Raw genomic sequence first — 1,153,433 nt, 5'->3', positions numbered from 1 at the left:
GGACACCATTGCAGTAAATGGAGACAGGGCTGGGAGGGAGGCGCAGCCATGCAGGCTGGAGGAGCAGCAGATGGCTGTGCAGCTGGCTGGAGAGAAGCAGTGCTTTTAAGGGGAAAGTGCTGCTTCACTCCAGCCATCTGCTGCACGGCTGCCCCCTGCTCAGTCTAGCCTATGAAGATCACTCAGCCAGCACCTGGTGTGCAGTGGCTGGGCGCTGAGCACTGGGAAGGCAGCTGGGGGTTGGGACCTTCTAGACTGGTGCTGAGTGGGGACGGCAGGGGGATGGGGCTACAGGCGACCAGCCTGGCTCTGAGCTGAGGAATGGGGTGGGGAATGGCTAGAGTGGCACTGAGCCAGGGGTGGGTAGCTAGGGGATGGGACTGGCAGTTTGGTGCCCCAAATCTCGTGGTGCCCTTCATGGCTGCATGTTTTGCCTATCAGTAGGTACAGGCCTGATTCTTGGTCAGAACAGTAGCCCGTATCTTCTGACAGTGACCAATGCCAGATGTTTCAGAAGGAATGAGTGAAACAGGCAATTGAATGATCCATCCCCTTTTGTCCATTGCCAGCTTCTGGAAGTCAGAGGTTAGGAACAGCTAGAGCATGAGGTTGCATCCTTGGCCATCTTGGCTAATAGACATTGATGGAACTATCCTCCATAAACTTACCAACTTCTTTTTAACCTACTTATAGTTTTGGCCTTCATAACATCATCTGGCAATGAGTTCCACAGGTTGTTTGTGCATTGGGTAAAGAAGTTCTTCCTTTTTGTTTGTTGTAAACCTACTGCCTGTTCATTTCATTGTTTTTCCCCTAGATTTTGTGTTATATGAAGGAGTAAATATTATTAACTTATTAACTATCTGCATACCATTCATGATTTTATATACCTCCATTATAGAACCTCTTAGTCATCTCTTATCCAAATTGAAAAGTGCTAGTCTTTTTAATCTCTCCTCACATGAAAGCTGTTCCATACTAGGGATGCTAGATAGCAGTTATTTTAGTAATTATATAACCACAAAAATTTTTAATGGTTACTAAAATGCTTTTCTCCCCCCAGGGGGCAGGGCTGGCAGCCAGTGCACTCCCAGCTCCTAGTCCCATTCCTTAGGAGACCCCTAATACCTTATGCTGCTGCCTCTGTATCAGAGGCAGCAGTGCAGGGTGGCAGGCAGAGGCAGTCTTCAAGGGGAACTGGTTTAAAAATCAGCTCCCCACACAAACCAGCTCTCGCCTGTCGCCCTGTACTGCTGCCTCTGATATAGAGATAGCAGCACAGGCAGCTCCACAGGAGCTGCTCTGCACAAGGAGCCAGCTTGAAAGCTAGCTTCCCGCATGTACTGGTCCCACCTGCCTCTCTCACTCTCTGTGCTGCTGACTCTCTATCAGAGGCTGCGGCAGAAGGTGTGGGGGCAAGCATCTCCACAGGATCTGTTGCTTGTGGGGATCCAGCTTTCAAGCTGGCTCCCACCTCTTTCCTACACTGCTGCCTCTGTGGGAGGCAGCAGGAGGGAGGGGGAGTCAGGCAGCTCTGCGAAACTGTCACGCATGGAAAGCTGGCTTAAAAGCCAGCTCCCTCTGGGAACCAGCTCCCATCCCCTCTTGCTGGCTCTGATCCAAGGGCAGCAAGGGGTGTATGCATGTAGTTGTTTGGATTAACTGATAAGCCCAGGTTTATCAGTTAACCATGTAAACAACTATATGCTAACATCCCTATTCCATATCCTTAATCATTGTTGTTGCTCTTCTCTCTACCTTTTCCCATTCTAAATCCCAGTAACTAAAGGACAAATACCACAAATAGTACAGCAAAGTTATGAGAACAGACAAATAATATTATCTTGATCACCTGGCAACACAAGCAGAGGATACAGCTGCTTCTGGTGAGCAAGAAACCATCTACAAAATTATGTGGCTTATCAGTGGTAAACAGCAGGCACCCCCGAACACTCTCATCAGGGACAAACAAGGTCACCTACAAACAACAGAGAGATCAAGAAATATGCTGGACAGAGCATTCAAAGAACTGTTGGACAGGGAGCCACCGAAAAAGGAAGCAAACATCCAGGAGGCAAAAGAAGATCTTCATATCAACCCAGACATATTAACTATGGAAGAGATCATGCAAACCATCAATCAACGAAAAATGAGAAAACTCCTGGCAAGGATAATTGAATGCAGAATTGCTCAAAGTAAATCCTGAGGGTATGTCTACACTACCCTCCTAGTTCAAACTAGGAGGGTAATGTAGGCATACCGCACTTGCAAATGAAGCCCGGGATTTGAATTTCCCGGGCTTCATTTGCATAAGCGGGGAGCCGCCATTTTTAAAACCCCGCTGGTTCGAACCCCGTGCAGCGCGGCTACACGGGGCTCGAAGTAGGTAGTTCGGACTAGGCTTCCTAGTTCGAACTACCGGTACACCTCGTGGAAGCCTAGTCCGAACTACCTAGTTCGAGCCCCGTGTAGCCGCGCTGCATGGGGTTCGAATCAGCGGGGTTTTAAAAATGGCGGCTCCCCGCTTATGCAAATGAAGCCCGGGAAATTCAAATCCCGGGCTTCATTTGCAAGTGCAGTATGCCTACATTACCCCGCTAGTTCGAACTAGCGGGGTAGTGTAGACATACCCTGAGTTAGCAGCATCTGTCTTGGGCCTGCAATGTACATCAGCCTGGGAAAGCCAATTGAGTGGATTAAAGGTATTATAGTGAAGACACGAAAGAAAGGAACTCTCAATTACTGTAATAACTGGCATGGTATTACTCTTTTAACTGTGTTGGGCAAAGTATTATGTAAAACCATAGTCCAGCATATAGCAGAGGAAGTTGACAATCTCAGAAAAGAGCAAGCCAGATTTTGGAAAAATTTTCCGTTAAAAGCATTTTCGGAACAGAGCGTCTAGATTGGCACGGATGCTTTTCCGCAAAAGCACATTTTGCGGAAAAGCATCTGTGGCTAATCTAGACGTGCTTTTGCGCAAAAAAGCCCCTATCGCCATTTTCGCAATTTAGGCTTTTTTGTGCAAAACAAATCTCAGCTGTCTACATTGGCCCTTTTTCTCAAAAGTTTTGCGCAAAAGGGACTTTTGCCCGAACGGGAGCAGCATAGTATTTCCACAAAAAGCACTGATTTCTTACAGTAGGAAGTCAGTGCTTTTGCGGAAATTCAAGCGGCCAGTGTAGACAGCTGGCAAGTTTTTCCGGAAAAGCAGCTGATTTTCCGGAAAAACTGGCCAGTCTAGGCACAGCCAAGAGGTGTAATGATGATGATGAACATGATGATGATGATGATTACATACCATAGTTAGTAGTTGTAGGTTAATATCTGAATTCTCTGGTTCTTCTCGGGTTCTCCTCACTTATTACTGTTTAATTTAGCAATTTGTTCTAAAATCTTCTCTGTTTATACTGCAATCTGGACAGCTCTTCAGATTGGTCACCGAATTCTTGCAGAATAGTCAATTATTTTCTTATCTTGTTTCCACCTCCCCTCCCCCCTCTTCTGATCCATTTGGCTTCCTTGATCATCAGATTAATCGGTATAAGAGATTGTGGCTGAAGAGGAAAAGTGGTTTATTGGGAGAAAATGAGGCGTAGGAATTAAGAAAATTAATAAAAAAGAATACACTTAAATAATTAGAGAAACACAGATCATGTAAAAATAAATAAAATCCAACATGAATAGATCTTCCACAGGGTCAGCCTTTCTATTGACTTCAGTGGGCTTCAGGGTTTTCTATAAGGTGTGTGCCTGCACAGGCATGCACCAAAAATTTACCACCCACCCACCTCCTCAGAAGAGTCATGCAGATGGCATAACAAGGAGCAATGGTCTCAAGTTACAGTGGAGGAGGTCTAGTTTGGATATTAGGAAAAACTATTTCACTAGGAGGGTGGTGAAGTATTGGATGGATTACCTAGGGAGGTGGTGGAATCTCCATCCCTAGAGGTGTTTAAGTCTCAGCTTGACAAAGCCCTGGCTGGGTTGATTTAGTTGGGATTGGTCCTGCCTTGGACAGCGGGCTTCACATGATGACCTCCTGAGGTTTCTTTCAGCTCTGTGATTCTATGATTCTATGCATTGATTGCTCAGATGCTCTAGGGCAGGGCTGTATGGCGGGCAGCTACCACACAGCCCTGACCCTAGCTTCAGCCTTTCCCCAAGGCTGGAGCTGTGGGCCACATAGTGGGCAGCTGCTCCTCTGGCAGCCCTGGTTGGGGCCAGAGCCCGAGCCATGTTGGAGGCAGCTGCTCCTCCAGTGGCCCCAGCCAGGTCCAGAGTTGGAGCTGTGTGTGCAGCAGTGTGGCGGGCAGCAGCCGCTTGAATGTCCCCAGCTGGGGTGGGAGTTGATTCTTCCAGCGTGGAGCATCTCTGCCTGTGGCATGCCAGGTCCCACAGAGGTGGAGCAGCCTTCTGGCTGACCATAAGTAGTAAGCATCACCTAGTAAGGGTGATGTTAACCATTCACATCCCTATTTTGAATAGGAGTTTAATAGTTGGGCTATATTGTTTTATATTGATTTTGTGTGTGTGTTCCATGTTGGTTTTTGTTTTTAAACCACGCAGCTGGTGGCCTTTTTTGAGCTTTTAAAAAATGTTAACTAAGAAGGTTTTTTTTATTATTATTTTATAGGAATATCTATAATTATTTTAAAACTTGTATTTTAATGATAATTTTTATTGTTTCAGTTGGTTTATTATTGACAAAGGAATTTAGGATGTTTATTTTTGGGGATCTCTTTTTATTTTCACTTATTTTATGTTTAATATTAATTACTTAAGGGAAAAAAAGTTAAATTTTGTGAAAGCATTAGGACACTTGAAGAGTTAACTAACAAAGTTAAGGCTGTCAGTAGATGCTCACTGCCAGATTAAGAGTAGCTGTCAGTTTTGCAACCTTGAATAAAATATTTGAATGGATTTTTAGTGGAATTTTTAAAATGCTGATTTATTTTATAGATATATAATTTTTTTTAAAGTATTTTTGAAAATTTGAGATCTCTTGCTATGTTTATTATGAGAGACTAAATATTTTAAACTTTCTTGTCTTACCTTTTACTAGCTGAAATTTTGTTTGTAAAATGATTTTAAAGCTCTTTGAAAGGCTGGGGCTATGTCGAGACTGCAAGCTGCTTTTGAAAGAAGCTTTTCTGGAAAAAAAATTTCGCAACAGAGTGTCTACATAGCAAAAGCGCATCAAAAAAAAGTGATCTGCTTTTTTGAAAGATAGCGTCCACATTCATTGGATGCTATCTTGTATTTAAGGCCACCCGGAACCAGTTTCAGGCAGGGCTTTAGGTCAGCAGTTGCTTCTGAGTGCTGTTGTCTAAGCATAGCTGAGAGACGCACTTAAAGGGACCCCCCTGGACAACCATTTCTCCGCTTCTCCTGCGTGCTTGCCTACCTCTCCGAGGGACAGCAAAGCTTTAGCAGTGCGTGCTCTGATTGCCCAAGCTTCTGAACGCCACAGCATTTTTCTTCACATGGAGCCCAAGCTGCCCCTGAGCATACGATGGCCCCACACTGCCATGCTACAGTTTCTGCAGCAGTTTATGCAGGCTGCCTTCATGGCCTTGCATGAGCTCGACACCAAGCTCATCCTTGAGACCCTCTCCCTGTGTGGGGGAGCAAGGCCCTTGCAACCTCACCCCACGGTGGAGAGACGGTTTTGGAGGCTAAACACCAGTTCTGAGTTGTGGGGCCGGCTGGTCATGGAGCGGTGGGATGACCAGCAGTGTCTTCAAAACTTCTGCATGTGGAAGGCCACCTTTATGGAGCTGTGTGCCTGGCTTGCCCCTGCCCTCTGATGATGGGACACCCACCTGCAGCCTGCCATCCCCCTTGAGAAGCGGGTCGCCATCGCCAGCTGGAAGCTCGCCACCCCAAACAGCCACCGGTCCATGGGCAACCAGTTCAGTGTGGGGAAGTCCACCATTGGGGCCTTCCTCATGGAGGTAAGGCACTCTCAGGACACAGTCCCTGCAGGGGGGGGGGGAGTCCTAGAAAGGGGAACCCTAGGAAAAGGGGGGTGGGGGAGTGAGGGGTGGGGGAGAAGCCTCAGTCCTGGGGGTTGTGCTGTCCCGCCTTCACACAGCCCTGCTGCTGGGGGGTGGGAGGCTTCATAGGGGGTGGCTCCTGGAGTGTTTGGCAGGGGAGGGAAAAGGAGTGGGCACCTCCCAAGGGCTCAGGCACTCCCTCTCATTTTCTGTTTTGTGTGTTTGTCTCTTTCTGCAGGTTGTGAGGGCCATTAACTCCATCCTGCTGCGCAGGGTCATCTGCCTGGGAGACCTGGACCCAATTGTCACAGGATTTGCTGGCCCGGGGTTCCCTAACTGCGGTGGAGCCATAGATGGAACCCACATCCCAATCCGTGCACCAACTCATCAAGCAGCCCAATACATAAACCACAAGGGCTACTTCTCCATGGTGCTGCAGGCCCTGGTCAACCACCATGGACAGTTTACTGACATTTTCGTGGAATGGTCGGGCACATGCCTTGCTCCACTATCCCTTTCCCACCACAACCCCTCCCTTCCCGCCTTCCCTCAGTCTCAATAAACACACCTGTTTTGATTTGAACAAAATGAACTTTGTATTTTTCTTTCAATAAAAAACTGGGGAGGAGGGGGGGCTGAGAACCTGGAGAGGGGAGAAAGAAGGGGAGCTCAGGGCTGGGCGTGGCATGTGGGGTGGCTGGAAGTGCCACCTTGGGTCCGGCAACCTTGGCGAAATTGGGGTTGGGTGGGGCCTGGGACAACAGGAGGGGGGGCTGGAGCAGGGTCAGGGATGGCAGGGAGTTGGAGGAAGTGGCATAGACATAACAGGGGGCAGAGGCATTGCTTGGGGAGGGACCAGAGGCATCCCTTGGGGACCAGTGGGAAGGGGAAGGAGAATGGGCATAGTGGGGAAGGGGGCAGGAGGATGGGAAGCAGGAGCATGATGTGCCATCATTTCCTGCATGATGGCACACGTTGTCAGCTTGCCGCACAAGCTGGTACCACATGTGGCTCCGCCACTCAGCATCCTCACAGATCTTCTGCGCCAGGGTCTGCTGCATGTTGTGCAGAACACTGACATGTTGCTGCATGAGGTCTTTCTGGACTCTCGTGTGCTTTCAGCTCCCCCTCAGCAACGGCTGGTCCAGTGGTGGAGAATACAAAGAGTTAGAGGCGGTCAGTCATCCATGCAGGCACTGTCCCTGAGGCCGTGCCCTCCTCTGTGAGCAGCGACCAACAGTGATCGGACCGAAGAACGGGGATGTCCCAGGAGCAAGGCCATGTGTGGCCTGCACAGCAGGCCCTGCCTCACAGGGGCCCCGAGGTGCCCAGGGGACCATGCTTCTCGCATCTCACCCCCCCTCACCAACAGACAAGCAGGCAAGGGAAGTCTCTGGCCACAGTGGGATCCCATAGGCAGGAGAGGGGCCTGGAGTAGCCTGGCCCTTCATGGGGCCTGCACACATATCTAAACCTAGCAGCGCTGTCCATGGGAGCAGGTGGCATCTCACACGGGCAGGCATGCCCGTGTTCTGTGTGTGGCACTCCTTGGTCTGCACACATGGCCTCAATATTGGTGCACAAGACAAAACTCAGTCCACTCATGGATGTAAAATCTTAGAGCAGGGCTACTCAACTTTGGAAGCCCGGGGGGCCACAATGATACTCACAGCACATGCCGAGGGCTGCAGCTTAAGTGTGGTTGCATGTATATGCAAATAGCTTCTTTCACAACACCCAGGCCCCATTTAAGTCAGTCCTGTTGGTATTAATAAAATGCAATAGTTTCCCCATTTCCATCCATATGACAGCACTTTTAATGAACAATGACAGTCCAGGAATTTAACTACTAAAACGCATATCAACAGAAGACCATTATATTGACTAGCCATTATGGAGCGTGTTCCCAGTGGAGGCAATATTCAAAGGGTCCTACCTATATGTTGAGCCCTGCCTAAACCTAAACTGCACTGTGGGCTGCAAACAAACAGGCCACAGGCTACATGCGGCCCACGGGCCATGTGTTGAGTAGCTCTGTCCTAGAGGGAACACTGGTGAGCTTTGGATCAGGCCCGTACACTGTAAAATCACTGTGTGACATAAATGAGCCACTGAGTACAAATTTTTTGAGTATTCAGAGAAGTTACATATGGTGCAATTAACTGGTGTTGAAAGTTGTTAGGTAGAACTTCACTTCATTTTAAAAAAAAATTATGCAATGTTCTAAGTGGCAAAATATTTATACCGTGTGCTGTTTGATGGGTACCTTGTTTGCATCATTTCCTGAAATAGTGCTTGGGTGACATGGCACATTTTTATTCTTATCCTGCTATTTATCTAACCCTATGTTGAACTCAGATGAAGCTTACAGAATTTAGTTTTAAAGAGGACTTTATTTACCATGACTATAGTGCTCTGAGGTCTGCTGCAAGCTGGACCTGACCCAGATCTCAGGTTTCTCTAACTGTCTGGTGTGGCAAACGAAAAATTCTGAAGCCAGCTGGAAGTAAAATTGAAAAATGGAAGACTTTATTGATTTTAAAATGAATAATAATCACCTTGATAGTTCACATTTCCTGGTATATTACATGAAATTTACCTTCGCTTATGTTGTCCTTAAATAATTCTATTTCATCATGCAGCAGGGTTCTGTATTGACAATTTCCCAGTTCAGCGTTTTTGGAGATGACTAGAGACATGGAGCTTTTGATGGACAGGAAAATGTAGGAGGTTTCTTTTGTGGGCAGGCAGAGATATGACTTGAAATTGTTTGCTGAGAAGGGTGGGAATTTTGTTGAACTCCTACATTCCCATTCCAGCAAACTCATGAAAGTATCCATCTACTCTATGCCCTTTCATCTAATAATCCCTAGTGGAAAGATGTTTCTGCTGAATGATCATCAGTGAAATAATTAATCTTGACATTTTAAATTGTCATTAGGGGTATGTCTATACTGCACACTTATTTCAAAATAAGTTATTTCAGAATAACTATTCCAAAATAGCTCATTTTGAAATAGCACATCTATACTGCAGGAAAGCCTCAAAAGTACAGGTAGTCCCCGGGACTGTAGGTTTGTTCTTAAGTTGAATCTGTATGTAAGTCGGAACTGGCGTCCAGATTCAGCCGCTGCTGAAACTGACCGCCAGTTCTGACTTACATACAGAATCAACTTAAGAACCCCAGGCGTCCCCAAGTCAGCTGCTGCTGAAACTGATCAGCAGCTGATTCCAGGAAGCCCGGGGCAGAGCTTCCTGTAGTCAGCGCTGGTCAGTTTCAGCAGAAGCTGACTTGGGGACACCTGGGGCAGAGCAGCTGGGGTGCTGCTGGGTTGCTCCAGTAGCGCCGCTCCTCGGTGCTACTGGACCAACCCAGCAGCACCCCATCTGCTCTGCCCCAGGGTCCAAAACAAAAGCCTGGTCAGTGCTATGTAGACACACCCTAGGTTTCCAAGTCAATACTCACCAGTAAGAATGAAAATCAATCAGGCCTCTAGCCGCTGGTATTGCAAGTTGTCTGCAGATTCTAGAGAATGTTTCTGAACTGGTTCACAGTCCATTCATTTCAATTCTGGCTGACTACAGTTTAACTATAAATAGAAACTAGGATAAACCATGGTCAATGCTGCTCTGACCCTAGGGTTATTTATGTTAACCATGGTTTGTCCTTGCCTCATTTACATCTAAATCAAATACTAGTTCAGGTCAACTGATCCACTGACTACCAGTTCCTCAAACAAGGCTATTGCCTAATGGGGGCTATGTCTACACTATAGCCTTTTTGCGGAAAAACATATGCAAATGAGGCTAAGCGTGGAATATCAGCATGCCTCATTTGCATAATTAATAAGTGCCTGTTTTTGTGCAAAAAGCCCCTCTTGCGCAAGAGCCGTTCTTCCGCATTTTTTTCTGGAAGAATGGCTCTTGCGCAAAAGCCTCTTGTGCAAAAACAGGCACTCATTAATTATGTAAATGAGGAGCGGTGATATTCCACACTGAGCCTCATTTACATATGTTTTTCTGCAAAAAGGCTATAGTGTAGACATAGTCGTAGACAAGGACTATATCCTCTTATTTTGACACATTCAGGTGCACCTTCACACAGTGTTTGCCTTAACCATGAAGTCCTGCATGTCTGTCTAGGGCAGGGTTTCCCAACCTATGGGTCGGGACCCAAATATGGGTCACCATTAAATTTCAAAAGGGTCGCCAGGTATCTCCCCAGGTGGCTCTTAAGGAGCCATTCACACATTTTTTGAATTGCCCTGGGTCACCAAGTCTTCCTCAATTGTCAAAATGGGTCCCCATCTGGAAACGGTTGGGAACCGCTAGTCTAGGGTCCTAAAGTCTATCTCTCTGTTATGCTTCATTAATGTTATATTAGTACCCGAAGCATGAGAGAGCGAACCAACTAACTGCAGCAAAATAGGGGGATTGAACTATGAATTCCTATAGGCTGTGTCTAGACTGGCAAGATTTTGCGCAAATACTTTTAACGGAAAAGTTTTTCCGTTAAAAGTATTTGCGCAAGAGAGCTGCTACACTGGCACAGATGCTTTTGTGCAAAAGATATCTTTTGTGCAAAAGCATCGATGCCAGTGTAGACACTCTCTTGCGCAAGAAATCTCCGATGGCCATTTTAGCCATCGGGCTTTCTTGCACAAGAACTTAACTTGGCTGTCTACACTGGCCCTCTTGCGCAATAGTACTTGAGCAAGAAGGCTTATCCCTGAGCGGAAGCATCAGAGTATTTGTGCAAGAAGCACTGATTTTGTACAGTACAAAGTCAGTGTTCTTGCACAAATACTCGCGGCCAAGTGTAGACAGGTGGTAAGATTTTGCGCAAAAGCAGCCGCTTTTGTGCAAAATCTTGCCAGTCTAGATGCAGCCTGAGTGTTTTAAACTTGACAGTACTTGCTGTATCAGCTAATACACTAAATCAATAGCAATTCAGTGGTTGTATAATGACTCACTGCACTATTGATGTTCAGATTATTTCTACAGTAGAAAACTAATTTCCATGAAAAATAAACCTGCCATTCTTAGGCATCATTTCGCTATTCTGCTGAATAATACTCTCTGCACAACATCAGGTAGCAGGCACTGGAGAAAATGGCTGCTATGCCTCAGCCATTGTTTGGAAGTTTTATTAATTAAAATTTACCCTACATTAGATCTTATCTGCATTTAGATAGAACATTAAAATCATTAAAGAAAACTGTCAGATAGGTAGCAATAACCTCTGAGCAGCATATTATTTTTTCTTGCCAACACTGATTCATATGTATATAAAGAAAATCCCAACTTAATGTATTACCTATAAAAAGAAGTCAGTGGCAGCTGGGAAGGTCAAGGAGTTCATTCTTGGAGATCTCCTGTACATGCCAACAATAAATGGAGAGTAGTTACCATAGCACCAACACAAAGAAAATAACAATTGCAAGAGGTAACTAAGACTGGCTGTAGACATTGGGAAGACATTATTTTGCTTCCATCACACTGATTATATTTGAAAGGTTCTCTGTCTTCCTTCCTCTCCTGCCCTTGTCCTCTACAGATTAGATTAGTATGTTTACCCTAAAAAAGGGTTATTAAATCTGCACACTAATAACTACCCAAGAATAGCATATATGTCTAGCAGTTCAATTCGGTAGCCCTCTAGGAACTGACTCCCATTTAAACCTGACTGACAGAGCATAGGATATAGTAAACCTCCAGTGTTCATTGCCCCCAGTCTAAGGCTGTGTCTAGACTGCATCCCTTTTCCATAAAAGGGATGCAAATTAGACACATCGCAATTGCAAATGAAGCAGAGATTTAAATCCCCCCCTGCTTCATTTGCATAAACATGGCTGCCGCTTTTTTCCAGCTCGGAGCTTTGCCGGAAAATAGCGCCAGTCTAGACGCGGATCTTTCAGAAAATAAAGCCTTTTCTGAAAGATCCCTTATTCCTCTTAAAATAAGAAATAAGGGATCTTTTGGAAAAGGCTTTATTTTCCGAAAGATCCGCATCTAGACTGGCGCTTTTTTCCAGCAAAGCTCCAAGCTGGAAAAAAGCGGCAGCCATGTTTATGCAAATGAAACGGGGGGGATTTAAATCCCCGGTTCATTTGTAATTGCGATGTGTCTATTTTGCATCCCTTTTACGGAAAAGGGATGCAGTCTAGGCACAGCCTCTGTGTATTGTAGCTCTATCCCAAAAGTCATTGTCAGTAGCAGAATTAATGGGTAGCTGTATAATATTTCACATATTAAACTATTTCTGCAGAAAACACACCATGGAAATGCTCAAGCATTCCATATATTCCAACAAGTCTAGCTAAATATATATTTAGCAATGCAATTGATTTTTAGAACCAGTATGTAGTCAAGTGACATTCCAGCCAGCCTAAGGGTATGTCTACACTACCCCGCTAGTTCGAACTAGCGGGGTAATGTAGGCATACCACACTTGCAAATGAAGCTTCATTTGCAAGTGCGGTATGCCTACATTACCTTCCTAGTTCGAACTAGGAGGGTAGTGTAGACAATATATCAATGAGAATCACAGAAATATAAGTCTGGAAGGACCTCGAGAGGTTATCTAGTCTACGCTCCCCCATCAAGTAGGGTTAAGTATATCTAGACCATCCCTGACAGGTGCTTGTCTAACCTGTTCTTGGAAACCTCTAATACCAGGGATTCTACAGCCTCACTTGGAAGCCTTTCCAATCCTTAGCTAGAAGATTTCCTCCCCTAGTCAGGAATCTGGTGGGATTAAACCTAGTACTTTGTTCTTCTAATGGATGCAGGTGTGTATTCCAAGTAGGTGTGGGTGTGCCCGGGCACTAGAGCTGGAGACTTTTGCCTAGCAGTACCTGTAGAAGGGTGGTGCTTGTGCCTTGTGCCTGTATCCCTCCCCTGGCTATACCAAACGGTGCCACCCCAACACCCCTCAGTCCACCCGTGGAGTCCAATCTCTGTGCAGTTGTTGCTCCATAACCTAGCAATTTATCTGTTAGCCTGGTTTTACTGTAAATAGCTAGTAATTTAGAGTGCTAGCAGCAGTGCTCCCTGATGATGCCTTTACCAGGTTCAAGAATTGCCTCTGGTGCGGAGTTGAAATTCCTAATAGTGACTGGCACACACAGTGCCTTTGGTTCAGCTAGCAGCTTTGTCCTTGTTCCCAGATGACACAGTCTTTCCTGATTCATTCTCTCCCTCCTCCTCCCCCCACTTCCATACCACAGGACTTCAACGTATACCAGGACCTTTTGCATTAGGTGGCCTCACTCCTGCTTAGTCGGGTGAATTTTCTCCAGAATACTCATAAACTTGTGCCCATTCTCCAGCCCTTTGTTCCTGGGAGAGAGGCCCTCTTGATTAATGAGGCAGTCCTCTAGCCTTCAAGGGCCTTTAGGAGTACATCAGCCTCAATACTACCCATGGCCAAGCCTTTGGAGAAGCACTATTTGGGCCAGTACAGGGACAGAAGGAGGTTTTTTTTCACCTGTCTCTGAATGTTCAGGTCATAGCAGTAATACCAACAAGAACAGGGAGGGCAGGTTCAAGTCCTTCCCAAGAACAGAGACTCAAAGCATCTGGGCCTTCTGAGAAGGAAGACATGTATGTCATCATCATTGCAAATGAGGATTGTGAACCAACAAGTCCAGCTAAATATAATGTCTTTATTTGGTCAGCTGTGGCTAAATTTGAGGACCAGTTGGCCAGTGCTGCCTGGGATGAATCTCATGTGTTTGCTGCTTGATGGCTAAAACATCTCTGCAATCTTCCCTCATGTGGCAGACATTGCAGTTAGTGTCAAAAAAGTCCAGGCTCCAGTCCTCAGGGATTGTGCTGGATGTCCAGCAAGCTATTGAGGACTTGCCATTTGATGACTGAACCTTGTTTTCAGGCAAGACTAATGAAACCTCCATTCCTTCGAGGATTCAAGGGTTACCTTAAGGTCTCAGCACTTTGCGACAGTGTAGGTACACCCCATCTCCCTTCAGGGTGGATTGTGAGTGTGGTGACACTGTGGTTACAGTCCACCAGAGTGTCCTGGGACTCAAGACAATGCGGCTCAGAGATCAGAGTCAATAGAGAAGTCCTCTAGTTCTGCATGACCTCTTGGCCAGATCAGAGGGCCATGATCAAAGTGGGGATGGCAGCTGAGGTATGGGGATCTGAAAGGTGGCACTTCCTCCACCGTAGTGTGGGATTCACCCTTTCCTTCCTGGTGTGCATTATAAATTCTTATACAGAATATCTCAAAGCCCCCTTCACACAACCACCATTCAATAAAACTCAAGGTGGGGGGCGGGGAGGTGGATAAATGAATACATTTATCGGAGCTCTGCTCCAGAAACGTCTGGCTGAACTTAAGCCCTGGGTATTTAAACCTCTGTCCTGCCTGCTAGACACCCACTGATGCCTTAAGAGGGTAGAAACTACACTCACTACTAGCTGGGAGAGACTCGCCGCTCTGTCACTGAGTGAGAAGTGCCCTTCCCCCAGCCCTGCAGTTCTGTGTGCAGAGCCCTGAGCCCCTGATTAAGCAGTTTCAGGGCCATGCTGCCATGCAGCTCACAGCAGTGGTTCTCAAAGTGTGGTCTGTGGACCACTAGTGGTCTGCGACTGTCTCCCAGGAGCTCCACGGCTTGAGCACAGAGCCCTCTCTCCCACACAGTGGGGAGCCCGTGCTGTTGCTTGAGCCTTGTAGTTGCTGCACAGCTGCAGGCTGGAGCACCACTTCCTGCTTCTGCATGCTGAGGGGAGTTGCGGCATGGTGTAGGGGCCAGGGTGGCCTGGTGAGCAGAATGGGAGGCATGAAGCCCAGCGCAGGACCCCGCACTGAGATGCTGCAGGTGGCCGAGGAAGCCTTTCACGGCAGCAACTTCAAGCGGCCAAGCTCTACGGCTCATAGCTGGCCAAGCTGCCACAGCCCAAGGGGAACCTCTGCCTGCGCCGGGGGGATACTCCAGCCTGTGCATGGCTGAGGCCCTGGAGGCCTAGAGCGCTGCCACCTGGCAGGGCCATCTGTGTCCCAAGGAGGTGTGGGAGCTGGTCAACAGCCTGGTACTCAGCCTGTCTAAGCAGGCGCTGCGCCTGCCACCCTGACCCCAAAGGGACAGGCAAGGTGCTGAGCGACTCCACCTACTGCAGCCTGCCAGCACTGCTCTTCTGCTTACCCGTGCTGGCGGCTGCTGTGTGAGCCGATGACCCTGCACTGCGGCCATACCCACTGCCGCCGCTGTGCTGAGCCCGGTGACTGTGGCTGCTGCCATCGGCCCCATCACACCGTCACTGACACACCCAACCCTGCTTGCCCCTGGATCAACATGGTGCTGGGCAATCTGCTGGAGAAGGTGCTGAAGGGGGAGAGCCAGGCTGCACTCTTCCTGTAGCAGAGGCAGATTCATGGCTGAGTAGACACAGGGAAAATGGCACCCCTCCTCCAACTGCAGCAGCTTTGGGTTGGGGCTGGTTTCCGGCAGTACAAGGGAGGGGCTGGTCCAAGAACAGGGGTATTCCCTGAACACTTGCCTAGCACATACTAGGTTTCTGTGCAGCCAAGCAACTTACAAGGAACTCTGCAGTCAAGCAATTAAAAATGAATTGTGATTGAGCATGCTATTAAACAATAGTAGAATACCAATTATTTAAATATTTTGGATGTTTTCCACATTTTCAAATATCTTGATTGCAGTTACAACACAGAATACAGCATGCACAGTGCTCACTGCATATTTATTTTTGTGCTGTAAAAAAGAGATAGAAGAAATAGTTGTGATGGGTTGGACCTGCCTGTTCTGGCATTCACCTGTTGTACTGTCATTCACTGCTGCTCTCCTGCTCCAATGGCCTGGATTCCTTCTCCCTGCTTTGCTGAACTGGGCTCTCCAGCCTCTTGCAGCACATACATAGATAGGACCACCCCCGAGGCAGACAGACTGAAGTCAGTTCTGTGCCAGAAGACTCACCCAGCACTCATGTGCATGTCCCTTTTGGGGGACAAGCTGGAAAAAAAACTGTCTTGCACTGCGTAGAAAAATCTGCATAGCCCAAGTTCATAAAAATTCACTCTCTTCCCTCAACGGGGAGAAAGGTATGCACAGCTTCTTGTCCTGCCCCCAGACAGGAATGGTGCAACCTTGGTAATGTTATAAACATAGGGTGACCACATGTCCCTTCTTAAAAGAGACAATCCTGAACTTAAATCCCTCCTGTAGGGGTCCCTACTTTAAAAAAAAAACCTGGGCAAATTGTTCTGTATTTTCTCTCTCTCCGCTCCCATCAGTAGTGGTGGGTCCTACTGCTGGCCAGATTCTTGCTTGCCAGCTGCCCATCCACCAGTAGTGAGGGAGGGAGGGGAATGTAGTAACTAATGATGGGGTGGGAAAGTGTGCCAGGCTGGGAGTGGGGCAAAACTGCAGTGTTGGGGGTTGGCAACTCCCCCCCCCCCCCCCCTCCACTGATCTGTCAGTGCAGCTTTTCCCCCACCTCCTTTTCTGCCAGCACTGGATACTTGTTGTGGTGGCTGGTAAATGTGGGCAGGCAGTGGCTGGTTACATATCACTGCTACCTACCCATTGGCCCTTGCTAGGCTTCCTTTCTCCCTGCCCTCACCCCTTCTAACTCCGCTGTTCCTCCATACTTCAACCCCTGGCATGGTGTATCTTATTCCCAGCACTGTGCAGAGAACCAAACTCTGGTCAGATCATTCAGCTCACCAACAGCCTGGCTGGCAGGCTCTTTCCTACCCCCACTGCCTCTGGCTGGGCTGGTACCCAGGGAAAGCTCAAAACCCTCTAGCCCAGGGCTTGCCCCCAGGCAGTGCAGGGCTGCTCAGGCCCCTAGTACTCTCCCCTACTGAGCCACCTCTCTGGCCAGGTTCACTGAAGCCCCTAAGGTCAGGTTCACTGGACCCTAGTGCTCATGTATCCTTAGGGCTTAACCCCTTCCTGCCTGTACTGTAGCCAGAGGGCAGGAGGTGGCTGGGTGATGTTGGTGTCCAGCAGCAGTATGGGGGTGTTAGCTGCCTTTCTACTTTGTACAACTGACCAACCTGAATCAACCTTCTCATACCCAGGTCAGTACTATCTACTCTCCATTTGTGGCGGGGCCCTTGGGACCAACCCGTCTCTCCTTGTACCTGGTGCTGTGTCAAGGCAACATGTCAGGGGCATGCAGGGTCACAGCCTCCCCCCTCTCACCCAGGTTTCTGTCAGGGTTCACACCAGAATGTGGTAAGTACTAGCTTTTCGGCACTGTGTATTAACTCTTATGGTTTTGGAGGAACTCTTGAACAAACGGACTCACATAAGCACAGATGGACTCACAACAGACAGATGCACTCTAAAATATGTATATAGATGATTCCTGAGAACAAGTGTTGCATGACTTTTTCATAGCTGGCTTTGCAAGGTATTTGCATGTCACATATGCCAAACATTTGTATGCCCCCTCATGCTTTGGCCACCATTCCAGAGGACATGCTTCCATGCAGATGACTCTCTCTAAAAAAAATGTGTTAATTAAATTTGTGACTGAACTCCTTGGTGGAGAATTGTATGTCTCTTGCTTGGTTTTACCTGCATTCTGCCATATATTTCTTGCTACAGCCCACTCAGATGATGACCCAGCATATATCTGGTTTAAGAACACGTTCATTGCAGATTTGGCAAAACTCAAAGAAGATACCAGTGTGTGATTTCTAAAGATAGCTACAGCACTAGAGGCATAAGATTCTGAAGTGCCTTCCAAAATCTGAGAGGGATGAGGTGTGGAGCATGCTTTCAGAAATATTAAAAGATCAACCTTCTGATGCAGACGCTACAGAACCCAAACCACTAAAAAAGAAAATCAACCATCTGCCAGTGGCATCTGACTCAGATGATGAAAATGAACATCCACCCGTCCACACTGCTTTAGACTCTTATTGAGCAGAACTCGTCATCAGCATGGATGCATGTCCTCTGGAATGGTGGTTGAAGCATGAAGGGACATAAATCTGGAATGTAAATACCTTGTGATGCCAACTTCAAAAATGTTTAAATTTCAGTGTTTAACAGGGTGATTAAAACAGTGATTAATTTTTTGAATTAATCATATGAGTTAACTGCTCATTAACACCTTCCATTATAACAATGCCCCCATCTCAGCTCTGCCCAGCCTTGTAATATAGTTTGAAGTGTACACTCCTTGACAGGACAGGACAGGCTAGGACAGGAAAGGAAAATGGTGGGAGTGTATATAGAGCTCCTAGCCAGAGGAGAGACTGTGAGATTCAGATAGGGTGGGCACACAAAGGGGTGAAAAGAGGGATATACAGAAACGCTGACACATGGTACAGGTGGGAATAACGGAGGACATGCAGAAACATTGCCATGGTGAAGAGAGGAGATGGAGGAAGTAGGAGATGAAGGGATGCACAATCTCTGAAGAGGGCAGATGTGGGAATGGAGGGCACAAAGAGTCCTGATATGAGGGGAAGAATTGAGGACCTTAGCATAAGAGAGGAGGAATTGGCAGGGTACACAGAGCCTGTGGTATGAGGGAACAGGGATTACAATGCGTCCCTGAAATGAACGGGGATGGGAGATGGCACACAAGGGCTGTGTCTAGACTGGCAAGTTTTTCCACAAAATCATGTGCTTTTGTGGAAAAACTTGCCAGCTGTCTACACTGGCCGCTTGAATTTCCGCAAAAGCACTGACGGTCTCATGTAAGATTGTCAGTGCTTTTGCGGAAATACTATGCTGCTCCTGTTCAGGCAAAAGTCTTTTTCCGAAAAACTTTTGTGCAAAAGGGCCAGTGTAGACAGCAGAGATTTGTTTTCCACAAAAAAGCCCCGATCGCAAAAATGGCGATCAGGGCTTTTTTGCGGAAAAGCGTGTCTAGATTGGCCACGGACGCTTTTCCGCAAAAAGTGTTTTTGCAGAAAAGCGTCCTGCCAATCTAGACGTGCTTTTCTGAAAATGCTTTTAACGGAAAACTTTTCCGTTAAAAGCATTTCCGGAAAATCATGCCAGTGTAGACATAGCCAAGGAGTTAGGGTAGAGGGGAAGAATGGAGGAAGCAAGGAGCCTCTGGTGTGTGCTGTGTGCTCAACCTCTAGAAGTAACAAAGTGTGTGACTCTATGTATCTGGTATGTATATCTGCCTTTTGTTCACTTCTACAGCCATGTCTTCCCGTTATATTATAGGAGATGCGCTGTTAACCTTTGATACCTGCACTCATGTTGGTGTCCCAATTTAATTCAAACATTGCATTGTTCATATTCAGATAGTTGATTCGAAAAGCACTGCATTTTTCCTTTAATGCTGATGAAATATGTCTTCTTAATCCCAGCAGTAATACAGTATAACAAGGGTTACCTCAAAAGCATGGCGAAATCATGAGTTAGCCAAATGTATCAGTGACATAGTGCTGGGAATCAACAGCTAAACCAGTACTCTGGTCAGGTAAACACTAGTTAATTCCTCCCAGAGTAGGCCTGACAGGGCCTAATAGGTGACTCAGAATGGGCTGGATGAGGACTAATTAGCAAACTGGCCCATTAATAAGGAGGATAAGAAGCCACTGACATGCTATAGAGGGAGGGAGAAAGAGCCAATGATCTCTGACTAGACTGAGCCCTCCTTCTCTCATCAGAGAATTGAGGAGAAACTGAAACTAAATATTATGGATCAGTAAGGCGATAGGAAGAGCAAATACAAGTAAACTGGGGTATTTAACAACTGAAGGTCTCTGAGGGCACATCTACACAGCAGTGTTATTTTGGAATGACTGAAGTTATTCAGAAATAAAATAGTCCACCTCTACATTACAAGCAGTTATTTCAACATACTGTCAAAATAATCTTGAGTTGCAGGACTTCTTACTCCAACTCATGGTAACCCTCATTTTACAAGAAGTAAGGGAAGTCAGAGGCAGAGTGCTCTTCCTCAGACTTCCTGCTGTGTAGACAACACCAAACGCCGAAATATGCTATTTTGACTTAAGCTACACAATTGACATAGCTCAAGTTGCGTAGCTTATTTTGGCTTTAGCCCTGCTGTGTAGATGTACTCTAAGACTGGATAGACAAAGCAGAAATGGGATGTTAATTTGTGACAGCATCAAAGGGAAAACATTTAGTTTTTCGTGACAAATAAGAACACTGAATATATATTGATATGTATAGTGATAAGTTGTAGTAAAAAGAGTGGTAAAGTGTATTTTTATTACTGATCACTTTTTACAAGGATAGTATGTGAAGTCTGGAAGGATTCAGGAATGTGTACCTCTCTCTAATTCTGTTGTCATAGGAACAACTGCTCGGTGCCAGATAGCTTTCTGACATCTGTATCTAACAACATTTTCAGCAACTCTCAAGAAGGGAGAAGCTGTGGCAAACTGAAGAAATAGGAAGGCTTGAAAGTCAGAGCACAGTATGTGAAAGCATTGTAATGAGATGAACAGAATTAACAAGAGAAAATAGTTTTTATTTCATAAAGTAGATAAAAGGTACAAGTCCCAGGGGTTACCTGCTCCCAAATTCTCATGAAAAAATTAAAATATTAGCTAATGTTTTTAAAAGACAAAATTCTCTAGTCTGAATAAAAGATACTAAAAAGTCCATTATCAATTAGGATTACGGCTTAAGAAATCCTCCTCAAGATCAGCAAAAGGGAAGGAAATGTGCTGTTATTTAGTTTTCTTCAGTTTCTATGGATACTAGAAACCCAGTCTACAGCCTGATCAATATATCCATTTTATATATAGAATGAATAAATGCATAAATAATGGTTTATTTCTGTAAATCTTTCTAACTTGCTATATTATGTGCACTGGAAATGAGGTGGAGCATAATTACCTGTTAATAGCTTTAAGGAAAACATCAAGAACAAAGGGAATGCATCATAGGAATAAAGAAGCAGAGAGAACTCCCTGCTAACTCCTCTTGTGGCCTTCTACCACAAGAGAAGAACAACTCTGTGGACCCGATCCTTTTGTGCAGGGTGAGACAAAGACCCTGACCTGAATTCTCAGGCATACGAAGCCCCCATCCACCTCACATTGCTACAGTGGTGTAAAGAGCTCTTAGTGTGACTAAGAATTCAGGCCTGAGCCCTCAAAAACCCCATCTGCATTAGAGACTTTGGCATTTCAAGCACTCACAATATTTTCAGAACACTTTGTGTTCACATACAAGTGATGATAATATTTTGGCTGTTCAAATGATTAAGTTCAGAGCAAGTCTTATAATCAGACTGGAAAGATTCAGTTTCCAATTAATTGTTTCTGTGCTGTGTATGGGAAGTCCAGACAGTGTAGCAGGTACCAGGCCAGCTGACTTTCCCTGCACAATCTCATAACAATTTGAATAAATAATAGTTTAGTAGGTCAGTCTCCAGTTTTATAAAGTTTGTTGCTGCAACCTTTTTTGTCATTCACTGTTAAATTAGGGCTGTTTGATTAACAGGGTATGCTTCCTGTTTACTCTTAATTCCTGTTTTGCTCTGAGCTATGGCAAGAGTTTTAATTTTATGCCTATGACTTTATCTTCTGAGATGTACTGCATAAAGTGTTGAGGTCTTTCTTGTTTAAAAACAATCAAGGATGGGGGTGTATGACAGTATAGATATGTGTGTGCATTTAAATGTATGTAGATATGTGTTTTCTCAATGAATACATTGTTCAAGCACAGGTCAGCTGACACAGGACAGACATGACCATGTTACCAGTCTTTCATGCCAGTATAGGCATACCCAAAAAGACAGAGACAGATCATCACAAAGTGCATGAAGCAACTAAAGAAACATGCAAAGGACAGATTCCTGCAAAGCTGCCTCCAAGCATGAGAGAGCACTTCTAATGGTGAGAGTGGCCCATAACAGGCCCGATTATAGTGACATTGTAAGGAACCACTGCAGAGCTTGAAATCATGCCCTGCAGCAACATTACCTTAAAAAAATTAAAGCATGGTAAAAACCCTTTTAAAATATTCAAATAAATTAATGAGAGAATCATAAAGAAAAATCCTTTTGTATCTGCAGCTCATAATATAACAGTTTCTTGGTTACATGTGAGTAGCAGACTTAATGGCATGACAAATTACACTAGTTTGAATTGAATAATATTATATAAAGCAGATAGCTTCATGCTGACTTTTAAGTAAGAACAGGTGATTGCAGCAGGATTATTAATGTTCATAATGTCAAGCCTTGACATAAACATAGAATGGAACAAGTAAAATAGTGTTATGCCATGAATCATGCAGCTGAGCTAACAGTAAAAGGAAACAGAGATGAAATATTTATCATGGTAATGTGCGCTTATGACTCATCTGCATGCCAAAAAACAAAATATGCGAATGATTAGATAATGGCAGGTAGGTTTTAAAGAGGGAGAGATGATGGAAAATATTATCAAACTTATGAAAACGGCCTGAGCCTTTTCTTAATTTAAAGATAACCTGTTCATTTTTTGGCCAGAGATTTAAGCATGCATTTTTGTTTCAATAGCAAAGTCCCTTCTATTACCTGGATGCCAATCCATTGTGTTTAAATGATATGCTGGAGGAAATTATGATTGAGGAGTTGATCCTATACACACTACTACATATTCATCTCAGTGGTTTCTGCACATGAAAGAGGTTACTCACTTTCTGCTTGCAGGACTACCCCTTAAATCAGTGGTCTGCAACTTTTTAAAGCACAAGATCACTTTTTGAATTTAAATCAATCCAGGATCTACCGCATACCCTAATGCCGTTGCCCGGCCTCCTCCTTACCCCTTCTCTGAGGCCACATACCTGTGCATTCTGGGGAGATGGGATAAAGAGGATGGGGAGAGGAAGACTCTGACATCATTGCTCCCTTCCTTTGCCTTCCCTACCTCACAGAGCAAACTGGAGGCTCCCGGCGGAGGGGGAATAGCTCCAAGGCAGAGGGCAAAAGAAGCATGACAGGGTACATCTAGACTACAGGCTTTTGTTGACAGACACTGTCGACAAAGCCTCTGTTGACAAAGAGCGTCTAGACTGCATTACGCGGATTGAAAAAGCGATCCGCTTTGTTGACAAAGAGCGTCCAGACTGCCAGACGCCCTGTGGACAAAAGAAGGCACCTGGAACCGCTTCGGCAAGGCATGGAGGCAGCATCTACTTCCTGGTGCTGCTGCCTGCCCTTTGCAGAGACGTGTGCTTAAAGGGACCTCCCTGAACAGCCATTGCTCTGCTTCTGCAGCTGCCTTGCTTACCTCCTAGAGGTTTTGCAGTGCTTGCTGTGAGTGCCCTGCTTCCTGGAACACCACAGCAGTTTGGGTTTTTTTGGAGGTTTTTCTGATTTAGATCCCTTTTATTGCCTCAGAGCCAGAGCTGTCCCTGTGTAGGCGATGGCCCCACTCCATATTGCTTCAAGTGCTGCTGCAACTCCATGAGACCTTAATGCTGTTAATGCCCAGTCCAGATTCTGAACCCAGCATGGATCCCCTCCTTCAGAATGCAGCAGCACTGTTCTTGCCACCAAACTTTTTCCATGAGAGGCGATTTTGGAGGCTGGAGACAAGTACAGACTGGTGGGACCAGCTCATAATGGAGCAGTGGGATGACCAGGCTTGGCTCCAAAACTTCAGAATGCGGAAGTCCACCTTCCAGGAGTTCTGTACCTGGCTTGCCCCTGCCCTGCAATGACAGGACACCCACCTGTGTCCTGCCATCCCACTGGAGAAGAGGGTAGCTATTGCCCTCTGGAAGCTGGCCACCCCTGACAGCTACTGGTCAGTGGGACACCAGTTTGGTGTGGGGAGATCTACTGCTGGAGCCGTGTTGATGGAGATAAGTCCCTCTGGGGAGGGCAGTCCATGAGGCGTAAGGGGGCTGTAACAGGAAAGGGCGGGGGGGGGGCAATGGAGGGGAGATGGTGGAGGGCTCCTGGCCTCAATCCACCCTCCTGCTGGGAGCAATCGCCGGTGGGGGGAGGAGTCTTGGAGGAAAGGAGATGGGGGAACCTCCCAAGGACTCAGGCAACCCCTCTAATTTTCTTTTCCATGTGTTAGTATGTATCTATTTCTGCAGGTGGTGGGGGCTGTCAACTCGGAGCTGCTGAACAGGGTTGTCCGCCTCGGAGACCTAGACACAATCAGGGACAGCTTTGCTGGGCTAGAATTCCCGAACTGCGGAGGAGTGCTTGATGGAACTCACGTTCCCATCCGTGCACTGCCCTATCGAGCAGCCCGTTATATTAACAGAAAAGGGTACTTCTCCATTGTGCTACAGGCTCTGGTTGACCATCGTGGACTATTCATGGACATTTGTGTGGGGTGGTCGGGCCGGGCACGTGATGCTCGGATCTTCTGCAATTTGCACCTTTACCAAAGGCTGCAGGCTGGATGCTTCTTCCCCCAGTGAAACTTTGCTGCTGGGAACATGGAAATGCTGGTCTGCATTGTGTCCAATGCGGCGAACCCCCTCATGCCCTGGCTCATGAAGCCATACACTGGGCATCTGAACCCGAGCAGGGAACTCTTTAACATGCACCTGACACGGGTGCATTTACAGGTGGAATGCGCATTTGGCCGGCTGAAGGGAAGGTTTAGGTGCCTGCTCACTCACCTCAACATGGGGGAACGCAATATCCCAGAGGTAGTGGCTGCATGTTGCGTCCTCCACAACCTGGTGGAGAGCAAAGGGGAGGCCTTCCTCCCAGGCTGGGGGGCAATGGCTGATGTGGAGGGGAGGTTTGTGCAATCTCGGACAGCTGCTGTTTGCCAAGCCCATCAGGTGGGGGTCCGCATCCAGGAAGCTCTGCGTGAGCGCTTCTCAGCTAGAGCCCAATGACTTTCCCCAAAGTCTCCCCAATGGGGCCTGTGGGCCTGGGCCCCCCATCCCAAAACCTTTCCTCCCACAAGCCATCCCTACACCAGCCTCCAGACAGTTGAGACACACACACCATGTTAAATCTCAAAAATATAATGTTTATTAACAATTAATGTTCAAATAAATAACTGTAAAAAAATAGAACTGTTCAACATGTAATCAAAAATAAACTGTTTTGTAAACTCTTCAACTGTTTTTAAAACTGGGGGAGAAGGGGGGAATGTCAACCTGGAGGGGGGAGGGAGGGCAGGCAGCTTACGGATGATGGCGGTATCGCCTGGACTGCAAACCTTTGCCACCTCGGGTCTGTGGACCCTGCCGTCCTTGGTGTTAAGTCGGGGTGTGCCAGTGGGGGAGGGGGCTGCAGATGTCTCTGCCCTAGCAGGAGTGGGGGGGGGGACAGGGCAGGAGCGGTGACAGGGGCTGAGGGAGAGGAAGGGAGAGCAGAGGGGGCTGGAGCTGGATGAGCGGGAGAAGTCCCCAGCGGGAGAGGATCTGGCACTGCCAGCGCCTCTTGGACACTGGCACACATAGCGCTCCACTGGGGGAGGAAATCCTCCAGGAGACGATTGTGCCAGCGAGCCTCCTCCCTTGACCGTTCTGCCATGGTGTCCCCCATTCTCTCCATGGCCTCGACATGCCTCCTCAGGAGGTTGTTGTAGACCCGCCAATGCCTGCAGGTGCCATGGGACCGGGTGGGCAGTGCCACAGTCAGCAACAGCAGGTCCAGCTGTGGAAGAGAAGAGGGAGAACTGATCAGTGTCAGGAATTCACACACTGTCCCTGCTTGGGCTCAGTGAATCAATCCTTACAACAAGGGATGGGAATGTTGTTACTGCAAGGCCACGTCTGGCCCTTCCAGCCACCCCGGCCTCACAGGGGCCCCGTTGTGGCTAGGGCAACGTCCGCTCCCAGCCCCTACATCCCCTCCTCCACCATGGCCATACAGGCCGGGGAAGTGTGCAGCCACAGTGGGTAAAAAGATGTAGGACAGGGGCCTGGAGCACTTTGGGTCTCCCAGGGCTCCCACCCACATAACTACCACCTGCCCACCTAATTGCACGTGCACAGAGAGGTGCAAGCTGTCCAGGAAAACCAAGACATGTGCAGATTGCTCTGCATCCTCTCTGCTCCCACCTCCCCCTTCTGTGTCTGTGACCCTGACTGCACTCACCTGATGTTCCCTCGCCAGCTTTGGAGGATGTCTGCGAGGCCTCCTGGGTATCGGGGACAAGCTGCAGGGTCAGGGTCATCGCGGTTTCAGTGGTCTCCTCTTCCTCCTCCTCGTCTTCTCCTGGAACCTGCTCCTCTGTGTCTGGTGTCCTCTCCTGGCAGTGCTGCACCAGTGTGTGCAAGCCCATCTGCACTAGCACCAGGACAGACAGCAGTTCCCAATCACCCAGGACGCAGTCGAGCTCCTGATAGTAGGCGCAGTGCATCGGTGCTGCACCTGAGGTAGAGTTGTGCTCACGGGCCTTGGCGTAGCCCTGCCTGAGCTTCTTTACTTTGGCCTGGACTTGCTGCAATGTCCTGGGGACCTCTGACCCTGACCAGGCTGGAGCTCTCTTTTTTCCTTAAGAGGGCACCTGTGATGGCTCCTTCGAAGGTCCTTGGGGACCTCAGGGATCTTGGGCTTCACACATGGCCACGTGGCAGGGAGGCAGGGAGAGCTGTGAGCTGACAGTCCTGGTCTGTGGCCAGCTTCCTGTCAGAATGGCTGCCCAGGGTGTCTGTGCCTTTAAAACATGGCTACATACAGGAACAATAGAGGTTTTCCCTGAAGATGGACTGTCTAGCAGGTGTTTTCCTTGGAGGACTTTTTTTGTCAACAAAAAAACCACCCGCATCCACACTGCCCTTTTGTCGACAGAACTCTTTCAACAAAGGCATTATTCCTCATAAAATGAGGTTTACCGCTGTCGACAAAACTGTTGCATTCTGTTGACTTACTGTCGACAGAACACGGTGGTAGTGTAAACGCAGGTATAGTTTTGTCCACTTTTATTGACAAAACCCTGTAGTCTAGACACACCCACACTGTGGGGAGGGACAGCTGATGTGCTGGCACTTGATAGCCTCCTGGACAAGCCAGTCAGGATCACCTGTCAGAGGCTCCAGGATCTACCAGTAGATCCTGATCTACTGGTTGGTGACCACTGCCCTAAATCTTTGCAGAGTTTAGATACCAGATGAAAAATGAACAGAGGTAATAATTTCTAGGAAAAACAGTTTGTCATACTATGTCTGACTAATCTGGGGAACGTCAGTTCTTGATATTTTCTTAATAAAGCATAATTCTATACAGAGCATATGTAGCTCTGACTTTCAAGCCAGCTGAATAGATAGCAATTTTTTTCAGTATTTACATGCTTATTTAGTACTGCCAACCCCAAAAGTTAAAAAATCAAGAGCCTGGCTGCTAAGTAGAAACATATTTTTAAAAGATAATGGTTTCATGTTTTTGGTCTTGTCTGATTTTGAATCCACCTGCCTATCTCCACTGTGCATGTGACAAATGAAATGGTGCTGGTCCTCTGAAATGAATTATAATATGATTCTGGCCCCTGCTGCAGGAGCTCTTTTTACAGGGTTCAGCCAAGACCAGGGCCCTGTTGTACCAACACAGAGTAGGAGAGAGTTCCTGCACTGAACAGCTTACAGCAAAGCAGAGCCATGAGTTTGTGGGAGCTGGAAATGGAAACTGCACCACCCTTGATTTTTCTCATAGGCCTGGTCTACACCAGTTTAGGTTGAATTTAGCTGCATTAGGTCAATTTTCTAAATAATGTGTCCATGCCACCAAGCCTGTTTCATCAACTTTAAGGGCCATTAAAGTCAATTTCAGTAGTCCTGCTTTCATGAGGAGTAACCACTAAATTGGACTTTAAATGGTCGACTTCACAGTAGTGCAGATGCAGCTCTTTGAAAGTCGACATTCTTGGATTTCAGAAGGTGTCCCACAATGCCCTGGAGTGACTGCTCTGGCCACGATTTTCAACTGTAGTGCTCTCCAGGTTAACATAACAAGCCCCAGGAAAATTTGAATTTCATATCCCGTGGGACCAACACGGCGAGTGGATCTCACAGCAGGCAGCACACCTGAGCAGTACACTTGACCATGAGTTGATGAGCTCTGTTGGTCCCCAGGGTCACAGATGAGCATTAGCACAGAGTGTACAGGAGATCATGAATCTCTTTGCTGAGTGGAGAGAGGAATTCGTTCTCGCAGAACTATGAACAGCAAAAGGAAAGCATATATCTATATCAAGTTTGCAAAGGGCATGGAGGAGAAAGGATACTCTAGGGATGTTTAGCAGTGCCGAGAGAAAATAAAGGATCTGAAGCAATCAGAACAGAAGACAAAGGAGGCAAACTGACGGTGTGGAGCATCACCGCAAACATGCCACTTCTATGAGCAATGGCATGTGATCCTAGGTGGAAACCCAACCAGCTTCCCTAGCCAGTCCATGGATTTCTCTCAAGACCCTCAGGCAGCAGTATGGAGGATAGGAGGAGGAGGAGGAGGAGGAGAATGGTCAGCAGGCAAGCAGGGCAACCAATGTCAACAAGAGCCAAAAACTTTTTATAACCTTAGAAACAATCCTCTTCTCCCAGGACGTCTCACAGTTGGGCACTAATCTTGGGGAGGGCACTGCTGGTGAATCCACATTTTTTATTTTGCTAAAAGTGGGCTAAGACAATTGGGTGTGATCTATGGCAGCCAGTCTGCCTACACAGTGGGGGGTCCCTAGAAAAGCTTGTTAATGTGTCTGCAAATGGAGCAGGAATTCTCATACAGGAACTCTTTACTCCTTCTCATAAGGTTTCTGCCTTGTTCCACCCTCTGTGGTAGGACACCTTTCCATGCCAAGCAAGCAGTAAAAAGTCTGGCATCATTGCAGCACAAAGCCGTGCAGCATAACATCCAGGTTTCTGGCCACATTCAGTCAGCATCTGCTCCCTGTCACTGTGTGTGTTTTAGAGAAGACTGTTGAAGCAGGGGAAGCAATTAGCTGATGCCTCTTCAGTAAACCTCCTTTTGCTCATCACCAATGAAGCCTGGCTTGAATCCCTACCCTGCTCTGTCACCACACCCAGAACTCCTGCCTCACCTTCCACCTGCCCACTCCTGCAGATAGGGAAAGTTCCATTTTCCTGGCAAATGGGGGGAAGATGTGCCAAACACATGGGCACCCTGTTGTACTCTGCTGCTATGTCCAGACCTCCTCCCTCGCGCAGTCTCGTGCCCCGGTCTGTCCCTTACCATGCCTGTCACCAAACCGAGTGCAGCTGCTCCCTTAAGAACTCTGAGATGTACCTGCTGCATAGTGATACTTAAAAGCACTGTGGCCTTGTTCATAACACATCCCTATTGCCTTTAGACAGTTCTTCATTTTATTCTAACAGATCACAGGTAAATAAAGTGCTCTGGCCACATGAGCTGTCTAAATCCATAGCTGAAAATGGACTAGGGAAGAAATGTTCAAGGAGCAAATGCAGTCCACCAACGTGGACAGGGAGTGCTTAAGTGACTGTAGGAATACACTGCTGGAGGAGATGCAAGAGACCATGAGGAAAGGAAAGCATGCAGGGATCTGGAAATGAAGCACCAGGAGAGAGTCTTGTAATCAGTGGCAGATATGATGGACTGCATGGTGGCTTTCCAGGACGCCTATATGCACAGGCACCCCCTCCAGCTCTTAGGGACCAATGTTCCCTCCTCACCAAGTTCCACAGCCTCCTTTCCCAGGGGCCCTAGAATTATGGATTTAAAATTCTAGTTAAAAAGTTAAATATTATCTTTAACTGGTTAACTGGGCCCAGCAGGCTGCTCCAGATTTGCTCAGCCTGTAGTTGAACTGCTCCTTACTGCAGTCTAGATTGCCTGTGTATTGCTTCATGAGCCACAGGAGCAAGGGGTAGGCGGCTTAGGGGCTAATATACCAGCTGCATGCTTGTCATAACCAAGGAAAAGCCAAAATCCAGAGAAAAGGAGAGAGAAAACTGCAGGAAGAAATAGCTGCAGCCCAAATGAAGTGAAAGATAACTTTTATGGAGAGAGGGAGAGAGAAGTTGGTTTTGGCTAGAAAACAGGAACACAAGGGGCCCTTAACTAGAACTGGTTTGAGACCAGCCTTGAGCTGTGGATTGAATGAGACAAGATGTTATATTAAGAACAACTATTTGTAAGAAATAAATTACCACACGTATATTAACTGATGCAGTAACCATCCCAAACATACCAAGAAATCTGTTATCTACAGCCATGCCCTTCAGACACCTCAGAATATGCTCTTAAAACCACCTTCACCAAATAAGAACACTCCACCAGAGAACTAGCTTTCATCATAGTATGGGACAATCAATACTCTGAGAGAACCTGTTTCGGGGGAAAAATAACCCTACCCTTTGTTCATTGTCATCTGCACTCCATACTGGAACCCATATAGGATATCATGAAACAATTACAGCCAATAGTCAATGGAAACCACTTCCCAAACCCTCTCTTCCGGTCTTCAAAAAAACCCCAGCCTTAGCAGGATCATCATCAAAGTAAGGTCCCCATAGATCAAGAGATATCAACTCAAAGCAGTGCCAGACCTTGCTATTACAACTGATGCAAAACCTGCAGACATAGCTCTACTGTTACAATGATCTTTAAGACACCTTTCAAGACCCCTGGGTCCTACATATACCGATTATAGTATGTGACAGACTAGTTCATCCAATACACTAAATGCTCCAATAGCATCTATGCACGTGAAACAAATCACTATGCTACGTCTACACTGCAGGCTTTTTGTGCAAGAGCAAGTGTTCTTGCGCAAAAACTTGCAGAGGGTCTACACTGTATGCACGTTCTTGCGTAAGTATATTTACAGTAAAGCATCAGAAGAGAGGACTTCTTGTGGAAGAGTTATTCCTCTCCCCATGAGGAATAAGCCTTTTTGCACAAGAACTCTTGCACAAGAAGGCAGTGTGGACAGGCAACATGGATTTCTTGCACAAGAAACCCTATGGCTAAAATGGCCATCAGAGCTTTCTTGCACAAGAGAGCATCCACACTGCCATGGACACTCTTCCACAAAAGCACTCTCTTGTGCAAAAGCACATGGCATCTGGACACACTCTTGCGCAAGAACTTTTGCACAAGAAATCTTGCGCAAAACAGTTTTTGCACGAGAAGCCTGCAGTGTAGACGTAGCCTGCCCTCTCAAATGAATTCATGCAGAAAAATGATAAAAGACAAAAACACTGTATCACTAATGGGTGAACACTTTTTACAAAATGATCATTCCATATTGGAACTCTTAGGCCTCATCTTCAAAGGAGACCTGTATAACACCTTCAAAAGATGAAGCTAGGCGCTTAAATTCAACATTTTGCTAGACACTAAAAAATTATGGATTCAGTAAAGACACTGGATTTATGGCTCAGTACAGCAGTAACCTTCCTTTGTTGTATGGCTGCAGACATGTTAACTGCCCACTTCACTTTGAACAGTTGCTTGCAACGTGTGTTAAGTCTTTATACTTAACTTGTGCAACCTTATATGAAGCTTTGACACTCTGAGTAACTTTCCCAGACCAGAAAAACAATTCTGTGTAAGCTAAAAAGCTTGTTTTTTTCACCAACAGAAGCAGGCCCTATAAAAGATACAACCTCACCCACATTGTCTCACTAAGAACTGGTACATTTGGAAGGATGAGGAAAATAACACAACTTTGGAAAACAAGACAAGGGCAAGTACAAAGAGATCAGAGGTGGGAGGAGCTACTATGACAGGCAGTGAAAAAAAAATCTTACAAAACCAGGAAATCAAAGTTGTAAATTACTCATGTGTGATTATTATGCAAGTATTGCATTAGCTTTATAAGGAACATTAATTAAATGGCATTAGTTCCCCAGGGAGTGGAGTCCTATTTTTACAGGTGCTATGCAAACAGAGTAAACAACAGCCCCTCTCCCAGACTGTTTTAATTAAATACACATTCAATTAAACACAAGATAAGTTAAGTCCACTTTGAATAATTATTCTAGAGTCATTAGATCAGTTCTGAAAGAAAGGTAAATGTTTTTATATTAAATATCCAGAGGAACATGAGGTAGGGCTTAGACAGGCAAAGGACTAATAGTGAGGGGAAAGCGCAGAAGGAAGTTAAATGTTCAGGCAGCAGAAAGGAAAAATATGACCACAGCACACAGTTTATAGAACAAAGGATGGCTTTGCTTCTAAAGGTGCCTCAGAGTTTTAGCCCAAAGCGAGGAGAGAGCATTGTAATTATCTAGTCAGACCTCCTATTGAACACAGACCATTGAACTTCTCCAAATGGGGTTGCCAACTTTCCCTACCAGATGCCATTTGAGGCAACGATGCTCAGTTGGGAAAGTTGGCAACCTTATTCCCAAAATAATTCCTACTGCTCATATTTTGTAAAATATCCAATTTTGAATTAAAAGATGTCAGTGATAGAGAATCACTGTGACCGTTGGTAAATTGTTGCAATGACTAATTACTCTCGCTCTTAAAAAGTTATGCCTTTTTCCTAGTCTGAATTTGTCTAGTTTCAGCTTCGAGACAGTGGATCGTGATATACCCTTTTGTACTACATTGAAGAGCTCCTGCTCTTTCATCAGTTTTTTGTTCCTGGGGAAGTCCCAGTTGTTCCTGGGTTCTGGCTCTCTCTGGGTATGTCTACACTACAAAGTTAATTCGAACTAACAGACGTTACTTCGAATTAACTTTGATAGGCGCTACACATGCAAACCGCTAGTTCGAACTTAATTCGAACTAGCGGTGCGCTTAATTGGAACTAGGTAAACCTCATTCTACGAGGACTAACTCCTAGTTCGAATTAACTAGTTCTAATTAAGGGTTGTGTAGCCACTTAATTCGAACTAGTGGGAGGCTAGCTCTCCCCAGCTTTCCCTGGTGGCCACTCTGGGCACCACCAGGGAAACTCTTCTGCCCCCCTCCTGGCCCCGGAGCCCTTAAAGGGACACGGGCTGGCTACGGTGCCCGTGCCAGGTGCAAGCCTGCCAGCACCCAGCCAGCAGACCCTGCACCTGGCACAACTCGAGCCAGCCACCCGATGCCCCCCAGCCCTCCGCCTCTTCCCGGGACCAGGCTGGCGGCTCCCAGGAGCCTGCCCGGGTCCACAAGAGGCGGGTGCCTGCCTGGTCTAGTGCAGACATCGTGGACCTCATCCACGACCTCCGCACTAGGCACAGGAAAGTGGCCATCGAGGGCAGGATAGCTGCCATCCTGGCCACCCAGGAGTAGGTGTGCATGAAAATCAGGGTGGTCCAGTGAGACCCCCGACCCTGAGCCCTGAGCTTAGAATGGCCGTACTGGGTCAGACCAAAGGTCCATCTAGCCCAGTAGCCTGTCTGCCGACAGCGGCCAACACTAGGTATGCCGGAGGGGATGGACCGAAGACAACGACCAAGCCATTTGTCTCGTGCCATCCATCTCCAGCCTTCCACAAACAGAGGCCAGGGACACAATTTCTACCCCCTGACTAATAGCACTCCATGGACCCAACCTCCATGAATTGATCTAACTTCTCTTTAAACTCTGTTCTAGTTCTAGCCTTCACAGCCTCCTGCAGCAAGGAGTTCCACAGGTTGACTATTTGCTTTGTGAAGAAGAACTGTCTGTTATTAGTGTGAAGCCTGCTACCCATTCATTTCATTTGGTGTCCTCTAGTCCTTCTATTATGGGAACTAATGAAGAACTTTTCTTTATGCACCCTCTCCACACCACTCATGCTTTTATAGACCTCTATCATATCCCTCCTCAGTCTCCTCTTTTCTAAGCTGAAAAGTCCCAGGCTCTTCAGCCTCTCTTCATATGGGACCTGTTCCAAACCCCTGATCATTTTAGTTGCCCTCCCCTCTCGCACCCTCTCTCTTCCCCTCTCCCACCTCCTTTTCCCAGTCTCCCCAAGTTTTGTTCAATAAAGAGAGTTTCTATTTTTGAACACACGTGTCCTTTATTTTGTACATCAGGAAGGGGGGCTAGGGAGGGGTAAGTAGAAGGAGGTGACAGAGGAATGGGGTACGAGCCCCTGATGGGGAGGACTGGGCTGGCTCTGTGGGCTCCTCGGGGTGGAAACTCTCCTGAAGCCCCTTGATTGAACCCCCCTCTGGATAGCAGCCTGCGGCAAGTGCATCCGGGCTGATGGCTGTGTGCTGTGATGTGCCGAGTGTGGGCACTCAGGGCACTCCAAGCCAGGACTGCTTTGCAAGTGGGGAACCCCTGAGAACTGTCTGTCCGGGGTGGGGGTCGGGTCCCTTTAAGCACAGCCCTCGGCTATCCTGAGGCAGCAGCTCCACACTCTAAGTCCTAATCTGATGCCCAGCCGGCACTGCTTCCGGCCATCCTTAACCTCGGTTCAGGGTCCACTCAGTGTGGACATGCTAGTTCGAATTAGCAAAAAGCTAATTCGAACTAATTTTTAAGTCTAGATGCACTAGTTCGAATTAGCTTAGTTCGAATTAACTAAGCTTAGTTCGAATTAATTAAGTTCGTTCGAATTAGTGCTGTAGTGTGGACATACCCTCTATCCTTTGCACATCTGGCTTAGGGGGTTGAGTTGATTATAGAGGGTTTCCCATCCCTATCCACACACATGATGAGGTCTTGGCCCTCAAAAACTTTGACATTTCTCTGAAAGACAAACTATAACATGAGACACATCCCACTGCCAACTTCATTGTATCCCAGCAATAAACAGCTAAACCCAGATAGCCAAAGAGTGAAGAAATGTCCTCCTTCCCATATTACTTTCTATGGGTATTGAGGCCTAGCTTCACAATGGGAGTTAGACTTTGCAATGTCCCACTTCACAGCACCTAACTTTTAGGGGTGTAGATATGTCACTGGAATCCAGCAGTGCAATCTAGAAAGCTTGAGCTGGGCACAATGAATGGGGAGAAACTGCTTTAAAATGCAAACTTCAAAAGCCAGCATGCTATAAGCTATCCTGTGGAAGAGGATGATTGATTGGAGGGGGGAGGGAGTTGTCCTAAGCCCCAGCTCTCTCAGACAGAGTTCAGCACCTACTTCTAGAGCCAGGAACACTTTTCCTGGAGCAAAACAGCTGAGACACCTGCCTTACTCCATACAAGCCCTGCCAACAAGGGGGGGGGCAAAAGGGGCTGTTGGCCTGGGGACCCTGATTAAAAGAAGCTCAGGACAGCCACCGCTGCAGCTATTGTGACAGTGGTGATGGCTGGAGCCCCAGGCCCTTTTGAATTACTGCCAGAGTGCAATACCGGGTGCTCCGCGCAGCTTTGAGGGAGGGGGCGCCACGGTCCAAGTGGCGCTGAGTGCTGACTGCCCTGACCCTGCCACTTCTGCCTGAGGCCCCGCCACTTTTAAGGCTGTGGAGCACCCCCACCCTCCAGACCTTGCCCAGGGGCCTGTGGTGGCTGTTGACCCTGCTGCCCCACACAAAACAGTCACTGGTGGTGGTGACATTATAACTTCCCATCCAGTAGAGAGAGGGCTCTCCTGGCAGGTGGATGAGCTAGATTCAGCTTCCTTCCCTGCTTGAGACTGTTCTGAGATATGGGTTATTCTGAGATGGCGCACTCCCGACCTCTCCTATTCAAGCTCTTCTATTTCTAGTCAATGGTATCTAAAACAGTTGGTAGGAGGGTGAAAATGCCAAATCTGAGAAAAGTCAAAGCAGGCAACAAATCTGTGGAAAGTGTACATTGGCAAACCAATTGTTTTTTCTGAAGAGCATCTTTTGTTATGCAGTCTTTCATACGACTGCCAAAGATATCTACTGATGTTGCTCTTCACACCATGGGCCATATTCTTCTGAGTTACAGCCTTAGAGCCCCAGTGACTTTAGTGACATTGCACAAGAGTAACTGAGCACAATTTGGCTTATGGTGTTTAAAGTGAAGATGAGTGAACTGAGTTGGAGAATACAAGAGTTCCCCTCCCCACAACCAAACCTGAGTCTTTCTTCCTTTGAATATTATTTTCATGCCTTTGAACCCCCTTTGTTTTGCCTGCAGCAGGAAAATTGAAATGTTCCAAGAATCAACGTTCTAAGATTATTTCTTGCTCGTTAAAAACCAGGAGGCACCATAAATCCCTCGAAATAAAGAAACCTGACCTTGAGAGGTTTCCAAAACAGTAAGGGTATGTCTACACTACCCCGCTAGTTCGAACTAGCAGGGTAATGTATGCATACCGCACTTGCTAATGAAGCCCGGGATTTGAATTTCCCGGGCTTCATTAGCATAAGCGGGGAGCCGCCATTTTTAAATCACCGCTGCTTCGAACCCCGTGCAGCGCGGCTACACGGGGCTCGAACTAGGTAGTTCGGACTAGGGTGCCTATTCCGAACTACCGGTACACCTTGTTTCACGAGGAGTAACGGTAGTTCGGAATAGGAACCTAATCCGAACTACCTAGTTCAAGCCCCGTGTAGCCGCGCTGCACGGGGTTCGAAGCAGCGGGGATTTAAAAATGGCGGCTCCCCGCTTATGCTAATGAAGCCCAGGAAATTCAAATCCCGGGCTTCATTAGCAAGTGCGGTATGCCTACATTACCCTCCTAGTTTGAACTAGCGGGGTAGTGTAGACATACCCCCCGATAGCAGATACTGAGATGTATATCTAAACCAAACCACTTGGAAACTTTCCCATCACTAGTTTAAAGGTTGTTGTCATAAGGTTTCAAAATGGGGGTGTTCAGTGTAATTCTCTTTCTTGTATTTAACTATGAACAGAATAAAAAGGTAGTGATCTTCCTGTTCAAAACAGGCCCCATGTTTTGTGGACAATATCACCTTAAATAAGTGACCTATCTGTGTATTATAACGCACATCAATATATACATATATAATCCAGAGGTAGCTGGAATATGTCCCTTTTATAAGTTATCAGTTTTATGCATATTTCTGTTGTCTGTAGCTGTGATGCTGTACAAATCCTCAGGTTAATGATAAGTTGTATAGATAGCAAATGGCCTTATGATGTAAATTATATCATGTAAAATAGGTAGAAACTTTCTACATAAAGGAAAACAAACAAAACACACACACACACACACATACACACAGAGCCAGATTCTGCAGCACTTACTCATTCTGAATAGCACTTAATAATAGAAGCAGTTGCACTGAGTTCAATATTGTTAGCAGTTGCATAACTAAGTTTTGCACAAGCAGGTCAAGAGCATAAATTCATTTAGTATCTAGCATTCTGAAACCCATATCTATAAAAATCTGAAATGAAAAACAGAAAAGTCCCATGAGCCTGATAAATTAGGAGTGTAATCTTCCAACTCAAATGCTTTCTGTACAGTTAAATGCACTGCATCTTTTGTCCTTTTTTAAAATTTCATTCAGAAATTGCAGCATCTGTATTCAAAAAGAAACCATCACCCTAATTCTCTAAATTATGGTGATTCGGATTACATAAGCTATTGATTAACTAATCTGAAATATTTGCAAACTGTTAGAATTATTGTTCTGCCCTCATGAGCATGTCATATATGGACTTTAGTTCAGTTTAGACCAACTAGTCATGCCTGAAAAATATAAAATAAAGTTACACACAAATTAACAATCAAGGAAGTAGGGAGGAGATAGACAACAAAAATATGTCACACACCTTTTACTTGTAGGTGGCAGGAAAATACGCACTAATTGATAGGATCAGGGAGGAATGATAATTGCATAGTAAAAAAACAGGAGTGGAGCCAGAAGACCTGCATTTTATTTTGGCTCTGTCAGAGACATCATGTGTAGATTTGTACAAGTCTTTTCCCAAGTGGCTACCATTTCTGGGCAGGAGCCTGAGAGGAGGTGCACAGCCTGATTTTCAGGGGTGCAAGGCACCCAGAGCTGCCAGGGATTTCAGTCAGATCTGTGGGTACCCAGAATTTCTGAAAGTCGGTTTTTAAAATGTCTCATTTTAAGTCACCTAAAATCAGTGGCCATTTATGAAAATGTTGGCCTTATAGCATATGCCTCAGTTTCCCCTTTATAAAATTGAGACAATCTTTCCCTACCTCAAAATCAACAGTGCTGAATTTGGCCCTTGAGTTGTTATAGATGCCCATAAGAGCTGAACAAGAGGTGTCTTTCAAAACTGTTTCACTTTATCTTACTATATATTTTAGAAATGTGCATCTGTCTGTGAGTCTGTTTATTCAAGAACTCCTCCTAAATGGTAAGAACAAGGATAATCACATTTGGTAAGCAGCTTCCTCTTATAACTTAAAGCAAGGTCAGGGTTTCGTTGTGCCAGGATAATGGAATGTGTGTGTAATTCAGTTGTTTCTCATAAAATGGAAAAGGAGTAGTCTGATAGAGGGGAGTTGTACTGCAGATTGACCGCAGGGGACAGCTATAATCCACTGGGCCAGCAGAGGGCAGGGATGGAGGAAAGGACAATTCTCTACAGTATATTTCAGAGAGTTTGTCTGTTCGTCTGTGTCTGGCTGTCCCCCAAAAGCTGAGGAACATGTACCCCTTCCCCAACTGTGCCTGCTGCAGTGGCCATGGACAGACACTTCTCACCTGGCCCCAAGCTGCTGCAGGGAGAGAGGGCTGTGATAGTCCTCTCTCCCCAGGGCAGCCTGCATACTGAATCCCTCCTCATATTCCCCCTCCTCCCCAGAACAATCATTTAAATGAAGAAAAACAAAACTTATGTGAGTTAATGACCCAAGTAACACTGGATAAATCTTCGGGTATATTTTATATTGGCTGAGAATGGAAGGAGGGAAGTTGTTTGTTGAAAAACATCTCCATATTTAACATTTTAGATAGACTATTTTGCATTAATTGCTTCATATGGAAGCTTACTTTTTCCAGATTTTGGTGATGAAAACAAGTAGAATGAAAAATGACTTTGTGGCTCCTGTAAATCATTTCCCCAGAGTGTTTGAATTCTGTTTCCCATAAAGGAGCAGAAGCAGTGTCAGTCTTGTGACCAGAGTACTAAGGAGAGTATAAGATAATATCTTTGGAATTAAATTGGAGGACTATGACTCATCCTTCCTTGTTGCTTGCCAAGCTTACCTTGACATTTACTTCTTTGCTGGAGTGGAGAACATGTTTACAGAAGTTTACCCGATGCATCTGCATCTGGATTTCTTCCTGACTGTCAGTATCTTGCTCAGCTAGAAAGAGTGTTTCACTTTTCCATGAAATAAAGTATTCCAAAACTTAGTTAAAAGTTAGAAGCTCAGATGTGGAGGATCCAGATCTGACCTTTCCGTGGTCCCATGTTTTACCAAATGAAATACACTGTTTACTTCTTAATTCCTGAAAGGGACAGAATTGGCTAACATTATTTTTAGGATGTATGGGTTTTTGTCATTTAGGTTTGTCTACATTAGACATGTATGACTGTTTAACTAAACCAATTTAAATAGCTCTAAACCAGTGCAAATTCCAATGTAGGAGTAACAAGAAGTCCTGTGGCACCTTATAGACTAACAGATATATTGGAGTATAAGCTTTCGTGGGCAAAGACCCACTTCGTCAGATGCATGTAGTGGAAATTCCAGAGGCAGGTATAAATATACAGGCATAAGAAAAGAGTTCCAATGAAGAGTAAGGTTAGCGATAATGAAGTCAATTCAGTCAGGGAGGATGAGGCCCACTTCTAGCAGCTGATGAGAAGGTGTGAATACCAAGAGTTGAGAAACTGCATTTGTAGTTGGCTAGACATTCACAGTCTTTGTTTAATCCTAAACTGATAGTGTCAAATTTGCAGATGAACTGTAGCTCTGCAGTTTCTCTTTGAAATCTGTTTTTAAAGTTTTTTTGTTGCAGGATGGCTACTTTTAAATTTGCTACTGTGTGTTCAGGGAGATTGAAGTGTTCTCCTTCAGGTTTTGGTATGTTACCATTCCTGATATCTGATTTGTGTCCGTTTATTCTTTTTCGTAAGACTGTCCAGTTTGGCCGATATATATGGCAGAGGGGCATTGCTGGCACATGATGGCATATATTACATTGGTAGATGTGCAGGTGAATGAGCTTGTGATGGTATGGCTGATGTGGTTAAGTTCTGTGATGGTGTCACTGGTGTAGATATGTAGGCAGAATTGGCACCGAGGTTTATTGCAGGGTTTGGTTCCAGAGTTAGAGTAAATGTGGTGTAGGAGTGTCTTTTAGTCTGTGATTGTAGAGCAACTCACACAGTGGGGACTCCTAGGCACTACCACAATAAAAAAATGCAGATGCACTTAAAACAGTTTAGTCTGCACTTAAATCAGTTTAACTTAGGGTATGTCTACACTACCACCCTAGTTCGAACTAGGGTGGTTAATGTAGGCAACCGAAGTTGCAAATGAAGCCCGGGATTTGAATTTCCTGGGCTTCATTTGCATCTTGCCGGGCGCTGCCATTTTTAAAGCCCCGATAGTTCGGACTCCGTGCCCGCGGCTACACACGGCACGGAGTAGGTAGTTCAGATTAGGCTTCCTATTCCGAACTACCGGTACACCTCGTTCCACAAGGAGTAACGGTAGTTCGGAATAGGAAGCCTAATCCGAACTACCTACTCCGTGCCGTGTGTAGCCGCGGGCACGGAGTCCGAACTAGCGGGGCTTTAAAAATGGCGGCGCCGGCAAGATGCAGACGAAGCCCGGGAAATTCAAATCCCGGGCTTCATTTGCAACTTCGGTTGCCTACATTACCCTCCTAGTTCGAACTAGGGTGGTAGTGTAGACATACCCTTAATGTGGTTATTTATCAATACAAACAAAATGAATTTAAGCAAAGTTTAAATCTCTCTAGGGCTATGTCTACACTGGCAAGGTTTGGCGATGAAAGTGCTGCTGACATGTAAAAGTTGCTAAAACCGAAAACTCACAAATCCAGTTTTTCCAGTACCCGTTGTCCACAAGTCATGGCCACATCTATAGCTCCCATGTTGACAGAAAGAGTAAAGCATTGTGGATATGCATCCCACAGTGCCTTGCATCACCTTCAATTATTAAGCACTATGGGAATGCGTACCATAGCACTAGGCATTTTGGCAATATGAAAAACGTCCCGTTAGCCACCTTTCTTCCCATACACCTCTTGTCTTTGGGCTTCCAGCTTACTTTTGCACCACTTCGCTCACAGTCCTTGCTGAGAACTCGAGTATTCATGGCAAGAATACAGGGGTCCCCAGACTTCTCTTCCTTGTCATGAGCAATGTGCAGAAGACATCATGCATTACAGCACACCTACTTGTGGACTTACTAGTGGAGGACGATGACTCGTCAGATTTGAATGAGGAGAACAATGAATATGTATTGCATTGTGCTCTCACAGACCTGGTATGCACAGTGGAGCATCGCTTTTGGGCTAAGACAAACAGCCTTGAGTGGTGGGATCGCATTGTCATGCAGGTGTAGGATGAAGAGCAGTGCCTACAGAACTTTCAGATGAATAAAGCCAATTTCCTGTGTGCTGAGCTGTCTCCTGAACTGGGGCATGAGAACACCACAATGAGAACTGCTCTCTCAGTAGAGCAGTATGACATGATTGCTTTGTGAAATCTGGCTACTCCCATTGCTACCGTTCAGTTGCAAATCAGTTTAGATTGGGGATGACATTTCCGTGTGGTGGGGATGCTTTCCAGCCTCATACCACTGCTCATCCTGAGTGAGGCATTCCCATGCAACAAAAGGGGGTTAGAACAAGTTTTAGCAGAAGCCTGAGTGATCCGTGTGGGTTGTTTCACACCAAATAAACTCATGGAAACCTGCATCACAGTTGTCTTTATTGATGTCTCATGGTAAGAGATGGTAAGGGTTATTTGAAAACCTCACAATTGTGTTTACGACCAGCTCTTAAAGTCACAGATGCTTTCACAGGGAATGAAGTGTGAGGGGAAGAAATCACTACCTGATTGTACAAGTGTGGGCACAGAGGAAGTGTTACTGGATAAAGAATTGTGCCTTTGTAGCCATGAATGTTGACATGAAGCTGTAGAGGGATGATTGCTCAGGAAAGAGTTCTGCATGTGCTGAATGGGAGGTCTCTATTATTCATCTGTATTATACCCTTTGGGATGTCACTTTGGTCCTGCATGAGCTGTTCTCATTGACTCTCCCTAGCTCGTCTTTGCTTTCATCTTTGCTCTCTTTTCTTTGACTGAGTTTTTGAGTGACACAATAAATCACTGACCAAATCCTCATGCGTCTTTCAATTTTTTCCCTCAGTTAATGGAGTACCTGGCTGATTTCTCAAGGCCTGGTCTGGCAAAGTAACCAATAACAATAGAATGACTATACTTTTCATTGTAACATTTCACTGACATACATACCCCTGAAGAAAACTTGCCTAGTGGCAAATGCAGATCTCTCCAGACATTGTGACCATGGTGACTTTTAAAGGAGGGATGGAAAGAAGAGTCCCCAGCTGGCCCTGAGCTGCACGTGGTGTTTCTAAGCAGCAGTGCTGCATGGACCCTAGGATCAGCTGGAGACTCCCCCTCTGACTCCAGACTCCATGTGTCCCTGCTGCTTTGAAACACCACATGGAGCCTGACACAGGGCTCCCTGCAGCGTTTCAAAGCAGCAGTGCCGCATGGAGCCTGGGGTCAGTTGGGGACCTCGGGCTCCATGCAGGGGACTCAAGAAGTCCCCCACTGGACCCATGCTCCCCGCAGTGCTTAGGCCTTTGAAGTTTAGCAACGGAGGCGCAGAGACGGAGACGGCCATATCGATTAATCGAATAGTCAATGCAAATTGCATCAACTACTTCATTAGCTAATTAATCTAAATTTAACATCCCTAATTTGTTCCAGGAATTAGACTTGTAATGCTGACTTAGAGTATCAATCTCAGAGAGTATTTCCAGACTAAACATAATTTTCTCTTGGTCATGAGGACCACAAAAGTCAAAGAATTCTAGTCTGAGCATCTCTTCTCCTCCTTAGCCTTCTCCATCTAAATCCCAAGAGTTATTAGGTGCCTAACACCCATTTATTTCAAAGGGAGTTAGGTATCTTTTTGGATCCAGGACTAATTTCCTACATCAGGATCATTCACTGAACTTATTTCAAGCTCCGAGCTATATTTGGCAATGCTCATAGCTCACAATGCCATTGACAGGGACAGCTACATTATAATTTCTAGTATGTCTGACTCCTTAAAGCTACAAATAGTAACTAGCCCACCTCTTCCCTCCAACATACAGGTAGCATCAGTTGTAGTCAGGTGAGGCATTGGTCAGTCTATTTACGTAGGTAACTTGTGAGGTGTTAAGGTATGTCTACACTGCATTCCTCTTTCAAGACAGGAATGCAAATGCAGCTGAGCGTAGTTGCAAATGAAGCGCGGATTTGAATTTCCCATGTTTCATTTGCATAACCGCATTCGGGTGCTATTTCGAAATACCCTATTTCGAAAAAAAGAAACGCAGTCTAGATGCGGTTATTTCGAAAGAAAACCCTTCTTTCGAAATTACCCTTACTCCTTATAAAATGAGATTCTCTTGAAAGAGGAATGCAGTGTAGACATACCCTTAGATAGCAAGAGAAAATGGGTTTGCCCTAGAGTAAAAGCTGTACTTCAAATGTATTTGAACTCAGAACAGTGAGATAAGTTCTGATCTTCTTCTTTTCAGGGGCTTTCTACTGTAGAAACTAGGGATGTTAGAATATGTAACTGAATAGACATATAACCGCATGAAATTTTAGTGGTTACACAAGCATTCGAGCAGCCAGTGCGCTCCCAGCCCCATTCTGGGGAGCCCCCTGTAACACCACGCTGCTGCCTCTGTATTGGGTCCGCAAAGTAAGCTGGTTTAAAAACCAGCCCTGCGCAGACTGGATCCTGCCTGCCACCCCAAACTGCTGCCTCTGATACAAAGGCAGCTATGCAGGGTGGCAGCATCCTCTGTCTGCGGGGAGCTTGACTCCTCCACAAACAGGCTGCTGCCATGGTGCAGCCTCTGTCCTCGGTAAGCCCAGGCTGCCACAGAGAGAAGCTGCTTCATGGCAGCCTCCTCTGCCTTCCCTCCCCTGTGCTGTTGCTTCTGATGGAGGCAGCAGCACGGGGGGGGGGGGGGGGGGGGGGGCAGCAGGCAGCACTGTGGAACTACCTCTATCAGAAGCACCGACTTTTAAGCCTGTTCCCTCCATCGCTGGCTCCTGCCTGCCCACTGCCGCCTCTGTAGGAGGCAGCAAGGAGAGGCAGGTGGATCTGCAAAGTCGGCACACAGCGGAAGCCTGCTTGAAAGCTGGCTCCTCACACATATCAGCTCATGCCTGCCCCTCTCTCCCTCTGTGCTGCTGCCTCTCTTATCAGAGGCAGTAAGGCGGAAGTGGGGAATGCGTGTAGTCCACAAGAGTATGTCTAGACTACGGGCCTCTGTCGAAAAAGAGCATCTAGACGACAGCCAGTTCTGTTGACAAAGCAAGCTGCTTTTTCGACAGAGATTCTGGACGCTTTCTTTTGAAAAAACAGAGTGTGGATGCAATAGCGCCTCTTTTCGACATAACTCTGTCGAAAAAAAGCGTTATTCCTCGTAGAATGAGATTTACCACTGTTGACAAAACTGACGTGTTCTGTTGACTTACTGTCGACAGAACTCGGCAGTAGTGTAGACACAGGTATAGTTTTGTCGACAAAAGTCCACTTTTGTCGACAAAACCCTGTAGTCTAGACACACCCCAAGATTTACCAATAAACCCAGGCTTATCAGTTAACCTGTATTCGTCTACATGTTGACATCCCTAGTAGAAATCTTTCCTGCAGACTATTCAGGTGAAGTACATTTCTCTGAACAGACATAGTGTGGAACCTCAAGAGTATCAGGCTAGTCACAGTCAGACCTCAGTCTACTGTTTCTGTGAGTGGAAAAATACCTACTTGTCCTAAGACTTGCCTGCCTTTCTACCATGTAGAAGGTAGATTGATGAAGCATGTTGTTTACTAATGAGTAGTGTCACCTTCTAACAGTTTGCATTTCCCTAGTCTCCAGATGGGGGTATCTTCCAATGCATCTGATTAGTCTGGTCTTTTTCCTTTTATTTATTTTTTCTAAGCACTATATTTTGTTTCATTTGCATCTCTCACCTTCTGTTGCTTAAATATTTTGCTCTGAAGTGCCATGACAGTGGCTATAAAGAGAACGTCAGGATGTAAGCCAGAGAAGTTTCCTCTTGTGATGTAGCCAGTATATGTAGACTGACCAAGTTAGGAAAATACCATTTGCAAGCAAAAATTATGTTATCTCTTTTAAAAAATGCAGCTGAAACATTGCAGAAAAGCAGCAGCCAAGATGTAAGTTGGCAGATTTGTATAAGGTCCGCAGTGATGTGTTTGTCAGGAAAGCTTACTATTTTTATCATATTTACTTGTAAATATTTTCAATATTGAACAGTATTATCCATTAGAACATTGTGTTGTTCCAAACAGTCTGTAATATCCCCATATATATGTATATATAAACACTGGCTTTCAATCATTCCGAGCACACATTAGACAAGTATAATTAATTTTAAGTCCATAGAACCCAATTCATGTATTATATCTTCTGCTCCTATCTCCTCTACTTTTCTCAAACTGAATCTATGACATCCCACCTTCCCAGAATTATGTAAAGCAACTGCATTTTATACTAGATAATTATGAAGCCTTATTACTCTTCTGGGGAAACTTCACCTTGTTTGCTGAAACAAATGAGCTACGTGATAACCATTTAACTTCTTATAAAACAATGGTTTAGTTGATGTCTCTTCTGGTATCTAATACTATATTAACTGTATCATTTGTGTGAAAAAGGAAAAAATGGGAGTTTTTTTTAATTAGGTTCCTTTTCTTTTGGCTTGTGGGTTTATGCCATCTCTATTCACTGTGAAAAATCTGTTACTCTGCCAGTAGTTCCATTAAGTTGTCTTGATTTAGGTCTAAAAAGAAAATGCAAAGATAAATATGTCAGTATTTCAATAGACGATTCCTGTTCTATACATTAAATTGATGTATACAAATTTTTCATAATGCACAATATAATATTTAGTTCTGTACTTTAGTAATGTAATAGAAAAAACTGCTGATCAAACTTTCCCATATGAAAATACTGTCATGAGTATGTCACATAATATACAATTCTAATGATGTATAAAATCTGATTTCCAATACAAATGCTCAATGAAACAAAAGACAGAACTATGTAGCACTTTAAAGACTAACAAGATGGTTTATTAGGTGATGAGCTTTCGTGGGCCAGACTCACTTCCTCAGATCAATTCGTGGAAGAAAATTGGTACAACCATATATACCAAAGTGATACAATCAAAAAAATGAACACATATGAAATTGACAAATCAAATTTTAGAACAGAGTGGGGGTGAGGGGGGAAGGTTAGTGTCTGTGAGGTAATGACATTAGGAGTGATAATTGGGGAAACTATCTTTGTAATGGGTGAGATATCACCAGGGCTCGACAAATAATACATTCTACTCACCCGTGGCGAGTAGATTGCAACCCGAAAGAGCCGGGTTCGGGCGATCTGTGCATGCGCAGATCGCCGGACAGCGCATCTGGCGAGCGAGGCTCACCGCGGTTCGGCGAGCCTTGGATATCACTCACTATTCTAAATGCTCAATGGAAATCTAAAAATCTAGGGGCAAATTGATAAAAAAAAACCAAAACCACTTTAATTCTGTATCTGTTGTGTACTACGAGAAATAAAAACATTTCTCTCTTGATGATATCTGTCAATTTTTTAATTTGCAGAAGCAAAATTTTGGGCAGCTTTTTACAATCAAGTTTAGGAAATCTTTGCTTCTTCCAAATTATTTGGTTTAAATAAATTTTATTTTATTTCCCTGTAACCATCTCCCAAAATCCACCCACAGGACTAGTTTAAAATTCTGAGAATATTTTCTGTCTGATAATCCTTGGCTCTAGTCTAGGCAATAATAAATAACATCAGTGATTGCAGTGCAGCTATTTGACCGACGATAATTATGACACAAAGATGGCATATTTTCAAAAATATATCCTAAATCCATGCCACATTTGCCTCTGAACTTATCGATCTCCTAAAATAAGCAGGATTGAACCAAATCAGTATTTAGCCGGTATTTGGGAACCCCCCAAGGAAAACACAGTTGGCTGAAGAAAGTGCTGTTGGTGACTCAGTTAAGGTTGCACTCTTCCCTATGAGTCATTAAACAAATCCTCCAGCAGGTTGCTAAGAAGCACTGCACTATCCAAGATGCTGTCTTTTCAAATGGATATGGTGTTCATCTCCTGATCAGTTCTGTTCTCTTACTACACTCTGTCAGACAGCTGCCACATTCTACCCCAGAATTGGTCCTGCCTAGAGCAGGGGGCTGGACTTGATGACCTTCTGAGGTCTCTTCCAGTTCTATGATTCTATGAGAGGCAGCTAAATGTAAGTGGGTAAGTGAAGTGATTCCTGATTAGAACATTTACTTTTTTAAATTTAAAAACTACTTTGTAGCTTTAAATATAGTGACTCTTTAAATGATAGAAGCACAGCCATAATTACTGGGATAATGTTTAGTATTGGACAGCTTTTGCCTGTCTAATTGTAATTGCTATGAATTCCATGAATTTTGTCATAACCTATGTGTGCAACACAATCATTATAGATAAAAAGTATTACTTCCATGTACACTTGAGGTAATTGCTGAAAAGTAAGGAAACTCATACAAGAGTCCTACAGTGAGGCAAGCCCACAGCTGGACCAGGGCTGCTCACTGAGCTACAGCGACTCGCCCCCCAGAAAAACCTGCAGTGACTTGACCCTCAGGCATGTTGCATGCTATCCCAGGCAGATCCTGAATCAGATGATCCTACGGCACAAGTATTTCACCCTCACCACAACAGACACAAGTTAGTCTGTGCAACAGCCTCACTCATCTAGGAGCCCTCCTGCTGCCTCATGAAGTTAGAGACTCTGTAGACTTCCAGTCTGCCCTCAGTAAGAACATAAGAACGGCCATATTGGATCAGACCAAAGGTCCATCCAGCCCAGCATCCTGTCTTCTGGCAGGGGCCAATGCCAGGTGCCTCCAGAGGGAATGAACAGACCAGACAATCATCAAGTGATCCCACCCCTGTCGCCCATTCCCAGCTTCTGACTAACGGAGCTTAGGGACACCATTTCTATTTAACCCAGCTAGTAGCCATTGATGGACCTAACCTCCATGAATTTATCTAGCTCTTTTTTTAACCTTGTTCCTGTTCCTTTCTCAGCCTTAGCGATGCCTTGTTCCAACCTGCTTCAGCTTCATGTGAGCCCTATTCTCACCTTGCTTCAGCCCTGGTTGTGACCAGTTCCAGTCCTGTACCTCCTTCTTGATCCTCCAGACCCTTGGACCAACTCCAACCTGGCTTCAACCCTCAGCATGCATTCAGACTCTACAATCCTAATTTGGCTTGCTTATGGACTCTGACCATGGTTTTGATTCACTGCTTGCCCCCAGACTTTGGTTTCAGCACTGCCCTTGGCTAGTCCAACTCAGTCTGGTTTCAGCCATCACTACAACTACCAGGACTGACCACTTAGAACCCAGAGCCTGACACCCACAAAATCTTTCATTCTGCTTCCTTGAATATATACATTACCTTAGTTCAGCATTTCTCAAACTGTGGGTCCCGACCCCCAGGGGGGTTGTGAGCAACTTAGAGGGAGATCGCAAACAACTTAGTGGGGGGTCGTGAGCAACTGAGAAGGGGGTCACGGTATCACAAGTTTGAGAACCCCTGCCTTTGTTGATATATTGAACAATGTTAACCATAGCCTTTCTTCTCAGGTGACCCCAGATTGAAGTGTCAGTAGAGGAGGTTTTGGAACAAATTGATAAACTAAAGAGTAGTAAGTCACAAAGATGGTATTCAGCCAAGAAGTTCTGAAGGAACTCCAATGTGAAATTGCAGAACTACTAACTGTGGTATGTAACATATCATTTAAATCAACTTCTGTGGCAGATGACTGGAAGATAGCTAATGTAACACCAATTTTAAAAAAATGGCTTCAGGGGCATTCCCGGCAGATACAGGCTAGTAAACCTAACCTCAGTACCAAGAAAATTGGTTGAAACTATAGTAAAGAACAGAATTATCAGACACATAGATGAACATGATTAGTTAAATTAATGGAGAGTGCCTATCTCCTAGAAGTGGAAGGGATGTTGAAAGGTCATCAAGTCCAGTCCCCTGCCTTCACAGCATGACCAAGAACCATCCCTGATGAATTTTTGCCCCAAATCCCTGCCACAAGGATTAAACCCATAACCCTGGGTTTAACAAGCCAATGCTCAAACCACTGAGCTATCCCTTCTCCCAAGTGGAAGAAGAGTCAACATGATTTCTGTAAAGGAAAATCTTGCCTCACTAATCTACTAGAAATCCTTGAGGGGGATCAACAAGCATGTTGACAATGGGGATCCAGTAGATATAATTAACTTACATTTTCAGAAAACCTTTAAGAAGGTTCCTCTCCAAAGGCTCTTAAGCCTTTCCCTCTGCTGGATCAGTAGCTGGTTAAAAAATAACCGCCAATTTTCAGAATGAAGAGAGGGGTAAATAGTGGTGTCTGCCAGGTATCCACAATATAGAGGCAATATGAAATTTTGTATTTTTATTATCTTTATTCCTTTCCTAATGATTCCCAACACTGTTAGGTTTTTGGACTGCCACTGTACACTGACTGGATGTTTTCAGAGAACTATCCACAGTGATAGTTCTGGGACCAGTACTGTTCAACAAATCCATAAATGACCTAGAAAAAGGCGTAATCAGCAAGGTTGCTAAATTTGCAGATGATACAAAACTACTGAAGATATTTAAGTCCAAAGCAGACTGTGAAGAGTTGGCACAGAAACAGAGTGACTGGGCAACAAAATGGCAGATGAAAATCAATGTTTATAGATGCAAAGTAATGCATATTGGAAATCATAATCCCAACTATACATGTAAAATGATGGAGTCTAAATTAGCAGTTACTGCTCAAAAAAGAGATCTTGGAATCAATATGGATAGTTCTCTGAAAACATCCACTCAGGACGTCTACACAGTAGGGCTAAAGCTGAAATAAGCTACGCAACTTGAGTGACATCAATTGCGTAGCTTAAGTTGAAATAGCTTATTTCAGCTTTTGGCACTGTCTACACAGCAGGAAGTCTGAGTTAGAGCACTCTTCCTCTAACCTCCTTTACTCCTCATAAAATGAGGGTTACAGGAGTCAAATTAAGAAGTCCTCCAGCTCAACATTATTTCAACATTATGTCAAAATAACAGCTTGCTGTTATTAATGTCAGTTATTCCAAAATAATTCTGCTGTGTAGACATAGCCTCAGTGTGCAGAGGCAGTCAAAAAAGCTAATAGAACCATTAGTAAAGGAATAAAGAAAATAAAACACAAAATATCATATTGTCTCTATATAAATCCATGGTACACTCACACTTTGAATTCTCTAATTTTGTATGTTATAAGAGAAAATGAGGGTGGTTCCTGTGCTGGTGTGTTCTTTACTCAAGAAAATGGGGACACAACAGTTTGGAGTATGTTTATGATGTGGGTGAAATTCAGGTATCCATGCTCACATTAAAAAGTATAATACTTCATGGGTAATCCAACTGAAGTCAGTGTGGTCCCACTTGTGGAATAAGATGCTTGTTAATGTGAGTAAGGGATCAGAATCTGGCCAGAGAGAACAAGGTAATATAAATCATCCAAACAGATTATTTGGAGCATTTCTACTCTTGTACATTACACAATTTCACAGGGAAATGCCAGCTTTTAATATAACTCACTCTTACTCTGCAAATAAGAGGAATCTGAGAGCAAAGAAAGACTTCATTCAAAAAGCAGAGGAAAATCAGCCCTAACAATACATCTTCTTTACAGAAAATGCACTGGGCTAGCATGTATGTTCCATTACACATGGGATTCTCTGATTTTGACTCAGCTAGCCCAGGCTGGAATAACAATGACAGTACTGTACAGCAATAATTGCTATCTGAGGCTCTAATTGGAACAAATTGCCCCCTAGGGTGAAATTAAAAACAAAGGACACCAACTTGACATGATCTTTGCACTATGAAATCAGTTTACAATGAGATCTTACTCCAAGTGGGCAGATTCTGCAGTGAAGTTTGAAGTAATGTTGAAATCTAGTAATTACCAGCAAGTGCCATTATGAAAAAGAGAAAAGGGGAGGAGGAGAACAAGACATGCTTGTAATGATTTGTATAGTTTTTAAGATTTCATGGCCAGGGAGAGAAAATAAAACTTTAATTTTCTTGTTCAATGCAAGGATGGTAAATGTGACATAATGATGGGTTATCATCTCATGTAAGAAATATGCAATAGCAAAGCAAAGTTTTGGCTGCACACGCTTACTGGAACTATTTATACAAAGAAAATTCAATGTGTTCAAAACCAATTTACAACTTCTCCCCTAACCATAGTCCAGTCACAGAATGCCCTTCATTTAACAAACAAGTGCATCTTTCTCTGGAACTATTCTGAATACAGAAGTGCATAGAATGTGACTTGTGGGCCAAAAGCAATTCTAAAATAATTACCCTCCAATTTAATATTCAGAAACAGCTGGCAAAACCTACAGATCCTGTTTTTTCTTGCAAATAAATGCACCTGTAGTCTCTAAGCCTGACCTCAGTTGGTGCCAGATCTGGAGGCCTTAGTCTGGTTAGCTTCAATGTCAGTTTTTTAAAATCTCTTTGAAGAGTTCCATGTTCACTGGGACATATATATATTAGGCCACACTGTTTTCTTCAAAGACAAACTATTGTCATGGCGCATTTTCCAGGGTGTTTCTTGAATGTAGGTGCTCCATTCAGCATTCCAGTCTCCTTGATATTTCTGCCAGTTTTTGAGTCTGTCAAGTTTCCATTTCAGTTTTTTCTTTTATCTTATTCCTCTTCATGGCAGTGTCATTCTGGTCCACTTTCTGCTCATTCATCTAATGAGATCACCTCCTTTTTCAGCTCAGAGACATAAGCCTGCTTTTTCAGATCTATTTTTACTTTACCATTTTTAGTAAGTCTGACATAGTTGAAGATCTCATTTTCATGGTACTTAACTCAGACCTTATCTGAGCATTAGCCATGTTCTGCTGAGGATGATTTGGCTATATAGTCAATGTCTTATTACAAACTGTATTGTTCCCTTTACACAAGAAGTATGCGTGGGCTGTATTTTTGCTTCGCTGAGCATACACAGATAGACTGAGATAGCTCCGCTTTGAATTTATCCACATTCAGGCATTCTGTTGTGCCTTTCCTATAGGCAAAACCAAATATGACTTTGGACATATGGCATATAGTAATATAGAGTATTTTACACTTCCCCAATTTCTCCATTCTTCTGTATCATTATCAATACAAAAACAACAGTCTTCTTTTCCCTTTTTAATAATAATTGCTCAGCATCTAGAACTATAGTGGAAGTAAAGTTAAAATCATGCACTCCCAAGGCTGAGAATCACAAATCACAAATAGATGCATACTTCTAGCTTGCCTCCACTATTGCTAAATTCAGACAGAACATCTGAGCCATTCATACTATTGGGGTACAGAACTGACATATTGTTGAGTTGCCTACCTTGCAAGGATAACCTGCAGTTTAGTTTTGGGACCTAAAAAAAGATGACTTACCATCAGTGTAAACAGTATATTTACATGTTAATTACTGGATGGAGGAATTCACTGGTTCATTGTCATTATCATATGGCATTGATGAATTAATTGTTCTAGCAACACTACATATACTAAGAATCAGTTCACAGAAGCAAGTAGCGAATGTTTATAAAAGTTTGTCCATGTGGGCATTGGACCTTGACAGCTGGCAGTTCTTTGGTCATATCAACTAACTTTTTGATATGCAGTGCAAAATGTAGCATTTTAATTTATGTAACAGATTTAGGGGTCTGTTTGCCCTGAGCAAAAAGGTACTGGAACAAAATGAGCTTGGCAAGATGCATATAGCACCTTGTGTCCAAACACAACAGCTATTCCAGGTACCTTACAAGTGCTAGTTGCAATGTTAGGAAAGAGGTATTTAGTTCAGATCTTGGACTACAATTGGTACAACCGGTCCTCTTAACCCCATCCTAAAAGTCAGTGGATTGGATCCTAAAACTACTGCTACCAGCAACAGTGCTAGGCATTATGGAACAGGTATTTCAGGAGTCTGAGAATGTACTGGGCAGGTAGTTCTGCAGTTGTAAGGTACTGTGCAATGCTGCTGTGTGGGCATGCGAAATCACTGCGAGAGCAAATGATGCAACACTCTGTTTTGTGCCATTAATAATCCTGATGCAGCCCTCTTGCTTAGTTCAGAAACATTCCTGAGGGAACAGAAGAGGCAGCACAATCTCCTTCATAACTTAAGTAAATAACTCAAAATCTCCAAAGGCCTGTTAATTTCTGGTATTTTGATAACTATAATACCTTTTTTACAATCTGTTATTGCTGCTATGGATTTAAATTTGATAGGGGCTGCCAGATCTATTATTTTCTTATGGTGATTGTATAAAACCTTTGATTGACAAAGAACTTTAAAAGAACTGTGGCCAGCGACAACTTCTTCTTCTTTCGAATGTCGTGTTCAAAGCTATATTTCTTTGTCAAAGTTGGTATATAGGAATACATTTTCAAAACCTGCTTAAATTGCTGAATCTACTGGTATAAAAATAATTACATTTAAAATGAACTTTATAAACTGATAAATAATTGCAGTTGCACCTTTCAGAATCACATTTTCACTAGGCCATAGGCTATAGGACTCTGGCATGATAACAAATGGTGAACATGTGTCTGTTAGAGAAATAATGAAGCTGTCCATGGATATCATATTCCTAACAAAAAGTGTTTGTCAACTGCAATGCCATCATGGACTGTGATAATGTAAAAGCTCATGAGTAAAGCAGATTTATACTAGTTGAGCACATAAGTAGGAGATTTCCAGGGAACACATTGGATACTGCAAGAAGAGGTGTAACTGGTACTTAGCAATCTGAATAAAAAATTATTCAATGCCAAAGTGGATGTCTTAAGGGGCACTGCACTGCAAGGACCATTTTTTTGTTCTGTGTTCACCACCCAGCACAATGAGATGCTGGCCTATGACAGGGTGTTCCTAAAAGTTAGTGCAATACAAATAATTATTAATATAAATCATTAATTACTGTACTATAAATTATTAATATAAATCATATAAATCAGACTCATGTCATGACACTTTTTCTCTATGTGCAAAAGATGAAGGGTTGGCTACTGTAAGCTGTCTAAATCCAAATTCAGCTAATTGCATTTGGCCTAAGAGAGCATTTTCCTGCCTTTCCAATTAGATATGATCTTTTCAGAAATAGTTCTACCTCAGGGTTCACCTGCTTTCTTTTTCACCTTAGCCACTCGGGCTATGTCTAGAATTCTGCTTTTTTCTGGAAAAAGTTATGCAAATTGTACTTCACAATTTGCATACCTTTTTCCGATTGTTTTTTCGGAAGAGGCTTTGCCAAAATTTGGCCCATCTATGCTGGGTCAAATTTTGGAAAAACCTCCTCTTTCGGAAGAGCCCTTCTTCCTCATGAAATGAAATGAGGAAGACAGACCTTCCAAAAGAATGCGTCTACTCTTCCACAAAAAATGTTAGAAGAGCAGATGCATTCCCTGGACTCAGCGGAGTTTTTACGGGATACCAGAGGTATCCCAGAAAAACTCCATAGTCTAGACATGGCCTCAGAAAGTGGAAAGCAGGAGGTAGAGCCAGTGAAAATGGTCAGTCACTTAGGAAGAAACCTGTGGCACTTTGTTGAGGCACATACAACAGGCTTATCGGTGGTAAGGAACCTTTTTTTGATCAGGGACCTCTGAACCACAGAAAAATCAGTCAGAGGCCGCACACAAGTGACTTGGCCCCCAAATAAGAAGGAAAAAAAACACTCTCCACATTCTACTTCCACACCAGAGCCTAGGGGGCTCAGCTTAGTAGATTTTGTGTGCTCCAGCCCCATGGGATGGTGGGGGAGGGGAAGGAGCACTAGTGCAGGCTCCCCAATGCTGGTGAGGACCTGAGCCTTGAGGGCCAGATCCAGGCAAGACAGGGGCCACATCCAGCCCCTGGGCCTGAGGTTCTCCACCGCTATACATGCTCCAGAAACACATTGAGACTGCTGCCTAGTGCCCCCGCTGTAGGAGCTATATTGCACTTCACCATGCAGACTGGTGCTTTCATGGCACAACTGATACCTTCCCCATTGCTACACCTTTTATCAATTTGCTTTCCTTTCTGCATGTGTGTGTGTTTTCACACAAGCTTCTTGGTTTGCATCTTGCCAGTCTTTAAAGCCACGGACACTTCAGACACTGGTTCTGAATTAAGCTGTGCTTCCCTCATTATTTCCTCCTCTTTTACTGCACTCCATGGGTCAGTTTTTCCGGAAAAACTATGCTGCTCCCGTTCGGGCAAAAGTACTTTTCCGGAAAAACTGTTCCGGAAAAGGGTCAGTGTAGACAGCACAGTAGTCTTTTCTGCAAAAAAGCCCCGATTGCGAAAATGACAATCGGGGCTTTTTTCCAGAAAAGCGCGTCTACATTGGCCACGGACGCTTTTCCGGAAAAAGTGGTTTTCCGGAAAAGCATCCTGCCAATGTAGACGCGCTTTTTCCGGAAATACTTATAATGGTAAACTGTTCCGTTTTAAGCATTTCTGGAAAAGGGTGCTGTTAAGGGGTCCATAGGCCCCCCCCCCGCCCTGGGCAGCCCCGCTACCCCGGTTGCCGTCCCGGACGGTCCCAGTCTCCGTGATGCGGCGCCTGGTCGACCCTCCCGTTGGTTGCCCAGGCGATCCCACGAGCGAGGAGGTGAGGGGGGTCCGGGCCCTCCCTCTCTCCAGACCCCAGCCCAGGGCCCTAAGGCGGGAGATGCTCCTCTCTCCCCCAACCTGGCTGATGGGGCACAGAGCCGCAACGCATCAACCCTCGGGCTCCAGTACACCCGCCCTGGGCTGCTTCCTCACACCCTCGCTCGTCCACTCACCAGCCGGCTTGTCCTGCTGCCTCCTCGTGCCTCTCAGTCCCTTCCTCCGGCGTCGTCCTCCTCCTCGCCTCCCCCTCTGCTTCTGCTCCTGCTGGCTTTATACCTGGGGAAGGTGCCGCCCCCGCCCCTCCAGAGCACCCACACCTGCGTTCACCCGTGGTTCTAGCTTCTCCTCCCCAGCTGTTTCCCCTCACCCCCAGCGTCCTCCTTGCCTCCAGCAGCTGTGGAGAATAGGGCTGGCTGGGGGTGTCTGCGGGGCTGCCCACCCCGAGGCTGGTGGGGTGGCATTCCTTCCCCGTTGCCCCTGCTGACCTTAGCGCGGGGGGTCCTTCCCCCGCGGTGCTCCGGACCATGTCCGTGGAGCCGCCAGCCAGGCGGCGTGTCCCAGCTGCCCCACTCACTGCGTCCCCGGCGGCGGCGGGACAAGCCACGGCGCTCCTTTCTGCCCCGCTGGGGGGGGGGTACCCTCGGTGCGGGGTTGCTTCACCCCGTCACCACCCCCCACGCTGCTCGGGGTCATGCCAGCTCGTCCGCCTGCCGAGCGGCGCGTTCCAGTTACCCCACCGAACGCGTCCTCGGCAGCGGCGAGACAAGCTGCGCCGCTTTTTCCAGCCTCGCTGGGGGGGGGGCCCTTTTAGTGCGGGGTTGCCTCACCCCGTCACAGGTGCCAGTGTAGACGTAGCCACAGAGTTCTTATTGGGTCTGACTTTATGAAGCTATTCTGTCTTTGGCAGCTTTAGTAGTAATGTTCTGGCTCTAATTTTCCAACTCAGACACTGAATCAATTTCAGGTTTTATGGAGTCTTTAAAAGAGGATGAGAGAATTTTTTGGCAAAGATTACAAAGAAAAGTTTTTTTGTTGTGGTAAATTTCTCTGTATGTAAAACTTGCAACTTCCTTGATTCTTCTTATCTCTATAGAAAGACGGGTTTCTTCCCAAATTGTTTAGTAAAGGAATGAGGGAGAGTGGACCATTTGTGTTGTGCAATAGAATCCCTTTGTTGTTGCTGCTGTTTGTTTTTCAGGTTGGAAGACAGGGCCAGTATACTGTTACTATGCTGGCTCTCTCAGGAATTCTTTAGCTGGATATTTACACCTGATGTAACGGCTACAATAGCAGGAGATTCTTACTGAGGTTTATTAATAGAAAGGATCTGTGATAAATGATCCCATATTAGGATCTTGTATAATTTTATATTTTAACTATGCTTAAGCCTGAAACTCAGTTTGATTTCATACTTGTAAGCTACATTAATAGCTGGATAAGATGGATATCATAGAAATATATCCAGGAAAGTGGGAATTATGAACATTTGTGGTGAACTAAAATGAAAAGGTTGTATCTCTGACTTCTAACATCAAATCCAAGCTGAAAGTGCCTATATTATATATATTAAGAGGAAATGCGCTACAGTAATAGTACCTCCTGAGGCTATGTTTAGACTGCAGAGTTTTTCTGGGATACCAGAGGTACCCCAGAAAAACTCTGTGGCATCCAGGGAACGCATCTGCTTTTTCAGAACAGTTTTCAAAAAAGCAGGCGTGTTCTTTCGGCATCCTTGTATTCCTCTCAGTGAGGACTAAGGGATGTTCCAAAAGAGGAGGTTTTTCTGAAATTTGTCCTCTTGTAGATGGGCCAAATTTCAGAAAAGTCTTTTAAAAAAGGCTAAAAAAGATATGCAAATTTGCGTATCTTTTTCTGCTAAAACTCTGCAGTCTAGATGTAGCCTGAGTATGCCTTGCTGCTGGCATCACAGAAAGAATGATGAATAACAGCTACTACTTCCAACACTAGACAACCTCTGCCATAGTCCCCCTTCCACTGAAATCCATTGGGCCATGTCTATACTATAGAGAAGATTGAAGCAGCCACAGTAAATCTCCCGGCGTTCAAATCAGTGGGTCTGGTGAAGACATGCCAATTTGATCTGAGAGGGCACTCCCGTCAATGCCAGTAGTCCTGCTTAATGAGGAGTAAGGGAAGTCAAAGAGAGAGTGTGCTTCCTTTGACTTTCTGTAGTGTGGATGGCGCCAAAATTCGAGTTAAGATACTTCAGCTTAATGTAGCTGAAGTTGCATATCTTAATTTGAATTTATCTCCTTCTGTTGACCAGGGGAAGGAATTGTCCCATCAACTTCAGTGGAGCTGAATTGGTTCTTATACACATCAAAAAAGTTACCTTCTCTTTTCCTTCTCTCACCCTCCGTCCATCCCCTTGGAAGTCAATCAAATTCATCTGCTTATATTAGATAGAAATTTAGCCTTTTAAAAAAGCCTAATTACTTTGCTGCTTTATTACGCAAGGCAGCATATCACTGAGATATATCATATAAAACACAGTAAAAATATAATGTGTTGGATAAAACAAAACAAGTGGATCAGGCAATGACGAGATTTGCATTTCTACCTTGTGCAGTTTACATGAAATTGAAGAGCTAAAAGTATCTTTGTTCAGCAGCAAAAACTAGACAAAGGGGACAAGAATAGTAGCCTGCATTATAAGTTAATCATTAAATGAAAGAGACGGAATTACTGAATCAAATATATTCTAATAAATATAATGAGTCTCAGATGCTTTTGAAAAAGAAAAAAAATATGGATATGAAGAGACCTCTACTGCCAGAGAAATGTTGTCCCCATGTCAGTACCTGCAGACTGTGATTATCACTCTTAAGTGCAATCCCCTGAATAGCCTGGACAAACCTTATTGAATTAAGTTAAACTTTACTGAATTAGGTTTATATATGTTAAGAGTTCACTGTTTGGGTTTTGGGATGCAGCTCCAGATGAGGTACTTGGTGTGTAAAAAGTACTCCAGGTAGGGAGCAAGAGGTTTGGAGTGGGGGAGAGGGCTCAGGGTTGGGGTGTGGGATTTAGGAAGGGGTCAGGGATTTATAGTGCAGAGGGGGAGTTCAGGATCAGGAAAGGGAGTTAGGATGCAGGGTCTGAGTGGGAGTTAGGGTGCAGGAGGATCTTAGGGGCAGAGGAGTTAGGGTGCAGGAGGACTGGGGCAGAGGAGTGGGATGCTTGGGGGCAGAGGTCAGGGTGCTGATAAGCTAACTGGTTATATTTTGCTTATTCTTTTAGTCTTGCATTGTTTACTTGAACGTAGAAATTTGCAACAGAAGAAACACAGTGAAATGTTTGTTTCTTTGTTGCTAGATAATTTATTAATTTTTATTTGATTTGCATAATTTTTAAAGCACTATTACAGTACATAATATTAAGAAAAGCAAAATATATTCCCTCTTTCAAGTGAATATAAAGGCATTTGAGGGTCAGTTGTCTAAATTAAGTTACAGTTACATAGTAGCACAATTTTTATTAATTATTTTCAATACAGCTTGTATTGTATTGACTCCAGTTCTGAGCAATATAACCTAAGAATTGCCAGCATTTGAAAAAATGTTTCAAGGGATAATCTTTAAAATATCCTGCAACCTGCTTTCCACAAGCTGCTTTTTTAAATATTTCTTTATTAATATTTCTAGAGAAAAAGACACGTTAATACAACACTCATTACTGATGTCAGGAGACAAGAGTCAATTTATTTCTATTATCTTATGCCTCTGTTGCCTTTTAACTTCTGTTTTTCCTCTGCTTTTTCTCCTTTGACAGAGAAGAGGGCTGGATGCCATATCAGAAGATGTATTAGTTACAAATAGAATCTGTAGCATGTTGTTAATAGTTACAATACATGAAAGACATATTATGTCATCATTGCATCCATGTGACACCAAATATTAATCAATGTAATAATTATAAGCCAGGTTTAAATCAGTGTAAGAGTGTCCGCATTGTTGAAGATCAGCAGGGAGATGCCTGTCTGCACAGCTTTGCTAAGATTCTCCCGCACACATGCACAGTGTTGGATTTTGAGACCAGGGGCACCTGTCCACACACAAACTCACACCAGTTTCACTATCATGGTTTTTTTAATCAATCTAGTTAAATCTGTGCTGACTCCTCTAAGGGCACATTATTAAAGCAATTGAAATCTGGCTTAGCTAAACCACAAGTTGTGTGTAGGCAAGCCCGGACCCTACCTAATTGTGTGCTCGTGTCCAGGGAGGTTTTGCAAAGCAGTGCAGCAAACAGTATCAGTTCTACTGCAATCGGGGCTTCTCTGGGAAGGAAGGGAGAGCAGGACTTGTCCTTATGTGAACTGTACATAAGGTTTCAATTCCATCTAGGGGCTCTGGCACTGATGTAAACCATGAGAACCTGAGCGATGGAATTACAGCGTCAATGTAGGTACCTTTTAAGAACATATTTTTAACAGAGTGATTTTAAAATATCCTCCCTCTTTATTAGTGACATCTAAAAATATAGGCAACCAGAAGATTTACCCGTTGTTGCTTGGGTCCATAACTCAATTATTATGATTATTATTATTTGGGAAATAAAATGAAAATGTACATGCTTCATTTAAATCATTGATCTGGGGTGGGGTTAGGGATGAAGGGTTCAGTATGCAGGCTGCCCCGGAGAGAAAGGACTACCTTAGACCTCACTCGCTGCAACAGCTTGGTGAGAAATGCTTCTCTATGGCCGCTGCAGCTCCCACTAGCACAGCTGCAGGAGGAGTGCATTTCCCCTGGCTTGGACAGGTTCAGGTTTGTTTTCCCCTGCACTCCCCATCCAGAGTGAGAAATGCAGCAAACTGTGCACTTTCCCCTTGCTGCCTAATGAAGGGGAACAGCCAGCAATGTTCCCATACAAATTGGAAAGGGGATCTTCACCCCCCACCCCCGACCCTCCCAAAAGGGTGTCCGGGGAGTGGGAGGTTCAGGACTGAAGAAACAGACACAGAGATTGACAAACTTCCTTAACTATACAGTAGATGGCCTGAAAAATGAGTACACCCCAATACTGCAAAAGCAGAGCCAGTGTGCACCTGTACTCTGACAAAAAGCTTCCAAAGCAAAATCCCTTTGACTTCAGTAACTAAACAAGAGGTTATGGGCCTATCACAGGAACAGGTAAGTGCAATATGCAGGATGTTATGATCATGATGGTATCTTCGGGCCTTTCAGTCAATACGTTTATTTCTCTGAGGGGTAACAGCACATCTGCACTGATGGAAAGTGAGCTGTCCCTAAAGGCCATTACCAGGTGCAATATAAACATAAATATACACCTCATCCTTATCATACCCTCCTCTCCTATAGCTCCTGTGGGAAAAAGGCCAGCAAACCAGTCTGTCACTGGGTTTAAGGGACAAACAAAATCAGGACAACCATCCCAAACTCCTACTAGTGAGTGACTATGAGTTTTCACATGGGTGCCTATCCTCAGTGCCTTTTAGAATTTTACCCTATGATTTTTGTACTTCTCTCATCTCTGTGTCTCCAGTCATGTATTGTTTTCCTGCCATCTCCTCACTACCTTCCAGCTAAATGATTTCTAAAGAATCATTTCCATTCTCTAAAGATCATAGGCATGATTGTTTGCATGTGTGTGACATGGCTTTATTAAGATCAAAGTGCCTAGCAGTAAGAACACAGATGTATTGTTCTCTATTTTTATAACAGCTGGTTAATAGTCTATGCATTTATACTGGACATCAGCAAGTTCAGAAACTTTATCAGACAATAACATTCTTTTTCCAAGAATGCCCATTTTGTGAAAGGAATGCAATGCTATCGCATTGGGATTCCCAAATGATACATGAGCTTGACATTTCCTCTCTTCCCCCCACGGCAATTATTTAAGGCAGCGATGTGTGACCTAATAAAGCTCGGGAGCCACTGCTATAAACATGGATTAGAGTATATGACAGAGAGACAGCTGGGACATCATCTTTGAATTTTTGCTGTAGCCTACTCCATATTTTATATACAGGAGCTGTGTACTGATGAACATTACTTGGAGGGTACATCTATACTGCAACACTATTTCAAAATAACTAGCACTCTTCGTGTCTACACAGCAGGCAGTTATTTTGAAATAGTGTGAAAATTCTGTCAAGCTGGAGGACTTCTTACTCTGACTCCTGTAACTCTCACTCTACTAGGGGTAAGAGAAGTCGGAGGAAAAGTGCTCTATTTCGAAATAAGTGCTCCCTATTTCGAAATAAGCTTCATAATTGATGTATCTCAATTTGCATAGCTTATTTCGAGTTAAGCCCTGCAGTGTAGACACATGCAGATTCTTCCAAATACATTTGAAGCAAGGTGCAGAGAAACTGCAGGTATGCAACTCCTATTATCCATATGCTTATGCCTGATTCCTAATACAGTGCACTGAAACCATATTCCTAGTTGCTGTCTGTAAGGCCTGCGATTTCTAGAAACCAAGTACTGCATGTATTTGGAGAGGGGGTTCTTCTTTGTTACTATGTTCCATAAAAGGAGGGTTTGCTGGTATCCTATGTATTTTGACGTCCATCTTCAACAGCAACAAAAGAATAACACATAACTGAAGTGCCTGGCAAGTGCTGAAATGCTCTGGAAAACAGCAGCACATAAATACTGTGCAGCCCACCACTTTGTGCCAGTGCCTACATAGTTGGGAAACTATGTGATGGTTAAACAATGAAATTAAACATACAGGATCTGGTACATTTAAATATTTAAAAGCCACTTTTCTAAACAAATCATACTAATGAGTAACTGTGGTTCAGACCTTGCTCAGGGATAACCTTCAGCATAGTGAATAGGATGGCAAAACCTAAAGAGTGTATTTTGTTGCATATGTAACAAGCATGAGAGAAGAGCTATAGGTGTATTTTATTATTTGACTTCCTTTTTTGTTTTGTTTTGAAATATATGATGCATACATAATTGTTAGAAATGTATTTTTTTTTAAATGGGGCAGATACTGCTGTCTGTTCCACCAGCATAAATCCAGAGCAGTTCTCTTGATTTTGACAGGGTTACACTTGATTAACACTCATCCTAGGGAGACCAGAATCTGGCATAAGAACTGCCATAAAAATGTTTTCATAACATTTTAAATTAATGGATCAGAGGATTGGAAGGGACCTCTAGAGGTCATCTAGTCCAGTCCTCTGCACTCATGGCAAGATTAAGTATTATCTAGATCATTCCTGACAGGCGTTTGTCTAACCTGCTCTTAGAAATCTTCAATGATGGAGATTCCACAACCTCCCTAGGCAATTTATTCCAGTGCTTAACTACCGTGACAGTTAGAAAGTTTTTCCTAATGTTCAACCTATATCTCTTTCTGCAGTTTAAGCCCATTGTTTCTTGTCCTGTCCTCAGAGGTTAAGAAGAACAATTCTTCTCCCTTCTCCTTGTAACAATCTTTTAGTTACTTGAAAACAGTTATGTTCCCTCTCAACCTTCTCTTTTCTTAATTAAACAAGCCCAATTTCTTCACTGTTCCCTTGTAGATCATGTTTTCTGGACCTTTGTTCATTTTTGTTGCTCTTCTCTGGACTTTTTCCAATTTGTCCACATCTTTTCTGAAATGTCTCACCCCGAACTGGACACAATATTCCAACTGAGTGCAGAGTGGAGCAGTAGAATTACTTTTTGTGACTTGCTTATGACATTCCTTTTAATACATCCCAGAATTATGCTTGCTTTTTTTTTTGCAACAGTATCACACTGCTGACTTATATTTAGATTTTGTGATCCACTATGACCAGGGTTCCCTCTAAGGTGTGTGCCTGCAGGAGCGCACACCAAGAATTTGAGGCCTGCCCACCTCATCAGCAAAGCCATGCAGTGGTTTCTCAGATGCTCTGGGCACGGCTGTATGGCGGGCTCCTGCCCTGCCCCAGGACCAGCAATACAGCCACCATGTGGTCCTGGCCCTAGATTTAGCCCTTCCCCAGGGCTGAAGCTATGGGCCACGTGGTAGTCGGTGGCTTCTCAGGCTGCCCTGGCTGGGCCCAGAGGTGGAGCCATGTCACAAGAAGCTGCTCCTCTGATGGCCCCGGCTGAGGCCCGAGCCAGAACTGCATGTGTAGCCACGTAAAGGGCAGCAGCTGCCCCGATGGCCCCAGAGCTGGAGCCATGACACAGACAGCTGCTCCTCCGGCAGCCCCAGCCAGGGCCAGAGCTGGAGCTGTGTGTTGGAAACAAGTATGATAGCCCTGGAGAATAGCCTATGGTCAGCAGTAGAGACCCCACTGCCCTGGGCTGTCCCCAGGGAGCAGCCCACTGTGCTGCATAGACCCCACTGCTTCAGGCCGGCCACAGGGAGCAAGCGGTGGATAGTCTGCATGGCTGCCCCTGCCCTGGGCTGGCCCCAGACCAGAGCAATGTTAGGTAAGTCTTCTAGTTAATAAATAAATGCATTCAGTGGCTGAGGCAGCAGTATGGATTGCTCCATTTTGAAATAGCCACAATTTGGCAGTTGTTGGATGGCAGCTGATGCATCTGCTCCAGTGCTGACTCCTTAGGCAAAATAATAGTACATACAGGAATTTATGCTAATTAAGATGACACTTAGCCTTTTTTCCATTGGGATAATCCATGATTAGCTCCCCCAGTGCAAATCCCAATTTGCAGTTGTCTACACTTAGGAGTAAGCACAGATGCAGATAATGTACAACTTAACTCTTCCTCAGTGTTACCTCAGTGCACTGAGAGTTTGGGTGGCCACCTAGGAGATTCAAATGCCACCCAGATAGATAGCACAGCACTCACAGCCAGCAGCATGTTTCTACTGGTGGTGCACATCTGCACGTTTCAGTGCACATAACAAAATTTATTCTGCACATGGATGGGAAAAGTTAGAGGAATGATTGCCTGCCACCATTTATTACTGGTGTGGTGCAGCAGTGCAGCACAGGTCTTTAGGAAAAATAGCTTAGTGTTCAAACTTTGCAGGTATGTGGGAGGAGGGTGATGTCTTTACCTTATCCGTAACTGATGGCATGATACAGTACACTGGCACTTAGGGTCAACCATAATAATAAGGATGCTTGGGTGAAAGTTCTGATTTAACAGCTCTTTTTATTCTTTGTGACTGGGAAAGCGCTGTTTTAGTATTTTCTTCCATAACATTTAATTATTTTATGTGTGTGTGTGTGTGTGTGTGTGTATACACACGACCTCAATATTGGTGTACAAGACAAAACTCACTCCACTCATGGATGGAAAATCTTAAAGGGAACACTATAACCCCCACATGCTTTTCTGCAGTACTCCTTACTTCACAGCCATTTCCATTTTGTATGTGTGCAACTGATGGTTCCTTCCTAAATGGAGTACTTTGCATTTGTCCTTTTTAACTTCATCCTATTTACTTCGGACCATTAATCCAGTTTGTCCAGACCATTTTGAATTATGACCCTCTCCTCCAAACCACCTGCAACCCCTCCCAGTTTGGTATTGTCTGCAAACTTTACAAGTGTACTGTCCCTGCCATTATCTCAATCAGCAATGATTTAGAGGTTAAACAGACCCAGAATGGATCTCTGTGGGGCCCCACCTGTTATACCTTCTAGCATGACCATTGATAACTACTCTCTGGGAATGATTTTACCACCAGTTTTTTCACCCACCTTATAATAGCTCCATGTCAGTTGCATTTCCCTAGTTTGTTTATGAGAAGGTAACGCAAGAGTTATCAAAAGCTTTACTAAATCAGAATATACCATGTTTATTACTTCCTTCCATCCATAAGGCTTTCTAACCTGTTCAAGAAAGCTATCAGGTTGGTTTGACATGATTTAGAATAATAGAATACTAGGACTGAAAGGGACCTCGTGAGGTTGTCGAGTCCAGTCCTCTGCCCTCATGGCAGGACCCAGTATAGTCTAAAGCACCCCGAAAGACATTTATTTAACCTACTCTTAAATATCTCCAGAGATGGAGATCCCACAACCACCCTAGGCAATTTATTCCAGTGTTTAACCACCCTGACAGTTAGGAACTTTTTCATAATGTCCAACCTAAACCTCCCTTGCTGCAGTTTAAGCCCATTGCTTCTTGTTCTAACCTCAGAGGCCAGGAAGAACAAATTTCTCCCTCCTTCTTGTGACACCCTTTTAGATACCTGAAAACCGCTATCATGTCCCCCCTCAATCTTCTCTTTTCCAAACTAAACAAGCCCAAATATTTCAGCCTTCCTTCATAGGTCATGTTCTCTAGACCTTTAATCATTCTTGTTGCTCTTCTCTAAACCTTCTCCAAATCTTTCTTGAAATGTGGCACCCAAAACTGGACAACTGAAGCCTAACCAGCGCACAGTAGAGCGGAAGAATGACATCTCATGTCTTGCTCACAACACACCTGTTAATGCATCCTAGAATCATGTTGGCTTTTTTTGCAACAGTGTCACACTGTTGATTCATATTTAGCTTGTAGTCCACTATAACCCCTAGATCCCTTTCTGCCGTACTCCTTTTTAGACAGTCTGTATATGTGAAACAAAATGCAGGACTATGTAGCACTTTAAAGACTAACAAGATGGTTTATTAGATGATGAGCTTTCGTGGGCCAGACCCACTTCCTCAGATCAAATAGTGGAAGAAAATAGTCACAACCATATATACCAAAGGATACAATTAAAAAAATGAACACATATGAAAAGGACAAATCACATTTCAGAACAGAAGGGGGATGCGGGGGGGGGGGGGGGGGAGGAAGGAAGGTAAGTGTCTGTGAATTAATGATATTAGAGGTGGGGAAAGTTAGATGTCTGTGAGCTAATGGTATTAGAGGTGATAATTGGGGAAGCTATCCTGGTAATGGGTAAGATAGTTGGGGTCTTTGTTCAATCCGCCCCCCCGGAAAGTGTCGAATTTTAACATGAATGACAGTTCAGAGGATTCCCTTTCAAGTGCAGATGTAAAAGGTCTTTGTAGAAGAACGCAGGTGGTGAAGTCGTTGAGACAGTGTCCTTTCTGGTTGAAATGGCAAGAAATAGTTTTTTTCTTTGTGACTATTTTCTTCCATTATTTGATCTGAGGAAGACTAACCATCTTGTTAGTCTTTAAAGTACTACATAGTCCTGCATTTTGCTTCAGCTACACCAGACTAACACGGCTACATTTCTATGTATATGTGAAACTGATTGTTCATTCCTAAGTGAAGCACTTTGCATTTGTCCTTATTAAACTCCATCCTGTTTAACCTCAGACCATTTCTCCAATTTGACCAGATCATTTTGAATTATGACCCTATCATCGAAAGCAGTTGCAACCCCTCCAAGCTTGGTATCATCTGCAAACTTAATAAGCATACTCTCTATGCCGATATCTAAATCATTGATGAAGATATTGAACAGAACCGGTCCCAAAACAGACCCCTGCAGAATCCCACTTGTTACTCCTTTCCAGCAGGATTGTGAACCATTAATAACTATTCTCTGGGAATGGTTATCCAGCCAGTTATGTACCCACCTTATAGTAGCCCCATCTAAGTTGTATTTGCCTAGTTTATTGATAAGAATATCATGCGAGACTGTATCAAATACCTTACTAAAGTCTAAGTATACCACGTTCACCGCTACTCCCTTATCCACAAGACTTGTTATCCTATCAAAGAAAGCTATCAGATTGGTTTGACATGATTTGTTCTTTACAAATGCATGTTGGCTGTTCCCTATCACCTTATTATCTTCCAAGTGTTTGGAGATGATTTCCTTAATTACTTGCTCCATTATCTTTCCTGGCACTGAAGTTAAACTGACTGGTCTGTAGTTTCCTGGTTGTTTTTATTTCCCTTTTTATAGATAGGCACTATATTTGCCCTTTTCCAATCTTCTGGAATCTCTCCTGTCTTTCAAAGATGATAGCTAAAGGATCAGATACCTCCTCTATCAGCTCCTTTAGTATTCTAGGATGCATTTCATTAGGCCCTGGTGACTTACAGACATCTAACTTTTCTAAGAGATTTTTAACTTGTTATTTTTTAATTTAATCTTCTACACCTATCCCCTTCCCACTAGCATTAACTATGTCAGGCATTCCTTCATCAGACTTCTCGGTGAAGACCGAAACAAAGAAGTCATTAAGCATTTCTGCCATTTCCAAGTTTCCTGTTACTGTTTCCCCCTGGTCACTGAGCAATGGGCCTACCCTGTCCTTGGTCTTCCTCTTGCTTCTGTCATTCATGCTTAAATTTGACACTTTACATCTAGGTCTTAACAAGGACCCTAATTACCTTATCCATTACAAAGATAGCTTCCCCAATTATCACCTCTAATATCATTAGCTCACAGACATTTACCTCCTCCCTCATCCCCTTTCTGTTCTGAAATTTGATTTGTCCTTTTCATATCTGTTCATTTTTTTGATTGTATCCTTTGGTATATATGTGCCAATTTTCTTCCACAATTTGATCTGAGGAAGTGGGTCTGGCCCATGAAAGCTCATCACTTAATAAACCACCTTGTTAGTCTTTAAAGTTCTACATAGTCCTGTTTTTTGTTTCAGCTAGACCAGACTAACATGGCTACATATCTATTACTTGCTTCTAATTTGTTTTTGACAAATCCATGCTAACTGTTACTTATCACTTTATTATCTTCTCGGTGTTTGCAAACTAATTAATTCATTATTTGCTCCATTATCTTACCATGTACAGAAACAAAGCTGATTTGTCTGTAATTTCCTGGATTGCCCTTATTTCCCTTTTTATAGATAGCCTGTAACAAATATAGTGCCAGTCTTTATATAAGAATATACTTCCCCTCATTGGCTTTACCCAACAGAGAAGGACCTCACAAGTACCCTTGGGGAAAGTGGGCCAGAGGTGGAATGGATGTGCAAGAGGGATCTCTTCACTATTTATAGTCCAGAGAGAAAGGCTGCACATTGAATCAGATGCACAAAAAAGAACCAATGAAATTATGTTGTTTGAACAGCTACAACTATGACTTTAAGGGATTATTGCACTCCCATACTGATACCTGCAGACCTCCACCAGTTTACTCAGATTGTTTTGTGCAGTGAGCAATTGCCCCTAAATTCAAAGCTAATAGCTTAACAGGGTTTTCTGTTGTGGATATTCAGGCTCACATTTTCAAAGATTGCTAGCTTTGTTTTTAAATCTTATTTTTTTTCACTTCTATCAAAATACATGCTGCTTGCTAACATCTATTTACATTCCAAGTTTGCAGTTCCTTTTGTTTTTGAGTTTTCAACAGGACTGGAAGGGGAGGGGCAGAGGAGGAGAGCTGGTTCTAATTTAAGGGCAAACTGTATTTTTTCATCCTCTTATTACACCAAGATAGATAGGGATTTTCCTCAAAATTTCCCAAATCCAGGTGTGGAAGATTTTAGCTCGAAGAGGTAACTGTTCTGAAAAAATTATGAGTGTATGAAAACAGAGAGTTGGGATGGAAACTGTTCACAACTTTAACTAGAGCAGTAATTACCAAGGTGGGTGGTATAAAAACATATATTATACCAATAATCTCTTGTGTCCTGGATGTAATGTGGAAGACAAGTGCTTTTAGTCACCCAGCCAGCATGATTAAGCAGTACAGCTGCATTGCTGGAAGTTTGACATTATGCTATTAAAGCTTAATTTGAAATGGTGGAAGGGGTGGGGGAAGAAAGGCAGCAAAAGAAGAAAATCAGTTTCTATTTTATGAGTCAGGTTGTGTGTAATAGCAACAATGTATTTTGCTAAAACTTACAACAACTTTTTGGCATTGATTAATACACTGGTTATTACCTAATTAGATTTGGTAGCTCTTAAAAGTGATTAGTTCTTCAAAGCAGCTCATATCCTGATATAGAAAACAGAAGGGGGTCTAGCAGCTACCCTATACAAGATTGGGCTAATTAGTGCATCAGAGTGTTCCCTCTGCACTGTAAAGAATGAAAGAACATTGTCTAGCTGAAAAAAAACCCCTCTATACATAACAAGAAGCATCACTGTGATTCAGTTGATTGGATTCTTGCCTCTGGGTTGAAAGGTCATGAGTTTAAATTTCTTAGCAAAACTTGATCATATATTCTGATGCTATAGAGAAGAGGGAAAGCTACACAATTAGCAATTTCATCCCTGAAATGATCTGTTGACCCATGGTCTCTGGAAGTTAAAGTTCCCATTGTACATTTTGAAAAGAATAGGGAATAACCTTAGTGGCTTGGCCAGAAGTCCCTTTCTCAGCAAAACATGTATTAAAGCAATGTGTGACCAATGCTGAATGCATAATAGTTGCATATTTGCCTCTAACGCAGTGTTTCTCAAAGTGAGCCACGGGCCTGCTTTGAGAGAGATTCTAGTGGGCCTGTGCTGCTGTGTTTACCCAAAGAGTCCATAATCACAGAACACCTCTTTCCGTGGCTCCCTGTGGCTGGAAACAGTGAACCAGAGCCAATGGAAGCCGCAAGACTCCGAGATTACCGTCCCTCTAGGTAAACAAACTGGCGCAGGCTTGCTAGCGACTTTCCCACTTTGCGAAACACTGCTCTAAGTTCTCCAGAAAATAGGCATTTTTGGTGTTACTTAAAAGTAATGAACTTTCCTTAGTTTCAGAACAAATCATAGAACCATAGAATACTAGGACTGGAAGGGACCTCGAGAGGTCATCGAGTCCAGTCCCCTGCCCCCATGGCAGGACCGAATACTGTCTAGACCATCCCTGATAGACATTTATCTAACCTACTCTTAAATATCTCCAGAGTTGGGGATTCCACAACCTCCCTGGGCAATTTATTCCAGTGTTTAAACTACCCTGACAGTTAGGAACTTTTTCCTAATGTCCAACCTAAACCTCCCTTGCTGCAGTTTAAGCCCATTGCTTCTTGTTCTATCATCAGAGGCCAAGATGAACAAGTTTTCTCCCTCCTCATGACACCCTTTTAGATACCTGAAAACGGCTATCATGTTCCCCCCTCAGTCTTCTCTTTTCTAAACTAAACAAACCCAATTCTTTCAGTCTTCCTTCATAGGTCATGTTCTCTAGACCTTTAATCATTCTTGTTGCTCTTATGAAACACACTGGTGTTTTAAATATTTTCCAAAAGTTATGGTGAATTACTAATTCATTTTCACTGTTAATTGTACATGATGCAGTTAGGTATTTTTCAACAGTTTCTGTTTTCTTCAAGACAACTATTTTTGGACTAATCTTGTTTCCTTTGAAGTCTATGGAAAGTGAGTATTACAGAAGAGATGTCATCTTGCTATGAGTAAGGTTGAGAGTCACCTACTGTTTAAAAGGTTGATTCAGGTTCTCTTGCTATTTCCCAAGCTTCATGATGGTGGGGGCTAGAGTTAGTGGTTCAAATTTGAATTCATTTGAGCAAAGGTGTACAAATTTACACCTGCCCACACCCATAAAATCACACATTTACAAAATCTCCCTGTTCTGACATTTTTTTACACACAGCTGGAGCTCAAACTAAAATTGTAATCCTCCCCAAATTGATCTCAGTCATTCAGGATTTATCCCAGAGCATTGCACTCTTTGCTCTTTTAGGGAAGCAATACAAGTTATTAAGGGCAAAGTCTACCAGTACAATATGGGTCAATTCAAACTATTGTTCCAAAGGGAATGAAATGTTCATTTTGCAACAAGAATAGGGCACTGCTGACACCAGAAAGTTTGCAGGTAATCTGCTGTAACAGAAGCTGAGTGGCTCAAGTGAGTCTGACCTACAATCATGCACTGTGAACCTGAGTTTACCAGTTTTCAGCAGCCCTTCACCCCACCACAGCTGAAGCCAGAATCAAAGCTCTGGTGCATAGGGTTGGCAGCTTGGACCCCAGTGGGCTGAGCCAGCAGCAGAGCCCTGAGTGTGCGGGTTGGTGGCCAGGAGCTGGCAGTGCTGCAGCATTCCCCTGTACTCCTAGTTCCCATGCCTATGATTTTCAGAGAATGTGTATTGTGAATGTAGCTTGGTCTTTCTTCAGGCTCCTTGTGGGAGTGTTGCCCTTCAACTAAAATGTCTGGTTTAGGAGCAATATTTGGCGTGCTCTAAAATCCTCTTGCAGACTCTGATTTTATTGTAAGAGTACTGTCAAGAAAATTATCATTAATCAGAAAGGGAAAACAAAAGATACTATGCACCTGGGATAATACAGTCATGTTCCTGAACAACAGAGAGTTGGTGCAGAGAGTGATGAAGTGGGGATTGTGAGGATTTTATTCCCTTTATGTTGTATGTGATTTCTACTGTCCTGTAGTAACCCCATGTGTATGTGCCTCAGTTGCCCTGGGCACTGCACCAATACTTAGATGGTGATGAGAATTCTGGCTGTGACTTCCACTGGAGGAGGCTGCCTCAGCCTCCTGCACATACACAATGGTGGATATTCTTTGTAATCTGAGCCTGGAAGGGGTGTGACCAGGTAACACCTTTTGCCTGGGAAGTAGGACAGAGGCTAGAAGAGGAGGCTGCTGGAGGTTTGGGAGAGGGCCAGAGTCTTGGCCTGCGGCCCCTCCTCCCATAGATGGATTGTACTGACTGCTTCTGCTTTTTGTGCTGACAAGTCTGTTCTACACGGTGTCCCTGTCGATTAAAACTTTCTGTTCCACCTGTTGGCTGAGAGTCACATCTGACTGTGGATGGGAGTGCAGGGTGTGATGACATCTTCATGACATAGAGCCAGGGAATATGAGGGGTGGGAAGGCTAAAGCAGTGAAGGGGAGAGAAAGGATATTGGAACAGTGTGGGGGTTGAGAAGGTGCAGGGTGAGGCCTTTGCCAAAACCTTAGTCCCTTTGTATATGTGTCAGAGCACATCTTAAGGAGCCGGCACTCGCATGGGCAAGAAAGCTTTTTAAGTCATTGTAATGGACAGGAGGAGTGCTGACCAACATCAGGTGACTAAGGTGTTAAAGTCAGGTAGCTAGCAAAAGTGTTGGCAAAGCAGCTGAGAGAACCAATCAACATAGAGTGTTGAAATTTGAATTGGATATATATTCTTTGCCTGATTGTTTTGTGTGGGAGAGAAGAACCAAGAGTTGAGAGAAACAGAATGACTTAAACCTAGACAGGACTACTATGCCTCCAAGGAATTTGGGGGCATGGAAGTGGACTGAATAAAAAAAAAGGTTGTAAGTAAGTAAAGGAAAAATGGATCTAGTCATGATCAGGGTATTTTTCTTTAATTTGTGGTTTGGTTTGAGCTGCTCTGTGTGAATCTATGCCTCTCCTCCCCATTTACCAGCTCACGTTGTGCCCAGAAACTTTTCTGTTTTAATTTGTTTCCCTTAGTTGCTCTGTAACAACTAGCAACCAAGTATGCTTTATCAAATTTATCTTTTGCTTTGTAATAAAAAAATCACTTTTTTAAGGTGATGATTTGATTCTTGTGTCCTGGAAGGTCTGTCTGTGTATCTGCATGCCTCTGACTGAGGGGTCAGCTACCAGAGACTGCAGCTTGTTTTCTCTTTCCTTTTTTCAAGCTCTTTTTAACTGTGGGGATGGGTTCAAGTGTTCACTCCTGGTTTTAGGGATCAATTGACAGTGGCAGCATGTTTTTTTATTTCTCAGAGCCAGGGAATCTGTGACTCTGGGAAGTTTTGGTAACCAGTGCCTGTAAAGGCAAGGTTTTTAAGCTCTTGTGCAGGCCCTCACTTTCTGCACTCGGAGTGCCATAGTGGGGAATAGCCCTGACAGTCATGTCTACACTACGAACACTACAGAGCCGTGTCTACACTGATACAACCTCATATTACAATGACAGAAAGGTTTTTCTATTGCTGCAGAAACTCCACCTCCGCAAGTGACAAGCATTTTTCAATCAATCTAGTCATGGCTACACTGGTAGCTAAATCAGCATAGCTGAGGCACTCAGGAGTCTGGAATTTTTCATTCCACTGGATACCACTGCTATGGTGACCTAAGTTTTAAGGATAAAACTGATCTTAGTTTAAGGGTTTATTCAAATACTGTTTTTGAAAACCCAGTTTGACGACTAAAGATTTGGGGAAAACTGGGTTTCCAAAAGAGGAGTTTTTCAATGACCCCTAGGCAAATAAGGAATTATCCTCAGAAAGAGTCCTTTTTTCTCTGGGAGCTCAAAAGTACTGGCAACAGAGCTATAGTGTGGAAAGTTAGGCACCTCTTTTCTAGTGACATTCTAAAGAGGAAAGAAAGTGGAACTTCTAGACCTTCACCTACAATTGCTCCCTAAATCCCACAATTACTACTTTTTGTTACTCCACCAGCCCAAAGGAATGAGCTCCAGGACTCCCTATACCTTTAGTGATCCCTGGGAAGGAATCCCGCCCTTCCCATGCTGCCTCCTCAGGAAGAGGGAAAAGTGTAAACAGGAAGGGAGGGGCTGTCTTGCCAGCTGCATGAGACTAGCTCCAAACATCTAACATTGTACAGCCAGGAAAATGATGAACAATTAGTGTAAATGGAAAGATGCTAAGCAATCCTGGCCACACCCTGAATAACCATGATTCACTGTGCCAGGAGAGAGAAGGAAAAAGACCCTTTAAAAATGAGGCTTGAAAGTGAGGTTTTCAGCCAAAAAGGCTGTGTTCACGCTGCCACATTTTGTCACCAAAAACTGCCTTTTGTCAAGAAATACTGCAATGCAACTTACGACTAGATTACCTAGTCAAGCAGACATTGATGGAAGGTTGTTAGATACACTGTATGGCTTTGTCTACACTGCAAGTTTTTGCAGTGTAAATATGCTAATGAGGGACTCATTAGCATGAGTTCTGATGTCATTAGCATATTTTCTACTGATTCTTTTTGTGCAAGGCGTTTTTGCCTCTCGAGGCATAAGGATCTTGCACAAAAGGGGGTTTTGTGCAAAACGGAAGCTGCTACACTGCTTCTTTTTGCGCAAAAACCCCTTGCACAAAAAATCAGCAGAAAATATGCTAGTGACATCGTGAGTCATGCTAATGAGTCCCTCATTAGCATATTTTCTGCTGCAAAACTTGCAATGTAGACAAAGCCTATGGGTATGTCTACACAGCAAAGTTATTTCAAAATAACAGCCCTTATTTCGAAATAACTTTCCTAGTGTCTACACAGCCAAACCGCTATTTCGAAATAAATTTGAAATAGCGGAGCGCTTATTTTGAATTTGGTAAACCTCATTCTACGAGCCTTCCCAGGGAGCCTTGGTGGCCACTCCAGCCTCAACCAAGAACACTCCACTCCCTCCCCCGCTTCCTGGAGCCCTTAAAGGGGTAGACTCTGGCCACAGTGCCTGTGCCGGCTCCAAGCCTGCCAGCCTAGAGCCAGCAGTCACTGTCCCTGACCCAGTGGCCCCAAAACATGAGCCAGCAAGCCACTGGCAGCCAGTCCTCCACCGCTCCCCAGGACCAGTCTGCCAGCTCCCAGGAGCCTGCCAGGGCCCAGCGAAGGCGGGTGCCTTCCTGGTCCAGGGTGGAGATCATGGACCTTATTCAGGTTTGGGGGGAATGCCCCCAATGTCCATGATCTCTGCACTAGACGGAGGAATGTGGCCGTCTATGGCAGGATACCTGCCAGCCTGGCCACCAAAAGCCACATGAAAACCCAGGAGCAGGTTCGCAAGAAAATCAAGTTGGTCTTGCAAGACCCACACCCCTGAGGCCTGAGCTTCCCCTCCCGCTTCTTCCCCTTGCTTCCCTCTTCCAGCTCCCTCCTCCCAGGTTTCCCCTCCCATCTCCTACCCTCTCCTGCCTCCTTTCCCCAGTCTCACCAGAGTTTCATTCCCTCCCTCCGAGTTTTGTAAAATAAAGAGAGTTTGTGTTAATGAAAATACGTGTATTTTATTTGACATCAAGAAGGGGGGTTAGGGAGGGGTAAGTGGAAGGACGTGAGGGAGGAATGAGGCACAAGCCCCCAATGGGGCAGACCAGGGAGGCTCTTAGTGCTCCTCAGAGTGGAAGCTCTCCGGTAGGGCCTCCTGGATACTGATAGCCCCCGGATGGCAGCCTGCAGAAAGTGCAGCTAGGCTTGCAGTAATGTGTCTAAGAGAAGCACCAGAGTGCCCAGGGGCAGCTCCGGGTCCATGTTGCAGAGTGCTGTGGTGTCCTGAGTGAGGGCAACCAGAGCATGCAGAGACAAAATGCTTTGCTGTCCCTCATCAAGGTAGACAAGCAAGTAGGGAAACCTGAGAACTGGCTGTCCGGGGGGGGGTCCCTTTAAGCACAGACCTCAGATAGCCTCAGGCAGCAGCCACACACAGTAAGTCCTGACCTGGTGCCCTGCTGGAACTGGTTCCGGCCAGCCTTAAATGCAATTCAGAGTCTACTCAGTGTGGACGTGCTATTTTGAAATAGCAAAATGCTATTTCGAAATGCATTTTGTGTGTAGACGCATTATTTTGAAATAAGCTATTTTGAAATAACTATTTCGAAATAAGACATTTCAAAATAACGCTGTAGTGTAGACATACCCTATGAGAAGGAACTTGAATGGTGGGCAAGAGCTACTGAGGGAAAATTTGCCAGTTTAAGCCTTACTGGGTGAAGCAATGTACACAATGACCCAATAACATGCCTATATGACAACAGAAGATGGGGTTGCATATCTTTCAGGAAAAATAGATACATCAGGCAATGCCCACACAACAGAATATTTAAAAGAAGTGGCAGTGAAAGCTGAAATAAACTGAACAAAAATTCAACTGTCACATGTGCAGTTTTGTGACAGACAGAGCTTCAAACATGGCAAAGATGAGAAGATACTTAAAAGAAGAATGGAAGAATGCTCCTTAATAACACATGGCTGTAGTGCTCATTTAATTAATCTTTTAGTCAAAGACTTAAGTAGTTCTTCTCCAGGAATAAAAGAAAATTTGTTTAAGTCATAAAATACTTCTGTAACAACCATTTTGCTTCAGCTTCACTGAAGAGAGCAGGAGGATCTAAATTAATTCTCTCTCAAGACATTCAGTGGAATTCTGTGGTTGATTGTTTTGAATAATTTGTTAAGAATTGGCCTATTCTCATAAAACTTTGTGAAAAAAACTGTGATTAAATAGATGAAAGTATCTCATCCAAAGTATCTAACACTGGATTAAAGAGGAATGTAGAGAATATGCTCAGCATAATGAAACCTATTATACTAACTTAAGAGCATTAAACTAACTTAAGAGAAATTGCTGCTGCATTGCTGATGCTGTTGAAATTTGGAAGGCACTTCAAGAGACATTGAGGAAAGAAATACCTCACCAGAAAGTTAAACTGCAGGCAATAAAAAAGCAAATGGATCAAACATTAACATTGCCTCATTTTCTTGTGAACATTCTTAACCCCAGATATGAAAGGTAGATGACTAACTTCTGAAAATGATGGTGCTGCCCTGGCATGAGCATCTCAAAATCACTCATCAGTTATGCCAGTCACAATACATTTCAGGGCTGAAGCGAAACCATTTCATTCGTACGTGTTTACAGATGGTATTTTGAACAAAGCCACTTCCCTGAATTGGTGGAAATCATTAGCCAGGCACCTTGAAACAGAGTTCCCTCAGTTGCTAAGTCTACTTGTCACAGCAGTTGCTTCCTCTGCAGGCACAGAGACAGTATTTTCATTTGGTATTATTCACTCAAAGCTAAGAAATCAACTGGGAGTTGAAAAAGCAAGAAAACTTGTCTTTCTGTTTCATTCTATGAATCAAAATGACAGTGGAAGTGGGAAAGAAGAATGCTAGTGGTAGACGTTTTAAGGACACCGTACCTTTAATGTTCTGAAGACTTGTCTATTAGAATTTATAAAATTTGAAAATTAAATAAAAAGAGTTTAAGAACAGCCGTCAGCTGGTAACTCAGGAGACTAATGCAATTGCAACTGTAAAACATTTATGTAGCATTTAAGATTTAGTTCAATAAAATATAAGTTCTACTGTGTTTGTACTTTAGTTCTTACCGTTGCTAATGTACTGCTGTTGCATCTGCAGCTTGACACAGGTAATAAGTATTATGTACTATTTCCTAAATTAATAAAAATCAAGTTATCTTTTAAAAAATAACAAAGTATACTCTCTAAGATGTTGTAAAATGCTGTACTGAGTTGTTAATTAACATGTTTTAATTATCAGATTTGCACCACTGTTTAAGTAATATATGAAGTATCAGTGGGAAACTTTATTTAAATCAATTATTTTTTTCTTGGTGATTTAAATTGTAATTTAAATCAATGCACCCTGCAATGACTATCATAATGTTACTAAATAAATCCCTGGTACTCAAATACCTTCAACACTGCATGTAATACTGGTCACCCCATCTCAAAAAATTAGATTACAGGCAGTCCCCGAGTTACGTGGATCCGACTTATGTCGGATCCGCACTTACGAACGGGGCTTTCTCGCCCCAGAGCTCGCAGGCAGCGGGACCGCCCAGAGCGCAGCGGTCCCGCCACCTCGACCTCCGGGGCGAGAAAAGCTGCTCCGTGTGCCCCTGGTCTGCTGGGGACTGTCTCCGCTGCTGCGGCTTTGCTCCCCGTGTCCCTGGTCTGCAGGGGGGGGGGAACGCAGCTAGTGCCCCCCCCCCCCCCAGCAGACCAGGGAGATGTGGAGCAAAGCCCCAGGCCTGTGGTAGAGCAGGTGGGGCGCTGCCGGTTGGTCCCGCAGCACCGCTCCGTGGCGCTTCTGGACCAACCCGGCAGCACCCCAGCTGCTCTGCCCCAGGAGTCCTGATTCAGCCGCTGCTGATCAGTTTCAGCAGCGGCTGAATCAGGACACCTGGGGCAGAGCAGATGGGGTGCTGCTGGGTTGGTCCAGTAGCGCCGAGGAGCGGCGGCGCTACTGGACCAACCCAGCAGCACCCGAGCTGCTCTGTCCCAGGCGTCCCCAAGTCAGCCACTGCTGAAACTGACCAGTGGCTGACTACAGAAAGCCCCTGCCTGGGGTTTCCTGGAATCAGACGCTGATCAGTTTCAGCAGCAGCTGACTTGGGGATGCCTGGGATTCTTAAGTTGAATCTGTATGTAAGTCAGAACTGGCATCCAGATTCAGCCGCTGTTGAAACCGATCAGTTTCATCAGCGGCTGAATCTGGACGCCAGTTCCGACTTACATACAGATTCAACTTAAGAACAAACCTACAGTCCCTATCTTGTACGTAACCCGGGGACTGCCTGTATACTGTAATTGGAATAACTACAGAGAGGGATGGAACAGCTTGCATATGAGAAGAGATTGAAGAGTGAGACTGTTCAGCTTTGAAAAGAGATGACTCGGGGGATACATTAGAGGTCTATGAAATTATGAATGTAGTGCAGAAAGTGAATATGGAAGTGTTATTTGCCCTAAGAACCAGGGGTCATCTAATTAAATGAATGGGTAGAAGGCTTAAAACAAATATTAGGCAGAACATCACATAATGCAGCCAACCTGTGGAACTTGTTTCCAATGGCTGTTGTGACGCCAAGAGTATAATAGGGGTTAAAAAAGAATTAGATAAGATCATAGAGGATAGATCTATCAATGGCTATTAGTTAACATGATCATGGAAGCAACCCCCTGCTCTGTGTATACAAACCTTTGACTGCCAGAAGCTGGAACTGTCTGACGGGCGATTGATCACTCAATTATTGCCTGTTCTCTACATTCCTGCTGAAGCATCTGGCCCCAGCTATTGATGGAAGACAGCAAAGTGGGCTAGATGGATTACTGGTCTGAGGCAGTATGGCCATTCTTATATTCTGAAATTAGGGTTGCCAGGTCCAGTATTGACCTGGACAGTCCAGTATTTGCGGGCTTCAGTAAAAAAAACTAGGATATACCAGACATGTGCAATGTCCGGTATTTCCTGTTTCCCTGGGATGAAAACCTGGCGGGGACAATTTTCCCCTGCTGCATCTGGCGGGGGAGTGAGGAGCCCGGCAGATGAAGGGGGGCACGAGAGGGTACTTGCTGGGCACCGGGCTGGGGTGGGAGCGGAGTGCATGCTGCCCTGCCCATGTAACCAGCAGAGACCGGAAGCTGGCCACTTGATTCCTCCATCTATACAATGCAAGCTGAGGCAGCCGGGCCGGGCGGCAGGAGCAGCCACTTTAAAAGTCAGACTGTTCCTCCGTGCCTGGCTCTGCGGGGGAAGAGGGGAGATTTGATTGGAGCGGGGGCTCCTGATGCTGGGGATGCCTGCCTCAGGGGAAGGAGGGAGTGCACTGGGATGGGGGGGCATTAGGAGGCCTGGGTCTGAGGCAGGGGTGAATACATTGGGATGGGGAGACTGGGGAGCCTGGCTCAGAGGGAGGAGTGGGTGCATTGTTGGTTAGTGTGTAGTCCCAAACTGGAGGGAGTGATGCAACTTTTGCTTAACAACTTTGGTCTCCCTCTCTCCCCCCCCTCTTTTTTTTCCCTTGACAGAATTTTTTCCTGGTGCTTTTTTTTCGGCGGGAGGGAGAGGAGGTGTTCAGTATTTTTCGTTAAACCATCTGGCAACCCTATCTGAAATACAAGAGAATCACACTTCCTGTATCAGAAACAGAAATTAGAATTGCACCAAGTTCTGAAGCATCTATGCTTCTGCCAGAAAGGTGGCAGAACCAAAAATGGTACTGCAGGAATTTTAAAAATGGTGCAAAAATTATGAAATCAAGCATTATGTGATGGAGAAAGTGGCATTGGGAGAACTTAGTCCCTATTTCCCAGAAATCCCTGGAAAAATTTCTGGTAACGTACAAATCACTGCAAACACATCCTATGAAGAATCATACCAGACAACAAAATGGGCACCCATAGTGCATCACATTTTCTGTTGATGCAACCACTCATGGTGAACATGTCATGCCAACTCAATCAGCCAAGTGCCTACATGACTGAAGGTTACACAAAGATCGGTGGCTATGTAACTGATATTACCTAAACTTTGCATTGTACATGTGGCCTTAAGTAAGCATTTGGTATGGATTCTGCCACCCTAGATCATGTCAGTTAATTCTTTTCTCTGCAAGTAGTTTCAAAGAAATCAGTAGGCTTACTTGCAAAGTAAGATAGTATTCAATGGTCCTGATTCATTGTTATTATGAGCTTTTTGCAGCCACTTTACACCAGTAAAAAGAGAATACAAAGTGCATGGTCAACACTACCACTCTGCATGTGCTGGAATGACTTCACAAACATATGGGCTACGTCTACACTGGCCCCTTTTCCGGAAGGGGCATGTTAATTTCAGCTATCGTAATAGGGAAATCCGCGGGGGATTTAAATATCCCCCGCGGCATTTAAATAAAAATGTCCGCCGCTTTTTTCCGGCTTTTCGAAAAGCCGGAAAAGAGCATCTACACTGGCCCCGATCCTCCGGAAAAAGCGCCCTTTTCCGGAGGATCTTATTCCTACTTCAAAGTCATGGGGCACCAGTGAATCAGGCCTAGCCAAAAAAAAAAAATGTTTGCAATGGTGATTTAATTCAATTTTTAAGGGGAATTTTCACTGGACAGAATGACATTTACATGATGATGACATAATGAACTGGGTAATGCAAATGTACTGCATACTGTATTACAACAATTTTAAGTTACTGCGAGTTCCATCAATAGAGATTTTGCAGGACTGGACTCTTACAATGTAGTATCAAAAATCAGTACATTACAGGGAGCCACATCATGACTTCTGTTCCAGACATGCAATCTGATTTTCTTCACTGAAATTGAATGGGTAAGAGTGGTTACATTTGACTCCCATTGTAGCACAGTTTATTCCATTCCATAACAATCAACCACAAGTAGCTAAAATATTCTTGAAGTGTTTTAGCTTGTCTCTCCTTTGTAAAAGTGCTTCGGAAAAAACAAGCAAAAGGGACACTTGTTGGAAAAAAAAAGCAGGACAGCTGCCAGACCTTTCCACAACAGCAGGTCTAATGTATGATCGTAATCTGTTTACTAAGCTATGGCAAAGCCATTTGAAAGACACAAGGCGCTGGAAACTGAGATTTGCTTTGGACACTAACACAACATCACATAGAAAGTGATGTGACTTTTTAAATCTACTTGCTATAAAAATGGAAATCTGAAAATATGTTGTTGATCTTTTTGGATAATAATGAAGCTTACTGTCAACAGTTCAAAAATATATTTTATTGATGTGTTTTACAATTATGTGTTTGACACTTGCAAAGCAGTGTTTGAGGTTATAATAGAAACCAGAAAATGCAGACAATTTAATACTAAAGTTAATACCCTATATTAAACCTACCTACCTCATTTTGTATTCATATGTAAAATCATCTGCTCTTGAGAAACCCTGTTAGAATTCAATGTATGGCTTGTAGGACCAAATCCACGCTGCCTGAAAGCCAGGAGCAGGAATAATGCTAATAGTAAGTATGTTAGAAGGAGCACAACCTTCCTTCACATTTATGCGAGATGCACAGTCCTACAGCTGCTAACGGATACATCAGGAAACACAGCCACACATCACATTCTACTCTGATCTCTTCCACTAAGACACTGAGGCTACGTCTAGACTGCAAGCCTCTTTCGAAAAAGAGCATCTAGACTACAACCACTACTTTCGAAAAAGCAAGCCGCTTTTTCAAAAGAGAGCACCCAGGCAGTCTGGATGCTCTCTCTCAAAAAAGCAATTTGCATTACATAGCGCTTTTTTTTCGAAAGAGCACTTTCGAAAAAAGGCATTCTTCCTCATAAAATGAGGTTTTCCGTGGTCGAAAAAACTGCTGCATTGTTTTGATTTACTTTTGAAAGAATACGACAGCAGTCTAGATGCAGGGGAAGTTTTAACTTTTTTTGAAAAAAACCCTGTAGTCTAGACACACCCTGAGTGCTGTTAGAGGTATTACTGATCTCTCATTACTACTCCAGTTAGAATGACATTTATATAGCACTAACCATGTGCAAGCAACTCTCTTCACAGTCATTGTTTTAAGCTCCACCCATCCTACGGCTGGATGTGACCATTTAATGATGACTGTGATCTACATGCCCAATAAGTTGTCCCCAACCTTCTGTATCATCTTCTGCCCTACAGCCACATTCAACCCTTAGTGACCCTCTTGCAACCACCCAAACCCAAATTTAGGGCCAGACTAAAATCATCATTTACACTGGCCACCCAAACCCTTATTCACACTGGTGAGCACTTAAGTAGTTCCATTGTTTCCAGAGGGACCACTCACATGATTGTTTCATACACGAATGTATTAAAATAATGTGATGCCAAAGAATTCACAGACTTCTTGGATTAGACTCATTCAGGGTACACTGAAGTTAATGAATGTGGTTCCTTATATTTGCCAGTTGGGGATCACAGGTTAGAGTGGTCTTAAACCCTATCCAGAGACCATGTGTGAATCCTATATATTTTCACATACAAGACATGAATGGTTCCCTTCATGATCAATAGAAAGCAGCTTTATCAAGAGAGCCAAAAGAGTGTAATCAGTAAGATCTAAAATAAACGTATCTAAATGCTATTAGTGTATTTTACATTATCTGTGTTCATCATCCCATTCACTTAATGCAGCAAAGAGATTATATATTGTTGTACATCTCACTGAGAAACAGAAACTGGTAGGCTAAAAATAGCTTTGCAATCCAACCTTGCATGATTTTTGCTGTGTCCAGTCTCCAGTCATATTTCTGAAGATAAAAGTGCAAAATCAGGAGACTCAAATCCCTTCCCCCACCTTTAATAGCAAATCATATTGTCATCTTAGATATACTACAGGTTGCACCTCTAAAAACCAGCACTCTATGGTCCAGTAGGACCACAGATGCTTCTGGACGAGAGAGCCTGGGAGCCTAATGGCAGGAGGGCCAGCAGCCCGGCCAGGGCTGGGGACAGCGTAGTTGGAGGAGCCCCACAGCAGTGCTGGGGTTGGGAGCCAGTAAAGCTCGGCTGCCTGTGGCAGTGTGGGGCTAGGATTCAGAGGGGCCACAGAGGCAGGGGGCTGGTTGGATCAGGCCCATGGTAAGGGATACCTCCCTTGGTTGAGCAAATTCTATTGTTTGGGGCCAGTCGGGTCTCAAAGTAGCTCTGCTGATTTTGGAAGAGTTACTTTAGACTTACTCTGATGTTACTCCCCTTATCCAAGCCCAGAATCAAAGCCCAAGATATTAAACTTTACAGTCCAGATCTTCAGACAATAGAGATTTGAAGTTTACAATGATGGTCCTGAATTTGTATCTGCTACATGTCAACAGGTTCAATCAGCTATATATTTTATAACAGTCTTTAAAAGGGAAGAGATACTTATATTCTATTTACAGGTATTTTAAAACATACAGATTCTTACACTTAATAATTTGATTTACCTAATCAATTACCAGATTTTGCCTTATTCACAGAGAATGGCATCTTAAATCACTTATTGTCCCATTGATTATCTGTGCCAGGGTAGCAGAATCAGGCCATAAATGGATTTTGGTCATGTGATGGAGGCAGAAACATTTGTAATTTTGTTTCTAGGTAACTGTATGTTTTTGTTTAACTTTGTTTAGATTATGGTATGGGGCTTGTTTAATAGTGTATAGACAAATGGCATTCTTTATGTTATATTTAGCTTTATTCTCTCTATATATTAAGATAGTCTGTGTTCATTTCTATTTTGAGGCTTGGTTCTTCATGCCTAACTAAAGCTAAACTGCAAATCAATGGGAATGTTGGATAAGTAGGGGATGGTGGACCATGTTCTTTATATTTTATCGGAACCAAAAGTAATATAGCAGTAAATTGACTGTACTTTACAAATCCTGATAATAAATTAACATATAGTTAAGAGCCAGATTTTGGAATCTTGTCTCATGTTGGGAAAAACTTATGTGATCAACTTCAATGGCTTTCAGGGGAACTCCACATTTAAGTTCTTGCTAACACGAATAAGGATTCCAAAATCTGGCCCTAAATGTTTCTAATATGTACATTAGTGTACTTTTGGCATCTAAAGCTAAGTATGATCACCTAAATGTTTTGTACACATACCGTGTATTCAATTATTATGCTTTAAGATAGAGGTAATCATTAAACTTTATTGTGAATGTTTGGAATCTACTATATATTTAGGAGTCTGTCTGCCAAGAAATTCCTCCTAAATCAGGGTGAGGAACATAAGGCTTGGGGGCCAAATGTGACTCCGGGCTTGCCTGGATTTATCCCTTTAGGTGAAAGGGGATGATTGGGGGCATGACCCCCCCATCCAGAACTGTCCCAGCTCCTAGCCTCCCACCCACAGGCTCTCTGTAGTGAAGGCCTTTGCCCCCCCCCCCCCTTCCCATTCCCTTCCACATACACCCAGCCCTGAACCCCTCCTCATTCCCCAACTTAGGTTCCAAATTTGAAGTAGTGCTCTATTTTGGCAGTTAAATGAATGCTTAAGGTTTGAAATCTAGAAGAAACTGTTATTGCAAAACACATTTACTATAGCCCTTTTTTGTTAAAGCATAGCAAATCATAAGAGTTTATAAGGATGAAGAAAACAAATTCGACTGATGGAATTCCTATTCTAAAAAATGTACTAAATATATTAAACAGAAATATTGTAACAATCACTTTTATAAAGAAATCCAAAATAAAATTAACTTCGTAAAAATAATGCTGTATTTTTTAAAAATACAATAATTTAAACAAAGCATGTACATTTTCTTTTTATTTTCCAAAAAAACAAAGAACAAAAAAAACCTCTCTACCTTGTAAAGGGCCCAAGCAAAGCTGGGTAAAAATGCTAATACAAAATATTACTAAAATACCTTTTAGTTCTAGGTTTCTATTGCCACTTTACAAAAAGGAGGACTAGAAGATTATTATGTTCAGTATGTGATTGCAGAAAATTGTTGTTTTATGTCTAACGAGAATGCTTGATGTCTGTGTGAAAGCAAGGACAAACTCCAGGATGGGAGCTCAGAAACCTGAACAAGGTAGAGATGCATTAGGTCACCTTTAATGTATGAAGTTTTGACATTGTTTTTCTTTGTTACCCCAGGGTAAAGTCTTCAAAATAGTATTTTTGGCATTCCATGTAACTTAATGCTCAGTTTCAAAGTTAAAAGGGTTTTCAAAGAGTTCTTATTGGCCCATGAAACTACAAGCAGGTTGTCAAGAAATAATTATTGTGGCATATTTCAGTATGACTAAAGCAATTTGATTAGTAACTTACGTTTTTAGGTAAATTCCGAGCCTGCCAGAAGGAAGACTCCTTTCAGAACACTGAGTAACAGGAAAGTTGACGCCAGAATGTCAGTTTCTCATTAACATTTAAGATTATGCTGTTTGTAAATCCACTGAATAATGATTTGATTCTGATATGAATTGAAGTGTAACTTCATCTCTTTTTGTCTTAGCTAGTTCATGCAGAGATAGAGTCACCCTCTCATCTCTGATAATCTGGGACTAGATTGTAATTGTAGATTTGGGGCTAGATTGCAAGCACTAGTCATCCTATATTGGGCCATTTATTAGGTCAATCCTACTCAGACTGAAGTCAGTAGCAGAACTTTTGCTAATGTCTCAAGTAAAGTTAAATGTTTTACTGTTGCAAATTTTGTGGACTTCCAAAAATAAAAAATAAAAAAATACGAGAATGAAACCGCCACAGTCACAAATCAGGAATCAGATTCTGCTACATTTATGATGATTAGTACTTTCCACATATATAAGCCCACTGAAATCAATTAGATTACTCAATGAATAAGGTACTACCAAACATGATTAATGGGAAGCAGAATTTGGTGGAATTTTGCTATTGGAGTTATACATTGTCTAAAATGAAAAGTAAAATTGTTGTTTATGTATGTTCAAATTCCACAGTCTTTTAAAATTCCAATTTTCAAGATGAATGGAAATATTAAGATATGAAACACTCAGATCAAGGTTCCAGACTCAGGTCTTGATGTTGGTATCTGAGTTGAGTGCAGCAGTGCAGATTTAAGAGTTTTAAATTATTTATCCAAGGTTGACAAGAGTTTCACTGGAAGAGACAGAAATAGTACTTAGTCCTCTTAATCTCTTGCCATCTGCTCTACTCAATAGACCACAATTCCAATTAAATAATTAAAAGAATACTAACAATTTAAAATATTGTAATCAAAAGCACTAGTGCTAGGGTTTTTGGAGTTCCTGGGTTTCTTCATGCTGCCTCTTTAGTCCCTACACTGAATGTGTGTTAATATATGGATTTAAATTCATTTTGATGTTGCCTGTGGAGAATGAGGATGTTACCTCCATTATTTTGTATAAATATTGTTTGCACCTCAGTTTACCTGCTTGATATTACTCTGCCTATCTGAATCAAGTTACATCTAAGGAGGCTGCTGGGGGAAAACAAACAGGAAATGAAGAAGTGTCAGATAAGGAAACTCCACTGAAACTAAAAGCTTCAGAGGGGTAGCCGAGTTAGTCCATAACAGGAAAAACTTAAAAAACAACAAATAGTCTGGTAGCACTTTAAAGACTAACAAAACATGTAGATGGTATCATGAGCTTTCATGGGCATAGCCCAGTTCTTCAGATGACTGGAGTGTTGCTCATCTGAAGAAGTGGGCTGTGCCCACGAAAGTTCATGATACCATCTACATGTTTTGTTAGTCTTTAAAGTGCTACTAGACTATTTATTGTTTTTTAAGTTTTTCCAATGAGAATAGTAAGGGACCATAAGGACAAGCAGGGGAGTTATTAATTGGGAAATACCCATCTGCCTGGATCCATCTAGGTTAGGAGATATATTTGGGCTAAGTTGAACTTACCTAAACTTTCAAGGAAAGAATCATGTTTAGGTACGACCCAAGATTATATCTTTCACTGTTTTATTTCTTTGTTATGGGCTTTTGGGTGAATAAATAATAACTTTGTTTTACAGAAACTGTTTTTGAGATACATTAACCAGCTATGGGTCACAGGCTCCTGGGTGAAAAGGACTTACAGGTGCCAAACACTGCTGGGGCTGTCATGTTATTATAGTTGATAAGCAGAGACTCATTCTAAGGCTACATCTACACTGCACAATATAGACATTTTATATCGATTTAAAGCCCCAGGAGGAATAACTTAGAATGGCCCTGCTGAGGGGTTATTTCAAAATAGCAGAATGGAGCATCTACACAGCCCCTATTCCGAAATAACTATTTCGGAATAGGCGTTATTCTTCGTAGAATGAGGTTCACAGAAGTCAGAATAAGCCATAAGTTATTTCGAAATTATTTCAAAATAACAGAATTGCTGTGTACACGCTCGCATAGTTATTTTGGAATAAGAGCGTGTACACAGCAATTCCTAGGACACACCCTAAGAGTCCTAGGACTGCTTTATGCCACCTAGACAGGGATGAAATTAATGAAATTGGTCCTCAGAGGGTATGTACTAGAGACAGATGAAAATAAGTCTCAAATGCAGCTGACAGCTCAAGTCAAAGGGGAAACATTATTATTCATATTTTTGTTTGTTTTGTTATTGTCATTTTCATTGGTACATGGGTAAGGTGTGCATGATTATATTTTCATCTCACTCATGAAAGCAGAGCATGGCAAGCTCATGGATGCCCCAAATATATATCAAACCAGTTGTTGAGCTCAGTGCCTCATTGAGATTTTAATGTATTTGAAAGAAAGATTTGTGTGTGTACCAACAAATATATTAAAATAAATACATATCTTTAGTAGTAGAAGAGGAATAGAAGATATTTAAATGTTAAACCTATCAGTGACTCTCTGCCATTTTTACATTCACACTGTGAAAGAAGTAACTGGAACAGAAGCTGGCTTTCATTTCTGTTTGTGCAAGGTGATCTCCTGCAGCCAGCGATGTGTTTGTCTCAGCTGCAAAATGTGCAGAATGCAAAATGGGAACATTTTGCACACATTAGCAGGGAACATTTTCACTCTCCCCTTTTTCTTCCTGCCCCCAGCATATTAAATTTTGTTTTGTTAGTTCAAAAGTGCATTTGTTGACTGAAGATACAAGAGTACAAAAAGGAACACAAAAGCACAGTGAAGAAATTCTGACCAGAAAAGGATAAAAGCAATTGTAAGTCCTTAGACTCCCAGCAGGTTTGGAGTACATCAATTGGCAAAGACAATCCATAAGAGTTCCATAGAATGCTCCACCCCCCCCCCCAAAAAAAAAAAAAAAAAAAAAAAGATCGCTGTCAAGCAATCTGAACACTATAAAACAGTGACTAACATGATTATTACACTTTTCCACATGCAGAATTTTCAGGATTGCAAATAAGTTGTATAGAAATATTGGAATTTTGTCAGTGATATATGGTTTTGTTCTGCTCTTATTGAAGTAATTGCAAAATTTTCATTGGCTGCAAAGAGAACACGAATGGACACAGAATGTCCCTTCTATAAGGAAGCATATAGCCTCACATTTCTTTGGACCAACGCAGCTACAAGAACGCTGGAAATAAAACAAGTGATGTCACATTTTGTTCATAAGAACAACTATTTTTAGCTGGAACTGTGAGTAGGCTAAATGCCATTTTAACAGATGGCCATGAATAAGAAAGGCATGCTAGAGAGCCTGCATGGGAATTAATTTTAAATAATAGTGTGCATTCTCATCCAGGAATACTGAAATGGCAATCTGTGTAGAGCTCACCTATTATATTGAGAGAATATACTGTTGCTTTCCTGATTCAGAGCTGGCTAACTTATAAATTATGTGTCTTCTATTGTTATCGTATGAGTTGTTTTTAATGACTCAGCATTATACAGTATTATAACCCCCATACACACTCAAGCAATGTGGATTGTTGTGGCTCTCCAGTGTTTCTGAGAGACAAAGTCATTTTAAATATATCAGTTCTGCCTGGAAATCTTGTACCCAGGTTATTACAAGGAAGCCCCTTGTTCCGTTTATTTGCCTTGTATCTTAGATAGCATTTTGGTATAGACCATTTCTCTTTTTCCCCAGTATAGGGAGTTTATTAGTTTCCATTGTTGTTCATCGGTTCCATCTCCCCCCTCCTCCCCCCCAACAATGGAAGTAGGGGAAATTTTAAAAATAGGGAAATATGATTGTAAAAGAAAAAAATCACTATGCCTATGTCTACACAGCAGCGTTATTTTGGAATAACTGATATTATTCCGAAATAACAGAGTACACGTCTACATAGCAAGCCATTATTTAAAAATAGGAAGTCTTCCAGCTCACCATTATTCCTCCTCATGGTAACCTTCATTTCACAAGGAGTAAGGGAAGTCGAAGGAAGAGTGTTCTTACTTTGACTTCCTGCTATGCGGACAGTGCCAAAAGCCGAGTTAAGCTATTTCGACTTCAGGTATGCAACTGACATAGCTCAAGTTGCATAGCTTATTCTGAATTTAGCCCTGCTGTGTAGGCGTACCCTATGTAATTGATGCATCATATTATTGATATCCACTTGAACACATCATTTTCCTGGGAATAGGAACTTTTCATTTCTTCCTTTCCCACTTTCCTTCTAATATGCATGATCAGTGGCAGAAAACTGGATGCAATTAATCTGGAAATGTAGTAGGAAACTTTATACAAGCATATAGACTATTAGAGCAGATTTATACCAATATTTTTGTGACAGAGTGCTGGAAACTCACAGTGATGTAGCTCTCTGGTCACTGCAACTATAAATAGCTCTGAAGTAGCCATATTTAGAAATAATTGTGCCAAATTGGTGGATTGAGATGGGCTGAGAAAAAGCCCAACCGGCTAATAATCCATGAACTTGGAGCCCATTATCCAAGAAATAGAAATGCCACAGGACATACTCAGAAGGAAGAAAGATTGCCAGAGCCATAAAGAGGAGTGCTATGTTAAACTCAACCACTGAGGCAGCAATTGATTATATTATATGTTAAGCACCAACTATGTGCTATGCGCTGTTCAAAATGTAAACAAAGACAATTATTTCCCTGAGAAGCTTGTGGGAGGGGGGAGGGGGAAGTGTTTCTGTAGCTCAAAAAGCATACAGTTGAATATTTTGGCTGGCACAAAACCCTCATCTGTAGTATGGAAGCCTTTTGTCATAACCCACAGATCTTGAACCCAGGTCTGTAGGAGCAGCCATGCTCCAACTTTCCACACAGAAGCCTGCTTGCTGGGCTGACAACTGTTTACCCAGGACCTATGAAATCCAGCTCCAGTCTGAGGTTCCAACATGTGGTCCTATTGGTAGAATCCCTGAGCAGTCAATTGGCCCTTTAGTCAGCAGCAAGACCAGGAAGTCAAGTATTAGAGGAATAGTCGTGTTAGTCTGAATCTGCAAAAGCAACGAGGAGTCCTGTGGCACCTTATAGACTAACTGAAGTGTAGGAGCATAAGCTTTCGTGAGCAAAGACCAGGCATGCATCTGACGAAGCGGGTCTTTGCCCATGAAAGCTTATGCTCCTACACTTCAGTTAGTCTATAAGGTACCACAGAAGACCAAGAAGGTATCTGAGCAACTGAGATCCATCTCACTCCAGACTATGTGCCCTGTGGATACCGCTCCTGTGGCTCCACTCTTAATGTCTATGATTCTGATCTCCACTTTGTCTCTGAACCCTGGTATACTGACACAGCCTGCCTCTGGTTACTGACTTGTGATTTTGATCTCAAGTTTCTCTTCTGCTTCTGATCTTCTGGCAGCCTGACCCAGCTGGCTCTTAACTCCCATCTTATTGTTTGGCTGCCCACAATGTGGTCATGGCACCTATGTTTAATTAGCTTCAAACAAAGCCCTAGAATTGCATTTTTTAACAAAAACAAACACACTGATAAATTATTTTTATCTTCCATTTTGATAAGGTAAACGTTAACTGATGCCCGTCTTTACACAAACTAAAAGCATACCATAAAAGCATAAGCACCAGTCATGCAAATAACAGGATTAACTTTATATATCAATAGTCCTATTGTGTTCAATTACATGACTCATGTGTAAAGTTGTTCCCCTGCATGTTTGAAAGATCAGGGCCACTGACAGTGAAACATAAGAGTAGGGGGGCTACTGCTACCTCACTGTTTTCTATTTAAATGTCCTGTTGAAATGGTTTGATTTTGGAGTATTTCCAAATGAAGCATTATACAGCTAAAGACAAGTTTTCCTGCCAAAAGTTCCTCTCTTTTCTCTTTAACAATTATTAAATGTTATTAATTGTTCTTATAAGGCACTAATTTTCATTTACATTAGCCAACTCTTATTCTCACACTATGAGACAATCCAATATGCCAATCTGTTCATATAACAGACTATCAGGTCACTATTGAGACTTTGCATGTGAATGCAAAGTGGGGTATGTATTGCTTTTCAGTATCTATTGAAAATTGTGTGAGTGGTATCAATAGTGGGGGTGAGATGTAAAGGTGGCAATGAATGCTGGAGATTTCCCCCTTATTTCTAGATTTGTAAGATGCTGGGTTGGTGAGATATGTTTTGGTACAAGTTCAACTGTCTCTAAACAATTTTTTAATTAACTCTTAATTCCCTATGATCTCATATTCTTGCTATTGATGTCATCTACTTTATCTTTTCTGATCTCTCAACAGTATTGCTGTGTGCTAACAGGGTATGGCTAGACTGCGAGGATCTATCGGAGAAAGGTATGCAAAATGTGGAGCGCATTTTGAATATCCTTTTCTGATACTTTTGTCGGAAGAGGCTTTTCCGAAATTTGGCCCCTCTAGACAGGGCCAAATTTTGGAAAAAATCCCTCTTTTGAAAGCCTCCTTCTTCCTCGTGGAACAAGGAATACAGGGGTTTCCAAAAGAGCATGTTTGCTCTTCTGCAAAAAAAAGTGGAAGAGCAAACACATTCTCTGGACATGGCAGAGTTTTTTTGGGGTACTGAAGGTAGCCTGAAACCCCCCCGCAGTCTAGCCGTACCCTTATCCTCTTAATCCAGTCCCCGCTATAAGTTGCCTCAGTATACATCCATTCTGCACTAAAGTAGTTGATGCTTGTAGGAACTGACGCATTATAAGTCCTCCCATGCACCACTCTTAAGTTGCACAAAAAAAAAAAAATTGCTCAAACAGAAGTCAGCCACAGGAAAAAAAATTCCCCATTTTAAATTGTTTCGCTATAAGTCGAAGTTTTTGAAACATATCTTGGACTTCTAGCGATGATGGCCTGTATCAACTATGCAAACTGTCTTTGGTCTCTCCCTAATAGAACTGTGCATATAAACACAAAGGCTACGTCTAGACTGGCATGATTTTCCGCACATGCTTTTAACGGAAAAGTTTTTCCGTTAGAAGCATTTGCGGAAAAGAGCGTCTAGATTGGCACAGACGCTTTTGCGCAAAAGCATTTTTTGCGGAAAAGCGTCCGTGCCAATCTAGTCGTGGTTTTGCACAAGAAAGGCCCGATCGCCATTTTTGCCTTCGGGGCTTTTTTGCACAAAACACTTTTTAGCTGTCTACACTGGCGCTCTTGCGCAAATGTATTTGCGCAAGAGGGCTTTTTCCCGAACGGGAGCAGCATAGTATTTGCGCAAGAACACTGACAATCTTACATTAGATTGTCAGTGTTCTTGCGCAAATTCAAGCGATCAGTGTAGACAGCTGGCAAGTTTTTCCGCAAAAGCAATTGCTTTTGCGGAAAAACTTGCCAGTCTAGACGCAGCCAAAGATTTTCAAGAATAACTCATGATTTTGGATAATCAAATTAGGCCCCTCAAAGTGAGCTGATCTTCAGAAAATGCTCATCTTCGACTCTTCAAACACCAGATTCCTTTAAGATGTCCAAACATGAACATAAGGAAATCCCTGAGTTGTGACCACCCAAGTAGTGACCCCCTGCACTTACAACTCTTTTTTAATGTGCGGAAGAGGCCGAAAACCCCCGACTTACATCCTTGGCCCACATTTACGATGGCACACGGTGCCTATTGTCAATGAAGGTTCGAGTTACGACGCTCCCAACTTGCAACACTTCCCCAGGAACCAATTGCGTCACAAGTCGAGGGTCACCTGTACAAACACTGAGGCATCTATAATCACTTGTCATGCTTGAAAACTTTGGTGATTTACATATTATTTAAATCAGCTTCTCTACTCAATGACTGGAAGTGACATCAATTTTTTAAAAGGGTTTTAGAGGTGATCCCAGCAATTATAGGCTGGTAAGTCTAACTTAGGTAAGGGGCACAATGGTAGAAACTATAGTAAAGAACAGAATGTTCAGACACACACGTAATTTGTTGGGGAAGCATCAACACAGTTTTTGAAAAGGGAAATCGTGCCTCGTTATTCTACTAGAATTCTTTGAGGGTTCAACGAGCATGTGGACAAAGGGGATCCAATGTATGTAGCATGTTTAGATTTCCAGAAAGCCTTTGACAAGTTTCTAACCAAAGTTTCTTAAACAAAGTGAGCTGTCATGGGATAAGAAAGAAGGCCCTCTCATTGACTGGAAATTGGTTAAAAGACAGGACACAAGAGGGTAGGTATAAATGGTCAGTTTTCAGAATGGAGAGAGGTAACTAGTGTTGTCCCCCAGAGGTCTGGACTAGAACTAGTTCTATTCAACATATTATTAAATGACCTGGAAAAAGGGGTAAACAATGAGGTGGAAAAATTTTCAGATGATACAAAACTATTCAAGATAGTTAAGTCCCAGGCAGACTGAAGACCTACAAAAGGATCCCTCAGAACTGGGCTAATAGGCAACAAAATGGCAGATAAAATTCAGTGTTGATAAATACAAGTAATGCACACTGGAAAATATAATCCCAATTATACATATAAAAAGATGGGGTCTAAATTAGGTGTTACCACAGTGATGGGGTGCAGTCACAAAAGACCGCTTGGGGCTTTTTCCCAGTGTGCTTCTCACTACCCTGTCCTGATGGGCCAGATCTGGTCTCCCCCAGCCAAAGCACAGAGCTGAAATCACACCCCCTGCCCTCAGTAAAGAACAATGAGACACTGAATCACATCAACTATGAAAAGAATGCAGTTTCAGGCACTGGATCTAGGAAACCAACCCTCAAATGGGATCAGAACCCCAAATAAATCATTCAGGCAAGCCCCATTTAACAATGAAAGCAGGATATATACAAACCGATTGCTCCCTCAGGTAACAATTATTTACACTGGTCTAGATAGTAATTAAAAGTAATTGTATTAAGTACAAACAGCAGGATTTAAGAGGTTGCAAGTTGAAATGGATAGAGCCAAGTAAACTACAAATTTAAAATAGATGAAAAGGCATAGCTAGTTCTAAGCTTATGGCAAACTTAGCCTAAAACTGTTCTTATCTCAGTTAAACCTCCAACCCACAGAAGATCTTTTTCTCCCTCCGGTCTCCGGCTCCTTTTTGGGTGTCTCATGCTAGCCAAAGAACCTGAAAACCTTGACTCTTAAATAGACTTCCTTTAGGGAGGGAATTCTGTTTCTACATTCTCCCCTTAGATGGAAAATTACATGGTCAGACCTTCTCAGCTGGGGTGGACACGTCTTTCTAAGACCAACCATTGCTTAGACTTAAAGGACAAAGGAGTTTGTTTATAGGTGATCAACCAGACATTGAGGTGTATGAGCATGGGAAACACCCTTGATGGCTTTCATTTGCACATTTAAAACCATAAACCATTCCCTACCCCCATATTTCTAACTTTACATACAAGAGTGATAATACATCAAAATAAAATATATAGATCCAGCAGACTGTGACATTAAAATTGATGGGTTACATGGGATATTTTGTTCAAAGCTTATTCGAGTTATGCATATTAGTACACATAAGACAATTTCATAATGCATGGCGGGCAGGGACCATCACAACCACTCAAGAAAGAGACCTTGGAATCATTGTGGATAGTTCTCTGAAAACATCCACTGAATTTGCAACGGCACTCAAAAAAGCAAAGAGAATATTGGGAAACATTAGGAAGGGGATTGTGACGGGGCAAACCTGCCCCACACTCAGGAAGCCCCAGCTCCCGCACTGTACTGGGAGTGCAGGGCCTGGCTTACCGCTTGCACCATATGTTATCGGACCTCGGCTCATCCTGTGGGCTGCTGAATCATTTGAAACCTGTCTTTAGAGCCCTGGGCTGGGACTAGGGTTACCAGGTAGTCTTAAAAAAAATAAGGGACATATTTCATGTGGGGGGGAAGGGAAGGGACCAGCCGGAAGGGGAGCGGGGCTGGCTGGGAGGAAGGAAGAGGGGCGGGAAGCAGAGCTAGCGGAGGAGGGGGGTCGGGGGCTGGCTGGGGGAGATTGGGGGGAGCGGCCTACGGGAAGCAGAGCTGGTTGGAGGGGGGAGGGTGGAGCGGGGCTGGTCGGGGGAGCTTAGGAGGAGGATGGGAGAACTGGCCACTGGAAGTAGCACTGGCAGGGGTGCAGAGGGCTGGCCAGGGAAGATCAGGAGGAAGAACCGGACGGTGGGAAGTAGAGCTAGTGGGGGGGGTTGGATACAGCGGGGCGGGCCGGGGGAGATCGGGAGAGGAAGGGAGAACTGGCCGCCGGAAGCAGGGCCGGTGGGTGCAGCAGGGTTGGCCAGGGAAGATCGGGAGGAGAAGTAGGGGAGAACCAACTGGCCAGCCAGGAGCAGGGGCGGGGAGAGGGGGGAAGAGCGTATCATTTGCCATTTTGTTGCCCAAGCAATGAGTTTGGTGAGAGCTTTTTGAAGCTCTTCACAGTCTGCTTTGGTCTTAGCTATCTTGAGCAGTTTAGTATCATCAGCAAATTTTGCCACCTCACTGTCTACCCCTTTCTTCAGATCATTTATTAATAGGTTGATTTGGATTGCTTCCAGTACAGATCGTTGGGGAACATCATTCTGAAAATTTACCATTTATTCCTGTCCTTTGTTTCCTATCTTTTAACCAGTTATCAATCCATGAGAGGACTTATATATGGCCCTCCCAAATTCATGGTCTATTTTGGTCAATTTCAATGCCATAGGATTTTGATAAATGTAAAAGTCATGATTTCAGCTACTTAAATCTGAAATTTCATGGTGTTGTAATTTTAATGTTTTTAACCCAGAAAGGAGTTTTGTGTGTGTGTGTGTGGTAAGGAGGGGTCCAAGATTATTAGCGGGTGTGTTGCAATACTGTTACCCTTTATTTTGCACTGCTGCTGGCGGCAGTGCCGCCTTCAGAGCTGGACCCCACTGAAGAGTAGGGATGTACAATCCTGGTTAATCAGTTAACTGGTTAAACCAGGGGTGGGGAACCTTTTTTGGGTTGGGGGCTGTTGACCCACAGAAAAATCAGTCAGGGACCACACACAAGTGAGAAGCAAAGTCAGAAGCCTCCTGACTGAGAAGCAAAGACACTCCCCACATTCCCCTTGAACAGCAGAGCCTAAGGGGGCCCTAGGCTAGTAGATTTTGTGTGCTCCAGCCCTGTGGGTGGCAGGGAAGCTGGAGCACCACCGTGGGCTCCCCAATGCTGAACCTCGGGGACCAGATTCAGGCAAGCCAAGGGCCACATCCAGCACCTGGGCCTGAGGTTCCCCTTCCCCACCACCATTAAACATCAGTTAACTAAGTGGGATCCAGACAGGGGACCACTCCAGCCTAGCTGGAGCAGTCCCACTCCCACAGTAGGGCTGCTGCTGCCTCCCCGCTCCCACCAGAGCAGCGCTTACCTGTGGTGGGCTGGCCTCTCTGCAGAGAGAGGCTGCTCTGGACACCAGCACAGCCCCTGCCTACAGGGTGCTCAGGACACCAGGCAGGGGCTGCTCCCAAAAAGCGTAGTACCTGTCTGCAGTGGGCTCTCTGAGTTACTCATGCCACAACCAGTTAAGCTTTCACATCCCTATTCGAGAGTGACAGCTCCTCACTGGGAGCCCAGCTCTGAAAGATGAGCTACCAACGGTACCATGCAGAAGGAAGAATGGCAAGATACGGTATTACTACCCTTGCTGCTGTTGGCTGGGCATTGCCTTCAGAGGGCAGCACCTGGCCAATAGGTGCTTCTCTCTGCATGTCCAGCTCTGAAGGCAGCATAGAATGGTGGAAATACCACAAGCCCCCTAAAATAGCCTTGCAGGGTAAGCCCCCTAGAACGCCAGGCACAAGGTCTGAGGCAACGCCCCCACCAGCTCCACCTTGCACCTGCTCTGCTTCCTGCTGCTGTGGAGAACCCAACTGTAGCAGGTTGGGAGAGACCAGCACAGTGGAGCAGGCTACCATGCCACTCTGGCCCCTCCATCTGCACAGTGGGCATGTGTGTGGGGGCGACCACTGCTGCTGTCCTGAACCAAGCTCTGTAATGCTCCAGGTCCCTCCTGTCTATAGAATGGTTGGGATGGCTACAGGGGTTTGGGGTTGGCAGGCTCCCAAAAGCACGTAACCTTGCAACCCTCCTGCTGCAACTCTCTTTTGGTCATGACCTCCTATTTGAGAAGCAGTGGTCTCCCCCATGAAACTTGTATGGTAGAGGTAAACACTAGGGCTACATCTACATTGGCATGATCTTGTGCAAATACTCTTTGACGCAAAAGCATCTGTGCCAGCTTAGACGCTCTCTTGCGCAAGAACGCTCCGATGGCCATTTTAGCCATCAGGCTTTCTTGCGCAAGAAATTCATGTTGCCTGTCTACACTGGCCTCTTGCGCAAGAAAAGTTGCGCAAGACGGCTTATTCCTGAGCGAAAGCATCATAGTTCTTGTGCAAGAAGCACTGACTTAATACATTAGAACGTCAGTGTTCTTGAGCCAGAACTCGCAGCCAATGTAAACAGGCAGCAAGTTTTTGCGCAAAAGCACATGCTTTTGCGCAAAATCATGCCAATGTAGACAGAGCCTAGGGCTATATCTACATTCAAGGCTTCTTGCGCAAGAACATCTTGCGCAAGGGTTCTTGTGCAAGAAGTCTTGCACAAGAAAACGTCCACACTGCCATGTGCGAGCTGTGCTTTTGCGCAAGAGCGCCCATGGCAGCGTGGACGCTCTCTTGCACAAGAAAGCTCTCGTGGCCATTTAGCCATAGGGCTTTCTTGCGCAAGAAATCCCTGCAGAGTGTCCACACCGCCCTCTTGCGCAAGAGGCCCTCTCTTACTATGCCATACTGTAAATTTCCTTGGGCAAGAGCAGGTGGCCCGTGTGGACACTCTGCGGATTCTTGTGCAAGAATTGCCATACTTGCGCAAGAAGCCGTGAGTGTAGATACAGCCATACACACAAAGAAATTTCATGGATGGAGACCACATTTAATGGTCAGTGATGTGTTTTTCATGGCTGTGTATTCAGTAGGGTCCTATTGATATGACAGAGAAGAGAATAAAACCTATTGGGCTGATGGCACTTCACTACTAATGTTTTGTATGACGAAGCTTATGTCCAAATAAATGTTAGTCTTTATTTAAGGTGCCACAGGACTCCTCATTTTTTTGGATATAGGCTAACACAGCTACCCCTCTGATACTTGTCTTAATGTAAATTCTTCTTGCCTAATATTACTTGGACACATCAATCACCAGAAAATAAGTTTGATCAGACTGAATAGCAGCTGGAAAGAAAAGGAGCCTAATAAGGAAAGGGGTGAATAACCTTGCAGTATTTGAAGTGTTTGAGGTTTTGTGAATGGCTCACACTATAGTTTCTTATAAATGCAAATTCAAACTCCTCTCTAAGCCCATATATTCCCCCAAGGGAGAATTACTTGAGGACAGCATAGCTAAAGAATAGAGCCCACTTTATGGAGGGCACAGGGTGAAGAACCCAAGGCGAGGCTGCTGTAAATAACGCAAGCACGCTGCTTTGCACGCTTTGCTCTCCCAACTTGGGATGTTACATTTTGACTAATTAACTAATCAAATAGGTGATGGGATTTTCATTGACTATTTGATTAGTCCATAAGGATTAGTGGGGCCTTCCTTATGGACCCCCAGCAGGGAGTCCCTCTGACCCCAGGCTTCATGCCAGCACTTCCGCTTTGAAATGTGCAAGTTCCCACTAGGGCTCTTGTACATTTCAAAGCTGGAACTCAGCTGCTGAACCCTTGCCCCTCCCATGGAGCTGGAGGGAACCTGCTTTTAAGCCAGCCCCCAGCCCACCCCCCCTCAGCACTCCCTCCTCTTCCCCCCTTGCTGCCTCTTTGTGACAGCAGCAGCAAAGGGGGAGCGACTAGTCGATGGACTAGCCGATGAGCTTTCGCTTATATCCAATAATCTACTACCCCAACCCCGACTCCCTACCTTCCCCGAGCGCTCGCGCACGTTGGCCCTGCGCGCCGGGCTCCCCTCACCCTACTCCCGCCTGGGAAGCCCGAGCCCTTCCCCCTGAACTGCTCACCCCGCCCGCGCGCCTCTCTCAACTGCCTTCGGCTACCGCCTACCACAAGGCCCCGCCCAGCAGCTTCCTCCTTAGGCGCGCGCTCTGCGTCACCCACGGTGCTCCCCTTCAGGGTCCCTGTGCCCCTCCGAATGTCACCACCCTCTGGCTACCGCCGCTGTTCTATCGCGGACCGGCCTCTTCCGCCCCCTCCCCTGCGCTCAGTCAGAGCCTCGCCTATAGCCCCTCTGATCTGACACACCAGCCATCCAAGTCCCGCCCCTTCAGGAATCTCGCGATATTATGCTAAAGTGCCGGGCGCCGCGCCCCCTCTCCGGCTCTTTCCCTCTGGGCGGGTGAGCAAGTGCGGCGGTGGCGGCGGCCGGGTCGGCCGCGGTGTTCTGTGGGATAGTGGTGGATAGAGGCTCTCCTCGGTGCGGAGCGCTAGGGCCGGGCAGGAGCGGGGCATGAAGATGGCGGACGCCAAGCAGAAGCGGAACGAGCAGCTGAAGCGCTGGATCGGCTCCGAGACCGACCTGGAGCCGCCCGTGGTCAAGCGCAAAAAGACCAAGGTGAAGTTCGATGACGGCGCCGTCTTCCTGGCTGCCTGCTCCAGCGGGGACACGGACGAGGTGCTGCGGCTGCTGGAGCGGGGCGCCGACATCAACTACGCCAATGTGGACGGGCTCACCGCCTTGCACCAGGTCGGCCTCAGCGAGGGGGAGCCGGGGCTGGGCCTGGCCGCGCGGCACCGGGGCAGGGAGCGGCTCTGGCGGGCTGGGCGGGGGTGGGAGCGGGCTCGGTGCTTGTGGTCCAGCACGGAGCGGAGGAAGGGGAAAGGTGCTTGGCTCCAGTTCTCCAGCGAGGGGTCTCCCCCAGGCTGCCGGCCCGGACAGATGCATCGGCCTTGTGGATGCTGCTCGTTCCTGCTAAACCCTGGGATCGGCCCCTCTCTGGATGCTGGAGACTGAGCCCTTTCCTCTGCCCGGCTGGGGGGATTCGGGGTCCTTCTTGTTTCTTTCCCCCAGAGATAGTGCTGGTGGGACCCCCTGTCCGTGGCGAGCATTGGGGGTGTCCCTGGTAAAGCGGGGTTCTCCGAGGCCCTATCCGCTGTGAGTCCGGGCAGGAGAAATGCTGCTCGGGAGCGGGGAAGGTGACAGGAAGACCCTGGAAAGGGGAGATGTTAGCAGGTGGGGGTGATGGGGTGAGAAACGCGGTCACTCCATGTTTGCTGTTAACATCGCCAACATTTCTGTCGCTCCGATCCCTCCAATTTTTCTGCTGTTTAAAGGATGAAATCTGCTGATTATGAAGGCGGATCATTTCTCTCTGATTTCTAGGCGGGAATTAATGTTTTGTTGTTAATATAGTAACGTCTATCAATAAGAGACAGGCTTCTTTCTTTACTGGTGGTTTCTACCGCAGTGTGAAAGCCCCACTCTTAGGTTAGCAGTGTTTTTACAGTGTATATTTCCTGCGGTGGGAGGCTGTAAGAAGGGGCAGGTTTGTATATGTTTTTGAACTCACTTCGAACTTTCATTGAGGGTGGGGGAATGGAAAGTGGCCGTGAAATTTCTCAAAATGGATGCTTTGTACATGTTAAAGTTTTATAGCAATCTCATTGGAATCTCAAAATGTTAGCCAAATAAGGAAAGGCAGTGGTAATCCAGTGATAATGTGGGTTTGCCTGAATAGTTTTTGTTTCTTCAGCAAACCAAAAGCCATAGCAGCATATTAAATTCATTGAACATCAAAAAAGCAAGAATAATCTCTTTGATAGATGCAATTTTCAAAATAAAAAAATGAATCTCAGTAGTTTTGGAAAGATTTGGTAATTATGAGCTCTAGTTTGATCAGGTACAGATCTTTTCAAAATAATTCAATGAGGAAATTCAGAGCAGTGTTTGTTCTTTCTAAACAGAAGCTGGTGACTTTAGTGTGCAGTAAACTCCTTCATAATGAAATAAGTATGAGGAATGCCTCATTATTTATTGTAATAGAAAACAGTAAATGGATTGCTGAGACCTTTTATGCTTTTAACTGATTTTATACTTTTACTGTAATGCAATGTGTATCTAATAACTTTACTGTTTCCTGTACAAAAGTTGTCACCTGCCCTTTCACTAAATTAATAGTCTTGATAGAATTGGTATGCTTCCTACTGACAAAAAATAAAAACAAGAATGAACATGACCAGTTATGGGATAATCATTATGTTTGTGTTATGGTAACATGGTGATACACTCCTTAATTTCAGTGTATATTGTAATACTGTATATGGCAAATTTAATATACTGTAGCTTCATTTAATCAATCTGGAAATTCATAGTCTAAAGACGTACCTTACTTACAGACACCATACTTTCTGTGGTTAGATGTTAATATGTAAAAAGACTTTCAGGTACTTTTAATACTGAGAACAAAAGGACAAAGTCTTGGTTTTAATGAAGATTGGTAAAACAACAAAGTAAAGAATAAGCTTTCTCTGTTTTGACAAGTCTGAGAAGCCTTTTTAAAAACCAAATGAGAGGAGTTTTTGCCAACTTTATGGTACTGTAGTGCAACATTTTTACAACTAATGTCATCTGTACCTCCATGCTGTCAGATGTTTGCTCCACCTCAATGTGCAAGCTGACCGCAGAGCGGAAGATCAAGTTAGCTGCAGATTTTTTTTCTTAGAGTTATGCTAAAGTAGTCATTACTCTAGTGTCACTGCTATGATAGGACTAAAAATGTTTTTTTGAGGCGTTAATCAACAAAAGTTGAAAAGCAAATTGGGAAATTTCACTGTGAAATGATTGTTTTATTAAGGTAGCTTAGTAAATGATTGTATGTTTACCCCAGTCCTCTCAGGAAATGTATTGTTTGTAGTGCCCCTTTAATCAACATAGTCTCTAGTTTACCCACACTTCTCTATCATACACTTGTGACAAAATAGAAAATGCTGGACACCTACTCAAAAATGAGAATTGCTGTGATAAGTAGGAAACATCTCAAAACTTTAACACTTTGCTACTGTTGTGATTTCAGTAATGTTGAAAGCCCTATTGTACCTAGGATTTCCTATCACTTCCATAATTTTTAAGCACTAGATCAGTCAATTTAGATCTGACTATCCTTGTGAAATAATTACCTGTAGGATGTGTAAAAGGTAGTGATTTATGCTCATTTTTGGATCTCTTTCTTGTCCCCCATAGTCATCTATTTCTTTTTCACATTAGCTGTGTTCTCCTGTCTTGAGTGATTCACAAATTATGTTTTAGTGCACTAAAGCAGGAGCATAAATGACTTTTCTTTTGGTAATATTTTCACTTAGATATATATACGGCAGTATAGGAAAAAGGGGTGAGAAACACTGTCCTTCAAAAGCCCTGATGGTGGCTTCTTGACACTTTTTGCATGATCTTATAGGGTAGTTTCAGGGTTGTGTGTGTCTTTGTATGTGTATAGATATAGATATACACACAATGGCGCTGGATGTATAATTTCCAGTTCAGAAGTATACATGCTAGCTTTAACCAGAGTAGTGAGGTAAAAATAACAGTGTAGCTGTATGGAGTGAACTGACTGCCTGAGAACAATCCTGTTTAGGCTGTGTCTGGATATATGGATATATTTGGGCAGGTAGATAGGTAGCCACTGTGGCAGCAACAAACCTGTGCTTTTTTTTTTTAAAGCATGTGTGTCTGCCCAAACTGGAAATAATTCCTTCAGTTTCAGTGTACATGTCCTCTGTTTCCATTGTGGCAATAAGTTGTGCTACCAGCCAAACCACTGGGTCATCCATTAGCCAATCTTTTCCAGTATTAAGGCTCAAAAGCTAGTTGAGTGGAGTAATAAAACTTGTGGGATGAACTAGGCGGGGTTTTTGTCCCTCTTCCTGAATAACAAAACAAATTCTTAGTATGCTTCTTATTCAGTATGCATTTTAAAGGGCAACATGTATTGCAGACATTTATTTGAGATGGAAATTCTGTAAGTGCCTCTCTCCCACACACTGCCAACACATTTTATTTCTCATATGATTTGACACTAATTGCTAACTTCATTTTATATTTTGCTATGCAGAAGGAAGGTATGGTGCATGTTAAGTGCACTTCTGTTTTAAAAGGATGCAGCATTTTAAATTACATATAAATCATACTTACCATTTATATTCCAAGTAGCATTTAAGCTTGCTGTTTGCAAATTAGTAAAGAAAAATATTTGTTTTGCTATGTAGGTTAGAACAGGTTGTCATAATGTTCTCTTTTGATTTTAATGATGTTGTGTTGGTATTGTATAGTACTGGGTTAGCAGTGGCTAACTAACAACAACACTACAAATAACCCCGGATGGTAATAGACCTGTACAGTGATTTCTTTTTGACTGATAAAAGGAAAGCTTGGAAATGGTGCTACATGCCTTGCATGCTAGTTATTATTACTTTAAGTTAATTGCCCCCTTTTTTCTTTCAAAGAGATGCAGTTACTGCTTATTTATGGTAAACATATAGGCTACGTCTACACTGGCCCCTTTTCCGAATGGGGCATGCTAATTTTCAACTTCAGAATAGGGAAATCCGCGGGGGATTTAAATAAAGATGTCTGCCACTTTTTTCCGGCTTGGGGAAAAGCTGGAAAAAAGCGTCTAGACTGGCCCGATCCTCCGGAATAAAGCTCTATTCCTTCGAAGTAGGAATAAGAGATCCTCCGGAATAGAGCTTTATTCCGGAGGATCGGGCCAGTCTAGATGCTTTTTTCCGGCTTTTCCCCAAGCCGGAAAAAAGCGGCGGACATCTTTATTTAAATCCCCCGCGGATTTCCCTATTCTGAAGTTGAAAATTAGCATGCCCCTTTTGGAAAAGGGGCCAGTGTAGACGTAGCCATATACTTGATCACTCATGCTGACATAAGCATTAGTACTAATTGTCATTAAATATCTTGCATGATAGCCTTATCTCTCTATAGTTATTTGATGCCAGATTGAAGGACTGGAATGGTGTAAAAGGGTGCTTAAAAACCAGTGATTGAGATGTGGATGGGCTCACTGGAATATAGAACCCCTTCGCATCCCTGGGATAGGAGGTATATCAAGGATAGGGGACACAACGTGCAGCATAGCAGCTCTTTTGTCAGGGGTAGATTACAGCCATCTAAGTCCTTATGACCATTTAATCTGCATTAAGGTAAGTGCTGCAGAGCAATTTGCGATCAGAATGATGCAAAAATGGCTCAAAGCCACTTTCACACCCAGCTCTCTTGTTTCTGGTAACACTACACAGTAGAGGTTAACAACCTGTGGTCCGCGGACCCCTTGTGGTCCATGACAATACTGCAGGGGTCTGTAGAAAGTTTTAAAAGTACGGGCTCAATCCTTTTCTTTTTCTTCCCCTTCCACCCTCCCCCACCGGGGTTGGGGGTTGTGAAATTTTAATAGATTGAAAAGGGGTCTGCTTGAAAAAGATGGGAACCATTTTTGTAGAGTATTTTAGGGGTAGCAATTTAAAAAACCTTTTTTTGGTCATTGTGCTTTTTTTTTTTTTTAGCATGTGTGTCAGTGTGGTCAACAAAAGTGGGGTAATTGCTTTTACTTCTAGGTTTTTAATGTTCCATTGTCTGACTTCATACTAAGAAATATTGTATTTAAAAATTAATTATAATGTAAAGAAATGAGTGGAAATACTTCTGCTGGCCATACATTCTGTAAAACTTGTTCTTTTTCCGGAAATGGGAATTGAATAGCATAATACTTCAGTGTGACCAACCTAATATCTTAAAATAGTTAACTCTTAATTGCCTGACTTCTATGCTTAATTTTGCAACCTTAATATTGCATTAATAAAGACCTCTCTAATTTTATCCTCTCTAAAGAGGTGGTGTCAGTAGAGGAAGAGACAGACTGTATGAAGTGGGCACATCATGTGCCCCCAGTACACGATAATCTAGTGCAGGGGTCGACAACCTTTTCAAACCAAAGAACCAAATACATCAAAATTCAGAACAAATGGTCGTCAAAGAGCCATATAAGAATAACCATTTGCATGACTGAAAACATACATCGTATTGATAAGTGACATGACTAATAATATAATTAATGTTGCATTGTACTCACAGACTTTATTTAATGGGACTTCTGCTGCTGCATCTTTTTTGCACATTTCTTTCAAGTTTACATAATTGGTCAAATCCAGCTTTATGCATGCATTCAAGCTACATGAGTAATTACATGTTTTTAAAATTTTGAATTTTAATTTTAAAAGTTGCATATGTTCTGGGAATGACAGAAGAGCCATATTTGGTTCCATACTGAGCCATAGGTTGCAGACCCCCCCCCCCCCCCCAGGGCACTTATAATACTTAGCCTGTGTATAAGAAAAACAGTATTTTTCTACTAAGCATGTGACTACACACCACTTTTTATAGAGTACAAAAATTGTAGGGGCTATACCTCTCCAAACTTGACTTAACAACTTTGTGCACATTGGGGATTTCCAATCTGTCAAGTTTTAATCCAGCCCCCTTTTTTTGAGGTATGTGTTTAAAGGCCTGATGCCTTTAGTGTTGTCTTTTAAATTCAGAGACAATAACTTGCATGTTAGCATTTAGACTGAGACACAGTATGGGAAATCTAGCATTTTAAAAACTACTGGTAATGATATGGATAGAAATATCTTCAAGTTAATATGTACTGTGGCATTTAAATAATAAACTTATCAGTCACATAGATTTCGTAAGATAACTACAGCCAATATAGTTTTTAAAAAAATGTTCTTAAATGACCATTTCTTTTAGTTTCTAGTTGTAAACTTACCCTGGAATTATTCTTGATTCATATTTATTTACAGACTTCATTGGCACCATGAAACATGTAGATAAAACACCATGCACATTTTGACATGGCACACTTAGAGTACAAAAGAAAGAATCAACTGTGTTGTAAAACTATGTTGTAAAAGGAACGTTTATATAAAACACTCAAACAGTAGGCTGTTTGGGAACTGCTGCATGTGAACATAGTAAAATGGAGGAAGTTAATTCATGATCTAGGCTGATGTTGATGCTACATGAGCTACAGCTTCCGTTAAGCTGTTGTAGTGTAGACCAGTGGTTCTCAATCTGCAGCCCGTGTGTCATGCTTAGAGCAATACAGGGTGGGGTGTGTGTGTGTGTTTGTGTGGCCCACATAACACATAAGGAGCTGTGTACATGACCCACAATGGCAAATAAGTTGAGAACAGCTGTACACACTGCTACATTGACAGAAGGGTTTGTTTCTTTGCTTCAAGTCCATCACTGTAGTAAATCTATACTCTCAAGAGGCAGTAGTTAGGTTGACAGAATAATTCTTCTGTCATACTGGCTAACTCTATGAGTGTTAGGTCAACTGAACTATAAATGAAACGAAATTTTTTACAGCCTTGAGCAACGTGTCTAGTTTGATACCTAAAAAAATATATGGCCTAGACTAGATGTCATTATAGCTCTTGAACATGATTTTACTTCTATTTACTGAAATGGTATAATGATTTAGATCCTAATGTGAGCTCTATAAGGTGGGAATTGATGGGACAGATCTTCAGCTGATGTTAATAGTTACTGCAGCCATGACTTCATTAGATCATCCCTAAGATGAGAATCTGTGCCCATATTTTCCATGTGTTATCTGTGTGCAATTGTATAATTGTAAATGTTTATTACAATTACAGTATTAGGTTACGCTTACAAATGTGAGTAATTGGAGGACTACAGAACACAACCTTCAGTTACTTATGTAGTCATATTTTTATTATTCTGACCAAATCCTTCAGAGTGAATTACAATTGACTATTCATAAGAGCAAGCAATTGTCCCTTATTGTCTCTTGTTCAGTTTCCCTTCTGAAATGAATACAAAGACTTTTAGCCGTTAAGTACATAATGCAATTAAGTATTTGCTGTTTGGCATGCATTTGAGTAGTGCAAAATTTCATACTGACTATAAGAATTACTAACTCTTACTAGTTTGTTGATCAGGCTAATTGAAACAGAGCTGCAAGTCTGTATGGCTAGCTGTAAGTGCATGTTAAGATGCTGTCAGGTGGGTGGAGACATTCCAAGCTGTCATGCTTGCTGTATGCATTCCTGAAATGAGTCAGTGGAAACCATGACATCTGAAGGGAGGCATTCCTCAGCTGTCACCTTCCTAGTAGTCTGTTAAAGTTCAGTGTGATAGCTGTAAAGCAAAGATTATCATGTATTTACAAATGTATAGTCAAAAGTGGACTCTGGAGTTTTAAACATCGATTTAAAAAAAAATCTGGTGCAGTCAGTTTTATCAAACTGCTAGGATGTTAAGAAGTGGGTAATTTGCTAATCATGTAATCAATAGAATTTTTATCAACTACACAATTAGTTGATAAGGGAAGGCAGTTGAAGTGTTCAGTCCTGGCTCGCGCCGTGTCCAGGATCTACCCTCGCTGTGGATCTTCATTCAAAACGTAGTGGCAGGCAGCAGGCAGCCCAGCTCCTACTAGGTTTTAAAGGCAGAGCAGCAGAGGGAATAAGTCCCCCACTTCAGCTCTGCATTTAAATGTGTATAATCAATAGCATTCACTGATAAGCATTTGCTTATTGGTTAATAGAGTATAATATGACATCCCTACAAATTACCATATACAAAAGTGGAGTGTTGTTAATGTTTTAAAGTCTTGTTAACTACTGTACAAAACTGTTCATCTTGACTTCAGCTTCAAATTTATTTATGTAGAGTTTTAGAAATATTTTCAAATGTGAGGTGGCATTCAGTTGGCATGTACAGTTTCTCCATTACTGTCATGTACCTTAGAGCTCATTAGGAATATAAGGTTTATTATATATGGGGTTTTTAAAATGTAACTGGTCATTGCTAGATACAGGGATTTTCATAAATATGCCAAGGCACTACAGACAAAATCACAGAAAGGTCCAGTTTGTTGCACATTCTTACTGTAGCTGTGCTAGCTTTCTCAACAAGAGTGCTAGTTAGAGCTTCTGACACTTAATCACTGATAGCTGTGCAGCTCTGCTAATGTCTTCAATCAAAAGTCTGTCACTTTAAATCAAAATTGTCTGGCCACAGATTATTTCAGTACTAATATTTATGTTTCAAACGTAGAATATTCTAGGTAGTACTTTCCAAACTCCTAAAAGGAGATCATCATCTTAAAATACAATCTTACCATTGGGAGATCATCTTAAAATATAAGCTTACCTTTGGGACGTACATAAAGGGTGGAGAGAAGAGATGCATCATACAAGCAAACTAATCTGGCAAATAGCTTTATGTAGAGAAATGTTCATTTGTAAATATAGAAACTTTTTGTTTCCCTCATTCACTATTTTATAGGAAATAATATTTCATCTTTCTCCCCAAGGCTATCCTAACTACATTTTTTTTACTAGTTCCCTCTAGCCGGGACCTACCTAATTAATCTCTGGGTATCATGGGGGAGCAGTGAGCCGGTCAACAGCTAAATAATGTGCGCAAAATGCTAGTGGTATGACTCTGCAAGATATTTGTTTGTAGGAGTGGGGAGAAGTAGTTAGAGCAGGAGCCCTTGAGGCCAACCCACTTCAACAAAAGTATGTGTGGTGGGGAGGGCTGTCAGATGCTTTCCTTCATTGTGTGAAATGGCTATGAAGTTCTTGTATATGTTTGACTTTAGTCCCCCTAATTTAGTTAGGCCACTGCAGCTTTGTTTCCTTGTATTGCTAGTTCACCATTACTTTGAATGATTGTGTGAATCAGAATGGATAAACTTTTTAAAGTGATTATTTTAGTTGTGTTGCTAGTTCTTTCCATCTGATACTTTTGAATTGCTGTGCCATCTACTTCTTTTGTTGGGAGAACTTCAAACTTTGTTCTGAATTTCACTCTTGAAATGTACATCTGTGCTGGGAGAGCAGCTCAAAGCCCGTGAGAACTAGGGATATTAAATTTTAGTTTAATCAGCTAATCGACTAGGCAATAAGTAGGGGAGCTGCAGCAGGGATAGCTCCTGGCCCCGAGCTAACCCCGCTGTGGCTATGCCTTTTAAACGTAGTAAGAGCCTGTTGTTTCTTAAAACATTTATAAGGCTAGGGTGCAGCAGGAGGGATCCAGCACGAGCCGTGACACCTGATTCCTGGCTTGTGCAGGGTCTCCCCCTGCTATGCACCTGCCTTTTAAAGGTATTAAGTGCGTGTAGGCTCTTAATACATTTAAAAAGCAGAGGCACAGCTTATGGAAATGGTGGTGGGGGGAACTGGAGGGAGCTGGCTTAAATGCCAGCACCAGCTCCTGCTCCTCTAGCTCTTACTGCCTCTGATAGAGGAGCAAGGGGAAAAGGAAGTGACCAGTTGAGGGACTAGTCACTTACCTCTAGTGAGAACACAGTTTGTCACAAAAATTGAGACACATCTATTCCATTCTGTATTTGTAAGCAGCACGATGTTCTAGTATATTGATAATTGAGACTTCAGAGTGGCTGATATAGGAAACTATTAATAAAGAATCAGAGGGGTAGCCATGTTAGTCTGGATCTGCAAAAGTGACAAGGAGTCCTGTGGTCCCTTAAAGACTAACAGATGTATTGGAGCATAAGCTTTTGTGGGCAAAGACCCACTTCATCAGATGCATGTAGTGGAAATTCCAGAGGCAGGTATAAATATGCAGGCCAGAATAAGGCTAGAGATAACGAGGTTAATTCAGTCAGGGAGGGTGAGGCCCACTTCTAGAAGCTGATGTGGAGGTGTGAACACCAAGAGGAGAAACTGCTTTTGTAGTTGGCTAGCCATTCACAGTCTTTGTTTAATCCTAAACTGATGGTGTCAAATTTGCAGATGAACTGTAGCTCAGCAGTTTCTCTTTGAAGTCTGGTCTTGAAGTTTTTTTTGTTGCAGGATGGCTACCTTTAAATCTGCTACTGTGTGTCCAGGGAAATTGAAGTATTCTCCTACAGGTTTTTGTATATTACCATTCCTAATATCTGATTTGTGTCCATTTATTCTTTTACGTAGGACTGTCCAGTTTGGCTGATGTATATAGCAGAGGGGCATTGCTGGCACATGATGGCGTATATTGCATTGGTAGATGTGCAGGTGAATGAACCCGGGATGGTGTTGCAGATCTGGTTAGGTCCTGTGATGGTGTTGCTGGTGTAGATATGTGGACAGAGTTGGCACCTAGGTTTGTTGCATGGATTGGTTCCTGAATTAGAGTTACTATGCTGCGGTGTATAGTTGCTGGTGAGAATTTGCTTCAGGTTGGTGGGTTGACTGTGGGTGAGGACTGGTCTGTCTCCCAAGGCCTGTGAAAGTGAGGGATCATTGTCCAGGATGAGTTGTGGATCATTGATGCATTGGAGAGGTTTTAGCTGAAGACTGTAGATGATGGCCAGTGTGTTCTGTTAGCTTCTTTCTTGGGCTTGTCTTGTAGTAGGAGGCTTCTGGGTACGTCTGGCTCTGTTAATCTGTTTCCTCACTTCTTCCTGTGGGTATTGTAGTTTCAAGAATGCTTGGTGAAGATCTTGTAGGTGTTGGCCTCCGTCTGAGGGGTTAGAGCAAATGCGGTTGTACCTTAGTGCTTGGCTGTAGACAATGGAGTGTGTCGTGTGTTCGGGATGAAAGCTGGAGGCATGAAGGTAGGCATAGCAATCGGTAGGTTTTCGGTATAGGGTGGTGTGTATGTGACTGTCACTTATTTGCACCATGGTGTCCAGGAATTAATAAAGAATTAAAGGAGTCTGTATTATTACATCGGCCAAACTGGACAGTCCTACGTAAAAGAATAAACGGACACAAATCAGATATTAGGAATGGTAATATACAAAAACCTGTAGGAGAATACTTCAATTTCCCTGGACACACAGTAGCAGATTTAAAGGTAGCCATCCTGCAACAAAAAAAAACTTCAAGACCAGACTTCAAAGAGAAACTGCTGAGCTACAGTTCATCTGCAAATTTGACACCATCAGTTTAGGATTAAACAAAGACTGTGAATTGCTAGCCAACTACAAAAGCAGTTTCTCCTCTCTTGGTGTTCATACTTCCACATCAACTACTAGGGCCTCATCCTCCCTGACTGAATTGACCTCATTATCTTTAGCCTTTACTCTTGATTGGCACTCTTTTCTTATGCCTGTTTATTTATACCTGCCTTTGGAATTTCTGTTATATACACCTGACAAAGTAGGTTTTTGCTCACGAAAGCTTATGCTCCAATATATCTGTTAGTCTATAAGGTGCCACAGGACTCCTTGTTGCTTTTGCCGATACAGACGAACACAGCTACCCCTCTAATACTTGATATAATTAATGGAAATCAGTATGGGTATATAGAAAACAGACGCTGTTAAATTAGCTTTATTTGTTGAAATGAAATTACATGATTGATAATGGCAATAGTCTTGCTGTAATGTATGCAGACATTTAAAAGGCATTTCACTTATTACCACATAGTCTTTTGATTGGAGAAGTATAACAATTATAACTGGCATGACACGTATTATATGGATTAAAACTGATAAGTCTCAGAATGTAATTATAAATGTGGAATCCTCTTTGAGGTAGGTGTGTTTATACTGGGGTTCAGCAAGGTTTAAAGACTTCCAAAATAACATAAAATTATAATTGGAAATTTGCTGAAGATCCATAAACTGAGGAATGATAAATAGTTAAGAGGGTAAGTCACTGGTTAAGAGTGATCTGGATCACTTGGCAAGATGGGCTTAAGCCCCAAAAAAAATCATTTTCAATATGGATAAATGCTTACACATTTAGAAGGAATATATCCAGGATGGTGGACATGATGAGAAGTGGTGACTCTGATTTTGGAGTCACGAGGGATAATCAGCTAAACATGCGCTCTGAGCATGATCATGTGACCAGAAGGGTTTGTGTTATGCTTGGCTGCATAAACAGTGGAGTCTTGTGTAAAGATTATTTTATCATTTATTTGGCACTGCTGTTGAAAAACTGTGTCTGGTTCTGATGGCCACAACTCAAGAAGCATGTCAATACATTGAAGAGGAGTTGGCTGAGAGAAGAGTTGCAAGAATGATTAAAAGAATGGAAAATGTGCTTCAGAGTGGTAGCTCCAAAGAGCTCAAGCTATTTAACTTGACAAGTAGAAATTTAAAGGGGTGATTTGATCTGTCTGTAAGTGTTGCTTGGGGGAACAAATTTTTGATGCATTCTTTAGTGTAGTAGACAAAGTGATAACATAATCAAATGGCTGGAAGGTCAAGCTAAGTAAATTCAGGCTGGAAATAAGGTGTACATTTTTAAGAGTAATTTTGCATTGGAACAACTTACCAAGTTAATCGTGGTGGATTCTTTTCAGCTTTAGACACTTAAATCAAGATTTGACTTTTTTTTTCCTAAAAGATTGGCTCTAGGAATTATTTTGGGGAAATCTATGGCCTGTGTTATAGGGATGTAAAAGGTTAACTGGTCACACAGTTGGCATGCTTACTGAGGTAACTGGTTAACTAGTGGGGGACTGCTCTGGCAGGCCTCAGGCCAGTCAGGAGTAACCCACAGTGTAGAAGGCTCAGACTGGCCTGGCTTGAGCAGCCCACTGCATGTGGAGTATGCTGTTTTGGGTGGAGGGAGGCTGCTCCAGTCCAATGGGGCTGGAGAAGCCACTGCTGCAGGATCACAGTTAACCAGTTAAATACTAAGTTTACAAGCTAACTTTTTAGCCATGATTTTATATCTCTACTGTGTTATACAGAAGGTTAGACTAGATTGACTAGTTCCAAAATCAGAAGGGAAAAATTGTAATCCTGTTGAACTTCTGAAGGTCAAGAAAGATGCAATTCTTTTATAAGGCTATGTTTCTTCATCCGTTCATAGTAGTCATTGACCTTGTGATTATAAATCATGCAGTTGGCTAAAATGATACTCGTAGGTTCTTAAATATAGGCTCTTAGGATCCTTGTTTTGAAACTTTAGCCTATATATTTATAAAAAATAAGCTTTGCAGTAATGTTGTTAATGTACCAAAAGTCTAAATTTCAGTTTTGTTTTGAAATGAGATTTTATGCCACTGAAGTTTTAAAAAATACAACTTACAGTGTTGTAAACATGCAGATGCTTAGCTTTACTCACATTAGTAGCCTCTGAAGTCAGACTGTTCTATTATTGTAAACTGCATTATATAACAGCATTAGTATTTCCAGGATCAAGACCTTACCTTTATGTATCCAGTCAAATGCTTTTTTTTCCATTTTCCTCCTCCTCCCCTTTCCAGTAAATATTTTTAGCAGGTTGGCCCGCAGCTCAGCTCCGTCCCGGCTTGCACTGGGTCCTGGACTGCGGCTCTGCATTTGAAGTGTATTAGGAGATAAGTGGGCAGGCAGCCTGGCTCAGTTCCAGCTTGTGCTCGGTCCAGGCGCTCAGACCCTCCCCCCTTACCCCCTATCTCCCCGGACTGGGGTTTTCCAAGGACTATAGAATAGTCATCTACCCAATAAGAATTCATGAGGTTAATAGACTATTCAATTAACTGATATTTAACATCCCTATACCCTACTAGCGGGGTCAGTTTAAAAGTCTCTGCATTTAATTAAACTTTAAGTTTATATTAATACATTTTCAGTGTTGTTGTTTTTTTAATTAGTTGAATTTAAATGTATATTGCCTAGAAAAGAAATCACTCTTACTGGTGCTTCATGGCTTGGTGGTGCTAGTCTTACCTCAGCTGAACTTTTTATGCAAGTAGTGGACTCATGTTTTATCATCCTCCTTTTGGATTTTAGGCTAAGTAAATAGTGAAGTATTAATTGTGCCTGGAGACACCTTCCTCTTCCCCAGTTAAGATCAAATGGAATAAAAAACACAGGTTACATAAAACTGCAATTTTTTAGAAATTTTACCTTCTCATTTTATTTAACCAGTGAAACTTGTTGTGTACTTTATTATAAAGGACCTAAAGTGATTTAAAGATGCTTTGAGTAGAGTATGTAATTTGTCTCCATCTCCATGGAAAACAGTTTAACACTTTCTCTGTATAAGGAGAATCTTCATGTAATGTCAGTTTCTTGGCTCTCAAGAATAGCAGAGAGGATGTGCTGAACTAATATTGTCAGTGGGTTTCTGTAGGCAGTTCCCTTATTAGACATGTACTGCTGTTTGTGTTCTTTGTATTATAGGTTATCTAGCCAAATACACTTTGGTTATATACAAATATCAGTATCTGTGGAAAAGGGTATCCAGTACTGATACCAGCATGTCACTTAATGTACTGTAGATTAGCTTACATCAGGGCTACACAAATTTGGAAGCCCCAGGGACCACAATGATACTCACAGCACATGCCAAGGGCCACAACTTAAGTGTGGTTGCATATATATGTAAATAGCTTTCATACTGATGGGCATGAGTGCAAAGCACTTTCCTTATTTCCTCAGACTAAATCTACTGTAAAGATATGATAAAATTCTTTCCCGCAACAGAAAAAGAGAAACTTCCAACAACCAAGGTAATTCTACCAATGCATCTTAGGCTATGTCTAGACTACATTCCTCTGTTGAAAGAGGAATGTAAATGAGGCAAATCCAAAGTGCAAATGAAGCACGGATTTAAATATCCTGAATGAAAAATGAGGACTACAGGTTCTTTAAAAAAAAAAAAAAAAAAAAAAAAGGGAAGGGGTGGTTTTTTCGAAAGAACCACGTCTAAACTGCTTTCACTTTCGAAAAACCCTTTTTCAAAAAAGCGCTCTGAAGTGAATATGTAAATGAAGCATGGGATATTTAAATCCGCGCTTCATTTGCAGTTTCGATTTGCCTCATTTACGTTCCTCTTTTGACAGAGGAATGTAGACTAGAGTTCCCTTAGACCTGTGAAACTAACAGGAAACTTTAAGCTACTCTGCAGTTCTTTTTTAAAGGGAGGTAACTGTTATCAAGCTGTGACCAGAATTTCTTGCAGTGCAATTTTAATTACTTTTAAATAGGGTGAGTTACAAAACAGAAAATTTAGATTTGTGGCTAAACTGCAGTACTGAAAGTCAGGGAATGTGGGTTCTATCCCTTCTTCTGAAGATGTTAAGTCAACCCAGCTTGTTCTCCATCTCTTAATGGCAGAAACACTGAAATGTAAGTATTAATACTTAATAAAGACACTGGATTCCTGGTTCTTTACAACATTCTGTAATCTGCTAACCCTCTCTTTTGGCCTACCTTTTCAAACTGCAGAGGTATTAAAGAGTGGGAATGTTTAGCGCATAGACATTGAAACGATTAACCAATAACCCTGGGCTTACCGGTTAATCCAAACGACAACATGCAACACATCCCCACACTTTTGCTGCCTGATATAGAGGCAGCAAGTAGGAGAGGCTTTTAAGCAGGCTCCCTGCACATGCAGTTTTCCCTAGAGCCACCCTCCCCCCACCTCCACAGAGGAAGCAGCATTGGGGACGGGGGAGGTGGAAGCCGGTCGTTGGTGGGGGAGCTGACTTAAAAGCTGGCTCCCCATAAGCACTGGCTCCATGGAGCCGCCTCCCTCCCACTCCCATGCTGCAGCTTCTATATCAATGTCTGTGTGGGGGAGGGAGGGCAGGGGAGGCTGTTGCAGAGCATCTGTCTGTGGGGAGCTCAGGGCTGTATCGGAAACAGCAGCGTGGGATGGTAGGGGCTCCCCAGGAGTGGGACTGGGAGCCAGGAGTGGGACTGGCTGCCGGCCCTGCATTTGGGGACCATTTTAGTAACTGTATAACGGTTAACATTTTTTGCTGCTACACAATTACTTTTAAAAAAAAAATGAAATCTGACATGGCTCTTAAATAGCAACTTTACCTTGATTTCTTAGAATATGTTTTCTACTAACACTAAACAGTTTGTTCCATCTTGTTTTTTGCTGAGACACTATCCCGATACAAAGAGAGACCCTAGGCTCCATGAGGGCATTTCTGCTTTGAAATGCACAAGAGCCCCTGCTGGGGACTCTTGTACACTTCAAAGCTGGCACACCTGCGTGCAGCCCAGAGTCAGCAGGACTCCTCGCTGGCTCTGGGCTGCATGCGGAGTTCTGCTGGGGCTCTTGTACGTTTCAAAGGATAAATGCAGAAGTGCCTATTGACTAGTCATCCTTAGTCTAAAGCTGGCCCTGCTTTGTGAACCCTTCTGAAATTGGTTCACAGCCCCCACCTCCTGCAATTGAAAGCAGCTGCATTAAAGGAACAAAACTTGCAAAGTCTTATTGTTCATTGAAGTTACATTTAGAACACTGCACAGTAGAAAGGAAGCTATTTAAGATCCACGCAGCCTCCCTAGCTTTAATATGTTCTTTAAATCTAGGAGACAGTGATCCCTATTTAAAGAACTATGGCTGCAATGCATTGATAATTATCCCCTAAATTGAAGTGGAATGTGAAGTGACAAAGTCTGACATAATTTAAATGCAATAATATTAAGATCCTTATTGCAATCTTGGGTAAATAGGATAGATAGATGTGCATAACTTCGTTGCTAAAATGAAAAATTGAGAAATATTAGAAGAAAAATAGTTTTTAATCTCACTGTAACAATGGTCCTGTAAACAGTAGAAGTTCTAAACAAACTTGAAGTGGAGGCATCCATTAAAAACAAGCTCGTCTCTAGTAATGGAAAAAATTACTCAATACAAGGCAAGAGTAGATGATAACAGAAATAGTCTTATCCTTAATACAGATATGAAAATTAAGCATTTTATGACTTACTCTCATGCATGTTGGCTGAAGCTAATTCAGTTCTATTGGCTTCCTTGTCCCACATACACCTGAGCACACTGTTTCCTGGCACTGTACAATTTTAAACAGTCTGAGTTCTGGTACTTGCCAGTTATACCAAGTGATGGGCTTTGTGCTTTTAGAAGTACTTTGAGACTTCATTATTTGTGTTTTTATTTTCAAACCATTTCAAATTTAAACAAGTGGAAATGGAATTATCTATAAGCAAAAAATTCACTTTTAGAAAAAATATCCTGTTCTGTTGTAGAACATTGCCATGTGCCCAAAAAGATTTTTTTGACGCTGGTGAGCTGTCAAAATGGCATTATTTCTGTTTTCTTGCTATATGTTGGTATGGGGGCGAGGCTCTTGTAACATAAATACTCGCACAAGGGATTTGTGACTAATAATCTTAGGGCTTATCCATATGCAAACCAAGATGTCTGTCTATAGTGAATTAGCTTGCTATACACTTTTTCGCCATGTGAATTCTTCTACTGTACACTACTTCAAAGTGTCAGTGCACTGTGGAACTTTAGTGTGCAGTAGAAGGATTTATGTGGCCTGTTAGTATAGTGTGGATCAACACCCTGGTTTGTATGCACTAAACTGCCATGTAGACAAGCCCCAGTTTTCAAATTTCAGTAGTTTAAGACGTGTAGAAGAGTTATACCTAAAGTAGTACTGTAAATGGTGGTAAAATTTGACTGTAAATTCCAAATCTTCAGTTTAAGACTTCAGAATAAATCAAGTTATCCTACTGCATATAACTTTTTTTTTTTTTTTTTTTTTTTTTTTTTTAAAGCATGGCACCTTATTCAATATTCACACAAACTTAGATTTGGCATAAAAGAATATCTAAAATGTTTTGGTATTAGCTTAATTTTAGAGCACTAACTTTGCTGCCACTTATGTTGAAAACAACCTCTCCAAGTGGAATTGATAGTTTTTTCTGCCTTTGGTGTCCTGATCAGGAGTCAGGTTGGGGATGCTGTTCCAAACAAGGTCTTGGCTTCAGGGCAGCATGTTTAGGGGTGTTTCCCTGAATTGAGGCCAGGACTAGTACATTATTTGTGAGGATTGTTTCCATAGGTTTTTTGCCTACCTTTTAAATATTAATTGAATAATGAGGTTTTTTCCTTGATGGTCTATAAAATTCCAGTTCATCTGTATTTTCTAGGTTGGCCTTGTTTTATGATAGTGTGGACAAAAGTGAACTGTAATAACACAACTAAAATTTCTCATGGTTTAGCAATGTCAACAGTAGCCATATTTAGATTATCACACTTTTCTGGCAGCTATCCAGGTGGGGATTGCAATTCCAAGAATTGTCTTGTGAGATAGGATTGCTGATCTCCATTGCTATGTGAAGAGCATTTTTAAAAGTGTTTGGATATTAATTTTTAGAAACCCTGTATTTGTTATGGCACACTAATCATCATGATTTTAAACAGCAGAATGTGATCTAGCTCTTCCCCCAGATCCTTTCTTATGTGCCTTGGCTTTCGTTGCTTACCACTCTCTGTAAATGGTGTTATTTCATGGTTCTTTAACAAATATACTTAAATAGCAACTAACTCAGAATGGTTACCTCCTTGCCTTAAATAGAGGACCTCTTTAAATAAACAACATGTTCTGGATAATGCCTTCTCATCCAGGTCTGTCTGTCTGCATAGAGAAACCTGGGAAATTCAGGAGTGATCATTATTTGTCCAGGAACTAGACTAGACAGGGATTAAAAATGACTGAAGCCTTTTCAGATTCCAATGTAAGATGCCACTGATCACAAACATCCACTTGATCTGGTGTTAATCAGACCACCAGAAACGAAAAACAAATTTAAAAACTGATAACATACATGTTTATGCTGTGTGTGTTGGGGCAGTGCTAGGCATGTATATGAGATCAAGAATTTAGGATTGTGAATAGGTGTTGTCCCAGATGGCCATGGAACAATACAGGTTCAATACAGGTGGTGGTGGTGATGGTGATGTATAGAGGGCTCTTTATCTAGTGATGTTAAAATGTATTTATTTAGGTAAACATGTAAACCGCTGAAAATTACAGAGGTTTGCACATTTATGTGTGGGGCGGGGGAGGAAGGGGGGGAGACGGCGAAGGAGAGGTGGTTCCCTGAGGCAGCAGCATCTGGTAGGGAGGGAGTTATATGTAACTGTGTACACATTTACTCTTTCACATCCTTATTCTATACAAAACACAATTGTCCATTTTTTTTAGTATGGTCTGGATTCAATTTCAAGTGATAGAGAAAACTATTAAATTATATGTAGGTCATAGATGTTGAACCTGGGCCTTATGGTCTTGGTCTGGGATGTTTTTATATACTTGTGACATGCATGTCAAATTCATATTCTACAGAATTATAATTCTCACTTAGTCTTTTAGCCCTCATGATTAGCCCTTTCAAATTATGATGAAGAGTTTAAAACTAATTGTGTTCTTTCATTTGCACACAATCTGATTCAATGAGGGTGTCTACACATCAAAGTTATTTCAAAATAATAGCCATTATTCCGAAATAACTGTGAGCATCTACACAGCAGTTCCGACTTCTGTAAACCTCATGCTACGAAGAATAACGCCTATTTTGAAGTAGCTATTTTGAAACAAGGCCTGTGTAGACGCTCCACTTCTGCTACTTTGAAATAGAATGGCCCTGGTGAGGGGCTAAGTTATTCCTTTCTGGGGCTCTAAATCAAGATAGCACGTCTACATTAGGGAAGCCTGCCTCGGGTTAATTTTGAGGCTACCCTACAGTGTAGACGTGCTATTTCAGAATAACTATTCTAGAATAGCTTATTCCAAAATAACTGCAGCGTGGACGTAGCCTGACTGAGTCCTTGTCTAATCACATACTTGAACCAGTTTTAACTAAAATCAACTAGCTAAAGCAGTGCAAACCTCTGTGTATGCTTCATTTTTTTTTACAACAGGCTTACACCTTCTTTACTAAAACTAGCTTCACTTCAGTTTTAATGTTCCATAGTATTTTGTTTGTGGACATAAGGTTACTGGGAATGTCTCTACTCCTTTTAAATGTAGCCACTCTTTCTTTTTTGAGCCTCTGGCAACCGGGAAACGTTGAAGTAATGTCTCCAATATAACCTTAGCTTATGCGTACTGCCATCTCCAGAAGGCATCTGAATATAGATGAGATCTGTCTCAGCGTGAATCCATTTTGTTTGTTGCTCCTAATCAGACAGTTATCCTATCCTCAATATGTTGCAGTTAACAGTATTTATCTGGGAAATGGTTGCAGGTGGTTAGTGTTTACTCTTGCCTTCTGAAGATGATTTTTACCAGGGCTGTCGGTAATAAAAGAAAGCAAGTGTTTCACTCATCAGAATAATCTCTTGATGCATTCTAGTCAGCACCAAGAATATGCATCTGTCATGAACATGACTCCTGTTCTTTGCTGTATTGTTGCATTAGTGAGTACTAGCAGTATGGGGTCAAATTCCACTTCACACCTCAAGTGTAATAAAGAGTAACCAGAGACGCTGTCTGAGGGATTCCTTAAGACAGGATGAAAGTGGTGAGAAACTATGGAGCTTCCCGACTAGAAATAGTGGTTGAATTTAGATTGGATTTACCTAGTTTGTATCAATTAGGTCATACCTAACCTCCTTTTTTACTAGTCAAGATGAAACTTTAAGAATTCCCATCAACCAGTAGTCTTGAACCTTTTTACACCCAAGATCACTTTTTAAATGACAGAACAAACCAAGATCTACCACCCCGCCCCTTCCTTGAAGCCCCACCCTCTCTATTCTCCTCCTCCTCTCCATCACTTGCTATCCCCGTCCCCTATACTGCTCCTTTCCCCCCCCAATTCTTCTGTAGGAAGAGGTTTTTCCAACATTTGGCCTATCTAGATTGGACTGTCAGGAAAAATCGCTTCTTTTGGAAGCTCCCTTATTCCTTGTGGAAAGAGGAATATAGGGGTGGTTGAAAGATCATGTTTGCTCTTCCACTAAAAGAAGCGGAAGAACAAAAGCATCCCTGGATGCAGAAGAGTTTTCCTGGGATATCTCTGGAATCCTGAAACTCCTGCAGTCTAGCCATACCCTCGCTGGGTTGAGACCGGGTGTGTAGGTTCTGGGGTAGGAATGAGGGATTTGCGTGTGGGAAGGGATGAGAGGTGCAAGCTCTGGGAGGAAATCTGGATGCAGGAGGAGGTGGATAAGGGAACGCAGGCTCAGGGAGGGGGCTCCAGGCTGGGCAATGTTGGGATCAGATGTAGGGTTACGGTACTAAGCAAGCCACAGACTTCTGGATGTGAGGGTTCAGGAATTTGGGTTGGGGTATGTGAGGGGCTCAGGGCAGGAGGTTCCAGTGTATTATAGGCTCAGATGTAGGGTGTGAGGGAAATGGGAGTGCAGGAGTAGTATTATGATGCTGTGGCCAGATGGGAGCTGGGTCCTAATCGGGGGTTTGTTGGCCAGGCTTCATTTTCAAATAAAATACTATGTCAAACACAAAGTTTCTTCATTGTCTTTATTTCTGAGAAGGGCAAGGAACTTGTATTGAGTCAGGGATCACTGACCCACAGAAACGTCAGTTGGGGTCACACAAGTGAGATGCAAAAAAACCCTCCTCCAATCCCCCCCCAAGCTTCACTAATGTGGCCCCAACTGTGTTGGTGGGAGCAGGGGACATAGTGCTGGGGAAGGGTTCTAGTGGGTGCTGCGGCAGGGGACAGGGTGCCAGTGGGGACAGGTTTCTGCAGCTGGGGACAGGGTGCTGCTGGGGACAGAGTTCTGTGGCTGGGAAGAGGGAACAGGGGGCGCTGGGAAGGCAGTGTGCCAGTGGGAGCAGGGAGCGCGCGCACACACACACACACACACACACCCCCCCTCCCCGAGGGAAGCCGGTGCACGCCTCCTCCGGGCCCGACTCCCCCATCCCGCGGCGCGGGGAAACCCTGGCGTGTGCCTACCTCTGGGCCGACTCACCCCTCCTGCAACACAGGGAAGTTGCTGCACTCCTCCTCTGGGGCTGACGCCCTCTCCTGCAGTGCCCCCGGCACGCCATAGACCTGTGGGAGGGGAGCAGGCAGTGCACTTCCGGAACCCTCGGAAGTGGTGCAAAGCTGCAGGACTTCTGTCCACCCCGTGGGAAACCGGCACTACCTTCAGTGTCACTGGAGGTAGGTAGTGGGGCTTCTCGACCAGTTAGTGACCACAGCCATAAGCTATTCATTGCTGTTATCGTAAATAGGAGCTGCTAAGGAGTGTCTGACTTACCTGGAGAGCGAGCAAAGGGTTAAGCAACTGAGAGAGGAGACGTGGGGCATTCAGCCAATAAAAATGCAAATAGGAATTTCAAACCAAGAGAGAGGAGTGTTTTTTTCTCTCATCTTTGTTTGAGATCAGAGCACTGTTTTCCAGGTATGGAGAGAGGTGGGCTTTCCCAGGAATGGGCTTCTTGAAATGTGTAAGTAGGGAAAATGAAACCTGATGGACTATTTTAAAGTGTTTTCCTTGTTTGGGGGTTTGACAATCATGTCTGAGCTGGTTAATTGTTTTTCCTTTTTTGTACCTAAGGATTACAGCCCAGGGATTTTTCCCTGAGTCTGTTACTTCATGGCTATTTAACACCCAGACATTTACTATGCTTGCAACAATAGTTTTGTTTTGATAATAAAAGTGTTCTTCTTCGAGTAGTCCCCGTGGGTGCTCCACTTTAGGTGTCAGGCTTGTCCCGGCGCCGCTTGTTGGAGGCTTTTGCAGCCATAGTCGGCTGGGCCGCGCATGCGCAGTAACAGTTGCGTGCCGTTCGCGCCCTTTTTGGCGTTGCGCGATCCGGCCCCCCGCAAGTTTCTCTCAACTGTCCTCGGTTGCTGGAGGAGCTCTGATATCTCTCCTCAGAGATAAAGCCGTTCTAAAGACACAAAGTTTAAAATTAGTTGGTTTTCACTTTCTAGTGTTTAGTTAATTAGTTGATTAGTTAATTTAAAAAAAAAAGAATTTTATAGATATCTGTTTGTTGGTTATAATAGTTAGTGTTGTAGTTAGTTGTTAGATACAGTTCGTTATTCCTCCTGTGGGCCAAAATGCCTGGATCTCCAGGTTTTAAAACGTGTTTGCAGTGCAAAGACCCGATGCCGGCGTCAGATGGTCACGACGCGTGCATCCGCTGCCTTGGGGAGTCCCATATCCCACAAAAATGTGCACATTGTTCTAGATTAACTGCCAGGGCATGTAGGGATAGGGACATGAGGCTGACGTTGATACTTTTCGACAAGGCACTTCAGCCTTCGGAAACTACTTCGCAAGACTCGGCTGCTGCTCAGAAAAGGATAGCGTCTCAGCTGGGGTTCTGGCTACTTAAAAAAAAAAAAAAAAAAAGGCCTCCCCCACATGCTCCTTAGCTGCCGCCCTTTCAACTAGGGTCAGTAAGGGAGATGAACTGGGCACATTGGGAGCTAGTCAGCACGCTAGAGCCATGGTGCAATCTAACCCCAGAGTGCCTATGGTGTGCTCAGCATCGGTACCAGCGCCTTTGCCCACCTGCAAAGACAATTCTAAAAAAGTGGCGCTGCCGCTCCAGAAGGAGCTGACAATGTATGTGCCGGAACCGCGCCAATCGGCACCTGCCGTGGAGCATCCTGGAACCAGCGATTCAACACCATAGTCAGCACTGGCAGCCCTGAACGAGCCGACACCAAGTGATCTACAACAGCCGGTTCCGCAACCGGCACCAGCAAAGCACCAAGATTCCTCACTGGTGGCGGCACCGAGAGTGCGCAAACCCACTGCACGAGAAGCGGCACTGCATAGGCACTGCGGGGCAAGCACGGTGCCGACGGATGAACTTATTCTGACTCCAGAGGCGATAACGGTTCCGGATGTAAATTCTCCATCCTCATCTGTTCTACATTCTCCTATTTTGGTTATGAATGATCCTGATCAGACTTCATTAAGGCACTTTTCCACTGATGAGTCCCATGCAGTAGCCACATCAGGCCTTAAAAAGGCGGCGAGGAAATCGGTTCCGAGAATCCCATCTCTCTCCCCATCACCGGTATTCTCTCCAGCACAGTCTCTCTCCCCTCCACAGCACCGTTCGCCACAGCAGGGATCTCATTACCACCATAGTCCCGGATCTCTACACTGGCACTCGAGGTCCCATTACACCTACGTATATAGGCATTCTACCACATAGATCTCGTTTTCCTACCCGTTCGCCTTTGAGATCATATCGAAGTATGGGAGTGAATACTCTTCCGGGAGGTCTTCACACAGCTCGCTATGGTAGAACCTATTATGCTTTTCACGGGCATGACAGGTCTCGTTCTCGCTCCCACTCCTGTTGCTGTCCCACATCCCCAGCCAGGCAGCAATCTCCATCGATTTCCGCCCTAAAGGGCTCTATCACCAAGAGCCCCGTCAACCACTCCTCCACTCCCAACGCAAATATCTGAGCTGGAAGAGGGTCAAATTTCTGACTGACGGTCAGCCTCATAACACTTCTCCGGCTGATATCTCCTCATCCTCCCCGGATGAGGCCATCTTTGTGGGGGACACCTCACCCCCAGATGATAGCCGAGAATTCCAGGATCTCTTTGAAAGGGTAGCACAATCACAGAACATGCAGTCCTCAGAGGTTCAATCTAAACATTTCAAACTTTTAAAGAACCTGCACCCTAGGCAACAATCCAGGGCAGTGTTCCCTATTTGACGAGGCGATTCTAGAACCAGCCACAGAAATCTGGCACACCTCTGCATCGACTACGCCTACGTCGAAGAGAGTAGAGAAAAGATACTTTGTTCCATCGAAGGGCCTAGAATTTCTTTTCACTCCCCTCCTCCCCCCCAAGCCAAATTCCTTGGTGGTGGATGCGGCCTTGCAGAGAGCCAAAAATCCGCAGGTGAAGAGCTCAGGGGCGGATAAGGATGCCAAGAAGTTAGACATCTTTGGTAGAAAGGTCTATTCTTCATCCACACTTCTTCTCCGCATTGCTAACTATGCGGCCCTGCTCTCTAATCATAGCTTTGATAATATCACAAAGGTAACGAGCTAGCACAGAACGCCTTGGAGGCAGACAAAGTAGTCCAGGAAGGCTACACAATAGTGTAGCCTTTATTACGCACAATAGTCCAGGAAAGCTACACATGTTCAAGGGCGAGCCTACAGATTGCCATGGACGTGGCAGACACCGCAGCAAGATCAGTAGCAACTGTGATGTCCATGAGGAGAGTGTCATGGCTAGCTGCAGCAGGTGCTCCAAGGATCTTCCTTTTGACAAGCTGAAATTATTCGCAGACAAAATGGACGAAGTCCTACACACAGGAAAGGATTCGCGGACTACCTTATGTACGCTCGGGATGTATGTGCCCCCATTCTGACATAGAAAGAATTTCCTGCAAAGATGGTACGATTATCAATTCCATTGGCAGCAGACTCGTCTGTTCGATCAAGCACACACTAAACAGAAACCACAACCGAGGCGTCCCCAAGCATCTAGGGTGACGAATGTGTCAACTGTCAAACAGCAAGTTTGACTCCTCCTGTTGAGGGCACACCTAGCATCGAACCTCTTGTTGGGAGTCCCATTTCATTGACCACAAGCCCACCATGCAGATGACAACGGATGCTTCACTCATTGGGTGGGGCGCGCACATAAACTACAAGTGCATTCAGGGAAAATGGTCTCCCACTGAGAGAGATCTTCATATCAATCTGCTAGAGCTACGCTCCATCTTCCACGCATGCAAGCATTTTCTTCCGCAAATAGCAGGCACCTCTGTCAGTCTTCACAGACAACGTGGCAGCGATGTAGTACGTGAACAGGCATGGAGGGGCAAGATCATGCTCCCTATGTGTCGAAACAGTGTGGTTTTGGAATTGGTGCATACGGAACATCATCACCATAACAGCATCTTACTTACCTGGCATCACCAATGTCATTGCAGATTCTTTAAGCAGATGTTTTCCCGTGGACCGCGAGTGGGAGATAAGATCAGACATGCTGCATCAAGCCTTTCAGAAATGGGGAACACCAACAGTGAATCTCTTTGCCACTGCCAGCAATGCCAAATGTCCCCTATTCTGCTCCAGAGTGGGCATGGGCAAGGGATGCCTTGGCGATGCTCTTCTAACCATCTGGCAAAGAACACTCCTCTACGCCTTTCCCCCAACTGTCCTTATCCCAAGGATGCTCGAGAAAATAAGAACGGAAGCAGCAACAGTCATCCTGATAGCCCCGGCCTGACTGAGACAAGCATGGTACCCATTATTGCACAGAATGTCGCTACGACCACCCTGGCCACTCCCTCTTCGCCCAGACCTTCTGTCACAGGAGCGAGGGACTCTCCTGCATCCCAGGCTCAAAATGTTATACCTGACAGCATGGCTAATAACTGGCTCGGACAGGGTGAAACTCTCTGTTCAGATCTGGTCAAGGCGGTATTGATACACAGTAAAAAAAACTTCTACACGAAAAACTTACCTGGCAGAGTGGCGCAGATTCTCGCATTGGTGCCTTTTTAATAATGTGCAACCTCTCGTCTCTCCTTTACACCAGTTCCTCGATTACATTCTATACCTACATGACTCTCGTCTCTCCTTGTTGTCCCTAAAGGTTCATTTAGCAGCTATCCGTGCATTTCATAACCCCGTACAGGGCGCATCAGTTTTCTCCCATCAAATGACAAAGAGATTCTTGAAAGGACTAATGAACCTGTACCCACCTCGCAGGCTACCACCCCCTTTTTGGAACCTGGACTTGGTGTTACATGCCATCATGTATCTTCCCCCTCCCCCTCTTGAGCCTATAGCATCGGTACCACTACAAATGCTAACCATGAAAGAGGTTTTCTTGCTTGCTTCACCTCTTCACGCAGAGTCAGTGAGCTGGGGGCACTGATGGCACTGCCTCCCTTCACTTCCTTTTCTAAAGACTTGGTAACGTTGCGATTACATCCTGCGTTTACACCCAAGATCTGCTCATCCTTTCATATTAATGAACCCATAGTTCTAACCTCGTTTCATCCCAAGCCTTATTCTTCTCATTCCGATGCTTTGCTACCCATGCTTAACGTGCGACGCGCCCTGTCCTTTTACATAGACAGAATCCGTCGATGGAGATGCATGGACAGGCTGCTGGTATCCATTGCACAACATTCCAAGGGCAACCCTCTTTCCAGCCAACGCATTTCCAGGCTTCTTATCTCCTGTATTACTAAATGCCACTTTCTTCAAGGCAAACCGCTCATTTCTCGACCTATCACGCATTCTACAAGGGCAGTAGTGACCTCCACAGCCTTTGCTCGGGGTGTACCCCTTAGTGACATTTGCCGAGCAACCACCTTGTACTCCAGCACTTCCTTCATGCAGAATTACGCTATAGTGGGTCATTGGTCAGCAGACTCTGCAGTAGCATCCGCGGATCCATTGTAGAAAATCATTGACCTGCTGCACATTGACCTGCTGTAGAGTTACTGCTCTACAGTCACCTAGAGTGGAGCACCCATGGGGACCACTCGAAGAGGAGGAAGTTACTCACCTTACGTAGTAACGATGATTCTTCGAGATCTGTCCCCGTGGGTGCTCCACTTCCCGCCCTTTTCCCCGCTCCGCGTCATCTTGTTTCTCGTTTCATATACCGAGTGGAGAGAGGAACTGGTGGGGGGGCTGGACTGCACGACGCCAAAAAGGGCACGAATGGCCTGGGCATGCATGGCCCAGCCGACTATGACTGCAGAAGCCTCCGACCAGTGGCGCCGGGACAAGCCCGACACCTAGAGTGGAGCACCCACGGGGGGACATCTTGAAAAACCATCATTACTACACAAGGTGAGTATCTTTCTCTTTTTTCCTTTTGATTAACTGGTATTGGTCGATAGGTGCGTAGGCTCTAAGGACACAACAAACAGTATACAGAACAGCCCCCATCTGTGCAAGCGTGGGCACATCACAGCAGGGACTGCTTCAGGTATCCAGAGCAGCCTCTGTCCACAGTGGGTCTTGGAGAGTGGGGTCATGGAGAGGTGCAGGCAAGAATGGCTGCAGCACAACTGTGAGGGGGGGGGGGGCTCTTAATTAGTTAATTGGTTAAACTTCACATTCAACCAGGTAACCAGTTAAAGGGGGTTTTCATCCATAGCACAGATCTAGTTAGTCTCTCTGCCTAGTGCAACTCACAGCAGTTTGAATTTTTAAAAATACAGAACTAAATGTTCTAATTATGACTGTTGCTGGTGCCTCTTCTGTAATTTTCAGCATATGATCAAGTCTCTCCCATACCACCATCTCAAGCTTTGTCAGGCACAGTATTTGCTAACCCATCCCAGAATGGAACTAAGATGAAATTGGAGTGTTTCTGAGGTGCTGAACTTTGCTAAAATTGTGTGCACCCCTTACACTTCCAAAAAAGTCAATTGCTGCTAAAGACAGCAATAAGGTGGCATGTTTACATTGCTAATATAAATGAAGAGGGTACAGCAATGGTTCCCAACCTTTTCAAGCATACAAACTCCTTTTCAGTCTATTAAAATTTCATGGACCCCCTTCCCAAACAATCCATTTTTGCAATCCATTTGCTAGTCCCAGCTAAATGCTTCCTGCCATTCTTAATAGCTTTTGGACAGTTAGAGCGGTGTGATGCATTTAAAAAAGAGAAAAAAATGGTAAGAAGTGACTTGACCCATTTATAAGCAGACTCCAGAGTACAGTCGCAGTTTGTCAGCTTCAGCATGGACTGAGGGACGTACAGACTGCAGGGCACGGTGCTTCTCCGGTCCCATTGGCTGCTGTTTGCCCGCACTGCTTCCTCAGCTCCTGTCCCCTGCCCAACCACGGAGCGAGGGGGCTCTTGTGGCCGAAGGGAGCTCTGGAGCGAAACTTTGGGAGCACAGAGGGAAGTGGGGGGACAGCAGCCGTGTGCACCAGGACGTGGCTTGCTTTTGATTCTGTTCTCCTGAAGCTAAGGGAGTGTGGGGAAAGTGCTTGCATGCTGTTCATGCCTCTCACGCACCTGGCTGGTGTGTGAGAGGCATGCATAGGATGCAAGCACTTTCCCCTCTTCCCCTTAGCGTCTGGAGAACAGTATCAAAAGCAAGCCTTGTCCTGGCATGAACGACTGTTCTCTCTTCCCTCCCCGAACTCTGGGAGGGAGGGGAAGGGGAGAAGAAAAGGAAAAACTTTCCACAGACCCCCTGCAGTATCTTCACCGACCCCCAGTGGTCCACGGAGCACAGGTTGGGAACCACTGGGGTATGGGACCCAAGTTTTCTGCAGAATAGATTGTCACATGGTATTTGTTTTTTCAAGTTTGTAAGTGAGAGAGTGCTGCTCAGAGGAGTTGCTGAACTTCTTTATCTGCTATATACCGGAGAGTCTGTCTGTTCAAGAGCTGCTCCTTAATTCTAAGAGTTAGGCCTACCAAATTTTGGTATACAGCTTCCTCTTATAACTTAAAGCAAGGTAAGTGTTTGCTTGTGCCAGGAAAATGGGATGTCCCTAGAATGGGATTTAGGGCTACCATAAATCAGAAAAGAGGGCCCTCCTGAGAGGGAGTGTATCTATATCACTATCTACCTACTCAGGTTGTATTAATGTGTTGCATACTGTTAATGTGTATATAACATTAATACATTAATGTTAATATAACATTAATACAATATGAGTTGGTAGTGATAGAAATGTAGCCGTGTTAGTCTGGGGTAGTTGAAGCAAAATGCAGGACAATGTAGCACTTTAAAGACTAACAAGATGGTTTATTAGATGATGAGCTTTCGTGGGCCAGACCCACTTCCTCAGATCAAATAGTGGAAGAAAGTAGGTTGTGACTACTTTCTTCCACTATTTGATCTGAGGAAGTGGGTCTGGCCCACGAAAGCTCATCATCTAATAAACCATCTTGTTAGTCTTTAAAGTGCTACATTGTCCTGCATTTTGCTTCATATGAGTTGGTAGATAGTGATATAGATACATTCCCTCTCAGGAGTGTCCTCTTTTTTTGAAAGTTTAAATATGGTAACCCTAGTGGGATTGCTTCTCATAAAATCATACAGGGGAAAAAGACAGAATCATCAGGCAGCTAGAAAGGGACTGGCTGGGGGGCACCCCCCTCTACCCCAGACTGCCCATGCTCTGAACTTCCCCCATAGCACCCTTTAGGGAGTGGGTGGAGCTAAAGCTTTCTCTGCTCCCTGCTACCTATGTGGACATTGCTGGCTGTTCCCTTTCCTCAGGGAGCGAGGGGAAAGTACACAATTTGCTGCATTCTTTACTCTGTCTTGGGAGCACAGGGTTCAGATGAACATGGATCTGCTGTAGCTGAGGAACATGCACCCCTCCTCCGGCTGTGCCTTCTGGAGCCGAAGTGGCCATAGAGAGGCTTTCATTACCTAGTTTCCTCTATCTACCTGCTTTGCCCATCACCCTTCCATTTCTCTGATCATGGGTGTTCCTCCCTCTTATGGGTCCTCATTTCTCCACATAACTCCCCTGTAAGGCTCTGACTTGTTAGGGTCCAGGTGGTAGGCAGTCTCTCCATACAGCAAGTTAATCTGCTGTCCCTGGTATGGGTGGACAGCAGCGGGGGAGGGGAGTGTCAGAGGCTACGTCTAGACTACAAGCCTCCTTTGAAAGAGAGCGTCTAGACTGCAACCACTTATTTTGAAAAATGAGCCACTTTTTCGAAAGAGCTTCCAGGCAGTCTGGATCCTCTCTTTCGAAAAAGCCCTGTTTGCATTCAAGAATGCCTTTTTTCGAAAGAGCGCTTTCGAAAAAAGGTGTTCTTCCTCGTAAAATGAGGTTTACCGCGGTCGAAAAAACCACTGTGGTGTTTCTATTTAATTTTGAAAGAACTTGGTGGCAGTCTAGATGCCGGGGAAGTTTTTTTTTTTTTTTTTTTTTTTTTGAAAAAAGACCATTTTTTTTTCGAAAAAAACCCAGTAGTCTGGACACACCCAGACTTAGCTCTGTCTGCAACATTGGGCCATCTCAGGACTGATTCAGGCTTTTCCAGTGTTGCAGCTTGCACCAAAATCAATAGGATTGAGCCCTCAATGCCCAACACATCCTCTGAAACTTCAGAATTGATAGGTTGTGGTGTTGAAAAGTTATGTTAAATTAGATTTTTTTAAAAACCATTGATTGTTCATCACTTTGTTCTGCCAGTTATTGTTAGACTTGTATCTTCTTTCTCTTCCATTGTGGGATACCATATTTTTTGGTATGTATGTGTGGTGTTTTTTTTTTTTTTTTTTTTTTTTTAAAGTATGAGCTCTGGAAGTGAGAGGACTTAGCAGATTTTTATTTATGCAATATAATTATAAAACTAGTTAAAGCCAGGCAGAGCTAACACTACTGTCCTTGAAAGTCTGAATTTCCAAATGGCTTCTGAAGATATGCTTCACGTGCCCCTATATTGTAGTAATGAGGTGATATGTAAACTAAAGCCAATGTATGGATCTGAATTGTTCAGGCGTTTTCTGTGGGAATCCCAGAGCCTTATATGGTCAGCTTGCTTTGTAGCAGTTCAGTGAAAGGAAGGCAGCCATCCAAAAAAAAAAAAAAAGCCTACTGACTTTAGCTTTGCTCTATTGTACCCTTTTTCTTGGCCTCGTCAGTAGCACAGTAGCTAAATTACTAAAACTTAAAATGCAGCAGAAGCCTATGTAGTAGTGGAACAAATTCCTTTTGTGACAGTAGTTACATACTGGAGAATTAATGTTGTTTTATTAAAGCATTGTAGCACATTGATTATACAACTTCATTGCAGAATGGATTTAAGCTATACTGTAGACTGGTATGCCTTCAGCAATGCATGGTATAAATTACTGTCTGATCCTGTAGGTATTTTAAACAAAGTTTAGGCTGCAGAAGTCAACAACACTGAATTTCCATTACAAGAGAGTACTTTCTTTGTGCATTTGACCTATTGTTATATTAAAACAGTTTAAATAACTCATTATTTTAACAGGAGAATTCTAAAAGGGGGTGAGATCAGGAGATTATTTTTCAGTAACTGAATTTACAAATGTTCCTTGTAATCCTCTCTCAGGATCATAGAATTCAGTTGGCAGATAGGGACTTTTGAAATGTTTATATATTATCAGTGAAATATTTAGCTCACATCCCTATGAAAGAGGTTCTTGGTGGAATTCTATGCTAAAAACATAAAATTCTTCATATTTTGATTGTCAAAATACCATATCATGCCAGTTTCACTTATTTTGGTTAAAACAAAAAACAGGACTAACAAGATGGTTTATTAGGTGATGAGCTTTCGTGGGCCAGACCCACTTCCTCAGATCAAAGTGGGTCTGGCCCACGAAAGCTCCTCACCTAATACACCATCTTGTTTGTCTTTACAGTGCTACATAGTCTGGTGTAGCTGAAACAAAAAACAGGACTAACACAGCTACATTTCTATCATTATTTTGGTTACTTATTTCAAAATGCATGTCAGCAAGTTTGAGAATAACTATACAGACAAAGATTCAGGAAATCTTTTTAACGCATAGGTTCCTTGCTAGCGATATTGATATGGTGCTTGGAGTAATAACTCATTTAGACCACAATGTAAAAATATATTTCCTACTCCCCTCTGAAGCAGTACAAAGGCTTAGAGGAGTTAGGGCTAATGGAGGAGCTGAGGGAGAGCCAAGTAATGACTGGAAAGGAACTTGGGAGTGAACCTGAAAGAAGTTGTTGGGTGTGAATGAGGAAAGTATGGAACAGGTTTTTTTGTGGGGAGATGGAGGGACTGGTTAGGGAGCCTCACACATGTAGAGGCTGACCCTGGCTGACCCCTAGTCTCTCCCATTTAGTCAGGTGCATCTGTTCTCATCCCTAAGTGGTCCTGAACCCCTGACTCTCACCTCCTTTCTCATGTGGCCCTACATTCCCATTCAGCCCTTGCCCCAGTCTGTTTCCCCTCCTCTAGTCCTTCTGAACTCCAATTGTTGTGGCCCCATTTGTCCTGCTCTGTCTGTCCTCCCCTTATCCCAGTCTCCTAATTTGGCTCTGCAGGCAGGGTGTTGAGGAATGCAGCTGGCTACTTTTGTTCTGGCACCACAACCAGGGATGTTAAATTTTGATGAATCAGCTAATTGAATAGTCGATGGAATTTCTACTCCATCGAGAGGTCAGGCAAGGCATTTGCTATCCTGGCTGTGCCTCTGCCTTTTAAATGTAGTAAGAGCTGCCTGCGGCTCTTTCTATATTTAAAAGGCAGAATCGCAGCTGGAAACCTGGCGTGAGTGGGGTCTCAAGCAGTCCCCACTCACTCAGGTTTCCCCCACTGCACCGCCTCTGCCTATACTAACTTAAAAGGCAGAGGTAAAGCAGTTGGTCCAGCATGAGCAAGGGCTGCTTCAGTCCCCACTTGTGCCGTTTGCTGTTTCTCTGTTCCAGAGGCCAGTAGGAGGTAGGGGGTGAGAGGAACTAGCTGAGTAGTGACTTGACTACCCAGTAAGCCTGTGCTTTTTGGTGGGCAAAAGACATAACTGCAGTGCCTCTCTCTGGCAGAATGTGTTTTCTGCAGAGAAAAAAACTTCAGGGAACATGAGTTCTGTGCATGTCCCATAGTGCAGAATTCCCCCAGGATTAGACAGAGCATCCTTTTCCAGCTTCTCTGGAATAGCCATTGCTTTACAATTAAAAAATCTAGTTGTTACCCTTTTTAATCAGTAGAACTCAATTTCTTTTCAAGGAAATCAGAATCACTCCTAATTTTATAGATAACTGATACGTAGGGAAGGGAAAAGGGAGTAACTTGTCTAAGGTCACCCAGAAGTAAAGTTTAGGTGTTGTATATTGGATGATTTTGCTGAATTACCACCCTGTATCTACCCTGGGAGGGGAGCAGTAAAATGACTTCTAGCAGTTCCTGAGTTTGACAGATTGCTAGAACTGCATCTAGTTTGTCTTAAACGTGTTTATAGTACAAATACAGCCTTTGTCTGTTTGATCTAAAATGATCTCTTAGTGATGGAAAAGAACAAATAGGAATTTCCCATGATGTTTCAGCTGCCTTTGTTGCTATTGACCACTAGGTTTTGTTGACACAGCTTGAAACTCCTTTCTTGTCTCTCTCAAGCCTTTTTTAAATGGAAAGTTATTTTTTTTAAACTTTAGTTTTTCTGGCACAAACTCCCTTGTGTCCACAAAGTTTTTTTTTTTTTATTTGTTTAGCATCTTATTGTACTTCAGTCCATTTTGGATGTGACATTTGCTAGTGTATGGTTTGTGTGGATGTATACTAACTTAAATTAACTGTACTGTTTCAGAGAGTCCTCCCACTGCTTGGAAATTGCATTGCATTGCATTGCTTTGCAACTGGCCTGGCCTCTCTTTGTGCCATACTATTCCAGGATAATCTTGACAGAATGTTGTCACCTCATTTTAAATGTGGCACACATTCAGGTATGCCCCTTTGTGAATCTAGCTTGTGGCAAACTCACATACCCAAATTGTAGCAGCCTGCAGAGGTGCACATTCAGTTAATCACATACTTAAATGAATTACAAGTACGTTGAACCATTTTTTGAGGAACAGCTCCCACTAATAAAAATCATTACACAAAGTATATTCACTTCATTTATTTCTTTGGGTATCTTACTTTGATTTTTCTCCACTGTATTTTGATCTCCAAGTAGGAGCACTACAGTTCCTTAATCAGTTGGGGCATTTTGCAGAGCCATCCTCTTTGGCTGTTCTGAGTTCTTCTAGTTTCTCTCCTTCAGCCTCCCAGTTCACCTGAGACTCTCTTCCTTGTTCTCAGATGTTGTTCTAAACACAGTAAGCAAGTATAATACAGGGCACAATTTTCTCTGAAGCACCCAGCCTTGTCACAGACCAGGTCTGGGCAAAATATGGCCCGTGGGCTGCATCTGGTTCGTCAGGCCACTGGATCCGGCCCGTGGATGCTGCAGGGAGCCCTAGGCAGGCTCCCTACTTACCTCACCTGCACGCTGCTCAAATGCAGCTGAGAGACAGTTTCACTTTTAAAAATAGAGCCTGGAGGGAGGGGGAAAAGCTTAAGGAGCTACTTCCACCCCCAGTACAAACCCATTGGTCGGCTTCTGTCAAGAAACTGGCCAATGGGAGCTGCCTGTTTCAATAACAGGCAGCCATGAGGTACAGAAGACTGGTAGTTTATTTACAGAGCACATGGCTGCAGCCTGTGCAGGGGTGGGGCAGGCAGAGGCTGATTCGGGAATGGGTTGCTGGTCTCCTGGCCAAATCCTGCTTCTGGCACCCTAGCAGAACTGAGGTCCCTTCCAGTTCTAGTATTCAATGATTCATAACCTGTTGTGGTGTCCACCTTTATGAATTGGTGCAGCAGTACCTGTCTGACAGCTAAGGATGTTAAGAGGTGTGTTACTGGCTAAAATCATGTAGTCGATACAGTTTGTATCGACTACATCATTAGTCGATAAGGGAAGGCACTCTGTCCTGGCTCCCCCAATGGCTCTTACTACATTTTAAAATTCAGAGTTGCTGCCGTCCCGGACCTGGCACAAGCCAGGCTTGCTCAGTCCCAGCTCTCACTGGGTATGTCATACCCAGTGTATTGATCCTTATGGAACCCACTAGAAGCATTTCAATTTCATAATTTCTTACAGCCAGTTAATTGAGATCAAACTACAGGCAGTCCCCGGGTTATGTACAAGATAGGGACTGTAGGTTTGTTCTTAAGTTGAATCTGTATGTAAGTCGGAACTGGCGTCAGCCGCTGCTGAAACTGATCAGTTTCAACGGTGGCTGAATCTGGATGCCAGTTCTGACTTACATACAGATTCAACTTAAGAAACCCAGGCGTCCCCAAGTCAGCTGCTGCTGAAACTGATCAGCGGCTGATTCCAGGAAGCCTGGGGCAGAGCAACTCTGCCTCGGGCTTCCTGTAGTCAGCCGCTGGTCAGTTTCAGCAGCGGCTGACTTGGGGACGCCTGGGGCGGTGCTGCTGGGTTGCTCCAGTAGCGTGGCTCCTCGGCGCTACTGAAGCAACCCAGCAGCACCCAAACTGCTCTGCCCCAGGCGTCCTGATTCAGCCGCTGCTGAAACTGACCAGCAGCGGCTGAATCAGGACGCCTGGGGCAGAGCAGCTGGGGTGCTGCCGGGTTGGTCCGGAGCGGCGCTGCGGGACCAACCCGGCAGCCCCCAGCTGCTCTACCCCAGGGGTAGGCAAGAAAAGCCTGGTCTGCTGGGGAGGGGGCACTAGCTCCCTCCCCATGTGCCAGTAAAAATTGGCTTGTGTGCTGCCCGTGGCATGTGTGCCGGGGCCTGCCGACCCCGAGTTACCCTTTAACGTCCGAGTCATAATTCAGAGTCCTTATCACTCTGTTCCTTGCCATGCTAACAGCACTTTTAATGATCTTGTGCCATTTTCAAAACTGAATTCCTGAATACTGTGATAGGAATCATTGGAGTTTATTATTTTGAGCCCAAATCGCATAGTTCCAGTTGGTATCCCACAATGTGGTGTGCGGAGAAATCACAGAATGCTTAGTTGTCCGGACACTGCACCATGAATGTTGTGCAGTGATTTTGAAAAAGCACAGAACTTTGTGGATGAACTGATTCATGGGGAAACGAGCTTAAGCTGGTATAAATGAAGTGGTGTGCCCACAGTGTTTCAGTATAATTATATTGGTATGGCAGAAAGGAAAACTTGCTTCTTTAAAAAAAGGCTTGAAGTACAACTCCCATCCTTCCCCCTGGCAGTCTCTCCTTTCTACCCCTCCCTCCCCCCCCCCAAAAGAAAGAGTCCAATGTTGGTTCTACAAAGCTTTTGAAGCGGAGAATGGTGTAGATAGTCTCACACAGAGTGCTTTCAGTGTGCATGGGTGACTGTGGATGGTAATAGGAGTGAGTGTAGCTTCTGCTGTCTCTCTCTCAGCAGACTTGAGTGTTTTAAATTGACACTGGAAATGCAAAGAGTGGAATCTAGATGATTACTTTTGCTGACAAATGTCTCATTTCCCATTTAAATTTGTCCAGTTTCACCTTCCAGGCATTGGATCATGTTATGCCTTCAACTAGTTTGAAGAGTCTATTCAATATTTCTTCCCTGTGCAGATAATTATAGGCTGTAATCAAGTCACCCCTTAGTCTTCTCTTTGTTAAACTAAGTAGGTTGAGCTCTGTCAGTAACCATAATGCATGTTTTCTGTCCATTAACCATTCACATGATTCTTTACTGAACCCTCTCCAGTTTTTCAACATCCATCTTGTTTGTGAATGTAGTATTCCAGCAGAAGTTGCACCCATGCCAAATACAGAGGTAAAATTAACCTCTGTGTTCCTACTTGAGATTCCCAGTTGATGCAGCATTAGCACTTTTGGCCATAGTATTATGCAGGAGCTCATGTTCTGCTAATTGTTCACCACAACCCAAAAATCTCTTTGAGTTGCTGCTTTCCAACATAGTTCCCAGTCCTGGCCTATATTAATAGTTCCCAATATTAATTGTTCCCAATGTATATATTTGCATTTCACTTAGAATGCATATTGCTTGCTTATGCCCGAGCATTCTTGATCTTTCTGTATTAGTGTCCTATTCTCTTCACTGTTGATTGCTTCCCCAATTTTGTCATTTGCAAATGTTATGAATGATTTTCTTCTCTGGGTGATTAAAAAAATGTTGTGTAGAGCTGAGAACAGATCCCTGGAGGTCCCTCAGTAGAAACATTATTTGTTTTTGTTTTGTTACGGTGACTCTATTTGCAGTCTCATTTAGAGACATATCAGTTACCTAATTTTAATCCATGTAATTGGTTCCACATTTTTTATCATTCTAGCTTTTTAATCAGTGCCATGCAATACGAAGCTTCTTATGTAGTCCAAGTATGTGACATCAGCACTATTACCTTTATCAACCAGACTTTTAATCGCAATAAAAAAAAGTTAGTTTGACTGACTGGTTTTCCATAAACTCAAGTCCAACAGCATTAAATTATAGCCAAAAGTCCACTATTGAGGAAGAAGGATATCTAAATTATCCTTTTATTAGGTCTGATATCAACTGCTCCGTTATCTCGTCAAGGTTCATGCCAGACTGATAGGCCTGTGGCTACTTAATATTCCTGTTGCTTTTTAAAATATTAGTACGATATTAGCTTATTTCCAGTGTCATGGAATATCCTTAGTGTTACTAGACTTTGAGATATATCTGTTTTTTGTGAAGTATTTCATTACTATTGATTCTGTCACTTCCATCTAAACTCCTTATTGTCCTTATCTTTGCTGACAGTTGATTTTTTCCCCCTTGTGTGTCTTACCAATCTTGTGTAACTCCTAGCTTCTCATTTATAGAATCTTAAAATACCTTGAAAATTAAGGATGTTAAAATGCGGTTGATTGACTAGTTGACGGAATTACCATCAGCTAGTCGATAGGCACGTCCGCATTCCTCCTTTGAACTGGAATAAATTGCCAGCCGGGGGGCCAGCGAGAAGTCCCGCGTACAGCATGGGGCCAACGGGAAGTCCCACTGACTCTCGACTGCACGTGCGTGCCTGCTTTGAATTGCACTAGAGTCCCCAGCGGAGGATCTTGTGCATTTCAAAGACATGGAGGCCAGGGTCAGCAGGGGACTCAGAGTTCCCAGCTGACCCTGGCCTTCATGCTATGGGCTCCCCTTCCCCTTTGAATCATGCAGAGACGGCCGTTTCAAAGGGGCAGCGGCTGTACAGCTGATCAGCTGCTGCCCCTTCGAAACTGCTGCCTCCACGCAATTCAGAGGAGAGGCAAGGGAGCCTGGACTCAGCTGGGGACTCCGCAGCTGAGCCCGGACTACCCTCTTGCCCCTTTGAATCGCGTGGAGGCAGCAGTTTCGAAGGGGCAGCAGCTGATCAGCTGTACAGCCGCTGCCCCTTTGAAATGCCACTTCTGCGCTATTCAAAGGGGCAAGAGGGGAGCCCGTGCTCAGCTGGGGACTCCACAGCTGAGCCTGGGTTCTCTGCAGCATTTCCCCAGGACTTGGGATTAACTGGGGAGTCGATGCTGTGCAGCTGCCATCTTGGGGTTAAAAAGTGGCAGCGCCGCTCTGCGGCACTGCCACTTTGAAGTACCCCTCCCCCATCTCCCTTTGCTGATAGTCAGTGGGAGGCGCAGGGGGAGGATTGACTAGTCGCTTAGTCGACATTGCTAAGCATTTGCTTATTGGATAGTCCACTAGTCTTTAACATCCTTATCAAGAATACCTGGAAAATACCTAGAAGGGACTTTGAGAGGTCAGCAAGTCCAGTTCCCTGCCCTCAGGGCGGGACCAAGCACCATCTAGATCATCTCTTACAGATGATTAAGTCTGCTCTTAAATATCTCCAATGATAGAGATTCCACAACCTCCCCAGGCAATTTATTCCAGTGTTTAACCTCCCTGACTAGAAGTTTTCCCTAAAGTCCAACCTAAATTTCCCTTGATGTAGTTTAAACCGATTGCTTCTTGTCCTATCAGAAGTTAAGGAGAACAATTTTTTTCCCCTTCCTTCTTATAATTCCCTTCTATGTATTTGAAAGCTGCTGTTAGTCCCCTTTTAGTCTTCTCTTTTTTTCCCAAACTAAACAAACCCAATTCCTTCAGTCTTTCCTCCTAGGTCATATTTTTTAGACCTTTAATCATTTTTGTTCCTCTTCTCTGGACATTGTCCAATTTCTCCCCATCTTTTCTGAGATCTGGATACAGTACTGCGGTCGAGGCTTATTCAGCCGTGCTCCCCTGATCGTTACTCCATGCTCACTGAAGACCTCCGATGTACAGGCAGCAGGTAGGGATGTTAAATTTATATTAATCAACTAATCGAATAGTTGATGGAATTTCCACTGGCTACTCAATTAGTTGATAAGGGCGCCTCTGCCTTTGAAATGTTGCAAGAGCCCTCACATGCTACATTTTAAAGGCAGAAGTGCCGCGGGGAGCACAGGGTGAATGGGGGACTGCTTGAGTGTCCTGTGGTCCCCACAGCGCTGCTGCTTTTGAAATGCAGCAAGAGCCCCACACCCTGCAGAGTGGATACTGTGGGGGAACCAGCTTTTAAGATGGCTCCCCTCTGCTTCCCCTCCCCCCTTTGCTGCCTCTCTGATAGTCAGCAATGGGGGCGGGAAAGTGACTAGGTGAGTCACTAGTCTACTATCTGATAAGCCATATGCTTATTTGATAGTCAACTAGTCGCTTACATCCATAGTAGGATAGACTGGATAGAATAGTCAGGAGAATTTTAAACTAATAACGAGGATAAAAAGAGTTAAGAGCACTCATTTAGTACAGAATCAAGATAATTAGAACAAAATTAATAAAGAAACCACAGCACATGAGCATAAGAAATTGTTAATTGCTTATAGGCAGGGCTAAAAGGCTGGATAACAAACAAGAGGAACTAGAATTGCTTGTTATGAATATAAATTTAATCTGATACTACTGAAACCTGATGGGATAATGCCCATGACGAGACTGTCAAAAATCAATGGCTAAACCTGTTCAGAAAGGATCAGTTGGGCAAGAGGAGTGGAAGAATGGTGCTCTGTCAAACATGACAGATTCCAAATCACTGATAACTTGCCAGAAAATTGTCTGGAATTCTTTTGGATCAATACCTTAGCTGCTAATGCTCAATTCTGGTTATTAGTGAGAGTCTGCTACACACCACCAAAATCACACTAGGGAGCAGCATAACCAGCTCATTAAACATCTCTCTAACCTGTATGAAAAGAAGCTGCATCATGTGAAATTTCAGTTGGAGTGACAGATGGTGTAATCTTGTCAGTACTAAAACATCCATGGAATGTCAGATTTATAGATACATTTCCTAACTTAAAAATCTAGCAAGGCGAAATTTTGTTAGATTGGTCTTTACACACACAAAGGACTTGATCACAGAACTAATAACTTAAATGCAAGTGATCATGACTTGATCATATTTATAATGTGGGGACAGAGTAAAGACCAAACCAGTAATATTTGTGGTGCTCCAACTACCAATTCCACAAAACTGGGAGAAACAGTTTAATAAAAAAAAGTGATAATTCAGAATTAAGAATACTTTAGAGACCCAAAAAGCTATCAAGGAAGAATGCCATATTGATTAAAAAAAATCTAGTTTACTGGAGAAGCAAATGCAACCATAAGCAATTGTGTAAATAAATAGGAAATGGAAAGGGAAATTTCCTACTAATGAATAGAAAGCTAGATCAAAGTACAAAGGATGACTATAAAGGACAAAATTAGAAAGGTGAAGGCACAAATGAACTCAATCTAGCTAGACACAAAAGATAACATAAAGGATAATAAAACTTGGGCAGAGGAAAATGGGGAACAGGACTTGTGTGTGTGTGGTTGCCGAGTGCAGTGAGGTAGGATTGGCACAGGGACAGGTTGGAGGAATTAGGCAAGTGAGTGAAAAGTTTAGCCATTAGAGAAGACTTCCCATGGAGAACCTTGGATTCCATTTTGAATCTAATCAGTTCTCTGCTGACAGTAAATAGCAGAGAAACCTGTTGGCAAAGTCCCTCTCATCTCCCATTAATGGCTGGCTTACAGAGTATGACAACGTACTATTACTGTTACTATCATCTTAAATAGCAGATTTGTTGTGGATTGGTAGGTTCTAACCTTGCTGACAAAACAGGTGACTGTCACTATGGTTCCATGGTAGAACTTTTCTTTATTTTGCTTTTTTTAACCTTAAAAAAAAATCCAAAACCAAGTATATTAAAGGAATGCCAAGGTTATCAATTCAGGCACTCAGAGGTTAGAAAATAATGGCCATTACAACCTAGTTATCCTTTTTATGTGAATTCATTTTAATACCGAGTTTTATTACACAGTGTCACTGTTTCTCCATTTAAGAATCTCTGTATGCACACTGCAGGCTGGTTCTTTTTTCTTCTTGAAGATGCATTTTTACTGCCGTCTAATATGCTACAGCTAAACTAATGTTATAACATGAAGAGTAGCATTTATTCCTCATTTCGCACATGGAAAAACTGAGAAGGAGGTAAGTGATTTGCCTTAGGTCATACAGATTGTGACCCAGCTGGAATAGAATCCAGATCTTGTGACATCCAGTCAATCAGTCCTAAGACCATATTTTTGGGTGTGCTCCTGAGGGGTCTACCACGGAGTGAATGTGACAGTTAAGATATAGATTAAGTATTTTATTATAAAAGAAAATGTTCCAAAGTGTACAATAAATATTTCAGCTTTGTAACGTGCAGTATGTCTGAAGGAGTACTTTTTTCCCACAAAAGCAAATACAGGCAGTCCCCGGGTTACGTACAAGACAGGGACTGTAGGTTTGTTCTTAAGTTGAATATGTATGTAAGTTGGAACTGGCATCCAGATTCAGCAGCTGCTGAAACTGACCAGCGGCTGACTACAGGAAGCCCGAGGCAGAGTTGCTCTGCCCCGGGCTTCTTGGAATCAGCCGCTGATCAGTTTCAACAGGCTAAATCTGGATGCCAATTCTTACATCCAGATTCAACTTAAGAACCCCAGGCGTCCCCAAGTCAGCTGCTGCTGAAACTGACCAGCAGTGGCTGAATCAGGACTCCTGGGGCAGAGCAGCTGGGGTGCTGCCGGCTTGGTCCAGTAGCGCCCAGAGCGGTGCTATGGGACCAACCAGCAGCGCCCCAGCTGCTGTACCACAGGCATCTGGAGCAAAGCCGCGGAGCACAGGGGCAGCGGGACAGCCGGGATATAAGTCGGATCCGCGTAACTCGGGGACTGCCTGTATATCTGTTAATCTCTAAGGTAACACAGGACTAATATTATTCAAGTTATACTAACACAGCTATCCATTTGAGACTGTTGTCCTAGGTCTATATGTGTGTGTGTGTGTGTGTGTGTGTGTGTGTGTGTGTGTGTGTATATATGTGTATATATATATATATATATGTATATGTGTATATATATATATATATATGTATATATATATATATATATATATATATGTATATATATATATATATATATATCTATCTCATTGTATGGAGGACAAATAGGGCATAATGAAGTTGGGTGACAGTAGATGGTTTGACAAGTTACTGTAAATAGGGTTTGTTATCCTTTTTTCTTTATAGGCAGAAATCTCAAATTGGACTAGGTCAATGGAGGTACTAATCAGATGTCAGCTTAATATGTACTCTTGTTCTATTATCTCTAGAAACTGTTAGAGAAATATTAGACTGAGAAATCTAATACTATGTAAAAACTGAACAGAGGGTTCTATAAAGTGTACTTGATTGAAAAGTAAAAACATATTAAAGGTTGTATACTAGGGATGTGAACATGTAAATGTGAGCCTGGCTTTATCAGTGGTTAATGTGCAGAGTTAGATGCAGCCCCCTCCAAACTGCTGCCTCTCTATCAGAGGCAACAAAGTGTGGGGGGTGGGGAGGAGCATCAGAAACCGGTGCTTGTGGGGAGCGGTCTACCCTCCTGTTTTTTTTAAGATGTCTTCCCTGCATGTATGCCCCCGCTGCCTTTGTTTGAGCTATGACATCAATGCTGCTACCACCAGCTGTGCTTATAAAAGCCAGTTCCCTGTGCTGCTGCCTCTGATACAGAGGAAGCAGCGTGGGGGTGGGGAGGAAGAAGCACGTGTAAACTTTCAGAAATTTTCAGTGGTTATATGTTTACCTGTATTAACGCGTTTTAACATTCCTATTGCATACCATGTTAGGATACGTTCAGTAATACAGCACAACTTTGCTCTGTGTATGGTGCAGTATTTAAATAACTGCAACAAACTTTTTCTTACCAGCATTCTAAATTTTTACATTTCTTTCTCTGAAGAGTTTCCCTGTGGGATGACGGAGTGACATCATCATGTCACTCTGCGTCCACAGGCAGTGCCCTCGCATGGGTTCTCTCCCTGGATTCTCTTTGGGGACAGAAAAGCCTCCTGGCAGCCAAACCTAGTCAGATTCCAGAGCCCAAGGGTTCTGCCCAAGGGTCAGCTCTGCTAATGACCTTTCGGGCAGCCTGTCGCCTGGCCCAGGGGTTGCTTTGGCTGGTGTGAGGCCCACTCACACTGGGAATGGAGGTAGGTTCCCACACCCCAGGATGCCATGACTTGCTCCAGAACAAGGCCGCTGTCATTCTTGGTGCTCACAGTGTGCTGGGCCAGCAGGCTCAAGTGCCAAGCACAGTGTGAGGTACCCTGCTTCCTTATCTGCCCAATGCCCCATCCTCCACTGTGCCCTGAGTGGCCACGTCTTGAGCCCAACACCAAGCTCTCCTGGTGAGACCCAAGCCCAGACTGGCTCACTCCCACCCAGCCATGCACAGGGTTGCAGCAGTGAGTGATGCTTCTGCAAAGTGGTGGCGGAGGCACCCGGCAGCACTGACCTAAGTATCTTGGGCTTGCTTGGCCTTGCGTTCCTCTCTCTTCTCTACCACAGTGTTTGGAGCATCAGCACTGGCTTCATGCTGGGGGAGATGGGAGGAGTGGGAGGAAGGAGAGGGAGGGGGAGAGAGAGCCCAAAGCCTTGATGCGTGGAGAGGAAGTGCTCCCCCTCCTATGGTGGAAGATTGGTGAGCATAGTGAGCAGGGGCCACAGGCTCACTAGTATACCATTAAAATGTAGTATGTAAATGTTTTCTTTCTCTCTCAGGCAAGAGCAATATGTATTGAATTCTTTAGGTAATTGCTATCTAGATAACTTAAATCAGTGGCTCAACTTTTCCAGATTGCTGTGCAGGAGTCTGAACTGTTTTGCATATTTTAAAAACTACTTGGTTACAAAATCAGACCTAAAAATACAAGTGTCACAACATGCTATTGCTGAAAAGTTGCTTGCATTCTCACTTTTATCATATTATAAACTAATTATATAATAAAAACATACACTTGAGTGTATAGATTACAGAGCAGAATTAACAAGTCGTGTGAAATTTTAGTTTGTACTGAATTTGCTAGTGCTTTTTATGTAGCCTGTTGTGAAACTAGGCAATTACCTAGTTAAGTTTATGTACTCTTGGGGGTTTGCTTACCTGGTTAAAAACAGCATGCATAACTGTTCTGAGTTTGTATTGTAGGTGCTTATGAACAGAATTCACCTGACCCTGGAGGACTTAAATACTTCAGGGATAGTGACCTTTATAAACACCAGGGAGAGAGAGATCTACTTTACCTAGAAATAAGTTAGTTTCTCCCACTTCGTCATAGTCTCTAATCAGTTCTTCTCTGGGTGCCCTGATCTCCACTACAAGAGGTGGTTTGTTTACACAAACTGTTCTTACTGGGATATTAAGACATTTTGAATAACTTTAAGATTCTGGAATCTAACATGATTAGCAGACCTGTGTCTAAACTGGACCGCATTCACTTAAAGATAGTTAGGGTGCTGTTCAAAATTTTTGTAACACTTCTTCACTTTTTAGGGTAGACCTCTATTTCCTGAAACCCAGATCTTACTTGGTATTTACTTGAGTTGCTGCTGCTGTGTGTTGAAATCATCAGTCCTAGAGTTAATGGTGGAGTGGAACTTAGCTTTTTCCTACCTTAAATACATTTCCCTTTTATTTCTCTTCAGGATTCTTTCCCTGTGTCCATTATCAGAAAATGTAACCAGCTTTTGTTACCTGATTTGTTCTGGTTTATTTTTGCTTAGTGTGTGTATTTTGCACCATAATGGTGGTGCATGGTATTTTATGCTTTGCATTTTATGTTTCATATGTTTCTTTCCTTTTATTATAGCTTTTGGGATATTGCATATTATAATTGACAAGAGCAATCTGTTCTGAAGCTGCATCTTACAGATCAGCTTACAACTATGCTGCACTTTCCTTTTGGGGCTAAACTGTCAGTGGCTAACAATAGAGGCATTGTTGATACTCAGTAAAAATGACTTTTAAAAGTGAATTAGGTGATCAGAGGACCTACAACAGAAGAAGGAGAAATAGAGGAAAAGAGAAAATAAGTTTGTCACTTGATAATGTAACATTCAGCTCTCGTTGATACCCAAGTTTTCTTTTCTATGGACTGTGGCAGGAAGAGTTTAGAACTGTGGTGTCCAACACACTAGCTATTAGGGATGTTAAATTGTGATTAATCAGCTACTCAATTAGTTGATAAAAGGTGGGTGCTCGCTACCATGCTGCGGCTTTTCAGTTTAAATGTAGTAGGAGCTGGGAACAGTATTGCAGCTCTGCTTTTTTAAATGTAGTAAGAGCCCAGCAGAGATGGTGCTGACGGGAACCGGCTTTTAAGCCTGCTCTCCCGCCCCTTCTCCCCCCCAGCACTGGCTCCTGTTTCCTCTCCCCCCTTCCCCTTTGCTGCCTCTGATATAGGCTTGTAGGTTTGTCTGCCTAGGCTTATTAGGTAGTCAACTATTACATCCCTACTAGCCACCTGTGGCTGTTTGGCTTGTTGAGTGTGGCCAGTTCACTTCAGAACTGGTTAGCTACCATGGGTTTAGAAAATACCCAGCCAAATCACGTGAGATGCTGCTGAAGACAATAAGTAAATATAAACAGGCTTCTTTATTTAGGGAAAGCCTATATAAGCTGTCTCCTATTTTCTTTGATAAAACTCAGTCCAGCATATTCAGATTTGACATGAACATATAAACACATTTACATTTTGATAAATGTCAGTTTTTCATGTTGATTCTTACCACCAGTGTGCAACGAGCATTTCTATAAAGCCTTTAAAATGGTAGAACATAGGTTTAAAAAAAAATCTCAAGTTATTTTGCGTGATCAATTGCGAGTGCTTTGTTTCCCTGTAGATTTCAGTAACTATAGCACTATTTCTAATCTTGCTTCAGTATTTATTGTACAAAGGCACTCTTAATGAACATGTAGTGTTTTTGAAAAATTCGCCTAACCCCCAGAAGACTGAAGTCTGTACAGTACTTGATCGTACAACACTTTTCCCTCTTCCTGCCTTCAGTTGCTTGACCTTTTAAGCTTGTCCTTTTAAAATAAGTAACAAAATCAGCATAACTCTGTAGTAACAGTTGCTCAGTTTCTTCTGACTTTAACCAGTAGATTTGTGCTTTTGAAGAACCAGTTTCTTGAATCTATTAAGAGCTATAATAGGCAGTAAAGTCATCTTAAACCCATCTGCACCTGGAAGTAAATGACAAGTGTCTTCAACGAGTCTCTTATTATAGATAATCGTGCTGGTTACACATTCCTGTGAAGCTAAGAAAAACAATCTCAGATAAGACATTCAAAGTATATTTAAGCTATCCAAATTCTTGCCATCTATGGCACAATAAACTGACCAAATTTGGTCAAATATTTTAAGCCAGTTAGTCATATGTCTTTTAATGTGCTGCATGTGTAAGCTTTTGATTCTCTTAGCAACAATATTTGTATGGATATGTGTTGGCAGTTTCTCTTATGTATGTTTTAAAAATATGTAAGAGGCTTTTTCTATGGACAATTACTGCTGCAAACAAGCGGACTGTTTATTTTGCTGTGCAGAACTAATACATTTTAAATGTCTTTTTTGCAGATTATGCTTTTGAAAAGAGAAGTTTTTACATCTAAATGCAATTCTCAATTTATTGTAAAATTGAAAGCTGCGTAGTTCAAATCAGTCAGGAAATGCAAAGGCTAAATTCCAAAAGTAATGTTAATTTAACCACATTTATCCTGTATAAAGTACATCATGCTGTTGAACTTGATATTAATCTATGCATTTTTAATTGGAAAAACAGGAATAGGAAATATAATATTTGTGCATTGTAACCAGGTTAACGTTACTGTTTAAACTCGACTTTTGTGTCTTGTGACTTTTTTATTCAGTGAAATATTAATGCATTTATGATAAGTTCTTTATGCAACAAATTTTCTTTTCTTCGAATGAAAACATGATCAGCCCTGTACAAAGAAAGTAGAAGGGATTTTTTGAATAATAATAAATCTGTAATTTTCAGTATTATGGAAAATTTTTAGAAGATTTAAAAGTGAAAGTATATTATAAGTATACACTTTATCTACATTGTATCCGAAGAATAATTCTCCGGGTTTTAGGACTTCTCTAATTGAGTGCTTCTTTCAATGTCCTGGTTTTCATTCGTGTGTGTGTGTGTGTGTGTGTGTGTGTGTGTGTGTGTGTGTGTGTGAGTGAGTGTGTGTCGGGGGGGGGGGGGCGCAGGAGGGAGAGTGGGGGATGGGGAAGGCACAGATTAGTAGATTAAACTCTTGAGAAGACCTGGGGATATAGTTGCCTGCCTCCTTGCTGTTCTGAATTACAAAGGGCCTTCTCTCTGCATTCTACTCTCTGCATTCTACTCTGCCCATTTAAGGGCAGCAATATGTAAGTTGGCAGAGAAACATACTGAATACCCCCCTTGTGAGAAAAATACTCTTAACATGGAGGAGGAAAGCAGAACAGCAGGTGGTCAAGTTGAGAAAATATCTGTCCTTATGTATTTACGCAGCACAGAGGTGAATGTGGTAGTGTGTGTAGCTGCATAAACAGAATACATAGGGTCATGTCCTTAGAAGACCTATGGGTTCTCTCTTGCAGTATATGAAATGGCTACATAGGCAAATATATCCTAAAGGTACACATTTATAGACCTGTAAAAAGTATATAGTTGCTTAAAGAATAAAAGGTGGCTATGGAATTAGGGATGTTACATTCAGATTAGTTGGCTAATCGAATAGTCTATGCAGTTTTCATCGACTATTTAGCTGATACTGGTGCCTCCGCCTTAGAAATATAGCAACAGCCCCAGGGCTGCTGTGACACTTCAAAGGTAAAAGTGCTGTGTGGAGTCCCCAGCTGACCCTGGGCTCGCGCAGCGCTGCTGCTTTGAAATGTTGCGTGCAGCCTGGGGCTAGCCCTGGGCTGCACGCAGCATTTCAAGGCAGCAGAGCTTGTGTGGAGCTCAGGATCTGGCCCCAGGGTCCATGTGGCATTGCTGCTTTGAAGCTCCCTCTCCTTCTCTCCCTTTCCCCCACTGCCTCTTTCTGATAGCAGCAGCAAGGGTGGTGGGGAGTGACTAGTTGGAAATCCCTACATGGAATGTAGTTTGCAATAGAAACCTTATATGGTTGTAGAAATGCCAAATATTACTTCTCATTCTATACCTTTAAGCCCATCTTCACTATAGCTAAAAACCAAAACTATAGTAGGGCACCAAATGTCAAAAGAGTTGTCTTCTGTCCCAGTTACAATAATTTTGTGATGTAGATAAAACCTAGCTTATTTCCTAAAAAGCACTGAAGTAGCAATATGAGTTAACTTACTTGAGGATGTAGCATACTTTGGGGAACAGTTAAGAGTCCTGTCTAATAATATAAAATGGAGTCATGTTGTATCTGGGTTCCCCAGCATAGTTATAGTTGTAAATGAAGCTTTGCAGGTAAGGCCCTACTTAACTTTCCAGTATTGTAAATCCTGCAGTATTAGTTTTGTTGCCACAATTTTAATTAGCTTGCTTTGCACAGTACATAATTTTGCGTACTTTTTTGAGTATTTACTTAGTACTAAACTAATAGTCAATGCCTCTAAAATGTAAAAGATTGAAGTGACTGGACTCTTTGTACAGCAACTGGTTGACTTGAATCTTCTGAATTTTGTGTTGTAATAGTCACTTTTTAATGAATGTAATACAGTAGTTGGAAGCAATGTGTGGTTATTTTTTTTAAAATGGATTGCATATAGGTAACCTAATAGCAGAGGGTTTTTTATGTAGTTCCAACAATTTTTTCTTAAATGTATCTACTCTACTTTTTACAAATTATCTGTTAATAAATCGATAATAAATATAAATAAATAATGGTCACTATTAGAGTATTGTTTTTCTGTGATTTTTCTCCCCTCTCTCCCCTCCCTGTGCCTTTTGTGGAACTCCGCTGCAATTACTTGATGATCATGATTCTGCAATTCAAGAAGGGCCTAATTGATCAAAAAATAGCTCTTAGATAAAATAAATCTATTTGAGGACTTGATAGATATGCTTTTAAAGCTTTCAGCAATTTTTCCTGTATAGTTACTGCTTTGGTTGGTTTGAGAATTTTCTTTCCTCTGATAAACAATCTAACACCTCTCCAGACTTCCTCTCCTCTAAAACATCTTTTTTCTAAATGTTTTTTCCAAGAAAAACAAGAATTTAAAGCAAGACATCAGTATGAATTTCCTAATTTGTGTGTGTTTGTTTCTTTCCTTCTAGGCTTGCATAGATGATAACATAGATATGGTGAAATTTCTGGTGGAAAATGGAGCAAATATTAACCAACCAGATAATGAAGGCTGGATACCTCTACATGCAGCTTCTTCCTGTGGATACCTTGATATAGCAGAGTAAGGATTTGTCCTCTTCTGTTAAAAACATTTGTGTGTATACCATGGTTTTGCAGAGAGAATATCAGGAGTGCTGGGAGTAGATGGCATTCATAAACAAGAGCTTTTAACTTTTAAGTCATGAATTATCAGAGACATTTTGCATATTATACTTTGAGTCTGTGAATTATTTAATGTACATAGCTACTGGGCATATATAATTTCTTATTTTCCTTTTAGATTAATAAATTATCATAGTTTTCATAGGGTCCAGCCATATAAATTACAACAACCAAATTACACTATTTCAAAACTTGTTTTCCTCTGTAGTAGAGTTGGGACTAATATATATAATTTGTAACTTATAATCGTGTTGAAGCCATATCTGAAGTTAGTACTAGCTCACAACAGATCCCATGCTAGTTGTATTTGCAATTTTGGTTTTTTAGCATGGGGTGGGCAAAAGGGCCTCCACGGGCTGGATCCGGCCCACCAAGCAGCTTGTTCAGGTCCATGGAGGCCCTGCCGCTTCCTCTGTCCCCAGGCCAATTAGGTCCGGAGGGCGGGAGGAGTGTATGAGTTTCCTCTGCCCTGCTCCTGCCCTGATTTGGGCATGGGGCATGAGTGCTTAGTGGGAAGGGGTAGGGCAAAGGGGCTGGGGACCGGGAAGCCTGGAAGCATCATAACCCCGCGCCTTCGATTTGAGGCCCCACCCCTTCCAGTGCAGCCCGGGGCCACTTCAAAAATTATTCCCCACCCCTGCTTTAGCCTCTCCTGGTTGTTCTTGTGGAATAAATTAAGAGTGACATCACAGAACAGACTGTTACGGTCAGAGTTAAGGGTTAGTTATGTGACACAATCAGAGTCCAGGGAGAGGCTTTTTCCTTCAAAAACTCTTTGAAGAAGACGTGATAGCAACTGGAAACATTTGGTTATTTATGAGATCACTGTCTCCATTGGCAAAAATGATTGGATTTAGATAATATACACCTATCAGAGTAAGCTTCTTTTGACCCCTCTTCATGAAGACTTCCAAGTGTTGGCGACCGTTATGGTTTTGCCATTAAAAAGGCCATTGTATCTCACTTGTAAATTTGGCTTAAGGCGAATTCCATTAGATCTGCAATATTCAGGGCACTCTGTGATCCAATATTAGACCTGGAAGAAACAGATTTTTTTTAATATATTGCTAACCTTACAATTTCAGCCCTTTGTCATAGGAATTACATGTTTGAGGGAAAGGTAATTGCTGCCCTGGTCCATGAAAGTTTGGGAAGAGTCTGTTGGCTACACGTGTAAAACATGAGTGAAAAATCCAAAGACTGCCTTGAATGCCAGTTTTATAGGCAGGAATATTAGGAGTTTTAAAGAGAAAAGAGGCTGTTTTCAACCTTTTGTAAAACATACGCATATGGTTGATAGATGCACAGCCTCTGTAATTTGTGCTCTGTCTTCGGAGATAGTGAAAACATTCCAAATACTTTCACGTACTTTGAGTATGTATTGAAAATCTATACCTTCTCATCTTGTGATAGGTGTTTAAGTCACTAGGGAAGTTTTTTTTCGAAAGTTTCAAAAGCCATTAATAGTAGTTTAGCTTTCTTCTCAAGAAGGGTGCTAACTTAAATAGTAATTTTGATTCAGCATTCCAATTTGCTGTGGTCAAGCGATATCCATGCTCACAAAGAAGACTGATGCTTCCCATGCCCATGAAAAAACATGTTCCTTCAACTCGAGTATTTCTCTAGTTAAAACCCCCTCCATTTTGCAGAAGCCAGGCACCTAATATTTTATCTTCTCTTACTGAGTTGCCAAGATTTATCTGCAGTGGTCTCTTGCTTTCTAGATTTTCCTGCAAAGGAGAGGGTATTGGATTGAGATTTTTCCATGAGACCAGTGAATTGGAGATTGGGAGCCAACTTTGAAATTAGGGATTTTTGGGCGTAAACAAATAACCATTTAAATGATAAGCAGATGTTTATTGGTTAATGGTGTCGGCTACACTTTTAGCCTCCCAGGAAGACAGCTTTGGTGTAGCAGAGCAGCAAAGCTTCCTCCGCAGGAGAAGAGCGGGCAGCTCCTGTGTACTGGCTCCCAGGGAGACCTGGCTGAAGGCTCTGCAGTATAAAGCATGTAATTGTGTAACCACTGATTTTTAGTGGTTACACGGTTACCCTATTACATGATTTTTAACATCCCCAGTTGAAATCTAGTTGGAGCAGAGGATGCAGTGAGCTGGGCCAAGTGGCCTGCTCGGATAATTGCACAACATAGGGAAGGCCTAAGGAGCCAAAGCTGATTACAAGCTTTTCCACATACAGTGGAAGGTCCTGAGCAGGTCTGTGTGCCACATCACAGCTATTGAGGCTGATGGAGCTGAGGAATCTGGATAACAGGAAGGGGAAGAATGGTGTCCTCAAAATAATAAACCAAATTTACTGTAACAGATGTTTTAAACACCTGTAAAATGTTGTGGTTTGAAGGTAGTTAGGGAATAAGAGAATTGCTGCAAAATTTGGATTTTTGTCCTTTTGACGATAAACAATGCTTCAGCTTTTTTCGAATATTGTCCGGCCCATGAAAGAAACAGCAGATGCCTCTTACACCCATTATTCTAACACTATACAGGACTATGTAGCACTTTAAAGACTAACAAGATGGTTTATTAGATGATGAGCTTTCGTGGGCCAGACCCACTTCCTCAGATCAAATAGTGGAAGAAAATAGTCACAACCATATATACCAAAGGATACAATTTTAAAAAAATGAACACCTATGGAAAGGACAAATCACATTTCAGAACAGAAGGGGGATGCAGGGAAAATTAGACACCACGCTCTTCAGAAAACCCACTGACTCATACAGTTACCTACATGCTTCCAGCTCCCATCCAGCACACACCATACGATCCATCATCTATAGCCAAGCCCTTCGATACAACCGCATCTGCTCTAATCCCACAGACAGAGACCAGAAACTTCAGGATCTCTACCAAGCATTTATAAACCTCAACTACCCACCCGGAGAAATAAAAAAGCAAATTGAAAGAGCCAAACGAATACCTAGAAACCATCTACTACAAGACAGACCCAAGAAAACCAACAATAGAACACCACTTGTCATCACCTACAGCTCCCAACTTAAACCTGTCCAACACATTATCAATAGATTACAACCTATACTGGAACAGGACACTAAGCTCCAAGAAGCTCTGGGAGACAGACCCATAGTCTCCTATAGACAACCACCTAACCTCAAGATGATTCTTACCAACAACCACAGGACATACCACACTAATACCAACCCTGGTACTTTCCCTTGCAACAAACCCCGCTGCCAGCTTTGTCCACATATTCACTCTGCTGACACCATTATTGGGCCTAACCAAGTGAGTTACAAGATCAAGAATACATATTCCTGCGCCTCCAGAAATATAATCTATGCTATCATGTGCCGAAAGTGTCCGTCTGCTATGTACATTGGACAAACGTCTCGGACACTTCGCCAAAGAATCAATGCCCACAAAACAGACATTAGACAGGATCACAAAGAAAAAACAGTTGTTTGTCATTTCAACCAGAAAGGACACTGTCTCGATGACCTGCTAACCTGCATCCTACTTCAGAAGACATTCAAATCTGCACTTGAAATGGAATCCTCTGAACTGGCATTCGTGCTAAAATTCGACACTCTCCGCAGGGGACTTAACAAAGACTCCAACTATCTTAGCCATTACAAAGATAGCTTCCCTAATTATCACCTCTAATACTATTAACTCACAGACATCTACCCTTCCCCACCTCTAATATCATTAACTCACTGGCATTCACCTTCCTTTCCCCTCCCCCCCGATTCCCCCTTCTGATCTGAAATGTGATTTGTCCTTTCCATATGTGTTCATTTTTTAAAAAATTGTATCCTTTGTTATATATGGTTGTGACTATTTTCTTCCACTATTTGATCTGAGGAAGTGGGTCTGGCCCACGAAAGCTCATCATCTAATAAACCATCTTGTTAGTCTTTAAAGTGCTACATAGTCCTGTATTTTGTTTCAGCTACACCAGACTAACACGGCTACATTTCTATCACTATTCTAACACTGAAAGAGCATTTATTGGTACCAAAAAATGTGGCCTTTTTGAAGCTGGCACTACTAGTGCCACCAAAGATCAGACGGCCTGTCCATTCTGTAGCATCCAGAGCTAGATATGAGGCTATCTTCCAACTGGCCTGTCCATCCAGATGTGCACGCTCTCCAAAGAGGAGAAATTTTTTGGAGAGGTGGGGACAGAATACTTTTATCCCACTCTGAATTCTTTAATGATGCAAGATATAAACAGAAGGAGCAAGCAACACCATCTGTTATCTATACCACTAATAGATAGGCCACAAATTAGATGCCTTTGTAAGGTAGAACATTACTTCAGTAAATTTGCTGTTCCACCTAGAAAACTAGCAATTGTTAATGTAGAAAGATGATTTTATTAATTGCAGCGTGTTATCTGAATTCACCAACACTCGTTCAAGATGATAGACTTCATTTCCAATCAAGCATCATTGAAGTTGAACTGCTACATATATTGACAATCCAGTGGATACTTGATGGGAACTTCATGAAGCTTGCTGTGTGGTCCAGATTTCCCAGTTTAATCCTCCATGATCTAGCTTTTGAGTGCCAAAAGGAATCACATTTCCTCGAAGACTAAGAGCAGTCCTCCACTCCCTAAGTATCTATACCCCAAGTCTCGACCTATAAGCAACAAGCAGTTCCCAACCATTCTACCATCAAAGTGCTTAACTGCCTAAAATGCTAGAAGATTACATGAACTGTAAACAATGACTTCCCTTCATTTTACTTCCAGCTTCAGCCTTCCACCAAGAAAGCCTTTTGACATGACTTTTGAGAAATCAAGTTTAGTCCATGTTGCTACAGTTACACATTCTTACACTTCATTTGCTGGCTGCCTAGTTAATTTTTTCCCGGCTGCTTATTATATACTATGAGGCATGTGGGTTCTGGAAATAATCACTATGGGTTCTATGATAGTTCCCTTCTCTTCCTTTTTGCTTCCCTCTTCAGGGACCCTTCTTATGAGTGGATATTGAGACAAGAAGTGGAACTCCCTGCTCTGTATGGGAGCCATAGAACTTGTATCTCTTCAGTGTACTCAAGATATTTCCTCATCCTCAGAAAGGAAGGAGACCGGAGATTCAACTGAACATCTTCATCTGCAGTTCAAACAGTAGACGTGTAGTGAGGGCTTCAATAAACCCCTTGCTAAACAAAGGGCAGCTGGTTCACAGCTCTCAATTTGAGATTTATTTCCAAAGAGACATCAGGTATATAGGATATTCCAGAGATTTACCATGGGCCCAGACCATTACCAATATAGAGTGGTTCCCTTCCTTTCTCAATAGCACTAAGAGCATTTACAAAGGTATTACCTGTAGTGGCAGCTCGCCTGTATTGTCAAAGTTCTCTTACTCAGGGAACTGGTTGCACACAGAGAAAATATAGATGACAGTCCTGTCCCTGATCACTTATTTAGGGCTGCAAACAAATGTAAAAGTGTGGTGTAACTGTATACTCAGAGTTAAAGTATACCTATCACAGAACAGATTCCAGGTTGCAAAGGACTTCATCACTTGGCTTAAGATGAGCCTGCAAAAAGCTACAATTTCTTATCCTATTAGAGTTTTGTGTAATTTTGACAGTATCCACCTCTTTTCAATATTTTGCCGTTAATGCTTATAGGTTTGGTTATAGACCATCTACATGCTGAGCCACAACAGACTGGACTGGCTGATCTTACTCTTGCACTTCACTGTCCAGGTTGTAAAATAGGGAGAAAGCGTACATGGAAGTTCCCTTCACATATCCCCCGCCTACAAAAAAGATGGATTATAGATGCCTCTCTGTTAACTGAAATAGGCTTTCTGATCCCAACATATGCACAGGGTTCTTGGACCCACCAAAGAATCCCACCTGCACATAATTTCTGAAGCTGTGTACAGTGCAGATCAAACAAGCTGGAACATTGCTCTCCAGTAGCCCAAGAAATTCTGGTTCCTGAGCATTTTTCAGAACTCCTTACATCCGTGTGTCCCTACTCCCCTCTTCCCCAGTTATACTAACTTAGAACAAAGGTAAATTAGACAGGCCAACTCAGCAATCTCCATCAAAAAGTATGATGTTTGGATGCATGGCAGACCTTGAAAAGTTATGTTCAGAGGCTGTTCAATCCAACCTTGGCAAGAGTTGGCATTCCCTGAGAACATGCTATAAAACAAAATGGAAGAGACTTCCATCCCTGATGTCAGCCAGCATCATTAGAAACCCCTGGAAATGTATGACAGCCCCACTATTCAAGTATCAGCAGGGTAGCCGTGTTAGCCTGGATCTGCAAAAGTGACGAGGAGTCCTGTGGCACCTTACAGACAGATTTATTGGAGCATAAGCTTTCATGGGCAAAGATCTGCTTCCCCGCTATTGTTTATCTCTCTCTCTCAAAATGACAGGGCTAGCTCCAGCTCCTTTTAAGCCAGCTCCCTGTGCATACTGGGAGCCTGTGTGTAATGGTGAAGGTTAACCACTGAGCCCAGGCTTGTCCCTTAACTGTGTATACAGTTACATGTTCACTTACCTAGTTTACTGCACAGACTATTGACATTTAAGTTAAGGTGAATAACTGATAGCAGTAGTACAGGTTGTCATTCTTTATGTGGAGCAGCATTACAGAGGGATGAAAGATGCTGCCAGTGGCTTCACACACATTTAGTCTCAGCTCTTTCTACTAGGTTTATTATGTATTCAAAAAGGTTTTAATACATTTATTTGTGTTAGGCTTTTTAATTGTGAGGGAAAATTCCCCTAACAAGCAGAACGCTGAGCTCCCTTACTGCACCTCCGAAGGGCCGAGGGCAGATGGCCCATAGTGCTGCCTGGTGTGCATGGTGCTTTAGCAGCAATTTATAGGGCCCAGGGTGCAGCAGTAATGGCCCCTGAATAGTCAGGCCCCAGGGCAATTACCCCCATTGTGTCCCCTCTCCCATTGGTGGGCCTGGCTAGTCGTCAGTTTATGGGAAAAGATATCTTGTCAAACCAAATTTAAATTTTTATATAAAAATATTAAAGGTGACACTGATTGTAATATACTTAGATTTTTTTCAAAGTGTTTGACTTCATACTGCATGACATTTTGATTAAAGAACTAGAATGATATAAAATGTGGCACATTAAATTGATTAAAATTGATTTCAATGTGTTGAATATGGCTCATTGTAACTGTATATATTTCTAGGAACAAGAATGTAGGCTGTGCTTACAGAATTCTGGAAAGCAATGAATCTGAAAAATGTTTGGAAGTCGTGGTGGATAATCAGCTGAACATGAGCTCTCAGTGCTACACTGAGGCCAAAAGGGCTAATGTGAGTCCTGGATGTGTAAACAGGGGAATCTAGAATGGGAGTTAGAGAGGCTATTTTATCCTTTTGTTTACCCATTCTGCATCCACTGCTGTACTACTGTGGCTAATTGTGGTGTCCATGATTCAAGAAGGATGTTGATCAGTTGAATGGGGTTCAGAGAAGAGTGATGAAGATGATTTAAGGATTAGAAAACCTACCTTAAAATGGCAGATTGAAGGAGCTCTGGTTTAGTTTAACAAGGAGATGGTTAAAGTATGACTTGATCCGTCTGTATGTATTTAGATGGGGAACTCACATTTGGTTAAAGTCTCCTCTAGCTTACTGGTGAAGGTATAACTTGGTCCACTTGCTGTAAATTTAGATTAGACAAATTCAGACCAGAAATAACCTGTACGTTTTTAATAGCAGGAATATTTAATCATTGAAACAATTTACTCAGGATAATGGTGAATAGTTGGACACTTGCTGTTTTTAAATGAACACTGGATGTCTAGTAAAAAATACGTTCTAGGATCTATTTGGGAGAAAATATTCTATGGCTTGTGTTATACAGTTCAGACTAGATCTTGATGGTCCCTTCTATCCTGGAATCTGTGAATTATTTTCCCCCATTTCTCCATACTTTCCATTTTTTTAACTGAGTTTTTTTTCTATCCTTTTACCTCAGACTCACTCTGATTAAAAATCATACATTAGACACTTTAATCTCAGGTGATTTGGAAAATTGCAGATGTGAAAATAGGAAATTGTATGCAGAAGGAGGAAATATCGCAGAAATGGGCTTACAGACATGGATAACAAATGTATTGGAGGTATGGAAAGAAGATTAAGAAAACATGAGGGTCCTCTCTTCTGCACTAACCCATTACCAAATTATTCTTTGATTTCACCGATGTGTCAGTATTTGGTATGTTTGAATGTGCTGTCAAATGAGTGTGCTGGAAGGTCAGCAATCCTCTGGTGGCAGTTAAGTTTGATGTGTGTGTTCTGTGATGTGTAGTATTCATGGTTGTAATGAGATGTGGGGCTAAGGAAGGGAAAGTATGGTTATGTCACTTAACTTTTTTTTATTGCCTTAATTTTGTCCAAGTACATTTTGTATAACTATAGGTAGTCTTTATTTTAAAGGCTTTATAATGGATAAAACTTTAAATTTACGTTTTACCTAAACAAAAGTAACAAATCCAGCAAAACCAATAATTGCAAGTATCCACACATTTTTATCTGATGCATCTGATCATTTTAAACTGAACGCTTTTAAAATAGGAACTACTTTAGGAATCTAGGGACTCTTTTCTACAGCAAGCAAATTATGTCTCTAATTTCAGTTTAGAGAAGAGGAGGAAAAATAGCATGAGATGGCATTTAATAGTAGCAGTTTTAAAATGTTTATACTGTTTTTCTGTGATAGATATAGATAGTACTAAGATTTGTAAAATAAACTTCATGAAATGGCAGTAACTTCTCGTGAGCTGCAAAATCTGTATGATAAAAATAGACATACTAATGGTCTGATCTGATACCATGCATATTTGTCAGTAAGTACAGTAAAACTCCCAATGGTCCAGCATCTGATGGTCCGGTACCATCAGGAACCTGGAAGTGCTCCGGGCAGCCAGACCATTGGAGCTGCTCTGCCCCCAGCTTCCCCGATTCAGCCGCCGCTAAAACTGACCAGCAGCTGAATCGGGGACGCCTAGAGCAGAGCAGCTGGAGTGCTGCCGGGTTGGTCCTATAGCGCTGCCCCTCGGGGCTGAGAAACCCAACCCGGCAGCACCCCAGCTGTCCCCGATTCAGCCGCTGTTGAAACTGACCAGCGGCTGACTCCAGGAAGCCCGGGGCAGATCAGCTCTCCCTCGGGCTTCCTGGAGTCAGTCGCTGATCAGTATCAGCAGTGGCTGACTTGGGGACACGTGGGGCAGAGCAGCTAGGGGGCTGCCGGGTTGGTCCCACAGCGCTGAGGAGCGGCGCTGCAGGACCAACCCAGCAGCACCCCAGCTGCTCTGCCCCAGGCATCCTCAAGAGCAGCTGGAGTGCTGCCAGGTTGGTCTCGCCGCGCTAAGGGTCGGCGCTACCGGACCAACCTGGCAGCACTCCAGCTGCTCTGCTGCAGGCGTCCCCGATTCAGCTGCTGCTGAAACTGACCAGCAGCGGCTGAATCAGGGATGCCTGGGGCAGAGCCGGACTATCGGAAGGGGGGCTATGAGGAGTCTGGGGTGGCATCCCCCCCCCAACTCACACCACCCCAGACCCCTCATAGCCTCCCCCCTTACGATAGTCCGGAAAAATCTGATAATCCGGCACCCCCTGGGTCCTAAAGGTGCCGGATTATCGGAAGTTTACTGTAGTTCATTTTAATTGAATTGCTTATTTGCAAGAAACAAAAGCTAGAATGGTAATTTTAATAATATTTGGCTTTTTCCAGTATCTACCACAGTAAGAAATATCTATTCTACTCTGAAAACTATTTCCAAAAAATAATGTAACACAATAAGACCATCATAGAATCCATCATAGAATACTAGGATTGGAAGGGACCTTGAGAGGTCATCAAGTCCAGTCCTCTGCCCCCATGGCAGGACCAAATACTGTCTAGTCCATCCCTGATAGACATTTATCTAATCTACTCTTTAAATATCTCCAGAGATGGGGATTCCACAACCTGCCTGGGCAATTTATTCCATCGTTTGACCACCCTGACAGTTAGGAACTTTTTCCTAATGTCCAACCTAAACCTCCCTTGCTGCAGTTTAAACCCGTTGCTTCTTGCTCTATCCTCAGAGGCCAAGATGAACAAGTTTCTCCCTTCTCCTTATGACACCCTTTTAGATACCTGAAAACGGCTATCATGTCCCCCTCAGTCTTCTCTTCTCTAAACTAAACAAACCCAATTCTTTCAGCCTTCCTTCATAGGTCATGTTCTCTAGACCTTTCATCATTCTTGTTGCTCTTCTCTGGACCCTCTCCAATTTCTCCACATCTTTCTTGAAATGCAGTGCCCAGAACTGGACTCAACTCCAACTGAGGCCTAACCAGCGCACAGTAGTGCGGAAGAATGACTTCTCGTGTCTTGCTCACAACACACCTGTTAATGCATCCTGGAATCATATTTGCCTTTTTTGCAACAGCATCACACAGCTGACTCATATTCAGCTCATGGTTCACTATAACCCCTAGATCCCTTTCTGCCATACTCCTTCCTAGACAGTCACTTCCCATTCTGTATGTGTGAAACTGATTGTTCCTTCCTAAGTGGAGCACTTTGCATTTGTCCTTATTAAACTTCATACCACATCCACCGCTTCTCCCTTATCCATAAGACTCCTATCAAAGAAAGTTATCAGATTAGTTTGACATGATTTGTTCTTTACAAGTCCATGCTGGCTGGTCCCTGTCACCTTGCCACTTTCCAAGTGTTTACAGATGATTTCCTTTATTACTTGTTCCATTATCTTCCCTGGCACAGAAGTTAAACTAACTGGTCTGTAGTTTCCTGGGTTATTTCCCTTTTTATAAATGGGCACTATATTTTCCCTTTTCTAGTTTTCTGGAATCTCTCCTGTCTCCCATGATTTTCCAAATATGATAGCTAGAAGCTCATATACCTCTTCTGTCAGCTCCTTGAGTATTCTAGGATGCCTTTCATCAGGCCCTGGCAACTTGCAGGCATCTAACTTTTCTAGGTATTTTTTAACTTGTTCTTTTTTTATTTTATCTTCTAAACCTCCCCTCTTCCCACTAGCATTCACTATGTTATGCATTCCTTCAGATTTCTCGGTGAAGACCGAAACAAAAGTCATTAAGCATCTCTGCCACTTCCAAGTTTCCTGTTACTGTTTCTCCCTCCTCACTGAGCAGTGGGCCTACCCTGTCCTTGGTCTTCCTCTTACTTCTAATATATTTATAAAAATTCTTCTTGTTTCCATTTATTCCTGTAGCTAGTTTGAGCTCATTTTGTGCCTTTTCCTTTCTAATCTTGCCCCTGCATTCCTGTGTTGTCAAATCAATTGAGTTAAGATTCCATTTTTGAAAGTTAAAGCTGAGAGAGCTTGATTCACAAGAAGGAGGAGGAAGAATTATTAGGTGCAAAAGGTTAAATCTAATGTTGAAACCTAACATTAACTTGTATTATAGCAGTACCGAAAGGGCCTATTAGGATTGGTTTCTCATTGTATGTAAAACAAAGTGTACGGTGCTTGGTGTGAGGAATGCAATCTAAGAGGACATACAGTATAGGTAAAGCATGGAGGATAAAAATATGTATTTTTAAATATATAGATGATGAAGCTTTTAAACTAAATGTCACTTGTCAAGCTTCAAGTACAGCTGGGCAGTGGTTGTGGGAGAAGTGGATAAATAGGTAGTCTAGGCTGGCAATTTTGGTGGAGTGTGAAGGCCAGCATATAATTAGACAAAGACAGATTGAGTTAAAAAATACTTGAAAAGGATAAGAAGCTTAAACTTGATGATTAAAAGTATAGGATGCAGTGAAGATAATCCGAGATATGGTCAGAGATACTAAGAAGGAAGAGGAATTCTTTTGTATTGGTGGAAGGGTGTAGTGCAGGGGTCGGCAACCTTTTCCAACTAAAGAGCCAAACTACATCAAAATTCAGAACAAATGGTCAACAAAGAGCCATATAAGAATGTCCATTTGCATGACTGAAAATATTCAACTTAATATTATTGATAATTGACATAATGATTAATAGCATAAATGAAATGTGCACAAGGATTTCAATGGAACTTCTGCTGCTGCATCGTTTCACACATTTCTTTGAAATTAATATAATAACTGGTCAAATCCAGCTTCATGCACACTTTTGGGCTGTGTTCTGTCAAACTTATGGCAGGGAGTTGGGGAAGTGGGAGCTGGACTCCAACTGTGGGGGATTGTTGGACAGACTTAATTTTTAAATATAGTGAAATATTATGTCCAGTACAAAAGGTTTCAACATTGCCTTCTTTATGGTAGTGGTGGGGAATTTTTTTGGGCCAGGGGCCATGACCCACAGAAAAATCAGTCGGGGACCACACAAGTGAGAAGCGCCCCCCCCCAAAAACAAAAAAAACCCAACCATCCCCACAAACAAAACCAACCCTCCAAAGACCTCCAAGCCTCGCTGATGTGGCCCCCAGCTGAGACACCTCACTTTCCTGATTCTCTAGCTCCATGGGGTGGGGAGGACTGAGGTTCAAGGCCTCAGGCCAGATTAATTCTTCTGGGTTCCAGGGTTAGTGGATTTTATGGGCCTTCCCTAGACTCTGAGGTGGGGCCAAAAATGAGGGCTCCAGTGTGCAGGATAGAACAGCCAGTGAGTGGGATAGGGTGCAGGAGCAGGGTGTGGGTTGGTTTCTGGCTAAGGGGTGGGAGCAGGAACGGTGAAGGAACAGGGTGCTGGTGGGTGTCTGGTCGGGGTGGGGGGGGTGCATGGTCTCAGCATGGATAGGGTAGTGGGTGCAGAGTCTGGGCGACACTTACTTCCCCCCCAGTGTCTGTAAAGGGTTGGTTTATTGTAACAGCCAGATGCTGCTCCACACCGGTCAAGGAATAAGTTAGCAGCCCAAGGGCCAAGTGTGGAATGGAGGCTATGCCTCACCAGGAGCATGGGGAGACTGGCTGGTGGGTCCGGGCAGGCTGACCAGGATTTAGCCCACTGGTGCCAGGAAAAAAGTGCTTAGGCCGATGACTGACTGCAGTGACCCCATAGGGTTGCAGACTGTGGTGTGCGGGGGCGGAGCAGTGGGGATATGGCCATGGCAGCTGCTGGTCCTTTGCGGGCATGGTGATAGCAGGGTTTGCTTTTGCTCCACGTGCTGTTCTCAGGCTCCCTGTCCCAAGCATGACTTCCCGCAGTAAAGCCTTAAAGAAGCATGCCTGTTGCTGCTTTGTTCCTCAGCTGGGGAGCATGTTTATGCATGCACAGAGCCATTTGTGGCTCTGGCTTTTTCCCCTGATCATAGTGGGGCTTCCCTCTCCCCTTCCCCCGACCTTACAGGAAGCCGGTGCTGTCTCCAGTCTTACAGGGGCGCAAAGGGGGGGGAGGGGGTTTAAGCTTAAGCAGCAAGCCATATTTTGGCTCCTAAGTGAGCCATAGGCTGCCGACCCTTGGTGTAGTGATCTGAATACTGCAGAGACCAGAGAGGAATAGGGCTGATGGAGGTACCAGAGAAGAGGAGGTTGCCATAGTTAGTTAAAATTCACCCAGGGCCTCATCTCCCTTTCTATCTGGAAACACAAAGCTAAAATTGCATCCTGGAAAAAGGGTTTCATAGTTCAGGACTAGCTGAACTCTGGACATCTATCTGTGTTTGAATGCACTTCCCTAGTCTGGACACACCAGTAATTTCACCACCTGTTATTTAATCATGTTGAAATGCCAAATATTCCATCAAAAATATCTTGATATAAGTGTTGACCTACCTTTTTTATTACAATACGTTACTGTTAGCAAGCCTACTTGTATGTTGAGACCACCTGTTGTGGAAAAAGATGAACTAATTGAAAGTTGACCATTGTGATTGGCTGGATCTTCTAGAACAAATACTCTGTATGTGGTCCTATATCTTTATTTGTATCCTAAGCCATCAATTGTACATGACAATTTAGAAAACACATGAAGCAAGTTAAGACATGGTCCACACCTTAAGAGTTTACAATCTAAATTGACTGAACAAGTACGTAGGAACTGATTAATTGTGATGGGGACAGGAGGGTCCACAGTTATTAAAGCATCTTCCTCAAGATGGAGGAAAAATGCATAGCTATTAAGCTTCCATTAGTTATTAGTAACTATTTATTCCTGTTTTTAACCTACCTCTTTTAAAAAGTCTGAGAGGGAGCCATGTTAGTCTGTAATTTTAAAAATGAATAGTCCTGTGGTATCTTTGAGACTATCAGAATTTTATTTTGTTTTGTTTTAAAAAAGTCCTAACTTGACAAATCCTTGGCTGGAATGACTTAGCTGGGATTGGTCCTGCTTCTAGCAGGGAGGTGGACTCCATGATCTGCTGAGGTCTCCTCCAACCCTATGATTTTAATACAATTTCCACTTTTTTTGTTGTTTTTTTTTAAGTGATTTTGGAGTGGAGTTTCAAGTAAAGTGCATTGCTATAATCCAATCTTGAGGAGGTGGAAGCAGTGGGAACTTTGAGTGGGGATGTTGACACCTTCCCTTATCCCTCCCGTGCAAAGCTGAGGCTGGAAGCAAAACCCTGGAATGTAGATCCGGCAGCAAGCTTGCAGGGCAGCAGCAGAGTCCCGCCAGCTCGTGTGGCTGACAGCTGGGACTCGGGTGCTGCAGAATCCTCTGTACCTCTAGTTCCCCCACCTATGGATTAAAACCATGAAACCCTCTTTCAAACACACTTAGCCACTGCTGCTTCCTGCACATCCTAAAGTGACAATGGGCCTAAGTAAGTGGAGAAAAATCCATGGAGTTTTTTATATAAAAAAAGATTTTTGTTTAAATCAGATATTTTTATTTAAAAAAAACCCAATCAAGTATTTCTAAATGAGAAATTTACCAGTTACAATTAAATCTCATCACAAACATGCTACACCCACAGTTACTCTCATAAAAATGAATTCATGGCTCTAATCTGTTCAACCTAGCTACTAGCTCTTGCTTCTTGAAAGTTCTAGGCTTTCTATTTATATTTTTTAGTTTACTGAGGAACTATGTACAAAGGCAGACAAGCTGGGATAGGACTGTTTTTCTCCTGTGCTGGTGGCCCTGGGGCACGCACATCAGAGGAATTAGTTAAGACTACGGATGTTAAAATGTAGTTAATTGACTAGTTGAGTAGTCGATGGAATTTCCATCCGCAACTCGATAGGCACTTCCACATTCCTCCTTTGAAAAGTTCAAGAGCCCCGCTGAGACTCTTGTATACAGGCAGTCCCTGGGTTACGTACAAGATAGGGACTGTAGGTTTGTTCTTAAGTTGAATTTGTACGTAAGTCGGAACTGGTACATATTGTACCCCAGGTGTCCCCGATTCAGCAGCTGCTGAAACTGACCAGCGGCTGACTACAGGAAGCTGGACGCAGAGCTGCTTTGCCCCGGGCTTCCTGGAAACTGACCAGCAGTGGCTGAATCGGACATGCCTGGGGCAGAGCAGCTGGAGTGCTGCTGGGTTGGTCTGGTAGTGCTGACCCTTGGCGCGGCGGGACCAACCCGGCAGTACCCCAGCTGCTCTTGGGGACGCCTGGGACAGAGCAGCTGGGGCGCTGCCGGGTAGGTCCCCGCAGCGCCGCACGTCGACACTGCGGGGACCAACCCTGCAGCGCCCCAGCTGCTCTACCCCAGGTGTCCCCACGTCAGCCGCTGCTGAAACTGACCAGCGGCTGATTCCAGGAAGCCTGGGGCAGAGCAGCTCTGTCTCGGGCTTCCTGTAGTCAGCCGCTGGTCAGTTTCAGCAGTGGCTGACTTGGGGACACCTGGGGCAGAGCAGCTGGGGTGCTGCTGGGTTGGTCCAGTAGCGCCGCTCCTCGGCGCTGTGGGACCAACCTGGCAGCCCCCCAGCTGCTCTACCCCAGGCGTCGGCGAGAAAAGCCTGGTCTGCTGGAGGTGGGGGGGCGCACTAGCTGCGTTCTCCCCCCACCCCCCAGCAGATCAGGGAGACGCGGAGCGGCTTTTCTCGACGCGGAGGACGCGGGCGGTGGGACTGCGGCATGTCTCGGCGGTCCCGCCGCCCGCGTCCTCCGCGGCGAGAAAAGCCGCTCCGCGTCTCCCTGGTCTGCTGGGGGGAAGCGCCCCCTGCGCCGCCGGAGGTGGCGACAGTGGGGGAGGCACCCCGCACTAGCTGCGGGCCCCTCCCCGTTCGTAACTAGGAGTCCGACTTAAGTCGGATTGACGTAACCCGGGGACTGCCTGTATTTCAAAGGCAGCACCTGTGTGCAGCCCTGGGCTGTACACAAAGTTCCGCATTTCTCCTTTGAAATGTACAAGAGTCCCCCAGTGGTGGGGTCTTGTGCATTTCAAAGACATGGAGCCTGGAGTCAGCGGGTGACTCTCCAGCTGACTCTGGGTTCTGGGTAAATTCCACAGAGAGCCCGGGATCAGCTGATGGGCCCCCTTTGAAACGCAGAGGTGGCATTTCAAAGGGGCAGTCACCGCACAGCTGATACCCAGATCAGCTGTGCAGTATGGTGCTGCCCTTTTGAAATGCCAATGCTGTTTGGCAGGCTCGGCATTTTAAAGGAGCAGCACCGCACAGCTGAGCTGTGGATCAGCTATGCGGCAGCTGCCCCTTTAACACGTTGCCTTGGGGTTTCAAAGCAGCAGTGCCACAGAGTTAATCCCTGGCTCAGCTGTGCAGAGCTACCACTTTGAAGTACCCCTTCCACTCCTTTGCTGCCTCTTAGGACTTTCTCCCCCCGCCTCCCATCTCCCCAAGTGGAAAACTGGTGCTCCAGTTTCACGGGGGAGGGGGAGGTTGGAGCGACAGCCTGGGCTCCCCGCTGTGGGGTGAAGGAGTGGGACTGAGCTCAAGCTGCGGATCACCACTAGTGGTCTGTGCATTGCCATTTGAGAACCATTGGTCTAGATGTTAGTCCAGGGAGAACTTCTGACTGTCTTTCCTTTTTGTTCCGGAAGAAGGGTCTAAACATCAGTGTGAGTTGCAAAGCTACTTATTTACTTGTATTTGTTTAGAGGTGTGAATTAGTAGGGCTTTTTTTTTTTTTTTTTAAGCAGGTAGAGGCAATTTCAGTGGGTGTTATGGGCCTGGACATCCAGTTTGAAGTGTTACTTAAATATTCCTCTGTTAGAGAACAAAACTCTGGAGTGTGCAAAGCAAAAGGTAATATATCGGCAGCAGGTTGGGGACATTTGTTATCAAATGACTACAACAAGAAGCCTTTTTAGATACACTGACAGCATTGGAGATGGGATAGATCCTTGACCACCACACTTAAGATCCCTTGGTGATGACTCACAGTTAGGGTTGTCAACCCCCCAGAAGAAGTCTGAAATCTCCTGGAATCCACATCAGTCCTGGATATTTTAATAGGGTATTTTAAGAAAACGACATTTACATCATGTCAGAAAAAAGTCTCCTGGAATAGTTGTCAGTGTTGGCAACCCCACTCACGACTGTCCATTGCCATAGGTTCACTCCTATTTTCTAGGTATGACTGGAGGAAAGTTCCGGACACCCCAGTAGCCAGGGTGTAGATTGAATCAATACTTGGTAAGTAAGCTATACTATCACTTCTGAGAGCCCATTAGTTCATTCAAAATTGAAGCTTTCCTGCTTTTTATTAAGGTTCTAGTGCTGATCATTGTGCAGTCTGAATGTGAAGCAAAATAGTTTTTCACAGTTTAGACCACATGCAATGTAACAGGCTGTCAACAGAGGGATGTAAATGAGGCACTTCAAAAGTACAAATGAAGAGGGGATTTAAATATCCCGTGCTTCATTTGCATAATTGCATCATGGTTCTCTTTCAAACAAGCACCATTTCAAAAGTAAAACTGCGGTCTAGACGCAGTTTTTTTCAAAAAAGCTTGCCGTTTTTGAAAGAACCGCATCTAGACTGCAGTTTTACTTCCAAAATGCTGCTTATTTGAAATACTGCCATGATGTGATTATGCAGATTAAACGCAGGGTATTTAAATCCCCTCTTCATTTGTACTTTTGAAGTGCCTCATTTACATCCCTCTGTCGACAGGGGTATGTAATCTAGATATAGCCTTAGTCAAATATGAGGACGATAACAAGATCCCTTCTCTAAAAGGCTTTTAGTTTGTTAGTGCTTATCTATTTGCTTATCTAACAAGTTTTAACAGATTTTTGTAACTAGTTAGTGATGTTGTTGGCTACAAAGATGGTCTTTGTCCAGTGCTTTTTTTTGTGATGGTACTGCTCAGTACTGGCACCTCCAGACTCAGTACCAGCAAAGTTAGCTATCGGATAGTGCTCTCCAGAGAAGCACATACTCTTGGGGAATCACTCATAAAACCATGTGCAAAAGTTACTGTAATGTGTATGTTGGATCAGGAGTCTTGTCAAAGTTGAGGCTGTGCCACTGTCAAACAATACTGTCACACGTCGTATTCACGATCTTGCTGCTGAAATTGAGAAGGAGCTTATTTTTCGGCTGCATTTATGTGATGCATATGCATTGCAATTAGACGAGTCCACTGACGTTGCAAGTCTTGCAGTTTTGCTTGTATTTGTCCGTTATGATTTTAATAGTTTTACTGAAGCAGATACTTTTATGTGAATTTTTGGAAACCAATACGACTGGTGACAATATATTAAACTGTATCGATAACTTTATGAAAACACATCAAATAAGCTAGGAAAAATGTGTTGATGTATGCAGTGATGGTGCCAAAGCAATGGTAAGAACAGTGGCTGGAGCTGTAACACAAATGTAGCACCAAACTGCACCATCCATCATTGCATTCTCCACAGACACGCTCTGGTAGTTAAGAATATTTCTCCCTCTCTTAAAAATGTGTTGGACGAAGTAGTACAGATTATTAATTATATAAAAACTCGACCATTACAATCAAGACTGTTCAAAATTGTGTGTGAAGATATGGGTAGTCAGCACATAGCCCTGCTTCTACATACAGAAGTCAAGTGACTATCGCGAGGCAAAGTGCTGGTTAGATTATTTGAGTTGCGTCATGAGCTCTCCGCATATTTGATTGATCACAAATTCCAACTGTCTGATCGTTTTAACAAACTTTGTGGCTATTAAGAGTTGCGTATCTTGCAGACATCTTTACAAAAGTAAATGAAGTAAATCTGTTGCTGCAAGGGAAGAATGTAAATATTTTTAATGCGAAAGATACAATTTTGTCATTTGTCACGGAAGCTACAGTTTTGGATCTCGTCTGTAGGACCAAATAATTTGGGTTGTTTACCATCCCTGAATGATTTCTTTGAAGAAAATGAATGCAAACCTGATGAAGATATTCAGAGACATTGCAGATCATCTCTGCGATTATATATGAACATCATTAAGTATTTTCCAACCATTAATGACACCAATAACTGGATTCGAAATCCATTAAGTTTAACAGAAAAGCCAGTCAGTTTTTCTACACAAGATTATGAAAACCTAATTGAAATGGCTTCAGACGGCCAATTAATACAAAAATTTAAAGAAGTTTCTCTGATTACGTTTTGGGGTGACTTGTGTCAAAGTGAAGAATATTCATCTTTATCAAGATGCTCAGTTCGTCAGCTGTTACCCTTCGCCAGCACATACTTGTGCGAAACTGGGTTCTCGAACTATGCAGCAATGAAAACTAAATACAGAAAACGACTGAATGCTGAGCCAGATATGCAAATCTAACTTTCTAGTATTAAACCAAATAAAAAGAAAAGATGAAAAACCACTCTTCGCATTGAAAACAGTGAATATAATTAATATTATTTGATAGCTTTATTTTTTGTACATATTCAACATGATTTTTGTTTTAAAGTATGTTGAATTAAAATGAATGGTGATCTCATGACAGTATTTAGCATCTTATTAACTACTAATTGTGGTGTACTGGAAGCCCCAGTCGGTAGGGGGCGAAGGGGGGGTTGTTTTTTTCCTCAACAAACTTATTCCCTGGTTGTAGGGGTTCTTTGAAATTTTTGAGTTTAAAAGGGTTCTGTGGTTTAAAAAAAAAATAATTGGGAAACATTGTCCTAAAACATATTTAAATACAGTTGTCATGGCTAAACATAGCGTAAGTTCTTTGAGATGTTACAAAAAGGTGATTGTACTTGCTATATAGATAGTCTTTATTTCCAAGGACCTGAGTAAAAATATGATGATGATGATCTGGGCTCGCCAAGTGGTGGTGAGCGCTATTTGCCAGCCATGCGGACGCGCACGCTGCGCATGCGCTGACCGTGCTGTGCGGCCCCGCCAGCTTAAAATCTACTCGCCACAGGGAAGTAGATTGAATCATTTGTTGAGCCGGATGATGATGATATGAGCATGCCAAATTTGAAATTAAAAGGAATAGTTAGGCACATAATGTCACAGTTCCTTATGTTGTCAGTTTTCCATTCAAGCAGTTGTTTAACTGATTTCTTTTGGAAGAAATGTGTTTTCAGTAGAACTTGAAGGTTGCGGTTGGGTGAGGGCTTGAAGCAGGAGTTGGCAGCCTACGGGAAAGTACCTGTGCTCCTATGCCATGTTAAAACCAGAGCCAAGTATGTAAGAATAGCCATGCTGAGGCAGACCAATGGTCTGTCTAGCCCAGTATCTTGTCTTCGGATGGTGGCTGGAGCTAGATGCTTCAGAGGGAATGAACATAGCAGGACAAGTGTTGTGATTCAATCCCGTCGTCTAATCCCAGCTTCTGGCATCCGGATGCTTAGGGACACCAAGAGCCTGGGGTTTTGTCCGACCATTTTTGCTAATAGTCTTTGATGGAACTATCCTCTCTGTGTCTATTTTTGAGCTGAGTTATGCTTTTGGTGTTCATGTCTTCTGGACGTGAGTACCACAGGTTGGCTGTGCATTGTGTTCCTTGTGTTGCTGCCTTTTAACTTCATTGGGTGACCTCTAGCGGCTCTTTATGTGAAAGGGTAAATGACAATGAATTAAGTTTCTCCACACCATTCTCGATTTGATAGATCTCGGTCATTGCCCCTTTAACTATCTCTTGTAAGATGAGCAGTTCTAGTTGTCTTAATGTTTCTTCACTTGGAAGCTTGTTTGATATCTCTAATCTCTGCAAGACAAAGGAATGAAACAATTGTGCACTGTTTGGGTACAGTAATTATTTAAACATTGTTAAATGAAATATGCACATTAAAATCACTATTTTCCTTTCTTATTTCTATTCTATTTGGATTTTTGCACTATGCCCATCATTGTGTTACCTGGTTTAATTTAATTTCTGTCACCCTCTGGGTTGTGGAAGAAAAATATTTGACACTCTGCCTCTCCATACTCAATTTTTAGGTGGCCTTTGGTAATGAATAACTCTAAAAATCTATATTAACCTTTGTTCATAGGTTTCCTGAATAACATCAGAGATAAAACTAAGCAGAGCAAGTACAGCTCCTGAATAGTTGTTTTCTCGTTGCCCAGCAACAGCTCTAGGACCTGTCAACTTTATTTTCCCCAAGCTAATAAGGTTTTGCCATTCAGCATTAGATCTATTAATCACTTTCTTGATCCACATAGGTGAGGCTGGTGGAAGCTGTCTTAAGCCTTGTCTATACTTATTTACACTATTTACCTACTTCAGCTATGTGAGTAGTGTAGCTGAAGTTGACATACTCACTGCAGTGTCTTGTGTGCAATAAGGTCATGGGGGGGGGGGCTGCTTTGTCAACGCCAGCTACTATTCGTCTTCGTGGAGTACCAGTGTCAATGGCAGCACACTCTGAGATGGATTATTGTGTCTAAGCAGACATAATAAGTTGGCTGGTTGATCAGTTGCTACATCTTCTGATGTGCCGTTGAGTATACAAAAGACCTTGCTCTTTGAAACAGTCTTTTTCTACTGCAGACAAGCTATACTGGAAGTAAGATTTCACAGAGGTTTTTGTGTGTATGAAAGATGTCTCTAAAAGAATAGTGATAGAAATGTAGCCGTGTTAGTCTGGGGTAGCTGAAGCAAAATGCAGGACTATGTAGCACTTTAAAGACTGACAAGATGGTTTATTAGATGATGAGCTTTCGTGGGCCAGACCCACTTCCTCAGATCAGAGGAAGTGGGTCTGGCCCACGAAAGCTCATCATCTAATAAACCATCTTGTTAGTCTTTAAAGTGCTACATTGTTCTAAAAGAATAGATATTCCTGAGCAAGTTACTGCAAAATTCTCATTCATTTTTCCTGCCTCGTGAAACACATTTTTTTTAAAAAGCAAAACCCTCCCATTTCAATACTTAAAAAAACCAACAAAACCCTGAAATAATCTCTGATTTTGTTTCTGTAGACCTGAAGAGGTTATAGAAGTATGTTTACAATTAAAGAGATTTGTGGTGTGTCGTGACTTCATTATTGTGGAATATACCTGTTATTTCATTTGGCATGACTTTGAAATTCTTTAAGATTTATTGATTTGATATTATGGAGAAAAGTAATTGGATTGCTATATTAAAACTAACTTTTTCATAGAAACAGTCTTAAAGCCTAAAAAATCTTTCACATGGGGTTACATTCATTTATCATTCAATTTTATAGTATTGGCGGCCCAAAATTAACCTTAGAATAATGGTTATTTGGGGGGGGGAACCCAGAGTTTTTAGATTACGTTACAATGGTGCAGTTTTTTTGGCTTTTTTTTAACTTTGTGTGGGGTGTGCGTTCAAGTGAGGTGATTTTTGGTTCTTTGCTGCCCAGGGGATTAAAACTCCACCCCCCCCCCCCTTAAACCCTGTGAAAGTCCATTGACTTCATGAAGACATATTCCAGGATAGAATTTGGCAAAATATTATTTGTATTGATATAAGCATTCTCATTTTAAAAAATTGAAGTGTAATTTTATGATTAAAAATACTTTGCGTAAGTATGAAAACTCTAGGTCTTTTAATACTGTAGTGCTTTGAGATTGGATGAAAAAGTAGTATATGAGTATACAAATATTTCTAATTCTGTACTATGTTCCTTAATACTTTTCACTTGATTGCAGCTTTGCCTGCCTTCCAGAATTCCTCATAGCTTTATAATAATTTCTAATAACCTTTAATTTAAAATGAAAGGTTTTTGGGCTCAAGCCTATTCCCAGTGTAATCAATGGCATAATTCCAATTGAATGTTAATTTTATATTAATTAAAACCCTGTTGTAGTGGTACCTAATTTTTTTTTCAACCCAAGGGAATGTGAACAGTGAAGGAACGGTTTGATAAACTATTCTATTTTGGAATACTCTGACATCTTAATATTAAGCACACTGTTTTTTAAATGTGATTTTTAAAAAAATCTTAATTGTGCGCACAGATATTTTGGCTGAATGCCCGTTGGTATCATGTATTAATAAATGAAGAGATTTGCAAAGTATACTTTAAAAATGAATTGCTGAGATTTTATTTACACAAAACCATAGAATTTGTATGATTCTAAAATCTGTTTAAAAACATAGAGCTTTATAGACAAAGATTTTAAACCATAATTTGTCCTCAAATCCTGAAAACTAAGTAGCACACTAAACTTCTTAGTACCTCTGCCAGTAACTGATGTCACAGCTGTCATGAAGATAATTTTTCTAGTCTTAACTCCATATAGATACTCAGTAATTTTTTTCTACAAAATTGGTTTTTGAGCTATGGTGAATCCCTTCTTAAGTATGCTTTGAAAAGTATCTTGCCCTTATTTGGAGACTTCCTGCACTGGAATAGCAATTTAGTTTTTGGTATTAAGTTTGTCTCATTCACTTGATACATACTTAAACTAAGTTAAATAACACTGCGTGTACCTGGCCCTACAGGCTAATTAAATAACTGAACAAAAATACATATCCTAAATTTACATTCTGAGGGTTGCTCCATGGTTTTCTATAATAATTGATCATCCTCAGCTTGGACGTAACTAGTTATAGAATGGTCACCTGTGTTTCCTGCAAGCTGTGCACATGTGTGACTGCGCAAGAGTAATTCACACACTGCCCAGCTGATTTAGCAGAGTGCATGTAGCTAGCAGCGTGTGTTCAAGTGCCCCTTTTCACCACCTTGCTCCATCCTCCAGTTGCTCGCAGGAAGGGACCTCCTCCCTTCCTTGCACACACCCCATTGGAATCAGTTGTGCACACATACCTCCCAACACATACAGGCTGAATCTGTCTAGTCAGGCATGCTTGGGACCTGACCGGTACCAAACCACGGGAGGTAAAAATTGTCTATCAGCATTATTGTCACTTCCACTGCTTACTGGGCTCTTAGAAGACATTTAGGGTACATTAGAGCTAAATAACTGCACAGAATACTGAGAACCAGGACTGGTGGCTGTAAACAAACTATATGGGACCGTGGGAAACTTGGCCACGCCCACAAATGAACATCTGGCTAACTAAAATAATGCCATGCCAGTATTGCCAGACTAGAGAGGTTCAACCTGTACTCGTATTGTAGCTTTTACTATTTCCACACACATTCTGTGTAATTCTGTTCTTTCATAGTGTGGTGTTTTAGTGTTTGGACTTGTCTATTCACTTCATAATTTTTATTTCTCTTGCATTTAAATTTAATTTTTTGAGTAGTGGTTTCTAAAATTCTTAACCTGTCCTGACAGCAGTAATCATCCATATGGTATTTTTTTTAAATGTGTGAAATATTGGTGTTTTGTTTATATTGGTGGTGCATAATAGCACATGCATCTGTGCAAATAATTTGTATTCCGTACAAGATGGACAAAATAAGGAGGAACACTGACACCACTGGATATGGCATTCCTCTTATTTTTCACTTATTAAATCCTGATGAGACTTCCGGAAGAGCCTTAATGCAATACAGCCAGTCCCTGAGTTACAAATGCATCGACTTATGACCATTCGCACTTACAACCAACCTCCCATTAACCCCATTACAGCCGGTCCCTGACTTACGAACATACCATCCACACTTACGAACAGTGCAGCCGTACTTAAAAGCATGTATTCCCGACTTACAACAAATTGAGTTACGACCAGGTGTTTGGTACGTAACCTTTTCGTAAGTTGGGGACCGGCTGTACAATATATCGTGTATATTTAAAAAATCATTAAGATCAGAGTTTTAGATATTTGCAACACAAAAAATTCTGTTAAAACTTTTAATTTCATACCTTAAGCCATTAACATGGGAGTGGGCAATAATTTTTGATGGGGGGCTACCCCAAGAATTTGGTAATTGGTCAAGGATCGCACTTTTCCATTATATTAATGGAGGTGCAAGGGCCTGGGATGGAGGTTGGGTGCAGAAGAGAGCGTGGGGTAAGGGATTGGGATGTGGGATCTGGGAGGGAGTTTGGGTGAAGTAGGGGATCATGACCTCTGGGGCAACAGATTGGGCTGAGGGGGTACAGGGTCTGGGAGGGAGTTGTGACCTAGGACAGAAGTGCAAGAGGGGGGTGCAGGGATTTGGGCTGTGACCAAGGACAGGGGATTGGGGTGCAAGGCCGGGGGGGTTGTGACCTGAGGAGGGGTGTTGGAGAGGATGCACTGTCTGGGCAGGTGTATGGGGGCTGGAGCAGGGGCGCAGAGTATTTGGGTAACATGGGGTTGGAGGGCAGAAGGGGATCAGAAGGTTGAGAGAGGGAAGGGCTGGGATGCCAGAGACAGGCTCTGGCTGGGAGGTCTTACCCGGCTCCCAGCTAGCAGTCCAAAAGGTTCCTTAGCCAGAGTCCCTACCTTCCAGCTCCTGTACACGCTCAGGCGAGCTGCAGGAGCCATGTTTATTGATCTGAACTGAATGCTGTGAGCCCAAGGGAGGAGGGGCCCCTCATATACTGCCTGTCCTGCAAACAACCAGCTGCCGTTGGTCAAAACCAGCCAACAGGAGCAACGGGGGGCAGTGGCAGAAGCCCGTCTCCCCTCCCTCCAGGCTCTCAGCATTCAGAAACACACACGTGGCCTGCACCCAGCTTTCCCGAGTGCTGAACTGGTGCAGGGCAGGTAGGGATCTGGCTGAGGCTCTTGCGGCCAGATCTAGCCTGCGAATCATCTTTTGCCCAGCCCTGGAGTAGAGGCTGAAGTCAGCTTCTACATTATAACAGACGGCAGCAGCAGCTGGTGCTACTGCTTCTACTCCTGCTCCTCCGAAAGGGTGAGTTCCCCATATCCCCTTCTCCAGCCAATCAGCTGAGCTCCCTGCCTGTGCGGTGAGCTCTGAACCTCTGCATGGGATTCAGAAAAGGGCTGCACACCCATGCAGGCATGCAGCTTACAGGGATCCTTGGTCACAACCCAAACTCCTGCATCCCCACGTGCACCCTAATTCCCTGCCACAGGTTACATTCTCTACTGCCCAAGGTCACAACCCAAACCCCTGCACCCAGTCACTACCACCTTCCAGACCTAAACTCCCTCCCAGACCCTTACCACAAACTCCTTTCTACACCCAGCTTCCATCCCAGATCCTTCACCTTCTCCATTAATGTCATGGAAGAGTTCATTCTTTGACCACTTTCCATATTCTTTGCATGTCACCCCTTCCCGCCCTCCCCCCACCATGAAAAATTACTGCCCATCCCTTGAGTACAGTCTAGCAGTTTATTTAAAAAAATCAAAGATGGCACATGCAAAGTCACTTCTTTGTTACTTCCAAGAAGTCAGTTGCTGGAAAGGAAGGAAGGGAAAAGAGATTTAACCATAAATAGATAAAAGTTAAAATGTGTATTTTTTTAAATCTAGTTAATCCAATATTGTGAGAGTATCTGGGGGAAGGAAACCACCATTATACAGGTCCAATAAAATGACAGAAAACTTTAATACCACATCCAAGCCGTTTGTTTTCAGCAAGTTAAATTCCGAGGCAGTGGAAAAGTAAACATTCAATATACAATGGAGTCACTCAGCCTGTTACAAGCAAGTCATTTCAGGTTTTTAAACTCAACGCTTTTTGGACACAGCACTCAAAACATATTAATTTTTTTAAATCTCCAAATTTATGGATTGGGAGATTGGCACATAGTATTACAGATTTTTTTAGAGATGTGTGTTTAAAAAAACAAAAACAAAAGCAAAACAGCAGCCAGGTCTCTGCCAAGGCTGTCTTTGGACTCTAAGGTTTCAAGTTTGATTTATTAATTTGAAGTATTGATTCTTAAATGCGCAAATGTATGGGCTCAGTATTGTGACTTAAATATTGCAGGTGCAATACTGTGGGTACGGAGAAAGGTATGCCCTCCGCTCTCCCCTTAAAAATTCAGATGTTTCTGAGCACTACATGGCTTGGATGACACTGGAAAAAACACATTTCACTTGAATGGGGAACTAAAACTCTGTTTGTGGCCCATACATTTTAGAAACTCTATTCTGTGTATATATCCTTCAGCAACTATTGAACACAGAATTTAGACTAAAGTTTGCAGGTCCTCTCCCCTTACATTATTTAGTAAACCTGACATACTTTCACCCATTTACATGAAACATTTACAACACTTTGAATGATTGAAATTCAATATTTTTATCAGCATAGATTAATTCTCCTGGAAGATAAAACAACAAATTTGGTCTATATGAAGTCCTAGTTTCAGCAGATTTCAAGGACGTTATTTCATATTAGAGTATGGCATAGAAGCGCAGCCTCAAGAGCTTCATGTGATGCAGTGAAAACTACTATAGCATTCTATAAATATTAAGCTCATCTTTACAGTATATTGGGACATAATATGTGAGCAAACCAAGAGGAAGGGGAATTCCTTTCAAACAAGTAAATGAAATGAGGGAATTAAAGGACTTAAGAGTGCTTCAGAATTTGGCGGGATGCTCAAGTTGTGATCTACTTTAGGCATAAAAAGTTACTTTGCTGTACAGGACTTATGTTCACCCTGGTTTAAGATGTAATCAGTATTACTTAGAAGTGTTGTAGTAGAAGGATGGGCATATATCTTCATTGTTGTTCTGCTAGAACAGAAATCAGGTTTCCAAGGTCATTGCGGAGCTAACAGGATGATGGATACTGCTGGATCTGATACTGTATTTATTAGAATGGAGACTAGAAGGAAGTGTCACCAAATGTGAACTGGCTGGGCAAATTATTCTTAAATTCAGAAACAAGCTGATCTTTGCCATTTGGCCAGATCTTTGTGCAACACAATTTACGATATATTAATTAGTAACAGGATTTTTTTAAAAAAAATAAATTATTTTTTAAAAATTAAGTTGGGTTTAGATATTTGCAACACTCAAAAATTCTGTTAAAAGAATAAAAAAAAAAATCTTACAACCCCTTATGAATATTCACTGTTTTTAATATTTTTTCATCTACAGACTACCAAGGCTACCCCTCTGAAACTGTTAAAATAATCTTTCTTTTCTTAAGCTATTAACACCTATATACAAACTTTCAAATCTAATAATGCAAATGTCCTTCTAGCATGCGTATCAGGCTCATGCTCTTCTCTCCCTCCCCCCCCCCCCCCCGCCCCTGCTCCAAACTAGCCTAACAGAGAAGACTGCAGTATAGGGATGTAGTATAGTCAAATAACTGATTAACTGAAAAGCAAAAGCTTATAGGTTAATGCTATAGACACACATTTCCCTCTTCTCCCACCAGTAAATTTTTTAGCAGGCTGTCCAGCAGCTCCAGCTTGCACCGGGTCTGGAGCTCAGACATGCCCCTGGACACAGGCTGCTGGCACCCCATGCTGCTGCCTCTTTATCAGAGGCAGTAGAACATGGCGACAGGCAGCCAGTTCAGGAGAGGAGCTGTTTTTTAAACTGGCTCCCCTTATGGACCTGGCACCCCATGCTGTTTCCTCTGAGACAGAGGCAGCAGGGGGGCTCCTCAGGAGTGAGGCTGGAGTGCACTGGCTGCTAGACACATCCCGGGGGACTATAGAATAGTTGACTAACCCAGAGGTGCTCAAACTTTGGGATACCATGACCCCCCCTCTAAGTTGCTTGTGACCCTCCAGGGAGTTGGGACCCACAGTTTGACACACACCGGACAAAACTATAAGAATACATGAGATTACTCAACAATTCAATTAACCAATATTTAACATTCCTACTGCAGTGAGTCAAACACCCCAAATTGCCCCTGCCTCCACCTCCACAGATGCCAACACTCAATCACTCCTCCTTTCCCCCACCAACCTCATGCAGCCAGCCCCTTTATTTACCCCCTTCCCAGCCCAGGAGGATTGAAGAGACTTCTGGGTTTCTGCCTCTGCCCAGCTCATGCTCTCTCTCTCCTCCCCTCCAGCAGACGGGACTTTTCCCCAAGCCAATTAATTACTCCCTTCTTCCTCTCAGACACTCATTCCCAGTTTATCTCAGATGGCTGATTTGTCTTCCGTTCAAGCATAGGGCAGGCAGTGTTTCGCTGCTATTTAGGGAGGCCTGTCCCTGCTGATCAGCTGGTCTCCCTGCCTGTGCAGGGATCTTTGAACCTCTGCACAGGGCTCAGAACATAGCTGTGCGGCCGCTCAACCACACAGCATAGAGGGAACTTTAGTGCAAACTCATGAGATTGGAACCACATTATAAAAATGTGTTATTCATATTTAGCATAAAATGCAACTTGTCATGAAAACTGCCCATTGATTTCTGGAACATGACTGAGGTGTTGGTGATCCTTAATTTTACTTAAAGCCATTCACCCGTTTCTTCCTCTTAGACCTGCAAGTGGTCATCTATTCCAGTGTTTCTCAACCTTTTTTTATAAAGTACCCTTTTAAAAAAAATTATAAGTATTCCTTTTAAAAAAAAAAAAGTACCCCCCATGTATCTACAGTTTTCAAACACACACAATTTTTTTTTTCTACCATTGCAACACATTTGTTTAAACAACTTAGTCGTAGCCAGGCAGGCGATGACACTTTTGGGTGTAAAAAGTACAAAAATAATAAGCGCTGTAAAACTTAAAACAAAAATTCAGTTTTCTCCAAATTTCAGTTGTTGACATATGTCCCAGACTTCTCTTGAGTACCCCTAACAGTACTCATACCACTGGTTGAGAAGCACTGATCTGTTCCGCCTCAAACATCAGCAGGTGGTTCCTTGGTTCCCCTGCTTACGGGGGTGTACGCCCAGCACATTGGGCCTGGAGAACTTTGCCTAGCAGTGCCTGTAGTGGGGCACTGATGGCGCCTTGTGGTCGTAGCCCTTCCCTGTCTATATATTAGGTGGCAGCATCCCAGTCTTCCTCAGTTCCTTCTTCCTGCCCATAGCTGGAGTCAGAACTCATTGCACTCTTCCATCTCTTCAGAGAGGCTTCTACAGTTGATAATGAAATTGCAACACTCAAACCCGAGGACATTCTCCAATCTGATGAGCATAAGTGCAGAAGCAGGCTGCATGTTTGGGAATATTTGTTTGGTGATCACACCCCCACATAGTGGTCAATATTTAAATCTCGGTGAGGGCATCAGCAGGGAAATAATTAAACTACAACTAAAAAACACTAACTTTAACTAGCACTATACTAAGGGTACTAATTAACTGTATACAATGGTAAGCCACTAAAAAAAAAAAGTCATTCTGTTGTCAAGTGCCAGTATTGGCATCCCCATAGTGTTAATAGAATCAACAGCTAGACAAGCCCGTCCTGCCTTTTCCTGCCAGTCTACTTCTATATAGTTTGTGGATTTTTGACTCCTCATTTGGAAGCTTGGTTAACAATTCCATTTTCTAGACATTTTAGCAAGGAAGATTGCTTTTTATTTAGGCAAGTGATCAAAGTCCTTTTTATACTACAGATTGGATCTTCCTGGTCTGGCACTTTTGGGGCCTTGAGCGATCATGAACCAGGGAGTTTGTCAGGCCAGAGAAAGTCAGAGTTCCCCTCCCACCTGTCAGCCCTGCTTCTGTCCTGCTCCTAGGCACCAGTCCTGGTCTCTACTCTGGCTCCGTTCCCTGCCCTGCTGGCCCCACTGCTGCTGGCTCCCACCACTAGCCCTGGCTTGAGCTGCACTCCCTCTGCTGCCAGCCCAGACAGGGCTGCACTCCACACCCTGGCTGGCCCCCACTCCCAGCTGCCAGGGCTTTTTCATCCAGCAATATTGTGATACTACTAGACCACAGATGTTGGTGGACCAGTGTGTGTCAGATTTTAGAGGTTCAACCTCTACTCCATGTAGAGAAATCAAAGGCAAAACATATCCTTTCCTTGAAGAGAGAAATTGTGTTTAATACATTCAGAAGTCAAGAATGTCCAGTGGAAAAATCTAATTAAGGGCCTGATTTTCAGATCTATTTAGAACCTACTCCTCCAAATTGGTGTGTTCAGCTATATTTATTGATATTCAGGATCTGTAACTTTTACACATTTGACAGTAACACTTACCACTTGGGTATCTCTTCAACTCATACTTCTCAGAAACCGTTCCAAGGGACTTAAGATACTGGTATCAAAGCAAGCTAAGCAAAATCTGTCCTGCATCTGGAATCCATCAATATAACCGTAAAATCAAATGAGACCTGTTTTAAAGCTCACTTCTTTGACACAAATGATTGGCTGGCAGCTTACAATAGCTGTTCATCCCATTGCTTTCTCTACATAAGCAAACAGTCTAACAAATAGGTTCTGTGACTTTCAGTAGAGGTAAGCTGTTTTTTGGTTTAAAAAAAATCTCCCCTGGGTATTCATAAAGATTATAGTAATCTTTATAGCCATGGAAAAGAGATGTCACATCACTTGACACCGGCAAAAATTATGAACAATGGAAAAGTCATCATAGGATGCTAACATTTTGAGCAGTTGGGTTTTAATCCTGATACATAGACTTCTCCATTGAAGAGCAATCCTCAAAAACAAGAGAAGGGGATTTGTTTGTTTCCTTAGAGTGAAATGAAACCTTTTTCTCCTGCTGCTTTCATTAGCCATATGTTCACTGCATACAATTGAAATGATTGTACATAGCTAGAAAGTGGCAAAAAGAAAACTGTACATGCATGTATGGTAGTACTGTGTACTATGGAAAGAACATGAACATCATAGAATGGGTAGTGCACATCAGCCAGAAGTTGTCAGGATGTAAATTCACGAAGATATTTCCTGGAAAGGTTAGCGATTAGATCGGAGACCATCTGACAGGAAAACATTCTTTCTGTTGAACACTTAGGATACAGCTTTAAACAAAGACACAAAAACCAAGCAATTACTGAGAAATATTGAGGCTTCTGTTATCCTGGGCTAAATCAGCTTCACAAGGCATTCTGCCTGTGCCATTAAGCAGAAAGTTTTGACTGATCATACTGTTGATAGGAGAAATGTTTGCCAAGATGATGTATAAACTGGGATTTCTAAAATTAAACTTCCTTTAGCTGTTGTGTTTAACAAGAACCAAGCAGATACTCCCCCCCCCCCCATAAAAGGCATTGGCAGTGGATACCGTATCCACTATCTGTTGACTGACCTTCTTGTTAAGTCCACTTATACTCCTCAAAGCTAAATCTTATCCTTATGTCAATTCTTTATCTTCCACAAAGTCTCTACAGGAGACTCAAGAGAACAGAGTTTGATCACGTTTAAGGTTTCATTGTAGTGTACTGGCATACTATTTGAATTGCTAGAGCTTGGCATAACCTTTCTCTGTCAAACCTCTGATTGTTTCTCCCAAGGCTTTCTCATTTCATTCCTGTCAGTTTGAGTTGCTTAGGTTGTTGGGCTCATGAGAGAGAAACAATAAATACAGAATAAATAAATTTTAATTAGACAAGTCAATAGCAAATCCTATATATAAGCTAGGCAGTACTGCTCCAGAGGCAAGTGAAGATAAAAAAACCCTTCCCTAGTGTCTAGAGCAGTGTTTCCCAATTTTATTTGGCCACGGAACCCCTAGAGTTGACTTTAAAAAAAAAAAAAAAAAAAAAAAAAGGGCCCCTGCCGCGTTTTGTTGAGCAAAAAAAAAAGAGGCCCTCTGCCATGTCTCTGTCTCTTTAATAGGGGGCCGGAGAGTGCGGGCTCTTCACGGAACCCTTGTTTTCGCTTCACGGATCCCCAGTGTTCCCCGGAGCACCAATTGGGAAACACTGGCCTAGAGCACCTTCAAATGGACAAAGTTATAAGGGACAGGAATACTAGCTGGGTTAGCCAGTAAGCTACCCATTCTGACAGTTTGTTTTTCAAAGGCCTTTACTGATCAGACAGAAGGTTAGAATCTTCCCTTATCAGTCTCTAGAGATTATGCTATACTTTATGCTCCTGCTGCTAGTACTTTTTGTCTGCAGTGATGGAATTTGCTTAAATTAGAACATTGAGCTAATTTCTCTTCCATGTCTATAATTTTTCAAGAAGGGACAAAATAGTTATAACCTTTTTTTAAAAAAAATCTTGGTGCCAAAATTAGATTTTACAACCTGTATTTAAGACCCAAATTAAAAGGGCTGAGCATCTGCAGTTCGCGCAGGTTGTATATTTAATTCAGAAGTATATATATGAAAATATGGCAGGAAATGAGTTACTTCTTAAGAAAGCACACTGTGTCTGTCATGTGAATGTGTGTATATATAACATCATATCCATCACCAAAGGGAGTGTGCAAGTGTCATATGGAAGGCTTATGCTGAAGAGATTTGTGACTCATGCTTTAATCTTAAGATTTTTAAGGCAAGAACATGTGTGTAGTGTCTAGTACAATGGGACCTTTGAGTGCTACTCTTAAAAAGAAAATTTGTAAGAAAGAGTAATCGCATGGATAGAAATGATAAGGCTGCAATCTAAAGTGGTGCTGATGCTTTTGTCACTATTGATTGACATTTTGACATAAGTAAAATACAAGTTTGGTTGCTAGTTTCCAAAAACTTCATAGGCTTTTTTAGTGTAATAGAGATAAGTGAGTTAATCAAGTTCTGTTAAAATGTCTTCCTTATAGCTCCTTGTTGGTACCATCTGATATTCCAAAACCAGAAATAAATTGCTCTTGATCTGGAGGTTATTCTGCCCACATTGGTTTTAAAATAAAACATTTTGATACTGAAACACATTAGACACCAAGCTGCGGGAAGACTCAACCTACCTATACAAGGGTGTTGGTGTGGGCATGCATGCACATATATATTTAATGTGTGCCCACTAGCACGAACTAGCATCACTCCTCCTGTGAAAAGTACAGAAACTTCACCACCTGTTAAATAGGAAGGTGCTCAGATTTCTACCTGTATGCAGTCTTGTACCTTGGGAGTGTCATCTCTAATACACAACTTCATCTAATATGTCTCTAAATTTGAAGCCTCATTCTTTCTCGATGTTGTAATCAAGAAAGAATATTTTGTGTCTCCTACAGATGCCATACCTTTGTGGCTGCTGCTGTACTATAGGCCTTAAGTATGCCATTCCTGCTGTAACCTCTTGGGCAGGGGAGGAGGTAGAAAGAAGACTTCAGTTATGGCCTTCTTCTGTTCATAGGGAAAAGCTATCAGCAGTTGTACTGTGAAATTGATGTGGTCAACAATTTCTTTGCTGATTAAAGAATTATGAATAATGATAGTGAAACTAAACAGTCTGGGGTAACTTTTCTTGTTGCTTGTCAAAGTTAGGAGCAGAATTGGAGGCATTGGAAATATTATTATTACCAGGTCTGCCAAGTATACTGTATCAACCTTTTAAATGTTTTCTTGCAATCAGAAGTACCAGGAAGGTAAACTTTTTTTAAATTTTAAAACTTGATCGTGCAGTTATTGATGCCCCTATGTTGTTCATGGAAACTTTTCATTTACCATTGGATTGCCTCTCTTTGTGTCCCAAGACATGAAGATGTTTTTCAGTATATGACTTTGGATTTTGTCAGTGGGTAACTACAGAGATTGGTCCCATATACTAAGATACAGCTTATCTGAAAGGCTGGCATAAATATCTAACACTTGTAGGTAAACCTATGGTCTTATTCTTCTTGTATATGTATTGGTTTGTAATATAAAATATTTAGTTGCAGAGTGATCCCAGGTTCCAACAGCTTTGGTTGTTTCACTGTACCAGTTTCATTAATTTGATGCTCACCATATGTTTTGCTTGGTTTCTAATTCTTTTCCCCTCCCCCCCTCCGTTTACAGGTATTTAATTAGTCAAGGAGCACATGTAGGAGCTGTTAATAGTGAAGGAGACACTCCATTAGATATTGCCGAGGAAGAGGCAATGGAAGAGCTGCTTCAAAATGAAGTAAATAGACAAGGTAATGTGTAAGTCTGGTATTGCCTTTTAAACTTAAGTATATTTTACAGAAATACATTTTTTTTAAATATTTGAAAGTCCTGTTTAGTGCTCCTCCCCCAAACACTCATGGAGGATTACTTCCTTTTGTTCTTGAAAGGAGTACTTTTTCTCCTAGTTTACAATTCTCCACAACACTGAATTCGTCTGTTATCCAAACCAGGTAGTGTCATTTACTAGTCAGTAGGATGACATGACACTAAAGGGTAGATGTCATCTGGGTATTAGTATGTAGTTATAGTTCTAGAATCTTGGATTAACATTTGGTGACTACAAAAAGATTGACTATAGGATTTGTACTCTGATTAGCATGAAAAAAATACACCAAGTAAATTAGTACTTTGCTATCATATTGTACAAAACTACTTCTCTCTTAGTTTGGTAGAACACAATTTTTTTTTAAAAGTATTGCAGGATATCTGAAGTGTATTGTCTTCAGTTTGTGCCTTATCATAGCTTTGTACGTGAAGCTGATTTTTGATACATTTGACTTCCCTAAAATGACATCCTACTTTTCCTTAATACTACACTGAAATATAAGAAATCTCACTCAATTTGGAAAATACCAACAATAAAATAAAATGGTTTTGTATTCTACCTTTTGGGGAGGAAGAGGGGAGAGAGAGAGAGAGAGAGAGAGATCGCTTCACCTTAGATGCACCAACACCACTGTGCCCACCAGTCAGAGATTGTTAGTAGTAGTGCCTGCCCCCTTCCCCCCCCCCCCCCCCAGCTGGTTGCACACGCTAGGCTCTGGCACGAGACACCTAGTGTGTGTAATGTGCATACGTGGCCAGCCGGCTCCTCCGTTCTTCTCTGACCGCCACTGGCTTCGGTCGCAGATCAGCAGTCACCCTCACAGTCAACCGTTTCCATCCTTTCAGCTAATCAGCTAGCTTTTAACTTCAAACCAACTGAATGGATGCTATTCACTTAAAAAACAAAAACAAAAAAAACCCGAAAAACCCACCAAGGATCTCCATCAGGAGGTATTCCCGCTGTCTCCCGCGTCTCCACTTTGAGAGTGGTTGTCGTTGTTCTAGATGTTACTCAGGTCATGCCCTGCTCCTCTGGTTTTAAAAAGTGTCCGGGCTGTGGTCTGTCTATCGCTGTAGCGGACAGGTACTCTTGACTACTCTCTAGGACAAGACCACAATACAGAGCGCTATCAGGACTGCAAGAAACTGACTAAGCGCACAACGAGAGCCAGGCAGCTACAACTCCATGTGTTTCAAATAGAGACAGCAATGAAATATCCTTCAGATGCTCCCCTAAACTCTCCCCTCAGGCATAACCCACCAGGGGCAGAGGCGAGTGAGAGGGTTATTCCAGCTAAAAGCCCAATCACCAAACTGAAATCTCCCTCCGTAAGGAAGAGGTCTCATACTTCCTGGTCTACATCCCCAGCGAGGAAAGCAACAAATTCAAGACTTGACACTGCTCCCCCATACCATCAAGGGGGGCAGTTCAGAATGCAGGTTCTGGCTCCCATAAAAACCACAACCACAAACCGGGTCCTTGTCCTTCCTCACACAGCTGCACAGCGAGGCCGATGCATAAAGCCGCCACTCTGGCACCGGCTGAAATGCTGGCAGGAAAAAAAAGCAGGTGCCAACAACCCCACGATCTGCAGCAGTGCTGACCAAGCACTCAAAAGTGCCCAGCATTTCTCCTGGTGCCTTATGCACTACAGGCATCTTCTCCCCCTCCCCCCCCCCCCCCCCCCCCCCCGAGCATTATATCACCAATGGGCCAATGCGGATATAGAGAATTCCGCAGTTCACCACAGTGGTGGAATTCTCTATATCCTCGGTGCCAGGAACACTGCTTTCCAGCACTGATGGTACCCCCAGCTAGTACTAATTCTTCATTTTCCGCTACTCCTGGGGCTTTTATTACTGTGCTGCCGTGACTGAGCAGGAAGACTTACCTCAACCTAAGAATTCCTTCCCGAAACCGGTACACCCCCAACAATGGCAGCATCACTAGGGCCCACCATTCATGCCACTAAGTTGGTCATATTGGGACCCATGGGCTACATTCAGACAACAGCCTGGTCCCCAAGCGGGGCATTATTACCATATATCTGCCAAACCTAAACCTCCTAGCTTACACTTGCTGAACAAGTCTGAATTCTCTGAATGCGAAGATGACACGGAGACTGCAGGGGTGGAACAGCCCTTACCTGTACACACTTCTCCATCCTCGTCGGCAGAGGCATTTATGTCCCCATTAACGAGCGTGGGGGATGATTATAAGTCTTTTCAGGACCTTTTTAAGAGGGTAATTAACAAACTGGAAATATCCCTCTCCAATCCTCTGGATACACAGCATAAGTTAACTAACATCCTTCATGCCTCAGTGAAAACCAGACTCTCAATATCCATGAATGAGGCATTGATGGACCCAGCTAACCTTCTATGGAAAACACTGGTGACAATCCTACTGCAATTGAAGAGACTTGATCGAAAATATTATGTTGCCCACAAGGCTCCTTTGCCAGCCTCCAGCTGCGCATCGCCAACTACATAGCGCTTCTTTCCAAATATGCACATCATATCTTTAATCAATTGTCGACTTCTTTTAAAATTCTACCAGACAACAAAAGAGAACAATACAAAGCTCTGATGGAGGGCTGCCTAATATCTAGAATTGCGATTCAGTTTGCCCTTGATTCCGCAGATACAGCATCCAGATCTCTGGTGTCTGCAGTGGTCTTGAGATATGCATCCTGGCTCCAACTCTCAACTTTTCCTGAAGAAGTCCAGACCACAGTTGAAGACTTTCTATTTGAGACATCCCGACTCTTCGCAGACACTACAAATACCACTCTTCAGTCTCTGAAAGACTCCTATGTCACTCTCTAAATGCTTGACATCCAACCTCCTGCCAATAGGAAGCAGAACAGACAATTTAACTACAGATACAAACCAACGCCTTTCAACCACACTAGGCAATATAACAAACAACATTGAAGACAGCCCAGATGTAGATAATCATCGGAACAACCCATCACTGAGCAGGCTCCAGCACATCGATCATTTTGAAGCCTTGGTCGAGGGTTGGACAGCCCCCATATATCAACGGCAACAATCCAAGCCTTACACCATATTTGGCTCCAGACTAGCAGCATTCTGTCCTGCCTGGCAATCAATTATGACCGACAAATGTCTTCTCAAGATCATCAACATGGGCTATGTAATTCCCTTTACCTCCAACCCCTACCCACAACCACCATCCCCGTCCTTCTTCAGGGCCCCGTCACAATATGGTGTTCATGCAAGAGGCACATCGTCTCCTGAAATTGGGGCCATAGAAGAGGTACCCTTCAAGCACGGAGGGAAAAGGGTTTTACCCTCACTATTTCCTCACAATAAAGAAAACAGGGGTTGGAGACCTATACTAGATCTCAGTAGACTCAATCAGTATGTCCAATGCCAATGATTCAAAATGATAACCCTCACCACAGTCATACCGTCCCCCGAGAAAGGAGATTGGCTGTCCACCCTTGACCTTCAGGATGCTTACTTCCACATTGCAATACACCCCTCACACAGACGCTTCCTCAGGTTCACAGTGGCAAACCAACATTTCCAATACAGAGTACTGCCCTTTGGCTTATTGACTGCCCCAAGGGTATTCTCAAAGGTGTTAGCAGTGGTTGCTGCCCACCTCAGAACAAGGGAAATCACCATTTTTCTCTACGTCAACGACAGTAGCCTCACCATACTCAGCAGGCACTGACCTTTACCCAGGGCTCTTTCGACAGATTGGGGCTATGCATAAACCCAGCAAAGTGTGTCTTGCACCTGACACACACTAGATTTCATTGAGGTTTTGCTCCCACAGCCCAGATTCACAGCAATTCAGGACCTGGTCCATCTGGCACAATTCAGCCCCTGTATAACCACCAGACAGTGCCTGTGCTGCCTCGGTCACATGGCAGCCACCACCTTTGTCGTGCCTTATGCATTCCTGCATATGAGGCCGATGCAGACTTGGCTCAGGTCAGTGTACAGACCACATGTACACCTGCTGAACTAATCTCTCAATATTCTATGCAGCATAAAGGCATCCTTACCTAGTGGACAAAGCCCAACAATGTATGCACAGGAATTCCGTTTCAACGGACCCCCTCCCCCCCAATGATCACAATAACCACAGATGCCTCACTAACAGGCTGGGGGGCTCACCTACAGGATCAGGTAGTCCAAGTCAGGTGGACATGGGATGAAGAACGCAGATACATCAACTTGCTAGAGCATAGAGCAGTCCGTATAAATGCATGCACTTCTCCCACATAATACTCAACAATACCATGTGTATGCTGACTAGCAATACGACAACAGTGCACTACATCAACAATCAGGGTGGCATCCGCTCTTGCCAACTCTGTCGGGAAGCAGTACAGTTATGGAAATGGTGCATTCCTCACCACATTCATCTCATAGCCACAGTCATCTCAGGCAAAGACAATATGTTAGCGGATGATCTCAGCAGGAACTTCTCCCTCAACCACAAGTGGGAGATCAACAGATGGGCCATCAATCAGCTGTTTCGCAAATGCGAATTCCCTATGGTGGACCTTTTTGCAACACACAAACTCACTGTGCCCTCATTATTGCTCCAGAGCAGGACTGGACCCTGACTCCCTGAGGGATGCATTCAGCATCACATGGGACGCACCTCTAGCATTTGCATTTCCACTGATCCCACTTATTTACAGAGTGATGCTAAAGATAACATAGGACCGAGCCAAAGTGATACTGCTGGCACCAAAGTAGCCAAGACAGAGTTGGTATCCAGCTCTATTACACATGGCTAGGCGTCCACTACATTGCTTCCCCCCATCCCGTCACTGCTCATGCAAGAGAACGGGAGGATCCATCACCCTGCCATCCAGTGCCTTCACCTGCATGTGTGACTCCTTGATGGTTAACCATGACAGAGATCCACTGTCCTATAGAAGTTCAAACCATTCTCATGAACAGCCGCAGACCTGCAACAAGAAAAACCTATATTCAAAAATGGCTTCGTTTCACCAGCTGGTGTTCATCTAGATGTTACAACCCCACTCATACAGAAATCCTGCTCATACTTACCTACTTATTAGATCTTTAAAACTCAGGTCTATCCCTCAGTTCTATCAGGGTCTACCCCGCAGCCATATCCATGTTTCACCCACCTCTACTACAGGATCACTGTTTTCTCTCACCCATCAATCAAGAGATTTATGTGAGGTCTGTGTAACACTTTCCCACCAACTAAAGAACCAGTCCCCACCTGGAACCTTAACCTAGTACTAAGGGCTCTAATGGGCAAACTGTTCAAACCACTAGCAACGTGTTCCCTCTTCCACCTATCCATGAAAGTGGCCTTCTTGGTGGCAATTACCTCCACATGATGAGTGGGAGAGTTGGGCGCACTAATGACCAACCTGCCCTATACGGTCTTCCACAAGGACAAGATGGTCCTCCAGACCTATCCTAAATTCCTTCCCTAAGTATTTACCTCATTCTATTGTAATGAACCAGTTTACTTACCTGTCTTCTTCCCCAAACCTCGTAGTGACGACAGGGAAAGAGGGCATCTGCAGGGCAGTGGCTTTCTACTTGCAACGAACTCTCTCATTCCACAAAACACCTCGCTTGATAGTCTCCTCAGCAGAGAAATCTTGGGGATTACCGATCTCTAAACAGACTATCCAAGTGGATCTCAGACTATATAAGACTGGCTTATGCTATATTCAACAAACAGCCTCCTTAATCCATACGTGCACACTCTGCAAGGGGCAGTGGCCACTTCCACTGCCTTCCTCCACAGTATCCCCACGGACAAGATCTGTAGAGCAGCCACATGGGCTTCTGCTAACACTTTCACTTGTTGCTATGCCATTCAGTCATATGCAGACATTCACACTCCATTTGGCCTCTGTACTTTCAGCAGCCGAACAGGCCTTCCAAAGGCCCCACCTCCAAGCACTGATAACTGCTCTGTAGTCATCTACAGTGGAGCACCCATGGGAACACTTCTCGAAGAGGAAAGGAAGGTTATTCACCCTGTACTGTAGCTGGAGTTCTTCGAGCTGGTTGTCCCCTTGGGTGTGCCACTACTTACCCTCCTCCTTTCTGCTTCGGATCCTGCTTGGGTCCAGATCAGAGAAGAACTGAGGAACTGTCTGGCCGCGCATGCTCATTACACACACTAGGTGTCTCGTGCCAGAGCTTAGCTTGTGGGGCCAGCCGGGGGTGGGGGACACTGCCACTAACAATCTCTGACTGGTGGGTGCAGCAGCACTGGCATACCTAAGGTGGAACACCCCTAGGGACAACTATCTCGAAGAACTCCAGTTACTGCACTGGGGTGAGTAACCTTCCCTTCTCACTAACATAGTTTGATTTTACTTGTTTGCAATTTAATAACTTGTAATAAGAGATTAGTGAAAATTTCACTAATACACACACGCACAGTATTCATAAACACAAAACATATACAATATATTTGAGGTAACTTTTAATACATTTTGTTTGAGACATGAATCTTAACCAAGGCAGGGAAGCCTGTCAATTTATCAGTCTCTTAGGGAGCCATAAATAATGGCTTTTGGGGTAGATATGGAACAGTGAAAGTCGGCTCTTTGTTCAAATGCAGGAATTTGAACTCTTATAGGACCACGCTAGTAATAGCATGGCTCTGTCATGCTGTAGTTGAGGCTAAGATTTTGATTTGGTTAATTTTAGTACAAGTCAAAGGCAAAAAACAAAAATTCAAGGTCCGTAGAAGTCTCTGAGATCTGCTTAAGTCACAAGAATCTGTGACTAGCATGACTAAATTATAGCCTTAGTTATAGATAATATAACTTTTAAACTTCTCTTTTTGTTGGAGACCAAGAATATTTTATGTCTTCATAAAACATTTCCACTGCTTACTAGGATCTTAGAAGATATTTAGGGGTAAAATAGAGCTAAATAACAGCACAAAACACTGAGCCAGGACTGGTGGCTGTAAACAAGCTTTATGGGACCATGGGAAACTTGGCCACACCCCTGGTAAGTGGATATAGGGCTAACTAAAATCATGCTGGACCATGGATGTTGCTGGACTAGAGAGATTTAGCCTTTATATTAAGGATTTTAGATGGTGTGTAATTGAATAGTCATGTAACCACATGACATTTTAGTGGTTACATGACTATTCAATAGTGCCTGCAGGCAGGGCCAGTAGGCGATGTGCTCCCGACCACACTCCCAGGAAGCAGCCTCTGTTGGCGGGACATCAGACACTCCTTCTCCCCTCTTTCCCCCTCCCTCTTCCTCCAGACAGCGTGCCAAGTAGGAGCTGACCCGTGAGGGGACCCAGTTTAAAAACCAACTTCCGTCATAAAGGCTCCGCTTGCCATGCCACATTGCTATCTTTGATAGAGGGGCAGAAGCATGGGGAGGCAGCAGCCCTTTTTTGCCGGGGTGGGGGGGAGGATCCAAGCTCCCCATATGAGATGCTGGAGCAACCTCTGTTTACAGGGAACTCGGACCTCCTGCTGACAGTTTCTGCTGCCACAGAGTAGCTTCTGTCCGCGATGAGCTCGGGCCGCCATGGACAGAGGCTACTTAATGGTAGCCTCTCCTTCTCCCCTCTCCCCGTTGCCTCTATAGAGGTGGGGGAGGGGCATGGGTGGAACTGTGGAGCTGTTGCTGGAGGGGGACCAGCTTTTAAGCCGGCTCCTCAAAGCACTGGCTCCTGCTTCCTCCCTCCCTCCACTGCCTCTGTAGGAGACAGCAAGGGGGGAGAGGGTCCCGTGGTACCAGTACATATGGAGCCTGCCCTTTCATCCTAGGTACTGCTGCCTAGATCATAGGTAGCAGCACTGAGGATAAGTGGATCTGGTACTTCTGGGGAGACGACTTTTAAGCCAGCTTTGCTTGAGAAGTGGTGCCCACTCCCCCATCCTTGCTGCCTCGGTGTCAGAGGCAGCAAAGGGGTGGGGGATGCATGTAGTCGATAAGACTAACCAATAAGCCCAGGCTTATTGCTTAATCATATAGTCATCTACATGTTGATATCCCTACTGTATATTAAACAGAACATAAAGATAGTTAGTTTCTGGTGTGACCATTGCTTTTTAATGTTATGGTGTAATTTATTTCTTTCCACTCCAGAAGCGTGTTTGTATGTTTTTTCCCCAATACACAAATAAGGTTAAATTTTGATCCTGTGTTCCTGGGATTTCTGATTAGCATCTTGCTGATTGCCTTACCGCTTTCTTCAAAATTTAAATAGAACAAAATGAAACTCTGGTGGTAAGGAAATTTCTGAATGTGATCTGATATACTGGTGTCTTACTGGTGTATTACTGAATCAACAAACATAGAAAGAAATGAGCCTCATTTTTCAAAATTGTATGCATACCTCATCTGCATATAAAGTTACATATATAAAACATTTTTTTCTTGTGGGACAAGCGAAGTCATCACGTTACTCTGTGTTTCCCTGTCCCTTAGCCTGTGCAGAGTCAAAAGGGGAAGCAACATCTATGGCTTGGGGTACTCCCTGTGCTTTCTGCTGGCCACCGGCTCCTCTGCAGGAAGGTCAGTAGGCCCTGGTGGGAAGCAGCTCTAGCTCCCTGTTCCGCTCCCTTCTGCCAGGCTCTGGCTTCTGCAGCCTGGCCACCTCCTCCCCTGGCTCCTGAGTCCTGCCAAGGGCAAAGAGCCGGGGCTGGTGTGGCCTCAGCAGCTGTGGGAAGAGAGTTGGCAAGCAGGAAAGCATAGCGCTTAGCAGAGACACCTAGGCCAGAATGGAGCCTGTCCACCACCTCCTCCCCAACAGGCCACCCTCTCTGTGCCCACAGCTCCACCACCGGACTCCTCTGCTGTGGGCCTGCAGTCCATCTCAGCCTTGCCCGCCTGGCCGCTGTCACTAGTGACGAGCTACTCTCCGTCGAATGGAGGCTTGGCTTCCCCTCCGGTCAGGCTCTCAGCCGTCATGGCTTCCAGGGCTGAGACCAGCATGGCTGGGAAAACTCATCGCAGGGTCAGGTGGATGGTTATCGGGGGAGGGGGCAGGGAGAGCCATGGCTGGCGTAGCCTCAGTGACGGAGGAGGAGGAGAGAGTTGGGGCTGGTGCAGCTTCGGCAACTGGTGGGGTTGGCCAGCATAGCAAGTAGAGGGCACAGCCCTTAGTAATATTATATGAAATATCAGTTAAGCAATACCAGGATTGCTCATACAGTTTCAGTCAGTACACAGACACACACTTCTTACAATCAGATCAATAACTCAAATGTGAACTTCATAGAACCATAGGGCTGGAAGAGAACTCAGGAGGTCATCAAGTCCAGCTTCCTCTCTTATCTCTGAGTAGGATTAACTCTGAATCATTGTGCTAACAATTACAACTTCAGCTAGACTGCTGTTTCGACAGTAGGTGAAATATCCAGCTGTTCTGGGATTCAGTCTGGAGCTTGGGTAGAATTTCCCATCTACCAACCCCCCACCTCTTTGTCCTAGTACATAATACAGCAGTATACAGAGCATCAAACAAGTTTTAATAAATCTCTAAGGGGAGGTGTATGCAATTGGCCCCCCCTTCCAGTTATGCAAGAATTCAACCTTTTGAAGCTTAGTCTTGAGGAGGTGACCTTTGTCTTTTGATAACTTGTTACATGAGGACAAGAGCAGAGGCGCAGACCATTTAAAGGAGTGATTCACAGATTCATGGAGTTGCTTATTCTGAGTAAATGCAAAATACCTGTTTGGTAGGGTTTGAAGGACTGAACATCTCCTAGAGCCCTTCTTGGAGATGGGATGGTCTCTGGAAAGCATATTATTTTGTTGTCCTTAATGCTTTAATCTTAAGAATAAATGTGCTTGCTTAGAAAGAGCTGTGATAACATGCTGGGAAGCAGTTACGTTATTCATAGCCTCTAAATGAGAAAGCCAAACAGGCCTATTTAAGCAGTCTTACTCGCTGGGGAAATGCTCTGTATAGTCAGGAAACTGGGCAGCCCAGAAAATCACATTAGAGAGGGAGAGAGGAATGATTCTCCACTGAAGAGAGGTAACCACTCAGGAACCATACACCTCAAAATTTGATGTTCTTGCTGGCATCATGGACAGTGAGTACTGGTGCAGTTGTCCTTAACTTTGCCTATAACATTCTCATGCAGAGAAGCTGTCACTCAGCAGGACCAAAGCTTGCAGGAGTAACTGTGAAAGGCAAAATATCAATATTTTGTTGGAGAAAAGAAAACATTTTTGTGGCAGCATGGTTCTTTTTATTTTAACTGCAGCTTTTTGAAGCTACTCATGAGTTTTAGAATGGTAGAGTGAATTCTGAAGAAATGAATTGGTGGGCAGAGGCCAGATAAAGTATGTGGTTAAAGGTGCTTTTTTACCACCAGGGATCTGCAATATATAATAGTGAGATTGAAAGAATTATGCACCCTTCCGTCAAATAGAAACAATGTAAATAGTAATTATTGGGGTGTGTTTGTATTTTTTTTCTGAGGGAGTGTCTCCATTAAATGCAGTGTTTGACTCAACCTTATTTATATGCATACCACTGGTTATATATGGAAACATGTTCCATGAAGTAAAAGTGAGTTGATTTTTTTTGCACAGTGTACCTTAGGCTGTGAAAGGTTAACCCAGATACAGGAGGCCTTCGAGATGTGACCTCCTGAGTTCCAAACCCTCCCCCGCCACCCCCCCCACATACTTATAACCATTTTTGTAAGCGCAGCAAGGGCCGGAAACCCCTGACTCATGTTCTCGGCCTGCATTTACAATGGCACGTGGCACCTACTGTAAATAAGCGTTCAAGTTACGATGCTCCCGACTTGCAACACTTTTTCTGGAACCAATCACGTCGCAAGTCGGGGACCTCCTGTAACTGGTAAGCATCACCCATTAAGGGTGATGCTTACCTGTTCCAGTTAACCGGTGAGGGCTGGAGCAGCTCCCTGTGAAGGTCCAGCCAAGGACAGGGACTGCTCCAGTAATCCAGAGAATCCCTCTGTCCATGGTGGGTCCAGGCACCCCACAGACAGAGAATGCTCCAGTATCCAGAGCCTGGGCACCCCCGCCTGTGCCCTCTTTAATTGGTTAACTAATAAAATGGGGTTTTACGTGCCTAGCATACCTAGGCTGGTCATTTATCCTCTTTTATAGAGGACAGTCCCATTTTTTGCTACTCTGTCCTCTATCGGATATTGATATAGAGGCAACCTGTCTTGTGTCCTCTTTTTCTCTTGAGACCAGAGGTGAAAGTAAGCTAGTGTGCCTCTGTTGCAGCACTATGGCAAGAAGCGGGCCGGCTGGGGCACTTGGCTGCAGCTACTCCTAGCTGGGCCATGCTCCCAGGGCCTACAGGCTGCCTTGCTAAACAGCAGGTAACCAGGTAGGTGAAACAGGGAGCAAGGGGAAAATGCTTAGCTTGAGCCTTCCTCTTGCTCCTGGCTGCCCAGGGGAGAGCAGAGGGAGAATTCAGCAGGCTGTGAACTTTCCCCTCGCTCCCTGAGAGTTAGATGAGAAATGAGCAGCAGTGACCTGGTACGTGTGGTAGCAGCCCCCTGCCCCCAGCCCTCCTAAAATGGTGCCCTTGCTCCTTCCTTCCCACTCTGCCTCCCCATATTCACTCTTATACCCCCAGGCTTGGGCCCCTTCTACCCACAGCCCTGACTCCTGAACAATCTCCTCTCTCCCCCCCTCCCCCCACACACCCTCTACCCTTAACCCCCTAGGGTGTGTCTAGACTACAGGGTTTTGTCGACAAAGTGGACATTTGTTGACAAAACTATTCCTGCATCTACACTGCTGCTGAGTTCTGTCGACAGAATGTCGACAGAACTCAGCAGTTTTGTTGACGGCAGTAAACCTCATTCTGCGAAGAATAACGCCTTTTGTCGACAGAGTTCTGTCGACAGAAAGCATTATTGGATCTACACTGTCCTTTGCGTCTACACTGTCATGTCAACAATGCGGCTTGCTTTGTCGACAGAACTGGATGTAGTCTAGACCCTCTTTGTTGACAGAAGCTTTGTTGACAATCTGTTGACAAAACTTCTGTTGACAAAAGCCTGTAGTCTAGACGTACCCCTGTAGACTAAATGAAATCATCCTATATTTTTGAGGTATCTTGATGGCCACCCTAAATTTACCTATAAACATGTCTTTCTTGCTAGTGTACTGTGTGAGTGATTTAGCATTTTAATTAAGATTGTTTAAGAAAATGCTTGTTGAGCAGCTTATTTATCTACTTAAGAACTACATTGTACTACTTTTTGCTTAATTAAGTTCAAAGCATTTAGACTATTTTTCAGTCTGTTCTACTAACAATTTTTGAATTGCTAGCCTACCTGAGGTAAAGTTGGCAAGCATTTGTAAAAAGTCAAATATTGCTGAGCTGAGAGGCACTGCATCGCCATCTATAGGCCATTTGGAGAACATGATTTACATGTCCTATAAGCTGTGGATTTGGTTATGTTTTATCTCCTCTGCACTCCAAGAGAAACTGCTTCTCAGACATGTAAAGTTCTTGTTTTATTTTCAAAACAAAAGTTAAGAGGAAATTTCATTTAAGGAAATATGAAACACATTTACCCTTTGAATGTACATACCCAGTACGTGTACAGAAATTAAAGTTTCTCTAAGAATATCATCTTGGCCTGTCACGTGAAAAGTTCATCTCCCACTTTGGTGCCAATTGTAGCACAGGATGTTTTATTTAACCTGGCACATTTTGTTATGACTTTCACCATTTTCTTGTGTTTGTGGAAATTTGATTGTGAAAATTACTTTGTCCTTTTGGCAACATTTGCTTCCTCTGTAGCTATTAGTCTCATGAGATGCAGACGTTTGCTAGGTATAGCAACAAATGTCTAAAATTCTTTATCCTGGTCATAACAAAAAATTGTCAATCCATGTTTAATCTGAAGTTTCTTTGATCTCCATGCATATGACTAACCTTGAACAGTGCAAATACAGGCCTTTTGAGGGAGTTTTCTCTTTTAAATTATGAAGTTCCTTCCTTACTGTCATTGGAACCCTTCTCTTTTTTGTTGATGGAAAGAGGTCTTGGGCTTCTTTCTAGAAAACATGAATGTGAGTAACTTTACACACAGGCTAACTCACTGTACGTATGGGGACTAAAAATGTTAAATAGTGAGTAATTTACTACTTGAGTAGTCAATGGAATTTCCATCGACTACTCAACTAGCTGATAAGCACTTCTGCATTTCTCCTTTGAAATGTACAAGAGCCCCCGCTGGGAGCCCCCTATTACTCCATGCTGCTGCCTCTGTATCAGAGGCAATAGTGTGGGGTGGCAGGGGCGCTGGTCTGAAGGGAGCTAGTTTAAAAACCAGCTCTCTGCGCAGACGGGCTGCCTGATGCCCAGCTTTGCTGCCTCTGATACAGATGCAGCAGCACCAGATGGCAGCAGCCCATGTCTGTTGGTGGTCCAAGCTCCCCACGGATAGAGGCTGCTCCGTGGGATACAGAGCAGCCTCTGTCCATGGGGCAACCTCTGCCAGCAACAGGTCCAGGCTCACCACAGATAGAGGCTGCTTTGCAGTAGTCTCCCCCACTGCCTCTGATGGAGGTGGCAGCGCTGGGAGGAGAGGGAAAGGGAGCAGGCAGCACTGTGGAGCCAGTGCTTTGAGAAACCGGCCTTTAAGCCAGCACCCCCCCCCAGCACTGGTTCCTGCTCCTCCCCCGCTTGTTTCCTCTGATTCAGAGGCAGCAAGGAGGTGCAGGGGAATGTGTGTAGTTGAGAAGATTATCTGATAAGGCTAGGCTTATTGGTTAATTGTAAGTCAGCTAAACAAAGCCATCCCTAAAAGAAACAAGGGCAGAAAAACAATCACATAGCTAGTTTTGCAAAAAATGTATGCATTGTATCATACCCTGATGGCAGGGTGAATAAAAATTGTTGTTTTATTTTTATTGCAATTAAGTTTCTTTTAAAACTGTTTAAAATTAAATTTGAAATTGACAACCCGTGTTAAAGCCTAAATTTACTATATTAAATTTACTGCAGTGAGCACTCATTTTAATGAGTGTTCTACTTTTTTAATTCCATTAAGAATCAGTGGGAAAACATCTTTGACTTTTGAAGTCTGCTCAGGTTTGAGGAGAGAATTGTGAAAGTCTATATTGCAGATATTTTAATCTGTATATAAATTGTAACATCTCAGAGCGATCAGCGCACTGCTGTGTCCAGACTCAGGGGTTTTTTCGGGAAAAGTAGCCTTTTTCCGAAAAAACTTGCCCTGCGTCCAGACTCAAGCCGCGTTCTTTCGAAATTAAATCGAAAGAACGCGGCTTTTCTTTCGATGGTGGTAAACCTCATTTCACGAGGAAGAACGCCTTCTTTCGAAAGTTCCTCTTTCGAAAGAAGGCGTTCTTCAATGTAAATAGGGCTTCTTCGAAAGAGAGCATCCAGACTCACTGGATGCTTTCTTTCGAAAAAGCAAGCCGCTTTTTTGAAAGTTCAACGTGCAGTCTAGACGCTCTCTTTCGAAAGAGGCTCTTTCGAAAGTATCTTTCGAAAGAGGCTCTTTCGAAAGAGGCTTGCAGTCTAGACATAGCCACTGTGACACACATGTACATGAATTTGACCAGTTCAAACACAGCAACGAGTTTGGTTATTTCTGCTCCCATGGGCTCGAGTTCCCATGGGTGTGGAAGTGCGCCAGCATGAAGTGTCCAGGAGAGGTTGGACCTCATTGAGGTGTGGGGAGATGAATCCATTCTCTCTGAGCCCCAGACCAGCAAAAAGAATGCCAGAGCTCCAGAACATGGCGGTGGTGGGTGTGTGGGAGGAACCTCAGGGAGCCTAACCTTCCAGGATCTTGGGAGGTAAAAGGTAGGTCCATGGGCCTTCCTGAGCTACCCTCCCCCTTCAAGTTGCCACTTTTCATTTCCCTGCTGTTTTCCCTAAATAAAAACTGCTAATTGAACAACAGTCTGTTTATTGCTTGTACTGCAGGGGTGGGGTGGTGGAGTAAAGGCAAATACAGGGGCAATGTGTTGAGAGAAATGTAGAAGAGTCTCAAAACTGGCCATTGATAAAACTGCCCTTCAAGGCATCTCTGTTTTGCGCTGCCTCCTACTGTGCTCTCCTTGTATACAGTATTTATTTACCTCTGATACTTAAAATGCAAGGAAATAATAACTACAGGCAAAATTTACATCAAACATAATATTAATCTCCAAGCATGAGTCCACTTCCTTCTTAATAGTTCAATAGTGTCAACATACTGATATTCTCATTGTTCTGTTCATTTCAACAAACCTGTTGTCCTCATTATACAATTAACTCTGACCTTCTAATGCTTGATGACAATTATAATAAATTTGTAATCTTAGAATTCCACATACCCTACCCCAGACAAAAATAACATAGTTATCAAATACAGTGTGCCCAGATTTCCTGTCCTGATGATAAGAATACTTCAAATTCAGGCTACATCTGCCACTGATTAAATCTTTGCATATGTTCTAAATGGTTGATAGCCACATTCTAATTTTTGATACCCTCAATTCTGAGGCTTGACTGGAAACCCTCAGAGTACATGGTAAATTCCTCTCTGGAATTGCTCATGGTTACCTTGAAGCCATCAACTAGACTAGAGCAGTGGTGAGCAATAACTGGCCCATGGGCTGGACATGGTTAGCCCCGCTTGCAAGCCCTATTGGGAGCTGATGGAAGTGATGTCCCAGTCCACACCATTTCCCATAGCTTCCATTGGTCAGGTCCGGGGATCTATGTCCAACAGGAACTGCAAGAGTCTGTACCTGGAGAGGTGTAAGTAAATAATGTGGCGACAGCCTGCCAGGGGCTAACCCTGAACTAGATCCTGAAGTTACTGTCATCTTTAGTGGATTTAATAGTAAAATTTGAAAATAGATTTCAAAGTGAGGGTCAGATGCAGGTGCTATTGTGATTATAGAGCTGAACAGGGGACGCAAGAGATTGACTTAATTCCTATGTGATTTGGGCAATTCTTTTAATCTCTGATGTACTTTGTCTGCACACTAGGGCTGAAAAATACTTTTCTGTCTGTTACCACATCCATTTAGATAACAAGATCTAACCAGTAGATAATCATACGTTTGTGCAGAGCCTAGCACAGTTTGCTTCTCAACTCACTTGCAAAGACAATAACTAACGGTAAGCATTTGAAATCCAGAACACCATGCTCAAGGTTATGATAGATGCCGTTCACAGCTCCATTGAAGAGTGTTTTGTGTAAGATTGGCTTCCACGCTAGTCAAACAGCCCATGGTCTTTATTACAGGTCAACCAATTTTGATTTGAGCTTTTGATAACCACACTTCCTAGAGCTGGGTGGGTGGGTGGGTGTGTGTGTGTGGTGTGTTTTTTTTTTTTTTTGTATACTGCTTTCAGCTGTTGAGTCCAGTTTTCTCATTGAGCACAAATGTCAGACTCTTGCTTAGTTACAGCCCCCATATCTTTTCTGTTCACTGTTAATTGTTAATAGTTTTCTGTGCTCACCTTGCTGTAGCTAGTCAGTTAAAATGTTTGTGCTGGGTGTTTTCTGCTTACACAGGGAGTATGATATTGACATCTTTGGAAAGTGCTTTGACATGTATTTATGGAAAATGCTGTAGAAGAGATTGTAACATTCTCATTTTAACACTTAGCATCCTTTTATTAACTTTATACACTCTAAATTGCTTAACAAGGCGGCCCCTGACATGCAAGGTGATCGGTTCCTGGGGAAGCATTGCAAGTTGGGGGTGTCCTAACTCGAACCCGCATTTACGATAGGCACCATACGCCATCATAAATGGGGGCTGAGGACATAAGTCGGGGGTTTTCAGCCCCTTCTGCACTTACAAAAATAGTTATGAGTTCAGGGGGTCGCAACTTGGGCTGTCTTAAGGCAGAATTTCCTGTATTGAACTTTAAGTGTTCTTTCTATTCTGCCCTTTGTTAGAAAACAGTAAAATTTGTATTACGAGAAGTAAGGGGAAAGCTCATGATATGCTTCTATTTATGCTGCAAGCTTTTTTCCAAGGTCAGGCTACCAGGATGAAAAAAAATCATCTTCCCACAGAGAAGCCAGAAACTACTTTTTATGAAAGATTTTTTGGAAAGCAGCAGTAACTCTAAAAATTAATGTCTTAATTACGGGAAACATAATTTTCAGCAAACATTGCTTATATCTTTGCACATGTAATTGGAACCCCTTTGCCACCCCCATCTTGTTTTTCAGCATTTATCACAAGCTCTATGATATAGGAATTATCACATTATTTGAGATGCAATGGTACAATAACGACAAATTATTCATCTTTTTAATAGTGACCACTGTAGTAATCATCATCACCATGACAATGTAGGCTTAAAATAAAAAGGCCAATTTTTAGTAGGTCTCTCAATGATTCTAGGGGATATGAATGTAAAAAAAATGCATTTGTGCAAAAATAATGTTTTCATGTTAAAACTGATGCTCCAGACTCTTTCAGTGTGTATTTTCAATACAGAAATTGTACTGTTTACCCAGCTCAGTTTTTATTGCCACATACAAGAAATGTACAGGAATTATCAGTTAACGATGAGTTTGTTTGAAGTGAAACTTTCTTTCTCCAATTAGGGGTTGATATAGAGGCAGCTCGAAAAGAAGAAGAACGAATAATGCTTAGAGATGCAAGACAGTGGCTTAACAGTGGCCGTATAAATGATGTCAGGCATGCAAAATCTGGTGGTACAGCACTTCATGTAGCTGCTGCTAAAGGGTATACAGAAGTTTTAAAGTAAGTATTATTTCTAAATGGTAGAAATAATGGTCTCCAAGCTTGTCTAGACATTAGTGGAAAATAACTTGGCATTAATATTATTGAAAGTTTGTGAATTGCATCTTGGAAGCTTGTGATCTTTACCTTTACTTATTTCTCACAGTTATGTTTTTCTGTTTTCAGCTGACCTTGAAACTTTATACAATGTCGTGACTTTTACTTGAGTTATTCAAAACTTAGTATTGTACACATTGAATTTGAATCTTCAATATCACCATGGCAAAAAATCCATAGTATTTCTAAAAGATATTTTGACTTAATATATTAATGAAAATGGATACCTTTCTTTTATGCTAGTTATCTTCGGGTGGATATACATGGATTAAAACCATGATTTATTTTTTATGTTGTAAAAATAGTCCAGAGGTTGTAGTATAAAGTTATTCAGGTTTGAGAAGAGAGAAAAACGAGTAATTTTTAGGGAATGGCTTTAAAACTGATGTCAATCATTAAGAGAACTCAGCTGTTTTCTTGTACATCTTCAGGCTTCTCTTATCCTTATGTACTATTGCCTATTTACACATTTGCCTATTTACAAATGATGTAAATGTGATGACAAACACCAACGAATTAGCTGATCATATATGGTATTGAAGCAGGTCAGACAGAGGCCTTATGAAATGCTCTGCTGGGCTGTCAGGTGGGCATCCCAATGCTAATTTTTGGTCCCAGTCCATAATTCTACAACTCTAACATAATGTTACACAGGTTCTTTGCTTTTTTGTTGTAAATTTTCACCATCAAATTTGTATTTAGAGCCAAAACTTTTGTTTAGAAATATAAAGATCATATTTTTGAACCAATAGTTTTAGAAAACTTGAAGAAAAAATATGGAATTCAAGAAATATTGTACAGCCCTGGAGGATAAGCAAAACCAGGTTCAAGTTAAAAAGACATTTTTTGTTATAAGGAAAGCAGCGTGTTCACATGCCTTATTAATATGTTAAAAATAGAAATGGGAATGACAAAATGAGTTAGAATATGAGATTTTGTGTTAATATAATTAAAACTTGACAGATCCAGAATCTCTAATGTAAGTTCCTCTGAGTTCTTGAAATATCTGATGTTAGGCATTAAGAGTTATGGAGTTTATTTTTTTTAGTTACTAGTTGACTAAATTTAAAGATTTCTGCTGCTCATTGAGACTGCTATATGTATTCTGCACTTTTCTAGTTTTGAAATACATAAAAAAGATTCTCCAAGACCCTAACTGCTTATATTTTATACTAGTGATCTATCTACCTCTGACATAACTATTTTGAAAGGAAGTAAAATATCGTATCTTTAATAAAAACACATGTTCTCTGATTTTCTTTAAAGTGACTTATGACCACTTTGGCATTGTAAAGTGGTTTTAAAATGAGTATAAATGTACTCTACTGCTTTGCCAGTGCATGAACAGTGAAGTTCTTTACAGTGAATGTAAGTAAGAACCCCTCATTGAATAAACTTCACAGCTTGTGACACTGTCAAAACCTTCTCTACATACCAAAGCATAGAAAATAGAATTATAGCAATATCATTATTATTTATGCTTTTAAAACTCCCAATGGGAACAATCCATTCTAATTTTTTTCATATAGCAGAGGAATAAAAACTATACTGAAAGTCAATTTTCATTCCAGAGCAGTGACATAATTGCATGTTGTAGCTGTCAGTTTCTGCATGTGGACAGGCCCTTACATTAGACTTATTCACAATATTATTATAGGCTATGTGAATAGTATCAGTCACTGTTTCAAAAGTAGAGATCTCTACACACATGCACTTCATCTTCTGTTTGATAAAATGTGTGCATTTGTATACCTGCCAAATATTTTGTTATCTTACTTAATTTAGTTAAAATTACATGACATTTATTAACTCAGACATTTTATTAAAAAAATTTTTAATTGAGTGTTCTCCCCATCCTAAATCTCCAGCATGGATTATTAAATATTATGTTAGGGGAAAACCATATCACATCAAATTATCTCAATATACTTCCAGTAGGAAAATTGGTTTTTGTTCTGGTAAGATCTCAATATTTTCAGCTAAATAGTGTTTGCTGCTCTTAATTTTTAAGAGACATTGTTTATGAAAATTACCTCTTGGATATATAATTTTTCTTTTTCTCTAAATATGCTGACTACCTTTTTGGAGGTTTATAACTCATTTATACCCTTCCATGGTTCTTCAACTGTTAGACCAGGTCACTTCATCAGTCTATTTAAAAGTTAAATCATTGGAAGATGCTACTTTTAGGACACTTGACACTTTTGTTAATATTATGGTATATGTGATCTCTCTCACTCGCACACAGACTCACACCCATATTGCTAAGGAATCATTCAAGGAAGTATTGGCTGATTATTTATGGTTCTTGACCTATGAAATCAGTAATGTTGAATGTATGATGAAGGGACATTGATTTGAGCGGTCTCACAGGCTCTGAGAAAAGCTTCATTGATGGATCTAAGCACTGTTTTGCATAGCACTGGTCACATGTGATCTTAAAGGGATGACCTCAGCACCAAAAATTTAATTAAAAAAAATAGTACCAGATAGTATCAGAGGGGTAGCCGTGTTAGTCTGAATCTGCAAAAGCGGTGAGGAGTCCTGTGGCACCTTATAGACTAACCGAAGTGTTGGAGCATAAGCTTTCATGGGCAAAGACCCACTTCGTCAGATACATGTAGTGGAAATTTCCAGAGGCAGGTATAAATATGCAGGCTAGAGATGACGAGGTGGATCCAATCAGGGGAGGATAAGGCCCACTTCTAGTAGCTGATCTGGAGGTGTGAATGCCAAGATAGTTTACCTATTATAACAAGATCTGACCATTTTTGAGCTTTTATGGTCATATTTTCCTAAGTGGGGGGGGGAGGGGGGGAGAGGAGGAGAGTAGTTTGTATTCCCTGTTCCTGTATAAAACTCTCTCTCAAAGAGGGAGAACTGTCTAGCAATATGTAAAATGTTAAATGCATGTGGACAAAATAGGCACTTTTTTATTTATTTGTTGTCATGATCTTGGGAATTTTAGTGTCTGAAAATATTTCTTGGTAAGATGTGTTGACTTTTTTTAAGTCGAGTGTTTGTTTTAACATAGACTTACTGCTCAGACACAGAGAGAACAGTGAAATGAAAGCAAGAAAAATTAAAATTGTTAATGATTTATCACTTAGTGGCAATTTAATTATTATTGGCATTGGTATAGTAGATCTAATTCTTCTAATCCCTTCAGGCTTTTAATACAGGCTGGCTATGATGTAAATATTAAAGATTATGATGGCTGGACACCACTTCATGCTGCTGCTCATTGGGGTAAAGAAGAAGCATGTCGAATTTTAGTGGAAAACCTGTGTGATATGGAGACTGTCAACAAAGTGGTAGGATTTTTATGTAATCCTTGTCAAGATGCAAAGTTCTGGTCTCTAAAGTGACTTTAGAAGGCAGGGTAAGAACAGTAGCAATAATGTACCGTTCCTGTACATGGCATTTTTTGTAATGCATGTTTTGCAAGAACCAGCATGTTGTGTGCTCAGATTTTTTTTAAATCTGTTTTCTAAATTGACTTAGATGCCTGACTCAACTTTGTACTTCATTTTCAACAATTGATCCATATGGTCTCCTATTTTTCTTTAAAAATTAATCTTGAAACAAATCTAATGAACTTATACTGCAGTAGAATTTTTCTGAAAGTTTAGGGTCAAACAAATTAAGGTCTTTGAATTTTTTATTTCTAATTTTACCAAGTTTCTTATTTTCTGTATATTTTCTTAGTCTTTTTGGCTTGTCGTAACTCATCAACTTTGTTTGCACTCCAGACTGGCTTTGTTTCACCTAGGTTAAAAATACTGGTGTCTTTGACTAGCATTGAGCTACAGGACAGTAAAATTATTAAAAGCAATTTCTGCTTATGTGCACTGAGATGTTAACACTGCGTGCTGTTTTTGGACTTACTAAATAACCTCGGACATCCCTAGTTGATGAGTCAACCAGCGGGCTGGCTGTGCTGGGACACACACAACCCTATACCTGCAGCCAACTTCAGGCAGGGGGGTTGTTCCAGTCCAGGTGGGCCTGCCGCACCGTGAATGGGGAGCATTGCGGGCCAGTCAGGTTGGAGCAGCTCCTTGCCTGCTTGTGGTGTGATATGGTGAGCCCAGCTTGGCCAGAGCAGTCTGCTGCACCATGGGCAGGGGGGAGGATGCTCACCCACCCCTGTTGAAATGGTTAAATTTAACATTTGACCGGTTAACCAATTAAACAGGATTTTACATCCCTAGTATCAATGGCTACATCTAGACTACAAGCCTCTTTCAAAAGAAAGCATCTAGACTGCAACCACTTCTTTCGAAAAAGCGAGCCGCTTCTTTCGAAAAAGCCCTGTTTGCATTCAAGAATGCCTTTTTTCGAAAGAGCACTTTCAAAAAAAGGCATTCTTCCTCATAAAATGAGGTTTACCATGGTTGAAAAAAACACTGGGTTCTTTCGATTTTATTTCAAAAGAACAGGGCGGCAGTCTAGATGTTGGGGAAGTCTTTTTGAAAAAAGGCCACTTTTTTCAAAAAAATCCTGTAGTTTAGACACCTAGGCTGTGTCTACACTGGGCCACTTATTCTGGAAAAGCAGCCGCTTTTCCGGAATAAGCTGTGAGCTGTCTACACTGGCCGCTTGCTTTTTCGGAAAAGCAATGACGATCTACTGTAAAATTGTCAGTGTTTTTCCGGAAAAACTATGCTGCTCCTGTTCGGGCAAAAGTCTTTTTCTGGAAAAACTGTTCCGGAAAAGGGCCAGTGTAGACAGCACAGTAGACTTTTCCGCAAAAAAGCCCCAATCGCGAAAATGACGATCAGGGCTTTTTTTCCAGAAAAGCGCGCCTACATTGGCCATGGATGACTTTCCGGAAAACGTGCTTTTCCGGAAAAGCATCCTACCAATGTAGACGCGCTTTTTCCGGAAATACTTGTAACGGAAAACTGTTCTGTTTTAAGCATTTCCGGAAAAGGGTGCTAGTGTAGACGTAGCCCCAATGTGTAGCTTCATTTTTCCCTGCTGTAGGTTCTCGGGTCTTCTGTTGGGCAGAACCTTAGTTTGCAGCAGACCTAAGAAGTCCATAGTTCCTATCTTCTCCAAAATCCAAACATATAATTAAGGAAGTTCTTAGGCATAAAATTTTAAATTGGAATTAGGTTTGTAAATATCTGTAATTTATATAAGGAGGAAGGAACCCACTTAAGGGTAACCTTGTAGTTTGAAAATCAGGCATTATTCCTAGAAGTTTAGATTAGATTTACAGAGACAAAACGCTAAAAAGGATGGCCTTGCCTTTTTTAAATAACTTTTCTGCTTCTGTACTAATGCACACAGAACCACTGGAAAAAATCATGTTCTACTCAGACGACATATTTTCATTGCATCAGAAAGTCAAAATTGATTTAACTGAGCTATATTACTCTTTGTTTTTAAATCTGCCCCTGAAACCTATTTAATTTACCAGGTCGGTCCTTAGACTTTTTTTGTGCAGAGAGGAGATACGTGTGGTAGTGTTAGTTCTCTACCATCCCAGGGAAAACATAGTTATCTTCGGTCAAACTGAGGCAAGAAAGGATGACGGAGAGGCAGATTAGAGTTGAGGAGGAGTCGCTAGGAACATGTGTTTACCTGTGCAACCGAGATGCTCCATTTGTAGATTGGCAAAATACCCAATCAGTGGCTTATCTCTCAGAAATTCTGAATACCCGAATTCAGTTGAAATTAAACTGAGTTGTGGGTTCTGGGCGGCTCTTGAGATCCAAATTGCTTTTATTTAGTGTCCAGCTCTAGATATTTGGCATGATGAACTGTGTGAGTTGAATGCATTTCAAAAAGTAATTTTACCTAAGGAAAATAAGCTTATATCAATAATTCCTAAAAATCAAACATTCACTTAGGTATAATTTTAGGTAGACAGGCTTAAAAACGGTGACCTTACTGTGCCTAGAAATGTGTATAGTGTCTTTAGCAATAATGGAGAACTTTTATTTGTAAAGTGCTGAAAGTGTAGAGCCCACAAATGACTCCAGGCAGGGAGTACATCTGCAGAAAGTTATACAAGTGCTCCCTAAAATTGGCTTTCTGGTATTCAGCTTTTGTCTTTGAAGTGGTTGAGCAAATTGTGACCCGAATCAGCACATTATCTCTTCTGATAGCATAACTTTGTATAAGCGCTTCCATAGAGATTTTTACAAATAGCCTGGTTACTTACGGGCACTTGTCCAGCATTAAATTTTCTTCTGGTGAGCTTTGTGTCCTTTGCAAAACAGAGATCAACTGACAATAAGTAAATCAAATGTAGCTCGATTTTGGTCTGAGCTTTATCAGGGTCCAGTGAAAAAAACATTTGCAAACTGTATGAACAGGTTTCTTCCCCCTCTGAAAATCTCTGACCTGTTGGTGATTCTTGAAGTTGTGGGGTTTTTTTTTCCATTCAGTATGAGGAATCCCTTAAACCTTCTATCCCTGCCCCCTTAGGCACTACTTTTAAAAAGCAAGGAAATGTCTTTTCATTGAAGTTTTCCATATAGAGGCTTGTGTTCCAGTGCCCAGAAAAAGCAAACAATATTAACGTGTATATAGGGTTACCACGTGGCTTAAAAAATACCGGACACACTTGATCTCAGATATGGGGAGGGACACCAGCTGGGAAGGGAGCAGGGCTGGCCAGGAGGATATGTGTGTGGGGAGGAGGAGGACTGGCTCGTGGGAAGCAGGGCTGTGGGGAGAGGGGCGTCGGGGGCAGCGGGAGAGATCGGGACAGGACCAGCTGGCAGGAAGCAGATCTGGCTGGGAGGGGGATCAGGGGCAGCGGGGCTGGCTGGGGGAGATCGGGTGGCGGGGGGACTGGCCGAAGGGAAGCGGGGTTGGCTGGGGCAGAAGCATGGGGGGAGGGGGAGAACTGGCTGGCAGGGAGTGGGACTGACCCAGGCGCATGCAGATCCAGGGGTGCTGCCCGTCGTGCACAGTCCCAGCGAAGCGTGAGCGAGTCCGGCTCCGGGGATTCCACCTCCACATAGTTGTGTACTGCCTGGCTGGTAGACACGCTCACACAGTGTGAGTGTGTCTACCGGCCAGGTGGTTCGCAACTACATACTGATACTCCTAATAACAACAACTTACCTACTTAGAAAATACCGGACACCTGGCAACCCTACATGTATATAGCATGAGAGATAAAATAAGGAAAATATTGCTAGTATATAAATTAATGACATGCCCTCATATGGAATTTTATATTCATTTTCGGCTAGGTGTAGGGGGTGGTGCAGGGGTCAGATTGGTAGGGTAAGGAGGGGCTCAGGACAGGGGGTTGGGAGGTGTATGGGAGCTCAGGGCAGCAGGTGGTGAGTGCAAGTGGCTAGCTGCCGAAAGAGGCTGCGCTCCCTGGCTACTGGCTCCCCAGGGCTGGCCAGGATGGTGGGGGCTACACCGCCCGGCCAGCCGCTCCCCAGGGAATGACCAGGGGCTGCACTGCCTGGATGGTGGCTCACATCCACAGGAACTTTACCTGTGTAAAGTGGTCAGTAACATCCAGGCCCCTGCCCTCAGCAGCCACTTTCTTACCGGTGTTCCTGTCCCACTGGGATCATTTTGCTGTGTAACTGTGCCTGCCAGCAGACTCCTCTCTTTGTATTTTAGGAGGATCAATCATATTCTAGGCAAATCCCGTTGTCCTAGCTCAACCAAACGTTTACCATGCTTAAAATTCTAAGGAAGTTGCATACCAAATTTGGTGGTCCTAGCTCTTACTATTTAGGAGTCTTAGAACAAACACTCAGGCTATGTCTAGACTGCAAGCCTCTTTCGAAAAAGAGCGTCTAGACTGCAAGCGGAACTTTCGAAAAAGTAAGCTGCTTTTTCGAAAGAAAGCAGCAAGTGAGTCTGGATGCTCTCTTTCTAAAAAGCCCTGTTGGCATTCAAGAACGCCTTTTTTTGAAAGAGCACTTTCGAAAAAAGGTGTTCTTCCTCGTGAAATGAGGTTTACCGCCGTCGGAAAAAAAGCCGCGTTCTTTCGATTTAATTTCGAAAACACGGCTGTAGTCTAGACGCAGGTGAAGTTTTTTCAAAAAAAGGCTACTTGAGTCTGGAAAAAAACCCTGAGTCTGGACACAGCCTCAAAGTCAAATGGACAGATAGACACACAAACTCTCTCAAGTATATAGTATGTAGTAGTTTTCAAAATAGCAATCATTTATGCAATTGTGTGAGACAGGTAAATATTACTACCACTATTTTACAATGGGCAGAATTGAAGCATAGGAGCTATGACCTACTAACCTAGATAGTGAGAAACTCTATTAGTAATAAACATTCTGGTTTGGGAATAGTGGGGGGAAACGGGGAAAAAAATAGCGGTTGCAAAGTCAGAATAATAGTTAAATTGTTTCCTCATCTTCTACTGTTCACGCTGGAACAACTGTTTATTTCACAACAGGATGGCAAGACCATGAACTGTTTACAGTATTAGTATTACATCTGAAACACTGTTCTACAGTTCTGAAAGACTATAGCTCTGCAGTTACATAGAGCATAAACAGAACTGGCTTAGTTGACTTGCAGCATATTACTGTTAAGGAGAATGTCCATAAGGAATGAGCTTTTTGGCATTTTGGAAATCTGTACCAGAGAGGCTCCTGGTAGAGCTGATCAAAGTATCATTACTATGTTTGGTCAGTTGCTCTCTGAAAAATTTCCTTTTCTGTACTGAACAACAAAAGAGTGACAAGTGTTCATCTTAAATGATTTTTATAGATTAGATGAGTCAGAACATGTCTCAGTTTAAAATAGAGATTATCTGGAGAGGAAAAAATACTCCATATAGGTCTTATATTTTTATTAAAATTGGGCTATTATCTACAAAATTCACTCAATATAAATATTACCTTGAGCTGTACCCTTAATCAAAATGAAGGTTTCTCTGCAAGTTTATATACAGTGACTAAGAATGTGTCTTACAATCTCTTGCCATGTCTTGATGGTTGTGAAACCTGAAACCAAAGGGAGCATCATTAATTCACAGTACCTGTAAAGTATATTTGTGTAGTTTGAAAAACATTAATTCCAAAGGACAATAGATATATGAGAACATTTATGAGATTAAGGAACGTACGTGTAAGGTTATATTATACCAGAATCCCCTTTATCAGTTTAATATTAAAGACTTACACCAATTATTTTAAGAAAAATTAATTATTCATTTTAAAATTGTATATAAAAGGAGCCTTTATGTTATGAGCAACAGAAAAATTCCTTTCCCTTTGAGCATTTTTAGACCACCTTAGGGAGGATTTGGGAAACAGCTTACCAAATACAATATAATAAAAAGTAACTTGATAATTCAGATATTAATAAGAATTAATAATCAGATATTAATTATATTACATAAAAACACAATGAATAATGTTAAGGTTGCAAAGCCATATATCAGAAGTAACTGTTGCAGGGAGTTCTCAGCCCTAATTCACTGGGCAGAAACCTCTGTCAGGCTATGTGTACACTGCAGAGTTTTTGCACACCTCAAGTGCGTTTTTGCGCAAAAAAATCAGAAGAACAGAGGGGTTTTTGCACAATAGTTATTCCTCTTTCTATGAGGAATAACTCCTTTTTCCCCAAGAGTTCTTGTACAAAAAGATGTGTGTGGCTGGGCAACGGGCTTTTTGGGCAAAAACAGGAAAGAGGAAAAAGCAAAGGTGCCCTAGTGGCCATTCTTTCGATAGCTATCAGCACTTTCTTTTTAGAGTGTGTCCATGCAGTGTGGATTCTCTTGCGCAAAAGCGCATCACTTTTTTTCGATGCGCTTTTGCAGTGTGGACGCACTCTCTTGTGCAAGAAGGTTTTTGCTGAAGATCTTTTGCAAAGCTTCTTGCACAAGAAGCCTATAGTATAGACATAGCCTCAGTCTCTTCAGCTGCCAAACTCTTAACAGTTGTCTATTGAGCATGTATGAACTAAGATTTTCAGAGGCCCATAGCTTGGTCAAACTTGGGTGAATTTTCATAGGGACAGCGAACAGTATATTTTGAACACAGGTGATCCGGCTGCCACATGTCAAGTCCTTGTTCCAAAGCACGTATTCGTTGTTTTTGCAGTTTGTAAGAAACATTTTAATATGGGTAAACATGTTTTTTCCTAATCCATGTTTTGAGAAACAGATGAACAGTTAAATACTGAAATTCTCCAAAAGTATTCAGCCTAAAGAAGACACTTATGGTACATTTCAGTTCAAATGGCTAAAGTTGGTAAGCTTCAGGCAACTGAAAATAGGGTCTTATAAATGAAGATGTCAGGCAACCTTAACTATAGGCAGTCTTACCTACACTGCTTTTATCTATGTATGTGGTGCAAATTAAAAAATTAACTTCATGAGCCATGGGCCCACAACAAATAGAAAGTTGCAGATGTCTCCATCTAAATGAAATTGCATCCATTCCCCATGATATATCAGTCACTTGTTCATCCTACACACCCCAACATTCTCTGAGAACCATAAAATGAGAAGCTGTTGGGATGAGTTTAAACCCCAGTGAGGCTGGGAGTAAGATAAATGTCTTTCAAATGTTTATTTTTACTTGATTCATGGCATTACAGTATTTAAAATTCTGCCACAAGAAAATATTTTTTTCCTGCAGAGAAATGCTTTACTAAGCATGTTTATTTTCCTGCTCATTCTAGCTTCAGCTAGAGGTGGATTTGCAAAATTCTGCTGAAACACTGTTAAAAAGGTGGAACTCTATCAATTATGATATTGAGATATAGCTTATACTTACGGCTATTAGCCAGGATGGGTAGGAATGGTGTCTCTAACCTCTGTTTGTCAGAGGCTGGAAATGGATGACAGGAAAGGGATCACGTGGTGATTACCTGTTCTGTTCACTCCCTCTATCGGGCATTGGCCACTGTTGGAAGACAGGATAGTGGGCTAGATGGACCTTTGGTGTGACCCAGTATCGCCAGTCTTATGTTGTATGTCTGATACTATGATCATATGACTAGAAGACATCTGTTTTTAAATCCTACTTTTACAATTATGTAATTATTACGTTTTCTCTTGTGCGTCCGTCCCAGGGTCAGACAGCATTTGATGTAGCAGATGAAGATATTCTAGGATATTTAGAAGAATTACAAAAGAAGCAAAATCTGGTAGGTTTTTTGAGATGTCCGTGTCGCTCTATATATGTATATTGGTACAGATGTGCTTATGTACAAGATATAACCAGTTGAGATTAATATATGGATTTAACCTTCAGGTTTGACTTGAGGTACTAACTTTCCTTCTGTGCTACTCTTACTTGTTCTACATGGTCAGTGAAGTTGATCTGAAAATCTTGAAAGGAAAAATGATGTTCTTCAGGCAAAGCTTTCACTATACTTAACTACCTAAGGAAAATGCTGTACTGTTATTTGGCATATGCTAGTTTGGGGGCATTAAGTTACATATGTTGTAAATACAGGATTTCTTATCGTCTGCAGAAGATGGTATCTTTTAATATTTTTATTAAATGTGCAATTGCTATCATTATGTCAATTTAATTATATCATTTTATGTCTCTCAAAGCTTCATAGTGAAAAACGGGAAAAGAAATCTCCCTTAATTGAATCTACAGCCAACATGGAAAATAATCAGTCTCAAAAGCCATTTAAAAAGTAAGTAAATCATTAAGATGTGCCTGCTGAGGAAAATAACTTCATAAACTTTCACAAATACTAATATACAGGCAGTCCCCAAGTTATGCGGATCCGACTTATGTCGGATCCGCAGTTACGAACGGGGATTTTCTCGCCCTGGAGGACTGGAGCGGCGGGACGCCTGGTCCCACCGCCCGCCTCCTCCGGGGCGAGAAAAGCTGCTCCCTGTCTCCCTGGTCTGCTGGGGGAGCCAGCAGACCAGGGAGACAGGGAGCAAAGCGGCGGAGGACCCGGGCCAGACCCGCGGCGCTGATCTGGAAGCGCTGCTGGTCCGGCCCGGGTCTTCCGCCGCTTTGCTCAGCGTCTCCCTGGTCTGCAGACCAGGGAGACGCTGAGCAAAGCCGCGGAGGACCCGGGGCCAGACCCGCGGTGCTTCCAGCTGATCTGGAAGCGCCACGGGTCCGGCCCCGGGTCCTCTGCGGCTTTGCTCAGCGTCTCCCTGGTCTGCTGGGCGGGGGGACGCAGCTAGTGCCTGCCCCCTCGCCCCCCAGCAGACCAGGGAGGCGTGGAGCAAAGCCCGGGGCCTGTGGTAGAGCAGGTGTGGCGCTGCCGGTTGGTCCTGCAGCACCGCTCCTTGGCGCTACTGGACCAACCCGGCAGCACCCCAGCTGCTCTGCCCCAGGAGTCCTGATTCAGCCGCTGCTGATCAGTTTCAGCAGCGGCTGAATCAGGACGCCTGGGGCAGAGCAGCTGGGGTGCTGCTGGGTTGGTCCAGTAGCGCCGAGGAGCGGCCGTGCTACTGGACCAACCCAGCAGCACCTGAGCTGCTCTGCCCCAGGCGTCCCCAAGTCAGCCGCTGCTGAAACTGACCAGCGGCTGACTACAGGAAGCCCGAGGCAGAGTTGCTTTGCCCCGGGCTTCCTGGAATCAGCTGCTGATCAGTTTCAGCAGCAGCTGACTTGGGGACGCCTGGGGTTCTTAAGTTGAATCTGTATGAAGTCGGAACTGGTGTCCAGATCCAGCCGCTGTTGAAACTGATCAGTTTCAGCAGCGGCTGAATCTGGATGCCAGTTCCGACTTACATACAGATTCAACTTAGGGACTGTAGGTTTGTTCTTATCTTGTACGTAACCCGGGGACTGCCTGTATATTTGGTTGGTTTTACTGAAGTTAAGAATAAATATTCTATACTATTTAAATTAATATTTTTGATTCCAGTAAAGAAACTTTGATTATTGAGCAAGAAAAGATTGCATCTAATATTGAGTCTCTCGAGCAAGAGAAAGTGGATGAAGAAGAGGAGGGAAAGAAGGATGAATCTAGTTGCTCTAGTGAAGAGGATGAGGAAGAAGATTCAGAATCTGAAGCAGAAACGGGTAAATAATTTTACAGAAGTCTCTTTGGCTTAGGTTGTTGCTTCAGTTAAATGCATTAATCTGGGATTTCATGATAATGGGAATTCATTATAGTAGTTTCTTGATTCCACTTTGTTTGCTGATGGCTACTTTCTAGTTTTTAATAGTTTTAAAACAAGTGTAAATCCCCACTTATAAACACAAAATGTAATTCATATGAATGAAGCCTTTTGCCATTGGCTATATTTTTTTAAATGTATGGCAGTGATTGGAATTGAAACTTTTAATTCAATAACTTGTAAATTTCTAATCAATATTTTTAATCCGAGAATAATATAAAGTAGCAGAGACCTCAAAAACATACCTAAAAAGAAATATGAGTGGGGAGGCGACAAAGGAAAAGACAGAAATCAGACCTCTATAGGTAGAGTTGTTTGCTCATCATTCTAATAATTCCATATATCGTGGAGCATGGAAAAGCAAACTTCCTCACGTGTTCTGCAATCTTGGAGCAGTCTCTGACAAACATAATGGATAATTCTGGCTTAGATATCGAAAAATTAAAGAGATCAGTATTTTGGATTGATATTAATATACTGGAATACATTTGGTTTTAAAAGTAATATTTTTTTCAGCAGCTCAACATCTGCTTTACATACAACTTCAGCTCAAGATTAATGGTAATCAAAAGAGCTTGGATTCATTTGTAGAGAAACTGGTACTCCAGCAGACTTGTTTAAAAGTCTAAGTTGGATGCCTTTGTTCAGACTTCTCTGTACACTCCTAGATTAGGGCAAATGTTCAGCATTTGGGGGGGGAGGAAGTTTGTGCGTGCGTGCGCGCGCGCTTCTAACAATATTGTAACAATATTTAAACGATTCCAAAATACAAATGGAGTGGACTGGGGGAATTTGCGGCCATACTGCTTTGTAGCATCCTCTTCCTAAACCCAACCTACCCCAAATGTCATCAGAATTTGCCACCTCTTCTCATACACCACCAAATGACATAGTAGTTCTTCTCATCTCCTCACAATCCTTCCTCTCCTATCTACTTACGTTGATGTTGGAAAAACAAAGCTGCTGTTGCCTGATTGGATGACTTTCTTCCCACCTGCATCTGGCTGCTCTAGGGTCTGCCCCTTGAGCTTGATAGAGAAGTTGACTGATCTACGTGAATGATCAAACAATTTTCTGAGAAGTTACCCGCTGTTTTCCCAACTGCCCCTTTTCCCCTGCAGACAGATCAAATGCGGAGCTTTTCTCAATCAGCATACAGAAGCAGTGGTACCTAGATCATTACCTGGACCATCACGTATATCAGGGGCAGGGTTTTATGCCTGCATGTGCTGTAAGGTGAATGATTAAATACATAGCTTAAACTTGTTTTCTGTGTGATTGCAAAGCCATATTAGGCAGTCTTGGCTATACTAAGACAGCAAAGCTTTTAATATGCAAAGCAAAAGTGAAGCATTTGACACAACTGTAGTTGTAAGCACATTTTATTCTAGAGTTCTAAAATCTTATGGAACAAAAAATCTCACTGGTATTTGGCAAAAAAAATTGTAGATAGGTATATATTTTTGAAACCTAATTTATTGACATGCGTCAGAATATCTAGATACACTCAATATATATTTACATTATATAGTTTTCTATTTTAGTCTATTACCATTTTAATCCTGATTTTCAAGAACACTGTAAATCGTTAATTTGAAAGATTTCACTAATTATTTTATAAATTTTCATTGGGACTTTTTTTTTAGTCTCCTTTCTAGTTTGATTTGCCACTTCCTGAACATAGGTCTCTGAACTACAAAAGGCTCATAATAATGATCCATATGAGAGAGAGTGTGCATTTTTTAGGCTTTCCCTTTGGTTCTCTGATTCTCATACAGGGTTCTAATTACCCTCAGAAAGATCCTCTTTCTTTTAAAAATACACTTCAGATAGTTCCCTTCTCTGTCAACTTGCTGTTCACCATCAGGTCTTAGCTGCCTCACCTTTGAAAGTTCTGTGGGAAGGTTGTGACAGATGATGACACTTTATCAGATGGACATTCCGACAGTGAAAAATAAAATTCTTCCAGAGCAGAAAAGAGATTTGGATCATTTGAGTGTTTCTAAGTTGCTTTTGTCATGTGTTTAATCTTTGTTAAAACTATTGGCATTATAACAAGGATATTCATATACAAAATCAGTAAAATTATCTCGGGCATAGTGATTTGAACTACCTTTATTGATTAAAATGTCAGCTGTCTCTGTTCATTTTCAAATATTCTGCCTTCATACAGTTCACCCACCTAAGCTACATTTCAGCACTGAACCAATAAAAATGCTATAAATATTTGCTATAAATAAAATTGTGGGATGGGGTAAGCACCAAAACCCTTACTGGATTTTCATAGTTTTTAAATTTTAATAAGACATTCTTCTTTTATAATTGGTTAATGATGTACTGCAAAATCACTCTCAAACTTAGTCAAACATCACTTAGATTTTTAGATTTTCCTGCATTCTTGTGTAGAGAAGCTGAGGTTTGTTAAATTGTCACCTTTGATACATCATGTAGTTTTCTGCTTCAGTTACTGAGCTAGCTATGCTTCCTGAACTCTGACTTTTCTATGTTCTCTTGATTACTAGTAGATGGGTTTTGTGCCAGGAAAATTTGACTGAGACACAAGAATTAATTTTCATGTAAACTTTGGACTTTCTTTAATATAAACAAGGCTTTTATCATACTTTATTTGGCAAGCAACAGAATTTAGGCTTTTCCCTGAAGACCTGACTCTCTTAATTTCAGCTGCACTTTCCCCTTTTTCCCAGTATTCCTCTTAATGTAGTTTTATAGTGAAAATTCTCAGAAATTTAAGGAAGATTCCAGTTGGATAATGTAAAGCTCTTTACCACATAATGTGGTGTTGCAAACTCCTGTGACTTATCACAACTGGTAGGATAGCTGGTGTGTTCTTAACCTTAGCTCCCCAAGGCCATTGATTATGTGAGAATCCCCTCTTTTTTAAAGATAAATTTCTATTCCTGGGGGTTGTGGGCAGAAAAAAGCTTAAATACAAGTACAGCCTCATATGTTGTACAGGTAAGCTGATCAGAAAGTAAATAAAAACCTAGTGTGTGTTAATTTTTAAATGTCATGATTTGTGGGGTAGGTTGACTTCTGGGGTATGTCTAGACTACAGTAAAACTCCAGTTCTTAGGCATCCAGTGGTCCATCACTCCTGATAGTCTGACACCAACTGGAACCTGGAAGTGCTCTGGCCAGCCAGACAATTGGAGCTGCTCTGCTCCCAACTTTCCCAAGTCCGATGCTGGTCAGTTTCAGCAACAGCGGATTTGGGGAAGCCTTGGGGCAGAGCACACCAGCTGCTTTGCCCCAGACTTCCCCAAGTCCAGCACTGCTGAAACCGACCAGCGGTGGACTTGGGGAAACCGGAGGCAGAGCAGCTGGAGTGCTGCCAGGCTGGTTCCGCAGTGCCGCTCAGGTGAGGGGCCGCGCTATGGGACCAACCCGGCAGCACCCCAGCTGCTCTGCCCCCGGATACCCCAAGTCTGCTGCTGCTGGAACTGACCGGCAGCAGACTTCAGGAAGCCGGGGGCAGAGCTTCCCCAAGTCCGCTGCCGGTCAGTTCCAGCAGCGGCGGACTTGAGGTAGCCGGGGGCAGAGCAGCTGGAGTGCTGCCTATGCTGCGCAGTTCCCTGCCGCGCCTCCCTCCCTCCCCCAGAGTCCTCATAGCCCTCCTTCCGGTACTCTGGCATATCCAATAATCCGGCAACCCATGGGTCCCAAAGGTGCCGGGTTATTGGAAGTTTACTGTACATGCCTCTGTCGGCAGAGGCATGTAAATTAGACTACTCAACATAGTCAATGAAGTGGGGATTTAAATCTCCCCTGCTTCATTAAAATAAAAATGGCCACCGCGCTGTGCCGGTTTAGCTGATCGTCGGCACAGCCCAGCAGTTGAGATACAGATCGGTTCAACAGGGAACGCCTTTGTCGACCGTTCCTGTAAACCTAGTTTCACAAAGCATAAGGGAGCGGTCGAGAAAGGCGTTCCCTGATGACCGATCCGTGTCTTGACACGATATCACATCACCAAGACCCCCTCCAACCTGTAGATGTGCTTGTTTTACTTGTATTAAGTAAAATGTGTTAAGTGCTAGGCTTGCCAATTTTACCTGGAATCAGAATCCAAGCCACGTACTTTGCCATGTGCATCACCAAAATAAAGATTTTGCTGTTAGTTTAAGTTCCAACAATTTTTTTTATTGATTAATCATTCTCCCAGGTCTGTATTGTCTCTTCAGTGCTTATATACATTAAAAGTAGTTTAAACTAGTGGATAACATATATGAATGAGTTTGTATGGGGAGCAGATGGTTGAAGTAAGGAGATACCAATGTTCAGTTATTTACTTTTTACATCAGAACTTCACAATAATATCTTCGTACTATAGTGGTTATAGTTCTATATTAGACCTGTTTTCCCTTTTGACTGACTTTTTAAAATAGAACTAGTCTTACTGTAGTGTACACTCATCGTGCTATGTAAATAGTCCTATATAATCTTTGAAAACACCAAATCAGAATTTGTATTTATTTGCCTAATTGTAGTATATTACTCTGTATAAGGTACTTGTGCTTCAAATTACACAGGTGCTTTTAGAGACTTAAACACACAGATGAATGTGTTGTTGAATTGGAACCTTTGTTAATAAAGATAGAAAAGAATGTTGTAGTTTAGGAATAAACAGTTATAGCCTTCTGCAGGCAAGCAGTCCATACCTAACAAGGATTGCATTACCCAGACTGTCCAAAACAAAGTAGGCTGATTTTTTTTTTCCTTCATGCATTTGAGAGCTTAACTTTTTTGAGGGGAATCTGCAAATTACTAGGGCATGAAGTTGCAACCTTTAAGAGCACATAGTTCTGACTAATATAAATAGGAGTGCTGTATGCCTAACAACTATGGGAAAAGTTCTTATCTTTGACCAAGCGATATTAAAATGAGGCAGGAGCAAACATTAAAGAACAGAAAATGGGTTGACTAACAGTACGTTACTTGGAACTTTTAACTAGTCTCAACTATTCATTTAAAATACGATGTCAAGAAATATACAAATGACCTATCTTAAATATTTTTTTCAGACAAAACCAAACCCTTGGCATCTGTAACTAATAATGCAAATAACATTAGTACACAACCAGCTTCTGTAGCTGTGACAACATCTTTGATAAGCACTGGTCAAGTGACACCTACATCACCCATTAAGAAGGTAAAAAAAAATTCTTTATGTATTTGTTTGTAGACAGTATTAGTGTTCTCTTCAAATGTTGTGTGTTGATTCCTGTGTAAAAATGTGAATTGGCTTGACCAAATGAGTCTTAGGTAATACACAATGAATATTGGAGGTTTTTGTTATTCATTATTAGAATATTTGCCTTCACTCAATAAAACTTAAAAGCTTTAAGTATTTTCCATCCTGTTTTACTGTGACTTCTATATCTGTGTTGCATACCTGAAGGATTTTAGTTGTTTAACAACAACTTTTTCCAAGAAAAAGCATCTCTGTTAAACATTTAGGCTTTGTCTACACTGACAGCTTCTTGCGCAATAACAGCTGTTCTTGTGCAAAAACTTGCCTGCTGTCTACACTGCACAAGTATTCTTGCGCAAGTAAATCTACAGTATAGTGTTGTAAAACAGGGCTTCTTTCGGAAGAGTTATTCCTTTCCCCATGAGGAATAAGCCCTCTTATGCAAGAGCTCTTCCACAAGAGGGCAGTGTAGTCGGGCAACATGAATTTCTTGCGCAAGAAGCCCCTATGGTTAAAATGACCATCAGAGATTTCTTGCGCAACAGAGCATCCATACTGCTATGGATGCTCTTGCGCAAAAGCACATGGAAGTGTGGACGCGCTCTTGTGGAAGATTTTTTGCACAAGAACTCTTCCGCAACAGACTTAACTAAAATATATAGTAAGATGTGTATATATAGTACATGTTGGGACCATGTGTGTGTTGTTGACCAGTGTTGGAAGCAATTAAGCTACTCATAAACCTGGATAGATAGGTAGAATGGAAATTGTTAAAAAGTTACTTTTTGTTTTAGACATATTTGCTACATTTTTAGACTTGTTGGAAGAGGGTCTTGAGGCGAGAAATCTGCTCAGGTCCTCTGTCATAAGCTTTCAGTCTCCTGTCAGTATTTCTCTGTAGTTGAGGGTGGACTCCCATATAGTATTTTATTTTTAACTGTTCTGTACTTGGTTCTTCACCGCCTCCTTTTGCTCTCTGTGCCAGTTCCAAAGTGTTCATGGGTGTAAACTCATGGAGCTGAATTAAAAATCTCAATATATCTCTGCTGCTTCTGCCCACATTTGGCAAATCTGAGGTTAACAATATTAGAAATGAAATTGCTTTTTCTAGTCAAAATTTTATTAAATGGTGAAACAACTTTTTAAATACATTTTCAATCTTGGCCGATCTTAGTCATGTTTATCACCAAACCCTGTTAGTTACAAAAATAACAGATTTAAAGAGCAGAAACAATATGTTGAGCATAACTCTCCAAACGAGTCCTGTGAAAATGGCTTATGCAGAAGAGGAAATACCTCAAACTCTAAAAACCTGCAGTCTCAGAACCTTTATAAAATATTTGCTCCAACATGAGCTGATCAGAATTTTGTCCTTTGATACATGTGAATGTAGTGTCCCCTCTAATTGGTACTTGTGGGTGTAATAGACACAAAATGTGTGGTGTTGTTTAGTAATTTTTAAAACAAGTACAGTAAAGAACTCTGCATTGAAATGGTAGGCATGTTACTTTCAACATTTTATTTTAAAAGTTTTTCTTAAATTGTTTAAAGTGTCTGTTGAAACAAGGATAGAAGATCCCATCTCTCCCTGCAACTCTGTCCTGGAAAATAATACACAGCAGTACTAACTTGGGCAATTTTCTGTTCTAAATTCTTAACTCAATTTTAAACAAAATAGAACAAAACATTGCACGGTGTTCATTTGTCAGTCTGGAATCATGTTTTTGTATTATACATCAACAGGCTAAACTGGCCAGATATCATTTGTTTAATTTGCTTTTCATATTTGGAAGTAATATGTAAGGCTGTTATAACTTGCATGAGCTGGGAGAATATTCTCTCTGTGCTAAATAAGAGGGAAAGGGTGGCCCCTGGGCTGATGCCGTCATCCTGTTTTTTCCAAATCCTGTATTAAAAATATCAAAGCGAAGTTGTCTTAACATATCGATTCTTAATATTTGTTAAAATTTAAAATAGCATTGCCTCTCTGTTTCTAAGGATGGCATGTAGTATAGGTTGGACCTCTCTGGCACCTTCAGGACCTGACCAGTCCCAAATGAGGGAATTTGCTGGACTAAAGGAGGTCTCTTGCTACCAGCCCCCAGCTTGCCTCCCCTTCCACTGGCAGCCCAGACTGCTGTGTCCCCCAGCCCTGACCCCACTAACAGAGCTGCTGCAGATGCCATGTCCTCGGCCCCACTACCTTGCCACTAAAGTTCCCAGACAGGACTCCCTGGTCCAGGAACATCCGTGGTCTTGCTGGACCATGGATGTTGTGGGATGAGAGTCCCAGTTTTTGGAGGACCAACCTGTATTAGCAGTATGACAAGGAAAACTGATGGGGATAAAAGGGGTGTCTTGGTTTTAGGCTGTAATGGATAGGAGTCCTGATTAGCACTCAGTGATTAAGGAGTTAAACTCAGGTAGCTAGAAAAGGTGTTGATCAGGTGACCGGGAGAGCTAATTGAGATAATGTTGACATTTGAACTGGATATAGATTGTTTCCCTGCTTTCTTTGTATGGGAGAGAGAAACCAGGAGTTGAGAGACAGACAGAATGATTTAAACCCAGGCAGGACAACTATGTCTCCAAGGAATTTGGGGCATGGGCATGGACTGAATAAAGAGAAAATTGGAAGTAAGTAAAGGGAAAATGAATCCAGTCACATTCAGGGTAATTCTTTTTTTAATATTTTGTGGTTTGGTTTGAATTACTCTGTGTGGATTTATGCCATGCCTCCCCTCCCCATTTACTGCATTGCATTGTGCCCAGAGACTTTTCTCTGTTTCAATTTGTTTTCCTTAGTTGCTCTATAACATCTAGCAATCAAGTATGCTTTATCAAATTTACAATGTTATTTAATGGTAAGTAGAAGAAATTAGCTTTAGTTTTTTAGATTCTCCGTGCTTTGATTAAAAGTACATCTGAACTGGTGGTGTATGGGCAAACTGGTAGCGTTATGTATTGCTGAGTAGTAGAATTAAACTTCCAGATTTTGGAGTATTACTTTATACTGGAGTAATTATGTGAAAAGTGGTAGTTTAGCTTTATTTTTGAAGACCTCATCAAAGGCTTGTCATCTTTCATAGCAACATTTGCAGGTGTAAAGAACACACTTCTGTGATGAGAAGAGAGAAAGAAATAAAATATAGACTAAGTTCAAAAAATAGTTATAGGTTTCTAATGATAATGGTCAATATATTGTGTGGAGATGAGAGCATCATAGAATGTATATGTATGTTCTGACTAAAGGTGTCAATAAAAGGTCACATTCACATGCCACAGCCTATTAAATGCAGTCACTCTTGCTTAATTCTCTTTTATTTGCTGGAGTCAGGGACTCATGATCATTAACAGCCTTCGGTATCTTATTCTCTTAGTTGATAAAGGCTGACTTAGTGAGATGACACGCATTTGCAAATTGCATGCTACTGGCTGATCGATAGAGTTGCACATCATTTGTGTGCCCTAGATGGTTGCAAAGACATACCACTTTTCATCTTTGTAATGTAGAGATGCAAAGAGCAAAACAAGGGTCAGTATTGACTAAGGATTGGGCACAGTGAAATGCAGGCTTTTTAATAGGTAAAGAACATACTTCCCACTGACCAACAATAATTGCTAGTTCATAGCTGTGCTTCTCAGCTGTAAATACAAACAGCTCAGGTGGATGTTCCCAACCAGAAAAGAGGCTACCGTTAGGCGGATTTTCAGTCAGCACAGTGATATGTGTCCATGGTTTACAGTGTGGCCATTTGAATGATCTGCTCTTTGCCCAGCCTTCATACCCCTTCCCAACATTTCTGCACTCTGCTTGCTCCAAGTTTTCCATCATTCTAAGCCAGTGGTCTCCAACCTTTTTATGCCCAGGATCACTTTTTAAATGTCAGAACAAACCAAGATCTACCCCATCCTTCCCTACCCTTTCCTTGAAGCCCCGCCCTCTCTGTTCTCCTCCTCTCCATCAATTGCTATCCCCATCCCTTATACATTCTCAGGGTATGGCTACACTGCTGCTTTTTTTTCGATTCTTCTGTAGGAAGAGGTTTGTCCAACATTTGGCCTGTCTAGACTGGGCCAAATGTCAGAAAAATCCCTTCTTTTGGAAGCTCTCTGACTCCTTGTGGAACAAGGAATACAGGGGTTGCCGAAAGAGCATACTTGTTCTTCTGCTAAAAAAAAGCGGAAGAACAACGGTGTCTCTGGAGGCAGAAGAGTTTTTACGGGATACCAGAGATACCTCTGGTATCCCGTAAAAACTCTTGTAGTCTAGCTGCACCCTCATTGGGTTGAGACAGGATGTGTGGGCTCTGGGGTGGGAATGAGGGATTTGGGTGTGGGAAGGGGGTGAGGTGCAAGCTCTGGGAGGGAATTTGGATGCAGGAGGAGGTAGAGACGGGGATGCTGGCTTGGGGAGGGGGCTCCAGTCTGGGGAGTGTTGGGGTCAAGTGAAGGGTTGGGGTGCTGAGCAAGCCACAGGCTTGTGGATGTGAGGGTGCAGGAGGTTGGGTTGGGGTATGTGAGGGGCAAAGGGCAGGGAGGTTGGGAGTATGATGGGCTCAGGACACAGATTTGCAGTGTGTGGATGGTGTAGGAGTGTTGTGGCAGAAGACTGAGGATGTGGGGGTGCAGGAGTTTGGGGATGTGAGAGGCTCAGAACAGGGGGTTCCAGTGTATGATAGGCTCAGATTTGGGGTCAGGAGGCGGTACAGGAGTGTTATGATGCTGTGGCCAGATGGGAGCTTGGCCCCAATTGGGGGTTTGTTGGCCAGGCTTCATTTTTAAATAAAATATTATGTCAAAGACAAAAGATTTCAGCGTTGTCTTTATTTATGAGAAGGGTGGGGAACCTGTTTTGAGTCAGGGGTCACTGACCCACAAAAAAGTCAGTCGGGGTCACACAAGTGAGATGCAGAAAAAATAACTCCTCCAAATCCCCCCAAGCCTTACTAATGTGGCCCCAACTGTGCTGGTTGGAGCAGGGGACATGGTACTGGGGAAGGGTGCTAGTGGGTGCTGAGGCAGGGACAGAGTGCTGTAGCAGGGGACAGGGTGCCAGTGGGTACTGAAGCAGGGGACAGGGTGTTAATGGGGGTAGGGAACAGGCTGATGGGGCAGGTGGTAGGCTGCAGTGGGTGCTGGGGCAGGGAACAGGGTGTTGGTGGGGAAAGAGAACAGGGAGTCCCCAGCACGCGCCTCCTCCCAGGACTTGCATCCACCCTGCGGGAAGCCGGTGCTACCTCCATTGTTGCTAGAGGTAGATAGTGGGGCTTCTTGGGAGTGGGGGAAAATGGGGGGGCCCTGAACGCCTCGCGATTGACTGGTCGGGGCCTCCCGATTGACCAGTCGATTGCAATTGACAGGTTGGTGACCATGGTTCTAAGCCTTTTCTTTCTGTCGCATGCGCGCACACACACACGTTGACTAGTCGATTAGCTGATAAATGGGGAAACTGCAGAGCCCCCTCTGTGGCTCTGCCTTTTAAATGTATTATGAGATGGCAGGCTCTTAATGCATTTAAAAGGCTGAAGCGCGGTGGAGGGGATTGGGCACAAGCAGGGAATCAGCTGCTAAGTGCTAAGTGCCTCCACTTCCTCCCACGGAGATGGTTCTGGGGGGGTGGGAGGGAACTATCTTTTAAGCTGGCTCCCCCCACTGCCTTGCTGCCTCTCTTTGATAGAGGCAGCAAGGGTGGGAGAAAGTGACTAGTCAAGTCATTAGTCAACTATCCGATAAGCATATGCTTATCAGATAGTCAACTAGTTGCTTACATTCCTAGTGATTCCACAGTTAGGTGTGCTGTGTGACACTGAAAATTTGATCTTTCTAATAGTTGCCAGTTAGGATATGACTTTCTAGGCTGGTGTTAAGTGGTTAAAGCTAAAGCTTAATGTTTTGATATACAGTTGTATAAAGGTGCTCAGTGTGGGGAGAAGGGTGTGTGTGAGAGAGAATACCTGAAGGTACTGAATGTAACAGTGGCGGTGTTGTAAGTAGTTCCAGCTTTTATGTATGCTAGATTTTAAAATTTTGGATTTTGAGTCTCTGAAGTATTTTAGTAACAGAAAAGAAAGAACATTTTGAATAAAACTTTGATTGTATCAATGTTGTATCAAATTATTAGAAACTGGAATACATTGGTCATTTAGCTTATCTATATATTACATATGGTAAGTTTTATGTTTGGGGTCTCCCATGTGAGAAGTACAGCAGATAAACTTTATCTAAATGTGGATGATCAGAATATTGTAATTATCCTTGTTATATGAAAGCTTGATTGCTTTTGTTTAAGGAAACTAAATGATATTTTGGATCAAAACATACTATTTCACAACATGGTCTAGTGTATTTAATAGGAACTTTTACCAAGGTATTAGAAATGTCTTGTTGCTTTTAAATATTTTGTGCTTTAATGAAGAGAAATGTACATGAATTGGGATTGAAACCAAAAAACAAAAAAAAACCCCAACCCTCCTTTTCCTTCTGTTTCCATTTTTTCACTCTTCACCTTTGTGTCTTGTCTTAATTGGCTTTAGTATGATTTCATTCCTCCTGTAATGCCTGTGGCGGAGTCAGTAGATCCTGCATCATGGAGGCAGGGCTTGCGCAAAACTGGCATTGTTCTTGTGCCCAGTAAAGGTGAAAAGTCTATGGTGAGACTTTGGTGTGCACAGGATTGGTTTCAGATTGCAAAGTAACACATTTAATCAAAAGGTTGATGCCAGAGTTGCATGGCTTTCAGGTGGGTGTGTGTGGGTGTGTGTGTACATTTTTTGTTTGCATCTTTTTCACAGTGTGTATTATGAAGTGTGGGCTTTTTTTTCTTCCCTCAAGCTAACTTCTAGAAAAGTCATTTTCCTTTTTTCAGACCTTTATTTTTTTTATGTCATTAACCTACCCAGGAAATGAAATACATTGGTTTCCCCTTCCTCCACCCAAAAAATCCCATCAAGTATGATGACTTGAAATAATAAATATTTTGAAATACCCCTAAGAAGCATGAAATACCAAAGTTATCATGAGTTAATGGCCTTTAACTTGATGATGTCTTTGTTTACAGTTTCCAACTTCAACAACCAAGGTTTCTTCCAAAGAGGAAGAGAGAAAAGATGAATCTCCTGCCTCGTGGAGGTTAGGTCTTCGAAAAACTGGCAGCTATGGGGCACTTGCCGAGATTACAGCTTCCAAAGAAGCTCAGAAAGAGAAGGACTCTACAGGTGTTATGCGTTCCGCTTCAAGCCCAAGACTTTCTTCTTCGTTAGACAACAAAGAAAAGGTAAACATTTTCAGAATATATAATACAACACATCTAAGTTCTGGTCAGTTAACTTAGTGTAAATATTAGTACTCATATTTATCATGACATTGCAGTGGAGTTGATAATGCTCTTATAAAGTGTTACTAAAAGTCAGCTGTTAATTGTGGCATTAAGCTATTGCTTTTGATAGCTATTAGGCCTTCCTCAAAAAAGAGCGCAGCTGTTGTGCTCCTTTTTCAAAAGCATAGCAGTCGTCCCCATCCATGCAGACCAGCTTCATTATATGGTGCAAGAATGTATGTGGAGGACCTTGCTGCCTTTGGAAAGACTAATACCATGAGACTAATACTATTGACTATTCATTACAAACTTCCACGTTCCGCCTTTGAAATGTACAAATGCTTTTAAGCTGGCTCCCTCCAGCACACCTCTACTTCTTCCCTTGCTGCCTCTTTGTGATAGAGGCAGCGGGCGAAGGGGGGGGGGGGCAAAGCACGATTAGTTGACTAGTGTCAACTAATTGATTAGTCACTTACATCCCTAGGTCAAAGATTGTGATAGTTTCTGACCTTTGCAGCAGAGGGCTGGGTGGTGAGGCTCCTTATACCCTTTCATTCACACGTGAACAAGGATTAATCTTGTATCTTGTTAAATTAATAATTTAAAACTTTTTTTTTTTACTGATTTGGCTAATAGCTATTTGAACAAAAGTAACTTAATAGTTTTGTTGGTTCTTATAAGCTGTGTTCTCTTTGAGCTGTGTGGCAGCACAGCTTTGCAGGTGATTAATCAGCCCCGCTCAGTCAGTCAGTCAGCTCCATGCACAGAACCCTGAGCCTCTGACTGGGGGGTGGCTGATTAATCACCTGTGAAGCTGTGCTGCCCAGCACCTTAGTGGGAACACTGCTTACAAAATACTGTAATTCCTTTTTTTATTATTATTTTTATTGTAAAGTTCTAATGTCTTTGTGAATATAGTTCTAATTAAATATATTTGGAGATTTTAGGAAAACACTGAAATGCTTTTAAATGTTAGTTATAGTTGGCTGTTGTTTTAAACTGAACCTTTGGAGACCTATTAATAGAAAAGCAAAAGGGCATAACATTAAGACAGTTGGGTCCTTTGAACAAGTTTTCCATTCCCAGAATGCTGCTTTATCCTTTAATTCTGCGTTATGTTTATTATTAGGCTTAACCTGGAATAAAGTTAGAAGTGGCATAAAAATGATTTTGCAACTTTGATAGCAGTGCAACTAGAAACATTTGAACAGCTTTTAATATGATTCATGACTACTGTACAAAGCTATTCTTGACTTCAGCTTTTTTTTTTTTTGCCTTAAAGGAGAAGGATAATAAAGGAACTAGACTTGCATATGTTGCACCTACAATACCAAGACGACTGGCCAGTACATCTGACATTGATGAGAAAGAAAACAGGTGACTGTTACAGCTTTAACTTGCCTTTTAACTATACACACAATTATGTGATATCAGAATGTCTTGGAAACTAGTCCCTGGACCTGCAAAAGATACACATATGTAGTATTCCTTCCTAAATAATTTGTCACTTTGGTTCTTATAACCAGGTAATATATTGTAGTCACAATGCCACATCTATCTTGTTGCCTCGGAATAGAATCTTTATAAAATACAGTATATTGCCTTTTTACAAGAACAGTGGGCATATGTAGGGTAAGCACTAAATGAATGTAATCCCTAGTGTTTTGTGTATTCAAGCAAGAATAGCACCTGTATTTTATCAACTAACACACTGTCGCTAAATTAGTGAAATTACTTAAGTAATTAGGTATTGTAGACAAATGCTACAACCGGCAGTGCCCCAGCTGCTGTACCACAGGCGTCCGGAGCAAAGCCGCGGAGCACGGGGGCAGCGGGACAGCCCAGACGCACCGTGGCTGTCCTGCTGCCCTCGGGCTCCGTGGCTTTGCTCTGCTTTGCTCCCCGTCCCCCTGGTCTACAGACCAGGGGGACGGGGAGCAAAGAGGCGGAACACACGGGCAGCGGCTTTGCTCTGCTTTGCTCCCCGTCCCCCTGGTCTGCAGACCAGGGCGACGGGGAGCCAAGCGGCGGAACACGCGGGCAGCGGACAGCCCAGACGCGTCTGGGCTGTCCGCTGCCCGCGTGTTCCGCCGCTTTGCTTCCTCTCCCTGCTCTGCTGGAGACCAGGAAGAGGGAGGGCCTCGTTCGTAACTGCGGATCTGACGTAAGTCGGATCCGCGTAACTCGGGGACTGCCTGTACAAGTCTAGTTTTGTGGAGGAGGTTTCAAATGTACCCAGCAAATTTACTACAAGTTGAACCTTTCTAGTCCGGCACTCTCTGGTCCATCATGATTTTAATTAGCCAGTGTCCATTTACCATGGCCGTGGCCGAGTTTTCTGCAGTCCCATAGTTTGTTTACAGCCGCCAGTCCTGGCTCTAGGTGCTCTATGTTGCTGCTTAGCTCTAATTTACCTCTAAATATCTTGTAAGAGCCCAGTAAGCAGTGGAAATATTGGTAATACTGCCAGACAATATTGATCTCCCGTGGTTCAGCAAATTCTCTGGTTCAGCATCAGTCAGGTTCAGGGGCTGCCGGACTAGAGATGTTTAACCCTGCATATGCCTGCAGCGTGCCTACCTGTTACCCCACCCTGGCTCTGCTGCAGCTTAAAAGCCAGCTCCCAGTGCACCTTCTCCTGGGGAACTGCCTCCCCTCACGTGTAAACATGTGACTACTGAAATTTTATGTAAACACGTACTTTTTAATATCCCTTATTTATGCCTTTTACTATTCTTTGAAGGGATTGTATTATTCTTTCATATTGAACTAGCTGGACTTACTTGGCTTTGCCCGGGAAACCAGAGGAACAAAATTTAGAAAAACAGAAGCTAGTCCAGACAGCCTCCAGTCACACTGTAGCTGCCAGTGCCTGACATCTGGCCAAGATGGCAGACCCCCATACTTTTCTACTGCTGCATAAAGCAAAATCTCTGACTCAAAAAAGAGGCATTGCAATGTTGAGAATCAGAGTTTTTTGACTTGGCAAACTTAGATACAAAAGTCATAATAGAAACTATGTCTCTGTTTTCTTCCCATGTCATGAGTCTTGGAGCTGTTAAAAGCACAGTGGAAGGGAGAGCCCCCTAATCACCATGACTTGTTTCCCCACCATTGCTGGAAGCATATGGAGGCCCCTCTTCAATAGTGCAATGTTTTGGTTCCTATCAGATGGTATTTTTGCTAATTATTCTTGTAGAAGCTAATGTGTTTTTTTGGTAGGGAAGAAGGGGATAGGCATGCTGGGTCTGCAGATTCTCATCCAAGAGCTGAGTATAGGGATGCTTCAATCGATGGGGCTGGCCCTACTGAATCTGAGAGATTTCAAGGTGACACTGTGATGACGCAGTCGGGGTTCCCCCTGACTCAGCACCCCTGTAAGCAGCAAGAACAGACTCCACCAGTCATAGAATAGAGAGGGGTTTATTGTTCCTTCAGGATACAGCACAGCACTTACGTGATGTGGCTATAGGGGCCCGGGCCAGGATCTCTCAGATCCTAGGGTTAGGGGTCCATCGCTCCTAGGCCCCAGCTTAGCTTCTTCTCTCCATGCTTCCTGTACAGCCACTGCCTCCCTCCCAGGCCCTGCCCCCCAGCCAGGTACTGGTCTCCGCCTTCCTCCCTTTGTGTCTCTTCCTGGGAGGCTGAGCCTAGGTGTCTGGGTTAATACACATTTGGGAGAGTCAGTGAGAATCTCATATCACAGCGCAGGGGGACCCCGGGTTACAGAGCAGACAGCACTCCCACTATGCCACAGACACCTTTCAAACTCTCTCTGAAACTGAGTCAACTACCTGAGCCTGCTGGCACCTCTATAGTCCCTCCTCCATCACCACCCCCTTGACCAGCTGCCCCTCCCATGGACTGAATCTCTACCCCCCAGGATCATTCAGTATCAAACCCAGGACCAGTGCCCAGATTTGAGGGATCTCTTCTCCCCCCCTCCCCCCTCCCCCCGAGATTAATTTCTCAACCACTAAGCATCATCCAGTGCTGCCCCTTGGGCCAGTGCCCCTCAAAGGAGAGAGGACACCCCCCCCCCTCCCCGGCCATGGGCTTCATTTCTCACTCATTCCCTGCAGGATTGTCCAGCCCCACTTCCTTCATCCCCCTACAATCCTGCCCTCCTCCCATTCGCCCCTAACGGTCCAGCCCCACCCACCCTCACAATCCTGCCCTCCCCCCTCTCACTCCCAATGGTTCAGGCCCCTCGGACACCCCCCCACTTGCCCCCAATAGTTCAGCTTCTCCCCCCGTTCTCACCTCCAGGTCCCCGTTGTGCCTCCTTCCGGACACTTTTTCAAAGTGACAGCTGATCGGTAACAGCAGCTCTGCCCCCTCTGCCTAGAGTGAGCCCTGGCAGCAACACACCCGCCCATTGGTTGGCCGCCGGGCCCCCGGCCAATTGCAGTATTGAATAGGGGCCTCCAGATGCTTCCAGCAATGGTGGGGAAGCCGCTTCTCCCCGCACAGCCAAGCTTTCTCATCTCTTCCCACAGTATCTTAAAACCTTCTCCTGGAGGAAAGGTTATCCCATGGAAAATTTGGTTGTGGTAGGTCTTATCGTGTCCAAGTTATTAGAGCACAAACATACAAACATTCTCCTTTATATATTAGATTACTTACTTGAGTATTGGTTTAATGCTGTTAATTGATTTCATTTTCATTCTTTCAAGACATCACTTTAGCTCCTTGTTCTCCGCGGGAACCTCTTGCACTGATGTCTTTTTAAAAATAAAATAAAATACATACTTGTGTTTTAAAGTTATCATTTATTTCATGGCTCAGTAGTACTGAACTCTTCAGTATGAACCTCTAAATTTTATTGCCATGTTGTTTATTCTGTCTCTATAAAATATACTTCATTTTTATCCCTGCGATTATTACACATACAACTGTAGTTTTTCAAGATTATGTGTGCTACTATTTATTGCCTGCTACCCCGCATTATCAGTGGCTTAAAGAGTAAAAGTGCTTTTGAATTAGTGGAGATGCTCCCAAAATGAGAGATTCTATTAAACTGGCTTTGAAGAAGCAAAATTATAGGTAAGTAGTTTTCCCTTGACTGCATTACGGTGTCCCTGTAGCATTGTGAGTAACTCTTGCCCTTGTCTTGAGGAAAAGCAAAGCCAGTAAAAGATGGCTATTAAATTATCTTTCAGTATTAACATGAGCTTAGGAATTTGCTAACTAAATGGTAATTTTATTGCGGTCTGCACAGGTCCCAGTCCTTTAACTTTTTATTTTCTGCAGCCCCCTTTAAAGAAACAAACAAAACTATCTCTAATATATGCCTTATGTAATACATACATAATACAATCTTTTTACAGGGACTCATCTGCCAGTTCAATACGTAGTAGTGGTTCTTACACAAGACGAAAATGGGAGGAAGATGTCAAGAAAAACAGCTTGAACGAAGGACCTACATCACTAAATACAAGTTATCAAAAAAGGTAGAGACTCTGACCATGTTTATTGCTGTCAGCAAAATAAGTTAGATTTCTGCTTTGGACTGATTGGGGAAGTGAGCACATTGTTAGCTTTTGTTTAAAAAAATATATTGAAAGGTTGATTTATTTTTTTTTAACACTACAAGGATCTTTTTCAATGAAACATTGCCACTGCAAAGTTTTTATTCTTTATCATAAAACAAAGTAATTCCAAAGTCATGATCAGCCATACTTCCCAGAGGAGTTAAAATCCTTGTAGAAAAAATGTGAATGGAATGGGAAGATTTTTAAATTAGGCAAGACTGCAGCCTCCATAGAATGTAGACATACCCACTCATGGTTTAAAAAAAATTCTTCTGGATATGAATGAGATTTGACTTCATTGAAAATACCTGTCCATGCATGCGCAGTATATATTTCACAGAATTATCTTGCAAAGGGCCAAGTCTTGCTAACATATACATAAATTTGCTCAGTTGATATGTTTCAAAGGCTGAGCTTATTAGTCTGTTTCAGCAAAAACAACTAGGAGTCCTGTAGCACCTTAAAGACTAACAACATACCAAAAGACTCCTCGATGTTTTTACTCAGTTAAATAATTCCATCAATGGGTTCTGCTCATGTGGGTAAGGTTGCAAACACCTATGTGACTATGATTGGGCCAGAAGCATGTAAAGTGTATAGATGGGGGGAAAAAAGCTATGCTACCCATGGCTGTATGAATAACTAACCGCATGCTTATGCGCAGGGCTCGCTGAACCGCAGCGAGCCCCGCTGTCCGGCAATCTGCGCATGCGCAGATCACTCAAACCCGGCTCTTCCGGGTTGCAATCTACTCGCCACGGGTGAGTATATTGTATTATTTGTCAAGCCCTGCTTATGCGTGCTAGTGGTGCAAATGGTGGTGAGGTATACTCTTTCAGAGCCTTTTTCTTTGTCACTTAGGCTATGTCTACACTCCCAGGTTATTTCGAAATAAGCTTATTCCTCTTCAGAAGCAGGAGTAGTAGTTATTTTGAAATAACAGGCTTGGTAGTGTGGACATTTACCTTATTTCAAAATAACTCCCCTGTGTAGACATGCCCTCAGATACGAACCACTGGTTCCAGTAGTATGTAGTTGAATTGTTCCATATTATAGAGTATAATTCCATGTTTTTCCTCTTAAAGAAAAGAAGAAAAACTGAAAATTCCTTTTAAAAAAAAATAAAAAGGTTGCATAATCTTAGCAGCTGAGAAATGTCAAAGTGAAGGCGCAGGAGCAACCTTTGTCCATATGTTTTATTATATTGTCCATATGTTTTAATGCTATTTCTCATATGCAGTCAGTCATTTTTTATATCTTACCTATTCATGTAGCACTTTCTATATCTCTCTTTTCTTACACTATTTGTGTTACCATAGGGTAACATTTTCAAAAGCATCAAATTCCTGTTTTCAACAGTGGTTTAGGCACCATTGACTTTCAGTGAGGCTTAAGCTCTAAAGAGCTTAACTCACTTTTAATAACTAAACATGTCCTCCCAAGTCATTTAGGCACTGTTGAAAAATGTATCCCGTCTGCTCTATCATTGAATACTTACATATTTAATTGTCATCTCTTTTAGGCATACTTTATTAATGTAGCAGCTCAGACTTCCTTAGGTATAATTCAGTGGTAAGGTAGCTAACTCTGAAACCAATTTAACTTCAGATTTAGGTGACTTATTTCATATATACCAGCAAATTTAATTTGTTCACTATTATTTATCTGTAGTATGTTTAAAAAAGGTTAACCATATATTGTTGTAATAGTCTGTATTAATCTATCTAGCGCTGAAAGTAAGCTCCATAGAGAATAAGTAAGGCATAACCCCTTACCTAAGAACATAATTTTAAACATAAGGGTGGTGAATGTGGGTTACAAGAATATAATGTGCTGGCTTAGGTTCATTATCATGTTTTGATATTATTGCTGGCTTTAAAAAGAAAGGCTGAAGCACTTGTTCCAGTGGGAGAAGGGATAAATAGGAGGGGATAGAAATAATAGACTCTGTTCCCTGGCAAACAAAGTATAGTATGATGCTGTACGTGTGTACATTCTAAGTTGTTGGAAAATCAACTTTAACCACAATAGAAGCAAATTTAACCACAATAGAAGAATAAAAAAATCCAGTGATGGCAAAGCCAACAACATGGTTGCTGCTTTTTTATAGTAGTGTTGTGACAGTCTTTTACAGCTCATGAGTCTCTGCAGCTACTAAGTTCAGGCACAGAAAAAGCATATCTGCTTACAGTACTTTCAACTCTGCTATGCAGAGTGAGAAGTAGAGTCAGTAGTGTGGGAACCTTTAGGTTCTCTTCCTTCCTTCCTTCCTTCCTTCCTTCCTTCCTTCTCTACACCTTGAAAAATGGAGATGCAAAGGGGAGTGTTAGTCAGAGTAGCATAATGTTTCTGAGCTAGGATGGAGCAAATCCACTGAGCTTTAAAACAAAGGCAACAAATTTGAATAGCTGAGGAAGTTGCTGGCATTTGTGTATGTGGATATTGGAGAATCTGTTGAGATGAGTGAAGCAATAGTTGAATGAGGCACTGAAGATGATAATGAGGACTTGGGCATAGCAGTTGAAATGATACTATATATAGGTAAGTTTATGGAGTGATAATGGGGAGTAGCAGAAAAAAAATCTGGGATTAAGGAGGACTAGAAGATTATAGCATCAGAGGCTGAAAGAAGGTCTGAGTCAAGGGAACTGAAAACTTAATTCCAATTTGGGAATGTTCCTTTTGCCCAAAATAAGACTGAGATGCAGTCACTTGTTTTACTTAGTCACACTGTAGCTTTGACATCTTTGTGTGAATATAAATGGTACAAACACTCTGTGTAAATATCTCTTGTCCACAGTGGCTCCTTTGGTAAAAGACAAGATGACTTGATTAGTTCTCATGTTCCAAGTACTACGTCAGCACCAACAATTACCTCTTCAGCTGGTATTCAGAAAAACTTGCTTTCCAGCACAAACACCACTACAAAGATTACAACGGGTTCTACTTCAGCAGGTGTACAAAGCAGGTAAGGATATCAACACACTGTGTGTCATATCTACTATGTGCTTATGTATGTGCATGCTTTTTTTGTTCAGTAGGTCATAGGGCTCTGGATTTTTTTCATTTTCCTGTTAAATTTGTTTAAATACATACAATTTGGCTTAAAATAATTGTGGATGGCTTTCGCTATAAAGTGGCAGCTATGCATGTCTATAAAAGAATAAATTGAATGCTAGAAGGGTAAAGAATATTAAAAGTTTAAACAGTTAACTGTTTAATTTTGAATTTATCTAATGGCTCCAGGTGAGCTTCATCTTTCATAGCAAAGACATTTTTCCATTTGTTCTTTTAAAAAAATCCATCCCTCAACTTACGTGTTTTCAGCTGTTTAGTAAGTGCTTTCATTGTTTAGCTGTTTCCTTTTCTCTTTTTTTTGTGTTGCTGCTTGTGATGCTATAGTACCTCAAATCGTTTGTGGGCTGATGATAGTACTGAGAGAGAAAAAGACAGTGTTCCTACAGCAGTGACCGTTCCTGTTGCACCATCTGTTGTAAATGCTACAGCTACTACCACAACCATGACTACAACTACTTCTGGCACTGTGTCCTCAACGTCAGAGGTCAGGGAGAGACGGAGGTGTGTACAAGTCCTGCAAGCAATGGCACTGTTGCACAATATAGTCATTTTCTTATTTAGAAAAAAGTGCAGTAGTTAATCATTGATCATCTAGTACAGTGAATGAAGCAATACGCATCCATTTACTAACTGTACTGAGACTATCAACATGCTACAAATTTCATTAACCCTCCAGAACATGTTTTGAGAAACTTCCGAAGAATCTCACAAAATATCCTACAACTAATGAGAATATTGAGTTAGGTTTTCATGTTACTTCTATTTTGTTTCGGCCTTAATTAATAATCTTGCTTTTTGGTATAGGTTACTTGCAGGTTTACATTTTTGTGTATGTCAGATTGCATAGAGATACAGAATTTTGACCCAAACATTCTTTGGGATGTCTATACCATCTGCAGAATTGTCTCAGCTCAGATCAATAAACTTAGGCTTGCATGCAGCACTAAAAATAGCTGTTAGACGGAGCTTTGAAGTTGTAGCGTGGGCTCTGAAGTCCATACCTCGCTTTAGGTTTTGGAGTCCAGTGTATAGCCCAAGCTTCATTGTCTACTTCTATTTGTAGCATGGTAACATGAGCTTGCTAGCCCACATCAGCCTGTCTGCCCAGGTTGAGAGTGTAGAATGCAGTTGTGCTGCTGTATCATGTCTGGTGAAGATGCTGTCTGCTGCTGGGAGAGATTTTTCCTGTCAGCATATTAAAACCACCTCCTCAAGAAAGAGTAGCTCTTCCACCAACATAGCGCTGTCCACAGTGTAGATAGCTGTGAGAGTTTGGATTGGTGTAATTTAAGTTGCTCAGGGAATGGCTTATTCACACCTTTGAGTAACATAAGTAATACTCACATAGCCTGTAGTGTAGACAATACCTCAGTATTTATTTTAATATGTAATCATGTGTTACTTTTGCTTTGAAAAATAAAACGCTCAGGGAAAATTAAAAAATCAAGCTGTATAGTTGCTAATGTAGTGGTTATCATTCACAGCAGGTGGGGTAACTATGCTAGAAGATACATGCAAGGCAAACATGCTAATTCTGTGATCTAAACTTAGAGCAATTTTTAATGTGTCTTTCCCACTCTGACATTGGAGGCATCTGGGGGAATAATGTGGCTCATAAGCCATTTTGGTAGTAACCACTACTTTGCATGTAGTGGTTACTACCAAAGTAGCATGGTTGCTGCAGGCCAGGTGTCACACGAAATTCATATAAGCAAATGTAAGCAATGTAAAATATGTCAGTATTGCTCAAAGAAAAAATTCTATTCTCAGTAGCTTAAATTTACTGTTCCCGTAACCACTAAAAGACTGTTACAAACTGACAAAAGCAAGGAAATTCATAGTTAAGGCTGTCACTCGGTCATTCACTCTCACTAGCGTGTCTAGGTATTGCATGTGTGTTACGTAAGATCACAATATCCACTGTTAGATTTTTTGCAAATGGACTGAATTTCCTTGATTTTGAGTATATACTGGCAAAAAGGTTTGGTGCAAAATAAAACTGTTTTAAATGAAAAGTATTGATTGTATGTATAGTGCATAGTTTGTTGAATATTTTAAAAAAAGCACACATTTAAGTGACTTGATTCATATTGATAGACAAAATGTCTGCAAAATCTTACTTGAAAAGTAATCCCACTCAGAGCTAGTCTAGTGCCTAAACAATGCATTTTGAGGAAAGTTGAAGAAGTGAGTGTTCATCGGTAAAAGATTGAGAAGGAAATAGAGGAGAGTGAAACAAAAATATGGCCCAATCAAGAAATCTTAATGCAATTTTCATCTGTAACACCTTTTTGCACACAAAATTATAAGCCTCTAAAAAAGATTCTAGTGGTATGGGAGGTTTTTTTGTTTTAGGTATATTAGCACTGATAAATACCAGTATAGTAATCATAGACTTTAGGGCTTAGTCTAGACTATAGGTATATCTACAGGTAAAATTACATAGGTATAATTATACTAATGTAGCTCCCTGTCTGAATACTCCTGACCAGTTGTAAAAGTGGTTTTTTTTTCTGGTTTAGCTTAAACCACTTTCAAAGTGACATAAATAAAGGTGCAAAATGATTATTTTGGTTTTGTGATGTGCGAAACATTCAAGTCCAGTCCTGTAGAGTGTGTGTGTATGAAGTGCCTTAAAAGAAGAACTTTGTAAATTAAAAAAAAAAAAGCAGTTATGAGCCAGATCAGCTAGGGGAAAATTTAAACAAAACAGTCAATGATAACTGACAATTGTTTGAAAACATTATACTAGATGACCAAAAATTCACAGTTGTGAAACAAGGCTGTGCTTGTTTAAAAACAAAAACAGACACATTACACTAGCCTCTTGTGGAAATGAAAGAAAATGGAACTAAAGAAAAGCTCAGAGCAATTAATATATACTAGAAGCTAGGAACATTTAAAAATAAATAAGGAGTGCAAAAAAAGACATAATTCTGCTAGCCATAGATTTCTCTTCAAGAGTTATTTAATTATATTAGGAACAAAAAGAATCCTTACAATAATACTTTACTAGATGGAAATGATAGAACTATCAGTAATACCATAAAAAAATCAGAAATGTATAGCAGATTTTTCTATTTTTTATTTAGGGAAAAGCCAGAAGAGGTATTCTGTCATGATGAGGAAATAAATACTTTCCATTCCAACAATAACTCAGAAGGATGTTAAACAGGAGCTAGCAAAGTTAGATATTTTTAAATCAGCAGGGGGATGATTTGCTTCCAAGTGTTCTAAATGAGTTGTCCACAAAGTGCTCTGGACTGTTAATGTTGACTTTGAGAACTCTTGGAACACTGGGGAAGTTGCAGAGGACCAGAAGAAAGCTAATGTTGTACCAATATTATAATAGTAAACAGGGTAATCCAAGTAATTATAGGCCTGCCAATCTGACATCACTTTGGACAAAATAATGAGTAGCTGATACAGAATTTGTTTAGAGGAGGTTAATGTAATTAATGCCAGTCAGCATGGGTTTATGGACATATTTCTTGTCAAATTTCATACTGCTTTTTTTGTGAGATTACAAGTTTGGTTGATTAAAAATGAGGGTTAATGTAGTATACTTAAGACTTCTCTAAGGGCATTTTACTTGGAACTGCGTGATAGTTTGATTTAAGACATTAGAAAGATGCAAAATCATCATGGCACATATTAAATTAATTAAAAATAGGCTAACTGTTAATAGGTTTCAAAGTAGAACTGTAAATAGTGTGTTTCTAGAGGGATTCCAAAGGGATTAGTTCATAGCCCAATGACATTTGACATTTTCATCAATAAAGAAAATTTAACATAATTGATGAAGTTTGCAGATAACACAAAGATTGGGGAAACGGAAAATAATGAAGATGATGGGTAACTGATACAGAAATATTTGGATTGCTTGATAAGCTGGGCATGGGCAAGAGTTACCCGTAGATGTACAATAGTAATAGAGATGTAGCCATGTTAGTCTGGTCTTGCTGAAACAAGACAGGACTATGCAGCACTTTAAAGACTAACAAGATGTTTATTAGGTGATGAGCTTTTGCGGGCCAGACCCATTTCCTCAGATCAAATTGTGGAAGAAAATTGGCATGACCATATATATCAAAGGGATACAATCAAAAAAAGTGAACACTTATAAAATAGACAAAACAGATTTTAGAACAGAGGGGGCATGAGGAGGAGAGGTTAATGTCTATGAGAGAATGATATTAGTGGTGATAATTGGGGAAGCTTTCTTTGTAATGGGTAAGATATTTAGCACCTTTGTTAAGGTCCATTCATAAAGTGTCAAATTTAAGCATGAATGACAGTTCAGAGGCTTCTCTTTGAAGTCTTGTGTTTTCAGGTATCTAAAAGGGTGTCATAAGGAGGAAGGAGAAAAATTGTTCTCCTTGACAGGACAAGAAGCAATGGGTTTAAATTGCAGCAAGGGAGGTTTAGGCTGAACATTAGGAAAAACTTCTTAACTGTCAGGGTGGTTAAACACTGGAATAAATTGCCTAGGGTGGTTGTGGGATCTCCATCTCTGGAGATATTTAAGAGCAGGTTAGAGGAACATCTATCAGGATTGATCTAGATGGTGCTTGGTCCTGTCGTGAAGGTAGGGGACTGAACTTGATGATCTCTCGAGGTCCTTTCCAGTTCTAAAGATTCTCTGATCCTATGATGTAGTTTAGAAGCACTACATCATAGGATCAGATGATGTTAGCTCATTGGTCTAAGCCAAGGGAAGCCCAGAATAGAGTATAGCCTGCTAACACAGTTTTAAAAGTTATTAAATCATATGTACGCTGGTAGGGGAGAAATGTTTTTAAAATATTAACTAGTAATGTTAAAATCCTAGTGTAAATAGGGCAGTTTGGAGTGCTAACTCATGCTAAAACACAATGTAAATGCTACAGGTTGAACCTCCCAAATCTGGGACTCTCTTGTCCGGCAACATCCTTGGTCCATCGGTGTCACGGCTGTTACTTGACCAAAGAGCACTGGAGGCGGCAGTAGGAGACAATGTGGGAGCTAGGGAGCTTAGACTGGACCAGCAGTGGCTGGGAAACCCCTGACCTGGCTGGAGAACTCCTGATGTCAATGGGACCAGGCATGGCTGGGGAGCCTCCGCCCCAGCAGGGGAATCCTCGGCATCAGTTGGGCATCAGTTCTCCAGGCCCCAGCTGAAGAACCCCGATCTGCAGAGGGACTGCTGGTGGTGGGAGGCCCAGCAAAGGAACCTCTGGCAGCAGCAGGACCACAGGCGGCCAGGCGGCTCCTGCCAGAACCCCGGGAAACCCCCCAGTGGTAGTGCAGCCAGAGTAACTGGGCAGCATTGGCTGAGAATGTCCTGATTGAAGCAAAGCTGGCGGAGGTGGGCGGCCCTGCCAGTAAATCCCTGGCCACAGTGGGGCCAGCTATAGCAAAGCAGCAGGGTAGCAGAGAAGCCTCTTCCAGGACGCACCCTGTGATAGTGGGGCCGCAGCAGCTAGGCAGTCAAGGCTGAGAGCCCCAAGGGAGGCTGAGGCAACCAGTGGGCAGCGGCGTAAGGAGCTCCTGCTCGGGCCAGCATTAGAGGGGGCAGGGCAGGGAGCCCCAGGGAGAGGAGCTTGGAAGCGGGTAGCCAACACAGGATCACTGACCTTCCTGGTCTAGAAAATTCCCTGGTTTGGGACAGCTCAGGCTCCAAGGGTGCTGGACCAGGGAGGTCTAACCTGTGGTTTTCTTGCTATAGTTGACTCCTACCAGTGAACATATTAAAATAGAAACTACCTATGTTTGTCTATATAATGGCAAATTTTGTCTTTTCATTTTTAATCTGTCTGGTAGAGGTAGAATATGATGATCCAGTATTAGTTTGTGCAATTATTTGTTTTTGTTTTTTTTTTTAAAAGATAGAATATCCCCTGAAAACATTATTGAATAATTTTAGTATTTTCAAATTGACTTCAAGAGCTGTTTTGAATTATGTTTGTCGAGTGGTCTCCCAAATATAAAGGAATATTTCTATCATTAAAAAATATGTTTAAAAAAAAGCTAATAAAACATAACCTACCATGTTGTCGACAACATCAGAGAATATGATAGTATCTAAGCCACTACTGTAAAAAATTGGTAAACCAGTCAGTTTTGAGACCCAAAATTGTTCAGAACTGCAGTTTGTTGTCCTCAGACTTGGAGTGCAGGTTATATAATTTTTGAATAGAACTTTGTTTCAGGATCTTATGTTTGACTTCTCTTCTGCTTTTTTCCCCAAATTAAAATATGCTTGAAACTTTTAAATAACTATCAGAATTATACATTGAAGACTTGATTTATTATCCTGTATTAGAAAAGCAACAGTTCCATTAAGATCCTTAATGGGATCATTTTAGTTTTATAGATAAGGGGCAAAATCCTGTGTCCAAAGCTGAGGTGGCCTCACTTGTAGTTGAAATGATACTGTTCTGTTGCATAAAACAGATAGGAAGATGCTTCTAGTAGAGGGGAATGCAGGGAGCATGAACCCTGGGCCCAGCTAATCCATGTGTCAGAACATAGTTCAGCACAAGGATCCATACAGTGCAGGGAGGAAATTACTTCAGATTTTGGCACTTCTGTGCTGTGATTGTGGAAGCTTTAGCCAGTCCCTCTCACAAGCTAGAGCAGCTTTGAGAGCTGAATTAATTTGTGCTGAGCTGCCCGCACTAATTTGCACTAAACAGCCAACCGACTTTGGGTTATTCAAGCAGCTGGAATGGCAGGATTGAGAGAGCACTGAAACAAGCCACCCATACAAAGGACTTCTGTTGAAAGGGGCCAAGCGTTGGCATAATGTACACCTGCAGAGAGATCTCCCTGTACATTGGACATAATCTTTTGGGACCCTCTTGATAGCCTGAGAACTCTTACACAATCAGAGCTAGTGAAAAGGAGGAAGAAGCATCCATATATTGGGTCCTACCTATCTGCAGAGTTCCCTGTATGGTAATGCACAGTGGGCTGTACATGTACTGGCTAAGGGAAAAGAAGGGGTGGGTTACGAGAATCTGCTTCTGTACAAACTGTCCTGTCCTCTTTTGTAGGGTATGAAATCCACGTAAGAGCCATGTCACACAGATGCATGGAATGCTGGGCTCAAGATTGTTCTTCATATCTTAAAGTTGAAGCCTCAAATGCAGAATTCATATAATAATTTACGATAGAGCTCTCAGATTTATGTGTAAACAGAATTGCTCATGAAAATAATTCAGAAAACATTATTCTCTTTCCCCCAGAGTTAGAGAGTAGTGCTAGTTTTAGATCTGGTCTTGTAAAACTACTTGGGAATTTCAATTGTCATGGACTTTTTTTTTTGGGGGGGGGGGGTGTTGATGAGGCCAAGTGTTCTGTGTTAGTTTTGCTTGTCATATGGCTAAAAATCTATAACTGAGAAGTCCACTATTCTAGATGTTAGTATGATTTTGCTTTTATAAAATGACTGCAAACCTGTAATACTGAAATTGACAATATTTCACAAACCTAGGTATATTCAGAGTAGACTGAATGATTGGGCAACAAAATGGCAAATGAAATTTCATGTGGATAAGTGTAAAGTAATGCACATTGGAAAAAATAACCCCAACTAAACATACAATATGATGGGGACTAATTTAGCTACAGCTAATAAGGAAAGAGATCTTGGAGTTATCGTGGATAGTTCTCTGAAAAAGTCCACGCAGTGTGCAGCGGCAATCAAAAAAAGCAAATGGGTGCTAGGAATTATTAAAAAAGGGATAAAAAAAAATAAGATGAAGAATATCTTACTACCTTTATATAAAACTATAGTATGCCCACATCTTGAATACTGCATACAGATGTGGTGGTCTCACCTCAAAAAAGATATTTTTGCATTAGAAAAGGTTCAGAAAAGAGAAACTAAAATGATTAGGGGTTTGGAATGGGTCCTATATGAGGAGAAGTTAAAGAGACTGGTACTTTTCAGTTTAGAAAAGAGGAGACTGAGGGGGGGGGATATGATAGAGGTATATACTATCATGAGTGGTGTGGAGAGGGTGAATAAAGAAAAGTTATTTACTTGTTCCCATAATATAAGAACTAGAGGACACCAAATGAAATTAATGGGTAGCAGGTTTAAAACTTGCTTTGATCATTGTCTTCAGTTCACCGCCTCAGGGGCACCTGGCACTGGCCACTTTCGACACACAAGATACTGGGCTAGATGGACCTTTGGTCTAGCCCAGTATAGACATTCGTATGTTCTTATGATTAAAGTTACGGGAATGGTAATTGTATATGAAATAGATTTGCTTAGTAACATGCCACCCAGCCAGTGTTAAGTATGGTTTGTTTGTGAAAGTTTCCACATGTGTTTACTGAGCAGTCACTTACTCTGTTTTTAGTACTTTGGGATAATAGATAGCATAGTAGAGCGCTTTTTTTTTTTTTTTTGGTAATAGACATATTCTTTACATTAATAGGCATATAAAATGCATGTCAAAGCTTCATAGTCACTCATACATTTCCTACACGCTGTATCTCTGAAGTACTCTATGCTTGTTTTGGAAGACTCGTAGAGTACCAAATTAGTTTCAGAAAGTGTTGAGAGTAAATGACAGAATGAATTTATTTTAAGTAAGAAAATTGGTAAGGATATAGTCTAGATCAGTAGTGCATTCTGGTAATATAATTCTGTATAATACTTATTTACCAGTTAATCTTTAACATTTATTGAATGCAAATTCTATATTTCTTGCATTTCAGAGACAGATTTATGCATTTAATTACATTATATATATTTTAATTTTGGTTTTCTTACAATTGCATTGGTTTTCAATCATTTCACATTGCTAATGTTCATTTTTTAACCATTTAATGCATTGTGCAAAAATAGTGATTATTAAATATTTTACTTTTACTCTTTAGATCATACCTCACTCCTGTTCGGGATGAAGAGTCCGAGTCCCAAAGAAAAGCTAGATCCAGGCAAGCAAGACAGTCCAGAAGATCCACACAGGTACAGTTTTGATGTTGTTTTTTTGTGTTTGTTTTTTCATTTATGAATACACAAATAGGTGCCAAACTCCATAATAATGTTTTCACAGTAAAACTTCAAATACAATGACTATTCTCCCCAGGATAAACTCTGTATATATCAGCAGATAAAGTAACCCACACTATAAACAATAATTCCTGTCTAAATTTTAAACCTTTCTCTCCCAAAATATTTGGGAGAAAGTAGGAGCCTTGTCAAGCAGAGGTTTCCCCACAGAGAATGTGTCTAGCCTGCATGGTTTTTTTTTTTTAAAAAAAGTTGCCTTTTTTTCAAAAAAACTTCCCCTGTGTCTAGACTGCTGCTGCGTTCCTTTGAAAGTAAATCGAAAGAACGCGGCAGTTTTTTCGACCACGGAAAACCTTGTTTTATGAGGAAGAACGCCTTTTTTCAGAAGTGCTCTTTTGAAAAAAGGCTCTATGTAATGCAAACTGTGCTTTTTTGAAAGAGAGTATTCAGACTGCCTGGGTGCTCTCTTTCAAAAAAAGAGGTTTGCTTTTTCGAAAGTATCTTTTGAAAAAGCCTCTTTAGAAAGAGGCTTGAAGTCTAGACATAGCCAGTGTCTTCCTGAAAACTCCTTCCTCTTACACAGCAAGGTGGTGTCAGCTATGGATCTCAACTGTGACAATATAATATGCCCAGGTAACTGGGTCCAAACCTACTTAAACCTTTAAAGCCAACACTTTAAATTTCACAAGGAAACTTACTGGTAGCCATTGTATTATCTAAAACACAGTGTGATATGCTCCAGGCTTGAAACACTATTCAAGAAGCAAGTCTGGCATATAATATTTGCTTCAGTTCCTGATTGTGTTATTGAGGTGACAGACCTGGGTACCTATGGTGTGATGCATATCCAAGAGAGAAGTTCAAACTTGTCTGTCTAGCTGTAGATGGGAAGGGGGGCAGTGCTCTTTGAATATGCAGGACCAACCCAAGATCTAAGAATGCGCTGCAGTTTTATGTACGTCTTTTGCAAAGAATAGTTTCAGCTCACCTAATTGCTAAAATCTCATAGTCCCTAGTATACCTGTTCCAATGCATTAGCCATACCAAATGTGAAAGAGATAGATATGAGGAGGCAAAGGAGCAATTGTCCACAATTGCATCTGAATCCACTCAATAAATAGCAATAGAAACACCAAAAAATGGCTCCATCCACCTATGTTAGTCTTCTGACAGATGGAAATAATTGAGCAAGGTTGCTCTAACTTAATCTGAGTGGAATAAATAAATAATTGCACTTTTTAATCTAAAACCGAACCTACAATCAGAATGACTAATGTCAAGAGAATCTGAAAATTGAAGAAACTATCACAATTACTCTACCACAAGTCTGTCCATACCCTTTCTTGAAAATTTCAGTGGTTACACACAGGAGGTGGTGCACACAGAGAGCCAGTTTTTAAGCCAGCTCTCTGTTCATACCATGAGCCTGCATTAAAAGTGACAGTTAACTGATGAGCCTGGGCTCACTGGTTAATTGTGTACTCAGTTACACTTCTACATCCCTAGCAGAGAGCACTAAGAGGTAATGTAAGTGTATTAGTGCTCCAGGCATGATTTTTTTTTCAGATGTACTGTGAACTCACAACTGCAGTTGTAGTCAGTGGAAAATCTGAAGGCTCAGTGCTTCTTAAATTCAAGTCCTGTGATATGATCATTAGTCAATATAAATACTGCTATATTTTTATAAACTTTCTAAAATATTAATAATGTTTATAATACAGTGGGATTTTCAAAAGTTACTATGTGATTTAGGAGTCTAATGTCCCATTGAAAATCATATTGCAGAATCAGCCTTTTTGGATCTGTAGTTTAGAAGGCACATGCTGTGAGTACAGAATGAAGAGTAAGTTTTATTAATTGCAAACTCCAGAGTTAAACATTTCACAACTATTTTAGAAGAACATAAGAACAGCCATACTGAGTCAGACGAAAGATCCATCTATCCCAGTATCCTATCTTCTGACAGTGGCCAATGCCAGATGCCCCCAGAGGGAGTGAACAGAACAGGGAATCTTCAAGCAATCCGTCTCCCATCACTCATTCTTAGCCTTTGACAGAGGCTAGGGACACCTTTCCAACCCATCCTGGCTAATCACCATTAATGGACCTAACCTCCATGAATGTATCCAGTTCTTTCTTGAACCCTGTTAAAGTCCTGGTCTTCACAATCTCCTCTGGTAAAGAGTTCAACAGGCTGACCATGTGATGTGTGAAGGAAATCTTCCCTTTACTTTAAACCTGCTATCTATTAATTTAATTTTGGTGATACGTAGTTCTTATGTGTTGGGAACAAGTAAATAACTTTTCTTTATTCACTTTTTCCATACCAGTCATGATTTTGTAGATGTCTATCATATTCCCCCTTAGTCCTCTTTTCTAAGATGAAAAGTCCAAGTCTTTTTAATCTCTCTCTATATGGGACTTGTTCCAAACCCCTAATCATTTTTGTTGCTCTTGTCTGAACCTTTTCCAATGCCAATATTTCTTTTTTGAGATGAAGTCACCCCATCTGGACATAATATTCATGGTGTGCGCATACCAGGGTTTTATATAGAGGCAATAAGATGTTCTCTTATTCTCTATTCCTTTTTTAATTATTCTTAACATTGTTTGCTTTTTTTTGACTCCCACTGCACATTGAGTGGATGTTTTCAGAGAGCTATCCACAATGACTTGAAGATCTTTCTTGACTAGTTATAGCTAAATTAGTCCCTATCATATTATATGTATCGTTGAGATTATTTTTTCCAATGTGCATTACTTTACATTTATCAACATTAAATTTCATTTCCCGTTTTGTTGTCCAGTCACTTAGTTTGGTGAGATTTTTTTTTTCAAGTTCTCCACAGTTTGCTTTGGTCTTAACTATCTCGAGCAGTTTAGTATCATCTGCAAATTTTGCCACCTCACTGTTTACCCTTTTCTCCAGATCATTTTTATAAATAAGTTGAATAGGATTGATCCCAGTACGGATCCTTGGGGGACACCACTAGTTACCCTCTCCATTCTGGAAACTTAGTATTTATTCCTACCCTTTGTTTCCTGGGTTTTTTTGGGTGGGAGGGAGTTTTGTAAACTATCAGTCCGTGAGAGGACTTTCCCTCTTTTCCTATGACAAAATACTTTACTTAAGAGTCTTTGAAGGACCTTGTCAAAGGCTTTCTGGAAATCTAAGTACATTGTATCTACTGGATCCCTCTTGTCCACATGTTTGTTGACCCCCTCAAAGAACTCTAGTAGATTTGTAAGGCATGATTTCCCTTCACAGAAATCATGTATACTTTTCCCCCAACAAATTACGTTCATCTATGAGTCTGACAATTTTATTCTTTACTGTGGTTTCAGCTAATTTGCCCGGTACTGACGTTAGACTCTGTAATTGCCAGGATCACCTCTAGAGCCTTCTTTAAATATTGGTGTCACATTAGCTATCTCCCAGTCATTGGGTACAGAAGCTATTATGTGCAGAAGGAGTTTATAGAGCGTTCATCAGCAGTAGTAAAAACTGAGTAACCTCTATTGAAATTTTGCTTTTTGCTTGCTTTTTTTCTACAGGGGGTAACTTTGACTGATCTTCAAGAAGCTGAAAAAACTATAGGAAGAAGTCGTCCTACACGAACCAGAGAACAAGAAAGTGAAGAAAAAGAGAAGGAGGAGAAGGAAAAGCAAGACAAAGAAAAACAGGAAGAAAAGAAGGAATCAGAAACGAAAGATGATGACTACAGACAAAAATATTCCAGAACTCTTGAGGAGGTATCTTGGGCTCTTCCTTCTAAGTGGTATAATTGGCATAAATCTTAATTTTTGTTTGGTAGTACTAAAATTATAAGAGTCTTAAGTTTCTTATTTAAATGTCTATTAATATCCTGTATCATGGGTATTTTTATCTGTGTCCTTTAATTTTTGGAAATTGATATTTACTGTTCTTTTGCTGAACAGCCTTACCATCGCTATAGGCCAGTTTCAACTTCAACTACAACTACTTCAACATCCTCTTCACTTTCCACCTCTACTAGTTCCCTTTCTACTTCAAGTCAGCTAAACAGACCAAACAGCCTTATAGGTATAACTTCTGCTTATCCAAGGAGTGGAACGAAAGAAAATGAGAGAGGTAGGATTGTATGTTTTGACCTTTTTATTTCCTTACGGTATGTCTACACTGCGGAGCTATTTTGGGATAGCAGAAGTATCCCAGAATAGCTATTCCACGTCTATTGAAGCAACTCATTATTTTGAAGTTTATTTCCTGGAAGCTCTCATTCCACAAGAGTTAAGGGGCATTTTGGAATAATGAGTTGTTTTGAAATGTGGTGCTGTGTAGACAGCGCCAAATTACAAAATAAGCTATTTTGAAATAACATCATTTGAAGGGTGCTGTGCAGACATACACTTATTTATTAGAAGATCTTTTATCTCTCCAGAATGTCTTAAACTGCATGTGTTGTGAGGTAAGGGATTGCTTAAGGCCTCTTTGTGTGTCACTGCTTCCCTATGATCGTTAGCTTCTGAAGCAGTCACTAGCTACTGTCTTCAAATGGTGCTTCCCGATGCAGAATACTTTATTTCTCTCTGTTGTGAAGTGATCCTGAATTTGGGTTGAATTTTCATAATATGTTGCAATTCTAAAGGCTCATTCTTGCACTTTGTAAATGTTTGAATTAAGAGGATTCTCATATGCAGGTGTTATGTTCAGATTTTGTGAATAAGATTGGTGGGAAGAATAGGATACTGATCAATGTTCAAGGAAGCCAAAATCAAAGCTAAGGGATGCTTTTACCTTGAATATTTTTTTTCTTCTATTTCATCCTTCGTTCACCTTATAAGGGGTTTATTTTAAAACTGAACACTGGAGATACTGAAGTAAGTTAATGTAGGACTTAATATGATGTCTATGCCTGGATGTGTATGATTTGTTGTAGTAATAAAAGGGTAAAGGAATTGATAAAAATACATTAGAGGAAGTAAATGTTTTGTTTGTGCAACCCTGATTAATTATTATTGTTATGCAAGTTGCTGAAAGCATGTGTGAAGTGAAAAATCAGAACTTAAAAAGTGAGAGAATTTGCTAGCAAGGCCAATGGTTAACCGAAACTGAATTTCTATTAAGGAAGAAGGAAATGCTTAGAATAATCTCATTGAAATCCAGGGAACTTCAGTACATTCTCCTAAAAAGAAAGATTTCTTTTAGTGAAAGTTTAAATGAAAATAAGTCAATTGCATTGAATTCTTGATGCTATAACTAAAGAAATATTTATGTTAAGGAAGATGCAGCCTGGTCATATTTATGCTTGTTTTTCTCATGTAAGATGTCCCTATAATAAAACAGACAGAAGTTTTTAAAGCCTAAATCTTAGAACAAACCTTTAACTTCAGGCCCAGGGGCCGGATGCAGCCCCCAGCTTGCCTGGTTCAAGCTCCTGAGGCTCGGGGTTCCCCCCAGCATTGTGGAATTACACATTGGTGAGGGGTGGGTTTTTTTTGTTTTTCTTTCTCACTTGTGTGTAGCCCTTGACTGATTTTTTTTTTCCTGTGGTTCAATGGCCCCAACCCAAAAAAGGTTCTCCACCCTGCTCTAGATCATTGTCAGAAGTATTATTATTGTATTGAAATATTTTCATTATGTGTCTGAGGGAGAATCATACAGAAAGCAGTTGGGAAGTACAAAATACTTACAAAACCACTTTAATGGTATTTATAACAATATTTTACAATTGTGTTCTGAGTAGATGTATTACCACATAATTTATAAAACTGAGTAGAGAATTTCTTGCTCCAGCATCTAAGATTAAAATTCAGTTATATATTACAGAAGATCACATTATTTGTGTTCTATTTTTAAAATGTTCTTAACAGAAGGCCGGAAAAAAGAAGAAGAAAAGGAAGAAGATAAATCACAGACAAAATCAATAAGAGAGAGGCGGCGACCAAGAGAAAAACGAAGATCTACAGGCGTTTCCTTTTGGACTCAAGATGTGAGGAAACTGCTAAAGCAACTAAAACATGCTTCACTTTTACAGCATTTAGAATTCATATTGAATGATCACATTCAAATGATAGGGAAGAGCATATCGTTATATGATTTAATTATTCTTTCTGGCTGGAAAACCCAGGAAACAAATAATTAAGAAATGGATTTTGTTATGCCTGGGTTAGGGGGTTCTTCCAAAAATAATACCAATCTTGCTTGTAAGGTTTTTCTGTATATAAAGTATATTGGCATAGTTGGGTAGTATGGATTATTGAGGTCTATATTGTCTGGGATTTCTTCCCAAGCCATTTAAACTATTAATACATAGAATTAGATGACCGATAGATGACATTCTTTATAGAATGAGGGGACCACTGTATAGGTGGTTATTCCTTTTGCATAAATGGCCTCAGCAGTTGTTTAAACTGCTAGGCCTGTTGTGCTTGATCAGTTACTGTGTTTCTATATACATCTACTGGAGTTCATGTGTTAAGCATGCAAGTAAACATGGAAGCAGCAGTAACTTAGGTGCAGTTTTTAGCCACATCTGAACTGGGGGGGAATATAGATCATTCCTTTAGAAAACACCTTATTTTGAAGGATAAGAACATTTTACACAGTCTGCATATCAAATTATTATAATGAAAAAGAATTCCAAAACAAATAGATGTTCATAATACAATAGGGACAAATCAAAACAGCTTTTGTAGACCAAAATCATTCATCCTTTAATGTAGAATTCTCTGACCAAGTGGTAGATTGAAGAAAGCCAGTTGACATGACATATATTTGTACTTTCTGGAAGCCTTTGACGAGGCATTTAAGAAATCTGAAGTCATGATCTAAGAGGTGTAAAATATTGGTATGGGTTAGAAACTGGCTAAAACAAAGTGTTGGAATAAATGGTTAATATTCATCGAGTCAAAAGATAAATATAAAGTATCCTAAGAGTCTGGGTAGGCTTAATAGGTGAAAAACAAATAATTTCTATCCCTTACTCTTATTTGTACAGTGCCTAACACAGTGAGTTGAGACATCAAGTATTACTGTAATATAAATAATAACAATAGTAAGCCTTCTGCACTGTGTAAGAATAAGAAAGAAAAGCAATTGAGGGTAAAATTCACAAGATCCCGATAAACGCATTCTATCCTGGAATTCCTATCATGATTTCAAAACAATCGCACAAGCTTTTTCAAAGGAGTGAGGGAACTGGCATATAAAACAAATGTCCTTCCCTTATCCAGCCTACAAAGATAGTCCAGAGAAAAGAGCTCTGACCTTAGTCACTGTCCCAGGGTTATTTGTGATGTTTGAAAAACTCTTCTGACCTAATGTATCTCAATTTTAGAATACTTGCACCACAAAAATAAAAAGTTCAGTCTTTTCTGCAGTTGAACAAGTGTCTAATGGGCAAGTATCAGTATTTTTATATTCAGCTGTTCGGGTGCCAGACAACATTGACACGAAGGAGGAGTTTCACAGTTGAGAAACATAAGTAGTGATGATCAATTTAAAACAAAATTCCCTCCCCCTTAATCCACATACTTTATTTGTGAGAAATAGATCCATTATTCTGTCCTCTGCAAATTATTATGTATTTATAATTGAAAATAATTAAGAAAAAAGTGAATTCTGCTCAGATTAACAAGAAGGCCTACACTCCCAATGATGGGATTGGTTGCCTTTTCCTTTTGTTTCTAAAAATAAGGGTTTAAATGTCACTTGCAAAAGCAAGCATTTCCTTATGTCAACTGTATAATCCCACTTTCTTCATCAGTACTGTTATGCCACCATATTGCAGCTGGGGGAAATACTGCACTCTGACGAGAGCACTTTCCCACTGGCATAACTACTCCACCTCCGCCAGAGGCAGAACTTATGTCGGTGGGAGAGTGACCCCTGCTGACATAGCACCAGTGTGGACAGTCCTTAAATTGCTGTAAGTTGTTGCTCAGAGGGGAAGCTTTTTCATGCCCTGAGCAATGCAGGTTACATAAGTAATGTAAACCCAGCCCTCTCTTGGATTTAGATGTTAGAAATATAAAATGTTAAAAAAAAAATCTCAATAGCATTTCCAATAGCGTTTACTATTTTTATTTCTATTTTCTCTAGAGTGATGAAAATGAACAGGAACATCAGTCTGATTCAGAAGAAGGAACAAATAAGAAAGAAACTCAGGTAATTGTTGGATATTGTTAATTCAGTTGTCATCTCTTGAGAGATTGTATTATGCTATTTTAAACTTTCTTTCATTGCAGTTAGGTTCAGTTAAAGGAACACATCTTATGAGGTATACATACCTCTTATGAGTACTTTCTGATTCATGACTTGTTGATGTGTTTCGGTACCAGTTCCTTTACAGTTTTTGTGTGAAAGATGTCTTTTAGCCTATACATGAACTATAGACTCCAATGACAGTTTTTAATATACTTTAATGGTTGCAGTTTGCTCAGTATTGCCTCCCACTTTCTTGCCTTCTACGTACAGGTAATTAGAATTTGTTTTAAGTGTTGATATAATTTCTAACTGATGCTTAGGTCAGTGTGACAGTAGTGTAGTTGAGGGAGTTCTTATTTCTGCCTCGTCACACCGTTAGCTTCATCTATTCTGTTTTTCTGGAGAAATAATATGCTGTGACTATTGTTGCACTGATTTTGAGTCTTCTATTTTTTCTTTAAGAATACATAAACGAGAGGTAACCAATAAATGTGGTGGTAATAGTACAGGGAAACTTTATTAAATTCTTCATGTGAGAAATGAATTTCTAGAAAACACCAGTACAAGATTAATAGTCTTCAAGAAAGTATAATCAGGGAAATTAAAACAATCTTGTTGCAATGGAAGAAAGCTTTGAAATCTAGAATGTGTGAGGGGGGAGGGAACTGTCACATCTTAAATTATGCCATTTTTTGGCACAAAAGAATACGTTACTGATTACCGAAACATAGGGTAACACGCTAGAGACTCAGGCTTATTTTAGAGTCCAAATTTTTAATATTTTCCTTCTTGTTGTGTTTGTATAAGTCTAAACTTAGTTTTGGTTAAATGATTCATTCTTCCCTCTTTTTTTTTTCTCCTCTCTTGTGTCTTTTCTATAAGCCTAATGGACTGTGTGTTCATATTTCCTTTCCATCAGTCTCCAGTGCAGATTCTTTGTTGCCCTCAGGTCTCTAATTATTCATTCTTGTTGCTACACTGAGCATTACTTATTCCTTCCATACTACTTTCTGAGGAATTGTATTCTGATATATAATTGTGGTAATTTCAAAAGAATTATATGAATGTAAAACTAAAGTAATATAGTAGTAAATCAACTTTATTTATAGTAGTAAATTCTTTATGTAAAAGTTTTAGTAAACCTTGTGTGTCGGCAACTAAACTTTTTCATTAATCTGTTGATAAGAACATAAAACATAAGAATGGCTGTACTGGGTCAGACCAAAGGTCCATCTAGCCCAAGAGATATGTTGGTTAGACTCCAAAAGGTGAGGGCAGAGTGGATGGCAGTAATTTGAGAGAGTTCATTAATTAATTTTCGAATGAACTACACACTCTACCACTGCTAAATGTTGTCCAGAACCTCATTTTTACCCAGGTCTAGACTAGTTGAACACCATGCTCATTGTCCATCAGAGAAAAAATGATGAGCTAAGTTCTTGCTTTTCCAAATGATGCTACCTCCAGTTGAATCACTTCAGCATTGTCCACAATACAGTAGCCACGTAGTGTAAGAAAATTGAGAAACAGACACCAGCATGAAGAGAATCCCAACAAGGGAAGAAAATAATAATTTGTAAGAAAGGAAAAGGAATATGTCATACGAGGGGGGGGGGGGGGGGGAGCTAATTGGGCTATAAACTATTATTCGTCAGATGCACGGTTAAGGTGCTGCCTCCAGAAAAGCAGATTCCAGCATCAGAGTTGTAAGAGAACTAGTTGTAAATTGAGTCTCCTTCCTGAATGGAGGGGAAATGTTCCGATCGTGCCGATCATGTAACCTCAATTTTTGAGGAATAAGGGATTTTGCGAAAGAGGGGTTTTTTTTTCCAACAAATGGCCCCATCTGCATGGGGCTTTTTATCAGCAAAACCTCTTCTGCAAAAAGAATCGGAAGAAGATATGCAAATGCGAGCGTGATTTGCATGTCCTCTTCTGCAAAAAAGTGGCAGTGTAGCCATAGCCTGAGAAATGTTCCCTCCTCCTGAAATGTTTTGAGTGGGTGGGGTTTTAACTGGATTAGAAAAAATGGTGTGGTATCTCCAGAAGGTAGTGAGAGAGTGTGTATTCCTGAAGATGCCAAAGTTGAACCCCTGCTTTTCCTTTAGGTTCTTGCATCCTGCTTGTAAGCTTAGGAGAAGTACGAACTAATTTTTCTTCCCGCGGCTCTCCAAATAACTGAAACTTTTTTCCTTAGGCTTCAGGAGCTCCTTGCCTCCTTCAGCTACACCACTCCCTCTTTGTAGTTTTAGACAGGGGACTGTTTCCAGAATGTAGTGTTTCTTGCTGAAGATACAGGATTAGGAAGGATTTTTTCTTAGGCCATTTTGACACAGGGTTGAGGGAGCGAGGGTTCCCTCGCAGAATTATGGAGATGCAGCTGGGTTAACAAATAGAATCTGGCATGCTAATATTAAAATATATTAGATTATAAGAGATAAATGTGTAGTTATTGCATCTGTGGCCAGCGAAGATAAAAGTTAAAAGGTACAGCTCCTAGATCTTCTGCTTATGAGGAGAAATGAAGGCCAGAATTCTTGCAGACCAAAGCCTTGCCCACCCTCCCGGTACCCTTTATAGCTCCATTGCTGGGGTGTGGGATCAGAGGATTCCAAGAAAGCTGAGTCCTGGGAGCAGGCTGCAGGGTCTACCCTGAGATATTGGTTATGTAGGGAGCCCTGTAACTCCATAGGACCTAGTTAAATGCCTGGTATTTTAGATGGATCATCATGTTTTACCTCCATCCAGTGTTCAAGTTGCAGCTTCTTGCTTAAAAACAATTCCAGTGTCTTTCTCATGAAGCACAATTTAAAATCTCTCAGGAAAAAAAGGAGTCTTAAAAATAGCCTAATTTCACTCCCATTGAGATATTGGTTATGTAGGGAGCCCTGTAACTCCATAGGACCTAGTTAAATGCCTGGTATTTTAGATGGATCATCATGTTTCACCTCCATCCAGTGTTCAAGTTGCAGCTTCTTGCTTAAAAACAATTCCAGTGTCTTTCTCATGAAGCACAATTTAAAATCTCTCAGGAAAAAAAGGAGTCTTAAAAATAGCCTAATTTCACTCCCATTGAAACTAACAGGAGCATTACTGTTGAATTTAGTAGGAGTAGAGTTACTAGCACTGTTTAATAGTACGCCTGTATTGAAGGAACTTAGAAGACGAAAAAGGAGATATTTGGATTTTTTTAGTTTTGTTCCCTGTAGGACAAAAAACCAAACCAGCTCTTTCAGAAATTCGTCCATATACTGTAGACATGTGAAAAACCAAAATCAATTCTTAAGTGCACCTAGCAGATGAACACTGCTGAGAACGTGCAGGTGATATTATAGGCACTAGAAAGAGCCGGCATTTATAAAACTATGCAATTATCATTCAAAGGGAAAATAATGGTGAACTACAAGTTTTACAGGGCATTTTGTAATTCTTAAAAGCATTGTATAATTAACTTTAACTAAATTCCATTCTTCACTCAACCTGTGAGACTTTCTGTTGTCTGCAAACTCCTCTGATTTGGAGACCTATTAAATTACTCTTGTATATGATTGTAAAACAAGTAGCAATGTACAAAAGTTTCATTTTGCTTCATGTTCTTGGGGAGGCAGTTGATATTCGTGACCCAGTTCCACCCTATTTAAATAATAGCATAGGTTGGATCTCCATGGTCGGGTGCCCTTGGGACCTAAGCAGTCTCAAACGAGGGAGTTTGCTGGACCAGAGGAAGTTCCCCTGCTGGTCGTGGCTCCCCTCCTAACTGTTAGCCTGGCCCTGGCAGGACTCCCGACCACCAGCGCCTCTGCTACTGGCCTGGCTGTGCTCCTGACACTGGCTGGGACTCTGAGCTTCCTATCCAACTGAGCTCCTGGCGTAGCCTGGCTCCTGGCCGCTGGACTCTCAGCAGACTCCCACTCCCAGTCGCCGGAGCTCTCTAAGACAGCAGCATCCATGGCCAAGAGAGTCTCAGATTACAGATGTACAACCTGTAATGGTAATATCTTGCCACTGACTGTTGTTCAGGATGATTGTGGTGACTCAGACTAGGAATGTAGTGTAGTCGATTAACCGATAAGCAAAAGCCCATAGGTTAATGTAATAGACTACACACATTTCCCTCCCTGCCCCTTGCCAGTAAATTTTTTAGCAGGCTGGCAACAGCTCCACTAAATCTTGGCTTGTGATTGGTCCAGGACCTACTCCTGCTGCGTCTCTGCATTTAAAGTATATTAGGAGTCGGGTAGGCAGGCAGACTGGCTCAGTCCTGGCTCATGCCAGGTCCAGGAACTCAGATCCCCCCCCTAGACTGCAGCTACTGCTACTCCATGCTGCTGCTGCCTCTTGTCAGAGGCAGCAGCTCGGGGTATTAGGCAGCCAGTCCAGTCCGCAAGAGGAGCTGGTTTTTAAATTGGCTCCCCTCACAGACCAGCTCATGCCTGGTACCCCATGCTTTGTAGAGTGGCAGGGGGCTCCTTGGGAGTGAGGCCGGAGTGCACTGGCTGCTAGCCCTGCCCCAGGGACTACAGAATAGTCGACTAACCAATAAGAATTCATGATGTTACTCAACTATTCAATTAACTGATATTTAACATCCCTAACTCAGACAGTTGAACTCTTAAAATACTGATCTCCATTTAAAAAAATAGGGTGAGAGGAAGAGGATTGTAGGAGGACAAAATCCATATGTCTTACTAAACAATTTTGCCAAATGACAGAGAAACTGAGGAATGTACATATTTCTAAAACTATTCTATGTTTCAGATTACATTAAATGCTAAGTCTTTTAATGAGTTTGTACTAACTATTCTTGACAAAATATTTTTCTGGCAAAGAGATGTTAGCACATTTTTTGTGTTTGTGTTTTTTGTTAGCCATAACAAAAAGTGAAGCTGTACTATACATGGTTTTCAGATCATGTATGGTTGAATAGCATTCAGCTTTCTCCTGTGCTTTAACACAGCTCTGCCATGCTATATTTGTTCACAGATGTGTGGAATATTTTTGTTTAATGAATGTACAAATATCAATTTACCCTAATATTTTTTTCTTTTTCCAGAGTGATAGCATGTCAAGGTATGTATTTGATTTAAACAAATCATCAATTATTTATAAAACAGAAACCTTTTGATTCATATTCTTTTTTTACTTACCAATTTACTTACCGATCCCTTTTTCAGAAGAAGTTTTTTCGGGGGGGAAGCAGCCTAGATGGGGTTTTTTGCGCAAAACCCCCTTTTCGAAAAAACCCTGTAAACCTCATTTTTTGAGGAATAAGGGTTTTTTTTAAAAAAGGGAGAGATTTGCATGAAAAACCCCATCTAGGCTGCTTTTTCCCCGAAAAAACCTCTTCCGAAAAAGGGATCGGAAGAAGATATGCAAATTTGCACTGAATTTGCATATCTTCTTTCGGAAGCCAAGGGTAGTCTAGATGTGCTCTGAGAGAGTGCTACTTTGTCTGAAAATGAGAATTCTTGAAGATTTCTCACAATGAAAACCTGAACTGTTAGTCACTTTGGAAAATCTTGTCCTAAATTTTTAGACATAAGGTCTGGATGATGTGTTCGATAAGATGTTAAGTTTTTTGCAAAATCTTGCCCTAAATGTTGGTGGAATAGGAGGCTCCCAGGGAAAAACTCTACTGAAAGTATTGAAGTGTGGTACGTAGCGCCTAAATAAACAATGCATTCATGTTTACTGCCAGTCAAACCTCCCTTGTGGACCTGAGTGGTCCCAGATCACAGAGCTTGCCGGACAAGGGGAGGTCAAGTCTCCCTGCCCAGCTGTAGGCTCTGCTCCCGGCTCGGGCTGCACTCCCCACCACCTCCAGCGCCCCTCGCCCATCTGCTTATGCCAGGCCTGGCCAGGGCTGCGTCCCCCACAATGCCAGCCTTGGACAGGGCCAGCCCTGCTGCTTCCAGCCCTGGGTGGGTTGCATTCTCCCCACCCCCATGGCTCAGGCTTAGTCTGCATGCCCAACTGACTGCAGCCCCGGCTGGGTTTGCGCTCCCCGCAACCCACCAGTTGCTCTCTGAACTTGGCCAAGCGGGGCTCTCTAGTCTTACCAAATCACAGAGTTATGGATTTGAGACTCAGCTTGTAGTTTAAAATTTTGGTCTGATTAGTCCAGGCTCCTCTCATCTGTCTTGACTGTGTCAGCTAGAAATGGAGTTTGCCTGTCAGAGAAACAAATCCTGCATTCCTCACCCTAATAATGTGCATGTCTAGAAGTTATCCATGTACAAAACCTGTGAATGTATGTGAATATGATTAAGCATCTGACAAGCTAATGCCAGTGCTCTTGATCAGTGGGTCAGTACTGAATATGGAGCCTTCCACAGTGTAGCACCTCAGTGGAAAGTAAAATAGATTGCATTTAATAGACCTGAAATGCAGAGTCAGTGAACATCAGTAATAACCTGAAAATGCCACTAAATTAATTCATTTGGAGCATTTAATCTAAAGAAAGTAATACTTCATAGTTCATGATTTTTGTAATATTTACACTTGACTCTCTTAAAAGAAACCAGCAAAGGAAAAAATGAAAAAATTATTTAAAAATAAAAAAAAGCAATTTGCTTTAAAAAAAATAATTAAGAAATCAGGTCCTGTCTGTGCTAGAAACCTCTGTGTTAAATGAGAGTATAAACAGCAGAACCATGCAAGCTGAGCATTGGGAAGGGGAACAGATTTTTGGTCAGGTTCTTTTAAAGCTTTTTTTTTTTTAATATCTGTTGCACTTCAATAACTAACATAGAATAAAAGAAGCCTCTGTAAAAGGAGCCTTGCCACTTCTGGTAATGTAGTTAAACTCACAAATAATATCTTTAAGAATTCCCTGACGTCTTCCAGTAAAACTGTGAAGACCAGACTCGAGTTAGCTGATCATCTTGAGGCTTTTTTTTTTTTTTTTTTAAAAAGGAAAATAATTCAGCCCTTCTTGCAAAAGATGAACAATCCTAGAACACATGAAGCCCTGTTTTAAAGAATCTTGACAAAGTCATCTTCAGAGTCGTGCAAAAATGTCTTGAAGAAACCTACTTTAATTTTGACCTAGAAGGCTAATGTTTACATTCCCTAAACCACAATTGGCAGTCAGAAAAACTATTCATATAGAATAAATCAAATCTTCGTGTTGAGTGGCAGAAAGAAAACAGTTTTTAAGGTTTTCACCAAGTGAGAACAAAGAATAGGAAATAATGGTATGAATAAATACATTTTTTTAACTAAATTGCACCAGATTAGCAATGTTATCATGGAAATAATTAACTTTTTTCTTTTAAAGATATGATGCAGGATCCATCAGCTCATCATCAGGTGACCGTTATGATTCAGTGCTCGGGCGGTCTGGGTCTCTCAGTTACTTTGAAGACCGAAAACCATATTGCAGTAGGCTAGAAAAAGAAGATGCAACTGACTTTAAAAAGGTCAGTTAGAGCTAGTAGTTCTGATATTAAAATAAACTTTTTATTTGATCTTTTTCCCCCATAAATTCTGTCTTGAAGTAATCTGCCTCAGCCTAGGTAGTGCAACACAACCCCACAGAAGCAAAGAGGAAGAATCATATCCACCTCCCTGGTGGCATTGTAGCTTCTGCCCTGGTGCTCCCCTCTTCAAGAAAAAGTGAAGATCCAGAGGGGCCAAAAACAGCTTTAATGACCCCATATCACTACCTTGCTTCTTGTGGCTAAAGGTCTGATTTATTTGAGCCTTGCTTGACATCTTTTGGAGCCTTGTATTGGGTGCACTTGCTAGTACAATGTAAAATCTAGTTTTATAGGTTGAAAACTATAAAATACTTCTGAAGAAATGAGCAACAGTTCAACTTACTCTCATAGGCTATGTCTGCACTCGTGGCTTCTTGCACGAGTAATATGCAAATGAGGCTGTGTGGAATATTGCCGAGCGTCATTTGCATACCTAATGAGCCATCATTTTTTTTCAGAAGAGGCTCTTGCGCAAGGAGGAACGTCTACACTGCCCCTTCTTGCACAAGAAAAACCCTTTTGCGCAATGCCGTTCTTCCTGAAAAGTAATAGGTGTCATGGCATTGAGCAAGAGGGTTTTTCTTGCGCAAGAAGGGGCAGTGTAGGCACTTCTTCTTGTGCAAGAGCCTCGTCTGAAAAAAAATGGTGGCTCATTAGGTATGCAAATGAGGCTCGGCGATATTCCACGGTTTGCCTCATTTGCATATTACTCGCGCAAGAAGCTGTGGGTGTAGACATAGCCATAGTGAATTTTTTTTTTTTTTTAAGAGGAAAACATTTCAAATAGTTTTCTGTATTATGGAAATACCAGGTAAAATTTATCATAAATGTCTTCTGGTCTGTAATACCAAAGACACAAGTTTCTCTTTTCAGGAAATTTAAGCATTTTGTGGAAGCTAGTATTTTTTTTAATATAATTTCTGTATATTGCTTGCTTCAGAACACTGACATTCTGTTCTTTAGAACTTTGAGTATAAATTTGTTCTTTTCATATAGTTAAATCAAGTTTTAGAAAAATGTAGCACCATTATCATGAAATAATGCAACCAAAAGAATGCACATTTCTTAAACCTGTTCATATTTTCTCTTAGCTTTATGAACAGATTCTAGCTGAAAATGAAAAGCTGAAAGCACAGTTACATGATACCAACATGGAGCTGACCGATCTTAAACTACAGTTGGAAAAGGCCACTCAGGTTTGTAGTCACACACAAGACAAAAGTCTCTAGCTATTAAATGGGTTATAAACCAGAAACAGTATTGGAAATTGAACTGATATTTTTCTCAGATTTCAGCTTTATCTTCCCTTTTTCTAAAAGAATGGAGCAAAGTACTGCATCTGCCATTGTTTCTGGAGATGAGGGAAGGCCAGATGGGTCTGGTTAGTGGTAATTGCTAAAATACCAATGATTCTTGCTGGCATATAGCTATGTAATTTTTTTGTAGGGAGGAAGGCGTAAATACTGAGATAATGATTTTCAGTGTTGAATTACTTATATTTTGAACAAAAACTTGTTTACCATAAGAATGCATTGATTTATTAACCTAATGGCAGATTGTTACTGACTGGTATGGTCTCACTGATTTGATTAGATAACCAGTCTTGTAATTAAATAGTAAATAGTGCAACTCTAAATAGGTGCAGATAAATGCTCTCAAATAACAGTTCAGCATATTACGATACCACATTTGTAGATTAATAGTAGGTTTCTTGATTGTAAGTGGCATCAACTTAAAGCAGTGTCCATACTGGCATTATGTCTGTGGAAGAAATTTTCCTGGAAACACATCTTCCACCTTTCAGGTACAGTGATTATCTTGACAAGAGAGCACTCTCCCATAAGCATAGCATGTCTTCATCCGACATGCTACAGACCAATATAATGCAGTAGGGCAGGCTAGTCCTAAGTATCTGAAATAATTGAAGACCCTTCATGATAAGGATTTATTAACTTATTTTGCCAGGGTTCAGAAAGATTAAATTACTTGTCCGAGGTCTCTCAGGACATCTGTGACTGATCCAGGACTGAACTTAGTTCACTTTTATATCATTTTAATGCCTTAACTACAAAGTTCTCTCAGAATATAGGTATTAAAGACTTTTCTGAGTATGTGGTTAATTAAATACAATGTAAAATTGTATGTTTTCACTTCAAGAATACAAAAACGTGTTTATTTCTGTAATTCTTTGACTTTTGACTTCTCTTTGAATGTTAAGACTGTGAAGAGCCAAAGTACTGATTTTTTTTTTTTTAAATTGTTTGGCTCCTATATTTTACGTAATTTTTTCACCATATGGGCCATCATTAATTATTAGCATTATATTTCAGAGACAAGAGAGATTTGCTGATAGGTCACTCTTGGAAATGGAAAAAAGGGTAAGTTTCTGCCAAAGATCTAGTAGATACTTTAGTTCATATTGTGGTTTGTTTTCCAACCTCAAGGTGGACATAATTTGGTGAATTGGTTCTTGTGATTTAAATATTGGGTTTCTCAGATGCAATGTGGTAATAAATGTAAGGTAGCTTTTATTCACAGAAATAATTCTTTAATAAATTGCTTTCAAATGGTCATTTGGTTATATTAGAGAGAGAAGGTTGGAGAGTGTTGTATGTGTCATAGCTCTCTTCTACCTTGCATTTAGCTGTCATGCTTGGAGTGTCTTTCCCAGACTTAAGAAGAGCTCTATGTGGCTCAGAAGTAAATTACTTGGGAAAGCCAATCCATTACACGCATACAAAATGGGAAAAGACTGCCAAATACATATTAGTATTATGCCTAGTATTATGGAAAGGGATCTGTGGGCCATAGTGGAGCACAAGCTAAATATGAGTCAACAGCATAAGCTAAGTAGAAAAAAAGTGGATTTATTTTGTAAACTGCTTTCATCAGTGTGGTATATGAGCATCAGTTAAAATAACTAACGTTTGAAGTAAGATAATTCAGGGAACAGGGACTGCTTGACTCATCACGAGCTGCGACCCAGTTGTCTCAGCTCGCACTGGTCTGGGACGCTGAGCTTCTGCATTTTAAATGGTGGCTCTTACTACATTTAAAATGCAGAACTGCAGCACGGTGGTTCCCAGAGCCAGCACGAACCAGGACTGCTCCTCGAGTTACTTCCACTGTGGCTCTGCAGAACAGTCCTTATCGACCAATCGTGTAGTCAATACAAATTGTATTGAATACACAATTAGCCAGATAACAGCAATTTAACATCCTTAGCAGCTTGAGTATATATGTAAATGCTTTACATAAAATCAAAATTTGAGCATATACTAATTTAAAAGCAAGAACAGAAAAAAAGTGAAATAGTGGGAAGAGCTGTAAGAGATGCAGAGCTGAGATGATATTAACCACAAGGAAAACCTAATAGAATTGGTTGGGTATGACCCATTTTCAAGGTGAAATGTGCCTTTCTTCACTAATAAATCAACTAACTCAAACTAGACAAACAATTATTCTAAAAGTTTATTCTGACTTTAATAACCCTGCCAACCCTAAAAAAAAGGTTTCTGTGCCATAAACTGATGATTCAGTGTCAACTAGGGATGTTAGATAGTGTGTAATAGAATAGTTGTGTAACCACATCAAATTCTAGCTGTTACACAACTATTCAATAGTCCCTGGAGGTGTAGACGGCAGCCAGTGCACTCCTGGGCTCCACCTTCCAGGGTGTCCCCACCACCACACACTGCTGCCTCTTTAGGGTGGCAGGCAGAAGCTAATCCAGAGGGCGAGCTGGTTTAAAATACAGCTCCCAGTGCAGACCAGCTTCCACCCTGTGCAGCTGCCTCTGATACAGAGGCAGCACAACGAGGTGGCAACAAACCCTGTGTGTGGTAGAGTCCAAGCTCCCCATGGACAAAGGGCTGCTCCGTAGCAGCAGCCCCTGTCTACAGTAGAGGAGGTGTCCAGGCCCCCTGCGTACAGAGGCAGCAAGGGGCAGCAGGCAGGTCCACAGAGCTGGCACATACGGAGAGCCTCTTACATGTGAAATATCAGAGGCGTAGCCATGTTAGTCTGGATCTGCAAAAGTGACAAGGAGTCCTGTGGTACCTTATAGACTAACAGATGCATCTGACGAAGTGGGTCTTTTCCCACAAAAGCTTATGCTCCAATAAATCTGTTAGTCTATAATGTGCCACAGGACTCCTTGTTGCTCTTACGGGTGGGGAGCCAACTTTTATTGGCTCCTTCCTGCCCCCCCACCCTTCCCCACACACACACCACGCTGCTGCCTCTAAGAGGCAGCAGCATGGGAGTAGGGAAGACAGGTGGATCCTGCTCCCTGTTGCCTTTGTGTTTGAAATTTGTTACAATGTTGTAGGAACTGGTCAGTCTTATGAAGATGAGAATCGGTGGCACATGTCTCATCCCAACAGTATTTAGGCAGAACAAGGTTAAGGGTTTGATTTATAGCCCTTATCCTTGAAATGTATGTTAGCTATGCTTTGGGGTATTCCAGCTAGTACAGTTAGAAAATAGAAGGCACAGAACTGCAGAATTTGGATCTTGATTGGAACTTCAAATATTACCCTAAAGCCTCACCAAAGTGTGGGACTGCTCAGATCTGAGATTTGAATTGGGGGCATCTCTGCCTTATTTATTAAACACTGAAAGACTTACCCTGCATTGCCCGGGTCTTTCATGGCAGGCGGCTGGTGATGTGGGGGGTGCAGGAGTCAGAGCAGGGCCTTGAGAAGGGGCTTTCTCCTTCCGTCCTCTCCCTTTCCAGGGTGCAGGGGGCCAGCAGAGATTTTCAAACACACACTCCCCTTGCTGGGGACTGTCTCTTGCACAAGGGGGTCCACTTACCTGTTGAGTAGCAGGCAAGATGGCAGGCCCCGTCCCCAGCTGGCCACTCCCTTGGTGATCCTGCTGCTTGCAGTGGTCTCTCTGCAGTATAGCACTCCTCTGTTCTTTCTGCCCCCTGTGTTCATTGTGAGTATAGCATCCCTTGGAACAGCCCTTCCCTTTCCATGTTCTGCTAAAATAGTCCCATTCCCTGCACTTCTCATTTTCCTGGCACAACCAAATCCTGACCTTTCTTTAAGTTAGGAGAAGAGGAAGCTGCATACCAAATTTGATGGTCCTAGCTCTTACTGTTTAGGAGGAGTTTGTGAACAGACTGACTGACACTCAGACAGACAGATCCATATTTCTAAAATATAGATAGATAATTCATATGACCGGAGGATGCTTCTTGTTTGGACACAGTAACATATATTGGGGTAAATAAATTCTTTGAGGTCAAAGATTGAGGTATTTATGTGCCCAGAATTTGACTATTACTGATGTAATAGAGAATATCATCATGTTCAGTTTTATAGAGGTACATCTTTGCACACCTGCAATCTGATTAATGTCAGTTCCTCAGTAGAGCATGGCTATAGCCTATCACCTTAATCCCAGACATCTCATTATTTTGGCAAACTCCATGGCCCTTTCCACTAAAAGTAATTCCTTTTAAAATTTAACTTGTATTCAGTCTTTGAACCTAAATGAGGAGAGTATCAGAAGTTGTGGGGCCTGTGTGTGTTAAAGAGTAGCCAGGAATACAGGATTTGTGTAATGCACAGTTAGTTGAATTCGAAACTTCATAATTGACAATCAAGTTTATAGTGGGGGATTAGTAAAACTAATTCTTGTGCTCTGATTGACTGAGGTTTCTTTTAGGTAGGATTAACAAATAAGAAAAAAATACAACTCCTCTCATTGAAATGTGTGAGCGCTGTTACGATCCAAACATCACTATATAAATAGATGCATAGTTCACTTTGGGGAAGTGGAAAATGCATGCAATTTTGACCCTGATTGGTAGTTCTGGCTTTTTCTAAATAGCATGGCTTTATTTTATTACAACAGCTAGTTTCTTATTTTTAAGTCGGATTTTTTGTTTCCTAAGGAAATCTACTTTTTCAGTGGCACCTTGGGAAGACACTTCATAAATAAAACTATTAGATTAAATAAAATAGACCAGCAGAGTAATTAATAGACAATCAGTGGAATTTTATTTTTACAGAATGTGCAAATAGTGATTTGACTGTAATCATGTAATTTAAAATTAGTCCAACGGATCTGTAGAAAAATGACTAATAACCGTTGTCAGTATTTCTATTAACTAATAAAAAGTGCTAAAATTGCTGGGGAGTACAGTTATTTTTTTCTCCATGAGACAATAGTGAGACAGCTCTTAACTGTGGGCGGGAGGGGGTGTGTGTGTTAATGTTCCCACTACAATAAATTTGTTCTTAAAAACACTTCTTACCATAGAAACAACTTCCATTATCTGAACACTTTTTATTAATCAGAATTTTGCTATTTACATAACAAACAGTTTACTTAGGTCAGCTTAATTAAAAGCTCCTTTTGTGTAGCTTGGGCCAGAGTAGATAAAAAAGTAATTATATTTTTTTAAACAAAAATATATTTTATTTATTTATTCAAATTAAAAACTAGTTTAATTCCTGAACTTAATATAACTTAAAATTTAAATACAAAATGGTGTTTTGTAATACATGTTTGCCAGATTTTAAATAAAGACAAATCACTGAACTCTTTTAAGTCACTGGCAAAGCACTTGGAACAGAGTTTGTTCAAGTTCTAAACTAGCTTTCATAGCAATAGCCTCTTTGGTATTTGCAGAGAGAATATTTTCTTCATTTCAGTTTATTCAACTGGTTGGCTCCAAGTTGAAAAACCAATAGGGATCTATAAAGCAGGAAAGCTTTATTTCCTCTTCTAAGCTGTGAATAAAAATTGTGAGAGAACCTAACATCTACTAGTTCTACAGTTATGAAGGACGTGGTGACCATGGACACTGGATGGGGAGGCCAATGTTCTGAGGTGTGTGGTTGGCTGGTCTATCTGATCACCATATATATCATGAGGCAGAAATTTCCCCCTAGGTCAGACTGGCTGTCACTATGGAGTGGTTCGCCTTCCATTACATGCAGGTGTGGGTCATTTATCAGGATTATCTAGCTTTATCTCACTTAATCATTTCCACATAATTGTGAGACCCTGGACATGCGTGCACCTTGCTCCCTCCTGTTCTCTACCTGTGACACGTAATAGTCTAGTCTCTTCTGGACCGTAATATTTTGATTGTTGGATTAAGTATGTGGGTGTTTAGTGGCGATAGATATACAGGAGCTCAGACTATAAGATTTGGTAGTCCCTTTTAACTTTAAACTGTGATTATGACCAGAAATAATTGGTTTAATTCATTAATTAGACATAACACTTCTTTTGTTTAATAAATCAGTTCTAAATGCAAAACGTGTTTACAAATTTAGATAATCGCCCTATTCTAACATAAATATGTAAAAATAAAGTAATTTAATTTATGCTTATTCACAATCTTAATCAGTAGGATATACTATATCTATACTTTTAATAAAGTCAAGCTCTAAATCTAGTGTAAAGGCTACATTTAGCTATAAATCAAAATTTTAATTACTAAAAATGAGAATCAAGCTTTCTTTAGAAAAAATTAAGTACAACAGTGAAACACAATTAAAATGGTTTAAATCAGCATTTCTTGCTTACCAATTTAAATGATTGAAATTGATTATTTAAATTGCTTTGATTTGAATCCGTCTGCCATGCTTGAACTGTAAAATCTTAATGAAATTTGAACTGTATTTAATTGGCCGCTAGTTTTTAAGAGTTCTGGTAATAAATATTATTCTAACAATTAATAAGTAGCTGATGTAACTCTTGGTAGGGTTTTCAGCTTCTTTGGGTTCCTGTGATATTTTTATAATTTGGGTATGTTTTGCTTTTATTATTCACTTGCTTACTGCAGTTAACTCACTAGTACTCATAAACGTTGCCCATTTATTATCTGTCAGTATCATCTTAGAAAAATGCAAATCTCATCTGAAAAGAATGAAGTAGAATAAACTCAGGATACTAACTACTGCAGTAAAAGATTGCTTTGCCAAACCTTTAAAGTTATTTGCTAAAATGGGGGAATATGTCTGAGGAATAACTTCACTATGATTAAACTAAATTCAAATGGTTTGTATCTGAAAGGTGACCGGCAAGAGTCAGTATCCACTGGGCGGTATGATCTAACCAAAGTTTTACACACATAAGTTAATGCTGCTTGCTGTTTTGCATAACACTGCTGTATGCAGATATAAATGTACACTTTGCAATAATCTGTCGCTTTTGCCTTCACTCTTTGAAAAAATTGGAATGTAAAATATTGAATAGTCAACTGCTTTTAAATAAGACTCACTGCATTGTCTTACACAAGGAAAGCAATCATGATATAAAATCTATTGCCTGCATTAGTAATGTGGAATATATGATGGGAATGAAGTTTTAAAAAAAAAAAATAGTGTTTTGGGAGAATAGAGAGGATTCAAACATTTTAGCTATATTTGCTCGGCAATGAAAGCTTATGCTTTTGTGCTTTTTGTTTCTTTTCATATACTACTTTGTTTCTGATCATCTTCTGCATTTCTTGTATGTTAAATTATCATAGTCTGCTTGAGGGAATAATAAATCTGAACAAAGACATACTTATAAATGTATATCCTGTGCAAATTCAAGTACAGGAAGAGATGGGATGTATTTTGAAAAAAAAATGAATATCTTAATCTCTCTTCCATCTATTTTTTTAATTTTAATGTGGAATAATTTTCTACACATCGCTGGCATCACAAGTCTCCTGTACACTCTGTGCTTGTAGTTGTTTGGTTTTTGAAACCTGACATGTATCACTATTTTCACCATTTTTATAAGAAGTATTAAAGATATAATTTGCATTGTTTGCCATTAACACCACTACTTTGATTTAGGAACGAAGAGCTCTAGAAAGAAGGATATCTGAAATGGAAGAGGAACTTAAAGTAAGTGCAACACACCATTTATGATTGATTTTGTAAAAATGTGTTGGTTGTTAACAGAATTTGTGGTGCGAAAGTTTCTAGCTGATGGTAATCTGATTGGAGAATAGGTAAATATATGATTTCCCTGAGTTTCCAACACAACAGAATCTTTTGTATAAGACTCTGCAATTCAGTTGCTGTTCAGTTTGCAAAGGATATAATAGTAAAGGGTGATTTTTTTGTTAGTTTTTATTTTCATTTTTAGAAGGTAGCTGAGATTTACAAGCTGAGGGGGGTAATCAGGGAGAAAAGTCAAAGGTTTCTAGGATAGATTTTTTTTTTTTTATCTTAAACCAAGGGAAAAATGGAATCCTTTTTAGAGGTTGAGATGGTATTTTATGGTTTTCATCACTTACAGAAATGCAAAATAGAAGATAGTCCTATAAGATTTTTAAATGACTTTAACCTTGTAGTTTTAAGAGTTAATTTCTGAGATTCTTTTTTCTTATGTCATAATATGTTTGTATGCAGGGTCTTTCTCCCTCCAAAGTTTAGCCAGTTAAGTCCTGTGTGATATGATTTGAACTAAAAAAAAGGATAGTTGGAAGTGAGTTGACCCTATATACATTTTTCATTATATCCATGGACAAAACTGCAGAAGTGTGCCAACCAAACTGATGACAAAATTAAATCATTTTGAGGAAGCAGTTGGAAAGTGGTGAACTAGAAAACATCTTTGTATGCCAAAATTTTAGACACACCCAACCCAGCAGCGGTATGGACAGCTAGTACAGGTTGAACCTTGCTAGTCTGGCACCCTCAGGACCTGGTCAGTGCCAAACCAGAGATTTTGCCGAACCACGGGAGGTCAGTATTTTCTGGTAGCATTACCAACGCTTCCATAGTTTACTGGGTTCTTAGAAGACATTTAGGGGTAAATTAGAGCTAAATAACAGCACAGAGCACTGAGAACCAGGACTGGTGGCTGTAAATAAACTTTATGGGTTTGGGGGAAACTTGGCCACAACCATAAGTGGATATCCAGTTAATTAAAATCTTGCTGGACCATGGATGTTGCTGGAACAGAATGTGCCGGAGTAGAGAGATTCAACCTGTATTCACTATTCTGTTGCTAAAACATTTCTTTTAAAACTCAGTTTTGAGCTCTCCCTGCTGCTTTGCAACAGCACTTATTCCAGACACAGTTGTTTTAAATGCAAACATGGAGTTCTTGTTAATAAAATGGAAGATGACAAGCAAAGAAGTATAGAAAAATCTATCATTAGATTTAGAGCCAAGTAAATGTGCTTTAATGGAGAAAAAATTAATATTTGAGACAGAAAGCAAACTACAGCATGGGGAGAAAATTACCATTCTTCTAGTGATGGATTGCAGGATAGAGAATATCAGGTTGTGTTATACTTGTAGGTTTTCCTTAAGGACGGCTAGAATGATAAGAGAAATAGAGAGTTTGCAAATTTATTTGCAGCCATACATTACTGTTTTTAATTATAAGATTAACTGTCATCCTATTTGCTGTAGTATCACGTAAAAGTATATGTTAAACATATGATTGTTTGCAGAATAGGAAATGTAGCCCATTTAATTAGAATAAGTAAAGAATTCCAGGAATAACTCTCTTTGTTTTATTCTGGAAAGCTGTGACTAATCGCTGGCTGTTCTTAGATTACATTTCAAGAATGTGCCACTTACTTGATGGTTTCCTTTCACAGCTAGTTATCTGCTTTTAACATGACTGTCTATTTTGATTTAAGTTTTCTTTCAATTCTCCTTGACTGTTTTTTTTTAAACATACCATACTTGCTGTTCTCCTGTTTTCACTTCTGTTTCTTGATTCCTGCAGATTCAATCTTTGAGACATTTAAATGAGCGACTGCTGGCTGAGAATAGGGCCTTGACCAGAGTGGTTACAAAGCTCTCAGGGTCCTGTAGGCAACTACATTCTGTGGATTTGTAATTTCTTTTCTTCATTTCTTCTCCTTTGAGTAGCCTGGCAGGTGTTGAATTTTAGCTAGTGCTTTGGCAATACTTTACTATTAATGCTTGTGTGTCTGAAGATTTATTTGTTGCTTGATTATAGAAGCGTGGCTGATGCATGATGTCCAGTGTCCCAGCTACTGTTCCTTATCATATACACAATGGTAGCGGTTTGTATCATCCTTACTAGCATCACCTTTGCAGGCCCCTGGGCAAGGTGAAAAGGGGTCACTCTGCGTTCCCTTTTTGAATCGCTGGGGGTTCAGGGCAACTGCCTCCTTTTCCCCCAAACCCTCCTCCCCTCCCTGTTGGCTGGTCTGTATCTCATCATTTTGCATTCAAAGACAAGTCAGCGAACAGTTCAAGAAATAGATACTTCTTGGTTTGTACAAGATTGTAGTTATTTGTGTTATATAAAGATGCATTGCCCCAAAGGGCATAGCTGTTCCCACAGGACTTGAACTAGTATTAAATTGCCTGTATCTTGACTTTCGCATGAGATGCCGAGTTTAGAAATGTACTGGTCTCAAGATTTCCAACATCATATTAAAGTGAACAGAGATATTCCTCTCTCCGCTGTAGTTAGCTGTTGTAAGACAGACCCAAATAAAAATTGTAATAGTGAAAACCTAAGTAATGATTTCGGTATTGTGGACTTTTGATTGTTTACATCAGCTATTCTAGTTTTTACATTTCAGTATGCAGGGATTTGGTTAGCAAAAAAGTTATCTTTTCTTCAAGAACGTATTTGAATTTCAACCCTTATTATGTATTTGTTCAAATACTTTGTTTAGGTCGGATCTTGCTCACTTGTCCTAGTATTCTTTTCTTTTTTATCAAAGTAGATTCAGAATAGGCTTGAAAAAATCTAACTTTACACCAAAGGAAAACTGTGTCAATTTGAAGATTTACAGATGTTATACCTGTGTGAAATTCAGTTACAGGGGACAGCTGTGAAAAATCAGCTTGGTGACTACCTTTGAGAACACAAAATTTGACCCATTCCCTTGCCCCTTCTCCATGTACTAACCCTTTCAGTCTATTTGTCCTTGACCGGGGGGGGGGGGGGGGGGGAAGCTATGCATGGCTGAAGCTCTGAGCCCTGTGGATCTGGGCCAGATGAAAATGCATTAAAAATAGAAAATTTGTATGGCTAAAGGCTCTCACACCACCCTCGTTTTTACGCATACATTTTCTGTTCTAGAGGGGGGAGAAGGGATAAATGTGTTTTCTGGATCTGCCTACATGCCTCTGTTTTCAGAATTTTCCGGTGGGGGAGGGCGGGGGAGAGGTTGGGATAGGAGGCTGCATATGCTCATGAGTACAGTTTGTTGCAACCTTCGTTTATGCAATCAGTTAATCATTTGTGGGTTTGGTTTTGTAAAAATCTCGGTTTGTCTACAAAAAACATACTTAGTGACTATTAAATGGCATTTTGCATCTGCTAGCCTATGCAAAATTACCCCATATAATAGCAAAAGATATAAATAGTGCATGCTATGGCCTTGCTCAGTGGTTCCCAACCTGTGGTCTGCAGACCCCTGCTGGCCCATGATGGTATGGGGTCCATGGAAGGTTTAAAAATAAGGATCGGGCCCACCAGGGGAGGCCCAATCCTTACTTTTCTCTTTCTCTTCCTCTTCTTTTTCTTTCTCCCTTCCTTCTTTCCCTTCTTTTTTTCTCTTTCTCTCTTCTCCTCCCCCAGAGAGGGGGGTCCATGAAATTATAATTGAAAAGGGGTCCATATGCTTGAAAAGCTTAGGAACCACTCTTGCTTATTTAAGGCACCACAGAAAGATGCTCTCAGACTTCAGGGAGAAGTAAATTGGAATTGACGTGTTACATGTATAATGAAGGGTTAACACTAGAGAATGTGGGCATTTACACCACTTGTTCACTCACCTGAAATGGTAGTGAAGATTTTGGAGCAGATCCTCAGCTGGAGTAACTTGTTAGAGCTTTATTATTTATGCCAACTGAGGATCTGTCCCTTTGTGTTGAAAGTGGTATGTGGACATGTTGCAGAACTTCTAAATCCAGTAAGATTGCACTAGTCCCAAGTAAATGTTGTGAGTTCTGCTTTGGCTGATTCACTTTGAACCATTTTAGCATTAGTGGTTTGGGAGGAGCACAGAGCTATAGCTACTCTTTCGGTTTGTCTTCACCGATCAATCCCATACTGCACTCATAGATTTGGGTAATAGCACTGGTGCTGTCACCACCCCCATTCAGTATGTGGCTGATATATTCTCTACCCATTACTCCTTCCTTCCTTGAGTAGCAATGCACAAATAACTTAATCAGAATAAAAGATATATAAAGGATTTTTGGCCAACTATGTAACTGCATAATAAATTTAAATAAGCCCTGTCTTTGAACAGTGTTTTTCTGTCTGGATGGAAATTCTCTAGGAGGGAGAAAAGCTAAACGTCATATGCAGTCACATACAGTCACATACATTAAGCCTGGTAATAACTGTAGCTCCCTTATTAGGGAGTGAGTTGGTATAGAATTGTGCAGCTAGAAGCACATTTCCTGCACATTGGAGATTTGTACAGAAAACAAAAACGGTGTAACATTCATGAAAAATACACCAATTTCCCACCACCATCCCATAAACGCAACAGTAAATCTGGGCGCTCTATGGGCATGTCTGCACTAGGAAATTATTTTGAAATAGCATATCCACTCTACAGGGAAGCCTCGAAATTAGTTCGAGGCAGGCTCCCTTAATGTGGATGCTCTACCTTGACTTAGAGCTCCAGGAAGCACTGGGGAGTAATTATTTCAAAATAGCAGCAGTGGAGCATCCACATTACCGCTATTTTGAAATAACTAGTTAGAAATAAGCATTATTCCTCATGGAAAGCAGGAGTTATTTCAAAATAACCAGCCTGTTATTTCAAAATAATGGGGTTGGTATTGTGGACGCTCTGCTTCTTATTTAGAAATAAGAGGAGTTTTTTCTAAATAACTCCCTAGTGTAGACCAGGGTTTTGGTACTTATCTCCTGAAGGTGCACTAGTGCCATCTCATCAGCCTTCTATACCAAACTCACCCACATCTGTGTAGAGGACTAGTTGTTCTGCCCCGGGCTTCCTGGAATCAGCCGCTGATCTGTTTCAGCAGCGGCTGGCTTGGGGACCCCTGGGGCAGAGCAGCTGGGGTGCTGCCGGGTTAGTCCCGCAGCGCCGAGGGGCGGTGCTACGGGACCAACCCGGCAGCACCCCAGCTGCTTTGCCCCAGGTGTCGGGATTCAGCTGCTGCTGAAACTGACCAGCAGCGTCAGTTTCACCAGCAGGCTGAATCCGGATGCCTGGGGCAGAGCAGCTGGGGTGCCGGGGTTGGTCCCGTAGCACCGCCCCTCGGCGCTGCGGGACCAACCCGGCAGCACCCCAGCTGCTCTGCTCCAGGGGTCCCCAAGTCAGCCGCTGCTGAAACAGATCAGCGGCTGAATCCAGGAAGCCGGGGGCAGAGCAGCTCTACCCCGGGCTTCCTGGAATCAGCTGCTGATCTGTTTCAGCAGCGGCTGAATTGGGGACCCCGGGGCAGAGCAGCTGGGGTCCTGCTGGGTTGGTCCTGCAGCGCCGTCCTTTGGCGCTGTGGGACCAACCCAGCAGCACTCCAGCTGCTCTGCCCCAGGCGTCCCCAAGAGCAGCTGGAGTGCTGCTGGGTTGGTGCCGTAGCGCCGCCCCTTGTCGCTGCGGGACCAACCCGGCAGCACCCCAGCTGCTCTATTGCAGGCATCCCCGATTCAGCTGCTGCTGAAACTGACCAGCAGCGGCTGAATCAGGGACGCCTGGGGCTGAGCCGGACTATCGTAAGGGGGGGCTATGAGGGGTCTGGGGTGGCATCCCCTCCCACCCCACTCCAGACCCCTCATAGCTCCCCCTTCTGATAGTCCGGCATATCTGATAATCCGGCACCACCTGGGTCCTAAAGGTGCTGGATTATCGGAAGTTTACTGTATTTCTGCAAATCAGACCCTGGGTCAGAAATCTGGACACCCAGAACCATATGATTAGTGGCAGTCTATGAAAAGTCTGGTTTTCAAGTGTGCTTAGTTTCACACAGGAACTCTGTGGCAGAGTGAGGGATAGACTCTAGGGCCGCGTCTAGACTGGCAAGTTTTTCCACAAAAGCAGCCGCTTTTGCGCAAAAACTTGCCAGCTGTCTACACTGGCTGCTTGATTTTGCGCAAAAGCACTAACGTTCTACTGTCTGAAATCAGTGCTTCTTGCATAAATGCTTTGATGTTCCTGTTCAGGCAAAAGCCCTTTTCTGGAAATGTTTTTGCGGAAGAGGGCCAGTGTAGACAGCTAAAAACTGTTTTGCACAAAAAAGCCCCGATGGCAAAAATGGCGATCGGGGCTTTCTTGCGCAAAACCGTGTCTAGATTGGCACGGACACTTTTCCGCAAAAAGTGCTTTTGCGGAAAAGCCTCCGTGCCAATCTAGACGCTCTTTTCCGCAAATGCTTTTAACAGGAAAAACTTTTCTGTTAAAAACATTTGCGGAAAATCATGCCAGTCTAGATGTAGCCTAGTTCTCCAGGTGACATTCATGCTTCTTAACCATCTTTCCTCTTCCTGTAAGGTCCTGCAGCACTCATCAGACCTCTTCACAAACATTTGTCAGGTCTTACAGATAACAGAACTCGCCTCACAACCTTGATTCATTCCCTGGGCAGACCTATCCTGTGCACTGCAGAGACAGGGTTATTATTGGGGGAGGGGGGAATGTGATCATGTAATTAGTCTGTGTAATACATACACACTGGAGCAGAAGGGAAAATAGAATTGTGTGTGCAGTCTAACTTTTGAATGCTTGACTTTGCAGCCTTACTGTTTTAGGATAGGGGCTGCTTTTTGCAAAATTTCCTAACTTTTTTTAAAGCAAACCCGCCCTCCCCCTGAAAAAAAAACCCACCTGGGAACCATATTGACTGGGTCAAGCAGGCTTTGGACATTGAGATCCAAAGCACAGAGCTTTGATACTTGAGATGATGTAGCAGAAATAATCTGTTACCTTCCATGTAGGATAGGAACATGTAGTTTGCCAAGTATTTTCACAGATACTTTGACAGAAGACAAACGGGGAGATTGAGAACTCCTGGAATCCATTCTAATTTATGTAAGGGCGTGTTCTCTGTAGTGGTTATATAGATCCTTGTTCCCCAGCCCATTTTTTCCCATTCACCCTGTTCAACGGTCATCCTAGCTCCTGCCCCACTCCCTCTTTGTGCTTCTCAATCCCGTCCCCATCTGTTGGTTCTTAATTCTTTTTGCATTCCGGGTAACCTTAATTCTGGTATTTTCTAACTTTGGAGTGTTTGACTTTGCAGACTTAATGCTTTTTTAATATAGTTTTCTTGTATGTGAGTACATTCTGCTATTTGGAAATTGAATGGGTTGGAGGCACTAAAACGTAGGTATGGCAGGGATTAAAGATAGTGCTTAAAGGAAATGCTGAAGCATTTTATATTGATCAGACTGGTTATAATGGAAAGATAGAACCAATGCAACAAACAGTAGTAACAGTAATAAAAATGTGTCACAGTGATATTAAATCTTGATAAAATAATGCAGACTGCTAGTGTAGATGAGCCTTCTGAACTGAAAGAATCAATTGATTACAAATATATTAGTTGTGCACTTGTAAGTAATTCAGACCTTTAAAACAATTCAATCAGCATTTACTTTGCACAAAAGCAACTAGAACAGAATGAGGCCATTTTTCCAGCTACTTAATTTTAGTGCATCCAGTGCTAGCAAAGAAATTCTTCTCCATAGCCTAATTATTTCATGACAGAAGGCCAAGTGCTCTAAACCAGTTTATTACTGAAGAACTGAAACAACTTCTATGGATAAGGGTTTTATTTCTGATGACAAACTTTAGCTAGTTTTGTTGCTTTTGATTTAGGTTATACCAGTAATAACCATTTTCTTTCATTTTTTGATAGATGCTACCAGACTTGAAGGCAGACAACCAGAGGCTAAAAGATGAAAATGGGGCCTTGATCAGAGTTATAAGCAAACTTTCCAAATAAAAAAGTTTACCACAGCAGCAAAATGATATTGCACATATCTAGTAACTCCAGTGGACCATGGTGTGGCAGTCATTGGAAGCTTGGAAGATTCCTTGGAGACTGTCCTTTTCAGATATCCTGCCAAATGCTCTCTTACCTGTGTTCTCTTTATCAGGATCATTGTTTCATGTTAAAGTGCAGCTGCTGAGAAGATAAAATGACTGAGAAATCTTGTTTACAGCTACAGCATATAAGGAAAGTGTTCAAGGCCAGATATGCCTCAGATCTTTAACCAGTAAGCCTTAGTTGTACATAAACACTTTTGCATCAACGAAAGCTTTCAGCTCCCACAGAAGACAGTTACTCATGTTGTGCCACAGTTCGTAGTTTTTCTATATTCAGTTTTTTCTTTACATCTAAGTTTGGATTTGTGTGTTCCCTTTTAATTATTCATGTATCATTTTTTTTCTTGTACAGTGTTTTCACAGCTTTATCATTTGCGGAGACCACACAATCTTTAAAATCTTTGTTGCTAACTAGAGCTGTATTGTCCAACCACCTGGAACAGAGATGTTTGGTGGAACATTTGCTTTCACTGTTTGTGCAATATGCATTTATTTTCTATACAAGATGCTTTAAAGTCAGTTGAAGCTAGAATTATTTTGAGTCCTGTTTTTCTGCCTTTATTGGTCACTTTAAAAAAACAAAAAAAAAGTTTGTAGTGAAACATGTTAGATCCTGTAATCTTCACATTCATTTTAGCAGGTACTGTGTGATGCTGTATATATGTGTACTGTTTTGATTTTTCAGACCACCACGTGGCATGCTTGAATATACTTCCCTATTGCAAATGTCTGTTAATGCAAATTAGGCTACTCCAGAATAGTGTGTTTAACAAAGTTCATTAATTTTTATAGTTAATGAATTTACACATTGTACATTGTACGGAGCCCTATATTGACAAAAGGTTTGAATTATACTTTTATTACATTGTTCCTCCCATGTTTTCATTTGATATTGTTCACCATAATAAAAGTTGCATAAATATAACTGCTTCACTACATTTCACAAACCTGTATTTATCTGAGTGCTGTCCAAAACTGTTGTGCTAGCCAAAGTAACGTTACTAAATCATTTGAAAAACTTAATCCAGTACACTCACAATGTTTATATGCACTGTTATTGCCATGTGAAAAGGCATCTGAGTTGATACCACCACCATGTTCAGACCATTTTATACATTTCAGTGGCCTTTTTTTAAAAAAGTACTGAAGTGAAGATTGCTTTTGTTGGAAACAGCTATTTTTATTCACTAAACTATACAAGATGGCATCTTATTGGCACATAGTCTTGCCTAATACCACTGAACAGTTCAGCCATTAAAATAAATTGTACATTGTAAAGCTTGTAGTAGCTATTGTATTATTGGTTATCGTACACTATATTAAATGTGAATTTGTACCCCTTCATTTAAAAAAAGGTCATTGTGTTCTACTGCCTACTTCTTGGAGATGGGTGGTTTTGTTTTATTGGGGCGGGGAGTTTTTTGTTTCATTTTAGGGTTTTTTGAAGGGGGATTTTGTTTGTTTTTTTGAAGGGGGATTTTGTTGTTTTGAAAGGGGAACATGTTCTCTTTCTGTTGATTGGTTTTTTGAAGATGTAAGGTTATGCTCTTACTACCAAGCTCAGGATTCTTGATTTTTAAAGGTACAAGGATAGTTTTTGAGATCTTGTTATAATTGATCTGTATGTGAGGTCTGAATATAAGGAACTTCCATTGTCCTACTCTACATAAAGGCAGAGAAGTAATCCATTTGAATGGTTGCAACATGTTCACTTCTGTTAGGAGACAGTTAAGCATATTCTGGATTATACTTGGTAAAGTTTGGGTGCCTGTGAATGAGTAAATACGTGTTTCTAATATTTTAGTGTTTTATATTTAGGTTATTTATTCTTTATCTAAAAACCGAATGGCTACTGTGCTGTATTGATTTTATTGGTAGTACTGAGCAGACCTTGTATCTGCATGAAACTAGTTGCAAAACCCACTATTTTGGAAAAAATGTATTTTGACAGACAAATAAAACGAATAAAAACTATTTTAAATGTGTGAAAGTTTTACTGAGAACATTTTAAACCATGTTATGGGTTTAGTATTTAAATTCATCAGTGGGCATTTTTTTTTCATTCATTGCTTTACTTGGATGCAAAGTTCAAGTGCTTTTCAAAGATTGTAATCAAATTGTGATTATTTGCACATCATTGTACATGCACATCTGTAAATGCAACAGTAAAATGCCATATTTATGCAATCTGTAACAACTTGGACAAATGTTTATATATTTTACATAAACCTGTCTGTATGCAGAACTTAACTGAGAACCAGTTTTTTTGTGCTATTACCACAGTAAAATACAACCCTGAATCTATTAGAGCAGCTGATTACTTTAATTATTCTGTAACACCAATTCATTTCTCCACAAATGTTTTACTAACTAAACTTTGTTTACCTGCAGAAACCCCCCAAAACTAAAGACACCACACCCCCACCTGCAATGGCAGAACTTAAAATACGATTCTGCTTGGCGATACTGGAATGGAGAAAGCACTTCATTGCTAGATGTATTTGACTGACTAAACTTACAGATTTTGAGGGTGCAGTGGAATGAGACTGTAATTCAAAGCAGTAACTTGTAATTTCAATGGGTCTGTTTCAGGGTGGGGAAGAGAGCTGTGGAAGAGTTAATATTTGAACATACATGGAAACAGCTGAAGAAGCACAGGAGTGTAGGGTAGCATATACAATCAACATCACAAATTCATGTGGCCATAACACCCAGGAAGGATGGAAGCAGAGTCTGAGGTTTTGTCTGAGGTTTTAAAAGTTTAAAGCACAGCAACAGCATTTTAAACTGAAAGTGTAGCCATGGCATGAGCACTAAGAGTGAGCTCTCCCAGTGCACTGTGTAAACCACCTCCGTAAGGAGAGTAGCTAACAGATCTGGGAGTACAGCTCTCAGTCCTGTAGCATGGTTTACACTGGCACTTTATAGCGCCGCACGTTGGGCAGGGGAATATTTTTTCACACCTCAAGTCAGAAAGTTACAGTGCTGTAAAATACCAGTATAGACTTTGCCTTACAAGAAGTGACCATGTGTGAGGATACAAGTCCAGATAAACAACAGGAAGGAGTTGGAGAGAGGTCTGTGCATGTAAGAGACTGGATGTCAGTTACTTTATTCAATTCATGACTTTGGCTTCAGAACTAGAAGACTGAGACATGGAACTCTTGGATTCTATTTTTCCTTCTCCCCACCCTAAACAAGTTTCTGCTTTCCTTGGTTTCCACTCAGGATGTTAAATATTGACTATTTGACTAATTAAATAGTCGATTCATTTTGCATCAACTATTGGATTAGTCGATATGGCGATTCTGCCTTTTAAGTGTAGCAACAGCCCTAAGTCTGTTGCTACACTTCAAAAGCAAAAGTGCTTCATGGAGCCTGGGATCAGCTGGGAAGTCCAGCTGATCCTGGGCTCCCCCCAGCACTGCGGCTTTGAAATGCTGCATACAGCCTGACGCCGGGCTCCCCACTGCGTTTCAAAAGGCAGTGCCTTTTGGACCCTGGAGTCAGTGGGAGAGTCCCCAGCTAATCCCAGGCTTCACACAGTGCTGAAACACCCACCACATGCAGGCTGGGAACACTCCAGCTGGTCTGGGGCTGCACGCAGCATTTCAAAAGCACCAGTGCCACATGGAGCCCAGGGTCTGGCCCCAGGCTTCAAGTATCACCTCACCTCCACCCTTTTGCTGCCTCTTTCTGATATAGGCAGCAAGGGAGAGGGGAGAGCGACTAGTCCTTCACATCCCTAGTTTCCACCACACACGCTATCCAGGCTTCTGCCACTTCCTTTCCATAGCCAAGACTGAGGTTCATTTCAGTTAACCACCATGTATTTTTCCCTTCAGTTTTCCGTGCACCTTGCTCTTCTGTTTCCAGTTCTTCTTTTACCTATATGAAATCAATAACTTACAGGCCATCCAGTGCTCTGTTGACATTGTCTGAGCTGACATAACTCCAGGCAAAATGTTTTGTGCTCCAGAGCGAAAAACCAGAACTCTCCTGTCCACATTGCAGATCTCATTATACAGCAGCTAATTTTAAAAGAAAGGTGACACCACGGTATGTTTTGATTAAAGCAGAACAAATATATTCTCATGGGGCAATGAGATGTAAGCATTTATTTGTTTTCAGTTTATAAACTGGGAAAAGTATGAGTCAAAGCACCACTTTAAACATGGGCTGGGGGAGAGGATCAATTGACCCACTTCATTCACATGTCAACAGAGGATACCCAGTTTGGGGTGTATCTATCTTTCAAGCTGCGGGTATAAATTTTAGCTTGAGACATACTGTGCTTTGAGCTAATGTGCTAAAAGTAGCAGCTACAGGAAGAGCCTGTCTGAGACCCACAGATATGTACTCAGGGTGCTGTAGGTAGCTCTTCAGTTACTCTATTTTGAGGATACTAGCTCAATCAGGTCTAGCAAGGGTGTATCTCCTCAAGCTGGAATTCACACCTCCAGATGTACATATACCCGAAGAGAGAGAGAGGGATGAGAAGAAGGAAGGAGTGCCAAATATATAAGATCTTCCTTTTTACCTTGCTCCTACAGAATTCTGCAGATCTAGTACACAAGTGTGGTGCCACTACATGGCTGACTTGCCAACCCTAACTCTCATAATCTTGATTGGCTTTGACTTTCATTCAGTAGAGAAGACGCTACTTAATTTCCAACAAGCAGCATAATCATACACAGGTCATCTCCACAGTGTTGAGAGGAACAAAATGATAGGAGGCAGCTGTCACGTCACCACAAAAGAGACTCTGTAGAGAGGTGTCTGCCCATATGCTGAACCCGTGTCTGGTCTGTATAGGCCAGTGTTTCTTAAACATTTTAAGACTGAGGAACACCAAATGATTTTTTTTTAATGGGGAACACTAAGGATTTGTTGTGCAAAAAAAAGGGGGGGATTGGGGGAAAGTTGAGGGGAAAAAAGTTGCCTCTTTAAAGGTGGCCATTTTGAATTCTGTTGTTCTCCATGGCACACCTCTGACTGCCTCACGGAACACTGGCATACCCCGGAACACAGTTTAAGAAACACTGGTATAGGCAAAGCTGAAAGGCAACAAACCCACCTTTCAGAACAAGAGCCAGTTCAAATATGGAGTTCCCTCCCTTCTATTGTGTGTCCATGGCTGAAGGTTACTAATGGCATGCATTATATCTTGTTGATTTTGTCCTACTTTACTGACACCTTGTTCTGAGGAAAGATGAAATCATTCACTTCTGAATGAAAGGGAGAAGGCCACTTTAAAAGGTACCTACATTTTTACAGGATTACATAATATCCCTCCATTTTAATTCACTCTGCAGCATGAAGGTGGTAAACTTTGTTCTTTTATTACCTGTTTCCCCACTTGCAAAACTGGAAGTTGTGCAACAATTGTAATTTCAAATTGTATCTCTGAAGTGAAGCTTATACAAGTAGGAAAGACAGCTTTTCTGTTGCTCCAAACAAAGATACAAGTTGCTGTTGGGGCAGACACAATCTGCCAATACAAAATGGAGCATGTTTATTCTGGAATGCTGTTTGAGGTGAGGGCTTCACTAAATAGCGTGGAGATGATACTCTCATGAAAAGAAGAGGTTCTTCTAATATGTATATAAGAAATTCCTCTTGAGAGACAATGTTACTTCCTCTGCATCTGACAAATCTTCCTTGGTGTGTTGTGTAAGAGACATTCTCCGATTCCAAGTTAAATAAGATTGAAACATTCTAGAGACCTTTCTATACTTTTTTTTTTTTTTTTTTTTATAATTTGAAGTTAGCAGAACACTACTGATTTTTTTAAAAATCTAGGAAAAAGAGAACTTCTATGGAACTCTTGGTTACATCTGACATTCATTGAATATTTCCATTGGCTAGAGTACTTTTGAGGGGACAGGGATCATATTTACCTATTTTACATTTTTTTAAAGGGGGGAGGGTGTCACATCCTGAGTTTTAATATCTATGGTATTTACCTTCAGCCAAAAACTGCAGATAGCAGGAGAAAGTATTGTTAAGCCCAGAATAGGCTAGGAAATTGACTTTTCTGCTCCATAATAATTGATTTGTTTGGAAGAAAAACCTTTCCATACTGGAACAAGGCCAAAACACTCCAATTTGTCATGGAACTTAAATCCTGCAATATTTCATCTTAAAACACCAAAGCATGCTCTCGCGGTTCTTTTGTATTTGCTGATTGGCTAGTCTGACCAATTTTATAGCTGTAATTTAGTAATGGATGGCTGTGAAACTGGCGTTGTGTCAATTTCAGTCTGCAGTTTCTTGCCCTTTCAGGGCTTTTGGTTTCCCAGTGGTTCCACCATGCTGCTTGCTTTAGTGAGGGGACTATAGGGCTACCTTAACCCCCTGCTGCTGAGCTCTCACAGTAGCTAGCTCCAAGGCTGTAGAAATCAGGCAAGGCACAGAGCAAAGTAGCTTGTCTGGAAACCCTGGGATTCCTAACTCCCAAGGCAGCATGGTGACTCTTCCATGGAACCAACAACTGCAGAAGCCATGGGAGTCCAGCTCCTGCTGAAGAGTGGGGTAGTCAAATTTGATAGGAAACCGGTCAGGTTTCATCTTATTCTCTGGAAGATTTGAACAAATCCACATGTTTCCACAAAATATCTTGGTTTTTGAAAAATGGGTATTTTCTAATACAAGAATGCTCTGTTGGAAAATTCTCAGTCAGCTTTATATGTACAGGCAGTCCCCGGGTTACTTACAAGATAGGGACTGTAGGTTTGTTCTTAAGTTGAATTTGTATGTAAGTCGGAACTGGCTTCCAGATTCAGCCGCTGCTGAAACTGACCAGCGGCTGACTACAGGAAGCCTGAGGCAGAGTTGCTCTGCCCTGGGCTGCCTGGAATCAGCCTCTGATCAGTTTCAACAGCAGCTGAATCTGGACACCTAGGACAGAGCAGCTGGGGCGCTGCCGGGTAGGTCCCCGCAGGGGCGGTGCTGCGGTGATCAACCGGGCAGCACCCCAGCTGCTCTGCCCCAGGTGTCCCCAAGTCAGCCACTGCTGAAACTGATCAGCAGCTGATTCCAGGAAGCCCCAGGCAGAGCAACTCTGCCTCGGCCTTCCTGTAGTCAGCTGCTGATCAGTTTAAGCAGCAGCTGACTTGGGGATATCTGGGGAAGAGCAGCTGGGGTGCTGCCCGGTTGGTCCAGTAGTGCCGAGGAGCGGTGCTGCAGGACCAACCCAGCAGCCCCAGCTGCTCTACCCCAGGCAAGAAAAGCCTGGTCTGCTGGGGGGCGCACTAGCTGTGCCCCCCAGCAGACCAGGGAAACCCGGATGGCGGGACCATGGAGATGCGCTACGGTCCCGCCCACATCCTCCCCGCCCGCATCCTCCCCAGCTTTGCTCTGTGTCTCCCTGGTCTCCTGGGGGGGGGGGGGGTCTCCAGGAAGACGAGGAGCAAAGCCGCAGAGGGGCTCGGGCAGCAGGGCAGCCCAGGCGCACTTGGGCTGTCCTGCTGCCGGCTTCACCCGAGGCTTTGCAAAGCCTTGGGGGAAGCCGGCAGCGGGACAGCCCAGGTGCGCCTGGGCTACCCAACTGCCTGAGCCCCTCCGCGTCTTTGCTCCGCGTCTTCCTGATATGCAGACCAGGGAGATGCGGAGCAGCTTTTTTCGCCCCGGAGTACACGGGCGGCGGGACCACAAGGTCCCGCAGTCCATGTCCTCCGGGGCGAGAAAAGCCCCGTTCGTAACTGCGGATCCGACGTAAGTCGAGGACTGCCTGTATGCATTATGCATCTTTAACATTTCTCCCACTTGCCTGAGCAGTAGCTGGTAGTTGGTAGCAGTCTGATTTTGATCAGGAGCCATTTGCAGCTGAGTTCTGGTTTAGTGTAGAGCAGTATACTGCAGCCCCAAAGGTGATAGTGCAGGCATATGTAATAGGATTTAAAAAACTTTATTAACGAATCTCAATCTCTCTCGCTCACACACAAAACTGCTGCCATGCTGATGAAATCATCTGCTGTTCTTGCTTATGTCAGCACCTCCCCCTTTTCCTGCTATTATTGATTAGGTATGGAAAGTATGTAACCTTTAGAAAACAGAAAAAACTGTGGTTTGAGAGGTTTAAGTGCTGTCACCTGTTGGATGTCTAAAGCTTCAATCTAAGGATAATTATAGCAGGGACCAAAGCCTCACATTCCAACTGTGTAATTATTTCAACCCTCCTTACACAGTTGGCACTTGCACTTTTGTCATATAAGCTTAGGGAAGCTTATCAAGCACAGTTAGGCAAGACAGCACAATCCACCTGCCAAAGCACAGGTTCCCTGTGGCCAATGCCAGCAACCCCAGGCCAACACAAACATGCATTGTTTGGTTTTTGCTAAAAAAAATAATTAATTTGAAATACCACCCTAGAAAAACAGTGAGAAAAGGGTGAGAAGCAGAAGAGAAATAATTTTTTGCCTCTATTCTATATTTCTCCATTTCATAAAGTCAGCCTCAGATGACCCTAGAATTCCCACTTTGCATCTTCATCTAGTAGCAGAAGAGAAGCGTCAAGCTATTTCTTATGGTCTTACATATGCCTTGTTCTACACATAAAATACACTGCAGCTGTAATTGGACAATAGCTGTGCTTTTGTGTTTCAAATAAAATACTCACATTCAAATACTCTACAAAATAAGTGTTTAATCAAGAAAAAAGTATAGTCTCCCTTCATAATATTTAGCAAACAGAAATGGTAGACAACTGACAGATGACATCACTTCAAACAAACAAACCCTAAACAACCATTGGGGCCACTGGAGATTTGAGATGCTAAAGGAGCACTCAGAGATGATAAATTTGCAGATGATGCCAAACTACTCAAAATAATGAAGATCAGAGCAGACTCTGAAGAGCTTCAAAAGGATCTCACAAAGCTACGTGCATGGGCAAAAAAATGGCAAATCAAATTAAATGTTGATAAATGCAAAGTAACCCATATTGGAAAACATAATCCCAAGGATGCATATAAAATGGTGGGGACTAAATTAGCTGTTAACATTCAAGAAAGAGATCTTGGAGCCATTGTGTGTAGTTCTCTGACATCTGCTTGCTATGCAGCAACAGTCAAAAAAGCAAACAATGTTGAATCTTAAATACTGTATGCAGATGGGCTTGCCTCATCTCAAAAAAGATATACTGGAATTGGAAAAGGGTCAGAAAAGAGCAACATAAATGATATGGGGTTTGGAATAGCTGCCATATGAAGAGAGGAATACAACTGGGTATTTTCAGCTTGGAAAAGAGATGATGGGGGGGATAAGATAGAGGTTTATAAAATCATGACTGGTCAGGAGAAAGTGAATGAAGGAGAAACAAATATTGCTTCCCATAACACAAGGACTAGGGTCACCAAATGAAATTAATAGGTAGCAGGCTTAAAACAAAGCAAGTATTTCTTTATAAAATGAATCTGCCTATGCAACACCTTGCCAAAGGATGTTGTGAAGGCCAAAACTATACCAGGGTTCAAAAACAGCTAAATAAATTCTGGAGGATAGGTCAATCAATGGCTATTTGGCCAGGACATCTGAGGTTGGTGGCCCTGGTCTCTGTATGTCAGAAGCTGGGAATGGGTGCCAGTAGATGGATCACTTGATAATTATCTGTTCTATTCATTCCCTCTGGGGCACCTGACATTGACCATTGTCAGAAGATAGGATACTAGGCTAGATGAATCTTTGGTCTGAGCCAATATGACCATTCTTATGTTAACAGTTCTGTCCTCATTTAAAGGATACTTACTTTCTGTGTCTAATTAGTAATAGGAGAAAAATGGCAAACCCCACAGTGGACACCAAGATGAGCGCTCCCTTCTCAGAGAAGTTGTGATCATTGTGTGCAAGCTGGAAACTCCAAACTGCTAGCAGTCAGTTGTGAATCAGTTTGGAGTTGGGAAGTCCGCTGTGAGGTTTGCAGTGATGCCAGTGTACAGAGCTATTAATTGCCGCTTCCTATGAAGGACTGTGATTCTTAGCCTTGTGTGGGAAATAGTGCCTGGCTTTGCAGCAATGGGATTGGCTAACTGTAGTAGGGTGACAGATGGTGCACACATCACAGTTTTGGCCCCAGACCACTTTGCAATGGAGTGCAACAACTTCTCTCTAGTATTTCAGATGCTAGTGCATCACTTGGGTTGTTTCGCTGACACCAATGAGAGGTGGTCAGGAAAGATGCACAATAATACACATATTCAGGAACACTGGCCTGTATAGAAAATTACATGCAGGGACTTTCTTTCTAAACCAGAAGATTTCAATTGGGACCCAGCCTATTCTTCACTCCCACAGCTTATCCTTACACTGAAAACCTTGATAAAACCAAGCAACAAGTGCTTCAACAACATGATCGGCAGGTGCCGAATGACCATGGATTTTGTGGTTGACTCACCAATGGATTGCCGGCGCTGTCTTTTTGGCACGTTAGAGCTCAGTGAGGAGAATATTCTCATGGTCATAGCAGCTTGCTGCATGCTGCGTAATATTGGTGATGTCAAGGGGAAAAAGTTTCCCCAGAACTGGAGTGCTGAGGTGGATCACCTAATGGCTGATTTTGAGCAGCCAGATATCAGGGGAATTAGAGGAACTTTAGGGGAACTATGTGAGTCAAGGGGGCTTTGCAGTGGCATTTTGACAATAAGCCCCAGAAATGTGTCTCTGTAATGTATTCATCCAGGCGTATTGCCATCTTGAATGACTTTTGTAATGATTTCTGTCTGGCTACATCTACATTGGCAAGATTTTGCGCAAATACTTTTAACAAGAGTTTTTGTATTAAAGTATTTGTGCAAGAGAGCGTCTACACTGGCATGTGCTTTTGCACAAGAGATGTGCTTTTGTGCAAAAGCATCCATGCCAGTGTAGATGCTCTCTTGCGCAAGAAAGCTCCGATGGCCATTTTAGCCATCGGGCTTTCTTGCACAAGAAATTCATGTTGCCTGTCTACACTGGCCTCTTGCGCAAGAACAGTTGCACAAGAGGGCTTATTCCTGAGCGGAAGCATCATAGTTCTTGCAAAAGAAGCACTGATTTCACACATTAGAACGTCAGTGTTCTTGTGCAAGAACTCCCCGCCAGTGTAGACAGGCAGCATGTTTTTGCGTAAAGGCAGCTGCTTTTGCGCAAAATCTTGCCAATGTAGACACAGCCTACGAGAGTTAACCGTAGCTTGCAAATATGCCAATTGCTACCGTGTATTAAACAGCAATATACAAATCAGCATTTCTTACAAGGGACACGACACTGAATAGCACTCTGAAATGACCATACCAGAGGTGGAGTACAAAGGGTACTAGAATGGACCAGAAACATGCAAAGAATGTTTGGGGGAAGTTTGGAGAGGACATGAAACACAATTCTGTATGGGCTGCAGAGGGAGACAAACATGCATGTATTCCAACTGCAGCATACTCTGGGACCTGAGCCTCTGTGGTCCTCCCTGAACTTTATTATTGACTCCTGTTCTTCTATTATTCTGCCTCTGTCTCCTCTTCTAGATATCCATTTTTAGTTTCTAGTTTGCTCGCTCTATCGGTGGTCTGTGCTCACTATAGGCCTGATGAGAAAAGTGCAGCCCATCTTTAAACATGATTTCCTTACTCCTCCTTATCTGATGGAACTGCTCTGACAGTATGTAGGAGCAGGACCTCAAGGGTACATCTACAAAAGTGAAAGAAACAATACATGGAGTCAGTATTTTGTGTGTGCTTACAGACGTGAATCATAAAAGTGGAATATACCTCTTTCTCACTTTCTCTTGGCAAGCAAACAGTACTGCAGGAACCCAAGACAATGGTAAGTTCAACCTGAGTGGGGTGAAATGGGACACAATATCTGGGTGGTTTTGGAATGATATCAGTAAAAGCATCAAGGGCTGCTATTCTAAATACTAGCACCACCTTCCACAGGTGAAGTCAGACTACTGAGGGTAAACAAAGAAGCAAAGGTGCATCTCCTACATGCATGCAGCTTCTGATCTGGTCAACATGCTGCTCACCTGTGTGAGGCTTTGGTTCCTGCAGTAGTTTTCCACTATCATGGCAAAGTTTTCTACAATAGGGGAAGAATCCAAAACAAAGAAGCACTATCAAGGAACCTTTGGCAAACTATTGCAGAGTATTTGCAGGAAACTTTTCTAGAGCTCTCTATGGAGGATACCTGGGAGATCTCAGTGTGCATTAACACACTTTTTTGCAAGGCTCCAAGTGTGTAAATGCAGAGGAGAACATGAAGCAGATGCAAACAATACCTAGTGTTGTTAATTTCAATCCTTTCTTCCACATTCACCATGCAACAAAATAAAGGCAACCTCTACCTCATATAACCATGCAATATCCAAGAAAAATAAATACTTGAGCTCCCCTCTCCTGCTTCATGTGCACCAGAGCTGGGATTGGCTAGACCCTTCCAAAGTAAATAAGTCCTGGCTCACTACACCACTGAATGAGTCTGTCCCAAATCCTCCTCTAGCTTGATCTCCTTGTCCATTCCTTCATTCTCAGGGTTAACTCTGCTGGCTGATGCTTTCCGTCCCCAAGAAGTACGTCGGGGCTCGGAGTGGTGGAGATGGGGTCTCCAGCAAGCATGGCATGCAACTCTTTGTAGCAACAGTAAATATGCTTTCAGTGCCACACCAGAGTGATGTTTGGCCTCCCTTTGCCTTCTGGCACACTTGCCTCAGCTCCTTTATCTTAGCATGGCATGGCTGCATGCCCCTTTCATGCTCTTTGTCACTCATGCCATGAGCAATCTGCTTGTAGGTGTCCAAGTTCATACGGCTGGATAGGCACTGCAACTGCACAGCCTCCTTTCCCAGCACATTCAGCAACTCCAGTGCACTCCAGCTGGGAGCACATTCACTGCAGGAAGCTGGTATAGACAGCTAGGGAGGTGGTGAGGTGAGAGCGCCATGCTGAGAAAACAGGAAGTACAATTTCAAATATTCCCAGGGCTTTAAAGAGGGAGTACCAGATCTCTGATGGCCTGGTGCAGACCTTCAGAGCAGAAACTGCTGACTAGAGCAGACATGAGAGGCATTGTGGGACATCTCATGGAGGCTACTTAGGACTACATAAGCAAGTGTACTGTCTACGCATTGAGCCAGCATTGCTCTTTGTTGCAAAAAGCTATATGCCATTCATTGAGGTAGTTTTATTATGCCAACATAGTAAGAGCATTAAATTGGTGGGAGAATTTTTGTGAGTACCCATTCGCTGTTTTATTGATGAAACCTGACTTTTGTCTACAAAACTGCATAGTGTAGACAAGGCCCAAAAGAAACTGGAAAGAAATACATTAAATACTTTCCTTTTCTATTCCTAGTCGATGCAGTGCTTGAGTATGATTGCAGGGTCAACTGGTAGAAGAAAACCCTTAATCATTATCAGATGTCTGGCATCAAAGTATGTTCATACCAGCTCAGCTGAATTGGTCTGGGCACTTCATCTTTATGGCTGACTCGAGAATACCAAAGGCTATGCTTTATGGTCAGCTAAAGTGAGGTATCCATTCTCATGCTGCAAACGATATAGACACACTGAAGTCACACTAGAAAGCACATCTTGTTGACCCCAGCAACTGGGAAGCAACAATCCCTGACTGAGCAAGATGGTGGCAGATTTGTCATGTAGCTGTTAACCACTTTGAAGCAAGAGGCATTGAAGGTTGTGTGAAAAACATGAACTGCAACGCAAGGATATGACTGTCTGCCATAGTCATGGACAATCTTGTCTGTCCCACATGTAACCACGTCTGCAGTTCTCACGGGAGTCTGACCTCACAGATACATGTTCACCTGTAACAAGGGTTCTCAAACATCATTACACCATGGCCCCCTTCTGACAACAAAAATTACTGCATGATTCCAGGAGTGGGGACCATAGCCTGAGTTTGTTCAAGCCCCACTGCCCTGGGTGGTGGAGAAAAAGCCTGAGTCCCACTGCTGGAAAGCTGTGTCTAGACTGTCAAGTTTTTCCGCAAAATCATCTGCTTTTGCGGAAAAACTTGCCAGCTGTCTATACTGGCTGCTTGAATTTCCGCAAAAGCACTGACGATCTCATGTAAGATCGTCTGTGTTCTTGCGGAAATACTATGCTGCTCCCATTCAGGCAAAAGTCCTTTTGTACAAAACTTTTGCGCAAAAGGGCCAGTGTAGACAGCTCAGATTTGTTTTCCGCAAAAAAGCCTCCATCGCAAAAATGGCAATCAGGGCTTTTTTGTGGAAAAGCGCGTCTAGATTGGCCCCAGATGCTTTTCCGCAAAAAGTGCTTTTGCGGAAAAGCGTCCTGCCAATCTAGACGTGCTTTTCCGAAAATGCTATTAACGGAAAACTTTTCCATTAAAAGCATTTCCGGAAAATCATGCCAGTGTAGACGTAGCCGGAGAGTGGGTCAAACTTAAGGCCCAGGGGAGGTGAGCCTGTAACCCTTAAACCGGAGAGTTTCAGCTTCAGGTGGTAAAGCTTGGGCTTTGGCTTTGGCCCCAGGCCCCAGGCCCTAGCAAGTCTAAGCCCTGGCAACCCCAAAGGTCATGACCCACTCCGGGGTCCTGACCCACAGTTTCAGAACCACTGTCTATAGCATTTGCTGACTCCTTGTACATTGACATTGATGTGAGGCTCCATCATCATTCTACGAAAGCCAATGCCATAGTTGCTACGTGTAATTGATTTCAAATAGGAGAAGGTGTTCACAAGACCGCTTCTATTAAGATATGATCTGCATAGTGAAGATGCATAAGAAACCTCTAGTGCAAACTTTGAATATGTTTGCTGTTCCCATATGAAAATGCATTTTGAAAACAAAAATTGGCTAGTGATTAGATTTACTGCTTTCTTATCAAAGTGGATTACAAAGTAGAAAAAAATAAAGTTGCTCATGTGGATTCAGTTACAGCATGAATGTTTAATGCTATAATATTACTTTAAGAAAAGCATGTTGATGCTTAATACATATTATGTAAGCCAGTAGGTGGCATGAGAAAGCTATTTTAGCCCTGCCCACTGTTTAGGTCAGTGCGTTACAGGATGAACCACCACCCTTCCGAACAAAATCTGATCTAGAAATGTACGCACAACGTTTATGAGATCCATTTAGTCTCTGCCTGGAAAGCTGGTGTGGTTTCCTTGTCTGTTTTGACATGATTAATCAATATTTGCTCAATGAATGTTAAACAAATTCTGAAATGAGAGATTGTTTTTATCTGAATAGAAATTTAAAGTAAATTCACACACAAAAAACATGCAGAACCAGTCTGCGGGTAGTAGAGGGTCCCTTTAAATATATTTTACCAAGAGCCCATTAAAGAGGTCTGCATGACTCTCAAGATTGGAAATGAAATTGAGCCAATTGAAATTCAGCAAAGGTCTTTGCTGATAGAAAGTTGTTACGCAAAGAAGGCTACTTTGTAGTCTTTGGGAAAGAAATGTGGTTCCTACAGCTGGACAAGTTGTAACTACTTAATCAGCAATGAAGTGTCGGCCACGCACTGAGTGGACACATCCTAAATTATTCTCTCTCAATGCAGGAAGCCAGAGAGACCTTCAGACTCTCAGCTGGCCCTTTACATAAGCACGGAATCTAGATGAAATATTAAAAACATTATGAATCCCATCACCCCCCCAACACCTCACTTTAACAGCACAGCACGCCAGAGACACAGTACAAACTGCAGCTGCACTCTGTTGCTTTTATAGCCCAAGCACATTTCATGACCCGGGGCCCCCACTCCCTCCATTTCCTCCACGCTCCATATGAGCCACCCTTCCATCCCCTCTATTTCAGGGACACCCTGCCCCTGGCAACCTCCCCCCCACTCCCTTATGCCAGGAATTTTGTGTCCCTATTCTACTCCATGCCAGTATTAGTGAGGGCCTACGCTTGATAAGTACATTTTCTTTTGTTGTACTTTTAAACATATACCCCTGCCTCTGTAATTTCCTCTCCAATTCATCGGATGAAGTGGGTTTTACCCACAATAACTTATGCCCTAATAAATCTGGAAGTCTCTAAGATGCAACAAGACTCCCGTTTTTTATTGAGTGGAGTGTAAGACTTCACTTTGCTCAGCCAAGAAACTGCTGTAGCGCTCATGTTATGACAAAACTTTTTAATCAGGCAAACTTGCCCACCCATCAGTTTCTCCCCGATTGCCAGTCTTACCAGCCATTCCATTCTGCCCCTCAGCAATCTTCTTGTTGCTCTTCAGTTCCTCCTTCACCATTTGTTTTCCAGGTCTTCTTCCCAAACTCCCCCCCTTAAAACTCTTATAGGAAAGTTGATTAGCATAGTCATAGCAGAATAAATATTCCAGAGTAATGAAGCTCTGAAATAGCTCCCTATGTGGACACTCAGGGTATGTCTAGACTAAATATACGCAGGGTATATTTCGAAAAAAGTGACCTTTTTTCAAAATAACTTTCCCTGCGTCTAGACTGCTGCCATGTTCTTTCGAAAGTAAACTGAAAGAACGCGGCAGTTTTTTCATCGCAGAAAACCTCGTTTTATGAGGAATAACGCCTTTTTTTCAAAAGTGCTCTTTCAAAAAAAGGCACTATTTAATGCAAATTGTGCTTTTTTGAAAGAGAGCATCCAGACTGCCTGGGTGCTCTCTTTTGAAAAAGTGGCTTGCTTTTTCAAAAGTACTGGTTGTAGTCTAGACGCTCTTTTTCGAAAGAGTCTTTTTTGAAAGTATCTTTCAAAAAAGCCTCTTTCAAAAGAGGCTTGCAGTCTAGACGTAGCCTCAGTTGTGAAATAAAAGTCATTTTTATTCTGGAATAGTGTGTCCACATGGAAAGCTGGTGCTTGTGAGTGCCCCATTCTTGGTCTTGGTGCCATCCTAGTACTCTTGATAGGAGAGTTTCATAGCAGTCCCCTGTGGGCCACTCACACATGGTGCCTGCCCTTCCACTCCATTGTCAGTTGACATAGTATGTGCGTGCCTGGCACCCTCAGTTCCTTCTCAATGGTTCCTGGCCTGAGACAGAGCTCCGCAGTCCTCTAGAACAGGGGTCTCCAAACTTTTCAGCCCGAGGGCCGCATTAACTATCAAACAGCAGTTCGGGGGCCGACTACACACTTGAGGTCCAAATAAAAAACAATCAAAACATGGATGTTGTTTTTAATTATTTATTTAATATTATTTTATTCAGTTATTATTTAATAACACATTGATACACTACACATGAACACCTGTATTAGTGTGAATGGTGAAATTGTTTCCTGGATGCCAAAATAGCAGACATTTCTGGCTTTAGATTTGTTGTCCCTAACATCAACAGTGACCTGAGATTATCATCGGACAAGTTTGTTCTCAAATTGTTCTTCACGTATTTCATTCTTGAAAATGTTTGTTCACACAGGTATGTTGTTCCAAAGATTGAAAGGTACCTTGATGCAAAAGTTTTGACATTAGGAAAGTCTTCCTTGGGCAAAAACTGGTAAAAACCCACCAGTCCTATTTTGAACTTGTCCTTAAGGAGGTCATTTGCTTGCAACTCAATGACTTCCAGCTGCAGTTCATCTGGGCAACTGGCCACATCTGCTTCAAATGGGTTTTGAAACAATCTCACTTCTTCTGCCTTTGAATCCAAGTCAGAAAACCGCTGCTGAAACTGCAGCTGGAGGTCTTTGATGATCTCGCATGCAAATTTCCGTAATTTTTTTTCCGTAGACAAAAAGGTCTCCACGGGCCAGATGAGAAGGCCTCGCGGGCCGCATCCAGCCCGCGGGCCGTAGTTTGGAGACCCCTGCTCTAGAAGAAAAAGAAGTTAGTTGTAGGTAGTTCTGTGTTCATGGTTAGTTTAGTGTTAGAGTTAAGTAGCCATTCATTAAAAAAAAAATGGCCTGCCAACACTGTACTGGGCTCACTGGTGTTTAAACGTTGTTCCTCGTTCAGGGACGCCATCCCCATATCTGACAGACATTCCCAGTGCTTCTGCTGCCTTGGGGAGTCGCATGTTCTTCCAAAATGCCTTCACTGCAGCAAGCTAAAGTGAGGGCTCGACAGGACAGGAACCTGAGGCCCTTACGGAAAAGTCCTTCAGGCCAGCCTAAGACCCCAGAGGCCTAACCACCTTGTTTCCTTCGCTACCTCCCTCTCCACAATCCAAAACCTCTTCAAAAAAGAGAAGTTCATCAGTGTCTCATGCGGAACAGATCATGAAAAAGTGGTTGCTGGCTAGATCTTCTTTAGCAGTGCCTAAAGCACCTCAGACCAGCACCTTTGACACTCCCAGCACCAGCCAGAAGTTGGCTGTAACGGGCACCCATCACCCTGGTATCAAGGCTACAAGCTCTAAGATGCCTGCTTTTTCTTTGGCACTGATGGCACCATCCAAGAAAGCGGAACTGAGCTCTACTGTGGCACCGGCCATCAAGAGTGGCACCTTCACACTCTCCCTCCAATGTCAACTGTCCATGGTGCCTACGCAGCAAAAGACAACACTTTCTGAACCAATACCATTGGCATTGCAGCCATTTCTATGCCAGAGCAACCATACTGTATCCTCTGCACCACAGTCTCCTCTGTTCAACACTGATATTTCTCTCCAAATCTCAGCTCCACACATCACTTCCCTAGCACTGTCTCAATTTTCCAGCAATGACAAGGATGAGATTCAGGATGCCTTCTCTCCACAACACCTCTACCCCACCAGGCATTGCTCACCCCTACCGAGATCCACTCTGCGTGCCACCTATAACTATGACAGGCCACCATGGTACATCCATGGATGCCACCACCCATGCCCTGTTCTGCACATTGGCCCTACAGGAGTCCAGGGGACTCATACAACAGACAATCTAAAAGACATACCATCCCTCCTAGGGTCAGACCTAGGTCTTCCCTTCAGGTGTTTCTGTAACCCACACATCTAGTGTGGTTCATTGTCCCATGCAGTGGCATCTAGACCACAGCAACAGCTAAGCACAAGAGACCTCTACAGCATGGCATGAGAGCCAACGGGCTTTTAGCTCAGAGGGTAGAGGCTCCTCTATTAAGCTCCAAAAGTCCCAGGTTCAAATCCACCTGGTGGTGGTTACAGCTATGTGAAAGTGCACTTCACCAAGAGAGAAAGACCAAGAGCCTGTTGCTGATGTACCACAGTGGTCCCCAACGCAGTGCCCACAGGCGCCATGTCACCCGCTGCGGCATTTATGTGCACCCGCCAAGTGCTGGGGCTGGACCCGACCCGGATGTGCAGCGCATGTGTGGCACCAGCCCCAGGCACATGGGTGGCCCGGCGCATGGCCAATGGGCGGCCCCATGCTCGGGTGCGTGATGCATGGGGACTGCCGGCCCGGGTGGGTGGCACATGGGCAGTGCCAGCTCTGGGTGTGCGGCGAATGGGTGGCCCCGCCCCCGGGCACCCAGCAGCTCCAAAAGGTTGGGGACCACTGTACCAGAAGAACCAGCTCCTCATGTCTCATCTCCTGCCAACTCCTAGGGCTATGTCTATACTATAGCCTCTTGTGCAAAATCATATGCAAATGAGGTAAAACATGGAATATCGCTGTGCCTCATTTGCATAATTAATCAGGCTCCGTTTTTGTGCAAGAGGCTTTTGTGCAAAAAGGAGCTATCTACACGTCTCCTTTTTGTGCAAAAACCCCCTCTTGCACAAGAGCCGTTCTTCCTGAAAAAAATGAGGAAGAACGGCTCTTGCACAATAGCCTATTTGCATAATTAAGTAGGCTCCTTTTTTGCTCAATAGCCTCTTGAGCAAAAACGGAGCCTGATTAATTATGAAAAAGGGGCATGGTGATAGTCCACACTTTGCCTCATTTGCATATTTCTTGCGCCAAATGGGCGCAGTGTAGCCATAGCCTAGGAGAGGTAATTATGCCCCCTTCCCTGACCTCAGCAGATGATTTTTCACAATTTCAGGACTGTTTTTAAAGGGTCATATTGGAAATCAAAATAGCTCTAGAGGAGGTGTCTCACTCACATGAGCTTGCAGACATCTGATAGGCCTCTTCCGCTCGCCTCTTCTGTTCTATCACTTCCACTTGTCACGTACGGGAGTTAGGGACTCTTATGGCTGATCCCTCCATATCACATTTTAAAAAGACAAGATTACCCTTTGCACTCATCCCAAGTTCTTACCAAAAATACCATCTTTATTTCATATCAGCGAGCCCAGTCACCTCCCAATTTTTTTTCCCTAAACACCACACTAATTCTTTTGAAAGTTCTATGCACACACTCGATGTCAGGTGAGCATTAGCATTTGAGAGAGACAGTACCGAAGCATTCAGAAAGTCACCATGACTCTTTATTTCGATAGCAGATCAGTCCAAAGATGTGCCCATTTCCAAACAGAGACTTTCTAAATGGATCACTGATTGCATTGTACCAACTCAAAGGCTCCCAATCTCCTTCCACCATTGGAGCACATTCCACCAGGTCTATTACTACCTCAGCAGCATAGCTACACAATGTTCCCTCTTAGAAATCTGCAAAGCTGCCACCTGGGCATCTCAACACATTTTTGCTAAATGCTATGCTCCTACACACAGCCCCAGAGCAGATATACAGCTAGGCAGCACAGCACTATCTACAGCTTTCCAATGTACACCAAAGCCTTTACCATCCTAAGGGTACTGCTCTGTAGTTATTAAGGCATGTCTACACTAGGAAACTATTTTGAAATAACTAAATTATTTGATGGGGGCTAATTTGGCTACGACAAATTGGCTACGACAAATCAGGAAAGAGATCTTGGAGTTATCGTGGACAGTTCTCTGAGAACTTCCACGCAGTGTGCAGTGGCAGTCAAAAAGGCAAATAGGATGCTAGGAATTATTAGGAAAGGGATAGAAAATAAGACCCAGAATATCTTACTGCCTCTGTATAAAACTATGGTACGCCCACATCTTGAATACTGTGTACAGATGTGGTCTCACCTCAAAAAAGATATTTTGGCCTTGGAAAGGGTTCAGAAAAGGGCAACTAAAATGATTAGGGGTTTGGAACGGGTCCCATATGAGGAGAGGTTATAGCGACTGGGACTTTTCAGTTTAGAAAAGAGGAGACTGAGGGGCGATATGATAGAGGTATATAAAATTATGAGTGGTGTGGAGAGGGCCGATAAAGAAAAGTTATTTATTAATTCCCTAAATAGAAGAACTAGAGGACACCAAATGAAATTAATGGGGAGCAGGTTTAAAACTAATAAAAGAAAGTTCTTCTTCACACAGCGTGTAGTCAACCTGTGGAACTCCTTGCCATAGGAGGCTGTGAAGGCTAGGACTATAATAGAGTTTAAAGAGAAGCTAGATAATTTCATGGAGGTTAGGTCCATAAAAGGCTATTAGCCAGGGGATAAAATGGTGTCCTTGGCCTCTGTTTGTCAAAGGCTGGAGAGGGATGGCAGGAGACAAATCGCTTGATCACTGTCTTTGGTCCACCCTCTCTGGGGCACCTGATGCTGGCCACTGTCGGCAGACAGGATACTGGGCTAGATGGACCTTTGGTCTGACCCAGAACGGCCGTTCTTATGTTCTTATGTTCTAAATTTGACTTAACTCCTGATTTTTACAAAATCAAAATAGCATGTCCCCACTACTGGGAAGCCTCAAAATTAGTCTGAGGCAGACTCCCTTATTATGGATGCGCTACCTTGACTTAGAGCCCTAGGAAGCATGGGGGAGTAATTATTTTGAAATAGCGGCACCAGAGCATCCACATTAACACTATTTTGATTGCATTTGGGGGCAAGGACTGTGTTTTCTTTTGTGTTTGGTTTGAACACTACCAGATAATTCCTAAATTCCTAAGATATTTGTGTCTCTTTACAGGACTGTTCCTTTATTGTCCATTGTATTAATGGGTGTGTGTAGACCCTTAAAATATTGTTGCTCAGAAAAAAAATAAAAACAAAAATCTCCAAATCAATTGCAAGCTCACATAAAACATTGCAAAATCATGCATGCAGCATCTACCAAGGCCAAGCATATAAATCAGCACCATTTTTTTGAGGAGACCTGTATACCAAAACTCTGATTTCTTTGGCACATGACAGTGTTATTGTCACACTTCTTTGGCAATGCATTCAATAATGTTCCATACACATGGCCTGGAGGACTGCAATGTGCACGCAGAGCTCCCATATGCCTGTACAGAACCCTAATGTAAGTCGCTGGGGCTCTGCCAGAATGTAGCAGGATCAGGGTTATACTATTTTAGTGGTTCTGTATACGTTCTTGGGAGTATCAAAACAAATGGTAAGATTTATAGAGCGATTGATGTAAAATGGCCCTGAAGGTATCTGAGTTTCTGTTAACTAGTACATACAAGACATAAACTGATGAGAACCGGTAAATGTTGGTTTTGTTTTCTGATGTTTTAGGGAGTTTTGTGTACTTCTTTGGAGATAAATGAAGCTGGGAGGTCTTTTTGTTTCATACCTTGTGTGTATTAAGCCAGTAAGAACAGAGTGAAATCATAGTTTAAATTAATATAGAAGATAGGTTGTACAGATATGAATATATTTAGAGGGTCTTTGAGAAAGGAGGCTGCACAGCTGTTGATAAAGATGGTTGTGGCTCTTCAGTTTTAACAGTAGTAGCTTGTTGGAATGTATAAAGAAACTGCATTAAGCACTAATGGAGGCCATCATATGTTGATGAATAATCTAGCAACTACTAATGAAGGTGTTATGTACCATAAATAGAAATATAGTCTTTTTTCTTGGTCAGAGAAAAGCCATACTATCTTGCATTTATGGATATGTAACTCTGCTTCTTCTATGTGAATAATGAAACCATTATTTTTGCACAGGCCTATTTTTCCACTTTGTTTCCATCCTATCTTGTTTTTAACATAATTACAGCCATAGTTGCTTGACTATGTGAGCAGTAGTGCCTACATTTCAAATTATTTGAAGGATGTGAGGCACCCATACATTGTGGTAACTAGGGTGGAATAGTAGTAATTGTTAGGAAAACTTCCCTAACGCAAGTTTTCAAGTTTTGTGCTTCAACTGTTATCCTTTCTATTACTTGTCACTTCAGGGGCAGAGCATCATTAAGAATTTCATTGTAATTTGTGACTGTCGGCCCAAAAACTGCCCTTCCATGATAAAATCAATGAGAGTTAGGCACCTTAATTTTTTGGGGGCTAAGGGCCTTTGTTACATTGAGCTCAAGAAGGAAAAGAACATACATTACTTTTTCCGGAGTGCACAAATAAGACTGCAAAGTACGGACTTCATGTCTATCTTAAATGCTAACACTAGTGACTAGAACATATTTAAGTTTGAGGTCCTTGTAAAGAGAAATCTTATCAGTAGGTAAGTACTGTAACACTAAATTTCAGGAGAGGGATTTCAAGAATAAAAAATGAGTTAGTAACAACTTAATGGGAAAAATGGGAAATGAAAATCCATATAATCATGTAGGCTGCCTAAGTGTGTCTTACCAGAGTCATAGATGATATGCCTATAAGAACAAGAGGCAAGAAAAATATCATATTAAATGGCAGGGATGGGAATAGGAGATTTTCACACTAAAATAATCTTTTCAAAAAGTAACCTAGCTCAAATAATAACAGAACAGAAATTACCCTTTGATAGAGAAGATGTAAAATGGAAATTAAGAGGGAATCTGAAGAACAAACAGTTACAAATGTAAAGACAAATATTAATGTATCTGAAAAGTAGGAAGCCTGCTAATGAGATGGAATGTATGTTTGGCTAGAGGGCAATCAGGCCCTGTCTTCACTTAGCCCGAGAGCAACTCTCTGGAGATGGATCTCACAGGGTTTGATTTAGCAGGTCTAGTAAGGACCCACTAAATTCATTTCTGGTGGCATCCCCAGTACTCCATCGGGTCATGAGATTTATGGGAAGTTGATGGGAAAGTTTCTCTTGTCTACCTTCCGCAGTGGATATGTCAGCTTAAAGAATGTTAACTCCAGCTTTACTAAGTGGAGTTGTATATCTTAGGTCAACTTTCTCCCATAGAAGATTGCTCCATTGTTACTCTTCAAGCCCCAAGACTACACAATAAATCCCTGCACATACGAAGAGTCCCACTAAAGTCAGAGTGCAAGGGGAAATACTCAAGTTCTATCGATAAGGCCTCAAGTTTTGAAATTCTTCTGACTTATGTTACAGTCAAAGAAAGGTAATTCTGAGTAACAGAACTGAGACAGAAGAGGAGGGCATAAATGAGCATTTTGGAAACACATCACACCAGGTTAAAGTCTCGTGTATACCTTAGTGAGGCAGGGTGAGGGGCTTGAAGTGCAGGAGAAGATAAGTATCGCCATGAGGAGCAGGAGTGGATGAACATTAGCAAGAGGAGCCTGAGATAGAGAAAGAGAAGTAGCAGTGTGGAGGCAGGGCAAGGGTAGGATTTTAGCTGAGGTGTGGAGGCAGCAGCATGAATGGGTGAGGCAATACTGAGATTTTGTGGGAGGATGAGGTGCAGTGTGGGGGTATTTTACAAGGATGGAGATAGTAGCAAGGGGAAGGATGGGGAAGAAGAATTGATACAGTGGGTTTGAATTTCATGGGCAAGGACTGAAGGAGGAAGTATTTCACTAGGGAGATTGATGAAATTTCATCAAGTGGTGATGATCTGAGGCAAGGTTGTTACTAGATGTGGCCTGAGATGAGATAGTGACGGTGACTTACTGGCAGTAGGAGAATGCTCAGACAGTGGGCATCTTGGGGCTACATCTAGACTGTATATCTCTGTTGACAGAGGGATGCAAATCAAACATGTTGAAATTGCTAATGAAACTGGGATTTAAATATCCCACACCTCATTAGCATAAACATGGCTGCCGCTTTTTTTCGAAATTGAGTTTTTTTTCAACCTCCTGCCCAGGCAGTCTAGATGTGGATCTGTCGAAAATAAAGCCTTTTTTGACAGATCCTGTATTCCTCAAAAAATGAGGTTTACAGGATCTGTCGAAAAAGGCTTTATTTTCCACTGATCTGCGTCTAGACTGCCTTTTTTTAAAAAAAAAAACCCCATGTAGAAAAAAAGTGGTGGCCATGTTTATCCTAATGAGGCATGGGATATTTAAATCCCAGCTTCATTAGCAATTTCGATGTGCCTAATCTACATCTCTCTGTCGACAGAGGTGTAGTCTAGACACACCATGGAGTGGTCTGATGTAATGGACTTGAGGAGTACTCAGCAAAGGAAATGTGAAGTGGTGGGAAGGTAGATTCAGTGTGATGGGTTTGAAGTGATTTCACTGTCGATTGTTATGTAGGGTGTTTCATAGGGGTAGTGTGGAAACAAGCTGTACTGGTTATACCTGGGGGAGGAACACAGAGAACATCAGCAGGAGGATTTTCAAAGGGGAAGAGGCAGCAGGGAAGGAAGATAGTAGGATAATTTAATTAGGTGAAGTGAGGCTGAGGAGAAGTGGCAGGGAGATGAACCCTGAGAGAGTGGGTATTTCATAGGAGGGTTAGGTAAGGTGGGTGGAGTGGACCATGGAAATAAAGTAGAACAGTGATAGTAAATGTGTGTGACAGAGGTGGTGGTAATGGTGGGGTTAGCAAAAGTTTCCTAAAGGTGATAGGGTACAGGAAGGGTACATCGTAGTGGGAAAGATTTGTGGGAGCAATGAGGATTTTCACTGGGTTTGGGAAGTTGTGCGTAGCAGACAAATAGAGATATGCCATGAAGTTGAATATAGGGCCTTGCTTAATTAGGATAATAAAGTAAATTTCTTTAATATTACTATTTTATCCTTGAAATCTGCCTCATTACATAAGTCTATGTTAAAAGCTACACGTGTGTGTAATTTTGGGGGATCAGGAAATTTGTTTGGGCTGCTAGGACACAGAAACATTAGACAACTTATGTACTTTTAAAATAGAAAGATGCTTAATTTCACACCATACATACTAAATTTTCCCAACTTTCAAAAAAGCACACTGGATTTAACAATGATAGAAATGTAGCCATGTTAGTCTGGGGTAGCTGAAGCAAAATGCAAGACAATGTAGCACTTTAAAGACTAACAAGATGGTTTATTAGATGATGAGCTTTCGTGGGCCAGACCCACTTCCTCAGATCAAATAGTGGAAGAAAATAGTCACAACCATATATACCAAAGGATACAATTAAAAATAATGAACACATATGAAAAGGACAAATCACATTTCAGAACAGGAGTGGGATGCGGGGGGGGGGGGGGGGGGGGGGAGGAAGGAAGGTAAGTGTCTGTGAATTGATATTAGAGGTGGGGAGAATGGGATGTTTGTGAGTTAATGGTATTAGAGGTGATAATTGGGGAAGCTATCTTGGTAATGGGTAAGATAGCTTGAGTGTTTGTTCATTCCTTTTTGGAGAGTGTCGAATTTTAACATGAATGACAGTTCAGAGGATTCCCTTTCAAGTGCAGATGTAAAAGGTCTTTGTAGCAGAATGCAGGTGGTTAAGTCATTGAGAGAGTGTCCTTTCTGGTTAAAATGGCAAGAAACTGTTTTTTCTTTGTGATCTTGTCTGATATCTGTTTTGTGGGCATTAATTCTTTGGCGAAGTGTCTGAGATGTTTGTCCAATGTACATAGCAGACGGACACTTTCAGCACATGATAGCATAGATTATATTTCTGGATGCGCAGGAATATGTGTTCTTGATCTTATAATTCACTTGGTTAGGTCCAATAATGGTTGCACTTGAAAGGGAATCCTCTGAACTGTCATTCATGTTAAAATTCGACACTCTCCAAAAAGGAATGAACAAACACTCAAGCTATCTTACCCATTACCAAGATAGCTTCCCCAATTATCACCTCTAATACCATTAACTCACAAACATCCCACTCTCCCCACCTCTAATATCATCAATTCACAGACACTTACCTTCCTTCCTCCCCCCCCTCCCCCGCATCTCCCTCCTGTTCTGCAATGTGATTTGTCCTTTTCATATTTGTTCATTTTTTTTAATTGTATCCTTTGGTATATATGGTTGTGACTATTTTCTTCCACTATTTGATCTGAGGAAGTGGGTCTGGCCCACGAAAGCTCATCATCTAATAAACCATCTTGTTAGTCTTTAAAGTGCTACATTGTCCTGCATTGTGTTTAACAATACATATTTAATTATAACATGAGTGTTTATTGTTTTTTGAAGTCATTCTTCCGCTCTCCTCTGCACTGGTTAGGCACTGGTTGGAGTATTGTGTCCATTTCAAGAAAGATGTGGAGAAATTGGAGAGGAGCAAGAGGAGAACAACAAGAATGATTAAAGGTCTAGAGAACACGACCTATGAAGGAAGGCTGAAAGAATTGGGTTTGTTCAATTTAGAAAAGAGAAGATTGAGGGGGGGACAAGATAGCAGTTTTCAGGTATCTAAAAGGGTGTAATAAGGAAGAGGGAGAAAACTTCTTCATCTTGGCCTCTGAGGATAGAACAAGAAGCAATGGGCTTAAACTGCAGCAAGGGAGGTTTAGGTTGGATATTAGGAAAAAGTTCCTGTCCGGGTGGTCAAACCCTGGAATAAATTGCCCAGGGAGGTTGTGGAATCTCCCATCTCTGGAGATATTTAAGAGTAGGTTAGATAAATGTCTATCAGGGATTGTATAGACAGTACGTGGTCCTGCCATGAGGGAAGGGGACTGGATTCGATGACCTCTCGAGGTCCCTTCCAGTCCTAGTATTCTATGATTCACAAGGAAAGTCAAAATCAGCCTTGCAAATCCTTAACTGAGGAGAAGAAACTCTTACTGAGTATAATTATGTAAAATCCACATTTTAGGTCTTAGGAGCCTCTGCCTACACACCATTTTAAACTTAACTATTAAAAGAGCATTTCTAGGCCTTGAAAATAAATGCTTAAGATTTTAGAAGGGAAGGGTTGCTCTGAAAATGTTTTCCTACTTAGTAAGTTTCTCCCAATTGTGGCTGAGGAAAACATGCAGTGTGATACTTAAAACTATTTAGGACTTTATCCCTGAACGCTCACCAGCACAGACACCCTTATTAAGATGCAAACATCTGATAGTCAGCATTTTTGCATTGGGCACTAAAACCAACCTCACCACAAAACTTCTGTTAATAAATAACAGACTGCGAGGGTCACAGAGACTTTTTTGGCATTTAAAAAAATCCAACATTTTTTGAGAAGCAAAAACATCCAACAGTGGCTGATGCAGCTACAGCCCAGAAAGGGTAGAAAATAGTGTATGCCATAAACTACAAAGAACACTTTGAGAGGTCTGTTTTTAGAAATTCTGGGGGGTTTGGGCAATTGGAGAATTGGTATTGGGTTGGATGCATCTTTCTCTTTGTGTACTGTAAGGAGGCGTGTTACACAGTGGAAGCAATATCTGCCACATAAATAAAGAACTCAACTGAGAGAGTGTTAATTTTACTGTTTTTAAATTTCAATCACTTTCAAAATTGATAGCTCTATGAACTTTGGAATAATCCCCTTTCCAAACAAAACAAAACCTCAGATCAAAAAAACCTAATCCTGAGAACTATCAACTTTTTTGAGAGGATTTAAACAAAATTATTTTTTAATGAAAATGTCATTGGTAAATGGTAATTAGAAAAATCTCAAACTATAGTACATATATATTGTTGAGTGCATACAATGATAAATAATGTCCGTGCTGGTGCAGAATTAACTCTTCTGTAGTTACTATCCAGCTTATTAAAACTTTTCCAAATTATACCAGAGGATTAAATAGTATGATTTTAACTATTGCTTTGCTGTGAAAAATGTAACAGGAATCATTCTAGTCTGAGAAGTGAGAACTTTTTTCCTCACATATTCCCTTCAAAAATACTATCACTGAGTGTGAAAGTTAGAAATGAATTAAATGACCAGAGGGCCATTGACTGATGGGCAGGTGACAGAGTGCTAACACTGGAGAGGAGAGCAGGGAATAGATGTACATGAGGTTAAAGTTGAACCATGGTCTACATCTATTATTTATATTGTAGGAATGCCTAGAGGCTCAAGTCAGGGTCTAGGGCTCTATTGTGCTAAATACACAGTGAACCTCCACTCTCCAAAAGTTTCCATTTTAAAATCCATTAAGAGTTTTATTAACCAGAAGAACAAATTAGCAATGGAATCTGAACAAGATAGGAAAGAGATGGATGACAACTTCCTCAGTCCCAGGTAACAGTATCTGGATTTCTTTTGTTAGGCACACAAACTTGTATATCATGCTCCCACATTCCCCAGTCCCATCGTTCCTATATGCCTGCACCTGCTAAAATAAGTTGGTTAGGTCCAATAATGGTATCAGCCGAGTGAATATGTGGACCTAACCTAGTGAGTTATAAGATCAAGAACACATATTCCTGCGCATCCAGAAATATAATTTATGCTATCATGTGCCGAAAGTGTCCCTCTGCTATGTACATTGGACAAACGTCTCAGACACTTCGCCAAAGGATTAATGCCCACAAAACATATATTAGACAGGATCACAAAGAAAAAACAGTTTCTTGCCATTTCAACCAGCAAGGACATTGTCTCAATGACTTGATTACCTGCATCCTGCTTCAAAGGCCTTTTAAAACTGCACTTGAAAGGGAATCCTCTGAACTATCATTCATGCTTAAATTTGATACTTTACACTAAAGTTTGAATAAAGACTCTAATTATCTTACCCATTACAAAGACAGCTTCCCCAATTATCACCTCTAATACCATTAGCTCACAGACATTTACCTCTCTCCCCTTCCCCCTTCTGTTCTGAAATTTGATTTGTCCTTTTCATATGTGTTCTTTTTTTTAAATTGTATCCTTTGGCATACATGTTTGTGACAATTTTCTTCCACTATTTGATCTGAGGAAGTGGGTCTGGGTCCACAAAAGCTCATCACCTATTAAACCATCTTGTTAGTCTTTAAAGTGCTACATAGTCCTGTGTTTTGTTTCAGCTACACCAGACTAACAAAGCTACATTTCTACCACAAGTTCATATTGTACAAGGTGCTGTGCACAGGCGCTTGATACCTTCCCATCTGCGTTTTTCAGGGCTCCTGGCTGAGGGAAGAGCTTGGGAGGGGCTGAGAGAGGCTAGTCTCGGAGCTGTGCGGATGGTTAGCCAAACCCTCGAGTGGGTGGCACTCGCCTTGTTTCAAGAACCACGGTGCCTGATCTCCGGCTAGGTGAGAACTGTGCATCTCAGCGGGGGGGGGGGAGCGGGCTCTAGTTACTGCAAGGCACAGCGGGCTCCTCACGCTCCCTCGCCCAGCGCAGCGGCCGGAGCGCTCGATGCTTACGGCTCGAACTGGCCCCGCAGAGAATCCGGGCCCCCCACGTGCGCGCTGCCTGGCCGGACACCTGTGGCTGGGCCGGGCGCTGCGGGCAGGACAGACGCCGCGCTCCCAGGCACGGGCAGGGCGGGTCCTCCCCCCGCCTCCCTCGCACCCCATTGTTAAAGCGAGATCTCGGCCGCTTCCGTCCGCGCTTCGGCTGCGCTCGCCGCCGCCCGGCAAAGTCCGGAGCGGCTCAGCTCCTTCCGGGAGTGGGGCAGCGCCAGCAGCCGCGACTCACCTGAAGCCGGGGCGGGCAGCGTCGCGGGTCCTTTTCTGCGTAGCGGCGAGGTAGGAGCGCGGCCCCGAGCCGGGGGGTTGCGGGGCCGGGGCTGCCCCCCTGCAGCGGGGACTAGCCCAGCGCTATCCCCGGGGCGCTCGCAGCTCTGGCATGCGGAGAGGGGTGACGTGCAGGGGGCGCTTCCCCCGGGGGATTGTTGGCGGGGCTGTGGGCTGGTTGCGGGGGGTGCGGTGTGAGCCCTGGCGGGAACCGAACGGGGCTGTCCTGGGAAGGGGGTGGGGGTCGCTGGGGTCCAGAGGGGATCCCCGCGGGGGGGTGAGTGGGATGTTCGGGGGGGGGCGCTCGTGGAGCGGCGCTGGCCCGGGGCGCTGCGGGCTGGCTCCCTGGGGGCGGGGCTGACTCCCTGGTGCTCTCCGCAGGCGGTGGTGCCCGGGCCGCCCCTCTGCCCCGCTGGGAACATGGCGTCCGGCGGCTACCGGAGCAGCGGGGCCAGCACCACGGACTTTCTGGAGGAGTGGAAAGCCAAGCGGGAGAAGATGCGGGCGAAGCAGGCGCCGCCAGTGGCCGGGGCAGAGGGCAAAGCGCCCGGGGGCGCCGCCTCCGCTACCGAGCTCAACAGCAGCCTGCACCCCGCCCCCGGCCCGGCCGCCCCGCCGCACCCCCCGGAGCGGGCCGCCCCCTCCCCCAGCGGGGGCCTGAACTGCGTCCCCCTCCCGGCCAGAGCCGGCTCCAAGGAGCCCCCGGTCCCAGCCGGGAGCAGAGCGGCGGAGCCTGCAGGGAAGCCCCCCGCCGCGCCCGGCTCCCCGGAGGAGGAGAAGGCGGCGGCGGCGGCCAAGGGGAAAAGCTCCGGTCCCAGCTCCAGGAAGGGGAAGGGGCAGATCGAGAAGAGGAAGCTGCGGGAGAAGAGGCGCTCCACAGGTGTGGTGAACATCCCCGCCGCCGAGGTGAGCCCCGCGCCGCTGCCCGGGCTAGGGGTGCTGGGAGCGCTAGTGCGAGCGGCTGAGACGCTGCACCTGAGTCGTGAGCGCCGCTGCCCGCCGGTCCCGCCCCCGCCCGGGAGCAACTGGTGTTGCTTCCAGTTCCTTGCCGCCAGGGAGGCTTGTGCCCTCCTGCGCGGGGTGAGGTGCGGGGATTAAACTGCCTAGCGCGGGAGCGCTGCTGTTTCGCTTCGTCCCTCATGTCTGCACCTCTCTTGGGACAATAGGCCTGACAGTGGCGAAGCTACGGGGTTGAGGTTGGGAAGAGTTTGGCGGGATTTGGATGTACTGGGCCAGGGATGTCCTCTCATTACCCCCACCCCTATTTAAACGCCGAGTTTACCGACAAGAGTCCTCCGGCTCCAAACACTTTGGGGTGGGCTGGGTCTGAGTCCAATGTTGTGATGCTTGTATGGCTGCAGGCTTGGGCTTGGGCTTCTAGTCAGGAAGGATTAGTGAACATTGACAGGAACAGCAATGAATATATCATTGAGCACTTCTTAAAACAAGAACCGTACTTCTTAATTTAGTGTGCCTTGGCTGAAACTAGGACGTGAAACAGTGTGTGTGCCTTAGAGGAGTTGCAAAGTATTCTGTAATATAAAATACCCTCCTAATTTTTGTCTGGTTTCTCACGACTCTGTGGCGATCTTTTATCAAAGGTAATTTCAATGATTATTTTCTGTTGCTTTTGTCATATCATTACTTTCGAATTTCATTAATAAATATGATTAAACTTAACACATAAGTTTGTGTTAGTCACTTTGCTGTGTTCTGAACAACGAAGAAAGGAAATCATGGTATTAAGCTCTGGATAAATATTCAGGTGTAAATACACTTCTTAATCTAAAACAATTTCCTGTATTTGGAAAAAATGCAGTGGTTTGAAGTGCATTTTTTTGGAGCAGAGATGAATATTTTTATCAGCCAACACAACTGTTCTTTGTGGTTTGCTACTAGCATGAAAATCTGGCATTCATTTAAAAAAACTCTTAAAGGAATTCAGAAGCATGATAACAAAACCATTTGCTTTTTTTTTTTTTATGAAGCTAGAGGAGACTGAAAACAAAGTTGAATTGCATTCTTCAGTTTTATATTGATGATAAAGGGCAACACTATTTTAGATAACATGTATATCACTAAATATTTCTCCTCTACTAGGGGTGCCTGCATGGAGGGAGGGGGAGAAACAATCTTTTGTGTCTTGTGCAGTAGAAGATGAAATCCTGTTTTCCTCTCCTGAAGTCATAATCCTTTCTTTGTGATGACATATTAACTTGTAAAACCAGAAGTATTGTCTGGTGAGGAATAAGCAGCAGGAACAAATGAAGTCTTAAATAAAAACTCTGTTTTAGGGCTCACTCCCACAACTTTGACTTAAGTGATTAGCCTTGTTTCTTGTATAGCCTGCACTTTAAAGTGAAGGATTGCAGGACTGAATCCCAAGTACTCACACTCTTGAAAATGAGGAAACTCACACTTGAAAACTAGTAACTGTGGGCAAGAGCAGTGAGCCGGGCTGCTTGCACAAATCCGTTTAGGAGACAGGCCTGCTGCTAGCCGCTTCCAGGACACAGCAAAGTCTGTGGTGCCAGGAGAGGCAGGAAGCTGCTGTAGGGAAGCCCATGCTCCAATTCCCTGTCCCAGGCCTGAGTGCCCCCCAAACTCAGAGCCCCCTCCTACACACCAGGCCTCTCATCCAAAGCCCCAATTCAGAGCCAGCACTTAAGTCAAGACATAATTATGTTGAATCATGGGCATCAACAATTTTTTTTCAATTGGGTCATGAGAAAAAAGTTTAAAAGCCACTGATTGCCTGTGTGACAAATAACAGCACTACCACACCTATTTAAATGAAGTGCCACGTTTGCAAAGAAATAACTTTATCTAGTCCGTTCCTTGTGCCCAAATATAGTTGCTCCCACCCCATCTGCCTTTCTCTAGAACCTGAATCTTCTGCTGCTTGCTTCCACTCCCTTAAGCTTGGAGAAGCAATGGCTTAGAGCTTCCTCTGCTACTTCTGTTGGGCTTATTTCTCCTGTCAGGAACAACTAACATAGCCTGCTTCTTTATCTTCTACTAATAAAGGATTGAGGCCACTGTGCTTGTCCTCTACTCAACAGAGACCATCAGCTCCAGTTTTCCCATTTGGCCCTCAATATCTGCTTAACTTAGGGGATCGGGTTTTTTTCTATTGCTGTCTCCTTACAAATAACTTTGCAAAATCTGTCACTGTGTGTCAGCACTCCTAGGAATAACTTAATGACATTTTTGCCATTGTATATGTTTTGTCTTAAAACTTCGAATAACTCCATAGCTAGTAAGTGTCTTTGTTTTGTTTTGTTTTTTAATTAAATACAGTTTGACCAAGAAACTGATTTCTTTTTAATATCTATGTTATAACAAACATTTCATGTAGCTACCACCATTAATATAAAGTACTTAACCTGCAGTGCAGATATGAGGGAGTGTGTTTGGTTTTTTTTTATTTTTGCAAGTTCTGGCTTGTAGGCAGAATTCATTTGTGATGAACATCTCGACAGGCAAACATTTACATACAACTGACTTTTTTTTGTGATCAAGCCAACTTCTTGAAAGTCTTCCATTAACATTTTAAAATAGGAGTATATGTAGCACTAAGAATTCATTAGTTCAAGATCAGAGGGAGCCATCTTATTCTTCATGTGTATATCACAAGCCATTACACTTCAGCCAGATTTTGCTATATAAATTCCAGTGATGTTACTTAGACCCAAGCATTTCAGTTTTCCAAAGACTTCGGACATGTCTATACCACATCTGGAAGTGAGCACTCTAGTGTGGTTCTTCAAACCTGTGCTAGCAGGTCTCACGATATCTTGCTAAAAATAGTTGTGTAGAAGTTGTAGGATTGAGCTCTGAGGCCTGGGGTATCTGAACTTGATAAGTCTGTCGAGGGTCGGGGTGTGGGGAGAACTAGCTTCGAGATGCACAGTAGGCATGCCCATGGGTGTGTCTAAACTACATGGCTCCGTCGATGGAGCCATGTAGATTAGACAGATAGGCAAAGGCAAATGAAGCCGCGATTTAAATGATCGCGGCTTCATTTAAATTTACATGGCTGCCGCGCTGAGCCGACAAACAGCTGATCAGCTGTTTGTCGGCTCAGCGCGCTAGTCTGGATGCTCCCCTGCCGACATCAAAGCCCTTTGTCGGCAGCCCCGGTAAACCTCATCCCACGAGGAATAACGGGGCTGCCGACAAAGGGCTTTGATGTCGGCAGGGGAGCGTCCAGACTAGCGCGCTGAGCCGACAAACAGCTAATCAGCTGTTTGCCGGCTCAGCGCGGCAGCCATGTAAATTTAAATGAAGCCGCGATCATTTAAATCGCGGCTTCATTTGCCTTTGCCTATCTGTCTAATCTACATGGCTCCATCGACGGAGCCATGTAGTTTAGACACACCCCTAAGTTGTGACAAAGCACAGGAAAGAATGAAATGCCACAGTGCTTGAAGCTCCTGCAATGGCAGGGAATTGATTATGTAAGATGCACAGATCCTAGTAGGTGATCCACTTCCCATGCTGCAGATAGAGGTAAAAACTCCTCAAGGTTCGTTAAGTTAACTGGAAAGCAAAATTCCTTCTTCACCAGATTTGGGGTCATCAGTTTGACCCTGAACAAGACACTTTAGCCAGGCATGTAAGAGAGAAAATTTGCTGTATCATCTCAGCGCGCTGATCCACCCTATCCATTATCAGAGGGGCAGCCGTGTTAGTCTGAATCTGCATAGAAGTCCTGTGGCACCTTATAGACTAACAGATTTATTGGAGCATAAGCTTTCATGGGCAAAGACCCACTTCCTCAGATGCATGTAGTGGAAATTCCAGAGGCAGGTATAATATACAGGCACATGAAAAGAAGGGAATACCAATCAAGAGGAAGGCAAGGGATAACAAGGTCAATTCAATCAGGGAGGATATTTTTTCCTGAGACCAGTAGACAACCAGCTGAAACCCTGAGGCATGCAATTTGATTATAGTCATTGTATTAATTAATTCTATTTTTAGACTTTTGTGTATTACTGTCTTAAACTTCAGGTAAATTACTTAATTTATTTTGTAATATAATTAGCATTCTGAATATCAGATCACATACTTCAGCATATAGGTATTAGTTACAAACTTGCAGCATATAGCTTGAGATTTCAATGTATTTTAAAGCAACATGTGTACATAAGGTAAAGACCTCTTCCCGTTATTTGACTTTGAAACACCCTCAGTCATGCTGGGCAGATGACTGCAGTATCTGAGTTAAAAATGTTAGAATGAGAAACACAAAAACAATGGTACCTGATGATGTCTTCCTCTTTCAGGTAGCTAGATATGTTTTCTAATGCTGTACAAAGTGACTTAGCTGTTCCATATATTGACATTTGTGAGACAGAAGCATTTTTAGTCTGATTTGCATTTTTAAAACTTACCCTACTAGTATGTTCTAGGGATGTAAAATATTAAGCAGTTAGTTGTTAAGTATTAGACTTACTGTTAATACATTTCATTTAACATTTAAAAGAGATTGGTAAAACCATTTTGATTTTTTTTTGGGGTAATATTGTGCACATTAAAAATGCCCAGCAATTCCGGGGGTGGGACTGGAACTTGCAGCGCTCTTGCAACTCGTATCACTGGATTAGACCATGTGTGTTGGAGAGGCTATCAGTTGGGGCAGCCTGGCAATCAGGTCTGCTTCTCTGGCAGCTGACTGCAGCAGTGGGGTTGCCCAGGAATCATTGGATCTGCTTGGCACTGCTGCTCTATCAGCAGCAATCTGCTAAACTCCCTGCACTAGGCAGTGCCTAATGATTGGGAAAATGAAGGGTGGGATCAGAGCAAGACATGCAGTGCCCAGCCATACACATGCAAATGATCCCCCAGCCCAACGTCTAGGGAAAGACTGCCGGGTGGACTCTCCTAAGCCAGAGGTAAATTGTAAACTTATTGATTAAATGGTTAACCAATATAATTGTTATTTGAATGGGTACTTTAAAAAAATCTATATCATATGTTCTATGACTCAACTGGGTTTTGTTGTTTCTGTTCCTTTTCTTTGTGACTTTTTTTTTCCAAGATCACCACTGAGATGTCCTAATGTGTCGATATTGAGAACTTTTAAATATGCAAAGTGACAAAAAATCTGTAAAAGAATAATCTGCTAAATGCAAATTTACTTTAACTATTTTATATTGCATAATGTTCTAGACATATGACAGGAATAATATTAAAAATCCCTGATCTAGGAGTTCATGCTTTTATTTTGGATGTGATGAGAGTAGTTCAACTAATGTTTAGTAGTGGAGTAAGGCAGATGAAGGATTATCTTATTGCCTGTCCTAGTGTATGTCCTTACCTTTATTATTTCAGTAGATTATTTTTTTAATGGTCAAATTATCATTTCCTTGTAAGAAGCAAGAAAGTAATTTTGTAGAACTCGGTCTAACTCATTTCTATGAATAAAGTTAAACATAGTTTTGCATAATTATATTGATTTCCATAGCACCACTTTTTATATAAATGTCTGTAGGATTGGGACTTTAAGGCGGACTTTGTAAAACTATTAGTAGAAAGAAATATTAGTATGCCTTCATGTTAATGGTAGAAGCATTAATCTTAGAACCTAAGTTTTTTTTTTTTTTTTTTTTTTTAAGTTCTACAGTAGAACACCCTGTCAGGAATTTTGAGACACTTATCTGCTTGCTAGCATTTTAGCCATAAATATATAATGTGTGTGTCATACAGTGTAAGTTAGTATGATTTCTCAGCTATGCTAGCAGATGTTTTATTTTCACATAGTACTTAAGCCGCAAAAAACAGTAGCTATGTTACTGACTACACTTCTCCTCATTATAATTAATCATACTTTAAAAGGTATAATAAATCAGAATTTTACTATTCAGCTGATAGTTGCATGCATGTTTTTTATATATGTTGAGGCAGGATAACAAGCTAGGCAGTTGGTTTTGATTTAATGTACTCATAGACTCATAGACTCATAGACTTTAAGGTCAGAAGGGACCATTATGATCATCTAGTCTGACCCCCTGCACAGTGCAGGCCACAGAATCTCGCCCACCCCTCTTAGAATAATCCTCTCACCTATGTCTCAGATATTGAAGCCTTCCAATACTTTGAAGGCCCCAACATGCAGAGAGTCCTTCAGCTGTGATCTATGCCCAATGCTACAGAGGAAGGCGAAAAACCTCCAGGGCCTCTGCCAATCTACCCTGGAGGAAAATTCCTTCCTGACCCCAAATATGGCGATCAGCTAAACCCTGAGCATGTGGGCAAGACTCACCAGCCAGACACCCAGAAAGTTCCCTATAGCAACTCCTATCATCCCTCCATTGACCTATTTCCAACTGGAAATGAATGGTCAATTAGTTACCAAGATCATGTTATTTCATCCAACCATCCCCTTATAGAATCAGAACTGGAAGAGACCTCAGAAGGTCGTCAAGTCCAGCCCTCCGCTCTAGGCAGGACCAATCCCATCTAAATCAACCCGGCCAGGGCTTTGTCAAGCCGAGACTTAAACACCTCTAGGGATGGAGACTCCACTACTTCCCTAGGTAACCCATTCCAATGCTTCACTACCCTCCTAGTAAAATAGTTTTTCCTAATATCCAATCTGGACCTCTCCCACCACAACTTGAGACCATTGCTCCTTGTTCTGCCATCTGTCACTACTGAGAACAGCCTCTCTCCATCCTCTTTGGAACCTCCCTTCAGGAAGTTGAAGGCTGCTATCAAGTCCCCCCTCACTCTTCGCTTCTGCAGACTAAACAGACCCAAGTCCCTCAGCCTCTCCTCGTAGGTCATATGCTCCAGACCCCTAATCATTTTGGTTGCCCTCCGCTGGACCCTCTCCAATGCGTCCGCATCCTTTTTGTAGTGGGGGGCCCAGAACTGGACACAGTACTCCAGATGTGGCCTCACCAAAGCCGAATAAAGGGGGATAATGACATCTCTGGATCTGCTGGCAATGCTCCTCTTAATGCATCCTAATATGCCATTAGCCTTCTTGGCTACAAGGGCACACTGTTGACTCATATCTAGCTTCTCATCCACTGTAACCCCCAGGTCCTTTTCTGCAGAACTACTACTTAACCGGTTGGTCCCCAGCCTGTAACTATGCTTGGGATTCTTCCGTCCCAAGTGCAGGACTCTACACTTGTCTTTGTTGAATCTCATGAGATTTCTAGTGGCCCAATCCTCCAATTTGTCTAAGTCACTCTGGACCCTATCTCTGCCCTTAAGCGTATCTACCTCTCCCCCTAGCTTAGTGTCATCTGCAAACTTGCTGAGGGTGCAATCTATCCCCTCATCCAGGTCATTAATAAAGATATTGAACAAAACCGGTCCTAGAACAGAACCTTGGGGCACTCCACTAGAAACCGACCGCCATCCTGACATCGAACCGTTGATCACTACCCGCTGGGCCCGGCCTTCTAGCCATCTTTCTATCCATCTTACCGTCCATTTATCCAATCCGCATTCCCTTAACTTGCTGGCAAGAATATCGTGGGAGACCGTATCAAAAGCCTTGCTAAAGTCAAGGTACACAACATCCACTGACTTTCCCATGTCCACTGAGCCAGTTACCTCATCATAGAAGCCAATCAGATTGGTCAAGCACGACTTGCCCTTTGTGAATCCATGCTGACTATTCCTGATCACTTTCCTCTCATTCAAGTGTCTCAAAATGGATTCCTTTAGGATCCCTTCCATGATTTTTCCAGGAACCGAGGTAAGACTGACCGGCCTATAGTTCCCTGGATCGTCCTTCTTCCCTTTTTTAAAGATGGGCACTACATTTGCCCTTTTCCAATCATCCGGGATTTCGCCCGATCTCCACGACTTTTCAAAGATAATGGCCAAAGGCTCCTCAATGACATTTGCCAACTCCTTCAGTACCCTTGGGTGCATTAAGTCTGGACCCATGGATTTGTGTACGTTTAGTTTTTCTAAATAGTTCCTAACCTGTTCTTTACCCACCAAGGGCTGTCCATCTTCTTCCCATCTTGCGTCGCTTAGCACAGAAGTCCAGGAGCCGACCTTGTCCGTGAATACAGAGGCAAAGAAAGCATTGAGTACTTCAGCTTTCCCTACATCCTCTGTCACTAGGTTACCTCCTTCATCCATTAGGGACTGCACACCCTCTCTGATCACCTTCTTTTTGTTGACATGCCTGTAGAAACCTTTCTTGTTATCCTTCACATCCTTAGCCAGTCGCAACTCCATTTGCGCTTTCGCCTTCCTGATAACCCCCCGGCATTCTCGAACTATACATTTAAGCTCCTCCCTAGTCATTTGTCCAAGTTTCCACTTTCTGTAAGCTTCCTTTTTGTGCTTAAGTACACCAAGGATTTCCCCTGTAAGCCAATCCGGTCTCCTACCATGTTTGCCTCTCTTGCTACGTGTCGGGATGGTTTCTTTCTGTGCCTTCAATAAGGCTTCTTTAAAATACTGCCAGCTGTCCTGGACTCCTTTCCCCTTCATGTTAACATCCATGGGGATTCTTTCCATCAGATCTCTGAGGGAGTCAAAATCTGCTTTTTTGAAGTCCAAGGTGTGTATTTTACTACTCTCTTTCCTTCCTTTGGTCAGGATCCTGAAATCTACCAACTCATGATCACTGCTTCCCAGGTTGTCACCCACCTCTACGTCCCCTATTAGTTCCTCCCTGTTTGTGAGGAGAAGGTCAAGCTGCGCACGGCCCCTGGTCGGATCCTTCAGCACTTGTACCAAGAAGTTATCCCCAACATTCTCCAAAAACTTCCTGGATTGCCTGTGTACTGCTGTATTGGTTTCCCAACAGATGTCAGGGTGATTAAAGTCCCCCATGAGAACCAGGGCCTGCGATCTGGAAGCTTCGCTCAGTTGTTCGAAGAAAGCCTCATCTACCTCATCCACCTGGTTCGGTGGCCTGTAGCAGACACCAACCACAACATCACTGCTGTTTGCTCCTTTAAACCTGACCCATAGACTTTCAACAAGTTTTTCTCCCTCTTTATACTGGAGTTCAGAGCAATCATAGTGCTCTCTTACATATAGTGCAACTCCTCCTCCTTTTCTCCCCTGCCTATTCTTCCTGAACAATCTATACCCTTCCATGACAGCGCTCCAGTCATGCGAGTCATCCCACCAAGTCTCTGTTATCCCAATTAAATCATATTTCTTGGCCTGGGCCAGGGCCTCCAGCTCTTCCTGCTTGTTGCCCAGGCTTCTCGCATTAGTGTACAAACACTTCAGGTAACCAGTTGATTGCACTATCTTCTCCATTCGAAACTGGGGTCCTCCTTGCTCGCTCCTTGCTCTATGCATTTCTTCCCGGTATCTGACTTTCCCACTCCCCTCAGGGTTTTGGTCACCGTCCCCCGACGAACCTAGTTTAAAGCCCTCCTCACTAGGTTCGCAAGCCTGCCCGCGAAGATGCTCCTTCCTCTCTTCGTTAGGTGGATCCCATCTCTTCCTAACAATCCTTCCGCCCGGAACAGAGTCCCATGGTCGAAGAAACCAAAGCCCTCTCTGCGACACCACCTGCGCAACCACGCATTTACGTCCTCAATTCGACGATCCCTGCCCAGTCCTTTCCCTTCAACAGGGAGGATGGACGAGAACACCACTTGCGCTCCAAAGTCTTGGATCCTTCTTCCCAGTGCTACATAATCCGCAGCAACCCGCTCAAGGTTATTCTTGGCCGTATCATTCGTTCCTACATGGAGAAGCAGGAAGGGGTAGCGATCCGAAGGTTTGATCAGCTTGCTAAGCCTCTCAGTGACATCCCGAATGCGAGCTCCCGGTAAGCAGCACACCTCTCGAGATTCCAGGTCCGGACGGCAGAGGGATGGCTCAGTCCCTCTTAGGAGGGAGTCCCCGACCACCACCACCCGTCGTTTCCTTTTGGGGGTGGTGGCCGTGGAACCCCCATCCCTAGGACTACGCATCCCATGCCTTTCAGTAGATGGTGCTCCCTTCTGGTTTCTACCTTGTGAGGTCCCTTCCAGAGCATTCAGCACTGCAGAGCCTGTGGAGAGAGCTTGAAAGCGATTGCTTACCTCTATAGCATCGGGGGAATCCCGTGCTGGCCTTTTTCCCCTTCTAGAAGTTACATGCTGCCAGTTGTCCTCTTGGTCGCGTACTGCCCTCACTGGCTCCTCTGCTTGCCGTGCTTGAAGGATCAATTGCTGCCTTCTATCGAGGAAGTCTTCATCCTCTCTAATCAAGCGTAAGGTCGACACTTGGGCCTCCAGTCCTCTAATTTTTTCTTCCAAAATCTCGACCAGCTTGCACTTGGTGCAGATGAAATCCGTTCTTTCTTCCGGGAGGAAGACAAACATGGCACACGCCGTGCAGGTAACAACAGCAGCAGACGCATCATCAACCATCGCTGCTGTCCTGGAGAAGGGATTTAAAAAGAAAGACAAGAGAACCTCCCGCCCTTCCCGCTTCCGAACTCCCTCTCAAAACTCCCTGTTAGCAATCACCTGTTCGCAAGCTCCTTGGTCGCTTGCCCACTGCCTTATAAAGCCCCTCCCCCTACCAAGGCTCAGCCAATCAGCAGAGGCTTCTACAATTCAAACTTTAATTAGAAGCCAACAGTTTCCACCTGCCAATCACAGCCCCTACCAATCACAGCACAAACTCTATCAAGGGGAGGGGGATAGCATTGATAGCATTTATGTTTTTGCACTAGGAAGTGAAGTCATCTAAATTCAGAGGTGTTCTTTTGTTATTGACAGGGTGATAAATGATTTAAGAGGGTGCAAAGAATTCTGATCTGTAGATCTTGTACTTGTGACTACCGTACTCCAGACATGAGTCTTCTGATATAACTAGTGTAGAATAGTAGAGAAGTTTAGTAAGAGCTAAAGGAGCTCAATCTTTGTTGTGTAATATAAACAGAAGTGGTAGTCTACTTCTGTGTAATGGCTATAAGGATCCATTTTTTTCTGAAATCTGCTTGCCTTTAGCTCATTCCCAAACACAGTATTCAATAAATAGTAATGTATGCCTAATCATTTTAGAGCAGGGGTGGGCAAAAGGGCCTCTGTGGGCTGGATCCAGCCCATCAAGTGGGTTGATCCGGCCTGTGGAGGCCCTGCTGCTCCCCTACCCCCAGGCCAATTAGGGCCCGGGGGCGAGAGGGGGAGTGCATGAAGATTCCTCCTCCCTGCCCCCACCCTGCCAGGTGTGCGTAGTGCTTAGCAGTGCCATGCACTCCTGGCAGGGAAGGAGGATACTTTGCATGCTCCTCCACTCTTAAGCCCTGATTGGCTTGGGGGCAGAAGGGGGAGCGCACAGTTTCCCACTGCCAGGGGCATGGTCTCCTAGGGGGAACTTCTGGTGGTGGGGGGGGTGCGGCAAAGGTACTCCCCATCCCCAGACCAAGCAGGGAAGTATCCTGGCCCTGCTGATTCTGGTGTGGCACCTGGCAAAAAATTATTGCCCACCACTCTTTTAGAGCATACTGTATCTATGGTGCTTAATACTTCCCAGAACTTACAGAAAGTGAAAATTCTATATGGGTGGAGGAGTAAACATTCTAAAGGTAAAGAAATACTGTAATCTCTCCATTCTCTCTAGATGAGAGGGAATCCATCCATGCGTGTCTTGCTTGATAAATTCAAAGTATTCCAGAATCTGATTAAAGGGCAGAAACTTTGATTAACTCCTTACAGTGGTCCAAGAGAAGCAACTCATGTCGATCATAGTGGATGGCTAACAGCATATCATAGACATATCTAACACTACAGCATGTGTAATGGCTCCTGCAATAATCATGAGGAGGTTGTCATGGCTTCAGTCTTTAGTAATCCATAGAGCGGTCCAAGTAACAATTGAAGATCTCTTGTTAAAGGGTAATGAACTTTTTAACAAAGAAATCCATAAGACAAGGGATTCCACTTCCTTAAACCCTTCAAGGTCAAAGCCCTCTTTGGGCCCCTACCTCATAGAGAAACCAGTCATGCCAACAGCCTTCTTTCAGACAACCATGCTTTTCTGTCCAATAGTACAGCGAGTCCAAAGACCTCAGAACTGCAGAGGAGGAAACAGATTCAATTATAAACAACTCAGCCTTCTGGGGCTCCTACCAGGCAGCCGGCTTGATGACCTTGTCAAGATGCTGGTAGATCTGTGGAGCACTGTGCGTAACACTCCCACACTTTCTTTGGCAAGTATCTACTTTTATTTTCAGGAAGGTTGGTATTACTTGGGATTGGGGGATGCTTGAGGTAAGCGAAGAGTATTATAGTCCATTCCAATTCCTTTCCTGTCCCTCTCCTTTTCATAGGAAACTATTCAAATAAGTAGTCCCCCTTCTACAAATGGGAGCAATGACGAAAGTGGGTTTTAATTCCTTTATTCTTATCCCAAAGAGAGAAGAGTTGGTGAGCCATCCTGGATCTTCAGTGTGTTAATATCTTCATTTACCATTACAAGTTTGTACTTTTCAGTGCATTGGATTCTCAGGATTAGTTTGCAACCATTGACCTCCAAAATGCCTGTTGTATGTATCAGTCCTCCAAGTCACAGATTGTTCCTCAAATTCCTGTTAGAAACATCTCACTACTAGACCAGGGACCTGTCTTTGGTCCTTCTACAGCACCAAGATATAATAGGTCAGGACAGCGATACAGTAAATTTAGGGTTCACTGGTGTGTCCTAACAGGATTCACTAGTGTGGCGACCTGTACTAAGCTCTTGAAATTTTTTTTTGTTTTTGTTGCTTTGCTTGCCAATTTTGAGGCATGTTGTGTTAAGCATTTAACAGCTTGCAGTATTTTACATATTAAGGCTACTGTTTTTGCTCTAGCCTTACAAATTATATTTTTTATTTTTTTAATTATTTTATTATATTTATAAATTTATATGGACCTTTTTTGCTAGCAACCCAGCACGTTCATGCCTTATTTCACTTTGTGGGGATTTTTAGAGAGGCGAGGAGGGGGGTTTCCACACCTGTGGGTGTGGTTTTTTTTTTTTTTTTTTTTTTTTGGTCACATTAGATTCTGATTCCTACAGCAGACCGCTTGCTTGCTTGCTTACTAGATTAGCAGTCAGGGTTACGAACGGGGTGGCCCTTGTATATAGGCCGACTCGGCCGTCGCCTAGGGCACTGCCATCAACAGGGCATCCAATGATGACATCACGCCATTGGGGGCTGTGCAGGTGGGGGCGAAATCGCATGTTCCGCCTGAGGCACCAGCTACCGGCAGCCCGCCTCGGGCCGCCCCTGGTTACAATGTAACAGCGATACTGTACATTTAGGATTCACTGGTGTGGCATCCTGACAAGTGTGTGTGTGGTTTTTTGTTTGTTTGTTTTGTTTTGTGTTGTTTTTTTTGCTTCATGATGATAAATGTTCAGCTGCATGTGGCTTTTTGTATGCCATGGGTCTTTGGTCATTGGTTTCTCCCCCCCCCCCCCCCCCTCCACTCCACTCCACTACCACGGGCCCTGCTACCGAGCAGCTTGTGCCCCAGTCCTGTCCCCCGCCCTCCCCCGCCACTGCCACTCCCCCCACCAGCCTGCGACACTGACCTAGTTTCTCTCCCCTCTCCCCCACACAAAGCCAAGCAGCAGTAGCATACCTTCAGTGCTGCTGCTCCAGAGCCATAGATTGCTGACCTGTGCTAGGTTAGCTGTAGGGAGGAAGGAGGTGGGGTGGATGGGAGGGGAGTGGCTGTGGGATGCAGTGGTGTAATTATGTCACTGTCATCCTGCAAAAAAAGTTGGATTTTGTTTTTGTGATTTTATTTTTTTTTATAGAGAGCGCGCTTTGGTTTTGCCAGCTATCTTCATTTTTTTCCCCATGTTTTACAATCTAGAGTACTTTCAAGTGACATCTGCTTCAAATTACTCTTCTAAATTCTGTTTCTTACTTTTCAAAAATATTTTTCTCAATTGTATGAAAGTCTACATACAAGCCAAACGGCACATATATAAATTCTTGTTCCGTATTTAAATCAGTCAGACTGGAAAAAGGCAGAAATTTCTTTCTTTTAATCTTTTCATATTCAGTAAGTAAAAATTGATGTCTGTTTAATTTGAATAATGAGACTAGGAGAGTGGATTTGCATGAATTGTTGGGAATATATTTAGTGCAAGTTATCTTTTAGAGAGCTGTGTATTACATTTTTAGGGAACATTTTCTTGCACTAGAGTTAATGTCAGTGGGTAACACAAGTTTGATGTGCTGTTTTCATCATATATAACCTTCCTAACAAAAGTACATATTTCAAAATACAGATTTATGAACACTATTTTTCCCCGTGACTATAAATCCTGTGTTCAGATAATGTCTGTTGTAAAATTACAGCAATTATATTTTTTTGTCTAATACTAGGATGAACTAGTTTCAAGTAAGCAAACAAATCCATTAATTTAAAGCAGTATGGTGCTAGAGCAAATCTGCATTGTGAGCTTCATGTAACTTTTCGATGTAGCTTTCAATAAAATGGCAACATATTGTCGATACATAGTTTTGGTTTAATTGAAGATGTGAAAAATAGCTAAATAACCCACATCAAATCAGCTTTTTTTTAAGCTTGCTCATTTTGGGAAGATATCCAAGTCTGCAGCAAGAAGTTTCCTTCTTAACTTTAACTCAAACATTGAGGATGCAACTGTGTTTTTAAGGTTTCAAATGTCACATTTTGGTTTGACATAATATAGTAAATGTTTTGGTGACTTGAATATTTAAAGTCTAAATGTTGGCATTGTGTATATTAGGGAGAAGATACTAAAGCTGGAATAACAGAACACTTCAATTTGTGGAGGAGGAGGGAAGAATGAGTTCTTAGAGCTTGAGAAACTTGGGTTGGAAACAACAAAAACTGGCTCACTCCCTTGTTCCCAGGTTTCGTCTATATACCAAAAACTTATACCAGCTAACTCATGACAAGTGGGTAGCAACAGTAGAAAATGATGTAAATAGAAGTATGGTGTCCCGCATTTATTTACCGCTATGGAATCCAGGCTATAGTATTGCTTCTACCATTGTTACTGCTCGTAGAGTTGCAGTAGTGCTGAATTATAGCTGTAAAGTTTGCCAGTGTAAATAGAGCGACTTTATTCCCTAAGGGAACATAGCTGCAGTTTCTGCATCTCATTGCCTTTTTTGTAACTTATTTTTAAAAATAATACAGCCCTATACCCTGGCATCTGTTTGTCCATACCACTGCCCATGTTTTGGAGCTGTTCCTCAATTTCTGCTTCATCTATTTTGAAGTGTAGAGTTCTGAAATTGTGCAGGTTTGGTGGCACTAGAAACAGAGGTCCTCTTCATGCAGATGATGTAGGATAATGCAACCTTCTGCATACTGCACTGCTGATCTACTATAGTCCTGTTATGGAGTGATTATTTTAAGAGATGAGGGCAATCTTTAGTCTTTTGTATTTGCTGGCCAGATATAAAGGTAAAAATTCTGTTACAACACATTGTGGTATATACTACAGGTTAAACCTCTGAAGTCTGGGACTGTCTGGTCCAGCAACATCTGTGTTCTGGCAGGACCAGCAAAGGTAGATTATGATGATGACTTGTGATGTGAATGTTTGCAGTTGACCAGAGAAAAGTAACTCTTATGTGCCATTGAATGCTGCTGTTATGGGATGGATAGTGGTGAAAAGAAGTCGTTATCAACTCCCTCTATTTCTTTTGACTTTAGCATTTTTATTTAACTTCTGATTGCAGTCTCTGGAATAGTTATATTCCTTGATGAGCTTTAGTAATTAAGTATAAGTGTTCTGGGCACACTCACTTCATTTTTAGGGTGCTTTATTCTCTTCATTATATATTTCAAGTTTACTTTTCAACTATGAATTGGCAAAAGTTCCAGTGAGAGAAAATAGGTTCAATATAAGCAAAATGAAAACAGGCATTAATGTTTGTGTACTTCTAATGGACTATGCAAAAGGATATGGCCTTTTGTTTTCTCACTTTATATTCTAATCCAGTGGTGGGCTACTGGCAGCCTCTGGGCTGCATACAGTTTGTCAGAGTAAATCACTGGTGGGCCGCCAGGCTGTTTCCCTTGCCTGTACAGGTATGGCTGCCCACAGTTTCCATTGGCTGCAGTTCACCATTCCTGGTCAATGGGAATTGTGGGAAGTGGTGCAGGACAGAGGGACTTGCTGGTCACTTTCCTGCAGTTCCCGTTGGCAAGGAATGCTGAACCAAGGCCAGTGGGAGCTGTGGGTGGCCGTAACTATGGACGCAAAAGGTAAGCAGCCTGACTGGTGGCCCACCAGCTGCATGCGGCCTGTGGGATTGCAGGCTGCCCACCACTGGTCTAATCAGTGTTTGAAAGTTTCCGTCAAATCTGTAGCTTTGCGCCCTGTCCTGTAACCATTTTCAGTTGCCCCTGTATCAGGCATGTCCACGCTTCAGTCCAGTAGCAAGACTCCTTATAAGCTAAACTCTTTATGTTGGCTCTTGACTGAAAAGATGATTGTATCCCTGTGATTTTATGGAAGACTTGTGCTATATGTATGTCCTTTTAGTACTCTTATTCCACAAGAATGAAGTTCATTTCATAATGTTCCCTAGCAAGTGAGTGAATTTAAATATAATTTGTCAGCCTGTGGTGGTCATTTTCAAAACAGTTGCTCATCACTTGAGGGCAAGATTAAAGCACTTTACAAACCACCACAAGCTGGATGAACTAGAAATGCCTTGGTTAATGAATGGGTTAATGGTCTCCTGCAGTAGAGAAGACATTGCTTTTGGGTGGATTAGCTTCTGTTCTCACAGGTATAAATGCCATTCCAAATTTATTTGTTACTTCCCAAGAGATTGTATTTCGGTCTAAATATAACCTTTCTTATTTCCCTGCTCTTTATTCTATAGAAACTACCTGGTGTTACAGTAGCTGTTGGAATTCAGGCAGTTATTGACTTCTGTCATAAGAGCAGGGTACTGACCTTCATCTTGACCTAGATCTTGTGATTGGGGCCAGGAATTAAAGTTAGTTGTTTTCCAACATTCCTGTGTGATAAACCTTTATTACTCATGGCATAAGTCAGTATAACAGACCATAGGCCCTGCCCATTTTATGGACACTTTATAACTTTTTACCAGTACTGGCAAGAGCCCTAGCATAGTCAAGCTACTGGCATTTTTAACATTGTCACCTATTTTAGGTTCGCAGCAAATTTGACATGACGTTAGTCGTGCTGTAGCCAGAAATTGACTGTTTTGCTAATGTTAGTGGTACTGAACTGGATTTGGCATTGGGAGGGAAACCTAGAGTATTAACTTAGAGAGGGATATATTTACCTAAAATCAATATTGACAAGGTGGAAAAACTTAAACAACTACTAGTCTAGCAGCACCTTAAAGACTAACAAAACACGTAGATGGTATCATGAGCTTTCATTGGTACAACCCACTTCTTCAAATGACTTGTACTCGTGGTGCTATCTACATGTTTTGTTAATCTTTAAGGTGCTGCTAGACTATTTGTTGTTTTTTAAGTTTTTTCCAGTTATAGACTACCTTGGCTACCCCTCTGAAGCTATTGACATGGTGGTAATTGTAATGGGTTAACAACTGAACATTTAGAGTTGGGTTTTTTGTCTAATTCATCACCATTTTGAGTGGTTTTACCTTTTCTCACTGCAGCCAGCTTTGAGAAACCGTTCACTTTCATTTTCTTACACTAGTGGTACTATGGAATATTTTCACACAACTTACTAGGAAAAGTCAAAGATACAAATTTCAACATCAACACCTCTCCTTTCTCAATCATAACCCATGTTAAATTTTCTGATATGTGAAGCTCTTAAGTCTGGGAAAAAAAATCTATGAAGTGGATTGTCAATGGAAATAATCTAGCCATTTTTCCTCACCTCTCGCGCCCTCCAATAAAAAAGACAGTATAAATAAAGGTTATTTTATTTAATAATGTATTCCATGATGTAAAATTGTGCAGATTTTTTGTGTGCCAAGGCCGTGTTGCTGCCTCTTAGGATAGTAGTTGTCTGTCTTCATGCCCTACCTTATCTTCCAGAGTTGGATATTAACGTGAGAATCTTAGCTCTTAACTATTTTAAACTAAGTTCTAGCCTTTGTTGTTGCAGAAAAAAGTCTGAGCTGGGGTAACTTGAAAAGCTCAAAAAACAGGAAGAAAACTAAAAAAACTCCAAATTTTATCATTTTGTAAAATCTCATGGTTTTCTTTTGGGCTTGGCAATACTGAGAGTGCCACTTACTCTAGGCAAGTCTTTTCTGATGTCAGTCCAAAGTAAAGTACAGGATGATTTCCCTTTTCTCTAACTTTTTGTATTCCTCCCCATCTCTGCTCTTTGCCCTTTCCCCCAATATTAAAAGGCACGTGGCAGTTTGGGTGCAACTCATGGATTACAACCACATATTCTACTATAATTAAACTTTCCCTTTCTGATTTTGGATTCCCTTTGGACTGTTGCAGCATTGCAATGACCCCAGGTGGTGATTTCTAAAGTTAAATTTCAAATTTTTTTTCTACTAATATATTGATTAAAGCCACAAAATATTGGTAGAACAGAACTTAGAACATCTACAAATTTAATTTTACCAGGTACAATTTGATAAACAAGCCCAGTGTGTTCAGACCAGGGGATGCCCTTCCTTATAAAAATTGAAAAGTACTGATTTAGTAATGTACCTAACTACAGAATGAGAATTTGTTTGAACAGACACTTGAAACACCCCAAATAGTATAATCTCCCTATAGATGCTGTTGGGCAATGACCTGCTTGAGAAGACTCCAGACTTACTTTAATAGGGTTAAGATCCAGCCATTCTGTTTCTTTTCAAAGTTTTTAATAATCCATACACAATCAGAAGCTGAGTTATTCTATAATCTGTCTATTTGTCCATTCCAAAACTCTTTTCTTACTGATCTGGATGTATGTGTAACAGATGAAAATTCCTTATGAAAAACTGAAGTTTCTTTTGAAATTTGGTCAACTGTGGTGACTGATAAGACATCCAGGTTTCTTACTAGAAATCTTTTACTTCACAATTGGAAATTGTCAGTGATGGTGTGCAAGTGTCTAACGTGCTTTTTTTTCCTGCATGTTTTCTTGGTGCCATTTCCATGTGTTGGAAGCTAGCACCCATTAAATCCCAAGGACATGTGGACACTAGTCTACCCACACCTGAAAGCCTACTTCTAGCCTAAGGGCAAGTGAAAGCAGAGGACAACACGTGATAAAATGGGAATGTGCAAGAGGGATTTAAGTTCAAAATTAGGGATCCAGAAGGGGACACTGAGCAGAGAACCTCAGACAGTGCCTACTATTCTTCAGGTATCTCAACAGAGCTATGGGCTGTGGCCAAGGGAGGAGCAGAAATAGACCCCACAGTCTGCTTCCTCAACCCACCCAGTTCAGCATCCCATTTTATATATATATATATATATATATATATATATATATATATATATATATAATCTCAATATCATAGTTTGGTACTTTGGCCAGCACCAGGAGAAGGTTGATGAGGAAGGCGTGCAGTCAGAACTTCAAGAGGAGCTGGAAAAGGGGCTGCAACCTGGTGTACTGCGGGTAGATCTTTGCCAGGGTCTCCCATAGTTAAAGCCTGTCCTTTGTGTCATGTGAGGAAGTAAACTGCACAAGGTGCACACCCAGGGCCGGCCTTAGGCCGATTCAGCTGATTCCCCGGCGTGGGGTCCTGCGCCCAAGGAAACAACTCGTGCGCCAGGAGCACGACGCTTGCACGGGCCCCCCGGGCGCATGGCGCATGTGTCGTGATGTCCCGGGCGCATGGCGCATGCGCCGTGCGTCTGGGGGAGGGGGAGGGCCACGCATGTGTTGTACTCCCGGGGCACTGCACATGCATGGAATCGGGCCCCATGCTCCGTAGAGCCAGCCCTGTGCGCACCCATGCCCTCGGCTCCAGGAAGGAGTTGGCAGCTGGTGTCCCACAGCCCACTGTGGATAAAGGGATTCCCCAGGCTATTGCACTGTGGTTCTTTACTCTCCACAGGTGGTAAAGGGTCCCACCATTTGGTTTCAGGGTGGAACACAAGGATGAAGGAATGAAATGTATGGAGCAGGAGTGTGTTCAGTGTGCCTTTCGTGTAATTTGGAAGCAAACTGGCTGTCGGTTGCACAGTTGGCTCAGGCATGTGGAATGACTAGGGAGGCTTGTGGGCTAGGAGCCTAACAACCAGATCCAGCCAGTCTGGGGTGAAGAGCAGTCAGGAAGCAGCCTTTGCAAAACCTGTTCAAGGAAGGCTTGCGGAGTGGGTAGTAAGTTAACAGGTGAGCCAGCGCTCTGATCATGTAGGCATCAGTCCACTACACTGGAAAAGGCTGATGGGGGATGAACAAGCTAATTGGTCAATGAGGCTGGATGAGCCAATTAGTCCAGCAGTTGAGTGATGTAAGAAGGACATGGGAAAGAGTAACCAGGGCTAATTGAGCCCAGTGTTTGCAGCGATCTCAAGGAAAGCAGATCTCAGGTTTTCACTCTACCCTGTGGGAAAGGGCTTACAGTAGAGAAGCACTGTATGTAATCAGAATGTGAAAGTCTAAACGTGTACATGGTTAACTAATAAATCTGGGCTCATCGGTTAACCTTTATGGTTACACATGGACTCCAGGAACATGTGGGGAGCTGACTCCCCACACACCCCGGATTTTGGGGATTCTTCCCCCACTTCTGCGCTACTGCCTCTATCAGACTTTGCAGCAGCAAAGGCGAGAGGGGTACGGGGGAGCTGGCTCGAAACCCAGCTCCCCACAAGCACTGGCTCCCAGGGAGCTGACTGCATCTCCCACTCGCACTCACATTTTCAGCAGTTACACGTTTAAACACATTTTAACATCCCAAGTATGTAATATTGCTCCATGGGACTCTGTCATTGGGAATTGGAGTGTAAATAACATGAAGCTGCCATTGAGTGAATGGTCTGAGATTCCTGGGGCAGCTGAGGACAGGGATGGATCATGCCCTGTTACATCATCTTTATGAAGAGAAACTTATTTTAACCACGTAAATACCTCACCTTCCAAAGGGAGTTCAGAAGGCACAAATACATTCTCAAATTCTGCACAGTTTGCTGCATTTCTTACTCTGGCTGAGGAACATAGGAGACAAGCAAACCTGGACCTGCCCCAGCTGGGAGACATGCACCACTCCCCTGGCTGTGCCTGCTAGAGCTGCAATGGCTAGGGAGTGATGCTTCTCACTTGGCCCAAGCTGCAGGTGAGAGAGGTCTGGGATAGTCCTATCTCCCCAGGGCAGCCTGCATACTGAACCTCTCATCACCACCCCAGAGTAATAATTTAAAAAATGAAGCATGTGCATTTTCATTTTATTTTGCAAAAAAACAAAAATTGAGTAAAGATCCTGAACGACGCCAGGTAAATCTTCTAGTATATTGATAAAGGTCAGAGTCTAAATAAGTAACTTATCTAAAATTTTCAATTGGATTGCAAAATTGTTCTGGGACATAGATAATCATTTAAGGTGTTTAATAGGATTTCCCTATTGCTAATTACTAAATGTATACTTTAATGTTGCAGCAAGAACCTTTACATTTGCACTGTGTGCTTAATGCAGCATTATTGTTCTAAATCTAACTTACTAATTTTATTTTTAGCCATAGCTGAAGATCTCATGTAAAGCAAAACTGAACTTGCTTAATGAAGTTTTACAATGCTGTACTTTAAAAACATTCTCTTCACTGCATTTTATTTCCCTTTAGAAAGGGCAAAGGTTTTGTCAACAGGAAGCGTTGGGGAAAGTGGCAGCATCTGACTTATTAGCTTTACCCGTATCTCTAAAACTTTAGTTAGATAATTAAATCTTCCCATAACTCAGAGTAAACAGATGTGCCCGGTCAAGAAACTTTATAATGATTAGATCTTATTCTTGTTTAAGACTCAGTTGTGAAGTTTGTCCCCTACACCGTCCTTTAATGTTTTTATTACTAATGTTTGGACTTTTGGGTTCTATGTATTGTTTTTCTTCTGGATGATACTATTTTTTTTTAAGTTAAAAGATGTTTTCCTTTCAAATGGAAAAGTGTAGATGAATTACTTGTTTCCCATGATTCCCTTGTGAATCATGGGAAATAAATTTGAAATCTCTAAACCATGTTTTATTCCATGATCTGCAACTATTATTATTAAATGGGATAGTGGCATTTTGAGTTAATAAACTATTGTGACAGCTGCAAAAATAGCTGAATTAAATGTTTTACATGTTTGCTCTGTACATAGTGCAATATCCACTGTTCACTGGCTCATTGAAGTTGATGCCAGACTAATGAGCCAAAGGGGCAGAGCATAGCTGCAAAGTTCAGAGTGACTCCATGCATGTATGAGGGTAACTTTTGTCCCCACCTCACCCTTTTGTCCCCACCTCACCCCATCTATCACCCTGAATAGGAGGGGAGAGCCTCCTGAAACATACTGAAGGGGCTGCCCTCTGAGTGGATGCTTGCTAAGGAAGACTGGGGTTGGAAGTTGCAGAGATTAGTAGCATGTGGAATGGAGAAGGCTCCTGCTGGAGGCTGCTTGGGAGGAGACTAGTGAGTCGCAAGGTGGGGGTGCCTGCAGCAATTTTAAGCTGCACTAGAGTGAGAGGTGGCTTGAGTAATGTGTCTGAGTAGTGCTGTGTGCGTGCCTAGTGGTTATTTGGGACAGTTGGAGGATGTCTGATATGGCCAGTGCTCCTCCCCAGCTTTTTATTAGTTGTTGACTGTAGTGAAGTTGAATATCTGTTAACTGAATAGTTGATTAACCTCATGAATTCTTATCATTATTCACTATTCTATAGTCCACGGGGGTGGGGCAAGCAGCCAGTGTGCTCTAGTGTCTCTGGCCACACTCCCAAGGAACCCCCTTCCACTCCATGCTGCTGCCTCTGTATCAGAAGCAGCAGTGATCAGAGGCAGCAGCACGGGGTGCCAGGTGGGAACTGGTCTGCAAGGGCAATTAGTTTTAAAAACCAGCTGCTTTTGCGGACCAGCTACCTGTCGCACTGTGCAGCTGCCTCTGATCACTGCTGCCTCTGATACAGAGTGGGGTGGCACCAGGCCCCGTCCAGGACAAGCAGGGAGATGAGCTGGACTGTGCTGCCTGGCTCCTAATACACTTAAAATGCAGAGCTGCAGTGGGGGTAGGTCCAGGAGCTGGCATGAGCCAGGACTGAGCTGGGCTTCTCACCAGCCTGCTAGAAATTACTGGGGGGAGAGTGGGGGAAGAGGTGTGCAGTCTGTGGCATTAACCTATCAGCTTTTGCTTATCGGTTAATCGACTACACTATTACATCCCTTGTTGACCTGCCATAGTTCCTTCAATGAGAACAGGGCTTTGTAAGAGGCAAGGCAGAGACACTGCCCACAGTGATGTTGCTCTGTGCATAACAACTGAGTAAGGCTGTGGGAGGCATGACAGGACTGCCAAATGCATGAGTGTTGTGTGAGATATATGGCAGGCCTAGCTATCTGTAGTTTGGATATTTATATTCAGAAGTATCTACATTCTTTCTTATGTGGAGCATAGAGGCAGAAGTGTGTTAGGAGTGTCATATAAGAGACCTGTCACATGGATATATGCCCAAGAAGAGATTTAGGACTTTTCTTTTTGCCTAAAGAAGTTGTTTTATATTTAAATTTGGAACAATCTGCTCAAGTTTTTCCTTGATAGTATCTTTATTTTCTATAGCTATTACTATATCAGAAACACTTGTAGATTTCTCTCTCAAGTTTTTCCTGCTGGATTACCAAATGGCTTCATTAAAGCATCCAGAAAGGGTGATTGGCAAGCATAGTGAGCATAGGCACAGACCCCTAGTAATGTAGAATCTTTAATTTCTGTAATGGTGCTTGGGGATTTTTAGTACAAAGTATATGCAAGTGGGGGGCATGTCAAAACTACATTGTAAACTGGGCCTACGTTGTTTAAAAATACATATCTTAATCTCCACCATCCACTGTAATGACTATTTCCACTGGTTCAAATAATTAAAGTAAAAACACTTCCACTTTTTGACTGGGTCATTGATTTAAAAAAAATACAGTAAACTTCCGATAATCCGGCACTTTTAGGACCCGGGGGTGCCCGATTATCAGATATGCTGAACTCTCGGAAGGGGGGGGGCTATGAGGGGTCTAGGGTGGTGTGGGGGGGATGCCACCCCAGACCCCTCATAGCCCACCCTTCCGATAGTCCGGCTCTGCCCCAGGTGTCCCTGATTCAGCCGCTGCTGGTCAGTTTCAGCAGCAGTTGAATCGAGACACCTGTGGCAGAGCAGCTGGGGTGCTGACAGGTTGGTCCTGTAGCGCCGCTCCTTGGCACTGCGAGATCAACCCGGCAGCACCTCAGTTGCTCTTGGGGATGCCTGGGGCAGAGCAGCTGGGGTGCTGACGGGTTGGTCCCACAGCGCCAAGGGGCGGTGCTACTGGACCAACCCGGCAGCACCCCAGCTGCTCTGCCCCAGGCGTCCCCAAGTCAGCCGCTGCTGAAAATGACCAGCGGCTGACTCCGGGAAGCCTGGGGCAGAGCAGCTCTGCTTCGGGCTTCCTGGAGTCAGCTGCTGGTCAGTTTCAGCAGCGGCTGAATCGGGAAAGTGGGGGGCAGAGCAACTCCAATGGTCCGGCTGTCCGGAACACTTCTGGGTTCCTGATGGTGCTGGACCATCAGATGCCGGACCAATGGAGTTTTACTGTAGTTAGATTTTTGCCTTCTTACATTACTGATTGGCACCCTTATTTCTACCTCGCCATCGTATGGGAGGGGTTCTCCCTTCACTGTAGTTCAGGGGTGGGGAAAAATCAGTTGTGGGCCACACAAATGAGAAGTGGGGGGGAAAATCCCCACCCCTCTCTCACTGAGGCAGCCCCTGACTGAGAAGGAGAGAGTAGGGTTGCCGGATGTCCGGTATAGACCTGGACAGTCCGGTATTTTCGTCTCCAGTCTGGTTTTAAAAAAAAAAATCAGAAAATACTGGACACTGAAAATACCAGACTGTCTGGGTCAAACTAGACACCTGGCAACCCTATACACACACACACAGCAACCGGGCGCCCCCTCTCCTCTGCTTACCTGGCTCTGTAGGGGAGCTGTCTGGCCTGGAGCAGGGAGACAAGTTGGCGACTGGCTGGAGAGGCAAAGCCCAGCCTGTTCTTAAAGGGGCCATGCTGGTGTGGTATTCTATTGACCAAAAAAACCCAACAATTTTGGTTCTCTTCCCCCCCCCCCTTTTTTTCCTCAATAGAATTTTTCCCCCCGTTTTTTTTTTTTTTTTTTTTTTTTCTGTGTGTGGTGTTTTTGGTCTGAGAGGGGGTGTTTGGTATTTTTGGTTAAACCATCTGGCAATCCTAGGAGAGAGATACATTCCCCTTGCACACCAGAGCCATCTGTGGCCCAGGCTGATAGATTTTGTGTGATCCCAATGCTGGGGGCTGGATCTAGGCAAGGTGGCGGTTGCCTTCAGCCCCTGGGCTTTAGGTTACCCACCACTGCTGTAGTTAGTACACCTTCAAGAGGCTGTAGTTAGGTCAATGGAAGAATTCTTGTGTTGACCCAGCACTGTCTATATTGGAGGTTGTCATCTTAACTACATCACTCAGAGCTGTAGTAGGGGTTTGCACATCTTTGAGTGATGTAGGTGGGTTGACCTAATTTTTTTTAGTTTGCACTAGACATAAATTGACCTACATGTACTATATATTTGAGAGAGTTTGCCTGTCTAAGAACTCCTAACTGGTAAGAGCTAGGACCACCAAATTTGGTATACAGCTTTCTCTTATCATAACTTAAAGCAAGGTAAGGATTTGGATGTGCTTGGAATGGGATTGCTTCGTTGTGGAGTGCAGGGGACAGATGAACCAGGATCTGCCCCAGTTCGGGGACAAGCACCCCTCTCCCAGCTGTGCATGCTGGAGCTGCCACAGCCACAAACAAGTATGTCTCACTTAGCCCCAAGTTGCTGGGGTGATAAAGGGCTGGGGTTGTCTTCTTTCCCTGGGCTTGCCTGCATACTGAACTCTTCATTCCCAGCTCCTAACCCAGAGCAACAATTTAAATGAGGCATGTGCATTTTCAGTTACTCTTCCAAAAAACAAAAATTGAGTTAAGGACACCAGCAATGCCAGATAAATCTTCTAGTCTTTTATAATTTGGCATGTGTGTGTGTTTTGCTAAAGTAAGAGGTGACCTAGGCTTGGTGGTGTGGTTGGTAGTAAATCAGTAACCGAACATTTTGTAGTTGTCACCTTCAAGCCTCCCTTTCTTTAATCAATGTTTAATTATGAATTTATATATTAGTTTATTAAAGATTAAAACTTAACAGACAACTTTTATAAATTGAACTTTATGTATTTTGATAAAATTACTACTTTCTATTTTTATAAGAAAGTAGCATTTCTCCTTTCTAACAGGAATTAATTCAGGGGCATGCTATTGCCTGTATTGAGCAGGAGATCATATCAGATGATCAATGATCCTTTCTGCCCATTAATCTGCTGCACTGTATGATGAGTGCAGATGTGGAGTTGGGAGGTTTTCTGTTAAGAGAGCTGAAAAATATCAAAATGATTTTCTTCAATACCTTCTTTAACTCTTGAACTGTTTCAAAATTTTAAGTGGTTTTATTTCTGGGACACTTTACATTAAGAATTCACAGTTGGTACTAAAAGTGATCTGCCTTCAGTCCATTCTAAAGAATTTTTAGAGCAGATTATTTAGTCTGGCTACGTATTCCACGAAATTCAGTTAAATTACTTTTCAGTTTTGTTATAGTCAACTATTATGAAAAATAGCTTCCAACTCTTTGCACAGAAGTCTTGTCCTTTCTGTTTGGAGACTGGATTAGGAGTTAATATAATGGATTTAGCTATATAAATAACTAATATTTAACTATGCTAGGTTCACGTCTTGTTTTTGAAATGTTGTGTTTAAACATGTTCTTCATGCTAACTTTATATTGTTGAATATAAATACTTATCGCTACAGTACTGATTACAGACCAGAGGCAGATGTCAGCATGTGCAAACAATCTAGTTACTAGACTATGGAACAGAATTAAGAGCTCTGTGCTGTGTTTCTGACTCTGTCCCTGACTACGTATAGAATCATAGAATACTAGGACTGGAAGGACCAAGTACTGTCGAGACAATCCCTGATAGACATTTATCTAACCTACTCTTAAATATCTCCAGAGATGGGAGATTCCACAATCTCCCTGGGCAATTTATTCCAGTGTTTGACCACCCTGACGGTTAGGAACTTTTTCCTAATGTCCAACCTAAATCTCCCTTGCTGCAGTTTAAGCCCATTGCTTCTTGTTCTATCCTCAGACGCCAAGATGAACAAGTTTTCTCCCTCCTCCTTATGACATGCTTTTAGATACCTGAAAACTGCTATCATGTCCCCCCTCAATCTTCTCTTTTCTAAATTGAACAAACCCAATTCTTTCAGACTTCCTTCATAGGTCATGTTCTCTAGACCTTTAATCATTCTTGTTGCTCTTCTCTGGACCCTCTCCAATTTCTCCACATCTTTCTTGAAATGTGGTGCCCAGAACTGGACATAATACTCCAACTGAGGCCTAACCAGTGCAGAGTAGAGCGGAAGAATGACTCCTCGTGTCCTGCTCACAACACACCTGTTAATGCATCCTGGAATCATATTTGCCTTTTTTGCAACAGCATCACACTGACTCATATTTAGCTTGTGGCCCACTATAACCCCTAGATCCTTTCTGCCATAATCCTTCCTACACAATCGTTTCCCATTCTTAGCAGCTAGCTCTTGATCACGCCACGGCTCATCATCAAAATTTCCTGGCTATAGTGTGGTGTTTGTAGCTGGCCTTTGATAAACGTACTAGTGGGCCATCAGCATCAGAGTTTGAGACATTGTCACGGCCAGTACAGCTAGAGGCAGACAAACTGTGAGGATTTGAACAAAACTGCTGAAGTTGTGAAACAATTTCTGCCTTCACAGCATTAGTTTTAGCATCATCAGAACTAATTTTTTCCAGCCACCAGAAGCAAAAATTAGAGTCTAACACGGCTTCCAGAAAGTACATGAAATGACTGAAAGTCAATAATGATTTTCTGTGTCATCCAAAGGATTTGGTAATGGTATCAAACCAGCATTAATGCAAATGCCAATGAAATGTTTTTCAATACTGGTTCTTAAAGCTGTAACCATGTTCCCCAAGTATGTTGGAATAAATTCCAAAAGGTGGTGGTATAGTCCAATTATTGATTACACCACTGCTGAAATCGTAACATGCTGTTCACTTTCCACTTTATCTGTGGCGTCCAGAAATGGTTGGAGTAGGAACGCTAGTTCTCTTATTTGGGATTAATCCCACTGGCTGGGTTTTAAATTATACTGGTTTTGTTCTTCAAGCATATGTTTCAGCTTTTCTACATCCAGGGACAAAAAAGCATTTATTTGTCTGAGTACTGTTCCACCTGGTGGCATTGGTTTGGGGAATACTAGCTTGAAAACCAAACCTTGTTTCAAAGGTTTCTTTGAATAGGGTACTTGTGTGAAGAAAGCTGAAGATTTTTGACACTTTTGCCTGGGTACCATATAACTTCGCCTCCTTGAGACATCCCCGACATTGAGTTGCAGAGTATGAACAAAGCAACTTAGTCTCTTAATTGGAGGTCTACTTGAGTTTACATGATGGATGACTGATGTAACGACTTCTGGGTTTAGGTCTTCCCATAATTCTTCATTTTCCAAAGTGTCATCTTGCATATCAATTTGCTGCTCTGATTCATGGTTATTAAATACTATCATGAATGCTTTGCGCATGTTCGCAGCATTGTCTGTTATATCTAATTTTATCCTTGATTTTATAAGAATCACATAGGTTCTCAAACACTTCTGCAATGTTCTCACCAGTATGCTGGCCAGGGAACCTTTCACACGACAACAATTTTGTCACGAGTGCGTACCTTATGTGGGTTGTTACTCCCCAAAAGCCTCTCATTCTTCTGTCTGACCAGATGTCGAGCATCAATGCAATTGTGTCTGCCTCAGTAAGACGTGCCAACACATCAGCTTTCACGTTATGGTACAAATTGTCCAGGTCTGTCATAACCGAAGACCGACTTATTTCTTGTGACTGGGGATCCAACACATGACAAAATCGCCTGAACTGCGGCTTTCTGCTATTGAGAGTGGTAGTGAGCAACCGATTATCAGTTCCCTAACCAAAGAACTGACCGTTCTTCTTTGTTTGGGATGATTTATTCCATAAACACCTTGATCATCCTGCTTTATAATGAAATCCGATATTTTACACTGTGAGGCGGGATTGATCGTGGTTTGTTGCAGATAGTTTTCGTGCTCACTGTGCTTTCCCGGATGGGTTTTTATATGGCGCAAAAAATTGGAAGTTGTTGCAATACCATCAGTGATTACAGCCACAAAGAATTTGTACTTTGCTGATTGTGTTTTCTGTTTTTTTTTTGTTTTTTTTTTGTCAAATTAAGAAATCCAAATTTTATGACATTTTGAGTTTTCTTGCTCATTCTTCACAGCTGGATATTAACTTTTTGATTATTTTAATTTTCTTTTTTCTTTTTCACTTTGAAATTTCAAAAATGGCATATAAATGTAAAATTTCATAAATAGACATACACATACAATCAGTAAGATTTTTCGCAAATCCCAAGCCAATACACTATTTTCGCATTGTTGTTGTCGTATCTCTGTTAAAACTGGAAATTTTGCCTAGATGCGTTCAAAACAACAACAAAAAATGGAAGACAGTCACCATGTATTGCATCGTTTAAAAGAAAAGTAACCCACAACAATGTAGCATATTGTTGACAAGTAAACATGATACTTTTATCAATTTATTTTTTACAATTCTGAAATCTCACATCTTCATGCATATAATAATTGTTTACGTGACTGAAGTACTTAGGGTTGCCAGGTGTCCGGTATTTTACCGGACAGTCTGGTATATTCTGATTTTTTTTTTTCCGGCTACACACTGGATGGAAGCTTGGCGTGGGCGGAGCGAGCAGCTCGAAGATGGGCCCATGATTGGCGCTAGGAGCCTGTGAGTGCGCAGAAGCCTGGCGGGGGCTGGGACTCCCTGGCTGGGACTCCCTGGCTGGGACTCCCTGGCTGGGAGTCGGGGCCGCGATCGCCGCTCTGGGCACGTCAGAACAGCGCCATTTTTGGACAATTTTTTCACCAAGTCAATTTAACAAAATTAGGAGTCTCAAGTCGAGTCTCAAGTCACAAACAATGAACCCGAGTTGAGTCTCAAGTCGAGTCACAACTCATCCTTTGTAACTTGTACTAGTTTCCATTTTTTTAATATGACTCCTTTTTTTTTATTTTTAGATCATGCAAGATCTCGTGGTTAAGCCAAGGCGGTCTTTTGCCATATTTTCTATCTTTGCTACGCAGTGGAATAGCTTGCTTTTGGGCCCTTAACAATGTCCCTTTGAAAAACTGCCAGCTCTCCTCAGTTGTTTCTCCCTCAGTCTTGATTCCCATGGGATCTTACCTATCAGCTCTCTGAGCTTATCAAATCCGCCTGCCTGAAATCTTTCTGTGGAAATGCATAGAAACAGTTGCTTTTTTGATATAATGGACTCTACAGATATTAAGATTCCATAATATTTATCTGAATTCCATAGGGTTTGTCTAATATTGTCAGTCTATCACAGTAATGTACTAACAACTTGAAACATTCTTGAATGTAAGTTCGATTGAATGTATGATCTTCCTTCTAGAAAATTCAGGATTATCTGGATTCTCTCCCTTCTCCTAAAAGTCCCTTTCAAAAAGCCATTTGTATGTCACATTTCTCTTTACCATCTGTTAAGGCCTCACAGATGTTTTTTTTTTTTTTTTATTTTAGTGGACAATAGTTTTTCTAATGTTATTTAGCTATTGGCTATTTTTGTGACCCAAGTTTGTAGGGTAGCTTTACTTGAATGTACCCCCTTGGAATAAATTAGTGAAAGGTACTGTATCTGTCATGGACAAAAAAAACGTGGTCACTTTGTATTCTGAAGAAATCCTGAGAAATGGAGAACCCCCGCCCTCCAACCCCCATTTTCCCCACCTCTCCCCAAATAACATAAGTGGGTGTGTAAAATAAACTTAAAAACACTGTGCATATACAGGCAGTCCCCGAGTTACGTGGATCCGACCCGCACTTACGAACGGGACTTTCTCGCCCCGGAGCTCGCAGGCAGCGGGACCACCCAGAGCGCAGTGGTCCCGCCACCTCGACCTTCGGGGCGAGAAAAGCTGCTCCAGGTGCCCCTGGTCTGCTGGAGACCGTCTCCAGCAGACCAGGGACACCTGGAGCAAAGCCGGGGAGGCGGCGGGGTCCCGTGCCTCTGAGGCTTTGGTAGAGCAAAGCCTCAGAGGCGCGGCACCTCGCCGCTGCTGCGGCTTTGCTACCCGTGTCCCTGGTCTGCTGGGGCGGGGCGCAGCTAGTGCCCCCTCCCCCCCAGCAGACCAGGCTTTTGTTGTGGACCCTGGGGTAGAGCAGCTGGGGTGCTGCTGGGTTGGTCCTGCAGAGACCTACATGGCAGCACAGCTGTTCTGTCCCAGGCTCGAGATTCAGCCGCTGTTGAAACTGATCAGTGGCTGATTCCAGGAAGCTGGGGGCAGAGCAATTCTGCCTCCAGCTTCCTGTAGTCAGCCCCTGGTCAGTTTCAGCAGCAGCGGCTGAATCTGGAGCCAGTTCCGACTTACATACAAATTCAACTTAAGAACAAACCTATAGTCCCTATCTTGTACGTAACCCGGGGACTGCCTGTACACTTGTGAAAACATTAATTAGAGGCTTATTTATAACTAAGCTTCCAGTGGTGATTGCGTTTTGCCTTCTATGCAATAGTGTGTGGGTTTTTTTTTTTTTTTTTTTATATTCAAATGCAATTGCAAGGTTAGCTGTTGTGCACTGAGCTGCTCTTTATCTGATAACTTTTTGAGCTTTTGGTTTCAGCTTCTGGCTCAAATAACCCTTGTCTTCCAAGTAACAAAGTGTATTGTGACAGGTTTAGTTTTAACATGACAAATTTTGTCGAGCATTTTTTACACCCTAAGAATGGACAATATTACGAAGTGTATTAAAGAGAATTTAAACTTCTGATATTCTTATCTCTTTACCCTCCCAGGATGGTTTCCTTCCCAAAGTTGCCTGCTGAAGTGTGAGCCATCTCCTACATAGATACTAAAATTTTCACACTTGGAAGTCTCAAATTAAACAGCTAAATAAGTGAGCTGTCTTTGAGGTACTGACCATTGCAAAGTCCTAAAAGTATTTTGGACCTACGGGTTCTCAGAATCTCTAAAACTAAACTTATTTATTTAGGTGGCTGGGTGTGGCTTTAGCTGTCTGAATTTAGGCCACTACATTTCAGAGTTGTTAGTCTAAATCTTCTCTGAGCTTCAGGGGGTAGCCAAGTTACTCTGATACAGAAAAACACAACCCCCTTCCCTTCTGACTATAATAGAGTTTAAAGAGAAGCTAGATAATTTCATGGAGGTTAGGTCCATAAAAGGCTATTAGCCAGGGGATAAAATGGTATCCTTGGCCTCCGTTTGTCAGAGGCTGGAGAGGGATGGCAGGAGACAAATCGCTTGATCATTGTCTTCGGACCACCCTCTCTGGGGCACCCAGTGCTGGCCACTGTTGGCAGACAGGATACTGGGCTAGATGGACCTTTGGTCTGACCCAGTATGGCCGTTCTTATGTTCTTATTTATTTCAAGTTTCCATTTCCCCTACTCATAACTCCGGTCATCTGAAGAAGTGGGCTGTGCCCACGAAAGCTCATGAATACCATCTACATGTTTTGTTAGTCTATAAAGTGCTACCAGACCATTTGTAGTTCTAATCTTCTCTGTTAAGCATCTTGAATGGAAAGCTGTTTTTCTACTTCTTGGCTTTTGTTTCTAAGGTAGAAGAACTAAAGACGGAAACAGATCAAATTCCTTGGTGGAAAAGGATCTCCTTCTTCCCCCGTTCTCCACCTGCCTTATATGGGTTTCTAATGATAGCAAGAAATGGAAGTTTTAGTATTACAAAATGTATTAGGGTGTTTTTAATAGCATCTGGGCCATAAACTGTCTTTTTAAAAATTACCAGGCAAGAAAAACATTCTTAAAGATGTTTCAGTGAGTAGCCAAGTTAGTCTGTTACAGAATAAAACAAAAAAAGGTCTGGTAGCACTTTATAGACTAACAAAACATGTAGATGGTATCATGAGCTTTCGTGGGCACAGCCCACTTCTTCAGTGCCCACAAAAGCTCACGATACCATCTACATGTTTTGTTAATCTAGATATAAAGTGCTACCAGACCATTTGTTGTTTTATTCTTAAAGATGTTTTGCATTCTGATGAGGCTAATACATCTACCTCTGTTTTAAGACTCCAGTGTTTCATAAACACAGTGATAATTCCTGCATTTATTTGTAACACCTTCATTTTTAGGAAAAGGCTGAAAAAGGAAGCTACAGGACACTTTTATATTTCTTTTCAGACACTATGCATATAATCTAACTAAAATAGGTATTCTGTTGTTGTGCATCAGTGCTTTTCCTGACAAAAGGGGGAAAAAAAAAAGTAAACTTGGAACCTACAAATGTCAGTTTAGTTTTGTCAACTTCACCCTAGGGCCTAAGGTAATTTGAGCATAGGTGCTACTGTATGTTGACTAAGCAGCTCAGTGTCAGATATCACTTCTTCTGGAATGCTGAATCTCTTATTTTATGGGCTCTGGCAGGAATAGGCTTTGAAAACCAGATCCAAGGAGTTTTTGTGGTTTCAGGTGCTTCAGAGGGTAGCCGAGTTAGTCTGTACAGGAAAAAAAACAACAAATGGTCTGGTAGCACTTTATAGACTAACAAAACATGTAGACGGTATCATGAGCTTTCATGGGCACAGCCCACTTCTTCAGGAAAAACTCCAGTCCTCTGAAGAAGTGGGCTGTGCCCACAAAAGCTCATGATACCGTCTACATGTTTTGTTAGTCTATAAAGTGCTACCAGGCCGTGTGTGTGTGGTGTTCGTGGCTTCAGTTCATCACAACTTCAGCTCAAAACAAGCACACTAATATTATTGGTCTTTGGTAGACCTAGTCATTCCAGCCCCTCTTAAAGGATGGGGGCCTTCCATCCACTTGCTGCTCACTTTGGCCTAGAATTAAGGAGTAGGATGTTAGAGCCAGTCATTTGTGATGTGTGCATTTTCTTTTCTCTCACTCCTTCATTTGTCTCTTGCCTACGTAGATTTTAAGCTCTTGAGTGGGAATTTTGTCTCTACATTGTCACAAATAATTAAAAAGATCACACTAAAATTCGATGGCTGAATTACTACAATATATTGTTGGCCATAGTTTCCATTATATTGCATCAACTAGGCCAACATGCACGGGCTGCCCCTGACCTGCTACTAAGACCTCACTTCCATTGTGGTCTGCTGAGCACCTGGCCCCACTACCACCAGCCTCACCTTTTGTGGGGATCTCAGCTGCTGGCCGTCTTGCCCTGAGGTGCTCTCCTTCAGCAACATCCATGGTTCTGTCTGACCATGGATGTTGCCGGAGAGAGTCCCAGTTTAGGGAGGTGCAACTTATACTGTAATTGCTTTCTTTCACTTCCAATTTAATGTTCCTCTCCCCCCAAGTTCTTTTAAAGTGTTGTTCTTCTCTTCCCTGCTCTCTGATCATATTTACCTTCAACTGCTTACTTGTAACCTCTTCTTGAGATCACTAGAAAATAGATTAGAAGATGATGAGAGAAGACCTTAAACTCTGCTGACAATGTTTAATGTGTTAATGTCAATGAAACTTACATGACTGAGATCTCCTCTTGTTTTAGAAAATGCTTCTAAGATGAATGCATGTGAGGCAAAGCAGACAGTTCTAAGCTGTTATGTTGACGACAGCCCAGAAAAAAAGATTTGGAAAAGAAATGGAAGGGGGGAAATGGAAGAAGTTCATGGCAAGGAGGCACATATCGTGCTTTTAATTATCCGAAATGTGGTGGGTGGGTGGTTGTGTACATACATATTTGTAAGCATGTCCTAATCACAAATGATAGTATTGTAGCACTTATAAATTACATGATTAAATTAGAGACTTAATTTTTTTATAAACTTTAAGAGCAACAAATAGTCTGGTAGCACTTTAAAGACTAACAAAACATGTAGATGGTATCCTGAGCTTTCGTGGGCACAGCCCACTTCTTCAGATGACCAGTCTTGTTTTGTTAGTCTTTAAAGTGCTGCCAGACTATTTGTTGTTCTTAAAGTTTATTCTGTACAGACTAACTTGGCTACCCCTCTGAAGTTTTATTTTTTTTATGATCATACAAATAAAACTACTGTTTAATACACTGACCCAAATTTCTTTGGGCTTCTTTGCAAACATGCTGGCACTGAATAGTGTGGCGGTACTCTATTGTAGGTTAATAGAGCAGGAAACTGTGACAGACTTCACTTGGACAGTGCAATAGAAATGGAAAAAGGGTTCCCCTGAAGCTCTCTAATAAGCCAAATTATGTTTCAGTGGTCCTTCTTAGGCCAAAGCCCTATGGAAAGTTTCTCCACTTAGTTTGAATTACGCATACTCTAAAGCAGAAGTGGGCAAATATTGGCCCATAGGTTGGTTCTGGTTCTCCGGGGTGAACCCCCTGGCAGGCCACTGCTACTATATTTACGTGCAGCTCCTGTTGGCCATAGTTCACTGGTCCCGGGTGATGGAAGCTGTGTCCCAGTCCACACCGCTTCCCTCAGCTTTCATTGGACGAGAACAGTGATCTGCGGCCAATGGGAGCTGCAATCACCCGTTCCTGTGGAGGTACAGCTAAATCTAGAGGCAGTGGCCCACCAGGGGCTAACCCTGGCAAACTGCTGCCGTTTTATTGCCCACCCCTTCTCTAAAGTGAGGACCTCGTTATGTTCAAAGGGCTTGTGGTAAAAATCTGGGATAGGAATAAAAGACCAAGTACAGGCAGTCCCCGGGTTACGTACAAGATAGGGACTGTAGGTTTGTTCTTAAGTTGAATCTGTATGTAAGTCGGAACTGGCGTCCAGATTCAGCCGCTGCTGAAACTGATCAGTTTCAACAGCGGCTGAATCTGACCGCCAGTTCTGACTTACATACAGAATCAACTTAAGAACCCCAGGCGTCCCCAAGTCAGCTGCTGCTGAAACTGATCAGCAGCTGATTCCAGGAAGCCCGGGGCAGAGCAACTCTGACCAACTCTGCCTCGGGCTTCCTGTAGTCAGCGCTGGTCAGTTTCAGCAGAAGCTGACTTGGGGACGCCTGGGGCAGAGCAGCTGGGGTGCTGCTGGGTTGCTCCAGTAGCGCCGCTCCTCGGTGCTACTGGACCAACCCAGCAGCACCCCATCTGCTCTGCCCCAGGCGTCCTGATTCAGCCACTGCTGAAACTGACCAGCAGCGGCTGAATCAGGACGCCTGGGGCAGAGCAGCTGGGGTGCTGCCGGGTTGGTCCAGTAGTGCCCAGAGCGGCGCTGCAGGACCAATCGGCAGCGCCCCAGCTGCTCTGCCCCAAGGTCCAAAACAAAAGCCTGGTCTGCTGGGGGGGGCACACTAGCTGCGCCACCCCTCCTCCCCCAGCAGACCAGGGACATGGGGAGCAGAGCCGCAGCGGCAGCGGGGTGCCGCGCCTCTGAGGCTTTGCTCTGGCAAAGTCTCAGGCGCGGGAACCCGCCGTGGCTGCAGCTTCAGTCCCGGTGCCTGTGGTCTGCTGGGTCCCCAGCAGACGGTCCCCAGCAGACCACAGGCACCCGGACTGAAGCGGCAGCAGCGGCGGTTCCCTGCGCTTCTGAGGCTTTGCCAGAGCAAAGCCTCAGAAGCGCGGGAACCCGCCCGGTGCCCCTGGTCTGCTGGAGACGGTCTCCAGCAGACCAGGGGCACCGGAGCAGCTTACGAACGGGGCTTTCTCGCCCCGGAGCTCGCAGGTAGCAATCCGCCACCTCGACCTCCGGGGCGAGAAAGCCCCGTTCGTAAGTGCGGATCCGACATAAGTAGGATCCGCGTAAGTCGGGGACTGCCTGTACAGAGGACTATAGGACTGCGTAGAGTGCCCTTGTTCTTGGTAAGGAGATTGCCCAGGAATTTGATTGTAGGACAAGGAACTGGAAATCTACAAAACAGAGGCTTAAAGCTCTGTAATATGGTCAGGGCTAGGTTTTAGAAATGCAGACGCACAGAGGAAGTATGCAAACTGCAAGGGCAGAGAGATGTAATCTTTCCTGAAGGTGACAACCTGAGGGGAACTCATTCTCTCTCTCCCTCTTTCCTTTTATACCATCCCTCTTAATATGCTTTAATACTGAAACTTGAATCCTACAGAAGCTACGTCTTTGAAAAGCTTCTGTATGAAATCTGAGATACCTGGGATTCTTGCTTTCTGGCCAGACAGTCTCCTGTGGTGCTTCAAGAAGAAAGCAACTGTTTCTCAAACTTAAGTCCTAATATGTGCAGATAGTTGGCCTTTGCATTTTCCTCTGGCCACTATTTGTAAATGCAAAAAAAAATTGCCTCTGTTTCTGTTGCAGTTGCCTTTCTTGTTGATCCTAAAATGTCATTCTATAACGGCTCTCTTCCCCCCCCCCAACCTCCCACTTTTACTGGGTGGAACTAAGGATATAAGTGACTAGTTGAGTGACTACTTACATCCCCTCCCCCGTTGCCTCTGTATCAGAAGCAGCAAGGAGGGAGGAAGCTGGTGCTGGGGGGAGCTGGTTTAAAAAGGAGGGGGCAGGAGAGGCAGAGTCACAGTGGTTCCGGAGCTGGTGCGAGCTCCAGGAGTTACCCCCACTGCAGCTCTGCAGTTTAAATGTAGTGAGAGCCCTTAAAATGCAGAGCTGCAGTGGTCCTAGAGTGTGTCAAGCTACCACTGCTGTGGCTCTGCAGTTTAAATGTAACAGGAGATGGGCTGCCTGCTTGCCCAGCTCCTATTACATTTAAACTACAGAGCCATGGGGGGTAGCTCCTGGACCTGGCGCAAGCTGGGACAGAGTGCCTCCCCTTATTGACGAATTGTGTAATCAGTACAAATTGTATTGACTGCATGATTAGCTAGTTACCCACTTTTCATCATCCTTAGCTGGAACCTCTTACCTCATTGGCTGAATTTACAACCCAAAGCAGCAACAGTCAACCTGTATCCCACCTCCCGTTGTTAGGGAAGTCATTGAAAAGGTTGGAGTGGGGTAACAAACAAATTGAGTCCTCCGATTTTTTTGATGTTGGTGAATCATTTATTTATAGGTCTGGATATGGAGTAGAACTCTCATTGGTTGTGAAGATAATCTTTGCTGATTCTTTTAGATCAGTGGTTCTTTAGCAACCAGAGGACCCCCATTTTTTTTACTCAAGTTTTTTGCAGCCCCCCCAGGATACTCTCCCTACTCAGGTTCAGGCCCTGCCTCCATGTTCTCTGCTTCTTTATGTCCCTTTCCTGCAATGTGCCCACCCTTGATCCCTTCCCTCCCTCCTAGGGCCTCCTGCATACTGCAGAACAGTTGGAGGGTAGGAATGAGTGGGATCCCCTGAAATACCCTCACAGATCTCCAGATGTTATCACATACTTTAATACTGCTGACTATGAGACTTTGTGGAGTTGTTTGTGAAGACTAACAGGTGTATGCATCTGCTCTTGAGCAGCTCTAGTTTTGTCTCTGAGAACATATGGAGTAACTGAGGGTAATTTGTTAATTTGCTGTGAGGGTGCTTTTACAGAATAGGTGTATAGATTTTCATACATGTTGAGCAAGAAGTGACACAATGAGGAAGGCTAAATGTAAGTGGCGGAATGTCTCCGCTATAGTGGGGAACTTCCCTCTCTTCTATACTACTCTGGTGAAATGGACCAGTGAAAGGATCTGGGTCCCCACTCCCACTTCCTTTACCCAATGGCCTCCCTGACTCTGAGGGCTCCCCTTCCACTCTCCTGAGTAGCATAGTCCTTGAAATACCAATAAGGCTGGGCCCAGGTTTTCTGGAGCTGAATCCCTGACCTTGTAGTCACTTAGAGCAGAGGCTAGGGTGTCCCTACTCCAGGGTGCTCTCTTCACACTGGATGCTTTCTTGAACCACTGATCATTACATACAGTTCACAGCGAATACAATGTATTAAACAGCAACTGATGTAAAATAAAAGAATAAGGAAAAATGAGAGAGGTTAAAAGAGAACACATATCCCTGCTTTGTGGCAGGCGACATCACAAACAGCAGTCTGCTGAGTGTAAGGACAGTTCAGTCTGTTCTTCATAAGTCCCAGGCCTTGGCTGTGCTGCGGGGGGGTGGGGGGGGGCTGCAGGTTGGACACGCTTGCTCTGGCAGTGACCACATGACTTCAGGCTCTAGGTGGCAGGACCCTTCTCCCAGTTGGAGTTACAATCCCTCTCCAAGTCTGGCCTGCAGGACCTCTTGGCTGGTGGTGTCTCCTGGCCCAGAGGGCTCTTTCCCCTGCTTTGCTGGACCCAGCTGCTCACCATACCCAGCTGCAGACCATATTGCTTTGCCAGCCTCCAGCTCCTTGTGTTGCTTCTCTGACCCCTTTGGTTCTCTAGTCACTGCAGGTCTGCCTCTCAGAACAGCTTACTCTCCTTGAGCTGTGTGTGTCTGGCTCTGTCACTGCAGGTCTCTGTCTCAGCACAGCTTACTCTCTTTGCTGCTCTTCTTAGCACTCTCTCCTTTTCTCAGAGACCCAGAAAATCCAGTTTACACAAGAGGAAGGGACCTGGCCTCCTAATTCCCTCATAGGCCTGTCCAACCTGTCAATCAGGCTGACCTGGAGTGTTGGCCTCTTCCCATTGTCCCTGGGCACTGTCAGTCTCAGGGCCCTGATTTCTCATGGACCCTTCACCTTTTGGTACTGGGAGCTGGCCAACCAAAAACTCCCACTGAGTTTCAGTAAGGGGCTAATAGTCCCCTTAAATAAAGGGAGATGAAGTGGTAATGCTTTCCCTATGCTGATTACCCCCAGCTCGGTTTAGATGAGAGCTAATTTAGCTGTGATTGAGGCTATGTCTAGAATATGGAGAAGATCAACCATGTGGCGGCTGATTTTTCTGGTGTTTCATTTAGCAGGTCTAGTAAAGACTCTCTAAATTGAATGCTGACACAACCCCCCTCTAACACCGGAATTCCTACTCCTTGACAGGATTAAGGGAGGTTGATGGGAGTGTTTCTCCTGCTGTGAGGATGGTGCTGAAGCTCAGCTTAATGTATGTCAACTCCAGCTAAGTTTCTTACGAGCTGGAATTGTGTACCTTAAGCTGACTTTATGGCTGTAGTGTATAGTACTGGCCTTAAGAGAAGACTGAAAACAGTGTTTGGTTTGCTGGGGGAAGTAGCTGGAACAGAACTTGTATTGACCCTCTTCACTGTGGGAAGCAAAAGAGGTGTGTATCTTGGGGGTAATGTTAGATCCTGGGCTTCCCCTAGATGCACTGAGTAGTGGCTGTGGCAGAGAGCTTTTTTACTGTCTTCAACCTAGCAAAATAAATGCGGCCTTTTTTTATATGCAGAGAGGAGGCACATGCCTTAAAGAGGTTAGGGATAATATTTTGTCATTATTGCCCCACTATTCCCCAGCTAACCGAAAGATGGGAGAGAAGGTCAGAGTTGTGTTCATAGGTATGCAAGAAAGGCTACTTTAGAATAATTTTAAATTCTTTCTGACTCCAGGGATGATTAGGAGAGGGGTTTGGGTTGGGGAGGAGTGGAAAAGCTGTGCTTGATGGGCCAATGGATTGGGAGGATCATGAACTGGATATCAAGGCATGGAACTGTTTCCAGGCACTAGTTTATTGCAAAACTGGAACAAAAAGCTTGATTGTAATTCATACCATACGTTGCATAAAATGCTCTTCTTACAAAATGTCTGACAGCACATACTTGTGTAACTGCCATGGGGTATATCTGAACCTGGGACCTCAGTATAGGAGCCTCTAGGTGCTGGAGCTATAAAGCCAACTGGCTCTCAGTTTAGGCTGTAGAGCTCCCTTGTTCTTATCTCTCACTGTGAGTGGTCTAAGTACCACTACATGGGACAGCGAACCACACTAGTTATATGGGTTACACTTGCACCAAAGTAACAGTGTGAATTACACTTTTAGTTATTTCTATGGCAGGTTCCATATAGACCATCCCTTAGTCTTTGGAATGCCTGAGACAGGATGAAATAGGAATTAGGAAAATGGCAGATAATGGAGGGAGAATAATGAGGAAAAGGTGCAGTGGTCCAGGGGAGTGGTCTAGAAGAGGATTCAAGGAAATGAGGGAGTATGCAGAGGGATAGGGGAAAGAAAAAAGGCTTCAAATAATTCATTTTCTAGAAATGAATGTAAATGTTAATTTGGGTCAATTTAAACTCATTCTCTCAAAAGCTTTGTCTTCACTGCAAAAAGTGGGTTTCTTTGGCTTTCTAAATTTTGAATAGCTGTCTTAATGTAAAATTCTAGTGCAGCAAAGGCTCAGATAAAATTTTAACTGGTCAGGGTCAGCCCTACATCTTCACCTGGGATGATCTCAACTAGCAGCATTGAGGTGCACTCTTCCCTGTTCCATGTCTCTGCCAAGATTTCACATCATTGGCTGTCTTGATGTGGAGATGCTTTTTCCCCTCCTCCCCAGTGACAAAAGAAATGCATCCATCTCTCTTCTCAATCCTGGAAATGTACGACATGTGCAAGAGGGCATTCCAGTTTTTGTGGCTATTATCAGGTTTGTTAGAGTTGAAATCCCATCCTTCACATGTTGTACACCTACACTTGCAGCTCCTGCAGAAAGTTATTTTATTATATAGTCCATCTGGAACCCACAACCAATGTTATTTTTCTCTAGAAAAATTCTACTCCTTTATTTTAAATCTGCAGATTTTTAAATACCTGGAAATGAGTGATTAAGGGATTCTGCTTGTTCCTAATTGCATTGTAATCCTTCATTATTCACTGCCAATTTTAATTGGTGTCTGTCTCTTTCTTAAGGGGGGAGAAATTTTCAGGAGCAGTATTAAGTTCAAAATAACTTTATAGTAGATCATGTAACCTCTTTTTCTACTCAGGGGATCTTAACTTTTTTTTTTTACTCTTTTTAACATTCTATTGCAATTGTTGGGGGACAAGTTTAAGTTTGGGTGGTTGATCAGTAGAAGAAGGAACACAGGGGATGCTTGCTGGATTCCTTAACTGGATTTTTTTCCAGATGTCTTAAACCTTTTGTATAAAAAGGTGTAGAAGTTTTGTAAAGAGTGTAACATAGTTATGTGGTGGTAGCTAAGCTCCAAGCAAGGCTTTCAGCTGTTTGTCAAGTTAGCTTTTGTTTGCAAATAAAGGAGCATTTAGTTCACAAACACTTTTTTGTTGTGTAGTTCAGTTTTACTATGCAAGTCTGATCAGAATAGTAATTGATCAGAATAGTAATTGTAACTCTAAGCACACAGTTACAAATCTACCAGCTAGTGTTTTCATAACTAATCAGTGGTTATTGGTAGAGAGAAGCTTAAAGTGCCATTGTAAGTAGAAGGGAAAATATATTAACAATGAAACCAGGTATTCTCCTTATTAAATGTGGCCCCACTTCTGTCGTCTTTTTCTCACACTTTCTGCCCATTAATATTTGGATAGTTGGAGACTAAAAAAGGAACTTGTAATCACTTGTAGCTGCAGACTTGACTTTAAAAAGAATTTTCTCAAAATTGCAAGTTCAATCATGTCCTAATTACATGAGAAATAAAATGCCTGGGGCAATTGCAGTAATGGCAGATGGGAACTCTGTCACAAGCACAATGGCTTATAAAACCATTAAGCAATCATGTTATCCCTTTTCTTCCCAGCCACTATTTTTTTCTTTCTTCCTCAAAAGTCTGGCAGTGCCAAGATACTAGCAGGACTGTATGTGCTAGTAATTGAGGGGAGAAAAGACCAAAAGTCTAAGTGTCCTAACAAGTTCATTTGAGGTAACAGTGTATGATATCTGTAGAAAAATACACAATCAGCAGACAAGGGATTTAATCAACAACGTTTCTGAAGCAGAACAGGAAAAAAACTCCGTATCTGAGAGAGAAATCCTGTAGGAATTGCAGCTCACAAACCATCGGAATATAGTTGCACATTCTTTCATTTAAACTTTTTTTTTTTTTTTTAAACAAAGGAGAATAGTAAGAAAGCCCCTCCCCCAAATTATATTAAAGGCTTGAAGATGATATTCACTTAATCTTTTTTAAAACTAACCTTCTGTAGAGCTGTATTTTGCTTCTTTTCAGACAAGCATCAAAGATTTATAGTGCAACAGCAATCCATTTGTTTTTATTAAAAGCGAAAAATGAATCTCTGACATTTAGTTTCCTTCCTACCCACAGTAATTGTCCATCATTTCTGTCCACTCCTGAATGTAGGGCAAGGTCTCAACCATCTAGATTTCTACTTCTATGCACAGAGATGACACTAAGCAGGGCAGCAATGACTGAAGGGATTGGGGAATAAGGAAGAGACATCTGCTTCCTCAGACCCATGATCATAAGCAGCCTGGGGGGCTGGAGTACTTCTCTCTGTTACCACAGAATCTTAAAACAGGAGGAGTGGAGTTGTAGTAGGCACTTTTCCCAGTGTAGATAGAAGTGTGGCTAGTTACCCTTTACCTCCAAGCTACCCTGGGTTTCTCTGAACTGAGGGGGAAGGTCATGTCCAAAATAGGCAGAGATTAAACATAATATCCCCCTGCAATAGTTTTTAAATTGTGATTGAGTGGCCACCTTCCATGTGGCTCCTAACCTGAAACAGGTTCCCCATCCCTGTCATGAATAAAGAAAACATGGGACCCTTTTGTGTTGGACACAAATTAATGTTTTACTTAGGGCTGTCAAGCGATTTTAAAAAAATGTAATCGCGTGATTAATTTTTTTTAATTGCGTGCAACTCCCCTTTGAAATGCCGTGGCGGCATTTCAACGGGGAAGTGCTGCATGGAGCCCGGGATCAGCTTGAGTTTCCAGCTGACCCCAGGCTCCATGCAGCGCTGTCCCTTGGAAGCGCCGTGGCAGCATTTCCAACGGGCAGTGCAAGGCGGAGCCCAGGGTTAGTTGGGGACTCCAGCTGATCCCCAGCTCTGCATTACAAAGCCCCTTTGAAGTGCCTTAAAGGAGCAGCACTGCATAGAGCCCAGAGTCAGGTGGGGACTCCAGCAGACCCCGGGCTCGGCCTTTCACTGCCCTTTTGAAATGCCGTGGTGGCAGCCAGAGATCAGTCTCCAATCTCTTTTCCTTAGGCATCTGCAGCTGCTGGTCTCCGAGTTGGTTTTGCCACCTATAATGATGCAGGACTATCCCTAAACAGAGTTTTGGCAAATCTGTTACATTTATGTCCCCTTCCCCTTTTTAAAAAAAAAAAAAAAAAAAAGGACTAGCGTGTTTGTTGTTTAATCTGTAGGGTTTCTTTTAAAGAAAGCATTATTCTATCCAAATAATGTTAAAGAACATAATGACAAAAGAAATAGTAGATACAATTTGCCAGTTTATTAAATTTGAAATGTCTCCAAGTGTTAACCTTGCCACTAAGATATGAAAGTCTTTGTACTCCTAAGAAAAAAATCTCCATCAATTTTGGAGGATAAGAGAAATTTGTGTATAACTAGGCTAAATGAGTTGTTTTGTGGTGTAAACAAGCTTACATGTGGAACATTTCGCAGTAAAGAGTGAAATTTGGCTTCTTCCAAAATTTCAAATTCAGTACTAATATATTCTGGGCAAATCTTGATGGATTAACATTCAGTAAAACAAGCACCGTAAGTGCAACTTTCTCATATTTACTCAATGCTGTACCAAATGGAATGTGTGGTAGTTAATTGTTTTCCTGTATGGCTAAGCATTATCTACTTAGCTTGACTGATTAAACCCTGTCAAAAGCCAGATAGTTTGTTAGTAAAAGTTAAATATAATTAGATATAGTTAAATACATTACTAATCTATTCTAATACATGTCACCATTCCTTAAGAAATAGGAATATTCAAGAATAAGAGGAAACATAAATATAGCTACTATTTACATTAATATACAGTCATATTCTTAGTTATTCTGTGCCTCTTTTGTGTTTGAAGAGCCTATCTCAATGGGCAGCAAGGGAAGGAGTGTCATTTGAGTTTAAGCCTTTGAGTAATCTGTGTGACTGAACAGCCTCATTAAGGTGAAAGCTAACAGTATTATCTGGCTGTGATGTAGGATTGGTTTCCTCCTTGGGGATTGCTACTGGGAAAGAGGGGAAGGGATCAACTATCCTATCATGCATGAATTCTCCCCAGTATCTCCTACATAGGCTTCCCACAGCCCCTCTGAGCTGTGTAGCTATGGAACGTAACCAGTTAAAAACAGAACTGCAAGCCAATATAGAGAGCAGTTGGTTCTGGATCAGTCTCCTGGGCTATTTTTTTTTTTTAATGTGTGTGTGCATGTATGTTTTTTTAATGAAAAATCAAAGGGCTTTACTATAGACGTGGTTGTTTTGGGGTCTTGTGGACTGGAATTCTATAACTGCAATCGAGCTGTCTTCTGCTCTCATCTTCATTCTATTTGTGTACATTTCTGTTATCCTTCCACATACCTGTTGTAGTGGATCTCGATCTCTGTGAGAAGCACTTTTTGAGGTAGTCTGAGGGCTTTGAAAAGCAAGACTAGAACTTTGAGTGTGATCCTGTACTCATTTGGAAGCCAGTAGCATGGTTAGAGCCCTGTGTTTAGAACACATTAACAGAGAGTTGGTTTTTTGCAGCCAGGAATCTGCATTCTGTAACAGCTGATTCTTTTGCTGTCAATCCCAACGTAAACAGGGTAACTGGTTAATTCTTACCAGGTAACCAGTTGGATGATCAACCGTGGTGGGCTGGAGCAACCTTAGCTGTGTGGGGGAGGCAAGCAGAGCTGTACCTGCGTTGGACCAGTGGCACTCCTGGCCACTCTGACGTGGCCCAGGTGGGCCTGGATGCATGGGGTGAGCTATTGAGGCCAGCTTGGCTGGGATTGGCAGGTGGAGCCCCAGCCCTGCTAGAGCTGCCCAGGCCTGCCCATAAATGGTTAACTGTTTTAATCTGTTAACTACTTAAATAGTTATTTATATTCCTAGTTGCCATTCCCAGCTGCAGTGCATTCAGTTGTAGATAGTATAGGTGACAAAACCATGCATTACCATTTCAATGATCTTCCAGGGAGGTCTAGCTTCTTGGCCACTGTGGATGGAAGGTGTTAGAAACTAAGGCTTTTAGGGTCTTCAGTAGTAGCAAATAGTGCTGTTTAGAGATTTTAATAGGTTAAAATGTTGTTACCTTGAAATGTTTTCTTCCATGTTACCCAGTTCCATTTCAACCAGTATCTTTTATTCCATTCAGGTTTTGATCTCATTGCCAGAGCAGCTGGGCACAGTGGAAATATAGAGCTTCATATTGTCTTTCTATTACCGGTCTTTCTAGTCATAGGTGCAATTTCAGATTTTGGTGGAGGGGAAGTAACTTTAATATAATAATTCCTCATTTAACATGATAGATGCATTTCAGAAAATGATGGTGCTAAGTGAAAACGTGCTATGCAGGGTCAATTTTCCCATTGAAAATAATGGAAAAGATGGGGGTTGCGTTTCAAGCAGTGATGTTAAAGTAAATTTTCTGTTGTTGCTGAGGAGTCAATGTCAACATTAGATGATGTAGATGGAACAGGGCTATCTCGTTCAAACCTTTTTTTTAGGTTGAACTTGAAAAAAACTTTTGATAGAGAGCTGCTTTTTGTTTTTTCACTGTAAAGTTGTTGGTAGCAAGATGTGGCGCTTTCTAAGCTTTTCGCTGCTTTTGAGCTCTGTTCGCAATCAGGATTATTCTCCTAAAAAATGTTGATTGCATCACTTATAAGCTTAAATGCTTCAGCCATAACTTTCATTGATAATGTTCGAATAATTGGCTCAGCATATTCAGGCTCATTTCCCAGCCGTTGCTCATTCAGCAGCTTCAACTCTTCGATAGACAGCTCCCCCCCTATGAGAGTCAAGCTACTCTTGCACATCAGTAGCATCTACCTCCTCTAATCCTGCTTTGTAGGCTAGGGTTACAATCTGCTTTTTAGCTTCAGCAATTTCAGTGTCGAACGCCCTGAACTTGTGAACACATGCAGGCCATATACGGCGCCAAACTGCATTAAGGCAACTCGATGAAACCTCTGCCCAAGCCTCTGCTATAATAATTTAACATTAAAGATGCTATAGATTTCTCCAGAACTCCTTGATTGTAGGCTTATTCTCAACATCTGTCTCCCTTATAAGCCTAGCAAATGTATGGTGCAAGTAATACTCCTTGAAAGCAGCTATCGTGCCTTGATCAAGAGGTTGAATTAACAAGGTTGTATTGGGGGGTAAAAATAACACTCAAATGCCTTTCTGACTGATCAGTAAGGCAAGGAGGATGCCCTGGTGTATTATCTAGAAAAAGTAAAATTTTGAAAGCAAGATTTTCTTGAAAACAGTAGTCTTTCAACTCAGTAGTTAGACGATTGCAGAAGTAGTCTGTGAAGAAGCTTGTAGTTATCCGTGCTTTTGCATTAGATCTCCAAACAACAGGAAGATGATCCTTTGAATATCCAGCTAAAGCTCTAGGGTTGGTGGAACTATACACTACTTTGCAGCCTTAAAACCAGGTACATAAGCCTCATCACGAGAGAGAGATGTGCGTGCTGGCATGCGCTTCCAACAGAGTCCTGTTTCGTCCAGGTTAAACACCTGTTTAGACAAATAGCCACCTTCCTTTATAATTGCTTCAAATATTGCTGGGAATGATTCAGCAGCCTCCGTGTCAGCAGCAGCAGCAGCAGCCTCTCCAGTTATTTTTTTTATTATGTAAGTTTGAACGCTTTTTAAAGCATTTGTACCAACCATGACTTGCATTAAATGGCTTGGCATCAGTTTCATTCAGTTCTATTTTAACAGCATCCTATAAAGCTTTGGCTTTTTCCTGAATAGCAGCCAAACTCACTGGCATCTATCTTTGTTGTGTTTGGTCTTCCACATAGACAATTGCTTCTCCATATTTTCCATTAGGTTAGATCGTGTACGAGCCACCTTCTTCACCCTTATTGGTGTTGCATTTTTGCAACTTTTCCTTAATTTTCTCATCTTGGGCATGGATTGTGAGCACACTAGACTCATGCATATTCAAAGCGCGGGAGAAATCCCAGTTGCGTTCACCTTTTTCAATTCGCTTAATTACTTCAAATTTCTCTTGTAATGTAAACATTTTTCTATGCTTCTTGCCTGCAGAAGCAGATGTATCACTTTCCTTACGCTTTCTGCTCATAAGGGATAAAGTAATACAACGCAAGATACAGTATCTAGCAATGCAAGTCGTCGTGGCTTAACTCAGGATAAACACGTGAGTGAGCGGAGGAGTGCTGTGACCACATGTACAGTATTCATCTGCTCGTGCGTACAGTACAGTATTACTACTGTTTTCAGAACTTATACCGCCACACGAAGTAGTCCGCCACTTGATTTTTTTCGTGTTATTTCAGGGACGATTGTGTTGCCCTAAAAAAAAAAAATCATGCTATCATGAAAACATGTTAAGCAGGCACGTGTTAAATGAGTAATCACTGACTGCAGGGGCTATTGAACTTGAAAAGTTTAGTTTTCTAGCAGATAATTTAGCAGTTAGGTGACAAAAGCCCTGTATCCAATTCCTATATAAAAGAAAGACAAATTTTAGACCCAATCAGCTCTAATAATGTGTTCTGACATCTTGTAGCAAGTTACTAATGGGACACTGTTAGACTTAGAATTTTAATATATAGTCTTACTTTGTTGCTAATTCTGGGGAGAGAGAGAACTCAGGAGTTCTGCTGGGGTCTTTCTCTCTAGGAGGGGGATTGAGGTCTGTGGGGTACAGCAGGGGTACATACGTCATGGTTCTATGTAAAAATACCAGAATGAGGATATTGGGTCAGATGAAAAGTCCATCTAGCCCTGTATTCTCTCTTCTGACAGTAGCCAATGCCAGGCGCTTCAGAGGGAGCGAACAAAACAGGCAGTTATTAAGCGATTCATTCCTTCACCCATTCCCAACTTCCAGCAAACAGAGGCGAGGGATATGCAGAACATAAACGTAGTTTATTTTCACCCTGTCATAGTCTTGGCCTTCACAGCATCCTCTGGCAAAGAGTTCCACAGGTCGACTGTAGAAATACTTTCTTTTGTTTTAAATCTGCTGACTATTAATTTCAGTGATTTACTCCTAGAGGCTGAACCTCCCTGGTCCAGCACCCTCAGGACCTGACTCGTCCTGCATGAGGGATTTTTCTGCACCAGGGGAGGTCATTTCTGCCTGCAGCCCAGCTAAGCTGTGTCACTCCTTTCGCCCTCCCCCACACACACACAGCTCATGGCATGCTGGTGCTCTCTGATCTTGGAACATATGTGGTCCTTATGGACCAGGGATGTTGCTGGACCAGAGAGTCACAGTTTATAGAGGTGCAACCTGTCATTCTCATGTTATTTGAAGGAGTGAATAATACTTCCTTATTCAATTTATCCACACTATTTCATGATTTTATAGACCACAGTAATATCTTCCCCCTTAATCATCATTTTTTTTTTCAAACTGAAAAGTGCAAATCTTTTATCTCTCTCCTCATATGGAATGTGTCCAATACTCCTAATAACTTCTATTGCCATTCCCTGTACCTTTTCGAAATCCAGTATCTCTTTTAAGATGGGGTATCCAAATCTGCACACAGTATTCAATATATGGGTGTAACAAGGGTTTATATAGAGGCAATATAATATTTTCTTATCTATACCTTTCCCAAGGAGTCTCAATATTGTGTTTTTTATATATCCACTAGACATGGAGCAGATATTTTCAGACAACTATTCATAATACTTCCAAGACCTCTTTATTGATCTTATTGGGCGTCAACTTATTTAGACCCCCATCATTTCGTATGTATATTTGGAATTCTATTTTGCCATGTTGATTACTTTACATTTATGAACACTGAATTTCATCTGCCATTGTGTTGTCTAGTTATCCAGTTTTGTGAAATCACTTTGTAACTCTTTGCAGTCTGCTTTACATTTAACTATCTTGAATGATTTTGTATCTTCTGCAATCTTCCCAACTCACTATTTACCCTTTTCTCCAGGTCATTTTGAACATATTGGACAGCACTGGTCCCTGTAAAGACCCCTAGGGGACACTATTATTTACTACTTTCCATTCTCATAATTTATTTCCACCCTTTATTTCCTATCTTTTAATTGGAGTGCTTGACCTTGCTTTCAGGATCATCTAATAATCCTTAGTTTATTTTCATGACAAGCCTTGAGTATCTTAATCACCCTGCCTCTGTTTATAAACAAACTCTCTGCCACAAAGTCTGTTCTTAATTCGTCACATACCACTCTTAGCCTGTGTTGTAGTTAAGAACTCTGTTTGGGAGCTAGGCTGAGTAGAGCCTAGTACAAAATTGGGGGAGAGGCTAGAGCCCCAACCCCCCTAAATAGTGACCTTGTTTGAGGTCCTGTCTCTTGCAGAAAGTTTTCCATACATGTTGAAGAGCAAAGGAGAATGGATGGAGCTTTCTGTAATTCCAGAGATTGAACCATTGATGCACAGGTGTAGCTGCCTTCTGACCCTTTTGACGTTCTCTTTTAGAAGGGAAGTTGGAAAGGTTGAAGAGGTCTGTCTGAAGTGCTTCTGAGAGATGGATAATGGAAAATAAATGTAACTTTAGACAATCTCCTTTTAGTAAGATTCTCAATGAAAACAAAACTAGAATTCTGCTGACAACAACTTTTTGTTTACAGTAACAAAATCTCATGACATTTCTGCTTGTATCACTCCTACATTCAGATAATTCCTCTAATCCAGGAATTGGGAACCTTTTCTCATGTGAGGGCTGCTGAACCACAGAAAAATCAGTTGGGGCTGTGCAAAACAAAACAGTGAGAAGCAAAACAAAAAACCCAAACCCCAACTGATGTGGCCCCTCAACTGAGGAGGAAGACACTCCCCACATTTCTCTCACACACCAAAGCCTATGGGGGCCCAGGCTAGTAGATTTTGTTTGCTCCAGTTACACAGGGGGACAGTGGGAGAGAAGGGCTGTCCAATACTGCAGCGGGAGGAGAGCCCTGGACCTTGAGGGCTGGATCCAGGCAAGCCAGGGGCCGCATTGGGCTCTTTGGCTGTAGATTCTCCACCATTGCGCTAATCAAATACTTTCTTTATAGATTCATACTAAGGTACTCAGGGTATGTCTACACTACCCTCCTAGTTCAAACTAGGAGGGTAATGTAGGCATACCGCACTTGCAAATGAAGCCCGGGATTTGAATTTCCCGGGCTTCATTTGCATAAGCGGGGAGCCGCCATTTTTAAATCCCCGCTGGTTCGAACCCCGTGCAGCGCGGCTACACGGGGCTCGAACTAGGTAGTTCGGACTAGGATTCCTATTCCGAACTACCGGTACACCTTCCACGAGAAACCAAACTTCACCAAACTAAGTGATTGGGCAACAAAATGGCAAACTAAATTTAATGTTGATAAATGTAAAGTAAGGCATGTTGGAAAAAATAATCCCAAATATACATATAATATGATGGGGAATAATTTGGCTAGGACTATTCAAGAGACATCTTGAAGTCATTATGAATAGTTCTCTGAAAACATCCACTCAATGTGCAGTGGCGGTCAAAAAAGCAAATAGAATGTTAGGAGGCATTAAAAGGATAGAGAATTACAGAAAAATGTCTTATTGCCTCTGTGTATAAAACCATGGTACGTCCACATCTTGAATACTGCGTACAGATGTGGTCACTTCATCGCTGAACCTTTTCCAATGCTAATACAGGTATATCTTTTTGGAGAAGGGCAACAGAAATGATTAGGGGTTTGGAATGGGTCCCATATGAAGAGAGATTCAAAAGACTTGGACTTTTCATCTTAGAAAAGGGGGGACAAAAGGGGGATATGATAGTTTATAAAATCATGACTGGTACGGAAAAAGTGAATAAGGAAACGTTATTTACTTATTCCCACAATATAAGAACTAGGGGTCATCAAATGAAATTAATAGGCAACAGGTTTAAAACAAACAAAAGGAAGTTTTTCTTCACTGAGTGCACAACCTGTGGAATTCCTTGCTAGAGGATACAGTAAAGGCTAGAACTTTAACAGGGTTCAAAAGAGCTAGATAGATTCATGGAGGTTAGGTCCATCAATGGCTATTATCCAGGATGGGTAGGAGTGGTATCCCTAGCCTCTGTTTCCCATGTGAAGATTACCTGTTGTGCTCCCTCCCTCTGGGGCATCTGGTATTGGATACTGGGCTAGATGGACCTTTGGTCTGACCCAGTATGGCCGTTCTTAAGCACATAAGAACTGATCTAAACTAGTTGAAAATAAATCTGATCATAGAACTCCTTCTGATAATTAGAGATTAGCTGTGATAATCTCTGTGTAAATTAACTAGGTTTAACATAACTTTGCAAAATTGTATTTGCCAAGTAAGGCTTCTATGCAAGTGAAGGTTATTTTTTTTAAATCTGTTACTTTTTGTAAAGTAGACATAAAAATTAATTAGTCCAAATACAAAATGTATGACAATTTTTTAAACAAGCCCTGCAAATCTAGCTAGGACTTGTTTAAAACAAACGGAGTATTGGAATGAACATGAGCTCTTGGTGCAGTGCTGTCACAAGAAGGGCCAATGTAACCTTGAGATGTATAAGCAGTGAAGTAGTAAGTGGGAGTATGGAGGTTTTTACCTCGAGTAACAGAGCAATACTGGAATGTTGTATCCAGATGATGGAAAAATAGCAAGGTTCAGAAAAGAGCCACAGAAATTATTGGGAGAAGGGGAACTTGAGAAAATTCAGTTATTTTACAGTTATCTAAAGATCAGTTTATCTTTAAAAAAAAAAAAAAAAAAATGGAGAGGCAACTTGATTGTGGTGGTGTAGTATGTTCACTGGGGATCCCCTTAATGAAATTAATAGACAGCAGCTTAAAACAATTCTAAGGAAGTACTTCTTCATGTAGTTCATAGTCAACCTATACGTTCATGGAGGAGAGGTCTATCAATAGGTATTCGTTAAGGTGGTCGAGGTCACAACTCCATTCTCTGGATGTCCCTGGACCTCTGACTGCTAGCAGCTGGAATTAGGCAATAGGGAATAACTCACTAGACAATTGCCTCATTCTGTTGGTTCCCTCAGAAGCATTTGATACCAGCTACTACCAGACGACAGGCTATTAGGCTAGATGGACTTTTGGTCCTGATGCATGATAGCCATTCTTATGCTCAAATCAAGAGGGGCAGAAGGAAGGTATACAAATAAAATGGTCAATGTTTACTTCATTGTTTTGAACTTGACTAATTTTTCCTCTTATGTGATACATAATTAATGTGATTTTTAACCCTTTAGATTGACTTTTTTTTTTTTACCTTAAAAATCTAAACCACCTTTCTAGCAGTTTGCATTCTTCAAATAGCACATACTGTTCCTAGTATGAACTTGTAATTAACATGTTTATACAGCTGTTCCTGGAGATATGTTGCATGAATTAATTTAGCAATCCAAATGTTAATAGATCTATGCATGGAGCTGATACTATGTAGGATTAAGCAGAAACCAATATATACCAGTGTATGCTTTTTTCTTTATTTCTATAATGAAAAACCAATGTATTCTACCTATAAGAAATACTTCTTTGGGACTCATCTTTGGATCAAAGATAAAAGTAGTCATTGTTCTGAATATCTAATACCTTTTGGTAGTGTTACCTTGATCCCATATAATTGGACTTAATAAATATTAGATGTCTTATCCATCTCTTCTATTGCAAGATTGTTTCCTATTACATATTCGCAATAATTTTTGCAGGGGGGCCACTTAATGAATTTTAATACATGGTCATGGGCCAGTTCTGCCCAGGGAAGGGGCCTGGGAAGGGAGGGAATGGCTGGGTTGTGTGGGCCAGAGGCTTTAAATTAAAAACACAGCAAAGGGATCATGGCTCTGGCCCCTGTGGGGTAGCACCACAACTGGGAACCATTTAAATAGGATTCTGCTGCCTGCGCCACAGCCTGGCAATTCAGTGGCATGGGCAGCAGGATATAAATAGAAAGTTGCCAGATGCAGTCTGTGGGCCGGATCAAAGTGTAGGTCCTCAAGCCACCTCTTGTCCAGGCCTGTCCTATACACACAGTCAATTTCATTTTTAAAGGTCCCAAACAATAGACCTTTGATCTTCAGAACCCAGGCTAATATGGTTTACCATTAGGAAATCTATTGTGATTTCTCCACATGCCTTTCTCCAATTTCCTGCCTAGTTATGGTCTAAGGCTCAGAGTGAACCATCATCTGGAAAGTGAAGGGGAACCATACACAACATGAAAAGCAGAGCAACAGCATAAGGAGATAAGGCTGTTAACTGGGACAAAGCTTTTGAAAAGATATTTTAATGGTTTCTAGAATTACTGTGTGCTACTTCTTATTCCCTTCCATTTTGTTAGTTACAGTGTTGGGGGGATGGAGATGAAACATTTGCATTTAAACCTCATCAATTCTATCACTTTGTATTCTGTAAAACGTATATAATAGATTTTTGTTTTAGGGTAGTGTCATGAAGGTTTCTTGGACATTCATTTGAGATGGTGATGTGTGCAACTCCTGTAGGGCCAGAGGAATTATTAAACCAGATCATTAGTCCATCTAGTCCAGGATCCTGTGTTTCAGAAGATGTTCTATATCAGATGTTTTAAGAAGAAAATTTGAGAAATCTTGTTTATAATCATGAAATAAGTTGTCTACTGGAGACTAACTTGCTCTGAGGAAGATTTCTTCCCAATATCTCATCAGTTAATTAATTGTTTGTGCTGAAGCATGACTGTTTAAATCTCTTCTAAAAACAAAAATATACATCAAACAAATATTTTATCCTCTCTGTTACAGCTTTAAAGTTCCTTGTTATCAGTGGCAGATATAGGGCAGGGCGAGCGGGGCAACTGCCCCAGACCCCGTGCTGCAAGAGTCCCCATGCCAAGCTGCTGTGTGGGGCCCAAACGGCCGTTTGGGCTGAGAAGGAGAGGGGGAGGGGAGACTTAAATACAAATGAAAATTTTTAATTATTAATGCAGAATTTTGGTTAAGAATGACTTACAATATAATTAAAAATTATCCAACTAAATTAAGTTTCTTTCAAATTTACCCAATTCACATTTAATATGAAAATAGCCTTAAATTTGCGCATTTGATGCCTTCTTTTTTTTTCCCTCCAGAGGGGAGCCCCGTGAAATTGTGCTGCCCTGGGCCCCACAGAACTTTTATCCGCCCCTGCTTGTAACACATACTTATGTCAACCCTGTTTTGAATCCTTAGGTTTGTCATTTTAGTGAAGTCTCCTTGATTCATGAGAAGATAAGATCTCTTAACTCTTCTTCTATACCATTTTTATAGCTTTATCATGTTCCTTTTATAAGTAATCCTAGTTTTTCCCCAATCTTTGCACTCAAAAGTTTCTCTGTGCCTTTTAGTTTTCATTCCTTTTCTCTTTCTATATTGTTTTTGACAAGAGCAACCAGAGTAAATATAGAACTCCATGTTTGGGCATTTCATGGATTTATATGATGACTTTGTTGTTTTCAGGAATTTTTATTCCAGTTTTGTATATTTTGGTTTTTTTTCAGTTTATACAGAGGTTTTTATTAAACCGTCCACAATGACACCCAGAATCATTTCTTGAATGATTGTTTTTTTTAAAAAAAAAGAAACACCTCAAGCAGTATGTTGGATAGTTCAAATTATCCCTTGCAGTGTGTATCTGTCACTTGTGAACATTGGATTTCATCTGTAATTGTGCTGCCAGTTCACCTAGTTTTCTTATGTCTCTAAAATTCCTTAGTCTTCTCTAGTATACTTATGCAATTTTACTTCCTCTGCAAACTTTATTACTTTGCTTTTTTATCCTCTTTTTCCAGATAATTAATCAATAGATCCTAATATATAACCTCGGGGTAATCCCCATTAGATTTTTAATATGGCAAGATGTTACCTCTTTTAGTGTGTGTATGGGGAGGCGGGAGAGGAGCTTCTAAGCAGTTTCAAAATTGATGCCAGTACTTTCTCTGTCCTGTCACTAGTTTTCTACTGACTCATTCTTCAGTTTATCAGCTTAACAAACTTACACAAGTAGTGAAGTTTTATGGTCATAATACTCATAGCAAAACCTTGGTTGTACTAGTAAATATACAAAAATCACCCTTTGAATTTGTAAAGGCTTTTCTGCTTAAAGTTTGAGTGCCAAAAACCTGGCAAAACAAAAAAACCCTGTTCATTCAGATTGTGAATGCATAATGCATGTAGTAGTAGACATTCTATTTCTTCTTACAAGTGCAGATGAGGCAGAGCAAAGGTCAACTTTTTAACCACCTCCTCAAGTTACGTTAGTAGACTAAGCAGACTAACACAAAGTAAATGTCAGGAATTTGCAGCCCTGAATTTAGTGAAGCCAGTAGCATCAAGCTGTGTGTTGGAAAATGTGAAGGGAGAGGGAGAGGGAGATGGCAACAGAGATGTAAATAAATTCCCCCAAAGCAGGCAGTGTGGAATTAAGGTGGAGAGGGGAATATTTTTTACTAGAATTAGCTAGAAAATGGTGTCTCTTTAAAAAAACAAAACCATGTGAGCATTTGGTTCTTTTTGCCTTTTGCTTTAAAGTTGGCAGTTAGTCTTGTTAAAGGCTATAAAACTAATACAAACAAATTTTAATCTGATGACTATATATTTCTTAATGTTTCTTGGTGGAAAACTTTTGAAATAATTGTCCTTCATATGTGATACTAGCTGCTTCTATGCAAACACTTGTTTTTTGTTGGATATGTAGTTTTCATTTTAATAAAGCAAACAGATTGACCCACCATTTTAAAAAAGCTTTTTATTTCAAGTAGATTAGGTTCATTTCATTAATGAATTCTGAAAGCCTCCTTTTCCATCTTTGATAACAGTTCTGTGCTCCAATGCTTGAGCTTGCATTCTTTATTAGGGAGCTATAAATTATAGTTGCTTTAGATAATCTCTCCATTTTAGAGAATATTGGTGTTGAAGATAGCACTAAGGCGTAGTCCTTTTTCAGCCCAGTCATGCTGAGTTTGTACTGTTTTGTCAACAAGACACATTTTGCAGTACCAGAAGGAACTGGTCAGTAGTCTGTATGAACAGTAGTATATTTTTAAACTTACTGTTTTTCCATCAAATGTGTCTTTGTGGGAGTGTTGGGGAAATGTGGGTGTTTTGATAAAAGCTGAGTGGAGAAGCAACTGATCAGAAGGTCCTGTTTGTTCTAGCATTTGGTATGCTTAAATCTAAATGGAAAATAAACATTTTTATAGTAATCAGAGGTAAAAAGAATTCATCTTAGTCATTCATTTGCTACGTTGTATGCTAACATCAAATAGATGTCCAAAAATAAGGCAAAAGGAATCACTTGGATAGTAAAGGTCTCCTACATTTTTCATAACAGCTGGTATTGCGTACCTTAGATGCAACCTGCCATTAGAACACACAAATTGGCATATCATTTTAACTTTGTTTAGTAAAATACTCTTCTCTCCTTCTCCCAGAGTAGTACTCGTGGAGGATTTGGAGGGAAGTAAAGCTAGAGTGGCATGGTATTTGAAATTCTTTACATGCAGTTGATTTTGAGAACCAAGCAAGATCTAAAACTAAAATTAGGGGTCAATAAAAAAACTTCTTTTGTGTTTTTAACCCGGAAACTGCCATGATTCACGAGAGAATCTTTACTAGCTTTCTGGAGCAAATCATTATGACTTCAAGACAAAAAATAATGATGTCTTCATTTAGGTTCTGATTTTTAGTGAGGCTGTTAAGGAGGTACCTCCATTAAGCTCTTGAAGTATTTCCACTGAAGTCAGTAAGACTATACCTGCTTAAGTTAGATGTAGACTAAAGTTCCTCATTGAGTTGGAGCCTCAATGCAAGTTCTGATTATTGGGTATAATTGGGGACAGAGAGTATAATAGGGCACTTTCTATCAATTTCAAGCCAGTGTTTTTAAAACTAGTCAGTTTCACATTTTCAGATATAAACATATGAATTTACACAGTATTACCGTGGGTGTTCTGACCCAGAAGATGATGACGATGGGTGTGTATGTGTGAGAGTGAGATGGGGGGGGGGGGGGGGAAGGTTCTAGGATAGCAGCACAGCAGAAGGGTAGCAATCAGAGCACTGCTTTCAGAAATGGCTTGCCAGAAAGGAAGACTGCTGGTCAGGCACTCTGCTCTAAAGTGAGCACTGCCACCAGCAACAGTGCTGAAGTGAAGGTTGCAGGCTGTGTGGGGTAGGGAGTTACCTCCTCATGCAAAGAGGCAATGTTCAGCTATTAGCCTCTGGCCCGGGCAGGAATCTATCAGGAAAACTGAACATAAAGTAACAATTGCAGTTATGGAGCTTCCTGAGGCCGGGAGAGATTCCCGGAGGCTGGTCTAAACTGCCCCAGGAATGATCTCTGCAGGGGAAGACGAAGTATTGTCCTTCTTCGTACCTGGTCAGGACTAGCAGCGGGAGCTTGTTCAGGGTAGGAGCTCCCTGCTGGCACCAAACTCATGAGGGAGATCAGAGTTCATGGTCCTTGACATGGTTTTTCACGGGAGAAGCAGGTTAACAAACTAATACCATATCACTTACCTAAAACTAAGTTTTAGAGGCATGTTACTTTCAAAACAAGTAGTATCGTGGCACTTTAGAGACTAACAATAGTCACTAAGGTGCCACAGGACTACTCGTTGCTTAATAAATTAGCAACATTTGTTAAAAAGACATACTTGAGTAGCACATGCCAGACTCCTAATACATTACCTGTAATTTTGGAGAAGAGGAGGGCAAATCATTTTTTGGAGTGAGCCCTACAAATTGGCCTATGGTGTCTTGTGCTGAATCATAGAGCCACCTAAGCATAGTAGTCATATCTGTATCGGTACGTGTATTGAAATGAAAAATAAACTTGGTTAGGCAACTCTTATGCCATTTTACTGAATTCTCACCACTGGATTCATTCTTGCGTAATCACTTTATCTTTTGATTAATTTGACTTGGACATGATTTGTTTCATTCTTGAATGTGGGATGGTGTGTGTCTGCTAAAATTAGAAGTTGGAGGGTCAGGAGGAGTGAAAGATGTACTTGTGTATATTGTACATTACAGTATCTCGACAGGTCAGGTTCACTTGATCATTCAATTAACATTTAATGTGTTCAGGTAATGTACACACTACAGTGTTCAGTGTCCGCATTTCATGAAGTTGTAGTATGCATGAAGTTTGAAATAGATGGTGGAGGAGGGTGTAGTTTAAAAGAATCTCTTCCAGTGCCATGTGACAGTGAGTAGGAAAAGACCCAGTGGCCTCTTAATTGTAGATGGCTCATGCTTCAAGTTGTTCTTTCAAGTATGCACATACCAGAGCACGCTTGCTCTCTTATCCTTGTCAGAAATCGAATGCCTCTTTACATCACTGGGGGAAGAATGGTGAGCTTGGTTGGGAGGGAGAATATATTAACCTATTTTTACTATATAGTTTTAATGAGGGATTTGGTATATGTGTGTTCCCTCCCCTTCATACATGGCTATTTTTTATATACAGCAGACCTATAACTAGATAAAGGATTCACTTACGTGAAACCCTGAAGTTGCCTTCGTTCCGGTGAGGGATAGATATCAACTTCCTTGTTAAGGCCATGATTTTTTTTTTAACATATGATCCTTTGAAATGAGCAGCTTTTCTGCTGCACAGTTAGGAAACCTGTCTTGCAGCCGCCTTCATGGCAGATGCTGCTTCTGGTTAGTTGTTTCTTCCAGGTCTATTGATTCCATTGTTCTCTGAAGACCGGTCTGGGTTTATGCCCAAAGCATTCAGGCAAATCTGTCTCTGCTTCAAAGTTCTACACAAGGAAGGGCATTAGGAAGTACAGGCAGTCCCCGAGTTACGCGGATCCGACTTATGTCGGATCCGCAGTTACGAACGGGGATTTCTCGCCCCGGAGAACTAGAGCAGCGGGACGCCTGGTCCCGCCGCCCGCCTTCTCCGGGGCGAGAAAAGCTGCTCCCCGTCTCCCTGGTCTGCTGGCGGAGCCAGCAGACCAGGGAGACGGGAGCAAAGCAGCGGAGCACCGGGGGCTGGACCCGCGGCCGCTTCCAGATCAGCTGGAAGCGGCGCAGGTCCAGCCCCGGGTGCTCCGCCGCTTTGTTCAGCGTCTCTCTGATCTGCAGACCAGGGAGACGCTGAACAGAGCGGTGGAGCACCCGGCAGGACCCGCGCAGCTTCCAGCTGATCTGGAAGCGGCCGCGGGTCCAGCCCCGGGTGCCCCGCCGCTTTGTTCAGCGTCTCTCTGATCTGCAGACCAGGGAGACGCTGAACAGAGCGGCGGAGCACCCGGATGGACCCGCGCTACTTCCAGATCAGGCTGGGCTTCCTGGAATCAGCTGCTGATCAGTTTCAGCAGCAGCTGACTTGGGGACGCCTGGTGTTCTTACCTTGAATCTGTATGTAAGTGGAACTGGTGTCCAGATTCAGCGGCTGTTGAAACTGATCAGTTTCAGCAGCGGGTGATGCCAGCTTGAGAATAAAGGACTGAGGGAAGTGAGGTGTGGGAGAATAAAACTGAGCTCTGGAGAAATGTTTGGCTAGAGTTTCCCCTACAATATGTACCAGTTCCGACTTACATACAGATTCAACTTAAGAACAAACCTACAGTCCCTATCTTGTACGTAACCCGGGGACTGCCTGTACTAAGTTAAGCTCTAGCTTAGAATGTAGAGAAGTTAATAGCTAAATAAACGAGAAACTAATGAAGAGCTCATTTTTTGGCATGTCAACAGAATAAGCTTTACAGAAATGGCTTTAATTATTCTATGTCAACATCTTGGAAAAAAGCCAGCCAGAGGAACAGGAATAATAAAACTCATTTCCCAATCTGTAATGGTTCCCTTTGCCAAACTGTTAACAAATATCTAGGATAGAGCCAAAGTTATATTGGATCTCAGGGAAGCTTACTTCATAGAGTTCAGTCTTTTTTTTTTTTTTTTTTTTTTTTTTCTTCTCAGATTTGTCCTATCCCAGATCTCCTTGCATACTTCCAAATCTCAGGAAACTAAAATGACTCGTAGATGTTTAATGGTTAGGATTGAATCAAACCTGGACATTATAATCAAACCAGCTGACAAAGGGGGTGCTGTGGTCATTATGAATAAGGCCAACTATAACCAGGAGGCAACCAGACAACTCTCCAACACCACATTTTACAAACCTCTCTCCTCTGATCCCACCTGATTACCTTCTCTGATTTCACGAGGAGTAACGGTAGTTCGAACTAGGAAGCCTAGTTCGAACTACCTAGTTCGTGCCCCGTGAAGCCGTGCTGCACGGGGTTCGAACCAGTAGGGTTTTAAAAATGGCGGCTCCCCGCTTATGCAAATGAAGCCCGGGAAATTCAAATCCCGGGCTTCATTTGCAAGTGCGGTATGCCTACATTACCCCGCTAGTTCGAACTAGCGGGGTAGTGTAGACACACCCCAAGTGAGTTATAATATCAAGAACTCCTATTCCTGCGCATCCAGAAATATAATTTATGCTATCGTGCCGAAAGTGTCCGTCTGCTATGTACATTGGACAAACCTCTCAGACACTTCGCCAAAGGATCAATGCCCACAAAACAGATATTAGACAGGATCACAAAGAAAAAACAGTTTCTTGCCATTTCAACCAGAAAGGACATTGCCTCAACGACTTAATTACCTGCATCCTGCTTCAAAAGCCTTTTAAAACTGCACTTGAAAGGGAATCCTCTGAACTGTTGTTGATACTAAAATTCAACACTTTGCGTGGGGGTCTCAACAAAGAGTCTAGTTATCTTACCCATTACTAAGATAGCTTCCCCAATTATCACCTCTGATATCATTAGCTCACAGACATTTACCTTCTCCTCCCCCCCCTGCATCCTCCTTCTGTTCTGGAATTTGATTTGTCCTTTTCATGTGTTCTTTTTTAATTGTATCCTTTGGTATATATGGTTGTGACTATTTTCTTCCACTATTTGATCTGAGGAAGTGGGTCTGGCCCACGAAAGCTCATCATCTAATAAACCATTTTGTTAGTCTTTAAAGTGCTACATAGTCTGGTGTAGCTGAAGCAAAATACAGGACTAACACGGCTACATTTCTATCACTATTCTACATAGTGTTGGCATTCATGCTTAGTCTATTTGACCTTCATTCTTTTTTGTTCGGTTCTTTTCCAGGGGATACCAATCATTCTGATGATTTTTATTGATTAGTTATTTGTCTTAACATTGATATGGGAAACAACCTCATTCATGTCCTCTCAACCCCAGAAATAAGTTCTTCCTTTGCCTAGATAGCTTTTCAGGAACAAGTCTGTTCTCAGTGGAGGAAAAAGTATTCGTGTTCCTTGTAAAAATATTTCATTTTGGAGATGCAAGATTTCAGTTAATCTATTCTTCAAGGAGCCAAATTCCATATGAAGTATCTACAAATAATAATTATTACCACTGACTTATAGTTTTAAGGATGGGTATTGGTAATCAGGAGAGAGCCTTTAAACAAATCCCAGCAACAACAAAATTGAAAACCTTTTAGGAATTCTTCTTGAAGAATCCCAGTATACAACCTTGATTTTAAATATTAAAATTTAAAGCGTAACTATTCAAATGTAGTAGTTTTCAACGACTCAATTGAAACAAAATTCCTACTCTGGAATCCGAATTTATTAAATAAATGGAATATTAAGCTAGGTATACTTTAGAAATACAGCATATTAATTGTGCATATTTGTTTTTAAAAAATCTCATACACTGTGCAAGGACAACTTTAACAGAATTGTTGTCCTCATCTGGTAATGATCAGCAGAAAGGGTAGAATATTTAAAGAATTTAAAAATGTAACATTTTATGTTTAAATCCAACCATTGCCCAAAACTCAGGTTTTGCTTTTCCTCAAATGTAAATCCTCATAGGTATGCATGGTATCATAGTGATTGAAAAGACTTGCTTCAAAATGTGCATTCTTTGCAAACACATTTTGGTATTTAATTTAAAGTCTGAACCTGCATGCATTTATGCAGTCATAGCCAAGATTGAAGGCCAAACACCCCCACAGTGTAAACTTTAGCTACTAAAAATAAGTAATATTGATACTGAGTTATATAATAACATTTTGATCAGACTAATATTAATTAGGCCATAAATAGCTTAGTCAGTGATTTTTTTTTTTTCTGCAGTCTGTCCTTTCTTCCTTATATTATCTTATCTTGTCCTTCTCTCTCTTATATGAGTAATACTCAACGTTTGCACTCATGCGAGATAGTATATACATCATCAAAGGTGTGTATTCTGGAATTCAGTGCAGATTGTGTGGCTTCACTACTACAGTGGCACAGCTGCATCATCATAGTTGTGTCACTATAGTATAGACCTGTCAACAGCCTTAAGAGGATATTTAATAGCTGTTTGAACAATGTGGTGGAAGTCTACCTAGAGCATAGCTGTGCTAAGGAAATCAAAGTGGTTTTGTAAACTTAACACAGCAGAAAATTTGTCTGAAATAGAAATAAAAAGTCTAATCTCTCCCCCCCTCCCCCGAATGTTAGGGGGAGTGCTGCAGTCTCTGTGTTCATACCTACAACAGATTTTTCTTCCTAAAAGTTTCCCACCACTGTCACCGCTAGGTCAGCTCCATGGGAAGTGTTTTGTAGTGGCTGATTGCTTGTACAAGGTGATAATGCTTTAATTACCAAAATGGATAGGTAAGATGAATGAGTGTGTGTCTGTCTTCTCTGAGCCGCGTTAGACAAAGTGATAACAGAAAATTCTGGCAGCTGCAGAATCCATCCTAAACTAATGTTGTTTTATCATTGCTAGCATTGATGGCAAAGAATGAGTGGAAATGGGAAACTGCAACCATGAGAGTTTTTAGGAAAATGTTCTGTGTTTTACATGCCCTGAAGGTTTGAGATAATGACCCTCATCCTGCATTCGTAAATCTTTAATCCAGACAGACAGACTTGGTCCTTTTCATGCATATATGGTTAATGTGGAGTGACAGTAAGGTCTAGAAATGTTCATTTCAGAGGCACCCTCTAAAGTAGGATCAGCTCTGATACTGTTGGGGTGTTTTGAGTCCTATTTTGAGCTACAAGTATATTTATGTTTGTAAAATTGGACTGGAAATCTGGGTGGGAGATGGAGGCTGAAGAGAAAACTCTGGTGTTACTTGGATAAAATGAGTAATTGCAGGGGTGTATCAAAAGTAAAAGATAAAAATGGAGACCCTTTAAAAAATCTGCAAATGAACTTAGTTCCACTTTTGAGTGAAGCTTCAGCTCTGATTTTTTTTTTTTTTATCTGAAGCTGTTCTCTCAACCTTAAACTGTCTAAGGCCTTATAAGAGCTATCCTAGTTGTGAGCTAGTTCTATTTTTACTTCAGTTTTTATAATTCTTACATTTGTATATAATTCTTACATTTGTATAGAACACTTTTTTTTGGTTCTTTTTTTCCTCAGCCAAAGTTATGCAAAAGCCAAACATAAAATGGGAGGAAAAATGAAGCGTTTCTAAAGTAGTGTAGAATGAAATACACTTTAAAGGCAATATATGTGATCAAACATCCTACTGCTTTTATGAGTTTTAGAGCAGGTACAACCACGAGTTATAGCTAGCCTGTCACCTCTATTGTAGCAGAAGTTTCTTTTAGCTAAATCAGTGTTAGTTTCCATTTAAGGCAAAATGTCTGCTAGAGCCAATGGTATTTACTAACTGCGCCTGTGAAAACATTCCTTTTTTACCCTCATGCTCACTCAGCCTTCTCTTTTCCAAGTGACATTATTACAGGGTTTAGCCTGTAGTATGAGAAATTAAAAGCACATGTTAATAATACTAGTAGCAGAATTTTCATCCAGACTCCTCCCTTACCTCCTCCAAATGGATTTATTATAGAGCAGTTGTAACAAGAACTCCAAATTGTCTTTACCTGAACCATATACTCTGCCAGTAATCTTCCTGGGCTGTCACTGGCTGCTAAGAGAATTTATCACAGAATAAAGTTGTATTAATAGCAGCAGGGGTGAATATAGGGCAGGGCGAACGGGGCAGCCGCCCCGGGCCCCGCGCTTCAGAAAGCCCCGTGCATGCGCATGGCGTCACTGCACATGCGCCATGGCAAAGGGGGAGGCCCCGCGGAATTATGCTGCCCGGGGCCCTGCAGAACGGTCATCTGTCCCTGAATAGCAGTTTAATTTGCACCATATGGGAATTGGAGTTTAATTTATCTCTTGGATGAACATCTTGTATTCATTTCTTCCTCTTCTCCTCAGACTTAGTGAATGGCTTAATCTCAGAACCTCCTTTATATGTAATAGAAGAAGCAGATAAAGATGACCCATATCAGTGGAGCCCTGGCCAATAAAATATAGAACAAACCCCAATATGGCAAATGCATGTAAAGACCATACTTTCAATATATAATATCTAGCTCTTATGTTGTGCTTTTCGTCAATACATCTTAAAGTACTTTGCAGTGGAGACTAGTATCATTATCCCTATTCTATGGATAGGAAACGATATGTAATTGATTCTTTGCTTCATCATTAAATTATTACCAATATTTATTAGGACAAAGCTGAAATCTTACCAAGTTTCTGACCTGAAAACAGTACACAAACTGTAGAGAAACTGTTGACCTAAAATGGCAGCCGTTCCCTTCCCCCACCCCAATCTAATATTTAGACCACTAAATATTGGATGCAGAGGACTTTCAATATTTTACAGTTAAAACTTTGGATAGCCTGACACATTAAGTCCTTAAATAACAAATGTGCATCACTCCTTGAACGAATTGAAAAAGACAATAAGCCACTCCATTCTCTGAGTGCACTCAGAGTCAAGCAAGAATATCAAAAGGATTTTCCCTCCACCCCCGACATAGCAAATCACACAATGCATGCCAGCTCTCACTATAGAATCATAGGTATGGAAGGACCTTGAGAGGTCATTAGTCCAGTCTCCAGTACACATGGCAGGACTGAGTTATATTAGACCATCCCTGACTGACATGTTTATCTAACGTTCTCTTAAGAATCCCCAATTATGGAGATCCCCAATTATGGAGATTCCACAATGTCCTTGGCCAATTTATTTCAGTTCTTAAACACCCTGGCAGTTTTGTTGGACATTAGAAAAAAAATTCATAACTGCCCTTGCTGTAACTTGAGCCCATAGCACAAGAAGCAATCTTCAGACATTAAGGAGAATATATTTTCTTCCTCCTCCTTGTAATAACCTTTTATATACTTGAAGAATCATAGATTCATAGAATACTAGAACTGGATGGGACCACGACTGATCATCAAGTCCAGTCCCCTGTCCTCGTGGCAGGACCAAGCACAGTCTATAATCTATATCATTCCTGATAGATGTCTGTTTAACCTGCTCTTAAATATCTCCAGAGATGGAGATTCCACAACCTCCCTAGGTAATCTATTCCAGTGTTTGACCACCCCGACAGGAAGTTTTTCCTGATGTCCAGCCTAAACATCCCTCGCTGCAGTTTAAGCTCATTGCTTCTTGTCCTATCATCAGAGGCCAAGGAGAACAATTCCCACCCTCCTCCCTGTAATTCTCTTTTAGATACGTGAAAACCTCTATCATGTCCCCTCTTGGTCTTCTCTTTTCTAAACCAGACAAGCCCAATTTCTTCAGCCTTACCTCATAGGTCTTATTTTCTAGACCTTTAATCATTTTATTGCTCTTCTCTGGACTCTCTCCAATATCTCCATCTTTCTTGAAATGTGATGCCCAGAACTGGACACACTACTCCAATTGAAGCTGTTAACATGTTCCCTGTCATCTTTTTTTCTCAAAGGTCATGTTTTCTAGATCTTTAGTCATTTTTGTTGCTCTTCTCTGGACTTTTTTTTTCCAATTTGTCTATACTCTTCCTGAAATGTGACTACCAGAACTGCAGGCAGAAGTCCATTTGAGACCATATCATTGTAGAATAGAGCAGAAAAATTACTTTTTGGCTACATCTGCATTGTGCTGTCTTGTGCAAGAACGTATGCAAATGAGATGCCATTTTTGCAAAAGCCCTCTATTGTGCAAGAGCCTTTCTGCCTGAAAATAAGTGGCAGAATGGCTCTTGCGTGAGAGGGGGTTTTTACGCAAGAAGGAGCAATGTAGACTGTCGCAGGAGTATAGACTGCTCCTTCTTGCAAAAAATGGCGTCTCATTAAGTATGCAAATGAGTGCGCGCAATGTAGACGTAGCCCTTGTGTTTTGAATACAGCAGTCCTGCTAATACATCCCAAAATGATGTTGGCTTCTTTTGCAACTGTTACGCTGTTGTCTTATAGTTAGCTTGTGATCTGTTATGACCTCCCAGATCTCTTTCTGCAGTACTCTGCCCTAGGCAGTCATTTCCTATTTTGTATGGGTTGTTCTTCCCTAAATGGAGTACTTTGCATTTGGCTTTATTGAATTTCATCCTGTTTTCTGGAAAAATGATCTGAAGTTTTGTCCAGAACACTTTGAATTTTAATCCTAACCTTGAAAGCATTTGCAATCAGTACCAAACTTTGTAAGGGTATTATCTATGCTATTATCTAAATATTGGTGAAGATATTGGACACAGAACTGAGCTCTATGACCTTCAAGATCGACTGAGAGGCCCTGCTAATTACTTCATGGGAATGTTTTCCAACAAATTTTTATGCACTACTTACAGTAGTGCCATCTAAGTTGTATTTCCCTTGTTCGTTTGAGAGAGTCATGCAAGACAGCATTAAAAGCCTTACTAAAAATCAAGATACACCACATCTGCTACTTCTTGCCTCATCTATAAAGCTTGTTCCATACAAAGAAATCTGTCAGGTAGATTTGACACATTTTGTTAAGAACAAATCCATGCTGACTGTTACTTATTCCCTTATTATTTTTGAGGCATTTACAAATTGCTTGATTTTTAAGTATTTGCTCCATTCTGTTTCCAGGTAACGAAGTTAAGATGACTAACCTGTAATTCCCTGGATTGTCCTTATTTCCTTTTGTGGATGAGCACTATATTTGCCATTTTTCAGTCCCCTAGAATATCTCTAGTCTTCCTTTTCAAAGGTTATGGCTCAGATATGTCCTCGATTGGTGTCTTGAGCCTTCTAGGATGTATTTAGTCAGACCTTTATAACTTTAAGGAATCTAACTTGTCCAAGTAATTTTTAACTTGTTCTTTCTCTATTTTAGCTTCCAGTCCAACCTCATTTTCAATGGCATTCACTGTTAGATGTCCAAACACTTCACTAATTTTGTTGATAAAAACTGAAACAAAACACTCCTATCATTTCCACATTTGCTATTATTGTGTCCCCCATTGCATAATAGGTCTACATTGTCCTTTCTTATTCTTGCTTCTAAACTATTTATAGAATGTTTTCTTGTTATCCTTGTATGTTTCTAGCTAACTTAATCTCAGTAAGTGCTGTGGCCTTACATATTTTTTTTTATAGTCATCCTTTTTAATATGATCAACTAGCCAATTTTTATTGAGTTTCAGATAATTGAATATCTCTTGGTTAAGCCACAATGGACTATTGCCATACTTTCTATCTTTCTTGTGTCCTTCTCCCTTTCAGTGCACCACAAGCCCTTCCTTCTTTTGATTCTCTGCTTTCCTGTCCTCTCTTCCCAGTTTCCCATATTCCTCCTCAGTGACTCAAATTTTGGTGCAACTCCTAAGTTCACATTTTCTCACTTATTTATTTGACCTACAACCGTGGTTCAGCTCTCCAATCCAAAAGTTTTGTTCGGACAGCCTTTTTTTTCCAAGCAGTACTCTTCCTCATACTCTTTCTGTTGCTGTTTTTTTTTTCCTTTATCCAATCATCACCTGGTGTCTTTCATTAGTCATCAATCACTGCCCTCTTTCTCTCTCACATGGTCTTTCTATGTCTTTCAGTTCATCAGCACGGATGACTGATTGTCTGCTTGCAGCCCTTTCTTCCATTGATGTAGTTGGTTCTCTCCATGCTTCTGTTCCCCATGTTCTTTTGGCGCTTTCTCCCATTACAAGGTCCATCCTGCTAGCCCCTATCTCTAGCACATCCTTGTATATCTGCTTCCTCCACTACCCTGTGTGCGTTGCTAAGTGTTTGTTTGGCAGAAATCCTGTGACAAAGCTGCCTTTCTCTTATAAGTTAATTCTCTTTCCCCACAGTTTTGCTAACTAAACAGTTTGGCTTCTTCAATTTAATTTAATCTAATTTTATCTGCCTTATCACCTTTTCACTCTTCACATCCTCCCCACTTCTGCCTTCACTTCTCTCTCCCCACAAGACTTCTTCGAAGAGAAGATGACATGACCTACCCTCTCTCTTGAGTTTGCATCTGTAACAAGGAAGGCAGAATTTTCTCCTTTGCTGTCCTCCTTGCTCCAGTGACCCCCATCTTACGTCCTCCCATCTATCCTCTAGCCCAGGGGTGGGCAATAATCTTTGGTGGGGGGGGCCACTCCAAGATTTTGGAAGGTGGTAAAGGGCCGCGGTCTCATAGACCAATCTCTAAGCTCCAATTGGCTGGCTGTTTCCAGCCAATAGCAGTTGAGTGTGTGACTGAAGTCATTTCTTCTTGGCTTATTGTTTCTGGCCAATTGGAGCTGAGGATTGGGCTGGTGCTGTGAGATCACACAAAGCCTTCTCCTCCTTGCAGAGCGGAGAGCAGCAGGGACTGTGTTTTAAATTGTGGCAGTTGCATGTGTCCGTGGGTCCCCGCAGGCTGGATCTGGCCCCCTGGACTGTATTTTGCCCAGCCCTGCTCTAGCCTTTTACTCTACCATGGTTCTTGACCCTACAATACAAGTGTAATCTGTTCTTTTCCATCTAACCCTCCAACCCTAGAATTCTCACTTGCCTCTCTAACTACTGCCACATCTCACTTCTTTATTTAATTTCTAAGGTCAGTAAATGTGCTATTTATAATGACTGTCTGGAGTTCCTCTCCTGCACTTCTGTCCTAGACTCATTGCAATCCAGTCCTGTAAATAGGGCTGGTGTACACTGCAAAGTGAACTAGAGAGATGTGAATTGTAAAGCACACTAGTGTTTTCTGTTCTGCCACATGTAGACCTACTGCTGAAAACTAAAGGGTACCTACAGGGGCGGATGAGAGTGCTGTGGGGACCAGGGCAGCACCGTGGGGTCCCGGGCAGTGAAATTTTGCGGGGCCCCTCCTTTGACACTGCGCATGCGCGGGGCCTCGGGAAGCGTGGGGCCTGGGACAGCCTCCCTGCTTGCCCTGCCCTAAATCCGCCGCTGAGTACCTAATTTTCATTGATGTAGTCCTATTTCAAATGAAGCAAAATGCAGGACAATGTAGCACTTTAAAGACTAACAAGATGGTTTATTAGATGATGAGCTTTCGTGGGCCAGTATGTTATCATGCATTAGGTCCCTTTTTAGTATCACCAGTAGGACTGCACAGGGCAGTTAAATAATTTATGTCCACATGGTGCTGCAGTGCAAAGTGGAAAAGTGTGAATTGTGTTGAGATTTATCGTATGGATCATCTTTGTTCTGTTTCTGTTAGGCACTGTACATTGGAGTTCTAATCCAGGACTTGGGCTGTTAGGTGCCATGATATAGATATAGATAATGTCTGTTTTTGAAGATGAATTGAGAAGATATGAACAAAAGGAGTAACTGCCAAACTCTACACAACTCGGTGACAGGGAAGAAGAATAATCACAGCCTATTAAATATGACTAGGAATTAAAAATCTAAGATGTTATAGTAAAACATCCAGGACATCCACTATTTCAATTTCCTGAAGAAAGCACCAAAAGAAAATAATTTCATAGAATACTAGGACTGGAAGGGACCTTGAGAGGTCATCGAGTCCACTCTTCTGCCATCACAGCAAGACCAGGTACTATCCCTGACAGATTTGCCCCAGATCCCTAAATAGCCCCCTCAAGGATTAAACGCACAACCCTGGCTGACTTAGAACAATGTTTCCTCAGATCCCGTCCCCTTTTACCCCGTCTCTACTTATGCTACATCGATGACATCTTTATGATCTGGACCCATGGCCAAGAAACACTGGATGCACTCCACAGAGACTTTTATAACCTACACCCCACCATCAATCTCAGCCTGGACCATTCTACACAAGAGATCCATTTCCTGGACATCACAGTACAAATCCACACTGGAATATTAGACACCACTCTCTACAGAAAACCCGCTGACTCATACAGTTACCTACATGCCTCCAGCTCCCATCCAGAACACACCATACAATCCATCGTCTATAGCCAAGCCCTTCGATATAACCTCATCTGCTCTAATCCCACGGACAGACCAGAAACTTCAGGATTTCTACCAAGCATTTATAAACCTCAATTATCCACTCGGAGAAATAAAAAAACAAATTGAAAGAGCCAGACAAATACCCAGAAGCCACTACTTTAAAACAGACCCAAGAAAACCAACAATAGAACACCATTTGTCATCACCTATAGCCCCCCAACTTAAACCCGTCCAACACATTATCAATAAACTACAGCCTATACTGGAACAGGATATTACATGCCGAGAAGCTCTGGGAGACAGACACATAGTCTTCTATAGACAACCACCTAACCTCAGGATGATTCTTACCAACAGCCACAGGACATACCACACTAATACCAACCCTGGAACTTTCCCTTGCAACAAACCCGGTTGCCAGCTTTGTCCACATATTCACTCTGCTGACACATCATTGGATCTAACCATTTCAGTTATAAGATCAAGAACACATATTCCTGCTCATCCAGAAATATAATTTATGCCATCATGTGCCAACAGTGTCCGTCTGCTGTGTATATTGGACAGACTTCTCAGACACTTCGCCAAAGAATCAATGCACACAAAACAGATATTAGACAGGATCACAAAGAAAAAAGTTTCTTGCCATTTCAACCAGAATGGGCACTGTCTCAACGATCTGATTACCTGCATCCTGCTTCAAAGAGATTTTAACACAAGACTTCAAAGAGAAGCCTCTAAACTGTCATTCATGCTTAAATTTGACACTTTGCTAATGGGCCTTAACAAAGATGCTAATTATCTTATATTACAAAGATACCTTCTCCAATTATCACCTCTAATATCATTATCTCATAGACATTAACCTCCTCCCTCATCCCTCCTCTGTTCTGAAATCTGATTTGTCTATTTTATATGTTCACTTTTTTGATTGCATCACCTAATAATCCATCTTGTTAGTCTTTAAAGTGCTGCATAGTCCTGTCTTTTGTATTCACAGCTTGTTAGTATTTAATCTATATTATATGGAAAGCACTTAAAGATACATGGAGTACAAAAGGTCCTCAGTCCCAAATATTTGTCATGTATCTCATAGGTGACTAAAACCTGTTAAGCAGGTACTTGAGTATTGATCGACGTATTAAAGGTCTTGTAAAGCTTCTAAATAGACAGCATTTGAGCATTTTCCATAGCGTTGATGTTTTCTATTAAACACCTGGAACATTTCACACCTGAGATGTCTCTGTTCATTGGTTGTGATGCGCGTAGATTAGCTGATTCTGGAAAGGTGTTGGGTTCTCTCTATATGGAGAATTCTTTAACAATGCAAAGCAATTGCTACAGGTTTAGCTAAATATTTCAGGAATTGCCAGGGCACCACTACCTTGGAAGGTTTTCTTGGGGAAAATGTTCTCGATACCCAAATAGTGTATGAGGTGGGTTTTTTGTTTGTTTTTGTTTTTAAGTTTCATAGGTGCGCATGACTCTTGAAAGAGGAAGATGAAGCCTTATGACTGAAGTTGAACATGCTGTCACACCTAAACCTGGTTTGTGATGTGCAAGAGCAGACAGCTCAGCAGCTGACTACTAAGAAAAATGGTGACTTTTTCTGAAGGAGCGATTTGTAAGGTGTTACTTTCACACTTGCAGCAAAATTTCTAAGCTTTATAAATTATCAGATGAGGAAACAAGATGTTGGTTACTCCCAAAGTGGATCCTGTTGTAGCCAAGTGCTTGGGCTGATTTTTTCATGGTAAAAAGGAATCTTAGGAAAAAAACTGTTCTGTGTCTCCCATTTCTGAAGTTACCTGCTTAATTGTCAACACTAGTGAACCCTGCTACCTAAAAATTATTTTAAGTTGCTGTTGATACGTTGTACTTTTTACTAGATTAAAAACGTGTTTGAATGAATGCTTTCCTCTAACCAGATCTATACAGTCAGATAAGTTTTGCCTCCTAAATAACAAATTAATTTTTATTTCTCGGGTCCTTAGCTATAGTAATGGTTGAGGATTTTTTTTGGGGGGGGGGAGCAGGTGGGAATTAAAAGAAAATGTACGTGCTTTATTTAAATGATTGTGTTGGCTGGGGAGGGGCTCGTGGAAGGGAGTGCTTGTAGATGTGCAGGACATGGAAGGAAGAGTTGGGGAAGAGGTTGGGAGGGATGGGGGGCTCAGGGCATAGGGTCTGGGATGTGGGAGGCTCAAGATAAAGGATGGGGGATGCGGAAGTCAGCAAGAATTTGAGTGTGTGGGGAGCGAGGACAGGAGGTGGGTGGGTGCTGAAGTTACAGTAGGAGGTAGGGGGCTCAGGGTAGGAGTTGAGGGTGAGGGCAGTGGGCTTGGAAGGTTTGGGGAGCGCAGGAGCTTGGGGTGGGGTGTGTGTGTGTGGGGGGGGGGGGGGGTCCTCAGGACGGGGAAGGAAGTGCGAGGCTCAAGGCTGGGAGGTCACGGGAGCATACCAGGGCTGACCGTAGCAGGGAGGGTGGCTCTGCTCCCTTGATGGCCCCTCCCAGGGAGCCAGAGCTGAACTCCTTGACCAGCAGCTCATCCTCAGGAGCCGAGGCTGTGGGGGCCAGCAATGGACTCCAGTCTGTTGAGGGCAGAGGGAATCTCTAGGAGTGGGGAGGCCACCAGCAGACCCACTTCTGGCCTCCAGCTAGCCCAGGATGGGGCAGGCCTCCAGGCTGCCCCCTCCTAAGCAGGTCCCTCCCCTGTGCCTCCAGCAACCCTTCTGTCTAGCCTTCAGCTTGTCTGGGGAGGAGGGTGGACTCTACAGACCGGCCTTAGCCTGCAGCTTCTCTTCCCCACCTTCCAGCTCCTGCAGGGGAGGGGCCAGCAGAGCTCCAGAGGCTGGCCTCCTGACTGCAGCTGGCTCTGCAGGTCTGCCCTCCAGCTGCCTTCCCACCCACCCTCCAGCTGCGGGTCTGGATGCTGTCCCCTGATCTCCTCTTACCCCTCTTCCCCACCCTGCAGCTGGTCCTGAGCTGAGCCTCTGGGTGGATGAGTTTTTCTTCTGGATGGGACGGGGAGGGGCAGGTAGGATGCGGTTCCCAGCCCTGGCTTCCCTTTGGTGGGGCTTCTCCTGGTTTGGCTGTGTTTCCCGGACTCAGGTGTAGCTTCGGGGTGGGGGGGGGACCTGTTGTGTGTGGGGCTCTCCAGCATTGTTTGGGGCAGAGTAGCCTGCTCAGCTGGCCATTCTCCTGGTGTTGCGGCTACTCCCAGTGGTCACTCTGCAGTATCACTGTCCTATGGCCCCTAAATTTCGATATTATGGAAGATCGTCTCACAACCGTTTGGCACAACCAAACCCTGACCGTGCTTTAAGCTAGGATAAGAGGAAGGTGCATACCAAATTTGGTGGTCCTAGCTTTGACCGTTTAGGAGGAGTTCTTGAACAGACAGATGCATTCTTAAAATATATATGTGATAGTATTCATGACTGGGAAGTGGAAAACGCTTCAAAATAAGAAACAGTGATGCTTGAACTCTGCAATTCCATGTGTTCACATTTGATGTTGAGTGTCAGCTGGTGTGGTTAAGAGACTCTTCTTCCTTTAGTGGAAGCGACTGAATAACAATTAGGGATTATGTTTTTTTCTTAACAGCAAATGGTGTTTCTGCTAAAGTGTTTGTGTACAGTTTAGATTAATTTAATTTTTATTTTAGTAAATCAAATTCAGCTGCAAACTGGTAGTAGGTTGAGAGTGCAGGAATATTGTTATGGCTGTTTTCTTCATTCTAATTCACTTGAAAATATTTTACTTTTATATTCCACAGTAGAGGTTTATAGAAAAACTGTTTATATTACAATATCAGATACTTATTGAAATGCTAGAAAACCTAAGGAATTTCTGTGGATGGTTTGTATTAAGATCAGATGTTCACATGTCACATTGAATATCAGCTGTAGCCAAACACTAGTGATTTGAATGGAAAACACATTTTTTAGAGATCTGAAATGCCTCGCATTGAGCAGCAAAATTAAAAAAGAAAAGTTTTTCATCAGCATTACACCTCAGTGGTTATGAGTTCAGCACTCTGATACTGCTGACAGAGAGATGAATTTTTGTGTTTGTTGTGCTTAATGATGTGAAACCGGTTTAAGAAGCAAAGCAAACTATTTCAGAGTAGAATGGAATGCAAGGCAAAACAACACTCCAGTTGACTGAAATGTCCTAATGGTCTAGAAATAATTACATCAGTAAGAGAGTCTGACCATTAAAACAGCCTGTGATGAGATTTTTGTATATTTCACTAATACCTTGTTAATTAAATCTACTACTTTGTCAGTAAATAACACAATATTTTACTTCCAAAACTTAGGACCAAGGTCACTAGAATGAAAAGCTAAGAATAGCTCTTCATAAATACTTTTGAAAATAGTTCTAAATGTTACATTTATGCCAGCATGCTATTATGGTTTTCAGCTAGTGTATTTTTGAGTATGGACCATATTGTAAGAACTTTTGAAAGTTGTCGATTGCAGAGACAACAATTCTTGTCAGCCAAGGACCAAGCTTTATTGGATTAAGGAACCATGAGGAGTAGATGATCCTTTTCACAGGTGGATCTCAGCAAACTTCTTTTAGTGTGTTTATAAGCAATTATAGGTCACCATGGCATTTTGTGGCTCTGCTCATCTTGCAATTGCCTTAGCATATGCTGGTCTATGGGTTCTGCCCTGTTAATTGCAGGGGAGGGAAGTCCCCGCTCAAAGTAGAAATTCCAGTGTCAAGCTTACACAGCTGCTCTCTTGTCAGGGACTGAGTCTGTGATGCTACACAGTTCAGTTGCAATCGCATTTAGAGTATTTGAGTGTAATTCACGTTGACAACGTTGATTTATTGTTGCTATTGTGTGTCCTCTGAACTCATAGGAGTGGTGATGGGGGTGGAAGAGATGTACTGCTCAATCAGTGTGCTAGTAACTTAAAATATTTTTCTCTAAAATTTTGAAGATGAGAATTCCATACCAATCAAGAATGAGATGTTGATATCCAAAACTTTTAAGAGTATTTTTCAATCCAATTCTCAGTAGCAAGTTGACAAAAACCTTTTTCAGTGAAGAGCTAGTGATATTTGGTGGTGATGGGGAGTTTCATCTCACTATGATTGCTACAAAACCTAAATTATAAATGCATTTAAGATGAAGTTGAAGTAGATGAGGTTTTTTCCTGATTGAAATAGCAACTTGTCTCCCTAGAGTCTTTATTAAAAATACTCATGTAAATTCAGATAACATTTTTAAAATGTTAATTCCTATATAGTTTGTTTGAAATATTACCTTCTGCTTGTTTTTGTTTTTTAAATAATTTTAAGATTTATTGCAGGATAGATCGAGACATTTCCTCACTCTAATCTCTAAATTCAACTTTTGAAATTTGAAATAAAGGGTTTTCCCTTATTATTTGAAATGTGGAGGGCCTAATCTGCATTGAGTTTTAATCTGTGTTATTTTTCAAGTAAAATATTATACATCCACTGTGACACTAATCTTCACTTCATTTGAGAAATCTTGTTTCAGTTTAACAATTCCTTTAGTTGAAGTCCAGGTTTGTAAGAACTAAAGATTAATTCCTTTCTCCTTTTAGTTTCAGTTATTTTGGTTTATTTTGTTTAGTCATGTGTTTCATCAGAATGAATTATTAGAATAATGCTGGGTCTTCAAGTTTTAATGCTCTGGTCCTGTAGCATTTACTATAAGAAGAAAAACTCTCATTAGTGGTAATTTAGATGAAGGATGTTAACGCGTAGTCGACTAGGCGATTTCCCCCTGCTCCCAAAGGGGCAGCCTCTGCACAGCTGCGTTAGGCATGAAACTGCTCCAGCTCAGCCAGGGCGCCAGTAACTGGTGATTCTTACTGGTTAACCACTGACATCCCTATCTTATATAGGCCTACAAAGGTTGCTCAAGATAATTGGGAATTTTGGGGGAGGAACGGAATTAACATTTTTTTTTTTTTAAATAGTAAAGATAAAGTATGTACTCAGTTTCCCAAACTTGATCCCTATATTTAAACTGTTTTAGCTTGACCAATATAGAATCAAAATGCTGTGTTAATTTAATCAAAATACATAAATCTTGAACTAACCTTTGAAAGTATTTATTAATATTGACATATAAACTTCATAGATTGCTTCAGTTTTTGTTGTGTACAATTCACAAACATGAAATAGCTTTTTTTTTTTTTTTTTTTTTTTTTTACACACACCTGAATATTTACACCTGAATATTTTATTTTTAGAGTCTAGATGAGTATGACGATGATGAAACAGGACAGAAGGAGCGAAAGAGGGAAGATGCTATTACACTACAGAATACAGTGCAGAATGAATCTGTGAATGTAGACCCAGGTGGCTCATATCTTATACAGGTGAGAACTTAAAATTTTGTCCAATTTAAAATTTAATTCATTTGTTAATTCCAGACAGGTTATAAGTTTCCCTGAGACCTTGTGAAACAGGTCTGATGAACTAGGGATACTTTTCTTGGAGATGCCATTATTGCTGCAGCAACATCTGAGATCCATGCAGGAATCCCTAGGAAAACCCATCCATCTACAGAAGTAGAAACAAACTGATAATTGAGGCACTAGATTTTTGATAATTTGTTTGAACTTACAGAATATTTTACAGCCTGGGTTGAAGTTGAAACAGAAGTCAGAAACATGAGATTAACCAAATGTAAGTGTAATTAACCAAGTTAATACCAAATTTACAGATCCTTGCTCTTGAGTTGTGCTACTAATACAAACTGAGGGGAAGGAGTTTTCCATATCTTTAAAACTCTGGAGCTAGAGGCTCTGTGAAGAGCATGTTCCTTTTATTGCAGTTGTGCTCATTGTCTTTTCAATGTTTTATGGTTTATAGTACTATGGGGGCCCTTAGGAACTATTGTAATTGGAAACAGTAGCCAATAATCTAGTGCCCCAATTAATAGTTCATTTCTACTTCTGAATGTGAAGGGGCTTCCTGGGAGGTTCCTGTATGGATCTCGGATGTTGCTGCAGCAACAATGGCATCTCTGAGAAAGTTATCACTTGTTCATCATACCCATTTCACAGTGTCTCAGTTAGTTATCCCTTTTCTGGAGGAAAGCTTATAACCTGTAAAATTCTCCTTCCATTGCACACATTTTGAAGGTCTCATGCATATTATTACATGGTAAGCATCAAATGAAGAAGAGTCAATTGACGCAATTAAACATTCCACCTTTTGGTTGATGCTATCTGTGTTGCTTACTTCAGTATAAATTTGATGTGCTAGACCCCAAAGTTTCCTGACTCCTAAACATCCAGAGGTGCGGTGATGCCCAGGTGCTATGATGAAGAATTGACTCACTCGGCATAGCACCTCAGAATAGACTTGATGTATAATAGTACATACTTTTGGGGTGATTAAGTAATATAAGAACGGCCGTACTGGGTCAGACCAAAGGTCCATCTAGCCCAGTATCCTGTCTACTGACAGTGGCCAGCACCAGATGCCCCAGAGAGGGTGGACCGAAGACAATGATCAAGCGATTTGTCTCCTGCCATCCCTCTCCAGCCTCTGACAAACAGAGGCCAAGGACACCATTTTATCCCCTGGCCAATAGCCTTTTATGGACCTAACCTCCATGAATTTATCCAGCTTCTCTTTAAACTCTATTATAGTCCTAGCCTTCATAGCCTCCTCTGGCAAGGAGTTCCACAGGTTGACTACACGCTGTGTGAAGAAGAACTTCCTTTTATTAGTTTTAAACCTGCTACCCATTAATTTCATTTGGTGTCCTCTAGTTCTTCTATTATAGGAACTAATAAATAACTTTTCTTTATCAGCCCTCTCCACACCACTCATGATTTTATAGACCTCTATCATATCCCCCCTAAGTATTGCACAGGAACAGGCATTCTGAAATCCTGAGAGACCTTCCCATTTGCCCACAGCTTCTGAAAGCTTAAAGATAAACTGCAACTGACTGCAGCCTCCATAGCATTTATGCCAGTTGTTTAATGATGCTTGAGGCAAAGAAGGACATACAAGATAGCTTTCTACCTCTACCCACGGCTGTGTCTTGTTACCTTCAAAGATGTGTGTTTGTGCTTCATCAGAACAGCCAAAGCTTTTTCCCAGTATAGAGTTCCCTTGGTGATCTTAGAATGCACTAGATTTTCATCTTTTTTTTTTGGTCAGTGTACTTACAATTGACATGTATGTGATTGCACTAGCACAGTGAGTGGTACTGCCTGCTGTGAGTATCGCTGCAGCTTCTAGAATCAACACAACATTCTGCATAGCCATTACCTGGTCATCCTGCTTACTAAGATCATTCCGTTTGAAAGGAATCCTCTTAATTATCTGGAGATGTCAGGAGTAAAGCCCTACAACTGGACCTGCTTATTTTTGATCACTTAACAAGTCCACTAGGCTGCTTGTTACATTTCTTTCTGTGTATGATTAATTGAGGAAGCTAGCAAGCTGGTTTGTAAGCCCAGCAGTAGTTTTCTGGCTCCTCAGCACATACTTCTTCAGATTCTGTGCCTCCTTGTGCTCACCTCACTCCAAGCCACGTTTCTGCTGCAGAGATGCTGGAACTAAGGGTGAGAGGAGTGCTGCTGCACCCCAATGGCTTGAAGCAGTAATGATGACACACACAGAACGCATCCACTTTCAGTACTCCCACTATACAAAGTGTTTCAGCATTGTTGTTCTGCCCCGCCTCCAGCCTTAGATTCTATCCAGCACCTGCATATTTAGAACATTGAGGCGCTGTTGCTCTTTTGTAGAAATAACTCGAACTATAATAATGGAATATTAGGTTTCTAGTTTAGAACTCAGCTGGGGAGGGGCCCAGGACAAGGCGAAGAGGGGCTAAGATGGTGGAAATTTAAAATCTGGTTAAAAGAGAGCATGAGAGAGGCATCAGATGAGAAACTAAGGGGTGGACAAGATCTAGTTGGCCAAAGAGATTGAGACTGGGAACCAGTGAACTGGGGGAAAGGAGATATAGTGGAGGGAAAATGGATCTGGTGAGCAGCTGGGATAGTGGAGAATTGGATTACTGGCTGGGCAAGTAATATAATGAGATTGTGGTTAGAGCTAACTAGTAATAGCTGGTTAAAGAGACTGAGGAGTTGACATGGAGACTAGCTAAATGAGGAGACTCAAACTAGGACCAGCACTGGGGAAAGAAACAGGATTTTGATTAATAATAAAAGAAAAATCAAGCTGGTGGGGAAATGGACAGGAAGGATCTATGACCACTAGAATATCCCTCAAGGTCTAGATGAGAGCTTAGAATTCCTGGGTCTGACTAGTTCTCTTGACAGCAAATATCTATGAATCTTTCTATCTCTAATACTGATCCATATAAATTAATGGATGACTACCTACTCTATCAGTTACTCAGTTATCACAAGTGTCAGTTCACAAGTATCACATGCACTTTTCATATTTAAATGTGACCTGTAGTTTAAGAGAAATCACACCATCTGATTTGGCAGAAGAAAATGAATATGTAATTAAGTTATCTAAGTAACCATTGAGAGAGTTTAATCTGTTGGAAAGCTTGATGTGAATACAGTATTGTAACATTTGTCAGAGTACGTTAAACTACTGAAGACAAACTTTCATTTTCTCTTTTTAAAGTAACATGTTTTCATCATCTGTGTTCAATAAAATGTGCTTTAAAACATTGGTGGTTTAAATTTAGATAGTTTTTGTTCCAGAAATGCATTTCAGTGCCAATAACAAAACCATTAAGTATTGGCTTGACAAAGCCCTGGCTGGGTTGATTTAGTTGGGATTGTTCCTACCTTGTGTGAAGGACCAGGACAGGTCTGGGCACAGCTGAGGGCACCCGCTCTGGGCGACTTGCTCAAACTCGGGGCTCTCTATAGCCCCTGACTGGCGGCCCTTCCCAAATAGGCCACAAGCCAGTCCCACAGAGCACTTCAGCTGCTTGCCTGGCCAGCCTGAAGCCTCATGAGCAAAACCCCTCTGACATCCCAGCTCTCTGTGCCCCAAACAGCCCCGGGCCTGCCCACAGTGAAGGGTTTTAAAACCCAATCTCACCTACCTCAAACAGTGATAGAAATATAGCCGTGTTAGTCTAGGGTAGCTGAAACAAAAAACAGGACTATGTAGCACTTTAAAGACTAACAAGATGGTTTATTAGATAATGAGTTTTCGTGGGCCAGACCCACTTCCTCAGAATAAATAGTGGAAGAAAATAGTCACAACCATATATACCAAAGCTATCTTTGTAGCTTCCCCAATTATCACCTCTAATATCATTAGCTCACAGACATTTACCTCCCTGCATCCTCCTACTGTTCTGAAATTGATTTGTCCTTTTGATGTGTGTTCATTTTTTTTTTAAATTGTATCCTTTGGTATATATGGTTGTGACTATTTTCTTCCACAATTTGATCTGAGGAAATGGGTCTGGCCCACGAAAGCTCATTATCTAATAAACCATCTTGTTAGTCTTTAAAGTGCTACATAGTCCTGTATTCTACCTCAAACAGGTTCTGTCCGGTCCCAAGAAACCAGCCACAGATCCCAGGTCAATTTACACTCTGGATCTTCCCCACAAACCACACTGAGCCAGTCCTTTAGAATCTAACATCTAAAGGTTTATTACTAAAAGAAAGAAAAGCATGAGAGTAAGGTTGTTAAAGTATACATTACATGCATCGAATCTCCCAGTTCTCGATGCAGCCTTTCAGCAGAGATGTTATAACTGCTGGCTTAAAAATCTTTGATGTACATCCTATGTGAGAATCGGTCCACAGTTCTTCCTGGCTCGTTGATCCCTGCAATCCTGCATCTCAGCTGAGCTGAGCACCAAGGTGGAGTCGGCCACATTGCATATTAATATCTTCTCTTCTCCCCCCCCCCCCCCCCTCGCTTCTTCCAAGCTGGAGACAGTCACATGGTCAGTGGCCAGGTGTTTTCTTTGGCCTTCAGAGGTCCATTGTTCCTGGGAGCTTTGCTTATTAGCATGTCTATGGGCTGTGCATTCCTTGTCTATTGCTCAGCCACAAACAGAGAAGTTTCCAGTATCCATACAGAGTACCTATTCGTAATTCCACACACAGATATTATACAGATGTATGAAGAGCATATACAGAATCAGTAGACAGTGAGCTTTTGTTTGACACCTCACATGGCCCCCTTTTTACTCACTTTTGAGGTAAACACCCCCCTCGTGTACGGGAGTGATTTGGCTGCTCCCCTTAAAATCCAGTAATGTGACACCTTGGGCGGGGGGCTGGACTTGATGACCTCCTGAGGTCTCTTCCAGCTCTATGATTCTATGGTTAAACTTACCCATGAAGTCTTTTGTAATTAATTACTAGTTCTTGTGTTTGTAAGAATGACAAAAATAACACCAGACCAATTTAAACTTCAAAGAACTAGGCATGTCAAGGTAGAGGCTTCTTGCTTCATCTTGAAGACTGCTGCACCCATTAATTGTAGGGATATTAGTGCAGCATGTGCTTTCCTGCACCTTGAATACTTGTAAAGACACAGTGAGAAGGAATAAGCCTGGATTTCTTGTCTCTGATTTCTCTAAAATCAATTAGGATGCCTCTATTAAGAAATTTGAAGCACAATAACAGACTCCAAACCCATGTTCTTGGTAGGCAGATGTAGGGATGTAAGCGACTTATCGGATCTATCGGTATATGCTTATTGGATAGTCAACGACTAGAGGCAGCAAGAGATGGGGAAGCAACTGTCAGAGAGGCAGCAAGGTGGAGAGCCAGCTTAAAAGCCGGTTCACCCAGTACCATCTCCATGGTGGGGAGGAGACAGCGGTGCAGCGGGGAACTGGCAGCATGTCTGTCTTTGAAATGTAACAAGTGAGTGCTCTTGCTACATTTCAAAAGCAAAAGCGCTGCAGGAGCAGAGGGTGAGTGGGGGACTCAAGTAGTCACCCGCTGGCCCCAGGCTCCCCTGGTGGTTCCATCTTTGAAATGTAGCAAGAGCCAGCAGGTTCTTGCTATTCTGTTAGTTGATTAATCTAAATTTAACATCCTTAGGCAGATGCCCTCAATTGAAGCAGCGGGTGTCTTTGCCAGTTTTTCTGTGTGCATTCCTCTGCTGACCAGCATCATATTGCATCCTCTGAAATGAACCTAAGACTGTTAGTTTGCAGCCAGGTCATTTCTCTTAAATAGTAGTGAGAACGGGAAAGAAATTCTTGTTCATGTCAAAGACACAGTGCTGAATGCTGTTTCAGCGCCTCATAATTTTCACTTTCAGTTTATGTAAAACATTTGAGCGGGAATGGTGTGATAGAGTGCTATCAGCAGAAACACTTCTGGGAGGGGAAAGTTGCTGCCTTGAACTAGAACTATAACTTGAAGAGTTTTGAAAGGACAGGATGCCCCTTCAAACTGGCACGTCTGTTCCTCTGAGGAGCTCTAATAGGGTATGTCTACACTACAGCACTAATTTGAACTAAGTTAGTTCAATTCGAATTAGTGCATCTAGACTTAAAAACTAGTTCGAATTAGCGTTTTGCTAATTCGAACTAGCATGTCCACATTGAGTGGACCCTGAACTGAGGTTAAGGCTGGCCGGAAGCAGTGCCAGCAGGGCATCAGGTTACAACTTAGAGTATGGAGCTGCTGTCTCAGGCTAGCCAAGGGCTGTGCTTAAAGGGACCCAACCCCCACCCCGGACAGACAGTTCTCAGGGTTCCCCGCTTGCTTGTCTACCTCGATAAGGGACAGCAAAGCCGTCCTGTCTTGGAGTGCCCTGAGTGCCCACACTCAGCACATCACAGCACTCAGCCATCAGCCTGGCTGCACTTGCCGCAGGCTGCAATCTGAGGGGTCAATCGGGGGGCTGTCAGGATCCAGGAGACCCTGCAGGAGAGCTTCCACCCCGAGGAGCCCGCAGAGCCACCCCAGTCCTCCCCATCGGGGGCTCATACCCATTCCTCCCTCACCTCCTTCCACTTACCCAACCCTAGCCCCCCTGCCTGATGTAAAAAATAAAGGACACGTGTGTTCAAAAATAGAAACTCTCTTTATTTAACAAAACTAGGGTGAGGGGGGGATGAACCTCTGGGGAGACTGGGAAAAGGAGGTGGGAGAGGGGAAGAGAGAGGGTGGGTGAGGGGAGGGGGAAATCTGGAAGGGGGAAGCCAGGGGAAGAAGGAGGTGGTGAAGTATAAAACTATGGTATGCCCACATCGTCAGTACTGTGTACAGATGTGATCTCCTCATCCCAGAAAAGATATTTTGGTCTTGGAAAGGGTTCAGAAAAGGGCAACTATAATGATCAGGGGTTTGAAACAGGTCCCATATGAGGAGAAGCTAAAGTGACTGGTACTTTTCAGTTTGGAAAAGAGGAGACTGAGGGGGGATATGATAGATGTCTATAAAATCATGAGTGGTGTGGAGAGGGTGCATAAAGAAAAGTTCTTCATTAGTTCCCATAATAGACTAGAGGACACCAAATGAAATGAATGGGTAGCAGGCTTCAAACTAATAACAGAAAGTTCTTCACAAAGCAAATAGTCAACCTGTGGAACTCCTTGCCACAGGAGGCTGTGAAGGCTAGAACTAGAACAGAGTTTAAAGAGAATTTAGATAAAGTCATGGAGGTTGGGTCCATGGAGTTGGGTCCATGAAGGCTGGAGATTGATGGCACGAGACAAGTGGCTTGGTCATTGTCTTCGGTCCATCCCCTCCGTATGTAACAGGCTCTTTGTAAGCAAGTTGTGGCCAACACCAGACAACTCTGTTAGTTCAAACCTGTTGGCTAACACATCTTTGAGCCTATACAGATTTTTGTAAACTACATGTGGCCTGAGTGAAATAGCTAGAAGAAACAATAGCCTGGAGGAAAGTTGATCTGAGTTTTAGATGGGCAAAGAGCAGAAACTATCTTAAATTACATAATTAAGAGTAACATTTATTGTTGTTAGTTGCAGCAATGAAGTGCAAGAAGTAGAGAGGCATGTAGACATCATTGATGCAAAGTGTTTAATACAATCTCACCATTTAAATACAAGAATCTGTCTGAAAATATTTTGTACTATACAGGCAGTCCCCGGGCTACATGGATCTGACTTACATCGGATCCCTACTTACAAACGGGGTGAGGCAACCCCGCACTAGCTGCTTTTCCCCCAGCAGACCAGGGAGACGCGAAGCTAGCGCCCCTCCCCCCTCCCCCCCCCAAGCAGACCAGGGAGTCATGGAGCGGCTTTTCTCAGCAGACACCTCAGCTTGAGAATAAAGGACTGAGGGAAGTGAGGTGTGGGAGAATAAAACTGAGCTCTGGAGAAATGTTTGGCTAGAGTTTCCCATACAATATGTACCAGTTCCGACTTACATACAAATTCAACTTAAGAACAAACCTACAGTACCTATCTTGTACATAACCCGGGGACTGCCTGTAAAAGAAAACGGTGTGCTAGTATTATTAATAACTCAATATATTTATCTCTTCTCCATGCCAGCTTCTTTGCCAGTTTGGTTGGTTGGTTGGTTTGTTTGTTCCATCCTTGGTTGCTTGCATGCAGGCACTCAAACTCTTTCTAGTCAGACTTTCTCCAGGGAGGTCTTCCTGCAACTAGGGATGTAAAAAGTCATTTCACAACATAACCATTTAACTGCTAAAAAAATCCTAGCAGTTACGCGCAGTGCAGGGTGACAGCCAGTGCCCCAGTAGCGGAGCCAACAAAGTTATACTGCATAATCCACAAAAACTGCAGATTATACTGCAGAATCCACAGTCCCAATGTTTTGAGTATGCGTAGCCCTCCATACAATTTCCATACCCTGATGTGACCCTCAGACCAAAAAGTTTTCCGCCCCTAGCTTTAAGCTGTGTGTGTTTATCAAAAGAAAAATCCAAATAACATAAGCCAAACTTTACAAATCTGCAAAGAAACGTTGCTGATCGGAATACTTATTTATGTTTTTTTGTGGGGGTTTAGCAGTTGTTTATAAACTCTATCTCTGTGTTTGATAGCTTGTTTAAAAACAGCCACTGCAGAGGCATCAGTTCCACAAAATGCTAGTTGATTCATGCTCTGGTAATTGCTTTTCCAGTGTTGAAATACTTGCTACTTGTAACAAAAAATATACCTTGATTGATGTTCTCCTGTTCTTATTTCCCCTTTTCCTATTTTTGCCTTCCTCCAAAACTGGTGATCCTTAATACCCACTGGCAATTTTTCAAAAATTCTAACCACTATATACAACTCTAAGTGTGATGAATAGCTTATTAGACGGACATCAGAAAAACTAAGAAACCACTTGCTACACCTCACGTACACCAGATGGGACTACCCCAGACAAGCACAACTATTAAAAAATCCTGATAGACATTCACCATGAAAACAAAGTGGAACCAACCACAAAACTATTCTGCCAACTGACAGAACACTACTAGGTGAAACTATAGTATCACTATCCACAATATAAACACTACACAACACCTGAACGTTAATTTAAACAGCCCCTAGCTGGAGCTGAATAACCTGTGAGGGACTGACAGAACTTCTACCCCATCACAGGACTATGCAAACATGTGGAGAATTAGAAGAATTCTTTAAAGAATTATTTCAAAACAATGACATCACCATTCACAATTCCCACATCCCCCACCAGCAGTCATAACAAATAATCCTATGACTGGACATCCCAGAGAAGACCAAACCACACTCTTGATTGTTGCATTGATTGCATATGGAAAAGAAATGATTGTGAAACTCTTAACAATCAATCACATCTACCACAGTCTATCCATTTCTGGAAGGACAGCTATACAGTCTCTGAAATCTAATAATCAGATTGTCTAAAGGTTAGTGCTCCCTTAATGATCAGTCATAATTCTCAACCATGATAATGGAGTTAGAGAGATCAACCCACAAGTCCAACACCACCTGTTATAAAGAATTCAAAGACTACCTCACATAACAGTTTATCCTTAAATTTCTGTGTATAATCAAATCTTTCCTCAAACTTCAAGAGAAACTCTGTAAACTCATGTCTCTTGAACCTACTTCAGGGGTCTTTTCCATGTTAACATATGATATAAACAAGGGCGCACAGGCAGACTCAGCATATTTAGCTGTGACACTCTTCAGCCTGGTCTACAGTTACACTAGGACTTTATATCGAATTTAACTGCATACGATCACTTTTTCCTAAGTGATGCAATCACACTACCAGGCCTATTGCGTTGACCTTAAGGGGCTGCTGAAGTCAATTTTAGTACTCCTGCTTGTAATGAGGAATAACACTATTCCTGACCTTGCTTGGTCAAATTTACAGTAGTGTAGGTTCAGCACGGGGGGGGGGGGGGGGGGAGTCAAGGTCTCCCACAGTTCCCCTGCCCTGACTGCTCTGGCCAGAGCTTGTGCTCTGGCCAGAGTTGAATGGCATTTCCTGTGTGGCCAGCATTGCAAGCACATTTAGAGCGAGCAGCATACTGCAGGACATATGGAGATGGCTTCAAACAATCCTAATAACACTGCAACGACTTGGAATATTTCTGCTCCCATGGGCTTCAGTTACCTGGGGCTCAGAGGAGCGCCAGCATGGTGTGTCCAGGAGATCTTGGACCTCATCGAGGTATGGGGAGATGAATCCATTCTCTTCAAGCTCTGAACCAGCAAGAGGTCATCAACGTTTTATGGCAAGATTGCAAATTGTCTGGTGGCTAAAGGCTGGCTATTCCAGCGTATGATAAGTAAAAATCCCAGCAGTGATAAGTAAAAATCAAGGAGCTGAGGTAGTGCCACCATAAAGCGAAGGAGGTGAGCAGACAGTATGGTGCAGCACCTCACAAGTGCAGCTGCTGTGAGCAGCTAATCACCATTGTGATGGGGTCAACTTCCCCTGCGTGGTTGTGGAGTCCAGATAAGACATGCCTGTTATAAGTGTCCAGGACAACATGGTGGCAGAGGAGGAGGAGAGTAGCCAGCCAGAAATCCTCAAGAGCTGTCATGATGCCAGAGTCAGTCCCATGACACATCAACATGGCTTGCTGCAAACTGGGCTCCATGCTTGTGCTGCGGTGGGTGTCTGTGCAAGCAACCAGGGCACAAAAAGGCATGAGGACATTGCCTCCACTCTATCTCATGCAAGGGGGAAGGGACTAGATGAGTGCATTATGGGATGCTGTCAACATGAGCCCATAACCGCCACCAGTTTTGGTTGCAGCAGGTACCATGAGCAGGGCTCGCCGAACCGTGGCGAGCCCCACTCGCCAGCCGCACTGTCCGGCGATCTGCACGTGTGCAGATCATTCTGTGCATGCGCAGATTGCCCAAACCTGGCTCTTCCGGGTTACAATCTATTCGCCATGGGTGAGTGTTGTGGTGCACCTCCTCCTTCATGCAGATTGCAATATGAGATATCAGTTTTCTCCAAATCTCACAGAGTGAGAGCAGATGCTGACTGAATGGGGCCAGAAACCTAGGTCGTCTGCTGCACTGCTTTGTGGCTCAATGAGGCCAGACCACTCACTTGTGAATTGGCATGGGAAGGTGTCCTACCATGGAAGACAGAATAAGGCTGGCCTCCCCAAAAACCTTGTGAGAAGGATCAAAGTTCCTATGCGAGAGCTTCATAGAGCAGTGCAGACAAGCCCCGGGCGAGTAGATTGTATTATTTGTTGAGCCCTGACCATGAGCATAATCCAGAATGCAAAGCTGCCTACAGTGCATCATTCTCTGAGTTGATGGTAGGCTCCCTAATGGGGACATGCTATTTTAAACAGTATTCAATTCTTCCCCACAGTGAGGACACAGACCTTTGACTTCACAAAATCAGGTGGTAAGAAATCAACCATATTAGATTTGACTTTACCTCATAGTAGAGACATGCCTTTCCTGAAGTAATGTTGGGACTCATAGTTATAAGACAATGGACAATCTTCATTACATCCATCCTAGACACATTACCAAAGTTAGCCATTTCATCTTCACCTGTAACTGTTTGTTTAACAACATATGTTTGGACATATATTATCCAAACCATGAGACCAGCCTTTAATATTAAGATGCTTCCCTGAAATGTTAACTTCATCAAGGGCCACCTTGAAGAATTTCTGGACAAATGCACCACGAAATTGTGGGTGAAACCAGATTAGTATCACTCTCTCAAATGAACTCGCACAGAAAAATAAGACAGAACACCCTAGTACAGGGGTGGGGAACCTGAGGCCTGGGGGGGCCTGATGCAGCCTCTCAGCTTTGCCTGGATCCGGCCCTTGAAGATCAGGGCTCCCCCCAGGGAACCCACACTGGTGAGGGGTGTTTTTTTCTTTTCTAGTTTCTCTCTTGTGTGCAGCCTAGGGATGTTAAATATTGACTAGTGGAATAGTTGATGCACTGTGCATCGACTATTCAATTAGTCGATAGGGCACCTCCGCCTTTGAAGTGTAGCAACATCTACAAAGTGTACCTGCCGCTTTGAAGTACCCCCTTCTCTTGCTACCTCTTTCTGATACGCTACTTTACTAGTCGCTTCCCCCTACCCTTGCTGCCTCTGTCAACTATCCGATAAGCATTGGTTTATTGGATAGTCGATTAGTCCTTCACATCCCTAGTGCAGCCCCTGACTGACTTTTCAGTGGGTCATTGGTGCTGAACCAAAAAAGGCTTCCCATTCTTGCCCTATCACCTGTGAGAGAACACGGTCTGACTTACCAGTTCTCATCCTCATGAGAAACTTTCAGAAGATGTGTCTGGGAACTTAAATTTATAATTTTGCTAGATGCTAAAAATGATGGCCTTTAAACTCCTGAAGTCATCAGACAAAGAAGGGAGGTCAGATTTCTATAATAAACTATTAATCCAGTTTTTTTTTTTAAACGGGCTGTCAGCTTGAATGTTCACTTTGAGTGTGTGCTAACTGCTTATGCTAAACTATCTGTTCAACCTTATAGTTAGTTGTGATGCACTGAAGGCAGGTCTGCACTTAAAAACAGTGCATCAGTGCAGCTGCAGCATTTAAGTGAGGACATTCTTAATCAACAGGAGAAGCTTTCCCATTGATGTAATTAATCCATATACCCTAGAGGCTGTAGTTACATCAACAGAAGATGTCCTGTTGATCTAATTCTGTCTACATGGGGCTGGGATTTAGGTTTGGTTGGATTTTTCACACCCATTAATCTGAGTTACTTTCGTCATGGATTTTTTTTTCCACAGTCATTACAGTAAATTTGTAACTATAACTATTTGGATTAGCAAACTCTCCTTCAGGATTTGTACAGCTATTGCTGTTGGCTTGTTGTCTAGTAGCTTCTCTTGCTCGGATACTTGTTATACTGGATTTTAGCAGCTCTGCTGTTACATTGTCTGTTCCCTCCATTTAATTGTTTTAACTGCTCCTTCTTTGTCAAATACTGGTTTGGAGCTGATAACCATCCAGGACACTCTGGTCATCTTGAATGACTGGAATGCTTACTTCTGGGTGAAATGCAGGATTCAGTAGTGTCAAAATGTTCTTTCCAGGTTTCCACAACTTTTTAGCATTTGTTGTCCATTCACTGGTAGATTTCTGCACCACTTGCATCTTTGGCCTGGTTGGGTTTTCACACAGTCTCACCCTTTTGCACATTTGTTTATGCCTTGTTTTTATGATGCCTCCTTTCGTTCTTTAGCATTGTCTTTCTACAACTCTTGCTTGTCCAGCTTATGACTTCTGCACTTTGCATCCTGCTTTTACTTTTTCCACTTTCCCAGCAGGCTTCACTTGTTTACAACTTTCCTTTAATGTTCTTGTTTCCTGGTTTGTATAGCTTTTGTTTGCTTATACATTCCAAGGAACTTCCTCTGCTGTTTGTATTGCTTCCTTGAATATTTTCCATCTTGTCTGTAGTGAGATTTCATTGTTATTGCAAATTAATATCCTGAAATGCCCTGAAATCATCATCTTGTATTCCTTCTTCACAGAGCTATCCTATTACGTATCAGAATCAAATTTGGCTCCAGTTGCCCCACCTATCTTTCACTTTAACTTAATCTTAATCTTTTGTGCTAGAAGTTTTACTGTCACACTCTGTTGGATGTTAGTCCATAGCAATACCATCTACGCCTTTTAATCATATCCTGAACTTTTTTGGGAAAGGCAGGAGGTTGGTTCACATCACCTTATTCTGTAATAATCATTGAAATGTTTTGAGTTTCCCCAAATTGGCTATTCACCACTAAGAGGATGAGTCTCTGTGCTGAAGATATCCTTGCTATGGTTGAAGTACCAAAATCTCACTTAAAAATATCCAGTGTGAAGTATGTTTTTGCCCAAGGTACAGTTTCAGGGTCTTAAAGATATAGAGGCGCTAAGCTGAATGCTATGAATGTTAAAGTAAAATGCAACTTAGATAAATTAGATAAATGAGCACAAACACTGAACCCTGAGTCTGGTTGAGAAGTAGAAAGTTGTGGTGTTGACTAGTTTGAAAGTTAATTACTATACTAAAGAAAAACAGGCTCAAGCAACATTGAAGACTACTCTGTGAAAACCTGCATCCATGACATAGCCGTGGTCAAAAAAAGTTCATAAATTAACATTAAGAAAAGTAGAACTTTTTATAACCCATGATGTGCTCAAAACTGACTGGCAACTACAGAACTCAAATATACATTTTGCAACACTTGAACTATTTCTAGCTCTTACGATGTGAAGATAATCTTACACACATGAACTGAATGGAAATGAAAACTGTCCTCTCTTACTGCATCTGTGGAGAGAATGCTCCATTGTTGCCTCTCAGTAGTTACAAAATGAAATTAAAACGCTGAACAGCTTTACTATTGTTGATTGGATCCCATGGAGAGCAGAGGCCCTGAAGAACCATAGCAATTTCAGTCAGCCGTCCTTTGACAAACTTATGAGCAGCAGTAGAAACAGACATTGATGTTTTGATTCAGAAGGATAGAATAATGGAGACACATCTACACTATTGGTAGCCAGAACATAATGGAAGGCAAAAGGGTCTTCAGATTGCTATAATGCCTACTAACCAAATGCTGAAATGAAACTTCCAGTTTGGTCTAGAAAGAGTATCTTGGTCGCAAATGTAGCACCCTGCCTCTTAACAGTTGATTGGTGTAGGGGTTTGGATTTTGCAGCACCTGGGTAAAGCAGGAATCTGAATTTCTCAACAGGTTTTTGGCTCTACCTTTACTGTGGGTTCCCTTCTTTTCTCCAACCCAGCCCATAGTTCCCTTTTAGTCTAAAAGTAGCAGATAGTAATTGATGCAATAATGTAAAAGCCTGATGATTATCTTGATCTGAAATTGCAAATCTGTTGTTCACTTATTGTATTTGTAAATTGCTTGTATATGAGATGGTGAGTGTTCATAAAAGCATTAATGTATGTAATGAAAAGCATAAAATTATATTTTCTTTTTGTTTTTCAATTTATTTTAGGAATCCTCTAGGACAGTTTCAAGCAGATATAAAAGGTAAGGGACTTAGAATATTATAACATCCTTAAAAACTTTGTATATTGTTAACATGCCTGAAATGAAATAAAGTTTATTAAACACATATTTGGAATATTTGTCAACATTAAGGCCTTCCTTCCTCTGTTGTAAATATCATGACTTGATAGATGTACCAGTCTCTTAAGTTTCTTTACTATTTTGCCATTTTTTAAACCACCTGAGCCAACATTTTGTCTGATTTTACTGGATTTGGCTTACTCCATAGCATTCTTCACCAAACCAGGAACTTGGCTTTTGGCTGAAGTAATGTAGGAACCATCTGTCTGTCTCAATCTTATGTGAACCACCACTCTGAAGTTTAAAGTTTGAAATTATTTTCTTGCGGTCTATATCAACATCAAAAAACTTAAATGGTTCCTGTCCCTCTGCATCCCCTCTAATTGACAATTTTTCCCCATTCTCTTTCCTTTCCCATCCCCTTTTTCTGCTATGTATTTGCAACTCTGGACCCCTTAAACTCCATTCATCTGAAGAAGTGGGTTGTGCCCACGAAAGCTCATGATAACATTTACATTTTTGATTAGTCGCTAAGGTGTTTCAGGATCATTCATTGTTTTAAGTTTTTTCAGTTACAGGCTACACCCCTCTAAGACTTTTAAACTGATGTTTGTATAAATTACCTATATTTGTCAGTCCTTCAGTTTGTGGGACAGTTGTTTTCTTGCTGATTTGGTATTCTCCTATTCACCAGTATTCTATTCTCTATTCATTAATGGCTTGTTCTTCTTCAGGGATGTCCCCGCGGGTGCTCCACTATGGGTGCTGGGCTTGCCCCGGCGCCGCAGACGGAGACTTGTCATTAGCAGTGTCTGGCCGGACCACGCATGTGCCGCAGGCTCGCGGCTTTCACGCTCTTTCTGTCGCGCGGTCCGGCCCCTCCACCAGTTCCTCTTCACCGCCTCAGGCTGCAGACGCCTGTAACCGCTCTCCTCTCTCCACAGAGCTAGACTGCTTCTAGTTCTCCCTTTCTATATATAAAATTTCCTTTTCCTCCCTCTCCCCTCTCTCCCCATAAAGTAAAAAGAGAAAAAAATTTCTTTCAAGAGAGGAAGGACAAACAAGAACTATTGGGAGTGAAAGCAGAGACCGCTCTTACCTCCCTCCTCTCAGCTGTTCTCCTGTCAGCTCCTCCGTATAAAGCTCTGTTCACCTTTTTTTAAAAAAAAAAAAAAAAAAAAAAAAAAGACAGACTGTTAAGATAAGAACAAAAGATAGCCTTGTAATGGCTGTGGCCAGCTATCAGCCTTAACACCCACCTACTGTTTCCACGATGACCGTTCGCCGCATCATGGCGCCTACCATCGCGACGACCGCGACTCTCGACATTCCCATAGCCGGTATTCTTACCGACCATGATCCGTCTCCGACTACGCTGCACGCAGGCGCTCTCCAACCCCGGCTCCCCTTACTTCAGAGCCGGAACATACTCCCTTCGTGCACCATGCCTCGGGGTCTTCCATTCCGGTCTCATCTCCTCCGGAGGATGCAGTGAACCCCGACGACAGCTCTCCTCCAGACGACCTTCGTCAATTCCAAGAATTATTTAAGCGGGTAGCGATTACACAGGAGATTCCCCTACAAGAGCTCAAAGATAAACAACACAAGATTTTTAGGAATCTCCAACCGCGACACAGTTCACGCCTTGCCATCCCTCTCGACGAAGGCATCCTGGAACTGGCTGACGAAGTGTAGCATGCTTCCCACCAACAAAAGAGCCGACAAGAAATATTTCGTGCCACCAAAGGGCATGGAATTCCTCTTCGCCCATCCACAGCCTAACTCTAGACGCAGCTCAGCAGACATCTAGAGCCCCTCACCTCAAGCACCAGGGCTCTGATAAAGATGCAAGGAGGCTTGACATCCTGGGCAGAAAGGTATACACCTCAGCGACTTTACTCCTCAGAATCGCCAATTACTCGGTGCATCTTTCCAATCATTCCTTCGACACAATTTCACGCCTCACTCCTCTCATGGATCATCTCCCCGATTCGAAAAGATCGATCCTGAGATCAGTCATCCAAGAGGGCTACACATCAGCGAGAACATCCCTCCAGATGGCCATGGACGTGGCTGATACTGCTGCCCGCTCTGCCGCTACGGCTATTGTTATGTGTAGAGCGTCTTTCCTTCAAGCGGCAGGAGTTCCAAAGGAACTACAGACGAAGGTCGAGGACTTACCCTTTGACAAGGACAAGCTCTTTGCAGAGACCACGGATGCAATCCTGCACTCCTCTAAAGACTCTCGGACAACCCTGCGAACTCTGGGGATGTATACGCCCCCTTTAAGAGACATCGGTACTCACCATATCAGCGCAGATATGATTACCCTACATTAGACACCAGTGGCAACAGCAGCACCAACAACAGGGGCCTTTTGACAACCAGCGTTCTCACTAGAGGCCTCAACGACGCCGAAACCCGAACTGCAGAATGAACATGCCTTCCAACAGCAAGCAACAGATTTCATGTGTTGGTCGAGGGCGAGCAGACAGCCACAGGCAGCACCATGAATTGTTCAACCCAGCTATTCCACTACCGTCCACTGCCAGCTATTCCACTACCCTTTCTACATCAATGGGCAAAAATCACCACGGACAAATGGGTCCTCGAGATTGTTCAGTTCAGCTATCCTATCCCTCTCATGGCCATCCCACCAACCACCCCTCCCACCCCGTCCCTCTTCAGGGACCCCTCTCACGAAACTCTCCTCAGACTAGAGGTCGACCGCCTTCTCTCTCTGGGTGCCATAGAGCCAGTTCCGAAGGACTTCAGGACTTATTCTCACTATTTTTCTCACTCAGAAAAGGTCCGGAGGCTGGTGCCCTATCCTAGACCTCCGTCGTCTGAACAAATATCTCAGGAAACAACGATTCAAAATGACAACGTTAGCTGCCATAATCCCTATTTTAAATCCACAGGACTGGTTTGCCGCCCTCAACCTCCAGGACGCCTATTTCCATGTCCCTATCCACCCTGCTCACAGAAGGTTCTTGTGCTTTGTCGTGGCGAAGGACCATTTTCAATACAAGGTCCTCCCCTTCGGGCTATCCTCAGCCCCCAGGGTGTTCTCAAAGGTCCTATCCGTGGTCATGGCCTTTCTCAGACGCCAAGGGGTGCTCATCTTCCCTTATCTGGACGATTGACTGCTCAAAGGCGCTTCGGCACACAAGGTCTCCCACATGGTTCACTTCACGATGCAAGCCTTTCGATCGCTTGGACTCCTACTCAATGAGCAGAAGTCCGTCTTGCATCCCACTCAGGCCGTCGAGTTCATTGGGGCCCGTCTGGACTCACTTGCCGGCAGAGCGTTTCTACCGTTGCAGAGGTTTCAGGCCATCCAGGACCTCATTTGCACCATCACCGTGAGTCCCACTGTTCCACTCATCACATGTCTCAGACTCATGGGCCACATGGCTGCCACAACGTACGTGGTGAAATACGCCAGACTACACCTGCGTGCCCTTCAGCACTGGCTGACCCTCGTACACCACCACACCAGATACGATCTCCACAGGCCCGTTACACCACCACCTGGCGTTCTTCAATCACTCCGATGGTGGACCAGCCACACAAACCTGCTGTCGGGTGTACCATTTCACCCACAGCAGCCTCTCCACCAAATCACAACAGACGCCTTCCTACTAGGCTGGGGGGCCCACATGGGTTCCCTCTTGGTACAAGGCCAATGGTCCCCACAAGAAGCAAGGTTGCTCATAAACCTCCTAGAGCTTCGCGCTATTTTCAATGCATGCAAATCCTTCTTCGTCCACATTCGGAATACCACTGTGACGATACTTACAGACAACATCGCAGCCATGTACTATGTAAATCGCCAGGGCGGCGCTCGCTCCCGTTCGCTAGGCACGGAAGCTATCCACTTTTGGAACTGGTGCATTCGCCACGGGGTGACTCCTTTGGCATCCTACTTACCTGGCACCACAAACGTGACGGCAGACTTCCTGAGCAGACACTTCCACTCGAAACACGAATGCGAAATGCACGATGGCATATTACGCGACATCTTCCAACGTTGGGGGACTCCCCGAGTGGACCTCTTCGCAACTCCCGCCAACACGAAATGCCGCAAGTTCTGCACCAGAGCGGGCCTGGGCCGCGCATCTCTAGGGGATGCCTTCCTCGTGACTTGGCGCGGACCCCTCATTTATGCTTTTTCCCCCCATACCTCTCATTCCCAAGGTCCTTCAGAAGCTGAAGGCGGACAGGGCTACACTAATTCTCATAGCCCCAGATTGGCCTCGCCAGCACTGGTTTCCATTCCTGCACCGCCTCTCTGTGCGGACACCGATCCGCCTTCCGCCTCTCCACGACCTCCTCACACAAGCCCAAGGACGCCTGAAACATCCCCAGATACAAATGCTGAACCTAACAGCATGGTTCCTAGCTGGCTGAACCCATGTGAATCCCTCTGCTCTGCCGCAGTCCAACACGTCCTAGTACAAAGTAGACGACAAACCACAAGGAAAACTTACCTTCACAAGTGGCACAGATACTCCTCCTGGTGTACCTCGAACCACCACGATCTGACACGTCCGTCCATTTCCTCCATACTGGACTATGCACTGCACCTAAAAAACAAAGGTCTTGCGTTAGCCTCCATCAGGGTGCACCTCGCAGCAATATCAACATTTACACCACCTATAGATGGCGTTTCTATCTTTGCCCATCCTACGACTAAACAATTTCTCAAGGGCCTTATCAATATGGACCCACCACGCAACCCAGTCCCTCCTCTGTGGAGCCTGGACGTGGTACTCGACGCCCTGATGAGGCCACCGTTTGAGCCTCTGGTGACCGTATCCTTACAATTCCTCACTCTCAAAACGGTTTTCCTGCTCGCAATAACCTCTGCACGCAGGGTTAGCAAGCTTTCCGCCATAATGGCCATTCCACCATATACGATCTTCTGTAGCGATGGGGTAGTCTTGAGATTACATCCGAGGTTCCTACCCAAGATTGTCTCCAATTTCCACGTTAATGAACCAGTCACCTTGCTAACCTTTTTCCCGAAGCCCCATGCCTTGCCACGAGACGCGGCCCTACATTCCTTGGATATCCGCAGGGCCTTAGCGTTCTACATAGATCGTACTAAATCGTTCAGGCTTACGGACCACTTATTCGTCTCCCTGGCACACAGGTCAAAGGGTCAACGCCTATCTTCCCAGAGAATCTCCAGTCTTGTAACCGCATGCATAGTGCAATCATACGCAACGAGAGGGTTGCCCCTTCCGTCCCAACCACACGCTCATTCCACTAGAGCCATGGCCACATCTACAGCATTCCACAGAGGCGTATCTCTGAAGGACATTTGCAGAACGGCGACCTGGTCCTCTCATGGGACCTTCGCTAAGCATTATTTTTTTTCTCTCTCTCTCTCTCTCTCTCTCTCTCTCTCCTCACACTCACACTCACACTCACACTCACACTCACACACACACTGGGCAGTGGCGACTCCGGTGCTCTCCACGGTGGATAAATAGGGTCTCTATGCCCTCCTTCCATTTTTGGCGACTACTGCTACGCAGTCACCCATAGTGGAGCACCCGCGGGGACATCCCCGAAGAAGAAAACAAAGTTACTCACCTCCGGTGCAGTAACTGTCGTTCTTCGAGGTGGTGTCCCCGCAGGTGCTCCACTACACGCCCTCCTCCCCGCTTCGGAGTCCTCTCTCTCTCTCTCTCTCTCTCTCTCTCTCTCTCTCTCTCTCTGCTTGTCTCTTACAGACTCCGAGGCAGTTTCGAGGAACTGGCGGAGGGGCCGGACCGCGCGACAGAGCGCGAAAGCTGCGAGCCTGCGGCACGTGCGTGGTCCGGCCAGACACTGCTAATGACAAGTCTCTGTCTGTGGCGCCGGGGCAAGCCCAGCACCCATAGTGGAGCACCCGTGGGGACACCACCTCAAAGAACGACAGTTACTGCACCGGAGGTGAGTAACTTCGCTTTCACTGCCTTTAAGCTAAGCGTTCCTGTGTTCCTAATCTTGGTACTTCAGAAGGGAGTAGCACTATACCAGTTTGCATGGTGCATTTGGGGGTAGAGTATAAAAATACAGTAACTTGTGACCTTTGCCAGTCCAGAAGTAATATAGATATGGCCACCCTTTATTACAGTAAACTTCCGATAATCCGGCACCTTTAAGACCCAGGGGGTTCTGGATTATCAGATATGCCGGACTATCGGAAGGGGGGGGGGGCATGAGGGGTCTGGGGTGGAGTGGGGGGGATGCGCCTCTCGTCACTGCGGGACCAACCCGGCAGCACCCCAGCTGCTCTGCCCCAGACATCCCCAAGTCAGCCACTGGTCAATTTCAGCAGTGGCTGAATCGGAGAAGTCGGGGGCAGAGCAGCTCCAATTGTCCGGCTGCCTGGAGCACTTCCGTGTTCCAGATGGTGCCGGAGCATTGGATGCCGGACTACTGGAGTTTTACTATACCCAGTTTCTGATGGTTTATTTAATGGTATTATTGAGAATCTGTGGACAAGTATGTCAGCTGAAACGCAACATTTTTCAGTGGATTTCTGTTTTAAACTTAACCAAAGAAATATTAGTTTTTTAGTGTCCTTTATTCAAAGGCTGCTTTGCTCTGCCTTGGAGTTTTTTGTCCATTAGATAAAGATAATCTTTTTGTTCTCTCTACCAAGTTTTTTCTGTCTTTATTAGCTATTGTATTAACAGTTGGTTACAAGTATCCTGTCTCTTCTAGTATGGGGCTGCATACCTGGCTGCAATTGTTCATTTGTGCTTTTATGCTTGTGGCTGGTATTCCACATTCTTGGTGGTCTTAGGGCTAATCTTCAGTAAAAATGGCACAATTGCACTGATGCCACTGCATCATTGTAGTGTGTCTAGTGAAGATGCTTTATGCTGATAAAGAGCTCTCCCATCAGCATAATAAAACCACTTCCATGAAAAGTTCTGCTGCTGACATAGCATTGTCAATATGGGTGCTTAGGTTAGTGTCATACCACTAAGTGGGGGTGACTTGTTCATACCTCTAAGCAGTATAAGTTATATTGAGATAAGGGATGGTGTTCAAGCCCTTAGTGCTTGTATTTGTAGTATGATAGAAATGTGGTTTGTGAATATCTTATTGCTATAGCCTGTCCTTATTCCTGACCATTTATTTTCTCAAAGAATAATGAATGGAATTGTTGTCCACAGCTTCCCACCTTGGGCTCCTGTCCACTTTGCATTCAGACAAGCAGTTTCCTCTTCTGCCCTACTAGGGCCCAGCAGGAGACTCATTAAGAGCACAAGAGAGACAGGTTCTTTACTTTCAGTTCCAGTGGAACTAGAGTTCTTCAGTAGGTTAGAAGGCCAACCACTGCTACAGGTTTTATTTTCTGTGAGAAGACAAGCAGGTCAGTTACTTAGCCTGATGTGGATGGAGGTTCCTCTCCCCTAGTTAAAATATTTTGTCAATAGAATGTGTGTTTATCTTGTCAAGAAGCATGCTTCCTGCCACAAGGTCTCAAATGTCATGGGTTGACTATATAAACTGAGTTTGCCTCACTAAATGATGGGACAATGAAAATTCAGTATGCAAGATTAAAGTCTACAATTGTAGGACCCTGCCTCTGGATTTCCTGTCATCAAAAAACAGTCAGTGGTGCAAGTATTTTCAGTACCGACCGTAGTCTCTTTTTTGATTTTGGCCCTTGTTAAGGCTTTTACTTGGTCTTTCTGGATATGGCTGTGTGTTTGACCCTTTTCTGAATGACTTCTGCTCATCACATTTTCAAAGTACAGTACAAGCATTCTGTGATTTGGCTGTAAGCATGAATTTTACAGGCAAAAGAAAATAATCCTATCTTAAAAAAAAAAAGTACACGGACTGTGTGTTGTACTAGAAAAAATAAAATGCATCTACCGATGTTGTGTTGAAAATCCTCCATTGGGTCTGCTTCACCATGAGGACTCGGTAGAGGTCAAAGAAGTTTAATCCCTGAAGTAAGACTTACCTCCATAGATACTTTTTTCAGAAGCAGAGAGGAATTCTCATCTAGCTTTTGGAGATGGGCACATTTAGAATTCCAAGTGACAAAATTTACTTCTTCAGATACAAGGAAAAGCACCACCTAGAGATCCCATAGTGCACATCCAGCCCCTGGCATCTTGGGATCTGGCCACCAAGGTTCAGTGCTCCCCCCTGCATTGGGGAGCCCATGCTGGCGCTCCAGTCTCTCCCCCTCTCTCCAATTGTTCCCCACGTGAGGCTGGAACACAAAATCTGTGAGCCTGTGGTCCCTCCCCTCCCCCTTCCAGGCTTTCATGCAAGACTTCAGAAGTTGATTCCCTTTGAAGGACCTGCTTACCCTGACTCAAACTAGAGACTGAGATTTTCAGTAAGGGAATGAAATCCTAATCATGCAGAGAGGGGATAAAAGCTACCCAAAATGGCTGAAGTTACAGAAGATTGACTGTGGTGTACTTAAGGTGAAATCCTATCCACTAAAGTCGAATTCACACTTAAGCTATGTCTACACTGTAGCCTTCTTCTGCAGAAGCTTATGCAAATGAAGCATGGAGTGGAATATCGCCACATTTTATTTGCATAATTAATCAGCAGCCCCTTTTGCACAAGAGGCTTTTACGCAAAAAGGAGCTGTTTAGACAGCTCCTTTTTGTGAAAAAACCCCTCTTGCGCAAGAGCTGTTCTTTCTGAAAAAATGTCTGTCTACACAGTTCCTTTTTGTGCAAAAGGCTCTTGTGCAAAAGGGGCTGCTAATTAATTATGCAAATGAAGCACAGCGATATTCCACTCCGTGCTTCATTTGCATAAGCTTTTGCAGAAGAAGGCTACAGTGTAGATGTAGCCTTAGTGCTTTACTAGTCAGTGGTCAGGGCAAGAAAGCTTTGTTGGTAAAAGAGGTCAAAAGTGTATATTGTAGAACCATATAAAGCCATCCAAAAACAGTTTTTAGTAGATGGAAAGATTCCGCTGGTTCTGATGAAGCCACAAGCAGCAACTTAGTTCTTGAAGCATGTATTCTTGAGGTACTTGGAACATGGCATTTTAATAATCTGTCAGCATACGCTGACACTGGTTTAGATAACTTTTGATTTAATCATCCTCCCTCTTAAGGGGTGGCCTTCACTGTTGTAAACATCTCATTGTTAACATTCAGAGATGAGAAGACAGAGAAGGGAAAATTTTGTTCTGATCATTTTCTTCCTTGAACCTTGATGATCCCTCAAACTGACTCTCCCATCGGGACCTGTATCGGTGGAGTTGTAGAAGCAATGCCACTTCATTTGTTGCCAGTAATTAAAGGCTCCATAACAAATGGATTTGTTTACTTTATAACATGGTTAAGTATTATACTTTCAAAGATACAAAGTACTCAATTTCTTTTTAAAACTATAGCTTGGAGAGAGATTTAGTATACAAACATATATGCCAGCCAGGACAAAATATTTGCTTTGCCTTCAATCATCTAGTAGTGGGAGGAAAACTGCTGTTAACATGATGAGATTTCAAAAGGCCAATGAAACTGTTTCCTTTCTCAATGCTTTGATTTTTACAAAACATTCATATGAATGGTCTCCTGTGGCAAAATCCCACTTCTTCCTCTTCCAAATGTCTTCAGCTATATCCTAGCCCAGAGCTCTGTCCCTCATTTTACTCTCTTGCAAACTGCCAAACTCCTGGACTTTTCCAGTCCCTGAGCTGTGATGTGGGCATTCATTTTTTGGGAGTTGAGCATGTTCCTATGTGAAGTAACTGTTTCTTCCTGAGTGAGTTATGAGTATATCACCTGGTATAAAAAACTAATTTATTTAAATGTTGGTTTCATGCCAAATTGACACCATCTGGCTGTCTTATATGTTTGGTTTCTCAGTAACAGGAATCTACTTTTTTTTTTTTAAATAGAATTCAATTGAAAAAAATTGATGTCGTAGCATTTTAAAGTGTTGGTGAGAACCTCTTTGACTCGTCTGGGATATGCTTCACTTGTAGTTTTTATTCTATACTGAAAGTTGAGACAATATGGTTTCCAAATAAAATAGAAACCTAACTTCTTGGTTTTGTTTATTTGACACCACTGAACACTAAGATGAAGTCTTGCAGGTACAGGTTGTACCTTCCTTAACCGGGACTCCTTGATCCGGCAGCATCTGTGGTCTAGCATGACCACAGATGTTCCTGGACCACAGAGCCCAGGAACTGGGAGATGTGGTGGCAGGACAGGAGTGCCATATGGGGTACCGGCAACTCAGCCAGGAGCCCAGTGTTGGAGGGGGGCAGCACAGTGGGGAGCTCTGACCCCAGTAACGGCTGGGGAGCTGCTGAATGGACACTCTCACATTTAAGCTATGATTACTATGGATGGAGTGGCCATCTGGGCACCTGTGCTTTCTCCTCTTTCCTTTTCTTTCAAAAGAACTCCCTCTTCCCCATCCACCCATGCCTTTTTTCGAAAGTTTCTTTGGAAAAAGGCTTCTTCCTTCTAGAAAGAGGTTTACCAATGCCGGAAGAACCCCTCTGTTCTTTCGATTTACTTTTGGAAGAATACAATTGCAATGTGGACATAACTCAGGTTTTGTCGGGAAAAGGCCGTTCTGTAGTAATGTAATGTAGGCATACCCTTAGGGGTGTTTACAACACCAATGGGCCTTTTGTGTTGACCAGGCCAAGTCGTAGGGAGAGCAGCAGCTTTCCCCAGTTAACCAGAGCTGGTAAGCATCACCTATCACATCCCTACCTCCTGGCACTCAGAGCATAGAATAGTGGAAAGTACATCTTTTTAAGCCAAATATTCTAGGATTTATGGAATTAACCTAAAATATTTCTGTTGTGTTGCAACATGCATATCTGGTCCTAGAAATATGTTTTTAAAAAATATTTCTAAACGAAGAATAAACAGTGCTAAATATGGTAATAACATTAAGCTAGGAAATTCCTTACAATTGTCAGTGTGCCTTGGAAACTTCATACATACTGGCGCATAACAATATTTATATCCATGAAAAGATCATCTCGTGCCAAATTATGCCTGCTTTTGATTTGCACTTTGTCCCTCTAGATTTACACATTGTCAAGGATTTTCTGAAATTATGAAATGCACAATGAATAAATTAGCATTTTAAACAGACTCCATGTGTTTTTCAATAAAATACATGTATGGTACAGTGATGGTACTTTTCTTACCTATCCGAGGTACCAGGCATTATGTGCTCATTTCAGTCATGTGATTTCTGATTTGTAGTTCTCTTGTTGGAAAATTATTTCAACTAGGTTTTGCCGCCCTGGTCTGGCAGTTGAAATTTGTGTGTGTATGTGTGTGTGTGTGTGTGTGTGTGTGTGTGTGTGTGCACGCGCGCACACACACACACACACACACACTGAAGAGAGCTATTATTTTGTGATCAGACTGGAGAGATTTTTACATCCCCCATCACAACCAAAGGATTCTCTTGTACTAATCAAAATAACTTCTGTTTGAGGACCACTGTAACTGTTAAACAACTCTGCAGTAGTCCATATTGTCCCTTATTGAAATTTGGACGGACAGTATTGAATCTGAGACGTACTGTATGAAAATGTTTGCCAGTATAGTGCTTTTAAAAATTGTTAATATTTTATATATCTAAACTTTTATAATCATAACTGAAAATGTAGTTGCACTTATTTTGTTTCAATGGATATCTGTGCCTTATCCCCCCCCCCCCTTTTATTTAAAAAAAAAAAAGGATTCTGTAATGATGCTTTAGTTTATTAGGTGACTGATATTAAATACATTGGGCTTTTTTATTATTGGTATTTCAAGAAACTTTAACATTTTCTTTTCACGCTGCTAAGGATTTTTAAATGGGGGTCAGGAATATTATTACACACCGGTTAATATTTTTTTTCAAAAGAACATTGTTTCTGATAGAACAAATTAAAAATGTATTTGCAATGAAAATTGTATACTCCATGTATACTATCAAATAGTGCTTAGATTGAAGTTGTGATTTGTTTTTTTCATTTTCATATACACTTGCAAGTCTGATGATTTGATAGTACAGAAGTTTACACATCTTATTTATTTAGCATGTGCATAGTTGTCAAGCGATGGCCTCTTCAGTGGCATGATGGCGTTCTTCTAGACCACTGCTGAACATAGTCAGTAGGCATTCATTGACAATAACTGATTCTAGCTCAAAACTGCTTGAATAAAATCGAGGTACAGTTGTGACGCAGCTACTATAGACTTAAATATACGCACGCAGTCACACTATATTATATTCATACAGCTATATACTTGTTGATCAAATATAAAAGTATAATTAGGCAGGCCAAAAAATGTAAAGTACAGGCAGTCCCCGGGTTACGTACAAGATAGGGACTGTAGGTTTGTTCTTAAGTTGAATTTGTACGTAAGTCGGAACTGGCGTCCAGATTCAGCCGCTGCTGAAACTGACCAGCGGCTGACTACAGGAAGTCCGAGGCAGTCCCGCTGCTGGCGTCCTTGCGCCTTTGCTCCCCCCCCCCCCCCCCCAGCAGACCAGGGAGACGCGGAGCAGCTTTTCTCGCCCCGGAGGATGCGGGCGGTGGGACCGCGGTGCATCTGGGCGTCCCGCCGCTCGCATCCTCCGGGGCGAGAAAAGCCCCGTTCGTAACTGCGGATCCGACATAAATTGGATCCGCGTAACTCGGAGACTGCCTGTATAACCCGTAAGAAACTCAACAACTAACAGCCAACAAAGTACATTGGTAGGCTTCTGCTTCTAAATGGGCTATCTAAGGGGGACTAAAGAAGCAATCAAGGTAAAACCATTGTGAGGAAGCTAAATGAGTTCTCTACATTGGTCTTCATAGCAGAAGATGTTAGGAAGATTCCCACACCTGAGCCATTCTTTGTAGGTGATGGATCCAAGGAACTATCCCAGATTAAAGTATCAATAGAGGAGGTTTTGAAATAAATTGATGAACTGCAAATATGAAATTGCTGAACTACCAGTTGTGGTATGTAACCTACCACTTAAATCAGCCTCTATAGCCACAAGAACTTGGGCTTCATCATCAGTGTTCTTGGCCCAGGTCCTGATCCAAGACCTATGTAGAGCGATGATCCGGTTGTTGGTTCAGACCTTCTCTTTCCATTATGCCACTGCCCAGCAGGCCAGAGATGATGTCAAGTTCAGTGGAGCAGCGCTGCACTCCGCATGTGCAGGAACTCCATGCCCACTTCCTCAGCTACTACTTGTTAGTCACTTAACATGGAATGGACATGAGTAAATACGTGGAGGAAAATAGGTTAGCTACTGTTCTTTGAGATGTGTTGCTCTTGTCCATTCCACAACCTACCCTCCTGCCCCTCTGTTATTTAACTGGTAAGAAGGAATTGACAGTGTGTGAGACCCAAGTGGGCCTTTTTTTACCAGTGCATGAGTGCACAGCACTAGGGGAAAAAATCCAGGGCATGAGGTGTAGACACACTTGATATGGAATGAGTATGAGTAATGTTAAGACTTTTGTCATGAATATTTTTAGAGAAATAGGTGACAGGCAATAAAGAAAAATTCACAAAGCCTGTGATCTATCTCTGACTTTTACTAAAAAAAAAAAAAAAAAAAAAAGACAAAATGAAGAGCTCAGCTGCAGGGTCCACATGCCCTGCAGTGTCTCGGTAGCTCTGGAAGGGAGGGACGCTGTTGCCTGCAGCTCCCCTCACCTCAGGCAGTAGGACAACATTGCAGATCCTGGCAGTGGTGGAGTGAAGTCATGGAGGTCACTGGAAGCCATGGATTCCATGATCTCTGTGAAAAAATATAGCCTTAGATATGAGCATCACATTTCAAAGAACAGTTACAGAAAGGTGAGCAATTGTGGGTTTTTTTTCCCTCTGTCCCAGATATTGTCACCTTCTTTGTTCATCTTAACTGAGATTCTTTTCAGGCAAAAGAGCTTGTGATCTTGGTTTATAAAGGAGAGTTTTCCAGAGCAAAATAGATGATGAAAAACTTTTCTGCCAGAGCATATATGATGTCTATTTGACTCCGTCCATCCATCACTCACTCCTTCCTTCCAGAAGAAGTTTTGCAGACATAAAGCAAGATGAATAAAAAATGGTATTCTATCAAGATAACTGTCCTTTAGTGACCTCAACAAATTAGCCTTCAAATTTCTTCTTTACAACACACAGACATAAGGAAATATCTGGCTCAAGTGCTAGTTATGGACAGCACATTGAGGCGCGTGCTCCCTTTGAAGGAATTAACCTGATTTACTAGAAACTCTGTGGAGGATCAGATATGCCGTTCTATCTTACATAGACCAATGAGAGGCAAATTGCATTGGGAGTGCTGGGAACTAGGTACCTCTTTCTTGCCTTAGACAAGAAAATCCGGTTAGTTAGAAAAACCTAGAAGTTGTAGGTCTGACTGAGCAATTGATTTTGTTTTTCAAAGACAGACTTACAGATTAAGAAAATTAATCAATGTTGTCTTGAAGTAGTGCTCATTTACCATATGAACAAATCAATTTTATATGAATGTACTGGAACTAGGAGAAAAATATAAGCAACACAGAAAATATTTGCATATTTTTTACCCTAGGTATATTAATAAAGTTTCATCTTTACTTGACAGTGCAACGAACACCCCTGAAGATGATGTTACAAATCGATATTCCCGAGCAGACAGAACAGGATATAGCAGATACAGCAGGGAAGCAAATTCTTCTGGAAATTCTGTATCAAGCAGTGCTCTGGAAAAGAGGATTGAAGAACTTGAAAGGGTAACTATAAATTTAACTTATGTCCTACGTTAGCTTAAAAATAAAATCTTATAAATACCATGAGGAGATGCTAATGGTTTGCTAGGTCAAGTAGAGATTGATGAGCCTGTTAACAGCCTTGACTAAGAGATATGAGTCTTTTAGCTCAGGCTGTAGAGGGTCATTCATGAAACTCAAGAGACCCTAGGTTTAATCACTCAAGACGTCGATGACTGGTGGTCAGTATACAAAAATAAGAGGTAATGGGTCTCAGTATTTAATAAAAAGTAGTGATAATGTGTATGCATATTTGTATTCAGAATCAGATTGTCTGTGAAAAATCTGATATATGCTAAATTGCTGTTTGCTCAACAAGGGAGTAATACCAGAGCTAGCTGTAATTTGATCCGAGCACTGATTATCTCCTGTTCTCTTGTCAGGCATTGAAACATAAACTAATCCCTTGAAGATATTTTCCTGAGCATTTGTATCATATTTCTGATGTCCCATGTTCTCTGTGAAGGGATCCTTGTAATATACCCTACCAAATACTTTTCAATACTTTTAGATGAAAGTTGCTAAATAAAGATATTGTTTTTGGGAGATCTTTCTTCTAGAAAGGATGGGAGTAAAACTTTATATATTTGTTTAAAAATTACAGAATCCTTGAGTTAACTGAAATTGCTTTGTAATCACTCCCTTCCAAAATTGGCTTCTTCCCAAATAAGTCTAACTACAAGAAAGATGGGAAGAAAGGGAAATGTTTTAATAGTTTTTTCAGTAACTGAAGCTTCATATATGACACATGTTTCCTACATCTTGGTATTCAGGCCCACAGGATCTAGAATAGGTCTTCAGGCAGTTTTAGTCAAGGAGGCCAAGTAGTCCTTGGTCATATATTGTAGCTAAATTCTGCCTCTGAAAAGCGCTCTGTACTACTTTAGGGGTTGACACATCAATTTTCATATCTGATTTGGGCCCTGTTTCATAACCCATTATAGGATCAGGGCTAAAGTTAGAAATTAATCAGTTAAAAGGTCAGCTTTGGCGGTCATCACTCTAGTAGGCTCTTTAGGGGCAAAATTTTACCCCAGATCTCTGACTAACAGGCCTACTTGGCCTCCTGGACTTATAAGGGCTTGAAGACCCATTGCAGGATTTGTTAGCCTGGCTATCTGGGGGAAAAAAAAGAAATTTCAGGTAAGAAGCAAAATTTTCCTAAGTAAGATATGCGAGAGCTGTCCCTTTTCAACTTAATTTTTAAGGGTGCTGGAAGAACATTAAGTTTGAGACTTAATTTGTGTCTTTCGCAGGAACTAGCCAAGGAGAGGCAAGAAAATGTAAGATTATTGAGGATGACACAGGACAAAGAGGATCAAATTGGGAAATTGAAGGAAGAAATTGATTTATTAAACAGAGTAAGTACATGTATTACAGAAGGATGAGAAAAGCTTTCAGTTGTCCTATCTCTTCTCTTTGCCCCCACCCTCTCTCTAAATTTTCCAGGCCAAGGTAAGGAGGGAATTAGGTATTTATTTGTACTTAACTTTTCAGCTAAGATTTAATAGACTTATTTCTTCAAGTGGCACCTACTCATTCCCACTAATGTGCCAGGGTTACATCAGTACCAGAAGAAATGTCTAGAAGCCTCTAGAGTCTAAATGCCACTAGAGTCCCTGCATATCCCTCTTGCTGTTCTGAAAATTCTGAGAAGCTATAAAAATGGGGAGAGCAAGGCTTAACCATCTTAGTTACCTCCAATCACAATAATGAGGCTCCTGGTCCTTTCTGTTTGACTTTGACCCAGTTCACTGGGAACTTCGGTCTCCCAATACTTTTCTTAGGCAGATGTATTGTATTTTCAATAAGATTTTAGTTTAGGTTTTTAATAATATTTTGCACCTTTAGGGATCTTTTCATCCTAACGCACATTCCCATACTCATGAGGGTATATCTCAAAGCTGAGAGACTACTGTTCAAGAGGTGTCCCTTTCCACTCAGCACCTTTCTGGGTTCAGATACCCAGAGACTGTCCAATTTTTCGGAGAGTAATGTAAGCTCTTAGCTACGTCAGTCTGTCTGCAAGACTTTCACCCCACAAGCTAGGAAGGAGCTATAGAACTGGCTGTAGGCAGTCTTCCGACTAGAGTCTCTAATAGGAAAGATGTTTGCTTCAGATGTTTGATGAACTTCTGCTATCTTTTAAAAGAAGGGAGAATAATTATGTAAAGGTCCTAGTAGAGATATCTGAAGACATTAAAGTATTTGTCATAGTTGAACTTTGAAATAATTTAGAGTTGGTCATGTGTGACTTTGCTGAATAGTCACTGTAGTTATATGTGTGTTTGGAGCGAATATATTCAGAGAGTATTTGCAATCTGATACTTTAATCAGTTGTTCAGTCACCTGTCATTTTGTTATCTGAAGTCTGCACTTCTCTGCCATTTTTAAATAATAATTTTAATTTAAGAATGTATTTTTTTTATTAAAGAACTTTAAGTTCTTAAGTGCCAAGTCACCTACATGTAGGCATCCATTATTTCTTTAGATATTTGAACTATAATCAGTAGTTATTACTGGATTGTTTTCAAAGAGCTCGTACTTACAGTAATCCTTGGAATGTTATTTCTGTACTATAAACATTCCACAATGTTTTTTTGAGTAAATCTCAAGTATTTTTGTTTGATGGCTTTTGAACCATTGTTTCAATATAATTCAGTCATCTACCATTTAGTTACAATATATAATTGGAGGCAGCAGCAAAATTAAGCATAAAATTATAAATACCAGAAGCTGCTCTTCAACCATTTTATTGAAAAGGTTTACATTATTCTTTACAGCTGTTTGTTCTCAGTACATATGTTGCTGTCTTGGCCTCTACAATAGAAAAAGCAATGTCTCTGGTGGTTAATTAAAATAATGTGCTTTTTTTACCTATTAATACAAATGAATATTTTTATCCTAATACATGCATAATTAAATGTTTGGTTCATGTGTGTCTTCAGAACAAATAAGTATCAACTGTTCCAGAAAGCCAGCTGTATAGTATTTAGATGTCAAAAAGTTGATATTTTTGTTAGGCATGTAACACATTCTGCTAATCTTTAATGTATGCTACATAGTACTCAAAGCCACACTTAAGTACCTTTGCCTTGCCTGACAAAGCTGTTTTGGTTGGCTGGCGCTTTTTTACTGATAGCACACCTAAGCACAGGGGTGAGCAAAATACTGCCCAGAGGCTGAATCTGGCCTGCCAAGCCACCAAATATGGCCTGCCAGCCCCTTTAAGCAGTGTCTGGGGGCATCACAGACTGGGAGCCTGCCATTGGCACACCACTTACTCCCATAATCCAGCTTTCTGCCCCGGTCACAAACCCTCTGCACTCTTGTCACAATCCTTTCCCAGTCCCTGCACCTCCTTCTGTGCCCCTCTGCCAGGTCAGAATTGTCTACTGCACCCATAACCACTCCAAGACACTGTCCCCTCTTCTGCACCCGAGTATCCTACTCTAGGTCCCAACACCCTCCTTTACCCAAACTCCCTCCAGTCTCCACACTACCTCTTGCATCCCAGTTCCCTACCTTCAGATGCCTTCTGCACCTAACCTCTGCCCTTGATCCTGCACCCACTTCATTAATATCATGAACGGGCGTAGCCTTTGACCACTTACCAAATTCTTTGAGTGTCCCACCATCAAAAATTACTTCCCTTCCCTGCTAAAGTACCTACTCCCAGAAACAAAAGAAACAGGCTAATTCATATATAATCAGAGCTCGACAAATAATGCAATCTACTCGCCCGTGGCGAGTAGATTGCAACCCAGAAGAACCGGATTCGGGCGATCTGTGCATGTGCAGATCGCCGGACAGCGCAGCTGGCGAGCAGGGCTTGCTGCGGTTTGGCAAGCCCTGTATATAATCATTTTGTAAGTATATGTTTTAAAACTTTGGAAATGGAGTGGATTATCTGTAACCACCTTTTTATCTCCTCCTTCCATCTGTTATAATTATTGCAAGGATTTTATATGCTTTCATTGTAAGGGAAACAGAAACCTCTGATCATCTCTGGTTTTTCTCCTCTGAACTTCCACCATCTACCTCTTTTTCTCTCTCACCAAGTAACTTTGCTGGCTTTCCCCTTCTCCTTCCACTTCTCTTTTCCTTTGTCCTACAGTAAAAATTGAATTGGAAAAACACCCTAGGTACTGGTGACTCTAGCAGCTGGGCTGCTTTTCAGTTCAACTTGAGTGCAGGAGGAGATGCAAGGGAGTAATAAGAGGCAAGCTGGTGAGAGAGACAGAAGAATGATAGGCAGAGTATTGGGGTAAGAAGGAAGGAAGGGTGGCAACAGAGAAAGTGGTTATTTCAAACTGCTCCTTCTGTGAACCCTGCTGTTCTCTGATTCCCTTAAACTCACCTTCTGCTCAAAAAAAAGGAATTCTAATTGATTTTCATGCCATCTAGCTTCAATCAGAATGCCAAAGAGGACAAGATATGGATTTTCAACTATTTTTTTCTAATAGAAGATGAGAATTTAAAGTGTTGAGTAAAAATACTTTTCATAAGCCTCTGACAACAGATGAATTTAAGAAAAATGTAAAATTTAATGTGCTTCTCTATGCTCATAAGCTGTATGTGGCTACACAGTACTAGCTCACTGTTGTGAGCAAAAGCACCAATAGCCAAGGACCCTGCGTTTCACAAATGTAAAGTAACACAAAAAAATCCCCCCAAAAGCATAAAGGGGGGCCCTCATCCCATATTGGCAGTTCCTATGGCTCTTGTCCCATGGGGCTGGGCCCAGCTTCTCACTGTAGGCCAGTGTTTCCCAATTGGTGCTCCGGGGAACCCTGGGGTTCCCCGGAAGCGAAACTAGGGGTTCCGCGAGGAGCCGGTACTCCCCCGCCCCCTCTGAAAGAGAGAGGGAGCTGGCTAGCAAGCAGAGGCATGGGCGGCGAGTTGTATGGGCTCATGGTGCCCATGCTCCACCAATATTTGGAGCAGGAGCAGCCCCCCCCACCACCATGCGTCATCCCACCCCGGCCCAGAGCATCTCTCCCCCAGCCCCGTACCTGGCCCGTCCCTGCTGTGCGCAACCTTCACTGTGCTCCCCCTTGCCGGCTGCTGCTGCCCTGCACGGTGTGTTCAAACCGGTGGGCGGGGAGACGCTTGGGCGTGACGTAACGTCACGGCCCAGGATTTTAAAACTGCTGGGCGCTGCGTTGCGCCGCACAGCTGAGTTGTGGGTTCGGAGTCCGGGGACGGAGCGCAGACTCCAGCCCCGCAAAGTGGAAGGCAGAAGGTAGGGGAAGGGCTGGGAGAGGAAGGGGCTTGTGTGGAGGGGGAGGGAAGAGAGAGGAAGGCACCAAAGGGACAGGGTAGAGGAGAGTAATTCCAGGGGGCCAAGTGCAGACAATGAGGAAAAAGGCAGGAGAGGAGGTGTCAGTGGGAGGGGGACAGGGTGATGCTGGGAGGGAGAGGGTAAGGGCATTGGGGGCTGGAGAGGGAGGTACTGGGAGAAGGTCTGAAAGAAGGGGTAGGCATGAGGAAGGCCGGGATGAAGCAAGTCATGTGTGAGGGCACAGAGGGGCATGAGAGGAATGAGGGCAGAGGATGGTGAGGGGGTGGGCATCGAGGAAAAAGAGGGCAAAGGAGGTAGGGGCAGTGAGAGAAGGGGGAGGCACCAGGAGGGTGCAGGAGTAAGAGAAGATGCAAGTGCCAGGGGATTCTGGGGGTGAAGCAGAAGAGCAGACACCTGCAGGGGAGAGACCAGCACCAGAGGAGAGATGCAGGGCAGGTTTGTACAGGGAAATGTTAGAAGAGGGGATGAGGAGGGGTAGCTTACATGATCAGAGGGGAGGAGAGAAGGGCTGGTGGAGGGGAGCAGGTCTCAGGAAGGCTGAGGGCAGTGAGAAGGGCAGGAGTCAGGACAGCAGAGGAGGGTGATGGGTTGGAGGGCAGCAGGCACCAGAGGAGCTGATGGAACAAGGGGAGGAGACATGGCAGCATAGAGAAAAGGTAAAGTTTTAAAAATATTTATTAATAACTTGGGTGCCACAGTGGCACATCCAAACAAGCCACATGAACTCAGTACTTGCAAGCTGTGCTTTTGTACAAGGGCATCTATGGCAGTGTGGATGCTCTCTTGCCCAAGAAAGTGTCGATGGCCATTTTAGCCATAGGGCTTTCTTGCGCAAGAAATTCACATTGCCTGTCCCCACTGGCCTCTTGCACAAGAACTGTTGCGCAAAGGGCTTATTCCAGAGTGGGAGCATCATAGTTCTTGTGCAAGAAGCCCTGATTTCATACATGAGAACGTCAGTTTACTTGCGCAAGAACACACGGCCAGTGTAGACGGGAAGCAAGTTTTTGCACAAGATCGTGCCAGTGTAGACACAAGAACACACGGCCAGTGTAGACGGGAAGCAAGTTTTTGCACAAGATCGTGCCAGTGTAGACACAAGAACACACGGCCAGTGTAGACGGGAAGCAAGTTTTTGCACAAGATCGTGCCAGCCAAGGGGAGGGTGAGAGGGAGGCAGGCGCAGGGAATCAGCACTGGCTCAGCATGTCTGCATGGTTTGGGGGAAGGTGCAGGGAAATTGAGCTCAGCTGGGCTGCAGAGTGGGGAGGTCCGGGGAGCTGGGCTGGGCTGCGGGGTGGGAGTGTGTGTGTGGGGAGCTCAGAGTGGCTGCAGGAGGAGGAAGGTGCTGGGAACCGGGGCTAGACTCAAGGGGAGGGAGGGGCAGGGAATCGGCGCTTGGCTCAGCAGTTTTGCGGGGCTTGGGGGAGGTGCAGGGAAACAGGGCTCAGCTGTGCTTTGGGGAAGGCATGCAGGGAACCAGTGCCGGGCTCAGCTGGGCTGAGGTGGATGGGGAAGGGCATACGGAACAGACGGGCAGCTCAGCTGGGCTGTGAGGGGCTGCAGGGAACTGGTGCTGCACTCCCTTGGATTGTGGGGGATGGTTTTGGGGGAGGTGCAGGGAACCAGCAGGGGTGGGCAGCTCAGTTGGGTTGCAGGGGATAGAGGTGCAAAGAAGCCTAGTGGGGGGGAGGAGGGGGGAACCAGGAGCCCTGAAATGACCTCCCCTGGTCCAAAAATCCCTCATCTGGGACCAGTCAGGTCCAGAGGGTGTCAGATCAGGGAGGTTCAACTCCTACCCAAGGCCCCTCCCTGTCCTGGCCCCAGCACCCTGCCTCACACCCCAGGACTCAGCACCACCCTGGTCCTGGCTCCAGCACCCTGCCAGTCACCCTAGTGCCCAGCAGGACCATGTCCTTGACCCCAGCACTCTGCCACCTGAGCCAGCATCCTTCCACCCAGCAGCACCCTCTCCCCAGCACGAGCACCCACTTTCACTCTGTCCCCTGCCCCCCACCAGCACATTTCGGACCACATTAGTGAGGCTTGGGGGTTTATGGAGGGTTATTTTGCATCTCACTTGTGTGGCCCCAACTGACTCAAAACAGGTTCCTCACCCCTCTCATAAATAAAGACAATGTTAAAAACTTTTGAGTTTGACATAATATTTTATTTAAAAATGAAGCCAGGCCAACAAGCCCCCAGTTGGGTTCAAACCCCAATCTCACTGCAGCATCATAACACTCCTGCACCACCTGGCCCCAAATCTGAGCCTATCATACGCTGGTACCCCCTGTCCTGAGCTTCTTACATCCCCAAACTCCTGCATCCCACATCCTCAGTCTTCTGCACAACACTGCTGCACCATCCACACATCATAAATCTGTGTCCTGAGCCCATCATACTCACAATCTTGCCCTGAGTCCCTCACATATCCAGCCCAAACTCCTGCACCCTCACATCCACAAGCCCTGGCTTGCTCAGCATCCCAGCCTTCCACCTGAGCCCAACACTCCCCAGCCTGGAGCCCCCTCCCCAAGCCAACATCCCCTTCTCCTGCTTCCAAATTCCCTCCCAGAGCTTGTACTTCTCACCCCTTCCCACCTCCAAGTCCCTCGTTCCCATCCCACACCTCCTGTCTCAACCTAGTGAGAGTGTATAAGGGATGGGGATAGCCAGTGATGGAGAGGAGGGGAACAGAGCGGATGAGGCCTCAAGGAAGGAGGGTTGGGGGGGGGGGGGGGCTCAGGGCAGGAATGTGATTTTCATGCATTGGTGGGAATTTTCTCTCTCACCCCTCCCCCCTTTTTTTTTGGTTGACACACCTAGGGGTTCCTTGAAATTCTGAAAAGCTGAAAAGGGTTCTTCAGCCAAATAAAATTGGGAAACACTGCTCTAGGCATTGCAAATTAGGTTTTCAGAATGGAAAGCTGGGCTGGAACGGACTGGGCCTGGGCTACAGGGGGACTTGAGGACTGGGCTCACCCTGCAAAGTGGTCTTTCACCATGCTCTAATGCAGGGCTACTCAACACATGGCCTGTTTCTTTGCGGCCCACTGTTTTTAGGGGGCTCAACACGCAGCCCATTGGTGGGATCCTTTGAACATGCTCCACAATGGCTAGTCAATATAATGGTCTTCTGTTGATATGCGTTTTAGTAGTTAAATTCTTGGACTGTCATTTCTTGTTAAGTGCTGTGATATGGGTGGAAATCAGGTAAATATTGCATTTTATTAATATCAGCAGAACTGACATAAATGGGGCCTATGTTGTGTAGTCTTGCCTTAATCTTTGTATCCATGCCCATCAGTGTGAAAGAAGCTATTTTCTTATATTTACCTATATATTTGCCTGCATATACAACCACGCTTAAGTTGCGGCCCTTGGCATGTGCTAGGAGTATCATTATGGTTCCTGGAGCTTCCAAAGTTGAGTAGCCCTGCTCTAATGAGTTCAAGGCATGTACCAAGTTGCTTTTTACTCTTTTGTTATTGTATATATATTTTTAAGGATGCTTATCATCTGGGAATGTGAAATGAATAGTTGGTTTGCCATGACACTTGCATTGGAAAATTGTGAATTTTTACCAGTTTTTTCTTTGCTTCATTAATCCTCTTAAATAAAGATGCTGTGAAACTATAACTCTTCCTGTCTCTTTGTTCTATAATCACTTGGTTTCATGTGTTAATCTCTTAAATTCCAGGACTTTTAAATGACTAGTTTTAAGAATCCATTTCTGCATCCTGAAATCATGTTGTTTTTTTCCTTCCAAAGGACCTAGATGATATAGAGGATGAAAATGAGCAATTAAAGCAGGAAAATAAGACCCTCTTAAAAGTTGTTGGACAGCTGACAAGGTAGAAGATTCACATCTCAATGGAGAAGAGAGAGAGATTTAAACACTACTGATTGAATGTTAAAGTCAATACTATAGTAATACTTCCTGTGTTACAGGTTACTAAAATAACCACGTCTTTATATTTATTACTAGGAAACCAGATGGATGTTTATTTTCATAATGCATTCTTTTTCATTCAAGAAAATGACATCAACTTCTTTGGGTATTTGTAACCCAAACTTTCACACCAAGAATAATTAACAATTGTGACACCTTACAAAAACATTAAATTCATGGTGGTTGTATTGTCTTCTGACTATCTATAATCTGGTTATAGTCATTTAAAAATCAGAGCACCAGGATCACTTTTGGTCATGTTGGGTGTATATTTTTTTTCTTGAGTGAAATGAAGCAATAATAAGCTTTGTTTACACAGATCCAAAATATATATTTGGGGAGATATATGCATTTAGTTTCTACTGCTAAGTGTAGATGCCTTATTATTGATGTGTAACATTTTACTGATTGAGTACTTCTAAAATAGAAATCTTGTATGTTGAGCATTTTTTACTCTGAAAGATTGACAGTGATTGACTTAGCAATTTTTTTCTGTACAGTTGTCTCGAGGAAAAGTTTTTATTAAAAAAAAAAAAATCAATAAACCACCCGTAGTTACCAACATTAACTTGTTTTGTGAATGTCTAAGTTGTGCATTAGCAATGAAATGCAAGTTTACTATCCTACAGTAAGTTTGTTTTGTTTGTTGAGAATATAAACAAAGCCTGGAGCTTTCATTTTGCGAGAATATTAGAACACAATTATGTTTAAATATACCTATTTGAAATATTTAGTGCTTATAATAAATGTGAGTTTCAAGGGGTTTTTAAGCTGTGATACAGCTTGTTTGCTAATGTATAAAATGGAAGTTTCATAAATTATTTAGGCCCTTGAAAAGCATGAAGTATGCAACATACAGTAAAAACATTCAGACTTGGTTACCAATAATGTGCATGAAAATTAAAGCTTGCATATACAGTTTATTTTAACCACTTAGGGCAATGTGCTCATACTGTTTTTAGTGGAAGATGACACTTTCATGATGTATAAACCACTGTTTTCAGTCCCAAATAATTCTGGCCTAAAACTTCTTGGCTAGACTGAAATTCATGCTTGGATTTTTCTTGGTAGGGCACAACTCACCCCTGATTTGCACAAATATGTAAGTTTGTTAAGTTACAAAATCAGATATAAAACCTTCCTGACATTGACAATTCTTCCTCTCATAAAGCAAATATACAGAAATATACAGTTTGAAAATTGTACCAAGTAGTGTAGCTACAGTTTTTGTTGCCTTGAAATACAAAGATAACATTAATACATAATGATGGCCATCTAAAAAAGATTTACCCATAGCTTCCATTTTGAATTAAATATTCTTTAATGAGACTAAGGAATTCTTGAATTTTCAAATCCGGGAATTATCATTCTAAATTGGAAGCTTTTGGTTTTGTTCTGAATATTGAACACGTTACCCTGCCATGTTTTATATTCTGACGAGAGAAAAGAGGTTGAATGCTTAAGTAGTACTGCATATTACATTTTCGTTTGCACAAGTGAGCAGTAATCTGTATCAGCAGTAAGTACTTCATTTGATCACTTTTACAAAATTGGAAATTTAAACATATAAGGGGCAAATCTTGATATAATATTCACACATTTAAGTGGGCTTAGTAGATCTGAAACATAACATTGAAACTTTCTTTGAAATAGCATCTAGCTTTCTCTCTCCATTTAATCTACAGGCAAAACTTAAGACCTTGCAGAGTGACCTTCCAAATTTATATTTGATGCATTACCAAGAGGATTAGATGCTTAATGTCATACTGTGAACATAGAGACTATAATGTTAGACTATGTCTAGACTACGCCAAAGTTCTGAAAAAGGATATGCAAATTCCGTGGGAATTTGCATATCCTCTTTTGGAACTTAGGTGTAGTCTAGACAAGCCATTAGATATAAGCACTATTATAAAGTAGATATTTCTAAACTATATTTCACATAGAATCACAGAAACTGTAGGCCTGGGAGGGATCTCAGGAAGTCATCCCTGTGCGGTAATAAGACCAAATATAGTTACATTATCCCTGAAAATTGTGCGTTGGACCTGTCCAAAAAAAGCCATCCAGTGATTGATTCTACAGCTTCCCTTGGGGCTTATTCCAGTGCTTGACTATCTTTATAGTTAGAAAGTATTTCCTTGCATCAAACCTAAATTTTCTTGCTACAGTTAAAGCCCATTGCTGCTTGTTCTATTTTCTGTGGGACACAAAGCATTTGATAACCATCCTTGTTATAACGGTATTCAAATGTGTTACAGACTGCAATATTAGGTCACCCATCATGTGTCTTTTCTCAAAACTAAACATTCCCATTATATTAACCTTTCTTCAAAGGTCAAATTTTCAGAATCTTTTAAAATTTTGGTTGCTGTCCACTAGACCTTTTCCAGTTTGTCAACTTATTTCTTAAAGTTCTGGGTACCACACTGGACACAGTATTCCAGCTGAGGTCTTACCAATGAGTAAAGTGGGACAGTCACCTTCTATGTCTTAAATGTAGTATACCTGTTAAGGCGCCACATAATAGCATTTTTCACAACTGCAGCTATGTCTAGACTATGGAGTTTTTCCGGGACACCAAGTATCACAGAAAAACTCTGTCGCAACCAGAGAACGTGTCTGCTCTTCTGACATTTTTTGCAGAAGAGCAGATGCACTCTTTCGGAAACCTTGTCTTCCTTGTTTCATGATGAAGGGCTCTTCTGAAAGAGGAGGTTTTTCCAAAATTTAGCCCGGTGTAGATGGGCTAAATTTCGGAAATGCCTCTTCCGACAGAACTAACGGAAAAAGGCACGCAAGTTGCAGAGCATAATTTGCATACCTTTTTCTGCTAAAAAGCGACAGTCTAGACGTAGCCTGCATGAAATTGTTGACTTAGTCATTTGTGATCCACTAAGCCCCCAGATACTTTTCAAAAGTGCCTACCCAAATATTCCCTATTTTGTAGTTGTGTATTTGATTTTTTTTCTTCCCAAGTGTACATTTGGCACATGTCTTTACTTTATCATACTAATGTTCCAGTTGAAGGTCATTTAGAATTTTAATTCTTATCTCCAACTCCTCCCAACTTGGTATCTGCAGATTTGTAAAATATACTCCACTTCTTTATCAAAGTCATTAAAGAAAATTTTGACTATTATCAGATCCAGGACAGACCCCTACAAGATCCTATTAAATATGTCCCCACCGTTTAACAACCAATAATTGATAACTACTCTTTGGATTATTATTTTTTCAATCAACTGTGAACTCAACTTATAAAAACTTTATCTAGGTTACATTTCCTTAATTTAATCATGAGAATGTCCTGTGGGATTTTTAAAAGCCTTATTAAAATTAAGTTGTATCATATCTACAACTCTTCCCCACTCCATTAAGTCAGTAACCCTGTCAAACAACTATATTTGATTGGTTAGGCATGATTTGTTCTTTACAAATCTAGGCTAGCTATTACTTAACCCTATTAGCCTCAGTGTGCATAGGAATTGCTTAATAATTAGTTCCAATATTTTCCAGGTATTGAAGTTATACTTATTGGCCAAAAATTACCGGGATCCTCTTTGTTCCCCTTTGGTATTATGTTTTTCTCTCTTCTGGGACCTCTCACCCTTTGACTGATATAAAATAGGCATTAAACACTTCAGTTTTCTTGATGTCTGTTATTAGCTCTCATTCCCTGCTAACTAGAGAACCTACATTTTATTTCCATTTTCTCTTGTTTCCTGTGTATTTATAATACCTCTTATTGTCTTATGTCCCTTGTCAGGTGTAGCTCATTTTGTGCCTAAGCCTATATGCTTGTGCTATTCTTTTCTTACTCAATTAATTCTTCAGGTTTCCATTTTTTAATAGGTTTTTCTTTTGATTTTTAGGTCATTAAAGAGCTATTTGAGGGAGCCATATTGGTCCCTTACTATTCTGAGCTTTCCTTCTCAGCAGAGTAGTTTATTGGTTTGTCTTTCATGTTGTTTAGATAATTGTGTGTGTTTAGCCCATGAAAGAACAACAAAACAAATGGATTTTTTTTTGTCATTACCTCTTCATAAATTAACCATTATTTTTGTGAAAAAGAATAGTTGAAGTTCACATTGTTTTTCACTTTGACACATGTTAAATTTGAGGGAGTTTTTTTTTTTAATGGTATGGGAGATGTATTTACAATAGACTTTCCTGGGAACTTCTGAAGTCCAAATTCTAGAATGGTTGAAAATTTAAATAAATTAATAGAGATTGCCTATTTCCTAGAACTGGAAAGGTCATCAAGTCCAGTCCCCTGCCCTCACAGCAGGACCAAGTACCATCCCTGACAAATTTTTGCCCCAAATGACCTCCACAAGGATTGAACTCACAGCCCTGGGTTTAACAGGCTAATGCTCAAACCACTGAGCTATCCCTCCCTCCAAAATGACAGCACTTCTGCTCTAGAACAGTGCCTTCATTTAGTGTGGTGCCTTAATACAAATTAAGGGAGTTCAGGCAGAAAGCTGGATCTGTATAAATACACGTCATACGTTGCATGATCTTAATGTTCTCACAAACTGCACCATAACACTCTTTAGCTGACAGTTCTATAGATCTTAAATATTTCTGAGGAAAAGTATTTCAACTACTGCAATAGTTTATGGTAATTTTCTGTAATATCAGTCTCTTGGCAGAAGTTTGGTAGTCTCTTACTATAAAAAATGATTCAGTACTTAGACTGCTAATATTTGTCTTGCTATTACCTTTTTATCTTAGGGTCTCTTAAGATACAACAAGCTTCCAACTACTCTAGCAGAAGGACTTTTTTGTTGACCCTTTACAGTTTGTTTACTTTCTCCTACCTAACTACTTATTGCTGGATTGCTCGGAATTAATGTAAATGTGGGCGATTTAAAACATTAGGGACATTGAAATTGAGTAATATCTGAATAGTTCTTGAAGTGAAAACCTCCCTCATTTGGGAAAGGTGTAAGTTTTAAAAAACAATCTGGATATTTTTGTAGTAAGGTGACAATGTGCAAGAGGTTTTGGGTTCACTAATGTTCTGATGTTGTTCAAGTAAATTTGTGAGATTTCTGTACTTTCATCTCTTAAAAATGGGACCAAACTACACACACTGAAAATTTATTTAAAAAAATACTGTAAACCTAGTTGCCTTGGGAAACTTTAACAGATGTTTGTGTAGGCGATTAATAAAATTAACAGGGAAGAAATTGCCTTTATCTTATTTTCATAATGAATGCCACATGATATATTCCATAATGGATGAGCTGCCAGGCATTAATTTGTATTATCTTGATGATGCATTAAGAGGTTTTTGTAGTACCACTATGACTGTCAAGTTCTGTTGATTAGCAGATATGTCCCAAGACCTTAAACTTAAAATAGCATGTGGAGATACTGACCGTGAACAGTGTACATTAATGTTTTTGGGTTTTTTCTGAAGGCAGGAAATTAATAGTGCATAAAGATTTATAACCTTTTAAAATAATCAAAACAGCTTTTTAATTTTCAAAATAATTTATCTGTCATCCTTAAACTTTAACATTACTCGAGGGTCTTTTTAACCCGAGAAACGCAGCCTATATTTGAAAATTGGTTCTTATGTCTTAAAAGCCAGAAGTTTTTCCTTTCTGTAACCAGGTTTTGGATCACACATTTAGAAACATAAATTGTAATTTTTTTCTTCAGATGGACATTGAATTTAGGCGGTTTGGGGAGATGAATTAATTGATAACAAATGTATCCATTTTGGAATATATAGCTTAGAAACAGGAAATAAAGTGATAGCTGATAATTTAGCAATTTGTTTCTCAATTACTTATGCTGAGAACTAGCTAAAGTGAAAATGACTGGCATAAACCTCATTCCATAAAATAAAGAGATTTTAATATAGTTCAATAGAGCTGCTTTTAATTTGTATTGAGTTGTGTTTTGGTTTACTTAATATACAGATAACATGGAAATTGTGCAGTTGTAAGAGAGGTCAGTGGGGAAGGCAGGAGATTTCATTACTTTGTAAAAGGCACTGCTGGTATAGAGATGTAGGCTTTTTTTCCTACAAAATAGGAAAATAATTTCATAATAGCAGCCAAGTAGAGAAGTGGTAATGGGGGACACAGATGAAGCAAATTTACTTTTAAATGTAGGTATAACTATCTTGTATTTGCCTCTCAGTATTTCTTGAGTTCAAAGACTTCTCATGAAGATGTCAGTTATATCAATGCATTTTCATCAGTATGAAATAATAATCTAGACAGCTGGCATCACCAGCAAGTAAAATAGCCTTTGTCATGGGGTAGAACTGCCAGAGCAAAGAGGGGTTTTTTCCAACTCATTCAGATGAGAAATAACCTTTAAAATGTTAACAATGATGGTAATTAACTATTGGAACAATTTAGCAAGGGTTGTGGTAGATTCTCTAGAACTGGCAATTTTTAAGTAGTGTGGCTTTTTCTGAAAGAGAGGCTCCAGTTTCAACAAATTGTCAGGAAATTTCTATGGCTTGCTGTGCTGGAGGCCAGAGAAGAGGTGCACTGTGGACCTGTATGTGTAGATACCTACACATGCAGTAAATTCACAGTCTTAATCAGGTAATGGAAAGGAAAGCATAAGAATGTTTTCCAACTTAAACATTTTATTATAGCATTCCTACCAATAGTAAAAAAATAAACAAATTGACTACTGGATGCTGTCAGTTAACTTGAAGCGGTAAAAGAAAATTTCCATACCACTATACTTATACTCCCAGTCAATTTTGGTATCAATACATGTGTTGACATCACTTCTGCCTTTAAGCCTTTATGTAGAACCATTTATAATATGCATGCTGGACACAAATGATGTAACTATGAAGCTACTGTACCAAGTCATTATTTTAAAGTGTGTTAACTTACAATAACTTTTTCCATATCACAATGTAGGTCTTTCTCCTTATGTTGCAACAGATGTACATTATTCTGCTAATTTATTCTTGTTGCTTTTATTCTTGTCTCTTTTGGTGTTCTGTTCAGGGTTGTGGTTCAATGTGGTGGGTGGGTGGAAGAAGGCAATACCCACTACATTTTTCACTTTAAAATGTCAGTCGTAATCCAATTAAAATTTATGTACAGTCATTTTAAAATATAGCTGTTACATGTATTTAAAACATTGAATCATTACTTAGTTATAAAGAACTATTTTGAACATTGTCTAGTTTCATATTTTGTGGTAACATTTGTTTTAAAAGGTATTGAGAATTTACTGTTGCAGGTAAGATACCTGAATTAATCTACCAATAAAAACTGTGTACTTTTTTTGTCCAAATAAAAACAAAATACTTTCTAATCAGAGTTTGTTCTTGAATATGTTCAAAGAGAAATAATACTATACAACTTAACAATTAATACCAAATACATTAACTAAGACTTGATGAAAACTTTCCAGATTTTATTATATGTAAATTGCTATTGTAGTTTCATTATTTTTAGTCTGAAATTACACTAAGGACCTATAGACTGAAAACGAAGTGTAAATTCAAATCTAACTACAGTCTTCTCTATGTATGGTTGCATCTAATCTCTTTACATCAGGACACCTTCCATCTCCAACTGTAGCCTTCTACTTGGCTCTTCTTTTACCCTAGACCCCATTTCACCTTCACAGATTGAAATTATGACTAACCTTCAGTAAGGAGAAATGGAAATGGCTTTTTTCTATAGCTGTTAGTCCAGCTCTTTTGCTTGGCTGAAGGTCTTAGAGCAGGGTGGGCAATAGTTTTTTATGGAGTGGCATTCCAAGAATTTGGTAAATACATTTAGCTAGGTGGCTCCCAGCCAGCAGCCCCACATGTCCTGCTTGCCCTGTCATTGCATGCTGCCGAGAGTGGGTGGCCACAGGGGCCATGTGCTACTCTGAGTACTGCAAGCCCTGGTTGGATATACTTTGTGCACTTCCTGCCCTGCAAACAGGCAGCTCCTATTGTTCGGTTTCCAACCAATGGGAGCTATGAGATTGTGCTGGGAGTGGGTTAGCATATGAATCCTTCCCTGCCCCTGCTTGCAGTAGTGCTTAGAGCAGTGTTTCTTAAACTGTGTTCTGTGGCACATTGGTGTGCTGGTGTGCTGCGAGGCAGTTGGAGGTGTGCTGCAGAGAATAACAGAGTTCAAAATGGTCACCCTTAAAGGGGCAGACTTTTTTTGCTCAATAACTCCCCCCCCCCTCCCCCCCCCCCCACACACACCCCTTTATTTTTGCTCAACAAAAAAATCCTTGTTGTTCCTCAGGGAAAAAAAAATATTGTTTGTGTTCCTTGGTCTTAAAAAGTTTAAGAAACACTGGCTTAAAGGATCACATGCCCCCCCTGCAGCCGACATGTCTAAGCAGTGTGCGAGAGCAGGACAGGCAGGGAGCCTGCCCAAGGCTCCCCCTGGGCCATGAGCTAGATCCGATAGTTGGCAGGCCAGATCCAAACCACCTCTCTTTTAGAGGATAGTTACAAAATGCTTCCTCTTAGAGGTGCTGAGAGCACTGACTCCATAGTCCCTCTAGAACTTGTGCGTGCGTGTGTGTGTGTACGTACAGACAGAGGCCTCAAGGGCAGCCTAGTACATACACTTGTTCTTTGTTTGTCAATGTGCAGCAGTTCTGAGCATTGCAAAAATGGAATGATGCAAATGAATTATTTTTTAAGTTTATAATATTGTTTTTAATATATTTGATTTAAGCAGTTCACTTACTACAGACACACCACAATAATGTTAATATCCAAAGCAGGTGTTTTAAGCACATTAAGACATTGCACTGCACTTGTGTTTAATTATTGGAATTATGTTTTAAAGATACCTTCTCTGCAGGTTTATCACTGCTATATGTTCAGCCCTTTACATGAGGCTGATGAAACTTCTTTAGCTTCTCAAGGTGTTTGTTTTTTTAAAAAACTCTGGACTCTGCTCTAATCTTGAATATTTTAAATAGAAAGGCAGGGTAAAAATATTTAAATAAATAAAATAAAATAATATTTCAGGTGAGGTATAATTCAGTTTCAAATTTTAGGTTTTTACCTGGAGTACTTCATAGGGTTACCAGATACTTTCACAAAAAATTCCGCACATGGAAAAAAATTGAGGAAAAACAAACAGGGGACCAAAGTTGTTGAGCAAAAAAAAATAAAAAAAAAAGTAATTGCTCCTTTAAATCCACATGCTTCCTCCACCAGATGCGGCCCCGCCAGCCTTCTGTCCGACAGGCCACAAATACTGGGTAAAAACCGGACACTAGGCAATTCTAGTACTTCAGAGCACCTCTGGTGTTTTGGCATCTGTTTTCATAGCACTTCAATGACTATCCTTTGGTGTCTTGCTTCTTATTAGGAAACCTTATGTTAAAGTGCATAGATACTTGCTTTGCTTCTTCACTGCCCAATTTTTTTACTTTGCATCTCAACATCTCTATAATCTTCTTGTAGCAGGGGTGGACAAGATAGGGTCCATGGGTTGGATTCAGCCTGCAAAACCACTAGATCCAGCCCACGGCCACCTTGCTGCTCCCACTCTGGACCTGGGGACAGGGGAGCATACAAAGTGTCCTCCCACTGCCAGCGGCACATAGTACCTACAGGGAACTGACAGCTGTTCAAAATGGCTGGCGGGGTGAGGGGCAAGAGTCTTCATGCACCTAATGGGAACAGCCCCCTTCTGCTGGAGGCCCAGTCCCTGTGTGCTCGGCCCACAACCACTTCCAATATTTGTGAAGTGGCTTACAAAATTATTACCCACCCCTATGTAAAAGGGTTGGTCCAATATTTCCCTCAAAATACAAATAACCACTTTTCTTATGCAGGTTTGGAATCTGTGCAAGAACAAAGACCATTCAACAGCTTCAAAGCATGTCTGAATGGCAAAACAGCATCCATGATGGGCAACCATTTTTGTTGTGTTGTCTGGTCAAAGTTAAAAACAAAATCCAAAACTGATAAAAGGAAATACTTTTGACATAGTGAGTAATTAGACTGTGAAATTCATTCCTACAGGAAGAGGCCTAGAACTTAGATTTAGAAAGAGAGTGGACATTTATAGGGATAAGATTATCCAGAGTTCTAATTTATTTTTAACTTTGGAAAGGATATTAAGCCTTATGCATCAGGATTCAAGACAGTCTCTAGCTATTAGAAATCAACATGAAATCTTTTCTGGTGGAGCAGAATAACCCTCATCCGCCTTTCCTGTTCTTGTACCTTTCTCTGAAATATCTGGTACTGGCCTCTGTTAGAAAGAAAATAGTGGTTTTAAATGGACTTTGTGTCTGACCCAGAATAACAATTCCTGTGTTGCTATTGTGACTGTGCCAGATATTTCTGCAGATGTCACAGCACCTGCTAAAGAAACATAATGAACATATTTTGAGCTCCCTTTGAGGTATCCCAGGAAATCTCTTGTAAGTCCAAAACATGGCTGGCCAGAATTCTTTGAATCCTCAATGCTGAAGTCTGGTTCTCGGCAACGCTACCAGAACTTAGTGTCAGGACCACTGTCTTACAGGTAGACCCACTGGGATGGCTTTACAACTGGAAATTCCTACATTTATTACCAGAAAAGTACTGCCAACCATTGATACTTTGATGCATTCAAGGCTTAAAGTCAATGGGGCTGAGTTCTGGTGAGAAGTTAGGCAGGAAACACCAAAAGAGGACCAGCTGTTTCAGACATGTTTCTGTCAGGGTCCCCAGGTGAGAGGTGCCATCTGGAAATCTCCAGATTTTTTCCTCCTGCATTTAGTAATTGAAAGTAGAGAGGCTGATGGCAGTTCTGACCTTTAGCATGTATTCAGTGACATGGCTTGATCACAACAACTGCCTTCATTGCATGACATTTGGCCTACGCGGACAGAATATTGCAGAGTTGGAGCACTACTTGCACTGAGACTGATGCACCCCAGAGTTGGCATTTCCACTCAGTATTAGCTTTGTGACTTCTCCTTGCAGCTTCGCACTCATGTTCTTTTGTGCATCCCTCAAACTTTTTACTTTCCAAGAGTGGGAAACTGTGGTGGAGATGGTACTGTTATGAAGGGAAAATTACTTGCCTAGAGAGAAGCAGAATTAAATGTATTTTCTTGCAGGAGTTCCACTCACATATCCATCACTCTAAAGAGTTTAGGGGGGAGAGTAGTTTTATTTTTTCCTCCTCCACCCCATTGCTAATAGATGAGCTGCTGATAATAACTTCTCTTTGTGAGGTCTTCACCTCCTGATCTGTTAAGAAACTGACTGGGCTGTTCGAGGCCGGTCCTTTATGTTCAACAGGACTTGGTGCACAACAGCCTTTAGAGAGCCCAACTCTTGCTCTGTCCCGTTATCACAGGCTTTGAGGGTCAAAGACCTGGTGAACGAAGGTCATTTTTCCAGGTTCAAACTAAGAACCATCCTGAAAGGTGTCTTTAGCATCAAAATTAGAGAGATTTTCCTCTCACACCAGTTCTGTTCTTTATGAAATCCCCTTCATAAATGGTATGTGGCCAGCTTTAAAGCCAGTTTCAAGAGGCATGATGCAGTGTCTCATTTTTTCATTTATTGTTTAGTCTTTCTTCAAGTAAACGTTTCTGTTCCTTTAATAACAACTGTTTAGTGCTAAAACATTTGCAAGCCAGCAACAGTGAAAATATTTCAGTCTAAATGAAACCAATATTTGAATTTAAAGTTGCCTCGTCACAAATCCTTAACCACAGCACCTTTTCTGTCCTAGATTCTTTGCAGAACAAATGTAACAACAAAGTACTACACACAAAGAGAAACTAAGTATAGGTTAGTTTCCCTGGTCTAACACCCTGGCGACCTGACCAGTCTCAAATGAGGGAATTTGCCAGACATGGGGAGGTCCTCTGCCACCTGGCCCACAGTCCACCATTTCTCCCCCCTTCCTCCCTGCTCCACTTCCAGCTCAGCTGGACCCCCTGCCTCTGGCCCAGCAGGGTGGCAGCCCCCGGCCATCCCTTGGGCCCACAACCACCACCCTCCCTATCGTTAGACCCTGCTGCGGGCTCCTGGCCTCGCTGTCTCCAACTGCCAGACACCAGCCCATTGCCACTGGGCTTCTAGCCCTGGGGCTCTCTGGTCCAGGGACATCCATGGTTCTGCTGGATCAGAGAGTCCTGACTTAGGGAGATACAACCTGTGTACTTTGTTTTGATCATGGTGCTCTATATTTTATGAAAAAGTTGAATGCTATAGATAATGAAATATATAATTTTGTTCTGGGAACTGGAATTGCTGGCAATCAGAAAATGATGAATATGCACATGGCAGAAACAGCAGCTCAGTACTTGCATAGATCATGATTGTGGTATGTCTGCACTGCATTTAGAGACCCATGCCTGCTGGCTCTGGCTATGAGGCTGTTTCATTGCAGTATAGACATTCAAGCTTGGGCTTCCACCACATAGAGCCCTCCACCACAAATAAACAGCCCATTAGTTGGAGTCTAAGTCAGCCTAAATCCAGCCATAGGGTTTTTAACAGCAGTGTAGACATGTCCTAAGACGCTAGGTGTGTTTTCCAGCAGAAGCCAAACACAATTTAAACACTTTTCTTTTTTTTCTTTTTTTTTTTTTTACAATTCACTATTTGAACATTGACTGGATATAAGAGATGCACTTCTTGAAATAGCAAAAGGAAGCACATTTACTTCTTTGTATCACTTAAGCAAGTGGGGGCAGACAAAAAATCAGCCTCTTCTTAATCACGACTGGATGGTGCTTGTTCAGTTTTTATCAGCGCTTCTCTTGATCCTAGTTACCAGAAGAGACTGAGCTGTTGCAGCGCACATTGTACAAACCTGCTAAATGCCTATCATTTGAGCTTGTGTAACAAAACAGCATTGCTATGCCCGTTCTTTATAATTCTGGGCATGGTACCAGGAATGTCATGATAATTTGAAAGAAAACATGTTTTTTGGGGGTATTATGTAAAATTTTATCTGAAAAAGTTCCAATATGGTTGTTGGCAAGTTGACATTGACCCTTTAATATTTATTCCTGGAACTCAGATGTATTCTGTAAACCAAGAGGCTGTGGAATGAAATTTTTGTTTCTGTGTATAAAGAACGTTAATCCATGTTTTTGCCTTGAGGCTCTTAATGACCATGCATGTTAGGAAAAAAATAAAATTTGATTGCAGCAGTGTAAGTATGGTTGCAGTCTGCCACCAAATATGCTTAAAGGGGTGTGAGAAAAGTAAAATAGAAGCTTAAACTTTTGAATAAACTTGAAATAGTTCTCAGATTCCTCCATGGAGAAGTTAAGTGAAAAATGTTAATTATATCTCTGAGGCATTCTGTCCCCCACCTCTGTTTTGTGCCAACTCTTGCTTACTGCATTCTGTCACAAAGATCATGTACATTGACACTTCATTACTCTGGTGGTTTCAAAGAGAGAGGTTGAGTGCTGGTACTGAAAGAGGTCACCTACTCTTAATGGTAAATTTCAGCTTTATCCAATCGCTTAGATGCTAGCAATGGTACAGGTTCATAAACCTAGGAGAAAATACTTAATAAAAACTGTGCATACAAAACTAATTTTGGAGGTTGGAGATGCAGATTTTATACAGCAAAGTTACTTTGAAAGAGCCCCTGTTGAAATTTCTATTGTATAAGGACCTGAAGCCAGTCCTGCTGTCCGGACAGTCCAGGATCCGCTCAGAACAGTAGTGGCTACTTTCCCACATGACGGAACTGCAGTTCCTAGAAATCAAGCTCCTAGTGGCTTCTTCAAGGAATACTTTAAAAAAAACACACACAATTCTAATTGTCTCTTTCAGGCATGGCACAACAATTGGGACTATACAGGTAGTCCCTGGGTTACGTACAAGATAGGGACTGTAGGTTTGTTCTTAAGTTGAATTTGTATGTAAGTCGGAACTGGTACATATTGTAGGGGAAACTCTAGCCAAACATTTCTCCAGAACTCAGTTTTATTCTCCCACACCTCACTTCCCTCAGTCCTTTATTCTCAAGCTGAGGTGTCTGCTGAGAAAAGCCGCTCCGTGTCTCCCTGGTCTGCTGGGGGGGTAAGCGGGGCGCTAGCTTCGCGTCTCCCTGGTCTGCTGGGGCGGGCGCTAGCTTCGCGTCTCCCTGGTCTGCTGGGGGGGGGGGGGCGCTATCTCCCTGGTCTGCTGGGGGGAAGCAGCTAGTGCGGGGTTGCCTCACCCCATTTGTAAGTAGGGATCCGATGTAAGTCGGATCCATGTAACCCGGGGACTGCCTGTATGTCAAATCACATTATTCATCCTGGAGAGCAAAGCCCCAACCCCCAGCCAATTATAAAGGGCTAGAAATGATAATGCTGTGGTGATGATTTTAATTGGCTATTTTATATCTGAAACTTGCCCTACTTGTTTAGAATTTTGTTATCCTTTGCAGCGATGTGCTGGAGGTGGCTATCCGGTTTTGGCAGGAAGCCTCTTGTTAAAATTCTGTGAGCAAATTGCAGAGGAGTTGCAATTTCTCTTTCTCTACATACTTGCAACAACAAATGTGCCAAAGAGGAACTATTTCTGGAGCTTCTTGAAGACAAAATGTTTCACCTGTGGAATGTACTGTGTGGCATTATGTCACATAGACTTTAAGGTCAGAAGGGACCATTATGATCATCTAGTCTGACCCCTTGCACGGTGCAGGCTACAGAATCTCACCCACCCCTCCTAGAATAATTCTCACCTATATCTCAGATATTGAAGCCTTCAAATAGTTTGAAGACCCCAAGATGTAGAGACTCCTCCAGCTGTGATCTGTACCCCATGCCACAGAGGAAGGCGAAAAACCTCCAGGGCCTCTGCCAATCTACCCTGGAGGAAAATTCCTTCCTGACCCCAAGTATGGCGATCAGCTAAACCCTGAGCATGTGGGCAAGACTCACCAGCCAGACACCCAGAAAGTTCTCTATAGTAACTCCTATCATCCCTCCATTGACCTATTTACCACTGATAATGAATGGTCAATTAGTTACCAAGATCATCTTATCTCATCAAACCATCCCCTTCATAAACCCATCTAGTTTAATCTTGAAGCCAGATGGATCTTTTGCCCCCACTACTTCCCTTGGAAGGCTGTTCCAGAACCTCGCTCCTCTAATGGTTAGAATCCTTCGTCTAATCTCAAGTCTAAACTTCCTACTAGCCAGCTTATATCCATTTGTTCTTGTGTCCACATTGGTATTAAGCTTAAATAATTCCTCTCCCTCCCTGGTATTTATCCCTCTAATATATTTAAAGAGAGCAATCATGTCCCCCCTCAGCCTTCTTTTGGTTAAGGTAAACAAGCCAAGCTCCTTGAATCTCCTTTCATAAGACAGGTTTTCCATTCCTCGGATCATCCTAGTGGCCCTTCTTTGTACCTGTTCCCGTTTGAATTCATCCTTCTTAAACATGGGAGACCAGAACTGCACACAGTATTCCAAATGGGGTTTCACCAATGCCTTGTATAATGGGACTAACACCTCCTTATCCCTACTGGAAATACCTCGCCTAATACATCCCAAGACCGTATTAGCCTTTTTCATGGCCATGTCACAGTGGCGGCTCATAGTCACCCTATAATCAACCAGGACTCCGAGGTCCTTCTCCTCCTCCGTTACTTCCAACTGATGTGTCCCCAGCTTATAACTAGAATTCTTGTTATTAATCCCTAAATGCATAACCTTACACTTCTCACTATTCAATTTCATCCTACTGCTATCACTCCAATTTACAAGATCATCCAGATCTTCCTGTATGATATCCCAATCCTTTTCTGAATTGGCAATAGCTCCCAACTTTGTGCCATCTGCAAATTTTATGTTTAAAGCCCTGCCATCTTTTAAAATGTAAATGTGACAGTGTTATCAATTCATGTTATTGTTTGATTTAAAATACATATTCTTATATGTAGTTTAGTTTAAAATAGAAAAGATAATGTTTACAGTCACCCAGTAAAAAAATATATGCAATGTATCTTGTGTACCTGTATTTCAGGAACAAAGTACCGGTTAATATATGCAGATAGAGCAGGAACACTTCCTGTGGGTACCCAATATAGTGAAGCATATCGTCCACCTGCCTTTATCATAAAGAAATGCAGTCCAGGGCAACACAGGGGGGCTGGCACGGCAGCAGCAGAGGTTGCACCTCTCCCGCACTCACCGCAGCAGTGAAAGCCAGAGAAGCCCGGCAGCCCACCGCACTGCGCTCCTGGCCCACTACATCCCACTTCTCAACAGCAGTGGCAAGTAGGGTCTAGGGCTGCTGCTGAGAAGCCGAGCACAGTGGGCCAAGAGAGGGAAGTGGGATAGTGCAGAGCAGGCTGCCAAGCTACTCCAGGTCCCGCTGCTGCAGTGAGTGCAGGTGAGGGGGAGAAGAAGAGGGGACACAACCTCTGCTGCTACTGTGCCAGGACTCCAAGCAGTTCCCTGGGCCCTCTTGGTAGGATGGCTGGGGCAGCCACTGTGGAGCCCCCAAAAGCACAGGACCCGGGATGGCCGCTCTGAGCAATCCTATGGATGGAAGGGCTCTCCTTACACTATTCACAGACTCCCTGCTTCCTAAGGAACTACACACTCCAGTTTACCAGTTTCACCTCTGATCCGTGCTCTGTTTAACACACGACATTAGATAAGTGAGAAAAGTAAAATATGATTTGACACAGTACAGAGAGTAAAGTGGTAGCAAGTAGAAATACTGGAAACAAATTGTGACACACAAAATAATACAACGTGCATTCTAGAACCTAGACTTCTTTTTCTGTCACGTCTTCTAGAGCAACACTCACCCCATCCCTAGATCCTACCATTGCATTACAGTCAGGGTTCCCTATGATCTTCCATTCTGAGACAAGTCATGCTATCATCTTGTCTTAGTGGAAAAGATCTAAGCCCCCAGTTGTACCCACCAGTCCATTGTGCTTACTAGCAAAGAGGATGCTTCTCTGTCATTGCCTTTTCCTTTGTGCCTCTTTCTTGTCGATTATGCAATTTCTCAATTTAGCATTTGCCTGAGGGAGCATCTACAGAGCAGGGCTTACCTCGAAATAAGCTATGCAAATTGAGCTACATCAATTGCGTAGTTTATCTCAAAATTGGGAACCTCTACACAGCACTTATTTCGAAATAGAGCACTCTTCTTCTGACTTCCCTTACTCCTCGTACAGTGAGAATGACAGGAGTCGGAGTAAGAAGTCCTCCAGCTTGACAGTATTTCGACATTATTTTTAAGTAACTGCTTGCTGTTTAGATGCGGACTAAGTTATTTTGAAATAATTCTAGTTAATAGTACCCTTACTGACCTCCATGGTGAAATGGTTAATATGTGTATGACCAGCCAGAGAGAGAAAAGTATCTCTTGCCTCCTCCTATCTGGAGCATGATTCATCAACTTTTGGTTATGTGACTTAATTCACATATCTAGAGAACATAATTTTCAGTATAGGTACATAATTCCTTAGATATTTTCTGAATGAACATTTCACAATGATTATGATGACCAGTATCTCTGGGGTTTTGAAAAAGACTTCACCATTTACCCTTTGGTAAACTTAATATGCATATATCTGTCTGAGCGGGTCCCTGTAAAACCCTTATGCTCTCTGCCAGTTGGTACCAGTGTCATGTGCTTGGTTTTCATTATTAGATAGTGTTTTCGTTAAATGTAGAAATGCATTAACAGATTTCTCAGCTACTCATTGCTTCAGTTCTGCAAACAACACCCAGCTAATATGCAGGGTACATTAAACACCAGGACAGGGATGTTTTCATGGGAGACTTGTTAAACTATTGCCAACATATCATTTAATTCTTGGCATATAGTATAATTATATAGATGTTCACATTAAACACATTGATTTAAATCACCCTGTTGCAATATTTTTTTGAAGTGTCAGATGTTAAAAATTATTTTTTACTTTAGAACTAACATATATCTCTACACTATTTTAAATTATTACACTGAATTTGTTCTCAAGTACTAGTCATATCTTATAGGAAAGAAATACTTAGGATTAACAATGGTGCTGACTGGTGTTGTGGCCCCTTTTATAACATCGTAATCATCCCTAGTATTGGCTGCTACAAGCAGTTTTTCTCCATGTATTGTAATGGTTATCTACGGTATTTATTGTTACGAGTAACACCTATGACTTACTAGAATGGAAAGACTAAAGAAAAAAGTTTTCTGCTTTTTTTCTATTTTACTATGTGTACAGTAGTTTTTATTGTTTCTGCTCTGGAGTCTGTCGAGTTAATCAGTTTTTCATGTTTTGTTTTAGCATGATTCTTCTGCACAGCAATAGGGAGAGAAAAATATTTGCACAAATGTTTCTTTTGTGATAGTAAAACCACAAAAAAGAGCAGGGGGTCTCAAGAAAAGAACTTACCTAATATCCCTTCAAATTCATTTTTTAAAATAAACTCATTAGATTTCCAAGTTAATGTTCTTTAAGTGCTCTCTTTAATTTCCTTAGGGTACGTCTACACTACAGCGCTAGTTCGAACTAACTTAGTTCGAATTAGTTAATTCGAACTAAGCTAGTTCGAACTAACGCGTCTAGAACTAAAAACTAGTTCGAACTAGCGTTTTGCTAATTCGAACTAGCAAGTCCACATTGAGTGGACTCTGAACAGGGCTTAAGGATGGCCGGAAGCAGTGCCGGCAGGGCATCAGAGGAGGACTTAGAGCGTGGAGATGCTGTCTCAGGCTAGCCGAGGGCTGCGCTTAAAGGGTCCCGACCCCCACCCCGGACACACAGTTCTAAGGGGTGCCCCACTTGCAAAGAAGTTCTGGCTTGGAGTGCCCTGAGTGCCCACACTGGGCACATCACACCACTCGGCCATCAGCCCGGCTGCACTTGCCGCAGGCTGCCATCTGGGGAGAGGGGGCAATTGGGGGGCTGCAGGAGAGCTTCCACCCCCAGAAGCCCACAGAGCCAGCCCAGTCCTCCCCATCGGGGGCTCGTACCCCATTCCTCCCTCACCTCCTTCCACTTACCCCTCCCTAGCCCCCCTTCTTATTGATGTACAAAATAAAGATAACGTTTCTTCCAACATTGACTCTGTCTTTATTGAAAAAAACTGGGGGAGACTGGGAAAAGGAGGTGGGAGAGGGGAAGAGAAAGGCTGGGAGAAGGGAGGGCAACTAACATGATCAGGGGTTGGGAACAGGTCCCAGATGAAGAAAGGCTACAGAGACTGGGACTGTTCAGCTTAGAAAAGAGGAGACGGAGGGGGGACAGGATAGAGGTCTCTAAAAGCAGGGGTTGGGTGGAGAGGGTGCATTCAGAAAAGTTCTTCCTGAGTTCCCATAAAGAAGGACTAGAGGACACCAAAGGAAAGGAATGGGTAGCAGGCTTGAAACTAGTAAGAGAAAGTTGTTGTTCTTGACAAAGCAAATAGTTAACCTGTGGAACTCCTTGCTGCAGGAGGCTGTGAAGGCTACAACTAGAACAGAGTTGAAAGGGAAGTGAGATCAAGTCATGGAGGTTGGGTCCATGGAGTCCTATTAGCCAGAGGGTAGGAGTGGTGTCCCTGCCCAAAGTTTGTGGAAGGCTGGAGAGGGATGGCACGAGACAAATGGCTTGGTCATTGTCTTCGGTCCATCCCCTCCAGGGTCCCTAGGGTTGGCCGCTGTTGGCAGACAGGCTACTGGGCTATATGGACCTTTGGTCTGACCCAGTACGGCCATTGTAAGCTCAGGGCTCAGTGTTGGGGGTCTCAGTGGACCCCCTTGATTTTCATGCACACCTGGTCCTTGGTGGCCAGGCTGGCAGCTCTCCTGCCCTAGACGGCCACTTTCCTGTGCCTAGTGCGGAGATCGTGGACGAGGTCCACGATGTCCGCACTAGCCCAGGAAGGTGCCCGCCTCTTGCAGTCCAGGGCAAGCTCCCGGGAGCCGCCAGCCTGGTCCCGGCAAGAGGGGGTGGGCTGGGGGGCATCGGGTGGGTGGCTCTGTGCCGTGCCAGGTGCAGGGTCTGCTAGCTGGGTGCTGGCAGGCTTGCACCTGGCACGGGCACCGTAGCCAGCCCGTGCCCCTTTAAGGGGTCCGGGGCCGGGAGGGGGGCATAGAGTTTCCCTGGTGTTGGCCAGAGTGGCCACCAGGGAAACCTGGGGAGGGCTAGCCTCCCACTAGTTCGAACTAAAGGGCTACACAGCCCTTAGTTCGAACTAGCTAGTTCGAACTAGGCGTTAGTCCTCGTAAAATGAGGTTTACCTAGTTCGAACTAAGCGCTCCGCTAGTTCGATTCAAATTCGAACTAGCGGAGCGCTAGTGTAGCACCTATTAAAGTTAGTTCGAACTAACGTCCGTTAGTTCGAACTAACTTTGTAGTGTAGACATACCCTTATAGAGCAGCAGTCAGCTGTCCCTCTCAGTAAGTCTTTCTAGCGATCTCATCCTTTTTTATTTTAAAACCTGTCTACTGCACTTTTAGAAGGGTTTTGAACACTATCAATATTTTATCTGAGAGAGCTGATAGCAGATCAAATTGCTTTAGTCACCTTCTGCAGGAATCCATAGTCTGAAGCTGTGATTCACAGTAACTATAATCTACTCTACCAATGGAAGCAACACAATTTTTACAGAAAACTGTTCTCTTTTCACCTTGCAGATTTTAATGGATCCCCAATCCAATAAAGTAGGTTTCCTTGTAGGATGTATAATGGAAGTTGTAAATCTTTAATATTTCAAAGATGGTAGTGACTGACAGAATGTTTCATGGCATCCAACATAACATTGGTGGGATGATTTCCTTCCAGGTAGTACTGATCAGGGATCCACATTAACAGTAAGGTTGCTAATTGTGGTGCAGGATGTTTGTTTCAGCAGAGAAGCCAAGCATTCAGCTAACAAAAGGACTGACCTACTGTGCTATCCCTCCATGGCAGCTGTTCCAGAACACTCTAAGGTGCATTGGTAAAGCTGATGGCAGTGCTCTGCCTACTCAGTAGATAAAGTAATCTTGCTTTCTAGATGCTCAGTTTGTATCTTTTCAACACCATTCAGTTCTGATTGTTAGTATACTACAGTGTATTTGTATTTTAGTTTCATTTGACTGCTGTCTGTGTTCCACAGAGCAGAAGTCTAATTGGCAATGCTCAATTTCATTTTATCTGCTACTTCATTTTATAGACATCCTTTGAAGACTAAAAGCGGCGGGGGGGGGGGGAGACCAAGAGCTAAAATCCCCTGAAATACAACCAGTTATTTATATATTATCTGCCAAAAGATATCCCAGGGGATTTTACTCTTTCTCTGGGCTCTGAAAATGTTTTCCTGGGCTTTTAATATTTTATGGGCAACATGAGGCACTGACAGAAGACTGTATGATGATGATGATAATATTGAGATGTGCCTCCAAACACAGAACATTTTAGAAGTCTTGCATGGTTACACGCTAGAAGCACAGAGCTGTCTAGCGCCTCCGAGAATGTAATCCACAGAGATGAAAAATAGTTACGGCTAAATAATGTTTTTCTCTTAAGCCTTACTCTTGCCCTGTATTAGTAACCTGCTATGGCTAGAATTCTGAACCAATGTATTATAGGGCAGTAGCATTACCCAAGTGCCACTCTGGGAACCCAAAAAACAGTATGAAGCAACTTCAAATCCATGCAGATTGGTAAAATGTCATTTCTCCCCACCATCCCAAAACTCTGAATTTCTGGCCTATTTTTAATGCATGATTACAAATCATCACACTATGTTCTGATACCAAGGAACAGGGCGGGTTCAAGGCAAGTTGGCTAATGGTTGTGCTGGAGTGCTTTGAGACAGTGAGATACAGGATGTAGTTAACTAGGTATTGGCACTAAAGAGAGATTTTCCCCCCAGCACAAAGGCACAAAGCCATACAAAGTTCTCCAAAGAGACTGAAACAAAACATATTTTCCCTCCTCAGTTACACAAGCATTAAAATAACATACTGATTTAAGACACATAAAACAAATAGTACTTTGGATTTTAAGCTTTTTTTTAACTCTGTCCATTTATCTGTGCATAAAATGTCCTAATTCAGAACTGTGGTGAGGAAAGTCAATCCTATTCTGTTCCTTGATTAATCGTCCATTCCTTGGTTTGTCAAACATTCTTGGCATTTGCAAGACAAAGAAAAGATATGTAGTTTTGAAGAATAACCTTTTCATTACTTACAAAATCAGATCCCTGTAAAATAAGATTTTAATAGAACTTTATAACTGATACTTTTAAATGTCAAAATGGGAAAGTAATTTGCAGATTTTAGTATTTTAATAAAAGGTTTTAAAAAGCCACACTGTAACAGAATTTACCAGGAACTGAGCAAATATATTCTCCAAGAATGTTTTAGAGGACTTGTTTCTACTAGAGGTGGCTATAGTTTAAAAACAAAGAAAAAAAGGTAGGGTTGCCTGTAGTTTACACTATATAATGCTTAGTGGTCCAAGGTTGTAACAAATAGGTGTGGGATTAAACAAGTAGCTGGATTTTCTTAATAGCACATCTATAAAGTAACGGGTTTCCAACAGTAAGCTGCAAGACTGGTGAAAGGAAGTATTTGGAATCAAATTAAATATAGTAGAGTCAGGGGAAATGCCATGTAGTCTCATCTTTTCTCAACTAGTGTTTTTACTCTGCCCAACTGCACAGCAGTGTTGGTATGAAAAATCCCTTGTTTTGTTGCTTAAAGAATTGCGGGTATGTCAACAAGAGACAAACTGGAACAAAGATCCAACTGCACAATAGGTAGGGGATTTTCAGTGGGGTCAGGAGGAGCATGGATGGGAAGATGCATTCAGTTGGGGGAGCAATAGGAGGGTAGGAGGCAGACTAGGGATGGGCAAAGACAGTGCTGTCAGGTGAGATATTTGTACAGGCAGTCCCCGAGTTACGCGGATCTGACTTATGTCGGATCCGCAGTTACGAACGGGTCTTTTCTCGCCCCGGAGGACGGGAGCGGCGGAAGGCCCAGATGCGCCGTGGTCCGCCGCCCCCATCCTCCGGGGCGAGAAAAGCTGCTCCCCGTCTCCCTGGTCTGCAGGGAGACGGGGAGCAAAGCCTCGGAGCACGCGGGCAGCAGGACAGTCCAGGCGCGCTTGGGCTGTCCCGCTGTGGGCATGCTCCAAGGCTTTGCTCCCCGTCTCCCTGGTCTGACCAGCAGACCAGGGAGATGGGGAGCAAAGCCTCGGAGCACGCCAGCAGTGGGACAGCCGCGGCGCGCCTAGACTGTCCCGCTGCCCGCGTGCTCTGCGGCTTTGCTCCACATCTCCCAGGTCAGCAGACCAGGGAGACAGAGCAAAGCCCATGGAGGACTTGGGCGGTCCCGCCACCCCTGTCTCCCTGGTCTGCTGGGGGGGGAGGGGTGCAGCTAGTGCCCCCCTCCCCGCAGCAGACCAGGCTTTTCTTGCCTACCCCTGGGGTAGAGCAGCTGGGGGCTGCCGGGTTGGTCCCACAGCGCCGCTCCGGACCAACCCGGCAGCACCCCAGCTGCTCTGCCCCAGGCGTCCCCAAGTCAGCCGCTGCTGAAACTGATCAGCGGCTGACTACAGGAAGCCCGAGGCAGAGTTGCTCTGCCCCAGGCTTCCTGGAATCAGCCGCTGATCAGTTTCAGCAGCAGCTGACTTGGGGACGCCTGGGTTTCTTAAGTTGAATCTGTATGCAAGTCAGAACTGGCATCCAGATTCAGCCACGGTTGAAACTGATCAGTTTCAGCAGCGGCTGACGCCAGTTCCGACTTACATACAGATTCAACTTAAGAACAAACCTACAGTCCCTATCTTGTACGTAACCCAGGGACTGCCTGTATTGTGGAAAGAGCTTATGCACTAGCCAAGCAGCACCGAACCTGCAAAAATGTAGTGGTTTCTGTTTAAAGACCTAAATCCTCAGCTTTCAGACTCTAGGTCAGTCCTTTTAGTGCAATAGGAAGTAATGGCAATGAGAAGGGAGGTAAGAAGGCAAGGAACATTCAAAGCAGGAATAACAAAAGGGGACAAATGAGAAATCAAAGTACAGTATTGCAAATACAGTTGATCAGGGGAAGGTATTAAAATAACAAATGGAAATGGGGACAGTTAGTGAGATGCAAGGAAAGAGTGATTGGAGGCTGTGACGTAGTGGGGGTACCTGGCTGGTTTCTATGCTGCTGGCTCTGGGGTAACCCCCACTGGCTGCCGTGGGTACCACGACCCAGCAAAACAGGATGAGTCACTATGCAAACCAGTAGGGCCAGACACCCCCCATGGAGAGGAACAAAGGAAGGTGGAATGCTGCCCTCGCTGGGGGGCAGGGCGGGAAGAGAGTTAGTGAGTTGCTGGCTGGAAGCATGGAGGAGACAGCCTAGGGAAAGGGGCTGGAGTTTAGGGGCCCAGTCTCCCCCATCTCAAGGGGGCCTGAGGCATCCTAGCCCAGCTCTGTGACCAGATTCCATCTGTGCTGTACTGTATCCTGGAGAGGCAATAAACTTCCTCTATTCCACTGGCTGGTGCAGTCTGTTTGTGCCATTTTGGGGTGCAGGAGACAGGGGACCCCCAACGCGCCGTCACAGAGGCTGCTTACCAGCAAACAGCCTATCCCAGCATTCAGCAAAAATAATAGCAGTTAAGCAGTCCTTCAGAATGACACCCACACTATTCACGGTGAAAGGTAAGAGCCAAAGGCTCTCCTTTTCCAGTTAATTCTTTTTAAACATGAGGAGGTTTGGCCAATTTGTAGTTGAGGAAAAGTCTACATGGGACTAGTGGTCTTTAGTGAACATGGTAGCAGATGTACATTTATTTTTAGGATACTTAACTTACATTTTTAAGAACCTGCTAGCACACAGCAGTGGAAAGAGAAATGAGAAGGTGTCTCTCTCTCCATATGGAGTGACTGCAACAGGAGAACAGAAGTAGCAACAGTTTCTGGATTTAGAATCAGGAATTGAATTTAGGGAAGTTTTCTGAGTATGTGTAGGTGTGTCCTCCCACTCTTTTGTTTGCAATTCATATGTTGGGGATGGGTGAGTAGCTATGGAATGTAGATCACCAGGGCAGGGTGGGGACCTTGCAAAAGGTCTGTGACTCAGCTGGCTGCAAACACAGTTTCCCAGGGAGTTCATGAAGCAGTGAATGAAATGTCTGGGATTTGACAATTCCCAACCAAGAGAAGAAATTCCCTCTGACAAATAAGATAACCAGGGTACACAGAATGGGGCCTCAAGATACACTGGTCACTGATAAATGATCCGTATTTGCCAACAAATACATGTCACTTAGTTATATCCTACCCTGGAATATCTCTGATACATCTCTGATTAATGCTGGTGAATGCTGCTTTCAGATGTTCCTTGCACTAATCTGCCTAGCATTCATATATCTGAATGAAGGGGAAGGCAACATTTGCAGAAGGGTTCTTTTGCATCAAATGGCAAGCCAGCTTTATTTCTGGAGGCGTAAACAAGGGTTCCAGCAGAAGCTGAAGTTAGATAGAGTGGCAGTCAGCTACAGTGGGCCTGTCATTTTTTCTTATTAAAAACAAGAATGTTACAAGCATGCGTACACATAAATGGTGTAGATCTGATTGTATCCCTCTGGTGTGGCTTCTATGTTGTTGCTTGTTTTCTTCAGTTATAAACTCCTAAAGAGAGTTGTCTCTTCCTGTGAGTTTCTACAAATGACTACTGCAATAGAGTAGATGGGTATTCCTGGTTGATTCTAAAGCACAGTGATACAAATAATGAATAAGTCACCAGAAGAAACCAAATAAGAAAGATTGGGAGCAGAAAGTAAGAACCTGTTGCAGACCTCACAAGACCTAGAAGTCCTATTAGACAATAGCGACTAAAAACAACTTGGCATAAAAATATCAGTGGGGGTAGCCGTGTTAATTTGTTACTTAAAGTTCTTGCTCCACTCATCATCTGAAGATGCTGAGCCCACGTAAGCTCGTGATTACTACCTGGGTTTGTTTTGTTAGTCTCTAAGGGTACGTCTAGACTACATGCCTCTGTCCCCAGAGGCATGTAGATTAGGCTACCCGACAGAGTAAAATGAAGCGGCGATTTATATAATCGCCGCTTCATTTAAATTTACATGGCTGCCGTGCAGAGCCGACAAACAGCTGATCGGCTGTTTGTCGGCTCAGCGTGATAGTCTGGATGCGCGGGTGTCGACATCAAAGGTATTTGTCGACCACCCAGGTAAACCTCATCCCAGGAGGCTTACCTGGGTGGTCGACAAATACCTTTGATGTCGACACCTGCGCGTCCAGACTATCGCGCTGAGCCGACAAACAGCTAATCAGCTGTTTGTCGGCTCAGCGTGGCAGCCATGTAAATTTAAATGATGCGGCGATTATTTAAATCGCCGCTTCATTTTACTCTGTCGGGTAGCCTAATCTACATGCCTCTGGCGACAGAGGCATGTAGTCTAGACGTACCCTAAGGCGCTACAGGACCACGCCTTAACATAAGGAAAGCCTGATGGGCCGATACATACATAGGATAGGAGGAGAAAATGATGGGCAGGTGCAGAAGACTGTAAATCAAAACTAATTGCAGTTTGTAGGAATCTAAACCAAAGGAGTGAAGACTGTCAGCAGCTGTGGCAGGCTGCTAGGATGTATTGAAAGAAAAGAGGCCAAGCACATGATTTTATTAAAATAAGAGGTCAGGCTTTTGACCCATCTGGAGATATATTTGTATAAAAAATGTTGAGATGACTCATAGAATACCTGACCTCTCTTTCCCTTCTCAGCCCATCCCCTCCTTTCTTCCTATCCCTATTCTGGTATGCCTTCCCCTATTTTATTATGGTTCTCTCCTGCCTAACATGTTACGTCTATGTGGTGTTGTCTAGTCCTGTAAAACTGAGGAGTTGCATAATTCTGTTGGCAATCCTGTGAAGCAGGCAGTATTTGCCGTAAGTCATTTACCTTTTTGCACTTTTCACTGTCTGCTTCTTTAATCACAAAAAATAAAATCCTAGACTAATGCTGCAGATTAGTTTAAAGGGCAAGTTACTGTACTCTTGAGGGACTTTCCTTAATGAGGGGGAAGGAGCTGCTGGTAGGGTACACTCTGTGGGCAGTACTCAACTCTGGATTTCACTTCCAATATGCATTCATATTTACTGTGTCGGACCTTGGACTTATTACCCTTCTGGACATGGAGACACTGTACATCTCAACTTCCCCCAACCTCATCCCAGCATTTGGAAAGGCAACACTGAGCTCCACCCCTTCCACCTCAGGCCCCATCCCTGGAGCCAAGCCCCACCCCACTGCCAGCCTTGCAGCCACATGGAGAGCTGGGGCTGGGGTGCCGCAGCTTTGGCCTTCCCTAGCCGCGGGGGGCAAAGCCGGGCCTGGCACGCCTTGGCCTGCACTCCCTGGCCACAAGTTAAATATAGTGACTAGATCTATGGTAAAAGGCTTGGGTAACTAGAGGGAGACATTCTGGCTTATTACTGTTTTTATGAAAAAGTAAAGAAATGCCTATTAAGCAGGGACTTCCCAAGTTTTTGTAATAGGGAAGAGGCAGGGCTTCCATCGTTTTGTTGAAATATTGCCTTACTTGCTAATTTGATTAAAGGGGGAAATTAATTGCCGTCTCCATGCTCTCGTACAGCTCCACATAGTAATTTAACTTTATTGCAAATATTTCATGAAGCAGTTCTGCTCAGTCCTTGTAACTAAAACAATTAAAGGTTATTTTGTGTGTGTAAAGAAAGTGTCCTCTTTCCTGATACAAAGTGCTGCTCTCTTAGCATTTGAATTCCACAAGAAACATAGTTTTGATAAAGTCAGCTCTCTGGGCCAATCTGTTTACTGTCTACCACATTCAACATTCTTTTCCTGACCTGCAATGTTATCCTGTCAACTCTATTATAAATTCCAGTGCTGCAGGTCACTAAATTAGAAGTGCTCATGATTTTTAGTAATTGAAAGCCGATTTGGCAGGAACATAGAGTGTGTGGCTTGGATTAGAATCAAATTGGGTTTAGTTAATCTGAGTTAATTTAGCTCAGTTGATGTGAAACAAGAAGAAAAAAATCCTAATGAAATGGTAATCTGCTTCTGTGAGTATTGTGCCAAAATGCATATTTATTAGAAACTAATGCAGATTCATTAATAATAATTAATGCAGCTGCATCATTAGTTGCATAAAAAATGTTCAGTACTAGACCCTAGAATGAATATTTTTTCTCAGGGTAGTTGAATGATCATAGTAACTAGTGAATATATACAGTAAATAGAGACTATAGCTTATTTTAAGCTTGTAAGAGTTAAAAACAACGGTAAAGTATTTATTCATTGCAAACATGGCTTGAATTGTCTTTTGAATTATAAAAAGAAAGCACTCAGATCAGAATTAATGAAGTGAGTTTAGTTACTGAACCAAAATACATTTCTCCCTTCCTGTCCCCCAGTTCCTTTTGTTTAAAGTTGGGACAGCCAAGGCCTTATCTCTGGGGATTTGAAAAAGGACTCTGGCCCTTAACCTTGAATCCAGGCTGTTCTTTCTTGGAGTTCTGTGCATCTGTGGGAATCTGAACAACGTGGAGATTGTCAAATGGCAGGCCTGTTGGGAGGGAGGGGGGAGGAAGGAGGAAGCAGGCAACTTGAGATACAAAAAGGCCCAAAGTGGCAGGGGTCAGAGCCCTGGGCCCTTTAAATCGCTGCTGGAGTGCCACACAGCATGCTCTGGGCTGCATTGAGGGCTGCCTGGGACAGTTGTGGCACTCTCTGGGAAGTATTGAGGGCTTCCTAGTCCCAATACTCACTCCTTCCACCCTAGTGCTTCTGGGGGCATGAATCAAAGCCTCCCCACCCCCCGTCTTGTCCAAGGGCCCCACTGCCAAATGGAGCCTTATGGAAAGAGTCTCTAAGACAGTGAAATCACATGTTTTGAAGTCTATTGGATTTAGACTTGCTGAAGCAGTGGTGATTATCAAGAGTCTATAGGATCCTTAGTGTGATAGACTTGGACAGTATATCATTTGTTATCCATTTACTGAAAACTCTTGGGACATGTTTGTTCAGCATGTCTTCAAATAGGCTGGATGTTAGTTCCTAACCTGCCTATGATGGATGACCCCAGACATCTGCACGTCAACCCACCAGAGTCTTGTTATTGTTTCTTTGCATTACTGCACTTTCCAGTCACTGAGGATTACGGATGGGGTTTTTCATTGCTTTGGACACTCTCTGAAAACAAAGAGCATATCATCGCAAAAACCTTCAAAGAGTCAAGATTTTCCTAGTGAAGGGAAAGACCAAAGAGTATGATACACCATATTCATCTCACCCATTACCAAGACAGTTTCCCCAATTATCACCTCTAATACCATTAACTCACAAACATCCCACTCTCCCTACCTCTAATATCATCAATTCACAGACACTTACCTTCCTTCCTCCCCCCCCCCGCGTCCCCCTCCTGTTCTGCAATGTGATTTGTCCTTTTCATATTTGTTCATTTTTTTAATTGTATCCTTTGGTATACAGGCAGTCCCCGGGTTACATGGATCCGACTTACATCGGATCCCTACTTACAAACGGGGTGAGGCAACCCCGCACTAGCTGCTTCCCCCCAGCAGACCAGGGAGACGTGAAGCTAGCGCCCCCGCCAGCAGACCAGGGAGACGCGGAGCGGCTTTTCTCAGCAGACACCTCAGCTTGAGAATAAAGGACTGAGGGAAGTGAGGTGTGGGAGAATAAAACTGAGCTCTGGAGAAATGTTTGGCTAGAGTTTCCCCTATAATATGTACCAGTTCCGACCTAGATACAAATTCAACTTAAGAACAAACCTACAGTCCCTATCTTGTACATAACCCGGGGACTGCCTGTATATGGTTGTGACTACTTTCTTCCACTATTTGATCTGAGGAAGTGGGTCTGGCCCACGAAAGCTCATCATCTAATAAACCATCTTGTTAGTCTTTAAAGTGCTACATTGTCCTGCATTTTGCTTCATATTCTTAGTTGGCATGAATATTTAGATTTACAGTATACTGACTCCAATTTCACCAGTGGTAATTGACATCTTCACTTGAATAAAGTAAAAGGAATTTTAGTGGTCACAAGAAAAATATACACAATATTCAAGTTTATTTCCCCCCGTACTCCTTAAATGGAATATAGTATAAAAAGACTTGGTTCAAAGGCTTTATGGATTGGAAATGTATCTTTGCAGTATGCAGACAGAATTTTTTTTCAATTGTGCTCTGCTAATAAAACGATCAGTGGTACTAATTTATATTTCAAACCAAAAAAAGCATTAGTTCCAGGACCTATAGTCTGTGTATAATACTTGGTCATTACAAATATCGAGCTTTTATGGCTGAATCACTTTTCAGATGAAGAACTGAGAGGACTAATAACATCAGGTGGAAAAGATTATACTGTTTCACTTTTTTTGCTTGGATAACAAATGGTCAGAAACATGTTTTGTAGTTTTCTCATCTTCCGTGAGTGTGAATTAATGATTAAAATATTAGCATTGGAAGTGGTACCAGTCAGCTGTTATGAAGGGAGTGTTAATAGTGCAGATTCTATGAGACTCTTATAGGTGAAACACCTTTTTTTGTTCTGTTGGGCTGAGATGCAGGAATTCACAGTGTATTTCTGCCACCTTGTGCTGACAGAGATCTACTGCAACTTATAGCTTACCTCTAGTCAATTCTATAATTTATACTGAGCATTAGTTGTACTGAGGAAATTGACTGTAGCTCTAGGTTATGAGTAAGAGTCACACGTTTGTGAAGTAGTTGCATTAAAGTTTCATAACCATTAGGGTTATTTTCATACATGAACACATCCAAAATCACACCCAAATTTGTATTTGACTATTCTCTTATCTTTAATTTCTCAGTCACCAGTTCATACTTTTTTGTATATAAATTGCATCTCAGAACTAAGGGGAAGAACCTTTTTAAGTACACAAGTATTAAAATAGATATATTTAGCTCTCATGAGATGGCTCTGGATTGCTTCAAATTAACTCAGCATGACACAGGCTTGAAGTTTAGAGTCTCATAAAGTTCACTTCTTTAAGTAAAGATTAAAGCAATTGGTTTTTTCCTGCATACCTTACCACTGGATTTTGTTCTTCCTGAACCAGTCATGCATGTGTATGAAGCAGTGGGTAGATAGGTATGTTGTTAATTTTGAAGAAGCTGCCTGTTTTGTTTATATCTATTTCCTCATCTTCATTCCACTCAGCATTCCATTCATTCAGAGATTCAAACTGTTTACATGGTCTGCGGCCCTCCAGCTATCCAAGAAAGGAGACATTTTGATTTTCTAAAGAGAGCTGTCTCCGGGAATTCCCACTAAAGGATTAATGAGTCTGTGTGGGGAGCAGGCAGGAATTTAAAGCTCTTTAAGCTGTTGGCACTAGCTGGGCATGTCTCATGGGCCGCTGCCACTACTTCAACAATCAGTTCATTGGGCTGAAGTTTGTTCAATAGCTGCCCTGGGGGGCAAAGACGCATTCTCAGCATTTTCTCCAGGTATTAGGGAGACCATCTGTCCTGTTTTAACTGGGACTGCTCCTTTTGAAGCCCTATCCTAGCCATCCCAACTTAAAAAAACAACAACAAACAAAACAATGGGGTTCATGGAGTAAATGGTGATGCCAGCCCTGTAGGGTTGGGGGGCATTAGGCCTCTAGCAAGCCGCAACACCAGCTCCAGCCTCAGGTGTATATGTGTGTATGTGGGGGCGGGGTAGGCAGGCCTCTCACGAGCAGTGACCTCAGTCCTACGTGGAGTCAGGGGCTTGAACGAGTAGCTTGTGGTGGGGGGAGGAGGGGACTTAAGTTAGCCCCATGAGGTATTCTGTTTTCTTTTTGGGAAATATGATCACCCTAACAGGAATTAGAATTGAAGGGCGGCGTTGGAATTTACAGAGGGAGGATGTGTGTGTGAAGACTAAGGGGTGAGGCCGGGAGGACAGGGGGGCTGTATGGCACCATACTAAAAGAAAAATATTCTGTGACCATTTTATTAAATTTATGTTTTAAAAGCATCACACAAATTAAAGTTGGCTACTCAAGCCTTCTATGGAGCTCAACATCTACATTCTTCTTGATTTCATCGTAATTTTGTACAACTGTTAATGAATTTCTTGAGTATAGTTAATTAATTTCTTGAGTGCATCATCGTTGGTGGATTCTTATCTGTCTGATACTTCCAGTCCTTCAATTGATATGCTCTTAAGCTGATGCATGTGATCAGCCAGAAGGAGACTTCTTTCAGAACACAAAATTCTATTCTGTTCTGGAAGTAGCAAAGGATGAATTCCTATTTCATCCCAGGCAACATAGCACAAAGCTTAGGTTGAGCCAGTAGTCAAGACAATGAAGTCAAATATTAATTCTTTATATGACATTCCACGCTGAGTTCAAATTCTCTAGGCTGATCTGATCACATGGCAAACCCATGTCAGGCTCATTCCACTCTACTGTCAGTGTTTTATAAGACCGGCATCTATAAAAGCTACACAGAGGTTGAGTAGAATCCAGAAGCTGCTGTAGCAGATTTGGAAGAATCAAGTCTGTGTACTTTTTCAGCTGGCTTAAGAAATGCTTCTTGTCTTCTTCACTTAAGGATTCAATGTTAAGAGCCTTCATTAGCCAATTTCTGGACTGATGTCTTTGCTCTTTTCAGTATGTTTACAATGGGTAGCTTGCTGATAGATGGAAGTGTAGTTTCTATTGGTGGGCAAAGATTTACTACTGTTTTAGCAGATCCTTGGATAGCATTGTTTTAATGACCCAAGAGGTTTCAACAGTAGATTTACAAGAGAGAGAATGGGGTTTATCGTCTCTGAACTTAGTAGCAAAGTACTCCATCAGCCTTGCTACTTAGATCTGATCCCTTCTTGATAGATATTTTTTGGAGCCAGTAAATATTTTTTGACACAAGCCAAGAATAGCTCATGAGTAAGGCTGCAAGTCTGTCATGGAGGTCACAGAGGTCACTCACTGCATGAGTTTTGCAGTGGCTGGAGCTGTCTGAGCCAGTCTCTGGGCCAGTCTTCTGAGGCTGCACCTTCCTCTTTCCTCAGTACCCATTGAGGTCCTGATCTTTAAGCCACTGCCCCCCAACCCTGAGCACCTGTGGCATCCCATAGCTGTGCACTGCTTCCCTGCAGCACCCTTGGCTCTCTTGGCCTGTGTGCCCCACTAGCACCTGTAGTGCCCCTGGGCCAACTCCAGTACCCAAGATTTAGTCAGGGTTATATAGTACAGGTAATGGACACGACACGGAACATGAAGTTTTGTTTGCTGTCCATGACCTGTCCATGATTTTTACTACAAAAATACTCAAGTCTAAATCATAGCCTTACTCATGAGGAAGTCAGTGGGTTTTTCCTGGTTGGACTAATGTGAACTTCAATCCCAAAATACCATCTGTTTTAACCAAGACATTCAGTTTTTTTGGATGCATGTTGAAAACAGAGTATACTGAAGACATTAAATGTATGGCTTTTTAAATGTCCTTTGAAGATTCTGCAGTTCATACTAATGCTAGTTTAATAGATCATAGAATTGTAGGAATGGAAGGGACGTGGAGAGGTCTTCTAGCTCAGTCCCCTGCACTCATGGTAGGACTATGTATTATCTAAACCATTCCTTATAGATGTTTGTGTAACCTGCTCTTAAAACCTTTAGTTACAGAGATTCCACAACCTCCCTAAGCAATTTATTCCAGTGCTCAAGTATCCAGACAGTAAGTTTTTCCTAATGTCCAACTTAAACTTCCTTGCTGTAATTTAAGCCCATTGATTCTTGTCCTAGCCTAGGAAGTTAACAAGAACAATTACAAATACAATTACATCCTTACATTAAGGATGTTAAATATTGATAATTTACTAGTCAATAGGCACTTCCACATTTCTCCTTTGAAATGTACAAGAGCCTCAGCGGGAAGTCTCTGGGATCCATGCTCTTTGAAATGCACAAGAGCCCAGAGGCTCTTATGCATTTCAAAGTGGAAGCGCCTATGCGAAGCCTGAAGTTAGTGAGACTTCCTGCTAGCCCTGGGCTGCATGCAGTCTGCCAGCTTTGAAATATACAAGAGTCACCAGCGGGGGCTCTTGTGTATTTCAAAGTGGAAGCGCTCGCATGGAGCCTGGCGTCAGCAGGGGTCTCAGAGTCCCTCGCTGACCCTGGGCTCCATGCAGTGCTGCTGCTTTGAAATGCTGCCCAGAGCCAGGGACTTTCCAGCTGACCCCGGGCTCTGTGTGCTTTGAAATGCCATGTGCAGAGCCCGGGATCAGCTGGGGAGTCCCCAGCTGACCCTGGGTTCCATGGAAATGCTGCACAGAGCCCTGGGTCAGCTGATCTCCTGCTGACCCCAGACTCCATGTGGTGCTGCCACTTTGAAATGCCATGGCAGCGTTTCAAAGGGGCAGCGCCTCACTGAGCCTGGGATCAGCTGTATGATGCTGTCCCTTTTAAACACCACCAAGGCATTTCAAAGCAGCAGCGCTGCATGGAACCCGGACCCCAGGATCTGTGCAGTGCTGCCTCTTCGAAGTACCCCCTTTCCTCTGCCTTTGCTGTCTCTATCTAATAGAGGGGTAGGGGAAGTGACTAGTCAAATTGACTCTCTGATAAGTATTCGCTTATCGGATAGTCGACTAATCCTTAACATCCTTACTTTAGACGTACTTGAAAACTGTTATATCCCCCCCTTTGGTCTTCTCTTTTTCACACTGAAATAATTGGTTTGTTTAGTCTTCCCTCATAGGTCCAAATCTTTAATCATTTGTGTTGTTTTTCTCTGGACTTTCTCCAGTTTGTCTATATCCTTGTCACATATTGACTCATATTTGGCTTGTGATCCACCATAACCCCTCAGATCTGTTTACACAATAGTCTATGGTGATGCCTCTCAGACTTGGAATTACTGCCATCGACCATTCCAGTATAGCTTTATGCCTTGTCCTCCTGTTCCTGTTGGTGCTACTGTTGTCCAGTTGCAGAGTCAATGAGGGTTTTAGGCCTATTTGCAGGGAACTTTCGGGAAGTCTTCTTTGATCATATGGCCATCAGCAAGGTACTCAGTAACATCACACTTACACCTCTGCTCCCTTTGGACCACTGTTGAGCTTTCCATGCTCTCCTCCAGTGCTATGAGCGTCATGATTTATTGCTTCAAAGCGTTGCTCCATGCTGAGCACAGGCTTCAGAGCTCCAAGTCAACAGTAGCTGAGGCATCCAACTCAATGCTCTGAATGTGGCATCAAATTATTTTGTTACTCCCCCCCCCCCATTTTCTTGTTTCTTTTGGATAGAGAAGTACTCAAATGAAATGTTGAAGGTGTTCAGAGTATGCCTGTCTTATACCCCTTGCAGACAGTCCCGGCCCAGTGAAGAAACATTCCAAATCTCTCCTGGCTGCTCTCAGATCTTTTGCTTCACCTGGCTTGAAGGTGGCCTCAAAACCCTTGAAGACATTGGCCCCAAAGAATCCAGAGTTGAGGCTGCTTCCACCATTTTGATGTGACAAGCTGCATTACTTGAAATTACATAGCTAACACTGATCAGCTCTTTGAGGCATTTCCAGTTTGACACAGACTCAAAATCAAGAGACGAATACTTTTGCCAGAAGCACAGAACCTGGGCTGTAGGAGAGGGGGTTTATTCTGTGACATGACCTCCAGCCCAACCAGTGTCTCTGTCAGTGGTGCTCTGAAAGCATCAACATATTGCACTGTGCGCCTGCTTATGATGAGATGATTTTTTGCCAGGGTGGTTGGCAGAATTGCTGGGCCCCTGAGCGGGGTGAGGGGTGGCCTTGCCCTCCATTAAAAAAAATTGTTTCTGAGTAAATGGCCAGATGATCGACCTCTTCAAGAAATCCAGTCTTTCTTGGCCAAAAATGCCTTAAAACTCACCACAGTGTGTAAAAGAGGAAAGCAAAAGTAGTCTTTTGAAAAGCACTGTTATTGATTCTTGCACACATTTTTAAGGCTTCCATCACTATAGTATCTGGGCATGCAAACACATATTACTGCAGCTCCATCATTGGCACGAAAAAGGGAACATTTTCTAAGGGAGAAAGAACTTTGGTGCCTGTCATGATACTCGACAGGAGACAGCAAATGCTGAGAAATCATCCTTTCCTTTTGCAGAACTGGAAACTGGTGGCCTGGTGGTTTCCATGGCTGCAAAGCTAGATATATGTAGAGAATCGTTTTCTTTCAGTCTCTTGATTTCAGTATCTTGCAGCTGCATTTTGTTTCTGCGATATCTATATGTAGAGTGCTGAAAAGTAGTGAAGATTTATGGGAGAATGCCTTCCAATGAAAATGAACAGAGGGACAGAGGAAGTCGTGGGGGAGTTTTCACATTTTTTGCTTCGCATCTCAGCTATATTTCTTCAGTTAGAACTGTGACTGTATAACCAAATACAGAAAAGTGACTAATTCTTGGTAGATGAGAAGTTTCACACCCTAGATTCTAAGTACACATCTTCTACATATTCTCAAAGCTTGGAAATCCTTTAGGTAACCACACAAGTATCATGCCTGGATTTCTTTCTGTGTTCCCTCATCTTCCACACAGTGGAGCTACAACTGCGCTGAGAGAAATGGAATGTGTACCATGGATAGACACTTAAGGAAATGATAGTCTGAACTGACCTAAAGGTGCTGCCTGTCAATTGGAAGAGAAGAAGGGATAATTCATCAGTCTAACTTTGTGTCTGGCTAGGTGCAGAATAGGTCTGATCTTAATTCAGCATGAGTGAGCAATGAAGTGCATCCAGTGCTTCCTTCTGCCCTGCTGTTTCTTTACTTTAGGATACCAATCTTATCTTGCTACAGTCTATGAAGGAAGAAAGTTGTTTGCTTTTCAAAACAGATCCCTTAGTACTTTCATTAGGAACAGCGACTAGTGCCCAGCAGATAAAATTTTCCTTTCTAAAGTGGACATGTATAGCAGCTGTCAGAAATCTAGTTAAGTCTGTGCAGATGCTGCTGCTTTCTTAGGTCTGTATTTTCCTTCCATTGTAAAGTGTAAATGTACAGTGATACATAATACAATAGTAATAACACAGCTTTGTTAAAACCCTTTGATAGATTCCTCTGATTAGAATTACCTTCCATTGTCAGAGAACACATAGGGCATGTCTACCCAGCAGGGCTAAAGCCGAAATAAGTTAGGCAACTTGAACTACGTCAATTGTGTAGCTTAAGTTGCAATAGCTTATTTTGGCTTTTGGTGCTGTCTACACAGCAGGAAGTCTGAGATAGCACAGGAGCTGGAGTAAAAAATCCTCCAGCTTGACATAATTTTTACATTATGTTGAAATAACTACTCATAGCGTAGACACAGTCTATGTTATTTTGGAATAATGTCAGTTATTCCAAAATAACACTGCCATGTAGATGTACCCATAAAGTCTTGAAATTTGAGCTACGAGTGTTCTAACTTCAGTCATGCTATTGAGTTACCAGGGATCATTGTTCTTCAGTTTGTCCACGCATACAACGGGCAATAATGCTACTAGTCACAGAGGCATTTTCATAATAAAATTGTTAAAACTTTGAATAACAAAGTGCTATAAAATATTATTGTTGCTAAGTAGAACTATGAAAATTCTGAAGGACAAAAAATGCCAAATATTGATATTGTCAAATGCGAAAGAGTTGTATCAAGGTCACAGGTGTTGCAAATGGTGAAATATGTTACAAAAAATTAATAACACTGCTTCATCTATTTCTAAATAAGAAAGTAAAAGAAGCAGTAAGAGGCAAAAAGGCATACTTTAAAAAGTGGAACTGAGGAAAAGAGAAAGAAAAATAAACTCTGGCAAAGGAAGTATAAAAATATAATTAGGAAGTCCAAAAAAGAATTTGAAGAACAGCTAGTCAAAGACTCAAAGTATTGTAATAGCAATTTTTTTAAAAAAAATATGATTGAGTTGCTAAAGGAACATTCAAGAACAATATAGTCATCGTGGAGAAACTAAATGAATTTTTTTAATGATAGGTGAGGAGGTAAGAGAGATTCCCAAATCTGAGCCATTCTTTTTTTAGGTAACAAATCTGAGGAAATGTCCCTGATTCAGCAGAGTGCTGAAGGAACTCAGATGTGAAATTGCAGAATTACTGGGGGCGACCCTCACCAACTCCCTCCCTCTCTGGGAGAAGGTGTGTGGCCGGGCGGAAGATACAGGAGTGGGCTTGGGGGAGGTGTCTGGCCAGGGGAGAGGTGGCAGGAGCAGGCTGGAAGTGTGGGGTCTCAGTGAAAGATGTGAGTGAGGGGGCTTGTGGTGCGAGGTCTCAGAAGTATGGTGACTGAGGTGGTTGAGGATGTGGGGTCATAGCCAAGGGGAAGTGTGAGGGGGTGAGTGGAGCAGGGTTTTGGCTGGGGGTGTGTGTGTCGGGGCTGGGGGTGCAGGGTCTTGATGGAAGGGGAGTGTGATAAGGCTGGGGATATGGGGAAGGGGGGAGGACTTGCAGATCCTGGCTCCCACCATGGGGGGGAGGGCTCATGGCCTCCCCCATGAGGAGAAGGCTTTGTGTCTCCTCATGGCTTCCAGCCCCCCCACCCGTGAAGGGGAAGGCCTCATAGCTCTCAGCCCTTCCTGCGAGGGAGACAGTTCGCGGCTCCTGGTGACCACCCCCTCCCCCGGGAGAGGGGAGGCTGTGTGGCTCCGGCCTGTTAGAGTATCAGGGAGGGAGGGAGGAGCCAGGGCAGATGAGAGAGAGAGAGACTAACTGTAGTCCGTAACCTATTATTTAATTTAGCTTCTGAACCAAATAACTGGAAGATAGCTAAGGTGACACCACATTTTAAAAAGGTTTCAGAGGTGATACCAGTAATTACAGGCTGATTAGCCTGACCTCATTATCCGGCCAAACTGGTTGAAACTTCCCCAGTACAATTTGTTGGGGGAAGAGTCAATATGATTTTTGTAAAGTGAAATTATGCCTCAACAATCTACTAGTATTCTTTGAGGGGGTCAACAAGCATGTGGACAAAGGTGATCCAGTAGCTATAATGCACTTAGATTTTCAGAAAGCCTTTGACAAGGTCTCGCACCAAAGGCTCTGAAGCTCAGTAAGCTATTATGGGATACGAGGGAAGGTCCTGTCATGTACTGGTAACTGGTTAAAAGACAGGAAACAAAGGGTAGGTCAGTTTTCAGAATGGAGTGAGGTAACTAGTGGTATCCTCCAGTGGTTTGTTCTGGGACCATTCCTATTCATCATAGTCATAATGATCTGGAAAAAAGTGTAAGAATGAAGTCACAAAACTTTCAGATGGTCAAAACTTCTCAAAATAGTTAAGTCCTAAGCAGACTGAGAAGAACTACAAAGGGATCTCTCAGAACTGGATGACTTGGCAACAAAGTACAGATAAAATTTAATGTTGGTAAATGCAAAGTAATTTAACTATACATTTAAAATCATGGCGTCTAAATTAGCCCTTAGCACTCAAGAAAGAGATCTTGGAATCACTGTGGATAATTCTCTGTAAATATACATTAAATGTGCAGTGGCATTCAAAACAAAGCACAGAATGTTGGGAATCATTAAGAAAAGGGATAAATAGTAAAATAGAAAATATATTGCCTCTATATAAATCCATACTTGAATACTGAATGCAGATGTGATTGCCCCACCTCAAAAAGATATATTGCCATGGGAAAAAGTTCAGGAAAAGTCAACAAAATTAGGGATATGGCAACTTTAATTAGACTAGGGTCTTTTCAGCTTGGAAAAGAGAACATTAAGGGGGGATATGATTGAGGTCTATAAAATCATGGCTGGTGTAGAGAAAGTAGAAGAGGAAGTGCTTTTACCCCTCATAACACAACAAATAGGGGTCACCATATTAAATTAATGGGTAGCAGGTTTAAAACAAACAAAAGGAAGTTTATCTTCACACAGCACACACCCAACTTGTGGAAGGCCAAGACTATAACAGGATTCAAAAAAAGAACTAGATAAATTCATAGAGGATAGGTCCATCATTGGCTAGTAGCTGGGATGGGCAGGGACGATGTCCCTCGCTTCTGTTTGCCAGATGTTGGGAATGAGCAACTGGGAACGGATCACTTGATTATCTGTTCCGTTCATTCCCTCTGGAGCACTTGCCATTGACCACTGTTCAAAGACAGGCTACAGGACTAGATAAATCTTTGGTCTGAGCCAGTATGGCCATTCTTATATTCTTTTGTTCTTACATACAAAAATACAGAAGTTTTCAATAAAAAATATGACTGAAGACATTTGTACACAGTATAGAAGACTGAGACATATTATTGATATTAAAATTAACAACAATGCATTCAGAGGTCAAAGACTTCTTTAATCTCAAACCTTGGCACAGTTTATGGCAGGGTGGGGGGAGAAGATAGCTTCAATCACCATTTTCCTCTTCCAGTCCTGGAGGTCTAACTGACGCCTGGCACCAATCAGAGTAGCCTTATTGCTGCTCTGACTTATGCAGGCCACTAGGGGAGCTTAGAGATTCTGATTTTGCCTTCCTTGTGCCCTTAGCCAGTCCCAGTGTATCCCTGACAGGTCCCCATTGGGTCCTGACAAAGGTTTGTGCTAACCTTTGGGGCAGAGGATTTGGTCCTAAGCATACTGCAATTATTAGATAAAGGAAAATTGGCGAATTGATTTCACAATATGAGCAAACAGTCTGTCTCTCTAAACTAGTCCCAGGCATCAGTTAAACTTCTCTTACCTCTATAGCTAACGTTAACCCAGTTACTTCAGACAGTCCTTGAAAAAGTGATGTGGTAGGGATCAGTTGTTTTAGAGAAGCCTTTTGAATAGGAAACATGCTTTGCTGTGTTCTAGGAAGTAGTAAAGATGGATTTAAAAATTAGCTACGCACAATGGAAACAAACAATGACATGCATAGCTGATCTACAACATGGAAAGAAGCTACTAATGGGATGCACTGAGAGCGAGTACTAGAACTACTGCTCTTTATATCTGGAGGAGCAAGTGCACAGCAAGTTTTGAGAGAAAGTCCACATGGTTGTCAGTTAAGATACATGACCGCTGCTGTGTCTGTCTGTAGATTACATCTGCAGGTATTTAAAAATCTGCAAAGTTAGTGCTAGGGTAATGAATTTTGTTTTAATGCTGTGGGTCTGGAAGTTATGTTATCCAGCACAGTCAGCAAGGAAAAGGTTATTGCTTCTCACATGGTAATGAGATAGGCACTTTCAGGAGATACAGAGGACCTAACATTTTAAGGTGTTTTTATATTCAACTGAGGGTCAGTTTAAATATCCCGCGCTTTATTAGCATGAACTCGCCGGCGCGTTACTCCGCTCAACAGCTGATTTGAACCAGGAAGTGCACGCGGGGATGCATTAGTTCGAACCAAACCCTTTGGATCGAACTAACGTTACTCCTCAAAAAATGAGGAGTAACGTTAGTTCGATCCAAGGGGTTTGGTTCAAACTAAAGTGTCCTGGTGCGCACTTTCCGGTTCGAATCAGCCGTTGAGCGGAGTAATGCGCCAGCGAGATCATGCTAATGAAGCGCGGGATATTTAAATCCCCACTTCATTAGCAATTTCGGTTGCCTACATTTGCATCCCTAGCTCGAACTAGGGAGCAAGTGTAGACGTACCCTCGCATAGGGTACGTACCTTCATAGCTAATGATGCTAATCGATACCTGATGTATAAATTAATAAATAGATTGATTCAGACACTTTAAAAAAAGATATCCTAGCAGCAATGGTGGGGGTGAGACAAAGAACTCTAATATTAAAAGCTTTCTATCGGTTTACCTTCATATGCAGTTACAAAATTAAATCCCAGTTAGTTTGTGCTTTTCATAGTGATTAGCTAGACTTGCATTCTGCTCAAGGTTAAATTTTACCCTATACCATGTAACCGTTGTTATTCATTAAGATAACTGGATTGAGTTAGAGTTTCTCACTCTAGCCTGGTCAACACTGGACTAGGAAGGTTGATTTAAGGTATGCAACTCCAGCTACACAAATTGCGGCATCCACACAGTGGGAACGCACACTCCCATTGACTTCCCTCACTCCTCACTGAATGAGGAGTATTGAATGGCAGTGGGGTCTGCCCTCAGCATTCAATTTACAGGTCTACATTAGACTCACTAAATCAAATGCTAGAAGGTTGACCTTCAGAGGGCCAGTCTTTTCACTAGTGTAGGCATGCCCTCTGAGATGCCTTGGAGAGAAGGAAGCTGAGCTTAGGCCTCGGAGAAAAGTAATTGCAATTCCCTCTCCAAATGAGGGTAGAAGAAAACTGGCTCAGGCCAGCATATATGGAGATGACCCATATAATAATCTTGGCTACAACTAAACTTACTTACAAAGTCAAACCAAGAAGCCTAAAGTTATTTAGCCCAGAAAATCTAAAGAGATTACAGGGGATTCTGTTGAGGAGTTCAAGACAGTGGTAACCTATCAGTATATGATATGCAGATTGGTCATAAGTGATCATCAGGCAGCAGCTGGGTATGTTGATCAAATCCCATCACACATGCACAGCCCAAATGGTACTGTGGCACTGATTAGAGGCATTGTGTTCTTTGACATATCAGGTACTGGCTAACTCTAAAGTCTAGTACAGCAACACTGTGAATTGGTTCTCTGTGTGAGGAGACCAACTGTGATATAAAGTCTGACAGAACATCAGGAAGGGGAGAGGTATAGAAGCAGTGGTACAGAAAGGAGAAGGATGGGATGAATTAACAGTTGAGCCGTTTGCAGGCTAGATGAATGATGGAACACTGCAGAGATGATCCATGCTGTTGCAGATTAGCAAATATGTGGGATCAAAATCTGAGATGGGAGCATTTTATGTGCAGTGTTCCCGCTAAGATTTTCCAACCATGAGTGGAGTGAATTTTGGCTTGTGCTGGTTTGGATGTGTGCCACCATGGCACCCAATTTATTAACACACATACATTCCTGACTGCGGAGCAGAACCTCTCCTCCCCCGCCATTCGGCAGTCCCTGTTCCCAGCTGTTGGAGCAGACCTTGCTCCCCTGGCCGTGCGGCAGATCCTGTTCCTGGCCACTGGGGCAGACACCCCCTTCACGATGTGGCAGGTTCCATTTCCAGCCCCAACCACCAGAACAGGCCCACCTTCCCTGCCACTGGCTGTGGCTGTGGCAAGCCCCAGCCCCCCATCCCAGCAGCTCCCTCATCACGCTGTCTCAGCTGTCTCTGTCCACTGGAGCAGCTGCCTGCTGCACGAGTGTTGCTGCACTGCTCTCCAGAAGAGGTTGGCAGAGGAAGAATTTTTTGTGCATGGCCGCACCGGCGTGCACCTTCACAAGAGCTATGCTTATGTGTGTACATTGTTGTGATAGGAATATGGGGAAGATGTAGACTAATGAAAAATGCAACAGGAATAAAGCAATGGTCCTCAAGAGGAGGTGGGGAAGAAAGCTGTGAGATCAAAATATAGTTTCTCCGGGAGCAGAAAGGCAGTGTACAAATGAATACTTACAGAGTAGCGAGAAGTACAAATCAAAGGAAATTATCCACTAATGCAAAATGAGGGTAACTCAATCATAAAAAATTCATCACGCTGATGGTGGTGGGAGGTAGTTTCTTCCACAAAGCATTTTGTTTTGTAAATCTTCTAATATGCCTTTCCACTCGATGAAGGTTTTACATTCTAAGTAAGATAATAGATCAGATGAGCTATGTATTATCTACAGTGGTTTGGGATGATATAGGACAGATTTTATGAGCACATCATGATGATTGATATCCTGATCTGCAGGCCTGTGGAGAGGTGTTCATTTGAGACATGCTTAAACTACTAAAAAAGAAAGGGGGTTGGTCACAAAGTATTGGTGACCTCTGGAATTTCCTTCCTCTTTTGGTCAAAAAAGCCCAAATTGGATTATGTATTTGGGGGATGTATGAGGGTGTCATCCTCAGTATGATGTGTATGGATTTTTTCTGGACATTTTTATTGTGAGCTTGTTGAGGTAAATTATTATCTTCCTTTGATTGTTAAGATAGCTGGGTGGAGGAGTTAATTTATGTGTATATTGGTATTTATGCTGCTGGATTGCTGGACACTGCAAGTCTGATTATGGTCAGTGTGCTCAGAGATTTAGTACGGATCTTCTTTGTAATGCTAAATTTTAAGAAGTTATCAAGTGTAATAACATCTTCAAAATTGTACCATGATATTTCAGTTGGTATAGTGACTGAAATCTCAAATTAAAAAAATGGTCTTGTATCTAAAGCACAGAGAGTTTCATGGCAGAACCCGACTGAACCGAGACTACAACCCACATGTCTGTATATCTTCCTGCCCTTTGTCTGTATTTCAAATTCTTCATCTATAATATGTTCCATAAGTGTGGGACATTCCCACCTGCTTCTAATGTCTGTCTCAAAGGTGCGCACCTTAGTTAAGCCAATCTAATCCCTAGTGTATACTTGGGTAGGTCAATAGATGAATCCTTCCATCAACCTAGCTACCATCTCCCAGACAGGATTAACCACAGAGTGGGGGGAATACCCTTGTGTCAATGTAAGATGAGTCACACTATGGTACTAGCAGTGCTAAAGCACTCATAGCATGGCCATGCTCTAACACAATGCACAGATTGTAGACAGGCGCTGTACATACCCATTTTCTGGAGTTTCTTTTATATTAATTTAAATGGCCAACAAAATAAATTTGCAAGTGCTTTTTCCTGAGCTTGGATGTTTTTGGGATGCTCCCTGCCATGCCCTGCTGCTGCAGATACACTCAAATACTTTCATATCCTCTTGTTGAGCTATTGATCTGGATGCCATGGAGATTCAATGGAGTAGCTCTCCCAAGTATGTGCCAGGTCCTACAGCATATACTTACATCACCTTACTTCCCTAGTAAGGTGAAGTTTTTGAGGCTCAGTTTGCTGTTTGTCAAGCACTTTGAGATCTTTGGGTGGAAGACACTACAGAACTGCAGAATATTTACATAGCAAACCATATGCTGAATATAATGCTTACATGAAACTGGGAATCTGAATTCCATTTGGATATAATCATGGAACTATAGGATTGAAAGGGACCTTGATAGGTCATCTGGGTACTGGAAATTATCCATCATGGATGAGTTCCTTTTTTTCCTACCTTATCACTCTCCCACCTGACTGTTCCCTGCTCTGGGGACCCAAGCCAACAAATCGTTGTTCAACAAGAAGCAGATTCCCTGCTCCTCAAGGTTCTCAAGGATATATGGTGTTCTGTTCCTGGATGATTAGCTTCTGGTGGGACAATTCTGACAAGATTCTGGATACAGTATCTGCATGAATGAAGGCACATCAGTTCTGCCAAACATACAGATGATAAACTTTATAGGATCTAGTCTGGATTTGGTCTCCATGTGGCTCTTCCTTTCTGCAGACAGGTTCTCTGTGATGGGCACCCTGCTCATCTGCATTCCCTGCAAGTCGACGGTGCATGAGTGTTTTTCCATCTCGGGGGTACATGGCTGCCTGCACCTGAGACATCCATTGCCAGATTTCACCTGTGGGGCCTACAAGCCTGGTTCCACTTGACAAACAGGCCAACCAAGGTCCTTATCAACTCCAGAGTCACTGTTCATTCCGAAGTTCTGGCATCTCTCACTTTGTGGTCTGATACCTCATGATTAGGACCCCTTCAGACATCCCATACTGATAGCCACCATCGTGATGGGCAGCTCCCTTATGGGATGAGGTGGACCACCACACAACACAGGATTGTGATTGGACAGCACAGACTCCAGGCTGTCCATCTTGCCTGCAAAACCTTCCTTCTTTTTATATGCTCCCTCCACCTGCAGGTCCTATCGAACAATCTCATGAAGATGACCTATATGAACAAGCAGGGAGGGGGTGAAATACCATTCCCTCTGCTCTGTGACTGTCAGAACATGAAAGGCCTGTGTTAGAAACCAGATTAACACAGAAGCTGTGTACCACCTGGGTACTCAGAACTTCCGGGGAGCCACACTGAGTGGAACTCTTGGCACAGACTACAAATGGAAAAGACATAACACAGTCCTGACTGATCTCTTCACACAGGCTATGTCTAGACTGCAAGCCTCTTTCGAAAGAGAGCGTCTAGACTGCACGCGGAACTTTCAAAAGAGCAAGCTGCTTTTTCGAAAGAAAGCACCCAGTGAGTCTGGATGCTCTCTTTCGAAGAAGACCTATTTACATTCAAGAACGCCTTCTTTCGAAAGAAGCACTTTCGAAAGAAGGCGTTCTTCCTCGTGAAATGAGGTTTACCGCCATCGAAAGAAAAGCCGCGTTCTTTCGATTTAATTTCGAAAGAACACGGCTGCAGTCTAGACGCAGGTGAAGTTTTTTCAGAAAAAGGCTACTTTTCCCGAAAAACCCCTGAGTCTGGACACAGCCACAGTGGGCTACTCTCCAATAGACCTTTGATAGGTTTTCCCCTCAGTCCTTTATACCTCAAACTCTCTGGAACAATGATTCCCAACTGCTGGTCCGCAGACTGGTGCCAGGCCATGAACCGCTGGCTGCCAGGCCAAGCCCCCATGGCTTGATGATTGTCTCAGCAGAGTCCCTGTAAGCTGCATGGCTGTGCAGCTGTTAATTGAGCCAGTGTGCTGAGGCTGGAGCCGGGGATGCGGTGAGGCAGTTCCTACTGGGGCAATCTCACTGTGGTCCCAGTTCCAGCTCTGATGGCTGCTCCAGCAGCTGGGGTCAGGGCCGCATAGAAGGCGGTTACGGTTAGAGGAAAAGCTCTCGGGTGCCCCCAGGCCAGTTTCCTGCCTTATTTCTGTTGTGGGAGGAGAGACTGAAGGACCAGCCACCCCACAAGCCTGCTCTCCTCCCACCCACGCCAGCTCTGCTGGGCAGCTGCCTCCTCGCTCCCCGCTTGGTGGGAGCCACCTCCAACTGCTTCCAGCCCAGCCAGCGCTGAGCCCTAGGAGCTGGCTTGGGGGTCCCTTGGTAGGGAAGCTGGGGCTGAGCAGGGACTGCCACTACCCAGGTGGCTGGGGTGAGATGAGGGGACAAGGTGAGATAAACCTTCCACGCTGAAGTCAGCGCCCGCCGCTTTCAGTCCATCCTCTCCCCAGCTTGGTCCTTCTTTCACTCATGCTCCTAGGTCATTCTTCTCTTTCCTTTCCCTTCCCTTCCCTTCTTCATCTTCTCCCGGGTCCCTGAGTGTGTGCGTACAGAGGCAATGTAAAATAACACATGACTGCTTAAAATTAATCACCATAATGAATATTCACAGCACATAACACCCTGACTCAAGTGACAGCCATGGATATAGTAGGCAAGGTAGTATTACCAACTGTTCAGTCACCAGCCTCTTTGCACCCCTCTTTACACTGATCACTTCTTGCAGATCACCTACATGTTAAATACATTTAAGGACAGTGTTCCCTGTAAGCTAAGCACTTGGGTGGTGGCCAGTTGATTAGCAGAGCACCCACAGCTAGCAGCATGTGTTTCTACTGGTGCTTCACATCCACACATGCCTCAGTGTATATATATACACATTTATTATGCTTAGAGGCCATGATTGAAGAGGAAAAGGAGGTTACTTACTAAAACTGAAGGTTCTTTGAGATGTATGGTTCCTATCTATATTCTACCACCACCTCCTTCCATTCAACTTCAGATCTGATTGCATTGCATTGTGGTAAGAGGAGGAACTGGAGTGACTTTGACCCTTGGGTGGAAGCATGAGGGGAGACCCTGAACGTATGCTGATCAACAGACACTGCTGGGAGAAAACTTCAGTGTCAGGCACATGCATACCTCATATGTGAAATGTATGGGCTGTATCCACATCTCTAAGGATCTCCATTTACAAGGTGCTTGTGTCTTGCTTAAAACACTCAGTTTATATTTCATTGTGAAATTTCAGTTGCATCCTGCAGATGCGTGCATGTAGTACATCCAGGAGACAATCAACAAGAGGTGCTTGTTAGTACTTGTTTTAATGGCTCTGTATAAGTTAAAGGAGTTCTGCCATCTCATTTATGAATGGCTTCTCATTAATGACATGGGCAGCAATTGTGGTTTTTTATTTGCTATCTTTTGGAGATAATATTACATGCATATGAACCACACCTAGGCTATGTCTACATGACGAGTTTTCTTGGCAAAAAATATAAAATTAAGGACTTATTCGCATGAGTCATGATCTCATTTGAATATTTTCTGACGATCCATTTTTGGGCTGGGCTTTTTGCGCAAAAACAAAATAAAAAATACAAAAATAAAAAAAACAAAAGAAAGCCTTTTCCGGAGGATCTCTTATTCCTACTTTGAAGTAGGAATAAGAGATCCTCCGGAAAAGGGCTTTTTTCCGGAGGATCGGGGCCAGTGTAGACGTTCTTTTCCGGCTTTTCTAAAAGCTGGAAAAAAGCGGCGGACATTTTTATTTAAATGCTGCGGGGGATATTGAAATCTTCCGCGGATTTCCCTATTATGACCTGTGAAATTAGCATGCCCCTTTCAGAAAAGGGGCCAGTGTAGACGAGCCCATAGTGTAGATGTAACCCTAGTGTGGTTCACTCTCCCATGCCGTGGCACCTAGACCACGGCAACAGATAAGACCAAAAGACCTCTACAGCATGGGCTGAGAACCAGCTGGCTTTGAGCTCAGAGGGTAGAGGCTCTTATACTAAGCTCCAAAGGTCCCAGGTTCAAATCCACCACATGGTGATTACACATGCCTATGGACTACTGCAGAAACAATAACTAATATCTGTAGGCTGACATGGATACTAATTGCTGAAATTAGCAAGGGGTTCATAATTCAGATCTGTTTCAAATGAAATAATTTGGTGAATTGGCAAATGTTGCAACCCACTGTTCATCTCTGCTTTCAAGCCACATAATAAATATCAATTCCAATATTAAATCTTTTGGAACTTTATGGCATATTGAAAACTGACCACTTATTTTTATTCTTTGATTTATCTTTTAGCTATTTTTTAATCCACAAAGAGAGCTCTGCCTCTCAGCTTGTGATCACTTAATTACCTTAATAACCTTTCATTCAGGACCTTGTCAGTCAAGATCAGCTAGGAGGAAGGAGTGAGTGAAAACTCTGAGAAGCTTGACAGATGTTACTAATGTTAAGTGTAGATTGTCAAAGCCAACTAGGCAAGTTAACCACACACTATTAATTTCAGTAACTCATCTTTGAAAATGGCTCAAGAGTAGGAAAATCTTTTATAAGAAAAGGACACTCAGGAAAAAGCATATGAAAGACTGCTCAGTTTTATGAATGTCACAGAAAATGTCTCCAAGAAATTGGCTTAACAGTGTGCCATTCTCCTAAAGGAGAAAATGTGACAAGTATGACATGAGTGAGTACACTCCATTTTGTCTTTTGCCAGAACAAGTGGATGATAACATTTTTGACTAGGTGTGAAACAACTGGCTACAGTGTTACAGTCTGAATTCTAGACTGACAGACTTTCAATCAGAATTTATAGTCCCAGACCACTTCCTTGTGATACATTTGTCTTCTCCCATCGATCATTTATTCTAAGCCCATACTTGGAATTCTTTGATGACAAATCCACTTTCAGTGCCCTGGAAATCCACTTTCAGTGCACTGGGTGATGTAAATGATATTTTAGGAAAAAGGGACAAGATGGAAGAATAGACATCCCTAGTCCAAGTGCAAGTGTGATAAAAATGTAAGGGCAGCGATGTCCTTGGAACGCTGGGTAAGAGGGCTGGAGGGATGCATTAATAAGATGTTGAGGGATTTGTGCAGCAATGTGAGATGGGCTTGGAGAATAAATGTAGGTACAATGGTGACGTGGTATTTTGCATTCCTTTTCTTTGGCAAAAGACTGCTTTTAATAGTGACGCTGTTTAGTAGTCTGTGAAGCAGTTTCATGACTTTTCACTGTTTTTAAATAATGAGACAGGTGGTACATGCCAATATTGAGAGGTAAAAAATATTCACTGAGTCAGTCTAAAATATCAGCTTGAGGAGTCCCATGGTGGGCCCAACCCAGTGAGATGCTGGGCCCACATTATTTACTTATATTATAGTGTCTAGAGATCCCTGAGCTAGGGCTCATTTTGCTCTGGACTGGTACACACACAGAATAAAAACTCCCTTTGCCTAGGGAGCTTACAAATCCAAGTTAAGCTCTTGCCTCCTATTGGCAGGTTTGAGACTAAATGTAATTTTATATTGAAATCAGGAAAATCTTAATAAACTACTTGGTGATGCTACTTGCTTTAGAGACAATTACTGTAGATATTAGGAAGTTCCACACAATGGTTAATGTTGTTTTGCAAAATGCAATGTGTCACCCTTATACTTTTGAGAGAAATTAGATCAATTCAGTATTTGCAATATTCAGTGTCTGCCCTGTATTCAGTAAAAAGCAGTACGCAGATGCCAGTGTAACTGTTTATCTTAGGTAAAATTGCCAAAGAGCCCTCACTCAAAAACAGAAATGATACATTTGTTCTTCCAGTATCTTTTAGCATACAGAACATTCTTAAAAACTAAAAAAAAATCTATTTGTGCCATGTGTGAATAATAAAATTGTGCCTAAACTGGTACATTAGGAATCTGTCAATATTTTTTATGCATATCTTAAGAAGTCAGTTTTGAAGAGAAGGAGTTGAGCTAGCAACATTTTAAATGAAAATGCTAACACAAAAATAAATAAGGCAACTAGCTCATACAGTAAGCGGAATATATAATGTCCTCATTCGCATTTTGCATAAGTAACAGGCAATTAGCTTTCTTTCAATAACTCATGGTGTGAAAAGTGATTGAGAGATGTAGGTCTTTGCTAACTGAGGCTGTCAGTTGGGAAGCATATTTTACTTGGCAGTTGATTAGGGGTTAAATGAGCTGAGTACAATGAGTAATTTTTGTTGTTTTTCCTACTTAATATAACAGCTATTATCTGAAGCATTTTTCCCTTACGTTAGTTGTAAAGATGAGATTTAACTGATTTTCCATGGTAGACAAACTGATTTTGGCTGCCATAAGATGGGCGTTTTGAAAATCAGCTACAACGGCTCGTAAGAATGGAAACTGAACAGATAACTGAAGCATGGGAAGTTGGTTGGTTGGTTTTTTCCTATGCACTAGGACAAAGTGGGAGAACTGTGTTCAAGCAAATTGCTGCTCCCATGGGATCAGAAGCTATTGAGCTGAGGTACCAGCTGCATCTTATGAACTTGCAGAAGCTTAGCTTGGAAGGAGAAGAAGAAGCCAATGTGCTTTCTCCTAAAGTGGGTACCACTTGCACTGCTGGGGAAGTGATATTCTTTGCAATGCAGAAATGTTAACGTTGAGATGCTGCAGAACCTCATAACATCTCTGCCAATACATGGCTGCAGATTTCATGGCTCATTTGTCTGAAAGCCCGACTGATTACGCATAAGCTCACTTTTGGGCTGGAAACTTGAGACGCTGCCGGAGTGCGTTGTCTGGCTTGGAGCTGGAAGCTATACAAGGTTTTGGTTGCATGGTGGGAAAAGTGTGATGGGGGAAGAGAGGACATTCTGAATAGTCTGAGGGCATTTGAGTCTTAAGACACCCTCAGCGAGGTCAGCTTTATCTGGAAGATTAAATTGGGAGAACTAAGTTCCAGAAAGCTGAAAAGACTCACACTGGATAACTTTGAGTACCTGTCAGAAGCTGTTGATGAGACAATTGGTGGGGGTAGACAAGAAGAAAAGCAGTTGTTCTTCAGTTACGTGGATATAAACAAAGTCTTGCTCTGTGACTGTTGTTTGTTGATACATAAATTACTTCTTAAGCCTACCATAAACTACAATGAACAGTGTCATGACCCATTATTTTGGCTTTGAGCTTGTAAACTGCTCAGCAGGCCTGTGAGGTGCTGACCACGATAGTGTTCAGTAGGCTTTAGAGGCTCTCAAACTGGAGCAGCAATGAAACCTATAGTGGTCTTGGCACAAAGGGTAGGAAAGCACTCATGAAATTTTGCTGAAGATATAAAGTTAGCAGGCATCATCCATACAGAGGGGGATTGGCATATTGTACAGGAAGCTCGGACTGGTCTGGAGAGAGAGACGCAGGATGAAAATCAATAGTAAAAAGTGCCAGGGTCTAACAGTAAGAATTTCTGCTACAGGTTGGGGGAGTGGGTCATTGTTTGGAACTGACAGACAATGTGTGAGAGAGAACTGTGTGTATGAGCTGAACACAGGATGACTGTGAACCACCAACGTGAGCCTAGGATGCCCCAGGCAATGCATTTGCACAATATTCACGCCTTTGTTCAAGGCAGGGGAAAGACCTCATTGGGAGTCCTGTGTTCACTTCTGGCCACCCATGTTCAAGAAAGGCAAGGTTAAACTAGAGCTAGGGTGACCATATTTCCCTATGTTGACTATGAGACACCTGCTAAAATTGCTCATATTCAAGTGAATTCCATGGCAATCAATCAAAACTATGCAGGACAAACATTCAAATTAACATCAAGTTGACTTAGTCCCTGCTAAAAAGAAATACTGCATCACTGGTGTCTTTATTTACCTTCTTATCTTTAAGGTGTACATGGGGAGAGGTGACACACACAGTGCTGTACACCTCTCCCACATGAGGAAGGGGATGGCCAACCAACCTGACCCAACCCTTCCTATCTTCCATGCCTAGCTAGGCTCCTGGGATGTACCTATCTCTCCTTGTATCTGGCACTGTGGCATCTCGAGGCAACATGTGGGGGGCACAAAGGGTCACAGTCCCCCCCTCCCAGATTTCTGTCAGGGTTCACACCAGAATGTGGCAGCAGCAGCTTTTCATCACAGTACAGGAGGGAAGGCACAGGAGCTACTTCTAGCCTTAGGGTGCTGGGGCTGGAGATAGGGGGTTTGGGGTGACTTAGCCTGTATCTTTGCAGAGATCGTGCCCACCTCATCTGCTCCCCATGCCAGAGGGTTGTGAGCTTTCCCTGGCTGCCAGAAGCAGTGGGGGTACAAAGGAGCCCACCAACTAGGCTGTGGGTAGGGTTGCCAGATGGTTTAACCAAAAATACTGAACACTCCCCTCCCCCCCAAAAAACCACCAGGAAAAAAATTCTGTGGGGGGGGGGGGGGAAAGGGAGGGAGACCAAAATTGTAGGAAAAAAAAATCAGCACGGTCCCTTTGCCGATGGCCATTTTGTTTTTCTGCCCCAGCCTGCGGAACCAGGTAAGCCTCGGATGGTGGGGTTGTGGGTGGGGGTGGGGGGCATCCAGAAGGTCCGGGGGCTGGGCCCGGTTGCTGAGTGTGTCATAGCGTTGCCAGGTGTCCGATATTTTCACCTTCTGGCCGGAAAAAAAATTAGAAGATACCGGACATTTTAGGTGTCTGATATTTTCTGAATTTTTTTACCAGACAGGAGGCGAAAATACTGGACAGTCCGGGTCAATACTGGACACCTGGCAACCCTAGCTGAATGATCTGATCAGGTGCTGCTTCTCTGCACATATCTTTTGGAGGGGATACAGAGGAGCAGCAGGGCTGAGAGGTGGAAGGGGCACAGCAGGAAGAGGACAGTGAAGGGACAGCATGTAAAGGGCTTATGGGAAGGCAGCACTTACCAGCCACCACAGCAAGTAGCTGGTGCTGGCTGGACAGGGGGGTGAGGAGGCATACAGCAGGAACTGCACTGATGGACCAGCAGGGTGAGTGGCTGTCCTCACATGCTGCAACTTTGCCTTACTATCCCCTACCACTGGTGGATGAGCAGGGATCCAGCTATCAGTAGGACCTACCAGTACTGGTGGGAGGGGAGAGAGAGAAAATATGGGACGATTTATCCATTTTTAAGAAAAAGTCGGGATTCCTGAAGGAGTGCTTAAATACTCATAGACTTTAAGGTCAGAAGGGACCATTATGATCATCTAGTCTGACCCCCTGCACAGTGTAGGCCACAGAATCTCACCCACCCCTCTTAGAATAATCCTCTCATCTATGTCTCAGATATTGAAGCCTTCAAATACTTTGAAGGCCCCAAGATGCAGAGAATCCTCCAGCTGTGATCTGTGCCCCATGTTACAGAGGAAGGCGAAAAACCTCCAGGGTCTCTGCCAATCTACCCTGGAGGAAAATTCCTTCCTGACCCCAAATATGGCAATCAGCTAAACCCTGAGCATGTGGGCAAGACTCACCAGCCAGACACCCAGAAAGTTCTCTATAGTAACTCCTATCATCCCTCCATTGACCCATTTCCCACTGATAATGAATGGTCAATTAGTTACCAAGATCATGTTCTCATCAAACCATCCCCTTATCATAGAATCATAGAACTAAAAGAGACATCAGAAGGTCATCAAGTCCAGCCTCGTGCTCTAGGCAGGACCAATCCCATCTAAATCAACCTGGCCAGGGCTTTGTCAAGCCAGAACTTAAACACCTCTAGGGATGGAGACTCCACTACTTCCCTAGGTAACCCATTCCAGTGCTTCACCACCCTCCTAGTGAAATAGTTTTTCCTAATATCTAACTTGGACCTCTCCCACCATAACTTGAGACCATTGCTCCTTGTTCTGCCATTTGTCACTACTGAGAACAGCCTCTCTCCATCCTCTTTGGAACCTCCCTTCAGGAAGTTGAAGGCTGCTATCAAATCCCCCCTCACTCTTCGCTTCTCCAGACTAAACAGACCCAACTCCCTCAGCCTCTCCTCATAAGTCATAAGCTCCAGCCCCCTAATCATTTTGGTTGCCCTCCGCTGGACCCTCTCCAATGCATCCACATCCTTTTTGTAGTGGGGGGCCCAGAACTAGACACAATACTCTAGATGTGGCCTCACCAATGCCGAATAAAGGGGAATAATGACATCTCTGGATCTGCTGGCAATGCTCCTCTTAATGCAACCTAATATGCCATTAGCCTTCTTGCTACAAGGGCACACTGTTGACTCATATCCAGCTTCTCATCCACTGTAACCCCCAGGTCCTTTTCTGCAGAACTACTACTTAGCTGGTTGGTCCCCAGCTTGTAACTGTGCTTGGGATTCTTCCGTCCTAAGTGCAGGACTCTGCACTTGTCCTTGTTGAACCTCATCAGATTTCTTGTGGCCCAATCCTCCAATTTGTCTAAGTCACTCTGGACCGTATCTCTGCCCTCTAGCGTATCTACCTCTCCCCCTAGCTTAGTGTCATCTGCAAACTTGCTGAGGGTGCAATCCATCCCCTCATCCAGGTCATTAATAAAGATATTGAACAAAACCGGTCCTAGAACCGAACCTTGGGGCACTCCGCTAGAAACCGACTGCCATCCTGACATCGAGCCTTTGATCACTACCCGCTGGGCCTGGCCTTCTAGCCATATTTCTATCCATCTTACCGTCCATTTATCCAATCCACATTCCCTTAACTTGCTGGCAAGAATATTGTGGGAGACTGTGTCAAAAGCCTTGCTAAAGTCAAGGTATATAACATCCACTGACTTTCCCATGTCCACCGAGCCAGTTACCTCATCATAGAAGCTAATCAGATTGGTCGGGCACGATTTGCCCTTTTTGAATCCATGCTGACTATTCCTAATCACTTTCCTCTCATCCAAGTGTCTCAAAATGGATTCCTTAGGGATCCCTTCCATGATTTTTCCAGGAACCGAGGTAAGACTCACCGGCCTATAGTTCCCTGGATCATCCTTCTTCCCTTTTTTGAAGATGGGCACTACATTTGCCTTTTTCCAATCATCCGGGATTTCTCCCGATCTCCACGACTTTTCAAAGATAATGGCCAAAGGCTCCTCAATGACAGTTGCCAACTCCCTCAGTACCCTCGGATGCATTAAGTCCGGACCCATGGGTTTGTGGATTTCCGGACCCATGGATTAGCTTTTCTAAGCAGTTCCTAATCTGTTCTTTACCCACCACGGGCTGTCCATCTTCATCCCAACTTCCATCACTTAGCGCAGAAGTCCAGGAGCAGACCTTGTCCGTGAATACAGAGGCAAAGAACGCATTGAGTACTTCAGCTTTCCCCACATGATCTGTCACCAGGTTACCTCCTTTATCTATTAGGAGCTGCACATCCTCTCTGATCACCTTCTTCTTGTTAACATGCCTGTAGAAACCTTTCTTGTTATCCTTTACATCCTTAGCCAGTCGCAATTCCATTTGCGCTTTCGCCTTCCTGATAACCCCCCGGCATTCTTGAGCTATACCTTTAAACTCCTCCCTGGTTATTTGTCCAAGTTTCCACTTTTTGTAAGCTTCCTTTTTGTGCTTAAGTTCACCAAGGGTTTCCCCTGTAAGCCAATCTGGTCTCCTACCATGTTTGCCTCTCTTGCTACGAGTCAGGATGGTTTCTTTCTGTGCCTTCAATAAGGCTTCTTTAAAATACTGCCAGCTGTCCTGGACTCCTTTCCCCTTCATGTTAGCATCCCATGGGATTCTGCCCATCAGATCTCTGAGGGAGTCAAAATCTGCTTTTCTGAAGTCCAAGGTGTGTATTTTACTACTCTCTTTTCTTCCTTTGGTCAGGATCCTGAAATCTACCATCTCATGATCACGGCTTCCCAGGTTGTCACCCACCTCTACTTCCCCTATTAGTTTCTCCCTGTTTGTGAGCAGAAGTTCAAGCTGCGCACAGCCCCTGGTCGGATCCTTCAGCACTTGTGTCAAGAAGTTATCCCCAACATTCTCCAAAAACTTCCTGGATTGCCTGTGTACTGCTGTATTGGTTTCCCAACAGATGTCAGTGTGATTAAAGTCCCCCATGAGAACCAGGGCCTGAGATCTGGCAGCTTCGCTCAGTTGGCCAAAGAAAACCTCATCTACCTCATCCACCTGATTTGGTGGCCTGTAGCAGACACCAACCACAACATCACTGCTGTTGTTTGCTCCTTTAAACTTAACCCATAGACTCTCAGTTTTTTCTCCCTCTTTATACTGGAGTTCAGAGCAATCGTAGTGCCTTCTTACATATAGCGCAACTCCTCCTCCTTTTCTCCCCTGCCTGTTCTTCCTGAACAGTCTATACCCTTCCATGACAGCGCTCCAGTCATGCGAGTCATCCCACCAAGTCTCTGTTATCCCAATTAAGTCATATTTCTTGGACTGGGCTAGGGCCTCCAGTTCTTCCTGTTTGTTGCCCAGGCTTCTCGCATTAGTGTACAAACACTTCAGGTAAACAGTTGATTGCCCTATCATCTCCATTCGAGCAGGGGTCCTCCTTTCTTGCTCTTTCCTCTCTGCATTTCTTCCCGGTATCCGACTTTCCCTCTCCCCTCAGGGTTTTGGTCACCGTCCCCTGACGAACCTAGTTTAAAGCCCTCCTCACTAGGTTTGCAAGCCTTCCTCTCTTCGTTAGGTGGATCCCATCTCTTCCTAACAATCATTGCGCCCGGAACAGAGTCCCATGGTCGAAGAAACCAAAGCCCTCTCTGCGACACCACCTGCGCAACCACGCATTTACGTCCTCAATTCGACGATCCCTGCCCAGTCCTTTCCCTTCAACAGGGAGGATGGACGAGAACACCACTTGCGCTCCGAATTCTTGGATCCTTCTTCCCAGCGCTACATAATTCGCAGTAACCTGCTCAAGGTCATTCTTGGCTGCATCATTAGTTCCTACATGGAGAAGCACAAAGGGGTAGCGATCTGAAGGTTTGATCAGCTTGGTAAGCCTCTCAGTCACTTCGGGTATGTCTACACTACCCCGCTAGGTCGAACTAGCAGGGGTAATGTAGTCATCCACACTTGCAAATGAAGCCCGGGATTTGAATTTCCCGGGCTTCATTTGCATGAAGCCGGCCGGTGCCATTTTTAAATGCTGGCTAGTTCGGACTCCGTGCCACGCGGCTACACGCGGCACGGATTAACTAGTTCGGATTAGGCTTCCTAGAGACTAGGACTTTTCAGCTTGGAAAAGAGGAGATTAAGGGAGGATATGATAGAGGTATGTAAAATCGCGAGTGGTGTGGAGAACACGAATAAGGAAAAGTTATTTAATTGTTCCCTGTAGCCAGACAGGAACTTCTCCTGTAACATCTGTCTTTGCTTGCCTGGATATGGCAGGCTGTTGTGACCATGAATGGCTGTAAACAGAGATACGCCAATTGCTGACCAAGAGGCTGCAGAGGAGTGCCCTTGACTGAAAACCCATGTTGATACGAACACACAGCCGTTCGTGGGGGGAGGAATCTCTCGCCCAGTAAAAAAATGTTTAGTACTCACAATTTAGTTATCTCTCTAGCAAGTGTAAATTAACTTGAAACTTGCTTGTAAGAACTGGTGCCACAAAACGGATCAGTACAATTTGGCATCTTAGATAAGAAAGAGGATACGGGCCCCCAGGGGTATAAAGATGGGTCCAGCAGCACATTTACTCTGAGTGTCAATCTATCATCTATCTGCTGGTCGGATTAGGTGTTTTGAGCTCCCGAGGTTCCACGGAGACGCCCACCTCGTATTTGTCTTTCCTAGGAATTGAGGGACCGGCCCTGGCCTGACACGCTGGAGTCAAGAGGCACAGAAGGAGGTAAAAATTGTACCTGGATGTGGTCCTTTGTCTTAAGTGTACACATAGACTTAGAGCTCTTTAAAGATTAAGCTGTCACTTGGTACCATTATTTCTATCTTTATTTTCTTTGTAACCATTTATAAGATCTATATTTGCTAGCAGTTAAGAAGTAGAGCAATAGCCATTGTAACCGTATGCTTTTATAAGCCTTTTTAATAAACCTGTAACTGTTTAAGTTTTTTTTACCCTGATTTCTTCAGTTGCTGTTACAGAACCAAGCACAATTTAAAAGAACTTCAGCCGGTCATAAGGGACAGGTATAGGAGGAGCTTGGGCGTTTGGATCGTGCCACTCCCAGGTGACAGATCCGTTGGGGCATCTCTCAGTCTTCCCTAGACTGCCGGCTGCGAAGGGATCCTGTATCCTAGCAGCTAAAATCTGCGATGTAATAAGCTCTTCCTATTAACTCAGGGCGTCTTTCAGCCTGTTGGCTGCCCTCTGCGACGGGACCCCGGTCCTAGCAGTAAAGGCACAGACGTTAAACATTTTCTTGGAAACACACACACACACACACACTGCCCTGACCATCGGCTGACATTCCTAATATAAGAACTGGGGGCAACCAAATGAAACTAATGAGCAGCAGGTTTAAAACAAATAAAAGGAAGTAGTTCTTCACACAGCACATAGTCAATCTGTGGAACTCCTTGCCTGAGGAGGTTGTGAAGGCTAGGACTATAACAGGGTTAAAAGAGAACTAGATAAATTCATGGAGGATAAGTCCATTAATGGCTGTTAGCCAGTATGGGTGAGGAATGGTGTCCCTAACCTCTGTTTGTCAGAGGGTGGAGATGGATGGCAGGAGACAGATGTTCAGTTCACTCCCTCTGGGACAGCTGGCATTGGCCACTGTTGGCAGATAGGGTATTGGGCTGGATGGACCTTTGGTCTGACCCAGTATGGCCGGTCTTATGTTCATGGCTGGCAATATAGAGAGTGCCAGCTGGCCACTCTCTTCTTGGTGAGGACTGCTTCCTGTGGTGACCCTGCAGTATAACTGTCCCCTGCACTCACTTCCCCTAACGGTCATTATGGAGTCCAGCTGTCCCTGCTCTTAGCCCCTCCCTTTCTGTGTTATGGAAAACAATAGAATTCCAGGCACATCCCATAGGCCTGGTACAAACAAATCTTGACCTTGCTTTAATTTAGGATGAAGAAGCTGCATAACAAATTTGGTGGTCCTAGTTCTTATTGTTTAGGAGGCGTTCTTGAACAAATAGACTGATAGATGGACGGACAAACTCACAGACAGACAGACTCACAAACTTTCTTAATAGCTAGCTGAACTAGATGACCAGGAGGGTAAAGAGCTATTTAAGATGAAGCCCAGTATTGCCACAAGAACAAATGGGTGTATAATGGTCCTGAACAAATTTAGGCTAGACATCAGGTTTCTAACCAGCTCAGGATGAGGTTCTGGGCCTGCCTTACAAAAACGGGTTATGAGGCAAACAACTTAAGTGAGAACTGGACACATTTATGAGGGCAACTGTATGGCAGGGTTGGGTGCAGTGGGAGGGTGTAGTAGTTAGCAGCCTTGGGCACACTTCTGGTCTGTCTTATATTCCTAAAAGTGCAAGTTTCAGGGTTTCACCTAGCCAGCTGCAGGGGAATTCTCTTACCCTACCAATGTATTATTCAGTTTAAAAAACATCATCTGTCTCTGCAGCATTGGGGCTGTCCATGGCTGGATATGGGCTACTGTGCAGGATGGACCAGTGCTCTTCAGGTGACAAAGTGCATTCTCTGGCAGGTGCATGACAATAATTTTTGACCAGGTGCCACGTCTGAAATGTTTGAAGTGGCTCTGGGCAGCTCCAGGAGGAGGGGGCGGGGCCAGGACACTTCTGTGCTTCCCTGCCCACAGACCCTGATTCTGAACAGCTTGTGGTTCCCTCTAGGCACCCACCCCCTGGTGGAGGGAGAAGACCCCCCTGGTGTTCCCCCTCTGCTCCCAGGTCATCAAGGTTTGGGGGCAGGGAGACCATGCGAAGTCTGCTCCCTGTCCTGCAAGGGAGTGCGTGCTTAGCGTCACCTGCCAGCTGAGCAACAGCTGGTGATTGACTCTAAGTGCCAAGCCCCTTGCAGGGTGGGAGGAAACTTCGCATGCTCCCTCCACCCCCAGGCCAACCTGCCCTGCCTCCATCCTGCAAGGAGCACACAGCGCACTCCTTTCAGAGCAGGGGCAGGGAGGAAGGAGACTTTGAGCACTTCTCCCCACCCCCAGGCCCTGATTGGCCTGGGGGGGCTGAGGGAGTGTGAAGTCTCTCACTCCCTGCCCTCCAGCGTGCGGCGTTTAGAATCAACTACAAGGGTTGACTCTAAGCGTCACGTGTGTTCCCACAGCTCTAGGCCTTGATTGATCTGGGGGGCGGGGGAGCAGCAGGACCTCCGTGGGCTGGATCATCCCACTGAGCAGGCCGGAGGCCCACAGAGGCCCTTTTGCCCACCCCTGATGTAGCTGATCGCCATATGTGGAGGTGTCAGGAAGGAATTTTCCTTCAGGTCAGCTTGGCTGAGACCGTGGGGAAGTTTTTTTCATGTTCCTCTGTACTTGACAAGATTTTTTGACAAGACTTGTCATGTTATTGTTTCCCTGTCATTGTGGTGTAATTTTCAGTTGCTGGGTTCAGTGTGTGGGTACTGAGTGGGGTTGGTGACTTGTACTATATGGAGGTCAGATTAGCTGAACTGATGGTCCCATTTGACCTTAAACACTGAGGCTGTGTCTACACTTGCGCAATTTCGCACAAAAGCGGCCATTCTTGCGCAAAAACTTGCTGCTTGTCTATACTGGCAGTGTGTTCTTGCGCAAGTAAACTGACGTTCTAATGTATGAAATCAGGGCTTCTTGCACCAGCACACTGATGCTCCCACTCAGGAATAAGGCCTTTTGCGCAACTGTTCTTGCGCAAGAGGCCAGTGTAGACAGGCAACATGAATTTCTTGCACAAGAAAGCCCTATGGTTAAAATGGCCATCAGAGCTTTCTTGCACAAGAGACAGTCTACACTGGCATGGATTCTCTTGTGCAAAAGCACATGCCAGTGTAGACGCTCTTTGCGCAACTACTTTAACGCAAGAACTCTTGCGCTAAAGAGTTTTTGCACAAGATCACGCTAGTGCAGACGTAGCCTGACTGCAAGGCTGCTGTTCATTCTTAGAAAGGGCAGCACTAGAGCCCCGCATTTAAGGCTGTCTGGATATGTCTACACTAGCCCCGTAGATCGATCTAGGGAAGCTAATGAGGGTGACTGGAATTGCAAATCAAGCCCGGGATTTAAATATCTCGTGCTTGATTTGCATGTTCCCGGCTGGTTGCCATTTTAGAAATTGACTAGCCCGAAGTAACTGCCCATGTCTACACGTGGCAGTGTAACAGGATTCCGATTTAAAGCTCTAACTTGAATTAACTGGTATTCCTCCTGCAATGAGGTTTACCAGCTAATTTGAATTAGGGCTTTAAATCGGACTCCCGTTTCACTGCCTCGTGTAGCTGCGGGCAGTTACTTCGGGCTAGTCAATTTCTAAAATGGCGACCGGCCTGGAACATGCAAATCAAGCATGGGCTATTTAAATCCCAGGCTTGATTTACAATTCCAGTCGCCCTCATTAGCCTCCCTAGATCGATCTAAGGGGCTAGTGTAGATGTACCCTCTCTGGTAAGCAAAACCCCTAAGCATGTGTTTAACTTCTCTTTGCCATAAGTGCTGTACTGACTAGGAATGGGCTGCTGAATTAGGGAGAGAGGCGCTCAGTCTCAGAAACTGTGCCCTGCAAATGCTAGTTAGACATTAAAGAGCATCCAGGAAAACTATCCCCCAACAGCTAATGAAAATAAATTTTTTTGGGGGGGGTCCATGACTCATAAAAGTAAAATAATCTGGGACATGTGAAAACAAAAAAAAATTACAAAACATCTGAAAACAAGCTAAACTTCTTGGAAAAGAGGTCAGAAGTTGCTGCTCACAGATATTTATCAACAGTTACCACTTTGTGGGATCCAACAAAACAGTTACCTCGACTTACACTAAGAAAGTATGGTCAGTAGGAGGGAATCCCACAGGGTGATAAATATTTGTAAATGTTAAATGAGAGAGGATGCCCTTAAAACTTACTTCATTTTTCACCATTCTTCATGGAAGGAGTTATTTAAATCCTAAGCCCTTTCTCTGTACATTGTGTTTCCACTCGATTTATACCTCCATATATTTCAGTCAAATACCTCACTATCTGGAGTGGAAATTAAATACAAAGATGAGGATTTTTTCTGATGTTTGTCACTTTAGCACAAAGTAAATGTATAGAAGCTGGCTGAATGGCTTATGTGTTGACTCTGTACAGAAGCTAATGCATCTCTTGATGGGGCAGTAGAAAAGTTATAAATCATAATATGAACACCAAATAAATACCCAGAACTTCAAACTACTTTGGAAAATGGTAACAGAGCTGTCAAAACAATTTAGTGACCTTGACTGGTAGAAAGTAATGGGAGCACATTTACAGTGTTTAGGTTTTCTTCGTAACTAGCCCTTATATTTACCAGGCAGATGTTAAGTTTGAGATTTTGTTTACTTGTCCACTTGTATCAGAGCAAAGCCAGACTGTGTCTGGGCTAATACATGTGAGGGAGAAATGTCTTTTTCATTTTAAATCAAAAGAACTGAAAACAAAGACATCAACAGGAAATAAAACATTTTTATTGAATATCTGTGTAATATGTATGTTATTTTAATGACAACTCTATTGAGGGATTCACTACACAAAGTGAAACAAAATATAAACCACCTCATCAAAAATGAAGGTAAAATACAGCTAAAGTTGTCAGCTCGTGGGTCACGAGCAATATGGCAGGATAAAACACCTCAAACATTTCTACAAGATACAGAGAAAACCCACACGTAGAAACACTCAAGCAGGCAGTAAATATACACAAAGGCAACTAGGATCTTTCTACAGCATCAGATTCTAATACTTTACACAGCTTTGCCATGTGGCTTCTTTGAGGATGAAAAAATGTCATCTTGGTCATATAGCAGGTTCGGTCTCTGAGAATCATAGTACATTACAAACCAATTCTATGGTGACATTCAGTCTGGCAGTGTAGGAAGAGAATGCATTAAGAATACCTGAACACAATGTATCGACTCTGGCAGTTGAAACCTGCAAATTTCTTGAATGAACAACTTAAAGTTGGATACCGTGAAGTTGAATATCTGTTCTTTGCTGCAACTCTGTCAGCCTAGTTCCTGTCTCTGGTGAGATTTGGTCCTTTAAAAATATTCCAGCTTGATGCTCGTTATGTATACACCTGTTTATCTCAAAATATGCCTCAGTTGTGCCTTTTTCAGGTAAAAAGAAACACCCTTAAAATGATCAGTGTTGCTATTCCTATATTTTGGAGTGGGAGATAGTAAAAAGGTTTGATGCATATCCATTTTGTGCTTCCCAATTTAATTAGAGTGGGATTGCTTTGCCTCACAAGGGCTCAACTCTATAACACTACACCTTATCCCCTCATAAATGAAATCTGGGGGAAGAGAGAATTTATTTTTCAGTATAGACTTCTTGTTTAGGTTAATAAAAAGCTACCGCCTGAAATTATAGTAAAGGAAATCACACTCCTACCTCCAAAAGGTGTACTGTGCCACATTTTTTTTGGTGTTTAGTGGTACTGAAAAGAAGTAAGTCTTCAAAGCATTATAAATATATTCACAGTCCAAAACATAACAAAGAAAGGTCTCAAAGGATGAGACTAGAGATAAAATGTAATGCCCAAAATGACAGGATGAAATGCTATAATCTGAGATTATATACTGTCTAGACATAAAATGAAACGTTTACAAAGTAGAGTGGAGTGAAATATGGAATATTGCACAGTGCTCGACAAAATGCTGTGTGGTCATCCCATTCCTTATAATATCCTTGTCCCACGCATAGCGCGTCAGTTCTAAATTGGTCCATAGTAACTAGAACTGCTTGAGCTATGCACTCCTTCGGCAGTGCAGTAGAAGGGAATGGCAGTATTAATTACAATATCACTACGGAATAAACTGATTGCTATCCACTGAGAAAACTACATGTCTAAGCACACACGGCAGTCACAGTGGTACACAGAGCAGTCTTTCAAGACGCTTATGGAATGACTAATAGCTTTTATAATAGTGCCATTTACTACATAATAACATTGAAAACATTTAAAAACTCCTCCTGAAACGAGCATCTAGTATACATAAGAGGTTGCTTCAGTTTTCTTGAACTTGTTTTGTTTCACTTGTTTTTAAAGGACAAATTAAAACTTAAGTATAAATAGTATATAAAAAGGTCACTAGCTGTTCTCTTTTGGCTTACTTTGAAGTGCATTCAGAACTATGGCTAATTTTTTGTCTTTTTTGATGGGATTACAATACTGTCTGTTCACCATGAAACTTGTATAATAAACATACACGGCTGTGCTTAAAAAATATTCTGCATTCCTTCTAATCTGAGTTAGTATAATAAAATATTTTGTTACAAAGTCTAATGTGCAAACTCATTAGAATTCTAGAATGTGAAATCACAACTGGAATTCACAGTATGTTAATTTTGTATAAAGGTGATGATGGAGAGCTACTTTTTTTTCATGATTCGATGCAGCATTTCATTACTGCTGAATTTCCCTCCCCTCCCATACAACCTCCCCCATGTTGTTGTTATGTGAAATTGTTTCCCATGGACCTGTTTCCTCAATTGTCAGTGTAAAGCCATGATTTCAGTTTTTTAAATATATACAGAAAAATGATATATTGGCTACGCTTCCTTGAGGTCAGCCACGGAGCTGCTCAGATCATGCTAAGTTGCCTGTTAAAGAAGTCTACAAAATTGGATTCACCCCTCCAAGGTGTACTGTGTAAGCATATCTTGTTATTTTAAATGGTTCACTTGAAAGCTCAGATTTAAGTTGTCCTTTAATATGTCAGTGTAACACTACTAGTGCCTTACAAGTTGGAATTTTTGCTGGAATGCAGACGCTACAATAGTTACCCTATAATATATTATCAGCTCTCCTTAGTCTCAGTCAATTTACATAATTTAAAATAGAACATCTTATTAAAAACATCTAGATATACACAGATTAGGAAACATTTACAACATACAAATACACAAACTAGAAATAAATTCTCAGCATACTGGTATATACAACTGTGTGATACAATAAATAATTTCTGTCATGCTCTATCTACACATCATATTGCTTAAAAGAAGAGTAGATCTGGAGGGCAGTGGCGAGATGAAAGGCCTTTAGAGGGCTCTCTACATTTAAAGTTGTGCAAATTAAAACAGGATTTTAAGTACCACTCATCTGTGTTAGGGACGCATGGCTGAAAATGAAAGGACCCATATTACTGAGGTATTTACAGATACTGGCTAAAGAGCACTATGTGGGCAAATGCAGAAAGGCTTCTTTTCTTCTTTTGTTGTTTACTTCTTGACTGCAAGCATGGCGTCTACCTCTTCCTCAACCTGTAGGGTGTGCCACTGTGCAATGGGTCGCCGTGGGTTGGCCAGCATGTCTGACCAGTGTCGTAGCTCTGCACCAGTGCTGTTGTAGCCCACAAAGACTTTCCCGATGGCATCGTTCTTGCCAATCTTGTCATAGTCCAAAACAGTCACAACAACTTGCACTTTCTAAAAGGAGATAAGAAAGAGCAATAAGCAAGGTCTGCAGGTAAACAGACACAAGCCTCACCAAGAGGGCTGCACCCTCCCATCTGGATCTATGTTCATTTATACCAAAATAAAAGATGATATAGCCCCTGTTTCTGCATGTTGGAAGACATGGACTTTAGGAAGATTTTTAAAAGAAAGTGATTGGCTGAAAGGGCCCATGTGAGTATGGGTTAGGTATATGAAGTAAGCCAGGTATAGACGTAACTTTTGTTACGGATCTTTTTTTCCCAGTACAAGATATATTTTCACTGTATTATCAGCTTTGAGAGAAAATATGACTGCATGGCTGTGTCTAGACCGGCAAGTTTTTCCGCAAAAGCAAGTGCTTTTGCGGAAAAACTTGCCAGCTGTCTACACTGGCCGCTTGAATTTCCGCAAGAACACTGACGATCTCATGTAAGAAATCAGTGCTTCTTGCAGAAATACTATGCTGCTGCCATTCGGGCAAAAGTCCTTTTGCACGAAAGGGCCAGTGTAGACAGCTCAGATTTGTTTTGTGCAAAAAAGGCTTGATTGCAAAAATGGCGATCGGGGCTTTTTTGCACAAAAGCACGTCTAGATTGGCACAGATGCTTTTTCACAAAAAGTGCTTTTGCAGAAAAGCGTCCGTGCCAAAATAGACGCTCTTTTCCGCAATTGCTTTTAATGGAAAACTTTTCTGTTAAAAGTATTTGCGGAAAATCATGCCAGTCTAGACGTAGCCCACAAGTATAACCCTCCAGAAAAGGACCCCACCTGTTTTTATTCTCTTCTCTTCTAGTGGGCTTCTGAGCTGGAATCCCAAACCAGCAGAATAACATAGGAGGCAGAATGCTACTTTTTTGTAGTTGCAGGCAGTCACAGATCATGTGAAATGACTACTGTGTACTTTATCTACTCATAGCATGGGGTTTTGCAGACAATAATAATGCTGCCTAGTCTTACATTGTTAATTTTATAACCTTTAATATGAATTATAAAAGAGGTAAGCACCATCATCCACATTTTATAGATGGGCAACTCATTTCCCCTACTCTCTATACCTAAGTTTCCCCAAGACTAGCCAGTCACTGAACTAGGAATAGGATCCAGGTCACTAAGGCAGGACAATATACAGCATGCTCCAAGAAAGCTACTGTAGATGGGTCCTGAGCCAAAAAAATTGAAATCTTTCCCATAACTTTCTTCTCATCAAATTTCTTTTTCAAATGGGTGCTTAGACAATCTTAAAGACAGCCACCTTACTTTTTTTGTAGAAAGATGATTAGACTGACATAGTCTTGTAGGGCTAACTTGGGAGGTGAATCTAAAAGTGTTGCCACTGGTGTAATTTACACCATCCCAACTATGTAAGTTATACCACAACCCAGAGAGTCAGATACAGAAGTGTACAGCACAAGTTGAAACTCTATTTGTTAGTTGCATTTCAGGTTCAATGCCTCTTTTCTAGCCCTTCAGCAATGTAGACTCAGGAGACCAAATTCAGAGTTATGTAAAGGATTAAACTACATGTACGTGCATGAGAGTCTAAAGTGCATGAAGTCAGAATAATATAATCTACATGCTAAAAGGGTTGAAAGGAGATTGGATATTATACTCTCTCATGTATCACTTTTATATGACTCAGTCTAAGTGACTATGAGGGTGTCTATGTTTTGCATTAATAAGTACATGTGTGCTCATATAGTCCTTACTATTTGTCTGAATAGCACAAACATAATTTATTCCCCTAGTGAAACTGGATTTTACTCAATAGCATCTGTGATGAAACTGCCTCAGGCTGATTTGACTAAACTGTATACACTTTCCCTTCGAGACTTTCATTTTAAAAGATGAATGTATGACTATTTTCCTGACTCTGCTTCATGCTATTATAATTGTTCACAGCTCCTGGATTCATGACAGTACAGAACTGGTTTCCACAGGTAGGTTTTATGAATTGTAGGAAAACTCAATTTACTCAGAAAAATATTTTTAGGGACAATCATCCTTTTTTTCTAAAAGGGCCTGATCCTGCAGTCTTTACTTTCAGTAGCAGTCCCTCTACACTAATGGGATTATTCCTGCGAGTAAAGGCTGCAGATGTGAGTCATGACTACTCTTTATAGTCCTGTCCCCTGAGAGAGTGCACAAGTCAATGAGCCAAAGGAGGATGTGACAGCTCCAGGCATGTATTTACATAATCATTTATGACAAAAGTGCACATCAAACTTAGATGCTCTTCCCCAAGACCCCTCGTGATAAAATTCAATATCCTTCATGCTTCTATTTCTAGAAGCCAGAATGATGTCTTACAACATAATTTTGCTTGCAGTGTATTTGTTTTTATTGCCAATGATAGCCCTAAATGGACATTTATGTATTAGGTGCAGGTTAGGATCTTTGCCCAAAAGTGTATTGGGCTTTATTTTGGTATAAGACTGTTTAAAATTCTTAGTATGGTACAAAATAAAATTCCTGATGTTACTGGGAATGATTAGCATAATGACTAGAGGAATGCCCAGGATGGACACAGCATAAAGAGTGGTGTGGGATTGAGAGGGTGGGAATGGAGGGCTCAGAGAACTGATCATGAAACGAGCTTCACCTTCTGGTTATTGGTTCAAATCTACACAGGTTAGTGATGGGTAATCATTCCCAGCTGGTGACTGATTGGTGGCCTATGTGAAATGTAGGTTTGAGCACTAATGTAAATGGATATTACTACAAAAGACCATCAACAATAACAAGCACCTGTATTAGCAACCTCAGTCAGCAACTGAAAGGGCATGGAGACTGAACTATTCTTTCAGACTCAGAGGTTAATAGTTGTACTCTGGCAGAACAGAATAGGCTTGTCCTATGTAGGATTTCACATTCCAGTGGGGTCAACTAAGCACTTTTGAAGATAGCAGTACACTATTCAAATCTTGTTTTTAAAACTCAGTGTTCCAGGATCGTCCTCCTCCTCTTTTACACAGTTCTGTGCTCATGAGTAACTACAGACAAATACATATTCCAACTAAGGGCACAACATCTGAATTTCAACAGCCTCACTGGAAAAACATTCTTATCCTGTTTTATGTTCCTCATTGGTGCTGCTAAAAAGCTATGTCTATTAGTTTTGAGAATTCTACCTTGCCTCTGTGATCCCTCTCTTCCCTTTGCTCTCTAATGATCATGGACCCGTTATAACCATTATCCCATTATCCGACATATGAGTGGAAGTTTACCTAAATGAATATTACACCCAAAATGCCATAAATCACTGCAACATGTACAGTATTCATTCTAAATAATGTTTAAATACATTTTTCTATAAATGACACTAACATAACCATAATGTACCATGCTAAATACTGTTTCTTATAACTAATATCTAACTACAATGATGATGTTGGTCCCCATTTTTGGGTGGAAACTTCCTGATGAGATTAAACAATTAAAACAGAACGGGTGAAATATGCAGATTTTTATAAGTGACGTAGATCCAGATCATCACTTCAAAAAGAGTTAGGTGCCTGAGTACCTGTGCAGATCAGGTCCTTAGACTTTTATGCTCCCGAGAGCCAGATCTACAAAAGCACATAAGTCATTTAGATACCTAATTCCCATTTATTTTTATTTTTAGGTACCTAAATACACAGATACCCAATTATCTGGCTGTTAAATCACTTTTGAAAATGGGACTTAGGTACTTTTGAACTTTTCTTGATTTGTCAGCTAACTTACTCATATTTAAGCAAGTTATTCCATTTAAAATTGGTGTTTCAGAAGAGTCATGCAACAGGAATTGTAACTGCACACCTCCATCTACAGGTACCACCAATATGATGAGACAAATTAAATAGTGCACATGAAATGGGAAACATAGTTGAAACTCACTTAACTCTTATTCCTATAATGTTTGTCAGTTTTGTCCCTATTACTTATTACTATCTTCCTGTTTGATTTTTCTTTTTTTGGAATCCGTTGCTTCTGATGATAAAGAGTCAGTTATTCATTTTTCTCTGATGAATCAACACTTCATAAGTACCATGAATGTTATCATTTCCTGTTGCAGCAGTCACACTCATCTAATGTTGTGTGGGGCTAGCAGATAGGTGCTAATGAAGGCACGCACACTTCAGAATTAACAAGGTCCCTGTTAAATATTTATGAGGGCTGAGAAATGAAATAAAGAAGGAGAAAGCAAAGTTTGACATTACCTGAATTTGCTCGAAGGGTACCTCAAAACTGAACGATTCATTGTAGTAGGGGTTCAGGGTATTCTTTTTAATTGTTGTCTTTTTCTTCTTCAGTCTCTTACCATTCTGCATCAGATGGATTTTCACATAGGGATCTGAATAAGTATAATGAAAAAGTATAGTTAAGAAATGATAGCCAGGGTAGTCAATAGGTGGACTTCAGGTTAAATGTGGAGATCCAGATGTTTTTGAATGGACATTGAAATATTTTTATTTACTTATCATTGTTTGTTTATTTTCTTATTATTTTTGTTCGAGTCTGGACCTTAATTATTCCTTGACCAAGACATTTGGAGAGTGACAAAAATAATTGAATGCTGCATTATAGAATAATCTCTGAAATAACTGTTTGGTGAAAAATTAAGACAATGATCATTTAAACAAAGTCTGTATTTACAGAGGCTGAAATCTGATCAAGTGCTATATCTGGCATTTGAATACAAACTATACTAGTTCTTGTTATATCTATTTATGCATAAATCCAAAAAAGAGGCAAATCCCAATGTCACCATACTTCATGGTATATTGCTCTTCTCTTTCCCGCTCATATTGGTACAATCTCTTTAGTACAAGCTCTATGTCTTAATTACATGTTTGTATAGGGTCTAACACAATGGGACCTTTTTCTGAAACTGGCATCCAGCACTACTAGAACACAGTGCTCTGGGAATAGAATCCCAGCCTCTCTAACTCTCCATATTAGTTCCACCTCAAGGTCCAGGTCTTCTTGCTTCCCCAAACTCTCATGTACCCTGGGTATTATTGTCTTTAGAAGCAGCCAGATTATATAGTGATAAGGACTTCTGTGCTCTTTACAGACACAAACATATGTAACCATGTGTTGTTATACTCTACTGAATTCTCATTGTTTATGAGTTTGCATGAGCAGTGGTGGCCAGACATAAGAACAGATTTATCACCGAATCACAGATTTCTTGCACAAGCTAAAATCCCAGTGAAGTTACTACTTTGAAATGATATTTTAGGAGTTAGAACTTCAATGGGAATTGTGTCTGATTAGGATACGTATGACAGTGTTTAGTGCATCTTTTTCCCTATTTAGAGAATGGACTTAATGAACCTAGTTCTCTTCTCATACAAGTGTAGATCTGGAGTAACTTCACTAAGTTATTTGTTTTATAGCCATACATAGGATACGTCTAGACTACATATGTAGTCTAGACTACGTTCCAAGACACATGTCTGCTTTTCCGAAAAAAAATTCAGAAAAGCAGATGTGTTTTTTGGCATTCCTATAAACCTTGTTTTACAAGGAAAAGAGGATGTTCTGAAAGATGTGCCAAATGTCAGAAAAGCCATGTAGATGGGCCAAATGTTGGAAAAGCCTCTTTCGGAAGAAAAGTGGAAAAAGATAGGCAAACTGTGATTTGCAATTTCCGTGTCGATTTTCCTTTGTAGTGTACACATAGCCATAGTTAAAGCATTGAGTGGTAGAGAGAATCAGGCTTACTGTTTGTGACAGCCTATATGTTACTGAGCCATGACTTGACTAACAACCTTTGTGGCTTTAGATAACAATTTTGCAATGTAAATCACAAGAAAACTTTCCCATGGCAAAACAACAAAATCTGTGTCAAATGTTTCCTACTGGAATTTACTCTTGGCATATCTTGCATGAAGGCTCTTATTATTTCTATCAAAGACAGTATTGCTGCTCCCTTCTGTGAAAGCAGGTGAGGGGGAGGGAAACAAGTGAACTCTTGTTGTTAAATGTCCTTATTTTTACTAGAAGCAAATAATCTTTCAGATCTACCCAATGGAATCAGGGCCTGAAGAATGGAAAACATTTCATCCTGCTACATCAGGGGTAGAGTCCAGCCTGCTGGCCACATGCAATTCATCAGCGTTAATTGCTGGTGGGATGCCAAATGTTTTGTTTGCTCGCAGCTCCCAGTGGCCATGGTTTACCATTCCCAGCCAATAAGAACTGAGAGGAAATAGTGACCCGGTCTGTGCTGCTTCCCACAGCTCCCATTGACAGGAGATGGTAAACTGTAGTCACTGGGAGCTAGGAGTGACTATGCCTGTAGATGCTCAGGTAAACAAATGTCTGGAGGCCCACCAGTGGCTGGTGAGCTGGAGGTTCCCTACCCTTGTACTACCACAAGGAAGTGTTATGTAAAAAGCTTTAAAACTCTCCTGACTTTTTCTCAGTAGAAGAGTTATTTCCCCTGCTGCCTCAACACTGGGTTTAGCACCAGTGCTATAAGAGATTTAATGGTGTGAAGCAGATGGTTCTTGGCTCTCCAAAAGTAGAGGTCTAGCTCATCAGTTTCATTAAGGCTCCATGTTGAATATAAAAACAGACTATTTCAGCTTCAGTACTGGTTGCAAAACAGTGTTGAAGAAGTTTAGGAGTGTGTGGAAAAAAATCACGGAAGCAAAGGACTAGTTTCACAGAGACTTAGGAGCCTAAATGCTACTAACCACTGGCCTATAGTGTCGCTCTCATGCTTTCTCTGCTCCAGAGCATATTTATTTGCATATAGTGGCAAAGTTTGAAAATAGAAAAGATTAATAGAGACTTTACTCCAGAATATCCAGTGGTTGGGGCACTGTGCTGAGATGTGGGAGATCCAAGCTCAAATTTCTTTTCCACAGCAGGCAGAGAAGGATAAAGATTATACCGGTACTGATGTGTGGGGCCAAGGGGATGGGGAATGGGTAGAGAAGGAAGTCAAAGATGATGGCTGCCATCACCACAGCAGTAGCAATGTTGTGATTTTCAAAAATCGTTAAGTGCCTAACTCCAGGAGAGGGTTAACAACTGTGAATCTGGGCAGACAGGCTGTTCCCTTCAGTCTAGACTTAAGCACCTAAATCACTTGGAAGGAGGGCGAGGCTTAGGACACACATTTCTTCTCAGCATTCTCTGGCATTAGTATCTGGCTGCTGAGCTTGCTGGCCTCTGTCACTCCCATTCTTATGCTCCTAACTCTCCCTTGACATGATACAGGGAGTCTGTGTGCTAACTTGGTGCTATTCATTCCACTAAGAAGGAAGCCACCTAAAAGGCTTAACCTTCCACAGTCCCTTCATCTTCACCTACTCTGGTCTCTTCGAATATGCTATTTATGCTAAACAATCTGTCTCACCCTGTATTTAGTTGTGACACTCTTGAGGTCTGGTCTACACTATAGGCCTGTATTGGTATAAATACATTGCTCAAGGGTATGAAAAATCAAAATTCCTGAGCGATGTAGTTATACCTTGCTAACTTCCAGTGTAGATGAGACCTGTGTTGGCAGGAGAGTGTCTCCTGCTGACATAGCTACCATCATTCAGGGAGATGCATTAACTACATTGATTGGAGAGCTCTCTCCAGTTAGCATAGCACATCTTCATTAAAGTGCAAGAGCAGAGCTGTGCTGAGGCAGTATTTTAAGTGTATATAGGCCTTGAGTACCTTTCTTAGATCTCAGGAAGAGCTCAGTATAGCTCAAAAGCTTGTCTTTCTCACCAACAGAAATTGGTCCAATGATAGAAATTACTTTAACCCATCTCACCTCTCTACTATCTTGGGACCAACATTTTTATAACAATACTGCATGTAACCTATAGTAGCAATTTGCCTCAGAAGGCTACAAACTGCTACAGTGAAGTGCGGTTAGACCTTAAATTAATAATGTATTTTCAACCAGTAAGGTATAGTTATTACTTCATTGTTTTCCCCCCTTACTACGGCAAAAAAAGCATCTTATTTCATTCTTATTTCATTACATAATTCTTTTACAACTACCAGAACAGAAAGATTGTTTTACACATTTAGGATTTAAAATGTTTCCTTGAGATTGTGGATCATCCCTTGTAGAGCAAAACATGACATATGAAAGGATTCAAAGAAAAGGATTTTTTTCAATTAAAAAATAAAATAAAGATAACCCCTCTAAAAAGAATCTCTTTTCCATGAACTAATAGAAACTGGCTTGAAGCAAACCATTGCACAATCACAGGATAACAGAGTAAAAAATAATGAGGATAAGACTTTTATCTGAAAAGTCAGAGAAAAATACTGCAAGTGCTTTTTCAATGATAAAGTTTAGTGAAGACGACTAGACTTTCTAGTTTTACCAAAACCTCAATTCTGCCAGGATTACTCACATTGTGATATACCTTATATGAAAAAATCTAACTGAGTAAGTTGCTATTCAATATGAGTAAGGGTGACAGACCTGAGCACAGTGGCCAAGAACTAAAAGTTGTACATCAGGAACGTAGCCACAACTCACCAAGCCAAGTAAACTATTTGAATCAATGTTAACAGTTTACAGAGATCAGACTGAGACAGGGACTCAGATTACCTCCATAATGAGGGGATCCTCTGTTGTGAAACTCCCCCGTTTGATGTGAGTGAGGGCTGCATGTGTGGAACTCCACAGGTACTCTTTTGATAGAGCTCCAAAGGGTGTATGACTGGCCATGCTCCCCTGCTAACTTCATATTAAGATGAGGGTGGGCTTAAACACTAGTTGCTTCCATTTCAGTTGCTCCTTCATTAACATTCTATCCACAAATGCAAAAATTGTCACTCAAATTTTGCAACCTGGGTTTTACAGGAATATCTCAAGGGAGGCTAATAGGGCAGCTTTAAAAGCATTGGGGTGCCAACTTGTCATCCTTTGCTTTATTGAAGTTTAGGGTAAAAACATCAGGCTGTTATTTAAAAAAATGAAAAGATCTGTGCTTGCTCTGAAATGGAAGTTGCAGTAGAGTCAACTAGGTGGTAAACATATTGTTATTGATTTTAGAGACTATGCTACTAAAATACGAGAATAATCCTGCCAAAACTAATACCCAGATCACCACCGATTTGTGGATTGGCTGTATTTAATCTGTTAGATAAGAAAAACAGTAATGTTTAATGTTCAAGTGAAAATAATGTTTATCTCAGAAGAAGGCGCATTTAAGTCAATCACCAGTGTCGGTAACATCTAAAATTCAAGGTCAGGATAGAGTCTGTTGAGCGCAACAAAATGGAAATAAAAATGTTCCAAAAAGAAAATATGGATTGTAAGGTGTGGATTTTTAAGATGAAAATTAGGTTGTAGGTGATCACTCTTAAATGAATGAAAAATCAGTATTACTTTCCTTCAGAGAGAATAGATTTTAGAACACATCAATTTCCATTTGGGAAACAAACTCTCTTTGCAGCAACGTCAATGAAGCATTCAAATAGGAATGGTATTACTACAAGGGCTTATTCTGAACACAAACATAAAAATAGTGCTGATCTTTGATAAATATTTGTCATGCCACTGTTCTGTGGTAATCCAATCAAAGTACACAAAGCTAGTAGAAAGAAAATGGACAAATTTGGAAAATACCGTAGGCGAAAACACTGGAAATTGATTGCAGGAGCAACTACTTTCCTAGGGGTGCATTTGATTGTTTAAAAAATAAATAAATCCACACAACCTTGAGCAGAGATCAGAAGAATTTATCCCATCCAATTCCCCCCTCCAAACTCTGTAACTCCTAAGGGAGCCAGAATGCTTAACAGAGGTAATACTACGCCAGATTAATCTAGTGGTAAGTGCAGTTATATAATCCCAAAGTTTCACATGACAAAATAATGTAGTCAGATGATAGTTGGCAATTAAAATTGGTAATTGGGCAGAAACATAGGGTTAGACTTGTCTACAATCATGTTTTTGTTTATGAAATTCAGGGTGTCAGGGTGCAGTCCACCTTTGAGGAGAAACATTGATCCAAACTTGACGACAAAGCAGTACAACAGAACTCCAAGGCTGTGTCTAGACTGGCAAGTTTTGCTGCAAAATCATCTGCTTTTGCAGAAAAACTTGCCAGCTGTCTACACTGGCCGCTTGAATTTCCGCAAGAACACTGACGATCTCATGTAAGATTGTCAGTGTTCTTGTGCAAATACTGTGCTGCTCCCGTTCGGGCAAAAGCCCTCTTGCACAAATCATTTGCACAAGAGGGACAGTGTAGACAGCACAGTACTGTTTTGCACAAAAAAGCCCCGATCGCGAAAATGGCGATCGGGACTTTTTTGGGGAAAAGCGCATCTAGATCGGCACGGACGCTTTTCTGCAAAAAGTGCTTTTGCGGAAAAGCGTCCGTGCCAATCTAGATGCTCTGTTCCGAAAATGCTTTTAACGGAAAACATTTCCGGAAAATCATGCCAGTGTAGACGCAGCCCAAGTGTTCAGAACAGTTTCCACTTCAGAGAGCAGAATGAACAGTTGAAAACAGCTCAGAAACATATAAAAAAGTCAAATTTGGAAATGCAGGTTTTATATGTTGATCCCAAAACAGGTTTGGAATAAAGGTGATTTGAAGGGGAAAGTTACAATGAGGGAGCTACCAGAGGGCTGGAATTGTTCTCTCAGCTGTCACTGCACAAAGAGCTTGGAAAAGGCTCCAAAGGCTGGAGTAGGAAGGGCAATGGAATCAGTACAGAACCATTCTCCCCTGAGCCTGCTGCAAATCCTCCTTGTAACTACTGTGCAGAGTTTTGTGACGATGGGAGGACAGCATTGGAGGAAGAGCTGCTCTCCTGAACTACATAGCAAACTTACTGAATTTCTATGGCAATTGTACTGGGGGTTAGTGCTGTTAGTCTGCTTTATGTTGTCTCCTGCCTTAGGAAGAGGTGGAGCAGATGTTTGGCTGGGGACGGAGTGGGGAGTCAGAAGCAGACAGCTCCTGAAAGAGGATCACTGCCTGGCAAGGCCTCCATATGGATTCCTTATCATGGCTGGATTTTCCAATGGATCTTGGGACATTCTTTTCCTTGGGCACACAGTCCCTCCCTTGTGGGAGGGGGATGAGTCAGTGTGATGCTTGTGGCTTTCAAGCCACGGATAATTTGCCTTAACTTTGCTCTTTCTATGTGTGGGAGGGGATAATTAAGGCCTCAGAACTAACCTCTAATGAGTGTGGAGTGATCATGTGCATGGGTTGTCTAAAACAATATTCTTTAGATGAATGGGAAGCCTTGGAACTGGAAGGAAAGTCAGAGGGCGAAAGACTGAATTCTCTGGGGAAGTAGTGCTGTAAGGCGTACTGGCTAAGAATCAGCGCAAACACTATGCTGCATTCAAGATTTCATAAAAGTTCTGATTTATACTCATTATAAATAACCCATGCTGCTGTGCCTTCTATGTTCCTCCACAAACGAGCAAGACGTAGTGTTATCTTTTAAGAGCAACTGACTTTTCAAGGAAAATACTGAAAAACCTTTGAGTTAAAAACAGTTCTCTTGGCATACTTTGGTTTTCTAGCCAACAATATTTGCCATGCCATTTCCCGCAAGTCCCGTTGGCTGGAAATGGGGAACCGAAGCAAATAGGAGCCGTGAGGCTCAGTGGCTATGGTCCTTTTAGGTAAACAAAGCAGCATGGGCCCACTAGTGGCTTTCCCAAAGGGGGCCCATGGCCCACTTTGAGAAACACTGGCCTAAAGCGTCTCTCCCCTGCCCTTCCATTCAGTGAATATAGAGAAGCCTCACTCAGGCTTTGTAAATTCTTATGATTTTCTACCGGGGTGAAAAATAACTTAATTTTCTTACAGGTACTGTCCTATCACAACCCACTGCCCTCTGTGGAGTGGAGTGGGGGGGGGTTCAGGGAAGAGGGTTTGATGTGTGGGGGTACAGGAGTTAGGGTTGGGGCTGGGATTCAGGAGTCAAGGTTGGGGTATATGAAGACGGGGCTCAGGGTGAGTGTGTAGGAGGCAAGGGCAACATTTCAGTGGGTAGGGTGGGAGGCTGCAGCCATACTTACCCTGGTTGCTCAGCATTTTTTTTCTTTTTTGCTGACTAGGGAGTGAGGCAAAGCTCATAGCTTGTGTCCTTCCTCCTCCCTCCCTTGGGTGGCTGGGAGCCAGAGCAGGCCATGAACTTTGTCTTTGCTCCCTCGTCAACAAACACTCAGCAACCGGGGTAAGTGCGGCTGCAGCTCAATTCCCTGAAATGGCGGCAGAGAGCAGGTGGGGGCTCCTGGCTGGGGCCGTCCCAGACATCTCCCTCCCAGCCAGCCCCTCCCCCTGCAGCTATCTGCAAGTTTCTTGCTGGATCACTGCATTGGGGGCACACTGGATTACATTGACATCTGTTTTCTAGGCACCTAAAAGTTAGGTGTGGCAACATTCAGCATCACCATGCTTAAGTTTCTTTGTAAATTCAGCCATACAAGTACTAGCAATAGCTTCTATGCAGCAAAGGAAGTTAAAATAGGGAAAGAAGCCAAACATGATTTAAAAATACCAACCTATCACTGATGTATAATTAAATGAATATCAAGTTGGTATTAAAATGCTGAATCCAGAGACTCAGAGAACACTGGTGTGAAGGAAGAAAACCAACAAAGAGCCAAACCAATGATTTTCTCATCTAAGAATTCCAGACTGGGATTGCTAACCCTGTAAAGCAGACACTAGAAACAGAATTGTTCATAGTGGCCTGAGGGCTGTTTAGACAGAAGACGAGGCTGTTATTCCATCCACAATTGTGCAACAAACGTTAGAACTCCAGATGGGGAAAGACACATTATACAAAGAAAAACAAACCCCAAACAACCCTCACCACCAAACTTAGTTAAAAACTGCGCAGATTAGTGCTTATGAGCCTGAAGTAAACTTTACTGCCAAAGAATGGGCAGCAGATCCGTCTCACTTGGAAATGCAGCCATTTCAACCTGGCTTCAGATATGCAAAACAAATGGTTTTAGAAAGCATAGTAAATGTGTGCTGAAGCCAGCAGCAAATTGTGCTCTGTGTTTTAATCCAGAACCAAAGTAACCCCCCTGCTGTAATAGTAAAGCAACTGAATCAAGCACTCTGTAAATGTGATTACAAATCAAATTCCAAACTACAAAGCAGTAAACCTGTTTCCATTGCATCAGAGGGGGCACCAGCTTGCTTGATTCAAAGGGGGCTGGGAGCTGATGGTTGATCAGGCTTTAATGCAGATTAAAAATGGAGTCAGCATGTGCTTCCAGTTTGGGTAAGAAGAGGGAAAGAAATGATTATATCAGAATAGTCTCTCATAACATGTTGTTGAGTCTCCACCATTTGTATCTGTTAAAAATGGATGGGACAAAGCATCATGAAGTACGTATTGCCATAGAGAATAACCCTGTATTGGGGGGCACTGCCTATCAAAAATGACTTAATAGAGGAAAAAAATCTCTCTCTACTTAACTCCTGTCTGTTCCCAGAAATTACTAATTGAGACCAAAACAATGTCTCTCATGGTAAAAACATCCTGGTAGCTGTGAAGTAACAAGACCTAATCCAATGCCAAACTTGGCAGGCAACCACAAAAAAGAGAATATGAGTAAGCTACAGTGTTTATCAAAAGGAAATATATTAAACAACAACAACAAGTCCAATTAGCAATTTACTGTAGCAAGAATGTACATTTCATGAGATAGTCTTCTCATGCTGGCATCTTCATACTGCAACTTTGTGACTTGACTGCGCATGAACATGGCTCTCTTTCCAGTGAAGGGAAAAGGATGATACACTGTTTAAAACTAATCTTGCTCTTCCTCCCCATTGAAAGAACTGAGAGCAACAATTTCAAAAAAAAAAAGACAGATGCTGAGAAAATGGCTGCCCCTTAGCAAACTACAGTGTTATAACTCATAAGTTACTCTTTCCCTAAATTCAGCAAACATGGCTCTGAACGATGTTCCCGCTAATCTTTTCCATCCACGTACGTTTTTTTTTCCATCCATGTGCAAAATAATTTTTTATGGGCACCAAGTAATATGTGAATGTGCACAATCAGTAGAAACAAAAAACTAGCTATGGGTGCTTTGAGTGGCATTTGGATCTCTCCTGAGAATCTGCACAAGCACACAGCTTAAAGGGAATATTGTCTGTGACTGGAGAAAAAAGCAGAGAGAAGAGGTAGATGATGAAATAGGAAAGTAAGAGTGATTAAAATGGTACTCATTTTATTTTAAACTCACATCTATATAGCTAAATACATTATAAAGGTAAGGAAACCAATTGCTCCTGAAACCTGAAAAAGACTTTATATTTTTTTATTTCATAGAGAGAAATGTGGAAAACTATGGTTTGTAAAATGACTGTTGAATTATTTAAAAAGCCCATTGCTGCTGCTTTACTAACCGTGTTTTTTCCTAGCTGAGCTTAAGTAAACATGCAGTCTTTTGACATCTGACAGCGTGAAAGAGGCATGTTTTAATGATTCAAATCATTAACCAAAATATCTTATCAGCAACATCTAATAAGAATGCTGCAGTACAGAAAGAATAAAAAACATAGTTCTGAAGTTTTCTTCTTGTAGCTTCTGCAACTACAAGGATCATCAAAGAAACCTGATCTCCACACTTCACTGCTGAGTGAGAAACCAGTCCTAGTTATGCTTTGTCAAAGCTGATATTTATTTTCAAGAGCATATCATGACTTTCATATCACATTTTATTCATCGATGGTTTCTACTAGCTCCTTTTTTCTTGTCAATCTGGAAACAAATTCCTTTTTCTACCTGAGAAATTGGTATATACATATAACTCAGTGATGTGGGTTTTCTTAAAGTGTCAGCATTTTCATAGCAATCACAGCTTTAAGGAAAAAATACATTCCAAAACTTCAGTATATTTGAATGATTGTAGTGTTGCTTTTGCCTACCAAAATAACTGAGTCACCAATGCCAGGAAAAAATATTTATTTAACAGATCCCTCCCAACACACACTTAGGACAGTAGCTTACAGCCCAATGTATCTCAGGATGCTTCAAACCCTTCCAGCCATTAACGGATACAAATAGATATTTGATCAACATGTTGCAGTTTTGCCACTCACTGAATCTCACTTTGGCTTAAAAGGCAGTGAAACATGACACAAGCCATCAGAAACGTGAAGGTACATGATAGTTTTCACTTTTCAGCTACAAATTTAGACAGTAGATATCCAATTCAATATGAAAGTGGTTGAGCAGGCAGATCTTGTGGTTCACTGACTACTTAGATTAAATTTGAGCAGTTCAGCATATTTCTGTTTGCCATTCTTGTGAGACAAGATCTGGACACACTCTAGTCAAGGAACCATCTGCTATGTCAAAAAAAACTAACAACCATAAATAATGTATGAGTTTCAGAAGACCTTTGAAATTTCAGAGTTGAAAGCATGAGTCTAGTTGTGTGAGATTATTGCACTTATCCTGGAGGGTAGGAAGACAGATCAATGTTTGTATTCCCTCTCAACAAAATGATATGATAGCTGGTGTTCTCTATCTAACATAAGGTACTATTTATTGTGAGTGATACAAGGTAGAAACAATGGCAGAAAACAGTATGATGATGGAGAAATACATAATGTCATTTGGGTCAAATTTTCAATTTACACTGAAATTTAATGGAGTAAAATACCTAGGCACTTTTCAAAATCCCACTAGATGCCTATATGAATCTTTAGGTACCTAAATAGCTGTAAACGCTTTTTATCCTGAATGCTGAGAATTGTGATTGTCACCTCTCAATAAAATCAATAGTTTAAATTACTATTTTCTGTCCATCTGGAGTTAGTACAAGTGGCAGTAAGAATCTTAAATACGTGGATGCCAGTAAGAAAGACCAATGTTCTATCATCAAAAACTAAAAACACAAACCCACAAAAAGTGATCGATGTAAGATTCAGGAAAGACTATACTTGCCTTTATGGTACCTTTTCTACAGAAGTTAGGTTTCCAATAACAACAAGAAAAGCACAATGAGGATTAAAGAGGATATAGCTTTAAGAAATATTTTTCCCCAAACCAGTCTTCTATAAACTGTTCATTATTTTGGGGTAAAATAAACTCCCAGCTCCACATTTCCAAGACCCAAAATGGTTAAATTACATCCATGAACAGGATCCGCACAAAGTTATTGCTCAAACAGCAACAATTTCTAGGTTTGGTGAACTGTCCAGAAAATTATCTGGAAAGTACTTTATAAATATTACAAAAGCTGATGATAAATAACTGGTCTTCCAGTGAATGGACAGCTATTTCACAGCACTGAAAAGTTTAAAATGTTTTTAAATACTTTTTAATGAAATCTCTAAGTTTCCTCAATTCCCCTAACATTTCATTCCTTGTGCTGTAACTAATCTACTGGTATTTTGACAGCAGCAGGCTTTCAGGCTATAAGCTAGTATAATAAAAACTTCATCTTGATAGAGTAGACTGGGTAAAGAAAACCTCAAAGTTATTGGACAAATGATTTTTGAAATGGTCAAGAAGGTCTATTCAGGAAAATAACAGAAAACAATTTGTAGCAAGGGTGTAAAGTAAGACGAAGTGATGATTTCAAGAGCAATGAAAGTACAAACTTTGAGAGTATGTGGAATCCATTTTCTGTTCTTTATTAGTGCAAGTACACAGATCTTTGTCTCTGCAGGATTCTTTTCTTGCTGCATTCCACAGGCTGAGAGGAGCTCTTGGAACTCATACAAAATCCTCTCTTGCTACCATATTAGGAATCATAATGTGTAGCAGAAGCTTATGGCTGAATGGGGATAATCAACAGGGAATGTGTTTGCCTTCCAGCTAAATAAGTAAAGCAAATGGTTGAGGAAACAAAATAACTAAATAACTAAATAAAATAAATGACTAGTAGGCTTTAGAATAGTGCCCCATCACTCCTATCATATCTCCTTCTAAATATTGGCTAGAAACCAACAGATTTTATGGACACACAAGAAAACCCTATCATTTCAATTGTATTTTGCCTCTGAGTGAAATACCTGTGAGTCACACACTAATCCTAAATTTCAAAACTTAGCTAATATTTTTAATTAATTCTTTTAGGTCAGAAACACGGCCCATATGGCAGTGAAGACAGTGAGCTCATGTTAATTGGCATAACTGTATTGAGGTAAATATCAGTTCACACCCCTTGCTGGCCATTCATGTTCTATGGAGATTTCCTTTAATCATACATGTAGTAATTCTTTTATTGGAAATCTGACTTGTGCTTCATAGAAAATATCATTTAAAATACATGCTTTTTTAAATGATCCAACCTTTTGTGAATGAAAGCAAAACAGTAGTACTTGATATCGGATTTCAAGATGACACCATACATGAAATCTATGGATGCTTTGTGCACCATCTCCAGTAAGAGATAGCCAATATTTATTTCATTATGTAATCAGTGTAAGGAAGAAATCCCAAGTGTAAATGATTAAAATCTATAGATTTCACTTCAGTTGTACTTAAACATTAGGCAACAATACTGAGAAGTGCTAGGACTGAATTTCTTAATCACTACATGCAGTCAGTTGAAGCCTGATACAGGAATTTGAAGCAACAGAAGTCCTTTGGAAAATCTTCCTTATGCATATCTACAACTCTCTATGGGGGGTTCCACCAGGCTCTGTTGCTGGTCCACTTCTTTACTTTATCTCTGGGGAATCTCATCCACAAAAATAAATCCTGCTACCATCTCTATATTGACAACTCAGATTTACCTCTGTACTCCAGTCTAGGGATGTAACAGTGTAGTTGATTAACCAATTAACCGTTAAGCAAATGCTTATAGGGTAATGCTATAGACTACACACATTTTCTTTCCCTCCCCGCAACCAGTAAATTTTTGTAGCAGACTGGCCAGCAACCCGGCTCAGTTCTGGCTCATGCCAGGTCCAGGACCTACCTCCACTGTAGCTCTGCATTTAAAGTGTATTAAGAGCCGGGTGGGCAGGCAGCCCAGACCCTCCTCCCCAAGACAGACTGTTGCCACCTTGCACTGCTGCCTCTTTATCAGAGGCAGCAGCACAGGGCAACAAGCAGCTGATTGGAAAGAGGAGCTCATTTTTAAACTGGCTCCTCTCACAGACTAGCTCACACCTGGTACCCTGTGCTGCTGCTGGCCCCACTCCTGGGGACCACAGAATAGTTGACTAACCGATAAGAATTCATGAGGTTACTCAGCTATTCAATTAACCAATATTTAACATCCCTACTCCAGACCTGTCTCACTCTGTCCAAACTACAATCTTGGCCTGTCTCTTTGGCATTTCCCTGTGACTGTCCAGCTGCCAGCTCAAGCTCAACATGTTAAAACAGAGCTCTCAGTATTTCCCACTTATGATTATGCTCCATTCACCCTCCTTTCTCAATCACTGTGGACAACACCAGCATCCAGTTTGTGTCTCAGGCCTGAAACCTGGGCATCATCTTCGACTTGAACCTCTCTACAGGTCATCACATCTAGACTAAATCTTGCTGATTGGGTCACTGTAACATTGTTCGGGTACATCCTTTCTTATCCAGCCACACGGCTGGAACTTCTCTCTGGTCTTTGATCTTGTGTCTCAATTATGGCAATATCTTTTTCCCTGGTGTTGACAAATGCAATTTTGCTTCTCAGGCCCCTTACTCACTACCTCAGGCTATAATCATGCTAATTTTGAAGGAGACCCTTTCTCACCTCTTGCAGTCCAATACTTCCCCTCTGTGTCAGCTTTCTTTATAACAATGGTCTACTGGTAGATATTTCATTCTGAAATCCATGTGGACTCAGTTTTAGGCAGCTGAATATAAAACTATCAGCAAGGTAAGTGAGAGGAGGGGGAGTGATATGTTGCTAAGCAACAATAGGGTCTCTACCTTCTTAAAGGGCTAGAATTGTGCTTGTGATGGTAGACTTTGCTTGGGAGCACTAGAGAGGAAGCAAGGGAATTGCTGCATATATGCCAAGACTAAGCCCTATTCCTTTGGGCTTCTTCAGCTTCCCTCTGGGGGTACGTCTACACTACAGCGCTAGTTCGAACTAACTTAGTTCGAATTAGTTAATTCGAACTAAGCTAGTTCGAACTAACGCATCTAGAACTAAAAACTAGTTCGAACTAGCGTTTTGCTAGTTCGAACTAGTAAGTCCACATTGAGTGGACTCTGAACAGGGCTTAAGGATGGCCGGAAGCAGTGCCGGCAGGGCATAAAAGGAGGACTTAGAGCATGGAGATACTGTCTCAGGCTAGCCGAGGGCTGCGCTTAAAGGGTCCCGACCCCCACCCCGGACACACAGTTCTAAGGGGTGCCCCGCTTGCAAAGAAGTTCTGGCTTGGAGTGCCCTGAGTGCCCACACTGGGCACATCACACCACTCGGCCATCAGCCCGGCTGCACTTGCCGCAGGCTGCCATCTGGGGAGAGGGAGTAATTGGGGGGCTGCAGGAGAGCTTCCACCCCCAGAAGCCCGCAGAGCCAGCCCAGTCCTCCCCATCGGGGGCTCGTACCCCATTCCTCCCTCACCTCCTTCCACTTGCCCTTCCCTAGCCCCCCTTCTTATTGATGTACAAAATAAAGATAACGTTTCTTCCAACATTGACTCTGTCTTTATTGAAAAAAACTGGGGGAGACTGGGAAAAGGAGGTGGGAGAGGGGAAGAGAAAGGCTGGGAGAGGGGAGGGCAACTAACATGATCAGGGGTTGGGAACAGGTCCCAGATGAAGAGAGGCTACAGAGACTGGGACTGTTCAGCTTAGAAAAGAGGAGACGGAGGGGGGACAGGATAGAGGTCTCTAAAAGCAGGGGTTGGGTGGAGAGGGTGCATTCAGAAAAGTTCTTCCTGAGTTCCCATAAAGAAGGACTAGAGGACACCAAAGGAAAGGAATGGGTAGCAGGCTTGAAACTAGTAAGAGAAAGTTGTTCTTGACAAAGCAAATAGTTAACCTGTGGAACTCCTTGCTGCAGGAGGCTGTGAAGGCTAGAACTAGAACAGAGTTTAAAGGGAAGTGAGATCAAGTGATGGAGGTTGGGTCCATGGAGTCCTATTAGCCAGAGGGTAGGAGTGGTGTCCCTGCCCAAAGTTTGTGGAAGGCTGGAGAGGGATGGCACGAGACAAATGGCTTGGTCATTGTCTTCGGTCCATCCCCTCCAGGGTCCCTAGGGTTGGCCGCTGTTGGCAGACAGGCTACTGGGCTAGATGGACCTTTGGTCTGACCCAGTACGGCCATTGTAAGCTCAGGGCTCAGTGTCGGGGGTCTCAGTGGACCCCCTTGATTTTCATGCACACCTGGTCCTGGGTGGCCAGGCTGGCAGCTCTCCTGCCCTAGACGGCCACTTTCCTGTGCCTAGTGCGGAGATCGTGGACGAGGTCCACGATGTCCGCACTAGCCCAGGAAGGTGCCCGCCTCTTGCGGTCCAGGGCAAGCTCCCGGGAGCCGCCAGCCTGGTCCCGGCAAGAGGGGGTGGGCTGGGGGACATCGGGTGGGTGGCTCTGTGCCGTGCCAGGTGCAGGGTCTGCTAGCTGGGTGCTGGCAGGCTTGCACCTGGCACGGGCACCGTAGCCAGCCCGTGCCCCTTTAAGGGGTCCGGGGCCGGGAGGGGGGCATAGAGTTTCCCTGGTGTTGGCCAGAGTGGCCACCAGGGAAACCTGGGGAGGGCTAGCCTCCCACTAGTTCGAACTAAAGGGCTACACAGCCCTTAGTTCGAACTAGCTAGTTCGAACTAGGCGTTAGTCCTCGTAAAATGAGGTTTACCTAGTTCGAACTAAGCGCTCCGCTAGTTCGATTCAAATTCGAACTAGCGGAGCGCTAGTGTAGCGCATAGGAAAGTTAGTTCGAACTAACGTCCGTTAGTTCGAACTAACTTTCTAGTGTAGACATACCCTGGGTCTTGTCTCATTATCTTTCCTCTGACTGGATAGGAGCCTAAATCAGCCCAGAGTGGGATTTGATCTCAGAGGGACACAAAGGGACTCACAACTCTCTATGATACAGAAATAAGGGGGGAGAAGGGATAGAATAAGTGGCCCCAGAAGCTGAAAGTTGCACTTTTCTTTGGTCTTTGAGAAAGGAAAGGAGCTGCTGTTTTAAAGTAACATGGCACTTCTTTTCTGCTCAGCCATACTGATGCTATCCTCAGAGGTATCTCTTCTTTCTAGCCATGTCTTAACAGCCACGTGCCGTTTTTTCACCAATTTGATTTTACTGACTTTTTGAGCCTTCATCCCAATGAAAGTCAGTCTTATCATGGTCTGCTAAACAGTGAAAAAAAGTATGAACACAACTATGTTTCGTGGCTATCAGAGTTGCAATAGGACACTCCCTATCCATACAAAGCCTTTCAAAGAAAAGAAATAAAGTAACAGGAAAGATTTGTGCATGATTTCACCATTATATTGCCTGCAATACATCAACACACTCCATCACTCCATAAAGCTTTCATCTTCATCTGTATCCAAAAAGCAGTCTGTACAACCCTGTGCAAGTTCACACTCCAATGCAAAACCTTAACAGGGACTTCATAAGCAATTATATTAAGAGGTCAGCACATCAATCACAAATTCTATGCATTTGAGACTTTAAACTGTTTTGACACTGCTAAGGTTCCTTTCTATTTAGAGGTGACAGCAAAATCTGTTACTTACGGAGTAGTTTCATGACTACTGAGACTTTAAAGGAGAGGTAAGAATAAATACAAATAAAATAACTTATTTGAAATGTTCAAGGTAGTTATTTTTTGTAAATGTTTTCTAGGTTTTGTGCATAGCTGTAGTCAATAATGAGAATATCTTATGGGACTCAAAACAGCCTCCTCTATCTTACCTCAGAAAGTGTAACCTTCTGAGCTATTTAGTGAAGGTGTGGCTGATAGACTTTTTAAAAATTTAACATGTTTATTACAGTAATGCACTATGGACTGACCAAAAGTCATGCCCCATTGTGTTAGGCACTGTACAAACAAAGAGTATCAATGGACCTTGCTTCCGAGGGTTTACAATGTCAATAGACATAACATCCATGAGGGTGATGGAAGGGGTGTAACAACAAGCAATGAACACTGTGATGATAGCAAACCACATGTTAGTCTCACAATTGTTTTTATATGGGGATAGTAACTTTGGGTGATGTTAGGGGAAATGGGCGGTATGGCCATCTCTCATGGGTTTTTTTCTATAAGGGATTTTGGGAGATTGTCTCATGATGCCACAAGCCCCGGAGGGCTCTGTTGGCAGCCAGCCGAGTCTCTTCCCTCTGCTCACTGTTCTCACAGGATGACTCCTCCCCTCCCCCACAACTTTGAGCCTGGCAAGGAGGAAAAGGGGGTGAGGAGCCCTATGAGCTGTCCCTCCAGACAGGAACAGGGATATGGGACAACACTTCCCTGGGAGAGAGGTGTGAAGAATTCCAGAAGGAGCAGAGTTGAGATTGGGGGGGTTGAACTGAGCAAGATGGGGCCTGATGCAGGACTGAGCTGATGAAGGGGCTGGGTTGGGACATAACTGATGTGGGAGTTGGGGGACAGGATTAATTACTAGGTAAGGGATGGGCAACATTAACTCTGTCTCTCTCTCTCTCTCTCTCTCTCTCTCTCTTCACCCACTCACACAGACACAAGAGATAAGCAGGGAGCATTAAAAGAAATCAAAAGATAGACCAACCCTCTACCTGATATATTAAAACAAATCTAATGGTGTTTTGGGCCAATCTCTGATTTTTATCTCTTTAGGTTGGCAATACTGGGGAAAAGAGGGATGAAGAAAGGGTTGAAAAAAGACAGGATAGGGGAGTGGAGTGGAGGTAAGAGGGATGGGTGTGGAGAGAAATTAAGGCAAAGAGGTTGTGAAAAGAAGAAGCATTGTGGGGAGAGAGAGCTCAGGGGTTTGAGCATTGGCCTGCTAAACCTAGGGTTGTGAGCTTAATCCTTGAGGGGGCCATTTAGGGATTTGATCTGAGGGAAGTCTGTCAGGGATAGTACTTGGTCCTGCCATAAGGGCAGGGGACTGGACTCAATGACCTCTCAAAATCCCTTCCAGCTCTATGAGATAGGTATAACCCTCAGTACAAGGCAGTGGTTCTCAACCTGTGGGCTGCTTGTGGCCCAATCAACACACAGCTGTGGCCCACGTGTCAACCTCAGGGCCATACAGGTAGTATATTTATTGTGTGGATGTGGCCCACATAACACAGAGGCTACAGCTATACTGCCCCCTCTTGTGCAAAAAATATGCAAATGAGGCAAAGCATGGACTATTGCCACACCTCATTTACATAATTAATACACAGCTGCTTTTTGCGCAAGAGGCTTTTGTGCAAAAAGGAGCCATCTACACAGTTCCTTTTTGTGCAAACCCCCCCTCTTGTGCAAGAGCCGTTCTTCCTCTTTTTTTTTCAGGCTCTTGCACAAAAACGTCCACTCATTAATTATGCAACTGAGGCACAGCGATATTCCACGCTTTGCATCATTTGCATATTTCTTGTGCAAAACAGTGCAGTATAGACATAGCCAGAGAGAAGTGTCCCACAATGGTAAATGTATTGGGAACCACTGGGGCAGACAAATTCCAGACAAATATGCAGAAAGTTCTCTGAACATGCAGACATTGCTTTGTCTGTTTCTGCCTCCTCCTCATCCCCCAGCTATGTCTGTCTTGGCTCCTCTTTACAGTTTTCTCACAAGGCTCAGAATAGGAGAACCAGCCCACAGAGTTCTCTGTATTGGTGAGTGCTGTCGAGAGGGATGGGTCTCATTTTATTTCCTCTCTCTTCTGAAAGCATGTGCACCAAAACCAATCCGTCATCAGTTTGGCAGGCATACTTTCTGTTACGGTTAAATTTATAAAAAAACTACAACACACACTACCCATGTATAACTGAGAATCTAGGGATCAACACATGCAGATATTGTGGTCACAGCAGAGGGCCCAGGCTGTACTACATTTGTTACAAAAAGGAGTATTAAAAAGTGAGACAATCCAGTGAAATACTTTCATACTAGTTTTTCCCATTTCAGTGACATTTTTACAACAAAAAGTTTAAAGCTCTTGTTATAACTGAACTCTACAAATCAAATGTCCCCTGCACCATAGAATTATAGAGAACTACAACTGGAAGGGACCTCAAGACATCATCAAGTCCAATCCCCTAACCTCACGGCAGGCCCAAGCACCGGCTAGATCAGCCCTGAGAGACATCTATCCAACCTGCTGTCAAATGTCTCCAGTGACGGAGATTCCACAACTTGCCTAGGCAATTTAATCCAGTGTTTAACCACCCTGACAGGGTTTTTTCCTAATGTCCAACCTAAACCTCCCTTGCTGCAATTTAAACCCATTGCTTCTTGCCCATCACAAGCCAAGGAGAACATTTTTTCTCCCTACTCCTTATAACACCCTTTTGATACTTGAAAATTGCTATCATGTCCCCTCTCAGACCTCTCTTTTCTAAAGTAAACAAGCCCAATTCTTTCAGTCTTCCCTCATAGGTCATGTTTTCTAGACCTTTCATCATCTTCGTTGCTTTTCTCTGGACCTTCTCCAATTTCTGCACATCTTTCTTGAAATGTGGTGCCCAGAACTTGACACAATACTCCAGTTGAGGCCCAATCAGCACAGAGTAGAGCGGAAGAATGACTTCTCGTGTCTTATTCACCACACTCCTGTTAATGCATCCCAGAATCATGTTTGCTTTTTTTTGAAACAGTGTCACACTGCTGACTCATATTTAGCTCGTGGGCAACTAAGACCCCTACATCTCTTTCTGTAGTACTACATCCTAGGGTATGTCTACACTACCCCGCTAGTTCGAACTTTGTGCCGAGGTGTACCGGTAGTTCGGAATAGGCACCTAGTCCGAACTACCTAGTTCGAGCCCCGTGTAGCCGCGCTACACGGGGTTCGAACCAGCGGGGATTTAAAAATGGCGGCTCCCCGCTTATGCAAATGAAGCCCGGGAAATTCAAATCCCGGGCTTCATTTGCACGTTCGGTATGCATACATTACCCCGCTAGTTCGAACTAGCAGGGTAGTGTAGACATACCCCTAGACAGTTACTTCCCATTCTGTATGTGTGAAATTGATTGTACCTTCCTAAATGGAGTACTTTGCATTTGTCCTTATTAAACTTCATCCTATTTACCTCTGACCATTCCTCTAGTTCAGTGGCTCCCAACCTTTTTGAGCATATGGACCCCTTTTCAATCTATTAAAATGTACAGACCCCCTAATCCAACTAAACCCTTCCCGCCACTCTAATAGCTTTTGAACAGTTAGAGCAGGGTGTTGTACTTGCATAACATAGTCACAGAATTAAATACAGACGACCCCCAACTTGCGATGCGATTGGTTCCCTACCATCGCGGGGACCCCCTACCATAAGGGGTATGTGGACCACAGGTTGAAAGCCACTGCTCTAGTTTGTCCAGATCATTTTAAATTATGACCCTATCCTCCAAAGCACTTGCAACCCCTCCCAGCTTGGTATCATCTGCAAATTTAATAAGCGTACTCTCCATGCCATCATCTAAATAGTTGATGAAGACATTGAACAGAACAGGTCCCAAAACAGATCCCCGTTGAACCCCACTTGTTATGCCCTTCCAGCATGATTATGAACCATTAATAACTTCTCTCTGAGAATGGTTATCCAGCCAGTTATGCACCCACCATACAGTAGTTCCATCTAGGTTGTATTTCCCTAGTTAATTGATAAGAAGATCATGCAAGACTGTATCCAATGCTTTACTAAAGTCTAGGTATACCATGTCCACTGCTTCTCTCTTATTCACAAGACTTGTTATCCTATCAAAGAAAGCTATCAGATTGGTTTGACATTTGTTCTTTACAAATCTATGCTGGCTGTTACCTTATTATCTTCCAGATGTTTTCAGATGAATTCCTTAATTACTTGCTCCATTATCTTCCCTGGGACAAAAGTTAAACTGACTTGTTTGTAGATTCCTTGCTTGTTCTTATATCTATTTTTATAGATGGGCACTATATTTGTTTTCTTCCAGTCTTCTGAAATCTCTCCCGACTTCCATGACCACAATAACATTTACCTTCAGGGAACCCCAAAAGGGAGCCTCAACCCATGTCCCTGGAACTGCTAGCAAAGCATGCTGTTCTTCTCTCATCAGTATCTTTGCCTCTTTAGCTTCTGAATGTGTCATAAATATGTCTTTATATGTGACAACATTGTTCTTTACCCAACCCCAGACTGAGGAGCAGTAGTGGACAGCTAAAAAGACATTGTGGTTTTTTTAAAGCCTCTTCTTATGTTTTACTTTTCATGAGTAAACAAGTCACTTTGCTAAACTTCTATAATGGATAAGAAGCTATGTCATATCCCATTTTCCGATCAGTCACTAATGCAACCTTGGAGCACAAAAAGCTAAGAGGAAACTTTTTATAGTTTCTAGTTACTGACTAGATCAAAATGTTGTATTGTGACACCTAAGAAACCGTAAGCTAAAACCTCTTTGCTTTGAAAAATGGCTGCTCTGGAAGGAAAGGAAGCACTCCAATGTTTAAAGGGCTTTTACTTTGACTTTTTTACTTCTGTTATGTAATGAACTACCTTTTAGGTGAAAAAGGGGACATTTAAAAGAAGAACCAATTTTGTATCATAGTAATAAGGATACTTACTGTACATCAAAACTTTTTAGATGCACTAAATTACTTTAAAAACATGGCAGAAAGATGCTTTTGGAAAATTTGTAGCTACTTTCAGTGCATTGCTCTTATATTAAAGCAAACAACAGCACCACTACCAAAAGGAAAGTAGTGGCAATTTTAAATATTGCTGGATCAATGAAAGGAAAAGCCAGTGTTTTATTTTCCAGCATTTTGTCTGAGTCATAGATGACCTTAGAATGTTAAAGGTCTCTAGCAAAATGTCAGCTGAATCTCTTGCACTTCCTCATGACTGAGACAGCCCTCTCTCTTGTCTGAGACAGCTACTGCATTACAACTATCAGAAGACAACAATGATAAATGATGAAGACTAATGCTTACATTTGAATTATGCCAAACACTGTGATGCTGATAAACTTGTTTAACAAGTAAAGCAGCTATTTTTAAAAATTCACATTTGCCACTGGTTCCTAAGTGTCATATTGGCTTTCAGGCTGCCTCCACACTCTTGTTTGAGTTCTGCAAGGGTGCTATAATCCTTTGTTCATTCGATGTAGATCAAAATGTACACTTCACTTTAATGCACCAAGTGCTTTAATGGCTATAGATTTAATAACTCCAGCTTTGCTTACAACTGGCTGTCATAAGATCTGTATCATTACAGAAGTGAGACTATAAAATCAACTGTGAATACATTTTCTTTTGGGAATACTGCAGTGCTGCCAACTTTTGTGTATTTTTATGGCAAGTCTTGAAATATGCTATGTATTGTGCATCTGATTATCTCAGCTGTCATTTAAAACAAAAAATTACTTTTGTAGCTATCCTAATTGTAAGGAAAAACTTGAAAATTTGAACTATAGAGGCTCTGAGCCTGGAAAGCATCAAACATTTTTTTTTAAAAAGTACATAGGATTTTAAACCAATCACCACACTATTTCTTGCCTTGTGGTTCTCTAACTAGAAATAATACAGCCATGAAATAATCTTAGAAAAATAGCAATGCAACCCTTCCATTCACAGCCCAAGCTGCCAATTCTCCTACCTTCTCTTATTAGGGGTAAGAAAAAGTATGATATGCTCCTGCATATTCCACTCCTTACCGAGTTTTCTCCATGTCCCTATCTGCTGCCCTCAACCTGTTATGATGGGATTAGCCTGATACTGAAATAAACAGGGCAAAGGCATCAGCCTTGTCTTTTATAGATGCTATAAAAGTTCTGGAGATAGGGGCTGTTCTTAGAGGTTTCAAACTGTGTTGGCTGATTCACTGCCAGACTGCTGTGAGCTAAGCCATCTGAAAATTCTCAAAGCTCTAACCCTCAGGTTATGCTTCTTCACTGCTGTTTGATTTTTCATCAAATTTCCTACAGCTCACGTTCCTGCTCAAAATGTGGTAGGAGGAAATGACAACGACTATCGACTCCTGTTAGTTAGGTTGCCACTCATGAGAAAAAAAGTAAACTAATTTAGGAATGTAATCAGACAAAAGTAAGATTGTGGCAGTCCTCAATACAAAATCTTCCTGCCTCTTCCACAGCAAAGGAATTGTGCTGCGTAACTCAGATTCAGGTGTCAGGTTGTCCTGCTCTGTTTTTAAGGAGATCAGACTTAGTGCTCTGGCCACACTTTCCAGACTAGCATGAAACAAAAATTCCTGTGTGTCCTTGTGCCCACGATTGTGATATTTAGGAAGAGGACATTCATAGGTAGAATAAGAATGCTGTTGTAGACTTACACGGTCAACAAATAATACCAGGTTTCTTGTCCAGGGTCTATTGGTGTACATTTACAAGCTCTGAATTATTTAAACCACAGCAGTCTTACTTCTTGTTTAAATGTTGTTTGCACTGTTGGTTCCAGGGTATTAGAGAAACCAGGTGGGCCGCGGAATAATTATTTTTTTTGTTTCAATTTCTGTGGGTGAAAGAGACAAGTTTTTAAACTTACACTGAAGTAGAGCTTATCTCTTTCACCCTTAGATGTTGGTCCAATAAAAGAGAATAGCTCATCCATTTTGTCCCTTTCTATTTACATGTGACTGTAGCTAGAAGAAAATGTCTGCTGACCTTAAACTATACTATATAAAAACAGATATGTTACTCAGTTATAACAAATATATACAACATTTTCTTGCCTTGATTCACATGAAAGGGCATCTTAGTTCTATTATTAAATAATAATTATGTCTTGAATCTGATCACTCATTTCTAGAACTAGTGTACAACCTGACTTGGAGTTTATTTTTCCTCACTTCTCAGTTTCATTTGTAGATTTCAAGGCCAAGAGGTATCACAAGCTAGCCTGACTTCCCCCTACAGAATCTCATGAAATGATTCTGGCATCAAATCCGTGACTTCTGGTTGAGCTAGAGCATACCTTCCAGAAAGATATCCAATCTTGATTTAAAGACTTCAGATGAATGGAGTTAGCGCATGTTGTCTGCATTTAGATTGCTTTTGTACAGAATATATTGGAATATACTTTCATGTGTTGTACTTTATAAACTCTTTGTAGTACCCTGAGTAGCTTTAATGGGATTTAAAGAAATGCAATGAACCAAGACATCTCTAAGAATCACAAGTACCTTGAACTTGATGTATTTTCTTGCCTTGTCTCTGTATTGATTCTTAGGGCTCATCTAGACTATGCGGAATGATCGAAAGAGGATATGCAAATTCTGCGGGAGCTTTCGAAAGTGAAAGTAGTTTAGATATGGCTTTTTCAGTGAACCCCCCCCCCTTGTCGAAAACCTGCTCTTCCTCAAAAAATGGTCTTTCAACCATTCTGCGTAGTCTAGATGAGTCCTCAGGGTATAGGCATACATAGTAGAGGCCAATAAAAACTCAGTACTTACTACTCATATTCAGAACAGGATGACCACAGCAACACAGTCGCTGAGGAACAGAAAATCTTGAATGATTTTTATGGCAACCATCTTATAAAGGATTGTGTTTAAAGATGCATTACATAACAAAAGGCATTGTAGAAGATTCTGTAGAGCAGGTGCAGGGAACCTTTTTTGGGTCGGGGGCCACTGACCTACAGAAAAATCAGTTGGGACTGCACATAAGTGAGAAGCCAAAAAAAAAAAAAAAAAAAAAACCCCAAACAAGCTCTCACTGATGTGGCTCCTGGCTGAGGAGGAAGACACTCCCCCACATTCTTCTCACACAGCAGAGCCTTAGGGGGCCCAGGCTAGCAGATTCTGTATGTGCTCCAGCAGGGTTCAGCAACCTATTCCTATGAAGTCCTTAATGTCAATAAAACTAGTTGATTAGTTTCAAATATCACGTCTCACAAGAACAGTGGGAGATCTCCAGATATGCTTTGTACCATAATTCCCCTGAAGAATTATTTTTGCCCTCTCAAAAAAAGGTGCCCTTGACACAACTTTAGCATTTATTCAATTTCATGTTGAAAATCTTGTCATTTTCCTGGCACTGTTGGGGTATAATGGTAAGGGGTATAATGGTATGGGGTATAATGGTAAGAATGTAAATTATCTGTTAAAAAGACTTCCAGTGGACATTGCATGTAATATAACCAGTGTTATTTTTGCACAGATATAGGTATATCAGTATCTAAAAGCAAGTTGCTAGAGTTGCTGAATATATATAGTTAAACTAAAATTTAAGAAATTAATAGTATAACTAACACTCTATCAAACCATATATAACAATATGTTTTTGAATGTGTGTGTGTACAGTTATCAATCAGTGACCTACATTTTAGTTTGACTTTCATCTTCACACTATTTTCTCTGTAGCTGTAAAAGCTGGAAATAATGACTACTGCACACTGTAATGGCAGATGAAAAAAGGCATAGCAAAATGAAACCAAAATTGTACAAATTCATATCTCAAATTTACCCAATAACCATCATTCTAGTAACAAGAAAGTTTTACATTCAGCTCAGAAGAAGAAGGGGATTTTTTAATAAGAAAGTATATGGGCTGATTACTTTATACTTGCTATTAACTGACACACAACAGTTATGGACTATGTGCATTGCAGCTCTGCTCACATATATTAAGGAGGTAGAATATCAGTACATCATGTTCTAGATATTTCATTCTCTTTTCAATCCACTCTGTTTGTTACATGACAGACAAATAACAATCTGTGTCCAGTCACAATATGATAAATTGAGTATATTTCTGAGTCACCAGGGCCTTTTTTAGCCACCAGCACGGCTGAATAAAGTACAAATACATTGGGTAGACAAATGCATTCATATAATCTGTGATTTGCATCTGCTACACTTCCTTAATAAGGTCAAGAAGTGATAAAAACTAACCAGTGTTCATAGATACTGGTGAGCAAAATATATTACATACCAGCAGACTTATGCGGTGGGGCATGGCAGAGCTTTGGGTGTGTGTGTGTGCAGGAGGCTAGGGGTGGGAGGGTCCAAAAGTGAGGGGGGTTGATGGGGGATATCCCTGCCCACGAGGAGCATGTTCTCTCCCTCCATCCTCTCCCAAACCGCCAGGCATCTGTTCTCTTTCCCAGACTCCCCCAGCTATCAGGGGGCCTGTCTGTACCCCCAGAGCCTCCCCCAGTTGCCAGGGGCCTTTTCCCCCCTAAGGCCTCTCCCATCTGCTGAGACCTTTCCCTGCCTCTGGTGCTGCTGCCAAGGCCAGGAGTAGGGGAAGGGGCTTGGGGCAGGAGGGCTACTTACCAGTGTTTTGGCAGGCAAGATGGCAGATCCCTGGACCTGCTGACCACTCTCTTGGTGGTATGGCTGCCCCCCAGTAGACATTCTGCAGTTTAGTTCTCCCCTGCAGGCTCACTACCCCCAGTGGCCAATCTCATATCACATCCCTCCATACAGCAGGTCCTCCCTTTGCATGTTAGGGAAAACTGTCCTTTTCCTTGGGCTTCTGATTGTCCTGGCACAACCAAACCTTGATCTTGCTTTAAGTTATGATAAAGAGGAAGCTGAGTGCCAAATTTGATGGTCCAGTTTAGGAAGAGGTCTTGAACACATGGAGTTGCTGACAGACACACAGACAGACAGATGCTCTCTAATATATACTGTATATAAAACAGATCTATGGATAATGAATATTGTAATAAAGCACTGAATAAATATATCAGTGTAAATAAATAGCCAAAAACAAGGCACTGAAAAACTCATACGTCTGCTATATATATTATAAAGAGTTTGTGCACCTATCTGTGTGTGTGTGTCTGCCTGTGAGTTCATTTGTTCAAGAACTCCTCCTAACGAGGAGCATAAAATTTGACATGCAGCTTCCTCTTATCATAACTTAAAGCAAGGTCAGGGTTTGGTTATGCCAGGATAATAGGATGTGCATGGAATGTGATTGTTTTGCAGCAAATGGAAAACGAGGGGTGTGATAGCAGGGACAGTTATACTCATGAAGGACCACAGGAAGCAACAAGTGCACCAGAAAGCATCTGCTTGCTGGTAGCATAGCCCCCTCCCACCCCAGGGAGCAGCTGCTCACTGTGCCACATGGCTCCTGCTGCCCTGGGCCAGCCCTGGGGAGAATCTAGTGGGAAGCCTGTGTGCCCCCCCCATCTTGGGCTGGCCCCCCTGTCCTGGGCCCACCCTGGGGAGAAGCCGGAGGGAGGGCTGTGCAACCTACTCCTCACTAGGCTGGCCCCAGAGAGGAGCTGGTGGGCAGGTAGCGTGGCACCTGCCCCGGGCAACACGTGGTAAGTCTTCTAGTAATACCACAGTGAACATCTTAATTACTGTATAAAGGCTGTATTCTACTCTGAATCTTTGTGCAGCCTGCCCACAGACATCAGCAGGAATTGTGCTGTGGAGCGAGGGTAGGCTGCAGAGCTAAATTCACAGTGCTCCTCACAGGTTATAATTAAAAGTGGAATTTGCCCATCTCCACAGAAAGTTCTGACACTCCAGCTATAGGATCTTGCAGACTGAATTAAATATGCCTTTTGTCTGAACAAGGACTTCAGGATTGTACTCATTGCCAGTAAAAACCATGCTCACAAAACCACAAGTAATCTCAGAAATACGGATGATGCAGGTTGTCAAAAATCAATGACATTGTTTATTACAGAGTTTCTCAACCTTCTGGATACTGGGGAACAATTTGCTGCTTTGTTAAACCGTGTCAGGGAGATCTCCAGGAAGGGCGACAGTCCATGGACCAATTGTTGAGGGACAGTAGCCTTCTGAATACTAATTAAAGTACATTGGGACAGGTGAGCTATCTGGAGGCAGAGAAAAATGGCCAACGGCAACTGAAGTCACTGGGAGTTTTGTGTGACTGGCTTTGGGCCAGATTATGCTTTTTCCAACCCCCATCCCCCAAGTGACTCTATAAAAGCCTGAAACAACAACTACTCAGGAGCAAAGGAAGTGCTCACTCTCTCTATCTTCCAGGTGGTACAAAGCAGGCTGGAGATTATTCTGCTCCTCATAAAGGATTGTAACAATAGGTGAACTCTCGCTGCTCTTTTCTGGAGTAGAACAGACTTAAGCTCTTCTGGAAAGGGACTATCATTTGTTACATGTTTGTATAGTGCAAAGCACAACTTGGCCCTGATTCACAGCTGGGATCCCTAGCTGCCATTACATAATACAATCAACAATAATAATGCGCCCCAGTGTGTTCCATGAATCGTCCCCCACTGCAGAGGTTTAATAGAGTTGGAAAAGGGTTCTAACAAAACAGAAACAAAAGCCAGAAAGACTACAGCAAATTTATGGGGCCAAGTTCTCTGCTAGTGTAAATGGGCACATCTCCATTGACTTAAATGCAAAGTTGTCAATTTACACCAGCAGAGAATGACATCAGACATCCAATTGGATAAGGTTTAACAGACAATTAAGTTGGGCATGTTTCCTTCTCCCACCACTCTGTATAGGAACAAAGAATTGGACAGGAGCACCTGGATCCTGGACTATCAGCATCTGCTTGTGTTTTACTGTTATGAAGTAAAATAAGATTATATTGTAATAATGAATTACAACAGGTGCACTGTTTTGGATATGACAGCGCATTATCTTCACTAGACATCAATTGCATGCTGCATTGGGAGCATTCTGGGACATTGTTTATCTTTTTCCAGTAAGTTTTTCTTTCTTTTTTTTTATTTGCTCCTCTCTTTATTGCTTATTCTCTAAGCAAAACCAGTGTACCCTTCATTGACAAGTACCTGAGTGACATTCCAACTTATATTATTAATATCACTCTGCCCATTTCTATTTAAATCAGTATACTACTAATTGTATTGAGTCATATCCACTAAAAATGTCAGGACACGCAGCAGGGAATGGTAAATTTGTCAGAATTTAATAAGTGCAGCCTAAACTCATCATTCGGACACATGGGACACTAAGTTCTAACCAAATGATGAAATCCATTTAGCAGTTCAAAATTGCAAAGTTATTTTCCTTAGGCCTCATTGTCCATCACATTGCACCTTACATTGTTATTTTTGTCTGGGCAAAACGAGTGTTAAACCCTGTCAATCCGATCTGGTGGCATTTTATATCTACTTTGCACCCGTAAATGAGCAAACCCTTTTGTTAACCTAGAAAATCTGGGTTCATCTAGTCTCTAGAACAGTGGTCCCCAACATGGTGCCCGCGGGCGCTATGGCGCCCACGGGGGCATTCATGTACGCCCGCCAAGTGCTTGGGGCTAGCCTGGCCCTGGGCACGTGGCGCACGCATGGTGCCGGAGCCGGCCCCGGACGCATGGCGCACGGTGAGCGCCGGCCCCGGGAGCACCGCAAATTGTCCGCCCGCGCTCTGGGCGCGCGGCGCTTGGAGGAGGCGCTGACCCCGGGCGCACGACACTTGGGGGGGAGCTCCGGCCCCGGGCGTGCGGAGCTTGGAGGGGGGGGTGCCGGCCCCGGGTGTGCGGCGCTTGGAGGGGGGGCGCCGGCCCCAGGCACATGACACTTGGGGGGGCCGCTGGCCCCGGGTGCGCGGTGCTTGGGGGGGGGAACACCGGCCCTGGGCGCGTGGCTCTTGGAGGTGGCCCCGCCCCCGGGCGCGCTGATATGGGGGGGCCCCGCCCCCTGGTGCCTGGCGGGCGAACGGCCACGCCTCCTGGCACCCGGCAACCTCCAAAGGTTGGGGACCACTGCTCTAGAACAATTCTTTAATGATGATTTTTCCACCTTCCATTCTGAAGTCCAGCTAAAAGGCTGATGGGAGAAAGAGATAAAGAGAAAGGGACACAGAGAGAGAGTGTGTGTCTCTATCTTCTCCCTCAAAAGATTTATCTATTTCTAGCACTAAATATCAAATATCTAAATATTTCTGGGCTTCTGTTATTCCTCTCCTGCTCATCTGATGAAGTGAGTTTTGCCCATGATAGCTCATGATACTACATTTGTTTTCGTTAGTCTCTAAGGGCATGTCTACACTTGGAAATTACTTATATTGAAATGATAACTCCTGAAAACTATTTCAAAATAGCGCATCCACACTAAATTAGTCTACATGAAATTAGTTGGGGGGTATGTCTACACTACAAAGTTAATTCGAACTAACGGATGTTAGTTCGAATTAACTTTGATAGGTGCTACACTAGCACTCCGCTAGTTCGAACTTAATTCGAACTAGCGGAGCGCTTAGTTCGAACTAGGTAAACCTCATTCTACGAGGACTAAACCTAGTTCGAACTTACTAGTTCGAATTAAGGGCTGTGTAGCCCCTTAATTCGAACTAGTGGGAGGCTAGCCCTCCCCAGCTTTCCCTGGTGGCCACTCTGGGCACCACCAGGGAAACTCTATTGCCCCCCTCCCGGCCCCGGACCCCGGTACGGGCTGGCTACAATGCCCGTGCCAGGTGCAAGCCTGCCAGCACCCAGCCAGCAGACTCTGCACCTGGCATGGCTCGAGCCAGCCACCCGATGCCCCCCAGCCCTCCCCTTCTTCTCGGGACCAGACTGGCGGCTCCCGGGAGCTTGCCCAGGACCGCAAGAGGCGGGCACCCGCCTGGGCTAGTGCGGACATCGTGGACCTTGTCCATGACCTCCGCACTAGGCACAGGAAAGTGTCCGTCTAGGGCAGGATAGCTGCCAGCCTGGCCACCCAGGAGCAAGTGTGCATGAAAATCAAGGTGGTCCACTGAGACCCCCGACCCTGAGCCCTGAGCTTACAATGGCCGTACTGGGTCAGACCAAAGGTCCATCTAGCCCAGTAGCCTGTCTGCCGACAGCGGTCAACACTAGGGACCCTGGAGGGGATGGACCGAAGACAGTGACCAAGCCATTTGTCTCGTGCCATCCCTCTCCAGCCTTCCACAAACTTTGGGCAGGGACACCACTCCTACCCCCTGGCTAATACCACTCCATGGACCCAACCTCCATCACTTTATCTCACTTCTCTTTAAACTCTGTTCTAGTTCTAGCCTTCACAGCCTTCGGCAGCAAGGAGTTCCACAGGTTGACTCTTTGCTTTGTGAAGAACAACTTTCTGTTACTAGTTTGAAGCCTGCTACCCATTCCTTTCCTTTGGTGTCCTCTAGTCATTCTATTATGGGAACTAATGAAGAACTTTTCTTGATGCACCCTCTCCACCCCACTCATGATTTTATAGACCTCTCTCCTATCCCCCCTCAGTCTCCTCTTTTCTAAACTGAGAAGTCCCAGTCTCTTTAGCCTCTCTTCATATGGGACCTGTTCCAAACCTCTGATCATTTTAGTTGCCCTCCCCTCTCCCACCTCCTTTTCCCAGTCTTCCCCAGTTTTGTTCAATAAAGAGAGATTCTATTTTTGACCACACGTTTTCTTTATTTTGTACATCAGGAAGGGGGGCTAGGGAAGGGTAAGTGGAAGGAGGTGAGGGAGGAATGGGGTATGAGCCCCCGATGGGGAGGACTGGGCTGGCTCTGCGGGCTTCTGGGGGTGGAAGCTCTCCTGCAGCCCCCCAATTGCCTCCTCTCCCCAGATGGCAGCCTGCGGCAAGTGCAGCCGGTCTGATGGCTGAGTGCTGTGATGTGCCCAGTGTGGGCACTCAGGGCACTCCAAGCCAGGACTGCTTTGCAAGCGGGGCACCCTGAGAACTGTCTGTCTGGGGTGGGGGTCGGGTCCCTTTAAGCATAGCCCTCGGCTAGCCTGAGGCAGCAGCTCCACGCTCTAAGTCCTCATGTGATGCCCTGCCGGCACTGCTTCCGGCCATCCTTAACCCCGGTTCAGGGTCCACTTAATGTGGACATGCTAGTTCGAATTAGCAAAACACTAATTCAAACTAGTTTTTTAGTCTGGATCCGTTAGTTCTAATTATCTTAGTTCGAATTAGCGCTGTAGTGTAGACATACCCAGAGGCAGGCTCCTTTAATCTGGACATGCTACCTTGACTTAGACCCCCAGGAAGCACTGGGGAGTAATTCCTCTGAATGACTATGGGGAGTAGTTATTTTGAAATAGCAGCCGTGGAGCACCCACACTACCACTATTGCAAAATAAGTGTTATTCCTCATGAAAAGCAGGAATAACCAGCCCATTATATTAAAGTAATGGGCTTGGTAGTGTGGCTCCGTAGAGTTATTTCAAAATAACTCCCTGGTATAGACCAGGGCTAAACTTGTTATTTTTAAATATATAACTCGTATGTATTTATTGTCCTCATTTGTATGTGAATAAAATTTGAAGTATTCCTCACTTCTTACTTGAATTGTTCAGTCTCTGCTCCCTTTTGTCAACTACAGTCATTGTACTGGCAACTGCAAAGTCATTTGCCATTGAGACTATAACCTCTTCTTGGTACTCTACTGCTTGAGCAAGTTAAATATGATAGATGCTTTCTACTCTCCCCCAGAGGCTGATAGCATCACCTCTATTTACTGCAGTATGAGGTGTTGGGCCTGATAGTGGCCAGTACTGACTTAAAAACATACATCCTGTGGAAATGTCATAGACTTCTCTCAGATGTTAGTTGCATGTTCTGTGTGTATAGCAAGGAATATTTGATTTGCTTTATTACCATAGGTTTTTTGTTTAGTTAACCATACAAATACACACAAGCAAAATATGGTATGTAATATAATTTACTATAAATGGCTACGTGTATTGTATGGAAAAAATACTTAACTCCTCCCTGTCCTGCTTTCATTCTACCTTCTCTAGCTGAGCTCACCTGCTACCTCTTGGGTCGTCTTACATCAATGTCCCTTCTTTTTAAGGGATTCTTCTAGTATAAGGTGATCATGTTACCTACTGTATTGTAAGAGTCCTGATTTTTTTTTAGCATGCAACAGGTTAACCAGAAATAGTGCTTTCATGCCTACGAGTGGCTCTTTTCACAACTTGGCTGATGCTGCCCATTGTCCAGGTAGTGGCACTACCTGGTCTGTGAAGAGAGGACATCTGTCTCAGGGCTATGAATCTGATACCTGGCATTACATTCACTGGTTAAATTAACCAAAAAAATGTTCTCGTGCATGTCAGTTTTTGTTTCTTTCATTTTTTCAGTTCAGATATGTAAGGGCCTTAAACTTAGCTTGATCGTTACTATTCAAGCAGATTTAGGCTATGTCTAGATTGCAAGCTTCTTTCGAAAAAAGCTTTTCTGGAAGAGATCTTCTGTAAAGGCTTATTTCGAAAGCCAGCGTCCACACAGCAAAAGCACAACGAAAAAGCAATGTGCTTTTTCAAAAGATAGCATCCACGTTTATTGGATGCTATCTTGCATTTAAGTTGTGATTAGTATGGACAGAGTGGCCATCAGGGCACCAGTGTTATTTCCTGGAGTCCTCTTCTTTCGAAAGAACTCCTTCTTCCATGTCTACACATGTTTCTTCCTCGTAGAAAGAAGTTTACCGCCGTTGGAAAAAACCCTTTGTTCTTTTGACTTTCTTTCGAAAAAGTTCAATGGCAGTGTGAATGTAAGTATTGTTTTTCTGGAAAAGCAGCTGCGGTGTAGACATACCCTTAACCTTTGCCCTTGGATAAAATAAAATAAACCTATCAGTGGTTGTTGTCTATCTTTCCACAATGTGTTTGGTTCTAGCACCATGAGAATCTCACAGACATTTAAAATGCTCAAGTGGAACAGAATATTGTAATGTTGGGGAACTGTTATTATTCATTAGTTCATGGGACTTCTCAACACTTGAGCATATTAGCTTGCAGACTGCTATCTCAGAAACTTGTCTGCCCAATTATTCTGTTCATTGCTTCAGATAGGTGCCATATGTAGACTCATGGATGTTGTCTTGTATTTTCTCACATATTTTGCACTCTCAGGTGTTTTAGAATTTCGTTGGCTTCTCATCACAACAATCAAAGCAGCTTGAACAAAAACTTAATCTATTTTCTATTCTCACTTCCCTCAACAGTGTTGGAGGATCAACTAAAGAGTCTACTTTAATGATTTGAAAAGAGAATGTCTTTCTTTGCTCTTGGCAATCTTATCCGTGTCTAGAAAATAATGGAAGTGTGTGTGTGTGTGTGTCGGGGGGGGGGGGGGGGGGGGGAGGGTAGGAAAGGATTAATTCCCCTTAATCCTGGTATTCTCATACTGGAAACAAATGTTTGTCTGTTTTCCAAATCTTTGCTCTTCTGTGACATATTTATGTGTTTGAGCCACCAAAACAAATCTACATGACTCATTATGTTATCCAGAAACTTGCTCAGGTAATACGTTTTTCTGAATAATAAAACTCTGAGAACAAGTTCTGTACTTTAACATTTCTTATTTCTGGTATTAAAATATAGAAATATGAAATATTATCATTTGCTTTGTTTTTACAGTAGTGTCAAAGACCAAAACGAGGGTTGCGCACCATGGTGCTAGGCATCGTATATACAGAGAGTCAGAGATACTACCTGCCACAAAATACTTCCAATCTAAATACAACATAGAAACCATGAACGTTCTATGTTAACACTGTCTCTTACAATTTCAGAGACTATAGCCAAGACAGTCCTTTAACTCTAATTTATTAGATAAGTTCTTGGCAGCATGTAGATTTCTTCCTCCAACAGTAAAGAAATCCAAATGAAAATCTAACTTTTAGCAACTCTTACCACATAATGGTTATATGTTAAACATGTGTCTGATATTGCACTCAGTTGTTAAAAACTGACAATTGCTTATTAATGTTAATAATCACTGTATTAAATAAAGCGCCTACATTTTCCATGTTAAGGCACTGTGTGACCACTGAATGGATGGCTACTGTACTAATATGAAAGAGGAATCTGGGGCAAGAGGTCACCTTCATTCTACCACTAAAATGAAAAGTAACACTTTCCTTTATTGTTTAATTGTTACAGTAGCTTGCATATCAGGGTATCTAGCAAAATCAGCTGTCAGAATTCACTTGTGGAGGAAAGAAGGGAATGGCTGAATAATTCTAGGCTGGGTTGCCAGTTTCCCCCAACAGATGGTGCATTTGGCATGACCCTGGCTGGGTTTACTTTGATTAACCTAGTCATTTCCTATATGTTCTTTGAAAAGTATTAATTTTTTTCCTCAAATGAACTGACAATACAAAAGTTATTGAGTCCCCAATTACTAAGCAAATCTGAAACCTCTTAGCAATTTCTATATTAAATAATCCATTCACTACGCTACAGCAAGGATTCATGGGCCATGATTAGGTAACCATCTCCTAAGCATCTCAGTTGCTAAATTTCACAGAATATTTTGTCAACTGTATAAAAAAGAGGAAGAAAGAATCCTCTTAAATGCTAATCTGATGGTCAAATAAGCAATTGAATATGCATTAAACTATAATTATTCGCAAGAAATAGAGCAGTGGTCCCCAACCTTTTTAGGTTGTCGGGCGCCAGGGGGCGTGGCCGTTTGCCCGCCGGGCGCCAGGGGGCGGGGACCGGGGGCGCCCCCCCATCCACGCGCCCGGGGGCGGGGCCCCACCTACCGCGCGCTCGGGGGCGGGGTCCCCCCATAGCTGCGTGCCCGGGGGCAGGGCCCCCTCTAAGGGCCGCGCGCCCGGGGCCGGCGCTCCTCGCCACCCCCTGCCTCCCGCCGAGTCCCGCGCGCCCGAGGCCGGCGCTCCTTCCCCCCCCCCCCGCCGAGTCCCGCGCGCCCGAGGCTGGCGCTCCTGCTCCTCCCCCCCCACCGAGTGCCGCGCGCCCGAGGCCGGCGCTCCTGCTCCAACCCCCCCGCCGAGTGCCGCGCGCCCGGGACCGGCGCTCCCCCCCCTCCTGCCGAGTGCCGCGCGCCCGGAACCGGTGCTCCCCCCGCCGCGCGCCCGGGGCCGGTGTATAGGCAAAAAGTGAAACCGCTCCGTTTTTGTGACGGTCACAGTTTCTGTCAAACAAACATGACATTCGGTATAACTGCTCAGGAATTGCTACCTTTGCTGGCTGGTTGCAAATTCAGAGGAACTGTGTTTTTTGGTAGAAAAATCTCTCAATTTGCTACCTCCTTGCTAACGGACTCAGGGGATGCTGGTGTTTTGCCTTGGGCGGGGGCCTTTTGCTCCTGGTCAATGGGTCACAAATTCAGAGGGACTGTGTTTGCTCAGTTCGGGTGCGCATGCTCAGTGCACCCAAAGTAGCAAATTCAGAGAAGTTAGTGTTTTGCTCGCTACACCGGCGCTCCCCCCGCCGCCTCCTGCCGAGTGCCGCGCGCCCGGCGCTCCCCCCCGCAAGCGCCCATGCGCCATGTGCCCGGGGCCAGGCCAGCCAGATCATTGAAATGTGTTGGGGACCACTGAAATAGAGGAAACAAAAGTGACATTCAAATACCACAAGAATTCATTGACAAAGATGCTTACATTTCACATTTCTTAAACCTACATATTTAAAGAACAGATCTCAATGTAACAGCTTAATCCAAACTGAATACCAATATCCACAAACCAGATGTTTACAGTAAATCTAAATAATCATTATTGGAAAAGGGTAAACAATCAAACAATAATTCAAAGTTTTGATATTATACACCCAGTACACAAACAAATTAAAAAACATATTGTCTGTGTAATCAGCAAAAAACCAATTAAGCCTAGCATATAAAGAGCAATAAATGCCAAGGCAACAGAATCAACATACTGTTTCATAGGTAGATGTGACTCTTCAAAATGTGTTAAGATATAGCACGGAACCATTAATTCAAACTGGCAATTTAGTATGTGGGTTACACTTCTCCAGTATTTTTATGTGAAAATTTAATCTCCACTCAAAGCCACTGGATTTACAATGTAATTTAAAATGTAACAATAAAACTCTAATTCCACTAAAATAATTGGGTAGCAAATAAATTAACTTCATTATTTAAGAGGTAATAAAATGTACATAAGGGGAAAAACACTATATAAATTCATTTAAAAAATGGGCTGCACAAACTGATGTGTAAAATGCTGCCCATTTGTAAGAAAAAATAAAGTATTTGTAGTAGCTGGAAGGGAGCACGACTAGGAAAGACCAGTAAAGAAAGACAAACAAAACATGGAGAACAAAACATGGCACTGCACTGTTACACTTAGAGCTACATCTGAAATTAGCTTTTTCACTCTGTTAGGATATATCCCATAGCACTTGCAGGATATCCAGTATGCTTTGGAATCTACTGGATAATTTAAATACTGTTCCATTTTAAGGAGAGAATTTCTGTAATAGTAAGTTATTGCCTTATGTTCTATGGCATATAGCTCTAATTTCCCATTATAAATCTAATGGTAGTAGTAAGCTATGCTGTTTCCCCAAGCTATCATCCACAGTAGTTTGGTTTCCCCGACTCCCATCCAATGTGTGACTCCAAAAGGTATCCAACATGTCATTCATTTTTTATGCTGAATAGTGGTACAGTATCATATATACTATAGGTTGAATCTTTCTAGTCCGACACCCTCATGACCTGACGGGTGTCGTGAACACAGAATTTGCCAAACCATGGGAGGTCAATATTGTAGTGAGTGGCTCCCTTTATTTTTATTTTGCTGAGGCAAATAAATGGAATAATGCTTGCCATGCTGCTTAGAAATGTATGCCTGTACTGATACATCCTGTATAAGCCTATGCCTAGCCAAGGCTTATCAAGCTCTCTTCATAACAAAGTATTAGTGTTTTTACATAAGTTTATTGTACTGGCATAAGGAAATATATAGATAAATCATAAAAGTCATGCTTATACTAAGAAGCATTACCAAAACTTCCACTGCTTGCTGGGCTCTTAGAAGATATTTAGGGGGTAGATTAGAACTAAATAACAGCACAGAACATGGAGAGCCAGGATTGGTAGATGTAACATTTTTTTTACGGGACCACAGAAAACTTGGCCAGATCTATGATAATCAGACATCCACCTAACTAAAATCATGCTGGACCATGGATATTGTCAGATCAGAGAGTGCCAGACTAGAGAGGTTCTACCTGTATTTGGTAATAACTTAGACTTTTGAAACTATTTTCTTAATTCTGTGGTTCCTGAACCCCACTGGAATTTGTGGTCTTTGGTTTTCTAGACATTTAGCAGCAAGGTTGATATGAACCTTATTGAAAACTTAAATAAGTTTGTCAAGTTTACTTCCAATCTTCGTTCTTTTTTCATGTATTGCCAATTCCTAATTGTTTAGGTGAAAGTGCAGACTGAAAAATAAATACTTGGAAATGAAGAGACTTGCACTTAACATCAAAAATTCTGCAATGCATTGACAGCAGCGAAGCACACAAAAGTGTGTATCCTAAATGCCTGAAAGTGATGAACATAGATGTGAAATGTCTGCTTCGTATTGTATACTGGACAGATATTCATTCCTTAGCCCTGGTCTACACAAGGGAGTTATTTCAAAATAATCCCCTTATTTCAAAATAACAAGAGGAGCCTCCACACTACCAAACCCATTATTTCAAAATAACAGGCTGGTTATTTCGAAATCTGTACTCCCACTTTTCTTGGAGAATAAGCTTATTCCAAAATAGTTATTTCAGGAGTTATTATTTCAAATGTAGTTATTTTGAAATAATTTCCTAGTGTAGACATGACCTTAGTTCCATATTACCCAGGTTCTGAAAACTACAAGTTGCTCTCCTTGTGGTTTGATGATGTGGCAACAACTTGAAGGGCTCTGTACACGAATGCTCCAGAGGGAGGATTATTCCCACACAAGGGATTTATTTGTTCATTCAATGCTAACTTTTATAAATTCACGTTTGATAAATAGCTTTATGTTATAGATTATGGGTCTCATTGCTAATTGTTCCATCCCAATTTGCAGCTCATTTATTCTAGGTGCCCTTTTTATGGTACATTTTTTCTGCCTCATTTTGTCCTCTGTCCTTTCAGTATTATTTTTCATTCACGGTTACCTTCATTATTATTGCTTCAGAGGGGTAGCCGAGTTAGTCTGTACAGGAAAAACTTAAAAAACAACAGTAGTCTGGTAGCACTTTATAGACTAACAAAACATGTAGATGGTAAATGGGTTTTGGGTCTGGACATTCTAAACGCAAAACTCCATGAAAGCGCATGATACCATCTACATGTTTTGTTAGTCTTTAAAGTGCTACCAGACCATTTGTTGTTTTTTAAGTTTTTTCATTATTATTACTACTTCTCTGGCATAGAAAATTTTCTGTTGCAAAACTTTAGATGTTAAATTATTAAAAGTTTCCTGTTTCATCTACTTCAGTGTGGAAGTTCTCTTGTATGTCAAAAAGAGCCAGATCACTATATTTGATTGCTCCATTGGTGCAAACCGACCTTAAAAGGACAACTTGGCATTCCCTAATATAGGGAAGGCACTGTAGCATGAAACTATTATAGCTGTCACTATGCCATCCACTGCATCCTCTTCCACACTGGTGGAATTCTAGAGGAGCAGCTGCAGTTCTGCCAGCATGTGGTTGGTTTCTATGAATGTGTAAAGTCAGTAGAATGGCCCCTGAGAAACTGTTTCCAGCTCTTATATGTTGAAGCAGCCCAGTGGCATCTCTAAGATATACTGGCTGTTCCCTTTCCAGGCTCAAGGTCGTCAGAAAGGCAACTGAGACCTTGACACACTTCTGAAAACCAAGCCTATGATGTTTTATTGCTGTTTAAATAATAAATAGGATAAAGTTTAAATAGGATTGGGATTAGTATCTTATCAACTGTATTGAAAATACCAAAACAAGTTTAATATCAAAAAAGCAAACCATAGACTCCAAAGTACCCTAAAACCAAATTTTGGCTTTAAATTATGGCCCTTTAGGATTTCAGAGGAGTTTCTAACACGTGAAAATCCTGCAGTGTGATTTTTAATCAAATTGGGGACTTTTACATAAATTTGTCAAGTGCTAAGAAGATCAACAACTGGCGGTTATGGTTTCTCTTTTATTTTGTAGCATTTTAAAGAATTACTGCCATTCTGCATTTCCTCCTCATGTATCCATCTTACTTTGAACAGGTCAGAATCTTCCCTGGCCAAACCTTTTCAGATGTTAATACTTTTGATTTCTCTACATTTTCTTCTTTTCACATCTTTTCAGGGGGCTATGATAAACCATTTAGTAGAGTTTTGTGAATAATTTCAGTCACTTTTACAATCCTTACCTAATCTTTTCTTTTCACCCAGATAAATAATGTGGCTAGTTTTGAGGATTAAATGACTGAGTGGTTTTAAAGCTGAGCAAGATTTGGGGTTTGTTTGGGTTTTTAACCTCTTCTTTGAAACAGCCAATACCTTTAATGGGAACTGAGCAGTTAAAAGGCCCAGGCTACTTAAAAATATATGGAAGGGAGATTTATTAGATGAATCTATTTTTTAAAATTTAGACTTTGATACTTTTTAAATTTATTATATTTGTTCATTACCCTGGTATTTGGGTGCTTCATATAGCTTACAAGACACCATTAACAATACTTGTAATGTGCTATCAGATCCTTTTATCTTGTCTGCTGCTTCCATCTCTAAAGCTACTTAAATAGATTGCCAGTGCTGCAGTATAGACCGCAGAGGTAATGTTCTGTAATGGGGATTCAGTCCTCTATTTAGCACAGCAACTCAGTTAGGGAGGCTTTGTACTATGCTAACATATAAGAAACAGCACACTCCAATAGAATATGTAACTAATAACTACATTTAAAACCTACAATTATAACCCCCCACTAAAATCTATCTAGACCTGTGGTACCACAAACAAGAAAGTGGTCAGTATGAAGCAAAAATTTAGTTAAAAGCCTCTGATTAAAGCCTCAATTAAAAGCTTGTCAGAACAAATGCATCTTATATTATAACCTGAAGCCCATCAAACTCTGGTCCAACAGAGTGCCATAGGAAATGAAGATGTGCTGCTGACAAAATAGGCTTGCTGTCAGCCTAGAGAGCTCTCTTTCAGGAGTGACAAGTGACAGTGTACCCTGTCACTGCAGCAAGGAAAAGATGAAAGGGGCTTCTCAAATAATTAACTTCCAGGCTCTTCAGGACTGCAATCAGCACCTGGTGTTTCACCTAGAAGTAAATAGGGAGAAAGGGCAAAACACAGAGCACTAGCACCAAAGCCAGGGGTGGGGAACTTTTTTTGGGTTAGGGGCTCCTGACCCACAGAAAAATCAGTCACGGGCCACACACAAGTGAGAAGCAAAACGCAAAACCAAACCAAAAGCAACTGTCACTGACGTGGCCCCTGAGTCAGAAGGAGAAAGAGACTCCTCACATTCCCCTTTCACACCAGAGCCTAGGTGAGCCCAAGCTAGTAGATTTTGTGTGCTCCAGCCCTGTGGTGGGATGGTGGGAGAAGGGAGGAGAAGCACCAGTGCAGGCTCACCAGTTCTTGGGGGGAACCCTGAGCCTCGGGAGCTGGATCCAGGCAAGCCGGGAGCTGCATCCAGCCCCTGGGCCTGAGGTTCCCCACTCCTGAGCTGAGCGCTTCCTGCATCTTCTCCCATCTCAGATGTGGCCAGCAGTATTTTGTGCCAGTTGCAGGCTTCTGAGTAGCTGGAGTGCACAGTTCCCAGTAGGGGACACTGCCATATAATGGTGGATATTCTATGGAAGCCTAGTCAGCAAAGGAGAGAGATAAGAAGCAGGTAGGCTGCAGTCAGGCAGCTATTTACAGCTATACACCTGTGGCCCTGGTGTAAATCAGAGCAACCTAGGAGCTACTCCACCTTACACCAATGGGCTGTAGTCCTCAAGGGACCAAACTCCAGTTGAGAATTGGCAGGGCATGGACTTTCTCCACTCCACCCTTGCCTCCATACACTACTCCCTCCCACCTCAAACATGCCTTTTACACTAGAAGGACAGCAGACACATGGCTGCTTCTGCTGGATTTAAGCCATTTTAGAGATTCTCCTAGCCAGACAAATTTTAGGTAGTAGGGCCATATTCCAGATATTTTGTACTACTTGAGAACAGGAGGAGGGGATCTGTCTCCGGGTATGGCTAGACTGCATCCCTCTGTTGGCCTTTTTTGACAGATCCTGTAAACCTCCTTGCAGGAGGCATAAGGGATCTGTCGAAAAAGGCTTTCTCAACAGATCCCCCTCTAGACTGCCGCTTTTTGCTGACAAAGTGCTAAGTCGGCAAAATGCGGCAGCTATTTTTATGCAAATTAGGCATGGGATATTTAAATCCCTGCCTCATTTGCAATGTCTACCTGCCTAATCTGCATTCCTCTGCTGACAGAGGGATGCAGTCTAGACAAACTCTCCCAGTCTGCAAAGATGTTGATAACATAAGAACATGAGAAGGACCATACAGGGTCAGACCAAAGACCCATATAGCCCAATATCTTGTCTTCTAACAGTGGCCAATGCCAGGTATCACAGAGGGAATGTACAGAATAGGTAATCATCAAGTGAGTCCACCACCACCCTCGTCACCCATTCCCAGCTTCTGACAAACAGAGGATAGGGACATCCTGGCTAATAACTATTGATGGATCTAGTCTCTATGAATTTATCTAGTTCTTTTATAGTTTTGGCCTTCACAACATTCTCTGGCAAGGAGTTCCACAAATCGATTGTGCATTGTATGAAAAAATAACAATGACAACAGGTTTATTCCTGGTTTCATTGATGTCAATAGCAAACTCTCACTAACCTGAATGGAGTCAGGATTTCACTTATAGTCTGCATTATAGAAGAGAAGCAGCTTTATTTTTAAGTTAGCCATATATGGAAAGGGGACCTACAGGCTACTACTGACTCCACGGAGACCCCAGGTGCAAAGATGGAGCCAGTGCAACTTCAAACTGTCTTGATAAAGGGTTGAGAAAAATAAATCTCCATTAATTCCTCCAGACACTTTCCCCTACCAAAAAGTATGACACATATCCAGGTTAATCTGCAGCCAGATCAGTTTTCCAGCCCTCTATCCTGGCGCCGCACTGGGAGATTAGAAAATCTGAATCTGAGAAGATGTGCAACCGAATCTCAGCAACATATAGAGGCCACTGCAGCCCAAAAGTTGAAGACTCAAAAGGAAAATCTCAGTAAATCATACAAAAATATTTTCCATTTCAAGTAAAGAGCAGCAGTCAGTCATACCTCTAATTTAACAGACTAGCATAAGTGAAATTCACTGTCATTTCCATAAAGCAGCATTTTTATAGTCTCAGGGCATATTTTGATAATTGATTGATAAAAATATTGAATAGTACAGGCCCTATTAGAAAAATCTATCAAAAAAGTAATCTCCAAACCTGTTACAAAGCCCTCAGAGAAGGAATCCAGAAATCATTATAACACTATATAATTAGTTTATGATTTTATCAGCATGTGTGTCGGCAGGAGCAAAAAAGCGGCTGCTCTTCAGTGAGACAATTCTATCACAACAAGGCTTACAATGCTATTAATGTAAAAGCTTCTCACTGTCTGAAAATCCTTTGCCATGGCAACTTAAAATCAGCTGCTTCCAAATAATTTTAAAGCTTAACCATCCTTCCTAACCCTTGAGCTGCAGACCTGATATTTCAACCAAGAATATTAAATCTTCCTAATAGGTATATGCATTATCGCTATAAAGACCTTCATGATGAGCTGTTCCATTTACCCTACAGGGACAAGTAATCATTTCAGGTCTCATTCATGGCAGAAATTATTGTATCAGAAATCTCATATTCAGACCATTGAAAACTCTTGCCATACAATGCCAGGATGCCTAGAACATATAGATATTTTTTGCATTACAGCAAACAGCTCTAAACTGAACCATAATTTTGTGCTGCTTTGCACTTGGTGACAGCACTGATTCTCTTATCATCTTCGAGGATATCTGATAAGAATTATCTGATTCAGTGGAAGCTTGAGACAGTTTCAGTTACAGAGGTACCAAATACTTTAGTAAAATTCATGTACCTACTACTTCTGAAAGGAGTGGAGATTCTTCCTAATTCGACCAGTTGGATTGAGTCATAGGAAAGTTAAATTAGAGACCAGCAAAACTGACTTTTTTGTCAGTCAAAAAATGAATTCAAGTGTATTTTTCAGTCATGATTCTTTCAACCTGCAATTTATCGTAAGTACTGGTTTGGATTAATTTAATATGATTCTTAAATTTACATACCACTATTCATGAATTATAAACAAGGCAATAAAACAAAAAAGCTCTCCTCCAAAAATTTTACCACACATACACAAAATTGCTTACCCACCAATAGAATTCCTCACTGTCATGTCGAGGTGGTAGGGAGGGACAATTACATTTAGTACAAATTGGTTCTTGTTTAACTTGACAATTCTTGACTATTACTTAGAGTGTACGTTTTTTGCAGCATGGACTGTTCACTGTTCGTACAGTCCATAGCACATATAATAAACACTAGTAATGTGGCCACGGAAAAAGTCAGCTTGGATTTAAATGCCAAAAGGATCCAGAAAACAGTCACAGTGCTCCTGAGTGCAGAAGGGCTCAAAGAACTTGTGTCTATTCTATTACTAATGTTACAGCAACACCTAGAGGTCACATTGTGCATACATACAACAAAAGCAAGCATCTATCTCAGGAGCTTCATAGACAACACAAGTGGCAGAAGGGAAAACAAAGGCATAGAACAAGGCTGGGACCCAGAATAAAGGGTGGGTCTGAATTTTTCCCTTGCACCACACCTTGCCACCAACGAGTGTGTCCTATACTGACTGCAGCTTGCCCTGACACAAGGGGTTAGACTTGAGTCTGGATTTGGCCATGTTGGCAGGTATTGATTAAGGACTGTGGATACCCCCAGAAGGGGGTGAGAACAGAGTGGTGGGCACTGCTGTAGAGCAATGTTTTGAAGAAGACACTGTGGTCCAGGGAACGACGTGAGTCCCAAGCCAGAGGATGGAGACAGTGATGAAGGGTGATGCACTAGCCACAAGGTGGTGTACTCAATAAACTAAGCTAATTCTCAGTGTGACTAGGAGGCGGTGTCTCAGAGGTAAGCCAACCCTGCTATACTCCCCATCAACCATGTCAACTGTATCATGTGCAACAGTAGTGCCCAGGTCATGAGAGATTCTATAATTTACACAGACCTAGTGAGGGAGAGTTACTGGCAGATCCCAGACATGTATCATGCATTTCTCTTCCTCTTTTAGTCACCTGTCTTTGTTTCATCTCTGAAAATTTCAGAGTGGCAATCTGAAGAAATGGACACAACTCTCATTTAAATAACATTTTATCATTTGTCATGGTGCTTAACTCTCATTGAAATTCCATCTTGGGACTGTGGAGTTAACTACTTAAGGGAGTGTAATACAAATCCACATGATTCTTCTGAATGCTTCTTTTTTGAAGTTCGATATCTCAGTTAGCTGATGAATGATTAGAATTGGATGTAGTCAAGTATTTCCCCATTGATTGCACATCTAAAAAAGCTCAGGTAGGCATTAACTTAAGCCCAAAAGATTCTTTATAGAGACACTAGTATTAGAGGGTATTATATGAATTAAAGTATCTTTGTTTAATAAACAAGGGGTATTATGTGGGCAGATTTCTGTCCCATTGAAGGCCCCTTTACTTGTCAGAGTAATGTAAAAGGGCCTTAGTATAAGCAGGAATCAGCCCTCTAATTTATTCACAGTATATAAAGGCTGGATCTTGTACCATTGAGCCAATGAGAGTTTTGTCATTATCTTTAACTAGATCAGATGCAGACCCTGAGGGCCAATTTTTAAAAAGAATTTAGGTGCCTTAAGAAACAAATAGATGCATAGTAAATTTTCAAAGCACTTAGGGGCTTAACTCACATTAATGCCAATGAAGTTAAGCGCCTAGGCATATTCAAAAATCTTAGCAGTACTGTTAGATAGCTAGATATATTTAAAAATCTGGTTTTTATGCCCAATAATCCTATTTTGTAACTCACTGCATTATTTGACTCAGTATCATTTGGCAGTGAGTACCAGAGATTAAGTATATGTGGTCTTTCCTCTTGGCTGTTAAAATTTGCTACTTAACTTAACTTAATTGAATGCCACTTTTTGGTTTGTACTGTGCAAAGGAATAAATAAGAGCATGCAACTTGTCAAAAATCCCTACTTAGTGCAAATTTAAGGATTTCCCTATATGAAATAAAACTGTTTGCAAAGGTCCTTGTTACTTTAAAAAAGATCTTTATTATTAAAGTGTCTTTTTTTAACAATTTTCATGTCATTAATTTCAAATACTTTTCTTTTTGATTTGGCTTTAAAAAACTACAGTATTTCACTGAGTGGAAGTCATGCTAACCTAATTAAGTCATCAAGTGATCTATTGTTCCTATTGTCTTTCCTACAGTCTTATTAGCTTGCTAGACAATATTTGATCATATGTTTTTGCTATTTTTCTGTGCCTTAAATCCATTTTGGAATATGTGATATTCAGCCTCATTTTATTCTCTGTAAGTAAAAATTGACATGAATATTGAAGGAAAGAATCAACATGTTTTAGACATCAATGTAAAAATATTACTGCCTTACAAGTAAAATGCAGAATACTTTAAAAGCAATGAATTGCCTAAAATACAGCATAGAAATTAATAAGCATTTCTTGGTCTCATTCTTCAATGACAAGGGACACTTTCCAGAACTAGATTAGACAGTTCTTAGAGCTGGCATATTAGCAAAGGCCCTCTGGATTTTATATAATTGTTACATCCACCCCTAACCTTCCCCAAACTAAAAACAAAAATCCACCGTCACCAAGAAATGTAAATAAATAATAGACAAAGTTCCTTCATGGTTCCTGAGTCAGCCATCTACCCATCAGAGGGAGCTCTAGCTAAGTTTCAAACTCTTTCCCCAAACCTGTGCTGACTTAACTGACCTTTTATAAAACAAGCATGTTTCAGAAACTCCACAAATTATACACTGAAAGCAATGGGACAATCTGTGAGCATGAATATTATTAACCTGACAAGGGAGAAACTGACCAATGTAAGTTAAAGCTAAATTGGCTTGTGTTTCCTAAGAAATATGTGAAGTTAAGACGCAGGGAGATAAATGTCTGTTGGAAAGGAAAGGGCAAAAACGGTGGAGGAGGAAATACTATTTTCAAACTTTAGAGAGAATATAAAAATAGAGAGTGAAAATCAAAGGCAAAATATGTAAAACGAGGCATGTAAGTATCCATGTAACTAGAAGAATATATTTTATTAAAACAATATTGAAATCAATGCAGAACAAATTTTGTACCATATGGATATTTGGGCCACTGCCAGCCCTTTGCCAGAAAATAAAGTAAAGTTGTGTGATGCAGTAAAAAGTTCAGGGAAATCTCATCATGACTGTTTATGCACCAGATGTGATGCTCATGGCAAAATATTGTTAGTATTCTAGTAACAATAACATAAGGTACTGGCAGAGTGGTTGCTCCCAAGCTGGTCCTGAAGATTCCAGGTAATACAATACACAAAAATTAAAAACTATAGACTGAAACCTACAATATAAACAGCTTGCTATCTTGTTACAGAATTCCTTTAGACATCTTAGGTAGAGGTAGATCTTAAAGTATTCCTATTTTCCTTTTCATTATAATCTAAAAGCATTATTATACAATTTAATGGAAGAAGTCCTAGCTCCTCCTTTCACATTACTGATGCATGTACAGCAGCTGGATTTTGCCTTTAGATGGCAGCACAAATACCCTACTCAAGCCACAGCAGTTCACCTTTGCCCTGTTACACAACTCGTGAAATAAACAACCACAAACAGCAGCTTGTACAATAAAACACACACATATACAATATATGTCATTCTCCTATTTGGGATGCCTGATTGCTGTAATATAAGACAAACAAAAAAAAATTCCCCTGGGGCTCTTCACATTTTGAAGCAGATTTCATGGAAATTTAACTCAATTTCAGGAATATAATTGAACTAACAATCTGTTCTCTCAGACAGGATGTCCCCGGCTTGATATTATGCAGGGCTGGACAGATGCCAAAGCTGATTTGAATGTACCTCAAAGCACTGCTGAAGAAGGATTGTTTTTTCTAATAGCAAGATTTGTGTGTGGGGGATAGGTCAGGCAGCAGCACTTTGGGTAATGCAATTCTGTCTTTCCATCTTCTATCAGCATTCAAATATGCTGAAACTGTAAACAAGGGGAAAATATAGCAAACAGAATGTAAACAAGGAAAGCCAATGTGTCTCTACTAGGAATGACTCCAAGTAAGCAAACCCTTATGCAAATAGCAATTGCATGCTTAGGGACTCAGAGTGTTCTGTACTGAAATCAAAAGTGAACAGAAGCTGCAGAAACTGCATTATAAAATCTGTATGATTTAGGTCACTTGGTCTGGATGTTTAAACTCAATCCCCAGATTCAGGGTCCTCTCCGTACACTGTACAGTCAGAAATAAAGAGGAATGGCTTCTGGGAATGGTTATGAGCAGTATAGAAACTAAAAAGAAAAACTATTAGTTTCTTTTAGCCAGAGCTTGAAACCAGACACACAGTGAACAAATTGAAAGAGTGAAATACATACTACAGGTTGAGCCTCCCCTGTCTGGCACCCTTAGGATCTGAGTGGACCTGAATCACAGAGTTTGCTGGACAAGGGAAGGTCAAGGCTCCCTAGTCAGCTGTCAGCGCTGTTCCTGGCTAGGGCTGTACTCTTGACCGCTGCCCTGCTGTCTTCAGCCCCGCACCGTGCCAGCCCTGGCTGATGCTGAACACCCCCCCCCCAACCCACATGGCACTGGCCCAGGCTGTGCACCCAGCTACTGGCCCCGCTGCCTCCAGTTCCAGTGGGGGCTGCACTTCCCGCCGCTAGCCCTGACTGGGGCATATACCCCTGCCCCACCACAGCACCTATTGAGGCTATATTTCCCACTGTGCCAGCCCTGGCTGGGGCTGTGCTCCTGGCTACTGACCTCGCTGCCTCCAACCCTGGCTGGGGCTGCACTCCTTGTCCTCAGCCCCGGACGGAGCTGTGATCCCCACTGCACTGGCCTGTGGGGCTGTGTTTCCCACCATCAGCCCAGCCCAGCCCAGGCTGTGCTTCAGAACCTAGACAGCTGGGGCTCTCTGGTCCAGCAATGTCTGTGGTCCTGCAGAACCATGGATGTTGCTGGACCAGAGAGTCCTGGATTTTAGAGGTTCATCCTGTGGGAAGATTTTTGTCTCTGTAGTTTGCAATTGAACAGAACAAGGTACCATCTTTTCAAAAGACCTATATTTAGGACTATCTTTTATCGGCCTTGTCTTTAGTCAGCATATCTTAGGTCTGTGGGCCACTCCTTCAATGTAAAGCACCTCCTCCATAGGATTTGGAATTGACCGGGACAATGCCTAGATATTTCACATAAAAATACAAGACAGAAGGGTGACGAGAGTTCCTGGGAGATGTGCTAACTGATTAATTGATTTTGATAAAAATATAAATAAAAGAGCATCAATCCTAAGTTTTGGGGAGCCGTAGATAATTTTAATATTCACCATAAATATCTCTGCAATTAATGGTCAAATGTACCCCAGAAGACTTAACAAAATAAAACAACAGGCATACATAAAATCAACCCTCATTGCACTGCCTCCCCACATGTTCAGTAAAAGAGTGCAGAAGGTAAATAAAAGCTGGACTTGGAGAAGAATCCCAACTAAGGTAGTATGGTGGGGGCAAAGATTTTAACGTACTGAAAAACTGCATCTCTGTCTCCACACTCACCCTCCCAGCAGCTTTTTAATACACATTGCACAACAGGAGAGACAGAAGAGATCCCTATGTTATATTACATGCAAAGTAACAACTGTCCACCCTTTATCTTCTGGCTCTTTTCAGGGAAATAAGAATGGAGTTATGTAGGAGTAATACAGTCCCACCAAAGCTGGGTCCAAAGATGAGTCTGTAGAAACATGTGGTCAATGTGGGTACGTCTAGACTACAGGCTTTTGTCGACACAAGTTTTTGACAGATACTGTTGACAAAGCTTCTGTTGACAAAGAGCGTCTAGACCACATCCAGTTCTGTCGACAAAGCAAGCCACTTTGTTGACATGACCATGTAGACGCAATAACGCCTTCTGTCGACAGAACTCTGACGACAAAAGGCGTTATTCCTCGTAGAATGAGGTTTACAGCCATCGACAAAACTGCTGAGTTCTGTCGACGTTATGTCGACAGAACTCAGCGGCAGTGTAGATGCAGGTATAATTTTGTCAACAAAAGTGGACTTTTGTCAACAAAACCCTGTAGTCTAGACACACTCTGAGTGTGTGTGTGGTTAGGGGGGAAGGGGAAAGAGCCAAGAGGAGAGCAATAACTACTGCTATGAGAGCAATTTCTATCCCACGCCCAGGATTGAAACCTGCTTGGCAGAAGTAAAAGAAATTGGCAGATTCAAGAAATTTTTAGAATGGCTCTACTACCTTTCAGTGACCAGTCTCAACACAGGGAAAAGCTGGAACCAAGCCAATTGTTTATCCTCATTGAATTCTGATTTCTTGAGTAGAGATCAGTGTGATACTGTTCCTTCAAGTAGCACTCTGGAAACCCCACATTCACTGTCTTAATTGTATGTGCTATCATTATGTGAAGTTATGAAGTATTGCTGTAGCTGTATGTGGTACTGAAATATGTTGTGAGATGGGGCCCACCTACAACCAGACTTTTCGTTAAAACAAAGGAGTAGCCATTTGCAGCCAGATGGTGTTAGTGGCTCCTCAACACACAATTCATGGTCCTAGCAAGTCCTTAGAGAAGGCAGGTATACAATGGAGACAGATTGACCAATGGGGAGTGACTGATCTCCCTTCCCCCCTCATCACTGCAAAGATTTTTCTAGCCGTTGGAAGAAGGTACAAAAAAAAAAAAAAAAAAAAAGACAGTGGCATCATCCCTTGGTCTCTCTCTCCTTGGTCTACTCTGACTTGACACCTGGAAGGATGTCTGGAGGACAAAGACTTCGAACTGGGGAAGTCAGGTCCCCAGGTAGCAAGGTAGTTCCAGCCTGCATACTGAGGAACTGTAACCTGCTCCCAAGGTGAGAAAAGCTGCTTGCACAGATTAAACATTTAGGATTTAGGCTGTGTGTTTACTTTTTATTTTATTTTCGTAACTCTCTCTGACCTTTCTGCCTACCACTTATAACCACTTAAAATCTATTTTTCTGTAGTTAATACATTTATTTTAAATGTTTTATTCTTACCAGTGAGTTTGTCTAACCTGCTTGGGAAATCTCATCTCAGGGTATAAAGTCTGGTGTGTGTCTACTTTTCCTCTGACACAGTGGCAAAGGCTTCTGGCTAGTGCAAGATGATGCAGTTCTGAAGTGCAAGACTGGGGAGCTTGGGGGAACTGGCTGTAGCTTCTATATTAATGGATCACAGGTGACTAGGAGATCATTCATGCCACTTAGTTGGGTGTGTGTCCTTGTCTGTGGATGTCTGTGTTAGCACAGTGCCTGTCAGAGGCTTGCAGCTTAACATCTGCATCACAGTGTGACAGGCTCAGATGGGTACCCTTGGAGGCCTCAGCAGTCCCACAGTTCAGCTGCACCCTTGCCATAGCCAGGCAATAACAGTCTTAAGAACGTCCTTCACCATATCCCCCACCTCCATATGCAAACACAGAAGGTACCATGGACAATCTTCACAAACAGCTGAGCCACTACTTCAGCTGAGTCAGTACTTCCCTACTTGCCTTCACCAGCCAGAAAGGAACTTGGTCCAATTGCCATTGGATCCCTTTAACCTGGAGCAGCCCTAGCATGAGGGGACCATGAATGAAAGCTGCAAGAAGAGAAGACTCCCCTCAAAACAGTGTTGTGTTTCTACTGCAGCAGATGACTTGGGAAGCAGCCACATGATTTTCTCTACAAAGTCATGCAAAACTTTCATCTCACCATTCACCCTCTCCTCCCAATATTCTATAACAAAGAGAAGGTAGCTCATGTTTAATCCAGCTATTGACCAGTTGGAACAGCTTTGCTGTACAACATTTTGCAGATGCTATTTTGAAATCAAAGACACATTTATCCTGCTTTTGTACAGCCATGGCTTGTGATCTTAAAACATCTACATGTAGCAAGCTCCTGCTTATCACTAAAAAAAAAGGAAAGGGTGCAGAGAGGAGGTAAAAAAGTGATTTTGAGGGCTAGAAAAAGTGTCTTATAGTGAGAGACCTAAGAAGCTCAATCTGTTATCAAAGGGGAGATCAAGAGGTCACTGGATTATAATACATAAGTAGAGGTTGGACCTCTCTCGTCAGGCACCCTCGGGACCTGACCAGTCCCAAACAAGGGGATTTGCTGGACCAGGGGAGGACCCTCCCAACATGGCCCGTGCTGTCCTGCTGCCCCTCGCTAGGGCTCCAGCCTAGCCCCACTGCTGCCTGCCTGGCCGTGGCTGCCACTGGTGTTGGAACTCTGCAGCCAGGGACAGTGCTCTACCATTATTAGAGCTCTGATGCCACCACTGCAGAAGCTCTGTGGCCAGAGCCGGAGCTCCACGGCTGCCGCTGCCGTCCCCAAGCTCCACAACTGTCCCTGCAGTTCCTAAGCTCTGCAGCCAGGGACAGAGCTCCACAGCTGCTGCTGCTGGTCCTCCACTACTGCCAGGCCAAAGGGGCTAGAGCTCCCTGCTGCGCCACCTGCCCCTCCGTGCCCTGCCCCCGGTTCCTAGCTGAGTCTCTGCATCTCCCCTCCCTGATGCTCCTGTCCCATGCCCAACCTCCCTGTATCTGGGCTCTGTGGTCCAGGAATATCTGTGGTCCTGCTGGACCATAGATTTTGCTGGACCAGAGAGTCCTGGTTAAAGGAGGTACCACTTGTACCATCAAGGTGAAAAAAAATACCTCCTACTAAAGATTATTTAAAAATTATAATAAGAACTAATGTTTAGAAGTTAAAGTCTGATAAATTTAAATTACAAACAAGACAATAAATTAATAGAGAAGGCAATTAACAGTTAGAATAAACTACCAAGTCAAGTGAAACATTTCTGATCTCTTGAAGTCTTCAAGATTGGATGTCTTTCTAGAAGATAAGCTTTAGCTAAACTCAAGTTATTGGGTTCAGTATAGGAATAACAAGACAAAATTCTTTGGCCTCTATTTTACAGGAATCAAACTACATGATTTAACTAACGTAGCTTTAAAAAAATAAAAATCTATGAATTTTCAGGGTTTACCTAAGGCAGTAAGATGTTCAAATTCCATTTGAAAATCTAAGCCCAGGGACTATCTTTAGGTGCCCTAATTTAAACATTTCACCCTTAGGGTTTTCCCCTTCATATCAACTCATTATTCAAATTATTATAAAAAATTTCAGCTTCCATGCTTTGCTTGAGAAATGTATCTTTACATGGAAAGTGAGTAATTCTCTTGAGTTTTTTCGTCTTTAAAAATATTTGAAAATTCATATTTTTACCAACAATTAGCAGTATGAATTAGTAACATTTATTTTAATTAACCCTCATTTGCTGTACCTCCATTACACCTGCTTATGTAAATGTTACTCAGAAGATATACCTGATAAACTCAGAAGTAGTTACACAGTTATGAAGTGTTGTATACACTTAATTTTGTATAGTTTATTTTAACCTCGGGACACAGCCTATTAAATATTCTAATTACAAGGCACAAAATGTTTATTCTTTTCATAGAATCAGAATTATAAGGCTAGAAAAGACTTTGAGAAGTCATCTAGTCCAGTCATCTGTTCTAAGGCAACATCAAGTATGCCTTAACCATGCCTGACAAGTGTTTTGTTCAACATGTTCTTAAAAACCCAATAATGCGGATTTCACTGCCCACCTTGTTAACCTATTCCAGTTTTTAACGATTCTGATAATTAGAAAATTTTTCCTAAAGATTAAACTAAATCTCCCTTGATGCAGATTAAGCCCATTACCTCTGGGCCTACTTTCAGTGGACATGGAGAACACTCCATCACCATCCTTTTTTGTAACAGTTCCTAAACATATTTGAAAGCTGTTATTGGGTCTTCCCTCAGCCTTCTTTTTTTCAGGAGTAAACCCACCCAGTTTTTAAATCTATTTTCATAGGTCAGGTTTGCTAAACACTTTATCATTTTTGTTGCTCTGCTTTGGACTCTCACTAGTTTATCCACATCTTTCCTAAACTGTGGTGCACCAACCTTGTGCAGCAATGATGTCAGATGTGCTCAGAAGCTTCTCAATACAACGAAAAATAGTCTCCAAAGAACAGTAATTCATTAGCATTTTAACCAGTCACTTTGATAATTCTCTAATGTGCTGGAAGCAACCAGTGTTCTCAGTAGATATTTAAACTCAAAATGCTGACATTTGTATTTCCATTGGCCACTGAACTCTAACGGTGCCCCCAATCTACCTCAAGTGAATGGACATAGTCAGATACGCACAGCTTCTCTTAATTCTCCCGTCCCAGCAAATATAGGTTGATCATATCAAGAATAAATTATTGGAGATTTCAGGGCCACAGCTGTCATAGAAGGGCAATCAACACACTGTGCCAGGTAGCTCTTGATACACACTGCTATCTCAGCTCCATCCTCCTCCTACTTTTGGAAGAAGTAAAAATGATAATTCTATGCTTTCTGTAGCTATCTGATTATCCTCTTAAAAGGTTAATTCCCACGCAGTCTACCCCTTTGTAATTCCTTTATAACCAGTTACTCCAAGGACTATGTTGCCCAGGTAGGACCAAGGCCCATGATCCTGATTTCTCTGTCACTTCTGCAAGGTTATAGAAATAAACCAGGACAGGTAAAGTTGCTGGGGAGAGAATGACTTGGAAAACCATTACAGTACAGGATCAAGCTGATGTTCACAGAAAGTAGAAAAGGAAATGGATAACTGAAAGTGGAGGAGCCTGGACTCAATGAGAGAAGAAATTGTGTTTTTCTTCTTATTTTATTTACCTTGAAAAGGAAGAGCTTTGATTTGGACTAATTTGTACCTTGGAACTTTTTTTTTATTTCTGTTGGGCAATCTAATCTTCCAGCGCTCAAGGGAGAGCTTTCTCCATGATAAATACACATTTTCTAACACATTTGAACCTTGAGACTTCAAACCAGTAAACAAACTTCCACAAAAAAATATAATGAAAAAGTATATATAAACTGGCAATATTGCTAGAGAATAAGAAATATGTAACCCATTTCCTATATACAGTAAACTTCCGATAATCCGGCACCTTTGGGACTCAGGGGGTGCCGGATTATTGGATATGCTGGAGTACCGTAAGGGGGGCTATGAGGGGTTGAGGAGGGGCCGGGGGAGGGGTGGACTGTACAGCGTGAGCGGCACTCCAGCTGCTCTGCCCCCAGCTTCCCCAAGTCCGCCGCTGCTGGAACTGACCAGCAGTGGACTTGGGGAAGTCGGGGGCAGAGCAGCTGGGGTGCTGCCGGGCTGGTCCCACAGCGCCGTTCAGGTGAGGGGTGGCACAGCGGGACCAACCTGGCAGCAACCCAGTTGCTCTGCCCCCGGCTTCCCCAAGTCCGCCGCTACTGAAACTGACCAGTGGCGGACTTGGGGAAGCCGGGGGCAGAGCAGCTCCAATTGTCCAGCTGGCCAGAGCACTTCCGGGTTCCAGTTGGTGCCGGACTATCGGGAGTGCCGGACCACTGGATGCCGAACAATTGGAGTTTTACTGTATTTTCTTATAGAAAAATATACATTAGCAATAGTAGTGTCAGAACCACCATATAGTCACAGGTATATTTTCAGCACAGAGATGCTCATTAAGGAATTTCAATTCCTATCACTGTAAACAACTACTACTGACTTCAGTGGGAATATAGGATGCAGGCTCTAATTTATGATTTTTTCCTCATTTCCTTTGAGATGAGCACACATACCAGATTCCCTCCTAGAAATAGAACAGGGAAGCCCATAAAATATAGTCATACACAAAATAGTACACATCAATCACCTGTCTATAGGGCTTAGACAAGGAAAAGAAATGCAAGTACAGGCAGTCCCCGAGTTACGCGGATCCGACTTACGTTGGATCCGCAGTTACGAACAGGGCCCGTCTCCCTGGTCTCCAGCAGACCAGGGACGGGGAGCAAACCGGCGGAACACGCGGGCAGTGGACAGCCCAGACGCGTCTAGGCTGTCTGCTGCCCGCGTGCTCTGCGGCTTTGCTCTGCTTTGCTCCTCGTCTCCCTGGTCTGCAGGCCAGGGAGAAGGGGAGCAAAGCATAGCAAAGCCGCGGAGCACACGGGCAGCGGACAGCCCAGACGTGTCTGGGCTGTCCACTGCCCGCGTGTTCCACCGCTTTGCTCCCCGTCCCCCTGGTCTGCAGACCAGGGAGAGGGGGAGCAAAGCAGAGCAAAGCCGCGGAGCCCGAGGGCAGCAGGACAACCATGGCGCGTCTGGGTTGTCCCGCTGCCCCCGTGCTCCGCGGCTTTGCTCCGGACACCTGTGGTACAGCAACAGGGGCGCTGCCAGTTGGTCCCGTAGCGCTGCTCTGGGCGGTACGGGACCAGCCCGGCAGCACCCCAGCTGCTCTGCCCCAGACGTCCTGATTCAGCCACTGCTGGTCAGTTTCAGCAGCGGCTGAATCAGGACGCCTGGGGCAGAGCAGCTTGGGTGCTGCTGGGTTGGTCCAGTAGCACCGAGGAGCGGCGGCACTACTGGACCAACCCAGCAGCACCCCAGCTGCTCTGCCCCAGGCGTCCCCAAGTCAGCCGCTGCTGAAACTGACCAGTGGCTGACTACAGGAAGCCCCTGCCCCGGGCTTCCTGGAATCAGCCGCTGATCAGTTTCAGCAGCAGCTGACTTGGGGATGCCTGGGGTTCTTAAGTTGAATCTGTATGTAAGTCAGAACTGGCGTCCAGATTCAGCCGCTGTTGAAACTGATCAGCTTAAGAACAAACCTACAGTCCCTATCTTGTATGTAACCCGGGGACTGCCTGTAATGTGTAACTAGATTTTCAAATTAGTTTTATAATTTCATTAAAAAGTAATACAAGTTCCTAGAACTTGAAATGCACAGTAATATTAGTAAAATGTGTATTTGACTTTTAAATCATGTGGCTTTAAAAAGCCCCCCCCCCCCACCCTATAATATAATATTTTTTCAAGCTTCTGCCAAAATTTAAGAATTGATCTAAAATATATTTGGCTCCTTTTTCGTGATATTAGCATATTATTTTTTAAAACATGGTAATTATAAACTGTAGCAAACCCCCAAAATAGGCAGCAGCTTTACAGCCAGTAACTATTTGTGGCAGCTTTCAGCATTATTAAAAGCAAATTAAACCTGCTGGTAAGCCTATGTGCAACCCTGTTTGACTAATTGCCCCAAGGATCTCCAGCACTAGTTGCAGCATTTCTGAATCTATTTTACAGCTGCCCATACAGTGATGATGTTCTTGTAAAGCAAAATCTCGGCTCTGAATCACTACATTTTTAATAAAATAATAATTATTAAGTGAATAATAATTACATGTAGATAGGCCGTTGTCTTGCTTGGGGTTTCTATACAACAGAATAAAAACAGTACCAATATAAATTAAACAAAAGCCCTCTTAAAATTAGACCAAATGAGAGAATCCAGTTTTAAATAGGCAAGATTATTAAGAGTGGTACTTTTAAAAAGTGGAAAGGAAAAGAGCAGAAAATTAGCACTGGAAGGATAAGTGCTTCTCCTCTACACTTCTTTTTGAGGATCTGAAGTTGCACTAACGAGATAATGAGCAGCTGGTTGACAATGTTCATCTATCAATCAGCTGACCAGTTGATTGTTGATCAGTCTTTCCTCGGTCAATGTGTATAACTACAGGGGCTTATACATGTAATTAGAAATCTCTCTCTTCTCAAATCGCCCAGAGGCTAAAATAGATACTGTCTGTCAATTCTTAATTAATCTATATGTTTTTGCTTGTAGTAAAGAGCTTGCATTAAAGCTTCTGAGAGCAATGTTTACAAGCTTGGTACAATTCTAATTTAATTTTAATCTGCATGTACAATCTTTGTCTCACCCTAGGCATTGCAAGAAAACACAGCAAAACAATCTGACTTTGCTGAAATAATGTCCTTTCTTGGTAGGAATTGCCATGTTTTAATTTAGATGGACCATCCAATTCAATATGCTGTTTAATAAACAGCCAACTAGCCTGTTGAAGATGATGCACTGAAAAGTGCAATCCCCTCTTTCCTTCCTCTACTCCCCCGGCCCCTGACCCAAACAAGCACAGGGAAATCTATCTATAAGGAAAGTTTCTTCCTAATCCAGGTTGACATATGCCCTGAAGTAAGAGGGTTTATAGCTCTTAATTTTGATATAATATAGAGATTTTTATCCCATATAAATGTCAAATTCCTCCAACCTTTGAACCTCAGCCCTGGCTTCTCCAGTTGAGGAAAATGATCAACTGATAGGTGGAAAGGATAGAGCTGGATTTGAGGGTGCAACTCCCTTAGGCCTTTTACATCATCCAAAAAAGCACTCTGATGGCATAGAAATTACCAGCTGTGCCGGACCAGAGACAGGGTAGGATCAGAGAGGTAAATTCCCATCTACAGAGTGATACGTAGCACAACCCCAGGTGATATTCTGATCAACAAAGAAGAGTCAGTTTCAACACAAGGGTGCTAGGAAGGTGACACACCTGATAATTTCAATTCGCTCCCCTACACGGTGCTAGAGGGCAAACTAATACAAACAGAATGTATCTGGATGTCACACAGGAGCCTGTTAAGAAGGGATTATATAACTATTCAGGCTGCACTCATCTTTTGCCTATATTTCTTCCTGTCAGCGACAACTTACATGTTAAGAAAATAGGCATTATAGAGACAAACCTATGTTAGCTGAATGACTTCTGTTCAGGCACTACAGACTAATGGGCTACGTCTACACTGGCCCCTCTTCCGGAAGGGGCATGTAAATTTCAGCAGTCGTCGTAGGGAAATCCGCGGGGGATTTAAATATCCCCCGCGGCATTTAAATAAAAATGTCCGCCGCTTTTTTCCGGCTTTTAAAAAAGCCGGAAAAGAGCGTCTAGACTGGCCCCGATCCTCCGGAAAAAGTGCCCTTTTCCGGAGGCTCTTATTCTTACTTTGAAGTAAGAATAAGAGCCTCCGGAAAAGGGCACTTTTTCCGGAGGATCGGGGCCAGTCTAGACGCTCTTTTCCGGCTTTTTTAAAAGCCGGAAAAAAGCGGCGGACATTTTTATTTAAATGCCGCGGGGGATATTTAAATCCCCCGCGGATTTCCCTACGACGACTGCTGAAATTTACATGCCCCTTCCGGAAGAGGGGCCAGTGTAGACGTAGCCATGGAGTCTTTTGGATTAATATAGGGGGGGATATGTGGATATTGTAGTAGAGGCGTTTGCTGTTTATTTTTAATTTCGCCAGTTAAAAAGCTCTTATCTTTTCCTGTAATGTTTTTTGCATTCTTTCAATATGGCTGGTAGCAAGGTCACAGCACTCATAACGTATTTCTCTTCTACAATATTATATTTGTGTTGCCTGGCTTTTAAGGTTTTTTTATATTTTAATGAAGTGATTTAAATGAAGGTTCTGACTTGCATAATTCATGAGCATTCACTATCTCTTCAAAAATTCTAACTCTCTAAACTATTTTTTCTTGGTGATGATTTTTTAAAAATAAGACAACCAAGGAAGTATTTTAAAATGTGAAGGTAGTGTTGAAAATAGATTTCTAATTACTGGAAAGTGTAGATTTATTTCTGTTTTAATATAATTTGATCCCTTGGGATAATTTTATGTTTATGATATTTGTTTTGCAGACAAAAAGATGCTGAAAATCAGACTGTATGTTCAATTTATAACCTATAAGTACTAAGATTATCATAGAAATATAATGGGCTGTATTAAGGGCCAGCTTCTCTTTGATGCCAAGATCTGCTTGATTTTTTAGACTGGGGCACTGGACCACCAAGGAACCAATTACAAATCTGTTCTTTTCCCAATTCTTAAACAACTAGGCTGCGTCTAGACTTGCATGATTTTGCGCAAATACTTTTAACGGAAAAGTTTTTCCGTTACAAGTATTTGCGCAAGAGAGTGTCTATACTGGCACATCTATACTGGCATGTCTAGTGTAGACGCTGTCTTGCGCAAGAAAGCTCCGATGGCCATTTTAGCCATCAGTCTTTCTTGCGCAAGAAATTAACGTTGCTGTCTACACTGGCCCTCTTGCGCAAGAATATTTGCACAAGAGGGCTTATCCCTGACTGGGAGCATCAGAGTATTTGCACAAGAACCACTGATTTTGTACATTACAAAGTCAATGTTCTTGCGCAAATACTCGCGGCCAGTGTAGACAGGCGGCAAGGTTTTGCGCAAAAGCAGTCACTTTTGCGCAAAATCATGCCAGTCTAGACGCAGACCTAGCCAATTAGCCCATCATAAGATGGGATTTTCAGCTCTTCTCTCCTGAGCTCTCTCTCTCTCTCTCTCCTCCTACTGCCTCCCCCATCTCTCTCAGCTCTCCTCCACCTCCTGCCTCTCTCTCCATCTCTTTCTTTCTCTTCTCCCCCTCCTGCCTCTCACTCTTCCTTTCTCTTCTCCTCCTCCTCCTGCCTCTCTCTCCCCTCCGTCTCTCCCCGCCCCTCTTACTCTTCCCCTTTCCTCCCGCCGTGGCACTTGGCTGAGTGCTGCCTGCTCAGCCGGGCTGCCGCAGGAGGGGAGGGGTGGTGATGTAGACAGCCCCGCCCCCTGGCCGCGTACGTCACTGCCCCGCTCCCTTCCCCTCCCTCCGTGGTGGCTCGGCTGAGTGTTGTGCGCTCAGCCGGGCTGCCGCGGGGGAGGAGGGGCGGGGCGATGATGTACATGGCCAGGGGGCGAGGTTGTCACCCCCCCCGCGGTGGCCCAGCTGAGGGGCACACCACTCAGCACCACGGTGGGAGGAGGACGAGGGGGCGGGGCTGTGTACGTCCCACTGGGGCTTAGCTGAGCAGCACAGTCCCAGTGCCATTCAGCTGGGCCACAGCCAGGGAGCAAGCAGCAGCACCCCCCCCTCACCAGGTCTGCTTCCTGCCCCCCTCCTCCTGTCCAGCCCCACAGACCCCAATCCTCCCCTCAGCTCTGCTTCCCGCCCCTTCCTCCTGCCAGCCAGCCCTGTGGCCGCCGGACACCCTCCTCCACCCCCCTGCCAGTGCTGCTTCCCTCCCGCTTTCCTCCGGACCCCCCCATCCTCTCCTCCAGCCCCACAGCCCCCGATACCTCCCAGCTCTGCTTCCCGCCCCACTTCCGGCCAGCTCCGCCCCCCTTTCCCTCCCTTCATGGCTCCCCACCCCCCTTCCCCTCCCTCTGTGGCACTCCCACTGGGCCCAGCTGAGCGACGCAGTGCTCGGCTGAACCACCATGGAGGGAGGGGAAGGGGGGCAGGGCGCTGATGTACATGGCCAGGTGGCGTGGCCGTGTACGGCAGCGTTACAGACTCACAGACATTGGGCTACTATATATGTGATAACTCTGGCATAGATTAACTCAGGTAGGGTTACCAAATTTCCCTATGTTGGGACACCTGCTAAAATTACTCACATTCAAGCAAGTTCAATGGCAATTAGTCACAACTATGCAGTACAAATGTTTAAATTAACATTAAGTTAACTGAGTTTGTTAAAAAAAGAAATACTGCGTAGTTGGATTCTTTTTATTTACCTCCTTATCTTTAAGGTGTCAAGATTCACACAGGGAGGGGTGACACAGATAGCCTTACCCTCACACTCACATGGGGAGAGGTGACACACACATACGCCTGTATACCTCTCTCATCTAAGGGGAATGACCAACTGCCCCACACTTCTCCCCTTCCTGCCTGGTGCTCTCTGCCCTCCCTGCCTGGCTGGACCCCTGGGATGGATATGTCTCTTCTGGTACCTGGTGCTGTGTTTTCCTGTGACAATATTTGGGTTGGAGGGTGCAGGGTCACTTGCCCCACCCTCACCCCCCATTTCTGACAGGGTTCACTTCAGAAAGTGGCTGGCAGCAGTCTTTCACCAATATGTGAGAGGGAGGAGACGGGAGTTGCTTCCAGCCATGGGAGTGGGTGGATGACATGGCCTGTGTCTTTGCAGAGCTCATCTTTCCTCTCCCTCCCTTATGGCTGGAAGCAGCTTGTCCGTTCTTGATTGCATAGTGTTGAAAGGCAGCTAATGCTGCCAGGCTGCTCCTGGCCACAGGTATAACTCAGCTGCCTCCTGTCCTTTGGCTATGGCACAGGCAGGAAGGGGTTAAGCCCTAAGAATGCACTGTGCACTAGGGTTTAGGGAACATGACTGCAGGGGCTTTTTCCTTGTTGTTTTTGCAGATAAGACTAATTCCGCTACCCCTCTGCGACTTGTCATCTTTAAAAACAGAACATCTGGGCACTCTAAGCTGAATGAAGGCTGCCATCATTTATGCAATCTGGCAATGGTTCTGACGTTACTGTTCAATGCAGCACACTCCAGCACACTCATCCTTTATGCTTAGGTGTCATAAGAACTTGCCACATAGGCTTTCTGCCTGCTGGGGAAATGCAAACTATTTCTACAGGGAGGAAAGTGTAAATCTGGGCTTACATTGTGGACTATATGGAGGGGCTGAGTTGCAACCCATTTTTGAAATCTTTTAACTTCCCCATAACAATCTTTTGAATAGCTCCAAAGAGCCTATCTCTCTGACATGCAAGGGATGCTTTTGAAAATTTTACCTATAAAACCATGTAGCAACATCTTCCAATATGTTGGCAAATAGAGAGAATCTTTTCATAGTCAATATTTCCAGAGGCCAAAGAGCTTTCAAATATTTAAATTATCAATTTAAAACATATACTGTTGTTTGTCAGAAGCCTTCATTCAGCCACAGCAGTAATTTCTTCTTGTTGTAGTGAACTGATGAGCTAGGGCCAAGCAGTTCCAGTTTTCGAGTGAAAGCTTGTTTTAGTTGCTGCCTGATGTTGCTATTAAGTTTAAGACCTAGAAGTTTATTTGGTCAGATGGGTGATCTGCATGTGCTACAAGGAGTCTAATGACTTTGATGACTAGTTTCTTGTCTTTTATTGTTTATATCCAAAGTAATTCAAACTTTTTTAAAATGACCTGTAATTTATGGAGAAGTACAACATGCTGGAGTCAAGGTTATTGCTTTGTTTGACAGCTACACTATTAATTAAATGAGATACATATACTGACTCAGAAGTTTACAATTTCAGTAGTGTCAACACAAAAATACCATGCAGTGTTGTTAGAAAAAGTTATTTCCACAAAATGTACCTCTTGCTGTTTTAGGCCCCCTTCAGGAAATCATGTAAGCACTTGCTTAAATCCATCACTATTTAGGATAACATTTAAATGTATGATTAACTTTAAGCATGTCCTTGAATCTCACTAACCGCAATACCAAACTTAAATGCTGTCTGGAATAGGGTGCCTTCCAAATCATGGCGTTAGAACAAAAACAACAATTTTACAATTTGCTAAATTCATTATGAAACTATTGGGCTACATAAGTCTAATGTCTGTACTGGGAAAATTAGTTGAAATTATAGTAAAGAATAAAATTTTCAGACATGTAGATGAACGTAATTTGTTGGTGGAAAGTCAACATGGTTTCTGTAAAGAGAAATCATGCCTTTACTAATCTGCTAGAGTTCTTTGAGGAGGTCAACAAACACATGGACAAGGGGGATCCAGTGGATATATTATACTTAGATTTCCAGAAAGCTTTTGAGAAGGTCCATCATCAAAGGTAAAGTCAGTTGTCATGGGATAAGAGGGAAAGTCCTCTCATGGACTGATAGCTGGTTACTGATAGCTGAAAATGGTAAGTTTTCAGAATGGAGAGAGGTAACTAGTGGTGTCCCCCAAGGGTCTATACTGGGACCAGTCCTATTCAACATATTAATAAAAATGATCTGGAGAAAGGGGTAAACAGTGAGGTGGCAAAAATTGCAGATGATACCAAACTGCTCAAGATAGTTAAGACCAAAGCAAACTGAAGAGCTTGAAAAAAGATCTCAGCAAACTAAGTGACTGGACAACAAAATGGCAAATGAAATTTAATGTTGATAAATGTGAAGTAATGCAAATGGAAAAAAATAATCCCAACTATATAAACAATTTAGCTACAACTATTCAAGAGAGAGATCTTGGAGTCGGTGTGGATAGTTCTCTGAAAACATCCACTCAATGTGCAGTGGGAGTCAACAAAACCAAATAGAATGTTAGGAATCATTAAAAAGGGATAGAGAATAAGACAGAGAAGATCTTACTGACTCTATATAAAACTATGGTACGCCCACATCTTGGCACTGGAAAAGGTTCAGAGAAGGGCAACAAAAATGATTAGGGGGTTTGATCACGTCCCATATGAAGAGAGATTAAAAAGACTTAGACTTTTCAGCTTAGAGAAGAGGAGACTAAGGGGAGATATGATAAAGGACTTTAAAATCATGACTGGTATGAAAAAGGTGAATAAAGAAAAGTTATTTACTTGTTCCCATATATAGCTAGGGGGTCACCAAATGAAATTAATAGGTAGCAGATTTAGAACAAACAAAAAAAAGTTTTTCTTCAAGCAGCGTACAGTCAACCTGTGGAACTCCTTTCCAGATGTGTTGTGAAGACTAGGACACTAAGGGTATGTCTACACTACCCCCCTAGTTCGAACTAGGGGGGTAATGTATGCATACCGAACTTGCTAATGAAGCCCGGGATTTGAATTTCCCGGGCTTCATTAGCATAAAGCCGGCGCCGCCATTTTTAAAAGCCGGCTAGTGCGAACCCCGTGCCGCGCGGCTACACGCGGCACGGATTAGATAGTTTGGATTAGGCTTCTAATCCGAACTATCTGTACGCCTCGTGGAATGAGGAACGAGGCGTACAGATAGTTCGGATTAGGAAGCCTAATCCGAACTATCTAGTCCGTGCCGCGTGTAGCTGCGCGGCACGGGGTTCGCACTAGCCGGCTTTTAAAAATGGCGGCGCCGGTTTTATGCTAATGAAGCCCGGGAAATTCAAATCCCGGGCTTCATTAGCAAGTTCGGTATGCATACATTACCCCCCTAGTTCGAACTAGGGGGGTAGTGTAGACATACCCTAAGGCTGTGTCTACACTGGCACCTTTTTCCGGAAATACTTAAAACGGAACAGAAGAAAAGCCCCTTTTCTGGAAAAGCGTCCATGGCCAATGTAGATGCGCTTTTCTGGAAAAAAGCCCCGATCTTCATTTTCATGATCGGGGCTTTTTTGCAGAAAAGACTACTGGGCTGTCTATACTGGCCCTTTTCCGGAACAGTTTTCCGGAAAAAGGACTTTTGCCTGAGCAGGAGCAGCATAGTTTTTCCGGAAAAGCAGCTGATTTCTTACAGTAGATCGTCAGTGCTTTTCCAGAAATTCAAGGGGCCAGTGTAGACAGCTCGCAGCTTATTCCGGAAAAGCGGCTGCTTTTCCAGAATAAGTGGCCCAGTGTAGACACAGCCTAAGGGTGTGTCTACAATGCACTGTTATTCTGGAATAACAGCCATTATTCCAGAAAAAAATACTAGCATCCACACAGCAATTGCGTTATTTTGAAAGAAAATCGAAATAACAGAGGGCTTTTTCTGACGTTGGTAAACCTCATTCCATGAGGAATAATGCCTCTTCTGAAAAAACTCTTTCAGAAGAGTTGGATGCTGCAGTGCAGCAATGTTGAAATAGCTCCTCACCAAAGCCATTCTTAATTATTCCTCCCCAGTGTCTCCTGGGGCTCTAAATTGAGATCCACATTAGGGGAGCCTGCCTTGGACTAACTTTGAGGCTTTCTCTGTAGCGTGGATGCTCTATTTCCAAATAAGCTATTCTGGAAGATATCTTCCAGAATAGCTTTTTCCAAAACAAGCTTACAGTGTAGACGTACCCTAACAGGAGTAAAAAAAGAGCTAGATAAATTCATGGAGGTTAGGTCCATCAATGGCTATTAGCCATGATGGGTAGGAATGGTGTCCCTAGCCTCTGTTTGTCTGGATATGTATGACAGGAGAGGGATCACTTGATGATTATCTGTGTTTCACTCCCCCTGGGGTACCTGGTATTGGCCACTGTGGGCAGACAGGATACTAGATTAGATGGACCTTTGGTCTGATCCAGTATGGCCAGTCTTATGTTATTATGTATATTGTGCTCAGTTCTATGTGGGAGAAGAAGGGTGGGAGAAGACTGAAGGTATGTCTACACTGAAGCAGGGAGTAAACCTCCCCGCCCTGCTAGTCAGACTCATACTAACATAAACTTGAGTTTGAATGCTGAAAATAGCAAGGTGGAAGGGCTGGTGTTCAGGATATCAAGCGTAGGAGGGTCAAGCCAAAGCTCGAGCCCAAGCCATAATGTCTTCATTGATATATTTAGCACACTAGCTCAAGATTCATGTGTGTGAGTCTATGTATTTAGGCTGGCTCAGAATAAACCAGGAGTTGGCAAACTTCGACACACAGCCCATGAGGGTAATCCATTGGTGGGCCAGGAAACATTCTGTTTACATTGACCATCCATAAGCACCCACCTTCCCGCCCTGCAGCTCTCAGTGACTGTGATTTGCCCTTCCCAGCCAATGGCAGCTGCAGGAAGTGGCATGCGCTGCAGGGACATGCTGGCTGCCACTTCTTGTAGCACCCATTGGCCAGGAACAGCAAACTGTGGCCACTGGGAACTGCAGGGGGGCATGTCTGTAGACAGTCAATGTAATCAAAATGTCTTGAGGTCTGCCAGAGGATTACTCTGATAGGCCGTGTACTGAAGGTTGCTGACTGCTGAAGTAGACATACCCTGAAGGTACCAGTTCTTGCTCTTTTAGGGTGCGTCTAAACTACATGGCTCCATCGATGGAGCCATGTAGATTAGGCTGATCGGCAAAGGGAAATGAAGCCGTAATTTAAATAATCGCGGCTTCATTTAAATTTAAATGGCTGCTGCGCTGAGACGACAAACAGCTGATTAGCTGTTTGTTGGCTTAGCGCGCTAAATCTGGATGCTCCCGCGCCGACCTGAAAGCCCTTTATCCACCTCCCCGTTATGCCTCGTAGGATGAGGTTTACCGGGGAGGTCAGTAAAGGGCTTTCATGTCGGCAGGGGAGCGTCCAGACTGCCCCAATCTGCCGACAAACAGCTGTTTGTCGGCTCAGCGCAGCAGCCATTAAAATTTAAATGAAGTCACGATTATTTAAATCGCGGCTTCATTTCCCTTTGCCAAACAAACAAATCTACATGGCTCCATCGACGGAGCCATGTAGTTTAGACGTACCCTTAAAGTGCTTCCTTCATGTGAAAAAGGTATCCTCCCCAAAGTGTGGAATAAGGCAAGAAGGAAGCCTGCTGCCCTTGCTCTGATGCAGCTACCGAGGGTGTGTTGCCCAGAAGCATGCCTATGTCAGAATTCCACAGAAGCTGGGATGCTGCTTCTCCTTTGAACATGCAACACTAGTAACAAACTCTTCTGTGGAGCACAGAGTCCAGGTGTCACATAACGCTGTAAACCTTCTTATTCTCCCTATCACGTACCCTTCTCACAACAGGAAGGGCAACAAAACAATTTTAAAAATGTTTTTTAACTTGAAAAACAACAGATTTTTTCCCCTCTCTTTCACAAACTTTTGTGATTTTTTCCATGTGACACCTACATAATTTTCATCTCCTGCTAATGGCCTCCTCCAGGTGACAGTAAGTGCTAATGTGTGGGCAATATTCAGCTTGAGATCATGTTTGATTGTTCACATTTTTCCACCTCCACTGTGATGCACTACTTTCAGTTTTACAAAATGAAAAGCAATTTTTGCTTCAGGAGGGTAAGGGGGAATAAATCACAACACTACTGGGAAAGGAGTTTATTGGTTGAGATCACATCCTGCCACTCCGACTGAGCAACATTTTATTCCAAGAGTAGTTTTACTTGCTGAGTAAGTTGCTATTGAGTGTGAGATGGGGGCAGAATCTGGATCTTGTTTTGGAAAGCTGCTTCTACTTGATTTCTATGAAAGAGAGATTCACTAGGAAAAACTAGTCTCCCACTTTAAACTACAAAGATAAGTTGACCTATGTTAGCCTGACTTACAGCCCACATAGTAATTACTGATGCCCAGTAGGGATGTGAGTAGTCGAGTAGTTGACAACCGAGTAGTTGAGTCGACTGCTTGCTTCCCCCCCACCTCCTTGCTGCCTCTGTATCAGAGGCAGCAATGCGGGGACAAGAGCCAGTGTAGTGGGGAGCCAGCTTAAAAGCTGGTTCCCCCACCACTGTCTCCATGGTGCTGCCTGCCCCCCCGCTGCCTCTATTGGAGGTGTGGGAGGTAGTGTAGACTGCTGCAAAGCAGCTTCTGCCTGCGATGGGTCCAGGTTTGCTGAGGGCAGAGGCTACTCCGGCAGCATCCCCTGTCCACAGCCAGCCCCAGCCACTGCGAACAGAGGCTACTCCAACATAAACCTCTGTTCATGGCTCATGGGCTGGCCATGGACAAGGGCTGCTGGACCTGGCATGAGCCAGGATTGAGCGAGTCTGGCTCAGTTCTGACTCGCACCAGTCAGGCACTGCTGTGACTCTGCATTTTAAATGTAGTATTTTACTACATTTAAAATACAGAGCCTCAGCGATCCTGGCTCTGTAGCACCTACCCCCACTGCATCTCTGCAGTTTAAATGTTGTAGGAGATGGGCTGCCTGCGTGCCCAGCTCCTACGACATTTAAACTGTACAGCCTTATCAACTAATTATGTAGTTGATACAAATTGTATTGATCAGTGTTTCCTCTAAGATTTACCATCCATGAAAGGAGTGAGTTTTGTCTTGTGCACCAGTATTGAGCTCATATGTGCTTGTTCAGATGTGTGCCACTATGGCACCCAAGTTATTAATAAATATCTTATAAACCTCTCCCGTTTCCCCTCTACTGCCATATCTCCCATCCTCCCCTTGCCCCATCTGCTCCCCTGGTGCTTGCTGCTGCTTCCCATCCCTCTCCCTCCTCTGCTGTCCTGGCTCCTGCTCTTCTTACTCCCCTCAGACCTTTGAGGATCTGCGCACCTCCCTTTCTCCTTGACCCCTGAACCTGCCCTTCCCCCTGTGCTCACCCCTCCTCTGATCATCTGTAGCTATCCCTCCCCATCCCCTCTCCTAACACCTCCCTCTACCCACCTGCCCTGCCTCTCTCCTCTGGTGCTCGTGCCTCTCCTCCATGAGTCTCCCCTTTTGCTTCGCCCCCACAATCTCCTGGTGCCTGCACCTTCTCTTACTCCTGCACCTTCCTGGTGCCTCCCCTTTCCCTCACTGCCCCTGCCCTCCTTGCCCTCTTTCTCTCTGGTGCCCACCCCTCACCATCCTCTGCCCCAGTTTTCTTCACCCCCTCTGTGCCCTGACAATTGACTTGCTCCATTCCCTGCCTTCCTCATGCCCACCCCTTCTTTCAAACCCTTTTCTGCTGGCACCCACTCCTCCCCTCTCCTCTTCCCCCTATTGTCCCTCCCCTTTCCTCTCCCAGCATCATCCTGTCTCCACTGACACCTTCCCTCCCCTCTCCCTTCCTAGCCTTTACCTCATTGTCTTCTTTACCTCATTGGTCCCTGGCATTTATCTCTTCTCCACCCTGCCACTTGGTGTCTGTCTCTTTCTTCTCCTGCCCTGTCCCACTCCTCTCCCCTCAGCACAAGTCCCTTCCTCTCCTTTTCCCCACCTTCCCCTTATTTCTCTCCCTGCCCCTTCCCTAACTTTCTACCTTCAATGTGAAAAGCAGTTTGCAGGGCTGGAGCTGGGGCCGCACTATTTTTAGTATCATGGTCCTGGGTCCAGAAGTTCCCGCAGCCCTGTTCCCAGCTGCTCCTGGAGTGGGTCTGCATGCAGGGACTGGAGCAGAGGCCACCTGCGGTGCTATTTTTAGCTTCACTAGAACTGCCTCACCTCATGCACCCCGGTTCCAGGTGGAGCAAAAGGGCAGCTGCCCGCCACCAGGAACTCACCAGGTCACCAGCTGCCATTGCTGCTACGACCTCCACTACTCACCTTCCATTCCAGCAGGCAGGTAAGTGGTGAGTGATGCTGCACAGCTCTTAAAATGACATGGGCGGACCTAAAATGTGTAGTGCATGGCCGCACAGGCATGCAGCCTAGAGTGAACACTGCTATCAACTACACTATTATTCATGTAGCTGTCTCTTAACATCCTTAATACATACACTACCCTCCTTCTGTCCAAGGTGCTTGTCTTCATGGGGTGCTTCTATTGACTGAAGAAGGGCATTGTGGGGGACTGAAAATGGAGTGGGGGAAGCTGCCTTGGGTTGCTCTTCTCCAGCAGGGAGATCCACACCCAGTGTGCAGCTGGCTACTGCCGTCTCAGGGGCAGCAGGGAGCCAAGGGGCAGCAGGACTTCCAACAGGGATAGCAGAGCACAGGTGGTAGCCCTGCTTGGAGAAGAGACCAGGCAGCAGCCAAGAATGGCAACTAACAGCCAATATAAGGAACACAATGTCTACATAGTCAGTTTCACCCTAACAACACTCACATAAACTCTACTCCTCTCAGTGAGGGGGCTTGGTCAGCATAGCAGGGGACTTACGTGGGCAAGAGCTACACTGTTTGCTTGTCAAAGGCTGAATTTTATAACTATAGCATAGGCAAGGTCTCAGTTTTTATATTAGTGATATTGTATTAACTGCTACTTGTGACTCTTAGGCAAACCAAATTATTTTGGAGGGGGTCTCAATTCAGGTGCTGCAAAATGATGATGGTCAGTAGCTTGGAGGACTGTAATTTACTGCCATGTATGATCCATCATCTTGATTATTTTTTATTTAAATTCTATTCTATTATTTTTAAACACCTAGAATAAGGTTAGTTTTTAAGTTCTGAAAGGCTCCAAATGAACAGATTCTGGCAGAAATGCATATTTCTACAGCTGACCTTCTCAGGTCAGTGACTTTTAGACCCCCTACAACTGCTGGATCCTATTGGGTTTGCTTGTTGCCAAGGAGTATCTTTAGGAAGGGATGGTCCTAGAAAAGGAGCGCAGAATTGAATTCCCTTCCAGAAATGCCCTTGTGCACTCTCATTTGGTACATTTCAGCACCAAACATGCTTATTTGCAAATCATTTTTAAGCTAACATTTCCCATCTGAAGTTCACAGAATGCTTTTAATTCACTAATGTTTCTAAAACTCACAGAACAATTCTGTGGAATTAGTATCCTCTTTTCTAGGGACGAGAGCACCAAGGCACACAGTTAGGGCCACATTGTGATCCCTTTAATCACATGAGTGGTCGCATGACTCCAATGGGATTGCACAATTGAATTACTGTTTCCCAACATCAGTAAGTTTCTAGCAAAGCCCGGAGCGGAATACAGATATCCTGACTCTCTGCCCTGTAACTGAGTCATGAGACTCTCCCCATGTTATGAACCTGATCATAAATTAGAACACAAAATACAGGTTGGACCTTCCTGGTCCAGCACCCTTGGGACCGGAGTGGTCCTGAACCAGGGAGTTTGCTGGACCAGGGAAGGTCAGGCGCCTCTCTGAGATGTAGGTGTCCCAGGAGCCTTGGTTCCCTGCCTGCTGCTGGCCCCATGCCAGGGCTCCAAGTATCAGCCTTCTTGGGCTGGGACCCTCCAGCCACCACCAACCTGCTGCGGGGCTCCCAGGCCCAAGGATTCCACCCTGCCACCACTGGCCCTTCTGCCGCCAAGATTTCAGGACAGGGCTGGGGATTACCCCCTACCACCGCCAGCCCCACTACTGCTCGGTGGCCAGGATTGGGGATTCACTTCTGTGGCTGGCCCCCGTGCTGCTGGGGTTCCTGGCTGAGGCTTGGGATTCCTCCCAGCCACCGCTGGTGCTCCCTGGAACTGGACTCCCCACTCACCACAGGACCATCCCCTGCCAGACCAGCTGGGACTCTCCAGCAACTGTGGGACTCCCACCTGGCTTGTGCTCCTCAGCTTTGGGGCTATTTGGTCCAGCAACATCCTTGGTCCTTCCAGACCACGGATGTGGTTGGACCAGAAAGTCCCAGATTTGGGGTTTCAAGCTGTAGTAAATAAATGTTATTTGAAAAAATCACAGCAGGGTTCCTGCTGATTTTTCCCACCCATGCGTGGAGTGAATTTTGTTATGTGAACCACAAAATTCATGTGGCAGGGTTGGGGCCGAAGGGTTCAGACTGTGAGTGGTGGCTCAGGGCTGGGGCAGAGGGTTGGGATGTGTGTGCATGGGGTTGAGGGATCCAGCTGGCAGTGTGGGGGCTGACAATGAGGAGTTTGGGGTACAGGCTGCCCTGGGCTATGATGGGGAAAAAGGATATATCTGCAACTCTCTCTCTCCCCGGCAGTGTCTGGGCTGGGGGCAAGAGCTGTCTCTTCCACAGCAGTGGCAGCTCCAGGCCCGGCTGGGTTGGGGCTGCAGGAGGGGTGCCTCTCCCTTGGTTGCACGTGTTGAGGCCGGGGCTTGACTAGGGCTACTGGTGAGGTGCCTCTCCCATGGCCATCTCAGATCCAGGCAAGGCTGGGTTGAAGCTGCGGGAGAGGGCCAGGTCTAGGCCAGACTGGGTTAAGGCCAGGGGAATGGTGCCTCGGTCATGGCAGGTCCTTTGTTGGGCTAGATTGTGTCTGGGGCTGGGAGAGAGGAATCTCTGCCCCAGGAGCCCTGAGTGATTGTGTGGCACATAATAGGCAGCTGTGCAGCCTCATAGCTGTGCAACTTAGAGGCAACTTAGGATCACAGTATAAGGCTCAAAGAAATTGCTGTTAGTATCTATTTGCAATTAGTTCTATACACAGTATTGAGGAGGCTATTCCTGAAGTACCACACCTAGCTCTGCTGTCCACCTTTCAAAATGGACTGTGAAATGATTCAGAGCAGAGCTACAAGAATGTTTTGAGGTCTGGAAAAATGTTTTACAATGAAAGACAATCTACTGAGTTAACCAAACAGAGGGTCAAGAGATGAGTGATCACGGTACATCGCACCTACCAAGAGGAAGAGACTTCTGACAGTAGATGACAGTTCAATTTAGCAGACAAATACATAAAAAACTAATAGCTGGGAGACAAAACTAGATAAATTCAGAATGCAAATTTAGAATGGCAAAAGTTTCAATAAAGGATTTAATAGGGGAATTAACAGGGGAATTAACCATTGGAACAACACAACAGAAAATGGGGGTGAATTCACCACCACTTGAAGCTATAAATCAGGAATGGGTATCTTTCTAAAGGATATGCTCTAGCTCAACCAGAAGTTATTGAATTTTCTATAAGATGTTTAATGCCAGAGGCCAGACTAGCTGGTCATATGATTCTTTCTGTTTTGAAAATCTATGAATCCTCATTATGAATATTCTCTTGTCTGCTATCTTAACAAGATGAAGTTGTCTCTCTCGTGGGTATGATCTGCAATACGTTGCCAATAACACATGATAAATAAGGATTTCCCAGGGAATCTCTAATTATTATGCGTCACCTTAAAAGTACTTGCCATCTTTTGGCTTATTACAGAGCTAGATGTGGTGAGAACACACTTTTCCATCTTCTATTTTCCTGTAAGTAGAAGTTAGTGACTGTGACCAAGGCTGACAGTCCCTCTGTAAAGAGAGGAGCAGCAGGTGCCTGGTGCCCCCAAAGGCATATAAAGTAGCAGAAGAGAAGGGAGATCACCTGATTTCCCTGATTAGACAGAAACATGGCACATGGTAGGAGATACCGGTGATCCAAAACTTGGTGGGGAAAAGCAGAGACCTACAAAACCAGTGAGGAACTCAGATTTCCTCATTTTGCAACATTCCCCCCTTATAAAACAACAATGGTTCTGTAACACTTTAGAGACTAACCAAAAAATATATCAATAGTATCATAAGTTTTTGTGGGCACAACCCACTTCTACAGATGACAAATATGGAGCAAGAGGCACAGAGGTTTGAATATAAAGCAGAAAAAGAGTGGAGTGGAAAAACTGTCAAAGTGTCCATGCTAAATGAGGCTAGTAAGTGCCCGATACTTAGCTTTTTATGTCATTTTTGGAATATAACTGCCCCTCCAGTTCATGTCTTTGTTCAAGCCATAAGACATAGTGTCAAATTCGCAAATGAAGGTCAGTTCCACAGACTCTTTTTAGTTGATGCTTGAAATTACTTTGTAAGAGATTAGCTACCATTATATTCACGAGTGAGTGCCCAGGCAAGTTAAAATGTTCCCCAACAGGTTTCTGTTTGTTACTATTTCGAATATCTGATTTGTGTCCATTAATCCTTTGTCCTAGAGATGCTCCAGTTTGGCCAATATAGATAGCAGAGGGGCATTGCTGGCACCTGATATCATAGATCACATTGGTGGATGTGCTATTGTGTGAGCCTCTGATGCGGTGGCATATGTAGTTAGGTCTTGTGATGATGTCGCTTGTATAAATGTCTGGACAGAGTTTCCCCATCCCCCACTCTACTTTTTTTTCTACTTTATATTTGAACCTCTGTGCCTCTTGCTCCATATTTGTCATCTGAAAAGTGGGTTGTGTCCACGAAAGCTCATGATACTATCTATATATTTTTTGGTTAGCCTCTAACGTGCTACAGAACCATTGTTGTTTTTTAAGTTTTTTTAGTTACAGACTAACACAACTACTCCCCTGATACTCACCTTATATTTGTCAAATGCAATATTTATTTCGAGCACATTCTTGGGTTCTGTATGAATATCTGACAACTCCATTTAGTCCTAACCAATTTGTAGAAATAAGCAAACACACACCTAGGGGAGTGTTTAATCCATTCTCTCCTAGGCAATTGAGATATCTCCCAATGGTATGATCTCTGGCCCCCCCTCCACTGTACTGCCATCACTTAAGATTTCTATTTCTAGAACTTGTCCTAGTTGCTATTAGAAACAACCCCAGTCCCATTGTGTTTGTATAAACTGAGGAGAGATTACAAATAGTCTCTTTTAAACATGAGGGGAACAAAGAAATCTTTTTGCAAGCTCTCTCCTTGTAAAAAATAACAGCACATATTTTGATTTCGGCTAATGTGAAATTCATCCATCAGCTCGATTCTGTATTTTAGACACAGTCATGAATGGAGAGTAGGTTGGAGCTCCACCACTCCCTAAGGATTTTGGAGATTTGGACTAATTTATAGTCCTGCTCCAAACTTCCCATGTGCGGGCTTCACCATCCCTCAGAATGGCATATGATCCTACCCAGAGTGTGCCAGCCTTACTATGAGCTTGTGCCAAGCAGGGGGTAGGGCCATGCTTTCCCAACCTCTTTGAGACACTGCACACCCAATGGAGCAAGGAAGAAACAACCTTTGTCCCCCCACAAGTACAAGGATTGCCCCCGCACATGGAAACAGGAGAGAGGGTGTCCCTCTCACCCTTGTGCAGAAGCCAGTTACAATCAAGCTCTTGCAATGCAGAAGCAGTCACCCCCCAGTATCTGAGTCACCAGCCAATTCAGTGACCTGTGGTAAGAACAGGTTTATACAGTGTCTGAAACATTGCAGAGAAATGTAGCTCATTCTCAAGGTTTGGTGGGAGATTAGAAAGACAATAGGAAGTATAATCAGATTTTTTTCCTCTTGAATAATCCATATTTATCTCCAGGCAACAGGAAAGGAAAAAATTACAAAGAGGTTGCAGTGTCATCTGACTGTTTAATTGTTTAGATCTTGTCTGAATGCTGGATGCAATGCATAATGCATTGGGTTGCTTTAAAGCTATGTTTGGTCTCTCATGCACACAGCTATCCACTGAGTACCAGTGACTGCACTTCAGAATATATACCAGACTCTTCACCTTCTCCAAGGAGAGGGATGCAGTGGAAAAGCAATGCCTTTATGCATGCAGACTTCCTTACACTCACCTGATAAGCCACCCACATCCATCTTCTTCAGATTCTTTGCCTCTAGAATGACGACAGTCAGCTTGCCAGCAGTAGGCACATAGCGAAGGGAAAAGCAGATATCTCCCAACTTCTCTTGCTACGAAAACAAACAAGGAAATGTGCTATATTTAATCAGTTTAAGTACTTTAAAAAAATCAAACCATGGACTTCTGAAAGCCCACAAAGTAGGTTAATTGGATTGCATTTCAAACAGGCATTTTAAAATAAAACGTGTAATATTACAGTCTGAGCAATTAGCTTCAAGTTGTTCAGTTTAATAGTGAGAAGCCTGAACCTGCTTCAGCAAGTGTGTTTGAAAGCTACTGGGCTGTGTCCTGTGAAGTGCTGAATGTGCGTTAGTTTATCTGGCTTCAGTGCGAGTAGCAAAAGTCAGCACTTCACAAGACCATGCCTTCAGAGTTTGAGCTGTAACATAAAGCAGCAGAGTTACAATTTTTGTTCCTCATCTTGTGTTTCTGCCACGTTTGGTTAATTAGCACACCCACAAATTACATGATTGTCAGAGAAACAGTCAACTGGGCTCATTCTCATCATGCTTTGCCATGTAAGCGGAAGCCATTATATGAAAAGACATTTCAAAAACATGACCTAGGAGGAAAAGTTGAGAATTTTGGCATGTTCAGTATAAAGGATAAAATGCTGATGGAGATGCATGATTACAGTCTTCATACATGTCAAAAGCTGTTATACTGAGACAATGATAATGTTCTCCTGGTACACCAACATCAGCAGCAGATGGCTAGAACAAAGGGGCCTAAGCCTCCCCTAATCTATACATTCAATGCACCAACTGCCATCACACCTCATACTCAACTTGAGGAGAAGCTCTGATATGCACCACAGGGCGCAATCACTGGCTCCTCCTTGCACCAAGAGCTAAGGGACCCAATAGGAAACTGGGACTTTGCCAGCTCTATGGGACAGAAAGGAACTGCTGCGGTCCAGACTGAACACAGAGCCATTTAAGCCAGCCATGTGTGACCAAACACAGTGACTGCCACTGGGGGGAATGAGGGCTTAGGCAGGCTTGTTCTTCAAATCCCCCGAATGAGAGTAGGGATCTGCAGATTCACTCTCCTACCTGGCCCTCCTATTTCCCTGTTCTGGGCCAACACAGAGCTGGACCCAGCCCCTTGAGAAAAGAAGCCACTGCTGCCAACACGAGTTCTCCCTGGTCTTTGTGGGGCAGGTTAGAGCAGTCCCTGTGACCTGGCCTCACTCTGCTAAGAATGTCACTATTGCCCTGGAAATGTCCCTTGATTTTTTGTGTTGTAAATATTTGTATCAAGCATGGAAAGGAACTGAGACCACCACATTGTTTCCTATAGGCCTCCATGCCACAATAATAGATGTTCTAAACATGCCATAGATTGATTTGGCAGGCCACTGAACTGGGCTCACTATGTCATTGGTCACTCATGGCTCCACCCTTAGAACCCTTCCCCTGTACTCTCATCCCCCATCATTTAGGGGCATTAGTGGTAGGAGTGCCTCCCAGCCAGGCAAGACTGTAGCACAGGCTCCTTGTCCTACCGGGATGGTAGCAGGGGCTTCACTCCCCTACAAAGCAGAAAGGGTCCCTTCCTCTCCTGCAGAAAGGAGGAAGTGGCAGCAGTGGGGGACCTCTGTAAGTGCAACGCAGGTTGGTGAATGGGAGGCAGGCTCACTTTCCACATACCCCTGTCCTCTCTGAGTAGCTTTGAAGTTTTTATCATCTCCTTATCCCAAACAAGATTTTCACTCTGTCTGTGCCCACGAAGGAAAGGACAAGAAGCGATCAGCTTAGTTTGAAGTCAGGGAGCTTTAGCTTGGCTATTAGGAAAAATCTGCTAGTGATAAGGGTAAACCAGAGGCACTGAGACAACTGACAAGGGAAAGTCAAGGGGAGGAGTCAGGACAGCAGAGGAGGGTGAGGGGTTGGGGGGCAGCAGGCACCAGGGGAGCTGATGGAGCAAGGGGAGGAGACATGGCAGCAGAGAGAAAAGGTAGAGGTTTATAAGATGTTTAATAATAACTTATTAGTAATTACTGTTCTTATTCTTATTAGGAATTTATGCCGTTAAAAACACTTTTGGTGGGAGAGGGTGGGAGAGGGTGGCGAGTCCCTTTTTTTGTCTGGCGAGTAGGGTTTTCCATAATTTGTCGAGCCGTGATCATTAGTGATCTACAACCCATCCTGGACAATGATCTTGGACAATGATCCCTCACTTTCACAGGCCTTGGGAGGCAGGCAGGCCAGTCCTCGCCCACAGACAACCCAACCTGAAGCATATTCTCACCAGCAACTATACATTGCACCATAATAACTCTAACTCAGGAACCAATCCATGCAACAAACCTCGGTGCCAACTCTGCCCACATATCTACACCAGCAATACCATCACAGGACCTAACCAGATCAGCCATACCGTCACTGGTTCATTGTCCTGCACATCTAGTAACGTAATATATGCCATCATGTGCCAACAATGCCCCTCTGCTTTATACATCGGCCAAACTGGACAGTCCCTACGTAAAAGAATAAATGGACACAAATCAGATATTAGGAATGGCAATATAAAAAAACCTGTAGGGGAACACTTCAATCTCCCTGGACACACAATTACAGATCTAAAGGTAGCCATCCTGCAGCAAAAAAACTTCAAGACCAGACTTCAAAGAGCGGCTACAGTTCATCTTCAAGTTTGATACAATCAACTCAGGATTAAACAGAGACTGTGAATGGATAGCTAGCTACAAAAGCAGCTTCTCCTCTCTTGGTATTCACACCTCCAGATCAGCTACTAGAAGTGGGCCTCATCCTCCCTGATTGGATCCACCTCTTCATCTCTAGCCTGATTCTGGCCTGCATATTTATACCTGCCTCTGAAAATTTCCACTACATGCATCTGACGAAGTGGGTCTTTGCCTATGAAAGCTTATGCTCCAACACTTCGGTTAGTCTATAAGGCGCCAGAGGACTCCTCACCACTTCTCTATATGGATGTTTGTAAGAACAGAAGCTTCAGGGGATAGCCAAGTTAGTCTGTGCGGCTGTGTCTACATTGCACCCCTTTCCGGAAAAGGGATGCTAATGAGACACTTCGGGAAAAGGCTTTATTTTCTGAAAGATCCCGTCTAGACTGGCACTTTTCTCCGGCAAAGCCCCAAGCTGGAAAAATGCAGCAGCCATGTTCATGCAAATGCCGCGGGGGATATTTAAATCCCCCGCGGCATTTGCAATTCCTACTTGTCTCATTAGCATCCCTTTTCCGGAAAAGGGTGCCAATGTAGACACAGACTCTTTGTATTTGGTTTGTGACCAGACAGCCACTTGAAGATCTTTTAAACAGTGATTAGGAAGATTAAAGTGTTCCCCAACAGATTTTCTGTATGTTCCCTTTATGTATATCTGACTTGTATCCATTGATTCAATATATAGCAGTGGGGCTATATATGCTGGCATTTGATGGCATAGATCAAATTACTGGATGTGCAGTCAAATGACCTTTTGATTTGGTAGCTTATGTTGTTGGCTCCAGTGATGAATTCACTTGTATAGATATGTGGGCAGAGTTGGCACCGCAGCTGGTTACAGGGCTAAGTTCCTGGATGCTTATAATGTGGTTGTATGGCATGGTTACCGGAAAGAATTAGTTTCAGGTTGGGGCGGGGGGGGGGGAAGGGGGTTGTCTGTAGGTGAGAACAGGTTAGACACATATGTGTCAGTGGTGGTACAGGTTCACTTGGTCCTGCCCCAGTGCATGGAACTTGGATTATATGATCTCTGAAAGTCCCTCCCAGCCCTACATTTCTATGATTGCAAAAGGGTTTTATCTCCTTCGTATTTGCTACATAGGCTAGCATGGGCTCTAAGGAGGGTCACGTGTTGCCCTCTACACCTCTTGAGTGCCTGTAGGCACTTCATTTTCCCTTGAGCCTCACAATATATTAGTGAGGAACCTACAACCACAACCTGTGATGTTTTACTGTTTATATTCTGTAAAGTGATGGCCCTTCAGGGAAGTCTGAATTATTCTTAAAATTATGGGAACTTTGCCTTAAAAAAGACAAATAGTTATGAACTTTAAGATACAAAAGAGAGATATAAATGAACAACAACACTGCTCAGAAACGATCATGAGGGTGATTAGATTTGTTGTCTCCTCTCATGCACAGTGGTACCTCTGGGGAGTTATCTATGTTGCTTTAGTGAACAGACGAATCAGGTTACATTAAACATTTCAATTAGGCATTTCAGACATCACTGCTTCTCTTTCAAAAGATGGCACTCCTTTTGGCACACAATCGAATCCCACAGTTAATTTTGGAAGCCAAGAAAAGAACTATCTTTAAAGAAATCTTTCCATCCCACCAATGTATCTTTGCAATACAATACAAGTCTATTTATCTGACAGATTCTTTTGTTTTGTCCAAATTGGCCAATTTTAAAAGTGCAGCTGGTCCCCATATTGGAACACGGTGAGGGTATAGCAGCTGCCAGCTTTGAAGAAACTAAGTGGACAAATCAAAACCTCAGCTAAGAAAGAGAAGGAAAATCACTGATAATTGTTTTTAGACAGATCTATAAGTGTGCCTGGAATATTATGTAAAAGAGAGTGTTCATGTCCGAGGGTATGTCTACACTACAGAGTTTTGTTAGAAAAACAGGACAAATCAGAGTCTCAGCTAAGAAAGAGAAGGAAAATCACTGATAATTTTTTTAGACAGATCTATGTGTGCGCCTGGAATATTATGTAAAAGAGAATGTTCATGTCTGAGGGTATGTCTACACTACAGAGTTTTGTCTGACAAAATGTGAGGAATGTCCACACTGCAATTGCATTCTTTTGCAAGAAAATAAAAAAAAAGTGGGTTTTTTTCCAGCATTGGTAATCCTCATTCTACAAGGAAGAAGCTTTTTTGCAAAAGAGCTTTTTCGCAAAAAAGTGTGTATGGACGGGGAAGAGGGAGTTCTTTTGGAGGAAGAGGAAAAAGGAAAAAGCACAGGTGACCCAGTGGCCATTCTGTCCATAGCAATCACAGATTACATGCAAGAGAGCATTCATTCAGTCTGGACGCTATCTTTCGAAAAAGCAGATCACTTTTTTAATGCACTTTTGCAGTGTGGATGCCTTCTTTCGGAAGAAGTTTTTTTCAGAAGATCTCTTCCAAAAAAACTTTTTCCAAAAGAATCCTGTAGTCTAGACGTAGCCCTTAGAGAACTTTAAAGCATCTTCAGTCACAAAGTTGCTGTTTCGCTCGGCAAGTCTGAGTACACTTTCTAATGACCACAGACTACTTCACGTCTGAAGGCAGACCTCTTCATAGAAAGCAATGGAGAATCCTGCATAAAAATCATTGGCAGGTAATGGCCTTTAGATAAATATTACACACAAATGACTCTGTTAAAAGAACATTTTTAAGGTTGCAAAGTCAAACTTAAAAGTTAGGAAACTATTTCAGAGCAATTTTATTTCTGGAAATAGCAGTTATACATCTTACCTGCTTAGTGGCTTTTGAAAACCTCACAAGGTACCTATCTGTATCTTTGGGCACTCAGGGGAAAAATTCTGAAAGAGCTTAGATGGCTTAGGAGCATAAATCGCATTTTCAGAAGTGACTTTGGCACTTCAGAGTATAATTTCTATTGCCTTTTCACTGGGATTTAGGCTCCCAAATATCTCAAGTGCTTTTTAAAAAATCCATAGCGAATAGAATATATTTTATATATTCACAATGCAGTTCTCATTAAACTTTTATATAAATACTACTGATAGGACAGTATCTCCTCTACACTATCATTTGGGTCAGCACTGAACCAGTTCCTGCTGTTGATTTGAACCCATAGACTTTCAACACAGACATACTAAAATGTTACACACCAATCCTACATTAAGAACCAGATGGCTTAACTTCAGCAGAGCTCCATTCAGGTGCAGGGCCATTCCACAGGGCCCTATCCAAGACCTGATACTCTTTAATTTATACACCATGAATATACAGAGTGAAGGAAATTCCCATATGCAGATGACATAGCCTTCATAGCCTTCATAGCAGATGACATAGCCTAGCTCTTCAGCATACAAGCCTTCTTACCAGTCATAGGGTTGCAAAATACCGAACACCCCCCACCGGGGAAAAGTGCTGTTGAGGAAAAAAAAAGGGGGGGGGGGACCAAACCATCATGGCCCCTTTCAGAGTGAGTGCAGAGTTAGAATAGGGATAGGAACAGGGGAGAGGTTAAGCACTAAGACCCAGGGTAGGCATTGCTTCCCCTTAGTCTTTAGGTTTTTTGCCAGCAGCCATTTTGTGTCTTATTCAAGACAGAACTTTTAACTTCCCTGAAGAACCAGGTAAGCGTGGGATCTGGGGGCGGATGGCTGGGGGTGCCAGGGCCTGGGTGCTAGGGTGCCAGGTGTCCGATATTTTTGCCTCCTGGCCAGGAAAAAAAATATCAGAAAATACTGGATATTTTAGGTATTTTCTGTTTGTTTTTTTTACCAGACAGGTGGTGAAAATACCGGACTGTCCAGGTCAATACCGGACACCTGGCAACCTTAACCATTCACTGCATCCTAACCCAAGATCTTAGCACAATGGTTGATTATTTCCAATTCTGGAAACTTAGGCCTAATCTGACTCCCCCTCCACAACCATGGTAACTGCTTTTTATATCTACTTATTTTAGAAATGTGCATTTGTCTGTCTGTTCATCTGTGAGTCTGTTCAAGAACTCCTCCTAAACAGTAAGAGTTTGCTATGCAGCTTTCTCTTATACTGACTTAAAGCAAAGTGAGGGTTTGGTTGTGCCAAGTAAATGGGAAGTGCCAGAAATGGGACTGTTTTCCATAACATAGAAAGGGAGGGGCACAGAGAGGAGGGATGAAATACTGAGAGTGGCCACTAGGGGCAGTGAGCCTTCAGGGGAGAGCTATACTGCAGATTGACCACTGGGGGCAGCTGAACCACCAAGAGAGTGACCAGCGGGGCTGTGGCTCACCATCTTGCATGCCACCAGACTGAGTAAGTAGCCCCCCTACTCCAAACCCTTTTCCCCTCCCACCCTTGGCTGCAGCACTGGAAGAGAGGAGAGAAAAGGAACCTGGTGGCTGGGAAGGCTGGGGGACATCAAAGGCACCAGGCAGCTGACGGGGCTGTGGGGAGACAGAAGACCCCTGGCACTGACTGTGGGAGGGACTGAGGGTAGGAGAGAAAGCCTCACTAAATGGAATCCTTCGCCTGGAGCCCCTCCTAGCCCAACTGTCACCTCCAGCCTCCTGCCCTACCTCCCCCTATCACCAAGGCCCTGCACCCCCCATATCACCAGCTTCCTGTTCCAAAGGACCCAGGGAATGCCAGGTAAGTCTTTTAGTGAACAATAAAAAGGCTAACACCAAACTTGATGTGTGGTTCTGTGGTGAGAGTGTCAACCACAAGGCTAATCCAAAATAGTTTGGTGTTGTGTTGGACCAGAGTGTGAGTTGTTAATAGCACTTTGAGGCCACCTGGCCACAATAAAGTCAGTTCTTGTGCTGAACTTATTAGAAAATTGGCTGGAACTTGATGGCGCTCCAGTCCACGGACCTTTTGAATTGCAACAATGGCCTTGGTAGATTCTGCAGCTGAATATTATGCACCAGTATGGGCTCACCGCAGTCACACTAAACTCCTTGACATTGAATTTAATAACATTATGCACATAGTATCAGGGATGCTCAAAATGATGCTGAACAACTAGCTCCTGGTTTTATCACACATCCAGCCACCAGAGCTTAGAAGAGCAGCTCACACATCTCACTTTCCTAACCACGTCATTGCAAACATGAGGATCCCGAGGCATGATGACCTACAGAACCTGCCAAAGACAAGATTTAATTCCCCTCTGTGGAACTGCATCCAGACCAGGGCCGACTTATCCATTAAGCACAGTAGGCACAGTGCCTAGGGCCCACGATATTTTTAGGGGCCCACGAAAATGTTTTAATATCTTTTAAAATCAAAAGAAAAAAATGAAACTTTTAGGGCCCACGAAAATCTATTAAATTTTGCCTAAAACAGAAAAAAAATGTTGAAGTATTTAAAGTTATATCAAAAATAATTTTTTATATTTTTTTTATGGAGGAAGGGGCCCATAAGAGTTTGATTTATTTCATATAGACTGGTGCAGACTTAACTGCATCAGGACATCCCACAGGAGATGTGGACAAACCTTCTTTACATGGAAAATGAGACACACTCGTATGCAACCATTGTCAGCAAGCACAAACGATGGAGCACATCCTGTGTAAGTGTCCCCTTCATTCTTTTGCAGGGGGCCTGAAGGATATGCACTAGCTCACTTCTGCCATAATGTGCTGGCTATCAAATGTAGATACAAATTTGTAGTTGTTGCTGCCTTCCCCCAAGCTATGTGGAAGAAGAAGAAGAGTGCAGAATCAGGGCTGTAAGTAGTTAGAATATCTTTGCACTATGCAGCCAGTATTCTTTAAATCCTTTTTTCATTTTCACTTATTATAAAATTAAGTGCAGAATCCAAGAGAGAGCTCCCCTTATGTCAAGGGATACCATTTTACCTCAGGTTAGGGGATTTCAATCCTTCATATCCACACAATTCTATAATGTGTTTAGTTTTTAAAAGTTACAGACTTACATATGTCAACACATTAAATTAGGCTTTTCAAGACATTTTCATGGGGTAGACCACATCTTAAAAGAAGACTGTCATGTCTTATAAGGACCTCCTCTCTTTTCATTCACAATCAAAGGATCTCTGTGGCAAGTACTACAACTGTTTACATGAAAAAGTAGTTGCTTTAGGAAAGCATTTAAGAAATAAGAAGGAGGAGCCAGTACCATTGTGAACAGCCATTTCACAGATCACTGACCAGCTTTATATGGTTCACAGTTTGGGAAATTGCACTAAAACATAGGCCTATCACAGTGAAAAATTTGGGAAAATAGCTTAGGTACGCCTTTAAACACTCATAGTCTGTGTCTACATTGGCACCCCTTTACGGAAAAAGTAGGAATAAGAAATCCTCCGGAAAAGGCTTTATTTTCCGGAGAATAACGTCTAGACTGGCGCTTTTCTCCGGCTTATCCCCAAGCCGGAAAAAAGCGGCAGCCATGTTAATGCAAATGCCGCGGGGGATATTTAAATCCCCCGCGGATTTGCCTATTCCAACGTGCTACATTAGCATCCCAATTCCGGAAGGGATGCCAGTGTAGACGTAGAGTATCATGTAGTGAACAATTTTTTGTTCAAATCTGGGCTAGTGAATTCCATAAATGCTCCTTGTACTTCAGAGAAATTGCCTCAGGGGTAAATTATTGCATCCAATTTTACATTTCTAATGTGTACTGTAATTTATCTGATAACTTTTTGAAATATTCAGCAGCGAAAATACTGAGAGTGGCAACACTGCAGAGAAGCAATAAAAACTATCAGTAGAGGTATGTCTTTTTGTGAGATAATTGCAAACCCCTACTGGGCTGCTGGGCACAGATGAGTGCCTCTGGTGGGGTAATTATTTCATGCAGGTATTTTTTTTGTCATTTTGAATTTCTTTTTGCTTTATGTATAAATAATTTATTTTAATAAATTACTTTGATTCCTGGATGGAAACTTCCAGTGATAGTGTTAGAAACATCCAACTGTGAGGTGCACAGACTGTAGCCTGGTCTCTCAGAATGTCCAACTGCCAATCAGAAGTCTCCTTCCATTTAATCAGCTTGTTGTTTTCATTACTTTTAAAGAAGCCCCAACTGAGCATAACAGAAATGAATTCATGACTTTTAACAGAGAGCATAGGCACCATTTTTGCTCCTTTACAAAAGGCCATTTTAAGACCTATTGAGATAGAAGCTGTCTTGTAGAGAAGGCTCTGAGTGGCTCATGATTTTATGATGATTCTCCTCTTGATTCTTCACTTTGTCTGGGTAAAATAGTTTCCTAATGAGGTATTGAAAATAAATGCTGTATAAACAGATTGCGTTCATTCATGGTGTTTAATCTCTAGGAACAGAGCCCCTTCTAATATATAATATTCTTCATACTTTTTATAGATTGATACAAAAAAGTTGATGTTTGTGACATACTTAAAAAAAACCCAACAACCCCCCCCCCCAACAATACTGGGCCTTATCATCCTGTCCGCTGTGCAGTGTGCAGAGTTGAGAGGAGTAGATTTTCCCCAAAACTATCAGAAAAAGGAGCATTTAATGAGGCTGCAATGTGGCTTTCGAAAGCCACGGTTGCAGTTCACTGGTGATACGTTTATATATTAGAATGGGAGGAGGGGGAGAGAAAAAGACTCCTTTGTGTACCACTATCTCCTGGCAACCAAACAACAGTTCTAGACAGAATGAATGATACTCTTGGTAGCATTCATAAGAACAGAACATAAAAATGCAATACTGGGTCAGACTAGAAGTCCATTTAGCTCAGTATCCTGACTTCTGACAGCGGTCAAAGCCAGGTACACAGAGGGAATGAACAGACCACTAATCATCAAGTGATCCATCCTCTGTCAGTAATTCCCAGCTTCTGGGAAACAGAGTCTAGGGACACCATCTATACCTATCCTGGTTATTAGCCATTGATTGACCTATCCTCCATGAACTTATCTAGTTCTGTTTTGAAATTGGTATAGTCTCGACCTTCACAAAATCATCTAGCAAGGAGTTCCACAGATTGACTCTGTATTACATGAAAAAATGATTCCTTTTTTCATGCCATTCAACATTTTCTAAAACTCTTTGGTAAAAGTGGGAATGGCACAGGGATGGATGAGGAGGGATAAACACATCTTTCAAATTAGTATGGAGACCCACAGAGGGACAGTTTCTCAATCACATCAAGTTCTGCCAGGTTGAGCTGCATGCTTCATGTTGCTGGAAATCCAAGCTCACTCCCTCTGCCCTCACATATTTGTTAATCTCTCTTTTTTTTGAGCAGGTGGTAGCTAGAAAACTTCACATCCTGAATCATCCAGACTTTTCAAAAAGGAATAATGGACCTTTGATAACAAAGATGTCTCTGTACCTCTCTTGCAAACTGAAATCTGAAAGATGTGCACTGTCTACTCATAATGGGAAAAATTCAGAATAGGATGTCACTCATAGCATGGAATCTTTTTGGATTTGTCAGCTTATGGAACACTTTGAGCCTTACTCAAGCAATGCTGTGTGTTAATTTTCTTTTCAAAATAAAGTCAATCACATGAATAGCAAATGTGCTGGCAAAGCTGCACTGAAAGACAAAAAGTCACCTGCAGGTAATTAGTATTCACATGACAGAACAGCAAATCTTCAAACGTGGCTTAATAGCAACATATATATATATATATATACACACTTGCATCAGGCATATTCTCTCACCCTCATAATTCACACTGAATAGTATCTTGCTTTTGGGCTCATGAACTGCTCATGAGGAAAAGTACTATTCAGTGAGAATATTAGCACAGTTTCACCCAGCCTTTTCAAAAATGCTGATTATGGAAATACTTAGTTGCAGACTTTTGAAATGTAAATCATAGACCCTCTGACTATACAACTAGGCATTTTAACGACATAAACACCTGTCATGGATGGTCACTCTAGATAATACTTCATCCTGCCATGAGTGCAGAGAACTGAACTGGATTACCTATTGAGGTCTCTTTGGGTAAGTCTAGACTACATGGCTCCGTTGACGGAACCATGTAGATGAGTTTACTAGACATAGAAAAATGAAGCAGCGATTTAAATCACTTCATTTACATCAAAATGGCTGCTGCGCTGTGCCAATCAGCTGTTTGGCGGCACAGCAGCATAATCTGGACGCGCCGCGGTCAACAAGGGAAGCCTTTGTCGACCGCTCCGTTATGCCTCATGAAATGAGGTTTACTGGAGCAGTCGACAAAGGCTTCCCTTGTCGACTGTGGCGTGTCCAGACTGCCCCGCTGTGCCACCAAACAGCTGTTCGGCACAGTGCGGTGGCCATTTTGATGTAAATGAAGTGATGATTATTTAAATCCCCCCTTCATTTTCCTATGTCTAGTAAACTCATCTACTTGGCTCCATCGACGGAGCCATGTAATCTAGACATATCCTTCCAGTCCTTTAATTCTATAATTCCATGAAATTATTAACCTGGCAAGCAGACCTACTCCTTTGCAGTGATAAGATTATTTTGCTTCCATGTTATCAAGAAAATATCTGCCTCAAGGTACCTATACAAGTGCTAAACAAAACCCAAGTTATTTAAACCAACCTTCAGAATTGCATAAACCACAGTTCCTGATTAAATATTTAAAATTATTGTTAAATATAAAAAATGTACACATAGCTCTCCTATTATGCACCTTCCTACTTACAGAACAGTCTTTGTTCACCAGAGCCCAAGTGATTAACCTCAAAGGTGAACTCAAATAGCAAAGGACAAAATATCTCCCTGCTCAATTTTACTGTCACTAGAGCTTAGATCCAATACATTAGTCATGTTCTCCTTTCAAACCTCCCATGCCTTGGTAGAACCTCAGTATGCAAAAATGAATTAAAATTACATTTGTTTTAAAAATTAAAGCATTTGGACATAAACTCAACAATAGAGGAAATTAGGAAGCACAATGAAGTGATAAACCTTGCGTTTTAAGAAGAGATGTGGAAAGTGTATGAGGGCAGAGAGATACAACAAGCCTATACTAAATGACAGGGAAGGTGATGACAAAATTCTGAGACAGGACAAAAAGCAGGAAGGTGCTAAACGAACAAGAGAGAGGAGAGATGAATCAAAGAGTAAAATCATCAATCTGGTGTAAATTACATGCTGAGCAAATAGAGATCTGGGCATAGAAATATGACTGGGTATGCAATTAGGAGGCTCTGCTTTACCTTGCACAATCTAGTTCAGTGGTCTCCAATCTTTTTAAGCACTTTTTGAATTTAGGTGCAATCCAAGATCTACCTCAAATATAAATGCTTCCTTCCTGCCCTCCTTCCCACACCTTCTCCCAGGCCCACTCCTGCTCACTTCATCGTCCCTCTCTTGCCCATCCTCACTCTCTTTCATCAGGCTGGGGCAGAAGATTGGGGTGCAGGCTCTGGCCTTGGATTAAGGGATCTGGAGTGTGAGAAGGGCTCTGAGCTGCTCTTGGGGCAGACAGTTGGGATATAGGAGGGGGTTCTAGGTGGAGGTTCTGGGATGGTGTTTGGATGCAGGGGTGCTCAAGGCTAAGCCTAGAGCTTGTGTGCAGGAGGGGGTTCATGACTGGGGTAGGATTTGGGATATGGGCTCCAGCTGGGCACTGCTGGTGGCTCCTGGTTGGTGGTGCAGTGAGGCTAAGGCAGGCTCACCTCAGCCCTAGCTCTGGACCACTCCCTAAAGCAGCCAGCAGACTCCATCCCAAGTCCTGCTGTGCCCCTTCTCTTCTTTGTGGAGAAAGGATACAGAGTGGGAGGGGGGCATCCTGACATCAGCACCCTTCTCTCCCTGCCTTGCACAGAAAGCAGGAGGCTCCCAGGAGGAGGGACAACTCTAATGCAAAGGGCAGGAGATGCACAGCAGTGGAGGGAAGGGGCAACTGAAGAGCTGTCACTTGATAGCCTCTTGGCCAAACCAGTCAGGATCACCTGTCAGAGGCTCCAAGATCTACCAGTAGATCCTGATCTACTGGTTGGTGACCACTGCTCTAGTTGGTTACTTTTTCAACTACAGTCTTACTCTTCTTATTCCTTTGGCATGTAAACTTTTCACACCTGTTAGATTCCCCATAGGTTAGCAAGAGAAGAGGGCGGGCAGGATTTTTCACAGAGATGGAAGACAGAAGGGTGGCAGCAAAACTATAGAAATTGGGCTGTTTATTTTTAAATCTGACTGCACTAATTTATATCACTGGCTACTATCACATGGTTTCCTGGCCTCTCTCTTGCCACAATAACAAAAGCAGTGAAAAGCATGTAGAAAAATAATGGATTCATATTTTGTTAAATTGCCTAATAATGTAATGCTCTCCAGTGTGTTGGCAAATCAGAACTCAAGGCAAGTTAAGCAACAACTTGGATCAATCATTTTGATCACAATATGTATGAGTCATCTTCTGTCAGCCTTCTCCTTTTAGCACTCTTCATTACTTTTAACTGTTTATAGAAAGCACTTTTACTGATGCTTTTTTTTTTCTAAAAAGCAGAAGAAATAGGAATAAACACTATCATTACGAATTGAAAATAGCACTTCATGGTCATCAGTTTAAAAGCTATTACAATCAGCTGCCTCTTGTGGAATGAGAACAAGCTGTGGCTCAAGACACTTGAAATCAGAGATTAGTAGGAATCTGCACTTCCATTTAAAAACAGGGAGCCACGCTACCAAACATCTTGAGTTCCTAATTAAAGAGGGGAAAAGTAATTACTGAATAAATTAAAAAGGGGAAAATGAACTAAAACAAACACCCCAAAAGCACGGTAGAATGGTGTTGGGTAACTCTTTGCTTACCCCATAAATACTTGCAGCTGGCTGTTATGCTCTAATGATTGCATCTCATTCTGTTTTGTCACTTGGCTTCTCTCCTCAGCTCCTGCCTGATCATATTTCTAAATGTCACTCACGTTTATGCAGGCCAATGCACAAAACAAAATTAATTTAACTCAGAATGGCACATTAATATTATTACTTTTGACAGCATGGAAAACTTATTAACTATAGCATGTCACCAGGCTCTTCTCTGAGTGAATAGTCTAAGTACAACATTGAGAGGAAATGTAATACATTTGAAGGATTTTTTTTTTATTACCAGGCATTGTAAGAAGTCAAATAGCAATGCTTATCCATAATTATGGTAACGTGTCTATTGTAGCCACTCTAAAGATAATCTTTGTCCCATTGAGAAAGGAAAAGGGAGACCATGGTACAGAGTACTCACATGATTTAAAAACATCTCTCATATTAAGTATGTGCACATTAATGTTTAGTTAATGCAGTTCCTACCATCAAACGATTGTCTTGTATTCTGCAAGTGATTGGATCAGAGATTTTAGATGATACATGTACATTTTTTGATATGCAGTATAGTGTCAAAGGCTAGTAGCCATCAGAGGACTGTAATTAAAATTTTGGGATTCAAAAAGTTTAACAGTACATATGAGCAAAGCTTAATTTTGTCTGCTCAAACTAGCTCCTTGCTACAGTACATTATTTAACATGTAGCATAAATAGATTTCCTGATGCAATGACCCGTACCATGTTGATTAAGGACAAGAGCAAACAGATACATTAAACAATGCAGTGGCTGGAGATAAAGGGAAGGATGGATGGAGCCACAGTAACATAATTATCTATGATTGCTACTAAATTCTGCCAAATGTTCCAACGGCTCCAGCACCAGCCGTTCCTCCTACTGCGAAGATTCCAGAGAAAGACTATCAAGACATTTCAAAATCTATACATCCTCCAGCCTCAGTATGTCTTTAAACCACAATGCCATGGATGTGTGTGCTTCCAGCATAGCAGTCCTCCCTAGCTGCACACAAGAAAGCTCTGGTTTGATATTAAAGGTTTAAAAGAAGAGGAATTGCAACAAAAAAGATTTGGGAGCCTAGTGACTTAAGAAGTAACTTGCAGTAGAGGGAGAACACTGCTATGTAGATGTACCCAAAATGGCAAAGGAACCTAAAATGGTATCAATAGGAGAGAAAGAACATGAAAAAGAGCACCCAGAAAACCCTAGGAGCTAAGATGGTGGCACATTCTGAAAAGGACCAATGTTGCTGGGACTGAGAAAACAGGGAAGGGGGCTTGGCACTGCAAATGAAGAAACCATTATGAAATTAGTCACAGCTCTCACACAAATATTAGAACATTTTAAATCTTTATAAATATTGCACAAATTATACACATACTTCATTTAAGGTCTTATTTGTACTGTATGAAGATATTTGAACAACTCCCTCTCCTACATGACTCTTCAGGCATATCAAGATAACATAGATTTTCCCTCTCCTGAAGTTCCAGCTGAGCTGTCTATGGGAGATGGGGTCACAAGTCCATCTATGGAAGGGTGGGGTTTTTTTTGGTATAATTTTATCTATAGTTTGTACCCTATCCCATACAGAATTTCTGGAAAGGTACACTTTAAAAAACTGATGCATAAAAATAATTCCACTTAATTCACAATTGCATTATTATTTGCTTTTCCTCAAAAAGTATTTTTCCATACATACTTTCTCTGTTTTGTTATAGATTTGTCCAGTCTAGGAAGATGGACAATTCTTCTGTTTGTGCATATTACCTAAGTACATTCATTTTTTTGCCTTTATGATTATATATTATCAAGGGGAAAATTCCTGACAAAAATGCATTAAGGCAATGGAACAGAATTGCAAGGAAAGTCATGGAACTAACCTCACATGGAATATATACAATTAGATTGCACAGAATACTAGCAAATGTAGAACAGAGAATAATCCTGTGGTGGCAAGAAACTTGACTGGATAATCCAATAGCTTATTTCTATCTCTGTCTTCCATGATTAATTTGCTACTTGAAAGTTCAAACCTTAGCCAGGATCTGGTGACATAAAAGCACATATATGACATATGTGTGTGTCTCTATAGCAATTGTATTAAATATTCACAGATAATGCTTGAATTTAAAAAATGTGTAAATCTCCCAATATAGAAATGGGATAAAAGCACTAGCTTTATTGCATATTTGGATAACACATGCAAATTGCTGAAGTTTCTTCAGTAGGGTTTTGAATCACATTGTAATATGCAAGTTAATATTTTTAAAATTAATATGAAAAGAACTTAAAGGAAATACATCTAAAATTTTAAAAAAATCATGGTTACTAAAGGGCATTTCCTTGTGTGGGAAAAATTACAGCTTTTATTTTGTATGGTACTCACCTTTAAAATGTATCTACTTTCTGTACAAAAGTGCAAACAAAAATTAGAGTAATCAAAATTGATTCAAATGTCCTTTCTTTCAGAGAAAACATCATCAGAAGAAATTAATGTACAGACTGACTGATTAATATAAAAGCCTAAATGAACAAAAAACATGCAGTATAATGTGAAACTACCTAATCTCTGGCTTGGATACTAATGGATGGGAGAAGTAAGTTCAGGACATTAGGGTACTCAGATGATAATGACTTGCTACCAGTTCAGAAAACTGAATGCCAGGCACAACAGAGATTCCTAAAGTAGATGTTTAAAAGTTGTTATAGAAGATAAGCAGAGGAAACACATAAATAATTGGGTATCAGACAATGCAGAAGTTTAGAAGACTATGACACATACTTTAGATTCTATCCACAACTGATCAGAGACCTAGTAGAACACATTTAGCCATCCATCCACCCCACTTAGAAGGTAGACTGGCATGTTCTCCACTAACTTTAGCTTCTATATGAACTGCACATTACACTAACTCTGCTTGAACGTACCTTGGTTATAGATTTCTGTGACAAGGTCTGTCTTGAAGAAAAAATGCAGTATCGTGGTCAGTCACAACAAATGAAAAAAAAAAAGGCACTCAAGTCCACACCTGCTCTCAGGCATTTTTTCTATGTTTGTAAGTGCAGGCGTAATCCTTAAAATTAATCTTCAGGCCCACCTAGATCATCAAGTTTGACAGATGACAGAATGAGGAGCAATGGTCTCAAGTTGCAGTGGGGGAGATCTAGGTTGAATATTAGGAAAAACTCTTTCACTAGGAGGGTGGGGAAGCACTGGAATGGGTTACCTAGGGAGGTGGTGGAATCTCCATCTCTAGAGGTTTTTATGTCCCTGCTTGACAAAGCCCTGGCTAGGATGATTTAGTTGGGGTCGGTCCTGCTTTTAGCAGAGGGTTGGACTCCATGATCTGCTAAGGTCTCTTCCAACCCTATGATTCTATGTTTCTAAGTTACATCTCAGTCAATTCTTTCCCATCCAGATCCAAATAATCACTCAGAACTGAAAAGCAGAAAGAATACCACAATCTGGGTGCAGAAGGAGATCGGAGCTGCAAGTTACCTGCAGATGGATGACTGAAGGTCGCGGTGCCTTGCATTTTATTGCAGTAGACAGCAGGGGTAATGAGAATGCACCCTGTGGCAGTATACGTTCTAAAGCCCCTTGGAGACAAATTTAATGTTATACCTTGGCATCTCATAGAGAAGACCACCTCATTCATCCATCTATACAATCAGAGTACCACAAATGTGTGTCTGTCACTCGTCAGTAGCACTGAAGGCTTCTAACATAACTAAATAAATAACTAGACTTTATTGGTTTCCTCCATTGTGGTGAGATCAGAAAAGACAGGTATGTTTCTGTGCCATACCCAGGTCTGCATTTTTAGCATATACACAATAAGAATGTTTTCAGCAAGAAGGAACAATTCACAAAACCTGGATATCCAGATCAAAGAGCCATCACGAAAGGGCAATAGCACCTTAAAAGTAAACAGGCTAAAAGTGCAGCTAAACTATCACTAACCAAACAAACTTCATATGCAGAATGATGATAGGAGGATAGGGTCATAATTCAAAATGATCTGGACAAATTGGAGAAATGGTCTGAGGTAAACAGTATGAAGTTTAATAAGGACAAATGTAAAGTGCTCCACTTAGGAAGGAACAATCAGTTTCACATGGGGGCTGTGTCTGCACTGGAAAGTTATTCTGGAAAATCATCTGCTTTTCCGGAAAAACTTGCCAGCTGTCTACATTGGCCGCTCTAATTTCCGGAAAAGCACTGACAATCTAATGTAAAATCATCAGTGCTTTTCCGGAAAAACTATGCTGCTCCCGTTCGGGCAAAAGTCTTTTTCCGGACAACTGTTCCAGAAAAGGGCCAGTGTAGATAGCGCAGTAGTGTTTTCCGCAAAAAAGCCCTGATCGCGAAAATGACGATTGGGGCTTTTTTGCGGAAAAGTGCGTCTAGATTGGCCACGGACGCTTTTCCGGAATAAGTGCTTTTCCAGAAAAGCATCCTGCCAATCTAGATGCACTTTTCCGAAAATGCTTTTAACGGAAAATTTTTCTGTTAAAAGCATTTCCGGAAAATCATGCCAGTGTAGACGTAGCCATACAGAATGGGAAGCGACTGTCTAGGAAGGAGTATGGCAGAAAGGGATCTAGGGGTTATAGTGGGCCACAAGCTGAAAATGAGTCAGCAGTGTGATGCTGTTGCAAAAAAAGCAAACATGACTCTGGGATGCATTAACAGGTGGGTTGTGAGCAAGACATGAGAAGTCATTCTTTACTATGGTCGCCAATGAGGGAGGGGCATCAGTGATCTTACTGACAGAAAGCTGAGAAGGATGTTGGTTTGATCTTCACAGAGTACTCTAGTTCTGAGTCAAAACCCCAGATAACAGAGATAGTACTATACAATTCAAATGGTTCTTCATCACCTTGATAAATGCATGTACTAGACTAATCTACAGAACAGCATTTCTATCCATCTTATGTTTTTTTAATATTACCTCTGTGTACCACATATGTGCTACCTGTGAATATCTGAGAATGATAATTATTATTAATTTATTATTCCCCTTGATCTGTAGGACTGAAGTTAAAGATTCATTATAATCAGTCCTACAGAAAGAGATTGTGTATGTGTGACATGTGCAAAGACTTAAAACCTAGAGATGTCAGTCTCTTATTAGCGTAGCAGGAATGAATGAATAAAATCCTGAAATGGAAATTAAGTGGAAGGGTTTTTTCCACACATTATTGTTTATATTATGAATAACTAATTCATGCCCAGCCAGGAGTAGGGATTCAGTGTGGTAGGTGCTGTATAAACACATAATAAAAGGCTTTCCCCGAAGAATTGATATTCTAATTTAAGACATGATGCAGCCAATCGTTTTTCTAGGAGTATGATAACAAAAAGTAGATTTAACAAAGAAATAAAGGAAAGGAGAAAGGAAGTATGAGAGTAAAAGCAATAAGGACACTTGATTACAGGGACCAGTTATGTGCATAATTGATGTATCCAAAACAGACTTTTTGATACAAAATAGGTATTAGTAATCCCTACAGGCCTTCCATCTATCACCTAAAGTACAAAGGAAGGGGCTAACAGAAACATGACAATATCATATACTAACTTCTTGTTATCTAACCTTTTAAAATGTTGCCTATAGTAACCTACAGTAAAAGTCCAACACACTATGGTTTGCAATACTGTGCTGTGTTTTAGACTATAGCTGTAATTTTTTTAAAAAGGTAATTCATGCTACCAATGCCTATTGCAGCTACAGTTTAAAGTACTTCAGTTAAACTAAACTGAAACAGAAAAGATTCTGAAAAGAGTCTAAATGGTTACTATGGTAATCAATAACATGGTCTAAGTTGGTGTTTAAGAACTGCCAGAAAAAAGAAAATGAAGAAAATGACTAATTTCTTCTTTTCATGGATTACTACTCCCAAACCATTTTGTCTTTAACCTTCTCAACAATGCCTTTTTTGTTGCTTCTGGAAAGCTCAAGTTCTCCATCGAGTGGGTACTGCATAGACAGCAGGAACACTGCAACATCAACGTGCCTGGGCTTGTTTTTGTTTTTGAGTGGACCAATTTCTTCAGCGTAAGAACTGGTAATTCCTCATGTCTATGATTATGCAGTCTCCATGCTGAGAGACTGCCAACAAAATTGCCAACTACTGACACGAATGAAAGGGTATTCTACTATTTAGATGTAAATACCTGGCTTGTGAATTCAGTTCAACTAACACCAATCAGACAATGATTTTTGGTCACTTATGTCTTCAGCAGGGCTAAAGTCGAATTAAGCTATGCAACTTCAACTACGTCATTGCGTATCTGGAGTTGAAATAACTTAATTTGGCTTTTGGCGCTGTCTACACAGCAGAAAGTCAAAGGAAGAACACTCTTCCTTCCACTTCCCTTACTCCTCGTGAAATGAGAGTTACCATGAGTTGGAGTAAGAATTCCTTCAGCTTGACATTATTTTGGAATAAAGGTTTGTAGTGTAGATGTGAACTATGTTATTTCAGAATAACATTAGGTATTCCAAAAGTAATTCTGTGGTGTAGACATAGTCTTACTCACTTGGGGCCAGAATCTCACCACACCGGTGGTGTATATACTACTCAAACCTCGCAGGATTTGCAAAAAAGGATGCAGGAGAAATGCATGGAGGACCCATTTTTTTTCTACTCTGTCCCGAATCCTTTTAAGGAACACAGTATTTGCTTCTGGACAGTACATCCCCAGATGTTGGCTGTATAAATAAGGTAGGGAAAGAGGGATGCAGGCAAACCCAGAAACACAAAACAAGGGATTCATATCCACTGCCCCTTTGCATCAGCCACCAGATGTAGCAGAGCAGAGTGTGTGCTGCCATCTCCTCTATGGTGTCAGAGCTGCTGTTACAAAGTGTGCCAGGAAGCCCCGAAGAGATTGTAGCTGACTAGACCAGAATTCCCCCTATAGCTCCAAACCTGTCTAAAGTCCTCTTCAGTGCATGTCCTACAGGGAGGGAAAAATAGTCTTGAACTGGATTTCAACCAACATAAGTGATTGGCATACTAATCATATGAAGTAAAGACCTAGAGGTAATTGGTTGGCAGACCACTGCCTGCACCTGAGCAATTGAGGATCCCTGTAAACCTTTCAGAAAGAATTAGCTGAGATCATTTTGACCTCTCCCACCATGTTTCTAAGAAGCTTATAGAAAAACCTGTCTAACATTACTTTTCAAATGCTATAACATGTTAAACATTCAAGTTTAGTGAATCGGAATGTATCTTGGGCAGCATATCCTAATCTCTTTCCTCTATTCTCTGTCCTGTACTCGCCATGAAAAAACAATTTTTCTTTGTTAAAAAAAGAAAAAAGAAAAAGCAAAGCTTCTCTCTGCTATTTCTAGCTTTCTTCTTGTAACTCCATTTTTCTCCACTGACCTTCTGCACACTTGTCAGGAATGTACTCTGTCTGGTATTATTCTTTCTTGTATATGGATTGAAAAAGATGTTTTAACACTAGCTATATATACTATGTATGCAGGGAAGTACTTTTTCAGCACATTAACTCAAGATGCTTTTCCACGTGTGGAAGTCAAATGGGTAATTAATTTGTTTCTGACAAAAATGCAACACAAGATTTTCTGAACTCAGAAAACACTCTGTTCAGCCTGCTGCCCAGAATCAGAAAGGTCTCACAGGAGGCAGATTTTAACACCGCCACTGAATATTTGGCTTCTTTTCTACTGTCTTTGGTGATACACTTAATAGCTGTATCTCCATGTAGTCTGAGGTGAATCAAGACACACAAATTGGCTTTTCTCCCTTTGATTTCAGTGAGCCAATTACATCCCTCATTTATGAAATAAAAACACCCATGACCACCATATGTACCTTCCTTTCCAGAGAGGGAGTACTAAAAGAGGATGCTACTTCAAGGAAGGTGGGTAATCGAATTACCAACAGCTTGATAGTGAGGGGCCCTGAAGGAAATATATAATTCCACAGATACTGAAACAATACTTCCAAGTGGTGTTAATCCTGCCATTCATCTCAGTGGGGTGTTATCTCTGAAGCCATAACATTTCATGGTGTAAATTTCCTGGTAAACAGCAACTAATTAACTGCTGGTGATGTGAACATCCAGCTAAGATGTTTTTCCCACAAACCTTAATCTGCCTCCTAGGTTCCAAAAGCTCCAACTGTCCGCTTGCTTTCTGCCAGCTCCCTGCCGGGAAATGCTCTGACACAGCTTGGTGCATTGATAATACAAAAATCTGTAGCTCCTTGACAATTAAATAAAATGTAAAATAATTTTAAATATATAATTAAACACAAGGGTTGAAAACACAGAAGTTCATTTTCATATTCAGTTAAATGAAAACATCAGTTGTTAACAGTTTGGCATCTCCATAGGGCTAATGATACTTTGCTTTGTAAAGCACTATCTACAGAGCTATGAGAGAACCAAACGTTATTATTAGAGATGGAACAGGCCTATTTGGCCATCTGACCATCTTTTAGGGTATGTCTACACTACAGCCTTAATTCAAAATATCTAATTTTGAAATAGTTATTTCGAAATAGCTTATTTCGAAATAACGCATCTACACACTAAATGCATTTTGAAATAGAGCGTCCACATTGAGTGGACACTGAATTGTAATTCAGGCCGGCCGGAACCAGGTCCGGCAGGGCATCAGGTCAGGAGTTACCTTGTGTGGCTGCTGCCTGAAGCTATCTGAGGCCTGTGCTTAAAGGGACCCTCCCGGACAGCCGGTTCTCAGGTTTCCCTGCTTGCTTGCCATCCTTGATGAGAGACAGCAAAGCATTTTGTCTCTGCGTGCTCTGGTTGCCCTCACTTGGGACACCACAGCACTGTGCAACATGGAGCCAGAGCTGCCCCTGGGCACTCTGGTGCTTCTCTTGCACGTGTTGATGCGAGCCTGGCTGTACTTTCTGCAGGCTGCCATCTGGGAGGTCCATCAGGGGGCTGTCAGTATCCAGGAAGCCCTGCAGGAGAGCTTCCACACTGAGGAGCAATAAGAGCCTCCCTGGTCTGCCCCACTGGGAGCTTGTGCCTCATTCCTCCCTCACAACCTTCCACTTACTCCTCCCTAACCCCCCTTCCTGATGTCAAATAAAATACATGTATTTTCATGAACACAAACTCTCTTTATTTAACAAAACTGAGGGGGGGGGGATGAAGCTCTGGTGAGACTGGGGAAAGGAGGTGGGAGAGGGGAGGAGAGAGGGTGCATGAGGGGAGAGGGAAACCTGGGAGGAGGGAGCTGGAAGGGGGAAGAAAGGGGAAGAAGCGGGAGGGGAAATTCAGGGCAGGGGGTCTCACCGGACCAACTTGACTTTCATGCTAACCTGCTCCTGGGTTTGCTTGTGGCCTTTGGTGGCCAGGCTGGCAGCTATCCTGCCATAGACAGCCACGTTCTCCCTTTTAGTGCGGAGATCATGGATGTTGGGGGCTTCCCCCCAAACCTGAATAAGGTCCATGATCTCCACCCTAGAGCAGGAAGGCGCCCGCCTTCTCTGGGCCCTGGCAGACTCCTGGGAGCTGGCAGACTGCTCCTGGGGAGCAGGGGAGGGCTGTCTGCCAGTGGCTTGCTGGCTCATGTTTTGGGGCCACTGGGTCAAGGGCAGTGACTGCTGGCTCTGGGCTGGCAGGCTTGGGGCTGGCACAGGCACTGTGGCCAGAATCAACCCCTTTAAGGGATCTGGGGAGGGGGGGAAGGAGAGGAGTTTTCCTGGTTGTGCCTAGAGTGGCCAGCAGGGCAGACTGGGAAGGGCTGGAGGCCCCCTATTTTGAAATAAGCATCTACACAGCACTTATTTCGAAATAGCAATTTAAAAATTGGTGCTATTCCTCATGGAATGAGGTTTACTAATTTAGAAATAAGCCTTCTGCTACTTTGATTTAATTTTGAGATAGTGGTTTGGCTGTGTAGACGCTAGGAAAGTTATTTCAAAATAACGACTGTTATTTTGAAATAACTTTGCTGTGTAGACATACCCTTATAGAACAGAAAATGACTGGTAAAATAATTTATTCTTTGTATAAATGCCCTAAACTTTCTTAGGGTGCGTCTGTGCAGCAGGGCCCAACTTGAAATAAACTACACTTTGGGTATGTCTACACTACAAAGTTAGTTCGAACTAACGGATGTTAGTTCGAACTAACTTTCATAGGCGCTACACTAGCGCTTCGTTAGTTCGAATTTAATTCGAACTAACGGAGTGCTTAGTTCGAACTAGGTAATCCTCATTCCATGAGGATTAAGCCTAGTTCGAACTTACTAGTTTGAATTAAAGGCTGTGTAGACCCTTAATTCGAACTAGTGGGAGGCTAGCCCTTCCCAGGTTCCCCCTGGTGGCCTCTCTGGGCACAACCAGGAAAACTCTTCTCCTCTCCCCCAGCCCCGGGTCCTTAAAGGGGTAGACTATGGCCAGACGGCACTGGAGATAGACAGCCCTGCCACCAGTGTCTGCCCCTGACCGAGTGGCCCCACCATGAGCCAGGCAGCCAGTGGCAGCGAGCCGTCCCCTGCCCAGTCCCTGAGCACCCAGGGGCCAGCCAGGGGCCATAGACGGCATGCAGCCCCCTGGACTAGTGCGGAGGTCATGGACCTCATTGAGATTTGGGGGCAGGCCCCCAATCTCCAAGATCTAGGAGGAGGAACTCACAGAGGTCTACGGCCTCATAGAGACTGCCATGGCCCGCAAGGGACACAGGAGCTCCCGGGAGCAGGTGCGCATTAAAGTTAAGCAGCTGCGGCAGGTGTACGCCAGCGCCACCAGGGGCGGTGCCGCTGCAGGGGATGACACCTGCCCCTACTTCCCCGCCCTCCACCAACTCTTGGGGGGCAGGGCGGTCCGCACCAGCCCAGGAGGCAGCGAGCTGGGACCAGAGGGCCCTGACCCGGGCACACTGGAGGGGCCACCGCAGGATGTCCCAGTATCCAGGGAGACCGTACCGGGTAAGTAGTTCGAATTAAGTAGTTCGGGGGGGGGGGGGGGGGGGAGGCAGGAGGGAGAACACAGACCACACGCGTGGGCCAGGCCTTCCACGGATCACGCAGACACCTGTGCACGTGCGAGCATGTGCCATGCCACCCTTGGGCAGGTGGCTCCAGCTGCGTGACACCCAGGGGCCATGGCCCAATAGGCACATGCTTGTGAAAAGAGACCTGACATGCTCCTGACCCCGGGGCGGGACCCAGCAGGATGCTTTCCCTTCACATGTCCCCTCTACACGGAGGCGGGGAGATGTCCCCCTCCCCCCCGCCGCCCCGGCCACACTATACATGGCACAGGGACATGGGTGTGGTCTTGGGGCAGCTCCCAGTCCTGGGGAGAGCCAGACATCCTGACCATGGCCTCTGTACAAGCACAGCGGCTCTGACGGTGCAGGAAACGGTCACCCTCACGTTGCGAGGTGGGGGAGGGGGCTGGGCATCATCCTCTGCGTCCCCAGGGAGAACTGACCACTTCTCTTCTTTCTCTACAGCTGCACCAGCTGCTCGTGCAGGGCGCACCACCCCGCCCGGGACATGATCCCGCACCCGTGGCCTGCTCCGGACCACCACCACGGAGCAGGAGTATTGGGACCAGCACCTGGGGGCCCTGCGAGCCGTGCACCGCACACTGGAGGCGTGGATGTGGGAAGACCTGCAGCTCCGCCACGAGCTGCTGGCTGAGGTCCGAGGGCTGAGCACAAACCTGCAGCTCCTGCGGCAGAGCATGGTGCCCTGTGCTGGTCCTGCGCCTGCTGCCCCCCCAACTGCTGTCCCTCCTCCCACTCCTGCCCCCCTCCCACCTCTTCCTCCTCGACCCTCACACCCTCTTCCTCAATGTCTACACCCCCCACCTCAACCTCCGCACCCTCCACCCCATCCCCCAGGGATGCCGAGGCCCCCTCCCTCGCTGTGCTGGGAGGCAGTTGGCCCGGTGAGACCCCCACCCCGATCCTTGTGTTTCCCCACCCCCTACTTTCCCTTGCTTCCCCCTTCCAGCTCCCTCCTCCCAGTTTTCCCCCTCCCCTCTCCCAACCTCTTCCTTCCCCTCTCCCACCTCCTTTTCCCAGTTTCCCCCAGTTTTGTTCAGTAAAGAGAGTTTATATTTTTGACCACACGTATCCTTTATTTTGTACATCAGGAAGGGGGGCTAGGGAAGGGTAAGTGGAAGGAGGTGAGGGTGGAATGGGGTACGAGCCCCCGATGGGGAGGACTGGGGTGGCTCTGCAGGCTCCTCGGGGTGGAAGCTCTCCTGCAGCCCCCCGATTACCCCTTCTCCCCAGATGGCAGCCTGTGGCAAGTGCAGCTGGGCTGATGGCCAAGTGCTGTGATGTGCTGAGTGTGGGCACTCCGGGCACTCCAAGCCAGGACTGCTTTGCAAGCGGGGCACCCCTGAGAACTGTCTGTCCGGGGTGGGGGTCGGGTCCCTTTAAGCACAGCCCTCGGCTAGCCTGAGACAGCATCTCCTCCTCTGATGCCATGCCGGCACTGCTTCCGGCCATCCTTAAGCCCGGTTCAGGGTCCACTTAATGTGGACATGCTAGTTCGAATTAGCAAAATGCTAATTCGAACTAGTTATTTAGTCTGGATCTGTTAGTTCGAATTAGCTTAGTTCGAATTAACGTTGTAGTGTAGACGTACCCTAATTGAGCTACATCACTTGTGTAGCTTATTTCAAAATACCTTATTTCAAAAAATTGGGAGAATCTGCACAGCACTTATTTCAAAATAGAGCACTCGTCCTCTGACTTCCCTTATTCCTCATACAACAGAAGTCGGAATAAGAAATCCTTCAGCTTGACAGTATTTTGACATTATTTAGAAATAGCTGCCTGCTGTGTAGACATGGACTAAGGGTATGTCTACATTACAGCACTAATTCGAACTAACTTAGTAAATTAGTTAATTCGAACTAAGCTAATTCGAATTAGTGCCTCTAGATTTAAAAACTAGTTTGAATTAGCTTTTTGCTAATTCAAACTAGCATGTCCACACTGAGTGGACCCTGAACTGAGGTTAAGGCTGGCCGGAAGCAGTGCTGGCAGGGCATCAGATGAGGACTTAGAGCGTGGAGCGGCTGTCTCAGGCTAGCCGAGGGCTGTGCTTAAAGGGACCCGACCCCCACCCCGGACAGACACTGGGCACATCACAGCACTCGGCCATCAGCCCGTCTGCACTTGCCGCAGTCTGCCATCCGGGGGGGTCAATTGGAGGGCTGCAGGAGAGCTTCCACCCTGAGGAGCCCGCAGAGCCACCCCAGTCCTCCCCATCAGGGGCTCGTACCCCATTCCTCCATCACCTCCTTCCACTTACCCCTCCCTAGCCCCTCTTCCTGATGTACAAAATAAAGGACACGTGTTCAAAAATAGAAACTCTCTTTATTCCACAAAACTCGGGGAGACTGGGAAAAGGAGGTGGGAGAGGGGAAGAGAGAGGGTGGGAGAGGGGAGGGGGCTTGTCCCGGGTGGGGTGGCGCGCCCTGCACGAGCAGCTGGTGCAGCTGTAGAGAAAGAAGAGAAGTGGTCAGTTCTCCCTGGGGACGCAGAGGATGATGCCCAGCCCTCTCCCCCACCCCGCAACGTGAGGGTGACCGTGTCCTGCACTGTCAGAGCTGCTGTGCTTGTACAGAGGCCATGGTCAGGATGTCTGGCTCTCCCCGGGACTGGGAGCTGCCCCAAGACCACACCCATGTCCCTGTGCCATGTATAGTGTGGCCAGGGCAGTGGGGGGGAAGGGGAGATATCCCCTGCCTCCGTGTAGAGGGGACACGTGAAGGGAAAGCATCCTGCTGGGTCCTGCCCCCGGGGTCAGGAGCATGTCAGGTCTCTTCGCACAAGCATGTGCCTATTGGGCCATGGCCCCTGGGTGTTACGCAGCTGGAGGCATCTGCCCAAGGGTGGCATGGCACGTGCTCGCACGTGCACAGGTGTCTGCATGATCCGTGGAAAGCATGGCCCGTGCGCGTGGTCTCTGGTCTCCCTCCTGCCTCCCCCTCCCCCGAACTACTGAATTCAAACTACTTACCCGGTACGGTCTCCCTGGACGACTCTGCCGAATCCGGTGCTGGGACATCCTGCGGTGGCCCCTCCGGTGTGCCCGGGTCAGGGCCCTCCGGTCCCGGCTCGCTGTCCCCCGGGCTGGCACGGACCGCCCCGCCCCCCAAGAGTCAGTTGAGGGCAGGGAAATAGGGGCAGGTGGCAGCCCCTGCTGTGGTGCTACCCCTGGTGGCCCTGGCGTACGCCTGACGCAGCTGCTTGACTTTCAGGTGCACCTGCTCCTGGGTGCGCCTGTGTCCCTTTCGGGCCATGGCGGCCGCGTTCCTCCTCCTAGTGTGGAGATCATGGAGATTGGGGGCCTGCCCCCAAATCTCAATGAGGTCCATGACCTCCGCACTGGTCCAGGAGGCCACGCGCCGTCTACGGCCCCTGGCTGGCTCCTGGGTGCTGGGGGACTGGGCGGGGGACACGTCACTGCCACTGGCTGCCTGGCTCATCCTGTGGCTACTGGGTCAGGGGCAGAGACTGCTGGCAGGGTTGTTTCTGCATAGTGCCATCTGGCCAGAGTCTACCCCTTTAAGGGCCCGGGGCTGTGGGAGAGGAGAGGAGTTTTCCTGGTTGTGCCCAGAGAGGCCACCAGGGGGAACCTGGGAAGGGCTAGCCTCCCACTAGTTCGAACTAAAGGGCTACACAGCCCTTAGTTCGAACTAGTAAGTTCGAACTAGGCGTTAGTCCTTGTAAAATGAGGTTTACCTAGTTCGAACTAAGCGCTCCGCTAGTTCGAATTAAGTTTGAACTAGCGGAGCGCTAGTGTAGCGCCTATCAAAGTTAATTCGAACTAACGTCTGTTAGTTCGAATTAACTTTGTAGTGTAGACATACCCTAAGTTATTTTGAAATAATGTTAGTTATTTCAAAATAATGTTGCTGTGTAGATGTACCCTCAGGGTATGAATAACTAACAAGTCTGTCTCCTATGTCCATCTCAATCTCAGTCCAAGTGTATATATTTTTAATATATAAGGCAATACCTCCTCCCTTTTCCCCCTGCCTATCTTTCCTGAGTAAGCTGTACCCTTCTTTACCAATATTCCAAAAATATGTATTATTCCATCAACTATGTCATAGTTGTGTTTATTCATTAGCACTTCAAATTCTTCCTGCTTATTTCCCAGACTTCTTTTATCTAAGATACTGTTTTGATTTTGCCCTCCACTTCTGCCTTTTCCCTCATTTATCTCTGCTATGATAGTCCACACTCCCTTCCATTTCTGACCCATTTCTGAACTTTCCCCCTACATTCTCTGCCCAAAATTTTACATAATATTTGGTGCAGGAAAACAGTCCTTCCATCAATTCCACTCTTCCGGTCATGTGAACCTGAAGAGTGTCATATATCAGCAGCAATTATGCACAAAGGTAACAAGAGTAGAATGTAAAATGGATTCAGGGCATGTAATTCATGCAAAATGGACTGTCCAGTATCAGGCAATCATTGAAAAGAACATCTCTGTTCTTCATATTTTGCATAGGGCATAACAAATCCTTATATACTTTTATCTTTCAAGGGCTTTAGCAACACTAACTTATTAATCTTCCTTTTCCAAGGGAGATTGGAAAGGATGGCATTCAAATTTGGCTGGGTCATGAGAGTAAAAGGAAAGTTCTAATATCTCATTAAATCCTCACCCTCTGACTTCATCTGAGACACTTTTAGGAGGAGACTGAGAAGCACAGAAGAGCTTCTGTGGGCAAAAAGGAGGCTAACTGCTCATCAGATGCTTTTCTCCTCTATGATTGTGCTGTTCATTAAAATGTATGTGTTATTATGTGCAACAACTGAATTCCATGTAAGGGCGATAAAACAGGATCTTCATGCTAAAGTTGATTGAGGTCACTGAGGTGACTCTTGCAAATTGATTGCTCATGACTGCCATTAACGCATTTTGGAATACATCTTACTTCAGGGTCATAATTTAAAACATTAAGAGCATTTCAGCACCTGACTTCACATATACTTAATTGCCAATTTATTTATAATTCCACTTACTGACAAATTGTTAGGACCCAAAAAGCCTAACTGAGATTGTAAGCAAATAAATTACATGATATCTACTATATATTTAAGAGTTTGTCTGTCTGTGCATGAGTCTGTCTGTTTGTTCAAGAACTCCTCCTAAATGGTCAGAGCAAGCACCACCTAATTTGGTATACAGCTCTTATCATAAGTTAAACCAAGGTAAGGGTTTGGCTGTGCCAGGAAAATGGGATGTGCCCAGAATGGGGTTGCTTCTCATAAAACCATACAGAAAAGGTGAAAGGGGCTGGCTTGGGTGCCCCCTTCCATCCAGGACTGACACAGCCCTGAGCCTCTTATCCCCAGGCACCCCTTAGGAAGAGCTAGAGGGAAGGGGGAGGGGGCCTGAAGCCACACCCCCAATTCATACAGGGACATTGGCTGTTGCTGGCTGTTTCCCATTGCCAGGGAGCCAGGGGAAGTGCACAGTTTGCTGCATTCCCCACTCTGGCCAGAGAATATAGGGAACAGATGAACCTGGACCTACCTCGGACAGGGGACATGCACCCTTTCCCTGTCTGTGCCCACTGTAGCTGCAGTCGCCTTGGACAGGTGCTTCTCACCTGGGCCCAACCCCAAGCAGCTGCAGTGAGAGAGGGCTGGGGTAGAGTTTGTCACTGATCTCACTCAAATGCTGGGAGCTGGAAGAGAGGGTTGTTTCTTCACCACGATTTCATAGACAGAGGAAACCTCTACATGCTAATTCCCCCCCCTACCTGGTGAAAGGGACCCGTGGATGTCCAGGAGGTAAAGTCTCACACTGACACTTTTAACAACACAATTCAAAAACATCTTTCCTATATGACTACATTCAGATGCCTTCCGGCGTGTTCCTTGCAGGCCAGCTTACCTCTTATTTCTGACTACATTTGAAAACATTATGCAGTGCTATAAGAAAGGCACATTGTGAAACATTTATTTGCAAAACACAATATATAACACAAAACGGTTTCTTTTGCACTGCTTGTTGCACACACTGGTTAGTAAAGAACCTGTAAGTGATTTTAGATTAGTGAATGTTTTAAAAAAAGATTATGCAATCACTATAGCATTATTATCTTCATCTGATTAAGTCCTTTGAAGCTAAATGGAGAATAAAAAACATCTATTCTGAGGAGATGGTGTACAAGGCTCATCTTTCAGACATCTACTAAGAACGGCACAAAATCCAATATTCTTAAACAAAGAACTCTTCTCTTTCGATCTCTGGAGGTTTGTATAAGTCTGTCCTCGGTGTGAGAAAGAAGAAGGGGGAGGCAAGGTGGAAGTACAGTCTGAGTCTATTGAATGAAATAGCTTAACTATCAAATGCATCATAGTTTGCAAAACAACCCTTCTCTCATTCAAATTGCTCCTAAAATCTTACTTTTCCCATGATGTCTACAAGAAATGAGCTTAGAATAATTAATGACAACAACAAAACCACCACAACTACCATAGGTGCAGTCATAACTTTGTATTGTGCTGTTGTGCACAGTACTGTGTATTGTCAAAATAACAACTGCTCTAACACTAGGAAAACTAAGCAAATGGGAGTATTCAGCTAACCTAAACAATGATAATTTTCCACGTTTATTGGAAACTCACATGAATAGATGTAGCACAGAGTCAGAGATTAAAAAAAAAAAGAAATTGGAAACTTACTCCATTTATTGTGGGAATGAATTTAGTGCTTGGATTCAATCACCCAGAAGGCAACACATTTTTAAACAGTAGGAAATTTTTCCATGACAAAGGGAAATAGCCACACACTAATAACAGTTGGAAAACAAACCAAACCAAACCAGATTATACACAATGAAAATTCTCCTCTGTATGTATGACATCTGGAATATAGCCTATGAGTGATTAGGCAACAATAAACAATAGAGTTAATCTTAAAATGAATTGGAAATTGGAATGATTTGGCCTTTTGATGTATGTGTTTGAGATTAGGGAACTGATTTTCAAAGGGACAGAAGTCCTGAGCTATGCACAATTGCATATCTGATATCCATGCATAGTAGCTGTTATCTTTATTTGTTTTTCATATTGCGATAGCATCCAGAAACACCAATCAGGATCAGTTCAATGTCATGCTTGGTGGCATACAAATGTATGGTAGAACCAAAGACCTTACAATTAAGTTTGAAACTGCCTTTGGTGAGTGAATATGATGAACAAAGAGTGAGACAAATACAGGGAGGATGGGGGAAAGGTACATTATTGGGGTTGTTTATCCTAACGGCATAGACATCCAAGGAACACATTCTGGAGGTGGGGGGTGTTGAGCCACCCAGTGGTTCCTGTCCTGTGTGGCTGGGTCTCATTCCTTGCTCTAGCCCATTGGCTCTTGCCATTGCTGATGAGCATGTCTATGTGCAGGCAGGGCTTCCCTCTCATACCCTGTGCTGTCCTCTTCCTGGCTCTGGCGATGCTGAACATGGGGCTTCACCTACCAAACTGGGCATGCTCTTTGGTGGGATGGCTTAGGAAATTGCATGTTGACAAATAACTTTCCATTAAGGGCTTGATTCTGCAACAAAGTAGGCACTCTCAGCCCACTGATGGGAATGAAGATACTCTGTCAGTATCTTAGAATCATAGAAAATTAAGGTTGGCGGAGACCTCAGGAGGTCACCTAGTTCAAACCCTTGCTCAAAGCATCCCGGGCAGGGCCTTGTCAAGCTGGGCCTTAAAAACCTTTCAAGTGTCTTCAGCACTGTGCAGAATCAAACCACAATGGAAGAGAGGAGGATAAGGGAAGGACAATGTTGCAAGAGGCTTAACTTAAAAGCTTAACTTAAAAGCAAGGTCAGGGATTGGTTGTGACAAGAAAATGGGAAGTGCTGGGAATGGGACTGTTTTCCATAACATGGAAAGAGAGGGGCACAGAGAACAGGGACATGATATTGAGAGCGGTCACTAAGGACAGTAAGCCCACAGGAGAGAGCTATGTTAAAGAGAGACCAGTGGGGCTAGCTGCACCACCAAGAGGGGAGCCAGCTGGCTGGAGCTTCACCATCTTGCCAGCTACCAGACCTGGTAAGTAGCCCATCTGCCCCAAATTCCTCCCTCCCAGCCTTTGGCTGCACTGCTGGAGTGGAGAAGACCCCTGGCAGTCAGGGGGACACAGAAGTCCCCTCTGGCAGTTGGGGTGGAGGGAGACAGAAGGTCCCTCCTGGCCAGGGGAGGCCTGGAGGAGACAGAAGGTTCCCAATTGCCAGAGGGGCTTGAGGGAGACAGAATGCTCCTGCCATCCACAGAAGCTGTGGGGGAGGCAAAAAACTTAAATGTGACCTGATGGGAACCAGTGAAGGGATCTCTAAGTTAGCACAATGCTCACAGTAACTATATGTGCAAATGGCCAGTTAGATGTCTAACTTCCATGTGCATATATAAATACCACATATTTCAGTGCAATTGTGGTCACTCTATGCACAAAAAAAGTGCATTACATGCAGCCCTAGCCTTTTGCCCTTTTGAAAATGAGGTCCGCAATGTACTTTACATGGATGATAATATCTATTAACCTCTCCCAAGGAACACAGTATGTTTTTAATTAATTAGCTTTGCCTTTAATAAAAAGTCAGCCTCCAGTCAAGTTAGAAGTCTATTGTACAAGTCTTTGACTGATAGAGGAAACATGCCCTGTAGAATATCTGTCTGAAGCAACCTTAACATCATTTTGTATTAGCAGTGTGTGAACTTTACCAAAGAACAAAGGGACTAAGTCAAATATCACTGCGAACATGAAAAGTACATGTTCAACAGACTGTTATCTGTCATATTACAAGCTAAATTCAGCACTAACCTGCAGTATTTTACTGGCTGTCTGCACATGAGAGTAATAGTTTGTTTAAAAGGTTAAATTTTTGTTGAAGAGGCAACAGTTCAAATACTTTTTGTACATTATTTGGCTGCATTTTCTGCTTTTTGAGATGCGGTGGTGTGAGACAACAAGAGTGTCTCACAATAGTTTTTATTGTGACAAAATAGAAATCACAAGAAAGTGAAGTAAAAATCCAATTCTTTGGAATTCATGACAATGAATATTGGAGGGATCAAATACACCACGGTTTAACATTTTCTGACTGTCCTGAGTACAAACTTCATGGAAGAGTTACCAGGATCAGACCCTGTTAGAGGTAATACGATTTGCATACTTCTACTTTTGCTTTAAGAGTAGGATAGAAACATGCCACAATAGATGTCTACTGATATCACATCCTTTTTAGTAAGAAAAACCCACAAAAGTTGTGATGACCAAGAAGATGCCACTGAAAAAAATCTAAATGCAGCAGTGACTTTCAAATGAGAATATACCAGAAAAACAGAAAATTGTTGGCAGATGCAGTCGTCAAAAGCTAACACAGAAATGGCAGACTGTGAAATGCATCGCGGAAGCTCTGAGAAGTTTCAGGTGATGAAGATATAAAGAGGGAAGGAAGAAAATTTAAACCAGTATATGTTTCACAACTACTATTCAGTTTTTCTTCACATGAATTGAGGAAGGATTTTATGCATAGAAAACTAGGTTGGACACTAGAACAATTTATTAGCTAAACTAAACAATAAGGAAGTCAGACTCAGATTCATTCTAGCCTCGCCAGAAAACTGAAACATGCTGTACATTCTGCATATTACAGACAGAAAGCTATTTATTACTTGACAATCAAAATAGAACATAATGTAAAATTTAAGAAAAAATGTTCACATGATAAGCAAAATGTAGATATGTTGGTACGATAACACTGTAGAATGCAGAATTTAGTTATTAAACATCTTAACTGCAGAGGAATACCACTCTCACTATTCAAGTAAAAACTAATGTGAAAAAGTTGTGTGTGCAAACTGCCCCCACTCAAGAGGAAAGGTCAGACTTTTTAAGTCTATCCCACAACATAGTGCTTAAAGCATCAGAAATGACTGGAAGTAGGTATAATACAAAGTATAATGCACCATGAAAATCTTCTTATGATAATACACATTTACAAGATGGTTTTGTTGCCTCATGCTGTGGAAAAGTTTATCAGGCTAATTTGAGAAATGTTTCTTGCTACAAGTCGGTTCCCATTTATTAGTTTGACTGTTATTCCAGCGAATGAAAATGTGGCAAATAAAATCAAATAAAACCAACAATAGATTTTCTTACCTCTTCCTTCTCAGCACTTTGCAAATCCCGCCACTCCTCAGTCACATGGCCAAAGTCCACTGTGTTCATGGCCACCTTATATTCCCCAATGATATCATGCTTGGAGAAACGATCAAAGTCATATACTGCCATCACTAAGGTTTTCCCACCCAGCTCAGAGTACGGCACCTATAAAGAAGAAAAAATGACAAACTCTCTATCTAAGACAATAAAGATGGGTTCACTGAAATGCAAATCAATTTCTTTGGTTTATCAGCTGTCATCTTGTGTAAATTGAACTGGGGGAAAATTGCGAGGTATATATTTTTGTTGTCACCTGATGCACTGTTTCCCAAGACCAGTATACAGCACTCAGTAGAACAATGTGGCAGCTCACTTATCACTCCCCAGTTTTTGCCCTCTGTCCTCAAATTTTATTTTGTGTGTGGTGAAACTGAAACTGGATGCCAATTATTTGCCCCAAAGTTATGTGAGCTTTTAATACTATATGGTTTTTGCCAATAAATCATACTGTCAACACTCAGAAAAGAGTAGCCCAGAGACTGATGAGAAACTACAGTATTGACTTACTGCCTCTGACACTAGGTAATAAGAGACTAAACTGTCTTCTTACAGGTCAACTATTTATGACTTAGCCAGGTATAATTTTTCAACATTATACCTTTCATGCAATAGATACTAAGGTTCCTTCCAAGACACAGTGTTTGGTTAGAAATTGCCGAGGCAGTAGGCAGTAGGCCAAGTCCTGACTAATTCTCCAGCTGTTCTAATGGGTATGGGACAGATGCTCTGGGTTAGATGTTTATTAGACGCATTTTTAATATTCAGGGTAAGCGATGCAGTTCAGGTAAGCTACACTTGAGTAGGTGACTAGAAAAGCCTAATTAAAAATTGTTTGAATGTGCACTGAAGGCTTGGTCAATTTTAATAAATTCTCTACATTTTGCTAGTATAAATGATTGCCATACGCTTCAGTACACATTTCTCTAGTAATTGTCTGTATAAAAAAGGGAAGCCATACCATACTGCAATATTTGGCCATATGAACATTCAAATGTTCTAGTTTGTTTAAGTTCTTGGTCTTCAAATATTGTGGGACTATTTGGCTTTCACTTGATTTTTAAAATATTGACTTAGCCTATGATATTTAACCTTTTATTGTACAGTATTTAGAACAGTTATACAGATTGTTTCAAGTTAAGGACCTGATCCTGCCTCCGTTAAAATCTATGATAACTTCAGTGGGAACAGCCTGTGCATTAACATTGTATGCATACACAACAGTAAAATATATGTTTAATATTGTAAATTAGTTTTGTAAGAAGCACCTTTTAAATGGGGTAGCAGGTTTAGACATACACTAAGAAACATTAGTCTTTATGGCAATATTAAAATAAAATTCCTTAATGCAGACTTGCTCCAAGCTTTGCATTAGTCACCTTTTGGAAGCTGGTTTCCCCCCTCATTTTCAGATTGGCTGTTGCAGAGAAAGGTTTTAACCTTTCTCTCCATAGCCCAGGGACTTGATGGGTAGTTAGGTTGTAAAATTCAAGATGTTGTAACTTGGCACCTTCCCACTGCAGGTACTCATTTAATAGGAGATATTGTTCTCTGATAAACAGAATTGGAAATGGTTTAAAAGAAGGCATCCCCAAAAGAAGACAGGGAACAGACTTGGGGCTTTTAATGTCTGGTGCAGTAGGGAGACTCCCTCTCACCTACCTTAGTCCTTGTGCAAGAGGACAACAATGTTGCTAGGACCAGGTAAATGGAGTGTGTGAGAGAAAAGTCCTCCACCAAGTGGCTACAGACTGCAGCAGGTACTTGTGATTGTTAGCTTCCAGGTGTGTTACCCATTAAAGGTATGTCTAGACTACAGGTTTTTTTCGAAAAAAGTGGCCTTTTTTCAAAAAAATTTCTCCTGCATCTAAACTGCTGTCACGTTCTTTCAAAAGTAAATCAAAAGAACGTGGCAGTTTTTTCGACCGTGGAAAACCTTGTTTTACAAGGAAGAATGCCTTTTTTGAAAGTGCTCTTTCGAAAAAAGTCAGGCATATCCAGACTGCCTGGGTGCTCTATTTTGAAAAAGCAGCTTGCTTTTTCAAAAGTATTGGTTGTAGGCTAGATGCTCTTTTTCGAAGGATACTTTTGAAAGAGGCTTGCAGTCTAGACGTAGCCTTATAAAACTGAAACCTAGTTAAACCTCATTTTTGGTGTTCTGACTTTCTTTCTGTTGTGTTCAAGAAAATGGTGGCATTTGACAAGCCCAGCATATTGTCAACAATATTATTTTCAGATGTTCCATGCTATACTGTCAGCCCTGCTCCATGTTCAATACAAAGGAAGAAATTGTGTCCCAAGTGAAATCAGTGGCAAAACTTCCACTGACTAAGACACAAGTCAGCAGCCCAGAAAACACAGAGATTGCACATTTCTCTTTTTCTGGGAAGTTTTGCCACCTGACACTACCAAGAAATCCTTTCTGGGGTTTTCCTCAGAGGCAACCCTTTAAATTCCACAGCACTTTACCTTTAGATGCTAAAGGAATAAATCCAGTTCAGCTGGATTCCCTTTTCCATGCATTCTGAGCAAGTTGTAGCTGCATAGGTTAATTTTTTTGCATCATAATATTTATGATAATAAATGTGTTAATTTAGAATTTAGAATGTTTTAAACAGTGGGTATCCCAAAGAACAGCTGCTTTTATCCTTCAAAGCAGTGAAATCAAGATAAAATCATCTTGTCTTGAAGTACCGCAAAGCAATGCCTGTATGCAGCCATGCAGACAAACTACTGATGTTGCAGACAGCAAAGCAACTATACCACAGATCTTGTGCCTACAGTCCTTATTCAGGCAAAACCACCATCAGTTTTGCTTGGATAAAGACTGCAGGATCCAGCCCCTTCTCAGTACTGTGTTGTGGTGCACCTAAACACCTCAGTCACAGCTTGTTAGGCAAAAGATTTCAGCATATACTTTCTGCTGTGTAACAAAATGTGACCATTTAAGCTTTGACTTAAAATAAGTGGACATTATCTGTCTATGGAGTGAGTGTTTTGATTTATTCACTGTGTCTTCCTGTTAGATGACAGATTTGTTTGGTGTTTCTTGCTTATGCTACCCTGGGATCTGTAATTTATAGCTCTGGTTTTTTTTTTAAATACTCTCATAGGAAAGCTCAATAAAGAAAGATCCTTAAAAAGGATTATTTTTACGAACATCTTCAAGGGGAAAAACAGACTTATGTATGCAGTAGTGGTTGTGACCTCTAGGGATATCTTTCTTGTTGAGTGATTGCATAGCCTGAGTCTTTTATTGTTCCTGGTCTCAAACTGGAGCTGTCATTAGAAGACTGAACATATACATGGAAGAGCCTAAAGTGATAGAAGTAAGACATGCATTAAGAAAATCCCTTTGAAATATATTCCCTAATACTTCATTATTATATTTAACTGGACTTTCAGTATGGCTAGAATTTCTCTAAGTCACTATTAATAGTGCTGCTGACATTTTACAATCAAACCCTTAACTACATTTATTTAGTACTTGTCCTGTAAGATGGGGTCATGATTTCTCTGCTTATTCAAAGTAGCATCAAGATACACGAAAACCTAGCAAGACTGAACTCTTACTTGTTCCCATTATCCATATGCCTTGCTAATGTTTTAATTTATTTTGGAAGGGAAAAAAGGATTAGTATAAACACATTTCATGAATAGTGAAATTTACACATACCTTTGTCAAAGTGTCATCCTGTTTTGTTACTTTACTATAGTAGTCTCCAAGTATAAAGTAGAGGCCAGATCCCAAGTTAGACTAGTGGGCAGAACTTCACTCACTACAATTAAGCTAAGTCTAATTACACCCTCAAAGGATGTGGTCCAATGTGACTTAATTTTTCATCATAAGACTGAATCTCAAAGGTTTCTGCCACAGAAATATATGCTGTGCCTCAGGTCAGCAACTAAGAGATGTGCAGTTCTGTAACTGAGCGTGAGATGAGTTTTAAGTAGCTATAATGAACAAAAAAAACCAAAGTTCCAAGTAATTATCAAAGGAATACCTTGAACGTAAATTGCTCATTGAAGACAGGGTTGAGGGTCTTCCTGTGGACTTTTGTTTCATATTTCTTCTTCTTATCAGGCAGCAGAAAAACTTTCACATAGGGATCAGATGTTCCACCCATATCTAAAGCAGGCAGTTCAGCTGCCTGAATAATCCCTACCAAAAGCTGAAAGGCGAGAAAGAGAGAGAAAAAAATGGAATATTGAAGAGGCATTTATGAAAAGAAATATGGAGTCAAAATGGAGATTTTTCTGTCATTTCTACTTTTGTTTCTCTTCTTTTTTTTTTGCTCATTGTTGTGCTTTAAAAGAAAAACAAACAAGCAAAAACAACTATCACCATTTCAAAAACCACTGCACAAAAGGCAAATAAAGCAAAGATACAGAGTGCACAAAACCAATTTTGGAAGGAAGAGTCTCTAGCAAGTGTGTTTTTAAGCAGAAAAGAGGTTTTATAAGGGCAGCTGATTACAGCTAAATATGAAATTCATTTTTTCCAAAAAGACTACAATCAAGTAACTTCCCGCTTGCTACAGCTCCTTGTGCATTAATTTTCTGTGTAGGACATTGTGATTAGGAAATACATTGTTTAACAATCATGAATGTGCAATTTTGACTGTGAAATTTGTATTCTCAAACTACCTCCAAACTGTCTAAAAAAAGAATCAAGGCTAAAGGCAGGTCTTTGGTGTGGGGTAGAATGTTCATAGAAACAAGTGGATCTTGCATTCTCCATATTTCATGTTTATTTCACTATACAAACATGAGTCTTACATGCTAAACAATAAATATTTTAAAGACATATAAGTGACTGCAAGTCAATGAGGATTAGGTTCTAAGTATCTTAAGTCACTTACGAAAGTAGGATTGAGATACTGAAGGCATTGTGGCTCAGATTTTTTTACAGTATTTAGGCATTGCTGTGCTCATTGATGTAGGTCTAATTTTCAAAGGGATTTAAGCACTTTGGTGCCTAAATCCCTTTTCAAAATGTGACAGATTTCTCAATCAATTAGGTGTTACTACACTGAGCACAGCAATGCCTAAACATCTTTAAAAATCTGGGTCCTAGGCATGTTAGATAATTTTATCCACAGTATCAATTTTTCCCAGCCACAGAAGGATGGCTGTCCCGCTCTAAAGCCCAAGATTATTATTACTTGTATTACAGCAATCCCCAGGGAACCAATCGAGATCAGACACTCTGCTAGGCACTGACATACAGGTAGTAAAAGACAGTCGCTGCACTGAAACTCTTACATTCTTAATGGATAGCATAGACAAGGCAGTATTATTAAGCTCATTTTAAAGGCAGGGAATTAAACAAAGAGTCTTTATGGCATCAATTTTAGAATATTTAGCCACTTTTACACTACATTCCAATGCCTAATGATTTAGGAGCATAAATCTCACTTTCAAAAGAGATTTAGGAACACAGAAGCCTAAGTCCCATCAACTTTCAAAGTTTTTGAAAATGGGATTTAGGTTCTTAATTAGTAAGGCATTGCAAAACTGCATGCAGCAATGCCTAAATCCCTTAAAACGCTGGGCCTAAATGACTTATGTAAGATTACATGGAAAATGTTGAGCAAAACTTGGAAATATAGGCAGATTCTTCTAACTCAGTGCTTGTACCTAAAAATACTCTTTGTTCACACGGACCAGTTATTTAAACTTTAGAAACTGGAGCTCAAGCAATTATCTATTCTCACATATTCTTAAAAGTGGAATCTATTTTTGCCTGTTTTAAATTCTCAGAGTGAAGCATTTCCTCTTTTACCCCTACTCAGTACTTTTTCCCTTTCTCTCTCTCATTGCAATTCTACATGCTTAAGAGTTCATAAATATATGGATGGATTCAGGATCTACTTCAAATCTTTTACATCAAAGAGAGAAAAATGAATGTATGACTTTCAGTGGAAAAGGAATTCACTTCTATTTTAAAAGTCTCATTCTATAACAGAAACATTATGCTTGAGAGAGTATTTTGGTCAGTTTGTCCCCATTTTTAACCCAGCCGAATACACCATATGGTAATCGGGGTTCTAGTTTCCAGCTCCATGCAGCTGTGCTGCACCATCACAGCATGAACATCTAATCCGAAGAGCTCAGCAGGGAATTTTAATCTTGGGGCAGCAGAGTAAAATAGGAATCCACCACAAATACAATTTCATACCTTAATTAAATACAGTGCACGATCAAAGATGTGGTGTGGGGAAAATAAATACATAGTTTTTATCACATTCTATTTTGGTTTTGGAAAATTTAGTTCTCAAAATCAACGTGGTATTTCCTTTAATAAAATTCACAAAGATCGTTTATTTTCATCTTCTATGGGAATTCAGACTTATTTATCACAAAAGATTTCCAGCTTTTCTTCCCTCCATTAGTTATTTTGCCTTCTGAAGATTCTAAAGTTTCCTACAGATCTCAAGGGATGAAGACTGTCCAGGTAGTGAACTATGGCACCGAGAATTCTGACTAAAGTGTTTGCTTGGGGAGTTGAGGAAAAACTTCCTTCATCCACAGGCAATTGAAAGGCTTTAGAATTCTTTTTGCTTCTTGCTTTGAAAAGCAGAAGCAGCGGCAGTTAGAAGTTAGTTGACATGATCTGGGGAGTATACACCATTTAATTGGAAGTCAGGAGATGATTCCTCACTGTACAATTAACCTGCTGTGAGATTATGCATGCGCTGCTGCGCCTTCCTGTGCTTCCATTTTCCCACCCACATTTTGTTTGTCCTGTCTATTTAGACTGCCTTGCACAATGGGGCCCAATCTGGGTTGGACCTTCCAGGTGATACTGTATACAAAGAGTCAATAAATAATAATAACCATCATTATAAAAAGCTTTGGCAGAAAGTTTGATTAGAAGTGCAGTGTACCCTTAAAATGTATTAAACACAAATGGAGAAGGAATTGTTTCATAAAGCTTCAGGCTTGCTTTCTAATTTTCTTCAGTACAAGCCAGAATGCTTTCAAAGTATCTATTCTTCATGTCTGTATTTTTGCAGTCTCCTTTCACCCGCTCAGCAATGTATCACAGGTTGTCTGTTCCACACCTGGTTGTTCTGGAAGTCATAATCCAAAGAGTATTGGATTTTCCCTAGTTTTTCCTCTTCTTTGGGTTCTTCTTTATCTTCCCCATCAGTCAGCCCAGTCTCAGCATCATCATCCTTAAGGGCCTGCAAACAAGAAAAGAAACATAATAAATCTGAGTAGCTCCTTAGCCCTAAGCTAAAATAGATACTCTGTCCTCAAATCTATTACAAAGCCATTAAAAGCAAGCATGATGGCACAAATCCATATATGCTATTTACATATATTTATAGTATTCAGGTTGCACAAGAAAACTTTTTTAAAAAATCAGCAAGCAGCAGGGAAGCAATGGAAGTAGGAAGAAAGCTTCTTGGGACATAGCCAGCAAACACTGTTACTAAGTCTGAAAACAGAAAAAAAAAGTCAACTTGATATTTTAATAAGTCTGCTCTAATCACATTGCTTCTTAAAGAGGCAAGTGTAGACAAACATGCTATCAAATAAGCAAAGTCACATTCATTCATCTTAAAAAGATCTCAGCAATGTCAAATCTAGCTGTGCATGCTGTGAATTATTTGCAGCAGAGCCATGTGTTTCTGTAGGCTTACTTCTGGGGAAAAGACAGTGTTGTGGTTGAGTTCTTCCTACATTTGACATGATGTTTTTATTTAGGATGAATATGGAAGCAAAAGGTATCACCATGCCACTAGCAAATGCATGTTCATAAAAAAGGCCACCACAATAGTCCCATCGTCCTTTTATTCATTTTTTATACCAAGCTAGGCTGATCCAAACTGATTTATGCGGGCACTGATTTTAGTAAATTTAGAGAGAAATATAATTTTGTCTATTATATAAAACAGCACCAGATTCTACACAGAAGAAAAATACAATTTGTAACCATCATTCTAAACTGTACCAGAAAGCAGAAGTATTCTTTTGCTAAAGAATTCATACTATTATTAAAGCATATTAAAAGTGCCCCCCCAGCAAACATTTGTCTGAGGGAGAACTAAGTGATGGGGCCAATGGCAATAAAATGACTAATATTATCTCATAAGCATGAAAATAATATCCAGAAAGCCAGGGTAAAGAGCAAAACACTATATACTTATCAGGAATTGACATGAGAATACTTAATTCATCTCAGTTTTATACTCTTGTATGTACCTTTCAGGGAGAGCTCCAAAAACTCCTACAATTTCAGTAACTTACCCAAAGTCAGTAAGAGGCATAAAGATACCATATACTGATCTTACTTCTGTTGAAACAAATGGGAGTTTAGTTTTTTTTATTTCCATGTGAAGAAGATCGGGCCCTTATATCTCAATGCCCCTCTTTATTGAAAGCCCTAACTGCTTTAGCTCAGAAAGTGAACTAGTAAGACCTTGTTTCAACAATCTTTGTTTTTTTAATTAATAATCTCTTTAATGAACATATTGAATATCTGCCTGCATCTGAACTGTAAAAAGGAGGGACTCATTGAAAGAAAATATAGGAAGAAAAAAATAGAAACACCCTCCCTTCCCCCCATGAACTATTGGACTAAGATTTCTGGAGGGTAAAATGCTAAATATTTTCCTAAAAATCCGAGAGTGTTCTTTTACCTAGAGAAAGTTGGCATGTTTGCTTCAGTAGATTATATGAATACATATTGTTATATATATCAATTTTATCAAGAAAGTGGCATAAAGTACAAAGCTTTGATTATATTCAAAAGAGCTCAAATTACTCATTGTTAACAAAATGCATAGAGTACAAGACCGTGAGAGAGCCACTTGTTTGTTTTTGTTTTTCCAGTCATGATTAGATGGTTAGAACTAATAGACATCATTTGTTAGGAAACAAAATTCCAGGTAGATGTATATACTTGAGGTCCAGGCACAAAGAAGGTAAAGGCTATACCTACAATTGGTACTAGTTGCTAAAGAAATATTGGCTGCAAAAGCCAGACTACCAGTGTCACATCTGAGGCTTTGTCTACACTGATAATTGAGTGACAAAGCTTTTGTCCTTCAGGAGTACTTAAACCCCCGACCCCAAATGAAAAAAGCTTTGCCAAGGCAAGTATGAGTGTAAACAGTGCTTTGTTCAACACTGCTCATGAGGATGGAAGATTTTTGGTGGCAAAAATGAGGACTGTTTATGCCGCCTGACTTTTAGCGAGTGTTGACACAGCTCTTTTGCTAAAAGCGGTATAGTGTAGACGTATCCTGAGTTGTGACACTCAGGCCTTGAACCCTGGTTCACATTTTCATGCTGACTTCATGAAATCTCATGGAGCAGAGCCCAGGATTGGGAACAAAAGTTTATGCGCTGTCACTTAAATTTAGTCCATCATGCTAGAAGGGAAGGGGCTCCACTGCTATGCTACCCGGCCCTTCCTTATAGTGGAGTACCTTGTCTCCATGCACTGCTGAGATTGGGTGGGGAGAAGCTAGTCAGAGACAGATAGTTTGGGAGGGACACCGAATCAGACAAGGGGCAGACAAGAACTAAACCAAAGTGGTTTGAGTAGGGAGTCATTGATGGGGAGAGCAGAGGTGAAAGGAGCAGTATGAGACAGCTTTAATAAAAGCCTGTTCTTCTTAGCATCCTAACTCAATCTCCACCCTGTCCCCTGCCCTGGGACTGTGATTCACCGCATCTCTGTGTCATCACACCAGTGCTCAGAAAAACTCATGCATTACAACTTGAGTTCTCAGCAAAAACCATCGAACTCCTTAATCCATTGTAAATGGACTAGGAGGTGAGCACCGGTGATTCAGATAGGAACACTGCAAGCAAAAGCATTAATTTGTCAAGAAACAATTGCCAACTAATAGTCAGATTCAGAATTGTACAGTACTATAATTAACTTGCAATCTGACGTGAATAGGCTAGGACCTCAGCTTATGTCAATCAGCCTATTTTCACTGAAATCAATGGATTAATGTCCATTTATGCAAGCTGTGGCTCTGGTCCAGATATTACAGATACTTATTCTACCATGAATAATGGGTGCCAATTTATGAGAGCTCTTATTCAAAATATACATTATTATATATCTTAATGGGGGAAAAGGTTTAAAATGGATCAAAATGTCCTATGAAGGAAAGTCAGTAAACCTGAAAGAGAGAGATGGTAGAATATTTTTCTTGTGAAATATTTTATTTTGGCTGTATTAAATGGATATATAATATGACTTTCCTAATCCCTGAGCTGCTGGTCTCTCCTTTTGCTATGGCCGAATGGCAATTTTTCAAATGGTGGCAAAGACGGTGCTGCAAAAATGATGTGCCTGACAACAAAGGATAGCATTCAAGCAAGGACAATTACATCCAAATCTCCACCCTCATTTAAAAAATAAACATAAATTTCTATGCCCCTTAGTTATGAAGAAAAATCTGAAGGTGCGACCATGCATAATTGACAGAGACAGATGACTGAGTCGGCAGAAAGCCAGGAATAATAGCTCTAAGCATGGTGAACTGTCCCATACATCTAAGGTGTGTGTTAACATCCTGACCCACTGATCAGATGATGCTTGCCACATCATGCCCGCAGAAGTCTGTGTGGCAGGAGAAGACTCAAACAGGTCCAGGCAAATAAACCCTGGCTGTTTGGGTGAGCACTGTCCATCCTCATGTATCTTGGGAGGAGAGGGAGTGTTGTTGTCCCTGCTTCTCTTGAGAGCACGGGTATTTGTGCTGCCATTTCTTGGGGAGAAAGGTAGGCCACATGTTATGGCCCTTGCCTTTCTGGGAGTGAAGAGAAAACATCTCCAACTATATTTTTAATGATGTTAGTCACCCACTGATTCATTCACAGAGTGGTTGTTGAGAAGTGGTTTCTATAAACTAGGATACTATCTGCAAAGAACAAGAGTTATAGGCAAGTAATTTATTCTCACCGGGGAAGAAAAAATATCCTACACAGTGCCAAAGGCACAAACAAATCTTAAAACAAACATATAAAATAGGAAACACAGGAAATTATAGTAGAGGACTTCTACACAGTGCTAAGTGCACACAGACCACAAGTGAATTATTAGAATCCTTTCCACATGCATTGCTGGAGGAATATGGTAGGTAATAACTGGAAGAAGAAAAAAGGAAAGGCACTATATTACCTTTCCTGTAATATATTACCTTTCCTGGACACTGTATCAAGTGTCCAGATCATTCTTTCTGACCTTGGACCAGAAATACAGGAGACTTATGAAACTTTGAGAATAAGATCAAATGCGCTGATTTTACCAAGGTCAGCTGAAGAGGAGGGACTGGATGTTACCATTGCAAGCTGTATACAATAATTTTGATCTTTAAGGAAGGATTTTGCTTTTGAATCAAAGGTTGGTTCTTAAATAGAATCTGGGTCAAAAAGAAGTTAGCACAGAAGTTTCGCCTCTGATACTTCTACTCTGTTTCAAAAGAGGACAAAGAACAGGATTGTGTCAAAGTAGTTGAAGCACCATCTAGGGATTTTCATTTTAGATTGAGATTCTTTAGGAATATTTAAAATAAGTTTATTGTGTCCCTCAGTGTTTTTTTTTTAAACTGATCGTAGTGTTTTAGTTTTTAGTTCCAATATTTTGTGATATAGATTGCTTTAGAACTATTAAAATAGTTTACAATTATAATTTATCTTTCTCTTCAAGCCTATACATTTCATGGTACTTGGGTAGCACTAGTTTATAGGGAGACAGATGTAAAAAATGTCTCTCAGAAATTCTTAAAGGCCACTAGATATTTTTAAAAATAATTTAAATGAAATATCCAGCATAAAAGGAATACATTATGGTGTGATTGTATTTGCACTAATTTGTAATGACTTTGTAATTCTCTCATGAGATTTCACCATTTCTGAGTAATACACACAAAAAACAACACAATCATCATTTTTATTATCATATATATATATATATATATATATATATATATATATATATATATATATATATATATATATATATATGTATGTATGTATGTATGTTTTAGATATGTGTGTTTGTATACATATATGTAAACATACAGAGCAATGCAAAAAAAATCCTGTTTTAATGCAACATAAAGGTTGCAAACTAATATCACAAAAAGGCAAGAAATTCAGAAGTTAAGGTTCCAGCTACAATGTAATTCCATCACACTATGTACTTTGCACCTTTTACAGGGCTCTGATGATTATAAGGGCTGATGGCAAATGTATTATTTGATCCATATTTGAATGGCCATTGTAACTAGTTCTAGCCCGTGGTCCAGACATCAATTAACACTCTGATTTCTCTCTCTCTACCATGTTTTTAGTCCATTCTTCTAAATGATCTTCTGCTGTTTAAATGCCATCTACAAAACTATATTAAAGCAATCCAGGTTAGAAAGTGATCGACAACTTGCTTTCTCTCTCTCCTTATTTCCAAAGCACAATGAAGGACCCTGGATTTGTCCACCTCTTTATCCTTGTGTATTGCTATGAACAAAGATTTTTCCTCATTTTCAGTAGCCTCATCTTTTCTTGGCTCCCTGAGAGCCAGAAAAACTTGGGAAGGGTCAGAATTCTGTAGGGCTCAATGAAGAATGTTTCTTGAATTTTCTAGCGTGGAGGCCATGCTCCCACACCAACCCTTCTCATGTACAGACAAGAGCCATTCTGCAGAGAAAGCTGTTCTTCTGCTGGTTCTCCTGTCTTTCCTTTCCTCAGAGCATAGCCTTCCACTAGGGCCAAGCTCTCATTGGCTGGATTAACCTGTAACTTCTCAGCATCCACAAAGGGCGAGGGAACCCTGGGGAAAGAATAAAACAGTTCCAGGCTCTATTTACTCACTCTCAGAATTTCACCTGGCAACCCTGAAGGTCTGCAAGAGACTGAGCCTAGCAGGTCCTCTTCCCCCTCAACTTCCTGAAACTTATCAACACAAAGCTGAGCCATGAGAGCCACAAACGGAAAAATGCAGCAGTAGAGGCTGTATTCAACCACCTCCTCCATAGAAAGGGTGAGATATCAAGTGTGAGGGATCTCCATGTAAGGATTCATGAAGAATCCTCCAGCTCATTATGCTTCCGGTCTCAGTTATCTTACGGCATTGCACTCCTCACTAGTTTCACTATGACCTAGCTAAATTTGAAAGCAAACTAATCTCTTCCAGTGTCACAGGGAAATCTTGATTATCAGCATCCCAGGATTGTTTCCTCTCACTAAATAGACCATAAATTCATGTTTAAGGACTCAAAAGCAACAGCACCCAATAGTAAAAACAAAACAGAATCACATACAGTACAGTCTGTAAGTCTATCTGGCAAGCAATGTTCAGTGCAGTCTGAATTCCACCCAAGATTATCCCATCAACTATTCTTTTTCGTTCCCAGGGTGAAAAGTAGGGTTATTTTTAATGCCTGCATAGTGCCATGGCCTCAGAATTGTGCGAAGCTTGTTGAGTGCACAGGCAGGAAAAAAAAAATCGTGTTACAAAGAAAAAATTCTGTGAGGTGTCCAGCAAAGCAGTTTATCATAAGGACAGTTCTCTTCCTTCCCCCAAATGTGATAGCCAAGCTTCATCTCTGTCTTTTATTTTAAGCCAAATTCAAGTGCAATCAAGTCAGGGCTGTTTTTTCTAACTGCTAAGGGTATGCTGAATATCCAAATAAAACAACGAGGAACTGCTGAAATCACCACAATGTTAGTATTAATCTTATCAGCTCCACACACATTCAAGAACAGCATAGCCGTGACCCTCCTGATCTTTTATCCCACAGGGACAGGAGGACCTTTAAAAGCACCTGGCTGATTTCCCATCACGACCGAAAAAACCAGACCGGTCTCCTTGCTATTATACCTACATCCTCTTATCAGAATCCCTCAGAAAGAGAGGCGAGTCTCATTCTTCCAGCATCTGCTTTCTCTCCATGAATTCATTAAAAACCCATTTTGTTCTCAGTTTCCAGTGGCTGAGCCAGCCTTTGGTTACCCACCACTGCTGCAGGACTGTTGTCCTGCCTCAGCAGTGGGTCATACCTATGCATAGCATGAGCAACAGCCTGCTGTCTCCAGCATGGGGCTTTTTGACATCCCTTTCTCACTTGTTATCCAGGTTTTAAATGGACAGCCAGTTACTCAAAATATTTTGGTTTTGAGGAGTGTTGTGAGGTGAGACAAGGCTTTTGAAGTGTTTCTTTAGGTCTCACGGGCTCGCTTGGGTATTGTTTGTGGCCATTTTGCTCCCTTCAGTGCAATCTGAACTTGGAGGGGAAGATGGAAGACATACTAAATGTGGGAGATATGGCTTTGTTAGCGCCCCACAAGCAACCCTTTTATCTGCAGCCAATATCCACCATAAACCAAACAGGTTACTATATCCAATTTGTACTGCGTACATTTTACAGTGCAATTAACATAAGCATAGCCACCCTTATGATATCTGATGTCCCAGGATGCTGATGCAATGAACTGTCTTCCCCTTTAGCACGGTTGCTTCAGATAGCGATAGGACTATACTCTGAGCTGCAGAGTGGAATCATCAGAGAACGCATTTGCTATGTGTGTGTTTAAAGAGGATCTTGATATTAATTTTTTTAGTTCCTGATTTTTGTGATTTTAAGTGTGTGGTTTTAATACTGCATTCATGAAGGTTTTGGTGTTCATTTTCTTAGGTTTTGTGTTTATTGTAAAAGAGAAAATTATTCCAATTCATTCATGGGACCAGTTAAATAGTCAAAAGAGCAAGATCTCGAGGCATGGATAGGAAGATGGTGGTCAGAAGAGGGATTTATGAGAGGTTTATTAAGAACTGGGGAACATCTGAAGCCTATACAAGAAGGATGGGCTCCTTCTAAACTAATATGGAACCAGACTGCTGACATATAATATTTAAAAAGCCATAGAGGAATTTTTAAACTAAGGATTGGGGGAAAGACAACTGTGTTGGGGCACATGGTGCAGACGGACACATCCATTAGGGACAGGGATACCTTATATTTTAGTAAAGAGGAGAAGATAGAAGATAGAAGTTAATAAAATAGAGGTAAGAATGAAAGAGTTCTATTCAATTACATCACATGCAGGCAGACATTGAAATATTTATACAAATGTACATAAGAAGCCTGCTAAACAATCAGTAGTGCCAATGGACAATCAAGCTGCTAAAGAAGTGCTAGAGGAAGTCAGGGATGTTGCAGAGAAGTTGTTAAATTAATTCTTTGCATTGATCTTTGCGAAGGCCTGCATTCTTTGCAGAGGATGTTAAGAAGATTCCTATACCTGGCCAATTCATTCTAGTTAACAAACCCAAGGAACTGCCTCAGGTTGAGGTGTCATTAGAAGATGTTTTGGAAGAAATTAATAAATTAAAGAGTAATCAGCCTTCAGCACTAGATGGTATTCACTCAAGAATTCTGAAGGATTTCAAGTATGAAATTGCAAACCACTAAAAGTAAATCATTTTCACTTAAATCAGCCTCTGTATCAGATGACTGGAGAAAGGCTAATGTAACTCTGATTTTTTTTAAAAAGGTTCCAGATGTGATGCTATTGATTACAGGCCAGAAAGCCTAACTTCAGTGCAAGGAAAATTGATTGAAATTACAGTAAAGAACAGAATTACCAGACAAAGAGTAATATGCCGGAAAAGAGTCAATACAAGTCAATAAAGGGAAATAATCTTCTCACCAATTTCTCAGAATTATTTGTTAAGGTATCAACAAAAATCAAGAATGTGAGTAAGAGTGATCCAGCTGATATATTCTTGGACTTTGAGAATTCTTTGACAAAGCTCCACACCAAAGATCCGTAAGGATAGTATTCAGTCATAGGATAAGAGGAAAGGACTCATAAATTAGTACTGGTTAAAATATAGGGGAGGGAGGAGGGGGGAGGGGGAAGGGGAAAGGGCAAGAATAAATTATCAGTTTTCACATTGGAAACAGGTAAATAGTGACACCTCTCAAGGATCTGTACTGGGACTGTGCAGTTCAAAATATTAATAAATTACCTGGAAAAGGGGTTAAACAGTGACATGGCAAAGTTAGCAGAAAATAGTAAATGAATCAAGACAAGTCCAAAGCTGACTGCAAAAATTACAAAGGTATCTCACAAATTGGGTGACAAAATGTCAGATGAAATTTAAAACACTGCATATTGAAAAATAATCCTAACTAGACATACAAAATGATGGGTGATAAATTAGTTGTTACCATTTTAAAAAGTGATGTTGGAGTCACTGTGGATAGTTCTCTGAAAATATCTGCTCAATGTGCAGCAACAGTTAAAAAAGCATACAAGAATGCAAGGAACGATTAGGAAAGGGATAGATAATAAGATAGAAAGTATCAGACTGTCACTATATAAGTTCCTGGTACACACCCACACCTTGATTATTGCATCCAATTCTGGTCACTCTAGTTTTATAAAGATATATCAACATTGGAAAAGTTACAGAAAAGGGAAAGAAATATGATCAAGATTATGGAACAGCTTCCATACAAAGAGGAATTAAAAAGACTGGGACTATTCAGCTTTGAAAAGAGATGACTAAGGGGAGAGACAATAAAGGTGTATAAAATTATAAATGGTGTGGAGAAAGAGAACAGGGAAGTGTTATTTACCCCTTCACATAACAAAAGAATTAATGGTCACCTAATTAAATTAATTTGCAGTAGGTTTAAAAACATATATAAGGAAGTATTTCACACAATGCACTATCAGCCTCTGGAATTCTTTGCCAATGAATGGTGTGAAGGCTAAAATAAAACAGGTTAGAAAATGAGGTAGATTCATTGAGGTCCATCAATGGCTGTTAGCTAAATGGTCAGGGATTCAACCCAGATGTCACTAAATCTCTGACTGCCAGAAGCTGGAATGGGACAACAGTGGAGGGAACACTTGATAATTACTTGTACTGTTCTTTCCCTCTGAAGAATCTGACACTGATCACTGTTGAAAGTCAGGATATTGGGCTAGAACCATTGGACTACCCCTGAATGACCATTCTTATGCTCTTAAATAACTTACTCACGGTCACACAGTGAGTCTATGGCAGGGCCGGAGATGGAATTCACATAGACTAACTTTCAGTCTCCTGCTTTAGCTAATATACAAGTTACCATCAAAATAAAAATCTCTCTGAAATAACCGTGTTTCAGTCTGATGCAATTAGAAATGGCTGAGATATTAAATTTCCTTCTCCACAAATGCTTTGCGACCTAATAAAAAGTGCAGACCATTGTGGCAATTATTCTCTAAGAAACAGGGCTGAATTTTTGATAATTTTTCAGTGCCACTGTTCATCACAGAAGTGATTAAGTCTATTCCTTTCCCAAAGGCTGAGTTTAAGCAAGAAATTTGCTGTACCAATGCATTAAATTCAGACCCATTAAATCAGCAGCTATTATAGTGTCTCTAGAGTTGGATGTTTTTCTACAGACGAAAAAAAATTGGAGGAGAAAATTATGGGAGACGTAGGGATATTGGGAGAGACTGATAAACGGCAGCACAGAACATTGTGAAAGGGATATCTTTAAAAACAATATTGGACTCAGTATGTACCCAGGTTCACCAGTGTTAATTCCAAAACTACCCCACTGAAATCAGTCTGGGGAGCAGCAAAATTTGGTTGACATCTTGAAGTGCACTCAGTGTATTTATACTACAAAATAATGAGAGTAAAGTAATTGCATGAGATACTGATTATTTTAGCACCAGTGGAAAGAAACCATTGTTTATGAAATTTTAAAACATGTTTCTGTTTTGGTCTAGATTTGATACAGTGAAAATCATACTAAAAAGAAACAACAGCAATACACTTCTTTTTTTTGCATACCAATTTTAAACTTGAGCTTTCTAGTACAGTTTGACTTAATATATTTTAAGTATGGAGAAAATGACAATCTTTTATCCCGCAAAAAAATCAATTTAGTTCAGCCTTTTGATGTGTCAAAGCTATGTATAAATCTTAGCTGAGGAGCCACAGCTGTCAGAAGAACTAAATATATCAGAGCTTTAGATTAGGCGAGTCCAAGTAGCAAAATAAACCTACCGCAATTGACAATCCAGAACAGTCATGAGACACAACATAGATAAGGATGACATAGAAGGAAGAAATAAAAATTAAAACATCCATGCACAAACATTAGTAAAAACCATGGAGAAATGACCTTTTTCTCAGATAATATATTAATTATTCACTTCCTTTACACAATAAAAGCTTTTACTCAGGCCTATTGGGGTGCATAGCTCTACAATAAGTGTTACTCTCATGAGTAAGGGTTTCATGATCAGGAATCTAATCTGTATTTCAACTATTTTCCCCTCTTCACAGTAATAACATTCATTCTAAAGATCATGTGAAATTTATTTTAAGGAAAAAGGACAAATATATATGAAGTGTATAAATATATAGAGGAAATATAAGTAATTATCTGAATACTGGACATTACACAATTCAGTGTCTAACAGTTACCAGTGATAAGGTTAAAGTTCTGATCTTGTAATCAGATCTACTAGAATGGAACCCTGTGACCTTGCAGAGCCCTCATTGGCTTTAGAGGGGCTCTCGGTGGGCAGGAGCCTCCACTAGCAGGATTAGGGCCTAGAGTTATTGGTTGTAATGAATATTTTTTGGAAGAAGGAAACAAGAAGTTATTGCAGGGGCCCATTCTTTTAGCTCTATCAAGCGTAACAATTCCCAGTGAAGTTAATGGACTTTTGCATGCACTCTGGGCTGGAACTTGCAAGCTACCTGTAGCCTACAGAAAGGTACTGAGCACTCTAAACGTCCACTGTAATTAAAGGGAGCTGAAGGCAATGAGCTGAACCCAGGAGGTGGTTAGAACTTTGCAAGATAGGGCCTAATGACTACAGGATTAAGCCTTTGTGCTTTGGCAACATTTTAGATGCCTGACACCATATATGGCCAATGCAATAATTCTTTCCATGTGGATTAGAGCAGTGGTCCATAACCAGGAGTCTGGATCCCCCTGGGGCCCATGAGCATGTTTTAGGGGGTTTCCCAAGCATGACCAGCCTTAGACTCGCTACGGGTTTAGGGCAGAAAGCCAAAGCCCTACTGCTCAGGACAGCAGCCCCAGGCCCTGAGCCCTGCCCCATGAGGCTGAAGCTGAAGTCTAAGCAACTTAGCTTTTCATGGCCTCCTGTGTGGGAGGGCTGTGGGCAGTTGCGTTCCTTGCTACCACCCCCTAACACATGCCTTGTCTTTTATATAGAGAAAAAGAGCTGTTTTGGCACAGCTGGGCCTGGGAGCATAGGCATGTGCACAGGGTGTGCCGGGTGTGCCCAGGCACATCCTAATGTCTCAGGCTGGCTAGACCCAGCCATTTTTGTGCCCTGGACCCCACCCAGCCCAGCAGCACCGCGCAGCCCAGAAGCACTGCACGGGGCCCCTGAGGCACCCGGGAGCGCCCCGCCCCAGCGTCCTGCCCTGCAACACTGTGCGGTGACCCGGGGACACCCTTGCCCAGCCCTGCAGCACTGTGCAGCACCCCAGGGGTGCCCCTCCCCGCTGCAGCTTGGGCTGGCTCTGACTCCAGAGCTGTAAGGCAGAAGCAGAAGGTAAGGGGGGGGGGGAATAAGAGGAACGGGTGGGAAAGGAAGGGGTTTTTGCAGTGGGGAGGGTGGAGGAGGAAGAAAGGGGAATAGGTGGAAGGGGCTTGTAATGAGGGGGAGGGGAGAGGGGGAAGAAAGGGGAAGGCACCAAAGGGACAGGGTAGAGGAGACACAAATGCTAAGGGGAAAGTGGAGACAATGAGGAAAAGGGCAGGAGGGGAGGTGTCAGTGGGAGAGGGGATAGGGTGATGCTGGAAGAGGAGAGGGTAAGGGCATTGGGGATTGGAGGGGGAGGAGCTGGGAGAAGGCTTGACAGAAGGAGTAGGCTTGAGGAAGGTGGGGTTGAAGCAAGTCATGTGTGAGGGCACAGGGGCATAAGGGGAATGGGGGCAGAGGGTGCTGAGGGGATGGACATCAGGGAAAAAGGGCAAAGGGGGAAGGGGCAGTGAGGGAAGGGGGAGGCACCAGGAGGGTGCAGGGGTAAGGGAAGGTGTAGGTGCCAGGGGATTCTTGGGGTAAAGCAGAAGGACAGACACCTGCAGGGGAGGGACCAGCACCAGAGGAGAGAGGCGAGGGAGGTGTTAGATGAAGGGATGAGGAGGGGTAGCTCACATGATCAGAGTGGGGCTACTGGAGGAGTGGGCACAGGGGGGAGAGAAGGGCTGGTGAAGGGGGGGCAGGTCTCAGGAGGGCTGAGGGAAGTGAGAAAGGCAGGAGTCAGGACAGCAGAGGAGAGTGAGGGGTTGGGGGGCAGCAGGCACCAGGGGAGTTGATAGAGCAAGGGGAGGAGACATGGCAGCAGAGGGGAAAGGTAGATATTTATTAATAACTTGGGTGCCACAATGGCACATCCAAACAGGCCACATGAATTTGGTACTCATGCACAACACAAAAGTCATTCTGCTCATGGGAGGAAACTCTTAGAGGGAACACTTCCTCCCTCCCTCCCTCCCAAGCCTCTCCACCACTGCATTAATGTCACACACATTGGATTAATGCAATTGCAGGATAGTTGCATGGGGGTGGGAGGGTTGGTGGGGGCCAAACTAATCCCTATTGGTAGGAGGATGGTTACCCAGAGAGGGTTACCTCCAGGGGAGTGGCTTATGGGGGTCAGGGGCGTGGTTAACAGGGGTCAGGGGTGTGGCTAACGGGGGGGGGGTGTCAAAGTGCATTTTAAAAATATTCTTTGGGTGCAGACCCTAATGAAATGTGCTGCGCACGCCTATGCCTGGGAACATTGATAGCATGTGGCAATGGTAGGAGGGGGCCTGAAAAATAAAAAAAGGTTGTGATGAGCTCCTGAATTAGAGTAGACCTTTTTCATACATACTTATATATTTACTTTCAAATGTTTTTCCTTGATATCTCTGAGGCACTTTCTTGACATTCTATTTGTAATGATACTAAAATGATTATTTTCTGAAATATTATCCATTAAATTTAGCATTACACTGCCTTCACGTGGCAATGCTAAACCTGCAGTGCTGATTCAAGATAAATCATTAACTAATGGGGCTTACACTGAGAAACAATACTGCAAATTTGGCCAAGGCTATCCAGATTAAGAAAGTTGATAGGAGCTGCTAGGTACTCAGGATTTATGAAAATAAGGCCATTGATTTAGATGTCTAAATATAGACCTAAAAGCGCCTAGACTGGCATGATTTTGCGCAAATACTTTTAACGGAAAAGTATAGACGCAAAATCATGCCAGTGTAGACGCTCTCTTGCGCAAGAAAGCTCCGATGGCCATTTTAGCCATCGGGCTTTCTTGTGCAAGAAATTAATGTTGCTGTCTACACTGGCCCTCTTGCACAAGAATACTTGCACAAGAGGGCTTATCCCTGAGCAGGAACGTCAGAGTATTTGCTCAAGAACCACTGATTTTGTACATTACAAAATCAGTGTTCTTGCACAAATACTCACAGCCAGTGTAGACAGGTGGCAAGATTTTGCACAAAAGCAGCCACTTTTGCACAAAATAATGCTAGTCTAGACCCAGCCCTAATGTTAGCAACCCATTTCTGAAAATGTTGCCAAGCAAGACAGATTCTAAATTCGTGGAAATTGTGATCATGTTTCCAACACTGAAGGTCCCAACCCTATATGTTCTGTGGGGCATAAGTTTATCAACAGATCATAGGTTTCTCTCTCTCTCTCTTTCTCTCTCTCTGGAATTTGACTTTTGTTATCCTTCAAAAAGGAGCTGTGTCAAGCCCATCATTAACGGCTAAGCACAATTTTATATTTTAAATAGATGTCAATGCTACAGTCCTTGGTCATTTATCCAGGTTATAACAAATATAATAACACTTAATAATTTAAGTACAAAAGCAGTTTTACATGATAAAGAACAATTCCCATATAGAAATCTACCAGCAATAAACATGTTACTTGTCCTAGAAAGAAATGTTAGGGTTGTTATCATTAGTATCATTTGATAGCACTCAACAATAAACTCTTTGAATTTGATCCCCAAAATGAGCAAACAGTATTTTCAAATTATTTTCATCTTCATGGTCAAGAGTTTGTTAATGTTGGCCAAGACTAATTCAGCAATTAATGGTCTGCTTTTTCAGATAATATCTGAAAGTGAAATATCTCAATTACTTAATATTTGTAAACTAGAACAAATTCTACAGATGAAACATGGGACCATGAATATCCCATCCAAGGGCCTGAATCAAGACAGCATAAGAAAGTTCTGATTCACACTTGCAATATTAAGTAAAACAAAATCTTCATTAGATTTTTGCAAGAGAGGATCCAAGATTTCTGCTCAGTGCAGGTTGAACCTCTATAGTCCGGCAACATCCATGGTCCAGAATTATTTTAGTTCACTGGATGTGATGCCCACTTATCATGGATGTGGCTAAGTTTCCCATTACCCATAAAGTTTCTTTACAGTCTCTGGTCCTGGCTTTCAGCATTCTGTGTTATTTAGCCCTAATCGACCCCTAAATGTCTTCTAAGAGCCCAGTAAGCAGTAGAAATGTTGGTAATGATGCTAGACAATACTGACCTCCCATGGTTAGGCACTGGTCAGGTCCCGAGGGTGCCAGACTAGAGAGGTTCAACCTGTAGTATTTATTAGTTTCACCTCATTGATTCTCTTAACCTTTGAATTTAACATACTTTTGGCACTTCTGACAACATGAAGCTATACTCAATGGTCACCATTGAAATGTTGATCCATATAGTCTTAAAGTAATGAACTTATTTATTTCTACTTATTAAGCTTAGGGAATTCCTGAAATGCCCTAGTAAAGCTAATTGCTTTCAAATGATGTATGTCAACCTCCCACTGCCAGTCACTGCATATAAAGAGTGCATTTTCATTTATGTGCAAACTGAATTTAGTTAGTGGGTCTGCAAATGTAAGGACTAAGGAAATACTAAAGAACTCCCTAACTGGGTACTGAAGGCTGTTAAGAGCTTGCTCCGCTGCCGCTGGGGTCAACTATGCAACTTCTGCTTATGTCAGTCGTGCAGGACTAGATGCTAGGTGCACAAAGAGTGCTTTGGGATGCCTATCTTTCCCATGCAAAATCTTAATTATTTGCAGAAATGAATCTGAAGCATCTATTCCAGCTACAAAGGTTTTGTGCTACATTTCCTTAATTCTCCCGAATAGGCATGATTTGGAAAAACATACTCCTTTGTGTCCTTAACTGCTGAAATACTTCAAAATTATCTATACAACAGTGTGATTTCCTCGCCACTCATCAGTCCTAGTCCTAATTAGATAAATAGTGAAGATAGTTTCATATATATTTTACCATTCCTGCATTCACCACACTGAACTCTTTACCTCCCCTTCCCACAAGAGAGCCACCACTGGGGAATTTTTCTCTGGTCAGAAGTGTGGACAAAAAGTCTTCTTTCAGATCAATGTTAATCTAGTCTTTGGCTGCAAGGGAACACTGGATTAAATGCAGGGTCCTGAAAGCTTCCAGTTAGTACCCAAGTAAAGCACTTCTCTTAAACATGTCAAGTCTGAGGCAAGGGTTTCTTTGCTGTTCTCAAATTAATGTTGTGCAGACAGCAGCATGATGATCTGTCGCCAAGCCATTCACTGACTCTCAGCTAAACCTGTACTCTGTCACCTTTAATCTTCTTCTCCCTCCCACATACATAACTCTGCCCTGATCCCTTTGTCCAATTTGCTTTTATTCCTTCCCTTTCTCTTCCCTTTCCATTCTTCCACCATTCTTCTGCTGCAGTTGGCTTTTTGTCTCTCACAAAGTAAGCTTCTGGTTTTGTGTCAGAAGAGCTTTAGTAGCCCAGATCCACTCTTGCATGTCATTTATTCTCACAAGAATTTGATTAGTACCACAGTAATCCAAACACATGTTCTCTATACCTCACTATTGCACCTGGTCCTAGTCAAAGTCCTATATAATATGACCTCAAGACTCTTGCACAGCTATATTTTGAGATCACCCCCCAACCCTGTCCTCTCTATATGGATCAGTTGCAGTGTTCCTTCTCCCATGAAAAGATAAGTTTACTGGTTCCCTTAAAAGCATTTACCAAAGTTGCAGATGCATGTAGAGTCAATATCCTTCAGAGGGCACCATGGGGTTGGGTTATTAACTGGAACTCTAATACAATGCACAGACAGCTGGTCTCCACTATGCAAACCACTGTCAAATCATTGAGAAATATCATAAATAAATCATTGCTAGAAGACTTGACACTTTAAACATAATCAGTGTCCAAGAGCAAGGTGGCTACTTTACCTGGTCTTTCATGGTCTTCCCTAAATCTTTAACATCTTTCATGTTAATAGCATTCTTCCCTCCCTTTTCTTTACCCTTCTTCTTGTTCTTCTTTTTGAACAGGCATTTCTTACACAGGCAAAAGCAGCAGGTAAGGATTAATAGGACTGCAACTATGGCTATGGCTATTAAGGCCCAAGGTGGCACTGCAAGAGAAAAAGAAACACACACACACGCAATGGCCCACCGTTAATAAATTTAAATGTAAAAAAAACCAGACTTCATTTGCAGACAAAACTTTTATCAAGCCCTTGAGCAAATATTTAAAAATATGCCATTGATGTGTATATTTTTATATGGAACATTTACAGAGAGAACATCAATATAAGAAAGCATACATTATTTAGCTACATACTCGGAAACAAAAAACAAAGAATGCAACTTGCAATTATTTCGATGAATTAGCAGGAATAATTTGATTTGTCTAAGGTACTCACCAGCTATGCATCTTGCAAAAATAAAATAAAAAAACACTGCTAAAATATTAACCATGTTAAGAGAAATTTGTTTACTTCTTTCTGAATAATCATTCGTGGAACGCACCTGGCATTACAGCCTAGTAAACCATCCTAGTCTGAAGTCACATGGCACTGCTTTGGGACTTGCCTCCAATAGAGCTTAGGTAAAGAAATTTATCTGATCTGCACCGTCAACTTTAATGACCGGCATTTCTCTGCTGCTTTATTTGACAGACTAGTGGGCTACTCTTTATGGATGGAGGTCAAGGTCATCAGTAAGCAATAACCAAGGTCAGAGGACTGCCCGATCCAGCATCCATGCTGATAACGATCAAGTCCTCCGGATATTGGCAATGTTTCAGTGTATATCTATGTCTTCATTAAATTCTTATCAAGAAAAACATAAGCATTAAGTTTAGTCATTCAGTCCAGGATTCTGGACATGGCTGTAATACAAACAGATAATACATAATAATAATGATGATGACGATGTCTTGCAAAAATTAAGAAGAGAATGATCTTCACATAAATAAAATGTAATATGACCTTTGTTGATTACCATATGTCTCATTGATGTACATAACAAATACCTAAAATGGGATAAACAAGAGGGTTTTAAAGCGGAAAATCATTTTTGTGTCTTAAAATGTTCTCTGCCTGTCAGATCTGCAAAATGGTCTCTCGACTCAATAAATAAAAATCTCTAAAATTACCCAGAGCACAACAGAACTGTGAACCTAATTCAACAAATTTGCACCAATAAATCACAAAAGGAGAGTAGGCAGTGAAAACACAACAAAACTAATTGCTTATAGTAGCCAAGTGGAGTGGAAAGGATGACTACTGGAAGTTACACTAGAAATTGACACTTCAAAAGGAAATTAAAATATTAGTGAGCAGCTTCCTTATTTATACTTTTTATTTTTCAAACTGCTTTTCTGATAGATATAAAAAAGACTGCAGGAAACCTATTTGGAATAGGTAAATAATACCGTAGCACTTCATATGCCTACAAATGTTCATTTAATGTAGTTGCCATAAAAGAGATGTTGTACCGTATGTAAAATAAATGTGAACTGATGATCAAAGAAATGAATGTTAGCAGGTACTGTAAGCAGATTAGCAGCTGTTTAAGAGAAATATTTTATAGAGACAGAACTAGCAGTTCTAGAGGTAGGGCTGCATTGAGATCTGCACTTCTCACAAGACTAAAATGTCCATTTCATGCTTTACCGATTGAATTTTGTTTTCAAATTGGGCACAACACTTTAGAGGGCAATTGAGTTTTCTATGTGATTTATTTTTTGTAAAGTATTTACTAACTTTTCCAGAAGAAACAGTTCAAACATTCTGCCTTTAGGAAATTTTACCTTGTTTTCCCCATGTTTCTTTGGGTTCCTCTTATTAAAAAAACAACCACTCAAGCCCACAGTCCAAATATCACATGTATACACAGTTTTCTACAACAGAGGTATAGCACACTTTTAACATCTGAAATTAAATACATGAAGGCTACGTCTACACTGGTGGCTTCTTGCGCAAGAACAATTGTTCTTGCGCAAAAACTTCTCGGGTGTCTACACTGCACGCATGTTCTTGCGCAAATAAATTTACAGTCTAGCATCGGAAAACAGGGCTTCTTCTGGAAGAATTATTCCTCTCCCCACCAGGAATAAGCCCTCTTGGGCAAGAGCTCTTGCCCAAGAGGGCAGTGTAGACAGACAACATGAATTTCTTGCACAAGAAACCCCTATGGCTAAAATGGCCATCAGAGCTTTCTTGCGCAAAAGAGCGTCTACACTGCCATAGACGCTCTTGCGCAAAAGCACATCTCTTCCGCAAAAGCACATGCCAGCATAGATGCGCTCTTGTGGAAGACTTTTTGTGCAAGAACTCTTCTGCAAAACAGAGTAGCCAAAGTGCTAGACTCCTTATTCAAGATAATCTAATTGAGTTACGTCAAGATTAGACAAAGGAATGTTTCTGCATTCCAGTGCTGCCAACCCATGTTTCCAGCTGTGCTTTGCACATACTCCCAGTAATTGTGGGAGGCAGGCTGGCAACAGGAAGATGGACTCCAGAAGACAGAAAGGACTTGGGGGGTGGGGTGGCAGAGAAGATGGGAGGAAAGGGAGGATGAGGCAAACAGAACACACACACAGGGTATGAGATACAAGGGTTTGAGGCTTCAGATGGGCAGAAGGCGTGTTAGCCTAGATGTACACGTTGCCTGGGAAGAAAGATGATACAAGAGTGGGGTGGGTGCCTGGGGGTGTCAAGTGCCTTCATGTTAAAATCATATTGAATGCAGAGGTCCTTTTGCATTGCAGGCATGGTTCCTCAGAGTAGCAAGGCAGCAGCACCATGGGGAGTTCTTCAAGCAATGTTGCCATAGCGCAGAGACCCTCAGCTCCTTTGTTTAATTGTTTATTGTTTATTTTAATCAATTTGTAATTAATTGCAGACAATAACTCTTGTGTTCTAATTAAATCAAGAACAAATGACTGCAATGCTCCAAGTGACACAGAATTTTTAATTTCTCTCTTCAAAGAAGACACTCCCCAGTTCCTTTTGTTAAAGCAAATACAGGTATAAAGGAAGGAAACTTTTAAGGCAGACCAAGCTCTGGAGACTTTCAAAAAGGCTGCAACAGCCAAATCTCCTAGAAAAGGAAGACCCCCCCCCCCAATCCAGACAGACTGTAGAGAATATTTTCTTTAACACGAGTGCACAATCTCTGTCAAGAAGATGGCTCATCACAATACTGCTGCTGGCAGAGAACACTCAGCCTCATATTACTGGCACTGGATGTCCCAATGAGATTTAAAACAAGTACAATTTCAACTGTACAGGCTTTGAAACAGAACGAGGTGTTTTCTTTGCTTGGTTTCAAAATGTTTCATGGAAACTGTATTTATTATTAATTCTTTCTGAGCAGAATTAATCATGCTGTGTGATAAAACCAAGATTTTCACAAGAGACTTGTAATTTTGAGTAGTTCAATTTTTTGAACTACTTCTGATACCTGAAGGAGGCTTAATTTTAAGAATGAGCTGAGCCTCTGAAAATGAGGCCCCATTAAGATGCGTCCAGTCGGGCATCCCACAACAGAGACATTCTAAATCACTAGTCACTTTTGAAACAGTATGCCTAGAGCCTTTAATTTCCTGACATACCGAATATGAAGAATGAGGAAGATATCTGTATTAATGTTATGAACATTAGGAATGTGTGGATTTGGTGGTTATTGTGGAATGGCTTACTCTATGGAATCCTAAAGATTAATTCCAGCTGAGTTTTTCCCATTCAATCAACAATATAAATTGCTGGAAGGTGATCTTGGAACCCCTCTAAAGAAATGCATAACCCAGTATGATCAGATCACACATACTGCTGAAAACACAAGGATATGTAGGGGCAAGGACTCTTGAGGAAAAAAACCCATTGAATGGCTGAAAAGGATAAAAGGTAGACTGTGACTCAAGGGAGACAGACTGACTAATGGGTCAGACCATGAGAAATGCAGGAGCAGTAGGAGGCACAGTCTGTCTTGACCAGATCCAATGAAGGGTGCCTGTGCTTGTAACAAATGGGAATAACATATAGTGGGGGGGAGGGAGGCTAAATTTTAACTACGATAGCACGCATGTAGGATTTTGTCACCCCATCTGATATGTTCTTGTGGACAAATACCTATACTTGTTTTTAAGAAACTATCTTGAGTCACTGCAATTTCATATTTGCCACGTGCTTTTGGAAAGAAGTCTATGACAACGGCCAAACCCAGAGGGACCTGCTGAAGCTGACAGTGTGGTTTGTCAACAAGGATGCTGCCATCTAGTGATCCAGTCTGAAGTGAGCTGAATCTCAGGATTTGATGCAGAGAAATTTAGGCATAGGCCTGTCACCTGGAAAGGGTACCCATGACAGAAGTCAAAGGAACAGCTCCCCCCGAAACAATAACATCAAACCAAAGAGATAATCATCAGAATTGTATCCTTAGCCATATATCTTGGGGACCATTTCTATAGCCCTTACTATGTTGAACAGCCATGACTTATGAGAGTAGTCCCATTGAATCCACCTAGTGCTAAAGGACAACTTATGTGAGTGAGCCACAAAATGGCTAGAGTTGCAAAATTGTGTCCTTTGTATAAAAGCTCTTGTGTGTGTGTGTGTGTGTGTGTGTGAGTGTGTGAGGGTTAGCTATACAAAAACTGGTTGGAGAAATTCAGTGCTGACATTCCAGTGAGACTACTGAATGCCAGGGAGGACAACTGACCCTTGAGAAAGAGGCAGCGTGAGGGAAGAAGAAAGCTTCATATCAGTCTCGAAGTGCTAATGTTAGTGCAGACTGCAAAGGTAGAGTCCCTATGGCTAAAAACTAAAACTGCCTTAATAAATATGAACATCTGTACATCTACCAAATGGCGTATAAGATAGCCCTTGTTTGGAAAGCTTCAATGCTGATTTTCACAGGTTCTAATTCAGGGCAGGCACCACTGGCTTTGGATGTGCCTCTGTGGAATGAATCTATATTTTTATAAGGACATGTGCAAGCTTGTCGTAATTCTCACATACATATTACCCTTCTTGTGTTGACTAACTTACTGACAACTACAAGGTGACCAGAAGTCTAATAAGTTTTATGTTTTGTACTGTATCACCTTAACACAGTCATATGTATGAATCTGCATACAGGAGCAGAACTTGACGATAAGCTTGCAGCAACTATAATGGATTATTCTGGAATAATCAAAAGCAACCTCATACTTAATTTAGCACATCAGCTGCTGCTACCTCAGTATAGAAGAAGTTTTATGCATGGGTTCGGTTTGTGAAATATTCATATTTTCCAGTTTGCTTTGTAACTCCTACTGTCTTCAGCTTGTCTTTTTTTCTATAGCCTAGCAACATACACACAGGGTAAGGTAGGGAAGGAAGAGATAATTGCCAATAGACACAAAATACCATATTTGCCAACATTTATAATTGATCAGAAGGGACAACTTTGTTAAGGCTTTTTATTTGATTTAAATTGAAATATTGGACTCTGCCTTTGGAAACAAATTGAATCTAACAGTGGAAATTTTCCAGGTTTTAGATTATCATAAAAATACTTTAAAAACTAAATGATAAAAAAAATTATCCTACCTAGTTTGAAGATGGAATTCTGTAGCAGAAGAACTTGACATTGGTAAAATATAGTCTAACTAGAAGATTAACCCAGCATTGCTCAGGTCCTTAACTCAATTCATTTTAGTTTTTTTGGAAAATAAAATGAAAATGTACATGCTCCATTTAAATAATTGCTCTGGGGTGAAGTGGGGAATCAGGTGCTCAATATGCAGGCTGCCTGGGGAAAGAAGACCACTCGAGCCCTCTCTCACTGTAGCAGTTTGGGGCCAGGTGAGAAGCACCACTCCATGGCTACTGCAGCTCCAGGGAAGCGTTGCATGGCCCCTCGGTGGATAGGTCCAGGTTCATCTGTCTCCAGTGCTTCCCAGCTGGAGTGGTAACAGCTAGTAATGTCCCCATACAAATTGGGGTTCAGAGAGCTTCCTCAGCTAGCCCCTTTCATCTGCCTGGTGATTCTGTCTCTTTTCTGTATGGTTTGATGAGAAGCAATCCAATTCCAGACACATCCCATTTTCCTGGCACAGCCAAACCCTTACCTTGTTTAAGTTATGAGAAGAGGAATCCGTATATCAAATTTGGTGGTCCTATCTCTTACCATTCAGGAGGAGTTCTCGAACAAACAGACAGACGAATTCTCAAACAGATTAAATTAAATACACATCAAATCCTGGGCACCCAAGTTCCCATGTTTATATTCATAGAACAGGGATCATTCATTTTAAATTCTGAGTTTTCTGACTAAATGAGACCAGACATGTTCATTCAATGTCAAGTGCAAAAATACTCCTCCCATGGAGAGAGCTTAAATATTTGGAAGGATAAGAACAAGGGGGGAAAGATAAAGAGACTGGAGTAAGGAAGTGTCAGAGAATGCAGAAAACAGCACACACACATACACACACACACACACACACACACACACACACACACAAAAGAGGAAAATTTGTTTAAAAGTCTAGTGCTTTGAACTCACCCAAGGACACCACAAGGGAGACCCAATTAAATGTCTGGAATAAAAATCATACTACAAAAAAGGAGAATGTGCATGGGAAAGGGAAAGAAAAGAAAGGAACAAAGAGAGAAAAAGCAAAAAAACAAACAAACAAAAATCCCACCACCCAGCATATGTAACATCCCTAAATGTAGTTTATTTATGGATAAATTTGTGAGCACAAGGGCTAGAGGTAGTGGACAGTCATCATAAGAAGTGGGGGTGAGGGAGGAAGGCCCCCAAACCACTAAAAACAAAAACAACCATCACATACAAATCGGCCAGAACAGACAGCGTTTCTCCTTCCTCCAATCTATAGCATAAGGGAAAAGCTTTGTGCTTTGAAGCCTAAAACAAGGAAGAGGGAAAGAAAGAATGCTTCTCTTTGAACTAAGAGGGTCAAGTGAATTCTAAAATTAATTGTCCTTTAGGAGAAAGGCCCTGCCACTATCCCACTTCTATTTAAGATAGTGGAATAGTAGCTAAAACCCCATAGCCATGGTATACCACAGGAAAACAGATGGCCTCTAAGCCAATCAGAAACCAAACCATGCAGGGATTTATTGATCAAAATCAACATCTCAGCCAGAATTCATGCTCTCCGTGATACATGTTACTCAGTAAACAGGCAGCTGCAATTTCCAAATGGTTTGAAGTCATAGTGCCATGTGAGACACACTGAAGCATTCCAACGGTGGTGGCAAACTCTGGCAAGTTTCATACATGAAAAAAAGGGTTGCAAGCATCTTGTAAAATGCTGATGTTGGAAAGTTGTTTTTGAAACAGCTGCTCTCTCAACAGAGGCTTTGACGACAGATACTGTCAATAAAGCCTCTGTCAAAAAAGAGCATCCAGACTACAATCAGTATTGTGGACAAAGCAAGCCGCTTTTTTGAAAGAGAGTCTAGATGCTCTCTTTCGAAAAAGCACAGTTTGCATGCAATCGCACCTTTTTTCAAAAGAGTACTTGAGGTTTACCACTGTTGACATAACTGCCGCGTTCTGTCAACTTACTGTCGACAGAACACAGGGGTAGCGTAGATGCAGGTATAGTTTTGTCAACAAAAGACAACTTTTGTCGACAAAACCCTGTAGTCTAGACACACCCTGTGTGTGTCCATCCACGAGAAACTGAGGATTGCAAACCTGCAGATTGCATATTGGAGTAACAAACCTCAGTTTTAATTTTAGGAAGAACTGGTTAGGTGCAAAAGCACGTTTTAGTTAGTCTTTTCTATAACATGTTCTAGATCAGGGGTGGGCAAAACGGCCTCTGCGGGCCAGATGTGGCCCGCCAAGTGGGTTGATCTTGCCTGTGGAGGTCCTGCTGCTCTCCTGCCCCCAGGCCAATTACGGCTTGGGAGAAGGAGGAGTGTGCAAAGTTTCTTCCGCCTTGCCCCCTCCCTGCGAGGACCACATGGCGCTTAGAAATGCCACATGCTCCTGGCAGGGTGGGAAGAGGCTTTGCATGCGCCCCTGCCCCCAAACCCTGATTGGCCTAAGGGTAGGAGGGGGAATGTGCAAAGGGTAGGAGGGGGAATGTGCCAGGGGCATGGGCTTCTAGGGGAAACCTCGGGGGCGGAGGGGAGGGCAAAGGTACCCCCAGTTATGGTCTGTGAGTGGGGAAGCAGGGAAGTATCCTAGCCCTGCCCCTTCTGCTTCAGGCCCTGTCCCTTCCAGAGTGGCCCAGGGTCACTTCAAAGATTTCTGAAGTTGTCCCTGGCAAAAAATGATTGCCCACCCCTGTTCTAGGTTTACTTCAGTATTTACTTTTGACAGTGGCAAAATAGAAAAGAAAGGTCAGATTCAAAGTTGCCCAACAGCACCTTTACAGCTAGAAGGTATTAAAAAAATCTCCCTATCTCCAGAAATCCACATCCACCAAACTAACCTATAACACAGGTGAAAGAAGATGAGACTCAGTCTGATTGAAGAACATGCGCTCTGGGAACACATCCAAGAATGTAAACCATGGGAGAGGATACCATTGCTGACTGAGGAAGGAGTATGCAGGTACCAGAAAACACAAATATAAGTGCTGGTGTGCTAGAATGCCAGAATGCAGTGGGAAGGCATGAAGAAGAGAAACCACCAGTCTATCACATCAATGCAGTTTAAATTATTAATGCTCACTACTGGCCCATGTTTTTCCCCAAACACAGTTACATATGGCTCTGTGAGCACACTTTGAGTATGACATTCACACTTCACTCCCATTTTCACTTCCTTACATCTATCTCAGATTCTCTCTGTGGCTCTCAGTATTTTAACATACTACAATGTGTGTTTATCTCCAACCTACCACTAGAGGGAGGCAGGACAAAGCACCTTAATGAAATGAAATGATGCTGACATTTCCCCCTCTGTCTATTGTTTGAGCATCAGAGTGCTCTTGCAGAAGGCAGTCGCTATGAATAGCTTCTGGAAATCACGGAAGCCGTAACTGAACTAAGAGATATGTGTTATGACAGCAAAACTTGCCTCTATGCAAAACAGTGTGACATGAAAGTGTGCTGATCAGATGGGTTTCACTTGTTGAATATGAGGCTGCCTCTCTGTGTGTTAGCTGTTATCATGCAAATTCACTCAACACTTTGCATTGCTGAGCATTCCAAACTTGGCAAATGGACTGACCTGCAGTCTAGCAGGCACAGAGGAGCTGCAGCCTGGTTTCTGGCAGCGGTAGATAGGATTATACACATAGCCAAGACACCTGTTGAGCAGACCTGCCTACCTTGCACTTCAAAAGCCTGAGGCCAAATTTACATAAAGATGATACTAATTTACATAAATATACTTTACGAATGATTGGAAATGCAGTTAAATTATTGGAAAATACAATTTTTAAAATTAGTTCATCTTCAGGGCAGAGGGCAGGCTTCTATAGAGAAACATCAGGCTAGTCCTATGGTTTTTGCCCCATGAAAGCTCATAGTACACCTTCAATATTTTTGTTAGTCTATGTCTACACTATCAGGTTATTTCGAAATAAGAATGACAACTTGGGCTATGTCTAGACTGCCGGCTTCTTTCAGAAGAAGCTTTTCCGGAAGAGATCTTCTGGAAAAACTTCTCTCGAAAGAGAGCGTCCACACAGTGAAAGTGCATCAAAAAAGCAATCTGCTTTTTCAAAAGATAGCATCCACATTTATAGGACACTATCTCGCATTTAATTTGTGATTACTATGGGTGGAGTGGCCTCCAGGGTACCTGTGCTTTTTCCTGGAAGCCTCTTCTTTTGAAAAAAAACCCTCTTCCCCATCCACACATGCTTTTTCCTGAAAGAGCGCTCTCAGAAAAAGTCTTCTTCCTCATAGAAAGAGGTTTACTGCTTTTGGGAAAAACCTTGCATTCTTTTGACTTTCTGTCGAAGGAACACAGTTGCAGTGTGGACGTAAGTGTAGTTTTTCCGGAAAAACTCTGCAGTCTAGACATACCCTCAGAGTTAACATGATCAGGTACAGTGCAGAGGAATATTAAGTTTTGTGGCTTGGGTGACATTGTATTAGACTACAGTGGTTTTCATCAATAGACCTCAAAGCCCTTTACAAAGGAGATTGGTATCATCAAGCCCATTTTACAAGTGGGGAAACTGAGGCACCAAGCTGGGAATACAACCCAGGTCTCACACGTCCCATGCAAGTGCTCTGTCCCCCTCAGAACACAATAGCAAGAAGAATGATTAAAGGTCTAGAGAACATGACCAATGAAGGAAGGCTGAAAGAATTTGGTTTAATTTAGAAAAGAGAAGATTGAGGGGGGAAGGGGGACCTGATAGCTGTTTTCAGGTATCTAAAAGTGTGTCAAAAGGAGGAGAGAGAAAACATGTTCATCTTGGCCTCTGAGGATAGAGCAAGAAGCAATGGGCTTAAACTGCAGCAAGGGAGGTTTAGGTTGGACATTAGGAAAAAGTTCCTAACTGACAGGATGGTTAAACACTGGAATAAATTGCCCAGGGAGGTTGTGGAATCTCCATCCCTGGAGATATTTAAGAGTAGGTTAGGTAAATGTCTATCAGGGATGGTCTAGACAGTACTTGGTCCTGCCATGAGGGCAGGGGACTGGACTCAATTACCTCTTGAGGTCCCTTCCAGTCCTAGTATTCTATGATTCTATGTTTATTAGCTTATAGAAACTGTAAGTAAATTTAGTGCTCACAAAAGGTCTTAGAGTTATTGCTCTGCAAATGATGTCCTCTGTTTATCCACCACACACATACAGTGCAGGTAAATAGCAGTGCATGTTTATTCACCATAATGAGTGCCAGGGAAGTGATCACATGAGGCTTTCCTGTTGTGTTCCCTCCCTCTGGGGCATCTGGTATTGACCACAGTTGGAAGACAGGATACTGGGCTAGATGGACCTTTGGTCTGACACAATATGGCTGTTCTTATGTTCTGATGGCAGTTTCTGAACGCCGGACAGAAATGATGTTAGGTCACTCGCCTGATCTGACATTCTCCATTCCCTTACTTGTTTGTTCTCTTATGGTAAATTATCAAAAATCATGAACTAGATGGTGAGGAAAAGGCACAAGCCACGAATGTATAATAAAAATGCGAACCCCCGCCCCCCCCCCACATGGGGTGTATTATATTAATCAAAACAGCACTGAATCTCTGCAGGGAGCTGCCTGCAATCCCTTATACTGATCTCCGTGCGAAACCACTAACCCTAATATTGGACAGTCTCTGCTATCGCTCAGCCTTCCATCAAACTCAGATTTTAAACTGGCAGCTGTTACGGTTCTCAGAGTAATTGCAACTGTTTACTTCCTATGTGTATGAAATAAGATCATCATGTTGAAGACAAGGATTTTCATTTTTTAAATTTTTTAGCACTGGCCCTACAATTGACAGGTTTTTTTGGTATTATATATATCTTTGTTTCTGTTATTTCCACTCCAGCTCATCTGAAGAAGTGGGTTTTGCCCACAAAAGCTCATGATACTATATATTTTTGTTAGTCTCTAAGGGTACATCTACACAACAGAGTTAAAGTTGAATTAAGCTATGCAACTTAAGCTACATCAATTGCGTAGCTTAAGTTGAAATAGCTTAATTCAGCTTTTTTGGCTATCTACACAGCAGGAAGTCAAAGAAAAAACACCCTTCCTTTGATTTCCTTGACTCCTCATGAAATGAGGGTTAGCATGAGTGGGAATAAGAAGTCCTCCAGCTTGACATTATTTCGAAATAATGGCTTGCAGTGTAGAGACACACTATGTTATTTTGGAATAACATCAGTTATTCTGAAATAATGCCTCTGTGTAGACATAGTTTAATGAGCCACAGGACTACTCATTACTTTTAAAGTTACAGACTAACACAGCTACCCCTCTGAGATATTTTTTTAATTGGAATCCACGAGAGCAATGACAGAAATGATCTTGTACTGAGAGCCACCAGAGTGTCTGTGTGGAGCTATACTGACTTCAGATAGACTCTAAGAAGGCACTGATAGGCCTTTACCCATAGCTTATTGCAGCACAACCACCCAAGATTCAAGTATCTTTTGCTGTTAAAATCAGGGAAACAACTGACCATGAAAAACAGTTCACATTTTCAATACTAAAACCTTTGTAATTTTTCAAAAGGAAACCTCTCTTCTTATCATTTCATTAGGAAAGCATTGCTTAAATGGAGTTAACAGCTGGAGTGGTTTCATTTCCAAGTAGGGACAGGAGCTCTTTTAATGTCTTTCTGTTTGTCAGCAATTTTTTTCCTCATTAAATTCTTAAATCAAACACCTGGAGTGTTGAAAAATTCAACTAGCCAATCAATCAAATGACAAACCAAAAAATCTAATTACTCTCAGAGTTTCATTCAGATTTTTTATATGCTGCATGTTAGGTCAATTGTATTATGTATGTAGTAACTGATGATGAAATAGGTTGCGTCTTTCTTGTGCCGGGATGGTATCTAATGATTCTGAATAATGGGCAAATATGCACATTTATTTTACTGTACAACAACCCCAATAAATCAATTCAACTTTGGCATTTTCTCATATTTTTAACTGTACACATTTAGCTTTGAACTAACAGAGATTCTTTTATATGCAATACTATCCCTATTCTTATTACATTATTGGAATTGTGGTAGTGCCTCAAGGCCACAGTCAAAGTTCAGGACCCCAATGTACTTGGCAATGTATGCATATGGAATAAAAAAAGACAGTTCCTTCCCACAGGTCTTAATTACAATCTCAGAGTAATCTTATGGATGTTAGATATTGGGTAATTGAATAGTCATGTAACCGCATGAAATCTTAGAGGTTACAAAACTATTTGATTGTCCCCAGGAGTGGGGCTGGCAGCCAGTATGCTTACTCTTTGGGAGCCCTCTGTCACCTCACAATTCTGCTCTGTATCAGAGGCAGCAGCATGGGGTGGCAGGGGGAGCTGATCCACGTGGGGAGCCAGTATAAAATCCAGCTTCCTACGCACACTGGCTGCCTGCCACCGCATGCTGCTTCCTCTGATACAGAGACAGAAGTATGGTGTGGCTGCAGCCCCTGTCTGTAAGGGGTCCAAGCTCCCCATGGACATAGGCTGCTCCACCTCTGGGCCCACCTCGGACAGAGACTGCTTTGTGGCATCCTCCCTTACCCCCTCGCCCATGCTGCTGCCTCTAATAGAGGTAGCAGCGTGGGGTAGGGGGGAAGGCAATGGCACCGCAGAGCCAATTCTGGGGGGGGAACTGGCTTTTAAGCACCAGCTCCTGCTCCCCCCCTTTGATGCCTCTGATACAGAGGCAGTAAAGGGGAGGGGAAATGCAAGTAGTCAACAAGTTTACCCGATAAACCTAGCTTTGTGGTTAATCAGTAAAAGAAAAACCCAGTGGCAGAGTCTCAGAGGCAGGGTCAGAGACTTGAGCTATGACACTAAAAATATCCATGTAGATATTCTGGCTCGGGCTCTGAAAACCAGGGACTGGGGTGTACTTCAGAGCTGAACTCCAACCTGAGACTGACAGACAAACTCTGGGCTCCAAGACCCTCAGCTGTGGTGGGGTTTTTTTCTCTTTGGCCATGTAGACAAACCCTAAGGCCTCAGGTCTGTGAAGTGTTGTGTGTGGGTCCAACAGTTTACCACTGACAATTACAGTGCAGAATGGGGAGGGGACTTAGCGCACCACAAGAGGAAGGTAGATAAAACAAACAAATGAGGGTGAGGAAAAGAGACAAAAGAAACAATTATGTTTGGCATTTTATGTAGCAGTTTCAGCACCCCACCTGCCTATGCATTTGTAGGCATTACTACAAAGGTGAGTTGTTGGCGGGGGAAGGGAGGAAAAGAAGGAGAGGTGATTTTAGTAAATCTGTGCATGGAGAATGGAAGATATTCACCATTTGCAATGCTGAGACAAAAAAGAGATCCCATTTAATTATCCATAGTTTGCATGAAACTTGTCTCTCTTACCTCAGAAATTGGTGTTTTCACCTATTATTTTAACTAGACTTTAGGGCACCAACCAGTAGATTGGGATCTATCAGTAGATCTTGGAGCCTCCGACAGGTGATCCTGAAAGGTTTGGTCAGGAAGTTATCAAATACTAGCACTTCAGTGGTCCCTCTACCCACTGTCCTGCTGTTCCTGCCCTCTGCCTTGAGCTGCCCCCCTAGAAGCCTCCTGCTTACTGTGCAGGATGTGGGAGGGAGAAAGGGGGGTGATGATGTCAGGGAGATCCTCCTCCCCCCACTTCTGTACCCTATCTCCACACAGAGAGAAGAGGGATGGAGGGTGCTTGGCAATGCAAATCTCTGTCATGCTCCACATTATGTGTGTGTCTGTCATTCTCACAAACACAAACTGTTCTTCACTCTTATTTAGACCCAACACACACATGGGTGGTGGTTGTTACTTCTTTTACTGCTTGCCAAGTGGGTTATTTTGGGTTTGTGACTGGCCTGTGCATTTCATAATTTTCATTTCTCTCTTATGCTTAAATTTGAATTTTTTGAGTAGTGAGTTCTAAAATGCCTAACCTGCCACGGCTGGAGTAATTGTCCCTGTGGTAATTGCTGCTCCTAGAACTAGCTGGCATGTTCCTGCAGCCCCTGAGAAAGGCAGAGCTGGGGGTCTCCACATGCTGTCCTTGCCTGCAGACAGCACTCCTGCAGCTCCCATTGATCAGTAACTAGGAACTGGGTCTAGTAGAAGCTGTGGGCTCAATGCTGGTGGAGAGGGCCAGAACATGGCGCCATGGAGCTATTGCTGTACATACCAGATGCTTTCAGGAGTGGTTTAGGGCCAGGGCAGGAGTAAGCCTGCCTTAACTCCACTGCTCCACCACCTGGAAGCCATCTCAGTTAAATGGTGGTGGAGCAGTGGAGTTAAGGCAGGCTTACTCCTGCCCTGGCCCTAAACCACTCCTGAGAACCTGCTTTCTCAACCCCTGTCCCAGCCCTGAACCTCCTCCTGCCCCCAACCTCCTGCCCCAAACATGAGAACACCTGCACTCAAACTCCTTCCCAGAATTTGCCCCCTGAAACCTCTCCTGGACCCCAGCCCCCACCCCCCACACTCTCCAAACTCCCACACTCCAAACTCCTTGGCCCAAGACCAAAGCTTGCACCCCAACCCCCTATGCAGCCTGGTACAAGCGAGTGAGGTTGGGAGAAGAAGAGAGATGCAGTGAGCAGGGTGAGGCCTCAGATAAGGGGTGGGAAGGAAGTGAGGTAAGGGTATTTGGGTTTGAGGTAGATCTTACATTGCACTTAAACTGAAAAAGTGATCTTGTTGTTAAAAAGGTTGGAGACCACTGCTTGAGGGAGATAAATCAGTAAAACTTCAAACACATTTTTATTTTTAAAGCTATAATGAGGCAGCTAAATGTGGGTTCTTCTTTTGCCTCATATTTTCTTCTCCTTTATGTTGCAAGGCAGTCTCACCTCCAGTGCCGTAACCCAGATTTTCTGAGCTGGCCTATGTACAAAGAAACCAATTTCCAAGATGCATTTGAGGTTAATAGCCAAGTTGCTTTTCTTTCCTTTTTAGAGGCCCATTTAACATGCTATTATGATGAGGATGATGATGATTGATTACCAGCTTCTGCTTTTCTGCACAAAAAGCATGATTTCTGATTGGCTAAGTAGCAGAGCAGTAATGGTCATTAACTTCCTTGCAGAAGCCACTGCCAAGGTGATAAATAGATTTGGTTTACATTAGCTACTAGACTGGAGCATTATTTGACCTTATTAATGGCTTCTAATCAAATCCAAAGTTACATTTACCTAAAGAGAATGAAAGTTATTTTAAGAGAGTAGACTGGGGCTATTTTTTGCAAGGCCCAAAGGGTCAAATCTTGTCCCACTGAACTCCAGCTGGGGTCAGGATTTCATCCAAAATGAATATTGATTTTACTAGGTCAGTGAACATATTAAACATATTTAGGATTCAAATAACAACAAAAAACCTGCCATCTTTTATTCATACAAGGCCAAGGAAGACTGTGTATTTTGACAAATTACTCAGCTTTGAAAAAGCCATTTTTGTAACTGCTGAAGTTCTGAGTAACAATAACTTGGGGTGGAGAATAAGCACTTGCTACTGAGTCCCTAACAAAAAGCCGGATACAGATGAAAATCCGTATCTGCGATGTCTATTTGTTTCTATGGGAGCCTGGATGTTTGGATTGAATGTGCTATTGATGGGATAAATATATTAGCCTTAAATGAAAGGATATTGTGAGTGCTTTTTAAAATACTTACTAGTAAGATGGAGAGGAGAGGATCAGCGAGGGGTTGCAGTCAGGGCTGGATTAAGAAAGGGGCTTTAAGATCTCCAGCATACTGGGCTGTAGCCACTAAAATCCCTGTATCCCAGCCAGCCCTTCCTGATGGGAGGGGCATTGCTGTTCCTCCTCCCTGCCATGGGAGCTCACCCCTGCTCTAGTCCTGAGCTCCTTCCTGTGCCCTAACTCCTGCCCAGAACCCACACTCCAACCCTGAGCCTGCTCCTGCAGACCTAAATTCTACCTAGACTCCACTCTGCCACCCCAATCTCCTACCCTGAACTCCTTCCTGCACTCCAGAACACTTGGTCCTAGCCTGGAGCCCCCTCCTGCATCCCAAGCGCCCAGCTGCTACCCCAATTAGAGACCCCACCCTTCCTCCACCCACCCTCCTGCCTTAACCTGCAGGCCCATCCTGCACACTGACCCGTTCATTTTTACACCACTGTTAAGTCTAGACCTTCTGCAATATGATAGCATTGTGTATCTAGAAGAGATAATTTGACTCTGATGGCAGTGTTAATGCTTAAACTGCATAACTATCCAAATTCAGGGAAATTTTTACAAATATCAGGAAAAACCTATATAGATTATAGAATGACATCAAAGAATGTGGGGAAATATTCTTTAGTTCCTTGTATTTAATTTGAGGGAGAAAATATCTGCAGGGTTGATTTTCTAGCATTTGCTAGGAATTTGGAATGTCTGTTCTATTAAATCATTATACAGCATGAATTTCATACAGATTTGCCAAAAAATCTACATGGAAAGGCTGGATTGCATTGTGGATAATTTAGCTTCTACACGGCTGTGAAACGACAAGCTTGCAATCTGCCTTTTGGCCTTTTCATCTAGATTCTCTACATTCTAACTGCAAATTGTTTCTCTTATCCTTCGTCTATTGTTCTAGAGGGCACCAGTGCGAGACAATCATCATCTTTGCTGTGCTTTTCCTTTCCCACAACTAGCAGATGAGGATGGTGTAAGTAGCTGTTCGGTTTGCATTCCAGGAATAGGTTTTGCCTCTTGTTGTGCTTTAGCCTTTGGCTAAATAATTAATTCACATATGCTCTAGGTTGGCCCTCAACCCTGTTACATTTACTGAGTGTTACAGCCACAGCCCAAGGTTCACACCTGTCTGACAGACTTTTAGGGCTCACCTGCAATATTTAACCAAAATCTTGAGTAAGGGTGTTGTGGAATTGCCCCTCCTGGGGGGAAGCTCTGGGAGGGACAGTGTCTCTCTAAATGCACAGAGGCATCATCCTAAAAATCAGTGACCCTCCTCTTACACTGAATAACTGGCCTGCCCTTTGGCCTAGTGCATAAGGGAATTTGCTCCATTAGGGTATCATGAGCACTGAGGAGAAGAGAAGGAGTTTATATTTTATTAAATGTCTTTCTGGCTGCTAAAAAAACCCAAACCCTTCAAATGGGAACTAAAGGCAAACTACTGCTGTGTAACCTCACTGAGTTTGCCGGCAGCTTAAAATAATGACTCAGAGATGCAAACCCGTCCATGGCCTTGGAACATCAGCTAAAATGATGACTCTTTCATGTCCTCATTAACTAGTATACTGTTGATTCTGACTGAGGAAGGGAAAAGGAAGAGAAATCCAATGGGGGTGGGAATTGAGCATGGCCACAGGAAAGGAAACACAGAGGAACAGAGGATGAACAGAGGAGACGTAAAGACCCAAGAAGAAGATGAGAAACATAAAAAGGAGGGTGAGAAAGGATATGGTATGAAGGAAAAAAAAGTGGCCCAAGTTTGGGGAGGGGAAATAGCCTACTGATTGTGACAAAGTAATTAATTAATAATACTCAATAAGTAACTAAATGCTTAGTGACTAGACAAAAGCCGGATTCTACCCTGACTCCATGTGTGGCCTCCCCTTGATATTGGTGGGTATCTTGCCAGGAATGGAAGCATCAATGGCCATGGAATCTGTAGTTATGTCCTGATCAAGCTGCCTTCACCAAATGAATTTGACATCTCTGTGACAGGCACAGTAACAAACCTAACCGCTGCAATGCCACCATCCTCTTCAAAGAGGAAAGTGATATTTAGAACTGTATATTCTGAATTCCACTAAGCCACCCCCCACTCTCTCTCAAACAATAAACAACATGTAAAATCTTACTTCATGAATTGGCCATTAGGGACTCTTCCATACCTCCATAAAGGACTCAGCTCTGTAGTCTGGGGTTTCCCACTCTGCTTACATTTCCCACTGTTCACGTAGTAATATTAATGCTTAGCTACTAAATATTCCTTTTTATCTTCAAAGTACTTTATGAACATGAAGTCATTAATCTTCATATTACTCACGAGAGGTGGAATATTATTCCCTCTTTTACAGAGGAGAAACTGAGGCAAAGAAGCTAAATTACTTGTCTAAAGCCACAGAGGAAATCTGTATCAAAAAATAAATTTAAAATTGACAGCTCTCAACTCCCCACTCCTCAACTCATCATTTCTGAGTTTTGCTTTTTAGAATTTGTGAACTACCTCAGACCTTGCAGCATATGGATTAGTCTTCTTTTTGCTGTTTAATCAAAATAAAATTCCAAGTGGGATCTACAGTGCTTTAATTTCTTTTTTTTTCTTTTTTGGTGTGGAAAAAGCTGGAAAAAAACCACTTCACTGCAATAGATCAAGTTTTCTGTTAAGATGAAAATCACATCTAAAAGCAAAAGCCAGACAATCATGTTCTTGCTGAAGTCTTTATATAAATGCAAATATAACTGCAAGTGGTTAAGCCTTAAGTTCAGTCAAAATGTAGAAATAAAAACATTAAAAGGAGATGTTAAAAAACCCAATTAAGACACAGGGAAAATAATCACAGCTGGAATTGGAACACAAAAGCGAAATCCTTATTCAAGTGAAGTCAATGGCAAAACTCCTGTTGACTTCCATGGAACCAGAATTTCACCTCAGGTCTTCATTTTCCCAGGCAAGAGTTATGCCATTAACTAAAGGAGCAGCTGTGCTCTCTCATGCTAACAGAAACTTTGTTATAGTTAATTGACAATTCTTTCAAACCTGTAGAATCACCAGCAATGAACAATTAATTCTTTGTTCTTGAGTAAGTTAGCAGTAGGAGAGAGAAACACTGAGCAAAAGAAAATGGTATCTATGAAGCATGAAGAAATGAAAATAAAGAAAACAGAACTTTCAGATTAAAGTAATTATTACGGGTAAAACAAATCAAATACCAAGACTAGCAAAAACTCTCTTTAAAAATAATTGTTCTTAAAAGTATTGGAATAAATATTAATGAGTTTTAGAACATAAGAACATAAGAACGGCCGTACTGGGTCAGACCAAAGGTCCATCTAGCCCAGTATCCTGTCTATCGACAGTGGCCAGCACCAGGTGCCCCACAGAGGGTGGACCGAAGACAACGATCAAGCGATTTGTCTCCTGCCATCCCTCTCCAGCCTCTGACAGATGAGGCCAAGGACACCATTTTATCCCCTGGCTAATAGTCTTTTATGGACCTAACCTCCATGAAATTATCTAGCTTCTCTTTAAACTCTATTATAGTCCTAGCCTTCACAGCCTCCTCTGGCAAGGAGTTCCACAGGTTGACTACACGCTGTGTGAAGAAGAACTTTCTTTTATTAGTTTTAAACCTGCTTCCCATTAATTTCATTTGGTGTCCTCTAGTTCTATTTAGAGAACTAATAAATAACTTTTCTTTATTGGCCCTCTCCACACCACTCATGATTTTATAGACCTCTATAATATCCCCCCTCAGTCTCCTCTTTTCTAAACTGAAAAGTCCCAGTCGCTTTAACCTCTCCTCATATGGGACCCGTTCCAAACCCCTTATCATTCTAGCTGCCCTTTTCTGAACCCTTTCCAAGGCCAAAATATCTTTTTTGAGGTGAGGAGACCACATCTGTACACAGTATTCAAGATGTGGGCGTACCATAGTTTTATACAGGGGCAGTAAGATATTCTGGGTCTTATTTTCTATCCCTTTCCTAATAATTCCTAGCATCCTATTTGCCTTTTTGACCGCCGCTGCACACTGTGTGGAAGTTTTCAGAGAACTGTCCACGATAACTCCAAGATCTCTTTCCTGATTTGTCGTAGCCAAATTAGCCCCCATCATACTGGACGTAAACTTGGGATTATTTTTCCCGATGTGCATTACTTTACACTTATCCACATTAAATTTCATTTGCCATTTTGTTGCCCAATCACTCAGTTTGGTGAGATTTTCTTGGAGTCCCTCACAGTCTGCTTCTGTCTTGACTATCCTAAACAGTTTTGTATCATCTGCAAACTTTACTACCTCACTGCTTACCCCTTTCTCCAGATCATTTATGAATAAGTTGAAAAGGATTGGTCCCAGGACTGACCCTTGGGGTACACCACTAGTTACCCCTCTCCACTCTAAAAATTTACCATTTATTCCTACCCTTTGTTTCCTGTCTTTTAACCAGTTCTCAATCCAAGAAAGGACCTTCCCTCTTATCCCATGGCCATGTAATTTACACAAGAGCCTTTGGTGAGGGACCTTGTCAAAGGCTTTCTGAAAATCTAAGTATACTATATCTACTGGATCCCCCTTGTCCACATGTTTGTTAACCCCTTCAAAGAACTCTAATAGATTAGTAAAACAGGATTTCCCTTTACAGAAACCATGTTGACTTTTGTCCAACAAATTATGTTCTTCTACATGCTTCACAATTTTATTCTTTACTATTGTTTCGACTAATCTAACTGAAGTTAGACTTACCGGTCTGTAATTGCCAGGATCGCCTCTACAGCCCTTTTTAAATATTGGTGGCACGTTGGCTACCTTCCAGTCATTAGGTATGGAAGCCGATTTAAAGGACAGGTTACAAACCACAGATGATAGCTCAGCAATTTCCCAATTGAGTTCTTTTAGAACCCTTGGATGAATGCCATCCGGTCCCGGAGATCTGTTAACTTTAAGTTTTTCTATTTGTTCCAAAACCTCCTCTAATGACACTTCAATCCAGGACAGTTCCTCAGATTCATCACCCACAAAGGACGGTGCAGATTCAGGAATCTCCCCAACACCCTCAGCCATGAAGACTGAAGCAAAGAAATCATTTAGTTTCTCCGCAATGGCTTTATTGTCCTTGATTGTTCCTTTTATAGCTCGATCATCTAGGGGACCCACAGGTTTTTTAGCAGGCTTTCTGCTTCTAATGTACTTAAAAACATTTTGTTATTTCTTTTTGAGTTTTTGGCTAGCTGTTCCTCAAAATTTTTTTTTGCTTTTCTTATTACATTTTTACACTTGATTTGACAGTGTTTATGTTCTTTTCTATTTATTTCACTAGGATTGGAGTTCCACTTCTTAAAATATACCTTTTTGTCCCTCACTGCTTCTTTTACATGGTGGTTAAGCCACGGCGACTCTTTTTTAGGTCTCTTGCTATGCTTTTTAATTTGGGGTATACATTTAAGTTGGGCCTCTATTATGGTGTCTTTAAAAAGTTTCCATGCAGCTTTCAGGGATTTGGCTCTAGTCTCTGTGCCTTTTCATTTCTGTTTAACAAACCTCCTCATTTTTGTGTAATTTCCCTTTTTGAAATTAAATGCCAGGGTGCTGGACTGCTGAGGTGTTCTTCCCACCACAGGAATGTTGAATGTTATTATATTATGGTCACTATTCCCAAGCGGTCCTGTAACGGTTATATCCTGGACCTGATCCTGCACTCCACTCAGGACTAAATCAAGAATTGCCTCTCCCCTTGTGGGTTCCTGCACCAGCTGCTCCAAGAAGCAGTCATTTAAGCCATTGAGAAATTGTATCTCTGCTTCTCTTCCTGAGGTGACATGGATCCAGTCAATATAGGGGTAATTAAAATCCCCCATTATTACAGAGTTCTTTATTTTGGTAGCCTCTCTAATCTCCCTTAGCATTTCAGAAACATTTAACAGTGCATTTATTCTCAAGAGCAATTTCCCTCCCTTTTCCCTTGATTCTCTCTTTTAGGCCTGTTGTCTTTCCTCATCAGATGCATTATAATAACTGCACATCAACCTTTGTGTAATACATATTCTTTGCACAGCATGTAATCCAGCAAATAAAAGGTTAATTATATTAAAACAAATGCAAATGAGCTGCTAGCTTCTTATTGGCTGAAAGTACTAAGTGATACACAGATGTGACTTTGCATTTGTAATCTAATTAAGCCTGGTCTAATTAAATATGGGGGGAATCTGCAAAGCAGCTTGAGAGCTGCAGAGAACACAGTTGCACTGAGAATGCCTTCTGAGTGTGAAAAGGGCTTCTTGGAACCTGCTCAGGCTTCAATTTAGCTCCCTAATTTTTTGCATTTCTTTTAGCAAAGTAACACCTACTCAGTATTAAGTTCCTTCATTGAACAAAATTGCATATAGTGGAGAAAACTTAAAAGCAGAATGGGACACTCATTAACTCAGACCCTGATACCTAAGCACGTGTGTAACTTCACTTGTGTGAATAGTTGAGTTCAACACAACTACTCAAGCATGTAAAGCTATGAATGAGCATAAGTGTTTATAGGATGAGGGTCTTGGCTTATAAGTAGTTGAATTTTTAAAATCCTTGTAAATTGTTTCACAGATACTCTTTGGCCAGGAAACTAACTGCTCATGATCAAAATTCTGACCAAAGAACTACCAAAATTAAGACCTGAAATATGTCAAGAGGGAATAAAATAACATCTAGAAATTAGTTCCTATGCCTTCTCCTCAGTGCATATTCACATACGATGTGAAACCCCATGTACTGGGAATTTTAAAAGACTAAACCACAGTGTCTTCATGCTGTCTACACAAAGTAAGATTGGAACCCAAAGTAAGATGGGTAATTACAATCTCACCATTAACAGCTGCATTTTAACCATGGGACTGCTGCAGCACTGTGGAAAAAAATACAGCTCATGAAGGTCCAATGCACAAGGACTCAAATAAGGTCTCCAGCAACTGGCAGGCAATCTGTTTCATTTTTGAGGAGATGGACTGGGTGCTCATAGCCAGACCTACTACCGAACCCTGGAGTCCTGGGATCAGGCTTTCCACTGTAAGTTGCAGGCAAGCTATGACAAGGAAGAAGACATGCGAGAAGTATAGAACAGTTTCAGAGCCACTTCTACTGCCACACACAGAATGCAATTTGGGGGCATGGTTACTGCATATGGTGAAGGCTGTAATAGAACCAGAAGAGCTTTTATTGTGAGGGTAGCTTTCCTCCAGTCTGCAGCAAGCCCAAAAGATAGAATTGTTTTCCTGCTGTGACTAATACTCAACCAATCCACAATCAATAATCACTCACATTAGTGATGTTCCCTCCCATCCCAGCTCCCTGGATTGCACAACAGAACATTTCCTAAAGCAGTGTTTCTCAACCTTTTTTTTTTTTTATAAAGTACTCCTTAAAAAAAAAGTATAAGTATCCCCAGTACCTACTGTTTTCAGACACTCACATTTTTTTCTACCATTGCAACACATTTCTTTAAACAACTTAATCGTAGCCGGGCAGGCGATGAAATTTTTGGGTGTAAAAAATACAAAAATAATAAAGCGCTGTAAAACTTAAAACAAAAATTCAGTTTTCTTCAAATTTCAGTTTCGTTGACGTAACCCCTCCCCCAGACTTCTCTCAAGTCCTCCTAAGGGTACTCAGACCACTGGTTGAGAAACACTGTCCTAAAGCATTCCTAAAGTGGATGCAGCACTTGTTACAAGCATAAGCAGTATTATGTATGTGCAGAAGGTAAATGACGTGCCCTTCAGTTCTGACAGCTCAGAGATCCAGCATCCTTGTAATGGATTCCATAAGCAGAACATCCAAAACATGTTAAAAGAAACTATTAAATGGTTGTAGAGGCAGTCCATTTATTTTAGTTATCAGATCCATCAGTGAGAGTTTTCTGCTAGACATCCCCATAGGATCATTGTGAACAGATTGTAGCCAAATTCTGCCAGATAACCCCTTTGCAGGTGGCCAGTAACTATCTTATGGTCTTCAAGTAATTTTGTGCCAGACAAACCCTGCTGCTTCCAGGGGGCCAGCACTCTAGCCAGCTTTTGATGAATAGCTCTTCCTTTCAGTACTCTCTGATCTAGCCAATGAAGAAGTTTATCCTCACTTATGTCTTTCCCTGTCCTTTATCTAAGATCACATAAAACTTCCCCGACAGCCTCTGATGCACCAGGGTCACAGGGGGTGCACATTTACTTTCTGATTCTACTTCCAAATATGCTCCTACATGGCTGGACAACAAGGGTATCAGTTTTGAGAAATCTGAGCACAGAAATTTGGCTTCTAGTTCACGGGTCACCGGATGAATGTTCAATGGAGTCACACTGGGTAATGGGCAATCAGTGGCAGAAGCATTCAAGAAGGAAAGAGTGAGGTCACTGTTCACTGCTCTTGCTATTGTGTTACTGAATTCAATATATTTTGCAGTATATTAGACTTGAAGATATTTTTTAAAAACATCACTAGCCAATGGTTCGCTGCAAGGCTAGTCAGATGTTTTGCAGCCCATCTTTGTCCTTTCTAAGGAAATAAGTTAGCACAGCTGACTTGTAGTGAAGAGCTTAAATGACGCTGGGGCACAATTCTAACCTGGGATACAATGGTCAGCAGAGAAAGGGTAGCTCCCATTTAGAGGCTGATGAGATTACTTCAGAGAGTGACATGCTTCATATTTGTTATCAACAAAATCCCAGGCCTACAGATAACCTGAGGATGCTAGTACTGTCTGCAAGCCCCAGTGAAACAAAAGACAGGACTATGCAGCACTTTAAAGACTAACAAGATGGTTTATTAGGTGATGAGCTTTCGTAGGCCAGACCCACTTCCTCAGATCAAATTGTGGAAGAAAATTGGCATGACCATATATACCAAAGGGATACAATAAAAAAAAAGTGAACACTTATAAAATTGACAAATCAGATTTTAGAACAGAGCGGGGGTTGGGGGGGAGGTTAGTGTCTATGGGTATGTCTACACTACCCTGCTAGTTCGAACTAGCGGGGTAATGTAGGCATACCGCACTTGCAAATGAAGCCCGGGATTTGAATTTCCCGGGCTTCATTTGCATAAGCCAGGCGCCGCCATTTTTAAATCCCGGCTGGTTCGAACCCCGTGCCGCGTGTAGCCGCGCGACACGGGGTTCGAACCAGCCGGGATTTAAAAATGGCGGCGCCCGGCTTATGCAAATGAAGCCCGGGAAATTCAAATCCCGGGCTTCATTTGCAAGTGCGGTATGCCTACATTACCCTCCTAGTTCGAACTAGGAGGGTAGTGTAGACATACCCTATGAAATAATGATATTAGAGGTGAGAATCCCCAATTATCACCCCTAATATCAATATCTGATAGACAGTAACCTCCCCCCCTCAGTTCTAAAATCTGAATTGTCAATTTTATATGTGCTCACTTTTTTTTATTGTATCCCTTTGGTATATATGGTTGTGCCAATTTTCTTCCACAATTTGATCTGAGGAAGTGGGTCTGGTCTACGAAAGCTCATCACCTAATATACCATCTTGTTAGTCTTTAAAAGTGCTGCATAGTCCTGTCTTTTGTTTCAGCAAGACCAGACTAACACGGCTACATCTCTATTGCAAGCCCCAGTGTTACTGAGGCTATCCATTACTTCAGCAACATGGTGCTCTTGATCTCACAAGTCAGTGACAGTTGCTTTTACAACACAGACCTTCAGTATAATGTTTTCTACTGTATTCTTCTCCATGCTGGAGCTCATCCAGAGAGCCATGGATGGCTTAGTGGCCAGACTCCTGAGTACCATGAAAACACTCTGCCCCACAGGGATAAGAGCATCACCCTGCACTGCCACTGAAAACTCTCAGACCCCGCCCCATTCCAAAGCTCACTTACAGAAAAGTCTACCAATCAAGAACCTGAAGAATTTGCAAGAAGTTGTAACCACTCCTACTTTGGACACTCCAGTACTATCGCATTAGCCACACAGATCACGATGCTTTGTGTGTCATCCATACAAATAATAGGAAGAAAGTTAACAATATTGGCATCCTGAAGTTAACAAAACTGGCTGTAGGTGGCAGGCTTCCCTCCCAGTTAATAATGCTGTGTAGGGATGGTGCTGAAAACACTATTGCAAAAGGTACTGTAAGGCAAAAAACTGATGTCCTGAGCTATTGTGGTTGTTAAACATCCCCATGGGACTTCTGACAAAGATAGCAATGCCTGAGGGCCCAATCCAACTCCTCTTAAAATAAATGGAAAGAGGCTCAATGATTTCAGAAAGAATTGAATCCAAATGTTAAGCAATCTGGCTACATTTCAACAGAGGTAATTTATTCTCCCTACCTCAATTCTCCTTGCAGTTTCACGGAAGCTTTGAATAGTTCTCCCAAATAATTATATCGAAGTGGAAAAACATGGCACATTTAGAATTTAACAGCTAGCTAAATACCGTTTCTTTGATAAGCAAATTTGAAGAAGCATGTTGTGACGATGAGTCATTGGGTCAATGTAATGAAAAGGACACACACTCAACAAGCAGCTGTGGAAAACAATAATGGTAAAATGAATTGGGGCGAAAAAAGGGCTTGTATTTCTGAATATTTTGATAGGAAATTTTTCTGGTCCTGAACATTTTGATATCTAATACACAGTGACAATACACTTCTTAGCAATAGCATATTTTAATTATCTTCTCTTTTATCATAAGATTAAAGTTAATTAACACAGTAAAACTATTTTGCATGTGGAAAAAAATCTAAAAACAGGTGAAAGAACAAAATAGTCTATTAAATAAATTGCATATGCCTTTGTTTCAGGTTTCCTACCTTCTCCCCTCAGCCCCTGTTTTAAATGAAATTAAATGCAGTTAAGGCTTGAAGACTTTATGGCCCTGAACCAGCAAAACACTTAACTATGTACTGAAGTCAATGGATCACTGAAGTGTTTAAACGTCAATAAATACTTAAGTGCTTTTCTGCACAGAGGCCTGTATGATTCTTAAACCTGTAGGAGACTGTGGCACAACAGTTTGTTAACTGGACTCATTCTGTTGACATTTGAAGTGAGGCAACTTTGGTTGATTTTTAAAAAAGAAACTTTAATAATCTGTTCTTACCTCAGTAGCATTATTGGTTATTCTGCTTTGAATTTAAAAAAAACAAAAACAACAACAAAAAAAAAACCATTTCACCATTTCAGCTGTTCTTATTGTTAATTAATTTGTTTTAATTTTCTTCTTTTGAAATCTACTTGGGGCACACATGGCAGTCAGGCCCCAATCCTGCAATGATCTCTCTTGCTTGCTGGGATAACATTATGAGATTAAGGCCTAAGTAACAGCAACTGCTTGAGGATTAGCCTACACTTAAAAGTTAGGTTGACATAGCTATGCTGGTGAAGAGTGTGAAAAAACCCACACTCTGGCTCACCTTCCTATGCTGACTTAATCCCCCGGTGCAGAGGCAGCTATGTCAATGGACAAATGCTTCTGTCAATATAACTAACTTTGCTTGAGGAGATATTCCTATACCATGGAACTACTCTATGGCTACATCTTCACTGCCAGTTCTTCTGTCAGAAAATATGCTAATGAGGGACTCATTAGCAAAAGTCACAATATCATTAGCATATTTTCTGCTGTTTCTTTTTGCGCAAGGTGTTTTTGCTCAAAAAGAATCAGCGAGGACTTTTTTTTTTTTGCACAAAACCCCCGTTTTCCTCAAAAACCAAAAAACTGTCCAAACTCCTGAGGAGTGTCCACACACGCCTTTTTGCACAAGAGCTGTAGCGCAAAAAGGAGTCATTCCTTGTGGGGAGAGAGTCCTCTGTCCTGTCCATTTACTGGGGTTTTTTTGTGCAAAAATGCACTTGAGGTGTGGACGCTCCACCCCTAGGAATATGTCTACATTGTAGCTGAGAGTATGCTTCCTAGTGGTGATATACAGATGTGCAATAGTTCTGCTCAAGCTAGCATGTTAGCCGGGGTAACATGGAGAGAAGTTTGGGTTATTTGTCTGACTACAAATCTACTCAGAACCACCCAGGTGCACACTCTTGTGACTATCCTGAGCTCCATCCCAGGCTACCCCTGGCTATATTAGGGTATGTCTACATTTCCCTCCTATTTCAAACTAGCAGGGTAATGTAGGCATACCGCAATTTCAAATGAAGCCCGGGATTTGAATTTTCCGGGCTTCATTTGCATAAGCCGGGCGCCGCCATTTTTAAATCCCGGCTGGTTTGAACTCCGTGCCACGTGGCTACACGTGGCACGAACTAGGTAGTTCGAACTAGGCTTCCTAGTTCGAACTACCGTTACTCCTCGTGGAATGAGGAGTAACGGTAGTTTGAACTAGGAAGCCTAGTTCGAACTACCTAGTTCGTGCCGCGTGTAGCCGCACGGCACGGGGTTCGAACCAGCCGGGATTTAAAAATGGCGGCGCCCGGCTTATGCAAATGAAGCCCGGGAAATTCAAATCCCGGGCTTCATTTGCAATTGCGGTATGCCTACATTACCCCTCTAGTTCGAAATAGCGGGGTAGTGTAGACATACCCTTAGCTACTATTGTGTGCTAATTCCCAGCAGCAATGTAGATGTATCCTAATGCTTTAATTTATTCATTAATAGAAAAAGACTTTAAATCATTTTTCTCTCCTATTGTGGCTGTTCCTTCCTACAGTCTGTGCATTTAGATGAAAAGGTGATGCATGGCTAAATAATTCCATACCACATAATCATTGTTTAATGTACGCATGGCTACTTCAGAACTACTGTCAGTCAAGTCACTTTTGACTTTTTTTGCCATGACATTTCATAAGGCTAAATACTATGTCAGAGTTAAGATTACACAAGATTTCATTTGTCTACTAATCTTTTGTTTTAACAAAAAACACTATTTTTCTGTGAATTGGGACATCTACCCAGTCTTAGGACTTAAAACCCATCAAGAAATGTTTCACAAAGCAAGACAGTTTAGAATTGGTATTCCAGAGTAGTTTCATGTGAAGTGATTACCATCACAGAGGTATAATCTAAAAGGATATGCTAGACTGCAAGTCATGAATAGTAAACCTGCCTTATCTTCCACTGTCTTTCTTCCATTGCCCATGCTCCAAGTAAATCTGCACCAGTGGAATATCACAAACAAATAGCAGGCTTCTGGAGGGAGACCTAGAATCCTACATTTCAGCACTGAGCAAGTTCGTTGCTGTGAACTGAGAAACTTTGATATAAAATGTCTATACTTGGAGGAAGACAAGGAGATTTCTAATAACAAACAAGTCTTAATGTTGGAACAATGATTTTCCTGCATCGGCCAAATCTTCTATGTGGCTAATAAGGGAGTGTTAATAAATGCGTAAATGAAATAACATGGCAAAGAAATGGAGCAGTTTTCTTCGGTGAGCAGTGATTGAAAACTGTAGTACAGGTTGAACCTCTAAAATCTGGGAATCTCTGGTCCAGCAACATCTGTGGTCCGGCAGGATGGTGGGTCTGGCTAGGTTCAGAATCCTAGCCTGGGCAGGGCTGGCGGTGGGGAGCCCAGCCTCAGCAGGGCCAAAGCAGGGGAGAGCACATCCCTGGCTAGGATTGGCGGCAAGGAGTGCAGCCCCAGTGAGGGCTGGGAAGTAGCAGGGCTGAGGGCCAGGAGCGCAACTCCAGTCAGGATTGGCACTGTGAGAAGCACAGGCTCAGTCAGGGCTGGCATGGTGTAGGAGTGCAGTCCTGGCTGGGGTTAATGGCAGGGGAGATCAGCCCCAGCTGGGGCTGTAATCAGCTGGGCATGCAGCCCGGACTGGCACTGTGGTGGGGAAGAGGCAGAGCCTCTGCTGGGGCTGGAATAAGTGATGCCAACTCCTGTCCAGGGCTGGTGCAGTGGAGGAAACAGCCCTGGCTAGACCTGGCACTGTGTGGGTCTGGAGGCAGTGGCAGGAAGCACAGCGCCCACCTGGAAGCAGAGCCTACAGCCAGGTAGGGAGCCTTGACCTCCCCTTGTCCAGCAAATTCCATTGTTTGAGACCATTCAGGTACCAAGGGTGCTAAACAAAAGAGGTCTGGCCTGGAGTAACATAAAAATAAATATCACTGCCGCCTAGGAGAAGGAAGCTTTGTCTCCACACATCCCCACTTCTTAATTTTAAACACCAGCAACATGTTGCCTGGACTACAAATTCATGATAGGAAAAGTAAATTTCACACTTTTAGTAAATGAATTGTTCCACTCAGTGAGAACTGAGATAATATACTGAATGGCAAAGTCTCGCTTACAGAATACTAACCAGGCTAAATGTCATGAAGACTAAGAGATGGAGGATGTGTTTTGGTCATGCCTATGTCATTTGCAAAAATTCCTCTCCTTTCATTTTGGCAACCCTTTCCCGAGTTTGGAAAATGATGTCTGCTGGAGTACTAAAACATACCCCAAGATATGGACACAAATTACCCACTCCTAATTCGGGGAGGTAGTGATGAAAAATAACAATACAGGACTCTTTCGAGACTCTGTAATTGGAATGAGTACACTTTAAATCCTTTAATGAGGATCCATTGGAGGGCAAGTCTGGTGCCAGCAGCTGCGGTTATTCTAGCTCCAATAGCATATATTAAAGTTGTTGCAGTTAAAAAGCTTGTAGTTGGATCTTGAGATTGAGCTGGCGGTCCGCCGCGAGGTGAGCTACCGCCTGTCCCTGCCCTGGCCTCTCAGTACTCCCTTGATGCTCTTAACTGAGTGTCCTGCACGGTCCGAAGCATTTACTTTATTTACTTTGAAAATAATACATGGGGACATGAGCAAGTCAGGGTTCTCTTGCTGAAGCTGATAATTGAGATTAGATTCAAATAAAGAAATCTGCATGGGATTTACCAGATGGATTTCTCAACTGGAACAGAGTCTTCACAAGCCCATCATTACAACAGGGTGTTATAGTCTCTCTGTATAGTATGAGTCTCATTTACCCAGACCAGGACTCTTATGAAGGCTTAAGGCCAAATCCTCTGCTGGTGCAAACTAGTATAACTCAAATTAAGTCAACAGAGCTGTTACACCAGTCGAAGATCTGGCTTGAAGTTCAAGTACAATCCTAAATGGAACAATAGAATTGGGAAGAGATGCAGTTCTACCACAGAGCAGTGAAACTGTCAAAGATAGGCAGTGATGCAGAAGGTTTCCACAGAATCAACAAATGCTAACCTATTCTTGGTGTTATAAATGTTTTCCATGATTCCATCTTTAAAAAGTTTGGAAATCCTAAAACTATTTAACTTCATATTTAAGAACAATTCAACTGAGTAAATGCTTAGTCCCCTGTCATTCTGACAAATCTGAGGCTACGTCTAGACTGCAAGCCTCTTTCGAAAGAGGCTTTTTCGAAAGATACTTTTGAAAAAGCCTCTTTCGAAAAAGAGCGTCTAGACTGCAACTAGTACTTTTGAAAAAGCAAGCCGCTTTTTCGAAAGAGAGCACCCAGGCAGTCTGGATTCTCTCTTTCGAAAAAGCACAGTTTGCATGACATAGCGCCTTTTTTCGAAAGAGCACTTTCGAAAAAAGGCGTTCCTCATTAAATGAGGAGTACCGCCGTTGAAAGAAAAGCCACGTTCTTTCGATTTAATTTCGAAAGAACGCAGCTGTAGTCTAGACACAGATGAAGTTTTTTCGAAAAAAGGCTACTTTTTTCGAAAAAACCCTTCAGTCTAGATACAGCCTGAGTATTAAAATGCCAGCTGCTGATTTGACAAGCAAGAAACTTTATTGGATTTGTAAACTGTCAGATAGTTTTAGGATATAGCTTGAGAGAGTAGAAGGATAAAACCGCTTCTCCCCTTGCCATTGGCAAGACTAAGAGATACAAGCCGATCAGAGGAAGAAGGACCCAACCATTTATTTAAACCCTGGCCTGCCTGTAGCTTCTTAGGCCTCTTGCCCTACTCCATCTTCCTTCCTTATAGTCATATGGAATTAGCATCCCTCAGTTTTGTGCCTCGGTTTTGGAACTTTGGCCTGATGGTCAGATTGATTGAGCAAGCCTCCCAAAATGTACCAATGATTTTTAAAAAGTTAACGAAACAATATAGTTAACATAGACAAACCTACATTAATCTTAAGCGAAGTTTTCTCTTTTTTCTTGGATCTTTTGTGAAAAGAAGAACATGCAGTGAAACATGTTAAAGACAGCAAAGACTGATGTCTGTTCTTAATGTGTATCTCTGTGCCAACCTACTTCAGGGATTCATAACTTGGTGTGATAATGTCTTAGAGATATCAAGCCACCGAGGAACAAATAGATGAGTTAAGGAATCAGTGTCAACCTCAAATTTGCATCTCCTTTGTTTTGTTTGACCTCTGTTAGATTTTAAGTAACTGCATTAAATTTAGTACTGAATGCGTGTTTCTTTCACATAGTATATTGTTGCAGAAAACTCTCAGTTTAATTACAGGAGACACTCACAAATTGCGGAATCACTATTTGTGATTTTGCGTATTGGTGGGTCTTTCCTGTCCCTCCCATTGTATCCCATCGCCTTGCCAGGGCGGGACGCAGCCTCAGAGGGTGGGAGTGTGTCAGGGACTGTTTCCAGATGGCCACACAAGTCATGGCCCTCTCCCCACAGTCACTCTGATCGCCAGGAGCTGTGGGGAGCTCACCAGGAGGGCCACTAGCCTCCAACCCCAGAATTCAGAGATTTTGCCATTTGCAGTGTTGCTACCTCAAATGGTAATGGTTTACTGTATATGGCTAATTGTGAGTTCATAACTCTCCTATGCATCCTTTCTTCTCAATAATTTTCAGTACAATAAAGCATAATGAACTTGTTTTTATAGATAATGCTTCTACATGTCATTTTTAGAACAAGCAAAATGATTATACTTTATATGTAAATATTATTTTATCACATATTTGTATTGACCTTTTCTAATATAAAGAATTAAAAAAGAAATCCCCAGTGCTGAAAATAAATGTGTGAACAACACATTCACAGTTTTCTGGTTGCAAATTGAATTCTCTACTCCATTTAATAGGAACTGCCACAACTTGACACTTCTATAATGCATTAAAATATCGACACGGTCATTGTAATGACTATAAGGAAATAACCACAATTGTGTGCTGGAAGGTACTGTAACAGAGCCCACTCACCTCAGTTGCACCTCCTATTGGCCATCATTGGGATTATCTCAACCAGTCTTCAACAGGTGGTGCCTCTCCTGTCATTGTGACCACCTGCAGACCTGACTCAGTCTAATTACCACAGTGTCCTCTTCATGACTTGGCCCTCTTGCTGTATCACCACCTGTATCTCTCCCTTTCTGAGGGGGAAGTAGTTTAGTTCAACAGCCCACCAACTTCCCCTCTGGTGAGTGGAGGGGACCTAGGCCCACCCATTACTCTTCTCAGAGCTTTCAGCCTGCAAATCCCAGCAGTGGGCCAGAATCTTTCTCCTGCTTCCCCAGTCTCTATCAGCAACTGCTCTGTCCATGGTACCACCTCTCCTACAGTTTGCTAGGTTAACAATCCTCAGTCCTCTGGCTTCTTAAAGCAAATGACTGTCACTGGCCATGCAGCAACTCTTATGTAAGCCACTAGCTGGCTGTTCCATACTCCATCACAGGAACCCTTAGCCCTTGTTAAGAGTCTCTTCTTAAAATCCTGTCACCAAGGGTATGTCTAGACTACATGCCTCTGCCAGTAGAGGCACGTAAATTAGACTACCCAACATAGTCAATGAAGCATGGATTTAAATATCCCCTGCTTCATTAAAATGAAAATGGCCTCCGTGCTGTGCCAGCTCAGCTGATCGTCGGCACAACATGGCAGTCAAGACGCGGATCAGTCGGCAAGGAAAGCCTTTGCCGACTGATTCTGTTAACCTCATTTCATGAGGCATAAGGAATCAGTTGGCAAAGGCTTTCCCTGTCGACCGATCCGCATCTTGACTGCTGCGTTGTGCCAATGATCAGCTGAGCCGGCACAGTGTGGTAGCCATTTTTATTTTAATGAAACGGGGGATATTTAAATCCCCGCTTCATTGACTATGTCGGGTAGTCTAATTTACATGCCTCCGCCGGCAGAGGCATGTAGTCTAGACATACCCCAAATTATGGTATGTGCTCAATCTTCTCTTTACCATAGATTACTTTTCTCCCTTTAGACAGAGAAAATCTGATTGCACCAGGTGTTTTCAAAAACATTCACAAGACGTCCCCAAGAAGTCTTAATTCTTTTCCCCTTACTTCAGCTCATATAATTAAAGTATATTATAAAATCAGTTTATTTAGTACCCTTTTCAGGAACAAAATATAAAGCTTCCAGGAAACTTCATTAATAGTGTGTTGTTTTCTTTAGTAGGGAAGTTTTGATTTTGGGGGCGGTTCTAGCTAAGAGAAAGTATTTTTTATAAGTTGGACAACAAATTGATATGTTGCTTTATTCCTCCCTCCACTGTTGTGTGTGTGTGTGTGTATATGTTACATCTTGTCCTCTGTGCCTAAGTACCAATGGATATACTCAGTTACAGCTGACTCTTCAGTTGCTGTAGCAACTCATACTTTTGATGAGGTCTCTGGTTTAATCCTTGAGTGTCAGCCAAAATGTGGTCATCACATAACCCTGGATTAGAACTGCTGTAGACCTCAGCTGTCTGTGACAAGCATATAACCTGCTTGTGAATGTGTATTAGAGGTTCCCCTCTGTGCCTGAGCTGCAGAAAATAGGAGTCTGTTTTAGCCTCTTTTAAGATCAGCAGGTCTTCAGTTCAATCTCTAGTCTGAAAGCCAAGAGGCTGCCTGTTAGACAGGCATCCTAATACATGATGTACAGAACATTTTAAAGAGGCTATATTAATCAACATTTTACTAGGATAACACAAGCTTAATCATTCTTTCCTTAAGGGAAACTTCTTTGCCCGAGTCAGTTATTCAAATAACAAAACCTCACTAGATAATCAACTAGAATATCAGATTCTGCAATTTTCTTTACAAATGCTTCTTCTCAGTCATCTCCTGCATTATGTGCTTACAGTTTATATTTCCACTCACTCATAGTTACATAAGGAGTAATGCATTCTAGAACCAGATGTTCAGTAATACCAATCCTGAGCATTCACAAATTAAGTCAGGCTCTCCAAAACTGAAATGGCTTAGAAGGTGAGATTTCTAGTAATAAATGTGCAGTTCTTTTTATCTGCCATGTGGTTTCTGAGCCTTCTGGGTGCATTTGTGCCATGTTTTCAAGTTTGTCTCTACAACTGTATGGGCTAGAAATTTTTTCAAAAATTAATGAAAACTGAGATGTTATGTATTCACATGACTCGAGGGGATGAGATTTTCATGAAAAGAACAAATATTGCAAAATGTGCACTAAAATTGCAGTAGATGAGAACACTGGATTTTTGCCTTGCACCACTATTGCACTGTCACATCTTCCCATTGCTATTGTATGTCACAAATAATGCATTATTCCTAATTACTCATATTTGCTACCCATGTAGAAGAATGAATATCTTTGAATGACTTGCATCAAAAGGCAGGAGGTGATGCAGAAGGAAGACAGCCTAGGACATTTGTGCTTTCCTCTATGCTCACCCTCACACTTGGGATGGGTTCCTATAAATATGAAGAAAACTAACTTATTTGCCCTTTTTCTAATTCTTCCTTAAAAACTTTCTTCTGCCATAAAGTCTACAAAATATTTGACAATGATTAGACTGCTAGACTAAGACAACTGATCAATATTGTTTGTTTCCTTGCACTTCCTTGTCTGCCTGTCTCTATCTGTTGCCTCTTGTCTTATACTTCAATTGTAAGCTCTTTGAGGCATGGATGATTTTTTGTTTGATATTTGTACAGCACCAAGCACAATGGGGGGGGGGGGGTCTTCATCCATTTCAAGGGTGCTTTGGTGTTATGGTAATACAAATAATTAATAATAAATTCATTCTGATTTTCCTATATTTGATGTATCTGGGTATTGGAACGGTTTGGGAACCTGATATGTCTTCCTCAGCAGCATTTGCATTGTTGGGTCAGATCTATCTACCCTTAGGTATGTTGAATAGAACATCATGTGGATCCCATCAACCTCAGTGGAGCAGCAGCTATGGGTATAATTGAAAGCTGAACAAAGTTCCAAGTTACTTTCTAGAAAGTCAAAATGGCAGGTCCATAAATGTTACATTTTAGAACTATCATTTAGGAGAGTGTGTGATGTCCCCAAATGTGATTAAAAAGTATCATTCAAAGTAGCAGTCCAGAATCCTGATGTCCAGGAAGAAAGAAAAATTAAGAAATGAGTTTAATGTCTCTTAGAGGGAGTAATAAGAACACTTAATCCAACCTAAATTGGTCAGTCAAGCTGAGCAGAAAGGATATAAAAAGAAAAGGGGAGGAAAGAAACATAGGAGTAGCTGTAGGAGTGATGACAGCTGAATTTCAATATAGTCATTACTAATGATACTTGAAGCACTCTCATAATTATTATGATCAGAAGAACTATGATAGGTTTTATTGGTGGGTCTTATTAATGTATTGTTAAACTTATGTTGCCACCCGGAAAGTGTTATCTGTGGGCAATAGCAAAGTTTGTAAAGGTCATCTAGCATTTGTGATAAATGCTCATTTATATAGTATAGTATAAATGTAAATAACTGCTTATTATTATATAATTATCATTATGATAATCAAAATTTTAAACTAAACATTCAAATGTCCAGTTAAGGGGGAAATACCTCAGTAAAAATCCCCAGGAGACTGTCAAGTAGTTTGAAGAATATTTTTAAAAAAGGTTTATCCCCCTTCCTATTCCATGACTTAGTCCTCTTCCTCTCTCCTTCTCCCTCCCTGATCTCTCCTTCCTTCAGTTCTATAAGGCTGTTGTCCCAGAACCTCTGCAACACACCTCTATTTACATAGTGTTCAATACAGAATTTAGGAGGAGGGACTGGGATTCTCTAATGTAAAGAAAGTGAATACTAATACACAACAATTGCTATAAGAAGAAAAAGCTTTGCTGGCCTATAGAAAAGAAACAAGAGGGAAAGTGAAGAGAAAAAGGAATGATACTGCTAAAAAGAGGTCTGAAAACCTTTCAAAGCAATTTCCCTTTCAGCAGTTTTACAGGGCCATTTTCTTTCCTTTTGGTTTGTTCTTCTTTCTCTTTCATTTAAATGCTGGGATTTTTCTGTTTAAAATGAAGGAAGTAAAAAGCTGAGATGCAGTCTTTGTTGCTTGTAAATAGCCTGAAATTTCTGCATACAGGAGACAATACAAAGCAGAAGGATTATAGTGGCCAGTCAGCATAGAGAGATTTACATACTGTACAGTTATTCAGACACAACTGTTTTGTGATTATGCAAATCAGGCACTCACAACCAGAGTGCAGGGATTTGCATTACTGAGAAAAAAATCTCTACAGTTGTGCCTCAGTAACCTTATAGCATCTCTGCACTTTAATTGTATGAGTCACTGTAATAAAATGACTCCAATCATTTTATCCACAGTAGAATGAACGATGAGACATCTTCCTGAACATTTTGCATGTCCTCAGATGCTTCATACACAACATGGGGGGCAGCACACTGTTCTTTTTTAGGGGAACAGATATCAGCAAAAAGCCAGAATGAGCCCCTATTGCATTTTGTATTAACTAAGCTTAAAGCAGCAATAGTATAATTGGCTCCCTCTCTTCTCCTTGGCAGTAATTTTATTCTCTCATTGTGGGAATCTCCTTGGCCTTTGGTAAGAATAAATTTTTTGTGTTGTAAAGCACATTAACAATGATGAACACCATTTAAACCCAAAACCCTCCCCTCCACTGGAGTTTTCTAAAAAGTAAAGTGAAATTTAACATTTGGACTGGACTCTTGGCTGGCTCTTTAAGAACCAGTTGAGATTTAAATTTCTGCTTTTAAAACCTGTCTGCTGTCTTTGTTCTTATTTATGTCTTCACATTACATTCAGCCTGTGACAATGTTCCAAAAATACACAATTTTTAAAGAATTTGGATTCCCTTTTAATCCACATTCAAATAAATTGGGCAGTTTTACTGAGAAATAATGGAAGGAAAAGTATTTTTCAGGTGTTAACTCTGAACACTGGTCAGTAAAGTAAGGATGTATTTTTGTGGCTGTCATAATGCAAGCCATACATTTAATGGCTTTTTCCAAAATATCCGTGATTTGATATTTCAGGACTTGTGTGCAGAGGTAAGGAGCTGTGACTGTAAACAATTCAATCTACATACCGGCTGTGTCTAGACTGGCCAGTTTTTCCGGAAAATCAGCCGCTTTTCTGGAAAAACTTGCCAGCTGAATTTCCGCAAAAGCACTGACTTCCTATTGTAAAGAAATCAGTGCTTTTTGCGGAAATACTATGCTGCTCCCATTCGGGCAAATGTCCCTTTTGTGCAAAACTTTTGCACAAAAGGGCCAGTGTAGACAGCTGAGATTTGTTTTGCACAAAAAAGCCCTGATCATGAAAATGGCGATCAGGGATTTTTTTGCGCAAAAGCGTGTCTAGATTGGCCACGGATGCTTTTCCGCAAAAAGTGCTTTTGCGGAAAAGCATCTGTGCCAATCTAGACGCTCTTTTCCAAAAATGCTTTTAACGGAAAACTTTTCCGTTAAAAGCATTTCCGGAAAATCATGCCACTCTAGACGTAGCCACCCTGTTTTATACCAGCATAACTATATTGGGTATGAGAGCAATGTTTACCAATATAGTTATATGGGTACAGCCCCACAACTTAGCAGCCAAAATCATGACCCATTCTGTGTCTCCTGCTCCCATTTAACAGCTGACTTGTGGTCACCTTATGTTGCTCTGTATCCCCAGTCCTCTTTTGTTTGGGTGATATACCCTCCACTGCTGGTGACCTGCATCTAGCCCTCATGCTGCAGGCTCTGACAGCTCTTGGGTGTGGTCAGAGCAGGCTTGCTGAAAACACACATGTTCCCTTGCCTAATTTAAAAATCCTGCTCCAGGGCCCTGGGGTGCATCTACACAGCACCCTACACTCGAAATAAGATTCGCAATTTGCCCTATGCAAATTGCATATCTTATTTTGATTGAATTTTGAAATAGCGTATTTCAAACAAGCTTTACCGGAGCGATCGACAAAGGCTTCCCTTGTTGACCGTGGCATGTCTAGACTTCCCTGTTGTGCTGGATCAGCTGAACGTCAGCACAGCACGGTGGCTATGTTTATTTTAATGAAGCAGGGATTATTTAAATCCTTGCTTCTTTGCCTATGCCGAATAAACTCCGTTGACGGAGCCGTGTAGTCGAGACGTAGTTAAAACATGCCTCTAGTACCCCAACCCTTTGTCCACCTACCCCACATAACCCAAAACATCTGACCCCTCCTGCACCCGAATCCTCTGCCCCAGGTCATTGCCCCCTCCTCTCATAGGTCACAAACCAAATTTTCTGCCTCTCCTCCTGCCCCCATATCCCTCCCAGAACCTGCACTCCAATCCCCTGCTTGAGGTCACAACCCAAACCCCTGCACCCTCTTTTGCACTCTTGTCCCCTTCCCCAGGCCACAACCCAAACCCAACCCCCCGAACCATAGTCCCCTAACATAGGTCACAACTTCCTCCTTCACCCAAACTCCCTCCCGGACCACACAGCCCCTCCTGCGCACCAATCCCTTACCCCAAGCTCCCTTCTGCACCCAGCCTCCAGCCCATATCCCACACCTCCTCCATTATTATGGAAGAATGTGTCCCTTGGACACTTTCCAAATACTTGGAGTGGCCCCCCATCAAAAATTATTGCCCACCCCTGGCTTAGCTGCATTCAGTTTCTTGAGGAGCCCCTCTGCACTATGTAACCCTCCTTCAGGAAAGGGGCAACAAGCATCTCTTCGGAGCTCGACAGAGTTCACCGAAGTTCTGCTGATGGAGAACAAGAGAGCAGTAGAGTGCCAGGAGGCAGTGTGGTGCTTCAGTGAAGATCCTGAAGGGCCAGTGGTTTCTATTTCAAAAGAATGATCTGATGGAAACTTTGTGAAGGAACGTGGTAGTGTTTTCTATCCCCATGCACAGATTTTTTCAGAGAGGGGAATAATCTAAAGAATATGTAATACAGATGAAAATGACCAAATGGGTGATCTGATCCACTTCCAGCAGCATGCAGGAATATAGACAAATCTGAATTCTTTTAACGCTTGGCAGACGGACTGGTATTCTGCATCCAGTACAGCCCTTTTTCATCCATTATTAAACTGCATTACATAACACTATTTCTCTAAGAGTTAATGCAGGTAGCAAGAACGAGGCATGTTGAAACGGTCAAAGTAGAGACACCTATCACTTTCAGTATATTATGAAATATCACATGAAACATGTAGGATTTTTAATTTTTCCCAGCAAGTAATTTTAGAGATGAACAGTGGGCAAGCCTCCTTCATCCATAATGCTGTGCACCATGGGAGCTTTTTATTCAAATAAAAGGCAGACTCTCGATATTAGGCTTTCCATTTGTTTTCATTGTTACTTTAAAATGGAAAGATACTTGCTTTTCAAGTAAATTGCTGCCTAGAGACTCTATTCCCAGTCCTGCCAAGTACAGAATTTCGGATAGTACAAACGATTCATGCCCTTAGTCATATTAACATCAAAGCTGAAAAATAAAGGTAGAGCCTATACAAAATTCCAGTCTGCCTCATTTAGATAACACCATGCAGTATAAATGAAACAATGTTACCATTTTCCTAAATGTTTGTTCTTTTTCTTGTTGTTCCTTGTAGTTTTGTTTTCCTAAAGATAGTATCAGGCAATTCTGCCTCAATGTGGTCCGTGCTGGACTGTGCAGATTACCAGACTAATGACATGCAGTCTTCTTGCCATTGTAACACCTCTATTCTTGCAACTGGGAATTTGGAGTGACAGACTAAAGCTGTTTGCTATCAATTTAGCAAAAATTGTCTCTGCCAGATTGCCAAAGTCCATTTAAGAGACAAAAATCGATTAATATTCGGATTTGTTACTTGTCATTATTGGTCACACTATATTATACCTTTCCACAGGATAAAACCGCTAAAATTAAAAAAACCCATAGTCTGTTAAATGTAATGCTTTTCAAATATATTTTAATTTGTTTGTAGTGTTTACTTGCTATTTTTAAAGAGCATGGACATTGTTATGATGATAACTGCAATTAAAAAAACCCCTCTCATTTTGGAGTTCAGTAAGGTATCAAAATAACCAATTTATATGAAATGTTTAAAATAAAAAGGAATTTTATAATGATTTTATATAATATTACCACAGAAATGGTTCTAATAAAATTCTATTAATTGCATTTTATTCTCAGCTTTCAGAACCTAAATATTATTACTATTTATTATTATTAATATATAATTATATGTAGTAAAAAGAGTTAGTCATATAATAATATTTTAGAAATTATATGACTATAAAGTTAATGTTTTGGAAACTGAAAATCAAGCATCAGCATTCCTGGTCCATCAACCTGAGTTGTCAAAAGGTGAACAAATATGGTTTTAATACTTTAAAGTCAAACTGTAGAAATATTTTCTAAAAAAAAATCTAAAATATTTAGCAGTAGTTTTTTACCAGTAGAGTATCTATCCATCTATATTTTACTTACATGGAATTTTATTCAGTTCATTCATAAACTTCTCCTTTAACTTTGAAAATGCATCTTCTTTTCCACCTCCTGCTCCTGGACTGGCAGGTTCTGTGGCATTAATTGGCGGAGAAGCTGCAATGGTGGTGGCTGGTGGTGCGGCCAGCGCCTCATGACGACTTTCACTCACCATTTTTGTTCACAGGGTAACAACAACTGGAAAAATAGAAACAAAAGAAAATATTTAAATGCTTAAAATGGTTCTCATATCAACAGGTCTCAAAGAGGCAAGACATCAATTGATGCTCCAGCTTACTGGGTAAATATCACAACATTAGCATATTGCTTCTTGTTAGTTCATACAATATTTATTAGACTACAGGGAAGCGTCTTTTTCCAGAGGTAATATCAGCTGTAGTTATTACCTTATGATCCTTTTCCAACACTGCTGAGTTTTGAACTGCTGAATCAGTTAGATACCACACAGTTGCTATAACTCTGTTCCATAGATTTAGTTTTTTGCCCTTTAATTTTGAAAGTGTAAGTAAACTTGATACAGCAATAAAGATAAACAAACAGTATGCTGTATTTACAGAACTGTGTGTGTGTTGGTAGGGGGTGCGAAGAATTAGAGCCAAGATTTTTAGTTAAAAATAAATAAATGATGATAATACAATAAATAACTCCTAGCTTTCCTACAAAACCAGTAATATATCCAGTGAAGTAGAATTATACACAACGCAAAAATTGGTTTGCATCCATTCTTGAGTCTCACTTTTCAAAAGTAACTGCCCTTCTACTCATTTCCTATGGCATTTGCTACAGACAGTATTATCTAAAATTATTTACTTGTTTCACAGGTGTATTCATGAGCTATATCTTTGAGGTAGGGAACTGAAGCCAAATTGAAGCACCCACATTGTTCACATATACTCCCACATTAACACAGTTTTAATGTAATGTTTATTGTATGTGCATTTTGCAAAACCTTACGTGAGCTATAGGATAAAGCAAAGACTTGGTATGAGGCCCATGTGGCACAATTTTTAATATCACCTGAGGGTTGGTTGAAATGTTTGCCTCAGTTTTAAACACATTATACTGATGTTCCACTGTGTCCTAAAAATCATTGGTTTGACTAATCATCCTTCATTTTTTATTTCAGAAAACCAGAGGGAGAAGGGATGTGAGAGATAACAATCATTCATTATTGCTTTGAGTATACAATTGTTCTCACGGTCCCAGAAGGAACTTGGCCTACAGCCTTCCATAGAGAAATTTAAATAAAAACCAAATGAACAAAATGAAACACGCAAAAATGAAATGAGCAAAAAAAATTCCACATAGCACATTCATGAATTAAGACCCAAATCTTTCTCACCTTATGTCATAGATCGGTGGGTCTATTCAAGTTATTCAAGTAAAAAAGATAGTCTCTTTTTTTCTTTAACTTTATTTTTATAAACTCTAAAATGATTCAGGAAGTAACTTTAGTACAAGTCTAACTTTAAGCATGGGTCTAACTTTCAAGTCTAACTTTTAAGCGTTGAACTAACTTGGGCTATTCAGACATTTAACACATAGACATACATTTAAGTGCCTTCCTAAATCAAAGCCACAATCTAGCATTTCCAGTCTCTGAAAGAGATGGGACCAAAATATGGAATTTGTCTTGTTGTGCAGAAGCAACCCAGGTCTGGATGCAAAAAAAGGTGTTAGACATTGTGATGCTAAACATCACGGTGCCTAACTGCTGGGTGCGTAGAAAAATCACTGGGATTCACAAAGCCAGTTAAGCACCAGAGGTCCTGTACAGTAAATAGGCCAGAGATAGGAGCCAAACTGCAGAGAGGCACCTGTTTCTGCTTGCGACACTTGACTGTAAAGTTTCTCCTAGTGTTAGGTCCCTATACCATTTTTGCATGAGGCTGAGGAGGACATGGACTTCCTCTCTCACAACATTTAGCACAATGCTCCGGGTACTCATCTGGAATGTTGGAGACCCACCACTTCAATTCCCACCTTGTCTGAGGGGGAGAAAGGAGTTGCCTGCAAATCTGCCACCACTGGGATGCTATAACTATTGGACTAGAGGCTTTTCTCAACCTCAACCTCTTCCTGCTGAAGCTGTTGCACTCTGGACTCTTGGCAGTGTAGTGTTCCCTTTTTGTTGCCCCAACAATTGCCCAAGCGGACCTTTGCAACTAAGGTGTTATGCGGGGTCTTTTTCAGATCTGAACAATATATGGTAAGAGGAGAAGGTGGAAGACCACCTTCAGAAATGGCACAGATGCCTTCCAAAACTCTTTTTTGATTGCCAACAATCTTGTATGCTCAGTGTTGTGACACTGGCTAATGGGTCTGGATCCTCTCCTGATGACTAATGGTCTGGACTTCCCTCAGGCCTTTGGGACAGCATTCAGAAGCACATTAACTATTTTAAAAATAGTTCCCATTGGCTGTGCCCTGCTTTGCTGTTCCGGTCTTTAGATGAAGGGGGCTAGAGACTCACTGAGTTAGTCAGCACAGTGACAGCTTCTTGCCACCAACAGTTAGCATTTGGTATTTGCTTCCATTCTTTTCCAGTATTTAAAATATCTGATGATGTCTGAAAAGTGTGCATTCTGATCAAGTGTTTTCCAGCTTATGGCTCTTGGAAGAGCTGCTGTTTTTTAACCTACTGTTTCCTGACGGACTTCTGTCCTCCATAAGCTTGTTATCTGCCTTTATGCAAACTGGATTGGCTAAGTACTCCTACCTGATTATTCCTAGCTGGTCAAACTGGAATTTGGCGACAACTCTTGCTGTTCAGATCAGAATCTGTCGGCGCATTTTTTGGACAGAATCTGTCTGTGCATTTTGTAGACCAGGGCTAGGTGACACCATGTTCCTGGTTTGGAGCATGTTGTAAAAGCTCCTCTTACTAATCACTTTGGCGACTTGTCGTGTAGGGTCCTGCATAACATCAGAGCAATCAATCATTTTGTGCAGCAAATTACTGCTGAGGTGTTTGCACACTATCTCTTTTGCTCAGTTCAGACAACCATGCTTGATTCCTTGGTTCAGCGTTTCCCAAACTATGGGCTGCGGCGCATACCGGGCGGCAGGAAAAAAATACCAGGCCTCAGTGTGGTTGCCAGCTCCTGGGGTGTTCCAGTCTCCGGGAGAACCCGTGTGGCACCGGGTCCGCCAAGCCCTTGGCCGGCCTGGGCATAACCTGCAGCCCGATGTTCTGGCTCCCGGCAGAGGCGTAGCTAGGGGAAGTCGGGGGAGGAGGAGGAGGGGAGAGCCGGCCACCGGAAGCAGCACTGGTCAGGGGAATTGGGACGGGTTTTGGAGATTGGGGGGGGGGAAGCCGGTGGAAGCAGAGCTGGCCGGGGGGCAGAGGGCTGGCCGGGAGATCGGGAGGAGGAGTAGGGGAGAAGCAGCTGCTGGAAGCAGGGCTTGCCTGGGGCATCGTGGCTGGCCAGAAGAGATTGGGGGGCCGGCAGAAGCAGGGCTGCCGGGGGGGGTGCAAGTTCAGGGGTAGGGAGCTGGCCAGGGAAGATAGGTGCAGAGGGAAAGAAGCGGCTGCTGGAAGCGGGGCTGGACATGGGCAGCGGGGCTGGCCAAGGGAGATTGGGAGGAGAAATGGGGGGAGAACTGGCTGTCCGGGAGGGGGTTGGGGGAAGTGGGGCTGGCCAGAGGCACAGCGGGGGGAGGGGAGAGGGGAAGCAGGACTGACCAGGCCATATGTAGATCTCATGGTGCTGCCCACATTCCCCCCCCCCCCCCCAGAAAGCACAAGTGAGTCCAGCCTGGGGATTCTATTGTCGTCCCCCCACCCACCCCTCGAGTAGTTGCGAACTGGCTGGCTGGTAGACACACGCATGCAGCCTGAGCACATTTACCAGCCAGGCAGTTCGAAACTACAAACTGATACATCTAGTAATAATAAAACGTACCTAATGAGAAAATACCAGACATGTTATATGTTTGGTATTTTCTCAGTTTGTTTTTTATGTGTTTATATTTTTGGGCTGCAAAAAACAGTATTAAAAAAAAAAGGGTTCCAACTAAAGTAAAAAGTTTGGGAAATCCTGGTTTAACCAGCTTTCTGTCTGTCTTACAGTCCATTTATCCAATCCATATTCCTTAACTTGCTGGCAAAAATATTGTGGGTGACCATATCAAAAGCTTTGCTAAAGCTGGCACTGGGGGCTTTGGGAGGACCAGAAACAACTTATTTGAATATTCATCATTTGATTAATGAATATGCAAATATGCAAATGAATGTTACCGGTCCTCCAAAAGTTCGTGAATGGATTTACTGGTCCCCGTGTCAAAAAGTTTGGGAACCCCTGCCTTGGTTTCTTTGCAGCCGATTTTCAGTGGTTTGGGATGAGTTTTCTCCAAGTCCCTTCTTGTTCTGGGACAGAGATACAGTGCTCTCATGTGGCTGGTTTCTTTCCTGCCTAAGTTTTTATTGGGTCTGGCAAAACTAGCCAGGGGGGGGGGGGGGGGCAGGCTTTGGATGCTGCTGGCACCCTCGACTGCATGGCAACAGCACACACAGGCTCCAGCTTCGGCTCCAGTGCTTGAGTGGCTGGGCAGCACAGTGGCCGTACTCCCAGCCTTGAGCTTCCCCTAAACTCTCCAACCCCTTTCTTGGAGCCCTTCCCAACCCCAATCCTCTGCACTGAGATCCCCCCCCTCAGCCCCCTGCCTTGCCTCCTGCATTCCCCCGCCTGGAGCCCCTCTACCCCTGCACCCCCACCTTCTCCCTGCCCTGAACTCCTCACACTCCATCTGACATTCTTATAGGTACTGGCTTTACACAGCCCCCTCAACCCTCTGTCCTTCCTCCCCCCAAAAGGAGAGGGCCGCAATAGAACAGTACCAGTAAGAAATTTAAGTTACTTTCACCCCTGCTTGTAGGGAATATTTCCTGAAAAATAAATCCACATAGGCACTGAGTTTAGGCACCTACAGGTTCTAGTGGGAGTGTTGTGCATCACAGTCTAGCCTGAAACAAGTACTGAGGTGCCCAACTCCTTTTGTGCAAATAGATCTCAGTGGCTGTGCAGCAGCAGCAGCAGCACTGATGGAGGAGAGAGTGTCTCTGTGTTCCTTGTCCTGCTCTTTGCACTTTATCTCACTCTCTATATTCTGCATCTGCCCTGCCCTGTCTAATAGAAGAGGAGGAGGAGGAGGAGGATGCACCATCTGATCTGACTTTATCTAATATTTCATTGCTCATGTTATTTGCAAACATGGCTGTCTATTTACCTACTACCTATAAGGTGTAGAGGCAGTTCAATAGTGGCTTCATCCAAAGCACACTTAAGTGAATGGAGTCAGGTGTTATGACTGAAACTCCCCCTCAGTCACCGTCCACAATTACATTAGGGCAAAACATGCCAGCTATTTCAGATGGAAGGCTCTGTCTCCATATGCTCTGCTGAATGCCAAATACTAGGAAATAAAACACACAGCGCTGTTAGCTATATACTCTAGTGTTATTTTCCCTTATAGCATTTTGTCAATGAATGTCAGTTAAATCAGAAGCAGAGTCTATGATATATCATAATTAAATTAAAATTACATTGCTTAATTGTAATATATTGCTTAATTATTTCAGGCCTGGCAGTTGAATATTCTGGCTTGTAATAGAAGACACAGTTTACAGTGATGACTTTCCGCTAATTAAAAATTAAGACAAATGTTGCAATTTATTTACTTATAATTTTGGAGTCACATTTTATAAAGTGTATTGGAAGAGCAAATTTGAAAGGTTTCTTATAAAAAAGTAAGGAAAAATAAAAAAACAAGTAGATTCCTCTGTTCTCTAGGAACAGTCCTCTCTAGAGTTACAGTGCAGTTAGAGGTCGCTCTATCTAATGAGGCATGCACAAATACTCTGAATGTGCCATAAAGCCTCCCACCTTTGCATGCCAAAGACAAACATATTTCTAAAAGATGTGTCAGAGCCTTACAAAAAGAAAACTTGACCCAGAAAAGTTCCCTGCAATAAATTTCAAGCTTCTGAACAATATGTATGTACACAGAGATGGCAACCAATTGCTGCAATTATGAAATTACTATTTTACTCCACAGTGAGGATATAAACACTGCAGTGTCATTATGATAGAGCATGGAGTTGGAGTAATTAGTGTACTGTTCTTTTATAAAATAAAGGTTACTTTTATATTACAGAGTGTTTGTTAAGGTAAAGCTTTACAAACAGCAGATTATTTGCCATTTATGAAGTGACAGCCATAGGCACAAGCGCACACACAAACATATAAGGATAAGAAATAAGTAGCTATGGAATTCAGTTATGATTCTCATCGCAGCATGAATACACTTTTATTATATTATTATATTGACCTATGTGGAATAGTAATGATGGATTTTTACAGTTATTATGAGAAAAGGTGAAGCTTTCTTGTGTTATTCTAATTCAAAATAGTTTAATAGTGTCAACACTGTGTGATTTTGAAATACCAGACAGACAACTCTTATCCGTATCCATACTGATTCCTTCTGCGTATCACTATTGCTATTCACACAGGGTGGAGTTTATTAGAAGTCATATTTAAAACCTAGATATAAAATGAAGACCCAAACAAGCTGATAGAAAATGTGAAAGTGATATTGGGTGCTTCTATTAAGGAAAGTTGTTCTCTTCTATGTAGAAATTTGCAGGAGTTGGAAACTAATTCAGGGAAAGATGGTAATCTGAATCACTGTCAGTAGTGTCATTTCCACTATGCAGGAATTGTCCCCGAAGATAACAGACATTCCTCAGTTTCTTCCAAACTCTTCCTCTGGAGAAGCTATATACCATTTTAGGGCAGGTATGGCACTGTTCAGATATTAGAGAATGAATATTCTACAATCACACAAATCTGAACATTTTCGGGATTCAACAGAGGCAAGGAGGTTTTTTTTACTGAGACACCTGCTTCTGCCCAGCTGTCCCTGTTCATGGTTCTTACAGAAGACCTGCTGCTAGGAGATCTCCTACCCACCGCTTTGTCTACACATCACAGCTTTTAGCAACATGGCCGTGTTGCTAAAAGCCTGGCAGTGTAAACACTGTTTGTCAGCACCGTTGCTGACAAAATATGTCTACCCCCTACTAGCAGGGTTTGTGATGTAGACAAGAGAGCACTTCTGACAATAATGAGCTGTTCACACTGCCACTTGCTATCACAAAATTATTGTCTTTTGGGAGAGGGGGCTTTTTAAGCACCTGTGAATGACAAAACTTTTGTTGTTCAAGTGGCAATGTAGAAAAAACGTAAGGGACATAATCAGATGGGAGGAGGCCCTGGAAATTCTTATAGAATTGATGTAAGCTATGGGAAGGCATTAAATCCATGATTTAACCTTATCTCCTCCCCATCCATAGTGCTGAAGAGGAAGAGGGAATATGCTGCAGAGGCAGCATTTCCCCCTTCCATACACATGTAAACTGAACCTGAAATCTTTGGATAATAAATGGGAAAATCAAAGGAGTACAGTATCATTTGGAAGGATGTTGACCTCATTAGAATTCTGCTTAACCTGCTCTAAAGTGTTCCTGAAAAGAAACTTGAACCTCTTCTAATAGTTTGGGGGAAACTTTTTTTATCCTTTCAAGACATGACAATTAGAGATGTGCAAAATGCTCACAGTGGAAACTCTCCCCACACAAGGAGGTGAAACTTGTCAGTTTCAGGTTTCATTGAGTGTGAAACTCATCAAAGTACATCACCTTTTGACATTCCTTAAGGATGTGCAGACTAGAGTCTAAATCTGTCAGGTTTCTATGGTTTTCTGCTCTCTACGCTGTGGGCATATCAGGTCTCAGAATGGGGTACAGTATGGGTTCCGCACAGATGCAGGTAAAGGATCTGGTGGAGCACCTCTAGTCCTGTTGACATAGAATTGGCACTAGTTCTCAAGGCAGGAGCTTTGAGGTAAGCAGGCCTACCTTGTCTTTGTTTGCTCCTTTGCATCCAAGCTAAATTCAGAAAGGGCGTGTCAGGACTACAGGGTTTTTTCGAAAAAAAGTGATCTTTTTTAGAAAAAACTTCTCCTGCGTCTAGACTGCTGCCATGTTCTTTCAAAAGTAAATCGAAGGAATGCAGCAATTTTTTCAACCACAGAAAACCTCGTTTTATGAGGAATAATGCCTTTTTTTTTAAAGTGCTCTTTCGAAAAAAAGGCACTATGTAGTGCAAACTGTGCTTTTTCGAAAGAGAGTATCCAGACTGCCAGGTTGCAGTCTAGACACTCTTTTTCGAAAGAGGCTTGCAGTCTAAACTTAGCCAAAGGGTGAAGAGGGCAGACATGTTGAGCATAGCACCTTGACCAGTGAAAGACTTACTGGAAAGTGTCTATTTTGTTTTTCTTCCTGTCCTTAATATGAAGCTTTTCAAAGTAGTTTGAGATCTTTGGCAATTTAAAAATATTGCATCTGATCTAGACTAACTCTGATCATCATCAATATCAATGAAAATTTAAAGGAGTAAATAAAGTGATCTACAAAGTAACAACTATATTTATTTACTACCCACTTACAAATTAAAATGGCTGAAACTTTTTTTTTTAATGTTCTGTTATGGCTACTTTCGCACCAGAATAATTTTTGATGTGTGGTTATAAAATGGTGACAAATAATTTTGAACATTTCTTCAATGATTGTGCTGCAGCTATAGTGAAGGAAATGGTTCTTTAATCAGCATTAAATGTAGGAAGTTTGCTTCTAGATTATGCATGATACGTACAGTTCAATGATCTGTTCAGCACCTCAAATATGTTCACCATAGTAATTACAATCAGCTTTGAACATAATTTCCATACACATTCAAAGAACTAGAGATCACTAAATTAAATTAATAGGTAGCAGGTTTGAAATGAAAAAAATGAAGTTTCTCTTCACACAGCACATAGTCAACCTGTGGAACTCCTTGCTAGAGTATGTTGTGAAGACCGGGACTTTAACAGGGTTAAAAAAAGAACCTCATGGAGGTTAGGTCCATCAATATTTAGGTCCATCAAGACTGATTGGGTAGGAATGGTGTTCCTAGCCCCTGTTTGTCACTGGAAATGGATGTTAGGAGAGGGATCACTTGATGATTCTCTGTTCTGTTCACAGTCTCTGGGGCACCGGCAATATCCCACTGTTGGAAGACAGGATACTGGGCTAGATGGACCTTTGGTTTGACCCAGTATGGCCATTCTTATCTTCTTATGTATTTTAGGAAGAAAACCACTCAAATAAAACTAAATACTTGGTAAGTAAAAATTGCTTTAGTTGCGCTATTATTTTCTGTTCCAAGCTACATTCTGTAGCACAATGAAGGTGAGAGACAGCATTATTAACCTTCAGTGACAGTGGGGACAGAATACCCATATACTGTGAACGGAGAAAGATTTCACATTACACTGAAAATTTACCAAATTCCATTAGATTTTTCTTTAAATGAAGTGAATTCATCATTAACAAAATGGAAGCATTAGCAGAATGTCTAAAGATGTCTGAAATAAATGATCTCTTCCCAGGTTTAAATATTCTGGTGTTAATAATACATTTCTTCCTCATTCATCTCCCCATTAATGAAATAGCCTATCTTTTTTGCTTCAGTAACTGACATTTATTTTAAAAAGACAAGCTCCAAAAAGATCTTTTCAAGGCTTTTGTAAAGATAGGCTTGTAGCTATGTTTTCAGAAGAATGGAAGGGTCACGATAAAGATGTTATATCAAAACAGCCATTTCAATACCACCACAAAGCCTTCAAATACAAACTGTATTTAGTACAGTTTTAAAGGAGGTGCAGGAAAGACCCAATGTTTCTGGTGAAAAAGGCAAAATGTGACAGAAATGGAATTTAAGTCTCTCTCTCGGATCTATGCTGCCCTTTATGTGTAAGAAATGTGTGTGAACACTGATGAGCATTATCTGCCTATAGACTAGATCCAGTCAAACTAACTTGAAATATTTTTTGATGAGAATAAAGATTGGTTGAAAAAGGTAATAGCATGAAGGAAGCAGAGAGATATCTGTAGGGCATTTGACTTGGAACCACATGACATTTTTATTAAAAAACAGTATAAAATTAACATTGCATGCATTAAAAGGATGAAAAATTGGCTAACAGCTAGGTTTCAAAATGTAACTGTAAATAGGGGATTATCATCAAGAGCGTTTGCTTCCACTGGGGTCCTGCAGGAATTAGTTCTTGGTCCTGTGCCATTTAATATCTTTCTTAATGAGGTGGAAGAAAATATTTCTTCAAACTTTCAGTGATATGGTAAATAATGAAGAGGAGAGGTCACTGTTTCAGAGTGATGTAGGTCACTTGGTAAACTGGGCACAAGCAAATGATATATGTTATAATATGGCTGAATGTATATATCTGTGAACAAAGACCATTAGCCATGCTTAAAGAATGGGGAACTCTATCCTGAGAAGCAGTGACTCTGAAAAAGACTTGGGGGCTGTAACATTCCAGGGTGCAATCCAGGCCAGTGAGGTGCTTCATCAATCCTGTCCCACAATTTTGGGTGCCCCATAATACCTTGCTGTTGTAGCTTCCAGTGTGGGTTGCTCACAATCAGGCTGTCAGCATGAAGGTTATGCCGAGGGAGTCTGTTGATGGATAACTTTAGCTCTGGTTCAGCAACTCCGACCTCAGCAGCTTGTCAGCTCATTCCAGCTATACACTGGCTTCCAGCAGCCTTGGTTACTATACTTGTGGGGTAACTCCCAAAAAACTCCTAGTCCTGAATTTCCATGCAGACATGTGTTTTGCACTGTCCAGCCTCTCCTGCACTGTCCAGATATTTTAGGTTTGTTGCCACTGTCAGGGAAAAACATACTACACTTTGCTAGTCCAAAGCTCAAACAATTCACAACACAGGATTAATTTTGCTTAAAGAAAAAACAAGTTTATTTTACTACAAAGAGAGAGACTTTAAGTGAGCACAAGACGTTAAGGACAGAAAAATAAAGATAAAACTCTTCCCTTTACTGTAGATTAGTGAACAAGACTTGGTTCAAGGTGAAATCCCTTACCACGTTTCCTGTAAGATTGCTGACCAAGTTCTCAGGCCAGGATCTGCACCCAAAGTCCAATAGCTGTTTCTTTTGTCTTCCTTAAATGAAAGGAGAGCAAGATGGATAAACAGAGGTGGCTTTGCATCTCTCTTTTATGGTTCACTAATCTTCTGGATGTACATTTTCCTGAGGGATATCTTTTGAGGAAGCTCATTTCCATTAAGGACAGAAATAAAGAGTCTGGGGGCACTAGAGGTTCCATGATGTTGTTACATGATCTATTTGTTCCTCCCGATCTTGAGAAAAAAAGGCTATTTGATAGGTGATTTACCATCAACTTTGATGACACCTGGCTAGAGGCATCAGCTTGTCTTCTATCTTTGAGGAACTGGTTTAGCCAGACTTGTCTGGTAAGCACATTTCAGACATAGTTTCAGCTTCTGTTTATAACTTTATATATAATGCTACTACACACATTTCATCCTGATCATATTGACTAGTGAATTAATAGTTTTCAAATGATACCTTAAGACATATTTTTTTGTACGGAGATTATTACAACAATGTGCAGGGTGTCAATGTAGGGATACATTCAGTCACAGGGGCCATAGTGAGTAATCAGTTGAACATAAGGTCTCAATGTGATGCGGTGGCCAAAAGAGCTAATAATATTCTGGGATGCATAAACAGGAATATCAAGTAGAAGTAGAGAAGTTAATTTACCTCTGTATTTGGCATTGGTACAACTGCTGCTGGAATATTGCATCCAGTTCTAGAATTCACAATTCAAGAAGGATGTTGACAAATTGGAGAGAGTTCAAAGTGCAGCCACAAGAATGATTAAAGGAGTAGAAAACAAGCCTTTTAGTGACAGATTCAGGATACTCAATCTATTTAGCTGAAAGAGAAGGTTAAGGAGTGACTTGGTGACAGACTAAGTCAGAGATGGGCAAATTCCAGCCCATAGGCCGAATCCGATCCACAGAGTTAATCGCTGGTGGGCCCCTACTTGAACCTCTGCAGGTATCGGGCGACTGCAACTCTTATTGACTTCGAATTGCCGTTTGTGGCTAATGTGAGTGGCGGGAAGCAGCGTCCCCGTCCATGCCGCTTCCCGCTGCTCAAACGGGCCACGCATGGTGATTCACAGCTAACGAGAGATGCAGTAACCTGACACCTGGGCTACGTCCCGTTTTTGCGCAAAAACTCGCTGAGTGTCCACACTACAAGCGCATTTTTGCACAAGAAAAAGTACAGTAGATTGTTAGAAGACAGGGCTTTCTGCGCAAGAGTTATTTCTCTTTCTACGAGGAATAAGCCTTTTTGTGTAAGAGCTCTTGTGAACGGACAACAGGGGTTTCTTGCGTAAGAAACCCCTATCGGAAAAAGCACAGATGCTCTGATGGCCATTCTGTGAATGGACATCAGAGCTTTCTTGCACAAGAGCGTCCATGGCAGTGTGGATGCTCTCTTGCACACAAGCACATGGCATTGGGGATGCAGTCTTGCTCCAGAACTTTTTGCAGAAGATCTCTTCTGCAAAAAGTTCTTGAGCAAGAAGCCTGCAGTGTAGACGTAGCCCTGCAGAGATGCAGCTAATCATAGTGGTGGCAGACCACCAGGGACTAACCCTGGTGGGTTGCCTTTTTTATTACCCGAACTCTAACTCTAACCCTAACCCTATCTCGTATTACAAGGAGAAGAAATATTTAGTAATGGGCTCTTCAATCTACCAAAGGAAGGTATAGCATACTTCAGTGGCTGGAAGTTGAAGCTAAACAGATTCAGGCTGGAAATAAAGTATAAATTAACCACTGGAACAATTAACCAAGGGTCAGGGCAGATTCTCTATCACTTACAATATCCAAATCAAGTCTGGCTATTTTTCTAAAATATCTGCTCTAGAAATTATTTTGGGGTAATTCTATGGGCTTTGTTATACAGAGGGCTGGAGTAGATGATCTGAATGACCTCTCTGGACTTTAAAATCTTTGGATATTAAGAACAGACTCTTGCAGCAGCAGCTCTTCAACCTTATCAGAACTATGAAGACAACTGACAGCCGTACATAATATTAAAACTGCTTTCTGATGCTTGCCAGTTATATCATCCTGAGAATCTTATCATCTCTATTGTGGGAACAATGTGGCTGAGAGTTGAACTCATACCTTCAGCTTCAATTTAATATGCAGTATGGCCTCCAAAAGTGATCACCACCCAGAGGCACATGTCTAAGCTACAAAGGTCCAGAAACACAAAAATAGTTAGGTGCTTAAATCAGGTGCTAAAGCATCCTAATCCCAGTTTTGACATCTCTATGATACATAAAACTCATGCTGAACATGGTAGACATCTAGATTTTTGCAGTGAAAGTTCCCAGAATGCTTATGTTTCTGCCTCTCTCTAGGCACACAGATGTCTCCCTCCTGACAAAGCCCCAGAGCAATTCAGAAATCAGAAGAATACAGGCATTACCTAAGTGACACGAAGGGCCAGTTGTTGCCCTCTGAGCACACCTACAAGGTAAGGCCACTTAGGCAACTTCACACAACTTCACACAGCTGCGGGATGGGAGGAGGACCTCAGTTATAACTTTAAGGCCTAGGGGTGAAGACACTCATCTCGGATGTGGAATAACTCCCCCCCCCCCAGTTCCAGACTCCCCTCTGCCTCTAGGGGAAGAAGGAAATAATTACTATGGGGTATTCAGATGTGGGTTTCTTTTCAAGCTCTTCTGTTGAAGCTGTTGCTTCACTTCAAAAATCACCACCTTGAAGAAGTCCAGATTTAGGGCCTCATCTAAGCAGACCTCCTGCTTAGATGACTTCCTGAGTCTGTTCCAACCATAGTCTTCTATGATTCTATGGTCTCTGCAAGAGGGTCATACGTGCCTCTGATCAGCATCTCCCACTGATTAGTTTAAGTGTCTCCCTGCCTAGAATTCTGATTTTTGTGAAGGTGACTCTCTCTCCCCCCTCAATTCATTTTCTAGACAGCTTGGAGACCAAACTCAGGCTTTGCAAATTCCAGTTATTTTCTAGGTGCCTGAGTTAGGTGCTGTGATGTTCAGCAAAATAAATTCTAATTCCCTTTGTGTTTCCAAGCCAAAGTTACTATTTTGTGACTCAAATCATTTCTGCAAGACTGCAGTACTGCATTAAGATTTCCAACTGTCTGTTCTCAATCAGTCATACACAAAATTGAAAAAGATCCACGCAGAAAGCATGTGGTACTACTAAGCCCTGTTACCTATACATGGCCATTTAAAGGCTCTAGACTACCTTTCCTCAGGTAGGCAGATAATACAAGTGAACATCAACTCCAGGTTCAAAACAATCATGAACTTTCTCTCAAAAGAATACTGGGTTTCTGGGCCAAAAGTGGATTTGCAGTAAATTGTGTTGAGAAGCATAAATGGCGTAAAGAATTTCTAACTTAGTCTCTACATTGCATGTGCTTCCATTAATTTTCCTTTTGCAACATGCCTAGACAGTACCTCCATCCAACGTAATGACAGCTAGGTAGTATCCATCAACATTCCATTTCTGGGTGGGATTTCCAAAAGTGCTCAGCACTTGTGTCTCTTTTCTGCCACAAAAGTCAGCAGCAAACCTTCCTCAGACTTCAATGAGAGCACAGTTATTGCAACATACTTTTGAAGATTCCAGGCTTACCAATTTGATTGCAATGGCCATTCCACCATATAAAAGAGGGCGTGATAACAGCCATGGAAGGTGGAGCAGCTATAAGGCAGACATAACACACTCAAAATGGCAGTTGAGGGTAGAGTGAAGATACCATCATTTTGACATTCCCAGTAAATATATGTGGCTGGAGTTGAACTCCAGCCAGCCCCTATTAAATGGGATATGCCTTGAAGTCAGGATTTAACCCTAAATATAGACATTGTCAGTAATCTGTTTTTAATATTAAAGGAAACTATGCTGGAGACAAAGTTGTATCTCTAGATATCGACATTGTTCCTATGTATCAAGATCGGTAAGATTCCTGAGTCTGCCAAAATGTCTGAATGTATATAATTTACCACCACAATTTTCCATGATTATCTGCAAATGCTGCAGTAACTGGCTAAGGTTCTTGCTCTTAACCATAATTATGAATAGGAATGAAGGAGAGAAAAAAGCTACAGCTATTTCCTCCCACATGATCATTCTATCATCTTTCACACTTACATCTTGCTTCCTGAAGCTTTAATCTGCATTTGTACTCCCCTGATATTTACTTCCAACAGATTTCTTTTATACTGCAGCACAAAACAAAGAACTCACATAAAAAATAATGCTCAGTTGCATTTAGGCATGAAATTTTAATATAGTCCAGAGAGAGTACTTGCTGTTCCAAAATAATTTCAGAGTAATTCTACAAATAATGAAGCCCTTTATATCAATAAAATTCTTGTTTTGTATATTGCATAAAATCAATTTATATTCACATATTTGTCTACTCTCAAATCACTGTCTTTAACAAAACCTAAAAACTAATAAAAAGCCATAAAGGTTAACTATGAAGTGATAAAATTCATAATAATAATACAACAGAAAGAGTAAAATTCATGCCAGGCAGATGCTATTAACATGCTTTCTTTAGTATCTGAAGGCCGCAGTTCTGAATTCACGTTTTTTTTCCCATTTGGATTTTCCTTCAATTGATATTTTTTACTTGTTCAAATTTCTGAACTCAGTAACCATGGGATTAGTAAAATTAATTAGGAACATGGAGGATGATGCATGCATTGAAGTATTAAATATGGGGAGCTGAGAAGCGCAATTTAGTGTTACCTCACAGTGTAGTTAATCCTTAGAATTAGGTTGTGAAATAACTGGTACTTTAAAGTGTGTTTCTACTCTGACAAATGACTATATAAAATGACACCTTCTTTCTGAAAAGATATGCTCCCTGTGTGTATTCAGAGTCATATCTGCTGAGTTTACTGATTAAAGTATCTGAACTTCAATACTGAACTATTTTTTTCTTCCTGTTACATCTGCAAAGCCCAAAATTAAAAGAATGTGGGCTGAATTATATTCTTCCTGTGTATTATAATTATCATAGTCAGATTTATTTGGTAAGCCTATTGTAGGTAGTCACTGAAGGCGTAATATGAATATTAGAGTTACACATGGTCATGTACCAAAGGGCATAAAATTTGGCCTACTTTACGGGTGGCATGTGAGAGAAGGAAACAACTCAGTCTTACAGATTGTATGATGAGTTTCTATGGCTGTCATTTAGAAAAAAATGCTACTTGAAAATGGTTGGTATTTGATATTAAAGCTTCAACTTATGTCATCCAACTGTTGTAATGGGAAGCATACTTGCATTTAATTGAATTAAGAAGATCAGCTCCAAAGCTTTGCAAATATGTGTGCAATAAAGGATTCAAGTATTGAGACTCTGAAAAGGGACATGATAGATGTTATTTATAAAATGACAGTGAATTTAGCACATGAATATCAATGTAATTTATGTAATGTATATACACATACATAAGTTACAGGAATAAATCTCAAACACATCACCTATACTGACTAGTGATACATTATTTTTCTATAAGGGCAAGGATTAAACTAGGTGACCTAATGAATATAATATCTTGTTCATTGAAGTTTGTGATATTTTCTGTCCCAAAACTGTTCTCATAAAGGAACTTATGTTGGAGGGTTTTTTTTGGGTGCTATAGTGAAGTAAGGGATTTGTGAGTGATGCACAATCTAAATTAATTAAGAATGTCAATGTTGAGGTTTTCAAGAACATTTCATATCATGTCAGAGCTATAGACAGAAGCAGCTTTGAAAACGCACAAATGCAAGCTGACTTGGTCATGACAGTCTCTACTAATTGATGTCAAACAGTAATTATTATTTCATTAATGTCACCTCTCCAAGAAACAATGGCTTCCAGAAGCATCTGCCTCTAGGTTTGATTTTTAACTTTAAAAAGTAAGTTACATGCTGTCTATAGTTAATCACTATTTTTACTCATTTAAGGAAATCTTGTCAGCACATGCAAAAAATAGTAGAAATTGGAACTAATTGTCTTATAATTGACTGATACTTTCCCACCCTGTTGCGAGCAGAATGCTTGCCATCTACTAGCTTTCCACTCACAATGGGAGGGAAAATTATCAATCGATCATGGGACAATTACTTCCTCATTTGTAACATTTTTCTGCTGAAAATAAAAGCAAGCTAATTTACAATTACAGGGATTGGAGTCCCTATGGTGAATTGGCGAATGATCTTTATAAATGGTCCACCTAAGTGATATTTACATTTTCAATTATTTTAGCAATGAATGATGATCCTAAAGTGAGTTAGGATATTAAAATTTTATCACAATCATTATTTTTGTTGTTATTATTTCTATAGCGCCAGAGAAGAGCAAGGCGCTCAAGACAAAGCCACTGTTTGAAAGACTATAACTGAATATACACATAGAACACATGTGGAAAACATCAGCCTGTGGATGACGATGCCACAAAAGAAAGAGAGAGGAAGAAAGTATTCAGAGAATTTTGTATATAATGACATTTTGCTCTTCTACAGGGATTTCCAGGAGTAACGCTCAGACTTTAGACATTTTGCTCTGTAAAACTCAGGATTGTGACCATTTGAAACTGAACTGAACTAGGACAGAAGTACTGTACCTATGGCAGAGATGCAATCTATAAATTAATAGTTCCTAAACTGGGTTTGTGTGATGCTGGTGGCCACAGAGCACTTCCTGGTGATCCAGAGAGCACACTTATTGCACAGTTCTAACTCTCCTCCTAGTTTCCATTTGCTAAACCCCATTTAGAGGAGCTAACAATGTATCATTTTCCTACTATTCCTCTTTTGTGTAACATGTAGTTGCCACTGGGATGTTATATGATTATGGAAGGGAGGAGAGATGTACATAAAACAATCTTTCTATTCATGTCTGGCATATGTTATAGCAAAAACTGGGAATCCCAGAAAGCAAATCTGTAGTGTTTGAAAATTAGAAGCACATTTTTTTTTCTAAAGTGTCTGCCATTCTGCTCTATAACAATTAAAGATAAACAAGGAGTTTACTCTTAATGGAAATATTTTTTACAGCCTTTTTTGCTCCTGGGTTTGCATCCCCACCCCCATTTTTCTTCTCTCTTTTTTCCTCTCGTATTCTACTTCCTTTCCAGTCCTCACAACTACAAATAGTGAAGATACTATCTATTGGCAAAAGGCCTTATCAAAGAGGTGAGCATAGCCTGTAGCTTTGAACACATTCCTGAAGGAGCTGATGCATTCCTGAAGGAACTTACCTATATTCCTGAGTCTCTGTGTGCTTGTAACTGACCGAGAGGGTCTCCTCACACTAGGAGGAAGGGTACCAAAGGCAGTCTCAGACCCAACAGGGGCCCCGTCAGCATGGGAGAGGAGAGCAGCTTGCCAGCTGAAAAGAAAAGCTGTATCTGAGGGTATGTCTACACTGCATGTCTATTTCAAGATACTGGAGGTATCCTGAAATAGCTACCACATGTCTATACAAGCCACCCGTTATTTCTAAATATTTTTTGAAATAACAGATGCACTATTTTGCCATCCCAATAAACCTCATTGCACGCTGTATAGATGTGCCAAATTTCAAAATAAGCTATTTCAAAATAGATTCAAAATTTGCGTAGCGCAAATTGTGTATCTTATTTTGAGTTTAGGGTGCTATGAAGACACACCCTGAGAGAAAGGAGGAGGGCGGAGTTAAATGACAGACAAGTGAAAGCCTGGGAAGAAGAGCGAGCCTGAGCAATAGCCTGAAAACTGTGAAAGGGGAAAAGTCACTTGGGAGTAGTCCGAACCCAGTCACAGAAAGGGCAGGACTGGCCGTGGGAGAGCTAGTGAATCCCAGGTCTGCATGCAAGGTCTCCTGACAGTTGGCTTCTGGAGTTCTAGAAGCAACATCCTTCAGTTTGGTCCTTTTCTTCTTTAAAAAGTGACCCTCAGCTGATAGAGTTTTTCTGGGAAATCTCCTGACTCAGCCCAGCAGTGGAACCTCCCCAGCTCCACAGGTAACATTATTCAGTTCTGCCCTGGCTGCTAGTCCAGGGTTGCCTTCCTGACATTTGAGCACTAAGACAGAGTCTAAAGTTAAGGGGTTTAGTAGAGTTTTTGTAATCTGCACTTTGAACCCTACTTCCCTTTGTGCTGAGGAGAATCCTGGGATGAGAAGCAGCCTGCCTCTTGCATGAAGAAGATCCCTGCCAGCAGTGATCACCAGCCACTGTGCTGTGACTGAGGAGTCTACTGGAGGTATCCTGGAAAAACTCCGCCGTGTCCAGGGAACGCGTCTGCTCTTCTGCTTTTTTTGGCGGAAGAGCAGACGCGCTCTTTTGGAAGCCCTGACTTCCTCCTTCCATGAGGAAGAACAGCTCTTCCAAAAGAGGAGGCTTTTCCAAAATTTGGCCCAGTGTAGACCAGCCCAATTTCAGAAAAGCCTCTTCTGAAAAAATTGTCAGAAACAGGTATGCAAATTGCAGAGCACAATTTGCGTACCTTTTTCCGATAGATCAGTGAAGTCTAGACATAGCCTCAGGCTCATCTGTAGAGTTGCAAGTGCACCATCAGTTGCTTAGATAGTCAGGGAAATAGCATGGGGGATCCCTGCTCCCTGAACAGTGCCCTCAAACCAAGGGGTAAGGGCCCGAGGATGTTATTACCTGCTACTATTAAACCTATGGAGGGATTTACCATCTTATCCCATATCATTTGAATTGCACTGAAGCCTGTTGGCAAAGTTGACAACTGCTGCATGGAGGATATCATGGTCACAGATCATCAAAGAACCCCTGCAAAGTACACACACCAATGGGACACTAAAACTTCACTCTTGCTATATCATGTCATGTGACTGGGGAAATTCATAGGTATTAGCAGTGTGGGTACCAGTGATTCTGAGAGTATTGTCTGACCATTTTTTGTTATATTTACTTCCTGTTTAATATAATGACTCTTGTGTACATCTCATAGGCATTTGTGTTATTTCTTGGGAGTTTCCAATTATCTGGCAAGTAACTAGGTGTTTCCTTGTGGTTACAATTTTCCTTCCAAGCTGTTCTGGTGACCCTGCCAGAAAGGAACAAGGAGGGTGAAGACACTGCCAAATAAATTCATATGGGAAGAAAATAAAGATGTCATTCCTCTAAGCTGGAGGTGAGAGCCAGAAGAATCCAGGCCAGTCCATCAAACCTGAAAGGCCACTTGTTCTTGAGGAGGTGACTGGGTGTACCAGGAGTGCTACATTTATCTGTGCCAAAAGGTCTTCACTTTAAGAAGGAATGCACACAGCAAAAGATGACATGGATCTTAAGCAGAAAATACACTTGGGATTTGCTGACCACCAGTTTGCTTGTGTGTAAGTGAGCAAAGGTTTATGCAGAAAAAATATCAGAATAGCTTGAAGTCAAGATAGAAACTTGAAAAAAGTTAACAGTTCTGTATGATACCCTACCTCTCCATCGTATCATTTCTAAAAACCCACCTGTGAAACATACTAAAAACCTGGTCAACCCTTCACACATAATTTGTCCTATAATGACCATATGTATGTCCTCTCACTGAAATGTCTTCAGGGGAGAGATTATGTCCTGAGGTTATTTTGTTTAATATATTTAGCTTCTTGGAAAGCTGTGACATAATAAATTGGTCGTCATGGTCACGGATCTAGAAGAAGCAGACAACCCACAGCCAGATCGCATTTAAGAGTACAGAACTCAAAGATACTAAGGAACAGTTCCTCCATTGGGTTTGGCTACGTTTATAGAGACAGCACAATCTGGTTAAAAAGTGAGTTTAACCAACCCAAGGAGGAGTCACCTTGACAAAACAGATTCTCTAGTAGAAAAGAGCCAGTATGCAGAGTTCTGATGATGCTCATCTGCTGTTGATAAAGCTGAGGAAAGAAGGTGCAGTCAGAGGTACGTGGGAGTGGTGGGGATACCATATAGATCCCGGCCCTCAGTTTCAATCTCTTGTAGAAGTCCTATGCTACGGCATAAATTAGAGAAGCCTTCTTAGCATAGGGTGAGGTTAATAAGCACAGAATTTCAACAGATCAGGAGACTGCAAACCTGAGATTTGAGACACCTATGCACACCTTTGTTACAATTTATTCCTAATTTATACCCTGTGCAGTTCAACTACACTAAAAGTTCTGGAACCTGGACTGGAAAGTAACACTTTTTGGAACTTGGTTGCTGCATAATACCTATAGAAAGTAAAGAAATAACAGATCTCCAGAAACTATTATATCTACTGTATAAAAAGGGAGCATTGAAGGGTTTAACATGAATAATTAATTATTTGCTTTAGGTTTAGATGAACCTAATATATAAATTGGCACTTGTTCAAAGCTGTACCACAAGAAAAGGTGGCTATCAGGAATAGAGCACATGGACACATTGCTTTGTATCAAGGTTTTTTGAGGAACTTCAGAAATATCTTTGGAAAAGATGTATTATGGTGTGTGAAAGGAAGAAATCTTCTCTTGCAGGCTGTTATCTAGATGCCAAGGACAGGTCCTAGATTCAAACAGAGCAGCAAAGGATAGATAGTTTAGGGATTGGGCAATACAAGTAGTATGCTGGTTATCATAATAGAGTTTAGAGTTACTTTGGAGTCAAAATGGATTCAACCTACCAGGAATGTTACAAGGAAGACAAAGAGTACTAGAAAAACAGTCTATAGTCCAATTGTAGTTTGATGTCCAGTGATGCAACCCAAGCAAAGACAATGATTTAAGTCAGGCCAGAATTTAGCACTTTGTTGGGAGACGTGAACGTTATATCCAGAAGAGAAGCTAATACCAGAAAAAAAATCAACTTAGTAGGTCAAAGCTATTTTAAACAAATACAATAAATATCAAACACTATGATTTAGTTTTCAAACTAAGGTAACTGTGATATTTTCTGGGTTTTTTAACTCATGGTGCTTTATGTAAGGCAACCCAAGCATCATTTTATTTATAATATTACTACTAAAGGAAATCAAACAGAATCCTAACTGTCATAGTGGCACACAGGGTAAAAGGCAGTATTTCTGGTAGCCAATGATATTTGTTCATCACTTCCCTAGCCATTTAAAACAATACTTCTGTATTCCGCTAAATGTCTCCTTTTCTAAACCAATACTCTCCGCATTGAAATTGTAGTCACAACTGTAGAAGAAATCTACTGCCAAAGTACTCCAGTGGGAGAGAAAGAATATAGTGGCAGCTGGCTGTCTCCAAAGGAGGGGGTCCAGCTCTGTGAAACACTTTCAGCTCTTGCTGAAGAGATGCAGCAAGATGTAGGAACTGTGCTACTGCCAACCAAACTAAAGGTTGTCACTTTAGTAGAACAAGAAGTCTAGAAAAGCAAATTAATTGGGAAATCTTATGCTTGTGTACAAAATAAAATGTAACAGAAGCTGCCTAATGTAATGATGCTTCTTTAGTGAGTTTTAGATCTAACAAATTCATCCTTTCCCCCTCCCACTCAAGCATTCCTTACTAACATTTGTAGATGGAGAATCATGATTAAAGCTTGGTGGTTGCTAGACTAATTATTTGTTTATCCTACATACCAGTCCCATGTGTCCAAAATCAGTAGGGGACTCTTTAAGGAACACAATTTAGGGCTTGCATCCTTCTGTACAATTTACCAACCTTCTGTAACAGTCCATAGTGGTGTAACATCCATTAGCTGCATACTGCGCACATGACATTGGGAGTAGTTGAAAACGGCACCCTTTTAATCCTTACTGAGCTGGGCTGGATCCACACTGGTGGCCTAGCTAGTGAAGCACAGTAGCTGATTAAAAATGTCCCCATCCATGCAGTCCTTCAATAAGTGATGACTTATGAGGAGATCCTGTCTATGTATCTAGCATAAAAAATGGCTAATGGGGTGGGGTGGGCAAAGAACTTTACAGTTGTGCAGTTTAGAAGAGGTTACTTATGCTACTTTAATTTTATCTTTTTGTGCCTATACATGATGATCACATAGTATTTTTACCTAAACTATCAACCCTGTTTGATTCCAGGATCTTTAGATCCACAACAGACAATTTCCACTTGAGTTATAGGAGTAACTGGTAGCAGAAGTAATCTATTGTCCGCTAAGAATACAACACACACTTTGCCAGCAGGTTACACAACTGGGAGACTGTTGTGTGTGGGATATGAGAATTCCTGCTTTCTATTTCTTGCTTTTGGAGAAGAGTGTTGCCTAACGCAAGGGTTCTCAGCCTTTTTCTTTTTTAAGCCCTCCCCCCGCCCCAATATGCTATAAAAATGTAAGAGTCCGGTGGGGAGAGGGAGACCTTGGGGCGCTAGGCCAGGGGGTTCAGGCATAGATGTATATTGACTTCCTGATCCAGTTCTGCATGGTGGGGTCCTGGGAAGGACATCTCCATTCCCTGACTCACCTCAGCAGGCAACAAAAATTATAACTCAAAGGTGGTAGGCTCAGCTCAAAATTTTGAAAACAGCTCAGGCTGCAGGGAGTAGGTGGCTAGGGACTGTGTGAGGACAGGGAGTAGTTCAAGGTGCTGGGAGAGGTGTGTGTGCCGGGAGAAGTCCCCTGAAAACCCTGTTCCCCAAGAGCTCAGCTAATCACAGAACTGGTCCCTAGGATCCAGGCAGCTCTTACCGGCTATATAAGCAAAGGGGGCAGGGAACTGAGGAGCATCTCTCATCTCATCCCTGCAACTTGCTCCAGGTTTCTTGCCTCCCCTCCAAGTCTCATCTTTGTGCTTTTTCCAGACTGCTCTCTTCTCCTGGAGCAACTCCTCTTATCTTGTGCATCAGCACCTTCACACCATTTCTTTAGCTCCCTCTTCAAAGCTTTCACTTCTTTGCTCTCTGCACCTTTCACTTGCTTTACCTCATTCCGATGGGGAGATTTGCAAAGGCATGAAGTGTGCCTTTAAAAATCTCCCACTACATCTCTAATTCTCCTGTTCTAAAATAAGACTAATTTTTATTTTCTGTATCCTTTGTCCCTCCTCTCCTGACCCCTTTCTTTGTTTATTATCTTTTCTTTGCTTTTCCAATTTAGATTGTGGAAGCTCATTGCGGCAGGGACCGTCCCTTTAAATTCTTGAGAAAGTAACATGGAAAGTTGATAATGTTTAAATGTTTATTAAGTTACTTATAGCATTCCTGGCATCCATGTAACAGTTAAAGCTGGAGCGTCATTAGTTCAACTACTGAGCAGGTTTGATTTTTTCCTTCTTAGAGAGGATACAGGTGTGGAGAATCCATCCAATTAGTACTGCTGGAAATACCATATGAATAATAAGCAGGCCTTTTTTTTAACGTGGCTCTTGCGTGTTTTGTTAGTAAATCACAATGGTGGGGGGGGGGGCGTAAACTAAATTAGATCTAAGGAGAAGAGACTGACCCATTATGTATAAGACTGCCGAAAGGCTTCTTTGTGCTAGAAATATCATTATACTACAGGAAATAAGAGCCAAAGCTCTTTACCCAGTCCTGGGTGTCCTGTTGAGTTCTGCGCCTTGATGATTCTGTGCAGAATTTAAGTGATTATATTTCTAAGATCATCGCTTCCACTAGTAAAGGAAAGTAGCACTGCATAAACACAGGGCAACTCATAATTTGTGGCTCTTTCCTCTGAAATAATGTGTGTATTTTAGGTCAAGAAAAGCCTGCAATCAATATATACACATATATAGAGAGAGATGTGGTTCTTCTTTCATGGCCCTCCTAGGACAAACCAGAAATATTTAACAGTTTGAGAAAATGGCCACCACAACACACTCAAATAAAATATAAGCTGGAAGCATTCTGCTGACAATACTCACATCAGATGTGTCCATGCGAAGGGGAAATGGAATGTGACAGTCACCCCCCCATTGACCTATCAGACCTTATTTCTCCAATGTTCTTGCCCCAGATATACATATGTCAAATGTATTGAAAGTATACAAGCTCTTTCTTTTAGGTATAAGGTAACCTCCAGATAACAGGGGTATAGACAAGATGCCTTCCTTATGGACAGGTTATTCCATAACAACCCACTTCGGAGAACTTTGCTCCTTCCTCTCAAGCATCGGTCATTATCTGAGACAGACTTCTGGACTAGATGGACCATAGATTTGATCAGGTATTGTAAATTCCTATATTCCTCCATATGTATACATGTGGCACAGCTGCATTTGGCCAAATTCCAACTGTGATTTTGCTGCATAATTCACACAAGCTATGAATCATGATTAAGTTCTGTAAATACAGGAATTTAGGTGATAATTATCTAACACCAATCCATTTAATTATAATAAAATAGTAACAAACATTTAAGAAGTCTAAACATTTAAATACAGTTTCAGTTAGGCTATTGAATGTACCAGCAATAACCAATTTTTTAGTTGCCCTGTCATAATACAATGCTATATCTTGAAAAATTCTGAAGTCATTTTAGGGAACGCCTCTCAGTAACCTCCATGATCAAGGCTAACTTCTGGACTTTCAATTCAAATCCCCCGTTTTCATGTGTTTTTGCCTGACAAAAATTAATTGTTGAGCAAAATCTCTTTAGGTGTCTGAATTAGTCATGGATGACAAATGCACACTTTCTGTTTCGAATTCATGAAGACATATTTTGCTCACATAACCTCCCTGTCCCCGCCAAACTTTAAACATCTGAAATGCTCACGCTGCCCAGTCCCCTTTGAGGAGTAAGCTTTTTTGTTAGTTGCTGAGAGTATTCTGCAAATGTGCAGTAGCAGTTTTTGCGGCCTTTGGGAAGGGTTATTATGCTAAATGCAACACTAAGTAAATACTATACTTAATGGGCCAGATCCTTAGCTGGTGTGAATGAGCCCAGTTAAGCCAAAATTGGCATGCTTACTGAAGGAATAGTGCAATACATATAAAGTTTTAAACATGGAAGATTTTCTCAGTAGACAGATTTCACCGAGGAAACAGATTCTGTTTTGAAATCTTCATTCAGCTACACAGCTTGTAAACTACACAGCAGGGACTCTTTCTTGGGCTTAGCTTGAAAACTCCACAGAAGAGACACTTTCTTTGGCACAATTATAATCACTGGAAGAGCAAAATGATGAAGCCATTTCAAATGGTGAAGTTTGTGTATGCCAAAAGCTCAAAGGCTTGGATTTAGTTCAAAAATCTTACAAGCTTCACGAGCGTAAGAAGGTTTGAATTTTCCCTTTTTTTTCTTGCAAGAAAACAGGGAAATTTGTTACTAAAGCTTTGTTACAAATGTAAATGTTTGATAGGCAATATTAATGCTGAATGTGATTTTTTGTGATTATTCATGTGAGTTATAATTAAGTCTTTAATTCTATTATCACATAATTTTCCTCAAATAATATTGCATACAATTATTTTCTGCATTAGGTACACATACAATATCAGTCTTATATGTTTACACTAATTTCTTCATTGCAATGGACTTCACTACTGCATCTGTAAATCTTTTTTGAAAGATGGCATAAGATACCAGTGCTTTGTGTGCAGAAAAGTAAGCCCAGTTTAGCAAGATTCTGCTTTACTGTATTTAAAATATTATAAAACTGTTTGTTTTTAAAGATTCACATTTGTGTACTGCTTGTTTGAGCGCTAACTAGATATTTCTATTTTTATAGGTAAAGTCTGTTGCCCAACATATGATTTTAAAAGCTGTATAGTTCTAGCACTTCATTTAATTGCACTAAACAATAATAACAATAGATTTATAATATGTGTATTATAGAAGCAGTATGGGTGGTGAAGTCATTATTAGAGTCAATTCTATAATTTAATTGAAAGGCATTAGAGGACATTAGGACAATGCCTTTCACTAATTATTCTGGAATTATAGATCATTATACAAAATCCCTGCTCAGATACCTTCTAACTCTGTAACTGCTTAATGTCTTTAGGAGCCTAAGTTTCAGTGGCTGGGCGCAGTTTAGCACCCCATAGCTCAGCAATTAACACAGTGGTGGGCAATCTGTAGTTCATAAGGTTTAGCTGTTGGTAGGCCACCAGATGCTTTGTTTACCTGAGCATCCACTCGTTCGGCTGCCCACAGTTCCCAGGTCCTAGCCAATGGGAACTGCAAAAAGTGGCACAGGCCACAGAGACTTGCTGACCACCACTTCCTACAACTCCCATTGTCCAGGAATGGCTAAATGCAGCCAAGGGGAACTGTGGGCAGCTATGTCTGCCGATACAAGGTAAACAATGTGTCTCGTGGCCTGGCAGCTACTTACCCTAACAAGCCACATGTGGTCTGCGGGCCACAGGTTGCCCACCACTGACCTTTACCTCAGCCATAGAGGGATTCGCAAAAAAGGCATTTCCCAACACAGACCCAGAGATGTGCTCTGAGCACATCTAAACCCACAGAAAGGATGGTGCTCACTTAAATAACTTTTAGCCCACTGGTTAGGGAACTCATTCAGGATGTGGGCAACTGGGTTCAAGTCCCCACTCTTCCTGATGTGAAAAAAAAATTGAACTTGAGTCTCCCACCTCCTAAGAGAATAAACTGTTCACTGAGGGTATGGCTACACTGTGTTTTATTTTTCGGAAGAGATATGCAAATAGCGCTCGCATTTGCATACCTTCTTCCTTTTTTTCCCCCAGAAGAGGCATTTCTGCCATTTGGCCCCGTCTACACGGGGCCAAATGACAGAAAAAACCCCCTTCTTTTGAAAGCCCCTGTAAGCCATTCCGAAAGCTGTTTTACGAGAAAGAGAGGGGCTTTCAAAAGGGGGGGGGGGTTCTGACATTTGGCCCCATGTAGATAGGACCAAATGGTGGAAAAGCTTCTCCTGGGAAAAAAAAACAGAAGAAGGTATGCAAATGCGAGCTTTATTTGCATACCTCTTCTGAAAAATAAAACAGTGTAGCTGTATCCTGGGCTAGGGAGTATTCTGGGACATGCTTTTCTTATCTCTCCTGCTGGTGCTGACCTACCATATAACCAATTAAACATGCTTAGAGCAGGATGAGTGGAAACTGGGTCTCTTGTCTTCCTGGTGAGTACACTCTAAGAACAAGCTGCTAAAGAGTCATTCTTATGTTCTCCCTCCTGCCCTTCTTGTCTCTTGAACATTTGGATGGTCACACAGGAGTCGTATAAAACTTTTTTTTCCTACAGAGATAAAACACCACATTTGTTAATTGTCTACACTCTAGGAGCTTCAAATCATTTAAATCCTAAAATGTCTGTTCAGAAAGCTTGACTTCTAATTCATCTTTGAAGTATGGATGCATTTTTCATAAGTTCTAAAAATAAAAAGAGTTCTGTCTTCTACAGTGGTATTTCATGTGTATGCACGAAAAGCACCATGATAAAATTTCAAGGTAGTCTGAGTAGTATAAATGTAAGGGAAAACACACTCAAAAATGAGGATGCAGCAGCATTTTAATCTTTTGATGATCTACAGACTCTGACTATATCAGCATAATCAAATAAAATTAGGAGGAGCAAATAAGAATGTCATGTCATGTCATGTCAAATAGTGCATGCAGCTACATGCAGCTTGTGGTAGAGTCACACGAGATTAATGATTTAAAACCCTTTCATATAATGTCTTTACAATAAAAGAGCAATTTTAAAGTAAATATGCATGTTTTGAAATGTGTGGATGAAAGCAGACAACACAAATATCCAGGAAAGATAGATACTCGAGCCGGTCTGATAGTTTCACAGTATCAGAGCCCACTGACAGAGGTGACATGTGGGGGAAGGTGAGGCCAAATCAGGTCACATGCCCCTCCAAATTTCTGCCTTCCATTTAGCAACAGCTAAATGTTCTGGAGGGACCCATCCACATGACACTCCTCCTCAGGGCTTCAGAGGTGGGCAAGGTCTTGGGCTGCCTCTCGCTGGGATGTTCAGCAGTGAGGAGGGAGCATCTGCACAGTGTTGGCAGAGAGGCGGCACTAGGGAGGCTGGTTGTAGGAAGAGCTTTGCCCCCTGCTTTCCCTACATGGGGTTCTTTCTCCTTCCCTAGTCTCAGCACTTCCTGAGACCACCCTGGGAAAAATGCCTCATGCTTGTTCCCAGAGCAAACGCTCTCCTATAAGAGCCTATAAGATTCCTATAAGAAGAGGCTCTGTCCAGGGGGAACATCTTCCCTCGCACTACAGTCAGGCTTGACGTGCCTTCTATTTAGCAACCACTTCTAAGGTGAGTCACGGGGTGGAGGTAGTGTTCCCTCCTGGATAGGGTTGCCAGGTGACCAGTATTGACCCGGACAGTCCAGTATTTTTGCCTCCTGTCTGGTAAAAAAAGTCAGAAAATACTGGACACCTAAAATGTTCGGTATTTTCCGATTTTTTTCCCTGCCAGGAGGAGAAAATACCGGACACCTGGCAACTCTACACATACTCAGCAACTGGGCCCAGCCCCCAACCCTCCCCCCCACAACTACCTGGTTCCACAGGAGCGCTGTCTTCTGGCTCGGATCAGGAAAACAAGATGGTCACTGACAAAAAGCTTCAAAGGTTTTTCTTAAAGGGGCCATGCTGTGGGTTTTTTTTCCTTAATAACTCTCGGGGTCCTTTTTTCTTTGCTCAACAACTTTGGTCTCCCCCTTTTTTTTCCTCAACAGAATTTTTCCCCCGGTGTCTTTTGGGGGGGGGGGAGAGGGGTGTTTGGTATTTTTGGTTAAACCATCTCGCAACCCTGGAGCCTGCTGTGTGGGGACAACCCCAGCTTCACTTCTGGGGGTTGGCCTGAGCCACCTGGCATTATAGGCCTAAGCCACCCTGAACATCCCTCTGCGGCACCCCGAGCATGGCTCACTCCACAGTTTGAAAACCTCTGTTTTAGATTCAGTGCTGATGCATGGGGCAGTCACATGTCCTCAGAACCTTTAAACTGTGCTACCCCCACCTCTCCACTTTTCACATCTCTGCCTGCTGATATATGGGAAAGCTGAGATTAGGAGGAGACTTATTTTTCTTTCCCCCAGATCAATGGAGCTTTCGATTCCTTTGTCTCACAGGAGTCATGCGCCAAGGCCCAGGAAACGTGCTTTTGCTTCCTGCAGGCTGTTGAGTCTCATCATATGTAAACTGACCCCAGCTGATTGGAAGGAATGTCTACCTAATTACCCAAAAGATAAACTGCAATGGATGTCAAAGTGGTTTGGGAAGAGAAGAAAAAGGGCTCAGCTTCCTTTTTCATAAAGGCTTTTATAATACTCCCTGATACATGTGGAGCAGGAATAGATGAATGTATAATAGAACTCAGCAACACATTTTTAGGAATGTGTTCACTGCTAAAACACAAAAATTACACCATACACTTAATCCCAGGTGTGTGCCAGCTGCTGCCATTCTTTGGCAGCAGCATTTCCAGCTCACTCTTTAGATCATGCAGGAGAACAGCCACTGTCATAGCAAGGAGATTGATGGACAAGCTGAGCCTCTCTCTGGAGAGCAAATGTACTAAGAACATCTTGGCTGGCACTTAACTTACAATGACACCAATAGGACAGTAATTATTGCAGAATATAGGTGCACCATATGCAGCTTCCATGATCAGAACCGTCTCCTCTCTGTTCTGAACATTGCATTTTCTTTTAGGCTCTGTTTGCTGGACACATTCCCAATATGTGCTATTGACACTAAAGGAGCTTGGCTTTGTGATACAAGACGAAGCACAATTATAAAGGCAGTCTTCATACTGGATGGAGTTTGGACTTAAAAAAAACCAAAAATATTGACTAGGTCACTTTAAAAAAATTAATTGCAGTAGGGACCTGAATAGTGGATTGCTTTGGAAATGTAAATACTATATCATCTTTTCATATATTATTTACATATTTTGTCAGATGCAGCATATAAAAGTCTTAAAAGACTCAAGATTGGAAATTCAAGATTTTTCTGTTATATAATTTGCTCAAGAGATTATCATTTACAGCATCACTATAATCTTCTTCAGAAAGCAAAGTCTGGGATCTCCTGAAAAGTTTAATTCTTTAGTAATGTATTTTCATGTGATTATCTACATATTCTGTGCACCGACTATCAGCATATGGAAATGACATTCACAATTTAGCCTTTTCCTGGGGAAGATGCAAATCTGCGCTGTTAGCTTCTATATGCAGCTCTCTGTGGATCATTGGCCCTGATTTGATAAAACAATTTTTACTCACTCTCCTTACATTCTTTGGAAGATGAAGTACACAAAAGTTCAGTTTATGTGACAATATTATCACTTGACTAAACAATGGCAAAACAATTGAGTCTACAGCAATATTTTCAATACGTAACACCCAAAACCTGAAGTACAAGTTTTGTCCCCATCGCCTCCTATTAGGTGTTGAACATTTACTGAAGGGGGTAGATTTAAATAGCAGATATTGGTTGCAGAGACTGTGTACTGTAATGATCTACCATCAAGTACAGCAAAGAGGCACTACCAAATACAGCAAAAGTCCTTTTGGGTTCAGACCCCTTTGATTATGTAAATCCGTATTTGACAAAGTTCAATATTAACATTTACACTGTGTGAGCAAATAAAGCTGTTGTCTTCTATGACCTAAAATGATGTTTTAAACTAGCATTGCAGCCTGCTTAAGTCTGCTACTTTCATCTGTCCAACTGGGTGAAAGAAAGCTGGGACTGAATTCAGATGCAGCACTTCTTCCTTAGAGGTGTGCTGTAGAAGGAAGACGAACTGATGCACACTTCTCACAGTAGAAACCATCTGGAAAAGACAGCAGCTAGGGTGGGAAGAGAAAGACAAGGAGGGTAGGAAATCCTGGGGGCGGAAAAGAACAAGTTGGCTTCCCAGTGGAGGAGAAAGCAGTGACACAGAGTCCAAGTTCATATTCTAAAGGGAACTTCTTTTATTTACACATGTACACCAATCCTGAAACTAAACTGGTCACAATATCTGCTCTTTCAGTGTTCTCATTAATTGCTAGTTCCCAGGAGGAATTCTATTTCAAGGATCCGCTGTACTTAGAAAGATTAAGGCAGAACGCAAATTCCCTTGCTGCTTGCCACAACTTCAAACTGCCCTTCCTCCCTTTGCAACACCATAGCATTTCCTCAGAGACTAAAAACTTTCCTTGTATTCTAGGAAAAATAAAACAAAAGCTTATAGCCCTATATGTAACAGCACCATCTGGTGACCAGTAACATGGTAGCATGAAACATGCAGTGACCGGTCAACTATTGAACAAGGATTGTTGTATATTCCCTAACCCTCTGGTTCTAAACATTTTGGTTTGGTGACCCAAAAATGACTCTCCTCACAACCAAAAATGTTCCTTTTAACCCAGCATAACCCAAAGAGGAATTGTTCAGCTATTTTTTTTTGGTGGAAAAAGCTGGTACTGCTGCATGGAAAGCCAAGTGCTAGATGAGGAAGGGGGAGCATGACTAGCTTAGAGGCAGGAGGCTTGCCACGATGGGGTGGCATTAGCAGCAGAAGCAGCAAGTGTAGGAAGTGTGCTTTTCTTTTCTTCTTCTCCTCAGGCTCCTGCTGGGTCATAAAGATTGGGGAATTTTGCTGCTTTTCTGATCTTTGTTTGTATAGTATGTGACCTCAGTGACCCACTTTTGGTTTGTGTTTCATATTGATTGAGCAGAGCTATTCTAAATTCAGGCCTCTCTAGGAAAACAAAAAGGATCAGTTCATATAACATAGGGTATGTCTACACTACAAAGTTAATTCGAACTAACGGACGTTAGTTCAAATTAACTTTGATAGGCGCTACACTAGCGCTCCGCTAGTTCGAACTTAATTCGAACTAGCGGAGCGCTTAGTTCGAACTAGGTAAACCTCATTCCACGAGGACTAAGCCTAGTTCGAACTTCCTAGTTCGAATTAAGGGCTGTGTAGCCCCTTAATTCGAACTAGTGGGAGGCTAGCCCTCCCCAGCTTGCCCTGGTGGCCACTCTGGGTACCACCAAGGAAACTCGTATGCCCCCCTCCTGGCCCGGGAGCCCTTAAAGGGGCACGGGCTGGCTACGGTGCCTGTGCCAGGTGCAAGCCTGCCAGCACCCAGCCAGCAGACCCTGCACCTGGCACGGCTCGAGCCAGCCACCTGATGCCCTCCAGCCCTCCGCCTCTTCCCGGGACCAGGCTGGCGGCTCTCGGGAGCCTGCCCAGGACCGCAAGAGGCGGGCACCCGCCTGGTTTAGTGTAGACATCGTGGACCTCGTCCACGACCTCCGCACTAGGCACAGGAAAGTGGCCGTCTAGGGCAGGAGAGCTGCCAGCCTGGCCACCCAGGAGCAGGTTTGCATGAAAATCAAGGTGGTCCACTGAGACCCCCGACCCTGAGCCCTGAGCTTAGAATGGCCGTACTGGGTCAGACCAAAGGTTCATCTACTCCAGTAGCCTGTCTGCCGACAGCAGCCAACCCTAGGTACCCTGGAGGGGATGGACCAAAGACAGTGACCAAGCCATTTGTCTCCTGCCATCCCTCTCCAGCCTTCCACAAACTTTGGGCAGGGACACCACTCCTACCCCCTGGCTAATAGCACTCCATGCACCCAACCTCCATGAATTGATCCAACTTCTCTTTAAACTCTGTTCTAGTTCTAGCCTTCACAGCCTCCTGCAGCAAGGAGTTCCACAGGTTGACTATTTGCTTTGTGAAGAAGAACTTTCTGTTATTAGTTTGAAGCCTGCTACCCATTCCTTTCCTTTGGTGTCCTCTAGTCCTTCTATTATGGGAACTAATGGAGAACTTTTCTTTATGCACCCTCTCCACACCACTCATACTTTTAGAGACCTCTATCATATCCCCTCTCCATCTCCTCTTCTCTAAGCTGAAAAGTCCCAGTCTCTTTAGCCTCTCTTCATATGGGACCTGTTCCAACCCCCTGATCATTTTAGTTGCCCTCCCATCTCCCAGCCTCTCTCTTCCCCTCTCCCACCTGCTTTTCCCAGTCTCCCCCAGTTTTGTTCAATAAAGAGAGATTCTATTTTTGAACACGTGTCCTTTATTTTGTACATCAGGAAGGGGGGCTAGAGAGGGGTAAGTGGAAGGAGGTGAGGGAGGAATGGGGTACGAGCCCCCAATGGGGAGGACTGGGCTGGCTCTGCAGGCTGCTCGGGGTGGAAGCTCTCCTGCAGCCCCCCGATTGACCCCTCCCGGATGGCAGCCTGCGGCAAGTGCAGCCGGGCTGATGGCCGAGTGCTGTGATGTTCCGAGTGTGGGCACTCAGGGCACTCCAAGCCAGGACTGCTTTGCAAGCGGGGCACCCCTTAGAACTGTCTGTCCGGGGTGGGGGTCGGGTCCCTTTAAGCACAGCCCTCGGCTAGCCTGAGACAGCAGCTCCACGCTCTAAGTCCTCCTCTGATGCCCTGCCGGCACTGCTTCCAGCCATCCTTAACGTCTGTTCAGGGTCCACTCAATGTGGACATGCTAGTTCGAATTAGCAAAATGCTAATTCGAACTAGTTTTTATGTCTAGATGCGCTAATTCGAATTAGCTTAGTTCGAATTAACTAACTAAGTTAGTTCGAATTAGCGCTGTAGTGTAGACATACCCATAAAGATTATTTTAAAGATCTCTTACTAGACAATTTACTCGGTGCTCCTCTGGTCATTAAGGAGGGGCTCAGAGCAGGGGGCTGTGTGTGTAAGGGATGCAGGAGTCCGCGTTGCGGGGTGAGAAGGAGACTCACGGCAGGTGGTGGGGTGCAGGAGTCAGGGATGGGGGGGAGGCTCAGGGAAAAGGGTGGGGGACTCAGGATTGGTGGGGGCCGCACAACCTGCCCTCTGGCTTCTTCCCAGGGCCTGCCTGGGAGTGGTGGGGCCCACATAGTCTGTCTGCTGGCTGCTCCTCAGGGTACTCAGTGGCGGCAGGGGCTGTGCTGCTGGCCAGCCAGTGTTCCCTAGAGCTGGAGCACTTGCTACCCACCTGTGGTCATTCTGAGGTATAGCTGCCCCTGCTATCACACCCTCCCTTTCCTGTTTGATGAGAAACAATCCCATTTCTTGCACATCCCATTATCCTGGCACAACTAAACCCTGACCTGGCTTTAAGTTATGATAAGAGGAAACTGCTTACCAAATTTGGTGGTTTTAGCTCTTACCGTTTAGGATGAAGAACTTAAAAAACAAATAGTCTAGCAGCACCTTAGAGACTAACAAAACATGTAGACAGTATCATGAGCTTTCATGGGCACAACCCACAAGCGCATGATACCATCTACATGTTTTGTTAGTCTTTAAGGTGCTGCTAGACTATTTGATGTTTTTAAAGTTCTTCCAGTTACAGACTAACTCGGCTACCCCTCTGAAGTGTTTATGAGGAGATCTTGAACAAATGGGCTCATAGATGGACAGACAGACAGACATATTTTCTAAAATATATAGTAGATTGATCATATGTTTTTATATAATACCACTTTTCTTAGTAAGGCTACTTGCCTAATCTTCATGTTTCACAGCTAACCCCAATCATTAAATGTTAAATGTAGATTTTTCTGAAGCTAGTTTGACAGTTCATAAAATATCACTTAATACAATTCCCATGCCTGTATACTTTGGATATGTTCCAAAATACTTATTTAAAATACACTAGATGCAACTAAGGGTAGAGTTCTGAGTTCCCTATATGTTGCATAAATTGCTGCCATGGGATCCTCAATGTTCACTGCTACATGACTTCTCTGTCAATACAAGAAAATGCCCAATTGAAATAGCCCGAACAGAGAAACTAAATGATAAAAACCTCCTCACAATACTACTCATAGCTATGAAATATGATTTGGGACAAAGAAAAACCTAATAGTATTAACCACCTAATGCAATGGATGGCATTGTGACTTCACAGAAATGCAAGAGAAAAACCACGTCTCTGTCTCTAAAAACTCCTAGTCCCAGGGAAATGCTCATAAACTAAAGGTTCTTGGTGAAACTCTGTTTCTCTGACAGGCTCTGACATAATTACATTAGTCTCTAATGGGAAAGTCCCATTAAATTGAAGAGGAATGAATTCAGCCTAAATTACTACAGAAATTATGCTGAAAAAGTATGGAATTAACAACTCTCCATAAGATTATCAACCCTCCAAAAACAATTTAATAGAGTTATATCCCTACAACTGAGTGCCATAGATTGGTTTCAAAATTCTATATAAAGTTCATCGTTCTGTATTCATTTCCATTGGGGTTTTAGTTTTTTGATCCTCTACAGGAGGTATTAGGCTACGTCTAGACTACAAGCCTCTTTCAAAAGAAAGCATCTAGACTTCAAGTAGATTTTTTGAAAAAGCGAGCCGCTTTTTCGCAATAGAGTCTAGATGCTCTCTTTCAAAAAAGCACAGTTTGCATTCAATAGTGCCTTTTTTCGAAAGAGTACTTTCTGCCGCGTTCTTTCAATTTACTTTAGAAAGAATGTAGCTGCAGTCTAGATGCAGGTGAAGTTTTTTTTGAAGAAAGCTGCTTTTTTTGAAAAACCCCTGTAGTCTAGTCACACCCTTACTGTCAAAAGGATAGTTTTCAGTTTTAGGAAAGTCTTACTTCTTCTGTAGGCCATAAACTCCAAAAAAAAAAAAAAAAAAAAAAGGTTTTCAAACCAAATCTCTGTCTTGTTTCTTAAGTAACAATCCTTGGCTTGCGGAAGCTAAGTGAAAACCAGTAAGAGCCTGGTGTGAGTTGCTGTCACAATAACAGCCTCTGAAATAGCATAATACAGTTACATTTTGCAAAACAAAACTGATACATAGGCACACAGCAACAGGAGGTAGGATTGAAAGCTATAAAAAGCAAAACAGAAATGACTGCTGCAAGTCTATGATTGTCTACTATTATCAGATAATGTCCATAGAAAGAACTTTTCAAAAGGCCTACAGATTAACCTATGCATCCTTATCTTGGTGATTATCTAAGATTTCAATAAAAATGACAAAACAGATTTTAAAATCAGTGTGTAATGAAGAAATGTGTCTAATTTTTTAAAAAGTGATCAACAGGCAACTTTAAATGTCTCATTCTCAATATGCTTGAGAGCTAATGACATAAAAATGAAGGAGGAATTGTTAAAGTGGTAAACAAAGGGTAATAGCTTGAAACTTAAGTGAGAACATTTAAGTTAGTTATGAGGAAAGAAGCAACCCATAAGGAGTATTTTTCATGGATCATAGAGTAAATCAGATTATGTAGCACTACTATTTAGCATGACTAGATGAAGTGAATACTGTACTGCTTTAATAGACTAAATTAGAGTTGATGATGGTCTACCGAACTAAAATAACATGAAGTTGTAGTTTGCACAGATGACAGTGCTAATTATATTAATCACTTTACTGGGATATTGCCTTGGGAATGCCCAAGATGAGGGCCCCAATGTGATAGGAGCTGTACAAACACCCAGTGGAAGACAATCCCTGACATGAATAACTTTGATTCTAAACTTTCCTGTCTGTTGGTGTCAGCATCTTCAGACTACACCTCTATATTAAAATAGAACAGGACGCACAATATACTCCTTTCCATGCATGAAACCTTGCTCTGGGTTTCCTTGTAAGCCACCAATCCTGGTGTTAACTAAGCAAAGTTTGGTCACCCTGGAAATTACATCTGTAAAAACTTTGGCTTTCTGTGGGCTAAATTCTCTGGACCAAATGAGGAGTCTTAGTACAGGCAGTCCCCGGGTTACGTACAAGATAGGGACTGTAGGTTTGTTCTTAAGTTGAATCTGTATGTCAGTCGGAACTGGCATCCAGATTCAGTTGCTGCTGAAACTGATCAGTTTCAACAGCGGCTGAATCTGGACACCAGTTCTGACTTACATTCAGATTCAACTTAAGAACCCCAGGCGTCCCCAAGTCAGCTGCTGCTGAAACTGATCAGCAGCTGATTCCAGGAAGCCAGGGGCAGAGCAACTCTGCCTCTGGCTTCCTGTAGTCAGCTGCTGGTCAGTTTCAGCAGCGGCTGACTTGGGGACGCCTGGGGCAGAGCAGCTTGGGTGCTGCTGGGTTGGTCCAGTAGCGCAGCCGCTCCTCGGCGCTACTGGACCAACCCAGCAGCACCCCAGCTGCTCTGCCCCAGGCATCCTGATTCAGCCGCTGCTGAAACTGATCAGCAGCGGCTGAATCAGGACTCCTGGTGCAGAGCAGCTGGGGTGCTGCCGGGTTGGTCCAGTAGCGCCAAGGAGCGGTGCTGCGGGACCAACCAGCAGCGCCCCACCTACCACAGGCCCCGGGCTTTGCTCCACGTCTCCCTGGTCTGCTGGGGGGAGGGCACTAGCTGCGTCCCCCCCCAGCAGACCAGGGAGACGTGGAGCAAAGCGGCGGAGGACCCAGGCCGGACCGCGGTGCTTCCAGATCAGCACCGCGGTCTGGCCCGGGTCCTCCGCCGCTTTGCTCCCCGTCTCCCTGGTCTGCTGGCTCCCCCAGCAGACCAGGGAGATGGGAAGCAACTTTTCTCGCCCCGGAGGAGGCGGGTGGCAGGACCAGGCATCCCGCCGCTCCAGTCCTCCGGGGCGACAAAATCCCCGTTCGTAACTGCGGGGACTGCCTGTACAACATAAGTAGTACAGTTCCATTATGGAAGAGAGGACCAGGGGCTGACAAAAAGCCCCAGTAATTAGCTTGGGAGGAAGAATTTGGGTATATGTTGTATATAGGGAGAGGCCAAGGGTAGGGTAGGGGTCTATTGATCCTTGAGTAGGTGAATTGGGGTTGAGTAGTGAGTTGAGGAAGGCAAGAATACATGCTCCACCCTCTTGTGCCTGAGCTGCAGTAGCATCTCAGCCCATGAAGTTCTCATGCACCCATATTTTACAGAAAAAGCAGGATTCTTCCATGTGCAAAAACACAGAGAAGTGGCACCAATTACATCACTTCAAAACAGATTGAAGCACCTTATCTCCTTTAATGAGCGTTTGATTTATAATTTAATTGTCTAAGAAAGAGCTGAGCTCACTGCTTTGCTTTTACCGTAGAGGTGATTACTCATTATTTGAGCGTGTTCTCTATTATTAACCTGGAGGCTGTTTGTATTGTATCTCTAATCCAAGTGGCTGAGTGAATGGTTGTTTTAAAAATATATGGCTATTACAAAGATGTACTCCCTATGTATGCTATAGTAAGCTATAAAAATAAAATGTGGAATCTATTCATTTAAATATAGAGAAGTTTAAAGTCATCACTATTTTATTTGCCTTCAAGAAAAAAAAAAGAGGCATTTTGAATATTGCTTACTGGAAGTCTTCAGTGCATGGTGAGTTATGAGAAGCCAAATAGCCCTAACGTCCCTGAAAAGAGAAATGATCAGATCTACAGCAGAGCCGGGAGGGACTTCTTATATCAACAGTTCTCAAACTGTTGTATTGGTGATATGTTTCACACAGCAAGCCTATGAGTGTGTGTCCCCTTATAAATTAAAAACACATTTTAAAATATTTAATACTACTATAAATAATGAAGATAAAGTGAGGTTTAGGGGTGGAGCCTGACAGCTCCCATGTAATAACCTGCAGGCCCCTTAAGAGGTCCTGACCCAGTTTGAGAACCCCTATATTACACTGATAAAATAGAAAGGGAAAATTTTGATTGTTTTATCTGTTAGTACAACCCATAAAGCTTCATGTTAAGATACTACAAAACTTCAAGGGCTGATTTTCAAAGGTATAGCACAGTCACAAATTCTGTTAAAATCAATGGGAGAGGAAAGTACTCAGCACCTTTGAAAGTCAGGTCAGAATCATTAAAAGTGACATACTGTAAAAAAGCTTTTCTGAGGCCCGGTCTACTCTAAAATCGCTGCATTGGTACAGCTGCATCAGTGCTCTTAAGTGACAGTGCTCCTATGCTGATGGGAGACAGCTCTCCCATCAGCAGAGTTACCAAGAGGTAGCATCTATATCAACAGGAGACACTGCCTCATCTATATAGCACTGTCTACATGGAGCCTTATGGTGGGTATAACAACGTTGTGTAGGTTCTGTGGCTTTTTCACACCTCTGAGCAATGTAGTTATACCAATATAGACCTGGAGTGTAACCCCGGCCTAAGAGGCATCTTAGCCACCACCTTCTGGCTGCTGCAGATCCAATTCAATGTGGCTGCTTTAATAAGTAATAATGTGAGAAATTAAACAGGTGTTGATCACACTTGTTATTATGTTTAAACCCCAAAATGAAAGCAGTCCTTCACAGGCTGGTTTTGGCCCCACTGCCATGTGGGATCCCTCTAAAGCTGGCTGCCCTATTGGCAATAGCATTAGTCAGTAGGACATGATCTACACTACATGGGAAGGTCAAAGTAAGGTGCGTAACTCCAGCTGTGTAAATTACGTAGCTGGAGTCTACATATCTTACGTTGCATTTCGGCACTGTCCATGCAGTGGGAGGCTGATGGAAACAAACGCTCCCATTGGCTTCCCTTACTCCTCATTAGGAATGGGAGTACCATTGTCAATGGGGGCACTCTCTGAGCTCAATCTAGCTGGTGTATACTACACCCGATAAATTGAACCCCAGAAGATTGACTATGGCAGCGTCAGTTGTCCGTGGAGTGTAGACAAGCCGTAGATGTCATACTCCACTCCAAGTTGTGCCAGGTGGCTGGGTGTATGGTCCCAGCAGACAGAGAAGACAGAGCAAGATTTTTAAAAATGCCTTTGCCGTATTTTAATTGTTCATCGGAACAACATTATACGATAGTAAGGAAGGGATCCAACAGTGAGCAGAAAGCTCAAAACTAAGGACCTGCAAGCAAGCAGGTAAGCTCATGTAGAACTCTGTGCTTATGCAGGGCTCCAGATTGTCGTGGTTTTCCAAAGAGTTGCAGGGCATGGCAGGCTTCAGCTCCATGGTGCCCCCACAATTTACCTTGCCATAGGGTCTCAGCTAGTTGCACACCACCTCTCTCTGGGAACTCAAGAGGGGCTCATATACTATGTCTTCAGCAGGACCCTACCCTTCATTTCTGGGACTGTTTCTCTGTCCCTGGGAGACCCAGCTAGCTGTCAGGTGACGCAAGTTTGGCTCCAATGAGAATGTTTCAGAGGGGGTGAGGCAGAGGTCTGAGCCCCTCTCCAGTCAGTTTAAGTGCTCTAATCCCTCTTTTTAACTCACATCTCCACTCCAGGCACTGACTGAAGAGGGAGAGGGACAGGGTTGATTGGGCCCACAGAGTCCCCTAATCTCATCCTTCCCAGTATGGGCTTTGTAGATCCCATCACACAGAGGTCTCCAATAGTTCAATTATTTACAGGATCAGGACAGAAAATGGCAACACAGAAAGATATTCAAAGAACTAACTGAAGTTGTTTACATCCATAACTGGGAAGGCAGACCTAATAACACATGCTGCCTAATGCCTGCCCTCCTCTGATGAAGAGCAGGGATGCTCTGCCAGAGTACATTTTAATGTCAAATAACATTGTACCAGTTTTCATGCAATTTAATATCTTTCACATTTAAGCCTTTTGAAGGGATACTGACAGGTTAAATCTGACCTAAAATTTAGGTTTGTAAAAATTAAAACTATGTTTCATAATTATAGACAAATTAAAATTACTCCATGGGATTAACTTTCTAAAATCTCAATAGTAATCATTTGTATTTGGATTTAAACATACCAAATGTGGCAGCAGTGTGCAAAAGAATAACCTTTTTGTGGAAACTATCAGCCTGTCTATGTAATTGGCCAATCTGAGAGAAATTCTGTAAACTGGCAGACAGCATAGAGAGCTGGACTGTAGACCTTGGTTTTGGGGATTGCATTTTTAATACACAAATAAGTAAATTTGTTTTAAAAAATATAATTTTTACTTTGAAAGCATCCCTTTAATTACAGTGTGGAGCGCTACATGAAAACATACCCATTCAGGCTCCTTTTCTTGGCTCTTCCATGTCGTTGGCTGATTAAGGTACAAATCATCCTTGATTTTGCTCACTATTCTACTGTTCTACATTCCAACACAATATCTTGTTATAGGTAATTGTCTTTTATGGCCACCCTCAACCTTTCCACTTAGAACTTCCCAAATCTAGTTTCACTATATATCTGAGTGTGAGGGGAGCCCATCTAGTAAGTTCTCTCCGCTCTTCAAACTGCCCTTTGTCTCTAGGTCATGAGACCTAAGAGCTAATGTCCATAGAGTTCATAGATTCACAGGGTTTTAAGGCCCATTGACCAAAATCTATGTAATTGTTTTGATCCATAAGGCAGTCATCTAATCGGGGTAGGGGGCAGCCCTTCTCTGCAGGGCAGAGTCAACAGAAATACCCTGGGTTCATGGAGCAGTAAGGCCTAACAGCCAGAATCAATAGAGACCTGATTGGGCATGTAGTCTGTCATCTGATCGGTGCGTGTGGCAATCAGGTTGGGGGACTGGGGCCATGTCAGTGACAAGTCTGTCTGCAACTGAGTCAGCAGGAATCTATCCGCAACACGCTGACCATCACTGAGACAATGGCTACTACCTCACTGGGCTACTTCGTACCATGTTACTCCTGGTGATAGTCTGCACATCTTTGGGTCTCCAGATTCCTCAGCTTGTGCACATCTCTGTAGCTCAGGTATCCCTGGAGCATCCACAGATAGATGGAGGTCTGCTTGGATCTCATGCCTCTGGCTTCTGTGATATGGGGCTGCAGTGATTCCTGGGTAGGAGCTGGAAAAAAGCAGCCTTTCCTTCTGGAGGTCAGCTCAGATTGAGCTGGGCTGCTCCCTCTTATACTGGTTCTACACCTGGAGCATGCTCAGTAGGGACATGGAGGTGTGGCTTCGTCTTCCCTGTCACACTGAGATCTAGCAAACATGCCAGGGTAGATAGAATGAAGTCATATGCACTTAAACCCCCTTTCAGAAAGCTTGTTTTATATTTACTGGATTGATATTTTTGTTTCAAAATATTGCCAAGTACTTCTGTCACAGAGCCATGTGAAGCTAGATTGTGTTTAATGACAAATTTAAGCCAATGTTTTTAAAGTATTGTGTGTAAATACAACTCCCTAGAGATAAACAAATTAGTCCATGTTACCCTTTTGAAGTTCTCAAAGTTATGGATTATATTCTAACATGGCTTCCATCCATGTGCATGCAACACTGCACATACAAACACTAGCACCTGAACTTCCCACACTCCCACCTCCACACCTAAATGTTTATGCAATACTGGTGCATATTGCTGTTTGCAAGTGTGCGGAGGGAGGCTGGATAAAAGTCATTTAGAAAATGTGCCACCACACAGTCACTTATATTCACATAAACTCCATTCACACGTTGGCACAGCAACCTTTTCCTTTAATCAGTTACTTATGTAAAATACATGAACTCCAAGAAGGGGATATAAATAATAGATACAATTCTGTCTCCATTAGAAATCAATGGGAGTTTTCCCATTGATTTCAATGAGTGCAGGATTTTATCCCATGTTGATGAAATACATAATTTTGGTTTGGGGATATCTCATTTGTAGAAAACTATAATCTTATGAAATAGCAAGGAACTGCACTTTAGTAACTTCATTTTTTTCAGGGTCTTTGTTCCCAGATAGTACACACAATACACTAATTAGCTGACATTTTGTAAAGGAAAGTGCTGCCTAAAACAAGGAGAGGAAGATTTTTAGCCTGATAAGGCCCTTCACATTTTAGCAGCACTGCAAAGAGCACTGTAATAATGGGACAGCTGACAATTCCCCCAGTACAGTGTTGTCCCTGGATGGCGTAGAAATATTATCTCTGTATTGTACAAGTGGGAAACCGAGGCACAGAAAAATCAAGAGACTTGCTGAAGGTCACAGAGGAGGTGAACCCAGGACCACAGATTCCATTCTAGCACCTCTGTCACAAGAGCATAGTGCATGCTCTGACACTGATAGCCCCTCAGTATAGCAAATCCCAAATGTGTGACAGCAGGACAATAAAAATATAAAGTGTGGACATAAATGATTTTGACCTCACATGGAGATTTTCTTCTGGTCTGGGAAATCAAGCCACTTAGGCCGTGTCCAGACTCAGGGGTTTTTTCGGGAAAAATAGCCTTTTCCCGAAAAAACTTCCCCTGCGTCCAGACTCAAGCCGCGTTCTTTTGAAATTATTTCGAAAGAACGCGGCTTTTCTTTCGATGGCGGTAAACCTTGTTTCACGAGGAAGAACGCCTTCTTTCGAAAGTTCCTCTTTTGAAAGAAGGCATTCTTCAATGTAAAGAGGCCGTCTTCGAAAGAGAGCATCCAGACTCGCTGGGTGCTCTCTTTCGAAAAAGCGGATTTCTCTTTCGAAAGATCCGCCTGCAGTCTAGACGCGATCTTTTGAAAGAGGCTCTTTCGAAAGATGCTTTCGAAAGAGCCTCTTTTGAAAGAAGCCTGCAGTCTAGACATAGCCTTAATGTTCTTCCAATCATAGTGGGGAAAATGAGGAGGCGTTGTTAGCGTGTTACAGATTATTATAAATCAAGTGTCTAGGAAAGTTATGATTTTCAAAGGATGAGTCTGAGAACTTAAGTCTTGTGCATGTTTCTTTTGAGGATGAGGCCTGACAGGTCAGAAATAGAGTGCGCATGGGGTTTTTGTGTATGTGTGTGTCTGTGTGTGAAAAGTGTTCAGCCCCAGCTGACATGGTGGTTTTAATCTTTTATTACTTCTTGTGTGAGTTTGAGAGCATAATTGCTTTCCTGGTTTCACCCACACAGTTACTATTGGGGCATTGGGTGAGTTGAAAGGGTTGTGTGTGAGGGGAGGGTGTTGATCATTGTAGCAGTGGAGATAATGTCTGCATGTTGAAAAATGCGGTGGGTGTTGATAATTGTGACAACGGAGATACGTCTGTAGGTTTTTCATCTGTTGTTTTGGCTGGATCTGGTGTGCTTTGAGTTGCAAGGATGTTAACAGGTCATTTCACCTTGACTGGTCCCTTGAAATATGTGTTAACTACATATGCTGAACAGTCTTTTCAAATACTGTATTTTTCCATGACATTTTGAATTAGTTTCCTAGACTCAGTGAAAATCTGTGTGTAAGCTTAAAATCTTGGCCAGGTCTTCACTGCAAAAGCTGACTTAAGGTGACTTACTAGCATTACAGGAATTATACCAGCTTTTCACACCCGCACAATGCTCCTTCTATTGGTGGTGTGCGTCCTCACCAAGGGAGTTCTACCATCATCTGCAACGGGGCATTGCGGAGCACTTGCAGCAGAAGTCCCACTACCTGGGGCTAATAGCCCAAGCAGTCAGCCTAGCACTGGGCTCACATCTGGAACTCAGGTTGTTAGCTAGGCTTGTGGCTTACAGCCCTCTCTGCTTGGGGGGCAGGCTCCAGTTGTGAGATCCACATTGAGCCGCTAGCCAAGGGACAATGTAAGTAATACCATGTCAACTCTGACACTGTCTCCCCTAATGACACTGACCTAAGCACTATGCTGCTCACAGAGGTGGAGTTGCCTTATACGGATTTAACATTTAGTGTAGACCAAGCCCTTGCCTCTCTCAGGGTATGTCTACATTACCCCGCTAGTTCGAACTAGCGGGGTAGTGTAGACATACCCTCACTGACAAAGGGTGGTCTAATAAAAGATTTCACCTTGACTTCCTCACACACCAGAATGTAATGCAAAGAACAAAATGAGGCAGGGAACTGCATACATTTATAAGAGCATGGGAAGCTGCAATAATATGCTCTCTTCTTGCCACTGGTCTCTATGGAAGTCCCCTCCATCAAAGACCTATAAGGTTGTGTTTCTGTCAATCTATAGGAGGCATCTGGATACAGGAGCTCCCTCTACACACACAGCATGCTGCCCTTCCCTGAGCACAAAATTATTAGTGGAAAATCATGCAGTAGTTACTGCTGAAGTAAATCAGAAAGGGGAAAGGAGCAGGATTCATATGCTATGTCTATGCTGCAACGCTACTTTGGGATACCCGAATTATCCCCAAATAGCTATCCTGCATCTTAACAGCAAGCCCATTATTTCAAAATATAATGGGCTCACTATTCTGACATCCCTGTAAACCTCATTCCACAAGGAGTAAGGGACGTTTTGGAATAGTGGGTTAATTCAAAATTTGGCATTGTGTAGACAGCGCCAAATTATAAAATAAGCTATTTTGAAATTGACTCAAAATAAGCTATGCAATTCATTTAGCTCAAGTTGTGTAGCTTATTTTGAGCTATGAGTGCAGTGTAGATACACCCCTATACATTTCAATGCCCCATCTTCTCAAAAACGATGCAACAACCAGGATATAAGAAGGACAAAATATGCCAGGAGGATTTTTTTCATAAAGGCTTTGGCCTGCCCACCTTAACTTCATTAACAACTACAACAATAACATTATTTTATTCACATAGAAAAACCTTGGCAAAGCCCTTGAGCTGTTACACAACTGATTAAAAACAAATGAAATATAATAAAAACTGTAATAAAATAACACAACCTGAATCTCTAAAGACACAGCTCGGGAGGGTATCAATCCCTACAGGAAAGAAAGACATTAAAAGAGCCATTCTAAGAAACACTTGGGAAGATTTAATGAAGTATTTGAGATTTGGTTGTTTTGTATTTTATGTAAAGAGGGGTGAAATTTCAGGCAGAGGGGATTCAACAATGTTTCACAACAACAAAGGAGATGTGATAACTTTCTGACGTCAGATAAAATGATGGAAACTCCAAATAGTTGACGATCTGTGTCATCTAACCAAAGCAATCACCACAATACATTTGAGAAGTGTGAGTTTTCATTCCCATCTCTATGTATATGATTTATACATTGGTTACCATTACAAAGCCAACATTTACTCACAAGTAATTCCTATCCTAAAAGTTCAAGAAATACAAAGCTTATAGATACCGATGTCCATTCAGATAAAGATTAGGATAATCTTACTTCCTTTAACCCCTGGACAAAATCATAGCAAAGAAATGTTAATACAATTTCCATAAATGCAGACCAATAAAAGACTTAAGATTAATATAACAAACACTGACCAATTATGAAGTCTTTTTAGAGTAGAAAATAAAATAACTCTTCCAGTAGCAAATGCTTGCCAATAAAAACCTCTTCAGCTATAGTAATGATAAATAATTGTCCCCAAATTGTAATAGCCAATTACAGATCACTTAAGCGTCTTTTAAAGAATTCTGGATTGTAACATACTATAGTCATACCATGTACCTTCCATACACTGTATAGAAGCAACAGCCTACGGTAACAGTCAATATAAACTATTATTAATAATTAGAGTGGTAACCAAAATGAGATAAGTGCTTTCCAAACACAAAGAAAGACATAAATCACTGCTCCATACAGCTTATTTGTTTTGTTTTGTTTTCTTGTCCAGCAAGAAAGGAAACAAAATAACTACCAGCTTCCCCCATGTTACAATCCCTTTTAAATTCCCCAGTTCTGCAGCCCTTATGCAGACAAAATTCTTGATGAACTAAAGTTTGCAGTGGTTCAGAGGTAAAATTCAAACTCTCCATTTTGGGGCCAGGACATGAATATCATCCTGTGGAAAGAAACCTCCCAACACACGGGATCATGTGTGAAGCCTGCTTACTTGTGTCAACCTCTGCCTCCAACATCATCTTCCTAAGAGAAACGTATTTGGGACCAACGTGGAAGGTTAAAGAAGAAGGTCTTGTACATCCCCTTCCATGCCTGGATAAATTCTAACCTGTGTCAGCGGAGTTTGCCTTAATGGCAGAAGACTTGGCTTGTGTTGTACAGATTAGCACAATAAATATTGACTCATATTTGGCATTTCAGAACTGCACAATGTGACATATATTGAGTCTGTAATCTTGGAACAACCTTTCACTACTCTGATCTTCATCTGCAAGTAACATGGGGGGATGTCCAGTAAATGTCTCAATAGTTAATCATTGTAACAGTTCTTGCTGTAAGCCCTCTCCCTAAACATTACAGAACCTAAAATTTACCATAAAACCCAGCTATTTAAGAAGAGATTGTTTTTTCAATAGGTAATTATCAGATTTCATTGATATTTTAGCTGTATGCTGTGCTGACTGGGGTACCCTATTGAAGAAACAGTGAAATAATACTTCTGGGTAGACAGTTCTTGGACTGAGCAGGTCCCCCATGTCTGAAGCCAAAGCCCGAGTTGATTGGTGTCACTGCTCCATGGCTTCCTGAAGTTTTCTCCATGCTCCCCTTGCATGGTGTGCTCCATAGTTTGAAAATCCGATTGTGTGATTTATTTCTGATTTCAGAAATTAAATTACTGTAATACTTGCACTACATTTACCCACAGTGACTCTGTAGATATGACATCACTTAGCTTTGTGGGCCCCCCTGTGCTTTGTGGCCCCAGGCAATTGACCTGCTTGCTACCTCCTAACCCTGGCCTGCCTAGTCAAATTTGACTTCAGTGAGATCACTCATTTCGTAAAGGACCTTGATGAATAAGGGCCTAAGACTATAAGTCTATTACTGTGGGATGCCAAGAGGCTAGATCATTGAAAAAAAAAAAGGCAAAGCAATTATTGAGAAGCTACATAAATTTCATAACCCACAAACTGGTGCATAGTTACGAATTTCCAATAGATTGTAAGAGAGGTGATTACATCTCCTGCATTACAGTAAACATTAAGGAACCTAGGAAATTCCTCATGTTTGCATATACACACTATGAAATTTTTATTTTCCACTAGAGAGTAAATAAAAATATAGGAAACATATATTCCACAGAAGGAAGGGTAATTTTAACTCGTAACAATGTGTCTTTCTTGGGCAGACTTTAATCCACACATTCTAAAAACATTTTCTGAATCTAGGACAACTCTAAATTATTAACAGCTTTCTACAAACCACAGGCATTAAGTCAGTCGATGTAAGTTTGACAAAAATAACTATGATTAATTTTTTAAAAACACAAGTCATCAGCGCCAATTGACAGCTTGTATTTCAATGCCCATTGGGTAAATACTGTATTTTACTTTAAAATGTATTTTAATACTTTTTACTTTGCTTAAAATTAATGAATTATAAAACAATCATGCAATTATAGCAGAAAAATTGAAAAAACTAACATTCCAACTTCATGCTGTAGGGTTCTTATTTGCTTTTTATTTATAATATAATCTGTATCTGGCAGATAGAAACTAAGAAGTTATCATAAAATGTAGAATTCCTAGATTATAGTGTGTGATGGATAGAAGGAGTGCTGGCCAGCACCCAGTGACTAAAGTGATAAACTGACGTAGCTAATGCGACGAGGAGTCCTGTGGCACCTTATAGAAGTGGGTCTTTGCCCACGAAAGTTTATGCTCCTACACTTCAGTTAGTCTATAAGGTGCCACAGGACTCCTCGTCGCTTTTGCAGATTCAGACTAACACGGCTACCCCTCTGATACTTGAGGTAGCTAATGAGGGTGTTGGCAGAAAGCCAGGAAAGCCAATGGGAAAGACTATTGAAATTTGAATTATATACAGATACCTGGCTGCTCTTCTTTTGTTTGAGTTCTAAGTTAAGGGCTAGAGGAAGCAATATGCAATAATCAGGACTACCATGCCTCCAAGGAATTCGGGGCATAGAAGTGGACTGGACTATGAAGGGATAGTAAGTAAATAAGGGAAATATATATTTAATTGTGATCAGGGTATTTTTCTTTGTTTTGGTTGTTTGGCTAAACTTCCCTGTATGAATCCCATGTGCCTTCCCTTCCCCACTCACCATATTTAAGCTACAGCCCAAAAAAGATTGTTTCTTTGTGTTCGATCTGGTCTCAGTTGCTCAGTAACATTTAGCAACCAATTATGCTTTATTAAGTATATCTTTTTGTTTTGTGAATAAAATCACCTTTTTTAAGGCGATGATTTGATTCTTGTGTCCTCGAAGGTAACAGGATATCTGTGTGTGTGTCTGCCTAGCCTGAGAGGTCAGCTATCAGGGAGACAGTTTGTTTTCTGTGTTTTTTTGTTTCTTTTTTCAAGCTCTCTAGTGGTAGAAGAGCTTGGGGTACCCCTGGGGAAGGAATTCAAGTGTTCCTTCCTGGTTTTTTCAGGGTTCTTAAAAATAACTTGATGGTGGCAGCATATCTTCCAGAGCCCAGTGCATCTGTGACTCTGGGGAGTGTGTTTTTTTTTTTTTTTTTTTTTGTAAGCAGAGCCTATAAAGGCAAGGTATTTAAAGTCTCTTGCAGGCCCTAACTTCTGCACTTAGAGTTCCAGAGTGGGGAACAGCCTTAGCATACTGATTCATATCTCAACAATGTTCATTCATCTCTTCATCCTTCATAGGCTGATTACCAAGATGTTTACTGCAGAGGCGGAAAGCAGGCTGGGTCTTTCAGATGACACCTTAAAGAACACTTGACTCTGTTTGTAACTTGATCATCAAAAAGATTTAAAATAATAATAGGCACATAAATGAGTGATTAGATATTCTTCAGCTGCTGTGTACATGTCACATTTTTAAAGCCTATGAAAGCTATGGGTTCCCTGCATTTCTGAAAATCAGGCCTCTTTTTTAGGTACATACAAATAGATTTAGATGCCTAACTTTGACCACTTAAGTTTGAAAAGTTTGTTTGTGGGTTCTTACTGACCAGTAGACTTTCACAGCTTGTTTAGAAAAAACAGGCATCAAAACTGGCTTTGTTAACCAAACTTCCACTTCCACTATTGCTATGCAGTATATCGCACCCTCCTCCCCACCGGAGATGGTTGCATGTAAATAATGTTCTTTTATGTGTGCTTGGAAGGCCCGGGGGCGGGGGGGGGGGGGGGGAGGAGGGAAGAGAGTGTTGGATGGTTGTAGATGTGGATGTGTACAAACACACACAAGCCTGCATTCCCTATATAGGCAAAATGCCTCAGTGGGAGCCCTTTGTCTCTCATATGCTCTGGAATCTCTTTGAGTGAAAAACTATTTAAATATAAATAATATTATATTAATTCTAGGATATATTAATTGTAATCTAATGATTTGGTAAAGTTTCATACAAAAGTGAGCAATAGCTTTATCACTTTATTCATTGTGTGTGGTTTCAAATAAGGGAATTAAGAGTTCATGTGAAATGATGTCAACAAAATACAGAAAGTCTGCTCTGGATTAATTTTCAGTACTTTTCAAACTTAGATGTTAATATAAATGTTAAGGATCTGTGACATTATTCTAAGTGAGTAAACTACATAGTTCAGATAACAATTTATGGGTTATTTATTGTAAAGATTAATAGAAATACACATTGTCAAATTACAAAATGAACAATACTGATCAGTTGCTCCTCTACCATTGGCACTGACACATACTCATGCCTGTTGCCTAATATGAGAAACCTGCATGTAGAAGGACAATTGGAATTAAATGCCAGACTCTTTATTCAGAGGCCATATTAAAGAAGTGGAAAAATGGAGTCTCTCTTATTAAAATGATGTAATTAGGAGTAGCTGATGAAGAAAAGGGTCGGCATGATGGAGAAGGCAGAAAAGTAAAGAAGTTGTGTCTGTATGTTAACTGTCTACATTCTGAGGGCAGCTTTTATCAACTTCCTTTTTTTCATTCCAAAAATTGTTTTATAAATCACTATTAGCACTAGTACATCCAGATCAACCTCTCTTTCATAATTTTACAATTTATATGCAACAAATGTGCCTGATTTAATATGCTTATCAGTCCTTGTACTAATTAATGCATACTATTTTTCATCAGCAGTTGAGCTTAATCACAGTCATTTAAAAAACGATATGAACTGCATGTCAAAGTAATCAGTAAGCCATCATAAATTTACGCTAACTTTTTTTATGCATTCTAATATCCACAACTCTGCAACAGCCCTTAAGACACAATTGAGTAGTTTCAACCTAGCCATTTAAATCTTGCTGAACTGGCCTGGAAAACTGAAGTTTAATTACTAAAAAACCTGGACATCTTAGGAATTGACTGTAATGGAATATAGCTGATAGAAGCATCTTTGGAATAATTTTCCAGTGATGTAAATAAAACAAAACAGATATTTATGAAGGAAGTTTGCTTATGCAGTGGTAACAAGCCTCTGAAATGCCTGGTTTTGTGTAGACACCTTTGTCAGAGAATAGAGTAGATTTTAGGAGTCGGGAGAGTCCTCACATAAATTAACCAATTTTGTACAAGCCCTTTGTGTTATTTTATCGATGAGAAAATGCATGGGTCAAGCACAACAGCTCTAACACTGAGCCACAAGCAAGCTTCTGCTTTGCCATGTCAGTAGTTTTGTAAAAATTCACTGTGGGGAGTAGATTTTGGAAAACAGATTATATATGGAATTCCATAAGCAGCAGCATTTGTTTTCATTTTGGGTCCTAGTGACACCTTTAATTAATGAATCCTTAATTATTAATAACTTAAGTCCTACTTCTTCTCCCCTGAGCTGAGATATAGGAATTATTGAAATACTTCTCTGAGAGTGTTACTTTGCTTTTCTAACCAATGTGGTCATCTGTCTTTTAGGTGTAAAGAAGGCTGTCACACCACCCCAAAAATCTAAACTGTCACAATGCAGCTAAAACACATGACACCAAAGTAAAATAAAAGTCAGCCATAATCAGCAATATATAACTTCTATAGAAAGCAATCAACACAAGGGTTATGTCTAGACTACAAGCCTCTTTCAAAAGAGGCTTTTTCAAAAGAATCTTTCAAAAAAGCTTCTTTTGACAGAGATCATCTAGACAGCAGCCAGTATTTTTGAAAAAGAGAGCCGCTTTTTCAAAAGGGAGCACCCAGGCAATCTGGATGCTCTCTTTTGAAAAAGCACTGTTTGTGTTCAATAATGCCTTTTTTCGAAAGAGCATTTTCAAAAAAAGGTGTTATAACTCGTAAACTGAGGATTTCCGCGGTCAAAAAAACTGCCGCGTTCTTTCGATTTAATTTTGAAAAAACACGGCAGCAGTCTAGATGCAGGTGCAGTTTTTTTGAAAAAAGGTCATTTTTTTTAAAAAAACCCTGTACAGGCTAGTCAATGGATTTCTTTTCCTGAAAGAAATAATAGCTTGTAAAGAGATGAGTGTTCCTGAGTAACTTGAATAACTTTGTTGGATTCTATCTTGTCCTCCTAGAAGCCATCAGATCTCTGGTGGCCTCCTGGCAAGTATTTTAAGGTTGCGGTCAGCACTAGTGCCTGCAGGAATGCTCAATTCACTACCTTACAATCCTGTTCCATGAAGGCAGCAGGCTAGTGAAGATGCTTCAACTTATAGAAAAACAAAGGAGGGAATGCGAAGAGGTAGCACTCTGAGGCATGAACCCACTCCTACTTTGAGAAATGTTTCAAAAAGAAAAACATACAAGGCAGTGATCTTCAAGGGTTTTCATATCTGTTTAGTGTAGATGGCGAAGCAAGGAAAGGGCCAATGTTTCAGTCTGACAGTGACATTGCAGGCACACAGATAGAAATGTTTCACACAAAGAAGAACTAGCAAATTTCACTTTGGGTTAAAAATATATTCACATGTCTCTTTTCCTAGAATCACCACAAAAGCTAAGAAAATAAAAGAGAAACAGCAGAAAGGGACTTTAATGTTTTCTTTTGATTATGATAAGATCTAGAATTTATTGGAAAAAAAGTTGTGGCCCCTTGATTTTGTTTGAAAGAGATGACAGAGTTAAGATTGTCTTCAGATTGTTGGCCTTGTGAGCATTTACTGTAATCGATCCAATATGGAAAGGGATCAGGCTGCTATTTACAAATTTAATTTATATGAAAATGACCAAGAGAAATGAAAGAGACAATATATTAAAACCTGAGATATATCTTTTTTATAAACTATTTTTTCAATAGCCTTACAAACTTTGATGAACCAGAACTTTCCATATTATTTTCTTGAAGTTTGAAAGTAAGATGGGCGTCTTTATAATAAAACAATATATTATAGCTCCAATATCAGTCTGGATGAAGAGAAAAGATTGAAAGACAGAAGACCTTCACACACACACACAAAACATAACATTACAAATAATTAAGGGGGATTGTGTGTTTCTTTGGATTCCAGAGAATGCCCGAAACCAGCAACTGTATTTTTATATAAGCCTCTAATATTTACAGTAATACCAAATATTATAAAAAGAGAAATGCAGTAATGGAACTCAGCCCATTTTCCATTGCCATACAATTCTATTCTATGTACTGAGTTTTCTACTTGGTTGTCACTTGATTGTTATATTTAAATCCTTTTTTCACTTCACCTATTGTATGCTGTGCATCTAAGATGCAGATGAATATATATTAACAACTAACATAGTTGAATTTTAGTTAAGCACTGGAATAAACCATTGAAGGTTTTCAAGAGCTGGTTAGACAAACATCTGTCATGGATGGTCTAGATAATACTTAGGCCAGGTCTATACTACAGGGGAAGGTCAGTTTATGGTATGCAAATCCAGCTATGTAAATAATGTAGCTGGATTAGGGTACCTTAAGCTGAACTATGCCTCCATTCCCGTTGATGGGGCACCGATGAGGGTACCCTCATCATTTGATTTAGCAGGTCTTTACTAGACCCACTTAATCGAACCCTGGAAGATCAACCACTGCAGAGTTGATCTTCCTGCAAGTCTAGACATGGCCTACATCTTGCTTTTAGTACAGTTGACTGGACTACATGACTTCTCAAAGTCCCTTATAATACTATGATTCAATGAATAAGTGCCAATACATTATATCTGACATCTCACTCTTCTACTTGTGTCAAACTTCTTCATGGTTGTGCTCAACATAGGGTTCTCTGGATCTATGCAAGAGGGGTACTGGTAAGGTATTTTTCATGAGTATCCTAGTGCTGTGGAATGCATTTCTCTACTTTGGTCTAGTAGAAGTCTGATTTGTCAACTTATTGGATACACTACAAAACTTACCTTATAAGACAGTATGGCGTTTTCATGTTTTCTGCAAAGGATTTCTGTGGATACTGTTTTTATTGGTGGATTTTTATGAATCAAGATAAATAAATGAAATAAATAGACATTGAATCATTCTCCAGTGGGACTGATATGGAAGGTATTAGAGAAAATAGCCAATTCCCAATTATGTATCCTCCCAGCAGGAAATAAAGAGACCATCAATGCTCCTAAACATTGAGAGAGATCTCAGTGATGGAATTTAAATACTTTTGCAGATTAGCATTTGAGATTGAATGAAGTTACATTTAGTTTCTTGGCTAAGTAACACTAGCATGCATAATACACTTTCACACAACTTCATTATGGAATAGTTTTAAAAAACGTGGATGCCAAAAAAGGAAAAAAAGGTGGGGGAGATTGAATTAAAGTGCCAGCATGGGACTTCACGATATACTGTGCATACAGTATAATTTCTTGTAAAGCAGACCTAGTGGCAAATCTCGTGGCTTGTGCTAAACTGATAAAGACCATTTACATTTCTTTATAGTTCACTAGCTCAGTAAAAAAAATCCTGTATAATTTAGCTCTAAAGCAAAGCTTCACTTTTAGCTTTTCCTGTAAGAACTTGGGAATTTACAATTTCATTTTGGCCCATAGTTCATTCTATATGACTTGAATGTGTTTTGAAGAGATATATTAAAATACACCATAATGACCAACTTCTGTTGGTAAAAGAGAGAGAAGTTTTTGAGTTTACACAGAGCTGAAAGAAGAGTTTATTGTAAGACCCAAAGCCTGCCTCTCTCATCAACAGAAGTTGGTCCAGTGAAAGATATTATCACATTGATCTTGTCACTCTCATAACCTGGGGCCAATATGGCAACATCAACACAGCATAACACTCCATAAATGGCCATCCAAACAATTCACTTCTCAGACATTAGGAGGCATACAGGCGACTCAAACACCTCCAGAAACAAGTATTTATTCCTAATGCAACCACTTTCAGGGGTTCCAGTTTCAGTTGTCCCAACAGCATCCACCAGCTACCAACACCAGCATGAGGTAGAGGAGAAAAGAGAAAACCCCAGAAGCTCTCGGCATTAGCAAAACTTTCAGGAATGAATTCTGTCTTCAGATAGCTCCTGTTTCTAACATCCTGCCACCTCCAGGATTTATGGGCTGAACCAAAATGTATTGAAATAAGCAGAAAGATTCCCATTGATTTCAGTGAGCATTGAATCGGGTCTGTAGCCACTAGTTCTGCTCACCAGCTTCACATTTACATGCCCACCATGAATCTCATCCTCCTCTTGATAAATGGGAAGGATAATTCCCTTTTCTGGACATTCCAACCATTCAGTTAACTAAATTCTTTTCACAGTGGTTAACTCTAGAAACCTCACCCTAACTGTCTTGCCTGTAAGGGCTAAAACTCTAGACAGTGGACCCTAGAGAGTCTTCAGAAACGCTAGGGAAGCAGCAGGTGGGTTGGCAGGAAATGAGGAGAGTCAATGAAATCAGAATGTGGGGTTTTTAATTGGAATCAGTGACCTTCCTGTTCCAGTCTTTGTGTGACCAGAGGAGAGCTTAGGAGACATGAATTGAGCCAGCAAGCAGGGCATTGAGTATCCAGCAACATCCAGGCCTTCAGGACTAAATTTTCGAACAACAAATATTTGAGCAGAACAGGGAATGTTTAGTCAGATGCAATCAGGTTATTTTTTTCGTTTGGGTTTCTTGGACTTTTCTATGCTGAGCACATGTAACTACCCCTTTACACTGTAACTTTCCAAACTGAATCTCTGTGTTTTAATTTTTATTTTTTTTCAGTAGCTCTGAAACACTTAGCAACCAAGTAATTTTTCATCAACCGTGGTTTTTTTGTTTTGTTATTAAAAATCACCCTTTTAAGATCATGATCTTATTTGTGTGTCCTAGAAGGCAGGAGGTTCTGTGTGTACGTGGCTAAGATTGCAAAACCAGCTCTTAAGAAAAAATATAGTTTTTTCAAACTTTCTTCAGAGGGAGGGCAACCCACAGAAAGGAATTCCCAATGTGTTTTCCTAGGTTCTCAAAGGGGTCGTCCTTCTCTCTTATCCTCATTATTCACTGTATCCATCTCTTCTTCTTCCCTTTCTTTTTACCCCCATAGAAGACCTCATCTATGTCTCCTTTCAAAAACTCACTGCCCCCATATGAACCCCAATCTCTTCAGGTTAGCTCCATTTAACCAATTACTCAAGTTAATTATTGCTGTATATAAAATAAGAAAATGTAAGCATTCAAAAGTGGAACCTTTAAGAAGTGCAGCAACATGGCCTCATCACATAACTCTTGTTCTCCTTATCCCTTGCTCCAGGCGCTGCTATCTGTTGTCTGTGTTGTGTTTTGTCTAAATTTAGATTATAAACACGTCAAGGCATGGGCTGAATCTTGTATTTGCTTGTAAAATAAATAGTTCCTTCGGGAGCTATACAGATTATTATTGGAAAGAAAATATTATTATTATATTAATATAATTATTATTAATAATGTAGAAGTATAACAATGTAAGTTACACATCTACTGCCACCATCTAGGCAATAAAACAGTAATAAAACTCAGATACTCTGTTGTATGTCACTTATAGTCCAGAAAACATTTGTAATGTATTTATATTGTTTCCCATCCTAGTTTGGTTGAAATATCTAGTCTCTGTTTTCCCATTAATAATGCTACAAAATGCCATAGATCCCAAATTTCACAGATCTGAAGCAAACTGGCACTTTTTTTTATAGCAACATCTTCGTAGCATAGAAAGGTTCTCTAATTCAAAAGGTCAAATAGAAATGTTAATGAAAACAGAACCCAGTCAAGTCAAATAAAATAAGAAAATAAACAGAGATTTTGCTTCAGGCAGCCCGAATCTGATTTAAGCAGCAGTCTCAGAAGAATCCAGCTGTTGTTTACTGAAACACAAAATAATGTGCTTATTCTTTTTATATGACAGCATCCCTGCTCCTTGAAATCAGGATGTAATATTTTCCCTTTCATAGACAACAATCTGCAACCATTATATACACAGTAACTAATCTGACCAATTACCTAAAAGCTAATTATTCTGATTTTACAAAATGGGTCAGCTAGCTCAGTGTATGTTGAACCCATTAATTGTTGGTACTTAATAAAGAACACCAAGGAATACATCCATACATTAATGTGCTACAATGGAATTACAGATATTTTAATACTGGACTGCACAAGCTTCTGAGCATCATTGTTTTATAGCCTCAGAGCTTAATCTAATTTTAGCTAATACAGAGCTGGGTTGTGCAGGCCTTGGCAATTACAGTATTTTATTCATGTTAATTTACTTCTATACACCAAACATACTCTATATTTACTTATTTATTGTACTTTTTAAAGGACATCATCATTCATTCAAGATAGCAGGATAACCCAGCAGATTCAAAGCTTTACTTGATTAAGAAGACTAAAGATGGAAGATTTGTCTTGGCTAGAGAAAAACAACCAACCCAACTGAAATCAGCTTTCAGGCAGCAAACCTGTACTTATTAATTGCAGTTGTAACATCTCTCGAACAATAATATCCAGTGTTTTTCTGTCAGTAGCTCTTGATTATTAACAGAACATTAGTGAGTAGGTCAATGGCACTATAAAAATGGCCTCCTTTCCATATCAAAATCTGAAAACAATTTAAATACATAGTGCAATATTGTACTGTGTATAAAAGCTAAAAAAGGTCAGAGAGATATGCCACCACAATCTGTACTTAAACATTTATTTCTGTCTCATGGTCTCCAGGCTTTCACAAGTGATTTAAGAGGAGATTGGAAAGAATTTGCTGCCCACTCATGATGATGCCTCATAAAAGGTTCTTCAAAAACGGATCAAAGGCTGTAATTTCCATGCCATTTCTGTCCAATTTCCTTTTCTCTTAATGTTTTCATTTTTTGAAATGGCAATGATTGCAGTCCAATTTTGCCCACACAGCACTGTATGCCTAAATGAACCATTTATCACAAACTTTTTGTCTTTTTGATGCTTGTGGTTTTATTTGCTTGGTAATTTTTAAAATCCCCCCACCCCCACTGCCTTGCAATTATCTTCGGTAATTATACCTGCAGTAGTTTATATTAATCTGTTCTCCAGATGCAGCATTAAAATTCCTAGTTCAGTCCAATTACACCTTAACATGGGTGTTCATATTTCCTCCTACTCCATCACCAACAAATATTCTCTCAAAAAGAGTTCTTTACTCATTTTGGCTTTAGCACAGCAGGCATAAAAACTACAAGAGTCAAATCTGTATTGCTCATATTCCATATAGCTTTCTCCTAAGTAATTCTGCCTACTTTACATATTAACTGATTCTCATTATTTTATCCTTCATCTTGGTGTCATATGTATGAGTGATTTCCAGGTAGGAAAACTGAACACAGATTTTATTGGCTCCTATTACCACAGCAGGTAAAACACGTCTGCAAACAGAGCATCATGTTATGAAACATGACTGCCATGTCACTTCCGGTGAACACAAAAACAAGCTAAGCCTAACAGCCAAAAACAACAGAGACTGCATAACCACATTTAAACTATCTGGTCCCCACTTGGTAGAGTCTTTAAATCTAAACCCTCCAAATGTGATTTAACCCTGCATAAGCCAACAAAATATATTTCATCCTTACAAAAGGGATTTAAAAATTGTCTGGATTCAAAATTAACAATTCACCATGATGGAATTTCAGAGACTAGTTCTCCAGCTTGTTATTAAGCACCAACATAGCTTGGTGGCACATTTTTCTATTTGCTATTCAGTCTTCTGTCCATTTCTACACTTCACCATTTAATAAGTGGGATTTTTACAGTAGTTTGTGACATATTTTATGGGTTGAATATTGAATCATGGCTACTTTTTATTCTCCACATTTTCATCAATTAAATTTGCAAATAGTTCATAAACCAATACAGATTTCCTTTTAATTAGATTAATCTGACACACTGTTAAATACAAAATAGATAAATTCCAAGAAAACATTTCCACCTCATCCTTTTGGTTTTAAAAGTTTTATTGATCTTAGGATGCTGAGCAGGTTAGTGACAGACAGATAAAATTCTTCAGATGATTTATCATAACTGATGCTCATGATAGGCTGCAGATTGATAACGGCACATAAGTAAAACAGAGGTAGCTTTTTTTGTGCTTGTTGCACTGTTTGAGCTATGTCAAACATGTTCTTACATTCTCTGCTCTCTGAAGTCACTAAGGATGCATCTACACAGCATCCTAAACTTGAAATAAGAGATTCAATTTACGTAATGCAAATTGCATATCATATTTCAATTGTATTTTGAAATAGTGCCAAATTTCGAAACATCCCTTAACCCTCATGCAAAGAGGGTTACAGGGATGCTCTAATAGCCTGCCTGTTATTTCAACAAATATTTTGAAATAATGGGCATGTTTAAAAGATGCGGGGAGCTATTTCGGGATACATAGCCCCGTGATCTAGATGTACCCTAATTCAGCAAAACACAAATGTTGAGTGTGGGATTTTTGTGAAAGCTGCATGCGCTTGTGCCTGGAACTTCTTTATTTGACGGGACCAAAGTCTATTTTTTTTTACCAAGGTAAATACACCAAAGTCAATCTATCTACAGAGAGTACTGGTATAACTGAGAACAGAGTTTATCTGAAGAGTTCCATCTATTGTATGTAGTTTAGAACCACAGTGGAAAGCAAATTCTAATATATAAGCAATCTAAGCACAGAGTTCTTGGGAATGAAGTAAAAAGAATAATGTTGGAAAACAATAAACACTTCTAGATGTGTCTGCTTTATTATTCATTTCCCCCCATAAAAACATAGATTTATTATCCTGTGCACTGTCTTTAAGCCTGTTCCACTTAAGAATTCTGCCTCATATTGTGAAGTTGTATTATGAAAAACTTTTGTGCCAAGAGTCGATATGTGAATGTGGATCTATCGTTGCTGATAAGCCCTCTACTTCCTCCCCCACCCACCCTACACATTAAAAGCAATGGTGTGAGACTCAATGATTCTATTCAAGTGCAAACACCGGAACAATGGGGAAATTGCATCCTTTAAAAACCAGTTGAGGGAGAAAGACCAACTAGCATGCCACAGCCTGCATGAGCAAGGAACACCTTGGCTACTTCCCTTCTTTGATGCTGATATTTTCTAAAGGACTCGTAAGAGAAGGGTAAACTAGAAAACGAGGAATATTGATATATCTGAAGTTTGCTTTGCAGAATTGGCACTCCCCTGTGCTTTTCATGATTCAGCATAAAGGTTTTGGACTATGCAAAAAGTATGTGTGTGTGTGTGTGTGTGTGTGAGTCTGTGTGAACTGCTCCACCACTGCTGTGGACTCCTGAAAGAATTAAACTGGAAACAAAATGCTTCACACCTTTTGGTTAGGGTTCTGGGAGAGAGATGTGTTAAATGTCAAAGAGTCTGAATGGCCAGCGCTGTGCCCAGAGGGGCTAGGCAGCTGGATGGCAGGTGCCAACATTGATACAAGGTCTGCACTCTATGTCTACATTATAAGGTTTTTGCTCAAAAACCGGTGGAACATCCACACCTCAAATGAGTTTTTGCACAAGAAAAAATACAGTAAATCGACAGGACAGAGGGCTTTTGGCGGTAGAGTTATTCTTCTTCCCATGAGGAATAACTCCTTTTTGTACTACAGCTCTTGCACAAAAAGGCATGTGTGAATGCCCTGCAGAGCTTTCTTGCGCAAAAGAACCTAACAGAAAATGCACACGTTCTCTTATGGCCATTCTGTTAAGGGCAATCAAAGCTTCCTTGTGCAAGAGAGTCCATGCAGTGTGGACGCTCTCTTGCACAAAAGTGCATTGCTTTTGCAATACGTTTTTGAGGTGTGGACGCGCTTTTGCACAAGAAGTTTTTGCGGGAGATCTCTTCTGCAAAAAGCTTCTTGCACTAAAAGCCTATAGTGTAAACAAAGGCTGAGAGTGCCCTAAAAACTCTGATATTGGGAATTGGGACAATGTCTTCACTTCAGGGCTTTAAACAAACTGAGGATCCAAAGCAGCTGCATCTTAGATTCCCCTCTCTCAATAGTGCTAGTGGTGGCCCGGATGCAATGCTCACTAGGATCAGTGTGGCTAACTCTTTGAGCAAGCTAGTGATGGAAATTAGTAGAAATGTGTATGGAGGAAAGACACAATTATGACTTGGTGGAGAATAGGAAATTTAGTGACAGGCTTTTGCCAGTTATTTAGCAAATAATAAATGATACACATGATGAAGTCAATAAATATAAAAACTGCAAATGACTGAAACATTGTATAATTAATAAAGAAGAAAACAGTATCAGTGCTTATGAAAGTCATGTAATGAAGATGGACATAGATATTTAAAAGGGAATAAACAGTGATTTATTGTTTCCTTTACTTAATTTAGCCAAATAAGATTACAGTGGAGTAATATTATATAATGCATTTCACCGAATGAACTTTTGATTTTTTTTCATCTATAATTATCAGAAGAAATTCTGCTCTTGGTTGGATGAATATAATCTTGGCATAGCTCCACTGACTTCAGCAGAGTTGTTGTATATTTCAATTGATGTGAATAAGAATAAAATGTAGCTTAGTTCATTTAATGTTATCTAAGAGAGGACTGGACCATCTCCTGCATACCAATGACACATTGTAAAATTTATATCCTCTGCATGGTATTTAAAAAATTACCATGCAGAGTTTTATAACAAAGATTAGTATGGGGTTAGGTACCACTCCCATTTTCACCAAACATTTTTTAAAGACTGAACACAGGTGGATTCCACATGCCACTCCAGATTTATTTCAGTGTAACTGAGGCAAAATTTATACCACAGCGAGGGTCAAAATCTCTTTTACTGAAAATGTGCTTCTTGCTCCAGAAACTATGCATTCCATCATCTCTATGGGGCTTTAACCTACAAAAAAAAAAAAAAACCTTTCACTTTTGGTGTGTCTGCTTCTTATTTTCCCCTTATCTAGGACAGGTAAAGCAAGAGTTGTTTATTTCTCCGTTATAAACATTTTTGGGCTTTGACTATAGCGATCCCTCCAGAGCTTTCAGCAGCAATTTTCACCCACAATGGCAGGGAGATTGTTTTTTTATGAAGAAAAATACTAGTAACAAAGCTAAACATGTTCCATTGTATAGTAAAGTAAAATAGTGAACAAAATGAGATGAAGCTTTCAGGTAAAGAGTGATATTTTATTTAAAGCTAGACTTTTTTACACTGATAAGCTAATTCAAAAGAAATCAAAGTATAAATTTCAAGCAGGATAGCTATTCCAAATTAACTCTCCAGGTGGATGCATGCATCTGACGAAGTGGGTCTTTGCCCACAAAAGCTTATGCTCCTACACTTCAGTTAGTCTATAAGGTGCCACAGGACTCCTTGTCGCTTTTGCAGATTCAGACTAACACGGCTACCCCTCTGATACTCTCCAGGTGGATGCTCTTTTTCCAAATAAGTTTAGCATGAATTAGCTTAATTCATTCCAAAATAGGTTAAGTTAATTTCTAACTTAAATTCAGTAACCTGAATGTTTATTCAGGAATATGTGTGTCTAGATGGGAAATTAATCAGGAATAGCTGCTCCTGAATAACTCCCCATGTATACAAGGCCAAGGATGTTATATGTTCTTTAATAGGAAGGGAACATCTAGGAGGAGGGATAAGGGATGCCCTGACAAGACAGTGGTAGAGCAGGTTCCCGTGTGGCCTAGGGGATAGGGTGTTTGGCTAGGGAGCACAGGGTTGTGGGTTTCAGTCTTGCATCCCCTGGGTAGTGTTGGATCACGTCAGGACATCAAAAACCAGTTAGCCCCAGGGCAGGAGTGACAACAAATACACATAAAAGGCTATAACTAAACTATACCCTTTCTTAGGCAGAAAATTAGATGTACCAAAAGGAAGCAGGGATTTAAATATCCTGCACTTCATTTGCATACTAGCAGCTGCTGCTTTTTTTCAAAACAGAGCTTTTCGGAAAAAAATGGCAGTTCAGACAGGGCATTTGCAACAGAAATACCCCATTTCAAAAGATCCTGTACCTTGTCGAAAATGCCCCTTCTAAACTGCCGTTTTTTTTAAAAGCCCCGTTTTGAAAAAAATCGGTGGCTGCCATTATGCTAATAAAGCATGGGATATTTAAATCCCCGCTTCATTTGCACTTTCGATACATTTAATTTACATCCCTCTGCTGACAGAGGGGTGTAGTTTAGATGTAGCCTATATATAGTGCACAATTCATAACAAAGATCTGGGAATTATGGGAAAATGTATGCATACATGTAAATGCCACTAATGGTGATATTCCTATAATTACTGAAAGATTTCTTGCTAAGGATGTAATATATACTTAGCATCATTGTTACATATTGTATATACCTGCATTCACAAATGTATTTCTATGATACTGCATGGCAACATGACTTTTCAATATTAAGAAATTCATACCATTACAATAAAAAAATCCAGAGTCTGCACTCTTCTATATATCCTCACTTCTCTCATGTATTGGTAGCATTTACCTTGCACAGAAAAAGGTCCATGTGGACGTAGGCCAGCACTCATGACAATTTGCAGCTTGTTGTCTTATATTGCCTAATTCAAAGAGTAGTATTTCCACAGCTTTCTGTAGCTGACATGATTACAAATGCATTAAAGTACCACACACTATAGGCATGCACAGATATTTTCAGCTTTAAATGATGAGGGAAGTACAGAATTCCTTCAAGCATTAGGTCCACACACATTTAATTTTCACAATGCAAGTTTTGATTAAAATCTGAAAATAAAAAGACTCAAATCTTACATTTCTGTACATAAAATAAATGAGTGTTAATAGGAGACAGTAACACAGAATGTTCCTGGTGTTATTTTTTCTCCTGATTTACTTAGGTTGCTGCATTTGATTGATTGCAATTTTCTCCATTTCTTAGCATTATGCCAAATGGAAACATTTTGTTCCATCCATCTTAGCAAGTGACACAATGTTCCCTGGCATGTGACATTAATAAAAAGTCATGTTGGCTGTCTCTCTTGGCTGGTCACATCAAGGTTGATCTTTGATAGCTTTTTATGTTCAGTGAGCTTTGTCAATCATGCCTCTATTTAAATCTTAAACACATTTGAGAAAATCCACCCAATATAAAAATCTTTCTTAAAAATGTACATGAGAGGATTTTTCAGGTGGTAGCAATGGAGAGGCCTTAGTTCTGCTTAGCATTTTCTCAGCAATATCTTGAGAGAATTAGAAGTGAGGATTAGATTCTTACCTGCAACCCAATAGAGTCCCTTTCTGGAGCTCTACACAAGTGTGCTGTAAAGTGACCTAGCAATGATTCCCTAGCTGCAACACTAGTCTAGCACTGACTGTTCGTTAATCACTGAACAGTGATCCTAACATTTTGGAAGAGATTTTCTGAGATATATAAGTAGACATGCTGCACAGGATTAATACGTGGTGCCAGAAACAAAATTCCACTCTTTCCTTCAGCAATGCAGCTCACGTCTTGCAAAAGACAGCTACTCAAGCACATTCAAGGGCATTCCCCGAGAAACAATATGCTAATTCCAGACCTCAAGCTGCTGGGTCCTGGTGCACATCAGAGTATATTGAAGAAAGATGCCCAAGTCAATGACAGACTATTTAATCTAATAAATAGTGCTTCACACTATAATGTATTATTACCATCTCATAATATCATATACACACATGATCAATAAATTATTAAAAGTAATGCCAGAAAATTAAATTAATACTGTAATCTAGTTCTAATTTAAACACTTTTTATTGTGGAACAGTTTAGACTTTGATTAAAGAGGTAAAATATATCTGATTACAGAGTCTCAGACAAAGATCTAACATTATAAAGTTTTATTGTACATTTTAAACATTTGCATAGCCTCTCAATAGTTTTTTCAGGGAAATAATCAGTATGTCATGTCTATATCCCAGTCTTTAGGTTTAACACTTTATTGAGTTATATAACACTGCACAGTTATATCAATGTGAATAAATAAAATAAACAATCTTCAATATTAAAAATTCCCATAACAAAAGTAATGGATATAGATGTTGCAGTATCTTCCTCAGAGTGTTAAACACTTATGGAGAGAAAAAGCCCATGAAATATGAACATTATTTGGAATGGCTAAAACCAATTTATTTCATGGGGAGGTTGTGTGTGGAAATGGGGAGTAGAGGGAACAATATAAAAAAAGGCTAAAAATGTCTACAAATCCAGCCAGTCCTTCAAGTGAGCCACTGATTGCATGATCAAAGCAAAAAAGTGTGCTGCATAAGTGTGGCTCTCCCAGCTGACACTGAAGGAACGAATTATCTCAAGTGACTGATCACTCAAAATAATTATTTTTGTCACATAACAATTAATGCAACACAGTTTTAAGGATTTTCTTAGTTCCATAAATGTTATGTATTGACAATAGTTAAGGTTGTAAGTAGGATGTATTTAGTATTTTCCTTTTTTCACAAAAAGCAGGACTATGTAGCACTTTAAAGACTAACAAGATGGTTCATTAGGTGATGAGCTTTCGTGGTCCAAACCCACTTCCTCAGATCAAATAGTGGAAGAAAATTGGCGCAACCACATATACCAAAAAGATACAATAAAAAAAAAAGTGAACACATATAAAATTGACAAATCAGATTTTAGAATGGTGAGGGGGTGGGGAGGTTAGTGTCTATGAGCTAATGATATTAGGGGTGATAATAGGGGAAGCTATTTTTGTAATGGGTAAGGTAGGTAGCATCTTTGTTAAGACCCATTCATAAAGTGTCAAATTTAAGCATGAATGGGTATGTCTACACTGCCACCCTAGTTCGAACTAGGGTGGCTAATGTAGGCATTTGAAGTTGCAAATGAAGCCCGGGATTTAACTATCCCGGGCTTCATTTGCATCTTGCTGGGCGCCACCATTTTTAAATCCCCGTTAGTGTGGACTCCGTGCCTGCGGCTACACGCGGCACAGAGTAGGTAGCTTGAGTTAGGCTCGATATTTAAATCCCGGGCTTCATTTGCAACTTCGAATGCCTACATTAGCCACCCTAGTTCGAACTACGGTGGCAGTGTAGACATACCCAATGACAGTTCTAAGGTTTCCCTTTGTAGTCTGGTGTTATTCATGCTTAAATTTGACACTTTATGAATGGGCCTTAGAGATGCTAACTACCTTACCCATTACAAAGATAGCTTCCCCAATTATCACCCCTAATATCATTATCTCATAGACACTAACCTCCCCCCCTCACTCCTCTCTGTTCTAAAATCTGATTTGTCAATTTTATATGTGTTCATTTTTTTATTGTATCCTTTTGGTATATATGGTCATGCTAATTTTCTTCCACAATTTGATCTGAGGAACTGGCCCATGAAAGCTCATCACCTAATAAACCATCTTGTTAGTCTTTAAAGTGCTGCATAGTCCTGTCTTTTGTTTCAGCAAGACCAGACTAACATGGCTACATTTATACTACAATTTCTTTTTCTGTCTTTTATATTTCTGTGAGGTTTCATCCCCTTAGTCCTGGGTCACAGGCAAGTAGTTTGGAAAAATCTCACTTGAGACTCAGAGATAATGAAAAAAAGCCAAATAATAAAAGAACATTTAAGGCAACTACTGTGGTTCTTACCTCCATGGGTTCTGTAATATATCAACCAAGATATCAATTATAAAATGGTCCTGAACTACAGCTGCAGCTGTGACTAGCCAGGGCAAAGTCCAGAAAAGGTACTACAAATAGAATCAGTGCTTAATCTAGGCTTAAAAAACCAGGGATATCACTGACTACTTTCAAGATTCTACCTTCACTACATCCTTTTCCTTCACAGGAACTCACCAACATTATTGCATTATGCAATATGATTAGGGGAAAAAAATCTATTTCCCAACTGTTGAGACTCTGGCAGCTATGGAGGTGTGGAATGGGAATGATTATTCTGAGTAGTGGAACTGGCTCAGCATGGAGCTTGTTGTAGTGCAGATTAAGAGTTAGTGTCTTTGTCTTTCTCTCAGACAGTGTGTGCCAGATATGCACAGCGGTATGCATGCCTCTTTTGGAGAACCATTTAAGGGACATTTTAAATAGTGATTAGACAGAATTGAGAAGAGAGGATTTGGTAATGGTGAAATCCATAGTTATTTTTCCTTTTACCTTCTCTTTCTCTTTAGTTTTTTTTCTTACAATCCTACTTTTCCTTTTTCACCTTTTACTTTAATTAGACGTGATTTTCTATACCTTGGGGGAGCAACCTATAGCCCCCATATTGCTCATCTGTATATTATTGTGATATTGCATATAAAGCATGCAATGTGAGCTGTTGGGAGAAAGGTCATGGTCTGTTGTAAATAATTTCACTATCCATATATCATTAACAGGGCTGAGGACAGATTTCACTGGGCCTGGAGAGCTCTGACTCCTGGTTCCCCAGAAGCGGTGAGGAATTTTGTAGAAGGTTAAGGGCTAGAGGCTATCCTCCCCTGACTGTTGTGGTAGCAGCAGAGGCAGCTGGGAATACTGGGCCCTTGAAAATCACTTGGCCATGGGGCAGCTTCTCTTTGCCCTTGCTGGCAGTCCAGATCATTAATGCATATGCAGTTATGAGATTTATGTTGTATGGTTTTTACTGTTGTCACTAAAATATACTATAAGTTGATGATTCAGCCAGATATTAGCTTTCCAGAGACAGCAAGAAGAATAACCAATGTCTGGGTGGCATATCAAAAGACAGTTACCAGCAAGGGAGCTGCAATGCAATGACTCACCTGCATGAGGCCACACCATCAAAATTGCTCAACATACCAGGGAAACTTAGCAATGCTCCTAGATGTGCCTGGACTTGTGCTTTCCAAGCACATGGGGCTGAGGTATAAACTAGAACACAGTGGGTCACGTGTTTGGCCTTTCTCTTTCTCCCTCCTAAGCTGCAAGCAACCAGGGCACTGAGAGGACTGAAGGTTCCAGCTGAGAGGGCTGGCTCAGATTTCAAGGGTGAAATCTGTGTACTACAAATTGCATTATCATCCAGTGGGGTGAGAAAAATTACTTGATTTAGTTGTTGCCCAGTCTAATAGGGTTAAGAGTTTAGATGGCACATTTCTAGTTTATTCTATCTTTGTAGTCAATAAACTTCTTTTACTGTTTATCTTTACTAGTGAGTTTGCCTGAAGTGTTTGGTAAATTTCCTCAGAGGTTTTACAAAGGCTAGTGTAGCTCCACTTTCCATTGAGGAAGTGGTGACCAATTAATACGTTCAATGGCATATTCCTGAGGTACATTGCTGGGAGCTGTCCGGATTTGGCTGGTGCCTTTGGGCATGTCTAAACTACATAGATTTTTTGAAAGAAGATATGCAAATTCCATGGGAATTTTCATATCTTCTTCCGATTGCATTTTTGAAAGAGGATCTTTTGAAAATAAAAGTAATCTGGACGCATTTTTTAAAAAAAAACCCCTTTTTTGGGGAAAAAAAACCCCTGCGTAAACCTACTTTTTTTAGGAAGAGCATTTTTTTCTTAAAAAGGGTTTGGTTTGTTTTTTTTTCGAAAAAAACCCACGGCCAGACTACTTTCATTTTCAAAAGATCCTCTTTTGAAAATGCGATTGGAATAAGATATGCAAATTCTCCGCAGAATTTGCAAATCCTCTTTCGAAAAATCTTTGTAGTTTAGATGTGCCCTATGTGATTCATGTGAGGGGCTGTGGGAGCATTCATGAAATCTGTATGGGTGTTGGATTCCACATGCTGTTGGCAGAGAGATAACAGCACCTGGAGGGGCTGCTGCTGGTCGCTAGCAAAGCATTGTGAGAGACAGCCCAGGTTGGAGAGAGTTAAGGGGGCATAGTGGAACCAGGGTGCCAGGCAGCACCCCCCGTGGATCCCATCACGATATTATCCCTCGGTCCACACATTTTATTTTAATGTCCAGAGTTTGTAGTAATATAAGCTTCTGCTGCATGGTATCAGACATGATCATAGGACCAGGAAGCAACCAAGAACATGATCCTTTGAGCCAATTGAGGAGCACAGAAGATTTGGCTAAGATGAAAGTTTCCAGGGCAAGGGGAGCTCTCAGTAGACATGAAACCAGCTTAACTGTCTTCTGCACCATGCCCCTGTGCTAGTTTCCAGCACAGAAACTGGAACACTCTGCGCTTCAGCTATACTGAGTTGGTACATGTTTCCTTAGGCACCACTGCCAGCTGGCACAAATTAGAAAAGCCCCCATGCTCTTCAAACCTACGTCAGAGTTCACTACAGCCTCAATCTACCCTGACAATCAGGGAGATATGACTTCAATGGAGATTACTATCCACTGTAGAATCTGAGCATTAGCAAAATGGTTTTTTTTTTAAAGAAAAAATTATTACATAAAATACATAAAAGAGTAAAATAAAATTAACAATAATAATCAAGATTGCTCACCAGGTGGGTGTTCTCAGGCTGTAATTAGAAAGCCTACAATCTTATGCAAAATGCTCACATACTTTTTTTAATTACCATGGCACAGTTCTCTAATGTTATAAGTCATTAAGCTACCCTTTCTTACTTAACAGTCAATGCAGGAAGTGAAAAATAAATAAATAAATAACAGATAAATAAATAAATATGGAAACAGATTTGAAGCATTCCTGAATGTTTTCTCATTAGCATACTTACCTTCCATAGTGTTTGCAAGTTCATGCTCAGCATAAAAATCGATGAACTCCTACTAAGCTCTAAAACAAGAGAGACCAAATTGAACTTCTTAAAACTCTGACTCATATCTCGGAAAACACTGAATGCGTTTACAAAACATCTGCTGCAAGTGAAAACTTAGCCATTAGAAGGCACTAAATAAAAATATCTTGTATGACATGGGAAATATCAAAAAAAGAGCTTAAACTCTTTGGAAAGTAGCTTCCATTATAAATGGATGGGCAGCAAGATGACAACATAAGAAATCCAATCATTTTTTTGCACTTTCTACAAATTAAAAAAAAGGAATTAAAATGAAAAACAAGGAACTTGTAGTCATATGAAAAAATATAGTCTTTGTTCATAAGCTCCCAAGTCACCTGGTGTGCATTTTCCTCAGCCATTCACTTCAGATACAGACCTTTCTGTTAAAGTAACAGAGTGATGTTTTGTGGCAGCAGCAATTTATATTCCTATGCAAAGAAAGCCTTTATAAATCCATGAAAAAATAGGCTAATGGAGATTTATGAAGGAATTGTGAAAAATATACTAGCTTAAGCAAGAACCCCATATGCTCATTCTCACAATGGTATGGTGACATTTTATCTGCCCATCAGAAACATTATTCACCTCCTTCATGTAGATAAATGAGTAGAATTTTGGAACGTTGTTCTAGTATGAAATCACCTCTGTAAGAAGCTGATTTTAACTGATAATTATAGTTTTAGTTTATAGCTCTATAATGCATGAAGCATTGACTAATGACAACTCATAATTGATGTACTGAAGTGATGTACACAATTGTAATTGAAAATGATGTATTCTAATGCAACACACTGATAATCACGTAGAATTCAATACAGGCTAACATCAAATGGTCTTGTAACATGACAAGGTAATTCTGGTAACAGTAAATGAAATTAATTAATATCATGGGTACATTTTAGAGAGGTATGTGCCAAACTTCCCAGGAATAACAAGATCAGATATTTGTAGTAGTATCTATATTAGCAAAACCTTTTTATACTGCTATTCTACTGATTTATTAGTTTACAAGTTCAAAGGTTCTGAAAACTCAATTCTGTATTATTATATCTAGCAGGGTGCTGAGTACCTCAAGACCCCATTTCAGCAATGTATTAACTTCAGTTATACCTAAACAGATGCTTAAATGTTCTACACTCCACTTTGTAAATGAGGACCTCAGTTTCCATCACTGATAATGAAAGTTAAAATGTCTACAATGAAAGTTAGAAAGCCTACAGCATTTTCCAGAACTTGGAGCAAATAGGACCAAGATCACCAAAATACGAACCAGTGAATAGAGTATGGCCAAGGAGAAATCATGTTTAAAAATATTACTAAGGGAAAAGAGTGCACTGCTTTCAAGTCTCTGCATTTTATTGCATATACTTCAGGGCTGCTCTGTATTCTGAAATGATGATACAATTTGAGAACAATGAGAACAATTTGAAAAACATTCTGATACATTATCAGGATTTGTTCTTCAAATTAAAGATACAGGATGTATTAAATGGATGCACAGTTGACATTGGGGAGATGAGGACTTTTGAATAGATACCTATTTTAAAAAAAAACTAAAGGGTTTGGTAGAAATTAAGCTGAAATAATATCTGAGCCTTCTACCCATGTTTCGGCTTGCATATTGTGGGCAACCTTGGAGAAATAGTTTCAATTCCAGTAAAAATTGCTTTTAGGATTGCATATTTTGCAATATGACAAGAATTGCATAACAGCAAACGTTGACTGTTTGATGCCCACTATGAGAAAAAGCCTGGCAGCACAGATTCTTTATGAAGTACAAATAACCAAAGGCTAGATATTGTATTCTGTACACAGGTTTTTCTCCTATAGACAAAGCAAAAGAGAACAGAATAGGAAAAAATGGACCACAGACATGAAATCAGAGGTCTGCATTTCCATAGCATTCTTATTAGTAGCTCCCCAACAGTGCAGAAGTCCCTCTAGGAGGGAGGGCAATAATTTTTAATAGGGGGATTTTGGTAAGTGGTCAAGGGTCACACTTCTGTAGAGCGGATGTGGGATCAGGGATGGAAGTGGAGTGCAGAAGGGAGTTTGGGGTAAGAGACTGAGGTACAACAGGGGATGTGGGGTCCAAGAGGGAGTTTGGGTGAAGGAGGGGGTTGTCATCTTGGGCAGGGGCTTGGGGTGCAGAGTCCCAGAAGGGATATGGTGGCAGGAGTGGATTCTGGCCTGGGAGAAGGCGTGTAGGAGGCGGTGCAGGGGGTGGGAAGGAGTTGTGACCTGAAGGATGTAGGAAGAGGGGGTACAGAGAGTTTGGGTGATGACCTGGGGCAGGAAGGGGTGATGATTTGGGGCAGGTAATTGGAGGAAGAGGAGTGGGGTACCAGAGGCATTCTCTGGATGAGAGGCACTTATCTGGGTGGCTCCCAGACAGCATCCCTGCAGGAATCTGAGACAGGCGCTCTGCCTCTCTGCTGAAGTCCCAGGCTGGTCGGCTGGCTGCTCCATATGGCTCTGCCCCAGGCATGAGGGGGGAAACAGGGAGACTTCACATGCTGTCCCTGCCCCCAACAAAATTTCTCTGCTTCTATTGGTCAGAAACTGGCCAATGAGAGCTGAGAGATTTTGCTGAGGTAAAGGGTAGTGCACAAAACTTCTCTCTCCTTCCCCAGAGTCCAGAGCAGAGAGGAGCCAGACATTTAAAGTGTGATCTGCTCAGTGCCTAAGCAGCCACAGGCCAGATGTGAGAGCTTGGTAAGCTAAATGTGACCCTGCTCTAAGAGTTCTAGGCGTTCTTGAAGGATAGACTAAAACAAAGCACAAGAATGAGATTCAAGAAATCTGGATTCAATTCCCAGCTCAGACACACACTGCCCATGCAAGTCACTTCCTGTATCCTGTGCCTCAGCTCTCCAGGAGGGGATAGTACTGCATACCTTGCAAGGGTATTGTGACAATAAAAATCTATTAATGCTTGTGAGATAATACTGTAATGAGACCCACATACAGCATCTAGATAGAAAGCATCTCATAGCATTGGTATTAAAAGAATCATCCTATGAAAAAGAAAGTGAGAGAGAGCTCAACTGGGAGGACCCAGGGTGAAACAACCTGGATCCAACAATCTTTCCCGGCAGTCCCCAAGATTTATCAGTTGTGCAACTATGGTTTCCAGCTCTATAAATGTATACATTCATGCCAAGAGGAGGTATCCTCTAATTCCTTTGAGCCCAACTTGTTTGCTTATACAGAGAAGTCAAAGGGAGTTTTGCATAAGTAAATACTATTGGAGGGTTTAACCCTAGCAAAATTAATTTTCACCTATCTCTTAAAATGGCTTAGTGTGTCACTGAATTCCATTGAAGGTTAAAAATAATTTACCATTCTTATTGTAAGTGGACATCAGTAGGCAAAAGGCTTTAAAAAAGCAAGGAAAAGATTGCTTTACAGCAAGCTGTGGTAGTTTAAAGTAAGAAGATCAGCCATTTGGAGATTCTTCAGGACCAAAGGAACACATGATGAGTCAATTTAAAATGATTTCACCTAGACTGTTGAGAGGGTAAATGTCAGGAACACAAGGATGCTTTAAATTAGAATCTCCCTCATGTATGCTCTGTGCATCCTTGGAGTGAGTGGACACCTTGTACATCCATTGACCTGAACTCTGTCCAACATTGGGTTATGCTCTTATGCTCCCAAGCCTACCTTACCCCTGTCCTTTCTCCTGTGCAGATTCAAACTCCATGGACAACCTTCTGTAGGATTTTAAGAAGGGGAGATAGTACCCTGAAGATAACTGGCTCTTACCAATCTATGCAGAAGGCTGGGGGATGATTACTTGAGAACATGATCTGGCCCAGGGTGCTGTGGTGTGTTATTTAATCAAGTAAAATCCCAACAAACAGTTAAGACAATCAAACAATTCTCACTGAGAAATAAGATGACAGGATCCCAGGAGAAGATCACATAGAAAAGCCCTCAGACAGGCCCCTTGAATTCTTCTACAAGGTTCTGAAATCACTCCACTCCCAATAATGCCAGTGGGTGTTATGGATGCTCAGCAACTTGCTGGATGGGAGCCATATCTGGCAAGCATGAGGTGTGACTGGCTATTTTGCTCTCACACAGAGGGCCCATTTGAAATAATATGAGGATTATTCACAGTAGTTAATTTCAAGCAGCTTTCCTTCATATTCCATGGTAACCGGGATAGACAGACCACGCACAATATCTGTAGCACAACATAAATAAAGATTACAGGATTATTTTCTGAGTCTGACTCTATTCCTTTATCTTCTTAAAAGAAATTATCTCACATCCTAAATCCTTGGAAATCATGAATACTAAAGCAACATTTTAGATGCCTTTTATTATTGATGTGACAAAATATTTTTTTAAATGTACATCATTCCCCATTGCAAAGTTACTAATGTAACCACTGACAATGGAAATGACCATATTTAGGAATTTCTTATGTTGATTGTTGGTCTTCCAAAACCTAAATGTTTCTTTTATAGTGACAAGGTTCCTAGCCCTTCTGCTCGTGACGATAACTTTTGCAAAGTAAAACAATGGTCTGTCATCTTGCAAAGTCTAGTCTTCAAACTAACAGGCTGACACAACAGCACCAAGAAAAAAGTATGAACTTTCTCAATCATCTGTTTATGGTGTCAGCGATGAAGGTTCAATTGATACATATTTAATTTCAAAATGTAAATGTCAATGATTTCAGCCACTTTATTTTTAATGAGAGAGCAGATATACCCAGCAAATATACTTTTCTAAGGGCACATGAGAGGTACCGGACATAAACTGACATTCATTTACTGCAAAAAAGCCCACAGAGGCATTTTCAAAGCAGTCACAGGATATCTCAGTGGGATAGCTGTGTTAGTCTGTAACTTTAAAAACAATGAGTAGTCCTGTAGCACCTTAGAGACTAACCAAAATATATAAAATCATAAGCTTTCGTGAACAAAACACACTTCATCAGATGAACTGGAGTGGAAAAAACAGAAACCTACATCTATTATATACATACTAGCCAATTAGCCCATCATAAGATGGGATTTTCAGGTCTCTCCTCCACGTCAGTCTTCTCTCCTGAGCCTCCGATCTCTCTCTCTCTCTCTCTCCTCCTACTGCCTCCCCCCCCCAGCTCTCCTCCGCCTCCTGCCTCTCTCTCTGTCTCTCTCTTTCTCTTCTCCTCCCCGTCCTGCCTCTCACCTGGGGGACCACAGAGCCCAAACGGAGCAAGTGGGGCCCCCTGGCCATGTACATCACCGCCCCGCCCCCCTTCCCCTCCCACCGTGGTGCTTGGCTGACTTCTGTGCCACTCAGCCGGGCCACCATGTGGGATTAAGCAGTGCAAGCGACTGTTTGGGCCCTGTACTCCCCATGCAGCACGGGCTGCCCAGAGGGAACAGCCAGCATTTCAGTGTTACAGACTCACAGACATTGGGCTGCTATATATATGACTAGCCAATTAGCCTGTCATAAGACGGGATTTTCAGGTCTCTCCTCCACGTCGGTCTTCTCTCCTGAGCCTCTCGCTCCGTCAGTCTCTCTCTCTCTCTCTCTCCTCCTACTACCTCCCCCCTCTCTCTCTCAGCTCTCCTCCGCCTCCTGCTTCTCTCTCTGTCTCTCTCTTTCACTTCTCCTCCCCCTCCTGCCTCTCACTCGGGGGACCGCGGAGCCCAAATTGCTGTTTGGGCTCCGTACTCCCCGTGCTGCATGGGGTGTGTGGAGCCCAAACGGTCGCTTGCTCCCACGCGGCGGCCTGGCTGAGCAGTGCAGAAGTCAGCCAAGCTCCACAGCGGGAGGCGAAGAGAGCGAGGCCTGGAGCCGCTGTCACGCCGCACATCACCGCCCCGCCCCCCTTTGCCTCCCACCGTGGCACTTGGCTGACTTCTGCTCCGCTCAGCTGGGCCGCTGTGGAGCAGCAAGCAGCCGTTTGGGCCCCACACTTCCCATGCAGCACGGGCCGCTCAGAGGGAACAGCCAGCATTTCAGCAACAGTGCTTCCCAGAGGGAACAGCCAGCATTTCAGGCAACAGCGCCTCCCAGAGGGAACAGCCAGCATTTCAGCGTTACAGACTCTCAGACACTGGGCTACTATATATATGATAATAGCAGAAGAACTTGTCAACCTCATTCCACGAGGAGTAACAGTTAATCTGAACTAAGGACTTAGTTCGGATTAACTTTAAACTGCCATGTGTAGCTGCGGGCAGTTCGTTTGAACTAAGGGGGATTTAAAAATGGCGGCCGGACAGGAACATGCAAATAAAGCCCAGGACATTTAAATCCCGGGCTTCATTTGCAACTCCGGTTGCCTGATTTGCCTACCTAGCTCGAATTAACGAGCTAGTATAGACATACCCTTAGAGAATTTATATAGCAGAGTGGAAGGGAAAAAAGTCTTTATTTAAGCCCAGGCTAATAGTGTCAGATCTGTAGATAAATTCCAGTTCTGCAGACTCGCTCTGTAATTGGTTAGAATTTCTCTATTTTTTCACCATTTTTAATCTTTTATCTAAGTTTAATGGATGCAGTATGCTACTAACATGGAAAAATGTACAAACTAGATGAACTGTTTGACAAATAAAAGTTGTTTTTATAAAGGAGAGATCTGGAAAGATTGCTCGCCTCTATGAAATCTTGAAAGATCTCTCTATAAAATGATGTCTTTTTTCAAACATATCACTTGAAGCAACTTTGAGTAAGAGATCCCTTTCACTAATAAAACAGTAATACAAAAGAGCAGCTTTTCAAATTTACACATTCTATGCAAGTTTTATAAAACACTTCAAAGTGCAGTTAGGTATAATCAGTGATTTTTACACATGTCATCAAACTTGAGAATATGCATGAAGTGTTGTTGGAGCAGTCTTTTTCCCAGGATATTAGAGAGACAAGGTGGGTGAGGTAATATCTTTTACTGGGCCAAATTCTGTAACTGAGAAAAACAAACTTTTGAGCTACACAGGGCTTCAAAGCACAAAAGCTTTTCTCTCTCACCAACAAAAGTTGGTCTAGTTAAAAAAAAACAACCCTTCTTCCACCTGAAATTACATCCCTCCCCTCCTCCATCTTGTTTTATAAAGCTGAAACTGTTGACAGAATGGAAAGGGGAAGTTTAATTAAGAAGAAACAAGAACAGGAGTGGGACAGTGATAGAAATGTAGCCGTGTTAGTCTGGGGTAGCTGAAGCAAAATGCATGACAATGTAGCACTTTAAAGACTAACAAGATGGTTTATTAGATGATGAGCTTTCGTGGGCCAGACCCACTTCCTCAGATCAAATAGTGGAAGAAAATAGTCACAACCATATATACCAAAGGATACAATTTAAAAAAATGAACACATATGAAAAGGACAAATCACATTTCAGAACAGGAGGGGGATGCAGGGGGGGGGGGGAGGAAGGAAGGTAAGTGTCTGTGAATTGACGATATTAGAGGTGGGGAGAGTGGGATGTTTGTGAGTTAATGGTATTAGTGGTGATAATTGGGAAAGCTATCTTGATAATGTGTAAGATAGTTCAAGTGTTTGTTCAATCCTCTTTGGAGAGTGTCGAATTTTAACATGAATGACAGTTCAGAGGATTCCCTTTCAAGTGCAGATGTAAAAGGTCGGGACAGAATGAGTAGTGTCATAATGGCTTTCACACGACTTTGAAACTTGATGTGGTAGAGAAGAGTTTTGTCAGAATGACAAACAGAAGATAAGACCTTTGCTGGCAGTTTCAGATGGACTGTTGGGAAATGGGCACAGCAATGTGGGTGCTGGGCATATCAGTGAGAAGGAAGCTGCACCAACAAAGGTGAGAGAAATAATGAGAACCTGGATGTAAGATTTAGGTGGGAGAAATAATGGATGAAAGATTTAGGTCTTCAGAGAGACAAAGGGTTGACCTTTCAAAATGTTGTTTAAAAAATATTTGAATATATTTTTTTGTTCCTATTGAATGAGAATAGTTACAGTTGGTCCTGCTTTGGAGCAGGGGGCTGGACTTGATGGGCTGGACTTGATGATCTTCTGAGGTTTCTTCCAGCCCTGGGATTCTATAATTCTAGGATTCTAAGAATAATGAACCATAACTCTCCATCATAGTTTGTTTTGGACTTTGAAAAATGAACATGTTGTAGGAAATTCATGAAAATTCAGAGTCCCATGCCTGCACTCAGCATATATTATTCAGTGTTTTTAGCCTGGCCACAAGTATAAACTGTCAAGTCAGGAGTAAGTAAGTATCATTCCTTCTTTGATACGTTTATTAGATTTATTTTTAAAACACTATTTTGATATTACTTATGTTACTGAGATGCATCAGTACTAGCAACTGGAAGTGTGGGACAAGAACATAAATAGAAAAACGCTACTTGGGAAGCACAAGAAATCGGTGAATAGGCAGTGCTATTCATATTGATAACAAAGACAATGAAACCCATATGTGAATTTTATTTATGTGTTAAAACATCTATATATTCCATCAAATATCTATACCTATTCCTTTAACACCCATGAAATCCTGACCCCACTGAAGTTAATCATAAAATTCCCATTTATTTCAATGAGACCATGATTTCAGCAACTGAATTTAAATTTTGAGCTTTTTCTAAATAATGTTATAAAATATCTTCCATTAAATAAATTCCTTTTATATTTTATATTCTACATGATAATGACTGCATTATACCAACTGAAATAAACCAGAGTGCATTCTAAAAGAGGTAATAATGATTTCTTTATTTCCTCCTCAATAAATGTTTACATATGGCTCATGTAGAGAGTTCTTGTTGCTAGATGAGCTACTGTAGATAAATGAAGCAACAATTAGTGAAAGAATGGGGGTGTATATTGAAAAGAGATTTCAAGCCTTACTAATTTTTGGAATAGAGAATAATAGAGGAAAATACAAAACAATAAAAAGACTCTGGAAAAAAACATGTAAAAATTAGATGATTAAGTTTTTACCTCTTCTTTGCAACTTCTACTCCTACTTCCAGTGCAATGATTCAAACTGTCATCAACTAAAATATTTAATTAGCTTTTCACACGCAAAAGATTCATTAGGAGATTCTTTTACAATTTTTCCTTTGTCAACTCTCTTTATAAAGTTTTGGGAAATGCATCCTACAACTTTCCCCATCTCACAGAGTATAAGTATATTTTTTAAGTAATATCTCACAAGTTATATAAATACTACAAGGAGTCCTTTATATAAATTAATATACCACAAGTAGTCCTGCAGTACAGTAAAGACTAATAGATTTCTTTGGGTGTAAGCTTTTGTGGGTAAAAACCATTTTGTGATTAAGTGGTTTTTATCCACAAAAGCTTCTGCCCGAAGAAATCTGTTAGGGATGTCTACACTGCATGGCTATTTTGGGATACCAGAGGTACCCCGAAATAGGTACCCCTTGTCTACACCAGCTGCACATGATTTTTAAATATTTTTTGAAATAATGGGTGTGCTATTTCACCATGCTGGTAAACCTCTGTGTACGAAGGGTTAAGGGATGGCTCAAAATAGTGCATTATTTCAAAATTTGGTGCTGTGTAGACTGCACCAAATTTCAAAATGAGCTTTTTCTAAGTAGATTCAGACTAAGACATGCAATTTGAGTAGCGCAACTGCATATCTTATTTTGAGTTTAGGGTGCTGTGTATACACACACCCTTAGTTCTTAAGATGCTACAGGAGTACTTGTTGTTTTTGCAGACAGAGACTAACATGGTTATCCTTCTGAGACTTGTTGCCATATAAATACTGATTAATGCAGGGGCATAGAATGGCTGAGTTGTTTGAATGAAATTATACATGAAAGATACCATACTTGGTACCCATATATTGCACCATAAAAATATGCACTGTTTTTGTTTAAATAGCTGGGGGTATGTCTACACTGCTACCCTGCTACCCTAGTTCGAACGAGGGTGGCCAATGTAGGCATTCGAAGTTGCAAATGAAGCCTGGGATTTAAATATCCCAGGCTTTATTTGCATGTTCCTGGGCGCCGCCATTTTAAAATGCCCCATAGTTCGAACTACCTGTCCGCGGCTACACGCGGCACGGACTAGGTAGTTCAAATTAAAGCTCCTAATTCGAACTACCATTACTCCTCACTGCCATGCCTAGAAGTGCCAGGTCTTAGCACAAATGAAGCATTGAGTAACCATCAATATAAAAAGAAAATTTTAAGAATGCCATTGTCTCCAGCCCCATGATAAGGGCCTGCAAGGTGATCCCACTCTGAACAAAATGGAGTAGTTATGGACATAGTTTCTGTGTCATTTGGCCCTAAATCTTGCAAGTGAACTCAGCTCCAAAATAGAGAGCAGTGTTATTTAACCCTGCAGTGAATCATGTCCAACAAAGATAGCTCTCTTTCTCATAAAGTGAACTACATGGCTAAGGAGCCAACAGAATTGCCAGAATCCTGAGGTAGTGGTGAGGGGAATAGGGTCTGCAATCCCAGGAAGAATGTGGCCTCAGGTGGTGCCTGGGGCTCCGGTGGTGATTTAAAGGGCCCAGAGTGCTTACTGCAGGGGCAGACTGGCCCGGCGGGATACTGGGAATTTCCCGGTGGGCCGTCCGGCGGCTGCTGGAGGAGGAGCAGGATTTGTGACAGGGCACTGCAGCCCTGCACTTTAAATTCCCCGGCGCCATGTGCCGGCCATGTACAAGGCATTGTGGGGCTGAGGGAACGCATGCGTGGCGTGCTCAAATGCCACGTAACAGGTGAGAGGGGAGATGCCCGGGAGTGGCGTGACATCATGACCCGGGACTTTAAAACCACCCGGCCCAGCTCCAGGTCCAGCATGTGGTCTGGTCTGGAGCCCCGGAAGCACCTGGGGCCCGATTACAGACTCCAGCCCCACAAACTGGAAGGCAGAACCCAGGCAGGGGAGGAGAAGGGGGAAAAATAGGGGGAAAGGGTTTGAGAGGAAGGGGCTTCTGCTAGGAGATGAAAATGCCCTGGGATTCGGGCTCCCCCTGGAGCGCATGCCCCACTCCCCAGCAAGCTGCATAAGCTGCATTTGCGCATGCACCCTCACTGGACAAAAAAGGGGGGGGGCAAAAATTTTTTGCTTGGGGTGGCAAAAAACCTATAGCCGGCCCTGGACACAGGGAAAGGGGGAGGGGCACGTAGGGGTAATGTCAAAAAGGGGGAGGGGCATGCAGGGGTGACGTTAAAAACGGGGAGGGCCATTCTCAACCCATTCCCTGGGCCTATTTTGATTGCCAGTCCACCCCTGGCTGACTGCTACCACAGTAGCAGCAACTGAGAGCCAGCGGCCCTTTGGTATCACCAGGCCTCAAGGCATTTGTCCCCTGTGCCCTCCTGCAGCAGCAGGCCTGTTTATGGCTTACTCTCAACTCTTCCATTTTCTCATCAGTCTAATGGAGATAACAGTGCTCTCCCACATTTACAAAGCACTTTGAGATCCCTGAGGGAAAGGTGCTATGCAAGTATTATCATGACACCAGTGTTAGGAATAGGGCTGTGTGTTGTACTGCTTTTAAATCAGTTCAAACACATGGGGGTCAAAAGTTCGCCCTGAACATCACTGGGTTCACGTTCTGTTTAGGGGATGGAAAGAGAAAAATTCAGGGGGAGAGAGAAGCACATGGAACTGAGGATGGATGAGGACAAATAAATATAAAGATTCTGTAAAGTAAGTAGCTGAGAAGGCAAAGGAAAAAATAAATTAAAAGCGTTGTTCATTTACTTTATTAGGGCACTGGATTAATGTCAGCCTAGCTTTTGAGGGATTTTCGTCTCTTTAATACTTTGCCCAACATAAAACTCAGACTTTTTATTAGTTGTTGTTTTTTAAAACAAAACCTTTCTTGGCAAAATTCACAGCTGTAAATTAAAAGAAGAAATGTTTCAAAAACCAACTAGATGTGTGAACCCTGTGTGTCCTCAAAATAATTTGAAAGGTAAATTAAAAATCTGTCAAATGCCACAAAGTTACTTCTCTCTAACTATGATGTCAATCTTTAACAGGGAGTACTGTACATGAATATAGAAATATAAACACATCCCATTATACTCACAGCTTTGCACTAAGGAAGAGGATTAGTCATAGTTAATTACCAGATTAAAGTGGTGCCACCTACACCATTTGGATTCAGTTCCTCGGCTGGTGTAAATATGTAAAGTCAAGTTTTTCCAAAGCAGGTAGTTACTTAGGGTGATTCAATTTCCGGGTACCCAACTCAAGATATCACCAAGGGGTCTGATTCTTAGGAAGTGCTAAGCATCTGCTGAAGGACCAAAAGATGGGGTCTAAACTATTTCAAAGTCACTACATATGTCTATGCTGCAGTTAAAGAGCCCCAGCTAGTCTGTGTCTGTTGACTTAGGCTAAGGGGACTTTAGTTGTGATATAGCTCTTTGGACTTGTGTTGGAGTCTTGGTTCTGGGACCTTGTGAGATGGAAGAATCTCAAAGCCGAAGCTCTAGCCTAAGCCCGAACATTTAAACAGACCCATGGTCTGTGCCTCGTGAGCCCAAGTTAGCTAACAAAGGCTAGGCATGGGTGTTTAATTGCAGTGTAGACATACCCAGGGATGAACTGAGATAAAATGAACACTTACAGATTAAGGTCAGAACAGATAAGCACAAGATGGGGTATTAATCAGTGTCTGCTATAAAGCACCAAATCACACTAGGGAACAGGATAACCAGCTCCACATTCCAGCTTAGATTGTGTAGGGGAAAAAAGCTGTATGATCACTGGGGACTTCAACCTGAGTGACATATGTGTGAAGTCTCATGTTGTCACTACTAAAATGTCCTTGACATTTCCAAATATTATAGATGACAATTTCCTAACTCAAAAGTATTACATCTAATTTTCTATTAGACCTCATCTTGACAGAGAGGGGGAGTGATAACAACTAATGGTAATTTAGGTACAACTGACCATGACTTGATCACATCTATAATATGCAAACAGAATGAAGTCCAGATTAGTGGCAGATAAGTGGCGCTTTCATAAAGCTTTCACATTAAAGTGTGAATGATAATCAGGAATCATTTAAGAACTAAGGATGTTAAATGCCTACTAACTGACTAATGGAATAGTCGATGCATTTTGCATCAACTATTCGATTAGTTGATAAGGCACCTCTACCTTTGAAGTAGACCAAAGCTCCGTGTGGAGCCTGGGATTAGCTCTACGTGACGCTGCTGCTTTGAAACGCTGCAAGAAGCCTGACGCCAGGCTCCACACAACTTTTCAAAGTGGCAGCGCTGCACAGAGCCCGGAGTCAGAAGGGGACACCCCAGCTGGTCCTGGGCTGCATGTGGCATTTCAAAGTGGCAGCACTGCGTGGAGCCCAGGGTCTGGCCCCAGGCTTCAAGCGGTGCTGCCACTTTCAAATACCCCCTCTGATTTCCCCCCTTGTTGCATCTTTCTGATAGAGGCAGCAAGGGGGGGCGGGGGGAGAGGGGAAGTGAATAGTTGACTATCCTGTTGATTGTCCGATAAGCATTTACTTATCATATAGTCAACTAGTTGACCAGTACTTCACATCCCTATTAAGAACACTTTGTTAGATGCCCCAAAAGACACAATTCCAAAATTGAGGAAAAAACCCATATTGGTTAAAAATCAAGTTTATTTGCAGGGGAAGTGAGGGCAGTGATAAAAATAATACAGAACAAATGGAAAAAAGGGAAGTTGATAGTAATAAGTATAAATCAAAAGTGATAAGGGAAGCCAAGGAACACAAGATAAAATCTAAGGCCAGCTGAGTTAAGAACAACAAAGAATTTTAAAAGTATATTAGGAAAAAAAAAAAAAGAAACCTGACAATGATACTGGTCCATTACCAGAAAGAAATGATAGAATTATCAATAATAATGCTGAAAAGGCAGTAGAATTCAATAATAATTTTTGTTCTGTGTCTGGGAAAGAAAGAAATGTTGTAGTCATATAACAATACTGTTCCCACTGCACTAATCTCTCAAGAGAATGTAAAACATAAAATATCATAGTTAGATAAGTTTACATCATATGGTCTGGATAACGAAAGAGTTGTAAAAGAACTTTCTGAGGAACTCACTGGCCATTAATGTTGATTTTCAACATGGAGCATTAGGTAAGCTATAGAAGACAGGATAATGTCATTTCAGTATCTAAAAAGCATAAACAATACAAAACTGGGCAATTATGGGCCTATTAGCCTGACATTGAGCCTAGGAAGGATGATGAACAATTATGGGATCTGATTAATAGAGAATTAAAAGAGGGCAATGTAATTAGCACAAAAAATGGGTTTCAGTTGCAAGCCATAATAAAAACTGGGTGAGAGTCCAACCCAACTAAATAGTTAGGGACACAGCAGTTCCAACAGCTTTCAGTCTTCACACCATCAGTACATCTTGTCATAAGCATAATTCAAAATGACCTTAGCAAGTTAGAAAAATAGTCAGAGGTAAACAGGATGAAGTTTAATAAAGAGAAATGCAAAGTGCTCCACTTAGGAAGGAACAATCAGTTCCATACATACAAGATGGGAAGCGACTGTCTAGGAAGGAGCATGGCGGAAAGGGATTTAGGGGTTATAGTGGACCACAAGTTGAATATGAGTCAACAGTGTGATGCTGTTGCAAAAAAAGCAAATATGATTCTAGGTTGTATCAACAGGTGTGTTGTAAGCAAAACTCGTGAAGTCATTCTGCCGCTCTACTCTGCACTAGAGTACTGTGTCCAGTTCTGGGCGCCACATTTCAAGAAAGATGTGGAGAAATTGGAAAGGGTACAAAGAAGAGCGACAAGAATGATTAAAGGTCTAGAGAACATGACCTATGAAGCCAAGCTTCATGAACTGGGCTTGTTTAGTTTGGAAAAAAGAAGATTAAGGGGGGACATGATAGCAGTTTTCAAATATCTAAAAGGGTGTCACAAGGAGGAAGGAGAAAATGTATTCCTCTTGGTTTCTGAGGACAGGACAAGGAGCAACGGGCTTAAAGTGCAGCAAGGGAGGTTTAGATTGGACATTAGGAAAAAATTCCTAACTGTCAGGGTGGTCAAATATTGGAATAAATTGCCAAGGGAGGTAGTGGAATCTCCCTCTCTGGAGATATTTAAGAACAGGTTAGATAGACATCTGTCAGGGATGGTGTAGACGGAGCTTTGTCCTGCCTTGAGGGCGGGGGGCTGGACTCGATGACCTCTCGAGGTCCCTTCCAGTCCTATGATTCTATAAGCCTTTCACAGTACCCTATAGCAATAGACTCAAAGATCTCAATCTAGTTAGCTTGACAAAGAGAACTTAGATGACTTTGTTATATACTATAAGTATGCACAAGGGGAGCAAATATTTAATAATAAGGCTCTTCAATATACCAAAGCAAGGTATAATACTATCTAAAGGCTGGAAGTTGAAGCTAAATAAATTCAGTCTAGAAATAAGTCATACATTTTTAAGAGTGATGGTAATTACTTACTGCAACGACTTCTTATGAGTGCAGTGGATTGTCCATGATTGATCATTTTTTTATTAAGATTGGATGGTATTTTTCTAAAGGATCTACTCTAGTAATTATTTGGGGGAAAGTTCTATGGCCCATAGTAGAAAGGATCATCAGAGTAGATGATCACAACAGTCCTGTCTGGTCGTGGAATCTATAACAGGGTAAAGCAAATTGGAAATATGTTTCTAATATTTTCTCTTGCCTTTTGTCATAGGATAGCAGAAACAGCCCCCAAAATCACTAACACATCAAAAGACATAAATATGGCTTTATAAGAATTCATTTCAAGTTTCCCCTGTGTGACCTGTCAACTCTTTGTTTGCCATTTTTTCCAGTTTAAACAACAGCAACCATCTGTTTGGTAAATGTTGCTGACTGGAGTTCTGCACCTTCATGCTTCAAAAGCCAGAACATTTCTGCTGCTGACAGCTGACTGATCACATCCATGCTTGGATTGAGTTTGCTCCTGAAGCATTATGGGTTGGAACTACAATTAAACTTCCTAAGATGCAGCTACTTCCATAGTACTAAGATGCTTCCAATTAAGGCTGAAAAGAACTGGCTGAGGAACATATGGGACAATTATTGACAAAAGTGTAACATAAAGGGATGTTGAATATGTTGTTACAAAATGGAGACGGGGAAGATACAGAAGTCTTCATAACATATCATGTTTGAAATATATCCAAGCTGTGTCAGCTATAAGCATAAAAATAAATGGCAATAACAACAATTACAAGCCAGTAAGCCTAACTTCAGCAACAGGCAAATTGCTTGAAACTATAGGGAAAAAACAGAAAATCAGACACACACAGAGATAACTACATAGCTTTCATAAAGGGAAATCACATCTCATCAATATAATATAAGTCTTAGAGGGGTCCACAAGCATGTGGACAAAATTGATCTAGTTGATAAGTTGATATGGTGTACTTGGACTTTTCAGAAAGCCTTTGACAAGGTCTCCAACAAAGAGACTTAAGTCTTGGGATAAGAAGGAAGGAGGACAGCTCATGGATCAGTAAGTGGTAAAAAGATAGGATATTAATGGGGTTTTATCCCAACAAAGAGATGTAAACAGCAGGATCTGCCAAAGATCTGTACTGGGATATGTGCTGTTCAACATATATTATAAATGACCTGGAAAAGGAGAGTGAACAATGGAGTGGTAAAATTTGGAAATGACACAAAATTATCAAGGTAGTTAAGTCCAAAGCTGACTGTAAAGATTCACAAATGGATTTCACAAAACTGGGTGACTGGACAACAAATGGCAAATGAAATTCAATGTTGATAAATGCAAAGTAATGCAGATTAGAAAAAAATAAAGAAAATTATGGGGTATAAATTAGCTGTTACCACTCAGATATTGAAGTTATTGGGGATAGTTATCCAAAAACATCTGCTCGATGTATAATAGCAGTGAGAAAAGCTAACAGAATGTTAAGAACCATGAGTAGAGGATAAAAATACCCAGTAAAAGTCACTACCCAAATACATGACTGGATTATGGCATGTAGTTCTAGTCCCCTCCATCTAAAAATAAATATTAGAATTGAAGAAACACAGAAAAGGGCAACTAAAATCATTAGAGGTATGAAAATGCTTCCAGAAGAGGAGAGACCAGAAGCAAGGGTCACTTGATGAATTAATAGTAAGCAGGTTTAAAACAAATGAAAGGAAGTATTTCACAATTTCACACAACACAACATTAAAGTGGATGCTGTGAAGGCCAGAAGTAGATCTGGGCTCAAAAAAGAGTTGGATAAATTCAAGGATGATAGGTCCACTAATGTCTATTAGCCTAGATGGTTATGAGCACAACCACATGATCTGGATGTTCTTACAACCTCTGGTCTGGCTACAAAAACAAGAAAGGATACTGGGCTAGACAGACCATTGGTCTGACCAAGTATGGCCACTCTCTTCTTATTTTATACATATTTTCATTTATTTCCAAACATTCTGCTTCATTCATGTTAGAATTTAGACTTCTAGCATTTGTATACAAGCACCTGTACATTTTGTCAATATTCAGTTTCTTGCTTCATTTGTTATATTTTAAATGGGACTCTTTTATATATGACTGTTCTTCACTGGCTCCTACCAGCACTTTACAACTTCTTTCATGTCCTCTTTCCTACAGTATAGAGTTCCCCCTTTTAGTGGATGCCTCCACTCAAACCATATGCCCTTATGCACTTGTCAGTTCGTTCCCAGCTTTTAATTTAAAAAGCATTATATGCCAGCAATCTGGGTTTTTGTTGTTGTTGTTTAGGTAGAGTCAATCCTTTTTATATAGGTTCCTGCTTTCCCCCTTTTCCTAAAAACCTAAATCTCTCCTTCCGACCCCATCATCTCTTCCATTCATTGAGACCTGTAGTTCTGTCTTCCAGATCCTGGGTGTGAAACTGGAAGTATTTCATAGCATGCTACCATGGAGGTTGCGGACTCTGATTTTTTTACATAGAAGCCCAAATTTGGTCTTCAGGACATGTCTCTTACCTTTCCCTATGAACTGGTACCTCCACTGCTATCACAACCACTAACTTCTCTCCAGCACTGTGCATAAATCTGCCTAGATGCCACCTTCACATCCTGCAGGCAATTCACCATGTAGTTCTTCTGATCTTCAAAATCTCAAATATCTACATTTGTAATAATCAATCCCCCCCACACACACTAACACTATCAGAGTCTTCTTAGTACGTGGGATTCCCTTTCCTAGAAGTATTGCCTAAGTGCAAGAGGATCGTGGAATCTTATAATCATAGTGTTGGAAGAGACCCCAGGAGGCCATTGAGTCCAACCCCCTGATCAAAGCAGGACTAACCCCAACTAAATCATCCTAGCCAGGGTTTTGTCCAAACTAGGACTTAAAAACCTCTAGGGATGGGAGATTCCACCACTTCCCTAGGTAACCCATTCCAGGGCTTCACCACCCTCTGAGTGAAATCGTTTTTCCTAATATCCAACCTAGACCTCCCCCACTATAACTTGAGACCATTGCTCCTTGTTCTGCCACCCGTCACTACTGAGAACAGCCTCTCTCCATCCTCTTTGGAACCTCCCTTCAGGTAGTCGAAGGCTGCTGTCAAATCCCCCCTCACTCTTCTCTTCTGTAAATTAAACAAGCCCAAATCCCTCCGTCTCTGCTCATAAATCTCTCCTCATGAGGATAATGTAACATTATCTGAAAGGAGGTTATGAACTTTGGGATCGTTCATCTATACTTCAGTTTGTTGGTCTCCTTGAAAAACTTTACTATTCCTTAACAGGATACAGCCTACCAAACAGGGTGTGGGAAAGCTCTATCGTGGCATAGCTTTCTCTATGTACTGTTCTGTCTCCCTTTGCTCTTCCACTTTAGCTATTCAGCAATTCTGATCTCAAGACTCTATATGGTGACTCTAAGGGCCAACAGCAGCTTGTGTTATATGCACACATATGCCTTTTGCCTATGAGACAGGCAATCATGTAGGCACATTTGGAACAGTAACTTGGATAGCCCCACTCTGCTGCTAGACTTCTGGCTGTATCATTTTCATTCTTACAAGGCTATTTTTTTTGAGGCATGAGGGGGATAGAGGGTTCTTGGCCTAAGTTTGGAGTATATGTATTAAGTGTAACTGCTTCTCACACTTCCTTGCTAAACTCCCTCTCAAAATTCCCATTTGCAGCTTGTGGCACTGGCTTTTTAAACCCATGATCTCTCAATGTTAGGTGCTCACCCCTGCTTTTCAAGGAATCCTAAAAGGATGAGGGATCAAAGGATTGGAGGCTGGAGCCTCCTTAGTAAGCTCTCAGCCTAGCCTAGCAGACCACTTGACTCAATATACAGCTCCCATAACAGACCACACGGTATTCTTTAATCAGCCAGAAATACAGCAAACAAATAAGCACACAAAAAACAAAACCAACTAACAGACAAGTTCACCTGAAGGAAAACAGTTTTTCCTTCTTCATTTGGAAAACCTCCTCCTAAAATTTCCATTTGCTGCTCCTGTTAGCAAGCTGCATTTTCATTAAGCAGACAGAATATTAGGAGCTGAAGGTGTCACCTAAGCCAACCCCAAAGCCACAGAGCCAAGTAAAAAGAGACAGCAACCAACTAAACTAAACAGGCCTGAAGATGTGCCTTCCTACAATTTCGTGGACATAGACAGGAGAAGAGTATAAACATTCTGAAGTGAACCTTCCTCTCCCACACAAATATCCTTTGCTACCCTGCAAATTCTCTACAGCTTATCCTGGCCATCTCTATAAACAAGCTATTATAAACAGCTATGAATAATGGAGAAGACTCAAGAAGAAACCAGTCAAAGGAAATCTTGCCAAAAAACTCCACAAGGATTGGTGAAAGAAAATTAACTAAAACACTGCCAAAGGATTAGATTTTAAAACTATTCTAATGATTTTATTGGAACATTGAAATACAATTGTAATTTAAATTATTAATAATCAAATTGTGAGATCATGTATTCCTGAGAGGAAACACTGGTAAACACGTAAATGCTGGGATTCAATTTGCTTTGAGAGTCCTAATACTTGTAATTGGACTGTTTTAAGACAGCTCCTTAAAGACTTCCTCTATGTAATTCTTTTAAATATTTTCTTTGATTTCATGGGATTAAGATTGCTTATTTTGCCCAATTATCACTTGTCTGGTTATTAATAACCAGGATAAGACAACTTTTCTTAAACAATTTCTTTTGATCATTTATAAACATTCTTAGGCTATGTGTAGACTATGGGGGGTTTGCGGGATACCAGAGGTATCCCACAAAACCCCCACCACATCTGCTTTTTTTCCATGGAAGAGCAAACATGCTCTTTTGGGGAGCCATGGATACCTCGTTTCATGAGGCATAAGGGCTCCACCGAAAGAGGAGACTTTTCTGCCATTTGGCCCCTCCGAAAAAAAAAAGCAGAAAAAGCTACACAAAATGTGGAGTGCATTTTATGTAGCTTTTTCCTCAAAAATGTTGCAGTCTAGATCTAGCCTTAGTTATTTTAGGATATACTAAGGCTATGTCTAGACTACAATGATTTATTGGAAAAAGGTACACAAATTGCGCTCATAGCCAAATTTCAGAAATAAATTCCTCTTTTGGAAGAGCCCTTCTTACTCGTGGAATGAGGAAGACAGGGCTTCCGAAAGAGCGCATCTGCTCTTCCGCTTTTTTTTTTTTCAGAAGAGTAGATGTGTTCCCTGGATGCAGCGGAATTTTTTCAGGATACCTCCAGTATCCCAGGAAAATCCTGTAGTGTAGTCATACCTAAGACTGGCCTGACAATAATGTTGGGAAATAATACGTTGGCCTCAATTTACCAGGAGAAAAATATCCCACCAAAAATGATCCACTCTCATAATGCAAACGCTGCTAAAGTTTTTCACAGAGAGGCATAGAGAAAAGTCAGTGATGGAAGTAACCAATTTATCCCTTGTGTTCTTGCATGGGTGTTCTTTTGTTTAATTCACAGATTTATAGATTCTAAATCCAGAAGGGGTTGTTGTGATCATGTAGTCTGATATCCTGTATAACACAGGTCATAGGATTTCCAAAAATAATTCCTAGTGTTTTCTTCTGCTTTCTTTAATAATAAATTAGCAATAGATAATAATAATTATTGCCTCGTTCATAGTGTCATGTAAAACAATTTCTGTGACTGAAATAGTGGGACTCACACTCTTGAAAGAGAAAGTATTAGAACAAGAGGGTCTAACATTTCTTAATTTTTGGCACTAACTATTTGTAGTAGTTTTAAAAATAAAGTTAGTTAGCTTCCAACAATTTACAATTACTCCTTTCTACTCCACAAACATTAGTAAATCTGGCCTCACCTCATTAGGCTGGATTGTAGCAGTGCAGCCACTTTGTGGCCATTCAGGCTTCCAATTCACAGATGAGAATGCCTGGTGTATCCACTTATGTATATATCCTGCAACCCTTCCTCTTTTCTTCTTACCATATCCTCCCTATCCCAGCAAAAATCTCTTTGGCCTGGGGCAGACAGAGGTATACTCCACAGCACACAAAGGTGCCCACACTCCCTACAAACTCTCCAGATTTTGGCTCCCTTGCTGAATATTGCATTGTTTTCATGTTTATCTATGCATCAGTATTCGTGTACTAAGGCTGTCTATCTAGCTCAGTATTTAGATTTCATAGCTTTAAAATGTGGAGTACTTGCAATTAAAATAGCATAGTTTCTGAGCAATAGCACAAGGTGATGTGTGAAGTACCATCTTCTATTTGGGAATAAATGCATATTTAAAGAAAAAAAAGTACAATCATTTTTAACAAATTGTTTCCTGTAAATAATAAGTTTTGCATCTGGGAACACTTATTTTCTTTCTGACTCCTTCTCTATATGTTCGTCTCTCAAGTGAAAGTCCTGTGTTTTTCCACTTTCACTCGTACAGTGTTGATGTTCCTTAAAATGAAAGATTAGTAGAAGCTCTCAGTGGGCTTCAGTCTGACAATCTTAGGGACCCTTGTCTTTATGCAGCCAACCAAGAATGACCTGCTCTGTGGGGTTATTACAGTGGATGGAGCCAATAATAAGTTTCTAGCAAAACAGAGAATGGACAATTGGGGAAGAGAGGCCTTTGGCTATGTAGCATCTCACCACAGAAGGTCAAGTGAGCCCATGTTTCACCTCCAATGAAAGGAGCAAACAAACAAGAAACAAAAAGGTAAAAGGTTCTTCTTTCTTCCTACCCACAGCACAGGACACCAGAAGATCTCTCATGTGAGGGAAGAGTAGATAAATTATACATTATGCATACAGGTCAGGATTTTAAATTGTACTTAACACTGCAGATGTGTGTGCTACAAAAATACCTTTAATAAGATTTAATAAGATTAGGTAAAATAACAAAAATACAGTAGCAATGTTTAACACTTGAATTCATAGGTGCTGGAAATAGAGGTGTTTGGGGTTTTGCTGCAACCTCTGGCTTGAAGTGGATTTCATTATATAACAGGTTTACAGTTGGGTTCAATGTTTCTTAGTACCCCCATTATGCAAATTGTTCCAGCCCCCCCTGCTCGAATTAATCTTCAGACACCTTTATTAGTAATGCTCACTTGCAATAATCATATAATGACTGTATTGCAATGGTGTGTGTGTGTGTGTGTGTGTGTGTGTGTGTGTGTGTGTGTGTGTGTGTGTGTGTGTGTGTGTGTGTGTGTGTGAGAGAGAGAGAGAGAGAGAGAGAGAGAGAGAGAGAGAGAGAGAGAGATGTTCACAGGAATTAGCTTTTAAGCATGATGCACATGCTACTTGTGACCTGCTGTTAATGAATCTTCTTTTCACACAATACAAATATGAAGAAAGTGTACAGTCTTTTAATAAAACCCAAGGAGCAGAAAGAGCCAACCCTTTACAAAATATTTGTCCTTAAAGAGACCATCAATGACCTGGGTTTTTAAATGCTTTGTAAAATGAAAAGATGTTGTATTATGCACTCCATTCTCAGAAGCAGGACAAGTTAGTACAGATTTTACTTAAATGTCATACTTGTTTTTTGACTCACTGCACAATGAAAGGCCAGAGCCACATTTCTTTCCTCTAGATCTTTTTCACTGAACGATATCTAAGAAGACATGATAATTTTATTCATCCACATACCTCACTGAAGTTCATTTCTTTCTATCTATATTTGTTGGTGAATTCGAATGAGTCTAAAGAAACTTTTATTTGTCTAATTTATATGCCCTTCCTGTGCCTGCATCCTGCCAGTTTAGATATGTCACCTGTAATAACTATGAAAAATTGCTGTGTGCCTCATGCTCTATTTTTTTCCATCTGCTATAGAAGCTCACTCCAACTACCAAAGGGAGTTCAGTTGCAAGCAGTAACAAATCTAATTTAACCCCACTGAGTCACAATTCTCTGGTCCTAATAGCCATTTTGTACAGCCTGAAAAACTCATCAAATGGGGAAGATTCAAGTCCTTCTCTTTTATGGGTATGAACTAGAAGAATGAACTTCTTAAAGATACATAGATAATGCAAAGACATCTTCAAGTGCAATCGTAAGAATTGTAAAGTACAGACACTAACAATCTCTTCACACTGCCCTCTTGTCGCTTCCTCTGTTTTTAACAGTACAGAGTAACCTAGGGAAAGAAATGATTTGCTGTATCTGTAGCACTAAATCACAAGGATTTGAAAGGCTTAAAACAAGGAGAAATCAGGCAGCTTTTGTTGCAGAGGTGAACAACAGTTCAGTTACCGGCAGCAGCAAAGTTACATATTTATTTACTCAGTCTTCATTTTGTGATTCTAGCTAGACATTAACATGGCATGAGAAAATCCAACTTTTAATTGATTTACAGTGCAAATGGTGAAAGTGGTAATAACATGATGAAAGTCACAATGCTTCCAATTAAAAATAAAAAGTCTCTCGCTATCATGGCCAGTAGGGCCAGTCAATCATTTCATGATGAAGTTTTGAAGTCCCATATCCTAAATCCTGCAAAATACACAAGAAATCTCCTCAGGAAGTTTGGGGGAAGGGAGGGACATCCAGCAGAAGCCCACTACTTCCCAAATGTAAAAAGAGAGGGGAGCATCCTATTCCCTTCCCAAAGGGACCATTTAGTACTAGGGTGAGGAACCTTTTTTGGGACAAGGGCCACTGACCCACAGAAAAATCAGTCTGGGGCCACACACAAGTCAGAAGCCCAACCAACCAACCAACAAACCAACCCACCCACCCACCAACAAACCCATGCTCACTGGCACAGAGAAGGAGAAAAACACCCCCCACATTTCCCTCACAAACTAGAGCATCAGGGGGCCCTGGCTAGTAGATTCTGTGTGCTCCAGCCCCTGGTGGGATGGTGGGGCAGAGAGGGGCTGGAGTGCCAGCGTGGGCTCCACAATGTTGGAGGGAGGGGAGCCCTGAGCCTCGGGGGCCAGATCCAGGCTAGCTGGGGGCCACATCCAGCCACTGGGCCTGAGGTTGCCCACCCATGCTTTAGTATGACCCCAAAGAAGTGAAGGAGATGCTGGAGAAGAGAACAGGCTTGCCATCCTTTCCCAGAATACGCTGGAATGAAATCATGCATTTCTTGAGCACAGATATATTTGGGGCAGAAGGGAGCAACATTTTAAAAGTACACAGCATTCTTGGGGGTTCAAAATTCCCCCCTCCATCCATGTCCTAAGGCCTCTAGGAGAGGAGGCTATTGAACTCAGTGAGGAGGAAATGCTGGTCCGCAAGGGCTGGAGGGAGTGCCTGTTCAGGGAGGCATCCTGAAAAAGCACCGGGTGGTCCACCCCATCCACCATGCATGACAAGACTCCCTCATAGTACTTCACTTTCAGTTCCCTGCATGCTCTCCATTCCTCATACTCCGCTCACATCTCCTCCAGCAGTGTATCCCTCCAGTCACTTAAGCACTCTCCGTCCAAGTTGACAGGGACCAGGCATGGCAGCAGAGCAGGGCAGGGGCTCACATGGCACCTGTGTGTTTGGCACCTCCAGTTTCCAGGGAGAATGCAACTTTCCCTTTCCACAGGAGTGGTCAGGTGGGAGGATGAGAGCGGTTCTGGGTGTGGCAGCAGGGCATGGCAGGGGCTCGAGCCATGCTTCACTGGGGATGAACAAATGGACGTTTACTGAAGAGGCATCAGCTAATCACTTCTTCTGCTTCATCCAGGTTGCCATGCAAGATATCAGTCTTTTCCAAATCACCCAGAGTAACAGGGAGCAGATGCTGACTGAATGTGGCCAGAAACCTGGACCTTTCCACAATGATGCCAGACCACTTACTGCTGGCTTGGCTTGGAAAGGTGTTCTACCATGGAGGACAGGTCTCCCTAGAAACCTTGTGAAAAGGATTAAAGCATTCCTGTATAAGAACTTTATAGGAATGTGCAGGGAGTATTCCCACTCTGTCTCCAGACACAATAACAAGCTGTTCCAGGAACCCCTGCTGTGGCACAGTGGTCACCACAGATCAAACTCATTTAACATAACCCACTTTTATTAAGAAAAAAAATGTGAACTCACCAGAAGTGCCATCTCTGGGATCAGTGCCCGACTGTGAGACATCCTGGGAGGATTACCTCCAAAATTATAAAGGCTCAGTCTATACTGCAGGGTTTTTGTGTAAGAAGCCTTTTGTGGAAGAGTTCTTCCGCAAAAACTTCTTGCGCAAAAGTGTGTCCACACCTCGAAAGTGCATCGCAAAAGCGATGTGCTCTTGCACAAGAGAGCGTTCACACTGCATGAACACTCTTGCGCAAGAAAGCTCTGATCACCGTTCACAGAATGGCCATCAGAGCACTTGCGCTTTTTTGGATAGGGGTTTTTTGTGCAAGAAGAAACCCCTGCGGAGCGTCCACACTTGCCTTTTTGTGCAAGAACTCTTGCGCAAAAAGGAGTTATTCCTTGTGAGGAGAGGAAGAACTGCACAGCCAAAAGCCTTCTCTTCTGCCGATTTACTTGTGCAAAAGTGCACTTGAGTGTGGATGCTCTGCCGGTTTTTGTGCAAAAATGGACGTTTTTGCACAAAAACCTTATAGTGTAGATGTAGCCAAAAAGTTTTCGGCTCTCGGTGACATAAGTTGCCCCACTCGCCTGCTGATCATTCTCCTCCTGCTCCTTACCCTTTCCCTCCATGTTGTCCCCTATACTGATGACTAAGGCTACCTGAGTGTCTTGGGAGGAATTCACAGTCTGGCTAGGGAAGCTGGTTAGGTCCCTCCAAGGATCGCATGCAGCTGCTCATACAAGTGGCTTGTTTGTGGCAATGCTCCAGACTATTTGCCTCCTTTGTCTTCTGGCATGACTGCCTCAGATCTCTTATTTTCACTTGGCACTGCTGGGCATCCCTAGAGTATCCTTTCTCCTCCATGCCTTTTTGTGATCTTGGTTTAGATACCTGAATTTCTTTTGCTTGTTCAAATTCTGTGAGAACAGATTCCTCTCCTCACACAGCAATGAGGTCCAGGATCTCCTTCATGCTACATGCTGATGCTCGTCTGTGATTCTGGGAGCCTATGGAGCTCATGGAACTCCTGGTCAGGTGTGCTGCCTGCTCTGAGGTCTGCTCACCATGCTGCTCACATAGGAAATGAAATTCAAAATTTCCCGAGACTTTTCCTTCACTTGGACACCAGCAGAGTTGAAATCAGCCACTGCAGGGCACTGTGGGACACCTTCCAGAAACAAAGAATCTAGACTAGCAAAGTGCTGTGTCTTCTCTACTGCAAAGTCGACCATGCAAAGTTGAATTTAGCAGTTACTCCGCATGAAAGCAGGTGTACAGAAATCGAATTTAATGGCTCTTAAAATTGACAGAAAAGGCTTGGTGGTGTGGACTCACTGTTTAGAATATCAACCTAATATATCTAAGTGTGATTTAAACTTCCAGTGTGGACCAGGCCTTCTTTCAGTATACCAGTTTACCAAACGTGCTTCCTGCTCAGGGCTATGTCAAAGAACTACAGAATGCTTTTACTAAGTAATTCCTAGTTATGACACACATTTTATGCTGAAAATACTTACACAAAACAATCTGCCTTCTCTCTCCTTCACTCTCAACTCCCTCCTTCTGAAACTCCAACTTCCCTCTGTTCCTATTTTCTCCTCTGTTCTCTCTCTTACTAAACCCATTATTTTTACTCAGACTCCTGTCATTCACAATGCCCCCCGTCTTTAGTTTTCAGAGAAACTAAGGGTATGTCTATCACATCAAAGTTATTTCGGGATACCAGAGGTATCCCAATATAGCTACCCTGGAACACGGCCGCTATTCCAAAACATATTTTGCCACTCCATAAACCTTGTTGTACGAGGAGTAAGGGATGGCTTGAAATAGCACTTTATTTCAAATTTTGACAATGCCAAATTTTGAAATAGCCTATTTAGAAATAGACTCGAAATAAGCTACACAATTTGCATAACTTATTTCAAGTTTATGGTGCTATGTAGATGCGCCCTTAGTCACAACAAAGAATTTTAGCTACAATCCTAAACTTTTCATAAATTCAGATGAATAACTGTGTAACTTAAATATATTTACAAAAAATCATATCCAAATATGTCTGACTTATGCAAGAGTCTACAGAGTGAGCAGAAATATTTTCCCTCTTTAAATATTCTGAAACGGTATGCATTATAAAGCCAATACATTGTAGGTAGTTCAGCTATGCTACCATTGGTCTGTCTTTGTTGATAAGCTTTCCATATCACAGATCACTTATTTGTAGAGTCTTCGTTTTTATTTATTTCTAAGAAAGAAAGAAAGAAAGAAAGAAAGAAAGAAAGAAAGAAAGAAAGAAAGAAAGAAAGAAAGAAAGAAAGAAAGAAAGAAAGAAAGAAAGAAAGAAAGAAAGAAAGAAAGTGTTCATCTATAAAACGTTCTGTTGCACATCTTTATCTCCAGGCTATCACAATCTGGAAAGAAGACCAAGGAACACTCCAGTCAATTTTCCAGCCTATCAGTTCAGGTAAATAATTGCTAAAAGCGATAGTATCCTGTTGTTTTTTCTACTCATGCCCTTATAAAATAAAGGGCTGATTTCATTAAGGGGCTAATGGTGCATATCAACAGTTGTCAACATCACTTCTTACAGATGAAGTGCAACAAAAGAAACAACAGCTTTAAGCAACTATTTGTATTCTAAAAATTACAATGGGCACAAAGGTACACCAGCTAGAAAGAAACTACTCCCTTCTCGCATTACTTATATGAAGCTAGATCATAACATTCTGATTTATACTGGCATTGGATATGTGCCTGAATTTGTAGCATAGCTATACTACTGGACAGATTGAAGCAGTACAGACTAGGCTCTATTAATCCTCTTTCTCACCTGCAATCTGAGGGGAAGTAGCAGCTCTGTAGAGCCTTTGCCAACCAGAGGCATAAAGGAGGTACCTTGAACTCCTTTGTACCATGTACAAGTCAGGCCATTATCCAGCCAATTTAGTATAGTTTTGCTCAAAGGATGTATATTCTCTTACAGTAGGTTCAATATCTAAAAAGAAATATTACAAAAAAGTTCATCACAGAAATGTGCATGATGTTATTACATCTCACAAAATCATCCATGTACAGTACACTTCAAAAGAACAGGCACAGCACAGGCTGAAATACAAGTGCCCACCATACCCTCTGGGACATTAGTCTTCAACAATGACTTGCAAAAATTACAGGACTTTGTCTCCAGTTTTATTTAGTACTTGTGCTCTCTGTTTTGTTTTTGATATGGATGGTTTTTGCTCTTTTTGGTTCTTCATTAAAATTGTAATAAATCATTTTGGCAAACCTCACTCAGAAAGGTGGATTTTTTATTCTCTCTTGATTGTACCAAGAGCCAGGTCCATTTTCAGCCCTTTAAAAAGGGAACTCCATAACAGGACCATCTTGTGGGAAAGTTTTGTCTCTATTCCTATTAATTTTACTCTAGCTGTTGACAACTCCTGTATCGTCAATTAAGGAGTCTCAATGTGCAAGTGATCCCTGAGCTTTCTTGGGCCAGGACAAAATGCTTTTAGCCCACTCAGTATAATTTTAATTTAAACAAATAAATGAAACAAATAAAGTTCTCCTTGCTTACACACTATTTAGATCAGCAAAGCTGATTCCAGACCTTGAGCAAAACAAGAGATGCAGGTTGGACCTCTATAGTCTGGACTTCCCTTGTGCAGCAAAATCAGTGATCCAGCATCCACAAGGGTTCTGATGAGGAAAAGCTGGGAGCCTCAGGCTCAGCAACTCCTCTTCCACCCTCTCAGAGCTTCTGCAACTCCACAAATAGCTCATTTGGAGTGTTCAAGCTCAGGGAAGGAGGAAGAGAAGCCAGGATGGGGAGAGATGCTTGGGAGAAGAGGCAAGCTGGCTGTGGAGCACCATGGCTGGAAGCCAGAAACACAGCCCTATGGCAGGGATTGGGAGTACAGTCAGTGGCTGCAGTACTTGGTGTATTCTTGGCCCCTGGCTGTGGTGCTCCACAGCCACCCTACCTTTCCCCAACCACCCTCCCCCCCCCCAGTTCCTGTTGGGTCAATGCTGGCTCCTCTGCTTCTATTGCAATGCATTCCCACAGCTGGTGGCAGCAAAACGGCTGGCATTGACCCCCTCTGGTGCAGCAAATTCCCTGGTTTGAAATCAGTCAGGATCCAAAGGGTACAACATGTACCAATTATAACACAATTTTGATGGTAAAGCAGTCTACACAAGGGGCTTTTGCCCACCCAGTTATATGGGTCAGAGATTCACAACTTGTCTTGCACCTGACTGACATAGCTGCGCCGACAAAAGTCTTCACTGTAGACCCTGCCTTGAAGTAAATCTCTCAAAGATTTTGAAGATTAGGAGCACAGTTGTGAATTTAATCCTGTATTCAGTAGGGAACAATTGGTGGAGTGACATATTCTCAGTGCTTTGGGTAGATGAGCTGTTGTACTGCTGCTTGCTGAACCGGCAATTGTTGTTTCAGGGACCTTGTTTTAATTCCCTGTAATGTGGTGCAACAGCCATTTGGGAAGTATAAAATAAGTAGACCACCATGGCCTGGTTCTCACCTTTGAGGAGAAGTTGCAGTCTCCTGAGCAGCCAGAGTTGGGAAGCATTATTTTTAGTGGTCAGCAGTGAATTTAGTTCCTCAAAATATTTATCTTTCTCCACCATCACTTTAGCGTCAGAAAGTTTCTCTTGATCTAGGCACTGAGATAACCAGCATGCTGCATGCACCATATGCAAAGGTGCTGTAGAGCTCAATATTATCTTCAGAGCCCTGGCAAATTAGTTCGTGTTGTTTCTTGATCTTTTCTAGAGTTTTTACATGCAGGCTGACTAGCAGAACACAACCATATGGAAAAACCCAAGGTCCCAACCTGATCAGAAGCTTCTATATAGAAAGCCACATTTGCAACAGTGCTCCCAAGCAGGAGTTCTCTGGGAAATGAATTCAGGACATCCAAATCTAAATACATGAACTTCTATTGTTTAAGCCATGTACATTAACTAAAATGCAGTAGACAACTCATACATTTCTACGCATGATCTAGCTGTAGTGGAGGAAAAAGAGCCACACAGTCTTAGCATAGGTTACAGCAGTTTGGAAGCCAATGGCAGGATTTTAACCTTCAATAGCCCCTTGTATGCTCACCATCTTGGCTGGTGCCAAGACAGCAATGAAGTTTTAATCAAAAGAGTAGGTAGGATTCAGTCCTGGCCCTGCTTGGGGTAGGTTGAAAGAACTGTGGAGGAAAAGCCACATCACATTGTCTGCCACAGATCTGTGGGGATTAGCCTTTTGCATACTATCGATCCTCAGATTTCAGTAGCTACAGAGCCCACTGGTGAAAGGCAACTGTACACCAACCACAGCACAGAGCTATGCCACATTTTAGATTCATGCCACAACCTGCACTGAGTAGATCTGCACCCAAGAGCCTGTCTAGATTATTAACAATTATTTACTTTGTCTGTGTAGAATGAACTGCAGCATTTGTCCATCAAAACGCCCATGAACAGATTACACTAACTGTTATTTGTGTCACACTGTGCTCCAGTAAGAAGAGTAAATTGTATAAATCTTCCTGTAAGTAAACTATTAAATACATTGAAAGGGAGAACAGGCATCATTTTGTGTCCCTGGAGTAACTAAAGATGTTGTTAGAGGATTAGACAGTTCTCTCAGACAGAAAGTAACAAAACTGATTAACTATGGTCAAAGAGATATCACCGTAGTTATTGTCTAAATGAAACATTTGAGCTGTCTGAAAGCACACATGCTAGGACAATTTTTGAAATCTGCTTTAGTTCACCTAATTCTTATAATTCCAAAGCATATGTATGTTAAGGATTTGGGCTTCCAGTTTCCCTATGTTGTAATGATATTACCAGTATTAAAGAAATGTGGAGAAGGCAATTTGATTGAAATGGCAGCACCTCAAATGAAAACAATATATTTGTTTTTCAGTTTACATTCTATATCCTTGGCTTCACCAGAAATATTCCACACTCCTTTTTTCCCCTTCTTTTGCTTTTATAATTTATCACACATCATGGCACTCAATACCATGTACCATGTCATGCAACATATAAAAGAATATGCAGCAAGCAGATGAAGCCAAACCAATTTTATAAACTTTAATTTAGCATTAGTACTGACTGTTCCATATGGCTGACCCAAACAGTCCTTTACCAATTACTATCTAATGTTAGCTTTATGACCATATGGACAGCTCCCATTGTGCAAGATTTTTAGGGCATAAGCAAAGGAATATATATGATAAATTTGACTGGAATACCTCACTGGAATACATATATGATGTTTATTGAAGTTAATCAAGAACAGGTTTATTCTAAGAAATGTAATGTATAACAATTTATGAGTTACAAAATGCTGTGGTTTTTGTATGGCTGTGGTTGTTCAGTTGAGTTTGAAGATTAAATATTTTAAATGACTTATTAATTGACTGAGATTTTATGAGTCAATTCGCCCTGAGTCTCTTTACAATTCCTCCTACTATCCATACAGTGAAAACCTCAATAGTCTATGGGGCTAAATTTTTTTCTGCTGCTGAATTAAAACAAAATTAATTATAAAAGTCAAATACTTAAGCAAGTAACATGATATATGAGATGCAGCATTTCCAAAGCAACAGAAGAAGCCTGTTCAATGCTGATAGTATTTAATTGCTGTTCTCATGGTCCTTTCCTCATTGTGTCCACTTAGTTCCCTCCTAAATTCAGCACAGATTTAATAAAATATAGTTCTGTGAGAGGAAAGAAAAAGATAATGAATGCAGCCCTCTTCCAAAGTTACAGAGCAGCTTTGTAAGCCCCTTCTTCAGTGTCTGGATCTGTTGGCCATTTTTAAGGAGGTACATAAAAGTTCAGAAGGAAGGACAATTGGATTATCTGTGACCCCCAAAATAATGAAATATAATAATTTCAAAGGGGATCTCTAGTCAGTCCATTGTTTCTCAAAGCATCTCTAGGATTTGGGGTTGCAGTGAGCTCTTCATAGTACATGAGCCTCAAAGAAACACAACATAAAACATCACTCACTGGGTTCATCAGTGATTCTTTTGAAAAGACAAATCACTTTTGAGGATTCTTAAATAATTTTTCAACACATTCTTTATTTTCTAATATCTGTGTACGTAAACTATTCTCATAAAAGAGTATACACTATTAAGCTAAAGTTATAATCTCATTTGTTTTAATAGTTATATTTTATTTCAAGATTGTGTGTACACAGATAAAAAAGTATAATCTTGTCTAATCCATGTACAAATAGAAACAAAGGCTTGACAACAGACAAAATACTGTAGGTCAAGATCATCTCTTTTGCAACTGCATGGATGTTAATCATTACAATTCAATAGAGTTACAAAAGGGTTGAGTTTTGCCCTTTGTCTTTGGTCTGTGTCTTTTTAAAAACTAATTAGGCAGACTCATTATTTTCAAATGTGTTTTTCCCTTCTCAAGGCATGCATACTTCCCAAAAACCCCAGTGAAAATTAAGACTAAAATGAAAACAAATCAAAACAAAGCAGTGCATGTTACTGAAAAATAAGCCACTTAATTCTCTCTTTAGTCACAAGGAATGACCCAGGATTTGAAAAATAAAATGCATACTTCCAAAATGCTTTTAAGTAGATTATTACATTCTTGTGCACTTAAAAAGGGCACTTTCATGAAAACAGCAAGCAGCCTTCTAGGCCTAACAGTCTTTAATTTTTAATTTTTATTCCTATGTGAGGAATAACCATTAGCAATGTAGCCGTTTACTCCAAATTACCTTGCTTTAAAGTTCTACTGGCAATGAATAAATAATGACCATCAGAAAGGAACATTTATTGAACCTGATCATCTTTTTTGCAACCAGGTGTTAAAATTTGGTTTAATAAAGCTTTTTCTATGCTAGGTGGATTGCTACATTTGAAAAGAATAACTCAAAATTTTTGATTAGGTGTTTCTGAGGTCAGACATAATGATGAGCAAATCATTTTCATTGTAATATGAATGTGAATGATTTCACTTCCTGTCTAGCAGGGTCACTGAAGCTACTATGTCCTCCAGGACTGAATCTTGCCTCGGGTTGCCAAGTGTCTGGTTTTGAACCGGATAGTCTAGTATTTGAGCTTTCTGTTCGGGAAACAAATTGAGAAAATATAAATGAGTAAATATAAATGTCCGGTATTTTCTAAATAAGATGTAATGTAGATTGTGATGTAATATCAAGAGTGTCCGGTATTTTTGTTGAAACCATCTGGCAACCCTAATCCATCTGGCAATCCTACTCTTTTGTTTGAGTCTTCATTGCTGCCCTGCCACCAGCCAAGGTGGTGAGCATAAACAGGGCTATTGAGTGTTGAGCATATTAAAACAGTATCTTCCCCTCTGCTTGTGCTCACAAGGTAGAAAATTACTATTGGGTTGTGCCTTCTGCAGTTATTTCTCTATTTTTCCTAGTGTAACTATGGCAAAGCTCCAAAGGACAAAAATCAATACTCATACAGTGGACCAATTCAAGTTACTCTTCAAACAACCTGTTTAGTGTGCTGTTCACAAGCTTTGAAATAACATGTGGTAAGGCGACATTTCTAGGATCACGGAAGTTATGTTCTACTTAAATCAAACCCATTTCAGAAGATGCCTATTAGTTCACAAAGGAACTCAGTACATCAACAGATCATGAAATAGGTCTTCATAGGCAAGAAGTTATTCTTGTTTATGACCACTTCAGAGATACAATAGCTAAGATTTTAAAAAATGATGTTGAGTGCCCAATTGGAGATACCTTGCAGGCACTTTGATTTTCATAGCACACATGCTCAGCACTGACTAAAAATCTAAAGCATCACAGGTTGGACGTCTAAAATTATGACTTTCTTTTGTGTGCAGTGTTGTAGCCATGTCAAGCCATGGATATTAAAGAGACAAGTTAGGTGGGGTGGTAGCTTATATTGGAAAAGCTTACAAGCTTACCCACCTCATCTCTAGTTTCTTTTGAACATTTTGGCCAATATGTTCAAGCTTTTAGCAGCCAGAAGACAAGGAAGAGGAGTACGTCATCTGGCTGTGCTCAGACACAAAATTAAACGTCCATACTCTAGTGGGTGGGAAGGGGGAGAAGTTTAAAATCAGATGAAGTGCTGAATCTTCTGTTCAATAAACATGGTACGATTTGCCTATAGACAGGGAGCCTCTGCCAGCCCCATGGCAAGGCAGGGAGAGGGGGACCAGCTCCTTGTTCCCAAAAGGGGCAGGGCCTTGGCCAGAAGGGGCAGGAGCAGCCAGCCTTCAGCATCTCCTGGAGCATTGTGCTGGGGCTCCCCCTCAGTCCTCAGAGCCAATAGGAGCTCACAGCATGACACTTCTGCGGAGATTTAAAGGGTCTGATGCTCTGACTGCTGCCTCTGCCATAGTAGCAGTGGTGACTGGAAGCCCTGGGCTGATTTGAATTGCCAGGCTCTAGCGCAATTGCCCCCTTTGGCCTCCTTTGCTGGGCCCTGCAAGTTGGTAATATAAGCCACATCTTCTGTGATAGATAGTTTTCTGCATAATCATATATAGAAATTACACCTTATAAAAAAGGCCATTCAATCTGATTTCTTAAGGCTTAAAATTCTACCTGCTTTACAGGAAAGTGGTATCTTGTTAACAGGAATTCATTATTATTCAGTGGAATTCATCTGGCACAACAGGTGAAATTTTCAGACTTTACCAAGTTTACATGAATGTATTAAAAATGCATCCCACTGTCTTAAAAAAAACCTGCTATGGAATTTTGCTATATTAACAGGTTTTAAGAAAATTGTAAATATAAACCCATTGTAGTATGGGAAAGCTGTACTTTTAATTAGTAAAAAGTATCCAGAAGCCACAACTCTCAGTTCAAATAAGTTAAAAACACTCATCCTGGAAATAAACTTTCCCTAGAAATACTGTCTTATGAAGATAGATGACTATACTGAACAGGAGTTTAAATAAATGTTAGACATAAAATCAACAGAAAATGAAAGAAATGGCACTATGATATGATTTGTATGTGGTTCTTTTGAACAAAACTGAAACATATTATTACACCTGATGTTGATATAACTGAAAAAGGTTAGAGGAGAAATATATCTCTTTACATATCTCCAGTTTACTCTGTGAATTTAACAGCAACAACTGAGAGAATAATTACTTTTTTTGGCTTAGTGGCCAAAACAAAAAAAATCTGAAAAAAAAATGTTTTATTTTTTTCTTGATGGAACAAGTTTTCTTCATTTAATTGGCAGATTATTAAAATCCTTTTTGTATTTCCAATAAACCTAATTTCTTATTATTTCAAAATGAGAATTTGAACTATTTCATGCTAAAAATGTCCAAATGAAATATATTTACTTTTTTTAAAGTCAATTGCATTTTATTTAGTCAAAACTATTCTCCAAGAATTCTGTGTTTGTACAGCACCTGGTACAATAGAGTTCTTATCTGTAACTGATATTCTTAGGTGTTATGAAGAAATAATAATAATAATAATAATAATAATAGGAGAAGTCTGAAAATTTTCACTTAGCTCCACTCACAGCATAATTTTTCTAGTAAATTTTTTAGTTTTTCTGACGGAGGCAGTTTTTCACACCAGTGGGAGGAGAAAAATATTGAAAAAATAGAAAACTGTTACTGTAAAATCACATAAATTGGCAGAGAAGCTAGGGCTTCTCTCTAGTATCTGAAACTATTTAAATTGATTTTTTTAAAAATGATATTACTAAGTTGATGGTGTCCCTTTAGAATCTGATCACCAACATAATGTAATATAGTTAAGTACCATTGGATTGAGAAAAGAGGTAAGGAACTCACTAAGTTTCAGGCAGCTTTACATTATGCACCAAAAATCTAATTTTTACCACCTAAAGTTTATTTTCTTCCTCACAAAATAATCCACCATATTTTTTCTTTCCAGTTTGATGCTAAAATATATTTTTTAACAAATTTGATTATTATCTAAGTCAAAAGTTAATGCTTTGATTTGTCTTGTCAAGATAATGACGGAATGCACAGGCTTTAATAGCACTATGCCTCAAACATTTCAAAGGGTTTTAATAGGATCACTTGAATATGATAAGAATGAATCTACTATGTCTAAAAAATACATCAGGAGCTAGCAGCAGGAAAGAAGTATGGTGAATAAAACTACTGAAAAGACAAGCCTAGAGCAAAGCATCTGTGAGGTTTTGTCCATTTGTCCTTCACACTAGGGTGTTATCCCACACAAGACTAGACAAGGAGATCATTTCACCCCAAAGTGGTTACACAGTCATTACTAGGATAGCTCGGCAGGTAGTGAATCAATGAAACACAAATGTTTCAGTACCGATTGGCAGGTATTTTTCTTTTTAGCCTCAAGTGAGTTGGGGTACAGAAAATAAAACAGCATGGAGTGAAAAAAACAAGACTCACCTTTATAATTCAGTCTGTACTAGCCAGAATTCAACTAAGAAATAAATACAGATTTAATTCTTTAGACATGTACAAGCTATATTCACTCACTCTATATCCAATATTCATTCCAATTATTAACTATGTTTATTGGTCTAGGAAAATATCGTGTGCAAAAAAGAATCACACATTTAGTAGTGTATTAGGTTGATACAAGTTGGGCATCAAAGGCAATTAGACTCAGACACAGTATTTTCATTGCTTCCAAAACAAATATTAATAAAGGAGTGCTGTAAATAAGTGTTGCTGCTTTTGCAGCTGACACACAGGTTTTGTTTTTAGTTTTCTGTTTTTTAATTTTTATTAATGAAGCACAGGCTCATTTTAAAATAATGCTATTTGAGAATTACTTTAATATTTCCACTCACCATTCAGGGTAGAGCATATTACTTAAGGTACTTTATTTGTATTTGCACTGATGAAATAAATAAATAAATAATAATGCTTATATTCTCCCATAGCTCTAAGGCCAATTCATTGTTTTATATAAACAAATATTCACAGCTTTGAAAAGTATCTTTCAAAAGTATCACCCAGAAAAATCCCAGTAGTACCCTTTAAAAGTGGCTAAATTACTGTTCTGAGGCCTGATTTTTATTACCTATTAAAGAAATCTCATTTTTGACTGCTGTATACCATCACTTTTGTATGTATTCATGCTTGTTCATTTAAGCTATTTTAGGAATGATGCTGTGGTTCAAAATGATTATTCAGTCGGAGAACAAGATTATTTTGAAAAAAAAAGGTCTTTTACAAATTTACACAAATGCAAGGCATTATAACAAGGACCCCTATATATATATGGTATGATATATCAGCATCTATGCAGGATTATAACGCCTCATCTACTTTGCATGAATTTGTAAATATCATTTTTTCTTCCTCTTAATCTTGTTCTATCTGTAACTGATTTAACATGGAGTCTGCTATACACAGCAAGCTATGGCCCTGGGAAAGAACCATGTCAAATGCCATTTGATGCTGCTCAGCTAGGCACATATAAAGGCGCATTGCACCAATAATATTTGACAACACTGGCTGTGCTTTTTCTGCTTCAGTGGCCAGCTTGTCCACATTACAGGGAAAGCAAGACACTACTAGTGTATAAAGAGCTATCTTGTCAGCATCAGTGTTTCAAAGCAGCAATTGTAGTACTTTCCTAATGAACATACAATATTTCATATTCCAAGTTCTGAGTTGATGAAGTACCAAGAAAAGGAGGGACAGAAATCCAATAGCCCGAAGTCACCAAAAAGAGAGCTCTTGACAACAAAATTACCTACAGTCAGCTTGACATTCAAGTGTGATTGACAATAAGCAACTATTTCTTTTCCACAGTGTTCTATGGTTACTTTTGCTTTTTTCCCAAGCAGCCACGAGTGCAGTTTCCACATCTGTATGAAAGCTAGTATTTGAAATTCCAGGATAGATTTTTTTTTGGGGGGGGGGGGGCTACAGCTGTTGCAGCAGGGACCTTTCCAACACCTGTTAGGGAAACTCTCCCATCTATGCAACAACATAGTTTAAAATATGGTTTATTCTCCTGAGATTTGCAAGGATGAGCTATGCTGAGGTTAAAGAGCAGAAAAGTCTTCCATCTAAATAGGAAGCACTTGACCCTCCTACAGCAGATGCTACTCCATCTCTCGGGCTAAAGCAGCAGTAATGGCCAGGTTTTAGACTAACAATCCATGAACCAATGACCCCCATTTCAACTAATTTTATATTTCTTCCCTTTGGCTGTTCATGGGCAGTTGAAACCACAGAGCACCCAAGACACAGAGGTGTTTGCTTTGTGGCTTCTCCTGAACCTTTCCTTCCTCCTGTTGAGCAGCAGTCCATGGGGGTACTCGTGAGAATAACTGCACAGCTGCAGGAGTAAGAGGGTCAATATTTTGTCCAGTGGTAGGGGCTGTTCACTGATAGCTAATTGTTTAGTGCTGGTGATACAGAGTATTGGGGTTCTGACCATTTAGAAAACATTCACACCCTCAATGCGAATGATATTCAAACCCACTCATTTTTCTTTCCCATTCTCCACGGTTCTCTCCATCCAGTAAGACCAATGTTCCCTTCAATATTTTCCATCCATGTGTGATTTTTTTCCATCCATGTGCGGAATAAATGTTTTATGTGCATTGAGGCATGTGAAAATGTGCACCATCAGTAGAAACAGAACCTAGCTCTGGGTACTCTGCTGAGCAACATTTGAATTTCTCCTGAGCAGCCACACAAGTGCACAGCTTATAGGAAAACAATGAATAAGACCCTTCATTATTGGTACCTAGTATTATACTGGAGGGAAAGGGGATAGATCAGGTGAGAGACAGGAAGTTCACTTGCAGTAAACTTCCCATTGCTTTCAGTTGCCAACTACTGACTTGATCCCCTCTCTCCTAGTTTCTGTTTTTGCCATGATGAGCTTAGAGGAGCCAGGAAGTTAGATCCTGCTTTGGAAGCCAAAACTTTTTTTTTTTTTTTTTAAAGAACAGGTTAAACCTCTCTAGTCCACTACCTTCAAGACCTGACTAGTGCCAAAACAGAGAATTTGTTCAACCATGGGAGGTCAATATTGTCCAGCAGTATTACCAACACTTCCACTGCTTACTGGGCTCTTAGAAAACAAACAAAACACTGAGAGCCAGGACTGGAGGCTGTAAACAATCTTTATGGGACCATGGGAAATTTGGCCATATCCATGATAAGTGGACATCCAGCTAATTAAAGTCATGCTGGACCACGGATGTGGCCAGACCAGAGAGGTTCAACCTGTACTGGAAAACAATGGGTAAATAACCCATTCTGCTGCTTCTATGCTGTCCTTTATATTGGGGCTCCAAGATGTCACAGAGTTCACGGAAGAAAACCTCTGCTCTCATGATAGATCATAGTAAAATGTGCTGAGTCAAAGAACTACCCAGCTGTATGTCATTAATATTCATGCTGTTAGTCAAATTTCATATTCGATTTAACCATTCCCTACTGCTCATCGTCTCTTATTCACACACAGCAAGCACCAACTTTCCCATCCTCTTTTGGAAACTGTCCATTGATCCATGTCATTACTCAAACCAAAGAACTAAACAACAGATACCCAGTGGAATAACTATGAAGTTTTGTGTTTTTTTTCCCTTGCTGTTACATTGTGTGTAGCCTCTTCAAACCTGTGGCCTAATAGCTAATAATTAAAACTATTTGCATTTAACTACTGAGAGGTTTCCTTTCAAATTGCTCCCAGCAATTTAATATTAATAACTATATTTACTTATTAACAAAATGACATCAGCTGTTTAATATTATTATAAAATCATTAGAATGCAACAGTCAATCAGAATGCATCATTTTCATGCAAGTGAGGGTTTAATTTCAATAAGGGCACATTCTGCACATGAAGAAGGGTTACGGAAATTTATGCCTTACATTTTCCGAGTTCTCACTAGCTGTAATAATCAGAGCCTGTCTGCATGTACCAGTCTTGGCTTTCTGCTGACTTAATTGGCCTACTGCCGAGATACGAGGCTTACAAAAGCTCATGGAAGAGTCTTGTGACAAATTCATCTAGCCCTCTAAAGCATAAAGTTTGGTAAAGAATTTTTTAGCCCAAGGCAAGAGTATTTCTATTATATAACCTCCCTTGACTCAAAGAAGGGACAGGAGAAGGATGGGCTTAGAAAGAACAATAGTTGGTGTCTTGAAATCAAAAGTATTTAAGATTTAGAGGAAAAAATACCTGAGCTCCTGGCTTAAGTGATTTTGCTCTCACTACTTTCTTTCATCTATCACTTTTAAAAATCATTTTGTCTTTAACTTAAAATTCTATCCTGGCTGACAGCCCAGCCTCATTCTGTCTGTTAGCTGAAGACAGTCTATACTTGCAGACAGACATGATGTGGACACTGTCAAACAGCTCTCCCTCCCCACAACTTCATTGCCACATGCAGAAATTGGTATGTAAAGCTCAAGTTAGAGGTCTATCCTAAAATGAAGACAGCAGTCAGATAAACTGTTTACCTTTTAAGATATTTTCTATGATGCTCATTTGCTTTGACAGTTAATGGGCCCGAAGTTACAATACCAAATTGCTTCACTTAACTGACTTGTGGGCTGGCTTCCCTTTCTAAAATGATTCTTTTAGGAAGACAGGCAGCTGAAAACACTGTTTTATGAAACAGGAATTAGAGTACAATAGAAAGTTGGATGGGCTAAGACAAAATCAAACAGTTATTTGGCATTTCTATTTTAGGTATGAGCCTGATTCTAATGTTTTTCTCCTTTTCAGTTCTGTGACATGGACTAGCAATCTAGTCATTGCCGAAAAAACTTCCTACAAGATTTGAGCAGTTTTATGGACTTTAGTAATTGCTAAATTCAAGAAAGATTTTTGCTGAATTAATAAATTAGATTAATATCTAAGTTACATTTACCTGTTTACTGGTTCTCCTATGGTACTATCTGAACCTTTTCTAGTTTCACTTCCAGGGTATATTTTCCAGATAAAATTATGATTTCATTTTTAGAGTTGCACATGAAAACTGTTTGGTACATCCTTAGAATCATGGTCAGAATGGGGCAAGAAATAATCTTCTCATCCCAGAAAAACTTCTGCAATGTTTCCCATTCCACACTGTGACAGACCCAAGACCTGTTGGCATTTCTCATGAAAAACAAGAGAAACCTCATTCATGCTCCACCCCAGAATAACCAGGTCAGGGCATTGACTTAGGATGTGGAAGATGTTGGTTCAGTTCTCCAGTCTGAATCAGAAAAAAACAGAGACTTGAACCTGTATCTCTCACATGATGGGTGAGCACTTGAACCAGTATGTTTTTAGCTATTCTATGGTAGGTGTTTCTCTCAATGCCATTTTGGACCTGAGACTCCTCTATCAATGAAAGGTCACGGAAACCAATAAGTTTCCCACAAAAAGTTTTGAGGAATCTGCATTTTCCAAAGTAAAAATACATTGTTGAAAAATTGCCAACCAGCTCTGCTCGTGATTTTCAGTTTCTATAAGAGACACAGAATAACAGGAACACTTTGAGATCAGAAATACTACTCATTACATAATTATTGATGTATTTAGCTGTGCAGCTATGGTAACTTATGATAGGAACCCTCCCACATTAACATGAAAAGTTTTCTTACTAACACTTACATGATATTAATAGCTCTGTGCATAGACATGTATGTTATAAAGGAATAAATGCTGAAATTACCCCAATGTAGGGGGCCTACACATGGCCTAGAAACACTTACATATATTCACTTGTACAGAAGGGTGAATGTCATGCTTTAGAGGTCTAGAAAATAAAGCAAAACATTATTTTTGTTCTCTTTTTAAGACAGACAAAAATGCTAGCCCTTTGTAACAATATGAACTTTAGCCTAATCAGGACACCTGCCTACTCACTAGCATTCCCTTTTGTTTTCTATGTTGTTCTATGTCCTCTTTGGCAAGAGTATCATTCTCTGTTCAACAGAGCCAGAAATAAATTAGAAGGGTTTTTTTTTCAGGTCAAGGCTGAGTTACATTGGCAGAGTTCCATGTGAAAAATCTTACACAGCACCTCACTGCAATGTGCCTTGGTTTACACCAGTGACACTAAGCCATCAGTTTCAGCTGATAAAATTATAAAAAATAAAAGAGTGGCTTTAAAGATTTTTTTAAATGTATCCAGTGTAAAAATAGTGGCATTTGACTAGGATAACATCTACTGGTATGTTAATTACATTTTTTTGCATTCATTTGCAAGTCTATATTTGACCTTGATATTTTACAAAGTTTTGACATTCAAAACTGCAAAATAATTTACTGAAAACATGTAGCAACCAGACGCCTGAAGAAAGGAAGATACTCCCATAGTTAAGGGCTTTAATGAAAATAAGCCTACAGCCTTCAATTGAAATAATTTGTCAAGAAATAAAAGTCTAAAGCACTTTGTTCATCCTTTCATAGGACTCATTTAAATCACAACACAATGCACTATTAGATCCTGTAATTGAATTTTTTCTTGCTTTGTCCTCAGCTTAATGAGCTAGATTTATGCATCCATTCATTTCATACAATGTCATTTGGAACTTTACCTTAAAGAATTTCTTCACCAGACCACAGTGACTTATGTCATTACATATGAATTATATAAAGACATGAAAAAGGAAAAAAAAATTCTTTAAAATGTTATATTAAAGGCAGGATAGGTTGCACCATCTATTCTTAATGTGCTTGATATGTTCCATTATGACTTATTCAGTTGCCTATGACTTAACTAAACTTAAAAATTTAACTTTGAAATTTCCCACACTGGGAGCATTCTACCGAAAGTTTCAAGATTATTTCAACAAAAACATTTCAACAGTTTTTTAGCAAGAGGTTATAGGCAAATATGTTGTATTATTGAGGTCAAAAACTTCCTACAGACTTATGATTTAGTGGTATTAGCACCCATGGTTGAGAGCACAGAGACTTGAAACTTGCCAGAAGATTTGCTCTTGTGTCAGAAATATGTTGAATCCTGCGAAAAACTAACCATGTATAGCGAAGTAATGAGCCTTTGAAAAAGTCTCAGTTGATGGATGCTCAGTAGAGATAGGTTAGTGTTCAGCAGCTAAATTTTCCAAAGATTCCATCTTCACTAAGGATGTTGCTTTCCAAAATTGCAGGGGTGCTGGAGCCAGAAACTGAGAACAGGGAACTTGTGTCTTCCCCGAGCCTTCAATAATCCTCCTAATGGCACACAGGTAGCATGGAAGAGGACACTGACTGACTTAAAATCAGTGGGATGAGCTGATCCAAGTGGACATGGAGTAGACTGGAAGAAGGAACCAATGTGGCATGCAGAGGAAGACTAAGGATGTATGGCTGTGTCTAGACTGGCCAGTTTTTCCGGAAAATCAAACACTTTTCCGGAAAAACTTGCCAGCTGTCTAAACTGGCTGCTTGAATTTCCAGAAAAGCACTGACTTCCTACTGTAAGAAATCAGTGCTTCTTGTGGAAATACTCTTCTGCTCCCGTTCAGTCAAAATTCCCTTTTGCACAAAGCCAGTGTAGACAGCTCAGATTTGTTTTTCGCAAAAATGGCGATTGGGGCTTTTTTGTGGAAAAGCGTGTCTAGATTGGCACGGACACTTTTCCGCAAAAAGTGCTTTTGTGGAAGAGTGTCCATGCCAATCTAGACACTCTGTTCCGAAAATGCTTTTAACGGAAAACTTTTCAGTTAAAAGTATTTCCGGAAAATCATGCCAATATAGACGCAGCCTATATGTATGGGAACATGTACACAGATAAATACATTCTAGGACAGGCTGGGTAAGACAACTGGGTCCGAAAGTGGGTGAAAAAACTGGGATGGAGGTGAGGCAAGGTACATGTAGACTTGGAGGATCCTGAAGTGAGATCATATAGGGTCAATCCTGGATCAGGTACTGTTCAATATTTTCCATAATGATTAGGATAATGGAGGGGAGAGTATGGTTTTAACTAGAGCCCTACAAATCTGTAGATATCTGCTTTATATCCATGGATATGGATGTGGATATCTGTGCAGGACTCCACTTATAACATTCAAAGATGACAAGGGGTTGCAAGCCCCTTGAAGACTTCAAAATGATATTGACAAATTCAAGAACTGGTCAGACTTGAACGAGATGAAATTCAACAAAGATAAGTGTGAAGTACTACATTTAGAAAGGAAAAAATCAAATGGGGAGTAATACTGCTGAAAGGAGTCTGGACTTGTAGTGAACCACAAGCTGAATGGGACTCAACAATGTGAAGCACTTGTGAAAAAAGCTAATATAATTGTGGGGTACATTAACAGGTATATAAGACATAAGACATTGGAGATAACTCTCCCCCTCTAGTTGGCACTGGTGAGGCCTCACTGGAGTACCGGATCCAGTTTCATAAGAGCAGTTAAGTATTAGGCTTCCACAGAAGGTTGTAGAATATTCATTACTGGAGGTTTTTAAAAACAGGATGAACAAAGGATGGCCTAGGTATATGTGACCATCCCGCAGTGCCCTTTGTTTCTCTGAGTCCTATGATATATGATCTACTATTTCATTGTGATGTGACTTCATTTATTTTTGTCATAAAACTAATTTAAGAACTTGTTTTTTGACAAATCCATTCCATTCCAAGCTTTGGATATATGATCATTAAAAGCCCTACGTATTGAAGAATTGCCTTTTTCCATTCTTCAGTAGGCTCATAGGGTACGTCTAGACTACATGCCTCTGTCGCCAGAGGCATGTAGATTAAGCTACCAGACATAGTAAAATGAAGCGGCGATTTAAATAATCGCCGCTTCAGTTAAATTTACATGGCTGTCGTGCTGAGCCGACAAACAGCTGATCAGATGTTTGTCGGCTCAGCGCGATAGTCTGGACGTGCGGGTGTCGACATCAAAGGTATTTGTCGACCACCCAGGTATGCCTCCTGGGATGAGGTTTACCTGAGTGGTCGACAAATACCTTTGATGTCGACACCCACGCGTCCAGACTATCGCGCTGAGCCAACAAACAGTTGATCAGCTGTTTGTCGGCTCAGCGCGGCAGCCATGTAAATTTAAATGAAGCGTCGATTATTTAAATCGCCGCTTCATTTTACTATGTCTGGTAGCCTAATCTACATGCCTCTGGCGACAGAGGCATGTAGTCTAGATGTACCCTTAGACTCATAGACTTTAAGGTCAGAAGGGACCATTATGATCATCTAGTCTGACCCCCTGCACAGTGCAGGCCACAGAATCTCACCCACCCCTCTTAGAATAATCCTCTCACCTATATCTCAGATATTGAAGCCTTCAAATACTTTGAAGGCCCCAAGATGCAGAGAATCCTCCAGCTGTGATCTGTGCCCCATGCTACAGAGGAAGGCGAAAAACCTCCAGGGCCTCTGCCAATCTACCCTGGAGGAAAATTCCTTCCCGACCCCAAATATGGCGATCAGCTAAACCCTGAGCATGTGGGCAAGACTCACCATCCAGACACCCAGAAAGTTCTCTATAGAAACTCCTATCATCCCTCCATTGACCTATTTCCCACTGATAATGAATGGTCAATTAGTTACCAAGATCATGTTCTCATCAAACCATCCCCTTATCATAGAATCATAGAACTGGAAGAGACCTCAGAAAGTCATCAAGTCCAGCCCCCTGCTCTAGGCAAGACCAATCCCATCTAAATCAACCCGGCCAGGGCTTTGTCAAGCTGGAACTTAAACACCTCTAGGTATGGAGACTCCACTACTTCCCTAGGTAATCCATTCCAGTGCTTCACTACCCTCCTAGTGAAATAGTTTTTCCTAATATCCAACCTGGACCTCTCCCATCACAACTTGAGACCATTGCTCCTTGTTTTGCCATCTGTCACTACTGAGAACAGCCTCTCGCCATCCTCTTTGGAACCTCCCTTCAGGAAGTTGAAGGCTGCTATCAAATCCCCCCTCACTCTTCGCTTCTGCAGACTAAACAGATCCAAGTCCCTCAGCCTCTCCTCATAAGTCATATGCTCTAGCCCCCTAATCATTTTGGTTGCCCTCCGCTGGACCCTCTCCAATGCGTCCGCATCCTTTTTGTAGTGGGGGGCCCAGAACTGGACACAATACTCCAGATGTGGCCTCACCAAAGCCGAATAAAGGGGAATAATGACATCTCTGGATCTGCTGGCAATGCTCCTCTTAATGCAACCTAATATGCCATTAGCCTTCTTGGCTACAAGGGCACACTGTTGACGCATATCCAGCTTGTCATCCACTGGATGTCAAATCTTTGGAAAACAGAAAGGTAGACCACTCATGGACATGAACCTGCAAATATACAGGCATAGCCATGCAGAAGATGGAGCCTTCTTTCCATTAACTTTTATCCATCTCCCTTCAGCCACAATTCTACAGGAGTAAATCTCAACTGGAATAACAAGACACATGGTTAATTCACACTACAGCGAACTCCAGCTCTACTCTTTTTCAAAGAATCAGTATAATTTAACTAAGGGTATCACTATTTTCAAAGCTGTGCTTTTTGATCAATGTCTGCAACGGTTTTCATTAACTATTTTTTCAAGGACACTTGTTAAATACACAGAGAATGAATTAAAAAGCTGAAGATAATAATTTCAGCAATACAGGGCACCCCTGCTATAAGTCGCTCTGGTATACATCCATTCTGCACTAAAGTCATTAACACTTGTAGGAACTGATGCATTCTCCCATTCCCCGCTTTTAAGTCACTGACAAAAAAAACCCAAAACAAAACAAAACAGAAAAACCAATTTGCACAAATGGAAGTCACCCATGGGAAAAAAATTCCCCACTTTAAGTTGTTCTGCTTTAAGTCCAAGTTTTTTGGAATATATCTTGGACTTACAGCAAGGATGGTCTGTATACAGGACTACATTGGATGTAACAGTCTGTCAAGATATGCAAGCTAAACTACATTCTAGGCTTCCAGTTGTTAACACCATTACAGACAGCAATATCAATGTTTAAAAATATCTTTATCGCTGATGGGTGAGAAACCTATTGCCCACAGGTCAGACTTGAACAAGGGAAGGGGAAGCTTGCATATCTTAACAGACTGTTGCATCCAATGTAGTTCTGTGTACAGACTGTATATGTTTTTTGGAACATATCTGGCCTCTTGATCTTCTTCATCTGGTCCTCAGGCCACACATGTTCACTAGTGCGTGAGGGATGTGGCACAGAAACTCCAGGCCCCTCCCCATAATGACACGAGCTTTATCCCTGCAGTAGGAGGGGGACCCCTAGTCTTGGTGCTCCCTGAGGGTGGGAAGCCGTGAAATGTGGTGCCTCCCTACCCAGGGCAGAAGCAATGAGTGCTGGCTCATTCTGCTGTAGAGAGAAGGCCTGAGTCTCTGTATGCCCTTGCCCCCTTTTGGGAGTTGAACATGTGTGGCCTGCCATGGATTTTTAGGTGGGTCAATGGCACCAACATAAAAAAAGATTCCCCGCCCCAGCCCTACAGGAAGAGTGTGATTCAAAACTATATTTCAGACCTATTCTGCTGATCCTTTTCAATGCTTTTTTTCTTCACTGACTTCGTATTCTAATTGTTGTTATTCATTTGTAAAGAATATTACTAAGCCATACTTCAATAAAGTATGAAAACACAGATTTCACTTGCTTGATTTGTGGCGAGTAATACAAAGCATATTCAAAAGGCTGTTCCACATGTTTGCCATAATAGGAACATTCACTACATCTGATTATTTAATTGACTCAGATGCATGAATAATGGACTAGGAGTTTTCAAGCCAAACCTCTAAAACATACCTGCTAAGGCATGCTTTATAGGTGATCTGCCAGAAATAACCTGAATGCAAATTTGGTACTCAAACTCAAAAGAAAAATATTGTATGTCTAAGGACGAGCTGTTGGCCTCATCTGATATGACCTTAATTGAGATCCTGGATTCATGGACTGATGTGTCATATGTGGGGCAGAAAAAGAGTAGTGCCTTCCAGCTAGAGTTTTCTTGTAAATAAAAGTGAACTACAGTTGTCTTATATAAAAACTTAGAGGAGAGGAAATATATAGTTATCCATGTCCATTCCTTCTAAGATATAATACAGAAATGGACCTTCTACCTCAGTTTCCTTGTATATGCACTGCATGACTGAAGTGTATGACTTGTTCAGAAAGAGTTTGTCTACACTGCAGAGTTTTTTCGGAAAAATGGCCATTTTTCTGAAAAAAAAAACCCTCACACCCACACTACAATCGCATTCTTTCAAAAAAAATCAAAAGAACAGAGGGGTTTTTCCAACATTGGTAAACCTCTCTCTAGAAGGAAGAAGCCTTTTTGCAAAAAAGCTTTTTCAGAAAAAGGCGTGTGTGGACGGGGAAGGAGTTCTTTTGGAAGAAGAGGAAAAGAGGAAAAAGCACAGGTGCCCTGGTGGCCACTCCGTCCATAGTGATCACAGTTTAAATGCAAGATAGCGTCCATTCAGTGTGGATGCTATCTTTCGAAAAAGCAGATCATTTTTTCGATGCGCTTTTGCTGAGCAGACGTTCTCTTTTGGAAGAAGTTTTTTTGGAAGATCTCTTCTGGAAAAGTTTCTTCCAAAAGAAGCCTGCAGTCTAGACATAGCCTAAGCTAGCTGCTTTGCTAAAATTCATCTGGACCTGCTTAGTAAGTTATATTTTTCATTTCAGCCTCACATTTGATATATGTCAACACTCTGTGTACACAGAATTTTAAAGTACAGGTCAGCTGCTTATTAGTGGGGCAACATGTAATTACATTTGTCCAAACTGGTTTTTCATTGTTCTAGCCTTCCAGACAATGGAATTGTCCCCAACCAGCTACAGGGCAGAGTTGGGTCACTCACATTTGGAAGACTACTCAAGCATATACACGAGAGCAGGGCTAATCAACACACACAACCCGCAGGTTGCATGTGGCCCATAGCCCATTTGTTTGTGGCCCGTGGTGCAGTTTGGATTTATGCAGGGCTCAACATGCGGCCCATGGGTGGGATCCTTTGAACATGGTCTCCACTGGGAACACTCTCCACAATGGAGAGGCAGCTCCCAGCTGGAGTGAGCACTGAAAAACACAAGCAGAAGGGCTGGCTGGAACAGATGGATACAGGGTGTTGGTATTTCTAGCCCCCAGGGAGAAGGTGTCGGAAGCACAGGGGCATTGTGGGAAGTGTTTTGTATTCATGCTCATCAGTGTGAATGAAGCTATTTGCATATATATTTGAATGTATATGCAACCACACTTAAGCTGCAGCCCTTGGCATATGCTGAGAGTATCATTGTGACCCCCAAGACTTCCAAAGTTGACTAGCCCTGCATTAGAGGGTCTCAAACTCAATTTACTTTAGGGCCAATGCCAGTCTTCAAATCATTTTAGTGGGTCAATGGACAACTCCCTCTGGCAGGGCTCCAGAGGAACAGGGGTCTACATGCCTTTCCCCCATGTGCGCCTCCCTCCTCCAACTACCACCTCCTGGCTATTTAAAACCCAGCGGGGACCCCCGCCACCATCACTGGCAATGCAGCAGCGCTAGTGTGGCTTCCTGCTTCAAGTTCCATGCTGTTTCCAGCATGGCCCTGTGGCCTGGGGGAGGGGAGTGCAAGGCCATTCTGTCCATCGGTGTAAGCTGTGAAACTGTTAACTCATTTTGTGAAACTGCCTAGATATCAACTTTCCTGATCTGATCACAAGCCGCCTGATAACTGGGACCTTTTTATTTTCATGGAAAGCCGCAGCTATCAGAGTTACTAGAATAAAACCAGATCTGGGAATGTCACTACCTACTGCCTCATGTACAACTATCAACTCTGATCTCTCTGATTTAGTAGATTATGCTTGTTTGTTTGTGCATGGTATTAGAAGAAAATCCCAGCCTTCTTTGTCTTTTCCCCTTTTTTTGTGGAGAAAAACTAGAAAATGTGTCCTATTTCAGATGAAGACCTCAAACAGCAGGTGACAAATAAAAAGATCCTGAAGTGTATTTTTATCTGTGATTTCAAGAAGACATTCTCTTTCTTGGAGTGTGGGAGGAGAGGCTGAGTTTTGAACACCTGGGGTTGGCAGTACAGTACATGTAAATTAATAGTGTCTTCCCTTGTGTCCAGGATCCCAGATAGAAACCAGGATCCCATAAAAGACACAAAACTGAGTTCTTACCCTAACAACCCCATATCCTAGTCAGACTGGCATGTCTGTCCTCCCCACTAACATCTGTGTCCTAGCACTGGAATCTTGTTTGAACCCCCCCGCTAACCTCCGCTCCCTTGTCGTCAGTGCAATCAAAAGAGAAATGCACTGGCCTCAACCCACTGGCTGCAGAAGTGTATCAGCTCAGGCAGGTCCCTGGCCAGAGAGATTCACATCACAGTGTAAGAGGACAATGCAGCTTCATACACTGAGCAGCACCCTCTGTGGAAAGGATAATGTGGGGGCCTCGGTGACCCTGAGAGCCATGTATGAGGGTGAGTCGTTTGAGTTCCATCCACTCGCACGGGCCTGATTAACTTTTTCAACATATTTTGTGGGCTGGAATCACAGAGTGCTCAGACCACAGAGGGAGTCTGAGATTCCTGAAATTCACTGTCATCACTCATCATCTGGAGGTGTATAGGTATAGGACCTGTGCTCCGGTCCTCATCAGATAAGGACCTGTGCAGAGGAAGAAATGAGAGAGAGAATTTGGACAGAACTAGGAGAGAGGTAAAATTTGAGGGACAAAGACAAATATAAAAAAGGAAAAGTGTCTGAAAATAAACAAACATTTGAGAAATTATGTGGATGGAAAATATGGACTCTAAAAAAGAACTGAGAAGGTGCACCCAGGTATAGGAAACCAGACTGGAGAACAGGAAGTGAAAGAGGGATTTTAATTTTATAGGAAGTTTTCTTTATAGAACATTTTGAATTTATGATTTACTAATAATTTGGCTGGTTCTCGTAGCATCAACAAGAACAGCAGCATGAGAAGACCATTGGCTTTAGTCAGGAAGAGGATGAAACTCTCCCCAGACTTAACCTCACATGGATGCTGTGGTCGTATTTATTTTCCTATTGAAAAGTTGATATGATGGTCAAATTTGCAATCATCTTTCAACTACATTAAAACAACCAACTGGAAATGTGTTTGTAATTGCTACTTGATGTGTTGTTTCAGACTCTGACATTCTCAGGACAGTAGAACGGTCTCACCTCTAGAACCACTGCTGATGCGCAAATAAATCTTGTGGATTTAGACTGTAGGCTGTGACAGAGGAGCACTCTATGCAGCTCAGAATAGAGGGTTTGGTACAAAGGTGGTTTTAAGTAAAGCTAGGTCAAAATTTATCATCAAAACAGTTTTCTGACAGAAAATGCTCTATATAAACAGAAGTTTTATTTTCTTCAAAACCCACAGCAATTCAATAAAATCCTCTTCAAAAATTTTGAAAACAAAAATGTTTTCTCAGATTTTTTGTTTTGAGAATATTTAGGGATTTCATTTCAAAATGAAAATTTTGTTTTGAAATTTTTTTTATTTTAATTTGTAATTTATACATGTTATAACATAATAGTCAAAGGGCATACTATGACATATTATAATATGACATACCATAGCAATTTAAGTAAAATAATTGAATATTTAAAGAGGCATCTGCTTCTTTCTGCAGATTGAAACTATCTTTTTTTAAAGAATAGCCTCTTACGCTTTGTGTTGTAATGAAACAGTGTGACACATCATATAAGAAAATCAGATAAGCATTGAGTGTTCTACAGAAGCAGCTATTTTCAATATTCTTGTATTATCCTGAAATATTTTTTAGATATTGAAAATTGTTGTTTTACTAGTACACTGAGTTCTTACCCAAAAATAAATCTATAGAATATTCTATTATGTCAAATGATATGTGAGCAATGTACAGTAGGCACTTAACTGTTATATAGATAATAACAAATTGCTGCATATTTATCTACCCAATGATGGTCTTTAAAGATACATATTTATCTGTAACTAAGTACATGAGTTGGCAGTAACCAAAAACAGATTATAGTGTAACTTTCTATGATAAACACAAAAATGTGGTTCTTCCTCTCTTTTACTCCACCCCACTTTGACATCCAGTATTAATTCAGGTAGCATAGAACAAATTTATACTTATTATATAATGGGAAGCAACAGTGTAGGCAAAAATCAGGTGTCTTTGTTCACATCTGCTAGTTACTCACACTGAAATGTGGATAATTATGCAATTGCAGAAAACAACTCTATTGTACAGTGACCTTGGATCTAGGCCTATTACATGCTACTTCAACTACCTGAAAGGCCATTATCAACTTCCCTTTTATGACCTAGAATATCACTAGACCATGAACATTCCCTGAGGTAAATAGACTTTTTCAGATGTAGTCATAAAAAATAACAACATCATGTTTGCTGGTATTGTTTTGGGAAGGACATTGTTTACACACTGTACCAGTCAGTATGTCAACTGACTGTTTTTCATATATTTCAGTAGCCAAAATGATAGTGGAAAGCTTTTTATTAAGAGTCTCCAAAACCAGAAATCCTATTTATTAGGATTCTATGTTGTAAATTTGAATTCAGTCAATAGTTTTATTTAATTTGCAGCATGGCTTAGAGAGACTTTGATTATATCATAAAGAAAACGATGGCAGCGTTTAACCCATTTATTCTTTTCCTAGAAAGAGCTGCTACTACCACATCGATTGCTTAAGGAGATGAAAACATATAGTATCCAAATATTTGCATACCAGCTCTAAATTATAGCACGAAGCATCTGAACAAGCTCATTATGGGAATTCCCTTTTGTACATCAGATGTATGCTTAATTTAAAAACTGCACAATTTACCTGACTGTCTTGACTGCTCCACTGGCACAAGCAGGTTATGTTTCTGTTCTTAAGTTTCAAAGGCATCAGAGTGGTTTGGATGAGACAGGCTCAATCACTGGGGAAATACCCCGTATTGTCCTACCCACGATCAAGTCTTTACTGCCTGTTGAAGAAGCAGCAATGATGCGACCTAAGGGTGGACTGAATACCTTCCCTGATAATGAGGGTTACCTACCGTAGGGTTTCCATTAATAGGCATAAAGAGAAACATTAAAGGGTGGGGTTGCACAGGAAAGTGCAAACACACAGACTTGAACTAAAGTAATTTGTCTAACTTTTCACATGAAAAGTACTCAACACTTTTTGCTCCTGGGAATCAACTCGATTTTTGCTAAGAATCTGGATAGTATTTACAAATGAAAATTAGTGAAAATACCAATGCCTTGAGTTAATCAGACACTCACTAGGCTGGGTAATATGGACACAATAATAATTACTAAGCAGCCACACTAGCACCTGAAGTACAGTGAATAAATCACATACTGTTTCAGACAGTAAAATCACAAATACATGTAAGATGCGTAGCTCAGAGAATCACACATTATGCATAACTAATTAGCAATAAATAACAGATTACTTTAAACATGGAAGAAATTAATTTGGTGACTTCCTTGATAAATTCACCCAACCACTGCTTGCTAGCAACACTTAACTTGCTGGAAATCACCTCCACTTGGCAAGAACATGTATTTTTCCTCCCCAGTGAAGGAGAGGCACTGACTTCCCCCAGCTAATTTAGAATAAATAGGCTTCCAAGAAAGGAAAGCAATATTTATTTCTGATCAGTTTCTTAGAAGAGAATGGCTACAAAGTTGCTCTACTGTCATTTCTATAACCCATAAGTGTAGTAATAACTGGGTTCCTCCTGGGATGGGTGAGAGTGGACTCATAGATCAACACAATGGCAAAAACAACTGGTCAATCTCTGGAGAACCTCCATACCTTCATCTTTTCAACATTGACAGTAAGGTACTTCTGCACTAACCGAAGTGCACCTGTGCACAAAAGTAGGCATTAGCTTCAGCAAATACCTGTGACATCACATCCCAATTCATTTTGCCTTGGGTTATTTTTAAGAACTCTTTGGTTGTGTCTAGATTACATGGCTCCGTGGACGGAGCCATATAAAGTAGTTTACTCGACATAGTCAATGAAGCGGGTATTTAAATAATCCCCGCTTCATTAAAATAAAAATAGCCATCATGCTGTGCCGACAATCAGCTGATCCAGCACAGTGTGGCAGTCTAGATGCGGCGCGGTCAACAAGGGAAGCCTTTGTCGACTGCTCCAGTATGCCTTGTGAAATGGAGCCATGTAGTTTAGACACACCCTTTGATGCTACAAACTTATCTTCTTTCATAGCTAGTTTAAAAAGGTTTTAAGGGTTGTTGCATCACAAGATGATAGCAAAGTAAATTGCATGCAAAAGCAAAATAAGAAAACTCATTTGGAGGTTTCTCCTGAGGAAAATCTTGTATTGTAGCTCATTTCCAGAATAGCAGGGTGTCGGTCCCAACAATTTTCACACAAGAGAAAAAGCATCATTGTATCAACAGCACAAAAAAATAAGTCAGACAAACTGTAGCAAAATGTGGATGAGACCATCATGATCATCTAGTTAGACCTCTAGACCACAGTACCAAACCCACCCCTTACTGTTACAGACCCCCTAAGCTCTGGTTGGGTTACTGAAATCCTCAAATAATGATTTAAAGATTTCAGGTCACAGAGAATCCACCATTTACACTAGTTTAAAACTTCAAGTCATCCATGAGTCTAGGGTTGCCAGTTTCAGTTGGATACATTCCTGGAAGACACATGACATGACAATCTTTAATTAGATAATAATATTAAATTCCTGGAGAATCCGGGATAGATTCTGCGCCACTCAGCCAGGCTGCCACACGGGAGCAAGCGGCGGAAGTGGGGAGTGCAGACCCCAAACAGCCGCTTGCGCCGCTTGCACCCGTGCGGTGACCCAGTTGAGCAGCGCAGAAGTCAGCCGAGCGCCACGACAGGAAGCAACAGTGCCACCTAGAGGGAACAGCCAGCATTTCAGCATTACAGAGTCACAGACATTGGGCTACTATATATATGATGACACTAACAATTATGACAGAAACCTTGATTCTTTAGGGTTCATTTGCTCCTTCTGTTAATTCCACGTAGAAAACCAGTTCTTATAAAACATTGGATTAAATTTAAAAACTCTTGCAAGTGAAAATTATCCAAGTCTCTCTCACAAAGAATTGCTTAAAACCTCATTTGAGATGACTCCTAACAAGCACGAAGCCAAATGCTGGCTCCACAGCTCCCATTGGCTCCAATGAGAACTATAGCAGTAGAGTCTGGGTAATATATCAAGCCTTCCTTGCTGTCCACGCACCTTCGGGCTGTAGGGACCTGGCGGCTGCTTTCTGGGAGTCACAGTCAGGACTGCCGGGACCCTGCATCTTCAACTTCTCATCCCCAGCCCCACTACAAAGCTTGCATCCCAAGCCAGAGCCTTCACCTCTGCTTAGGGTTGCCAGATGGTTTCAACAAAAATACCGGACACACTTGACATTACATCACAATCTACTTTACTCTTATTTAGAAAATACCGGACATTTATATTTTCTCAGTTTGTTTCCCAAACAGAAAGCTCAAATACTGGGCTTGCAAATACAGGTGTTCAAAACTGGACACCGGGCACCCTACCCCTGCCATACCCCAACCTCCTGCCCCAGCCCTTTTCCATATCCTGAACTCTTCATTTCTGGCCCCACACAGAGCCTGCATCCCCCAGCTGGAGCCTACCTCCCCACACCCCAATCCCCTGCTCCACCCTAGAATACACTCCTGCTGGCCCCAAACCTCCTATTGCTGGCCCCACCCCAGAGCCCTCCCAAATCCCAATCTCCAGCCCAATGAAAGTGAGCAAGGGAGCAATGGCGGGAAGGAGTGATGGAGTGAGCAGGGGCCTCAGAGAAGGGGCAGGGTAGGGCTGTTCAGTTTTGTGCAATTAAAACGTTATCTTTAGCCCATGATCAGGCCTAAAGAAAAGAACCTGCTTTCATGGCCCACTCCTGTCACATGGGGAATGACATATGGCATGGGAAACAGGGGCAGCCCTTCTATGATGCTTCCCCTTCATTCCCTAGGCCAACAAATTGATTGAGAAACTTCTGTGGTATTTGGATTCCATGTCTGGAAAGGGGACAGACTGCAATGGCCTAGATGTGTTACATGCATTTTCATTTCTGATCCTTAGGCTACATGCTAACTTTAGCATAGTTGCTCATAGTGCTACAGAAATCTCTTCACTGGGGTGTCTCAGGGCATCTGTGTGATGGATAATCCCTGGAAATAGGGCTGCAAAAGGACTCAAGCTATCAGGGGACTAGAGGACTATCAAGAAGCCCAGAGCCAGTGTAGAGGCACAGAGCCTCTGCACAGACAGCTCCGAGTTTCCGGCAGATCCGTTAAGATTTTATTGATCCTCTACAAACCCCACCCCCAACAAATGAATTCAGATTCAAATGCAAAGGGAACATAGTGAATAAGGTTGCCAGGTGTTCAGTTTTCACCTGGACAGTCTGGTTTTCACCGTCTCTGGTAAAACAATGTACAATGTCCAGTATTTTCTATTTTCTTGGATGGAAGGTTGGCAGGGACATTCTTCCCCTGCTGCATCCAGTGGGGGTGAGGGGAGTGTGGAGCGGGGCAATTTAAAGGTGCAGTGAGGTTTTTTTTTTTGTTCAACCATGTTCCTGTCATGTTCAGTATTTTTTTTTAAGTATCTGGCAACCCTAATAGTGAAGGTTTCATGCTTGGGCCTCTCTCATGGACATTTCCTTAGTAGAGTGTGATCACCACATTAGGGGGGAAAAAAGCACATTCAGGTTGGGAGATTTGCAGAAAATGATATCGCCGTTTGCAGTGTCTGCTTGTAGGCCTGAGATTTTTATGCAGCTATGATTCACCACTGTCATACAGTTCCTACATGAATATTAACTGCTTTCTTTGTAGCTCACAACTCCTGGAAGTCTATAACTCATATTCTGTCATTCCCATTCTCCTTCTTCAGATAAATGTTCTGACTCACAATATTGGTTTAACAAGTCAATAAAGACACATTATTAAGAGCTATGCATTTATTGAATGCCATATACTTTAGTGCTTTTTAAAATCTCCTGTTGGTGTTGCATGAACAAGAAAGATGTTAGGATCTATATACCACTGATGTCTTCTTGCCTAACTATCCATATTTATTTCCTAAGTTGTGTCAGCCTTAAGTTGATTGATGGCTACAGATTAGCTTTGTTACCTCCAGGACACTAATGTTAATGAGAAGTTGCACCTTGGAGGGTTACGCCTGATTTAATATATTGCAACAAATGAAAGGACTCTTAGATTAAGGGAGAGGGAGCTTTGTTTTGGATCCAAAGAAGCAGATCATAAAAAAATTGTAGATTTCCATGATCTCTGTCTCACAGCAGTTGTAATTTTACGCTATTTTAGTGATTCTTTCACATAGATAGCTTTTTAAATAAATAATGTTTGTGCTTTAGAATTCAGTTTCATTGTAAAGATGAGCCACTTTCCAGTGCTTCTGCTTAATTTATTTCAATTGAAAATGGAAACTTCAGCTGAGAAAAGCTATTTGACAGCTGAGGACATAATGTTCCAGCAAACACAATAAACCCTCCCAACAATCTGCCCCCCCCCCATAAACATAAGGTTTCATGAAGCTCTCATTAAAATACCTAATCACAGCAGCAAACATAAACTCTTCAAACAAATCAGAGACAATGCAAGTTTTAGTCAGATAATTTAGGCACCGTTCCATTTGCTAATGTTAACAATTAGCTACCAACAGGAAGCTGGGAGAGCAGGGGGAAGGAGAATGTTCTTGTTGCATTTACTGTATAATTTAAACAAGGTTCCATTTGTGTCAATAGAATCCTACATCGTGCACTGTGCAGAGAATAGAGATGGGGAGAAAGTGGTGGGAGGGAAGCAGCCAGAATAGCTTCTGTCCACAGCAGGCCAGGGCACCCTGCAGGCAGGGGCTGCTTTGACTTGGAATGCATTACAGCCCAGTGGCAGGCAGGGGATCACTTCAGTCGAGCTGGAGTGGCCCCCCACATGCACCTCTTTAATCGGTTATCCAGTTAAACAATATGTAGGTTAGCCAATTAAACAGGACTTTTACATCCCCAAAACAAAGTCCTCCAGTGTCCAAAGAACGTCTCTCTAAGCCAGTGGCTCTCAAACTTATTTGATCGCACTCTCCTTTGTGTCTGTAGTCATTTATGCCCCCCACCACACTGATAAAAACCAAGCAATTCTCACTAAATATTAAAGATAATAAGGCTCTGATCCAAATAGAACCAACAACCCATTGTAATAAGAGTGAAAGGAAAACTGTGATAGTGGTGGAGGCTTGCAATTAAATGTGCACACAGAGTTGCAGCAATCAGATTAATGTATAATGTATAACAACTTTGTATAATGCGATGAAAGCTTACTGGAAATACGTCAACATGCACAGCACTGTCTAGAGTCAACTGCAAATACGAGGACCTGATATTTCTGGAGGAATCAGCGTTGCTAATTATTCATTGTTGTGTGTATAATGTGTGAAGCAAGTTTTTTCCCCTAGTGAGGGGGAGGGGAGAGCACGGGGGTCGTCTCCCTCCCCCTAGCTGGGGGAATACCAGCATAGGGAACCTAATGCATGGGCCTGCAGGCTTTTTCCTCACGGCTCTCATTGATCAGGAATTGCAGCCAATGGGAGCAGTGGAGGACAGTGCCTACAAGTGCAGGGCTGTGTAAAGCCACATATTCTCCCACACCAGAACTGTGCCATCTCAGTGCCCCAGTCCCCTGTCCCCTCTCACACCTTCTCTCCCTCCTCAACCTCACGACCCCCACACACTTGCTCCCACACCCTCCATCTCTCCCTCCCAGACCCCTCACCCTCAGCCTGCTCCAGCACCCTCCCTCCTCCCAGACCCTACACTCCCATCCCCAGCTTGCTCCCCAACAACCCCATTTCATACACTGAACTACTCAGCATCCCACATGGGGCTGTAGTGCTAGGGGAACCCTGGTGCCCTGAGTTGCATGATTGAGGTGTCTTCTTTTTTCTGCTTCTCAGTTGGGGGCCATATCAGTGAGGGCTTTTTCTCCCGCATTCTGATTTGGAAGTCAGGTCAGGGAGAGGTTCTTTTTTTTCTTTCTAACCTACCCCAGAATACATTCTCTGCTCCCCACTAGAGGTTGCCCACCAGTTTGAGAACCTCTGTTCTAAGCTAACATCAGGGAGTGAAAGAAACAGTAGAGAAAGAAAGCTGATTCCAAAGTCCCTACCCCACCATCATGCCAATCATTGCAGCATGCTGCAAAAACTGTCAGCATCTAGATGAGAATATGTGGATGTGAAGGCAACTCTTTGTTCTTCCTAGTTCCTTTACTCAGAACTAAAAGAGCAATTGTGCTATGCACCCCAAGCTGGAGTCCATGTCCACCACATTCACAGTTCTATAGCCAGCGACCAAGTAAAGCAATCCTCATTTCTCTTTACTCATGGCTTGTTTAAATCACTTCGATATGGAGGAACAGTAAGTGAGGAAAAAACTAGCCAGTGGGATGTCAAGAATAAAGATGATGGGTGACAATGGAGGTTATGCTAGACTAAGGGGGACAATTTATGGCACAGGGGATCAAGAACCGTTCCTGAGGAGTGGGAGGAGAGGGAGAGAGGATACAGAGGGGAAAGTTTTAGGATGGATTTGGGACAGAGGAAGAGACCAAGAGAACTGGAGAGATAGGTGAAAATGAGAGCCAGAGAGTGTGACAGAGAAAGAGATGCAAAGAAAGATGAGTAAAACTCAAAGGAGAGAAGAGAGAAAGAAACAATGGGGGAGGAAGAAATGGTAGGCAGGAAGGGGAAAAAAGGCAGCAAGATGATAATATATTAGAACATTCACTTTCCCTGCCCTCTTCTCAGCTCCCTGCAGCCAAACTAAAATTTTGACACTGAAATAACACAGTGTTTCTTGAAGTGGTTTGCTAAACCACTTTGAGAAACCTGTTAACTGGCTGCACAAGTCTGTTTACTTACCGGTGCTGTGGCCACAGAGCCTCGCGGCTCCTGTTGGCTCCATTTTGCCATTTGCAGCCAAGGAAAGCAGTGGTCCGGCTCATGCTGCTTCCCATGGCTCCCTTTGGCTGCAAACGTCAAAACAGAGTCAATAAGAGCTGTGAGGCTGCGTGGCCGTAGTGCCAGTAAACAAACAAACTGGAGTGGCCAGTTAACAGGTGCCTCAAAGTGGTTTTGTGAACCACTTTGAGAAACACTGCAATAAGAAAACCAAGGATACCAATGACTAAAAATCAATTATGGAACTGAATTCTGAGCATTCATAAGACTTGCTCATGGCCTTATACCAGATATTTTTGCACCACAAGAAGTCAGCTAGAAGGGAACTAACAGGAATTTAAAGATTTCTCTAGTTAACAATAACTTAAGTAAAAATGGTCTCAACATAATTAGATGCAGTGAAATTTCGTTAACCTAATATTCCATCATAATAGCTTCTTCTATGTAGTTATGGTCTATCAAACAAATAGATATATATGGAGATTTCAGAGTTTGAATTAACAATAAAAAATAACATTTCGCATTGATGTGGCTTTTATATATTCAAAGTGCTGTGTAAACATTAACTAATTGAAGACCCAGTCCCATTTCCATTTACGTCAATGACACAAGTCCCACTGACTTCCTGGCAGGATTATCCTCATATAACTCCTGGGAAGTATGCAATTACAGTCTTCCCTATTTCAAAGTTTGGGAGACTGACTCAGGGACCACTTAAGTGAGTTGCTCATGGGCACACAGGAAGTTTTTGGAAGATCTGGCATTAATAGTCAGGATTTCCTGAGTGCATGCTATATTTGTTCCTCTAGACCATTTTACAGTATTACTGCTGACCACATTAAAAAAGTCTCTGCTGTGCATGCATCTCCCCTGACATTTAAAATGAATACAAATAAAATAAATCTATAGGGTCCAAAATATTGATGTGGTGGCAGAGAACACAGGAACAACAATGTTCTTATTAAAAAAATCATATTTAAGTAAAAATGTCTTAAGGCTTTAAGGTGTTTTCTCAAAGAGGAAATACCTGTAGACAAACAAACGGAGAAGGGAACATCCCAAAGTATGATTTCCTTTATTTACTTTAAAATGAATAAATAAATTTAAAAAAACCCACGGTGAGATCCCTGGGAAGCAGGTAGTGTCTGAGTGCACCACTCATATGACAGATCTCAAATAATAGCTATGGGCTATAAAAACAAGGAAAGTGTCAACTTATTACCATTGTGACTTGGCACTGTGCAGATGTTCCAGTGGGGAAAGTATTGGAACTTTCTCCCTTTGTACCCCCATAAAGGGTTGAGTGCAAGAAAAATGTAAGGTAAACGGAAAAACAGGTAATTATAGGCCTGTCAATCTGAAACGTATTCTAGGCAAGATAATAGAGTGGCTGATAAGGGACTTTATTAATATAGAATTAAAGGAGGATAAAACAGTTAATGCCAATCAACATGGGTTTATAGAATAGATCCTGTCAAATTAACTTTATATTTTTTAAATTAAAATACCAATTTGGTTGATAAAGGTAATAGTATTGATGCAATGTACCTATACTTCTGTCAGGCGCTGACTTGGTATTGTACAACAACTTGCTTAAAAATACTACAATGATATAAAATTAACATGGCATATATTATATTACTAATATCCGGCTATCTAGTGGGTCTCAAAATATCACTGTAAACAGGGAATGATCATTGAATGGGTCTGTTTCTATTGGCCTTACATTATTTAACATTTTTATCAATGACTTGGTAGAAAACAAAATCACTACTGATAGCATTTGCAGAATGCACAAAAAATGGGGGAGTGATAATAATAAAGTGGACTGGTTACTGATACAGAGCTGTCTGCCTCTTGGTAAACTGAGTGCAAGCAAAAGTGTGTTTTATTATAATTAAATGTCATTGTAAACATCTAAGGCTTGTCTAGATTATATTCCTCTGTCGAAAGTGGAATGTAAATGAGCCCAATCGAAAGTGCAAATGAAGCACAGATTTAAATATCCTGCACTTCATTTGTATATTCGTGTCTGATTTCTGTTTCAAAAAAGGGTTTTTTGAAAGTAAAGTCTAGACAGAGTTCTTTCAGAAAAAAAAAACTTTTTTGAAAAAACCTGTATTCCTCATTTTTTCAGTCCCTAGGGACTAAGGCGATTCTAACATGATGTGGGACTCTATCCTTCTAAGCAGTGATTCTGAAAAAGTGGTTGTTAATCAGTTAAACATTGTGCTCTCACTATAATGCTGCAGCTAAAAGATATACTTTAGTATTCTTAATGCAAACCCTGGATTCTCAAGTCGTGATACCTCTGTGTTTTGTTCTGGTGAAATACTGTGTCTAGTTCTGGTGTCCACAATTCAAAAAGGATGCTAATAAATTAGAAAGGGTTGAGAGAAGAACCACAAAAATGATTATAGATTAGAAAACCTGCTTTGGAGTAATAAACCAACTATTTAGGGTAACAAAGAAAAGAGTAAGTGTGACTTATTAATCTACATGGGGAACAAATATGGGCTTTTCAGTTTCCCAGAGAAAAAGCATAACACAATCTAATGGTTGGAAGTTAAACTTAGACAAATTCAGACTGGAAATATGGCATACATATTACAGTAACAGTGAGAGTAATTAACCATTGGAACAATTTACCAAGGCTCATGTGGACTCTCCCCACTGACAAATTTTAAATCAAGATTATTTTTTTTCCTAAAGAAATGTCCTAGAAATATTTTGGGGAGAGTTCTATGGTTGGTGTTATCCAGAGCTCAGTCTGGATGATCATAAGCGTCCCTTCTGGACTTGGAATCTAACATCATCAATTACCCCCATCAAAGAGATGGGGAGGAGGCAGGGCCTTTGCTTTGCCTCCTCAGCACTGGCAGGGCCAGAAAGGGCAGTCCAGGGGTGCACATTTCCTGTACACTGGGCAGCTCCAAAAGATGTTGTGCCAGATCCCTAATGAAGGATGTACAGCCCTGTATACCATTCAATGCAGGGCTGTGTCTACAAGGCAAAGTGCACTCCTGAAAGTCAATCTACAACTTTACAGACAGTGAGAAGAATTCAGGGTGCAGGTAGTATGATTTTTGTCACCCAAATTAGTAATCCTGTATTATGACCCTACTCAAAAGGCTATTAATATTAATTGTATGTATTACTTCTACAGGAAGCAGCTTCTATATTCCAAAATTTGGGAGAAAAACTACCCCAGCCAATGGGCTTGACCATGGCCCCTGTGAACCAAATATGGCCCAACACAAGTAAATATATACTAGCTTGCCTAATAATTTTTAAATAGAAGTAGATTTTCAGACTGTGTCAGCATTTTAGCCATCTTATTGTAAGCAAATAGATAAGGCACTAGCTGCATAATCCAAATCCCATTGGAGTCAAATAGGAATTCTTCCACTGATCTCAACCTGGGTCCTTTCTTCTAAATTTCACTTTAAAATATTCAAGTGACAAAAGATACTGCAACTGAAACGTAACTACCACATATTTACTACTGTACTTATAGTTTATAACAAAACAGACACCTTAGTATAAATATAAGGACATTAATACACTTTTTAAAGGTGTAAATACAAAATTATATATTCTACGAAGCAATTCATATGTTAAAAGCTCCCTAAATACATATTTGCCCAATAGACCATAACTCCTCACAAGGAATCATTGTAGTCTATGGATAAATTCATAATTACATAGCTAATAGTTTTAAACTGCACTTTAATAGACCTTTTGGGGTTCCTAAATTACTCCTAAAAATCTAAATTAAACCTTTAAGCACCCTATTTGTGTTATGGGTCTGATTCAAATTAAAGAGTCAAATTCTGTGTCGTGCTACCAAGAGCACAATTCCATTAAAAAACCGAATAGTTACGGGCTTTACAGCCAAAGTAACATGTTATCCTTTTTTTGTGTTACCGTCTTTCTCTAAGGTCTATGTTCTCAGCTGCAGTCACCATGAATGTGAATAAGTGCCAAGAGGCCAAGCCCCCTTGACCCTCCCTATATTGCTAAATGGCAGGGGATGGGCTCTGCGACACATGAGAAGGATTCTGAGCAAGTTTGGGTACAGGAAAAAATGCATCCCTGCTCTATAATACTAACAGCTCTTACAGTGGTATCACACTTTGCATAATATTTGTTTTTATCCTAAAGTCCGAGTTCCTAGATACATGCAATTCAGACAGAAAGATAGTAAGTTTCTAACCCTCATGGTTGTAGAGAAAGTTTGAAAATGTGACCTCTCTGCAGTGTCAGGACTTTTTAAAGCCAAATCTCATGATTTTCAACAGCCTGACTCACAATATGTGAATCCTTGGGGCTGGCAATATTGCTTACAAATCATTTGTCTAGCATTGCATAGACATAAATAACTGTATAAAAGATGTACTGTTGGACTTGGCTGGTAGACACATGTTGTTCTGTTTTTGTTTTAAAGATATTTTATATGTGTATAACCGTACTATATACCTGAAATTAAGAAGGATTTTACCTTCTTAATTTTACCTCAACTCAGTGCTGTGTTGCACTTGGAATTCTGGGAGCCACTTGTTAACACCCCAATAAAGGGTGATTTTCTTGGCTCTGAAAGAGTCCACTCTCATTCTGGATGCAATCATCTCTGTCCCCTTATTGAGAGAAAACAGAAAAATACTTCTCCATTTCTCTTTGAAATGCTACTGGTGGCATCAAGTAACAGGTATATTTAAAATAATTCACAGGGAAAGAAATTCTAAGGCCCTCATCCCATTTCAGATATCAAAATGAACACAGTGCTATATCACAAGTAGTGCAAAATATTTTAAATAAATCAACTTCAAGAAATCTAGAAATAGGCATTTAATAATTTTTTCCAAGCAATTGCATCCTTCCTTGGTTATGGCTTTGAAAAAAGTATTTGTTTACTAAGAAACTAAATGACTAGGTATCCCAATCCTCCCTTCCTCATCTCTACAAAAAGCTCAATGTTAAAATATTGGCAGCATATCACTTGACTCAAAACAAATGAAGGTCAAGTTTGATGTTAATATGTTCCAGACATACCTTTTACCACTCTGGATGAACCCATTTAAATCAGTTTGCTCTTCAGCCAATTGAACAAAATATCTCTAACCTTAGACACACAAAAAATGTGCACAGGCTGAGAATTTGATTTGAAATCTCTCTGGGATATTTATTGTGGTTACAAATCCCTAAAATGACAGTTTACATTGGAAATCTTTCCTTTCAAAGTAGAAAGACAGGAAAAGTAACATAGAGATTATCCCAAACTCCCAAATTACTCTTAGAAAAAAACAAGGGGGCTTCACTCACCAACTGCCCTCTCTCTAGCCACTTTTGTGGCCAAAGAGCCTGATGGCACCATTCTGTCACACAGCAGGAAAAAAAATTCTCTCTCTCTAGATATATATATATCTAGAGAGAGAGAGATTCAACATCATGAGCTAAAACATCACCACCAACATCTCAGACAGGCAAGATTCAATTATACATGTAGTTATTTGTAACATAGCATCGAGAAGTCAAAGTTAAAACCTGGTGTGCCATAAATGTCAAACATCTGGATCGAAGGAAAAGAGAATTCTAATAGTGTCATAAGACACCATCAGTAAGGTATGTCAATAGATATGACAGGATTGTGACATTTGCTATTTCTTGAATTTTAATTAAATATGTGTGAGAGATTACTAACTGGTAATTAATAAATACGTATCTGAAACCAATGTGATTTTTCCCTGAATTAGGAAGTCTGTGAAGGGAAACACAACTGCTGATAACTCTGTCTTTGATATGCGCATGCCAGTGTGTTGACTGCATTTTGGAGAACACAGTTAGTGCAAAATATTTTAAAGAAATCAACTGCAAGACATCTAGCAACATGCACATTTTATCTATTTGTGGTTTTAAAGGGAAGATTATGGCATAGTTGGATCTGTGATGAGATAGTAAGAAACACTAGTAATTTGTGACTTGTAACAGCTTTTTTGAACAAAGATTTTTTTTCACAACCAAAGAAAACCTAAAAATTACAGCTTCTACCTTACAGAAGAAGTGGGACTGCGAGGCATTGAGGATGGAGCGGAGATTAAAGATAATCTAGGTCTTGTCTAGCACCTAATCATATACTTTCCCTCAGTTTTTAATAAGGATGCAGATCCTAGGGATAGTGGTGGAGTGGCTTTTGGGGTGTGTCTAGACTACAGAGTTTTGTCGACAAAAATGGACTTTTGTCGACAAAACTATACCTGCGTCTATACTACCACTGAGTTCTGTTGACATAACGTCGACAGAACTCAGCAGTTTTGTCGACGCTGGTAAACCTCATTTTACGAGGCATAACGCCTTTTGTCGACAGAGTTCTGTCGACAGAGGTGTTATTGCATCTAGGGTTGTGTCTAGACTACAGCTTGCTTTGTCGACAGAACAGCTTGCAGCTTGCTTTGTCGACAGAACTGAATGTAGTCTAGACACTCTTTGTCAACAGAAGCTTTGTCGACAGTATCTGTCGACAAAACTTCTGTCGACAAAAGCCTGTAGTCTAGACGTACCCTTGGAAATGAGAACATGAGAATAGAAATTGCCACAGCTGAGGTAGAAATCAAATTCAAACCACTTAATAGGGCTAAATCAGGGCCCAAATAATCTCCATCCAAAACAATAAAGGAATTGGCATATGAAATCACAAGCCCAAGAGCCAGGACTTTAAATCAATCTATAAATTTGGGAACTGTACCCTATGATTGGAAAATTGCTTATTTTTAAGAAAGGAAAAAATGTGATTGAGAAAAACTACAGATTTATTAGTTTGAACTCAAGGTCTTGGACCACATTTTGAAAGAGAAAGTAATTAGGAACACAGGTATAAATGGGATAAAATACAACATTGTTTTAGAAAATATAAATCATGCCAGACCAACCTGGTCCTTTTATTTGAGAAGATTGCCTACAATTTCCTGTAGCCCATATGCAACCGCTAATAGCAAATACTCCTGAGGGAATTCTGCACCAAAAATATATACGTGCAATATTTTTAAATTCTGCAATTTTAAAAGAAAAAATAGGCTCCAGCATGGCAGTGGGCAACACAAGCCATCACCTGCATGTAAGTGAGAGATCACACTATTACCTCAGGCCACAGTGAGGCTGCAGTCAGCTCTGACAGTGCAAGGGTGGGGCCTGCCGTAGAAACAAGGCCTGCCCTTGGTAGCCTGGTCCCTCCACAACAGGCACACCAGGTGGGGGCAGGCAGATTGAGCTGAGTGGGATAGAAATGTAGAGGGACTTGGTATGGGATATTCTGTGTGTGGGTTGCCCATTGAGGGATTTGGATGCAGAGGGACTCATTGGGTGGTTATAAGTAGGGAGTCAAGAGAAGGGTGACTGGGGAGCCCGGGAGCTGGGGGATTAAGGCTTGGTGGGATGTGGGTCCGGTTACACAGGAATCAGAAGAGCAGTCCATAGGCCCAGGAGCTGGGGCTTGACAGTGTGGGGGCTTGGTAGGCATGCTTAATGGAGGAGCCCCATCTGCAGCCAAGGAAAAGGCCAAATCTGGGCTCCTGTTCCCCACTCCAATTTCCCTGTCCTCTTCTCTTCCCCACCCCATCCCCTCTTGCCACTGACCCCTGCCTCAGCCCCCTTCCCACTCTCCTCTGCCCCATCCTCCTCCCCTCATCCTATTTCACCCCCTTCTTTCTCGTTGTCTCTTCCCCCACACCTATTACCCCATTTCCCTTGTCCCACTACAGGCACTCACTGCTGTACAAACAGGATGGCTCCCAGAACATAGAAGGGGAGCACAACCAGCACTAGAACCCCGGTGGCAACACCTACATGCATAATCAGTGAGTGACACCCTCTTTCAGCCAGGCAGATCTACGCTCGCAGAAATAGCAGGGGTGAAGAGTAATGGTGCATGGCCTAGTATTCTCCCCCCTTCTTCAGTGCCTCACCTCTGTTTTCTGGACATGTGCAGTGGCACAGAAGTCCCGCAAGAGTAAAATATTTCTAAGGGCCAGAGATGGGACACTAGGGCTATGTCTGCACTACAAAGATAAATTGGAAAAAGAAACACAATTTGTGGTATGCAAATTGCATATCTTTTTCTGATTTACTTCTGAAAGAGGCTTTTCTGAAATTTGGCCCATCTACACAGGACCAATTTTTGGAAAAAAAACCACTTTCAGAACATCCCTTCTTCCTCATATAATGAGGTTTACAGGGATGCAGAAAAAACATGTCTGCTTTTCCGACATTTTTTTCCAGACGCGGTATTTTTTTCATTCCTTGGATGCGGCAGAGCTTTTCTGGGATACTTCTGGTATCCCAGAAAAGCTCTGCAGTCTAGACATAGGTGGGGAGAGTTCCAATTACTTAAGATAATACATTTCTGGGTATCTGTCTGGTGGGTCTAACTGATTGCCATATTGGGGGTCAGGGAGGAATCTCCCCTTACCTCCGACTGGCAGAGACTGGGGAGTTTTTTTCCCTTCCTCTGTAATGTGGGGCACAGCTCACTTGCTGGTTTAAAGTAGAGTACATGGTAGATTCTTTGTAGCTTGCTGTCTTTATGTCGTGAATTGAAGGCTGTAGTAAATCAACCACAGGTTAGGGCTCTATTGCAGGAGTAGACAGCTGAGGTTCTATAGACTACAATGTACAGAAGTTCAGATTAGGAAATCACAATTGTACTTTCTAGCCTTAAAATCTCTGAGCTGCAACACAAAACAAGGAAAGCAAAGTACTTCAAAGTGAAAGCTTTATTAAATCGTAGACCCAATGAACAGCAGTAGCTCCCTTGGAAATGCTATGGTCAGCCATATTACTTCCACTACCCAGTGTAAATACCTAAAACCTTCTGATGTTTTAAATGGAAAAATGTTCCCAGAAGTGTGTAGTTATCTAATTTAAAGCCTCAGTAGTGCGCAGGTTATTTCATATTTCAAAATGCCAAAAGTTAGTAAACCAACACACTTCACGCCTGCTTAATCTCCTATTTAAAAGTGAAAATATTCTGTGAATTACAAAGAAGCATATTAAGCCAATAAATGCACAGTTATAGGCTATAGATTTTTTTAAACCCCTATTTTAAGTTCTTTAGTTACTCAGCCAGAGGTTAGGGTTCTATTACAATGTGCAGGAGGGCAGATCAGCCCTTCCAACTTTAAAGTCTATGAGTATATGAGTCTAAAGCAGGTGCAAATTCTAGTGGTGTACCTTAGGTAATTCAACTGAAGCTCATAGAGCCATATCAATACTAAATTTGGTCCATAACTTTTTAAAAGCTGCTCCTTTGTTTTAATTTGCAGGGCAGAGGGCAATGCCACACAAACACCATTTCAGGATTGCATCCTTACATGTCAAAATTAATTTATACAGTGGAGTTGAAAAGCCTGGGAAAATTGGGTTTATAATGGAAAATTTGACATAGCCGATAATTGAAGATTTAGAGTCCATGGACAATAGGCAAAATATTATCAACCCGTCATTTGTTTTAATGGCTAAATTTTCAGCAAAGAATTATATGACTCCTAGGGCATTTGGCAAGCACTCCATTTAAAAATGTGTCTAGAAAAGTATGTGTTTGCCAACTGAAGAAAAAGCTAAGAAGCAGAAGATAAATTAAATAGCAGAGAATAATCAATCAAGGTGCTGAAATGATAGACGACAACTAAACTAAAGCCCCAGGGAAGTATGTAGACAGCCATTTTGCAAAATTAGGTTGCATAACTAGAATATCTCAAAGCACTACAGACTCTAAATCTATGTCTGAGGTTTTTTCAGCTGAAAATGTAATACTGTAGCTGCAAAACAAGATACAGAAAAGTGGTGGAGGGGAGGAAAACAGTTTTTTGTGCATAAAAATTCATGGGCAGGTAAGTCACAAAGAACATGCTGCTTTCACCACTTCTAAGACAACAACAAAAAGACAGGCAAAAACAAATAAATCAAGCTATTCTGTGGAAATGCTATATCCTGCATGAACAAAAACACTGTTCTTACATAGAAACCATGTAAAACCAATTTCTGTGAGAACATTATGGGGTAAGTCAGGTAGTGTGAGCCTTAGATTGAATTATTCTACCCAGAGCTGTAGTATGTGCCCAGAAGACTTGATGGGAAATCAGAATACTAAGAGCACAGGGAATGAGTGTGACCGCATGCTGCTTCTAGATTTTAAATCATGTATATTATTTTAATGAAACATAACATTATCCTGCCATGAAAAATTCAGAAAGCACTGACTTATTTCTTTTCAAATGTTTATAAATGCATCTTATACAAAATTGACTGTTCCAAAATCAAAATAGCTGCTTCTCATAGGAGCGGTTCGTTTAGATATTTGTTTCATAGAACAACACATGAATGTTCTATACTATGGTAGCTTCAGAACAGAAATCAGAGTAAACAACCCACTATAATTCTGGCTGTTCGTGAGCTAATAAGTAAAACATGAATTCAATTCCTCTAAAAGTAATGGAGTGAAACTGCCCATGCAATTATTTTCAATAGAATAAGTCCACTCTCATCTCACTGTAGCAGACTACAGTTCTACAAAGCTCCTGATGCACTGATTGTTGATTTGAGCAGTCTCCTAATTTATATTACATTACATGAATTTGTCTTTATTATGCATAAATAATGGCAAAAACCCTGTCATTAACGAGACAGCCATTAAAAACCATCAAACCTGTCAATTACATGATAAACCAAAATATGTGTAGTGACAGATGAAATTTGATTGCTGTTAAATATGGAAGGATGATGAACACTGCTTGTGGTACACATATTGCAACATTCTTTTTTTCCGCCACAGCCTCACGATTCTGAACTTTTAAAATATCAACGTCAAATGACAAGGGCTGCTGTATTTTAAATGAAGAGGGTAAAAGTAGAAAAAACCCAATCAAACAAACAATACCAAATAGTTTGCAAATCCCACCTTCCGTCTTTTGGTTTCTAAGCTTTTATATAAAAGCTAAGATGGCTGCCCATTCTGTGATTGCTTTTGGTTTTTGCATTGAATCATAGAATGGAAAGAAATGTCAAGAGGTCATCAAGTGCACCACCTAGACTATCCCTGACAGATGTCTGTCTAACCTTCTCTTAAATAAGTGATTGGGCAACAAAATGGCAAATGAAATTTATGGTGGTAAATGTAAAATAATGCACATTGGAAAAAATAATCCCAACTATACATACGATATGATGGGGACTAATTTGGCTACAACTACCCAAGAGAGAGATCTTGGAATCATTGAGGATAGTTCTCTGAAAACATCCACTCAATGTGAATGGCAGTCAAAAAAGCAAAGAGAATGTTAAGAATAATTTAAAAAGGGATAGAGAATAAGACATAGAACATCTTATTACCTCTATATAAAACCCCGGCACGCCCACATTTTGAATTCTGCATACAGATGTGGTCGCCTCATCTCAAAAAATATATATTGGCATTGGAAAAGGTTCAGAAAAGGGCAACAAATATGATTGGGGGTTTGGAATGGGTCCTATATGAAAAGAGATAAAAAAGACTGTTACTTTTTTTTCTAAACTTAAAAGTAAGTGGGATATAGTAAAGGTCTATAAAATCTTATGTGGAAAAATCTGGTGTGGAAAAAGTGAATAAGGAAAAGTTATTTACTTGTTCCCATAATGTAAGAACTCGGGGGTCACCAAATGAAATTAATAGGCAGCAGGTTTAAAACAAACAAAAGGAAGTTTTTCTTTACACAGTGCATGGTCAGCCTATGGAACTCCTTGTCAGAGGATGTTATGAAAACTGGGACTTTAGCGGGGTTCAAGAAAGAGCTAAATACATTCATGGAGGTTGAGTACATCAATGGCTAATAACCAGAATGGGTAGGAATGGTGCCCCTAGCCTCTGTCAGAGGCTGGGAATCGGTGTTGGGGGAAGAATTGCTTAAAGATTCCTTCTTCTGTTTACTCCCTTGGGCTGTGTCTACATTGGCACCCTTTTCCGGAAAAGGGATGCTAATGAGACAAGTCGGAATCGCAAATGCCGCGGGGGATTTAAATATCCCCCGCGGCATTTGCATGAACATGGCTGCTGCTTTTTTTCGGCTCGGGGCTTTGCCGGAGAAAAGCGCCAGTCTAGACGGGATCTTTCGGAAAATAATGCCTTTTCCGGAAGATCCCTTATTCCTGATTTAAGAGGAATAAGGGATCTTCCGGAAAAGGCTTTATTTTCCGAAAGATCCCGTCTAGACTGGCGCTTTTCTCCGGCAAGTCCCCGAGCCGGAAAAAAGCAGCAGCCATGTTCATGCAAATGCCGCGGGGGATATTTAAATCCCCCGCGGCATTTGCAATTCCGACTTGTCTCACTAGCATCCCTTTTCCGGAAAAGGGTGCCAATGTAAACACAGCCTTGGGGTATCTGGCATTGGCCACTGTCGGTAGACAGGATACTGGGCAAAATGGATATTTGGTCTGACCCAGGATGGCCATTCTTATGTAATATCTCCAGTGATGGAGATTCCACAACCTCCATAGGCAATTTATTCCAGTGTTTAATCACGCTGACATTTAGGTAACTTTTTTCCCCAATGTCCAACCTAATGTCCAACCCTTGTTGCAATTTAAGCCCATTGTTCCTTGTTCTGTAATCAGAGGTTAAACAAAATATTTTTTCTCCCTCCTCCTTGTAACAACCTTTCAGTTACTTTGTAGCAGTTATCAAGTCCTCTCTCAGTCTTCTCTTTTCCAGTTTAAACAAACCAGTTCTTTCACTCTCTCCTCATAGGTCATGTTCTCTTAATCTTTTTAATCGTTTTGTTGCTCTTCTCTGAATTTTCTCAATTTTCTCTGTGTTTCCTGAAATGGGCTCACAGGAATGGACACAATATTCCAATGAGGCCTAATCAGTGCAGAGTAGAGTGGAAAAATTACTTCTATTGTCCTGCTTACAACACTCCTGTTAATATACTCCAGAATGATATTTGCTTTTTTTTTTTACAATGGTGTCACACTGTTGAGTAATATTTAGCTTACATGAACTCTCATTAAAATAAACATAAATGAGGAAAGCTCTGAAAAGTATGGTGTGCATTATATTATATTATTATCTTCAATGGTTTGTCATCAAGTCTCTAATCTTGCAGTTAGAATGGGCACCGGTGTGCAGCTGCATTGGAGTCAGCAGAGGTCCATGCCACCCAGGGTTGTGATCTTGTAGATCCCTTTGTAAGCTTGGGGCCTGACCCAAAGCCCATTAAAATCACTGGAAGTTCAAAATGTATGCACATCACTTCACTTCCATACTCGCTCACTTCAGAAACTTCCTAAATTTCAGATATAATTATTTGCCGAAAATTAAGCACACCCTTTAGTGTTTTCCTGAAATGGAGCCTTAGGCTATAAAATGGCAGACATCTATCTTCTGTGCAATTTATGGGCACCTGTAAGTGCACTGTAAAATAAAACATGAACATAATTCAAAATTAGGTCAGATTTTATAGCTAAGCAAGTTTTGAGCATTTAATGCAATTTTCATTATATTCATACTATTTTTGAGAAAAGGTCTGTAGTTTTGTACTCATACTAGAGGTTTCAAGATTTATTTTTTATTATGAGAAATAGTTAAGAAATATAAATACTTTAAAATGGTACTATTTAATTTATTATCCCAGGTTACATGCATAAGAATGTTTTAATGTATAAGGAATGTACAATTCATGTGAAAAAAATTCAATTGAATAGTAAAGACAGATAATGTGAGTTGAAGGTATGCTTTATGTTTGGATGTATAGACTGATCATGTTAGTAATGTGGCTTATTGCAGATGATGGGTGAGAGATGAAAATAATTTCATTTCTATTATTATTTTAATTTCTAACATGTACTCCAAAGACAATATTAAATAAAGCATGCATTACAAATGTTAAATAATCACTGTATTTTCCCATTTCAGTAATTATATATTCATGGATAGGGCATTTGTATTCTGTAACCATAATATCATGACTGATAAATTAAGTAATGGATACTCTGAAAAGGTTCTATCATCTATTCTGCCAGCGGGAGGGAAGGAATTTGTATGTGATGGAGCACCAGTGAAAGTTGATTAATTTATTCTCCATGTACACAAATAAATCCATACTCTTGTGAAAAAAGCGGTTCCATTTAAAAAGGTATGGCCAGTAAGTAGAGGAAGATGAGTAAGGAGGATGTGTGTGAGTATGTGAATGTGTAGGGAGGGGAGAGAAATTCACATTCTACAGATGAATACACATTGGTTCATGAAATGTCTTGTTATGCATCAACCATTAATGAAATACAAAATACTGGGGAGTTGCTAAAATCCATGTGCACCTCTTTCAATGATCTGCTGCTAGAACCTAAGCCATTGAGGCCAAATTATAATTGATTTATTTGTACCTTTTTCCAATCTCCAAAAGCTATCCTTTTGGAGGTCAAACTTCAAATACAAAATTGCAGCAGCTCATCCATATTTCATGTTTTGTGACCCCCTTCAACTTCCTTAGATATAGGTGTGAAAACTTATTAACTGTATTATCAGGTTGCCTTGACACAAGACCTCTATCCCGTACTACACTTGGAAATTCAACGTTTCACCTAGTTTAGAACACTAGTTCAGCTTGTAATTTCAATTTTACCCATAGCAATTGATTCGGTTACTGTAATATTTTAATCTAAAACATTCCAAAAGCTATCTCTGAAGAGTAAGAAAGGGAGATTTTTGGCTGTATGTATGATGAGAAACTAAATGATGTTAGCATCTGTGGTGTGTATGCATGGTGAGGAGAAGGAATAGTGTTACCATCAATAGCAACTGGGGAAAAACAATTGTAGGAAAGGTTAAAGGTTAGGGTGAATGGACAAATGTTGCAGGGAATGAATGAAGCGTAAAAATTAAACGTATTTTGCAATAATAAAAATATATTTAGTGTGGTTAAAAGTGGACAATAAGAGCTAAAGGTTAGTTGCAATCATAATAGTGGTTGATGGATTAAATGTTTTAAAAAATGTTGCATTCTGTTTAGATTATAAACTCGCTAGGGCATAGGACATGCATTCACTCTGTGCCTACATTTGGACGCCAGATGAAGAACAGCAAACACAGAGCTTCAGATTTTCAAAGAAGCATTCCCCTCGACTCAGCATTAACAAAATGTCATACAATTTCTTTCATGATATCAAGTGACTAACAGAGTTTTAAAACCATTCACTGAATCTGGATGCATACAGAGATCAAGGGCTATATTCTGGCTTTTAGTATACAGGTTGAAACTCTCTGGTCCAGAACTCTCTGTTCTGGCTACATGTTCCCAGATCAGAGAGTCCCTGAACCAAAGACCAGCAGGGCCAGCTGTAAGTTCGGTGGTGGAGGCCCCGAGCCTGGCCTGTAGCCGGGAGCAGAACTAGGGCCCAGCCAAGGGCCAGGAGTGGAGACAGTCTTTCAGCCAGGGGGGATCAGGGGGGATCAGCAGCCTAGAGCCCGGGGAGTGAGGTCTGTGGCCATGAGGGGAGTGTGGCGGAGAGGCTGGCAGCCCCTGGGAAGAGCCTGGAGGCCGGCAGCCAAGGAGCTGGAATTGGCCATCCCTGATCGAGCAAACTCCCTCTTTTGGGACTGACCAGGTCTCGAGGTTGCTGAACCAAGGAGGTCCAACCTGTATATATAATTTCCCAAGATGTCCAATAAATCTTCTGTGGAACCAAAGTTTATTGGCCACACACTATTGCTGAAGTCTTCATGCTATGTGATTCTATTGTATATAGGATTATGCAGCAAACTAATTATTTGAATAGAGATTAGATATGTCCATGAATATTCCCTCGTATCTACTCTACAGTACGCAAAGCATAGTAAAGGATTGTTATGTCTTATGTACAATACATATATTCTACAATATTCTGCCACAAAGAGGCAGCCTCTACTAGTGCATACTATATAGCAGCTGTTTGGTTTGAACTGTAAATAGAAATGCTTTAAACACATTTTTTTATGCTGATTCTCAGAGAGTTGTCACTTCTGATATCCAAAGATACAGGACTACCAAACCTCTTGCTACTTTCTACAAAGAACACTATGGTAAATATAAGCACTGTCTGCATGTTTTTTTTCACAATTTGTACTTCATATCCAACTTGAAAAATTCTCCTAAAAGAAGATACCAGTAATGTTATTCTCAACACAGACATCATGGCTCATTGTCTGGTCTCTGCAGACAATTTAATTTCCTGATACATTATGAAACAGTAAAAACCAAAGACTAATCTTTACAGAACAGTTGTATGTTTTAAGCTTGTAGGTGACTATGTCAGCACTTTGTGGTTCTGAACTAATGACTAAATAGATAACATGAGGACACAGAATTCTCTCCTCACCCTGGCTACGCTGAATGAATTGTATATCTCAAACCCCAGAGCCCACTGTTGTTTTATCACTAAACTACATAGCATCCCAGATTTGACCAATTTTGAATTTATTATTATTTGTTATTTTGCTAACTTCCAGTGTTAGAACAATGCATTTTTGTTAAAAAAAAAGTAAAAGTAACACCCATATTTTCACTATGTACTGACACAAAGATACATTGCATGGATTATCATGATCTTATCTAAGAGGATTATAGGATAAATGAATAAAAATCCACTCCAGTGAAATGAATTTGGTTTTAAGAGAAGGCAAAATTGCTTACTACACTAATTTCTTACACTGGTAGAAGAAAGGCAAATGTGAAAAGTTACCTATAGCAAGGTGGAAACCCCTTCCCAATATTCATGTAAAACTACTTACTGTTCACAAGACAGACTCTATGATCACCACGTTTCTTTGTTCAGGGTTCCAGGTTTCTGTAAAAAAACATGAATTTAATATCTCATATGCATAAAACTTACCAGGACATTTACTTCATGTCACAAGTTTGCTTTTTTTAAGTTACTCTTGGAGCATATACAAGTTATGTCTACATCACAAATGCAGATGTCACCAACTCAGGTAGTTCAAATATAACTAGCATGGGTACTAATTTCTCCATCTTTAACAACAGCAATGAAGATGAGGTAGTACAGATCCTTATATGGGCCAGCAACCCAAAAACATAGAGAACCCCTAGTGGATTTGTAGTGAGGCAATTAGCCTGTATTACCACATCTTTTCTATCACTGTTATCTAAGACAGCTAAATGAAATCAACCACAAATATTCCTACCCATGCTATCTTCACAGCTTCATTTACAGTGTAGACATACCCTAAGATTAACAGCCCAGGTTTCCCATGGAAGGGGACAGAATGGATGGAACATTGTCAAGGTTCCCTTTCCAAAGTTTCCTTTGAATCCAGTCATTTCTAAATCTCGTGTCCTGCAAAAGAAATAACGCGTTTGGCCTCCAAAGTGCATGGATTATCCAGAATCTTCTGAAATCTGGGCCTCTAAGGCACTCACTCCTATGGCTCTTCGTAACACGTATGCTTTCAGGCCTTCCTCTGCGGGTAATACCACATGGAATCCTCAATTTAAAATTCACATTCTGGTTGTAGTAACTCTTGAACAAGTTCCCCATGAAAGTGAAGAGGCAGGGAAGAAATACTGAGTGTCTCTAGCTACTATCACAGTAGCTGCCCCTGCTAGAGGAAGAGTGGAGAAAATTCTGTAGGAGTGCTTCATTCCTCATGCCACTTTAGCATGCAATCAGTAGTACAATAAGCAGTGCTCACAGCATACGAGCTACCTGACCATTGCCATGTGCCAGGCTACGTTTAGATTGGCATGATTTTCCGCAAATGCTTTTAACAGAAAAGTTTTTCCGTTAAAAGCATTTGTGGAAAAGAGCATCTAGATTGGCATGGATGCTTTTCCGCAAAAGCACTTTTTGTGGAAAAGCATCCGTGCCAATCTAGACGAGGTTTTGTGCAAGAAAGCCCTGATCGCCATTTTCGCCATCGGGGCTTTTTTGCGCAAAACAGTTTTCAGCTGTCTACACTGGCCCTTTTGTGCAAAAGCATTTCTGGAAAAGGGCTTTTGCCCGAATGGGAACGTCAAAGCATTTGCGCAAGAAGCACTTATTTCGGACAGTAGAATGTCAGTGCTTTTGTGCAAAATCAAGCAGCCATTGTAGACAGCTGGCAAGTTTTTCCGCAAAAGCGGCCGCTTGCCAGTCTAGATGCAGCCTGAGTGTTTTAGAGGCATTGCAGTAGAGATGAGTTTTAGGGCTGGATTTGGAGGAGTGTAACAGTGACTTCACAGTTTCTTACAAGGACCAATTCCCAGGCATAAAGGCAGCAAGGAGAAAATGGGAAAATGTTTAAGGGAAAATTGGACAGCTGGGCAGAGGCAAGCATCATTAGCAGACCTTGATGGTTACTAGGATAATAAGAGATGAAATGGAATCATAGAATAATAGGGTTGGAAGAGACCTCAGGAGGGGAAGACCAAGCTTTGAAGGAACTTAAAAATGAAGATGAGCCAATTGTTTTATGCAGCGGACACCAGAAAGCCAGGTGCAGGGTTACCAGAAAAGTTACTGTTACTGCTCTTTTACATCAACCTTTCCACAGAAGAGTGGTACTGGCAATACCTAGGGCAGGACTTTTTGAAAACCTTTAAACCATATCATATCAATCCTTAGCATATTTTTAAAACAGACAATTTGTGATTCCTCCACCATCCCACTCCAAATGAGGTAATGCTGCAAACATGAGACAATTAGCAAGGGACTCAGTATGTAAATTATTCAAAATCTGCTTTCCCCTAATTTTATTAAAACATTAATTTTAGCTCCTGTGCTGTTCTTTCAGTCACTGTGATGCTCCAAGTAAGTATCCTTTCATATGTCACTGGTAGAGACACCTTTTGGACAATGGAGCTTGGTGGTTGACCTATTTACTCCATAACTTAGGAAAACAAACAAACAAAGAAGCAAACAAAATGAGGAGTCCCTCTGCACCTTAAAGACTAAGGGTATGTCTAGACTTGCACCCTCTTTCGAGACAGGGATGCAAATGAAGATATTCAAAATTGTAAATGAAGCCGGGATTTAAATAACCCAAGCTTCATTTGCATAATTGTATTATGGCACTATTTCGAAATACAAAACGCGATGTAGATGTGGTTATTTTGGGAGAACACCCTTCTTCCAAAATAACTGCTAAACCTCATTTTGTGAAGAATAAGGATTATTTTGGAAGAAGGGTGTTCTCCCGAAATAACCACATCTACACTGCGTTTTGTATTTCGAAATAGCTCTATTTTGAAATAGCGCCATAACGCGATTATGCAAATGAAGCACAGGATATTTAAATCCTGGCTTCATTTTCAATTTTGAATGTCTTCATTTGCATCCCTCTCTCCAAAGAGGGTGCAAGTGTAGACATACCCTAACAGATTTATTTGGACATAAGCTTCATTGGGTCAAAATCACTGTTAGATTTATGCATCTCCACAAAAACTTATGTCCAAACACATCTGTCAGTCTTGAGGGTGCCTTAGGACTCCTTGTTGTTTTTTACTTGCTGTGTTTTACAGATTAACATGGCTATCCCTCTGAGACTTAGGAAAAAAAAGTTATTTTGCAGCCTTTGGGGTAGAACATTAATTTTTAAACTTTCTCAAAACTATTTGCTCTTTCTCCTCCATCTATGTTGCTGGTATCTGTGACATGAGCAGGAGCAGCCCTAGATGAGCTGCTGGCAACTGGCGCCCTAGGCAAAACGTGCGATCAGCGTGCAATCGGCGCCCCCGCTTCCAAAGCCCTCAACGGCCATTTATCTTGGCACCCTAGGTGACCACCTAGTTTGCCTGTATTAATGGGCTATGAGTAAATGACCACTGGACATGAGTAAATGACCAAGAGTCACCAAATGAAATTAATAGGCAGAACCAAAGGAAGTTCTTCTTCACTCAGCGCACAGTCAGCCTGTGGAACTCCTTGCCAGAGAATGTAGTGAAGGCTAGAACTTTAACAGGGTTCAAAAAAGAGCTAGATAGATTCATGGAGATTAGGCCCATCAATGGCTATTAGCCAGGGTGGGTAGGAATGGGGTCCTTAGCCTCTGTTTCTCTGGAGATGGGTAACAGGAGAGGGATCGCATAAGGATTGCCTGTTATGATTCCTCCCTCTGGGGCATCTGGTATTGGCCATTGTTGGCAGACAGGATACTGGTCTAGATGCACCTTTGGTCTGACTCAGTATGGCTGTTCTTATATTCTTATGTTCTAAGAGTTCTGGAGAATGAAGTAATAGAAAATTGTCTGGCAGGATTATAGGAGAGCATTATTAAAAAAAAAAAAGTTAGGTTTAGAATAATCTAGCAGCACATAGCAGTGGGATTAACTATTTTTCTCCCCAGATTTTTCAATTCAGATATCAGTAATCTCAGGTATACAGATAGAACAATAACTTTGATCATCCTTAGGTATAGTATACTGTCATTGTTGGGCCTAATCCAAATTTTTGGTCTCTACTTCTTATCTCTACTGCAGGCTGAACCAAAACTCTAGATCAAACTTTAGTTCAAGCCCTCCAAAATTTGGAGATTTGAAAGTTAGGCCAAAATTTGAATTTTCCCAAATTGTAACATATTCACATTTGGCTTCTTACAAAAAGATGCTTCCACTACAAATTCTGATCCAATCTATTCCTGGGATTCAGATCAAGGATTTTGGTTTAGGTCCTTCTGTACATTTAGTATTAGAATAGATAGAACTACCAAGCCTCAGAGAACTTAACACATTTGCTTTGTTGTATACAGTCTCTGCCTTACTCTATTTATATAGACTGCCTGTGTCAAGCTATGTCACATGATCACAAAATGTCTCAGATGAAAATTATTTCTATATACCATAAAAGCCAGAGCACGCCAGAGAAAGTTACAAACATATAGATCCCTACTTGAGTATTAATCAAAAAGGACTGATGAAAAATACAGGGCCTGCTCCCCACAAGACAAAAACAAAAAGTGAAACAAAATTATGCAGCATCATGATCAAGTCAAGTGGTTTATTAAGTGACAAATAAAAAGAGCCTGTCTACTTCCTCGGCATTGCAGAGGGAGTTTCCCTCAAGGCAATAATGGTACACAGACTATGCTCTAGTTTGTGACATATTAGCCTGCAAGAAATGATTTAAAAAAAAAATCCTAGCATCAGCAATCAGATAGCTTTGCCTGGACTAAATACTGAAATTCTCAAGGTTACTATCACAGCTCAGAAATACCACAGAGATACAAAGGAAATAAAAATACATAATGTAAAATATAAAAAATGTCTCTACAATGGGAATTCTTCTGTGCCTCTGTTGCTTACTATTAAACAGAATATTTTTGATGAGATGTGCTGGAAGATTAATTTAGTCAGCTTTAGTTATGGGCTCCTGTGGGTCTTCCATGCGAAAGATCCCCTGTAGTGACAACTACATTTCCGAAACTACAGATGTAGCATCTGTCACATTACTTGTCTGTTGCATGATTTGGTTTCATTTCATTGGTATTTGAAAGGAAACAGTTTTCTAATGAAAGCTATTAGAAATACCAACAGAATAAAATACAGTTAGATATGCTTGGCTGCATTTTGCAATATATCTTTGCAGCGTAATCTATATTATACATTTGGTGTCTACAACAGATATTTTGAGGTACTAAGTAGACTTGTAAATAAACTATTTCTATTTCAATAAATAAATAAATAAATAATCAACTTCTATTTCATTTACTCGTGATCACTCATTGAACAAAATAGAAGTCCTTTTGGGTCTCATTTTAACACTTTTACCCCCAGTTACCCTATTATGGGAACAGTTCGATTAAGTAAAGGGATCAAAATTGGGCCCTTAAAATAAGCCTAGTCCAATATGTTCAGATAAAATGAAATACATTAGCAGTGGGAGTTCAACTGAGCAAAAATGTCATGTATAATTTTGTTTTAAATCATTTAAATAGAAGTAGATTGGAACTTGTTAATGGACACATAGAACCTCTACACTTTATAAAAACACATTAGTTAACTAGACAAATTCTATTTTATGCTTCCTTTTTCTCTGAGAGACATGTTTTCAAAAGAGTAACTGTGTAGTTATTAAACATTTTTCCAGCCTTCTTGGACCATCTGTGACAGTCTTATTTTCTTACTGTTTTGCATGTACAACACCTAAGAAGAATGAAGAGGTCTATTTTGTATGGAGATAACAATTCCTAAATCCTTACATATTTTGATCAATAAGTACAGGATTTGCTTCATTTATTGTGTATTTTCATCTTTTTTTAAACAGTAGGCATATTTTCCAAAATGAACGTTCTTTATTTGGGGATTATGAAGTAATGATGGTATATGACAGATTTGGCTACAATTTTAGATTTGAGCTGCATTAAACTTTTCTTCTAAAAAACAAGGCATGTGAAATTGTTCCAATGGGTGATGCACAACTTATCAAATACTGTGCTGGACTCTCCAACACTGAGCATTTTTTTAAATCAAAATTGGATAATTTTCTAAAAGATCTGTTCTAGGAATTATTTTATTTATAAGAATAGCCAAACTGGGTCAGTCCAAAGGTTCATCTAACTAGTATCTTGTCTTCCAACAGTGGCCAATTCCAGGCGCCCCAGAGGGAATGAACAGAACAGGTGATCATCAAGCAATCTCACCCCTGTCACCCATTCCTAGTCTCTGACAAATAATGGCAAGGGACACCATTCCTACCCATCCTGGCTAATAAGTATTGATGGACCTAATTTCTATGAATTTTTCTAGTTCTTCTTTGAATTGGGTTAAAGTCCTGGTCTTCACAACCTCCTCTGATAAGAAGTTCCACAGGCTGACCATGCGCTGAATGAAGAAATACCTCCTTTTGTTTGTTTTAAACCTGCTACCTATTAATTTAATGTGGTGACCTCTAGTTCTTTTTAGGAAAGTTCTATGGGCTGTGTTACAGAGGGGCTGGAACAATTTGAATAGTGGGGTTGCTGAGAGCCATTCAATCTGTACATAATATAAACCACTTCAAGCCAGGAGGTGCTGCAGCACCCCTTGTTCTAGCACTTATTCCCTATTATACAGGAGATCAGATGGATGGTCACAATGATCCCTTTTGGAATAGGAATTTATTAATCCAAAAACTTGCTTCACTTCTGGTTTTGCAGCAAATTTGAAATTCAGTTCAGATTCACTAAGAATCCTGTGACTATTCCATTGGTCATGGGCAGATTTATGGTTTTATGTAGATTCCAGATGATTTCAAATTACTTTCATTTTGAATTTTGGTGTTGCAAAATCAAAGTAGGAAATAAAGCTGCTGGGCTTTCTGAAGCTGAATTTAAAACTTCAAATGGTAACTTTAGTTTAATGTCAGCACAGCAGATGAGAATTTAAAATATTGTTTTCAGCTCTAGAACTCTGACTTCCACCACTGAGAGATAAAACTAGATTATTTTAAGATTGGAGATATACTGTATGGTGATTTATATGGATATTTTTACGACATAAAAATGGTACCTAGGAAAGCCAAGCTAATATTATGATATATGACATTATGTAGAACACCAGTCTGTATCTTAAATCAAAATATATAACCTACATAATTTCTAATTTCCTGATCTGCAGCAAATTTGAATTTGAATAGACGGAGCTATGTAAGTTTGTATACATATAAACTTAGATGAAAGTTGAAATATAGTGCAATTTCAAACTCTTTCCTAATATTCATATTCAAATATCTAATATGCTTAATTTGTTTAACATGCCTATAACATTAACTGTAAGTAACACTGATTTTGTTGATGCTTCAAATAAGTCACAGCACAGATCTAAGGATTAGTTTAGCATGGGATTTAAAGCACACACTGTGAATCCATATATAACCACCATTTAAAATACTATCCATTCAGGCCCAGATGGATTGCTATAGCAACGGAAGCCCAAATACCAGGTTTGTAAGTAACAAAAAATGTAAATTATTGATGAACTCAGAGTTGTCTCTCTCTTGGACACCCTCCTATTCAGATACTAAACCTCATGGCTAAAGTGCAGAGAAAAGGTTGATATGCAATTTCTTCAGTACAGTGAGCACTAATCCCAAGGGATTTCATTAAATCTTTGGGCTTAAATTCTTATTCTTGGAACAGCAGTCAGCAAGCAGAGATTACATTAAAACAGGCACTATCCAGGTCATTACTGTCTGAACTGAGGCCTTCAATGTAATAGACTGGAAACCTGCATTCAAATACACCCAGAAAAAACAAAAAAACTAAATATACTAATTTAAGTTCATAAATTTTAGATGGCAGTATTCACCACCCAATAAACAAATGGTAGATTGTGTACAGCAAAAATAATGTCCATGTTACATTATAAATATGTCAGTACTGACTGGTGGTGGGTGATGACTCAAACAGTTTGGAGAGAGAATCATAAAGGAAAGAAGTTCAGTAGTCACTGCTATGTTGTATACCAAAAAATGTGTAGCAGAAAGTGTTCTGCTGAGCAGACACATCCCAAACACATATGTACTGTATCAAATGCTTGATTTAAAATTTGGGAACTATTCAGTATTGTTAAAAAGTAAAGGTTCATAGGCCTGCCAAACACCGCTCTGGACCATGTTCTCAAATGGCCCTCTAAAACGTGTACAGATCTGGATAAAGTTTATGAGCATTCCTAAGTACACTTCACTATCCCAATTCAGCCAGGACTTCCTATGGTTTTTGAATCAGTCTCAGGAGCTCAGAGGCCTGGCCACATGAGACAGGCAACTGGCTGAGAAATTAAAAACAGAAACAGAAACCAAACAACAGCAAATGATATTCCTGTCACTAGATGTCACCATATAGGATCATGCCCTTCCTGTGCATCTCTGTGATCTCTGGTGCACCAGCAAGAGCAGCTGAAACAAGTAACAAAGGAAATTGTGGCAGGTGGCTGCCTATGTGCCAGTTTTCAGTTTCTGTCCCTCTGGCCAGTACAGGAGGATCATGAAATTCTCTAATGCAGCAGTGAAAGAGAGGTGGGTGTGCAGGGGTAGGGTTGCCAAATGGTTTAACAAAAAATACCACCTCCCCCCAAAAAAACCCTTGGAAAAAATTCTGTTGAGAAAGAAAAAGGGGGAGACTAAAATTGTTGAGGCAAAAACCCCCAAACCAAACAAAAAACACACACAGTGTGGCCCCTTTAAAAAACGCTTTGCTTTTGAGGCTTTTCAGCCCTAACAGGCTGCTGGCGGCTGCCTGCCATCTTGCCTCCCTGTGCTGGGCTGGACAGCTCCCCTGCAGAACCTGGTAAGCACCCAGGATTTTTGCATCCTGGCTGGGAAAAAATAAAAAAAATACTGGACATTTTAGGTGCCTGGTATTTTCTGATTTTTTTTTTACCGGACAGGAGGAGGAAAATACCGGACACCTGGCAACCAGACACCATGCAGGGGGGGGGGGGAGAGGAGAGCGTAAGAGAAGGGGAAGGGGAGAGAGGGGAAAGAGAATTTAAGTGGAAATGGAGGGAGGGAAAAGTGCATAATGGAGGATATATGGACACTTACAGAAAAGAGAACACAGACAAAGAGCCCGGATGGAAGGTTACACACCGAAACAAAAGGCCGCGCAGAGGGGAATACAGGATTTTAATAGCAAGAGAAATAGGGGACCTCAAAGGCAGGAGAAGCTTCATGCTCCTCTGAAGAGGGAAGGGAACCTCATCTATCCTCAACTAAAGTGCCCTAGAGAGTGGAAAAACCCTAACACTCTGCTGATACCATCCCCACTACCTCTCCCCAAGATGGAGATGCTGGAGGAATGCCTTCCTCCTCCAAAAACACCGGTGAGTGCTTACTCCCAAGATGACATCCACAGACAAAAAGTTTGTGTGGTAGGATCTGCACAATTTTGGATAAATATCCACATTTTCAGATATTTATCTAGTCAAACTATTTTAGGACCCAAATTAGAGTTACCACCTGGCCAGGTTTTTTATGGATTTGCTAGTTGCTAGAAAAACTGCTGGCTTTTCTTACACGGATCTACAGATTTGCATTATTATTATTATCATCATCACAGTACACTGGAACATCCAACATAAAAAAAAATTGTGAAAAAACACCACAGTGTTCCCACTTTTGAAGTTTAACTGATAACAGATCAAAACTTGTGAAAATACAACAGCTGTCTGCCCGTCAACACACAAGCACATCAAGCATGTGTGAGAGAGGGATATGAGAATGAGGAGCCATGTGATGTTATCTCTCTACATACTTGGAAAGGGTTACCAAGTTGACTTGTGGTTGTGGAGGATTTGCCTTGGAGGGGTTGGGGTGGGGTGGAGAGGAAATGCCAGTATTTTTGCATTTCAAAGGTGGTAACCCAACTCCGAACTAGACTATTCATATTTAAATTGAATATACTGAAATCTATTTGCAGCTTCCAAAACATTTCCCAAAGCATTGGCCATTAGAAGAATTGTCCCTGGGAACGTTTTCACAATGATGGTAACTATGCCATAGTCCTGAATGTTTTGGCCTCTTTTTCACTCACTCTAATTTAGATCAGTGGTTCCCAACGCTTTTTAAAGTGTGGACTGCTTGAACTCATTAAAAAACTTTTGGCGGACTGGCATAGACATCTTTGCACATTCATTACAGTAAATAATGAATTTGCATATTCATTATGATGATTAATTTTAAACTGTCACGTTATTTTGCCACCCACCTGCCCGCCATGGGGTTCCTCCAGCCCTCGCCTGCCGGAAAAGCTGCCACTGCTCCCACCCCGTGGTTCTTCAGGCCCCAGTCAGCTGGAGGAGCCACCCACCCATCAGCCATGAGGTTCCTTCAGCCCCCATCTGCCAGAGCAGCCACCCACCAGCCATGTGGTTTCTCCAGCCCTGGCAACCCAAGTGTGGTTTGCACTATGCTGCTGTATGGCTCTGCTTAGGAGGTGGGTGGGGTAGAAATTTCCTTTGTGAACATAAGCATGCAGCTTAGAGGGAACTACAGTGCCTGTTTCCCTGAAGCTATTGCTTCTTGAATAATCTGATTGGCAAAGCAGTAACTGCTAGCATAACACCAATAAGCAGAACCAAACCTGGAACCTCTGGAGCTTAGTGTAAGGGACTCCACAGCTTGAGCTATAAAACCAGCTGGTGCTCAGCTAAGGCTGTAGAGCAAACTATTTTTTTCCCATCTCTTAGTGGTCTACGTGCCACTACACAGGACAGTTAACCACACCCAATAGGTTTGTAGGTTTCACTAGCTGCTCCCAATTTTCTGCCTGACTCTCTGGCTTATTCCTCCTAACTTCTCCACTATATGTACTGCCCAGAAGCCACTCTGCTGTTCAGCCCTGTAATCTCATTCCTTGATGTTGCCCTTCCCACTGCCATGTTGCATATTTAAAAATGAAATTCCCAGATGAAGGGCTTGGCGTCATTTTCCTTCACTGTCTTAAAAGTGTTGGTTCCCCTTATAATTGTGGCCAGGCCACAGAGGCAATTATGTTAATAGGGCCCAGCCTCTGAACCACAATATCAAGGATTTAAATGTTTTGGTCAATTTTACTCTGCAGTGGGTGGACTCACTGGAATGTGGCAGCACAGCAGAGACAGGTCTTGTGATAGATTTTTATAGCTTTCGACAACTTTTGCTTGATCCCAAGTCAGAAGTGCACATCATTTGACAACATACTACTCTGATAACTGAACTGTGATAACATTCTACTCTGTATCAGAGCTCCGTGATCAATAAACAATCACAGGAATCAGTGAACATTGCAGTGCTCTCTTATGAGAAAAAAAAACTCTGATTAATTACTTCACTGATACCTTTATTTACCCACAAAACTGTTCTCACTTTAAGTACTTAAAGGGAAACCAAACACACTGTGTAGCCAAAGATTGTACAGTCATGGATCAGTATTTGAATCAGTCACTTAGAATCACTCTCATATGAGGAGCCAGTATCTATGGGCCCTGAAAAAAATCTTAGTTCTGAAACTTTACTATGGTTTTTGCCTTGTAGTCACTGCTACATGCCTCTTCACTGAGATATCCCACACAGCAGAACTGATTTGGATCTACTGTATAAATGAAGGGAGGATGGATATGCAAGGACCATGTACCTTATACATGGCATGGGACCCATCTCTCAGGAAACAATGGGTTATAGAGGGATTCTTCAATATCAAGACTATAAGCTCCATGTAGCAATTCTCCAGGTGCTCCTAGATGTGGGAAGAGAAATCTTCCCTCAAACAAATCCATATTGTCACTTTCAAGTATTCAAGTGCAAAGCCTGCTACTCTAGCTTGGTCCCGAGTCCAAAGCCACTTAGAAGATAAAGACATATGTATCACTCAGGCTTTACATAAATCACAAAATACATAGGTCCAGATATGCACACACAGATAAAAACATTAGAACGTGCTTATTAATGTCATTAAATCCTGCGGAGCTTATGCATCAGAAATTAACCTCAATTAGCTTGATAAAGCTTCCCATGATACCATTGGAGACTACCAACATTGACGATAGTAGTTTGTCAAATCTGAATTGAAGTATTTTCTGACATTTTTAGACAAAAGGTCAAAAAGCTGCCACTATCTATTGAATCATTTCTCCACAAAATCGTTGAAATAAATCAACTACTCCCGTTCTCGCAAAAGTCCTTCCCAGCCAGATAACATAGATCTTTACATTTACAGCTGGGGTAGGTGATGCAACTAACTCTAGTTTATCTAAAAGCAATCACTTCTAAGAACTTCAATATCTTCAATACTCACTTGGCCATCTTTCAGCATTAAGAGGTTCACTATCTAATTGCTTTTATCGCAGGACAAAAGAGCCAATATCATGCTATGCAATCCACTGTGGGCATGATTACATGTTACAAAATGCTAATGCTGATGAACTTTTTGTTCAGAAAGTCTGATTTTATTACACACACACATACACACACCAGCAGATTGAGGAATATGTTGCTATGGGTGAATTGTTTTCATAGCCATATTACATAAAGGGTGTCTAAGACAGGAGCAATGCCAATCTTAACTGGAAGTTCAGATACATAAGTTCAAAAAAAAAAACTATTTAGAGTGAACCAAACAGCTAAACAGCCACCGTGTCATTCCGACATACACCAAAATAGTTGCACTAAAACTAGTGTGAATGGTTGACGAGTGATTGGGTAAAAAAAAATCTCTAAAACAGTTTCTTTTACATTTTGCTATTGTTTTAACACTTTTGATGGCACTTCTCGCTAAGTGATTATAAATAGGTATTTGGCTTAATAGAAAGTATATTCGAAGTTATTGTAAAACAACATTTAAAAATAAAAGTAAACTAACTGTAAACAGGGTCTGATTGAGCTGTTAATGAAGAAGTGGGAAAAGACATCAAGAGCAGACTGCATTTGCATGGGCATATCTCCTCTGCCTAAGGGAACAGCAGACAGGATTATTGAAGTGATCAATTTAGGCTGGTTTAGGTTAAAAGTCAAGGGCAATGAAAAGTTATCCCTATTATACAAGTAGAGGGCAGCAGGATGGCACCTCATATGCTCTGAGGGAGTCTTCTTAATGTGGACCTCACTTGCTAAGCCAGAGGATAATGATGCCAAATACAACTGAGATTTGGGAAGGGAGACAGAAAACTCATAGAAACCATTTGACCTTCCTGCTCCAATATTTAAAGACTGAGCTGACTAGCTGCATTTGGGCAACCTTGTTCTTTCTCCATGATCACAGGTGCTGAGTTTACCAATATAAGGGGGCTGAACCTTAGACCTGCTACAGAGGACAATGTTGAGATCAAAAGACAACAGAGGAGAGGAAGTAGCAGCAGTGATGATGACAATGGCAGTGAGGGCAACAATAGTGGTCAAGACTGCAGAAATACTGAGCAACAGAAGTGGAGGTTTCACTCAGCCACTCTGTCCCCTCAGGAGGTGAATCCACCCAAAGAAATGCCTGGACTCTAGGGACACAGCTGAGCTCAGATAACAAAGGGCATGTCTACATGAGGAAATTATTTTGAAATAACTAAATTCTACAAAACAACTCCCAACTTAACAAAATCAAAATCGTGTGTCCCCGCTATGGGGAAGCATAGAAATTAGTCAGAATTATTTCAAAATAGCAAGTCCACACTGACTGGAACCTTCCTCGGACTTAGAGCCCTTGGAAGCACACTGGGGAGAGCACCAGGAAGGCAGAGACTTCCTGTGGCTACTTGGTCAGGCAAGCTCCAACACGTGCTTTCAGGGGCTCCTCTCTATGCCTGTGTCCCACAGGCCACTCCTCCACTGCCTCCACCCTCACAGGATACAAAAGGGATGCAGTGTGCTCTGGTTGACTGTGCAGATGCCACAGCACGCACAACATGGAGCCAGAGCCGCAGCAAAACAATGCTAGGCTCATGGGCCTCATGCTGTGCGTCATAGTGCAGTTCATCCAGACTGCCCACATGATCCACCAGCAGGACAAATACCAGCTTGGACTATAGGCCCTGAGCACCCAAGTCCTGGTGCTCCTGCTGCTGTGCACATCCCTCAATATTCCTTGGGCACTACAAAATGCTGCTTCTCGTGGTGGGAGGCCAGTTTGGACTGGTGGGATCACATTGTCCTACAGCTATGAGATGACCAGCAGTGGCTGCAGAACTTTCACATATGAAAAGCTACCTTCCTTGAGCTCTGTGAGTGTCTCTTTCCTGTCCTCAGGTAACAGGACACCCAACTGAGATCCACCCTCCCCACGCAGAAGTATGTCACCATCACCCCATAGAAGCTCCCCATGCCAGATAGCTACTGCTCTGTCAGGAACCAGTTTGGCATAGGGAGATCCACAGTCAGGGACATACTCAAACAACTAGCAAAAGCCATCAGCTAAGTGCTGCTACAGAGGGTCATCACTCTGGGGAATGTGGACACCAGTGTGGATGGATTTGCCACCAGTGGCTTCCCCAACTGCTGGGGAGAGCATAGATGGCATGCATATCCCCATCCTGGCCCCAGACCACAGTGCCTGAGACTACATAAACAAGAAGGGGTACTTCTCCATGGTGCTGTAGGCCCTCATGGTTCACAAGGGATGCTTCACCAAAACCAACACTGGGTGATCAGGGAAGGCACATGACACCCTCATCTTCTAGAACTCCTGCCTGTTCCAAAAGATGCACACTGGCACTTTTGCCCTGACCGCACCATCAGAGTTGGAGGTAGGGTCCCTTTAAGCATGCAGCTCAGTTAGCCTCAGGCAGCAGCCCCACACACTAAGTCCTAATCTGATGCCCTGCCGGCACTGGTTCCGGCCAGCCTTAACTTCGGTTCAGGTTCCACTCAGTGTGGACATGCTATTTCAAAATAGTTTTTGTGTCTAGATGGGTTATTTCGAATTAGCTTTATTCGAATTAACTATTTTGAAATAAGATAATTCGAAATAGCACTGCAGTGTAGACATATCCTTATACACTAACCCAAGAGATATGGACTGCTCAGGCTATAGATTGGCAGGTAGCAGAAAACTATATAAAGATGTTTCACTTTCTAACCTTTCAGTCTTGATCTGTCATATTCTTTGTCGCACGATTTGCTCTATGTCCACCACACTCATGTCTCTTTTTGTCTTTGTGCAAAGAGTTGAAAACTGCACAGCCCAAAAGTTCCTTTGCCTCCTTGCATGACACCTGGCCACTGTCAAAGAGGATGTCATTGGCCAGCTCTTCAGTGAGGGTAAGCAAGTAAAGTTTTGAGAACTTCTGTAAAGCAAAGCTCTTTGTATCAGAAAATGATCTGACCTATTATCTCATAGTCACCCAGAGGCCATCTATTTAAGACACTGTGCAAGTCTGCTACCAAATTCATAAATAGTTATAGGTTTAAATGGGAGCATATTGAAATTGTTGAGAAAAACGTTATTTGTAGGTTTCAAAATGGCCAGTCATAGTTTGTTTTCAAATTAAAATAGACATTTATTAATAAAATTGATCAAAAATGAGAATACTAACTCTTTATTGTTATTATAAGGACTTAACACCAACAAGATAGCACATGGGCAGTAATAACAGCATCAGTGAAAGTATTTTAGACCAAAGGTTTAGGATGATAAATTAATGAGTAATCCCAGTACAGTATTGAAAGATATTAGCCTTTTTATTGTGTTAGAATCAACTGCATTATTTCCAGCCTTGTTAGATTTGCTACAGAAAAAAGGTGCCTCTTTGTATAGTCATTACAGTTATTTTTCAAAAGAACATGAATTCACATTATGCCATCTTCATTCTTCTTCATCAGAATAAGACATCAGAATATTAGTTCTCTGCATAATTAGTGGGAAAAACCTTTGCAGTTGTAAAAAATTTGCATTTTGATTGGTTGATGATTCTACAACTCTCAGAAGCTATAAAACAAGAAAAGGAAAAAAACCTGACATTCAGTAAAGAAGACAGGATTTTGAAGACATGCCACTGAGGCTTGTCTAGGCTATTTTTATAAAATGGTTATATTTGTTTTGCTAATCTATTGCAACTATCACTCATCTTCCCCACCTGGATGGTACTATGCACATTTTTATCACTCCTCATCAAGGTAACAGGCAAGACTATGCCCTAGGGAAACCAACACCTAGCACCACTAGGGAAGTAGAGGCTAAAGAACACAGAGCAAGGTGATTGGTGCGCCACTACTTCTGCTTGATCGCCAGCCACTAGATTTCACCTCTCTTGCAAACTTTTGTCTAGACAAAGTAGAGAAGTGCATGACTGGCAGCTCCTGGAGGGTAAAAGTTAGTAATTGTGTGAAAAATCCTTGTATGTTTTGAGCTGTGAGTAATGAATTCAAGTGCAAGCCAATGGTGAATTTTTTGGTCAGAGTACAAATTGCTGAAGAAGATATAATCTGAACCAATGAGAGAAGATCTTGCATACCTATGGCCCTTGAAAGTTATTGGAGAATATAGTGTATAGCCATAGGGGCTATAGATGCCTCAGAAACTGCAGGTGCACAGTGGCAGCATTGCTGTTCCACAGTTTAGAGGACATGTGCCTTTCCTAAGGAACTTCCTATATACAGTCTGACTGGAATTCAGGGTCTGCCTAGAAAGGCACATCTGGTCCTAAATGAATAAAGTTATCAGATCTTACAGTCATGGTACTTGATCGTTCTATTGTCAGCAGAAAGAAATTCCTTTTGATAAGGCATTTAGACATTGCAATGCACTACTTTGTCCTTCTTACATATACTTTACAAATAAACCCATTTTTGTAATGGAGATTTTTGGGTGGTAAAGATACAAATTTCAAAGACTGCTGACTTCTTTTGTCATGAAACTAGATGCAAACAGCGTGGACACTGTAGAGTTCAGTCCTAACTTCTTTTAAACAGTTATTACTCTGGACTGTATGAGAAGAGTGCTAGAGAAGCAATCCTCACGGATTAAATGCAAGCAATTTGTGACAGGATACAACGTATTCGACAAGCCCTGATTTTGCAAATTCACATGAAAGGACAATTCAGAAACCATCAAGAACATCTTCAGAAAGTCTGACAGTCCAATCAGAAAGCAACACATCATGCATTGCAATGCATCTAGGTACAGACATCTGGAAACAGCAAAAAAGGCAGTTAAGGTTATTGCTTCTTACATAGTTGAATGAAAAAGAGACATTTTGATATTGCATTTGGCTATAAAATTATCAGTCTTGACCAGATATTGCCAGAGGATATCTGACAGGGATAGCTTATTTATTCAGCATAAATAAAATGTGCTGATATCTCTGCAGCAAGCAAAATTCAAACCAGGTCTATTTGAAACTCTAAAAGACATATGGCCAATATTTTAATTGGGCCAGTTTAACTAATGATGTTAAGTAATCCATGTAGAAATATTTGTAAATCTTTGTAGAACCACATGTTTGACCTAAACCTCCATTTAATTTAATTTTTCTAGTTGTTGTGGGAAAACATTTTAATTATATTAGGTTCTTTACAGTATAGTTATCCTATTCAAGCCTGACTTTCGACACTTTATAACTACTGATTTGCACTCAAGTGGCACATTAGAGCACTATGAAGGAGAAAAATCATCTGTAGTCTCTGCACTGATATATGGGGTAATTTTCTGAGATTCTTTCATTGTAATTTGCAAACACATTAGCAAAACCTATAAAACAAAAGCAATCTGTACTGCCTGTAGCACAAAACAGCAAGAAACAAAGTTAGAAAACATAACAGATGTCTTTATTGTCTAGACTAGAGGCAGGTACGCACTCTAGCTCACTGAACAATCACCTTCCAAAATAGGTCTTGTTCATTTTTCTCACTGACAAACAAAGAACAATGAGGAGTCCTGTGGCATCTTAAAAATTAACGGATTTATATGGGCATAAACTTTCACGGGTAAAAACCACTTGGTCAGGTGCATGGAGTCATGACAAAGTGATTTTTACCCACAAAAGCTTATGTCCTCGTTGTTTTTGCAGATACAGACTGACATGAGACTTGACAAAGTTAGGTTTGCCCACTGGGTACATAGTACTGTAGTATGTTCAAAAATTAAATATTGTTATACATTTTAGAAAGGGTCTTTCTAACATCTCTTTGTGGAAGGAAATGCTACTATTTCTAGAACAGTTTGAATGGACAAACTCCAGGGAACTACCCCAGCAATTAATTCACACAAATAATTTCTACCAGCTTCTTTATCCAATTTTTCAGTAGCATTCCTATTATTCGAGTCAGTCCAGCAATGGAGTGAAGATTTCCTGCCCCCACCCTCCTTCTCTCTCCTTGTGAGCTCCCAAACTGTTACTGCTGCCCTCCTGCTAGGTCCAGAAACATCCTCAGTAGTACTAACCAAGTACTGAACAGTTCTTTTAACTGGAGCTTGGAGTGGGAGGGGGTGAGGAAAATAAAGCAATGAATATAGGAGGGCACAAGTCAATGTGGTGTGGATGAATGAATGAATGAATGAATGAATATGTGGGTGCATGTGTGGGGCAGATTTCATACAGGGCTAGATTTCAGTAAGCAGAGCTGTTATTTCAGCATCTTTAAAAGCACTTAAAAGGGGGGGAAAAATCTCATCCTGCACCATGGAACATTTGCATCTAAAATTACATTTCAGTATCTCGCAAAGGGGAAACATCTGATAAAGATAATCTGGAGAGGGAAAGACTTTATTATTAATTTTTGTAAAAAGGAAATTTGAACTGCAAGTCAACAAACGAGTAGATGCACTAGCTGAAATTGGCTGGCACATTTAGTGTTCATATGACTACCATAAATTTCTTTGAGCAGAACACAATCAACTGTTTCAATCAATTTCTACTATCTTTGAAGGAGGCAGACAGTTTTTTTAATCTCAACTTTCCAGTGATATTAAATGTACAGTCAGCAAACTCTGAATGTCCGCTTCTTTTCCCTTTGGTAAAATCAGCCCTCTCCCTTTCAGCTCTCAGTGGTCTTTCTGAGGTTACAGAAGGGTAGCTTTGTGAGGTAAATTCACCCCACAATTCTACAATACAGTCTTCAAATCTTTAACACAGAGTTGTGATACATGGAGATTTTAGGATTCAACCAGGAAAGCTCCTGGATCAGAACAACATGGCAAGGAGGATTAACAGTAACAACCAAACATCTTTGTTCAACTGACTTTAAGACAGATAATACATAACAGTCACTTAAAGACAAAATTACCTCATATTGCATTTATGAAACAGTAGAAACCACCAGACATTCAAAAAGAAGATATAACTGAAAAGACACCCTAAGTACTTCACTCAGACTGTGCAACATTTTGCCCCTTGATGCAGAGGGTTGAGAAAAACATTCTTTTGTCAACCTGTTTACCACCGTTTGAGGGGATAGATTTACTATAGCAATGGAAAAATCTCTTTCCTAATTGTATAGATTCTTGCTACTGTAGCACTATTGTGGTGTAGTTCCAGTGCCACAATAGCGCTGCTCTAGACCTTGTAGACATACTGATAGAATGGGACTTAAGGCCAGGCTTTCCTAGAACTGTAGAGTCACAGCTGCATAATAAAGAGAATAATAAGGGATTTTTTGCATCTCAATGGCTCCTCTGAGTCCAAGACGGGAAAGCACTTTACAAATTAAACCTCATACCATTCCTGAGAATAGATTTAGTATTTATGAGTAAACTGAAAAAGAGAGAAAGTAAGTGACTTTCCCAAAATCAGACAGAAGTCTCTGATTCGAACTAGAGCTCCAGGTCTGTAGTTCTATCATTTAACCAGTGCACTGCCCTAAGGTGTGAATTTATAACATAATGTAACAGCTCAGGCTTTACACGCAGAGGCATCAGTGCATGTTACAGGGAGGCAATAGTTCTCCTTCATATGGGTCTTGAGAGATGACATTTAAAATACTGCATTCAGTTCTAAGCTCACCGATATCACAAAAATACCTGTCATCCTTCTTTTTATTTCCTCCAATTTGTCAAAACCAAATAGGAACTGGGACAGACTGATTGATGAGGAAATGTATATAAATGTGGTGGGTGAAAACGAAGGGAAGACATTAGAACTGTAAGAATTTGATGGATAAAAACATGTAAGGCTGCAAAGGAACTATCTGAAGTGTTACAAGCAGGAATAAGTAGGCAGAAGAGAATGAAACCAGGGGTGAAAAAAGTGTAGGCTCACTATCAGAAAAAGCTCCCATCCACTCCCAGCCTACTATGTCTTAAGAAATAGTCTGTCAAGAAAACTGATGAAAGCTCTATTGCATGGGACACTTAAAATCAAATAAGAAAAGCATTTGAAAATGTATTCTATAAACCACTCTTGTACTGGCAAGAAGAGAAGCTAGCTGACAAATACATTTGTCCCAGTTTCAAAAGTTTCTCAGTGGAACTGAACTGTTATTATGAAGGTGGCATGGTCTGGAAGAATGTGCACAGGGTTGAAGGTCAAGCACTCCTGAGCTCTAATCCTGGATTGACCACAGACTCACTGTGACCTTAGTTAAGTTAAAACTCACAAGGGAGTTGGAAGGATTAATTAGTTAATGTCTGTACAGTGGTTTGAACATACAAGATCAAGATTTTAAATATAGCCTTTTAAGCTTTAATGAGTGCTTTCATGAATCAGACTGTAAGACTGGGGACTTAGTTGGTATCAAACAACTGCTGACTTAAATAGGAAGAGCGTTAGAGTGATGCTGAGCATTTCTGAGTCCCACCTCTATCATTTGTTTGCAGCTGGCATTGCCTGTTATTCTCAGGCGCTTGATTTTTGGAAGAAAATTTGAGGTCAATGAGCAATATTCTCTCTTAACTTTGAGTTTTCTTCTCTATTCCTTTGGTTTGTTATCTCAACTTGTGTCTTGTATTAATTCAGATTGTGAACTCTTAATGGTCGTACAGGATTTTCTGCAAATATTTCCATCTCTACCAAAGCACAGTCACGGAGCCTTTGAAAAATGAAATAGGACCAGTGAAGGTTCTCATATGTTTAGGGCCAAAGAAGGAATGAGTGGACTCATTGCTTTCCCGACCACAATAGATCCTATTCTGCACAGTTTGCTACCTTTTCCACTGCATAGTGGAGGGTTGCACTAGATGTGGCCCTAGGAAAATCAAAAAAGGAGGCTAGTTGGGAACAGGGCAAAGCATGATTCTCAATCTTGTTCTGAAGACCTCTTATTAGAAATTATCAGATTACTTTTAGTTCCACAAATATACAAGTCTCACTAGAGAACGGTTTTGGAAACACATTGCAGGTGTGATGATACATACGTATTCCTCACTAGAGAAAAAACTTCAAAAACGCTGTAATTGCCTAATTAGTAATTTTGGACAGTAATTGGATCCAAGTTTCTCAAACTTCCTTCTTGCCTTTTTTGATTGATTGGATTTATATTTTCAAAATTACAAGACCATTATATTGCCCTATTTTCTAGAGTTGCATCCTGCCTCTGTTATAAATGAAAAACTGCTGATAGAGTTATACATACAAATATGGTTCTTGATTGTATATTAAGCTTTTGCCTGGCCAAGTTAAATTTCTTAGTGGGATTAGCTCTGGCAGACCAAGAGAAGTGTCAAACGGTAATTTTGAAGGAAGTTTGGAGAACTGTGTGATGGAATGTACCCCTATATTCACATCCTTATGAGGTATCATCTGAAAACTCAATGTGCTGATCAGTAATATGATAAAATGTGCATAGTGACTTTATGTATAAAGTCATAGATTTTCCCAGTCTGAAGTTAAAAATACATGTTCAGAATCATGTAACACCAAACTGGTCAAATAGGTCTATCTTGAGCAAAGGAGTATATGCTTGTCTTAATTTAAAATTAAGCAGTAAACAAAAGTCATCAAGCAGGAAGGGAAAACTAAGGATCTTCAAACAGGTGAAAGAAACCAGCAGGGAACATCTTTCCACATAGACTCTTTATTTGCTGGTTCTCGGGTGGAAATGTTTCTGAAGATTGGGACTGAAACTATAAAAAGGAAGGGCAAACAGCCCAAGGTTCTCTCCTGCCCTTGCCCATCACCTTATCCACACCTAAGAAAAAAAGTAAATAGAGGTTGGACTTGGTAGAGAGTGGTCCTGATCTGAAAAGTTTGGTCTGTAATCTTGCTACAAGAATGTGGTGAAAAGTTTTGTGTGAATTAATCTAGTTTGCTAAGGAAGGCACGAGAAAGCATTTCATCTTTATTTTTCTTGTAATCGTTTCTCATTACTCATACACACAAAATCTCTTTACATAAGTTTGTTGCATTGTTGCTCACTGTGTTTAAGTGGAAATATCTGGGTAGGTGCTTCAAATAACAAGCTAGTGTACATTATTCCCTTAAAGCAGGTGTGGGGAACCTTCCCTCAGTAGGGGGCCACTGATCCACAGAAAATCAGTTGAGGGCCACACACACGTGAGAAGCAAATACAAAAAATCTCACTGGCCTGGCCCCCACACCCACAACTCAACACATTGCAGCTTCCTTTGTGCTGCAGCCCTGCAGGAGCATGCTGAGCCTCAGGGCTTCACCCCACAAAAAGGCAAGTCAGTGCTTGAGTTCCAGCCTCACGTGAAGGCGGAGAGGGGAACTGAGGCTCAGGGCTTTCCCCAGCAGTGGGTCGTGGATGTCCTACACTAATGAGAATAGAAAGCAAGTTCTGCAAGGGACAAGCAGACAACAGGATAGCATGCTGTCTTCCTGGAGCCAAACTATAAGGTGGGACTATGATTGGCTAGACTTATAAAGCTGTAGTGCAAGGAACCATGGGTGAAGATGCATGCTGGTACTAGCGCCACTGCTTCATGTAATACTTCACATATGACTTCAGGGAACTCTGAAGGGTGCTGCAGGAAAAGAGCATCAAACAATTTTCTTGGTGATCCTCCCTGTCCCACAAGTGAAGGAGAACAGAAAGCAGAAGATCCTAGAAACAAACTACTGACTAGAGTTTAGTGCAACATTGATTCATCTTCTATTGGGTGAGAGGGGGGTACAGGTTTGATGACCTTTATTTCAGGAATAAATCTTCTAGGAGACTGGCTGGCTAGAATAGTCAGAAGGCCATTAAATTAATAGAAAAAAAGGAAGGGTGTTGAAGGGGGAAACAATGAACACTCAATTAGCACAGAATTAAGATATTAAGTACAAAATTAAAGAAGACACCAAAAGCCATGGATAAGATAATGTTAATGGTTAATGAGCATGGGTAACAAAGAAGAGGAATTGAAACTTCTCTATTATGAGCATAAATTTGACGTAGGTGGTTTTACTGAAACCCGGTGGGAAGTTATGCATGACTGGAATGTTAAAGTCAATTGTTATAAATCTATTTAGGTAGTATCCCCTTTCCTAGGGGAAGGAAATGTGCCAAATATCTGTTTCAGTGTCACTGACAACTCAGAAGCAAATAAACCTGAATGCTTCTGAATCAACACTCTAACCACATAAAACACACACAAAATAGAGTACCAGTTAATGTCTGTTAACAGGCTGACCATGTCAAAAACAGGTTGACTATGTAACAATGCAGGAAAAAGTACAGAAAAAAGTTGCATTATCATAGCAGGATTTCAATATATTGGAGGTCTCACACTGCCAGTCCTAAAATGTCCTTGGTATTTCTAAGAATTATAGTGACAATTTCCTAACTAAAGAAATTGCATTCAACACAAAGAATTGTATATTAGGCCTGTCTATACAGGTAGAGAGGAATTTGTCACAGAATTAAGCATTATAGTTTGCTTCGGTGCAAGTGATCATGATTTTATAACATTTGCTATATGCAAACACCTCAGATTATCAGGCACGTTTTCCCCACAGAAAATATGTTCAAGCCTCCACATGCCTTTATCTCTGTTTGAAATTGATTCTATTCCTTGTGATGTAAAGAAAAAACATACAGCTGACTTCAGTGAGAGTGGAATCACATCCTTTAAAAGGTACAGAATACCTGGTTGTTGCCCTTATCTATTATATTCCTTCTAAGATTGTACACTTCTGAGCCCAGAGTACAAATTCACTATTTCATCATGAACCAGTTTGTTGCTTGGTGTTTCAGGATAAATAGATTTTCATACAAGTCATCTCAAAGGATTACACAGATAACATAGGCAGCCTTGCTTGCTTCTAAAAAGTATATGTGAACTCTTCGTAGGTTCTCTCTAAATCTGAGTTCTGCTGTTAAGGTTGTATCCAGGGTCCCATTCTCAAGAATATTATCTTATCCCTACTAACTCTAAAAATAAGTTAGCATATTCTCAACATTTTAAAGATGAACTCTCAGTGGTAGGGGATATTTTCCAAGATGTTTCTGAGAAATTAAATAATAGTTTTTTAAATAAAAAGCTTTAAAATGGTTTCTTTAGAAAAGTTTTACAAATTGTCTGTCTTTCTCAATCCAACTACATTAAAATAGAACAAAACATTTTAAATAAGCAGATGTTTTTAAACAATAAAATAGACATGGTTGATGATAATTCTTTAGCATGGTTCTGATGATGGTGCCCCCAAAGCATGTAAAAGACTCCCTATGACTCAAGATTAGGAACTACACCCCTGTGCTGGCAGTAAGAGCTGACCTAACATTTTTTATTTTTCTCAACTAAATACGTTGTGTTTTTTAAAAACAAAATTACTTAGTGTTTAAAAATTCAAAACTCCCCCTTTTCAATTCCACATAATTTGAAGTCATGACTGCCCACACCTTGGTCTCCTTTGACTGAAGGTGCACATCCATAATTGGTCAATTCAGTCTGTAATCTAGGGGTACTCTTGGAGTCCTCACTGACTCTGAGCTTTCATGTCACAATGACCAGGACTAATGCTTTCTATTATCTCCTGTTGGCTAGGAGACTCCATTCCATCCTGGAAGATGAAGACCTAGCCTCAGTTATTCATGTTTTCATCTCCTTTTGGCTGGATTACAGCAATGTAACATATTTCTGCACAAAATCTTTGTTGTTAAAAACCAGTTAGTACAAAATGCTGCAGCACATCTCATCAGCAACCTAGGTCACTGTGAGCACATCACTCATTTTCTTCACTCTACACTGTCTTCCCATGGAATTTTCTATCAGTTTCAAGGTCTTGGTCCTTATTTTCCAAGCCATCCTGGGCCCAGCCCTTGGAGATCTAAAAGACTGTATAAAGCTCTAGTACAAAGACTGTGGTAGACAACTTTTGCTCCACAATGAAAGAGTTAAAGGTTATCTATGTGAGACACAGAATCTTCTCTGGCAATGGTCCTAGATTGTGGAAAGAATTGCCCCAGGAATTAAGGACCATCACAAATCTCACCACTTTCCATTCTAAGTACAAAGCATATTTCTTCAAACTTGCCTTCTCTGACACACACATAGGAACAGACATATTTAACAACAATAATAAATGATAATAAAACTACACATTACCAAACAAGACACTCCGTGCACATCTCTCTCTGGGGACAGGATGAAATAACAGAAGTGAGAGATGTGGAGTCATGTTGCTTACCATCCTACTGGAAGACACTCACTATGATGATGAGCCTAGCTAAAAACCCATACAGAATAGTGATTGAATAAAAGGTTGCTACATGAAAACCTACTTAAACTGGTTGTGAAAGGAAGCTTTTTGTTTTATGATTTCTATTTCAATTCCCAGTAGAATCGAATGGTTCACAGTAAGTTTGATAATGATGATGACATTGCTCAGATACTGGAAGGACATATCCTGCAATAACTAAATTGGCTCCAAGTTTCAGAGGTGAGTTCTTACGAGATATTTATGTTTAGGGTTCAGGATAAAGTTGTTGAATATAATGAAATATAGGATTTTTAAAAGACATAGAACTAAATTCAAACACAATGAATATGTTTAGTACTTCCTTCTCCTTCCAATGTCTAGCCTCCATGTACCAGTTCATATTTCTGTTTAGCCTGAATGCTTTTGAAGAAAGCTAGAGACCAAGTGGATTTCTTCCACTAGATGTCTGCTATCTCCTATTTCAGTTTTGCTACCTCTCCTGGTTGAACAGCATGTCTCCAATTTTAATGAATGCCTCACTCTTTTAGTTATTTAGTTGTTGACTCCCTTCTGAAGCTCCCCTACATAAAATTATTGACTTCTTCAAATAACTCAACATGATCCACTCTGACATCTTTCGGTGCACTGCCATCTATGGCTCACTTTTCTGTATGCAATATCTTTTCTCCCCTCCTTTTCTTTCATAAACTCCAACTCCTGGTCTTCAATTCTCCCCTTGACTCAATAACTACTTGCTCCTAACTACAACTATTTCTTCAAATTGCAAGATTTCCATTCCTACCCATCTCACTTGACATTCCTTTTCTGACTGTTTTTCCCTTGACCCTACTCTCCCCCCTTTTGTTCTTTGCTCTTTGACCTCTCTTCTAGATCATTCCTCTCAAAATATATTTACATATGAGAGGTAGCACCAAGGTCCTATCAATAATTACTACATTTTTCCTCTTGCTAGACTGTTGAAGTTAGTTGAGTTACTGTAATATAACATATCGACACTAAACCACCGTAGTACATTTCATTACAGAGTTCTGGAAACATAGGCAGTTTAACAAATGTTATATACACATTTGTTATGTGTACCTCTTTGTTTTCACCATACATTGTACTACATTTTTATATACAATGCTTATCACTTTCCAAAGTAACAAGTGATTTTGGATGCCCAGCATGAGATACCTTAAAAAGGCATGCATTTCGAGTGTGATACACCCACTCTGAAAAACAAACCCCCTTTAAAGGTTCTTAATTTGGAGATCCAGGAAAAGGCATTCAAAAATCACTAACCCCTTCTGAAAAACTTGACCTGTACATGTAAAATTGTGCATATAGAAACATTTTTTTAAATATACCACCGAAGAGACTAAAGATAAAAAGCACATCATCAGCATAGTGATGTTATCATAAAAAATAATAATTAAAAAAAATTCTGTAGCAGAGGTAGAACTTCCAAGAAGTTGTTGTTTGTTCTGTTTACCCAGCATATAGTTCTCAGTGAAAGAATATAATCAACATGTGGGATAGAATAGTGGAGCAAGCCAACAGATTTTGCATATACACTATATAACAATGGCAAACACATTGCGGTGAAGAGGACTTCTTGTTTCAGAAGACAGAGAAAGTAACCATTACGGCATGCATCTGACTCTTGATTCTGATTAACAGGGAGGAATTGACTTCAAATCTGAAGGCAAAAGGTAATCTGGATGAAAGTGGTCATGAAATGGTATATTTCATTATTATAAAGAAAGGAAGGAGTGAAAACAAGAACCATGGATTTGTTTTTTAAATAAATGAGCCATAGTGTGTTCAGGTTACCGGCATGTAGGGTCCCCTGAGAAGAAAATAAAGAATTAAAGGAATTCAGGCGGTGGGAGGATGGATGGTCGTGAACAGCAAGACCTGGCGAGAATCACCTGGCGGAAAGTCCCAGTCCCACGATGGGCCAGATCCTTACTTTTAAACTTTCTGCAGACCACCCGAAGTCCATGGACCACAGGTTGGGAATGACTGGTTTAGGTGAAGTCACTATGAGGTGGGTATACAACTGGTTGAAAAAACACGTTCAAAGAGATCAATACAGAGTCTGAGACTAGTAGCATTTTCATTAAAAGACTCAGATAATGGAATGGAGAGGTAAACATATAAAATTTGCCAAGGTCACCAACCAGGGAAAGATTGCCAACATTTTGGAGGACATGATCAGAATTCAAAGTGACTTTGATAAATTGGAAAATTGTTCTGAAATCAGTAAAATGAAATTCAATAAACAAAAGCACAAAGTTCTACTTGTAGGAAGGAAAAATCAGTACACTACTACAAAATGGGGAATAGCCATCTAAGCAGCACTACTACCAAAAAGCGTCTGGGGGTTATAGTGGATCACAAAGTCAATATGACTAAATAGTGTGATGCAATTGCAAAAGAGGATAGTTAATCTAACAAGATGCATAGTTAAGCACTGGAATAGGTTACTAAAGGAGATTGTGGAATCTTTGTCGTTGGGAATTTTAAACAACAGGTTAGACAATTACCTATTAGCAGTGCTCTAGGTATACTTAGTTCTGTGTTAGTGGGATGAACTGGAGTAGATGATTTCTTGAAGTCTTGTATGGTTGTAAATTTCTATGAGTCTATATGAATGTAGTGGCAGAATTTACAGCTGGGAGCTTTTTATCCAGAGAATGTGAATATCTAGTAACATGGCATGTTAATATTAAACTAGAATAGATTAACAGTAACAAAAATATTTCCCGTTTTGCGTTTTCTTTATGTTCTGACCATAACCTCTGGTGGAGAGCAAAGTGAAAAAAATCACATTGTATTTTGCCCTGTGATTAGTTTCCATACAAGAGGAAACCAAACCCAGATTGATTTTGTACATCGGTCTCAATCTAGCTTTAAGCATTACTAATTTTTACCCCTCAAATTCAAAGGGGGTTTTGCTTATGCTTACTTCCTTGCCTCCAACAAATACCCTGTGATTTGGTTTTATAGGTAAATATTTGCATATTTACAATAAAGAAGGCTTAAGTGTACTGACTACTATTACCAAAACATTTCTCTCAAAAGACCTCAGTCCTGCAAATGCTTATAGGTATTCTTAACTTTATATGGGTGAACAGTCGCACTGAAGCATCAAGCAAATCACCTGGATCAGTGTTCAGAGGTTCAGGGCCTAAGAGAAGAGTAAACTGAATTTCACAGGTGCGACTGAAGGAGAATAATATTTCAAATGTGTATACAGAAACAAAGTCATGCCCCAGCTAGAATTTTGCTGTTGCTTGTGTTTTGTTGTCTATTGCTTTTGTCATTAGGATGGTTAGACTGAAGTACTTGCTCATTATTTTGTCAGTCCAAACTCCAGGTGACTTCCATGGAGGCTTTGCCTAAGTGGGAACCCAACAGAAGTGATGACTGCCTCTTGTGAAGAGCTTTGTTGAACCCTTCTCAAGAAGCCTTCTTCACACTGTAGGACTGAGCAGCACTAGGGACATCAGGATTTAGAATAATAGAATCATAGAATCCTAGGGCTGGATGAGACCTCAGGAGGTCATAGAATCCAGCCCCCTGCCCAAACCAGGACCAACTAAATCAACCCAGCCAGGACTTCGTCAAGCCAAGACTTAAAAACATCTAGGGATGGAGATTCCACCACCTCCGTAGGTAACCCATTCCAGTACTTCACTACCCTCCTAGTGAAATAATTTTTCCTAATATCCAACCTAGACCTCCCTCACTGCAACTTAAGACCACTGCTCCTTGTTCTGCCATCCATCACTACTGAGAACAGTCTCTCTTCATTCTCTTTGGAACCTCCATTCAGGAAGTTGAAGGCTGCTATCAAATCCTCCCTTACTCTTCTCTTCTGCAGACTAAATAAGCCCAATAAATATCCACTTTTTTGCAGACAGCAAATGCTTTGCATTTGTTAAGCTATGGACATGAAAAGCATCTTTTCCCATGTCCCTCAATGAGGAACTTCATTTTTAATGTCAAAATTACCTCCATCCACACAGGTCTGGTGTTGCCTCCTTTTTTGAGTCTGGTCTTTTTGTTCCAAAGAAAGAATGGTGAAAATAAGGTTATAGAAAAGGTTTGCCCTAAACAAATCAATCTGATGAATTTGTTTGTCACCCTCATATGTTGTTTCTGTTACACTCTGCATCCCACATTTGGGTTTTAGCATGGGAAGATACTGGGAATTATGTGAATTGGAAATAGCCAGGAAAGTTCACAAATCTCTCAAGACTTCTTGCTTAACAACATAATGCCAACCACTAGCCCAATACAAATGAGTCACATCTGAGCTTTGTTCCTGGTTACATTCATTTAGATAGATGGAAATTATTTGTTTTAAAATGAATTGGTGTTCACAGATATATACATTAAAAAGTTGTTAATTTACTTTGATGAAGAAGGTCCTTGGTAACATACCTCATTTATGACAGGGGGACACAAACATTATTAATACCAAGGTTAATGAAGAAGAGGGTAGGTCTTCCAAATAATTTATTTTAGTTTTGAAATGTCAGATCCTATATGAGCTAAGAATATAGAATTCATTCTCTTGCAACTAAGTGGCACTAGTTTTGTTTCTCAAAATGAGGTTTTTCATGAGCTCAGTGTGTGGGTGTCATTACATGGTACAGTAACAATTGTAAAAACAATTTGTAACATTATGGATAGAAAAAATTAATCTGTTTTGCTTGATAGGGAATATTACTGTTAAGATGAATTATGAAAAAGGAAAATATTTTTAATACGAATAAAGAGACAATTAGTTCTTTCTGAGATCTGTCCCACAATTATTCTGCATCTGCCACATTTTGCAGGAAAAAAGTAAGCTATGCCGTTGGAGTTAGACTTAACTAATAGGCTGTGTCTAGACTGGCCGCTTTTCCGGAAAATCTTGCCAGCTGTCTACACTGGCCGCTTGAATTTCCGCAAAAGCACTGACAATCTCATGTAAGATTGTCAGTGTTCTTGCAGAAATACTATGCTGCTCCCGTTCGGGCAAAAGTCCTTTTGCGCAAAAGGGCCAGTGTAGACAGCCCAAATTTGTTTTCCGCACAAAAGCCCCGATCGCGAAAATGGCCATCGGGGTTTTTTGCGGAAAAGCGCATCTAGATTGGCACAGACACTTTTCCGCAAAAAGTGCTTTTGCAGAAAAGCGTTCGTGCCAATCTAGACGCTCTGTTCTGAAAATGCTTTTAACGGAAAACTTTTCCGTTAAAAGCATTTCCGGAAAATCATGCCAGTCTAGACATAGCCATAATGTTTCAGCATTATTCAACTATCCACCAGGCTATTTAGTGCAAATAGAGTGTCTGCCAGAAAGCCGTAAACATGCTTTCATTTTGAATGTGTATGTTAATGAGCTATGATGTTGCAAGCACCAATAAATCTCATACCAATCTTACTAATGAACTGTTAGAGTCAGGTCAGATGTTCTCATTTGGTGTCAATCATAAAAACCCATAAAAGATAAGTATAGTAGAAACTCACTGGAAAAAAGACTCAGATAGTTACTTAAGTTATTCAGTTAATATGGTTTTAAAATATGTTATCACACCCAAGCAGATTCATATTAAATAAAAAAAACCTGTTAAAATGTTATTTAGGTTGCAAAGTCAAGCACTGAGGCTATGTTAACACTGCAGTTTTTGCACAAAAACACTCATTTTTGTGCAAACACTCTCAGAGTGTCCACACCTCAAGTGCGTTTTTGCGTAAGAAAATTTACAGTGAATCGACAGAACAGAGGGGTTTTTGTGGTATAGGTATTCCTCTTTCTGAGGAAGAGTTATTGCACAAAAAGGTGTATGTGTGGATGGGCAGCAGCAGTTTTTTGCACCAAAATAGCCTCTCAAAAGAAGCACACGTGCCCTGGTAGCCGTTCTGTTAATGACACTCAGAGCTTTCTTGCAAGAGAGCGTCCATGCAGTCTGGATGCTCTCTAGTGCAAAAGTGCATCTCTTCCACAAAAAGGTTCTTGCTCAAGAAGCCTGTAGCATAGATGTAGCCTGAGAGTTCAGAAAGGCCACATCACAAGGTAGAGCTTCTCTAAAGTTCGCAAAAGCACACTGCCATACCCACAGTCTCAGGCTGTTTTAGTGTATACAAAAAAATAAAATAAAAATAAAAACGTTATGCAGCTCTCCTTTGCCTCTCAGGGTTTCACTGCTTTCCCCAGGAGACCCTGGCAGTCCTACTTCTTAGCAATGACTCACCTGGTCTGGCTCATCCTCAACTGTCCTTTTTAAAAGCCTAATCTGGGCTAGCTGATGTAGCACAGTACACTGGCCCTGTTCCCTTTTAGAGGGCCAGTGACACCTGTAACACTCCTTCCCTTTCAGATTTTGCTAACCCCTGAGGTAGGCACTTTGAAACCCATCCTTAGACCCATTCTCCTTGCTTCCCAAGTGGACATTCAATCTTTCTCCACTTTCCCTACCAATGTTTTACCCCAATTATTCCATATACATTCAGACACAGAAGGTTCCCCACAGTCTTTAAGAAAAGAGTCCTGGAGGGAACAAGTTCTTTTTACTCTGGGCTTTGTCAGCCTTGTATTTCATATCCACAGCAGGGCTTCACCTAGGCTAAGTCTTCACTATGAGTTTTGCTGCACGATGAAGCAGGGATTAGCATTTTCCTGCACTTCATTTGCATATTCTTTCGTTCCATTTTTGTGCTAGCAGTTTTTGCGCAAAAACAGGCAGTGTGGCCGTGGCTATTTTGCGCAAAACCCCCTTTTTCTGCAAGATACTTATGCCTGTCCCAGATCTGCCTGTTTTTGCACAAAAAACCCTAGCACAAAAAGGGAACAAAAGAGAGTACGCAAATGAAGCACGGGAAAATGCTAATCCGTGCTTCGTTTGCATAGGCTTTTGCAGCAAAACTCATAGTGTAGACATAACCTTAGTGTATTTTTCTGTCTGTGATTGTTCCAGTTTTCACTTCAGTTGGCTGATTTCAGAGCATAACTTGTCTCTCCTTTGGCGCGCCTCTTGCAAACCCTAGTTATGTTTCTAATCCCACTCACCCTCCAGGAGCTCTACCAAGATCTTCAACTCTCATTTTTCTTTAAGCAACTCCTTCCCTTTTAGGACTTGCTGCCCGAATTGTTCAGAAGCAGTAAGTTCCATCTAGTGCTTTACCACCGAGAAAAGCAGGCCTCTCCTCCCCTCTGTGCTGTGCTCATGCATTTGGTGTTGCAGCATCCATATTTTTCCAGCAACTGCTATACTTGTGCCTTTCTCGTGAGCAGTGTCCTTTCTGAACCTTCTGGATTCCTGCTGCACAATGGTAAGCCAAAGGACTGTCAGGGTCCCTGCTATACAGTGTATTGCCTTCACTGTAAACTTCCACTCCGTTGTACCTCTCTGCCTTTACCTGATGAATTATTTCCCTAGATCTGCAAGGCTCTCCAGCATCCCTCACCTTGCACTGGCTTCAATTCAGTGTTTTCCTGTCTCCACAGCCACCTCAGTCCTTTCAGCTGGAGAGCAATCCTCATTCTTCCCAATAGGAACCTCAACTCTCTACTGCCAGCTCTCCAGCCCTGCCTTCAACCCTGGCCTTCTGTCTGGAGACATGAGCTAGCAACCCCTCTTATTGCTCTCTTGCCTCCAGCCTCTTCCTGTTTCCCTATGAGTCTCCTCCAGTCCCCTGGCTTCTGACAGTTATCACCTTCGCTTCCTGACTGAATCAGTCTTCTCCCACTCACTAGTACTCTTCTGTTTCCTTTATGCTCTGAACAGCTAAGCCAATCTTAAAAGCACAGTTCACATAGGGACAAATTTCTCTTCTATGCCCTACTTACCCTGAGGCAAAACATTCCTCCTTCGGGCCTCATGCTGCACAATCCTCAAATGCCTCTGTTCTGTTTTATACCTGTACCCACCAATTATTTCCCTCTGCAGAATCTCCTGGAGGTACTGCTCCTGGATAGTTGCTTCTGTAGATCTAGCTGCATTACTTTGCTGTTTTAGTCATCTGCCCATCTCTGGAACCTGGAGCAAGAATGCCTGCTTTTGCTGCCATTCTTCCATGTATGAACTTGAGAGGATGCCTCTGCCTTCAGCAAAGCAGGTTTCCACATACTTTAGCACTATCCATTCCTAGTCACCCGAATTGTGTGTGTGGGGAGGGGGGGGGGGGGGGGAGTCTCAGTCAAACCCAGGTTTTAATCTCCCTGCAGTTCCAGGGACCAGTTGCCATTCTCCACCATGCACAACTAGGCAGGGCTCCTCCCCAGGTCCCAAAGACACACTGCCACATCCACAGTCTTTCCAGGTAGATTTACTATGCTAAACATAGGCAGAACAAACACAAATCAAAGAATTTCAGCTCACTTCATGGATTTTTCCCTTCTACAGCACAGACTGACTGCATCCCTACACAGTCCTGCTTCCAGCCCTTCCACTCTTTTGTTGAGCACTATCCCCCAAGGGCTTTTGTCCCCGGAGGCCCGTATTCAGAATTTTTACAGTATACCCTCCTTGGGGACTCTGGTCATTCTGCAGTTTCCTAGTTCTCTTTTCCCTAAGCCCAAGTGCCCTCTTTTGAAGCCAAATCTTGTCCCACTAATGTGGCAGAGATACATTGGCCTTGCTCCCTATTTGAATGCCATCAGACAGGCCAGTTTAAGGTTGCCCGTGTGACCTTAATGTTACCTGGTTGTGCCTCCATCCAATGCACTGAATGAGGCAAGAACTCTACAGAGCAAAAATGATCTCTATATGAGCATATAATTAAGATTGTCCCATAAGGCATACTCATCAGGGAGAGCATTCAGGGGCAATCTGAATACTGACAATTCCTAAATTTGTAAGTGCTTGAGTACGCACCCTAAATAATGTTCTTGTAATGTATGTTCATGTCATTTCCTGAGTATTTTTAAAAGGGAAAAAAAAAACAAATTACAGTCAGCTGGACATGAAGAGGATGTGAACCCTGAACGTTTTACACAGTGGTACAGGGTTCAACCACCTGAACTATAGGACAAAGTGACTCAGCTAACCACAGATGAAGGTTGTCATACTAGATGGGAAAGTTGGGAGAGCAAGCTTTGATGCTCAGGTGTTCGGTTTAGTAGATGAAGAAGGAGGCCAGGACATTGTTCTCTATTCTACCACCTCATGATGTTCTTAAGCCTGGTCTACACTACTGGGGAAAGTCAACTTAAGATAAGCAACTCTAGCTACATTAATTACGTAGCTAGAGTCGACATATCTTAAATCGAGTATACAGTGGGAGGTTGGTGGGAGCGCATGCTCCTGTCGACTTCCCTTAGTTCTCATGAGGAGCCCCTAGTGCCAACAGGGGGGCCCTTGCAGTTCAAATTAGCAGGTCTTTACTAGACCTGTTAATTTGAACCCTGGAAGATCGATTGCAGCAGTGTCGATCTTCAGTGTAGCATAGACAAGCCCTTCCTGAGGTCATGTGCTGGATTCAGGTGCAGATGATTGAGCAGAGTGCTTTCTTGCACCTCTACTACAGATGCCTCAGCAACTTTCAGGCATTCACAGTAGAGTATTTTACTGAAATATGTCAAGGCTCAAAACATGTACACACAGCATAGAAAAGCCCATGGTGTGCCAGGAACTCTCACACTGCAGTCCTAAACCTTTAAAAAACCAACAACAGGGCTTTAGAAAACACAGCTACTTTTGGTGGCCCCAGAACGTTCAATCATACTGGCCAGCTGCCACAATTTTCCTATGCAAAGCACACAACAGAAGGGAAATGGTAATTGTCATCATGTATAATTGAGCTAAATCTGAATGGTATTTCAGAAGGACAAAGAAAAAAAGCACTTCTCTAAGTCTTAAAGATTAATCTGGGGAGTAAGAGGGGTAAAAGCCAAATTACAGGGGAACAAATGGAAGAAGGTCAAAAGAGTAAAAGGAAACCACTCACTGAGTTTGGAAGCAGATGGAAACAAGGAGTAAGTTAGAGAAGGGGTTTTCACATTTTAAGGAAAACAAAGGTGTTTGGCAAAGTGGATGGAGAGAAACCCAAATGGGTAAAGAGATTAGAAAGTGAATAAATTACATATTTATGAGAAAGTAAAGGGCTAATAAGTGATTTTTCCCAGTGGGATTAGTAAAAGCTTTCTTTCTTGAAGATTAGAGAATATTTGGCAGTTATTGATTATGCTTCCATAGGCTGGAAAAGGTGCCACATTTAACCTGTGGCTCCTGACATTTAAAATATCAAGTATGTGCAGAAAAAAGGTGATGGCTGTTAAGCACTTACAACAGCTGCAATCAAAGAAAATGACTTGGTAAGTAAAAGACAAAATTTTACACTTTTCTTCAGGAAGCTGTATTTCCAGTTCACAAATCAAGTCATACTAATGAAGTGTAATGCATCTTCTCAACTACTCGTGAATTTTATAAATGTATGTTTTACTTCAAGTGTATGAATCCACAGTCCCATGTTTTTACCACTGCTGCTGTCAGTTAATATTTAAATGATTCTGATTTTGAAAATCTATTTACTTTTAAAGTTACTCATATGTCAGGCTTTAAATGAAAATAGAATTGCTATTTTGTACAGCACTGCAATTATAACCAGTATAAAAGAAACTCAGCTGAAGACACAACAGCTGTTTAAAGATGAACAATTTTATTTAAAAGTCAGACAACACTTATGGATGTATTTCGTAAGACTTATGAAAAAATGAGCTTTAATTCCAGTTAGCAGGAGAATAGAATTATGAAGAATCACTAATGTATGTCTATTATTGTATATTTTAATCTAGAACTTGTACATTGATTATTTCTGTGCTTCATATTTTGTAACAGATTATAATGATTAGTGAATGTTTGAAGCAAATTAAAAGCAAAGACAAATTTAACAAATTAAGACATATTAGATCCGGGGGCGTGGAGGGTCAAGAGGAGGTTGCAGAGAAAACAAGTAACACACAAGATTAACAAGCTATAAGCGTAACCTGCCTTGTCCCGGATATAGGAAATGGAAATTCAACAAGACAGACAATATTAGTTTTTGGAATCACCATCCATGAGATAAGACAGAATCTCTCTCTCATAATTCCACAGATGGAGGAGCCCCCATGAGTGATCCAGTCCTAAATTATCTTCATTCTGGTCTAATACCTAAAACAGCAACAGAAATAACTCCCCCCCCCCCCACCCACCAAAAAAATGTTAGCAAGTCTGCCAACTGAGCATAGTCCATCACTTAAAGAAAGCCAGTGCTTGCCCAACCCTGTCCCTCATTTGTCCACATCATCCTTCTGCATCACTGTCCCTTGTCACCTGTCTGGGGAGTTTTTAACTCAGTCAATAAATGTCCTTGGGGGTGCCACCTATGCCATAAGACAGAGTCTTAATCTTTAACAAATTTTATAAGTCTATAGGTGTAGTGTGCCTGCAATGTGGTCTGTTTGATGTCCTCTTCAGTACAGTGGGTCTTCCTTGTGCAGCAGGTAGCTAATCATAGTCCATCAGGTAAAAGAAGTCAATGCTTCCCCCTGACTTCGTCCCTTGTTGGCTCTCCATTGTCTGGATTGTACTTGTCCCTTATTCGTTGTCTGGTGTTCTGGTCTTCGGTCATCTGGGTGCTGTCCTTAGTGCTGCTATTTTTGGTTATGCTCAGTCTGGTCCATTGTCGGTCTGGGTGCTGTTTACTACAGACCAAACTTATCCAATCTGCAACAACAGCTACAATATCTGATTGAGAAACTAACCAGGTAAAGGGAGATCTTCTGACTTAATTGATCTCTATTTTAGCTGAGTGTTTGATAAATTATCTCACAAGCAGCAAGTAAAAATGGTCAAAAACGCTGCTGTTCATACTGGAGTAAAACATAGCTCACTTCAAATAAACCACGAAACAGTCATCAGCTGATAATGACTTTCAGCCAGCACAGACAGGCTTGGACTGAATTTGAACTGTTACCATATATGCTATTTCTATTAAGTATCAGAGGGGTAGCCGTGTTAGTCTGAATCTGCAAAAGCGACGAGGAGTCCTGTGGCACCTTATAGACTAACTGAAGTGTAGGAGCATAAGCTTTCATGGGCAAAGACCCACTTTGTCAGACGCATGCATCTGACGAAGTGGGTCTTTGCCCACGAAAGCTTATGCTCCTACACTTCAGTTAGTCTATAAGGTGCCACAGGACTCCTCGTCGCTTTTGCTATTTCTATTAAACGTTCATATTCGTGATTTAGAAATAGATTTGAAATGAGTAATAAAATTTTGGGGGTGAGAAGTCTGGGAGGTGATTATCAGGGGAGACATAGCCAGTCAAAAAAGGGAATTTAAATAGAATGGGAATATGGGCTGAACATTAAAGCATAGACTTGAAGGTTGATAGTTTAGGCAACTGGGAAAAGCAAATCAAAGAGCAACACAAACCTATATCCTATATTTCAGGTAATACTGTTGAAAACAGTATGTGATAATTTGAAGGTAGAATAGTATGTGACAACTGTCAATTGAAAAGACTAGTGAGGTCTTAGAATGCATAAGCAAAGGGATTCATTATAAAACAAGAGAAATAATGGTTACATTAAACTAAATCATGTTGCAGGCTATTTTCTTCATCTCCAGTTTTTAATGTGTGAAATAACTGTACATATGATTTTAAGAATATAAATCTCCATTTTTCTTTGAGTTTGAGGCTATCTTGCATAAAAAAGATATAAATTGATAATGGCAGAAAGGGTGTTCCTGTCAATCGTTTTATAGGCAACTTGAAAAAAGGATTAAACTTTACACGGAAATTTTATTTACTCAGAAACAGGATAATAGAGGATGGCTACATATGAAATGGAATCAACTAAGGAAGTTATAACAGTGCACATTACAGGAAAATCAGTGATAATCCAAGAGGAAAGAATGTAGCATGCTGTGTACTCTCAATTTCATATGAGTGCCTGCAATAAAAGGTGATATATTTTTGATATAATATCATAAGGGAAACCTATCTTCTGACAAACTTGAGTTCTCAGGAACTACCTACTAAATGTATGCTAGATTTCCCATGGCTCAGAACATACTTTCTCTGAAGACACACCACTGCTGAAGTAAGGGTATCTGACAGGTAAATATAAGACAAGGAAGTTTTTTAAATTTTCTGTAACTCATACATGTCATACTAACTTTTAGGTTTTTTCTGTTGAGGATTCAGGCTAGAGAAGACAAGTTTTAGTTAGTTTCTGTTTGCCGTTTCTCTGCACTATATTGGTTCCTAATAAATATTATTCTTTTGTTTAATCTAAACTGAATTGTGTGTTGACAGTGAAGTCACCACAGATTTCCAATGAGGCAAAGAAAAGGTGACTGAGGACAGGGTCCCAATACAGAAAGGCCGAAATCTCTCCCCTCTCTGCCCCTCCTCCCCGCCATCTTCTAAAGCATGGCCAGTTGGTGCTGGAATGCTATATAATCCACAGATTCAAGGTACAAACATTACTTTGTAAGCCACATTTGGAATGTCATGTCCAGTCCTGGACTTCAAGTTTAAGCTTTAGGGGGTAGCTGAGTTAGTCTATATAGTGCTACCAGACCATTTGTTGTTTAAGTTTAAGGATATTCAAATTCTTGACAGGATGCAAAGGAGAGCTGGAAGACTTATGTGGAGATTTAAAAGGTGATTTTTTTAATTATGAAAAGCTTCAAGAGCTCAGCATTTAAAGAAAGAGTAAAAGGGGACTTGATCATAGCACATTCAGGTGACCCTGAGAAAGAGCAGCTCAGATTATAGAGAATGGCTGAACTGGAAGCTAGAAAAAGAAACAACATGACATATCTGAGAAGGGAGAAGATGCATTTCTATGCTGTCACAAGAGGTGACTGGAGGAGGAGCAAGTCAGAAAAAGAATGATAAGAGGATTGGCATGTACTTACATTTTCAATAATATTGCCGCGTTTACCTGCAGCTAAGTGGGATGTTCCTTCCCAGAAGGTGTTGGTTGGGCTAGGTGGATTTGTACTTACCCACATCCTTTACATCAGGGGTGGATAATATCTTTTGCAGGGGGCCACTTCACGAATTTTAGGATGCAGTCACAGGCTGGGCCCCCAGATGGGGTGGGGCCTCAGGCAGAAGAAGCAGTTTCTTCTTACTCCCCGCCCTGCCAAGGGTGTGTGGTGCTTTGAGGGAACCAACAGCCATTTTCAACAGTTGGCTGGTGAGGGGAGGAGACTTTGTGTGCTTCCCCACCATCAGGCTAATCGTGACCTAGGAGTGGGGGAGTGTGCAAAGTCATTCACTGTTCAAAATAGCTGGTGGTTCCCTCTAGGCACAATACGCTCCTGGCAGGGGGAGTGAGCCACCAGCCTTTCTGAACAGCAAATGACTTTGCACACTCCATTCCCCCCAGCTCTTAATTGGCTTGGGGGAGAGAGGAGCAGTGGGGCGGGCTGCAGAACAGATCAAATGGTTTGGCGGGCTGGATCCAGCCCACAGGCTGTATCTTGCCCACCTCTGCTTTACACCATTTAAATTGAAGTCAATGGGATCGTTTTCCTGAACAGGATTTAGCCTGCTATTTACTCTCAGTACAATTCTGTGTATGAATTGATAATACACAAAATAACATGGAATTTCAAAATGGTTAATCAATTGCTGAAGAGTTAATAGACTAAACTATTGCTGGGAATGTATGGGTTAGAAACATTATTCCTACAATATGTGCTATCAATTCATATTTGAGTGTGTAAGAAAACATACTATGGGCCCAACATGAGGGCTACATCTAGACTGGCCACAAATTCCGGAAAAGGGATGCAAATCAGGTAAGTCAGCATAGGGAAATCTGCGGGGGATTTAAATATCCCCCGCGGATTTAAATAAACATGTCCGCCGCTTTTTTTCCGGCTTGGGGAAAAGCTGGAAAAAAAGCGTCTAGACTGGCGCAATCCTCCGGAATAAAGCCCTTTTCCGGAGGATCGCGCCAGTCTAGACGTTTTTTTTCCGGCTTTTCCCCAAGCCGGAAAAAAAGCGGCAAACATGTTTATTTAAATCCCCCGCGGATTTCCCTATGCTGACTTACCTGATTTGCATCCCTTTTCCGGAATTTGTGGCCAGTCTAGACGTAGCTGAGGTGTCTCACTCATACAAATAGTGAGTTCAGTTTGACTTCAGTTTGTCCCCCCACACTTAAGCACAGCTATTCTCCTCACTGACTATTTCTCATGCCTCGTTGAGTCCAATGAAGGTAGCTGGAATGCCTGTTTGCCACCTTTGGCTCTGCTCTTGATTTATTTCAGGCTTCTCTAAAGAAGAGACTGACAAAATCTGGCATGAGTTTATTCCTCTCTCTTCCCTCCCCTGGTGTTTTCCATCTTTCTCCTAGTTGCTGACTGAAGTGTTTCTCCCTGATTCCAACCTTTCTGTGATCTTACTTTGACCCTGTGGTCTTATGACTGTTTTACTTTCTTGCTCCTCCTGCATTCCCTCCCTCTTCTTATCAAGAATCTCACCTTCTCTTTTGGATCCTTCCCTTCAAAGTGCCAGCTTGCTACAACAGTCCCCATTCTAAATAAATAATAATAATAATAATAATGAAGATTGCCTGTCTCTCTCTCTCTACCATATCATTTGTCCCCTTCACCTTATATTTCCTCATAACCACTTTGGTTCCTGTGACTCCATCCTTGATGTTCTCCAGCATGGCTATGTCTACACTGCCAGTTTTTGTGGCAGACAATATGCTAATGAGGGACTCATTAGTATGAGTCACAACATCATTAGCATATTTTCTGCCAATTCTTTTTGCACAACAGGTTTTTGCGCAAAAAGAAACAGTGTAGCCGCTTCTGTTTTGCGCAAAAAATCCTTTTGCACAAGATCCTTATGCCCCTCTTTAAGAACTCTGATCTGCTGCAGGAAAGAAATGGAAAAAACCCTCTTTCACACATTGAAAAGTAAAAATTACATTAAATGTCCTAATGTAAATCTTAGGGAATCTGTTGATGTTTATGCATCAATTAACTATTCCAGCACTCCATCTACAAGAAATTTTGTCATGCATTTTAATAGTCCGCTATTGCTGTTTCATTGTAGCCTATACAAATAGCTGTGTCATAAACCTTAAAACAGTGTCCCAGCAGTGTTAAAATGTCCCAACAGAAGTAGAATTTCTTTAAAAAGTCATAAATCTCCAGAAGACAATATTTATTCCTGTTTGTTGCCACCCATACATATGTAGCCCTGAAAGTACTACTGCTCAGTCTTCTCAATCAGTACACCACTAACTCAAACTTTATAGCACACAGAAGTTAATGGTAAAATAAATTAGGTTTTTATTTTATAGAAGTCTCAGTTAACTGATACTCTTTTCTACCCTTAAATATACTGCTTTCTAATGAATTGAAAGTAAAGTAAATAACTATTTTTACAGCTAAACCATGAGAAGTAATGCTATGTTGGATAAATGGTCACAGAAAGTGTGAAAAAGTAGCTCTAAAGTTTACATGGTCTGCATGCTAGGACTATAGATAATAAGTGTAGGACATCCCCGCTATTCATTTAGGATAAGTTAAAAAAAGTGGATGTATAGAGAAACGAAAAGCAGGGAATTTTTTTCCTCGGCTAACTTCTATATATACAAATTGGGGGAGAGGACTGTGCGACATAAGAGCGGGGAATAAGAGGACTTATAATGCATCAGTTCCTATGAGCATCAATGACGCTAGTGTGAAACCAATGGATACTGGGGCAACTTATTGTGGGGATGCCCTATAGCTCCAATATAGTGCCCATCTATAAAAAGGGAATAAAGAACAACCCAGGAAATTATAGGTCAGTCAGCTTAACTTCTGTGCCAGGAAAGATAACGGAGAAAATAAATAAGGAATCCATCTGCAAACATCTGGAAGATAATAAGATAAGTAACAGCATGGAATTGTCAAGAACAAATCATGTCAAACCAACCCGATAGCTCTCTTTGATAGGATAATAAGCCTTGTGGATAAGATGAAAGTGGTTGATGAGGTATGCCTTTAGTATATATTTATACTTTAGTAAAACATTTGATACAGTCTTACACAGTTTGTGTTTTTTGTTTAAAAAAAATGCCCGTACCAGGGTTTCAAAAAAATTTTTCATGAATAAAAAAAAGAAATGCAGTCGCGGCCCCTTTAATTACCACATTTCCTGAGCCGACTTCCGTCTGGCGCAGCACAAGTATTCCGAGGGCCGGCTGGGAGCTATGCTGGGGGAAAAGCAGCTAGTGCGCCCCAAAAAAGTTGATGGTACACTATACTGGTGCGTACTGTCACAAAAAAGCACTGGTCTTACATGACCTTTTTATCAATAAACTAGGGGGGGAAAAGGTGGATACATAACTGGTTGGATAACCAATCTCAAAGAGTAGTTATCAATGGTTCATAGTCATAAGGGAAGGGCTTAATAAGTAGCGTTCCAGAGAGATCAGTTTTGGAATGGGTTCTGTTCAATATCTTCATCAATGATTAAGATAATGGCATAGAGAGTACGCTTATAAAGTTTGCAGATGATACCATGCTGAGAGGGGTTGCAAGTACTTTGGAGGACAGGGTCATAATTCAAAATTAAGTTTAAGCAGTACAAATGTAAAATACTTCACTTAAGGAGGAACAATCTGTTTTACATATACAAAAATGGGAAATGACAGTCTAGGAAGGAGTACTGCAGAAGGGGATTGAGGTGTTATAGTGGACCACAAGCTAAATAGGAGTCAAACTGTGAGTGTTTAAAAAAAAAAAAAAAAAAAAAAAAAAGAGCAGCAAACATGAGTCTCGGATACATTAACCTGAGTGTTGTGAGCAAGACATGAGAAGTAATTATTTCCCTGTACTCTGAACTGATTAGGCCTCAACTGGAGTACTGTGACCAGTTCTGGGTACCACATTTTAGGAAAGATGTGGAGAAATTGTAGAAGGTCCAGATTAAAGGTCTAGAAAACAGAACTTATTAGGGAAGACTGAAATAATTTGGTTTGTTTAGTTTGGAAAAGCAAAGACTGAGAGGGGATAGCAGCTTTCAAGTATCTAAAAGGGTGTGTAACAGGTTGGGTCTGTGTGCAAGCGTCCCTTGGTAGCTGAAGGGGGTCTCACAATATTTACCTTGCCTGTCTGCAGGCGAGTTAATATCCAGTCCATGGCCAAAGTACAGGCCTCTTCTTTTACCTCCCTTGCTCAGGTGTGGTTTGCAGGGGAGTTGGTGGAGGACCCAGGCCTGCCCACTCTTCTGGGTCCCGGCCCAGGGACCCTATATATAGCAGTTACATGCCAAGTTTCAAAGTCCATAGTTGTGGTCACATCCCTGGGCCACTTCCCCAGGATGCCATTTCATCCAGCCCTTCTTGAGGGCCTTGTTTCTGAATTCCCCTTGTCTGGGGTTCCACAGAGTTGTCACTGGCTAGCCTTTAGCAGCAGGATCTAGCTCCACTCAGTCAAGAGGGCCCAGCTCCCACTCGGAGATGTCCAAAGTTCTGGTATTCCCCAGTCAGCCCAGAGATCTGCTTGGATTGAGCTCCAGGAAGGAACTGATAGGCTTTAGCTAGTAGCTCCTTATATAGCAGACTGCCACATCCTGATTGACAGCAGTGAAGACTGCCCCTGTACCCTGCTTGGAGGGCTTCTCCACTATTCCTGCTGCTGTCAAGGGTGCTGAAAGGCCTCCCTCAGAGAGGTCAGACTTTGTCCGCCCTATCTCAGGGTGTTATACGCAGGAGGGAGAAAAAGTATTCTCCTTAAGCTCCAATGATAGGACAAGAGGCAATGGACAAGCAAGAGAGATTTAGGTAGGACATTAGGAAAAAACTTCCTAACTGTCAGTGTGGTTAAGCATTGGAAGAAATTGTCTAGGGAGGTTCTAGAATCTCCATCACTGGAGAGATTTAAAAGCACGCTAAGGCAGACAGCTGTGTTGAGGGCAGGGGACTGGACTTGATGACATCTGGAAGCCCCCTCCAGTTGGAGGATTCTATGATTCCATATAGCACTTTTCATTAGTAGATCTCTTTATATAAGAGGTCAGAACTATTACTCCCATCTTACTGATGGGGAAACTGATACAGAGAAAGCCGAAGTGATTTACCTGAGATCGCTCAATGGGTAGGCCAGGAATAGACCCCAGGTCTCCCGAGCTCCCGTTCAGTGCTAGGGAATTAGACTTTAGAAAGTAAAAAAGTTATACAATACACTTTATGTTCATTATAAACTGAAATCAACCCTTCTGTAATTAGTAGAAATGAAGCTATGAGCTCCCTGCAATATTTTTAAATTAGATATTCTCCCATCACACCAGTGTGAACCAGAAGCAACTTTATCAAAGGTAAATGTGCTACACTGGGGAGGAGGATCAGGCTTAGTATGTTCTGTTAAGAAATTATCCCCTGGTTACCACAGAAGCTCACTGCAGTGTAGGCACATGACTCTTAAGCACATTTCTCTCTTGCATAATAATCAATTTTAGTTCATTGCCTGAAGCCAGAAATCAAACTAACCAAGGTCAGGGCGGGTCCACTTCTAGGTCAGAGATTGCTAACTTGATGTAACATGTATATGAAGCTAATTTATACTGAGATAGCTAACTTGGTGAAAAACCCGAGTGAGGGCAAGACAGACTGTTTTTACCTCAGTGTAGTTAATAGAGGTAAAGCTCTACTACTCACCTGTGGTTGATCTCAGCAAGCTACATTGAGGCTTCATATATACTGCCTGATTTTTGTGCAAGAAGCCTTTTGCTGAAGAGATCTTCTGCAAAAACTTCTTGCACAAAAGTGTGTCCAGACCTCAAAGCACATCACAAAAGCCACGTGCTTTTGTACAAAGAGAGCATCCACACTGCATGGACACTCTTGCTCAAGAAAGTTCTGATGGCCATTCACAAAATGGCCATCAGAGCACCTGTGCTTTTGCAGAGAGAGGTTTCTTGCAAAAAAAGGCTTCCGGAGCATCCATACCTGCCTTTTTGCACAAGAGCTGTAGCGCAAAAAGGAGTTATTCCTCATGGGGAGAGGAATAACTCTACCAGCAAAAGCCCTCTGTTCTGCTAATTTACTTGTGCAAAAATGTGCTTGAGGTGTGGATGGTCTGCTGGTTTTTGTGCAAAAACCTTGTAGTGTAGACATAGCCTAAGGCAGTGGTCCCCAACCTTTTGAGGTTCTCGGGTGCCAGGGGGCGTGGCCGTTCGCCCGCCGGGCGCCAGGGGGCAGGGACACTTGCGAGCCCGGGAGCACCCCCCCATAGCCACGCGCCCGGGGCTGGTGTCCCCCCCCGCAAGTGCCGCGCGCCCGGGGCCGGCGCTCCTCCTCCCCCCCCCCCCGCAAGCGCCACACGCCTGGGGCTGACGCTCCCTGAAAGCGCCGCGCCATGTGCCCGGGGCCAGGCCAGCCCCGAGCACATGGCGGGTGCATTCAAATGCCCCTGCGGGCGCCATGGCGCCCGTGGGCACCGTGTTGGGGACCACGGGCCTAAGGTAACAACTACAATGCCTTGTCTTCACTTGGATTATATAGCGAGGCAGCTCTCCTCAATTAGCTATCTTAATATAAACACACATATTTTCTTCAGTGAAGACATAGTTTTCCCTAGAACATACTTCCCTAATTGTACTCTGGCATGGTGTAAGAGGGTATCATGTTGTTCAAGGCACTTTCAGATGAAATAGAATTTCTGGCAAATAAAATACAGATCCTGATCAAATATGATTTTTGAAGAGCTCTCTCAGTTTCTGCAAGAAAAGGATGTTAGCCTTCACCTCTCAAGACACCTCCCTAAAATTCCAAATGCTTACAACATACTTCCTGCCCATAATCATGATGTTCCTGTGCAATGTTAAGAAACTTCTGTTTTACTCTAGAGGTTGTTGTATTCTGGTAAATACACATATTACTGCAGGGGAAATTTTAGGCATAAGTGGACAATATATATTACCCTAATCTAAATTAGTTTTTTACTAAAACAGCCATTACAAGGAGTGCTTTGGCTCACTAATGATCATAAATGATCAGAATCTCCATTTTTATATTAATCTGAATGGTAGAGATTAAAAAAAAGCACAGATGGCAGTTAGTTGGCCAACTTCCATAGCCTAACCATTACTTGAATTTTTTAAAAACTCCCACACCCAGTCTCCTACAATACACTAGACTGAGATACTGAAACTACATATACATTTATTGATACCATATGTATAGCCAATATAAGCATGGATTAAATTCCATTGTTATTTTAGCAATGGTAAAAATAGTAGAACCATGAAATAAACTGCTGTTATTTTATACTTTTGAACATGCTTACAAACGTACTTATATTCTAATCACTATTGATCCTTTGCATATGCAGCTAAAGATGTCAATAATGCTTCTATTTCTTTTACATTTCCATCATATTACATTCTGATATTTAAGACGAAGCTATTTAGAATCTTTCAAAATTCATTTCTCTTTTCACCCACCTCCAAACATGGATCAGATAAAAACAGAGAAACAAGTAACTTTGGTTCAAGATCAGGGAATGGAAATATTCAGTTTTTTATTTGTGACAGTTCACAGTGTGATAGCGTGACTTGCTTTTCCTACAAATACATTCTGTTAATGAGATTCCATGCTTACCAGTAAGATACAATACACATTTTAATTCATGGAAGGTTGCAAGCACTCAGATCTTAAAAATAATAAATTCGTGATTTCTAAAATAGTTACTGAACTTCTTTTTAAGAAATTTTAAATATGTAATAGCATTTCTCCCCTCTGTATATGCAAACTGAAGCAAACTGACTTTTAAGTTAAGCAGTTATGAAAACTAATACTTCTACATTGACCCAGAAAACTGAAATTCAACAAATTTTCTAATATAAACTTCTATAAAATATATGCTATAAACATAATACATGGTGTGCTGCAGAAAAAAATATTTAAATGTATACTCAGCTGGAATGACCTACATAATTCACTCATTAGTAAATTTGATCACAAATTTATACCTATAAAATCATTATCCTGTTACATACTACCATGAATCTGTCTCTACATAGTCGTGTGTGTGTGTGAGGGAGGAAGGGAGGGAATGTACAGGCAGTCCCCGGGTTACATGGATCCGACTTACATCGGATCCCTACTTACAAACGGGGTGAGGCAACCCCGCACTAGCTGCTTCCCCCCAGCACACCAGGGAGACGCGAAGCTAGTGCCCCCACAGCAGACCAGGGAGACGCGGAGCGGCTTTTCTCAGCAGACACCTCAGCTTGAGAATAAAGGACTGAGGGAAGTGAGGTGTGGGAGAATAAAACTGAGCTCTGGAGAAATGTTTGGCTAGAGTTTCCCCTACAATATGTACCGGTTCCAACTTACATACAAATTCAACTTAAGAACAAACCTACAGTCCCTATCTTGTACGTAACCCGGGGACTGCCTGTATGTGCGAGAACGAAGGGAGAGAGAGCATAATTCATTCTTCACATAAGATATTTTTTAGATCAGTTATTCCTTCCTTCAACTTAACTAGGAATGGGCAAATGATAGAGGAATATTTAACAATTTAGCTGTAAAGACAAGATGAGCATTAAATGAATGTAAGTTTTAAGTGCCGCTGTACTAGCTGCACAGCCATAGTTGACATGGCATATAAATTGAATAAGCTACAGGCAAGAGTTCAGGGCAACTCAATAAACATACCGTCAGACAATTTATGGTATAATCACCTAAATACTGAAATGGATGGTCGAGAGCCAAACCATTTAAGAAGAACCACCAGTAGAAGAGGAGATGGCAAGAAATTTCTATTCTCAAAGCATTTATTTTAAATAGAAATCAAAAGCATTTGGTCAGGGAGGATTACATGCTGCATGTTTAATCTTTCATTTTGGAGCTAGAAATATATTGTTATTCCTTCTCTTAAAAATCACAGCTAAAAGACATAATAAGTTATTAATGACTGTAAAGTATAAAGAATGAGTTGTAAGCACATGGTTTGATGACTTTTAATTTACTATTCTCTGCAGTCCATTGGGAGATTGCACTGACATACTTTATTCTGCTATTAAATGTACCTTATCCATACAATATTTCCTAAAGTTTGCATCTAGTATTGAAAATCTTTATTGTAAATCACTTTAATTAGGCATTTTTGTAGTATTACAGATCCAGCATATACTACAGATTTCGTTCAATAATGATTTAGAAACTCTGATGTGCCCTCTGGTTCTTAACTTTAAATATTTAAATTCTTTCATCATGCAAATAATTAAAGCAGAGGATGCAGTTAAAGTAGAATTACAAAACCTTGAAATTTCCTAAAGCAAATCTCTCAGTTAATCTAATCATTCACATTAATCCATGCAAATTAAACATTCCCAGGCTTTCTAAATTGTAGGGAGAGCCTGCCAAAAAAATTAACGTTTACAACAATAAATAAAAAGTGAAAGCTGAAAGAAACATCTAGATGAAGAACTGAGAGTCACAACAAGGAACGAAAATAATTCTTTTTTGTTGCTTTATTCATAGAATCATAGGACTGGAAGGAACCTTGAGAGGTCATCTAGTTCAATCCCCTGCACTCATGGCACTACTAAGTATTATCTGGAGTATAGACAGGGAACCTCCAGCTCAGACTGGGATGCAGATGAACTCCTCAGATATGCTTTGGTCATAGAAGACAAATTGCCAGCAGGTTTCATCTTATGAAAAGAGATTGCAGCCATTCTGGTTGAAAATGCTGGGAATACGATTTGGGGTAATCTGTGCTGAACAAGGGGGCTGACAGGATTGCTGGGCTCTGGGCAAGGTCATGGTGGGGTTGCTTTGCACTCCTGGAAGGGGTAGAGCCTCTGGTGGAAGGCAAGATTAGAGTTTTGGAAGGGCAGGGCAGGTAGCAGCTGTGCATTCCGGGATGCAGCTTGCTTTTCTTCCCATTCCCCCAATGATAAGGGAGTGAGTGGAAAGAATTAGGATTATTTGCATGCCTCTCCATTAGGATTATATGCAATCCTGGCTAGTGAAGGGAGAGTAATTCACAGAATCCAAGCACTTTCCCTTTACTCCCTGATGGTCTGGGGAATGAGAAGAAAAGCAAGCTGCATCCTGGCTCTCACTCCCCTTTGCCCTCCTGAAACTCCACCCTTGGTGGGAGGGACAGGGTTGGGGAAGCCAGCTCTCAGAGCAGCCTGGAGCATGCCTCCCGGTGCTCTGGTGGCAGCAGCGGAGCCCTGGACCCTTTTGAATCACCAAGTCCTGGGGTAATTGTCTCTTTCACCTCTCCCTTGTTGGAGGGCCTTGTGCTGTAGTAGACAGGGAAATATCTTGTGAATTATGTTCAGGCACCAGAAAGTATGTTAAGAATTTGTTTTATATACAGCCATATATTTCCATTATTATTACATGTTATCATTTGAATCTCTGTCCTTTGATTAGAAACTTAGTCTTGTTTAGGTTGAGGGCTGTGTGCTAAGTGGAATGATGATCCTGGGCTAAAACTACAAGTTGAACCTCTCTGGTCCAGGACTATCTGGCCCAGCAACATCTGTGGTCCAGCAGGCCCTGGGGCTGGCCTTGGAGTTCCAGCAGCCCCAGAGCAGCAGAACAGCAGTGGATCTGGGACAATGGAGCCCCACAGCAGTGAAACCCCAGCATCCCTGGGGTAGAGGAGTCCCGGTGGCCTCAGGCAGCGGATCCCCGACGGCCTTGGGGCAGAGGATCCCCAGCACCTCTGGGGCTGGCTGAAGAGCTGTGAGCCCAGTGGCAGCAAAGCCTGGCAGAGGGGCCACCTCCCCGGTCCGGCAAACTCCCTCCTTGGGGACCGGTTAGGTCCCGAGGGTACCAGACCAGAGGGTCCAACTTGTAGGAAGTCAGTACGTACTATTCCTTTGGGAGTAATGAATCTGAATCGGTTCAGTGGAACAGGGGCTGGGAGCCATGAGATTTTTAACTACTACCTGCATAGCCTGAGAAAAGGGTTTTCAGTTGAATATTCCATACATGTATGTCCCTAACCCATGCAGGATAATGCAAAACGTACACAAAAACTAATGGGAGTGAAAGTGACTATGCAAAGCAGGTATAAAATATCAGCAAATCCAAATGGGAATGGTTGCATAACCCACACATCTATGGGATGTGATTCACTGTCTCATGTAGTGGCACAGACCACTTACAGCAAGAGATAAGAACAAATGAGCTCTACAGCCTAAACTGAAAGCCATCTGGCTTTATAGCTCAAACTGTAGAGGCTCTTACACTAAGCTCCAGAGCACCCACTTGCAATTGACAGGTGGATTTAAAGCTGGGACCTCAGGACCTTAGTATAGGAGCCTCTACAGCTTGAGCTACAAAGCCAACTGCCTCTCAGCTTCGGCTGTAGAGCTCACTTGTTCTTATGTCTCAGTGTAAGTGGTCTAAGTGCTACTACATAGGACAATGACTCATAACCCATAGGTGTGTGAATTACATTTGCACAGGTGAGACCATGCAAGGTTTAAGACAGTGGAGAATCATGCCCAGTATGAGAAAGTGAACCACTGAAAGTTAAGATGTTGAACAAAGCTATAGAAGATGAACCTTTAAGTCAAGAAAACTGGAAATTTCCTAAGAACAGATTTTCTAATACTTTGAAACATCAAATTTTCATTATCAATAATCAAGCCAATAATCAAGTAGATGGCTAAATTAAAAAGTATAGGCATAGAACACACACACACACAAAGTTTTTAATCTCACCCCTCCTCCCACTAATCTCAAAATAGTGAAAGATTTGGTGAAGGAATAAGTCCGTGGGCTTTTTTAACAAAGCCTGCTCACCCATCACATCCTATTACTCTTTGTATTTCATCATGCGTAAGCAGACTACTCCATCAAGAGATCAACATTTTTATAGATGTAATATTACACATCTGAGTGATGTGTATACACAAGTAATGAGCAGTACAGAGGAGAGCTGCTGCAGTATTGAATTCAGTAAGCACATAAACAAATTAGTGGTAAATAAATATGTCTTTGGGGCGGGGACTGTCTTTTCCAGTATATGTGTGTTCAGTGCCTAGTATAATTAGGCCTGAATTCCCATAAGGGCTTCTAGCACAAAACAAATAACAAAGAAACACAAAAAAGCCTTAAAATGTGTCTTTAAATTTCTCAGCATCTATAAAAGTATATATGACTCATATACCTGACACACCAAATGTCTTATTACAACTATAAATCTTGCATAGTAAATTGTGTATCTGATTGTTTGGGGGAAGCGAGAGTTACTTCCCACCTACTGTCTCTTGGAAACTCACAGATCTCTACCCATTATCTGCTTGGTATATAATCATGGATTCAGCAGGTTAGAAGGAACCACAAGGATCATCTAGTTTCAATGATCATCATCATTCAAGATGTGGGCGAACCATGGATTTATATAGGGGCAATATGATATTTTTGGTCTTATTCTCTATCCCTTTCTTAATGATCCTCAGCTTTCTTTTCACATATTTGGCTGAGGCTGCATACTGACTGGATGTTCTCAGAGAACTATCCACAATCACTCCAAGTGTCTTGTGCAGTAATAGCTAATTTAGACTCCATCATTTTGTATATATAGCTAGGATTATGTTTCCTAATGTGCTTTACTTTGCATTTATCAACATTGAATTCCATCTGCCATTTTGTTGACCAGTCACCCAGTTTTGTGAGGTCCCTTTGTAACTCTTCACAATCTACTTTGGTCCATTTTGAGTACTTTTGTTTCAACAGCAAATTTTGCCTCCTCATTGTTTATCCCTTTTTTGAGATGATTTATCAGTATGTTTCTGAACAGTGCTGTTCCTAATACAGACTCCCAGGTCTGTAGTTATAAGTTAATTATGAAAACCAAGATATGTACTGCAATACACTGTTTTTCTTGAGACTGGGGGACAAAACTAGAGCTTGGTAAAAAGCATAAATTAGTTTGGTACTTCTCTGTTAGTAATTAATAAATATATGTGCACAATTCAAAACCTTTGTATAGTTTAGTGTGGCCAAGTTTCTGCACAAGACTGGGTAGGATTGAAATAAGTGTTACCAGCTCAAAATTAGTAGAACGGTATGGAGAATAGCAGATGCATGATTCCTGATCTTAGCCTGTTTTAGTAGTCTCACTTTTATCAGATTAGACATTTTATGACAAAAAGGATACTGTAATATTCTGTATCTTGTTTTGTCCACTTTATTGGTTTTACAAGAAAACGCATGTGAAAAGTGAAAAGAAAAGCTATGATTTGTACTATAACAAGAGGCTTGAAAAAATATTTTACTTTCTGTGTAGAAAGGTAGCAGTTTTTCAGTACATCAGTCTTTCCTTTCTTAAAAGACAGATTGTTATATTGCTTGGTACTTGGGTCAGTTTTGCATAGAATGGTTAAAGGTCCGCAATGATGCAGCCATAGACAGGAATAAAGAATGCAAGATGAGACTGCTTATTATGTTACTTTTGATTAATACAATCCGAGTCTGCAACTGACGCTGACATGCTGTTTGACCTTTAGTATTGCTATTCATTACTTGGTGCACTGAAGTCCAAGATTCTTGTGTCTTTCCACAATGCAAGTTTGTGTCATAGTAGAGAGTCACAGATTGCTGTTTTAAAGCCATATAAATCATGCAGAGAATGGAGGAAGACATTGGTTTTGTTGGTGAGATTTATTAAGCTTTTGTTATATTTATGTTGCCACAGTACTATTATCTGTAGGCACCTGCCATGATGTGTATTTTTTAAGAGTTTGTGAAAGTTGCCCAAGGTAGGCATGGGCACTCTTATGGAGCATACATTTGAAAAACTACACAAATAATCATACACACAGAGGATTTCACAGTTTCTGCATAGGACATTCTTCAAGACACTGAACTCTTTAAAATAAAAATAAGCCCCTTTCCCACAAAAAATACAGAAACTACTTTCCCAAAGGATTAATGTAATTGTTAAATGCCTAGTTCTAGATTTGTGTATTGTTCTCTCTCTCTTTCTCCTTCTCTCTCCACAGACAGACCTTCACACATCTATGTCACATACACAGTTTTATGATTCACAGAATGGACTAACTGGTTGGGGGAGTGAAATTTAGCACAAAGCTTGTCAATAGCTTCTTTGTCACTTTTAATGAACTAAAATTATTAAAGAACACAATTATTTAAACAGAGAAAGAGAAGCTGTGGGATAATATATATAAACCTCTGGCAGGTTGGCAGCTCCAGGGAATGAATACTCTGGTGCCCCCTGTTGGTGAATGAGCAAACCTTATGTACATGTTTGTTACCGTCGCTCCCGGGGGAGCATTTTGATTAAAATTAATCAATCCATAACTGAGGTTCTAGGTGCTACAGTAATACAAATAAATACTAGTCTTATTGTATGAAAAAAGGGCAATACAACTGTACTTGATATGACAGGGCTGAGTTTAAATATGACCAAATCAAAATTGCTCAGTTACTGGACATTAGAAAGAAAGTCTCCTATCTTGGAGGGCGGAGCAAATCCCTAGCAGCAAGGACTTTATTCAAGGGCAGTGACAGAGCTCAATGGCCATTGGTAAGAACTTGTATCCAACACCTATCAATACCAAAGAGCTGTGATCACTGTAGCTGAATTAGGAGCTTAAAGACTCAGTGTGCAGCGGCAGTCAAAAAAGCAAATAGAATGTTAGGAGTCATTAAAAAAAAGGATAGAGAATAAGACAGAGAATATCTTATTGACTCTATATAAATCCATGGTACACCTACATCTTGAATACTATGTACAGGTGTGGTTACCGCATCTCAAAAAAGGGGCACCTAGCATTGGTCACTGTTGGAAGACAAGATACTGGGCTAGATGGACCTTTGATCTGACCCAGTATTGCTGTTCTTAGGTGAGAGAGGGTGTGAAAATAGTGGTGCAGTAACAATGACATAGAGGGGGATTAGGAGTGACAGCACATAGACAGGTGCACAGTGAGAGGCAACAACATAGCAAAAAGACAGAGACAGTGTCTGCTCATGGAAGGCACGCAAACTTTCTCCCATCCCAACCCCAAAGGGGCTTGAGATGTAGCTGCCTAATTGGATTACAGGGCTTTGAGTCTTCACTAACAACGGACAACAAACCAAGACTAGGTGTTAAAGGTACATTTACTGATCCACAGTTGAAACCAGTAGGCTAAGAGACTGAGACAAAGAATTACTGGCCAAAGTGGGCATTTTACTTACAATTTGTGCAAATGTACTTTAGATTTGTTTTCCCAAATTAATGCTGTGGTCGTTTCCTCCTTAATAATGTTCTCTTTGGCCTGGTCTACACTAATGGGGAAAGCTGACTTAAGATATGCAATTGGAAGATATGCAAGTCAAAGTATCTTAAATTGCATGCTGGTGCCATCCACACAACGGAAAGTCATTAGGAGCACATGCTCTTGTTGACTTCCCTTACTCCTTCCCATACCATCGCTGATGGGAGCACCTCAGTAGCATTAGTCTTCTCCGTAATGTCGACAAGCCCTTTGTGTTATATGCAGACTGTGCCAGCAAGAGGGAAAGCAATGCTTGTTAAAGGTGGCCAGGGAAGGTATTTAGTTTCTCCCAGTCTTTTGAGTTGGGAGTTCCATCAATGGAATTTGTGAATTTCTAGAAGACCCCTAGATATTTGTACATAGACTTTTTTGCTGCTGACAACCTGTGGCAAAAGGGTTACATATTTTTAATCTATGTCTAATCCTAAAGCTAGAACTGATACGGCAGTGTTGCTGTGTGATATTAGGTGTTCAGGGATAGATGTGTTAAATCTAGCAGCCACTTCCTAACTGGCATTTAGGGGTTGCTGGCCATAGCAATGTAATCGATTAATACCAGCATTGGAACAGACACTTGTTAAAATGAAGTCAGTGCAACAGCAGAAGTACACTTAGTTTCTAGGAGTACTTTTAAGGTGATGGGCAAGAAAAAGGTTGGGTATGAATAAGCCTGAGTTAAAATGATAATTGCACAGAAAGCAACAGGCAAGAAAACACTAAAGTAAAAACAGCCTCTTCTATGTCATCACCATCTTATCCATCCTCCCTTTAAACTTAGTTCTAACTTCAAAATTGCAGCATGTTTGCTACAGCACTCAAGAATTCCAGCTACATAAATACCAAGTGACGGGAGAAAAATGGAAATCTACTTCTCTTGTCAATACATATTGAACAACCCCATTAGCATCAATGGGAATTGAACAGAAAAATGAATGGAGAGAGCAGACCCTAAATGAGTTAGTGGCCTATTCTTCCCTAAACAGGAGTGACATGATCACAAATGTCAATGAGAACACGTGAGCAGCTTGAGAGCAGTGCCTTTGTGAACCTGCTCTAAAATCTAGTCTGAATATTGGGTAGAAAAAATCCTCATCCTCTTCTTGGAGTCTCACTAGGCTAGCAAAAAACTGAACTAAAACAAAGTTCAACTCAAACCTTCTTCTCACACAAGAGACTGCTGTCTCAAGGCTGCTTAGCCCTGCCTGCCCCTATCCTCCATCACTCTAGAGAGTTACTCCCATTTCTGTTATATCCAGCTAGAGAAACAAGTTACCTGCCATAGAAATTCAGAGTCAGTTTAACTCTTCCTCCCATAACGTCAACATTTGTTCAGAGAGTAGAGTATTTCAGGCCAACACTGTCAGCCTGTTGCAAGACTTTACTTTATGATATTTTGCAATAAGACACAAATCAAAGCTAAAAATATCCAAATATCCTCACCAGGATGACACAGATAAACTTGATGCACTTTGCCAAGCGGTAACTGGTAAACACAGCAAGAGTTGAAGACTTTTCTTGGGCATTTGCTGCAGAGGGCCAGAGGGGGCAAAAATTGCATCAGAAAGAATTCGACCTTGTCATGCAGGCTGCAATAGCCCTCTTCTGCCCTGGTAATGGTGGTAGTATGTTACAACATGCTGCAAAACAACTGCAGGAAAGTACAGTGGTGACGTTACAGGTCAAGCCCTTTAAACTGATCTTCGTGACATAATATTGTGCATTACTGCACTGTTGCACTCCTGTTTAACTGGTTGCCAGGGCATGGCTGGTCAAGTCACTAACTGAAGGAAATGCTCTTGCAAGAGATCAAGTTATGGGTGGAGGGAGCAAATAATATACATTAGTGATGGACAAACCACAAAGGGTTTAGGAACAACTGAAATTACAGCAGATTATTCAAAATCTATCTCAACTGGCCTACTCTTAGGCTCCCAACATCACCCTCCCAGTAAAGATACCCTCTCACTGTAACCAGCCTTCCTTTAGCACAGTGGTAGGGAACCTCTTTTGGGGGTTGGAAGCCACTGAGCCACAGAAAAATCAGATGGGGGCCGCACACAAGTAAGAAGCAAAAAAACAAACAAACTAACCCGCACTGAGGTGGTTCCAACTGAGAAGGAGAAAGAAACTCCTCACATTCCCCTCACACACCAGAGCCTAGGAGGACTCAGCCCAGCCTAGTAGATTTTGTGTGCACCAGCCCAGCGGGGGGATGATGGGGAGGCTGGAGCACTAGTGTGGCTCCCCAGTGCTGGGAGTGGAGCCCTGAGCCTTGAGGACCAGATCCAGGTAAGCTGAGGGCTGAATATGGCCCCCAGGTCTTCGGCTTCCCACCCCTGCTTTAGCAGATCTGCTTTAGCTGAGAGGAGTGGCTAGTCCAGGCTATCTTGCCAGGAATCAGGTTTCCTCTTTCGAGGACAGTCAGGTAGACATGCAATGGGTAGGCTCCATGTGGAACTCAGTCCTATTACATTATAGGACTTCCTGGAAAATGCTGATGGATAGTAAAATTCCAGAGCACATTAGATAACTTCCTCCCTTCCTGCTCACCATGAGAAACGGATTCATACTTGTTCTCAGGATTTTACAAACAATGGGGCATGAGGTATATAGAAGACTGGTGATACAGCTCATTTGCATTTAAAAATACTGTATCCAAGGCCCAGAAGGACCGGTGGGTCTTTCTGACAACAATCCCACTGAAATAAATCTCTCACCCCCAAAAGATCCACAGCAAAAGGCAAGTAAAAGAAGTTCAGAACTTCTTCAAACCTTCAAAGTCTTTGCTTCACATTTGATTTGGCGATGGGTGAAAGTTTGGATTTATTTTATTTAAACCAGTCTGTTTACCATTCTTACACTTCTCCATTCACTCCTACCATTTATTTTGAATCCCACTAAGTTTTGGTTCTTGAAGGCTGAAAGTATTTTTATTCCAGGGAACCAACATTAATGAAACCATAACAATAGAATGACCTAGTAGTGTTGTCTATCACCAGAACCTCTAGTATTGTATTCAAGTAGTCAGTAAACTATAATATAGATAGGCTGAAGAACAGGATGAAAGTGATGCAAAAACAAAAGCAAAAAATAAACACACACACACACACCCATACAAAACAAAAACTAACAGCCCCTGGTTACATACTGACTGCCCTGTGTTATTCACAATTAAAGGGAAAGAAACTTGGTTTGAAATTGGAGCAGCTGAATCAAACAAACTGAGCAGAGGAAAATATCTGGGGATTTAAAAACATCCAGCCAGTCTCCTTATGCTGTTAAAGATAGAACATGCATGAGTGGACATATGGCTGAGTCTGTAGTCTAACCATAAAGCTGCATCTATGAATATACATCTCTCACTATAATTATGTAATATTTTCCATCCAGGACTTCATGACAGACTATAAAGATAGGTAGTGTTCTGTGCTGCTTATAAATAGACAAAGCACACATTTTATAACATGGAGTATGGAAAGATCAGAATATATCTTGCTTACAGCAGCAAACATGATAGACAAGAAGCCATTTTGTTGCTAGTAAGAAAGGGGAAGCAGATGAACAGCAGTACAGAAACATATTGGAAAATTTGTATAAGTTGTTAGAGTTTGCTGTACACAACTGTAAAATATTTCTGAGCTTACAAAAAAGTAAGCATTCTCCACGTACATAAATCATGTACAATTTTGCTGCAGCTGAATGAAATGCTGCATTCGGTGCTTCATTTATAAAAAGTTTGTCCAAAAGCCAATTTGTCCATTATATTTAGGTGTTTGTACATCTTAACTGATGTGAATGAGAGTTCTACCATCAAATATAAATCGTAACAACAGCTGTCTTTTAGCAAAAACTGGAAGATGACCTTCACCTCTACTACCAAAACCAATCACATATACTAATGGTGCTAAATTGCTGCCTTTTTTTCCTATTCTCCTGCCCCTGAAAAGCAGACCTATGTTCTTTACCTCTCTTATAACCTCAATGAACAAAAGAACAAGTTTAGTTTATAGTGTACTGAGGTTTATAAAATAGAAAGGAATCCCCTTTCATTTCAGCCATCTGTTTCTAATAAAGAAAGAACTGGAGTGATGTTAAGGGATGGAAGCCTTCTGTCCTGTCTCCAACTGTTCCTTTCTTTTTATTTTATTTTTAATGTTGTTCGAGTAGATTTTAAAGCTTATTTACAAGCGTCAATATACCAGATGTACCTGATTGTCCCACTTTCTGGCTAGCTCACATAATAAAGAAACAACCCTTTCCACCATAATGCAAGTTAACACTGAATCATCATCAACTGCTTATCTAAGATGAAATGTATAGAGATAGGTTATATACCAAGAGGGATTTATTCCCCCCCTTCCCCTCGGTCTTTACTCACACAGAGATCTATCCTACACTAGTCAGTGCATGTTTAATATCCCCTGCCACAAAACACAATCCAGCGAGAATATCTGAGTATCACAGTTAGAAATTTTGGAGTTTGGCTTTTTAGCTCATATTATACAGATTTATGTGTTTAACTCAGAAAGTTCCTATTCAATCCCTGACATTGACAAGATGGAAGCAAGAATGGAAATGGAAGCTACATCTGTACGAATAATTCATTTTTTTGGTTAGTAGGTGTGACAAGCCGATGTTGCCTTGCCCCCTCTTGAAGCAGACGAGCGGGCGAGTGGCGCAGTGCACCGAGACGCTGCAGCGCATGCTCGTGTGGCCGGGTGGGCCATTCAAAGGCTGTGCCAGCACGCTTAAGTGGGGGGATGGCAGACACAAGTGCAGAGACTGGTGGGAACCTGGATACAGCAGGCGGCCAGCCATGGAGAGGGGGAGGAGCGGCCAAAGTGGGAGTGGAGGGACCGCTGGGCAAGAGGAGGGGAGAACCTCCTGAGAGCCCAGAGTTGGCGGGAGTCCAGCCAGGCAGGGGGAAGGCTGAACTGCTGGAATGCCCAGAGGCAGCAAGTGACCAGCAGGACAGGAGAGAGAAGGCAGGGGAGAATACAACAGAGGAGAGACCCCTCTGTGAGGCAGCAAGAGCACGGAGAGAGTACTGAGCCTCTCAGAGCTCTAGGAGCAAACAGTGAGCAGCAACCCAGGAAGGGGGTAGGCACCCAAGCCTCGGGATGGAGGCCAGCCCCCCTTGAACTGGAAGACTCGCCCGGGAGTGACAGAGACAGAGGTCTGAGTGTCTCTGAAGCCGGTAGCAATGGGGCAGCTTTGAGGACAGGGACACTATCAAGGCATGGAGAAAGCGAATATCAGGTGGTGGTAAGGTGTGAAAGCAGCACCCAGGGATGAGGAGAAGGCAGAGCCTATAGTGGGTCAGGGCAGGGGAACAAGCAGTTCCCAGGAAGAGCACCGGAACTAGGGCTAGCTTTGTTGGACCCACGGAAGTGTCAGCCCCCTGCCCTGAGGGCCCTGGGCTGGGACCCAGGTCCTCCTACCCCACTACTGCCAGAGACTCACCCGAAGCAAGAAAGAGAGGGGGAGCAAAGAAGGCCTGGCCCTCCGCCACCGGCCTTCTGCATCACTGCTGTGACGGGCTAGGATACCCAGCGGGGTTCGGCCCCATACCTGACAGTGGCCAGATTGAGGCCCACAGGCAGAAAGGCGAGAGCCCATGGAAGGACTTCAGTGCCCTGTAGGCCACGACCCCACCAGACACCGGCAAAAAGCCTCATTGGCAGGGGCAGGTTGTTGCTGCCACTAAGGCAGGGCTAGAATAACCCCGGGATGGGTTATTCTACACTAGGGCCATTAATAGTAGGCATTTCTGAAAAAGTGAAAAATAACACCAGTTCCATCCAAACCTAATTTTTCAGAATTTCCAGCTTTTTTCAATTTTGCTGAAAATGTTTCACAAAGTGTGATATTCCCATGATACAATCTAAACCATTGAATAATTGTGTCTCCTCAATTCTCCAAGCTGGGGTGCATTTTACACTACAGGCAGTCCCCGGGTTACGTACAAGATAGGGACTGTAGGTTTGTTCTTAAGTTGAATCTGTATGTAAGTCAGAACTGGCGTCCAGATTCAGACACTGCTGAAACTGACCGCCAGTTCTGACTTACATACAGAATCAACTTAAGAACCCCAGGCGTCCCCAAGTCAGCTGCTGCTGAAACTGATCAGCAGCTGATTCCAGGAAGCCCGGGGCAGAGCAACTCTGCCTGGGGCTTCCTGTAGTCAGTGCTGGTCAGTTTCAGCAGAAGCTGACTTGGGGATGCCTGGGGCAGAGCAGCTGGGGTGCTGCTGGGTTGCTTCAAAGTAGGAAGTAGGAATAAGAAGTAGGAATAAGAGATCCTCCGGAAAAGGGCTTTTTTCCGGAGGATCGGGGCCAGTGTAGACGCTCTTTTCCGGCTTTTCTAAAAGCTGGAAAAAAGCGGCGGACATTTTTATTTAAATGCCGCGGGGGATATTTAAATCCCCCGCGGATTTCCCTATTACGACCTGTAAAATTAGCATGCCCCTTTCAGAAAAGGGGCCAGTGTAGACGTAGCCAAAGTGTTTTGGTTTGGGCACTACAAAAGCAAAAGGAATAAAAGGCTGGATTCACAAAAAACAACAGAGACACTGATAGCTTTATGTATCCCATAGCCTGTTGGCTAGGTACATTCTTAGAATGCAGGAAACCTGGACTTCAATCCTCATACTGGAGTAGGGCCTTAAGGCCAAGTTTCGTAGATTACAGGCGAGTGCCACAGACTTTTGGGTATACAAGTGGGGCAAATCTCTCCAAAAGAAGCTGTACAACTAATTAACTAGTCATTAGAGCAGTGACTGGTACCTGGATTGTCCATGTCTCAAGGGACTATGCTAGCCCACATTCTCTTGAGTCTGTCTTTTCAGTCCTGGCTCTTCAAGTATTTCATACAAAGTGGAGAAGCTTCAACAGGAGGTGAACATAGCCAAAATCCCAGTGGTAAAACCAGGCACTTAGGAGCAAGGAACACCTAAGCTCAAATCCCAACACACGAATGGGAATTTAACCAGGTTCTCCAGGTTCTTTGGTATAAGGGGGGGGACAAGCAGCAGTGTCACCACTATCATTTTTTCAATGAACCCTCAATCCCCTTGTGAATGTAGCCTGAGCAAAAAACCCACTATGTATTGGAAATGAGAAAATGGTTCACTCTGACACTTCAAGGCTTTCTTCTTTTTCTTTTTGTTTTAATTCAAGCAATCCCCCTGAAACTCGCATGCATTTGTTGAATGTTTTAGTTGACCCAAATTTGTATTTCTCAAGGAAATAAATAGTTTGTGGATTTTTTTCCCAACTCTAACAGAAGTTTGTCTAGGATTTTCAACTCCTGTGATCTCACAAACTCAGAATGAGCCTTCCTATGCCTAGAGGAAGTTTGTAACACACATTGCCTGTGTGCATTGTGTCACCCAGATTCACAAAGAATATGGTTTTGTTTCAGCTCATAAGTGCTTGGCTTAATAGCTCAACCTGTACTAATTCATCTTTTTAGCTTGAAAGATCCCTGGTTCAGTCCCTGAGATGAAGGCTATGACACATACTGCTGCTTAATGAAATCAGTAGATGTGCATAAGCCAATGCTTAAGAAGAGCAATACCCACCACCAAAACAGATGTGTATACTTGAATGGTTAAATATGCATAAAAAGGACCAGATTGCCACTGCTCTCATCTTTATTACAAGCCTCTATATGCATCATTCCATCTGGACAGTCAGATAAAAAATGAAGCACTTTATGCTGGACCCAGAATATCTGTGTTCACCACAAAGATGAGAGGGACCATATTATAGAATTCTTAGGCTATGAAAGAATGCAAGGGTTAGAAGAGAAAACACATCCTCTTTCAGTGTAGTTCTGTTCTGACCAAAAGAGGAACACACCTTAACACTCAAAGGCATATTTCCTTGGGGAATTTCTAATTTTGCAAACCCCATAAATTAATTCAATTCAATCTGTGGTGTGCTAGTCTCAATGAAGTCTAAAATCTAAATGTCTTAGGCTTGTTATAAACCAGGGGTGGGGAAATTCCAGCCACAGACTGGATTTGGTCTGCCAAGATTGCCCTCTAGATTTACTTGTGCCTCCACAGGTATTGGGCAATTGCAGCTCTTTTTGGCTGCAGATCGCTGTTTGTGGCCAATGGGAGTGTTGGGAAGCAGTGTCCCAGTCTGTACCACTCCCTGCCACTTCCATTAGCCACAAATGGTGATCCATAGCCAACTAGAGCTGTGATTGCCTGATACCTACAGAAGGGCAGGTAGATATAGTGGTGGTGACCCACCAAGGACTAAGGATTTAAGTTGTATCTTCCCAATCCATAAGTGACTTTGTTAAGTTCTGGCTTAATTTTCCATCATTATGAATACACAATATTCAGGAGCTTTTCGACCTTCCAAGAGCTGAGAACGGTAAGGAAACATTCTAATATCCTATCATAAACTAAATATATATTTATGCTTCCCTACAATCATATGTGATGCTATTATATTACTAGATTTTTTTATTATTAAAAAAAGAAAAATGGATATGTGAAATTCAGAAAACTTATTTGCCAATTATTGTTCCATTTTCTTATAAAACCCTTTCATTTTGTTTGCTGGCTGAAGGCAGATCACAGTCTAAGTTTTCAAAATAATCTGCTGAAAATTTAGGCCAACAGAGCCAAGGATACTTGTATATTTAGGAGAGAACTTGAGGACTGCACCATAAAGCACATAACGAACATTTTGCTTTGAACAAAATAGCTAAGTTAAAAAAGTGGCCTTTTTTCAAAAAAATGTCACCTGCGTCTAGACAGCCGTCGCGTTCTTCCAAAATTAAATCAAAAGAACATGGTGGGGTTTTCGACAGCGGTAAACCTCATTTTAGTAGGAAGAATGCCCTTTTTCGAAAGAGCTCTTTCAAGAAAAGGTGTTCTTGAATGCAAACAGGACTTTTTAGAAAGAGCATCCACATTGCCTGGGTGCTGTCTTTCGAAAAAGCAAATTGCTTTTTCAAAATTGTTGTTGCTGTCTAGATGATCTCTTTCAAAAGAGGCTTGTAGTCTAGATGTACCCTAAGTGGCAGTTGTACAATGGAATTAATATTCTTTTTAAGACTAAATCTTTGTGTATATTGCAACTTGGTAAATACCAGAATTTCATTTTTCTATAGATCATGTTTGATTTTTCACACACACTCCTCCACATGTTGTGTTTTACATTGTACAGGTTGTCCTCCCTTAACTGAGACTCCATGCTCCAGCAATACCCATGGTTCTACCAGACCACAGATGTTCTTGGACCACAAAGCAAATCCCCTGTTTGAGACTGGTCAGGTTCTGAGAATGCTGGACAAGGGAGGAACAACCTGTATTTCAATATAAAGGTCTCTAATGTTTCTACTCATTTAAAAGGGAACACAATATAAAACTTGACTTGTGTCTAAGTTATCCATGCTTCCTTAATTTTATTACTTCCTTTATAGACAAATTCAGATTTACCAATATTTTCATTTTATCAACTCCTCATTATTTAGAAAATCTATTTTATATCGTAAACACAAGAATACAGGGCTCCTGCTTTCACATTTTTTTCTTTTACCTTGACTGACCATTCTAGTTCACGTTACATTGAAAAATCTAATGATGGTTTCTTTCCCCATCTCCACTGTGTTGGGGAACAAACCCAAATGTCAAAACACTGTAGCTAGCAAAAGAGATAAACACGATAATTAACATGTCAAAATCCTATCAGGAAATTGTAACAAAGAATCCCACAAGACCAATCATTCCTTGTTTGGATGATGATTTGTTTTGTGGGCATATTTGCCATGCCAATGCTGTTCCTTGAAATCTGTTTCCTAGAGATAGCTGAAAAACTAAGCTTCAACATGCATACTGTATTTTTCCAAATATTAGTGTGATAAAAAGCCTTGATGGCTGCCTGGCTAAACTAGTGTGTGTAGCTATTACTTTGTATTTTCCTTCTTTGTTCCATTTTCAGAGTCAAAAGTAGATAAGCCACTAACAGAAGCTACTGTTATCAATATCAAGGAGCCACACACACAAGATATTTGAACAAATTGAAATTATACATGTCAGTAGCAGCCAAGGCTGCTGTTAAAAAATACTAGATAATTAAATCCAAGAAACAACTGCAAATTTTGTACCTCTCGTAATGATGTGATGTGGTGTCAGGCCCAGATAAGCCGTTGTACTTAACAAATATGGTTTTACACCATATTGGATTTAAAAAAAAAAGAATCAATTGTTTGGACAAACAGTTCAATATAGTTGTTCATGCTGTAAAAATCAATGAATTGCTTTGCTTGATTCACCTCTCTCACAGTGTCAGGAACAAATAGTAGTAGTAATGCTGACAACACTCTGACCTACATATTTCCCTAATATGTTGGTATACACAATACAAATACCAGTCAGTACGTACAGTGGTTCCCATTTGAAAGTTGACCATTAATGCATCTGCGGCATTATTAACATGGAATCTGAATGATAACAAGTAAGAGGTGGTAATAAACAAACACATACTATGGACATTGTGCATCCTTTACCTGTATTAGGCCAGCAGGGCTCAATGGACAGCAAGTAGAACGTATGGTCAGTAGGATGCACCAAAGCAGAATTTACCATGCTTACTGTTATTTACTACCGCAAGATTCAAGCCACACTGGATAGGAATAATTACATTTAAAAAATCTCCACTCCTGAACATAACCATAGCTTTGCTGAAATAAAATTGTTTCCATAAAATAAACTTTGGGGCAGATTCTGAATTCACAGGAAGCATAAAGATATAAGAAGTTCCTTAAAATCAATGTTCTTACAGCAATAAAAAAAAAAAGACATCAGAACCAGACTTAGTATTTATGAAACAGTAACACAAAATATATATTTGGAACTATAGTTGCAGATATGGGATGCATATATTCTGGGAGATTTCATTATATGACATAATCTTTAATTCTTGGAGAACCCAGGAGAGTTCTGGAGGGTTGGCCATTCTATTAGGATTCAGTCCTGCAGTCCTATCTAGGCAAAACTCTGCTTCCAGTGTGAGATTTAAGTGTGAAACATTTAACTCTAGGATTAAGCCCTATATAGAATTCTTCCTCATCTGGAGAGGCAAATAACAGAAACTCAACTCAGTTTTGTTCTTTATTATAGCTCCAAATATGAATTGTGGATTTCATGTTTAAGGAGACACACAGTATTTGATATAGAGAGATCATACACAAGTTTTAAATTTTTTTTTTTTGACAAAACGTGAAGCTTTCTGTAGAAACAAAGCCCAATTCCTGACCTGGTTCTCTGCTGACTTCCACTGGGAACATTATTGGGAGACCAAGGGCAGCTCACAGTAAGGCCCATAGTCCAATTATTTGAGTGGGGTGACTTTTCAAGATTTTGAACTAGATGTGCACAATTGTTTGTATTTAAGGCTAATAGAAACAGTAGGCTTGGAATCCAAGGTAGATAGGTCCATTGGGTGGCGGAGGGTTTTTCACTTTGTTAAGAGCCTATAATAAATACAGACTTCAAGAAGAGGAAAAACCTTTTCAGACCAGCCTTTCTATTGTGTTTCTGATAAGGAAGAATAAGGTATGTGCTTAGCTATGCTACCTGCTTCAAATTCTTTTTTTCCCTTCAAAATCCTCTTAGTACTACTTGTCCACTGTTGATATTTCGGGTGGGAGGCGGGGGAGTGGAGGAAGCAGACATCTCATTGCAACTGATGTTATTCATGTCATGGAATGAAAACTTGTGTGTTACTTCCTGTTAAATAGGAAATAGCAAGCAGTTTTTATGGAGGGATTTTTATTCATCACTGGATGACCAGAGGAGGATTTAAGAAAAGAAAAGAGTATTGGTAATAGCAGCAGGAGGGAGCTGGGAAAGAAGAATCATGGACAGATGATCATATTTTCAGAGATGTTATTATATTCTTATGACTTTTGTCCTTTGAGATAAGTCTGCAAATTCAAACATCTTGGAAGTACACTTGCAACAAACAAGTTTCAAGTGAGAGTTCAGCAGTTGGACTAGTCCTTACATCAGAAAACAGTTGGATATTGAGACAGAAACACCTTGTAAGTACACCTTATTTTTGGTGTCCAGAGAATTTTGTAAATCTTTTGGCATGAAAAAAAGGATTCTGAAAAGAGGAAAAATATTTGGAATTGATTAGGAAATCTTGTCATTTTTCTCAATCCACTTAAAGAACACTCAGGAGTTGGCATTATATGCACTCCAAGCTAATGGAATGTAGATATTTATATATGTTTGTAAGATTATACATACAAATCTGTGAGTGAAATCCTCCAGCTGCTCTGTTGATCAACTCCATGGACTATAATGGAGTTTTGCCTGGAATCTCTGTATTCCATAATAGTCACCAGAGTTTTGTCTGCATGAGAACCAAATAAGGATTCCAGATTTTGTCCCTGTGTTTCTGAATCAATGGGCTACAGAATACTGTTAAAAAGAAATGGAGGAGTTACTATAGAGGGACATATTCAGCTTTGGTTTCATCAGGCATGACTGTTGAATTCAAGGGGCCATGTTCTTAAGATCAATTTAGCTTTGGATTCTCTGATATTAGGGCCAAAGCACCAAATTTACCAAAGCATAATTTACAGCAGTCTGGGGGAAACTGTAAGTGATTGTAATTGCTATCTGTCCCAAAGAGGCCACCCCAGTAACTGGGAAATCACAAGGGCACAGTGGCCATTGGATATCTATCATGCCTCCTCCAAGGTATTCCACCTATGACACGCAGGGCCAGATTGGGGGGGGGCTAGCGGGGCAACTGCCCGAGGCACCAACCTATGGGAGGTGCCTGATGGGTGCTGTAAGGGATGTCATGCGGCCGGCCGCGCGACACCCCTTAGAGCTACCATCAGACACTGCATGCCCGATTGCAGCTGTAAGGTGCACAGCGCACTGGGGGGGAGGGCTGTGCATGCACCATGCGCCCGAGGTGGAGCCACTCATGCGTCTCGCGCCCGCTGCCCGAGGCACAGAAATGGCTCAAGCCAGCCCTGACAACATGGGTAGAGCTGCTTTGACAGCTCTATGCAAATTGAGAATTCTCAGGGGTTCCAATAAAGTCGTTTTACCACTCTGGTGAGTCACTTTGCATTTATGGAGAGGCCAAGGCAGGTGTATTGGGGCATAAGTAATTATTCCCCTTTATTCAGCTCTGGTGAGTATTGTGTCCATTTCTGGGGCCCTCAATATAGAAAGGATGTGGACGCATTAGAGAGGGTCCAGTGGAAGGCAACCAAAATGATTAGGGGCTGGAGCATATGACCTACGAGGAGAGACTGAGGTATTTGGGTTTGTTCAGTCTGCAGAAGAATGAGGGGGGATTTGATAACAGTCTTTGACTTCCTAAAGGAAGGTTCCAAAGAGGATGGAGAGAGGCTGTTCACAGTAGTGATGGATGGCAGAACAAGGAGCACTGATCTCAAGTTACAGAGTGGGAGGTCTAGGTTGGATATTAGGAAAAACTATTTCACTAGGAGGGTGGTGAAGCACGGGAATGGGTTACCTAGGGAGGTGGTGGAATCTCCACCCCTAGAGGTTTTTAAGTCTCGGCTTGACAAAGCCCTGGCTGGGTTGATTTAGTTGGGATTGATCCTGGTTTGGGCAGAGGGCTGGACTTGATGACCTCCTGAGGTCTCTTCCAGCTCTATGATTCTATGATTCTAGAGCTTGGCCCAAAGATTGATTGTATCCAAAGCTTCCTAAGTCACTTTTTCTGTCATGTAAAAAGCTATTCACCCTGGTCTTACAATAAGATCCCACTCAAGTCCAATGGGCTTGATGCCAGAATAGTTTTCCATCTGTATGGGTCCCATTGTGTAATTAATATTTTAGAAGGTAATTCCCATTAATCAAAATGTTACTGATGATTATACAATGTGTATTGGAAAATACTATTTAAAAAATAATGCAGGAATGTTCAGCTAAGTAAGAAAGGGGTGCTAATTGTTATCTAGCAGACACCCAGAGTTGCACATTTTTGCACATTCATGCCCTTCTGGATTTTCTGAAATATGTATACATATAGTTTTGTTCCACTTTATCTTATAGGAAAATGTATTCTATTCCATGTTCTTAGTTACGAATCTTACTATTACTCATGGGCAAATGTGCATAACTGTTATTAGCAGCCCAAGCTTCAAACAAAGTCAGATGTGAGTACAAGTCCTGCCAGCCACAGTTCAAATGAGAACGTCAGCTCTCAGATCCCAAAACATTTGCCAGTCTTCATTTCAATTAGAACGAGTTATCTAAAAGAACAGAATTAAACACTGGTGACGTATTTAACTCCCAGTCACATTCATGAGAAGTAGTTCATATTCCCAGAAGAAGCTTCACGTGAATGAGACACATATGATTGCAAACAGAGATGGAAATTAATATTATTCATCCAAATATACACAGTCCTACTGCAATCAACATTTATTTTCAGTGATATCAGGGGGAGAAATTGTTGGGGGAATAAGAAGATAATTTTTTTCTAATCTCCATCTCTCCTCCACTTTCATACGCATTGCAAAAAATGTATTGAATTTTTTTTGTACTGAAAATAAAACAGGCTTTTGGCAAAACATAAACTGGAGCTAAGATCACAATTGGACTGAAAGATTGAACTTCCCTGGAACTTCCCTCTACAAATAGAAAACTAATAGTAAGCTTTTGTAATGGTATTATTTTCATAGGGACAGAGCAGGGCATACTGCTTTTCATTCAGATTTAGTCTTTCACTTATTTTGTCAACTTTACTTGGGTAATGTCTTGGCATTTCCTCAGGTAGGTAGGTTTTTGTCTATCATCTCTCCTATGAATTATCTCCAATTCTAGAATCTTTCTCTCCCTCTCCCACACTCTATGAAGCCCTTGCAATGTGAGCAAGAAAAAGTAGTATGAATGATGTGTAATACACATCAAAACATTGTAAATAACTTCAGACTTTGAAAACACCTTCCAACAATTAGAAAGAATGATACAGACTGTGGTATTTCAAACAAAAGATGCATCGAGCTTGTAACAATATAAGGAATTTTATGTTTCTTATGTGTTATGACTTCCTGGGGGGGACATAAGAGAGCAACTCAGAATGTCACGCAAGTCTATCTGGATCTCTGGGCAGTATGTAGTAGGCAGAGGTACCTGTATATAGTGTACTAAGAATAAACTACAGTTCGATACATAAACATAAAGCTAATTATTTCAGTTCATATTGTTTCAAAAATTTATGAATGCAAGAGGCATTGAAACAAAGCTAAAAGAATTAGTAGTGAATGTCACTACTGAAAGCATCTGTTTTCAGATACAGAAGGTAGAAGTAATGGATGCAGTTTTAACGGTAAGTTAAACTTCTGATGAAATTTAAAATATTATGACAGCAAAGAAGTATATATAGAAATTTTAACCTCTGAACAACTTCAATCAAAGGCATCAACACATGACTTGTAGGGCACAAAAAAGAGCGTCAATTGGCATTTTATTTACCATTATCTAAGTAAATGATAAGTTTTTATAAAAAATACTTTCAATACTAACAACCACTTGAATCTTTATTTCCTCTATGGTAATTCAATTCATTAAGCATAATGCTGAATGTCTGGACATCATTAACTTTTATAAATATAATCAATATTAATAATCTAAAGTGTCAGGGATTGTGGAATTCATTTGCGGTTTCTAAAATCTGAATATTCAGAAAATATAGGACTGAATAAAAAGATCATTATTTATAATTCAATTATAAATAACTTCAAAACACTGTCTTACATTTAGTACAAGAACTCAGAATGACAGACTTAGGAAACAATTTGATTGGCTAATGAAAAGAGCTGTGTAATAATTGAACTGGATGGAATTCATTAACTTAAACAATAGCGCAAACATTTATAAGCACAACTGTAAGGTATACAGTTTCCATGGATTGAGACATACATATGTGAAAACAATGATACACAATACTGTACCCATCAATACTGTATATTAAACAGAGGTTAAACCAAAGATATATAACCTTGCCTAGAAGTGATATGTACAGTGGTGCACAAAAGCACAAAGGCAGATGCCACAGCATATTTTTTTTATGATGCAAGACTGCTCAAGATCATCTATGGATAATGAACCATGACAACTTTGAATTTGATGAAGCATAAGTTGATAGCAAAAGAAGGCAAGGGAATGCAAGAAGTATTTGAACAGTCAGCAAATGCATACAGATTGGTTTTTGCTTATCCTTGCAATCTGAAATAGCAACATAATAACCATAAAATGTGCTTCCACTAATTCAACATATCCTTGAAGTCAGAAAAAGCCATTTTTAGGAAAAAAAGTGCTCTGCAGGAAAATATCTTGAACTAAAGCATTTCAGAAGTTAAAACATAATCCACAAGGATACCAAACATTTTTTGTGCATTTAGAATACCTTATATGATCAGCATCAATGCAGTCTTCTATTCACAGGGAAATTCTTGAGTTGAAATATGTACCAGTCAAGTTCCAGATTCTTCACTGCTCAAGCTTCTCTTTTCTTTTTCACTTTAAAAAGAAAAAGTGAGAAAGATTCCACTTAAATGCTGTCTGGCACCTTTCTACTTATTATCTTTTTGCTCAACTGCTGTTTAGAAAACACATTAGTTATTCTTGGTTTGTTCTAGCCCCTTCAATTCTTGATTGTGAGAGGTGGAGAGGCAACACAGGAGAATCAGACATAAGATCTACAAAAATGAATCTTGGATGAAGAATTTTATTCCTGTGGTAGGTTGACACTCATGTGAGGTTTTACTTGTTTATTCTATTAATGTGACTTTTTTTATGTTTTCTACACTTTTTAAAACTGAGGCAAATGTGGTGAATTTGCCATTCTAGTGCTGTCATACCAACAAGATTCTTGTATGTCAGCTGATAAAAATGTGAGTAAATGATTCCATAGTTTTAACTTCCTGATCATCCATTCATCTTTCTGCCAGTTTGAGATTAAAGGTCATAATATATGACCAAAATTACGTGAATGTTTATCACCCTCACGACAGCTCTTGACTGAAATAGACTTTAGAAAAGACAATGGAAATTTTTGTCAACTGAAGACATGAAATCCGGGTATCCTTACTTCAGCCAGGGTTGAGTAAAGTCTTTATAGTGAAATGTGACAACAGAAGAATTTGCTGTGCAGGAATCAAACCTTGTTTTGGGCTACAGCCTACAGGTCTTGCTCAGCTAATATACCCAATGAATTCAGTTGATTAACATGGGAGTTTGGCTGGGTAAACATTATGGGGATTGGTATACAGTGTATTGAAATAAATCAAAAGACTCCAATTTATTTTAATAGGCTTTGGATCAGTTTTTATAGTATTTGGCCCTCTGAGCAGGTGGCTTTTCCAATCTGCTCTATAAACACAGTTCACACAATATGGAAAGTCTGCCTTTGGTTTAGTTTTATCAACAAAGAAAACAACCACAACAACATAATGTTATGCTGGAAGGTGTTAATGACTGAGAGCAAGCAAGTCTTTTGAGCTGTGGGCAATCACAGACCTCATTAAAGCTTATGGGCGTGTGAGCCACCCTTCATTCATCCAAATGGAAGAAGCAGTTAAACTCATTTATGAAAACAGAAGCACCCACACCTGACACTGAACAAGAACTAAATCAGACAGAATAAGAGGATTTTCCCTAGGATTGATTGTGAACACAAGGGTTAGGGAGCTGATTAGTTGCAGCTGTGTTTTTCTGCGTGGGTGGCAAAGGCAGAAAAGATCGCATGAGTGAGGGTGAAAATGCAGGCTTGGAAGTTACCAGCAAGGAAACTCCTTGCTATTGTTTATTCCTGCTGGGGTTAAGGAAACAGGACTTTAGTCATTATAGTCTCTATTCCTGAATATTGGTCAACCTTCTTGGGCAAAGGTGCAGCAGTAGCAAAGGTAAATTCAAATTTTCTCCAGAGACTTGGCTATATTCCTAAATATCCACCTGCACCATGCTTCCTATCTCAGGTGGTGTAAATGAGTGACTTCACCTAGAAAATTTCCCCTCCCTTCACCTGAGGATCAATATCAACTGAAGATGACAAGGGTGTTTCAAGCAAAAATTCTGTTATAGGTACCCTTCATACATGTCCGCATTAGAGAACTGTATCCAAAGAGCTAAATAGACTATGCTGAGGATTATTAACATCAGAGTTGTGACTAGACCCCTATGCTAGTGATGTATCAGAAGAGATAGAGACTTGAAATGTTACAAATCTAAATAGATAAGGCAGACAAAAGACAGGGGAAATGTGTCCAACTTATTTTTTTCAGATGGAGAACTGACACACAGAAGTTTTCACATTATCATGAAGTTTAAACTCATTCTGAATATGCTATAATTTAAATGCACTTTCCTAAAAATTACTAAACACCAGTATTAAATTTATTCTAAATCTAATTTAATATTTGCAGTAGCTTTAGACTATTTTCTTCAACTCCTTCCTTAGACACTTAAAAAAAATATCTCCTTTTCCCTCCTGCGCCACAAGGAATTTCAAAAAACACTTCATTATTTAAAAAGGATTAAAATGACATTATTTAAAAAGGGTTAGACTGGCATGATTTTCCGCAAATTCTTTTAACAGAAAAGTTTTTCCATTAAAAGCATTTGTGGAAAAGAGCATCTAGATTAGCACGGACGCTTTTTCGCAAAAGCACTTTTTGCGGAAAAGCGTCCGTGCCAATCTAGACATGGTTTTGCGCAAGAAAGCCCTGATCGCCATTTTTGCCATCGGGGCTTTTTTTGCGCACAACAATACCACATTGTCTACACTGGCCCTCTTGCGCAAAAGCATTTGCGCAAGAGGGCATTTGCTCAAATGCGAGCAGCATAGTATTTCCGCAAGAACACTGACAATCTTACATGAGATCGTCAGTGTTCTTGCGGAAATTCAAGCGACCAGTGTAGACAGCTGGCAAGTTTTTCTGCAAAAGCAACTGCTTTTGCGGAAAAACTTGCCAGTCTAGACACAGCCAATTATGTATAAGGGTACAGCTACACTACAACGTTATTTAGAAATAACTAGAATTATTTCGAAACAACTTAGTCCACGTCAACACAGCAGGCAGTTATTTTGAAATAATGTTGAAATACTGTCAAGCTGAAGGACTTCTTACTCCGATTCCTGTAACCCTCATTGTACGAGGAATAAGGGAAGTTGGAGGAAGTGCTCTATAATGAAATAAGTGCTGTGTAGATACTTCCAATTTTGAAATAAGCTAGGCAATTGACATAGTTCAATTTGCATAGCTTATTGTGAGTTAAGCCCTTCTGTGTAGACACTCCCATAATCCAAGATTCTTCAAAATTTTCCACAATACATGTGAATCTTCAAAGAATATGCCACGCCAGGAAATAATTACTTTCAACCTAACTTTTCCGTTGCTAAGCAAGGCCATGCTTAAATTCTACCATTTCTTCCTTTCAGATTTGTAATCTTAGTAATGTTTTTGCATATTTTGTATGCAATTTCTGAGATTCAAAGAAGAAAACTGAAAAAAAAAGAAAGCTCCATGAGGCTGACACCCAGAAGGGTCAATGGAATTGGAACCTTTAAATGACTGTACAGACCTCTGCCACGTGGGCTAATGGGTAGTAACAGTAGTAGTTTATTATAAGGATAAGCACTAGAGGGGGTTGAGACACAAACTTTTCCAGTGAGTTTCACAGGTAGTTGCTAGAAGGGTGAGACTTCAGGGGTTTGGCATTTCATTCTAGGTGCTGGAGGGGAGTGTGCTTTAGTGGGCACAGATTCTGCCTGTTCCCATCATCACTGCTATAGTTTGACCCTGTCTGCCCCTTCTCCATCCTGTCCCAGTCCTGTCTCTTCCCCACACTTGTCCCAGTGCCATTCTCCTTGCCTACCAAGTCCCAGTCTCTACTCCTCAGATGTCTCACCCCAGTCTCCTTACCCAGCTATCTCTAGTTTCTCTTTTCAAGTTCCAACCTCTCCCTTCCACCTGACTCTCAAGCCCAGATCCACAAATGCTCCTAGGTGCCCAGACTTCAGGGAGGAGAAAGAGGCCTCCTGTATAGACTATAGACCAGCATCATAACTAGTGGTTTAAAGTTTATGAGAGAGGCCACCTCCTATTCTTACTTCATTCCACCCCGCCCACTGCCAGTTGGGCAGAATTAGAGATGCCCAAGCTATTCTCACAGGAAGTACCTTAGACAATTTACTCCAGGAGAGGGGTTCCCAGTTATGGATACTGAGCCCAGATAGGTATCTCCCTCCATTCCAAACTGAGGCACTTAAATCCATGAGAGGGTTAGATCTCAAGATATGCTCCTCTCATCCATGTATCACTCATTAAAAACACAGGCAATGCACCACATAGCATGCTGCTTTTAATGAATCCCAGTCTCCATTCCTTGCATAGGAACAGTAGACACCTAACTTTCCATTTGGGGATTTCATGATTTTCTAGGCACCCACAAGTTAAACACTTTGTTTAAAATTAAACACTCATTCCCTCACTACACAGAGTATTAATCTCTTTGCCCAGCCTGTCCCAACCCTCACCTCATCAGATTTGTCTCTCCCCACTTCCCTCCCAACCCCCTCCATGCAGGCTCACAGTCCTTTCCTGAAGGTTCTCATCCAATCTCCAGTCCCACATCCCCTCACTGGAATAAGAGCACAGCCCTGATAGGCCTATGGTAGAGAAGAAGAGCGAACTGTGGTTCAGAAGGAGAAATGGGACTATCTTCCCCATCATCTCTGTCTTCATGTCCAAACATCATAGTTTGCTCTCTCCAACGCCTAGTCCCGGTTACTCCCCTCCTATTCTATTGGCTCAATCCCAAACTCCTTGTCCTAATTTACTCCTTTAGTCCCCCATCCCCAATCTGTCTTTTCTCTTCTCTGCATTTCAAATGAAGTGGGGTTTTAAATATCCCTGCTTCACTCTTTTCCGACCAGTTCTGTAAACTTTGTTGCACAGGGCATAAGGAATCGGTCGGAAAAGGCTTTCCTTGTGAACCGATTCCCGTCTAGACTGATGCTTTTTGCCGGCAAAGTGCCACGTCGACAAAAAGCGTCAGCCATTTCTATTCAAATGTAGTGTGGGATATTTAGCATAGTTTAGACACACCCCTAGTGTCCCACCCTGTTCCAGCCCAAAGCATCTGGCAACATCTGTTACAGGGAAAGCTTTTTAAGCCTGTCCTTGAGCATGCTCATTGCTCTGTGTGGGTGAATCATGTAGTCCAGAGATCCTGCATGTGAGAGAAGGGGGGGAATCATGCTTAGCTGCTCTGTGAGGGTAGTACACACAGTGTCTGGTCAACACAGAGATATGAGCACACTCTCTTGGAGTGTGTTATTTCACACACTCAGAGATTTTAGCTGTAAAATTCTAGCAAGTCTTGACTGAGCATCTGACACTAATTTTTCCAAGGCCAAATTTGAGTAGATTTTCACAGGGATGTCACAAAGACCACTTCGCTTCCAAATTTCAAGGCCTTCCTAATTTTCCTAATCTTATTCTTGGAAACAACTTCACTCTTTTGTCTGAAATAATAAAAAAATAAATTATTAAAAATTTCAATCTAAGGCAAACATCCAGAATGGGAAATTTCATCCCAATGGTTAAATTTAGTGAAGTTACAAGCAAGTGAAAAGGGGTCTTCTAATGGAAAATGGTGGGCAAGCTTAGGACTACTATTTGTTTAAGAGCCTTCCTTGTGTGAAAAACTCTATTAACAGCAACATTTTGATACAACAGGAGTTAGTTTTTGGATTTCAAGAAGAAATTGATGACTCAGTCAATAAGTTTATGGGTATTAATTGAAGTGAGTGTGAAACATAATCCATGTTTTTACAAGCATTAGTAGGTGTTCTTGAAGAGGTAAAACATCTCTTTACAAGTCCCTTGGGTTACAAAATGAGCGTCTCCCATATTGGATGAACAATGGATATGATATGATTATGATATTCTGCATAATGAAATAAAGAAGCCTAAATATAAGCAAACATGGCTAATAAGACAAAATGCAGCAGGAAAACCAAGCAGATGTTTTTAGTATCCTAGCACATTATGAAAAACAGCAGTGATGACAGATTGTAAATGCTTTGTTCTCATAATACTTCTCACTCTAAGTACCAAGTTATTTACATGATGTGTATAGAAAACCTGAGTATAGTCCTTACATTTCTATATAATACTGCATCTATCAGCACTTTGATGAACTATGTATCAAACTGGCAGCTGTTGCTGGATACCAATGGTTCTTTAGGGAAAAAGTTCTTACATAGCCTTTGTATAAATACAAATCAAATGCAGAAATCTTTTCAATTTTCATTTTGTATCCAAACATTTAGTAGCTGAAACAGCCCATTTTTTTGTTTTTTGTTTTTAATGAACATTGAGGTCCTGGCCCTTGGATAGCCTCCAATCATAATTCATGTCTTTTGTCAAGGGCAGTGGTAGGAAGGTAGAGAAATCACCACAGATGGGGAGGAAAAAGGCACTCTTATCTAGAAAGGCCTGTGTCCAACTAGAACAGGGTGGTATTAGCAGCATAGGAAGATGTAGGTACAAATCAAACTTTACGTCTAACCTTTTATCTAGAAATAAAAAATCAGTCCTTAAAAAGGTTGACTGGCCATATCCACAATTTGAAATACAATGCTGGTTGCCAGTTGACTGCAGTAGATTTTATTATCCCGACTCAGGAAGGGCAATTCAGTGCTTATTCCCTTCTAGAATAACACAGAGGTGAGTGCACTCCCTTGTTTTGCTTGAATATTAAGACCACAGCGTTTGAGAATTTTTTAAAGACCATCATTATTTAAGTTATGTTATAAAGACTAGAATAAGTAGGAGTGTGTTAGTCTGAGTAACTTCCCAACACTTCTAGCACAATCAATGTAGCCCGAGAAAGATATTTTACAAAAAGTTGAAATTTTTCTGCAACAGAAAAATATTCTCTGTAGATATCTCTGAGGAAGTCTGGTGAACCCTTGTCATCTGAAGAAGTTGGTTTTGCTCATGAAAGCTCATGATACTCTCTCTGGGTATGTCTACACTACCCTCCTAGTTCGAACTAGGAGGGTAATGGAGGCATACCGCACTTGCAAATGAAGCCTGGGATTTGAATTTCCCGCGCTTCATTTGCATAAACTGGGCACCGCCATTTTTAAATCCCTGCTCGTTTGAACCCCGTGTCGCGCGGCTACACGTGGCACGAACTAGATAGTTCGGACTAGGCTTCCTAGTCCGAACTACCTTTACTCCTTGTGAATTACCGTTACTCTACGCGGCACGGGGTTCGAATGAGCAGGGATTTAAAAATTTCACACAAGTACTACTCTAGGGTCCAGAGGAAAATTTGGTGTGGAAGAGTATTTGGTATAACACTTACTGAGATATTCCTAGTTTTCTCAGTAACAAGACTGCCTAAAAACCAAGAATTCAATTCCCCCCCAAAAAAAATCCACAAAAAAAATTCAGTTTTGGTAATCTGTATTTTCTAACAAAATATGTTTCACTGAAAAATAAGGCAGACTGGCCTCAATCAATAGATAGTGAATGACACAAGTATCCTATCTACTTTCTTGGTTGGGGGTCAAGCTCTAGGGAAAAACAGTCAATGGACTCCCCATACGCACACAAGCCGTGCTGCTATCAACATAGTTCCCTTGACATTTGGGGAGTGCTGTACCTGCACTGGCTGGTGCCCAGCGTGCTGCTGGCTGAGCTGCTGGGCATACTTTTCTGGCATGGTCAGAGCTTCCACATGCTGCCCTGTAGGATAGTTAACTGTCTAATTGTGCAAATCCAATGGCACTTGACCCACTTCCTGCCCCTCCCTTTTTCTGAGATCACATCCTATCCCGGTCCTTCTCCTAAGCCCATCCCCCACTTCTGCTATCCCCCCTCCCTCTGTTGCTCACTCTCCCTACTCTCACTCGTTTTCACCAGGCTATGGCAGGAGTTTGTGGTATGGGGTTCAGTTCTGGGCTGGAGCAAGGGATTGGGGTATGGAAGAGCTCATGGAACAGTGCTTATCTTGAGATGCTCCCAACCGTCACATCCTTCTGGCAGTGGTTCCTAGACCGGGGGCACTGCTGCCCACGGGAACCACTCCCGCAGCTCCAGCTAGTCACAGTTCCTGGGACTTAGGAGCTGCAGAGTTGGTGCTTGGGGCAGGGGCAATGTGTGGAGACCTTCCCCAGGTACATGCTGGCCACTTCTGGGAGCATCATGGAGAGAAAGCAGGCAGGAAACCTGCCTTAGCCCCATTGCAATCGCCCAGGACCCTGGACAATTGCCTTCCACTCTCCAACTCTGCTCAATAGACAATACCCTAAAACGTTTATGGGCCAAATCAGGGGAGTTGAAAAAGTGCTTATAGTAGGAACCTAACTGTAAGCCTTGTATATACTGGAACCCACTTCAAGCCAGGTAATACAGCAGGAAGGATATAAGCAGCAGGTGTGTAGTCACTGCACACCTGGAATCTCTGAGAGGAATTTACTCTCTCACAATAATAATTCTTTCTCTGCATCACCCTTTATTGTGGGTGTGTGCATTTAACACAATCTAGGCCAGTGCATGGAGCTTGTGATTTGACCCATGTTCATATCTCCTTTCTCAAGTCAGATTTTAATCCTATACAATGTGTTGTACTGTTCCGTTTTTAAAAGTCTCAGAGGGTCACCGTGTTAGTCTGTAACTTTAAAAACAAGTGGTCCTGTGGAACCTCAGAGACTAACATGTTTATATCTATCTATCTATCAACTATTATGATTGCCTACTGTACTTTTATCTCCTACATTATATTAACATTTATTTTAGTCTGAGGCAGGTTAAAACTTATCTTTGTTCAGCAATGGGTATGAGATTCCCTAAAAACCAAGCATCTGTTCCCATAGAGTAAGATCTTTTCAGTCAATTTTGACTGAAATGCACTCACACTTGCAGCTGTTTGAATGATCAAATTATGTTTTGTTATGATGATTCAGTTATACTACAATTTTTAAGTCGCACCATACTAAATTTGGGCAAATATAAATATAAAAATGAAAAGATTTATACATGATTCTCCAGTCTAAATTAAAAATCACAAAACATATAAATAATAGGGGCTTGGATGGTATATAACCAATCTCTTTGTCCTTCTATCTGATGCTTTGGACAGCTGCCCAGGTTTCAATAAAATCTGGCTTATGCCACCGTATGTTTTTTCCACAGCTTGTACAATAATAGCTGGGATATTAACAAACATCTACATGCTATAAAACTTGATATTCACTGCACAGACAAAGGTTGAGTCTCCTTTTTTTTTTTTATTTGCAATCTTCTCTACTGATCCATGGTCTACACTAGGACTTAATTTCAAATACCTTCCTTCCCCCAGGTCGAATTTATAAGTGGATTGTCCACACTCCCATAATAGGCTATGGAATTCAAGATCTGTACTCCTGCTTTTCATCAGGAGTAATGCTAATTCCAAATTAGTTATTTTGAAATAATGATAGTGTGGACACTCCACTGCCACTATTTAAAAATAACTACTCCCCAGAGTAATTTGAACTAATTACTCCCTAGTGCTTCCTTATAAGTCTGAGGTAGTGCATCCACTTTAATGGAGCCTGCCTCGAAAAACCAATTTTGAGGCTTCCCCATAGTGTGGACACGCTAATTCGAATTTGTTAAATTGGGAGTTAAGTCAAATTTACTAATTTCAAACTAGTTTCGTAGTGTAGAAATGGCTAACAGTGTTAATGGGATATTGAATAGCATTAATAGAGACCATGTTCACAATAGACCCCACCAAAAATGCAATGGGGAAAAATGTCAGTATTGTAATTTCTTCCCTAGAACTGCACAGTGAGAAGTTATATTCTCTCAATGTTAAAAAAATAAACAAAGAAACGAAAAAAACTAAAAACTATCAATAGAACTTTTCTGGTTTAGTCTTTGTGACTAAGTGTTTTGCAAGAATTTGTATTGAAACCAAAGGCAAATCCTTAATTTTTTAAAAAAATTTGAGGCTTAATAGAGTGCTGATCTTATAAAAAGTGGCAAGTCTTCAGTTTCTACTACATGTTATATGTTGAAAAAAAAGCAGATATATAAATTGATGCCATATCAATTAAAAGATTGGGCAAAGCTAGGTAAGTATTGGGATAAGAATGCACTCTGTGTTTTGCACCAATCATGAATCTTGAGCTAAAAATAAGGGCTAAATGTGCACATTAATTTCTGCCAAATTAATTTTTATAGCTTTTAACTTGGGATGCTTTTGAGAATTGCTTTCCATTACTTGGCAATAATTATTTCAGGATACCAGAGTGCTAGTTCCAGTAGTGAATCCCCGCCAAAATGTAAGATCAGAAAGAACTGCATAAGCACTTAGGGAACATCTATACAGCAGCATTATTTCAAAATAATTTCAAGATGGTGGATTTTTTATTCCAACTTCTGTAACCCCCATTTCACAAGGGGGTGAAAGAGAAGAGTGTTCTTCCTTTGACTTCTTGCTGTGTAGACAGTGCCAAAAGCCAAATCAAGGTATTTTGACTTCAGCAACGCAATTGATGTAGCTGAAGTTGCATATCTTAATTCTACTTTTGCCCGGTAGTGTAGATGTGCCCATATAGTCCTATTCAGGAGATTAAATGACTCTGTAGCATCCAAGTAACTGCAACAACCAGCTTGGGATTGCATGCTGCAGGATATTTTCTCCAACGTACTCTCTTTTCCTGCTACAAAGGATATAGGAGATAAGCAATAAGAGACAATAAATAAATAAACTATTTTATATATGAATGTTGCACCTATTTCTATAGAGACAACTTTAGCATAGACAGTTCCAGTTTGGTGGTATGGCTAACTCTTGGTAAAGCCAGTGCTACATATGAATGGCCATGGTAATAAGTCTCAGATGCATGCAATAGGGCAGATCCCGTTCTGCTTGGCAGCCATTACGGAATATGTGATTTTCCTATAAATTGTACAGGTTGAACCTCTCTAGTCCAGCATCCTTGTAACCTGACCAGTGCCAAACCAAAGAATTTGCCAGACCACAGGAGGTTAATATTGTCTAGCAGCATTACCAACTCTTCCACTGTTGTTGGGTTTTTAGAAGACATTGAGGGGTAAATTAGAGCTAAATAACAGCACAAAACACTGAAAGCCAGAACTGGTGGCTGTAAACAAACTTTATGGGACCATGGGAAACTTGGCCATACCTATGATAAGTGGATACCTGGCTAACTGAAATCATGCCAGACCATGGATGTTGCTAGACTCGATTGTGCCATACTAGAGAGAGGTTCAACCTGTATTAGATATTGTTTACATGAACATACACAAGAATCGTGACCTCCACATTCTCTTGCTAACATCTTTGTGTAACCACCTTTCAGCACTATTCAGCTGATCCTCAGGTATTGTTCTAGGCCATTTGCCTTTTCTGTGACTGATGTTCTCTAATTAATAGAATACTTGTACAATATCTTGTGTATTAAGGCCATAGAAGAGTATCTGCTATCCTTGTTTCCAAGAAAATGTGCCTTCCTTGTAACTTCCAGTATATCTACCAGAACTACATGTAAAAGAAGTTTTTGTGCAACATTCTTAACCTCACTTGCATACTATACATTTAACTGAATTACTTTTTAGGATTTTAGGAGTTTGTCCTTCTTTCTCTAATTCCCACTCAAGTATAATTAGTATAAGTTGCATCTAGTTTTTAGATTAGTGTCAGTGTTTTGCCAATGAGATTATAAAGTAATGTCATCATGGGTCTCCCAATTATACAGCCTTTCAATATTGCCACATGGATTATAACATTTCTAGAAAGTCTGCTAGTGCCCCTTCTGTATTTGCCATCAAATCCTGAAGAGACCTGTTGGCCTTAACAGACACACTCAAACTATGTCAGCAGTTAAGCAGAATCAGATGGAATTTCTCCTATCCCTTAGAATATTTTTGGTTCTAACTATAAATCAAGATATTAACTTCGATTTTCTGCTATTGCTAGGTTAGACTATATAGAGAGCTTCTCCCATTAGCTGTGTCCCCATGCACAAATGCTGGAATACATAGTAATAAATCAATCAGTAGGTTACTACACAATAAGTGTGTGAATTTTACACCATTTTTTTTATAATGCAGGAGATCCTGTCCATAAATCTGCATTCTGACCTCCCTCACCAACCCAATTTCATACCAATCAATTCATTTACTTGCTGCTAAAGCACAATATTTCAAGCTTAAACTATGAGGCTGTGTCCAGACTCAGGGTTTTTTTCGAAAAAAGTAGCCTTTTTTTGAAAAAACTTCACCTGCGTCTAGACTGCAGCCGCATTCTTTCGAAATTAAATCGAAAGAACGCGGCTTTTCTTTCGACGGTGGTAAATCTCATTTCACGAGGAAGAATGCCTTTTTTCGAAAGTGCTCTTTCGAAAAAAGGCGTTCTTGAATGCCAACAGGGCTTTTTAGAAAGAGAACATCCAGACTCACTCGCTGCTTTCTTTCGAAAAAGCGGCTTGCTTTTTCGAAAGTACTGCTTGCAGTCTAGACATAGCCTGAGTGTGACCTTCAATTTATGAAAGACTTCAAAAATATGATCAATCTGCTGGTATAAGACCCCCGTACAAATGGAAAAAAAACTTGCTATTTTTTTTTCATGCTACAAGGGGAAAAACCTGCACACACAAAACTAACAAGCTGTCAGAGAAAGGGCAATTTTTTGAGGTTCTCTCTTCTTGGTTCATGCAATTGTGCTCAATTAGAAAATATTAAAATCAACTGATGTGATCAGGGTAACGTCCTATAACTATAACATACAAGTTTAGTGCTCTTTAGTGATGTCCAACTGATACGGAATATCATTCTGTGTCTAAAGATCTCTGTGTGACTTTTTAAAGCTGGTAAAGCAATTCTTTTTCCAGAGCTTTGACTATTGATCTTGAAAGTTACCAAGGTATCACACTGAGCACTATACACTGTACCCTCTGTTGGACAGAATTTAAGACAACAATTCATTAACTAGTAAGGATGGACATAATGTGTCTCTCTCCTCGCTACCACCGATCAGCCACAGTGAACTGAAATAAACATTATTCTCCCCCTTTGATTTTTAAATAGTTTCTTAGCAACACCATTTAGAGGAAAGGCTGCTGTTTGCTCCAAAAAATGCCTATAATTTTTTAAACAATCACCTCCAGTCGTGACAGCCCAAAATCATACAATAAAAAAAATCCCAAAGGCTATGAACTTATCACATGCATCCAGGCAGAGCTTTTTCATAGCTAAGAATCAGATAGTTTCTAATTAGCTCTCTTGAAAATAAGTGTTCACAATAAAAGAAAAGTTCACCACTTCATTTTCATATAATGTTGTCATTTTGTAATACTTCAGTTGTGTTATAGCTTAATTGCGACCACTGGACTATTTCTATAGTGAGAGTTGTTGCCCTTTAAACTAGAGATTCTGTTACATAAAAGACATCAATTCAGCTAGGTCAATATAGTTTTTAAATTTTCTTTTCTCTTTTTTTTGGGGGCGGGGGAGGAAAATGAGGTGGTGAAGACAACACCTGAAATATTTACATATAATCTGTGCAAATACAACAAAATACATTATAAGGTACAATTCTGCCTTGGCAGAGGGAAGACTACACAACTTACTGAGTTTTTTTTTTCTATCAATACTTTATATTAATATATATGGGTATGTCTACACTACCGTCCTAGTTCGAACTAGGAGGGTAATGTAGGCATACCGCACTTGCAAATGAAGCCCGGGATTTGAATTTCCCAGGCTTCATTTGCATAAGCGGGGAGCCGCCATTTTTAAAACCCCGCTCATTCCACGAGGAGTAACGGTAGTTCGAACTAGGAAGCCTAGTCTGAACTGCCTAGTTCGAGCCCTGTGTAGCCGTGCTGCACGGGGTTCGAACCAGCGGGGTTTTAAAAATGGCGGCTCCCCGCTTATGCAAATGAAGCCCGGGAATTTCAAATCCCGGGCTTCATTTGCAAGTGCGGTATGCCTACATTACCTCCTAGTTCAAACTAGCGGGGTAGTGTAGACATACCCTATTAGATTAGAGGATTTACCTGGCATTAGTAGGGTCCTTGTGGGGAGCTCAGGGCAAGGCATTGGGAAGTACAGGGAGGCTCAGGGCAGGGGGGTGAGGATGTGGGGGTGAAGAAGTCTGGGCAGAGGTTTGGAAGTTAAAGGGGGGGTCTTTAGGGTAGGGGATGGGGATATCAGAGTCAGAGTATGGAAGTTGCAGAAGTGAGGGTAGGAGGTTGGGAGGTGTGGGGAGCTTAGGGGAGGGGGTGGAAGGGCTCAGGATAGGTGATTGAGAGGTGTGGGGCTCAGAGTGGTCCTGAGGCTGTCTGGTGGGTGGCTGGTGTTGGGGAGGCCACAGCAGTAGGAGCAGGTAGGCAGCTGCTCCCTGGGGGGGAAATTAGGGTGGTGGGGATGCCCCCTCCCATGTCTGATGCTAGGGCTGAGGAGGAATGATTTGAACTTTGGCTTTGGGGCAAGGAGACATGCAGAGACCCATCCCTAGCCAGAGACTCTTACAGGTGTGGCTGCCCCCTGTAGTCACTCTGCAGTGTCACGCTTGCTGCTCCCTGTGGTTATTCCAGAGCATAACTCTCCCTGCTATCAGACCCCTTCCTTTGCGTTTAATGAGAAACTATCGGATTTCAGGTGTATCTCATTTTTCTGGCACAACCAAGGCCTTATCTGCTTTAAGTTACATTAAGAGGAAGCTGCATACCAAATTTGGTGGTCCTAGCTCTTATTGTTTAGGAGGAGTTCTTGAACAAGCAGACTCATGGATGGACAGACAGATGGATGCAAAAAGTTTCTAAAATATATATTAAGATGCATAGTATACCTGAACGTGATTTTTTAAAATCATACAAAAACATCCAAGACAGTGACCGAAATACTACTGTATTTCTTTTATTTACCCTGGAAGCCATGGCTCTCTTATATCGTGAAAGAATTCTTTCATAGCATTAAATGGCAAAGGAAAATAGCCCATGTCGCCTCTGAGTGGGTGGCTATGGCATGCAATTTTATACAGCTAATTATACACTTCACCTTAACTAGACATTTTGAAAGATGAAATGATCTAATTGCAGGTTAATGCTTTTATTTCTCCAAGGCCTCAAAATGAAATGTGCAGAAAATAACCAGATACAATTGCTTGATAGCTTGTGAGTAGCATGAGTAAGTTCTTACTTATTACATGTCCATGACTGACTAGCAAAGTGGCAGGATATTGCACTCTCTGGATGCATTAGTGTCTCACAGGTTTCACTCACCAAAAAACAACCACAAAACTCCACTCCTTTCCTCACAGTAAAAAAAAGGAGGTTACATATCTTACAGTAACTTGAGTTTTTAGATTTTTTTTTGTCCTTATGGATACTCCACTACAGGATTTGAACACGCCAAATCATTCTCAGCCAGAAAATGGAATGCAGTACTATGAGGTCTAGGCTTACCATTAGATAAGAGAACTGACTGGACTTCATAAAAACAGATGAGTTCCATGCCTGAGAATCATCTAAGGACCATGTTCTCAGGAGAAGTGATTGGGATGGACCTGGGCCTCTGCACTCTCAGTCTAGGGGTTCTGCTGCTTCTGGGTGTCTCCTGGTACTGAGGAGGTAGGTGATTGGGCCGTACCTAATGGTGATCCTGTGGTACTGAAGGTAGGTCAGTCCTTGCCAGTGAATGATATACTATTCGTGGGTATTCGAGTCTCTCTTGCTGAAACCCTATAAAATCATTTTACAGATGTGACTCCAGCTATTGGTATTACATTAAAATACAACACTGATAAAAATCTTAAATACATTTTTATTCCCCCACTCCCAGCCTTTTCTAGCCTTGCCCCTTGGGGGATCCATTTTTGGCTCTCCAAATATCTTTACAAGCAATTCCTAACTTTCCCCTCTGTCGAGGCTTAAACTACTGTTACTCCCAGAGGGCATTTCCCTATCCAACATCTCTAGCCTCAATCATTAATTCAATATCCATGTAAAACATATTAAAAAAAATACAAAAGCGACAAGGAGTCCTGTGGCACTTATGGTAGGGCGTTGCCCTGCACTGGCCCTTTAAGGGGCGAGGAGTTGGAGTGAGAGGGAAGCCCAGCTGAGGCAGTTAAGGAGGGCCCAGCTGGAGGCTATTAAAGCAGCTCCTGGGAGGAGGAGGAGAGACCTGCCTGTCTGCAGTAAGAGAGGCTTCGGCCTAGCAAACCCAAGCTACACAGCCTGAGGCCCTATAGGCTGCAAGGAGGCAGTCACAGAGGGCGGCGCTTGCAAGGAGGAAGCCCTAAAAGGCCAGGCTGCAAGGAGGAAGCCACGGCTTGCAAGGAGGCAGCTGTGGTGGGCTGGGGGAATTTGAGGTAGGGAAGCCCCAGGTCATAAGTCCACAAGGCAGGGTTGCAGGAGGCAACCGGGCAGGCAGAGTGGAAGAAGAACTGTGGGTTCTAGGGAGTAGGGAAGACCCTGGAGGAGAAGCAGAGGAAGAACAATGACTCCTCCCCGGAATGGGGAGCAGACCCTAGCGTGGTTGCTGCCGGAGGGCAGTGACCTGAAGAGAACACCTCACCCAAAAGGGGCATGTCGGCATCGGAGCAGCCGGTGACTTCCCCACAAGCCACCCTGAGGGAGTCAGCTGTGCGTAAAAGTGAGTGAACTTGCTACACACCTTATAGACTAACAGATGTATTGGAGCACAAACTTCCATGGACAAAGACCCACTTCATCAGAAGTGGGGCTTTGCCCATGGAAATTTGTGCTCCAATACATCTGTTAGTCTATAAGGTGCCACAGGATTCCTTGTCGCTTTCACAGATCCAGACTAACATGGCTACCCTTCTGATACTTATAAAAATACACATCTCTCTCAACTCCAAACTGTACCCTGTCACTCACTATCAATGGCAATTTCACCTTCTCCTATCTCTTGCCTTCACAATTATATTGCCATTTTGACTCTTCACATAGAAACTGCCACCAAAACCTGCTTCCCCACTCTTTCTACAACTGCTCTTGCTGTCTTTTCATCTTTGTTCCAAAGACGCCAAAAGTCTTGTGCTGCTCTTGATCAGTTCATACTTTGACTACTATTCCATCCAACCCAAACAAAAGAATCATAGAACTAGAAGAAGCCCCCTGAGACATCATCAAGTCAGGTCTCCTGCATGCACGGCAGGACCAAGCACCATCTAGATCATTGCTGACAGATGTTTATCTAACCTGCTCTTAAATATCTTCAATGATGGAGCTTGCCCAACCTCAGTAGTCATTTCAGGGAGGATTAAACAGTATCAGGAGCCCTTAGGCATAGCCCGCAACATCAGGTAGAAATACCTGTTCCCATAAGCAGCTACTAAAGCTCCTTATTTTGCTTTACTCTGACCATCAGGGAACTAGTCTGGAAAAGCAGATAAAATGTGACTAACATTTTGGAATTTAAATTCATTGCTCATACTGGGATCACAAAGATGGGACCTAAATAGCAAATTGCCATATTGGCAAAGGCTCAGTTTTCAACAGAATTTGATAGTGCAGCGTGTAAGGAAAACATGAAGAAAAGAATAAATACTACATTTCTGATCTCCATACTTTTCCAGTATTTCTTCAAGCCCACTAAAGAACAGACTAAGAATATTCCAGTGTTACCAAAAAAAATATTGGTGGCAAAGATAGTTTTCTGTACAGATATTGCAGAGCATTCATGGACACAGAAGGATGAGTCACTGCAATGTTGACAGTCTATACTGAATCTGAAACAAATTGAAGCTGTGATTTACAGTACAATAGCATTCATGGCAGTGGCACATGCAGTCCAGGCATTTTAAATATTCTGTAAATAATAGCTTAGAAAGACACAACTGACAATGAGCAAGGACTGGATGATGAATCATGAGGTAGTTTAAGAAAATTTTGCCTGATTAAACGCTTTGTTTTTAAGCCACCTGCACTGTGCAGTTTGATGTACCATAACAGAGCAAACTGTCCTCAGTCTTTCTAAAAGCCAGACAAGCTTACACGATACATTTTATTATATTATGAAATTGATGCCAAGCTGAAGTGCTGTGCATTGTGTGATTCCAATTATCTATCGTCTGGCCAGGGATTTAATATCAGCTATTGTTAAAGATGCGGCTAATCCAGATTTATCAAGCTTCTAATGTCTTTGCATCACATAGATGTAATTTTATTTTTTGTCTTCCTGTCTTCAGAATGCATTTTTCTGAATCTCTGTTATTGTTTTCTCTGCTTACTGATAACACAGAGACATTGAGCCCAATTATGATCTCACTCTGGTTTTAATCATTGTAACTCAATTGGCTTCTGTAGGAGTTACCACTGTTTTACATCAATGCAAGTATGATCAGCATGCGGTCCTGTCTAAAGTAGGGGAAAGATTTATAAAGGTAGTTAGATGCTTAAAGATGCAGCTAGGCTCCTACTGTAATTAAGAAATGCTCCTAAGTAAGTTAAGCTTCTTTGAAAGTCAATGGGAATTAGGAACCTATTGGGATTTACAAAATCTTCTAAGCATGTTAGAAGTCTGTCTCCCATTGGTGTTCAATGGAAGTTAGGCACTTAATTCACCTATGCACCTGGTGAGATTTACCATGTCCAGGATATTCCAGCCTGAAGTCTTTTCATGGCTGTTAACTCTTAAGACCTAATCCTAATTGTCTTGCCTGAAAGGCTGAAAATCATAGACTGTGAGTCCTAGAGAGTTCCTAGGAATGCTAGAGAAGCAGGAAGTGAGCTGTCAGGAAATCTGGAAAGCCAATGGAAACAGAATGTGGGCTTTTGAATTTGAAGTAGTTACTTCCTTTTACAATGGTATAACTGGAGCAGAGCCTGAAGGACATGAATTAAGCCAAGGAGCAAGGCATGGAGGATCCAGCAATAACCTTCTCTAGGGATCTTGAAATCTTGAAACAACAGGTAGGTGCAAAGAACAGGGAATGTTTTGTCAGACGCGATTAGATTATTTTCTTTATTTTTGGTTTTGTTGGACTTTTCTGTTCTGAGCACATGTAACTACCCCTTTTACACTGTAATTTTCCAAACTGATTCCCTGGGAAGCAATTATCTGTGTTTGTTAATTTTTTTTACAGTTGCTCTGTAACACCTACCAACCAAATAATGTTCCACCAAGTGTGTTCTTTTTTGTTATTGCTAATAAAAAAATCACCCTTTTAAAATCATGATCTGATTCCTGTTTTGTAGAAGGTTGGAGGTTCTGTATGCACCTGCCTAAGATTGGCAAAGCCAAACTACAACAAGAAATTACAGGTTTCAAGTTCTCTCCAGAGGGAGAGTTAAAGAACTTGAGGGTACCCCACAGGAAGTAATTCCCAAATGCACCTTCCTGGGTTTTCCAATGGGTTTTTGCATTTGGGTGGTGGCAGCAATACTAATCCAAGTCCAAGATATCTGTGACCTTGGAGAGTTTTTAACACAAACCTTTAGTGGCAAGACATTTTAAAGTCTCTTGCAGGCCCCCACCTTCTGCATTTGAAGTGCCAGAGTGGGGAACAGTCTTGACAATCTATCTGCATCTTTAGGCATTTAAAAACCTTTATATCTGATCAACTATCAAAGACTCTTCTCCCATAATTTAGTTACCAGAACACAGTGTTCAAAGCAGCATAGCATACCTTAAACTGGAGGATACCTGACTTGCAGACAGTGGTCGTACCAGTTGTGCTAAAGTGAATAAAACTCTGAGGTGGCAGAGACTATGTCTAGACTGCAAGCTTCTTTCAGAAGAAGCTTTTTTCGGAAAAGATCTTCCGAAAAAATTTCTTCCAAAAGGGAGTGTCCACACACAAAAGCACATCAAAAAAACAATCTGCTTTTTCAAAAGAGCATCCAGACTGATTGGACACACTCTTGCATAAAAGGCCACCCAGAACCACTTCAGGCAGGGCTTTAGGTTACCAGTTGATTCCAAGTGCTGGTGTCAGTCTTGCAGAGACATGAGCTTAAAGGGACCCCCCTGGATAGCTTTTTCTCTGTTTCTGCTGTGTCCTTGCCTACCTCTTTGAGGGACAGCAAAGCTCTCACAGTGCCTACTGTGGTTGCCCTGATTTTTTGGACACCACAACTTTTCTCTTGATGCCATGGAGCCGGAGCTGCCCCTGGGCATGCGATGGCCCCACAGGGCCATGCTGCAATTTTTTCAGCACTTTGTGCCAGCTGCCTTCCTGGTCCTGACCGAGCTCGACCCCGAGCTCATTCTGGGGACACTCTCCCTGGGTCCGGGAGCTATAGTCTGGCAACTGCAACCTACTGTAGATAGGTGTTTCTGGAGGCTGGACACAGTTCCGACTGGTGGGACCGGCTGGTCATGGAGTGATAGGATGATCAGCAGTGGCTCCAAAACGTCCGCCTGTGGAAGGCCACCTTTTTGGATCTGTGTGCCTGACTTGTCCCTGCCCCCTGGAGATGCGATACCCACCTGAGGCCTGCCATCCCCCTGGAGAAGTGGGTTGCAATCGCCCTCTGGAAGCTCGCCACCCCCGACAGCTACCTGTCAGTGGGCAACCAGATTGGCATGGGGAAGTCCGCCGTCTGGGCCTTCCTCATGGAGGTAAGGCACTCTCAGGATGCAGTCCAGGGGGCGGGGTTAGTCCTGGAAAGGATGACCCCTAGTGAAAGGGGGTTTGGGAGCTGTGTGGGGTGGAGTGGGGCTGAGGGGAAACTCTATCCCTGGGGGGTTGTGCTACCCCACCCTCACACAGCTCTGCTGCTGAGGGGATGGCCCCATAAGGGCTGGCTCCTGGGTGTTTGGGGGAGGGAAGGGCCTAGGAGGGGGCTGGGCACCTCCCCAGGGCTCAGGCACTCCCTCTCTCATACTCTGTTTTGTGTGTTTGTTTGTCTGCTTCTGCAGGTGGTGAGGGCCATCAAATCAATCCTGCTGCAGAGAGTCATCCACCTGGGAGACCTGGACCTGATCATGGCTGATTTTGCCACCCTGGGGTCCCCGAACTGTGCTGGAGCCATAGATGGGACACACAACCCGCTCTGAGCACCAGAACATCAAGCAGCCCAGTATATTAATAGGAAGGACTACTTCTCCATGGTGCTGCAGGCCCTGGTCGACCACCGTGACACTTCACGGACATTTTTGTCGGATGGTCAGGCAGAGCACACAATGCCTGTGTCTTTAGAAACTTTTGAGCCTCTATGGCAAGCTGAAGGCGGGCATATTCTTCTCCCACCATGAACTTGCCATAGGGGACGTACAAATGCCACTGTGCATTGTGGGGGACGTGGCCTACCCCCTCATGCTGTGGCTTATGAAACCCTATACCAGCCACCTGGACCCCAGCAAGGACCAATTTAATGCGCGCCTGAACTGGGCCTGTATCCAGGTGAAGTATGCCTTCAACTGCCTCAAGGCAAGTTTCAGGAACCTGCTGACCTGCCTCAATGTGGGGGACTACAATATCCCTGAGGAGGTCACGGCATGTTGGAGAGGACGGGGGAGGCAGAGCCGGCTGTGAGGCGTGAGCCTTCCAGTAGCCACAGAGCTGCCACCCACCAGGCCCATCCTCATAGAAAGAGGCTTCTTCCTCATAGAAAGAGGATTACCAACACAGGAAAACCCCCACTGTTCTTTCAATTTACTTTTGAAAGAATGCGATTGCAGTATGGATGGATGGATCTCAGGTTGTCAGAAAAATGTCCCTTTTATCAACAAAATTCTGTAGCGTAGACATACCCTGAGTGAAGTGGATACCCCAGCCATAGTCTCCATCTTTAATTTATGTGATTGCATGATTCTCCTCCATTCAGCCTAATAAGATGAATGCTAAGTTTTTCTCAGCTTGATGTGTCTTTCATGTGACATTGAATATTTTCACACAAGCTGAACATTTTAAAAAAAGGGTTCCAGTTTTGAGAGAGCATTATAGCAGTCATTATTACTCAATGCATTTAATTGCTAATGCTAATCAGATCACATAACTTGCTAATAACCTGGTTTGCAGGTATAATCAAGAAGCTAGATGTCTAAATGCTATTTATGCATAAAATTAATTGTGCTTGCAATTTAACATCACTGTTTATTAACAACACAAAAATGAACCTAAAAAAGATGAAAGACCTGTTGAAGGACATTTACAAATTTGGTTGTCTTAGGATATTTTTTGTGTATGTGTGAAAGACAATATAGAACAGATTTAAGTATATGGTCCTCATTAGAAGACTACTCTGTTGTTCAACAGGCTGTACCAGCTGCTGGCTTCCTTGTAGCCAAGTTCCACAATGCTCCTATTAATTACTGACTGACTTATGGTGGTGGTTAGAAAAAAAAATGCCAATAAAATGGCTCTCTGTATATGTGCTATTCAGATTTTTTCCTATCACAAATGTGCATCTAGGACAGCTACTTGGTCATGTTGAAAAACTACATCAAATTGAATATACTAACACATTTACTGAATAAGGCTTTTTATGTGTAGCATAATTGATCCATAATTCTGAAGAACAACTAATCCCTTGTTTAATCTATTTAAAATAGGAAAAGTTGTTTTATTCTTTAAGGTACAAATATTTTGATATGTCCAAATGTTATAATGATTTTTTTAAAAAAACAATATGTTATTTATTCCTATTGAAGCAACACCCAGATATCCCAATCAAGTTTAGTAAACCACTGTTCTAGGAGTTGTGCAAATATAAAACCAAAGAAACACATATAATCATTTTTGTAAAATGAGGTATTTATATAATTACAATATTGTTAAGGTGAAAGCACAGTATAGCAGGTAAATTTCATAAACTCCCATGGATAACAAGAAGTGTTATGTGTATCTATGATAGCTCCATATTTACCAGTGACAGCTCAGTTTCTGTGAAATTTTGTGCCTGATATTTAATTTCATTTAGATTGTTATTCACCAGTATGCTTATTATTGTAGAACTTCAGCGACAAGCACTTCAAGGTCCCAGTTGTGTTCAACATTGTACAAACCTGCAGTTAATATATTAAGAATAAAAAATATGTAATTGATACCTGACAAACTTATCTACAGCAATGCACACATTTATTTAATTGAAGATTTTGGGATTTAAAAAAAGACATTTTCGATATTAATTAGAAATAGCAAAACTTGAAGTCCTTTAAGAAACTGCTCATCTCCCTGAATAGCACTATTCATTCTTAATTTTTTTTTTACAATTTTACTGATAGGGTTGTCATCCAGAAATAGTCATGGGAAGGCTACAGTAGCAATTTTGGTAGTTTAATGGAATAATTTAAATAGTTTAATTCGTGTTTGAGTTTGTATTTTTTACTCTAAAAACACCACTATTGAACCAATGCAATATTTTTAATTAAATACCTTTTAGATACTAGGAATAGTTAAAGAACATTAACTGTCAACACTAAAAATCAAGACTGTATTCAGAGCTAAGATCAAATGACGTATCTGAACCACCTTTTTCAAAATATTTTAAATACATACATTCTAACATTACAAATGTATGAACATTCTACAAGAAATGGATACTTTGTTTTATTTCTGTTTCACCTACTCTCTTGTGGAGAGTTCAGATGTCAGGTATAACGATCATATAAATGCTTTATGCTTTGTAACATCACAAATGATTAATTGCAGCTTACATCAGTATTCGAGAAGAAACTCAGAAGTAAGACCCTATAAGGCTTCTGCATAGCAATTCATTTCAGGTGAAATACTGGAATGATCTTATAGAATGTGATTAAATAAAGAGATCAGCTCCTACCACTAACATCATTCAAGCACAGAAAAATAGAGGGCTATAGTAAGCTCAGGGCTATAGTAAGCTATAGCATATAGTTAGCTACATGAAATCTGGAAAGGGTGATGATACCCTGTGTAGGTTCCAATGTGGGGTGGTAGGTGACAACTAAGGAGTGTATGGCCAGAGGAAATTTTATTTCTGTATTGAAGCAGGCTCCCTCAGAGCACTTGGGGTGGGGAGCAGGGTCTATTCTATGAGTGATCCATTTCTATAATGGAATATCCTTGTATGGTGAAGGCAGTTTGAAGTGTTTTAAGGTATATATCCCACTCTTTCTCCTCAAGGCATAATCAGCGGTATCAGTACCAGGCAGTAGACAGATTTTGGGGGCATTTGGAGTAGTTACTGGATTATGAAAGTGGACATTATGGTCTGTGGGTTTCTTGTCTGTAGAGTTCCACTTACAGTATGGCTACGTACTAGTGAAGCTGTGTTGGAAATTTGAAGTTGCTTAAGTCGTCTGTCTAGAAGATAAGAGATCTTTGATGCATCTCAGCTGTATTTTTGATTTTTGTGGTGCATTTCTCCAGAAATTTTTCAAGGTGGTCCATGAAGAAGTTGGCAAATTCTGAGCCCTCCTCATATCCATGGCAGTTTCCATGGTTTGGTCAAAATACAAAACATTATGGGTGAAGATGAAATGGATGAGTTTGACAAAGTTTGGGGGGGGGAGGGGTGTGGCGGATATGTAAGGATAGTCAATTGTCTTGTAAATATTTGAGTCAGAGAGCATTGTTAGAAATGGTGTATACAGAAGTGATATCCCTGGTAGTGAGGATGATACTATGACGGAGAGTGTTAACTTTGTGGAGTTTGTGCAGGAAATCAGTTGACTTGGAGGAAGCTGGACCTTTCTGTGGTGAATGGTCTGAAGGGGTTTTTTCGGAATCCCAGTATTCCTTCAGTAAGAATGCTTTGATCAAATACAATGGATTTGCCTGGGTTCCCTTGTTTGTGTTTCTTGGGAAGCATGTAAAAGGATGGGTTAATGGGGGGTTTCTTTGGGAGCTGTGTAAGGAAGAATTTAATTATATACTTATATTCCTGGGTAAACTGAGATGTGAAGTCTTCTGTGAAATCTTTATAGTAGGTGGTATCAGAGAATTGTTGGGTGGCCTTGTCAACACAGTCATCACAGTTGAGGACTACAATGGTGCTCCCTTTGTCGGCTCTTTTGACTGCTGTCTGGTGACTATATTTCAGGGATTGTCCTCTTGGCAGCAGAGTGATTATGGTAGATGTTGTGTTTAAGGATTTCAGTCAATTTTTTTTCCCTGAAGCCACCAGTGAATGTGACTTCATCCACTTTATGGTATCCAGTCAAAGGAATTTTTTCTTACAATTATTAATACACCCTGGATCCCACTTGCCCCTACAGTAACTGCCCATCTCCTTCCCATCTCTAAACTTACTGAGCACAGAGCCTATTGTCACCTTCTCTCGTGCATCAAATATAAGCAATTTGTATTTATTTTCAGTGCCCTTCGTGGCCTATCCCCTCACTAACTGCCATTTGAATCTTGCCTCTGATCAGACCATGATGTCAGCTCCATCACTTGTTAAAATGTTCAGACAAGAACCTTCATGCTATCTTCTCCTGATGCTCCTCACGCTTTGGAGAAGCTTCCCATAAACTTCCACAAAACTGACTCCTCATCCCCCAAATATTTCTTCAAAATTATACTTACCAAAATCAACAACTGTTAGACTGCTGGAGCAGAGCCTATCATACTGACCAATATTGCCTCATTGTTGCCTTGTTCTCTCCCATTTGTCTATAGCCAGCTATTTTTTCTTGTCTTATGATTGGTTTGTAATGCAGGGGTGGGCAATAATTTTTGGTGGGGGGCTACTCTAAGATTTAGGAAAGTGGTCAAGAGCTGCACTTTTCTGTGGCAGAGATGCAGGGTCTAGGGTGCAGAAGGGCACACGGGGTAAGGGACAGGGGTGCAGGAGATGTTGTGAGGTCTGAAAGGGAGTTTGGCTGAAGGAAGGGGTTGTAAGTTGGGTCAGGGGATTAGGCTGTAAGGTCAGGGAAGGAGTGTGTGTGCAGGAGAAAATTCTGGCCTGTGGGAGGAGCTCTAGGAGGAGATGCAAAGTCTGGGAAGGGATTGTGACCTGGGAGAAAGGGGGTGCAGACTGCAGAAGGTTTGGGTGGTGACCTGGGGTAGAGGATTGGAGTGCAGGATCTGGGAGGGTGCAGGAGAGGATTTTGGCTTGGGGGGGGGGGGGAACAGGATCTGAGAGGGAGTTATGATATGGGGCGGGGGCTGCAGAGGGTTTGGAAGGTGACTTTGGGGAGCCGAAGGGGCAGGGGTGCCAGAAACAGGCTCTGAATGGGAGGTGCTTACCTAAACCAGCAACCCTGCAGCATCCCCAAGGCAGGCTGGACACCCTGCCTGCTACAGCCCCAGATCGCTTTAAACTGCAAGGTTGTTACTTCCACATGGCTCTCATCTCTGGGCAGGGAAAGAGGCTTGTGCTGCCCCCATACCCCAGGCCAATCTCTCAGCTCCTATTGACTCATTTCCGTTCAACAGGAGCTGAGAGTTTTTCTAGGGTCAATTCCTATAGGCTGGTTGTTTCCATCCTATAGGAGCTGAGGATTGGGCTGGGGGCCAGGAGATCACACGAAGCCTCCCACTCTCTGCAGAACAGAGCCACACAGACTGCACTTTAAACTGCAGAAGCTGCATGCCTGAGGGTCCCAGCAGGATGGGCTGTGGGCCCGAACTGGCCCCCGGGCCATATTTTGCCCAGCCCTGTTATAAAGTATCTGGAAGAGGGACTATCTGTTGCTCAGTATCAGTACAGTATATGACACAATGGAGTCCATAACTATGCCTCCTAGGTGCTATGATAATGCAAACAAAATGATACTAATGTCTTTAGACTGCAAATATTTCATAAATTGAGTCATTGCATTGCACTTTGACAATATAGAATATAATTCAAGAAATATATTATTGAAGATCTTTTTAATGAAATGGTTAAAATAAGCTGAAAAGAATATATTGTCTTGCCTACAGTTTTTCATAATTATTCATTATAGCGTATTAATCCTTGAAATGTTATGCTACTGAGGTAAGGTGGTATTTTCATAAAATATTAGTCCTCTATATCACTTACAATTCCTTTACTAAAAACTCCTCAATGTTGACATTTGTAAAGTGGCAATGCAGCTAAAAAACTGTTCTATAGTTTTTTCATCCCTTTCACCTAGATCACATATCACTAATGATTTATTAGAGAATAAATTTGCATGCAAGGCTTGCATTACCATAAGCCTTTCAATTAGGAACATGAATCAGGTTCATCACCTTTTGTTATTATCCTTGTGAAATTCCTCCTAGTGCACAAGGTAGTTTTTCCACACCAGTGGAAGGCCTTCACCCAAAGAAGATAATGCTATGAAAGGTTTCTCATGTCAATGTGTAAAGCCATTTTTGCCATACGACAAATACAATTAAACATCACTTGCTATTTTTCATTGAGAATTAAACTGAAGTTTGACAGGTATGGAATCATGCTGGCTGACTCCTTGTAGGATAGAGGCTGCTAAAACAGAAATCAGATGTGTCGCTCATGACTGAAAATATAGGGCCAAATTCTATCGCCTTTCTGTGGCATGGTACCAGCTACTTTAATGGCACTACTCACATGAGTAAACCCTACTCTATATAAAGGCAGCAGAACTGAGATTTTAATTGATGAAAAAAGTACAAAAATATCGTACCACAAATTGAATTACACAATTATTATGTAGCCTGTGAAATGTGTCCATTTTGGGATTAGAACCAAGGTTATCAAGCTGTAGCACTGCCAGCTGGCTAGGCAGTTGGTGTACTGTGACTGAAACTGGGCAAAGGAACCAATGTTGGGGCTTGGTGACAGTTCAAAAAATCATTTTGGACTACATGGAATCTGAATTCTTTGCTAAACCAAAACTCCATTTTGGACTGAGCTAAATGTTACATTCAATCCAAAACGTGATGTTTCTGAGCAGGTGAAGGGGCTAGATTCACAAAATGGATGGAGGAAAAAGGTGGCAATGTCTCCTTTAGTATTAGGACACTTACCTAGGATGGGGAAGACCCAGGTTTGAATACCTGTCTGGAACATGAATTTGAGGCCAGGTCCATCCCTCTATGAAGAGTGCCCTAACTCCAGGCTATTCAGGGATGGCTCACTTGCTTTCTCTGCTTTTGAAGCTGTTCCACTGTGTATGAATCATTAAATGTTAATTGGAGGGAAAGATAAGAACCAGTCTGTCAGTGCACCTGTGAGTGCATGAATCAATGGGTTAAAGGTTAGATGGGTTGTGGGGAGGGAAGAGAGGCAGCACTACTGCCTCCACTTGTTCCTCATTTTGCAAATGGCTCCTTGATTACTTTTTGTGGGGAGACAGGGGCTGGAGCTCTTTGGCAAATTTGTGTCAAATTCATGCCAACTATTGGGTCATTTGGGGGAGAATAAGCTATTTACCTGAAAAGTTTCACTCACTTCTAGCTGTGACATCCATTTATTACACAGAACTTGGTCTACTCCTTGCTTTATTGCACCCACCCATTGACGCTTGTCTTATATTTAGATTGTAAGCACTTTGGGGGACTTATCCTTCTGGGGTCTCTGTATGTGTTCACCTGGCACAATATTCCCCAGCTGGGGCCTTTTGGTACAACAACTTGAGCTGCACTAATTATATTATTCCACCAATGACAAGGGATGGGTTTGAGTCTCAAAGTTCTGATCTCAGTACAGTGTTCCAAACATACAACGTTTAGAATTGTGGACTTTAATTTAGGCCATACAGAGATATGTAGAAGAAATGTGTCTCATTTTTAACTGAAAATTTTTTGACAAATGTCCTTTATCTTGGGTTAAAGATAAGCATTCAAGAATGAGGGGAAAGGAACACTCATCCAGCAATCCTCCTCATATTAATATGCTCATCAAATATAGAGGCATAGCTCCCTAGCCATGGCTGAGGAAAGTACAAAGCTGTGCAAGATGAAGTGCAAAGATGGAGTGCTGAGCCTGATATTTGGCAGGCCAATTCCCAAGTGCAATTTTGAGCAGTCTAAATTTTACAGTAAGTTATGCCAGCTGCCAGATTCAGGAATCAGCATGTGTAGTAAAACCTTGGCTACATTTCATGTAAAATTAAAGACACATACCCCGCCCAGAAATTATTATTCAAATAGGACTTAGGGGGAAAACAAACAATCTTTGATACTCTTGTGTTCCCTCTTCTAGCTATGCAGCTGCAATTAACCAACATTATTCCCCAGAGTTAGGCACAATGTTGTTAGCATCATCAGTAGTGTTGTCTCACATGCCAGGGAGCAAACAAAATGAAGCCCATGCTGATTTCTATACAAGTTAAAACAATGGGGTAGGAGGAAATCCAAATTATATTTAAATAAATAAATGACTAAGAAGAAGTCTTAACTGAAACTCCTCTGAGCTTCCAGGGTTATGAAACTTCAGAAGAAACTGCTCTTCTCTGCATTAATACATTAATATACAGAAGCGACCTATCAATGAATTATTTACATTTCTATTAATAATAGCTAATGCTAAGGATATTCTCAGTATTGAATTCTATCACCAATAAAAGTAGGTTTTATTGGGGGGAGGTTAATGCCCCAGACTTTGGCAGGTAAGAGAAAATATATTTCACTCCTAATGCCTACATTATAGTGTTCTTACATTATTCATAAGTATGCAAAATATTTTTCTGCTATTTCCAAAGACCCTAAAATAATACATTTCACTAACAGCTATATTACTTGTGAATGAGGTCAAGAAAGTTAGCATAAGATTCCAAAATGTTTCTCCATAGTTAAGCAAAAAAAGCCATACTAAACTCAGATTAAATCCCAGAATTTATATATAGTATTTCCTATTAACTGCTGCCACTTCACCCCAACAAGGCTAGACCCAATGCTCATTTTCCTCCCAGAGCCGTACATCTGTAATCTACATTAACCCTAAGAATACAGTCTTCTGTGAGCATCTACACTCTTTCATCATCCAACCTCAACAGCCTAAGGGTACGTCTACACTGCAACACTATTTTGAAATAACTAGTGATATTCAAAAATAACTTAGACTGTGTCTACACACCACTCAGTTATTTCAAAATAGTGTCAAAATACTGTCAAGCTGGAGGACTTCTTACTTCAACTCCTGTAACTCACATTATACAAGGACTAATGGGACAGACAGCTCTGTGGTTTGAGCATTGGCCTACTAAACCCAGAGTTGTGAGTTCAATCCTGGGGGGGGGCATTTAAAGATCTGGGGCAAATATATCTGGGATGGTACTTGGTCCTTCCATAAGGGCAGAGGTCTGGACTCAATGATTTCTCAAGGTCCCTTCCAGCTCTATGAGACATTAAATATGGAGATATACCTAAAGGGAAGAAGAATGATCTATTTCAAAATAAGTTCTGTGTAGATGCTCCCTATTTCAAAATAAAATTCCCAATTGACATAACTTGAAATAAGCTACACAAATTGAGCTAAGCCCTGCAGTGTAGATGCACCCTTAGGCTGTGTCTAGACTGGCAAGTTTTTCTGCAAAATCATGAGCTTTTGCGGAAAAACTTGCCAGCTGTCTACACTGGCCACTTGAATGTCCACAAAATCACTGAAGATCTCATGTAAGATTGTCAGTGCTTTTGCAGAAATACTATGCTGCTCCCATTCAGGCAAAAGTCTTTTTCCGAAAAACTTTTGCGCAAAAGGGCCAGTGTAGACAGCAGAGAGTTGTTTTCCGCAAAAAAAGCCCCGATCGCGAAAATGGCGATCAGGGCTTTTTTGCGGAAAAGCGCGTCTAGATTGGTCATGGACACTTTTCCGCAAAAGCACTTTTTGCAGAAAAGTGTCCTGCCAATCTAGACGCGCTTTTCCAAAAATGCTTTTAATGGAAAACTTTTCCGTTAAAAGCTTTTCCGGAAAATCATGCCAGTGTAGACATAGCCTTAGTGTCTCTTTGGTAAGTGTTTCATCTTTTCTTTGCACAGCTAGTAAATCCTATTTTTTTGTAACACAAAACTCAGCCTTTCCACCTTTGTATACTGTATATATGGTAGCTGGGCTAATTGGCTAGTAGAACATAATGAGCACTGTCATAAGATGGGATTTTCAGGGCTTCTTTCCTGAGCACTCTCCCTCTCTCAGCTCTCCTCCTCCTCCTGCCTTTCTCCCCTCTCCGTCTCTCCTTGCCCTCCTTCCTCTTCCCCTTCCCCTCCCCCCGTGGCGCTTGGCTGAGTGCTGCCTGTTCAGCTGGGTTACCGCGAGGTAGGGAAGTGGGGCAGTGACATATATGGCCGGGTGCGGGGCCGTGTACATCACCAGCCTGCCTTCCCCTGCCCCTCCTGCCATGGGGGAGCCCAAACAGCTCCTTGTGGAGGAGCTAGCTGGGCTATATCCTCAGCTAAAGCCTCACCTACAGAAACCCCAAATGGAGAATCACACAGTTCCACTGATAAGTCTAACCACGCTATTTAAGCCAAAAAGAGGCACAAGAAGTTTGTTGTGACCACAATAGGAATTCTCCTCAGTGGTCAATTGGACCCATGTTATGCTTGTATTCATCGCTATTCCAATTCCATTCCTGTCTCTTCACTGCCTTTGCTCCTGCTCAGTGTTTGATCTTGCCTCTCTGATTCCTCCCCTTACACCTTGCCTCCAATCACCAGTCCTGGCTCTGACCCTGGCCTCTGATTTCTGAGGCTGATTCTGGCTTGACCCTTGGAACCGGCATTTGGTAACTGACGACAGCTTGGACCCTCAGCTTTGACTTTTGGTTCCACCTTTAGGTTGACCCTTGGCTCTGTTAATTCATGGTTGATTTTGGTGCTGCCCCTTAACTTCATTCCCCAACCTGATCACCTGTTCTGCTTTCTACATCTGATTCCTGGCACGATTAAGGCCATCTACATAAAACCCTACTCCAATCCCTGCCTCTATTACTTTGTCCTGTTCCATCTCTTTGCTCTAGTCTATACAGCCTCAACTGTGAAGATCATAATCTTGCACTGCCACTCAGACCATATCCTCTTTTAAAATACCTGTGCCAGTTTCCACTTTCTTCAGATTCAGAACGAAGTCATAATTCTGATCCTGCTGTCTGTGCTTTACTCAAGCCTCCCTACTTGACAGTCTAAGTATTGTTTCTTGGTATACAACTAGCAGCCTACGCTCTATTTAGATAAAATGGTAGCTTAGGAGTTCTGTTATACAGGCAGTCCCCGGGTTACGTACAAGATAGGGACTGTAGGTTTGTTCTTAAGTTGAATCTGTATGTAAGTCGGAACTGGCGTCCAGATTCAGCCGCTGCTGAAACTGACCGCCAGTTCTGACTTACATACAGATTCAACTTAAGAACCCCAGGCATCCCCAAGTCAGCTGCTGCTGAAACTGATCAGCCGCTGATTCCAGGAAACCCGGGGCAGAGCAACTGTGCCTCGGGCTTCCTGTAGTTAGCGCTGGTCAGTTTTAGCAGCGGCTGACTTGGGGACGCCTGGGGCAGAGCAGCTGGGGTGCTGCTGGGTTGCTCCAGTAGCGCCGCTCCTCGGCGCTACTGGACCAACCCAGCAGCACCCCAGCTGCTCCGCCCCAGGCGTCCTGATTCAGCCGCTGCTGAAACTGACCAGCAGCGGCTGAATCAGGACGCCTGGGGCAGAGCAGCTGGGGTGCTGCCGGGTTGGTCCAGTAGTGCCCAGAGCGACGCTGTGGGACCAACCGGCAGAGCCCCAGCTGCTCTGCCCCAGGGTCCACAACAAAAGCCTGGTCTGCTGGGGGGGGGGGGCTGGTCTGTTGGGGGGGACACACTAGCTGTGCCCCCCCTAGCAGACCAGGGACACGGGGAGCAAAGCCGCAGTGGCGGGGTGCCTCGCCTCTGAGGTTTTGCTCTGGTGCGGGACATGCCGCGGCTGCGGCTTTGCTCCTGGTGCCCCTGGTCTGCTGGAGATGGTCCCCAGCAGACCAGGGGCACCGGGAGCAGCTTTTCTCGCCCCGGAGGTCGAGGTGGCGGACCGCTGCCTGCGAGCTCCGGGGTGAGAAAGCCCCGTTCGTAAGTGCAGATCCGATGTAAGTCGGATCCGCGTAAGTCGGGGACTGCCTGTAATGTTCATATGTTCAACAGAAGATTGTAAAATACATTTAGAAGTATGGGGGAGCCATAAAATCAGAGCATCACAATAGAATTTAATTAAAAAAATAGTTAAAGTCACAAAGGGTAAGAATGACATTACAAATTAGGACTTCCTGGCCTTCATACCAGATCCTCCACAATAGTCAAGGATGGGTTAGCAATAGAATCAGGTGACATTTTCTGTTGAAACTTTTTCTGAGGGTGGGAGATGCAGCTTTAGCTATTTGGAAATATTTTGTGAGTTCATGTTGATTTCACTGAATTGTTTTGGTCCAAAAATCCTTAAAAACAAACAAACAAAAAACCCACCACACAATCTGAGTTATTTTGAATTTAAAAAAGTGGCCTATCTAAAGATTTTCCTTCATTTAAAAAAAAAAGTTTGAAATCAAACTGACACATTTTGTTTCAGATCAAGCAAAAACATTGTTTAACCTGGTGTTTTAATTTTTTTCCCCAGTGAACTATAGCATTCCTATATCACTGACCAGGCCAATCCTACTTTAAATTCCAAGAGGTAACACTGTAATCTTAATTGTCCAGGGCATAAGGAGGCCTATAAAACTTCAGCAAGGATGAGGCATAGAAGGTATCATGTTTGTGAAGTGATCCTACCATGGCTGGATATGCCAATTTTAGGGTTGCTTTATGCCAGTGGTCCTGAGCTGCAAAGGACCTGGGAGTATATTTTTATCTGAAATTGGCATATGGCCAAAGTAGGGAATTTTCAGCTTCTCAACACAATGAGAAATCCCCCTTGTTACCTAGAAAAAGATGAAATACATGTTTAGATACAGGCTTTCCTGTGACTCACCAACACATTATATGAGACCCTCATCTGTATATTAATGCAATACCAGAAACAGAACCCAACTCTCCCAAGTCCCACTTCTGTCCCATATCCAGTAGATCAGCCTTCCTCTCTTGATATACATACCCTTTTGTTCAGCATACTTGGAAGCCAAAGATGGACAGAACACCAGTATACGATTATTCAAATAAGTTTTAAACACTAGTCCAAAATGTGCTTTGTTAAACAAATCCAGAAAAACTAGATGGTTATGGCACACATCTGTTGACCTCGTTCAGTTAGCCACAGCTTCACATGACAGATCTGCATGTGCATTCAGTTCTGACCACTTGAGAAATAAGTGACTTTGGATTGCTATTTTATTAAGGAACAAGCTAATCTAACTAGACACATGACTTCAGGGATTTTGAATTATTCTGGACACCTACGAAGAGATATTTAGAGAGCATTGCTTTGGTCATTTGCTGAAATAAGAATAACGAAGGACAAGGCTATGCTTCCCTGCGGTGAGTAGCGACATGTTTGTTGTCACTGCTGTACTGTTACTCCTTTCCATAGAGCTCAACACAGGACTCTCTCTGGGGCAGAGAGAAGAAGGCAGGCTCTGGCCCACTTAAGGGTAATGGGGCCAGATAACAAGTGTGAAAAATTGAGAAAGGGAATGGGGTAAAAGGTGCCTATTTAAGACAAAGTCCCAAATATCAAAACTGTCCCAATTTTATAGGGCCATCTGGTTACCCTACCATAGGGGATGGCTGAGATCTAATTTCCAAGACTCTAATTTCCATGATTCTTATGGTGTGATGTAGAACTGGTCACTGAGATAAATCCTAGCTGGCAACATCCAGATAAGTATCCTGTGGTCTGTCATGGTAGGTTGGTTTTGTACTTGATTCTAAGGCTTGGAAGGATTAGATTTTAATTAATAAATGTCAATTCTATTGCACAAATGAACAAAATATTTCTAGTAATAATAATAAAAAATTACAAACAGGCAAAGTAAGAAATTGCTGTTTGAGAACTTAGCTTGATTTAAGACCATTTATGCTGTATATTTTAACATACAGTTGATAATTGGTGTTTTATCATTTAGAAAGTTTCAACTTTTTGACTCTCAAAACCTGACATTAAAGTAATTATTTTCTGACCCTCCTTCCCATCATGTTCTGTAATCGATAAAAATAAAAATGTTCACAATTAAAAATGCATATTATCTCTCAAAGTTACAAAAATTAAAAATTGAATTCTGTCAAGTCTGTTTGTTGTGGATGGTTTTCAGTGTCCCATTGGGGTGGAGAGGCTCATGATTGTGAGCCTCCCCAACACCTATTCTTGCCAGCAGGCACTGTTCCAAAACTTAGTTTGCAAACACTGAATTCTCTCTCAGACCATAGATTTAATTGATATTTTAATTATAGCTTTTCCTTTTAAAATGTTAACATACCATAATAAGAATCACCTATATCAGAACAAACAGTTACAAAAAGGCAGATGGTAGGAAGCACAAATGCATCATTCCATACAGGGTTCCAAACAATCCTTCGTTTCTACCCTAGTTTTCTGAATATGAGGAAAGGTAATAAAACCAGTTTTCTTGTACACGCCGCACACGAGAGACACACAAAGTACATCCCTGATTGAATTTTGCTGACAATCTTATGACCATGCACTAATATGCATGACCCTTCCTCTTGTGTCTCATTTAAAGCATATGGCTACTCAACATTACTTCTCTAGATTATTCATAAGATCATTCTTTTCTGGTAAGTCTTCTAAACTCCAGAAAATTACTCTGGGTTTACTTGGAATTTGGCTCAATAACTCTATTGCCTTAAATTTAATCTTTCCTGAACAACAGTTGTTCATCTTCTTTTAGGCCCAAGTGCTCACAAAAATGTTTCAACTCACCTTACTTACAGATTACGTAGGTGAATACAGAATGCTTTAGTCAGGGTTAAAGTGTATGCTTTAGGGTCCATGGAAAGACACACTGTCCTGGCAGGAGGAACTATACCTCAGGAAAACAATGCTTCCTAGAATACTAGTTGGGCTGCAGTTACTGTGCCAACATGCCACTGCACTTGACCAGCTTCAACTACCCATCCCAAAGCATAGTGTCTTCCACATGCATGCATGCCCAATTTACATAACATAGTGACAGACACTGCCAAGTTCTTGCACTGCCAGACAGCAAGAACTGCTAACAAACCCAGCTCCTCCCCTAACCGTCTTTTTTCTTTTTGTACCGGTCTAGGAAGAATCTGGCTTTTAATGTCCATGAACACTTCTGAGTGCAGATGAAAATACTGAATAGGTACAATGTATCATTTATATTATGGAGTCTTCTAGAGTCTCTCTACTGATAATGCAGTTTTATTATGTTTGCTGTGAAAGTTACATAAGAGCTCTACCTTCAATGTAATTCATACCCTACCATTAGCCACCTCAAACACTTGGTTTGCAAGTCCAATCAGTGACTTTGATCCCAGATCTCTAGAAATATAGGACTATAAAAAGCCATGTCTGCTTTGATAACTGAACCCCAAATTTACATTTAAATGAGATACAGATATTCTTTGAAAAATAACTAATCTCGTGTTACTTTAAGACTACTAAAATGTTCAGTTTTGGAGTTTATTTTATGCAGCCCTTAAGTATTAGCTTTGATTAGTTTTCTGCTGTTCCATTTTAAAAGCATGTTATTTCAGCAGCAGAATGTATGCTTGTTTAATATTGGAATTTCATCAAGCTCTCACTTAAAACAAAACAAAATAAAAAAAGGAGTTGGGCAAATATGACCTTTAAAAAAATATATTGCTCAATAATGTCTCCTACAATCCTTGGATCAACAGAACTTAGCGACTCCACTGAAGAAATGCATTTTTACTTTTGGTGCTACTTAAGTGCTCTCGCTTTTATTTCTGGCAATTTCTAATCTGTTAATTGGTTTTGTCCTCATTATGGTCTGCAAAAAACAGCGTATATAGTGAGCTACACAAAGACAGCAGCTGTTCTCTTCATGTTATTGTACACAAATTCACTGCCTGGACAGAGTAGATCTATGTCTCTGGTCCAATCTGTCATTTTATTTTTTTCCTGGGATGCAGGAGTGTGGGTGATGTGGGAAACAAGCTTGTTTGTTAAATGCAGGCACAAGAATTATCTTAGGTGGCATGTCAGCAGAAAGCTAAAATGCAGTTGAGGCCCTATAATACTAATGAAACACTCCAGAGGCAAGTCTGGTACACGGCCACTAATTCAAACTTTATGGTAGGTTTTCTTATCAGTAAAGCCACATTTCCCAATTTCTCTTTTCACTACTTGCTTTATCCATATTAAGCCCAAAGGAACAAGCAAGCTTTCAGACATGGCTTACTGAGTACTGGCATGATTAGTACTTACTCCCTGATGGCTGTCTGAAGTGAGGTGTTCCATCAACGTAAGCAGTCTGTCCTGTTCTCATAGTGTGGCCTGGCTTTTGAAGAAGGATTTGCTGTAAGATGGGGGGTGAAGATGAATATAAATATAAATCCATCTTCTGCCCTGGCTGTAGCACATTCACTGGTTTTATGTGGAATGTTCTTCCTTTGCATGGTGATAATTAAATGAAGTATGCAGCTATTTGAGAAGAGTGACTGGGGGAAAATATCACAGTAGAGTTTCAATAATTACCATCATTTCTGATGGCAAAGGTGCCTGGAAAACATATTTTGTTTCCATACGCTCATTTGTATTTCAGGATAGGCCTGAAAAACCTCTTTTCACACCTACTCCACTTCTTAGCAAATGTGACTGAAAACCATATCTGCCAGCCAGGATTAGGGCAATTAGAAGTCTAGAGTCAGTGAGATTCTCAATTAACAACAAATGTAATTAATTCAACATATATACAGAGGTAGAAAGCATGGGGCCCAGCTGATGCACTTGGTGTCATGCACGATTGCCAGCAAGTAAAAGAATTTCAAGGAAAAAATTCTCTCCAATTAGCTCAAGTGCCTGTGGTCTACTAAGCCTCTGTCACTGAGGCCCTATGTATGCATACTTGTGAGCTTTATGTTACAATCCTCATAACACTGCTGTGTCAGACACATATTGCAGGCAGGGAAACTAAGATAGGAAGTTTAAGAGACATGATTAAAGTGCCAGACTGTATTAGCAGAAGACAGGAAACCTCTGTAGATTCTAAGACCAGAAGGGACCTGCTGTCAGTTCCATGCTGTGTCCATTAAAATCAGGCGTACTTCCTGTGGTTTCTCCATCCTCCTTTAGGGACAGATTGCAGGCTTTAGGTGTCTGCATGGGGAACAAATATTAAGTAATGGGCTCTTCAATCTAACAGAAAAAGTTGTAACATGATCCAATGGCTAGAATATGAAGCTAGACAAATTCAGACAGGAAATAAGGTGTGTGTGAGAGTGTAACTAACCATTGGAACAGTTTACCAAGCATTGTGGATTCTCTAATCACTGACAGTTTTAAAAATCAAGATTGGCTGTTCTCAAAGACATGAACTAGGAATTACTTAGGAGCAAGTTCTACAGCTTCTGTTCAGTGTTCCCTCTAAGTTGCAGGGCAGCACAGCTGCACAGGTGATTAATCAGCCCCGCCCAGTCAGAGGCTCAGGGCTTTGTGCATGGAGCTCACTGGATGATCACAATGGTCCCTTCTGGTCTTAGAATCTACACACCTACCTTCTTGTTTTGTGCTGAGTAGCACTTTTTTCTCATCAATTCCTTACCAGCCAGTTGTTTTAAGGGAGTTGTGAAAATGCACAAGGAAAGCAGCTGTACCCGTGATGTTGCAGTAATATATGCAGCCTGCTCTTCTAGCAGTTAACCAGGAATGCTGAATACTCCTCCGCTCCCTAGTCTAAATGAAGCACTTCTAAGGGGATGCCAACCCAGCAGTTAAAAAAACCCCACAGCTGGCCCATGTCAGCTGACTCAGCTCATCAGGCTTAGACTAAGGGGCTGTTTAATTGCAGTGTAGCTGTTCAGGTTCAGCCTAGAGGCAAGCTCTGGGACTTGCCATCTACCCCTCCCCCCCCTCTATCCCCAGCCATGGAATTCCGGAGTCCAGGCTTCACTCTGAGACTGAATGTCTCCTTTGTAATCAAACATCCGTTTAGTCCAGGGGCTGGGAGCCTAGGGCCCAGGGGCAATAGGCAGCCTCCAGCTTGCTTGGATCTTCTTCCCCCCCCCCCTCAGTACTGGGGAGCCCGCAGTAGTGCTCTAGCCCCTCTACTGCTCACCACAGGGCAGGAGCACACAAAATCTACTAGCCTGGGGCCCACTAGGCTCTAGGGCCGTGTCCAGACTCAGGGGTTTTTTCGGGAAAAGTAGCCTTTTCCCGAAAAAACTTCCCCTGCATCCAGACTCAAGCCGCGTTCTTTCGAAATTATTTCGAAAGAACGCGGCTTTTCTTTCGATGGCGGTAAACCTCGTTTCACGAGGAAGAACGCCTTCCTTCGAAAGTTCCTCTTTCGAAGGAAGGCGTTCTTCAATGTAAAGAGGCTGTCTTCGAAAGAGAGCATCCAGACTCACTGGGTGCTCTCTTTCGAAAAAGCGGATTTCTCTTTCGAAAGATCCGCCTGCAGTCTAGACGCGATCTTTTGAAAGAGGCTCTTTCGAAAGATGCTTTCGAAAGAGCCTCTTTCGAAAGAAGCCTGCAGTCTAGACATAGCCTAGGTGTGCAAGGATAATGTGGAGAGTGTCTTTCTCTCTCAGTCAGGGGCCATGTCAGTGAGAGTTTGGGCATTTGTTTGTTTGTTTGGCACTTGTGTTTGTCTGCCTGATTTTTCTGTGGGTCAGCAACCCCCAACCCAAAAAGGGTTCCCCACCCCTGCATTAACCCAAGTCAACTGGCACAGGCCAACCACAAGTGTTCAAATGCAGCATAGAAACAGCCTTCATCTAATGGGGTAGAGAACATGCATTTAATTAGATGTTTTAAAATCAATTTAAGGCAAGAAAAAGCTTCCCATTTGTCGTCACCATTTCAAAGTCAAGTAAATTGTTACTAAAATTCTACTTTAATCCGAGAAAGATTCAAATGCACTGAGCACATCACTTCACATCTTGAAAGCAATCTGTTACTGTGCATCTGAGGTTAGAGGTTGGGGAGGAAGTGTACCAATAAATTTGCTATATACTATGAAGCACACCGAGCAGAAGATTAATGAAATGAAGATTAGTATCTAGAGGTAAAACAATCAACAAAACAAAAATACTGTTTTCTAAAGCAGAAGTCACATATCCATGAAATTTAAAGCAAACATTAATTAAAACCAACATGCAATATCTGTCAGGAAAATTCAAAGCAGAAAGTCAAGGCTGATCTTTAATTCATTCCAAAGTGTCTTTGTATTAGCGTTAGTTAGTTCATTCCATGAAGTCACATCCATGCATAGCAGGGATCTGAAATAGTACAGTGTCTGCCCTGGGATTGTCTTCAATCTGATTTTCTTACTATACTAAATTTTATACGGAAATGGCAGCAAAAATCAGATTTAAAAGAGGATGTTCAAACAAACACAGCTTTGGAATACATTCCAAAGGGCGGTGACAGGGGAGAGCAGGTAGAGGATCAATGTGATTCTTGTGTGTCATAACACTCTAGACAGCTCTCCAAAACTACTCAATAAACAATGTAAATTATTTTTGTCCATAATATAGTTTTAGTAGTGCTTACAATATACAAGGGGCTTTCCAATTCAAGACAGCGGCACAATCCCAGCCCTAGGGAGACCACAGTCCAATGTGCCAGTCCCACCATTGACTCTGTTCCTGTGAGGAGCTCCACTGACCTCAAGGAAGATGCAGGGGATTTGCTCACGTGGAGTAACTTGCAGGATTTGGTCCAGAACATCAGATGCCTTGTGATAAATGTATCTTTTTTTCAATTTATTAAAAAAATCCATTACAAAATGTTTCCAAATACCTGTACAATATTTTCATGTAAACTAACAAATCTCAAATGTGATTTTTTTTTAAACAAACTGCAATGACTGTCAGGATGCAGGCAACCCAAGAAGAAAACAGGGGGTATGAGCCTCAAAGAATAAGCAATTAATCAAATTGTTACATGTGTTATTTTTTATCAAAATATGTCAAGGCCTTTTATGAAAGCGAGGCATGTTATGGACTTGGTCCCTATGAGCTATAGTGATGAATGTATTTATGCACTGTCTCTCTATATAAAAATTATTTTCCTGCAGGATGACAGAAAGATGTCATCACGTCATCTGCATCCAAAGGCTGGGGGGGGGGGGGGGGGGGGGAAGCATGGCAGTGAAAGCCCAGCTGGGAAAGGCAAGACCCAACTCTGCCCCTTCTGCTTCCTGCAGCCATGACTCACCCACTGCCAGCCTGACCCTCCCCAGCAGCTATGTGGAGAGCCAGGGCTGTCATGCTGTGGACCCCTCCTCCCCAGCAGCCAGAGGGAGAGCCAGGGGTGGTGTGGCCTTGGCCCAGCCCTCCCCAGTAGTTGGGGGGGGGGAGAGCGGAGAGATCCTGAGGCTGTGGTTTGGCAGCCCTGAACAGCTTTCCCTGGCAGCAGGGATGTTGAGGAGAGAGAGGTGGGTTGGCGAGCATAGCGAGCAGGGGGCACAGTCCCCTAGTAGGTTACATCACAGTAAGACTTTGTACGCATATCACCTGACAATAGAACAGTGAAGCAGGGAGATCTCCTTCCAAGCACCTGGCATTGTACAAACCAGGAAAAGACAAATGGTGGCTTATAGGGTTAATGGGAACACATTGAGAAATCCCAGCTACAATTTCCTTACCCTGACCATGAATCACCATGCCAGGGGAAGGGGACAATGGAGGGGAGGGAAGAGGGGAAGGGAGCTTGAAACCTGAAGTCTTCATCTAGAACCAAAGAACAGTCTCCACGGTAGTGGAATTGTCGGGGCTCTCTAAAAACACCAGATTGCCTCTTAGAGCTGGAGCATTCAAAGGCTATAGGTAACTTGCATAAGAAAAGGGAACTTATCTAATATATAGACACGTGAAGCCAGAAGTTGTGCATTGATACTTCTTGTCTGTGTGACTGATATGTGTTTGGTTTTTCTTATTTTATCTCTGAATCTGTGTTTTTCTATTAAATAAACTTTTCTTTATTTTTACTTCAAGTAGGTCTCTGATGTGCAAACTGTGCAGCATGTGGGTGCCAAAATGAACTGATAAATGGTCTGGTAGCACTTTATAGACTAACAAAACATGTAGCTTTACCTCAGCTACTCCCTGAAGCTTGATAACAGGGAGGTGGACTTCCACACCTTCTGAGATATTGAACCAACAGGAAAAATACCAAGTGACTTGTAGTTAAGAACTCAAGGTAGATAGATTTGGTGCTACCAACAGACTTTGTTGCACCTTGAACAACGTGGAGGAAGCTCATCCGTATGGCCCCTGGGGGCATGTCTACCCTAGGAAATTATTCAGTTTTTTCAGTGTGGATGCTATCTTTTGAAAAAGCATATGGCTTTCTCCATGCACTTTTGCAGTGTGTAGGCTGTTCCAGAAAAACTTCTTCAGAAAGATCTCAGAGTTGCAATACGATTGTGTACTTCCTGTTACACAGATATATCAGTATGGAAAGTACTGCAGAGCAATGATCTTTTTTCTGTCAAAACTAATATGAAAACTTTGTGAAAGCATTGAAGCAGAGAACAAAATGGTTGCACGGAAATTAGTTTGCCACACTGAATAGACACTATTACTGTGGGTGGAGTGGCCACCAGGGTATCCATGCTTTTTCCTCTACTTTTGAGCAAACTCTTCCCCATCCACGCATGCCTTTTTCCGAAAAGTCTTTCGGAGGAAAAAAAAAAAAAGGCTTCTTCCTCTCAGAAAGAGGATTACCAATGTTGGAAAACCCCCTCTGTTCTTTCAAAAATTTTTTCGAAAGAACACAATTACAATGTGGATGTAACTCAAGTTTTTTGGGACATAATCTGCTAGCTAACCATTTTCTCTTAGCTACAGGATACATCATTACAGAAAACAATGACAGTAGAAACAGGAATAGATAAGTAAAAAGATTTTATTTCCATAGTATTTTTCCTTGAAGTTTTGTATGTCGTAATTTTAATTAGGTATGCAGTGATGTTTTCTTGAAACAAACCTATTTAATTTTTTCAGGTATAGTCTGAGTACATTAGACACCTCAAATATACATAAATTATGCGATACTATATTAAGTACATATTAAAGGAGAAGACCTTAAATACACAGTCCATGTAGGTACTCAATAAGTGCATTTGAAATGTCTAATTAGAGTACAATACAATTCCATTGTGGGACTTGAAACTGGGTACATTCTGACATTTTATTTAAATGGAGTAACTTTCTCATGATTGTGTAATTAAGGACAACAACAAATGCAGAGAATTATAAATTGAGCTAACCAGTGACACTACGAAAATGTAGATGTGACATCCTTAAAATGATTACTTTGCCCTAACAAATCCACCCAATAAACCTGTGAAATTATTTACCTACACATATCACAAACAACAATTATGTAAATTGCTAGCATATATAGTTACATGTAACAAACCTGTACTTAAATATCTATTTATAGAATAATTGGATGCGGAGAACACAGTAGATGGAAACACTTAAGGGCTGTGTCTACACTGGCATGAATTTCCGGAAATGCTTAAAACAGAATAGTTTTCGTTATAAGAATTTCTGGAAAAGGAGCATCTACATTGGCAGGCTGCTTTTCCGGAAAAGGCCCTTTTCCGGAAAAGAGCCCCGAGCGTCATTTTCGTGATCGGGGCTTTTTTCCGGAAAAGACTACTGGGCTGTCTACACTGGCCCTTTTCCGGAACAGTGTTCCGGAATAAGGACTTATGCCCGAGCAGGAGCAGAATAGTTTTTCCGGAATAGCGGCTGATTTTGTACAGTAGAGCATCGTTGCTTTTCCGGAAATTCAAGGGCCAGTGTAGACAGCTCGCAGCTTATTCCAGAAAAGCGGCTGATTTTCCGGAATAAGTGGCCCAGTGTAGACACAGCCAAGAAGTGGTCAAATGTCAGTAATTCATCTCATCTTATATTTTTATCAAATGTTTGAGCAAGACATGGGACCCAATTCTCTGTTCACTTCAATATTAACTTTCCCTACCTGATATAAAGGAAAGGAGAATCTGGTCTGTAATGTAAATGTTCTAATATTACCTTTAGCAAAGAGAAATGGGATTCAGATCATACAAAAATACAGAGGTGGTTGAAAAGTTTTAAATGGCTGTATAAAGTAGAGGCACTTGTGACAATGTAATCTAAAGCAATTTCCAAGAAAGATTTAATGTGTAATCATCTATAGGATAAGGTCATGACAAAGCCTAGATGTATTCAGAGATTGTAACTAGTTCAAGTTCCTTAGGTTAGTGAGCTTCTGTAATATCAGCTCCTGGCATTGTCTATGGTGTTCCTATTGCGCTGTAGTCTGCTGTTATTTTTACTTCATCATCCGTTTCAATCCCTTTTCCATTTTTCCTCTGTCTACCTTTCTAGCATAAGGTTTTTTTTTTTAAAACTTAATGATTTCCAACATCCTGTTTAAGCAAACACCTTCCCCAAATGGCTCTTGTTCACACTCATTCCCTTGACTTGTTTAACAAAAAGACAACAATAATAAGATAATAAACATTAGCTCAAAATTTCTCAGTGTTCCTAGGAGTCTCCCCTAAGAATTGCTCAGTCTACATCTTAGGCCCTGTTTCCTCCAGATGACCACTCACATGTTCTTTATATATCAGAAGGTTAATAACTCAGCTGTGAGTCAGCAGAGCCCTCTTAAATCTTCCTCAAAGCAGGAGCAACAGATGCTAATCACAGGAGAGCCAAGTGTTCCAGGCAAACATAGCTAGCTTATTTTACAGTACCCATGCGAAGTGGGTCAAGTAATTATGATCCTTGAGAAGTTGCAACAGAATCATTTTACCTTCACATCTCTATTCCATCTAAGTGAGAGAACCACAAAAATTAAATGAAATATTTAAAGTATTTTAAAAATTTACACATTTTCATGATTATTTAATGTGGAAAGTGCCTGAGTTAGGAGGCATGACTTTGAATCTGATGGAATTCATACTGCAAGTCACCTCCAAGAATATACAAAGTATGTACGTTAACCATTGACTAGTTTTGGTTGTTACTCTGACCCAATCCTAAATATGAATGAGGGCATCTCAACAAGACATATATTAATCATCATGCTGTTCAATTATAGTGACTACAGTAGTTTAGGTCCAGAATTTGTTTTGTAAAGAGAATTTTACAAATAGAACATACAAAAACAAAGAAAAATAAAAAAAATAAAAAAAATCTAACAGCTTACTGTTAACCATCATTATTCAAGTTTGATGGTACCATGGACAACTTTAATATCTATCAGAAAAGTTGAGGATCTCAATCATTTTATACAATACTAGAAGTATGTACACACTTTTATACTGTTCTGTGTAAGAAACAAAAGACAGTGTGACAAATTTTGTTAGTGTTGCAAATTGGCCTTCTTTAACCTAGCAGCAGCCATTTGGCAGAGTGGTTTGGTTTTCCATCAACATCACTAATTATATCCCAATTCTAGCTCTCCATAGACATATGAGGAGTTAAAGCTCATCTGCCTAAGAACAGTGACAGACAAATCCTCCTCCTCCTCATTCTCTTTCCTCTAATTTCATCTCCAATCTTAGCTTCCATAGTCATGTCATTTATCCCCATCTTTTCCTTGGCTATTGACAACATACGTGCTCCCTTCTCTTCTTTTATTCATGATCTCATCTATACTGATCAGTCTCTGGTTGCATCTGAAAATATTCTCCATCTCCCACTCCCCTCCCCACAAGGGCAGAACTATACTACGGGGGAAGGTTGGCTTAAGGTACACAATTCCAGCTATATAAATAATGTAGCTGGAGTCGACGTACCTTAAGCTAAACCAGTGTACCATCCTCACTGTGGGAGGTTGATGAGAGAAGTGATCCCATTGACTTTCCTTAAGGAGTATTGGAAGGAGTATTGGAATCAACGGGACACTCAGCATTTGATTTAGTGGGGACATGCTAAATCAAATGCTGCAAGATTAACTACTGCAGCGTCATCTTTCTGGTCATGCAGACATGCCCTCAAGAAAGTTACTCTATCTCACTAATCTTTCAAGAGTACTGTCACACTATGTTATGTCTTATCCTTTTAGCCAACTCATAGCTATAAAAAAAACCCTGCCTAATTGTATGCATAAAAAGTTCCCTTTAATATATAGATCTTCAAGTAAATAGGCTAGCATTTTAAAACACATTAGGGAATGTCCCAGCCCAATGTCTGGAAGTTCATCAAAAAGCCTGTAAGGACTGCTACCAAACTCTAATTTATTCTCTCTTCCTCCCTCACTTCCAAATATGCTGTCAGTCCTCATTCACACTTTAGTATCATTAATTCTTTTCTCTAGCCTCCTAGCACTTGCTTTCTAGCCTGTTCTATACTAAATGAGATTAACTCACTTTTCTTCTTCAATCTACGAGTGCATGAACTCATGACAATACCTCAGACACCTTTTCTAGTTCTCATTATCATCACTCCCTTCCTTCTCTGATCCTGGGATATATTTCTAACATTTTACTCACTTGATGCCCACCCTTTTCCCTTCCATATTTATTTGGCCCCATCTCTGCACTTATTCTGTTACTGCCATTGTCATAATTAGTGATAGCAGAACTGTTCATAACTAGTTTATCTGATGAATTTAACCCCATTGTCTATTTGGGAATCTATCTAACAACTTATGTTTTTCCCTCAATTGATTTACTTGCTGGAATTTGTCAGTTTACTTATATGAACAAGTTACAACCTTAACACAATATGCAGATTCTACATATTTATTATGATCATTCTGTTTGTATGATTGGTCACCTAAGTTACAGGATAATGTTCCCATTTCTTTATGGGCTAATAAAGTTTTATCCACTGGAGTCAGGGACACAAGGAGTAGTGCCGATAGGAAGGATTTGAAATTGCCTAACAATTCTCATCTTTTTGTTCATATAGCCCTTTTATTTGGCTGCTTATGTGGATTTCAGAAATGGCTCGATATCTTCCTGACAGATGAAAAAAAGTATAGTCAATGACCCTTTAGCAGACTTTACATTCAACTTCCTCTTGTCACACTGACACCAGGCAATTTTCATGGTTGTTGCTTTGCTCCCAAGTATATTTATCTAGTGAGGCTTTTTATAAGGTTACCCTTTCAGTGTGGTATCCGAGTGGTTCCCTTTACAACCTGGCATTAGCTACGGATGCCTGCTTCCCTACATCCTCTTAATGAAGGTGGAAGGACCATCTGATTGTCTCCCAGTCATCTTCTGACATTCCACCAGTCCCCATTCACACATCAATATCATTAACTGGTTTCTCAACCAACTCAGCTCACACTTGCCTCCCAGCCTCTTGATCTATCAATTTAATTTCAAGAGTGCATTAATCTGGCAGCAGAATTGTCCATGAGTCAAGAGGAGAGCTAGTTCCACAGAACAGTTGTTCATAGGAGGTCAAGAGAATCAACTGAAAATATCCTGCTCCAGCAGGATATATAAAAGTTAAGTGGGTCTATCCATATTTAAGCAAGCAGCTGCTGTCAATCATAGTTAAAGTATTAAATAGGTACTTGTCAGTCCATCAGTAGATAAAAACCAATCATACGGCAAGAGGAGTTTCTAAGAAAGGGACATTAGCTGTTTTATTTGGGTGCAGTGAATGACAGAAAATACTAACTGTATTAGGAAGAGCAAAGCTAAAAAACACCACACTTGGTCAAACTTTGGTGTATCAAACAAAACCAGAGTTGAGAAAGAACTGAGGTGGGACAGACCTTGCACTTTCAATACAGCTAGTATTGTTCACCTAGGGTATGTCTACACTACAAAGTGAGTTCGAACTAACAGACGTTAGTTCGAACTAACTTTCATAGGCGCTACACTAGCACTCCGTTAGTTCAAATTAAATTCTTATTAACGGAGCGCTTAGTTCGAACTAGGTAATCCTCATTTTACGAGGATTAAGCCTAGTTCGAACTAGCTAGTTCGAATTAAGGGGTGTGTAGCCTCTTAATTCGAACTAGTGGGAGGCTAGCCCTCCCCAGCTTTCCCTGGTGGCCACTCTGGCCAACACCAAGGAAACTCGTCTGCCCCCCTCCCGGCCCCGGACCCCTTAAAGGGGTATGAGCTGGCTACGGTGCCCGTGCCAAGTGCAAGCCTGCCAGCACCCAGCCAGCAGACCCTGCACCAGGCACGGATCGAGCCACCCACCCAATGCCCCCCAGCCCTCCCCCTCTTCCCGGGACCAGGCTGGCGGGAGGAAGGAGGTGAGGGAGGAATGGAGCCCCCGATGGGGAGGACTGGGCTGGCTCTGCGGGCTTTTGGGGTGGAAGCTCTCCTGCAGCCCCCCAATTGTCCCCTCTCCCCAGATGGCAGCCTGCGGCAAGTGCAGCCGGTCTAATGGCCGAGTGCTGTGATGTGCCCAGTGTGAGTACTCCGGGCACTTTGCAAGCAGGGCACCCCTGAGAACTGTCTGTCCGGGGTGGGGGTCGGGACCCTTTAAGCACAGCCCTCGGCTAGCCTGAGACAGCAGCTCCACGTTCTCAGTCCTCCTCTGATGCCCTGCCGGCACTGCTTCCGGCCATCCTTAACCCCGGTTCAGGGTCCACTTAATGTGGACATGCTAGTTCGAATTAGCAAAACGCTAATTTGAACTAGTTCTTTAGTCTGGATACGTTAGTTCGAATTAGCTTAGTTCGAATTAACTAATTCGAACTAAGTTAGTTCGAATTAGCGCTGTAGTGTAGACGTACCCCTACTGATTAACAAGGACTTGCAGGGAGGGAATAGAATTAGAAGTATGTCTAAGTTCCCATTTCACCATTCCTATTAGTCAGATAAACAAAAAATGTATTTGAATGGGTTTTTAGTTAAAAATGTAGAACCAACCTTCCTATTGCTACAAATAGTTTTTGCAGCTCTCATGTTGGTGCAGATTAGGATGCTCATGGAGGCCCAAGGAAACAGGTTGTGAAGTACACTTTTCTTCTGCCTCCCTGTAGCAGAGTCTCCCCTCAGGCCCCTTGGTCTGGGACACTTTCTGGCCCACAAATCAGCCAGAGACTCTTCTGGTGCAGTCACCCCTGCTTTTATTGTGAGTTCCCACCACCTTCTATGTACAAAACTTACCATCAATTCAGCTAGCTCCTCCATCTGCCTGGGAGCATACTCAGCCACACCCTGGCTCCTCCATGTCTCCTGCTGGTATCTTTCCTCTGTCTTATATAGCCCTCTCCCAGTGAGGCCCACAGCTGCTTGTAATAGCCCTTCAGGCCTGGGCTTGCTCAGCGGTTTCCCCTAAGCCTCTTCAGCCAGGCTACAGTGGCAGATCTCTGGCTTAGCCAGCAGTCTGTCACACTCCCAAAGGAGCAGAGTGTGGTTGCATTACCTTGTCCATGCAGCATGCACACAGTGGGGCCAGAGGCCTTTCCCACTGTGGAACATCAATGCGCATATTAGCCTACCACAGAATTAGAGCACCAGACAAAATCTAACCTATGTGACTACGTCTAGACTGGCATGATTTTCCGCAAATTCTTTTAACGGAAAAGTTTTCTGTTAAAAGCATTTGCGGAAAAGAGTGTCTAGATTGGCACAGACACTTTTCCGCAAAAGCACTTTTTGCGGAAAAGCGTCCGTGCCAATCTAGACACGGTTTTGCTCAAGAAAACCCCAATTGCCATTTTCGCGATCGGGGCTTTTTTGCGCAAAACAATACCGCGTTGTCTACACTGGCCCTCTTGCGCAAAAGCTTTTTCCTGAATGGGAGCAGCATAGCATTTCCGCAAGAAGCGCTGATTTCAGACAGTAGGAAGTCAGTGTTCTTGCGGAAATTCAAGCGGCCAGTGTAGACAGCTGCTTTTGCAGAAAAACTTGCCAGTCTAGATGCAGCCATGTCTGTTCTACTACTACAAAAATGTCAGTAGCATAAAGAAGACAAGCAGTTCATTGGATCTTCTCTTTCCTGCCCACCTTTCCAACCCCACCTGCAAAAACAAGGACAGGATCTTGTCCCAGATAACTGGACAAAGTTATCCACTTGTTACTTTTTTTTATTATTATTTAATTTTTCCTAAGAACCTGGCAGGTTCTCAAATTAATCATTTCAACTAAACATAAATTGTTTACATCAAGTCTTTTTATTCATGAAGAATTTAGAGAACTATATCCCCGACAGAGGGTGCCTCAGAGGTTTCCCTGTCTGAAATATCTAAATCTCAGGATATTAGAATCTTTTTGCATCATTACACACTTGCTCTCCCCAAAAGACTACTCAGAAGCTCCTTTTTCATTAATTCTCAGGCAGGTGAATTCATTTCCTTAGTTGCCCCATAGTGGTGATTTGATAAGGTCTTTACTTAGTACCGTGAAAAACAGAGGGAATCAGCTAGTAAAGCTTTCATTTTTGTGGATCCTGGTGGCAACTTTTTCACTGACTACAGGTCTGAAATAATAGGAAGCTATTGTGGCACCTAATAAACCATAGAGCTTTTTTAAATAGTAGTAGATGTTTTTAGCACCACTGGAGTGGAAGACTACAATGTTTATTAGCAAGTCACTAGCTTCTAAAGCAGGCAGTAGAATGCTCCAGAGAAGAGCTTTCCCTGGAGAAGACAAAGAAAAAACAAGGGGAGGGAGGGATTTGATAGTAGCACAGGTCAAAGCAGGCAGCTTTAATATGTTGCTTTTACAAAGAAGCTGGCAGCAGCCTTGCATATGGGTATTTTAAGCATGTATTTCAATGACTACAACATGCAGGGAAAAGTCCTGTAAGGAAGTATAAAAATGCACTGAAGAAAGCCCATGTGCCAATTTCATTGGAAGTGCTTCACAAATACATTGAACTAAAACCTTAAAGGATCTGAAAAGGCAGAGTTTCAAACAAATGACATTTCCTAGCAGAAGTGAGCTGCTAAAGACACAATTAGAAGCCCCAATTTGAAAGAAAACCATCAAGCATATAGTCATGAAGCTAATTAAAAAGCATTTTGATTGCTTCAGAATGGGCAGGGCTCATCAAGCTCAGTAGTAATCAAAGTGCAATTCTGTTTTAAATGTAATTTTAAAGAAACATAAGGAAGCTAAGAAAACACCCAACTATGTTGCTGAATCAAAACTGCAATTTTGGTTAAATCCATCCAGATGCACTGGGCTTACACAAGCCTTCTGTGCAACCTAAGTGTAGCTGCATGCTGCAGAAGAGATGTGAAAAGAGCAGTAGGTCCTCACACCTCCTGGATACCATGAAGGTCATTCCAAAAAGGTTAGTATTTCAGGGCAGTGTGGAGGTGGACTCATGCGTATATAGTTCTAATCTCCTCAATAGTCTTAAGAATCCATAGGCTGCAGTAGTGATCATTGAGCCCTGGTCTGCACTAGGAGGTTATTTCAAAATAACCCACCTTATTTTGAAATAATAAACAGAGCATCCACACTACTAAGCCCGTTATTTGAGAATAAAGAGCTGGTTATTTTGAAATCTGCACTCCTACTTTCCTCAGGAAATAACACTTATTTAAAAATTGCTATTTTGAAATAGTGTTAGTGTGGATAATCCGGTACTGCTAATTTGAAATACTTGGCCTCCAGAGCTCTCTCATAGCTGCACTTGTGGCCACTCTGGCCACACCTGGCATCTTCACTGCTCCCCTTCTCCTGCAGAGCTTAAAACTCCAGGCTGCAGGAGAAGGGCTTGTTGCATATGATCAGCTTGGCAAACCCTGTGCCATGTAGCAGGATCTGATGGTGTAATGACAGACCCCAATGCTCCCTCAGAACCTCCAATGGCTGCTAGCACTCTCAGCTACCACTGGCTAGGGAAGCAGGAGAGCTCCAAGCTGGATTGATGCAAAGATCCTTGGCCTCATTGAGGTGTGGGGTGAGGAGACCAACCTCCAGGATCTCTGCACCAGAAAGCACATTGCCAATGTGTACAGCCAGCTTGCCTGCCTGACAAAGTCCACATCCAGACCCTTGACCGGGGCTGGATGAAGATTAAAGATCCCTACAACAAGGCCGGGGAGCAGGGCGGACACTCTGGAGCAGCACCACACATATGCCGCTACTATGACCAGCTGGATGCCATCCTGGGAAGCGGTCTGATCACCTCCATCTGCTTCCCCCCCTGCCAACCAGGACCTGCTCCTTACCCTGGAGCTAATTCCCTCCCACCCCCAGGATCTCTCCTAAGTCTTGGACAACCCCCGGGAAGGCACTTCAGGTGAGTTCTAGAACTTTCCTTATCTACATGTGGGGGCAGGTGATGGGCAGTGAGGGGCTGCGAGCTCCTTGCTCGGCCTCCTCAGTTTGCAGCGGTCATACACCAGCCTGCACATGTGGGAGCATGTGGAGCTTTTGCCTGGAGCACTCAGCTCCAACACATGTGGAAGGAAGCTGTGCTACCTCGTCCTGCCTGCTGGCTCCTGCCCTGGCCAGCACGTTCCCATGCCTGCTTGTCCCCGAGCTGTGGGTATAGTGATGTTCCCCTGGGACATCCATGCCCCTGCAGGAAAGTGCCCACTGTAAAAGCAACAGATGGCCTTGCTTGAAGTACATTGCTATTGTCTGAATCGAGACCTTCGGTGTCAGCTCAGAGATTAGGGCTAGTCTTCGTGCACAGCATCTCCTGGCATGACTGCCCTTGTAACTTTTCTTCACAGCTGGGCCAACTGTGAGGTTGGTGCATCTACCACCTCCCACACCATCCACCCGATTCCACAGGATCCACAGGAGGAAGAGAACCTGGGAGGACCTAATGAAAGAGCAAGTGGCCTGCCTGCAGTCCCTCATCTGGGGGCTTGAAGAGGAGCACCAAGAGTGGGCTGCTCACCAGGAACAGCAGAAGCCCACCTGGAACCAGCATGAGGCCATGTGATCCTCCCTTACCTTGGAGATGGGAGTGCATGGCCTCATGCATGGAGTGGGCCACCAGCCACCTCCCCATACCCTAATGGCTTCCCATCCTAGCCTCCTCCAGGGGTCACCAGGGCCCCAGAATATGGGACAGTGGAACCTCTCGGACAGCTAAAGTCTCCTGAACAACCCAAGGTAGGTGCCATGAAATCTGCACTCTGTCATTTTGTAATTTAGAAGTGGGTCTGAATTACCACTGCTTTTCTCCATTTTCTATAGCATTTCATTTGTGTAACATGGGAGTAACAGTGGTAAAACAAACCTGAATAGTTTGAGAAATTACTACACTATAAATTTTAGAGAAGAGGCAGGAATGTAGGCTTTGCTTCATATGCTCTAATATCTCTTAGCATAATAAATAACACTTCTTATTTTGCATGTTTTATTAGGGGATCTTAAAGCACTTTAAAATGTGTATCAGTATCACTAGCTCCATGTTACAAATAGGGAAAACCATAGCACAGAGAGGTAAAATGACTTGTCCAAGGTCACCAGGCAAGGCAGTGGCACATCTAGAAACAGAACTCACATCTCCTGAATCTCATTCCTGTGCTCTGTTCATTAAATGACATAACTGGAAGTGGATAACATTGTCAGTTTTTGCTTTTAATTTGACTTCTAATCCAGCACCAAACATATATGAAACATGTATGCTAGATCACATACTAGCACCCAAGAAGTACAAAACAGCAGTGGAAATGAGCTTCATGGCATGTTGCTGTTGTTATAACCTGGGTTTTAAAGAGTAAATGTATATTCTTATTTGGAAATAATTCACAGAAGCATCTCAGGACAGTCAATTAATATATATGAATTTCCCATTAAAACCTAACAAACATGAGTTCAGTATTCCCTTACTGGCCACTTGAGGTTCTTGGGAGGAGTGGAGAGGATGGTACAAATACAACTTCACTTCTTTAGTAAATTCAAATATTTATTTCAAAAGTTTGGAAATCCAAACAGTATTGAGCCACTGACTGATCTTAGATACACTTGTATACAGGCAGTCCCTGACTTACGTGGATCCAACTTATGTTGGATCCGCAGTTACGAACGGGGCTTTTCTCGGCCCGGAGGACACGGACTGCGGGACCTCGTGGTCCCGCCGCCTGTGTACTCCGGGCCGAGAAAAGCTGCTCCGCGTCTCCCTGGTCTGCAGACTAGGAAGACACGGAGAAAAGCCATGGAGGGGCTCGGGCAGCGGGGCAGCCCAGGTGCGCCTGGGCTGTCCCGCTGCCGGCTTCCCCTGAGGCTTTGCAAAGCGGCGGAGGGGCTGGGGCTGCAGGGCAGCCCAAGCATGCCTGGGCTCCCTGGCTGCCCGAGCCCCTCCGCAGCTTTGCAAAGCCTCGGCAGAAGCCGGCAGCGGGACAGCCCAGAAGCGCCTGGGCTGCCCCGCTGCCCGAGCCCCTCCGCGGCTTTGCTCCTCGTCTTCCTGCAGACCAGGGAGACACGGAGCAAAGCTGGGGAGGATGCGGGCGGGACCGCGGCGCATCTCCGCAGTCCCGCCGTCCGGGTTTCCCAGGTCTGCTTTTCTCAGACCAGGCTTTTCTCACCTGGGGTAGAGCAGCTGGGGCTGCTGGGTTGGTCCTGCAGTGCTGCTCCTCGGCGCTACTGGACCAACCGGGCAGCATCCCAGCTGCTCTGCCCCAGGTGTCCCCAAGTCAGCCGCTGCTGAAACTGATCAGCGGCTGATTCCAGGAAGCCCAGGGCAGAGTTGCTCTGCCCCGGGCTTCCTGGAATCAGCCGCTGATCAGTTTCAGCAGCGGCTGACTTGAGGACACCTGGGGCAGAGCAGCTGGGATGCTGCCCGGTTGGTCCCCGCAGCGCCGCCCCTGCAGGGACCTACCCGGCAGCGCCCCAGCTGCTCTGTCCTAGGCGTCCAGATTCAGCTGCTGTTGAAACTTATCAGCGGATGATTCCAGGCAGCCCAGGGCAGAGCAACTCTGCCTCGGGCTTCCTGTAGTCAGCCGCTGGTCAGTTTCAGCTGCGGCTGAATCTGGAAGCCAGTTCCGACTTACATACAAATTCAACTTAAGGGACTGTAGGTTTGTTCTATCTTGTATGTAACCCGGGGACTGCCTGTAGTCTGAAATAACACTAGTGTTCATCATTTGAGTTTGTTCCTCACAAGCTGTAGAAATGATACTTTGTTTTTTGTCTCATGGGCTTAGTTTTATTGTACCAAAGGAAAATAAAGATTGGGTAGGGAAAGTATCCACTGCAAAAAATGCATGTTCTGTGAAATTCAAACAAACATCTTTTTAAATTGTTAGGGCAGGAGATGGAAGTAAGCTTGAAGTTAGTAAAATAAATACATTTAGTTATTTACAACAAAAGTCTTAATCTACAAAGTGTTTGAGTGCAATATTAGCTTTTTAAAAGCTTCCTTGATTGACCAACTGCCGCGTATCACTCACCCCACAGGGACAGTTAAGAGCTCTTCAACTACTGGCAAAACTTCACTTTTCATTCTAATGGCCAAGTCAAGAGATTTGTCTCTCCCACTCCAAAGTTTTAAATAGTAGGTTCTGGAGCTGCTTAGCAAATAATATATTATACTTGGAAAAGAGAAATAATGATAAAAATGTGTCTTGTTCTTTCTTTCCTGCTCTTTGCCTTTATCTCTGTCTAGCATAAAAAAAAAAAAATCCTGACCCATCCCACCAGTGTGAAAGGTCAAAAGACAAGAAACTCATCATGGTTCTGCAAATAACAGGTGAAAAAGAAGAACTCTGTAAAGGCACCCGGGTGAATTTGTACATAGACTGAGCTTGCAGTATGGCTATAGGCAGCCAGTTTTTGAACTGTGAGGCCTTTCTGCCTGCAAGACCAGCTGTCTTTTGCATCCTTCCCCTGCCTGCACAAAACGTATTTATCCAGAGTTTGCACTGGGGCTAAGAACTTCACCTTAGGGAAATAAAATAGTGAAGTGGATGATCCTCTGCTTTAAACATGAAATGTAATAACATTAGTGGTAAGTACCTTGCTAGCTGGAAAAAATCCCCTGTCTTTCTTTACATTGGAAAAAAGAATAAAGGCTTACTCTTTTAAAATGGATCTGCCAGCCACAGAGCTTTATAGCAGTGATCATGAGTGACAATTGTTTTTAATCAGTACCCTTAATTTAAGGGAAATTAAGTTTTAGGATTTTAATAATCTCATCGTTCAATCTTCCACTTTTTCTGTGTGTTCTCTGATGGCATCAAACTCCCTAACCCATCAATTTTTGTATTTACTATTCCCTTCTTATTGCGTTGTCTCTTAGTTTTGAATTTGTTTGCATCACTTAAATGCACCTTTTCATTTAAAATAAATCACATTGACAAAATGACCACATTTTGAGTTCGTCTGGGTTTACCACAGTTCTCACTTGTACTTTCTATAGGAGGTATCTGTGATGACTGTCTGGAGACTATAATCAATAGTGGCTTCTACTGTAATGGTGCCTTTTGTAGAAGACTGCAAGGTGCATCTTAGTAAAGTGTACAGGTAGCAAATAAGAATTTTGCCAAGTGTTCTTAAAAAGGCATTCTGGAAGAGTTCAGAAATATTTCCTTTTATGAGAATATTCTTAAGAATTTAGTAATTAAACTTTAGGTCCATTTACATTTTAAAAATCTAAATTCTGGTACATAAATTCTGTAGGCTTTTCACTATGATATACTGTTTTTGTTATATTGTGTTCTATTTGAATTCATGCGACACTCCACTACATCCTGCATAATAGCTCTCTCAGATCAAAAAGGATTCTTTTTTCTTAAATCCAAATATAAAGTGTAGAAATGATAGAAGCAGGCAACATGTCTCTAGTGTAGCATTTTGGCTCTATTAGTCAAAGTGTTGTATTCCTTAACTATACGTTAGAGGATAGATGTGCACATAAACTACCATATGTCAGTTTCAAAGCTATAATTTACATAGTTATTTAAACTTATGCAAATGAGGACATTAAAGTTGAGATACATACCAATAAAAAGAAATTATAAGTTAAAACTGCCACATCATCCTCAACTCCCTGTCAGTGACTAGGTATAGCGTAACATATGGTTTGTAAGCTCTCCCACTGTTCTTAGAACCCCTGGTAGAGCACCATATGTGCTATGATACCTAGACACAACAAGGCTAGTTATAACCACATGGTAGTCTTACCCCCTCCCCCATTTAACTCTAAAAATCTCATGATCATTGTTTTGTGTATAATCCCTACGTTAACCTTTTATCCATACAATTCATCCCATGCTTATTTACCATATACAACAGAGTCAAAATGTGGCTTTAACTTTCAAGCTATTGTATTATAAAATCTGAATAGTATATAATTAGGGTCCTATCAAATCCATGGTCCACTTTGGTCAATTTCATAGTGATAAGATTTTTTAAATACATTGCATGATTTCAGCTATTTAAATCTGAAATGTCACCATGTTGTAAGTGTAGAGGAGTGGATCTATAAAGGAGTTGTGGGGTGGGTGCACAAGGTTATTGTGGAGCGAGGGGAGGGGGGGGTTTATGGTACTGCTACCTGCTGCTGGCAGGGTGCCACCTTTAGAGTTGGGCACCCAGCCAACAGGTACCACTCTGTCTACTCAGCTCTGAAGACAGCCTGGAAGTAAGGCTGGCAATACCATGATCCTCCCTAAAATAACCTTACAACCCCTATGCAACTCCCTTTTTGGCTTAGGGCCCCTAATTTAAGAAACACTGGTTTTCCCCCATGAAAAATGTATAGGATAAGTTAAAAGCACACTAAAGACCAGATTTCATGGGAGGAGATCAAATGTCATGGTCCAGGATGCGTTTTTAATGGTTGTGAATTCAGTAGGGCCTTCTTTATAATGGGGAAGTGTTGCTTAGTTCTGAGGATAAAACATGTGGAGGCAACAATTCATATGGTTTTATACTGTGAACTTTGCCACACACTCACTGGATGGCCAGGCATAAATCACAGAGGCTGCTTAGCTACAAGTGTTTGTCTGTACTTACTTCAGTGGAACCTCTTGGCAAACATAACAGCTAACACTGACAGTTCTCCTCACAGGATTAGAATCTTAATCAGTCTGCCATAATCTTCCATATATAAAATAATGTAAATAACATTTAATCAATTCAAAGCAGTGTTCTGAAGTAATGGTTGTAAAGTATTTTAAGATTCCAGATAAAATTTGACTGTAGAGTTCAAAAAACGAGAGCTGGGGGGAAATGTGAAGGACTTAAAAAAAAACTATACTCAAAAAGGGAGACTGTGGCGGAGACAGAATTAGGACACAATTCTCTTGAGTTCCTCTGATCTTTTCTAGCAACTGTGAGTGAAATTTGTATAACTGGTTTAGTTTTTAGCCTAGCCCTTAATAAAACAGTTCACCTGTCAGTTACTGAAATAGTCGACTAGGTACCCTCAATAGCTAGTTTTCAAAACCTCCATTATCTCAAACGTTTACAAGAATTGTTAGTTCAGAAGCCATACTTGGACATCTTTGAGAACTAATTGTTTGCTAAATGCTATTTGTCAAAGTTGAACTGAGTTTCTTATTTTGTCTATAGCTTGAGACGGTGTGTGTGGGGGGGCACATCTGAAATTAGACTTAAATTATTTTTTATCTATGGAACTTTATGAAAACTAAAAAATTGAGAATATTTACAAAGCTGAAAATACACTGGAATATCTGAGCTAGAAATAACAGCTTATAATTTAAAAGAAAATATAACTTCTACTAATGAGGCACCACCTGTGCTCTTACTATATGAGGGTATGTCTACACAGCAGCACTATTTCGGAATAACGGATGTAATTTCGAAATAACAAAATGCACATTTACACAGCAAGCCATTATTTTGAAATAATGTTGAGTTGGAGGACTTCTTACTCTGACTCCTGCAACCCTCATTTCATGAGGAGTAAGGGAAATTGAAGAAAGTGTTCTTCCTTCTAATTCCTTCTTTGTAGACAGTGTCAAAAGCCGAATTAAGACTTCAGCTGCGCAATTTATATACATGAAGTTGCATAACTTAATTTAACTTTGGCCCTGCTGTGTAGATGTGCCCTGAAGAGATTTAGGAACAGCCAGCTGCATGCTTTGTGGTCCAGCATCATATATTACACTGTACAAATGTTCACAGGTACACATGAATGACAATGGCATACACTGTAACCAGCACTTTGTACAGTCTAACATTTTTGGCACTGTTGGCTTCCTACAAGTCACCTTGCTATGCATCATGATTAGGTCACTTAAGAGACTCAATCTACACTAAACAAATCCAAGACTATCATTATTTTAAGCTGAGAGTGCCTTAGAGATGCCAGAGTTTCATTTGTCTTTTTTTTTTTTTTTTTTTTTTTGTGGACCTGCCTAGGAGGATAACTGGACCTTGTACACAGTCACAGCTTTTCATTCTACTTTCTCATTAGATGTTGTTCTTAACTGGCATTTCTTGATATAAAAAAGGCTATTATACTAATATCCCGAACATGTAACCGCTCCAGAGATTCTTCCCAACAACTGCGATATTGCTGACCTACCAAACAGGCAGGCTTCAATGTACATGATACAAAGGCGACACAGCTTATTCCTGTACCCCTCAAAAGATTAGACATGATTGCACTTAGCATCTCAAGATAGGTTCCAGATGCCAGAATGAACCATTACCCCAATTCACATAATGGTTCACAGATACAGTAACTCATCAGAATTCACAAAATCTCTCTTAGTAGTTCTTACAGAAGAAGGAGCAAAGCTTTTTAAATTTTAAATTAAATTCTTTTAAAATTACCAGTGTACCTTGTTCCAGTGGCAGCCTGTCTGAACTGAATCTTTCTATACTGGAGAGTATATCAATGTTCTAATGCACAGTAAGTTTAGAAGCGGATTAGATTAGAATATAGTGACCTTATTCTATGTCCTCTGAGAAACAGTTTTATAGTCTGGACATGATGGACATTATTCTAAACTGGACTGCTAGAAAAAGTACCTAGGGTATGTCTACTCTTGCACCCTATTTCAAAATAGGGATGCAAATGAAGACATTTGAAATTGCAAATGAAGCCGGGATTTAAATATCCCATGCTTCATTTGCATATTCGCATTATGGAGCTATTTCAAAATAGCGCTATTTTGACAACATTTGCTGTGTAGACGCATTATTTCGAGAAAACCCTTCTCTCGAAATAACTCTTATTCCTCATAAAATAAGGTTTAACAGTTATTTCAAGAGAAGGATTTTCTCTCAAAATAATACGTCTACACAGTGCATTTTATTTCAAAATAGCGCTATTTTGAAATAGTGCCATAACGTGAATATGCAAATGAAGCACAGGATATTTAAATCCCAGCTTCATTTGCAATTTTGAATGTCCTCATTTGCATCCCTATTTTGAAATAGGATGCAAGTGTAGACATACCCCTAGAAAAGTCTAGAACCCTAACTTTTGTAGTATATATCAATAGTCAGCACTAAAAGAGTGATAACTGTAGAAACATGTTCTGTGTAATAGCTGGTGCTATTTAAAGAATATTCACTGAGTTCTTTAAATTCCATGCTACATTATTGTAAAGAGTAAGAAAGAGTGAACTATTGGAATCTTTGGAAAGAGTTGGTGACAGGTTTGTTTTTAAATAGATGCAACAATTTTTAGTAATTTTCTCTCCCTGCCAACTAGTCACCAAGTTCTCTCTTTTTGTTACCTAGCAGTGGCAGCTGGTCCCCAAAATAAGAGCTGTGGCTGCTGAAACCACCTCCTACAAGTTGCCTTTCAAAACACAGATCTGGGCCACTGTTGAGGGTTGTCACAGGGAAGGGATCTATTGGGGGACAGAGTAGGCTGGTGGGAAAGTGGAACCACACAGAACTCCTGAAAAACTGGAACATATCACAGCAAACAATGAGTAGGAACAACAGTGTTTATCCTTTTGTATCTCTATTACCGTTCTGTCCCTCCTCTATTGTCAAAATTAGTCACTTAGAAGGAAGAATCATTATCTATTCGGAAGTGAAAGTTTTCTTTTCTCGGTCAGCTGTGAGACTTCTTAGCTGAACAATACTTAAATGTCGATACAACTGTGTCTCCTGTAAGAAAAAAATTATTAGAAATTACATCTGTTATTGCATTTCAAAGGTGAAATGTCTGATCAAGATATAGTTTGTACAACAGTTTTGGGCTCCAGCTCGGAGGATATGCACCATTAATCAATTTCACATTCATTGATAATTAGCCACACTTACATAGGCTGCATTTCTGATATGGAGGAGTTCAGATCTACAATTCAGAGGTGTTCAGATCTGAGGGGTTAGTTTGGGCTCATTTCTTTTATTAAATTTTGCACAGTTTGACCACATGCATTCAAGACCTAATTCAAAGCCCACTGAAATCAATGGGAGTGGTCATTGTTGGACTGCTTGCCGCTCTTTTCCCTCTCCGAGTGCCATAAGTGCAGGCCTTAGGTGTCAGGCTTCATGCCTATCTAGTCTCTTGAGATGGAATTTTACATTTCTTCCACTGTTAGATGGGATCTAAGCACAACTACTACGCCAACCAATTATTGACTTGCAGGTCTGACTGGACAGCTGAATCTGTGACCAGTGATGCAACCAACAGCCTTCTTAAAAATAAAAGTATTTGTATTTATTAGTAAGAACAAAGCTTTATAGTAAAGGGGGTTTAAAACAATGAACAGTCTGCATGCATGTCTATTTTATCTAAAATCCAACCATTCTGAGATAGTCACATAGGTAAGCCTAGCTTCTTTAGATGCCCACAGACAATTCCTATGTCGACATCTGGTTTCAGTTTGGCTCCCCACTTTTTGCTCTTCCTCCCCTGACAAAGTCCTTTTTAAATGCTCGGAGTTATCTGTTCTGATGTTTTTTTCAGGCCTTGCCCTTTCCAGGACAAACTAGGTTCACATGCAGGCTGGAGACCAGAAATAAACTAGTTAAGGTTAATAGAACTGGCACTATCCCTTAACAACTCTTAACGGTGCGCTGATAGGTAGCTATCTTGAATGTTCATAGGATAACTAAGGAATATTCTTTTTCCTTCCTGCCTGTATTTCAAGTAAAGAGATAAAGTGGGCAAGATAATATCTTTTACTGGACTAGCATGTATTCCAGACAGACACCTATTGACTTAAAGCAATATATACATTCAATAATCATCATCCCAACTGTTACATCATCATCATCAGGTATTCATAAATTATTATAGAGCAGCTTCACATTAACTAAAGGAGCCTTTCCAGTTACATGAGCAGACTTTGTAACAGACTGTAAAAACTGTGTGTTGAAACTAATTTACTAATATTTGATCAATAATTAGGTTTACAGTGCTCTACCAATGTTGTTTATTAAATGGCTTGTAAGGTCACACAAACAATTTTCTACAGCTCCAAAAATAATCATAGGTGGCATTTGCTTTCTTTTAAACTATTTTACGTATCAACATCAATGAAATTATGCCAAATAATACCAGCTGAAAATCTGTCTCTATTGAATTTTGTTCTGACTTTCACCCTTAGAAAAATGTGTTTATTAACTGGCAGCTAGTTTTGTTGATGTTAGTATTAAAATAATATTAAAAACCTTCATCATAAACCTATAGGCAGAGCTGGCAGTGTTATCTATGGATAAATTTATCAATTAGGTTCCATTATAAAAACAAACAAACCCATTTTCAGTTGCTTATAACCAAGCCAAATTTTAACCATTTTGGCTGATCCCTGGTCTCTGCATCAACCTGAAGTTTGTTTGGAAAGTTGCAGCAAAGTCTCTCAGCCATTTCCAAGAATGAGGATGGTCAGAGGGGGAGGAGAGAGACAGGTAAGTTTGCAAGCGTTAATTCCATGCTCTAAAGTCCAGGACCAAGAAAGATGCTTTGTGCTGTACCCATGACATTATACTTAGATTTGGGCACCTTATAAACTGCTAAAAGTTTCCACTTGATGTGCTCAGAGCTTTTTAGAGACTTCCTAATGTCTCTGAACAGCTTTTCTTCACTAAGGATAAACTCATTCCCTAGTGAGCTGCCACCTACACAGAATGTAGCAGCAGAACATATTTGGTCTATGAGAAGCAATGCTGGGGTAAGAGCCATGAAGAAAGCAGGGGTTCTTCACCCACCTCTTCCATTTACTGGTATTAATCATTTAGTACACTTGACAGTTGTTATTATTTAGCAAAGCCCAAGCAACCTTAATTCAGACTCCTTGTGTGTGCATTATGATAGTGTTTAATTACATAAAAACCTATTATACTCTGCAGGACCCCTGCTTCACACAATTGACAGTAAAGAAAGCTGAAGATTGCAATAAGAGCTAGGCCTCTTGATGTTACAGCATAGAATGAGGATGCAGGAGTGCTGGATACTATTTCTGGCTCTACCATAGCTTTTCCCAACATCTCCTGGAAAGTCTCTCATAACATGTACACACAGGATGGACAAATAAAATTGTGAAGACAGGCTTGCTCCTCTCACATTTCCTCGAGTGCTTACTTAGTACCTCTGATACACTTTAATAGTATATGATGCACGTGTAACCGGGTAGAAAAAGAACAAGATATAAATGTTAGTTTAAAGATTTGTGGCTGCTATTATTTTGTAAAATGATATCCTATGTACCATTTCTAATGAACGCTATAAAAATAAAATTGTTTTTGACTCAGGGTCAGAAGTCTGTTTGCTTATGCATTCTGATGACAACTTACAGCTAAATTCCACAGAACTTGCACACATAGGAGTAGTATATTATTCTGTGACTAGTCCCACTGAAATTAGCAGGACTCTTTGAAGAGAAAAGCTCTACTTATCTGTGCAACTACTAATTGTAACCCAATCTGCATTGTGTAAGAGATCTTTTTATAACTATTTGAGGAATGCCATTAATTTATGCATAGAACACGCTCATGAATAATCACTGTGGCAAACCTCACCATTGTTTAAAAACATCTAGAATTGTACCAAGCATCATAAAATGAGATTTTGCAGAGTGTGTTTCTTTTTGCACATTACATATAAACTCTTTTCAAGATCAGATGATGTCTCATCAGCAGTATATTTTACAGCTGAACCTCTCTGGTCTGGCTACATCCATGGTCTGGTAGGACCATGGATTATTGCTGGACCAGAAGGCCTGGGAGCTGGCTGTGAGTCCAAAGAGAGAGGGGGCAACAGCCTGGAGCCCAGCCCAAGATCTCCCTGTGGCTGGGAAGCCAGTATGCCAGAGCCTAGCCAGGGGGCAGGAGCAGAGATAGTGCTATGACTGGAGTCAGGGACCCTGGCCAGGGCCGGCAGCAGAGTTGGGGGGCTGGTAGCCTGGCAGGAGGCTTTGAGCACAGCAGGGACCCAGGAGTGGAGACGGTCCCACAGCCAGGGACCGGTGGCCCAGAACATGACCACGGTACTGGGAATGGAGCCTGGTGGCCGGGGCAACGGGGTTGGTGACCATGAGGGGAGCCTGGCCAGCAGGCTAGCAGCCCCCAGGGAGAGCCTGGAGGCTAGCAACAAAGAGGCAAGAATTGACCTTCCCTGGTCTAGCAAACTCCCTTCATTTGGAACTGATCCCATCCCAAGGGTGCTGGACCAAAAAGGTTCAACCTGTAAAATCACTGAAAAGTTCACCTTTTTATATCACTCGTTTTGGTGGCAGAGCATTATCTGATCTATCATCTGTACTGAATCAAGTTTTTATATTGTGCTGTTAAAACAATGATTCAAATTGAGTCTCCAATGAAAATAAAAGTCTTGCTTTGGCCCTATCCTACAAATACTGGGAGAAATGGTCTGAAGTAAATAGGATGAAGTTTAATAAGGACAAATGCAAAGTACTCCACTTAGGGAAGAATAATCAGTTTCACACATACAAAATGGGAAGGAGTAATGTTTAGGAAGGAGTAATGCAGAAAGGGATCTAGGTGTCACAGTGGACCACAGACTAAATGTGATTCAACAGTGTGACACTTTCAAAAAAGGCAAACATCATTCGGGGATGCATTAACAGAAGTGTCATAAGAAAAACACAAGAAGTAATTCTGCTCTGCCCTTATTAGGCCTCAACTGTAATATTGTGTCAAGTTCTGGATACCACATTTCAGGAAAGATGTGGACAAATTGGAGAAGTCCCAGAGAAGAGCAACAAAAATGATGTCTAGAAAACAACACCGATGAGGGAAGGCTGGAAGAATTGGATTTCTTTAATTTGGAAAAGAAAAGACTGAGGGTACATCTACACTGCACGCTTATTTTGAAATAAAATATTCTGGAATATGTATTCCAAAATAGCTTATTTCAAAATAGCACGTCTATACTGCAGAGAAGCCTCAAAATTAGTCCGAGGCAGGCTTCCCTTATGTAGGCATCCTATCTCGATTTAGAGCCCCAGGAGGCACTGAGGAGGAATAAAAAGAGTAGCAGTGGAGCATCTACACATGCCTTATTTTGAAATAGCTATTTTGGAATGGGCATTATTCCTCATAGAATGAGGTTTACAGATTTCAGAATAAGCCATCCATTATTTCAAAATTTCAGAAAAACAGAATGGTTGTGTAGATGCTCGCACTGTTATTTCAAAATAGCACTAGTTATCTCGAAATAACGGTGCAGTGTAGATGCACCCTGATACGGGAAAATATTCTCCTTAACTGCTGCTGATAGGAGATGAAGCAATGGGCTTAAATTGCAGCAAGGGAGGTTTAAGTTGGATGTTAGAAAAAAGTTCCGGTCAGGGTGGCTAAGCACTGAGAAATTGCCAAAGGAGGCTGTGGAATCTCCATCATTAGAGATATTTAAGAACAGGTTGGTCTTGCTGTGAGCACAGGTCAGAGGACTGGACTTGACTTCTCAAGGTCCCTTCCAGTTATAATCTTATAAATATTTCTGAAAGTTTGTTAGTTTGTTTGTCCCAAAAGATCTCCGAAACGATAAGAAGTAGAAACACCAAATTTTGCATGGATACTCCTGATTTCCTAACTTAAATAACTCGATTGGTTATATCTCAAAATTGGTTCTCCCGATTCCCCCAGACCCCCAATTGGGCCCACTGAAAATTAGCTTTTAGTAGCGCCTGATCATAGGTGTTTGCTGGACTCTTCTGTTAAGCATGTCACAAACTGCAACAATGAGATCCTAGAGGCTAAAGCATGTGGGCACCTGCAACACCATCAAGGGAAAGCCCATGGGGGAGAGGCTGCAGTGGGGCAGAGAATCAGCAACCTCCCCTATACTAGGGCACCAGCAGGTCTCCAGGACAGACCCAAATGTGGCTGGTGCTGGCTGATTGGTCTAGCCTTGCTAATTGTGGCTGGGAGAGGCCTCCAGCTATCACAGCCTCTCAACATCTTCACACAACTGGGCTCTGACTGAATCCCTTCTGGAAATTAAAGTTGCTTCCCTCCCCCTACACCCAAACAAGCCATCCCACCACTCGCCCTCCTTTGGGCTGCATGCGTTCTCCTGGCAGGACTGTGTGCGTTATCAGCAAGTGCCACGGGCATTATACACTTTACAGGATTCAGCTTACAGTACAAAGAGAAGGTTGGTAGGAGGACAAAGTTTTGAGCACCATGGAGCCTGAGGAGGACACGGTACATTCAGAACAGCCTATTCTCATTAGAACAGGTACGTTCAGATGCTGCATGTTCTGATCATCTAGATATCACTAATTGCACCTGGTCTGAAAGTGTTTCGCTTTGTCTGATCAATGCAACCGGTCCGCTGCTGCTAGGAAGTCCATTCTGGTTGCCCCATGGAGTGTGCACTGAAGGCACTCGGGCAGTGGCTACTTGAGGAGCAACCATTGCTCCTGCTGCTGCTGCTGCAGAGCCCAGGAGACATCCCTTCCATTTCTCAGGGCTTCTGGCAAAGAGGTTGCAGGCATTTGGGATTTGTCGTTTTGTAAGCACATCACTAGCTATGTTAATTTCTTAAAGTAATATATAAGAGAAAAGTATTTCCAATAAAATGTGCTATGTTAATGCAATTGACATAGTTCATTCATCACACCTTTTACTATATTTTCCCCAGGCGACGCTGGGTATTTCTGCTAGTATTCTATAATTCTATTAAATGGACCTGGGTGAATGGACCTTTATGCCCATCATGAAGTCTTTGTTAAGTCAGTGAGGCTCTGCATGGGAACAAAGGATTGTTCTCCACATTGCTGAGAAATCTGTTTTTGTTATCAAATCTAGTTTTATTACTTTACTAAATACTCTTTGTATACAGCACATGTGACTTGCTTTATTCAACACACTTCCCCCCCCCATCTGAATTGGTTTCAGTTTTGCTCCATATATATGTTTGAATGTATACCTTTAATTCACTTTACTGTAAATATGGAATTACAATGTTCCAATGAAATAAACTTCATAAGCAAGTAGCAAGCAATTTCGTTGCCCAAATTTTGTATATTTACCTAGTCTCCTCAGAAGTAAATTGGGGATAGAAAGGAAGGACAATTTTGCAATGCTGTTTTAATCACAGCTACCCTGAACAGTAGGAAAACAACAAGCTTATGGAGAGCATTAGTTCTTCTCCTTTGTTGTACAGGAAAGTCTGGCCTCCTTCACTTAATCTTAGATATACAAAATCCACTGGACTAGAACCAACTTACCTTACCTAAAGGGAATATATTAAAGTAACTCTAGAATCAGGTTAGTTTGTGTCACATTTTATTCAAGCTTTGCTATCCAGGAATATGCCCCTTGTAAAAAATGGATTCATTTACTCGGCCAAGGATGCCTACTTAATTAAAAAAATAATAATAAATTTACCCTTTTTTGAAACTTACAACCTGTTACATTTTAAAAGATACATTTTTATGATTTCTCATCAGCCATAATAAAGGAGAATCACTTTGCATCAATGCTTGCAAAGAAGAATACATAAGATGTGGTAGGCTTTCTCTCTCTTCTTGCTCTCTCATGACAACGGTCCTCAGAAGAATAACAGCAAAACATAAACAGGAATATAGGAAGTTTCTGAGCAAAAGCAAATGTGGTTAGCTGCTGTAACTCACAATAATTTTACCTACTAAACAGTTTACACTATTTGTCCTAGCTCTGTGCATGTTTTTTCCTCCTAATTACTATATATTTTTTGTTTGATACTCAGACTTTTGTTCAGTGCTCTGCACATTATCCCAGATATGGTTTCACTCATTTCTTTTGTGCCGTGCTAAAATAATTCTCTCAAATTCTTGAGACCTTTCTGAATTCAAAACCATAGGGAAAGGAAGGAACAGGGGTTTACAATACACAAGGATTTCACAGAATTTTATCCACTGAAGTCACTTACCCATCTGTTGAAGCTATGTAAATGTTTGGGCTCTGGGAATATACTCTATTTTCTCAATTTTATTTCTGATCCAAACCTGAACATAACAGTATTTTTGAAGTATTAGTTATTTCTAAAACTTCCCTTTCGATCTCTTTCTAAATAATCTGTATCCTTATCAAACATGGATTTTCATTTTCCCATCATCTTTCTGGTATGCCTAGAATGGGAGTTTTCCTCAGGGTGCATATGGTTATATACTCACAAGCATCTAGACAGATTAGATTATAGATAGAGTCTTATATTTCTTTGCCAGCTATTAGAATTGTCCAGGTACCTTTAGCTCAGAATGAGTGACAGTATTCTGGTGGTTTAACTGCCATTTCCCCTTTTTAAGTCTTTTTCCCTTCTTTAGGTCTCCTGCTGCTCAGTTTATTGCAAAATTCTACTTCTCCTTGAGCGATTCATTCTTGTATTGGCTCTAGTGACTAGCACTGCATGAATATCTTTGACTGAAACATTTTGCAGCCACAAATGCAGATTTTGGTCAACCAAAACATTTTGCAAATATATATAAAATGTTCTGAATTGTTTTGCTTAAAAACATAAAATTAAAACAAAATATAAAATGTTTTTACTGAATGCTCTTAATGAAACATTTCCTTTTTTATCTTGAGTGATTTTGGTTTTGAATTTTCTTCATTTTCATTTACAAAACATAAAACAGCATGAAATCAAAATGAAACATTTTGTCCAAATGTTTTTTTCTCTGATTTCTCCAAACCTCTGATGAACTGACAACCCAGTTTTTCTTGAAGCTCTAACGAAATCCTCCTTAGATACCTCCACACTTAAAAAGATCTGCATATTGTAGCTCTGTTATATTAATAACCATAACAGTGTCCTTATTGCTCAGGTGTTAGGTCACTAAGGGTACGTCTACACAGCAGTGTTATTTCAGAATAACTAATGTTATTCTGAAATAACAAAGAACGTGTCTACACTATAAGCCTTTACTTCAAAATAATGTTGAGATGGAGGACTTCTTACTCAGACTCCTATAACCCTCATTTCGTGAGAAGTAAGGGAATTCGAAGGAAGTCTGTTTGACTTAAGAAATGCAATTGATGTAGCTGAATTGCATAGCTTATTCCAACTTTGGCCCTGCTGTATAGATGTACCCTTACAAAAAAAGAGATGGGCGACCAAATCATTTCTCTTCACTATCAGCTTTTAGAATAAACTCTGGGAGAAAGCAAAGGAAGACTCTGAGCAAACCACAAGCCTGATGAGTGTATCACATGATCAAAAGTTCTAAGGTGATTTGAAGAGAGATTGAGTACAAAATTAAAGTAGAATTCTGTGATGAATCTAGTCATGATGAAGACCCATTGCTTTTGAGGAGAGACTGAGACAAAATGTCCAGGAATCTGGTAAGCCAGAGCACAGAAGCTTTAAGTCCTGTGACCACTTGGAGAAAGATGAAAGAAAAGATTATCAGAAAAAGAAGACAAAGGAGACTGTGGCCTTCTGACCTTTTATATTGTATGTGTAACATTCAAATTCTAGACTCTACTTGCCAGCTGAGCCTTAATCACCATGTGAATAAATCCATCAGAAGACTTCACAAAACAAAACGACTTTTTGATTTGTAAATCAAAACCCAGTACTGCTTTGTGATTATTTCATACTCAAGCTTTTGCAGGAGATTAAAGCAGAGAAAAGTCCTTAGTGTTCATATTTTTGGAAAATGTCTTGTCTCATTAAGTTTTGATAGCAAAAGAAAAATAACCATTGCTATATTCATATTATTTTGGAAAGATACTGACAGAGTATTTCATTGGTTAATAGTTATTAATAGTAATACCTAAAAATTGCAATAATATTTTTCTGAAATTCTCTGTGGTTCTTAAACAAAACCAGTGACAACAAGGCAATTTACTGCACGTATAATGTTAAGGTTCCAAGAGCAGATTAAACTAAATCTTGCCTACTAAAAGTATGCTGTGAAAAACAAAAAGGATAAACACTTCTATATAGTTAATGGAATAAGGCACTTACAAATCATGATTTGAAAAATATACATGTATGTATTATAGAGAGAGCTGGACACTGCGGTACTGGTAAGAAATTATTGTTTCCGATAATATGCATCTTTCATTTGTTATATTGGTATGTGTTCCAATCCTTTCTTCTCATACTGTGGGCAGAGACATATTTCAGACATCCCAAAGTTCCATCCCACTCTTTTACTTTCTTCCATCTCCCCTTTAAAATATATTATTTACTAGCCTTGCAGACTCCTTAGCATTTTATACTGTGGTAGATTGTCTCAAAAGCTCAGCAAATAGGAAAGTAATTTAACATATTTAGTCCCTATATGTCTTCTTATTAGAGGGATTAGAGACCTAAGACATAGATGGCACTATTGCATTTTTGAAGACATATAATACAGTCATGCCTCCCCTCAAGGTATATCTGAAGAAGCACAGTATTGATTTTCAATTTCTGGAATTCTAAACTACACTCAAAAATTCAATAAAACCACCAAACCCATACCCTGTTTTTCCATTTTTTATCAGAACAGAAAATTCTACTCAATAAAATATATGCACAGTATGTGCATTTTTTCTGAAGTCAAACAAAATGCATGGCACTGAAAACAATCTTTACAAGCAGCATGTTATGTGAAGCATGTTATTGTTATATTAATGTGTCCTGAACCAATACATTGCAGGAGAAGAGTAAACATATCTTCCTTTCATAGAACAGTGCCTATTGCATTACATACTACTTAAATATCTAGATGACTGTTGACTTTGTAGAATCATATGCTTCAATCATAATAAACATTGCCCATCACCATTTGCTATTTAATTATAAATCAAACGGGCTAGTAACGTGACATTATTGTTGAAAGAAATTGTGTTATTATAGACTACCTTTAGCTAATTCAATTACTTCTATGATTAAACTATTGCTTAGACCAAAAAAGTAAACACAAACCAAAACACCATAGTCTAATAGGAACCAGTAATACCTTAAAATTGTATAAGTCTGAGAAGCGTTTTGCATGAAGGAATTGTGTTGTAGCAAACACAGTAAAAGACTAGGAAAGAACCATCCTGGAGTTCCCAGCCTTGTTCTTACCATTTTTGTGTCTCCTTTTGTGTCATTACTTAACTTTTGTGGATGATATATCCTATCTGTAAAAAACAAGGATTATATTTGCTTTACCTTTTCTCACAAGGCTTGTGAGGACTAATTAAGGTATTTTTATAATGTGTTTTGAACACACAACGCAATATATAAAGTCTTAAGCATAATTATGTTTATGTAAAAGATTACCCTGGAGGAAAGCAGGCTCTCCTTACACTTTTAAGTGCATCACTTTCAGAAAAAAAAAAGAAGTCCCTCTTTTTCTCAGTTTCCTCTTGACATCATTGTTCACTGATAAGACTGTAGAGCTGAGGTCATTTTCCTAGTTTAAGGTATTGAATCAAAATGTATGTACTAATAAAATGTTAGATGGCTCTAATTTCTTTTGAACTCCATCTATTTTCATGTAATTGGATCATTGATTTACATTTAGGTCTAGTTTGCTCTTGGGCTATCTCAGGTGTTTCAAATTCACAGCTCATGGGTCATCTATGGTCCAAGCAGTTTCATAATCTGATGCACAAGTCCCTGTGGCCCGGGGTGTGTGTGTCCATACCTGGCCCCCAAGCTCTACCTCTTCCTTCTTTATCACCCCCACCCTAGCCTGTCTCCGCCCCATTGCAGTTCTTCCTCCAAACCTCTTCCTTTAAGGAACACAGTGAGCAAGGGGGCCTGACCCCTGCTGATACCTCATGCCATGCTGCCTCCTCCCTCCCCCCCAGTATTCCCTGAGGCTGTGTCCCTTGGGGAAGGGTGCAAGGGGGGATAGGGTGGGGAAGCGCAGGGTCTGGGAGACTAATATGGATGCCATGTCATGAGACACAGGGAATCTTGGGCCAGAATGTGAAACTGCTCATGCCATAGTTGGCCCACAGACCATAAGTTTGAAGACTCCTGGACTAACTCATCTCTCATTAAAGTGAACAGTCAATGAACACTTTGGAAAATCCCACCCTTCATCCCCCAAAACACAATGTCTTACATTTATACAGTACAAAAGCACTCAGACCATGATAGACCTTTTCGAAGAGACACAAGTGTTGTCATTAGCTTTTCTATAAGTGCTCCCTGTCAGTTTGGGGATGGAACTGTGGAAGTTGACATTGCTTCAGTCCTGGTCCTCTCGGAAAGTACCCTTGACCTCAGTGGGAGCAGAAGCAGGTCTTTTATCAATATATTGTACAAATGTGTATGTGAACCCAGCGTAGATGACAGGAAGAGAGATGCTTTCTATCTTAGAGTCACGGATGTGTAGCCAGGTCTCCAGAGTAGAGAATCTGTGAGTGAAGAATTACTGCTTAGGGGCTTGAGCCTTGTCTATAGTCAAGGATCTGGAAGCTGGTTAAACATACTGTATCACAATTGCACCACAGTACCAGTATATTGCTGTTTTTGAAAAATACATCAAACACAGCAATGACTCAAGCAGTGTTTCAGGGAAAAAGGTCACTTTCTAATGTCTCACAAAACAGCCAGCCTCATTCATTTATAGTCCTGTGGGCTGCAGCAAAGGAAACCCCAGAGTTTGAATAGAATAAGTTGTGAAAGGTACAGAACAGTCATTCATGGAGCACACACTTCATCACATTTAATGCCATGGCTGTCTCACATATACCACCACTGCATCTGTGGTATGTTTAGTAATAGCTGTCTGAACATGATGTATGTTCACCATATGTAAATCCAGGGAACAGCACAACCTTCATGGTAAAAATCAACAGTATCAAAGAAATAAAATTTCATTTATGCTTTAACTTACTCTATCCCAAAAAAAATCAAGTCATAATGAATTTTTGCTAGGATTTATTAACTACGGAGTCATTCACTGTCAAAAAATTGTAATAATTGGAGTTCAATTGTTCTTATTCTTACAGATGTCCTAAGAGGAGAGTAGATGAACTTGTTTTCAGGTCATGTACTACAAAGCTAAATTTTAATCTCACAAATTTAAAACAAAATATAGTATATTGGTTACTTGTCTGTTTGCATCTCTGTCTGAAATCCTCTTTGTTCCTATAAGGCTTCAGGAACATGTCAGAAATATTCACCTAAGAAGGGAAAATACCATTATGTTTCTTTTTAAAAGCTCAAAATACAAACTACCAACAATTCAGGTCTTGTGTGGGAATATGGAAAACAAAGAACAAGAGAATCACACTGAGGAAGTTGAAAACAGACAAATTGGCTCAGTGAACCATCCATAACCACTCAGAGAGAAAAGCTGATCCCATCAGGAAGGAATAACTGGAAAAAGTATTAAAAGATCATGGCCAATGAGGAAACTGCGATAATTCTCCTGGAATTAAATCGTACACTATTTGGTCTCCACAATTCAAAACCCCAATCCTCCAACGTATCCAGGGAGCAAGCCCCTGATGACATAACACCGCACAAACCCTGCAGATAGGCTTCATGGGATAAGGCTGTAGAGATTAAGTGTTCAGTTGAAAAAGCCTTCTTTTTACCTGCAAGACTACTCCAGATAAATTGCCACAAAGGAGGCCAGTAGGAGTGCAACAAGCTTATGGTAACTTAATGTTGGACATCCAAAATAGAGGCACCAAAATTGAGGGACTTTCTTTTGAAAATTTTAGCCAAGGTTAATTTTAGCCATATCTACTAAAATCTAGTTTATGCCATTCTATTCTGTATAATTTTTAACTTGCCCTCACTACTGTAGTATCTGGGTACCTTCCAGTAGTGCAGAAAGCAACATGACTATGCACGGTTACATAAGAACATACATAAGAACATAAGAACGGCCATACTGGGTCAGACCAAAGGTCCATCTAGCCCAGTAGCCTGTCTACTGACAGTGGCCAGCACCAGGTGCCCCTGAGAGGGTGGACCGAAGACAATGATCAAGCAATTTGTCTCCTGCCATCCTTCTCGAGCCTCTGACAAACAGAGGCCAGGGACACCATTTCTATCCCCTGGCTTATAGCCTTTTATGGACCTAACCTCCATGAAATTATCGAGCTTCTCTTTAAACCTGTTATAGTCTTAGCCTTTACAGCCTCCTCTGGCAAGGAGTTCCACAGGTTGACTACATGCTGTGTGAAGAAGAACTTTCTTTTATTAGTTTTAAACCTGCTACTCATTAATTTCATTTGGTGTCCTCTAGTTCTTCTATTATGGGAACTAATAAATAACTTTTCTTTATCCTCCCTCTCCACACCACTCATGATTTTATATACCTCTATCATATCCCCCCTCAGTCTCCTCTTTTCTAAACTGAAAAGTCCCAGTTGCTTTAACCTCTCTTCATATGGGACCCGTTCCAAACCCCTAATCATTTTAGGTGCCCTTTTATGAACCCTTTCCAAGGCCAAAATATCTTTTTTGAGGTGAGGAGACCACATCTGTACACAGTATTCAAGATGTGGGCGTACCATAGTTTTATACAGGGGCAGTAAGATATTCTGTGTCTTATTTTCTATCCCTTTCTTAATAATTCCTAGCATCCTATTAGTCTTTTTGACCGCCGCTGCACACTGTGTAGAAGTTTTCAGAGAACTATCAAAGGCTTTCTGAAAATATAAGAACAGTATACTGTATCTACTGGATCCCACTTGTCTGCATGTTTGTTAACCCCTTCAAAGAACTCTAATAGATTAGTAAGACATTATTTCCCTTTACAGAAACCATGCTGACTTTTGTCCAACAAATTATGTTCTTCTACATGCCTCACAATTTTATTCTTTACTATTGTTTCAACTAATTTGCCCAGTACTGAAGTTAGACTTACCGGTCTGTAATTGCCGGGATCGCCTCTAGAGCCCTTTTTAAATATTGGTTCATGAGTTCTTTGTTCTCTCATCTGCTCCCCAGAAGGAGCTGCACATGCAATAGACTGTCTTGATTTGGTAGGAGAGGGAATTGATTTTGTTGTTAAACATACCTGTTGCTGTATGTTCATGTGAGAGAAAGCAAGGTAAAATAAATGTGCCTTGCACTTGGAATGGAAGGTGGTGAGGTTTATGATCATCCTTAATTCCTGGAGGAGTTTATTACCCAATCTCAGAGAACTCCCAGTGAAGGTTCTGTCTCCTGTGCCAGGGGAGCTTTACTTAGCCTGTTCAGTGTTCCATAGCGCCAATTATGGACCACTGACTTCATCCCACAGCTTTGAATGAACTTTTAGGTATCTTGGGTCCAGATTAAGGATGTTAAATTTCGTTTAATCAACTAATCGACTAGGAAAATCCATCAAGTAGTTGATAAGCAGGGGAGCTGCAGCAGGGATTAGCTCCCAGGGCTGGAAGGGAGCTAAAAGGCAGATGCACAGCAGGGGGAGGGGATACCAGGCATGAGCTGGTCCAGCTGATTTCTGTCTTGTGCTGGGTCCCCCCCACTGTGCTTCTGATTTTTAAAAGCATTAAGGGCCAACTTGCACCCAGTCCCCGCTACCCCTTTGCCAGCTTTTAGGCTGGCTCCCCCTAGCACCTGCTCCTCATCTTCCCCTTGCTGCGTCTGATAGGAGGCAGCACAAGGGAAAAGCAACCAGTTGAGGGACTAGTCAACTATCCGATAAGCTTTTACTTATTGGATAGTCGACTAGTCACTTACATCCCTAGTCCAGGCCAACAAGTGCTTTGAAAAACAAGAACCAAGACCTTGAACTTGTTTCAAAATTCAATGGGAAGCCAAAACAAAATACAGGACTATGTATCACTTTAAAGACTAACAAGATGGTTTATTAGATGATGAGCTTTTGTGGGCCAGACCCACTTCCTCAGATCAAATAGTGGAAGAAAATAGTCACAACCATATATACCAAAGGATACAATTAAAAAAATGAACACATATGAAAAGGACAAATCATATGTGTTCATTTTTTTAATTGTATCCTTTGGTATATATGGCTGTGACTATTTTCTTCCACTATTTGATCTGAGGAAGTGGGTCTGGCCCACGAAAGCTCATCATCTAATAAACCATCTTGTTAGTCTTTAAAGTGATACATAGTCCTGTATTTTGTTTCAGCTACACCAGACTAACACAGCTACATTTCTATCACTAATGGGAAGCCAGTGTAGAGAGCAGAAGACAGGAGTGATACACTCCTGGTAGCCTGGGTTGCTGAAGAGACATGCTGCAGTGTTTTGTGTTCTTTGTCATGTGCTAGATGTTTTATGCCCAGCTATATAAAACATTGCTGTAGTCCATCTGAGAGGAGATGGAGATATGAATAAATGAAGACAGGTTTTCATCTGCCAGGATTGGATGGATCTTCAAGCCAACTGGAGATGGTAGAAAGCATTATTCATGACTGTTGCAACTTGAGAGCCAGGTGTCAGAGAGGAAATCTAAGAGTATTTAGAGACTTAAGTACTGAATTGACCAATTGCAGAGGTAAACCTTTAATCAAAGGAGATTGCACTATGGTTGCAAACTCCTCAAAATATTTTCTTCTGCCTACAAGTATCACCTCTGGTTTTCTCAGGTGCAGCTTCAGTCAACTGTTCTTCACACAGGAACTAATCTCTTCCAATCACTGAGCTATTTTGGCAGTAATGATATGGTTGCATGCAGTAGACTATTGGAAGAGAACTGTGTGTCATCGGCATATGTCCGCACTTGAATTAACTTCTGGACTAGTTCATCTAGTGGTTGCACATAGATATTGAAAAGCACCAATGAGAACTGATCCTTGTGGGACCCCACACTTGTGAAGTCTGGGGGTGAAGGGATGCAATTTCCCATCACTATTCTTTGGTTGTATCACTTCTAGGAAGAACTAACTCTTTTAGTTAGGCAAGCCAGCATAGTCAACAGCACTGACTACAGCAGCAGGAGCTAGAAGGATGGGCATGGCTGTCAGTCCTCTATTCGCTAAAGCAGTTTCAGTTCTGTGCCCTGAATCTGCATTTTGTTGAGTCTAGAACAGTGGTGAGCAATAAAACAGCAATGGTTTGCCAAGGCTAGCTCTTGATGGGATGCTGCCACTATATTTCCTGTGCCTCCACAGGTACAGGTGATTGTAGTTCCTGTTAGCCGCTGATCACCATTCCTGTCCAAGGGGAGCTGTAGGAAGCAGTGTCCTGGTCCACGCTGCTTCCCACAACTTCCACTGTCCGGGAATGGCAATCTGTGGCCAATGTAAACTGCAATCATCTGTACCTGTGGAAGCACAGGTAAATATAGTGGTGGTGCCCCACCAGGAGCTAACCCTGGCAAACCAGATCTGTGGGCCAGTATTTGCTCACCCCTGGTCTAGAATGTTGGCTTCATTTAGATGAACCTGTAGTCAGCAGTTGACTAATTTATCTATGAGAATGGTAGGTTTGGCATTGGTGGTAGTGGACTAGAACTGAAGTCCCCAGGATGGGTTTCTTCAGAATTGGTCAGATTACAGTGTGTTTGAAGAGAAAGGGAAGATTCCTTCCATGAATGAAGTCTTGAATATTTTGGTCAGGAGAGGCACTGGCTCTTCATGTCTTTTTCACAAGCCAGGAAGGACATGACATTGAGTTGCAGGCCCCCTAAGCAAGTTTGTACCCCAACCACTAACATCTGTAAGTCATTTGGCATCCTTGATCTATTAGTTTAGACAGTCCTGATATGCAAGGGAAAACTATGTCCAAACTCTTGTGTATGGAGCTCAATTTACTTTTATAATATATTAGCATTTTCTCCCACCTCTCTCTGATGATTAAAAACTACTAATCAAGATGACGGAATCAGGGCTGTTGATTAGTGCCCTGCATAATTAGAAACAATTCAGTAGCTGGAATGGGTTAAGAGAAGATGTGTAAAAAGCATTCCTTGATTAATAACACCACCTGCTTAATATGTTTTGGTCATAAAGAGAAGAAAATTTGTATGTACTCATGCATATTTTAAAAATTTGCTTTACTTGCTCTGATACCCATTACAAACCAAACAATTAGCATTCTGAACCATGGTGGAAAATAGCAACCAGAATTATCTCTGGTTTAATGTTTTCTCTGGTTGAATAATTCTGTTATGATTTTCAGAGGGTATACTTCATCTTTAGAACAGATAGATATTACTTGGGGTTATTGATGTTGAAATTGGAACAAGTGGAACTAATCTAGAATCCTGTGTTGCTTAATCTTTTGTACTGTAAATTTTAATTATTCTGCTATTTTATTACGCTTTCAGAAAGAAAATCATCTTTCAGCAGGAAGATTATGAAAGATGTTTAGATCCCTTAATACATTTTAGACTTGACAGGAGTGTGCACATCAAAAGTGTTTTTTTTTTCCTGAGTGAGCTTTGTAATGCATTCGTTACTTCATCAAGTTGATAACTAATCATCTAAGACATTAATATCATGCTGGTCTTTGCAATTCTGAAGTTTATTGTTTATGCTATAAGTTGACTGCCATTTCCAAACCTTTTCCCAGCAGTGAAACCAAAATTCATTTACACCAGCAAAAATTATCATGGTCTGTATTTCTGTAACTATAACATTTCAAAAATAAATATTACTATGATCATGAGAGATCGGTCTTAAAGCTTGCAATCTTTTCTGAATAGAGTATAGATTAAAAATATATAGGTAGACAAATTGATAGACAAAATAACTTTCCATGTTTTATCCTCTCTCTTAAAACAGAAAAATATACTTTTGCTAGTTTTACACCGGCCCATAACTAGCTATGATTATGAGCATTTTTATTGACATCACTGGGAGCTGGAGCAAGCTCATAATGAGGTAAATAGACAATATATTTTGTTTGTTTTGGTTAAATACCTCAATCATGTTTCCTAATTGTTAATTTAATGCATATGCAATGCAACTGAACAATGATTATTAATGTTTTAATTGACTTCAGAAACTGTGCAAATAGATTTTAGATATATTTTCATAACATTGCTCATTAGAGTTGTTGTATTTGACAGTGTCAGGGAAAAAAAGCAATGAGTTTATTATTTCCCCTTTAGCACAGATAAACCAATCACCAATACAAAATGTATTTACAAGTTATTCTGACACTTGATACTTCAGAGGCTTTCAAAATGCAATTCCTTCCAGCAAGTCCTTATAAACCAAGTTCTCATGATGCATAGATCCTAGAACAATGTTTTGTACTTGTGCAGCCCAAGCTCCAGCTCCATTGCCTTTCCAGCAGTCACTTCCCCTGACAAGGTGATCTCTGGCTGCTATTTAGCCATGTCACCTAGCTACCCTTTCACATGTGAAATATGAAAGTGAATGCAAACACACTTTAAGGTTATGTTGAGTCTGACATGGCCTCAGGCTGAGGCTAAGCTGTGTCTGAATAGTTATTCAATACTAGACTACTTGAGAAATAAAAGCTAGATTCTGGACCAATTCAAATGGCTAAAATCAAGGGCAGGGAGACTGCAGCAGCTGGACCTGGCAGCCAGGATCAGATTATGCTTAGGGTATGTCTACACTACCAAAGGTATCCCGAAATAGCTACCCCCCCACCCCCGTCTTTTGAACACTTCACTATATTTTGCAATAGTGGGACGCAATATTTTGGCATCCCTGTAAACCTTGTTGCATGAGGGATAAGGGATGTCTTGAAATAGCCCGTTTTGAAAAGAATCGAATAAGATACCCAAATGTGTAATGCTAATTGCATATCTTATTTCGAGCTAAGGGTGTAGTGTGGATGTACCCTTAGTAACAATATAGGCAGTCCCCGGGTTACATGGATCCGACTTACATCGGATCCCTACTTACAAACGGGGTGAGGCAACCCCTCACTAGCTGATTCCCCCCAGCAGACCAGAGAGACGCGGAGTGGCTTTTCTCAGCAGACACCTCAGCTTGAGAATAAAGGACTGAGGGAAGCGAGGTGTGGGAGAATAAAACTGAGCTCTGGAGAAATGTTTGGCTAGAGTTTCCCCTACAATATGTACCTGTTCCGACTTACATACAAATTCAAGTTAAGAACAAACCTACAGTCCCTATCGTGTACGTAACCCGGGGATTGCCTGTATAACTTCTGGGGGAAGAGGGTTGGGTCTCCTAGCCTTTTACTGACTGAAAGTTGCTTTTTCTCGTATTCAGGCATCAACTCACTATTTTTGCTAAAAGGGGTTGCAGTCACAAGAGGGATTTAGGTATTGAACAGCCACTTTAATTTGTGTGTTTAAGTGTCACGTATTCAAAAAACTTTTGCTGTTGCTTAACCAGGTAGCTGCTTAACGTCCCTAGACAACTAGGTCTGCACAATTAAAATTTCTGAGGCACCTACATTTCAGTGGTATGGCATAGAATCATAGAATCATAGAATAATAGGACTGGAAGGGACCTCGAGAGGTCATCGAGTCCAGCCCCCCGCCCTCAAGGCAGGATCAAGCTCCGTCTACACCATCCCTGACAGATGTCTATCTAACCTGTTCTTAAATATCTCCAGACAGGGAGATTCCACCACCTCCCTTGGCAATTTATTCCAATATTTGACCACCCTGACAGTTAGGAATTTTTTCCTAATGTCCAATCTAAACTTCCCCTGAAGTTGTGCATAGCCAACCAAGTCCTGACGTTGGACAACCCCTCAGCAAATAACTCATACCTAAGCCCCAATATGATGCACTAACTATTCTTCCTACACTATCTTGCTTTGGACAGGAGAACTGAAAGCCACGCTGGGCATCTGGGCAAGGTGTGTGTTTGTGTGTGTGGGGGGGGGGGGGGGGGGAGAGGGAGCAGCTCTGTGCTCCCAGAAGGGACAGGGCTGGAGGCAGCCACACTACATTGCTTCCTCTCTCCCCCACACAGCCCCCAGAGCTGACCAGATCATGCTGCAAAGCACTCCAGTGGTGAGTCAAAGGACCCATGGCTCCCAGCCACCACCACTATTGTAGCAGCAGTGGCAGCAACCTGAAGCCCTAGGCCCTTTTGAATTGCCAGGCCCTGGGGCAGTTGCCGCCTATACTGCCTCCATCAGTGGCCTGGCTTTGGATTCTAGTCCAGTAGCATACCTAAACCCACACCAAGAATAGAGGAAGAGCTGATCATGTCTTCCTCCCATAACCATTAGACCAGTGGTTACACTTCACTCACCCAGGATAAAGAAAAGTCAGTTCAAATTCTCAATTTGACAGATGTGGAGCAGGGGAACTGGAACCTGAGTCTTCCACCTTCGGCGGAATACTCTAACCACTAGACCATAGAGCCTTCTTACTCTCGCTCTGGCCCAATGAATATGTAATTATTAAGATTCAGCAGTTTACTCATCTAGACATTGGTGAGACCCTGGTTTTAAGTGGGCAGGTGAAGTTATTCATCTGCGCACAGAACTCAGTCTGCAATAGGATGTTCCACTCCAACACTAGTGTGTTAGGCAGTTATTCTGAAGTTATATTGTCAGCATATGAGTCTTGAAAATAGTTGAGGTTTCACTTAAAGATGTTACATTCAACATCTGTGATCTTAGTCACCTGTGGGAAAACACCCCCAAATTCTCAGATTAATAAAACCTGTTTTCTCAATTAAAATGATTTTAGTTTCCCTAATCACAACATATATAAAAGTATCAGAGGAACACAATGCTTTATTGATATATTTGCAATGTTAAGTAAGTTCAAAGCCTATTAGTACCATGAATCATTATAATAAAATAAAATTTATAGAATTGCAGTTATTATATTTAAATCATTGAGATGCCATGACAATTCTGTCAAGGCTGTGGGACTAAGGTGCTTCAGTAAGAAGTAACATTTGAGTTTTATTGATGGAAGGACATACGGTAGATGAAAACAATCTCAGAGAGGGTTAAAATATAAAAATGTTGTTCTCTACTAATTCCCTATAAACTGCTCACAAATTCTGAAAGGTAGTCCATCAGATGAATTCTGCTGCAAAGAGAATAATAAGGGGAAAAGGGGGTTTTGAATACTGGCAGACTATATAGGGGAAAGGAAGTTTTCATTTTAATAGTTTTTTCCCCAACAGTTATTACAATAAAATCCATTCATCACTCATTTGAAAAAGACAATATTGATTAAAATACTGTAATAAGAATATGGTGTTTAAAATAATCCTAAGTAAGAAATTCACTCTCTGCATGCACAGACCTATGGACCACTTGAAACAAAAGACAGAACTATGTAGCACTTACAAGACTAATAAGATGGTTTCTTGTTAGTCTTTAAAGTGCTACATAGTCTGTCTTTTGTTTCAGTTACACCAGACTAACACAGCTGCATCTCTATCACTATGGACCACTTGAGTCTCCCCAACACTTGGGATCTAAATAGTGCATAGGTCATTTGCTGGCTTTGTGCAATAATAATTCCACACGATAGATGAAAATGAGTCAACTACATTGGATGCACAAATAATTCACAGCTAACATGAGCGGTGGGATTTCACGTTTCAGAGGTGACCACAGTTGTAGCCAGCTCATGACTATTCAGGCAATCATATTTTGAAGCACACTCCGAAAAACTGAATGCATGTGCCACTTGTATTCTCCTTTGCATTTGCAATTATTTTTTCTTCCCTCAGATGTGTAACCTGAAATTTCAGTTCAGCTTATCAAAACATAAGACAATATTCAAAGTCTTAAATAGATCACTGCAGCAACTACTACATCATTCCAAGCTCTTCTATAAGAGCTGTTCTACTAAATAGTCAGCAACTTTCATTTAGACCAGCTTCTGTGCAAGCAATCAGTCAAATGATCCTAAGAACTAAAAGGCACCAGAATATCAGCAAAACAAAGAAAGGAGTACAGACAAAGCAAAAGCTCAAACTGCAGTTTCAAATGTCTCATACCTTGCCTTATGTTAGACAATTATCTTTTAGCTTTGGGAAGCTGAAATGTTAGTTCTGAATAGTCATCCACTGTGAGTGGAGTGAGGGTGGAGGTGGGGACAAAACCCCACAGTGCAAGATCACGCAGGAAATCTGCATTACTGCAAATTACCTCAGTAATGGATAATGCACTAAACAGACACCATTAATCATGACTCCTTAAACAGCCACATTCTTAGAGAAACGGCATCAGGCACATTCCCACTTCACCCATTTCCTTTTCTTAACGTAAGTGAATGCCTTCATCTTTAATAAAGCAGAGATGTAAATAAGAGCCTGGTCCTCCCTAAAGCAGGTTCATCAGCTGATCGCTATGAGAGATTCTGCAACTTCTTTGATGGGAAGCAAACTGAACTGTGAAGTGCTTCATTTTGAATTAATTTCACTGTGTGTACTGATTTAGTTGACTGAGCACAGCAAAAAATTATTCCACCAATATGTGGTTGAATGCTGTGATTATAGCATGGTTATAACTAGTGGCTGATGATTTGAACTCTATTCCCACTTTTGTCTGACTTCCTCTGCGACCCCATGCAAGTTATTTAACATCAACAAAAAACCTTTGCAGAAGCAGAGAGAAAACAGACATATTCTTCTAAAATTATTTATCTGTGAATTGATAGAAACACTTGCCTGTTTCAAATAAGTGTTGCAAGGCTTTCATCATTAATAGTTGTGAAATACTTCAACATCTATGCAAGTCCAAAAGTAGTAATATGGGTCCAGTTAAAAATTTAGACTGAGGATGAAAAAAAAAAGTCAAGATTTTATTCTCATTTCTGAGACTAATTCACTATATGTTGAAGTGCAAGTCACATAAGCCAACATTTTCAAAAGTAGCCATTAACTTTAGGTCGATGCGAAACGGGACCAGCTTCTCAAAAGTGCCAAGAACCTGCTGATCTCAATGAAGTCAATGAGGTAAGGAAACCACAACACTCTTGTAGGTATTGCAAGATATTCAGTAATGTTGTGATGCACTCTATCACCATAGAAAATCCTATAAATAAAATATACTCTTAAGTGCAGAGTACTATTTTTATTATAATATCCCTCTCTAATAAAGCAACACAGCATTAAGGTTTTCTTAGTGTATGTCTACACTACAGCCGTTTTTCCAAAAAAGCTTCAATTACATTTACACTGCAATTGTGTTCTTTCGAAAGAAAATTGAAAGAACAGAGGGTATTTTCTGGCATTGTTAATCCTCTTTCTACTAGGAAGACACCTTTTTCTGAAAGAGTTCTTTCGGAAAAAGGCGTGTGTGGACGGGGAAGAGAGAGTTCTTTCGGAGGCAGAAGAAAGAGGAAAAAGTACAGGTGCCTGCGTGGCCACTCCATCCATAGTAATCACAGTTTCAATGCTAGATAGCATCCATTCAGTCTGGACACTCTCTTTTGAAAAAGCAGATCACTTTTTCGATGCACTTGGGCAGTGTGGACGTGCTCTTTAGGAAGAAGTTTTTTGGAAGATCTCTTCTGGAAAAGCTTCTTCCGAAACAAGCCTGAAGTCTAGACGTAGCCTCAGATAAGGTGAAGTAAAGTCTGAAGAGTCAGTTAAACAGCTTTATAGTTATGAACAGTGTTCCCTCTAATATTTTCTATCCATGTATGGATTTTTTACATCTGTAACCCTTCTTCTAGGACCAGGTTCAATATTTAGGGTGGTTCTCCAACCATCCAACACAGAACTGGTTTGAGCTCCTACCCAGTAACCTGGGAAATTCACATAACTCCTTGGGTACCTTTGGGAGGCAATGCTTCCCCACTGGGAAACACAGAATCTGAGTGTAGAAAAGAAACTTTTAATAAAAAAGGGAAAGAAGTAACATGGGAAAACACTACAAATAAAGTTAATAACTAAAACCACGAGTAAATGTCCCAGCTCAGGTAGGCTGGGCAATGTCTTTTCCCTCTCAAGTCCAGCAATGAAAATGTCTCGTTCACATGCCCAACCCCTTACTCCACCCCACTCACAATCGCTGTCCTTGGTCAGGGTAGACTAGAGTCAGAAGTGAATCTACAAAGTTCACCTCACATATTAAGTGGGGGAGGGGTAGCAGGCATCTCACCCACTCCACTGGTCACTTGCCATCCATGAGCTCACTGCCCTCTGGTGCTGCTCTGCTGGTCATTCATTGCCCCTTGCTGCTGACACTCAGCTAGCTGCTTCTCATGTTTCTCCATCACCACCCTGCTGGCTGCTCATGCTGCTTGCCACATTTTCCGCTGGCTTGTGATAGATTTGGCTCGGGGCCAAACCTAGTGATCTCAGCTCTTAGTGATTTCAACTCTTGGCCCAAAGCACAGTTCAGCCACAAAAGATTCCAGGATCCACTGGAGAACATTTACGTACAAAAAAGACCCCTTATAGAGACTTTAACTCTATTAATGCAACAGTGGGGAGAAACAGGTTGAACCAGTCTTACAGCTCACACCTGGAAGGAATGCAGCCTGTGGACTCACCTCTCTCCCCAGCTTAATCTATAGGGCTTTGGAAGTTGAGCCTCTGTCCAACCAAGATTCTTTACACTGATAATTTCTCTCCTTTGAACTGAGTTAAAAACAGTCTGTCTTTTCTGCATTCCCAATAACCGCAAGCATTGGTGAGCATATCTTTCAATTCCTGAATTTAGAGTTAACATAGTTTGTGACCCCACAACAGCCAAATTGCTATCAATGGCTAAAACCATTCTAACAGTTAAATATTTAGCAGGCCTAAGCAAGCGGAGTGAACTGTATATACATAACCACACCTAGAATTTCTTTCCCGTTCCGGCTGGCTGCAATGAAAGCATTGATTCAGACCCTGCTTACACATCCATGTGCAGAATAAATGTCTATGTGCACTGAGAAATGTGTGTATGTGCACAACCAATAGAAGCAAAAACCTAGCTGTGGGCACTCTGCTAATAAACTGGGCAGCATCTGAATCTTTCCAGAGTGACTGCACAAGCACACAGCTTACCAGGGACACTGGCTGTGACTATATCAAATCAAGTTGAAACCTTTACATTCATTTTTAGATTCTTTCAAATCTAGGAAAAATAGTATGTGATCATGGAATTAAAGACTGTCATAATACGTATTCATGAAGGGGCAAATTAAGATGCACGGATAACCTTAATTCTGGAACTTCCTCAATTTGGAGTGTTTGATTTAGTAACCTTAATAATATTTTTCAAATATAAAGAGTTTATGTGCAATTTTGTGGATTTTTTAAACAAACAGAACACCTTGTATGTGGATACCTATATTGTGCATCAGCAGGGATGGAACATTTAGATTCACCACAATGCCCTCTGTCACTGCATACCTCATGGAACCAGCACACAGGCTCTTCAGATTTGGCAGTAGAGAGGGACAAGATACCTCGCCAGTGAGTTTTACAGAGGAATTGTGTATGATCGGGAATCATGGATCTATAGGGTTTGTGGTCTAACTGGGCACAGCCTCTTCTGCCCACTCTTCATAAGTTTGAACCCTTCTTCCATGTTCTCTCCAACCTGTCCCTGTCCTGTCTCTAGGGCTTCTGATGGGAGGGAGGGAAGAGAGAAGTTATCCCAGGGCCTGGTGATTCAAAAGGGCCTGGGGCTCCCAGCTGCTTCTACTGCTACCACAGTACCCAACATTCAATTAAGATTTAAACCTTGAGTGAAAGACATACTGCTAAGTACAGAACTTTGCATATTAACACATAAAAGTTGGATTTTCAAAAGACTACATTATTTAAGACTACATGTACCACTGGAAGTCACCATTGGAAGGCAGTTTGAAAATCTCACACTAAATGAACAAAAAAGTGACATTACTAAATGTACTCAATTATTTTTGTCACTTGTAGTTTAGTTTTAATTATTCACGCTAATGCTTCCTTGTCTAATAGTAAATGCACTGTACTAGCTTTTACAAAATAATAAAATCCTAGAGTTATAAGCTTTCACTACTCTCATCTCTCAGGAAAGATTTGAGAGATCGACAAGATTTGTGGAGATTATGAACTGAGTGGGATAGGACAGCACAGACTGGCACTGCACCTGCAGCAGTAGGTAGATACGTACCCAAGGTTTGCTGGAGGAAGGTAGCAGTGCTTCATGGCAGGGCAGGGGAAGAGGTCATAAAGTGCTGCAAAAAATGGGAGGTAGTCAGCTAGGCAATGCTGACTCATCCCCTGGGAACATAGCACAAGGCTTTAAAAAGGTGCATGCTCTGATGTTAGAAGCCCTTTCTCCATGCAGTAGGTGAAGCATCAGCCACCCTCCTTCCCTTTGAGGTGATAATACCAGGTTGGGCCAAGCCCTCGTTGCTCCTTTGTGGTGGGGCTAGGAAGGATTTTTTCCTTAATTCCATATTGGCTTAGATGGAGTGGGGTTTTTCATTCACCTTCCTCACAGCAGGTGTCAGGGAGGACCTATCATGGTGAGAAGAAAGGAGGTTAGGCTCTGATGTTGCACTCGTGTAAATGTGAGGTCTACGTCCAGTACAGACACTTCATAGGGAAGGCATCCAGTGACCAGATAAATGGGTTGGTAAATGACTTAAAAAGGAAGTTCTGGTTAAAGGAACAGAATGAGGATGGGGGGAGTTCAGGATTAGTAAGGCAGGGAGCCAACCCACCCTTCTTATAGCCCACCTTAACTCTCCTCCAAGGTGGGGGGAGGGGGGAGAAATGTGTGCATAGTAAGGTCCCAACCATAATTTGGCTGGGAGACCTGGGATAGAAAATGAAAGGACTGGGGACTGGTGGAAGCCTCGGATAGTTATCTGAATGAATATGGAGGTGCTTGCAGTGTACACTTTTATCTACTAGGTAGTCCCAGGCATCTAATAATAAAGTTGTGGCCTGAGTAAATCCGTAACAAGTATCTCCTGACCTTCTTTCGATATAGATACAATATAGTACAACTTGCTGTACTATACTGTACAATTTGATACAGTACAATCTACAGTACCACATTGGTGGGACAAATTCTACCATCTCTCAGAACATGCATAAGTTCTGAAGCAGAAGAGAGCTTGGCAAGTATTTTTAAGGATAGTATTTGGACTGTGTCATGGTGCTGTGTAGAGACCTCAGATTATAATAATTTTGTAGAATCTAAGTTTCATGTCAGAAGAAAGCATTCAGTGTTCAGCCCAATGGAAACCTAGCTGAAAAGGATATTTCAAAGATAAATGTTCATTATAATTTTGTACCAGTTGGAAAAAAACCTCACACATTTAAACATTTGCACTCCATGTCACAAATCAGACTGAGATACTTCCAATAATAACCAATCCCTACAAAGTCACAATTACTCTGCTAACATCATTATTTTCCGTGGCATATTTGGTCTAATACATGATGAATTAAAATAACTAGATACTCCATCTTAAGAAATCAGACATATTTAAAAAGAAACAACTGCATCTCCTTTCTACATTTTTATCAATCTAAAAAAACTGAAGGCAAATACCAACATTTTATTTTTTTTAGCTTAGAAGAATTCTTATCTATCAAACAGATTCAATATTGATTCGTTTTTATAAAATTGGCATACTCAGTATCTCTCTAGAGCTGTTATATTCTGTTCATTGCTTGATCCTGGTATGTTCTGACCTTTCCTCATGAAAGAGTTAACAATGCCACTATAATTTGAGCTTTCTTTAGCTAGATACAGATAAAGCAGGATTTAAATACCATTTTCAACTAGCCTCCTAATACAATAAAAGGCCACTGGCTTGTTCAACTAATTCTGACTTTAAGGTGATTGGCTTATTTTATAAAGGCTCAGATCTTCAAACTGTTTCATTTATAGAACAAAGAAAATAATCCAGATTTAGGAATAAATCCCAGAAAAATCCTATACATTTCTAATCTGATGGTGCTCTTCAATTAACCAGTAGTAATCAAGGTAACCTAAAACCCCTGTAGATGTTTTCATTTACCTTTATGTAAGAGGCAGTAAAAACAAACAGAACAACAACAACAAAAAAACAAAAAAAAATAAAGCAGCCAACAGTTATCTATATACCATTTCAAACATTTTCTCCTCAGTATTATTCAGAAAGAGAATAATAATGTAACAATATTCTGTAATTTATTTTATCTGCCAGCAGAAGTAGATAACAACTTTGGATAATAAATTACAGATAACTTTTTATATTAACAGATTCTTTTATAAAGTTTCTCTCAGACTAATATATACAATTATTCTATTTAGTTGCATATAACTGTCATCTTAGAAGATCTGCTTTTATAAACTGCACAGTCTTTTTTTTAACTATTAGTAGCATACACTATGAAAATTAGTTTCATAGGAAAATCAATGTGAATTTGTGTGACTAGATAATTGAATGAATAAACTTCATTTTGCAGGGGATTGGTTTCACCCAACAGATTTTAAGATAAGAAAATACATCCCAATCTATATCAGTTGCTGTATGGGATATTATTGTTCAAGCCATGCAACAGGTGATGAGAGAGATGGTGCAATGAACAAAACCCCACTGGGACATACCTTCTTGGGCTGGTTCACTGTCCCATGTAGTGTCACTTAACCATTTACAGAGAGAAAGAAAGAATGAGTGTGCTCTACATCCTTAGCTGAGAGAGAATTGACTTTTAGCTCAAGCTGTAGAAGCTCATGCACTAAGCTCCAGAGGTCCCAGGTTCAGTATTGCTTATTGACATTACACTCAGAGCCTAGAGCTGACTAAGTACTCTGATTAATAAGATAGTAACTATCCCTGGGAGTGAACTCAGATGAAGATGGATGCTCAATGGCCCAATTAGGCAGAGGATTGACCAATTAAAGTAATCAACCCATCAGCTAGGAACAGTTAAAGGACAGGAAAGAAGTTCAAAGAAGAAGGAGGCAGGATCTAAAGATGAGGACCATTTTTCCCTTCCTACCCTAAAAAGTGGGCTAAGAGGGAAGTTTACTTCCACCTGTAAATTGCTGTATGAGAGATGCTTACAAAAACATAGTTAGTCAGGCTGTTTGAAATGATCCAAAAGGTAAAGGCAGCCATGCCACGCACACATTTCTAAAACTGACATTCAAGTTTTAGGTCACTGGGGTGGGAGGGATACAAGTCACAGAGCCAGGCAAATATATTATTATTTACAATTTGTGTGAGTACGTTACTAATATACAAATATATTAAGACTTCCTATAATAAGACTAAGGCTACATAGAGAGTTCACATTAAAACAATATGCAAATTGATCTACTTAAGTATTTCTGACCTATTTTATGGAGTATATCTTTACATATATAATTTGCTTATGTTCTAGTAATATCATGCTTTTCCTCTACAATTCATTTATATTCATCTATTTTATCACATTTGAACAGACTCTGCTAATCCTATGACCTGTCATTTTTGGATTATGGCAACTGTAGGACTTAAACATAATTTTCATTGACAGATAGGATTTGTGGGAACCCTAAAGATGTGGGTGCAAAGAGCTCCTAAGTGGAGCATTTTTCCCATCATGCATGCCTGTTAATTACACTGTGAGTCTATATTAAAAGGCCAGCAAACAAAGCACTAGACTCCAAATATTAAAAAAGCAGCAATTCAGCACCTTTCATGATTAATATTTGTAATCCATCTATTAAATAGTTCATAAAACAGTTCACTGTCAGACTGTTAGGTAGGTCAACACAACTGCAGGCAACAGATGTTTACTCAGTAGAACTGCAAATACTGAAGAAGTGCACTAGCATTTTTCTTTTATTATTTTCATGGTAAGTGGCTATCACTGTAACTAGTGTGCTGTGCGTGCCATTTTCACTATTTCATATGTCAGAAGATAATCTCTGCACAATAAAAACATTCTTATGAGTGAAAAACAGGTTTGATTCATGACACTCTTACAAAAACAAGATAAATGGTCAAATCTAGCTTCTGATTCATGAACACAACTGCATTCAATGAGCTTTGTGTGTACATGTGTGAAGGATATATTGGCTAAATGCTTTTTGCACTCACTAAACTGTTCACGTTATACATAATGTGATATATCAGAGGGGTAGTCGTGTTAGCCTGAATCTGCAAAAGCGGCGAGGAGTCCTGTGGCACATGCATCTGATGAAGTGCGTCTTTGCCCATGAAATCTTATGCTCCAACACTTCAGTTAGTCTATAAGGTGCCACAGGACTCCTCGCTGATAGTGCGATATATAACTCATAAGACCTACATTAGAAGAGCTTTAATTTTGCACAGTCATGCACTCAAAATTAGGAAAAGCTCAAATTAAGCTTGTCTATACAACCTTAAGTCAGCCTTCTGGTGCATATACATTATGAGACAGTCTTCAATTATGTGGTTTCATGCTATATTTCCCAAAAGATTCCTGCCTCATTCGGTGTGCAAAATAGATAAGGGTCACTTAATAAGTAGCTATTCGATATTTTGTTTGCTCTTTGTGCCTCAATATGTGGCCCTCTGTCTTATTTGCTGTGGACTATTCAAACACCACTCTGAAGACAGAATTATTAATTTTTTCATGGACTTTTCTAAAGTGCTAATCACTATAGTAACAAAGGGCTTCCCAAATATTAATAATGTATCTTCTTATCGTTCATGAAAATAATAGCCTGTCACCTCACGTTTGACATTTGGGGAGCCGAGGTGTAGAGTGATTAAGGTCAAAATCTCACATTGGGCACTCAATATTAGTGGATATATCTAGGAGTTGATTATCATATTTCTTAGAACTATATGGCATTTCATATGTTCAAAGCAAAGCTCTCATTAGCTAAAGTTGCTTAGGAAACTTTAATTCCAGCATTTTCTATCTTTGAATGCTCGACCTTCCAACTTTAATAATTTCTCCTCAGTAATTTTGTATGTATAATTTCATAAGTTTAAAAGAAAGCAAACAACAACAAAAAAGAACTTTCATTGTGTGATATTGAATTGACACCCCATATGGAATTTTTAGGTCGCCCATGCCGATCTTGACCACTTCAGCTAATAGAATAACTAATAATCATGTTTATAAATAAACTACCATTTCCTTGCAAAAATCAAACAGTCATGGTGTTGAAGAATCAGACAAAAAATTCTCATAACTAATAAAAAAAAAAATACACCCCAACCTTAACAAAGCCACAAACAAGATGAGTAAACACAGCACAAAAGACTAAAAGAACAACAATCAGGGTAGTAATTTAAAAATGGCTCTGCAAAAAGTTAGTTTTTAGGTCTTTAAAACATGGGAGAGATTAAATGAGTTGGATTTCAGGAGGCAGCAAGTTCCATACTGTCAAAACTGCTGCAGCAAAGTCTTTATTGGCGTCCAACTTCAAGTGTGATGACAGAACCCCAAATCACTAGACGGTATGCAAGCCCAAATACTCCTCAGGTGTACTCTCAGGGAGGAAGTCTCAAATAGAACCAGGGCTATTCTCATTCAGAGTTTTATATACTTGTAAGGATATGGAGAATTATGTTGCCACCTTCTACGTGAACCAGCTATGGGAAAGAGATATTTCACTGGTACTGGCTGACAACTGAGGAGCAGTGAGACTCTGGTATCTTGGGTTTGATTTCAGGTTCTAGAAGGCAGCATGTCTTGTGGTCACAGACCTTTCTGCCCCAAGCCTACTTTCTTCTGTCCTCACCCTTTCTGGTCTGGTCACACTTTCAGTTCTAGACCTTCCTGCCTCAGCTACTCACTTCAGTCTCTCCCTTTCCTCATTACTTGCTATAGTCTCCTCTCCAAGCCAGTCCCAGCATCCCCCTGTACAGTTCTTCCTCCAATCTCAATCCTCACCTCCACTGACTCCCAGGCACACCATTACCACCATGTTCCCTTTGGCACCCCAGTGCAGCCTCCTAGCCTATCTAGTCCTAGATCTTGGCTCTAGTCTCCCCTGTCCAGGCTCCTTGTCCTGATTTATTCTCTCTCCCCTCACCCACACCTCAGGTCCAGCTCATGTCCCCTCTGCATTTGAGTCAGGCTGCTTACTCCTGCATCTTTCCTGTGCACCAGAAAGGAGAGCTTTGAGTGTTCAAGAAAGACCATGTTCTTGCACTCATTTCCTGTGCCACAACAGTCACTATTAGCCAGGAGGAGCTATTCTACAGAATGACATCAACCCCTGGGACATGAGTAATCTGGTTTGCACCTAAGAGTGACAAAGGGATAGGCATGTTCAGGGCATAGTGAATCTTCAAAGATTTTATGAGCTAAACTCTCACAAGACTACTGAACATGTGTGAACAGAGAGTTTTCAAAGGCTCTTACTATTTCCAGAGATGGTAAATTTTCACACAATTGGCAAAAGCACATCCCTGACACCAGGAGGGCTTCCCTACCAAACTACAAGTCCCTGCTCCATATCATGGAGATGCTCAAGCTTCTTAATTAAATGGATTTCTTTAATATGGGCACAATAATGTATTTTCCCCTAATGTAATCTTGGAAATGGCTTAATATTTTAGTTGAAACTTAAACAAAAATAGGGTCTATCAAGGCTGTTCCCCACTCTGGCACGATGAATGCAGAAGTGGGGGCCCATAAAAGCACCCCAAAACCTGATCTCTACAGGCTTTGGTACAAAAAATTTCCCCCAAATCCTAATACCCGGATTTTGGGAAATAAAAACTGCTGCCACCACCCAAGTATTAAAAAAAAAAAAAAGGGGAAGAGATCACTTGGAAAACCTAGGGGGTACCTCAAGCTCTTTTCCCCAAAAAGCTTGAAAAAGAAAAGAGAAAATACAAGCTGCAGTCTGTGGTAGCTGTTCCCTAGTCAGAGGCTGCAAATATTCACAGACAGATTTTCCAGGAAACAGAAATGAACCAATAACAGGTTAATAAAAACAAACTTTTATTATCAAAACAAAACCACAGTTACAAGCATAGTTGGAATGGCTAAATGGTAAGAGCCACCAATTAATATACTCATGGTGAATTCCCTATGGGCCAAAACTTAGTTACAAAAGAGAGGAAAAAACATTTCTAACAGCACAGACCTCAGATCCAAATTCCTAAACCAGAAAACAATAAAACCTGACAGATTTATCTAGGCTTAATCCTACTTACACATTATGAAGAGTCTTTTTCTTGGATAGACACATGCCTTTTATCTCCCTCAGTATCTAGAGAGCAAACTGGCTCAGAGACACAGGAGGGAAAGGTTAAAAATTCCTTTACCTCAATTTGAAATCCCTAACTGCCTTACCATTGGCTGACCAGATACCTGGCTAGATTAACCCTTTAGTCCCCAGGCTGCTAGCCATCCCTCATGGCCATAATAGGGCCCTAAGAGAAAATGGATAAGGAAGTTTCCCATAACGTAAGAATTAGGGGTCACCTAATGAAATTAATAGGTAGCAGGTTTAAAATAATATCAAGGAAGTTTTTCTTTACAGAGGGCACAGTCAACCTGTGAAACTCCTTGCCAGAGGAGGCTTTGAAGACCAGGATTTTAACAAGGTTCAAAAAAAAAGAACTAGATGAATTCATGGAGGTTAGGTCCATTGATGGCTATTAGCCCGGATGAGTAGGAATGGTGTCCCTAGCCTCTGTTTGTCTGAGGCTGGAAATGGATGACAAGAAAGGGATCATTTGATGATTACCTGTTCTGTTCACTCGCTCTGGGGTACCTGGCATTGGCCACTGTTGGCAGACAGGATACTGGGCTAGATGGAACTTCGGTCCGACCCAGTATAGCCATTCTTATGAGTGTTGGGTGTGAGGAGGGACTCAAGGTGGGGCGGGGGAGGGCAATCTCTCATGGGCCTTTTCTCTCCCACCAATGCCCCCTAGCTGCCAGGGGGATTTTTCTCTCCCCACAACATTCCTCCAACTGCCAGGGTCCTTTTATTCTCTTTCCCCAAGGCCTTTACCCACCCCTAGTGCTGTAGCCAAGGGCTGGGAGGTGGAAGAAGGTTTGGGGCAGTGGAGCTACTTCCCCAGGGTATTGGCAGGCAAGATGGCAGAGCCCCAGCCCTTGGTGGTACAACTGTCCTCAGTGGTCACTCTGCACTATAGCTCTCCCCTGGTGCTTGCTGTCCCCCCCCCCCAGTGGCCACTCTCAGCATTGCATCCCACCAAATAGCAGCCCCACTCTTTGCATGTTATGGAAAACAGTCCTTTTCCTCAGCCTTCCAGTTCTCCTGACATAACAAAATCATGACCTTGCTTTAAGTTAAGAGAAAAGGAAGCTGCATACCGAATTTGGTGGTCCTAGCTCTTACCATTTAGGAGGAGTTTTGGAACAAATGGACTTGCAGACGGACACAAATCTCTAAAATATACATATAGAATATTGGACATTAGCATAACAACCAGATTTACATACTATTGTACCAATAAAGAGTATGAATCCAAATCCACTGAACCACGACTGTCAGTCAACCATATGTTTGTTAAATCCTTTGGGATATAGCCCAACATTGGTTGAGAACAGCAGCTGGACAGTTTAAAAAAATAATTTGTTGTTATTTTCTTGCATTCAGATTTTAGGACCAGCAGCACATAATGAAGTATTCCATTCCAATGATGAGCTCTTTCAATATGCTACTCTCAGTTTCACAATGTATAGTGTAACTCCTGGGGTGTTTGGTGTTTTTCTTAAAGATGCAAGCTCCTGGAGTCATGGAATGATATAAAAAGGTCAGCTTTTATTTAACAAAAAGGTTTCAAGTCTCCATGGGTGCACAAACAAGGCTCAAAAATCTGAAGACAAATAAAAAGAACATATAATTATTTTAAAAACTGAGATGTTTAAGCCAATCTCATTTTTGATTGGGAAGGTGTTAAACTTGTGATTTTTGAACACTTGTGCATGGTAAAACTTAAAATAAAATCTATTAGGTGGCAAACACTTTTGAAAATCTGCCTCATGATCTCTCCAGCTGCAATCAACATATGCTCTTGCAGCCAAATAAATACTTGAAACAATGAAGCAAAAAAAGCTAACATGAAGAAAGGAAAAGCGTCAAGCAAAGTGTTATAGCCACACTTCACAATATTCACAGTGCATATGTCCTAGAAACCCAACAAGAATTTAGCTCAAGGAGACTTTATAATCTTAAACCCATCCATCATGTCAGAGGAAAAAAGGCAGCCAAAAATCCCTTCCTGGATAGAATCTTCAGAACTTGGAAATGGATGCATGTGGCTATTAGGTATGTTAGATATCAGGTACTTAAATAGAGTAACCGCGCAAATTCTTAGTGTTTACTTTACTGTTCTATAGTCCTGGGGAGAGGGGGGGGGGGGAGCAGCAGCCTGTACAATACAGCCTCACTTTCCATGCTGCTGCTTCTATATAAGGCAGGAGCTGCTCTGCAAGGGAAGCCAGATTAAATCAATTTATAAAAAAGAAGCAGTTTAAATCCATTTGGAACCATCAACATTTCAATATCTAGCAGGAGTCAGTTTATTCCCAGCCTCTGATAAATACAATTAAGAAAAACTTGGTTAATACTTATTCAAAATCATTGAGAATTTTGCCTAGATAACACCTGGAGAATTTTGGTTGGATATTTTATCAAAGCTCACTTTTTTTTATTTAGCAAACATCCATTGCTTTGTTAATATTTAGATATTCTTATGCATGCTGGCTGCATAAGACCAACAAATTATTAAGTACTGTACCAAATCTAAAACTGGCCTCAGATTATATTAAGCTTCAGATATGGGTGCTAGAATTTTACGTTCTTTGTGGTAGGTACTGATATTCTGTTTTGAGTTTGAAACCCTGGTCCATGACAGGGGCCCCAAGATGCTACCACAGTAATAATTTAAAAATATATAATTTATAGCAGTGCTGGACAGAGTTCACCCATGAGACAATCAAGAGGATTAAAAATGCCAGTAGTTTTACTTGGTAATGTAAGTGTAATAGTAAACAAACTTAATAACTTCAGTCAAATATATTTTATTTACTTACAATATGTCTAAAGTTCCATATATTTCTATATATAATAGATAGTTGGTGAAATCAACCTTTCAGATAGCATTACGCAACTACATTTTGCAACATCTTTTCCAGATTTGGAGGGTTGAGATATTTGTACATATCTATGGTTTCCAGAGTCAGAAGAAAAAAAATAAATAAATTGCTGCTGTCTCTTTTCCATTTAAGAGATCTTGTAAACATCTGACTGAGCAATGAAAGGTACTTTAAAAATACCTATTAAGGAACATTTCATGTCATATGCAGTTTGTGTTTGAGCAGATCCAGAACTTCATTCAAGTTTGTAAACCCAAAGTGTCGTGCATGCAAAACAATGGCTGAGCATCAAGTGAAATATGTATCAAGATACCAACACAAATAATGACAAAACTATTCACTAGCTCACTGTTAGGGAAGAATATTAGATTTTAAAGTGTGTTTTCCATCTACTAGTACCTATTGTTTAAGTGATCTGTAGATAATAAATACACAAATAAATACCAAAGGAAATCAATTACATTTATTTCACAGAAAAGTAGAATTTGTACATCTTTCTAAGCTCCTTTTTATAAGTGAATATCTGGCCTCACATCTCCTGCTTAAAGGTGGGGTGAGACAAACAGTGACAGCTCCTTGATCACCACTTGGACATCATTAATATACTGATACTATGGCAACTGATGCCTGACATTGATTAACCAGAATTTCTCCACCTCTTATTTGAGATCTGATCCTCAATACTTGTCAAGGCAAAACAGCAACCAGAAAAAAAAGCCCCAATTGTGCATCTTAGAAAGCACAGTTACTCTTTTAAGTTACATATTTGAATCAGTGTCTACAATGTCAATGGGAATCTTTTCCTGAACAATGGATCAAGCCGTTACTCAGGTAAAATAACTGTCTCCACATCTACATCAAGATTATCATAATGTTTTTTATCCAATTGATTGTACTTTAGTTTCTGCCACATGTGATTGACAATTGCATTTGGGTGGCGCTTTTGCATGGCCTCATTTCCACAATCTGTGCACTCAGCACATGTGGACAATAAGTCATTTTTAGAGGTATTTAAGGTTAGATACTCAAAATTGCTTGTCTTATCAATAAAAGTAATTTAGTATTCAGCATTTACCAATAAGACACTGAGAAGATAAATTCATCTGAGCCTTTTTTCACAGGCCACTAGAGCCTATCCTGGCCTGGATCAAATCAGATAATTTATTACATTAACATTGATTATTTCTTATCTTGCTCAACTTTTCTAAAACTATAGCAGTACAAGCAGTACAAGCAATAAGCTGTTTACTACAGAATTATCTTTCATAATTCCTTCTCTAGCAAAAAAAAATAATAAAAAATTAAAACTTCATAAACCAAATAATCCTAGTAGCAGACTGACCACATCTTGAGCTTGGGAGTATGACCTAAGGATATCTAATGCAAAGGCTGTGAAGCACAACCTAAATGGAAAGGCATGATACATCCCTACTTCTGATGCTGTAGGGAAACGGGAAGATAATTTGTCTCCACTTGACAGGAAATGTAAACTCCTCACTCTTACAGTTGTGGAGGGAAACACTGTAACATGACACGTATTATGTTGTTTTACGTGGGAGTGGCGGATAATTCAGGGATGTATATTTAGTTTTACAAAAAGGAGAATAGACAAATCAATTCTGACCACCACAAAAAAGTGGATATGTACAGAAGACTCACTGACGTCATCAACTGACTTGAATGACTGCTTTTCCTGTTGTTTTTCTGTCATGGTAGTAAGAAGTACCAATCCTTTAATTCTCTTTCATTTCTTCAAAGCACCATGAAAGGAACAGGAAATACAATTCTGAAGGGCTCTTTAATACTAGCTATCAATAAAATGACCTTCATCATTCTGGGAAATGTTGAGATCACATGAGTAATGACAATATTTTCCACACTGGACTTCTACTTTCTTTTGCAGCTATCTACCATAATAATAGCTGTCTGAACCTATACATTCCCAGCTATTATTTTTAGCATGCTATAATATGGCAAACCAAATCTCTCTGATTCAGGAATGTATGTTTTTAAACACAGACAAATTTCCAGGTAAAAAGATTCTAAGACCAAAGAGCTTCAGTCAGTCTTACATGTAACAACGAATAGAACTCTATGGGATTTTTTTTCTGATTTAAGAAGAATAAACATATTTCTGAAATGTTTGCTGATAAAGAAACAATGATAGTGTTCAATGGTGATTAAGCAAATAGGGGTTTAGTAGCCATTTGTAACCAACAAAACGTCAGAGAATACTGTTTTCTCCATGGGCTCTTTGAAATGTTTCATAGAATTCTACACAAGGATATAATTTTCTATTCGTCTCTATAGTATTCTTGTATAAACAAAAGATATTGATAGGGTGTTACTTGAGATGATTCTAAGCACAGGAAAACCACTTTGACTAGAATGACTAACAACGGATGAAGGTTTCCATTGCTTAATAAACTGAGTCGACATACAGTAATCATTTGACAGCAATATCTTTGGGCACCCAATTCTGAAAGATGTTTGTGTGGGTGAACCTCTTTGTTTGCATGTGGACCAACTGATTTTAATGGAGATCTGTGTAGGTATGAGGGTCCATATGCACAGAGCAACTTTCAGGGTCCTAAAATGCAGTTTCAGTCCTTGACTACACTCTACTGTCACACTTGCAAATTAAAATCTCCTAGTGAGAGTATAACAGCAGTGCTCAAAAATTCACTCTAACCATAAAATAGCAGCTTGAGTGACCCATTGAATCACAATAATGAACACACCGGGCCAACAGTGTGGTACATAATCACCTTGTTTACTGTATTAATGACAGATATTTTTTGATTAAGTACATGGCACCTTTTGAGCCTTCCAGTATTGTAAATGTGTTTTCTCTATTTGGCTTGCAATCAAATTTTATTACTGCACATGTATTCATTTCAAGAGGGGGCAGGGAGGAAGCCAGAGGGGGAAAGGGAGGGAGCAAAGAAAACTAAGAAAAAATGAAATATTCAATCTGGTTAGACATAATCTAGCCCGAGGCATCAACAGTGAGGATCTAAAACTGAAGGTTCTAAAAATGTAAAAATTTGTTTATGTCCTTTGCAAGGATTGACCAGCCTTTCTGTGGCCAAGAATGTTGAGAGTTTTTTTGTTTTTTTCAGATCACAACTCCTCACACCTTTGGGTTTTTGGGAGAAGTCCTTGGTGAAATTCACAACCATTTAAAACATTCTTTGACATTTCCTCCAATAGGATGCTACATTTCTTAACATTTTAGCAACAATAGAATGAACAGAAGTTAGCTGTTAAGAAACCAAGGCCTGCAGCAAACTCAGAATGCTAGGTCACACTTCTGTGGAAGCAGAAACATGTTTGGAAATGATAATTAATTCACCCTCTGTAGAAAGGTGGTTGATGTCTCTGGATTTTGCAATGCTTATCAGCTGAATCCTGTAACAGTATTATCAACTATGAAAAGAACCACTCCAAAGCCTTTTTAGGTGGTAATAAAAGCATCATCAATGAGAATGTTTGCTAAGAGATGGGCTCTTGAATCACTCTGCAAAGACTAGCATGTCCAGCACCTAGGGCTCTTTGATGGCAGAGGCCTGCAGCTGAACAGATTGAGCTATGTATATCCCAGTCCTTGCACGCATAGATGCCATCTGGAAGGAAACAGCTCAATCATGAAAGCATAAAGAGGGAAAGCATAAATTTGAGCTCCCTGATTAAAAAAAAAGCAACTTGCTTATCTCATTTCTCCAGTTTTACGGCCCAGAGAAGATGCAGTTTTTTATTTATCCTCCCATTATAAAGGTTCTTTTAAACAGCAACTCTTTTTGAACACAAAACAAGTAATTATGTGAAATCAGTTCTTCAGCCAATGCTGATTCTTCAGTAGAAGGCATCATGGAAGAAACAGACCAATGGTTCAATGAGATTCACAGATGATTTTTATAAACTGATAAATGCCATTGAATGTTAATGTATAGATTATTCCAAATTTCAAACCAGATCACTTTCCCCCAGAATGAAATCCAAGGGAGAAATTGCCAGAGGAAGAAATGTCACTAGAGATCTATTCTTCACACTGTTTCATAGAGTCAGGATTTTGCATCCTGGTGGGGTAGAGGGGAAAGGCTGCAAGTTCCACCAACAAGCCACATTGGTACTATGGGATCTATCATAGGCTAGACCACCTTCACAGAAGCTCTGGGCCTCTAGATCTGCTCTTCCCTCACAGTACCCTGTAGTATGGTTCTTCTGAACTTGTGGTATCAAGAACTCCCTTTGACTACAACAGACACTTGATAATAGCCAAAGATAAGCACAGAAAAATAGCAAAGTCCCTGGTAGTATTATTTTTTTTCTTGATATTCTCCATAGGGCCAGAAGAGGACAATTGTGTGTCTTCCAGTAAACATTTGTCCTCTAACATTGACTGAAGACACAAGGTGCACCCTCCTCCATGAGCTCTAGAGAAGGTCGGAGAGCAATGTTACAGATGTTACACAGGAAAAGGTGGATGCACGGAAGATGCCCTCAAGTGCATAGCTCTCAGAGGATGAGCTGGGATTTCATTATTAAATTAAATTAAATACCCAGAGCAACCCCACCTCCAAAAAACTAACAAAAAAAAAAAACCACCCCACATACTACATAAGCTAAAATTGTCAAGATTGCGTTTCACTGTATATTAAACCGATAAGGTGATGAAGAAAATAAAAATTATATCCCTTTATTAAAAGGCCCTTTTAATTCCCTCTCAACATTTTAACTTGTGTTTGGGCACAGGCTTTAAAAATATTTCCCCCCCCCCCTCTGCTAGCAACAACTTTTGCATTGTTTATATTCTGGTCAAAGTAGAATTGACCTCTTTCACATGGGTGCATATTAAAATACAGAGGGGAAAGAGGGGAAGGGGGTGAAATCAGATGAGTGAGAATTTCCATATTTGTAGAGAAATTGATTGTGCTGTGATGACATGACAGATTTTTAGACCCATTATTTTGCATTTATATTTAGTTGATTTCTGGCTTATCAATGTTCATTTAACTACCAAAACATTACATTTAGCTATTAGGTTGAAGGAGGATGGAAATGAGTGAAGTTTTAGTGGCAAATGATATAAAAAAGGACGGCCATTTTGCTGTGATCTGATTTTTCACATGCTGTATTGAATTTCTCTTCCTAGACTGTTCTAACTTAACACTCCTCTTTAGAACTGATCTGAAAATACACTTTCTGCAATATACGACACTGTGAAACAACAGTCACTCAGACTTTCAAAAAAACTTTTATAAGCCTAAAATATATATATCATCTCTTATTCTCTACAATGCCAGTTTCTCTTTTATCTTTATATAGCAGAGTTCCTTTCCCTTGCATATTTGCCAGCACTACATTGAAAACGTGTTTTCACACCCTGAGGCTTTAACATCACATATTGTTCCCATTTAAAGAACTGTGATGCCATGACTCTAAGGGGGTGGGGGGAAGGGGGGAGTCACAAGCTACCCAGATCTTCTGAGCAAGTTTCTATAGACAAATAATAGAAAAATACCTTACGCTTTTTATAATACAGCTCAAAACATATCTGCTTAGTCACAACTTAGACCAATACTGTAGACTGCAGGGAGAAGGAGAATCCATTGTTCCACCCTCATCATTCTCACCCACTGTAGTATGTTAGGCAATGCTGTTGGTGTGGAGCTCCTTGGTTTCTTCAACATGATGGGCTTGATCCAGTTTTCCCATGGACTTCAATATGCACTGGAGCATGCCTTAGGAATCAGTTACTGAAAGCCCTTGTGTAAGAACAATAAGACTTGTGTGTGGAGGGGAGGAGGAGACTTCTTTTCACCGTCTACCTATCAAACACTTGTGGATAGAAAAAAAAAAAATCTAGCCTTTCATCTTTAACTACTGCCCCATAACCTTCAATATATAAAGAAAACATTTTTTCAGAAGCAATGTGCTAGGTCTTCATTTAAAGTTTTACTAGCTCTTCACAACTTTCTAAGGAGCCAATAGTAAAGTTTTAATTACCATTCAAAACCCTGCTCAAGGATAGAAAGTTTGTTCTTTCTTGACAGCTCTGTAGGGATTTGGCAAACACAGATCAGTTCCTTTATAATAAGGCAAAACTGCATACACATTCTGAGCTCTGAATAATGTGGTTTATTTTTAACTAGCTACTCCCTTATACTGTCAAGATATTCCAATAAAATCATCTGCCAGTGGTGAGGGTATGTATGAACTTTAAGGAAATATAATAATCTCAATTCCAGCTAAGTAAAATTAGTATAAGATTGCTTTTATCTGAGCCATTTTTTAAAGAAACACACAAAAAACACTTAGTTATATGCTGCTGAGTCTTTCATGTGCTAGCTTTATAGCCTGGGGCCCTATTCTCCTTTTCTCAGTGATGTTCTGATTAAGACCATGACCCGGGACTCAGGAGATCTGGGTTTAATTCTGCCACACTTCCAGAATGACCTTGGATAAAATCACTTCAAATCTGTGCTTCTGTTCCCCTCCTCCATCCATAAATGGGATTTATATGTCCCTAATTCAACAAAGCATTTATTAATGTGATGTGAAGCTGTCAGATATTCTTATTACAAGGATCCCCACGTAGGTGGCTATCCACAGACAGGTGTGCGGGCAGCATGTGCAATAACAGCACAAACAGTGCACCAGCCCTGATGACAACTACGGGCTACTCTAACCTATGCCAGTGCACAGCATCTAATGGATTCTCTGGAAGTAGAGTCTAGACTCAGGAGAGTCATAATGTGTCCCCTCCCTTTCCTACACCAGAGATAGTGAGGAGTGCTGAATTTGGAGTGGGGGAAGGGGTCAGCAGAATTGCCAGGCTGTAGGCGAGGTGACAGGGGTGACTCCACATTCCCAGAAGGGCCAGCCCTCGGCATCACCCAAAGCACACCACGCTTCAGCCTCTCCCACACCTTGTGAGCTCTCAGAGCCACCTGAAGCACACCACACAGCACTCTCATGGTGATTTAACAGGCTTGGAGCTGTTGAATTGTTGGGGCAGGCTTCATCAGCTTGATACCAACTGTTTATTTACAGTCTATTTAAATTCCTTGCTGGCCATTTATACCCCAAATCCAATGTCTCATGTGCTCCCTGTTACGCAATGGAACCAGATCTCAGTTGAGAATCCGGCCCTATATGTATATTAGTTATCTTTAAAAAGCAAAGAATTCACTGGGTTTACACTAGAAGCTAGCAAACCAATATAAAAAAATAGATTTATCAGTTATACTAGCAAGCTGGTATACTGGGCAACCAAACTGAACTAGTTTCTAATTATAGTTAATAAATCCAGCATCCCAATTTCCTTCTGTATCTATTCCCCATTATAACTTGTATTATTACCAATGCCACTATATCTAGCAAATAACTGTAACAAATACAGACTGTTCACGAGTTTTAAAGCAAAGGGAGGATCCATACAATAACTATGGACATGGTTGATATGGTTACAGCAATCTACTGTTTATTGATCTGTAGGTACCACAAAAGGAAGCACTTTTACAGCACTTGGATACATTAATACAGTATTTGTATTGCAGCAACAAGTAGAGTGCCTAGTCAAGGACCAGGTTCCTACTGTGTTCGGCACTATATCAACACACAGCTAAAACATGGTCTCTATTCTGAAAAGACTACAATCTCAGTGAATGCTGTCATTCCAAGATAGACTATTTTTACTTTCTGAACTGCTGCCACTGACTGCACCTCACCATCATAAACTCACACGACTTTAAAATGAAGATGGGGACAATTTGAGTACCATCCTTTCCTACTGTTCCTTTGTGTGCAAAAGGGAAGAAACTTGCCTACTATATTTTATAATGTTTGTCAACCCACTGGGAATGCATTTTCAAACTGATCTTCTCAATCATTTGCTGAGCTCTTGAAAGCAGGGGTAGAGATGGCATATAAAGAAAAGTAATATCCGGTTAAGGCTTTGAAACCCGTGTTGTCTAAATTATGATTGACACAGGATGATTTGTTTTGTGCAACTTTCTTCATCATTCACATGGCTTATTCACTGGTGCTTTGAAATCTAAATTAAAATTTAGAAGGTAGAATTAAACTTCTCCTATGAAAGGAAATTACATTTTATAGAACTATGCTTTTTTAAAAAAAGAGAAAGATGTGATTTAAATGCACAAAAGCAAGGACTTCAGAGCAGAGCGTGCCGCAAAGCATTAAGTCCCGAACAAGCACAAACTAATATGGGACAGCAGCCTGTTTTGCAAAATAAATATCCTATCAGCACAGGCTTCCTTTTCAGGCTGCCTGTATGTGCCATAGGGCACTTGTTACTTTACCTAGTCCTTGGAGCAACTCACTGCTGCTATTGCTAGCACCTTGCATTTATTCTGGATGACTATATACCCATTTACCAGGCTTCTGGCTGACCTTGTGGGAAATTTATTCATTCAATGTTAGCCATGTTATTCTCATTTTGGCAGATGGTGTTATCATATACATCATAGGTATCCCAATACCACAGGACAGCATGGTGTGGTCATTGCTAGAAGAGGGCACGAAGCTAGGTAAGGTCCTCCCTCATGCCCAGGAGCCCCCCAGTTCCAATCCCCTCACTTCCCCCCCCAAGACCCGTCACCCCCAGCTTGCTCTGACACCCTCCCTTGTTTCTGCACCCTCTTTCCTGGCCAAACACCTCACCCCGCTCCTTCATCCATGTTGCTCCTGCACCCTCTCTCCTGGCCACACGCTGCACCCTCCCTTGCTCCTGCTCCCTCCACCTGGACAGACACCCTAATTCCAGCCTGCTTCTGCACCCTACTCCCCACCCAGATCTTACACCTTCTCCCGCTTCTTCACCTCATCCCTATCCTACTTTCTGGCAGCCCTGTCTCGCACACTGTACCCCTCATTTTTGTCCTTACCCTAGAGCCTAAGGAGGTCCATAAAATCCACTAATTCTGGAACCCCAGAAAATTAAATCTGGTCTATGGGAAGCCCTGAACCTCAGTTTCCTCTTCCTTTCCCCTCACCCCATGAGGCTGGGGCACCAGAAGAGTGAGGTGTCTCAGTTGGTGCCACATCAGTGAGCATTGGGGGGTTTTGGAGGAGTTTTTTTCTCGCTTGTTAGTCCCGAACTGATTTTTCTGTGAGTCAGTGACCCCCCTGACCCAAAAAAGGTTCCCCACCCCTGCCATAAATAAAGAAAACATTGAAGCCTTTTGTGTTGGACATAACATTTTACTTTATTTAAATGAAGTTTTATAAACTTACATGAGAAAGTTAAAATGCTTAATCTGTTTCATAATTTAAATTAAACCGTTCTCTCAAGCTGCAGCTGATTCAGAAAATAAGGTCACCGTAATCAGCCTGCTCTTGCTTCACCTCTCCCTCTCTCTCCTTCCCCCAGCACCCAGATTTGTGAATAAGTTAAATCTTGGTATGCCACTTCTGAAAGGTTGACAACGCCTGCACCAAAAGGTAAGATCTGCATCTTTATTTATTAAAGAAGCTGATGTAAGTAGGACTATTATTGACTTTAAAAAGTAACACCAGCACTTAGACCTGTTCATGGAGGTGAATAAGTCAAACCTCAGCACTTCACCTCTGAAAGGTTGCTAACCCTTGGTCTACAAAATCATGTTGAGCTCTTCCTTCTATCTTAATGCATCAGCAGAAGAGCTCTGTAACTTCACACTCCTTCACCTGCTTGGAAACCTACAAAGCTAATATTTTGCAAATTGTATATAAGAATTTCCTCCGAGGAGATGGCTTAGTTCATCTCAGGAAGGTGTCTACTGTAGTGAAACTGCAATCTTGGAGGAAGAGCACCAGAGGGTACAGGAGTAAGTGGAGTCAATTTACAGCAAAGAATTTGCCTTTGTATCTCTGAAATGAGCCCTTAAGACTGCTGAACTGTTTTATGCCTTTTTAAAAACCAAAAAATTATTTGAATAAAAAAGCCATTGCTTAGAGCCAAATTTCAGCCCAATAAAAATGTAAATTGATTAGTTATACACTACTCAAAGTCATGTTGATATTAAAAAAGGGGAATTCCAATGGAGCCTTAAATAGAGAAGCACTGTTGTGTTTCATTATGCTAGTACTGATTATCTTTCATCTCACCAAGGGGTGATACGTGCATTTTTCAATCCAATGACAGATAAAGAGGTCCACGAGCTGGTCAGAAAGGCAGATATAAATTTTGGCTTTAGGGACATGTTTGAATCCTTCAAAAACAGTCAGCGTACACAGACTCAATTATTCCTCCAGGAATCTGATTCATCACCTTTAGTAAATACTTGGCTTTATTGCTTTGGAAGCCAGTTGACAACATTTGGGTAAACAGTGATCAATTTAAGATTCCAACTTCTTGCAGCTGTCTGATTTCAAGCTAGAAACATTTAGTGTCATTATTTTCTTACACACTGCTAATTTTCATAGCGTGTTCTATACCTATTTGCCTTTAAAAGTACAGAATTTATTACCACATTTATAAAGAATAACTTATCTTAACTAATGTATAAGTGGTACCTTTGAAGATCATGTAATAAATTTAATTTATTTAAGTCATTGTCAATGTCAGTAAAAATGGATATAATTTTGAAAATGAAAGATGCAACAGTTCATAGAGTTAGATTAGATGCCTGGAAGCTTATATGGTCCCAGCTGCTTTTTCTTAGAGTGCTTCTGCACTTAACCCTATATGTTTAATTGATACTAAATTTTAATACACATTGATATATAAAACCTCATTCCAACCCATTTTGCAAGTATTTATAAAAATAAAAGCAATACACATAAAGGTCACAGTTTTAAGCAAACTGAAGATCACGAAGATGTATTTAACCTCTGTCAAGGTCACTTAATTACGTTCTCCTTTTATCTCTGCTTTAACCATCAGGTACTCAAAATATCAAAGAGAGATATAAATTCATGATGCGCCCTGATAACTATTACACAGGAAACGGCTATGGTAAAATGCAGTGTAGAAGAATAAAAAGGCAATCATCTTGTAGATTTAAATCAAAAGCAATAGCTTTGGTGCTGTGCTTACCAAGTATATGTTTAGTTAAAAAATTAAACCCTTCAAATAAAATTTTTTTTTTTCAAATTTCAGGATCAAGAAATCTAGAAGACTCATCATAGTCCACCCATGCCCCCCATAAGCATCTTTTCACTTAGCCCTGAGCTATCTAATTTTCCCATCTTCTACAATTCAGTGACACACCCAGAAGAGAAAAGCCCCTTCCATACCCTTTCCTTGCCAATTCACCAAGGCTGTCCAATGAAAATGAAGAACTCACTTATAAACAGTGGCCACAGTCTATGGCTTAGTGGTCATTTCCTAGCAGAGAGGAAATGAAAGGTGATGCATATAAGATAGTTAACATGGACCAAGGTAATGCATGCCCAATGAAATTCCTTCTATTTCAGAGGTCCAGCACAATGACATCCACATAACACAGGACTGTCATTTATTTAGAAGAGGACCTTCCATGTAGTGGCCACTTTGGGATGAGTTTGTACACTAAAGAAGGAGTAGCCACACTGGCCTTTCAAAGCCTAGCATGAAGAATGGTGCTAGATATAAGAATTTTACAGAAATACAAGACTTATTCACTATGTAGATTCAGTGGTCTTAAAATCTTGTACAATTCAGGCTAAAGAACCACCCATATATTTATTTGGATTTTCAAAAATACTTTGATAAAGTCCCTCACCAATGTGGGGTAAATATCTTGAAAGAGAGAGAGGTGACTGGACTGGAAACAGACTAAGAGATAGAAAGAGTCAAATACAAGTTCCCCATATTAGAAGAATAAGGAATTTACTCACTGCAATGTAAAGGTAAATGATAAAAGAAAACTATTTTACTTTTTCACACAAATTTATTATTCAGTCTGTGGCACTCACTGCCACAAGATATAATTCAAGTTAAGAGGTTCTCAAATGCATATCTTTTCAGATAACAAAAGAACCATTATGGTCTAGTTAGAGTTCCTACATAACCAAGCCAACGAACCTTACCCAATAATTTCTGCAGAAAGCTCATTACTATTTGAGCTCTAATTTCTCTTTAAAAAAAGAAAGATCAAGTCTTGTTTTAAAGACTTCAAGTGACCAAGAATCCCTATGTAAGCTATTCTATTGGTTAATTATTCTCACTATTAAAAAAAAAAGCAAACCTGTGCCTTATGTCTATCCTGGGTTTGTCCAACTGCAGTATACAACCATTGCATCTCATTGTAGCACAATAAAGAACTTTCCAACTATCACCTTTTCTCCATGTAGCCCAAGATCAATGAACCTACTAACCTCTTAAACTAAAGGTAATCAATGTATTTAGTTTATCTATCAATTGGAGGCATGTTTCCTAAACCTGAAATTATTCTCTTACAATTCTTTTCCAGTTTGTCAAAATTCTTTTTGAAATGTGGACACTGTTGCTGAAAACAATGTGCACCATTTCAATCTCACTAATGACATAGACAGTGATAATACTACCTCCTCCTATTAGATAGTTCCCTGCTTATCTGTCTAAGAATTGCCTATGCCCTCTGAGATACATAATCACACATTGAACTATTCAGTTCCTTATCTACCAGACCACCCAAGTCCTTTTCAGAGTCACACCTTTCCAGGATACAGTTCTACTTATAAAAACTATCAACATTCTTTGTTTTCAGAGATATGACTTTACCTTTGGTTGTCAAAGTGCATATTGCTCCAATAATTCCATCTCACAAACAAATCCAGATCTGTTAGTTTAACAGACTTTCCCACCATTATTTACCACTTCCATTTTTGTGTGATTTGCAAAATTTCTTCCAGAACATCGATAATGATATTGAACACCATTGGGCTGTGACTCCACTAGAAATTCCCCCTTTGGGTGAGGGTTCCCCATTTATAACTATTTTTGTAATAATCATTTCTTCCACCATTTAATAGGGATTGCATTGATATCACATACTGAGTTTGTTCTGTTTTTCTTTTTAAATCAGAATTTAAGGGGGCTATGTATGTTATGCCAGCTGAACATGTGATTTCACCAAAAAACAGTATCAAGTTGGACAAAACCTATTTTCCATAAATTCGTGTTGATTGGAGTTAATTATTGGCATCTTTTAATTCTCTACTGCTTGCATTCCCTATCAACTTTTCAGTGATTTTGCCCAAGTACAATGCCAGGCTTCTGGCCTCAAGTTATTCCATTTCCCTTTTTAAAATATTGACACAATTAGCTTTTTCCCAGCCCTCTGCCACCTCCCCTGTGTCCCAACGTTTGTTAATAGAATTCAAATAGTAGACAATGGTTAATAATACCAGCAACTTCATTAGATAGGACAAAAATGAATAGGGGATAAAAACTTCATAAATCAACCACTAAACACTTGGAATTAGGAAGAAAAGCCTTTTGGAGGGCTATTGATTAGTTACCCATTACATGAGCAGAGCTATCGACTTGCACTGGTGCTCCTTAGCACTCACTGGCAACCTTGACAATCAGGATGCTCCTCTTTCCCCAGCAGCATGCAGGAAGTACTGAGGAGCGAGAGAGGAGCAGGGGCAGGAAGAGGCAGAGTGGTGTGTGGAGAGGATGGTGGAGGAAGGGGGAGGCTGAAGAAAGGAGTGGAATAGGGGCAGGGTCTGGGGCAGAGCGGTGGTCCAGCATCGGCCAAAAACTTAGGAAATCAGTGCCTCTCTGTGAGTGTATATCTTACTCTGAGGTATCCGGTATTAATCACTGTCAGAGAGAGGGTTCTGAATTGGATGGACCATTGGGCTGACTTACATTTCTAAGAGGTACAAATAGGCAATGGTCACATTTCAGCCCGCACCCTCTGGCCTCTCCCCATTAAGTTATTCATAGTCCAAAGTACTTAGAATAAATAGTCCCCTTCTTGGGGTCCAATTTAGTAAGTCTTCATAAAAATATTCTCCTTTTGGTTCTTCAGGTGCACACTCTTCCCCACAGACTGTGATTCAACCTACTGTCCCTGCCCTTCAATAGCCAGGTTTCAAACCTGCATTGAAGACCCTCACTTCTTTCCCTCCTCTTGGCTTTCCAGATGTTTCTGTTCCTGAAGTCATCCTAGAAGGACTGATTTTAGCCACATGGCCTGCTTGTCATAAACTTTGATTGTTTTTAATAAAGCAACACCTGGGGAGGTGAGCTAAGTGTATCAAAAAGTGTGTCACAGGTTAGGGCTTGACCCATTACCCCTTAAAGTAGGGGTACTCAATTTGGAAACTCCGGGGCCACAATGATTCTCACAGCATATGCTGAGGACCACAACTTAAATGTTGTTGCATATACATAAGAATATGCATATACTTCTTTCACACCGATGGGCATGAATACAAAGATTAGGGCAAGACTACACAACATACAGGCCCCATTTAAGTCAGTTCTGCTGATATTCATAAAATGCAATATTTACCCAATTTCCAAAACTTTTAATGAGCAATGACAGTCCAGCAATTCAACTACTAAAACACATATCAACAGAAGACTGTAAACCCATGTAAACCCATACTGAACCGCAGGCTGAAAACAAATGGGCTACGGGCCGCATGCGGCTTTTTAGCCACATTTTGAGTAGCCCTGCCTTAACGGGTAAGTCATCAAGAGACAGGGATGAGATTCTCTGCTGATGATGTATGTTAGAACTATATATACACATATATAGTATACGTAACTGTACATATTAGTTATTTAAGTATTTTATTATATAGTACGACAATTATTCTACATTTAGTTATTTACTCTTTCCATACATTTCTCCTCAAGGCTGTTTGCAGGAGTGGCTGAAACAGAAAGTGATGTCTTGACTTAGCAAATGTTAAGAGTGTCCTTAAAGAGGGAGAGGCCACACTCCCATCTAGCATGGAAAAGGAAATGCATGTAATTTTGAGAGAGTTCCCAAAGACAAATAAAAACAAAGTAAGAAAATACTAAACTCTTTGGTAAGGATTTTTTAATAAACCAAAAAACTGAAAATCCATAAAACTGATGAAAGCCTACTTATTAAATCCCTTGAATAAACAAGAGCTTAATATAAAAACAATTTTGATTTCAACACTTGATAAAAAGTATTCGAAAAATAGTTTTCACACAGCTAGGCTTATATTTTCAGCCTTAAGTCTTGCATACAAAAAATGCGTTCTTCTTTCAAACAAAAATGTCTAATTAAAGATTTCCATTTTATTTGACTGGGCAAGTTTTTCCACTCATTGTTTATATAAACAACCTCTCCTCAAATCCACATAAATCCTGAGTAAAGAGAAAGATTTAGACAGACAGCATATTAGCATTGTGTCTAGCTGTTCTTAGTCTTTCATCGAAAGAACCACTAAAAGCTCTATACAGATGTCCTCTTTTTATGCTGAATTCCCTACTACTCTGTTATTTTTTGTAAAAGATACAATATTGTTTCCAGCATTTTGTAATCCTCTCCCTTCGATTGGAGTATATCAAGTATGAGTAAAGCTGATTGTCGCGAAGAGGACTTTCATACACAAAGATCCTGAAAATATTTGTTAACATAATGATTTGTTTATTCAGTTTGCCAAATGCTTTTATTTTAACCTGAAATATCTTTTGTAAATGTTAGTGGTAAATACAAATACAAATTGATAGTTGGTTAGCAAGCTTCCTTTATGTGTATTTCTAATTAAGCTTTTCTAAGATACAGAAACATGTTTTAAACAAACATATCCTGTAGAGGATCAAAGTAACCCAAAGCGGTCAGATATTTTTCTTTGTAAGATTGAACATGCATGACGCATTGCACAAGCAGATTTGAGAAGAACATGGAATCTATAAGTAATAATGCATCCATATTTTTTATTTGGCAACATTGAGAAATCTTTGCTTATCCTTAACAATATTATTGTGAACTTTGGTGTCTCACACACACAGTAGGTAATGTCATAAGCATGAACAATAATCTTCATTTTGATTTTATTTACCAGTCACATTCTATATACCAGGATCTCATAAACTGTAACATCCTGTATAGTCCTGGATAGACTAGATTTAGTATGAAAAATAAAAACTTTGGTTTCATCTCAGGCAGCATCAATTAACTTTCAGGACCAGAAGGGTGAATGGCTCTAAAAACTTGTGTCAAGACCCTGCACTATGTAACAATATACCAATTGTGAACCTGTCAAAAGATCATGAAAAAACTGAGTTTATGATTATGGTTTCTTTATGGTAACTGGAAAAAATGTGTATTTCTCCAGGTCTCTGACAAATATTTTCCTCTACTACATCTTTAAAACTATCAAGCTTATGTAAGAGATAATAAATGTTTTCCACATATTTGGTTTACATTGAGAATAAGGTGCAAGAAAGTTTTATATTATAAACCAAATATTCTGTAGCCATGATTTCTTGTCAAGAGGAATTGCTGATGTCATATGAATAGTCCTATATTTTATTTATACTACCGTTATAAGTTGTAAACAACTATTTTTATACTTATTATGTGTAGAAAAACAAACAAGTGCTGTTGATCTATGGGCTAATGCTTAAAATTCCAGTAAAAATGCTTTAAAAGAGATTTAGCATCTTTTGCATCAAACATTAATAAGGCTCACTTAAGTGCTCTTAATGTGGAAGAAGATTGGGTGTGTATGAAATGGCTACACTAGGACATTTCATGCTTTTGCAAGTGCTCTAGTGTGATAATTTCCTACAGTATGTCATTATCCTCTGCCCTGTGGTTCTTTTTAAAATTATCTCTTCTCACTCAAGTTGTCTGCACTATGTTTTAAAGCTATATAGTTTTTAAGCTACATACTTTTCAATTTATGAACCACATACATTGAAATTTTGAGGAACTACATTACAGTCAACTAACATACAATATTGAGTTATGTTCCTTTTGGACACTACTAGCAGAACTACAATTGCTAGTCTTGGAGGAAAAAAGGTCTCACAAACATAAAACCAGGTCAAGTTTTATTTTTTCCAATAAAAGCAAGAATATACTAATCTGACTAATAATAAGAAGAAATAGAAAGAATTTCTTTATCCTTTTCCTCTCTGACCATTTTAACATTATTAATTTCATCCTCTACACATACACCACATTAAAGGTAAATTAAATGTATTGCCCATTGGTCATTGTAGCCAAAAGCTGCCATTTCTTAAAAAAAAACCACACACACACACACACAACAGGAAGGTTATATGTAATGTGCTTTTAAATATTGATAGGAGATCACCCCAAAAACAATTACATTATGTAACTGTGGATGCCACTCTACAAGGAGAAAAGTCTCCTCTTAGGTATACAACTGCTGGTAGCATCTGGTTTTGAAGAAGAAATAACTCTTCTAGATGAAAAAGTACATTTTAAAATGCACAAGAAAGATGAACATGAAACATGAATGGCAAAGGAGGGTACATCTGTTCAGAGGATCAATATGCAGTTTCCAGAATGAGGGTCTACTCATGAGCAACAACACATGTGTGTCTAAAATTACCGTGCTGACATTTGTGTGGAGAATTCAGCATTTGAAAGACAGGAAAATACTACTGAAATACAACATTTTACACTAAATATACAAGGTCATAGTCATCTAAGCACAGAGATCCCTCTTCTTCACTCACAAATAGATATTAAGTAAGAAAAATAAGACTTGTCTTCCCCCTGACAATCAAAAGAAAAAGATTTATTTGTACTCTAACATCTGTCTGCAGATTGTGGCCAAGTGCTTTTCTGTGCTCATTTAGGACTCCACTTGGAAAGCTTTCCAGTTACATTTACCTAGAGATTTCTCTTTACCACTTCCCATCTGACAGGAATCACTCAGCTGGGTCTGATGAATAATGGTAAAAGGCAGCTTGTATCAGTGATGATTGAATTATACTTGTTAAAACTGCCATAAAGGCTCATTCCAATGAATATATTTAATTTACTTACTCTACTCAGGGCTAGAAGCTTGTAGTTTTAAAATAAAGATTTCAGACAAGACTTGAAACAAGAAAAAAATCACCATTTCTTATGAAAAAATATTAAACATTTGTGCCACTTTTTGACTTTAGTCCCTAAACTTTTTGTAATGTGGGAGGTGCCTAAGGTAACACTCATTTAACTTTTAAACAGTCTTGAATCCATATTTGCACTCTCTGTGCCTACATGATATAGAGTGTAATATAGTAGAAACCAAGGAGAAAGAGGCATACAGAGAGGAGGAAAGAGGTGTAATTATTTGAAAAAATCTAAAGAAAATTAATTTGTCAGCTTTTTCTAAGAAAGGGAAGCAGGCACCACGGCATTTAATTAAGTAAAAAAAAACACCTTCAATACAAAGAGGATTAATTTAGTCCTCTACCATCAGAGAAGCAGGTCCTCCAGGGAACAGTGCTTTGAGAACAACACCAATGCTTCAAACAACAAGTCTTAATAAGAACATTATCTGTTCAGAGAGTGCAGGCAAATCTTGGGAAGGATTCCTTCTGTATTTTGTGACTTGAGGTTACAAGTTGTTGCTATTGAAACTCTTTTCCCCCAGTGTCAAACAGTCATGCAAGAGGGGGTAAAAGAAGGTGACAGACACTTTTATAAAAATCAACACATATATTTATTTCTAGCTGAAGAAGTCAAGTGAAAGGCAGATCCACTCGGAAGACGAGTAAAGTCAAGCTGCTTTCCCTCTCTGACAGCAGGAGCTCGAGGATTTGATTACTCTCTTGTAAGCAGTTTGATTGCTTTAGGTTCAGTTTTGTTTTTGTTTTGGGGTTTTTTTTGCCTCCAGTTTCTTTTACCCTGCAGAATCCCACCCCTCCCATGCCTCTTTCCAGCTGACGGGAAAGCAGCCTTCTCTGTGGAGGGAGAAACGCTGGGTGGCTGAGGTCTGCCAGAATTCAACCCAAATCAGGAGACACCGGACAAATTGTTTTCCGGCATCGGTTACCAGGAACATGTGCGCTCTCATCACCGCCCACACAATGGACCACCTGGGTCTCCCTCTCTTTCCCTGTGCCTCTCAACACCCCTCCCCCGCTACGGTAACCACACCATCCAAGTCACTGCAAGACAGCAAACATTGCAGGCAGATCCAGCAGAAGCACTCAAGCCTCTGCCTTACCTGGCAACCAGGGCAGGAGTCTGTTTGTCCTTCGCTGCTCTCGCCTCCTTGTCTAGTAGGAATCACACGCGCGCGCTCTGTCTCTCCCGGGAGGAGGCTGCGATACAAAAAGGTGTGCTGGGCGGGGGGGGGGCAGACCTCCCACATCCACCAGCAAGTCTGTGCACCCCCCTGCTCTGAGCGGGCTCGCTTGGCGTGGGGTGTTAAGTTTCAGCTGCTGCTGGCTGGGCGGCGGAGGAGGCGAGATACTGGGGGCTGTGCAGCTTGTAGAGCATCACCACACTGCAGCTTCTCCAGGAATCCCTCCAGCGCGAGGCAGCCCATCACCCCCTCCCCACCGCCCCGGCCGCCTGATTGGCCGAGAGGCGGGGATGCTGCCTCCGCCATCCAATCCGGCTGCAACAATAATAGGTGGACCTGCTTAGTCGGCAGCGCCCAGCCCAGGGATGTGCGAGGCTCTGTCCCCCCCAGCGGGCAAGGGGGCTGGGAGGGAGTTCCCTGCGAATGACAATCAAGGACATCAAATCAGTCCTCTGGCCCGGCAAAGTGATGACCCCCCCAGCAGCGCGGCAAGCTGGGCGCTGGAAATAGAGCCGGCTGGGTGACCTGATTCGCCCCACCCCCTGGGACTTCAGGCAATTTCTAGTGTGGCATTTACCGACCACAAAGAGAGACACAGGCAGGGAGAAGCAGGAGGTGGGGGATGGGGCCGAGAGGTGAGCAGGAGCCAAAGGCGCTAATAAAAGTCAAAGAGTCAGATAGATCCTTAACCAGAAGCAGAGCCGGAGAGGCGATGGCTGCTGCTCTCCAGACGCAAACTGAGCTGGTGAACTTGTTCTTTTCTCTGGCCCCTTTTAAATACTTTTAAAAAAAATTGCCTTCTGGAGGAGCGTTTTCCAGCCCTGCGGCGTTGAGGGGCTTGTGGGCAGGACCAGCTCATCAATGGCTGCACATAAAATTCGCCATGCATTGAGTTCTGTCTGTTGTTTGGGTTTTTTTCTTTTTACAGAGCACTTTTTATTGGCGTTTTCAGGTAAGGAAATATAAGAGCGAACTTAATTCCCCAGCTCCGTCCACTCTGAACCGGAGCTTTGATTAACATTGGTCTGCAAAATGTAACTGTACCACAAATTCAATTAACAGCAGTACATTTCTTCAACTTTTAATTAGACCTGTCCTCTTTGTCTAATGTTTAATATAACATAAAGAGTAACTCGGAAGTTCCAAAGGGAAATGGAGGTAGATCTAGATATAAATTTGGCTGTTAAAATATAAATAATGGATATAAAAAGAATAAGGTTCCTTCCTGCCTAAATTACATTATTACTGAATGTAAATTACAGGGTGTCAAGAATTACAGGATTTCTCAAAATTGCCAACTGGAAAATGTTATTTCATTTACAAAATTCTATAAATAATAATGTCACATTAATAGAATGCCATTCCTTTTCATAGGTTAAAGGTACCACACCAGGTGCAAAGATGAATCCTAATCCACACCACAGTTTGGCGATGACAGTTATTATATAAAAGCTTTAATGAATGGCAGTATATTCCATAATTACTTGCCTGCTTTTATTTAGAATGCCTAGTGAAAGATGTGTTAACATATATGATGTAAATTATGGCATCTAGCTTTGGGAAAAAGGGCAAGGAGGGGGAGCCCACCAGAGGTAGTGGAGGAAGTCATAATGCCTCATCTGCCCTTGGAAGTTTGGTCAGCAATGAGTCTTACTACAACTTCAGAAAATGGGATAGTCCTCTTTCTCTAGTGGTGTTGTTGAATGGAGGACCCATGGCTGTGCCCCATTGTTAGAATATATGCTGTTTGTCCCCATCAGTGTTAGATTGCTCCCTCTTATAGGGTACATCTACACTAGCTCATTAGTTCGAGCAAGGCAGGGTAATTAGGGCAAGCGGAGTTGCAAATGTAGCCCGGGATTTAAAGATCCCAGGCTTCATTTGCATGTTTCTGGGTGCTGCCATTTTTAAATCTCCCTTAGTCTGAACTCCGTGCCCGCGGCTACGGAGTAGGTAGTTCGAATTAAAGATCCTAATTCAAACTATCGTTATTCCTCGTGGAAGCAGTTTAATTCAAACTACCTACTCCTTGCCGCGTCTAGCCGCGGGCACGGAGTTCGGACTAAGGGGGATTTAAAAATGGCGGCACCCGGGAACATGCAAATGAAGCCCGGGATCTTTAAATCCCAGCCTTCATTTGCAACTCCGCTTGCCCTAATTACCCCACCTAGCTCAAACTAATGAGCTAGTGTATATGTACCCATACTCTCCAGGTCTAGCAGCCAAAGTGTGACTGTTTCTTCTACAGATGTGTTAAACCATGATGGGGGGGGGGGGGGCTGCTTTTACCCACCTAGTGCACCACAGAGGGAGAGAAATGTGGCATTTAACAAATTTCAGAACCAAAATGACAAACCTATTTCCAGTGTCCACAAAACTGCTGTTCTATCTCCAGATCAAAAGACACTGCCAGCTGCTTTTTATATGGCATTTACTTGGTGAGTTAAAAGAAAGCTGACTAGCTCAGTGCCAATAATTTTAAAGATGCAACATTGCATCCCTGACACCCTCACACATGCACAATAAAGTCAGTGGGAATTTTGTGTGCACAGGAATGGAGCCTCAGGTCCTTCATGCTTGAGCAGTGTTTCATTTATGTGATTTAAACCCAATGCACCCCTCCCATGATGCAGAAAGAAAGGAACAAAAATTAGTACATCTGGACAGGGCTGCATGAGAGCTACATAGTTCTCCTTGCCTATCTTAGGGGCTATCCATAGGAAGTTTTCTTTGTTTTAGGAAAGGACATATTGGCTAGGAGCTATGGCTGTGTCTACATTGGTGCGATCTTGTGAAAAACTTGCTGCCTGTCTACACTGGCTGCGAGTTCTTGCGCAAGTACACTGTCATTCTAATGTATGAAATCAGTGCTTCTTGCGCAAGAACTCTGAAGCTCCCACACAGGAATAAGCCCTCTTGCGCAAGAGGCCAGTGCAGACAGGCAACATGAATTTCTTGCACAAGAAAGCCCTATGGTTAAAATGGCCATCAGAGCTTTCTTGCGCAAGAGAGCGTCTACACTGGCATGGATGCTCTTGCGCAAATGCACATGCCAGTGTAGATGCTCTCTTCTGGAAGAGTTTTTGCATAAGAACTCTTCCGCAAAAGAGTTCTTGCGCAAGATCATGCCAGTGTAGACATAGCCTATGTGTGTGTGATGGTGTGGTGGGCATTTGCATCATGCTCCCTCTCTAACCCAGTCAAAAGAGCCTAGGACAAAACATTATTTAGCCTATGGAGTGATGTCTCTATTACCTTAAGCAAACTTCACTCCTCTACTGAACATCTGTCCACTACCCCCCTCTCATCTGGGGAACAAGGTGAGTGTTCAGCCATAAAGAGTGCTCTCAATTGCAAAAAAGTCCCTAAGGAATTCTTATAGCTATGAGAAAAAACAAGTCCTGCAACAAGTCTAGAGAGGCAACCCACAGGACTTGCTTAGGATTAGGCTAAGATTTTGTCAGCCATTTTTAGATGTGAACAAGATCATGTGAGTAATAAATCATAGAAACTAAACCCCTAGGCTACGTCTACACTAGCCCCTTTTCCGGAAGGGGCATGTAAATTTCAGCAGTCGTCGTAGGGAAATCCGCGGGGGATTTAAATATCCCCCGCGGCATTTAAATAAAAATGTCCGCCGCTTTTTTCCGGCTTTTAAAAAAGCCGGAAAAGAGCGTCTAGACTGGCCCCGATCCTCCGGAAAAAGTGCCCTTTTCCGGAGGCTTTTATTCCTACTTTGAAGTAGGAATAAGAGCCTCCGGAAAAGGGCACTTTTTCCGGAGGATCGGGGCCAGTCTAGACGCTCTTTTCCGGCTTTTTTAAAAGCCGGAAAAAAGCGGCGGACATTTTTATTTAAATGCCGCGGGGGATATTTAAATCCCCCGCGGATTTCCCTACGACGACTGCTGAAATTTACATGCCCCTTCCGGAAAAGGGGCCAGTGTAGACGTAGCCCTAGTGGTGGATCTCCTGACTTCATGGGGAGAGGAGGCTGTGCAGGCACAGCTCTGATACAGCCATAGAAAAGTCAACATCTATAGCTACATCACTTGGGGAATGGGGGAGAAGGGCTATGAAAGGACATGAAGCAGTGCTATGTGAAGATCAAGGAGCTGTAGCAGGCAAACCAAAATGTAATGGAGACAAACAGCTTCAGTTCATTGTTAGCAGCAACACCCCTTCTATACCTCCACCAAGGATGTTCACTGAAATGAAAGTGACTCTTCTTTCCTCTTCAAAGTTACTTTTGCTTGTATTTGTAAAGTTTCATTCAGTTTTAAATAAGTCTGTTTGCTTAGGTTCAGAATAAAAATCTATTTATGGAAACTTAATTCATCTTTATTAGTCTGCAACATATGGTAGCTGGGGCTGACATTATTCACAGATAACAGCAATAGGTGCATTTTTTATGTTGTATCAAACATGCAGCACTCCTTATAAGATTCATACCAAGGTGGAAAAAAACCCATGATGGCACAGCACACTGCCACAACATACATCACTGTGCTCATTCTTAAGCCTTCCTAGGCCATATAGTTTCCTGTTGAGCTCTTTTTTTTATAGCCCTGGTATCTGGTTGCTCTAATTCGGCAGACAGCTGATCCACTTCTGTACCCCATTCTTGTAGAGACTACTCCCCCTTTGCTTCACAGATATTATGAAGGGCACAGCAGGCAGCTATGACCATGGGGATATTTTCTTCATTCAAATCTAATCTTATGAGTAAACAATGTCAGCAGCCCTTCAAATAGCCAAAAGCACATTCAACAGTCATTCTGCACTTGCCGAGCCTGTTGCTGAAGTACTCCTTGATGTTGTTGAGATGGTCAGTGTACAGCTTCACAAACCATGAGAGTAAGGGATAGGCTGGGTCTCCCAGGATGACTGTTGGCATTTCAACACACCCAGTGGAGGTACTCTGGTATATAAAAAAGCCCCTTCTTACAGTTTTCTATACAGTCCCATTTTCTTAAAGGTGCATCTTTCATGCACCTTTCTTGACCAGCCCACACTGATGTCAGTGAAATGACCCTGGTGATCCACCAACACTTGCAATACTATGGAAAAGTAGCCGTTTCTGTGGATGCACTCCACAGCAAGGTGGTCTGGTGCCAAAATAAGGATATGTGTGCCATCTCCCCCTTCACTGCAGTTTGGGAATGCCATTGCTGCAAAACCATCTATTATTTCCCACACACTGCCCAGAGTCACAGTTCTTCATAGCAGGACACAATTAATGGCCCTTCACACTTTAATCACTGCAACTCCCATGGTGGCTTTCCCAACTTCAAATTAGTTGATTCCTGACTGATCTGGCATTGCAAGTTTCCACACAGTGATTGCCATTTGCTTTTCCACAGTGAGTTTAGCTCTCATTTTGCTGTTGCTGCACTGGAAGGCTGGGGCAAGCGCTGCACTATATTTCATGAATATGGTCTTGCACAGCTCAAAGCTCTTCAGCCACTGCTCATCATCTAATACCTGAATAGCAATGTGATCTTATCAGTCTGTGCTTGTTTCTCAGGCCCAGAAGTGGCATACCACCATGTTCACTTGCTCTGTGAATGCCAACAATCCACCTTAATGTGCCATTTCATAGCTCTTGAAATACTGCAGAATCAGACGTATTGTGTTCATAATGCTCATCACAAAACTGCAGAACAGTGCAGGATTCATGCTTCTTGCAGAAATGATGGATGTGCAGGTTTGTGGGGCTTTTGGAAAGAGATTTAATTTGATTTACTACACCCTTGAACTAGTTGCAAGAATATTTTTCTCCTCTTCTCTTTCACCAGCCCTTGTAACTAAATTCAACTGAAGGTCTCTGGAGAGAGGGAACTACTAAAATATACTTGCTCTCATTCACTGTATAGCTGAGTAGCTTCTCATGCATTCATTTGTCTTTCAGAAGATGGTTCTCACTTCTGTGGCTTGCCCTAGTCATTTGTTTCCATCTGTCTCACATCAGTCTCCCGGTACAGACTCTACTTTCTATCTCTTTAAGAATATACTACCTAAATGCACCATGGCCAGATGCTCAGCTGGCATAAATCGACATGGCTCCCCTGAATTCAGTGGCGCAAAATCAATTTCCACTAGCTAAGGATGTGATTTCATGTCTTCATGTTTTTAGTGAGACTCTGTCCTTGGATCTTTTATAAATTCTCAGTATATTTAGGAGATATGTATTTTAATTGCACTTTTTGAGGAAATGTTTTAACATTTATATGTTACTATAATCCAACACTCTCAGGCAGTTCTCTCTTTAAGCAGTTTTTGTTTTTTGTGAACTAAAGGCTTGTATTGCCCCTGATACTGTTGTGTAATTACAAAGAAGTCTGGGAAGTTGCTCTCATTTAAGTGAGAGAAGAATCAGGCTCTATCAGCTTATGAGTTGTTGAAGTAATGAGGTAATTGGAAAGCTATTTTTACAAGTCCTGGCTGGCATTTACCTTTCCATTTTAAAATCCATTCTAAAAATAATTTAAAAAATCTAACTTTCTCTTTAAACTTTCATATTTTCTAAAAAAGAAAGAAATTGTGGAAAAAAAATCCAATCTAGTGGATCAAATTCTCCCTTCAATTACATCACCATAAGTCTAAATTAACTTCAGTGAGAGCGGGTGTCTTAAAAATGCAATCTCCACTGGTACTGTAGATGACAGAGCAAGCTGCCATAGGGAATGTGAAAACTCTAACAGGTAGATTTGCAAAATGGTTAGCGTAGTAATGAATAATTACCATTAGTTAACATCTCCACTGAGTTATGTTTAAAGGTTTAAGCGAAAGGAGAATCCAACTGCCGGGTAACCGATGTAGAGCTAATTTCATCCTACCTGTCTTCAATTGCATTTACTTAATTTGGGGCAACTCTAAGTAAGCAGTATTGACAACCCCAACAATTCCAAAATCATAAGTCAGACCCCACAAAAGCATGAGTTTTTTAAAACAGTATTTTTGGGGTTTCTTCTAATTTTTCAGTTCTCCCTTCCTACTACCAATATATGTGTGCTAATTAGCACTACCAATTTATACAGAGAAATTATTTTCCCCATTGCACTCCCTAATTATATGAACTGCATACATTTCAAGGCCAGATAGGATCACTATGATCACCTAGTGTCATCTGTTTAACACAGGCCATACAATCCCCCAAAATAATTCCTTTAAATAATTATTTTAAAAAAATCAAATCCGTGTTAAAATTTGGCAGTGATGAGGTAAATTGTTTCAACGGTAAATTACCCTAACTGTTAGAAGTGCACAGCTTATTTCTACACTCAATTTGTCTATCGTCATCTTCCGGTCATTGTCTGGTTGATGAAGAGTCTATTATCAAATATTTGGTCTCCAAACAGGCACTTATAGGCTGTATTCAAGTCACACTTTAACCTTTTCTTTTTAAACTAAATATATTGAGCTACTTAAAGTCTGTGTAAGGCATGTTTTCTAATCCTTTAATCAGTCTCATGGTTCTTCCCTGAACTTCCTATAATTTATCAATATCCTCTTGGAATTATGGACACAAGAACATGACACAGTATTCCAGGAGAACAAGTGCCTAATAGAGAGGTCAATAACTTCTCTACTTTATCACAAGATTTCCATATTCATGCATCCAAGGACTCCATTAGCCCTTTTTTGGCCACAGCATCACATTGGGAACTCATGTTTAGTTGATTACTCACCACAATCTCCTAGTCCTTTTTAGGGTCATTGCTTCCTTTGATTAAAATCCCCCATCTTGTAAGTATGGACTATGTTCTTTATTCCTAAATGTATAAATTAACATAAGCCATATTGAAATGTATATTGTTTGCATCTGCCCAGGTTAACAAATGGTCCAGATCACTCTATCATTTATCTGTCCTTTTTATTATTTACCATACCCTGAATTTGTGTGTCATCTGCAAACTTAATCAATGACGATTTTATATTTTCTTCCAGGTCATCGATTAAAAAAAAGATAAATAGCATAGAGCTAAAAATTGATCTTTGTGGGATCCCACCGAAAACATACCTGCTCAATTATGATTCCTCCTTTACAATCACATTTTGAGACCTATCAATTAACCAATTTTTAATACATTTAATGTATGCCATATTATTGTTATATCATTGTAGTTCTTTAAGAAGTCATATGCCAAGGCAAATGCCTTGCAGAAATATATATATTACCTCATTACTGTTATCTTTATCAATCAAATGCCCCTTTGCTTCCTTTATCGGTTTTCTATAAGTCTTAGGTTCAGATTTACAACCATTATTAAATTCCCCTTTCTTCCATTTATATATATATATATATATATATATTTTATAGCAGCCTTCACTTTCCCTCTAAACCAGGTGGGTTTTTAACAAGCACAGCCTTCTTCCTCAGTTGTGGGATTATGAATTTGGAGCATCTAGTAAAGGATACTTAATTTCATTTATTACTCACATTTTCTGATAAAATACTTTTCCCAAATGATTTAGCTCATAATTGTTTTCAACTTTGGGTAACTGGCCCTTTTAAAGTACCAAATATACGTGTTTGTAGTCTAGACTTTATTGTCTTTGTCCATTATAAATTGGAACAAGTGATGAACCCTTGTACCTAAGTTGCCATTAGTTTTTAGTTCTGTGGTCAGTTCCTCTTTATCTATCAAAGTGAGGTCTAATGTAGCAATGTCCCATGTCGGATGCAACACTTTTTGAATTTTGAAATTCCAAAGATGATTTAGCACTGGCATCATAAGACCTCCAGCAGCTCACTCACTTTTTCCATGACTCATTACATTTAGGAGTTGCTCATCTTGTGATTTGATTGTAACAGAGTCCAAGTAATATCCCATGTTGTGCTCTATCAGGAAGGATCCATAATCATTCAAGATAATTTTCCTGTGAGTTATCAATAACTGGGAAACAAGAAATGCCAGGTTTTTTTACATTTCCTGCCCCCTTTTGCTCATTGGATCCTTTCTAAGTAGGTTATAACTATTGATTTTAACATTCTAGTCATGGAAATCAGCTCACCAGGTTTCAGTAATACCAACTAAATCAAGTTTATGCCAATAATAAGCAATCCCAATTTCCCTCATCTGTTATCTAGACTCTTACCATTGGTCTATAGACAATTAAAGATTTTTTTCTCTTCGTGTCCTTTGGTTCCTTGATTAACTTTCATCTCAAGATCTCAGTTTTGTGCTAAGTGAAGGCTATATTGTCCTTCTTTTAACACTCCTCTTTTGTTATTAGTTTAACTCCTAATTACTCTAGTCAGGCTGTCCCTGAGGAAACTGCTGTTCTTTCTACTGAACTGGAGGCAATCCAAATGACCAAGCCACCTCTGCCCATAAAAGGAGGACCAATGTTCAACAAAACCAAAATTCTCCATTGTTTACCATTTAGCTAGCTAGTGGTTTACATCCAGATGCTTCTGTTTTCTGTTCTCTGTGCCCTGTGGGAGAGGAAGGATCTCAGAAATGATTGCATAGTGGCTGTTCTGTTGTCTCCCTGTCATTTGCGGAATGTTCTTTCAATTCTTCTGAATGTTTAATCTCCAGGAAAGACTGTTTGTGTCTCTCAGATGATTGGAGACCTCTGTGGGTGTCACAGAAGAGTAGGGGAGTTACTGGGCCCTGCACTCCCATCCACAGTCAGATCTGACTCCCAGTCAGCAGGTAGAACAGAAGGTTTATTAATCCACAGGGATATCGCATAGAGCAGAGTTGTCAGCTCAGAAACCAGAAGCTGTCTGTATAATCCATCTTGGGGAGAGGGAGCTCAGCTAAGGGCCCTGCCTCCCACCTCTGCACCCCCAAACCAGGGAGACTAACTCACACACTCAGAAGCCCATCCCAGTCCTGAAGCATGCCCCATCTCTGACCTTTGTCCAGCCTCCTTGTTACAGCCTCTGCTAGACTCAGGTTACAGAAGCATCAGCCATTATATACATAGGACAGGCTATCACACCAACATTCCCATCACCATCTAGGTATGAGGGCAGTGCCCAGGGAAACTGTGGCACACACATAGGATTATTACAGGACAGTAGAAATCACATGCAACATCGCAAGTAAAAAGAGCAAATACAATCCCCACTTCATCAGAGTGGGCAAGCTTGATTCTTGTACAGGTCGGGGTGAGCATCCACAGGTGCATCTCTCCATTCTCTTGGACCAATTGGATATTGAGAGGTATCCTTCATAGTTTCCATGGTGAGAAACTAGTATTGATTGTAAACTTCTAGCTGTGTGGGGTTCCTTCTGGTCCTCTTCTCCCCAAGCCTGCCCTTACTTATCTGTGTCCAGCCATGCAGAATGCTGCTGTGACCCTTTGCCAGGCTTCATCTGTGTCTTCTTTCTATAATCCCTTTTTTCTGTGACTCTCCTCCTATATCATTCTTCACACCCAACCACAAATCAGTACATTTTGTCCCATCGACACACTCCATGGTCTCCACTCACAAAGCTGTACAACAATACTGCAGCCCATTTGCCCCTGAACATACCTCTGCTCCTCCTATACCCTTCCCATAAGATTGTGTAGAGGTGGGAAATTTCAGGGGAAGTCCTGTTCTCCCTCCTTGTAGCCCTGATATTGCAGCATTGGTGAGAAGAGAGAGGAGGAAGGACAGAAATGAGCCAATTTGTATTTCCCCACAATGGGTGTCCAAGTGAGTGTGAAGAGCCACTCTCGGATGCTAGACTTTTTTTGCTTCTTCTTCCCACACTATGAATATGGTATCAGTTGCTCCCCCTCACCTGTAACAACTCTGTATCCCGAGGGATAGGGAAATTGCTCATTCTACCTCCTGCAGCAGCTGTGGTTGGTTGCTCTTCAGTAGGAGGTGGGAAAGCAGTCAATCAGAGGGGTTCTCCCCATGCTGTCAAAAATTTTGTGAAAGCTGGAGCTTCTCCAATCATCTGCAGACTGTCTTCAGTAGGAGCAAAAAAATATCTGAAAGCTATAAAGTTTTTTCTGGATCCATGAGAACCCATAGCATAGGACTCCATTTTAGGCCATCGAAGGAGGTTTGTAAGTGCTGCTATTTGGTATTTTATATAACTGAATGTGGTTTTATGAAGGTAGTACTGGAAGGGAGGCAGAACTGTTCACCAAAAAGTGGATAAACAGTAACTTTTTATCTTCACTGTATTATTAGTGTAAGTTCATGCACTAAAGTAGCACTGCAACACGCTGGAACTACGCAGAATGATTTGATAAGCGCTGATGAGTTGTAATTCAAGCGGTTACATCTCAACTCCATTACTAGCTAAAGCTTGAGAAGTAAACTATTCAATAAAAAATAAATAAATTCAGTGGCAACTACAGATGCAGTGACACTGAAACATTTCAAACATCTGTATAGATTTCCCAAGTTGTTTAGGTCAAAAAAAAAAAATCTGAAATAACATTCAATGGTTTGTACTGGAATTTTTTTAAATTAGTTTTGATTTTTCAATTTAAAATAAGTGTATTCTGAACTTTTATTTAATTTGATTCAAAATTAAAGACATTTTAAATTCTTGAAATCAAAAGGAAATATTCTGTTTTAGGTCAAATGAAACGCTATTTGACCAAAAACTACTACTTGCTACTATTTTTCTGGAAACGCCTGCAAACCAAATTAATTATTTGAAGAGTTCTGATGAGCAGGATTTGACCTTTTCTCCTCCAATTTAAGTTAGTGATTTGTGTGTATGGAGCACCAATGCAAATCAATTTAGGGGCAAAACAAGTCATAGCTCAATTAAACAATGCAGTGAAGAGAAGCCCTAAGTTATTTGGGCTCTAATTCTGGTTTATTTTAAGTGGTATGTGGGTGATCAGAAATAATAAGTAATGATTTACTCTAGAAAGGGAAAAATAAACTGCATGTATCCTGAAAATAAATAAATAAAGCTACATGAAGGGACAAAGAGGCTGATTGGATAAAATACCAAATGGGTGGAGACACGGTATTATGAAATGGTCTCCAGAACCAGAATCTTACTTTAGTCTAGCTGTTCTGTCAGTCTAGAGAGTTACCAGATTAATGAGTTCAGTCTAGGAAAAAAACTGAGCCTGGATAATGGATTAATGCTGTTTAGTTTAAGGATTTTTGCCAGATAACTCCTGATCCCAGATTTTACAAAAGGGTGACTACTTCAAAATGACTGATACTGGAATTCCAAATTAAAGTGCTCTTTTAAAGGAGATCTCAGATTAAAATATGTTGATACTTGTAACAAATTCCCTTCTGTTTTAAGAAGGGCCATAGTGGGTGAGACCAAAGGTCTGCCTAGTCCAGAATCCTATCTTCTGACACTGTCCACTGCCATGTGCCCCAGAAAGAAATGCATAGAACAGGTGATCATCAAATGAGCCATCCATCACCCACTCCCAGCTTCTGGCAAAAAAAGGGGCAGAACTTCAACCCTGCCCATCCTGGCTCATAGCCATTGATGGACCTATCCTCCATGAACTTATCGGCTGTGTCTAGATTGGCCAGTTTTTCCGGAAAATCAGCTGCTTTTCTGGAAAAACTTGCCAGCTGTCTACACTGGCTGCTTGAATTTCCGCAAAAGAACTGACTTCCTACTGTAAGAAATCAGTGCTTTTTGCAGAAATACTATGCTGCTCCCATTCAGGCAAAACTTTTGCACAAAAGGGCCAGTGTAGACAGCTCAGATTTGTTTTCTGCAAAAAAGCCCCAATCGCGAAAATGTTTGAATAGGAGTGTGGGAAGACCACTATTTACCTCGTTCCATTTGGATAAATGACCATTTATTCCCCGCTATGGTTTCCTATCTTTTAACCAGTAACCAATCCATCAGAGGATCTTTCCTTGTACCCAATAACAGCTTACTTTGCTTAAGAACCTTTGTTAAGGGACCTTGTCAAAGGTTTTCTGAAAATCAAAGTACACTATATCCACTGGATTCCTTTTGCCCATATTCTTGTTGAATTCCTCAAAGAATTCTAGTAGATTGGAGAGGCATGCTTTTCCTTTTGCAAAAACAATGTTGATTCTTCCCAAAAAAATTATGTTCAAGTGTCTGACAATTCTGCTCTTTACTATGGTTTCAACCAATTTGCCCAATACTGAAATCAGATTTCCTAGCTTGTGATTGCCAGGATCACCTCTTTTAAAAATTGGGGTCACATCAACTATCCAACAGTCATTTGTTAGAAGGGCTGATTTAAAAGAAAGCTTATGAATCACAATTATTAGCTCTTCAATTTCACATCTGAGTTCCTTCAGAACTCTGGGTGAATACCATCTGGTTCTTATCACTTACTGCAGTTTAATTTATCTATTTGTTCTAAAACCTCCTCTAATGACACCTTAAGGTGGGATAGCTCCTCATAGTGTCACCCAAAAAGAATGACTTGGGTTTGGAAATCTTCCTTATAACCTCAGCCAAAGCAATCCTCAGTTGTCCAGTGGACCTACTGTTGTTTAGTGGGCTTCCTACTTCTGCTGTACTTACTATTTAATGCTATTTCTTTTTGAGTCTTTAGCTTCCCTGTAAATGTGTAACATGACACTAATCAGTATTTCCTCATAAATAGATCATATAAGGAGAAAAACTTCTATGATTTAAGGAGCAATGTCATAATTCCAAAATTTAAAAAGACCCATTCTATTATAAACATTATGGCTACATCTAAACTGGCCCCTTCTTCAGAAGAGGCATGCTAATTTCTAACTTTGGAATAGGGAAATCCGCGGGGGATTTAAATATCCCCCGCGGGATTTAAATAAACATGGCCACTGCTTTTTTTCCGGCTTGGGGAAAAGCTGGAAAAGAGCGTCCAGACTGGCGCGATCCTCCGGAATAAAGCCCTTTTCCGGAGGATCTCTTATTCCTACTTCAGGAGGGCTTTATTCCGGAAGATCACGCCAGTCTGGACGCTCTTTTCTGGCTTTTCCCCAAGCCGGAAAAAAAGCGGTGGCCATGTTTATTTAAATCCCACGGGGGATATTTAAATCCCCCGCGGATTTCCCTATTCCAAAGTTAGAAATTAGCATGCCTCTTCCGAAGAAGGGGCCAGTCTATACACAGCCTATTAGTAAGCACCTTTTAACTTTGATTAAATAACTACGTTCTGCCTGCAAATTATTGTGTTTCACCTAAGACCAAAATTGTGGGAAATTATGGGAAATTGATCAAGCCATTTCTGTATAACAGAATTCCAAAAAAATTACAATGTTTCACATTTGCCAGAAAGACTAATTTATTTGTCCACTTATGCTACTACTCAAATATAGCTTGTTTTTCCAAATTTTGGCTTTCCTTACAGTTAGCTCTTCCCAAGAAGTATGGCTTTGCCGGGTTTGGATAAACATGTATATAAACAGTTATTTACAGGTCAATTGGCAATGGGCTCATATCTCAGTCACTCTGACACACTCTACTCTCCAGGATGATATGAAACAGATTATAGGAGGTACGATGGCAGCAGATTCATGGATGTCTGGCCCTCACTGTTGCCAGGAAGCAGCTCCAAAAAATAAAAAATCTTCGATCCTTTTATGTCCATCAGGAGACGAAGAGTAAACAGCTAATGTTTGTTCAGTGCTTTCAATGTATCACAGGGTATATGCAACTGGTATCACCTCATACCCATTCACATTCTATAAATGCAGGATAAAAATATCAACATCTTTGCTCATCTTTCTCTGCACGACTTCCCATTATAGTTTGGAGACCTTCCTCCTGTCCAACCTACAGATTCATGGTAGGCCAAGAATATATAATCATAATTACATATACCAATATGCAACCTCTGCAAGAAACAGTAAGTTCTAAAGGCATGGCAAGTGTGTAGTGGGTTTGAAGTATATTTCAGAATCAGGATGACCCTGTTTGACAGCATTCTCTGTCCAGATCTACGAGGTTCTTCCACAACATGTATTTCCTTGACTTCAAAAGTTTGGTTGAGTGGGATATTCCTTGAAGTAGCATTAAGTGCACATAAAAAGGAATGCTTAATTTTTATACCTATTTCAATATCACCAACATTTTCTTTTTCTATTACTTTTTCCCTTGAGATTCAGTGTACATTTATTCCTTCAGTTTAAAAAAAAAAAAAAAGAGAGAATCTTCCACAATGGAAAATATAACAGAATGAAGTTTGTGTTGACAATTTTCTAGATGTTTTACAATCCTCTTCTTCCTTTTATTTCAGAGCTGTTAGGTTATGTCTACACTACAGCGTTATTTTGAAATATCTTATTTTGAAATAGTTAATTCAAAATAAGGTATTTCGAAATAAGGCGTCTACACACAAAATGTATTTCGAAATAGCGTTTTGCTATTTTGAAATAGCGCGTCCACACTGACTGGATGCTGAATTGCATTTAAGGCCAGCTGAAACTGGTTCCAGCAGGGCATCAGGTCAGTAGTTGCTTTGTGTGGATGCTGCCTGAGGCTATCTGAGGGTTGTGCTTAAAGGGACCCCCCTGGACAGCCAGTTCTCAGCCTTCCCTGCTTGCTTGCCTACCTTGCTGAAGGACAGCAAAGCATTTTTGTTTCTGTCTGCTTTGGTTGCCCTGACTCGGGACACCACAGCACTTGGCATCATGGAGCCAGAGCTACCCCTGGACACTCTGGGGCTCATTTTGTATGTCTTGCGGCAAGCCTGGCTGCAATTGCTGGAGACTGCCTGGCAGCATCTGCTGCAACGCAACCCCCAGGCCCTCTTCCAGACCCCCCTCAGGGCCGGGGAGGAGCAGCAGCAGCACCTGGCACCAGTGTGCCCTGCTGCATCTGGTGTCTAGACACCAGCAGCGACTGGTGGGACCACATCGTCTTGGAGTACTGGGGAGAACAAAAATAGACCTGGAACTTCAGGATGAAGAAGTACACTTTCCTCGAGCTCTGTGAGTGCCTCACCCCTGCTCTGCGGCAACAGGACATGCACATGAGGCCCACCATTCCCTCCAGAAGTGTGTGGCCATCATCCTCTGGAAGCTCTCTACGCCGGATAGCTACCAATCTGTGGTGAACCAGTTCGGCGTGGGGAGATCCACCATCAGAGCAGTGCTCATGCGGGTATGGCAGTCTCTAGCCACTGTGCTGGGGGAGGGAGGGTGCAAGGAGGGGATGGGCTGCCCTAGGGAAAAGGGAGGGAGGTGGTGCAAGTCCCCTCCCTGGGAGGGTTTGTTTTGTCCCAGCTGCACTATGGACTGCCTGCGGTGGCCAGGATTGCAGGGGGGGTTGCTCCTGCGGAGTGGGGGCACGGGGCAGTGGCGGGGAAGGAGCACTCTCAGCCACCCTGGCACCCCAGTGATTCTCGGTTTTGTGTGTCCCTCTGCAGGTGGTCAAGGCCATCATTAGAGTGCTGCTCCACAGAGTCATCCGCCTCACTGATTTGGATGCAGTGATTGAGGGGTTTGACGCCCTGGGCATCCCCAACTGCGGGGAGGCAATCGATGGGACCCACATCCCCATCCGTGCCCTGCAACACCAGGCCTCCCTGTACATCAACCAGAAGGGATACTTCTTGGTCATCCTGCAGGCTGTGTCTTACCACCAGGGCCAGTTCATGGACATTAATGTGGGCAGGTCCGGCAAAGCACACGACGCGTGGGTTTACTGCAACTCCTCCATGTGCCAAAGGCTGCACGCCAGGACTTTCTTCCTCGACCACCACATTAGGGTTGGGGATGTGGACATGCCTGTGTGCCTGGTGGGGAATGCGGCCTATCCCCTACAATCCTGGCTGATCAAACCCTACACAGGATACCTCAACCCCTCCCGACAGGCCTTTAATGCCAAGCTCAGCAGGGCCTGCATCATCACGGAGGGGGCATTCAGCCGGTTGAAGGCCCGTTTTAGATGCCTTTCCTGCCAGGCTGGATTGTTACTGATATTTAACAAAATTTAGAAAGACTATTCAAGTTAGCTTCCCAGAACTACTTAAAGTTGTGCTCACCCATTTTAAAAGGATGGTATCTCAGGTGCGGACCCTCTTTCCAGTATCTAATCACCTGTAGTGTCAGCTCTCAGGGGAATAGGACACGTATAAATAAAACTTAAGACGTAAATTGCAGTGAAAACCACAAGACTATATTTTACACATTAAATTTAGTAAACATATACCTCGAGGGAACATTGAGGGGCAGTCCCCCAATGTTCCAGTAACTACACTTACAGGGCTCGTCTACACTGGCCCCTTTTCCGGAAGGGGCATGTAAATTTCACCAGTCGTCGTAGGGAAATCCGCGGGGGATTTAAATATCCCCCACGGCATTTAAATAAAAATGTCCGCCGCTTTTTTCTGGCTTTTAAAAAAGCCGGAAAAGAGCGTCTACACTGGCCCCAATCCTCCGGAAAAAGTGCCCTTTTCCGGAGGGTCTTATTCCTACTTTGACAGCTACCTTCAGAAAAGGGCTTCTTCCTTGTAGAAAGAACATTACCAATGCTGGGAAAAATCCCTCTGTTCTTTCAATTTACTTTCAGAAGAACGCTATTGCAGTGTGGATGTAACACAGGCTTTGTCAGGAAAAACGTCCATTTTTCTGACAAAATTCTGTAGTGTAAACATACCCCTATTGTAGCTGCATAATTTGATTTCTGCATCTATGCACACTTAAAAGCTGTGCTCAATTTAGGTCTCTTCCTGGATGTCCCATGCCTACCTTTTCTATGTTTTTTTGTCTAGATGGTAATCTTATCAGGTTTATATTAGCTCATCATTCAACCTTAAACCAACATTTAAAATGGACTGATTCTTTTTATATATCATGACACTTCCGTGTATGCTTTGTTACATTTATTTCATTATTTTTCCTTCAGGGTCCAGACATGAAGAAACAGCACAGAGGTGCATAAAAATAAACTTTAAGTGGTATGTGCACATGTGGTGGAAGTTTCTTTTTCAAACTATTTGTGGTAAGTTTTCACATTTCAGAAAGAGAGTCAAGGTGTAGGGTGTTTTTTTTCAAGAACAAACTCAGCCAGCCTTATTTTAAGCAGTGGAAAAGCAGTAAACTGTGTTTCAAATGCAATGAAACTATTTTAAAATAGTCAACAACATAAAGTGGCAGTGGCTAAAAATATTATTGGGACTTAATTTTCAGTTGTAATGAGCAGCAACAAGTCTAAATTAAGTCAGTGGAGTTGCAGGTGCTTGATAGGTGAGTAACTTGAATAAAATAGCTCTGCAGTACTCCAATTTCTTAGCTGAAAGCACTCAAAATGGATCTTTCACAATGGATGCAACAGTGCATAATGATTATTAGATAGGTTCAAAGTGTTTTCACATTGATTTGCATGCAGCCTGTCTCAGTATCTTTCAGCAGTATCTTTAACCTAGTATGGGCTAAAGCTATACAACATCCCTATTTCATAACACAATTCCTCATTAAACATCCTCTTCTGCTTTTAAAAAGCTAGTCATATTACAGTAGACCATTTGCAGCTTCAAAATTTAAGTATACACTACCATACATTTCTGATCTATGTTCTCTGTACCTACTTTCTGACTGTTGTGATTTCAGTCTTCTCATCTGCATTCTCTCTCTCTCTCTCTGTCTTCCCCCCCCCCCCTTCCCTCTTTAAAAAAGAAATCTTGGGTTTCTATGTTTGAAAGCTGAAAGGTCTGCTTATCACTTAAAAGTAATGAATATCTATAAGCCTTCAGCTAAGAAAAATTGCTATATCAATAGGGCATGTGGTTGTGGTTAGGCAAATAGATATTTACTCACAGAATTCAAATGCTTCCTCTCTTTTATAAACAAAAGTTGAAAGCCATTTTATTCATGATTATATAAAAAAAGGTCAATTGCCAAATAAACATCCTATCAGATTTCAACAAGGAGCAATTCTGAAAACAAGTTACATGGTCTGATGCAATATGATATGAATCATATGATCTGATTAAAATGATAATCCAGATGAAGATCATTTGTATATCTGATTTCAGTCGTCTGTGCTCTGCTGCTTCCAATGCACATTCTTGTAATTCCAGTCTAGCAAAGATGACAACTATTCTGAAGATATGAAATGGAAAACAAAGTTGAGAAGACATGGGATTGCCACCTCACAATATTTGGTGTTTTTCTTAAAACTCCATTTCTAGAATCATATGATTATCTGAGAATCTCATATTTTATTTAAAGTAATTTTTTAGTCCTGAAGGCTGTGGACAACAGTTTGAAAATGTTAAATCTAAAGCTTCAAATACCCCAAAACAAAATGATCCCAAAAATTATTTTTATAAATCTCATTCTTAAGCTGGTCTTATGATTTTTCAGGTCTAGTTAGTGATTTTTGAATGCTCACAGTTACCAGTATTGAAGGCAACAAAGTGCTATAAACCAGGTCACTTAGTATTCACTAGCCATTTACTACATAAAACTTCCATTTACTACATCTCATCTAAGCTTTAGCAGAAATGAAAGGCCCCACTAACAGGAATTCAATAGACTAGAAACTCCAGACACAGAATCTTTGTATATGAAAGGTTCATTCTGAGGCTGAATCAGTGCTAATACTTTAGGAACTCTGGTATAAAGGCTTCAGCAGCTGCTGGAATTTTTACTACCATGTTGATTAAATCTGCTCCTCAGAGACAGTTCTTACAGATAATAATAGCTATGCTTTCCCAATTCAGACACTGAAGATCCATAACTGCTCGTAAATGATCATCTCAGTTTCTGTTGAACTCTTCACTGTCATTCTTGATCTTGAATAATCTGGACATAAGTTCTTTTTATGATAGAAGGAGTTCTTCATCTTTTTTCTTCAAGTTTGAAGAAAACACACTCACCAAGTTCTAGACCTGGCAGTTGTTAAACTAAGTGATGTTGGATATAAAAGTGTTGGGAAGTTCTTTTTGCCTTTTTATCTCCTTTGACTCCTCTTTATGTCTGACCACTTTGGAAATAGGTTCTTTTCCAAATTTGGAATAGTTCAGGACTTATGCTGTACAATATCCAGAAACTACTGTTGGAGTTGATCTGTAACTCAGAAGAACAAGGAATCAATCTTCCTGATGCAGGATTTTCTAAGTCGTCTGTAATGTACACTCTGCCTCTCCCTTCATTTGTGGGTAAAATGGGCTGCCAGTAGTAAGATCAAAATTATATTTCATTCAGAGTGAGTTAAATTCCTGTGCAGTGAATTGCGGCTCATCATCCTTCATCTCTGCTCTGGAATTCCAAAAATGAACAAAATGCACTTTCGTTTCTTGACAACACAATGACATGGTGTGCTTTTGATGTACATTATTTCTATATACTTGCAAAAACAGCCCAGTACAATCACAAGATGTCATCTGAATTTGCATAAATGTTTAGCTTGCCTCTGCCAATATATGTCTGGAGGTACTTGTCAGCATTGTTTTTTGAAGTATTTTGTTCTGACTCTCCTTTCAAAAGTTCAATATTACCAAAGTGTATAAAATTCTTCTACCTTTTTCACTATTCTTATCATGATTGTCATACTTCAACTAAGAAAGTTGTTGGTCTTTGATTCTTTCATCATGTGCACACTGAATGCAAAACTTTTTTTTCTTTATAAGCTGCTTTTCTGGTGACCTAGCCCATGAAGTTTAGAATCCCTTGGGGGCTAGTCAAGGGTGAGTCAGATAATTTCAGCTAGACTAGACTAACTGACTACAATGACTAGACTAGACGTCTAGACTACAATTTTTTATTGGAAAAAGGTACGTAATTTGCGCTCCACAATTTGCTTACCTTTTTCCGATAGGCTAAATTTTGGAAAAGCCTCTTCCGACAAAACTATCTACACTGTACCAAATTTCATAAAAAACTCCTCTTTTGGAAGAGCCCTTCTTCCTCATGGAAGGAGGAAGACAGGGCTTCTGAAAAAACACTTCTGCTCTTCTGCAAAAAAAAAAAAAAAAAGCGGAAAAGCAGACACGGTCCCTGGATATGGTAGAGTTTTTCCGGGATGCTAGAGGTATCCTGGAAAAACTCCATAGTGTAGACATGGAGGACTTGAAGATTATTGTAAGTCCCTTGTGAGATGATGTTCACATCTGCTTCTCAGATAATTTTAAAGTCTATAGTCTTTCTACAATATTCAGTTTCTCTCTCCAGGTGGACTCTGTCATCATACAAGACAAATCCCAGAAGCAATGGATCTTAATTGTTCGTAATATGAATCAACTCCCCAGCTGCCTTAATATGGAAAACAATTGCAGAATATCTATTTTGTGCATTTATTACACCTTGCACTGATTGAACATACATAATCTCTTATGCAATGGATTTATTCTGAATTTTGTTCATTTCAGCTGATATGATTTGATGTTTGACTGGTATTTGTCCCTCTTAGCTTGGGAGTTCTCTCTCCTTACCTCGGGGATTTTATGAAAAATGACTTTCAACATTCATGCTGCTTACATTGTCTAAGCTAGATTCTTATTTTTCAGGTTTTTGCAAGTTTCTCCTGCCTGTTTGATTAGTTTACATTGTTTAGCTATAAGTATAACAATGTCTTGGGTTAATTCTGTCTTTATTGGGAGCTGCTCTGAAAAGTTTTTATCTATTTACCCAACAATGAGTATGAGTTTAATTTTTTCATGTTTGTAGTTCCCAAATCAGTTTTAAACTCATATATGCAGAGCTTCTATAAAACCTTCAAAATGTTCCCATAGCCTTGAATTCTCTGCAGAAAACATACTCTTTTCAAAGCTACATTTCCCTGAGATATAAAGTATGCATAGATACACTATATCCATAACCTTTTTATAGTAATCTTTTTAACATCCTCACTAAACCAAATGAATTTAAAGATATTCTATGCCTACTCCTCTATAGTACAAATTAAAGAATGCTTCTAAATACCCCAATTTCCTTGTAGTGTTTTTTTAACAATGTGAAATCTTGCAAAATACTTCTTCCAGTATGTCCATTGTAAAGGTCTATCAAAGTTGAAGTTGTTTTGAGCAGGACAAGTGGCATGTTGATGAAATTCTGCAATCTCTCTTGCCTTTTTTCCTTTTGTTTGCAACCTTTGTTGTTGTTCTTCTCTGGCACTAGTTTATTTGTGATATCAAGTCATATACATCTTGTGTACTGTAGATTGCAGACTGCTATTAGTAGGATAGTCTTCTATGCAGGGTAGAAGTACAACAGAACTTCCTTCCGGAGAGAGATGCATCAGGTGTGTTCACAATAAGATTCTTTAATGTACTGGCAACATGTCTCAGGTTAGCTTAAGTTAAGGTATATAAATTCACAGAATCACCTAGTGGCAAACTGTATAATACACTTTAGCATCCATTAAAATGTCCTTATGAGCTTCCAACATTTGCCAGTCAACAACATGCTCATTGTACCATTGTGCTCACCTAATACAGACATATGGACTTTACTCCCTGTTTTTCCTCTACTATTGAACAGTCCATTCACCCACAACACTGAGAATAAGCTTCTTTTGGGATTGAATAGTTCACATTTAAAATAATTGACCACAAAGATTTTGCCTCCATTCTTGTTTACAGAATTGAAAATACAATAAAGGTAGGACAATACCATGGATGTGGTTTCATTTCTATTGTAAATACCCAACTGATTTATTGGAAAGACAGCAGAATAACAAAGTAGAAAGAAGAGCTCAGTGTCACAATTTTCAAGTAATTGAGAGTACAACAACTTTGTCTATTGCACAGCAGATTTAATAACCACTAAAGGAAGTCTCATATCAAAGAAAAACATTCTGCCACTTGTTTATTTTATAAGATCTGAAAGATATACTAGCTGCAAGATATTTTCTTTAACATCTCTCCTCAATACAAGGAAAATTTATTACTCTTTTCCATGAATGAGATTACCTACATCTGCACAATGAAAAAACAGACTAACTGCTCTATGACTTAATTACTATTGTGCTCACCAATAAAGTTCCATCTCTGCTGTAAAATTTAACATTGTTCCTTATTTTAATGATGCTTTTTTTCAGTTTTAGGAACTCTTCTTGATTCCCTACTTTTTTTTCTATATCTTATAATCAGAGGCACACTGTCTCTTACCTTTCAGCAGAGCCTTGCATGGATATGACATTTATATTTGCTCATGCAGATATCTATGGCTATAAAATGGATATCTGCGGAGCTGCAGGGCCCCAGCAGAAACCATTGCAGCAAAATCAGCAGCATTTCAGCCTGCCACTTGCAGGAGCCAATGCCCAATCTTGGTAGGTCCTCTGGTGTGGCTGTACCATCCAGCCCTGCCTCTTGGGATGGAGATCAAGCTCACCGGCAGCTGTTAATGTGTACAAGTGGCTTGCATGCTCCTAGGCAGGAGTTCCTTCCCTACAGTGGTCTGGAGCTCCTGTCCAGCTACTGGTGAGCCTGGTGTCTCTCTCAATAGGCAAGGGCAGGGGTGTTAACCAAGCAACACATTGGAGGTGTATGTGGTCTCAGATGCCACCCAGTACAGCCCACGGTGCAGCTAGGCCACCTCCCTGCAGAGCAGGTGAGCCAGGGAGCTGTGCTGGGCAGGGAGAGACAGAGGCAGGGTGCTGGGCTCCTGCAAGGGGTGGCCTGACATACTGCTGTTTTTATTGCTATGGTTCCTTGGACAGCCCTATAGCTCCGAGGATAACCACATCCTCGTGGCTATACAATTGGTAGCCATGCAGGGCTCTATCTTTTAGCTGCTCAGCAGCTTTCTTCTTTGGAAACTCCCAGTACTTCCCAGAAGCCGAGATTTTTGACACTGTCTTCCATTAGACTGCTCCTAAGTACTCAGCAGCACTAACTCCAGTGCTCCTATGGCTGGCCATGTTTCCCCTCCAGTTGCACCCTCTCCTCCTTTCAGTGCTGTTCTAGTCATCCATAGATAAGTAAAATGAATAATCACTTGTCATAACCTAAACCCATCCTGTCTTAAGAGAGCCTGAGAAATGAACAATTTTACATCCCAGAGGTGGTAACATTCATGTTCTCTCTGAATTTAAAAACTGCAGTTTTGGCCGGCCTGTTGAAAGAAGGAGCATGTGCAAGCTGAGGTGAGCCTGCTCAATCTCCACATAGTTCCTGTTCCTCCAAGGCCAGAAGGGACCATTGTAATCATCCAGCCTGACCTCCCATATAGTACAGGCCATTGAACTTCCCCAAAATAATCCCAAAAGCAGATCTGTTAGAAAAAACAGCCAATTTTCATTTAGAAATTGTCAGTAATAGAAAAACAACCTTTGGTAATTTGTTCCAATGATCAACTGCACTCATGTCAAAAATATATGACTTCTTTCCAACCTGAATTTATATATCTTCAACTTTGAGCTATTGGATTGTCTTCTGGACTGAAAAGCCCATTATTAAATATTTCTTCCCCATGTAAATACTTACAGACTGCAATCAAGACAACCCTTAAACCTCCTCTATGCTAAGCTAAGTAGAATGTGTCTGAATCTATCACTACACATCATGTTTTCTAATATGTTAATCATTCTCTTGGTCTCTCGCTGAACACTCTCCAGTCTACCAGCATTCTTCTTGAATTGTGGCCACCAGAACTGGACTTCGTATTGCAGCAGTAGTCACACCAGTGTGCACACTGAAATAAATAACCTCACTCCTCTTCCTCGAGATTTTGTATTTATACCCTTTTGATCATATTAGCTCTTTTGGGCATATTGGGAGCATCCTGGCATCCAAATCTTTTTCAGAGTCAGTGTTTCCCACAATGGGGACCTCCAGATTGTTAACATGCTCTACATTCTTTGTGAATGTATATGTCTAGGAACATTTAGTCATGTTAAACATCTATTATTTGCATGTGCCCATCTTACCAAGTGATCAAGATTACTCTGCATCACTGATCTGCTCTCACCGTAATTTACTACTCCCACTTATGAATTTTTGTGTCATCTGCAAACATTATCAGTAGTTTTATGTTCCTTTCAGGTGATTGACAAAACATGTTAAATAGCATAAAGCCAAGAACTGATCCCTTCAGGCTCCACTAGAAACAGGCCTTATTAGATGACACTCTTCTGTTTACAATTACACTTTGGTTATGTCTAGACTACATGGAAGATTTGAAAGAGGAAAAAGTAGTCTAGATGTGTTTTTTTCGGCAAGTCCCCCCCCCACCTTTTTCAAAAAGCTGCTTTTCCTAAAAAAAATTAGGTTTACATGGCTTTTCAAAAAAGAGGGGGTTTGCAGAAAAAATGCATCTAGACTTTCACTTTCGAAAGCTCTGCTTTCGAAAGTGAGATCGGAAGTCGATATGCAAATTCATGCAGAATTTGCATATCCTCTTTCAAATCTTCTGCGTAGTCTAGATGAGCCCTTTGAGACCTATCAATTAGCCAGGTTTTAATCTATGTAAAGGATGCCATATTAGTTGTATACTGTTGTAGTTGTGTGGAACCAAGTGCAGCATGTGGCATCAACACTATTACTTTAACAAACAAACTTGTAATCTCATCAGCAAAGATACCAAGTCAGTTTGATATAATCTATATTCCATAAACCCATGTTGATGGACATTAATGACATTATCCTCCTCTGAGTCCTGTATCAGTCACTCCATTATCTTGCCCAGGATCAATGTCAGTCTGACAGGTTTATAATTACTCGGGTCATCCCATTTCCCCATTTAAGAAACTGGCACAGTTAGCACAACCATCTTCACAGAGTTTTCTATAAAGCTCCATTTCTACTTTTCTCTTTCCAAAAAGCGTGTTAATCCTGATTTCTGGGGAATTTACAGTGTATTCAAGCCTTCCCAGCAAGGCAGGAGTTCAGCTTTTTTTATAACAAACTTTGCTTTCATGTTTGTTTGCATCCTGCTGCATTGTGGGAAATTTGATTATAATAAAACCATCTTCTCTTCTTGAAAGAGCCCCCAGGCATGTTCTTTTTGACACCTGCTTTTCTGCACAACATTAGAGAATGCAGACAGAGTGAAGTTCACAGTTATGAAAAAAATATCCCCCCTCTCCCCAAGTCCAGTTTCAAATAGCTTATTTTAGGCACATTTCTTAATATTTATATATGAAAAGGCTGGACTTTTTAAAATACAGAACCTTCTTGCTGCGAACAACATATACTCCCCCCACCATTTTCATGCTGCTTGTTTAGTTACTGTGTGTAACTTCTAAAGCACACATGGTTTAAACTACAAATGCCACTTGTTTACTTGGAAACAGTACAAATCTGGAAGGGCAGGAACCTGCTACGATGTTCACAAACTGCCAGTTAGAGGTAGTCAGGTAACTGAATGACATGGGAGAAATGGTGATTTAAGTTCATAGACAAGAAGGGGTGAATTTATTGCTGGAGCCTCCTTGTGGGCAGGTATGACATAGTAGCTCTCTGCCTGTGGAGTGTCTCCTGCCAACAGCCATCCCCCATCTCTGCAGTGGATTGCCTCTTCCTGTGATGTGGCCCTTGAGAGTAGCCCCATGAATAAAAATGCAAAGGAAGTTAACATAGATAAACTGAGTTCATAAGGAACAGAAGGGAACCACTCCCTCTCAGGGTGTGTTAGGATCTCTCCCTCCCTTTCCTCAGTAAAAGGCCTTCAGACAGTGGTTGTAGCTGAGAAACTGTTGCATTCAGTAAGCCCTTTCCTGAGCAACTGAAGATCTGTTCTCTGGCCTGATCCACCCTCTAGTGTTCTACTCTGCTCCTCTTGTGCATGCTTTGCAGGTATGGTAGCACAGAGCTGCATGAGACCAGAGCTGTTCCTTAACTCCCGTTATATACTGTGGGGTCAGTATGCCCCATCACTGGCATGAATAGGAGTTTGGTTACTTCCTCTTTTTTATCAAGGTTTGAAGTCATATGAACTCATAATCTCAATGGCAAATTCATGCTGCAGCTGCAAGTTTTGCATATTCATCCAATTTAAACCATTGCACAACGAGACAAGCACATTGAAACAAACCCCCTAATGATGAAAGTCACTTGCCTGGGAGAGAACCTTTCACCCAAATTCCCCAAAATGATAGGTTTAATCAACTCTTGGGTAGGGTTTCCTGAACACCAAAAGCTAGGAGAATTCTTTAAAGTTATGTGCAAATCAGAGGAAAGAACAAATTATTCAAAATGTTGGGCTACTGATTATCCTTGTGATAGGGTATATATACCTCCACACTGGGACCGAAGGGGTTAAACAGCAACTCTGCACCTTAATGATTGCAGTCAGCCACACCTGCAGGAGATGTTCCTGAAGGTGGAACTTAAAAAGCAGCCAGACAGTTCAGATGGGAGCTGACATTGCCGGGAGAAGTTGCCCTGGGTATTCCTGAGAAGGGTACTGCAAAAGCCCTGCTGAGAAAAGAGAAGCTTACCTCTGGAACCCAGGCAGCTAGAAGCTGCCCTTAGTACCTTTTTCTTAAGTACCTTTTGCTACAGACAGCAAAGCTTGGACTAGACAGTGTGGGATAGAGGGTCGGGAGGAGTGAGTAGGAAGTAACCCGGGCAGGGAAACCTTAATGCACTCATGGGTGCATCATCTTTAGTAATCCTCACAGCACAGGTGCTGACTCCATGGGCATTCTGGGGCTGGAGTACCATGGGGAAGAATTAGTGGGCACAGAGCACCTACCAGCGCCAATCACCCCCTCCCACATGTCTTTGTGCACTGGAGGCCCTGTTGACATACTCCTCCCTTGCCCTCCAGTGCTTCTAGAACACCAAGAATAGCTGGTTTGCACATTTAGGAAACTGTGGTAGGGAGAGGGAGTGGACACAGGGTGTATTCAGGAAAGGAGGTAGGGTGAAGGTAGAAAGGTGCGTGGGGGCGGGGGAGAGCTGTGGGATGGGTTGGAATGAGGGTTGTGACCTAGGTTGGAGTAGAGGGTTGAGCACCCCTCAGCTGGAGGGGAAATCAATACTTATGTCTCACAGAACACAGGGATGGAGCCTGGTAGAGTAGGTCAGCCCAATCACCCTGACTAACCCCACCTCCACATTATATAGGAACTGACCCTTAACCACTACACAAAACTTTCATCAAGGACCAACCCTTACAATCCTGATCCACTTGGTTTCTGAAAATGTGAGGTTAAACATAAAAAATGTCCGAAGCATTAAGTTCTGAAATATGACAAGTACTGCTATTTGGCACCAATATAACAACATAACAAGGAAAAAAGAATCAACATAAAAGCAGAACTAAAAACATGTGTCTCAATTGCTACTGAGAGAATATGGCCTGCAGCTCCTAATTTATAAGAATGAGCACAGTGGCTGCAATGGATGAATATGTATTTCCAGCACTGTGGTTGCCATGTACAAAATCAATTATGAGAGTTTAAATGTGTGTTCACAGAATTTACTGCAAATACTACAATACTGATCCATGGAGTGTGTACTAAATAAGGATTCTTCATCACAGTTTAGTTTTTGTCAAGAAGCTAGTGTAAAGAGTTGTTCTGCAGGCAGATTTGCAGCATTCCTTCTGCCCAGTTTTGGAGGACATCTTTTATGCAACATACTTTAATTATTGTTAAGTATACTGTGGTAGCAGGCAAAGATCCCAACTGGGTTCCCCTCCCTCCATGTGCTGGGTGCAGTACAAACATGAGATGATGTTCTGCCTTGAAGGATTCACAGTATAAAGATGAATGGAAGGAGATAAGGATAAACAAATAAATCTAGTGAAGAACTGATATAGTTTTCTTACTTACATATATTATTTTTTTAAATTGGAGAAAAGGTCTGACTCAATATCAGAGACAAGCAGAAATAACAGCTGACATATAGGGAAAAGCATCTCATCACAGAGAACATGGATCCTTAAGATTTAAGGGAAGACTTCTTTAAGGATGACTTTAAACATCTACAAGGGATGATCTAGAAGATGGTGATGGGTCCTGTGATGCGGGCAAGGGACTGGATTTGACGACCTTTCAAGGTCCCTTCCAGTTCTAGTATTCTATGATTCTGTGAGCTCAGTTGTAGAAATTCTTTGCAGTAACCACACATAGCATGTTTAAGAAAAATAAAACAATGTTTAAGAAAAATAAAACATTTCTGAGACTTTAGTTTTTCTCTGCCACCGATATTTTAAGAAAGTAATTAAGCCACAGAATTGAAGTATCAGATTATTTTTTAAATCAGCAGCCATTTAATTAGGTAAACAGTTGGTTCTTTCCTCTTCATAAGCAGTATATGTTCGTGTCCTATTTTTTTCCAAGTGTCACAAGCTAAATTAATGTATATCTAGTTATTCCGCAGAGACTCAGCATCAACGACTGCAAAAGACTCTTGCAATAGGAACTCAAAGTGCTCATTGAGACTGATTTTAATTTTACAATATTCTGGTTAATAATGTCTATTAAAACATTCATTAAAAGACCATCATGCTAATTAAACTTGGAAAACCTAATAGAATTCCATTGGAATGCATCCATTAATTTAATGTTAGAGACTTCTAACTGATGTTGCTATTACAAAGAGTAATGTGGCATTAATTAAAAGTAGTCTAGGACTTCATTGATGAGAAAAATATCCATATGTAAAAAACACTGAAATATTAGATGGCAGCACATAAAACACTTTTTGACTTTGTTTTGATGGCCTCCACGTTTGACTACGATTTTTGTTTGTGAAATCTTGACGTATACCATATTTGCATATGAAACTCAGATGAAATAGTTGTAAAAGCCAAGTTATCACAGGACTGGAATGTTTCCTGCCTCCCTTTCTTTTAAACTGATAAATAAACTTGCAAGAAACTACATAGATCTGCATGTTTGGATCCCCTTCGTTGCTCTTTTTATGGATAAAATTATCTCAATCAGCTATCTTCTGAAACTTTTGTTTTTTCAAGTGTACAGTAATTTATAATTATCCAGCTATCAAAGGAGTAAGAAAAGTATGGTTTTCTGGGCTGTTCATTGTTTGGCTGATTTGAGAGAGAGACATAAATTTAGTCCTTGTCACATATTGTACAAATGGAGTTCAAACACTGACAAGTACCACTTAAGACAAAACCTATGGTTGTTAAAAACTCTGTGACACCACTGAACTTTCAAAAAAGCATTAAAGTCAATTTTTAATCAAAAATATTTTCCTCTACAAGTAATTCAAGCCAAAACATTTCCTTACCAGTTTAGATCAGCGTTTCCCAAAGTGTGGTTCACGGCCCAGTACCAGTTCTTAGAAAAAAAAATACTGGTCCTTAGAAAAATTATCGTGCATGATCCTATTAATTTGTGTGATGGGGTAGCAGCACCCCACATTGCTGAGCTCAGCAGCACAGCCCTCTTGGGAGAGAGACCACTGCCATGGCATCTCTGCCGGGCATGCTCCACGGTGGCAGGGCTAGATCCGGTGGGCACTAGGACCCAGGGAGAAGGCCGGGCGCCATGCGCATCGACACAGAACACCTGGCACCGGCTGATAAAGCGGATGAAATTGGGGCCAGAAGGGGAGGGGCAGAACAACCTGCCAGACAGGTAGAGCCAGCAACACAATTTATTTGCATAATCATCATTTGCTTAATGAATATGCAAATATGAATGTAAATGTTGCTGGTCCTCCAAAAGCTTGTGAATGGGCTTACTGGTCCCCAGTATCAAAAAGATTGAGAGCATCTGATAATTAAGTGTGATCTCATCTTTAACTTAAAAAATAATCGCCATTCACTCTCACCATAAAACTGGGAAAACAGAGGAGAAAAAATGTATGTGAATGCACTAGCATGAAGGTAATGTTCTTAGTCATTTCTCCAACTGGAAAACAGATTCACATCACTTTGTAGACTCATATTTTCTGACATTTGTCCTATTGTATTATGATCCAAGAAGTAAAGTGGTGGATGAGAAATACTTCAGGAAGAATAAAATTAAATGATTATGTAAACATCCAAGAAAGGATTATTTTCATTATACATCATGGCTGTTAGAAAGCTTTTAGAAATTGCATATTTCTAAATATAAGAGGTTCTCATCTAAAGATCCCTTGGAGCTTTTATCTTGTTTTATTAAATACACAGCACAGTATGTCTGTAGTTGCTTCTCCTTTAACTCAACGGATGGCTGCACTAGCATCTTCAGCTTGTAACATGTCTAATGCCAACCAAGAAAACAGACACAGATTATTTACTAACAAGTTGATTCTCAGGCTCATACTTTATGTGCGTTATGATGACATGTCACAAAACCACAAAATAAGAACCTCCATGGAGGTGAAACTAACATCCCCATACAGGTTGAACGTCTCTAGTCCTTGGGACCTGACCAGTGCTGAACCAGAGAATTTGCCAGCCCACAGGAGGTCAATATTGTCCAGAAGCATTACCAACATTTCACTGCTTACTGGGCTCTTAGACAACATTTAGAAGTGAATTAGAGCTAAATAACAGCACAGAACACTGAGAACTACGACTGGTTGCTATAAACAAACTTTAGGGGACCATGGGAAACTTGGCTGAACACATAAGTGGACATCCGGCTAACTAAAATCATGCCAGACCATAGATGTTGGCAGACCAGAGAGTGCTGGACTAGAGAAGTTCAACCTGTATTATTTCCCCCATGATATATGTGGCACAAATATCATTTGTTACACATTATAGTCTGTGTGTGGAATTCACTGCAACAAGACCTCAATTACTTAAACACTGAATGATTCTGACAACAGGCAGGATAATTTTATAACTATCTATGTAAGATAAGAGCAATCAGTGCTGGAACAATGTTTATAGTGTTGGAGCTGAGAGCCACTGTAAACCCTGAATATAACAGAAACCACTTTGAGCCAGGGGATGCTGTAGCATCCCCCAGCACTACTAGTTCCAGCGCCCATGAGAACAATTAATTCTGATTCTCATGCCTAAACAGATTACTTTCAAAGTTCAAGAAGAAATCCCAGGATTGCATAAGGGGCAAGGTCACAGTATACTGGTTGGTTGGTTGGTTTTGTTTTGTTTTGTTTTTCCAGAGAGTGAGAGCAGGAGGGGCTTTTGCAGTCCGGTGATTCATCATATATTGACTACTACAGAAAGGCTGGCAAATACACACTGGATAGACCAAGTCTGGTTCCTTACCCAAGCAATTAGCTGAATCTATTTCCTGATAATAATGTATTTTAAAAAGTGAAACGCAGGGGTATGTAGCCTTCACTACATACAATAGCCCCACTAAAGAAGAGAAGACGCATATTGTGCTCTATTCTACTATAGCTCATCCTTTTCAGTACTGATAGGCAGCATTAAAGGTAGAGATGGGGAGCATCAAATACCCAAATCAACAAACCTTTCTTTCAAACTCAAATTGAAGATTATTTGATATATTTTCTTTAACTTTGTATTTTTCATTTTCCTCCTACCCACTTTATTCTACAGAATCACAGCTTCTGTAATCACTTAACATATACAGCCACACCCAGTGTGTTTGTGTGTGTATTTTTTTTGTAACATTGGCATCAAGCTTTCTGAAGAACCAGGGAAATTATAAACTTGTTTCCCCTCTGTGCTTATTTTTATTACAGAAATATGTATACTTTAATATGTATACTTTCTGTATGCATGTAACAGGGTGGCACTTACTTCCTGTGAGCACCCCCATTCGGCAAAGTGTGTGCGCCTGCACTGCCTTCAGTCTTCAGCCAACTCACACAGTTTTGAAATCACACTCCCCTTCAAGGTACATCCTGGTGCCCTCTGCTAGTGTCCCTTTTTTCTCAGTTTTGTTCCTCACTCAGGAGCATGTGGTGTTTCTAGAGCCTCTCCCCTTTGGAGATAGTTTCTTGCACCTAGCTCAGAGCTTTTCCTCAGTTCATTATTCTCAACAGCTTCTCCACTGGGAGCTGTCCCTGGTTCTGCCAGCCAGCCAACCCTGACCTTCTGCCTTCTGGGTCTGGGCTGCAACTGAGCTCTCTCAGTCCTGCAGATTCTTCTATAGTCCTTCCTGGCCCCATGAATGGCTGGTTTCTTCCTAGCCACTGTAGCTAGGGCTTCTCTATGGCCTTTTTGGCTGTAGGGCCTAGCCCCATTATAATGAACAATAGGTCAATGAACCATAGGTCAAATTCTAACTGACTACACCTTTACTATTCTGTTTCTAGAAACATTTGGTTAAAATGCAGAGATGGTTCAAAGAATGGCAGACCTCCATTCCACAAAATCCTTCCTCATTTTCTCTCTTCTCCTTAGACATGTGTGTCTTGCCCTATTTTATTACCCTAACACAAGCCTCAGCAAAATACAGCCAACAGAGGCATTGGGAAACCCCAGGCAGGCTCCCCTGCAGCCCCGCACGCCACTGGTCAGAAATGCAGCTGCAGAGCTCTGTTTCTGTTTTAAAACTGGAGGGAAGGTGTCACATTACTGGATTTTGAGGGGAGCAGCCAGATTGCTGCTGCACCCACAGTTGGGGGTGTTGGCCCCAGAAAATGGTATAAAAGGGGGGCCATGTGGGGTGTTGAATAGAAGCTCACTGCCTGCTAATCCTATGTATGCTAGTCATGTGTTTGTATAATGTCCGGGTGTGCAATTATAAGCATGTACTTCTATGGATACTGAATATTTCCCTGCATGTGGTTGAGCATTGGGCAGGGCCCGGCCTATGGACATGCTAATCAGCGAGGCCCTGTGGGATAATGGCACTCAATGGGCCAAGGACACACCTAAAGAATGAAGGGTGACTCATAACTAAGGGCTACTAGCAGGCAACACAGGAATAAGGTGGACCAGGTGACTTGCTATAGCCAAGAAGAGACCAGGAAGGAGAGATAAATAGGCCATGTGGTGGTCTCCATCTTGGTTCTCAGCTCAGCACTTCATCCCAGAGGCAGCAGTGCAGGGATCGAAGAGCCGGAAAGACCTATGAACCCATCCTGATTCTAGGATGTGCAACAAGAACTTTTAAACCAGCAGCTTTAACATCTCTGCTAGAGCCTGCATCGAGGACTGGGAGATTCGATGCATGTAATGTATGATTCTTTAGCAACCTTACTTTCATGCTTTTCTTTCTTGTGATAATAAACCTTTAGTTGTTAGATGCTAAAGAATTGGCCCAGCGTGATTTGTGGGTAAGGTCCAAAGGATAAATTGATCAGGGATCTGTGGCTGGTTTCTTGGAACCAGACAGAACTTGTTCGGGGTAGGTGGGATTGGGTGCTAGGACCCCCCCACCTGTGTATGAGGCCCGGGGCCATCTGGGGCATGGATATTGCTGAGGTGTCTGAGGGGTTTTGCTCGGGAGGCTTCAGGCAGGCAGCTGAGGCACTCTGTGGGACTGGTTTGTGGCCTGTTTGGAGAGGTCACCAGTCTGGAGGCTGTAAGGAGCCCCGAAGTTGAGCAATTCGCCCTGAGCAGACGCCCTCAGTTGTGCCCAGACACGGCCCAGTCCGTCACAGGAGGGGGGAAGTTTTAGGAGTGGCCCTACTCCCAGCACATTCCCATTGGCCGGTTTCTGGTGGAAACCAGATAATGGGAGCTGCTTGTTGGAGTAACAGGCAGCTAAGAAGAATCACGCCTCCTCTCCTGGGCTCAGTTATTCATGAAGCACATGCCCAGGCAGGCAGGCAAGTTTGGAAGCTGACAAGTAAGTCTCTTGGCCACAGCCTGCTTCTGGTACCCCAGCCCTTTCCTGCCCCAACTCTTTGCCCCCTCCCGCCACCCTCAACATACCCAAACCCTCTGTCCCTCTCTTAACCCATACCCCCCCTCAGATCTGGCACCCCAATCTCCTGCCCCAGATCACAATCCACTCCTAACCTAGGTCACATTCCAAACCCTGCACTACAGTCCCCTGCCCTAGGTCACAACCACCTGCTTCATCCCAACTCCCTCCCAGACTCCAGTCTCCCTCCTGCACCCCAGTCCCTTACCTCAAGCTCCCTTCTGCACCCAACCTCTATTCCAGACCCCACAACTCCATTAATACCATGGAAGAGTGTGGCCCTCAACCACTTTCTAAAATCTTGGAGTGCCCCCCCCAATCAAAAATTATTGCTCAGCCCTGCCCTAACATATGATGTCTATGGGTTTCTTTCTTTGTTTTTTTTTTGGGGGGGGGGGAGAGAGAGGTTGAGCTTGAAGCTTTGACATGTTTGTTAATACAATTGTGTGGTTTTCAATCTCATGAAGCATACTGTATTTGGAAATATATACAAGCTATAAATCATTTACCTTTTAGTACCTTTCAAAGTATGCTTTTTTATGAAAATCAATTAAAATTAATCACAAAAAACTGTGCAGAGTGAGTGCACAATTCATGAAAAATGTTACTATATCTTGTCGTGTTTTTACTGCCACTTTGCACAGGTGTATCTACTTGTGTAGCAAATGCTCCCACTCCCTCAAGATTCAAGTGGAATCACCTGTTGTGTAATACTTCCTATTGGAAAGCAGGAGTCCTGAGGCCATTTCCAAACATGGATTTCCTACGTTCCTCCAGAATGTTGCTAATCCACCAACTCATCTTTAACCTTTCATTTTAATTTGCATTTCATAAACCACATGCTAATTTGGCATGGATATTTCCAATCTGGATGCATTAAGTAGTTTACATGTTCTTTGAGCAGTCTGCCCACAGTCTCCAGATGCTCAGGAATCTGAAATATACTTCTCTTAAGTCTGACTGGATCCAAGTGCAAGCTTCATAGTGCTAGTGGAGCCCTTACCATATGCACTGAAACCCAAATGCTGTACCAAATCTGATTTGAGAGCAACAATGATTGATTTAGATATTGTAACAAGGAAATAAGGGTATTGATACAGCGTCTGCCAAGGAATATATAATCTATAAAATGTGTGAAATTTTCCCTGAGACTAGAGATATACAAAATTTCCCTTTCTCCCAGATTATAAAACTACTAACATTAAAATATTTTATTAAAGATATAACCATATTACACATTTCCAAGGTAGCAGGAAGTTCAATGGAAGAGCAGATATTTAATCTACCCAGCAGAAATAACATTTTTAATGGTTTCAAGCTACATTCACAGCAACCCAGAGTTTTAACCAACTATTTAAGACTCAATGGTGAGCCCAGTAGCATACCATCGGAGGGAATTAAAGGGAAGAAAGGATCTTAGTTGCTTCAGTAGGTTACCCTGCATCATCCAAGCCAATTGGGGGATGAAAACTCAACCTATGTTGGTCTGATGTTTCATATTTAACAGAGGTAGATGTGCAGTGGGTAGATTCAGAGCATTAGTTCTACCCAGCATGTGCAACTGAGCCAGCAAAGACTAATGTAGATAACTCCCCCTCAACCTGGAGCAATGGGGAAGCTGTAAACAGACTGTGACTGAGGGCAGGTCCTCACTGGTGGAATAACTAGAGTTCTAATCAAGTGTTGCTCCTAATTCAAGTCCCGTCCACACACAAAGCCCCTTAATTCAAGGGTGCTAGTGCTTTTGACTCAAGGGCTACGTCTAGACTGGCCCCAAATTCCGAAAAAGGGATGCAAAGCAGGTAAGTCAGCATAGGGAAATCCGTGGGGGATTGAAATATCCCCCGCGGATTTAAATAAACATGTCCGCCGCTTTTTTTCCGGCTTGGGGAAAAGCCGGAAAAAAAGCGTCTAGACTGGCGTGATCCTCCAGAATAAAGCCCTTTTCCGGAGGATCTCATTCTCTTATTATTAATAAGAGATCCTCCGGAAAAGGGCTTTATTCCGGAGGATCGCGCCAGTCTAGACGCTTTTTTTCCGGCTTTTCCCCAAGCCGGAAAAAAAGCAGCGGACATGTTTATTTAAATCCGCGGGGGATATTTAAATCCCCTGCGGATTTCCCTATGCTGACTTACCTGCTTCGCATCCCTTTTCCGGAATTTGGGGCCAGTCTAGACATAGCCACGTTGTTTGGCCCATCAGGGGCTATAAGATACATATGAATTTAACTTTCAGTTGAGATGGGATCATTTAAGTTAACTCTGCAGTGAAGAAATAGCCTAATGGTAAGTCTTCATTTGCAGCATTAAGACAGATGATCAGCACTACAGAGTGAGTGGCCAAACTGCAAACCATATCCATGTATGTCCACTCACTGTGGCCACACTGGTGCCATAACTCACTTGTGTGAAGTGTTAGGATGTCTGAGGTCATGTCTCATGGGTTTTATCACCTCAGTAAACTATGCCATTATATTATTCTGCCTCAGTGAATTGTGGGAAAACGTGCCTGTCCTAGACAAACAAAGGATATCATGGAAATGTACTGAAAGATTATCAACACTTGAGTCATTTAGCTTATGTCCACACTGTAAAGAGCATAGGTTACTGACCCAAGTGTAAGCAATGTTCAGATTTTATCATATACCCCCAAGCTCAGTATCTTGGGAGTATAGCTCTACCATGCTCAGGTGAGACGTTTGTGTGTGTGGACCAGAGCCAAGTTAGGGGCAACACCTGAGTAAGAGCTTTTGTTAGTTCTGCAGTGAAAAGAAGCCCCCAAAGTCTTGTCCCTATCCTACTTCTGGGGCACTGCAACTACATGATGTCCCTCTTTCAGGAGAGAGTGCAAGATGACAATGAAGTCCTTAGAAAGCAGCCTCTTCCCTCCAGGTTTTACTTCTGCCTCTTAAACAGATTCTCTTATTTACAGCATTTTTTGTAAGCAGCTGTCAGTTCCCCTTGCTTGTCCTGATTATATAGTCAAATACAACATTAAGTGCAGAATAAATGATTGCCTTATGAACACAATGTCCCAGAAAATAGAGCATTACTTGCATAGAACATGTATTCATTGAGGGCCTGCAAGGCCATTGTGTGAGCAGTAATCTGACTATGTTAGCGTATAAGCGAGGGCAGCCATTCCACGGAGCCTTATAGCAGCCTTCCTAGGGAGCACTACAGAAAGCAATACCAAGGCAGCAGAGTTTAGTGGAAGTGGCCACAAGTCATCTGAACATCCTATGGGGCTTTTAAATGGTTCACATTATTTATTCAGTATGGTAATCACCGAATAACAGGGCTGCATTCGGTAATTATAAAATATGAATTGCCTCAGTTTTTGCATCTATGATAAAGGAACAGGTTAGAAGTTTACATATAACCACTTGCATACTCTTCATCTTCATTTTCAAGGCTCTGAAAGGGATAGGAGCTGGATATATATTTTCTCTTCCTTTTATATTTCTTCTTAGTGCCCAATATTCAGCCAGATTTCTTTGCCCCATAAAGTACTGTATCTCTCCTTGTCCACTCGGAATCCTGCTCTTTTATTCATTTCACTCCCTTTACCTGGAACACATTTCACTCCCTTTACCTGTTCCTGTTCAACAAATCTACTCAGTCCTACTTCTTGTTCAGCCAACTGCTAAAATAAACAAGTTTGTTTACATTTACAGGAGATAGTGCTGCCTACTTCTTATTTACAATGTCATCTGGAAGTGAGAACACACATTCACAGGGTACTTTTCTAGATGGTATTGCAAGGTATTTACATGAATGCTATCCTATACTTTAAATCAGTTTATGTATCAAATGACTGGAAGATAGCTGATGTGACCCATTTTTTTTAAAAAAGACTTCAGAGACAATCCTGACAATTACAAGTTAGTAAGACTGACTTCAGTATTGGGCAAACTCACTGAAACTACAGTAAAGAACAGAATTGTCAAATATGTAGATCAACATATTCATAAAGGATCTGGAGAAAGGTGTAATCAGTAATGTGGCAAAAATTGCAGATGATACAAACTTGCTCAAAGCATAAGAGTTAATAGCAATGCAATCCAGCGATAGAGGGCTGTGCTCCTGGAATCAGTTTTTGGAGAGCTGCAGAATTCCTGATTTTACCCAATGAAAGGAAATAAGCAGATACTAGAAGTGAAAAATCTACCTCTCACTAATAAACTGGGGTAAGAAAACGAGATAGTATAAAAACCAGTATCTCTCTCATACTGATGGTCATGCAAACCAAACCATCCCATTAATTAAAACACTGAAGCAGCAATATGATGCCATTAAAAATCTCACTAGTTGCTAGGACCCCCCGGGAGAGTTGCACAACATCTTTCTTTCCATTTCTCTTTGAGGTTAATGCTTCTATGCTTTTTGGCTGCTCTCTGCACCCGTACAAACATACATCCAAAAAGAGAATAGGTAGTTTATAGAAGGCTTTCCTTCTGCAGGACAGGCTACAACAATCAAGCGGGGCGGGGGGGGGGGGGAGAGAAACACTGTGGACACATGCTCTGCTCTGACAGCAAGCAGCTTGCTTTCACTTGAGAGTAGGTAGAAGTTAAAGAGAGCTATTTTCTACAGACAGTTCACAGCTTTCTTTTTCATTTTATACAAAGTCCCTGTGTACATAGCCTCGTTTATTTTTATTTGCCTACAACGCTCAGTCATTACTTTTGCAATCAAATTTATACAAGCCCCATGGCTGAGATCCAGCAGTTTCATCCTTATTCAGCAAAGCACTTAGGCCCAGATCCTCAAAGGTATTTAGGTGTCTGATTCCCATTGATTTCAGTGAGATTTAGGCTGCTAAATACCTTTGAGGATCTGGGCCTAAAGCACAAGCTGAATTTCCCCTGTCTTCAATAGCTACAGTATGTCCAGAATGATCTGGAAAACTATCATTGCTAGCTTTAGCATAAGAACCCCTGTACCCCTTTTAAACATAGGACTCAGAAAAAAAATAGTGTAAAAAGTGTTTGTTTAGGGGACAGTGTTTGTTTAATTTTTGCCTTGCTAAAAACATCACAAGGATTCTTTCTGTGCTCTGTTAAAGCAATGGAACCGCATTTATACTTTGAATTAAAAAGCAGATGAAAGGAGACAGAAAACTGATGCAACCCAAGAGCAAAGCAGTCAGGTACTTTAAAAGGATTACATTTTTTTCATTAAAAAAAGCTGTGCACATCACTAGTCTAAAAACAGGAACAGAACACTGACAGAATTCAAGTTGTGTCATTTGTTCCAGCAGCAAGCTGAGTTCTGCCTTTCCCCTTCTCTCCTCAGTTCCTTCTTTTCCCTCCTACGCTGATTGGGTAGGGGAATAGATAGTGGCAAGAATGTAGTAAGATGGACAATCTTCAAGTCCCCAAAGAGTCAGTGCCACTCTTCTGGAAATTTGCTTTAGCTTTCTGGGTTCATTCTGTGCAATGAGCTTTATATACAATGCAAATTTTATTCCTTCATTTACCTATTTTAAGCTTCAGTTGATTATAAATGTTTAATAGCCTACTAAGATCACTCTGTGGAAACATTAGTGGAATAGTCTGTAGCTCAGGAGTGTGTGTGTGTGTGTGTGTGTGTGTGTGTGTGTGTGTGTGTGTGTGTGTGTGTGTTTTAAAGAGAAGAGGGTAAAATCTTAGGAGAATTCCCATACACACATCAGAAGGATAATGGTGGAAGACATCTTCCTCCTGTGGAGGTGAGGCCAGGAATCTTAAGAGGGCAATTAAAAATATTTCTCTCACCTGGGAATAATTCTCATTGGAACTACATGTGACAGCTCTATTCTATTGCCTCAATCCCACTTTAGTAGACTTACACTTCCAACTTTACTCAACATACTCCCAAATTTCAGTAGAAAACTGATGGTGGCAGCAATGAATGAAGGCGGAGAAGCTTCCCCTGCTAGCTACCTAAGCCACATTCATATCTATAAGCAATTTTGTGCAAGGGCTTGCCATTTTGGTCAGCATTGTACAACACCTGGCACAATGGGCTATGAATGGAGCTTTTACATATAACTGCAATACAATTATTTTCATCATAGATGCTGTATTTATTGAGCAACACTACAATGACTTCTCTAAGTGGATTCAGAATGAGCAGAGGTACTAAGGAGCTTCATAACTGCTTTGAAATAAATTGGATGACATTCATCATTGACACAAAGTATTTACTGATTCCTGGGTGGGTTTTTTTCCCTTTTTTCTTCAGACATCCTGAACTAAGAGATTCATGAACTGCTTATTGAATTTCAACAGGCTGTTCATGAATCGCTTAGATGCTGGCTTGATTAAATAATAACAAAACTATTTCCATAGAAATTGGCTCATTATTCGGCTAACTTTCAATATTTTCAGATGACATTTATAGAGAAAGCTACTTGTATTTTGGGGCAATGGGCTGGGTTTGGGGGGTACAACCCTCTGGCATTAACCCATTGAAAAGGTACTGACACTATTTAATTGTAAGAAATCTCCAAGATGACTTCCCAGAATAAACTAAATTGGAAATATATTTTTCAACTATCTTATCTAGAATGAGCATTGTTTATTTGATTGAGTGATGACAGTTAGACTTAACGTTCTTGTTATGACCTAAGTTCCTAAATTATATTGTGAGTGATTTGTGGAAGAATATTTAAATTGTGATTGTATCATTGCTATCTCCTCCTTGCACCTTCATGAATATGCATATACTCAAACAAAAAAGGGGCCATCTAAATGAGCGTAAACTGCAACCAATCAACCAGGAACCAAAAGTTGAACAACTCCTGCAAGGTTCTGAGCAGCACTTGCTCCTCCCAAATAAATTCGATAGTTATTTTTATTTGCTCATGATTTCATAACTTTTTTCTCAAGTAAGATTTATACCATAAAATGTGAATAGCCTATAGATGTTTCACTTTAAGCAACTTTCCAAACCACTAACAACTTACCAGTTTAAATCATTAAGTGCATCATTGATATAAACAGAGCTAAGCAAACATCCAACATTCTAATATTTTAAAAAAATTCTTCTTGGATCAGGAAAAAAAGATGAAATATCAACATTTTTAATGGAAGGAAATATTCAGAAATAATTTGAATCAGAAAGGGGGAAACAGGTTTATTATTGACATGTTTTATTAAAATTTAACATTTTGATACCCCAACACAAAATGATTTATTTTATTTGTTGAACAGACTCGAAACATTTTTTTGAGTCTGTTCAACAAAAAACGGAATCTACTAACAGAGGTGCACTGATAATGTCAGAGTCTATATGGGTTGCAGGGGATTATGGCTTGAGAAACATGGAGGGAATGGAAATTAAATTAAAACAAAATGTTCTTTTGAACTCTGTGTATGTATGGAGGTGAGGGGGATTGTTCTATAAAGGATGGTTTTGAGGAGGGCTCAGACAGCATAAAGGTTTTTGACCATATCGGTCTCAGCTTATGCATTCAGAAATCCCCAACACAACAAAATATAAGCATTTATAATACGTTAGTGATGGACACATGTCAGAAAGTCTGGATGCTGATTGTAAGCTCTCAGACACATTTTATTTAAGCTATCAAGGCTATATCAAAATGTGGAGTAGGCCTGATGTTAACAAAGCAGCTCCCAACAGAGCTACTTCATTCTTCCAACCAGAGAACTAAAGTGGGATTCATGTCATTGCAGCTGAGAGGATTATCACCTATGTACCATCATCAACTTGACACAGTTCATAACATCTGCAAGCTGACAACTGCCAATAAACCAGTAAAATCGCAAATCAATGTAGATTTCATGGGAAATATTTGTGGTTCTATGATGGATGTGTTTGTTTATGGCACTCATATCCTGTGTTGATTGCTTCCACAACCTACCCAGATAGACACTGGAGGTGGATTTGTGTATAAACAGTACACTAGGTTTTGTACTGTATTTTAAAAAATATAAAGTGTTTCTCTATGACGATGCTGTTTTTGAATAAATAATGGTAGTTGGATTCAGCTTGTAGTCTAATCTCTGTGTTAGCAAACCATACCTTCAGCCTCAGCTTGAAAGAACAATATTTATTTATTTACTTACTTACTATTGACTGTGTTTGTGTTTAATGATGTCCAGTTTAATAATGTCCAGTTCTGTTTCTATTTGGTGTCCTTTAGGTTTCGGAGTTCAAAATCTACACAAGAATGGATGCTCTGCACAGAACAGTCTGCCAGCCATATCAGTTTGAAAGAAACAATTTGTTTGCAAATCTGACATTTATGACCTCATGTGCTTTGTTAAAATAATCACTTGCTGTAGTTTTTTAAAAACCAATCCACTTGACTTAGATATTGACTTTGAGACACAATATGTTGGCATGTGCCGCTTTAAAGGCACATTGTCAACCTATTTAAATTCAAACCTGGCATAACTTTGGAAATGTCTATTTCCTTCTAAATAAGCAAAGATCACTATTGCAATCATGGAACAGTAACAAAAAGTGATCATAATATACAGTGATCACTTGAATACAACTAAATATTATTTTATTTATTGCTATAGAATTAGAGCATAAATATGCAAATAAAACTTATTTCCCATGCACCTGAATTACCGATGGTCACTATATACAAAAAATGAACAAAATGTACTTATTTCAAGTATTTTTAGAAACACAGAATAAAATCAATCCTCCCCCCATTTGTCAAAAGATAACATTGGTAAATAGCTACAATTTAAACAACGGTAACTGAAATTAGAAGAGACAACTAAGTGCAATTACCTGATATTTCCTTTGACTGTGTAAAGAATTTCATTTTATGTTTTTAATCTCTTATTGGCTCTCCTATTGCTTTTAGCTAAATCAACTGACATGCGATACTGTCTGTAGCACTACATTTCTATTTGTACATATTCTTTGTTACGGCAGAGATCCCCAATATAAGACAGCCCATATCAAAGCAAAAATATACTGACTTAATGTCTTGCTTGCCAAGCTGCTATTTTTCAGCTGAAGGATACTTTTCTACCTTCTTCCTTAGAGGAAGATACAGTAATTGTCTACCTCTTAATCCCCATATGCTGTTATAATATCCCTTCTGTCACATTACAGTGGAGGAGTAAAGGTACCTTTTTTTTTTTTTTTGCAATTCCTTCTTGTGAATTGTGACCACTCCCCATAATAGCAATAGCCGCTTAGGAGCAACATAGCAAAAGGGCACCAAGATGTAGCTACTAACGAGCTTCCACTGTATAGAGACATCATCAATAATACAGGATAGCAGTGGGTCAAAACTGATAATCAAAGCCAAGCAGATTTCTCTTGCTGTGGAACTGTGCTGCAAAAGAAAGAAAGAAAGATGATAAAACAATGGAGGAATCAACAGAGAAATTTAGCAGGGGGAAATAGGAGAAACTGGAGAAGAGGAAATACAAAAGGGAAAATGAAAGACATGAAGGAAAATACAGGCAGTCCCCGGGTTACATGGATCCAACTTACATCGGATCCCTACTTACAAATGGGGTGAGGCCACCCCGCACTAGCTCCTCCCCCCCAGCAGACCAGGGAGATGTCGAGCGGCTTTTCTCAGTAGACACCTCAGCTTGAGAATAAAGGACTGAGGGAAGTGAGGTGTGGGAGAATAAAACTGAGCTCTGGAGAAATGTTTGGCTAGAGTTTCCCCTACAATATGTACCAGTTCCGACTTACATACAAATTCAACTTAAGAACAAACCTACAGTCCCTATCTTGTACGGAACCCGGGGACTGCCTGTAGTGGTGAAAACAATGAAGGTTTAAACTCAAAAGTAGTCTACTTTTAATATGGAGATATACCTATCTCTTAGAGCTGGAAGGGACTTTGAGAGGTCATCTAGTCCAGTCCCCTACCCTCTTGGCAGGAGCAAGTACAAATTTGCCCAGATCCCTAAATGGTCCCTTTAAGGATGGAACTCACAACCTGGGATTTAGTAGGTCAATGCTCAAAGCACTGAGATATCCCTCCCACAGAGTGAAGTAATGAGCAAAGAAGATGCATAACATGGGCAAGGTAGCGATACAAGATAGAGAACAAGGAAAATTAGACTGATGAACTAGAAAAAATAAAAAATAATAAAAAAATCTTGCCAAATCCCATGCTTATCGTAGAAAGGAGTAAGGAAAATGGAGTAAAACTTCACTGAAGTCACATGTTGAACTGTCATCCTGTAACCTTCAAGCATCTCACCTAGTGGCCCCGAAGAAGCAAATATTGTGAGCAATACAGGAGAGCAGCAATAAGCATGAGCTGCCTTTTGACAACAAATTGCAGTTGTGCCTGTTTGCCTGAGGCATCCCTGGCAGCAGAGGGAATGGAAGAGAAATCATGGTGAATAATGAGAGGAGCTGTGTAAATGAACAACATTTTGGTTGTGTGGCTGAATGTTTTGAGGGTATCTGTATTTGTTACACTTTTTAAATAACTATTTGAATAAAATCAAAGTAAAGTTCAAAATAACTTGTTTTAAATAAAAATATTGAAAAAACATCTAAAGGAGCTTTTTCAGATTTTTTTAAGGTGAAAAATTTGGCATTTTTTACACACATTTCTGAATTATTTTTGGTTGATCCAAAACTTGGATTTTTCAGTAAAAATGTTTCTCTTAAGAATTGTTCCCAACTTTTAATAAAACACCAAACTTTTGAAGGGGAAGAATGATTTGGTCTTATTTTGTTTGTCTGAGGGCAGCACACATTAGGACATCAGGACACACACAGCACAGTGTGACAAGAAAAGATCAGGGTGCTGGGGATGAAGTAGGGGGAAAGAGACCTATAGCTGTTAATGAATTTATGCTTAGTGGCCCCAAATTAAAATTATTACAGTCCTGGTGGAGTCTCTGTTCTAACAATATTTTGTATCACTAGAAATGCTTTGTGGGTGTCCACAATGTCCTAGCCCTGCAATTGCTCATGTGTTTTCAAACACAGTTTTTTGGCTACTTCTCTCCTCCCCCCGCTCCTGCCACTGTCTTACTGCTCCAACTCTGTATCTGGCCAGCATCCACTGGCCATGCAGCTATCTGGCATTGAACAGACTGCATTCATCACTTCTAGCAGCTAAGCATTTAAAGAGACCTCTTTTGAAATCATTATGGTGTGACCTGCTCCATTCGGCTATCTGCCCAGGCTAATATAATTACAAGACAAAAGACTATATATTCTTGTCAGTGCTGTCGGTTGGAAACAAAACATCACTTGCCTAACTGGCTATAGTCTATATTCATGAACAAATTAAACACTCACTACATTTTCAGCTGGAATTTTATTCTTGATCTTTGAATCTTAAATGAATAGTAAGAGAAAACAACAAAGAATTATACATTTAACATAGTTCCTGTAATTGTGCTTGGGAAATCTTTACATTTTGCCCCCCAAAACTTTTAATCTGTGGTTTCCCAAGCTATTATATTTATTCATCCAAGAGAAATGTATAAGTTACAAAGTGAATGTCAAAATTAATGGAAAAAGTTTTATTAAAATTGTTATTCTATTGCCTAAGTTGGTGACAACACGTAATTTTCTTCTTTGTATCTCTCACTGTCATTTGCTTAATTTATTTTGCACAGCAGCAAGTTGTATTTTTCCATGTTCACTATCGCAGGTGCAAAAGAATGAGCTAACTGTCAGGTGTTAAATGTCTTATAATGCTGACTAAAATGTGTATCTTAAATATCAGAGAAAATCTGAAAGGCGCCCAGCCTGCTCAGATCAGACACAGTAAGTAAAATACCTTCCTACACTGCCTGCCACTTATATATAAGCTCCCACAATATATTACCATGAGTACAGTGCATGTTCAGTATGAATTCTCTGTGGGGGTGAAAGGAAGGACACATTCAAGCATCACAAAATATCAAACCTATCCATTGGCATTTGAAAGGGAGAGTGAACTTCTAAGATGAATATGACATCAACAGTGATGCTACAGCCTGGTGGAATCATTGTGGTACTCCTCCAGATTAGTAATTTTAAATACCTGACATACTTCTAGGTCTTCTGATAAAGGAGAGTATCCTGCACCCAGAAAATTGTATACACTGGAGATGAAAAACACCTGTTACATGATCTAGTCCAAATATCACTTGTGGAATTAGTCTTGTATGTATTACTGGCATGTGCTCGTCAAGTTTGACCTTCTTTAGTGAAGGGAATTAGACCTTGTTTACACACACAGGTTACACTGGTTTAACTTTAATCAGTTCTTAAACCAATTTAGTTTACCCAGTGCCTATAAATTTACTGACACAAACAGAACAGATATCAGTTAGGCTTAAATCTGTTTAAGAATGTCCACAGCCAAAGTTAAACTGGTTCAACTAAATCATTATGGAAATCACACAGAAGTTATCTAAAAGTGTAAATGTGGCCAGACAAGGCTTTAGCAAAATGAATGCAAAATGAGCATTCACATTTCTATTTAGTCTCTTTTCTAACACTAACGTGACAATATGACCTGCCACCCACAGCAGCATGGCAGTACTTAAAACTAAAACACTGATTAACGTATTGGCTTGGTTTGGTTCAAAAGGCCTAGGACTCCTAGGGTACAACTACACAGCAGGGCAAAAGTCAAATTAAGATATGTAATTTCAGCTACGTCAATTGCATAGCTGAAGTTGAAATAGCTTAATTCGGCTTTTGGTGCTGTCTAAGGAAGATGAAGAAAGAACAGGAAGTTGAAGAAAGAACACTCTTCCTTTGACTTCCCTTTCTCCTCATAAAATGAGGGTTATAGGAGTTGGAGTAAGAAGTCTTTCATCTCAACATTATTTCAAAATAATGGCTCGCTGTGTAGATGCGCATTTTGTTATTTTGAAATAACGTCAGTTATTCCGAAACAACACTGCTGTGTAGACATACTCCTGGAGGCCCCAGAACCTTGGAAATGCTTTAGAAACTCCTTTTTGTGAAAGCATGGACGGGGAGTTATGGCAGCCCAGAACAAATAATGACAGTGCATATTTTGGCATATTCAAAATGCTCAAACTATGCTAATACAGCAAGAGACTCTACTGAAAATTTGCTGGAAGCCACAGAATTGTGCAAGATGGCAGCCTTGTCGTCTACAGTTTGTTGAGCTCTCATAAAGGAAGAGGTACACTAATCGCATATGCTACAGGACTGTACTAGAGTCAGGCAGCTGTGGAAAGAGCTGGCCAGAAGAGTGGAAATAATGCTTGGCTTTAGCAACCAAACCAAAATTATCTTAGATTATGTACCTGTGGTGCTGGGTTTAATTTTACTACACAGATTTGACCTCCTGAGGGCTGCAATGATTTTACAAAGATGGAGGAGCAGGAGTATGCTCAGAAGAGAGCAGAGATATTTGGGCCTGTCTGAGTTAACAGCAAATAAAGGAATATTTTTATCAATGTAGAGAGCAATTATATGGGTTTGATTAAAATTAGAATCTGTTTTGAATAGTATATGGATAAAGAATGCCGAAACAGCTCAGATGCCAGACTTTCATTCCACCCGACTGCTCCACTTTTCCCCTTTCTCTTCCATCACTCCTTGTTTCCCTGTTTGCCTATTTAAGAATGTTTTCAAATATATTGTTACTCTTGGCCTAACATGTTATGTTTGTATAATAGTGTGTGATTTGCTATTGCCTGGTCTCACAGATTGGGCAAATTGTAAAGTTGCATACCTGCATAACTTGGATAGGCTGAGAGATGTGGGGCACTTTTTTGTTTTTCTATTGTTCATTTCTTTATGAAATTAAACAATTTAATCACAAAAATTCCATTTAATTTAGCAAGTCCACCATTCATATTCTGACTAGGGCAAGTCACAAAAAAAAAAAAAAAAACCACCCACACCACCCACACACCACTCCAAACAAAACAAAACACACACCAGGTACACTCTAGTCATCCTAATTTTCTACATGTCTCACCCATCACACAGTACATAAGAACATAAGAATGGCCATACTGGGTCAGACCAAAGGTCCATCTAGCCTAGTATCCTGTCTGCTGACAGTGGCCAGTAACCAGGTGCCCCAAAGGGGGTGGACTGAAGACAATGATCAAGCAAGTTGTCTCCTGCCATCCTTCTCCAGCCTCTGACAAACAGAGGCCGGAGCACCATTCCTTACCCCCGACTAATAGCCTTTTATGGACCTAATCTCCAAGTATTTATCTAGCTCTTTTTTAAAACTCTGTTAGGGTGTGTCTAGACTACATGGCTCCGACAAGGTTTCGTGAGGCATAAGGGAGAGGTCGACAAAGGTTTCTCTTGTCGACCGTGCCGCAACTAGACTGCCACGCTGTGCTGGATCAGCTGATTGTCAGCACAGAGTGGCGGAAATTTTTATTTTAATGAAGCAGGGATTATTTAAATCCCTGCTTCATTGACTATGTCGGGTAAACTAGTTAACATGGCTCCGTCAACGAAGCCATGTAATCTAGACACACCCTTATAGTCCTAGCCTTCACAGCCTCCTCTGGCAAGGAGTTCCACGGGTTGACTGTACGCTGTGTGAAGAACTTTCTTTTATTAGTTTTAAATCTACTACCCATTAATTTCATTTGGTGTCCTCTAGTTCTTGTATTATGGGAACAAATAAATAACTTTTCTTTATTCTCCCTCTCCCCACCACTCATGATTTTATATACCTCTATCATATCCCCCCTCAGTCTCTTTTCTAAACTGAAAAGTTCCAGTCTCTTTAGTCTTTCCTCATATGGGACCCGTTCCAAACCCCTAATAATTTTAGTTGCTCTTTTCTGAACCTTTTCTAATGCCAAAATATATTTTTGAGGTGAGGAGACCACATCTGTACACAGTATTCAGGATGTGGGTGTACTATAGTTTTATATAGGGGCAGTAAGATATTCTTTGTCTTATTTTCTATCCCTTTTTTAATAATTCCTAGCATCCTATTTGCTTTTTTGATTGCCACCGCACACTGCGTGGACTTTTTCAGAGAGCTATCCACAATAACTCCAAGATCTCTTTCCTGATTAGATGTAGCCAAATTAGGCCCCATCATATTTTATGTATTACAATTACTACATTGCAAAATACAGCCCAATGGGCTGGATTTACTTAAGCAAAACCTGGAGCTAACATGGTGGTAGGATTAGGAGTTTACCATTCAGAACAGAGGAGCATTGGCAGAGTGTTTTAGGACAGCTTGCACACTGTAACACCTGTTTGCCTTATGCTACACTGAGGGCCTTAGCATTAGTCATTTACTTTCAGGGACAGTAAATTCACTCACGATTTTTTAAAAAATTTCCATTTAAATGTATTGAGAATCTCTGTCATTTAACAAGTGACACAGCTTAGAGTTGCATGAAATTGATACTAAAGAGCAGTGAGATGCCTTGGCAGGCATTAGCTTTTTTGGCATTATGGAAAGCATTCTTTAAAACATTTTTTTTAAATATTGAGGCAGTCTCTCCTCGGTGCTGTGCTCTGAGATTCTGGTGCTGCAGTCCATGCTAGACGGCCTGAAGGAGATCTGAGAAGAGCTGATCTGATGCAGTGGGAGTGAATGCTACCTTGTTAAAAAAGTATAGCAGCAGCCACCCCTGTTCTGCCAAAGTCTTCAGGAACAACTGTAGATTAAAAACCATCAAGACGTAGGCAGTGAGCTCCCATCCTGAGACTGGCTCCACTTAGGTAGATCCTTTCACTCGTGCAGTGTCTTTCAAAGGTTGATAGGGCTCTGAATAGGTTTAAGGGTACACATGCATGGAACCACTGCAAGCTTGTGCCATGCTTATTTTGTGTATTTATCATTTTGTTTTGTACCGGGGTGGAGCGGGGGGAGGGAGAAGAGGCTGTCACTTTGAAACTATCACCAGCCCCAAATGCTTTACCCTACTTTTACAAATATGAATTCCTTCAACAACAACAACAAAAGCATCCAACATTACTTTGTGGATTTGGCTGTCAGACTGTCCCACCCCTACTGCATACAAGCACAAAGATAATACTATACTGTATCCGGGATTTACACGGCTGTCACAGAGTATATGAGGAGATTATTACTGGGTGCACTATGTAGGAAAGGAAGAACATAAAGACCTAACAGTGGCATGAGAGGTTTATACTTAATTCCCAAATGGATCTACAGACAGGTCTTTCTGGGAATACCTATCTATAAGTTTAATGTGAGAAGCACTAGGTGTCTTACTGGCACCTTGATAATTAACCAGTGGTGCTGCACCTGAATTGAGGCTATGTCTACCCTACAGGGCTTTTGCGCAATAAAATTTACAGTGAATCAACAAAACAGAGGGGTTTTTGTGGTATAGGTATTCCTCTTTCTATGAGGAATTACTCCTTTTTGCACAAGAGCTCTTGTGCAAAAAGGTGTGTGTGGATGGGAAACAGGTTTTTTTGCACAAAAACAGCCTATCAAAAGAAGCACAGGTTCCCTGGTGGCCATTCTGTTAATGGCAATCAGAGCTTTCTTGCAAGAGAGCATCCATTCAGTCTAGATGCTCTCTTGCACAAAAGCACATTGCTTTTCTGATGTGTTTTTACAATGTGGATGCTCTTTTGCACAAGAAGTTTTTGTGGAAGATCTCTTCTGCAAAAAGCTTCTTGCGTAAGAAGCCTGCAGTCTAGACGTAGCCTCAGACTCTGTAGTCTTAAACTTAGGCTACATCTACAATGCAGGATTCTTGCGCAAGAACTTTTTGCACAAGAGTTCTTGTGGAAAAAATTCTTGCACAAGAGCACGCCCACACTGCCATGTGCTTTTGCGCAAGAGCATCCATGGCAGTGTGGACACTCTCTTGCTCAAGAAACCCCTGTTGCCCATCCATACATGGCTTTTTGTGCAAGAGCTCTTGAGCAAAAAGGCTCATTCCTCAAAGAAAGAGGAATAACTTGCGCAAAAAGCCATGTGTTCTTACGATTTACTGTACTTTTTCTTGTGTAAGAATGGGCTTGTAGTGTGCACACACTGAAAGTTTTTGTGCAAAAACAGCTGGTTTTGTGCAAAAACTCTGCAGTGTAGACATAGCACTAGTTTGACATGGGTATGAAAAATGTGTAGTTATTTTGATATAGCCCCTATAACATAAATGAGGTCTTTGATGAGAACTAAGAAACTTAAAAAAAAAAAAAAAAAAAAAAAGCTTGTGACCATGTCCTGATTCAGCACTGCCCTTTTCCTTCAGTGGAGGGAAGAATAATCTCAGTGGTTGGAAGTCACTGGCCCACCACTCCTCATTGCACTCATGGTGCTACTGCTCCAAAAAGAACCAAATGCTGCCAGTCTCTATTCCACATTCCCAGTCTTCCCGCTCTTCTCTCCATTGTTCAGCTGAAAGGAAGGAAGGCAGGGAAAGGAAGAAGAGCATTGGCCACAAGCATTTTTTGCTTTGCTTAAAAGAAATAATTTGTCCCATTAGCCATCACTACATACAGACCATAATAGTGATGTTCGTTCAGTACTCAATATTGATTTCATTGATGTGGATGGCAAACCTCCTATTGTTTTCAATAGGAGTAGGAATAACATCAAAAAATACACTTCTCTTTACAGGGTCAGTACATTAATTTGTCTGGACCAAATCCTAACAATGGTAATATAATGCGTAACAAATAACTAATAAGAGGACTTTCTTTTAGTTATTCCTTTCAGCTTTAACAGTGTTTCTTTACAGATCTCAGTATTTCATTAGTACACACAGACCACTACAAAGATTGTTGTCATTCTGTTTTGCTTTTCATTAAAGTAAATTAATCATGGCTCTTAAAATTTAGAAAGGATCTTCACTTCCAGCCATCTAAGCCTATTAAGTTATCTTAATGGAAGAAAACAATAAGACTGCATCAGCCAGGTTGACATTTATTTCAAATTTCTCGTCTAAAAGCTGCAGTTAACAAGGTCAAAAAGCTTTTGGCGAATTATGGGACTGGAATTCTTAAAATGATTTGCAGTAAGGATTTATTATAAAGCCAAAATTGTATTGTCAGAAAGTAGCAGATATGCAGTGAGTGGGAACAAAACACAGTCCATCTATTTTACATGCTGTCAAGTACCAAAAGAAAGGAATGATTCAAAACGGTGTAAATGTGCAGTTTTGAAATTGTAGGAATTATTTCATATTGAGTCATCCTTTGGAGTGAATAGATTTGCAGATGGCTAAGGTATGAAAAATAACCTTTTTCCTTAAGTGGAAGCAGTATACCCTCCATTTAATTAAATGTTTTGATCAATAGCTTGATAGAAGAATGCACCTGCTGACAACAGAACAATAGACGAGACCATACTGTTGAGACCTGTGCACAAAGGGTCTCCTTTCTGAGACTTCCTCTGTTCTATCTAGATGAGGAAAGCGTAGCCATCGTGGGGGCACCATCTCCTCACACTTAGGCCCGGAGAATTTTCTGCAGGATCAAGGCAGTTGCCCATTTGAGAATTCTTGTCAACACATCTGAAGGGACATACACTGACAAGGAGACAAGATAGTGCTTGAGGGCAGCATGGAACAACAGCATGGATCTGCTGTCTGTACCTCTGGCAGATATCCTGAGATCTGTGAGGATGGACACATTGCAGGGCTGTGTGGAAACAAAGCACTCCTCATGGAAGAAAACATCAAGGAACTGCAAAATCCTCTGCAGGGTTGCTGTAGAAGGGCATGATCCAGCCCAGAGTACACACAGTTTTATTTAATAGATATTTGAAAGGTCACATTCCTCCTCTGTATTTCTTGTCCATTTCCAATAATCTAGTATCTCATCTTTAATACTGGATAGCAACTGGCAAAAGAAAAAGTACTTTGAAGCTCTACTTTCCGACTTCTCAGGGGCTGTTCTCTATAGTAATCTCTGTGTCCTGCCCCCTGCTGAAAGGAAAATGGGGAAGGATGGAGACGATAGGGGCCATATGTTGGCTAAGGTAATATTCCTCCTGCAGCCAAACACTAGCCCAGTGGGATTGCTAAGTATCTTTTTCCTTTTGTACAGCTGGTGAAACTGATGCAGAATGGACCAAATCTTGCAGTGGTACAAAAGATGCCTTTAACCAGTTAAATGAGAGCAAATTAGGCAACAGAGAGGTGTGACTGAACAAGGTGGAAGCTGTTGTCCTGCATCTTGATGTAGACCTGAGCCTAAATTATCACAGTCAACAGAAGGAAGTGAGAGACAGAAAATGGGGGCTGTAGCAAACGTGGGCGTATGACGATGTAAGTGAACAGAAGGTCTTTTCTTAATTACACTGGTTTCTTATGGAATAACTCCACTCAGCGGAATACTTTTGGATGTCAGCCGATATGACAGAGATGTGAATCTGGTTTTGGGTGTTGAAGCTGCAAGGGGTAAATTAAAATAGATCGCTACCCTGCTCATCCTGAGAATCTCTTGCCATCACAGCTGCCATCAGAAAGGACAGTCAAGCCATCACCTAGTGCTCAGCTGTGGCTGCGTTCAAAATTCACTCTCTGGCACAGAGCACCCAAGGCCATACAAAGGATGTGCCTACTACGCAGCAAGTTAATGGCAAAGAAACATTTGAGTGTAGTACTCAGCACTTCACAGCCAAAAACGTACCAGGTCACCAAGACAAGAAGAGGAGACTGTTAGCAAGAGGAAAGTCACAATGCAGCAGACAGTAAAACAGCTGAAGTATAATGACAAACCCAGAGACAATGAGAAGACTATAACTGGTCCCTGTAGAGACTCAAGTGGCATGTGAAGAATCCATGGTATTGCCCAGTTAAAGTACAATTCTGGACTCTCCATGTTCCTAAGTTAAAACAAATGAAATTTTCAGACTGAGGCATTCTGGAGAATATGAATAACCTCTTTATGGACATGAGATTAAACTGCACGGTTACAGAGCTCACAAACAGTTATCATCCCTAGGTCTCTGTATACAGAACACTATATAAAACATTGTACTTTAATCCCCCAAAGCTCCTTCCTCAACACATAGCTTTTCCTTTAGTTTTTCCACTCTGGTAGTTTTGAAGAACACCAATCCATACTAATACCACCTAGTTCTTCTATTGCACTTTTCATCATTGGATCACAAAGTACAGTACAAAGGGGATCAGTATTTGCTCCACTTTACTGGTAGAGAAACTGAGTCATGGAGAGAGGAAGTGACTTGCCCAAGATCACTATGGAAACCAGCTGCCGAGCGGAGAACAAAACATAGGTCTCCTCAGTCTGGTACTCTATCTACTAGCCCATGTGGCTCTGCTGAAATACCCAATTCATTTTACATCCCTCATCACATCTCTCACCACATTTCTTAAATAGAAATTCATTTTTTGAAGAAAGATAAATTGCAGAGACATCCTGAAATATTAGATTATTACTCTATTTTTAAATTTATTTCTGGTAGCTTTTCACCAGTCCTATACCCTAGGACAAAGATATCTTGTATGGTTTCATTGCTGGTTTGTGATCTAAAGAGAATCAAAGCAGTCAATCCAGATAAGTAATGATAAACCCAGTGCTTAATTCCTAAGGAAAGAGGTGCTGGTGCTCAAGCAATTTTTTTACATTCATAACTGATGTAGCAAATCCAGAGGTGCCAGGGGCATGAATCATTAAGCCTAGAGGTGCCGAGGTTCAGCCCTGGCAAGTCCTGGCATTAATGAAACACAGGATAAACCTCAAAACATTCAGAAGGGATTAGCTTGAAAGAGTCCCTATTAATATGAATGCTAACCCAGCCACTAACCAAACCTCTAAGCCTAGAGAGGTCTTTCCCACTAGACCTACAAGGAGGTCCTTTCTTCAACAAAGCCCTATCCAATCTTTGGTTCCCATTTGCATTGCTTCTCCCATCTCACAACCTGGGATATCTAATAAGGACCCACCAGCATGGATAGCTCTTTGGACTAGACTTGTCTGATGAAATATCTACTAGCATTCTTGGGCTATGTCTACACAGCAGCGTTATTTTGGAATAACATAGTCAGTATCGACACACAAGCAGTTCTTTTGACATAATGTTGAAATAATGCTGAGGTGAAGAACTGCTTACTCTAATTCCTATAACCCTTATTGTATGAGTAGTAAGGGAAGTCAGGGGAAGAGTGGTCTATCTTGAAGTAACTGCTGTGTAGACAGCACCAAAAGTCAAAATAAGCTATTCTGACTTGAGCTACGCAATCAGCGTGCCCTTGGACTGCACTATTGCTCCTGTTACTGGAATGTCCAAGTTTGTTTGTGGGAGTTTCCTTATTAGTGGTGCACAGGACATTGTGGGGAACAAACACACAAGACCAAAATCAACTAAACCCCCCAAACAAAACAAAAAGCCTCAGAGGAAGTTCAAAAGATGACCAATGTAAAAGGAATGATGTGTTTAGTCCAGCCAAGAGGTCACCAGAACTTCGGCATGCTCATTGACTCTTAAAAGAGAAGGAGCAGTTATGAGAGTGAGAAAGGAGGTTACAAATTTGAGTGGTTTTTTTTTCAGGGTTAAGGTAGGACAGGAACATGGGAAATGATTGGAGTTTCTCAGATGCTGTACAACAGGGATGGGGAACCTAAGTCCTGGAGGCCAGATGCAGCCTGCATGAGGCCCCTGAGTCACAGGACAGCCTCCTGTCCCCAGCACTGGGGACCCCGGCCTGGCACTCCAGCCTCCCCTGGCACCACATCACCATACAGGTGGAGCATACAAAGTCTACTAGGCTGGACCCCCCTAGGCTCAGTGGCCCTGACCCCGAAAAGATTCCCCACTCATGCAAAAAATCTTGGAGCCCTTGCAAGATTGATTTTGTGTGTGTGTGTGTGTGTGTCTCCAGTGATCAAACAGACATTCAATGAACATAGAGGAAAATCCTAAGTGAGCCACCTGTGCTGCAGTTTTCTCTGTGACTCGGCAAGTCTTTTAAGGTTCTTGCCATTATCATATAGGATATGGTTCCTGGAAGCTTAAACTATGTGACAAGGGCTACAAATAGAAGCAGCTATCAAGGTTAAAAGTCACGTAACTCATAAGACTCATACTATTTTCAAAACCGTGAAGACACAGATATAGTGGCTCAATTATATTGAAGAATTGATTAAATGCCTTGAAAGAGGTCTGAGAGCAAAATACAGTGAAGGATAGAACTCTCCAGGAGAAGCTACTATTCCTATATGTTGCCCAGAGTGTATAGTAGATTTACCATAACAAATCTCTTCAATGGTGGTTTCACCTAACATTTTCTCTGAAGATGGACAATGCAGCAATGTTTCCCCTAGTAGTACTTTAAAGACTAACAAGATGGTTTATTAGATGATGAGCTTTCGTGGGCCAGACCCACTTCCTCAGATCAAATAGTGGAAGAAAATAGTCACAACCATATATACCAAAGGATACAATTTAAAAAAAAAATGAACACATATGAAAAGGACAAATCACATTTCAGAACAGGAGGGGGATGCGGGGGGGGGGGGAAGGAAGGAAGGAAGGTAACATGTCATTCATGTTAAAATTCGACACTCTCCGAGAAGGAATGAACAAACACTCAAACTATCTTACCCATTACCAAGATAGCTTCCCCAATTATCACCTCTAATTCCATTAGCTCACAAACATCCCACTCTCCCCACCTCTAATATCATCAATTCACAGACACTTACCTTCCTTCCTTCCCCCCCCCCCCCCCCCCCCCCCCCGCATCCCGCTCCTGTTCTGAAATGTGATTTGTCCTTTTCATATGTGTTCATTTTTTTTTAATTGTATCCTTTGGTATATATAGTTGTGACTATTTTCTTCCACTATTTGATCTGAGGAAGTGGGTCTGGCCCACGAAAGCTCATCATCTAATAAACCATCTTGTTAGTCTTTAAAGTGCTACATTGTCCTGCATTTTGCTTCAGCTATCCCAGACTAACACGGGTACATTTCTATTACTATTCCCCTAGTAGTGATATCCTTTCCCAGTAGCAGCTAGACAGCTGTGCAGGAAAGGAGTCTTTTCAAATTTTATGGAGAGTTTACATCCCTAAATCCTTACTTAACATTTTATTGTAAGCTAATATGGTGTTTACAGTCCATTAAAGATCTAAGCACCTCTATGCATGTAGTTCATGCCTTTGCAATATTTATCTGCTAGAAATGGCTTCTCTATCAGACTTTACTAAAGTAGTCTTCTGATGTCACAGCACTTTATGTTATTTTGCTAAAAGAAAGTGCATTCTCCTCCCCCATCACTTTAGTTAAAAAACAACAACTGAGGCAGGCTTCAATTTAATGTTTTACCTGTCTTTTGGTAGATAACTGAACCTATTTAAATAGCTCTCCAACCTATTTAAAGGAATTCATTTCCTATGCAGTAAAGAATCAAACACAGTCCCTGGAGTGACTGTTTCCAAATTCAATTGTCTAATCTACTGAGGCCAAGGAGTATTAATACCAAATCATGGATATTTCCTAAAAGAATGATTATAAAAATACTTAAGAGAAAATATAACCTTTGCATACCAAAAGCATCAGCAGCTGGTGCATTTACTTCAATCAGCAATGATAAGCAAAGCTAAAGAACAAAGAGACTAAAGATTCTATAACCACATGACTTCAGATGATATTTAGGAATGGTAAGAAGTTCAGGATGGACCAATTTCAAAGGTCAACGGGAATAAATAAAATAGGACAAGGCCATGAAATGGCTTTTAATAAAAAAAATTGAATTTCTATAGTGCCTGCTGAGCACTCTATAATCATGAATAAAACATTACAACATTTATATGAGATAGGCATCGTGGTCTCTGTATTACAGATGCGGAAACTGAGGAATTGAAAAAGTAATGTCTACATTTTCACACATGGCCACTGATTCTGAATTCCAGTGTAGGCCCTTCCCCCAGAGGTGTGACTCAAGCCTCCTTCCTGGCTTTTGCTACTTGGTGTGGCATCTCACCTCTCTGCATATGGGTTGGTCCATCGGTTCTTTTTCTGAGACACCTTGTGCCCCCTCGCTGGGCATGGGAAACAAGGATGCTATCCCTTGAGAAAATGAGCAATGTACCCCCAACTGGCAAGGCATATAAATCCAACTACACGAGAAAAAGTATATCGACACGAACCCCAGTGAGGAAACGACACACCCCAAAACAACAATCTTGGATAGGGAGTCTTTGTTAGGAACAGGAAAATAGAGGAAGATGATTAACTACTAAGTACTAAACATTAAACAATCAACAAACTGCCTACCTCCAAACACTTAATATTTCCCAATGCTGGCCCTGGCGCCTTTTCCTGCAGATTGCACACCGAGGAGGAGTCTGGAGATGAGCGCTGAGAACGTTGGCCAGCTAAAACAAAACAAAACAAAAAGGGTCCCTTAGCTGTGTCTTCATTTCCCCCTTTCCCGAGGGACAGTATCTTCTTCTGGCTCTCTAGTTTGAAGTCCCATGGTGGGGCGGGGAGGGAGAGGGTCTTGGCTGACTCTCAGTAGTCAGTGCTGGGCCCCATCTCTGACACTCTGGATGCTGGTCTCTGCAGGGCTAGAACAACGGTATTTTTATACATTTTAAAAATGGGTTTTACTGTATGCTGTTGGCAGTCGCCACATCAAAACTTCTTGTTCAAGTGCTTGTTGTGCTTTGGAACTTGACTGTGCATTGACCCAGCACAAACCAACAGTCTCAGTGCTTGAGACTACTTATTTAATCTGTTGAATCAACTTTTATACTTCCTCAGTGGTGACTCCTTGTCTGATACCTCCTCTGGACGTAGGACCCACACAGCCCAGCTGCCTAGGATAGTACTGATCCCCAACCCTCCAAGACACCCCAGCAGACTAAGAACACAGTTTCCCAGAACTGCCTCCACATGGGCATGGTTATTTCCCTCAGGAACACATGCTAGTTTAAGCACATACAAATCCTTCTGCCAAACTGTGTCTAAGATAATTGTCACCTCGTGGCAAGTAATGGGAAGGGACACAAATTGGGTACCAACCTGGGGTGCTGCCCATGGCAGGGGTGATGGAACAAGTTTTATGGTGGGGATGTTGAGAGCCTTTGAACCAAACTGTAAACCCTGTGTGTGATGGGTACCACTTCAAGGTCACAGGGTGCTGCAGCATCACCCAGAAGCTGCCAGAGATGTTGCCCAGTACATCACAGCAGCTGCCTGGAAGAAGTGCAGCCATTGCACTGCATTATGGGTCGGGAGGGTGCAGCAACAGTGCTGAGTGTCCCCGGCAGCCTGGCTGGAAGAGGAGAGACTCTGGTCCTATCTCTTCGCTTGTAGCTCTAGCTGCTGGCCCCTTGCCTCCTCCACCCACTGCATTCGGGGAGGGGTATGTGACTCTTTTTGCCCTTTCCTGTTGTCACCTGCAGATTCAGGCAAACAATAAACACTTTTATACTACTCCTTGCCTCAGTCTTTCCCCCCACTCTTGTGCATTCAGTGGGAATTGCATCAGTGTCTTTTCAGAGCTCCAAGTCCCATCTCTTGAATTACGTTCTTCTAGCTCAGACCTTCTGATCCAGATCAGATAATGTCTTCCTCTCCCCCCAACAACTGCTGCAGAGTGTCCTGTAGCTCAGGCAGTCAAAAATGTTTCTCCTCACTCTGAAAACCTGCCCCTTTGCTCCCCTCTCCCAAATTTCAAAGCCTGTCTGTTTTTTAAAAGGCCCAAACAACATTTGGTTTCTTTTTTCTCTTTCTGGGAATTTTCTACCTCTCCAAACTCAAAGTCTCTGCAGAGAAGCTGGAAAAAATGGATTTTGCCTAGGATGCATACTCTTGCTCTGTGCAGGTAAGACCTATTCAGAAATTGATAGCCCACCTAAGGTACTCCTCCATCTCCATACAAGGAATCTCAGGCAAGAATGCAGTGAAGATCATCATAAATACTTAAACAGAAAGTTCACAATCACAAACAGAATTAATAAGCTGTTGATAAATTCTCTAAACAGTCTCATCCGCTCACCTGCTTTGTTACTTTTTCCTCTCTGGCCCAAATCTTCTGTCTGTACAGGTCCTCATTGACTTTTAAATACTGTGCCCAGGCAAGTGTGATCAGTGAGAGCCTTTGTACCAGGCAATAAACATACGAAAGTGGAAACACAAAATGGAAAATATGAAAGGACATATCTCAACATACAACTGATACATACTGTGGTTTATACCTGCCAGTTAAACCAGATTTTTAGGGCACCAAGCCAGAGAAAAAGGGCAATTTAATTTTTGCTAATTGCACCCTTTTTACTGATCACTCCTCAGTTCAGACAGACAGCTTAGTAATAATTGCATCTACTTTGTACAAGAGGAATATACAATAATGATAAACTTTTACACAGGTGCAGCTGCTTACACATACAGTATTGAAACACAGCGGAGAATTAAGCCCAGGTGTGCAAATGAATTATCGATATATACAATGAGAAGTCTGACAGAATTTGTCTTACTAACTCTACTCCTCATTCTTAAGTTTGTCTAATGACTGTCATAAAGCTATCTATGTCAATTATCTATTGGTTACCTTGCTGAATACAATGTTCCATATTCCACAATTCTTGACACTGGCATACATTTTCTCAGTTTGCTGACTTTTGGAAAAATTTGCAGAAGTCTTATGTCTTGAAGACAGGGGCAGATGAGGATTTTGTGGTGCCCCGGGCAGCACAATTTCGCAGGCCCCCCCCTTTGACACGGCACATACGCGGGGCTTCTTGAAGCGCGGGGCTTGGGGCAGCCGCCCCGCTCTCCCTGCCCTATATCCGCCACTGCTTGAAGAACAAAGGGCCAAATCATCCTCTCCAACTCTGTGTTTGGACTAAGGCAGAATACCACCTCTGTGACATTCATTGTTCACTTGCACTGAAGTCCCTCGGTTTGCTCTCTGTAAGGCTTTGGACGTGTGGGTAAGAAGGAGGTGGAGCCAACCAGAAGTATTTTTCTTTGTAGCATTGTCTTCCATTCCATGGTAGGATTTCCTGCTCAAGTTAATGTGGACATTGTGTTCCCAGTCTGCTCTGGGTTCCTCTCAGTGCTGAAGATTCAAACTAGGAAAACTCAAAGGATAATGTTTGTGTTACAAGGTTAGATCTCCGTGGTCTGGCAACCTCGGGTCCTGAATGAGGGAGTTTGCTGGACCAGAGGAAGTTAATTGCAGTCCTCCTGCCCAGCTCCACACACAGACCCATCTGCAGCCCCCCAAACGGCTCCACTCCCAGCCTCTGCTCCTTGGACTGCCCTGCTACTGCCATTGGCCCTTATAAGAAGGGCTTAGGTCCATATTTCTTCTGCCACAAGTGCCCACTGAAAACTGGCAACTCATTAGGCCATATGGGCAGCCAAGAAAGTCTTTATACCTTCACTGCAGAAACCAGGGTTGGATGTCCATTTATCATTAAAGTAGGACAATGTGTCAGCTTACATTTAATAACATTAAAGTATCCCTTCACCAGATATAGAAGTGCTGTTTACCTTGGGCTCTTACCAAATTAATTCTGATAACCTGACCTCAGAGTCACTATTCGCACAGATGAATTCATGGAGTACATATTCACAGTAACCTTTGACATGGTAACTAAATTAAATCTGATTTTCTAATAGACTTGATACTATATTTCCTACTTAAGCAGTACTCCTGCTTAAAGCCAAAAGGGTGCTATACTTGAGCAGTCAAGGAAATCAAATCATTTATAGGTAATGGCACACAGGGTCAAAGTGGACAAGGACTATATGGAGCCAAGATTATCAATACAAATAAAAATTTATTCTACACCATATATCTTTCTTGCTTCCTCAGTGTGCCATTGCTAGGCAACTGAGAATGGATTAATATTAGAATGCAAATGTATATCCGTACTCTTACATTAGTCTTCATTTGGATCGGCATGGAAAGGATTTTTAAAAACGGTCCCTGTGTGACTGATCTGAGCTCAGTATGTCTTTATTATGAAGGAGGACAAAAACATCAGAGTGTTTCCATTATGCACAACCTTTAGTGACAAACACTAGATTAGACCTCAATATAAAAAATGCAACCTTCTTCCCTGTGGACATTTTCTAATCCTCCATTTAAGCATTACAGCAATTTACTCGTATGACTTCTCATACTCTAGGGGCCATTTTTGCTATGGGTCATGTAGCAACATTGCACAAACTGGGCATCGCTAAGGCAAAGAAATCATTGCCAACATGTAATTGGCATTTTCAATTGATTGCTAATGTTTACTGCAAGTAGTATGGCATAACTAACTTAATGACTTGTCTGTTATTTAGCATCTACTGCTACTCAACTCCCTCTCTACTTTGTACATATTTCAGTCAATATTTCAGGATTATAACAATGTTTGTAACTATAGGGGGGAAAGACACAGCTTTGAGAGCATAAGAAGTGGCTGATAATTCGCTCTCTCCAGAACCTGCTGGTTCTTAAAACAACCAACCAAATAAAACAAAAAATCCCAAGCCCTCCAGTCCCTTGATAATTAGCACCCTTTGTCAAAGCTTCAGTTACAATTTGATGGAAAAATATTCCTAAATGTCAAGAACCATGCAGTCTGATAAATATGGATGACATTTAAAAAGCAAAGTCAGTCATTTCTACAAAAGCAGAAGAGGCAAAAGAAACAATGTGAATTCATGGGAGCTTTATTAATTCCATACCCTTCCTCACATATATCAAATAGTTCTTGGTTCTTTCTGGTTTTCAAGATGACTGTGATCCCTTTGCCTGGTATGAAATGCCTCATCTACATTCAGCAGTATGTTTAGCAGAGCTCTTCAGTGAAAAACCATGCATTTGAATGGACCAGGTCTTTCCACTTATGACCGTTTAGTACAATTGATTCTGAATTATCATATTTGAAGAACTCACCAAATATTTTAGTTCTCCAAGGTCATTTTAATTTAGCAAAAATACCACTCAGGGAAATGAAATACCATATATTCATAAACTGTTTTAAGAGGTGATTTAAATCAATCCCTGGCCCTCCATGATCATTCCTTAAACATTTCTGTCACTCACCAACCAATTTGAAGGAGTCATTGACATTCTAAATGACAGTAAACAGCAGCTGCAGATCTTCCCTGGAACAACTTTTAAAATTCCCTTCTTGTATGAACTGGAAGATGAATAATTTTAGCAGATTTAAGTATCTGCCTTCTGTATGTTCCTGCATTGTGAGTGGCAGTACCTCTTACAAAGAGGTCATTATTGTAACCACAGTAATTAATAATTGTATAGCAGGATAATATAATCTAATTTAATAAACAATTAACTGAAACCTCATGTGGAATTAAAATGAAATATACTAAGTCACTTTTAAGACACTACTCCCATCATAGCTACAGTGAGAGTATTCTTTATTATGCAGGTCATGAGTTCAATACCCACACTGGGTTTTAGGTTTTGACTGATAATGCAAATGCTAAAGATATGTACAACAGTATATACCCTAGAAAATTAGTGCAGAACTCATATCATACTAACAGCAGTTATCATAGCAGTAGCACAGCCAGGGCTCAGGTGTTATCACTGCTATGTACTGAGACTTAGGGCCGATTTTAAGGAGAAACTCACAAAACTTGTCAATGCCAGAGGCATAGTGCCAGTACAGTTGCACTGCCAAAGTCTGTTGTTGTTGTAGTAGTCATCCACTGATGCAAGGTCCTTTGATTGTGCCCCTGAACCATGGTCACCGGAAGCTGTTCCAATCAGGGAGTCAAACAAGAACCAATTCAAACTGGTATTTTTACTTGATCCAGAACCAAAGCTGAACAATCATTAAGTCCTTCCTAATAAAAATGTGGGTCACTGGTTAAAATAAAGGTTCAATATTTTTGAAGCCCAAGATTTAAAAAAAAAAAAAAAACCCTACAATGCTGGGGTCTTATTTTCTTTATAAAAAAGCCCCTACAAAATCACAAATAGGCATTTTATTGTTACCAGAAAGACCTGTGCCAGTGTAAAGAGAATGAGAGTAGAAGGAGGCCAGCCCATAAGAATAGAGGTGGGGGATGAGGAAGAAGGTGGGGTAGCTTCCTGCACACAACATGAAGAAGCTGGTGGGGGGCAGGAAGAGAGAAAGAGCTGAACTCTCTTAGGCTCCCCACTAGGGAGAGAAGAGATGGATTGTTCCCTTTCCCCAAAAGTTCAAACCCATGGAAAAAGGTAATGACTCCCCAACACTTTTCTTTTATACTGGTCTCCTCTCACCCATCCCTGACCCCTGAGGCAGCTCCTCCCTCTAATTGCTCCATCTGAGGCAGAGCCCAACATGACAGAGCAAGTATTGAAGACGTTATTTGGTTCACTCAAACACATTGTTCATAAAACATCATTCTATTGAATTGACACTGGACACACACAAGGGAAACGTATGTGAAGTTAAAACTTAAATAATTGTTCAACATCAAAAGAGTTTTAATTTTAGTTTTCATCTTAGAATTTACTTCCACTATGAGTGAAATTGGATTTGAACCAGCAACCAAACCATAACTTTTTTTTTGTCACCTGAACCAGAACTGAACTGAACACACTGGATGCAACTGAACCCAAAGCTGAACCAAATCAAAATAAATACCAGTTTAACTCTCTGGTCCCAATCCAAGTGAAATGTAGCCTTGCAATTTAATTGCAAAAAGATTAGAGGACAGTGCACGTCTTGGTCAATATTTTTCCTGTCATTAAAATGGATTATATTGTCCATGGCTATTTTTGATCTGTTGGAGAGTGTAAAATATGTGGCTACACAATTACTGTAACAACAGTTTTCACCCCTTTGTGAAACACAGTTGGACTATCTTTCATATCAAAGGGGAAGTATATAATGAAATCTTCTGAAATATCCAAATAAATTTCCATTTTTACATACGAGACAGAAATGGTTACAGTTACTTTACGGTCTTTTTTCCTATACGAAAGTTGCTGGCCAACTCATTAGAATGGTTTTATATATGGACTCCATTACATCTGCGTCTCATGCACATTAACTAATTTAACCTCCCAACACGACTATGCAATAGGGCAATATTTTTCCCACGTCAGAGAGAAGAGACAAGAAATACACAAATATAGGAGAGCAAGTAACTGAGCTGGTCACTGGTGTCCTAAGTCCAGTGCCTTAACCACAAGACAATCGCATCTGCCTAGTGTCAGTGTCCAATTCTAGAGGATTCTCTCTTCCTGCACATCTAGAGGCATTCTGAAGTGATAACACTAGAGACCTGCACAGCTCTATTTGGCCAAGCAGTGGTGGGGGAGGAGAGATAAATATTCTTTAAGATTTAAATTGTATGTTGGGAGACTATTTAGAAAATAGGAGTTGATTCTCACAGTCTGGGGTCCTCCACCTGGCAGGGGCCAGTGCCCAGTGGGTCAGAGAGAGCAAGGAATCTTCTGGCCATCTCCCAGAGAACTTACTCAATTCTGTCATATTGCTGCCATGAAAACATTTCCATTCTGGTAGTGATCACTTTACATCCACAAGCATGATGTGAATACAACGTGCATTAATTCATTTCCCCTGAGCTCTTGCTGAAGTATGACAGACTCACAGTTGGTCTGGGTACCATTTTGCTTCCATTGAAACCAGTGGGAAGTTTACCATTGATTTCAATAGGTGCAAGATGGGGCTGTGTGTGATCTACTGATTGCGTACTTCAGTTAAGTAAAAATCTGGCATAATCAGGCCATTGTATTGCTCTTCATGCACATGCTTGAAATAGCTATGTCACTATTCGCTTAAGTATAGATTATACATTTTCACTACATCTGTTGGAGGACCATCCAAAACACACAGACTGCAGCATCTGCCATATGATTTCATGTATATTTTACTTCAGGTGGTAAGCTTGCTTATAAATCCCTTTCTGTAATCATGTAGGATGCTATTTTGGTGATGAGTTTGGTTTGGTTCTGGTTTGGTTGGGTGTTTTTGCTGCTGATTTCTCAAATGAGCTTCTTTTCTTCTTGGATTGTTTGATATGTACTGAGAAGCGCAGCAGGACCTGTAGCCAGAATGATGTGTATCTGGAGGGAAACTACTTATTTTCTCCTCTCTCTCTGGGAATGCACAACAAAAATGGAATCCCAAGGGTAAACCACTGGACAGTGAGTTATTAAACCAACCAACCAAACCAAAAAATAGCAAGAAGACTATAGCTTAAATATTTCAAATCCTTTCAAAGAAAATAAATACAACAATTAAAAATGATTTAAAAAAAACCTTTTGCAGAAGCAACTAAATGGATACTCCAGAAGTAAGGCCCTCACAATATCTGCTCAGTACTTCTGATGCCCTAATGAGCCAGACAGGCTACCTGATGGACCACCCAGACTGATTGGTGGAGGAAACTAGCAGGCTGGTTCTTAAACTTTGTAGCAGCAGTAGCTCAGGGGCTACTTATTGTGTATGCTGGAGGATGATTTGCCTTCCTGTCCTTGACTCTCCAAACCCTGCTTCCACTTTGCTCCTCCTCTGCTCCAGCTCAGATCTTGTCCTGAACTCAGCTTTGCTCATCTTCCATTCCAGCCTTGCTCCTGCATTCCCTGACTCCTGGCAACCCACTTCCAACCTCAGTTCTGATTTCTGACTGCTTTTGCCTCAACAGTTAGCTCTGGAATGTAGACTCTGACCACTAAGCCTGATTGTCTACAACCCAGTCTGCTGACAAGACTTCCTCATGTATTAACCACCCCCAACTAGTTGAGACTTTTGGTAACATTGTCATATTTTAAAAGTAAATGTGAGTATGTTCTTGTCTGCAGTAAAAGTACTTCTGTATAAACTTCGATTGAATTCTAGCCTCCAAGCATTGACTTCTTCCTAGATGAGCTGAGTGCATTGGGTCTATTTAACCATTAGCTTTTATTGAAGGACAGATGAATATCAGTCCCTGAAGAATAGTGAATTAACTATTGCCTTGTAGCAAAGTATTTTCTATTTTCAGTTGACAATAGGTTTACTATAAGCACAGCTTTTCATAATACAACCAGAGAGTAAAGTGAAAGGTCTGCAGAAGAAAATGGAAATCTTTAGAAATAAGAATTTAACGTGCACAGCTCTTGGCTTACATTTTAGTAACTTTCAATAAAGTGATCTCTCTAGAATAATCCAGCACACTAAAGGCAATTGGTTGGATATGTAACAGGCCTAGAAATATTACTATGAACATTAAATAACATGCATTAAATATAGAGTAAGGGCAGTTTATTTTTATCCTCCACATTTTTCTATACTCAGATTCCCTGTATCCCAGTATTAAATTGACATATCAGACTAAGAAATACAGCAAAACTGCCAGTAATTATAACCACAACACTGAATTATCTTATTTAAATATAACCCACAGGCACTGAGACCACTGACAAGGGAGAGTGAAGTGCATTCTACAGCTTTGGCTAAGAGACAATTGTCTTTTAGCTTGTGGTAGAGGTATACGGCTTTAGCCCCTAAGGTTGCAGGCTCAATCCCTCCTGCCAATCAAGGTCAGTCAGCTATACATAAAAAGTCTGAAAACACATCTAATGAGAAATTTAAAAAAATACAAGATCCTATTGTGATGTTTTGTTCAGTTTTGATTCACATAGCAATTCGTACTATGCCTTTTAAATGGGAATGGATATTCAAATTCAGGTCTGGGTTATTGTAATTCTAGTTTAAAGGGCCAAATTATAGAACTTCTACTCACATTCAGCTGTAACCTTAAACAGCCCCACTCAAATCAAGCTGATTTTGGGAAGATCATCTAGTACCAAATATGCTTTCTTCTCTTTAAAAGAAAGAGAGGGAAAATAGCAGTTACGGACGTCACAGCTGCAAAGCCTGATAACCACAGTACTGATAACCATAGTGGCAAAGGATAGATGCTGTAATGATAGTAGCAGGACCTGATGCTGAACACAAGAATCTTCTTTTTCCTCCCACTAAGCATCGAGACCTTTGAAATCAACCCCTCTCTTATTTTTATGTAGCCAGAGGAGGGGAGGAAGAGCGAGTCACCCATCAGCAGAGAAGTGAGCTATAGAAGCAGTAGGATGTTTGGAGAAGCAAAATGTGAAAGGCAACTGTGATTTTCTCGGCCATAGATTATCATCAGAGTGAATTCTCCAGGTCTCTCTCAACATAACATCCAAGGCAAAGGAGGGCTCTGCGCTCAGTTTTGGGTAGGATTTTGTTGTTGATGTGTCCCCACAGTTAGCAAAACAGAATTTTCATAGAATCATAGGGCTGGAATCAGAGGGTCATCAAATCCAGCCCCCTGCCCAAAGCAGGTTCAATCCCAACTAAATCAACCCAGCCACGGCTTTGTCAAGCCAAGACTTAAAAACATCTAGGGATGGAGATTCCACCACCTCCCTAGGTAACCCATTCCGGTGCTTCACCACCCTCCTAGTGAAATAGTTTTTCCTAATATCCAATCTATACCTTCCCCATTGTAACTTGAGATCATTGCTCCTTGTTCTGCCATCCGTCACTACTGAGAACAGTCTCTCTCCATTCTCTTTGGAACCTCACTTCAGGAAGTTGAAGGCTGCTATTAAATCTCCCCTCACTCTTCTCATTTGAAGAATAAATAAGCCCAAATCCCTCAGCCTCATCTCACAGGTCATATGCTCCAGCCCCCAATCATTTTGATTGCCCTCCGCTGGGCCCTCTCCATTGCATCTACATCCTTTCTATAGTGGGGATCCCAGAACTGGATGCAATACTCCAGATGTGGCCTCACCAGAGCCGAATAAAGGGGAATAATCACTTCTCTAGATCTGCTGGTAATGTTCCTCCTAATGCAACCTAATATTCCATTAGCCTTCTTGATTACCTCCCTCATCCAGTAAGGGCCCCACACCCTCTCTGATCACCCTCTTATTGCTAAAATGCCTGTAAAAACCTTTCTTGTTACCCTTCACATTCCTTGCTAGCTGTAATTCCAATTGTGCTTTCACCTTCCTGATAACTCCCCTGCATTCTCAGGCACTATATTTATACTTCTCCCTAGTCATCTATCCAAGTTACTACTTCTTGTAAGGTTCCTTTTTGTGTTTGGCTTACTGGGGAAATCCTTGGTGAGCTTAATCTGGTCATCTACCATATTTGCTTTTCTTGTTTTGCATCGGGAAGGTTTCTTCCTGTGCCTTTAATAAGGCTTCTTTAAAAATACTGCCAGTTCTTCTGGACTCCTTTCTCCTTCATTTTAGCATCCCAGGTAATCCTGCCCATCAGTTCTCTGAGGGAGTCAAAGTCTGCTTTTCTGCAATCCAGGGTGTGTATTTTGCTACTCTCCTTTCTTCCTTTTGTCAGGATCCTGAAATCTACCATCTCATGATCACTGCTTCCCAAGTTGCCACCCACGTCTACTTTCCCTACTTGTTCCTCCCCATTTGTGAGCAATAGGTGAAACTTTCATAAAAGGTATTGCAAATACACTTACATAAGGGACCAATCTTTATACAATTTAATCTATGCAGTAGGTCAGGGACACTGGCTGGCTCAGGTGATCTGCAATATATTCAGTACAGACTTCGTTCAATGATGTGAGGCCATCTCAGGCCAGTAGGAAGAGCCATTCACCATCCTATGAAGGCTATTTAGTGGCTTACATTAACTAAATCACTGGTTTCAGTCTATTCCCCATTGCACAGGCATCATCAGTACAGCTTGCTCCCTCCTTGGTAGTCTCAGCAGCAAAGGAAAGCACTGAAGAGCCACTGATATAAAAATGTGCTTTAACCTAGGGGTGATCACTCAAGGGCAGATATAAGGCACATAAGAAGGCTGGTGCTGGGAAGATCACATAGGGCTATTCAGTGAGAGTGGAAAAAAATCACTGCTGTATAGAGGGCCAACACAAAGCCTATACACCTATTACAATGAAGCCCTTGCTTGAGAATTTAAAAAAGGGGTTTGAGTAGTGCACAGGCCTTTTTTATGGCCCTTTGCACACAGATGAACTGCCATCGGGATGAACAGAACATTTCAGTCTCTCACGCACACACGGTAACAGTATACTACAGATATAGGTCATGCCACGTGTCTAAAAATAGAGACCACTCAGAATTTTTCTCCTCTGCCTCTTGGAGTATTATCTTACAATGTATCTGTGCCTCTGTACCTTCCCTCCTCAGCATGCAGTAGTCCATATCAGCCATGATTTTTATCAGTAACTTTACTCTCAAAGGTGCTACCTAGCTGAAGTCAGGCAGGAAATTGCAAGCACTTTTTTTCTGAAAAAGGAAAATGTTTGTATCAATAATATATGAGAGATAGGTGGCAACCACAGAAAAGATAGGGACAAATGCAACTAATGTTTTGTCCAAAGAGGGGCTTGAGCACATGCTAAAGTTGTGAGTGCTCCTTATCTTTGGGAAACTCGGAAATGCATCTCGTCTGCATGGAGAACCCTTCCAAGAGACAAAACCAAACCACTGCAACCAGACACAGCCAAACTAGAAAGTTTTGATCCAAACTCTGTTATGCTAGAGTTACAATTTACTGAATAAGAATTATTAAAGTCAGGGAGACTTTTTATTATACATCATTGTTATTCTCTCCAAAACGTTTGCTTTAAATGGCAGCATTATCCCAGCAGAGTGATAGAATGCTTCCCTACAGCTGTGAGATATATTGTCCCATTTCTTCCGTTGTGTGAGGGCAGTCACAGGACTCAAAAGCTAGTTGTGACAAAGCTAGTTCTTAGTGACATCTGGCATGTTGGCAGGCTCCCTTGGCCATTAAGCTAGTAGCTCTGGAATTGCCTGTAGGTTTATCACATGGTTAGTTTGTTGATGGGCTGCCTTGTAACAAAATCATTACAAAATATCTGATGTACATGGAATTTTTGGAGTCATGTCATACTCCTTTGCCTAATTTTACTAATGCTTCTATGAGAGAGTATTTATTAGAGGAGTATGTATGCACAATGTGTCCCAGATCTGGAGTGAAGCACGGGCGATTTTTTAAAAGCACAGTTTGGCTATATGCACTATTTGCCTCACATATAAATTTTATATAGATGCCAATACACCAGGCTGACAGAGAAATTCTGTGTATCCAGTTATAGTATAATCAAATTTTAAGCCTTGATGTAGGTTCCAGATGACTAGGTGATATAGTGAGTCCTGAGGGTATGGTTCATAAAATCTGCCTAGCTAACCCATCCACCTGTCAGTAAAGGTGTTCACTAGGAGTAATGTTGAAAGCAGCATTGTTGTAGCTGTGCTGGTCCCAAGATATTAACTCATTTGCTGTCAGGGACCAGGCAAGCTAGGACCAGCTGCTAGTCTGCTCTCTCACTAACTTTGCTGCTGTGCAACCAGTGAGCCCAACTGACCTGCCTTGGAACTGACAGAGTGGCCACAGCCCTTGATTGACTGCTAAGACTGAGCAGCCTTGCATATAAACCTGGTCCCCACAGCAGATTAGCAGCTGCTCACCATGTACCAGCCCAGAGCTACTTGCCCTTGTTCCAGTCCCTGCTCCCCTTCAGCTTCAGATCTCTGGCTCTAATCCCTGGTTTAGGATGACTCTGGTTGATCCTCCAGTTCTGGCATAAGGCTTCTTTCTTTCCAGTACTGATTCCTGGCTCTGCCTCACAACTCCAGTTTACCCTCCAGCTTTGGCATTTGGCTTCCATCCCTCAGCTCATTTCTGGGACTCTGCCAACCCTGGACCCCATTTTAACCTGTAGGCTGAACTCTTGCTTCCACCTTGTTGGTTACACTTACCTTGTCTCAGTTATGTTGAAAGGCATTTGTCATGGTTATAGGATGAGCTCTTTTTTAGTCCATCTCTAGTGCATCTCCTTGAGGGCAGGTTTCACTACTTTCACCCGTCTCTGGATGGCACCCTGAAGACTTACCACTCCTAAATTCACTCTGATTTGCAGCCTTCTCCCACCTCCCCATACCAGCAGTTTTAACGTGACAAGCCCAACTGTGCTTGGCACCTGTAAACCATTTTCCTCCAGGAACTTGTGACAGCAACTGATTAAAGCTACTCAAGAACAATGTATATAAAGCAAAGCATTATTTGTTTATTCATCCAAAAGTAGAAGAAAGGGTAAAAACAATGAAGGCCTATCTATATACTTCCATCACCTAATCTTTTCTTGCAAACTTTGGTAAGGTCCATTCACCCCAGTTACCTCCATTTTTAGATTGGAAGAGCCGCAAGCAAGTTGCCAGTTTCTCTGAATCTTGTTCTCATCTCTAACCACTCACTTATTTAGACTTAGAGTCACCTGAGCCTAGTAGCATGTGAAGCAAACCATTTTCCCCACTACTGTGTGTTCAGAGCAAGATGGCTCACTATCAGAAGTTGTCTCCTCTAAGGCAATGATGATCATTCTGCAATAGATCATTTTTTGTCCTCTGTGCATTCTTGTCCCTCTAGATGGAATCCAATCTAAGATACAGTTTGTGCTTCTACCACAATGTAGCTTTCACATTTGTTACAGTGTTTCCAAAAATTCTTCTTAATGCACAGAACTTCCTGTTCTGCACTTCCACGATCTGCCATGTGTTCCGGAGCATATAATAGTGCTGGAAGGACAAGAACATTTTACAAATGTAGTTTTAGTATATAGATTATCTTCTTAGTTTGGAAAATGATCCACTGGCTTTGTCCATCCTTGGCTTCACTTCCTCAGTGGACTAGCCATTAACAGATATTGTACTTCTAAAATAATAATAAAAAAACCCTCTTCAACTCTTGTACTCCACTCAAATAATCCCACATCTGATAGCATCACCATGATCTTGGGCATCTATCTGCTGATAGAAGGTCCCAATTTAGCAGTTTCTGCTTTTTATCCTCACAACAAATCTTCATGGCATCAAAGTTAGTACTAATTTGCCAAGATCCTGAACACTCATCCACAAGGATCTGTGGACCTAGGTACCTGCCAACCTGTGACCTGCTAACAGATGACCGAATAGCAGCTGATCTCAGACAGGACTCTAAGGGTACGTCTAGACTACAGGGTTTTGTTGAAAGAATTTTGTCAACAGATACTGTTGACAAAGCTTCTGTCGACAAAGAGCATCCAGACTACATTCAGTTCTGTCGACAAAGCAAGCTGCTTTGTTGACATAACAGTGTGGACGCAAAGGACAGTTTAGATGCAATAATGCCTTATGTTGACAGAACTCTGTCGACAAAAGGCGTTATTCCTTGTAAAATTAGGTTTACCAGCGTCGACAAAACTGCTGAGTTCTGTCGACGTTATGTCGACAGAACTCAGCGGTAGCGTAGACGCAGGTTTAGTTTTGTCGACAAAAGTCCACTTTTGTCGACAAAACCCTGTAGTCTAGACACACCCTAGTAGTGGGATCTGACCGGTGGAATTCTAGAGATTCATGATTGGGACCCAGTTTCTATTTAACCCAAGCACAGGAAATGGAAGATGGCCATGCAACTTCGTTATCCCTGCTTCAGACTGCTTCCTCTGTAATATCTGCTTCTATTGATATTCTGGTAACCAGACTTTGCTTGCCTCCTGACATGTGAGTCTTGGTTTTGCTCTCTGGTTTGCTTTAGATCCTGCCTGCCATCTGACCCAGCTTGGTGCCAGACTCTTATTCCAACCACTAGGTGATACTGTCTATGCCTTAGTCATAGCATAACTACATCATCTGCAAAAATTAGGGCCTCCAGCTTATGTCTTGCTGAAACAATGCCAATGTACTCAGCAGTAGTCATCAGTCTTCTCATCACAAAGGCTATGACTATGCAGAAGAGAAGTGGGGATAGAATAGTACAGTGGTTTTCAAACTTTTTGAGTTCTGGAGCCCTTTACATGAGTAAAAATTTATGTGGAGCCCCAGTGGTCCACTGATTGTATGTGTTGTATCTATTGATATTGGCTTCATTAGAATTCCAAATTTTGTACATATATTTATCAACTCATGTGTGTTTTATTCATAAATAATAACAATACAACCATTTACTTGTACAATACTTTCTTATTCAGATTTTAAAACAACATTTTTTATAAGAAAAATTACTGAATTTTGCCCCAAATCAAAAACAATTATTATTTTTAGTGAGAAGATTGGGTTTGCTTTCTATTCTTACAAAGTTCTTTAATGTCTGGCTTGATAGAAGAAAGTTGGATTTGCATGTCTGTTTCTGCATCCAGTCTGTTGCGGTATTTACTTTTGATTGAAGCATATAAAGAAAATCCAGCCTCGCGAGACTGGCATTTTTTTTACTGCGAGTCCTTGGCGGTGAAGAATGAAATGGCTGCTGGCAGTTTGGTGTCACAGCCTTGATCTGTGCGACACCATTGCCTTTGCAACACAGTTGTTCCAGGATAGGCCATGTATAGCAAAAAAGTTTTTCACAATACTGAATATTTCGGCACCAGTTGTATTGGTTGGCAATGGTTCACACAAAAGAAGATCCCCTTCGAGAGATTTTTGGTACTGATACCGGACGAACACAAGCAAAACAGCAAGTCCAGCAACATTTGTGGACTCATCCTTTTGTAGAGAAAAGTTACAACACTTCAGACGAGATATCAGTTTGGTCTTCACGTTGGCCGCTAAATCTTTGATTCGACGAGCTACCGTGTTGTTGGAAAGTGGCACTGCAGTGATTTCTTTTGCCGACTTTTAATCCAGCGTGCAATTAGCGATGTCGACTGCACAAGGCTTTATCAGTGTCTCAGCTATTGTGTGAGCTTCTCCTGCCAGTGCAATATGATAACTAACCATATAAGATGCCTCAGTGGCCTTCTCATTTATGGTTTGAAACGCTGCAACAATCAGGTTTTGGCTGATCACGCCTATGCATAAAACATTCAGTTTCTTTATCTTTATACTCTGGATGTGTGGTCTCAAAATGGCGGTGTATCTTAGTGGGCACCATATCACTATTTGGAAATACTTTGCTGCATAAGACACATTAGGGGTAATTATTAGCATCTACAAAACCAAGAGAATGATAGCTTTCCATTATATTTTTGTTTCTTATTTACAGTTCCATGCAGTTTACTGGAAGTACATTCCTCCCTTCCAGGAATCACACAACTTTCCGGTAAATCAGTTTTCTCTTTTTCAATATTTTTGGATGTAGACGATCCAGGTGTGGGTTGAGAAACTATGTCTTCTAATGTCCCTTTTTTAAGCCACCAATCCATCCTTAATATAAATAAAATATTATTGTGTGCTAATTGCATCAGTTCGAGGTGATTCTTAATTATGCTTTTGAAGGCTTTCCAGTTTGTCAACCTTGTGGAGCCCCTGGAGATGTCTTGCGGAGCCCTGGGTCTCTGCGGAGCACAGTTTGAGAAACATTGGACTAGTATGTCTAGACTTTAGTAGTGCTTTTGATAAAGTCTTATGTGACCTTCTCATTAACAAACTAGGGAGATACAAGCCAGATGGAGCTGACATAAGGTGGATGCACAACTGGTTGGATAAACATTACCTGAGAATAGTTAGTGATGGTTCACTGTCACGCTGGAAGAGCACAAGTAGAGTTCCACAGGGATCAGTTCTGTTCAATATTTTCATCAATGATTACATAATAGCATTGAGAGTATAGTTATAATGTTTGCAGATGATTGCAAGCTGAGAGTTGTTGCAAGTGCATTGGAGGAAAGGGTTACAATTAAAAATGATCTGGAGAAATGGTCTGAGGTAAACAGGATGAAATTGAATAAGGACAAATGCAAAGAACTCCACTTAGGAAGAACAATCGGTTTCACACATACCAAATGCAACAAACCTTGGTGCCATCTCCGCCCACATATATACACCAGCAACACCATCACAGGACCTAACCAGATCAGCCATACTGTCACTGGTTCATTCTCCTGCTCATCTACTAACATAATATATGCCATCATGTGCCAACAATTCCCCTCTGCTATATACATTGGCCAACCTGAACAGTCTCTACGTAAAAGAATAAATGGACACAATTCAGATATTAGGAATGGCAACATACAAAAACCTGTAGGGGAACACTTCAATCTCCCTGGACACACAATTGCAGATCTCAAGATAGCCATCCTGTAGCAAAAAAACTTCAGGACCAGACTTCAAAGAGAAACTGCTGAGCTACAGTTCATCTTCAAGTTTGACACAATCAACTCAGGATTAAACAAAGAGGCTACGTCTACATTGGCATCCCTTTCCAGAAAAGGGATGCTAATGAGATGAGTCGGAATTGCAAATCCGCGGGGGATTTAAATATCCCCCACGGCATTTGCATTTACATGGCTGCCGCTTTTTTCCGGCTTGGGGATAAGCCGGAGAAAAGCGCCAGTCTAGACATGATTCTCCTGAAAATAAGCCCTTTTCCGGAGGATTTCTTATTCCTACTTTCAATTCCTACATGGTAACAGATTTCAAGTACCTAAAAGATTGTTACAAGGAAGAGAAAGAAAAATATATTCTCCATAGCCTTTGTTGATAGGACAAGCAGCAATGGGCTTATATTGCAACCAGAGGTTTAAGCTAGTTATTAGGAAAAACTTTGTGTCAGGATGGTTAACCACTGGAATAAATGGCCTAGGGAGGTTGTGAAATCGCCATCACTAGAGGGTTTTAAGAACAGGTTAGTCAAACACGTGTCAGAAATGGTATAGATTACCCTGTAGGCAGATGCTATTTTAATACCATTTTGTAAAAATTACAAAATTACTGCGTTGCAAAGATAAGCATTTTTCTTTCCAGAAAAAAAATTCACATAATTTGCATTTTGTGGCTGTACAAACCATGTATACATTTTTTATACGTAGGCATGGAATTTTTTAATCTTCTGCCCAACAAGATTAACTTAATCCTCCAGCACAGCATAACAACTGAGCAAATTGGAGAACAAACATTCAATGCAAAATAAACATACTAGATATAACACCTTGTTTGCTAAAGTAACAATCCTAAACTGCTTATAGATTGCTCCTAAGCAACAACATCCTGCATCAGTAACTATGATACTCAACATGATGCCAATGTTTAGCTCTACAAGTGTTTTCTTTTTTGACTTTTTGCTTTTCACAAAGAAATTGAACATACTGGGACAAAGCCATCACCAGTGGCACAACATGGATATGAATAGTCTTGCTAAGTAACAAATCTGCATACGTGTGTGTGTGAGAGAGTGGGGGAGGGTGCAGGGGCGGGATGTGTGTGTGTGTGTGTGTGTGTGTGTGTGTGTGTGTGTGTGTGTGTGTGGAAATAACCAAATTAGGCACAAGGGAGGTGCAGAAATAAGGGCAGCACAAATGTAAAGCAATGCAACAAGGAATTACAGACTGAATATTAAAGGAAAAATCTAGGCTGATTAGCAGGACAAGTTTCCTTATGCTAAGATTTAATAGGTTGTGCAATAAATAGCCTTTCGAGGAAAGGGGGGGCTACACACATTTAAAATTTATACGAAGAGAAAAAAAACTAGTAAATATCCAAAGAGAACAATCTTGTATCTAGAGGAGAGGAGAGGAGAGGAGAGGAGAGGAGAGGAGAGGAGAGTGGTCTAGATGACTTTCTAAGTTCTATGGCTATATATCTGTTGTTTCATACTAACAGGCTACCACTGAATGTGCTTTCAAGTGACAACATTTGACCCACTAACTCACCTTGTGGGACAGTGCTTTAAAGAATAAACCATGCAAGATACCCCCAATATTTTCTGAACTTGGATTAAACCCAGTTTTCAAATGAAATCTCTTACCAATAATAGTTCAGATTTTCTATAAAGGCTTCAGGGGGCTTAGATTAGGGGGCAAGACTTTGCAAGTGATTGAAATTTGGTGGCAATAAACACTTCACAAATTCCCACAGATATAACCTTCAGTGTTGAGTGTAGTACAACCTTTCTTATATTATTAATGGAGTTAAACGCTTGATTTGAAACACAAAACATGATGCTGATAATGGAAATCGAAAATCATTTTGTGTCTATGAAGGGAGATGTAGCATACGAGGTTTTCCTAATTTATATTCAGCTGTTTATAGTCACATGTGTTAATAAAGGCAGTAATTTTAATTAAAATGCAATTCATATTGGCCATTTGTAACAGATATGCAGAAGCAACATAAATCAATCATTTGTAATGGGCCATGTTCTCAGTGGATTGTTATGTGGTTTTCATTCATGGACATAAACAACAACAAAAAAACCCACCTCACACAAAAATGTGGTTGCTCCAGTATATCATGCAGTCAACATCTAGTGGGAATGCTGAGAATAATCACTCCCACAAGCATTTATTCACATTAGCAAGCAGAGTAGTATGTGAATAATTCCATTTAAACCTGTAAGACAACTTGTGTGAATGTGTTGGCTTGGGGCATCGGCTGACACATTTTCCCCTCCTTAATACAGTTGGTACTGCTGAAGGAGGCCTAATGCTATAGCATCTCACAACGTTAACATCTCCTGTGTTTTTAGGACAGATGAACCACTGACACTGGAGACAGCTGTACCCTAGAAGTGACACCTCTGCAAACTAGACGTATGGTAGTGTAGCGTATCTGATGAAGACACACTGTGACAAAGGGAGAGTGCTCTCCTTTTGGCAGAATTACTCTACTTCCACAGGAGAGGCAGAAGTTATGTTGGTGGGAGAGCATCTCTTGGTGATGTAGCACTGGCACGTTCATTGCAAGTTCTGTTGTGCTGAGGGGTGGGGTTTTTTTCACATCTCTAAGCAATGCACATTAGAGCAACTTAAGCAGAAGTGTTGACTTGCCCTGAGATTTTGAGCTCCAGCTCATATCAAAAGATGTGGGGTTTGAATCTTTAACATACTACCCATTTTTCTGATTATTTTTATTTCTCCTTTGATTGCTGTCTCACTGATTCATGCTGAAGGAGTGGGATAGCCATGCAATCAAAATGGAGAGCCTTGAAAAGATCAAAATTAGTTTAGCATATTACAATAATTTCCAAGATTACATTAGACCTCCAATTCCTGATGCCCAGTTTGGTGAACAAGATTATTAATAGGAAATGAAAAATGCACAACAGGACTCCAATCTCTTGATAAGGATTGTAGGGCACAGAAGAATGAGAAATGATTCTACAATTACAGTGTAAAATTTCAAACAAAGTATTGTATTAAGAGACCATTCAATCTGGAAAGTTAAGCACTCAAGAAATAAAGTTACAGCTGCCTGTGCAACCTGAAACTCTCCCCCGTTTGCGTAGGCTTCCAATTACAAAAATGCCACGTTATTATTTTCCACAAGAGCCCCCACCTCAATCAGAGCCTGATCGAAAAGCTATTGAAATCCTCGGGAGTCTTTCCATAGGACTTCAATGGGCTTTAGATAAAAATCTACCAAGGATGATGTACAGTGAATGAGTGACATTTTCACTTAGAAATAGTACTTAAAACAGAGGCAAAGAGCAAGACAGCACAGAGTACAATTGCTATCAACTGAAACTAAAATATAATTTGTTATCAATAAGAAGCACATAATTTGATTCCTTTACAAATATTTTTATCCTTACTGCTCAATGAGTCAAACTCTGCAGGGATGCCTGAATTCTTGACATTACACCATCCAACTTGTACTCTGTAAAGGGCCACATTCTGAGTTGCCTCAGTATAAGTATGAACTCTCTTATCCTCAGTAGATTTACTCAATGTTTGCACTGATGTTAATGGCACAGAATTAGACACACAATGAGGCAGGGATCAACCTTACTCCAGTCATTAACATTAGCTTATGAAATGAAAATCATAGAATCACAGGACTGGAAGGGACCTCAAGAGGTCATCGAGTCCAGCCCCCCGCCCTCAAGGCAGGACCAAGCTCCGTCTACACCATCCCTGACAGATGTCTATCTAACCTGTTCTTAAATATCTCCAGAGAGGGAGATTCCACCACCTCCCTTGGCAATTTATTCCAATATTTGACCACCCTGACAGTTAGGAATTTTTTCCTAATGTCCAATCTAAACCTCCCTTGCTGCACTTTAAGCCCATTACTCCTTGTCCTGTCCTCAGAAACCAAGAGGAACAAATTTTCAAGTTCACTTTCAAGTTCTCAACTAGTTCCTCCCTATTTGTTAAAATCAAATCCAGAACAGCTTCTCCTCTGGTAGCTTTTTCAACCTTCTCAAACAGAAAGTTGTCTCCAATGCAGTCCAGAAACTTATTGGATAGCCTGTGCCCCGCTGTGTTAGTTTCCCAACATATGTCTGGATAGTTGAAGTCCCCCATCACCACCAAATCTTGGGCTTTGGATAGTTTTGTTAATTGTTTAAAAAAGGCCTCATCCACCTCTTCCACCTGGCTAGGTGGCCTGTAGTAGACTCCTAGCATGACATCACACTCATTTTTTACCCCTTTTAGCTTAACCCAGAGACTCTCTACACAGCTATCTCCTACGTTCATCTCCACTTCAGTCCAAGTGTGTACATTTTTAATATACAACGCAACCCCTCCTCCCTTTTTTCCCTGTCTGTCCTTCCTAAGCAAGCCGTACCCTTCCATACCAACATTCCAATCATGCGTCCCATCCCACCAGGTTTCTGTAATACCAATGATATCATAGTTGCATTTATTTGTTAGCAATTCCAGTTCTTCCTGCTTATTACCCATACTTCTCGCATTTGAAAATGAAATGCAGTTCTATGCAATGGTCAATACAAAGTCCATGAGCCACGTAAGCCCTCAAAATAGGGTTTAACAGCACACAAGCCTTGCCCTGGGCTCACTAAAAAAAGACAAGAAAACGATGTAGGCTTTTCTCTTAGACTTACTTTTACCTGCTCCTAATTATTTTGCTTTCATTACCTCTTCCTCTGACATCCTCATCCAAAACCCTTTCCAGGTTGAAATAAACTTTTAGAAGAGAGCCCTCCACCCAGTTGTTTTGTTTTCTCTTTGGGTACGTCTACACTAGCCCCTTGGATCGATCTAGGGAGGCTAATGAGGGCAACCAAAATTGCAAATCAAGCCTGGGATTTAAGTATCCTGCGCTTGATTTGCATGTTCCCAGCTGGTCGCCATTTTAGAAATTGACTAGCCTGAAGTAACTGTCCGTGTCTACACGCAGCAGTGAAATGGGATTCCGATTTAAAGCCCCTAAATTGAATTAGCTTGTAAACCTCATTGCAGGAGGAATACCAGCTAATTCGAGTTAGGGCTTTAAATCGGAATCCCATGTAGACACGGGCAGTTACTTCGGGCTAGTCAATTTCTAAAATGGCGATCGGCCGGGAACATGCAAATCAAGTGCGGGATATTTAAATCCCGGGCTTGATTTGCAATTTTGGTCGCCATCATTAGCCTCCCTAGATCGATCTAGGGGGCTAGTGTAGACGTACCCTTACTGTTTACAACCCTTTTCAGTATCAACCCTGGAAATTACAGGAGCTATTATTCAGTCCTGAAGAACTGTTTCTCTGTAAGTGAACCTCATTAGATTTTCTGATCATGTGGATTAGAATCCAACTCATTGACTTTCAATCTTTGACCTTATGGACATTTGTGGGAAGTTTGAGGCTGGTGGAGAAAGGAGGTGAGGGAACCTTTTTCTTGTATTCCTTTTTTCCCACCATTTGCTATACTTTCTCTTTGAGAGAAGGGTTGCAATTCTACTTTGTGTTCAATAATGTACAATCACAACAGATCCTCAATCCTGACCTTTTAGGGGAGCTTCCAGCTTCCAGCTGTGCCAGTTAAACACAACATTCCAGATTCCATGGACTGTTGTATCAAGCACAGCATTTACAGGCTGCTGTTACAAAGCTCTCAAAACATATTGCACAAGACATAACTGTACCAAAACTGTATTATGGACTTGATTTACTGAGACAATTTTACATGGCCACACTGTGAGGATACTATTTGTTTGAGGCCACCAAAGCATTTTTCTTAGGGAGGCAAGATCTATAAGGACTTCATTATGTACAAGAACTCTATTATAATGTAGCCAGCAGTGAAGGAAGATTTAAAGCCAGTGAGATTTTGGGTTGAGGACGAGTTTTGGTTTTTGCTTGCAGCACAGACTATATGCTCTATCTGGTTTTGCAAAAAAGTGGGAATGCTCACTAGTCTATTGTGCTTTGGGGCAGAGATGGAAGCATGTTGAAATGGAATTCCCTCAGTAAGGCTACACCAAAATCTTAACACATATAGTTTTAATGATATCTCATATTATTTCAGTTGCCTCTTCACCTTCTCTTCCTAGTGGAGCAATTGCCTTTGGAAATCATATAATGAAAGGCAAGCTTCCTTTCTGTTTAAAGAGAAAATATTTGAAACTGGGCTATAAAGGCCAGAAACATGGTTCTGCAGCAGGAAAAGAGATCTGAGGGACAGAGAAATTCAAATAACTGATCGCTAGACAAGGAATTAAAACCATTTCTAAAATACACATAATAAACTAATAGTAATAAAATGTTCTTCTAAATCTAACTTTTCTGCAAGACTTTACAGAGAAGTGATATGCCTTTTCAAAAGGCTAGTAGGTGACAGAATAGGAAATTATATCAATATTTACATAAACATTTCCTTTGTACAGTAAGATCCACGGATGTCACACTGGCAGTTCTCTGTCCTTACAGACTGGGGTTAAAACCAGACCTGTCATTCATTGGCAGCAAGGGAATGCTCTCCCTCCTGCAGATTCCTCCCTCTACAACTGGAATATTTCAAATCAACTTTCTTAAATTACAGACTGTGGAAAATCAGCAATTTTTCCTAATCAAGAGTCTGACATATTCTATCTAATGACAGAGAACCCAAATCTTTGGATGTAAATTTCTACCTCTATTCTGCAAAATTAATTTTTCTCTAGAGTGGACTAGATCTGTCACCCTATTATTCAAATAAAATATATTTTTGAATGAGCACAGATACATTCTTTCATTCTTCTTCATGCTAAGGTTCACAGATCCATTACAATATTTTTTTCAGAGTTGGGCACCTCCAGGTTAATAAAGAGGATCATCCTTTAAATATGAAAAACCAAGATCGATTATATCATCTCTTTACTCCATTTTCTCCTGTCACTAAAGCGCGGTGAAGACATCTGCCAAAAGGAAGAAAATGGCCTAGCTAAAACAGGATAGTCATTATGTAAAATTTGGTGAACCAAGGCCATCTGGCAGATCTCAATACAAACGACTCGCTTTCTTTACCCTGATATTGCTGATGTCCCAAAGGACCAGACTGATACTTAACAGAAAGAGGAATGTTTCATGAATTTACTTCAGCAATGGGTACTATGACAGTTGTGAGGCATTTCTGTCTGAATGAAAAGTACAATATAGGGTGTCAAAGAAAGGTCCCAGTTTCATATAAAAACATTCATTTGACTGAAAGTAGTAGCTTACTCTAATGGGTAGAAAATACAGGGGCACATCCAGCAGGAGTTTAGCTTACAAAGTGCAGTAAGGAGCTTCCAGAATGAGGTTCCAAAGTCCTGCTTCATGACCTCATCAGATTTCAGTAAGATTGGTGCCCTACAGGAGCATTTAGTATTGAGATTTGTACAATGCTTCCCTCTCTTGGACATGCTAAGATTACTATGCTATAGAGAGCGGCGAGGAGTCCTGTGGCACCTTATAGACTAACTGAAGTGTTGGAGCATAAGCTTTCGTGGGCAAAGACCCACTTCGTCATAGCTAAGATTACTATGCTATAGAGACTTGACCTTTTTGTTTGGACAGTTTTATAAACCTACAAAAAAGCCCTCCTGGGATATGACCACTCAAGACCATGTTTCACTGGGTTAGCATGGTAGTTATACTTGTTTGTTTTGTTGATTTCTCTTTCTGGGGTTCATGAGAGCAATAAGCTAAGTTTCTCCAAAAATTCATTGAAAACATGTCTGGGCCAAGCCAAAGGACTGCAATTGCAATAGCAGTGCTCCTCTGTGAGACAGAAGTATCAGATGATTCAGTGCTACATTAACCAGGCTTGAGAGCCACTGGTTTTTCAGCCAGAATGGCAGAAACAGTATTCCTACTGTGATCTTATTTGTACTTTCCTGGGGAGCAGTGGAAAAGGCAGGAAGATGTAAGCAGAAACCTTACCCAGCTTTGCAAGAAGTCATATACCATTCACAACTTGATTCCAGAAAAAGAGAGACTGCAAGGCACTTTATTTACCATTTTCAAATACAAAGAGGTCAGTTTCCAGGCAGCCATATTGACTTGCAATGGTTGATATTTAGGGGATATAGGAACCATTCTTCTAATGAGAATTCTGTGTAAGCCTTGGAGTTTTTCTTCTACTGGGCGAGCAGTGTGCATCAAGAGAGGAAGCTTTACTCCATCCAGAACAGAAGATTCACTCTTTGGGATAGGGCTGATGGTGTTTTCTTCCCAATTATAGTTGAAAATTCTTCTCTGACACATTGACTATCAAAACCAGAACAGGTCTGTTATGCATCAGTGCAGCCAGGCTCGGAGACCTCAGTGAATCACTGTGGATGTGGTGCTCAATTTTTCTGGTGCCCATTCTCTGAGCTGTTGACCTGTGGCCTAGGCCCTGATTTATAGAAGTTATGAGGCAATCTTACATGTTAGTGCAAAAGTGCTTGTGTACATGTAGCTGTCCTTTCTTGTGTTTCTGTTTTTTCAGCATCAAAGATACAAAATACTATTATTGGCAGTAGGCTGAGGCCTAAATATAGCCCAGTAAAAAGCTTTCCTTAGTGTGAGTACTGGACCAAAGACACAGGATTTAGCAATATACAACTTTTGACAAACAATTAAACCTCAAAGAGCAAAAACAAATTTAAAATAGTAGTTTTGGGGGGAATCTATAGTAAATATATCCATGGCACTAATTGTATTGACATGTCAAAAGTACTGGGAAAGGAGCTGATGTAAATAATGTAGGCCATCCTTGAAAGTTTGATTTTGATTAGCTACAATACTAAAAAAGGCTTCCTGGAATACCACACATGGGCAGGGGACTGAAACCTCTGGAGATATGGTCCCACATCTATGTGATCAGAATAGGAAAAAGGCCTACTAAAGGTGTTTGCCTGAGTTTAGTTGGATACATTGGGTTTGATAGGTTGGTGTAAAGTAAGCCATTGCTTCCCACTTCACTAGCTATCTTCTACTTAGTATTCTCCAAGGTTTCCAGGAATTTGGTAGCATGACTGTACAAATGGCCTTTCTGTTGTATGTAACTAGATTTTTCTCAGTTGTGCTAATTATTTGGATGGTAAACAAAGTGTCTATAATCATGTGATTCATCAATCTCATCTATTAAATAATGTACATAGTTCGCCAGTGATTAGTGACTTGTGCCTGTGCACCAATTTCTCCGGGCTACTGAACTGAATTGGGAGGATCACTTAACTCTGAATTCACCGTTAGAGGGAATAGAGAATATACAGTTGGAGCTAAATCTCTGCCAAAAGGTGAGCTGCAGAGGAGTGTGGGGGAGCCTGGATTGCCCTGCCTTTGCAATAAATGGTGATGTCTGTCTTGTCCAAAGTGTAGATTTCTGGCCTGTTTCAAGTCTGGTGTGCCAAAGCACACAGGCAAGGCCCCAGAGTCAGGAACTGTTTTGCATAACAATGCAGATTAAGCATGGTACACGAGACCATGTCAAGAAAACACAGGACAAGTGGCCTTGAACTGGTACTTCTGTTTCTGATAAGAAAAAGTATGCAGCTATACAACTGTCAACTACACCCATAGCAGCAACATCCTGAGCAGCAGGATGTACCACAAATAGGGGCACTGGGCATTTTACGTATCCTACACAATACGTAATTAATTGGTAAATATTATTATGCTGACCAAGTCTCGCTTTGCTATAAATTGGGATTAGTAAGAACAATTGATGGGAGGGAATGGGCAAGAATGACCCACACATCCTGCTTGATGTAACTAGAACTAATTAGGCCCTTCACACCAGTGGCCCAGTGTGTGGTGTTCCAATGCGTGGGAAGAAACAGAACTACGACTTCCTTCCTGGCACTGTAGGTCGCATTCAGGTGAAGTGTAAGTGAATTAGGCTTTATTATTGTATTATACTAGAACTTTTAGTAAGTGTTTTTGTATTGCTTTTCACTGTATTAATTGCTTTAGAATTTATAGTATTTAAGGTTTGTTCTTAAGGCTTGTAAAACTTAAACAACCGTATTAACTGCTTAAAGTGTGCAATAAATAAGAAAGTGGTTAAGTAGCCCAGGAATGTCCTGGTTTCCCTTGGATCTAAAATAAATCGAACCATACAACAAGATACCTCAAGTTATTGAATACATATCATATGAACTCTGCCTTACTGAAGTATGCTTCTGTATGGGGTATATAGCGTAACTGGATTCTTGTTACCATTACATCACTTATTTGTTGTTATGGCCATTTGAATCTTCTGGTACCAGTCTTCTGAGATGAGACCTTGGCCTGATGGAATTTATCCTCACTTCAGGTCTATTGTTCACTTTGTGTCCTTGGTATAATGAAATGAGGCCCTTTTGGCTCTTTCAAGGGAGATACTAGGACCTGGGGCACAAGGATGGGTTCCCCACAAGCTAGCCTCCTCTGTTATGTGGGATCTATTTAGGCCATAGAGATCAGTGTTTCTCCTGGATGCCTTGGCCAGGGATCTGAATAGGTATCCCCAATGTGTAAAGCATTGTTTTAGAAGCAGAAGCAGGTGGAGGGTACTAAGACTTGAGACCTCTTACCACCTTCCCCGGTATTGGTAGTGCCTGTGCTGTGTTTGGCACACTCCATCAGTGAGCTGAGGGAAGAACACTGACTACTGCAGTCAGAGGTATGGCCACGGTGGTGGGCTTTACTAGCTCAGGTGCAATTTTCTGGCTAATGCATTACCCTTCTGGCTTTACTCCACTCATGGATATGCAGGGGAGACTTTGCGCAAGAATAGGTTCTTTTCCTACCCTTCCTGCATGCTTTCCTGCCAAGGAGTGGGGTGCCAAAATAACCTTGCCTAGGGCCTGAACTGTGTAAGGAACTGCTCTGTTCCCACAAAGCTGAATGAGCATCACAACAAGACACTCAAGGAAGGCATCAGAAGACACAGCCTCTTCCTTCTGTCTTTGGCTTTCCTTGCTTAACTCTTCCCCCTTAAGCCTGCAAACACCTCCAAAGGGGAAAAAGTGTAGAAGGGACAACATCCCCAGATAGCAAATGAAGCCTGGGATACCATTGGGAACTGACAGACTTATTACTGAACCACTTTGTCATTGACAGCCAGGTCTGGTTCTGCCCTAATCCACACACCCGTTGCAATAGATCTCTAGACTTTAGCAAAAAGGAGAAATTAACTCTGAGTCAGGCCTACATTATTTGCATTGGTTAATAGACTTGGATGTGAGAATGACCTGGTGTTCGATAGCCACATGGCAATCACTGGCCAGCAAATTCATTACTTTCTCCTATCCCACAAAAGACAATGATTCTGATATTTGATGTTGGAGAAACAGAGCACCAGCTAATCGGTGTCTGAGAAGAGGGCCGTTTTTGTACAAATTTATTCTGGGTCATATTTTTTTGACTGGGTGTTACGTGTGTATGCAGTGCAGAGAAGAGGGAGGGTATGGTTGACCAGAATAACTGTCCTTAAAATACTGAGGATGCTTGCACATGCCATATTAAACATAAGGTGGGAAGAGGACCAGAAGGGATACACAGTTCCCTAAAGGAGAAAAGCAAGGACATTTCGTTCTCTTGCTTTGTTCCACTTCACCCTACAGTTGTGGTATAATGTTTCTCTATTAGCAGAAGGCTTGCTGGACCTGCATAACCATTCTGTGTTGCCCCCTGTCAGTTTCTCATGAACTACCATATCAAGGGAAACACAAAGGAGAAATTCCTATTGTAATACACATTCATGTTAAACAGCAAGACAAACTAGTTTTAGAGCAAAGTGAGAACCTGAAACTTTTTTGGAGCCTTCCCATAATCCATCTAGCTGCTCCTCTTTTTGTTGCTTAGTGTGCCGTCTTTCTCATTCCATTTGTTACCTTAGAATCACTCTACTCCATTAATTATTCCCATTTCAAAAATCTTCAGTGGGGAGAAAATAGCAAACGTATCAGTAATAAACTCCTTCTCCCCTGCCAAAACCATGAAAAATGGCTTTGCTGAGCAAAGCTCAAGTCCTTTCTGGATTCACAGCACACATGCAGAGTTAATGTGAGCTGTTTTGAAATGTGACACTGTTTAGATAAATGTGCACCAGGAATAATACAAAGGCTTTACATTTATAATCCGAGCCGCCACCCTCACCTATTAAACATAACACACATTTCTGTACAGAGAATCCTATTTTATGCCCATGGAACATGTTTCCTTTTGCTGTGTATTCATTCATTAACTGGAACATTTTAAAATATTTGAGCTTCTGGTAAGACTCTTACAAGAAATATATACTTAGAGCAGAAAACACAATGAATTTTTCAGTTGGGAATTTCAAAAAGTTGAAAATAAAATGGTTTCACACAAAACATTTTGTTTCAAGTTTAAATATTTTTGAATTGATGGGAAATAAAATTAAAGGAAGTTACAAAGTTGAAAAAATGAAATATTTCAAAAATGTTGAAAAACATTTACATTTTTTAATTTTTTCATTCAAAACCATTTGACAAAACAGACATAATTAGTGAAATATTGGTGGTGTCATATCAGCATTTTTTACTGAAAAAAATCTTGGCTTAGAAAAAATAAGTTCACCAACTTTCATTAGGACCAGTAGCAAACTGTAGTCTTTTGCTTTGAGATTAGCAGTTGAAACCCAGCCCAGGACAGTAGTCACCCAAAATTGTTTACCATCTTATTGCTATTTGGTGGTTTAATTAACATGCCCTTGGAGCAAAGAATTAAAGGAACTGAATGAATATAGAAACTGAACAATCTCATCTCTTGATGTGGCCTCTTTCATTCAGTGTAGAGATGCTTCAGCTGGAGGGAGAAGCTACAACTTTGTACCTATTTTGTGAACAAACAGAAGGTTTTAGTGTCCTGGGCTGTCAGCCTTGCATCTTTTGCAAGACTGAATCCAAATATAAACATGTACTACAGTCAAATGGAAAAAGATTAAAATGTAAAATATTAAAGGCCTAAAGCAAAACCCCATAAAGGCAGGGAAGAGATGCCCACTGATTTCAAGTGCTTCAGATCAGGCTCTCAAAACAAAGCCCAAACTGCATTTGTGTGTGTATGGAATGATATACTCTATTTTAAAAAACAGAATTATCACCCCAGGGTTTAACTTATTAACTGCTCTACCAAACTGCTGAGAAAATAAATGTAAAAATGACTTCATGTCAGAGCCAGGTATATATACAGAAAAGAGATTAACCAGATACTATTGAAGTTATCGACTGAAGCTTGTCTGTGCTAAATCTGACCTCATCCTCTGAAAAATTACAAGCAGTCTCTCTCTGGGTTTGCTGTAGCTACTGAGAAATCATACCAGTAATATATCAGACAGATTTTTTTAAACAAATGATTGTTAAGAAAACTCACAAAAAACAAGTATCATTAGACAGTCTATGATTCTGTCCTAAAATATTTTTTAAAAGATAGTGTTCAGACATCATTTTAGATCAGTAAGTTTTAGTACATATGCTTGCAAGAAAATCAATGGTTTTCTGTATTGGTTGTCCACTTCAGAAGCCATGACTCCAGCAAGATCAACCATTAGCACCAGTGTTCACTGTGATCTGTCATCTCTTGGGTATCAGACAGCAGGAAGCCAAGTAGCTAGTCACAGACAGCTGGTGTGGGCTAATGCAGCCCATATATACTCCTGACTATCAAAACATAGAGTAGCAGCTGCACGGAAGCATAAATTGTACAGCTAATTTGGTTTTGCATATCAAATACAGGCATCATATTATCACAGATCCTGTTAATTAATCCTGATGAAATCATAATGAAAAGAACATTGACAGTAATAAATGTGGAGGAGATGAAATGTCAGGCCTTCCTGACATTGTCACTGTTGCACTTGCCACATTTTCAAAACTCGTTTTCCTAAAGGTGAACATCAGTTAAGGAGAGTTATCCTTTCGTCCTCTGTCCTTCTAAAAGGAAAAATATTTCCGCTTAAAAACAATTGGCAACAGTAAGGTTTATTCCAACCTTTTCATAGCAGCAATTCTGGTGTTCTAACACCTCCGGTGGGATGGGTAAACTGACTTGATCACCAGAACAAATCTGCAGAAAGAAATGTGGAGGAGGACCGTTTCAGTTTACTGAGACACTCCACTTTTTATTCCAGGCAGGTTTGCAGTTTGATGAAAAAAAGACAAGCAGTGAAGAAACATGAGAAATAAAATATGTCTTTGACTGCCCTAAAAGATAGTGCCCTTAGGTCATCTTAAAAGACTATAAAGTGTCCATATTGCACTTTGCTGATGTGTTCATAAACAAGGAACTTGTCTCACAGTTTTATCCTTTATTTTCTTGTTTAATTGTACTCATGAAGGCTCTAAAAGGAGTATGGAGCCCAAAGTCTATCTATAGCCATCTCACAGACATTTAAAAAAGCACTTTACTATACTGCTTAACAGTGACATGTCTACTGAAGGTAAGATAAGAAGTAGTAGGCTTAACCTGCAACAAGGTAGATTTAGTGGGCTATTGTAACAAAACTTTCCAACTACAAGAATGGTAAGTACTGAAATAGGTTACCAAAGGAAGTTATGGAATCTCCACCACTAGGACTATGTCAACACAATGAGTTTTCTAGGCAAAAAAAAAAAAAAAAAAAAAAATGCTAATGAGGGACTCATTGGCATGAGTCTTGATCTCATTTGCATATTTTCTGCTGGTGCATTTTTGCGCTAGGGTTTTTGCACAAAAACAAGAAATGTAGATGTTTTCTTTTTGCCCAAACCCCCTTTTTTCCACAAGATCCTTTTGCCCTAAAAGAGGAGTTATATCAATATTGCGGGAAAAGGGTTTTTTGCACAAAAAGAAAACATCCACACTGCTTGTTTTTGTGCAAAATCAGATCGGCAGAAAATATGCAAATGAGATCATGACTCATGCCAATGAGTCCCTCATTAGCATATTTTTTTGCTGAGAAAACTTGTAGTGTAGACGTAGCCTGGAGGTTTTTCAAAACAAGTTAGACAAATATCTGGCAGGACTGGACTAGATACACTTGGTCCTGCCTGTGCATGGGTGGGGATGGACTATATGATCTCTTTAAACCTACATTTCTGTGAGTCCATGAGTTGTGTGATATTGGCCATCTGTGGTTTTTACTGAGAGACTCTCTGATTTTGAATGGCCAGACACTGGGCTATAGTTCTGGAGCATGACTAAGCATGCTTGGTTCATTTTCATGTGTGCTTTCAATTCAGAGTTGAATAGAGGGAGAAAAAACCCCACAGAGTTATGAAACTAGGAAGATAATCTTTTGCACTGGGGTTTCAGGCAGCCAGATAAATTACATTAGAAAAAGGTGTTGATAGTTGTCAGTAAATATTGACCCTTTTAGCCCTGTTCTTTGAACATTAATTTCATTTACATATTAACCAGTCATGACAAATTTTTATGATATTAGCAAAGAGTGTGTTTGGACCAGAGGATGTGTCTAGACTACAGGGTTTTTTTTAAAAAAAGTGGCCTTTTTTTGAAAAAAAACTTCCTCCGCATCTATACTGCTGCCGCATTTTTCAAAGGTAAATTGAAAGAATGCGGCAGTTTTTTCGACCGTGAAAAACATCGTTTTATGAGGAATAATGCCTTTTTTTGAAAGTGCTATGTAATGCAAACTGTGCTTTTTCGAAAGAGAGCATCCAGACTGCCTGGGTGCTCTCTTTTGAAAAAGCGGCTTGCTTTTTTGAAAGTACTGATTGTAGTCTAGATGTGTTTTTTCGAAAGAGACTTTTTTTAAACTATCTTTCGAAAGAGGCTTGCAGTCTAGACATAGCCAGACTATTGATCAATAACCAGTGAATGACCGATAACCAAAGCATTTCTTATAATCAAACATTGAACTATAATCCATCATGACTAGCATCTCCAAAACTATAAGAATAGATATCCAGAGAAGATCCCCCCTGCCCCGCCTCAAATTATCAAAAGAGTTTACAGCAACATAAGCAGGACTGTTAGATTAGGAACAATTGTTACTGTAGACGGTCTCTGCAGTGAGGAAATGAGGATCCATTAAAAGGTGTTTTGAGAAACTGCCAGTTGACCCAGCTTGTAGGGATAGGGATCAGAATAGAACTTCTTTTGCTTTCTATCTTTAACATAAAGATATCATACCATAAATACTTTAAACACCAAAAAAAATGTTAAAGTGTAATGTGGCAAAATTGATAATGGGAAAGTATTTTTCCATCCACATAAGGAGTTTCCTTGTCTCATAATCTATCTATCTATATAAAAAGAGAGAGACAGTGGTTTGGGATTTAGAAGAATACAACACTGCCATCATCTTACCTCACACAAAGGCCAGCTCTTACATGCAAGATGGTAATGCGTCTGATAATAATGTGTCTAGTCTTTCTGTATTCCATATAGTGCTATACTAAACTTTGATTAAATAATTCCATTTGAGCCTGTTGTGTGACAATTTCAAATCATTATTGAATTCAAACATGCAACAAAGGATTTCCTTGGCTTTGTCTAATTTATATTCAGACAGAACAACACAGCATTTTCCTTGCCTGTCCTTTAAACGGGTGGACTCCCAAAGCAGCTTTGCAAAACCAAAAGATTCTGGTGCTTTTATTAACAAGCTCCTAGTCAATTTATAAAACAGCAGACATCTATATAACCAAATTTCTGAGTTACACAGAAAGTATGAAGCAGACGGACAATCAGCAATTCCAGCAGGTCAGGAAATCAGATTAAAAATGTTTTATGCTCGATTGCACATCAACATCTTTATTTGAAGAAAATCCCATGGGTTAAGAAGGGCACAATAGTTTAGGGCAGCTTTTCTCAAACGGTAGTCCATAGACCACCAGAGGGTCTGCAAAGGACATCCAAGGGGTCTACAGGCCCTACTGATTGACTACTTCCCTCTTCCCCAGTGCCTCCTGAGGCCTGTGGCCCATGGCCAAGGCAGGCTCCCTACCTACCCTAGTTTCATGTGGCTCCCTGAAACAGCAGCCAATAACCTGGGTCTGTAGGTGCAGAGGTGGCCAGAGAGGCTCTGTGCACTGCCCCCACCAAAATGCAGGCTCCACAGTTCCCATTGGCCAGGAGCTGTGAGTGCAAGGGCAGTGCATGGAGTCTCCCTCACCACTCCTGCATGCAGGGGCCACAGAGTCCTGGCAGACACTTCTGGGAGCCACGGTAAGCCTCACTGGCACCCCACATCTCAACCCTCTGTCTCAGTCCTGGAGTCCCCCTCCCACATTAAACTCCTTCCTGGATTCATACTCCCTTGTACCTCAGATTCCCCTCCTGAAACCCAAACCCCAGCTCCACCCCACAGGCAGGACCCTTAGCTGGAACCCTCATACCCCAATCCCCTGCTCCAGTCCAGATCCATCTCCTGAAACCTAAATGCCTCACCCCAGGCTTTACCACAGAACCTGAACCCCCATCCAGAGCCCTCTCACCACACTCCAGCCCAGAGTCCCCGCCACAACCAAATTCCCCTCCAGAGCTCATACCCCTGCAACACTCCAAACCCCTGCTCTAGCCCAGAGCCCCCTCCTGCACTCCAAACTCCTCATTTACCAGCCCCATCCCAGAACCTGCACCCCCAATCAAAACCCTCATCCTTCTTCTGTGCTCCAACTCCCTATCCTAGGCTAGTGAGAGTAAGCAAGTGACAGAGGAAGGAGCGAGGGGGGCAGAGGACTTAGGGGAAAAGGTGGGGCAGAGGTTCCCAAAAGTTTTTAAATCAAAATAGGAGTCATAAGGTTGCTAAAGTTTGTTAATCACTGGTTTACAATATAAGAAAGTTCATTGTTTAAATAGATGTTCAGAATTTTTAATCCTTTTCTTTTCCCAAAAAATAGTAGTTAAGGCCAGCGGTAAATGAAGGTGAGTCAAAGCAATTTTGGAGGATTCACAAAATTAGTGAGAATATTGATCCATTTCTCTAACAAAATCTATAATTTGAATCTGACTATTTTAAAAATCTTTGGAGTGCAATATGACCAAAGTAATATTAGAGTCAGTATTTCCAACTCAGGATGTGAGTGAGGTATCAAAAATTTAGGCAAAATAAGTTTGTGCATAGCCTTTTTCCTTCTATTGATTTCAAAAGGAGCCGGCTTGAGCTATCAGACTGGAAATATCCAGTGAATTCATCCCTCCTATTTCATCTGATAAAGAAAAAAAACTGCTACTGTTTTAAAAGTTACAAAAACAAAATGACAAAAAAAAATATATCAGTTCTATATGGTGTGCCACAATTATTCTCTATCACTGATTTTTGTATGAAGCTTCCTCACTTTATAAGACAAAGTACTTCTGACTGCCAACACTTCAAACAGAATCTGGTATCAAAAAGAGAAGTACTCTTCCTTCTTTTCTTTTTCCATCATGGAAACGTTGGAATCTGAATTTGTTGTGAGTTTTGTACACGGCACAGAAGAAAAACAGAACACATCGTACCCTGCAGGTGTAGGTAGAATAGGAATTTTAAAGAACACTCTGGGTATGTGTAGACTACATGCCTCTGTTGGCAGAGGCATGTAAAATAAGCTACCCGACTTAGTCGACCGATCCTGTAAACCTCGTTTTACGAGGCATACGGGATCAGTCAACAAAGGGTTCCCTCGTCGACCGATCTGCATCTTAATTGTCGTGCTGTGCCGACAATCAGCTGAGCCGGCACAGCATGGTGGCCATTTTTATTGTAATGAAGCGGGGGATATTTAAATCCCCACTTCATTGACTATGTTGGGTAGCCTATTTTACATGCCTCTAACGACAGAGACATGTAGTCTAGACATAGCCTCAATGTGGCCTTTATTTTTGTTCATGAAAATCACTTGGACATGACAATTTTTTCCATGTTATCACTTGTGTGATTACACAATATTTGCTTACATATATTATGATCAAAAACTCATTCAAATCAATAGAAAGACTCCTATTTGCTTCAATGGACTTTGAATCAGCTCTTATTTTTGCACACAATTGGAATTTTGTGCATGTATGTATTCTCATTTGTGCACAACACTTCAAAAATTTGGCTGGCTATTTTTTTCTTAGTAGTATTGTGTCTACTAAGAAGCTTCAGTCCAAAGAATTACTTTGTGTAATGGAAAATTTCCCTTCTGCCTCACACGCATAGAGAAACTGAAAATCTCAATTTCCATCTTGCAAGTTACAATACTTTACAGCTCATTATGCCCATTATGTCCATATAAAATACTGTAAGTAGCGCATGGTAACTTAACACATCATGAGATCTTGCAATATATTATAAATAATAAATTCTCATGAGCATTGTTTTTGTTGTAAATGTTTTGCTTCCCAGTGCTTATCTGAGTGAAGCTTATTCCTTCAGAGAAAGAATTTTAAAATGCCTCTATCAGCTGAAAACTTTGAAGGTCAAAAGACACATTTACATTCAAGTTAGCATGAGAGGAAGACTGTACTGAAAGAGAAAATTACAGCGTGTAGAAGCATCATCACAACAACCAGGATATTTCTGCACAGGTAATGAAAGGGGAAAAACATTTATCGCTTTAAATTAGTCTTAAATTGAAAAAATAAAATTAAAAAGGAAGATGGGGGGCGGGCTTAAAATGAGGGGCGGGCAGAGAATCAAATGTCTACCATCAAATAGTAGGATTAAGACTGCCAGGCAGGGGTTTGCAAGACAGGAGGGCCAAAAGTCCAAGCTCAAGTAGTCAGTTGCAACTCCTTGAATTCCTAAAATTTCAGTGAAAGAAACTGAACTGTAGAACTCCATTCAGTTTCACTACTATTTGCTATTGTTGTGGCAAGCTGAAAAGTTTGGATCCCATGGGCACAGAAGAATTTAATTGTTTCCCAGAAGATAGCCTGTCTTCCTAGTTACTAAGAACACTAGTAGTCATCCAGACAATCTTGTTGATTCCACTCAGTAAAACCCTCACTCCACTGCAATACACAACAAACCATACAAGCAATCCCAGCCAAATCCATATCAATCCTATTGAACTGCTTGCCAATCAAATCCCCTTCCACATACAATAAGTGCACCATGAAAATTTTCCACAAAGTTTCAATGGAGATTGGGGAATTTTCTGTGCTCACTGTGGACAAAGTTTCACTTCAGTCAAAAACTTTGAAATATTGTAGTGTTCCATAGGCTCAAGAAAAGCCAATTCCTAAGCATTTTCAATCTTGCTGTATTTCACATAACTTTTGAGATAAATACTTAACCAACCATTTAGGGTAACTAATGCTATAGTTATGGTTGTTATGTGTAGAGGCTTATAAGATACGTTCGCTATCTAGAACTTTGGACAGCTATTTGCTAAATCCAAATGAAAGGAAATAGAAAAGCTACTTATAAGTTTAATTTTTGTCACTAATTTAATTCTGTTAAAATTTCTTCATTTGGACTCAAATTTTCAATGCTTGTTCTCAGTCAAAAGATTGATCCATAAATTCAGAGGAAAGGCATCTGAATGATTTTCTCCTCCTTTTAAGCTCCTTTTTCATGCCCGACATTTGCTGCAAGTAAAGCAGAACATGACTACCTGAGTACACAAGCTTTCCCTAGCCCTATCTTGGCCATGGAGAGCTTCCTTAGCCCTTCTCATTGCTGGGCCTCTCACATATTCATACAGTAGGTATTTGTGCATACATATTACCTTCTACAGATTTAGATAATAATTCTTTGGCTAGGGAATTCATAATTACCATTAAAGAAAGCTCAAGAATAGTGTAACTTCTAGCTGCTTGGATTGCAGCATGGTGATCTAAATGTATTTATTTTATTCAATTTAGTTTGACCAGACAATAATTAATGCTATGACTGATAATATTTGAATTAATAATTGAATGTTTGGAAAATGAGTCACAGTCAAGGTTGCATTGTGTACTTCAGTTTACCATGGTAACCATAAATTGGATGCATAACAGTTTATGTTTTGCTATAAGTGAAAACTAATTGGTTAATTATTAAAAGTTTGAAATTTATGGTTGACATTTCACTATCTGTCATTATTTTTGTGACCAGCTGAGAGGACACATCCATGGGAAGTTTTTTGTATTTCTTTTGTCTAAGCTATAGTAAAGAATACAATTGTCAGACGTGGATGAACATAATTTGTTGGGGGAAGTCAACATGGTTTCTGTAAAGGGAAATCAAGCCTTACTAATCTACCAGAGTTCTTTGAGAAGGTCAACAAACATGGGTGTAAGGGAGAGCCAGTTAGATTTCAAGAAAGCCTTTGACAAGGCCCCTCAATAAAGGCTCTTAAGTAAATTGTCATTGGATAAGAGGCAAGATCCTTTCATGGGATTGATCACTGGCTAAAAGACAGGAAACAAATTATAGGAATAAATGGTTAGTTTTCAGAGTGGTTTTGACAGAGAAAAAAAACTATGGCAAACTCTCCCTCCCCTCCCCCAATTCTTCTAATTTTAAAATATTATGGATGGAAGGCTGTGATTTTCAGTGCTACAGGCAAAAGAAATTCAGGCTCAATAACAGAGGAGTCGCAAGCCAGCTTGTAGGCCTTGCTGGGGCTGCAGGGATAACTAAGAGTATGAATTAGAGTAGGCTTTCTTTGCAGAATGGGAACCCATTAGATGTTAGCCTGACTAGAGAGGATGGTACAGAAACCCACCAAATGCTGAAGTACCTACTTAAACACATTCCTAAGAGATGGTACAGAAAAGGAAGGGATGACAGAATAATGGCTGAGGATGTTTTGTTTTGAATTAGCAGGTATAATGTTGGTCACTAACAACATCTGGAATATAACATATAACTTGCTTGTACCAATGTATCATGGTCTAAGTCATAGGAGCGACACCTTTGTACCAGTTTACAAGACAGTAGTATAGCTGCTGTCTTGTCAGGGCATATATGTGCTCACTATGGGGGCAGGAGAGAAAGAGGGCAGCTGCACTGGGGTCTGGCAATTTAAAAGGACCAGGGGTTTACAGCCGTTGCCACAGCAATGACAGCGACTAGAGCCCTAGACCTTTTAAATCACTGACGATGGAGCTCCTGGTGGTGTGTTCCAGGCAACACTGAAGGTCTGGTTGGTGGGAGGCTAGCCTCCAGTCCTGCTGCTTTACTTGAGGCTTTACCCCTTCTGGGGGCCCAGAGCTCCCCACCACCTTGCCCAGGGCCCAGCAAAGTCTATCATGCACCCTGCATGTGCTAGTGTACTTGTAACAATTGAGCCAGGGTACTGGTACCATGCTTTGTGAACAATAAACCTGGCTGAGTATTTTCAGTCCTGAACTAAGCCTGTGGTCTTTCCTTTATGAGTAACCTCAGCACTTCAATCAGCAAGCTGCACTCCAAGCTGGTGCTGAATACACACGACTTCCAGAAACCAGAACACTTCACCACACAACCATGACCAACCACTCATGAAAAGAACCTTTTCCTCAACAACCTGTTTCTCCTCAATGGATTTTCTTCTGAAATGCTTAATTACAGCAACCTCAGTTATTTTTAGAAACATAATATAATTCCTTGTCCATGACTGGACATGCTGCTTTTATTATGAACTATTCTAGGCACTTCTGAGTTATGTTTATCAACTGTAAACATGACTAAATTCACTCTCTATTTGCAAGTGTTAAGAGGTCTATAAGGGCCATTCATTCTGTTTTTATGTGTTCATTGAAGACTAAATTGGCTTTCACTTCTAAGTAAATTAATTATTTGATTGAAAGGGAAATAACTGTTGGGGGTTATGAATTCAGTTGCCAGAATACTTTTCATATGCATTTCATTCTCCTTTACCTTGTCTCCTCATAAAAATATTTAAGAAGTTATTGGTCAGCTATAAATGTTGTTACTCTGTTGAGTCAAAATCATTAAGTGTTGGTCATGATTCATTACTTCTGGATTCTTTAAGGATGCATTTGGACACTCCAAAGCTATCTTTGTATTAATTATGATTTCCATCAATCTCAGCTTTATATCTCCTTTGCACAATGGAGCCTAGTTATAAGTATCCTTTGATTGCTGTGCTCTGATTCTTGGTGATTACTTGAAAAATCAGCACTGTTTTCTTCAATTTGTGTTACTTGTCCCCTGGCAAAAATGAAGGAAATTTTAAAGCATTTCAAAGGAGGGGGATGGAAAACTGCTGCCAAACTACAAGTTACCCTTAGGCAGAAGAACTATTCTTTAGAAAAAAGTTTTTGCTAAATTCTTTATTAGAACTTATGCTGATTTTTGGAGGGGAGAAGCGAGGTATTTCTGATCAGTTCAGCACTGATATGCTTGGAACTGCACAAGATAGAGGCAGACAAGGCTGTCACTGGGGCCAAGACTTCACCCATAATCTTAGCACTGCAAAAAAAAGTTGAAGTGATGTGGGGATAACTAGAAGATTAGATAGTTTAGATTGAGCTCATATTAACCTGTATTTCTCTGAATTGATTTTTGAAAAACCTTTAAGCAGCTTTTTTCTACAAAACCCAAATACTTTACTATTAATGGCCTTTCTGTTCATCTGACTTCTCTTGGTTACAATGTAATTTAAACTTCCTGGGCTACATCTACACTGCAGGCTTCTTGCGTAAGAACTGTTTTGCACAAGAGTTCTTGCACAAAAGGTCTTGTGCAAGAGCATGTCCACACTGCCACGTGCTTTTGCGCAAGAGCATCCATGACAGTGTGGACGCTGTCTTGTGCAAGAAAGCTCTGATGGCCATTTTAGCCATAGGAGTTTCTTGTGCAAGAAACCCCTATTGCCCATCCACATTGCCTTCTTGCACAAGAGCTCTTGCACAAGAGGGCTTATTCTTTGTGCAAGAATCCCTCTTTTCTGACGCTTTACTGTCAATTTACTTGCACAAGAACACGCGTGCAGTGTAGACTCTCCGCAGGTTTTTGCACAAGAATGGCTGCTCTTGCCCAGAAAATCTTCAGTATAGACATAGCTACTTTATTGCCATTGCCCAATTCACTCAGGATCCTACCTTTGTCACCAGGGGCAATTGAAATATGAAATTTCTATTCCACCGGAAATTCTGATGTTTTAAACAAACGTCAGAATGAAGAATCAAAATTTCCCATGAAATAAAATTTTGTGGGAAAAACAAAACAGAAGCCACCAACAATATAGTCTGGGGACAATTGAAACATTGTGTGTTAATAAAATAGAATCAATTTTCCAAAAAAACCCATTTGTTTCAATGTTGAAATTCTGAATTTTTAAAATTTTATATTAAGAAATACATTTTATAACAAAAACTACTTATCAGATCAATGCATTTCCTTTTTCCCCCTCACTGAGATTTTGTCAGAGTTGATATGCTCCTGTGGAACATTTTGATTTTGCCAAATTGATGTTTTTCAACAGAAAATGTATGTCTCCACATTTTTTTGGACCAGCACAACTTGATGTTCACATCTCTTAAAATCATCTCCTTGCCTTTTTTTTTTTTTTTTTTTTTTTTTAACTGCTTCTGACATATAAAATGCCTCCATGAACTTAATCACCAACTACTCTCCCCTCATTCATTTCTCCTTTGGTTCAATTCTCCTGTGAAATCCTAATTAGTATGCCAGTCAAAACAAAATTACATTAGTCGTGTATAAGTTTAAAAAGATGTGTACATACACTGTCAAATAGTCTTATTGAAGTCTTTATCCACAACTTGTAACTTATACAATAAGAACGGGATTTTCAAATCACTAAGGTTATGTCTACACTACCCCGCTAGTTCGAACTAGCGGGGTAATGTAGGCATACCGCAATTGCAAATGAAGCCCGGGATTTGAATTTCCCGGGCTTCATTTGCATAAGTGGGGCGCCGCCATTTTTAAATCCCCGCTCGTTCAAACCCCGTGCCACATGGCTACATGCGGCATGAACTAGGTAGTTCCACGAGGAGTAACGGTAGGTCAAACTAGGAAGCCTAGTTCAAACTACCTAGTTCGTGCCGCGTGTAGCCACACGGCACGGGGTTCGAACGAGCGGGGATTTAAAAATGGCGGTGCCCCGCTTATGCAAATGAAGCCCGGGAAATTCAAATCCCAGGCTTCATTTGCAATTGCGGTATGCCTACATTACCCCGCTAGTTCGAACTAGCGGGGTAGTGTCAACATACCCTAAGGGCTAGATTCAAATATATTATAATGTCTAATTCCGAGGTGTTCTGCCACCTAACGAAATTCACAACCCGAGGTTAGTTGCCCAACCACTCTATACAATGCATGTGAAGAATTAAGCACCTAAGAAAGGTAATCACAAAAACCAGCTTTTGATGAGGGTACTGCTTAAGCTACTTGAAAAATCCCAAGGAAAGCATTAAAAAGGAGTTAGGCACCCATCTCTGGTTCAGAGGTGGTACCGAGCTCCTCTAGGTATTTACGAACTCTTTGGAATCAAGCACATCTGCTTGATTCAGAATACTCTATAACCTTATAGCACTCTTCTGGGAAGCAGAAGACCCAAGTTCAACTCAATTTTCTGCATCAGGCAGAGGAAGGAGTTGAATCTAAGTTTCCCACATCCTGGGAGAGTGTCCAAACTATTGGACTAAAGGTACAAGCCAAGCACCACATCTTCCTCCTGCTGTTCTGCATGGGTTTTGACATGCTCTGAGCATACCCAAAAGATAGGGTTCCAAAGGCAAGATAGGTAGGAGAACACCTAATTTGTAAATCCTACTGGAACTTAGGTCTGAGCTTGGTGCCAAGCAAGACTTCAGTGACTATAAATAGGTCAGTCAATGACATTTAAGCACCTGAGGAACTTTAGGTACCTACAGGTTAAGTAGCAATTGAGTAGGGTTTTTTGTGAAAGTCAGTGGTCATGAATGTTAGACTTGTACTTGATTGCCCCTTGGCCCAATTGCCCTGTGTCTCTTTGTGAATCAAGCCCCTTGGAACTTTATAAAACCCCACCTCCAGTTTTTTAGTCTGTCATGTTGGCATAGCACCTAGGACACTTTAGAACACACAAGGCCTGAACTAAAGTTAATTGAAATTAACTGAATCTTTGTATTGACTTTGTTTCTTCATTGAAGTCCTGATTCAAAGCACAATAATCAACAGCAGCATCATGATAGCATCAGGGCCCACAGTGAGGATCGGGACTCCATTGTGCTAGATGATATACAAGTAAACCCACATTAAGTTACCCATATAGATTTTATCCTAAAGCTCTAATCTGGCAATGACACAGGATATTTGCAGGATCAGGACCAAAATTAAGGACTAGCTATGAAACACATTATTATTGGCCATCTGACTCTTTTTGTGTGGTTGCTTTTAAAAGGAATCAGAAAGGAGCCCAGTTATATACTATTAGTAACTAGCTTAATATCATAAACAAGCAATTCTTTAATTGAGACTCTGCTTTTGCTATTCAAATGAAGACACTAAAGATCACACTGTCTATTTCTGAAAATGCTTTCAGCAGCCCTGGCATAGCAAAGATTTTGAGGAAACCAAAAAGCAATTCCAAATGAAGGAATTGCATTATTCTTAACATCTTCACCACCACCAACTGCAAGAAAAGAAGAAGATCTGTTAGAGCCAACACCTTAACATATGATTCCCACAAAAATAGCTTATAAACTTAAACCTAAACTCTACTACAAACTAAATATTCCCTGGATGCCCCTACAACAACATTTTTTTGCCCAGTCTTATCTCTTCATTATCTCTGTAGATAGTAAATAAGCATCTACTAGGCAGGTTGAATGTTAGGTGACCACTCTTTTTCAGGTACTGAATGAGAATTGTCTAGAACATCATATGGAAAATTGACATGACAAAGGCCACAGGAGAAGAGTTCAAAAACTTTTTTTTCCATTCTAGCTAACTCTCAAGTCTGGTCTATCAAACCTCTTTCCTAGCAGTCTCTGTAGTACAGCATATTAACTACATTCAGTGCTAAAATATACACTCTGTCAACTCCCTGAAGCCACTGAGGTTGCACAAAGGGCGAGTCAGGAGAACTTAGGCCAATGTGTCTATTGTTTATTCAGAATGAAAGCTCACTGAGAAAGCTCAGGCCTTACTTTACAACTTGAGCATTGTTGGTAGAGCACCAAACAAACAGCAAACAAGCTATTTGAAACCACTAAAGACTAATAAAAAAGAAGAGAGTGACTATCAGACAGCCAACATATTCTGCTAAACCAGCATCAAGGGATGATTTTATGATCCAATGGAGAATTAAAGTATTTAATATGGCATGTCATAAAGCCAACTAAAGACTAAATCTAATTGGCATGTTATTAAAATGGTTACATTGTTGGAAGGACTAAAACAAGAGACTAATGATAAACCTATTGAACTAGGCAGAGATGATATTACACAGGGTGGGTACTTGTGCTTGTTTGAGTTAAGATCATTAATTACCTGGAAAGCATGGTAAACAGTAGTTTGTAGATTATATTTAACAGGGGTCAGAAGACTAGATTATTGCCTCAAGTAAGACTGGCATAATGCAAGTAGGCATATGAGCTAGCAAAATGATATTCAATTTAGGAAAAGGCAAGCTAAATACAAAAATAAATCCAAAACAGGCATATCAAAGATTAGTGGAAATGTGAAACCAGTCATATAAAAAAAAGACAACTTAGCAGTAGAAATAGACAGGAAATTGATAGTGATTTTGCATTGTACTTGGCAGGCATCACAAAGGACATAGAGATTTTAAACTGTACTTAGGAGTACTGTACTGCATAAAAATACAACAGCTACTTTCTCTATGTAGGACTCTGATTCATCTAACCTGAAGTAACATTCTGTTCTGGACATCTCATTACAGAAACATGGTGACAAATTGGAATGACTTCAGAGAAACATAGGAGAAATGATTACGTACATGTTAGATGGAATTTATTAAATGAGATGAGAATTTATTAGATGAGCCAAATGCATACCAGCTTAGCTAACCAATAATGAAAAAGAATAAAGGGAGAAGTGGCTTTTTTTTTTAAATGGTAGAATTAAACAACTAGGAAAATGAGTTCACATTAAGAAAATTTAGGATTAATATCAGAAAAAAATTCCTGAGTTTGTGGAATACTCTCTCAAGTGAAATGGTAGAAGACTGGAACATTTACAACTAGATTAGGAGAAGAACAGTAGACTTCTGATAATCCAGAACCTTTGGGACCTAGGTGGTGCCGGATTATCAAATATGCTGGACTATCGGAGGTACTAAAAGATGGTTTTTTTTTAAATATATATATATATATATATATATATATATATATATATATATATATATACACACACATACACACACACACACACACACACTGAATATATTGTATATACACATATACTGTATATACAGTGTTTTTAACCCTTTTTATTGTAGCACAAACACTGTCCAGCATCACAGAATGCCAGTGGCAGGCTTACTCGGTCCCGTCCAGTTTCATTTGGTTCAGCTGCTGCCGCTGTTGCCTCATAACTCGTTTTTTGCCGAAGCTCACTCACTAGGCTCTTGCCATTTTGATGCCGGACTATCGGGAGTTCCGTACAATTGGATGCCAGACTATTGGAGTTTTATTGTACTACTAATGGAGTTTAAAGAATAAACCTGAACTGTCAGAGTGGTTTATAACACAGCCCTCTCTAATTTCTAGGATATCATTCCACCATTAATAAAATAAAACACAGGTCCACCCTCAGCAAACTTTTTTTGTAGTGGTGGAATAAGACAGAGAAAATAAACTGTTATTGTGAAGAGCTGGCACAAGCTCATTTTATGTACAGACTAAATGGTTGTTGGAATATAAAGGCAAAAATCATGCTGTTGGCAGACAAGAGATAATAAAGCATGTGTCAATATAACTCCAACATTTTACTGCTTTCCCACACAGCAAGCTAGTGATTTCTGTCAGAAAGCTAAAATGGAAATAAGAAAAAAAAAATCACAGTTAACAAGTAAGGAACACGGACCATATCCTATCCTTAATAAGGAATATTTACATTTATTTCAGTGGAATCAGGATTGAACACTTTATTAGGGAAAACGTAGCTATTTAAATTCACATATAGTATTGCCCACAAGTTTTACATTGCTGCTTCGAATTATAATTTTCTAGGAATGTTTTAATTTCAAGAGCTTTTCATTCTGGCAAAGTATTTTGTGGGTGTTTCTTCACTAAAAGAGCAACCAAGATAATGTAGGAGTTTTCTGTTCAGCTGTTGTATTGTAAAGAGGGTTTTAAAATTATGTGAGGTAGTAGCCCTTGGTAAGTAATTTGGTTGGTTTTTTTCCCATAAGCAGGTGTTACTGATTAATTCCCTCCCTGCTATCATATTGGAAGAAAGTAAAACATTAAATCACCACATACGTGAACCAACTGATGATTCTAAAATAACTAAAGCCTGATTAAGAGAAGTAGGATATTTCAAAGGAATTAATCACATCAGAAGAGTAACCAGAATTGATCAGTAGTGGCATGCAAATTTGTGTTTTGGGGGGTGGGGGGGGAGGAGGGAAGGGTTGAATTTTGAATGTTCTGCTAAATACATTGAATGCCAGTTAGAGATCCCAGGCTATTTTTGTTTGTTAAGCCTATGTCAGCAAAAATACATGCACACTATTAAGAATTCAAATATTCAGCAGTTACCCTTCAGCAAAAACAATTATTCCAAGTATGCTGGAATAGGATTTCATTCTTATTGAGGGAACAACCCTGTCATCATTCTTCATCATTCTATTTTTTATAACTGTAAAATTAAAAACGATGAGCTGAAAGCACAAGAGATGCTTCTGCAAGGCATCACAGTGCCTAACTTTTAGGCACCTAGAAAAATCACGATCACTATTCACAAAGCCTGATTATGACTCCTAGGTTCCCTATACCAGGGGTGGGGAACCAACAGCCTGCACTTCACATCCAGCCCCCGGCTTACCAGGATGCACCCCTCTGAGGTTCAGGGCACCAGAGCATCATGGAGCCCAGCACTGGTACTCCAGTAGGTCAGGGCAGGATTTGACTTATCAGCCAACTGCCTGGTGGGGGGAGGAAGTGGCTTCATATCTGCTCTCCCTCTGACTCCCTTTGGCTGGGGAAATGGCAACTCAGCCTGGAGGCTTTTCCCTTCTTGCTATGAGTAGCTGTAATCATGGCCAATAGGAGCAACAAGTGTAGATGCTTGGGAGTGGCAGAGGACATGGAGCCATGTGTCCCCCCAAGGAGTTGTACCAGGTAAGCGCCCCCTCTTCGCCATCATCCAGCACTGGGAGGAAGAAGGGAGTTGCAGCATGCAGAGCTGCTTCCTCCCACTGGCCAGGTAGAGACTGTGGGTCAGATCCAGCCCCACCCTGCTGGAGTGACAGTGCTGGCCAAGATTCCCTCTAAGCTGTGTGGCACACAGCCCCACAGCTGCTTAAAGAGCCCTGCCAAGGAGCTCAGAGCTGCCATCCTACCAACTGGAAGAAACTCCCTGCTCTGTCCTCAGCAGGGAGCTGCTGCTATATCTGCAGGAGAAGTGCCCCTCCCCAGCCAGGCAGCTCCATGTGCAGTAGCCCTGAGCCCCTGGGTGGGGCTCATTAAGCAGCTGTGGGGCTCTCACACAGCTTAGAGGGAACCTTGGTGCTGGCTCCCTGATGCTGGGGTAGGGGATGAGCCCAGAGCCTCACAGGGGGCAGATCACGGCAAGCCAGGGGCCAGCTATGGCCCCCAGGCTATATGTTTCCCTGCTCTGCCCTAAATCCAGGCTGCAGGGAAGCACCTATCTGCACTTGCCATTCTCAACTGTGAGCTCTCCTGTAATTAGATACATAGGCTTTTTAAGAAGGAGGAGCAGTCCACCTTATAAATTTTATCCCAGTGGGTAGAGCATTCCCCAGGAATGTGGGGAACCCAGATCCAATTCCCCCTTCTTTGCCTGAAGGAGAGAATGGATTTGAACAGAAGTCTCCCACCTCTATGAATACTCTAACTGCTGAGTTATCCGAAAGTCCAACATGGAGCTCCCTCAGTATCTTAGGCTGAAGCTGCTCCAATGTGGCTAAATTGAGTCAGGGGAGCAAGAGGCCTGGACCTGGAACCTCCCAGGTAGGTGCCTAGACACTGAACAACGGATACATTCTTACACTCTGTCTCTGGCCAGCTGACTACCTAAGTATTTATCCACAGTGGGTAAGTAATTCCATGGGATTTCATGCAGCACACATGTCTGCCTGCACTGATAGAATTTAATAATTGGACACTAAGACTCCTATCTTTGAGACTAAACCCTAATCCTATGAAAGCTGTTGCCAACACCAGCCAACAGAAACCCATTTTGGCGGCAAACCTGCAACAGCATCAGGTTGTTTTTCTCCCTTGGTTGCCAGACTGATGGCATGACTGTCATTTTGATGCATTTTGTATATAAAATTTGTAAAAAAGAAATTGGCAACTGTATTTGTTTTCTGCAGCAAGATTAAAAGGGGCACAAGAGCCAGATGCGTACAGGAGTTGTATACCTGCGTGTTATTTTTCAGTAGAAAACAAAAATGGATAATTGGCAACACATTTTTCCTCTGAGAAGTTAGGTTGGCAATATTTTTATTTTCAATGACAAGTATTCTTGAAAAGATGAGGGAGACAGATGTGCTCAGAATGGTGCACCTATAGCATAAAAATCCTGCCAGCTAACAAGATGGTAAAAGATACATTTAAACAGGAGCAGCACATTGTTGGCAAGTATTTTAATTTCTGTAGATTTAAAAAAAAAAAACATAGAAACATGCTGAGCAGTGTGTACAAAAGCAATTTAGAGCGGTGCCCCTCAGAGTTATTTACAGGAAGACCATAATGCCTTAAAATGAAAAGTAGAAAAACTGGAAAAACATGAAGGAGGAGGGACTTTTCTCCTCCCCTGTCACATATCACTTATGCTGGGAGAGTTTTGGGGACAACTTCTTGGTGCAAGTGCTGGAGGAATCAACCGTTCTCCTCTTAACCTACTGTCCACAAACCAAACAGGGAAGAATTGGTAGGGGAAGTAGAGGTAGATGGCAACCTGGGCAATAGTGACCATTAGATAGTAGCATTCAGGATCCCATAAAAGGAAAGAAAGGAGAGCAGCAGAACATGGGCCCTGGACTTCAGAAAAACAGACTTTGACTCCCTTGGGAACTGATGAATAGTATTCCCAATGTGCATAAAGAAAAGCAAATATGGCTGGCGACCAGCTTCGCTTAACAGAGAAATCTTCAGAGAGCTAAAATGCAAAAAGGAAGTTTACAAGAAATAGAAATTTGGACAGATGACTAGAGAGGAGTATAAAAACATTGCTTGAGCATTCAGGAGAGTAATCAGGAAGGCTAAAGCACAACTGGAGTTGTAGCTATTAAGGAATGTGAAGAACAAGAAGGGTTTTTACAGGTACGTTAGCAACAAGAAGTTGGCCAGGGAAAAATGCGGGACCTTAACCGAGTGGGGAAGGCAACATGGTGTCAGAGGATGTAAAAAAAGCTGAAATACTCAAATTTTTGCCTTAGTCTTCACAAAGTTATTCCCCAGACTGCTGCACTGTGCAGCACAGTATAGGGAGGAAGTGAGCAGCCCTCAGTAGTGAAAGAACAGATTAAAGTCTATTTAGGAAAGCTGAGCATGCACAAGTTGATGGGGCCAAATCTAATGCATCCCAGGGTGCTGTGAAGATAGGTATTGTGATTGCAGAGCCATTGGCCGTTATCTATGCAAATACATGGCAAATGGGGGAAGGTCCTAGGTGATTAGAAAAAATGCCCATTTTTTAAAAGGGAGGGAGGAGAAGCCAGGAACCTACAGATTGGTCAGCCTCACCTCATTCCCAGAAAAATCATGGACCAAGTCCTCAAGGAACCCATTTTAATACCCAGGAAAGACAAGTTTTGCAGACATCAAGCACCAGTGCGAGCAGTGCTCTCCTGCCAGAGCTAACATGACTTGCTGAGGATGGAAATTTTTTGTTGTCAAAAGAGCTGACAAACAGCAACTACGATGCCCAGTTTTTAGCAACATGGCTGAAGCAACACAGTTGTGTCACTAAAAGATGTGTAGTATAGACAACCTAAGGCTAAGTCCACAAAACTTAGGTTGACGCCCAAAAGTCAATAAAATAAAAATCAACAGAGGGTGTTCACACTTGCTCCCTCTGTTGACAGATCATTTCCACACTAGGGGCACCATCATTGACAGTGTGAGCAATGTGATTTGGGTATGTATTCCACAGTTCCGTGTTGAGGAAAGGCAGAACTCATTCTTGCCCATCTTGGGATTCCCTCTGAGTTCTCACCCCTCATCCTCAGCTGTCAGGAGTGGCATTGTAAGTAAGTCTATGAGCTCTCCATGCTGAGGAATTTCAAAACAGCACAACAATCTTTCCTCCTCCCCCTGAAGCAGCAGTCTGCCTGCTGCTGTGTTCTTAGTTCAGGGCAGAACAGGAATAGTCCAATGATTTGCTCTTTGTTTGTTCCCCAAATGGAACAGCTCACTCAGCTGTCAGATACTTCTCTGAGCTTTGAAAGGGAAAGGGTGCATGCCTGCAGGGCAGCAGAGATTACAAAACAGCGAGCACAGTCATCAGGGCAGGCATTGTGGAATATTGGTGGAATCTAGTTCAGTCACAAAGCAGCAGTGTGTACACTGGCTTTTGTGTTGACAGTAAATGGATGAGAAAAGAAAAATCTTTTATGGGGTTGAAGCTTTTTGTAGCTGAAACTGGTCATTTTTCCCAATAAAAGTTGTATTGCAATTTGTACACTCTCACTGTTTTATTGCCAAAAGGCAGTTTTTGGTGACAAAACTAGCAGTGTAGACATGCCCTAAGATTTCAAAAATCTATTCTTTGGATATATGAGAGATTTTATATATGCGGTGTAGTTGTAGCCATGTCACCCTAATATCCTGGGACCAACAATGTGTGTGAAAGCAATATCTCTTTTGGATCAACTTCTCTTATAGGACCCACTTTTGTTGGTGAGAAAGACTTTGCCATAAAACCTCTTTAAGAGACAACGTGGGCAAGGAAGTCAAGTAATTCCTGTTTGTTTTAATAGGCATTGCAATATTTTCAAGCCCTTTGTGTAATAAGTGAGTAAACTTTCATGTACATCATTGAAATTTAAAGGTGTTACCATCCTGCACTGGAGCTTGCTCAAGCAGCAACATGAGATCTTTATGATGGAATCACACCTCAACAACTTACTTTCAGCATTGTCCTCTGCATAACTGAACACCATCTGTCATGGAGGCGGCACATTGCTGAATCTGAATCGCAATCCAGACTCATTTGTGAAATATTGGCAGTGACTACATGGCAGAATGACTGAAAGTTTCATAGGGGATGCAAGAGCTTCCTATTGTAATATTCTGAAAAAATGAAAAACCCATTTCATCACATATATTTGTGCTCTTCAGGACTATAAAATAACAGGCAACACAATCAGTAAATAAAAAAGTTACGTGTAAGCTTAAATCACCCTTCTCTGTAACATTGGGCAAAATTTCTAATCCGCCCATGCTTACCTCAGCCTTAATAAGGAAATATTCAGCACACATTCTACAGTTTTTATTCTTCTCCCTTGATGTGCTCTATTCCCATTAAATATGCCAAATCACCAGACCTGCTGACAGGTGGGGGCGAAAAGTTCTTCTGCCCCAGGGCCTGATGATTCAAAAGGGCCCATAGAGGCCCAGCATGGCTGCCACTACTGCAGTAGCAGTGGCCAGAGCCTCAGGCCCCTTTGAATTGCTACTGGAGCTCTGGATGGGCTGAAGGGCTAGCAGGGAGGAAACTAGCTCCAACCCTACCCCTTCTAACCAAGGCCTTATCCCTTCAGGAAGCATGAAGCCAGCCCCTCCCCCTGACAAGTGTGTCTGCCCCTCTGACCAATAACTTTTCTTTTTCCTTTTTAAGTTAACAGTGATAATTTGAGAGAGTAACAAGTTCAATAGCGTCTATGAATAGTTGGAATTCAAAAAGAGCTAATCTCTTAAAAAGGTCCATAGCAGTGGTTCCTAATGTTTTTGAGAATATGGTGTGAGAGAGACACGCACAGGATACAGGCACTTTCCCTTAGCACCCTTTGATCCCATTCCCCAGACACTAAAGCAAGCCACAACCCAGAGAGCAGGGAGGCAGCAGCCGTGTGCTCTGGGTCGTGACTTGCTTTTGTTGATCCCATTTTCTGGATACTAAGGAATGCTAAGGGAGCGAGGGGAAAGTGAGCATTGGGCCCACTGAGGAGAGCATGATCCTCACTTTTAAAAACATTCCGTGGACCTCCTGCAGTGCCCTTGTGGACAGTTCCCAGATTGTGAACCACTAGTCTATAGCAAGATTTTTATGGAGGGCAAAGATGGTTACAATGGCTTAAAGCTATGCCAAAGTAATGAAACGATGAATTTACAGTGAATTTCTGCTTTTTCATCATATGCTTTTGAAAGCGGAATTAAACTTTCCTGTGCTCCCGATTTCATTATGGCTCCTAGAAGGTACAGGGCTTGATTTACCAGCAGCTACTCAAGCCCTGTACAGAAGATGACAGCTGTTTGACCCAGCAATGCATCTTCAAATTTCAGAGGAGGGACTAAAACTGTGAAAGGAGGAGAAACTTGGAGCATCTGGCAGGATTACAGTGTGAGTAAGCACTGAATTAAAAAAAAAAAAATCACAAGATAGGTGAGATAAGATAATTAATTTTGGGGACAATTACTGTTGGTAGAAGGAACAAGCTTCAGAGCTCTTCTTCAGGGCAATGTAACCAGAGACTCTAAGCTAAATAAAAGATGGCACAGATTCAGTATTAGGGGCTCACACAAAGGTTGTGTCTTCACTACAGGGCTTAACTTGAAATAAGCTACGCAAATTGAGCTACGTCAATTCCGTATCTTGTTTAGAAATAGGGAGCATCTACACAGCACTTATTTTGAAATAGAGCAGTCTTCTTCTGCCTTCCCTTATTCCTTGTACAATGAGGGTTACAGTATTTTGATGTGACTTTGAAATAACTGCCTGATGTGTGGACGTGGACTAAGGGTACATCTAAACTACTCTTTACTTTCGAAAAAGGATATGCAAATTCCTGTGGAGATCCTATGGAATTTGCATATCTTCTTCCAATCTCACTTTCAAAAGCGGATCTTTCCAAAGTGAAAGAAGTCTTTATGCTATTTTTTGGGGAAAAAAACCAACCTTTTTTGAAAAATCGTGTAAATCTCATTTTTTAAGGAAGAGCAGTTTTTTGAAAAAAGGGTTTTTTTTTCCCAAAAAACCCCCGCATCCAAAATACTTTCATTTTCGAAAGGTTCGCTTTCGAAAGTGAGATCAGAAGAAGATATGCAAATTCCCGCAGAATTTGCATATCTTCTTTCAAAAATAAAGTGTAGTCTAGACATAGCCCAAGTTATTTCAGAATAGCGCTAGTTATTTCAAATTAGTGTTGCAGTGTAGATGTACCCAAACTGTAGGAGACCACAAATCCAGCAGCCACCCCAAAACACACCATGGAATCTGTCATGCTACAGTTAGGTATTCAGATGCTACAAAATTTGCCATGAAGAGGAACTCTGAGATATAACACGTAACCACATTTGAAACCACCTTCACTAAAGAAGGGCACTACACATGAAAAGTAACACATCATGGAATGGTCTGTCCAAATACACCAGGAGGAGAAGTTGCCTGCAAATGAAGAACCTGGCCCTGAAAGAAAGTTATACACAAACATAACTTCAAGAATGTGAGTGGTCCCTTTGAGATGAAAGCTAAATGCATGCATAAGTATTAGCAGAATTGTATTCTTATTTCCCTAGTCATTTAAACGGACCTCAGAGCAGATATTTATATGGAAAATAATGCTTTGGAATCCCACTGCAGAATGTGGAGGGAAGAGGAATAAAGTTCACAGATTTCACTTACAATGATAAGGTTGCAAAAGAGAAATTGACTATGTAATAATTATTATTAAAAAGATTTTCCCATGTTTTGAATCACTTTGCATCAGATCTGACCTGTAATTCACCATTGAGCTTCATATAGAACAATCTAATTCTGGATCTCATTTAGGAGATTGTACATATACTCACTGTCTACGATAAGTATCTGTACTTAAATATAGTATTAAAACACTATCGTATAGCAGTGACTTCGTTTTACTTTTAGTGTGATACTTCGAAGGTCTAGAAAAATGTTCTGATTTACAAAATATATTTTTAACAATTATGATACATAAATATTTTCAGTCTACAGTGATTCTTTACAAATAGGTATACACAAGATAGTGTTTGCTATCTCAATACTGTACCAAGAAGTTTACATCTATTGCTGTTTATAAGCTGTCATTTGGACTACATGTACTGAATAAATGTCAAGCCAGACATGATATTTATTTTTCATCTATTCCAGTAGAGTATATGCCTAAAATGAGACTTGCCATATTCACAGAATCTTATATCTTTTACTTTTAAAAGCAGCTTCCAATTGTCTCAAAAATACAAGTCAGATTATTTATATGACACTTAAACCTCATCCAACCACAAATCACTCTTTTCCTGAATCCTTAGACAACTGTGATTTATTTTTTCCTACCGCTCTTTTCACAGAAATGTGCAATATTCATTTAATGTTATTGTCACACACAGACATGTTGAAGCATAGTTGGCACTGTCTGAAACACAAAAGTCTTTAGAGTTCATTGGGTAGCATATAGAAAATTTTGAGGGACCAACCTATTGACAAATAGTTCTGCTTAACATACCACACTTTCTATTCCTCTCCCCTTTTCATCAACACCTTAGTGATTTTCATGAAATGTAAGGCTTTGTTTCTGATATCCGTTTGAGATATCTTTGGCTGCTGTGAAAATGGTTAGAAGGTCACAATCAGAATTATAACTTCAAGCAGGAAAAAAGCAGATGGAGCTTTTTGTAAATTTCCTTTGTAACTGAGAGAGAAGAATGACTGAAAATGCACATTATTCAGCTGGAATTGCTTCTGAATAGAATATTTTTCTAAGATTATTTTTAAAGTCAGCTCATAACTATCTTGCAAGAAACACTGAGGAGAGTGGCATTTTCCTTTTCCAATCTCTGCAGACTGAGGAAAATGAAAGGTTATTATAGTGGGGTAGTCACCCCACTCCAGGCATAAAAAGTGTTAAAAGAGCCCTGGGAGAGGGCTGTATGTAGGGGCCAATCATGAGAGGCCTTGCAGAAGCCAATCAGAGCTCAGGAGGTGGCTTGCCAGGCTGAGCACACTCTCACTCCAGTCCTGGGGGGAAAAGGACCTAGCAGCCTGCTAGTCAGGGTATCATAGACTGAGCAGTGATGGGGAAAGGCAGGGGGAGCACCAGCCTGAGTAGTCCCAGGCTGAGGCCCAGTGACAAGGTCCTGAGGGATACTAGGGCTGCAGGGAGGCAGCCAGGTCAGGCAAAGGCAGCAAGTTCCCACCCCCTTGCCTATGATGAGTGGCCATGTCAGACAGCAGTTTGCCACAAGATAAGGGGCTACATGATGACTGGTAATAGGGTTATTGAGGCAAGGTGGGTATAGGTGGTTGGGGGAGAGGGTTCCTGAGGGGGAGGACCCAGGGTACATCTACACTACAGCATTAATTCGAGTTACCTTAATTCAAATTAAATAGTTAATTCGAATTAAGCTAATCAAAATAATGCATCTACACACAAAATCTATTTCGAAATAGCGTTTTCTAATTTGAAATAGCACGTTCACAGTGAGTGGACCCTGAACCGAAGTTAAGGCTGGCCGGAACCAGTGCCGGCAGGGCATCAGGTTAGGACTTAGAGTGTGGAGCTGCTGCCTGAGGCTAACTGAGCTCCTTGCTTAAAGGGACCCTACCCCCACCCCAGACAGACAGTTCTCAGGGTTCCCCGCTTGCTTGTCTACCTCGATGAGGGACAGCAAAGCAGTCCTGTCTTGGAGTGCCTGAGTGCCTGCACTCGGGACACCACAGCACTCGGCCACACGGAGACAGAGCTGCCCCTGGGCATGCCGGTGTATCTTGTGGAGTCGTTGCCATCAGCCCGGCTGCACTTACTGCAGGTTGCCATCCGGGGGGGTCCATCAGGGGGCTGTCAGGATCCAGGAGGCTCTGAAGGAGAGTGTCCACCCCGAGGAGCCCTCAGAGCCACCTCAGTCCTCCCCACCGGGAGCTCATGCCCCATTCCTCCCTCACGACCTTCCACTTACCCCTCCCTAGATCCCCTTCCTGATGTCAAACAAAAGACACATATGTTCAAAAATAGAAACTGGGTTTATTGAACGAAACTGGGGGGGGGGGGGGGAAGAGCCTTTGGGGAGTCTGGGAAAAGGAGGTGGGAGAGGGGAAGAGAGAGGGTGGGAGAGGGGAGGGAGAAACCTGGGAGGGGGGAGCTGGAAGGGGGAAGCAAGGGGAAGAAGGGGGAGGGGAAGCTCAGGTCTCAGGGTTGGGGGTCTCACCGGACTAACTTGATTTTCATGCAAACCTGCTCCTAGGTTTGCATGTGACCTTTGGTGGCCAGGCTGGCAGCTATCCTGCCATAGACGGCCGCATTCCTCTGTCTAGTGCGGAGATCATCATTTCTTGCCATTTCAACCAGAAAGGACATTGTCTCAACGACTTGATTACCTGCATCCTGCTTCAAAGACCTTTTAAGACTTCACTTGAAAGAGAATCCTCTGAACTGTCATTCATGCTTAAATTCGACACTTTACACTCAAATTTGAATAAGGACGCTAATGATCTTACCCATTACAAAGATAGCTTCCCCAATTATCACCTCTAATATCATTAGCTCACAGACATTTACCTCCCCTCCTTCCCCTCCCTCCATCCCCCTTCTGTTCTGAAATTTGATTTGTCCTATTCATATGTGTTCTTTTTTTAAAAATTGTATCCTTTGGTATATATGGTTGTGACAATTTTCTTCCACTATTTGATCTGAGGAAGTGGGTCTGGCCCACGAAAGCTCATCATCTATTAAACCATCTTGTTAGTCTTTATATTGCTACACAGTCCTGTTTTTTGTTGAAAGTCTCAGACATACATGTTGTCTTAAACCTCATATAGATACAGGCCTAGAACAACGCAATCTAGTAAAATAAGAATTAGGCTGGCCTGCACCAATGAGAATTACCTCATCCTACACTACCCTTATGCACTAAGAAATGTTTGTTCTCAGGTAGGGCAAGATTATTAACTGCCAGTCATCCTGTAGACTTCCAGTGGTCACTCAACATGTGTTCTTTGGGCAGGATCCACTGGGAAGGAGTTAGCATTAGCTCAAATCCTGTTCTGGTCATACCCACTTTCCAGTCAGTATCTCCACTTCTAGAGCTATTCCTGGGGCAAGGGAGATGCCTACTATAATAGGAAGAGAGCCTAACATATAAGCCGCTGTATCAGAGGTCTAGTCTAAAGAAGTGGTCAAAGCTTTGCTGATATAAAAGCAAGATCAGGTTATAAGCAAGAGGCAGGCCTGCTCCCAGAATCTGGCAAGAATAGGGTTTATGTTGCAGAAACACACATTCCTTAGAAGTATTAAGGCACAAAACACTCTTGCAAACATATCTCAGAAGGGCATTACCAGAAAATCCAATACCAATGTTGATAAATGCAAAGTAAAACATAAGATTGGAAAACATAATCCCAACTATACATATAAAATGATGGGGATTAATTTGTTGTTACTACTCAAGAGAGAGATCTTGGACTCATTGTGGATAGTTCTCTAAAAACATTTACTCAATGTGCATCAGCTGTCAAAAAAGCAAACAGAAAGTTGGGAATCATTAAGGGATCATTAAGACCAAGAATATTTTATTGTCTTTATATAAATCCATGGTATGCATGCATCTTGAATGCTGCATACAAATATGGTTGGCCCATTTAAAAAAAAAGATGTATTAGCAATAGAAAAAGTTCAGATAATGGCAACAAAAACTATTAGGAGAATGGAACAGAATCCATTTGTGGAGAGATTAATAATACTAGAACTTTTCAGCTTAGAAAAAAGACGACTAAGGGGAGGTATGATAGAGGTATATACAATCATGACTGATGTGGAGTAAATGAATAAAGAAGTTATTTACACCTTCCGAGAACATAGGAATTAGGAGTCACCAAATGAAATTAAATAGGTAGCAGGTTTAAAACAATTCTTCACACAATGTACAGTCAATGTGTGGAACTCCTTGCTAGAGGATGTTGAGAAAGCCAAAACTATAAAAGGATTCAAAAAAAGAGAGAGAGAAATTCATGGAGGATAGGTCCATCAATGGCTATTAGCCAGGATGGGTAAGCATGGTGTCCATAGCCTCTGTTTGTTAGAAGCTGGGAATGGGTGACAAGTGAGGGATCACCTATTCTGCTCATTCCCTCTGGGGCTCCTAGAACTGGGCACATTAAGACGACAGAGTACTGGGCCAGATGGATCTTTGGTCTGACCCACTGTGTCAGTTCTTAGTTCAAATTTGTACAGAGGCATTCTCCAAAAGATAACATCTTAAAGACAAGGTCTTTGTTGACAGCATGATGGATAAAAGTGTTTTGAACGCACTAACAGATACAAGATAGTGGGTAATGATTTGCTACACCAGAGGCTGGCACCTAGCCACATCAGGGGCAATACATACCTTTTTATATATCAATACAAATAAGTTATTTCAAAGGAAGTGTCTCTGGCTGGCATATGGGATAGTGGTTAGTCCTGCCACTGAGCTAGTCCATTGTAATGGGCATACATGTGTTACTGTACCTGTAACGATTGACCCAAGACATTAGGATCACACTTCATTCTTAATGGACCTGACCAAGTGCCTTTGCTATGAACCAAGTTTGCTGTTACTGGGCCATTAGATCAAGATCTACCAGGCCAACTACAGATCTGGGAAAGCGCACACAGAGCAAAACACACATGAACATTTGATGAATATTTCATACCCATATTTTCTTCCCCTTGTGGGCTTTCCATTACCATTTTTTCCATGGGAGCAGAAGTTAATGAAGACCTTGGCATGGATCTACCCTCCTTTGTTAGTACATAGGGTATTAGGCACAAATTTCTATAATCACTAGTGAAGCAATATACGCACTTTCCCATGTATCCTGCTAAAAATGTGCAATCATGCTCCTTCAACTAAAAGGCAGCATGTGTGAGCATATTTGACAAGTATCACAGGCACCACTGTATATTTTGCAGCATGAAATTTGCTGCATCCTCTCCTGCCATATTAAAATATAATCTAACAATGTTTTCCAGTCCTCAAACTAACATTTCATTATTTTTCATAGACAGCTGAGGATATATTAAATGCTAACTTTGTGCACAGGGAATGACATTTTCCACTTTTCAGCAATGATTTTTTAAAACTTGTTTCTTTCCTCTAGCAGACCATGTAATGTCATGGAGAATGGCACTGTTAAAGCATTTTTAATTGTGGAGCATTGTTCCCATTCATGTCTTGTGATCTTCTTGGTTGCCCTATAGTACATGAAATCTATTTTTATTTTTGAGGGATGAATAAACATTTTTAGACACATGTTCATAATTAAAACCATTCCACTGTACCTCAATAGCACAAGTCAAATTTTGCAATAGTCTAGTAGCAAAGCCATGTAGAATATTAGTTCTTTGGGGACATTCTCATAATTCATTATATTCTTTCTGTGCAGTGCCTATAATAGAACACAAGTTCCAGAGCAGGAAAATGCCAGAATTAAGGTTCTCCACAGTGTCAGAGTTTAAGGCCAGAAGGGACCACCAGATCATCTAATTTAGTAGCCTGTAATATACAGGAGATCAACTCTACCTATCACGCACAGACTAAACCAAACAATCAAAATTACACCAAAGCATCACATTCCCCAATATACTAAACTCTAATGTTCCATAGGCAAAGATGACAAGAGCCCCAAGATACACCCATGCCTAAGGATCCTGCAATAGCAGAGAACAGATTTAGAAGATGAACCTGGGGAATGACTCACCTCATGTTGTGGAGGAAGTTGAAAAATCTTCAAGATTACAGCCAATTTGACCTGGAAGAAAATTGCTTCTTTACCCCACACATGCTGATCAAGTAGACCCTAAACACATGAACAAGAGCCAGCCAGCCAGCCAGCCAAGCACCCAGAAGAGAGAATATACAACCTCAGGACACTGGATGGGGCAGGCCAGGGCTATATCTATCCCTCTTCCCAAACAAAACCCCCTCTAGAATATATTGGAGGAAGAAAAATCCCTTCCTGATCCTCTCTGAGTATGAGGAGAGAGCGGAATGAGCTGGATTTGGATCTCTGTTGCTAGACTGATGAACAATTAATCCTCTAGACTCAGAAATTTTTGGAATTGGGTGTGGTAGTTTGGGGCAGCTTCCCTGTAACGGGACTTGGACTCCATTGAGGACAAGCAGTCAGGGCAGCTGGTTTACACAAGGACATGGGACCTACATGGGTTGGGAGAAGCTCGGCCACAGAAGCAGAAAACGGGCTGCATTCCCCCAACTCAGAAGCATTTTTACAGCAGATGAATGCTATTGTTAACTTTCCAATCCAGGGAAGCTCTGGCAGTGTTACTTCTAGGAGGGAAGACTAACTTCCTATCAATGGTATATGTGAGGCTATGTCTACACTGCAGGCTTCTTGTGCAAGAAGCTTTTGGCAGAAGAGATCATCTGCAAAAACTTCTTACGCAAGAGAGCGTCCACGCTGCAAAAATGCATAGAAAAAGCGATTCGCTTTTGCGCAAGAGTGTGTCCATACTGCATGGATTCTCTCTCGAAAGAAAGCACTGACTTCTATCCACAGATAGGCCACGAGGGCACCTGTGCTTTTTCTTCTTTCCTGTTTTTGTGCAAAAAACCCCTGTTGCCCATCCACACATACCTTTTTTTTCCCCAAGAACTCTTGAGCAAAAAGGAGTTATTCCTAGTAGAAGGAGGAATACCTACATTGGAAAAACCCCTCTGTTCTGTCATTTTACTTGAGCAAAAATGCTTGACGTGTGGACGCTCCACGAGTTCTCTCACAAAATGTGCAAAATGTGTTTTGTTAAATTGTCTTAAACCAGGGGTGGGGAACCTCAAGCCCGGTTTGATGCGGCCCCCAGCTTGCCTGATCCAGACCCCAAGACTCAGAGTCCCCCCCCCAACACTGGGGAGCTAGGGCTAGAACACATAAAATCTACTAGACTGGACCCCCCTAGGCTCTGGTGTGTGAGGGGAATATGGGGCGTGTCTTCCTCCTTCTCGGTCAGGGCCCACGTCAATGAGGTTTTTTTTTTCTTTTTGCTTCTTTTTATTTGTTGTGTGCGGCCCCCCCCCCCCAACTGATATTTCTGTGGATCAGTGGCCCTCGACCCAAAAAAGGATCCCCACCCATCTTAAACAATAGGCTGGGTAACCTTAATTCAGCCCCCTTGCACATGTGTCTTATGTAATGTGTCCATTTAATTAAGAACTATATTTTTTCCCTAGGACAGAGCTGCTCTGAGAATCAGTTGGGATTGAACCTAGGACCCGCTGCCTCATTTGTTGCAGAAGCTGGAAGGAGTATAGTGAACAAGGCAAATGCAGAAAGACAAAGGAAGTTGACTGCTGTCATGGAAAGCTCTCAGCCTGGGTAACAAAATTCTAATGTGATGCTGGGCAAGTCATTTAAACCAAACTTTTCACACGTGATCAAACTAACTGTGTATTCTTCAGCTGCTTGTTCTCTAATCCGAAGTTCTGGAGCCTGAGTTACAGAAGTGCTGAGCATTCACAGCTGCAAGTAAAACCAAAGGGAGCTGTGCTTTGAACATGGGAGTGCCAAACAATGCCAAGTACCCTGAAAAAAGTCAAGTCCTATGTCTCAGATAAGGCCCCCAAACTTAGTCAATATTTTTTACCTTAATCTCTCTGTGCCTCCTCTTGGCATCTGTAAAATGACAGGGGTATTGTTCACCAGCAATCCAAATTCTGGAATTGCCCAACTTCTGAGAGTTTGAATTTGAAGCCTGAGTTCACTTTAAAGTAGTTTTTTTGTTTCATTAAACAATAGTGTATATCACTGCCATATTCAATTTAAAACTTAAATCCTTCTTAAACAAAGTTCACAAGTATCAATGGAAATGAGCTCACTGCTAAGCAGCCCTGAATTACTATCTATAAAGATTGTCTCTCTTTGTGTATGTTTGTATGCTGCTTAGCACACTGAGTTCCTGAGCTGTGACAGAACCACAGAAGAACTGCCCCAATACAGATAGTAAGGAATAATTTCATCTCATAATTAAATCTAAATATTTCACCCAAAGATATGAAAAGTTTTTTCTTCTTCTTATCAATGTTTTGCCAACTCAGTCAAAGCTCATTTGAGCAACAAATCAAGTATGAAACAAAGTTAATTACACCACGAATCAGAAATTCATTGACTTTGTAATTAAAAGTTTGTCTCAAAGCCATGAAAGAGCTCTTGTGGGTCTTTTCAAGAGATTCCTAAAAATAAGGGCCCTCACAAAGCAATTCACTTTTTTTTTTTAAAAAAGGAGGTTGTGTTATACTTTATTTAGTCAGACAAATCCAAATAGAACCACTATCCAAAAGATCTGTAGCACCCTCAAAGAATTCCATAAGATATCTGATGTTAAAATGTGAAAATGTCAACTATTTTAGTGTGTAATGTAATATAAAGAATCTGACACTGATTCATTATAAAATAAATCCAATGTTCCTTTAGTTAGAGAGAAATCAAAGCATAAAATTACCACTTGAAATTGTTTTTAAAGCAAGAGTTGCACTTGCACATATAGGTTAATATATAATCTGCTCACCCATCATTTGAAAATACAGATTTTTTGAGAGGGAACACAAATCTTTTTATTAAGTTTTTTACCATCCCATTTCCTGCCCTGTTTAGGACACATGCTCAGCCTTTCCCTTTCATAGTTTTTCCTATCAGTCTCTGGAACAAACTTATAAGCAGCTTAAGTATCTGAGGACACACAAACCAACTGGTCCATCAGCTAACACCAAAGAACTTCACATAGATCTCCACCTGGTGTACTAATAAAGCAACCTTGACTAATTTAGCCAATAGAGGGAACGGATACACTGAGCAGACATAATAAATAGATATTTCTTCCTATGGAGATCAGTAGCACACATGCATACAAATGAATAAAGTTAGTTGCAAAATGCCAGGCTCAACTGCGTTAAAATGGCCATATTATTTTGGTCACTTGTGTTGACTACAACATGAAAACAATAAGGATGCCTAAACTAAATAATCCAAGTTATGCGACTGTTATACAGTATTCCTCCTCCACTCACCTTTTATTCTCTGAAGATTTTTTATTACATGATCTTTAAGAGCTATGTCATCCCATGGCTGTTAAGCACTATGCCTGTTTCTGGCACTGTATACAGGAATACTGATTGCATAATAGCTCATAAGTGTTTTGATGTCTTAACATATACCATGAATCAGAAAAGATTTATTATTGTACTGTCATGTACTTAAAATGGAAATTTAGGGCAAACGTTTTGTTCTTGGTTTAATACAATCTACCCCTTGTAAGGCACCTGTCATAATTAAGAAGCTATCCAAATAGTGTCAGAAGGCAATAGGGACTTTAAAATTATTACATACTTATACTTCCATGCAAACCAGCAAGGAAGAAGAGGATCTTATACAACGACACAGTCATGTTGTTGCCTCCTTGTCTCCTATTCTATAAACAATAATTGTAAAAATGGCGGAAAGGATTTACTAAGAATTCTGATTTTTCTTTGCAGATGATAAATGGATCAAAACTTGTGCAAGGACTGAAATGCAGCTGGTCATAAAAGTAAATCATGGCCTTAGCACAGATATCCCTACTGACAATGTGACTAAAGTAAGACAGTCTTGCAAAGCTTTTTTATTGAAGACAGTGGTAATGCAAAATCATTTAAAGACATTCGATTGTCCAATACCTTTGTAACATTTTGCACCAAATCATCATCTCAGGAAACACATGAAGGATTATTGTAAGCTAGCCAGAAAAAGCAAACTGGTCTTTGATGATGTATCATGCAAATAATGTGATTAAGCAGATAAATGCAGCAATGGTCAATGCATTATGGAATGTTGCCTTGAGATGACAATTACACTACATAACCTGTATGTCACTGTTCAGATTTTCTTTGAAAACACATTAGCGAATCTCTCATACTTTTAACCTGAATCTTAAAGAGTTATTATTCACATTGTTCTAGGCACTTTTTAGAAGAGAGAGATAAGACTTGCTTATGCAGACAATGTTACACACTTAGGCTATATCTAGACTAGGTTCTATTTTCGAAAGAGGATATGCAAATTCTGATCTCACTTTCAAAGAGGGTCTTTCGAAAGTGAATGTCTGGACGTGTTTTCTTGGGAAAAAACCCCCTTTTTCAAAAAACTGCTCTTCCTTAAAAAATGAGGTTTATGCTGTTTTTTCAAAAAAAGAGTTCTTTCCCCCCAAAAAACCGCATCCAGACTACTTTCACTTTCAAAAGATCCTCTTTCAAAAGTGAGATAGGAAGAAGATATGCAAATTCTCATGGAATTTGCATATCCCCTTTCAAAAAACCCCCCGTAGTTTAGACATACTCTTAGGGTATGCCTACACTCCACTGAAGACACCTCTAGCTGTCCTGCATCAGAGGATGCAGGCTTGTGGGGCAAGTTAAAAAGAAAATCATCACACTACAGATCTTTGGGCTTCAATCTGAGCTGGAACATCTTCCCAGCAATTGTATAGTCCCCACAAGCCTGCATCAGCTAACACGGGCCATCCATGGGTGTTTTAATTGTAGTGTAGGCATATCCTAAAATCAGACAAACAAGAAGAGACAAGCAAAAAGAAGAGGTTAAAATATAGGGATACAAGGCTTCAAGCAAATATAAATAATGAGATCAGAATTATGTTGCAAATAGAGCGAATGAACTCCACAGGAATCAGTGGAGCTATACTAATTTTCACCCTCAGAGGATTTGGCTCTATAAGCGCTGCTCTGATTTTGGTTTTTGCATCTGACTTGTGAATTTCTGAAATGTGTTAAATTTTACATTAGCAGTTTTGAGAATATTTTGTGGCAATGTCTGCTCACCAATCAGAATTAGCTGCTCCCTAACAGTGTGTGAATAATTCAAATTGCATGCATTGCTTTTGTAATTATTTTAAGTGACTTCTAATCAGAATTTAAGGACCATGCCTCTACTCTCATTTCTAATTACAAACTGATGCTTGAAGGACTTTAGTTTGACTCAAGTGCCCCTGATATATGCTGCTCACGCCTAATGCATACTGGCCTTCTGACTATTTCAAGGTGGCATGAAAAGAAAAAAAAAAAAAAAAGACAACCTCTTTGGTTAAGGAGAAATCATTTTCTGCTAGATGCTGCTGTAATGCTAATCTGATCCTCTTCACATCAAAAGTTATGTGATAGTTTTGTGAAGTGCAGGCAGTCCCCGGGTTACGTACAAGATAGGGACTGTAGGTTTGTTCTGTAGGTTGACCACCAATTCTGACTTACATACAGATTCAACTTAAGAACCCCAAGCGTCCCCAAGTCAGCTGCTGCTGAAACTGATCAGCGGCTGATTCCAGGAAGCCCAGGGCAGAGCAGCTGGGGTGCTGCCGGGTTGGTCCAGTAGTGCCCAGAGCGGCGCTGCAGGACCAACCCGCAGTGCCCCAGCTGCTCTGCCCCAGGGTCCACAACAAAAGCCTGGTCTGCTGGGGGGGGACACACTAGCTGTGCCCCCTCCTCCCCCAGCAGACCAGGGACATGGGGAGCAAAGCTGCAGTGGCAGCGGGGTGCCGTGCCTCTGAGGCTTTGCTCTGCGGCTTCGCTCCCGGTGCCCCTGGTCTGCTGGAGACGGTCTCCAGCAGACCAGGGGCACCGGGAGCAGCTTTTCTTGCCCCGGAGGTCGAGGTGGCGGATCGCTGCCTGCGAGCTCCGGGGCGAGAAAGCCACGTTCGTAAGTGCGGATCTGACATAAGTAGGATCCGCGTAAGTCGGGGACTGCCTGTAGTAAGGGCCCAAACTAATTTCAGATAGATTTACAAGTACTGTCTACAGGGGAGATGTAAGTATATTAGAGGCAATGTTTTACTGATCAGGAAACATTTCTCCAGTCCTATTTCCAAAATTGGCCAGATGAAAGAATTAACGTTTCAGCTAATACTGTCTAGGATTGTGTGTGTTACTGATCTTTGAATACAGTTTGATTTTAAAGTTGCATAACATTTGAGAAGAAAATCATAGAGCAATTGACAGAGGTTAGGTGTAGACGGAAAAGAACTGCTTTAATAATGTTTGACATTTCCCTGCATCCTAGAGCTAGTCTAACTACTGAGTATTAGCCTGCAGATGCGTGCAATCCGTGGGCAAGCAGCAGACTAGCACAGACTTGCCTGAGGAGCACACTATAGAACTGTTATAGCTACAGTGCTCTCACATCCCTCACCCAACATGCTGTAGATTTGTTTCTATCTCCCTCAGCCCCTTACCAAAGGCTCTCTCCCTCCCCAACCCTCAGTAGCTATCCAAGACCAACCCCCAAGCAAGCAGACATCCACTGAGTGTCAAAAAGCTACTATTTTAGCTTAGATACCACTTCTGTATATTATGTATTGAGTTTATGTTCAAAATGAAGCCATCTGTGTAACACACACTCCTCAGCAAAGTAGCATGCTATGTTCACATCCATCTGCCAGCTCTCTTTACCTTTGTCTTCACTAGGGGAAAGGGTTATTTAAGATAAATAGCACAAGGTAAAGTGCTACTGAAGGCAAGGCAGTTTGTAGTTATCACGTGAGATAGGCAATCAAGGTAAACTCCACCAAGTTAGGTAGTCAAAGTAAAACACTTCCCCATAGTCTAACTTGACCTACATATATACACATCAAAGCTGCAGACTGCCTTATCCGTAGGATTTTACAATTCTAATTGCAGTTCAGACACTTCCCCCTTCATGAAGATGTACCCTCACTGGTTGTCAGGGTCCAGTTATTTGGGGAGGGAAGTGGGGAACTTCAGAGTATCCTAAGAATTTAGCTTAAGCAGCTCTCAGATATCAGATTTGGATACCAGGGATGGTAACTCGGAGGGAGAGGAAACAGGAACACTGTACTGGAGTCAAGAGTGGCTTAGACAATCTGAATTTCAAATTCCCTGCAACAAAACAATTTTTTTTCTGTATTATAAAACAAGGCTGGTTATTGGCCTCCAGTTTCTGGGACCCGGTGAATAATACTGGAGCTAGTGGCTAAATACAGCTTTGACAGCCACCTCTGGCCCACTGCCCAAGTATTCTTGAAGTTTACCACAGCTTCACTTGTTATTTTCTTGTTATATGTAAAGGAAATATTTTCTTGTTATATATAAAGGAAATCAGGAATACTTCACCATATAGCTGAAGTAGCTAAGATCTAAACAATTTCAATTTAGTACTAACTAAGCATAATTGTATGTGGGCAAACAGTCACTGAAGTGTGCTATGCTTATTGGTACATCATTTTAGGAAATATAACATGTTTTAAATATATGTTTGAAGTCATACTTTACCTGCACTTATTAGTAACAGATGATAAATTCAGGGAACACTGTAATCCTGAATTGAGGGCTTAAACACTGTTAATCAATTGAACTAACTCAGTTCATTATGAAAATTGTAATAATCCTGTTATTTTTCCTCCAATTAAAAAAATAAAACTGAATTGGAAACCCTATATTAAGAATACAAAGCTGTTTCAAGACTTATTTACAGTTTGGAAGTGATTAATATGTCCAGTCAATTGAGGAACATTTATCCTGGTAGGTACAATGGAAACACACAGGACCAAATTCATCTCATGTGACACTTCGCTGAGCTCAGATATATTCCAGGGAAGGATTTAAGTTTGCATCGGAACACCTAAATTGTTCAGTGAATAAAAATCAAATACTTACTGCCTCGCGAATTTTAAATGCTCCCGTTATTTCAAAATATTTTTCAAAATAAGGGCACGCTATTCCGACATCCCTGTAACCCTCTTTCTACAAGGGTTAAGGGATATCTCAAAATACCATGTTAGTTCAAAATTTGGCACTGTGTAGACACACCAAATTTCAAAATAAGCTATTTCGAAATACAACCAAAATAAGATATGCAACTTGCGTAGTGCAAATTGTTTATCTTATTTCGAGTTAGGGTGCTGTGTAGATGCACCCGAAGGGCATGTCTACACTAGGAAGTTATTTTGAAAGAACTTCCCAAATAACTATTTAAAATAGCATGTGCACACTACAGGGAAGCCTCAACATTAGTCTGAGGCAGGCTCTCTTGACTTTGAGTCCCAGGAAACAGTTGAGAGTAATTACTTTGAATGACTCTGGGGAGTAGTTATTTCAAAATAGCAGCAGTGGAACATCCATATTACTGCTATTTTGAAATAACTATTTCAAAATAAGTGTTATTCCTCATGACAAGCAGGAGTTATTATTTTGAATAATAATATTATTTTGAACTTGTTATTGAAGTAATGGCCTTGGTAGTTTGAATGCTCTGCTTGTTATTTCGAAATAAGGAGAGTTATTTTGAAATAACTCCCTAGTGAAGACCAGGGCTAATCCAATTGCTAATTTTGCTTCAGTTTCAGCGGAAAGTAGATTAATAATCTTTTGAAGTACAGTAATTCCTCATTTAACACTATAGTTGCATTTCTGAAAACGTTTGTGCTAAGTGAAAACATGCTATACGGGGTCAATTTTCCCATTAAAAATAATGGAAAAGGTGGGGGTTGCATTTCAGTTGGTGGTGGCAAAGTCAATTTTTTCTTGGTGCTGTGTTGTCAATGTCAACATTAGGTATCTAGCAACACAAGTCGCTGCGGTTTCTTATAACACAAAGATAAACACGTGAGTGTGCGGAAGAGCGCTGTGACCACGTGTATTCATCTGCTCATGTGTATTACCTTGTTTTCACCAATTTATACCACTGTGCAAAGTAGTCTGCCACTTGATTATTTTCTTATTATTTCAGGGACGGTCATGTTATTCAAAAAACATTCCCTAAACAAAAATCATGCTATTGTGAAAACGTGTTAAGCAGGCATGAGTTAAACGAGTAATTACGGTATCAGATCTGGATTCTGTGATAAATATATTCCTGAGTAATTCAGCAGACATTGACAGTTAGGCTGTAAAATGCCAAGTCCTTTAATGCATTAACCATTAGGACCACCAATGAAATACCACATGTGATTGTAGAACATTAGACAGTTGAAACATCACCCTTTCTCCAAATGAAGAGATATTATGGGCTAGAGTCACTCAGGGACTTGGGCACTGGGGTACTCAGCATCGGAACATAATTTTTAGGCACATAAAAAAATCACTTCAATGAATGGGGAGAAATAGGCACCTAGGAATGGATTCACAGAAGGCTGCATGCTGAGCATGGAGACACCTAAAACTAGCTGGTGGCAGATGTCTAGGACACCAGAGTATGTGTGTGCCAAGCCTCATCCCATTCTAAGCAATGGCACCTCAGTATAGGCTCCATGGAGGCACCTACCTCTGCCTAGGAGTCTCAGTTATGAATCCTGTCCCAGGGTGAGGTGCTAAGATATTTTTTTACCAGAAAAGCTGTTGCTTCTGTGGTGATGGTGACAACAGCAGAATGACTTCTATACTAATTTTCAGTGGAATGATTAGGGTACTTACCCATAACGTGGGCAACCCCGGCTTAATTTTTCCCTCTTGGCCTGAGGTAGAGAAGGATTTGAACAGAGATCTGGAATCACCTAGGTGAATGTCCTTGCCAGCAGGCTAACAAGTCATTCTCTCTCTTTGTCCTAATGATTGAATTTATACACAGTGGAGCAGTCTTAACAGCGGAAATTGAGGGAGCCCCAGAGGAGAGTGTTGTATAGTACAGGGCACTCACCTGAGAGTGGTACTTCCCTCTTTAAACCCCTTCTATCCCTCCAGAAGGAGAGAACCCTAACCAATGAGCTAAGAGTTATATAGGAGATTCCCCCTGCCCCAAGGCAATTTTGGATGATTGAGCCTACTGGCTCAGGCCCCACAAGTAAACCAGGCGAAGGAAAGTCTCTCTCTTCCACCTGGCCTGTGGGTCTTAGATTTCTGGTTGACAAGAGCGAGGCAGCAGCACACATGGTCAGAGACGGAAATGTAAGTGCCTAGGGAACTTTCACTTCAATAAAAATCAGGTGCCTACAAAGTTAGACTGCAGCTGAGTGGCGGGTTTGTGAATACCAATAGCATATATATCTGGGAGTTGGGTGCCTAACTTTAGGTGCCCAATCTCTTTGTGAATTTAGTCCCAGGAGTCAGTACTCTGGATTCTGTTTTTAGCTCACTGCTCTGCAGTACTTGGATGAAGCACAATCACTCTGTGCCTTATTTTACTCATCGCTAAAAATATATCAAGCCACCAACTTCATACTGATGTTATGAAGTGTGATTAGAATCTTAGCTTGCATTTCTTGTGAACACACTTCTCAGAGAGAAAGTGCAAAATATTTCAAGCAGCAAGATTTACTTATCTCTTGGTATCTTCCCTGCCCCCTAAAATTGAAAGTTCTTGATTTGTCCCAGTGTTTATAATGGCTCCTTGGATTTTCCTATTATTTTGCATAGCTATCCTATGGGACATGGAGTCACAAAGAAATCCAGAAACTAGATTCAATGATAATCCCAGTATTGTAGCTCAAGAATATAAATTGAACAACACATAGTTGTTACACTCTAAACTCTTATTATTCCCTAAAGTACCTACGGCAAAAGTGTAACAAAACAAAACACCACCAACAAAACACAAACCAAACCAAACCAAAAAGCTTTCATCTGCCTTGGTTCTGGGATTTCAGAAGTTAGTCTCAAGAAAGAACTCCTTTTTTAAAAAAATTAAAGCAAAGTCAGGCAAATGCAAACAAATCAATAAACAAAAGTCTGTAAAGCTCACAAGGCTATTTAAACCCCCTTGGAACGCCACGGCCAAATATGAAAGACCCACATTAAATTAAGATTACAGATTCCTTCACCTAAACCAGGGATTGTCAACTGTTTTTTGTCCAAAGCAAAGTCAAAATCCAGAATTCAGGGGAAAAGATTAACATCCCCCAACAATAATTATAAGTAAATAGTACCCTATGGTGGGAATTGAAAGGAATAGAAACTTAAAATTGAATTCCTATCAACTCCTAGGTTTTGCATGTCACAGTGATTAAGTCTAAAGTTAACATTTCTACACTGCTATCAATTTGACATTACTGATGGGAACAGTCTAATGTAAACTGAGACAGTTTTCAGACAGATTTCTGAACATCTCCTCTGAGGGTATGTATGCAAAGGCAGCTGAAAACAGGGTGTAGAGAGACAGCTGCTTCAGAAGCACCATTCCTGCACCTTTGTGAGTCTCATAGATGTCTTTTTACTCTCTCTCACAAGGAAATTGCTGTCATATGGTTAATTTCACATAAACAACCCCAAAGAAGAGAAACCTGCTGCCCCTAAGGAGAGGTGATGATGGGTAAAATGTCTTGACTTTATCTACACTTAAAAATGTTGCCATTTTAACTATGTAGGCATATACAAAAGCAAAATTCCCTTATATGGATGAGTGGCTGCTTTTGAGATGCCTATGAGTGCAACAATACCTGCAGAAATCAGGCCCAGATTATTCCACATGCACCAGGTGCACTTACATGGATCCACTCCCTTGCCCAGGTTTGGCCTGGGAGATGGCCAGGCCAAATACGCGTGAGTGGTGTTGTAACATAGTTCACAGGCCAAAACACCCAGAGCAGGGAGCCAGGCATAGCCCTGTGGGGACAGTTGTCATCACTGCGGGGTGAATGCAGAGCAAGCTGGCTCTGCAACCTCTCCATCTCCTCACCTTCAGGGCCTACCCTCTGTAGTGGGCCAGGATAAAAGGTGTGATGCTGTGGCAGGTGGCCAGTGCTTCCTCAGCTGAATGAGAAGGAGATGGTGGCAGTGGAAGAGGATGCTGATATATGATTTTGGAGGCTCCTCATGAAAGTATACTAGAGTTCAATCGTTTGAATTGAGGGCTACAGCCACACCACTGGAGACAGAATTATTCTCTGATAGGAGTACTCTTACCAGTACAATTGATTCCAGTTCAGTGAAGCAAAATGAGTTGTGCTGCTATAGAACGCCTTGTCCTGGCATAAGTCCATCTTTGATAGGACTTTCACCAGCACAAACAAGCCCATTTATAAAAAGATATAGAGAGACAGACATCCCGTATAGACATAGTTATGGTCATAAAGCATTTTAAGCACAGGCCAAGTCTGCAATTTACACTCCCCTCTCAGTCTCAAGCAAGGGGCACTGTAGCATGGCAGCACTCACCTCCCATGATCCGCCCCCCCCCCCAACACACATCTGGCTAAGTGAATGTGCCTGCACTCTTTCAGTTTGTCAGACTCTCTGGCTACTCAGCCCTCCAGCTAAGTCACTCAGCCTGGTATGAATCACAACCTCTTCCAGGGTACACATCTAACAGGGACCCATCCCGGTGCCCTCTGCTAGTATCTCACTGTTTCTGTCTCCCAGTTTGTTTCCCAACTCAGAGAGTGGTGCCTCCAGGGTTTTCCCTCCTGGAGACTGCTCCTCACCCTTACTTCAGGGCTAACTCTCTTCATGGAGCTCTCCATGGTGCTGCTGCTCGCTCAGCCAGCTCGCCACAGTTGACAGCTCTTCAAGGCTCCAGATACACACTGCACTGAATCTGGTCTGGCAGTTTCTTCTTATAGGTCTTCCTACCCCCTGAATGGCTGGTTTCTTTGCAGCCAGTCTAGATTCCCTGGAGGACTTCTCTATGGCTCTTTTCTGGCCTCAGGGCCTGATCCACTTCATCACAGGGACAAATACAGCTGTGCTTCCCACTAAGGCCAAGTCTATACTACAAACCTAAATATTGGGATAACAACATAATTTGGAGTGTGAAAAATCCATTAACCCCTGTCTAGATGGCACTATATGAACATGAGAGCTTTTCCTGTCAAGATAAATTAACTACGCTTATGGAAGAAGCTCTTCTGTGGGTGTAGTAGCATCTTCATGTATAGGCAAACATGAAGAAGCAAGAAATGAGAGATGCTGTTGTATTGGTCACAATACTTCACAATCAATTTGTTCATTACACTAGGTCCCAAATTTTGGGGAAGTCACCGGGGTCCTTTGCCCAAACCTGGGAAAAATCCTCCTCCACTATTAACAAAACACATTTGGTAAAATTGTGTTCTTAGTTACACATGTACAGACCAAGGCTCCTTGTAAGCTGTGCACCTGTGTGGGCATGCAGCTGTTTTCTGAGCTCCACTCAGAAATTCAGAGCTCCCACCCAGGGAGCTCAGATGACTGGCTGGGGAAGAGGGGGGTAGGGCACTTGCCTCCCTCTGAGGAGGAGCAGAAGCATCAGTAGCTGCTGGAGGAGCTGGCTCCAGCCTCTACTCTGGTCCTCCCCCTGCCTGGAGGTTTCTGCACTGGCTGGGGGTGAGTGAGTTCTCCAGTCAAGGAGGCAGAATGTATTTGGATGATTATGTGGGAGCCAGGGGTGCTGCTGAAAGGGAGAAGAGATTGGTGCTTTATTGCCTGCCTCTGGCCACATGGAAAATCTGGATAAGTTGCAAGCACGGCCTGGTTGGATCAACTTTTCTAGTGTGCTCCTAAATCCTCCCTTGACCGGAGAACTGTTAACAGGGTGGCAGCCTCTCCACTTCCTGCTTTCCCCCTAACCCTCCCATTGGGGAATTGGCCATGCAGGGATCCCATTTTCCTCTTTGTTACACTCCCCTGATGCTCATTCAGTTGTCTGTTTACTTCTCTACCTACTACTTTGCCCCTGTTCTTTCCAATTTGCACCTTTCCCCTCATTCCATGGTAACAAGATAGCAGGGGTGGGGGAGAGGTGCTTTCTTACTTTCACCTCATTTGGAATCAGGTCAATATCTCCTCCAGTGAGTGCAAGACCAAACTTCTCCCTGCACTGCCACTGAAACACCCCCAATGTCAGCCATCTGCCTGGCCCCCTCCTTTTTTTAAATTCTCTGGTGAGCTTCGAAAGCTTCCCTCACTAGCTGCAGGAAACAAGACAACCACAATCTACATGTGCAGAGGTTGCAAATGGGTCAGGGGGAGGGAATGTGTTTTTGGATGAATCAAGACTTTTGGTAAGGATTTTTGGGGCAAGGGAAAGAAACTTGTAAGGAGACATTGTGAGAGATGAAGCACATGGTAGGACAAGACTTTGGATAAAAGAGGAGGAGGATTGTGAAGCTGTGTGTTGCCTTGGGAACAGTGTAAGCTAGAGCCCTTGGTAAATTTGTTCTGTAGATGTTATTTTATGGAATTAAGGGGGGACATCTTGGCGTTCCCTTGGGAAGGACCTGAGGGGGAGCAAACTTCATGGGGGGTGTGTGTGTGCCAGGACATTTTCATGATTACATTTCAGACAAAGTATACATAGGTGTTAATGGCTTAAGGTAAGAAAGAAAAAGACTCAACAGAATTTTTTTGGTGTGCAGTACATATCTAAAACTGTGGTCTTAATGATTTTTTTTTTAAATCCTGTGTTACTAATTAATACATGGTAAAATATATTGCGTTATGGACAGATCTTTGTTCTGTGGTAGAGTTCTGGCTCTTATGAGTCAGAAGTCGCAAGTACTTGGTGAGATTCTAACTTTATTGTAGGATGAAACCTTATTTACAAATTCTTTGAAATATGAATCAATCTACAAACCCTGAAGCCATGTGTAAATTTGCTCTGTGGCTTGTACTCTTTGGTATGGTGACACACACAAAGTGAAAATTTCAAAACAGGAAATGTGTGGTTTTACAGGTCTGTTTTACTTGTATTTGTATAGCATAGATCCTAAATATTCCCCAGATAAACTGTATAAACTGGAATAAATGCCTTTTACTCGCCTTTTCCGTAGCAGTAAATATTGAATTAATATTTGCACGGAGTGCATGACTACTTTTGGTTGACTCATAGATTTCCTTAGCATCTTAAAGCTGAGTTATGTGTGGATAATATCCAATTTGGCATGTTTACTAGCTTGAGTGTTGTTAGAAAGGATGATAATACATGTAATCCAAGGACAGTGTTAATTTCCCTTTTATTTGGTTTCATATTAAATAAACATCATAAGCATTGCTCCTTTTTTATTATCCCTTGTTTTAATATAACCCACACCTATGGACAGTTTAAAAAATATATTTATGTCTATGTTTTTTGTTTGTACTGGTGGGTGCACATCTACATACTACCTCCATATTGCTGTTGCACATAAGAAATTTCAACCCACCCAAAAGAAAATTCAACCCATCCAAGGATGGAAAATGTTAGAGGCAACATTGGTGTAGACATTCATTTACTTGGGGTAGGAACATTTAACTTCAAAAATGTTGTTACATTCTTCTATTGGTGTTGCTTAAAAGTACTAGAAACAGCTCTTTTTATAAGGGTATGTCTACACTTGCCCCCTCTTTCGAAAGAGGGATGCAAATGCAGCTGAGTGAAATTGCAAATGAAGTGTGGATTTGAATTTCCAGTGCTTCATTTGCGTAATCGCAGACCGCCGCTATTTCTAAATACCCTATTTCAAAATAAACGCTGTGTAGACACGATTATTTTGAAAGAAACCCCTTCTTTCTAAATAACTCTTATTCCTCAAAAAATGAGGTTTACTGGTTATTTCAAAAGAAGGGTTTTCTTTCAAAATAACCATGTCAAGACAGCATTTCTTTTTTTGAAATAGCGCTATTTTGAAATAGCACCATAATGTGAATATGCAAACGAAGTGCGGGATATTTAAATCCCAGCTTCATTTGCAATTTTGAATGTCTACATTTGCATCCCTCTCTCAAAAGAGGGTGCAAGTGTAGACATACCCTTAGAGTGTAATACAAATTGAGTTTGTTCCTGCTCTGAATTAAATTAATAGCAAAAACCACAATGTAGTTTATTAGTTGCAACATTACGGCCAAGAGTCAATTCTGTTATTTTTAATCCATTCATTCATTTTTTCCCTTTGCATTTGCTTTTTTAGCTGCTCTTACTCAGAGAAAAAATCCTTTTAACAACAACATCAGTCTCATTGAGGTCATGTCATAAACTAACATCCGGGAGCTAAGAAACAGAAAGATGAAATTAAGCCACCTGATGTAGTTCTGTTTTTTCTATCTATCCAAGACAGATCCCAGCTCAGAAGAGCATTTTAATTCAATTTTGATTCTATACAAGGAACTTCATATTCTCCTCCAAGCAGCATTGCTTTATGAAAGGAGTCTGTACCTTAAAGATAACTTTATACTAAGCACAAATTAAGCTATTAGGAAATTTTATATTTTTCCTACATTTATTTACAGAACCTAAGTTACCAAGGCTGTAGTCAGAAATTATGGGGCTCAGAAAAAGAGATAAAACCATTCCAGTTTTTCTATAAATTTGACCAGGCCCAACCTTATTATTGTTCCCTGAAACCCTTCCCCCCCCCCCGTCCTCCCCGTCCCCAAAACCTAGCTGACATAGTTTCTGTAACAGTGTGTCATCTTCCCCAGGTGATTCTGGAATCTAGGAGTTATATTGCAATTCTGCCATTTAAATCTGACCAATGCCAACCAAATTCTGCCGTTTAAATCTGAAATTTCATGGTGTTGTAATTGAAGGGGTCCTGACTGAAAAAGGAGATGTGAGGGAGGGGGCCTGCAAGGTTCTCATAGGGGGAATTGTGGTACTGCTACCTTACTTCTGAACTTTGCCAATGGCAGTGCTGGCTTCAGAGTTGGACAGGTAGAGACAGAGCCATTACCACCAGCAGTGCCAAAATAAGGAGGGCAAGGTGTAGTATTGCCACTCTTACTAACTTCTGCTGTCTACAGAACTGGGCCTCAGTCAGCAGTTTCCACTCTCCAGCCACTCTCCGGCTGCCCAGCTCTGAAGTCTGTGCAAAAGTAAGGATGGCAATATCATGACCTCCCATAAAATAACCTTGTGACTCCCCTGCAACTTCCTTTTGGATCACAACCCCCCCCCCCCTTATTTGAGAAACACTAGTCTCCCCCATGAAATCTGTATAGTATAGTATAGTATAGTATAGTATAGTATAGTATAGTATAGTATAGTATAGTATAGTATAGTATAGTATAGTATAGTATAGTATAAAAGGGCCGGATTTCATGGTGGGAGACAAGATTCCATAGCTTGTGGTATATTTTTCATAGCAGTGAATTTGTTAGGGCTCTAAATATGTCCCTCCAGTCCTTGAAGAAAATTATGCATAAAACTTAATCACTAAAATACCTCTTAGATCACTTTCTGTTCTCCCTCCTCTCTCTCACCATTTCCCTAGGCTCCAACACCTATCATTTCTTCATTTTCTGACACACACACAGTCTGCTTTTTCCTCTCTCAGGGTATGTCACACCTTAATTTGTGATGCAGATGTGCCCTCAGGCCTGGTCTACACTTGGAATCTATCCCTGTTACAATTGTCAGTGTAGCTTCATTAATACAACCACTTATGACTTTGCCCATCTACATATCAGCATCATTGCAAATTGTAGTTATATTGGCAGTTAGTCCCAATTAGTGAAGACTTCATCCTTCCCAGTCTCTCTCACACTTGCTTCTTTCCTCCTGACACTAGATTTGGAACAGGAGCCTAAAGCTGTGGCAGTCTCCTCTCCTAGATCCTTCTGCAGAGAAATAACTTTTTCCCCTTCCCCTCATTGCCAGCACTGAGGAGGAGAGTTGCACATGCACAGAGCCCATTCAGCACCCACTGCTGTGATTCACAGGATTACTTATCGGCTGTATAATAATCAACCTGCTCACACTAATTCTCATTGGGAAGCCTCCTACTAAGGCCAGTAGAGGCCAACAGTTACAAGTGATCTCCCACCATCCTACCCTCCAACCCTCAGTAGCCCTGTTACATGGAAGAACATGGAAGAGCATGGTCTGGGCATCAGAAAAAAAGTCTGGAAATATGAAAATATTTATAAATATCTCCCCCTCCCCCCCCCACACACAATGGTGACGTTACACGCTAAAAGATCAAATCCTGATCATTTTATTCATATGAGTCACAATGAAGTCAATGAAATGATCCACATTCAGATGAATGAAACAAGCAGATTGGGTATGTGGCATATTAATGAGATATGGGCTAGTTGCGGAAAGAATAGATGTTCAGTGCAGGACTCCAAGTCTTGTTTTTCTGAGCAAATCTTAAGAGAGCATGCATCAAGAATCAAATCTGCTGATTGTTTTTATTTTCCCCACAGTGGTCAAATCCCAATGGAGGTATGATAATTTGCCGAGAGATCATGAAATTCTTCTCTTTCAAATGTTTTCTGTTCTTTGTAGCAGTCACACTCCCTTTTGAGTCTGCATCAATAGTCATCTTTATTTATTGATACAGGCTCTGTTAAGTGAGCTGATTTAATCAATTGCCTTGGTTAGTTTTGATACCAATTGCCTCAAGTCTCAGCTCCCATTAATCTTTTCTGTCTACCATGATGAAGCTCTCTTAAATCTGTCCAACTCACAGATGTGGCAGATCATTTTTCAACTTCATCTTATGCTACTCATTGAGGAAGAAGTCTCTTGCTTGTTCAACCAAGGGCAATGCTTGTTAAACTAGCACAAGGTATTTAAGAACTGAGTGATAGCCTGCTGGCTTTGAGAGAACATTCTCTCTCCAACAAGGCTTTCTACACCAAGGCTGGAATTTAGCAGCAAGTCAAATGAATGAAAGCTCAGGAGAATTCTTTCCTCTTCCATAGACACTGCCATGTTCCTAAGAAGATGGACCGACGTTTCCCTCTATCTAGCACCTTTTATCTCAAAACAATATACATAGATGAACAAACAATATCCCCATTTTGCAGCTGAATAGACAGAAGCAAAAGAAAATTTAAGTGATCTCTCAAAGTACAATAGAAACTCAGTTGTAAAGCCAGCAAAAGGGTCGTAGCTCCCAGTATTCACACCAGCAGACAAAACTGCCTTGAGAGTTGCTGAGCTGGCTGGTTTGCTTTCTAGGTACCTCTGGCAGCCAGGGGTCAGTATATCATTGATGTCAGGATCAGAAAAGGTTATTTGCTCACCTCACTTTCTAGCTTCTGGGGAAACAAACAATAGGAAGCCATGGCAATGAGGCTGTATGTGTTCGTACAAAGGAGGTGAGGAGGGGAAGGGAACAGTAGCCAAAGAGAAAGCATCTCCTAGAAAAACTGAGCAGGAAAAGGACAAGCCTCTGATGATTCAGCTATTTGCAAAGAAATAGAACCTTCTAGTACAGTAAAAGGCGCTTTCACAGAATTTCATCCCATTGAACACCACTTGCATGAGATCAATTTTACCCAGCCATCAAAAACAGAAAACATTGAAACTTAGGTTGACTATATGAAACCATCGCATCATTAGTCCATCATCAAAGTTGTAGATATGTAACCTCAAGTTCACACAAGATGACTCCTCTATTCAATAGAGGGGGTGAGGGGCTTAAGGACATGATAAGGCAGCCCAGGCTGGGCCTACCAAATTAAACTAAGCTATAGATTTTAAGCTTTCCCCAGTAAGTTTTAGCTCTTTTGGCTGCAAAGACTGGCCCTGCATTAGTTCACACTCAAGAACAGAATCTTTGACAGATGTAGAGAGACTGAAACAATGCACCTGTCTTACCCACTTCAAATCATGTCTGTGTCAGAGAAACTTGTTACACAAAAAGTATCTTTTCCCTGACACTACTGAGGAAGACAACAACAACAAGAGAGTTCCATTCTCTGAGTAGAGGGGATTTAAACATTTAATTTAGAACACATTTAATTAAGGTGGTACAGGCAGTCCCCGGATTACATGGATCCGACTTACATCGGATCCCTACTTACAAACGGGGTGAGGCAACCCTGCACTAGCTGCTTCCCCCCAGCAGACCAGGGAGACACAAAGCTAGCGCCCCCCCACCCCAGCAGACCAGGGAGACGCGGAGCGGCTTTTCTCAGCAGACACCTCAGCTTGAGAATAAAGGACTGAGGGAAGTGAGGTGTGGGAGAATAAAACTGAGCTCTGGAGAAATGTTTGGCTAGAGTTTCCCCTACAAAATGTACCAGTTCTGACTTACATACAAATTCAACTTAAGAACAAACCTACAGTCCCTATCTTGTACATAACCCGGGGACTGCCTGTAGTGAAAAATACCATAAAATGTATTATTTGGAAATAGAAGATTTACCTAGTGTTGCTTGGGTCCTTGAATCAAATAAGTTCTGTTTTTCTTCATTTGAATAATTGTTCTGGGGTGGGGTTGAGGATGAAGTATTCAGTACACAGGCTGCCCCAGGAAGAGAGGAAAACCCCAGCCCTCTCTCACTGAAGCAGCTTGGGGATAGGCAAAAAGTGCCTGACCATGGCCGCTGCAGCGGCAGCAGGCACAACAAGGGAGGGGTGCATGTCCACTAGCTGGGGAACAAACAGACAAACTCTCTGAAATAGATAGTAGATATCTGTCCCTTCCTCCACCCCTGCTTGCTGCTGGCACAGTAGATATCTGTCCCTTCCTCCACCCCTGCTTGCTGCTGGCACAATAGAGTTATAGTTGTCTCTGGCCCCTTGCTGCTCCCCTGTGATCATTCTGCAATATAACTCCCTCCTGCCAAACCTCTCCCTTTGCATTTTATGAAAAACAATAGACTTTTAGGCACATCCCATTGTCCTGGCACAACCAAACCCTGACTGTGCTTTAAGTTATGCTCAGAGGAAGCAGCTTACCAAATTTGGTGGCCCTAGCTCTTAGTTTTAGGAGGAATTTTTGAACAGACAGACAAACACAGGACTGGTACTTCTTATATAATTATGATTATATAATTGGCTTTGCCTTTGAGAAGACAGTAGGTAGAATAGTAGCCAACAGTTAATGCTTAAACAAGGCAATGGACATCGGAACACAGTGGGTTATAGCTGGAAGTGTTGTGCAAACTTCCCTATGTAGACACTGCCTGGATCACTATAATTCCAAAACAGATGATTTTTGGAGCAGGTAATTGAAGAAATCATGTCAAATGCCACAGGCCTAGTTACAACTGTATTTGCTGAAGTTGTTACCTCTTTCTCCCATCCTGTTTAGACAGCAATGCCTCCTTCTTCAGGCTACTCTAGAGACATCACCAAGGCTGAGACATATAATTCTTTGTTCACATGCCAGCCACACAGCCACTCCGTCTGAAAGTGGATTTCCATGCCCCGAGTTTTCAAAAAAGACAAGCAGCTGTTGGAGGGAGATTATAAAATTTAGAGCAGTGTCTTAGATGAGAGAAAGACAGCAGTTCAATCAGGTGCTCCCAATTTCCAAATAACTAATCAAAGAGGCAGGGCCCAATTGTGGGGAGCGTAGGGCTTTCTAGCTAAAGCTCTTTTCAGGCAATGTTACAAGAATGACTCCTACACAAAGGAAAAGAAAATAAACACAAAAGAGAGTGGAAGAAATTAGTTTGAGTTCTGATTTATGCATATATGCTGCATGCTTTGAGAAAAAAATGAACTTGTCTTTCACATTTTGCCTTAGCCATTTTCAATGTCAAACAGAGTTTAAAAGATAATCATTCAGCTTTCTTCTAAATGTTATCCTGTTTAAACTGATCAAGTGCTCCTCAAGCTTCTTTTGATACCACTAATTTATTAAAGGCTGGGTGGCTTTTCTTCTCTTTGCTGGTCAGATAATATCTCCATAATCCCTAGTGCCATTAGAGTAACACACATCCCTGCTGGTGGCAGCAGACCTGATCAGCTATATGCGTCATGTGCCTTTTGACCATATAACCATAGTAACTTTGTATGTGAGGCCAGGAGAAAGGGAACAAGAGACATTAGAATTCATTTACCCTGTTTAGGCTCAAGCGTTCCCTGAAGTAGTCACAAGATAATAATGAGGAGACTTCCTTTCCCAGAAACATATAAAGCGGGGACAGAAAAAAGTCTACTAAGTTGTAGTACATTTACTTCCCTATGCAGCATTGTTCCCTACAGAATGCTGTTAATTTCTTTGTACTGTACATTCTAGTTTTAAATGACAAGTAATGAACCAAGCATAATTTCCCTTGGGATTTTGTTCTAACAGAACTTGCTATTAGGAAATAAAGAGAAAAGAAATTCTGAAGCTTGCTAACACATCAGATTTTAAAAAGGCCAAATATAAAAATTAAATATAAATGTTAAAAGAACAGCGTTAGATTGCAAATTCAAGCAGTCAAAATTTAGGAAATGCCAGAATTAAGGCTGCCTGAATAATCTTAATTCAGCTCCCTTGTGCATTTGCACACTGATACAGTCTCTAATTCCATGATCACTTATTGTTATTTCTACAGGACCTATGTCTCCTTCAGAGCACAGTTTTTCTGTTTCAGTCCCAGTCTTCTTACTCAGCCAGTCCCAGTTCCTCCTACTCTTGGCTCCTTATCTGATCTTTCTCCTTTCACCCTGGCTTCTAATTGCCCAGGCTCACTGA

General features: G+C 41.6%; 4 protein-coding genes and 1 long non-coding RNA gene across 15 annotated transcripts; 3 read left to right on the top strand and 2 right to left on the bottom strand.

The window, feature by feature from the left end:
* Nucleotides 1–100,142: 100,142 nt before the first annotated feature.
* PPP1R12A (protein phosphatase 1 regulatory subunit 12A) lies at nucleotides 100,143–281,932 on the top strand. Of its 6 annotated transcripts, none has more exons than XM_075932351.1 (26): nucleotides 100,143–100,510; nucleotides 150,617–150,747; nucleotides 185,769–185,887; nucleotides 203,546–203,705; nucleotides 206,971–207,115; nucleotides 214,833–214,907; nucleotides 215,323–215,411; nucleotides 216,612–216,769; nucleotides 221,910–222,037; nucleotides 229,140–229,355; nucleotides 230,680–230,774; nucleotides 234,728–234,850; nucleotides 237,732–237,899; nucleotides 238,334–238,510; nucleotides 246,887–246,977; nucleotides 250,578–250,775; nucleotides 250,962–251,133; nucleotides 252,876–252,994; nucleotides 255,106–255,171; nucleotides 260,264–260,280; nucleotides 262,490–262,631; nucleotides 263,783–263,887; nucleotides 265,022–265,069; nucleotides 271,508–271,558; nucleotides 273,402–273,486; nucleotides 279,497–281,932. In XM_075932351.1, the coding sequence occupies exons 1-26, from the start codon at nucleotides 100,274–100,276 to the stop codon at nucleotides 279,538–279,540; spliced, it is 3,159 nt and encodes a 1,052-aa protein (XP_075788466.1). In that variant the 5' UTR covers nucleotides 100,143–100,273; the 3' UTR covers nucleotides 279,541–281,932. The 6 variants fall into 6 exon arrangements, with proteins under 6 accessions (XP_075788466.1, XP_075788473.1, XP_075788502.1 ...); XM_075932358.1 differs by having other exon boundaries at nucleotides 273,402–273,511; XM_075932372.1 differs by lacking the exon at nucleotides 273,402–273,486 and adding an exon at nucleotides 270,735–270,765 and having other exon boundaries at nucleotides 100,144–100,510.
* Nucleotides 281,933–309,664: 27,732 nt separating this feature from the next.
* PAWR (pro-apoptotic WT1 regulator) lies at nucleotides 309,665–435,439 on the top strand. 2 transcript variants are annotated; one of them, XM_075932346.1, is made up of 7 exons: nucleotides 309,665–309,790; nucleotides 310,598–311,122; nucleotides 388,858–388,986; nucleotides 404,014–404,048; nucleotides 418,685–418,832; nucleotides 420,125–420,229; nucleotides 427,948–435,439. In XM_075932346.1, the coding sequence occupies exons 2-7, from the start codon at nucleotides 310,637–310,639 to the stop codon at nucleotides 428,032–428,034; spliced, it is 990 nt and encodes a 329-aa protein (XP_075788461.1). In that variant the 5' UTR covers nucleotides 309,665–309,790; nucleotides 310,598–310,636; the 3' UTR covers nucleotides 428,035–435,439. The 2 variants fall into 2 exon arrangements, with proteins under 2 accessions (XP_075788461.1, XP_075788456.1); XM_075932341.1 differs by lacking the exon at nucleotides 309,665–309,790 and adding an exon at nucleotides 309,899–310,228.
* Nucleotides 435,440–491,233: 55,794 nt separating this feature from the next.
* Nucleotides 491,234–1,012,041, bottom strand: SYT1 (synaptotagmin 1). 2 transcript variants are annotated; one of them, XM_075932323.1, is made up of 11 exons: nucleotides 1,011,369–1,012,041; nucleotides 895,708–895,820; nucleotides 824,838–824,893; nucleotides 676,987–677,181; nucleotides 635,020–635,204; nucleotides 617,767–617,880; nucleotides 614,704–614,871; nucleotides 610,640–610,807; nucleotides 574,924–575,041; nucleotides 498,430–498,563; nucleotides 491,234–494,221 (listed from the first exon to the last, which is right to left on the bottom strand). In XM_075932323.1, exons 4-11 carry the CDS (start codon nucleotides 677,156–677,158, stop codon nucleotides 494,015–494,017), a joined length of 1,266 nt encoding a protein of 421 aa, XP_075788438.1. In that variant the 5' UTR covers nucleotides 677,159–677,181; nucleotides 824,838–824,893; nucleotides 895,708–895,820; nucleotides 1,011,369–1,012,041; the 3' UTR covers nucleotides 491,234–494,014. The 2 variants fall into 2 exon arrangements, with proteins under 2 accessions (XP_075788438.1, XP_075788436.1); XM_075932321.1 differs by having other exon boundaries at nucleotides 617,767–617,889; nucleotides 1,011,369–1,012,033.
* On the top strand, nucleotides 581,885–593,160 carry LOC142829932 (uncharacterized). 2 transcript variants are annotated; one of them, XR_012904869.1, is made up of 3 exons: nucleotides 581,885–581,970; nucleotides 591,918–592,045; nucleotides 592,868–593,160. It is a non-coding gene; the product is annotated as an uncharacterized LOC142829932 (long non-coding RNA). The 2 variants fall into 2 exon arrangements; XR_012904873.1 differs by lacking the exon at nucleotides 581,885–581,970 and adding an exon at nucleotides 582,206–582,306.
* Nucleotides 1,012,042–1,030,192: 18,151 nt separating the features above from the next.
* On the bottom strand, nucleotides 1,030,193–1,152,198 carry LOC142829926 (uncharacterized). 3 transcript variants are annotated; one of them, XM_075932309.1, is made up of 6 exons: nucleotides 1,152,035–1,152,198; nucleotides 1,072,419–1,072,950; nucleotides 1,071,867–1,071,966; nucleotides 1,070,138–1,070,238; nucleotides 1,065,615–1,065,721; nucleotides 1,063,829–1,065,284 (listed from the first exon to the last, which is right to left on the bottom strand). In XM_075932309.1, the coding sequence occupies exons 2-6, from the start codon at nucleotides 1,072,742–1,072,744 to the stop codon at nucleotides 1,065,202–1,065,204; spliced, it is 717 nt and encodes a 238-aa protein (XP_075788424.1). In that variant the 5' UTR covers nucleotides 1,072,745–1,072,950; nucleotides 1,152,035–1,152,198; the 3' UTR covers nucleotides 1,063,829–1,065,201. The 3 variants fall into 3 exon arrangements, 1 of the variants encoding a protein (XP_075788424.1); XR_012904859.1 differs by lacking the exons at nucleotides 1,063,829–1,065,284; nucleotides 1,065,615–1,065,721 and adding an exon at nucleotides 1,030,193–1,030,416; XR_012904857.1 differs by lacking the exons at nucleotides 1,063,829–1,065,284; nucleotides 1,065,615–1,065,721 and adding an exon at nucleotides 1,053,116–1,055,296.
* Between the last annotated feature and the right edge of the window lie 1,235 nt (nucleotides 1,152,199–1,153,433).

The sequence above is a fragment of the Pelodiscus sinensis genome, chromosome 1 (genome assembly GCF_049634645.1).
Source record: "Pelodiscus sinensis isolate JC-2024 chromosome 1, ASM4963464v1, whole genome shotgun sequence".
In the NCBI taxonomy this organism is placed as follows: domain Eukaryota; kingdom Metazoa; phylum Chordata; order Testudines; family Trionychidae; genus Pelodiscus; species Pelodiscus sinensis.
Note: the sequence above shows the minus strand (reverse complement) of the source record. Positions and strands in the feature narration are given on the sequence as shown.

Coding starts and splice junctions, on each gene's coding strand:
- PPP1R12A (XM_075932351.1), top strand. CDS start 100,274: ATGAAGATGGCGGACGCCAAGCAGAAGCGGAACGAGCAGCTGAAGCGC. Junction 234,851..237,731: donor AATACAAGTTATCAAAAAAG/GTAGAGACTCTG, acceptor TCTTGTCCACAG/TGGCTCCTTTGGTAAAAGAC. Junction 246,978..250,577: donor AGTCCAGAAGATCCACACAG/GTACAGTTTTGA, acceptor TTTTTTCTACAG/GGGGTAACTTTGACTGATCT.
- PAWR (XM_075932346.1), top strand. CDS start 310,637: ATGGCGTCCGGCGGCTACCGGAGCAGCGGGGCCAGCACCACGGACTTT. Junction 388,987..404,013: donor GTGGCTCATATCTTATACAG/GTGAGAACTTAA, acceptor AATTTATTTTAG/GAATCCTCTAGGACAGTTTC. Junction 420,230..427,947: donor AAATTGATTTATTAAACAGA/GTAAGTACATGT, acceptor TTCCTTCCAAAG/GACCTAGATGATATAGAGGA.
- SYT1 (XM_075932321.1), bottom strand. CDS start 677,158: ATGGTGAGTGAAAGTCGTCATGAGGCGCTGGCCGCACCACCAGCCACC. Junction 617,890..635,019: donor GGAAGACCATGAAAGACCAG/GTAAAGTAGCCA, acceptor TCTTGTTTGCAG/GCCCTTAAGGATGATGATGC. Junction 575,042..610,639: donor AAAGTGCTGAGAAGGAAGAG/GTAAGAAAATCT, acceptor TTGTTTTCGTAG/CAAGAGAAGTTGGGAGATAT.
- LOC142829926 (XM_075932309.1), bottom strand. CDS start 1,072,744: ATGAATGTCACAGAGGTGGTATTCTGCCTTAGTCCAAACACAGAGTTG. Junction 1,070,239..1,071,866: donor AGGAAAAAGTAACAAAGCAG/GTGAGCGGATGA, acceptor GTTTTGTTTTAG/CTGGCCAACGTTCTCAGCGC. Junction 1,065,285..1,065,614: donor AGTCTTCTCATTGTCTCTGG/GTTTGTCATTAT, acceptor TACCCCTTGCAG/CTTCAACACCCAAAACCAGA.